General features: G+C 40.2%; 2 protein-coding genes and 2 long non-coding RNA genes across 23 annotated transcripts; 2 read left to right on the plus strand and 2 right to left on the minus strand.

Moving 5' to 3' along the window:
- Positions 1–16,496: 16,496 nt before the first annotated feature.
- LOC122561721 (membrane-associated guanylate kinase, WW and PDZ domain-containing protein 2) lies at positions 16,497–704,180 on the minus strand. Of its 19 annotated transcripts, XM_043713788.2 has the most exons (27): positions 703,295–704,180; positions 638,012–638,059; positions 455,209–455,325; positions 255,098–255,217; positions 200,426–200,650; positions 177,494–177,704; positions 177,210–177,289; positions 176,891–176,929; positions 138,123–138,180; positions 137,511–137,632; positions 137,050–137,175; positions 136,463–136,645; positions 128,036–128,668; positions 119,565–119,596; positions 102,765–102,954; positions 102,124–102,165; positions 97,333–97,424; positions 90,410–90,602; positions 82,251–82,496; positions 62,026–62,208; positions 61,716–61,881; positions 56,336–56,534; positions 48,207–48,350; positions 31,684–31,822; positions 30,877–30,965; positions 30,139–30,201; positions 18,407–18,537 (listed from the first exon to the last, which is right to left on the minus strand). In XM_043713788.2, the coding sequence occupies exons 1-26, from the start codon at positions 703,590–703,592 to the stop codon at positions 30,139–30,141; spliced, it is 4,038 nt and encodes a 1,345-aa protein (XP_043569723.2). In that variant the 5' UTR covers positions 703,593–704,180; the 3' UTR covers positions 18,407–18,537. The 19 variants fall into 19 exon arrangements, with proteins under 19 accessions (XP_087855647.1, XP_043569715.2, XP_043569713.2 ...); XM_043713789.2 differs by lacking the exon at positions 30,139–30,201 and having other exon boundaries at positions 18,333–18,537; XM_043713791.2 differs by lacking the exon at positions 30,139–30,201 and having other exon boundaries at positions 18,399–18,537; positions 30,877–30,987.
- Positions 704,181–864,404: 160,224 nt separating this feature from the next.
- On the plus strand, positions 864,405–992,389 carry LOC122561726 (uncharacterized). Its single transcript, XR_015761117.1, has 9 exons — positions 864,405–864,463; positions 867,762–867,831; positions 869,287–869,420; positions 871,055–871,120; positions 892,704–892,858; positions 948,396–948,417; positions 959,248–959,432; positions 978,147–978,262; positions 987,416–992,389. It is a non-coding gene; the product is annotated as an uncharacterized LOC122561726 (long non-coding RNA).
- A 22,710-nt stretch (positions 992,390–1,015,099) lies between these two features.
- LOC148145857 (uncharacterized) lies at positions 1,015,100–1,022,722 on the minus strand. 2 transcript variants are annotated; one of them, XR_015761119.1, is made up of 4 exons: positions 1,022,422–1,022,722; positions 1,021,720–1,021,879; positions 1,017,541–1,019,064; positions 1,015,100–1,015,187 (listed from the first exon to the last, which is right to left on the minus strand). It is a non-coding gene; the product is annotated as an uncharacterized LOC148145857 (long non-coding RNA). The 2 variants fall into 2 exon arrangements; XR_015761118.1 differs by lacking the exon at positions 1,015,100–1,015,187 and having other exon boundaries at positions 1,016,811–1,019,064.
- On the plus strand, positions 1,021,879–1,069,460 carry LOC122561724 (guanine nucleotide-binding protein G(i) subunit alpha-1). The gene is made up of 9 exons (XM_043713795.2): positions 1,021,879–1,022,244; positions 1,047,730–1,047,772; positions 1,047,882–1,048,023; positions 1,058,464–1,058,621; positions 1,060,030–1,060,158; positions 1,061,302–1,061,431; positions 1,065,036–1,065,189; positions 1,066,391–1,066,597; positions 1,067,410–1,069,460. The coding sequence occupies exons 1-8, from the start codon at positions 1,022,127–1,022,129 to the stop codon at positions 1,066,579–1,066,581; spliced, it is 1,065 nt and encodes a 354-aa protein (XP_043569730.1). The 5' UTR covers positions 1,021,879–1,022,126; the 3' UTR covers positions 1,066,582–1,066,597; positions 1,067,410–1,069,460.
- The last annotated feature ends 83,973 nt before the right edge of the window (positions 1,069,461–1,153,433 follow it).

Below are 1,153,433 nucleotides of genomic sequence, written 5' to 3' on the forward strand. Positions count from 1 at the left end.
GGAAAGCAACTGAAGCCTATCTAGTCTCTCTTTAAAGCTGAATCGCTCCAGCCTAGGCAACATTCTGGTGAATCTCTTCTGCACCCTCTCAAATGCAACCATATCCTTCCTATAGTGTGGCAATAGAAAATGTACACAATATTCCAGATGTGGCTCAACTAACAATATATAAAGTTCCATCATAATCACCTTGCTCTTGTATTTAATGCTTTAAGTAAGAAAGTCAATTATCCCATATGTCTTCTCAGCTAACTTATCTACATCTCTGACTGCCTTCAAGGATCCATGGAAATGCACACGAATGTCCCCCTGATCCTCTGTACTTTCAAGGGCCCTCTGTACTTACTACCATTCAATGTGAATTCTCTTGGGAAGGATACAAAAGCAAACAGAGGATAACAAAGAGTGTAATAAGAAAGGAGAGGATCAAATATGAAGGTAGGCTAGCCAGTAATATTAGAAATAATAGTAAAAGTTTCTTTCAGTACATAAGAAACAAACGACAGGCAAAAGTAGACATTGGGCCACTTCAAACTGATGCAGGAAGCCTAGTGATGGGAGATAAGGAAATAGCAGGAGAACTTAACAAGTACTTTGCGTCAGTCTTCACAGTGGAAGACATGAGTAATATCCCAAAAATTAAAGGGTGTCACGGGGCTGAGTTGAGTATGGTTGCCATTACGAAAGAGATAGTGCTAGAAAAGTTAAAAAGTCTTAAAATTGATAAATCTCCTGGCCCCGATGGGATACACCCTAGAGTTCTGAGAGAGGTGGCTGAGGAAATAGCAGAGGCATTGGTTGAGATCTTTCAAGAGTCACTGGAGTCAGGAAAGGTCCCGGATGATTGGAAGATGGCTGTTGTAACCCCCTTGTTCAAGAAAGGATCAAGGCAAAAGATGGAAAATTATAGGCCAATCAGCTTAACCTTGGTTGTTGGTAAAATTCTAGAATCCATCATTAAGGATGAGGTTTCTAAATTCTTGGAAGAGCAGAGTCTGATTAGAACAAGTCAACATGGATTTAGTAAAGGGAGGTCATGCCTGACAAACATGTTGGAATTTTTTGAAGAGGTAACAAGTAGGTTAGACCAGGGAAACCCAGTGGATGTGGTCTATCTAGACTTTCAAAAGGCCTTTGATAAGGTGCCACACGGGAGGCTGCTGAGCAAGGTGAGGGCCCATGGTGTTCGAGGTGAGCTGCTGGGATGGATTGAGGATTGGCTGTCTAACAGAAGGCAGAGAGTTGGGATAAGAGGTTCTTTTTCAGAATGGCAGCCGGTGACGAGCGGTGTCCCATAGGGTTCGGTGCTGGGGCCACAGCTGTTCGCATTGTATATTAACGATTTGGATGAGGGAACCGGGGGCATTCTAGCGAAGTTTGCCGATGATACGAAGTTAGGTGGACAGGCAGGTAGTACTGAGGAAGTGGGGAGGCTACAGAAGGATCTTGACAGGTTGGGAGAGTGGTCCAGGAAATGGCTGATGGAATTTAACGTGAGCAAGTGCGAGGTCTTGCACTTTGGCAAAAAGAATAAAAGCATAGACTACTTTCTAAATGGTGAGAAAATTTATAAAGCCAAAGCACAAAGGGATCTGGGAGTGCTAGTCGAGGATTCTCTAAAGGTAAACATGCAGGTTGAGTCCGTGATTAAGAAAGCGAATGCAATGTTGTCTCTTATCTCAAGAGGGTTGGAATATAAAAGCAGAGATGTACTACTAAGACTTTATAAAGCTCTGGTTAGGCCCCATTTGGAGTACTGTGTCCAGTTTTGGTCCCCACACCTCAGGAAGGACATACTGGCACTGGAACGTGTCCAGCGGAGATTCACACGGATGATCCCTGGAATGACAGGTCTAACATATGAGGAACGGCTGAGGATACTGGGATTGTATTCGTTGGAGTTTAGAAGATTAAGGGGAGACTTAATAGAGACGTACAAAATAATACATGGCTTGGAAAAGGTGGATGCTCGGAAATTGTTTCAGTTAAACGAGGAGACTAGGACCCGTGGACCCAGCCTTAGAATTAGAGGGGGTCATTTCAGAACAGAAATGCGGAGACATTTCTTCAGCCAGAGAGTGGTGGGCCTGTGGAATTCATTGCCACGGAGTGCAGTGGAAGCCGGGACGCTAAATGTCTTCAAGGCCGAGATTGATAGATTCTTGTTGTCTCGAGGAATTAAGGGCTACGGGGAGAACGCTGGTAAGTGGAGCTGAAATGCGCATCAGCCATGATTGAATGGCGGAGTGGACTCGATGGGCCGAATGGCCTTACTTCCACTCCTAGGTCTTATGGTCTTATGGTCTCTTGCTTTATTACTTCTCCCAAAATGTATCAGACTGCAAATGGTGGGAAAACAATAATTTTACCTGAGATGTAATGGGAGTACTCCATTGTATCATGGAGATATACAATACGGAAACAGACCTTTTGGTCCAACTCATCCATGCCGACCAGATATCCCACCTCAATCTAGTCCCACTTGCCAGCAGTTGGCCCATATCCCTCCAAACCCTTCCTATACATATAACCATCCAGATGCCTTTAAATGTTGTAATTGTACCAGCCTCCACCACTTCCTCTGGATGCACCACCCTCTGCATGAAAAAGTTGCCCTTCAGATCCCTTTTAAATATTTCCCCTCTCACCCTAGACCTATGTCCTTTACTTCTGGACTCCCCACACCAGGGAAAAGACCTTGTCTATTTACCCTGCCTCATGACTTTATAAACCTCTATAATGTCACCCCTCAGCCTCCGATGCTTCAGAGAAAACAGCCCCAGCCTATTCAGCCTCTCACTATAACTCAAACATTCCAACCCTGGTAACATCCTTGTAAATCTTTCCTGAACCCTTTCAAGTTTCACAACATCCTTCTGACAAGAGGGAGACCAGAATTGCATGCAATATTCCAAAAGTGGCCGAATCAATATCCTATACAGTCGCAACAAGACCTCTCAACTCCTGTACTCAGTGCTCTGATCAATAAAGGAAAGCATACCAAACACCTTCTTCATTATCCTATCTACCTGCAACTCCACTTTCAAGGAGCTATGAACCTGCACTCCAAGGTCTCTTGTTCAGAAACACTTCCCAGGATCTTACCATTAAATGTATGTGTCCTGCTCTGATTTGTCTTTCCAAAATGCAGCACCTCATATTCATCTAAATGAAAACTCCATCTGCAACTCCTCAGCCCACTGGCCCATCTGATGAAGATCCTGTTGTCCTTTGAGATAACCTTCTTCACTGTCCACTACATCTCCAATTTTGGTGTTATCTGCAAAATAACTATACCTCCTATTTTCACATCCAAATCATTTATACAATGACGAAAAGCAGTGGACCTAGCCCCGATCCTTGTGGCACATCGGCTTCCAGACTGAAAGGCAACCCTCCACCACCACCCTCTGTCTTCTCCCAAATCAATGAACTGAAACTTGCAACCCATTCTAAAAGATGAAAGACTTAACAGCAATCTAGGTTTGTTCAATATATCATTTCAGTTGCATGACACTGTAATCTTTTGCTATAAATTCTGTGTCTTAATATCCTGCTTCACAACTAACTGAAGGAGCAGTACTCTGAAAGCTAGTACTTCCAAATAAACCTGTTGTGTGATTTTTAACTTTCTCCCTTTAAACCAGTTCTATATTCAAGTTGCAGAAGATGAGAAAAAGCCTTAGAAGAAATCTATGGCCAATATTTTTATCGTTAAAGGTGAATGTGAGAAAACCTTGAAAAAGATTGGAAAACTCAATAAGCAGTACAGAGGTACAGTATTAGAAAAATATCATTTAGAAAGCTTGGAAACAATAAATCACTGTATAACTGCCAGTAATATTATTTATGCATTTATTGAAGAATTTTAAACATTATTGTAGCAAACCACAGTTTGAAAGAGATGAGTGAGGAGATAGCAGGGGCCTTGGCAGTAGTGTTCAAATTCTTTGACCAAAGGTGAGATGCCAGAGGACTGGAGGACTGTAAACATTTTCCCTTCATTAAAAAAAAGGGAGGAAGGGAGTAGACCAGGAAACTAGAGGAAAATGTCAGTCTAACCTCAATGGTGGCTAAGTTATTAAAAAGAGTTCTGAGGGACAGAAAATATCTGCACTTGGAGAGACACTGATCAATCAAGGATAGTCAGCACAGAAACAAAAACAAACATTGCTGGAAAAGCTCAACAGGTCTGACAGCATCTGTGGAGTGAAATCAGAGTTAACATTTCGGTTCAAGTGACCCTTCCTCAGAATGCATGCTTGCCTTCATTGCTGAGACCACAGAGTATAGGAGTTAGGACGTAATGTTGAGATTGTATATGACGTTGGCTCCTGCTATCTCCTCACTCATCTCTTTTGGAGTACTGTGTCCAGTTCTAGTTACCCTGTTATAGGAAGGATATTATTAAGTTGGGCAGGGTTCAAAAATGATTTTCCAGAACGTTGCCGGGAATGGAAGATTTGAGTCATAAGGAGAGGCTGGATAGGCTGAGACATTTTTCACTGGAACGTAGGATATTGAAGAATGACCATGTAGCAGTTTATAAAATCATGAACGGTATAGAAGTAGTGGCAGATATCTTTCCAATAGAATGGAGGATTTCAAGACAAGGGGGAATATTTTTAAAGTGAGAGGAGAAAGATTTAAAAAAGACTTGAAGGGCAACCTTTTTACAGAGAATGGTTATTGAATTTCCAGAGGAAATGATGGATGCAGTACAGTAACAATGTTTAAAAGACATTTGGATAAATACAGCATATTTGGAGAGAAATGGGTCAAGTGCAAGCAGGTGGGACTAGTTTAGCCTGGGCCTATGGTTGGCATTGACTGGTTGGACCAAACGGTCTATTTCTGTGTTGTATGACTCTAAAAATGTAGGGGGTGTGATCAAGAAAAGTGCATGACACAAAAATTGGTTGGATGGTAAATAGTGAGGAGCCATAAATGTAGGAGTATGTTAGTGGACTGGTCAGTTACACAGAGTAGTGACAAGGGCTTTCACTATAAATAGTAGGACCTGAGAAGGTCCTTAAGATCAGAAGGATATTGAAGTGTGTTTCTACACATCCCTGCAGGGCAGGTATTTAGGTGGTTTAGAAGGCATTTAGGATATTTGTCTTTATTAGCCATGGCATAGATTACAAGAGCAAGAAAGTTATATTGGAACTGTGTAAAATACTGGTCAGGTCACAATTGGAATACTTTGTGTGTATTGATTATCACATTATAGGAAAGATGTGATTGCACTAAAGATGGTGCAGAAGAGATGTGCCAGTATGCTGCCTGGACTGGAGCTTCTAAGCTATGAAGGAAGAATGGATGGGCTGTGGTTGAGCAGTAAATGTTAGAGGGGACCTTATAGATGTGTATAAGATTACGAGGGGCACAGATAGAGTTGATAGGAAAGCACCTTTTTCCATTAGTAGAGGCATCAATAACCAAGGACAAAGATTTGAGTTAAGAGTGAGAAGGTTAAACGGTGAGTTGAGGAAAATCTTTTTCTCACTCACAAGATGATGGGAATCTGGAACTCACTGCTTGAAAGAGTGGCTGAATCAAAAACTCTTTTAACATTTAAGCAGTACTAAGATACTCACTTCATAGTCTCCAGGGCTACGAGTCAAAAACTAAAAATGGGATTAACACAGTCAGGTCAATGTTGATTGGTGCAGGCATGATGGGCTGAATAGTGCTGCAAACAGATGTCAGTCTATGAAATTAGAATTGGAAAATGCAGAATTGTTGTTGGAATTCTAAATGAAACACTTATACATTTCTTACAGTCCAAGGAAGATTCAGCTTTACAAAAAGCCATTCAAATTGTACTGGACACAGACACATGAAAGATTCAGAAGATCCTAAGAGCAGAAGACCAACATGACCTCCAGAGGGCAACAGAGTTTAATATTTTGAAGAGGCACATGGTAAGACTATGCAGAATATAAGCCAAACACCTGAAGCCAACAACCAATGTTATCGCTGCAGGTCACTGGTACAAATTTTGTCTGGCATCACTAAGGAAGGCTACATTTGCAAAATTGCAGGTCACTTCGAGATGCTATCCATAAGACACAGTTACTGAACAGCAGGTGTACTAATGGTCACACATGCAAAGAGGCCATCACCATTAAAAGAGGCATCTGCACTTGACAAGAAATGGAGGCTCGGGAAAGATACCAAAGATAATTTGTTCCTATCCCTAGGGGAACTAACTAATCCAATTGTGGAAAAAGAGATAGAACCTTTCTGTGTAAAAGAACATCCTATTGATTTTGTGCTTGACATTGGTGCAAGGTGTTATGTCCAGATCAAGGCTGAAGGAGAAGTTATATCCTACAGAGACAAGATCTCATTGCACAGGTGCAATAACTATCAGCTGCATAGGAATACAACAAATTACACTACAATTCAATGTAGTTAGGAGAGTTGGCAATGTATATGTTATTCACAATGAACTGGCTTTACTTTTGAGTCTTTGTACATGTCTGGACCTCAACTTCATCAGAAGAGTTGGAGGAGATCAATAACATCCCAGAGAACAACTGGTCTAGAAGAAAACAGCTGGCCAAATACTGGTCCATGAACAAACAAATCAATTAAGAGACAATCAATAAAATACATCAGTGGGCTTTGCAGACTCGTGACAGTTCCCAAACAAAAGATAAAAATCAACTGGGATCATTTATGTTGGCATAAGAGCACTGTTTAACACTGTCAACATGGGGATATCATAGACTTCACAGAACTGGCAGAAATGTTCAACTCCATGCCTTCATGCCAACTGAACAGCAATCTTTCAATAACATGACTCATAGTCTAAAAAAGTTTACTTCACCAGTTAAACAACCACAATGGCTAACTGAAGTACCAGCCTGATTAACAATAAGAAGGAGATGAAGTACTTATGATGCATGGGAGCCAGATCAATATCCATAGATTCAGGATATTGTCAAGAAGGAAAATCTACTTGATGCAAGCATCCAGGATACTGAAAAAATAGACTACCTGTTCCAATATGGAAATTATTGCCTGACCCAGAAATCCAGGAAACTGCCAAGAGGAAAAATACTTACTTCAACATGACAGTTGTCTTCCAGAAAGAACATTCAGAAGATTAAGGGTCCTTCAGATAAGGCAATGAACTAACAGCAATATCTATAGAAAATGAAATCCTCTTGGAGGTTATCCACGAGATAAAAGATACTCAAGTGGAGAAATTATCCACGGATCAAAACCAGGGTCAGTAATCCTCAAGCAAGAGACCTACTATTCTTCCAAATCTGAAAAGAGTGCATTCTGAGAAATGCATGAAACATTCAGATGACCAGTATTTTGAAGTCAGAGATTTGGGAGAGATGAGCAATGGTAATGTAATATAGTTATGTACATGACCATATAATGGGTTAACAATGCAGAAAAAGGTTTGAGGGCAAATGTCATAATAAATAATGGCTCTGAATGTGTTAATGTTCATGTTACATTGGCTCCACTTATTCTACTGATGTCGTACACAATCTGTAGGTAGAGATAAGGAGTTATACTCTCGTTCTCAGAGGGAGTAGTTGTATTTGTACAACTCAGTTATGCTGGGAGGAAAATCTTGAAGTTCTACAGCAATATTTTATCTTCATATATTTAAGTCTGCCTTTGCATTTGAATATGTCTATGCTTTATAGTCTGCAACAAAAAAACCATTAAATTTATTAATTTTTAATTTTGATACATAGACCATAGAACATTACTTTCTGATAAGGGGACTAGCAGGGATGGCAGTGCAGGGAGAGGAATGTTCCTCCTGCATGATGTTTGAGGTGAGGGATGCCATTAGGGTCCCATCCAGGTACATCTACAGGAAGTACACCCAACTCTCGCTCCTCCGAGACCATGTTAGGGAACTGGAGCGGGAGCTGGATGAACTTTGGATCATTCGGGAGGCAGAGGCTGTGATAGATAAGAGTTACAGGGAAGTAGTTACTCCTAGGCACGAGGAAAGCTGGGTGACTGTTCGAAGGGGGAAAAAGCAGTCAGTGGAGGGATCCCATGTGGTCGTTTCCCTGAAAAACATGTATACTGTTTTGGATACTGTTGGGAGGGCCAACTTACTAGGGGTATGCAGTGGGGCCCAGGTCTCTGGCACAGAGCCTGTCCTTGTTGCACAGAAGGGAAGGGGGGGAAGGAGGAGACTGTTAGTCATTGGGTCAGATGGAAGGTTTGTTGGGAATGAGCGAATTGGTGTGTTGCCTCCCAAATGCCAGGGTCCGTGATGTCTCGGATCGTATCTTTGGGGTCCTGAAGGGAGAGGGTGACCAGCCCCAAGTTGTGGTCCACATAGGTACCAAAAATGTAGGTAGAAAGAGGGATAGGGAGTAAGGCAGGATTTCAGGGAGCTGGGGTGGAAGCTGAGAGCTAGACAAACAGAGTTGTTATCTCTGGTTTGTTACATGTGCTATGTGATAGCGAGGCAAGAAATAGGGAGAGATATCAGCTGAACATGTGGCTGCAAGGATGGTGCAGGAGGGAGGGTTTCAGGTTCTTGGATAATTGGGGATCATTCTGGGGAAGGTGGAGCCTGTACAAACAGGATGGTCTTTACTTGAACCAGAGGGGTACTAATATCCTGGGTGGGAAGTTTGCTGGGGCTATTCAAGTGGGTTTAAACTAGCTCAGCAGGGGATGGGAACCTGATGTGTAGTTGCATTGCAGAGGAGGATGAAAATAGGGAGGACTGGGACAGGATTTCAGGGTCACAGGAATGTGCTGGCAGAAAGCAAGCTGGTTTGAAGTGTATCTACTTCAACGCCAGAAGTATCCGAAATAAGGTAGGTGAGCTTACAGCATGGATAGGTACCTGGGACTTAGATGTTGTGGCCATTTCGGATACATGGATAGAGCAGGGTGAGGAATGGATATTGCAGGTTCCAGGGTTTAGATCTTTCATTAAGAACAGGCAAGGCAGTAAAAGAGGAGGAGGTGTGGCCTTGTTATCAAGGATAGTATAACGGTGGCTGAAAGAACTTTTGATGAGGAATCATCTACTGAGGTAGTATGGGCTGAGGTTAGAAACAGGAGAGGAGAGGTTACACTGCTTGGAGTTTTTTATAGGCCTCCGCAGAGTTCCAGGGAGGTGGAGGAGAGGATTGGCAAAATTATTCTGGGTAGGAGTGAAAGGAACAGGGTGGTCATTATGGGGGACTTTAACTTCCCCAACATTGACAGGAAATTCTATAACTCTAGTACGTCGGATGGATCAGTTTTTGTCCAATGTGTACAGGAGGGTTTCCTGACACAGTATGTTGAAGGGCTGACATTTTTGGTTATATCTTTAAAAATACAAAATTACTTATGAAGAAATGGCATTGAAAAATGAAACAATTACTAACTTTTATTAATGACTTAAGGTGGCTTGAATTATTTCTGCATATTAATATTGCTTTACAAATGCATTACATACACAACTTATTCCTGTCATCTCAGCAGTATATGCTTAGTGTCATGAAAAATATTATATGCTACCTTACAGTAACATTCCCAGTTTGCAAACAATACTTACAATACTTGAGGGGGGCGGGGGGAAGAAATCAAGCCTACTCCTTTGTGAAAAATTATTTTATATCTATTGAGACACACCCTCAGAATTATGCTGGAGTATACACAGAGCTGGCCATTCAGCCCAACTGGTCCATTTTGGGGTTTATGCTTCATATGGGCTGCCTCTCACCCCGCTTCATCCACACAACTCTCTATTCTTTTCTCCCTTGTATGTGTTTGAGCTTAAGAAGGCAAGGCAAAGATATTTTATTTTTTAAAATTAGAGGTTTTGGAGAGTGAATACCAAAGAAGTGGCTTACTTTTGTAAAGTGGAAGGGGATAATATTACAAATATTGTATGTATGACAATTTGTACCTTTCAACATTCTGTAAGTAATCAAAATGAAACTGAAAAATAGTTTAATTTCAATAAATGTGAGGTGCTGAATTTTGGGATAGCATATTTTAGCAGGACTTATACACTTAATGGCAAGGTCCTAGGGAGTGTTGCTGAACAAAGAGACCTTGGAGTGCAGGTTCATAGCTCCTTGAAAGTGGAGTCGCAGGTAGATAGGATAGTGAAGAAGGCATTTGGTATGCTTTCCTTTATTGGTCAGAGTACTGAGTACAGGAGTTGGGAGGTCATGTTGTGGCTGTACAGGACATTGGTTAGGCCACTGTTGGAATAGTGCATGCAGTTCTGGTCTCCTTCCTATTGGAAGGATGTTGTGAAACTTGAAAGGGTTTAGAAAAGATTTACAAGGATGTTTCCAGGTTTGTAGGATTTGAGCTAAAGGGAGAGGTTGTTTAGGCTAGGGCTGTTTTCCCTGGAGTGTTGGAGGCTGAGGGGTGACCTCATAGAGGGTTATAAAATCATGAGGGGCATGGATAGGATAAATAGACAAAATTTTTTCCCTGGTGTGGGGAGTCCAGAACTAGAGGGCATAGGTTTAGGGTGAGAGGGGAAAGATATAAAAGAGACCTAAGGGCCAACCTTTTCACTCAGAGGGTGGTACATAAATGGAATGAGATGAAGGCATTTGGTATGCTTTCCTTTATTGGTCAGAGTACTGAGTACAGGAGTTGGGAGGTCATGTTGTGGCTGTACAGGACATTGGAAGTGGTGGAGGCTAGTACAATTGCTTCATTTAAAAGGCATATGGATGGGTATATGAATAGGAAGGGTTTGGAGGGTTATGGGCCACGTGCTGGCAGGTGGGACTAGATTGGGTTGGGATATCTGGTCGGCGTGGACGAGTTGGACCGAAGAGTCTGTTTCCATGCTGTACATCTCTATGACTTTATATTGTCAATTACCATAACTAAAGTTACATACGTAACCTGGAAGTACACTGCAATGGCAATATTCATGAACTTGGGTTTATTATTGTCCATAATGTATTTTTGACTTCAATTACTGAAAACAAAGAGACAAATAGTTATGAATTGCATATGAAAAATAAAATATTCCTAATAGTAAATTAGTCCTGAACTATGCAGAAAATCAATGGAACAAATTAAGTATTTGGCTCATATCATCATAGGAATAAAAGCCAATTGGCCGCATCAACTTACTCCACCATTTAATAAGAACATCAACTGTGGCTTTCACTCAACTTTTCTACCTGGACCCTCAACACTTTTGATTCCTTTGTAAATCAAAAACCTGTCTAATTCAACTTAGAATATATTCAATAATTTGGCTTCTACTGATGAGAATTCTTAAGTTTAACAGTCCTTTCCTTCTGAAATAGACAACCTCTTATTTTTAAATTACAATCCCCATTTCTATACTGCCTCATGATAGAAAAATACTCAGAATTTTATACATTTCAAAAGAATACCTTTCCATTAGCTAAACCACGAGTATAGTCCCAACTAGCTCAGCCCTTCCTTATAAATCCGTCCCTACATTCCAAGAATCAACACAGTGAACTTTCCCTGAATTTCTTCCAATGTAAGTGCATCTTTCCTTGCTGTTTGTAAACTAACTCTATGTGCATTCCCCCCCATGTCTTGTACTGTTGTACACCTCTATTTTTAAACTTCAATCTCCTGGCTGTAAAGGCTAACATTCCATTTGTCCTTCCAATAACTTGAGGTATTTGTATGCTAATCTTTTGTCATTCATGTACGAGGAGATCCAGATTCACCTCTGTAGCAGGATTTGAAATCTTTCTCCATTTAAATTCCATTCTGCTTTACTTTTCTTCCTACTAAAGTCGACAACAATACATTTTCTCACAATATTCTCTGTCTGCCAAAAGTTTGACCATTCACTTCGCTTGTCTACATCATTTACAGTTTCTTTTGTCTCTCTTGCAGCTTGTTTTCCTACTCATCTTTGTATAGTTAGCAAATTTGGTTTCAAGCATTTGATTCCTTCATTAATACAATCATAAATTATTGAGGCCCCAGTACTGATCCCTTTGGCAGTTCACTGTCACGTTGTCATTATAAAAATGGCATAATTATCTTGATTCTGTGTTGCCAATTAATAATGCAATCCTCTATTCATACTATATGTGACCTTTTACATAGCACCCTTCTGAATTCCTTTTGGCAATTTAAATAGACTAATTGCTGGTTTTCATATATCCACACTGCACGTGATATCCTCAAAGAAGTGGAGTAAAATTTCCCTTTCACAAAACCGTGCTGATCCTTCCTGATTATTCTATGTTTTTGTAAATGTCCTGCATCTCTTTCCTTAACACTGGATTCTAGCATTTTCCCAATAATGATGTTAGGCTAACTAGTAGATATTTTCCTGTGTTTTTATCGCTGTCTTTTCTAATACAATGATTGCCACAGAAACTTGCTGTTTGTAAACTAACAGTGATTCTTCTCTGGCATTTCTTAAATTTCTGATATATTATGATATTTTGTTCAGGTTTTTCAAACTTGGAGGTTTTTAGATTTAGCCGTACTACTCTTCATACATGTTATAAAATTCCCAATTTCAGGTATAGAGAGCAACACTACACATTTTGAAAGTGATACAAAACTTGTAAAGTAACAGATAGTGATGAGAGAATTCATTGGTTTCAGGATGGCACATCAGGACTGTGAAATGGGCAGAAGCATGGCAGATGAACATCAATGTGAAGAAAAATATGAAGAATTATATACAAAAATACAAGATGCTATAGATAGCACATTTTCAAGACTGTACACATCTTGGTATACATATACACAAATCCTTAAAGTGGAAGTGGAAGTTGATATGGGTTACTTCAGTTTATACAAGATCATGCTAGAACTTTGAAAATCACCGTTTAGGCCTCAGCTGGAGAATTGTGCAATTCAATCATCTCATTTCAAGAAAGCTAGAAAGATTGCAGAAAGGGTACAAAGGAGAGTTTCCAAGAATGGGGCTTTCAGTTATGAAGAGACAATGAAAAATTTTGGTATATACTTCTTGGAACAGACAGTGTAAGAAGTGACTTATTAGAGGCTTTCAAGATGATGAAACATACAAAGAAAAACTATTACCTCTGATAAGTGGGTCAATAAGTAGAGGTCATAGGTAGGGAAAGATTAAATTTTTTTCAGAGTTTTGTCAATATCTAGAATGGTCCACCTGACCAACTTTACAAAGGCATTGGATAGGCAGTTGAACGCAAGGACTATATGAGGTTCCAACTAAACTTTTCAGAGACTGCACAAGCATGGCTTTGTTCTGTTCTGTCTTATTTTGAGATATAGAATTCCCACAGTGTGGAAACAGCCCATTTAGCCCAACAACCCTCCAAACAGCATCCCACCAAGACTCATCCCCCTATCCTATGCCTGTAGTCCTACATTACCCACTGCTAACATACCTAACCAACACACCTCTGAACACTATGGGCAATTTAGCATATCCAATCCACCTCACTTGCATATCTTTGGACTGCATGAGGAAATCAGAGTACCCAGCGGAAACCCACACAGACATGGGGAAAATTTATAATTACCTTTATGAGTTGATATTACCTGAACGTGATAATTGTGAAAATCCTTTTTTTTCCTATTTGTTTACCCTTAACACAGCACACAGTAAAAAAATCCATCTATACAATTAAGATGAAAGCAAAATGTAAGGTAAACAAGGAGTGGGTTCAGAAAAGATTTACCAGAATGTTGCTGGGACTGGAGGGTTTGAGTTATAAGGAGAGGCTGGATAGGTTGGGACTTTCTTCACTGGAGCATAGGAGGTTTATAAAATCATGTGGTGCATAGATAAAGTGAATTGCAAAGGACTTTTCCCCAGGGTGGGGGAGTTCAAAACTAGGTGGCATATGTTTAAAGTGAGAGGAGAGGGATTTAAAAGGGACCGGAGGGTAATTTTTTCACACAGAGGGTGGTTGGTATGTGGAATGAACTGTAAGAGGATGATAAATTCTGTGCCTGTGTGCCTCTCCTGATCTTCACCCGATGAAGGGGCAGCACTCCGAAAGCTTGTAATTTCAAAAAAAGCCCAGTAGGGTTATAAGCTGGTGTTGTGACTTCTGATCTTGTCCACCACCGGCACCTCCACATCTACGACTCTGTAACAGTCACTAGAAAGATACGTACCTTAACCTTCAATATGTAATAAAAGTAGTAAGCCACCTGGGAACATAGGATGCATCAACTTTAAAGTTAAAAAGGAAAGCAATTTCCTTGTATTTTCACTCCAATGGAATAAATAAAATGTTCCAGTACTTAAGTAAGAAGCAAAGCCAACTGTGAATGCAAAGTCCTCTTCAGAATTAGGAAAATGTTTACACTCATTGTGTTTTTATAGCCAGTTTTCTGAGTAGTGTGGAGCCCCTCAAGATTTGCAACTGGTTGCTGAGCCAAATGGTCCCAGTATATTGGAGGAAGGGAGGAAATAGGAAAGCAACATTCCATCTTCATATCCTCAGAACAATCCAAAATTGTCTGCATCAATAAAAAGAAATGGTTTTAATGTACTGTATTTAACAAGTTATATTTTATACAAATGTTTGAACACATTTGGATGCAATTACCCACTCAACATACTGAAATAACTTCAAAAAAATCACAATTTACAAAGATGATTACCTCTAAAATATTTTGACATTGACAAACGTTTCAGTGCAGAACAGTTTTAGGACTTTGCTTTCTATCTCTTTTAACAATTTTCGGTACAGTACTCTGACATTAGTTTGCTTTTGAATTTTTTTGGCATAGAGAATTTTCTGTGGCTGCATGATTTTACTTTCACAGATTGTTTGAAGATATCTTGGTGATATATTTTATGCAAGAGTTATTTTCGAATGGCACTAAACATTGCAGTTTTCTGACAGTTATGATTTCTTTAGAGCTAATGGAATTCTCTGTTTTCTGACAGTATTGACAAAAATGTCACTACATATTTTATATGAATTAAGAGGCTCATGTTTTGGCTTGTTGTGATTCTGAAACATTGATCATTGGAGATATAATCCTATATCATCAGAAAACTTATTTTCCATAGAAACAAGAGTATGCTATTCAGTTCTTTAAATCTGTATTCATGTTGTTAGATTCTACAGATGATGGAGTGTAGTCTTTTACAATTCTTTATTGAAAAGGCTTGCATTTTTATCGCTTATCACAATCACTGGATGTCTCAAGCATTTACAACCAATGCTTTACAACCAATGAATTTCTTTTGAAGCACAGTCACTATTTTAGAAAATGTAGTGGCCAATTTGTGCATAGTAAACTCTCAGAAACAGCAACGTGAAAATGGCTAACTCATTTTTTTTGTGGTATTGATTAAGGGATATTGCTCAGAATCTTTTACATCTGCCTGAGCGGGCTGACAGGCTCAGCTTAATGTCTCAGCTGTTAACAATGCAACATTCTATCAATACTTCAATGGATTGTCAGCTTGGATATCATGCCCTAGCGTGGGACTTGAGCTTGGAACCTATTGACTCAGATGCAAGGCTTCTATCAACTATTCTATCTGCAACTCTTACAAATATCTTCCAATTTCTTCCAGCAATCTTACTTCATGTTTTGATTTATTTTATTTTTCATTACCCTTTTAAAATAATTTTTCTCCCTTTTGAGCTGTGAGACTAGTAGCTGAGTGATAAATGTGTATAAATTCCTATGCATTTAGCAATATCACTATTGCCAGGTGATGCGACAACCTAGGTATGACTTACCTACTATACTTCTCTCTCCGTGAAGTGAGATACGTGGTTTCCACCGGCACTTTCTATTATAAGTCTGTGATTAAGAATTCAGTTGAACTGATTATTGAAGTAGTTTGGCTGTACTCTAGAATGATTTAAATGATTTGTGGTATTTCTTCCGAGGTACACAGAGAATGAGACTACAAGTCAGGGAACAATGAATAGTTTAAGATTTATCTTTCTCTAACAATTATTTGTAGACTTCTTTGATACATTGCTCACAATTTATGGATTAAAATCTGAAGACTGAAATTTATGTAATTTAAAACATCAACTTTTAAGTAAAAACTTAGGATTGTCCTTTTTAAAGTCACACTACTTTAGTTACTTAATGCATTTTTTTTACACTACTGTAACATGTCTCAACATCAGGCAATGGCCCACTACCCTTACAATTTGCAAGGTAACAAGAGAGATTCTACATTGTCAGCTGAAATGATATTTTCAACTAACCTTTTGTTGGGCATACTTTGGCACTGTCCTGACAAATCCCATGAAAGGAGTTGAGCACCTTCATAAAACATTCTTAAAGACTCTGTTCCAATAGATTAGAGAGACTTTTGACAAAAGCAACATTCTGGTATCTTAAACCAAATGTAAAACACCATTATTACAGATTTTGAATAAAAGGTATTGATAGAATATAAAAAGGTTAATTTCATAGGCACACAAAAAATGCTGACTTGTATCATATAAGCAAAGAATGTGCATCTTTTGATAGCTTTATGCATGTACATTTAAGGTTGATTTTTTTTTGCCTGAGCTGGAAAATGTTGAAGCACTCAGGACAACACTCGTTTCAGAGTATGTACTTTATTTGACAGTGTTTCAGATAGAATATCATAAACAAGTTTTCTGTAAAAGTTAATTTATCCGCAGTGGTGCAGTTCATAAAAATAGTTGCTCACTTACAGTCTTTGTGACTAATAATACATGGAATCATATTTATAGAGATACTGTACAAGGTAAATTCACAACTAACACTACACAGCAATATTTATCCAAAGGGTAAGTGACATGTCATGTTCATAGATCATTTGATTACAGATAGCATACAGCAATTACTGCACAAGTAAGAGCTGTGAGCTGTGCAAAATGTAGTCTGCTTCTGCAATCATAATCCCACTTTTCCATAAACCTAAAATCAGGGGGTAATACAGGTACGTGCACTACAATACAGAAGCATTTCCCAAAACCTGATTTTACTATACCATTAATGGCAGAAATCAGATTATGGCTAGGCCAGAGGATAAAGTAGGTGAACTGTGCTCACGTTCACCATAAGTAAACTTCAATATGAAAATCAACTGCATTATTACTATGACACTATTATTGTGCTTGGTTCACTGAGGTGGACCTAAAAATTGGGTTGCTTTGATACAAGATGAAATTTAAATTAAATATGTTCACTTGTGTTATTCCTACTGATGAGGCTCCGGTATTATAGAAAACTTTAACCCCTGGGCTAGGCCTTTGTCCTATTAAGTGAATATTTACAAAAATTCAGCTTTACATAGACTTCCAATTTTTCGGTGCCTTACTCTTCAGTGCAGTTTTACTTAAGGCCAGACTCTAACAACTGATGTTCCCACTAGTACAAAGATTACTGATACAACAGATATGACCGCAGCTTACAGATGAAGTAAATCCTTCATACTTTAAACATTGTTTTCAACAAAAGCACCAATATTATTCTTGTTCTCTGATGTTGTTACCAACATAATCATACTGCACTGCTCCGTACAGTTCATTGGTTTGGCTCACAGATGTTGTCACTGTCCCCATAGCATAGTGGTAAACATCAGTTTACAGAAGGTTTAAAATACTGCTGGTTGCTTTCTTTAAAGTCTTTTATGACCAAACATATCATTGCTCCATTGAATATTATTCTCACTATATTGTTAATGCAAATGCTTCCAGTTTATAAGGCTGAGTAACTGTTCAAATTAAGTTAGATAAATAACGTGATAAGGGGAAATGCTGAATGTCCTGCATCTATCTGACAATTGGGAGAATAATATATTATTATTTCATTTGTCCATGGTGGCAGCACCAGATTTCATTATACTGGGATACTTATCAGAACCAGGAATTTTCCATGGCCCAGGTGAAACAGTTGACTTTCGGGTTATAGTGTTGTTACTTTGAATAGCAAGATTTGAACGTGTATGCTCCTCACCGGAGATCTTACTGAGATCTCGTTTAAGGTCCTTGATGACCTGTTCTAAGGCATTTTCATGGAAGTTATCAACATCACCAGTATCAGTTCGTAAGCCAAAATCTGCTGATTTCATCCTGTGTTTCTGTGTTTTTAGCAATTTTCTCTCAGTGATATCGGCAATTTTATAATCCATTCCAGGAGACCTTCCCCTTCGGGAAGCTGGAGACATGGATCTACCGCGTTTATGTTTCTCATTGTTTGATTCATAAAACTTGCCCTCCCCTGTTTTAGTGTCTGTAAAATATTTCCTCCCAGTTGTCCTGTTTTCAGAGGTGGTCCTGCCACCATATGTTTTTTTACTATTTTCTTTACAGAGCCTTGAAAGATTCTTCTTCGAGCTTCGATGCTGCTTCAACTTTTCCACTTTTCCTGGGCTCTCTGATCTGTCTCTTCTGCTCCTCCCATAGTGATTTGCAGAGTGCTCCCTTCTCACGATATCATTTTCTTTCTTGATGTCCCATAATGTCCCTGGGGCTAGCTGGTGAATGGAATCATTGGTTGGGGCAGAATGCGATGATGATGGTGGTGGTATCAGATCATCAGGAATTATGGTAATTTCCGACAGGCCTGGGGAGCCTGCAGAGGAAGCATTCCGGCTGTGGTTGTCTGTGAAAACAATAATTTTAAGAAGTCAGTATAGGATTTATAGAAGATAATTAGGGAGGGAAAATAAATTCTGGGGTTGCCGTCAAGTTCCTATCCCATGAGTAAAGAAAAGAACAAAGAAAATTACTGCACAGGAAGAGGTCCTTCGGCCTTGCAAGCCTGCGCTGATCCAGATCTTCTATCTAAACCTGTCGCCTATTTTCTAAGGGTCTGTACCCCTTTGCTCCCTGCCCATTCATGTACCTGTCTAGACACACCTTAAATGATGCTATCTTGCCCGCCTCTACCATCTCTGCTGGCAATGTATTCCAGGCGGGGTAAAAACAATGACTGCAGATGCTGGAAACCAGATTCTGGATCAGTGGTGCTGGAAGAACACAGCAATTCAGGCAGCATCCGACGAGCAGCAAAATCGACGTTTCGGGCAAAAGCCCTTCATCAGGAATAAAGGCAGAGAGCCTGAAGTGTGGATAGATAAGCTAGAGCTTTTTGGGATGGCATTTTTGCAAGAGATAGGGTGGGAAGAGGTGTAATCCAGGTAGCTGTGGGAGTCGGTGGGTTTGTAAAAAATGTCAGTGTCAAGTCGGTCATCACTAATGGAGATGGAGAGGTCCTGGAAGGGGAGGGAGGTGTCAGAGATGGTCCAGGTAAATTTAAGGTCAGGGTGGAATGTGTTGGTGAAGTTGATGAATTGCTCAACCTCCTCGCGGGAGCACAAGGTGGCGCCAATGCAGTCATCAATGTAGCAGAGGAAGAGGTGGGGAGTGGTGCCGGTGTAATTACGGAAGGTCAACTGTTCTACGTAGCCAACAAAGAGACAGGCATAGCTAGGGCCCATATGTGTGCCCATGGCTACCCCTTTGGTCTGGAGGAAGTGGGAGGATTCAAAGGAGAAATTGTTAAGGGTGAGGACCAGTTCGGCCAAACGAATGAGAGTGTCGGTGAAAGGGTACTGTTGGGGACGTCTGGAGAGGAAAAAACGGAGGGCTTGGAGGCTCTGGTCATGGCGGATGGAGGTGTAGAGGGATTGGATATCCATGGTGAAGATGAGGCGTTGGGGGCCGGGGAAACGGAAGTCTTGGAGGAGGTGGAGGGCGTGGGTGGTGTCTCGAACATATGTGGGGAGTTCCTGGACTAGGGGGGATAGGACAGTGTCGAGGTCGGTAGAGATGAGTTCAGTGGGGCAGGAGCATGCTGAGACAATGGGTCGGCCAGGGTGGTCAGGCTTGTGGATCTTGGGAAGGAGGTAGAACCGGGCAGTGCGGGGTTCCCGGACTATGAAGTTGGAAGCTGTGGGTGGGAGATCTCCTGAGGTGATGAGGTTCTGTATGGTCTGGGAGATGATGGTTTGGTGATGGGGGTGGGGTCATGGTTGAGGGGGCAGTAGGAAGCGGTGTCCTCGAGTTGGCGTTTGGCTTCAGCGGTGTAGAGGTCAGTGCGCCAGACTACCACTGCGCCCCCTTTATCCGCTGGCTTAATGGTGACGTGGGGATTAGAGCAGAGGGATTGGAGGGCTGCGCGTTGTGAGGGTGAGAGGTTGGAAGTGGGGGAGGGGGGTCGACAGGTTATGGCGGTTAATGTCCCAGCGGCAGTTGGAAATGAAGAGGTCGCGGGCAGGTAATAGGCCAGTGCGTGGTGTCCAGGTGGATGCAATTTTGAATCCTCCCACTTCCTCCAGACCAAAGGGGTAGCCATGGGCACACATATGGGCCCCAGCTATGCCTGTCTCTTTGTTGGCTACGTAGAACAGTTGATCTTCCGTAATTACACCAGCATCATTCCCCACCTCTTCCTCCGCTACATTGATGACTGCATTGGCGCCACCTTGTGCTCCCGCGAGGAGGTTGAGCAATTCATCAACTTCACCAACACATTCCACCCTGACCTTAAATTTACCTGGACCATCTCTGACACCTCCCTCCCCTTCCTGGACCTCTCCATCTCCATTAGTGACGATCGACTTGACACTGACATTTTTTACAAACCCACCGACTCCCACAGCTACCTGGATTACACCTCTTCCCACCCTATCTCTTGTAAAAATGCCACCCGCCTCTAGCTTATCTCTCCACACTTCAGGCTCTCTTTATTCCTGATGAAGGGCTTTTGCCCGAAACGTCGATTTTGCTGCTCGTCGGATGCTGCCTGAATTGCTGTGTTCTTCCAGCACCACTGATCCAGAATGTATTCCAGGCACCCACCACCCTCTGCATAAAGAACTTTCCATGTATATCTCCCCTAAATTTTTCCCCTCTCACTTTGAACGCATGACCCCTTGTAATTGAGTCCCTCACTCTGGGGTAAAAAGCTTCTTGCTATCCACCCTATCTATACTTCTCATGATTTTGTAGACCTCAGGTCTCCCTTCAACCTCTGTCTTTCTAATGAAAATAATCCTAATCTACTCAACCTCTCTTCATAGCTAGCACTTTTAATAACAGGCAATATTCTAGTGAACCTCCACTGCACCCTCTCCAAAGCATCCAAATCCTTTTGGTAATGAGGTGACCAGAACTGTACGCAATATTCCAAATGTGGCTGAACCAAAGTCTTGTATAACCGTAACATAATCTGCCAACTCTTGTACTCAATACCCTGTCCGATGAAGGAAAACATGCCGCATGCCTTCTTGACCATGCTATTGACCTGCGTTGCCACCTTCAAGGAACAATGGACCTGATTACCCAGATTTCTCTGTACATCAATTTTCCCCAGGACTTTTCCATTTACTGTAAAGTTCCCTCTTGATCTTCTAAAATGCATCACCTCACATTTGCCCGGATTGAACCCCATCTGCTATTTCTCTCCCCAACTCTCCAATCTATCTATATTCTGCTGTATTCTCAGAGTCTCCTTCACTATCTGGTACTCCACTAATCGTAGTGTCATTTGCAAACTTGCTAATCAGACCACTTATTTCTTCCTCCAAATCATTTATGTATATCACAAACAACAGTGGTCCCAGCACAGATCCCCGTGGAACACCACTGGTCACAGGTCTCCATTTTGAGAGACTCCCTTCCACTACTACTCTCTGTCTCCTGTTGCCCAGCCAGTTCTCTATCCATCTTGCTAGTACACCCTGGACCCCAAATGACTTCACCTTCTCCATCAGCCTACCATGGGGAACCTTATCACATGCCTTACTGAAGTCCACGAATAGGACATCTATAGCCCTTCCCTCATCAATCAATTTTGTCACTTCTTCAATGAATTCTATTAAGTTGGTAAGACATGACCTTCCCTGCACAAAATCATGCTGCCTACCTCTGATAAATCCATTTTCTTCTAAATGGGAACAGACCCTATCCCGCAGTATCTTCTCCATCAGCTTCCCTACCACTGATGTCAGGCTCACCGGTCTATGATTACTTGGATTATCCCTGCTACCCTTCTTAAACAAGGGGACAATAGTAGCAATTCTCCAGTCCTCCAGGACATCCCCCGTGTTCAAAAATGATGCAATGATATTTGTTAAGGCCCCAGCTATTTTCTCTCTCGTTTCCCTCAGTCACATGGATGGATCCTATATTGACCTGGGCTAAATCTGACCAAATATCAAATTACTGATTATTACTTATGTTCTTTTTTTGAATTGTGCATTTACTTTACAATTTTTAATTTGTAATCTTACAAGTTTAAATTGCCTCAAATTTTCCAATAATTGAGGGATATATGAAAAGGGTGTAATTAAATAAAAGTTTAAATATAAATGTATAGTTATTGTCAACTTCAACTATTATTTTAATATTTAGTATGGAATGTCCTGAAGTAGCAAGGGATATGTGAGGAAGTTAGAAAGCCACAAGGGATCAATTCCATGTTTTACTTCTCCTTCAAGGCACATTGGGCACTCAAGGGTCAAACATTCCGCTGCCAAAAAGACTCACTGCAGTATCAATTGGAAGTCTGTCCTCTTACAATATAGACAGAACATCTCAGTAGGAGGGAGGCTGACTGTATCCCAGAAGAGGAGCCTAGTGGAGCCACACATGTGGATTCCCCTGTAGCCCTTCCCAGACAAGATTGATAGCCTTGGCCACAACCCTGTTAAACTGCCGCTTGCTCCCATTGTCTTACTTCCCCTCCATATTAGCATAGGTATGTGAATCACCCATTGAGAACAGGCAAAACCCTTCTGTTTTAATTTCTTCCTATCAACACATGATCAAGAAGAATACGATAACCAGTCCCTGTAATCCATTCACAAATTATCACAGGACATCAACATTCATTGGGTTTTGTAAATTCATAATTACCTATCTTAAACTATGTAATGACAATTGACCATGTGACTGATGAACCTTTTGTTTAATCCCTATAAAAAAAACTGTCTTTGTGTGCAGGGCAGAGATTCGTGGACAAGTAGATGCACGACTACTTTTAGGGACATTTAGAATCTCGCCAGCTTTCTGATAATAAAGCATCTGCCATTGTACTGAAACTTGTGTCAAGTGGATTTGTGGAACAAAATATACATCAACACATGCAAGAATGCTTATGAAGGAATGAGAAGAATTTCATGAATTGCCAACTTTCTTTGAAACAGTTAATGACAGGCAAAGTAAGGGAAAATGCACCACAATTTAAAAGCTCTAATTTCCTATACTTTACACTGTATTCAATAGTCAAAGAATTGTTGGTTTTTGTTTCTATTTTGTACAAATTAAAACAAAATGACATAGCAGCTTTTTATTAACTGCAAAATTAGAAACAATGTTAAAAATGCATCAGTTCCTAATCTACAGTCTTTTCACAGTTTTTGTATTTAAAGGTGCATTCCTTCAGCTAGCATAGAGTCATAGATAACGGTCCTATGTATTGAAAATGTGTATAATCACTACTCCTGATCATTTATTTACACATATGTTTACTTAATCTAATGGCTGCAGTTTTGTTAAATTTTAAAACTAATGATAGAGTCAGAATTTCAAGTTTAATGCTAGCCAATTCAAAATCGGGGCCAGCAGGGAGTGCACACCACACGAGTTTAAAATAATTATTTTAGTCCATAGTCTTGCATTAAAACTATAGAAACAGTCTCTCTGGGTTACCCAGTTTGTGTGCTCTTTCAATCCATATACATCAATGCTCAACAAATATTTTTAATACAATAAGGATAATTCAATATCACCTCCAGTTTAATATTGTAATATTAACCAAATACTATAACTAATTTTTAAAAGTAAATATTTACATTTTGCTGACTTTGATCTTTTTTTCCCCTCCTTTGATCTCTCCTTACTTTTACAGTTGACTTATTAAATCTTAATTCTTGAAATATTTTCCTCACCACCTTTTTAACTACCCTGGCTCCAATCCATCTGCTGAGGGGCCCATCAAGCGCTTGTTGCTGTAACCTTATGGGCTGCAGTCCCATGATTTTCTCGCTGACTTCCCACCCATCGCACCACTTGGAGTTCATCTTTCCAATCTTTTTCCTGTGCAACTCACCTCTCCAGGTTCTGCTCTTGTGGACTCTGCCATCGACTCAGCTATTATCATCTGTTTCTGAACTTCCCTCAAGATATTCTTTGACTTGTGAAACAGACCTTTGTCATCTAGATTTATTGTGGATCATGTCCATAATACATTTTTATTGTACTGATTCCTTGGTCTTGTTGTAAACTTGGCTGACAGATAATGACAGATAATGAATAAATCAAGTTATTCTAAAGACTACATTTTTCACTACATGCCCTGCCTAGTGACATATCGTATATCGGTCTGAAATTATTAATACTTGATTGAGTGCAGTCAGCATCACTTCCTGTGACGATGTCATGGAGAGAGGAGATATGTAAACTTACAAAGTAAAGGGATATGACAGAACTGCAGTGCAGCTACTTGCCTAATAATACCTGGGATGCAATAGGAAGGGACAGTGTTTACAAACATAAAAATAAAAGCAAATAAGGTCAAAGGGGGGAAAAATGGTAAAAGGAAAAATGCACATAGTATTCAGAACGGAAATGAATTAACAGCATAAAAAGAGGTCAATGGAAATGATCATATAGCCATAGAGATCTGGTTACAAGATCACAGTTGGGAACAAAATATTTAGGGGTATATGACTTTTGAAAATGATGGGCAGAAAGAAAAAGACTGAGGCTAGTTTTGTTATTACTTGATGGAACAAGAAACAATCTTGGATTCGAAGATGTCGGAGTCAAAAAATAACTCTGGGAAGACAACACTGATATCTAACAGTATATCGTAGGACAGACAGTAAATCAGGAGACAATGAGGACATATAAAATGCTTGAACATTAATCATGGGTGACTTTAATCTTCAAGTACCTTTGGAAAATAAAATTGGCAGAAGCCATAAGAAAGAATTCAGATAGCATATTCAGGATAGTTTCCTGGAACAATATATTGTAGATCCAACTTCTTGATCTGCCATGTATAATGAAGTGGGTTCAATAAATGATCTCAGAGTGAAAGATCCTCAAGAGAACAGTGACCACACATGCAGAATTTAGTATTCAGTTTGAGAGTGGGAAATATTGGATGCACCTGTGCTGAACCTAGGCAGGAATAATTATGATGAAATAATGGCAGAATTGGATGTAGTGGACTGGGAAAGTGGATGAGCAGAAAAGACAATTGATAGTGGCAAACATTTAAGAAAATAGTTCATTACATACTCTAGTGAGGAAGAAGGATTCTACAAAGGGAATAAACCATTCATGGTTAACTAAGGAAGTTAAGGACAGTATAAAATTGAAAGAAAAACATATAACGTGGCAAAGATTAATAGTTAGAGGTGAATTTTTTTTAAAAACCATTAAAAAATGACCAAACATATTATAACGAGGGAGAAAATAAAGGTTGAGAGTAAACTAGCAAGAAATATGATAACAGATAGGAACGTCTTTGAATATATGAAAAGGATAAGAAGGCCAAAGTAAACATAGGGTTCTTAGAGAATGAGACTGAGGAAGTAATAACAGGGAACCAGGAAAAGGCAAAGAAGTTGACTAAATCCTTTGCACAAATCTTTGAGGTAGAAGACACGAACAGCATCCCAAATACATTAAATAATCAAAGATAAAAGGATGAGGAGGCATGGGAGAAGAGAGAGGAGATAAACAGAACATATATCACTGGTGAAAAAGTACAAGGGAAACTAATGGGGCTAAAGATCAATAGGTTGCTTGGACCTATGGGTTGTGCCCTAAAATACCAAAAAACTTAATTACTAAAATAGCAGATGAACTGGTAGTAATCACCTCAGAAACCTTTGATTATGGACAACTCATAGAAGGTTTGAAAAACTGGCAATGCAAAAACCTTATTTAAAAAAGGAGGGATACAAAAAAAAGGTAACTATAAATTGTTTAGCTTAAAATGTGTCATTAGGAAATCTATTATAAAATATGTAATAGCAGAGAAATACATAATATAATCAAATTGAATTAGCATGGTTTAAAGACGGGGAAATCATGCCTGATAAATTTATGAGAATTTTTGATGGCATTAACAAGCAGGATAGATAAAGCAGAACCATTAGATGCAATTTATTTGGATTTCCAAAGGTGTTTAATAAGATGCCACACAGGATCTGAGCATATGAGGTATGGTTAGTGAGTTTGCAGATGACACCAAATTGGAGGTGCAGTGGACAGTGAAGAAGTTTACCTGAGAACAATGTGATTGTAATCATTTGGGACAATGGGCTGAGGATTGGCAGGTGGAGCTTAATTTATATAAATGTGAGGTGCTGCATTTTGGAAAGGCAACTCAGGGCAGGATTTATACACTTAATGGTAAGGTCCTGGAGAGTGTTGCTGAACAAAGGGACCTTGGAGTGTGGGTTCATAATTCCTTGAAAGCGGAGTCACAGGTAGATAGGATAGTGAAGGTGACGTTTGGTATGCTTGCCTTTATTGGTCAGTGCATTGAGTATAGGAGTTTGGAGATCTTGTGGCTGTACTGGACACTGGTTAGGCCATTATTGGAATACTCGTCCCCCCTGATACAGGAAGGATACTGTTAAAGGAAGGATTCTGAAAAGATTTACAAGGGTATTGCCAAAGTTGGAGGGTTTGAACTATAATGAGAAGCTGAATATACTGGGGCTATTTTCACTGTAGTTTCAGAGGCTGAGGGAATGACATTACAGAAGTTTATAAAATCATGAGGGACATGGAAAGGGTGAATAGACATATTCTTTTTCCAGGAGTGGGAGAGTCCAAAACCAGAGGACATAGGTTTAAGATGAGAGGGGCAAGATTTAAAAGATATCTAACTAGCAACTTTCTCACGTAGAGAGTGGTGCATGTATGGAATCAGATGGCAGAGGAAGTGGTGGAGGCAGGTACAATTACAACACTTAAGGATATCTTTAGGATATCTGGTCGGCATGACGAGTTGGACCAAAGGGTCTGTTTCCATGCTGTACATCTCAATAACTCTGTGACTCACTAAGATAAAAGCTCTTGGTATTGAGGATAGTATATTAATGTGATAAGAATTAGCTAACACAGTAACACAGTGGTTAAAACTGCTGAGTCACAATGGCAGGGACCCAGATTTGACCATAAGACATCGGAGCAAGAATTAAGCTATTCAGCCCATTGAATCTGCTCCACCATCAATCATGACTGGTAAATTTCTCAACCCCATTTTCCTGCTTTCTCCCTATAACCCTTGATCCCCTTTACAATCAAGAACCTATCTATCTCAGTCTTAAATATACTCAAAGACCTGGCCTCCACAGCCTTCTGTGGCAGTGAATTCCATAGATTCTGAAGAAGTTTCTCCTTATCTCTGTCTAAAAAGTCTTCCCTTTACGATAAGGCTGTCCCTTTGGGTCCAAGTCTCTCCTACCAACGGAAACATCTTCCCAACTTCCGCTCTGTAAAGGCCGTTCAGTATTCTGTAAGTTTCAGTTAGATCCCACCTCACCCTTCTGAAGGAAGGAATTTGATTCCAGCCTCACGTGACTGTCTGTGTTGAGCTTGCATGCTCTCCCTGTCTCTGCGTGGGTTACCACCAGGTGCTCTAGTTTCTTCCCACAATCCAAAGATGTGCAGGTTGGGTGATTGGCCATGCTAAAAACTGCCCCATAGTATCCAAGGCCTTACAGGCTATACGATTTAGTCATGGGGCAAGCCCCTATGTGGGGTTACAGGGATAAAATGGGTCTGGGTGGGATGGTTTTTGGAGGGGTATAGCATACTCAATGGGTTGAACAGCATCTGTCTGCACTGTTAGGAGTCTATGACTCGATGATTCTAGTAAGATGACAGAAAGTTGGGTAAGGGGAGCATTCTCAGGATGGCAATCTGTAACTGATGGAGTACAACAGCATTCAGTGTTGGGGCCACAGTTACATACAACATATGTGCCTTCAAAGACAGAAGTGAGTGGTACTATCGGCAAGTTTACAGACAACACAAAAATAGGTGGGAGTGCAAGTGGTGAGGATGACAAAAAGAGTCTACACAGGGATATAGACAGCTTAGCTGAATTGGCAAAAAACTTGGCAGATGTAATATGATGTGCAGCAACGTGAGGTTATGTACTTTGGTAGGGAGAGTAGAGTAGCTGTACATAATTTAAAGGAGAAAAATGGCAGAAAGCTGGTAATGAAAACTGTTCAGAGTAGGTTCACTAAGTTGATCCCAACTATGGAGGGATGTTCTTATGAGGAGACATTGAGTTAGTAGTACCTGAACTCACTACAGCCTGTACTTTACAGAAGAATGAAAAATCTAAGATTCTGAAAGTTTAATAGGGCAGATGTTGAGACATCGTTTCTCCTTATGGGACAATTTAGGACCAGACAGTATAATCTCACAGTAAGGTGTTGCCCATTTAAGACAGAGATGAGGAGAAATCTCTTTTTGAAGAGGCTAATGAATCTGTGAAATTCTGTAGTGATGATGGCTGTAAAGACTGCATTCTTAAGTACACTGAAGGCAAACATAGATGTTTAATCAGTAATGGAATCGAGGGGTATTGGAAAATGGAAGAAATTGGAGTTGGGGATTGGAGAATACCCTGAACAGACAGCACAATACCAGAGGAAACAGAAGAATCAATAATGCCATTGACTGTTACAAAGAGTAAAATATTGGTGATCCTAACCCTTCACCCCATTCACTCTATCAATGCCTTGTCGCTTGATGCTGCCTCAATTCAAAACCAACAATATCTCCCAAAGAATCTCAATAGCAAAGTCTTGTCCAAAGCCAAGTACTGAAGCTCTGGATTACTTCAAGCCACCACTAATGAAATATTGTATTGATGTCTTCAAACATTTCTAGAAATTCAAACACCTTCAACAACTCATTGTGACTAACCAAAATGAGAGCAGGTCCATTTGGGAAGGCACTAATGCAGGAGGATACTGACATTGCAAGCAAAACCTGTCCAAACATGACAGAGTCTATAGATTGTATGTTGAACTTATCAATCATCTTAGCACCCATCAATTGGTGTAGCAGCAATTAATCCCAGAGGGGCTGCTGAAGAGAAAATGATGAGTGTTGTCTAATTTAAATTTATACAGTGTTTCTGACATATTAAAAGTGATTCCTTTAGTTTTGCATTTTCTTGGCTAGGAAAGCACAGTTTTACCCATGCCTTTTCTAGGCAAAACATTATCCTAAGATACCCAACTCTGACTTTAATATTAACTCCTATGGGAAACCATGATTCACGTAAAGTTGCAACTTTCAGGAATGTACCCCCAACTTTAAGTGAGGACTCCCGGACAATATTTTGTTTCTTAAATAAGCCATTCCATAAAGAAAACTGCCATCATACAAGATAAAATTTAATCTTGCTCAATTTCTGTTTGGTAGATTACTTCTGCCTTGATCAACTATTGTCCCAAGTCCTGAGGAGAGACAGGTTGATTCTCCTTGCTAATTTAAAGTGGACAGTTGTGGCTGGAGTCTAGCAATTTCCACTCTCACTTTCCTCAGCAACCTGAATACATCCCATTTAGACAAGGGAACATTTCTACCTTGGGGACTGTGAATGTTAAAGTAACTCCTCTGTTTTTGTCCAATTGAATTTCTCTACCATCTCAGTTACTTTGACATTACCAGCATCCTTGATTTTACCAAAGTCAAATATAAAATGCTTAGTATCTGAGCTAAGCCCGATACCTCCAAAAGATGATCTTCTTTTTGGTTCATAATCCGCCCAAATCATTTTTCCTTTTTGCTACTTATATATTTAAAGAAGGTACTGCAGATAAAGGGATTGCTCTGGATATTGTCAAAATAGATTTTAAGAAAGCATTTGACGAAGTGCATCATAAAATGTTGGTGAACAAAATTGAGGCTCATGAAATAAGAGGGTCAGCATCAACTTGGATAAAAAAAATTGGCTTATGATCAGAAAACTGCAATTCATGATAGTCGGTATGGTGCATGCCAATGGCCTTTTTTTGACATATATAAATGACATGGATATTGGAATTCAGAATGAATCCCAAAAATTATCCCATGCTTCCAAATAGTGAAGATGAAACCAAACAACTGCTACAGGGCATAGGTAGGCAAATGGCAGATGGGATTTACCATAGTTGAATGTGAGGTAATACATTTTGCAGAAGGAACAGAAACTGGCTATACAGACCTAATGACATAGTTCTGAAGTATGTGAAGGGACAACATGTCCTGGGGGTTCATACGCATAGATCTATGATGGTGGCAAATTATTTTGAGAGAACAATTAGCAAACCATATAGATTCCTAGTTTCATAAACAGTGGATGCAACAAGAATGTTAATGTACGACTGGTAATACACAACTTGAATATTGCTGAAAAACAGGCATGCTACCACAGCATTTTGTCTTACATTCAACAGGAATCTCCAGAATCTTGCAGAGTGATCATCAAATCTAAGTAGCTTGGGATAACAGCTATTTGATTTCTGGAATATAAATTTTTTGACAAAACCTGGCAACTCTCAAAAGTGGAGACACATTGTCAGGTTGATATTAAGGGAATGTGACTTCTTTTTAATGTAGTTTTGAACTTTGTTTCAAAGCATAACTTTAATTTCAAATTATTGTCAAGGACTTCAAGGAAGATAAAGTGGAGATGTATATTATTTTGTACATCAGAGAAAGATAGGCATTTGATAATGCTTAGAATAGATAACCACTCTAAGACATTTAAGTAATTAAATTTATAAAATACAGTTAGAAAAGTAGCAGATACTATTTAATTTTAATTATTGAACTTTGGACTACAGTCACTGTTAACTTTGACATCACGTACATGTGTTAGTATAATTTTTCAACGATAAAACATGTAAATTTATAATTATTTTATCTAAAATTTGAAGAATACACATGCAGAATTACAAACCGTGTCTTTAGGGTGGCCCAATAGGAAGAAATATGGGGACCCATGCTTGTCACTTTTCATGCACATGGAGAGACTGGAAGGTACCATTCCTAAAGGAAGGGGAGGAACAGCCTAGGACCAATCATTAGAATTAACAGAACCAGTGGCAGATATTAACACAATGTTAGCACAATGTTATCGAGTTAGCTGTTTAGTATAGTAAATTCAAAAATTTAAAACAGCAAAGAATTAAGTTAAAATAAACATTAAGATAGTAAATCATGCAAGAAGTTAAGTGATTAGAAAGACATTACAAAGTAGAATGAGTCTTAGTAACTAGCTGTAACTTTTTTAAAGCTATGGATGTTTGTAACTGAAGTGCTTCTAATGTCAATTGGCAACCAGCTATCAACATTATTTAACATTTAACAATATAATGACATTTCAAATAATTTAAATTTTGACTGCTTCTTGTACCATTGTTTTGAAGCATGCTGATCCAAATCTTACTATAAGAAGGGAAAACTAGTTTGATTAGCAAACTTCTGTTGACTGAAAAAAAAGGGCAATATGTTTTTTGTCAATTGTGCTCTGTGAGCAGTAATTTATAGACCTTGCAATCAAGTTGCTGTGCTAAAATTCAAACAGTTACACAACACTGTTTCAGTGTCAGTCAGCAGCCTCTTAAGTTAAAGTTTTGTCATAATTTGATTAGCAGCTGGTGGCCAATCTAACACATTGTTCTAGAACCTGAAAAGACTGTTATAATACTGCTTTATTCTTTATTGGCTACATGGAAAATGAACTGATCTAGAATATGAAACCCACCATACTCGGGCACTTGACCTGTCCCACGTTTAAGAAGGAGACGTACTCTTTTCCCTCCAGATTTGATCAGGTCGATTGCTCTGGCATGAGTCATTTCTCTTGTGTTCTCTCCATTGATTTCAATGATATGATCCCCAACCTATTAAGAATAAAAATAAAAATCAAGTGAAGATACAATGGATAAGGTGACCAGATTTTCAAGAAACAAAACTGGAATATATGGGAAGTTCTGGGAAGGGGAGGCTATGATGATTGATATGGTGGTGACAAATGAGATCAGGTGGGGGAAGGGGATTGTTGAAGGTAGAAAGTTATGTGATGTCATCTGCTGGAACATCGTCAGCCAAGGTTGGCAACTATTAAGACATCTAAGACAAAAAAAAGCAATGCACTTGATAAATAAAACATGGAATCTTTCAAATATTATAGCAAACTAACCAAAGATCAAATAGGTTTTAGGAAACTAATTTCAACTTAATGAAAAGCCAAAATTCTTGCCTGCAAATAGGTAGCCTCTGCAGAAATTCCACCTATCAAATCTTTATCTCTTAATAAAAGCCAGTAACATCCCTCTTGATCATTGCAGCAGTTTACATCAGTAGATGCACACATGCAGAAGAAATACACAGCAAAGAATATCTAATGGGGGGGCGGTGGGCAAATAAAATTCTGAGTAACCCCAGAGCACCCGGGTTAGAGCTCAGGTCCCTGTGTATTGCTTCTCATTGACATAGCTCCAGCTCCTCAGTCAGTTTTCACCTACTCACTCACTATTACTGTAGGTTTCTGGTGGGAGCCCAAAACTCCCAGTGATAGATCAATTCAAATCCAAACAGAGCCAAATATTATATAAATGATAAGTCAACCCCCCTCTTTTCTACTCTTCTTTGATCCCTGTGTGCGTTTTTTTGACTTTCCGTGGGTTCAACATTTCCTCTGTTTGGACTAAGCCCCTCAGATGAGCTGAGCTGCCTGTCAAAGACATTTGGCACAGGCTCATGATCTGAAATTTAAAAGGAATCTACTCTTTTAAATAAAATATTGATTTTCCAGATAAACTACCAATGATTGATTGGATCATGAGAGACAAGTTAAAGGAAAGGCGATTAGTAGAGTTGAAAACACCGACATTTGAAATATATCAGGTTATTAGTATGTTTAGTGAAAAACTGGAGTTGTCCAGGCAAAGCCAGATGTCTGGTCACCTTAACAATGAAGTACCAAAGTACACTTATCAAGATGGTCGCTGACCATGGAGAGTGCCCTGAAATGTTGAGGAATTCTGGCCAAGATGGCACTGAGCTGGAGCTGCCAGGTACTTAGTCAGATTTTCATGTCAAGAATTATTGCCATCTAGTTTCTCTCCACTGCCTGGGTAAAATAGCAAGCTACATATACAGAACAACCTTGGTTATCCAAACACTAAATATCTGAATTTTGGATTATCCGAACAAATAGGAAAATTCTATTCCTCATCCCTTTAATGCATAATTTTGTAAATTTGAACAGGAATATAGAAGCAAGTATGCTTTAATAAATAATTAACTTCAAATATATACTTGAGACATGGCGTTAGAGTTAAGTCTTACCCTTTTCATAAAAAGGCTCTCCAATACTTATTCTCCCTAAGGATAAAGGTTGGTGACTATGAACACACATGAACAACAGGTGTGCAAGCCCAAACTGTGCGCTCAATAGCAAGATTCCCTCTCAACATTGACTCGCTCTGTTTTGTAAACCCAACAATATTTTTCTTCAGCTCATTCTCCAGACAGTTAAGTCAAAAAATGTGCTTACACTTTTCATTTCTGTTGCTTATTCCTCCCATTATCCCATGATAACTTTTTTTCCCAAATAAAAAGTAGTTCAATATCTTTCAGTTGTCAAGAAAATTTAATATAACATTTTTTGATGGGAGAGAGCACATAGTGAGTTAGCACATGTGAAAATAAACAGGAGGAAAATGTGACGGGAGATAATACAAGGAAAACATTACCCCCCAAAAACAATTGATGGGAGGTCAGAAACTGAAGTCAGCGAAAAAATCTTCCCTCTTTCTCGTGTTCCCCGGTATTTTGCACCTCTCTCACTCTCTCTAAGGGTTCAGCAGTTGCTTAGGAGGGAAGGACAACACTTGGTTAGTCTGAACGGCTGGATGACACCGAGCAGAAAGATGCCAGCTGCTGTTGAGGACCAGGACAAAACTGAGGAAAATGTCAGCGAACATTTCACAGATGTCAGTCAAACTCTCGCCAAAAAGTGATTTTATTTGTAAAATATCATGAATATGTAAGTAATATCCAGTGTTTGTACATATTTTATCGATTGAATGAAATAATAACTCTGTAAACATTTTTTTTACATAATTATGTTCCGAATGGCTTCCTCTGTTTATGATCAGATCAATTATCCGAACAATCAGTTATTTGAACAAAATACTCCCCACTCATCTTGTTTGGATAATCGAGGTTGTTCTGTAATGAGGTGAGATTAGGTGGTCAATGCATGCAAATAGGCCTCTCACTGCTCACTTGTGAGAGCCTTATCTCTTGCTCCTTATTAAAACCTTGAGTGGAAAATCAGACTATTTTCTCCCACGTCAAGATTCACATTTTTCAGATCTCACCATATTTTACCAATTTATTTGGGCTTGCCCACATCATTTAGGGACTGGGAAAAATCTGCTCATTAACTATTTCTTTCCTCTTAGATGCTGCTAGACATTCCAAACATTTCCAGTTTTCATTTTAGATTTCAAACACCTAAAGGTTTGAGCTTAACATCAGATTATTGTTGTTTTCATATCTTAACACTCTTCTGCAGCCAGTAATATAACAGAAGATTGTAAGAGTTTCTTTTGATATACAAAGGGCAAAAGAGAGGCAAAAGCGGGCATTGAACTGCTGGAAAATGATGCTGGAGAAGTGGTAATGGGGAAAGAAGAAATGGCACAGGAACTGAACAAGTACTTTGCGTCAGTTTTCACTTTGGAAGACATGAGGAACATTCAAAAAACTCAAGCGAATTGGGGGACAGAGGTGAATATGGTAGCTATCACCAAGGAGAAGGTGCTAGAAAAACTGAAAGGTCCATCGGTAGTTAAATCACCTTTACCAGATGGACTACACCTCAGAGCTCTGAAGGAGATAGCTGAAGAGATAGTGGAGGAGTTAGTGGTGATTCAGGAATCACTGGAGTCAGGGAGGGTCGTAGAGGACTGGAAAATCACTAATGTAAATTCCCTGTTTAAGAAGGGAGTAAGGCAAAAGACAGGAAATTACAGGTCGAGTAGCCTGTCCTCAGTCATGGCTAAGATTTTGGAGTCCATTGTGAAGGATGAGATTTCTGAATACTTGTAAGCATGTGACAAAATAGGGCAAAGTCAACTTGGTTTCATCAAGGGGAGGTCATGCTTGACAAATCTGTTAGAATTGTATGAGGAAGTAACGAGCAGATTAGTCCAAGGAGACCCAATGTATGTTATCTACTTGGATTTCCAAAAGGCCTATGACAAGATGTTGCACAGGAGGCTGCTGAATAAGATAACTGCCTATGGTGCTAGAGGCAAGGTACTAGTATGGATAGGCTGTCTGACAGAAAGCAGAGAGTGGGGATAAAAGGGTCCTACTCAGGATGGCAGCCGGTGACTAGTGGTGTTCCATAAGGGTCAGTATTGGGACCACAACTTTTCATTTTACACATTAATGATCTAGGTGAATGAACTGAGGGCCTCTGGCTAACTTTGCAGATGATATAAAGATAAGTAGTGGGGCAGGTAGTATTGAGGAAGTGGGGAGGCTGCAGAAGGATTTAGACAAGTTAGGAGAGTGGGCAAAGAAGTGGCTGATGGAATATGATGTGGGAAAATGTGAGGTCATGCATTTGGTAGGAAGATTAGAGGTTCAGACTATTTTCTAAATGGGGAGGAATTCCAGAAATCTGAAGTGCAAAGGGACTTGGGAATCCTAGTCCAGGATTCTCGTAAGGTAATCTTGTGGGTTGAGCTGGTAGTTAGAAAAGTAAATACAATGTTGGCATTTATTTCCAGAGATACTAGAATATAAAAGTAGAGATGTACTCTGAGGCTTTATAAGGCTTTGGTTAGGCCACATTTAAGAGTATTTTGTGCAATTCTGGGCCCCGTATCTCAGGAAGGATGTACTGGCCCTGGAGTGGGTCTAGAGGGGGTTCACAAGAGTGATTCCAGAATGAAAGACTTAACACATGAGGAACGTTTGAGGACTCGGTCTGTGCTTGATGGAGTTTAGAAGGATGGGGGCGGATCTAATTGAAACTGACAGAATACTGAATGGCCTGAATAGAGTGGACGTTTGGAAGATGTTTCCATTGGTAGGAGAGACTAGGACCCGAGGGCACAGCATTAGAGTAAAGAGAACACCCTTTAGACCAGAGATGAGGAGAAACTTCTGCAGCCAGAGAGTATCGAATCGATGGAATTCATTGCCATAGAAGACTGTGGAGACCAGGACATTGGGTATATTTAAGACAGAGATGGATTGATTGTCAAGGGGATCAAAGATTACAGGGAGAAAATGGGAGAGTGGGGTTGAGAAACATATTCACTATGATTGAATGATTGGGCAGACTTGATGAGCCAAATACTCCTATATCTTATGGTTTTAATATAACGAAGCACTGGTAGTATTTGTTGGCTGATTAATCTGACTAGTTACTACACAAATGCTTCATCCATGCACTTACACATCAAGAGTAACTTTGAAAATTTCAGTTCATCAACATGTATCTTGTAGATAAAATACTTTTGAAGTGTAATCACATTTGTAATGGAAGCCCACAGTGATGTCATACTTGTGGGAATTAGGGTTCAAATACTTCAATGTCCAAGTCTGCATATAGGATCACCAGATGATATGCTAAATAATTTTCTGTTGAGCATGAATACATTAAAGTGGGCCTATCATAAGGACTTTTCACTGAGAAAGGGCTGATGAATGTGTGAAATTCACTCATCCATGTCTCTGATGGTCTTGAAGATAAGTTGGTCATTTGTATTTATGAATTTGTGTTTCCAATTTTACCTGAGTGTTTAAGATTACATTACAGTGGATGTAAGAGAATATTAGAAAAAAATAAGAGCTCAATGCATTTTGCCAGCTCCATGTTGTACTATAATTTAGTAGTGAATATAGAAATTAAAGGCAGAATTAGTATAAGAACAGACAGCTGTACTCATAACTGAAACTGTGAAGTTTTACATATTTGAGCACACAAACTATTCTGTGAAATGTGGTGGCTCATTAATTATCCTGTATGGTTGAAATGCATTTGAGTTACTCTGGTGTATAAAGTAACAGGATGGGCTCGAACAGTAATGTAATACCAACCAGCTTGTATGTTTTAATAGTGTTCATAAAGGGACAAATGTTGCTCAGGACACCAGGACGATCTCCCATGCTCTCCTTTGAAATAGTCTCATGGGATTTATCCTATTCACTGAAAGGGGCAGACATGGCCTCAGCTTAATATTTTATCCAAAAAGAAAACACCTCTGACAGTGCAGCATTCCATTAGTATGGTCTGATGTCACAATCTAAATTTTGTGTTTCAGTGGAATTTGGACCCACAATCTTCTGACTCAGATGCGAGAAAGCTATTAACTAAGCTACCGCCACAGAATTAATATGGCCAAAATCACCTTTCTCAGCTCTGATTATTTTGTGATAATGGGGCTGTTTTCCCTGGAGCATCGGAGGCTGAGGAGTGACCTTATAAAATCATGAGTGGCAAGGATAGGGTAAACAGACAAGGTTTTTTTCCCTGGGGTGGGAGACTCCAGAACTAGAGGACATAGGTTTAGGGTGAGAGGGGAAAAATATAAAAGAGATCTAAGGGGCAACTTTTTGACACAGAGGGTGGTGTGTGTGTGGAATGGGCTGTCAGAGGAAGTGGTGGAGGCTAGTATAATTGCAACATTTAAAAGGCATCTGGATGGGTATATGAATAGGAAGGGTTTGGAGGGATATGGGCCGGCTGCTGGCAGGTGGGACTAGATTGGGTTGGGATATCTGGTTGGCACGGACGAGTTGGACCGAAGGGTCTGTTTCCATGCTGTACATCTCTATGGCTGTATAGGGTATTCTGTTAAGTATAACAGGTCTTATATTGGAAATTTCTTATTATCAGTGTTCGCTCTGACTATTAAGCTGTAATAGGGATTAAAAGAAATAACATCAGGATAATTGAAGTGACAAGTTTGCAGCAAACAGGAATATCTGTCAGTATATTTCAAATATTGAGAGTGCTGCACTGGAAAAGCAGGCCAGGCAGCATCCGAGCATCAGGAAAATCGACACTTTGGGCCGGAAATGGTGGGCCTGATGAAGGGCTTCTGCCCGAAATGTCAATTTTCCTGCTCCTCGGATGTTGCCTGAACTGCTGTGCTTTCCCAGCAACACACTCTCAATTCTGATTTCCAGCATCTGCAGACCTCACTGTCTCCATATTTCGGGTATTACCATGAACAACTTACATGATTCATTTTGACTTGCTGAGGACCTATCTCTGGAATTGAGCATGCTGAACTAGAATTAATTCATATATATAGCTAATATGATTCCACCATGATACATACCAGCTGTACTGAAGTTGCTTTCTGTATTTAATTAACCATTTGTATCCTGTAACTGATTCAAACTTGGAGAATAAGGTCAGGATGTGACCTAAAAGAACTGTGTGTGGGGCACTCAGGGCTCTATTATAATTTTTAATTGGATAGGTTGTTGTGTTAGAACTACTTCAAGGATAAACTGTCACAATGTAGCTTATAATCTAAAATCTAATTTAGTACAAAAGAACATATTGAATATACAGAATAATTAGTATTCTTTATATTGATCAACTGCAAGAACCACTGATATTGTTTTTATCCATCGGAAATTACATAAAATGGTCCCTTCATTGGCAGATTGAATAAATAATTAAAAGAGAGACAGGGAGTTGATGTGTTATAGTAGAGCTATTAAATATAAATAAATTTATGTAACAATGTACTACTGACTTTATCTTTTAAATTTTCATTTGGCTGACTGAATTTGACAGATTAACATGTATGATCCCATAGCCTCTTTACTGATTGAACATATTATTTATTATACTTGGCAATCCCAAATCTCTTCCAATGAATGTTGGATTAAACAACAGGAGTTTTGATTCAATCAATGTAAAGTCAAAATGATGTAAATAGCAGAATTAAACTGTTACTTTTTTACATCGCTAGTAGGAATGAACAAAGAAGAAAGCATATGTCAGGTATAGACAACAGCTATCAAGTGAATCCCTAGAAGAGTATAAAGGCAGTAGGAGGATACTTCAGAGGGAAATCAGATGGCAAAAAAGTGGTGCTACTATTTAAGAAAGGTGGTAAGGAAAAGCTAGGGAACTGTAGACCAGTGAGCCTGTGGTGGGCAGGTTGTTGGAAGGAATCCTCAGAGACAGGATATACATGTACTTGGAAAGGCAAAGACTGACTAGGGATAGTCATCATGCTTTGCGCATGGAAGACTGTGTCTTACTAATTTGAGTTTTTTGAGGAAGTAATGAAGAGGATTGATGGGGATAGAGTGATGGACATGACATTTATGGACTTCAGTAAGGCATTTGACAAGGTTCCACAACATAGACTTGTTAGTAAAGTTAGATCACAAGGAATACAGCCACTGGATACAGAACTGGTTCAAAGGTAGAAGACAGAGAGTGGTGGTAGAGGGTTACTTTTCAGACTAGAGGCCTGTGAACAATGGTGTGCTCCAAGGACTGGTGATGGGACCACCGCATTTTGTCATTTATATAAATGATTTTGATGTGAACATAGGAGGTATGGTTAGTACATTTGCAGATGACACCAAAATTGGAAGTGTCTGGACTGCGAAGGTGTTAATTCACAATACAGCGGGATCTTGATCAGATGGGTCAATAGGCTAAAGAGTGGCAGATGGAGTTTAATTTAGATAAATGTGAGGTGCTGTTTTTTGGAAAAGCAACTCAGGGCATGACTTATACACTTAATGGTAAGGTCCTGGGGAATGTTGCTGAATAAACAGACCTTGAAGTGTAGGTTCATAGTTCCTTGAAAGTGGAGTCATTGGTAGACAGGATAATGAAGAAGGCATTGATTATAGAAGTTGGGAGGTCATGTTGCAGCTGTACAGGATGTTGGATAGGCCACTTTTGGAATACCTTGTGTAATTCTAGTCTCCCTGCTACAGGAAAGATTTTGTGAAACCTGAAAAGGTTCAGAAAAGATTTACAAGGATGTTGCCAGAATTGGAGGGTTTGAGCCAAGAGGAGAGGCTGAATAGGCTGGGGCTATTTTCCATGGAGTATTGGAGGCTAAGGGGTGACATTATAGAAGTTTATAAAATCATGAGGGGCATGAACAGAGTAAACAGACATGACCATTTCCCCAGGGTGGTGGAGTCCAAAACTAAAGGGCAAAGGTTTGAAGTAGGAAGGGCAAGATTTTAAAAAGGACCCAAGAGGCAACTTCTTCACACAGAGGGTGGTACATGTATGGAATGAGCAGCCAGAGGAAGTAGTGGAGGCTGGTACAATTATAACATTAAAAAGACAGCTGAATGGGAAAATGAGTAGGAAAGGTTTCGAGGGATATGGGCCAAATGCTGGCAAATGGGATTTGATTTATTTAGGATGTCTGGTTGGCATGGATAAGTTGGACGGAAGGGTCTGTTTCCATGTTGTAGAGTTCTATGACTCCATATGGCATCCTGGTAGCATTGCTGCTTCTGAGTCAGAACGAGAAGTATTCAAACCCCACCTTAAATTGAGAATGGATCTAGAGCGAAAATCAGTGAAATCTTTGAACATAGTAGGTATGGATGTGGATGTCAGTCATCATGTGTTGAGAGAGTCCTGATACTATGTTGGACCAACCAGTCTATAGGATGGTAATGGCCATGGAAGAACCATTCATATCAGCCTGCACATCCTTGTAGCATATTGCACTATTCTAAATGGTGTGCTTGTAGAGGTATAAAAACAGTCTCCAAGCCAAATTTCAATTTGTTCAAAATAGTTGTTTTATAAACATTTTCCAATTTTTGTAAAAACACAAGGAAGGAACACATTCAATTCCTAAAATAAAGAATTACAAGCTGTCAAATGAAAAATTGGTGTGATCAAAGTAGACAGATTAATAAAATTAATCAGTGTACCATTAAAAGTAATTGGGTCTTGTATAATGCTATCTTTGTTTACAATCTCAGTTTCAAGTCAATTGCCCTTAATGAATTTTCAATTTTCCATTTCAACAATTCTTCTGTCCTCTGAATGGAATTGTTAATTTAGTTTAAATGTTTGCTAAATTGTGACTTGCGTTAGCTCATATCTGCAAGGGAGCCTGAATGAGTTGGACAGTAGAATAATGGCTTCTTTTTTGCCATTTTCCCCTTTTTCTTTGACTGAATATTGATATTGCTAAAGCTCATTATACCACAGTATCAGAGCAAATGCAAGAATATGAAATTAAAGTGATCACAACAATTCATACTACAGGAGAAAATGTTGCTTGATCACAATCTGTATTCAATTAGGAGAAAGTGAGGATTGGAGATCAGAGTCGAGAGTGTGGTGCTGGAAAAGCACAACAGGTCAGACAGCATCTGAGGACCAGAAGAATCAATGTTTTGGGCATACAGGAATGAGGCTTGTGAGCCAAGGGGGTAGAAAGCTAAATGGGATGGGGGTGGGGCGGGGGAGGGGAAGGTAGCTGAGAATGCAATAGATAGATGAAGGTGGGGGTAATGTTGAGAGGTCAGAGAGGTATCCGTTCCACCCACCTCTCTGACCTCTCACCATTACCCCCACCTTCATTTATCTATTGCATTCTCAGCTACCTTCCCTCCACCCCCCTGCCCCACCCCCATCCCATTTAGCTCTCTACCCTCTTGGCTCACAAGCCTCATTCCTGATGAAGGGCTTATGCCCAAAATGTTGATTCTCCTGCTCCTCGGATGCTGCCTGATCTGCTGTGCTTTTCCAGCACCACACTCTCGACACAGTCTGTATTCAACAGCTCTACGATTACAAAGCCCAAAATGCCCTCCATTAAGATGTGATCCTATGATTGGGCAGCAATTGCTCTCTTCATGCTCACCAAGACATGAAGAGAGACCCTAGTTTTTTATATTTTGAAAGTAATGCCTTCCTTTAACTTTTAAAATGGACTCTTGCTGGATTTAAAATGGCTGTTATCAAACACAGAATTGTGCAGTGGTTGCTTCTAGAAATTTCAAGCAACTACTAAGACAAAAGCTAACTCATCTCTGAGGAATTTTGCAACTCCCATTTGTATGAACATTTTAGTCAAACCTAGACAAAGGAGCAACTAAGCAGTTCTAAACGAAGAACAAGACTGAAATGGATTACAGCTAGGGTTGTGTAGCAGCCCCATAGTTATCTTTTACAACACACAATGGTTTTGATGAGAGACATCAAAACTACCTCGTTATGTTGAATGGAACCCTGTCACATTGCTGAAACCTTTAGCTTTTGAACAGCTTTCAGAATGAAGCTCTGAATCCTTCTCTGAGACTATTTTTAAAATCTGAACCAACAAGCAGCTCCCACTTCAGCTAAGACCTGCCTGTACTCTTGACCTCTATTTAAACACGATTTCCAGGAAGAATCCTGTATTTCCCCTTAAATGTGAAGTAATTCCTCATCTGTAGGAATCATGTTTTTACGTTTTCAACATCATACAATTTGGAAGCCTAATTTTCAATACTATTTAATAACAATAGTTTGTATTTTAGCAACAATTAAGCAGAGTAAAACAATGCTGTCATTATAACGTACTGTATGAAATGACTTACTTTGACAAATGCCATGGAAGATTATGAAGATGAACAAGGGTGTAATATAAAGATGCAAATTTTCAACACATTGTTCATCTATGATCTACAAGTTGGGCAAAGGGCATTCATTACACCCTTGTTCACAGACTTTCAATGGGATTTTTCACTTCAACCTGTGATGATTGAAGTTCATAAAACCACAACATTGTTAACAAGGAATTTAGCCTGGGACAAACAGCTGTGTATCTCTTGAACCAGGAAGTGAGAGAATACTTGTACATAAAGTGTGGGAAAGGAAGATGCAATTGAGAAAGAGATAATTAAAATCTAAAATAATGAAAATTACTCTTGTAAAAGATCATTTTAAGATCTTTTACAAGAGAGCAGATGAATGCAAAAGAACTGGCGGTCTGAAGTGCATATACTTTAATGCAAGGAGTATAGTGGGTAAGGCAGATGAACTTAGGGCTTGGATTGGTGCCTGGGAATATGACTCTATTGCAATCACAGAGACTTGGTTGACGGAAGGACATGATTGGCAACTAAATGTTCCAGGATATAGATGCTTCAGACAGGGCAGGGAGGGAAGTAAAAGGAGAGGGGGGGGGGAGGAGTTGCATTGCTGGTCAGGAATGATGTCACGGCTGTGCTAAAGGAGGACACTATGGAGGGATTGAACAGTGAGGCATTATGGGTAGAGCTGAGAAATAAAAAGGGTGCAGTTACATTGTTGGGGCTGTATTACAGGCCTCCCAAAAGTGAGCATGAGGTAGACGAGAAAATAGGTAAACAGATTATGTAAAGATGGTGAGGCAACAGGGTGGTGGTGATGGGAGATTTTAATTTTCCCAACATTGACTTAGTGTCAGAGGTCTGGATGGGGCAAAATTTGTAAGAAGCATCCAGGAAAGTTTTCTAGAGCTGTATGTCAATAGTCCGACGAGGGAAGGGGCCATATTGGACGTGGTGTTGGGGAATGAGCCAGGCCAGGTGGTAGAAGTTGCAGTGGGGGATTTCTTTGGGAATAGTGACCACAATTCTGTAAGTTTTAGAATACTTGTAGACAAAGATGAGAGTGGCCCTTAGGGAAAAGTACTAGACTGGGCCAAGGCCAATTATATCAAAATTTGGCAGGAGCTTGGAGATGTGGACTGGGAGTAGCTATTTGAAGGAAAATCTACATTTGATATGTGGGAGGTTTTCAAAGATAGGTTGACAATAGTGCAGGATAGGCATGTTCCTTTGAAAACAAGGAATAGGCAAGGCAAGGTTCATGAACCATGGATGACAGGAGACATTGTGCGACTAGCCAAGAGGAAAAGGGAAGCATACATCAGGTTTAGGCAGCTAAGAACAGAACAGGCCTTGGAGGAATATTGGGAGAGTAGGACCAACCTTAAACAGGGAATCAAGAGGGCTAAAAGTGGTCATGAAATAACTTTAGTGAGCAGAGTTAAGGAGAATCCCAAGGCCTTTTATTCTTATATAAGAAACAAAAGGGTAATTAGAGAAAGGGTTGTTCCACTAAAGGATAAGCAATGAAGGCTGTGAGTCGAACCTGAGAAAATAGGTGAGATTCTCAATGATTACTTTGCATCACTGAGGAGAGGGACATGATGAATGTTGAGATTAGAGATAGAAATTTGATTACCTGGATCACGTTGACAAAAGGAGGGAAGATGTGTTGGGTAGGCTAAAAGATATTAAGGTGGACAAATCCTCAGGGCCGGATGGATCTATCCCAGGTTGCTGAAGGAGGAGAGAGAGAAAATAGCTGGGGTCCTGACAGATATCTTTGTAGCATCCTTAACCACAGGTGAGGTGCCAGAGGACTAGAGGGCTGCTCATGTTGTTACCCCTGTACAAGGGGAGTAGGGGTATTTCAGGTAACTACAGACCAGTGAGCCTTACATCAGTGGTGGGAAAGTTGCTGGAGAATGTACTGAGGGATAAAATCTATTTATATTTTGAAAAGAATGGGCTTATCAGTGATAGAGAACATGGTTTTGTGTGGGGGAGATCATGCCTTACCAACTTAATAGAGTTCTTTGAGGAAGTGACCAAGTTGATAGATGAAAGAAGGGCTGTAGATGTCATATATATGGACTTTAGTAAGGCATCTGATCAGGTTCCCCATGATAAACTAATGGAGAAAGTGAAGTCACATGGTGTGCAGGGTGTTCTAGCTAGGTGGATAAGGAACTAGTTGAGCAACAGGAGACAGAGAGTAGTAGTTGAAGGGAGTTTCTCAAAATGGAGAAAGAACACCAGTGGTGTTCCACAGGGATCAGTGCTGGGGCCACTGTTGTTTGTGATATACATAAGTGATCTGGAAGATGGCATTGTTGGTCTGATCAGTAGGTTTGCAGATGCCACAAAGATTGGTGGAGTAGCAGAATGCATAGGGAACTGTCAAAGAATACAGGAGAATATAGATAGACTGGAGAGTTGGGCGGAGAAGAGGCAGATGGAGTTCAATCCAGGCAAATGTGAGATGATGCATTCTGGGAAGTCTAATTCTAGAGCAAACTATACTGTAAATGGAAGAGCCTTGGGAAAAGTTGATGAGCAGGGAGATCTGGGAGTTCAGGTCCACTATACCCTTAAGGTGGCTGCACAGGTGGATAGAGTGGCCAAGAAGGCATATGGTATGCTTGCCTTCATCGGATGGGGTATTGAACATAAGATCTGGCAGGTCATGTTAAAATTGTACAAGACTTTACTTTGGCCATATTTAAAATAATGTGTACAGTTCTGGTCATCACACTACTAAAAAGATGTGGACACTTTGGAGAGGGTGCAGTGAAGGTTTACGAGGATGTTGCCTGGTATGGAAGGTGCTAGCTATGAAGGGAGGTTGAGTAGGTTAGGATTGTTTTCATTAGAAAAAAGGAGATTGAGGGGGATCTGATTGAGGTCAAAATCATGAAGGGTATAGACAGGGTAGATAGAGACAAGCTTTTTCCCAGGGTGAGGGATTCAATAATGAGAGGTCATGTGTTCAAGGTGAGAGGTGAAAAGTTTAAGGGGGATACATGCGGAAAGTACTTTGGTACATGTCTGGAGCGTGTTGTCAGCAGACGTAGTAGGGGCAGCCAAGGTAGATTCATTTAAGGTGCATCTGGACAGATGCATGACTAGTTGGGGAGCAGAGGAATACAGATGCTTAAGAATTGGGCGATAGGTTTAGACAGTGGATTTGGATTGGCTCAAGCTTGGAGGGCCGAAGGGCCTGTTCCTGGGCTGTAAGTTTTCTTTGTTCGTTGTTCTTCATTTTTAATGTCACATAGATAGGTTGGTAGCAATTAAGACCTATTGCATTTACAAACTGGAATAGACAAACCCTAACATTTTCTGCCATGCTTAATGGGTATCGTAAATGCCGTTTTCTTTCCTGTATTTTTAATTGTTGATTGAAATGAGAACAAAACTATTTTAAAAACCAAGGATTCTTGAAGGATTGCTACACATTTTAAAGACAAACAACGTGACACTCATTGTAAATTGGGCTGTTCAAACAATTAGGTATGTCTACTTTGCAGATAAGCTGCAGCCAAAGGATATGTACAAATGAAAATTTGGTTAGCACCAAGTAGCTGATTGGTTTGTAGACAAGTGAACAGTTATCAATTAGAATTATCTGCTTACCAACAACTATGTGCTTGGCTCTCAGTGGCTGAACAGCTTGGTTTTGTGAATATTTTAGAAGAGATCATTGGACCTCAAGAGGAGAATAAACTGTTTTTGCTTTGTAGTAAAAAGCATCTCAAACCTGAAGATAACCACTTTGTTTCCCCTTTCCAGTTGCAGTAAGCTGAGACTTTTAATTGATAAGTGACAGAATGTTGAGTGGGAACCAGCCACCCTGGGCCAGGTGAAAGCATCTGGAGAGGGTAAACCAAGAAGCATAGGAATCACCTCAGTAAATCTTGGACAGCGACTAGTGCACTGCCTTCCCAGTCTTTCCTGCTGCCAAGAACATCCATGTTGTTTTGTTTTACCCCATCTGTGTCAGTCTGCATGTGGTGTAGAGGGGGAGAGTGTAAGGGCGTTTAAATTTTTAACTCGTAGAATTATAGGTTGTTGGCTCATAATTATTTAATTAAAAGTTCAAATCTATTTATTTGTAATAAATAGCCATGTTCTTGTTAAGTACAGAAACATATGTAATCTGGTCCGTGTTTTCCATTAAGCTAGATCTGAAAATCAGACAATTTAGGGAATTCTGTGTACTTGTCAAAACCTTTAACTTTTGTGATGACGCTGGAGATAGTGGGGCTTGATTTCCAATTAGGTTACCCAGTGAGGTATAACAGTAGTTATCATACAAGTTTACCTTGAGACCTGACTATTCCAAACCTGGCCAGCCTTAACAATTATCTTCCTTATGCATCTGCACATAGTTTCTCCTCTCTGCCTTCTGTGCATCATCTTCATATCAGTCCGTGAAGAACTACGACCATTCCATGGAAAGCTGGCAATTGCCTGACAGGCCCTTGGACTCCTCTAACCTCCATGTCATAGTCCAGTACCATTCCCTTGTGAACTCAAACTTCTACTAATCTTCCACTCACTCTGCTGTAACAGAAGTCAGTCAAAATCACCTCACCTGAAATTTGAAGAGATATTTTGAAATTCACTGCAGCCTGTGCTGGTAGATGTGTGAGTTGAGAGAGGTGAAAAGATATCATCTGCTTCCAGGGGCACAGCCTCGCATTCAAGGAGAAGTATTTTGACCAATCTTTCAAAAGATTCAAGCTTCTGCAGCATCAGTACTAGTAGTGCTACTGACCTGAAGGTTGTGACCTACACACCTACTTTGTATTCAGATGTTTTTAGTGCTTTAATCCAGTTTGAACAGTTACTTTGCAAGATTCCTGCTGCAAGTTTACTGCCACTTTGCAGATATATCAGATAGTGTGGGCACTGTTTTGAATTATAAAGGAGAAAATGTTCAAAGTACTGTCTTATAAATTATGTCCTTTGCAGTTCCACAACAAGTATAATATTCTGCAGTATTTGTGCACATAGTCTCCATAAAGGTTTATAAAAGATGATTGACACTTTATTTAAATATAAAATGCTGCTTAATCTTGATGGTCCATTTGGTAAATGCACTAGCATGCGATATACTAACTATAGCTATAAGTTCCTTGGCCAATCCATAGTCTTAATGGAGGAACATAACAGGTTCTGATATTCCCTATCATAAGGGAAGAAATTAGAGAATTTGAGACAGTAAGGACTGCGGATACTGAAAGTCAGAGTCAACAGATATGCAGCTGGAAAAGCACAGCAGATCAGACAACATCTGAGGAGCAGGTAAGTCAATATTTCAGGCTGAAACCCTTCATTACGAAATCAGGTTACCCACTAAGTACTGCTAATATGTATCTTGATATCACATAAGCCATAGCACCATTTATGATATTTTTAAAATAGCATCATTTGTACAGTAAAATAAGAAATGCTGTGCTTTTTATTTCAGTCCATTTAGCAGATTTCATGCTAGCAGTGACACTTAAATATTGCGCCTTGAAGCAATGATAGAGTCTTAGTTGATTTTATATCTTCTGAATGCCTCTTGCATAAAATCCACATTGCAGTGAAACCACAATGTTTGATTGCTGCAACAAAAGTGACTGAATCAAAAAGAAATTGCTGACTTACTCTCATTCTCCCATTTCTGATTGCTGGGCCATCTTCTGCTAAACGCAGCACATAGAGATCCATTTTGTACTCTCGTCCTCCACGAATACTAAATCCAAATCCTTTGGTACCTTTCTCCAGATCAACCGTAAAATAATCAAAATCCTATATATAAACATAAAGTAAGAATAAACTATATTTAAACCCTGATACTCAGTATGCTGTTTGAACAGTTTATTTAACCAAACAGTTCGGAATGTTCAGCCTGTATTGAAACAACAAAACTCTAAAATCAAAAGATTTAGTTCCTGACATTTAGAAATGTATCAGTGCAAGGATAATGGTTAGGTTAACTATAGGTCAACTCAGTATGAATATTACTTGTTATCTTATTCTGTACTCACCCTTAATCAAGTCTATAATTTTTGTACTAATAGACTTACATGGTCAGTTCACACTCCTTGCAAGGATATAATAAAGCTAAACAAAAATTATACCTCCTTTCCTCAAAGACTTTCAGGATATTAAAGTTACATGGTGAAACGCTCATGCCATAAATCAGCTGAAGAGTTAGTTAAAGAGAATATCAACCATATAGGTGCTCTGTGGACTTATGTACAACTTTCACTCCATATAATATAATGCACGTCAGGAGTGATAATTAATGAAGCAAGTGTGTGGCAGATATAATCAATGGTTAGTAGCAAATCATAAATACTATTTAAAATATTTTAGCAAATATTTGATTTTTCCAAATGTGGATGTTGAACAATCCTTCACTTTTAATATTTTCTATTGACTACACATGCAAGAAGAACAATGTAACAAGTGCAGTAAAATTTCTAAAGGAAATATGACAAATCAAATGCTTCATTAATGTTAAAATATTTGCTTGATAATTTTGACAGCCTTCCATAAAAGCAAGAATTTCCAATCAGGTATTGAAGTAATAGATTTAAAATTTGCATGCAAAGCTTTCAGGTTAATTTTGTATTAGTTGCAACTGTTTTGTCCTCAGAATCATAAAACCAGAAATAAAATCTGATGACAAGGTTTTGACTCAAACATTTTATGTGATAAATGAATTTGGATTTCAGCAAGATTTAGAAATAAGTGAGCTATGAACCAGTATGAGAATAAACTTTATGATTGGTTCAGGGAAATCAAGAAGGGAAAGGTTAAAGCAATATCTAATGCTTCTTTTGGGACAAATGGTGGGAAAGGCTTACCATTCACACTCTATCCTATCAGCAATAATTTTACATTACCTGATATCATTATATCTTTAAGTAGGCATTATTCAATCATACATCAAATATGGTATTTGCCCATAACTGTATAAGATGTTATTGCATAAAAAAAACTTTGCTGCTTTTATTTCTGTTTTTAATTACATATTATTTTACATGCATTTGTTTACTTATATCATTTTCTTAATTAGTTATGTTTAATGTCTCTTAATTCATCTCACATGTAATAATCAGTCATTAGTATTAAGTCATGTGGCATTATCTGGAATTATTAATACTCAACTTTCATGAATAGTTAGCTATGCAGTGATGGTACTAATTACTCCAATGTCACTTCTTTAAAAAAAGTCATTTTTGAGATTTGGAAGGGACTAGCATTCATTGCTCATTACGAATTGCCCTTTACAAGTTGACGATGAGTAGCCTTCACATAGTGGTACTGCACATTAACATATTTATTTAAATGTGACTACTTAATTCTGTTATCTCATTTCCAGGAAAATGGTTTTACTTCATTAAAAAATTTAAAAGTTAAAAAAAAGGAAAACAATAGAATGATTGTTATTTCAGTGCACTGAAGATGCAAAAGAACAGGAAGATTTGGAACAGCACAGCTATCATAGTAATCACTAACTTTCTTTATCCTTCAAATAAATCATCTTTGTTGCGTTTTTATCCAACATGTAATTTACCTTTCCATTCATTTCCAACAAAGATGTGAGCAACAACCTATTGTCAATAGATGTTGAGCCAGAGAAGCACAGCAAATCAGACAGCATCAGAATCCCGATGAAGGGTCACGGCCTGAAATGTCAACTTTCCTGTTCCTCTGATTCTGTCTGACTTGCTGTGCTTCTGCAGCTCCAAGTCTATTGACTCTGGTATTCAGCATCTGCTGTCCTTACTTTCTTCAAGTGACAACCTATTGGCAGTCTTTAACAATGAGCAACCCATGCGCAGGCCCATGCCAGCCTGCCATGAGTCAAGTCCTCACACTGCAGCTTCCATGAGTTGATCCATGGAGATGAAACTAACCCTGTGATATACATAAATTAGGTAGAAGATAACTTGTATTCAAAATGTTCTCTCATAGAGAAAATACAACATATTTGATCATTGATTTAGCAAACAATAACTTTTAGAACAGTTGGAATATTTTATTAGGGACACCCATTTGGGAGGAAGAGAAAATCTGAAGGCCATGCACCTGAGCTACTTTTATGACCAACTATATAGCAGCAGTATGGATGCTTAGTCACAAAAACTGTAGCTCTTTCTCATAAGCAGAAAGGTATCTTCTATGGGGAGACTCCATGAAGGGATTGCAAATCAAAATCAAGTAACTTGGGCAAAAAGAAAAAGTGAAGTGAATCTACTTATACCTGAAATTCACTTTCTTCACAGAGGCTACACTGTTCAATGTCTTATAAATGAAGTTCATGAATTGTGGATACAACTAATATATATATATAACTTCACATTCAGTGAGTTAGGAAATAGTGAACAGAGCTAGCAGAAAGAATTGCCATTTCAAAGCTATGTCTCTAGCTCATGGTCTGTAATGAGCATCTATTTCTAGTATTTACAAATGTAAAGGGTTGAAAGTTAGTCAATCAGCATGTTCATTTACAGGTCATGTTGGAACTTGTTTTCTGACCTGTACTGTACACTTAGAGAAATCTGCATGCCGAGATTGTGACATCATTTTATGGGCTTTCCAATATAGTGGGTATGAGGAATAAAAACGATTTTCCAAAATTTTACATTCTTTTTTTAAATAATGCTGTACCTTGGGCATTTGTTTTCTGAAAATAACCACATTGTTAACAAAGTGACAGATTGACAAGTTCAGCTGAAACAGTATAAAGTTGAAGGGCTGAACTTTGCCAAAAATTGGCTCAGTACTAACGTCTGGGTCCTTCATGGGTGGTTTGTCATAGTGAGTTCTAACAAGATATCTCTTACAGTTCTCCATTGTTCACCTCTTTTTGTTTGCACCACAGCTCTAGGACATCTCACTTATCCTATCATGTGATCACCAATTGTGGAAGTGCTCACCACTGCTGGGATAATCTGAGAATCTTGGCTCTGGCCATTTAAAGGCCAACCATGCACCAAATCAAGTGTGCCAGCCAGGAGCTGTCCTTCACGCGCATGTAGTGGGAGGGGGATGAAAAAGCAACACTGTTGGTGACATTTAGCTGGCATGGGTGATACTTTATTCTAAATAAAGCTCACATTTATAAATGTATTGTTATGTTACAGTCACCTGTCTGATCAACAGTCTTCATAACAGCAGTTACAAGAATCAAGCTATGCATACTATACATCCTTAACACAGCAATATGTTTTAACTCTGTCTAAAAAGTGTTGCTGTTTCCCAAACACCCAGCATAGCATAACATCTTCTCACTGTTCAACGTTGGAGCTTTCCATGCTGGAAAACCTTCAAACAGTTGAAAACATTAACTTATATTGAACAACAGCAAAAGTGAAGAAAACAGAAACTAACAAAAAGGTTATTTTTGTTTTAGGAGAATGAACTGGGAACTCTTGCCTTTTTAGCAACAACAAATTTAAAATCATTGAATGATCACTACATCTAGCTCACAGCTACTGGAACTGGCTGTCAATTAAGTCCTATCTGACTTATGTGCCCAACCTTATACAGCTCTGCCATGCTGAACATGATGTTACTCTAACATAATTCCCTCATCTTCCTCCTCAGAAGACCACTGCTGCTGTCCCAGCTCTTCAATATCCATCAAATCCCCTCTGACAGAGCACAGCATGCTCGAATTATGTAGCAAACTTTGTTTGGACTGTACTTCAAGGCACCCCAAGACTTATCCAAACATCATAACCTTATCCTCAGAGGCTCATTATCTGGTCAAGATTACCCTGGTCAAAAAAATGGACTTCATCACATCCACGTTCATCACATCCATGTCAGGGGGTTGTGTTAACTGAGTGTTCAACCATGGTTACATCAGGTAGCCCTAGTCTCCCAGAGCCTTAAAATAAAACAGGAACATGAAAATTATTGAGGACACAGGTTCCAGATACATGGTGCAGACTTAAGATGAGGTACCAATGGTAACAGATGACTTGTACATTGAAGGAATGAATCATATTTTTGTTGAAGAAGTAAGCTGTTATGAAATAGTGCTGTCAATGTAATATGTATACAATCTATAACACCCTTTGCCTGGGGGAGGGTAGCTACATGGATAAATCCTTTTGCCTGGGCTACAGCACTGAGCTTATCATTATGAGGAACTGAGATGAAGTGGTGTGATCTGGCACAAATTATATCAGTAACAACCTTGAAACATTTGTGGGTTGAGAATTAAGAGATGACACGAAGGTACCAAGTGAATCCTTTTAAATATCCAGTTACATAAAAATTTAGTGCAGGTGACAGCCAGGATAGAATGGCCACCCATTCCTTCAGGATGTAAGCATGCTCCAACACATCTGGCACATCTGCGTGTTGCCTCCAATCCCCACAATTGACTCCCCAACTTCCTTACCACAGCAGTGGCCAATGATAACTCCTTTTGACTTCGAATGAGCACACACCTAGGAATGACCATGGCCCACTTGCTCACTGAAATGGACAGCCCCAAGTGATGAGTCACTAAGGAACTGATAGAGTTCTCCACAGCTCTCCGACTTACTTACTGTGAATTCCTGGACTGACTTAACGGAATCTTTACGAGCTACCATGGCCATTTCTTGGTGGAATAGAACCTCTGATCCTTAACACCCCAAGTATTCAACTAATCACAGTTAGTCTGGACTGAGATCAGACGCTGCACTTGACTGCGACGGATGCCTAATTGACACCAGACCTCTTCGACTTGACCAAGGTCTACTCTCCTTAGATTTAGAGACATAGCCATTAGCCATTAGTGTTTGCCATATAGGCTGCTGACATTGTTGTGGCACTGTGCTGTACAACATGTTCACCCCTTAGATTGATCACTGCTGACAATGAGGATATGCTGTCTCGCTTTGTATTAGCACCCAATGGCAAGGCAACACAGAAATAATGTGAACCTGTAACTTCTGAATGAGGTGACAAAAAGGAAAAAAAAAATGCAAGTCAAGGCAAGATGTGGCAGAAAAGGCTGAGAGCATTCACCCAGGTCCAATCCATGAGATGGGTGCTCAACCCTCCATGCAAAATGGATTAGCGGCAGCATTAGAAAGAAAGATGGTGATGTACTCCAAACTGCAGAACTGTAGAGGATTCTCAGTGAGTCAGAGGTGTGTCGTGAGGATGCGATAAGGCTGGTGAACATCCAATATCAACCACCATGGGTGGGGATGCAGATGGTTGCTGCTCAGTGTGTGTAACTTGAAATGATGGGGGCTCAGAGAATCCAAATACGTGGTCTGACTTCTTTGTCAGGAATTGTTGTGATATAGTTTTCTCTGGGAGAAAAGGAAAATGCACAGAAATGTGCTGAGATTAGGTACTAATGACATGTTAATGCACACAAACAGACCTATTTGCATTCGCTAGCAACATGTGTATCTTGCCATGCATATCTTGGTTGCAAAGATGTGACAATGTTTTTTGACATCAAGAATGTCATTTTTTTCTAGCTGTACTTTGTTAACTGACTTACTACTGCTCATGTTGTTCAGGGGCTGAGAAAATTCAACCCAAAATTACAATTGCTGGAAATCTGGAATTAAAATAGAAGTAACTACAAAGATACAGATGAATTGCTGGCATATGAAACTAGCTACGTTGGAATGACATTTTGATTGTAGATTTTTAATATTAAATCTACAGATTATCCTATCTTTTCACCTGTTACAGGCTTACAGCAGTTCTGGTTTCATTTTAACTGACACTACATAGCTCTGTTCTTGAGCTTTTTGAAAATATGAGAGAGAGAAAATACTTTACATAGTGTAAAATAGATGTATCAAATTAGCCACCCATTATGCACCTTATCTGATTTCCCTTTCCATTAAAGTCAATTAAAAAGTTGAAAATTGGGCTGGATGTATAATTGACAGTGTATTCTATTTCACCCATTGTATGTTGCTGCCAAAAGGTACAAATACTCCTATGCCTAAATATTACATTTACATTTGCTAGTTTGCTGTGGCATGCATTAGGAAATCAGGGAACTGTGCACAATGCTTGAGCTGACCACATGTATTTAATTGTTTAGATTAACTACATGTTTTGCTCTATTCCTCTATGATGAAACCAAGGATCTAATTTGCCTTTTGAACATTATCAATTCAACCAGCCACATTCAAAGTTTTCAGTATATAAACACCTAACCATTCCTATACCTGTACTACTTTTAAAATTGTACCTTTTAGTGAGGACCGCTGATGCTGAAGAGTCAGAATTGAAAAGCTTATGGTGCTAGAAAGCACAGGAGGCCTGAAGTGGGAGACTTGATGTTTCAGGCACGACCCCTTCGTCAGTAATGTGTGTGGGGAGGGTGGGGTTTGAAGAGACTAAGAGCTACATAGGAGGGTGGGGGTGGGGTTGGGGAGAAGGTAGCTGGGAGGGCGATAGGTAGATGCAGGTGGGGGGTGATTGTGAAATGTCAGTGGGGAGGGTGGAGCAGATAGGTGGGAAGGAATATGGACAGGTGGGGCAGGTCAAGAGGGTGGTGCTGAGTTGAAGGGTTGGATCTGGGATGAGGTGGGGATGGGGGAGATTTAGAAACTAGTGAAGTCGATGTTGATGTTGTGTGGTTGAAGGGTCCCAAGGCAGAAGATGAGACGCTCTTCTTCCAGTCGTCGGGTGACTTGGAGTCCCACTTCCCAAGGACATGCAAGTCTGGGCTTCCTCCACCACCAAATCCAAGCCAACCGACACTGGATGAAGAATGCTTTATCTTCCGCCTTGAGATCTTTTAACCACACTGCATTAACATCAACTTCACTCGTTTCCAAATCTCCCCTACTCCACCTCAACCCAGATCCAAGCCTCCAACTTGGCACCACCTTCTTGACCTGTCTTACCTGCCCATCTTCCTTCCCACCTATCTGCTCTATCCTCCCCACTGACCTGTCATAATCACCCCCAATTGTATCTCACCCTCCCAGTTACCTTTCCCCCAGTCCCAGCCTCCTATTTATCTCTCAGCCCCCTTCCCTTCCCCACATCCCTGATAAAGGGCTCATGCCCGAAACATCGACTCTCCTGCTCCTCAGATGCTGCCTGACCAGCTGTGTTTTTCCAGCCACACTTTTTGACTCTACCTCTTCGTGATGTCTAGTTGTGTATTTCACCTGATGCAACATGCTCGTGTCATCTCTCATAAAATAAGAACCACATATAGGTAATATGGTATTGAAAAATCCAGAATGATGATCATTACAGCTCATTAATATATACAAATATTTCATTCACAGCCTGATGTCTGGGCTAAAATTATACCTATTTGGTTACGAACTATAGCATGTTTTAATTAGTGTCATGTTTCAAGTAGCTCCAGTTAAGATAGAGTATATGTCATATGTTGGTACAATGATGGAAACATAAGTATGTTGCTTAATATTGACAATTAATTGTGTGACATAATACAAAATGTAATTTAAATCTTCATTCTAAAATTTTTCACTTCATCAAATTGCATGAAATTTCATGTCATTTACCCAATTTATTAACGCTTTCCTGAAGTCTTCTTATGTTTTCCTTATCACTTTATTGTTTCAAGTTTCTGTAACTTTTAAATGATGCTCCTATACTCAAGTTCAGGTTATTATTATATCATCTACTATAACATTAAGCACATCTTACTATGTATTACAAATTATGCTGAATTGTGGCACTCAGATTCTTCATGAAGACAACTAATGTGAGTAATGGTGGAAAAGAAAGGTCAATGGATCAGAATATTTGAGGTTTCGTACCTGTGGCTGTCTGTAATCAGACACTCCATACTGTCTATTGTCAGAAGGTGGCTGCCTGTAATCTATGAGAGGCTGCTGTCTGTAATCTAGAGATGGTGGCTGTCGATAATCTGATGTCGGAGCTTGTCTGTACTCTGAAAATGGTGGTTGCCTAATGTCTGGTTTGACATCTTGTCTTGCTTTTACTTCTGACCTGTAACTAGATTTAAAAAAAAATGAATAAAATCATTAATATGAGTTATTTTGCAAAACTTTTAAAAGAAAATTAGGTTTCATTAGTTACATGAATAATTAAACGTGAAAGTAAAAATGAAACTTAAATAAAAATCTCAGTGAATTGCAGAGCATTATTAGCAGAGGTTTGCAAACAAGTATCTGTTTGATCCCTTGCCTTGGGAATAGTTAGGGGAATTTGTTAGATAGTTTTGAAATATGTAATTCTATGATTAAAAGGAATTATTTTCTATTTTATTCCATTCCATGTGAACTCTGCCTGAAACAGGTTGGCTCAACATCTGTTGATGCTTCATCCTGAGCTAGCTTTCAGGACAAAAAGGCAGATTCCAAGACTACCTCAGCCAGAATGGAATAAAACCTTCAGTGTTGGCATTATTTTGAACTAACGAAGCAGCCAAACAAGTTAACTAATCCCCTATTAAAAGGAATACTACAAGTAAAATTCTTTATTCAGATATTAAATCATTATTTGAATGCACTTATTTACACAAGTGCTGTGTATAACAGTTAAGATAAAATGAATTAACTTCACTGAACATGAAAATTACAATAGTATAAACTCGGCTCTTGTATTAATTCTTCTACTCTCCTCCTTCTACTTGGAGAGTGTGTCCTGCCTTTCTGCTGGATGGCAGTCTTCTTCATCAAACATATATATTAGCCATTGCAGGCAGTACCAAAACCTCACTTATTTTAAAATTTTAAAGGTTGTTATCTCCAGAACTTGACATAAGTATGGTTTCTTGTTTGTTATTTGCACAAATGCCTTTAATCTGATGCCCATCTGTTTCTTCAAATGCATATGAAAGGTTCTATGGCATGATTTGAAAAGTAGGTGAATACTTCCTGTGTCATGGTCAATATTTGATCCCCCACCATTAAACAGATTAACCAGTCATAGTTAACTTGGTGGAGAAAGTGAGGGCTGCAGATGCTGGAGATCAGAGCTGAAAATGTGTTGCTGGAAAAGCGCAGCAGGTCAGGCAGCATCCAAGGAACAGGAGAATCGACGTTTGGGCATAAGCCCTTAACTTGGTGTCAGCAACATTCTGTGTTTATCTATATAGAATATGGTAGCATTATAGTTAAGACTAGGACTTGTCCATATTTCTACTCTCTAGACTTTTAATGGTAGTCACCTGTTCTTGGTTCACATGTTACTTATGAGATTTATAACATTATCGTATTTTGGAACTGTAGACATTTTCTAATCAATCTGTTCAGAGAGGTTAAGACATACTCTAGATGTAGCTGGGACTTGAATTCCGCCCACCTCCCCAAGGGTAGGGGCACAAGCGCTGTCCCATAAGACTCTTTTTTTATGGGACCGTACATTTAAATTTAATGTAAATGATGAGTCATACGACCTGTTTTGCAGATTGCTTAACTGTTAGCCTTGCTGGTGTAATGTTTAGGCACCAAAGGAAGGCTTATATTGTTCTAAGGTACAGAATATTAACACTTAGATACAATGGCACCTGCCCCTGAATATACTGAGTGAATCCCGAGGAATTATCTAATTGGAAGGATGCTTGAGCTATTTAAAAAAATAGGGCTTGATTCCAGTGTTGCAGTATCCCATTCCAGGTGCCCACACGTTGTACATGTGATCTGGGTAGCTCAATTGAATTTTCTAGCACTCTGAAAATCTCATGGAGGGTGGTCAGCTTCTCTATGGCTTGTAGTTCACAGATGTCAGAAAGATTTGGACTCAGGAACCTTTTGAAAACTATCTTCACATGTCTTCATATTCCCCATTCCCCTTCATGTCAACTCAATATCAGCTCATGTCTCCTGACCACCCATATGACCCTTTGTTGCCCTCATGGCAACTCAAGATCTTTCCAAGGCTATTTCTTGAGCATAAACTGTGTACAGGACTATGGAATCATTTCATAACAATAGCATGTGTGGAACTACTTAGAAAAAAACTCCTACTCATAATGCTTTATAATTTAAAACAAATTTCAAAAAGCATTTCAATGTGTCAATCAAACAGAACATTAAAGTATCAATAACAAAAGCTTTAACTATTTCACATCTCTTAATATTGTGCAATTCCACATTGAGGCAATGATGAATGGGATAACAGAAAAATAACTTATTATCTCCACATAAACATGTTAATCAAGCAAAGTCAACAGTTCTCTCATACTGTGTAATCAACAACCTGTTCGCAAATCCTTGGTATTTAAAAGAATTCATGAGAGGAGGAAGTTCCAAGAACATCCTGTCTTCAGTGATGGCGGAATCCAGCATAAATGCAAAAGACAAGTCTGAAGCAACCACCTTTATCCCAAAGCATTGAGTTTATCTATTTAGCTCTTCTTCTCAGGTCCCGAGTATCACAGCCAATTTGGTTCACTCCATATGATATTATGCGATGGTTATGCATTCTCAGTCCAACAAAGAGTGTCTAACAACATTCTGCAGCAATGCTCCAGATTGATGCTCCTGAATTTTCACAACTCTCATCAAACTGTTCCAGTTTAATTACAATAGTGATGTGACAATGCCGCTCTTTTAACAAGGTTATGCTGTTCTTGGCCTTTTTTGTTCAGAGAGGTTGTAAAAGCAGCGATGCTGAAAGGTCTGGCTTTGAAAGATTCTACGGGCAGTTTGACTATAACTAACAGATACTGCCTTAGGCAAAAGTCTTTCAAGTTTTTTTAAAAAAAACACGTACAATGAAATTGGAGTGACCAGTTCTCCCAGCTCAGCTTTTCTCAGGTTTTAGTAAGCAGTCGTTGTGAACCTGCTGGACCCAAGGAAGCAAGTCCATGTTGATCCTCCCTCCTTCTCTCCTGTAAGAACCTGTGTTTGATTTTTCTTTTTGGACCAAGGGATGTTTATGGGGATTGTTGCAAGTATTTAGAAGAGCATCATTAAGTTGGGATAATCTGTTGGGTTTTGGATAGTTTGAGTTATTCTGTATTCTGTTCTCTTTTGTTTATATTTCATCTTGTAATCTTATAAATAAATTTGGTTTTGTTTAAAACTAAGTAGTTTGACCAGCTGCATCACTCCTGAAATATCCACTGTACACCTGCTTAAAACAACTAGCAAAGTTAGAGTCTGGGCTACTTTCTTGAAACGTTTTGAGGTTGGGGGGGGGGGGGGGAGGGGAGTAGGGGGGTCTGTCCTGGTCCATAACAGTGGAATTTACCCAACAAAGTGGAAAATTTTCCAGGTATGTACTGTTTACATAAAGCAGAACAAATGCAATTTGTTAACTATCACTCACAATTACTACACTCAATAATCTGTATAGTGATTGAAGGTGTCAATATCTGAGGTATATTTGAAATGCTTTTGATTTCCTCTCAGAATGTGGGCATGCCTCCAGCTTATTTGAGAAGGTGTGGTGGTAGATCTTCTCTTTGAGCTGCTATAATCCTTCTGATGATAATATTGATGTGGTAGAGAACTGAGAAAGTTTTAGCAAGCAATGGTGAACAAACAGTGATGCATGTCCGAGTCAGGATGGTAAGCACTTTAGAAGAAACTTGGAAAGGAGAGTGTTCCCTCATTATTGTTGCTCCTATTATTTTTGGTGGCAGAGCTTGCAGGATTCCGAAAGTAATCTTGGTGAATTGCTGTATTGTGCCTTTTGAATTGTATATACCACCACAATGTATTGGTGGTGGAAGAGTTGACTTTGAGCCTAGAAAGTCACAGTTAACTCATTACATTGATCTGCAGACTTGTCCTCCATCATTCAGGTGTATATGCTACTGTTGGAAGGAACTCTGTCCAATTCTTCTTAAAGGTGACTTGATCAGTCTTTGATGCTACTCTTCAGTTCACTTCAATAGCAGCCCACTGCTGACAATTCCCTTTTTTATTTCTGAGATATTATCCCAACCAAAGGCAAGCAGTCGTAAAAATACATATACATTGATCGCCGATATGTAATTTGTGATGAATGGCCTATAATTTATTTACATCTACAAATATAATTTCTGGACATTGGATTTCAATAATAGAACTATATAGCTGTTGGTTGCTTTTATGAAGATTTTTCTTGAAACACAAACATGGTCAGAGTGTTCTCCCATAACAGTAATTAAGTTCAACACTTCTCATAAAGCAGGTGACTGCAGATCCCTGTGGTTTTAATGGAAATATGTCTATTCTGCAAGATTTAAGACAGATAGAGTAAAAACATATAGCTATGTTGTCAGAAAAATTTAGGATGAGCAAACTTTTTAAAAAAAATTCAGTTCAGCAGACATCAGGAATAAATTTAGAAGTTGGTTTCTTATGAAGAGTTCAGAGCATTTCAGGAGTCAAGTTACCTCAGCAAATGTGTATAGGTTGTAAAATCTTTAAACCAGAAGAGCTTTGTTCAAAATTTGAAGTTTATTACAACTGAGAAAATTTAGGCAATCAGATTTGTTCCTGATACTAGATATGGAAAGGATTAATCAACTGTCTGCAATGACAATGGGAAAGAACTGGAGAGAGTCAGTGAATTAGAAACTTAAGGATTTGAAGTAGGAGTGTAATCTCTCTCGATTTGAATCCCTGTAATGGATAGATCATGAAACAGGTAAAACTTTGTTTTGCAATGTGTTTTAAGATCTTTATAACTGTCTTCTACATTTAGATAGCTTACTTTTTTAAATAAAAAAACTTTTATTCTGTTGTAAATTGGTAGCCTCATGTGAATACATTTCAGTGGCTAAACATCACACTAAGTAATTAAACAATAAAACCATATGATCTATCAATCCTGGTTTTATTCTGGAATCTGGCTTGTTCTGTAGTGCTATCAGCTGGAATCACAACAAACTTTACCCTTATTTTAATTAAGCATCAATGAAAAGTTATCCTCTAATTACTCCAGCTAAGTCATTTAAAAAGAAATGGGTGCTTATTTAAAGACTGACAGCTGCTTCTGTGCTAAAAGATTCAAACACTTTACAATAAATTGGCATTTTCAGACATCTCATTACTTGTCTTACATATTATATAGCACTTTTAAATATTTACATACATTTAATAAAAACGCTCCTAATGTTCACATAAATTTAAATTTGACAACCTGCTGCTTTTAAATTAGCTTAGTCATGACCGGGAAGGGCGGGGGGAGAAAGAAAATGTCTAAAAATATGGAAAGAAGTGGGACAGCTCTCCTTACCTGCCATTATGTCCATGTGGCTGAAGAGGAGGTGGTTGTACAGCAGGGCTATGTTGTGCTATAGGACTTTGCTGTGGTGTAGGACTCTTTTGTGCCATTGGACTGTGCTGCTGTGCCAGAGGACTTTGCTTATCTGAGCCTGGTGCTGAAGCAGGACTGCTCATGTCTGTGAAAGGTGCAAAAATAAAAAAAAAACTGTTCCACAATAGATTTTGTTGATTTTTGTTTTCTGCCAACATGTTTTAATTCAAAACTCCTCCTTCTCAAAATATGTCCTTGATTTAAACAGATTTGCAAAGTAGGGACTTACCCTCTTGAGGAACAATGCGCAGAGTCACACTAAGGCCTGCATCCTTGATTAGCTTCACAATTTCTGCATGAGGCATGTTAATGATGGACTGCCCATTCACTGCTAGGATGCGGTCGCCAACCTTGAGTTTTCCACAACGATCTGCTGGGCTCCCCTCAATAATCCGTCCAATTTTGTGAGGCACTGTCAATAATTTGGAATTTCCATGAAAGCAATTAATAGAAACGTTGGACGGGTTCACCATGAAGAGTGAGAGGTGAAGAACAAACATCAGAGTGATGCCAACAGCCTGTTCAATATACCGACTATGCAAAAAAAAGACAGATAACTGAATGTATGTTGAAAGAATACTGCCACACGCGATAGTACTGTGTTTGGCATTAGGAGCAAGTGATGACTGCAGGTGCTGGAGATCAGAGTGGAGAATATGGTACTGGAAAAGCACAGCAGGTCAGGCAACATCAGAGGAGCAGGAGAATCAACGTTTCAGGCGTAAGCCTGACGTTCTTGATGAAAGGCTTATGCCCAAAACGTTGATTCTCCTGCTCATTCCTGATGAAGGGCTTATTCCCAAAACGTTGATTCTCCTGCTCTTTGGATGCTGCCTGACCTGCTGTGCTTTTCCAGCACCACTCTCTTGACTGTGTGGTATTAGTAATTTATTTGGCCAGATTGATGTACATAGGGTCCAAACTGAACCTTGTTGTGCCAATCTTGTGTAAAATGGCCAAAATATGGGGGTGACCAAAAACAGGCATATGTAAATGAAAGACTGAATATTTGTTTCGAATTCCCTGACTGAAATTGGTATTTATTCACTGGGAATACGTTGGGCCCACTTTGCTCAGAAATCTTCTATCTCTGTTGTAGCCTAAGTATTCATCAAAAATACCTAAAAGTGTGTTTCAAAGTACAGATTTCTCACTGTCTTTAACTGAATAACATACTTTTAGCACAGTATTACAGCATTCAGCAGGCAATTATTTGCTGAATGCACTGGATATTGCAAAAGCAATGGACCCTGACAACATTCCAACATTGTTACTGAAGACTCGTGCTCCAGAATTGCTGCACCCCTAGCCATGCTACATCACTGGCACCTTCTCTACAATGTAGAAAATTGTCCAAGTATTTCCTGTATGAAAAAAAGCATGACAAATCCTACTTGGCAATTAACAGCCCATTCGTCTACCTTCGATCATTTGTAAAGTGATGGAAGGTATCATCAACAGTGTTATCAAGGAGCACTTGAGAGTGAAGTTCTAGTAACAGACAGCAGGGGGTTCCTTAAATTTATAAAAGGCAAGACAGAAGCCAAAGTGAACATAGGCTCCTTAGAGAATGAGGCTTGGGAAATAATAATGGGGAACTTAGAATGGCTGAGGCTTTGAATAAATACTTTGCATCAGCCTTCACAGTAGTAAAACTAATAGCATCCCCAAATTAGGAAATATTCAAATGGCAAAAGGAGGATAGGAAGCAGATACAATGACTATCATTAGAGAAAATGTGCTAAGGAAGCGAATTGGTCTGAAGACTGATAAGTCCCCTGGATCTGATGGAATGCATCCAAGATGTTAAAAGGTAGCTACAGAGACAGATGATGCATTGGTAGCAATCTTTCAGTGATCCTCAGATTCTGGAAAAGTCCCAAAGGATTGAAAACCGCCAATTTAACACTTTTATTTAAAAACGGATAGAGACAAAATAATGGGCAACTATAGGTCAGTTAGCTTAAAGTCTGTTATGGGAAAATGTTAGAGTCTATTATAAAGGATACAATAGCATAGCATTTAGAAATACATAATATGATCAAGCAGAGTCAGCAATGGCTTCATGAAGGGGAAATCATGCCTGACAAATTTACTAGAATTGTTTGAGGAGGTAACAATCAGGATTAGAAAAAAGGAAAGCTGTGGATGTAATATTTTTGGATTTTAAGAAGACATTTGATGAGGTACAACACATGAGGCTACTTAATAAGAGTCCATGGTATTGGATGTAGCATAGGTAGAGGATTGACTAATTAATTGAAGACAGGCTATTGGGATAAGGGGTCGTTTTCGAGAAGGTAACCATTAACTAATGGTGTGTCTCGGGATCAGTGCTGGGACTACAATTATTTACAATATACATAATGACTTAAAGTGAATACACAATAGCCAAGATTACAGATGCCACAAAAGTAGCTGGGAAGGGAAGTCAAGTCATGAGGATGACACAAAACACCTGCAGTGGGACACAGACAGGTTGTTATTGGGGGAAAATCTTGGCAAATGGAATATAATGGTGGTGAGTGTGAGGTTATGCAATTCAGGAGGCAGAGCAGGGGAGCTGAATCTTATTTAAATGCACAAAGACTGCAAAAGTCTATTGAGCTAAGTGCATTTGGGAGTCCTCATTCATGAATCACAAAAAAATGTGCATTCAAGTTCAGCAGATAATGCAGAAGTGGAATTTTGACTTTGTTTCAAAAGGAAAAGGAGCATAAAAGTAGGGAGGTTTTGCTAAAACTATATAAGGCACTAGTTAGAGTTACATAAGGCACAGCTGGTATACTGTTAACAGTTTCAGCTCCTTTATCTACAGAAAAATACGTTGACATTGGAGACAATCCAGAAAAGGTTCACTATGCTGATGGCAGGTATGTGGGAGAATCTAGGACCAGAGGACACAATCTCAGAATATGGAGTCACACATTTGAGAGACGAGGAGGAATTTTGTCTTACAAAAGGCTGTGAATCTGTGCAATTCTTCATCACAGAAGGCTGTTGAGACTGGGTCATTAAGTACATTCAGGTCTGACACAGACAGATGTTTAATCACAAAAGGGAATAAAGGGTTGTATGGAAAAGGCAGGAAACTGGATTTGAGCATTATCAGATCAGCCATGGTCTCATTGAATGACAGGGATTCTTGATGGACTGAATGGCCTGTTTCTAATAACTGCATGATTGCACCATTTAATTTCCTCTGCTATTAAAGCACTCTATGTCCAAATACTGTAAGATCTGGACAATACCCTGATTAAGGCTGACAAGTAGCAAGAAACATTCACACTACACAAATGACAGGCAATGGCCATCTTCAACAAGAAAGAAGCTAATTATCACAATGACATTCAAAGGTATTACTACTACTGAACCTCCCATCATCAACATCCATGAGGTTACCGATTATACTGAAACTCAACTAAATAGCCACATAAAATGCAGCTACAAGAGAAGGTCAGAAGCTTGGGATCCTGCAGTGAGTAACTCACCACCTGACTCCCCAAACTCTGTATACCATCTGTAAATACTCCCTACTTTACCGGATAAGTGCATTCAGGGCAAAGCAGCCCATATGATTGGCACCACATTCACAAACATTTATTCCCTCCACCATCAATACTCAGAAGCAGCAATATGTACCATCTACAAGATGCAATGTATAAGTTCACCAAGGCTCTGCAAATAGCACTTTGCAAACCCGTGATAACTTCCATCTAGATAGACAACGGCAGCACATACATGGGAACACCACAATCTGCAAGTTCCCCTCCAATTCACTCACCAACCTGACTTGGAAAAATAATGTTGTTCCTTCACTGTTGCTGGGTCAAAATCCTAGAACGCCCTCCCCAACAGCATTGTGAGATCACCTAAACCAAACTGACTGCAACAGTTCAAGAGGCAGTCCATCACCAACTCCTCAAAGGCAATTCGGGATGGGCAATGAATTCCCATTAAATAGACAATAAATATTTAGCCAAAAATGCCCATATCCCATAAATATGAAAAACTTATTGGGTAAGCAGCTGTTGAAAACTAAGATTTTTTTTTCACTATAAACACCAACTTAGTGATATTCGAGTTCGTAAATGTTCTAACAACCTTTTGAGTTTTTAACCAAAATAACAGTAGTCCTTTTTTTTTTAGTCACTATAGAAACCTTCGGTTTCTATATAGCTGCTCAAGACTTGAGCCCAGTCCAAAATGATAGCAAAAGTTTGGAGGAATTGTTCAGTTTTGCTGGTCAGCTATTAGGTCATTTGTATATAGAAAGAAAACATTGTGAGACTCCCTGTCTTTGGGATATGAAAGCATGTGATTCAACAAACTGAGGAGCTGAACTTCCACCTATACATATTAACCATTTTAGATTCTCTGCAGCCAGCAGAATTCAAATATAATTGACTGTTCAGGCATGTCATGTTGTGTACTGGGAAGGTTTGCCAGCATCACAATCACTGTTTTGTAAAGAGACATAAATCCACCTATTCTGATAGTCAGACTTTTGTTCCAGCAGCAGTAGCCTAGAGGTGCATGTCAGGACCATGTGGAAAACATGTCATTGCTGACTCTGAAGGTACTCGCTAGGAAGCTGAAAATTCCAATTAACAATACCCTTGCATCTGAAACCCTCCAAAAAAGCCCCTTAAGTCAGAGATTTTGGAGTCTTCTGACTCACTTAAGCTTAATAGCTACCCAAGAAACTAGAGTATTAAAAATCCATTCTTAACTCTTGAGTAACTATTAAACTGAACTTGATTCATCACTGAATCCACCCAAATACAAACCCCAGACCTGACATTCCTACCTTGATTCAGCCAGAATTGCAGATTCTGTTCTGACTCAACTTAGACAAAATTTTTACAGTGTCAAAAGATACCATTCAACCCATTGTGCTTACGTCATCTCTTCAACCAAGCATCATTACTTAATGCAAATCTTCTCCTTTTCCCCCAAACCTTTGCACACTACTTCTAACAAAATGGTCATCCAATGCCCCCTTGAATGCCTCAATGGAACCTGCTTCCACCACATTTGCAGGCAGTGTATTGATGCATGGAACAATGATGAAGGCAATCTGTCTCCTGGTGTAGAACCTGTGACTTGCAGCTTTGGCTGACCTATGAAACAAATAGGGAAAACATCAAGTTGCGCCTCAATACCAATTAATGGTTTATAAAGCTTGTGTTCTCAGCAACTTGTTGTATGGCTGTGAAATATTGGTGACTTATAGCTGTCAGGAAAAGATGCCCGATAAATTCAATTTTTCTTTGTGGCACATTGTAGCATACCTTGCAGGACAAATACAGCAGTCCTCTCAAAGGCAGAAGTCCCAAGGGTGTTGACACCAGTCACAGAGATGAGATTGGTGGATTGGGCATATCTACATGACGAGGTAGATAGAGCCTAGAGTGGGCATTTTAAAATTCCACTTCAATGATGCTTGCAAGTCATTGATTCATAAAGCACATAAGGGGCCCTTTGGTTCATCCACCCTGTACCACCAAAAATATACTACGACTTAAACCCGTCCCACTTTTGTGCACTAAGCTGATTGCCTTGTTATAATTTGTGACATGAAGGCTCTAAACATTCTTTTTCATCAGTGAGTGATAATCAATGACACCATCTTCTGTGGGTTGCTTGCTCGACCATGACAAACAGTGGTTCCAACAGCATAGTTACTGGTTCCAATATCAAACATAACAATGTACATTATTGCTTGGCAGCTTCATGTGCAGCATCTGACTCTCAAGAATTGGCATCCATTAGCAAGGTACATCAAATGCAGACAGCAAATAGGTTAATGTGTGTTCATTCTCTCTAATTGATGGAACGAAGCCAACCAAGGCCTTTTATAGACCTCTTGAGAACTTCATTCACAATAAGTACAGCAGGCATCTAATTATTAACTGACCATGTAACCAGAACATAATACACACTGCTACCACTGTCTAGTGGTGGTTTAGGGACTGCATGTCTCAGGTGGTGGATGGTCAAATGAGTTACTCTGTTCTAAAAAGTGTCAAGTTTCTTGAGTGTTATTGGAGCTGCACGCATTCAGCATTTAGAGAGTATTTCACCACTCTCTATGTAGACGGTGGATGGACGTTTGGAGTCATCACGGAATTCTCAGTCTTTGACCTACTCTTTTAGCCACATTATTTATATTGCTCATCCGGTTCAGTTGTTCAAAGGAGAATCACATAATTTTACAGAATTCTAAAATGGTAATGCCACTCAATATCAAGAAGATGCAGTATTCTAGTTAGTCCAGAACTGTCCTACATGGTCCTTGACATTTGCCCCAGATATGGCAGATCAGGGAAATTTGGTGCCTTGTTTGGGAACAGAAGCCTAAAAATCTTGGTGGATGGGCTGGTACACAGGCAGGGTCCTTTCCCTGGGCAGTCCTGGGGACTGGGACTTGAGGAGAAAGTGAGGGCTGCAGATGCTGGAGATCAGAGCTGGAAATGTGTTGCTGGAAAAGCGCAGCAGGTCAGGCAGCATCCAGGGAACAGGAAAATCGACGTTTCGGGCATAAGCCCTTCTTCAGGAATGAGGAAAGTGTGTCCAGCAGGCTAAGATAAAAGGTAGGGAGGAGGGACTTGGGGGAGGGGCGTTGGAAATGCGATAGGTGGAGGGAGGTCAAGGTGAGGGTGATAGGCCGGAGTGGGGTGGGGGCGGAGAGGTCAGGAAGAAGATTGCAGGTTAGGAAGGCGGTGCTGAGTTTGAGGGATTTGACTGAGACAAGGTGGGGGGAGGGGAAATGAGGAAACTGGAGAAATCTGAGTTCATCCCTTGTGGTTGGAGGGTTCCCAGGCAGAAGATGAGGCGCTCTTCCTCCAACCGTCGTGTTGCCATGGTCTGGCGATGGAGGAGTCCAAGGACCTGCATGTCCTTGGTGGAGTGGGAAGGGGAGTTGGTCCGGGGTGGTTGGTCCGGGTGTCCCAGAGGTGTTCTCTGAAACGTTCCGCAAGTAGGCGGCCTGTCTCCCCAATATAGAGGAGGCCACATCGGGTGCAGAGGATGCAATAGATGATGTGTGTGGAGGTGCAGGTGAATTTGTGGCGGATATGGAAGTGTCCCTTGGGGCCTTGGAGGGAAGTAAGGGGGGTTTTGCATTTCTTGCGGTTGCAGGGGAAGATGCCGGGAGTGGAGGTTGAGTTGGTGGGGGGTATGGACCTGACGAGGGAGTCACGGAGGGAGTGGTCTTTTCGGAATGCTGATAGGGGAGGGGAGGGAAATATATCACTGGTGGTGGGGTCCGTTTGGAGGTGGCGGAAATGACGGCGGATGATACGCTGTACATGGAGGTTTGTGGGGTGGTAGGTGAAGACCAGTGGGGTTCTGTCCTGGTGGCGGTTGGAGGGGCGGGGCTCAAGGGCGGAGGAGCGGGAAGTGGAAGAGATGCGGTGGAGGGCAATGTCGACTACGTCTGGCGGGAAATTGCGGTCCTTGAAGAAGGAGGCCATCTGGGTTGTATGGTTTTGTGACTGGTCCTCCTGGGAGCAGATGCGGCAGAGACGAAGGAATTGGGAATATGGGATGGCGTTTTTACAGGGGGCAGGGTGGGAGGAGGTGTAGTCTAGATAGCTGTGGGAGTCGGTCGGTTTATAGTAAATGTCCGTGTCGATTTGGTCACCCGAGATAGAAATGGAAAGGTCTAGGAAGGGGAGGGAGGAGTCTGAGATGGTCCAGGTGAATTTGAGGTCGAGGTGGAAGGTGTTGGTAAAGTGGATGAACTGTTCAACCTCCTCATGGGAGCACGAGGCATGAACTGTTCAACCTCCTCGTGGGAGCACGAGGGACTGGGACTTGACACCATACTATGCCACTCTAATTCGTGTAGTCTTAACCATCTGGAGGAATGCATAGCAATATAGGGAGAAGGTCTCTGACCTTTTGCACTCTACAGTGTTAAGTGCTACCATCTTCTCTCCAATCCTCACATTCATTCTATCTCTGCTACTGTACCCACCTCCCACCAAGGCTCATGCATTACCTCTCACTATTGTCTGCAACATCTTCTCTCATTCACTGTCACCCACACCAATCCTGGACAACACTAACTCTGCATGCCCTCTGCACTGCCCACTCACTCTATCTGGACACCTCACTACCTGCATGAAAAGTAACAACTGTGCCACCCACTTTCACCTCCCTTAATACCTGCCACTTTCTCATTCCAGGAGAAAACTGTCCACAACAAGGCAGAAAGAGTGGGCTGCCTCACATTCGGCTCCTCACCCATTATGAATCCATCGTGACTCTGATCACCCCAAGTGGCTAACTGACCATGTCCAAGCCCAAGGACTGGTATCAGAGATTCCCCTTGTTTTACTGTGCTGGGACCCCTGAGCAATGACAATCTCCCTTGACTTGACTAGAAACAACTGGAAACCATGACAAGTTTCCTGGGTCTGTGCCTCACTAAATGACACTACAATACAGCAGAATTGAGAGCCTGGTAACTCTAGCTGAGGAAGAAAAGGCAAAGTGGGGATGCTGTGAGTATCCAGATGGACTCAGTGAGTGAACACACAATGATAGCAAACCATCAGGGCAGAGATGCAGCCTCGTCCAGGACATTAGCTGGGTGTGGGCCACTGAATCCAAAGTGTCTTTGCTGCACCATGACAATAATAGTTGCCATTTTGCTTTGAGATGCAGAATTAATGTACAAAACATACATTTCATAAGTGGATTGGAGATGTACAATGAGGGTTGTTAGAAGTTGATATAAGTCATATGCCAATTTCATATGCCTGATGTCCAACATGTAGATCCAACATGTAAGCGGTAAGCTAAAATCACCAGGCACTCACTTCATGTTGAGAATTCTTGATATATGGTTTTCTTGCAGTGAGTGACAGGCTGGGAAATTGCATACTAATAAGGCAAGATGTGATAAACCCCTTTCATAGGAATCACGTGTTCCTAGTGAGAATCTTGTCTCTGTCTAGAAATTGATCAGAAGTTGCCCCCATGTGCACCTGCTGGCAAGATAGGCCTCAATGACCTGCAGTGTGATTCTGTCACATTTCTTGCTGTAGCCCAAATCATTCAGGCCCCTATATGACACCACCATAATCTTTTCATTTCTCATCGTTGGAGAATCCTATTGGAAGCATAACCTAATAATCATAAGGAGCGGTCTTAATCGCCAATAAATAAACTGACAAATATGTTGCCAGCAAATCTCATATGGTAGATAATCACATGGGTTGAAAGTTCTTCAACAACAGACATTGACACGGAGGTAAATAATTTAAAAACTAGAATAACTGGACAGAAAAGTACTATAAACTTCGTGGTATTTTGAGGTACACAATTTGTTTTAGTTTATTAAAAGTGCCGGTTCAAAAAGTGGCTGTTAAAACAAGGTTTGCTGTTGTTGCCTGGTTTTGGAATGGAAGCATTACTGTTCATAAACTTTTGTTTACAATGGGATTCTGAATGTCACGTGCCTTCTGTTAATTATTCCTATACTTGTGGGAATCCTGTCACTTTCTTGTTTCACCTATTTCATTAGGAACTGTATGAAATGCCTGCTTGAAACAGACAACTTTATACCAAAAGAACAAGAATCCAGTTGCTAAGAAATCTAAGGAACTAGTTACTTTGAATGCTTCAGTATTGTTGTCATGGTGTAAACAGGGTGAAACTCTCCAGTCACCAGCTGACCTAACTCTTCAGCCAAAGCTCAGCCATTCTTTGCTTGTTACATGCAGAGAAACCTAAGTAATTATTTTTAAAAAACTGTCTGGGAAAGAAACAGCTTCTGTAGTACTCCACTTTTATTGACTCCAATGGAGCTTTTTTAATATCGTGCTCCTCTTCAGAACAAAGCAGTACACAAACTTATTTGGTGAATACATGAACCAAGTCCAAAACAACACTTTTCTGCACAGTTGACTACATTAGTCAGCTGAGGCGTTGACATAAACTATGGAACATCGAAAAGTTAGCATGGCTATGCCAACAAAGTCATTATAAATCTTCAGCTCTAGCAAACAATGGCCCAAATCCTTTGATTTCCAGGTCATTTGAGATAGGATACAAGCTTGAAAATGCATATCAGGACGTACGGCGCTCCCAGTGTATAGACATGAGCTGCACTTGCTCAAAGCTTAAAGTTCCAATGGGCTGATTGTTGCAGTCCAGGACTCTCAGACGTTGAGCTCAGTGTGAAGACTTGGGCCAGATACATGGCACTTGCCTGTATACTTTTACCCTGAAACTGTTACAGTTTAACCCATTCTACCTCCATTTGTTATGAAAATGTGGGTGTGCTGCACCTTTAAGAAAGTTAAAAGCTAGCAGAACTACCTGACAGCACCAAGTGCTCTGAACAAGATATAATGTAATCTTTTGGTCCAGCTGCTAGTGTAGCTGGTTGCCAGGAGACAAAAACAAATTTGAATTAGGTCAATCAATTTAAATTATACCCCCCCCCCAAAACCAAACTTCAATCAACTTTGAATTTAGTATATTGACAGTCTTAAAAGATTGACAATCCGATGCTTTGGGGGTATAAGACCAGGAAAACCTGAACAGTTGAGACAGAACTGCCAAAAGACCAACAGATATAGGCTGTTAGTCTGAGCTCTAAGACGTTCCTGACTAGAGAAGCAGTTTTCAGAAAAAACATCAACACCGACCTGGACAGCAAATCTACAGAGGAAGATCGAAAGAGAAGATCCGATTGCTACCTGGTTTTGAAATTTGAATTTTCACAGATTACTGCACTGGATAAATCGTTTGTGGTGCCGATTTAAACTAGCAGGAGGGTTTACCCCATGTCGTAACATGCTATTAGTCAGCATAATTCAACTGAGCATCACAACTAACCACAACCCCTCTCCAAATAAATCACTCATCAGAGCTGACCAGACTACCCCCACAACCCAGTTATCCAACAACACACCCAATCAATTGACTATCCCCAACACAGGATTAGCCCTTACCTGATTAGTCCCTTAGCTACATGACTAACCACTCAACCACTTCACCCACCTATCCATCTCACAAACTCATTATTCTCTCGCTGAAAGATTAGATCTTTTAAAAACCTACCTGATAACCCAGCTACTATGGTGAAAAGGGTGGATAATATTCTTTGTTCATCTTTTCTTGTGTCGTACTATCATCTTGATGGATGTCTGTGCTGACCTTGAAACTTCAGGTGGGAATGGAAGATATGACCAGAAAATGGTAAAAGTGAAAGTTTTGCAAAAATATTTGCAGGTAGCCTCAATACATTCAGCTTCAAAACTGACTGGAAGATCTAGGTCATTCCATTTTTCTCATCAGTCACTTTCCTTTCTGATCTGCAGTATTTGCCTCAGGGATACCATTATGCTTCTTACATCTCCACTTAAATATTCTGATAGTTTTATGTCAGGTCAGTTTGAGGCAGAAGATGGAATAAATAGAGGAACACTGCCCACCCCCATTTAAGTGTGCTTCTGCATGCTTTTGGTCAGTGTTAATGGAAAATAGTGCTTTTCAGAGGAAGAATGTTTTCAACAGTTTAGTGAAAAATGAAGTAGGCTTCATTGCAACTTTTTAGCACTGCAAAATTGCCTGAAAATTGATAGGAATTAAAGGAAAATAGCACATTCTATCCCTGTTAACCCTTTGGGTTCATGCTGACAAATTGCTTGTCCTTTCCACTCAATTTGACTTGGCATCCCCCAAATTATTGTGTTTTATCTCATTTACATTTCTCCCAATTCTCAGTTCAAGCCAGTTTGCTTGACACCCTCCAACATTCCAAACTCAGTTTAAACTGTTACTGACTCTTTTCAACATCAAGGGCTAGATTTTATGGGACTTCGCTGATGTGAAATCCAATTGCCCCACAGTGATGATACATTAAGGATAGCTTTAAATAGCAGCACTAGAGAGCCATTGGCAAATCTCAATTGCGGGCAACTCTGTGTAGTTCCAAAAGCACCAGAAGACAGTCACAGCCACTGGAACTATTACAATGCCCCTAAAAAGTGAAGATGTCTCCTAGATTTCGAATATGTCCAGCATGGCTGACTGAGACCCCAGCAAAAAAGGGTAATAGGAAATTTGGTGGAGGGGGATTGGATTAGATATGGCTGGAGCAAAGATCCCACCCTGCCGGACTTCGACATTGGAAGATGCCTCATGCTGTATAAGTGAAATCTCATTTTGATCTAAATGAGATTTTTGATCAATCCTCAAACCATGAGGTTCTTGTGACATGATGACAGTGACTGGATAAGAAAGTCAGGCTTCATGTCCCACCTGCTGTGGTCATGTGCTATAACGTGTCCAAACAGGTTGAATAAAAATAAATTGATCCAATTATAGTGCCCTGTCAGACATAAAGTAGTACAGAACCCAAAAGCGATAGCTCAAAAGTATCCTCTGCCATTGACATCAAGAGTATAGTGGTGCCTCTGGGCCAGAGGATCAGGATTCAAGTCAGACTGGAGTTGTCACTTTAAAAATTCTTTGAAGAATATGGGCACCATGGTTTGGGTCAACATTTGTTGCTAACCCCTAATTATTCCTCCTTGATCGAAGAAGCTTGTGAGCTGGTTATAGAAGACATTCATCACATTATTCTAGTTCTGAAGTTAAATATAGGCCAGACCAGATAAGGATGGTAGATTTCCTTCTCTAAAATATGCTAATAAATCAGATGGTTTTCATTTATGACAATCAATGATACTTGTGATGCTAACCATCACTAATGACAGGTTTTTTTATTCCAGGTTTATTAACTGAATTTAATTTTCCCATGAGATTTGAACCCAAATCCACTGAGTATTAGCCTGGACCTCTGGACTACAGGTCCAGTGATATTATCATTATGGTCTCCCCATGATGATCTGTACAAGTTAATTAAAAATAGTTTACAAAGGATACTCTGACAATATGAATCATAGGAATTGCACAGGAGGCTGGCAATGTATCCACGCCAGCTAATCGAAAAGCTAATTCTTGGTCTGTGGCTTTGTATGGCACTGAAGTGCATACCCAAGCTAATAAAATAATACCACTGATGAAGAGAGCAACTTTTTTCATATAAGTTTAAGTTATATATTATCAAATGTAAGTATGATCATACTTATTTTCATGTACCAAACTGATATCCAGGATGTAGAACAATTTGTCTTGTAAACCTAGCTGGCTTAATCTAACAGACAGTGTTAATAATGGTGATAGTTTTTTAAAAAAAGTTGTCATGTATAATTTTAGGGAAATTTCATTGTGGGATCTACTCATTTGAAACATTAACTTTTTTTTCTTAGCCATCATAACCTGATGACTCCTCTGTCTGGAATCTTTCATTTTCTTTAGTTAACTACTTTTAAAATGCTTATGAAATAGATTCCTCCTTAACCAAATTCTTATAATTGGTAATGTGTCAAATCAAAGGTTACTATACAACATAAGAGTTCATGGTGTAGGATGTGCCACATCAGCACAGCTGAAGGATTGATGAGTGAACAGGAAGTAGAGAGTAGGGATAAATCAGGCCTTTTGGGATGGTAAACTGTAACAAGTAGAATGCAATAGGGATAAATTCTGAGACCTCAATTGTTTCCAGTCTGTATCAATGATTTAATTAGAGACTGGATCTACAGTAGCTAAACTTACTGATGACACCAAGATTGGCATGAAAGGAACTTCTTAAGAGGAAGTGAGTCTGCAAAGGGATATAGATGGGTTAGGTGAGTGGGCAAAAATTTTACAAATGGAGTGTACTGTGAGTAAATGTAGAGAGACTGCAGAGTTCTTGTCTAGTAGGATCTAGCAGGGATACCAGATGATATAATCACCACTTCCTGAATTCTATGTTAATTGAAGATTGATTGGGTGAGAAGTTGACTGGTATATATAAATGTAGATGGAGATACATAATCAGTGAGGTTATAATTAGTGGCATGAGTGTTACAATAAAACTCTGACCAGAAAAACATATGCCTGGAATCTCTCTAACGAACATTTTAATTTATCATGATTATCAGGCAGAACTTGGTACAGAGGGAGCTGGGTGCCCTCATACTTGAATCTTAAAAATACTACTATGCAGTACAGCAAGTGAGTAAAAAGACAAACTAATGTTGGTGTTTATTACAAGGGGAATGATATATAAAAGTAAGGAAGTTTTACTGCAGCTGCACATGGCATTGTCAAGACTACATCTTGAGTACTGTGTATAATTTGGTCTCCTTATTGGGTTAGAAGCTACTTAGAGAAGGTTCCCTTGACACATTGCTGAGATGAAGAATTTATAATAAGGAAGGTTGAATGGTACGGCTAAACTTATTGGAGTTTAAGAGACCGGAGTCCGAATGAGAAAGAGAGAAGGGAACATGATTAGGTGGATAGCAGGAGAATGTTTAATTCCATGGGGAGACTAGACGCAGGGAACATAATTTAAGAATAAGGAATCACACTTTTTAAAACAGATGAGAACGTTTTCCTTCCAATATTGTTTGTGAATGAAATTCTCCTCCCTTCTAAAATATTGGAGTCTAGGTCATTGACTATATTCATAGCAGAATGAAATAAATTGTTGATAGTGAAGGAAGTTAATGGTTATGGTGGCTAAATGTGAAAATGGAGTTGATCTTATTGAATGGTGGAGCAGGCTCAAAATATCAAATGGCCTAAACTAGCTTCTAAATTCCTTTAGATTAGATACATTTTGCACTTCCTGGAATTCTTTAACTAGCAGGTCTACACAAGCCATAAAACTAATTTTGATTTGGTAACAAGTTTAAAAAATTGTTTAATAAGTGACTTTTTTTTACTAGCTGCCTTCTATTGCTGATGAATAATGAATAAATGCATAAACATCTGTAATATGTTTTCAAATGTTAAGTTTAACCACCACTTACAAAGGTACTGTTAAGACTAGATTTTAATTTTTATTAAATACCTGGAAGCAAAGATAAATCTGAGTTTTTAAACTTCTACATTTTCTAATGTAGGTCTAAACCACTACTGATATTTCAGCTGAAAAGTTTGGAATGGACATGGATGGCACAAGCAATTGACTTAGTCTTCCTCTACTGATCATTTTTGAGTGAATAACAAGTTCCTTGAAAATGCCAAACAGTATTCCTTTGTTAGGATAAAGGATGCAAAATAATAGTTAAAGATTGATGGAACTGCTATGCCAATTCAGAAGGCAACATTGGTTCAAGATTTGTAAGGTTTAAGGCATTCCAAAATACAAACAGCAAATCCCTAATCTCTCAAATCAGGAACTTCATACTTGTCCCATAACTGAAATAGAATAGTAAAAATGAATCTATATACAATTTTATTATAAATAATGGAAATCATTCTCAAGGTGTGCTCACTGTGCAACAAACCAAAATTGCATATCCTAATGCATACATATTAAAAGAAAAAGAATGACGGTAAATTAGCTCATTGTGTGTTCTAAGTCTCGAACGTATTTGCTATACATCATATATATTGTATCAATATGCAAAGGAGCAATATCTTGTGAAAACAGGAAATTCCTAGTGTCCATAGAAGAAAACACTTTAACAATGACTATCATGTTATTAAATAGGAGCACCCTCCATTAATTGATCATAGTCTGTAAATATAAATATATATTTCCAACAATGTGAAAAACTGAAAAATATGGAAGTGTTTGGACCCTTACTAGATTGTAAACAGTTTTTACCATGTGTTCCTTGGAAATGAAGTCAACAGTTTAATCTCTGCTGTGGTTCATCTATTGTTTTATAGAAAGTTAAGTGATTTGGAGAAAAGAGAAGTAAAACTTTTAGGGAGGTAGGAGATGGGGTTTATGGCTCTTAATTAATAGGAGACAGATTTTTGAAAAGACTATTGGGGCTTTTGTGCTGATTGCTTAGCAACTCTTCCTCAAATTAGTTTTTCTGTTTTCACATATTTAGACCAGGAAATGAGCTGACCCCTGGAGCTCAGTGTCTCCTTCCCTCAGTAGAAGTTCTTGATCAAAGAACTACAAATGCTGAAAATACAAAACCAAAACACAGTTGGAGAGAAACACAGTAGGTCTGGCAACAGCTGTTTACAGAAAATGTATTGAATGCAATGAAGGAGGATAACTGAACTCAATATTAACTCTGTTTTTCTCTCAACAGTTGTTGCCAGATTTGCTTCTCCTGATCTCTGTTTCTGTTTCAGTCATGCTGTAACTTGATAAATATCAGAATCTCTAACTACCTGAGAAACCTGAAAAGCTTAATTTTTTAAAGACTCAGGTTCAGCTTGATATCACTCCCAAAGTCACAGAGGAGGCTGTGCCACCAGACCCTGCCAGACTGGTCTGAGGTCACTGTTGGGTCAGTGCTACCTCCGGGGTGCAGAAGAATGTTGGAGCAATGCAAAATTAAACTCAAGGACTTTCTTCACTCCACCACAGTGAGTACTACAATCTTCTCTCTTCTATCTCACACTCACTCTGTAGCTGCTACAGCACCCATTTCTCACCAAGGCTCATACTTTGCCACTCATTATTGCCTGCACTAGCTCTCATTCCCTTCAACTCTAATAACTCAGCATTCCCTCTGTGCTGCTCCCTCAGTCTTTCAGTACACCTCACCACCTTTCCCCCAGATGCATCAACAATAAGAGTCATGCCACCCACTGTAATCTCATTCATTAGTTCCTTTGGCTCATTAGAAGAAATCATCTCCCCCATAACAGGGCAGAGAGAGCCTGGACAGGGAAGGCAACTTGACATTCATTTCCTCACCACCTTTGAAGAAAGAATCTTGGCAGGAGAACAGTATCCTGTGGAGATGCTGAAAAATCCATGTCCTGCCAAACAAATAAACACTATTCTTTGTTCAACTGAAACTCTTGCATGAACTCCACTGTCGTTCACAATTAGTAGGTGCAACATCTTCTGTCATCTTGCTGGTTCTTCTGTCCTGCCCTTAACCTCTAAGAAATGCCTGGTTCCTTCAGAAGCCCCATCCTTGATTCTGAGGATGAGTACAAAGGCTCAGAGGTAACATTAGTAAATCAAGCTTCGGCAACCCCCACCAACCCAGATACTGATACTTCAGTGGGAGTCATAGGCACAGAGGGTGTAGGTACACAATCTCGTGAGCGCCTTACAGTGACAGCTGTGCATTGGCTGTGGGAGGAACAGCCTTAGCAGTTGGTATTTGAAACTTTGCCAGACAGCAGGCTGCTTAGTTTTGGGCAGAAGATGATCTTCTGCTGTTGGCAATCAGGAACTTCATCCAAATGTACAAGATGGAGCTGCAATGGTAGAAAGGCATATGGGATGCATTGACCATCACTGCCCAGAAGCTGCAGCATTGCACCAAGTCCTGCAACTGTTTGTCTGCCTCAATGGACAGACTGGTAGCTGCCTTGGAGAGCCAGGACCAGCATCCTCAGGGACTGCTGGAGAGGCAGGAACAGCTGGATTCCCTCATCTCACCTCATGATCTTCATGACCGAAGGCATGGCAACAAATAGTGGGGATCTTTGAAAGCTGGAGGTGGAACCAACCATACACACGCCTACCCACACACATTCTCCTGTGCGCTTTCCACTCAGACACTGCAGAGGTGGCCAGACCCTCCATCTCCATTCTGCCTGTCCTTCTCCGATTCTTAGAGATTGAGGAGGATCAACTTGTATCAGGCAAGAAGACCCTCAATGTATCTAAACCCAAGCAACTCCAGGGTTGCCCAACAGGGCCAACAGTTGCACATCTGAGCAAGTTCCCTCCAGGCTTTTTCACTTTCATGGACACAGCTAAGTATTTCAAGAATTTTCAGTTTTTGTTTTATTGTTATTGGAGTACTCTCCAATTTGTCTGGATCTTAGCCATGGGTATGTAAAATAGGTCTGCATTGCTTTTAGAACATGTCACTTACTTTTCTGCATATTTGTAAAGGGATGTTTCCACACGAATTTTCCCAAGTAAGTGAATAAAGAATCTGGTCTTTCAGCACCACAAAAGGAACATAATCAATTAACTGATACGTTAGCTACAAACTAAACTTGTAAACTACATTCTAAGTGACTTGAGACGTTCATTATTAAGTTAGTTAATAAACTTAAAGCCAAATACAATCAATTTTAACTGAGTCAACTAATTTAGGCGATCTTGGAAATCATAGCATTAGTAAATAATAATACATTTGAAGTAGAAATTGGTGAAATAGAGTATGGATTTAGACCTGGAGAAGGAATGAACAGTGGAGCGAACATTTAACTTTAGAACAATCTTCAACAAATATCTACAAGATATAAATATTACATGCTTCATAGATTATAGAAAAATGTTTGTTTATCACCAAAAACTAATAGATCTGCTGTTGAAATGTGACAGCAAAGATACGACATATATTCAGAATCTGTTTGCCTGTACACCATGACTGATCAGATAGTGAGTGTTGGATGAGAAGATGAGCAATTGGTTATATTTTAAGTGAAGGAAAGATTACCACATTGTTACATACCTCTGCTGAAATTTTTCAAACTGTACAAAAAATGAACATTCAGAGAGTCAGATATACTTCAAGGGGTTGAAATTGGACACCCGAAAATGACAAACTTGGAGTATGCTCAGAACTACAAGCAGAATCAGAAGATGTTGTACTAATATTGTGGATGGAGTAAAACACCAGAAATGAATGATGTTACATTGGAACAAGTAGATAGGTTTGTCAACTGAGGACAAATTTGAATGAAATATGGGAGATGTGATGCCCAAGTCAGAAGAAGGATCAAGATAGCCACAAGCCACAAGTAATTTCGTGAAGATCGAGAATGTTTTAACAACTGGAAAAACTAAAGCCTCTTATAAAGGAGAAATCTCGTAAGATGCTACATTCTATCCACTTTTTCAGATGCCTAGACAATAAGCCAAGATCTTTGGAAAAAATAAAGGCCATTGAAATGCAGGTTTGGAAACACGCTTAAAATTCTATCCACAAACCATTACACAGGTGATGAGATCCCTCAAATTGCAAGTGCAAAGGAACTCAAAAAAGGTAACATGCCGAAAGGAAAATGTCATTATTTCACCTAGTTGATCAGAAGTGAAAAATTACGAAGTCTCTGCGAGGAGTGAAAAGTGGAGGGCAGCAGAAAAAAAAGCCAACCTAGGTATAATTAAATGATGAAATTCACAGTAGTTACATACAAGCTACAGTGAATGTTTAAGGATGGTGAAAGACTGGTTAACATGGCATAGCATGTCAGTAGATCTTCTTGTAGGAATGGTTCACTTATTCACCACAGGGGATAATATTGCAATCTGTCAGCATTAGGAAAATGGTTGAGAGCTTTGTTGCTGAATTCCTTCTAAAGATAGAAAAAAATCAATGAGGAACCACTGCTAGTCTTGGTTGAGACACTGAAGTACTCTCTCTTCATTAGGACGGTTTACTGGTTGGGAACAGACTTTCACAAATACCCTCAATTCCGGATTGAACTCAAATTAGCAACTTGTTTTATTTCAGTACTGCTTGCACTTTTAAGATTATTTTTCATATCCTTTCCTTTTTACAAACAAAAAAGTAAAAGGATTTCCCATTATATTAAATAAAATTGCATTCTTGTCAGTTAATTGTATCCTAGGACAAAATAATGAGCTGCCTCTTACTAATGAGTATTCTCTTACACAAGGATGCAATGCGTGGAAGCCAGTAAGGCAGGACTAGACTGCTAACAGACAGTAGAGAGATTGGTGAACTATACAGTTCCTTTTTGAAGGAAAATTGGAGGACAAATTATTCCCAAAATATCCTTGCTGTTAAATTATAACATGACCTTCTGTAAACTTAAGATCATCTAAAACTCTGCCACCTCTGTCCCTATTTGTGTTAAGTCCTCTTTACCCATTACTTTCATGCTTACTGAATTATATTGGCTACCAATGAAACAATTCTTTTGATTTTAAAATTCTCATCCTTGTTTTCAAATCTGATCATCTTAACCCACTATTTCTAAATCTTTGCTAGCCCCACAATCCTCTGCTATCATCTAATTTTAGCCTGTTAAACACTTTGGATTTTGATTTGTTCTACCATTCATGGCCAAACCTTGAACTGCATAAGCCCTAAGGTCTGCAACTACCTTTCTAAATCTCTGTTTTCTCCTTTAAAACATATGTCTTTCACCAAATGTTCTGTAGCCTGATGTTAAAATTTGCTTTCTAAAACTCTTGTCAAGTGCCTTGGGATGATTTAATATAATTAAAGGCCCTTTAAACACAAATTGTTGTTAAGTCAACTTTATTCTATTGCTATAATTCCTGGACAAGAAGATTCCATTGGTGAGAAAAGCCTTAGATTTGTAATCTGAAACTTTTATTGTCTGGGTGCAAGAGAAAGAAACATAAGGTCGAATGCAAGAAGAAAGAGCAGATTTGTTTTCTAACATTGAATGAAAGGAAGACTATACATTTTCCTTACTTTTACTTACCCATTGATGCACATGTTTCTGGTCTATTTAATGAACTAATGATCACAAAGCCAAAGCCTTCACTTTCTTTACGATATATAATAATGTCATTGGCCTGTACACCATGACTGACCAAACTCTCTGCAGGTGAGGAACCACTGGGAGGTGCTTGTGTGTTATTTGGGCAAACAGCAAAATCACTTCTGGGAGAACTGTGTTGTGTAGATACAGATCCTGGACTTCGTCCATTCTCAGAAGTTGGCCCACCTGGAAAACAAAATATGTATGGTACTTTTGTGTTCATTCACAAACCTAAATGTGCAGACTGTATACAGATAGAACAGTAGAGTCAATTCCATAATGATACCAGTAGGAGAATGAGCAGAAAGATGCTTTGGCTCTCCTTTGGATTTAACTAGAGTGTCTTCTATAATTGTGGTTTCCCGCTCACTGTTGTTGACAGGGCCCTCAGCCGCACCTGACCTATCATCCATGCTTTCGCCCTTGCCCTTTCACATCACTCACAGGAATGTGATCAGGTCCCCTTTGTTCTCACTTTTCATCCCACCAGCCTCCGCATTCAAAGGATCATTCTCTGCTATTTCAGACAACTCCAGCAGAATGCCACCACCAAACTATCTTCCCCTCACTCTCCCTTCTGCACTTTTCAGGGAACATTCCCTCCGGGACACACTATTCCATTCCTCAACCACCAACATCACTCCCCCTTCCCATAGCACCTTCGCATGTAACCACTGAAGGTGCAATACCTTCCCATTCACCTCCTCCCTGCTCACCTTCCAAGGGCCTAAACAGTCTTTCCAGGTGAAGCAGCATTTCACCTATGCCTCCTCCAATCTTGCGCATTATATTTGCTGCACCCAATATGGCCTACATTGGAGAAACCAAACGCAGACTGGATGACTGCGCACACATCGGATGTGTTATGCAAAGCAATCATGACCCCGACCTTCTTGTAGCTGGTCATTTTAATACAGCGTCTTGCCCACTTGTCTGCCCTTGGCAAGCTGCAGTGCTCCAGCGAATCACAGCGCAAACTGAAGGAGCAATATCACATCTTCAAACTAGGCAGTGTACAATCTTCTGTGCTCAATACTGGGTTCAACACTTTCAAACAGTGAACCCATTCCTTCCCTTTCTTTTAGCTTCACTTGTTACATTCTCTGTCACCCTCTCTCTCTCCTCCCCCCACTCCAGTGGGACTGTGTTAGATATGCCATTCTTCTGCCATTCTCACATTCCGATCACTTAATCTGAATGATCAACATCCTTTCTCCCCTAGCACTCCAACTCTCCCCTGCTCCCACTATTGCGCAAATGCTGCCCCCTCCACACTTCACTTCAGCTCTGAAGAGTCATCTAGACTTGAAATGGTAGCTTGCTTTCTCTCCATGAATGCTGCCTGACCTGCTGTGATCTCCAGCATTTTCTGTTTTCAGTATTATGAAACCCCACCCATGATACCACTATTCCTGTCCCAGAGAATGATTTTATGTACATAATCTGAACTTATCTTGCACTCACTACATTCAATTCTCAAGCACTACAATAGTAGTGGCCACAAAAATGTAACCTCTGTAGATTTACACATATCTGCTACAGACTAAGATTGAAATATTTCACATTTTCATACAAATAGTTACCTGTATCATTACATTTTTGTCACTGGATGAAACTGTGCTATATTACATTTGAAGGAGAAATAATAAATTTGTAATCTTTAGTTCTCCTCTACTCAATGCATTTTGTCAGAGGAATCACTGTCATTCCACTGCAAGATATTGCTGCAGTTTGGTTGGGAATGGGTTCTGTTTGTTAATGTTTGTAGACTTTTTAGTACAGCCTGCAAATAAACTTAGTTTTGTGTTTGTTTGTTTTGGTTTAAAATTATTTTTTTTCTCCACCTCTACCTCATTGGCTGACTGATATCCATAGTCACTTCATTGTTGTGAATAAAATAAGCCAGGTCATTTTCTGACAATAGATACCAGGATAGAAATAATGAAACCCAATAACTCGAGACATGACAGATCATATGCTTTATTTTCGTTGCTCCTGTTAAGAATGAAATTATTTGATTAAACAGGATAGTATTTTAAAAATTCCTGATCCAAAATAAGATATGTTAACTCGATATTTGTCTTTTCAGGAATAAGTGGATAGTGTCTCTTGTCTACATATCACATTTTTGTCCACTGCTCTTTATGAGAGGAGTGGTAGAGAAATGTCAGTGCTCTCTCTATAAATTATAGATCATAGATCAAGAAAGTGATGAATTAGAAACCAAATGCAGCATTGACAAGTGTATTGAAAAGTTGGCAGTGACAAAGTAAGATGAGGAATGAAGTATTGGGTTTGCGGTAGAACACAGCTTTGCATCCACAGTTCTTGCATGGTGACTTTTTAGTTTGGTTAAACTCTTTGAGGAAGGTAAATCAGAAGGATTACCCAGCTTTAGCCTGTCCCTTCATCTGGAAAATGGTGCATGCAGATTATGGACAGCTAAGAAATAAGAAAATTAGAAAACAAATTATTTGGTTCTCCTCAATATTAACTTTCCCTTCCTATCATCTCCATTTATAGTACGGTTGTTAAAATCAATGGGTCATCAGGCTGGAAATTCAGTTTTCTAAAGCTTAGAATCATAGAGGTGTACAGCACGGAAACGGACCCTTTGGTTTAACTCGTCCATGCCGACCAGATATCCCAACCTAATCTAGTCCCACTTGCTAGCACCTGGCCCATATCCATCCAAACCCTTCCTATTCATATACCCATCCAGATGCCTTTTAAATATTTCAATTTAGAAGCCTCCACCATTTCCTCTGGCAACTCATTCCATACATGCACCACCTTCTGAGTGAAACAGTTGCCCCTTAAGTCTCTTTTATATTCTTCCCCTCTCACCCTAAACCTAGGCCCTCTAGTTCTGGACTCCCCCATCCCAGGGAAAAGACTTTACCCAATCTTTATCCTATCCATGCCCCTCATGATTTTATAAACCACTATAAGGTCACCCCTCAGCATCTGACGTTCCAGGGAAAACAGCCCCAAGCTCAATCCTCCAAATCCTTGAAAGGGTTCAGAAAAGATTTACAAGTTTCACAACATCTTTCCGATAAGAGGGGGACTAGAATTGCACGCAATATTCCAAAAGTGGCCTCACCAATGTACTATACAGCTACAACATGACCTCCCAACTCCTGTACTGAATACTCTGACCAATAAAGGAAAGCATACCAAACACCTTCTTCACTATCCTATCTACCTGCGACTCCACTTGCAAGGAGCTATGAACCTGCACTCCAAGGTCTCTTTGTTCAGCAACACTCCCTAGGACCTTACCGTTAAGTATACAAGTCCTGCTAAGATTTCCTTTCCCAAAATGAAGGACCTTGCATTTATCTAAATTAAACTCCATCTGCCACTCCTTAACTCATTGGCTCATCTGATCAAAATCCCATTGAAATTGGAGGTAACCTTCGCTGTCCACTACACCTCCAATTTTGGTGTCATCTGCAAACTAACTTTCCCTCTTATGCTCACATTCAAAACATTTATATAAATGACTAAAAGTAATGGACCCAACACTGATCCTTGTGGCACTCCACTGGTCACAGGCCTCCAATCTGAAAAACAACCCTCCACCACTACCCTCTGTCTTCTACCTTCAAGACAGTTCTGTATCCAAATGTATTCCATGAGTTCTAACCTTTCTCACCAGTCTTCCATGGAGAACCTTGTTGAATGCCTTACTGAAGTGTATATAGATCACGTCTACCACTCTGCCCTCATCAATTCTTTTTGTTACTACTTCAAAAAATTCAATCAAGTTTGTGAGACATGATTTCCCATGCACAAAGCCATGTTGACTATCCCTAATCAGTGCTTGCCTTTCCAAATACATGTAAAGCCTGTCCCTCAGGATTCCCTCCAACAACTTGCCCACCACCGACATCAGGCTCACTGGTCTATTGTTCCTTGGCTTGTTCTTACCACCTTTCTTAAATAGTGACACCACATTAGCCAACCTCCAGTCTTCCGGCATCTCACCTGTGACTATCAATGATACGAATATCTAAGTGAGGAGCCCAGCAATCGCTCCCCTAGCATTCCAGAGTTCTAGGGCATACTTGATCAGGTCCTGGGGATTTATCCACTTTTATGCATTTCAACATAACCAGCACTTCTTCCTCTCTAATATGGACATTTTTCAAGATGTCATCATCTATTTCCCTACATTCTATGTCTTCCATGTCCTTCTCCACAGTACTTGCAGAATACTTGTTTTGTATATCCCCATTTCCTGTGGCTCCACATAAAGGTTGCTTTGCTGATCTTTGAGGGGCCCTATTCCTCCAAGATCAATTGTGAATTTCACTGTTTCTTAGTTTTCCTAGATGCACTCCAATGTCCAGTGATACATGCATTCACAGCAAAGGCAGTGACTGCGCAGGTTCACTGCTGTGTCAGTTAGCAGTGTGGGTTTCTCTCTCTCTCCATGTGCTGTCATTGTCTGTTCCTCTCTTTTTTAAAAGTGCTGTTGTTTTGACCTTTTTGTCCTCCAAAGTTCCCAAACAATGCAACAACATATAAAACAGTAATTGCTGCTTCTGGAATTCGAGGAAATTACCTCCAACACCTAAAATATCTCAAAAAAAGGAGCAACCTGTTACAACCAGAAATTTTTCCTACCCTCTTGGACAGTGATTGGTTTTATTTCCTAACTCAGACTGACAATCATCACTAAATCAACTTATAGCTCAATACTGATGATCAGTCAAATTGGTTGCATCAAAATGAAATCAAATTAACCATTGAATCAAATCAAGAGCTTCAGCTTTAGAGTCTAATTGCAGAATATAGGTATTTATCTTATTAACAGAAGAAATTATTTTGTGGATGTGAGAAATCTGAAATTAAAAAAAACCAAATACACTGGACATAGTTATCCAACTGGGCAATATCTGTGGAGAAAAATAGAACTAATATTTCAGGCCAATGAACTTGATATGGAACAAAAGATGCTGTCAATAAAACATCTACTATGTAAATATAAAGCCAGGCAAAAAGAGGTGAATGGAAGGGAAAGAACATAAAGGAGAAATATGAGAGAGGGTGGACGGCAGGAGTAACAAAATGAAAAAAAGTCTGATGATATCAGTTAAAGGAGGCAATACTGAGACAAGCATGGAAATGAAAAATGAGTCCCAGGAAATATTCCTCCAACTTCTGTTTGCTCTGCAGAAGCCTTGGTACATTTTATAGTCCTCTAAGATTAACATATGGTCACACATCTGAAAGAGAAATGCTGCTTGTGTGTAATCTGTTTAGCTGTTCTCTGTTGTTTGACCTTTCTCCCAGTTTAACATTATTGACAAGTTAAGAAATAGGAACAGCAGTAGGCCCTGCATTGAACATTCCTGATCACTGCAAGGTTCCGTATCTGTGTAGCTTAGGAGAATATTTGTCCAGGGAAAGTGTAAATAGAAACAGATTATTTTTATTTCTGTAAATAATTGGAATAGCGATAGAAACAACATTCTGGTTCACAGAGCTTTTTTTGAGACCAAACTTGGAGTATTCATGGAGCAATATATTGAGGGACAAATTAGGCTACGGGCTATTTTCAGTATTAAGTAATAAGAAAGGGCTAATTAATATTCTTGTAAAAGAAGCTTCAAGGAATACTGACCATTGTATGATAGTTTAGCCTGTCCCTTCATCTGGAAAATTATGCATGCAGATTATGAACAGCTAAAAAATAAGAAAATGGAGTTTGAAAACATTGTTGTTCAATCTGAATCAAGGGTGTAAATTCTAAAAAAGAAGAGGAAGGTGGGTGTGTAAATTGGAAAAATACATCAAAGGTTTGATGGTAGATAGGTAATGGCTACTATTTAAAGAACTAATGCTTGGATTTCAAGACAAGACATTCTTTTAAAGCGAAAAATACCCAGAAGGAAATGCAAGAGAACGATGGCTAATAAGCTAATTAAAGATAACACTAGATCACATGAGGCGGCTTAAAACATTTCAAAAATTGTTGTAAGCCTGAGGATTGGAGAATTTTAGAATTCAGCAAAGGAGTACCAAGAAATTGATCAGATCAATAATGAACTTGGACAAACTCGAAAGTTTTCTTGAATTAGAGACAGCAGAGTTTTAAACATGAGAAAAACGTGTGAAATCTAACACTTATATATGCATAACACAGGTAAATAAGCTTAGAGAGTTAAAAATCACAACACCAGGTTATGGTCCAACAGGATTATTTAGAAGCACTAGCTTTCTGACCGCTGCTCCTTCAGCAGGTGGTTGTGGAGTATAAGATCGTAAGACACAGAATGGATAGCAAAAGTTTACAGTGTAATGCAACTGAAGTTATATATTGAAAAAGACCTGGATTGTTTGTTAAGTCTCTCATTTTTTTGCTATGTTAGTTTCGATTTGGAGATGTCGGTGTTGGACTGGGGTGTACAAAGTTAAAAATCACAACACCAGGTTATAGTCCAACATATTTAATTGGAAGCACACTAGCTTTCGAAGCGACGCTCCTTCATCAAGTGATAGTCACCTGATGAAGGAGCGTCGCTCTGAAAGCTAGTGTGCTTCCAATTAAACCTGTTGGACTATAACCTGGTGTTGTGTGATTTTTAACTATGTTGGTTTCAGTTGTTTCACATATAAATCCCAGAACTTTCTTTTCAAGTTACACTCTCAAGTGAACTTTAACAATAGGTGTCATATCGGCCCAGATAATGCATTGAAAGTGTGAGGTGCCCTATGTAAGGCTGCCTGTGCCCCAATGTTCAGACTGATTCTATTTCTAAAATAGGGATTCACAGAATCTTACATGGATTCATGCAGTTTTTGAGCAAAATAAAATGTAATTCTGCAAGTACAAATTCACCCCATAAACATATGTGTTTGGTGGGTGGGGGTCTATGAGTGTGTGTGAGAGAGTATGTGAATGTGTGTGAATGTAAAGAGGTATAAGTCTGTGAGAGGGTGCATGTGTGGGTGTGAGCGTATGAGAGAGAGTTTGTGTGTGAGAAAGGGTCTGCATGAGTCGGTAGAAAGGTGTGTGTGTGCGCTACTGTGTAGTGCAGAGGGGATGATGATAGAGGCAGGAAAGTAAAGGCAGTTATAGTTAGAATATTTTTGTCCTTGAGTTGCCAGATTAGAATCTGTATCTGGATGATTTAGCTTTCTATTCCTGTTTCCTCAGGCATGATGATGTTTGCACACAACTTCAATTTCCAGTGGATGTTGTTTTTTCCAAGTTGCTTTCTCACTGGGCACTGATTTACAAGGTTGAAACTAAGACAGGCAGACAGTGTCTTCTAGTTTTTGCTTACAAATCTGTTGCCCAGAAACTGAAATTAATAATGATCCGTTTGCTTATTCCTGAGTATGCTCATAGTTTTTCTAAGCTAAATACCCTGCAGAAACCTGTAATCTCAATATGCAACTTCCAAAAAGTTGTGATTAAAATGGGGGATACAAATCTGTGTTTCAGCCTTCTTTTCTAATAATGTTAATTTCAGCTCTAACTTTGTTATCTTTAACTTTGCACAACCTGGTCAAGTGACCTTATTTTAGGTCAGTATCTGTCCTTTGTAAAACCACCTTTACTCTATGAAAATCTCAGATGTTAAAATCAAACAATATAAATTGAATATCAATAGTTCATGTTTATCACTGCCACAACACAATATAAAAATATTCTATTCATGTTGCTACACTGTTCAATGTAGCAACTTGCACCATAATTTAGGCAAAAGCACCAAGGGTAAATAATGTTTTTCTTATTCAGTAACATACACTCATCCTGAAAATGTTGTCTAAAAGGATGATCAAAGAAGATTCAACAGTAACTTTCAAAAAGGAAATGGATACATATTGATAAAGAAATACAAGCCTATGGGTAAAAGGAAGTGATACAAATGGTGTAAACCCTTCCTAAGAGTTAGCACTGATGCAATGGACCAATCAGCCTCTGTGCTGTAAGATTCAATAAAGTTGTAAAATATGTTCATGATGGAGTCTATATTTGAAGATTATTCAAAACTTCCATATTTCACAAAGTTGTGATGTGGAAATCTCATGTACTATCCACAGGATATCAGCTTTTAAAACTTTTATCCAGTACATACCTATACACAAAATCTTCCTCCGTACAGTCAGACTGACATGACCATTTCGTGCTGCATTATGCATCAGATCTATCACATAACGATGAGTTTTTCCAGTAACTAATATTCCATCCACGTAAACTAATTCATCCCCAGGGCGAAGACGACCATCCGTGTCTGCAGCACCCATTGTAATGATTGCTCCGATAAGAATCTCCAATAAACAAAACAGAAAACGGCAATTAGTAAGATAAATAAATTCATTGGTATTGCATTTATTCAAGTTAGAAACATGATTAAAATGTTTCACTTTTGACAATCTCAATGAACATTTAAAACCTTAGCAACTTACTAAGTGTACAATATTTGATATACTCAGTTTCTTGACATTCTTTCAGATGATAAGTGCATTGTAGATCATTGGTCTCAATTCAGACTGATAATTAAGCCACTAACATACATTATCTATTGTAATGCATCATTAACCAATGCTTTATTTATCACAAGGTGGCTTTTAATTGTTGCTCTATTAGTTTCTGAAAATAGATGCATATATACAGCTGATAGTAATTACACAATTTGTGATGTAATTTTCCCTCAAACATCATTTTACATTCATGAATAACAGTGAAGTTTGTGAGATATTTAGCTTTCAGATTTGCACCAGATTGACAATGTTAAATTTAAATTTATACATACTCATTTTCCATTCAGGAAGAACGATTATAATAGGTTTCAAATAATACAGAAATAATAAAAAAATCTGCATCATTGTTGATTTTTGCCTTTTATAAAACATTATTCATTGTAGGATACAAACTTAAATGAATAATTGTGATAAAGCACAAAAGGAGTCTTCAACTGCATTATTACAAAATAAAAAAAATCATCTTCTTGAATTTCACTGCAAACATGTACCTGCTTTGATTCTTTTTGCTTGAATGAATTAGCAACAATAGTTTACTGACAGTTATTTTTAGCTAATCACTAATAGAGCGACAATATAGATATGATAGAGTTAATGTCAGTATCAGCACATTCATGTTCTATGCATGTGAACGACAATGTAATATTTATCATATAAAGGGCAACAAAGCACATTATCTCTTGCTCTATCAATCAATGATATATCCTTATATTTCTAGACTATTCCTATAATATCTCTTTTACACCATGCTTATTTCTGTGCCATTTTTTGCTTTATAGTAAATGATGATGATATTGAATTTCAAGAATTACCGAATGTAATCGTGTGAATGCTAACTTATTAGTATATGCTATTATTCATTCAGCCACTTCTGCAGGGTGATTCTCAAGAGAGTAACAATATTAAAGATAAAATAAGAATGTAAAAAATGAATCTCAAATCTTTCAAATGGAAAGGCTAGTGGTCAGGAGAAATTTCAAATTTGAGTGATTATATGTTTCTTTCCTCAAGTCATGCTACTTCGTAAACACATGGCTGTTTTAATGAACATCACAAATTCTGCTCAATTATAGTTATCCTAACAAAATGTATTTGAAAAAAGCATAGTTGACATGAAATTGAACTTGCAATTTTCAAACATGTACTGCAAGATGGTTGCTTTAAACAATATGCAGCTGAAAGGAATTAAATAGCTTACATTTCCTCTGCAGTGCTACAAATTAAAACTGAATCTTGCATCTTCTCTCTCACAGACAAATTACATGCTGAAGATAGCCTTTGTCTGTCATGGATCAGACGTGATGAGCTCATGAATATGCTATTTAACCCTGAAACCAGTTGCCACTGAAGCTGTTGCTTAGCAATGAATATTTTCCAGTAAAAGTATTTATGTGAGCAGTTTTTATTATTTCTCTTTGAAAGACAACTGTTGAAAATAGCAACAAAAACTGAGACTGTTATAACAGTGTTTCTCATTAAAGGCAGTTGAATAATTTGAGTCTATCAAGTAAATCATACTAACATGCTCATTCCTTTCATTTGTGTCCTTTTTGATCTGGCTGAAAGACATAGCCAAGAAATTCTGTGTATACACAATCATCAAATATTCTATAGTTACCATATCTTGAAGGTTAAAAAATATTCAGTTGGAGGGTTTCTAATTGTTGGAAAACTACACTACTGGTGTAGTATTCAGAAATCTCTGAGCTACTTTTCTGTAAGAGAAGTAGTGAGTGTAGGCTTTATTTAAAATTGTGTTTGTCTCAGACAATGTGATTATTCAAAAGAAATAAAATGTTTGTAGGAAAGCAGTGCACCTGAATGTCAATAGACTGTGTCCGTAAGAGGGAAATAACTGCATCTGCAATTCCCCAGAGGTTAATCTCTTCTATGTTGTTCTCAGCCAAGATTCTAACTAAATGCCAGTAATGTCCAAGAGAAACAACCAACTGGAAGGATAGACATCCCTACATGTTCCAATATACCTCTAATGACCAGAATAAAAGTGGTACTGGCAGAGGTCAGCAAACTGGTCTGCGATCTACCTTTTCAATTTGTGAAAATCTTGAAAGGAAAATATGTTCAAATGAGACAAACTTGCTTGCATTCAAGCTGGTAAATTATTAAAGATTGAAGTTTTCATTTTACTTCCATGCTGTTAGATTTTATCACTGTGTTGAAAGAACAGCTTTTTATGGCATGACATGTAATTATGCACTGCTGGATAAGTCAAACTAGGATTCAAATCCTAGTTTGACTTTTTCTATACTTCTGGATTGACACCAGAAAAACAACTGGTAAGAATAAAAGTATTATTTATAAACATAATTCAGTGCAGATAAAGGAAAAGTTACTTTGCTGCAATTTATTGCTTATGGTATTTGAAACTCCATTACACAACACTGTCAAGGTATCACTTAAACATTTTAGTAGTGATGGAGGTTTGCATTTTACTCCAACAATTTTTTTGAACCATTTAACAATCTTACTGGCATCACCCATTAAAAAAATACATAGAAGTCTTTGCTGTATTAATGCAAAAAACTAAAAGATTTTTGTAATTGTATATTATTTTATCACGTTAGCAATATTCCTGTGAATTATTAACAAAACTATGGGCTGCGATTTTCAGATAAGTGGCAATCGTAGTCAGATTGCCAATCCACTCCTACATTTTCTATTAAGAAATAGCTCTGTATTCTGGCAGAAGATTCAATTGCAGTTTTTGCAGAAATGTGGAGCATACCTTAAATCTAATAGATCCCTTATAATGCAGGATTGTCTAGGTCAGGCAAATCTCACACCTTATCTCCCAGCAATAATTGCTACATTCTGTGACTTACATGTCCAGAAGCATAAATAGCCACTTTGACAATGTCTATGAAAGGTCAGAAATGCAAGGCAAGTGTGATGTTAAGGTGCGATGTGGATAGAGTAATAGGGTGTCTGCAAAATAAGTGATAAAGTGTTTCATGTAGGTTAGGGTGGGCAGTGGGAAATTTTGTTTGGAACTAATTCTGTTACTGGGATGTGAAAAACCTAGGAGTTAAAGGGGAAAAGCAAGTATTGTGTGAATTAATTTGTTAATTCTATTCAAATATATTGGATGAGGCTTTTGTGGCACAGTGGTATTATCCTTACCTCTGAGCCAGAAGGCCTAGGTTCATATCCTACATGCTCTACACGTGTATAATAATCCAAGGAGGTTAGAAATATCCATTCAAATATACTACACAGAGTCATGAACACAGCCAAGGCTATCACACAAACCAGCCTTCCATCTATTGACTCTATCTGTATTTCCTTGAGAAAGCAACCAACATAATCAAAGACCCCTTGTACCCCTTTTCCTTTCCATTCATTTCCTAGCTGTGGGCGGTCACTGGTAAGGTCTCTGACCTAAATAACCCTGAGAGGTTCCTGTTGGGCAGTCTTCTTGATTCTTTTGATTTAATAGTTATTATCTCTTCTCATTGTGATACATATTGAACCGATCTCGCAAATATTAATTCTGATCTCTCTCTCTGCACCTTCTCTGCAGTTGTACCACTGTATTCTGCAATCTGTTTTGCCATCCTGATGCATTTTATATGATATGATCTGCCTGTATAGCATGCAAAACAACACTTTTCACAGAATTTCAGTACATATGAAAATAAATCTATTAACATGTAATTGCAGCTCTTGTGGTGTAGTCGTAGTTATTCCAACCCCTCAGCAAGAGGGCCAGGTTCAAGACCCACAAACTTCAGAGGTGTGTCATAATATTTCTGATCAGGTTGATTAGCAAATGTTTGTAAATCACAGGAGGAGTGATGTAGTGGTAATGCCACTGGCCTATTAAATCAGAACTCCAGGCTAACATTCAGGATACGTGGGTTTGAATTCCACCTTGGCCGAGGTTAAGATTTGAACTCAATAAAAATTTGTAAAGAAAATCTAGCCTAGTGGCAGCCACATAGCCACTGCTGATCATTTATAATGAGCTGTTTAATTTGGTTCTTTTAATCTCAGACTAACGACTGTTACAACTGAGTGGCCTGCGAGGCCTTATTAAAGTTAAGAGTCAACTACTTTGCTGTGAGTCCAGAGCCACATGCAGGCCAGACCAGGTACAGATGGCATATTCTCTTCTTTAAAGATCATTAATGACCTCTTGGACTCTTAATTCAAGATTTTTAGTAGGCTCAAATTCTACTATCTGCTGGTATTCTAATCCGGGTCCCCAGAACATTACCTGGCTCTTGGATTAATGGTGTAGCAATAATGCTACAAGGCCATCATCTCCCCTGGAGTTCTCCTCCATGAACTACCTTCTTGAACTGCTGCAGTCCATCACCACTTCTCAAGGATAATAAGGGAAGAGCAATAAGTGCTGGGCCAGCCAGCAGCACCCAGACTCCAGGAATGAATAAAACAAGAATCAATATCAATTTTGCTTTTAGTTTAGCAAAAACATTTATCAAATGTATTGTCTTGGAGGGCAGATTCATTTTTCTTTTGCTTATACTGGTTTAACTTGATACAATTGGTTACTTGTTCTACCAAAAGTGTGTTCATATGTACAAAAAAAGTCAAGCCAGAGATGTTTCAGTCTTATGGTGCATAGTTGGTTGAAATAAAACTAACTAGCAAGTGTATGTTTGGACTTTATCCAAAGGTATTTAACTTGTAAAGATACCAGGTGGGATGTCCTATCAGAAATAGGGAGGAAGGGGCAGTCAGGTACAGCAAAGGGGTGGGTGTTTGGTTTGGTGGCAGGGATTGCTGGCGAAGTGAGGGGTGTTGTTTCCTGGAGAGCAGGGGAGGTGTTGGGTCTGGTGCCTGAGGAGGGAGGGTTATCAGATCCTGTGAGAGAGTAGGGTTACTGGTTCTGGAAGGAGATGGGTCCCAGGGGAGTTGTGGCCATATGTCCTGGGAGTGTCGTGTTCCAGTTGCAGAGCTTAGCATGTCTTGGGGTTAGAGGGTGTGTGTTAGGTCTGAAAGTGGGGGAGGATATCAGGTCAGGGTCTAGGGATGTTGTAAGGATTCAGGGAAATGTGCAAATGGGATGTGTGAGGTAAATTCGTGGGGGCAGGGTCGGTGGGGGAGCTTTTAAATTGTGTAGCTTTTCCTGGGTAACTGTTTACTGAAGGAGACCCTCTGAATTCTCTAATTTAAATGGATATTTTAGGAGGATCCAGTTGCAAGGAAATTTCCTATTGAAATTATCAATGTCCTGGGCAATTGCCTTGGCCTCTTCTACATGTGGGATTCTGCAGGGTCCTGAAGCACAACTTCCATCTGGCTAAGTGAAAACCCATTACTTTACTTTGTTAAACTACTTCATGCTAATTTAACAAGAATAATCTTCTCACCAATCCCTTTTTGCCCTTCCTTTTTTGGACTTCCTTCCCAGCTCTTCTCCCTTTCCACACTCTCTCTACACATTTCAAAATGCAAGGATATTTTTTGATGCTCATCACAAGGTCACAGCTCCTATTCCTTCACTCTTCTGCAAAGTACCTTGAAATATTTTTCTATTGTAGCATCTACACAAATGGAAGTTGTAAAACACATTTTGGAATTTCATATGTAAGACTTTCAACATATGTGCTCAATGTAATTTTACCATTAACTGTGCAAATTGTAGCAACAAAGAAAATCTGGCCCATAAATTTGATAACCATTTTGTTTAGAATACTACAAAGTATCGTATTTGTCACTGCTTACCATTTCAATAAATAATTTTGCTCCCATGCTAACATTTCTGTCTTGGGCCTGCTATTGTTCTCCATGCAGATTGGAGGAAGAACACCTCATTTTACAGCCTCTAAAACTCAATACTGAGTTCCACAACTATGGAACGTGAAGTCTATCCTTCATCTTTCTTACTGCCCTCACTCTGGCAGTGTCTAGTTGACCCATTTTTATTTACATTCATTTTACATCTCTATTTCTCCATTATCACCATTAACACTCTTATTGCCTCTTTCTCTGGGCAGCCTCACATTCTGTTCCACTCACTCCTTCTCTCCCTTTATTTACAATATAAAAAAAAAATCATTTCTCAGTTCCTTTCATTTCTGAAGCTGTTACATCATACTGTGATTCTCTCTCCACAGATGTTGCAGAACTCCCGAGTTTCTAAACCATTTTCTTTTTTTATAGCATTGTATTGCTATGTTTGAAACATCACATTCAATGTTTAAGAAGTATAGTCTTATAAAATGATTCAAGAATAACATTTCACATTTGTGAAAATAAAAGTATTTTCATTACAATCAAAATCCTTTCAAAAATAATTCAACAATGTCAAGATTAAATAATTTTAAAGGCTTGAAATTTGAAATAAAAATAGGAATGTTAGAGATACACAATAGTTAATCAACAATTGAAAAATTGCTGAATGACTTATGTATTTTAAGAACACTTTTTCTTAATTATAAGGAAAATGAAATTTGTCCTTTAGTTTACAGTTTACTTTTAAAAATGTCTAAAACTGTTTTATATAAAAGCAAAATTATATCTTACTCACTGGTTGACCAGGCTCATCTCCACCCAGGATTCTAAAGCCAAACCCAGACTCTTGTCTGCGTAAATAAACATCTATCTCTCGGTAGTCTGGACCTAAATCAAAAGATAGGACACAATCAGTATGAACAAAGGAGAAGTTTCTACTCATTAATCCTCTTGAGCTGTAACAAAATGATAGACCAATGTGTGTTTTATTTAAGTATCTACCACACAGAGTACATTACACCAACAAAGGTATAGACAGAAAAACTAAATGCTAGTTCCAACGATGAAAATTATAGAGTTAGAAAAACATTTAGAGCCAAACAAGGATTCTGCTTGTTGTAAGCTATAGCTTATGGCAGATTAAAATACTTTAAAAAAATTTGAGTTATTAAGAGGTGGCACAGGATGGTATTGTCACTAGAATAATAAACCAGTGAGCCAGGCTAACCTCTGGTGGCCAGGCTTCAAACCCCATCGTGACAGATGGTGAAGTCTGAATTTATTTAATAAATTTGGAATTAAAAGCTAAATGACCATAATGACCATAAAATCAATGTCGATTAGAGTAAAGTCCATATGGTTTACTAATGTCTTGTAGGGAAATAATTCATCCATCTTTACCTGTTTTGACCTACATATGACTCCAGACCCACAGAAATATGGCTGACTTTTAATGACTCTCCTCTAAAATGGCCTGTGAGACATTCAGTTCAAGGACAATTAAAGCCTTGGCTGTAACTCCAACATCCCATGAAAAAAAAACTAAGTGCAGCTTTGGTCTTGATGGTTCTGATCCTTCTGAATCCACAACAGCTGGCAACAAACAGATACTTTTGATTGAACTTTATCATTGTGATAGGGGTCGCAATGGTGGGTTGGAAAGTTGAAGGCAACACCACCTCAGTTGTATGTGGAATCATGGTTGCAATTTTGAAAGGTGAGTAACGAATTAGCTACAATTGAGCTGCTCACCTTGTAACGGATGACCTCCCAACCCAAGAAGTCGCCAACCAATCAGGGGGTTGGTAATTCAGCATCATCATGAGAATTGTGGCTGCTGCTGAGAATATGCTTCTTAAAGGTGGCTGCGTGTTGCTACAGGTCTTTGCCTTTTCTCCACTGACCACTAAGTAAAAACACAATAGCCCCACTGAACCCCAAGAAGCCTGCCAAGGTTCACAATGAAAGGTCAGTGAGAGCAGGAAGAGCCCTGCCCTTTACTCATAGGTAGCTGGGCCGTCTCCATCATTCATGCTGTTACCAAAATGCTATAAGAGTAAGGTTGCGGGAAGACAATAGACACTTCATCCTTCCATTTTCTCTTCTCATTTTACAGGCCACCTCCTTCCTCAAGTCTCCCAGTTTGTCGGTGGCGCTCAGTATTGAAGTATACATGCAACCTTATCATGAGTTCTGCGGTAATTATCAGCTCCTCTTAATCCCCTTCCAAATTATCTAAACATAACTGGCAATCTCTCCAGGTAGACTCAATACTCTGTTTCAAGAATTTAATATTCACTGATTTGCAGACATAGATTCATAGAGTCCTACAGCACAGAGACAGGCCCTCTGGCCCAAACTGGTCCATGCTGACCTAAATGTCCATCCACACTAACCCCATTTCCCTGCACTTGGCCTACTTCCTTCTACACCTTTCCTATCCATGCAATTGTTCAAATGTCTTTTAAATGTTGTTAATGTACCTGCCTCAACCGGCAGCACATTCCATATGCCTACCACCCACTGTGTAAAAACATTGCCCTCAGATTTCCTTTTATTCTTTTCCCTCCAACCTTAAACTGATTCCGTCTAGTCCTCGATTCCCCAACTCTGGGGAAAAAGGCAGAGTGCATTCACCCTATCCATGCCTTTCATGATATTATACACTTCCATCAGATACACCCAGCTCCCAACCCCCCCCCCCCCGGCAAAGTCTCCTACACTCTGAAGAAAAGAGTCCAAGCTTGTCCAACCTCTCCCTATCACTTAGACCCTTGAGTCCTGGCAACATCTTTGTAAATTTCTTCTGCACTCTTTCTAGTTTAAGAACAGCCTTAATGAAGCAAGGTGACCAAAACTGAACATAATACTTCAAGTGCAGCCTCACCAATTTCCTGTACAACTACAACATAACTTTCCAACTTCCATACACAATGCCCTGACGGATGAAGGCCAGTGTGCCAAAAGCCTTCCTCACTGCCCTGTCCATCCATGATTCCACTGTCAGAGAACTATGAACCTGGATTTCAAGATCTCTCTGCTTCACTGCACTCCTTAAGACCCTATCATTCACCATGAAATTCCTACTTTGATTTGCCTTCCCAAAATGCAAGACGTCACATCATATTAAATTTCACTTGCCATTTCTTGGTCCACTTCCCCAGCTGATCAAGGTCCTGCTGCAATTTCTGATGACCTTCCTGATACTGCCTATTTTAGTGTTACAAGCAAATTTACTAATCATGCCTTGTATATTCTCATCCAAATCATTGATATAGATAACAAACAGCAATGGCACGCACCGATACCTGCGGTACACCACCAGACCTCCAGTCTGACAAGCGTTCTTCCACTATTACCCTCTGCTTCCTACCATCAAGCTAATTGTGATTCCACTTTATCAGAACCTCCTGCATTCCAACATCCTTACAGAGCAGCCTACCATGTAGGACCTTTTCGAAGGTTTTACTGAAATCCATATAGAATACATCTACTCCATGCCATCAACCTTACTGGTCACTTTATCAAAGAACTCTAACAAACTTGTAAGGCATAATCTCCCATGCATAACGCTCCCAGGTTCTTCTTTGCAGCCCTTCTTGAATACAGGACATCACCCGTGGCTAACAATGATGCAAAAATATCAGCCAGAGTCCCCGCAATTTCTTTTCTAGGCTCTTGTAGGCTTCTAGGATATATCTGGTCAGGACCAGGAGATTTATTGACCTTCATACATTCTAGTACATCCAACATCTCCTCTACTGAGATATGGACTGTCCTCAAGATATCACCACTAACTTCCACAAGTTTCCAAGTCTTCATGTCTTTCTCCACAATAAACACAGAGGAGAAATATTCTCCTGCAGTTCTACACATATATGTCCACTTTAGTCTTGGAGGGGTCCTATTCTCTCTTCAGTTACTCTTTTTCCTTTAATAAACTTAATGTACCTCTTTGGATTCACCCTAATCTTCTCAGTCAAGACTATCTTGTGCCCCATTTTTGCCCTCCTGATTTTCTTCTTCAGTAAGGGTGGTGTGGGAATGGAATGAGCTGCCAGAGGAAGTGGTGGAGACTGGTACAATTACAACATTTTAAAAGGTATCTGGATGGGTAGATGAATAAGAAGGGTTTAGCAGGATATGGGCCAAAAGCTAGTAAATGGGACTAGATTAAGTTAGGATATCTGGTTGGCATGGACAAGTTGGACTAAAGTCTATTTCCATGTTGTACATGTCTATGACTCAATGACTCTGAGCTAAACTGAAATCTATCTGTCCTCTGAAGTGAATGTAAAGATCATATGGAATTCTTTCATAAAGAAAACTAAGGAAGTTATCAATGGTCAATATTTATCCCTCCATCAACATCATAAAAAACATTACCTATCATTGTCACATTGCTGTTTGTAGGAGCTTTCTATGTATAAATAGGCTGTTAAATTTCTTATATTTACAATAGTGAGGGTACTTCAGAAGTATTTCATTAGCTATCGAACACTTAGGGAGACCTTATGGCCTTGAAAAACTCTATATAATTACAAGCTCTTCTTTTCTATATACATACACTTTCACACTAATCTAAATTAGTAACACTCTGGTATTCTCCAAATTATTACCATTGTACTGCTAAGGTATCAATATGCAAGGCAAGACATATCCAGGCATATCCAGAATGATAGTAAGAATTTTTGAAGCATGTAGTATCTGAGGTCCAATTCACTAATTTTGTTTTGCTCACTGAAATAAACAAACTGGCTCAGAAAATGAAGGGAGAAACCATGTTTAGAAGTCCAATGCTAAATATATCAGGTTTACAGGTGTCATGGTCTTACAAAACGTGTGCTGGTGTCTGGAATATTGCACGGAGTTGAATAATGTACAGCTATTCAAAGTTAAATGATTTATTTGATTAAGTCTTGCAAGTATATATATCTGCCAATTTTCAGTACTCTATGAATCCAGCATTCAATTTAGCACCAAATTAATAGTCCATTCATAACACACTAAAATGGAACAACAGTGACATTTTGCATCCTCAGTTACCTTACATACGAACTTTACAGGTCCAGGACAACCCGCTCCCAAAAAATTCAGGCACTCCAAGAAATGTTATACACTGTTTCCAGCAAATTTTTAAAAATATACTTGATGTATCAGAACTTTAATCTAGAGGAATTGTTTTAGTTGTGTGAACAAATTATCAGTTGAGAAATGGCAGAATTCCCATACATTTCCTGACTATTTAAACTTGGTCTTTGCCAGACATCAGATTTGTGACTAATAAATTATATGCACAGCATGCAATTTTACTCTTTAAGTCATTGAAGAAACCTGAAGTTATTCATCAAATAAATATGAAATTTGTGCCAATGAGTAAAATGATTAGTTAAGGCCTCTCTGTTTGTAGTTAGTGTTATTTACAATGCTTTACTCCTGTCATTGTTAGAATAAAGAGTAATAGGAGAAACTAAATGGTCATGCAGAGAAAGTTGGCTGCAACCAGATGACAGATTAGACAATCACAATATCCAGATGAATGGAAGCTACGTTTAAGCCACAGGATGAAGAATGTCAAAGTACTTGCCAGATGAATCAGCCCGATATACAGTCCTTGGTGGCATTTGCTCTGTACAGGAAAATGTGGAATTAAACAAAACTATGCATTTACGTAGAGACACTTAATGTTGTCAACAATTACTCAATTGCTCTTCTGCATTCATTTTAACCACTGAGATCCTATTTAGAAATTGTTCAGGAAGAGCTACTAAACATATCATTGTACTGCTTGTAATAACATTATTCTATTCTCCATTTATTTAATATAATTCAATATATCTTTACAGATGATTAACAAACAGATTCTGATAGTTCTGTCATTTGTAATAAACTGATGTTATATATCAAAATGAAATTTCTTAATTTTACATTACTACTTTCAAAAGGCACAGAGAATTTGTTGGTTAGAAAGAATACATTTGGATATTTTAATAAATCAAAATATTTAAAAAATGGAATTTTACAAATAAAATTAATCAAATTACTGTACTGCATTAATATGTTTTTGTAAATCAGAATGCAAATCAATTGGGCTCTCAAAATGGAGTATGTCTATATTCCATTCATGAAGATATGACAACAGAAAATGTTACTAGGAAGTGGTCAAACAACCAGGAGTCGGTCATTAAGAACTATTTTTCCAGTGGTGAACAAAAAGGATTTACTTACGTCTACTCTCATAGATGGCTCTTGATTTCTCATAAACCTCATATGGATCAGGCTTCCTTTGATCAAATCCATCTGAAGAGTCAGGAAGAGATGCCCCTTGGATATGAGGTGGGAAGGGAAGACTATGGGGCAGGTACTGGGCTGAGAAGTTTGCCTGAGGGCTGCCCTGATTTTCCCATCTATCTAACATCTGAAATGAATAAAAGATGTTTTAAAATTGCAAATTACATTTACAATACTACATATAGACTCTTGCTGGGATATGGATCAATGATGCCAGGCATCTCCAATACTTTGTCACACCATTTGCATAGAATTTCACAACATAAAGAGGTTTCTGCCAGTGTTTGTGGTCCACATAAAGCCCCTCTCAACTTACTTTACCCCACCCAATCATATATCCTTCTTTTGATTTCTCCCTTATTGTACTACCTTAAATGCATTTATGCTACATACCTCAACCACTCAACATGTATCAAGATTTGAAGTCCCATCACGTTGAGTAAAGGATTTCCTCTTGAATTCTTTGATGGATTTATCAGTGACTATCTTTAGTTTTGAAAGAGTGTGGTGCTGGAAAAGCACAGCAGGTCAGGCAGCATCCGAGAAGCAGGAGAATTGATGTTTCGGGCAGAAGCCCTTCCTGATAGAGGGTTTATACCAGATTCGTTGATTCTCCTGCTCCTTGGATGCTGCCTGACTTGTCATGCATTTCCAGCATCTGCAGTCCTCACTTTCTCCTTTAGTTTTGAAATCCTGGAATCCAAGTGGAAACATCGCTATGTTTATATAATCACACCCCATCATAATTTTAAAGAGCTCAATTAGATCATCTCTTATTTCTCTCATTTCAAATGAACAAGGTCCCACACTTGTTCAGTCTTTCCTGATGGCTGTATTCCCTTAGTTCTGACAGCATCCTTGCAAATCTTTTATGTATTACTTTCATATTCTTTTTACATAATGGAGGTCAGAACAGGGCACAGTACGTCCAGTGTGGTCTAACACAGTTTTGTTCACAAGTTTAACAGATACTATTTGCTTTTGAATTCGAGAACATAGAATATAGAACATTACAGTGCAGTACAGGCCCTTTGGGCCTCGATGTTGCGCCAACCTGAGAAGTTAATCTGATGCCCATCTAACCTACACTGTTCCATTATTATCTACATGTATATTCAATGTCCATTTAAATGCCCTTAACGTCGGCGAGTGTACTATAGTTGCAAACAGGCCATTCCACACCCTTACTACTGAGTAAAGAAACTACCCCTGATATCTGTCCTAAATCTATCACCTGTCAATTTAAAGCTACGTCCCCTTGTGTTAGCCTTCACCATGTGTGGAAAAAGGCTCTCACTATCCACCCTATCTAACCCTCTGATTATCTTATAAGTCTCGATTAAAATACCGCTCAAACTTCGTCTTTCCAACAAAAACAGCCTCAGTTCCCTCAGCCTTTCCTTGTTAGACCTTCCTTTCATACCAGGCAACATCCTGGTAAATCTCCTCTGATCCCTTTCCAAAGCATGTGCCTTTTTCACAACCCTATCAACCTGGGTGGCAACTTTCAGGGATTTATGCACCTGGACACTGATCTCTCTGTTCATCTACACTGCCAAGAATTTTACCATTAGCCCAGTACTCTGCATTCTTGGTACTTCTTCCGAAGTGAACTACCTCACAGTTTTCTGCATTACATTCCATTTGCCACTTCTCAGCCTAGCTCTGCATCTTATCTATGTCCCTCTGAAACCTATAACATCCTTCAGCACTATCCACATCTCTGCCTAACTTAGTGTCATCCACAAATTTACTAACCCACCCTTCTATGCCCACCTCCAGATCATTTATAAAAATGACAAACAGCAGTGGTCCGAAAACAGATCCTTGCATCACACCACTGGTAACTGAGCTCCAGGATGAACATTTCCCATCAACCACCACCCTCTGTCTTCTTTTAGCTAGCCAATTTCTGATCCAAATTGCTAAATCACTTCAATCCCAAAACTCCTTATCTTATGCAATAGCTTACCATGTGGAACCTTATCAAACACCTCACTGAAGTCCATATATCCCAAATCGACTGCTTTACCTTCATCCACCTGTTTTATCACCTTCTCAAAGAACTCAACCAGGTTAGTGAGGCATAACCTATCCTTCACAGAACTGTGTTGACTACCTCTAATCAACTTATTCCTTTCCAGATGATTATAAATCCTATCTCTTACAACCTTTTCCAACTCCTTACCCACAACCGAAGTAAGGCTCACTGGCCTATAATTACCAGGGTTGTCTCGACTCCTCTTCTTAAACAAGGGATCAACATTTTCTGTCCTCCAGTCTTCTGGCACTATTCCGGTCAACAATGATGACAAAGATCAAAGCCAAAGGCTCCACAATCTCCTCCCTGGCTTCCCAGAGAATCCGAGGATAATTCCCATTCGGCCCCGGGGTCTTACCTATTTTCAGATCTTCCAAGATTGCTAAAACCTCCTCTTTGCCAATCTCAAACCCATCTAATCTCGTAGCCTATATCTCTGTATTCTCACTAACATTGCCCTTTTCTAATGTGAATACGACAAAAAGTATTCATTAAGTGCTTCCTCAGATTCCACACAACGTTCCACTACTATCTCTGATTAGCCCCAGTCTTAATCTAATTATTCTTTTATTCCTGATATACTTATAGAAGGCCTTAGGGTTTTCCTTGATTCTATCTGTCAACAACCTCTCATGTCCCCTCTGGTCTCTTAGCCCTCTCTTTAGATTTTTTTCTGACTAACTCTCAAGACTTTTAACTAAGCCTTCACACTTCATCCTCACATAAGCCTTCATCTTCCTCTTGACAAGAGCTTCAACTCCTTTTGTAAATCTCTCTCTCGACAACTACCTCCATGCCTGATAGGTATATACTTATCAAGGACCCACCATAGTTGTTCCTTTAATAAGCTCCACATTTCAAATGTGTCCATCTCCTGCAGTTTCCTTCCCCATCCTATGGATCCTAAATTTGCCTAACCGCATCATAATTGTCTTTTCCCCAGTTATACCTCTTTCTTTGCGGTATATACCAATCCCTGCATATTACTATTGTAAACATAACCAAACTATGGTCACTATCACCAAAATGCTCAGATACCTACAAATCTAACACCTGGCCAGGTTCATTCCCCAGTACCAAATTCAATATGGCATTGCCCCTTGTTGGCCTGTCTACATGCTTTGTCAGAAAATCCTCCTGCACACATTGAACAAAAACTGACCCATCTAGACTACTTTAAACAACTACCCTGTTCCTATTCTATTCCTTTCAAAAGCATGACCAGTGCTTTGCACTTCTTAGGGTTTTATTAATCTGTGATTCTATTGTAACAGGAACAGGAATAGGCCATTCACCCCAATTGTCACTGCCCCACCATTCAAAATGATCAAATCCTTCAATGCTTTTTACTCAACTCTCATTCTTCAAAACACTAGAGAATACAGGAGCAGTTTGCCCAATCTCTCTTCATAGGGCAGCTCCATCATCCCTGGAAAAGTCTAGCAAACCTTCATTGTGGTTTCTTTCTGGCAATATCATCTTTCCTGAGATAAAGAGACCAAAACTGCATACAATACTCCAAGTAAGGCTTGCATATCTACACTTTCCAAAATCTTACCATTGAAAAAACATTCTGGACATGTTCTATTGTCAAAGTAGATAACCTCACATTTTTCCACATTATTTTCCATCTGCCAAATTCTTGCCCATTCACTAAGCCTCTCCAAATCCTCCTGAAGCCATGTCACATCTTCCTCAAAACAAACATTTTCACACAGCTTTATATCACATACAAATACAGAAATATTACCTTTGGTGCGTACCTGCAAAACATTCACATATATTTTGAACAGCTCGGTCCTAAGTACTGATTCTTGCAGCATCCTACTAGTCACAGCCTGCCAACCTGAGAAAGACCCATTAACTTCTACTCTGTTTTATGTCTGTTAGCTAATCATTAATCCATGTCAGTATATTACCTCATATCCCCGAAGACCATAAGATGTAGGAACAGATTTAGCCCATGAGTCTACTCTGCCATTCGATCATATGTTTCTCAATTCTATTTTCCTGTCTTCTCCCTGTAACTCTTGATTTCCTTGCCAATCGAGAACCTATCTATTGCTGTCTTAAATCCACTCAATAACTCATCTCTGCGGGAATGTGTTCCATAGCTTAACCACCCTCTGGCTGAGGAAATTCTCTCATTTCAGTTCTAAAGGGTTATCCCTTCACTCTGAGGCTGTGCCTTTGGGACTTAATCTCTGCTAGTGGAAACATCTTCTCCATGTTCGTTCGATCCAGGCCTCTCAGTAATCTAAGTTTCAATCACATAACCCCTCGTCCTTCTAAACTCCATTGAATAATGTCCCAGAGTCCTCAATTGCTCCTCACATGACAAACCCTTCATCCCTGGAGCCCCTCCAATGCCAACATACCCTTCATTAGATAGAGGCCCAAAACTGCTCACAATATTCCAATGTAGTCTGACCAGAGCCTTATCCTTCCTCAGCACATCTCTGCTCCTGTATTCCAGCCCTCTTGAAATGAATGCTAACATTGCATTTGACTTCAACTGAGGCTACATGTTAACCTTAAGAGAATCCTGAACTTGGACTCCCAAGTGCCTTTGTGCTTCAGATTCCGAAGGCTTTCCCTGTACAGAAAATATTCTATGCCTTTATTCTGTCCAGCCAAAGTGCATAACCTCACACTTCCCATATTGGATTGCTTCAGCCACTTCTTTGTCCACTGTCCTAGCGTGTCCAGCATTTCTGCTTCCTCAAAAGCTACCTGACCTCCACCTATCTTTGTCATTTGCAAACTCACCAACATTGCCTAATTCTTTTATCCAGATGATTAATGCATAATGTGAATAGCTGTGAACAGTTGTGAACACTGACCCCTGCAGAACTCCACTCGTCACTGGTTGCCATCCTGCAAAAGACCCTTTCTGCTTTCTGGCAGTCAGCCAAACCTCTATCCATGCAGTACATTGCCTCTAACACCAGGGACTCATCTTATTTAGCAACCTCCAGTGTGGCACTTTGTCAAAGGGCTTCTGGGAATCTAAATAAATCATGTGCACTGAACTTTGTTTATCTAACTTGCTCATTACCACCTCAAAGAATTCATACAAATTTGTCAGGCATAATCTCCCATTGATGAAGTCGTGCTGACTTAGCCCTATTTTATCATGCACTCCTAAGTACTCAGCAATCTCATCCTTAATAATGGATTCTAAAATTTTACCAATGACACTGGGATGGAAACCATCAGTTGGTAAGGATTTATCAACTTTCAGTCCTGTTAATTTTTTCAGTAAAATCTTTTTATTACTTATTTCCTTCAGCATATCATTCTCCACAGTGACTTGGATTTTTACTTCTGGGAGATTTCATTTTCTTCAATAAAAATAGACACAAGTAATCAATTAGCTTCTCTGCAATTTGTCTATTCCCCATAATAAATTCTCCTGTTTCAGCCCTTAATAGACTGATATTTGTTTTGCCAAAGATTTCCTTTCTATCTACTTATAGAAACTTCTACAGTCTGTTTTTATATTCTTTGCTAGATTGTATTCATATTCTATGCTTTCATTTCTAATCAATTTCTTGGCCCTTTGTTGTATTCTATAAACTTCCTAATCCTCAGAATTACTGCTATTTTTGGCTACTTTATAGGCCTTTTCTTTTAATTTAATGTAATTGTAAATTAGAAGTCACACAACACCAGGCTATAGTCCAATATGTTTATTTGAAATCACAAGTTTTCAAAGCGCTGCTCTTTCGTCAGGTTAAGTGGAGAGAAGTGCACATGCTCAGAATTTATAGGTGGAGAGATAACTGCAACATAATTTCGGGTAAATACAAACGTCTAAAGATAGTACAAATGGTGTGAGTGGAGTGTCAGCAGATTGAATAACAACTCTTTCCAGGTGATCAAAAGTGGCAAACAGTGTGAATAAAGTGTCAACAGCGCATTTAGGTGGTAGTGTGGGGGTTAAAAAAAAACATAAAGTGTCAACAGCTATGACCTATGATCCATTCTGCCTTAATTAATCAGGTCAAAGTAACCTTTTCACTTGCTATTCAGCTGTTGACACTTTACTCACACCATTTGACAATTTTGATCACCTGGAAAGACTTGTTAATTTAGCCTGCTGACAACCCACTCACATCATTTGTACTATCTTTTGACACTCTTAATTACCAAGAATTATCTTGCAATTATGTCACCACTTATAAATTCTGTGCATATGCACTTCCCTCCTCTTCTCCTGATAAAGGAGCAGTGCTCTGAAAGCTTGAGATTGCATATAAACCTTTGGACTATAACTTGGCATCATGTGATTTCTGACTTTGTGCACCCTCATCCAACACTGTCACCTCCACATCATAATCCTCAAATGTCCTTCGTTTGCCACGGTTGATTGAAATTGATGTTTTTGTACCTTGAAGGAATATATAGTAGTTCTAAGTCAGTTTAAAAACTATCCATTGTCTAGATACAGTTATGCTTTTTAATATTCCAATTGACTTCGATCAATCAATTTGTGCCTCATACCTTCATAATTCCCTTTTTCAAATTTAACATCCTTCCGAATGAACTACCTGACTTTCAATTCTGTCATTGTGTGGTCACTTATCCCGAGAGATTCTTTTACAACAAGTTTGCTAATTATCCCTTCTCCATTACATGATACCAGATCTAAAATAGCATGTTGTCTAGTTAGCTCTTCACCATACCACTCTGGAAAATTATCCCTACTACACTTCAGAAACATGTTCTCTACAGCTATGGTACTCAACTGGTTTACTTGCTCTAAAAGCAGTTTGAAGTTAGCCAGGGTAACTGTTTCCCATGCTACAGGTTTTTTTTAAAACTGATTGATACCATGCCCCACATACCATTGTTATCTGGTGGCCTGAAATGACTCCAAATGTATTATGAATCTGAACTGGTCAATTCCTTTATCCCTCTATTCCATTTCAATTCTTATTTTACAAGGAGTAGGTTGCCTTATTATTCTTTTGTACAAAATTCAACACTACATATATATGTATATTGAAGCTCATTTGCCATTTACATGTCCATTCTGTAAGTTTGTTAACATTTGTACTCGATTTGCGTCTCTTCACATTAAGTGTAATCTATATCCCCAATAGTTCTCATCTGCAAATTTTGTTATTATTGTTCAACTTTCCAAGTCTGAAGTGTTTGGATATTCACCTTTATGAGTCTGTATCAATGTCAGTGTGTTAGAGCATTCATGCCTAAAATGATACTAAGCCTGATCATTTTTCTTTTACTCCCTTCTTGTTGTGACCTGTCTAACCTTCATAGGGCATTTCCATGTAACATTCAGATATTCTGTGAGTGATCCAAAACTACTGCATTGCCTTGAAGCTTTAAAACAAATTGAATAGCGTTATGTCTTTGAAATAAGTAAACAATTGGAAGCATCCTTATGATTATTGATATAATTAAGTGTTCTGTGCTCACCAGACAGCAGCCTTAGAAACACAGAAGACAGGAATAGGTCAGTAGGTCCACTGACCCCATTCCACATGATCATGACTGATTCTCTACCACAATTCACACCTGCTCTCTCCTAAGACTCCTTGACAGCTTTAGCTTCAAAGAATCCAATTCTTTCTTGTGATTGCATATCATTCACTTCTACTTGATCAAGGTGACAACTGCTCCTCATGTGTTCCAATTTTCTGCTTAAGCCCACTCTTTTGAAGAGCATTGGAGTTTGTACCTGACCAGTTCTCCAAAGCTCAACTCTGGCAATGATTCGGTAGTTTGTCCAATTAAAATTTACCTTTCTGTGATTTCATCTTGATGTTGTCACTCACACGGATTATGACCACTTGCTTCAGTAGTTTTTTTTAAAACTACTGGAAGAATACTTTGGGAGTGGCATGACATTAACCTTTGTATACTTGATTACTTGCAACAAAGGCGTGTTACTCCACTTAAGAATGTAATGGTGTACATATGTGCTTGAACTTTCATTATTTCTTGGTGAATTTGCACACTAGACCACTTTGTTTATTTACTTGTCCCATTTCCAGCTGCTTTTGTTTTAACCATCATCACATTCATCATTTGGTCCCTTTGCCTTTAATCCCCATCAGGATGCCCTTTTTGTCTTTCTCCTCTTCTACACTTTTTATTAGCACTTGCTTAAACCATATTACATGTCTAGCTTTTACCAATTTTGATGAAAAGCCATTAATGTGAAATCTTAACTTTGTACCTTTCTCCACAAATGTCACCTGGCTTGCAGAGTATTTTGTGCTTTATTTCAGATTCCCTGCATCAGTAGTATTTTACTTTTGAGAATTGAGATGGCAGTCATTGCCTGCCATTCTCAGAGTCAGAGTCATACAGCATAGAAACGCACCCTCTGACTCAACCCCTTCATGCCGACCAGGTTTTCTAAACTGAAGTAATCCCATTTGCCTGCATTTGGCCTCTATCCCTCTAAATCTTCCTAAACATGTACCTGTCCCAATGTCTTATAAATATTATAACTGTACTCACGTTTATAACTTACTCTGGTAGCTTATTCCATATACTGTATATACCACCCTCTGAAAAAATTACATCTCGGGTCCCTTTTAAATCTTTTTCCTCTCACCTTAAACCTATGACCTCTAGGTTTGGGCCCCCTAGCCTAGGGAATAAATCTCATTCACCTTATCTATTCCCCTCATGATTTTATAAACCTCTGTAAGATCACCCTCAACTTCCTACACTCCAGGGAAAAAAGTCCCAGCCTATGTAGCCTCTCCTTATAACTCAAACCTTCCAATCTCAGTAATATCCTTGTAAACCTTTTATGCACCCTTTCCAGGTTAATAACATCCTTCCTATAGTAGGGCGACCAGAATTGTATGCAGTACTTCAAAAGTGATCTTAGCAATATCTTGTACAGCTGAAACATAACATCCCAACTCCTGTACTCAGTGCTCTGTCTGATGAAAGCAAGCATGTCAAATGCCTTCTTCAGCATTCTGTCTACCTGTACGCCATTTTCAAGAAACTAGGTACCTGCATCCCTAGGTCTCCCTTTTCGACAATAATCCCCAGGGACCTGCCATTAACTGATTAAGTCCTGCCATGGTTTGTCTTACCAAAATGTAACATCTTGCATTTAACCAGATTAAACTCCATCTGCCATTTTTCGGCCCATGGTCCCATTGATTAAGATTCCGTTGTACTCTTAGATAACATTCTTCACTGTATACTAACACTACCAACTCTGATGTCACGTGCAAACTTACTAACCATGCCTCCTATATTCTTATCCAAACTGTTTGTGTAAATGATGAACAATGATGGACAAAGTGCTGATCTTGCAGCATGCCACTGGTCACAGGCCTCCAGTCTGAAAAAACAATCTCCTACCATCACACCAAGTTTTGTATCCAATTGGCTAGCTCTTCCTGGATCCCCACATTCCTGATTAAGGGCTTGTACTTGACTCTCCTGCTCCTCAGATGCTGTCTGACGTGCTATACCTTTCCTGCACCACACTTTTTGACTCTGATCTCCAGCATCTGCATCCTCACTTTCTCCCATGTGACCTAACCTTACTAACCAGTTTACCATGTGGTTCCTTGTCGAAGGCCTTGCTAAAATCTATTCAGACAAAGTTTACCTCTCTGCCCCCATCTATCTTCTTGGTCACCTCTTCAAAGAAATCAAACAAATTTGTGAGACACAATTTCCCATGCACAAAGGTTTGCTAACTATCCCTAATCAGTCCCTGCCTTTCCAAATGTATGTAGATCCTGTCTTTCAGAATCCCATTTCCTGATGAAGGGCTTAAGCTTGAAATGTTGATTCTCCTGCTCCTCGGATGCTGTCTGACCTGTTGTGCTTTTCTAGCACCACACTTTTGTTTCAGAAGCCCGTCCAGCAATTTACCTACCACTGACATTAGACTCACAAGACTGTAGTCCCTGGCTTTTCCTTGTAGCCTTTCTTAATAATGGCATTACATTAGTCTCCAGTTTTCTGGCACCTGACTGATGGCCATCAGTGATCCAAACACCTTTGTTAGGACCCCAGCAATTTCCTCCCCAGCCTTGCACAATGTCCCGAGATACACTTGATCAAATCCTAGGGATTTATCTACTTATGTTTTTTAAAACCTCCAGCATCTCTATTATGGACTTTTTCAAGACATCACTACTTACTTTCCCAAGTTCGCTAGCTCCTAGGTTTTTCTCCATGATAAATACGGAGAAATATTCACTTAGGATCTCACACCATCTCCTTTGCTTCCACACATAGAAGACCTCTGATCTTTAAGGGGCCCTATTCTCTTCCTAGTTACTGTCAAGAGTGTGGTGCTGGAAAAGCACAGCAGGTCAGGCAGCATCTGAGGAGCTGGGAAATCGATGTTTCGGGCAAAAACTCCGACTTTACTGTCTTGCCCTTAATATACTTGTAGAATCTTTTTGGATTCTCCTTTACCTTATCTACCAAAGATATCTCAGGTCCCCGTTTTTCCCTCCCGATTCTCCTTTTAAGTGTACTCCTACATCCCCTATACCCTTCAAGGGATTCATTTTATCCCAGCTGCCTATATCTGACATATGCCTTCTTTTTCTTGACCAGAGCCTCAATATTTCTAGTCAGTGTTCCTACTCCGCCAGCCTTGCCTTTCACATTAAGAGGAACATGCTTGCCCTGAACTTTTGTTAGCTCACTTTGAAAGTCTCCCACTTGTCTTTAACTGCGAACAGCTTCCCCCAAGCAACTTTTGAAAATTCATAATACCATCAAAATTGACCTACCCCAACTTAGAACTTTAACTATCCTTTTTCATAACTAAGATTGGTGGAGTAGCAGATTTGCAGATAACATTAAGATCGGTGGAGTAGTAGATAGTGAAGGAGACTGTTAGACAATGCAGCAGAATATAGATAGATTGGAGAGTTGGGTGGAGAAATGGCAGATGGAGTTCAATCCAGGCAAATGTGAGGTGGTGCATTTTGGAAGATCCAATTCAAGAGCGAACTAAACAGTAAATGGAAATGCCCTGGGGAAAATTGATGTACAGAGTGATCTAGGTGTTCAGGTCCATTGTATCCTGAAGGTGGCAACGCAGGTCAATAGAGTTGTCAAGAAGGCAGACAACATGTTTTCCTTCATCGGATGGGGTAATGAATCCAAGAGTTGGCAGGTCATGTTACACTTGTAAAGGACTTTGGTTTGGCCACATTTGAAATACTGTGTACAGTTCTTTAGATTATATTAGATTACATTACATTACAGTGTGGAAACAGGCCCTTCGGCCCAACAAGTCCACACCGACCCGCCAAAGCGCAACCCACCCATACCCCTACATTTACCCTTACCTAACACTACGGGCAATTTAGCATGGCCAATTCACCTGACCTGCACATCTTTTGACTGTGGGAGGAAACCGGAGCACCCGGAGGAAACCGACGCAGACACGGGGAGAACGTGCAAACTCCACACAGTCTGTCGCCTGAGGCGGGAATTGAACCCGGGTCTCAGGCGCTGTGAGGCAGTAGTGCTAACCACCGTGCCACCGTGCCTCCCATAATCTTGGTCACCACATTACCAAAAAGATGTGGACACTTTGGAGAGGGTGCAGAAAAGGATCACCAAGATGTTGCCTGGTATGGAGGGCGCTAGCTATGAAGAGGGGTTGAGTAGATGAAGATTAGAAAGACGGAGGTGGAGGGGGAACCCGATTGAGGTCTACAAAATCATGAGAAATATAGACAGGGTGGATAGCAAGAAGCTTTTTCCCCAGAGTGGGGGGACTCAATTACTAGGGGTCAGAAGTTCAATGTGAGAGGGGATAGGTTTAAGGGAGATACGCGTAGAAAATTCTTTAGGGAGACTGAGAGGGTGGGTGCCTAGAACGTGTAGCCAGCAGAGGTGGTAGAGGCTGGCACGATAGCGTCATTTAAGATATATCTAGACAGATGGATGATTGGGTAGGGAGCAGAGGGATAGACTCTTAGAAAATAGGTGACGGGTTTAGACAGAGGACCTAGATTGGCGCAGGCTTGGAGGGCCGAAGGGCCTGTTCCTGTGCTGTAATTTTGTTTGGATAAAGGCAAATTACTGCGGATACTGGAATCTGAAACCAAAAAAAATAGAAAATGCTGGAAAATCTCAGCAAGTCTGGCAGCATCTGTAAGGAGAGAAAAGAACTGACATTTCAAGTCTAACTGACCCTTTGTCAAAGCTGCTGAGATTTTCCAGCATTTTCTATTTTTTTGGTTTCAGATTCCAGTATCCGCAGTAATTTGCCTTTATCCAGCTTTATGCAGCTTTGACAAAGGGTCAGTTAGACTTGAAATGTCAGTTCTTTTCTCTCCTTACAGATGCTGCCAGACTTGCTGAGATTTTCCAGCATTTTCTCTTTTTTGGTCTGTAATTTTCTTTGTGCTTTAAAGGCTTATTTCAGAGTGACATCAGCAGGGGCCATGGAATATATTAGAGTCAGAGTTGTACAGCATGGAAACAGACCTTCGGTCTAACTTGCCCATATCGGTTAGCTATCCTAAATTAATCTAGTCCCTTTCTCAGCGTTTGGCCCATAATCCTCTAAGCTGAAAATGTGTTGCTGGAAAAGCGCAGCAGGTCAGGCAGCATCCAGGGAACAGGAGAATCGACGTTTCGGGCATAAGCCCTTCTTCAGGAATGAGGAAAGTTTGTCCAGCAGGCTAAGATAAAAGGTAGGGAGGAGGGACTTGGGGGAGGGGCCTCGGAAATGTGATAGGTGGAAAGAGGTCAAGGTGAGGGTGATAGGTCAGACTGGAGTGGGGGCGGAGAGGTCAGGAAGAAGATTGCAGGTTAGGAAGACGGTGCTGAATTCGATGGATTTGACTGAGACAAGGTGGGGGGAGTGGAAATGAGGAAACTGGTGAAATCCGAGTTCATCCCTTGTGATTGGAGGGTTCCTAGCCGGAAGATGAGGCGCTCTTCCTCCAACCGTCGTTTTGTTGTGGTCTGGCGATGGTGGAGTCCAAAGACCTGCATATCCTTGGTGGAGTGGGAGGGGGAGTTGAAATGTTGAGCCACAGGGTGGTTGGGTTGGTTAGTCCGGGTGTCCCAGAGGTGTTCTCTGAAACGCTCCGCAAGTAGCCGGCCTGTCTCCCCAATATAGAGGAGGCCACATCGGGTGCAGAGGATGCAATAGATGATGTGTGTGGAGGTGCAGGTGAATCTGTGGCGGATATGGAAGTTTCCTTTGGGGCCTTGGAGGGAGGTGAGGGGGGAGGTGTGGGCGCAAGTCTTGCACCTCCTGCGGTTGCAGGGGAAGGTGCCGGGAGTGGAGGTTGGGTTGGTGGGGAGACAGGCCGGCTATATTGGGGAGACAGGCTGGCTACTTGCGGAGCGTTTCAAAGAACACCTCTGGGACACCTGGACCAATCAACCCAACCACCCTGTGGCTCAACATTTCAACTCCCCCTCCCACTCCACCAAGGATATGCAGGTCTTTGGACTCCTCCATCGCCAGACCACAACAAAACAATGGTTGGAGGAAGAGCGCCTCATCTTCCGCCTAGGAACCCTCCAACCACAAGGGATGAACTCGGATTTCACCAGTTTCCTCATTTCCCCTCCCCCCACCTTGTCTCAGTCAAATCCATCGAATTCAGCACCGCCTTCCTAACCTGCAATCTTCTTCCTGACCTCTCCGCCCCCACTCCAGTCTGACCTATCACCCTCACCTTGACCTCTTTCCACCTATCACATTTCCGAGGCCCCTCCCCCAAGTCCCTCCTCCCTACCTTTTATCTTAGCCTGCTGGACAAACTTTCCTCATTCCTGAAGAAGGGCTTATGCCCGAAACGTCGATTCTCCTGTTCCCTGGATGCTGCCTGACCTGCTGCGCTTTTCCAGCAACACATTTTCAGCTCTGATCTCCAGCATCTGCAGACCTCACTTTCTCCATAATCCTCTAAACCAATCCTATTCATGTACCCATTTAGATGCCTTTTAAATGTTGTAATTGTACTGACCTCCAACACTTCCTCTGGTGGTTCATTCCATACATGCACCACCTTCTGCATGAAAGAGTTGCCCTTTAGCTCCCTTTTAAATCTTTCCCCTCTCACCTTAAACCTATTCCCTCTAGTTTTGGACTCTGAGGAAAAGACCTTGCCTATTCACTCTATCCATAAACCTCTATAAGGTCACCCCTCAGTCTCCAATGCTTCAGGGAAAATAGCCCCAGCCTATTCAGCCTCTCAATTTGGCTCAAATCTTCCAACCCCAGCAACAGCCTTGTAAATCTTTCAAGTTGAAGCCTTTCAAGTTGCACAATATCTCCCAACTCCTATACTCAGTGCACTGACCAATAAAGGCAAGCATACCAACTAACTTCTTCACTATCTTGTCTATCTGCAACTTCACTTACAAGAAACTATGAAGCTGCATGCAAAGGCCTCTTTATTTGGCAACACTCCCCAGGATCTTACCATTAAGTGTATAAATCCTGCCCTGATGTCATTTACTAAAATGCAACATCTCACATCAGCCAAATTAAACCCATATGCCACTCTTCGGCTCACTGGCCTATTTAATCAAGGGTCCAGTTGTACTAGAACATAGAACATTACAGCGCAGTACAGGTCCTTCAGCCTTCGCACTGACCTATAAAACCAATGTGAAGCCCAAGTAACCTACACTATTCCATTTTTGTCCTTATGTCTATCCAACGACCATTTAAATGCCCTTAAGGTTGGTGCATCTACTACTGTTGCAGTAAGGCCGTTCCACGCCACTACTACTCTGAGTGAAGAAACTACCTCTGATATCTGTCCTATATCTATAACCCCCTCAATCTAAAGCTATGTCCCATTGTGCTAGCCATCACCATCTGAGGAAAAAGGCTCTCACTGTCTAACCTATATGTTTCAATTAAGTCACCTCTCAACCTTCTTCTTTCTAACGAAAACAGCCTCAAGTCCCTCAGCCTTTCCTCAGAAGACCTTCCCTCCATACTAGGCAACATCCTAGTAAGTCTCCTCTGAACCCATTCCAAATCTTCCATATCCTTCCTATAATGCGGTGACCAGAACTGTATGCGAAACTCCAACAGCAGTCGCACAAGAGTTTTATAATGCTGCAGCATAACCTCCTGGCTCCAAAACTCAATCTCTCCACTAATAAAAGCTAACGCACCGTAACCTTAACATCTCAACCTGGTAGCAATTTTCAGGGATTTATGTACTTGGACACAGAGATCGCTCTGTTCATCTACACTACCAAGAATCTTATCATTAGTTCAGTAGTCTTTATTCCTGTTGCTCCCTCCAAAACCTTACACGTTTCCACATTAAACTCCACGTGCCACCTCTGAGCCCAGCTCTGCAGCTTATCTATGTCCCTCTGTAACCCACATCATCCTTCGGCACTATCCACAACTCTACCCATCTTAGTGTCATCTGCACATTTACTAGCCCATCCTTCTATGCCCTCATCAGGTCCTTTATAAAATGACAAACAACAGTGGATCCAAAACAGATCCATGTGGTACACCACTAGTAAGTAAACTCCAGGAGGAATATTTCACATCAACCACCACCCTCTGTCTCCTTTCAGTCAATTTCTGATCCAAATTGTTAGATCACCCTCAATCCCATGCCTCTGTATTTTGTGCAATAGCCTACTGTGGGGAATCTTATTAAACACCTTACTAAGATCCATATGTACCACATCAACCGCTTTACCCTCATCCACTTGTTTGGTCACCTTCTCAAATAACTGAATAAGGTTTGTGAGGCACGACCTACTCTTCACAAAACCAAGTTGACTATCCCTAATCTACTTATTTATTTCCAGATGATTTTAAATCCTATCTCTTATAACCTTTCCCATCACTTGACCCACAACCGAAGTAAGGCTGACTGGTCTATAATTATCAGGGTTGACTGTACTCCCCTCCTTGAACAAGGGGACAACATTTGCTATCCTCCAGTCTTCTGGCATCAATACTGTATACAATGATGACATAAAAATCAAAGCCAAAGGCTCTGCAATCTCCTCCCTTGCTTCCCAGAGAATCCTAGGATAAATCCCATCCAGCCCAGGGGATTTAGCTTTTTCACACTTTCCAGAATTGCTAATACTTCCTCCTTGTGTACCTCAATCCCATTTATGCTAGTAGCCTGTATCTCAGTATTCTCCTTGAAAACATTGTCTTTTTCCAGTGTGAATACTGATGAAAAATATTCATTTAGCACTTCCCCTATCTCCTCTGACTCCACACACACTTCTCACTACTATCCTTAATCTTACTCAAGTCATTCTTTTATTCCTGATATACCTGTAAGAAAGCCTTAGGGTTTTCCTTGATCCTATCTTCGTAGCTCTCTCTATGTATTTTCTGGCTAACTTGTAATTCTTAAGCACCCTAACTGAGCCTTCGTGTCTGATCCTAACATAAGCCTTTTTTTTTCTCTTGTGAGATTATCTGGCACAAATTCATGTAACCTGAACAGTCACAAAAAAAACTTGTACGCAAAAAGGGGTTTTCACTGTTATTTCTTATCATTATATTTTCATATTATCAAACTGCTGGATAGAGTCAGTTTAGGGACAAAAGTTTATGTTAATCACTTTCCTAGCTGGATACAATATCACAGCAATAATTCTAGCCAAGCTGTTTCATTCCAAAATAAAAACTTGACTGATTTCAAAGTTGCAACAATACTGTTGCTGAAACCAAAGGTAGCACTTACTTGTTTTGAACTCTTCCAAGGTGAGAAAAAACCTGCAAAAGATCAAAAAAGATAAAAATAAAAATTTCAAGATCGAAGTGGCTTAACACAATGAACCCCAATTTGTTTAGATGTTTATGTTTAGGGTATCAGGTGATAACATTTTTGCTACTTCACAAAGCAGAGTGTTACAAATACAGTATCAAATAAGAATGCACATGATCAACCTAGAATTTAATTGACTTATACACTATTTAATTTGTTTTGCACTGTACAAATCCTGGGAAATGATGGCAGAATTTAGTTATTCATATTGTGCCAGAACCTCTGAACATTTTTGGGCTCCTCCATCAACACTCTTGTGAAAACCTTGCAGAATTTCTATTCATACACTCAGCCCCATGAAGTAATCAGTGACCACGTTAATCAGTTAAATAACTAAAGATGCAAACAAGAATAATAAAGGTGAAAGTAATTCAAGTGCCACTTTTACTTCTGCTCAGTCATTAAAGCACATGCTGATGTAACTGTTTCCTCAGAATATTCATCAACTTGATAATTTCCAAAGCATGTGTCCCATTTGATTCATAATTTTCAAAAACCCCTGTTGTGTTTGCAATTGATTGCTTTACATGACATCGTCACATTATTAGTACATGATACGAAGAGATGAGAAATATTTTGGTTAACTCCCCACAAAATAAGCGATATACATACAAATTAGAAGTAGACGTAGGCCACTTAGCCTGTCATATCTAAATCACAATTCAATAAAATGATTGCTAATCTGATTACTCCACATTCCTGCCTTACTGCCTACACCTGATAGTCTTTCACCCTCTCCACAGCTTGAATCTGTCCATCTCCACCTTAAAAATGTTTAAAGACTTTGCTTCCAATATCGTTTAGGAAGGGAGTTCCAAATAAAGTTTCAAGACTTTAGATTAGATTAGATTACTTACAGTGTGGAAACAGGCCCTTCGGCCCAACAAGTCCACACCGACCCGCCGAAGCGCAACCCACCCAGACCCCTACTTTTACCCCTTCACCTAACACTTATGGGCAATTTAGCATGGCCAATTCACCTGACTGCACATCTTTGGACTGTGGGAGGAAACCGGAGCACCCGGAGGAAACCCACGCAGACACGGGGAGAATGTGAAAACTGCATACAGTCAGTCGCCTGAGGCGGGAATTGAACCCGGGTCTCTGGCGCTGTGAGGCTAACCACTGTGCCACCCACTTTCTAAAAGAAGTTTCTCATCTGTCTTAAATGGAAGACCCCTTTTTGAAAACAGTGACCTCTTATTCTAGATTTTCCCACAAGAGGAAACATTCTTTCCATATTCATCCAGTTCAAGACCCCTGAGGACCTTATATGTTTCAGCCAAGCCACTTGTTACTCTTCCAAACGTCAGGGGGTACAAGCCTAACCTGTCCAACTTTGCATCATAAAGCAACACATTCCAGGCATTGGTATAGTAAACCTTTTTCTGAATTGATTTCAACACTTACAGCTCTTTGCCCACTTTACACAAACTCTACATCCCTTTATAATCTTCCTTGTTCTCTCCACAACTTGCTTTCCTATATATCTTTGCATCATCAGCATAATTTGATTCCTTCATCCAAATCATTCATAAATTGCAAAATTCTACCAGCACAAGGAAAGCAGCTGATCAGTAATTGGTAGTCTGTAGTTAAGTCTGAAATTGGTTTCTGTTAAGTCAGTTATTAATCTTTGTTTTACTGATCATGGATTGTGGTGACTGCTGACTGGGCCAGCATTTATTGCCCATCTCTTACTGGCCTGGAGAGGCTAATGGTGAGCCATTTTCTTGAACCACTGCAGTCTTTGGTGTAGGGACATCCACAGTTCTGTTACAAAGGGACTTCCAGGATTTGAATTGAGTGTCAGTGAAGGAATGGAAAAGGTGAAAAAGTTCCAAATCAGGATGACGTGTAGCTTGGAGGGGAACTTGTAAATGGCGGTGTTTCCTTGATTTTCTAGGTGGTAGACGCCACAGTTTTGAAAGGTGCTGTTGAAAAAGCATTGGTGAGTTACTGCAGTGTATCTCGTAAATGGCACACACTGCTGCTTTAATGGTATGGGAGTGAATATTGAAGGTGGAGCAGGGGATGTCATTCAAGCACGATTCTTTGTTCTGGATGCTATTAAGCATCTTGAGTATTGCTTCAGTTGCACCTATCCAGGCAATTGGACACTATTCCATCACACTGCTGACTTGTGGCTCATAGATGATGGGCAGGTAGTGAGACGAGTTATTCACTGCAGAATTTCTAGCTTCTGACTTGCCTTTATAGCCACAGCATTTATATGGCTGGTCCAGTTTAGTTTCTTATTAATGGTAATCTCCCACAGGTTGACAGTGGGAAATACAGCTATATTAGTTCTAATGAATATCAAGGGATAATGGTGAGATTGTTTCTTGTTAGAGATGGTCCTTATAGCCAAGTTTGGTACCCATGGGGATGGCCTCAACCGGAAAACTTGGATTCATGTCACACAACAGGTGACCCCACTGAGAACTGAAACCAATACAGTCATTCTAAAAGATGAGACACTTAACAAACAACCAAGGTATTTTTCAATATATAACTTCAATTGCATTACACTGTAAACTTTTGCTATAAATTCTGTGTCTTATGATCTTATACTTCACAACCACCTGAAGGAGAAACGCTCCGACAGCTAGTGCTTCCAAATAAACCTGTCGGTCTATAACCTGGTGTTGTGTGATTTTAACTTTGTCCACTCCAGTCCAACACTGGCACCTCCAAATCAGAATGGACAAATACATAATCATTAATGTGGAAAATGCAAATTGATGAGATTGGTAAGGGGAACATGAATGGAAATAGAAGAGCTCTCATCACAAATTTTGTCAAATCTAAAAGCCACAATTAAAAGAAATTCAGTGTTTAGTATGCTTCAAAACTAAGGATACAGTATTTTAATTTGAAGTTGCCACTTCAACAGCTGCAAAAAGTGAACATTTTTAACGCTGCAGTAATAGAATGCCTTTGGAAGCTAACTGAACATAAATGCTGAATAGGAAAAAAGAGATTCTATTGAACTAATGAGGAGATATAATTATGGGGAATGGTGTGCTATTATCCTTACAAAGCTTACTGGCTTGTCAAGTCTTATTAGAATTTTTAATAGCCATATAAATTAAAGCAATCTTAAATTTTCCAAAGGCCAAATTATTTAAAATTCTGTATAAATATGCATATGTAAATACATATTTAAAGATGATCTATTTTCATGCAAAATCTGCAACTGTTGGGGAAATCTCATCACATTAGTAACCTAAAGAAATGAACAAACTGCTAACTTCATTGCTTTCATCTGAGAAAAATGATTGATAATAATTTGATGGAATAAGTTACCGTAAGTAGCCAATCAAGACAAAATTTAGAATAATTTTGGATCCACCTGCAAACATGCTGATTTACAATAATTCTATGTGTCATGGGAGAATGATTCCCTTCCCTTTAATAATTTTGTGGAATGAGAGTTCAAGTGTGCATTAATAGATCTCCTCTTTGAGCATCCATAGTCTTGAATCATAAAAATATTTGCCAAATGCATCCTAACTCATACTGTCCTCTTCACCCTTTACACCTGTACTCACTGACTTATCTCAATTCTTAGTTTACCAATATCTTTAATTTTCAAATTCTTATCCTTGTGGCCAAAGTTTCCTGCCTGAGTCCTCTCTAGTCTGTAAAATGCCCTACAATCTTCCAAGTCCTCGACATTCCTTTAACCCTGGTCTCTTGTACATTTCCAACTATCTTTACTGACATTTTGGCATTCATGCTGAGGGCTGTTATACCGCTAGCTTTATTGATTTTACATCCTTCACTTCTTTATAAACTACTTTGAGGAACCCTTTTGCTCCTTGTATGGCAAGTGCAATTTTTTGTCGATTGCTTTCCTATGAAATGCCTTGCTAAATTTTAGTACATTAAAGGAGCCACATGAATGCAAGTGTTGTTTTACTTTTATGTTTCCGAAGTCCTAATCTATTTATCAATTGTATATCACAATTCAAATTTGCTTTGCTGCTGTTTCCAACCAGGTGAACTAATGTAGGTGAAACTGCTCCTAATGGCTTCACCATAACTAAAGATCACAAATAAATACACCGCATTTATTAGATTTGTACTTTATCAATGCCAAGATTGGTATATCTATAGATAGCACATAGAACTGTATAGCACAGTACAGGCCATTCAGCCCTCGATGTTATGGCAGCCTTTTATCCTATATTAAATATTTAAAAATCTTGCATCTGTCATATGTACTGTCAGGTCAATCTTCCACTATTGTTACTGCTTAATGTGTGGCTCGGAAGTACTAAGTCTCTAAAGCATCAAAAATCAACAGTACAAAAATTGAAACAGGAAATAATAGTTGCACATAGTGACATTGTTATTCTTGGCTAGAATAAAGAAGATTCCCCATGCTCCCATTAATCATACCCTGATTAGTGCAGTGATTAAATGTCAGGGATTGATTTTATGCATTTAATGTGTGGATAAATATTTTTCACTGCATTTTGCTGGAAGGAATCATTCTGCTTTTATTGGAATATGTGTTCTATAGTTTCAGTCATGAGATTTATTTTCTGCAGTTCACAAATACTGTTTCTAAATAGACCCTGTTGAATGTTTGCTGTTGTGTCCTGTTTAAATAAACTTTATGGAGCAAACAATTTTCAAACCAACTTTGTTTGTTTCAACATTGACTGTGCTGTAAACTTAATAGGAAAGATCACTTGACTCAAAATGTTAACTCTGTTTCTCTTTCCACAAATGCTGCCAGACCTGCTGAGTTTCTGTAGTAACTTCTATTTTTGACTAAACACGTACCTCATATATATGATTGGGTTTGTGAACAAATGTTTTTATTGCTTGCTTCATTAGGCTTGTGCACTGATGAATGTAATTCCAGTGGATGAGGATATTAATGAGAACTCACGCGTGCTAATGGATGCAAAAAAGAGGTTCTACATCATGTTGATTTTTTTGGGGGTGGGGGAGAATGAATTACCTGAAAGATTCTGAGACCTTAATACCAATTCTTTAACCTAATGCTATGGAAAATAAAGAGCATGAAAGCATGGGAAGGATTAAAGCATGAAGACCACTGGCAATCTGTGGTCTGGGAAGGCAGAATGGGATAAGAATAGTGGAATGCTCTTACACCAACTAGCAGAGTAAGGTTAAGGCTGAAAGGTCACTATGGCGAGATGAGATAAGAGTTAGTAAAGGTAGTCTCCCTGTTAAGTGTCATTATGACAAGATTAGGACCATAAATATTTGGGACATGACATTAAATATCTAATTAATAGTTAGCAGAGTCAGCTTGAGACAGGAGACTATTGTAATAGATGGAATAGCTAAATATCTAATCATGACAGGTTAGTCTGGAATGGAAGGTCACTGTAGCAGAGGTGATAATAAATATCTAACCATGACATTAGAATAACATTAAGTAGAATGTACAACTAAAGAGATAATGGGAATTAACATCACTGGTTTATTGTGTAGCTAGAGTAAGGTACTTTGATTAATATAGTTGGACATGCTGATAAGCTAACAGAAACATGGTTAAAAAAAATATTAAAAAACCACGGACCCTGAAGTTCGTGGGCATTCGAGAATCTGCTTTCTCAGTGTCACGGCTTTTTGTTTGCAAATAAAAGACCTATTTCTTGAAGAATTCTCTGCGTCTCCTGGTGATTCTCTACATTTTCTCCACCACAATGCTGTTTGGCTGGGGTGGGGTGCACTCTACATTTTTACTGTATACAATCTTAAGTTTTTTGTGTGCCTTATTGAAAAGGAAACCTGAAGCTATAACAAAGTTGTACCTGAACCTACCACTGGACTCAGACTCTCATTGGAAAAGTATGAGATCTAACACAGTTTTTTGAATTTTGGCCTACTGGACAACTAGTTTACTCCTCCCACCTTTCTAAACAGTGAGGGCTCAGAAGATACCTCGCAGTGTTGATTGGAGTCATCTTCAGAGCCCAGAAACACTGTGGATTGCTTTTTGTGTTGCACTGCCAGAAGAATACATTGTCCTTAGAGAGGGTACAATGTTGTAATGTAGTTAATTCTGCAGTGAGCATTATCAGAATTGTAGCATTATTGAGGGTTATGTCATGAGGGTGAGTTGCTTAAACTTGGTTTGTTTTCGAGTTTTCAGAGGTTAATAGATGATTTAATTAAGCCATTTGACCACAGTTTTATAGATTACCTGACAGTATATTATTCTATATCCAACTTTCTACAACTATTTACTAGATTAACTGTCAACAATACAATAGCATGTAGAGACACAAAAATAAATGCCAGGAAATACATTAATCAGACAGATACAACATATGTAAATTTTCACTTGTGAAGTACATACTTCCTTCTAGGAGAAAGTGAGGACTGCAGATGCTGGAGATCAGAGCTGAAAATGTGTTGCTGGAAAAGCGCAGCAGGTCAGGCAGCATCCAAGGAGCAAGAGAATCGAGATTTCGGGCATGAGCCCTTCTTCAGGATTCCTGAAGAAGGGCTCATGCCCGAAACGTCGATTCTCCTGCTCCTTGGATGCTGCCTGACCTGCTGCGCTTTTCCAGCAACACATTTTCAGCTACATACTTCCTTCCTCTTTTAGAATGCCAGAACAGTGGATTCGGGCATTTAATGTGTGCTTTTAAACACACATGCTGCACTCACAAAATTAAATGATCTTTCATTTCAATGTAACTTACTTGACTGTTAACTTATAGTTAGCATGGGTCCTCCTGACCTTGAAACTGTAAAATTTCTAGAACATTAGTAAAACTTACTAAAATCGTGACTATAATATCTGGTCAGAATTTGGGAATTCTGTGGCAAGTAACTCACTTCTTGACTACCCAGAGCCTGTTCACTATATACAAGGTATAATTCAGGAACGTGATGGAATACTCTCCACTTGCTTGAATGAGTAAAATTCAAACATTACTCAAGAGGTTTCATGCCATTCAAGGCAAAGAAGCCCACTTGATTGGCACTGCATCCACTACCTTAAATATTCATTCCCTTCACCACTGACATTCGGTGGCAATAATGCATAGCATTTATAAGATGCACTGAAGAAAGGGCCCTTTAGCACCATCTTCCAAAATTGCTACCTCTTACCAACTGGAAGGACAAAGGCAGCAGATATACAGTATGGCCCCCTGCATGGCCCCCTCAAAGCTGTGCGGCATCATGACTTGTAAATAGATTGCCTTTCCATCGCTGTTACTGGGTCAAAATCCTTGATCACCCTTCCTAACAACACTGTGGCAATACCTATATGACATTGACTGCACCACATTCTAAAGGACAATTATGGAATGTTATATGTGCTGATCTAGACAGCAGCAGCCATATCCCATGTCATGCTAGGTATCAGAATAATCACGTATTATATAAGACAATTAATTATTATATCACTTCTGCAAACTGTACAATAACTAAGTTCAACTAGATGTAGATAATAGATTTTGTCATCAATGGTACAGCAACAAATCTCCCTATTTCCAAGAGATTTTGCAAGGTTTTCAGCCTAAACTCACTGTCACTAGACACTTTGACCCCAGGATCGTGCACTCTATAGTGGACCTGTGGCTTGTATGAACATAACAAGCAAAAACAAGGTTCTTCAACCAATCATACTGAAAAATCTTCATTGAGACATGCAGGACATAAATCAGGAAGTACACACCGAGAATTATAAATCAGACTTAGCTCATGCATAGAAAGCAAGCTGAAACATGGGAACACTGGATTAAGATAGAAGAGAGAGTGAAAATATAAAAAAGAACTCCACCACTAATTAAATTTTGAACAAATGAGACTTCATACTTGTAAAAATATTTTTTCAGGGACATAGCAATTGTTCAGCAGCAACTAGGATGGATCATGCCATTAAAATTTCATCTATTCTCAAATATGGCAGCCCTAACATTCTCTGTTTGGTTTAGTAGGTAAATACACCAAATTCCTGACTTCAAATTGATTTTGATGTCTCAGCGCCGCCTTTGGAGGAAATATGTAACTCAGTCAAAATTTTCCAGATCTTCATTTTTCCTGCAGGCGTGTAGTCACAAAGTTGCTATCTAGTTTTTTCACGATAACAGTGTGTTTTTAGGTTCACAGTTATTCTCAATGGGAAATCTGGATCAATATGATTATTTTAGAAAGTATTATGGAGCCATGATAATTACAATCGTTTATTTAAATCATCACTATTAAATATGAGCCAGACAATACTGCCTCAAGATACCTGTTTTTGCTATTCAGGGTATAGTTTATGTATGACTCTCAATAACAATATCTGCTAAATTATCCAAAAATATTTCCTGATTGTGAAGCCAACTTTTTTTATTACCACCTTTAATTATTACAGAAATTTGAAAAGTCTGACTTACCACTCCTCTGGATGACCAAATTGATCTCTGTTCCAACGGAGCAGTCCTTTAAAATCTCCACTACTTGGGTATGACTGAGAGTCTGCACATTTTGCTGATTAATCTCCATAATTAGGTCACCTTCGTTAAGGCCACCACAGCCTTGAATATCTAGGATTTGTTTCACTCGCTGCCCTTTGGGACTATCTGCTATGGTAAAGCCAAAGCCTTGCGCTCCTTTCACAATTGCAATTTTCTTGAATTCACACTGAGTGGCTCCTGAAGAGGCCATAGAGACACTATCCTCCTGAACTGTTGATAATGTTCCATTCACCTGGTCATCAGTGAGTATTGGATTAAAGGAATGTAAATGTTGGTCAGAGATGTCTGGTGCTGAGCGAGAAGTCCGGGAACCAAACTCCACATAAGTGTCATAATTACTTCTCCCATTTATTTGTATTGGTTGCCGGTTCACTAATGTTAAAGGAGGCATCATGCTGTTGTTTGGGTCATCAGGATCAAAGGGTAAAAGGTACCCACGGCATAAAACAAGATTGACACATTGGCCAATTGGGATAGACTGGAAAATTTTAACTACTTCAGCATGAGTATATCCTAGGACACAGATATCATTTATATAGACAATCACATCACCTAGGGAGAGAGAATGAAATGGAACAATAAGATAAAACTTTAATAAAATATATTAAGAAAATTGCATTTGCTTGTGCTTCCCCCTTTAGAATTAATGAAATTAATCAGAGTTATCAAAGACGTTAATGAATACAAAGTTGAGAAATGCAAGAATAAATTGGGCTGTAAAATGTGGGGGTCCTTTGGATTCCTGTGTATAGAGAAACTAAAATGGATCACTTTAATCAAAATTTCCCTGTGACATTGAGGGGAATTCAGGCATAAAAGATTCCAGATATGGCAATCAAATATGACAGGTGATTATTTAAGCCTCACAGCTGTTATTAAACAAAACAAAACAATCAATACAATTACTTAACATTTCCTGCCTTCTCCATGTTACATATTTCAAGAAAATCAGCTACTGTATCTCTAGTTATTAGAATAGAGAATATTTCATAACAACAGACACGTGAGAAATTAATTTATAATTCATAATCTCATGCACTTTTATAAAAATGTGGTTAGCAGGAGTGGCACTGTGGCTCAGTGGTTAGCACTGCTGCCTCACAGCGCCAGGGACCTGGGTTCGATTCCGCGGTGACTTGGCGACTGTCAGTGTGAAGTTGCACATTCTCCCTGTGTCTGTGTGGGTTTCCTCCAGGTGCACCAATTTCTTCTCACAGTCCAAAGATGTACAGGTTAGGTGAATTGGCTATGATAAATTACTGAGTAGTGTCCAGGGATGTGTCAGTTAGGTGTATTAGCCATGGGAAATGCAGGGCTACAGGGATAGGATAAGGGGATGGGCCTGTTTGGTATGCCCTTCAGAGACTCGGTGTGGACGAGTTGGGCTTAATAGCCTGATCCACACTGTAGGGATCCTCCCAAAAAATCATAAAGCTACATCAGGTACATCTTACTTCTGGTAACAGATTAAAGCTTCTCCAGGATTCACTCTACTAAATAAAGTTTTTGGGAACTATAAATACTTACTGATGTAATCATTAATCCAATTTTACACACAATGTCTCATGATATCAGTCAAAACATGATAAGTTGAATTTTGGGGTCCTACATAACTGACTTTGCCTACAAGCATGTGTTATGTAAATAAAGTGGAAACATACTGAAGCAGCAAATGTGTGAAAGACATCTATTTTTCAAATCCTTTGACATCTTAAATTGACTGCAAATGAAAAGGTTGAGTAAAACTGCTGAAATATATTGGGAGTTAGCTCCGGAGAAATCTTTATCTGCGTTGTGCACTATGTTCAAACAAGTGCAATACAGTCAAACATGCCTTCTATGTGTTTGTGCTGCACCATAAAACCCAGGCATTTCAAGACTTTGATGGCTTCAGCTCTGGATGTAGGTGGGTGAGTGGGTAGCATTCAGACCCTTCATTATTATAAAATTTCTTGGTTGAAGAATGTATTGCATCTGTAACTGCTTCATCTATTGGTTCTGTTGTGCAGTGTATGGTGTTGCCTGTTTCTGCGCAAGCTTCTATGTTTGTCTCTGATGAAATTTCCATGCTAGACTCCCATGTGAGTGAAAAGAACCTAATCATTGGGCTGATTGGCCTTCACTTTGCTCCTCCTTGTTCCCAGCATCTTGAGCAGTTGCCTATTTGAACTTAATGTAGTGGAAGCAGTCAGCAATTGTGATTTTCGTAATCTTCTTTCAAACCTTCTTCGTAATGAACATGGCCTCAAAACTGTTAAGTGTGCTCCAGCTTCTTATTAATGGCCTCAACAACATGAGAGATCGGCTATCATTAGTAGTTGGTTTTAGGTTTTTAATCATCCACTGATCTTATGGCCAAAGCTTGGCATTGCATTACAAGGCAAGAATGGCAGCTTGACGCTCTTGAGGCAAATGATGTCAGGGTGCATGGGGTAATATCTGTAATGATTATAATCTTTATCTTCTTACATTGATATATTTGTCTATTTTCCTGATTCAATCCTCAGGAATGCTGAAGGTCACTCAGGCCGTTTTGCCAGTCCCATACTGTGTGGTAGTGTCTTGACATTTGAAAAGCAACATGGCTTCTTGGACTTTATCACTGGAACAAAAATGTTTCAGTGCCTTTTTTACTGATGCAGACCATTGCAGTGACATGTGCATTGCTTTGCTTTTCACCATTGTGCACCCATCTTCAAACATTAAAGCAGCAATTTAATAAACAATAGTAAAAAATATTTGGTTTCATCCATGTTAAAAATGTCTTTTGGTGCATAGTCATTCAGAAATGTGGGACAGACCAGTTTGCAGCCAATCATCTGTCATTACTAACATAACTGCTGTATTTTCACCACTTACTATATTGGTTCAGGCATCCAGTTTTACAGATGAACTCTTTTTGCCCAACTTCTTTGCCAGGATAACTCCCAATTTCCTTCAGGATTGGAGCAGAGATGAGAATATTCTGTACTCAAGCTGTCTTAAATCATGGGTGTAGAGCTTCTTCAAAGTTGGGATAGGCAATCATTCTTATCCTCTTCCTGGCTGTAGAGAATGCCAGTGTGTCAAACTGTCCCAACATATTCAGCATGTGCTTCAGAATTGCTGACAATATTCACAGTGGAATCTCCATCTCCTTAGTGAAGTCCACTTTTTGCCTTGCATCACATCTGAATTTATGCATTGGGCAGTATCAAAAATCTAACTGTCAATATTTAATGGATATCATTGAAAATTAAATATTTTCAGTATTAATGGTGAGTTTCCTTTAATATTTACACATACGTTTTAAAGAAGATTACTCCTGGAAACCTTCAGTGTTTCACAAAATAGTGTTAACGGGCAGTGAGAGTAGATTTATTTTTATATTTAGTGCAGCTCTTTTTCTGTCTTTAAAGTGCTTTAAAACAAAGCCATCATTATTAAAACAAATAGTCAGTGTTCAAAGACATGAAGGGCCATGCAGATGTTCAACATTAACAAATTAAGTTCATAACAACAGCGTCACACATGCATACTGAGAGGTCATGATTTAAATATGCAGACAAACTGTTTTCACAACAAATTGCATAACCTGGTCACCTGTTCACCTCCAGACAACTCTTGAACCACTTCTATCTCCTCCTGAAATTTATCTTTTTTTAAGAAAACTGAACAGGTTCAGTTTAGAGTAAACGATTTGAAGATGGCTGTGGAGACTAATATTTATCTGTGTGCTCAATAACTCCAATCTGGGTATAGTACAGGGCATTGGTTAGGCCACTTTTGAAATATTGCGTGCAATTCTGGTCTTCTTCCTATCTAAAGGATGTTGTGAAACTTGAAAGGGTTCAGAAAAGATTTACAAGGATGTTGCCAGGGTTGCAAGATTTGAGCTATAGGGAGAGATTGAATAGGCTGGGACTGTTTTCCCTGGAGTGTCAGAGGCTGAGGGTTGACCTTGTCGAAGTTTATAAAATCATGAGGTTTATAAAAGCATGAATAAGATAAACAGAAAAAGTCTTTTCTCTGGAGTAGTGAGTCCAGAACTAGAGGGCATAGGTTTGGGGTGAGAGGGGAAACGTATAAAAGAGACCTAAGGGGCAATTTTTTCACGCAGAGGGTGGTATGTGTATAGAATGAGCTGCCAGAGGAAATAGTGGAGGCTGGTACAATTGCAACATTTAAAAGGCATCTGGATGGGTATATAAATAGGAAGGATTTGGAGGGATATGGGCCGGGTACTGGCAGGTGGGACTAGATTGGCTTGGGATATCTGGTCAGCGTGGACGAGTTGGACCGAAGGGTCTGTTTCCGTGCTGTATATCTCTATGATTCTAGTACTGATTGTAAAATCTAATTTACAGATAGATTTCTTCACAAATGGGAAGAGGTCTGCAGAACCTCAGAGGAAGTTTATTTGACAATTTTGACTTTTAATTTCACAAAACTTGAAATAAACTCATTTTTGGGAGTACTTAAATGATTGATTCTTGCAGGCTTGCCCTCCTTAATAGCAATGCCATCAATTGCGTTTGGTTAGTTTTTGTGGCAACTCTGTATTAGGTGCGAGAAGGACTTCTCCCAATGTATGTACTCATAGCTGTGTGTGAGATTTTAGGTTTTTTTTTATAGTGTGCATCATCAGGCCCATAAAATTCACATGTCCAGTTATCTCCATACTGCAATTTGCAACAAGCAAAATAAAAGGTGGAATGAGGCTTCACATGCCCCTAAGTACTTTTGAAAGTAATAAATACATAAAATTTCAATATTTTGTTTTAGATTCTGCTCTGCTAATGCACCTCACTCCTGTGAAATGAGTGAGAAAATTGCTGTCTGTTCTGAAGTTTTTGAGGGTCCTTCTCAGATACTCGTGAAGACACGAATGGCATCATGATACTCAACACTTCTGCTACTCCCTCATTTAAGACTGCAATGATTTGAAAGCTGCATACTGCAGGCTATCCATGGCACATTTCAAAGATATAAAAAATGCTTAGCTCTTTGTCCATGATTAAATTATACATTCCCTCTATTAATTTTGAAGTGTTGTCTTTCTGTTCCTCCTAATGTTCTTACATTCATAGACCTTTCTCAATAAAACAAGGTACCCTACATCTATAATTTACCTTGGAGACCCTATGCTTGTCTTATTTCACAAACTAAACCTTTTGGTCTAGTGTTCCTGATATGATGTGCTGAGTTTAAACGTTTTTGTTTTGGATCATAATATTGCCCTTTATTCCTCGACTTACTCACTTTCTGGCACTTCATTAATTCTTTAAAGAATCTTGCTGTAATTGGAAAATGTACAGATAGACTGAGAGGAGAGAGTGGTGTAGTGATAATGTTGCTAGATTAATAATCCAGATGCCCAGGCTAATGCTTGGGTTCAAATTGAACTATGACAGCTGATGGTATTTAAACTCAATTCATTCATTTAATAGAAGTGAAGTGAACTAGGCAGTGAATGTTGTCTACATGGATTTAAGAAAGGCCTTTGACAAGGTCCCTCATGGCAGACTGATACAAAAGGTGAATCACATGGGACCTGCAGTGAGCCGATAAGATGGAGGCAGAACTAGATTGGTCAGGGAAGACAGAGTGGAAGGGTGTTTTTCTGAATGGAGATTTGTGCCCAGTGCTGTTCTGCAGACACCAGTGGTGCTGGAATTTCTGTTGTTTGCAATATTTTTAAATGATTTGGAGGAGAATGTGGGTGTTCTGATTAGTAAGTTTGTGGATGACACAAAGCCTGGGGGGCAGCAGATAGTGAGGATTGCCAGAGGTTACGGCAGGATAGAGATAGGCTGGGAGTTGGGTGGAGAAATGGTAGAAGGAATTTAATCCGGACAAATGTAAGGTGATGCATTTTTGAAAGTCTAATGCAGGACAGATTTATACAGCAAATGGCAGAATGCTTAGAAGCGGTAACGTTCAGAGGGATCTCGGCATACAGATTCACAGTTCCCAGAAAGTGGCAGCACAAATGGAGAAGGTGGTCAAGAAGGTGTATGGCATGCTTGACTTTATCAGTTAGGGCATAGAGTATAAAAATTGGCAAACCAATTTGCAGTTGTGTCAGGCTTTAATTAGGTCACATTTGGAATATTGCATACAACTCTGGTTGCCACACTTACAGAAGGCTGTGAAGGCTTTGGAGGGGGTGCAGAAAGAGTTTACCAGCATGTTGCCTGCTTTGGAGGGTATTTGCTATGAGGAATGGTTGGATAAACATGGTTTGTTTCCACTTGAACATCAGAGGCTGAGGCGCGACCAGATAGATGTTTACAAAATAATGACAGGCCTGGATAGAACGAATAGACTGAGTCTTTTTCCCAGAGTAGAAAGATCATTTACTTGGGGACATAGATTCAAAGTAAAAAGGGGGAATAGTTAAAAGAGATATGAGAGCATTTGTTTTAAACATACAGCCTGGAATGCTGTGCTTGAGAAGGTAGTAGAAACAGATTTAAAAGCAACATTTAAGAGGCATCTTGACAGATGTATAAATAGGCAGGGAATAGAGGGATATGAACTGTGTAGAGGCAAAGGTTTTTTACTTTAGAACAGAATCATGAGCTGGTGCAGGCTTGATGGACTAAAGGGCCTATTCCTGTGCTGTACTGTTTTTACCTTTGAAAAATATTCTCAGTAATGGTGATTCTGAAAGAAGCACTGATTATTGTAAACACATTTGTCACAAACTGTGTGTAACCACGAGAGTCAATGGGAGCAAGACTGTCTGAACTAGAAACCAATAACCTTGATTTGATTAGTGTGACTTTTGTTGCTTAATAAATTGTCCTGGTACTACTTCAAGTGCTTCCTTATTCAAAATTTATTGCTTGTTTTTTGGTGTTCCATGGCAAGATTGGACTTGGGTGGGGAATGTTTGTTATTCGTGGTTAGGGAGGTTGGTAGTTGGAGGAAAGCACCCCATGATAGGCATTTGGGTCATTACTTTTTTTAAACCTACATTTGGGTGCGCAGGACACAAATATTGAAATTTATTGTTGACACAATACTTGGGAGGAGGATAGTGAAAGAGGAGACAGAAAGGCTGATGCAATTGGTGGACCTGTGGCAGATGAAACTTAATGCACAGAGGCAGCAGGAAGAATAGGAGAGGCAATATAAAGGATTAACAAGTCTAAATAAGGTGCAGGAGCAAATAATTGAAGGTGGCAGGGCAGGTTCAGAAATTGTTGAACAAAACATATCATTCAAGGCTTTATAAATAAAGGCATGAAATTTAAAATCATAGAAGCTATGGTGTATTGTCATAAACACCGGTTTGTCTCGACAGTATTGTATCCAATGACAATTTATGAAGAGCGGAAAGCATTAGAGGGACTGTACATAATATTTATTAGAATGGTTCCAGATATTATGGTCTTCAGCTTATTTGGATAGATTGGAGAACGTGGGGTTGTTATTCTTAGCAAACACTGAGAAGAGAGTTGCTATACGTGTTCAGAGTGATGAGGACTCTGGACAGATTAAATAGGCCTGTACTATTCCCATTGTTGAAAGTGTCAAGAACTAGGCTACTTATTTAAGATGAATAGAAAAACAACCAAAGCTGAGATGAAGAACTTTTGATTTTTTTAAAATGTGGGATTGGAAACTGGAATGTACTGCCTGAGAGTACAGTGAAGAAATATTCAATTGTGGCTTTCAAATGTGGATTTCAAAACGGAACCAGATAATTATTTGTTGAGAAAAATATTACAGGGCAATGGGGAAAGGTGAGGAAGTGGAATCAGTTGCTCTTATTGAAACCTGGCACAGACATGACAGATCACATCATTCGATGGCTACATCTTTCTATATCTTTGTAATCTCTCCAAGCTACCCTCAGAGGGATTTGCGCTTACCTAATTTGGACCTCTTGAGCATTCCCAAACTTAGTTTCAACTGCTTTGCCCAGTGATCTGGAATTTCCTTGCTTAACCTCTGTTTCTCTTCCTCTATTGTACTCTTTAAAACCTACTATTTGAACAACCTTTCAGCCAACTGCCCTTAAATCAATATGAACTTCGTGTACTATTTAGGTTGATGATACAGGTAGTTCTTCTATAGTGCAATGGTTGAGTTCTTGTGCAACCCCACATTATAGGAAAATCGTGCTTTAGATAATGCGCTTAAAGTGTTAGTGATGTAATCGCATTACAGCCAACACGCATTTTAAAAGTTCACATTATAGAAAGTGTCCTTAATTTGTCAATCGCGTGACAGCAAATTCGTGTTAACAACGCATGTCATAGTAGAACGCCTTTGAAACACTTTGAGGTTCCATACAGAATAATAGAATGACTACAGCAAAGGAAGAGGCCATTTGGTCTTTTCTGATTTGCTCACCCATTTCCATTTTGCCATCTACTGCTGCTGGTCCTTCTGGTATCACACTCTTTACTTGCAGAAATTCATCAGGCTCATCACCACCAATAATGGTGAATCCAAACCCCATGCTGCTCTTCTTCAGTGACGTTGTAAGAAACGTTCCCTTCAGCTGTGAAACATCTCGAGTGAAGAGTGGCTTTTCTAAGTTGATAATGCAAAGATAAAAAATAATTAAAAACAAGTTTGAGACATTTGTGCCATCACAGTGCTAAAGGCACTGATAGTGTGCAGTTTTTATTTTTATTTTTAACCCTTTTGGATGGATATTTTAAAATAACCAGTTTATCAGTTGTAAAATTATAATACAAAAATTGTTACTAATTTCATAGTTCACAATTTATTGGAAAATTTAATATGTAATAGTAACCTATGTGATTGAAAGGGTTAAAAACAATTACTATAAGCATGCTAAAGCAGGTAACAGAAGACCACATTCACTTCCAGTGCCTTTGACAATGAATAAGAAGCTGTGATGTATAATTCCCCACTACAAATGTCTGCTTTACAACAGTGCAGCTTGACTGTGAAGTTGCACTTTGACATACCATACAGCCTGTACATTCCAGCACTGTCAGTCCGATACTGAGACAGGTCATTCGTACTGCGCGACCGCTGAGGCAGAGAGCCTGGGCAGGTATGTTTGGGTCTAGGTAATGTTGATGATGAGCCTTCTACAGTTATAAAGGAGAAAAACCCTCATTCTTAGGCCTTGATCTTATGAATAATGACTATACTCTATAGAATATTGATATTCCATGCTATTTAATTCAAAAGAACATTAATCTCCACCAATTCTACTATGTCCTAGGTTGCAGTTACAGCATCATTTCTGCTATGATTGATGCTTCAATTACATTATATTTGCTTTTATGCATTAGTCCTGAAACAGTGAAAAGCCTCTTAAAGATACACTAATAGTAATAAACTTCAGCACGCAAGGAAGACATCACAATAACAAAGCATTCCAATGTGGTGTCATTTACATACAGTATTATAACGATATTACCTCGGAAACCAGCTGCTGGCATAGGGTAGAGCACTAGATCCTGCTGCAATGGACGTTGCTGCTGCAACTTCTTCTTTGCTTCAAGAACAGGATTTTCAAACTGGGTTTTTCGATTTATGTGACTAAAGTGTCATATGGAAAAAAGAAAAATAGCAAGAGCAGAAGAATGGCACAAAAAAAGCATTGAAATAGGAGTAATCAAGAGTAGGAAATATGCAAGGAAGAAAAAATCCAGAAGACAGTGAAAGGTGACAAAAAACAAAGACACACTTATTATATTGTCCAGGTATTAAGGATATCAATATGTATGTACGTATGTATGTATGCATGTCTGAAAATTTTAGTTCAAACAGAGAGCAAGTTATTCTGTGATGTTCATCACTTTGTAATCACAATTAACAGTTACTAGAACACCTATGAAACAGTTAATGCCAGAATTCACCTTAATGTAAAACATGAAAGCATGATGAAAAGCTGAATGTTCAATGAAATTGTAGAATGAAGTAATAATTGTGATACATCGCTTTGGACATACTGTTAAAATTTCTACTGTGGATCTGTAATCTTTTTATTCTGAAATATTAAAAATAAGATACTCTTCAGCAAACTTACTCAACATAATAGGTGCCATAGACTGGATCATTTATTTTCTCCCAACCATATGGAAGTTCTGCAATGACAGAAAGATAATCACAGATATACATTTGTAATGATAGTAGTGATTTATACACAAGTTATTTCTGTCCTTTATGTATGAAAATCCCTAATAGCTGAATTAAACATAGAAATTGAGAACCTAGGTCAAGGGTCAAGGCCCATAATACAGAACACCATTAAGACTGAGAAGAATAAACAGGACATAAAGAAAAACATGAAACAAAAATAAAAAGATGTAAAGCTTGTGTTTAAAGAGCTGAAAGACTGTAAAAGAGTTAAGTTGTTAAACAATTTTAAGAAGATAGTATAAGTAAACATGATGTTTGGGTTTCAAATATTTTGGGGGTATATGATAAAGCAACAGCATATAGTATATTCGCAGTGTAGATAAAAGTTCAGAGCAATATTAAAACTTTTACATCGATAAATGGGGTCACAAAAACAATGGAAATGGAATAGGATAAGGTTTGGATTCTGGAAATGATTTCCAATTGGATTACATGTTTTTTTCTTGTACATTGGTCACTATTGTGAGAAAAATGCCAAGAAAGAATTCAGATAGGACGTCAGTATTATGGAGTTTTTGATTTCGCTCATTTTAGAGACTCACGAATGCTTGACCGGAAAAGAATCATTGAACGAGAAGACAACTTGAGCTTCCCTTTGTCTGTTTCATGATGATATGTTTATTACCTGTAATATGGATCCTATAAATAGGGATGTCTGGAAAAGGGTGGAAACCATTGATAGCTTTGTTATACTTAACCATTTGGTCCAGATGCTGCATTCCTAATTGTGAAAACATCCATAATTAAAATTGAAATTAAATTGCCCGAGGGAAGAGTAACTACCGTCCCACAGACATTGAGAGTGGAAAATGTTCATAACATAATATTGCTTTCCACAAACTTTAGTATTAGATCTTCAATTTGAAAATATAATTCTATCAATAGTTTAGTTGGCTGACATACTGCATAACAGGTTACTGAAACATAGAGACTATAAAGTCTCAATGTTGATTCCTGATCTGTACTCATGGGGTTGATTTCAGCTGGGGAAGCAGTTGAAGTATCAAAATTGATCTTGATGGCCTAATACTAGATAGGATATTAAAAACAAGTTCCCACTCTGAATTGATATTTTGTTGTTTATTTTGAAAAATGCCAATGCTTGTTGATCAAAAAAAGGAAAGATTGGACTCAACTGCAGTGTGCTCTAACTTACACTTGAGAGTGAGATCAGAGGGCTGATGCTTCTTGGTGAACCACTTCCTGATAAAAGTCAGTACTTTCAAGAAAGGCCAGGAAACCCACCATAAAAAGAAAACTGAATACAAAATCCCAAGCTTTTACTTTCTGAAATTTAAAGTTTAAGAAGAAACAAATATTTTTGTGAGGCTGAATCTCAACTCAGGAAATTATATTGTTAGGAAAGCGAACAGAAATAGCATCGCAGAGTGAAACCATTTCACATATGTCAATCAATGGTATAACATTATCTATTGGCCACGTATGCAATTCAGACAGGTAGCTGCAAAAATCTATTTACACACCTCTGGAACAGGTGGGACTTTGAACCCAGACCTCCTGGCTCAAACGTAGGGATACTGTCGCTGCACCACTATATAAGAATTACTACGCTGATACAAGTGATTCGTAGCTCAGTAAAGTATGTATAAAAAATGGCCAATTGTTCCTAGGCTTTTGGATTCGACCCAAGAACCTTAAGTTCAAAACACTATGTGGTAGGTGGATCTTGGTTGAAACTTGGCAAACCCGAGGGCAGATTGGGAAATGTGAATGTTGGCAAAATGGTCTGAGAAGCTGGATAGTGAGTCTGATTTCTTTCACGCTTTGTCAAAAATGGAAAAGCCTGTATATGTGCTGCCTCCTGGAAGCCGAGATGATCCACTTAAGTGGTCAATTCAGGGTTTCTTCCTGTCTTGATAAACCTTTTAACCAAATTGGAGTAGGTTGTCTCTGTGTGAGAGACTGTTCAGTGAAATCTAGTGGTCTCCCAGCAAGCTTTGGGTGGGTGCTCCTTTTGGGTATTTTATGGCCCACAGGGCTAAGGCCTCACCTACAGTGATGAAATACCTGGCCTCAGAGACCTGTCTTTCCCTTTGCCCCAACCACCATTGTTTGCCTCTCTGGCTCCTGTTGCCATAATAATGACCTGGAACTGAGATAATGTGCACATTACCTTAGCAGTTAAAGTAAGGTAGTTAAGATAGTTCAGATAACGATGCCTTGCTCTGGTCAGCAACAGATAATCAGAATAAGCTGAGATATACATGTATATGTGTACATACACTTGTTCAGCAGCAGTAAAATGATCCCAGTTTAACAGCAAGCTTGTAAAGGGAAAATCATATTAATGGTATGATTATAGGTTTACTTCAGCACACTGAAGTTCATCAAAATTACAATATCTAATATCTATTTAATTATTAGCCATTCTCATTAATGCATACTAGAATGGTTATAAACAAGCAGAGTTCAGTACAAATAATTGGGAACTGCCGAAAAATGCTGAACTCACACCATAAATTCTTTTGTTTTAGTTATTAGTTGTCTTAATTATCATTCATGCAGGTTAAACACAGTATTTTTAGGAACATTCAATTGTTGAATATTTGAAATATTTGATGTGAATTATACTGATGCTATAAAATTGGACAAAAAGGACAGATAACACAGTGCACATTTCAGTGAGGATAAATTTTAATAAGTTGGATCAAATGTTCACAATAAAATGCCAGTAAATTATTCTGGTCCCTGCTGTACACAGAGCTATGCTTCTTTGAACAATTTTTAAACAACATTATTGAAGAACATTCACTTGTATAACTCTTTAGGAGGGGGCAGAGCCATAATAATACGGTGAGATGCATTCTCACATAGGGAACCACAGATTGGCATTAAAAAAGGTGATGAATTTTCTGTATTATAATTTTGTTTGCAGCATACTTGTTGTAAACAGGTAACTCCATTTTTTATGTTGGGTATTTTTTTTACACTTGATTGTAGATTGTGAAGAGTACAAATTCCAGCCTCAGGTGACTGTCTGTGTGGAGTTTGCAAATTCTCCCCATGTCTGCGTGAGTTTCCTCTGGGTGCTCTAGTTTCCTCCCACAGTCCAAAGATGTGCAGGTCAGGTGAATTGGCCATGCTAAATTGCCCATAGTGTTAGGTGCATTGGTCAGAGGGAAATGGGTCTGGGTGGGTTACTCTTTGGAGGGTCGGTGTGGACTGGTTGGGCCGAAGGGCCTGTTTCCACACTGTAGGGAATCTAATCTAATCTCATCTAAAATAAATAGGAAATTCTGACATATTATTCCTATCATATTTTAAATTATTGCTTGAATTTATTAAATTAAATACTGTTATGACTTAACTGGGAAGAACGCACCAATAATTGTGTCCCACTGTTCCACAAACCATCACAAACTGGATAAAATTCCAACCAGACCACCAAGCCCAATTTTCCTGGCTGACTGTTGTGTGGAATAAAAGTAATTCACACCAGGTTGTAACAGAAATTAACTCTATTTCTTGTAATACACTTTAACAAATGGCACAGAAAAGAAAGGATTTCTAATCTACTTCTACGTGACTAAAAGTACACCCCTTTAAAAACTATAAATTCATACACTCATTCATGATTAAGGCAGACAAGGTACAGATGCTTGAATGTCGATATTATGGATTAAAAAGAATATTGATAGGTATACAAAATTTAAAAGAACATAAATCCAGATTTCAAGGGTGGGTGAAATTGTCTCACACAGTTCATCTTGACTTTTAGCACAGATGAGATGCTGCTGACTATAAAATGATGGTCATTCTTCACTTTGCTAGTTGATCCAGTAAACCTAGTTCTTTTCTTGTTATAAAAATTTTTGATCTTCTTTTAAGCTTTCTGAGTACTTTTTGTTGTTTTCCCATACAGAGTGAGAGATGTATGTTTTCAGTTTGTGGGCTCTGGATGTCTCTGCTGCCCTTGCACTTGCAGCTTTGTAACGAACTGCAGCTCAACCAGAGTGCTGCTGTCAGACAGAATTTCTTCAACTCAGAGACACTTCAAGCATTCCCCTCCCTGATTCAAAATGCAATATTGTCTGGAATAGCTGAAATGTGCAGCACTTGATTTTTCCCAAATCAACTTGTAGTCTCAAAAAAAAGGACTCTTACAATGTGAATGTCACCAAGAAATTTCTTTAAACCAATTTTATTCAGAAAAAAGTAAGAATGTCGCTTTTTCTTATTGTGGCCAAATAAGCCTAAGAATCCACTGCAGTGAAATAAACAATATAAGTCATCAATATTTTGGAAAGATGCATTATAACAGGTACTTGGTGAAATGTCATATGACAGCAATGCATTGTAAACGTTCTAGTCAGCTTGCCTACAACCAGTTTTTCCTGAGAAACATTTCAAAACTTGTACTTATCTTACTTTGCTTGTACTGTAGGAAACTCACTCTCTCTCTTAACACCTGGGTCTCCCCTACTTAAAGAAAAATGTAATTTCGTTTCTCCACAAAATTTATTATTTAATTTAATGCATTAAAGATTAATTGATTGGCATCCTTCTATTTGCTAGAGATGATGAGATTGCAGCTTCATGGAGTGTATGCTAAAATGCAAAAACAATCTCTCCACGTGCTGGACTGAAACTGAATTAATTTGAAATTTTCTGCACTTTTGTGTGGTCGCATGACCAATATGTTGAAACTACCCAAGTAGTTTGACTTCTGCATGTGCACTGCTTTGTAGACACTGTATGTCAATTCTGAGAAGTACCACAAATGAAAGGAATTCCATTTCCTCAGTGTTTGGGTAGTATCTAATCACATACACAGACTTATGCAGATCAATACGTGTTATTTGGCAATAGTCATAATGCTTTCATTTGTGGCAATCTGCAATGTCATTTGCATCTGAGCCTGGGAAACTGGGTGACAAGGACCATCATTTGACAACATAGCACGCTATACCGTTATGCACAAAAACCATGCTGTCACATGAAATGCAAGACAGCACACAATTGGGGTCTTCCACTGCATGGACCATTTTAAAGGAGATTCACAATATGAGTGCTAAGGTTTGTGGTGATCTTTATGCTTGCTTGTGTCATATTCCACATTCTTTTCATATAGTTCAAAATTACTGGAAGGATTAATAGCTGGATTATCAGTTTGTTTAAACTCCCATGAATGCTTCAACCATGAGTGACAATTCACGTAAACCAATCAAAACTGATGTTTTGGTCTTACAGACCAGAGTGCACAATCACACCTTCATGGGAAAACAGCTTTGCTGCCTGGTATATGGCGAACAGCTGAAAAGAAAGGTGGAGTGGGAGAAAAAGGAAGGGAAAAGACAACTAACACAATCCTTTTCTGGCCAGCCTACTGTAATCAACTCCCACCCTCCCCTCCGGGCACCTTCCCCAGCCACCGCAGGAATTGCAAATCGTGCGCCCACACCTCCTCCCTCACCACCATCCAAGACTCCAAAAGGAGCCTTCCACATCCATCAAAGTTTCACCAATGTCACTTATTGTATCCGTTGCTCCCGATGCAGTCTCCTCTACATTGGGGAGACTGGAGCCTCCTCGCAGAGCACTTCGGGGAACATCTCCGGAACAACCGCACCAATCAACCCCACCGCCCCGTGGCTCAACAATTCAACTCCCCCTCCCCCTCTGCTGAGGATATGCAGGTCCTGGGCCTCCTCCACCGCTGCTCCCTCACCACCCGACACCTGGAGGAAGAACACTTCATCTTCCGTCTCGAAACACTTCAACCCCAGGGCATCAATGTGCACTTCACCAGTTTCCTTATTTCCCCTCCCCTCCCTTACCCCAGTTTCAACCTTCCAGCTAAGCACTGTCCCCATGCCCTGTCCTACCTGCCAATCTCCCTTCCCACCTAACCGCTCCACCCGCCCCTCTGACCTATCGCCTCCATTCCCACCCCCATTCACCTACTGTACTCTTTGCTACCTTCTCCACAGTTCCCCACCCCCATTTATCTCTCCACCCTGGAGGCTCCTTGCCTCTATTCCTGATGAAGGGCTTTTGCCTGAAACGTCGATTTTCCTGCTCCTCGGATGCTGCCTGACCTGCTGTGCTTTCCCAGCACCACTCTGATCTAAACTTCTGTAACCAACGAGTCTAGTGGCAAAAACCAATGGAAGCGTTCCTCATTCTCTGCTTGCCAAAATTCTACACTTGCCATCCTTCTGTCACAGACCATCACAGTATCTGTTTTGCCACAATGACAAATAAAAGCCACCATAAAATAAATAGTCAATGTAAATTTATAAATCAAACCATGACATATTGCATTCAAACATCAATTGCATTGTAGTGGATGCAGCATGATTGGTGAGAGAAGAGCCTTGCAGGATGACCTTGAACAGCAATAACATTTGTAGGTCTGGTTGCAGAGTGCAATGTATCAACTTGAATGGCAGCCATCTGGGTTTATCACTAATGCAGAGGCACTAGTGGAGTGCCAGTTGTGAGAAGGTGATTGTGGTTAGGTTGAAAGAGGACATCAATAATATGCTTCACCATGGCAACCTGGCCGATTACCATCCAATCAATCTATTTTTGTTCATCAGTAAAGTGATGCAAAGTGACATCAACAGTGCTATCAAGCAGTACCGGCTTAGCAACAATTTGCTTAGTGACTCCCAGTTTGGATTCTGCCCGGGCAATTCAGCTACTGACCTCATTACAGCCTTGGTTCAAACTTGGACAAAAGAGCTGAATTCTACAGGTGAAGTGAGGGAGACAGCCCTTGAAATCGAAAGCGCCATTCAAATGAATGTGGCATCAAGGAGCCCTAGTAAAACTCCTCACATAAACATACTGACTACAAGCACAGGTCAGAGGCTAGGAATACAGAAGTGAGTAACTCACCTCCTAACACCCAAAAGCCCTTATACCATCTACAAGGCACAAGTCAGGAATATGATGGAATATTGCCCACTGCCTAGATCGGTGCAGCTTCAACAACACTCAAGAAGCTTAACACCATCCAGGACAAAGCAGTGCACTTGATTGGCATCACATTCACAAATATCTGCTCCCTTCATCACTGACACTGAGTAGCAGCAGTATGTACTATCCACAAGATGCACTGCAGAAATTCACGAAAGATCCTTAGCATCATCCAAACCCTCGACCACTTCCATCCCGAAGTACAAGGGCAGCAGATACATAGGAACATCGCCACCTGCAAGTTGCCCTCCAAGCCACTCACCACCCTGACGTGGAAATACATTGTCATTCCTTATATGTTGCTGGATCAAAATTCCTTCCCTAAAGGCATTGTAGGTCAATCTACAGCAGGAGGACTGCTGCGGTTCAAGAGGGCAGCTCACCACCACCTTCTCAAGGGCAACTAAGGACGGGCAATAAATGTTGGCCAGCCAGTGATGCTCACGTCCCATGAATGAAACAAAAAAAAGGTGTCAAGTTTTTCTTAGCTCCGTGATAATGACCATAGTTTTTTTTTGTTGACAAATCTGCCTATTCACCACACATTTTGTTATGGATACCCATCAACCTTTTTTTCCCTGTAGGACACCCTATCAAAATCCTTTACAGTGGAATCTGAGGGATCTGGGTCTTGGCTATAGAGCACTTGCATCTGGTCACTTACCAAATCCTGCTCAATGTCTTTATATTTTAATGTGAGGGCTTCAATAGAAGGTTTAAAGGTGGCCCCAATCTACAGTTTCTCCCAACACATTAATATACCCCAGATTGGCTTAACACTTATCTTCTGTTGGTTGTCAGTCATCTCAGTTGGCACCAAACTAGCCGTGCAACCCATCTGACTATTTCTTACATCCCAGTAATTAATTGACAAATACATCAAATCTAAACTGATCGCATTTTTGACATGATTGCCTGATTGTATCCAATAATAAAACCTTATTTTGTGATTGGTGTTTGATTTATTACAATTCTGTTCCAATATTCTTCCCCATTCCTATCCTATGTTTCTGGATGCTGAGAGCCACCATTTTGCTTCTATTAGTGACAGATGAGGGAATAGAATTTTTGAAAGAGAGGGTTCTCTAGCATTGAACTTACAAAGTAATAAACTCAGAACTTGTAGGTGAAGGACATATTCAGACAGGAACTATTTAGGTAACAAATCAAAGGAAGCAGGAGGCTTCAAAGAAAGGAAAGCAGGGTCTCAGATGAGCCTGTAGAATTAACACAGTCAAAAGAAAAGTCATGACAAAAGCAGGATTCAAACATAAATGGAAAGCAACTTGGCTGGATGTTTTGCAGGTGAAATGGGCCTTGCTATTTTTGTTTGTACAACATACTTATACCAGAGTCACTATAAATGATCATAACCATTTGGGGGAAGTGGCAGTCCCAGCCCCATGTTATGTATCTAAGAAAAACACCAACACTTTACATTAAAAATGGCAGAAAACTGAAGAAAGGAAAGGCAAATGATGAATAGTTGTTCAGACTTGATGTGTGCTGGAGGGAGGTTTGGTGCAGGTGCCCTGAAGTTTGGGTTTGTTTGAATAAGGGTATAGAAATGGTCGTGCTATTTTCATCAAAGCAATCATGCCCTGAGCACTCATTGTCTCTCAATACCCAAAACCCTCATAGCTCTGACCATTTAGATTACTCACTGTCCCCAATTTCTAGATAGTTCAATAACTTCCAGTTCCTGAAGTCCCGTACTCTTAAATGCACATCTCATTTACAACGCACAAGGTAACCTTTAAGTACTGTAGGCTACCTTTAAATGGTGCTGATATAGCACAAACTTGAGCATCTGCTGAGCATTTCAGCCACTTGTCTGCATGTTTAGCATTGATAACATGAAAATCAGCAGTCAGCACACAGAAATTTCAAATAATTAATGGCCACCTTCTGCACCATAATAATTCATTCAGATACCCAAGCACATTTTGGGCCCTGTCCAAATTCACAGAACAACCCTTTTAGGTAGATCTTCTATGGATGTAAAGCTTCAAAATGCCTCAATTATGATATAGACCACGCTTCAATAACAACAGTTTGTACTTTTATGGCATCCTTAGGGTAAGAAATGTCCCAAGGTGCTTTACAGGAACATTATAAAACAAAAAGAAGGGTCTGAGTCATACAAGGGAAATTAGGCTACAAGCCAAAAGCTTGGACAAGGAGGTAGGTTTCAAGAAGCATTTTAAAGTGAAAATGAGATAGAGAAATCGAGGGAGGGGATTTCAGAACTAGGACCTTTGCAATTAAACACACAGCCATCAATGCATACAGTAATTATGATTGGGAATGAGCCAGAGGCCAGAGTTAGAGGTGTGCAATCACCTTAAAACATTGTGGAGTTGAAAGAGATGCCCTGGTAGGGTTCAGAAAAGATTTATTAGGATGTTGCCAGGAATGAAGAGTTTGAGTTATAAAAACAGATTGGATAGGCTGGACTATTTTCACTGGAGTGTAGGAGGTTGAGGGGTGACCTTATAGAAGTTTATAACATCATGAGGGGCATGGATAAGGTGAAGAGCAAAGGTCTTTTCCCTAAGGTGGGGGAATTCAAAGCTAGGGGGCATATTTTTAAGGTTCAAAGTTTGTGAGAAGATTTGTAGCTCGCGTGCTCGTTGCGGTGGTTCTGTTCGCCGAGCTGGAAGTTTTTGTTGCAAACGTTTCGTCCCCTGTCTAGGTGACATCCTCAGTGCTTGGGAGCCTCCTGTGAAGTGCTTCTGTGGTGTTTCCTCTGGCATTTATAGTGGCCTGTCCCTGCTGCTTCCGGTTGTCAGTTTCAGCTGTCCGCTGTAGTGGCTGGTATATTGGGTCCAGGTCTATGTGTTTGTTGATGGAGTTTGTGGATGAGTGCCAAGCTTCTAGGAATTCCCTGGCTATTCTTTGTTTCGCTTGCCCTATAATGGTAGTGTTGTCCCAGTCAAATTCATGTTGCTTGTCGTCTGCGTGTGTGGCTACTAGGGATAGCTGGTCGTGTCGTTTCGTGGCTAGTTGATGTTCGTGGATGCGGATCGTTAGCTGTCTTCCTGTTTGTCCTATGTAGTGTTTTGTGCAGTCCTTGCATGGGATTTTGTACACTACGTTAGTTTTACTCATGCTGGGTATCGGGTCCTTCGTTTTGGTGAGTTGTTGTCTGAGAGTGGCTGTTGGTTTGTGTGCTGTTATAAGTCCTAGTGGTCGCAGTAGTATGAAAGCAACCACCCTAATACACACAAACGAAGTTGCATCAAGACACTGTTCAAAAAGGCCACAACACACTGCAGCACACCAGAACTGCAAAAAGAGGAAGAGGAACACCTATACAAGGTATTCGCAAAAAAACGGATATCCTCGCAATTTCACCAACAGATGCCTAAGGGAGAGACAACAGAACGAGGACATGCCGCAACCCAAAGGACTAGCCACACTACCATACATCAAGAACATCTCTGAAATGACAGCCAGACTACTGCGACCACTTGGACTTGTAACAGCACACAAACCAACAGCCACTCTCAGACAACAACTCACCAAAACGAAGGACCCGATACCCAGCATGAGCAAAAATAACGTAGTGTACAAAATCCCATGCAAGGACTGCACAAAACACTATATAGGACAAACAGGAAGACAACTAACGATCCGCATCCACGAACATCAACTAGCCATGAAACGACACGACCAGCTATCCCTAGTAGCCACACATGCAGACGACAAGCAACATGAATTTGACTGGGACAACACTACCATTATAGGGCAAGCGAAACAAAGAATAGCCAGGGAATTCCTAGAAGCTTGGCACTCATCCACAAACTCCATCAACAAACACATAGACCTGGACCCAATATACCGGCCACTACAGCGGACAGCTGAAACTGACAACCGGAAGCAGCAGGGACAGGCCACTATAAATGCCGGAGGAAACACCACAGAAGCGCTTCACAGGAGGCTCCCAAGCACTGAGGATGTCACCTAGACAGGGGACGAAACGTTTGCAACAAAAACTTCCAGCTCGGCGAACAGAACCACAGCATATTTTTAAGGTGAGAGGAGAAGATTTAAAAAGGACATGAAGGGCAACTTTTTTAAAATCAGAGTGTGGTTAGTGCGTAGAATGAACTGCCAGAGGAAATGATGGGTGCAGGTACAGTTAGAGCATTTAAAAGACATTTGGATAAGTATATAAATAGGAAAGGTTTGGAGGAATTTGGGCAAAACATAGGCAAGTGGGACAAGTTTAGTTTGGGAACACGGTTGGCATGGACTGGCTGGACCAAAGTGTCTGTTACCATGCTGTACGACTCTTTGAGATTATAGAGTTAGGGAAGGGAAAGACCATGGAGAGATTGGAAAAGAAGAGACAGAATTTAAAATCACGCCTTTAACATTTCAATGTACAGTGCAGAATTCACCATGAATACATAAATAAGCAATAAATTATTCGGTACACTGCGATTACATTTTTAACAATTAATAGACAAAGATAGTCAATTAATTGGAAAGACTAAAATCACCTAATAAGCATTTTGTTTTGTACAGCAAACACTAAACTTACCAGAAACTTTTGATTTTTCCATCCCTCAACCACAGTTGTGACAGTCATATCTGAGTAATAGCTCCACTATTTTGAACAGCACTATGTAGTGAAAGGTACTAGTTGTTAGCTGTTTTTCTAACTAACAAACATTCCTTTTCCTAGCTAAACGCAGTTTTAACTAGGCTTGACAACACTGTTTGGCAATCTGGAAGCACCACTTGACATTGCCAGGAGTAATTAAGCATGTGTGAAGAAAAATTTTAAACTTTTGTAAAGTATTTCTACAACTGCTGAGCATGTGTTGAGAAACAATGCTCAGCAGCTAGATCATTAAGAATGCTTCAATTTTTTTCAAGTCATAGTTTGTAATAATTGAAGTGATATTCTTCACATGAAAACTTTTGATGCAAGCAAAGTACTGTAAAATGATATATAATACATATGGCTGTTTAACAAATATGGGTGGTGTAAATGGTGGATGAGAAAAGGAATGCTAACTAATGGATAATGATGTCACAAAGACATGAATAAAACAAACACATGATTATAATATTCAAAATAATAGTTAACTTAATCCACGGATGAACCATGAGTAATCAATGGAAATACAAGAAAAAATATTTTCTGCAACTCTTTCTACAGTTAATTTTATTGTATTTTGTAAGAAAAAAAGATAATTCACATCACATATAGTAAACACTTGCAAGAATTTTACAAACCTTTTTAAAACATATAACAATTTTGTTTTGCCTTATTGCCAACCTTCTTTCCCTAGTCATGGTTGAGTTTTCTTGCCTGGCTATTTACACTCCTACACTGATCAATCCACTTGAAGAATCTCATATATTAGCATTAGGATGAAGGGCTTGAAGAGAGGTGTGAGCATAAATAGTCACTGCCCAAAGGCTTTCTCTCTCTCTCTATGTGCTCATAGTACCGACAAAACTTTGGCTCGAGGGATGACTTTCAATAGATCGCAGTAAGGTAGCTGCTCTGCTACTTACGAAATCCTGAACAAGAATCAGGTTGTCTACAAATAATATAGCACTAGTTTCCACACAAACATGCTGTGTGTTTATGGAAGAGAGGCAGCGCCAGTACGGTTGCACTCCTGCCCTGATTCAAGTGGCACTACACAGTGACTGGAGTCATCATCCTGGGTCTAAAATCTAATGGATCCAGAAATTGTTGTAACCTTTGCAAAATCTACTGTTGGCAGAGTATCCTGCTGCAAGGATGTATTAATAAATATAAATTTCTGGAACTGAGCAGTAACTTTGTGTCCTTCACTTGGGTGCACTAAGGCCTGTAGGCCTCAGCTGCAAACATATTCTGAACTTGAAAGAATTGTAGGTAGAGGGCCAGTGATGTTACAGTCATAGAAGCTTACAGGAAAGAAAGTTCTTTGGTTCACAATGTAAGTCTTTGAAGTAGCAGTCATGTTTAGTCCTACAGTCCTGCTTTCATCTGGAATCAAGTTGGCTTCCACCACCTTTTCAGGGAGAGTGCTCTGGATCCTGACAACACTCAGTGTGAAGCTTTCTTGTTAACACTCTGGATTTCTTAAAAATTATTTTAAAAAAACCATATCATTTGGAAAACCACTCTGAGGTCATACCTCGAGGGTAAGCAGAACAGTCAAAACCTTTGCAACCTCTCCTCATAACTGAAGACTCTGAATCCTGGTAACACCCTTCTCCATATCTTAAGTTCTTTTCATCTTTCCTGGTATGTGGATCCCCCAATTTTCCACAACACTCTGGCTGAGGCTTAAGAAGTGATTTCTAAAATCTCTGCTTGACCTCTGCTTTTTCAACTCCATCAACTATTTTGTCATGCTTTGTATCATCTGCAAACATAATGGGTAATGGAGACATGAGTGATTAGAAATCCTCCTCCTTTGCCTCTATGCTGGATGTAGTAACTGGGGCATCACATTACGGAAAATCTGCTTTGATATTTTTTGATTTTAATAAGTAGTGTTCTTTGAATTTCCAATCATTTTTCCCCACAACTTGAATAGTAATATAATTTAATATAGTTTTAAATATCAAAATATCTAACTTTAGAAACTACTAGGTACTTTTGCCAAAAATGTAATTTTTACACAATGCCTGTCCATTTTAATCCAGTCACAGCACAAACAGTTTCATATCCAAATGTGGTAAATGCAATGGCTGCAGTTTAAACCAATACCAATACCTATTGTTACAATATTTTTCTGGTTAATTCTGACTTCCAGATAAAATAATTAGATCCCAACAAAAATGTGAGATTGGTTACGTTATATAGAGTCATAGAATAATATAGCATGGAGACAGGCCCTTCAGCCCAAACTGATCCATGCTGACCATGGTACCCACTCAGCTCGTTTCAACTGCCCACATTTGGTTCACATTCCACTAAACCCTTCCTATCCATGTACCTATCCAAATGTTTTGTAAATTGTTGCTATTGCACTTGCTTCAATCACTTTCTCTGGCAGCTCATGCACATATGCACTACTCTCTGTGTGAAGAAGTTGCCTCTCAGGTCCTTCTTAAATCTTTCCCCTCTTACCTTAAACCTATGCCCTCTAGTTTTCAATTCCTCATCGCTGGGAAATAGACTATATGCATTCATCGTAACTATATCCCTCATGATTTTATACACCTCAGTAAGGTAACCACTCATTCTCCTATGTTCCAAGGAATAAAGTCCTATTCTGCCAACTTCTCCCTATAATTCAGGCCTACTAGTCCTGGCAACATCTTTGTAAATCTTATTTGCACTCTTTCCAGTTGAACTATGAGTTTCCTATAATAAGGTGACCAAAATTATACGCAATACTCCAAATGTGGCCTCACCAATGACTTATACAATTGTAACATAATGTCCCAACTCCTATACTCAATGCCTCGACTGATGAAGGCCAGCAAGCTAAATGCCTTCTTCACCAACCTGTCTATCTCTGACACCACTTTCAAAGAACTATGTCTCTGTTCCACAACATTCCTCAGGACCTTAACATTTACGTATAAGCCCTACCTTGGTTTGACTTTCTAAAACGCAATACCTTACGTTTATCTGTACTGAACTGCATTTGCCAATTCTCAGCTCACTTCCCCATCTGATCAAGATCCTTCTGTAATTTTTGATAAACATCCTTACTATCAACGATATCTCCTAATTTTGTGTCATCTGCAAATTTACTAATTATGCCTTGTACATTCACATCCAGATTATTTATGTAAATAATAAATAAAAATGGTACTAGCACCGACCCTTGCGGCATACCACTAGCCATAGGCCGCTCTGAGAAACAACCTTCAACCATCACCCTCAGTTTCCTATCATTGAGCCAACTTTGAATCCAATAAGCTAGCTCTCCCTGGATCCTATGCAATCTAACCTAATGACTAGGGACTGGATTACAGTGGTGCTGGAAAAGCACAGCAGTTCAGGCAGCATCCGAGGAGCAGGAAAAGCCCTTCATCAGGAATACAGGCAGACTGCTTGAAGGGTGGAGAGATAAATGAGAGGAGGGTGGGGGTGGGGAGAAAGTAACATAGAGTACAATAGGTGAGTGGGGGTGGGGATGAAGGTGATAGGTCAGGGAGGAGGGTGGGGGAAGGTAGCAAAGAGTACAATGGGTGGATGGGGGTGGGATGAAGGTGATAGGTCAGAGAGGAGGGTGGAGTGGATAAGTGGAAAAGAAGATAGACAGGTAGGACAGGTCATGGGGACAGTGCTGAGCTGGAAGTTTGGAACTGGGGTGAGGTGAGGGAAGGGGAAATGAGGAAACTGGTGAAGTCCACATTGATGGCCTGGGGTTGAAGTGTTCCGAGGCGGAAGTTGAGGCATTCTTCCTCCAGGCATTGGGTGGTGAGGGAGCAGCAGTGAAGGAGGCCCAGGACCTCCATGTCCTTGGCTGAGTGGAGGGGGAGTTGAAATGTTGGGCCATACGCGGTGTGGTTGATTGGTGTGGGTGTCCCAGAGATGTTCCCTAAAGCGCTCTGCTAGGAGGCGGCCAGTCTCCCCAATGTAGAGGATACCGCATTGGGAGCAACGGATACAATAAATGATATTGGTGGATGTGCAGGTAAAACTTTGATGGATGTGGAAGGCTCCTTTAGGGCCTTAGATGGAGGTGAGGGAGGAGGTGTAGGCGCAGGTTTTGCAATTCCTGCGTGGCAGGAGAAGATGCCAGGACGGGAAGGTGGGTTGTTGGGGGGCATGGACCTGACCAGGTAGTCAGGGAGGGGACGGTCTTTGCGGAAGGCGGAAAGGGGTGGGGAGGGAAATATATCCCTGGTGGTGGGGTCCGTTTGGAGGTGGCAGAAATGTCGGCGGATGATTTGGTTTATGCGAGAGTTGGTAGGGTGGAAGGTGAGCACCAGGGGGTTCTGTCCTTGTTACAGTTGAAGGGGTGGGGTTTGAGGGCAGAGGTGCGGGATGTGGACGAGATACATCTTTAACCACGTGGGAAGGGAAATTGCAGTCTCTAAAGAAGGAGGCCATCTGGTGTGTTCTGTGGTGGAACTTGTCCTCCTGGGAGCAGATATGGTGGAGGCGGAGGAACTGGGAATACGGGATGGCATTTTTAGCGTAGGTGCAAGCGAGTATTGCAGAGGCTGGAGATTAGAGTCAAGAGTGTGGTGCTGGAAAAGCACAGCAGGTCAGGCAGCATCCGAGGAGCAGGAAAATCGACGTTTCGGGCAAAAGCTTTTTACAACTAGCCTGCCATGCAGAACCTTGTCAAAGGCTTTATTAAAGTGCATTTGGACAACATCCAGTGCACTACTCTCAACTATTCTCTTGTTACCTCTTCAAAAAAACTCTAAACATTTTGTCAGACATGACTTGTTGCCCAACAACTCATTTGTAGGTTAAGATGGAAGGTCCTTGGCAAATATTTCAGACATAATTACTGTACTTAAGTTTAAGGGTTCAAACAAAACCAAAAATTAGTTTGGAACCTACCAAAAGGTATGTCAGGCCAATGTGGGTTCTTCAGCAGCAATTCAGTGTACAGATCTTAACCAGTTGCTATTAATATAGCTTTCATTGTAAAAAGGATATTACAGTATTGTTATTTATTAACTGTTTATTTATTCTTAAGTACAGTCAATTTATAGTCAAACTCTTACACAGTGGCTGACATGTTGCTCTATTGGTTTCAGCGATAGAAAAAAGAATCTTTGCAGACAGTGGTTATTAAATTTTTAAAGTAATGAATAAATATTTTTTTCTGGTGTTATCCTGGACAGTAATTAAGGCATTTATTAGGTATTAGAATTAGTGTCAACGTAATAAGGAACTAGTATTCACTGCCCTAATTGAATGTAAACATTGTTTTATATAAACTATCATTGGTATTTGAGAATATTTAGCAAACTGAATATAATCAGGAGCAGGAAGGCTAAAAACACCTTGCAAATGTTCCAGTGTGAGGCCAGTTTACTGTCTTCTTTGTTGAGATAAATATGCAATGGGATCATCTCTATAACTTTAAAATTGGTGCACAATCTGATAGTTTCAGGAGAAGTTTATTTTTTCTTTTGCTATTTTTCTTGGCAGCCTTTTTGATCTTGCATCTTTGTTCGTCAAAATTGGCAGTATACTCTGACTTAACTGTTATGTTTATTGGCAATGATTCACCTTCAGTTTGCCCGCTAATCTTTAGTGTGGCTTCTTGCTCAATTCACAATCTCTTTTTTTTCTAATAAATCTGTTCAGAGACAATATGGCATACCTCTACAAAACGTACTGCAGAAATTCACAAAGATCCTCAGACAGTATCTTCCAAACCCCGACCACTTTCATCTGAAGGACAAGGGCAGCAGATATATGGGAACACCACCTTCAAACTCCTCTCCAAATGACTCAGTATCCTGACTTGGAAATATATCACCCTTCCTTCACTGTTGGGTCAAAATTGTGGAATTCCCTCCTGAATGGCATTGTCAGTTAACCCACAGCAGGTGGACTGCAGCAGTTGAAGAAGGCAGCTGACTACCACCTTCTCAAGAGCAACTAGGAATGGGCAATGAATGCTGGCCAGTCAGCGATGTCCACAACCAACAAAATGACTCAGAACTCAACACCTGAGTGTTATGGTTTAAAAGACAAAGTGTTAATAAGGAATTGGAAACCATCACAAATATCAGCCAATGAAGAATACTTTGTACTCTGTTAAGTGACAGTTCAATCTGAGAATCCTAATCAACCTTTACAATGGCTCATGAAATTCCAATGGCAGGTAACTTTAGTATTAGAAAAACGTAGCCTAAAATGTTAGAACATTTTTATCAGTCAGGATTACATAAAAATGTAGTGAAATCTTGCCAGAAATGCTAGGTTGTTGGGAAAGCTCCAACCATTGACTAAACCTGTTTCATTATAATATATTGAAGTGGTAATGTGACAGGAAAGGTAGTCAGGACCTAAGTGATGAAAGAACTGGATAATTAAATAAAAGCATCAGATTGATTTGAGACTGAATTGAAATTTCAGTAATCAGATTGGATAACAGTGAGTGTTAAATAAAGATGTAATATTATGCTATTACCCAGAACGTCATCAGTGACTCACAAAAATTATTATAAACTCAGTACTCAATTTGTGTAAATGCACCAGAAAAAATGTCTTTGGTCATACATGACATTAATGTTGGGAATGTGTTGCCCATAAAACTATGTTCTCTCCAATTGCTTTTCTACTGCACTGACCTCCAAGGTTCAGGTATGGCAGGGACAGGCTCATCCAGAAGTCACAATATGAGCATACTGATGGGCATGCATGGGGCCTCCAAATGGCTCTATAGTAGATAGGCAGAAGGCTGGCAGGGGGTGAAGAAATCAATGTTTCAGGTTACATCTGAAACCTCGACTTCTCCACCTCCTGCTGCTGCCTGGCTTGCCATGTTCTTCCAGCCACCTGTCTGTCTACTTTGGATTCCAGTATCTGCAGATTTTTTTTTTTGTTTCTATTCAAATGGCTCCACAGCTGCTTAGAAAAAATGTTTCTCATAGACAGAGAATCAAACCTGATTCCATGATTCAACAATTTCACTGAGAGGATTAACAAGCATAGTTGGTTAGAAACGTTAACCATTGACTAAAACTGCAAAATAAATCTACGTTTTTGCAACATCAGGTACACTGCACCAATGTAAGGTTATGCTGTTTGGGCTGAAAAACACAGAGCAACTTTTCAATGATTAACTGACAGGATCATCAAAGGATTATACAACAGTATTTTATGCATCAATGATTTGGTGTTCAGCCAAACCTGTCAAGGACATTTACAGCACTTGAATGAACTGATTGATTGGTTACAAGGAATCAATTTGATTCTAAATATGGTTTAAAATAAACTCTCTGAACTAAAAGTGGCTTATTTGGGGTATCCTGTGGGACAAGGTCACAAAACTAATGTGAAATCACAAAACTCTTGTTCTTTCAGGCAATTATTATGCACTTCCAAGTTTTGAAACTTTGGCTAATTGTTAATGATCAATGTTATAATTACTCCAGCTACTATTGTCTGAGTCCAGCATGGGTTTGGAATTGATTTTCTCCACTGAGTTGACAACTGTTTCCCTCTATGTTTATTCAAGTCATTGCTGAATTGTTGCATATTGTTCCCATCTGTATTAGTTATCCTATTGCATTCCCGAAGTTCTTGAGTTCATATTATCACTAGATGGTTTGTTGCTTTATTTTGTGATTGTTTCCTTGAGTGATTGTATCTTGTACATGATTGTGCAATTATAATGCACAAACTTGACTACTCTATCAATGTCTGCAGCTTGATAATTATCTCTTACTTCTGTTATGTGTGAGAACAATTCTCTTCCATACATTTACTGCCACTCTTTATATGTTTGGCCTGTTAATCCTTCCCTTTACCTCATCAATTTAACCCTCCTCTGCCAACCTATTTGCCATTTAAATGCATTGTTACATAGTTAAGTGTCATCACATTTATCTGCAGAGCTATCCCTTGGCCCAGAACATGCCCAAACATTCTTTAGTCTAATAAAGTTTCATTCAGTAGCATCCTTTTTAGAATACATTAATGCAACTAGTTATATTCAATGGAAATAGAATAATGTGTGCAATCTAAACTTACAGTCCTCAAAATAATCGACTTTTTATGGAAATAATTGGAAGATCTCAATACTATCTTTTCTTATATAACTGATTTTCAAATTAATCATTATTTCTGACTGCTTTCTTTTCCAAAAGTGTTTTCAAATCTTTATTTATGAGAGGATCTATCTACAGGGTATGTCTCCCCCTTCCCTCTCCATAGCTATCCATGCTATGAAAGTTTGCTTGTTCCTCCTGGAAAAACTGGCAGGTGTACATTTCCAATGGATTAAACACCTGTCATATCCATGTGCACACCAGGACTTCCCAAGCCTTGGCTTCACTCATGCATGAAAAAACTTTCACCCCATTTGTTCTAAAAATTGGTCTAAACCTAAATGTTAACATGTCTTTCTCATTTTCATACTCTGCTAATCTTAATGTGTATTTTGGAACTTCCTGTTCTTAAGTCAAATTTCATTTTTTGTTTCATAAGTTCTTATTATCTGAAGGATCAATATTATGGGAATAAAACTGAACTTAGTTGGGGTATCAAAATGAGTGGCAACAATGCCCTACTGCAATTTGATTGATTTTCCTTACTATCAACTCCTAATCTCCAAAATTGTGTTTTAATGAGTAACTATCAGCAAAGTTCAATTTCAGTTCCTACATTTTTAACTCGCTTATATTCAAATGCAAGTCTTTATTTTTACTCCCTGAAAAACTGTTGATTTCAGATAGAAAGGCACACTTGTGTTTTTCCAATTTTTTTATTCATTTAATACAAATAAAAGAATCACATAACATAGAACGTGTAGGATGGTCATAATGCAGCTGCTGCTTCTCAGATTGAATACTGACTTAATAAGTCCATAAATGGGTTAATCAAAGGAATAAGAAGATGGAATTCCGTGGCAACCATCGCTCAACTCTCTTAACTATAATTAGTTGTTGATCCTAACAGGCTTTTTCCATTGTTTGTGGTAATATGCCAAGTGACATCATGATGGGAGGAGATGGTCTCATGGTATTGTTGCTGGACTAGTAATCCAGAGACCCACATAATGTTCTGTGAATCCAGGTTAAAGCCCAAACAGGAAGAAATGGAAATTGAATTCAATTAAAATAAAAATCAAAAATTTAATATCTAATGATGATCATGAATTTGTCACAAAAACGCAACTGATTCACTAAAGTCTTTTAGAACTTCAGGTTGTAAGTTTGCTCGAGCTGGTAAATTTTTTCTCAGACGTTTCATCACTATGTTAGGTAACATCATCAGTGAGCTTCTGGTGAAGCGCTGGTGTTCTGTTCTGTTTGCTGTTTATGTGTCTTGGTCTGTTGTGGTGGGTAATATCATTTCCAGTTTTTTTTCTGAGAGGTTGATAAATGGAGTCCAAAATGAAATGTTTGTTAATGGAGATCTGGTTTGAATGCCAGGCCTCTAGGAATTCCCGTGCGTATCTTTGTTTAACCAGTCCCAGGATAGATTTATTGTCCCATTCAAAGTGTTGTCCCTCTTTGTCTGTGTGTATGGGTACTAGAGATACTTGCTCATGTCTTTTGGTGGCTAGTGGGCACTCATGTATCCTGGTGGCTAGTTTCCTGCCCGTCTGTCCAACGTAATGTCTGTTACAGTCTTTGCAGGGTATTTTGTATATGATGTTCATTGATGGTTGTTGGTACAGGGTCCTTTAAATTCATCAGGAGCTGTTTCAGTATGGCAGTATGTTTGTGGGCTACCATAATGCCTCGGGGCTGGAGTAGTCTGGGTGTCATCTCACGTTCATGTGTTGGTGAAGCCAAGGCTTGGGAACTCCCAGTGTGCATATGGATATGACCGGCATTTAATGTATGGCAGGGTGGCTAGAGTCTCTTGTGTTACGTCTTCTTGTTTGGTCTGTGGGGTAGGAATTGGTGGACTGTGCTTGTCAGGTATCCGTTGTTCCTGAATACGTTGTATACGTATTTTTCCTTGGCTTCTCGTAGTTCCTGGGTGCTGCAGTGTGTTGTGGCTTGTTTAAATAATGTTCTGATGCAGGAGCAATCATCTCAACACCCACAAACGGAGCTGCATCAGCACATTATTTAAACGAGCCACAACACACTGCAGCACCCAGGAACGATGAGAAGCCAAGAAAAACACTTATAGAACATATTCAGGAACAATAGGTACCTGACAAGCGCAGTCTGCTGATTCCTACACAACAGACCTAAACAAGAAGACACAACACACCCCGAGACTCTAGCCACCCTGCCATACATTAAGGACATCTCTGAGATGACTACCAGACTATTCTGGCCTCGAGGTATCATGGTAGCCCACAAACCTACCACCACACTGAACAGCTCCTGATGAATTTTTTGAAAAAAAATTTATTGAAAAAATTTTTCTTTGGAAAATTATAAAATTACAAAAATATGAAAAATACATAACAATAAACAATTACTACACTACAAAAGAACTCACAACTACAGTCATTACATATCAATAAATAAATAAATAAATAAATAACGCCAATCAGTGTAACAAGATCTCAGCTCTCAACCTTCAAGAGTATCAATTATTAAACCGACATTTGCTCAAAATTCTTCCTCTCAGGACATTAGGCTTATTAAACCAAACCACCATGGCTAGACAAAAGCCCTAATTAAAATGGCGGCAGATCTGCTTCCAGATAATCCAAAAAGAGCTGCACGTCTTATAAAAATTGTCCGTTTTCTGGTGCAGCATGTTTGTAAGAAAGTCCAAAGTAATGTGTTCCATAATTAACTTATGCCACCCCGACAGACCTGGGAGGTTCTCAGACACCCAGCGCATCAGAATGCTCTTCCTTGCAGAAAATGTGAGGATGCTAAAAAGCTTTCTCCCATGTACATTTAAAGAAAATAAATTTGGCAAACCCAGGAGAAGAGAAACCAGGTTCACTTTGACTTCGGTCCCCAAGCACGGTGGCTCAGGGGTGGCACGGTGGCTCAGTGGTTAGCACTGCTGCCTCACAGCACCGGGTTCAATTCCCGATTCGGGCAACTGTGTGGAGTTTTCACATTCTCCCTGTGTCTGCATGGGTTTGCTCCGGGTGCTCCGGTTTCCTCCCACAGTCCAAAGATGTGCATGTTAGGTGAATTGGCCATGCTAAATTGTCCATAGTGTTAGGTGCATTAGTCAGGGGTAAATGCAGGGGAATGGGTTTGAGTGGGTTGCTCTTCGGAGGGTCGGTGTGGACTTTTTGGGCCGAAGGGCCTGTTTCTACACTGTAGGGAATCTAATCTATTCTAATCTATTACTCCTGTCACTGTGCTCCAGTACGTAAGGAACCTGTGGTAGAATCACAAACACTGAGTGAGGGTACCCGTATTTATTTTACATTTGGGGCACATTGAACCCACACCCTGCTTAAATTTTGCAAGACAATCTGGGGCCAGATGAACTCTATGAAGAATTTTTAAATTGCATAGCATGGGAGAAAGTGAGGACTGCAGATGCTGGAGACCAGAGTTGAAAAATGTGGTGCTGGAAAAACACAGGCCAGGCAGCATTCGAGGAGCAGAAGAATCGACGTTTCGGGCATAAGCCCTTCTTCAGGGCTCCTCGGATGCTGCCTGCAGTGCTGTGTTTTTCCTCAACTCTCAACTTTCTTCTGAAATGGTCTATCAAGCCATTCAGTTGTATCAACTGCTTGGAAGGAAAAAAGGAATGAAATGGGACGGACCACACAACGTTGACTAATATACTGGAAATAACAATGGCAAACTCAGCTCTGTCAATCCACAAAGTATTCCTTACTAACCTCTGGGGACTGGTGTCCAAATTGGGAGAGTTGATTTCATCATACCTTAAAAACAATATCCCAGAAAATGCCATCATTATCAGCAGGGCACAGTGGTATAAGTCCAGAGGGAGTTGCCTTGGAAGTGTTCAATATTAATTCCAGACAACATGAAGTCTCATGGAACCAGATTAAATATGGGCAAGGAAACCTTCTGCTAATTATCTCACACCACATCTCACGCAACTGATGAACCATGTTGAACACCATCTGGAGGAACAACTGAGGGAGGGGAGCTAGTCAAGCCCTAAAAGATATAGTGGTCAGACTGGGTGCAAGGCAGGTGTTGAGGGAACCAATGAGACTGAACAATATACTTCACTGGTCTGCCTATCTTAGATGCACTGTCCATGATAGTACTGATAAAAATAAGCACTGCACAGTCCTTGTGGAGACGAGGTCTGTATTCATATTGAGAATATCCTTCATTGTGTTGTGTGGAATTATCATTGTGCTAAATGGGATAGACTTTGAATTTAACTTTGGATTGGACATTTATGAGGTGCCGTGGGCCAACTGCAGGAGAATTGTACATGCTGCATCTGTAGCCTTGTAGCATGATATGGGTTCAATGGAGAGTGCAGCAGGGCATGCCAGGAATAGTATTGGCATAACTAAACGTAAGCTGTCAACCTGGTAAAGCTGCAAAACAGGATTACTTGTGCGCCAAACAGTACAAGCAGCAAGTGAGAGACATAGCTAAGCTGTTCTACAATAAACAATTCATATTTAAGCTCTGGATACAGCAGATTCTGGCAATACTACTGAAGACTGGTCTCCAAAATTTGCCACACCATTAGCCAAGCTGTTCCAGTACAATTGCAATACTAGCATCTACTTGACAATGTGGAAAATTTATGTCCTGTACATGAAAAGAACAAATTCAACTTGGCCAGTTATCACCCCATCAGTCCACTCTTGATCATCAGTAAAATGATGGAAGGTTTCACCAATAGTGCCATCAAGCAGCACTTCCCTAGCAATAACCAGCTCAGTGACACTCAGTTTGGATTCTAAAAGTCCCACTAATCTCCTGATCATGTTATAGCCTTTGTTCAAACATGGACATGAGATGGATTTCAGAAGTGGATGAAAGTGGTTGTCCTGACGTCAAGGCCACAATTGACTGAATGTGGTATTAAGGAGACCAAGCAAAACTGGAGTCAATGGAAGTCATGGGAGAAAATCTACATTAGTTAGAATCATACCTGACACAGAGGAAAGTAGTTGCAGTCATCTCAACTCCTGGACACCTCTACTGGTGTTCCTCTGAGTAGAGTCCTACGTCCAAACATCTTCAGTGGCTTCAACCAGCTTCCTACATCTTAAGATCAGAAGTAGGGATGCTCGCTGATGATTGCACAATTTCAGCAAGATTCATGAGTCCTCATATGCTGATGTAGTTCATGCTTAAATGCAGCATGATTTGGATAATATCTAAACTTGATTTCATAAGTGATAATTGCCCCACACAAGTACTAAGCAATTCCTACCTCTAACAAGACGGAATCTAACTTTTGTCCCTTCACATTCTATTGCATTGCTATTACTGAGTGCCCACTATCAACATTCTGAAGGGTCATCATTCTGAAGGGTCATCACTGGACTAGTCATACAAATACTGCAGCTGCAAGAAGAAAATGAGGACTGCAAATGCTGGAGATCAGAGTCAAAAAGCATGGCACTGGAAAGGCACAGCAGGAGAGACAGCATACAAGGAGAAGGAGAGTCAACGTTTTGGGCTTAAGCCCTTCATCAGAAACGTTGACTCTCCTGCTCCTCAGATACTGCCTGACCTGCTGTGCCTTTCCAGTGCCATATTTTTTGACTGTGGCTACAAGAGCAGATCAGAGGCTAAGAACCCTGCAGGGTTCTTAGCCTCTGATCTGCTCTTGTAGCCATACTTCAGACCATACTTCAGACACACCAAAGCCTGTCCACTATTTGCAAGGCCCAAGTCGGGACTGTAATGGAATACTCCCCACTTGTCTAGATGAGTGCAGCTCCAACAACACTCAACAGGCTTGACACCATCCAGGATAAAGTAACCCACTTGAGTGGCACACATCTACAAACATATGTTCCATCTACCTCTGATACTCAGCAAAAGCAGTGTGTACCATGTACACAATGCATTGCAGAAATTCACCAAGGCATCTTAGACAGTAGCCCCCAAACCCTCACTATTACAATCAAGAATGACAAGGGGAGCAAATACATAGGAACATCACCAACTGCAACTTTCTTCTAATTGCTCACCATCTTGATTTGGGAATATATCACTGCTATTCCTTCAGTATCACTCAGTCAAAATTCTGGAGTTCGATCCTAACAACATAACTGCATCAAAAGGACTGCAGTGGTTCAAAATGCAATTGACTACAACCTTCTCAAGGGTAAACAGGGATAGGCAGTAAATGCTGGTCCAGCGAGAAGCACCTGCATTCCATTAATGAACTTGGATAAATTCATAATGTACGTACACAATGCATTTCAGAAGAATCACTGACCGACTTCTCTTCATTAACTGAATATTTGATCACTTGGCAGCATGGATGTCCTATTTGATCTGTTCTGTTAAAGCTCACATTTAATTTATCTTGAATTGAATCACTCAGAACATTATGTCAGACAGATTCTTGATCAACTAATTGCAGCAGTAGACTTTTTGAACTTGTGTATTATTTCAAACACAGAATTATGCCACAAGGATCGGTGCTGGGTCCTCTACTTTTTGTCATTTACATAAATGATTTGGATGCGAGCATAAGAGGTACACTTAGTAAGTTTGCAGATGACACCAAAATTGGAGGTGTAGTGGACAGTGAAGAGAGTTACCTCAGATTACAAAAGGATCTTGACCAGACGGGCCAATGGGCTGAGAGGTGGCAGATGGAGTTTAATACAGATAAATGCGAGGTGCTGCATTTTGGGAAAGCAAATCTTAGTAGGACTTACACACTTAATGGTAAGGTCCTAGGGAGTATTGTTGAACAAAGAGACCTTGGAGTGCAGGTTCTTAGCTCCTTGAATGTGGAATCGCAGGTAGATAGGATAGTGAAGAAGGCATTTGGTATGATTTTCTTTATTGGTCAGAGTATTGAGTACAGGAGTTGGGAGGTCATGTTGCGGCTATACAGGACATTGGTTAGGCCACTGTTGGATTATTGCGTGCAATTCTGGTCTCCTTCCTATCGGAAAGATGTTGTGAAATTTGAAAGGGTTCAGAAAAGATTTACAAGGGTGTTGCCAGAGTTGGAGGGTTTGAGCTATAGGGAGAGGTTGAACAGGCTGGAGCTGTTTTCCCTGGAGCGTCGGAGGCTGAGAGGTGACCTTATAGAGGTTTACAAAATTATGAGGGACATGGATAGGGTAAATAAGCAAAGTCTTTTCCCTGGGGTGGGGGAGTCCAGAACTAGAGGGCATAGGTTTAGGGTGAGAGGGGAAAGATATAAAAGAGACCTAAGGGGCAACTTTTTCACACAGAGGTGGTACGTGTATGGAATGAGCTGCCAGAGGAAGTGGTGGAGGCTAGTACAATTGCAACATTTTTAGAGGCATTTGGATGTGTATATGAATAGGAAGGGTTTGGAAGGATATGGGCTGGGTGCTGGCAGCTGGGACTAGATTGGGTTGGGATATCTGGTCGGCATGGACGAGTTGGACTGAACGGTCTGTTTCCATGCTCTATGCTCTATAACTTATTCAAGAATTCAAAGATTGCTAACATACAAAGAAACTGCATTTATTCTGTAGCTGGTATGAAGTCAAAGCATTGTTCTACAAGTTTCCAAATTCTACAGAAGCCTAAACTACACTACTCTGTTTATGTTAATACCAAGCCAAAATGAACTATATCAGTATAAACTGTGTAGTATGGAACAAGTAGTGAACAGGAAAAGGCTATCATTTCAAATAAATTTGTTCCTTAACAGATCAATAATATGAAGATTAGGAAGGTATTGAAGTTTTGGAATTCTCCACCCCAAACAGCTGTGCAAGTTCAATCGTTGAGCAGTTTTGAAGACAGAAATCAACGGATTTCTGGAGATCAATGACATCAGGTCATATGGAAATAGTCCGAGAGAGTAGCAATGAGTATAAGCAGGCTTAATGAGCTGAACAGCTTAAAAATGATACCATTGGACCTGTTTTAAGTGACAGGAGTTGTATTAGAGATTAATGTCTTCATATTTTTCTATTTTATATTTCCTTTAATATTACATTTTTTTATCACTTTTATATTTTAGTGACCCATTGAGGTCTAAGCAATCACCTCAAAGGGTGTTCTATATGTTGTTCAGTGCTATATTCCATTATCGAAAACATTTTTCAGTTGAATAATACATTATTCAGGTGGGGCAGACAGTTACTTTCTGACTGCTTTAATATGTATTCAAACAATTTTATGGTGCATTTATTATTTGAATAAATAATTCACATTTTCATACATGCAGTTAATTAACTGTAAGCCTAGCACAGTCAAGCATATCAACATGTAATCATTACATGGATAAAAGCCATACAAAAAACTTATCAGGAATTGTAAGTTAAACAGAGATGAATATCCACTGACTGTTTTATCTTTACCGATATGCTGTGGAAAATTGACTGCTAATATTTCATTTAAAATAAACAATCAAACCTACTTGTTATGTTCAAATCAATTTTTAATTAATTGGGCACACTGCCAGCCAAAAGTATTTTATTAAAAAGCACAAAATGATTTGAAGAACCTTGCAGAGTGGTAAACATTCCAGAAACAATGGACAGCAATTCTGTTCACATTATTACAGCATGATTGGCAAACTTAAAAATTGTGGATTCAACCTTTTCTAATGCCACCACAGCAAATTATATTAATTTTGGAAGTTCTGATTTAAGCAAGCATTGCTTAATTTGAATTGAATACATTACACGTTTGGCAGTTTTAATAGTTTATTGTCTAAACTTCACTTGCAAACACATATATAAAACACTGTCTTTACCATTTCTAAATTTTCATTGAAGTTATTGGTCTCAGTGATTTGATAGTGGCATTAAAACATAAATGTTTCTCTGATGGTATCATGAAATTATTGAGTTGATAAGTAAAAAGAATGGAAGAGCATGGACAAGCAAGAAGGTTTTAGCAGTCAGAGAAGTGAAGATCAATTCAATACTGACTTGAGATGAATGGAGACCTAAGATCAGTTGTAATAACAATACGGCAGAATATCAGAAAAGCCTCGCCACAATGCAACTGCAACAATAAAGTGATCATCCAGAGACACAAGTCATATAAACATCTAAATATTTGGACAGAATCATATCAGACTTTGAGGGAAATGGGCAATGGCACAATTGTGGCAAAGTCTGGCAACAAGTGTTGTAAAGTCCATCTTGAAATTAAGATCATTTTGCTGCATCTTAGATGCATTTTTCAAGTGACATAGTTACGTTCATAGTTTGCCAATCCATTGGATTCTTGCAGAATTCAGTGAGCAGCCAAGGCGTAACTCATAAGACCATAGACATAGGAACAGAAGTAGGCCATTCAGCCCACTGAGTCTGCTCCAGCATTCATTGGGATTGTAGCTGATCTGAAAATCCTCAGTTCTACTTTCCTGCCTTTTTCCCAAAATCCTTTAATGCAGCCCATCATTTCCTTGTGAGTTGCCTGCTTTCAGTCCCACTAGTTTGTCAAATACTTTGTTCTTCATTAGAGACAAAATTACAAGATCTTTCCTCGAATGAGCACCTCGCTTACCTGTTATCTTTGGGATGGTTATAGTGTTGTCCACCATCAATAGCAATGCAAATTATTGTTTAATATTTTCTGCCATTTTTATGTTCAACATTAATAATGCCCCAGTTGCATGCTCTAAAGGGCTAACATTTACTTTAATTACTTCCTTTCTTTTATATGTCCACAGATGTGTCTTTCTTGCCAGTTTATTTTCAAAATCCATTTTCTCCTCTTTTTTTTTGTTATCCATGCTATTTCCTAATAGATTCTCAATTCTCTGGCCTACCACTGGTTTTCACTAAAAACAGGAATTGCTGCAAAAACTCAGCAGATCTGGCAGCATCTACAGAGAGAAATCAGAGTTAACATCTTGGATCCAATGACCGTCGTTCAGAACTGATGATAGCTAGAGCCATTCCCACCCATCATTTACTCTTCCTCCTGCTCCCACTCCATCTTCTGCATAAATAGCAACCTTTTCCTCCCTACTATAGGACTCCCATTTCTTCCCCTTGCCATCTTTATTTCCACGCAAACTGATTCCACATTATGATCTATTGCACCTGTACCACTACTCACTACCACATTGATACCTTCCTTTATTAACAAAGCTATTCTATCTCTTATACTTTCTGTCCATTCTTCCAGAATGTCAAGTACAAATGAATATGAAGTCCCTATTCTTAGTCACCTTGCCACCATATGTCTGCAAGAGATTATAAAGTCATATTCATTTTTCTTTCTACTTGTGCTATCACTCTGTCTCCTTCTTACAAATGTTGCATGCATTCAGATAATCTTTGATTTTTTACCATTATTACTGTGAATGATTTCTGCTCCACTTGTTCACATATGTTTGCTACACCTCATGTCACACTCTTCACTACCTTGATTTTTTAAACTTCCCTTCAATGAACCCTTTCCTCCTCACCATTAATTAGTTAAAAGCCCTACTGACAACTCCAGTTATATGATTCTCCAGGACACTCATTCAATGTCGTTCAGATGAGTCTGAGTCCAAACAGATTAGCTCTCTCTTTCCCCAGTACTTAAGCCAGTACCCATGCCAATCTTTGAGCCATGCATTTGAGCCATTTCACATCTTATTTACCCCGTGTCAACTTGTATATGGCTCAGGAAATAATCAGGAGATTAAGCCTTTGTAATTCTGCTGTTTAATTAAGCTCCAAGCTGCTCATAATCCCTCCATAGAACTTCTTTCTTAGCCCAACGCATGCTGTTGCTACCTAAGTGAACCATAACAACTGGATTCTTCCCCTCCCACTCTAAGCTCCTCTCCAGCCTGAAAGAAATGTCCTGAACCTGGGCACAGGTCATCGACACAGCCTCAGGACTCTGTGCCTTTGCTGCAGAGAACAACATCTACTTCTCTACCTATGCTATCTTCTATTGGTAGATGTGTTTGCTTTCTCCACTTAATTAGCACTTGGGATCACTGTGATATGGTCAGTTTGTTCATCCTCTCTGCAATCTGTACCTTCATCCATATGTGGAGCAAGAACTACGTGCCTCGTGGCAAAGGATCCCCATATCTGCTGCACACCTTGTTGCCCAACCATAGAACAAATGTGATGCAATTAACCTAAGAGGTGTGACTACATCCTGCAACAGAGTGTCAGGTACATAGCCCCTTTCCTGATGTGTCACAGTATTCTCAGCTTTGACCTTAGTTCATCAACTCTGAGTCAATGTTCCGAGAAGCCAACACTTGCTGCAAATGTGGTCAGAGTGGATCACACTGACGTCCACCAGCTCCCACATACTACACCTACAACTTATTGCGTGCCCAGCTGTATCTATTCTAGTTGATTTGTTAATTCGGATGTTAAACATTTTAAAAGTCAATTTCTTAACTGTAATCTTTGTCTACAACAATGTCTCTTGATTTAATGTCTCTTTGGCCAATCAAATAAGACACAGAAGTAATACCCACCAATCACCTGCCTGCTTTCCTATAGTGTCAGATTTTGGCTCTAACAGTAGAAACATGTTGAAACAATGTTCACATCCACCAGATATAAAATTGCTTAGATGTGTCTTGCACACAAAATGCAGAACAAATCTAAACTGACCAATTATATTCCCATCATTCTACCCTTGATCATCAGTAAAGTGATGGAAGGGCCTTTGTTCAAATATGGACAAAGGTGCTGAAAAGAAGAGGGGAGGTTAAAGTGACGTCATGGTAGGGACTCCTTATGAAATTACCCTAGGCCCAATCACCTTCAGCTGCTACATGAACGTCCTCTTCTCCATCATAAGGTCAGAAGCGGGAAAGTTTGATTTTGATTGTACAACGTTCAGTATCATTCATGGCTCACATAATGATGTAATTCATACCCAAAGGAATCAAGATCTGGAATATATCCAGGCTTGGGTTCAAAAGTAGCAACTAAGATTCATGCCACACAGATGTCACACAATGACCAACTCCATCAAGAGAGAATCTAGCTATTGCTCCTTCCTATTCAATGGCATTATATTGCTACATTGCTGTCACCATACTGAGGGTTACTACTGACTTGAAGCTGAACTGGACTAGCCATAGAAACGGTGGTTACAAGAGAAGGTCAGAGACAAGAAATCCTGCCATGAGTAAATCACCTCTTGACTCCTTAATAGCCACTCACTATCTACAAGACACTAAGCAAGAATGTAATGGTATATTCCCTACTTTCCCCAATGAATACAACTCCAATAACAACTATAACAACAAGTTTAATACTATTCAGGACACTGCAGCCACCTGCTTGACACCACGTCCTTAAATATTCTCTTCCTCCACAATGACGCACAAAGCAGGACCACCTAGAAGATCCACAGCAGAGTCACCAAGGCTCTTTAGGCAGCAATTTCAAACCCATAACAACTACCATCTAGAAGAATAAAGGCAGCAGATAGATGGGAATAACACCATCTGCAATTTATCATCCAAGCCGCACACTAACCTCAATTGGAAATATGTTGCTGTTCCCTCACTGTCACTGGTTCAAAATCATGGAACTTCCTCTCTAAAAGTACTATAAGTGCACCTACACCAGATTGACTGTATCAGTTCAAAGAGGCAGCTCACCATCATCACTTTCTCAAGAGCAACCAGGGATGGTCAATAAATGCTGGTCCAGCCAGTGAAACCCATCTGTCCTGGACAATCAACCTGTTACACGCTTAAAACTCTAATAAATTTGTCAAATATGATTGTCCTTTCACAAAATCATGTTGACTGTCAAATTTCATTGTGATTTTCCAAGTATCCAAATGTTCTAAGCTATTATCTCCTTATTGTGAATCTAGTATTTACCCTCATACATATGGTTGGGCTAGTTGGCCTATAACTTCCAACCTTCTGTCTCCCTCATTTTTGAGTTGTGCTCATCTTCAGAGCTGCATAGCATATTGACACACATTGTTCAGGTTCATTTGCAAAGAATAAGGAAATACAAATGGCAGCATACGATTATCAGCAACAAGAAAACTAATACATCATAGCTGCAGGAGACAGGGGAGATACTAAACAAGTATTTTGCATCAGTATTTACTATGGAAAAGAATATGGAAGACACAGAATGTAGGGAAATAGATGGTGACATCTTGAAAAATGTCCATATTACAGAGGAGGAAGTGTTGGATGTCTTGAAATGCATAAAAGTGGATAAATCACCCAGGACCTGCTCAGGTGTACCCTAGAACTCTGTGGGAAGCTAGGGAAGTGATTGCTGGGCCTCTTACTGAGATATTGGCATTATCGATAGTCACAGGTGAGGTGCCGGAAGGTTGGCTAACATGGTGCCACTGTTTAAGAAAGGAGGTAATGACAAGCCAGGAACTATAGATCAATGAGCCTGACGTTGATGGTGGGCAATTTGTTGGAGGGGATTTTGAAGGACAGGATGTACATGTATTTGGAAAGGCAAGGACTGATTAGGGATAGTCAACATGGCTTTGTGTGTGGGAAATCATGTTTCACAAATTTGATAGAGTCTTTTGAAGCAGTAATGAAGGGGATTGATGAGGGCAAAGTGGTAAATGTGATCTATATGGACTTCAGTAAGGCGTTCGACAAGGTTCCCCATGGAAGACTGGTTAGCAAGGTTACATCTCATGGAATACAGGGAGAATTAGGCAGTTGGATACTGAACTGGCTCAAAGGTAGAAGGCAAAGGGTGTTGGTGAAGGGTTGTTTTTCAGACTAGAGGCCTTTGGCCAGTGGAGTGCCACAAGGATCGGTGCTCGGTCGATTACTTTTCATCGTTCACATAAATTGTTTAGATGTGAGCATGAGAGATATAATTAGTAAGTTTGCAGATGACACCAAAATTGGAGTTGTAGTGGATAGCAAAGAAGGTTACCTCATATTACAACGGGATCTTGATCAGATGGGCCAATGGGCTGAGAAGTGGCAGATGGAGTTTAATTCAGATAAATGTGAGGTGCTGCATTTTGGGAGAGCAAATCTTAGCAGGTACACTTAACGGTAAGGTCCTAGGGAGTGTTGCTGAACAAAGAGACTGTGGAGTGCAGGTTCAGATCTGCTTGAAAGTGGAGTCGCAAATAGATAGGATAGTGAAGAAGGCATTTGGTATGCTCTCCTTTATTGGTCAGAGCAGAGAGTACAGGAGTTGGGAGGTCATATTGCGGCTGTACAGGACATTGGTTAGACCACTGTTGGAATATTGCGTCTGGTCTCCTTCTTATCAGAAAGATGTTGTGAAACTTGAAAAGGTTCAGAAAAGATTTACAAGGATGTTGCCAGGGTTGGAGGATTTGAGCTATAGGGAGAGGCTGAATAGGCTAGGGCTGTTTTTCCTGGAATGTCGGAGGTTGAGCTGTGACCTTATGGAGGTTTATAAAATCATGAGGGGCATGAATAGGATAAATAGACAAAGTCTTTTCCCTGGGGTGGGAGAGTCCAGAACTAGAGGGCATTGGTTAGGGTGAGAGGGGAAAGATATACAAGAGACTTAAGGGGCAACAGTTTCACGCAGAGGGTAGTACGTGTATGGAATGAGCTGCCAGAGGAAGTGGAGGTGGCTAGTACAATTGCAACATTTAAAAGGCATCTGGATGGGTATATGACTAGGAAGATTTTGGAGGGATATGGGCCAGGTGCAGGCAGGTGGGACTAGATTGGGTTGGGATATTTGGTCAGTATGGACGAGTTAGACCGAAGGGTCTGTTTCCATGTTGTACATTTCTATGATTCTATAACTCTTAGTGGAGAACAGGGGTACTATTTGAGTATAAACTAAGGAAGAACCCCTTATTTAGGAGCACTGCACTTTGCATAAAAAAAGTTCACAATAATCATAAAAATAACCTCCTAGCCACTCTCCCCTACATCAAAGATATCTCGAAAATGACTGCCAGACTTCTCAGACCCCTTGGCATCATGCTGGCTCACAAACCCACCAACACACCAAAACAGCAGCTAATGAACTTGCAAGACCCTATACAGACAACAAGCAAAACTAATGTAATTTACAAAATATCGTGCATGAACCATAACAAACACTACATTGGATAAATAGGCAGAAAACTAGCCACCAGGATACATGAACATCAACAAGCCACAAAGTGACATGACCCCCTCTCACTAATATCCTTGCATAGAGATAAGGAAGGACACCACTTTGGGACAACACATGCATCCTAAGACAAGCCAAACAGAGACATACATGAGAATTCCAAGGAGCATGCGATTCCAACCAGAACTCTACCAACAAACATATTGACGTGGACCCCATTTATCACCCCCTGAGAAAAAGAACAGGAAGTGGTATCACCATAGGAAATGACATCACCACCCCAAAGAAACCCAAACATCTAAACAGAAAGCAGGAATCATCAGCAGTCCATCATCCGGAGGCTCACTGAAGATGTCACCTAGTATGGTGATGAAATGTCTGAAAATGAACCTTCAGTGAGCAAACCTACATCCAATAACCTCTTATTGGGTGGGGTTCTGGATTGCTGATCCAATAATGTTACCACTATCACACCCCTGGGTCTCTTTTATACCTTTTCCTGCCAATCTTCTTTTCTCCCCCTACTGTATTTTTAAGCTAGATGAAATGAATGATTACTAATCAATTCAATGTTGGAGATATTTTTCTTAATCACCAGCATGACTTTGTTTTTGTTTTTAACTACTAACCATAACCAGTTAGTCACCCATTGAATATTGCCATGCAAAGCTCTTTATGGGCAATGCAAACCATCAAAAAGAGAGGGGGTGCTAGGAAAAGTGGGAAGGGGCTAAAACAAAATGAAGTTGGAGGGGATATATAGAGGAACCTCGATTATCTGAACAAGATGGGCGGGCACTATTTCGTTCGGAAAATTGATTATTCAGTTAATCGATTCAAAGCCTCTCCTCTGAGACTCAGAGTTTTGTGTTAAGTCTGTTCCCCGTTCAAGAGAGGAGACTGCAGCACACTGCCCCCTCCCAACCCCGTCCCCACTCCGCCTCTAACCTTGTCCAACTCCGCCCCCCCCATGCCCCCCCAACCCTGTCCCATACCCAACCCCGTCCAACACCGCCCCCCCGCCTGCCCGTAACACCACTCCCGCCCGGCCCAACCCATCTAACCCCGCCCACCCCAACCCGTCCAACACCCAACCCCACCTTCCGACCCCACCCACCCCCAACCCATTCCAACCCCGAAAACCGTCCCATCCATCCCCAACCCCGTCTAACACCCAACCCCACCCTCCGATCCCACCCGCCCAAACCTGTCCAACACCCAACCCTGCCTCCAACTCCACCCCCCACCTGTCCCCAACCCCGTCCAACTCCTAACTTCAACCCCAACCCCATCCAATACGCAACCCCTCCCCTGCCCGCCCCAACCCCATCCAACACCCAACCCCGCCCCCAACCTACCCAACACCCAACCCCATCCAACACCTAAATCTGCCCACCTCAACCCCGTCCAACACCCAACCCCACCACCGCCCACCCCCAACCCTGTCCAACACCCAACCCTGCACCCAACCCCATCCAGCACCTAAATCGGCCCACCCCAACCCTGTCCAACACCCAACCCCACCCCAGCCTGCCCCCAACCCTGTCCAACACCCAACCCCGTCCAACACCTAAATCCATCCACCCCAACCCCGCCCAACATCCAACCCCAGACACAGACAGACACAACTTTTTACTGCAACCTTTTGACAGGTTCCACGTCTAACCTGTCCAGGACAATGTTAGGGAGAATATCTGGGGAAGTGGGGCTTAGAGTACACCCTGTGTAGAAGTCCACGGAAAGTGTGGGGAGAGGGAGAATAGGCAGGTCAGTCATTTTGAGATGGTGCCTGGGCTCCCATCGATGTCCAGGACTGTTCTCAGCAGCATTTCAGTAAGCTGAGGTCGTTTTTAATCACTGTAAACACAAAACATGATCAGAGTTGAAACAGTTCTTTGATGTAATGTTTCTATCGGGACCTCGAGGTCGCCTTTAGATAAGCCGATATTCGGATAATTGATATTCGGATAATCGAGGTTCCTCTGTACTGGGTCTGCTTTTGTTTTAAACCAACCTGTTCAGAAATTTTACCACACATCTCTGGAACTAGTGGGGCTTGATCCCAATATGCCACAAGAGCCCACAAGCTGAATTAGGCAAGTATGGGGATTGAAATCATGACCTTTGTGTCATCAGCTTCATACTTTGACCATCTTAGCTAACCAGCCTCCAAGCTGTTTGAATCTGTTTTCTAGGTAATTTCTAAACAACCTATGCAAATGTGTGAGTACTCACCTCAGTAGCAGGTGGGACCTGAACCTGAGTCTCCTGGCTCAGAGATAGGGAAACTACTACTGCACCACAAAAGCCCTTTTTGGGTCTGCTATATTTTTAATCAACCTGTTAAGATGACATGTTATGACACAACTCTGGAGCAGGTGGGATTCGAATCTAATCCTTCTGGTTCAGAGACAGGGACATTGTCACAAAGGGCTCAGATGCTGAATTCCAGCTGAACAGACACTGCTCAATACCAAGGGAACTCATACTCAACGCTCTATGAGCAGATTAATTAATAATTCTCCATCAGCCTTGTAGGGTTATCACATGTCTCTGGAAACAAAAATCTTATCCTTTTACATTAGAGATAAAGAATTTACATCAGGGACTTGGAGTACGATAATCATCCAAACAACAGTTCATTAAATCATTACGCTAGACCATGTTCGTTAATAAAATATTGTATGTAATGAGTACTCAATGTAGAATCCCTCTTTACCTTGGGCAATTTTTAAAATTTTGAACAAATCATTTAAGAGAAATAAAGTGATACGCAATGTATTTAGTTGAAAAGACAGTCATTGAAAATGGCACCTTGTGAGAGCAATAAAAGCAAATCACCATTTCTATTGATGCTGAATATAACTGAGAGATCATTTTAATCGATTACTTTGGAAATCCGGTTCATTGGTCGCACTGTGGTTACTAAGGGAACACTTGTTTCAGTGGGCAGTTAAAAAAGTGAGATAACCACTGGAGTTCAAACATTTGCTGTGTTCTATTGTGCACATATTAGCAACAGCAATAATTTAAAAAAAATGTTTTCAAGTGCTGCCATTCCAAATGTACATTTGTACATTCGTACAAAAGTGCTAAAATGAACTCTAAAAATGGAGCAGCCTCATCACTCAAAACAAAGCTTTATTCTAAGACTACTTTAAATCTTCTGATAGTGGAACAAGGAAAGCAAACTATCATTTGCAACAAGCACTGCATTTTTAGGGAGACAGCCCGTTAATTTCACAGTGATAACCTATTTAAGCTTCCACATTAAACAACGAAGGACCACATATGCTGAAAATCTGAAACAAGGACAGAAATTGGTGGAGAAGCTCAGCATGTCTGGCAGCACCTGTATTGTCAATTCTGGAGAAGGGTTATTGGACCTGAAATGTCGACTTTGCTTTCTCTCCACAGATGCTACCAAATCTGCTGAGTTTCACTAGCAATTTCTGTTCTCATAAATACTATATATGTTTCATATAATAAGTTATGAATTATACTAATTCCGCTGCAAGTTCTGATAATTAACAGCAATCTGTTCTAAGAGCAAATGAAAAATATTGTTTGACAAAAATATATTTGGTAAATATAGACCTCAGATAAAATGAAAGCCCTATCAGAATAAACATTTTTTCATTGAAGACATCATTCATTTTCAGTATTTTTTCAATGATAAACCCAAATGCTGATTAGCTTGGATTTTGTCAAAAATATATATTTGTTTCAAATACATCTATATATTTTAGATGATTTGCTTTTCAATCCAAAAGAACAGTTTCACAATATTGCACAGTATTAGTAACACTGACATTCCTTCCCTAATAGTAACTTAGAAACAATTTTTATGATTGTGGTCATGAAATCAAAATAAATTTGCCAGAGAAAATGTAGAATTAAGATGGTAAAATTCTACACTAAAATGAAATAAGGTGGCTATATGGAAAAATGCATTATCTTGAAAATAAAACAAGAAAATTACTTAAAGTTACAGTACCTAACTTCTGTCCTGTGTTTCCAGATTGCAGCTTGTCTCCTTCAATTTTAAATCAGAAATACAAAATTAACATAGAAGCAGTCTTTCAGGTACAGAAAAAGACAACCTCTGTTTCTACACTACAGCAAGTGACATCTTGGGGCAGGAGAAGTACAAACAATTTGCAGGAAGCAGTGAAGATCACTTGTGTCCAAGTCTTAGGTGCTCTCATTAACTATTATTCAGCAGCAAGATGCATTCTCCAGCTACCACATTGAAGAAAAAAAACTTACAAAATAATAAAAACACACATTAAGCAAAGAAATACACATTTACGTACCATCATCTTTACACTCTTCTGGAAGTTTTGCCTTTTTACCTAATCGTGGATCAAGCCAAGATGTTGTCTTGGTGTTATGGCTAAGAATAAAAAAAACAGCTCGAGCATTTTTTTAAAAGAATGAATTAGTAATTCAAGTCAAAGTGCAATCAATAGATTTACTTACACAATCTAATTAGCTATAAAAGAAGTGTAACAGAAATTGCTGAAACAAATGCTCCAAATTAAGTTCACTAAAAATGCCAATTTAGAAGTTTCATAAAAATTTGATTGAAATGCATTACTCGATAAAGTAGACTTCGCCTTTTTCTGTGTATGCCATCTCCCAGTTCTCAGGCAATGGGCCCAACTCATCACTATCTTCGACTCTTGTCTGTTTTTCTGAAACAGAATCTTCTTTCATTCCCTTTATAAGGCCATAGACTGGTGCAGCGCAAGGATGTGAAAAAATCTCATCTGAGGCATCAGTGCTTTTGTCTTCATGTTCACCAGATTCTGTTGGAGGATACAGATAATCAGCCCAAGAAGAAATACCCACAAAACAATCACCAAAGTAATCATCTAGCTTTGTTGGAAGTTATTCATCAGACAGAACCACAAATTTGGCACACTCAAGGGTACTCATGTAATCTCAATTTAAAATTGAACAAAAACAAACTTTTCTTTATATAATCACACAACTTAGAATACTGATATGTCTAAAATAGAGCCTGCTAAATAAATCAGCAATAACAAATAAGTAGACTTTAAAATCTAAATGAATTCAAATAAAAATAAAGATTTAAGCAAAATATGTACAAGAAACCACACATCATTTTTAGTATCAAATATATGCTGGAAAAACGACTTGCAGATTTGACACTAGACTTTAAGAAAAAAATGGTTTTGAAACAAACTAAATTAACATTCAACTGTTCTAAAACTACCCAATGTCAGTTATTCAAAACTTGTGCTAATCTACTCATATTTAACTGTTTGGGAATATATTCCAAAAGGAACACAGATTTTCTTTTGCTTTATTTGGAAATGACTCATTATATGGATTCTATAGTTCTATTTACCCAGATTCTTAATTTAAAAAATTAAGTGAAACAAACTCAAATTCCATTCAGCTATTCATTTTCCCCATCTGTGTGAGCTTGCCACGCCAGTTTCTTACTCCATTGGATTCAAGGTTTGGTGTTTACTTGCTTGATCAGATGTCCTAACTGTCTGCAACAGGGGTGGCACAGTGGCTCCATAGTTAGCACTGCTGTCTCACAGTGCAAGAGACTCGGGTTTGATTCCAGCCTTGGGCAACTGTCTGTATGGTGTTTGCACATTCTTCTCGTGTCTGTGTGGGTTTCCTGTGGGTCCTTCCACAATCCAGAGATGTGCAGGTTAGGTGAATTGGCCATGCTAATTGCCCATAGTACTCAGGGATGTGTAGGCTAAGTGCATTAGTTAAGGGAAATGCAGAGTAATAGATGCAGGGGAATGGGTCTGGGTGGGATACTCTTTGGAGGGTCGGTGTGAACTTGATGGCCTGTTTCCACACTGTTGGAATTCTAATATGTTTCTTATGAATTTGGTGCTAATTAGGGATGTTTAGCTTTCTTCCAAATCACCATATCCATTCCAAACCAAAATAAAAGAAGAGCATAAATAAAAGATCTCAAAGTTGATACAATCTATTCGTCCAAACTTGGAAACAAAGGAAGGGAAGAAATAGAAATGGGAGCCAATGAAACCAGCAGTATTTTCCATCACTACTCCACATGAAATTAACATCATCTCTGGGGTCTGCATATGTGCAATTATATCCTGAACTACAGACTTTACTATCAGTGATGCCAAGCTCCTCCATTACGTGTGCTGTTAAGTTCTCACTCAAGTAGAAATCAATGCTCTGATGAGAAGTTGCTCTTTTACACTATTAGTCTACAGGGTAACCTCGATTATCCGAATGACATGGGCGGGGAGTATTTTGTTCAGATAATCAAATGTTCGGATAATTGAATACTCGTATTACACAGTTTACCCAAGCATCGGGACATTGAGGTCTTGTTTGGATAATCTGAAATTCGGATAATCAATGTTCAGATAACCAAGGTTGCTCTCTAACTGTAAACACCCACGATGAAGTTAAACACAATAAAGTTGAATAGAGGTGTAACTAGGAATTTAACAGAATACTAAATTAATAATTATTGCTGAAAACTCTTCTACCCTAATCCTTAAATTGACACCAGAATAAAATTAATTACTGCAAAGGAGAGTTCTAGGCCACAGAAGTTTAATTTCACTACTGATGACAAAATTCAGGTTCTTAATCATAAGTTCTCTACAGTGTGGAAAAAGGCCATTTGGCAAGTCTACATCAACTCTCCGAAGAGCGTCTTACCCAGACCCAGCTCCCCACCAAATCTCTGTAAGACCACACTCACCATGGTTAACCCACCTAGCCTACACATCCCCAGACACTGTAGGCAAATATATTGTGGCCAATCCACCTAATATGCACATTTTTGGAACGTGAAATGAAACCCACGTAGACACGGGGTGAATGTGCAAACTCCACACAATCACCCAAGGCTGGAATCAAACCCAGGCCCCTGGAGCTGTGAGCCTGCAGTGTTAACCACTGAGCTATTGTGCTGCCACAGTCAGAGATATATTTCAATATATGAAGGTAACAAGAGCTAACAGCTCAAAGTAGTTCCAAATAAAAATCATATCCTAAATGCAAACAAAGAGTTAAGAATCAAAATTCAACAGGACTGGGCCTTTGCATAACTTAAACTATAGATATATCCAACAGATAATTTTTTTATTGCAAAGTCTAAACCTAACATGCACAGATGCTATAAAGGGTGTGGAGAGACATGATGATTTGAGCTATTATTTGTATGCCTCCCTCTCACTGAAATGCACATTTTTGCCACTTGGAACAGGTTGTGACATTCTGGCACGTTATGAAATTCTAATAAACAAGTCGAAAATATTATACCGGAAATGCTATCCTATTTCAGATAGAACATAAATTAATGCATTTGTGGGGGCATCCTTGTAAAATTACAGAATTTGGAGGATTCACTGAAAATCTAACATGAATTTGTAAACTGAAACTTTTGACAACATGCACTGGCAATATTTCATTGTATATTTAGATTACAAAAATAATTCATTATTCCATCTGCCTTGTACCAAGATCCTATAATGACTCACCTGAAGTATGTGGTAGGTTACCCACATTGTTTGATTGGTATGCTCTCAATTTCAAATTAATGTTATTAATTCTTATGTTTTATCAGAGGCTTATAGTGGTAAGGTGAGTTCCCCAAGGGAGATTACAGCTTGTTAAATGCATTATTCCATCCATAATTCACCTAATTAATATTCAATTTTCTATCTTACCAAAACATGCCAAACAAGCTAGAAGTCACAAATTTTTCACATGGAAGTCAAAGCAGATACCTGACCACATCAGCTCACCTCTGGGTACGAGCAGCATCGATGTTGCTCAGCACCTCCAGGCATTATCCATATGCACCACTTGTCTATGGAGATTGGTATTTGACATCATCCAACTTCTCACGAGCATCATACATTTCTCTGCTCCACTTGAAGGCCATTCACAAAGCACAAATATGCATTACAAAGTGAACCAGCAACTTGCACTGAAAGGCTGCTGCAAGGACACCTAGCATTCAGCATCAAGCATCCAGCTCATGGATTGGACATGGCTATATCTCAGGGCTGCTCATTTTCTCCCTCAGCATTCACTCACTTAGTGCCCACCTGCAGGTTTGTAGTATCGCAGTCTTACCTTGCCTGGCCTGTCTTAACTTGCCATGCCTGTTAGCATGCTGATGCTTCATCCAGAGAAAAAGCTACAAGTCCTGATGCATTGATGTGACTTTTTTTGCCCAGAGTCAGGCTGCTGGTCAGCAGGGATCTGTCCGATGGAGAACATATTGCTATATGGTCAACAAAAATGTCAATCTAATATCTACATCATGTGCTATCTGCCTGCATGGCAAACAACGTTTCTTTAACCAGACTGCCATACCAGCAAGTGCGTGGGGGCTAGTCCACAGTCCAGTCAGTGTGTGGCAGGGAGAATGAAGGCCTGGTATGGTCAGTCACTGGCACATTCTGCATAGCCCAGGGGCTTGGCTATTGTCAGTTGTCCACCTGGTATGCTCATAGTCAGAGGAATTATGCAGTGCAGGGAGTGTTCATAAAAACATAGAAAATAATAGTGGGAGTAGACCATTTGGCTAATCGAGTTTGGTCTGCCATTCATTGTGACCATGGCTTACCATCCAATTCAATATCCTGTTCACTGAAGATGGGGTGTGAGGAGAGGGGAGGAGTAAAAGTAGGTGGAGTTGAAGCCCAGAGAGAGAGAGTACAACAATTGGATAGACATAGGAATAGGTAAAGGTCAGTCTGGAGAATCAACAGCTGCTAGTTGGGATCATTGGGATCTTTTTTTGATTGCTAGTATCATTCTTTTAAAAAAATATTCTGCTTTGGTATTCATATGACCAAAGTGAACAACGTCACACTTCCCAATCTTGCACTCCATCTTCCCCCTTGTATTCCAATTACTTAACCTGTCTATGTCAATTTGGAGCATCTTTGTGATCACCTCATAGTTTGAATTCCCTTCTAGTTCTATATCATCAGCAAACATAGATACATCACTTCTTGTCTCTTTGTCTAAGACATTAATATAGAATGTAAATAAATGAGGTGTCAGCACTGATGTTTGTGGCACTCTATAGTCACAGCCCACCAACATGAAAATATCTCAGCTATTCCTGCTTTCTATCTGTTAACAAATCTTCTATCCATGCTACTATATCCCTCATCTCCTTCGCCCAAACTCTATGAGCCCCTAACTCTTGTATAAACCTTTTGTGTAGTAGGTTATCAAATATCTTTTGGATATCCAAGTAATCTACATCTACTATTTCCTTTCTATTTACTCTGCTATTACATTTTCAAAAAAAAACTCTAATAAATTTGTTAAACATGATTTCACTTTTGTAAAACCATCCTGATTGATGCTAATCAATAATATTTTGCTTTCCAAATGATGTTAAAAGTTAAGACTTATTTGATCATACATCCAACTGGTGTTTAGTTCCTTGCTTTCTCTCTCCCTTACTCCTTAAATAGTGGTGCTACATTTGCTAAGTTCCATTCTTCTAGGAGCCTTTTAGAATCTAGAGAATTTTGCAAAATTATAACTGGCAGATCAACTATCTCTGCAGCTCCTCTTTTAGAACACTAGACTGTAAGCCATCAGATCCTGGGAACTTGTTGGATTTCATATATCCCAATGGATTTTGATTGCTTTAATGTGGTCAAAGTTACCTCAATGTAAGCAAACAAACAAACTAAAAATAGATTGTGAAATCACAGAACACACCAGATGCTATAATTCTATTTTAAACAGGCCAACAATTCACAGTACAGTTGTAAAATTCAAAATGTAAGAATTGCAGTGTAATTTTAAAGATGAGATAACATGCTCCAAAACATCCCCAATTATATCTATCCTCAAATGCATTCACATTATTGCAAAAATGCTCACAAGATCACTTCTGAGGAAGATAAACTTTGCTGTAAGACAAGCACCAGGTGTGTACAAATTGGTTCTTTCATGGTAAATAGTTTTCACAGCTGTATTAAGCAGCTTATTTGTTACATGTAGCTTATTTCAGTACAAACAAGTACACACCCTTCCCTGTGGAAGGGAAATTTAACTCTCTTTGAAAAGAAGCACAACATCAGCAGAGCAGCCAGAATGCCAGAATCATTTAGTGTCAGCCATACATAAATGCTCTTGACACTGAATCACCAAATCACTGTAGCTTGGCAGCTATATGAATGCAATTTTGGTATAATCCCAGAGTATAGCTAGCGTAGATATATTTGCAAACTAGAGTTCTTTTATGGAGTCAGGTAATATACATTTACTGAGCCTGCTCTACAAAATTCTTGCATGTTCTGTGGTCCACTCAGGACTATTGCTCAGATGACTCACTACCTGGTGTTATACATGCTGCTTACACGCACTGTTCCCACATTTCCACCTTTCTCAGGTGGTAACGTGCCACACAACATGTTTGCTGCACGTTTTTCACCAGAGACCAGTGATTGAAACTTCTCTCCAGGTCACTCTGAAAAATTAACATAAATGAACAAACCTGTAATACCCAGTGGCCTGGAGAGAGATAAGGTTCATATAACATGAGTTCAATTGGGGTGTATTAAAATTAATATTTAATCCTAACAAGATGGAGAAGAGAGAAGTAGAGGAGAAGCTTGTGCTTCCTCTTTGCAGAACAGACTGTAATTGCTTACCTCCATTCTAGATGAGAACAAATAGAACTCGCTTAAATGAACTAAGCATGTCAGAATGATAGGGAGCCCTAAAACCCTCTCAAAATCATTTGTTTCAAAGTGAAGTATGCTGACCACTTGACAGCCAAGGAACTCTACATTATTCAACATTTAAGTTTTGGTGTAGAGTTCATTGTATAATTTGTTTGCCTGTTTTCAACTCTATATGTTTCACAAGGATTCAAAACTGGATGCATATTGCTGATAATGGATCTGACAACATATCCACTTTGGTATTTTAATTTTTTTTCTTGAGTTGGAAAAATAATTAAAAGGGAAGATTAATGTATAATTAATTAGTAATACATTAGTAATTTAGAGAGAAAAGTTCAAATATTTCACACGGTATTATTGAGATTTCATTGTGGACAATTGTGTAAACCAACGAATGGGATAAAAATGGAAAAATATGAACACAAATTGGTTCAAAATTATTCAGGTTGTGCGTTTGATGAGGATGAATAAGGACAAGCATTTTTCATTAAAATAAAGCAATAAATATTAACAATGGAAGGAATTAATAGATAATACATATAATTACACAGATGGAATGGTTTTGCCTTTTATGTTTTCCTCTAGAGACGGGCATATTTATTTAGTCCCACGTATGTTTTAAGAAGGCATAGTACAGATGAGAACAAACAATTTGATTGCTCCATTATAGGCACAATGGTGCAGATAGAAACAGAGGTACTCTGTTTTTTTAAAAAATATCTATAACAAATACCTCACAGCGCTAGAGACCCGGGTTCAATTCCCACCTTGGGCAACTGTCTGTGTGGAGTTTGCACATTCTCCCCGTGTCTGCGTGGGTTTTCTCCAGGCGCTCCGGTTTCCTCTCACAGTCCAAAGATGTGCAGGTTAGGTGAATTGGCCATGCTAAATTGCCCGTGGTGTTGGGTGGGTTGCTCTTCGGAGGGTCGGTGTGGACTTGTTGGGCCGAAGGGCCTGTTTCCACACTGTAAGTAATCTAATCTAATTTAATCTCTAAGTAATCTAATCTAATAATGTTGGAAATGTAGTTGAATTTTCAGCGATTAAGGAAACCTATGCAATAAATTTTACTGCATTGTAACAATTATAGTTGAACCTTGAACAGCTTTCAAATTCATAAAAGTACTGCACAAAATTACTTAAACAAAGACATCATTTTATGAACTGGAGTAGTGGTGGCCCATAAGATAGTTTCCTAAATTGTGCACAATGTACCTCCATACTGAAAGTCATTCACTTCAACTTATCTTCACCTACTTTGACAGTATTTGAATGCATAAACTATGTTAATTCATAAACCAATATCTTCACATCTTTACAGCTCATGCAATTGAATTATGCTCTGTATTTCCTAGATAAGCCAATGAAACAGCAGCTGCTTGTGAAAACCTGGTAATGGTGCTACTAAGCAAGACAACAGAATTCCATTCACATCATTTGGGAATTAGACAGATTGTCAAAACATTTTATATTTTGTCATTTACTGCTGCCAGTAAAAGAAGCCTTTACATCATTTAGATGGGACAGACATGAACACTATTCTCTAAGGGAATATGGAAGCAAAATAGTCACACATATTGCTTCCAAACAAGATACTGAAATATGAATAACTGCATATGTAACAGAGCACATGAAAATTTCCTGTATGATGCTTATTTGTAATACACTTCTCTGTAATAAAGTTAAGCTCTATCTTCATTCAAGTTTTTAGTAAGCTATTAATCATTTAATTGCAAGCCCACTGGAAAAATTTACATCAGTTTTACACAGATTACACAGAAAGTTATTAAATCAGTATACCATTTTTTAAAGACAGGATAGTGACCAAATCTGTACAATGAATTATATTTTCATAACATTCAAAATTAAAACGAGGAATCAACACAAAAATATGTTCTAACTCGTCAGCGTTTTCCGATGATTTTCACATTGTTTCTTCTTTCTCCTAGTACTTATGGATAGTCAAAGGAAGATGAAAGCAATCATGTACTTGTTTAATGTTTCAAAATGCTCAATTCCTCCCTCTGCCATCCTGAGGACTCATTATAGAGTACTTTAGCTTTATGAGATTTTAGCTAAAAGAACTATTCGCTTTCTTTGACTATAATTTACAATGTTGCACCAATGCTTCTCTGACACTGGTTTACCCAGCAGCTTTTTGACAAATTATCTCATATACAAACTACAAGTTAATCCACAAGTTATCTAATTTATTTTAGATAATGCAGGTGTTATGCAACTCCTATGCTCACATGCTTTTTCAACTTTGATTTATAGTACAGATATTTTGATGGGAATTAACAATTACCCTAAAAGAAACAGCTGATGATCAATTATAGCACTTATTTAAATATTTAAACAGTACATTTACGTTTTTGGATGTGAAGTAGTGACAATTCTAGCTTTCCAGACTTATTGCAGTAAAACATCTCAGCAGCCATGATACCAGTGTTTGTGGCTAATCTCCGAAGTTGCAAGATATTTTTAAAGAAACATGTTCATTTGTTTACAGGTGGATGCAAAAAATTACGAAGTCAAAGCAAAACTGATATAATTAGATAGGGTATATTACTATGTTGGTTTATTAAAACATAACTGCAGAACACAATTATATTCAATGCCTGAATTTTAATTTTTATTAGAACTTTACACAAGGATACCAGAAATATCAGGGTGACATACTCACCACCAAAATGAGAGCTAACAGCATCAATTAGTTATCTGTTCAGAGTTAGATTAAAAGGTTACAAAGCTGCAAAAGCAAAAGTTGTGAAGAAATAACTGATTTTTAATGCCCGTGATTAGGATGTGGATATGGAAATAAAATTCAAACTCAGCAGGTCTGGCAACATCAGTGGAGAGAAAGCAGAGTTAACATCTTAGGTCCAGTGACCCTTCTTCCAAACAGAGGAATGGATGGAGATGATAATACTCAATCTTTTTCAACTTTAATTAACCATCTTATGATGCACATCATTGCCCATCTTAGTATATAGAGGGAATGCTAACATCATTAATGAAACTCTTAAAATTGTTCTCAGAGTGATGGGGTAAAGGGGTGTCAACAATTTTGAATATAGAAAGGGGTAACATCTAACCTTGAGTTCTCCCTCATAGACTTAGTATCAATGAGCAATTCTCCAGCCTCTGAACAATTTGGACAATGGTGAGTCGGTCAGTAGTGGGGGAGTTGGGAATGGGTGCTTGGTGACTAGTCTGCTCTCCAGAGATTGGTTCCTAATATCAGACAATTTCATGTGGATGCATGCATGTCTCCAAGTTTATCTCTGTTTTTAGATTTAACACTTTCAGGGAGAACTCTCAAGTTCTTAGAACAGCAGGAGGTTATGTGACTTTACTAGGAGAAGGAAACTTCCCGTTGGATGTACCACCCCCCCCCCCCCCAACCAATTGATCTCTCGAACACCTAAATATTTCTAGCATCATCCCACCCTGATAACCTCTAAATGATCTCCCTGCATCTCCCACAATGGACAGATCTCTTTCTTTAGCTGCAGCCTAGTACTGCAGACCTTTCTGCTCGAAAGGAGGTCAGCCTCTCAGTTTGGACGGACATCTAGGAATGCAATATTTCCAGGCTTCCTAGGTACTACATTTCTCTTTCTTCATTGCCACATTGTTAATGGTACCTACATTGCCAAACGTCTAAAAATAGGATAATGGAGCCAAGGACTAAAGATTAATAAATTTGATCCTGCTCTACAAAAAAAAACACAAAGCAAGGATAAAATAAAATTTATGACCCACTAGAGTATTAGGATAGTCCATATTCTGATTGAATACAGTTATTAAACACTAAGAAAAATTAGCTAATTAGCACAAATCAACATGTATTTCTAAAATTTGACCAGTCTCCAACTGCCATTAAAATAACAAAGAATGATGAAAGGAATTAGCATTGATAATTTAATACTAATTTTCTAATAACATTTGATAAGGTATATGAAAAGTGCTGCTTAAGCTTACTACAGTGCTTAAAGGAGGCATGGCACATTTGAAAACCGGGTAGCCCTGCATTTCCATAATAAGAATACATGAAGTCAGTGGATAAGGTGCACCATAGGATGCTGTCTAGACAGCTGGCCACCTAGTAGCAATGCTCACAATTACAAAGTATTACTGAGGTAAACAGAGCTGGCTTTCAACTATTGGTGACAGGATAATATGAAAGCATAAATTTAAGATAAAGATATAAAAAGTAATAATGGAGCAATTATAAAACATTCTATATATGTGTGGTTAAAACATAACATTCTCTGCAATAAGACATTTTTGAAATTGAAAGCATTGTATCTGTTAGTTGCTTACAAAAATTAAAGAAAGTGAGAACAATCAACATGAATCATAGGTAAGCATGGACATAGAATTATATAATTTGATGCTTTAATGTTCCTTAATTACATATGGATAAAGGTAAATTTATACAATCAATGTATTTAATGGCTGCTACAGTGGGCTTGTGCATGACTGAAGAGTCAGTGGTAATCCTGAGACCATAATCAGATAAGCCATGATCCTACTGAACGGAAGAGCAGACTTGAAGGGATGACCGCCTAGTGCTGCTCCTAAGTGCTATGTTCCTATCAGTGTTAATAATTCAGGATTGATGATATTGAAACATAATCACTTTTCTCTCCACAGATACTTCCACATTTGTTTTATTTTTCTACTAGTTTCTAATTTTCATTAGTCAATATTCAGATAATTAACTATTTGATGAAGCAAGAATAACTTAGAGGAGTTATTTTAATTTGCTGCTAATTTTTGGTCCAAGAGGGATACCACAACAGATGAATATCAAATGGAATATACTGACGAATATGCACAATGTTTGAAATCTCAATTTTACTAATGTCAGTAAAACCGGAGTTAACTGAAGGGAGAAGCATTTTCAATTTAAACAATGGTTCTCAGTCAGAAATATCATTCATTTTCAAGTCACTTTTCATGGAGGAGGATGACACTCATTCCTACATTGAAGACCTTGAAGTGCAGATTCATAGTTCCTTGAAAGTGGAATCGCATGTAGACAAGGTAGTGATGAAGGCGTTTGATATGCTTGCCTTTATTGGTCAGTGCATTGAGTATAGGAGTTGGGAGATCATGTTGCGGCTGTACAGGACATTGTTAGGAATACTGCGTCCAATTCTAGATTCTCTGCTATAGGAAGGATGCTGTGATAACTGAAAGGGTTCAGAAAAGATTTACAAGGATGTTGCCAGGGTTGGAGGGTTTGAGTTACAGGAAGAGGTTGAATAGGCTGGGGTTTTTTCTGTGGAGCATGGGAGGCTGAGGAGTGACCTTATAGAGTTTTATAAAATCATGAATAGATATGGTCATTTCCCCAGGGTAGGGGAGAACAGAACTAGACAACATAGGTTTAAGGTGAGAGGGGAAAGATTTAAAAGGGACCAGCGGGCAACATTTTCACGCAGAAAGTGCCGCATGTATGGAATGAGGGAATGGTGGAGACTGGTACAATTACAGCATTTAAAAGGTACCTGGATGGGTATATAAATATGAAGGGTTTAGACAAATATGGGCCAAAGAATCTGTTTCCATGCTGTACAGCTCTATGATTCTACGGATATACCTGACTTCAAGTTGCACACAAGTCATGCAACTTGTACCTTTTTTGTGACGTTAACCATAGAGCTATTAAAAAGTTTCAAGTGATAATATAAAAATATTTAATTACCTCTGTACTGCCTGTGCTATTTTCTGAATTTATGTTGTGCTTTTGATATTGTTCGAGCCAGAAGTGGAAAATTACTCAGATATCTAAGGTATTGGGTTGCACATTACTGATACTGGAGCATGCCATTATTTCTACACATTAGAAGTTAATATCCCACTTAGCTAACAGTTTATGCTACTTCCTATATAAACATGGCCAGTGAATCTTGGTTCTAGTCCCATAAAAATCTCTCTTTAGATCATCAAAAACATCAGCCTTGCACATCTGCACTAAGTCATTGAAGTTTGTTTCACAAGATATGGCATCTGTTGAAAATGTTTGCTTTCCTCTACTAGAGAGGGCTGTATTATTTGACAGCTTGCTTATTTTATACTGGAAATCTTGGGTCATTAAATACATTTCATTGACAGTAAAATCATATACAGAAATTATTGTAGTGTGTCATGAAGATTTTGCATTCTCTGAATTATTTAGTTTACTGTTTTACCTTCTTGGTTCAGCTGCTAAAATAATGTGGAAATATTCACAAAAATTGCTCACATATTAGAAGGGTAAAATTAAATCATCCAGTTGATACTAAAATGTAAACTTGGCTAAATTCACTTGAGTTTAGATGGTTGATATTAGATTTAATTAAGATGTTTTAAATTATATTAGAATTCAACAGTGGAGATACATAGAAGACATTCTCTCTGAAGACGGAATCTAGCCAATGGGGAAGTACCTTGAAATTAGAGTCAGGTCATTCAAGAATAAAAGCAGATTTTTACTCAGAAAGGGTAGCGAACATATAAAGAGTCATACAGCACTGACACAGACCCTTCGGTCTACCCAGTCAATGTCGACCATAAACCCAAACTAAGCTAGTCCCACCTGCCTGAACTTGGCCCATATCTCTCGAAACATTTCTTATGTACTTACCTAAATTTCTTTTAACCATTGTAACTGTACCCATACCTATCACTTCCTCTGGAAATTCATTCCACACATGAACCACCTTGTGTAAAAAATTGCACCTCATGTCTTTTATAAATCTATCTCCTCTCTCCTTAAAAATATGGCCCCAAGCCTTGAAAATACTTGCCCTTCCCCCTATCTACACCCTTCACTATTTTATAAACCTCGATAAGGTCACCTCTCAACCTCCTACACTCCAGTGAAAGTCCCAGCCAATCCTTATAAGTCAAACTCTCCATTCCTGAAAATATTCTGGTAAATCTCTTCTGAACTCTCTCCAGCTTAATAATATCTTTCCTATAACAGGGTGACCAGAACTGGACATCTCCAGAAGAGGTTTCACCAATGCCCTGTCCAACCTCAACATAATGTCCCAACTCCTATATGCAAAGGTCTGAGCAATGAAGGCAAGCATACTAAACCCTTTCTTAACTACACTATCTGTATGTGATGCAAACTTGAACACCTAGGTCCCTCTGTTCTACAACACTGCACACAGCCCTACTTTTAATTGCCTAAATTTTGTCTTTGTTTGTTTTAACAAAATGCAATACCTTGCATTTATCCAAATTAAATTTTAAATGCCACTCTTCACCCATTAACCCAACTGATCAAGATCCCTTTGTAATTTAGATAACCTTCCTCGCTGCCCACTATACCACCAATCTTGGTGTTATCCACAAACTTATTAACCATGCTTTCTGTTGTCTCATGTAAACCATCTGTATAAATGATAAACAAAAGTGGACCCACCACTAATCCCTGGTCACAAGCCTTCAGTCTGAAAAACAACCTCCAGCAGCTCTGCCTCTGCCAATTAGCCAATTTTGTATCCAATTGGCAAGCTCACTCTGAAGCCCATTTGATCTAACTTTACTAATTAATCTACCACGTGGAACATTGTCCAAGTAAACTATGTGAAATATTTTTCCCGAAAAGGTTGTGAATGCAGAGAATAACATTTTTGTTAGGTAGAATGTATCAAGGGATTCAGGTTAAAATTGGATAAATGGAGTTGAACAACACTTCAACCATGATCTAACTGAATGGCAGAACAGGCTTAAGGAGTTGAATGACAAACTCTGATTTTTATATCCTTAATTTTTCCCTACCCATTTATTTACTAATTTTTACTGTTTTTTGGTTAATCCTACTTTAATTTTTTACTTGAATCAATTGGGGCAGCATGTTGGCTCAGTCGCGCACACTGCTGCCTCATAGTACCAGGGACATAGCTCCATTCCACACTCGAGCAACTGTCTATGTTTACACATTCTCCCCGTGTCTACTTGGCTTTCTTCCAGGTGCTGCAGTTTCTTTCCACTGTCCAAAGATGTGCAGGTTAGGTGGATTGGCAATGCTATATTGCCCATAGTCTCCAGATATATGCAGGCTGGATGGATTAGCCATGGGAAATGCAGGGTTACAGGGATAGGGTAGGAGGTGGGTCTGGGTGAGCTGCTCTTTGGAGGGTCGGCAGGGAGTCAATGGGCCGAATGGCCTGCTCCCACATGGTAGGCTTTCTATAATTTGGCCTTTCCATCAATGAAGTTTTTCAAAGCCTATTATGTGTGTCATTCTGCTAACAGACAAGGATTGAAACTACATCGAGAGCTTACACTCATTAGAAGCTTTGTTGGATATAACAGACCGAAACTGTAACACCCTCCTGAAACTAAATCAGAAGTTTGTAAGCTTCATGAACTGAACTGGTACTAGCTAGCAATATTCTTTGCTTTTACAGAGATATCATAATGGATTATCTGGTATTAAACTGATCAAATTACAATGAGCAATTTCTTTTTGCTACACTGATGATGTAATAAAGGCATTACGAAAAGAAATTGGTGCAAACACAGTGAAATTTCATTGCAGACCATTTGAAAACAATGTTAAAGTTATTCCTATCTATCCATTTTTACTTGAATATTTTGCATTGAAATAATAACCTGCTCTCCAGACCCCTACATAAATTTGAATGATTGATTTGAAGTTATTTGAAAATATGTCAATTTGGGCATCCTCTAGTTTTTCCTCCCCTCAAGATTTTCAAATCTGTTCTTCTCTCTTTAGTATTATTGATAGCGAGAGTTCAAATTGTTTGGAATGTAGGGCTTTATACCATACACAAAACTTTACACATTAATGCACCAAATTATGGTATGATTAGATTGCCACTCAAATCACATCATATTCTAACAGTAGCTATTGTTATAGTTACAGCATCTCAAAAAAACTCAACTTGCCTTGCAACTAACAATGTTGGATATTTCATTCTGAGCAAAGCAACTGAGAACCAGCTGCTGTTGCACCATTATCATTTCAAAGACACTGATAAGAAAGTATGTACTGTTATGACATGGAGACGAACTCCTTTGTTAATTAAAACAAACACTCAGAAAAGCTCCCCTCACCTCATAATGTGTTAAAATATGAGTAACAGAACTCCCAAATTCCAATATTTAAAGCAGATAATATCAATTTATTTTTTAACTCTAAAAGTGAACATTAAATAACAACTATTCACAACTTTAAGCTCACTGTCTACTTACTGTCTGCCTCCAATTCTAGAACAATATGCTGTTCTAGTAAGACACTTACTAAAATTACATCAACCTAATTTCCAAAACCACACAGTCTCTGTCTTCTTCTGTGTCTTCCCTCTTCCGGCTGATCTCCCTGGGTCGTCTTCTTCCTTTTTACTACGAGTATGTTTCACATGAAAAGCTACCTTTGATAGAGTGTTTTCTAATTTCTTCGAGAGCAGGATATTAAGATGGGCAATTAGCTCTCCAGGGCTTTTTCTCTCTATGGCAGTTGTTCTCTGTCCAATTTTCAAAATGTCTGCATTTTTATGCCCCAACATTGGATCATCTCATTGGTTCAGTGTTGGCAAAACAATAAATTCAAATTTAATTGGGTTTTAGTATCCTGGGTCATAATTTAAACTGATTGGTTTAATTTGAATCGTTGTCAAAATAGCAACCAAAATTCCATTTCACACCTAAATGTTACTCTGGGACTGCCATCTAGGTGCTTATAATTTCTCAGCTCAGAGCAGCATTCTCTCTGTCTTAAAGGTACTGTACTTGCCTTCAATTTCATAACACCTTCCCCTTAAGAATAAAATGAACCATCATAACGAAAAGGTGGCCTTTTTTTCTCTAATACTTAATCCCATTACTATGAAATACATATGCCATTAATCTAAGTTATACTTTTCAAATTAATTTCTGTATAAAACATTGAAATTAGTCAAATCTTATCTTCACCTTTTCCTTTAAATCTGCGATAACACATCTGCTATCACATTTTTACGACCCACAACATGTACAACTTGTAAATGAAAAGACTATAACATAAGGCTCCAATATAATAGTCTCATATTTTTGTCTTTCCAAGAATGTAAGAGAATTGTGGTCTGTGATCTCCGACACATTGTTCATCACACAAATATTAAAATGCTGTAAGGCTAATACCAAACTTAACAATATTTTTTCAACAGTACAGTATTTTCTCTGGTGGGTGTTGAGTTTCTTTGAAAAGTAGCCAATTGGCTATTCAATTCTATCATCATCTTCTTGTAGCAGTACAGCTCCAACTCCTATATTGCTAGTATTTATTGCAACTTTGAAAGGTTTCAAAAAAATTGATGTAGCTAGAATTGGTGCTATAGTTAGTATGGCTTTTAAATTCTCAAATGCCTTCTGGTATTGTTCAGTCCACCAAAATTTTGCGTTCTTCTTTAGTAAATCTGTTAGCGGTGTCACCACGTTGCTGAAGTTTGGAACAAACTTTGGTTTGTCCTGCTTTAGAATATGCTTAGTCCCAAAAACTGGAGCAGCTCTTTGTTTGAGGATGGTCATGGAAATTCCTCAATGGCCTTCGTCTTCACGTTCCTTGGATTCAACTTTCCATGTCCTATGTTATGTCCATGGAACGTCACCTCTGCCTTCGCGTAATCGTTCAAAGAGCTCTGCCAACTGTACCATTTGATTTTTCCATGACTTGCTAAAGATCACTACATCACCCAGATAAACTACACAATTTGTTACTTAGGCCACAACTCTGTTCATGAGTCTTTGGAATTTGGCTGGTGTGTTCTTCATTCCAAAGGGCATCACTTTGAATTGATAGAGCCCATTTGGAGTTACAAACGCAGAAACTCCCTTCACTTTCTCTGATAAAGGTACCTGCCAATAACCACGCAGTTAAGTCCAACTTTGTGATGTAAGTGACTTGTCCAACTTTCTCTATACAGTCCTTCAATCTTGGTATTGGATAGGAGGTCAATTTTGTTATGGCATTGACCTTCTGATCGTCCACACAAAATCACTGAGTCCCATCAGGTTTAAGAACGAACATGACTGGCGAGCTCCACTCATTCTGATTCAGTTTGATGATATCTTTACATCCACATCCTTTTGGACCTGTGCAGTTTTGAGAGGATTACGCCTGGAGGGGTGTTGCTTTATCAGAACAGCATTCCCTACTTCCACCTCATGCATAATAGTATGAGTCCTCCCCATCTAAATCCTACATATGTCCTCATACAGCTGCAACAAACCTTTCAACTCTATTGTTTGCTCCTGAGACAGATAACTACTAGCCTATCCCACTCCTCAAGGACTTTCTCATTACTTCACATATTTTGAGGCACATGAAACTCCATGACATCTGGATTTGATTTGTCACTCTGCAGGGCAGTAACTAATACTTGGTTCTCCAGTTCCCTGTCTCTATTACAGCAAGGTTTCACCATATTCACATGACATACCCGATACAGTTTTTTCTATCTAGGCATCTTTACCAGATAGTTTACCTGACTCAACTGTTTCTCAATTTGATAGAGACCACTAAACCTGGCTTTGAAGGGATCTCCTACCACTGGTGTTAATACTAATATGTCATCCCCATGGGAAAACATCCAAATTTTAGGGTTTTTATCTGCCACCTGCTTCATTTTATCAGTGCCCTCTTCAGGTGCTGTTTAGCCTACTCACCTACCTGATTTATCACATAATTTGAGTGTGAGATTTCTGACTTCGGTCCTGGCAATTTTTCTTTAATTAATTTCAAAGGCCCTCTTACTTCATGTCTGAATATTAATTCAAAGGGAGTAAATTGAGTAGATTCATTTGGAGCTTCTCTAACAGCAAACAATATGAATGGGATACCTTTATCCCAACCATTTGGATAATCCTGACAGTATGCTCTTAACATGATCTTCAGAGTCTGATGCCACCTTTCCAAGGCTCCCAGTGATTCAGGATGGTGTGCATTTGATTTAAAGTAGAGGGTCAGGCATTAGTGTTTAGTCCTGAAAGGCTAATGGACTTACAGCAGAAAGACAATAAAATATATATATAATATGTATATATAGATGCTTACTCAGAAAAGGAATCAGAACATAGTCCCAAAGATTATTATTAGATTACAGTGTGGAAACAGGCCCTTCGGCCCAACAAGTCCACACGACCCGCCGAAGCGGAATCCACCCATACCCCTACATTTACCCCTTACCTACAATTTAGCCTGGCCAATTCACCTGACCTGCACATCTTTGGACTGTGGGAGGAAACCGGAGCACCTGGAGGAAACCCACGCAGACACGGGGAGAATGTGCAAACTTCACACAGTCAGTCGCCTGAGGCGGGAATTGAACCCGGGTCTCTGGCGCTGTGAGGCAGCAGTGCTAACCACTGTACCACCCTGCCGCCCAAATCTTAAGGCTAGAATCCTAAGATGAAAATGGTGACCACAGCAGGTTAGTGGAGAGAAGAAATGGGCAGGCTATGCCTAAGCTATCCAGGAATTTCTTTAACAGCCTGGCAGTAAAATTAGAATCTTGGTCAGACTGAATCTCTCTGAGTAGTCCATACTGGGTAAAGAAAGCTACTAATTCCTCCACCACCCTTTTTGCCTTAATACTGCTTAATGGAATTGCGTCCAGAAATCTCGTAGACATATCCATTATGGTTAGCAAGTACTGGTTCCCACTTTTAGTTTTAGGGAGGGGACCTACACAATCAATCATAACCTGCGTGAAAGGTTCTTTGAATGTGGGAATTGGCAACAAAGGTATTGGTTTTATTACTGCCTGTTGCTTAACTACGATTTGGCATTTATGACATGCAAAGAAAATTCAACCACATCCTTGTATAGCCTGAGTCTTCCTCATACCTAGATGACAATCTACTGGTAATTCATGTGCTACCTGTAATACTTCCTGTCTGTATGCTACTGGCAACACAATCTGGTGCATGCCTGCCCATTTATTCTCTCCACTAACCTGCTGTGGTCACCATTTTCATCTTCGGACTCTAGCCTTAAGATAATAACCTTCAGGACTATGTTCTGATTCCTTTTCTGAGTAAGCATCTATATATATTTTATTGTCTCGTCTTTCTGTTGTAAGTCCATTAGCCTTTCAGGACTAAACACTATTGCCTGACCCTCTTCCTGTCCAGATTTTCCTGCAACATTATAGCAAACAAGGTGTCTGCTAACTGAACCTCAACGCCTTTGTCTTTCGCTTTAGTTTTTTGTTATTGCTGTGGCTTATGACAGTGGGATCTTGTTACTGCACAGTCTGGAAAAATTCCAGGGTATTCGTCTTTTAACTCCTTGGTTCCCATGTTTCCCTTTGGCTTCTCCACAACAAGGGGTGTCACTCCCACCTTGAATCCTGCTAAGTCGTTCCCAAGACAATCTGTATTTCTGGAACTGATACTCTGTCAGTCATTCCCACTGTTGCTTCCCCAGTCTTGATATTGGCTCTCCAACCTGATCTTACACAGGGGAATGCTAAATTTCTGGCCATCAATTCCACAAATTACCATTCTCTAGAGTAACATGTCAGAAAAAGTGCAAATATTTTCATCTTTCACTATTAGAGATTGATTAGTTCCTGTATCTCTCAAAATTGTAATACTTTCCCTCTCCCTCTGTTGTTCCTGAGTAAACTTTACCCACAGATATGAAGTCTTTGTTGAGATCAAGCACTAACACTCAATACCCAGCCCCTGCCTGGGCTGTGTACTCTCCTGAAGCTCCTCAACCTTTGTTGGGATTTCCTTTACTACTTTCACTAATCCTGCTGGCTTAGCCTCTTTTACCACATCTATTCCCACAGTGCCTTTCTTCAAGCACCAGCATCGTGATCTTATGTGTCTCACCTTCTGGCAGTGAAAACACCTTTTTCCCAGTGCCCTTCTTAAACCATTGGCACTGTAATTTTTTGTGTCTCACTCCATTACAGTGAAAACATCTGAGACCTTTCACCTCCTTTACATCCTCTTAGATTTCCTTTTTCACCTGTGGTAAACTGTTACCAGTGTGCTCTAATCTTTGTTTTGTACTGTAGGATCTCCCCTTCTCCCAATTTGTATCCCTCACAGGATGAAATTCCTCTTGGAAGCTAAATCTCACCTTATGCACCAATGCATATTCATCTGCCATCTCTGCCGCTCATCTCACTTGAACCTTCTGTTCATCCACATGAATTCTTATCATCACTGCAAGTGAGTTTTTAAAATCCTCCAGCAGGATAATTTCTCTTAGGCCTCATATGCCTTATCTATTTTTAAGGCCTATCTATCAAAATTGCTATGTTTAAATTCTTTCGAACTCAACATAAGTCTGACCTGGTTCCTCCTTTATGTTTCTGAACTGCTGTCTCTATGCTTCATAATGGCACTGGAGATTGTTTCAGCCATTGCATCAATTCACTTTTCTAATGGAGGATTGAAAAAAGACAGAAAATTGAAAGGACAAGGTTCCATTCTGGAAGGTTTCTGAATATTTTAAAAATAAATATACCTAGGTGGATTTAAAAATGTCTGTTCAAACCATCTTTCAGGGTTCTTCATATTGTATATTGAAAGAGTAGGCCAGATCAATCAAATAATTCTTAAGCAGGCAGCTCAGACCATAACTATGCAATTTGTTTCAGTAAGTGTACAGTAAAAATTATCCAGATTAAGTTAGCAAGGTTGACTACCAGGTTTTAAAACAGACAAAAACTTATTCACAAAATTACACAATGAAACACAAAGAACAGAACAAAAAGCCACTACAAAACTCAGTCTATCCAAACTAGACTTAATTATGTTGTTCTGAATATTCACAACAATCCCAATAAGCAAACTCCCTTAAAAACCAGTACAAATGGAACACATGCTTACTGGGTGAAGTTAGAAAAGCAGAAAGAGAGAGAGTTTGTTTCCACACAGCTCACCGTTGAACTCCTAACTAGTTCTGGACTGAACTAAACTGCTCAGCTAGAGAGCTGACCACTCCCCTTTCATTATACAGGTCACTTCTTAAACATTACCACTTTGGCCTGAAGTCTTATCTGTTTACATATGAACAAAAAGCTTCTCAATACCTTTTAATCTCTGTACCAAACCAGTCTAATTGGCACCGAGAGCAGTTTATTACCTCTCTGAAAAAACAAACGAAGACATAGCATCCTTAAGAAAAGGAACAGCTTTTAAAAAAAAGAAACCAGCTTTGTGACAGCAGTATTACATTATGATTCCAGATAGAATAATTACATGGAGCATCAGGATGAAAAACACTATTGCACTCAAGTAATTTAAGAAGTATGTCCCATTTGGGAACATTTTAATGGGAAATTTGTCAACAAAAATGTCTGTGGGTAAACAGGAGAGGGAAATTTTAGCAATTGCGGTTATGCTGTGAATTTTTCCATACAGAAATAATGCTGACTTGAGAACTGACACACCAAAGAATTATTGAATGTGTTATCAAAAATGTGTTATCTTGATTTTTACTGATTCATAAAGAAATACCTTACAAAACTGATACTCTTCCAAAATTTTTGAAAATTCTGCTGAATTTACATTTATAATCCATTCAAATTACTATCTGTTCATTTATTGTTTTTTAGACTTAAAATCATGAAATAAAGGTGCCAAAAAGTTAAAGTTAATATCTTGTAAACAGCAAATCCACATTTGTTCCACAATCTCAATCATTGATTTCTGGGAACAAGTAATCTGACAAAATTGTTAAACAGCACAGAAATGGAAACTAATTAATTAAACCATTTCTAACACATAAGTCTTCACATAAGAAGTCAAAAATCACACAACATCAGGTTATAGTCCAACAGGTTTAATTGGAAACACACTAGCTTTCGGAATGACACTCCTTCATCAGGTGATCCTTCATCACAATCACCTGATGAAGGAGCGTCGCTCCGAAAGCTAGTGTGTTTCCAATTAAACCTGTTGGACTATAACCTGGTGTTGTGTGATTTTTAACTTTGTACACCCCAGTCCAACACCGGCATCTCCAAATCATAAGAAGTCAGATTTTGCTGTGAAAACAAAGTTGAGACTAATGGCACTTTTTAAAAAATGCTCAAATCAGATAATTATTTGCATAACTAATGATCAAAAGCTAGAAATATTTTCTTAGACATATGGTTTTGCTATGAACTGTGTAAAAATGGCATTTCACTATCTGGATCCTAACTCAAATGTATTCACTGGTCATAGGTTCCTGCATTGAAAACAGACTCCTGGACTAAACAGGTTTCAAAATATTAAGCCCAAGTCATTCATGTCTACGCACGTTTTTAATGTCATGGTAATTCATAAACAAACTCATTGATGCTGTAAATAAAGGAGTCTCAATCCTTTGAATTTTAAGTATTTATGGAGATTAAAAGTATGAAAAATAAATTTAAATGATGTTTTTCTGTTTTATCTCTCCCTCTGAAATCATTCCTTTTTCTGCTCTTTACTTCCCTTTCTGTAGTTAATTTCAGATTGAATTTATTCCTCAAACTTTCACTTCTTGATTCAGATTCTGTTTGCATTAATTGAAAACTGAACCAATCTGCAATTTGGTTGGGTAAGGAGACACACAATTCTCAGCTCTATTTACATAGGTCCCAGACTCCTTTAGAAGATACCACACCATTTAGATGTTCTGCTGACAACAATTTGCTATAGGACATCACGAGAAAGTTTTTGACAAATGCAAGTTTCATCAAGGGTATTCACAGACAATAATGTCCCATATTCACAGATGATATAATCAGTGCCTAGAAGTCTTAATATCTCTTCCACCTAAAAGAGGAATAACAAAAATGTCCTTCCACTTTTACACTGACCTGGTGGTACTATGACTCCATTTCCATTGATAACAGGTCTCTCTTCTTCTTCTTCTTCCTCTTCTTCAGGAGGGGAAATTCCAGCTTTTTCCATGTTACTTACTGATTTATTTCTTTTCCTTTTTCCCTCAGCACTAGGTCTAGCACCAGGCAGAATTTGATCTGTTACATTTAGCAGAAGTGGCGTTGGTTCTGCTGGAGGTTTTGGAGTGCCATAGTAATTGTCTGCAATACAGTAGTAAGTTCCTAGTGAGTTCATTTAAAAGATGTGCATAGATAAGTCATATGTCTGTAACATGAAACCATCAGAAATTAAAAACATTAGGGGAGGAAGGTTACTACTTTAGTTTTGTTTCATGTTTACTCGACTAAAGAAAACTAATTCAACACTGCACATTTCTCACAAGAAAAGCTTTGTCTTTACACACAAGAACAAATTATTAAGAACAAATTACTCAAAACAGAGTCACAGATCTGTTGTTATTCAGATTTTGAGATTAACAATATTGCCTAATTCATCAGGGATTTTAGTACATTACCTGAAGGTTGAATGTTATGCTTGGTGTAAAAGTTGGAGTGGGTCTGTCTGCAATTGGCCAGCTTGCCTTTGATCCATTTAATGGTCATTTGGATCTTAATTAGCTTGAGACTTACAATAAACTCCAGGCTCCATTCTAATTAGCATACTGTATGACAGTTCCATTGAAAACATAAAACTGAAAGAGCTACCGATCCTGGCAATAAAAAAACAAAACAGAAATTGCTGGAAAAACTCAGTAGGCCTGGCAGCATTTGTGGAAAGAAACTTTCTTTTAATTTTCTTTCTGTTAACTCTGGTTTCTCTCCATAAATGCGGCCAGACCTGTTACTTTTTTTTCCAGTAATTTCCATTTACAACATATTCAATCTTTTGCTTTCTTGTTCTTACAAAAATTGTTACGTTCATAAATGGAACACTCTAGAGCAGAGTTTCGTGAAAGATCCAATTATCCATGAATCTGATTCCATATATGCTATTATTTACACTTCTCCCAGTTTTGGTTGGAAAGGAAGAATCTGCTTTTAGACACCGTTTTTCAAGTCATCAAGATGGTACAATGGTTGGTGCAAAATCTAAATTCTTATCATTGCTGTTACGTAGACAAACATCATCAACTGGTACAGATAAATGACCTATAAATCTATTTAGTGTTGTGAGTTGTAGAACGAGTGTCTGCCAGGACCTTGAGAAATGAGAAATAGGATTGGTGCTTCAGGATCTTTTATCCCGATTAGCAAATGGGGAACTGTCTTAATTGCCCATCCAGAATTAAAAACAGCATTTCTGATTCCCCTCAGTTTAATCATACTGTGTGCAAATATTGTGTGCTTGAATATCATTTAAATTGTTAGATTTTCCTTAGGTTTCTTTCTGGTTCTTCCATTCAATACTTTGGAGATGCATGATGGTGGCATATTTTAAATCAGGAGCTTGCCATTTAAGAAATTGAAGTCATCCCACCACTTGTTAATACAGTTGTGTGTGATAACACTTCTGGATAGAAGAGAAAACAGAGTAAAGCAGACCTGTATAAGGGCTATTGTGGTATAGTGGTAGTGTCCTTGCCTCTGGACTAGAAGAGTTGGGTTTAAGTCCCATTTTTCCAGAGGTGTGAGATAACCATTTATCCAGTCACTTGTCTATTCAACTATCTTTTTTAACTCATTCTCTCTGGACCTCATGTCCACCTACCATTTACTCCTGCCCCCTCCCCTCATCCATCTATAGCATACATAGAACATAGAACAGTACAGCACAGAAAAGGCCCTTCAGCCGACCATTGATCCTCATGTGAGGTAAACGTAATGTACGAACCCTCAAATTTCTGTAACCAAACGCATGTCCAGCAGTCTCTTAAATATCCCCAATGACCTCGCTTCCACAAATGCTGCTGGCAACGCATTCCATGCTCTCACAACTCTCTGCGTAAAGAACCCGCCTCTGACATCTCCTCTAAACTTTCCGCCAAACAGCATAAAACTATGACCCATCATGTTAACAATTTCTGCCCTGGGAGAAAGTCTCTGGCTATTAACTCTATCTATGCCTCTCATTATCTTGTACACCTCAATAGGTCCACACTCTTCCTTGTTTTTTCCAGTGAAAAAAGTCCGAGCTCAGTCAACCTCTCTTCGTAATATAGACCCTACATTCTCGGCAGCATCTTGGTAAACGTCCACTGAACCCTCTCCAAAGCATCCACATCTTTCCTTTAATAGGGTGACCAGAACTGGACAAAGTATTCCAAGTGCGGTCTAACCAAAGTTTTATAGAGCTGCAATAACATCTCACGGCTCTTAAACTCAATCCCCCTGTTAATGAAAGCCAAAACACCATATGCTTTCTTAACAACCCTGTCCACCTGGGTGGCAATTTTAAGGGACCTATGTACCTGCACACCAAGATCCCGCTGTTCCTCCACATTGCCAAGAATCCTGTCTTTAATCCTGTACTCAACATTTCATATCAACCTTTTTTCTAAATACAATCAGTTCTGAAGAAATGTTAATTGTGCTTTCTCTCAAAAGATTCTGCCAGACCTCCAGACCTCCTGAGCTGTTCCAGCAATTTCTGCTTTTGTCGCCCCCTTACTGGTGGTGGTTAATAGTTAAAACAAGAAAAGATCAGTCATTTTGTTTTGGAAAACACTCCTTGATAGAAAAATAATATAGCAGACCCCAGCACTGCAGGGAGTACAGTGCTTTATTTCCCCCTCCAACTCCACTTGGATTTCGTCTCTTCCCCCTCTCTCTACCTGCCTCTCACTTCTGATGATTTCCAATGTCACTAACAAGCTTTGCATGTAAATATTGAATTGGCTGCATCAGTGTTCTTACTGGCAGTGGTTAGCACTTTAAAATAAGACATACAGAAGGAATATGACAGTGATTTGGAAATTGAAAGGTTGCTCAGCTTTGTGTGATGACACTTCTTGTTAGAGAAAAAAAAAGCAGACTCAGTGTTCCTGGGTCTCCTTGAAGAGGGAAAATGCGGTGCTCATTAATACTCTTGATACCTTTAGAGAGAGGTGGGGCACTGCAAGGATACAGTGCTTTATTTCTTTCTCCAAATCCATCCTGATTTAGCCCCTTCCTTCTCTGCCTACCTCATCCTTACTTTTGATAGTTTATATTGCCTATAAGGGCCTTTGCTAATAGATGTTTCATTGATTACATAGGTGATTACTGAGGTGGTCAGCAATTGAAAAAAGAAAGAAAAAGCAAAGAAGGTCATGGTGATTTTGGTGGTGGGCAATTCACATTGTTTTCTTTGATAGCACTTCTGAGCATACACATTTAAAAAAAGCAGACCCAGCATATCAACTTCTAATTGGCTGCATGGGTGATTACCTGATGATAGTTGATAGTTTAAAAACAAAAGCAAAGTCATGGTGATTTGGTGGTGAGAAAGTCGTTTGGTTGTATGATAACTTTTCTTGGTATTAAAAAAAAACAAAGCAGACCCAGGGGTGGCACCACAGATCATTGGATTAAAGTACCTGTCCAGTAAACAGGAGAGGGGAGCTCTTTTGGTACAGTTGTAGTGTCTCTAATTCTGGTGCAGGAGACCTGGGTTCATGTTCCACCTGCTCCAGAGTGTGTAATAACATCTCTGAACAGGCTGATTATAAAATAAAATAAACCAGAACCCCCCGGGTCTGCAGAACCGCCTGTCCTGGACTGGGTCTAGCCTTTGTATGCTACAAGCAGGGGCTGATGTACAAAGAGGAGGAACTGTGGTTTTATGGACTTCATAACTTTAATAACTGTTCATGGATTGAATGAATCAACAAAGATAAACTGTTTTGTTGCCACAAGGATAACTGATTGCCCTGCAGAAGAATTTGAGGAGTTAGGGGTGGCACGGTGGCTCAGTGGTTAGCACTGCTGCCTCACAGTGCCAGAGACCCGGGTTCAAATCCCGGCTCAGGCAAGTGTCTGTGTGGAGTTTGCACATTCTCCCTGTGTCTGCGTGGGTTTCCTCCCACAGTCCAAAGATGTGCAGGTTAGGTGAATTGGCCTTGCTAAATTGCCTGTAGTGTTAGGTGCATTAGTCAGGGGTGAATGTAGGGTCGGTATGGACTTGTTGGGCCGAAGGGCCTGTTTCCACACTGTAGTGAATCCAATCTAATCACAGGAAAACAGTGTCTTCAAACAGATAGTCAATGTAAAAAGAAACAAAGAAATTACTTTTGATAAAGAAGCCAGCTGCAGACTTGCAGTAATTTGGATGAAAGAATTTTTAAAAATCATCAATAGTATCACACATAGACCGAAGGATGAAAATTTATATACGAATCGAACACCAGAAATCCACCTCAGCAGAACTGTGAAGCACAACACTATAGAAAGGCCAAAACCTGGAAGCTTCCAGAGACAGATCACTGCTGGTTGAAGTCCTGTCCAGATTTCAGCATTAATTGGGTAATACCTAATTTGGGTCGCAGGGTTATACTTGTTCACTTGAAGGGTATGATATTTGATTGATACGTATTATCAGGTTTGAATTAATGCTTCAGTACTTGATTGTCTGTGAGATTTCTCAGTAAGTAGCCACATTAGAGGTCACTTGTGGTGACTTACCCACAGTACCCTATTTTGGTGTTCAACAACAACTCAGGCTTCCTTAGTTATTACACAATAGGAACTAGTATTTTTTGATGCTCATCATCATAACCAAGCAAGTGTCAATTTGTTCCCAACTGTCTGATCTTAAGTTTGGATCTCAAATGTATACAAATGTAGTGTCAGTAAAGGAAGTATGTTTACTAAGCAACAACCGGCACAAAAAATATTATTGCATTCTACTGTCTATTAGTACTAAGATGGTTTGTTTCATCTACATCTTTATTGGATCTGATGTTTTATAATAGTTGTTTTGATATCAAAATGCAATAATGTCTAAGTTAACAACAGATTTTAAAAATTCATTCACGGTATGACAGTATGTATTGCCCATTCCTACTTGCCCAAGGGCAGTTAAAAGTCATAGAGTCATAGAGATGTACAGCACGGAAAAAGACCCTTCAGTCCAACTCGTCCATGTCGACCAGATATCCCAACCCAATCTAGTCCCATCTGGCTCATATCCCTCGAAACCCTTCCTATTCATATACCCATCCAAATGTCTTTTAAATGCTGTAATTGTACCAGCCTCCACCACTTCCTCTGGCAGTCATTCCATACAAGCACCATCCTCTGCGTGAAAACATTGCTCCTTAGGTCCCTTTTAAATCTTTCCCCTCTCATTCAAAACCTATGCCCTCTAGTTCTGGACTCCCCATCCCGGGGAAAAGACGTTGACTATTTACCATACTCATGCCTCTCATGATCTTGTACACCTCTATAAGGTCACCCCTCAGCCTCTGATGATCCAGGGAAAACAACCCCAGCCTATTCAGCCTTTCCCTACAGCATAAAACCACCAACCCTGGCAACATTCTTATAAATCTTTTCTGAACTCTTTCAAGTTTCACAACATCCTTCCTAGAGCAGGGAGACCAGAAATGCACACAATATTCCAAAAGAGGCCTAACCAATATCCTGTACAGTCACAACATGACCTCTCAACTCCTACACTCAATGCACTGACCAATAAAGGAAAGCATACAGCATTCAGTCTGGAGCTCGGTGGCCAGTGGTGTTATGCAAGGATCGGTTCTGGGATCTCTGCTCTTTGTGATTTTTATTAATTACTTGGATAAGGAAGTGGAAGGATGGGTTAGTAAGTTTGCTGATGACATGAAGGCTGGTGGAGTTTTGATGTGTGGAGGGCTGTTGTAAGTTACCACGGGACATTAACTGGATGCAGAGCTGGGCTGATAAGTGGCAGATGGAGCTCAACCTGGAAAAGTGTGAAGTGATTCACTTTGGAAGATTGAATTTGAATGCAGAATACAGGGTTAAAGGGAGGATTCTTAGTGGCGTGGAGGAAAAGAGGGATCTTGGGGTCCATGTCCATAGATCCCTAAAAGTTGCCACCCAAGTTGATAGGGTTGTTAAGCAGGGGATTGATTTTAAGAATGACGATACTTGGAATAAACGGAATATTACAGAGGAGGAAGTTCTGGATGTCTTCAAACGCATAAAAGTGGATAAATCCCCAGGACCTGATCAGATGTACCCTAGAACTCTGTGGGAAGCTAGGAAAGTGACTGCTGGGCCTCTTACTGAAATACTTGTATCATCGATAGTCACAGATGAGGTGCCGGAAGACTGGAGGTTGGCTAACATGGTACCACTGTTTAAGAAAGGTGGTAATGACAAGCCAGGAAACTATTGACCACTGAGCCTAACGCGGTGGTGGGCAAGTTGTTGGAGGGAATCCTGAGGGACAGGATGTACATGTATTTGGAAAGGCAAGGACTGATTAGGGATAGTCAACATGGCTTTATGTGTGGGAAATCATGTCTCACAAACTTGATTGAGTTTTTTGAAGAAGTAACAAAGAGGATTGATGAGGCAGAGCAGTAGATGTGATCTATATGGGCTTTAGTAAGGCATTTGACAAGGTTCCCCATGGGAGACTGGTGAGCAAGGTTAGATCTCATGGAATACAGGGAGAACTCGCCATTTGGACACAGAAGTAGCTCAAAGGTAGAAGACAAAGGGTGGTGGTGCAGGGTTGTTTGTCAGACTGGAGGCCTAAGACTAGTGGAGTGCCACAAGGATCGGTTCTGGGTCCACTACTTTTCATCATTTATATAAATGATTTGGATGTGAGCATAAGAGGTATAGTTAGTAAGTTTGCTGATGGCACCAAAATTGGAGGTGTAGTAGACACTGAAGAAGGTTACCTCAGATTATAACGTGATCTTGATCAGTTGGGCCAATGGGCTGAGAAGTGATAGATGGAGTTTAATTTAGGTAAATGTGAGGTGCTGCATTCTGGGAAAGCAAATCTTAGCAGGACTTTTACACATAATTGTAGGGAGTGTTGCTGAACAAAGAGACCTTGGAGTACAGGTTCAGATCTGCTTGAAAGTGGACTTGCAGATAGATAGGATAGTGAAGAAGGCGTTTAGTATGCTTTCCATTATTGGTAAGAGTATTGAGTACAGGAGTTGGGAGGTCATGTTGTGGTGGTACAGGACATCGGTTAGGCCACTGTTGGAATATTGCATACAATTCTGGTCTCCTTCTTATCAGAAAGATGTTGTGAAACTTGAAAGGGTTCAGAAAAGATTTACAAGGATGTTGCCAGGGTTTGAAGATTTGAGCTATAGGGAGAGGTTCAGTAGGCTAGGGCTGTTTTCCTTGGAGCACTGGCGGCTGAGAGGTGATCTTATATAGGCTTATAAAATCATGAGGGGCATGGATAGGATAAATAGACAAAGTCTTTTCCCTGGGGTGGGAGAGTCCAGAACTAGAGGGCATAGGTTTAGGGTGAGAGGGGAAAGATATAAAAGAGACCTAAGGGGAAACGTTTTCAGGCAGAGAGTGCTGCATGTATGGAATGAGCTGCCAGAGGGACTGGTGGAGGCTAGTACAATTGCAACATTTAAAAGGCATCTGGATGGGTATATAAATAGGAAGGGTTTGGAGGGATATGGGCCAGGTGTTGGCAGGTGGGACTAGATTGGGTTGGAATATCTGGTCAGCATGGACGAGTTGGACCGAAGGGTCTGTTTCTATGCTGTACATCTCTGTGACTCTAAAAGGATTCTGGGTAATTCAAGATGGAGGACGGGAAAAAATTGTGGCTGTAAGAACTGCTCCTTTTTTGAGATATTTTAGGTGTTGGGGTGATTTCCTTGAATTCCAGGAGCAGCAATTATTGTTTTATATGCTGTCGCATTGTTTCGGAACTTTGGGGAGAAAAGATCAAAACAATGGCACTTCAAAAGAAAGTGATCACACAATCAGTGAGAGAGAGAGTGAGAAAGAAACCTCCACTGCTAACTGAGACAGCAGTGAATCTGCACAGTTATTAGTTTTACTGTTTGAGTTCATGTATCTCTGAGCATTGGATTGCATCTAGGAAAAATTAACGAGCAGTGAAATTCACAGCTGACCTTGAAGGAACGGGTGTGGGCGAGCTCACGGCACAAGAACAGATAAGTACATAGTTTTTAACGTGTAACCTTGCTGTAATTCTACAGGAGTGAGTAAAGTAGGTTCTTTCTTGATTATATGTTTTATTGAGATCTGTCCCTTGATTACATTTTTAAAATATAAACCATAATACTAAGTTTGCTTGGAGCACTGTTTTTTAGAGCAAAAAAGGTGCTATATTCTGGATCTGTAGATTGTGAAGAAGCAAAGATTGCCTTTAGAAGAGTGATATGCTCTTCCTGTCAGATGTAGGAGTTTAGGGACAGTTTCCACGTCACTGATGATTATGTCTGCAGTAAGTGTCTATGGTTGTGAATCCTATCAGATCACATGGATCGGTTGGAATGGCAGTTAGAGGCAATAACGAATTTACAGGAGCTGGGTGTGTGATGAATGGGAGTTATTGGAAAGGAAAAATGCCACAGATAGAATGAGGTAGATGGGTTAACTCCACAAAAGGTAGAAGGGGTAGGCAGGTAGTGCAGGAGTCTTCTGTCGCTATCCCCATTTCAAACAAGTGTGCTGTTTTGGAAAATTTCGGTGTGATGGACTCTCAGGGGAATGCAGCACAAAACAGCCAAGTTTCTATTATCAAGACTGGCTCTGGTGTAATGAGGGGTACATCAGGTTCCAAGCAATCAATTGTGATAGGGGACACTCTAGTCAGAGGCACAAACACACGTTTCTGTGGTAAGCAGCGAAAAGTCAGAATGGTGTGTTGCCTCCCTGGTCCCAGAATCAAGGATATCTTAGAGAGAGTGCAGAATGTTCTCAGAGGGGAGAGGGACCAGCAGGAAATCATTGTATACATTGGAACTAACGACATAGGAAGGGAAAAGGAAAATAATTTGAAGGGAGAATATAGAAAGTTTGGCAGGAATTTAAAAAGGAGGTCCTCAAAGGTAGTAATATCGGGATTACTCCTGATGCTACCAGCCAGTGAGGGTAGGACTAAGAGGGTAGAGGAGATGAATACGTGGCTGAGGAACTGGTGCAGGGGAGAAGGGTTCACACTTTTGGATAATGGGAATCTCTTTTGTAGAAGTGACCTGTACAAGAAGGATGGATTGCACCTGAATTGGAAGGGGACTAATATACTGGCAGAGATATTTTTGAGAGCTGCTCAGGAGGATTTAACTAGTAAGGTGGGGGATGGGCCTCAGGGAAATAGTGAGGAAAGAGATCAACCTGAGAATGGCATAATTGGGAAAATCAGTGAGTCAAACAGTCAGGGTAGGCAGGAACAAAACAGAGAACAAAGTAGAACCGATACATTCCTCTTCAATAAAGAGGCCTAACAGGAAGGCCGATGAACTAAGGGCATGGTGAGGAACATGGGACTGGGATATCATAGCAATTACAGAAACATGGCTCAGGGATGGACAGGACTGGCAGCTTAATGTTCCAGTATACAAATGCTACAGGGAGGATAGAAAGGGAGGCAAGAGAGGAAGGGGAGTGGTGTTTTTGATAAGGGATAGCATTACTGCTATACTTAGGGAGAATGTTCCTGGGAATATCGCCAGGGAAGTTATATGGCTAGAACTCAGAATTCCAGGATGATCACCTTATTGGGATTGTATTATAGACCCCTAATAGTCAGCGGGAAATTGAAAAGCAAATTTGTAAGGAGATTTCAGTTATCTGTAAGAATAACAGGGTGGTTATGGTAGGGAATTTTAACTTTCCAAACATAGATTGGGGCTGCCATATTATTAAGAGTTTAGATGGACAAGAATTTGTTAAGTGTGTACAAGAAAATTTTCTGATTCAGTATGTGGATGTAAATACTAGAAAATGTGCAAAACTTGACCTAATCTCGGGAAATAAGGCAGGGCAGGTGTCTGAAGTGTCAGTGGGGGAGCACTTTGGGGCCAGCGACCATAATTCTATTAGATTTAAAGTAGGGATGGAAAAGCATAGACCGGATTTAAAAGTTGAAGTTCTAAATTGGAGGAAGACTAATGAGGCAAAATACTGTATTAGGCAAGAACTTTCAAAAAGTTGGTTGGGGGCAGATGTTTGCAGGTAAAGGGACGGCTGAAAATTGGGAAGCCATTGAAAATGAGATAACAAGAGTCCAGAGACAGTATATTCCTGTTAGGGTGAAAGGAAAGGCCGGTAGGTGCAGGGAATGCTGGATGACGAGAGTCATTGAGGGTTTGGTTAAGAAAAAGAAGGAAGCATATTTCAGATATAGACAGGAGAGATAGAGTGAATCCTGAGAAGAGTGTAAAGGCAGTAGGTGTATATTTAAGAGGGGACATGAGATAGCTTTGACAAATAGGATTAAGGAGAATCCAAAGGGCTTTTACAAATACATTAAGGACAAAAAGGTAACTGGGGAGAGAATAGGGCCTGTGTGGAGCCTGTGTGTGTAGCCACAGGAGATGAGGGAGATACTAAACAAGTATTTTAGACAATAGACAATAGACAATAGGTGCAGGAGTAGGCCATTCAGCCTTTTGAGCCTGCACCGCCATTCAATATAATCATGGCTGATCATTCCTAATCAGTATCCTGTTCCTGCCTTATCTCCATAACCCTTGATTCCACTATCTTTGAGAGCTCTATCCAACTCCTTCTTAAACGAATCCAGAGAGTGGGCCTCCACTGCCCTCTGGGGCAGAGCATTCCACACAGCCACCACTCTCTGGGTGAAGAAGTTTCTCCTGAGCTCTGTCCTAAATGGTCTATCCCGTATTTTTAAGCTGTGTCCTCTGGTTCGGCACTCACCCATCAGTGGAAATATGTTTCCTACTGCCAGAGTGTCCAATCCTTTCATAATCTTATACGTCTCAATCAGATCCCCTCTCAATCTTCGAAACTCAAGGGTATACAAGCACAGTCGCTTCAGTCTTTCAGTGTAAGGTAATCCTGCCATTCCAGGAATTGACCTCGTGAACCTACGCTGTACTCCCTCAATAGCCAGAATGTCTTTTCTCAAATTTGGAGACCAGAACTGCACACAGTACTCCAGGTATGGTCTCACCGGGGCCCTGTACAGCTGCAGAAGCACCTCTTTGCTTCTATACTCAATTCCTCTTGTTATGAAGGCCAGCATGCTATTAGCCTTCTTCACTACCTGCATGCTTGCCTTCATTGACTGGTGTACAAGAACACCCAGATCTCTCTGTACTGCCCCTTTACATAAATTGATTCCATTGAGGTAGTAGTCTGCCTTCCTGTTCTTGCTACCAAAGTGGATAACCATACATTTATCCACATTAAACTGCATCTGCCATGCATCTGCCCACACCTAACTTGTCCAGGTCACCCTGTAATCTCCTAACATCCTCATCACTTTTCACCCTGCCACCCAGCTTTGTATCATCAGCAAATTTGCTAATGTTATTGCTGATACCATCTTCTATATCATTAACATATATTGTAAAAAGCTGTGGTCCCAGCACGGATCCCTGCGGTACCCCACTGGTCACTGCCTGCCATTCCGAAATGGAGCCGTTTATCACTATCCTTTGTTTCCTATTAGCCAACCAATTTTCAATCCAATCTAGTACTTTGCCCCCAATACCATGCACCCTAATTTTACTCACTAACCTCCTGTGTGGGACTTTATCAAAAGCTTTCTGAAAGTCCAGGTACACTACATCTACTGGATTTCCCTCGTCCAACTTCATAGTTACATCCTCAAAAAATTCAAGAAGATTAGTCAAGCATGATTTCCCCTTCATAAATCCATGCTGACTCTGTCCTATCCTGTTACTACTATCCAGATGTGCAGTAATTTATCCTTTATAATAGACTCCAGCATCTTTCCCACCACTGAGGTCAGACTAACTGGTCTATAATTACCTGCTTTCTCTCGCCCACCTTTCTTAAAAAGTGGTATAACATTAGCCACCCTCCAATCCTCAGGAACCGACCCCGAATCTATTGAACTCTGGAAAATAATCACCAACGCATCCACGATTTCCCGAGCCACCTCCTTCAGTACCCTGGGATGCAGACCATCAGGCCCCGGAGACTTATCAACCTTCAGACCTAACAGTCTCTCCAACACCAAATCCTGGCAAATATAAATTCCCTTAAGTTCAGGTCCTTCAGCCACTGTTACCTCAGGGAGATTGCTTGTGTCTTCCCAAGTGAACACAGATCTGAAGTACTCATTTAATTCCTCTGCCATTTCTTTGTTCCTAGTAATATATTCCCCTGTTTCTGTCTTCAAGGGCCCAATTTTTGTCCTAACCATTTTTTTGCCTTGCACATACCTAAAAAAACTTTTACTATCCTCCTTAATATTCTTGGCCAGTTTACCTTCGTACCTCATTTTTCCTCTGCGTATTTCCTTCTTAGTAATCCTCTGTTGCTCTTTAAAAGCTTCCCAGTCCTCAGTTTTCCCACTCATCTTAGCTATGTTATACTTTTTCTCTTTTAACTTTATATGTTTCTTTACTTCCCTCGTCAGCCACGGCCGCCCATGCCTCCTCCTGGGATCTTTCTTCCTTTTAGGAATGAACTGATCCTGCAACTTCTGCATTATACACAGAAATATCCGCCATTGTTCCTCCATGGTCATCCCTGCTAAGGTATTGCACCATTGAACTTTGGCCAGCTCCTCCCTCATAGCTCCATAATTCCCTTTATTCAACAGAAGTACTGTCACTTCCGACTGTACCCTCTCCCTCTCAAATTGCAGATTGAAGCTTATTGTACTATGTATTTTGCATCAGGGTTTACTGTGGAGAAGGACAAGGAAGATATAGAATGTGGGGAAATAGATGGAGACATCTTGAAAAATGTCCGTATTACTGAGGTGGTGCCGCAGGATGTCTTGAAATGCATAAAAGTGGATAAATCCCTAGGACTCAGCCAGGTGCATTCTAGAACTCTATGGGAAGCTAGGGAATTGATTGCTGGGCCCCTTGCTGAGATATTTGTATCATCGATAGTCACAGGTGAGGTGCCAGAAGACTAGAGGTTGGCTAACATGGTGCCCCTAATTTAAGAAAGGTGGTAAGGCAAAGCCAGGGAACTATAGACTGGTCAGCCTGACATCGGTCGTGGGGAAGTTGTTGGAGGGAATCCTGAAGGATTTACATGAATTTGGAAAGGCAAGAACTGATTAGGGATAGTCAACATGGCTTTATGCATGGGAAATCCTTTCTCACAATCTTGATTGAGTTTTTTGAAGAAGTAACAAAGAAGATTGATGAGGGCAGAGCAGTAGACGTGATCTATATGGACCAGTAAAACATTCGGTAAGGTTCCTCATGGGAGACTGGTTGGCAAGTTAGATCTCATGGAATACAGGGAGAACTAGCCAATTGGATACAGAACTGCTCGAAGGTAGAACAGGGGGTATCAGTAGAGGATTGCTTTTCAGATTGGAGGCCTGAAGTGGAGTAAAGTGCCACAAGGATCGGTGCTGGGTCCACAGCTTTTCGTCATTTAAATTAATGATTTGGATGTGAACATAGGAGGTATAGTTAGTAAGTTTGCAGATGACACCAAAATTGGAGATGTAGTGGACAGCGAAGAAGGTTTTCTCAGCGTACTACGGGATCTTCATCAGGTAGGCCAATAGGCTAAGGAGTGGCAGATGAAGTTTAATTTAGATAAATGTGAGGTGCTGGTTTTTGGAAAAGCAAATTAGAGCAGGACTTATATTTTTAATGGTGGGGTCCTGGGGAGTGTTGCTGTACAAAGAGACCTTGGAGTGCATGTTCATGATTTCTTGAAAGTAGAGTTGCAGATAGATAGGATAGTGAGTAAGGTGTTTGGTATGCTTTCCTTTATTGGTCAGAGCATTGAACATCGGCGTTGGGAGATCATGTTGTGGCTGTACAGGACATTGGTTAGGCCACCTTTACAATACTGCGTGCAATTTTGCTCTCCTTCCTGTCAGAAGGATGTTGTGAAACTTGAAAGGATTTGGGAAAGATTTATAATGATGTCAGGGTTGGAGGATTTGAGCTATAGGGAGAGGCTGGGGCTGTTTTCACTGGAGCGTCGGAGGCTGATGGGTAACCTTATATAAGATCCTGAAAGGGCATGGATAGGATAAATAGACAAGGACTTTTCCCTGGGTGGGGGACTCCAGGACTATATGGCAGAGGTTTAAGGTGAGAGGGGAGCTATACAAAAGGGATTTAAGGGGCAACCTTTTCACACAGAGGGTGGTGCATGTATGGAATGAGCTGCCAGAGGAAGTGGTGGAGCCTGGTGTAATTACAGCATTTAAAAGGCATCTGGATGGGTAAATGAATAGGAAAGGTTTAAAGGGACATGACCAAGTGCTGGCAAATGGGACTAGATTAGGTTAGGATATTTGGTTGGCATGGATGAGTTGGACCGAAGGATTTGTTTCCATGCTTCACATCTCTATGACTCTATTGTGTTCAGTTCTGGTCACCTCATTGTAGGAAAGATGTGGAAGCTTTAGAGAGAGTGCAGAGGAGATTTATCAAGATGTTGCCTGGACTGGAGGTATGTCTTGTGATGAAAGGTTGAGAGAGTTAGGGTTTTTCTCACTGGAGCAAAAAGGTGACTTGGTAGAGGTGTACAAGTTGTTGAGAGGTATAGATAGAGTGGATAGCCAGAGACTTTTTCCCAGGGTGGAAATATCTATCACGCAGGGGCATAATTTTAAGGTGATTGGAGGAAGGCTTAGGGGAGATGTCAGAGGTAGGTTCATTACACAGAGAATGGTTGGTGCGTGAAATGCACTGTTAGCAGTAGTAGTAGTCAGATACGTTAGGCACATTTAAGCGACTCTTGAATAGGCACATGGAAGATAGTACAATGAAGGGTATTTAGTTTAATCTGATCTTAGAGTCTGATAAAAAGCACGGCACAACATTGAGGACTGAAGGGCCTGTAACTGTGCTGTACTGTTTTATGTTCTATACCATATCAAACGCGTTTTTCTGATCTACCTGTGACTCACTTTCAAGGAATTATGAACTGCACTCCAAGGTCTCTTTGTTCAGAAATATTTCCCAGGATCCCACCATTAAGGGTATAAGTCCTGTCTTGATTTGCCTTTCCAAAATGCAGCACCTCACATTTGTCTTAATTAAACTTCATCTGCCACTCCATTGGCCTACCTGATCAAGATCCCATTATACTCTGAGTTAACCTTCTTCGTTGTCAACTACACCTCCAATTTTGGTGTCATCTGCAAATTTACTAACTATACCTCCTATGTTCATATCCAAATCATTTATATAAAAGACGAAAAGCAATGGACCTAGCACCGATCCTTGTGGCACACCACTGGTCACAGGCCTCCAGTCTGAAAAGCAACCCTCCACCACCACCCTCTATCTTCTACCTTCGAGTCAGTTCTGTATTCAAATGGCTAGGTCTCCCTGTATTCCGTGTGATCTAACCTTGCTAACCAGTCTACCATGAGGAACCTTGTAAAATGCCTACTGAAGTCCATAAAGATCATGTCCACCACTCTGCCCTCATCAATCCTCTTTGTTACTTCTTCAAAAAACTCAATCATGTTAGTGAGACACGAGTTCCCACACACAGAACCATGTTGACTATCTCTAATCGGTCCTTGCACATCCAAATACATGTAAACCCTGTTCCTCAGGATTCCCTCCAATAACTTGCCCACCAGTGATGTCAGGTTCACTGGTTTATAGTTCCCTGACTTTTCCTTACCACCTTTCTTAAAAGTGGCACCACGTTATCCAACATCCAGTTTTCCAGTACCTCACTTGTGGGTATCGATGATACAAATATCTCAGCAAGGGGCCCTGCAATCACTTCTCTAGCTTCCCAGAGTTCGAGGGTACACCTGAGTAGATCCTGGGGATTTATCCACTACTATGCATTTTAAGACATTGAGCACCTCCTCGTCTGTAATATAGATATTTTTCATGATGTCACCATCTATTTCTCCATATTCTATATCTTCCATGTTCTTCTCTACAGTTTCCATCACAATTTACAATCGTCCCCCATTTCCTATAGTTGCACATAGAGGCTGCCTTCCTGATCTTTGAGGGCCCTCTTCTCTTCCTCGTTACTATTTTACCCTAAATGTATTTATAAAATCCCTTTGGATTCTCCTTTACCCATTGGAGTTAGAGAGTCCTACAGGATGGAGACTAGCCTTTTGGCCCAAACTGGTCCATGTCAGCTAAAACACCTATCCATGCTAACCCCATTTCCCTACTCTTGGCCCATATCCTTCTAATCCTTTCCTATCCATGTATTTGTGCAAATGTTGTTAATGTACCCGCCTCAACCACTTCCACTGGCAGCTCATTCTATATGCATCCACCCTTAATTCAAAAAAGTTTCCCTTCAAGTTCCCTTTGATTCTTTCCCCTCTAACTTTAAACTGATACCCTCTAGTCCTTGATTTTCCCATCCCTGGGAAAAAGTCTGAGTGCATTCACCCTACGCATGCCTCTCATGACCTTATACACCTCTTATACCCTCAGTCTCCTACACTCGAAAGAAAAAGGTCCGAACTTGTCCACCTTCTCCCTCTAACTCAAGACATTGAGTCCAGGCAACATCCTTGTAAATTTCTTCTGCACTCTTTCCAGTTTAATAAAACCTTTCCTACAGCAAGGTGACCAAAACTGATCACAAGTGCGGCCTCACCAATGTCCTGTATAACTGCAACATAACTTCTCAACTTTTATTCTTAATGCCCTGACTGATGAAGGCCAGTGTGCCAAAAGCCTTCTTCACTGCCTTGCCTACCTATGACCCCATTTTCAGAGAACTGTGAACCTGAACTCCAAGATCCCTCTGTTCCACTACACTTCTTAAGGCCCCACCATTCACCATAAAACTCCTACCTTCACTTGACTTTCTAAAATGCAATACCTCACACTTATCTATATTAAACTCCATTTACCATTTCTTGGCCCACTTCCCAAATCGATCAAAGTCCTGCTGCAGTTTCTGACAACATCACTGTGCACAGTACCGCCGGTTTTAGGGTGATCAGCAAACGTACTAATCATGCCTTGTACAATCTCATCCAAATCATTGATATAGATAACAAACAGCAATGGCCTTGCACTGACCCCTGAGGCTCTGTAATAGTCACGGGCCTCCAGTCGGACAAGCATCCCTTCACTATTACCCTCTGATTCCTACCATCAAGACAATTTATATCCAATTTGCCAGCTCCCCCTGGATTCCATGCAATCTAACTTTCCGGAGCAACCCACCATGTGGAACCTTATCAAAGGTCTTACTTAAATCCATATCAACTATGTCTACCGCCCTGCCCTTGTTAACCTTCTTGATCACTTTATCAAAGAACTCTAACAAATTTGTGAGGCATGATCTCCCACTCACAAAGCCATGCTGACTACTCCTAATTAAACCCTGTCTTTCCAAATGCATGTATATCTTATTCCTCAGAATCTTCTCAAGTAACTTACCCACCACAGAAGTTAGGCTTACTGGTCTATAGTTCCCAGGCTTTTCTTTGCAGCCCTTCTTAAATAAGGGCACATTTGCTACCTTCCAGTCTTCCAGGACCTCACATGTGGCTAATGGTGATGCAACAATATCAGCCAGAACCTCTGCAATTTCTTCTCTAGCCTCTTACAATGTTCTTCAATATACCTGGTCAGGACTGGGACATTTATCCATCTTCATACATTCTAATACATCCAACACCTCCTCTACGGTGATATGGGCTGTCCCCAAGATATCACCATTAACCTCCCCAAGTTCCCAAGTTTTCATGTCTTTCTCCACAGTAAACACAGAAGATAAATATTCACTGAGAACCTCACCCATCTCCTGCAGTTCTAACATGCATGTCCACTTTGATCGTTGAGGAGTTTTATTCTCTCTCTAGTTATTGTTTTTCCTTCAATATATTTAAAATACCTCTTTGGATTCAACCTAATCTTCTTAGCCAAAGCTATCTCGTGCCCCCTTTTTGCCCTCCTGATTTCCTTCTTCAGTAAACTCTTGTATTCCCTGTACATCTCCAGGATTCCCTTGATTCCAGCTGCCTGTACCTGAGCCACACCTCCTCCTTTTTTCTGGTCAAAGCCTCAATAAGTCTTGTCACCCATGGTTGCCTATTCCTGCCAACCTTGCTATTCACCATCACTGGAACATATAGCTAGAATTCAAGGTCTATCTCAATTTTAAAGGCCTCCCACTTGCCAGAGATTCCTTTGCCTGCAAACAAACTACTCCAATCAACCCTTACAAACTCTTGCCTAAATCTATCAAAATTCATCTTTCTTCAATTTAGAATCTGAACCTTTGGACTGGTTTTGCCCTTCTCTGTAACTATTTTAAAATTAATAAAGCTATGGTCACTGGCCCGAAAGTGCTCCGCCACAGTTACCTCCGTCACCTGTCCTATCCTATTTCCCAAGTGTAGGTTGGGTTTTGTCCCTTCCTTTTATATACTGCTTGAGGAAACTTTCCTGAACACATTTAATAAATTCCACCCAACTAAGCCCTTAATGCTCTAGCAGTTCCATTCTATGTTGGGAAAATTAAAATACCCGACTATGACAACCCCATTGCTCCTGCAAGTCTGCCCAATCTCCTTGAATATTTGTTCCTGTAATTCCTGTTGACTATTTGGGGGCCTACAGTACAACCTTAATAATGTCACCAACTCCTTCTTATTTCTTAGCTCCACCCACAAAGTCTCACTGGATGATGCTTCAATTATTTCATCTCTGACTACTGCTGTGATACTCACCTTAATCAAAAATGCAACTCCCCCTCCTCTCCTTCCATCATCTCTGTCCTGCCTAAAGCTCCTGTACTGAAAATGTGTTGCTGGAAAAGCGCAGCAGGTCAGGCAGCATCCAGGGAACAGGAGAATCGACGTTTCGGGCATAAGCCCTTCTTCAGGAATGAGGAAAGTTTGTCCAGCAGGCTAAGATAAAAGGTAGGGAGGAGGGACTTGGGAGAGGGGCGTCGGAAATGTGATAGGTGGAAAGAGGTCAAGGTGAGGGTGATAGGTCAGACTGGGGTGGGGGCGGAGAGGTCAGGAAGAAGATTGCAGGTTAGGAAGGCGGTGCTGAATTCGATGGATTTGACTGAGACAAGGTGGGGGGAGTGGAAATGAGGAAACTGGTGAAATCCGAGTTCATCCCTTGTGGTTGGAGGGTTCCTAGGCGGAAGATGAGGCGCTCTTCCTCCAACCGTCGTGTTGTTGTGGTCTGGCGATGGAGAAGTCCAAAGACCTGCATATCCTTGGTGGAGTGAGAGGGGGAGTTGAAGTGTTGAGCCACAGGGTGGTTGGGTTGGTTGGTCCAGGTGTCCCAGAGGTGTTCTCTGAAACGCTCCGCAAGTAGGCGGCCTGTCTCCCCAATATAGAGGAGGCCACATCGGGTGCAGAGGATGCAATAGATGATGTGTGTGGAGGTGCAGGTGAAACTGTGGCGGATATGGAAGTTTCCTTTGGGGCCTTGGAGGGAGGTGAGGGGTGAGGTGTGGGCGCAAGTCTTGCACCACCTGCGGTTGCAGGGGAAGGTGCCGGGAGTGGAGGTTGGGTTGGTGGGGGGTGTGGATCTGACGAGGGAGTCACGGAGGGAGTGGTCTTTACGGAATGCTGATAGGGGAGGGGAGGGAAATATATCCTTGGTGGTGGGGTCCGTTTGGAGGTGGCGGAAATGATGGCGGAAGATGCGCTGTACATGGAGATTGGTGGGGTGGTAGGTGAGGACCAGTGGGGTTCTGTCCTGGTGGCGGTTGGAGGGGTGGGGCTCAAGGGCGGAGAAGCGGAAAGTGGAAGAGATGCGGTGGAGGGCATCGTCGACCACGTCGGATGGGAAATTGCGGTCCTTGAAGAAGGAGGCCATCTGGGTTGTACATTTTTGGAACTGATCCTCCTGGGAGCAGATGCAGCGGAGTCGAAGGAATTGGGAGAATGGGATGGCGTTTTTACAGGGGACAGGTTAGGAGGAGATGTAGTCCAGGTAGCTGTGGGAGTCGGTCGGTTTGTAGTAGATATCCGTATTGATTCGGTCGTCTGAGATAGAAATAGAAAGGTCGAGGAAGGGGAGGGAGGAATCTGAGACTGTCCAGGTGAATTTGAGGTCGGGGTGGAAGGTGTTGGTGAAGTGGATGAACTGTTCAACCTCCTCGTGGGAGCACCCACACCTCCCCCCTCACCTCCCTCCAAGGCCCCAAAGGAAACTTCCATATCCGCCACAGATTCACCTGCACCTCCACACACATCATCTATTGCATCCTCTGCACCAGATTTGGCCTCCTCTATATTGGGGAGACAGGCCGGCTACTTGCGGAGCGTTTCAGAGAACACCTCTGGGACACCCGGACCAACCAACCCAACCAGCCTGTGGCTCAACACTTCAACTCCCCCTCCCACTCCACCAAGGATATGGAGGTCTTTGGACTCCTCCATCGCCAGACCACAACAACACAACGGTTGGAGGAAGAGCGCCTCATCTTCCGCCTAGGAACCCTCCAACCACAAGGGATGAACTCGGATTTCACCAGTTTCCTCATTTCCACTCCCCCCACCTTGTCTCAGTCAAATCCATCGAATTCAGCACCGCCTTCCTAACCTGCAATCTTCTTCCTGACCTCTCCGCCCCCACCCCAGTCTGACCTATCACCCTCACCTTGACCTCTTTCCACCTATCACATTTCCGACGCCCCTCCCCCAAGTCCCTCCTCCCTACCTTTTATCTTAGCCTGCTGGACAAACTTTCCTCATTCCTGAAGAAGGGCTTATGCCCGAAACGTCGATTCTCCTGTTCCCTGGATGCTGCCTGACCTGCTGCGCTTTTCCAGCAACACATTTTCAGCTCTGATCTCCAGCATCTGCAGTCCTCACTTTCTCCCTAAAGCTCCTGTACCCTGGCACATTCAGCTACCAGTCCTGTTTCTGTAATGGTTATAATATCTGAGTCCCACGTTCATTCACACTCACACACACACTCACTCTCTTTCTCTCATGCACAAGCACATACATATAAGTCAATGGGGTAAATTTGCATTTGCAGAATCATATTTCCATTTTTCTCAAAAAATACACAATCTGCAGGCAGTCAATGCAGGCAGCCAATCCATGTAATATTTTGTAAATTCCACTTTGGAAAAAGAACCAGTCTGACTCAAGATTGGGATACAGATAGACTCTAACCTCACACCTTTAATATATTGTCTGAGCTGAGATGTCACCTTTTTTTAAAAAACCTTAAGTTATCTCAAGAATGTGACTTAAAAGAAGTTCTTAGATTTACGTATTAATGATCGGAAACCTGCAACCCATTCTAAAAGATGAAAGACTTAACAACAATCTAGGTGTGTTCAATATATCATTGCAGTTGCATGACACTATAATCTTTTGCTATAAATTCTGTGTCTTATGGTCCTGCTCCATAACTTTGATTATTATAATGCATTCACGCAAGGCTTAACACTTTATATCCTCTATAGATTTAAGAGTGTCTTAAGCTCTGCTGGCTGTGTCCTAATTCACAGCACATCCAGTTTGTTCATGACCCATGTTCACTGACCTACAGTTGCTCCCAGTCAAGTAATGCCTTGATTTTAAACCTGACATTCTTATTTTCAATTTTTCCATGTTTAGTCTCTCTAGCGTCTGTAATCTATTGCAGCTCTTCATCTCTTTAATATATTTGCAATTCTCTAATTCTGCCTTCTCAACTAGTCCCAATATTAACCTCTCCATCATTTGTGGCCATGCCTTCAGTCACCAACAATTTAAGCTCTTGAATTTTTGTGGCACAAGTTCAAGGACCTTGCATGTGTAGTTTAGCGTCACTGAATACATCTTCAAATGCCATTTCTTATGCACTACACCACCAGTTTCATACACAGCTCATCAGGTTCATAGCTCATCAGCTAACCAACAGCAATCTTGATCAATCAGGATCTGTGCTTAAAAAAAAAGCCCCTTCTGCATCTCACCTGTACTGCAAGGAAAGCTGCGAGCCTCACACCCACTTCTTGCAGAAGTACATTGTTGCAGCTCTTCAACCATGGCAGACATGATTCAAACATCTTGTCATACAATCACTGACAGCATCTCTCTTTCAGAGGAGAAGGTTTCACCAACAGGAGACAACAGCAGAGAATCTGTGGATGAAGTCATGCCTGTTTCTCTTAAGTTTCTTGCTGGAGACAGTGCGGAGAATTCTTGATCCAGCAGTGGGTGGAGCAGTTGCAAAAGCCATCATATTAATAATTATGTCCCTGCCTTTTGCACCTTTTCCAATGCCACTTCAGCATCATCCAGCCATGCAGTGTGAAGTGCAAGTTTTAAATGGTGCTATGCTGCACTTGACTGGTTTCCACAAGGCAGTCAAAGAATATAACTTCTGTTTCTTTCTTTTCATTTTAATTATCACTCAGCAAATATGTGACCTCTGCCTGAGATTGTTGCCATTTTGGAAGACAATGTTTGTACTGAAGGCAGGCCACAAATTGCGCATTCGGACAATTATCCTGAAGAAAACAGCCATCACTGGTATGTGCTGGGTGACAGCCTCCACATGTAATGGAAAACCCACACGCAAAGGCACGATGGCTCAGTGGTTAGCGCTGCTGCCTCACAGTGCCAGGGACCCTGGTTTGAGTCTAGCCTCGGGCGACTGTATGTGTAGAGTTTGCACATTCTCCCCAAGTCTGCATGGGTTTCCAACGGTTGCTCCGGTGTCCTTCCACAGTCCAAAGATGTGCAGGTCAGGTGAATTGGCCATGGTAAATTTCCCATAATGTTTAGGGATGTGTAGGCTAGAGGCATTAGTCAGGGGAAATGTAGAATAATAGGGTAGTGGAATGGGTCTGGGTGGGATACTCTTCAGAGCATCAGTGTGGACCTATTGGGCCAAATGACCTGTTTTCACACTGTAGGGATTCTATGAGAGTCATGGGATTGGGAAAGGATATTGATGTCAGCATAATTCATGGAATAAGTAATAGATATATGTTGCCTTTCTTGTTGACACAACCGTAGAATTACCTTACTGCAACTGCATGCGTCTCTAACCATCAGAACTGTCACATACTCAATTCCCACCATACAGAATCATAAACATGAACATGCTGAATATCTGCTAAACATTTTGTAACACTAGATCAATTGGCAAACAAGGTAATGTGGAGAAACCCCAACTTGCATTGAGCCACCTGCTACACACACTCTTCCACAGGGATCGCCTGGGCAAGTCATGGCCGCTGCATTGACTGAAAGTAGGTATGGAACTTTTCAAATTGGTAACTGTGAGCGCATTTATCAGTAGGTAGCCATACAAAAACATGCGTGCATATTGTATGGAGAATATTCTTGAAGAAAACCTATAGCTAGGTGAGAACAGGACAAATTCAGTTCTGCATCTCAGGGTCAGGGAAGCTAAAAGGCACAGGATTGGGCAAGGCATCAAGAGTGTGTGGCAATAACCTATTGAAAATCATGATAAGGTGTCCATCAAATAAAAGCTTGCATTTTATGGATACTTTCCCATAATTGTCTTAGTCAATATAGAATGTAGCTGGCCAGTGAGGAAACACTAAAATTTTTCAAAAACATTTGGGTTTTCTTATATTCTAAAGATGAATTATAATCTCTCATCCACTGACCAAATAATAGCATGTGCTATCCTTATAGGGCTCAAAGAATTTGCACCACAAAGCAAAATGAAGCATGAGCAATGAATGAGTCAAAACTCAAGACAGTATCAACAGCTGCCACACAAATCCAATAAGGCCTCACACCAAATGTGGTCATGTAACTGAAGGGCATGCAGCTATTTCCTAACTGATGGAAATATGTGCTCGAAGCTTAAGGTTATAATCAGTTTATTATCTGCATCATTTTTTGGGGCTATCATCATTTTTCCAGTCTGTTACATTTACAGTTTATGTACCTATTGCTTGCAGATTTATGGTTTTATAGCATTTATGCTTTGTCTCTTTTTTTCTGATTTGAAAAAGTTTATAGATTTAGATCTTACTAGCCATTCCCTTGTTGTGCCTTTTCTTTCTACCCTTTTCAATGTATGGGTTGTTCATTTTATTTAATCTTACTTAATGCCTCTGAGAGGTTCAATAATTTCTTTGACTGAATTCTTGAGAGCTTCATTTTGTTAGTTTTTCTGAGAATTTTCAATATCTTCATTGAAAGCCAACAAGAGTTTATTTGCTGCCTAGGATATCTATCATTTATTTTTTTTAAAACCTGCAAATATTATCATTTATTCCAAACAGAATATTAGCGAGTTTTGTGACGATTTGTAGCTCAGGTTGAAGTCCTAGATATAGGTTTGCTTGCTGACGTTTCGTCACCATACTAGGTAACATCTTCAGTGAGCCTCTGGATGAAGTACTGCTGATGATTCCTGCTTTCTATTTATATGTTTGGGTTTCTTTGGGTTGGTGATGTCATTTCCTGTGGTGATGTCATTTCCGGTTATTTTTCTCAGGGGGCGGTAAAGTGGATCCAGGTTGATGTGCTTGTTGATAGAAGCATGGCATTCCAACTGGAACTCTATCAACAAACACATTGACTTGGATCCAATTTACCACCCCTTGAGAGAAAGAACAGGTAATTACATCACTACAGGAAATTATATCACCAACCCAAAGAAATCCAAACATATAAATAGAAAGCAGGTATCATCAGCAGTGCTTTGTCCAGAGGCTCACTGAAGATGTTACCTAGTATGGTGACGAAACATCTGAAAATGAACCTTCCAGCTCAGCTAGCAAACTCATCCAAAACTAGAGTATTTTACAGCTGTGCTTTTGTAAAAACAATGAAAGCAAAATCAATGTCAACATTTTCAGATAGGGCACATCCTTACCTCGGTAGTCAACAGAACATCCTTTATCATATCCATCAGTTTCATCATAATGGCACCATGAAAACATCCATACAACGTAGGAGCAGACATGGGCCATTGAGTCTGCTCTGATATCTAATAAGATTTTGGTGATCTGAATGTAGCCTCACTCCACACTCATTGCTACATAACAACTAGGAAAATGAATTCGCAACTCAGTAATTCGAGCTTGTGCTGCCATTTAATGTGACATACAGGTGCTGATGTTGGACTGAGGTGGACAGGTCTAAAGTCACACGACATCAGGTTATAATCTAACAGGTTTATTTGAAATCACAAGCTTTTGGAGCATTGCTCCTTCGTCAGGTGAAGTGCCTGCGGAACCTCACTGTTCACTGACTGCCTTCCTGAAAAACACACCTTTATCCTACTCTCTGCCTTTTGCCTTCTTTCTATGTCAGCACCTTGCCACAATACTGTGTGCTTTTACCTTATTTAGTAGCCTGTGTGGCACCTTGTCAAAAACCTTCTGGTTATCCAAACAGGTCACATCTACTGGCTCTCTTTTGTTGAACTTGCTCATTACCTCCTCAAAGAATTCTAACAGATTTTTCAGGCATGACTTCTCATTGACGAGACTGTGCTGACCCTACCATACACTTCCATGTACTCTACAATCTCATCCTTAATAATGGACTCTAAATCATATCAACAACCCAGGCAGGCTACATGGCTTATATTTTCCTGTCATCTGCCTGCCTCCCTCCCTTCTTAAACAAACGTGTTACATTAGCCAGCTTCCAGTACTTTGGGACCCTTCCTGACTCCAGTGATTCCTGAAAGATAATCCCCTCAGCTATTGCATTCAGAACCTAGGGTGTAGTCCAACCAGTCCAGTTGATTTATCTACCGCAGACATTTCAGCTTCTCCAGCATCTTCTCCTTAATGATAGCCACTATACTCATCTCTGCCCTCTGACTCTCTTGAAGTTCTGCAGCTGGTCTCTTCCACCATGAAGACTGATTCAAAGTACCTATTTCAGTTCCTCTGCCATTTCTTTCATACCCATTACTACTTTTCCAGTCATATTTTCCTGCGGTCCAATGTCTACTCTTGTCTCTCTCTTACCTTTTACATATCTAAAAATATTCTTGCAGTCTTCTCTTATAATACTAGCTAGCTTACTCTCATATTTCATCTTTCCAGCTAAAACACCTGTGCAATGTTAAGTGTAAAATATAATGTTTAAAGCATGGGGTTGTCAATTTTGACACTGCAACAAAAATTAAAAATTCTTAATATCAAATAATTGATTTTATGGGATACTCTAATGGCTGTAACCTTTTGTGTTCCAAGTGTTGTTGCCTGCTTATAGACATAGCTGTGTCTTAAGTCAAGCTACCAAGTAGAACCACATTGGAACAATAAGCTGATCACTGATTAGGAATTACTGCAATGAATCCCATAAAAGAAACAAAGTCTGGTTTGTGGTCATATGAAGAAAAATTAAGTAATTGTCTTAAAATGTGAATTCAAAGCAAAATCATTCTCATCATATCTAAATAAAATATGTAAAGTGCAGCCTTAGAATGATCTTTTAATTTTTTTTTAATGGATTCAGTACAAACAGGAGGTAATGCTGAATGAATAGCTCATTTTAAGATTAACAATAGAACCTTTCAGTTTATGATAGACATGGAAGTTCAGCATAATCCTGGAAATTACATTGCTAAGTACTTACATTTTGTGCATGCCAACAGTTAGAATTAACAAAACTAATTGATGCAATCATTATCAATAAATGTCAAAAAGTAATAGTGTTCTATAATGACACATTTAACAACCTGGACACATACCAGGAAAGCTGACTATACAAATAAAGCTAGACATTCAACCTCATATATCAATTGAGATTATACCAGTCATTAAAAAAAAAGGAAAAAAAATCTGCGGATTCTGTAAATCAGAGAAAAAAAAGAAATTACTGGAAAAGCTCAGCATGTCTGGCAGCATCTGTGAGGCGAAATCAAAGTTAATGTTTTGGGTCCAGTGACCCTTCCTCAGAACTAATGGTAGCTAGAAAACCATTGGTTTTTATGCATAAGTTACAGGGAAGGGGATAAGGAGTAAATTATAGGTGGACATAGAGCCTAAAGAGAGAGAACGACAGTTGGACAGTCAAAGAAGTGAATAACGACCAGCCTGGGAGAATGATTGGCTACTAATGGGACCAATAGGGGTAGGTGATGGCCTAGTGATATTATCTCTATTAATTCTGAAATTCAGATAAGTGTTCTGGATACCCGGAATCAAATTCTGCCATGGCAGATGGTGGAATTTGAATTCAACTAAATAAATTCTGGAATTAAAGATCTACTGATCACCATGAAACCATTGTGGGAAAAACCCATCAGGTTCATTAATGTCCTTCAGGGAAGGAAATCTGCTGTCCTCACCAGGTGTGCCTTACATGTGACTCCAGGCTCACAGCAATGTGGTTGATTCTCAACTGCCCTCTGAAATAGCCTAGCAAGCCATTCAGTTAGACCAATCGTACCAAAGTCTCAAAGAAATGAAACCTGACCGATCACTGGCACCAGAAAATACAACGGCAGAAACAGTCCTTTCGACCCCGCAAGGTCCTCCTCACTAATGTCTGGGGGCTAGCCAAGCAACAGCCTGACACTGTCTGTAAGATATGATTCCATGCGTATGTTTATGTTCCAGACACCACTATCACCACCTCTGGATATGTCCTGTCTCATCGACAGGATAGACCCAGTAGAGGTGGTGGTACAGTGGGATACAGTCAGAAAAGGGTTGATCTGGAAGTCCTCAACATTGACTCCAGACCCCATGAGGTCTCATGGCTTCAGATTATTCACAGGCAAGGAAACCTCCTGCAGATTACTTTGTACTGTCCTCCCTCAGCTGATGAATTGGTAATTCTCCACGTCAAATAATACTTAGAGGAAGCACTGAGGATGACAAGGGCACAAAATGTACTTTGGATGGGGGATTTCAATGTCCACCACCAAGAGTGGCTCAGCAGCAGTACTTCTGATCGAGCTGATCGGGTCCTAATGGACATAGCTGCTATACTGGGTTTGCAGTAGGTGGTAAGGGAACCAACAAGGAGAAGAACATACTTGACCTCATCCTTATCAATCTGCCAGTTGCAGATGCATCTGTTCATGACAGTATTGGTAAGAGTGACCACCACACAGTCCTTGTGGAGATGAAGTTGTGCCTTCACACTGAGATGAACGTCCATCGTGTACATAGAACATAGAACATAGAAAAATACAGCGCAGTACAGGCCCTTTGGCCCTCGATGTTGCACCGATCCAAGCCCACCTAACCTACACTAGCCCACTATCCTCCACGTGCCTATCCAATGCCTGTTTAAATGCCCATAAAGAGGGAGAGTCCACCACTGCTACTGGCAGGGCATTCCATGAACTCACGACTCGCTGAGTAAAGAATCTACCCCTAACATCTGTCCTATACCTACCACTCCTTAATTTAAAGCTATGCCCCCTCGTAATAGCTGACTCCATACGTGGAAAAAGGTTCTCATGGTCAACCTTATCTGAACACCTAATCATCTTGTACACCTCTATCAAGTCACCCCTAAACCTTCTTTCCTCCAATGAAAACAGCCCCAAGTGCCTCAGCCTTTCCTCATACGATCTTCCTACCATACCAGGCAACATCCTGGTAAACCTCCTCTGCACCCGTTCCAGTGCCTCCACATCCTTCCTATAGTATGGGGACCAAAACTGCACACAATACTCGAGATGCGGCCGCACCAGAGTCTTATACAACTGCAACATGACCTCAGGGCTCCGGAACTCAATTCCTCTACCAATAAAAGCCAGTATGCCATATGCCTTCTTCACCGCACTATTTACCTGGGTGGCAACTTTCAGAGATCTGTGTACATGGACACCAAGATCCCTCTGCTCATCCACACTACCAAGTATCCGACCATTAGCCCAATACCCCATCTTCTTGTTACTCTTACCAAAGTGAATCACCTTACACTTACCTACATTGAACTGCATTTGCCACCTTTCTGCCCAGCTCTGCAACTTATCTATATCCCGCTGTAACCTGACACATCCTTCCTCACTGTCAACAAATCCACCGACTTTCGTATCATCCGCAAACTTGCTCACCCAACCTTCTAGCCCCTCCTCCAGATCATTTATAAAAATGACAAACAGCAATGGTCCCAAAACAGATCCTTGCGGAACACCGCTAGTAACTGCACTCCAAGATGAACCTTTAACATCAACTACTACCCTCTGTCTTCTTCCAGCCAGCCAATTCCTAATCCAAACCTCCAACTCACCCTCTAATGTAGTGTAGCACTATCACTGTGGTAAATGGGACAGATTTTGAACAGATCTCGCAACTCAAGATTGGGCATCCATGAGGTGCTGTGGGCCATCAACAGCAGCAGAATTGTATTCCAGCACAATCTGTAACCTCATGGCCCAGCATATCCCTCACTCAACCATTACCATTAAGCCAGGCGATCAACCCTAGGTTAATGGAAAGTGCAGGAGGGCATGCCAGGAGCAACACTACTGATACTTGAAAACGAGGTGTCAACCTGGTGAAGCCACTAAACAGGACTACTTGTATGCTAAACAGCATACGCAGCAATAGACAGAGCTAAGCAAACCCACAACCAATGGATTAGATCTAAGCTCAGCAGTCCTGCAACATTCCATCATGAATGGTGATGGACAATTAAACAACTCATTCGAGGAGGAAGCTCCATAAATATCCTCATCTTCAATGCTGGAAGAACCCAGAAGGCTGAAGCTTTTGCAGCAATCTTCGGCCAGAGGTGCTGAGTGGATGATCAGCCTCCTCCACTGGTCCCCAGCTTTAAAGACACCAGTCTTCAGTAAATCTGATTTACTCAACTTGAAATAAAGGAATGGTTGGAGACATTGGATACTGCAAAGGCCAAGGGCCCTGACAACATTCTAGCAACAGTATTGAAGACTTGTGCTCCCCTAGCCAAGCTGTTTCAGTACAGTTACAACACTGGTTTCTACCCAAGTACGTCCTGTTCATAAAAAGCAGGACAAATCTAACCCAGTCAATTACCACCACATCAGTCTATTGTTGATCATCAGTAAAGTGATGAAAGGTATCATCAACAGTGCTATCAAGCAGCACCTGCTCAGCAATAACCTGCTCACTGATGCCCAGTTTGGGTTCCCGCCAGGGTCACTCATCTCTGGATCTCATTACTGCCTTGGTCCAAACATAAACAAAAGGGCTGAGGTGAGAGAGATGTCATAGAACATAGAACATAGAAGAATACAGCGCAGTACAGGCCCTTTGGCCCTCGATGTTGCGCCGATCCAAGCCCACCTAATCTACACTAGCCCACTATCCTTCATATGCCTATCCAATGCCCGCTTAAATGCCCATAAAGAGGGAGAGTCCACCACTGCTACTGGCAGGGCATTCCATGAACTCACGACTCGCTGAGTAAAGAACCTACCCCTAACATCTGTCCTATACCTACCACCCCTTAATTTAAAGCTATGCCCCCTCGTAATAGCTGACTCCATACGTGGAAAAAGGTTCTCACGGTCAACCCTATCTAAACCCCTAATCATCTTGTACACCTCTATCAAGTCATCCCTAAACCTTCTTTTCTCCAATGAAAACAACCCCAAGTGCCTCAGCCTTTCCTCATACGATCTTCCTACCATACCAGGCAACATCCTGGTAAACCTCCTCTGCACCCGTTCCAGTGCCTCCACATCCTTCCTATAGTATGGTGACCAAAACTGCACACAATACTCCAGGTGCGGCCGCACCAGATACTTATACAACTGCAACATGATCTCAGGACTCCGGAACTCAATTCCTCTACTAATAAAAGCCAGTACGCCATATGCCTTCTTCGCCGCACTATTTACCTGGGTGGCAACTTTTAAAGATCTGTGTACATGGACACCAAGATCCCTCTGCTCATCCACACTACCAAGTATCCAACCATTAGCCCAGTACCCCATCTTTTTGTTACTCTTACCAAAGTGAATCACCTCATACTTAGCTACATTGAACTGCATTTGCCACCTTTCTGCCCAGTTCTGCAGCTTATCTATATCCCGCAGTAACCTGCCACATCCTTCCTCACTGTCAACAACTCCTCCGACTTTCGTATCATCCTCAAACTTGCTCACCCAACCTTTTAGCCTCTCCTCCAGGTCATTTATAAAAATGACAAACAGCAATGGTCCCAAAACAGATCCTTGCGGAACACCGCTAGTAACGGCACTCCAAGATGAACCTTTACCATCAATTACTACTCTCTGTCTTCTTCCAGCCAGCCAATTCCTAATCCAAACCCCCAACTCACCCTCAATGCCATACCTCCGTAATTGTTGAAGTAGCCTACCATGGGGAACCTTATCAAACGCCTTACTAAAATCCATATACACCACATCTACCGCTTTCCCCTCGTCACCTCCTTAGTCACCTTCTCAAAGAATTCAATAAGGTTTGTGAGGCACGACCTGCCCTTCACAACACTGACATCAAGATTGCATTCAGCTGAGCGTGGCATCAAGAAGCCCTAGTAAAACTGGAATCGATGGATATCATGGGACAAACTCTCTGGTGGTTGGAGTCACACCTGACACTTAGGAAAATGGTAATGGTTGCTGGAGGTCAGTCATCTCAGCTCCAGAACATCTCTGCAAGAGTTCCTCAGGGTAGTATCCTAGGCCCAACCAATCTTCAGCTGCTTCATTAATGACCTTCCCTCCTGACTCCTCAAAGCCTGTCCACACACATGAGCATGCCATTGTTAAAGTCCATTCTGTGCTGAAAATAAGTGTGCAGGTGTAACAGGCAGTAAATAATGGAAACTGTATTTAAGCCTTCAGAGTGAAAAGTTGTGAGTATAGAAACAATGATGTCTTGCTGCAATTAAACAGGGCATTGGTGAGGCCACAGCTGGAACATTCTGCACAGTTTTGGTCTCCTTATCTGACCAAGGATGTTTTTGCTGCAGATCCTCTGTGGTGAAGATTTACTAAATTGATTCTTGGTGTAGCAGGACTGACATATGAGGAGAGATTGAGTTTAGAGAATGAGGGGGACTACCATAAAAATCTATAAAATTCCATCAGGACTAGACAGATTAGATGCTGGGAGGGTGTTCCTGATGGTGGGAGAATCCTGAACCAGGGTCATACTTTAAGATCCTGGGAGCAGATGTGGCGGAGAGGAAGGAATTGGGTACGGTATTGGAACTGGTATCGACGATGCCCTCCACCGTATCTCCTCCACTTCTCGCTCCTCCGCCCTTGAGCCCCGCCCCTCCAATCGCCACCAGGACAGAACCCAACTGGTCCTCACCTACCACCCGACAAACCTCCATATACATGGTATCATCCGTCGTCATTTCCGCCACCTCCAAACGGACCCCACCACCAGGGATATATTTCCCTCCTCTCCCCTATCAGTGTTCCAAAAAGACCACTCCCTCCGTGACTCCCTCGTCAGGTCCACACCCCCCACCAACCCAACCTCCACTCCCAGCACCTTCCCCTGCAACTGCAAGAAATGCAAAACTTGCGCCCCCACCTCCCCCCTTACTTCCCTTCAAGGCCCCAAGGGATCCTTCCATATCCGCCACAAATTCACCTGCACCTCCACACACATCATTTGCTGCATCCGCTGCACCCGATGTGGCCTCCACTATATTGGGGAGACAGGCCGCCTACTTGCGGAACAGTTCAGAGAACACCTCTGGGACACCTGGACCAACCAACCCAACCACCCCATGGCTCAACACTTCAACTCCCCCTCCCACTCCACCAAGGACATGGAGGTCCTTGGACTCCTCCATCGCCAGACCACAACAACACGACAGTTGGAAGAAGAGCGCCTCATCTTCCGCCTAGGAACCCTCCAACCACAAGGGATGAACTCGGATTTCTCCAGTTTCCTCATTTCCCCTCCTCCCACCTTTTCTCAGTCAAATCCCTCGAACTCAGCACCGCCTTCCTAACCTGCAATCTTCTTCCTGACCTCTCCGCCCCCACCCCACTCCGGCCTATCACCCTCACCTTGATCTCCTTCCACCTATCGCATTTCCAACGCCCCTCCCCCAAGTCCCTCCTCCCTACCTTTTATCTTAGCCTGCTGGACACACTTTCCTCATTCCTGAAGAAGGGCTCATGCCCGAAACGTCGATTCTCCTGCTCCTTGGATGCTGCCTGACCTGCTGCGCTTTTCCAGCAACACATTTTCAGCTCTGATCTCCAGCATCTGCAGCCCTCACTTTCCCCATATGGATGATTTGACCAATGGATTTGCAGAAGCATCAATATTCATATTTTGTTTGTATATTGTCCACATCTCCAATGCATACTGGAGAGCATGTAACATTGCTGCCCTGTGAATCATAAGCTTGGTGTCTCCTCCCAATATTTGAAATGCTCTTACCAGAGTCACACTGCAGATTCCATGCAGCGGTAGGCACAGTGGACCTAACATTCACAGCACATCCAAAAAATATATACAGAGCAGCATCAACCTCTACACATGGTTTTCTTTGACCTCAATAAGGCCTTTAACTCCATCAAATGGGAAAGACTATGGAGTATTTGCTTCAAATTTGACTGCCTGCAGAAAACTGTCACAATCCTCTCAGCTGCACAATGATATAGGAATCACAATTCTTACCAGTGTATTCTTCACTGACTCACTATGGGAACAAACTGGGGTTAAAGAAGGCAGTGATATCACACCAATACTCTTCAATATCCTCACTGCACCATTTCACCCCATTTCCATGAAACTACGCATTAGAGTAGATCTTCTCTACAGAATCAGTAGAAAATTGTTTAATCTACACTACCTCCAGATCCAAACTAAGATCACTCTAACATCTGTCATCAAACTACAGAACACAGATGCTGATTGCACGTATGCATTATTTGAGGTTGACCTCAGAACCACCATTTATGCATTCACGGAGGTATATAAGAGCCTAGAAAATCTGGAAGACAGAGGTCCTCTACCAGTCTGCTCCCATCGCACAACAACATCCGTTGACTAACAGAACCCACATCAAGCCACTGGATATGGCTCAATTCTGATATTTTGGGAGCCTTCCTGCAATCGGAGCACATTTTGATGACTAAATTCAACATGGCCACCAGTGCATCAGTACAGCCTTGGCTATTTGAGAAATAGAATAGCAAAATGGTAATGATCTCAAAGCCAGCACCAGCTTATGGTCTAAGGAAAGATAAGACCTTCCAGCTACTCTCCCTTTTCTAAGTAAAATTCATTTTTGCCTGCAGTGGGTCGGATTATATTAAAACCACTTAATCTGAATTTGTATTCCAACTTTTTAAAGATGATGGAACTTTGAAAGAGGGTTCTGTGTAGACAGAAAGATTTGAAACAGTGATTGACTGAGCAAGAATGGCCTGGTTAGCCTGATCATATCAGAATGGATGCAGGGATGTCGTTTCCTCCGGTCGTCTCACTTTTCTTTCCTTGTAGATTGGACTTTTGGTCGGTAACAGGTCTGTGATTGTAGCTTTTGTTCCATTATTCCTCTGCATGGAGGCAAATTTGGCTACAGAAGAACTGGAGGCCTGATCACCTGGAACTTTTCCACAGAGAGGAAAATGCACAATTTTAAGAATGGGCAAGCGTCTTCCAATGGACTGTGTCTACTTGAGAATCAGATAACTCCCAAAATTCTATATTTATTTCATCTCTATTCCTTCAATTTGATATCAATGGCAGATGCAGGAAATGATTTTGGAAGACACAGCCACACAAAATTCCTAATGATATTCACAGTGCTGGTGAAGGAATCTGAAATTTAAAGTGAATTTCTTTCACTATTTATTCTATTTGTCAGTGAATATTGGCCCTGTCCTATAGTAACTTGCATTCTGGCAATGCAGATGTTAATTTGGCTTTTTATTCTATTAAGCTTACCTTCAGTGAACTTCCAGAAGGTCAATAAACATTGTATGGGTACGTATTTTAAATTTTAAAATCGGCTCAGGTCTGCTTGAAGTCTGTCTTTGAAGCCTGTCCGTCCAGGTCTGTCCTTTATCATCGTCTCAGTTGCCAGCGACAGCAGGAGCAGTGCTTTTGGTAGTGGTTGGTGATTTCCTGTCAGTACTCCTCCCCCTCTGAAAATTTGAATCAGGCAGTTCATGGGTGGACAACAGTGATTAAGAGAAGGGAGGGAGACTCAGACCAGGCTGATCTCCAGATCGTGTTTGTTTCAGTAGTTTAATTGGATTTAGTGAATTGAGCATTTGCAAATAGTATTGGGACAGTGATGGGTCCTTCTCTCCCTAAGCCACAACCCTGATTCTCCACTCTATTAAAGGCTCCTTCCAAGTTTCTTGCAAATTTCCACTGTGAACCGTGGGCTCAGAGAATAGATCTCGCTTCTTCTTTTGAATGCTTCCAAAACTACTTCAAAATTTTTATAATAAATGTTTCTGAATATCTAAGAGCATTGCAAAAATAAATACATTGAATGGTAACTTGAGTGATCAGCTTATTTGGAAAAATAGTGACACAAAGGAATAGTAGGAATTTGACAAATAAAATATTTAATGCTATTAAAAATTCAATAGCTATGGGCAATACTTGGCATTAAGTGAGCTGTGTATTTGAAGAATTAGGTTAAATAGTAAAGTGCAAAGCACATATACAAGAATATACAAACTAAAAAGCAAGCTTTGGTTCTAAAATTTGACCTCTGTTCTCTATTTGCAGGACAAAAAGCATAAATATTTTTAAGAAAGTAGCTCCATAAATTTTACTGTTAAAATCTGAAGAAAGCAGAGATGAAAAGTCTAAAATTCAGCATTATCATTGGTGTCTCTACAAATCCTGAGGCAAGGGAAACCCATACCAGATTGGTAACAGGTATGAACATCCCAGGAATACAGAAGGTATAGCTGAGCACAACAGCATTTCATTTTTGAGAGACAGTAAGGGGGTAAGGGTTGGAATGACAGTTGTAGGATATGGTGGGATTGAGATACATTTCTTGGAAGAAGCAGATGACAGAAGTCCAAATTGTATCAATAATCAGGATCAAAACAAAGTCGTATGAAAGTTGTCAATGAGATGTTGGGATTAATGGGATTGTATTTCACCACCTGTTTTGTTAACATTATATGGTCCATGTCAGCTATCTACAATGAAAGAGCAGCTTCTCCAATTGTATATGTAAGCTGCAGTTGCAACAATATGGGCAGTTGTTTACTTTCACAGTGTACAACCTGGGTGACAACTTCTCGATATAGGTGCTGGGTTGACATTTGTTATGAATATGGTACGTTTGCATTCTTACTAGCCCTCCAATGTCCAGCTGCAGCAGTAATTTAGCAGTTCTTTCAAAGTGAAATTTGGCTGTTGTTTCACTTCAATTCTAACTCTAACCTATGGCTATAAGTAGCCATAACTACTTATGGCTTCAGAAGCTTTTTTTCTTAAGCTACTAGGAGAGACATTTGGGTGCAATATGACATTGGTTGCTAGATAGGACTACTTTCTATGACTTCAGTCAGTGTGTTTCTCTGCTCCACAATTGCTTTGCATAGTTCTATGTTGAAAGAAAGTGAGGGCTGCAGATGCTGGAGATCAGAGCTGAAAATGTGTTGCTGGAAAAGCGCAGCAGGTCAGGCAGCATCCAAGGAACAGGAGAATCGACGTTTCAGGCATAAGCCCTTCTTCAGGAATGAGGAAAGTGTGTCCAGCAGGCTAAGATAAAAGGTAGGGAGGAGGGACTTGGGGGAGGGGCTTTGGAAATGCGATAGGTGGAGGGAGGCCAAGGTGAGGGTGATAGGCCGGAGTGGGGTGGGGGCGGAGAGGTCAGGAAGATGATTGCAGGTTAGGAAGGCGGTGCTGAGTTCGAGGGATTTGACTGAGACAAGGTTGGGGGAGGGGAAATGAGGAAACTTGAGAAGTCTGAGTTCATCCCTTGTGGTTGGAGGGTTCCCAGGCAGGAGATGAGGCGCTCTTCCTCCAACTGTCGTGTTGCCATGGTCTGGCGATGGAGGAGTCCAAGGACCCGCATGTCCTTGGTGGAGTGGGAGGGGGAGTTAAAGTGTTGGGCTACGGGGTGGTTGGGTTGGTTGGTCCGGGTGTCATCCGCCAACGTATCATCCGCCGTCATTTCCGTCACCTCCAAACGGACCCCATCACCAGTGATATATTTCCCTCCCCTCCCCTATCAGTGTTCCAAAAAGACCACTCCCTCTGTGACTCCCTCGTCAGGTCCACACCCCCCACCAACCCAACTTCCACTCCCGGCACCTTCCCCTGCAATCACAAGAAATGCAAAACGTGCGCCCACACCTCCCCCCTTACTTCCCTCCAACGCCCCAAGGGACACTTCCATATGTGCCACAAATTCACCTGCACCTCCACACACATCATCTATTGCATCCGCTGCACCCGATGTGGCCTCCTCTATATTGGGGAGACAGGCCGCCTACTTGCGGAACGTTTCAGAGAACACCTCTGGGACACCCGGACCAACCAACCCAACCACCCCGTAGCCCAACACTTTAACTCCCCCTCCCACTCCACCAAGGATATGCAGGTCCTTGGACTCCTCCATCGCCAGACCATGGCAACACAACGGTTGGAGGAAGAGCGCCTCATCTTCTGCCTGGGAACCCTCCAAACACAAGGGATGAACTCAGACTTCTCCAGTTTCCTCATTTCCCCTCCCCCCACCTTGTCTCAGTCAAATCCCTCGAACTCAGCACCGCCTTCCTAACCTGCAATCATCTTCCTGACCTCTCCGCCCCCACCCCACTCCGGCCTATCACCCTCACCTTGACCTCCCTCCACCTATCGCATTTCCAAAGCCCCACCCCCAAGTCCCTCCTCCCTACCTTTTATCTTAGCCTGCTGGACACACTTTCCTCATTCCTGAAGAAGGGCTTATGCCTGAAACGTCGATTCTCCTGTTCCTTGGATGCTGCCTGACCTGCTGCGCTTTTCCAGCAACACATTTTCAGCATAGTTCTATGTTGGTTCTGCTCGATATTTTTCTCATCCCTTTAACATTTTTCAATGTTCTCTTATCCATTTCATTTGACTGAGTATAATGTAAAGATGATATTTGGTGTTGAATTTCCCAATCACTTATGAAGCACCTGACGTTTTCAGGCATTATACCACCTCACAGACAACTATTGACCCCTGCTGACCTAACTCCTAGCAATCAAAATAGTTATTGATAATGACAAGATAATCAATACCTGCAAAAATGAAAGAGTTTACTTCAAACCTTATCCAAGGTCTGGTTGGGATATCATGAGTCATGAATGGTTCTTTAGCTTGTTATAGGTTACAAACATTGAATTGGGTGATTAGATTTGATTTGATTACTTACAGTGTGGAAACAGGCCCTTCGGCCCAACAAATCCACACCGATCCACCGAAGCGCAACCCACCCAGACCCATTCCCCTACATTTACCCCTTCACCCAACACTACGGGCAATTTAGCCAGGCCAATTCACCTAACCTGCACATATTTGGATTGTGGGAGGAAACCGGTGCACCAGGAGGAAACCCACGCAGACACGGGGAGCATGTGCAAACCTGAGGCAGGAGTTGAACCCAGGTCTCTGGCACTGTGAGGCAGCAGTGCTAACCACTGTGCCATTGTGCCACCCACATAGTGATGTGGTCCTTAAGCTCATAGCTGGCCAGTCACGCACTTTTCTTGCTTTCTGTAGAGTAGAATTAATTCCTTGATAGCTTTCATAGATGCATTTCTGCATCTCTTTCCACATCATCTTTGTTTAAAATGCCATCTAGCACAGTCATTTCATGTCCATATGCCCAAATCTCTCTTACAGCAGCTCTCTTATTTGATAGTTTCAGGTCATACTTTCGTCATGTCTCCTGTAGAATTTGGAGATTTGCATTGCATTGCGCATCTGTACCTTCCTTTATGGTGATAGAGCTTATGGTAGCATGTTGGCAAATATACATGTGCTTTCCTTGCTTATATGTCACTTTCAATGATACCACCACCAACAAGAATTCTATATATGTGATTTGGAGCAGATAGAAACAGTTTGAGATTGGCTTGTGGTCAGACTGTATTATTTTGTCTCCCACCTCTATCATCCTGGATGCAAATAAAACTGGTTGTCCTGGCAGCATGTTGGTTGCTGCAAGTCCTGCCTTACTGGCATTTACCGAAGGGTAACTTCATCATTCACATTATAGGATCTCAGCACTGATGCCGTCATTACTAGTTGTTTTCTATGAGTGACTGCTCTTCTGAATCTGTTCCCAAAAACCACAACATATCCTTTGCATGAGTTTGTGTAGATGTTTACAATGGTGTTTCACAAATCATTGCACTGCTTTCTCATTTGTTCATTGCTGCATCTCTACTGTAGCTCTCATTTTATCACGAACAGGGCAAAGTCCTTTCACCATTTGTACAATACCCATGTACGTTCATGGTTGGTACTACATCCATGAACAAGCACCTAAGTTGGTGGGGGAGTAAACAGTGCAGTGTGCAGGCTCCTGCCTGGAGCTCATCTGCTACATGCCCTTTTACTTTATTTTCCTTCCTTCACAGCTTTTTTTTGCCTCTTACTTTAATCTGTTTACCTTTTGTGGGCAGTTCGAACCAGTGTGGGTGACAGTGAGACAACATGGGGGGGGGGGAGAGCGAGCCCAATGCAGGGAAGAGTGAGCCCAATGCAGGGGAGGGTGAGACCAATGTGGAGAAGAGCAAGCCCAACACAGAGGTAAGCAAGTCCAGAGTGGCGGTGACAGAGGTCCCTTTGTATCTGCAGCAGAGTTGAGACTAGGCAATATATTTAGGTACTTGTGGCATTACCAGTTCAAGCTTTAAACTTGCACCAACTGAGATAAGTAATCTTTGCTTACGATTACAATCTTAAATTGCAGATCTTTATTCTTGACACTGAATTGGCCTCTCAGATTAATTTGTCCTCTTGAGATAAGTATTGATCTATTACATATCCTCAATGTTTCCTTTGATGGGCTCATTTTTTTGGTTATTGTCTTGTGCCATTTTGCACAGGTGTGTGAAAATGATAACATAGAAACTGTGCTACATTCAATCTGACACCTCACATTCACTTGATGCTCTCCCCATGTAATAATTTTTAAACAGACACAAACTATTCACCACATTTAAATTAAATGTAGAGCATTTCAACTGAATAATCATTTAACATTGCCCCAGCAGCTATCTTTATAGGTTTGCATTGCTTCAGCAAAACACTTTGAGGCTCTGATGTTAAACAAATACCATTTATAAGTTCAATCAGTTCCAAATGGGTCTTCAAGGTCTACAAGATTTCACCAGCCTGATATTTCTGCTCTTCAGTGAGATCTAGGGCCATCCTGATTCACCCATTAGAAAAAAGCTGCAAACTACAGGTCTAATTATTCTGTTATTTCTTATAGCAGTTGGCTCTTTACAGCTCTCAAAATCAACAAATTTCAGCTGCTCACTTCCGGTGTCATGATCCTCGTGCAGACTTTAATGACTTCTCGAATTTGAAATCGATGGCAGAGGTCAAACGACTATGACAATTCAGAGTGCACAGTGTCCTTACAAATGCATTTCTCCAAAGGGTATGGAAGGGGTATGGAAATCAAAGAAAAGAGGTTATGAACAGTCTGGTTTTGCTGAAGACTACTATATTGGAAGTTGCTGAATGTTATAATCAAACAGCAGTAAAGAAGCTCTTAGGTCCAAATGTCCATATACATCTAGAAGAGAATAATGGGACTAACATCTAAACTTCCCTTGTTTTCTTTTCACATAGATCCGTATAGTTCTGTTGGCAGAATGTGAATGACTGGTGGAAGTGATTTTGGTTTCAATATTAATAAACTTATTCCATATTTTCCTTTTGGATCAATAAAATTTCTAAGACAGTTACTTCATTCGAAATCACTAAATAAGCAACTTATACTTGGGTTCAGTACTAAGAACCAACTAGTTATAATAAAGAATTGGCTAAAGAAGGAAATTGACGACCCCACTTAAATTCACCATGCTGCAACAAATCTTGTAAGCATTTGAACAAAAACAACAACATCACAGAATTAAGCACAGCTCAGATCTTCAAATTACTGTCAGAAGGTGGTAATTATAGTGATGATTTCTCACTTATCGGTCAGTGATTTTTATGGATCATTCTCACAGTCTGGCCTGTCCTGGATGCCTCCATCATGGGACACCATTTAGGAATCTACTCAATGCAAGATCAAACATTGGAAGTCAAGAATGTTTGCATTTTGCAGCAATATCTGTTATGCTCCAGTATGTAAAGTATTGAAAGATCCCAAAGTCACTGATAGCTGCTAAGAGCAAGAGTGTGCGAGCGAGAACGTGCAAGTGGCATGTGTGTATGTGTGTCTGATGGGTGCTTGTGTGTGATGACTATACTTTGGCCAGGAAATTGTGTTGGTTGTGTTGTACTGTAGACCTGAATTGTGACCGGTGTAGATAGATCTAGAGTAAAAAAGAGAACTACCTTCCACAGTATGAATGTGTTTAACTAACATATATTGCAATGGAAGTCCCAATAAACAAAAAAGATCAAGTTGGATTAAGTGTGTTGAATGGTTTTTAAGTAAAAGCTTATATTGTTTAGAAACATAATCTTATTCAATGTACCTATTTAGTGATTATTACTTCGGTTTGATTGAAGTGTGCATTGGGAAGATAAATTTGGCATTTCAACTTAATCCTGAATTTCTGTTGCTATTTTCATACTTTTGCTTTTTCCACACATTATATTCTTTAAACCATTGTGTTCTATCAAGCTAATTCTAACAAATCTGGCTTGCTTAATACTTTCACAACTGTGACCATAACAAAGTTATTTGGAAGACAAATAAAATATTGGCCTTCGTGTGAGGGTGTGGAGTTTAAAAGTTAGGAAATCTTGCTCTGGTTGTGTAGGATGTTGATACTGTGTACAGTTGATTTGTTTAAGGGGGGACATATTTCATTGGAAGCACTTCAGAGAAGATTCATTTGGCTAATTCCTTGGATGAAGGATTTGTCTAATGAGGAAAGGTTAATCAGGTTGCATTACATTCAGTTTGGGAGAGGGATGTAGCTCCAAGGCATAGCTGCACACAGCATACTTTCCTGAGATATTTGGCAAGTACAATTTTCAATGTCTATGATGTTATCCCTCCAACACAGTGATTCAAATACTTTGAAAGGGATGTGCTCCCATATTGAATATTATATTCCGACAGTAAAATCCAAAAGTCAAGTACAAAAAGCAACATTCTCCAAAATAGAAAAGACTACCAATATTCAACAACTATAAATAGATAGTTCTGCTGAACCAGAAATAATATGTGCATAGCATGCCTGCAGTTTACAAACCCTGAAGTCATAATCTGACAACAGTATTCCAGAATACTGCTATTAAAATGACAGGAAGTTGGTTTAACAGTTTATTTAATGAATATGATTAACATGCAAACATGCAAAGTGTTCATGTTACATCAGAAATCATAGCTTTGCAAATCATGTCTGCAATTTTTATCGATGTATTTTGATTTAATTGCTATATTTTGCCAATATATAAACATTTCAAACATTTTCTGTCGGAGGGAGATATAAATTTTACAATTTCTGTGCAATTTTCTTTAAACTTTAGTGTGCTCAATATTGCCAAAACTAACATGTGAAATAATGGAACCTGAAGAAGCAATATCTATACTTCTACATATAGGCTTTATAAGCTCAGAATGCTTATCGTTTAAAATTCAAATTCATCTTCTTGGCCATAAAATTTCTCAGTATTGAATGGCAAAATGATCATCAGATGTAAATCTTCACAGAAGCAAACTGTAGTTTCTCTAAGATATCAACACATGGGGATACAGATCAAGTATCACCAAATTATTGATTATCTGCATTCACACAGCAGATTTTTTTTATTATTATGTTTTTGTACATTAGTTTCATATAGTGTTTAAACACTGAGCAAATTTGCCTTGAAAATCCAATTTTGAGGCTGACAAATAAGAGAAAAGTCAACACCAGATGTGAAGAAGACTGAAGCAATGAAGAGCTCCTCTCCAATCACAGATTCTGTATCTTCTATACTCACTGCTTCAGACTCTTCTACCACAGATCCTTCTGTCCTCTCTTGCTGCTTTTTGAGAGACAATCAATATTTTGAGAAGCAGCTCAGGTGACAGGAAGGATACACAGTACAAATCAACACATGAGGTTGGAGGTTACAAAAATTATAAAAGGATAAACATATCTGCATCTGATTGCATCTAGTGTTGCAAACAAAAGAGATGAACGGATAGTCAAAGAAAAATAAATACTATCGGTAAGGCATTACAGGAATACAGCTACAGGATAACACAGAGTGTGAATGTATATTTAAGAGTATATGACATTTTGAAGGACTAGAAGTTTGGAAAAAGTGGAGGCTGCTTTGCTAACAAAAGATAGCATTAACCTAATAGAGAGGGATGACCTGAGTCATTCAGGAGAAAGAAGTGATTTGGATAGAGATGAGAAATAATAAAGGAAGAAAGCAAAAAGTTGTGTACAGGTCCCTAACAATAACCACATTATCGGGGCAAGTATAAAGGAAGAAATAATAGAAACTTGTCAGAAAGATAAAGCAATAATAATAAGGGATTTTGAGATACATATGGACTTAAAAAAAATCAAATCAGCGCATGTAGCTGAGATGAGGGGCTCATAGAATGCTTCTGGGATAGTTTCTTATAATGTCCTGGAGCCTAGAGCCGGCAATAATAGACCTGGTATTGTGCAACAGGATAGGATTAATAAATAACGTCAATTAGTGAGGTGTCTCTAGGTAGCAATAGATAGAACATAGAACATAGAAAAGTACAGCACAGAACAGGCCCTTTGGCCCACGATGTTGTGCCGAGATTTAATCCTAATGTAAAATATAGTAACTTAACCTACGCACCCCTCAACTCACTAATTTCCATGTGCATGTCCAGTAGTCGCTTAAATGTCCCCAATAACTCTGCTTCCACCACCACAGCTGGCAACACATTCCATGCATTCACAACTCTCAACCTGCCTCTGACGTCTCGTTTATACCTTCCTCCTAATATCTTCAAACTATGACTTCTCGTACCAGTCAATCCTGCCCTGTGGAAAAGTCCCTGGCTATTGAATCTATCTATTCCACTCATTATTTTCTATACCTCGATCAGGTTTCCTCTCTTCCACCTTCTCTCCAGAGAGAAAAGTCCAAGCTTATTCAACCTTCCTTCATAAGACAAACCCTCCAGTCCAGGCAGCATCCTGGTAAACCTTCTTTGCACCCTCTCTAAGCCTCTGGATCTTTCCTATAATAGGGTGACCAGAACTGGACACAATATTCCAAGTGTGGTCTCACTAGGGACTTGTAGAGCTGCAGCAAAACCTCACGGCTCTTAAACTCGATCCCCCTGTTAATGAAAGCCAAAACACCATATGCTTTCTTAACAACCCATCCACTTGGGTGGCAACTTTGAGGAATCTATGTACTTGCACACCCAGATCCCTCTGTTCCTCCACACTGCCAAGAATCCTGTCTTTAATCCTATATTCAGTATTCGAGTTTGACCTTCCAAAATGCATCACTTCGCATTTATCCAGGTTGAACTCCATCTGCCATTTCTCAGCCCAGCTCTGCATCCTGTCTATGTCGCGCTGCAGCCTGCAGTAGCCCTCGATCCTATCGACGACACCTCCAACGTTTGTGTCATCTGTAAATTTACTAACCCATCCCTCAACCTCCTCATCCAAGTCATTTATAAAAACTACAAAGAGCAGAGGCCCAAGAACAGAGCCCTGCGGGACCTCACTCAACACTGACCTCCAGGCAGAATATTTTCCATCTACAACCACTCTCTGCCTTCTGTCAGCCAGCCAATTCTGAATCCAGATAGCCAAATCTCCCTGTATCCCATACTTCCTGGCTTTATGAATGAGCCTACGATGGGGAACCCTATCAAATGCCTTGCTGAAGTCCATATACACCGCATCCACTGTTCGACCTTCGTCGACCGGTCTTGATACTTCCTCAAAGAACTCAATAAGATTTGTGAGGCAGGCCTGCCCCTCACAAAGCCATGCTGACTGCCTTTAATCACACTATGCTTTGCCAAATAGTCATAAAACCTATCCCTCAGAATTCTTTCCAAAACTTTGCTGACCACAGATGTAAGACTGACTGGTCTGTAATTGCCAGGGATTTCCCTATTACCCTTCTTGAAAAGAGGAAGAACATTCGCCTCCTTCCAATCCTCCGGTACGACTCCTGTGGAGAGTGAGGAGGCAAATATCCTCGCCAGCGGCTTAGCAACCTCCTTTCTCACTTCCCGGATCAGCCTAGGATAAATCTGATCTGGCCCTGTGGACTTATCAATCTTAATGTTTTCCAAAATTTCTAGCACATCGACTTCATCAATTTTGATCTGTTCAAGACTGTATCCCAGCTCCTCTAAGTTTTCATTTACAACAAGTTCCCTTTCCTTGGTGAAAACCGAAGCAAGAAATTCATTTAGGGCTTCCCTTATCTGCTCAGACTCCACGCACAAGTTCCGTCCGCTATCCCTGATCGGCTCTACCTTCTCCCTGATCATTCTCTTATTCCTCACATATGAGTAAAATGGCTTTGGGTTCTCCCTAATCCTTCTTGCCAAGCCTTTTTCGTGCCCCCTCCTGGCTTTCCTCAGTCCATTTCTGAGCTCCTTTCTAGCAAGTCTGTAATCGTCTAAAGCTGTGCTAGATCCTTGCTTCCTCCACCTTACATAAGCTGCCTTCTTCCTTTTGACGAGAAGTTCCTCTGTTCTCGTCATCCAAGATTCCTTAATCTTAACACTTCTTAACTGTCTCAGAGGAACAAATTTATGCATCACTCGCAACAAATGCTCCTTAAATAGTTTCCTCATGTCTGCTGTGCCCTTTCTACTTTTGCATTTTTCCAGAATCTGCCCGCCTATGAGATCTTCAATCTCTCTACTGCTATTAGGTGGTCTGTAGAAAACCCCCAATGCGGTGGCTGTTCCCTTGCTGTTCCTAACTTCCACCCATACTGACTCAGTTGACAAACCTTCCTCAACAACCTTAATTTCTGTAGCTGTGATGCACTCTCTGATTAGCAATGCTACACCCCCTCCTCTTTTTCCACTCTCCCTGTTCTTTTAAAACGTTCTAACCCCTGGAACATCAAGCAACCATGCCTGCCCCAGTGAAACCCACGTCCTCATTGTGGCCACAACATCGTAGCCCCAAGAACTGATCCATGCTCTAAGTTCGTCACTCTTATTTCGGACACTCGTTGCATTAAAGCAGACATACTTTAACTGGTCCTTGTGTTTCATCGCATGAGAAACCTTCCTGATAGATTCAATATATCCTGTCACTGTCCCATCTGCAACTGACCCCCTCTCAGACATGTGGCTCTGATTCCTACCCCTTTGTCAAACTATTTTAAACCTTCCCGAATCACACGAGCAAATCTCCCACTCAGGACATTTGTGCCTCTCCAGTTCAGGTGCAACCCCTCCTTCATGTACAGGTCCCACCTTCCCCAGAAGGTATCCCAATGGTCTAGGTATCTGAAGCCCTCCCTCCTGCACCAACATTGCAGCCACGTGTTAAGCTGCATTCACTGACTGTTCCTCATCTCACCATCTCATAACATTGTTGAATTTTAAATTCAGTCTAATGAAGAATGGGTACAAGACTAGTATTTTAAACTTAAATAAGACCAGGTTCATACTCAGAGGATGAATGGGGTCAGAATGCCAATGATGGACAGTAGCAACAGCAGAAGGGGCAGATATAGGGCAAGGGGATGGAGAAATAGTGAGGCTTCCACCTGAATAATTCTACTGTCTGGTTCTCAAAATTCTTGAAAACACTAACCCCTTAGTTTGCAGAGAAACATTCAAGAGGACTACTGATTTTAACTCTCTGAGCATTGTAGAACATTGCCTCTCTTCAAAACTAAATTATTTTCAACCTTGCTTCCAACTGATAATATTTTAAAATAATTCAATTTTATTTATGAAGCTACAGTTAAGGTAATACAGCTGTTAAAACCAAAGGGAAGAATCTAACAAACCTTCATGTAATTAAGCTACAGGTGTGTGTTGATGGAATTTTACTTTCAATTAATATCTAGTTCAATGGGAGCAACACTTGAATGACACTTTTTAAGAGGAGAAATGTTTTAGTATGAAAGGATTTTATACTGAACTGGGCGCACTGCTTTTCAGTTGGCCACATGGTGACTTGCGCATAATGAGGCATCTGATCCTCTAATCTGTTTGCCACCTTTTTTCTGCAAGCAAATAGCGGATTCTATGACTGCTGTCTGCCTTGCTGCTTGTGCTTTGCAAGCAGCTCCAACCTTCTAATAACGATACCATTCCTGTACTCACTGTGGGGTCCATTTGGGCATTTACATTTGACACTTGCATCACGTAAGTCAGACAATGTGCTGTGAGGTGAGGAAGTGGAAAGTATTTGGGTATTGGGATTCCCAAACGTAGACTGAAATCAGGCTTAGACATTTCACCACAATATAAGTTCAACGGGTACATCCTGTACTTACTAATGTTATAAGTGAAGACTAACAGTCTAAGTTGATACAATATATTTGTAAACAGCTGAAAAGTTGCTCTGCTTAGATTCTTATATTATATATATATGCTTTGAACTAGAAATATATAAAAATTGCATTTTCATGTCCCCAACAACCTAAAATCAAATCCTCATCTTTTAAGTTACAGAGGCAAACATTATGCAACTAAAGAATAGAAAGTAACGGTTTGAATCGAGGATTTTCAAAGTGACACATTTTTGAAAACTTTGACTTTCTAACATGGCCATGTAAACATCGTAAACTCAGGGCTGAAACGTAATTCATAGAATCCCTACAGTGTGAAACAGGCTGTTCAGCCCAACAAGTCCACACCGACTCTCTGAAGAGCATCCCACCCAGACAGACCCAGACCCAGACCCAGAACCATACCCCATCTCTGCAATTCCCATGGCTAGTCCACCTAACCTACACATCCCTGGACAGCATGGCAACTTAGCATGGCCAATCCACCTAACCTGCACATCTTTGGACCATGACAGGAAACCGAGCATCCGGAGGAAACCCATGCAGACACTTTGAGGACATTCAAATTCCCCAAAGACAGTCACCCAATCTGGAATTGAACCTGGGTCCCTAGTGCTGTTAGGCTGCAGTACTAACCACTGAGCCACTATGCCATCCTTAACTTAATTGTACAATTCAGCATGTTTGGTGTCCGAGATGTTTTAATGCAGTTTTGGCAGTTATTTATTGAGTAGCTGACTTTGTTTTCAAAAAATATGACAATGTCTTTGCGAGAGGTCTAAAATCACATAAAGGTAGATAAGTCCCTGGAACCTGATCAGGTATGTTCCAGAACTTTGTGAGATGTCAGAAAAATGTTTCTAGGCCCCTTACTGAGATATTTATATCATTGACGGCCACAGATGAGGTGCCAGAAGACTGGAGGTTCGCCAATATGGTGCCATTATTTAAAAAAGGTGGTAAGGAAAGGCTAGCGAATTACAGACTGGTGAGCCTTATATCAGTGGTGGGTAAGATGTTGGAGGGGATTCTGAGGGACAGGATTTACATGCATTTGGAAAAGCAAAGGCTGATTAGGGATAGTCAATATGGCGTTGAGCATGGGAAATTTTGTCTAACTAACTTTTTGAAGAAGTAACGAAGAGCACTGATGAAGGCAGAGCTGTGGACGTTGTTTATACGGACTTCAGCAAGATATTCAACAAGGTTCCGCATGGTGGACTGGTAAGTAAGGTTAGATCACATGGGATCCAATGGGGAGCTAGCAAATTGGATACAAAATTGCTTGAAGGTAGGAGATAGAGTTGCTTTTTGGACTGAAGCCTTCTGACCAGTGGTGTGCCACAAGGATCAGTGCTGGCTCCAATGCTTTTTTTATTTATATAAATTATTTGGATGAGAACATAGGAGGTATGGTAGTATGTTTGCAGATGATACCAAAATAGGCGGTGTAGTGAACAGTGAAGATTATCTCAGCGTACAAGGGGACCTTGATCGGGTGGGCCATTGGGCCATAGAATGGCAAAAAGAGCTTAATTTTGATAAATGTGAAGTGTTGCATTTTGGTAAGGCAAACCAGGGTAGGACTTCTACAATTAAATCTAGGGCGCTGGAGAGTGTTGCCAAACAAATAGACCATGCGGTGCAGGTGCATAGTTCCTTGAAAGTAGAGTCGCAGGTAGACAGGGTGGTGTCTTTATTGATCAGAATTTGCCTTTATTGATCAGAACATTTAGTATAGGAGTTGGGACATCATGTTGTGGTTGTACAGGACATTGTTGAGGCCATTTTAGAATTCTGCATAAAAATCTTGGTGCCCTTCTAAAGGAAGGAGGTTGTTAAACTTGAGAGGGTGCAAAAAAGATTTATAAAGATGCTGAAATGACTGGAAGGTTTGAGTTATAGAGAGAGATTGAATTGGCTGGGGCTTCTTCTATGGAGTGTTGGAGGCCAAGAGATGACTTCATAGAGATTTATAATATCATGTGGGACTTGGATAGGGTGAATAATCAAGGTCTTTTTCTAGAGTGAGGCAAATCCAAAACTAGAGGGCATAGGTTAAAGTTGAGAAGAGAAAGATATAAAAAGGACCTAAGAGGCAACATTTTCACCCAGAGGGTGGTGTATGTCTGGAGTGAGCTGCCAGAGGAAGTGTTAGAGGCTGGTACAATTACAACAGTTAAAAGGAATCTGGATGGGTTTATAAATACAAAGGGTTTAAAGGGGTATGGGCCACTCGTAGGCAAATGGGACTAGGTCAGATTGGGACATCTGGTCGGCATGGACGAATTGGACCAAATGGTCCATTACTCTGCTTATGACTATGACTTGCCCATGGTACATTTTGTCTATTTTCCCCTTTTAAATATTTCACATATAAAAATGAGCTTAAATATTACACCACTACTTCTTGTTGTGTGGTATCTCATAGTGAACAGACTTATCTTGTAATCTTCAGCACAGACAATTTATGCACTGTACTTTGCAGCATGTTTGAGCCTTAGTAACAATGTCCAACAGTATACTTCCATAATCATTTATGACTATTTGCCAAAGCATAGTGTGATTAAAGGCAGTCAGCATGGCTTTGTAAGGGGAAAAGATTTGCCTCACAAATTTTATTGAGTTCTTTGAGGAGGTGACAAGACAGATCGATGAAGGTCAAGCAGTGTATGTGATGTATATGGACTTCAGCAAGGCATTTGATAAGGTTCCCCATGGTAGGCTCATTCATAAAGTCAGGAACTATGGGATACAGGGAAATTTGGCTACCTGGATTCAGAATTGGCTGGCTGACAGAAGGCAGAGAGTTGGTTTTAGATGGAAAGTATTCTGCCTGAAGGTCAGTGTTAGTTGGGTCTGCTAGGGCTCTGTTCTGGGCCTCTGCTCTTTGTAGTTTTTATAAATGACTTGGATGAGGAGGTTGAGGGGTGGGTTAGTAAATTTGCAGATGACACAAGGTTGGAGGTGTCATCGATAGGATCGAGGGCTACTGCAGGCTGCAGCACGACATAGACAGGATGCAGAGCTGGGCTGAGAAATGGCAGATGGAGTTCAACCTGGATAAATGCGAAGTGATGCATTTTGGAAGGTCAAACTCGAATGCTGAATATAGGATTAAAGACAGGATTCTTGGCAGTGTGGAGGAACAGAGGCATCTGGGTGTACAAGTACATAGATTCCTCAAAGTTGCCACCCAAGTGAATGGGTTGTTAAGAAAGCATATGGTGTTTTGGCTTTCATTAACAGGGGGATCGAGTTTAAGAGCCGCGAGGTTTTGCTACAGCTCTACAAGTCCCTGGTGAGACCACACTTGGAATATTGTGTCCAGTTCTGGTCACCCTACTATAGGAAAGATACACAGGCTTTGGAGAGGGTGTAAAGAAGGTTTACCAGAATGTTGCCTGGACTGGAGAGTTGCTTTATGAAGAGAGGTTGACCAAACCCGGACCTTTCTCTCTGGAGAGAAGGAGGAAGAGAGGAGACTTGATCGAGGTATACAAGATAATGAGTGGAATAGATAGAGTTAATAGCCAGAGACTTTTCCCCATGGCAGGATTGACTGGTACGAGGAGGCATAGTTTGAAGATATTAGGAGGAAGTTATAAAGGAGACGTCACAGGTAGGTTCTTTGCGCAGAGAGTTGTGAATGCATGGAATGCGTTACCAGCTGTGGTGGTGGACGCAGAGTCATTGGGGACATTTAAGTGACTGCTGGACATGCACATGGATAGCAGTGAGTTGAGGGGTGCTTAGGTTAAGTTATTATATTTTACATTAGGATTAAACCTCGGCACAACATCGTGGGCCAAAGGGTCTGTTCTGGGCTGTACTTTTCTATGTTCTACTGATCACTGAGAGCTTATAAGGGAGAACTGCCAAGGTGGGTGAATGGGAGTTAAGTCAGGCAGAAACAAAGAAATAAGGGGGGGGATGTGGGGTGTGAAACACTGAATTGAAAGAGAAAGAATGATTGGCTGAAAAGATTTTTTTAAAATGTAATTTTAACTTTTCTTGAGTATCTAAACAATGCACTGCTTCAAGGAATGAGACTTTACATTGGATTGGGGAAGTTGGATGGCAATGCACTAATATTATTCATATCATTGAAAAGGTGCACAATATGGTGTTCATGAGTTCATAGGATCCAGTGGGAAAAGGAAAGTAGAACTGGAAGTGGGTAGGAAAGGTTCTCAGAGTCCCACTTCCCTCAGAAATCTCATGTTAACAGTAAGCTGGGTAGTCACTTATTCAGCAGCTAGATGCTTTGAGATGTTGCTTGGATTGTGACCTGGTGCAAAAATAAGTGCTTGGTACCATATTGATGAGGAGAAAGTGAGGACTGCAGATGCTGGAGATCAAACCTGAAAAATGTGTTGCTGGAAAAGCGCAGCAAGTCAGGCAGCATCCAAGGAGCAGGAGAATCAACGTTTCGGGCATAAGCCCTGAAGAAAGGCTTACGCCCGAAACGTTGATTCTCCTGCTCCATGGATGCTGCCTGACCTGCTGCGCTTCTCCAGCAACACATTTTTCCACCGTATTGATGAGGTACCAGTAGCAAAGCTTTGATGTGAAAACTCCTTACTTTAGCAATCATCCCAGAAGCCATCATCTGAGGACTCAGGTTTACCAGATTTCAGCTACCAATGACCCTTCCAATATTCACAGAAACCCACAGAATAAAAGTGCTTTTCAGCATGGCTGAAGCAAGATGCTGAGTGGCCTCAAGGTACAGTGACAACTTCTATGGCTGTTTGAAAAAGCTGCAAGACCTTCTTATTTGGGCATAGAAGATTGTAGCTCCCCATCTAACCAAGTAAATCTGAGTAAAGGAAGCAAACGTGGTCATAGAAAGGTTATCTCCAAAGGAGACCAGGAGATTGCTGCTATCCTGATCTATTGATCTGAACATATACATCTCTCACCACCATCCCCTGTCTCAGCCCCTGGTTTGTTTTTTACTTGGAGGGGTCTCCACTATAACATATTTTATCCAAGGCAGTGTCCACCTGACTGGGAACAAATGTTTCATACAGTCCAATCTACCCCACTCTTCAGGTCCTTGCCAATCTCATTGTTAGAAGCCCGCTTTCATCAAGGGGATCTCAACACTAAATAAATAACTTTGCAATTCCTTTCTAGCTATGAAATAATAAAATATAATTCCACAGTTGCAAGAGAAGTAATGAGAATGACTGTTGCCTGTTACACACTTTGAAAAGTTGCCAGGAAGCCTGTCCCCTATGTTCTCATCATAATATGTAAAGGACCAACACAATAGAGCTTCATTGCCTAATTAACAAGCTAGGTGCTTTTCAATTGTTGATTTTGAGAACATGATGGCTTCTCCACAAAACTGCTGTGTGTCCCTTGCAAAATGTAGGAGTGGCATCACACCTTCGGCAATTCTGACTCAACATTATCTCATGTAATTTTGCATCCTTTCCCCATTGCCAATGTTGGTTTTGCTTCATAGATACAAAATCCTAGTTATTAATTACCATATTTAACTTGCTGGGATGTTTTAATTACTATGCAAATCCACAAGCTCTTAAAAATAATGGGGAGGCAATGTTGATCCGGTGAAAGAATGGATTAAAGATGCAAATCCTCTATAAGGTTCTAGATATCCACAATCATATTTTTAAAAAAAATCTCAAACTTGTTGGCAACTTGCAATTTAATACTGAAGAGTTTGGGGCCATTATTGTAGCAATATTGTTTTCTCGAGGTTCTCAATTTGCAGCAAAAGTATCAGAAGGCTAGAATACTTCTGTTCTGGCTCATGACATATACAAGACTAATCTCCGAATCATCGGTGCTAATCTCCATATTGAACATCACTTGGTGAAAGCACTGAGGATGGCAAGATCTCAGATGTACTCTGGGTTGGGATTTCAATGTCCACTACCAAGAGTGGTTTAGCAGCAGTACTACAATGATTGAGCTAGTCATTTCTGAAATGTTGGAATGCATCTGTGGGTGATGCTGAGGGAATGAACAAAAGAGAAAAACATACTTGATCTCATCCTTACCAATCAGCCTACCTCAGATGCATCTGTCCAATATATTATTGGTAAGAATGATTACCACATAGTTCTTGCAAACATGAAGTCCTGCCTTCGCCTTACATTGTGCTGTGTGGCACTGTCACAGTGCTAGACCAAACAGATTGAACAACTTGAGAATCGGCATCCATGAAGCTTGTTGAGCCATCTGGAGCAGAATTTGCAACCTCATGGAGCTTCATATCCCCTACTCTACCATTACCACCAAGTCAAATGACAAACCCTGGTTCAATGAAGAGTGCAAGAGGGTATACTAGGAGCAGCACCAGGCATACCTAAAAATGAGGTGTCACCTGGTGAAGCTACAAAACAGGATTGTTTGAATGCCATACAATAAGCAAGTAAAAGATAGAGCTAAGTGATCCAACCACCAATGAATCAGATCTAAGGTCTGCAGTCCTGCTGCAAATTGTGAATGGCAATCGACAATTAGACAACTCACTGCAGCAGGCGGCTCTTCAAATATTCCCATTCTCAATAGTGGGACAACCCAGGACATCTGTGCAAAAGATAATGCTAAAGCATTCGCAACAACCTTCAGCCAAAAGTGCCAAGTGGATGTCTCCTCAAGAGGTCCCCAGCATCACAGATGCCAGTCTTCAGCCAATTTGATTTACTTCACGTGATAATGAAAAACATATGGAGGCACTATTTACTGCAAAGACTATGGGCCCTGATAGCATTACAGCAATAGTACTAAAAGCTTCTGCTACAGAACTTGCCACTCCCCTCGCCAATGTATTTCAATACAGCTACAAGACTGGCATCTACTTGACAATGTGGAAAATTGTGCACGTATGTCCAATACATAAAAAGCAGAACAAATTCAAATCAGCCAACAACCAGCCCTCGATCATCAAAAGTGATTAAGTTGTCAACAGCAATAACCTGCTCACTGACCCAGTTTGGATTCTTCCAGGGCCACTCAGCTCCTGACCTCATTACAGTAAGGATTAGTAAGATACATTGTCTGTATGTGAAGTCAGAATTGTAAATACAGTACTTGTGTCAGGACTATCCATAAAAATAAACTAGTTACCTTCGTAAGTCCCACTTTCTAAGAGTGAACCACTTTTTTCAAGTTCCATAAATTCTTCCACAGTCACAAAATTGTAGTCAACACCAGGGACCTCTCCTTCTTTAGGTGGCCTTGTAGTACCTAAAGAGCAATAACAGAATCATTGATTTATGGTTTGGTGATATCGTCCATAGTTTCATTGATTCAACTTTCTAAATGAGTAAGCAAATTGTGTAATGTATTATAATAGCCAGGGAAGAAACAAATTAACTATTAATAAAATAGTAATTGGTAGCTTATTAATTCTTCTTAAAGTGATGAATCACAATAATGAAACATATCATGTTCTTTTTCAACTACTGTATATATTTTTAGCAGGTTGGCATACTTGATGGACATATTTTCTACTGTCAAAATTACACCATGAACATATTCTTTCAACCTGAATTTCAGTCATTCATACTGTCTAAATTTCAGATGCTACATAATTATTGTTTTAAACTATGTGTTAACACTCCCTTGCTCTGTATATTATGGAAACACAGGCCTATAATTTCGAGGAGTTCTACATCAAGGTGCAAAAAAATTAACACCAAGTGCAGTGAAAATATGAATACACTTCTGAGGAGGTGCTGAGTACTTTTGAAATATTGTTAAACCCTAAAACTGGAAATCTATTTGTTCTGAGATATAGGGTATTTGACTTGACAAAAAAAAGGGAAAATATAGCCATACACAATAGAAACAACTGGAACAAAATGAAGAAGATCATGGTGCAAGAGCTATGCTATTTTGATCAGGAATTGCAACAAGAAAATTAAAGTTATCACTATAAATAAGCTACAATCCACAAGACCAGTATATAGAAACATAAATCTTGCTCTGGTACAGAAGGAGGCAATTCTGTTTCTTGTTCCATATCAACCAGTCGTATATTACCTGTCCAGTCAAAACCAGTGCTTAATCTGTAGTTCTGCAGATTACATCACCACAAGGGTGCAGAATACCTTCACCATCATTCCAGGCAGTGAGTTCCAGAATCTCACCACCCTCAGAGCAAAGAAAAACTTCAACTCTCTCATAATCCTTCTATTAATAACTATAAATCTTTATCTCCTAGTTATTGGTCTTCCTGGTAATAAAAATAGTTGATTCCTTTTTGATTTACTAAGGCTCCTCCTAATTACTTACATGCTAATTAAATCACACCTTAGTTCTCTCTCTTCCAAAGATAACAATTCTAGCCTACCTAATTTTTCTTCATGGCTACAATTCTCCACTTTTTGCAACATGTCTTACGTATCCTTTCAGGTGTAATCACATTCTTCTTTAATGTGGTGTCCAAAACTGTGTTCTAATTGTGTTTTATGTGGTTGTAGCTGCTCTTGCCTAGTAAAATATTCCAGATGCCTTTTAGACTAACTTTTCTACCTGCTCTGCAGTTCTCAAAATACACAGAGGCAGCAAACAAGTTTGCCTCCAAGAGTCTCCAAGTGCTTCAGAAAATGTAGTCATGTAAGTGACCGATCATAGTAAAGTAACTTCTTTAAGTAAAATGGTGAGGAACTGCTGCTCAGATTGCAAGCTGCTTCTGCTCAGTGTTTACTGCTGATAGGCTTATTAGTGAGTCTGTCATCAGCAAATGCAGCAGTGAATTCGTCTGCTGTTACAGTAACAGCTTGTTGTTAGGAAAGTTAATGCTGGCAGTGAGAGAATTGCCAGAAACATCGAAGCTATGGGCTGGATGAGAGGTTGTATAGCTGATGTAGGAGGGAGGACCAAAGTACTCCTTTTCGTGAGATTGGAAAGGGGGACTGAGAACTGAGTTTTTGCCAAGACAGCTTTTTGGTAGATCTGGAAATTGCCTGCTGGGTTTAAGGAGCGGGATGGGGAGAAGAGACATGGAAGAGCTACAAGGGGCATGGAGAAATGAGACACTTCAAAGGAGAGAGGATGGTTTTAAATGTGTATACAAAACAAGCCAGAAAAAGTTAAAATCACTGACACTTGCCTTGGAAATGAATGTGAATCTTTAAGGCTACATAGGTTCAGGAGCTACTTGTCTTGGAAAATAAATGTGGTGGACCACACAGGATAGTTCAGGAAATATTGCTGAATCAGGATCAACAGCTCCATTTAAAATGAACTAGAGTCATACTTAACATTTTTTAATTACATTGGAAAATAAATATTAAGGGTAAAAAGCTGGGAAAACATTTCTTCAGAAGTATTTTAAGTTACCTAGAAATTACTCAGCAATGTGGCGGCACGGTGGCACAGTAGTTAGTATTACTGCCTCACAGCGCCAGAGACCCGGATTCAATTCCCGCCTCTGTGTGGAGGTAGCACATTCTCCCCGTGTCTGCATGGGTTTCCTCCGGGTGCTCCGGTTTCCTCCCACAATCCAAAAATGTGCAGGTTAGGTGAATTGGCCATGCTAAATTGCTCGTAGAGTTAGGTGAAGGGGGGAATGGGTCTGGGTGGGTTGTGCTTCGGCGGGTCGGTGTGGACTTGTTGGGCCGAAGGGCCTGTTTCCAAACTGTAAGTAATCTAATCTAATCTAATTTCACCACCTCTCAATGTGCATTGTTATCTTGTCAGCTATATGTCAACAAAATCATCAATCCATTTGAAATAAATGGGTTTTTGCCCATACTAAGTATGCAAACCAGAGAAAGTCACAAGACCATCCTAATCGTTGTATGCAAATATTATCATTAGTTTCTTAGAGTGGAAATCGACAGTGATATTGGGGTGAAGCTCACAACAGAAGGAGGAAAAGGACCCTAAAATTTAGGTCAACAGAAGTAATTCTTGTTGTTTAAATAACAGCTGAGAAGCTACATAACATTTCCTTGTTGGCAGCCTCAACTCTTTCTTGCAGAATTTCAAACTCATCCACGATGCCATTGCAAGGTTTTATCCCATACAATGTCCAAACTGCATATCGAGAATCAATTTATTCCACATTCAACAGATCAGGTGTTCAGTTCTGCATTGCTTCCACATTTGAGATTACCATGAAGGACAAACCTTCTCAACTTCTCCCCTCACCAAGACATGGTGACCCTCAGGTTAAAACACCACCAGTCCTTCTAATGACAGAGCAGCCTGATGATCTGGTAGGATGATGGCCACAGTTGCTGTGTTGTCTCAGTTGACTTATTAGCAGATTTTTGTACAATTATGTTTCCCAAAATAGTTTTCAGGCAGTTAGGAAATTCAAACAGGAAGTGGGAAAGGAACAACTTAATGAAGCCTAAGTATTGTCACTGAGATAGGTCTTGAGGAGAAGTTTGAAATTGAGACATGTGGAAAAGTGTAAAAAGGAAAGAAGTTTGGAAGATAATTCCCGGTTGCAGAAAGTGTTGTCTGAATGCTTTGCCAGTCATGGTGAAGCAAGAGTAAGATGATATTAGGCAAATAGTCAAAAACTTTATCTTTGAACTTTGCGATGGCAGAAGATAATGAGAATGAGGAGATAGGCAACAACAGTATTTTTCATCTACTCTTGTTTTTATCCAAATGTACTAAGCTGTTCACCTCAAGTTCTACTCCAAGGTTGTAACTTCTTATTAAAAATGCATATAGCAACACATTTCAGACATCCTAGCGAGATGATAAAGCTGGAGGAATGTACCAGCATTCTCAACTCACTACTCTACAGGTCATAAAATAAAATAATATTCCTAGTTATCACGGTGACCAACTAAATACCATATCAGCTTTAAACTAAACAATCTATCAAGCAGATTTCTTAATACACATAATTGTGGGTTTCTCATTAAAGCAAAATGTTTTCAATAAATATGCAATAATTGGTTAATATGCCTAATAAATAATATAAAACTATAAATTTGAGGGTGTTTCTCTGCATTGCAAACCAGCTGTCCAGCCAACTGAGCACCATACATGACTTCAAAGAATGAATTTCTTGACATTTTAAAAAACACCAGTTAAATAACTACCAACCCTATTAGAAAGAAACAGAAATAAATAAATAAATACATTTTGGATTATTAGGATTTTAGATTTCCTCAAAGATTTGTCCTGTTTCTAATATTAGATTGAGCATACCATCTTTAACGTGAAGACTTGAAGCATAACTGACTTCATTTAAATGCAGAAAGCCAGTTGCTTCCAAGATCCTGATCATAACAGTACATTGTATCTCTTTCAATTTTGTTAAAATCATGACTGTGCTGGAGATCTATTTCTAAATTGGCAACACTCTCACTGTTTTGAAGCACAGAGATCAGGCACAAGAGCAGCGGATAGAACAAATGAACAGAGGTTTTGATCCCAGTTGTTCAGTCCAGAATTTTAATGTGCATAAGACATCACAAAGAAAATCTTTCAGTGTCTCATATTTGTCTATTTTTTCAGCATTTAACTGTGGAATTATGATACAGTAACAGTTGCATAACAGAAAGAAAAATACAATTCTAAGTATCAGCTTAACGTAAAATTTGAAGCAAAACGAATTTGAATCCTGAGACTAGTTCTTTTACTATGAGAGCCAAAGAAGCCTCTGATGATTTAATTAGTATACAAAATGTAGTGTAGAGAATGAACTAAGCCACTGTTTGGAAAACTTAGCATCCTGCCACTATTGTTGTATGTACTAATTACCACGACTTCCTGCCTGAAAAATAATGACACATTTTACATTTTTATCTCCTTTTTGTATTTTGGAAATTGAAAATATTTCAGAAACAAAATTTACAAAAGAAAAATCTCCCTCTGCTTTTGTGAACATAACTTTACAATCTGAAGCATATTCCAAAATGAATCATTGCTTTATAGGAGTTTCTTACCAAAATGTACTGAGGGCATATTAAATCATTGAAACTTTGAAGTATTGAACATGGACAGAAATGCATGTCACCTCCTGCATGAGAAAGGAAGCATTTTCTCACATGTTTTTACTGCTGTCATTGAGAGACAGACATCTGGAGATTATTACAAAAATCATTATTCACTACCCTGATAGTTGTTCCTAAAGGGTAATGAAATAAAGCAGTATGAAGACTACATATAAGTTAAGAAAAGTTATTTCAGTATGCAATAACAGATTTTTCCTTGTGACACATATCATAAGGGTCAAAACAGCAAAGGGGAAAAACGTATATTCAAATCCATTAAAATGGTAGTCATTACATAATGGGAATCTTCTGATGAACTCAATAGTTCTATAGCATATTCTGGAAATAGGTCAGATCTCTCAAGCTGCCTGTTACTTTATGCTGGTGATGTTTGCTGATTAATTATAAAGGTGAAAATAGAAGCACCAGAATGGTAAAATGAATTAGAGAATCAACATAGTTTCATGTACTGATAGGATGTTAATTTAATTTCCACCTTCTGAAATCCCTTTTCTACAGATAATCTAAATGGTTCAGTAGACTGGGAGGGACAACTAAAAAAGTTATCATTAGGTCATTTTCCTCCTGACAAAATACAGTAAACAGACCAGTCATTCTTTTTTCTAGCAATAAATCGTAAGGAATAGGAAGACCAGAAAGAGAGCAAAGAAAAAAGAAATCAAATGAACACATCAGACAGCAAATACATTAAAATTTGTTTTAAAACACATGACATGATTAGTGATGAAGTAAGAGTACATCTGAATGCTGCTGCACTGCATGTAGGCTTGATGACATGTCTTTCAGGCATTTCACCATGGCAACAAAGTCCCTTTAAATGTTCTGCAGTTTCCAAAAGACAACAATTACTGTCAAATCATTCAGCTGCAGCTGCCTATGTTCTATAAGTATGGTGATTACAGAATTTCTGAAGAATGCTGCTGCTTCACCTCAGAATCATGGGATTAAAAAATGTTAAACTGAAAAGTTTTCTACCATGTATAGTCATATATTACAACTGAAAATATGTTTTCAAGTTTCAGTTGTTTTTCTCCCTCTCAATTTGTGTTAATAGCTGAATACTTCGTATAATTCTTCTGCTCAGAAAAAATAATTGTTTTAAAATATTGACTTCAATAAAAGTTATATTATAGGTAGTCAATCCACTTGTGATAGTTTACCTCTGTCAGGCTGGTCAAATTATCTCCATAAGTGTTCATAAAGCAATACTTTATTCAAATGGCTGAGAATACATTGAAGTCAAAATATAAATTGCCATTTAATCCTTTCTGTGTTTTCGATGTCATGAGATTATCAGGTATTATGGCACCACTGCATGCTACAAAAGGAATTAGGCTGTTTGGATGAGTATTCTTACAGACAACTTGCACACTGTGCTCTTACAGGCAAGTTGCACTCCGTGAAAAGGTATCTCAAAGTTTCTGGGTTACAATAAATTCAAGTACACACCCCAATTGCACTAGCAAGGAATGAAAAGCACAAACAAAAACCAAAAAACAACTCAATGATATCCAATAATGCTAGCTGACTTTTACATAATTTTATGAAGGAGTTGATGAAGACAAATGTGGATGAAGAGGGAAAGGGAATTGGAGAACACATTTTAGAACAAGAAAAGAATGCCAACGATGAGGATGGGAGCTGATGGGAAGAGTGGAAGGGCAAGAATAGGCATAAAGAAATAATGGTGAAATGGGAAGCAAACAAAGCACTCTGAAGAGTAAGAGACAGAGGACAAGAAGTGTAATATAGATGACATAAAGTGTTGCTGCAGAGGAAGAGAAGAATGAGAATGGTGAGGGAAAATGAGATACATAACGATAGTGCAAACTTTGTTTCCGCTGTGAAATTACTTTTTGTATACAATTCTGTTTGTCAATTGGGTCATACAATAGGATGTATAAAAAATTATATTTTGAGATGAGTGTCCATATCTAGGGCAAAAGAATCGGATATCTCTGTTCTTGATAAATAATTTTGAAGCTATAGAAATGAAACCTTTGTGTTACAGGCTCTATGTTTAGATTAGATTAGATTACAGTGTGGAAACAGGCCCTTCGGCCCAACAAGTCCACACCGACCCGCCGAAGCGAAACCCACCCATAACCCTACATTTACCCCTTACCTAACACTACGGGCAATTTAGCATGGCCAATTCACCTGACCCTGCACATCTTTGGACTGTGGTCCAGACTGTGGGAGGAAACCGGAGCACCCGGAGGAAACCCACGCAGACACGGGGAGAACGTGCAAACTCCACACAGTCAGTCGCCTGAGGCGGGAATTGAACCCGGGTCTCTGGCGCTGTGAGGCAGCAGTGCTAACCACTGTGCCACCGTGCCGCCCACATGTTGTTTAATATTTGTGATTTCCAAATCAACACGCTCCTATCATGGACAAAGCTTGTGTGATGACCTTTCATCATGAGCAGTAGTGTGAGGAAAATTTGTAATTTCTTTAAAATTGTCTAAAGAATCTGTAATTTTTTTAAAAACTATTTGAAAGGATTTTCTAAAGTTTGCATTGATTGTAATTTTCTTGAATAGAAAGAAATACTGCTCCATGTGACCTAGTACCCCTTGACCTGGACGTAGTGCCAAAAGTAATGAAGACAAAATGGAAACAATGTGAACAGACACAAGGGTAAGATGCAGACCAAAGGAGATGTACAGGAGAAGGGATGCAGGGAAGATATTTTACAAGCAACTGTGGGTTTATAATAGTTAAACAGGGCAGAAGGCTGAAAACTAAAGAGATGGTTAGGAACATTCTAAGATAGAAGTAGGAGTAGATCTTTCAGTCCCTTCTATCTGTTCTACCATTCTAGATCATGGCTGTTAATCTACATTGGTGTTATTTTTGCATTGGTATTTCTTGATTCATTGGTATTTAAAATTCTAACTATCACGATCTTGAATATACTTAATGAATAAATACCACAACCCCCTGAGTAAAAATATTGCTTATTTCACTACTAAATGATTCATCCCTTATCCTGAGATGGTGTCCTCTGATTTCAGATCTCCCAGCTCCAGCAAACTTTTCTTTTTCTGCACCCATCCTGATTAGTCCTTGAGAAATTGAATAGGTTTTAATGAGATGAGCTTGAACCTTTTCAAAGTCCAATGAAAACAGGCCCGGTCCCTTTAATATTTCCTTACAGGACAAATCCATAAACCTAGGAATTAGCCTGGTAAACTTTTGCTGCACTTCCTTCCTTAGGTAAGGGGATGGAAACTGCACAAAATACTCCAGGTGCAATCTTATCAAGTGTCTACAAATTTGAAGCAATACATCTTCTGTCCTCAACTCAAATCCTTTTGTGATATTGACCAGGATACTATTTCCCTTCCTGTTTGCTTCCTGCACCCACATGTCAGCATTCAGTGATGTGGACAAGTACAATGACACTCAGGTCCCTTCAGACATCAATATTTTCCAATCTTTCATCATTTAACAAATAACCTGCACTTCTGTTCCTCCTACTAAGATGGATAACTCCACACTCAAACATTATACTATATCTACTATATTCTTGACATTCAAGCAGCCTCTCCAAAATGCTTGGAAGTCACTTTGCATTATCCTGATGACACACATACCGATCTAGTTTTGTGTCATCTGCTTAATTGGAAATCAGACATTTGGTCCTTATGTCCAAATAATTTTTATAGATTGTGAACAGCACAGCTCAAGCACTGACCCATATAGTACCAGTATCACAGCCTGCAAATCTAATATGGACCCTTCATTCTGATTGTTTTCTTTCCATTAATCAATTATCAATCTGGTATATTACCAGCTCAAATCCTCCAACCCTGGCAACATCCTTGTAAATCTTTTCTGAACCCTTTCAAGTTTCACAACATCTTTCCGATAGGAAGGAGACCAGAATTGCATGCAATATTCCAACAGTGGCCTAACCAATGTCCTGTTCAGCTGCAACATGACCTCCCAACTCCTGTACTCAATACTCTGACAATTAAAGGAAAGCATACCAAATGCCTTCTTCACTATCCTATCTACCTGCGACTCCACTTTCAAGGAGCTATGAACCTGCACTCCAAGGTTTCTTTGTTCAGCAATACTCCCTAGGACCTTACCATTAAGTGTATAAGTCCTGCTAAGATTTGCTTTCCCAAAATGCAGCATCTCACATTTATCTGAATTAAACTCCATCTGCCACTTCTCAGCCCATTGGCCCATCTGATCAAGGTCCTGTTGTAATCTGAGGTAAACTCCTTCGCTGTCCACTACACCTCCAATTTTGGTGTCATCTGCAAACTTACTAACTATACCTCTTATGCTCACATCCAAATCATTTATATAAATGATGAAAAGTAGTGGACCCAGCACCCATCCTCGTGGCACTCCACTGGTCACAGGCCTCCAGTCTGAAAAACAACCCTCTACCACCACCCTCTGCCTTCTACCTTTGAGCTAGTTCTGTATCCAAATGGCGAATTCTCCCTGTATTCCATGAGATCTAACCTTGCTAACCAGTCTCCCATGGGGAGCCTTGTCAAATGCCTTACTGAAGTCCATATAGATCACATCTACTACTTTGCCTCATCAATCCTCTTTGTTATTTCTTCAATCAAGTTTGTGAGACATGATTTTCCAAGCATAAAGCCATGTTGACTATCCCTAATCAGTCCTTGCCTTTCCAAATGCATGAGCTGAAAATGTGTTGCTGGAAAAGCGCAGCAGGTCAGGCAGCATCCAGGGAACAGGAGAATCGACCTTTCGGGCATAAGCCCTTCTTCAGGAATCATTTCCAAATGCATGTACATCCTGTCCCTTAGGATTCCCTCCAACAATTTGCCCACCACTGACGTCAGGCTCACCGGCCTATAGTTTCCTGGCTTGTCCTTACCACCCTTCTTAAACAGTGGCACCACGTTAGCCAACCTCCAGTCTTTTGGCACCTCACCTGTGACTATCGATGATACAAATACATCAGTAAGAGGCCCAGCAATCACTTCCCTAGCTTCCCACAGAAATCCTGGGTACACCTGATCAGGTCCTGGGGATTTATCCACATTTTTGCGTTTGAAGACATCCAGCACTTCCTCCTCTGTAATATGGACATTTTTCAAGATGTCACCATCCATTTCCCTACAGTCTATATCTTCCATGTCCTTTTGCATAGTAAATACTGATGCAAAATACACGTTTAGTATCTACCCCACCTCCTGCGGCTCCACACAAAGGCTGCCTTGCTGATCGTTGACGGGCCCTATTCTATCCCTCATTACCCTTTTGTGCTAAATTTATTTGTAAAAACCGTTTGGATTCTCCTTAACTCTATTTGACAAAGCTATCTCATGTCCCCTTTTTGCCTTCCTGACTTCTCTCTTAAGCATACTCCTACTGCCTTTATATTCTTCAAAAGATTCACTCGATCTATCCTGTCTATATCTTACATATGCTTCCTTCTTTTTCTTAACCAAACCCTCTATTTTTTTAGTCATCCAGCATTCCCTATACTTACCAACTTTTCTTTCACCCTAACAGGAATATACTTTCTCTGGACCCTCGTTATCTCATTTCTGAAGGCTTCCCATTTTCCAGTCGTCCCTTTACCTGCAAACATCTGACCCCAATCAGCTTTTGAAAGTTCTTGCCTAATACCGTCAAAATTAGCCTTCCTCCAATTTAGAACTTCAACTTTTAGATCAGGTATATTCTTTTCCATCACTATTTTAAAACTAATAGAATTATGGTCGCTGGCCCCAAAGTGCGCCCCCACTCAGTCACCTGCTCTGCCTTATTTCCCAAGTGTAGGTCAAGTTTTGCACCTTCTCTAGTAGGTACATCCACATACTGAATCAGAAAATTTTCTTGTACACACAATTAACAAATTCCTCTCCATCTAAATCCTTAACACTATGGCAGTCCCAGTCTATGTTTGGAAAGTTAAAATCCCCTACCATAAACATCCTATTATTATTACAGATAACTGAGATCTACTTACAAATTTGTTTCTCAATTTCCCTCTGACTATTAGCGGGTCTATAATACAATCCCGATAAGGTGATCATCCCTTTCTAATTTCTCAGTTCCACCCAAATAACCTCCCTGGGTGTATTTCCGGGAATATCCTTCCTAAGTACAGCAGTAATGCGATCCTTTATCAAAAAACCACTCCCCCTTTTTCCCAGTCCGGCACAGCCATCTTCTCCTGTGTACCTTCATAATTTTGTTTACAAGCTACGCCTAAACAGATTGTTCTTCCAATCAAAGATCCCTTCTGACTAATGTATCAATCCCATCTCTCATTAGTAGCACCACCCAATCCTCCTTTTCCTTTTAGACCATCCTTCTTAAACGTCAGACATTGGAACACCAATTGTGAATTGGATAATGCTTTTGCTACTCTTTCAGTTTTACTAGAATTAACCAGACACATCCATGGGGTTTGATAATGGGCTATTACAAATAAATATCTGGAGCACCAGTGCCATCATGCTTGTCATGAAGTTAGCTGAAGAAATTCTGGAGGACTGTGCCATTTGGTTGGCTAACTTGGGATGGTGGATAACTTGGGATGCTAGTGAATGTGACTTGATTGCTGGTTTGATTGAGTGGGAAAGTGAGAGATCCTACAAACCAGAGGCTGAGCTAGAGAAATTTAGAACTGCAAATGGTGTCACCTGTCTGTGGGAAATGTTGCAGGTTTGTGTAAGACAAATCTTTAATATTAAAGAGTGAAACTTACCTTTACATTAGCAGTATAATTCAAGTAATTCAAAGTAAAATTTACAAGAAGAGAAAACTTGTTGACAATATTTTCATTTGTGGGTCATTTTGTAAATTTTATCATTTTGATTTAAAGTTTCTCCATGGGGAGAACAATAATAGGAAGATCAGTAAAACAAAATAACCCTGCTTGCTCTTGTGCACCAATTAGCAGTCAGTTCAAGAGCTACAATTAGCACACACTTTGTTAGGTCATATCACTCACTATCTCAACTGAAGATAATACTTGTTCAATGACAACCAAAGAATAAAGGAGAAATAAACAGGGATAAAGATACTGTTCTGAATCTCTTAGAGACAGCTAGCTTTTATTAAAAAATTCAAAATGAGAAGACATGGGTGTAAAGTGACAAGAGAAAGATTTAAAAGGAATCTGAGGGGCATCCTTTTAATGCAGAGGGTGGTGCATGTATGGAATGAGCTGCCAGAGGTAGTGGAGGCAGGTACAATTACAACATTTAAAACACATCTGAATACTAAGGGTTTAGATGGATATGGGCCAAATGCAGACAGATTGGACTATATCAGATTGGGATGTTTGGTTGTCCTGATGAGATGGTCTGAAGGATCTGTTTCTGTGCTTTGTAACTCTATGACAAAGTCCACTTTACAGGTTTATTTTACACAGTCCCTTAATTAATCATCTGATTTTCTTGGACCCATTCCAAAGTGCTTCTCAGCTTATAGAGTCATAGAGATGTACAGCATGGAAACAGACCCTTCGGTCCAACCCATCCATGCCGACCAAATATCTCAACCCAATCTAGTTCCACCTGCCAGCACCCGACCCATATTCCTCCAAACCCTTCCTATTCATATACCCATCCAAATGCCTCTTAAATGTTGCAATTGTACCAGCCTCCACCACATCCTCTGGCAGCTCATTCCATACATGTACCACCCTCTGTGTGAAAAAGATGCCCCTTAGGTCTCTTTTATATCTTTCCCCTCTCACTCTAAACCTATGCCCTCTAGTTCTGGACTCCCCGAACCCAGTGAAAAGACTTTGTCTATTTATCCTATCCATGCCCCTCATAATTTTGTAAACTTCTATAAGGTCACCCCTCAGCCTCCGACGCTCCAGGGAAAACAGCCCCAGCCTGTTCAGCCTCTCCCTGTAGCTCAGATCCTCCAACCCTGGCAACATCCTTGTAAATCTTTTCTGAACCCTTTCAAGTTTCACAACATCTTTCCAATAGGAAGGAGACCAGAATTACACGCAATATTCCAACAGTGGCCGAACCAATGTCCTGAACAGCCGCAACGTGACCTTCCAACTCCTGTGCTCAATACTCTGACCAATAAAGGAAAGCATACCAAACACCTTCTTCACTATCCTATCTACCTGCGACTCCACTTTCAAGGAGCTATGAACACGCACTCCAAGTTATCTTTTTTGAGGTATTTTATATGCTGTTAGCTTTGGTGGGTTTATTTCCATTCTTTTCCTTTCCCAGCTAGTGACTTTTAACACCAGAACTTTCCTTCACTGTGAAAACTTTTTCTGGTGATTCTGATAGTGCGAATTAGTGGATTGTCCAGCTTTGTTTCAAATTGTATGTCTGTAAAGCATGCAAGACAACACTTTACCTCAATATACTTGTCAATAATAAATCAAATCAAATTGTCACAAATTTGTTTTTCCTATTCCAAGTGCAAGCTCTCACAGGCATTCCAGTATATGACTTCTGGCCTGTACCTACTCCCTGTCTCCAAATTCAGGCAGAATTCTTCACTTGGTTCTTTCATGGGTTGTGGACACCATTGGGTAGGCTAGCATTTATTGTCTCTCTAATTGCCCTTGAAATGAATAACTTAGAAAGGCCAATTCAGACAGCAGTTAAAAGTCAATGACATTGCTATGAATCTGGGGGCACAAGGCAGCTGGATTAGGTAAAGAAAGCAGATTTCCTTTCCTAAAGGGCATATGTGAATCAGTTAGTTTTTACAATAATCAATTATTGTTTTCGCGGTTGCCAACGCTGAGATGAACTTTATATTTCAGAAATATTAAATTAATTCAAATTTCACCAGCTACCATGGTAGGATTTGAAAACATGCCCTCAAACTTAGCCTGAGGCTTACCCTCCTCTAGCTTATCTCTCCATGCTTCAGGCTCTCTGCCTTTATTCCTGATGAAGGGCTTTTGCCCGAAACGTCGATTTTGCCTGTCCTCGGATGCTGCCTGAATTGCTGTGCTCTTCCAGCACCACTAATCCAGAATCTGGTTTCCAGCATCTGCAATCATTGTTTAGACCAGTGACATTGCCAATATGCCACTGTCTCTTGTTTCTGAGAGTTTTCAGTGATATCATAGCAACCTTTTCCTTCTCCAAACCCATCTCCATTGCAAAATGTATCTTGCTAGGCAGAAATACTGATTAGTTATTCTTAAGATCACAACTCATTTTTATTTAAGAGTCATAGAATCATTCAGCATGGAAACAGACCCTTCAGTCCAATTCATGTTCCCAAAGTAAACTGGTCCCCTCTGCCTGCATTTGGCCCATATCCCTCCAAACCTTTCTATTCATGTCCTTTTTCAAATATCTTTTAAACATTCTAACTGTACCTACATCCACCACTTCCTCGCGCAGTTCATTCCACATACCAAACGGCACGGTGGCACAATGGTTAGCACTGCTGCCTCACAGCGCCGGAGACCCGGGTTCAATTCCTGCCTCAGGCGACTGACTGTGTGGAGTTTGCACGTTCTCCCCGTGTCTGCGTGGGTTTCCTCTGGGCGCTCCGGTTTCCTCCCACAGTCCAAAGATGTGCAGGTCAGGTGAATTGGTCATGCTAAATTGCCTGTAGTGCTAGGTAAAGGGTAAATGTAGGGGTATGGGTGGGTTGCGCTTCGGTGGGTCGGTGTGGACTTGTTGGGCTGAAGGGCCTGTTTCCACACTGTAATGTAATGTAATCTAAAAACTGTGTAAAAAAGCTCCCCCTCGTGTCCTTTTCAAATCTTTCTCTTCTCACCTTAAAAATATGATACTATCCTATCTCCCCCGGTCCAGGAACTCCCCGCATATGTTCAGGACACCACCCATGCCCTTCACCTCCTCCAAGACTTTCATTTCCATAGTCCCCAATGCCTCATCTTCACCGTGTACATCCAGTCCCTATACACCTCCATCCGCCAAGACGAGGGCCTCCAAGCCCTCCGTTCCTTTCTCTCCCGAAGTACACCGGGACCCTTCCACTGACACTCTCATTTGTTTGGCTGAACTGGTCCTCACCCTCAATCATTTCTCCTTTGAATCCTCCCACTTCCTCCAGACTAAAGGGGTAGCCATGGACACCCACATGAGCCCCAGCTATGCTTGTCTCTTTGTTGGTTACATGGAATAGTCCATCTTTCGCACTTACAGTGGCACCATTCCCTACCTTTTCCTCCGCCACATTGATGACTGTATCGGCGCCACCTCGTGCTCCCATGAGGAGGTTGAACAGTTCATCAACTTCACAGTATATTCCATCCTGATCTTAAGTTCACCTGGATCACTTCAGACACCTCCTTCCCCTTTCTGGATCTCTCCATTTACATCAACTGTGACCGTTTCAACACTGACATCTTCTACAAACCCACCGACTCCCACCGCCACCTGGACTACACCTCCTCCAACCCTGCCTCCTGTAAAAATGTTATCCCATTTTCCCAATTCCTCTGCCTCCACCTCATCTGCTCCCAGGAGGACAAGAACACACCAGATGGTCTCCTTCTTTAAAGTCCACAATTTCTCCTCCCACGTGGTTGATAATGCCCTCTAATGCATCTCATTCACTTCCTGCACCTCTGCCCTCAAACCCCAACCCTCCAACTGCAACAAGGACAGAATGCTCCTGGTCCTCACCTTCCACCCACCAACCTCTGTATACATTGCATCATCCTCCACCATTTCTGCCACCTACAAATGGACCCCACCACCAGAGATATATTTTGCCCTCCATCCCGATCTGCTTTCCGTAAAGACCATTCCCTCTGCGACTCCCTCATCAGATCTATGCCTCCCCATCAAATCACCCACCCTTCCTGGTACCTTCCCCTGCCACCACAGGAATTGCAAAACCTGCGCCTACACCTCCCTCCTCATCTCCATCCAAGGCCCCAAAGGAGCCTTCCACATCCATCAGAGTTTTACTTGCACTTCCACACTTGTCATTTACAGTATCCATTGCTCCCGATGCAATCTCCTCTACATTGGGGAAACAGGACGCCTACTCGCAGAGTGCTTCAGAGAACATCTCCTAGACACTCGCACCACCCAACCCCACTGTCCCGTGGCTGACCACTTCAATTCCTCCTCCCACTCCGCCAAGGATATGCAGGTCTTGGGCCTCCTCCAGCGCCACTCCCTAACCAACCGACGCCTGGAGAAAGAAGGCCTCATCTTCCGCCTTGGGACCCTCCAATCCCACGGCATCAATGTGGATTTTATCAGTTTCCTCATTTCCCCTCCCCCCACCTTATCCCAGTTCCAACCTTCCAACTTGGAATCACTCTCATGACCTGTCCTACCTGTCCATCGTCCTTCCCACCTATCTGCTGCACCCTCCTCTCCGAGCTATCACCATTACTCCGACCTCCATCGACCTATTGCATTCTCAGCTGCCTTCCCCCCCCAGCCCCCACCCCCTCCCATTTATCTCATCATCCCCTCGACTCACAACCTCATTCCTGAAGGGCTTTGCCAAAATGTCAATTCTCCTGCTCCTTGAATGCCGCCTGACCTGCTGTGCTTTTCCAGCAGCACACTCTCAACTCTAATCTCCAGCATATACCGTCCTCATTTTCTCCTCCTTGAAAATATGCCTCCTCGTCTTGAACTCCCCCACCTTACGAAAAAGAGCTTTGCTATTCACCTTATCTAAGTACCTTAAGATTTTATAAACTTGTATAAGATTCCTCAACTTCCTATGTTCCAGTGAAAAACGTCCCTGCCAATCCAATGTATTCTTAATAACTCAAACACTCCAGTCCCAGCAACGTTCTGGTAAAACTTTTCTGAACGCTCTCCAGTTAATAATTTAATAATACAGTTTAATGTATCTTGGAATTAAATGAATGATTTAAAGCATAACTGTTTATAACCCAACATCCTTACACCTTCCTCAGATTTTAGAAATTAACAGTTTAACCACTGCAAACACAACTGCTGCTGTCATTGTCTTTAATTTGAAGATCTTACACCTATTTCCAGTAAAATATCTCAGGCGTCCCTTCAATCATAAATAATATGACACCTAGGCCTGTTGTTAGGCAGACATCAGAGAAGTTCACATGACCTTTTCCATTTTGCTTGAATGAAAGACTGTAGGACACTAATATGAAAATATAGCTCCAGTTCGACCAAATTAACCAGCATGCAGTAGAGGTAGCAAGAGTTTGAACATAATAGACTATGTAAAAAACTGCCATGCAGACATTAGGTTACTAGATTGATTTCAGAGATGAAGGGTTTGCTTCATAAAGAGAGATTGAGTGTTTTAGGATTGCACTCTCTGGAGCTTAGAAGAATAAGAGGAGACCTAATTGATATACACAAGATTCTAAAGGGGATTCAAAAAGTAGATGTAGAAGGATGATTCCTCATGTGGCACAATCTAGAATGAGAGATCAGTTTTAGGATAAGTGGTAGCAGAATTAACAGAGATGAAGAGAAATTAGTTCTCTCAAATGGTCATGAATCTGTGGAATTCACTGCCGCAGACTGTGGTGGGTGTTGTAAACTGAGTAGATCTAAGGAGGAGATAGACAGATTTTTAATTAGTAATGGTTTGGAGGGTCATGCAGAGTAGGTTGGAAGCTGGAGTTGAGGTCGAGATGAGTTAAGCCATGATTGTATCAACTAGTTGAGCAGGCTTGAGGGGTTGAATTGTTTATTCCTGATTGTAATTCGTATGTTCATAAACTAGAAAACAAGATTACAGCTACAACCACACAAGATAACCTAACATAATCTAATCACCTGCCTGTTGGAAGCATTATGAAATAGCTTGATAAAATTTTCTAGAGTTCATTCATAAAAAGAAATGTGACTTGAGACCCTCCAAATTCAATTTTTGTCATTTCCCTGATTCACCCTCTTATTGGTCATTTTTCTGACTAAGCCTCTCACATTTGCCTGTCCCACTTGGGGTTTCACTGAGTGAGGGAGTTGTTGTGATGCTAGGATCTGGGAATGCAACTGCATTGAGAATGTCAATCAGATCTAGACTCAGGACCTTCTTTAACTGGCAATGTGATTCCAAGTTCAGAGCTCCAGGTTTGCAAAAATGCAAAAGTGCCAATCTGGGGCTGTTATAATCAGTGTCCTCACGAAAGTCACATAGTGTTCAAGATTTGTGTAAAGATTTGTAGCTCAGGTGCCAGTTGTTGTGGTTGTGGGTGTGTTTGCTGAGCTGGAAAGTTGATTTGCAGATGTTTTGTCCCTGTCTAGGTGACATCTCCAGTGCTTTGGAGGCTCCTGTTAAGTGCTGCTGTACTATGACTTGGTACCGTTCCTGCTGCTTCTGGTTTCCGGTTCTGGTTGTTTGTTGTAGTGGATGGTATATTGGGTCCAGGTCAATGTGCTTGTTGATAGAGTCCATGGACGAGTGCCATGCTTCTAGGAATTCCCTTGTTGTCCTGTGTTGAGCTTGTCCCAATATTGTTGTGTTGTCCCATCGAATTTGTGGTCCCTGTCAACTGTGTGTATGACTACTAGGGAGAGCTGGTTGTGGCATTTAATGGCTAGTTGATGTTCATGGATGCGGATTGTTAGTTACCTGCCTGTATGCCCTATATTGTGTTTCGTGCAATCTTTGCATGGAATTTTGTAAATTACCTTAGTCTTGCACATGATGGGTATTGGGTCTTTAGTCCTGATGAGTTGTCTGAGCATGGCTGTCGGTTTATGAGCTGTCATGATTCCCAGTGGTTGGGAAAGTCTGGCTGTCAGTTCCGAGATGATTTTTATGTAAAAAGTTAAAAATCACACAACACCAGGTTATAGTCCAACAGGTTTAATTGGAAGCACACTAGCTTTCGGAGTGACGCTCATTCATCATCATTTTTATGTAAGGTAGCATGACTAGTGAGTTAAATTGTGGCATGTCCTCGTCATGTTGTTTGTCTGTTATTCATCTGCGGATGAAGTTGAATGGAAATCCATTCTTGGCGAAGACTCTGTAGAGGTGTTCTTTTCCTTCCCTTCGTAGGTTGGGAGTGGTGCAGTGTGTTGTAGCCCTTTTGAACAGGGTCCTAATGCAGCTTCTGTTATGTGTGTTTGGGTGGTTGCTGTTGTACTTTAGGACCTAATCGCTATGTGTGGCTTTCCTGTATACTTTTGTGGTGCATTCACCATTCTGTATTCTTTGTACCATCACATCCAGGAATGGAAATTGACTGTTGGTTTCCTTCTCTTTTGTAAATATGATCCCTATGAGTATGGTGTTGATGATCTGTTGTGTGTTGTCGATTTCTGTTCTCTTAATGATAACAAAAGTGTTGTCTATGTATCTGATCTAGAGTTTAGATTGGATTGTGGTAGGGCTGTACGTTCCAATCTTTGCATCACTGCTTCTGCTATGAGCCCAGAGATGGGTGAGCCCACAGATGTTCCATTGATCTGTTCATTTATTTGATTGTTGAATACCAAGCACTGGATTAGTAGTTTGAATATGCAGTCTTTGTTGATAGGTTCCCTGTCATGTTGTTTGCTGTGCCTGTCTACCTGCAAAGACTGCACAAAATACCATATATTGACAGTAATTTTAAAGCAAAGAGACTACATTGAGAAAGCGAAAGAACTACTTGCAGATAACAACACTTACCAACAAGTGGTGATAGACCCAACCCCACAACTAGAGAACTGAACCACAGTCCTACTCAAAGAATTTCAGAAATCTGGAGAAATAAATAAGACCGACTTCCAAAAAAATGAAACTAGATGGATCCAACACACCCTGTTTCTATGGATTACCCAAAATTCACAAACCAGGAGCTCCACTCAGACCCATAGTCTCGTTACCTGGAACACCAACTTAGATTGGCCAAGGAGTTATACCAAAGACTAAAACACTTAGTAGAAGACTCACGCCACTCCATCCACTCCACCCAAGAATTCCTGAAGACCATCAAAGACACCAAGATAGAAGAGGATGAAATAATGGTCTCCTTTGATGTAACAGCTCTGTTCACATCCATCAACATCAACCTGGCCAAGGAAACACTGACTACACTATTAGAAAACCAAAGACACATACACCAACCACCATTAACTTCATCGGCAAGGACAATATCGTCAAGCTAGTGGACCTATGCCTTACCACCCACTTTACCTTCAACCACAAAACCTAAAGACAAATTAACGGAACACCCATGGGATCTCTGATATCAGGATTCTCAGCAGAGGCAGTAATGCAGAGACTCGAACAAACAGCTCTACTAACCATCCAATCCAAACTTTGGGTCTGCTATGTGGATGACACCTTTGTCATCACTAAACAAATTAGAGGAAACCTTCAAGACCATCAATAATACCCTTACTGGCATAAAATTCACAAAAGAGGAAGAAAACAACAACAAACTGCCATTCCTAGATGTCGTAGTAGAGCGAACAGCCAATGGGGAACTTCAAACCAGCGGCTACAGGAAAACAACACATACTGACCAAATACTGAACTACAGAAGCAATCATCCCAACACCCACAAACGAAGCTGCATTAGAACATTATTTCAATAAGCCACCACACACTGCAGCACAGAAGAACTACGAAGAACAGTATTCAAATAGAACAAGTACCCAATGAACACAGTCTACTGATTTCTTAGCAACAAACCCCAACAAGTAGACAAAACACATCCAGAAATCCTAGCAACTCTCCCCTACATCAAAGACATCTTGGAAATGACTGCCAGACTTACCCAGACCTCTTGGCATCATGGTAGCCAACAAACCCACCAACATACTAAAACAACAGCTAATGAACTTGAAAGACTCCATACAGACAACAAGCAAAACTAATGTCATTTACAAAATACAGTGCAAGGACCGTGAACATCAATTAGCCACAAAAAGACATGACCCACTCTCACTAGTATCCATACATACAGATGAGGAAGGACACCATTTCAACTGGGACAACACATCCATCCTAGGACAAGCGAAACAGAGACATGCACGAGAATTCCTAGAAGCATGGCATTCCAACCAGAACTTAACAACAAACACAATGCCTTGGATCCCATTTACTACCCCTTGAGAAAAAGAACAGGAAAGGACATCACCACACGAAAAGACGTCGTCACAGAAATGACATCACCAACCCAAGGAAACCTAAACACATAAATAAAAAGCGGGCCATGCCACTCGTGCTTCATCTGGAGGCTCACTAATGATGTTACCTAGCATGGTGATGAAACGTCCAAAAAAAGAACCTTCTAGCTCAGCAAACAAACCTATATCCAAAAACTGTACAATAAAACATTGTTCTTTTTAAAAATGCATTTTTCCTGATATTCCACTTGAAACATTTGTTCTTAATTGCTTTACTATCCTGGGAGTATTGAAGTGCAATGTGTTCGATATTTGGCATTGCTGATTAGAGGACGTAACTAATGTACAACTGCTCAGTATTTTAAAGGACGTGCCATTTGATCACATAATGAAATTTCAATTTCTGGAGCCTTGGAAATAAAAGATATACACTTGGTTAGACTCCATAACTCGAGATACAGGGGTGACACCAGATGACTCTCATCCAAAACCAATGGAATGAGTTAATTTTAATGAACTGGATTAGATCATTGTTGTGGAAAGATTGTCTGATGTAGATATTTTGTAAACCCTTCAGAAATGTGACCTACATCATATGCCATATTTTAAAATCTAAACTCTAAGAATAATACTTTTTATGTATACATATATGAAAATATCAGCAACCTTTCATTACAAACATCTTTCCAAATAAATTCTACTTGATTCATATATACTGGTCATTTGTATTTTGTTAGGTCAATCTTAACAGAGGAACCACTGTTATAAGTTAAAATTTGGAATTTAGATGTTTTAAATAAATCTGTGTTACGCCTCAAAATCTCTAAAACTCACAATCTGCAGACTCCTTGCACAACCACAACTCCCTTACTTATATTGAGGGTTCTAGAAAGGTAGGCAGCAGAGTTAGGGACCAGGAGGTCCAGCATGATAAAGGACCAATCAGAGACTGAGTATGGGAGTGGAGAACTTTGCAATTTGAAGGGTTTGTACAAGGAAGTAGATTAGAGAATGGCACACATGGTAGCAAATTGGCACTGACTGGATCATTTTTATAAAATACTCCCATTCAACTTTTGCAGTTTATTCAAGCAAATAAATGTCTACATTTAAATATCTACATGGAAACGTATTTTAGAGCTCTGAATCAAATTGCTGCCAGAATTGTGAATCCAGTAAAGGCAGAGTGCTTGAAGGTTTTTTTTAAAGCACTGCTTTGCTTCAGTGCTGACTGGATATAAACCATGGCAGTGAACTCTCTATTAACATTCATATGTTGAAAAGGTGATTAGCTGTAACTTTATCAGAATTTAATATTTCAGGAGGGCATTTTCAAACAAACAGGGCTGCACTCAATCAAGTATAAAATCTCCCTGGTCAAACAAAACACTAATTTAAAGCAATGACAGATACATAATCAGAATCAGACATAATTTTTAAAATTATGGCTCAACCATTTGTATGTTTAACAAATCTACCAGAATTGAAAAGAAAATCAACAGTGGCATTTTGCATATTGTGATAAGTTATTCACTATGATATCAACTAATGATTAGAAAACGCTAATTGTGAGGAGGATATAAGTGATTTCAGGAGGACATAGATTATTTAGTAATCTTCGACAGAAAGATGCTAGGTAAAACTTAATGCAATGATTTTAGAGGAAGAATAAGCAGAGGTTATGTTAATTACGTCGTAAAAATTTCAAAGGAATTGAGGAAAAGAAAGAGCTATAGTTGAGAAAGCTCTTTTTTAACAATTTGATGACTGATTGTTAAAACTGTAAAGAAAAAGTATCTTTGTTTTATTTTAAAAATAAAGTCTAAAAATTATGGATACTAGAAAACTGAAACAAAAACAGAACATGCTGCAGGAGCTCAACAGGTCTGTCAGCATCTGGAAAGAGAAAAACAGAGTTAAGTTTTTGAGTCCAATCACCCTTCATCTGAACTGCACTGCAGCAGGCCTGAAACAGAAATGTTGGCATGGAAACAGTGGTGTGTTGAAGTGGCAGGTAACTGGAAGCTTCGAGTCACAGAGTGGAGGCCACATTGTGAGCAATAAATAGCGTAAACTATATTAAATGAAGTACAGGTGAATTGTTGCTTCACCTGGAAAGTGTTCCTGTGGCTTGGATAATGAAGAGGGAGGAGGTAAATGGGCAAGTGTTGCATCTTCTGCACTTGCATGGGAGGTGCCAGTCCTGGATTAAAATGTTAATTCTGTTTCTCTTTCTATAGATGCTTTCAGACCTGCTTGGTTTCTCCAGCACTTTCTGATTTTTAGATTTTACTTACATAGATATTTAGTATGAAACCAAGACATAAGCCTAAATTGTGAGAAATCTGTATGCAATTTTGGACTCATTATTTTAGGGAGGAAGGCACAGCAAAGCAAAGCATCACAAAAGATATTCATAGAAATGATGCAATAAGTGAGAGGTTCTAATTGTGAAGAAATGCTGTGGAAGTAGGACTGTTTTTCCTAATAGAACAGAGGTGGTAAAGAAGAACTCAGAAAGAGGTGTACAAAATTGTAGGATTTGAGAAAGCATGCGAGAAAATTTGTTTCCATTTATCAAATGAGTCAATATCTATAGCAAGACTTCTCAATCTGTGGATTGTGGCATCCAGTGCAGTCATGAGATTGGATATTGGCATCATGAGATCTAAGGTGGATATAGATTGAGTGTTAACAGCTGGGAGATCTCTTTAAAACCTTGCACTCTTTTTCTCCTGGTGGATGTGGACTAATGGACAGATCTTTGAGGCCTGATTCCTGCTACATTATAAAAGGCTGAAAAGTCGCTGCTTTGTTTCTAAAACAAATCCTGTACTTCTCACCACACTAGCCATTCCCACCTCTAATATCGTTTAGCAGCTGAAGGTGCCCGACTCATTATGCTCAGCAGCTGCAGGCCATATTTCCCCCTGCTCCCTACTCAGCAGCTAAAGTTCACCTCTATTGGGCCTGTTTTCACCCGATGTAGGACACTCTTCTCCAAAAATTCTCATGAATCCAAATTTTTACTCTATCACACAAAGTCTGCAGCATTAAAATGGGGCCACACTAAGTAAATTAGGGAAGCACTGTCTAGAGGGCAGCATTTAACATCAAAATAATGACGGAGGAGTACAAAATTTGTTTTTATACAAAGTATTTTGAAGATATGGAATTCCCAAATACATTTGAAAGCAAAATGCATAAATATCTGAAAATTAAACTTTTGAAAGAAGGGAGGAACTTTGCAACTACAGCACGTCTGCAGTAGATATGCACCTGCAGCATCAAACTGGCAATCTCAAAGAAATCGTACGGATGAAAATGCATGAAGTATAAAAATATATTAATGAGAAAAGGATCTCTTGTAGGTTGTTGTTTGGCTCCAGTGTGGTAATATGAGAAAACAAAACACATGAAATGGTTTTGCACTTGAAACACTTGAAATGGAGTGCAAAGTGAAGATACAATGATAAAACCGATTAAAAATATTAATTACACTTGATGAACACAAAGATAGAGTCAATTAGTTGCTCAAACCAGCTTACAGAGTCTTTGAACAATCTGAGGACGGTGATGTATAATCCCAAAAAAACTTAAAATTAAATAGGTGCTGAACAGCAGAGCAAATACACAGAAAATGACAGTTGGTGGCACTCACCAACTAAACACTGATTTATGTGATAACCTTGTTAGATCCTAGAATTAAAACTGAGTGTAGTACTTTAAATGAAACATAATACCAAAGGTCCTATTGCCATTTTAGGTGGATATAAATTACCTTGTGGCACGAGTCAAAGAAGAGTAGGGGAGCTATTCTCCAATCGCCCATGTTCTAGCCAACATTTCTCTTGCAATCAACATTACAAAAACAGATTATCCAATCAGTGCCACATTTGTCATACAAATATGCTGAAGGTAATTAGTTTTCATGTTTCTTCCATTACACAATGACAACATTTATGAAGTACTTAATTGTCTGCAAAGCACTTGGAGATATACAATGGTTGTGAAAGACACTATATAAATATATTTTCTTTTACTATGGAAGTAGAACTTCTTATTGGAAGGAAGGACAGACCTAGTAGAGGTGGCAGGACAGTGGTACACAGTCGAGAGGGAGTGGCCCTGGGAGTCTCCTACATTGATACTAGATCCCATGAAGTCTCGTGGCTTCAGGTTAAGCATGGACAGGAAACCTCCTGCTGATTACCACGCAATGTCCTCCCTCGGTTGATGAGTTGGTACTCCTCCATGTTGAACGAGCAAACAAACAAACAGAAGAAGCATCAAGGATGGCAAGTGCACAAAATTGACTCAAGGTGGGGATTTTCAATGTCCACCACCAACAGTGGCTTAACAGCAGTACAACTGATCGAGCTGGTCAGGTCCAAAAAGACAGAGCTGCTAGACTGAGTCTGTGGCAGTGGTGAGGGTACCAACAGAGGGGAAAACCTCATCCTTACCAATCTGCCAGCTACAGATGCATCTGTCCATAACAATATTGGTCAGAGTGACCACTACACAGTCCTTATGGAGATGAAGTCCCATCTTCACATTCAGACCAAACTCCATCAAGTTGTCTGGCACTATCACAGTGCTAAATGGGACAGACTTCGAACAGATCTATCAACTCAAGACTGAGCATTCCTGAGGTGCTCTGGGCCATCAGTAGTACTCTAGTACAATCTGCAACCTAATTGCTTGGCATATCCCTCACTTAACCATTACCATCAAGCTAGGGGATCAACCATGGTTTAATGGAAAGTGGAGGAAATGCTAAGAGCAACACTAGGCATACCTAAAAATGAGGTGAAAACGTGGTAAAGCTACCAAATAGGATTACTTCAATGCCAAATAGTATAGGCAGCAACTGATACACATAGGTAAGTGATCCCACAAGTAATGGATCAGATTTAAATGCTGAAGTTCTGCCATATCCAATTGTGAATGGTGGAGGACAATTAAACAATTCACTTGAGGAATAGGCTCCACAAATATCTCTATTCTCAATGGAAGAGGCCAGCACATCAGTGCAAAAGATCAGAATGAAGTTTTTGCAGCAATCTTCAGCCAGGATTGCCGAGTGGATGACCCATCTTGGCCTCCTGCAATGGTCCCCAGCATTACAGATACCATTCTTCAGCCAATTTGATTCACTCCACAGGATATCAAGAAATGGTTGGAGACACTGGATACAGCAAAGGCTATGGGCCCTGACAACTTTCCAGCAATTGTACGAAAGGCTATTTGTTGCTTCCTTAGCCAAGCTTTTCAGTACAGTTACAAGATTAGCAGTCACTTGACAGTGTGGAACATTGCCCAGTACTGTCTTGTACATAAAAAGCAGGACAATGCCAACCCAGCAACTTACCACCCCCACCAGTCTACTCTCAATCATCAGTAAAGTGATGAAAGGTGTCATCAACAGTGCCATCAAGCAGCATTTGCTCAGCAATATCCTGCTCTGTGATGCCCAGTTTGGGTTCCACCAGAGCCACTCAGTTCCTGACCTCATTACAGCCTTGGCTCAAACATGGACAGAAGAGCTGTATTCCAGAGTTGAGGTGAGAGTGACAGCTCTTGAATCAAAACATAATTTGACCTAGTGTAGTATCAAGGAACCCTAGCAATACTGGAATCAATGGGTATCAGAGTGCAAACTCTCCACTGGTTAGAGTCATACCTGTCACATAGGAAGATGGTCATTATTGTTGCAGGTTGATCATTTCAGCTCCAGAACATCTCTGTATGAGTTCCTCAGGGTCATATCTTAGGCTCAACCATCTTCAGTTGCCTCATCAATGACCTTCCCTCCATCAGAAGTGGGGTCAGAAATGGGAATGTTTGCTGATGATTGCAGATTGTTCAGTATCATATGCAGTTCCTCAGGTACTGAATTTTTCCATGTTCGAATGCGACCAGATTTGGACAATATCCAGACTTGGGTTTACAAATGACAAGTAACATTTGCACCATACAAATGCCAGCTATGACCATCACCAATAAAAGACAACCTAACCACATCCCTTTGATATTCAAGGTGTTACAATCACTGAAACCCCCACTATTAACATCCTGGGGGGTTATCAGTCACTCAACTGGACTGACCACATAAACACAGTGGCTTCAAAATCAGGTCAGAGGCTAGGAAGACTGTGCCAAGTAACTCACTTTCTGACTTCCCAAAGCCTGTCTATAATCTACAAGGCACAAGTCAGGAGTATAAGGAATACTTTCCACTTGCCTGTTTGAATATTCGAGGAGCTTGACACAATCCACGACAAAGCAGCCCACTTGATTGGCACTACATCCACAAGCATCCATTCCCTCCACCACTGATGTTCAGTAGCAGCAATGAGTATGATTTATAAGGTGCACTGCATAAATTCACCAAAGTTCCTCAGGCAGCTCCTTCCAAAACCATGACCACTTCCATCTAGAAGGACAAGGGCAGCAGATATGAGGGAACATCACCAGTTGTAAGTTCCCCTCCAAACCACTCACCATCCTGACTTGCAAATGTATTGCTGTTCCTTCACTGTGGCTGGGTCAAAATTCTGGAATTCCCTTCTTAATTGCTTTATGGGTCAACCTACAGCAGTTCAAGAAGGTAGTTTACCACCATCTTCTCAAGGGAATCCAGGAGGGGCAATAAATACCAGCTAGACAGACTCATCCACATCTCACAAATGAAAATGGAATGCCCTGCCAGTAGCAGTGGTGGATTCTCCCTCTTTCTGGGCATTTAAACGGGCATTGGAGAGGCATATGGAGAATAGTGGGCTAGTGTAGGTTAGGTGGGCTTGGATTGGCGCAACATCGAGGGCCAAAGGGCCTGTACTGCGCTGTATTTTTCTACGTTCTATGTTCTATGAAAAGAACACATTATCTTGCTACTTGCTGCTTATTGTCACATTTATTCTTGAAGTAATTAGCTGTGTACAATTTTTATTTAAACCATGCCCAGTGATGAGTCTGTAAACAAATATCATCTAAATTGTTACAACATACACCATTTCATTTGAAATCAGCTTCCTGTAACTGACATTGTCTATAGATTTTCTGTTTATCGTATTTAGACAAATTCCTCAGTGTGCGAATTTGCACAAACTGAGTTTGAATGGATTTTCTGCCATCGTTTTAAATCAGTTATTGCATTTTGAAACTTGCCGTGTGAATCAACATTATAACTTCCGATGACATTTTAAAGCACTATGAAGTCCCTTTTTTAAATAGCAAAGAGAAAAACATCCATATTTTTGGATTAACACCTTTGCACCACTTTACACAGAAATTTCTATCTCTTTATATTATTTAAGAGCAGTTTAGAAAAAAAATCAAATATATTGTCAAATTCAATTAAACAGTGTAAGTGCATAGCTAGGAAACCCTGTAAATTAGTAGTATTTTCAAAAAAGAAAGCTATTGATCAAAATTAGTTAAATTAGATAGAATTAAAGTTAAGGTCTATACGTCTTATTAAAATCAAGCATATACAAAAACTTTTTATCCACGAATTCTGCTTCCAGTGCCAACACTATGCTGAGGTTTATAATGAGGAAAATACCACGTAAATAGGCAACATTTTGCCATCACTGTTCACATGTACCAACAGAAACCTTTGAAAACCTCCAGTGTCCAGAGGTTGAGAGTAGTAAGGTCAGAAATATAGTTTCAAGGTCAGAAGGGTGCACTGGCAAGCAGGAAGGTAGTTTGAAGTGTGTCTACTTTAACACCAGGAGTATCCGGAATTAAGTGGGTGAACTTTATAAATGACCTGGATGAGGGCATAGAAGGATGGGTTAGTAAATTTGCAGATGACACTAAGGTCAGTTGGGTTGTGGACCATGTGGAAGATGTTGCAGGTTACAGAGGGTCATAGATAAACTGCAGAGGTGGCAAATGGAGGTTAATCTGGAAAAGTGTGAGGTGAGTCACTGTGAAAGGAGCAGCAGGAATAAAGAGTACTTGGCTAATAGTAAGATTCTTGGCAGTGTAGATGAGCAGAGTTCTCGGTATCCATGTGCAAAGATGGATGTGCATGTTGCCACCCAAGTTGATAGGTTTGTTAAAAAGGCATACGGTGTGTTAGCTTTTATTGGTAGAAGGGTTGAGTTTCGGAGCCATGCGGTCATGTTGCAGTTTTACAAAACTCTGGTGCGACCGCAATTGAAGTATTGTGTACAGTTCTGGTCACCGCATTATAGGAAGGATATGGAAGCTTTGGAAAGGGTTCAGAGGTGAGTTGCTAGGATATTGCCTGGTATGGAGGGAAGGTCTTATGAGGAAAGGTTGAGGGACTTGAATCTGTTTTCATTAGAGAGAAGAAGGTTGACAGGTGATTTAATTGAGACATATAAAATGATCAGAGGGTTAGATAGGATGGACAGTGAGAGCTTTTTTCCTCAGATGGTGATGGCTAGCACAAGGGGACATAGCTTTAAATTGAGGGGTGATAGTCAGAGGACAGATGTCAGTGGTAGTTTCTTTCCTCAGAGTATAGTAGGGGCGTGGACCGCCCTGCCTGCAAATGTAGCAGACTCACCAACTTTAAGGGCATTTAAATGGCCATTGGATAAACCAATGGATGAAAATGGAATAGTGAAGGATAAATAGGCTTCAGATTGGTTCCACAGGTTGACGCAACATCAAGGGCTGAAGGGCCTGTACCGTGCTATAATGTTCCATGTTCTATGTAAAATCTTTTTATATTTCAGGTATGTCCTCAACTGTGATGGCAAACAAAGAATCACCAACATGGCGTCAAACTCCAGGACCATCCACACAGAACTGCAAAGGTTTTGCACAATGTTACAATGCACAATGTCAAAAGTAATTCTTCATGTCAAACACAGTACCATTCAAGTTCCATTCAGCTAAACTTCACTCCTCCTACCAATTGAGCCATAAATCAAAAATTGGAGGAGTGTTTGTCGCACAATATTATGTACATTCTGAGCTTTAAAAACTGGAAAGAACTAAAAGAGTGACAACATTGGCAAAGGACTGTGAATAAAATAAAACTCACATCTCCAGGTTTCAATTTTTAAAAAAACCTTATGTAACACACATCATGAATAGTGGAAAATAAGATCTTCAGTAGAAACAATTAAAAGAGAAAGAACAGCTTAAATGCAGTGTGAGAATAGGGCAGCATTTTTATTAATAATTTCAAGGGACATAGGCATCCCTGCCTGGGTCAGCATTTATTCCTCACCCCAAATTGCCTTTGAGAAGTTGGTGGCAAGCCACCTTTTTGAACTGCTGCTGATCATATGGTGTACATATACTGAATCTGCTGTTAGAAGAAGAGATCTAGGATTTTGACCCAGTGACACTGAAAGAATGGTGATATAGTTGCAGTCAGGAAGTTTTGTCACTTAGAGGGGAATGTGCAGCTGGTGGTGTTTTTGTGCACTTTCTATCCTGGTCCTTCTCAGTGGTAGAAATTGCTGGTTTGAGAGGTGCTGCTGAAGAAGCACCTTGGTGAATTGCTGCAGTGCATCTTGCAGGTGGTACAGATTGCAGTCATTGAGCATTGGTTATGGAGAGAATAAATATTGAAGGTGGTCGAAGGGTTAAAAATAAGTGGACTTTTTTGTCTTGGATGGTGTCCAGTTTGGCAAGAGGAATCATTCTCTTGATTTGTGCCTTGTAGATGGTGGACAGTCTCTAAGAAGTTAGGAGTGGAGTTTCTGGAAGCAAAGTTCCTAGTCTCTGGCTTGTTCTTGTAGCCACAGTATCTATATGGATGTTCCAGTTCAGTTTTACATTAATGGTAATGCCCCAGAAAGTGGACAGTGGGTGATTAAACAATTCCAATACTAAAAAATGTCAAGAAGTCACAATTACATTTGCTCTTGTTGAAGATGGTCACTGCCTAGCAATTGTGTGGCACAGACGTTACTTGCTTTTTTACACTCAAATCCTGGATATTGTCCAGATTTTGCTCCAGGACTTGGACTGCTTCAGTATCTGACTCATCATGAATAGTGTTGAACATAGTAATTTATAATTGCAAATCTCCACCTCTGACCTTATGCTAGAGGACAAGCCATTGATGAAACAGCTGAAGAAAGCTGGATTAAGGACATTAACCCGAGCAGCAATGTCCTGGAAATGAGGTAAGTGACCTCCAATTGTAACCATCTTGCTTTGCATTTGGTATGGCTCCAAGCATTTCAGAATCTTCCCCATAGTTCTCATGCATCCAATCTTAACACCACACTGAAATGCTGAAATAAAAACAGAAAGTGCTGGAGAAACTCAGCAAGTCTGACAGTTTCTGAAAGAAAAATATTGAGTACAAAATGACACTTCTTTGGAACTCAAAACATTAATTTTGCTCATCTCTTCACTTATGGAATTCATAATGAACAGTAGGACTATGGGAACTACCAAAGATCAGAAGGAAGTTATGTGCATGCCCACTGGTTCCTTAAGGTAGCAGGACAAGCAAATAAAATAATTAAAAAAGGCATATGGAATACTTGCCTTTATTAGCCTAAGTACAGACTTTAAAAGGAAAGAGGTTATGCTGGAACTGTATAAAATGTTGGTTAAGCCACAGCTAGAGTATTCTATGCAGTTCTGGGATCCACATTATAGGAGGTATGTGACAGCACATACAGAGGAAATTTATCAGGATGTTCCCAGAGCTATAGAGTTTTAATTATGAAGGGAGATTGGATCGACTGGGATTGTTTTCATTGGAGCAAAGGAATCTGAAGGGGAACATGTTGAGATGTATAAAATTATAAGAAGCACAAACAATGTAAATGGGATGAAACTCTTTCCCTTGGTGGAGGGATCATTGGCTAAGGGGCATAGATTTAAAGTAAGGGGCAGGTTGTTTCAAGGGGAAAAGGAGGAAAAGCATTGTTCACCCAGAGGGTTGTGGGAATATGGAACTCACTGCCTGTAAGAGCAACAGAAGTAGAAACTTTCAAACTATTGAAGAGATACTTAGATGTTCACTTACAATGCCAAAACATATAAGGGTCAAATGGTAGAAAATGGGATTAGAATAGTTAAGTAATTGTTTTTAACCAATGCAAACTTGATGGGCCCAATGGCCTTTTTTTCTGTGCTGTAGACCTCTAAAACTTTGTGTTTTTATTTGAGACATTAAATATCTGTAGTTTTTACTTTTATTTTAGTGGTAAAGTCCTACCTTGATGTTAGGAGAGTCACTCTTTCATGCACGCTTAAACTAACACTGGGATGGTATTAGGTGCTGAGTGGCTCAGACAGAACACAAACTGTTGTGGTTCTGTTCGCCGAGCTAGGAATTTGTGTTGCCGACGTTTCGTCCCCTGTCTAGGTGACATCCTCAGTGCTTGGGAGCCTCCTGTGAAGCACTTCTGTGATCTTTCCTCCGGCATTTGTAGTGGTTTGAATCTGCCGCTTTCGGTTGTCAGTTCCAGCTGTCAGTTGCAGTGGTTGTTATTTTGGGTCCAGATCGATGTGCTTATTGATTGAAACTGTGGATGAGTGCCATGCCTCTAGGAATTCCCTGGCTGTTCTCTGTTTGGCTTGTCCTATAATAGTGGTGCTGTCCCAGTCGAATTCATGTTGCTTGTCATCTGTGTGTGTGGCTACTAAGGATAGCTGGTCATGTCATTTCGTGGCTAGTTGGTGTTCATGGATGCGGATCGTTAGCTGTCTTCCTGTTTGTCCCATGTAGTGTTTTGTACAGTCCTTGCATGGGATTTTGTACACTACATTGGTTTTGCTCATGCTGGGTATCGGGTCCTTCGTTCTGGTGAGTTGTTGTCTGAGAGTGGCTGTTGGTTTGTGTGCTGTTATGAGTCCTAGTGGTCGCAGTAGTCTGGCTGTCAGTTTGGAAATGCTCTTGATGTATGGTAGTGTGGCTAGTCCTTTGGGTTGTGGCATGTGCTCATTCCATTGTCTTTCCCTTAGGCATCTGTTGATGAAATTGTGGGGGTATCCGTTTTTGGTGAATACATTGTATAGGTGTTCTTCTTCCTCTTTTTGCAGTTCTGGTGCACTGCAGTGTGTTGTGGCTCTTTTGAATAGTGTCTTGATGCAACTTCTTTTGTGAGTGTTGGGGTGGTTGCTTTCGTATTTCAGGACTTGGTCTGTGTGTGTGGCTTTCCTGTATACCTTTGTGGTGAATCCTCCGTTAGGTGTTCTCTGTACCATCACGTCTAGGAATGGGAGTTGGTTGTCCTTATCTTCTTCTCTAGTGAATCGGATTCCTGTGAGTGTGGCGTTGATGACCCGGTGTGTGTTCTCTATTTCTGTGTTTTTAATGATTACAAAGGTGTCATCCACATATCTGACCCAGAGTTTGGGTTGAATTTGCGGTAAGACTGTTTGTTCTAATCTTTGCATTACCGCTTCTGCTATGAGTCCAGAGATGGGTGAGCCCATGGGTGTGCCGTTGGTTTGTTCATATATTTGGTTGTTGAATGTGAAGTGTGTTGTGAGGCACAGGTCCAGTAGTTTGAGTATGCCGTCTTTGTTGATAGGTTCACCGTCCTGTTGTCTGTTCTGTATGTCCAGCAGGTTGGCTATTGTTTCTCTGGCTAGGGTTTTGTCGATAGAGGTGAACAGTGCTGTACTCAGAACACAAACTGAGTACCAGTAATCAGATTGATGCTGAGCAAGTGCCAATTCCCTCATTTTGCTGATTATAATGAGTAGTCTTATTGGATTTGTCTTACTTTTTCGGGATTGTCCACATTTGGTTGTTTATAGTATCGTAGCTGCACTGGAACAGCTTTGCTTGGGGCATGGTTAGTTCTGCAGTACAAGTTTTCAATCCTATCACCAAAATGTTATCAAAGTCCATAGACTTGATATTATCCAAGTGCTTGCTGGTAATCCCTGACATCACATGAAGTGAATTACATTCACTGAAGGCTTGCATTTGTGCTGCTGGAAACTGTGCAGCTGGCTGAAATGCATCATCTATTCTGCAGCTTGAGATGATTGCAAATGTTTCAGCCTTGTCTTTTGCAGTGATGTATTCAGCTCCTCCATAATTCATAATAAGAATATTTTTGGAGCTTTCTTGTTGTTAATAATTAATGCTGTACTACCATTCACGCCTGCAAGTGGCAGGACTTAGATCTGATCTGTTGGATGTTTCATTCCTTAGCTCCATTTATTACACATTGCTTCGACTGTTTGGCGTTCAAATAGTTCTGTTTCTCAACTTCACTTGGTTGACTCTTAATTTTTAGGTATGCCTGGTGCTGCTCTTTGCATGCTCCCTCCTGCATACTTGATTGAAGCAAAATTGTTCTCCTGACTTAATGTTAATGGTAAATCAGTGGATATGCCAGGCTATGGGGTTATAGAAAGTGGATGAATACAATTTTGGTGCTGCTGATTGTCCCCAGTGTCTCAGTGATGGCTCAGTTTCGAGTTGGCAGACCTGTTTGAAATCTATCTCATTTAGCACAATGGCAGTGCCTCAAAATAAGATTAGAGGGCATCGCCAATGAGAAGATAGGACCTTGTCTCCATAAGGACTGTATGGTGGCCACTCCTACATTTAAAAACTGTCCTTGATAGATGCATCTGTGACAAACAGATTGGTGAGGTCAAATCAAGTAGAATTCTTCCTCTTCTTGATTCCATTTCCACAGGATGCAGACTCAGTCGAGCAGTGACATTCTTTATGGTTCAATTAACTCAGTCAATAGTGGTGCTCCCAAGCCATTCTTGTTGATACATAGTATAGTTCATATGTGGAGAAAAATAAAATGCTCTTCCTACCCTCAGTGCTTCTTCCAAATATAGGATTACTGATTCATTAGCTGAGGTGTGGTAGTATTAGATAATAATGACAGGGAGATTTCCTTGTCCGCGTATGATTTGATGCTGTCAGACTTTACAGGGTCCAGAGTTAACTCCCTCCTAACTATACACCACTGAGCCGACATGTCTGATGGAACAGGAATTGTCTGGGAAAGTGGGTTTCTGGGATATTGACTGTAAGGCATGATTCCAAAAGCATGGTAAGACAGGCTGTTGCTTAACTCGTCTGAGAGACAGCTCTCCTAATTTTGACAGAAGCCACCAAACACAAGTAATGAGGATTTTGCAGGGTCAGAAGGGTGGTGTTTGCTTTTGCCACTGCTTAGGTCAATAGGTGGTCCATCTGGTTTTATTCCTCTTTGAGAGGTAATGGTGAAGTGTTTCTTGTCGCTGGATTAATAATCTGCAGTCAAAGATAATGCTTGAGGGAAGGACTTTGTATCCCACCACAGCAGATGGTGGAATTTGAATTTAAAAATACAGGAGGAATTAAAAGTCTGATGATGACCATGAAATAATTTTCCATCGTTATAAAAAGTTATTGGTTCACTGTGACACATGAAAAGAAAATATGCCATCCTTAACTGCCCTACATGTGACTCCAGACCCAGAGCAATGTGGCTGAATCTTAACTGCCATCTGAAATGACCCAGCGAACCAATTGTATCAGCCCTCTACAAAAGTCTCAAAAAAGGAATGAAACCAGAGGACTACCTGGCAACAACCTAGGCACCTGGAAGTGATAATGTCAAATTCAACCAAAGTTCTCTAAGCTAACATCTGATGACTTGTGCCAAAATTTGGAGAGCTGTGTCACAAACTAGTCATGAAACATACTTCCACGACCAGACTCATGGAATCATACCTTACAGACACCTCCTGTTTCATTGATAAGACGGCCCAACACAGTCGTATACAGTCAGGAGAGAACTGCCCTGTGAGTCCTCAACATTGAAGTCTCATGGCACCAGCTCAACCATAGGCAGGTAAATACCCTGTTGACTGCCGTGTACTATCCTCCCTCAGCTGCTGAATTGGTGGCTCCTCCATGTTGAACAAAATTTGAAGGAAGCCCTGGGGATAGCAAGGTCGTAGAATGTACTCAGGGTGAGAGATTTCCATTTCCACCATGAAGAATGGCAGCACTACTGATTGAGCTGGTCAGGTCCTAAAGGATACAACTGCGAGACTGGGATTGCAGAAGGTGGTTAGGAAACCAAGAGGGAAAAACATACTTGACCTCACCCTCACCAATCTGCTGACTGCAAATGTATCTGTACATGAGGGCAGAGCTTGAACTAGGCAGCAAGCAACCTGGAGTCAAATCAATCTGAAGCTGAGAAAGAGAAATCAGAGGGAATAAAAAAAAATCCAGCCTGGAGATAATGGAGCAAAGTGCCTCTGCCTGCCTACAAAATTCATGTCTACCAGTCTAACCTAGCCCAGTGATCTGTAGACCTCAGCATTTGTTGACCATTCCGAATCGTCCTTGAACTGATTGATTCTAGGTCATTTCAGAGGGCAGTTAAGAGTCAACCACACTGTTGGAGTCACGATAATAAAAATACCATGTTTATTAAGTTCAAATTCTGCAGTGGTGGTATTTGAACTCATGTTCCCAGAATAATTATCTGACATTACTATGCTACTTAGTCAAATACATCTAGCCACATCTTTTAAAATATTGCAAAGAAACAGAGACACATAGTGAGAAAATATGAACCGAAGTAACTTGCTATTTTTACTCTGAAGTGTAATAAAGTTTCCACATTTAATAAACCTAGTTAGCTTTTGACTCTTTAGCCGAAGCCTGATAGGAGTACAATGATATAAAGGTTTACAATTAAAGTAGGAGAGCCCAAACTGGTCAGCTGTTGCTTCACTAAAGAATGTAATACAGAGGAATCTCGATTATCCTGCATTTGACTTATCTGAGTTTCGGATTATCCAGCAAGATTGCGAGGTCCCAATGCTTGGCAAAACTTGTTATCTGGCATTCAATTATCCGAACATTCGATTATCCAAGCAAAATACTCCCCGCCCATGTCGTTTGGATAACCGAGGTTCCTCTGTATAAGCTGACTAGTTGTTGGATTTCACAACTCTGATTAGTAACTGAAATTCCGCATTGCTATGATTGGAATAATAACTCAAAGAATAAATTACGTGATTGGAATGGTATCCAGTAAACTACTGCTTATCCCATAGGTGGAAGTTACACTTCACTAAAATAAAGATAATGGCTTTGTTATTCCTTGAAATGACTGGCTAAATGTTAAAGGATAATATTATCATTTTTTGAGGAAAAAAATGCTACTTTGGGGAGATTTTCTATGTTGGCAACCCTATCTCTGTCCTAAAAGATTCTGAAACTTTATCATTGAGTACTAGTTTCTCCCACAACAAGAAACCTCCACCTAGTAACACCCTATTAAGTCCCCTCAGCCTCTTTTTCAATATGATCATCTGTCATTTTTCTAAGCCTCAATGAATATAGGCCCAATCTGTTCAACCTTTCTTCGTAAGGTAAGCTCTTCATCCCTGAAATCAGTCAAGTGAACTTTCTCTGATTGCTTCCATTGCAATAATATCATTTATTGTAAATAAGGAGACTAAAACTGAACAGCTTACTCAAAGTATAGGCTAATAATGTTCTATTTATGTGCAACAAAATGCCCCTACTTTTGTATTTCATTGCCCTAAAAATATGCACCAATATTCCATTTGTCTTCCCAATCACTTGCTATGCCAGTGTATTAACATTTTGTGATTCATCTACCAGGATATCCAGATAAGCTGTACTACGGCAATCTGCAATCTTTCCAATTACTTAATACACTACTTTTATTTTGTTACTCTCAATGTCTACATTTCCCACATTATACTCAATCTGCCAAACGGGTGCCCATTTACCGAACCAATGTGCATCCCTTTGCAGATTCTTTACCATTACTTGATAATTGATTGACCTATCTATCGCAGAGACAGCAGAAAGTTAGCTTTTTCATCCATACAATTGATAGTTGATTTTGAGTAGCTGAAGCATTAGCACTGATTACTTCACTTGTTACAACTGGCCAGCCTGTAGCATTTTGGTTTACTATCCTGCTTGCTAACAAATCCTTATCCATATTAACATTTTACCCCCACATCATGAGCTCTTATATTGTGTAGTAAGCCTTTGTGGCACCTTATCAAATCCCTTTCTTGAAATCCAGTCCATCTCATTGACAGGTTCTCCCTTATTGCTCCTGCTTGTTACTTTGTTTAAGAACCTTAATAACTTAGTTGAAGACAATTTCCCTTTCAAAAAGCATGTTGACTCTCCCAGATCCTATTAAGTTCTAAGTATCATATTATGACTTTTTAAATAATAGTTCTAGCAATTTATTATGATAGATGTTAGGGAGCTAGCTATAATATCCTGCTGTCTCCCTTCTTTCTTGAATATAGGTGTTATGTTTATTATTTTTAATTTATCAAACTTCTTCAGAACAAAAGGAAGTTTGGAAAATTATAATCAATGCTTTTAACTATCCCTGTGGCCACTTATTTTAAGATGTCAGATTGAGGCTATCCAGTCAGCCTTCAAGTCAAATACTCTTCCCTGGTATGGTTATTGTTTTATGTTCCTCACTCCTTTTCAAGTTTTGATTTTCAGTTAGCTTTGGAAGTTGTCTAAGTCTCTGACAGCAACCACACACACACAAATCTATCCAAAGCTTCTGTAATTTCCTTGTTATTCAGTAATAATTCTCCAGATGCACTGGCTGGATGTCAAACATTCACTTCAGTTCTTCTTTTCCTGCTTCAATAATTGTAGAAACTCTTAGTCTCAGTTTTAGAATTTGAGGTAGCTTTCCTTCATGTTCTGATTGTGTCTTTTTTTTTCTCCAATATTCTTTATTGGTTCTTAAAATCTGTCCAATTGTATAACCTATTGCTAATCTTCATAAATGTTTACAGTGTTACCTTCAATTCAATGCTATCCTTAACTTCAGTCTTTAGCCATGGAAGATGCATTCTGTTCCTATAGTCTTTCTTTCTCACTGGATTCATCTTTGCTGGCGTGATTTAAATAAGAAAATATTTGAAAGCTTAGTGTTCGACCCATTCTTCTCAACATCAAACTGAATATGAAATTCTATCATCTAATGATTGCTATCACCTAGAGGCTCGTTTCCTATAAGGCTATTGATTCCGGCTCAGTGGTAAACACTGCTGCCTCACAGCACCAGGGATCCAGGTTCGATTCCTACTTTGGGTGACAGCCTGTGTGGAGTTTGCACATTCTCCCCATGTTTGCGCTGGTTTCCTCCGAGTGCTCCAGTTTCCTCCCACAATCCAAAGATGAACAGGTCAGGTGAATTGACCATGCTAAATTGCCCATAGTGTTAGGTACATTAGTCAGGGGTAAAAATAGGGTAAGGGAATGGGTTTGGGTGGGTTACTCTTTGGAGGTCAGTGTGCACTTGTTGGGCCGAAGGGCCTGTTTCCATATTATAGGAATCTAATCTAATCCTGTTTTATTGCAAATTACAAAGTCTGGAATAGCCTACTCTGTATTTGGTGCTAAAATGCAAAGTTCTGAGAAACTGTCCAGGATATATTCAAAGAACTAATTTTCTAGGCCATCTTTGCAAATCTGAATCACCTAATCTATATTGATTCAAGCCACCCATGATTATTTTAGTACCTTCCTTAAATGTCCCATTTAACTTTTCCTGTATACTTTATGTACAGCATAAATACTGTTGTGGGGCTTATGAAGTACTCTCCCAAGTTACCTCATCTTATCGTTTATATACCCAAAGTGATGTTGTGCCTTGTCCATTCGAAGTCAGATCATTATTATTGTACTAGTAGTATCTTGAATAAACAGGGCATTACACCACTGCCTTTTCTTAGATTTTATGAAATGTCAAACAGCCTATATTCAGATCCCTGCCTTTGATCACCCTTAAACCATTTTCTGGTTCTGAAAGAGAGTCATAGAGGATTCAAAACATTAACTCTGCTTTTCTCTCCACAAATGCTGCCAGATCTGCTGGGTTGCTCCAGCATTTCTGTGTTTTGTGCCTGTAATGGCTGTCAGATCATTCATGTTTATTTCCATCCATGCCAACAATGCATTTTTTTTTACAAATGCTGCATGCATTTGAATATTGAGCCTTTAGCCAAATCTTCATTTTTTTTTTACTGGCTCCTGCCTTACAAGCTTTGTTCTTAGGTTTGTGCACTCTGTCCTCTCTGCCACTTTGATTATCATTACCGAAACCACAAAGCTGCCAGATGACCTTATCACTTTACTTAAACTTACTATGTCCCCCTTCACATGATCCCTTGCTCCCACTATATTATTCACAATCCTCTCTAATCACCTAGTTATACAATTCACGAACATACCAGTTCTAAATTAGTTCAAAAAAAGACTTAATTGTTCAGCTCATACTTACCCCAGTACCAGTGCTAGTGCCCCATGGAATCAAAACAAATTTCCCACATCAACCTTTGCCCATTCATCTCTCTTATTTACCCAAAACCAATTGCGCATGGTTAATCTTTTTAACTTAACTCCTAGTCGCTCATCCCTAAGCAGTATTCTGATTCTATTCCAATTATGTTTATTGTACTGATGTGGATGGCACCAGGAGTCCACCCTTCCCAATGCCAGACTCAAGCGAGCCGGCAGATTTCACTTCCTCAAGTACATTGGTGGACCAGTTTTTTAAAAAATAAAACAATCAACAATAGTTTCATGATCATAATTATTGATACTCGCATTTTAATTCAAGGTTTTTAAAATTAAATTAAATTCCACCAGCTGCCTTTGCAAGGGTTCTAGAAAGAGCATGATTACATCATCATGTAACCTCCTATTCTTACCATGTCACCGTCTTATCATACTTGATTGGAACAATAGAAACTTCTCACAGTTGTGTTGCAGAGACTGTACCAGTTGTGTGTTATTTTTGCAACATGAAGTCAAAAGTGGAACTCACTTTTGTTCATTTATTGGTTATGCATGTTCCTGAATCTTTTGGAGAAATTGGATTTGATACTTCTGTGAGACAAGCTAGTATCAGATCCCTTGGAGTTTAAAGGTTGCCTAGGAAGAGGTTTTGAATTTTCAAGTTGTAGTTTGTTGCAGAACTGAGAGTGAGCAATTGGACTCAGACATCCAGAAAGTTGCAAACAAATACAGATCGCTCTCTTTCTCATCCTTGAGAGTGGAAATAAATTCAAAAGACTCTGAAAGTAAAAACTTCTAACTCAAACAGAGATATACACACAAATGAAAAGCTACCAAGTAGTGAACTTTCCAAAAAAAAAGATCATTCAGCAGTTGACAAAAACTTGGTACCAACAACAAAAATAATATCAGATTGAGTGGATCGGCTGGAGAGACAGATAGAAGCGATGAGGAATTTGCAACAGCAACAGTATGTGATGGATGGCAGTTATAGGAAAGGGGAAAAGTCTCAGATACAGTCACATAAATGGGTTAACTCCAACAAGGGTGAGAGAGGTCGGCACCTAGGGCAGGAGTCTTTTGTGAATATACCCATTTCAAACAGGTATGCTGTTTTGGAAAATGTAGGGGGTGATGGATTCTCAGAGGAACGTAGCACGAATAGCCAAGTTTCTGGTATTGAGACTGGCTCTAATGCAACAAAGGGTATGTCGGCTTCCAAGAGATCAATTGTGTTAGGGGATTCTGTAGTCAGAGGTACAGACAGATGTTTCTGTGGCCAGCAGAGAAAAAGCAGAATGGTGTGTTGTTTTCCTGGTGCCAGGATCAAGGATGTCTCAGAGAGGGTGCAGAATGTTCTCACGGGGGAGAGGGGCCAGCAGGAGGTCATTGTCCACATTGGAACCAACAACATTGGAAGGGAAAAGGTTGAGACTCTGAAGGGAAATTACTGAGAGTTAGGCAGAAATTTAAAAAGGAGGTCCTCAAGGGTAGTAATATCTGGATTACTCCCAGTGTTACGTGCTAGTGAGGGCAGGCATAGGAGGATAGAGCAGATGAATGCATGGCTGAGGTGCTGGGGTATGGGAGAAGGATTCACATTTTTGGATCATTGGAATCTCTTTTAGGGTAGAAGTGACCTGTACAAGTAGGACAGATTGCACCTAAATTGGAAGGGGACTAATATATTGGCAGGGAAATTTGCTAGAACTGCTTGCGAGGATTTAAACTAGTAAGGTGGGGGGATGGGACCCAGGGAGATAGTGAGGAAAGAGATCGATCTGAGATGGGTACAGCTGAGAACAGAAGTGAGTCAAACAGTTAGGGGAGGCAGGGACAAGGTAGGACTAATTCATTAAAATGCATTTATTTCAATGCAAGAGGCCTAACGGGGAAGGCAGATGAATTCAGGACATGGGTTAGGAACATAGGACTGGGATATCATAGCAATTACTGAAAAATGGCTCAGGGATGGGCAGGACTGGCAGCTTAATGTTCCAGGATACAAATGCTACAGGAAGGGTAGAAAGGGAGGCAAGAGAGGAGGGGGAGTGGCATTTTTTTATAAGGGATAGCATTATAGCTGTGCCGAGGGAAGATATTACAGGCAATTAATTTGGGTTGAACTGAGAAATTAGAAAGGGATGATTACTGGGATTGTATTATAGACCCGCCCCAATAGTCAGAGGGAAATTGAGAATCAAACTTGTAAGGAGATCTCAGCTATCTGTAAGAATAATAGGGTAGTAATGGTAGGGGATTTTAACTTTCCAAACATCGACTGGGACTGCTATAGTGTTAAAAGTTTAGATGAAGAGGAATTTCTTAAGTGTGTACAAGACAATTTTCTGATTCAGTATGTGGATGTACCGACTAGAGAAGGTGCAAAACTTGACCTACTCTTGGGAAATAAGGCAGGGCAGGTGACTGAGGTGTCAGTGGGGGAGCACTTTGGGGCCAGCGACCATAATTCTATTAGTTTTAAAATAGTGATGGAAAAGGATAGACCAGATCTAAAAGTTGAAGTTCTAAATTGGAGAAAGGCCAATTTTGATGTAGTTGGCAAGAACTTTCGAAAGCTGATTGGAGGCAGATGTTCGCAGGTAAAGGGACAGCTGGAAAATGGGAAGCCTTCAGAAATGAGATAACAAGAATCCAGAGAACATATATTCCTGTCAGGGTGAAAGGGAAGGCTGGTAGGTATAGGGAATGCTGGATGACTAAAGAATTTGAGGGTTTGATTAAGAAAAAGAAGGAAGCATATGTCAGGTATAGACAGGATAGATCGAGTGAATCCTTAGAGTATAAGGAAAGTAGGAGTATACTTAAGAGGGAAATCAGGAGGGCAAAACGGGGACATGAGATAACTTTGGCAAATAGAATTAAGGAGAATCCAAAGGGTTTTTATAAATATATTAAGGACAAAAGGGTAACTAGGGAGAGAATAGGGCCCCTCAAAGATCAGCAAGGCGGCCTTTGTGTGGAGCCACAGAAAATGGGGGAGATACTAAATTAATATTTTGCATCAGTATTTACTGTGGAAAAGGAGATGGAAGATATAGACTGTAGGGAAATAGATGGTGACATCTTGCAAAATGTCCAGATTACAGAGGAGGAAGTGCTAGATGTCTTGAAACGGTTAAAAGTGGATAAATCCCCAGGACCTGATCAGGTGTACCTGAGAACTCTGTGGGAAGCTAGAGAAGTGATTGCTGGGCCTCTTGCTGAGATATTTGTATCATCGATAGTCACAGATGAGGTGCCAGAAGACTGGAGGTTGGCAAACGTGGTGCCACTGTTTAAGAAGGGTGGTAAAGACAAGCCAGGGAACTATAGACCGGTGAGCCTGACCTCTGTGGTGGGCAAGTTGTTGGAGGGAATCCTGAGGGACAGAATGTACATTTAATAATCTGTTTAGTCCTTCTTCCATTTGGAAAGGCAAGGACTGATACGGGATAGTCAACATGGCTTTGTGCGTGGGAAATCATGTCTCACAAACTTGATTGAGTTTTTTGAAGAAGGAACAAAGAAGATTGATGAGGGCAGAGCAGTAGATGTGATCTATATGGACTTCAGAGAGGCGTTAGACAAGGTTCCCATGGGAGACTGATAAGCAAGGTTAGATCTCATGGAATACAGGGAGAACTAACCATTTGGATACAGAACTGGCTCAAAGGTAGAAGACAGAGGGTGGTGGTAGAGGGTTGTTTTTCAGACTGGAGGCCTGTGACTAGTGGAGTACTACAAGGATCGTTGCTGGGCCCTCTACTTTTTGTCATTTACATAAATGATTTGGATGCGAGCATAAGAGGTACAGTCAGTAAGTTTGCAGATGACACCAAAATTGGAGGTGTCGTGGACAGCGAAGAGGGTTACCTCAGGTTACAACAGAATCTGGAGCAGATGGGCCAATGGGCTGAGAAGTGGCAGATGGAGCTTAATTCAGATAAATGCGAGGTGCTGCATTTTTGGAAAGCAAGTCTTAGCAGGACTTATACATTTAATGGTCAGGTCCTAGGGAGTGTTGCTGAACAAAGAGACCTTGGAGTGCAGGTTCATAGCTCCTTGAAAGTGGAGTCGCAGGTAGATAGGATAGTGAAGAAGGTGTTTGGTATGCTTTCCTTTATTGGTCAGAGTATTGAGTACAGGAGTTGGGAGGTCATGTTGCGGCTGTACAGGACATTGGTTAGGCCACTGTTGGATTATTGCGTGCAATTCTGGTCTCCTTCCTATCGGAAAGATGTTGTGAAACTTGAAAGGGTTCAGAAAAGATTTACAAGGATGTTGCCAGGGTTGGAGGATCTGAGCTACAGGGAGAGGCTGAACAGGCTGGGGCTATTTTCCTTGGAGCGTCGGAGGCTGAGGAGTGACCTTATAGAGATTTACAAAATTATGAGGGGCATGGATAGGATAAATAGACAAAGTCTTTTCACTTGGTTCGGGAAGTCCAGAACTAGAGGGCATAGGTTTAGGGTGAGAGGGAAAAAAAAATATAAAAGAGACCTAAGGGGTAAACGTTTTCACGCAGAGGGTGGTACGTGTATGGAATGAGCTGCCAGAGGATGTGGTGGAGGCTGGTACAATTGCAACATATAAGAGGCATTTGGATGGGTATATGAATAGAAAGGGTTTGGCCGGGTGCTGGCAGGTGGGACTATATTGGGTTGGGATATCTGGTCAGCGTGGATGGGTTGGACCGAAGGGTCTGTTTCCATGCTGTACATCTCTATGACTCTATAACTGAGAAAATATTATCTCATTGAGCCATTGTTAATTGGGCTCTTTATACAGAGAATGTGTTATTTTTGACTTGTCCATCCTTTAGAACGTGTGTGAGGTTAGGTTTAAAGAGGATATAGTTTAAGTTTACATACTGGGATTTAATAATCTGTTTAGCCCTTTCTTAAAGGATAAATATATTAAAAGAATTTTATTTTGGTTTATTGACGAAACCTGGTGAGATTTTTGTCCTAGTGAAGTCAGGCAAATATTAATTATTGAATTGATCATTTGTGACAGATTCTGAAATTGTGGGGCTTGATTACCATCACACACTTTCCATCAAAGTCAGGAGAGTGTCATGATGTGAAAGAAGAAGCTTTATTTTCTGGGGTAGACAGTGTCGTAGCGGTAATATGACTGGATCAGTAATTCAGTGACCCAGGTTAATGCTCTGGGGACATGTCTTCAAATCGTAGCATTTAAATTCAATTAATAATCTGGAATATAAAACTAGTATGTATAAAACTTGTCTCAGCAATGCTGACCATGACCATTATCATTTGTCGTAAACATACATCAGGTTCATTAATGTCCTTTAGGGAACAAAATGCACCATCCTTCTCCTCTGGAAACTCATGTGACTCCTGATGCACAGTACTTTAGCTGACTCACAGTTGCCTACTGAAATGTGGGCAAGCAATTCAGTTCAAGCATAATAATTGATGGCCTATGAAAGAAAAAATAACTTTCCAGTAATTGGAAGACTTTGGAAGTGCGGTATGTGGGTACAATTATAACGTTTAAAAGATATTAGGATAGGTACATGAATAGGAAAGGTTTAGAGGATATGTGCAAAGAGCAGGCAGGTGGGACTAGTTTAGTTTGGGATTATATTCAGCATGGATTAGTTGGACCAAGGCTCTGTTTTCATACTGCATGACTCTGACTATGACTACTTGCCAAATAACAAGCTTGCCAGCAAAGTTAAAACCTCTGGAATAAAAGGGAAGGTAGAAACATAGATATGAAGTTGGGGTCGCAAACATTTGTTTTTTTTAAGAGTAGAGAACTATCTACAATGGGGTTCCCAAGAGGTTGGAGGAAGTGAGGACTGCAGATGCTGAAGATCAGAGTCAAGAGTGTGGTGCTGGAAAAGCACAGCAGGTCAGGCAGTATTTGAGAAGCAAGAGAATCGAGGTTTCGGGCATAAACCCTTCATCAGGCTTTCCTGATGAATGGCTTATGCCTGAAACTCCTCCGATGCTGCCTGACCTGCTATGCTTTCCCAAGAAGCTGGCATTCGAACTACTGCCAATTGTCAATATTGGATCTATATCAATCACTTAGTTTGGATGCGCAGACCAAATTGTAAAATATGTAAAAACTTGGAAGCATGAACTGAGGAGAGAGGGACTTCAAAAGGCCATCAACAGACTGGTGAATGGGCAGATATGTGGCAGATAGAATTTAATGCAGCGCAATGTAAAATGTTATATTATGGTCAGAACAACAACAAAAAAAAAAAAATAAAGGGTCTAATTCTAAAAGGGTTTACAGAAAACTGAGGGATGTAAAAATATATATGTGTGACTTGCTGATAGGATGAACAAAATGGTTAATAATGCTTTTGGGATTCTAGTCTTAAAAAATGGAGATGTAGATTAGATAAGCAAGGTGAACATTTCAGAAAGACTAGTTTGGCTTCAAACTGGTGTATTCTGTCTATTTTGGGCATCACATTTTCAGGAGAACTTAAACATATTGAAGGTATGGAATTAGTGGTTTTGGGGAAAAGGACAGAAACTGAGACTAAATTGGAAAGGGGTTCATAATTCCCTGAAAGTGGATTCATAGCTAGACAGAATAGCGAAGAAAGCATTTGGTACTCTTGCCTTTATTGGTCAGTACATTGAGCATAAGAGTTGGGACGTCATGTTGTGGCTGTACAGACATTGGTGGGGCCATTTTTTGGAATACTGTGTTAAATTTAGTTTTGATGCAGAAGAGGCTGGGGCTATTTTCTCTGGAGTGTCAGTGGCAGCGGGATGACCTTATGGAGGTTTATAAAATCATGGGGGGCATAGGTAGGGTGAATAGCCAAGGTCCTTTCCCCCAGGATAGTGCAGTACAAACTAGAGAGGAAAGGTTTAAAAAGGACCTAAGGGGCAATGTTTTCGTGTAGAGGGTGGTGCATGTATGGAATGAGCTGCCAGGGGAAGTGGTGGAAGCTGGTATGATTACAACATGTGAAATGCATCTGGATGGGTATATGAACAGATATGGTTTAGAGGGATATGGGCAAAATGTTGGCAAATGCGACTAGATTAATTTAGGATATCTGGTCACTGTGGTCGAGTTGGACCAAAGGGTCTGTTTCTATGCTGTACATTTCTATAAGTCTATGACAAATTCATGAAAATCTTGGAGAAAGAATGTTTGAGATGACATTTAATCGAGTAATAGAGATGTACAGCATGGAAACAGATTCTTCGGTCCAACTTAGAAATTAGCTCACTTATTGCATTAATTCAATGATAATGATTAAACCTTTAGGCAGGATATCTATTCCACATTGGTTCTGTTGTAGTTATTACATAATACTTCATGTTGCCATAGGTGAGAGCGGGTTACCTCGTATCTTAGAGTGTACAAAAGGTGGAGTACTCACCATGGCATTGGGGTGAAGTGGGAGTTGACACGGGGCATGCTGACATGGGACACACAGACGAAAGATGGCCGCTGAGCCATAACTTAGCTGGGAACACCTCCAAAGAGATTTCACAGGGCCACTACCACCTTCATGTGGGAAAACATATTGCATGGTCATCATAGACCAGTTCACCTAGAAGGTTGAGGCATTCCCCACCAAAAACTGCACCTCTACCACTGTAGCCAGGATTTTAGCAGAGGAGCTAATCCCGAGGTGGAAAGGTACACCTACTGATCAACTGTTCAAGGGACATATTTCACAGGCAAAGTTATGAAAACAGTATGCCAGCTACTAGGGATAAAACGAGAATTTCATATCCCCTATCACCCCAGGGCTCAGGGATGTGGAGAGAATGAACAGAACCCGTAAAAATGCTATAGCTAAGGCCATACAGACATCAGGGAGGACATGGGCCGAAGTGCTGCCAGCTATACTAATGAATTTAAGAGCCACCACGAATCGGACTAACACCCTACAAGTTAATTACCGGGAGAACAATGCAATTACCAGAGATCCGCTAAAAGACAAAATTAGGAGATATGTACTGGAATTAAGCACCCAACTAAAAGGGTTGCATAAATTGGTAACTGAGAGATAAGAGCAAAAGGACAAGGCAGGTGAACTCAAAACCTTCCCTGAGGTCCCAGGAAGCTGCGTCCTCGTATGAACCATGCCTGACAAACCAAGCTTTTCCCCAAAATGGAATGGGCCATACGAAGTTATATTCAGTGGTGACACCTGTGCCTGTATAAACATAAGGGGAAAAGGCACGTGGAAGCACTGGACCCAACTCAAACCGTATAATGATGCCTATGAACGAACGAATATGACTCACCATCCCCCAGGCACAGACAGGAACTGTGAGCAAGACAGTGGCCAAAGGGAGAGCACCGAGACCACAACCAAGCAAATCACCCAGAGGCATGGATAAAACTGCTGACAAGACACAGAAATCACCTACTGCTGACGACCTCTGGGTACCATTGTTAAAATAAAAGGGACACTGACTTTTAACATCATTTAACTTTAATCATGTATATACTCAAGTCTTTATTAGTGTTTCTAAATGTTGTGATAGCTAGAAGCCTGTCAGGATTTGAGGATAACCTCTTTTACAAAACCCACTCTAAAGAAGGAGGCCATCTGGTGTTCTGAGGTGGAACTGGTCCTCCTGGGAGTAGATACGGCGGAGGCGGAGGAATTGGGAATACTGCTCCCAGGAGGACCCAGTTCTACCACAGAACACACGAGATGGCCTCCTTCTTTAGAGACCGCAATTTCCCTTCCCACGTGGTTAAGATGCCCTCCAACGCATCTCATCCACATCCTGCACCTCCGCCCTCAAACCCCACCCCTCCAACCGTAACAAGGACAGAAGCCCCTGGTGCTCACCTTCCACTCTACCAACCCTCGCATAAACCAAATCATCTGCCGACATTTCTGCCACTTCCAAACAGACCCCACCACCAGGGATATATTTCCCTCCTCACCCCTTTCCGCCTTCCGCAAAGACCGTCCCCTCCCTGACTACCTGGTCAGGTCCATGCCCCCCAACAACCCACCCTCCCGCCCTGGCACCTTCCCCTGCCACCGCAGGAATTGCAAAACCTGCGCCCACACCTCCTCCCTCACCTCCATCCAAGGCCCTAAAGGAGCCTTCCACATCCATCAAAGTTTTACTTGCACATCAACCAATATCATTTATTATATCCATTGCTCCCGATGCGGTCTCCTCTACATTGGGGAGACTGGACGCCTCCTAGCAGAGCGCTTTAGGGAACATCTCTGGCACCAATCAACCCCACCTCCCTGTGGCCCAATATTTCAACTCCCTCTCCCACTCAGCCGAGGACATGGAGGTCCTGGGCCTCCTTCACCGCCGCTCCCTCATCACCCGACGCTTGGAAGAAGTACGCCTCATCTTCCGCCTCGGAACCCCAGGGTATCAATGTGGACTTCACCAGTTTCCTCATTTCCCCTTCCCCCACCTCACCCCAGTTCCAAACTTCCAGCTTAGCACCGTCCCCATGACTTGTCCTACTGGCCTATCTTCTTTTCCACCTATCCACTCCACCCTCCTCTCTGACCTATCACCTTCATCTTACTCCCATCCACCTATTGTACTCTTTGCTACCTTCCCCCACCCTCCTCCCTGACCTATCACCTTCATCCCCACCCCCACTCATCTATTGTACTCTATGCTACTTTATTCCCCCACCTTCCTCTCATTTATCTCTCCACCTTCAGGCACTCTGCCTGTATTCCTGATGAAGGGCTTTTGCTCGAAACGTCGATTTTCCTGCTCCTCAGATGCTGCCTGAACTGCTGTGCTTTTCCAGCACAGCAAAGCATACACAGATACTGCTTGAGGCTAACTGGAGAAGGATAGTGATCCAATCCATTAGCTGAGAATTCTGCGCTGAATGACAGATCCCCACCATGCTGGGATCATCATTGGGGTATGAGTTTTTGAGATCTCTGTCTTTTGGGGGGGTTGGTGGGGGGGGGGCAATCAAAAACATTTGGGACCAGCTAGATGACATCAGACAAGGAACCACAGGAGGAGATAGCTGGCTAGAATGGCTGATAGGCAAATCCTGGGGACCCTATTTGGCACACAGGATTGTTCTCCTTACTTTACTCATACTGGTACTCTGCCTAAGCCTTGGGTATTTAAAGCTTTACTGTAAGGTGCTTGCACTCCTTGACACCCCTTGGGATGGGGAGACCTTAGAAAAGGCTACCTCTATATGTGAGTTGGGTGGTCTGCACCTCCAAAATGACCTCCTTGACCATGGCGGTGGTGGGGGGGGGGGGAGAGGCGAAGGAATGAAGTGGGAGTTGACATGGGGCAACTGGCAGCTGAGCCATAAATTGGTCCTTTAGCACACAAGATGGCTGTTGAGCCATTACACACAGCAAAGCATACACAGATACTGCCTGAGGCTAACAGGGTTCCAGCAAAATAGACACAGAGCATAGATGCTTAATTTAAGGAGGGTGGGGGAGACAACATATATGAGTAATGTCTACTGCCCGCCAAAGTGTCTGAGTCCAGCCACCACCTTCAAGAGAACTGTTAACTACCTGAAACTGCTTGTATACAAATGTTAGTACTTCAGATCTGCAGTAATGGAAAACAATTTTCCTTCTCAGGAAGAACACTCATGACCACTGAAACTGACAATGATTTTGCAATGTTTTCTGTAAACAAACCATGCTGTCCAAACAAAGACTCGCTACTTGAACCATTGTACCACAAAATGCAGAAAATATCATGACATGTGCTCCGAGAGTGAGAGGAGGTTTGCAGCTGACAGCTGTGCTGGTGAATATCTCTCTCTCCGGAGCTCCGGTGTCGTTGAATCCTAATTCTGATTCAGAGACTGGTGATTTTCCCCACAACGGGGGCTTGTCATAGACCATAGAATAGCTACAGTGTGGAATCAGATCATTCAGCCCATTGAGTCCACACCGACCTTCTGAGCAGCATTCCACCCAGACTGACCAAATCTCTGTAACTCTGCATTTCCCATGGCTAATTCACCTCATTTGCACATCTTTGGACTGTGAGAGGAAACTAGAGCACCTGGACGAAACCCACACAGACACGGGGAGAATGTGCAAATTCCACAAGGACAGTCACCCAAGGTTGACATCAAACTCGAGTCCCTGGCACTGTGAGACAGCAGTGTTAACCACTTAGCCATCCTACCTCTTAACACATTGGATCACTTTATTCAACTAAGCAACTTCCTTCTCAAAGGATCTCAATATTTTAGAAGTCTAAAGAAACTCTAACATAATGAACAAATGAATTGATATGATCTGTACTATAAATGATATGGTTAAATAACTTATGCAGTTTTTAAAACTTAGAAATTGATTACCCTTTGTTTATAATTTCAAACTCAGTAATTGTACATAAATATATCCTTCAATTCCAATTCTGTAAATCTATAAATCAGTCTTTTAAAATACGATGGTGGTCATTTCTGTCACAAAGAGATGTAAAAATTTAAGGCTGTGCTTAATTTGTGTAATTGCTCTCTCTTGAACTGGAGTAATGTCCTTGGCTGTAATTTAACATGTTAAGTGGCTGTTAAACCACTCAAGGCACAAAATGCTTATTAGAAATAGCAAGTCTCAATAGCTTTACCAGCAGAAATTTGACTTAACAAAATAGCATCAAATGTACTCAATCAATGGAAAACGAGCATAACTAGCTTTATTTTTGTTTTGCTCCAAATCTCCACCCAACTCTTCTTTTTTTACTGCTCTAATCCATAGTGACTTTCCACATCAGTTTGGCTGTTGCCAATTCCTACATCAGCCAATTTATGACATCTCTAAACAACATTACCACATTTTGAATGGAACTGTGTCAACCAGGAAATGGATTCTCCTGAATACAATTGCAAATGCTGCTCAGTATCAGATTTACATCTAACTGCAGATGTTTTGTTTTGGATTTTGCAAACACAGGATGGTTGAATACGATACGTACTCTTCCAATGAAAACAACTGAAGGAAGATGTTGCGAGATTTTAAATAATCTAATTGCTCAGATGTACAGCCTATGCGTTGAGTAAACTGACTGCAGTAATATCTCAGTAGAAAATACCACACATGGAACCACTACGTATCAGCAGTGCGAAACTGTTTGCCTAATCAGTTGTCTCAACTTTTAGAGATAGTTGGCGATTTGACATAGAATAGAACTTTACCAATTAGAAAGTGGCAGTTATTTGCACAATTGCAAGTTTGAGGGATATGCAGCGAACATTGTTTTTAGAGAAAGATTTATACACTTAGACATCAACTCAAACCTGAGAGAATGAAGGAACAGGACAACGCAGGAACTAATGCCTACCCAAATTTCCTTCTCGTAAAAGATGGCCCATTATACGGGACCAACACATCCAGAAGTCCGTGTATTGGAAGAGATGTGTTCAGCTTTTCTATCGTTGTCCCAATTTTTGATGACTGGGCTTTATGCATATCCAATCACATTGAGTGGGTGTCTACAAAGATTAAGAACATTGAGCCCTTGAAAGGATTTGCTTAGTTGATGTGCAACCGAGTCCTAGGTTAACCTGCCATTCCTACTGATGGCAGTATTTTTTTGTCCTTGTTGACTCTGGGCATTGCCCCACAAACACACCTATGCCTGCATCCAGATCTGGCCACCAGACATAACTTCTTGCCAACATCTTCACTTTGGAGACCCCTGGATATCCCTACTGAAGTTCAGCATAGTATTTGGCAGCAGTACTTTTGCTTGGGACAATCACTCTTGCTTCCCATAACAGTACGCATCCCGTGAGCTAGTATCTCCAGATCCAAAAAGGTTTCAATTCTAGTCATGACAGCCATTGGTTTTCCCCATCACCACCAGTTGTTGCAGTTTTGACAGGACTGGATCTTTCTGCATCCAATGTCTAATATTATCAGCTGTGTTATGGACTAGACCAAACTCCCTCAAAATATATTCAGAAGGAAATATAGACCCTAAATTTTTCTTATTTTGAAAGGTAAGTGTAAGGTGTTGCATTCCAGATGCAATTCAATTGGTCAAACTACTCGAAGCTAAGCAAAACTCACTTCATTCATATACTACAGTTAAAATACAGCAAAAGAAAAAAGAAACTTGATTAATTAAATATTGGAAAACTTAACAGAATAATAGATTATTTAATGACTAAACAGTAACTTTTCCAATATAGTAATATCCCATATATCAAAAGGCAAGTTCAGAAAAATGGATGGTCTCACAGGTAATTCTCCAGTTAGGAGGAAGAAACATCAAGAGAACACAGAGAGAGTAGCAGGGAGCGACGTACTGCATATTCCACACAGTTCAAAACCCAGCAACAATTGAAAACCAAAACTAAAAATCTTGTATCTGTGGGAGCTTACCCAAAAGGTTGCTTCCATTGTTCATACTTAAAAAAAACCCAAGGCCTCACAAACTGTTTATTCTAATAGCTCTGAGTAGACTGCTCGACATCTGTCTTAAGGCATCTCAACAAAACAAAATGGACAAATTACACCTCTAAAAGCCAGAGTTTCATGAGAGCTGTGACTGGGAGCATGTTCAGAAAATTTAATATCATTACAGATTCTTCTACTGGGGGCACCACTGGTGGTGTATCTGCTCATGGGATGTGGCTCAATGTATCTGCATTCACTACTCAGGTGTTCTAACTTGTAATTATAAGCATTTAGTATGAGAGTCCACCACTGAATGTGGCCTGAATGTATGGGGGGCACTTCCTTTTAAGCAGATGAAGTGTGGGTTTGTGGTTCATAATTATCACAAAGTTTTGACCATATAGGTATAGGTGGAACTTTCCGACTCCAAATATGACTGCCAATCCTTCTTTCTCTATCTGGCCGTATTTATCTCTGTATGAGCCAAATTCATAGTCACACAGCACAGAAACAGACCCTAAGGTACGATTCATCTATGACCACCATATATACTAAATTAATCTAGTCCCATTTACCAGCATTTTGCCCACATCCCCTTAAATCCTTCCTACTCATGCACCCATCCAGATGTCTTTTAAATGTTGCAATTGTACCAGCCTCTGCCACTTCCTCTGGCAGCTCATTCCATACATATACCACCCTCTGAATGAAAAGGTTGACCCTTAGATCCCTTTTAAATTTTTTCCTTCTCACCTTAAACCTATGCCCTCCAGTTTTCGACTTCCCTACCCTGGGTAATAGACCTTGACTATTCATCCTAACCACGCCCCTCATGATTTTATAAATGTCTTTAAGGTCACCCCTCAGCCTCCAACACTCCAGAGAGCAAATCTCCAGCCTGTTCAATATTTCCCTAAAGCTCAAATCTTCCAAGTCCTGGATGCATGTACTATTGAGCATTCCTCTTTGTTATGAACTGATACCACCCTAATGCCATATTGGGAGGCATCGTATAATAATATTAGATCTCTCTTAGGATCAGTGTGCCAATACCTTAGAGGAGAAAGCTGTTCCTTCACTTCACTGAAAGCTAGTGTTTGCCTATGCAAGCATTTCCAAGGCTGACCCTTTTTAGGAGCAGATATAAAGGGGTCAGGATGTAGGCCAGGTTATGTATGAACTTTCCATAATAATTCAGCAGCCTAAGGAAAGACCCAAGCTCCAGTACAGATGTGGGAGCTGGAGCACCTTTGATCACGCTCTCTTTATCTTCCAATAGCTGTAACCTGGTCTTGTCAACTCTATAACTCAGGGGGCCTGGAACACATTTTTCCCTTCTTAGGTATTGGCCATTTTGGAAAAACGCTTAGGACTATGTCCAACTTCTCTAAGTGCTCCTCAATCTGTTTCCCTGTTATCAGAACATCATCTATATAAATGGCAAATTAAAAGTTGGACCTTGCAAAATGTTCTCCATCAACACTGAAAAATTTAACATGCTCATGATACCCTATATGGCACTCTAGTATATTGGTATAAACCTAATTGTAGCTTCTGAGAATCATCTTCTAAACCAATTGCAATAAGTATAGCTCCATGAAGGACAACCCCTCCCACTAGCTTTACATATAAATTCTCTATCCGAGTGATTGAGTGCTCATCCAACTGCAAAAAATGATTTATTGTTTGTTTAAAATCCCACAAAGGCAAACTGACCCAGTGGGCTTTACAATTGGTATGACCAGTGCTGCCCATTCCACAAAGTGGATTTGTTTGATGATTTTTTCACATTCTAGACTTTGAATTTCTGCCTTCAGAGTCACAGAGTCATACAGCACAGAAACAGATCCTTCGGTCCATCTGGTCAATGCTGACCATAAAAACCTAAACTAAACTAGTCCCATCTGCTTGCACATGGCGCATATCCCTCCAAGCATTTCTTATTCATGTACTTATCTAAATGCATTTTAAATGTTCTAACTGTACCTGCAAGTTCATTCTACACATAAACCACTGTGTAAAAAAAAAGAAATCGCCCCTGAAGTCTTTAAATCTTTCTCCTCTCACCATGAAAGTATGCCCAGTCTCCTACCCTGGGGAAAAGACACATGCCATTGACCTTATCTATTGTCCTCATGTCAGGAGAATCACCCATTGCTTTTCATCTGCTACAATGTCATTTGCCCAAAAAAATGCATTCTTTCCACATACAGGACTCAATCCTCGATGGCAATTGTGAGCGAGTTTCTTCAGGAAAATGCTTTGCTCTCATTGCCATTAAAATAACTCCACAGAGGCTGGTATCCTGTCACTAAGTCACCCTTTATTTACGCAAGAATAGTCCTAGACTTTAGTACTGTGTCTTCAGAGTCAGCTACCAGAATCTCTGACACTCCTCTTTTTTTTTTCCCTTTTTTCTTCTATTATTAACCCCCACACTACCGCCTAACTGCGGTAGAGCTTATTTTTCCCCACACCCATGGTGTGTGTGTGCAGGTGTGAGACACAGTGAGAGACACAAAGTGCACGAATCTTTATTCAATTTCCACCATCAGGAAGATAGGAAAACACCCGGGTGGCCAGTGACAAGCAGTGCCGTTCACATCAAAGGGCAATACTGTGTGATCAGACACTCCTCTTTTTTTTCTTTCACACTCACACTCAACCTCACACTCATCCAACTCTCAAAAGGAAAACACCCGAGTGGCCAGTGACAAGCAGTGCCCTTCACATCAAAGGGCAATGCTGTGTGATCAGACACTCCTCTTTTCTTTCTTTTTTTTGTTTCCTGTTTTTTTTTCCTTATAAATTTACCCCCCATACTACCGCCTAACTGCGGTAGTGCTTATTTTTTTCCCCCAGCATCCATGTTGTATGTGCAGGTGTGAGACACAGTGAGGGACACAAGGTGCACGAATCTTTATTCAATTTCCACCACCAGGAAGATAGGAAAACACCCGAGTGGCCAGTGACAAGCAGAGCCCTTCACATCAAAGGGCAATGCTGTGTGATCAGACACTCCTCCTTTTTTGGCAATGCTAACTCTCATAGTTATTTTTTTTTCTTTTTTTTACCCCCCCACACTACCGCCTAACTGCGGAGTGCTTATTTTTTCCCCAGCACCCATGGTGTGTGTGTGCAGGTGTGAGACACAGTGAGAGACACAAGGTGCACGAATCTTTATTCAATTTCCACCACCAGGAAGATAGGAAAACACCCGAGTGGCCAGTGACAAGCAGTGCCCCTCACATCAAAGGGCAATGCTGTGTGATCAGACACTCCTTTTTTTTTTCCTTCCTCTTTCTCTATGTGGGACAGCTAGTCCAGGGACAGTCCCCTTCAAGGAGGAGAGTCCTTGCACTCACTCTCACACGCAAGATAGGCATACACCTCGGGGGCCAGTGACAAGCACTGCCCAACACTCCTGTTTATTATTTATTTATTTATGTTTTTTTTAATTTAACCCCCACACTACCACCTAAGTGCGGTAGTGCTTATTTTTTTCCCCCCAGCACCCATGGTGTGTGTGTGTGTGCAGGTGTGAGACACAGTGAAAGACACAAAGTGCATGAATCTTTATTCAATTTCCACCACCAGGAAGATAGGAAAACACCCGGGTGGCCAGTGACAAACACTGCCCTTCACATCAAAGGGCAATGCTGTGTGATCAGACACTCCTCTTTTTTTTAATTAAATAAAAAAAACAGGGGAATGCTCCTCTCCCTTGTAAAATTGCTATCTCTTGTATACAGTTGTAAATGTTAACTGTTTTTGTAAACTATTTTGTAACTGTTTAATAAAATTTATAAACAGGAGATTCAGCGGTCTTCTCAATTTAGGGGACTGACTCTGTGCTGGCTGGGTCACAGTCAGTGTGTTACTGTTGGTTTCTGCTTGTTTTTTGTGTGGGGGAAACCTGATTCCTGAACTGGCTGAATTATTTAGCCAGTTTTTTTTTCCCCCTTTTTTAAAACCCCCCACACTACCACCTAAGTGCGGTAGTGCTTATTTTTTTCCCCAGCACCCATGGTGTTCGCGTGCAGGTGTGAGACACAGTGAAAGACACAAAGTGCACGAATCTTTATTCAATTTCCACCACCAGGAAAATAGGAAAACACCCGGGTGGCCAGTGACAAACACTGCCCTTCACATCAAAGGGCAATGCTGTGTGATCAGACACTCCTCTTTTTTTTTAAACCCCCACACTACCACCTAAGTGCGGTAGTGCTTATTTTTTCCCCAGCACCCATGGTGTGCGCGTGCAGGTGTGAGACACAGTGAAAGACACAAAGTGCACAAATCTTTATTCAAATTCCACCACCAGGAAGATAGGAAAACACCCGGGTGGCCAGTGACAAACACTGCCCTTCACATCAAAGGGCAATGCTGTGTGATCAGACACTCCTCTTTTTATTTGTCAGCTAGAGTTCCCTGATTGGACCAGATTAACAGCCCCCACAATCAGGAAACTCACTTTATGATGTCTAGCTGCCTAACCTCTTTTCAAGCACTATAGGTACAGCCTGGCATATGCCGCTTCCTATCAGAAACAAAATTAAGTGCAAAGTATTCCCAGAGCTATAGGCTCAACAATTTGACACTGAGGAAAGTTTGGAAATTCTATTCAAAATTTCTGGACAATAAAAAGAATAGCTGGGGCATGGATAGACTTTGAAACATTTAGAAAGCAAGATGGTTATTCCATAGAAAACAACTATATAATGTAATTCAAAAGCGAGTTCACAAAAAAAACTAATTGGAGATTCTTAAAAAAGTGATTGCCTTTAAAACTTTGGACAGTGTCAAACTAGTGAACATGGACAGACTGCTAGTATTAACTGGAGTTTTAGGAAAAAAAGTCCTGGGAAAGTGCTCATTCCTCTTCATGGCTTAAAAGGACACATTCTGCAATCACAGACTGGAAGATTAAATAGTAGTGGCAGCTTGAGGCTGCTCAGATACAGGCCAAAAGTATCAAAGTGAAAGGATAATAACTGGACATGGAACATGATAGGGCAATTGCTTTTGTGAAGTCAATAGATTTACAGTTCATACAATCCAGATGCTGTTGTATTCTTTTAACGATGTGTAATTTTTCTAAAGAATGTATTAAGCAGGTGTTATTGGCATCAAGAATTTAAAGAACCAAAGACTAAATATCTTAAGCTGCATTTGCAATTTGCCCATTTATCTTAGCATAGGTTAAAAAATTCGACTAAATGACCCCGAAGTAAAGGATGAGTACACTAAACTTCCAGATGAGAATGGTAATAAATATGTAAAAGGAGGTACTATTACAGTCGATGAGTCTCCAATTAGTAAGAGACTTTAACAAAGTTGTAGCGATAGACTTGAGGATATAGGATAGGGCAAAAAAATTAGATTTAATCATCATACAATAATCTATATTAAAGAATAAAAGGTAAAGTCACTATGGTCTTACCAGACCAGAGGCTGGTCTCTCTTTACAGAGAGATGACTGGTGATGATTTAACCTAAGGGTCACTACAACTCAGTCAAGGGGAGAGCTGGAGAAAAATGGTCCTTCATGGTAACCTCAGTTGGTGCAGAAATTGTGGTCGTCACTCTAAATCGTAAACCAGTCGTTGAGCTAACAACTGAGTAATAGCAAGTGAAGAAATGGATAAACGAACAGGCAAAAAACTGGCACACCCTCTAAAATCTTAACTGACAATGATGGGCTACTGGGGAATGAAATTTGCCAAAAAGAAATTGAGGGCTATGTACCTAAATATTGCTATAACCAAAATTGGGAGGGCTAAATTCACAAACATGCAAAACTGGCAAACAGAGTTTGTAATATGACAATATACACACTTATACCTCTAAATAACCCAAAACACAACCACACCAGATAAGAAAACGAAAAACAAATTCTCTCTGCTGAGTTTCACTTTAAAAAAAATGCCTTAGTTCTTGAAGGGAAAGTGGCTAAGGTTTCAGATGTTCAGATAGCTGTTAGTCTAACCTTCTGGCAGAGATATGAATATTGTGTCTGGGGATTATTTGCAGATGTGGTAGTTCAGGAAATGTTGGAAAACCTGTTCAGAGGCTTCTGATGTGAGAGCAGCTGAACCAGGACTTTATGTACCACACTGGGCCCACATCAAGAAGTTTTTCCAGAAACAGGTGAGCTGAAGTGGGAAACTTCTTTCTTTCAGAATGTTCTACCCCAATACTTCAAACAACAACCAAAGCGAAAACTAACCACAGACATTCATTACACCCAAGCAGATGATCTCCAGTAAACAAGCAGTTATCACAATTTGTGACTATTGAAAAATACCTTGTTTAAAAGAAGTTTACATGTTGCTTCTTTAACATCCGAGAGAAGAACAATGCAACCACAAAATCTGAAACTCAAGTCCACAGAAGTTTTTAAATGTAATGAACAAGGCAGTGGAAAGTCCCTTTAGTAATAGGGTCTGTGAAGGATATCAAGTGGTCATAAATGAGATGCTTCATAAGGTTCTAGCATACTAACTAAGTTATAAATTAATATTTGCTCTAGCATAGGCAATTCATGCGAAGGCTTACTGCAAACAATTGGGGACTAAAGTCCATTTGAATTTCTTTTTGGGAAACATTCAAAGATACCTTTGGTAATGAGTGATTAGCTTCAGTGTGGGAAGCGAGTACAATTAGGTTAAATTTTTCACTACACTTAAATTTCTTACATGTAGGAAACAGGCACCCATTCAGGCTAAAGTTTCAAAGATGTCCTTGTATAAAGTTCAATTCAGGGGACATTAGTGTAAACAGTCCTGGTAAGATTATAAATAGTGATGGAAAAACAATTTTACGGCATGACAACTGAATAATTGGAATGCATTTCTTGAGGTTAACTAGCACTGATTACATACTTACAGAATCTGAACAATCTGAGGCATCATGAATAGCTGACTGAACGTGGTCAAAGTGAGACTGAGATGCAGGAGAAGGCTATTTGCTCCAATGAGCAACAACCAAAGCAACATATTGCTAAAAGAGACTGTAAATGAAAACAATACCACCATTACAGATAAAGACACCAGAAAATGCAAACATGGGCTAAATGTGAAAGTTGAATGTGAGACAGGATGTATGATTTATGGATTGGCAAAATGAAGTAGAGAGATTTGAAAGGCCAGAAAAATACAATAAGAGTTCTAAAAGTGGACCTGGAAGTGAGGAAGCTTGGCCCTAGGGAAACATTGCAAACATGCAAAAGACATTCTGACCATAGAAGCGGTAAGATCTTATAGTCTAGGTTGAGAATCAGACAGACAATAAAGGTCATAGTTTAACTAGGATAAGGACTATGGACAGACTGGGAATAACCTGAGAAATCTATGCATATGATCAAGGAGTATAAGCTATTATAGTGGCTACAAACAAATTTAGAAGCTACGTTAACAAATGATGCCTGATTAAAAGAATTAGAGAACAGGGAAAAAATTGGTATGTACATTGAAGTACCAGATAAAGGGTAGCCAGCCTTATTGTGCTGTTGGATATGCAGAGAGAATAAGTGCTCTCTGATGGGGCACAAGCTACAACCAAATTAGTGGCTCACTTGGTGATTGAAATGCTACAGTGTATTTCCTAACACTCAAGAAACATAAGCTTGAAGAATGCCCTAGCTCTTCTATCAACAAACTCCTGAAATGTAATTAAATGGATATAAAAGCTGAATTTTTGCGAAGTGAAAAACTTCAAATGGATGCATTTTTAAAACTAACTAACTAAAAGCTGCTGTGGAAATTAAACAAATGTATTTAAAGGTTGAATGATGCAATGAGTCTGGTATTTCTCAGTTAGGTTCATCCTGCTGAAAGTATGATAGAATCCCTATAGTATGGAAACAGGCTATTTGGCCCAACAAGTCCATACCAATCTTCCAAAGAGCATCCCACCCAGACCCATTTCCCGACCCAATTACTCTACATTTACCCCTGACTAATGCACCTAACCCACACATCCCTGAACACTATGGGCAATTTAGCATGACCAATTCACCTAACCTGCATATCTTTGGATTGTGGGAGGAAATCGGAGCACCCAGAGGAAACCCACGCAGACATGGGGAGAATATGCAAACTCCACACAGACATTTCCCCGAGGCTGGACTCAAACCCACGTCCCTGGTGCTGTGAGGCAGCAGTGCTAACCACTGCTGCCCTGTAAGCAAACATTAACGATAACCCACTACCATTGGACCAGCCTAAAACTGCAACATTGCGATGGCTTTCACTTAAAACAGACTCAACGATGTTCTATTATTGCAAAGAAAAACTTATTGTGCATCCTAAACATGGCTATGATTTTCTGTTGAGATGTTCAACAGAATTTGAGCAGTGTGATACGTAAAATAAAAAAAGAATTTCAGATTAGAAATCAGGCTCCAAGGGCTGTTAAACATATAAGGCTCGACATTAACCAGAAAAGGTCAGGATTGACGTTGACTTAAGGCTTACTTAAGAAGTGTTAATTACATCCAGATAAATTAGGCCAGGTCCTCACAAAAATATTATTTTGTATCCAGATTATAAATAGTCCAGTTTGCAAATGTAATTGGAAAATAAACTATTTTTCATACAGAGGAGAGCTGTTGTCATCATTGGAACCAGTACTATAATGATACATGCCACTAAAGGAATAAAAATTGAAAACAAATTCACACTCAAGTGGCCAGCCTTCAGTGACCCAGAAAAAAATGGAACCATCCTTTTTAGATATGTTTAACATGCAAATCTTTTAGATGGCTGCTTGAGAATGGCAGTGTTTATCATTCTTGATGTGAAATAATAAATGTTGGCTGTTAGCCTGGGAAGCTAAGGGGAAGAAAACGATCATTAAAATTACCCTGGAAGCTGAAACATTGTTGTTATGTTGGAATTCCTTTATAGTATTGCACCAATTTGAGAAAAGTTCTCATTGAATTTTACATGGAAACGATGTTCTTTTGGACATGTATATTTGAATATGGTTGTTGCTGAGAAAAGATTAAGGATTGACCTTGATAGCATAAAAAGGAAATTTCCAAATAATGTGAATAAATGTAAATCACCAGTTTCCAGATTGCTGCAAAAACAAAGGTCTTTGCTCTAATCAATTATTGTAAATCCTCAAAGGAAGACACCTGGCAGTAGGAGTTGTATAAACATGAAAGAATAACCAGTTTTTGGTTGTGTTGCTGTGCAGTTAAACATATTTTGTGTAAAGTGATAAAACGGAAAGTTGATATGATATGGAATTTAAAATAAGTTTGTTACTCATCTATTGAATTATAAGGAAAAGTATACAATATGAATAAACAAACAGCGAAACTTTCATTAGTTTTGTTGAAAGATTGTTTACCTTCAAAGATATTAATCAAAAGGAGAATCGGATAATATGGTATATTATAATGTCCTTTCCTCTAAGTTATAGGTTTAAGCCTTATGGCAGCCTGAAGCAGTGAACATGTCTGAACACATTGATGTTTTTTTAAAAGCAGTGAAAAACAGATATATGTATGAGAGAAGCTTTATGACTGTGGTGAAGAAAACCTATTCACAAAGAAAAGTGTTTTGGTTTCAGTCTCACCAAATAACTTTGATCTGTATTGAGAAGGTGATGGTTGCCATGAGGATGGTTTCCAGTTTGATGAGGAACATCCTCAAAATATGCTGACAGACTTTGGACCAGTCAAGTATGGTGGCTTTTGGTATTGATCATGGAATAGAAACAGAGACTTTGACCTACATCAGTTAAGACTCAAAGATAATTGTAGCTATGGGTGATACATAAAAAAGAAAATTGAGTTTTAAGTATACAGGCTTTCCCATGTATATTCAGTCTAAGGAAGATAGGAGCCCTTGTTATTGGCAGGGGGCTTCTTAATAACTGGCACAGGAGTGTAAGCTTGGAATGTAACTGAATAAAATGTATTGAGAAAGCCCAAGGATAAATAATAATAGTGCCTGATCATGATCATGGGAAGATCCAGAACTGTCCATTAACTGATCACAGTCATGATTATCGTGATTGGCTATGCAATCATAATATGAATATAATTTGCTTTAATTTTGCCTTTGGCAGCTATGAGCCTATGCATAAAAAGTGTATGCTTCCCATTGTTCAATGGAGAAGTTCTTAGACTGCCAGAGGTTTGCTTCCCACTGATGTAAAATAATAAAGCTTTTGATGCTGACAGTTGGACCAAGGTGTCGAGTAACTCATTTAAGTTATTCCCCCTCAACAATCCCCATATCTCTTGATGTCATCAGTAACTAGAAATCTATGAATCCGAGCTTCCACAGCCCTCTGTTACCCGTGTGAAGATGTTCCTCCTTATCCCAGTCCTAAATGTTTTGCAATTCTGAGACTGCACTCCTGATTTTTGACCTCACAGCCAAGGAAACATCTGTGAAATTCTATTACCCAATAGCAGGCAAGGCAAGGTCATTGAATATATTTAACAGTGATTTAGATAATTTTTTGATTGACGAAGGGGTTAAAATCTATATGGGGTTAATAAGAATGTAGAGCTGATGCCATAATCAGATCAGCCATGATCTTATTAAATGGCTGAACATGCTTGAGAAGCCAAATGGACCACTCCTGCTCATAATTCTAATGCGAGGGAGACAGGTCAAAGATAATATTCTGGAATCTGGTGTTTATCCATTTACAAGCTTTTTTTTGGAGAAAAGAATTGCATATTGCGTACGTCCAACAAAAGAACACACTCTTCCAACATGGTCCAAAACAAATCCAAATCAGATCCAAGATGTTACCGGGGAAGGACTCCTCAGGCGGACCGCGTTTCGTTTCTTTCTTCTCGTGTTTTTTTCCCCTTCTTGATGCCCTGAGTCGCCAGCCTTGATGCAGACTTGAACTCCCGGCCTCAATGAGGCCCAAGCGTGGCAGTCTCTCGGCAGCCCGGCATGGATGTCCAGCCTCCAGATGATTCCAAAGCAGTCTCCCTGCGGGTTTTTGAGAAGATTTGTAGCTGAGATTGAAGTTTTGGATGTAGGTTTGCTCGCTGAGCTGGAAGGTTCATTTCCAGACGTTTCATTACCCTACTAGGTAACATATTCAGTGGGCCTCAGGCAAAGCAATGCTGAAAATTCCTGCTTTCTATTTATATGTTTGAGTTTCTTTGGGTTGGTGATGTCATTTCCTGTGAAGTCACTTCCTGATCTTTTTTTCAAGGAGTGGTAGGTGAGGTCTAACTCGATGTGACTCTTGATAGAGTTCCAGTTGGAATGCCATGCTGCTAGAAATTCTCATGCATGTTTTCGTTTGGCTTGTCCTAGGATGGATGTGTTGTCCCAATCAAAGTGGTGTCCTTCCTCATCCGTATGTGAGGATACTAGTGAGAGAGGGTCATGTCTTTTTATGGCTAGTTGGTGTTCATGTATGCTCGTGGCTAGTTTTCTGCCTGTTTGACCAATGCAGTGTTTGTTACAGTCCTTGCACGGTATTTTGTAAATGACATTACTTTTGCTCATTGTCTGTATAGGGTCTTTCAAGTTCATTAGCTGCTGTTTTAGTGTGTTGGTGGGTTTGTGAGCTACTATGATGCCAAGGAGTCTGAGTAGTCTGGCAGTGATTTACGAGATGTCTTTGATGTAGGGGAGAATGGCGAGGGTTTCTGGATGTGTTTTGTTTGCTTGTTTAGGTTTGTTGCTGAGAAATTGGTGGACTGTGTTCACTGGGTACTCATTCTTTTTGAATACATGATATAGGTGATTTCCTCTGCTCTGCGTAGTGCCTCTTTGCTGCAGTGTGTGTTGGCTCATTGAAATAATGTTCTGATGCAGCTTCGTTTGTGGCTGTTGGGATGATTGCTTCTGTAGTTCAATATTTGGTCTGTATGTGTTGTTTTTCTGTAGACACTGGTTTGAAGTTCCCCATTGGCTGTTCACTCTACTGTGATATCTAGAAATGGCAGTTTGTTGTTGTTTTCCTCCTCTTTAGTGAATTTTATGCCAGTAAGGGTATTATTGATGGTCTTAGCCTCCCAGCCTCAAGATCTTTGAGATTAAGCCCTTCACTGTCTGGAATCAAGTCCTGATGTGGGCTAGAGGCTGGGTGCCACTGTTGGCTGGGTTGGAAAGACTTTATTTTGGGATGGAATGATTTTATTTCTTTATTGTTTGAATTTATTCCTATGATCTGTTAATCTAGACATTTTATTTAGTTTTCTAATTTTTTTCCCCACAGAATTTATACTTCAAAATCTGCACTTCTGTACCTATGATAGCACTGCAAGCAGCAACTTGTAAACTTTTCACTGCATTCATTTGAGCATATGACAATAAAGCTAATTCTAATTCGCTAAGTGAGTCCCAATAAATACCTACCATGTGAACATGATTAGCACCCAAAATGGTAGACAATTAACAAGCAGCAAGCTAGGAGAATTATGGCACAGTGGTAGCACGCCTCTGGGCCAAAAGGTGTGTGTTCAATTCCCACCTCAGGATGTGACAGTCATAACACATTCAAACAGATTGATTTATATATAAAAAAAGGCAAGCAGTGAGCTCTCAAGGGCCTTGGTTATAGCTGGAAAAAAAAAGCTTTACTGTAATATTTTGTATCTTTTCTAATAGAGTACTTATCTCAGCTAGCTATTTCCGTCCACCCTGCCAAATTACTTGGAGTCACCATGAAACAGATATCATAAATTAGAAAATTAGTAGGTCTCAGCTGTGAATCGCATTTATTGCTAATATTCTTCAGTTGATCGAACATTCGTCCATTTAATTATAGCCTGTGATAACATCTTTTATAATTACAATCAGCGATCATGATAATTTCTATTCGTAATTCAAAAACTCTTGGTTGTATTCTGTGTTGATACATTTACTTTATCAATAGAAGCTGAGAGATCAAGAGGAAAACAGTAGTTAAAATCACACAACACCAGGTTAATGTCCAACACGTTAATTTGGAGGCACTAGCTTTTGAAATACTGCTTCTTTATCAGATGGACAACCACCTGATGAAGAAGCAGCGCTTCAAAAGTTAGTGCTTCCAAGTAAGCCTGTTGGACTATAACTTGGTGTTGTGTGATTTTTAACTTTGTACACCCCAGTCTAACACCGGCACCTCCAAATCAAAAAAAAGTAAGTGTGGAGAAAACCACAAAAAGAGTTTTTTTTATTCTCCATCCTGTTAAACATCAAGAAGACATACAAGAAACTAGCAAGATAAAATTATGCTTATTTACAGATCATAACACGGTTTATGGGATTGAATTGTATTTCCCAAAAGTTATAAAATCTTTCACAGATAGAAACTACTGCGAATACTTCAACTATAAATTCCTTATTCTTGCTTTCAAATCCTTCCATGATTTCAACCATTCAATGAAATGTGCACTAGGAAATGGCATTCCCTCCCTAAACTTCAACTTTTCTCTTTCTCTTCTGTTAAAATGTTCCTTAAAAAGTTCTCTTCTTTTATGGCTCAAGGACAAATTTTGTTGAAGAAATCTTCTGTGAAGCATCTTGGGATATATTGAGCATAATAGAATAGTCTTTATTGCCACATGAATGACGCCTCTCGGCGCTATCTTAGGTACAAAGTACCTAGGTACAGATACTTTAAGTGTTGTTACTGAGTTAAAGAAGAGGTTAGCATGGGAACAGAGTTTAAAAAGTCCAGAATGATAATAGAAAGGGATCATTAAGTACTTAAGTTTCAGTCATACTTCGATATAAGTCCATGCCCACCAGCCTCTAAACATGAGGCCTTGCTGCCTCCATGTACCAGCCTCTGTTCTCGACTCACTCGGCCGCCCCTCCAGCTCCAGCTCGGCTCGCTCCACTGCTACTCTGGGTCCACCACCACTCCAGGAATTGGCCCGCTCAACTCACAAATTGGCCTATGCCTGATCTGCCGTCTCAGGATTTGGCCTATGAATCAGCCTGAGCTCCCTCTGCTGCCACTGTTGGATTTGGCCCACATGCTCTGCCCCCACCTGGGCTCCAGCTGCAACCCGTCTCTCTTGACTCCACTCTCCAGGCAGGGCAGTTAAAGGTTTGGGGATGGGGAGGGGGGATGGAAATGCGACAAAGAGGAGAAAAAAAGGAAGGAAAAGGAACTGGCGAGCATAGGAGCTCTGACTGGAGCATGCTACTCTACCACCATCTTGCCACAAGATGCTGTGAATCCAAATTGTTTCTGGCAAGTATTTTAACCATTAGATACATTTAAGCCATTAAAGAGTGCACTGGCACTGTAAAATGTATCCTTAAAGTAGCTCATGACAGCTACAAGAAATATAATACTTTCATATGTAAGATTTTTAATTTTTTTAAATATATCCCTTGATCAACATATTGTGATTATTGTACTTAAGTTAGCCATTTTATTAACAGAGTAGGAGCCATTATCAAGGTTCTACAATAGGTTGCCTGATGTACTGGCTGCAAAAGTGTTGCAAATCCCTTCTGTAGATGTACAAGAAAGCAATGCAAAGTTAAGGTGGTTGCTGAAATTTAAGGGCATCAGATTTTGTCACTACATCAAAAACATTCAGAAAATTGTAAGAATTGGTTAAAATTATATTAAAAATGGTCTTTAATTGCAGAAAAAGTATACCAATACATTTAGTGATGTAAATTGAATAATTAGCATAATTTAGAATATATTAAGATCCCTTGTAATTTATAATAACTGCACATGTCAGGAAAATAAAAAATTAACAGTTAAATCGTGGCAAGCCATCAGACTGGAACATGGAAAATATTAACAAAAATGTAATCCTTTTTCCACTCTAGCATGGATATAACAATGAATAATTCCAGAGATCATAGTTTTGAAGACTATGATATAGTCTTAATATGTATACAAAAAACTTAATTACTTTCACAAATGAGTTTTCATTTTCATTGTAATTAACATTTAAGTCTCACTTTCTCAAACAGATAAAATAACTTTTGATTAAAGATCATGAAATTTCTCATTGCTAAACACATGTGAATTTCAACATAAAGATTTTAATTCACCAGTTGTACAATATAGATGATAGAAGCAGCACAAAAATCATTGTTATATGATTTATAATTTAAATCCAACAATTTAGTCTCGTGAGGCATATTCTGGTCTTACTTATAGATCAGTCATAGAGTCATTCAGCACGGAAACAGACCCTATGGGCCAATCAGTCCATGCTGACCACAACTCAAAACTAAACTAGTCACACCCACCTGCGCTTAAGCCCATATACCTCCATAGAGTCATAGAGATGTACAGCATGGAAACAGACCCTTTGGTCCAACCCGTCTATGCCGACCAGATTCCTAACCCAATCTAGTCCCACCTGCCAGCACCCGGAACATATCCCTCTAAACCCTCATGCATTTATCTAAAATGTCTTTTAAATGTTGTAACTGTACCTGCATCCACTCACACTTCCTCTGGAAGTTAATTCTACTCATGAACCAATCTGTGTAAAAAAAAAAAGTTGCCCCTCATTTCTTTTTTTAAATCTTTCTCTTCTCGACTTGAAAATATGACCCCCTAAAACTTGAAATCCCCCACTCTAGGAAAAAGACATCTGCCAGTCACCTTATCCATACCCTTCATCATTTTATAAACCTCTATAAACCCCTGGAGCCTCCTATGCTCCAGTGAAAAAAGTCCTGGCTTACCCAGCCTCTCCTTGTAACTCAAATCTTCCATTCTCAGCAACATCCTGGCAAATGTTTTCTGAAACCCCTCCAGCTTAAGAATACCCTTCCCATAACAGGGCAACCAGAAGTGGACACAGTATTCCAGAAGTGGCCTCACCAATATCTTGTACAACCTCAACAGTAATGACCAATCTCCTATACTTCTAAAGCTTTGTATCATGCATAAATTGACAAAATAATACTGCAGAAAGTGTAGAAGATGTTTTGGTAGTTGTTTTAAAAATACAGGGGAATGAAACTATTTAATGTTTTAATATGTGTAGTTATTAAAATATTTATTCCCAATTCCAATCTATATATTTTGAATTCAAGTGTAAAATGATTACTTAAAGGAAAAAATAAAATCTGGAGCTCTAGTTGCTAATATAGCATTGTTCCAGAGTTAAAGTAAAACATTTGCAAAGCCCCAGAGTTTATTTGGTATTAGTAGGTCCAGAGGAGAATTATTTCCCTGTAGCTTGGCAGTTACCTGTAAATCCTCACTTTTAACATGTTATTACTTGTCCAGATTTAAAGAAAAGCAGCTGGATTCAAAAATATAATATCATTTGGTCAAATTTGTGCATGATAAAAAGCAAAGGGGCTAGTTTGGAGTGAGGAGGCAGCAAATGGTAAAAGTTGTATATGAGTGAAAGTTGTAATACATTGGAAGAACAGACCTAATACATACTTCATTAATTAATAATATTTAACTTGCTCATGAAGAAACTAAGAGACCTGGATTCAGACTTAAATTTAATTCAGCTTATTTGCTCATTCTGGAGAAATAATAAATAAAATTATCATACTGACAATAATCTATTACAAGAGGGCAATTAAAAAAAGGAAGATCTGCATTTACATTGTATCTTTTATGACCAGACAACTCAAAAGTCTTTTTCGACCAACAAAATACTTTTGAAGTGTAGTCACTGTTCTCACTAGTGTAGGAAATGAAACAATTAATTCAGCATAGCAACCTCCTACAAATGATAATGTGAAAAATGACTAAATAATCTGGTTTTATGATATTAAGGGATAATTGAGAGAAAAACAGAATTATAACAATATAAAAGAGGAGCCCATTTGACCCATCATGTCTCTACCAGCTCTTTAGAGGATTAAATTATCTGGTGCTACTTTTGTTTTCACCCCGTAGTTCGAAAGTTAGCATGGCCATTGGTGCAGTGTTTCCTCAGACTGCACTGAAGTGTCAATCTTGATTTTTGTGCTCAAGTTCTGCATTATGTTTTGAATCCAGAAGCTTTATATTTCAAAGCAGATATGCTATAGCTGACAAACAATTTAATTCAAATTCCACTGGTTGTCATGCTGGAATTGGAATTAAGTCCTCAGAGCATTAGCTTGGTCCTTTAGCTAACCAGGCTATTGACATTACTATTACACAAGCATCCAATCATAGAAATTGATGCTTTCAATAGTACAACAACTTATCAGTACTTAGAGAAGTACCAACCTCTGAAAGTTTGTAAAGGGTTAACTGAATACTAATAAATAAAAATATTGCTGAGCATGGTCATGATGATTTCATGATTTGGAGGTGCCAATGTTGTCAACCACCTGATGAAGGAGCAGCGCTCCGAAAGCTAGTGCTGCCAAATAAACCTGGACTATAACCTGGTGTTGTGTGATTTCAGATCACGGGGACTGAGACATGATGGAAGACACAGGCAAAAACCTACTCTGCCATGCTCTTGTATACAATTTCTACTTAAGCTGCAGTAATAGCTCCCACCAGCCATGTAACCAGTCCTTGTATGTCCTAAGCTCTTAGAATCTGCTGGAGATATTCCTACAAAGTGCAGGAATGGGGCTTGAACCTACATCCTTCTGAATCAGAGGTGGTAGTGCTTCTAACCAAGTGATGACTTACACAGAAATTTAATATTTATTTACTTAATTATGTTTAAATTTGCCTGCTGCCTTAGTCCAGAAAACATGAAAAGACCCACAAGGTCTTGTAAAATATAAGCAAACTCTTGGGCGGAAATAAATACAATCCATGAAGAGTTTTGGTACAAGGTGCATTTGTTTTAAAAAAAGTGTTAAGTTAGTTGCTGTTGCTTTGTTTAGCTCTTATAAAGTATCTGAAAAATTCTAACAGTTAATAACTGGGAGTTCAAATTTCTTTTAAAAGGTTATTCCACAGAGACCAGAACAGAACAATGACCTGTTTCTGTCCAAATACTAGCACAAATCCAAACAGTTTTCCTTTCTATTTCCATTGTCGAGATAAAGGAATGCTGAGCGATATATGTGGGTTTTCGATTGTTATTTAGCTAGGTATCTCACAAAAAGCTTAATAGGTGGATTCAGATATAAAATGTGATATAAAAGAAAATATAGCACTATTGATAAAAAGAAAAAGCTGGAGAAGAAACAGAGTTATGGCCAATGGGTGCTTGGAATGGTAGAAAGATGGAACCATAGAGTGGCCAATCTAATATTGGCAGTTTGGCACTTTGGCCCAATACTTAATTTTTCTACATCTTATGGAAATATGCAAAATAAGGGTTCATGGTCTTTGAGAGTAAAATGAGCATAGATGGAGGATTTGTTACTGGATAGGAAGGAGAGAACATAGATAAGTAGAATGCTTTCAAGTGAAAGACTGTAATTAGTGGAGTGCCACAAAGGTTAATGCTGGAGCCTTAGCTATTTACAATCTATTAATGGCTTGGATAAATTACCCTCACCTCCTCATCTGAGCATGCTGATGATATAAAGCAGTTTAGAACATAAGTTATGAAGAGAACACAAAGATGGTTTAAAGTGTTACAGAGAGATTAATAGAATGAAAAATAACATGGCCGACAACGTATGACGTAGAGGAAGTGTGATCTTATTTACTTTGATAGTAGGAATAGAAAAACAGATTTTTTAAAACCATGGAATTTTTAGAAGTTGATGTTTAAAGACACTCTAATGTACTCATAAGAAACAAAATTAGTAAGCAGATACAGCAAACGATAACAATTTCCATACTGGTACCTTCACTGTTTTTTTTATTTTGTCCATTTTTGGTTTAGAACTATGAGATCTGAGTTCAAGGAGACCTTTGGATTGTGAGTAGCAGCTTGTTTAAAAAAAAATGGAAAGAACTAACAAACTAATATTTGTTTATGGTACCTGGCCTGGAAGTTAATTGCAGGTTAATTATTAATTAAAGAACACTGTAGCTGTTTTGGTTTCAGATATGCACTTTGCTCAAGGCTGGCAGATGTTTGGATGTTAAAAGGGCCAACGGAATGTGCTGTTGACCTATCTAACAGAGAGAATGTTGGAAAAACAGAAAGGGAAACCAAAGTTTGAACTGGTTTCAATTGTGTTTTAGTCACAGGACATGTAACTGTGAAAGCTACAGGACAAAGCTTTGGTTTCCCTCTGGCTCTCCTCCCATTACCAACTTATTGAAAGCGTGGAGTTCCAATTCTTTTTGGAGCCTTCTGGAAACTATTTGCATACACAGGTGGTTTCAGAAAACAAGCAAGATACAATCAGAGGTGCCTGTGATACTACATACCGTTGAAACTGCTTAAGTGAACTGCCCAGTTACACCTTTCTCCTTAACTGTGCATGTCCACCTGAGTACAGCTATGGTCAAAGAAGATTGGGTTTAAATCAAGTACAATAATTCAATTGCCTTGTTTACATTTTGCTCTGCGAAAGCTACTGTATTTATAAGAATTCTGTTTTTTTGTTTAAGTTGTAAATTCACTATCTGGTTTTAGTTATTAAAACAGCTGGTTAGGAACCATTGGGGAATTTTGACGTCATAAATGTTTAACTTTACTGTGTTAAGAATACAGGAATAGGGAGGCTGATTCCGTCTGGCTTATTGTTCCCAGGTTGTAACAGAACCTCTGGGGCAGAAACATCAAAACTAGGAGAAAGATTGGCTCATTCAGCCCATCGAGCCTGCTCCGCCAATCAGTAGGATCATGGCTAATCCTCTACCACTAAACCATATTCCTGCTTTCCCTAAATCCAATTGATATTTTTTAATATTCAAAAAAATTCAAATTTCTTTCTTGAATATATTCAATGACCCAACGTTCACAGCCTTCTTTGGGAGCAGATGTCACAAGTTGACCACCCTTTTGAGTGACAAAATATTTCTTCATCTCAGTCCTAAATTGCTTACTGTCTATCCGGACAAAGTGACACTTGCTTTTGGAATTTCCAACCAGAACAAACATCCTCCCTGCATCTAGTCTGTCAAGTTCTCTTAGAATTTTATATGTTTCAATCAGATCCCCTCTTATTCTTCTAAACTCTAGTGAATACATGCCTAGTCAAACAAATCTCTCCGGCAACAGTCCTGCTATCCCTCGTAACAGCCTAGTGAATGTTGCACTCCCTCACTGCAAGAAGGTCTGGATTCAAGACAAACTGTTTGGGGATGTCATAAAACGTCTGAGTAGGCTGACTGAAAACCAACCTTCCGGCTCAGTGAGCAAACCTACATCCAGAATTTGACTTCCTTAAGGGAGGATATTTATCTTGGAAGACAAAGATTCACAAGATTGATCTCCAAGATAAATATCTCTTCTCTTGGAAGATAGGCTGATTAAATTGAGCTTACACTTTCTGGAATTTAGAAGAATGAGAAATTTTCACAGAACAACACAAGATTTTGAAGAGGCTCAATGGAGTATTGTTGGGTGGACTTGAGTGGGAATCAGGGCGGTTGTAGAGAGGTTAAAAGGAGCTGCAAAAATGGAGAGGTCCTTGAAACTACAGACCACTTGCAAAGCTGCTTCAGTAACAATGAAGGGTGACATCCCAGGAGACTAGGTAGGTAATTGGCAGATGGTTCTTTCATCTCGTGAGTGTATACTGATTTAATTTAAGGTTGTAAGTACAGTTTAGAAATTTTATATACAGTCCAGGTCATACAGCAGAGAAACAGGCCCTTCAGCCCATGGCTGACCAACAAACATCAAATTACACTAATCCCAATTACGTGCACTTGGGCCATTGCCGACTATGCCTTAGCACCTTATGTTTCATCCAGATGCTTCTTGAATGTTGTGAGAGTACCTGCCTCCACCACCTCTCAGGGTTCACTGTTTTTGTATCTCACACTGGGTGAAAAAACTATGCCTCAGGTCCTCTCTAAACCTCTACTGCTCACCTTAAACCTGAGCCCTCTGACATAAGGAAGAGAATATCGTGATCCACTCTGTTTATGCCATTCAATTTTGCATAACTCAATCAGATCTCCCCCTCTACTCCAGGAAAACAAATCCTGCCTCCCCAAACAATAAGACTTTTCATTCCAGACAATATCCTAGTGAATCTCTTCGAAACCTTCTCCTGTGCAATCATGTCCTTCCAACACAGTGTAGCGAACAGATCCTGCACACAGTATTCCAACATGTTTTATAAAGTTGCAACAAGACTTCCCTGCTACTATATTCTATATCCCACCTAATGAAGGTGAGCATTCTGTATGCCTTCATGATCCAGTCTACCTGACATCTTCAGCATCTATGGACTTGTACAGCAATGTTCCTTTGTTCTTGAGTACTCCCTTAGGACTTATCATTCATTGAATATATCCTTCCCTTATTAAATCTACCAAAATGGATCAAGATTAAATTCCATCTGCCATTGTGCTGCACAATTTACCAGCTGATCAATATCAGAGCCTGAGATTATCCTCCTCACTATTGGCAACACCAATGTTAATGTCATCTGCAAACTAACTAAGTATACCTTCTGCAGTCTCGACCAAGTTGTTAACATATGTAAATAGCAAGGGTACCAGCACCAATCTCTGTGATATACCAATGGTCACAGGCTTCTGATCACAAAAATAACCCTCTATTATCACCCTTTGTCAACTGTTTGCAAGTCAATTTTGCCAACTTGCCTTGGATCCTATGGCTCTTACCTTTTGGACTAACCAAACAGGACCTTATCAAAGGTTTTACTGAAATCCACGTAAACCACATCAACTGCAACACCCTCAATGTATTTTGTCACCTTTTCAAAAACTCAATTAGTCAGAAAATTTCCCTCCAACAAATCTATTCTATCCCTGCCTTTCCAAGTATTCATTGATCCTGTCCCTTAGAATTTTTTTCACCCCAATAATTTCCACATTACTGATATCAGACTAACTGGTTCAAAATTAGCTGGCCTATCCCTACTGCCCTTCTTGAACAAAGGAACCACAACAGCTATCCTCCAGTCATCTGGTACTACTTCTGTGGCCAGCAGTATTAAATATCACCACCAGGGCCGCAGTAATCTTCTCCCACGTCTTCCACAGAAGCCTGGAATACATTTTATAAGGCCCAGGGGATTTAGGCACCTTTCTACTGGCTAAAACATTGAACATCTCCTTATTAATCATAACATATTCTAGAACCTCACCATCTGAACTTAAATCTCCAGTTAGAATGCCTTTCACTTTTGTGAATAAAGATAGAAAAATATTCATTTAAGACTTCACCCATGCTCTTTGTCTCCATGAATTGCTTGCACGTTGGATCTCTAATAGTCTGACTCTTTCTCTGGTAATCCTCTTTCTCTTAATGTATTTATAAAATACTTGGGGTTTTCCTTAATCCTAAACTGCCAAATATATTTCCTGGCCCCTCTTTGCCTCCTGAATTTTTTTTACTTAAGCACCCCCTTACACTTTCTATTCCTGAAGGGCCTCCTGGTGATTTTAATGCTCTGTATCCAAGATATGGAGATGCCAGAGTTAGACTGGGGTGGATAAGGTCAAAAATCAAATTCAAATAAACCTGTTGGACTATAACCTGATGTTGTTTTATTTTTGACCTGTATCCAACTTATACTTCCTTCATTTTCTTTACCAAACTCTCAATATCCCTTGACATTCAGGATTCCCTGGACTTGCTGCCCTTGTCCTTCATTCTTAGAGGCACATGCTGGCCCTGAACTCCACTATACTACTTTTAAAAAGACTCCCACTTTCCAAATGTAGACTTATGTACAAATAGCTGCATGCATGTCTATGTCTGGTAGACCCTGTCTAATTACTTTGAAATTGCCTTTCCTCCACTTTAGACACAACTCCTGCGCCATCCTATCCCTTTTTATAATGACTTTGACACTTGCACAGTTATAGTCACTATCCAATAAGCTGCAGAGCTGGGCTGAGAGGTGACAAATGTAGTTTAGTGTGGAAAGGTGTGATTCATTTTGGAAGGAGTAACAGGAATACAGAGCAATGGGCGAATAGTAAGCTTCTTGGTATTGCGGATGAGCAGAGAGATCTCAGTGTCCATGTGCATGGATCCCTGAAAGTTGCCATCCAGGTTGATAGGGTTGTTAAGAAGGCGTATGGTGTGTTAGCTTTTCTTGGTAGAGGGATTGAGTTTGGGAGCCATGAGGTCATGTTGCAGCTGTACAAAACTCTGGTGTGCACTTGGGGTATTGCATACAGTTCTGGTCACCGCATTATAGGAAGAATATTGGAGCGTTGGAAAGGGTGCAGAGGAGATTTACCAGGATGTTGGCTGGCATGGAGGGAAGGTCATATGAGGAAAGACTGAGGGACTTGAGGCTGTTTTTGTTAGATAGAAGAAAGTTGAGAGGTGACTTAATAGAGATATACAAGATGATCAGAGATAGGGTGGACGGTGAAAGCCTTTTTCCTCAGATGGTGATGACTAGCTTTAAATTGAGGGGTTATAGATATAGGACAGATGACAGAGGTAGATTCTTTACTCAGAGAGTAGTAGGGGCATGGAATGCCCTGCCTGCAACAGTAGTGGACTCGCTACCATTAAGGACATTTAAATGGTCATTGGATAAACGTATGGATGATATTGGAATAGTGTAGGTTAGATGAGCTTTAAATTGATTTCACAGGCTGGCGCAACATCAAGGGCCGAAGGGCCTGCACTACGCTGTAATGTTCTATGTTCTATTCCCAAAATTCACTCATTGACACATCAGTCACTTGACCAGCTTCATTCCTTAGGATTAGGTCTAGCACTGCCCCATCTCAAGTGGGGCTACTGATGTATTGGCACAAAAAGCTCTCCAAGACATATTTTAAAAATTCTACCTTTTCTAATCATTTCACACTAAAGTGACCCCAGTTAATATCAGCAAAATTGAAATCCCCTATGACTATGAACCTATTTCTCTTACACCTTTCTGTAATTTTCCAACATATCTGATCCTCTATCTCTCTCTCCGACTCCTGGGAAGTCTGTAACATAATCCAGCAAAATGATCACCCCTTTTTTTATTTCTAATCTCTACCCAGATGGCTTCATTTGAGCAGCCTTCTAAGACAACTTCCCTCATTTCTGCAGGGATGGTCTCCTTCATCAATAATGCAATGCCGCCACCTCTCAAAACCTCCTAATCACGTCTGAAACGCTACACCCTAAATGGTGTGCTGCCAGTCCTGACTTTCCTTCAACCATATGTCAGTGGTTGTAACAATATCATATTTCCACATGCTGATCAATGCTCTGCATTCACCCACCGTACCAGTCTGGTTCCTTGTATTAGTATAGATACAATTTAGCTTTCTGGTCCTTCCATTTGCCTTATCATGCCCATGTTTTATGCACCCACTGGACTGCCCTAGTATTTATTCAACTGAACATTGCCCACAATTTTGCATCTCCTTTTTGCCTCCTGTTAAATTAGTTTAAAACCTCCCCAAGAGCATGAGTAAGCCTCCCAACAAGGATATTGCAACCCATCCAGCTTTACAGGTCCCACCTACCCCAGGATCTGTTCTAATTAGCCAACAATCTAAAGCCCTCCGCCCTACACTAATTCTTTGGCCACATGTTCATCTGATCTAATCTTCCTCTTGCTGTATAATATTTTAGAATTTCAAAACTAAATTTCTTCACTTGATAGAATTAAGGAGTTGCGTTTTTTTGACAAAGATTAGATTGATTGCTTAGATTCCCAACAGTATGGAAACAGGCCCTTCGGCCCAACAAGTCCACACTGACCCTCTGGACAGTAACCCACCCAGACCCATTCCCCTACATTTACCCCTGATTAATGCACCTATCACTATGGACAACTTAGCATGGCCAATTCATTTGACCTGTACATCTTTGGATTGTGGGAGGAAACCAGAGCACCCAGAGGAAACCCACGCAGACATGGGGAGAATGTGCGAACTCCACACAGAGTCACCCGAGGCAGGAATCAAACCCGGGTCCCTGGCGCTCTGAGGCAGCAATGCTAACCACTGAGCTACTGTGCCGCCCCAAAGAAGAATAAGGCTTTTCTAGTCTATACTTACATAGGAGTATGGGTAAGATAAAAGCAAGGGAACACATTCTATTCAATTAAGTTATGTTTGGGGAGCTCCACTGCATGATATGCACATCCTGCATTGTTTGAAATCCTGGACGCTTCTGCTGGGTCTAGATAACCATGTGTTCAGGAGATACCACTATCTGGACCAACTCAAGCTCTGGGAATTCAGAGATTAAGTGGCAGTTGAGGACACTACAGCGCATTTACAAGGATGAGGGGGTTTATGCATTGCTTCAAGCCATGGTCATGTCTCAGCCTATGGAACTACAGGCAGAATAAGAATGGGTGGCTGCCATGTAGAAAATGAAACCCAACTGGTGGTGAAGGAATCCCGAGTGCATCACATTTGCAAATAGATTTTTCAGCCTTGCAACAGAGTGATGATTTTTCTATGGAGACTAGTTAGAACCATGATCACGGCACTGTAGGTAGTGAAACTGGTCAGGGATTGGGGAGGGTGGATGTAAAGATGAAGTCGTACAGAAGGGCAATAGTGGTATGAGATTTGTTATGGGGAGAGTAGACAAGCACTTCTGTAATCATAGACATAACTTTAGATTGTCATGTTGCCTCCTGGATGTCAGGATCAAAGATGCCACGAAAAGGCTGCATGGAATTCTGAAGCAGGAGGGTGAACAACGAGATGTCATAGTACATTTAGAGACAAATGACACAGGAAGAAAGAAAATGAGGTCTTGCAAGTAGACTTAAGAGAGTTAGGGAGGAAATTGAAAATCAGAAATGGAAATGCAGTAATTCCTAGATTACTCCTCATGCAATGCAGTAGTAGGTATTCAAAGTTTGTGAGAAGATTTGTAGCTCGGGTGCTCATTGTTGTGGTTCTGTTCGCCGAGCTGGGAATTTGTGTTGCAGGTGTTTTGTCCCCTGTCTAGGTGACATCCTCAGTGCTTGGGAGCCTCCTGTGAAGCGTTTCTGTGATCTTTCCTCCGGCATTTGTAGTGGTTTGAATCTGCCGCTTTCGGTTGTCAGTTCCACCGGATTCAAACCACTACAAATGCCGGAGGAAAGATCACAGAAACGCTTCACAGGAGGCTCCCAAGCACTGAGGATGTCACCTAGACAGGGGGCGAAACGTCTGCAACACAAATTCCCAGCTCGGCGAACACAACCACAACAGTAGTAGGTAAAAGGATAGAATGATAGAATAGATGAATGTACAGCTAGAAAGATGGTGCAGGAGGAAATGCTTTAGTTCCTAAGCAATGTTCCCTCTAAGCTGCAGAGCCACATGGATGCACAGCCACTGTGAAGCTCTGTACACAGTGATCCAATGTTGACACATTGACCTCTGGTTACATAGGTTGCTAATGCACACAGACTTCGGGGGCCCTGTACCAAATAGAAGATTAGAGGGAGTATTGATCCTGAGGCATTGGGATAATTTCTGGAAGAAAGGAAACAATATTCTTTACTCTTTACTAATGCTGATAGGCAGATTAAACTAGATTTGGCAAGGGATGAGATCCTGACAATCCTTCAGAGGGGAAAGAGGCAGAGAAGCAATTAGAAGTTATGATATGAGTGAGACAGTCGGAAAGGCAGAAGAAACACAAACTAGACTGAAATGAGGAAGAAGCAATGCTAAATGGAATATATTTTAAATAAAAGGAGCCCGAGCAACAAGACAGATGAGCTGGGGACTTAGATAGCTATGCAGGAGTGATATTATATCTATAATCGAGATTGGTGTTATGTTATTATTCTCATTTTGCCGAGAGCTCAGGAGAATGCATGGAGAGGTTGAATTCTCAATCTCCTACACGTCAGCAGAAAACATAGTTGAGTAGAATGGTGAAACACCCACAGCACTTATCCTGTGGCATAGAGATGAAATCAGTGATTTGGGAGGATATTGATTAAGGAGATGTAAATATTAACATGCACTGCAATAAGCAGTGTCAGTGACTTGGAGGAAACGGATTTACAAAGGTAATGTCAAAGTGTAAATAGAATATCTCACATCATTAGTAAATGAACTATGTTCATTTGACTCTTCACAGATAGTTCTTTCAAGCAAGCTGGTGGCGGAGGCGAGGTCTTGACTTGTATATAGTTAGTTCATTATATTTAAATAGAACAGTTATGTTTTATTTTGCTTCAAAACACTCATACAAATTTTTCCAACCTCTCTTTGGACCCAAGCATCATTGACGTAGAACAATACAGCACAGGAACAGGCCCTTAGGCCCACACTGGGACCTGTCTGATTAGCTCCATTACTGTCAACATTTATTTAAATGACTTGGTGTGCATTTGTGGAGGTGCCAGTGTTGGAATGGTTTGGATAAAGCCAAAAATCACATAACACCAGGTTATAGTCCAAAGCATTTATTTGAAAACACTAGCTTTTGGAAAGCTGATGAAGGAGCAGCACTCTGAAAGCTAGTGTTTTCAAATAAACCTGTTGGACTATAACCTGGTGTCATGTGATTTTTTACCTAGTCCTCACAGTGACCACAAGTTATGATAGCACTGCTGAATGGACTGGCAGCTTTTCCATATTAACATTAAATTCAATGCTCCTCCAAGTTGTGTACCTGTCAACTTTACCCCTGAAAAAAAAATTCCAAAATTTGATTTGGATGAAGAAATCTCGAGTAACATCACATTTTCCACCAAATCACTGAAGGCAAACAAAAGGTAGCTTTCAGTGTGAATTAAAGCACAAAGTGGTCACGCTCCATATTTATATCTCCTGTGCAATAGTAGAACGTTTCAACAAGTTTCACAGTTCCTTAATGAAATGATACCAAACCACATAAGGAGATGTTAGGTCAGATGACAAAGGGATTGATTTTTAAAAAAAGGCTGGTTTGAGGAAAATTGAGAGATGGAAAATAATGGGAAGGAACTCTAGACATTAAAGCCTAGATAATCGAAGGTGTGACAACCAATGACAGAACAATTATAATTAAAGATGCAGAACAGCCTGAGTTACAGAAGATATGTTATGAAGGTGTAGGTGTACTGTACCTTTAAGAGAGAGAGGAAGCTGGTAAGGACTGACTGAAAGCACAGAGTGTGCTAAACAATGTAACATTTGGTTGAGACAAATAGCTCGAGTTGCATTGCCATGGAACAAAAACAATTCAAATTCAGCCAATCAGTTTAAATTATGCCCCAGATACCAAAATCCAATTGAATTTGAATTTTACTATTTGGGATGACATCAAACCAATGAATTAATCTGATGTTTTGGGGTATAAAATTGGACATTTTGAACTGTTAGTGGGAGAACAGCAAAGAGCTGCCAAACACAAAAATAGCTCTCTGAAAGGTACCTGTCCAAAGAAATTTGTGCAGTAGAACCCCAAAACTGACTTAGAGAAATCTACAGAGAAAGTTTGACTTCCGAAGATGACAACTGAGTTTGAAATTGATTTGCCATAAATTTAAGAGGGAACTGATTGGACCAGTATTGTGGAGTGGGAGGTAAAAGATAGGTTTAAGAGAAAAGGAGTTTTTAGGAGCTGTTGTTTTAATGTTCTCCATTGGACTTAAAGAATAAAATTGTTAATTTTTATTTTAAATAGCAAAATCTGGAATAATGCTTTGCCTCTTGAAATTTAACAGATTATGGTGTGAGGTGAGCTTCTCTGTGGTCAGGTTTAAATTAGCAAAGGGGTTTACACTGTATCGTAACACACATATCTCTCAGAGGTTTGGAGTTGAAGGACATTGCAAAGACAGTGAAGAGGAAAGGCCATGCAAGGATTTAAAACCAAGAGAAGTGTAAAATTAAGGCATATCTCGACTTGGAGCTAATGTAGGTCAGACAGGACTTGTTTCAATTTAAGACAAGGAAAGCAGAGTTTGGATCACTTTAAGTTTATAAAGAGTGTTATGGGGGAGACCAGCTAGGAGTACATGAAAGTAATGCAGTCTAGAAGTAAAAACAGCATGACCAAAAGTTTCAGCAGATGAACGAAAATAGTAGTGATGTTAGATAATATTGCACAGGTGAAAGTTGGTGGTTTGAATAATTGTGTGAACAGCTGGTTGGAAGCACATCAAGTTAAAATTTAATGCCAGGTTGTAAATAGACTAGTTTAATCACAGGCTGTTGCCATGGAGATGGATGGAGTCAGTGGCTAGGGAAAACAGCTTGTAGAATTAAGCAAAAACAATGGCTTCAGTCTTCCCAATATTTAATGACAGGAGTTTCTGTTCACCTGAAACTGGATATTGTTATGAAGTTGAAGGCGTGTACTGTACCTTTAAGAGAGTGAACGCTGTTCTGCACTGAGAGCTTACAAGAGCAATCTCAGTGTACTGGAAAATGAAAATATGTAACACTTGGCTTAATATAGATACCTCAGTTGGTTGCTGTTTTGACAACAATTAAAGTTAATCAGTTTAAATTATGCCCCAGGATACCAAAACCCAATCAAGTTTGAATTTATTGTTTTGCCAACATCAAACCAATGAGACGATCCGATGTTGGGGATACAAAAAAAGGCAGGTATTCTGAAAATCAGAGCAACTGCCATCGACAGAGAGAGAGAGAGAGAGAGAGAGAGAGAGAGAGAGAGACAAGACCCAAGACACTGAAATACTCTCTATCAAAGGTACCTTTTAATATGAAATATCTCCACACTGAAAAAAAAGATGACCCAGGGAGATTTTTTAGCCAGAAGAAGAAAGACACCGAAGACGACAGCCATTGGATGGTTTTGAAATTAAGTTTATGTAATTTTAATAAGTGTTTTATTGGAACAGTATATTGTAATAGAGTTGGAGGCAGGTAATAAGAGAAAGGGGGGCTTAGAGTTGTGAATATTTGTTGTTTAATGTTCACTTTCAGATTTAAAAATAAATTGATGTTATTTTCTTTAAATAGTAGAATTTGGGAGTTCTCTGTCCCGTATATTTTAACAGATCACGAGGCAAGGTGAGCTTTTCTGGGTGTTTGGCTTAACTAACAGAAGGGTTCACAACCATGCTGTAACAGTTTGGGGCTCAGATCTGAGATTTGGACAGATTTTAAAATATTTGGGGAACAAAAGATCCCAGCAGATTTAAACACTTGCCAATTAGTGTCCTAAATCTTTAAATAAAACATATGGGAGACAATTTTTTAAATTGCGGATACTTTTGGTTGGTTAAATTAAAAGTGAGGGAAATGGCTCTTAACATTGCTAAAGAGGTTCATGGATTTGAAGATGCTTCCCAAATTTGCCAAGAAAATTGAGAAAGACAGAAGGATACACTTTTAGAATTAGCAAATGGGTTGGAATTGGGTTTAACTGGAGACAAAAGGAAAGCTGAAATTGTAATGGAGTTGGTCAAGCACTTTGGTATACCAGAGAAACAGAAAAATGGAATAGAGTTAGAAAACTTAATTTACAATTGAGGCAAATGAAGTAGAAGATAAAGAAAGGGAAAGAAGAGCCATGAGAGAAGAGAGGAAAAGAGAGAGGAAAAGCAAGAGAGAGAAGGTTCTTGGCTGAGCAAAGAGAGAGAGGAGAAAGAGAAAGAGAGAAAGAAAGAGAAAGAGAATTTGAACTTCAGAATTTGCGAATTGGTCAGGAAAATCAAGTTAACAGCATGGAGATGAAGAGGGAAGGTAGTGATGTTTACAAATATGTTAAAGCATTGCCACGTTTTGATGAGGAAGATGTCAAACCTTTCTTTATTCCATTTGAAAAAATTGGAAAGATGGACTGGTCAGAAAACTTGTGGGTAATGCTAGTTCAGAATAAGCTGAGATAGGCAGAGCTAATGAAGTACTTGCAGCACAGTCAGATGAGAGGTCATGAGATTATGTAGATGTCAAATAGGCTATTTTGAGTGCTTATGATTTAGTACCAGAAATGTATACATAGTGTTTCAGAAACATGAAAGAGGAACCGGGTCAGACTTATGTTGAATTCAAAAGAATTAAACAGTAATTTTGATAGACTAGTGCAGGTCTTAAAAATAGATAAGACCTATGAGGGTCTAAGAGAGATTATTCTGCTGGAGGAGTTTAAAAACTCACTTCCAGAAATGATACAAATTCATGTGAATGAACAGAAAGTTCAAGAAGTGAGAACAGCAGCAGTGATGGCAGATGAATGTGCATTGGTGCATAAGGCAAAATTTAGCTTCAGGCAAGAATTTCATCCTATGAGGGACAGAAATTGAGAGAAGGGGAGATCCTACACTACACAAGAAAGATTAAAGCACACTGGTAATAGTTTACCATAGGTGAAAAAGGAAGCCCAAGACAGTGAAAACAAGATGAAAGGCATCAGGTGTTTCCATTGTGGTAGGGTGGCACACGTAAAGTCACAGTGCTGGTCGTTGAAGAAGGGCACTGTGAGAAAAGATGTTGTAAGAGTCTAAGCCAGTGGTAAGTAGTAAAGGAAACCCCAACAAAAGTTGAGGAGCTGCAGGAGTGTGCACAGCCTAGGCAAAGGCAGGGTATTGAGTTAGTACCTGATCTCTATAAAGACTTCGCTTCTGTGGGTAAAGTTTATTCAGGAGAAGGGCAACAAGTTATAATTTTGAGAGATACAGTATCCAATCAGCCTCTAATAATAAGAGATGAATGTATTTGCACTCTTTCTGACCTATTACTCAAGACAATGGTAACTTGTGGAATAGATGAATAGTAATTTAGTGTTCCCATATGTAAGATCAGGTTGGAGAGCCATATCAATACTGGGGAAGTAACAGTGGGAGTGATTGACAGAATGTCAGTTCCAGGAATACAGTTTGTTCTTGGGAACAATTTAGCAGGATCCAAGGTGGGAGTGACACCAAAGAAAAATATCCTGGATTTTTTCCAGACTGTGTAGCAACAGGATCCCACTGTCATAAGTCACAGCAAGAAGCAAAAACTAAAGAGAAAGATGAAGGAGTTGAGGTTCAGTTAGCCTGTTTGACATAATGGTACAGGAAAAACCTGAACAGGAGGAGGGCCAGGCAGAAGTGTTTAGTCCTGAAAGGCTAATGGCCTTACAACAGAAAGACGAGACACTAAAAGATATATATATATATATATATATATTATATATATAAGAGAGAGAGAGAGAGATGCATTCCCAGAAAAGGAATCAGAATGTATCCCTGAGGGTTATTATCTTAAAGATAGAATCCCAAGATGAAACTGGGTTAATTCAGAGGAGGATTGGGCAGTAGCATACAGACAGGCATTGTTACCGGTAGCACATAAATTACCAGTAGGAGGTCACCTAGGTGTGAGGAAGACTCAGGCTAAGGTACAAAAGCATTTCTATTGGCCTGGACTGCACAAGGATGTGGTTAAATTTTGTCATACATGTCATATGTACGAATTGGTAGTTAAGCCACAGGCAGTAATAAAATCAGCACCTTTGGTGCCAATTCCCACATTGGAAGTATCTTTCATACAGGTTATGATTATCCCTTCCCTAAAAATAAAAGTTGCCAACCATAATGGATGTGTCGTCCAAATTTCTGAAGGCAATTCCATTATTGAGTATTAAGATAAAAAGGATGGTAGGGGAGTTAGTAGCTTTCTCCATGTTGTATGGGTTACCCAAGAGATTCAGTCAGACCAAGGGTCTAATTTGACTGCTAGGCTGTTTAAGGAAATCATGGATAGCTCAGGCATACAGCACTTAAATCAAGTGTGTACCATCCTGAATCCCAGGGAGCTTTGGAAAGTGGCATCCAACCCTGAAGACCATATTAAGAGCGTACTGTCAGGATTACCTGAATGATTGGGATAATGGTATCAGATTTGTATTGTTTGCCATTAGAGATGCTCCAAATGAATCTACTCAGTTTATCCCTTGGAGTGAACATTTGGACATGAAGTGAGAGGGCCTTTGAAATGAATTAAAGAAAATTGATATGACCAAAGTCGGCCATTTCACACTTGGATTATGTATCTGAGGTGAGGGAGAGATTGAACCAGGTAGGTGAGTTAGCTAAACAGCACCTGAAGAGGGCACAGCATGGAATGAGGCAAGTTGGAGATAAAAACTCTGAAATTTGGATGTTTTCCTGTGGGGATAATGTTCAGACGAACCTCTATGATCCGAAGGACACGGGCAGGGAGTATTTTGCTTGATATTCGAATGCTGGATAACACAGTTTAGCCAAGCATCAGGACCTTGTGATCTTGTCCGGATAATCTGAAATTCCAATAATCGAATGCCAGATAATTGAGGTTCTTCTGTATTAGTATTGTTGCCAAGTAGATTTCTTCAAAGCTAGGTTTAGTGGTTCCTTTCAAATTGAGAAAAAGTTGAGTCAGATAAACTATCTGGTAAAGATGCTGGATAGGAAAAAACTGTATCGGATATGTCACGTGAATATGTTGAAACCTTAATATAATAGAGACACAGAATTGGAGAAACAAGTGTTAGTTACTGCCCTGCAGAGTGACGAATCAAATCCAGGTGTTGTGGTGTTTGATGTGCCTCAAAATACATTAAAGAATGAGAAGGTTCTTGTGGAGTGGGATAGGTTAGTGAACTATCTGCCTCAGGAGCAAAGAACACAGTTGAAAGGTTTGTTGCAGCAGTGTGAGGACATATGCAGGAATAAGATGGGGAGGACTAATACTATTGTGCATGAGACAGAAGTAGGGAATTCAATAAAATGACACCCACACAAACTTAATCCTTTCAAAGCCACACAAGTCCAGAAGGAAGTGGATGCGATGCTCAACGAAGATATCATCGCCCTGAGTCAGAGTGAGTGTAGTTCGCCGCTCATGTTAGTTCCCAAACTAGGCGGGACTCAATGATTTTGTGAGGACTATCGGAAGGTCAATGCCATAACAAAATCAGACTCATATCCAATACCAAGATCGGAGGACTGTATAGAGAAAGTTGGACAAGGTAGTTACATCATTAAATTGGACTTCCTGCGTGGTTATTGGCAGGTATCTTTATCAGAGAAAGCGAAAAAAGTTTTTGCATTTGTAACCCTAAATGGGCTATATCAATTCAAAGTGATGCCGTTTGGAATGAAGAATGCACCAGCTACATTCCAAAGACTCATGAACAGAGTTGTGGCTAGATTAACAAACTGTGCCATTTATCTGGATGAGCGAGCTATGGAAAGATCACATGGTACAGTTGGCAGAGCTCTTTGGATGATTACAAGAAGCAAAACTGGTAATAAACTTAAAGAAAAAAGAATTTGCAAAGGCAGAGGTAACATTCTTCAAACATAACATCAGTCATGGAGGGTTGACTCCAAGGAACGTGAAGACGAAGGCCATCGAAAAATTTAAGACCATCCTCAAAGAAAGAGGTGCTTTGATTTTGGGGACTAAGCAGATTCTATTGGAAGTTTGTTTCAAACTTGAACAGTGTGGTTGCACCGCTAACAGATTTATGAAAGAACACAAAATTTCAGTTGTCAGAACAATGTCAGGAGGCATTTGAGAATTTAAAAGCAGTATTAACAATAGCACCAGCTTTAGTAACACCAAATTTTTTTAAACCCTTCAAAGTTGCAATCAATGCTAGCGATATAGGAGTTAGAGCTGTACTGCTACAGGAAGATGATAATGGAATTGAACGGCAATTGAACAGCCAATTGGCTACTTTTCAAAGAACCTCAACACCCACCAAAGAAAATACTCTACTATCAAAAAAGAATTGTTGAGTTTGGTACTGGCTTTACAACATTTTAATATTTATGTGATGAACAATGTGTCGGAGGCAGTTGTGTACAGTACTCTTACATTCTTGGAATAATTTAAATACAAAATAAGACTATTTCATTGGAGTCTTACGTTACAGACTTTTAATTTACAAATTGTAGATGTTGCTGGTCGTAAAAATATGATACCAGATGCGTTATCGTGGATTTAAAGGATAAAGTATAGAGAAGATGGGACAGATTCCAATGTTATATGGATGTGTGAGGAAATTAATATGAAAGAATAACTTAGATTAATGAAGCCATCTTTTTATTATGATGGTTCATTGATTTCTTGGGGGGGAACTGTTATGAAGTTGAAGGTGAGTACAGTATCTTTAAGAGCGAGTAAATGCTATTCTGTAATGAGAGCTTACAAGAGCAGTTTCAGTGTACTGAAAAATTGAAAATATGTAACAGTTGGCTGTGAAATAGGTACCTCAGTTGGTTGCTGTTTTGACAGCATCTCGAATTTAACCAGTTTAAATTATGCCCCAGGATACCAAAACCCAATCAAGCTTGCATTTATTGTTCTGCCAACATTGAGGTGATCCGATATTGGGGATATAAAAAAAAGGCAGGCATTTAGAAAATAAGACAGAGCAACTGCCATCAAGACAGAGAGAGACCCAAGAAATTGAAACACTCCATCAAAGGTACCTTTTCATATGAAACATCTTCACAGTAAAAAGAAAGATGACCCAGGGAGCTATTCAGCCAGAATAAGAAAGGCATAGAAGGGGACATCTGGTGTATGGTTTTGAAAATAAGTTTATGTAATTTTAATAAGTGTTTATTGGAACAGAATACTGTCATAGAGTCGGAGGCAGGTAACAAGCAGTTAAGAGAAAGGGGGGCTTAGAGTTGTGAATAGTTGTTGTTTAATGTTCACTTTTAGAGTTTGAAAGCATTTACTGAGGAGCCTCAACTACTTTGCTGGGCAGGGAATTCCATATATTCACAACCCTCTGGGTGAAGAAGTTCCTCCTCAATTCAGTCCTAAATCTGCTCCCACTAATTTTGAGGTTTTATCCTGTTGTCCTAGTTTCATTCTATCTTGTCTATTCCCTTCATAATTTTACATGTTTCTATAAGATCCCCCCTCATTTCCAATTAATATAATCCCAATCTACTCAGTCTCTGCTCATAAACCAACCCCCTCAAATCCGGAATCAATCTAGTGAACCTACTTTGAAGCCCCTCTAGTGTCAGTACATCCTTTCTCAAGTAAGGAGAACAAAACTGCATGTACTACTCCAGGTGTGGCTTCACCAGCACCACATACAGCTGCAACATAACTTCCCCGGTTTTAAACTCAATCCTTTCAGCAATGAAGGACAAAACTCCATTTACCTTCTTAATTACCTATTGCACGTGCAGACCAACCTTCTGTTACAAAGTCAGGTTTCACTTTGGGATCTGATATGACTAGTATTACTATTAGCTAGGATAAAACAGTATTTTTTGTAAGCTAGGTTCAAGGATGAAGTAACAATATTTTTGTTTGATGAAAGCGAGCAAGCAAATCAACATTCATTGATCAGGTGAACTGATGATTGACCACACAGGGATATATTGATACAGATATTAACAGAGTTCTGTTCCATTGTATAGAGTTAATTTAACAGCTGGTTGAATTTCCAATACTGCATTTGTCTGGAATTGTGCCTCAGTTACCTTTTAAAGACATGAAACAATTATGGGGAAAGAGCAAGTACAGACGTCTCCAGTGCTGTCTGGAAAACCCAAGATTGTCAGAAATAAAAATGTACAAGGGAAATTAAGTGATGCATACAAGGTCCTGACTTTCTATTATCCTCATCAAGAAATACTCTTTCCATTAAAGATTTGTCTAAAGAGTTGGAAGCACAGGCTGATAATGCTAAATGGACTGTGACTTCCAGACATATTGACTCAGAGATCCAGGACAGCGTGTGTGTGTTCCAGGAGAAAACAAAACCATCAGTTGCCCTGAACAGCAAAGGAATACACAATTTCATTTTTGTCATCATGCAAAATCACTGAACGGGTATCACACAGGAGGCCATTCTATTTATCGTGTCTTTGTTGCATCATTTTGCATCAAACATTGCCAAATCCCGGTCTTCTCCCTGCAGCCTACACCACCTTCAATTTTTGATAATATTTTATTAACTGTTTTCCTCAATATGTTCAACCACCTTTCATGACTTATAGAGACACCCCTATACCTGAATGAGGAATTTGAGTCATAGAGTCTTACAGCACAGAGACAGGCTCTTTGACCCAAACTGGTCAATGCTGACCAAATATGTCCATCCACGCGAACCCCATTTCCCTGCACTTAGCCATTATTCTTCTAATCCTTTCCAATCATTATCCACGTAATAGTCCAAATGCCTTTTAAATGTTATTAATATACCTGCCTCAACCACTTCCACTGGCAGCTCATTCCATATGCGTACCATCCTCTGTGTAAAAAAAGGTTGCCCCTCAGGTTCCCTTTTACTCTTTCCCCTCTTATCCTCGATTCTCCAACCTGGGAAAAAGACTGAGTGCATTCATCCTATCCATGCCTTTCATGATCTTATACACCTCTAAAAAAGAACTCCCTCAGTCTCCTACGTTCTAAATAAAAAAGTCCTAGCTTGTCCAACCTCTCCCTATAACTCAGACCATTGAGTCCTGGCAGCATTCTTGTAAATTTCTTCTGCACTCATTCCAGTTTAATAACATCCTTTCTACAATAAGGTAACAAAAATTGAACACAATACTCCAAGTGCGACCTCACCAAATCCTGTATAAATGCAACACAATTTCCCAACTTCTATACTCAATGCCCTGACTAATGAAGGCCAGTGTGCCAAAAGCCTTCTTCACTGCCCTGTCTACCTATGACTCCACTTTCAGAGAACTGTGAACCTGAATTCCAAGATCCCTCTGTCCCATGACACACCTTAAGGCCCTACCATTCACCATGAAACTCCTATCTTGATTTGACTTTCCAAAATGCAACACCTCATACTTATCTATATTAAACTGCATTTGCCATTTCTTGGCCCACTTCCCAAACTGATCAAGCTCCTGCTGCAATTTCTGACAACCTTCCTCACTGACCATGATACTACCTATTCTAGTGTGATCAGCAAACGTATTAACCATGCCTTGTACATTCTCATCCAAATAACTGATATAAGATAACAAACAGTAAGGGGCCCAGCACTGACCCCGAAGCACTCCACTAGTCCCAGGCCTCCAGTTGGGAAGCAAGTGAGGACTGCAGATGCTGGAGATCAAAGCTGAAAAATGTGTTGCTGGAAAAGCGCAGCAGGAAGAAGGGCTTATGCCCGAAAAGTCGAATCTCCTGCTGCTTGGATGCTGCTTGACCTGCTGCGCTTTTTCAGCAACACATTTTTCAGCCAGGCTTCCAGTCAGACAAGCATCCTTCCACTATTGCCCTCTGCTTCCTACCATCAAACCAATTGTGTATCCAATTTGCCAGCTCGCCCTGAATTCCATGCAATCTAACCTTCCAGATCAGCCTTCCATGCAAAACCTTATCAAAGGCCTTACTGAAATCCATATAGACTACGTCTACTTCCCTGCCCTCATGGTTAATTCATGGCATGGTTTCATGGTTAATTCAAAGGCAAGACTAATTCTAAAGCGAATTATACAATGGACTGAAGAGCCTTGGGAAAAGTTGATGGGCAGAGAGATCTGGGAGTGCAGGTCCATTGTACCCTGAAGGTTGCTGCACAGGTGGATAGAGTGGTCAGGAAGGCATATAGTATGCTTGTCTTCACTGGACATGATATTGAGTATAAGAGCTGGCAAGTCATGTTAAAATTGTACAAGACATTGGTTTGGCCGCATTTAGAATACTGTGTACAGTTCTGGTCGCCACATTACCAAAAGGATGTGGACGCTTTGGAGAGGATGCAGAGAAGGTTTACGAGGATGTTGCCTGGTATGGAAGGTGCTAGCTATGAAGAGAGGTTGAGTAGGTTAGATTTATTTTCATTAGAAAAAAGGAGATTGAGGGGGGACCTGATTGAGGTTTATAAAATCATGAAGGATATAGACAGGGTGGATAGAGACAAGCTTTTTCCCAGGGTGAAGAATTCAATAATGAGAGGTCATGCTTTCAAGGTGAGAGGTGGAAAGTTTAAGGGGGATACGCGCGGCAAGTACTTCACACAAAGGATGGTGGGCATTTGGAACGCGTTGCCAGCAGAGGTGGTAGAGGCAGGCACGGTAGATTCATTTAAGATGCGTCTGGATAAATGCATGAGTAGGTGGGGAGTAGAGGGATACAGATGCTTAGGAATTGACTGACAGGTTTAGACAGTGTATTTGGATCGGCTCAGGCTTGGAGAGCCGAAGGGCCTGTTCCTGGGCTATAAATTTTCTTTGTTCTTTTGACTCCAACAAATGTGTGAGGCATGATCCCCGACTCAAAGCCATGCTTACTATTCCAAATCAAACCCTGTCTTTCTAAATGCATGGATATCTTATCCCTCAGAATCTTCTCAAGGAACTTACCTTGAGATGTTAAGCTTACTGGTCTAAAGTTCCTGGACTTTTCCTTGCAGCCCTTCTTGAATAATGGCATGACATTCGCTACTCTCCAGTCTTTTAGGATCTCACCTGTGGCTAACAATGATGAAAACGTATCAGCCAGAGCCCCTGCAATTTCTTCTTTAGCCTCTTGTAGGATTCTTGAATATACCTGGTCAGGACCAGAAGATTTATCCACCTTCACACATTCTAATACGTCCAACACCTCTTCTACTGTGATATAAATTGTCCCCAGGATATGACCACTAACTTCCCCAAGTTCCCAAGTCTTTGTGTCTTTCTCCACAGTAAACATAGAGGAGAAATATTCATTGAGAACATTGCCCATCTCCTACAGTTCTAACATGCACGTCCACTTTGGTCCTCAAGAGGTCCTATTGTTTCTCTAGTTATTCCTTTTCCTTTAATATACAGTACTTAAAGAACCTCTTTGGATTCACCCTAATCTTCTCAAGAGTGAGGTGCTGGAAAAGCACAGCCGGTCAGGCAGCATCTAAGGAGCAGGAAAATCGACGTTTTGGGCAAAAGCCCTTTTTCGGGAATTGCTGATTCCTGATAAAGGGCTTTTGCCCGAAACATCCATTTTCCTGCTCTTTGGATGCTGCCTGACCGGCTATACTTTTCCAGCACCACACTCTCAGCTCTAATCTCCAGCATCTGTGGTTATTCACTTTCGCCTATCAAAGACTATTAACCTATTCAAAACAACACCCCCCTGACACCTTGTCTCAACGCCATAACCAAAACTATGGAAAGATTATAATATTACCAACCGTCTCTCAGGATCTAAATAGATTGCAGAACATCAAGCAGTTTCCCTAACCAGTAAATACGTTAATCAGGGCTGCTGTCCCCTCTACTGTCAAAAGCAGTGCTTCCGTTAAATGGCATGAATAAATGAAACTCACACCGGCAAATAGTAAACGAATCTCATAACCCAGCTGCGGTAATCATTTTAATATCATTTATTCTTTTATTAAGTACATGTATAATTTCTAACCTATTTAGAGCATATAGGCCTGGTACTACTAACATTTAACTAACTTTAAAGACAAAAGGGTCAACACTGTTTAATTATGCAAGCAAACTGGACAGACACTCTTAATCCTATCAGGAGTAGCAGCCACCATTTAGCAAATGTTAAACACTCTCCTGCTTACAAACCTTTGTGAAAATAGATAAAACAATGTTAAAACTATTTAATGCCACAACTATAGAATTTTAATGTATATAAGAATAGTGTACCATTAATTGTGTAATAGCCAAGTTGAGTTGTGAGGCTTATCTTGCTTACTTGAGGGGTCTTATTTTGTTTGCAATATGAAATAACATTTAAATCTTGGTCTCAGTACTTGATTGTCTTGAAGATATTTGTATGACTAGCCAAATTAAAAATGTAGCTTGTGGTGATTTACCCATAACACTGTAATTTGGTGACCAAAACTGCACACAATATTCCAGTTGTGGTCTCACCAGTCTTATACAGTTTCATCATTATATCCCTAGTTTCATACTCAATACCTCTGCCAATGAAGGCAACCACTCCACATGCCTTCTTTTACAACCTTATCAACCTGTACTGCTACCTTTAGGGACACATGCACTTGTACATTAAGATCTCTTATTTCATCTGCCCCTTTTAGTATATTCCCATTTATTGTGTATTCCCTTTTACTGCTTGACCTCCCTAAATGCATTATCTCACACTTATCAGAATGTGTTAAACTTCATCTGCCAGTTTCACTGCGCACTTCACCAACTTCTGTCATTTTAGAGCTTACAGCTATCCTCTACACTATGTACTACATGGCCATTTTCTCTGTTGTCCGCAAATTTCCCAATTGTCCCACCACTTTTAAGTCCAAGTTATTAATGTATGAAACAAAGAGCAGAAGCTCCAACATTGAGCCCTGTGAAAGACCACTGGAAACAGTTTTCCATTCACAAGGGCAGCTATCAACCATTACCCTTTCATTCCTACCACTAATCCAAACCTGGATTCAATTCAACACATTATGCTGCAATCCAATGGACTTTTAGTTTTTTGACAAGACTGCCACATAGATCTGTCAAATGCCTTACTAAAACTCCACGTAGAGAACAGCCTTTACACTACCTGCACTGATCCTCTGTCACTTCTTCAAAGAATGCAAACAATTTAGTAAGGCATGACCTTTCCTGAACAAAGCCATGCTGGTTATTCCTGACTACTCCATGCCTTTCTAAGCGTCAGTTTATTCAATCTCTCAGAATTGATTCTTACTATTTTCCAACCACCGAAAGAAGACTAACTGGTCTATAATTGTTTGGCATTTCCTTTATACCCTTTTTAAACAACAGAACAACATTTACATTCCTCTAGTACTCATCTCTGTCTAGTGAGGATCAGAAAATAATCCTCAGAACATCTGCTATTTTCTCACTGACCTCCAATTTCCACAGGAGCAATCCATCTGGCCCTGGCGACTTATCCACTTTCAAGGATTCCAACTCTGCTAATACTTCCTCTTACGTTATGATTACTTTGTCCAATATTTCACACTGCTCCTTTTAGATTACAATATCTATATTCATCCCCTTTCCTTTGTGAATATGGAGTCAAAATTAATTTCCCATATCCTCTGCATCATCACACAAGTTCCCTTCTGCATTTCTTATAAGTTCCACTTTATTTCATTTAACTATCCTTTTGCTCTTTATATACTGGTAAAGCATTTTTATCTTGCTTGTCAATAGTTGTTCATGTTCTCTGTTTGATATCCATGGCTTTAAAGAAAAATTCATCCATGTACTTTCTATATTCCTCTAAGCTATCTGCAGTGCTGATTATTTTTGTGACCAGCATAAGCTTTTTTTTTCTGTCTAATCTTCCCCTGTATTTTTCTAAATAACATTCCTGATGAAAGGTTTATGCCCGAAACATCGACTCTCCTGCTCCTCGGATGCTGCCTGGCCTGCTGTGCTTTTCCTGCGTCATACTTTTTGACTCTGATCTCCAGCATCTGCAGTCCTCACTTTCTCTTGTATTTTTCTAGGCAACCATGACATCTAGATTTGGCAGCATCTTTCTTATTTTCAGAGAGGACATGTCTGCTTTGTGCCACAAGGATCTCACTTTTTAGTCTACATTAGTTCTTCCATTTCCTTCTCAATATTTGGGTGTCTGTCGTAGCGTGACTGCCTTTATTTTTACTCTTAAGCTCGACCCATAAAGCCTCATTTGTTAACCCATTTAGTATATCATCCCATCTCACATCTGTAATTCATTCTTTAACCAATATTGGTGCACTTCTTTTTTGTGACCCACTCCACCCTGCCTAAAAACTCTATATTCATGGATATTGATCTGCCAATTCTGCCTTTCCTTTAGTCAAGTTTCCATTATAGCAACGACATTGTGCTGCCTTAATTCATCTGCCTTGCTCGTAATACTTCTTGCATTGAATTTTAAACAGCTCAACCCCATCATGGTGATGAAGTCTTCAATTTTTTTTGCAGTAATAAAAAAACAAAATTCAATTGAATTTAAGGCAGAAACAAGCCAATAACAAATTCGCAAATTTAGGACACTGAGTTATTTAGCTTGCTAGCATATTGTTAAATGGCAGAAATGTGATGCAGTGCAGGATTTCAAAATCTCATTTCATTTTGACCTCAAATAATTGAAAGTATATTTGCAAAGCTCTCTCTTTGGACAGACTGAAAGATTTTGCTACGTGTCTGCAAGAGTTATCATGGAAGAAATCATTCTGTCGGCAGCATTAATCCATGTGCAGACTGTTCTATTTCTCACTTTTGCTTTTTATAATTGCAGTAATCAAACATCTGAGTAGATGTTGCAAAGAAAAATATGGTTGTATTCCATTACTTGATTACATAACCAATTCTATTACATTAGTCATGAATATCATATTCCAGTTTCAATTTAATCCTTTTTTATAGTTATAGTGTAAATTTAACTATGTTTTAAAAACCAAATCCATTCTAGGTATAGGTAGTTCTCCTATAATGCTGTAGTTGCATTCCAGCAAAATATCGTTTAATAGAAAATTGCTCAATAGAAATAATGGGTCCAATAGGAAAAGTGGTGTTAGAGACAGACCAATAAAAGAAAATCACTCACGATTGCTTGAAAATCACTCAAAAGTCTAACGCAAAAGACAGAACAGCCTGAATAAAGGTTGAAATCATATTTATTAACAACGGTAAATTTAATGCAGTACATTTAAAAACTCCTCTCTGTACATTACCTTTCTCAGAAAGCTGCTCTGTCAGCAGCTGACATTAGCACATGTGCAGAACGGCATGAAGAAGGGAGCTCACACTGTGCATGAACAGAACGGCACAGAGGCTTCAATGCTGACATCGTGCATGCGCAGAATGGCACACAGACTTAAGCACATGTACATAATTTCGGGTGTAGGTTTGCTCGCTGAGCTGTAGGTTTGATATCCAGACGTTTCATTACCTGGCGACCTCCAAATGAAGCAAAACTGTTGTCTCTTGCTTTCTATTTATATGTTTGTCCTGGATGGGGTTCCTGGGGTTTGTGGTGATGTCATTTCCTGTTCGTTTTCTGAGGGGTTGATAGATGGTATTTAGATCTATGTGTTTGTTTATGGTATTGTGGTTGGAGTGCCAGGCCTCTAGGAATTCTCTGGCATGTCTTTGCTTAGCCTGTCCCAGGATAGATGTGTTGTCCCATGTGCATAATGGTATGAAGACTGGCACCAATGCTGTGCATGCGCGAACAGCAGCGCATGTGCACAACAGCACACAGATTTCTATGCACACATTGGCGCATGTGCAGAACAAAATGCATGAACCTATCCCTGCCGGAATTACGCTATTACCAATGAAGGTAAGCATTCTCCAAAATACTGTTTCCTAGTTCTTCAACAATATTTTAGCCAAATCATGTTGCCGAAATGTGAATTATCTCAGAACTACCTGCAACATCTTTTTGACTGGAGCATAGAAACAACAGTTTGCTGTTACGCAGCACTTTCCATAGGAAAATATCTTAAAGTGCTTTTAAGTGGTGTAATTAGACAGAAGTAAATGCTGAGCAAAAGAGTAGATATTAGGAGAAATAATTAAAAGCTTGATAAAACTTAAGATTTTTCAAGTAAGTCCAAAGGGAGAGGATAATTGAGACGTGCAAGAGCCTCTAAAAGAAATAGAGTAGCTGAAGTAAGTGTGGGCGCCTTGGAGGATGCAACATGAGAAGTGATAATGTGGAACAGGGAAATGCAGATAATTTAAACCAATATTTTGCAGCAGTCTTCATTGTAAAAGACACTTCTTGTTGGTAACTCCTCGACTGCCTAACACACAAGCATCAGGTCTCATGGTCATGGAAGACTCTCATCCTAACAAGTATGATTCGTATGACGAGGAGATTCCTAGTCATGGATTCTGTGGGTCCTTGAGTGACTGATGAGCCTGATCCTAGAGCTGCATTGCCATCTACACATTTGGCAGATGTTCCAGAAGGTGGAAGTGGTCCTTGGACTTGAGATCATTAACATTGCTCTCTTCTGCCCCTTTATACTAATGGTAGTATCAGAGTCAAGATTAGAGTGGTGCTGGAAAAGCATAACAGGTCAGGCAGCATCCAAGGAGCAGGTAAATTGACATTTTGGGCAAAAGCCCTTCATCAGGAACTACCACTGACCTAGTGGTAGTATCACTCGACTATTAATCCAGAGAATCTGAAATGTTCTGAAGACCTGGTTTTGAATCCTGCCATGGCAGACATTGTATTTTTAATTCATTAAATATCTGTAATTAGTAGTCTACGGTTACCTGGTTACTATTTATTGATTGGTGGAAAAACCTATCTGATTGATTAATGTCTTTTACGAAAGGAAACTGCTGTTATCTCATCTGGTTCATATGTAACTCCAGACTCACAAAAACATAATTAACGTTCAATTAACAGTTAGGGGTGAATTTGACCTGGCTAGTGACACCGCATCCTGTGAATGGATAAAAAAAGTTCCCTTCGAGTTGGTTTCTTCTGAATGTGGGTCTCCTTGTGTTGACAATTATGTTTCATTTCTTGAGGGAAGTCTTCCTATGTTCTCCACTCATTCAAGTGCCTCCCTTCGGCAGGGTGAAGAAAAGCTGCTTTGGCAGTTGGAGCTCAGGGATCCTAACCACGTGGCTAGCCCAGCGGAGTTGGCTTCAGATGATTATAGCTTTAATGCTGGAGCTGTTAGCTGCTTCAAGGACATTTATGTTGGTACATTGGTTCTCCCAGCTGATGCAGAAAATTTGTCTCAAACAACATTGACGGTACTTCTCAAGGTTCTTGAGGAGGCGTTAATACATAAACCAAGATTCGGAGCCATATGGAAGATTTAGAAGGATGACTGCCTAACACACAAGGATCTTGGTATCATCAGATCTCATGGTCATTGAAGACTCTCATCATTTTGTGTCTGACAGTGGCTCTTTCAGATTGGTTGCAATGATGGATCTCCACACTAGTGTCAGGCTTAGATGAAAGGCAACTTTTCAAGTAAGGGAAAAGTTCCATGTTTGAGAGAATTTGTCCAGTGATCTTAATGAAGGATGGACTGGAACTTGACCTGGGATGCATTAGTTAAAAGGATTTGAGTATTCTTAAAGTTGAGGCTGAGATCAATTCTGTTAGTTTTAAAATAGTGATAGAAAAAGATAGACAGGATCTAAAAGTTAAAGTTCTAAATTGGAGGAAAGCCAATTTTGACAGTATTAGGCAAGAACTTTCAAAAGTTGATGGGGGTCAATGTTCATAGGTAAAGGGAAATGGGAAACCTTCAAAAATGAGATAACGTAAGTTCAGAGACAGTATGTTCCTGTTCAGGTGAAAGGGAAGGCTGTTATGGAGGCTGGTACAATTACAACATTTAAAAGGCATTTGGATGGGTATATGGGTTTAGAGGGATATGGGCCAAGTGCTGACAAATGAGACTAGATTAATTTAGGTTATCTGGTCGACATGGACAATTTAGACTGAAGGGTCTGTTTCCATGTGGTACATCTCTATGACTATGATTCTATTCATGAAACATTTAAATAAGCAAAAATACATCTTGTGCTATGATCTTGAGCATCGCAACATGTCTCAAACTGACCTATTCTGTGTTTAAGAGTTTCCTAAGACTAGTCATTGAATGTGGAGCACCATTTTGGAATGCTGGACTTACCAAAGAGCATGCTATATAGAGTCATTTGAGTTTTTGCAGCACAGAAAAAGGCCCTTCAGTCCATCGTATTCACACCAGTTATTCAAACATCTATCCACTGTAAGCCTGATTTCCAGCATTTGGCATATAGGCTTGTATGCTACGGCATTTCAACTGCTTATCTGAATACGACTTAATGTTTTGAGGGTTCTGCCTATATCACCCTTTGAGGCAATGAGTTCCACATACCTATTTCAGGGCAGCACGGTGGCTCTGATTAGCACTGCTGCACCACAGCACAGGACCCTGGGTTCGACTCCACCCTTGTTAACAGTGTGGAGTTTGCAAGTTCTCTCGATTTCTGTGGGGGTTTCCTCTGGGTACTCCAGTTTACTCCCGCAGTCCAAACATGTGTAGGTTAGGTGGATTGGCCGTGCTAAATTTCCCATTGTGTCTAAGGATGTGCAGGCTAGGTGAGTTAGCCAAAGGAAATGCAGGGCTACAAGGATAGGGTAGGAGGGTGGATCTGGGTGGGATGCTTTTCAGAGAGTCAGTGTGGACTCGATGAGCCAAATGATCTGTTTCCACACTGTAGGGATTCTATGATTCTATTCTGCACCATTGTCTGGATGAAAAAAAGCTTTCCTCGCACCCCCATAAACTGTGCTTCCTGGTTATTGACTCTCCACAAAGGGGAAAAGTTTCTTCCTATCTACCTTCTCTATGACCCTCAGAACTTTGTAAACCTCGGTCAGGGTCTTCCTTAGCCTTCTATTCTCTAAGGAAAACAACCCCTGTGTACCTAGTCTCGCTTCATTGTCGAATAGCTCCAGTCCAGGCAACATCTTGGTGAATTGCCTCTGCACCCGCTCTCCTGCAAGCACATCCCTCCAGTCGTGTGGCAACCAGAACTGCATACTGTACTCCAGTTGTAGCCTAACTAATATTATATACAGATCCATTGTTGCTTCCTTTCTCTTATATTCAATGTCTTGACTAATAAATATAAGTACACCAGATGCCTTATCAATTACCTTATTTGCCTGTTATGTTGCCTTCAAGGATCTGTAGATGTGTTTCCTATGATCCTACCACTCAACATGTGTTTCCTTGCCTTAAAAAGTTATCCCAAAATGCATCACATCATTAATTTCCATTTGTCATTGTTCAGCCTATATGACCAACTGATCTATATCATATATGCTTTACTCCACACTATTTGCCACACTATCAGTGTTCATGTCATCTATAAACTTACTGATCAAACTTCCTACATTTGTGTCTAGATCATTAATGTAAATGATAAACAGCAATGGACTGATCACAGAACCTTCTGGTATGACAGTAGACACAGGCTTCCTGTCATACACATCCTCTGATCATCACCTGCTTCTTGCCATTAAGTCAATTTTGGATCCAATTTGCCAAATTGTCCCAGTTGTCATGATCTATAGCTTCTTAGCCAGCCGGCCATGTGAGACCTTGTCAAAAGCCTCACTAAAGTACATGTAGACTACAACTGCACTATGCTCATTTACCCACCTAGTCATCTTGAAAACATTCAAATTTGTTAGACATGATGAACTCCAGACAAAGCTATGTTGAGTGCCCTGGACTAATCAAGGTCTCTCCAAAGGGAGCTTACTTCTGTCCCTCAGGATTTCCCCACTGCTGATGTCAGAGTTAGTGTCCTATAGCTTCTTGGTTTATCCCTACCATCTTTTTTGAATAATGGTACCATGTTAGCATTTCAGTCCCCTGGCATTCCTGTTGTGGCCAGAGAGAATTTAGAAATTAACATGAGAGCCCTTCAATCTCGCTTTTGCCTCCCACAGCAGTCGGAGATACAACTTATAGCCTGCTAAAACCGCTAATACTTCCTCTCTCTCAATGTTAATTTATTTAAATATATCACAGTCCCCTTCCCTGATTTATGTATATATTACCTTTTTGTATTGTAATTTCAGATGCAAAATATTCATTTAAAACAACAGCTTTGTCTACTAGCTCCATGCATAGATTGCCAATTAGTCTCTAATAGGCCCTAATCTTATCCTTGCTTTTTTTAACCCTAATGTACTTTGAATTTTTCTTAATGTTACCTGCCAGTGTATTTTAATGTCCCCTCTTCGTTATCACAATTTATTTTTAAAATAACCCCTTGCACTTTCCATACTCCGGTATTCACTGTTTTGAGCCCTCAGTATGTGCCATAAGCTTATTTTTTTTTCACTTATCACATCATGTATGGCCCTTGGAATCTTTGAACTTATAGAGTCCACCCTTCACCTTTGAGTGATTGTGTTTTCTCACTATTAGAATTTTGAATGACTTCCAACTCTGATGTGGACTTTCCTACAAGTAGCAGTTGCTATCCACTTAGGTTAGATCCCTCAACGTATTAAAAATAGCTTTCCCCCACATCAGAACCTTTATTTCCATTTCTTCCTTGTCCCCACCTGTTTCAAGAAGACTACCATCATCCCTGTGCCAAAGAAAAATCAAGCAGCCTCAATGACTGTTGCCCAGTGGCTCTAACCTCCATAATTATGAAATGCTTTAAGAGGTTAGTCATGGCTGTCATCAACTCCAGCCAACCAGACTACCTTGATCTTTTGCAATTCACCTATAAGTGCAACAGATCCATGGCAGACACATTTTTTGGCCCTACTCATCCTTGGAATATCTGGATAACAAGGATACCTGCACCAGTCTCCTACTTATTGACTGGAGAAAGTGAGGTCTGCAGATGCTGGAGATCAGAGCTGAAAATGTGTTGCTGGAAAAGCGCAGCAGGTCAGGCAGCATCCAGGGAACAGGAGAATCGACGTTTCGGGCATAAGCCCTTCTTCAGGAATGAGGAAAGTTTGTCCAGCAGGCTAAGATAAAAGGTAGGGAGGAGGGATTTGGGGGAGGGGAGTCGGAAATGCGAGAGGTGGAAGGAGGTCAAGGTGAGGGTGATAGGCCGGAGTGGGGGGTGGGGGCGGAGAGGTCAGGAAGAAGATTGCAGGTTAGGAAGGCGGTGCTGAGTTGGATGGGTTTGACTGAAACAAGGTGGGGGGAGGGGAAATGAGGAAACTGGAGAAATCCGAGTTCATCCCTTGTGGTTGGAGGGTTCCTAGGCGGAAGATGAGGCGCTCTTCCTCCAACCGTCATGTTGTTGTGGTCTGGCGATGGAGGAGTCCAAAGGCCTGCATATCGCATATCTTTAGTCCAAGAACTCCCCACCTACGTTCGGGACACCACCCATGCTCTCCACCTCCTCCATGATTTTCGCTTCCCCGGTCCCCAACGCCTTATCTTCACCATGGACATCCAGTCCCTGTACACCTCCATCCCCCATCACGAAGGACTCAAAGCCCTCCGCTTCTTCCTTTCCCGCCGTACCAACCAGTACCTTCCACTGACACCCTCCTTCGACTGACTGAACTGGTCCTCACCCTGAACAACTTCTCTTTCCGATCCTCCCATTTCCTCCAAACGAAAGGAGTAGCCATGGGCACCCGCATGGGCCCCAGCTATGCCTGCCTCTTCATAGGATATGTGGAACAGTCCATCTTCTGCAACTACACTGGCCCCACCCCCCACCTTTTCCTCTGCTACATCGATGACTGTATCGGCGCTGCCTCGTGCTCCCACGAGGAGGTTGAACAGTTCATCCACTTCACCAACACCTTCCACCCCGACCTCAAATTCACCTGGACAGTCTCAGATTCCTCCCTCCCCTTCCTCGACCTTTCTATTTCTATCTCAGGCGACCGAATCAACCGACCGACTCCCACAGCTACCTGGACTACACCTCCTCCCACCCTGCCCCCTGTAAAAACGCCATCCCATTCTCCCAATTCCTTTGTCTCCGCCGCATCTGCTCCCAGGAGGACCAGTTCCAAAAACGTACAACAGATGGCCTCCTTCTTCAAGGACCGCAATTCCCCCCCCGCCTCCGACGTGGTCGACGATGCCCTCCACCGCATCTCTTCCACTTCCCGCTCCTCCGCCCTTGAGCCCCCCCCCTCCAACCACCACCAGGACGGAACCCCACTGGTCCTCACCTACCACCCCACCAATCTCCATGTACAGCGCATCATCCGCCGTCATTTCCGCCACCTCCAAACGGACCACCAAGGATATATTTCCCTCCCCTCCCCTATCAGCATTCCGTAAAGACCACTCCCTCCGTGACTCCCTCGTCAGATCGACACCCCCCACCAACCCAACCTCCACTCCCGGCACCTTCCCCTGCAACCGCAGGAGGTGCAAGACTTGCACCCACACCTCCCCCCTCACCTCCCTCCAAGGCCCCAAAGGAAACTTCCATATCCGCCACAGATTCACCTGCACCTCCACACACATCATCTATTGCATCCTCTGCACCCGATGTGGCCTCCTCTATATTGGGGAGACAGGCTGCCTACTTGCGGAGCGTTTCAGAGAACACCTCTGGGACACCCGGACCAACCAACCCAACCACCCTGTGGCCCAACACTTCAACTCCCCCTCCCACTCCACCAAGGATATGCAGGTCTTTGGACTCCTCCATCGCCAGACCACAACAACACGACGGTTGGAGGAAGAGCGCCTCATCTTCCGCCTAGGAACCCTCCAACCACAAGGGATGAACTTGGATTTCACCAGTTTCCTCATTTCCACTCCCCCCACCTTGTCTCAGTCAAATCCATCGAACTCAGCACCGCCTTCCTAACCTGCAATCTTCTTCCTGACCTCTCCGCCCCCACCCCAGTCTGACCTATCACCCTCACCTTGACCTCTTTCCACCTATCGCATTTCCGACACCCCTCCCCCAAGTCCCTCCTCCCTACCTTTTATCTTAGTCTGCTGGACAAACTTTCCTCATTCCTGTAGAAGGGCTTATGCCCGAAACGTCGATTCTCCTGTTCCCTGGATGCTGCCTGACCTGCTGCGCTTTTCCAGCAACACATTTTCAGCTCCTACTTATTGACTACAGCTCTACCTTTAAGACCATAATTCCAAACAAACTCATCTCCAAGCTTTGAGCCCGGGGTCTTGGCTCTCCATCCCTCGGTAATTGGACCCTCAACTTCCTGGCCCATAGATCACATTCAGTAAGGATAGGTGACAACATCTTAATGATAATCTTCAACACCAGTACGCAGCCCTCTACTGTACTCCTTATACACTTACAACTCAGTAGCCAAATTCTGCCCCCAACTCCATTTACAAGTTTGTTGCTGACACCACCATTGCAGGTCGGATCTCAAACGAAGTACAAGAGAATGGGAGCATGCTCAGTGACATGTTGTAGAGATAATAATCTCTCCATCAACATCAGCAAAATGAAGAAGCTGGTCATTGACTTCAGGAAGCAGAGTGGAGGGCACACCCCTGTCTGCATCAGTGGTGCTGAGGTGGAGATGGTTGAGAATTCCTGGGAAAGATAATCACTAATAATCTGTCCTGGTCCTCCTGAGTCGACGCAATGGTCAAGAAAGCACAAAAATACCTCTAGTTCCTCATGAGGCTAAGGAAGTTTGGCATGTCCACAAAGACTCTGACCATTTTTTATAGATGTACCATAGAAAGCATGGTATGGCAACTGCTGTTTCTAACACTGCAAGAAACTACAGAGATTTGTGAACACAGTCCAGTCATTTGCGCAAACCAGCCTTCCATCCATTGGCTCCATTTATATTTCCTGCTACCTCATGAAAGTAACAAACATAATCAAAGACCCTTTCCACCCCAGTTATACTCTTTTTCATCCTCTTCTGTCAGGCAGAAGATATAAAAGTTTGAATACACATATTAACAGGTTCAAGACTAGCTTCTTTCCACTGTTATCAGACTTTTAGACCTCTCAAATGTTAATGTTGATCTCTCTCTGTCTCTCTCTCTGCGGCTGTAACACTGTATTCTGCACTCTGTTCTGCTACCTGATGTACCTTGTATGGTCTGTAGACCATGCAAAACACTCTTTATTGTATCTCGGTACATGTGGCAATAATAAATCAAATCATTGAATCCATACACTGTGGAAGCTGGCCAATTGAGACCGAAGAGCAGCCCACCCAGACTCATCTCCTTATCCCTGTAACCCTGCATTCCCATGGTTAATCAACCTAACCTACATATCCCTCCACACAATGGGCAATTTAGCATGGTCAATCCACCTAACCTGCACATCTTTGGACTGTGGGTTCAAATTGGAGCACCAAGAGGAAACCTACACAGACATTGGGAGTTCCCACATGGACAGTCGCCAGAGGGTAGAATCAAACCCGAGACTTGTACTTTGAGGCAGCAGGGCCAAACACTGAGCCACTGTGCTGCCCCTGATAAAACCAAGCTTATCAAAATGATAATTTATTGACTGCTAATGAGGCATGATTAAATTTGATAAATTTAGAAAGATTGAGCAGAGTACACTGGAAGCATACATAATAGAATGCAGTAGATTGTAAATACAACAGCGGTGATTTAATTTTGAACCTTCTCAATCCATTCTGGCATTTAAGTCATTGGACTGTGCCAAAGGACCAGGTATGGACAGACTTCTAGTTTTGACAGATGCTAAATTTGCCGACAAACATATACTGCTAGAAAAAATGTTGGACTCACTTTAAAAACAAAAATTCCTAAGAAAACTCTCCTTTCCAGGAACATTAAAAACACAAAGCAGGCAATTAAGAACCGGGCAAGAAATAGAGGACTCAATGTTAAATTATAGGAATATAAAATCAAGATAAATGGGTTATTTTCAGGTTGTAACAGTTAAGTGCCACAGCAATTGGTACTAAGATTTCACCTTATTGCAGTCTGTATTCAATACTTAGGTAAGAATGCAAATAGTAAAAAGGACAAAAAGGACAAAATTTTAATCATGGTGAGCCCAGTGGTGAAATATGAAGTAAACGCTACTTCAGCTGGCTTAAGTTTTGCTGGTTCTCACATGAGTACAATTGAACTGTAAAGTATCAATGATATGCACAGGTGATGGGCAATCCTGTGGTGAATTGCAGGCTATGAAGGTGGACAAATAGCTTTTTATCACAACCACAACTTTGCTGCCCAACTCAAGTGCCATCACTATAACACTTACTGAGGGTATGAAGATGGCATGGGTATTTTTTTTAAATTTAAATTGTATATGCATTACTTAATTTCATTTCATTCATGTTGACAGCTTCATTATTTGTTGAGGCTTAGTCAGAGATAAATATATTGGTATGTCTCGTCATGATTTCAGGGGAGTTAGAGACTTTGCATTACTGCAGAAGAAACATTTTTGTGTTTTTGCACTTTTTTTTATTGACACCTTTGTTGTTAACATTTTTCATGTTAGTGTCCAGCATTGTATTCACAACTCTGAGAGACTTGGCTGTACTTGCAGAGTTAGCTAGTCTTTCTATACATTCTAAAGGATATTGTTTGAGATTACTCTCAGGGATTATTAAAATGTTATGTATGAATTCAAAGATGACTCAGGCAGCCAAAACTCTGAGGTGGATTCACGTGATACAGTACAGATACTATGGTCTTTAAACCTTTTACTTCCTAAGATTTACCACCTGTATTATCCACCACCACACCCAGCTTGCCAGGTCATTCCCCCTCTTCACCCTTTATTCCCCCAATCCAAACCTGTTTCCTCCTTTGATTCCTCTTTTACTCTTCCATTTTCCTCACCAAACATTTACCAATGACTTACTTTGCCAATTCTGAGTACCCATACAAGTTGACATTATCCTGTTCTTCTCCCTTACGCCACAGAGTTCAACAAGGAGAAATACTGACCTCAAACAAAACTGCACAAAGCTGACCATTACATTCTAATGAATGTGAATCACATGCCACACGAATGTTGTGCATCACTAATTGTACGATTATGAAGCTAGAATGTAATTGTGGAATACAAATTAATGACAAACGAGCAACCACTCTGAGATGGCAAGGTCTGACCTGCCATAAACATATCACAAAGTTAATCATTAAATTTATACCCACCTTTGGGAATATGGAATTTTATCTCCGGCCTAAGAAAAATAAGAAAAATATAATTTTGCCCTGGCTAAGTGAATCATTGCTAATAAGCATGGAACCCAAGGCAAAAAGGACTAAGTGCAATGAAATATGAAGGCTAACATGATAATTTGGTGAATCTGAGATTATTTTAAAAATCCATAACAGACTAGCACTCAACTTGAATGCAGAACATTAAAATTGCAACCTTTTTTGGGAGTCTAGTTAACAGAAACTAGTAGCGAGTCATTATCTGTTCATTTAATGAAAGTGAATAGGTGTTAATCACGGTAGCAGGAAACTAATTTAGCAGCAACAATTTGGGTCTGAGTCAGGTAGGACTCTTGTGCTGCAGTGGTAGTGTCCCTACCTTTGAGTAATGAGGCTGTTACAGAGGTGTGTAATAACATCACCGATCAGGCTGATTAGAAAGTAGGGTGGGTGTAAGTCAGAGGCCCTCTTGTGCTGCAGTAGTAGTGTTGCTATCCCTGGACCAGGAGGCCTGAGCTCAAGTCCCACCTGCTCCAGAGGTGTGTAATAACATCACTGAGCAGGCTGATTAGAAAAAATAGGTTGGGTGTGAGTCAACCATTCTCAATAAGAGTTAGGTTTTGCTATTGTGGAGTGAGGCAAGACCTGTATCTTATGAGGCAGAAGTGCTATTTTAGGAATCTGGTGCAGAGGGAGACAAGAGGGGCTACTTTATGTAGTATCTTCCAACCTCAGGGAGCTGATGCAAGTTCAAAGCTTTATTAGATGAGCACTTAAGTTTTCCTCTCTCTAAATGTGGGCCATAAATTCAACTGATACAGGCAAGATACAAGTATTGTCACAAACTTACACCTGATCTAACTAAATTTATTTGTATAACTACAGACGACAGTTAAATCAAATAGATAGTGGAGTCCAGGTCATAACTGAGAGCCTCAGCTGTTGCAACTATCAATAGCTTTAAGGTTCTTGCAACCTGTGGGTATTAAAGGAGGATTGTTGGGGGAATGAGTAAACTGCCTGTGACACTGTTGTATAGTATATCACTCAAGTTTGGGGAAGTAGAAATAAATGTAGTCAAAGTAGGGGAAAAGATTTTGTTCTCTCAGCTCAGTGTGAGAATACCAAAACCTGTGCTGCCTGCCCAATGCCAGTGTGACCTCTTACAGTTCTGGAAAGGAACATGAAAAATGTCATAAAACATTATTTTGTGAAAGGAAAATAATACTTAACCAAGTGATTTTTTTGAAGACGACATGCTGTGGATGAAAGAGGACTAGTGGGTGTACTATAATTAATGTTCAGAGATATTTCAGAAGATGCCAAGTCAAATAGTTGCTGCAGACAGTAAGAGCTCATGGTGTGAAGGGGTAACATACTTAAATGGATACAACATTGGCTAACTAACAAGAAACAAAGTGCACATATATGAATGGGTAATTTTCTGGCCGACAAGATGAAACGAGTGCTTTGACACAGACAACTGTTCTAGGACTTTGATACAATTTACGTAAATGCCTTAGATGAAAGGATCAAAGGTATGGTTATTAAATTTGTTGATAACACAAACATAGGTAGGAAAGTAAGTTGTGAAGAGAAGATAAATAAGCTACAAAGTGATATGCTGTAGTTAGGTTAAGTGATTGGGCAACGATCTGGAAAATAGAATATAATATTGGAAAGTGTGGCATTGCTTTCATTAGCAGGAAGTATCAAAACAACATATCTAAACGCAGAGGTTGCAGAGCTCTGACATGGGTTCTAGATGTTCATGAATTACAAAAGGTTAATCTGCAGGTACAACAATAATTAGGAAAGCTACAGGACGTGTTGTTCATTGCGAGGGAATACGAAGTGCTGTTTGATATTGTAAACTTCAGAACTTTAATAACTATTCATAGATTGAAAGAAGCAGCAATAACTCTCTCTGAAATAAATTATTAAGGGACAAAGATAAACTTATACAAGACTTGAAAGCAATTAGCCATGCCTTGGAGAAGGAGTTGAAGCTGCATGAACATAACTGTTCTAACAACTCCTTGATAAAAAAAAAAGCTGTCTTATGCCACAAGGACAATTGATAGCCCTGCAGAAGAATTTAAGGAGTAAACTGCAGAAAAGCTGCATATACAAACAGTCAATGCTAAACAAAAAAGGAACAAAGAAGTTATTTCTGATAAGACAACAAGCTAAAGACTTGATGGTTCCAGAAGAGTAGTCAATATTGTGTATGAAAGAATCTAAAGAATCATCAACAATGTCATACCACAAACTTGAAGGATGGAAAGTTGTATAAGAATTCAGCTCCAGGACTCATCAGTAACAGGACTCTGGTAAACAACATTGCACAAGGATTGAATCCTGGACACATCCAGAGACAGACTGTATGTTGGAAATGTAGCTAAACTCCACTATTAATTGGGTATTAGCCAAGTTGAGTTGTGAAGTTTAACTTGCTTATTTGAAGGATCTCATTTTGGTAGCTACGTGCAATAAAATTTATATAATTGTTTCAGTATTTGACTGTAAGATTTCTTGATAAGTAACCAAATTAAAGACAGGTTGTGGATATTTACCCACAACAGTGTACAATAAAAGGTCTCCTTATTTAAAGGATGTAAAGGCATTGCAGCAATATCCAAAATGTGTAGGTTTGTCTTACGAGAAAAGGTTAGATGGGCTTGGCTTGTATCTGTTAAGAGTTTAGAGTAAGAGGAGGATTCATTTAAACAAAAGATCCTGAGGCATCTTTATAGTGTAAGTATGGAAAAATGTTTCTTCTTGTGAGAGTTTATAGAGCTAGGAGTCATTATTTTAAAAAGGAGTCACCCATTTAGTCAGACAAAAACAATTTTTTTCTCAGAGAGCTGTGAATCTTTGGAATACACTTCTTTGAAAGGCAGTTGAAGCTTTTTGAATCTTCTTAAGGCAGAGATAGATTATTGTTAAGCAAGAGGTTGAAACATTATTGCAGGTAGGTGTGAATGTGGTGTAATCAGATCAGCCAAACTCTTAATGAATGATACAGCAGATTTGAGAGGTCAAATAGTTTACCTCTGTTCCTAATTTGTGTGTTGTCAGGGGCCAGAGCTTTCAGTCATTTCTTGTCAGGAGTGAATTAGCTGAAAATGAAATTTGAGATGCTGAAGACCTCAAGAGGAGGCTGAGATGGGTTGTCTACTCTGATTTCTGGCTGAATTTACTTGCAAATTCTTCAATCCTGACTTTTGCACTGATGTTCTGGACTCCCAATTCATTGGGAATATTTGCAGAGCCTCCTGTTCCCAAGAGTTGTTTAACTGCCCACCACTATTCCAAACTAGATTTAACAGGGTTACATGTCTGCTCTGATCTACTTGTTTGACTTTAGAGCCCTTTGAATTACATGTTGCTTGGCATGCAATTCTGCCTGGTAGCTTCACTAGGTTGACATCTCATTTCAAGGTGTGACTGTTTCTTCTGCATGCCTTCCTAAATTCTTAAAAATTGATTCTTATCTCAGCAAAACTGCAATCCTCAAAAGATCTGCTTCAGGAACTATTTTGCCTGAATAGCCAATACCTGCAACAAAAAAAACTACTTTTTTGTTAGTATTAGAGGGCAAAGCATCAATGCTACCACAATTAATTTTCAGACGCAAAGCTAAGAAAATTGTTCGGCGGTCTGAAAGGTAGCCAATCTACTAACCTGTAGTTTGAAGCCATATGATCATTTTGCACCTTGCATTACAAACTTTCAAAATAGAGATGCAATATTGGGCAGAAACTCTTTGGATTTTTGAGAACAATAAAATATGCAGAATATAGAAAAGTATTTAAATAGTGTCTAAAGTCATTCAAATGTCTCAATTACTTGTAAAAAATAATTCCTATTTTAAACGACAGAAGAACTGTACAATGAGGAATCAGACCATAATTGTTGATCATTGTGAGAAATAGGACAGTTATAGTCATTGTGCAAAATCACTGATGGTTGATAATGGTAGGAGGTTACAGTCTCAGAGAATCAACCATGTTGAAATATGCAGTAGTGATGAATCACTATGGAAATTGATCACAGCAAAATGAAATACGTGTAAGTCACGTTTATAATATATCAAAAATATCACTGCAGCTCAAGATAGGAAGCCATAGCCTTAAATAATAAGCTCCATTTGAAATGGAATTGAAAAGGAAATTAACAAGGAAAACATACCAGAAACTTACTACCACATATTATACTACTGTAAAACAAAAAATGAGCACATTACAGTGAGTCTACAGTAAGTTAGTGCAGAGACCTATTCTGAAATGACTCCAGCAAGGAGCTGAATGCAAGGTATTATGGAAGCCTACTGCCATGGCAAATAATACCTAGTAAGCAAAAGATGTCATAGCAGTTTGTTGTGAGGAAGAAATTTGTAATAAATGTGATTATCACCACAAATCCCACAAAGGTAAGAACTACATCATGAACATGTCATCAAATCCATTTGTCACTACAGTGGGGAGCATATGAACATACAAATTAGGAATAGTCTCTTCAGCCTGTTCTATCAATAAAAAAGATCATTGTTGATTTGATTATCACTTCAATCTCCAACTTGTAAGTTCATAAAATTATAAGAAATAATAGCAGAATTAGGCTATTCAGCCCATCAACTCTGCTCCGAATTTGACCATGGCTGATATGCTCCTCACCCCCATTTTCCTGTCTTTTCTCCATATCCCTTCAACCCATTACTAATTAAAAATTTGTCTAACTCCTTAAATTTACTCACTGTCCCAGCATCCTCCCCCCACCTTTGGGGTAGCGAATTCCACAGATCCACAAACCTTTGCGAGAAGTAGTTTCTCCTCAACTCTGTTTTAAATTTGCTACCCCTTCTCTTAAGACTATGACCTCTCATCCTAGAATAGCCCACAAGAGGAAGCTCCACGTCTATTTTATTCACATCTCTTATCATCCTGAATACCTCAATTTGATCTCCTCTCATTCTTCTAACTTCCAGAGAGTATAGGCCTAAACTGTTCCATCTCTCTTCATACAACAAACGCATCATCTCTGGAATCAATCTAGTGAACCTCCTCTGAATTGCCTCCAATGCCACTCCATCTTTCTTCAAATAAGCGGACCAAAACTGTGCATAATATTCCAGGTGCAGTCTCATCAATACCTTCTATAGTTGTAAAAATATTTCCTTATCTTTACATTCTAGTCCTTTAGCTACAAAAGACAACATTCCATTTGTTTTCTTTATTATCTGCTGTGCCTGCATGCTAGTTTTCTATAACTCATGAACTCACCTGATATCTTTTCACTCCTTGCTTATCAATTTTTTTTTATCGCTGCCTTAAAATTATTCAAAGGGTCTGCATCTGCAGAGTTCCAAAGGCTCTCAAAAAGCACATAATTTCTGCCTTAAGTGGACAATTATTTCTAAATAGTAAACCCTTGTTTTAGGTTCTCCTACAAGAGAAAATATTCTTTCCAGATCCACCCTGTCAACACCCCTCATAATTATATATGTTTCAAGCAATCAACATGCTGTACCTGCATACAAACTTCTGCAATTTATGCACACAGACACCTTTGCATCTCAGAGCTCAGCAATCTCTCATTATTTAATTAAAGTTTTTCCTTCTTATCCCTTCTGCAAAAATGGATGACTTCAATTGCTCACATAATACTCCATTTGCCAGATCATTGCCCTTCACTTAATCAATCTATAGTTCTTCCTTACGTCAACTTCACAACTTATTTTCCTGTCATTAGAAAATTTAGAAACTATACCTTCAGTTCCCTCATTCACATCATTTATGTAAAATATAAAAGGTTAGGGCCCCAACTCTGATCCCTGTGACACACCATTTGTTACACATTGCCAACCATAAAACGACCCATTCGTGTCCACTGTTTCTATCCATGTGAATAAGTTCCCTCTACACAATGAGCTTCCATTTTTCGCAATGTGTTCATTTGGCATTTTATCAATCCAAGTATATGACATTCATTTGTTCCTATTTATCCACAGAATGTTATTTACTAGAAGAACTCTAATAAATTGTTAAATATAATTTCTTTCTGCAAAACTGTGCTGATCCCACCCAATTACCTTGAATTCTTCCAAGTGTCCTACTACAATATTAGTTCACCAATGGCAGATGATTAGCTATTTGGCCTGTAATTTTCTGCTTTCTGTATCTCACTCCCTTTTTGAATAAAGAAGTCATATTCATTTATTAATTTCCCATTAATAGGAACTTTCCCCATACTTCAGAATTTTGGAAAATTAAAACGAACATACTGACTATCTCTTACACCGTATGTTCCGAGGGTGAAATCCATCAGCTTACAGCTCCAATATTTTGCTCAGCCCTTAAACAGAAATTGGGTTGAGTGACCTTCCGACCTGAAACGTTAACTCTGACTTCTCTCCTCAAATGCTGCCAGACATGCTGAGCTTTTCCAAAATTTCTTTTTTTGATTCCGATTTACAGCAATCTGCAGATATTTTTGGTTTTTACTTTGCTCAATACTACTTGCTTGGTGACTGTAATTGTCTTGATTTTTTTCAGTTCTTCATTGATAGGTAACATCCCTAAAGTATCCTGTACAATGAAGACTGATATCTATCATCTCCTTATTTTCCCCATCATTTTCCAGATTCAGTTTTTATATAGAACTATTGGCCACTTCATTAACCTTTCTTTTTAACATGTGTAGAGAAACTTCTTTTTATACTTCTAGCTAGCTTTCACTTGTACTGTAACTTTTCCCCTCCTTAATTAATCTTTTACTTAATCTTTGTTTTTTTTTAAATATTCTATTATTGATACCATCACTGTTTTTCTTTATTTTGCTCATTTCTGTTTGGAACCCGTGAGCTGAATTGAAAATCGAACATTGAACAGCAGCTTTTTTTGCAAAGGAGGAGAGAGCAACCAAAATTGAACATGGGAACAATCCTGGAAAGATAATTGCAGGTTAACTATTGTTCTAAGAATACTGCAGATGCTTTGGCACCAAAATGTGCTATGCTCAAAGCCTGACAGCTGGTTAGATATTGCATTGTTCAATCAATGGGAGGTTGGTACTGGCCAATCAAGCTCAGAGAATGTAGAAAAAGAGAGAGAAACTGTAGACTGAACTGGTTTTGACTTTTTTTTTGGGCAGAAAGCTATGTACTTGGAAGCTTCTGGACTGGAAAGCTGCGCTTTTGAGTTTTATTTGCTATAATTTTATATTCGGTTAAAAAATTGTTGAATATTCTGAGAAAAGAATCTCAGTTTATCAAAAATAAGTAAATATTCCACGGAGCCTGCTGAAAGCTGTTTGCATTGACCACTGACTTCAGAATTCAATCAAGATACAATCCTATATGCTTGTAATACAATGCGTTGTTCAAGGATTCTACTAATACCCGGTAGTCCTTGTTGAAATGGGTTTGAAGTGGCAAATTATAGTGTTGTCTTTTCTAATTTATCCTGTAGCTGTGTCTGTCAGAGAGACAGAGAAAGCAAGAACAGAGTTACAGTATTAATAATAACTTGTTAATTTCTGTTTGAGTTATAAACTTGGTGTCTGATATCTGTTACTGTTAAAATCTTGTTAGGAACAATTGGGCAATTTTGAAGGTTATCAAATGTTTTAATTTCGCAGTGTAGCAAATCCAGTGTCAATGAGTCTGATTTTATCTGGTTTGAATCCTTGTGTGGTGACACTAGCCCATTTTCTGATGTGTCAAACATCTTTACACATTATATGCTTTCTCTTTAAGTTGGACACTATTTTTTAACTTTTTTAGTTAATCATAGATGGTGGGTTCTCCCCTTGGACATTTTGTTTTATGTTGTATCTATTTTATGTATTCTGAGGTATCGCCTGAAATGCCTGCCAAAGTCTTGCTGTTGACCGAATTTGCCAGTTTACTTTAGCAAGCACTGCTTTCATGGCCTCACAATTGCCCCAACTTTTAAATATTGGTTTTAGATCTGTTCTTCTCTCTCAAAGTGAATATAAAGTACAATCTTTTTATGATCATTGTCAATATTCATAACTATTACCATGCTTACTCCTTGCAAGATATTAGCAAATCATTGTAAAATACATTGGAAGGTGTGTTACTGAATGAGGCAAGACATCCCTATTTGTTCAAAATGAATGTTGACCAATTACTTTAAGGGAAGAAAAATGTGTAACTTTAAAACAGAAAAGGAATCTCATCAGTGAGAAGATAGTGGGTTTGGCAGTGACTAGGTGAAGTAGGAGAAAGTGAGGATTGCAGATGCTGGAGACTCAGAGTCGAAAAGTGTGGCACTGGAAAAGCACAGCAAGTCAGGCAGCATCCAAGGAGAAAGAGAGTCGACCTTTCGGGCATAAGCCCTTCATCAGGAATGTGGAGGAGATAGGGGGCTGAGGGGTAAATAGGGGAGTGGGGGTGGAGCTGGGGGGAACGTAGATGGGAAAGCGATAAGTGGATTCAGGTGGAAAGCAATAGTGATAGGTCAGTGGGGAGGGTGGAGTGGATAGCCAGGAAGGAAGATGGACAGGTAGGACAGATCGAAAGGAAGGTGCTGAATTGGAGGGTTGGATCTGGGATGAGGTAGGAGGAGGGGAGATTTGGAAACTAGAAGTCGATCTTGATGCCATGTGGTTGAAGGGACCAAAGGTGGAAGAGGAGGTGTTTTTCCTCCAGTTGTCGGGTGGCTTGGATTTGGTGGTGCAGGAGGCCCAGGACTTGCACGTTCTTGGGCGCGTGGGAGGGAAAGCTGAAGTTGACCTGTCCTACCTGTCCATCTTCCTTCCCACCTATCTGCTCCATCCTACCCGCCGACCTATCATTATTATTCCCCACCTGTATCCATCTATCGCCTTCCCCTACCCTGAGTCCCATCCTTCACCCATCTCTCAGCCCCCTTCCCCCTCCACATTCCTGATGAAGGGCTTATGCCTGAAACGTGATTCTCTTTCTCCTCGGATGCTGCCTGACCTGCTGTGCTTTTCCAGCACCACACTTTTTGACAATGATTGGTCATCAAGAGCTCCAAAGGTGGGAAAGACTGGGGGAGGTGTCAGTGGTGAGTTGGAGTTCAGTTTAATAGTTATCCAGAGTTAAAGTAGGCTTTTAAATCCTCTAGTTTTTCCTAGGTAACTATCAAATTTAAGAGACACAGAAAAGTTCATGCTCGGAATTTAGTAGACTCTTTTTTTTTAGATTAAATTCCCTACAGTGTGGAAACAGGCCCTTCAGCCCAACAAGTCCACACCAACCCTCCGAAGAGCAACCCGTCCATATCCACTCCCCTACATGTACCCCTTCACCTAACACTACAGGCAATTTAACATGGCCAATTCACCTAACCTGCACATTTTTGGACTGTGGGAGCACCCTGAGGAAACCCACACAGATACTGGGAGAATGTGTAAACTCCACACAGACAGTTGCCTGAGGTGGGAATTGAACCCAGGTCTCTGGCGCTGTGAGACAGCAGTGCTAACCACTGTGCCACCTCGGTGGATAGTTACAAACACAGGGGAGTTGCCATTGGAGAAGTCAATTTCCTGGGCTATTCCAATGGAGTCTGCTGTGATTTTGATGCACAACATTCTCTGCTGATCTAATGACTCTCAGGTCATTGAGCTACAAGGTGAAAAAAAAACAAAATTGCTATTAAGAACCTGTTAATTTCTACATGTACTCTTGCTTATATGGTTTCTAAGTATCTGAGAGGGGATATTGGAGTGAGTATGGCCAATCTGAATAGTTGTCTGAAAATGAGCAAAGATGGAGGGTAAAGAAGTTGGTATTGCATAGAAATGTATAGAATTTGCAGTGTTGAAGTAGTGTTGTAACATATGGTTTATAGTAACATAAAATGTTTATTGTGCAGGGTGCTTTTAGCCATGTTTCTCACAGCTTCATTTAAATGTAGTATATCAGACTTCCAGTAGGCAAATCACTGCCACAGTGGGGTCACAAAAGGGAAAGGTAGAAATTATTTTTAGAAGCCGAAGTTTTTCATTTTACCTTTCAAACTACCTGAAATAAAAAGTGCTTTACTTCTATTTGTTTTATACTTTCTTAACTCCATTTTCTTCTAAGTGCTTACTTGACATTTAAGACCATTGATGTCTGTGTCAGGTGATTTTGATTTCAGGCAATTTTGATTTCAGGCATTAGTCCAATTTCAACAGATAATCTATACTGATTCTTGCATTGTGAAAGATGTCATAAATGAATGGGGTGAGGGGAAACTCATAGACAGGCTAGATGCAGGAAGAATGTTCCTGATGTTAGGGAAGTCCAGAACTAGGGGTCACAGTCTAAGAATAAAGGGTAAGCCATTCAGGATGGAGATGAGGAAGAATTTCTTCACTCAGAGTTGTGAACCTGTGGAACTCTCTAGCACAGAACGCTCTCAGGGCTAGTTTGTTAGATATATTCAAGAGGAAGCTGGAAGTGGCCCTTATGGCTAAAGGGATCAAGGGGTATGGACAGAAAGTGCGAATGGGATATTGAATTTACATGATCAGACATGGTGATGCAGGCTTGAAGGGCTGAATTGCCTGCTCCTGCACCTATTTTCTATGTTTTTATGTTTACAAATGGGATACTGATCAGATAACCAGTGGGTGTGTTCATAACAGAACTAATAAAAATATTTAAAGACCATCAACCATAAGAAATAGGAACAGGAATAGGATTTTCAGCCCCTCAGGCCTGCTCTGCCATACCATTGGATCATGGCTGATTGACATTCCTCATGTCCACTTTCCTGTGTTTTCCCCATAACTCTCAATTCCACTACTAATCAAGAATCTATATATCTCAGTCTTAAATATACACAAAGATCCTGCCTTCACACCTTTCCAGGGGAAAGATTTTGAAAGTCTCTCAACTTTCAGGAGAAAAAAATCCTCCTCAAATTAATCTTAAATTGGCGTCCCATTATTCTGAGACTATGCCCTTATGGTCTTAGACTTTCCTATGAGTGAAAATATCCTCTCAGCATTTACCCTGTTAAGCCTATATGGTGCAATTAGAACACCTGTCATTTTTCTAAACTTCAGTGAGTCAAGCCCAACCTGCTTAACTTTTGCTCATAAGACTATCCCTCCATACTATGTATTATCCTAGTGAACCTTGTCTGAACTGCCTCCAATTAAATGATATATTTCCTGAAATAAAGGGACCAAACCTGTTCTCAGTACTCCAGATCCGGTCTCACCAGCACTTTGTACAGTTACAGTGAGACTTCCCTACTCCTTGAAACCATGGCCAATATTCCATTTGCATTCCTGATTACCTGTGTGCTTGCATTCTGTGTTCTGTGCACAAGTATGCCCAAGTCCCTGTGTGTTTCAGTTTTATGCAATTTTTCTCCAATTAAATAACATTTTGTTCTTTTGTTCTCCCTCTCAAAATGTACAATTATACTTTATCCCACATTGTACTCTATTTGCCAGTTTTTTTGTCCACATACTTAACCTATCTCCATCTCTCTGTAAACTGTTTCTATCCCTCTCACAACCTGCCTATCCACTTATTTTTGTGTCATCTGTAAATATGTCTATACATTTGCTTTCTTTCTTCAAGCCATTCATATACATTGAAGTAGTTGCGGTGCCAGCACTGATCCCTATGGAACCTCACTGGAGTGGTCATGGATCCCAAACCTGAAGAAGAATCTCTTATCTCCTCTCGCTGTTTCCTGTCCATTAGGCAATTCTGTATCCATGTCAATATACTACTTCCAACACTTGTAACTTAACATTTTGAAAGTCAAAATTTAAAACATCTTCTGGTTCCTTCTTTCCACCCTGGTTGAGACTTCCTTGAAAAACTTGAACAATTTAGTCAGACACGATTTCCCTTTCATGAAGCCATGCTGACTGTTTAGATTATGATTTTGCAAATGGTCTGCTAATCAGCCTCAGTTACCCACTTTTTGCCTCATTGCTTTTTTGAATAGGGATGTCACGAGCAGTTTTCAATCTTCTGGTACTTCTCCAGAATCCAATGATTGCTGTAAAATTATAACCAATGCATCTATTATCTCTGTACTTACCTTTTTTTGGATCCTAGGATGCAAGCCATCAGGGCCAGGGGACCCACGTGCCTTTTGTCCCGTTAGTTTGTTTATTATTACTGTTTAGTGATGGTACTTAATTCCTCCTCTGTACTCAATTATATTATAAAATGCTGAAAATGTGTTGCTGGAAATAAATGCTCAAAGTATCTTCCACCATAAAGACTGATGCAAAATATCTGTTAATTCTTCAGCCATTTCTTTGTTCACCAAAATTGTCTGTCCAGACTGATTTTCTAAGGGGCCTATGTTCATTTTGACCTCTCTTAAAGAAGCTCTTATTGTCAATTTTTACATTTCTTGCTAGTTTTCCCTCATAGTTTATTATCTTTTTAGTCCTCCTTGGCTGGATTCAGAATTTATCCCAGTCTATGAGATTATCACTGTCTTTGGCTTTCTTCTGTGCTTTTTCTTTCAACTTAATACCCTTCTTAACTTCCTTGGTTAGCCATGGCTAGTTTATCCCTCTCTTAGAATCTTTCCTCCTTACTGGGATGTACTTTTGCTAAGAATCATGAATAACCTCCTTAAATATCTACTAGTGTTTGCTTACTCACATTCTTGCTTATCTATTCACCCAGTTCACTCTATCCTCATTTTATTGCAATTCCCTTTAAGTTAAAGATAGTTGTTTCTGACCCAAGTTTCTCACTCTCAAATTGATTATAAATTCTATCATGTTGACTACCCAGAATTTCTCCTTCAACCAACATCTACAAAACACATTAACTAGTCAATCTTCCTGTCATTTACTGCCTATGTTTGCCTGCGAAGCTAGTCACTACATTTTAGATTAGATTTGATTCCCTACAGTGTGGAAACAGGTCCTTCGGCCCAACAAGTCCACACCGACCCTCCCAAGAGCAACCCACCCAGACCCATTCCTCTACACCTAACACAATGGGCAATTTAGAACGGCCAATTCATCTAACCTGCACATCTTTGGACTGTGAGAGGAAACCGGAGCACCCGGAGGAAACCCACACAGGCACAGAGAGAATGTGCAAACTCCACACAGACAGTTGCCCGAGGCGGGAATTGAACCCTGGCGCTGTGAGGCAGCAGTGCTAACCACTGAGCCACCGCGCTTTAAAAGTATTATATTTAGGATTTGCACTCAAATTCACTTGAGTAATGATACAGTATTTTTGTAATTATCTAATATTAAAATAGCGACAGACCATGCATAATATTTTTGCTTATTACTATGAAACTGTTAATAAATTTCTTTCCTCTATCAGTCATAGTAAAGTCAGTAATGGCCACATTAGCAATAAAAATTATTGATTCTAGGGTAATTATTTATTGCAGTTGGAGCTGTGCAGGATTGAGTGTACTGTGTTGCATTGAAGCCAAGGAAAAATGGGTGTTTTGCTCTTTCAACTCACTGAGAAAGTGTTTTGTATTATATTCCAACATGATGTGCTTTTATGAAATTATGTGCTTTGAGTGGTCAACTGTACCTCAAATGTTTGAAGTCAGAGGACTTACTCTAACTGTATTGCCTCCAGAAACTTTGACACTCAGGCTTAAGGTATGGTTTGTTGATTCCTCTGATACCAAGAGCAGAGATTTCAGACTCAAATATAAAAATTGTCCCAGTCAGAAATTTTCCAACCTCTTTATACTAAGTGGAGGGACAACCAGCAATGAACTTATTTCTCACCCTTCTAAGCCACTTGTTCTGAGTGATGCTCCTTGCTCATGCTGTTGTGCCACTTTGTTGAATTTGGGTTATTTAAAATGTAGACACTTCCAGCATGCTTTAAATTGGTTAGCTACACTGGAAAATGTATGGCAGCCTCCAAGTCTGCTGAACAAATAAGACAGTCAACATCTGATGCATTTCAGATTAAAGACCAAAACAGCAGTCTTGACAAGCCTTAGGTGTATCCTAAATGTCTTAAAATGAATAACAAATTGGATTTTCATCAAACAGTTGAATATTGTGATGATTATATAATTATATTTACAATGGATCAATGTAATCAAAGCAAAATGCATGTCTACAAACTTTGTGTGTGTGTGTAAAATATGTCTACATTTTGAGTATATAATACTATCTTTAATATAATGAAACTTCAGAAGGTGCATCATTGAAGCATTCTAAAACAAAGTAAGTAATTGAGCCACATACAGATATTTGGCCAGATGACCTTACTAAAGAAGTAGCTTCACTAAGTGCCTTAAAAGAGGAAAGCAAGGGAGGGGCATAGGAAGAGAATTCCAGAGCTTGGAGTTTGAGCCACTGAAGGTGCAACCACCAATGGTAGAGCAATATGATTGGAAATGCAGGAGACGCCAGAATTAGAGAAATAGACAATTGAGAGTTGTGAGGTTAGATAAAATTAGAGACCGGAAGAGAAAACACCATGGAGAGATTCAAAAACAAGGATTATAATTTTAAAATCAAGACATTGCTCATTTGGGAGAGAATGCAGTTCAGTGAGTGCTGGAGTGATAGGTTAACAGCACTTTTTGTCAGCTAAGACTCAAGGGCTGGGTTTTGAATAGCCTCAAGTTTAAAGACAGTAGAGTATGAATGACCAGTCAAGAGCATGTTGGAACAAATGAGTTGAGGGTGCACGAAAGGTTGGAAAAGAATCTCAGCAGCAGATGAACAGAGATGGGGTGAAAATGGACAGACAGAAAATATAAGGTCACAAACCATACCTCAGGATGAAATGTGACACCAAACTAGTGAACATACTGGTTTATTGTATGTTCAGAATACAATAGTTAGGGTACAAAAGTATGTGGCAGGAACTTAAATAATGGTTTTAATCTTCTGAATATTGGAGGGATTTTCTTTTCATCCAGGATAAACTACCTGATAACATAGCAGTGGTGGAAGAGTAGAGAGAGGGTCGACTGAAGTAGGGCTGAGCATTGCCAGTAAGAACTAACAACAGGCCCTCGACGATGTTGTCAAGGGCAGTATGTAGATAAGAAATGAGAGGGGTCGACAATTGATTCTCAGCTCAGTCTAGATATTCCCATAAACTTCCAAAGTAATGCTTAATTTGATTGTCTTTCAACTAAAAGTAAAATATATTTACTGTTTTCTTAATCAGAGTTCCAAATAGTGGCATGTCGCTTCATAAGAGTAAATACAGAATTAGTTGGCTTGTATGAGGGTAAATATTATGATGCTAGGAATGATCCAGAACTCAAATTATTGTAAAATTAGGCTTCACAATATTAATAAGACCACATCAGAAACAGTGAGGCCAATATTGAAATTAATTCAACTAAAGCCAAAATACTGCGGAGAGAGAAACAGAGTTAATGTTGAGTCAACTTCAGTTCTAAAGAGTCATAGTAAATTCTCTTTCCTCTAACAAGCTGACTAATCTCCTATCCACAAACTTAAAAATTCACCTAATCATTGAAGGCCTATTCACTTCAATAATCCCCAGAAGTTATTTCTGTGAAATAGTTGCTAACATTATATTAAGACTAGTTTCTTCTGGTCTTAATTTTTATTATGGACCATACACACTAGGGCCAAAAGTCTTCGTTAGTTTGTGCAAGTTTAATCAGCCCAAACCAAATGAAATTGGCAATATATTATCGAATTGTAAATGCAAATTTGGTCAGTTGTAAATCAACGCTGGTTTAAAAAAAAACATTAAAATAGACATTGGTCATGTCCCCATATTAAAACAAGAAGGATGGCCAGCTTCTACATTCCACATGCTTCCACTGTTCAAGGTGGATCTTTAAATTAAGCTTGTTTTTCTCATTAGGAACACAAGCAAGAATAGCCAACTTTAAACATTTGCACAAAAACATTTAATTTACTGAAGAAAAATTGAACAATATACACCAATGAAACAAGTAATAATTTACGATCCTAATTTTCAATGATTTAAGATCATTGCTCAGAAAGGGAGGGCTAGACAATAAAATAAAATTATTTTAATAAAGATTTTACAGCTATATTGATAAAAGTCACCATTCTTAAGAAAGAATATTTTTCATAAAATGTAATTTGTTTTTGTTTTTATTAGACTTTTGATTGTGCTGGTGCATGCAAGATTTTATAGGTATCTAAAAATTGCCCTCAAACTCAACATAAGAATGATAAATTTAATTTTAAAAAATATTGTTTGCAAAATAAAGCTATACTTCATTGGTCCTTCACTTTGTGCACATGCACAAAAATCAGAACCTCTCCTATGAGGGAGGCATGGAGTGGGGAAATTGGAGTAACAAACCTGTAAATCTTCAGTGAAATTCATCAATTAGCAATAAAAGCATTTAACTCAATAAACATTTTCCATATCACAACTACTAATCCCATGACTTATCTGCTTCAGACAAATCATAAAATGTAATATTTGACCTCAGTCAACCTCATCTAGTCAGTATTTGGTATGCTACATTTTACCTAAATAGCTTCCAGCTAACAATGCAAATCCTCTTAGATTATATTTTTGATAGCAAATCAACACACTACAGATGGAATTCTTCTAGTCCCTGAAAGACGGGGGACGTTGTGAATCAGTTAGGTAAGTATGTCAAGATTGGAAAATGAGATTCTCAACTTTGAGTAAGTGTCTAATTATATACCCAAGGTTTGAAGGGCCAGATGAGAATCTCACTATTGAGTGACAAGAGGTTCATTTGCATGCACTGAGATCTCATGATAATGTGTTGTCAACCCATTTATATACAGTTTGCTTTTCCTCCCATGCCAAAGAGAAACTAGATGGTTACAATTCCTAACATTAAAGTTTGAGCAGGTGACTGGCAGCTCCAGTTGCTTAATCATCCAGGCCTCCATCTTGGCCAGCAGTTGTCAACAGCTCAGGGCATTCTCAATGAGTAGTGACCACTTGCACTCTGGCCCTTGTTCACAGAGGTTAGCATCGAACACACCAGCTTCACTACATTGCTACGGCACACCTCTGACTCACTAGGAAACAAATTTGTCCACTTCAGTGCAGCACATGGCAGTACACAAACACCTTGCATTGTAATGCTGCTATCAAGTCGCAATACATGGTCTAGACTGCACGTGACTCCAAATACATATCAATTTCGTTAATTCTTAACTACCTTCTGAAATGGTCCAGCAAGCCACTCAATTCAAGGGAAACTTGGAATGTGCAGTAGATGCTGACCCAAGTAGTGATGCTCACATCCAATGAACAAAAGTAACAAAAATCCATGACAGGTATCACAGCCCTCATGTAGAAGTCTACCAAGTCCCACTTAAGAACTATACTAAACTGTGAATAAACTGTAAACTATCAACAGTGATGTGAATGGTGACTGCTCTCAGGACCTGTTCATTTCTAATATTTTTCACGTAGGTTCATTGGAACCATGACTAGTGGATCAATGTTAGCAGCAGCGGTTATCAACACTGTGGCTGTGGTGCAATGAAAGCAGAGAGAAATTAGACAGGAACAGCAAGCCCATGAATAACAGAAAACTCCAGGGTCCATAGCTTCCACACGAAGAATTTGCAGCTAAAGGTTTCCTCAGGATGTGAAGGTGGTACAGAAGGCTGAGCCCTCAATGTCATTTCTCCAAGATAAGAGAGACTGAGGTAGTCCTAGGACACCATCACAGAACTGCGTTATCTGCTGGAGCAATATCTGTGATCTGAAGGGGCAGGTGTCTAACCTATTCCAGTGGTTGCCAAGGTAACAGCTGCACAAAGCTTGTGCGCACCTGGATGCTTCCAAAACTCTACTGGGTACCTGTGTGGGATCTCTCAAAACTTTAATCCACAAATGTTTCAAGGCTGTGACTGATGAAATTTGAGAGAGGTCACGCAAATTCAATGCATTTCCACTTGATAAATTTACTGCTGCAGTTCATGAAATGGGCTCTGCCAACATTGGTGGATTCCCCCAGTTGTAGGTTTTTGTAGTCACTATACACATTGCTACTTCATAACATGCCTGACTTCGTCAACAGAAAAAGTTTCTATTCCACCAATGCACGAGTCAACTTTGATAAGTGGCATTATATTTTTAAGTCTGCACCACATACTTGAGAAGCTGCCACGATGCCTTTACTCTTGAGAACTCATGTTTCTGCTTAGTTTCAAAGGGCAGATGCTTTACAAGAGTGGCTACTGGGACTTGGGCAATTCTGCAACCCTTGAATGAGACTGAGGGTCACAGCAGCCAATTCTTCCACGAGTGTCATTGTGGAGCAGAGAATTAACCTCCTGAAGATGATGGTTGGATATGTCAGGGCAGGTGTCGGTGCGTTTGCAGTTGCAGGATATCATATATTTTGTTTTCTGGAATTATAAAGTGAAATGTAAGTTGGACTGCTATAATTGAAATACTAGAACTGTTTGGCAACTTAAAAAATCAATTGCTGCTTATTTTTTGAGCTGTGCCATACAATGTTGCGTTCTGAAGCAGTGAGGAAGGGAAACAGAGATTGAATGACAGTGAGAATCTTTTCAATCAAGGGAATTCTGCCTGACAACAGTCTTCAGATTAGCTACATTGCAGAGGGTTAAAAAACTATAAATGCCAGGATCAGCAGAGATAAACTTCCAGAAACTGCAGATACAAAACATCAATCCCATTCTCTCCTTCCATATGGGTACAAGAAAGAAAAATTGAGAACGTTTATCTGTCTTAATTGTGATTGAAGGCTTATGTATTTGGGGAGTTTTGAAGGGGCATTGTCTAAACTATACAATAGTACTTAGAAATCCTGTTTCTCTGTTTTTCCTTTGCTAAAATTAAGAGTTACAAAAAAAAGTATTTTCTGTAAATAGAGTATTGTCTGACCCAATCTAGCATTAATTGCTGCTTAAGTGAAAGACCAAGCAAATTGGTCATTTTGGTGGTCATGTCACAATTTTTTATGCATTTTGTGATGTCTTGTGGAACAGGGACACACCACTATTGGAACATTCTTCCCAGTTAAGTCCTGATACTGTGCAGTCCAGACAGAGTGTGCTGCATAATCTGTTGAAGACAGACAGAGCCCTCGGAGAATACAAAGACAGCAGGAAAGAACTCAAACAAGGAATTAGGAAGGCTAAAAGGGGCTATGAAATGTCTTTGGCAAACAGGATCAAGGAAAATCCCAAGGTATTTTGTAGAAATGTAAAGAGCAAGAGAATAGCTAGGGAAAAAATAGGTACATAAAGGACAAAGGAGGGAACTTATGTGTGGAACTGAAGGAAATGAGGTCCTTAATGAATACCTTGCATCAGTGTTCTCAAAGGAGAAGGACATGGTGGATGGTGAGTTTCACGTGGGGAATATTGATATTCTGTGGCATGTCGAGGAATTATTGCACATTTTAAAAAGTATTAAGGTAGACAAATTCCCAGAACCTAATTGGATTTGCCGAGGGACGTAGGTGAGGAAATTGCTGGGGTCTTGTATGAAATCTTTCTATCCTCTTTAGTCAGAGGATTGGTGCGAGAGGACTGGAGAATAACCAATGTTGTTCCTTTATCTAAGAAGAGCAATGGAGATAATCCAGGAAAATACTTGCCGGTGAGCTTTACATCAGTTGTAGAGAAATTATTGGAGAAGATTCTTAGGGATAGGATTTACTTACATTTGGAAAAATATGGACTTATTATTGATCAGCAGCATAGCTTTGTGTGAGGAAGGTTGTGACTCTCAAACTTGATCGAGTGTTTTGAGACAAAAGTGACAAAGCTGATTGATGAGGGCAGGATGGTAGATGTTGTCTGTATGGACTTTAACAAGGCCTTTGACAAGATCCCTCTTGGCAGGCTGATAAAACAAAGTGAAGTCACATGGGACTCACGGTGAGATGGATACGGAACAGTCACAGAAGATAGAGAGTAACAGTGGAAGTGTGTTTTTCTGACTTGAGATCTGTGACCAGTGGTGTTTGCAGGGATCAATGAGGAGACCCCTCGAGGTTATAATATATAATTGATTTGGAGGAGAATGTAGGTGCCCTGATTAGTAAGTTTGTGCACGATACAAAGATTGGGAGAGCTGTGAATAGTGAGGAGGATTGCCAGAGGATACAACAGGGATGTTGGTGGAAAAATAATAGATGGAGTTTAATCCAGACCAATGCAAGGTGATGCATTTTGTAAGATCTAATGCAGGACGGAAGGGAATAATAGATGGCAGAACCCTTACAGCATCAATATTTAGAAAGTTCTAGGTGTACATGTCTACAGTTCCCCAAATGTGGCATGCCTGCCATCATTGGTCAGTGCATAGATTATAAAAATTGACAAGTCAAGTTGCAGCTGTTTGGAATTTAGTTAATGCACATTTAGAATATGGTGAACAGTACTGGCTGCCACACTACCAGAAGGTTGTGGAAGCTTTGGAGAGCAGACATAAATGTTTACCAGATGTTGCTTGGTTTGGAGGGTATGAGCAGTGCGGAGAGATTGGACAAACTTGGTTTGCTTTCACTTGAATGTCAAAGGATGAGGGACTGATAGAAATTTATAAGATTATGAACAGAGTGAGCAGTCAGATTCTTTTTCCCAGGGTAGGAATGTCAAATTCTAGGGGACATAGGTTAAAGGTAAAAAGGAGTGAGTTTAAGGGAGATGTCAGAGACAAGTTGTTTTTTACAAAGAGGGTGCTAAGTGCCTGGAATGTGCTGCCAGAGGTAGTGGTGGAGGCAAATGTAACAGCAACATTTAAGAGGCACCTTCACAGATATACAAATAGGCAGAGAACAGAAGGATATGGACTGCATACAGGCAAAAGATTTTCTGTTTAGAAAGGGATCATATGTTGGCACAGTCTTGGTGGGCCAAAGGTGTACCTGTGCTCTACTGTTCTTTGTTCTATGTTGTGCTCTGCACTACTGGAGCAGGCAAAGAGGGAATGTGATGAACACTGAAGAACTGGGAGAATGGCAGCAGTCTTCCAACGAGGAAGCTCTGCATATTGAGCAGTAAGAACATCACCTTCAACATGATTCGGCGGTGCACCACACAGAATTGATACCCATGTCACATTGATGCAAGTTGGGTGAAGTGATCACTCAGAACCTAAATCTGTTGCTGCTTAAAAGGTAAGCAGTCCACATTTATTGCCAGAAGCAAATGCAGCATTTTAAATTTTTTTCTCAACTTCTATTAAACAACAGGAAAAATGAATCTTTTCTACTTTTTGAAGGCTTTGAAGCATGAAATGCTCCCACATTGAACAATGACAAAATGTTATGCTATACTAGGTGGTAGGCAAAGAGAAGACTCTTTTAGAAAAGGTTCATACATGGTATAAGCCTTATAATGGCAGTTGATCAGATAGGTGACATGAAGTAGTAATACATTTAAGAATAGGAGTTTTCAGTTTCAACAAAGCGTTTCCCAATGCTACCTATGTGCACTCAGAAGCCGGTCTTTTTTGTTTCTCTCACATTGCATGTACTGTGAAAGGCTATTTGTGGCTGGCAGCTGGTGCAAAGCTGAGCTTTAAATAGGGCACTACAGTGGAAATCCCAGAAGATTTTGGCAGTGGCTGGTACTTTGGCATAGCACTGGTGAGTGAAAGATAGTGCAAGAGCAGTGCAACAGAGGTGTGGAGCACACATAATGAAGTCAGAGGTGAAGAATTATGTAACTCACTAGAGCCTATGGATAAAACTCTATATGAAACTCTCTGAAATTGACACTTAGGCAATTGTTGATAAAATCTAGCCCAATGTATGCAGCATAGATATGCAAAATGGCTGCTAGAAACAAATATCTCTTAGCGTTTAATGGAATTAACAAAATAGACCTCACCATTGAACTGATCTTTGCAGGCGAATCCCTAGAAATGTATAAAGGAAATAGGAATATACTTAAGAGGGAATTCAGGACGGCAAAAAGGGGACGTGCGATAGTTTTGGCAAATAGAATTAAGGAGAATCCAAAGAGTTTTTACAAATACATAAAGGACAAAAGGCTAACTAGGGAGAGAATAGGGCACCTCAAAGATCAGAGCTGAAAATGTGTTGCTGGAAAAGCGCAGCAGGTCAGGCAGCATCCAAGGAGCAGGAGAGTTGACGTTTCGGGCATGAGCCCTTCTTCAGGAATGAGGAAAGTGTGTCCAGCAGGCTAAGGTAAAAGGTAGGGAGGAGGGATTTGGGGGAGGGGTGTTGGAAATGCGATAGGTGGAAGGAGGTCAAGGTGAGGGTGATAGGCCGGAGTGGGGGGTGGGGGCGGAGAGGTCAGGAAGAAGATTGCAGGTTGGGAAGGTGGTGCTGAGTTCGAGAGATTTGACTGAGACAAGGTGGGGGAAGGGGAAATGAGGAAACTGGAGAAATCCAAGTTCATCCCTTGTGATTAGAGGGTTCCTAGGCGGAAGATGAGGCGCTCTTCCTCCAACCGTCGTGTTGCTATGGTCTGGCGATGGAGGAGTCTAAGGACCTGCATGTCCTTGGTGGAGTGGGAGGGGGAGTTGAAGTGTTCAGCCACGGGGTAGTTGGGTTGATTGGTCCAGGTGTCCCAGAGGTGTTCTCTGAAATGTTCCGCAAGTAGGCGGCCTGTCTCCCCAATATAGAGGAGGCCACATCGGGTGCAGAGGATGCATTTATAGTAAATGTCCGTGTTGATTCGGTCGTCCGAGATAGAAATGGAAAGGTTTAGGAAGGGGAGGGACGAGTCTGAGACGGTCCAGGTGATCTTGAGGTCAGGGTGGAAGGTGTTGGTGAAGTGGATAGACTGTTCAACCTCCTCGTGGGAGGACGAGGCAGTGCCGATACAGTCATCGATGTAGCGGAGGAAAAGGTGGGGGGTGGTGCCAGTGTAGCTGCGGAAGACGGACTGTTCCACACATCCTACGAAGAGGCAGGCATAGCTGGGACCCATGCGGGTGCCCATGGCTACTCCTTTGGTTTGGAGGAAGTGGGAGGATTGGAAAAAGAAGTTGTTCAGGGTGAGGACCAGTTCAGTCAGTCGAAGGAGGGTGTCAGTGGAAGGGTACTGGTTGGTACGGCGGGAAAGGAAGAAGCGGAGGGCTTTGAGTCTTTCGTGATGGGGGATGGAGGTGTACAGGGACTGGATGTCCATGGTGAAGATAAGGTTTTGGGGACCGAGGAAGCGAAAATCATGGAGGAGGTGGAGGGTGTGGGTGGTGTCCCGAACATAGGTGGGGAGTTCTTGGACTAAGGGGGACAGGACCGTGTCGAGGTATGCAGAGATGAGTTCGGTGGGGCAGGAGCAGGCTGAGACAATGGGTCGGCCGGGGCAGTCAGGTTTGTGGATTTTGGGCAGAAGGCAGAAACGGGCGGTGCGAGGTTGTGGGACTATGAGGTTGGAGGCGGTGGATGGGAGATCCCCTGAGGTGATGAGGTTATGGATGGTCTGGGAGTTGATGGTTTGGTGGTGGGAGGTGGGGTCATGGTCAAGGGGGCAGTAGGAGGAGGTGTCCGCGAGCTGGCGTTTAGCCTCACCGGTATAAAGGTTGGTGCGCCAAACTACTACCGTGCCTCCCTCGTCTGCCGGTTTGATAGTGAGGTTAGGGTTGGAACGGAGGGAGTGGAGGGCTGCACATTCCGAGGGTGAGAGGTTGGAGTTGGTGAGAGGGGTGGAGAGGTTGAGGCGGTTAATGTCGCGGCGGCAGTTGGCTACGAAGAGATCGAGGGCAGGTAAGAGGCTAGCATGGGGTGTCCAGGTGGATGGGGTGTGTTGGAGGCGGGAGATGGGGTCATCAGAGGGTGGGCGAGAATCCTGGTTGAAGAAGTAGGCGCGGAGGCGAAGGCGGTGGAAGAATTGTTCGACGTCTCGCCTTGTGTTGAACTCGTTAATCTGAGAGCGTAGGGGAATGAAGGTGAGGCCTCTGCTGAGGACTAATCTTTCATCCTCAGAGAGGGGTAGTGCTGGAGGGATGGTGAAAACACGGCAGGGCTGGGAGCTAGGACCTGGTGTGGGGTTGGAGCTGGGAGTGGGGTGGGGTTGAACGTGGGGGCGGGGCTAGGCATGCGAGCGGAGATCGGAGTGTAGGCAGGGTTAGGCATGGTGACGGAGATCGGCGTGGGGGCGGAGTTAGGCGTGGTGACGGAGATCGGCGTGGGGGCAGGGTTAGGCATGGTGATGGAGATCGGCGTGGGGGCGGAGCATGCGGCATGGTGGCTCTGCAGGTTAGTGATGTCACTAGGGGCAGAAGTGGCTGTGGCGATGACAGAAATGTTGTTATTCCCGATAGCCGTGGATCCCACGGGGGCCGCGAATCTGTCGGCGATGGTCTTCCTGGCGATCGTGGAGGCGGTTGTCTGGGCGGCGATCGCAGAGGCTGCGAGGTCGGTGGGGGCGGAAGTGACGTCATGCGTGGAAGCGGTTGCTGCCGTGGGCGCTGCAGCAGCCGTGTGGTTAATGGCGCCTGAGTGATTTCGGAGGCCGATGGAAGATTCTGGAACAGTTGAGGAACCCAGAGTGTGGGGGTAAGTACATGAAAGTTTTTGGTACTTACTGTCTTTAATTTCCGATATGGCTAGGAAGAACTGTTTGTTTCGTGTACGGATTCTTCTGTGGATGAAGAACAGTAGAGGTCCTTTGCAGGTCTGTGAGAGTGTTGTCCTGAGCTGGGGTAAGTCTAATTGCAGGGAATGTAGGTAGCGGCGCATGGCTGCGGAGGATCCGGAGGGAGGTCTGTTGCTGGAGGCTTCGGATTTGTTGTAGGTACTGGTTGTCCTGGTTGGGTCCAAATTTTGTTGGTCTGAACGTAGTTCGGAGTCCGTGTGGGTCAGTCGGTTCCGTAGGCAGGTGCTGAGGAAGGCGATGTGGCTGTGGTAGCGAGTCTGTTTGAGAACGTGGCTGAAGAGCTTCTGGGCAGAGGAGATGACCTGGGGTATGCAGTGAGAGAGGGACTCACTGAAATCCAAAGCCCCAAGGGATCCTTCCATATCCGTCACAAATCACCTGTACCTCCACACACATCATTTACTACAACTGCTGCACCTGATGTGGCCTCCTCTATATCAGGGAGACAGGCCGCCTACTTGCGGAACGTTTCAGAGAACACCTCTGGGACACCCGGACCAACCAACCCAACCACCCCGTGGCTGAACACTTCAACTCTCCCTCCCATTCCACCAAGGACATGCAGGTCCTTGGACTCCTCCATCAGACCATAGCAACACGACGGTTGGAGGAAGAGCGCCTCATCTTCCGCCTAGGAACCCTCCAACCACAAGGGATGAACTCGGATTTCTCCAGTTTCCTCATTTCCCCTCCCCCACCTTGTCTCAGTCAAATCTCTCGAACTCAGCACCACCTTCCTAACCTGCAATCTTCTTCCTGGCCTCTCTGCCCCCACCGGCACTCCGGCCTATCACCCTCACCTTGACCTCCTTCCACCTATCGCATTTCCAACGCCCCTCCCCCAAGTCCCTCCTCCCTACCTTTTACCTTAGCCTGCTGGACACACTTTCCTCATTCCTGAAGAAGGGCTCATGCCCGAAACGTCGATTCTCCTGCTCCTTGGATGCTGCCTGACCTGCTGCGTTTTTCCAGCAACACATTTTCAGCTCTGATCTCCAGCATCTGCAGTCCTCACTTTCCCCCCACCTCAAAGATCAGCAAGGCAGCCTTTGTGTGGAGCCGCAGAAAATGGGGAGATACTAAATGAGTATTTTACGTCAGTATTTACTGTGAAAAAGGATATGGAAGATATAGACTGTGGGGAAACAGATGGTGACATCTTGCAAAATGTCCATATTACAGAGGAGAAAGTGCTGGATGCCTTGAAATGGGTAAAGGTGGATAAATCCCCAGGACCTGATCAGGTGTACCTGAGAATTCTGTGGGAAGCTGGAGAAGTGATTGCTGGGCCTCTTGCTGAGATATTTGTATCATCGATAGTCACAGGTGAAATGCTGGAAGACTGGAGGTTGGCTAACGTGATTCCACTGTTTAAGAAGGGTGGTAAGGACAAGCCAGGGAACTATAGACCAGTGAGCCTGACGTTGGTGGTGGGCAAGTTGTTGGAGGGAATCCTGAGGGACAGGATGTACATGTATTTGGAAAGGCAAGAAATGATTCGGGATAGTCAACATGGCTTTCTGTGTGGGAAATCATGTCTCACAAATTTGATTGAGCTTTTTGAGGAAGTAACAAAGAGGATTGATGAGGGCAGAGCGGCAGATGTGTTCTATATGGACTTCAGTAAGGCGTTCGACAAGGTTCCCCGTGGGAGACTGATTATAGAACAGAGAACATAGAACAGTACAGCACACAACAGGCCATTTAGCCCATGATGTTGTGCCAACCATTGATCCTCATGTAAGGTAAACCTAATGAACGAACCCTCAAATTTCTGTGACCATATGCATGTCCAGCAATCTCTTAAATATCCCCAATGACCTCGCTTCCACAACTGCTGCTGGAAACACATTCCATGCTCTCACAACTCTCTGCGTAAAGATTAGTAAGGTTAGATCTCACTGAATACAGGAAGAACTAGCCATTTGAATACAGAACTGGTTCAAAGGTAGAAGGCAGAGGGTGTTGGTGGACGGTTGTTTTTCAGACTGGAGGCTTGTGACCAGTGGAGTGTCACAAGGATCGGTGCTGGGCCCTCTACTTTTTGTCATTTACATAAATGATTTGGATGCGAGCATAAGAGGTACAGTTAGTAAGTTTGCAGGTGACACCAAAATTGAAGGTGTCGTGAACAGCGAAGAGGGTTACCTCAGATTACAACAGGATCTGGACCAAATGGGCAAATGGGCTGAGAAGTGGCAGATGGAGTTTAATTCAGATAAATGTGAGGTGCTGCATTTTGGGAAAGCAAATATTAGCAGGACTTATACACTTAATGGTAAAGTCCTAGGGAGTGTTGCTGAACAAAGGTTCATAGCTCCTTGAAGGTTGAGTTGCAGGTAGATAGGATAGTGAAGAAGGCGTTTGGTATGCTTTCCTTTATTGGACAGAGTACTGAGTACAGGAGTTGGGAGGTCATGTACAGGACATTGGTTAGGCCACTGTTGGAATATTGCGTGCATTTCTGGTCTCCTTCCTATCGGATGGATGTTGTGAAACTTGAAAGGGTTCAGAAAAGACTTATAAGGATGTTGCCAGGGTTGGAGGATCTGAGCTAAAGGGAGAGGCTGAACAGGCTGGGGTTGTTTTTCCTGGAGCTGGGAGGTGACGTTATAGAGGTTTACAAAATTATGAGGGGCATGGATAGGGTAAATAGGCAAAGTATTTTCCCTGGGATCGGGGAGTCCAGAACTGGAGGGCATAGGTTTAGGCTGAGAGGGGAAGAATATAAAAGAGACCTACTGGGCAACTTTTTCACACAGAGGGTGGTACGTGTACGGAATGAGCGGCCAGAGGACGTGTTGGAGGCTAGTACAATTGCAACATTTATGAGGAATTTGTATGGGTATATGAATAGGAAGAGTTTGGAGGGATATGGGCCGGGTGCTGGCAGGTGGGACTAGATTGGGTTGGGATATCTGGTCGGCATGGACGGGTTGGACCGAAGGGGCCGTTTCCATGCTGTCCCTCTCTATGACTCTATGAGGTGTTTCTACTTCCATAAATCCCCTTCCAGTCCGACCATATTCCCTTCTACTCCCACATTCCTCTTTTTTTCTCCCTTATCTATCAAGATGCTTTAATGCTTCAATGTTATCTGTTACATGTGGCAACAAATTTCACAGTCTCATCATTCTATGCCTTTTTAGAAACATGTCACCAAGATTGATGCATTTAGGTGATGAGAAGGGAAAGAGAAAGGAAACTGCCCCATGATTGTACGACAAATATGCTACAGATGAAAAAAATGTACACATGAAGTGTGAATAAATAAAAATATTATGACTTGAAAATTGTTTATTTCACAAATTTAGTTGCAGGTTTAATTTAATACTACAATTAACCTATTGATAAGACATGGAACATCAATGCTATTGAAAGGAACAGCTTTAAGAATCAGTATTGTCTCAAAAGGAGACTGAAGCGAAAAATGCTAAACCCAATGCAAGAACGCTCCACAAGATCCAATAACATCTGTTTCAGACATCCAAGTCAGTTTGGTATCCCAATGTATTTATTTACAGAATCATTGAATTTGATAGTTCCAAGCCCAATTTTATTTTGTCAGAAACTTGCAAATCCTTTCAAGCCTATATAGCTTTTTGAAAACTCTTATGAAATTCGTCTTTCAAGTAATGTGTTCTCAACGTAACAAACCTTTTTATGAAAACCACTTATTTCCCCAACTCACTTCTCAAAGGAATCTGTTTATCCCTAATTGCTCCTACTGCCTCTCTGCTATTCATTCAATCCCCTCGTGTTTTGAATATCCCCATCAACTTTCCCCTTAACCTTCTCTATTGTCAGAAAAACAATCTTTCCACATGATTGGTGTCAGCCTGACAAACCTCCTCTATGTCTGCTAATATTTGCATCTAGAATTCTACATAACAGCTGAGGCCTAACCTGTGATTTGTAAAGGTTTAGCACAATGTATTTGTTTTTGTATACAATGTCCCAATTTACAAGCCACCTATGCTTTTTCAAACGTTACGAGCTTTCCCTATTACCTTCAAGCTAATTCACATCAAACTGAGTCTTCCTTACATTTGTCCTTTTCACCAGTTTTTCTATGTCCTTTTAAAGATTACAACTCGAGTACAACATGGCCATATTTTTATCGCGTCTGCAAACTTTGAAATTGTACTTCCTACATCTTGGAGAAGGCTGTATCACGTTACATTGACCAGTCTGTGCTCACTTCAACACTGAACTTGCTTCACCATTATTTCACCACCTTTTATTAAGCTCCATATTTTGTTGAATCACAAGTTCATTAAATTCCTTATGAATGTAGATTTATTAGAATTTCCATGTGATGATAGCCCAATAAAACTTGGATACAAATATACCTTCCTCATATTTAACCTTTTTCTTGTTCACTTCTGGCCTGCAAGTATCACTAGCAATTTCTGGAGAAGGCAGTGATGATTGCCTTTCTTTAACCATTGTAGTTAATTTTGTGTAAGTATTCATATTATTTGTTTGGTAAGATCAATTGACTTTGCAAGGGCATTTCACAGGGTGGTCAAGAATCAACTGCATTGCTGTAAGTCTGGAGTTACATGTAGTGTAGACCAAGTAAAAACAGTGAATTTCTTTTGTTTTGAAGCACATTAGTGAACAAAATGAGTTTTTAGATTAGATTACTTACAGTAATCAAACAGGCCCTTCGGGCCAACAAGTCCACACCGCCCCACCCATTCCCCTATATTTACCCCTTACCTAACACTACGGGCAATTTAGCATGGCCAATTCACCTGGCCTGCATATCTTTGGACTGTGGGAGGAAACCGGAGCACCCGGAGGAAACCCACGCAGACACAGGGAGAATGTGCAAACTCCAAACAGTCAATTGCCTGAGGTGGGAATTGAACCCAGGTCTCTAGTGCTGTGAGGCAGTAGTGCTAACCACTGTGCCACCGTGCCACTGACTATCTGGTGGCTTCATGATAATTATTAGTAAGGCTAACAGTCTATTCCAGAATTATGAATTAACTTACTTAAATTCTCCTAGCTGTCATAGGGGAATTTGAACTCTTGATTGAGATTTTTGAGGATGTAACTAAGAAGACAGATGAGAGCAGAGCGCAAAATGTCGTCGATATCGATGTTAGCAAGGCCTTTGACAAGGTTCCGCATAGTAGACTGTTTAATAAAGTTAGATCACATGGGATGCAGAGCGCACTAGCAAATTGGATACAAAATTGGCTTGACAGTAGAAGACAGAGGATGGTGATATAAGGTTATTTTTTGAACTGGAGACTTGTGACCAGCAGTGTTCTGCCGGGATCGGTGCTAGGTTCATTTTTGTTTATCATTTATGTCAACAATTTGGATGAGAAAATAGGAAGCACGGTTAGTAAGTTTGTGGATGACACCAAAATTGGTGGTATAGTGAATGGTGAAGAAAGTTATCTAAGAGTACAATGGGATCTTGATCAGCTAGGTCAATGGACCAAGGAGTGACAGATGGAGTTTCATTTAGATACATACAGAAATGTTGGTAAGACAAACTAGGGCAAGATTTAAATACTTGGGCCTGGGGAGTGTTATTGAACAGAGAGACCTAGGGACTCAGGTACATTGTTCCCTGAAAGTGGCATCACAAGTAGACAGTGTGCTGAACGAGGCGTTTGGAATGCTTGCCTTCATTGGTCAGAGCTTTGTGCTTAGGAGTTAGGATTTCATGTGGCTGTACAGGACATTAGTGAAGCTGCTTCTGGAGTACCACATACAGTCCCGGTCATCCTGCTTTTGGAAAGATATTATTAAATTGGAAAGGGTACAGCAAAGACTTACAAGGATGTTTCCAAGATTGGAGGATTTGAGCCAAATGGAGAGGTTGGATGGGCTGGGATTTCTTTCCCTTGAGGAGGTTGAGGGATGACCTTATAATCATGAGGGGCACGGATAAGGTGAATAGCAAAGATCTTTTCCGCAAGGTAGGGAAGTTCAAAACTAGACAGCATAGGTTTAAGGTGAGAGGGGAAAGATATAAAAGGGACCAGAGGGGCAACTTTTTCAAACATAGGGTGGTGCATATTTGGAATGAACTGCTAGAGGAAGTGGTAGGTCCAGATACAGTTGCAACATTGGATAGGTACACGAATAAGAAAGGTTTAGCCAGATATGGACCAAATACAGGCACGTAAGACTAGTTTAGTTTGGGAAGCCTGGTCGGCAAGGATAAGTTGGACCGAAAACTTTGTTTCTGTGCTGAATAACTCTGTGACTCATGCCTTTTGAGTATTAGTCTGGGCCTCTGGAGTATTATTCAAATAACATTATCCATTTGCTGCAACTCCCTAGTGTAATTTATAATGTAGACTCTACTCTCAGTGCAGATTTTTTGACTGGATTGGTTGAACACTTATGCTGTTGCTTATCTTGCTCACAGATAGTGCAGACTTCCCAAAGACAGTACAGGATTGAAGCAGCTCTCTAAGTATCACAAGTTTTTGCAAATAAACCTGCATAAAATCTATGGATAGGTGTCAGCAGGTTGAACAAATACTATTCTGACTGTTTAAACTCTGAACAAGCAAATTATGTTAGGAGCACTCAGCTTTAGATTTAGCATTATTATGAAGGCTTTTTGATAAAATCTCACATGGGAGACTGATAACAATAGTAAGAACTCATAGGATCCAAAAATATTTGACTCATTGGGTCCAGAATTGGCTAAGTGCCATAGAGGGTGATGGTCGAGGGATGTTTTTCTGCAAAGAAACATGTCCAGTGTAACTCTGCATTGTTGAGGCCCTTGCTGTTTGTGGTACATACAAATGACTTAGACTTGATCGTAGTAAGGTTGACATGAAAATTGACGAGGTGGTAAATATTGAGGAGGACAGACTTAGATTATGGGAGGATATAGATGGGTTGATCAGTGGCAAATAAATTCAATCTGGATAGGTGAGGTGATGCAGTTGGGCAAGACAAACAATGCAAGGGATAATGAATGCAGGACTCTGGGAACCAATGAGGATCAAAGGGGCCTTGGTGTATGTAGTCCCCTAGAGTAGCAGAGCTGAAAATGTGTTGCTGGAAAAGCGCAGCAGGTCAGGCAGCATCCAAGGAACACTCCTGTTCCTTGGATGCTGCCTGACCTGCTGCGCTTTTCCAGCAACAGATTTTTAGCTCTGATCTCCAGCATCTGCAGCCCTCACTTTCTCCCTTAGAGTAGCAGGACAGGCAATTGAAGAGGTTAAGATAGCAAATGGCACACTTGCCTTTATTAACCAAAGCATAGAATTTAAGAATCAGGAAGTTATGCTGGAAGTATATTAAACATTGGGCAGACTATAACTAAAGTTTTGTGTGCAGTTCTGGAATCCACATTATAAGAGGGATGTGAGTGCAGTGCAGAGGGTGCAGAGGAGATTTTTGGGATGTTGCCTGAGCTGGAAAGTTTTAGTTGTGACAGAGTTTGGATAGATCAGGATTGTTTTCCTTGGAGACGAGGAGACTGAAGAAGGGCATGATTGCGATGTATAAAATTATGTGGGGCATTGGTAGAGTAGACAGGAAGGAACTTTTTCCCCTTGGTGGAAGGATCAATGACCGAGAGCATAAGAGTAAGAGAAGGGGAGGTTTAGAGAGGATGTGACAAAAAATATTTCACACAGAGTGTGCTGGGACTCTGGAATTCACTGCCTGCAAGGGTGGTAGAGGCAGAAACCCTCATGACATTTGAGCAGCATTTACGTGTCTCTTGGCATTGCAAGTGCACACAAGGCTATGGGCCAAGTGCTGGAAAATGAGATTTGGAGCATTGGTTAGTTGTTTCTGACAGGTGCAGATTCATGAGCCTTTCCTGTGTTGTAGACCTCTATGATTCTATGAAGATCATGTTGCAATGTACCAAATTGTGTGTGAACTGTGGAGTACTTTAAAAAGGCAGTGATAAACACAAAAATATAGATCACTTATCAGCTTTGTCCACATGGTTTCTTCATAAAAGTATGTGCAAAGAGCTGGTCATGCATTTGAGAACCATTATGCACGCAAAGTACAGGATGGCAGATTGCCTATTTGAGTACCCAAGTGTGAGAAGGTCCAGTGTACCATATAGCTCTGAACAAAATTCAATTTTTACCAACTTGACTGCTGGCTGAAAGCAGCGAATAATTTGCAACAGACTGAATCATTTTGAACAACACAATCAGAATTGAATCCATGCTGGTAATATAAATGTGATTTTAGTAACTTCCCAGAAAGTAATTGCCAACTTTTATGAAGTTCAATGCAGCACCGCAATACTGCATTACAGTTATAATACCTGCAGAGCCAGCAACTGATTATATTAACAAACACACATTAAACTAAAGCATCAGTTCTGATTTTCTCTTGCATTGAAGAGATTTAATGAAACAATTGCATAAATTACCTTTTTTTCCCATTTTCTATAAACCACAATACATAGCAAGATATCCCAACGTGTAGGTTTAATGCCTGCCTTGTAAAATTATACCAAGAAAGAAAAAAAAGGGAGAAAAATACGCTCATTGTATATTGCTAAATGCACCTTCAACAACTATGGCTATGTCAGCTTTACAGAATGTCAAATCTGATACTAAATTGATGTAGAACTAGTTTGGCTCATTTTCTGAGAGAATGTAATTAATTAGTTCATACTTTAAAGTTTGGAAATAAGCTTCCAAATTAACAAATCACATTTGAAAACAATTATCAGTTTTGAAGCTCCAATAATATTGTAAAGAAGCCAAGAAGACCAATCTCTACACTCATGTATAGAAATAAAATGTCATAAAAATGTTTATTGTTCTCAGAAACCAATCAGAAACCAATTGTATTTCAAATCAATAGTGCTCAATCAAAAAAGTACTGGTAAGATATAGAACATAGAACATGGAACAGTACAGCACAGTACAGGTACTTCAGCCGACAACGTTGGGCCGAGCATTTATCTTAATCTAAGATCAACCTAACCTATACACCCTCAATTTTCTGCCGTGCAGTCACTAAAATGTCCCTAATGCCTCTGACTCTACTACCATCACTCTCTATGTAAAGAACCTACCTCTGACATCTCACCTATACCTTCCTCCTCCAATCACCTTAAAATTATGACCCCTCGTGAGTCAAAATCTGGATTTAGGCTATTGTCAACAGCAACCATTTAATGCATGCTTTTACTAACTACAAAATGGCTTCTTAATGCAAATAACATAAAATAACATAACAAAATGGCTTCTAGGAGCAATGTTATTTAACTCTGCTGAAAACTGCATTCCTGAACTAATTGAAAGAGATTAGCAAACAATACCCTATTCATAGTATGAATTAACTAAGCAAGATAGGATATTCTTAAAGTATTCAAATTGGCCTTGGAAACCAAGTAACAAGAGTTAAAGGCTGTCTCAGGAAATATCATTCGCTTAATTTTACGTCAATTTGTCATTTTATTTTATTTTATTGGATTAACTTTGAAATTAAGGCTGTTCTATTTGTTAAGAGACCTATAAAAGTTGTCTGTGTTTTAAGCTAATTGCAGCAGCAGCTTTTCCAGAGGTGCCTAACCCCTGTGTTGCTGGATAACGTATACACAGGGTCATAATAAATTGTTAAATCTTGCTGAAATCAGACCGAGCTGCTCGTGTTTATTTGACCGATCGCAGAACCGAGAGGCTTCTCCTGGTGGCTGTGAGTTGGATATGACATGGACGGATTGTGGACAGCGATGTAAGAGCCTTGAGTCCTCCAATATTGAGTGTTGAAGAATCGGTCACCCAGACATGATTTTTTCATATCCGTCTGGTTTTTGTCTCATTCAAGTAGTGGTTGACCTGACCCCTCGCTGTCTATCATCTCAGTCCAGCCCATAACAGATCGGTCTCAGTGAGATTGGGGGTTGGGGACCCTAGATAAAGGAAAACAGAAAAGAAATTAAAGAGAAAAGAAGAGATAGCAGAGTTGGGAACTCTGATTAAAGAGAAAAGAAGAATGTAAGCAGAGTTGGGAACTCTGATTCGGTTGGATTGGCATTATTTAAATTGGTATTTAAATAGTTCTGTAAGACAAGGAAGTATCGTGATACATTATAACAGGATTACTGAGAGTTAAGGAAAGTCGAGAAGGGTCTGTAGAAGTCGGTAGATTGTTGTGTGTTGATGGGCTGTTAAATGGTAAAAGTTTTGAGTTGGGACTATAAAAGGGAGATTATTTAAGATGGGTAATACTATATGTGAGAAGTTTCTGGAGAAATCTGACAGTCTGCGAAGCTTTTGGCACCTTAAAAAAAGACATTAGCAGTGGCCACGAGCTGGCTCTAAAAGCATTTAATTGGTTAAATCATGGGCACAAAAAGAATTAATTAGACTATTGCGGCAATTCTGTGACAAAAGCCACAAATAATCAGTTTTGCACCCATGGCAGGACACTGTCACCAAATTGGGAATTGAATTAACTAATAATGGTACCATGAAATCTATTGAGGTCCTCAAAAATGAATGTGCTCGAGTTAAACATCAACAGAAACAAAAGGAAAAGTCACCGGTGACTGGTAGTCAAACGTTCGATGGTTGGCGACTTATTAGTTTTGTTGTTCGTTGTATCTATCGTATCTGTTCAGCTTGGCTTGTCTTGCTTTGTCGCTTTGTTTTGTTGTTCTGTTCATTTTGGTGTTTGTTCTTTGTTTATGAAATATGGAGGGTGGTTGCTGCCTTTGTCTTTAAAAAAAATAAGAAAACTGGCCAGTGACACAATTCTTGCACACTTGGTTAAGCAGTTATCTGCCACAGCTGAGATTTATAAGGGTAAAACTCCCAAACTCTGACTTCTGGAATGTGTGTGTCTGCTTCCTGCAGCTTGCAAAAAGTTTAACCCTTTCAGATTCGGTTTGGATGCACATTTGCTTGTTGGTGATTGAATGTTGTGTTTTGTTGCCTGGAGCTCGAGATCCGGGACTGTTTTGGATTTGATTTGCATTTTGGAAATTTAACATGATTTCTTTTAAGGTTAAGGATCCTTCAGTGATTACAAAATGAAATATTAACCCCTGTTGTTCTTATAGGCCATGACTGCCCTACTGTCCAATGAATTTATTTTATCCTTGTATGAATGCCAACTTTATTTTATTTTTAAATCAATTTAATATGGAAGACAACATTATAATCTATTCTGTTTCAGACTCGTATGTTTCCACTTAATTTTAAGACTGCTGTGTTCCATTGGTGATTGATGTGCCAGTCGTATCCCTCAATAACAATTGAAGTTTCAGTTCAATGTTAGGTTGTGATAAATCATGTAACAAAATTCATATTCTAGGGTTAATATCTGTGTCTTTGGGTTCGGCAATTTTTCGTGCATTAGAAGTTTTAGTTACCATGTGAGTAGACAAGACATTTTTAAAATTTTTTATTGAAAAAAATAGACTTTAAATATTACAAGTACAAAACAATACAATTTAAAACAGTACAAAAAAAACCCCCCAAAAAATCCCCAACCCACCCTCATGTACAAATGTATAAACATATATAGAAAAATATAGTATGAGAAACTAAATTGGCTACTTGACTGAATAAATAAATAAATAAATAATCAACAACAAACTAATAAATTCAGCCCAGCCAAACAAAACGCTCATACGTTCACAGTTTTTGGATATTGGACTTATAAAACACAATTGTTACAGCTATATAAAAGCCCTTGTTAGTGTGGCAGATATATCTGTGTCAAGGTATTCCAAAGAGGGCTGCTGTGTCTTGTAAAAATTCTCAGTTTTGTGGTGTATCATATTTGTAAGAAAATCCAGGGGAATATGCTCCATAATAATCTTCCACCAACTCGACAGGCCCGGGGGGTTTTCGGATATGCAAGATATTCATTCTTGCACAGAATGTGAGAATATTGAAAAGGTTTTCTTATGCGCATCTGCAGGAAATACAATGGGCAGGTCCAAAAGGGGAAAAATAGGGTCCTTCTCCACGCTTACACCCAAAATCCTCTCCATTGCCCCCGCCACAGCACTCCAATATGTTTGAAGCCTATCGCAAGACCAAAGAAAATGAGGAGAAAGTGAGGTTTGCAGATGCTGGAGATCAGAGCTGGAAATGTGTTGCTGGAAAAGCGCAGCATGTCAGGCAGCATCCAGGGAACAGGAGAATCGACGTTTCGCCATAAGCCCTTCTTAAGGAATCACGAGTGCCCATTGCAGACCTTGCACTTGGGACATGCTGAAGATACCCCTGGTTTAAATTTTGACAAACGGTCTGGAGCCAAGTGAATCCTGTGGAGAATCTTCAACTGTAAAGTATGGGTCCTATTGCAAATTGATTTCTTCCTTGCATTCTCCCAGATATCCTCCTATGCCTCTGAGGAGACTTCAACACCCAGCTCTCTCTCCCAAATCCTGCAGTCGATCAAACTCATCTGAGGGGAACCGCCCCCCCCCCCACACCCAATTGAAGACATGAAGTACTGACAGAAAGTGTACTCTTAGCACCCCCCTCTCTATGTCAGATTTGTAGGGATCAGTCAAGTGTGTTTTTTTTTAATAAAATCTCTAACTTGAAAAAAATGAAAGAGGTCTCTATTAGATAACTCGTATTTCCGTACTAACCGATCGAAGGACATCATTGCGTCTCCGTCAAATAAATCGCCCGTGCAAGACACACCCCTACTGCCCAATGTTTAAATCCTGAATCTATCATCCCTGGTTGAAAACCCAGCACACCCACTAAAGGTGTAAACAAAGATGTTTTGCCAATATTGCCTTCCCTCTGCCAAATTGCCCTCCATGCTTTAACAGTATTGATGACTATTGGGTTATGGCAATATTCTCTCTCCGTCTTCATTTTGTCCAAAATCAATAAACTGGTAAGGGGGCACCTTGCCGGGGAGGCTTCGATATCTAACCTTATTGAAACAGGATCTCCACAAACCCAATCACTCATGTAGGACAAAAGCAGTTAATTAGTAACTTTAATGTCTGGAAGGTCCACTCCCCCCAAGCTGTGAGGCAGTTGCAGTTTGACTAATTTAATGAGGGGCTGCTTACGATGCCAAATAAAGGAGCTGAACCAGCCGTTCAGCCTCCTGAGTGTTTGCTTATTGAATATCAGAGGGAGCATCCATATAGGGTATAGCAATGAGGGAGAATATTCATCTTAATAAGTGCTATCAAACCCAACCATGAGACTGGGTTTGGGAAGTACCTCCCATCTTTGAAGATCTTGTTTAATTTTTCCAAATAATTGGATAAAATTGGCTTTGAACAGCCGATCCAGAACTGGAGTAATGAATATGCCCAAATACACAAAACCCACCTGTGACCACCTAAATGGGAATCTATAGTCACCCTCAAGAGCTAACTCCTTCGTAAGACCACCCATAGGCATAGCCACTGATTTTGCAAAATTAATCTAGTCCGCAAAAAAACCGCCAAACGCTCAAATGCATTGTATCAAGCGAGACACTGAAACTGCTGGATTTGTCAAAAAGATTAGGACATCGTCTGCATACAACTAAATCTTATGTAGTTTTGACTCCACTTCTGGAGCTGATATATTGGGATCCCCACAAATGGCCTCCGCCAATGGTTCAATCACCAACGTAAAAAACAGTGGTGAAAGGGGACAGCCCTACTGGCTGCCCCCAAAAATATTAAAATTGCTTGATCGTACCCTATTGGTGATGACCGCTGCGAGAGGGCCACCATAGAGAACCTTTACCATCTTATGAAGACTTCGCCCAAACCAAACTAGATTATAGAAAAGGTATGGCCACTCAACTCGGTCAAATGCCTTCTCTGCATCTAGAGAAATCACCAATCCCTGTATTGACTGCTGTTGGCATGCTTGAATTACATTAAGCAGCCTCCTAACATTATTGGAGGATCTGTGACCCTTTTACCTTTTATAAAGCCTGTCTAATCCGCTTGAATAATAGAAGGTAACACAGTTTCCAGCCTTTACCCATCGAGCGTCTTAGAGAGGATTTTAAAGTTCACATTTAAGAGTGAGATGGGCCTGTATGAAGCACAGTCTTCCGGGTAGTTCCCTTTTTTAAGGATAAGTGAAATATTGGTCTCTTTCAGAGATGGTGGGAGACAATCATGACTGTATGAATCATTAAACATATTGAGCATCGGGCCTGACAATATACTTATAAATTCCTTATAGAATTCACTGGGAAGTCCATTAGGACCGGGCGCCTTTCCACTCTGAAGCTGCCTCATAGCTTCCTGCACCTCTTGCTCTGATAACGTGACATTGAGAAAGGACTGTTGTTCAGGAGTCACACCCAGGAGCTTCAGATCCTTTAAAAAGGATTCCATTTTGGCCTGCCCCTCCGCACAATCCTTGGATTGGTATAACTTACAGTAAAATCTCTGGAACGCCACATTGATCTTTTTAGAATCACATGTTAGGTTCCCAGACCCTTCCCTAATCGCCGTAATGGCTTGTGGGGCACTCCTCTTTCTAGCAAGATATGCTAAGTATTTGCCTGGCTTGTCACCATGTTCGTATAACCTTTGCTTTGCAAAAGCCAGCTCCTTCTTTACCTTCTCCGTGAGCATGGAATTTAATGCAGACCACAGTGCCATAATCCTCTGCAGTTTGACCAACGAGGGTCTGTCAAAATAGGCCTTCTCGGCTGCCTTCAACTGTGCTTCAAGGAGACGTTACTGCTCACCCTTCTGCCACTTCCTACTGGCAGTTTCCCAGAGAACGGATGAGCTATCAACCGAGCCTATGTTGATGTCTAGGAACGCCTGAAATTCCCTAGAGAAGTACTCCACAAACTTATTATCCTTGAGGATAAAGGGATCCATTCGCCAGTACCTCAAACCCACTGTAATGTCCTTAATCTTAACCATAAGGTACACTGGAGCATGATCAGAAATGGTAATATTACCAATTGTACAAGATGCCACCAAATCCAGGGTTACCGCAAGGGGTCAGAAAAAAAAAGATCAGTCCTGGTGTGACATCTGTGCGGACTGGAGAAAAACGTAAAATCCCTACCTGTAGGGTGGAGACATCTCCAGACATCCACCAACCCTAACTCCCCACACAGACCCACTAACTGTTTAGTTTGTACAGAGGGTATCAAGGGACCTTTGGGCAATCTGTCTACTGTGGGATCCATGAGACAGTTAAATTCTCCTCCTACAATGATGTGCTGGGACTCAAGACTTATCAGTTTAGAAAAAGCATCTACCAAAAATTTAAGGGGATGAGCTGGAGGGCAATAAACATTTAAAACATCATATTCTTCCCCATTTAACAAGGCTTTAAGAATTACAAACCTCCTGTGTGTGTCTTTAACACACTCCAAAAACTTAAATGGGAGATTCTTCCTAACCAATATTGCCATTCCCCTACTTCTGGTCATTCTGCTGTATAATTTCAGATGTTCCTTGTCATCCAAATGTATCTCCTGTAACAAAGCAATATCTACCTTCTCCTTTCTAAGACTCAAGAGTACCTTCTTTCTCTTAATTGGTGAGTGATTTTCCTTGATATTCCAGGTACACCATTTAATCAAATCATTAGCCATAATCTTCTGCAATAACAATTAAATTCCAGAGAGGAGGAACCCGAACCACAAATTTCTGAGCCTTAGTGTCACATGATCCACCAAACCTAAAAACTACAAACTAAAACCACTACATTTAACAAACCTACAAAACTATTGAGAATAAAAAAAAAACAAGAAACAAAAAACAAACCAACATATAAAATGCCAATAGCGCTGAGTAAGGAAACTCACCCTCTGCCCATAGGGGGCAACTACCCATCCCAAACTGCCCATAAGTAGGCATCTAATCATCCCAACCACCTTCACTTCTCCCAGCTAGAGCCGCACCGCAAACACAAGCAGAAAAGAATAAACACCCCATAGAATACCAATATGAATAAAAAACATTTTCTTAAAAGGAATAAATACCCCACCCATCCTTTGGTATATCCTATCTTAGAAATTGAAAATGTACATCTCAACTGCCACCAAACATAGTTTAAACCAAATTATTATCAATAGATGAAAAAAAAATAAAGTTCCAATCGGACTTCCTCCTTTTCGTTTACAAAATGATAAATACATACCCAATCAACACTTTATTTATACATACTACAATTGTTCAAATTAGGTTAGTTTGCCCACAAAGTCTCTTGCCTTCTCCGACGTGTCAAAGAGGTGTATGGAGCCATCTAAGGTGTACCAGAGCACTGCCGAATACTTCAGGGACTACTGAATCCCAAGCTCCCTCAGTCTTCTCTTGACATTGTCATAAGATTTTCGTTTCTAGATCATCGCCGCTGAGAAGTCCTGAAAAAACATGATCTTAAAGCCCTCATAAATTAGGGCCTACGGATCCTTCTCCTGGACTCTGGAAGCCTCCATGACTCTCTCCTTATCCTGGTAATGATGGGACCACACCTGGAGAGGACGAAGATGTTGACCCAGACCCAATCTCTGCACTACAACCCGGTGAGCCCTCTCTATCTTCAATCTTCTCATGCCAGCCTCCAAATCAAGGAACTTTGGCAGCCAGTCCTCCACATATTCCGCAGGCTGCTCACCTTCCTTACCCTCAGGCAGACCGATGTTCCAAATGTTTTTTCTCCTGTCCCTGTTCTCAAGATCATCCACTTGGTCACGCAAATTACAGACCTGCATCTTCAGGACTTGGATCCTATCCTTGGATGAACTGGCATCAGCTTCCACCACTGTGACCCTGTGCTCCACCTCATCCGTCCTCTTCTACAGGTCTCTCAGCAGCTGCTACAGCATGAGAGATTGGAGTCAGCTTCTCTTCAATCTGTTTCCCAGCATCTCGTGAGATTTCGGGTGCTCGTTCACCGGGCCCTGGAAAGTAATCGGCTCCGAGGATCCTGCAGGCTGAACTGCAGACCCGACCTCGGCTGCTCCTCCTCCGTTTTTCGGCATCTCTGGATGGCTAGAAACACAGGTTAAGTTAATTTTTAGAAACTTCTTGGGACTCCATGATCTTTCCCGAGTCCCACGATATTGCGATAGCCTGGGTTGGGTGGGTTAAAGGTTCGTCCTGCTTGTGCTGTGATGTGGAGCTCTGCAGTGCGATCTTCTCAGATCTCCGCCATCTTGGATCCCCACAGACAAGACCTTTTTAAGGCAGCTGCAGTCATTTCATGACCTAGAGCATTGTAAATGAGCAATGACTAGTCAGGTCTGCTTAAGGAACCTAATCTTGGATTTAAATTAAGTGACTAGAATCAGGTAATTATAGTGGACTTCAAAGTTGGAAAAGTTCTGAGGCAAAGTATAGAATTATACATAAATACAGAAACATCAGGGATTAAAGGCATTACATCTTCACATTTCAAATCAGCAACTCTGGCATTAGAGAAAGCATGTAAGTTGTTCAATTGATCCCAAATTTCATATATATACAAATATAAAGTCGATATATCAGCCTGCCTAATACAATCACTGACAATTAAAACAAGTTGTTTTGCTAATTTCTAAGTTATCTGTTTAGGAATATATTAAAAAAAAACTTGAAATGTATCAACCTATTTCTTTTAAACACAGCCAAGAAAGATACAGCTCAAATATGGACTAGGTATGTGAGATCAGACAGAAGGGTTAGGAAGGAAGAAACATTTAACTTATGTCCTATCACACATATAAAATTATAAAGAACCAAAATTAGCTGCCAGCCTATAGAGCCTGTTTTAATCAGAGAACTTTTAACAACTATTTACAAAGGGAGCATCAATGGCATCATAAACTAACTTTTGATCACAAAGAAAACTCACTTGAGTTATTAGTGCCTGACTACTTATTACCTCTTTGAAAATGACAATGGTCAACAAAACAAGAAACAATACAATTATTAACTAATGATAAAATAACGTATACAGGTTACACAAAGGATCTAGAGGTGCTAGTGGACACTTTTTAAAATTACTATACATATGTCAACATAGTAAAAATTGAGTTAATAGGGTGTCAGAATAGCATCAATAATTTCACCAATTCATGTAACAGTACCCTAAAGCCTGGATCTGGGTACACCAATTTTACATTTCCACACCATACAGTTTAATATTATAATAATTTTGACAGCATTAAATAATTCAAAACTCCAACTAATCTAAAATGTTTATTTGGAGAAGTCACAACTCAAGACATCGTAGAGAGAGTGAAAGTTAACTTCAGCAGGGATGAAAAACTAACAATATCAAATCAGCCACCAGCTGTACACTCTGCCCAATTTGTTTCTTACAAAGTTGACCAAAGTTGAATTTTGCCCCATGCACTTCCAAATATCATTTCTGCATATTTTTCAAAATAAAATGGTCATTAAAGTTCCTTTTTAATCTTTTAGCCCACATCCAATTTAAAAATAAAAGGGCAAGATGAACACTTTAAATTATGTCTTTTCAAAATGTTAATTTACTTAAAAAACAGTCTCAAGTGTTCTGAATGATGAGTCTTTGTCAAACTTTGTGAAACTGCCTTAACTATATTAGAATTACACCTGCAACTAGTTTATTTCACATGGGACAGGCTTGCAGCCATTCTCAAAGAGGGTGTTAATTTAAAAAAAAGAAATACATTACTTTACATGGTTCACTTCTTTAAAATAAATTTAAAAAGCATCCCTACTTTCGTTGTATTTAGCAGCCATATTGTATTAGCCCAAATCACAATCAAAATTAATTGGTTTTATTCCTTTACACATTGTCAGTGACCTGTCTCATTGTGCAGCAGGTCAGGCAGCATCCAAGGAGCAGGAGAATCGATGTTTCGGGCATAAGCCCTTCTTCAGGATTCCAGCAACATATTTTTCAGCTCTGATCTCCAGCATCTGCGGTCCTCACTTTCTCCTACCTGTCTCATTGCCTCATGGTTAACTTGAAGCATAGATACATTAATTCATTGCTAATTAAAAATGGAAGGATATCTTACTGACCAGTCGAAGGAATTCTGCATGTGATTGGGGGGGGTTGGAAGTATATATAGCAGATGGAACTCCCAAAAGCTGGGAAGTGACTGTGAATGAGTATATGAAAAAACAAATGGGACATGAGAAACAATAAGGTTGAGGAATATACAAACAGGGTTAAAGCAATAATGCTGTAAAATAAAGAACTTAGGTTTGTGATTCCGAGCAGAATCTATGTCTGGCATACCAACCCTTTTTGAGGATGGGAATTTTGTTCTTGGATACCTGCTGAGCCCCTAACATCTCCTGATTGTCCCCAGCACACCACCCACTTATTACAAACCTTTCCTTCTTTCGAAAATGAAGCATCCAGTCTTCATAGTCAATATCATAGGGATGAGTGGCCTGTGCCCTCCTGAACTGGGTGCCATCCCGGGAATTAATGTTAATGAACCATGGCCTTGACCACAAACAAACTGGCCCAATTTGCTCAATATGTCCAATGGTGATACGAATGTAAGTGCCGAGAAATTCTGGGAGTAGCCTGAATACAAATGGCTTCTGTTACAATACTGAAAGATGTGCCTATCTGTCTGATAGAAGTGATATACAATTGAACAATAATCAAGAAGCTCAATTACCTTTATTTAACCCTATACTTTTGCAATGTTTTCCGCATGGAGTCATTGACATGATCCGGACCAACGGTATGAACCAATCCAGGAATTCCCAATTGCAAATGAGGTGAGTAGTGGTTTTCTGTTGGGATGGCCAAAACCAGACTGAACCATGATGCAAGTTACAGGTAAAATAGATTATATCCAGTGCCCCCGAGATCCCAAATGCCATACGCCAGCCTGATAGGGTTGATTGGAACCAGGATACCCACTGGGTTGGAATCTATCTCAGGTGCCCACCCAATGACCACTGCTGAGCAACCTTTTCCCGAGGGGACCCTGAAAATGGGGACAAGCAGGCCCTAGCATTTCACCTTTGAGTCTAGGAACAAGACAGCAAAATCCCCCAGAGACAAATGGCTGGCCGTTGCTTTAACTGTTGAAATGCGGCCACTGGGGAGTGACGTGTCTTTAATGTTACCTTGGAGCTGACAAGGGGAATTGACATGCTTTCATCCTAGCAAAAGGAAAAACTACTAATATACACTGACTCTTCATTGTGCTTTTAGTATGATCCATAATTTTGGAGTCTTGTGGGAACATTGAAGATTTTTAACCCACAAGGGGTAGCGTTACAGTAATGCTGCTTTGTCCAATCAATCTGGTAATTATCGATGCTCAGCTTATGCCGAGGAAACTGATACTGTTTCCAAAGTAGTGGGCAAGTATGTGCAGCTGCCAAGCAGGCAGCCTTACAGCCCAAACTTCTGGTCCCCCAGCAAAATCCGGTTAGACACAGTTTAAGGACGGGTATGCCAGACCTGGGTAAGGGACAGAAATCATGGGGGAAGCCCCTGCTGAAGAGCACAAACTATGGCCTCAAACAGGGTACTCCCTCGATACTCAAACCAGAATGTGGGTGACCCCTGCTGGAAAAGTTTGTGTTCCTTCTTTGTCGCTGCCTATTTTAATTGATTGTGTATTTTGCATACACTTGGGCAAGGAGGAAATGGTTTACACTTAATTACAATGGACACTCCACAGCCTCCAACCTCGGGAAGGTGCCGGGGTTGGAAGACTTGAGCTATAGGGAGAGGCTGAACAGGCTGGGGCTGTTTTCTCTGGACCGTCTGAGGCTGAGGGGTGACCTTATAGAGGCTTACATAAGCATGAGGGGCATGGATAGGATAAATAGAAAAAAGTCTTTTCCCTGGTGTGGGGGAGTCTAGAAGTAGAGGGCATAGGTTTAAGAGAAGAGGGGAAAGATATAAAAGAGACCTAAGGGGCAACTTTTTCATGCAGAAGGTGGTATGCGTATGGAATGAGCTGCCAGAGAAAGTGGTGGAGGCTGGTACAATTGCAACATTTAAGAGGCATTTGGATAGGTATATGAATAGGAAAGGCTTGGAGGGATATGGGCCGGGTGCTGGCAAGTGGGACTAGATTGGGTTGGGATATCTGGTTGGCATGGATGGGTTGGACCGGAGGGTCTGTTTCCATGCTGTACATCTCTATGACCCTTCCAGGTCCTCCTCACCACCCCAACTGCTGCTGAGGTCACCGAACGTTCTGCCTGGGTTCATCTCCATCATTGCAAGTTCATCACATGAGCCCCTTGCATGGGGGAGATGATGAAGATCGAACTTGCCCTGCTGTGTGGACTTGCCATTGCCAGCATTGGCGCACAAGAAGCATTGGCGATCCTGAGCAACCAGAGACTGTGTATCAACAATGCCAAAAAAAAATCCTTGCATGCCAAGAGACTGAATGTTACCTAGAATGACTGTTGCTGTGATCAACTGCATCAAAATGATTTAACAGTTCATTTACAGGACAAGTCTAAATGGTCTTTATTCTGTCAAGATGTTGTGTGCTAGTTTGATTTCAGTTGTGCTATGGGCAACTCTGGTCAGCCTTGCTCGCATTCAAATAGGTCACGCTGCAAAAGAGAAGATAGGGAAATGTTACCTTTCACTCTCCAAAGTCACAATAGAATATTTGGCAGGGATGAAGTAGTCTGTTATGCCCTGACTTCAACAAAAGGCTCTTGACTCCTTTTCCCCTCCCGAATCCTAACGAAAGAGTATGGAACACGATATAACATTTCTTTTGATTATTACTTATTAGCTGCTTATGGACTTCTTCCAATAAGTTCGGAATAGCCTATCCGAGTTGTTACAATGGTAAAGGATGGGGGTGTACTTATATTAATGTCACCAAGACTATTCCCTGCGCGGTGATTAAATGTGCCAGTCTCCCCTGCTCCCCGGCAGGACCTCGCATCTCATGTGTATGCCTTGGGGAAGAGTGTCTCTCTGTTATTGGTATTCAGGCCCTTTGTGGAATGGGTAATAGCACTCACCTTCATTACGAGTTGCCTAATGACACCCACATCTTCCCAATTGTAGGATGGAAGGAACCATTCTGGGATGATAACCATATCTCTTTCTGAAAGATCCATCTCTTTCTATTGAACAGCTTTCACCACAAGTGCTCAGGACAGCCATACTTTGTAGCCATGGACTATCCATAAGTTCCGGGAAGTCACAAAGACAGGCCCACTTCTTATTGGGAAGCTCCATCTATTATCTATACGAAACCTGGTTACTATTTTTTTAGCCAAGGCAAAGCAACCAATTTCCTTGTCCTTAATGAAATAGGCATTCCCCATGCTATAGCTGTAGGAACACATTTTCCGACCACTGTTCCCTGTCCAATTATCTGGGAATGGGATTCGGATTTCCCTGTCAAACGTTCAGTCTCACCAGAGTTCTGCACAAATTGGAAGAATCCAAAGGTTTTGAGCACCACTAAGGCTCACTCTCTGGTGTATGCATTTCTTAGTATTTTCTCTGTAGGAGGGTCCACAGGAATTATTAGCCATCAAAGTCGAAATTATCTCATTTGCAGTCTCACCCTCTTGGGTAATGACACAACTGCTGCCTTAACAGGAGTTAAGGACACTCTTTCAGAATTGCGCCTATTTTCCCAACAAAACCAGTACACACTTGACTACATACTTGCCAAAGAAGGTGGAATTTGCACCATAGTCAAAGGCAAATGCATCATGGGGGTCACTGACCTCATAGAGAATATTACCAGGAATGTAGATAACATTTGCACCTTTGTCAACCAAATGACTGAGGGCACGGGATGGGGAGATTGGGGTTTCGGCTCATGGTACAACTGGCTGATAAATATGGCTATGTATGTTGTTATTGTTTTAATTGGTCTTTTTGTCGGCATTGCTATTGTTAAGTGTATTATTGCTAAAATATTAACTTCTATTGACAGCATCGGTTCCACTCAGAAAACGCTTCTTCTTCATTCAGATGAAGATGTTGAGGCGCCATTGCCTACCCCTACTTCCTCCCCAGAGGAGGAGGAAGTATGGCAGTCTCTGGCATCCATTCAATTGGACTGATCTAACTTATGCCCTCACATCCTATAGTGTGGTCATGGAATGACCAAAGTGGGGGAGATGAGGATCTAAACTCTGGAGTTAGGCTGTTGTCAGGAACAACCATTTAATGCATGTTTTTACTAATAACAAAATGGCTTCTTAATGCAGGTAACATAAAATAACATAACAAAATGGCTTCTAGGAGCAATGGCATCTAACTCTGCTGAAAACTGCATTCCTGAACTAATTGAAAGAGATTAGCAAACAATGCCCTGTTCATAGTATGAATTAACTAAACAAGATAGGACATTATTAAAGTATTCAAATTGGCCTTGGAAACCAAGTGACAAGAGATAAAGGCTTGCAAAACAAATCAGTTCTCAGGAACTATCATTGGCTTAGTTTTATGTCTATTTGTCATTTTATTGGATTAACTTTGAAATTAAGGCTGTTCTATTTGTTAGACCTATAAAAGTTGTCTGTGTTTTAAACTAATTGCAGCAGCAGCTTTTCCAGAGTACACAGAGGTGCCTAACCCCTGTGTTGCTGGATAATCTATGATAATAAATGCTGGTAATAAATTTTTAAACCCTGCTGAAATCAGATCAAGCTGCTCGTGTTTATTTGACCGATCACGGAACCGAGAGGCCCCTCCTGGGGGTCCAGATCTTCAGTGACAGCCATTTCTGCTCTGGGGAAAAGTCTCTGGCTATCTACTCTATCTATGCCTCTCATTACCTTGTACACCTCTATCAAGTCACCTTTCTTCCTTCTTCTCTCCAGTATGAAAAGCCTGAGTTCACTCAACTTCTCTTCATAAGACAAGCCCTCCAATCCAGACAATATCCTGGTAAATCTCCTCTGCACAAAGCATCTATATCCTTCCTATAATGAGGCAACCAGAACGGGACAAAATATACCAAGTGTGGTCTAACAGGGTTTTATAGATCAGCTGCAAAGCCTTGCAGTTCTTAAACGCAATCCCCCGTTAATGAAAGCCAAAACACCATTTGCCTTCTTAACAATCCTATCAACTCGGGTGGCAACTTTGAGGGATCTATGTACATGGACCCCAAGATCCTGCTGTTCCTCCACACTACCAAGAATCCTGTCTTTAACCCTATATTCAACATTCAAATGCAACCTTCCAAAATGAATCACTTTGCATTTATTCAGGTTGAACTCCATCTGCCACTTCTGAGCCCAGTTCTACATCCTGTCAATGTCTTGTTGTAGCCTGTATCAGCCCTCGACACTATCTACAACACCACTGACCTTTGTGTCATCAGCAAACTCACTAACCCAACTTTCCAATTTTTCATCCAAGTAATTTATAAAAACTACAATTCTGTATCCAGACAGCCAAATTTCCCTGTACCCTGTATCCCATACCTCCTAACTTTCTGAATGAGCCTTACAGAAATTCATATACACCACATTCACTGCTCGACCTTCGTCAACTTGTGTCATCACATCCTCAAAGAACTCAATGAGGCTTGTGAGGCATGACCTGCCCCTCACAAAGTCATGCTGACTATCTTTAATCAAACTATGTTTTTTCCAATAGTCATAAATACTTTCTCTCAGAATCCTTTCCAGTACCTTGCTTACCACACACATTAGACTGACTGGTCTGTAATTCCCAGAGATTTCCCTATTACCTTTCTTGATTGGAGGATCACCATTCGCCTCCCTCAAATCATCCAGTACTCCATAGGAGAATGAGAATGCAAAGATCATCACCAGAGATGCAGCAATCTCATTTCTCACTTCCTGCAGTAACTTTGGATAAATCTGGTCTGGCCCTGGAGACATACCTATCTTGATGCTTCCCAGAATTTCCAGCACATCCACTTCCTTAATATTAATCTGCTCAAGCCTATTAACCTGGTCCTTGGTGTTCTCACTATCAACATGATCCCTCTCTCTCATGAATACTGAAGCAAAAAATCCGTTTTGGGCCTCCCCTACCTCTTCAGACTCCAGGCACAAGTTCCCTCCATTATACCTGATCAGCCCTACCCTCTCTCTGATCATTCTCTTATTCCTCACTCAAGTGTATGCATTTTGGTTTGGGTTTTCCCTGATTCTTCCCACCAAGGCTTTTTCATGCCCCCTCCTAGCTTCCTCAGTTCTGTCCTAGCTACCCTGTAATCCTCTAAAGTTGTCAGATTCTTGCTTCCTCAACCTTAAGTAAGCAGGTCATAATTTTTCAGATCACATGAAGAAAGGAAGAATGTTCTATCGGCACCTTTCATAACCTCAATTAAGCCTTGTCTGAAGTGTCATCATTGGTGGTCCCTCGCCAATGATGATGACTGTCTTCCACTCTCAGGTGAGTCCGTAGGTGGCTACCTTTCTCGGCTTCATTTTCTCGGTGGCAGTTGCAGTGGGAGGAGCAACAGTGAAGACCAGGTGCCTGACAGGAAGGGAATGTTCAAGTACAAAAACTTACTTGGCGTATAGCCGGACCGCATGCTGAGCAGGAGCGGACACGGGGCTGCTGGGTAAGTGAGGTTTTGGGTAAGTACCCGAAACACTACACGGATAGTGTCTCCCACCCATCCTCCTCCTCTAACCAAAGAAAGGGTTCTGTGCACCGGATTGGTAAGGTGACTAGTTTTTAATTTTTTTAGTTTTCAGTAGTCTTGTTGGGAATTTAGAATAGTGGGAATGGAGGTTAGGGCAGTTGAATGTTCCTCCTGCAGAACATGGGAGATAAGGGTCACCACTAGTGTCCATGGTGACTGCATTTGTGGGAAGTGCACCCAACTCCAGCTCCTCGAAAACCATGTTGGGGAACTGGAGCTGGAGCAACTTTGGATCATTCGGGAGGTGGAGGGGGTTATTGAGAGGAGTTACAGGGAGGTAGTCACACCTCAGATACAAGAAGAAGGTTGATGCGTTACCGTCAGGGGCTGGAAAGGGAACCGACAGACAGTGCAGGGATCCCCTGTGGCCGTTCCCCTGAACAAGTATACTGTTTTGGATACTGTGGGGGTGGAAGACTTACCGGGGTAAGCAATGGGGCACAGGTCTCTGGCACAGAGTCTGTCCCCTGTTGCTCAGAAGGGAAGGGGGAATAGGAGCAGTGTATTAGTCATTGGGGACTCCATAGTTAGAGAGACAGATAAGAGGTTCCGTGGGAACGAGAGACACTCATAGTTGGTGTGTTGCCTCCCAGGTGCCAAGGTCCATGATGTCTCTGATCGTATTTTCAGGATCCTTGAGGGGGAGGGGGAGCAACCCCAAGTCGTGGTCCACATAGGCACCAACGACACAGGTAGGAAGAGAGATGGGGATTTAAGGTAGAAACTCAGGGAGCTAGAGTGGAAGATTAGAGCTAGAACAAACAGAGTTATTATCTGTGGTTTGTTGCCTGTGCCACGTGCTAGCGAGGTGAGGAATTGGGAGAGAGGGGTTGAACATGTGGTTACAGGATGGTGCAGGAGGCAGGATTCCTGGATAATTGGTGCTCTTTCTGGGATAGGTGGGACCTCTACAAACAGGATGGTCTTCACCTGAACCAGAGGAGTACCAATATCCTGGGGGGGAGCATGAGAGGCTTTAAACTAATTCAGCAGGGGGATGGGAACCCAAATTGTTGTTCCAGTATACAGAAGGTTTAGAGTAGTGAGGTCTGAAATAAGGTTTCAAGGTAGCAAGATGGTCCTGGCAAGCAAGAAGTTGGTGACGTGTGTCTATTTCAACGCCAGGAGTATCCAGAATAAGGGTGGGTGAACTTGCAGCATAGGTTGGTACCTGGGATTTCGATGTTGTGGCCATTTGAGGCATGGATAGAGCAGGGGCAGGAATGGCTGTTGTAGGTTCAGGATTTAGATGTTTCAGTAAGAACAGAGAAGATGGTGAAATAGGGGAGGTGTGGCATTGTTAATCAAGGACAATTTTATGGTGGCAGAAAGGATGTTTGAAGACTTATCTACTGAGGTAGTATGGGCTGAGGTTAGAATCAAGAAAGGAGAAGTCACCCTATTGGCAGTTTTCTATAGGCATCCAAATAGTTCTAGAGATGTAGAGGAAAGGATAGCAAAGATGATTCTCGAAAGGAGCGAGGGACAGGGTAGTTGTTATGGGGGACTTTAACTTTCCAAATACAGGTAGACAACCCTTTATCCAAAATCCGAAAAGCTCCGAAATCTGATGGTTTTTTTCCACGAAGTGTTTCTCATTAACAAAGTTGTTTGGCATGCAAACAGTTAACCCAACTCCACACCCACTCAATGCATGTCACTCAGGTGTGAAGTGGGTGGGCGTGGCCAAGCACTAGCAGGCCTCAATTCTTTCTCAGGACCCATAGTACTCAGTGAGTCTGCTTTTCAGTAAGGTTTTTTAAAATTGCACTGTCAAACTGTCACTTATTCTGAAATTTGAAAAATTCCATGTTCCGAAAACCAGCTTGTTCTGAGTGTTTTGAATAAAGGATTTTGTACCTGTATTGACTGGGAATATTATAGTTCAAGTATTTTAGATTCATCAGTTTTTGTCCAATGTGTGCAGGAGGGTTTCCTGACAGAGTATGTAGACAGGCCAACAAGGGGCGAGGCCACATTGGATTTGGTACTGGGCAATGAACCCAGCCAGGTGTTAGATTTGGAGGTAGGTGAGCACTTTGGTGATAGTGACCACAATTCAGTTATGTTTACTTTTGCGATGGAAAGGAATAAGTATATACTGCAAGGCAAGAGTTATAGCTGGGGAAAAGGCAATTATTATGCAATTATGCAAAATTTAGGATGCATAGGATGGGGAAGAAACTGCAGGGAATGGGCACAATTGAAATGTGGACCTTACACAAGGAACAACTACTGTGTGTTCTTGATAAGTATGTACCTGTCAGGCAGGGAGGAAATTGTCGAGCTGTGGTTCACTAACGAAGTGGAAGCTCTTGTCAAGAGGAAAAAGGCTTATTTTAGGATGAGATGTGAAGTCTCAAATAGGGCCCTTGAAAGTTAAACGTTAGCCAGGAAAGACCTAAAAAGAGAGGTAAGAAGAGCCAGGAGGTGTCATGAGAAGTCGTTGGCAGATAGGATCAAGGAAAACCATATGGCTTTCTATAGGTATGTGAGAAATAAAAGAATGACTAGAGTAAGATTAGGGCCAATCAAGGATAATAGTGGGAAGTTGTGCAGGGAGTCAGAGGAGATGGAGGAAGCACTAAATGAATATTTGTCTTTTTTCAGTCTGAATACTGACGAAAATGTTGTCGAGATGAATACTGAGATACAGGCTCCCAGAATTGATGGGATTGAGGTATACAAGGAGGAAATGTTAGCAATTGTAGAAAGTGTGAAAATAGATAAGTCCCTGGACTAGATGGGATTTATCCTAGGATTCTCTGGGAAACTAGGGAGGAGATTGCAGAGCCTTTGGCTTTAATCTTCATGTCGTCATTGTCTACAGGAATAGTGCCAGAAGACTGGAGGATAGCAAATGTTGCTCCCTTATTCAAGAAGGGGAGTAGAGACAACCTTGGTAATTAGAAACCAGTTAGCCTTACTTCAGTTGTGGGTAAAGTGTTGGAAAAGGTTATAAGAGATAGGATTTATAATCATATGGAAAGGAATAAGTTGATTAGGGATAGTCAACATGGTTTTGTGAAGGGTAGGTAGTACCTCACAAACCTTATTGAGTTCTTTGAGAAGGTGACCAAACAGGTGGATGAGGGTAAAGCAGTTGATGCCGTGTACATGGATTTCAGTAAGGCGTTTGATAAGGTTCCCTGCAGTAGGCTATTGCACAAGCTACGGAGGCATGGGATCGAGGGTGATTTAGTGAATTATATCAGAAATTGGCTAGCTGAAAGAGGGTGGTGGTTGTTGATGGGAATGTTCATCCTGGAGTTCAGTTACTAGTGGTGTACTGCAAAGATCTGTTTTGGGGCCACTGCTGTTTGACATTTTTTATAAATGACCTGGATGAGGTTGGTAAATTTGCGGATGGCACTAAGGTTGGTAGAGTTGTGGATAGTGCTGAAGGATGTTGTGGGTTACAGTGGACACAGATAAACTGCAGCGCAGGGCTGAGAGGTGGCAAATGGAGTTTAATGTGGAAAAGTGTGAGGTGATTCACTTGGAAGGAGAAACAGAAATAAAGAATACTGGGCTAATAGTAAGATTCTTGGTAATGTGGATGAACAGAGAGATCTCAGTGTCCATGTCCACCTGACTCTCGCTCCTCCAAGAGTGTGTTAAGGAACTGGAGCGGGAGCTAGATGAACTTCAGATCATTCGGGAGGCAAAGTCTGTGATAGATAAGAGTTACAGGGAAGTAGTTACTCATAGACATGAAGAAAACTGGGTTACTGTTCGAAGGGGGAAAAAACAGGCAGTGGAGGGATCCCCTGTGGTTGTTTCCCTGAAAAACATGTATACCGTTTTGGATACTGTTGAGGGGGATGACTTACCAGGAGTATGCAGTGGGGCCCAGGTTTCTGGCACAGAGCCTGTCCCTGTTGCACAGAAGGGAAGGAGGGAAAGGAGGAGAGTGTTAGTCATTGGGGACTCGATAGTTAGAGGCTCAGATAGAAGGTTTGTAGGGAACGAATGAGACTTGTGATTGGTGTTGCCTCCCAGGTGCCAGGGTCCGTGATGTCTCGGATCGTATCTTTGAGGCCCTGAAGAGAGAGGGTGACCAGCCTCAAGTCATTGTCCATGGAGGTACAAACGACATAGGTAGAAAGAGGAATATGGATGTAAAGCTAGGATGGAAGCTGAGAGCTAGAACAAACAGTTGTTATCTCTGCTTTGTTACCCGTGCCATGTGATAGCGAGGCAAGGAATAGGGAGAGATATCAGCTGAACATGTGGCTGCAAGGATGGTGCAGGAGGGAGGGTTTCAGGTTCTTGGATAATTGGGGGTCATTCTGGGGAAGCTGGGACTTGTACAAACAGGATGGTCTTCACTTGAACCAGAGGGGTACTAATATCCTGGGTGGGAAATTTGCGGGGGCTATTCGGGTGGGTTTAAATTAGCTCAGACACGGGAACCGGAAGTGTAGTTGCAGTGCACAAGGGGATGAGAGTAGAAAGGACAGGGACAGGATTTCAGGATCACAGGAATATACTGGCAGACAGCAAAATGGCTTGAAATGTGTCTACTTCAATGCCAGAAGTATCCGAAATAAGGTAGGTGAGCTTGCAGCATGGATAGGTACCTGGGACTTCGACGTTGTGGCCATTTCTGAGACATGGATAGAGCAGGGTGAGGAATGGATATTGCAGGTTCCAAGGTTTAGATCTTTCATTAAGAACAGGCAAGGTGGTAAAACAGGGGGAGATGTGACCTTGTTAGTCAAGGATAGTATAACGGTGGCTGAGAGAACTTTTGAAAAGGACTCATCTACTGAGATAGTGTGGGCTGAGGTTAGAAACAGGAGAAGAGAGATCACACTGCTAGGTGTTTTTTATAGGCCTCCGCAAAGTTCAAGGGATATGGAGGAGAAGAGTGGCAAAACTATTCTGGGTAGGAGTGAAAGGAACAGGGTGGTCATTATGGGGGACTTTAACTTCCCCAACATTGACTGGAAATGCTATAACGTAGTACATCGAAGGGCTTATGCCTGAATCGTCGATTCTCCTTCTCCTTTAATGCTGCCTGACCTGCTGTGCTTTTCCAGCAACACATTTTTAAGCTCTGGATCAGTTTTTGTCCAATGTGTATAGGAGGGTTTCCTGACACAGTATGTAAAAGGGCCAAAAAGAGGGGAGGCCACACAGGATCTAGTACTTGGTAATGAATCAGGCCAGGTGTTTGACTTAGTGGTAGGTGAGCACTTTGGAAAGAGTGACCATAATTCAGTTACACTTAGTTTAGCGATGGAAAGGTAGATGCCACAGGGCAAGAGTTATTGATGGGGCAAGGGCAATTATAATATGATTAGGCAGGAATTAGGATGCATAGAATGGGGTAGAAAATGCAGGGGATGCAGACAATGGAAATGTGGAGCTGGTTTAAGGAACAGATACTGCGTGCCCTTGATAGGTATGTCCTTGTCAGGCAGGGAGGAAGTGATAAGGTAAGGGAACCGTGGTTTACAACAAAAATTGCATCTCTTGTTACGAAGAAGAAGGAGGCTTATGTGTTGGAGGCAAGATGGTTCAGATGAGGCGATGGAGAGTTATAGATCAGCTAGGAAGGATTTAAAGAGAGTTAAGAGCAGCAAAAAGAGGACACAAACAGTCTTTAGCAAGTAGAATAAAGGAGGAATAAAAGAGGAATAAAAGGATGATTAGTGTAGGAATAGGGCCAATCAAAGACAGAAGTGGGAAGTTGAGTGTGGACCCTGTGGAGATTGGAGAGGTGCTAAAGAACATTTCTCATCGGTTTTCACTCAGGAAAAGGAGAATATTGTAGAGGGGAAGAATGAGGTACGAGATATTAGACTAGAAAGGATCGAGGTTAGTTATGAACAGGTGTTATCAATTCAAGAAGGAGTGAAAATAGACAAGTCCCCTAGGCTGGATGGGATTTATCTGAGGATTCTCTGAGAAGCTCGGGAGGAGATAGCAGAGCCTTTGGCTTTGATATTTGAGTCATCATTGTCTACAGGTTTGGTACCAAAGGACTGGAGGATTGCAAATGTTGTGCCCTTGTTCAAGAAGGGCAGTAGAGATGACCCAGGTAATTATAGACCAGTGAGCATTACTTCTGTTGTAGGAAAGGTTTTTGAAAGGATTATAAGAGATAAGATTTATAATAATCTAGCAAGCAACAATTTGATTTCAGATAGTCAACATGGTTTTGTCAAGGACAGGTCGTGTCTCTCAAACCTCATTGAGTTTTTTAAGAAGGTGACCAAGCATCTAGATGAGGGTAGGGCAGTTGACGTGGTATACATGGACTTCAGTAAAGCCTTTAAGGTTCCACATGGTAGGCTATTGGAGAAAATGCAGAGGCATGGAATTGAGGGTGATTTAGCAGTTTGGATTAGAAACTGGCTTTCTGAAAAAAGGCAGCAAGTGGTGGTTGATAGAAAATATTCAGCCTGGAGTCCGGCTACTAGTGGTGTGCCACAAGGATCTGCTTTGGGACCATTGCTGTTTATCATTTTTATAAATGACATGGACACAGGCACAGGTGATGGATTAGTAAATTTGCAGATGATACTAAAGTTGGTGGAGTAGTGAACAGTTCGGAAGAATGTTACAGCTTGCAGGGGGACTTGGATAAACTGCAGAATTGGGCTGAGAGGTGACAAATGGAGTTCAATGCAGCTAAATGTGAGGTGATGCACTTTGGGAAGAATAAAAGGAAGGTCGAGTACTGGGTCAATGGAAATATTCTTGGTAGTGTGGATGTGCAGAGGGATCTTGGAGTCCATGTACATAGATTCCGGAAAGTTATCATCCAGGTGGATAGTGCTGTTAAGAAGGCATACGGTATGTTAGGTTTCATTCGTAGAGGGATTAAGTTCCGGAGCCGCAATATCATGCTGCAACTATACAAAACGCTGGTGTGGCCACACTTAGAATATTGTGTACAGTTCTGGTCCCCATATTTTGGGAAGAATGTGGAGGCATTGGAAAAGGTGCAGGGGAGCTTTACCAGTATGTTGCCTGGTCTGGAGGGAAGGTCTTATGAGGAAAGGCTGAGAGACTTGAACCTGTTCTCATTGGCAAGAAGGCTAAGAGGGGATTTGATAGAGACATACAAGATGATCAGAAGATTAGATAGGGTAGACAGTGAAAGTCTTTTTCCTAGGCTGATGACATCAGCATGTTAGAGGGGGCATAACTACAAATTGAGGGCTGATAGATTTAAGACAGATGTCAGAGGCAGGTTCTTTACGCAGAGTGTGGTAAGGGCGTGGAATGCCCTACCTGCTAATGTAGTCAACTCAGCCACATTAGGGAGATTTAAACAATCCTTAGATAAGCACATGGATGATTTTGGGATAGTGTAGGGGGAAAAGCTGAGAATAGTTAACAGGTCGGTGCAACATCGAGGGACATAGGGCCTGTTCTGCGCTGTATTGTTCTATGTTCTATGTTCATAGATCCCTGAAAGTTGCCACCCAGGTTGATAGGGTTGTTAAGAAGGCATACAGCATTTTAGCTTTTATTAGTGGAGGGCTTGAGTTTCGGAATCATGAGGCCATGCTGCAGCTGTACAAAGCTCTCCTGAGGCCGCATTTGGAGTATTGCATACAATTCTGGTCACATAGGAAGGATGTGGAAACTTTGGAAAGGGCTCAGAGATTTACTAGGATGTTGCCTGGTATTGAGGAAAGGTCTTACGAGGAAAGGCTGAGGGACTTGAAGCTGTTTTCATTAGAGAAAAGAAGGTTGAGAGGTGACTTATTTGAGATACATAAGACAATCAGATGGTTAGATAGGGTGGACAGTGAGAGCCTTTTTTCTTGGATGGTGATAGCTAGCACGAGGGTATATAGCTTTAAATTAAGGGGTGATAGATATAGGACAGATGTCAGAGGTAGTTTCTTTACTCAGAGTAGTAGTGGCATGGAATGATCTGCCTGCAACAGTATTAGACTCACCAACTTTAAGGGTATTTAAATGGTCATTGGATAGACATATGGATGAACATGGAATAGTGTAGGTTAGATGGGCCTCAGATTGGTTTCACAGGTCGGTGCAACATCAAGGGTTGAAGGGCCTGTACTGCACTATAATGTTGTATGTTCTAATGTACCTATGATTACACTTGGGGCTGGTGGTGGGCATAGGAAGGAGTAGGAGCACGGTCCTTTTGGCATTTTTGACCGGCTTCCATTTTTTCCAGATGGCGAGTTCGATGTGCTCTATGCTTTCCTAGATGCTTCTCCTCTACTTTGGACAGTCTTGGGTCAGTGATCTCCAGATTTCTGTGGGAATGTCACACTTTGCCAGTGACACCTTGAGGGTATCACTGAAGCACTTTCTCTCTCCACCTGGGGCTCGCCTGCCATTTCAAAAATGGGAGTAGAGCAGCTGCTTGTGGAATCTTGTGTCAGTCATGCGGATGACATGCCCAGCCCAATGTAACCAATCAAGAGCATTCGGTGGCTTGATGCTGGGGATGTTGACCTAGTGAAGGACACTGGTATTGGTGCGTCCTAGCAGATATGCAGGATCTTGTACAAACCCCCAGTGCTTTTCTAACCCCAATACTTTTATAACACTCCCAGCCATGTAATGTTTGGAACATCACCCCCCCACACACCCCCAGCCCATAGCTTATTTAATTCCGAGCTCTCTGAAGTGTAATTATTGTTGCAATGTCAGGAAACATGGCAGCTAGTTTGCACACAATGATAATAAATAAATAATGTGATAATCTATTACAATTACATTGATAAGGAATAAATACTGAACTCCCCTGCTCTTCTTTAATTATGTTATTGGATTTTTGATCATTGCGGATCATGAATAATGGATAAATATTATATTTATAGCTAAGTGAGAGTTGCTTTCAGTCTTTTTGAAAGCTTTCTCACTGTATCTTACCAAATACACCTCATTAATTACCTATCCTGCGCCTACGGCAGCCCTCACATCCAATTCTAGCTCCATCTGTTCCCAGAATAGCACGTCACTCGCTCATTTGGTTTTCTGAAGGATGGTGCCCATGCCATATTTAAAATTCCATTTAGATGAGCACTAGAATTCCAACACTGTCCTGCTTGGTCAAGACTGGAGTTTGAATGTATTGGAAAAGGAGAAGAATGTACTATAATTCTCTGACAGGGACCTGGAGATTCTAGTTGAAGGGGTGGAACAATTTAGAGGAATCTTCTTCTTGGAGGACTGGCATCCTGGTCTGTGCTGTCTTAATGGTGAGGAACAATGATCAGTAGTGGTGTAAAGAAGGCCAAAAGCATTCTCTATTATATCAATATAAGTGCCACACATCGTTCTGCTATCCCATATTCACTCCATTTTTATCAATGTCTCCCTTTATTTCATTACAGGAGAAGATATCTCATAATAGGGCCAAAAGCTTTAGATGGATGAAGAGAATGCCCAACACTCAATTCCTCAGCCCCACATGCAAAAAATCACGGTCCTCTCAGGAGAAGATGAGGACAGTTCTTGTACAGATGCCAAGACATCCATGTCCCACAAAAAAGTACAATTTCACTTCACTGAAATTCTCACAATAATTCCACTGTCAGGTCATTTATTGAGTACCACTTCTAACCATTGTCAGCAATACCTTTGTTTTCTTTTGTATTGTAAGTACTGCGAACATGTGTACTACCGCCATGGAGGAACAGCCAGAAGCCATCTGTGGAAAGAGTGCTCGGTTTTGAAGCATCAGTAAGGCTGCCTCCTGCACTCTCACCAAACTTGGTTACTGCCACATTGGTGAGACATTAGCCTTACAAAGTTTGAGACCACAATGTGGTGAGCACCTTACTCATACAGCTGTGCAGATGACTTAGGAAGAAGTTTGACCAGAATAAAGGTTCCGAATGGTGGAATGCTGATTTAAATATAAGACAGGATCTGGTCAAAGTGGATTGGGAACAGATACTTACAGAAAAATCAGAGGCAGTGAAACTTGTTTAACAAGGAAATCATGCGAATGCAGGGCCAATATATTCCTTTAAAGGTGAAGGGTGGGACCTAAAAGCCCAGAGAACTCTGGATGTCAAGCAACATTCAGAATTGAATAAGGACTTAAAAAAAAAACCCTTCGGCAGATAGCAAAGGCTCAAAACAGCAAAAATTCTGGACAGTATAAAAATTGTAAGGTGCTATTTAAAAAAACAAATTAGAAGAGCAAAATGGATCATGAAAAATTACTGGCACGTAAATACTGATATTAAGGAAAATACAAAGGTGTTTTAAAAGTATATAAGTGGCATGAAAATAAACACGGAAAGAGTTGGGACCATTAAGGACCAAAGTAACAATATGCGTGCAGAGCCAGAGTATGTAGCTGAGGTTTTAAAGGAGTACTTTGTATCTATGTGCATTACAGAGAAGTGTGATGTTAAGTATAGAAATAAGGGAAGGGGACTGTGATTACTTGAACAAATTAACAGAAAGGAAGGAAGCATTAGTGATTTAAGCAGACTTGAAAAATAGATAAACCCTCAGACCCAGATGAGATTATCCTAGGCTGCTGTGGGAGGCATGGGAGGAAATTGCAGAGGCTCTGGCATTAATTTTCAAAGATGGAAATGTGTTGCTGGAAAAGCGCAGCAGGTCAGGCAGCATCTAGGGAACAGGAGAATCGATGTTTCGGGCATTAGCCCTTCTTCAGGAATGCCCGGAACGTCGATTCTCCTGTTCCCTAGATGCTGCCTGACCTGCTGCGCTTTTCCAACACATTTCCATCTCTGATCTCCAGCATCTGCAGACCTCACTTTCTCCTCATTAATTTTCAAATCCAGTCTGGCCAGAGGAGGGGTGCCAGAGGACTGGATGAAAGATAATCTGGTACCATTATTTAAGAAGGATTGCAAGGATAAACCAGGAACTACAGATTCTAACATCAGTGCCAGGGAAACCATTGGAAGAAATTCTAAAGAACAGAAATCATCTCCACCTGGAGAAGCATGGATTGGTCAAGGATAGTCAGCATGGCTTTGTTAGGGGCAATCATACCTAACAAATTTGATTGAAGTTTTCAAGGAGGTGATGAAGTATATAGATGAGCATAGTGCAGTTCATGTGGTTTACATGTACATTAGTAACGCTGTTGACAATGTCTGATATGGCAGAATGATTAAGAAACTAAAAGCACATGGGATCCAAGATAATTTGGCAAATTGGATCTAAAATTGGCTTAGTCGCTGAAAAGTTTGTTACTGAAGCCCTGTGTCCAATGTCATACCACAAGGTTGGTGATTGGTCTCTTGCTGTTTGTAGTGTACTTTAATGATCTAAACATGAAAGCAGGAGTATGATCAGTAACTTCACAGATAACACAAAAATTAATAGTGTGGTAAATAGCAAGGAGGAGAGTCCCAGGTTATAGGATTCTACAGATGGGTTGAACAGTGGCAAATGGAATTTACTCCTGAAGAATGTGATGGGATGCATTTTGGAAAGACTAACAAGGTAAGGGAGTACATGTTGAATGGTAAAACCCTAGGAAGTACAAAGGATCAGTGGGACCATTGTGTGCACATCCATACTTCCTTGATGGCAGCAGGACATATAAGTAGAGTGGTTGAGAAGGATTGTCTTTATTAGTTAAGGCACTGAATACAAGAGGTTATGATGGAGCTGTATAAAACATTAGGCATGTCACAGTTGGTGTACTGTGTGCAGTACTGATTGCCAAACTATAGGAAATATATGAATACACCAGGGATAATGTAGAAGATATTACCAATGTTGCCTGTGCTGGATCTATACAGCTATGAAGAGAGACTTGATAGGCTGAAGTTGTTTTCTTTAGAGCAGAGAAGTTGAGTAGGGAAATAATTAAGGTGTACGAAGTTAGAAGGGTCATTGATAAGGTAGATGGGGTCACAGTTTTCAGGTAAGGAGCAGGTGGTTGCAAAGGGATTTGAGGAAAAAACTTTTTACCCAGAGTGTTGTGGGCATCTGGAACTCACTGCCTGAAAACGTAGCAGAGGCAGGAACCCTCAAGATATTTAAGTAGTATATGGATAGGCACTTGAAATGCCTTGGCATTCAAGGCTACAGGACAAGTGCTGAAAATGGGATTTTAATAGATAGATGCTTTATGACTGCTGGTGACATGATCGGCTGAAGTCACTGTAAAAAACTCGATAGCTCAACATGTCACTACAATTTAACAGCTTTCATAGTTTCTTCCTGCTGTATCAGTAATTAAAATTTAATCACCATTTCAAAAAAAGGTGTTTAGCTAGAAATTCTCTGACAAGTTTCATAGTAATTGAAATGAAACCATAATTCAAAGAAAAGCTGAAGATACAGCAGAACTTAAATCATTTGTAAAGCTTTTGGAATTTAAAGTTAACAAAGAAATGGAAAGAAGTTATTATAAATCCAGACAAGGTTATGCATACTGCAGACAGAAAATTCATTTCATCAGATGGAAGAAGCAATTCCGGAGTTACAAATTGCTTCAGATCTACACACCAAAATTACCAGCAAAGCAAAACAACTCAACTCTATGGAACCTTCAGCAGGTGATCTTACTAATAGGCAACATGTTAAATAAGGTATTGGTGTCTTTGAGGAGGTCTTGAAACCATTTGACAACTGTTTTACTTTAAGATACAATTGTTTATGAAAAGAGTAAAATTCAATTAAAATATAACGTTTTCATGAGAATCTAACGACAACTTCAATGATGTTCACACATTGTCTGAATCTTGTGAATATAGAGCCTTACAACCAGAATCAGTGAGAGACAGAACTGTCAGAAACTTTCAGCCTTTGGGCCTGGTGTACTTAATCTCTTTTAGATCTTTTCCAAATTCTTTTACTCACTTGTGGGATGTGGGCATTACTGGTCAGGCCGGCATTTATTCCCCACCCACTGCTGCCCTTGAGAAGACGGTGGTGATTTGCCTTCATGAGCTGTAGGGGGATCCACAATGTTGTCAGGGAGGGAATTCCAGGATTTTGATCCAGCTACAGTGAAGGAACACTTATATATTTCCAAGTCAAGCTAGTGAGTTCCTTGGAGGAGAACTTGCAGGTGGTGGTGTTCCCATCTATCTGTTGCCCTTGTCCTTACTGGCAAAAATGGTTGTTGGTTTGGAAAGTGTTGTCTAAGGATTTTTGGTGTTTTTCTGCAGTTCAGCTTATTGTTGATACACACTGCAGCATTGGTGGTGGAATGACTGCACCACATTCACAAACAATAAAGCAAGCTGCTTTGTCCTGGCTGTCAAAAGCTGACATTTGGAAAAACTACAAATATAGGCAGAAAAAGTACAAATTTACTCTACAAAATTATCAAAATCTATCACTACATAAGGTAGAAGTACTCCAAATAATTACAAAACAAACCAACGCAAGGAGTGTTGAAAGTTTTGGATACCAAGCATCAATGTCCAAGATGTGGAGCAAAATAAAATACAAACAAAAAAAAAGCCAGCTCAATCAAGAATGTTACTTTTGCTCAAAAAGTGGGGAATTTTCAAAAATGTGCAAAAAGAAGCAAACTTGTGTGCATCCACAAAGTCAATACTTTACACTGAGCACTGTTTAAAAAAGAATCCTGACTCTCAAAATGTACTTCCATCATAAAAGCTAACCTTAGATGATGGCATTCTTAGGAGAAATCTGCAACTCAGCTGAAACAGACATGACATGACAGAAATTATCAGTGTCAATGGACATCCAAGTAGGTTAAGCTCAAACAAGAGTGAGCAGCACTGTTATATAACAAACTGACTTTGTTGAAAAACAGACTTTCAGCCTTCTGGCCTGATGTTAGATGGGGTAGGCAAAATGTCTTCAAAGACTAAAGGAATGTTAAAAAAGTTTCTTTAAGACATAACGATTATCAGTTAATAGAAACATAGAAGTAGGCCACTCAGCTTTGAGCTGTCTCCACCATTCAATATGATCACAGTTGATCATCCTACACAGTACCTTGATCTCACTTACCCTCCATACCCTTTGATCCCAAGTATGATATCTAATTGCTTCTTGAAAAGGTTCAATGTGTTGCTCTCAACTGTTTTCAGTGGCAGAGAATTCCTCAAGCTCATCGCTCTCTAGGGGAAGAAATTTCTCTTTTTCTCAGTCTTAAATACCTATCCAGTCACTTTAGAATGCGATAATTGGTTCCTGACTCTCAGATTATCATAAACATCCTTCTTGCATTTACCCTGTCCAATCCTGTTGGAATTTTATCGGTTTCTAATGAGAAATGCCATTCTTCACAACTTCAGTGAATACAATCCTAATTGACTCAAACTTGTTCATGTATCAGTCCTACCATCTCAGAAACAGTCTGGTAAATCTATCTGGCTATGGAGAATGTATAATGTCCTTTCTCAAATATGGAGACCAAAACTGCTCACAGTACTCCGTAGTAGTAGTCTCACCAAGGGCCTATATAATTGCATAATTCCTCTACAATTTCTTCTTCTTTATTTGAATCCTCTTGCTGCAAGTAACTTAAAACATAGAAGCAGAAGTAAGCCATTAGCCCAACAAGTTTGTTCCACCATTCAATGAGATGTCTGATCTGAAAACCATCAACTCCAGTGTCCTGCCTTTTCTGCATAACCCTCAATTTCCTTACTGATTCGAGATCTGCCTCAGTCTTAATATATTTAATAGCTCAGCCTCAAATGCCTTCTACAGTAAATAATTCCACAGAATTACCACTATCTGAGAAAAGAAACTCTACCTCAGCTCTATCTTAAATGAGCTTCTGAGATTTTGCCTTCTGGCCCTAGACTCTCCTATAAATGGAAAGAAGCTTTCTGCATCAACCCAGTCAAGTCCCCTAGAACCTTTCATGTTTCTATAAGGTTGTCTCTTACGTTTTTCTAAATTTCAACAAGTACTAGCCCAACCTATTCAACTTCTCATAAAACAGTGTCTTCATACCCAGTATCAATTGATTGAACTTTCTCTGGACTGCTTGCAATGCCTGTATGTCTTTTCTTAGATAAGAAACCCAACACTGTTTACAGTATCCCAGCAGTGGTCTGACTAATGCCTTGGAAAGATTTAGCAAAACCTCTCTAACTATACACTCCATTCCTTTTGAAAGAACACCAACATTCCATTCATCTTCCCTCTTACTGAACTTGGATGGTAGCTTTTTATGACATATTCTGATTCAGCTATTAACCCTTTAAGGGTGGCACAGTGGCACTGATGCCTCACAATGTCAGGGACTCAGGTTCAATTCCAGCCTCCGGTAACTGTCCAAGTGGAATGTGCACATTCTCTTTGTCTGTGTGGGTTTCTGCTGGGTGCTCCGATTTCATCCGACAATCCAAAGATGTGTTGGGTTAGGTGGATTGGCTATGCCAAATTGTTTGTGGTGTCCAGGAAGGTGTAGGCGATGTGGTTGAGCCATGAATGTGAGGTTGGGAGGGGGAGGGGGGAGCTTCTGGGTGGGATGCTCTTGGAAGGGTCAGTGCAGACACAATGGGCTGAATGGCCCCTTTCTGTACTGTGGTGATTCTATGATTCTATGGATGAGGACCACAAAAGCCCTCTGTCCTATAGCTTTCTGCAGCCTTTCTCTATTTAGATAATATTCAGCCCCTCTACTCTTCCTGCCTAAGTGCATAACCTCATATTTTCCATCTGCAATTCTTTGCCCATTCACTTAACCTGTCTATATTCCTCTGCAGATGCTATGTCATCTTATCCACTTCTCTTCCACCAATTTTTGTGCCATCTACAAACTTAGCTGTACATCCACTGATTACCATAAGTTGTTAATAATTGTGGCACCAGCACTGATCACTGTGGCACTCCACTAATTTCAGATTGCCATCCTGAAAATGATCCACTTATCCCAAATCTCTATCTTCTCGTAATTAGCAATCCTCTATCAATGCCAACTACTATCTCCAACACTATGGGCTCTTATCTTATTGAAGTAAACTAACTTATCAAACACCTTCTGAAAATCTGAATGTATGACATCCACTGCTTCCCCTTTAGCTATCCTGCTTGTTACATCCTCAAAGAATTCTAGTATATTTGCCAGGTAAACTTTCTCCTTCATGAAGCCATGCTGACTCTGCTTGATCATCGTATGTATTTGTAAATGTTCTGACATTACACCTTTTATAATAGACTATAATAATTTCCCAGTAACAAACATAATCATAGAATCCCTACAGTGTAAAAGCAGGCCATTCGGCCCATCAAATATCCACCACCCCTTCCAAAAAGCATCCCACCCAGAACTGCCACCTCTCCTCCCCGCCTCCCCCCCTCCAACCCAATCCCCACAACCCTACATTTCCCATGGCTAATCCACCTAGACTGAATATCCCTGGACACTGCAGGGCAATTTAGCATGGCCAATCCACCTAACTCACGCATCTTTGGACTTTGGAGGGAAAACAGATCCCTCGCAGCGGAAACCCACGCAGACATGGGGAGAATGCCAATAGGGGATATTAAGCTAGCGGGTCTCCAGTTACTGTTTTTGTCTCCTCCCCTTTTTAAATAAAGTGGTTACATTGGCAGTTTTCCAATCGTTTGGGACTTTAAAGTTCTTGGAATGCATCTGCTATCTTTGCAACTACTTTTCTGAATATCCTAGGATGCATCCCATCAGATCCAGGGGACTTATTGGTCTTTAGCTTCAATTGTTTCCTTAGCACATTTTCTCTCATGTTATTGTGTTCGTTTCCTCTCCTTTTGCCCCTTTATGATTTAGTAATTTTGGAAATCCACTGTGAAGACTGATGCAAATTATTTATTGAACTCCTCTGTAATTTCCTGATTCCTCAATATTACTTCCCCAGCTTCGTTTTCTCAGGGATCTGTATTCATTTTGGTTTCACACTTCCTTTTTATGTATTTAAAGAAACTCTTGCTGTCTATCTTGATATTATTTATAAGTTTACATTCACAGTGTATCTTCCCCCTCTGTTTTTGGTTGTCTTTTGTTGCCTTTTAAAACTTTCCCAATCTTTTGGCTTACCCACTAACCTTTTTTTTTAATTTGATGCGATCTTAAACTTCCCCGACTGACTTATCCTCTTCCTGGAATCCTTTGGCCTCATTGCGATATGCCTTTACTTTGAACATATTTAAACATTTGCCATTGTCCTCAACATTCTATTTTGTTCAAAAAGCACACCACCTGTAGGCAGTCAGTCCATGTGACATTTTATAAATTCCTACTTTGGAAACAGAACTGATCTGACTCAAGGTTGGAATACAGACAGACTCTAACCTCATCTTTAATGCATTGTCTGAGCTGAGATGTCACTTATTAATAAAACCTTAAGTTATCTCAGGAATGTGACTTGAAAGAAGTTCTGGGATTTTCATATTTATGAATCAAAACTTGCAACTCATTCTAAGTGATTAAAGGCTTAACAGCAATCTAGGCTTGTTCAATACATCACATCAGTTGTGTGACAATTTGATCTTCTACAATAAATTCTGTGTCCTATGATCCTGCCTCACTAGCTACCTAATGTAGCAGCAGCACTTCAAATGCTTCTACTTCCATATAAACCTGTTGGACTACAACCTGATGTTGTGTGATTTTTAACTTTGCTGCTAAACTCCACTCTAGCCAGCTCTGTCCTCATTCCTTTGTAATTGCACTTTTTCTTTTAGCTTAACATAGTTAAGCTAAAAGAAAAGCTAACTTATTAGACCTGCTTCATTATCCATCACTAGATCCAAAATAACTGGATCTTTGATTTGATGCATAATATATTGTTCCAGGAAACATTCCTGAATACACTCTATGAATATTTCCTCATGGCCATCTCTGCCAATATGATTTTCCTAATCTATATGAAAATTTAACCTATCCGTAATTAGTATACTGTCTTTGTTACATGCTCTCATGTTGAGACCTTCATTATTTTACCTTTTGTTTTTATTATTTTTGGTTTACAGCTGTAAAAGTTGGAGGTGACCCACAGGTGCTTATGAGGTTATGAATAGTGGTAACAGCTGGCCAGTTAGCCCTCTTTTTTTTTCCTCCATTTGATTTAACATTTAACTATGTCTGTTTCTAAATCTGTGTGCATGGGGAGGTGGGTAGCTGGAATCAAAGAAAATTGAATTTAAATCATAGACATTAATTAGATTACCTCTGTTTAACTTTGCTTTGCTAAAGCTACAATATTCTTAAATTGTTTAATCTTTTGTTTAAGCTATGAACATGGAGTCTGATATCAGTTATGCACAAAGTCTGATATTCGTCATTCAAAAACTCTCTGGCTAGAAACATGGGCCAATTTTGTTGTGAATGGAGGACAGGGAAGTTGATTTCATTTGGCTGTCTGTCTTTGTGTCATAACATAGGTCATGCATTCCACTCAATTGAGGTGAGGTACTCAGCCTGTATTCCAGCTCTGCCTTCACCTCTGTTCTTACCTGGGGCTTTGTTCAGCTCTTTTCAACTTGTATCTGCAACCTCCTGTTAAGCATTGAAGTCCTGGGCTCCATCTAGTGGTAGAGGCTCATGCACGAACCAACATCGACTGATCAATGCCTACCATAAAATGGGGCCTGTACAATCTAAAAGTATTAGAGTATTGTCGAGGAGTAATTGTTTTTAAGCACAAATGTACTGCACTGTATATCATATTCCTTTTATATTTAGCAATGTTTTTACAGTTATTTTAGCTGGAATACGCAGAACCCCACATGCACCATACAGTACTTTGACCTGTACTTTGTTTTTGTTTCTTGAGCAAGGAATGTCTATGGGAACCTAACTTTGGCTTTGCCATTGATTCCAATGTGAATTCATGCTTTAATTAAAGTCATTTCACTTAAAGTTGAGATTTTCAGGAATACAATCACACTTTAAGTGAGGACTTATTGTAAATTTGCTACAGAGACAGCTCTGAAACAAAGTGTTTTGGAAAATTATGATAAAGTATCTGCAATTTTTTCATCTATTTCATTTCAAAAACTACAAAACAAAAACCAGGATGAGATATTTTGTCAGCCATGACTCTTTCTAATGTTGGTTTCTTGTTTCGGTTAATTTTACTAAGTACCAGGTCTTGAATTAATTTTGCCAAATATATTATCCTCTTGCTCTACTCGAAAGATGCAAAATCACTGTGTTTAGGAAGAGAGGGAAACAATTTTGGAGACAAGCACTTAGACTAAACCCTTAGCACTAAGATCTAGACTAAAAAAGCACTTTTACTCTAGGAAGATCAGTGAAGACACACATAGCTTGATCAGATGTTTTGGTTTGAACAGAGTCCAGATTCTGCAGAAAAAAAATTCTAAGCACATATTTTAGCATCAGCAGTAAAATTTTAAACAAAAGGATTAAATTTTTTACACATAGATGATTATTAAATTTTCTAAGTCATTCCTGTCAGTAGCCACTGAACTGAAGTTAAATATAACCCTCAAGAGGAAAATATTTAAAAGTGAAAAATATTAAAGTAGATGGAGAAAAAGCAATAAAATGGGATTAAAGTGAATAATTCTATTGTGACGTTAACGCAGTACAGGTATGATGGTCGCCTCCTGCGATAATATTTACATGATTCAAAAATATCCAAATCGACTATAAAAACCAAGATGAATTTGAACATGTAGAGAAAAGTGCTTCGGGTCATAGTTTTGAGTAATGACAGAGAGCAGTTTTCCAATCCATTGAATGATGGTGGCAAGTCAGTTGGGAAAATATGTCAGCAGAAAAATTAGATTCTCAATGTTGAGAAAATAATTCCGATTTTCCAACCAAGGTTTTAATAGCAAAATGAGAAACTCACTTGTGAGCAGTGAGAGATCTATTTGCCTACATTAGTGTCTCAATACTTTTATATACATTTTATATATTTGCCTCTTGTGTATACAGTTTGCTATTTTCCCATGCAGTGGAGAGAAAATAGACAGTAATAATTCCCAATATTAAAGTCTGAAAGGGTTCATTGTATTCCCTAACACCTCTGGGCACACTGCATGGGCAACAAACAGTTGTATACTTAATCCATGGAAGTTGGCATCAGACACACACATCAATATGAAACACCTCTGACTGATTTAGAATATAGTTCACCACTTCCATATTCCGTTTTTGGACCATATAAACAACTTTCATTGCAGCCAGGGCACTTTGTGCCTAGGGACAGTCATACATCTCATGCATTGGAACAGTATGCATCTCACTTTGCTTTTTGTAACCCTCACTCACTTTGCGCTTACTTGGATGCTCACAATATTGCAGTCATGCCTTGCCTTTTTAACTTTGCTGCCTCATTCACATTTTACAGGCATCACTGTACTTTGGTCCTGTCTTGCCCTTTAACACAGATATGAAGCCAGCAGCTTTTCATGGTTGTCAGCAGTTATCAGTCAAGAGCTCGACATGTTGCCGCTCAGCTTCATCCTACATCAATATCACAACTACATCATGTATCAGCAACTTACATGACAAACACACTCAATGACACAAAGACTTTGTGCTTCAACCAAATGACAAGGAGGACCATAGAGTCATGTAGGTTCAGTGCAATCAATCAAGGGATTAATGGTAACTCAGCTGGGAACTACAACGAGATCATTCAGGAGTCAGATCACTCATCGTGGTACTATTATTCCAAGTGGGTCAGGGGTTGGCCCATTGGTAATTTTGGTATTCTTTATACTGAAAGTCAAGGGGGTTATCAGGACACTGAATGCGTGCATCTATACAATTACAACACTTAAAAGGCATCTGAATGGTTACATGAACAGGAAGGGTTTAGAGGAACATGAACCAAATCCTGGCAAGTGGGACTAGATTAATTTAGGATATTTGATCGGCATGGACAAGTGGACCAAAGGGTCTGTTTCCATGCTGTACAGCTTTATGACTCTAACTGCGAGGATTGGAGACAGTATACTGGGATTTAGAGGGATGATAATTTTGATGAGGGCAACTCAACATTTAATGGCAGGAGACAATACTGCACTTGAGGATACAGATTGCTGCGGGAGGGATGGGTCATCAATTTGATTACCACACCTTGGCTTTGACAGAGGGGACAGTACATCATGATGGTTGGCATAACTAAGCTGTAGGGTGGGGTCTCAGGGAGAAATGAAGGGTGACAAGTACTTAAATGGAAGAGTTGAGTGGGAACATGTGAAAGCTCAGGACTGATGGGTCAATAGGGAGTACAATGAAGAAAGCACCAGGAAGGTTTAGGAGGTCACCTAGATTAGCAAGCTTATCATCACTATGGTCATGGTGTAATGAAGCACCAGAGAATTTGAGGAACAAATGAGTCAACAAGCCCAGATCCAGCAGCAAACTTCAGCAACTGCCAAGCTAGATCCCAATAAGAAAGGTTTCTTCACATCTATTTTGTCTAGACCCCCTCATGGTTTTGAGCACTGCTATCAAATCTCCTCTCAAACTTCTCTTCTTGAAGGCCTCAGCTTCTCCAGTTTATCCTCATAATAAAGTCTTTTACACCATTCACACTATTTTTCCTGCATCGTCCCTAATTTCCAGCTGAGGCCAAATCAGTCTTTCATAAATAATAACCACAACTTTCTTGTTTATGTACTTTTATGTCTGGATTTATAAAGCCCCACCGGATCTCATCTGGCTTTTAATCATTTTCTCAAACTAAATTGTCATTTCCAATTATTTGTATGTATATGTCAACAGGCCCTTCTGTTCCTAAGCACCCTTTGTAGAGTTTTACTCTTTAGTTTATGTTACCTTTTCTCATTCTTTCAACCAAAGATTTTTCACTTCCCTGCACTAAATTTCATCTGCAATGAGACTGCCTATTCCACCAGCCTGTCAATGTCTTTTTGAAGTCTATCTTTCCTCTCACAGTTCACACTTCCAAGTTTCAAGTCATCTGTAATTTTTTAAATTATATCCTGCACACCTACATCTAGGTGATTGATATAAATCAAGAAAGGCAATGGTTTCCAATACCAACCACTGGGGACTCTCACTATAGTTGCTCAAACAAGACAGGTAATGGTTTCCAATACCAACCATGGGAAATCCCACTAGAGACTGTCCTCCAGCCTAATGAACTGTTCACCACTATTATCTCTTTCCAGGTCACTCAGTCAACTTTGTATGTTCTTACCATTATCACTTTTATATTATGGGCTTCAAATTGTTAGTAAGCCTGTCTTTGGCACTTTATTAAATGCCTTTTGAAAGTCTCTGTACACTACAGCAATACTTTCTTGTTTGGTGAAAGGCAGGCGCAATGCATCATTCAATACCTCAGCCATGCCTTCTGTTTCAATGTATAAATTCCCATTTTGGTCGCCAATTGACCTTTCTCTTCTTTTAACCATCCTTTTACTGTTTATATGCCTGTAGAAGAGTTATAGATTTCCTTTTACCCACAATCATATACCCAGGGTCATGTCATGTAGTGTAATCCTGCAAATTCATCCAGTGTAGAGTTTCCTCATGCTTCAATGAAATCTCCTTTCAATAATGTTTCAGCTGCAAATAAGGTGCACCAACCATAAAGTTAATTCTGAATCCAATTCTCATCCCAAGATTAACTGCAAATCTAATGTAAATCTAATTGTTTTCCTAAATCTAATCCTAACCCAATCAGAATTCATGATTCCACAGCCTGATTGGCAATAAAGTGAGAGGGAAAGACCTCTCAAAGAAGTGTGTTTCTGCAAAGGTGATTATATATCATTAAGTCTTGGTCCACCTGTCAGAGCTGAGATTCTTGGCCATAACATCAATATCACAAAGTTCATGTAGTCCTTTGAGCTGACTCAAAGTTTCAGAATTGATGATCAATTGCTGATATAATGAAATTCAGAGAAAACATGATGATGTAACTGAAACCATGACTATGACATTAGTAAGAGAGAAGACACCAATCTAGAATGAGCAAGTGAAGAGAGAAGTCTTAGATATTATACCGAAGAGCTCTAATAACGTATATATGATACAAATATAGGAGTGTTGCAGTACATAAGGAATTGCAGGGCTTTTCTTAGAGATAAGGAACAAACAGCCTCTGGGGGCAATGTAAATACAGACATGTACAGCCCAGAGATATGTCAGAGTGTAATCCTAAAGCACAGATAGCAGTATTAACTTAAAGCACAAGATGCAACTTCACCAATCACCATTCTGCAAAAAAAGGGAACTCAGCATGTTGACTCAGTCCTGAATAAAGGAAATTTGAAATGCAGTTCCAAGACAGAATAGTATGTGGCTTGGAATAGAACTTGTTACCAATGGCATCTACTGCCCATGTCCGAACAGAGGAGGTCACGTGTGGAAGGGTCTGTCTACGTAGCCTTGGTAACTTTTTGTAATGCATACTGGTTCACATGTTGGTGGCTTATGGAGTCAATGTTTGTGGATTGTGTTACCAATTAATTGGGCTGCTTTGTCCTGAATGGTGTCAAGCTTTTTGAGTGCGGTTGGAACTGCACTTATCCAGGCAAGTGGACAGTACTTCATCTCACACCTGACTTGTACCTTCTAAACAGTTGGAAGAGTCACGAAAAGTGTTACAGAACAACCTCAATTATCTGAACAAGACGGACGGGGAACTGACTGTTTAGATAACAGATCTGATCGGAAAAAAAGGAAGCCATATTGAACATCCGAACTGAAATTTCTATCACTCAGGAGCATTCTGTGTTTGTACCAACTCCTGAGCAGTGACTGACGTCAGATGTCTTTCACCCCCTCAACATTTTGTGAGTGTGTGTGTGTAAGTGTGCGCGTGTGCACACGCACATGTGTGGGTGTGTAGAAGTATAGGACAAAGCGAGTGGGTTCCGCTAGCGAGGATAAAGTAATTCCTGTTCAGTTGCAATCAGCAAATTCCAGCCTTGGCCCCATTTTCCTGGTGAAAGTGACTAGGAGAGAGAGAGAGAGAGCGCGAGGGAGAGGGAAAGGAGAGCACAAGCAACCAGGAGGAGAAAAAAAATTCAACATTAATTTGAGTGGCATTGCAGATCGGGACAGGTACTTAACATTCCTGAAGAACTGGAAATTCAGGTTGCAGCTCAGTTTCTTTTCATGTGTTGTTTGCTGTTGTTGTTAATGCTTGATTACGAAAGATTTGTTTTTGTCCTGGTGGATGTCCTGTGTGTGATTGTGGGTAAGCATCTCTCTCATAGTGTGTGTTTTTATATACTGTCATAACAATTTACAGGACCTTGTTTGGATAATCCAAAATTCGGATAATTGATGCTCGGTTAACTGCGATTGTTCTGTACTCAGAATTCTTAATCTCGAGGGCAACTATTACTAAATATCATGGGGCAATGGTTTGATTTTGTCATGCAATAAACACGCAACAAACAATCCCACCACTGTGTGGCTGAACATGTTAACTCCCCCTCCCACTCCGCCCTATCACCATCACCCCCCCACCTCCATTTACCTATCGCATTCCCAGCTATCTTCCCGCCCAACCCCACCCACCTCCCCCATTTATTTCTCAGCCCCCTTGGGCCACCCCTCATTCGTGATGAAGAGCTTATGCTCGAAACGTCAACTCTCCTGCTCCCCAGATGCTGCCTGAACGACTTTTTCAGCATCACACTTTTCGATTCTGATTTCCAGCATCTGCAGTCCGAACTTTCTCCTGAGTAAGATAAGGGCCTATGGTGTCAGAGGTGAGGTGCTAGCATGGGTAGAAACTTGGCTGTCTGGCAGAAAGAAGCGAGTGAGGATAAAAGGGTCCTTCTCAGGGTGGCAGCTAGTGACAAGTGGTGTTCTGCAAGGCTCAGTGTTAGGACCACAACTTTTCACATTATACATTAACGATTTAGATGAAAGAACTGAGGTTATTCTGGCTCAGACAATGAGAGAGAGGGACAGGCAGCATTGAGAAGGCAGAGAAGCTGCAGAAGGATTTAGAAAGGTTAGGAGAGTGGGCAGATGGAGTATAATGTGGGAAAATGTGAGATCATATGCCTTGATAGGAAGAAGAGGCATGGACTATTTTCTAAATGGGGAGAAAATTCAGAAGTCTAAAGTGCAAAGAGCTTTGGTAGTTCTAGTCCAGGATTCTCTCAAGGTAAACTTGCAGATTGAATCATTACTTTGGAAGGCAAATGCAATTATGGCATTTATTTTGAGAGGACATGAATATAAAAGCAGGGATATACTTCTGATGCTCTATAAGGCTCTGGTCAAATCACATTTGGAGTATTGTGCGCAGTTTTAGGCCCCATATCTCAGAAAGGATGGACTGGCCCTGGAGCATATTCAGAGGAGCTTCACGAGAATGGTCCCAGGAATGAAAAGCTTAACATATGTGGAACATTTGAGGACTCTGGGTTTTTATTAAATGGAGTTCATAAGGATGAGGGGGGTAGGGGAATCTAACTGAAACATGCAGAATATTGAATGGCTGGACAGAGTAGGTGTGGTGAAAATGTTTCCATTGATAGGAGAGAAGAGAACCTGAAGGTATAGACTTAAAGGGAAGATCTTTTAGAATGGGGATAAGGAGAAACTTCTTCAACCAGAAGAATCTATGTTGAATCTATGGAATTCATTACCACAGAAGGCTGTGGAAGCCAAGACAGGTCATTGTGTATATTTAAGACTGAGATAGAGAGATTCTTGAGTATCAAGAGAATCAAAAGTTATGAAGAGAAAGCTGGACTATGGGGTTGAGAAATGTATTAGCCATGATTGAATGGCGGAGCAGACTTGATGGGCTGAATAGTCTAATTTCAGCTCCTATGTCTTATGGTCTATATCTCCAAGGATTCCCTTGATCCCAGTTGCCTGTACCTGAACCATACCTCCTCCTTTTTTCTGGTCAAAGCCTCAATACCTCTTGGCATCCAGAGTTCCCTATTCCTGTCAACCTTGCCTTTCACCCTCACAGGAACATATAGACTTTGAACTCTAGCTATCTCACTTTTAAAGGCCTCCCACTTGCCAGAGATTCCTTTGCCTGCAAACAAACTACTCTAATTAACCCCTGAAAGCTCCTGACTAATTTTATCAAAATTCACCTTGCCCCAATTTAGAACTTGAACCTGTGGACCAGTTTTGTCCCTCTCCATACCTACTTTTAAAATTAATAGAACAGTGGTCACTGGTCCCAAGGTGCTCCCACTGTCAACTCCACTGTCAACTGTCCTATTTCCCAAGAGTAGGTTGGGTTTTGCCCTTACCCGAATAGGACCCTCTAGATACTGCTTGAAGAAACTTTCCTGAATGCACTTAACAAATTCCATCCTATCTAAGCTCTTTACGCTCTGGCAGTCCCAGTCTATGTTAGGAAAATTAAAATCCCCTACTATGACAACCTTATTGTTCCTGCAGGTCTCCCCAGTGTCCCTGCATATTTGTTCTTCTAATTCCCGTTGACTATCTGGGGGGCAATTGTACAACCCCAATAACATCACCATCCCCTTCTTATTTCTTACCTCCATCCACAAAGCCTCACTGGATAATCCTTCCATTATTTCATCTCTGACTACTGCTGTGACACTCGTCTTAATCAAAGATACAACTCCTCCTCCCTTCTTTCCACCACCTTTGCCCTGCTTAAAGCACCTGTACCCTGGCACATTAAGCTGCCAGCCCTGTCCCTCTCTTAGCTAAATAGGTTTCTGTAAGAGCTATAATATTCCAGTCCCACATACTACCCATGCCCTGAGTTCATCCGTCTTACCTATCAGCTCTCTTGCATTGAAATAGATGCAATTTAATCCAACAGCATTCCTTGCTCCCTGCCGTGTTCCAGTCTGACCTGTCTTTTCACTTTACTAATGCTGATTACTGTATCTCCTTCCAACCTTGGCACTTGCCTCCCTGCTGTTGAGGATCCCACCCACGCCCCCACCCACCCCCGTCATTCTAGTTTAAACACTCCCTTGTAGCACTAGCAAACCTGTCCACCAAGATATTGGCCCCCCTCCAGTTCAGGTGCAAACCATCCCTCTTGAACAGGTTACCTCTTCCCCAAAAAATATCCCAATGATCTAAAAATTCTGACTCCCTGCCCAATTATTTACCCACACATTCATATGTCATGTCCTCCTGTTCTTACTCTCACTAGCATGTGACACTGGAAGTAATCCAGATATTACCACCAATGATATCCTGGTTTTTAACTTTTTTCCTAGTCCTCTATAATTACTTCATTGAACCCCATCCTTTTTTCTAGCTATGTCATTTGTACCGACGTGCAACAAAGACTTCTGGCTGCTCACCTCTCCCCCCCTCCCTGAGAACCTTCTGCAGCCAATCCGAGACATTCTGGACCCTGGACTCCCCCATCATGGATTCCTGTTTGTGGCCAAGTATCCCCTGTCTGTCCCCCTAACTATCGAGTCTCCTATCACTAAGGTCCTGTTTAACTTTAGCTTTTCCTGCTGTGCCCCAGAGCCAGTCATAGTGCTACCGACCTAGCTACTGTTGCTGTCCCCTAACGGTCATCCCGCACCCCCCCTCCCCAAAAGTATCGAAAACAGTATACTTGTCTTCGAGGGAAATGGCCACAGGTGATTCCTGCACTCTCTGCCGACTCCCTTTGCTTTTCCTGGTGGTCACACAGCTCTTTTCTACCTGACTTTAATGTGAGGTTGAGAGAAAGCATGGACCAGGTTTCTCTACTTATCAGGAATTACTATTTATTACAAATAAATAGATTCTAGTGACAGGAAAACAGTTATGAACAGTTGGCATGGAACTTTATATTTAAAACTCTACACGTCTTATAACATGCCCTCCATACACATGCAGACAAATATACATGCTATGCGTGAAAGGAAAACTGAGGAAGGAGCTCAGTGGCTCTGACAACATGTTCATTGAGATGATTGGCTTGTCAGGACTTGCTTTTCAGCGAAGTCTCTCTTGTCCAGGTACTTTTACCTGCTTGCAGGGACATAGAGATTTATAAAATGTCTGATCAATTTGTTATAAGGAATGGCTTTCAGGGAAGGAATATAAATTGGCTTTCTTCAGGCTTCAGGTTTTTTTTAAACTCCTGAGATAAAGACAATACCTTCCTTTCCAAAGGTCCAAAGGCTTCTTGTTCACATCCACAAGCTGTTTAGCTATGTGGAAGCCAAAATGGTTATTGGCAAGCAAAAGGCCTTTGTTATTAATAACTGGTCACTGCTCCACAAACCAATCAGCTACTGGTTGCCAGATGAATCCCATTTTGTACATACTCCTGGCTCCAGTTCATCTGCAATTAAACTTCTCCCACTAGTTGAACACATGAAAATGTATGTAACCCTTATAAGTAGTTAGAGACAAATAAAATGCAGATGCTGAAATCCAAGTTGACAAGCAGCAAGCCAAGCAACATCAGGAGGTGGAGAAGTTGACGTTCCGTGTGTAACCCTTCTTCAGGACGGGGCTGAGTGTAAGGGGAGCTGCAAATAAAAGAGGTGGGGGTGGCAGGGTGGTGAGGTGGGGATAGATGGAGACAGGTAGAATGTTTGACCTAGTTGGTGGACGGGAGGGATGAATCCGGTAGCTTGCTGAGAGGAATGGAAGGGAGGGGAAGGGCTGGGAAGGGAGTCGGGGGATGGGAAGGGAGGTTATTTGAAATTGGAAAAATCAATATTGAGTCCTCTGGGCTGTAGGCTGCCCAAGCAGAAAGATGACATTTTGTTCCTCCAATTTATGGTTTGATTCATTGTGGCAATGGAAGAGGCCAAGGATGATCATGTCACAAAGGGAGTGGGATGGGGAAGTAAAACATAGAGGTCCGCTCTCCAGACCCACCTTTGTCAGTGGGTTTGATGGTGAACTAGGGGTTGATGCAGAGAGAGTGGAGTGCTGCATGTTCGAAGGGGGTGAGGTTGGAGTTGCTGAGTTGGGGTGGAGAAATTGAGGTGGTCAATGTCACGTCAGCAATCAGCAATGAAGAGGTCTAGGGCAGGTACAAAGGGTGACCAGGTGGATGGGGAAGGTTGGAGGCAGACCTCCCAGTCATCGCTCATTTTAATTCCCTTTCCCACTCCCTTTCTGACATGACCATCCTTGGCCTCCTCATTGTCACAATGAATGAAACCGCAAATTGGAAGAACAACACCTCACCTTCTACTTGGGCAGCCCGGAGAACTCAACATTGAGTTCTCCAATTTCAAATCACCTCCTTTCCCATCCTCCAATTCTCTTCCACACCCTCCCCCTCCATTCCATTCCTCCCTGCCACGTACCGGATTCATCTCTCCCATCAATCAACCAGGTTGTACTCCCTAACTGTCTCCACCTATCCCCAACTCATCACCCTGCCCCCTCACTTCTTTATCTGCAGCTCCCCTTACACCCATCCCCAGTCCTGAAGAAGGTTTACACCCAAAACGTTGACTTCTCGGTCTCCTTATGTTGCCTGGCTTGCTATGTTCTCCCAGCCTCCTGTTTGTCTACAATTTCTGGATCAGCAATTCAGGCAGCATCCGAGGAGCTTCGAAATCGACGTTTCGGGCAAAAGCCCTTCATCAGGAATAAAGGCAAAGAGCCTGAAGCGTGGAGAGATAAGCTAGAGGAGGGTGGGGGTGGAGATAGAGTAGCATAGAGTACAATAGGTCAGTGGGGGAGGAGATGAAGGTGATAGGTCAGGGAGGAGAGGGTGGAGATAAGAAGTACTGCAATCCCATCCACAATCTTTTTCTTATTTCAATCCACTCTTGGGAGACATATATGGAGCTTGCACATTCTCCTGGTGTCTGCGTGGGTTTCCTTCCTGTGCTCCGGTTTCCTCCCATAGTCTAAAGATGCACAGGCTAGGTGGACTGGCCATGGGCAATGCAGGGTTATGAGGTGGATCAGGGTGGGCTGCTATTCGGAGGGTTGGTGTGGACTCGGTCTGAATGGCCTGCTTCAACACTGTAGGGATTCTATGATTAGAGACAAAGAGAGACAGAGAGGCTAGCTACTACGGGTGCTGGTGGGGGGGGGGGGGGGGGGGGGGGGGAGCTTATCTTCAGTGACCAGATGTTTCAGCTGTATTGTCCAAACATGAAGTCATACCCAATTGAGAAGTTGTTACTACGCAGTACTCCTGAACCCTCATAACTGGTTGATAAACGAAAAATGTCATAGCAAAACTACAAGGTGGTGGATTACAGATTAATCATGCAATGAATCCTGCTAGCTTTTTCAAAACTGCAACATTTTCTTTCATGGTCTGTGAAATAGTCTCTTTTCCATTTTTACATCTGTAGTCCAGCAAAATAAATGAGGCTAAAGGAGGTTCCTCCTTTTTGAAATCTACATTGACTATTCACAATTATATTTTTCAATTTTTAGATATTCTTCTACTGTCTTTGATAATAATTCCATTATTTTCATGGACATGTTCTGTACTCATTCTTAAATACTGGAATTACTTATCTATAGTTCTCTGGCACAACTTTTTGCCAGAAAATTATATATGAGGAGCAATACATCTGCTATCTCCTCTCCAAGCTATTTTAAAATACACAGATGCAATCATCCAGACCAAGGGCTTTACCCTTTTAACTGGCTTTATTTATTTTCAGTACATCCTCTTTTCATTGTGGATTCCTGAAGATATTAATTTATCCTTTGAATGAACACTAAGGAGATCATTTACTGGGAATGGTAACGTTGTGGGTGTACTGGTCTAGTATTCGAGAGAGCTGATGTATTGTTGCGTGGTCACAAATTTAAACTCCAGTACACCCTGCTAAGAAATTTCAGTTCTGTCGGTTAGATAAAAGGCTGGATTAAAAGCTGTCAGTAACAGTGAAAATAACAAAGTGACATTATGATAAAATTGTCATAAAAACCCACAGGGTTCTCTAACATCCCATTAATCTTGTAACCTTACCTGGTCTGGCATACATGTGACTCCAGATCCACAGTAGTGTACTTGACTCTTAAATGCCCTCTGAAATGATGTAGGAAACTATGCACTTGTGTTAAACTGCTGTGGAAAGGTCAATTAAGAATTGTCGAAACAAATGGTACCAACCTATGTACTGGACACAGTAAAAGTTCAACCATGCAACAGATACTAAGGAATACTCATTCCAGTCAATGTTACAAACCCTACTCCAGAGACTCAAGAGATAATATGGCTGAGGAGGAAGCCTCTTGGTCCAACATGTCCACGCCTGTTCTCTGTGGGACAATCCAATCAGTTCCATTCCCCATCCCTATCCATGTAACCATATAAGTGTATCTCTCTCAAGCTTATCTAATTTCCTGGTGAAATCATTCATCATTTCCACATCCATCATTTCCTTACGCAGTGAGTTCCAGGTCATTACCAATGCTGAGAAACATTCTTCCTCATATCCTTCTTGTATTTCTTGCCCAGAATTTTAAATCAGTGTCCCCCATTTCTTGTACCAACCATTAATGCAAACAGCTTTTTTTGACTACATTATCTAATCTTGTTAAAATCCTGTACATCTCCATCAAATCTCCCCTCTGTCTTATTTGCTCCAAGGGGAACAACTCCAGCTTTTTCAACTTAATTATGTAGCTAAAAATCACTCTTCCTTGAAACCATTCTGGTAAATCTCCTGTTCACACTTGCTAAAGTCTTAAGATCCTTCATAAAGTGTAGTGATCAGAACTGACTGAGCTATGGCCTAAACAGAGCTTTCCAAAAAGTTCGTCCCCAGCTTTTGTCATCAATACCTCTATTTTTCATGATAAAACCCAATATATTTTGCTAAGTACTCTTTTAATATCCCCTGCCACCTTCAATAACTTCATTGCTCCAGAACCCCCAAGCCTCTCTGTCTGGGAAGTTGTGCTGAAATGGAGAAAACTGTCCTACAAATAAATCAAGCAACAGCCTGACATGCTCTTCCATTATCATCCCCAGGTAATTTCTGTGTCACCAGAGGTGGTGGCAGAGCAGTACATTGAGAGGAGACAGTAGCCCAAGGAAATTTGTACTACTGACTCACAATACCAGTAAGCCACATATATATTAAGTCAAACAGAGTCAAAGAAATTCTGTGCTGGTTACCATCTGCCACCTTCACACAACTGATAAATTGGTACTCCTTCACTTTTGAACACCATTTGGAAAGGCAAGGAAGGCAGCAGGGACACAGAACTTACATTGGCTGGGGGACTTCAGTGTCTATCACCAAAAGGAGTTTGATAGCGCCATAACTAATTGAGCTGGCCAAATTCTGACGGAGGTATTTGCCATAATGCCTTGTGACAGTTGGTGTGTCAACTAACATGAGAAAAATAGTTTACTTGACCTCATGCTCAGCATCTACTTATCGCTGATGCGGCATATCTCCATGATAATATTGGTAGAAATTACCCTTGCCTGGTCTTGTGGAGATGAAGCCCCATTTTATACCAACGACAACCCACCATTATGTTGTGTGCCACAACACCTGTGCTGAGTGGAAGTGGGGTAGATGTAGAACAGATTCAGCAACTCAAAACAGGGTAACATGAAGCATTATGGGCCATCAACAGCAACACAATCATGTTCAATCACAATCTATAACCTCATGGTTCAACATACCCCTCACTCCAGCATTACCATCAAGCCTCGGGATAACTCTGGATCAATGTGAAGTGCTGGAGAGCACACCAGCTGTAAAACCAGGTATACCGTAAAAATGAGGTACTAACCTGCTGAAGTTACAACACAGGGGTACATAAATGTTAAAAACAAATATTGCACGTTGTACAGTGCTGAAATGAGCTCATAACGACCAAAGGATCAAATCAAGGTTTTGCTGTCCTTCACTATTAATTCACCACCATCATTCACAATTCAAACAATTGGAGGATAAATAACTCCTCATGTCTAATGGCAGAAACAAAACCATGTTAAAAAAACAAGGTTGTATCATTTGCAATATGCCAGTTTCAGCATTCACTCTATTTCATATCGAGAAGATAGTTCTGTCCAGGAATCAGCAAAGGCTTTTGGCACTAGTAATTTTCTTTTACAGTCGTTCAAGGAATCCATCCCTAGTTGTCCTGAAGTGATGTTGGGAGTTTCATTCCTGAACTGCTGCAGTCCATTTGGTGTAGGTACACTGACAATGCTGTCACAGAGTGAGTTCCAGGATTTTGACACAGTCACTTCCTTCAACAGTGATGGAACAACTATTTATTTCCAAGTTAGGGCAGTGAGTGATTTGGTGGGAACTTGCATGTGGTGGTGTTTACATGTATCTGTTGCCTATGTCCTTCTAAATGGTAGTGATCATGGGTTTGGAAGATGCTATCGAGGGAGTTGCTGAAGACATGTTCTTTGAACTATTTGCATCCCTAGTTATGCTGTTCCAGTACAGTTAGAACATTGACATCTATCTTACAAAAGGGGAAATTGCCCAGGTATTTTCTGCTCACAAAGAAATAGGACAAATTACCACCCAATCAGATTCCTCTTAATCAAAAAGTGTTGGAATGTATATTAGAATAATGTAAATAATTACAGGTGAAGATTGCCATGTAGAATTCAGAATGTTTGAACAGAAGGGATCTTCCAGCATGCTACTAGACTACAAAGGTTTAGCAGGCAGCCATGCCATGTGACATTGTAAAATACAGCAGAAGCGGCAACTGTAGGAGTGCCAAGGGCAGGTGAGCCAGTAGTTATATGCCTTGTCGCTGATGAAGGGCAGGTGACCAACTGTCAGCTTTGACATTTGGTTTTCTGTTTCAGTATTTGAAATGCAGATACACATCTCTGGTTAACTATGTACTGGACTCATTTTGATTTAAGCTACTCAGCAGGAAACTGATGGACCGTAACTACTGCCCATTTTACTCCCTGACAGATATTACTTTTCATTAAGTCTAAAATAACATCACATGATTTAAAACAACAGAAGCCTGTTAGTTTCCTGTCAACAGGATTGGGTCAAAATTGTCTATGTTGTTGCTTATGATCTGAAAACATTTCATCATCTTGCATGTGTATCAGACATTAGCCATATAGAGTACAATCACATTACCATAATATTTTGATAGCTACCGCATGTAACTTCTCCATGCAATTTAGTACCATATCCTACATGGTGATATCTAATATTTCTCGAGTAGAGAAGCATTCAGCTTCTTTGAAGTCTCAGTGTAGATGTGTCATGATAATTCCTCTTTTCAATATTACAATTTTCTCAGTTATTTTAAAGTTTTGTTGTTTATGTATTGCGTAGAATATTCTGAAAAGTTTAAGGCAATGTTCATTGACATTTGGCATCACTTGCCCCTGAACACGTGTACCAAAGTAGAAACGCACACTAGGCAAAATCCAAGAAACTACATCACCTTGTAGAATTCCGATAACCTCACATGCAAAGGAACTGTGCATGCATAGGAGAGTGGGAGGGAGTGTGAAGGATGGAGGGAAAGGGGTTAAGATAGTTGGGAATGTAGGGAATTGAGCTAACGTTTACATACCAAACTCTAGTTTGGCAAGAGATTGCATTGAGTAGATGTGGTAAATCAAGAGTAGAGTTAAAACCAGCAAGAAAGGCATTAATATAGGACATAGTAAGCAGGAAAAGATTGGAGTATGAATCAATAAGTCAACTGACAAATGTGATTCGAATTTACAAAGAGAGTAAAGGAGTCAAAAAGGTTCTGTATTTGAATGCTTATAGCATTTGAAACAAAACAGATATTGAAAACACAGATAAAAATGAATAAGTAAAATCTGGTAGCCACTCCAGTGATTTGGCTGCAGGATGACACAGATTAAGACTTGAATCTTGCAGGTTACTGGTCATTTAGAAATAACAGGAAATTGGAAAAGTTAGATGAGGTTGTTCTGATAGTTAATGATAATATTACCACAACAGAGAGGAAGGACTTAAGTTCAGGAAACCAAGATATGAGAACAGTTGGGTAGAATTGGAGAGGCGACGGCGATGGGAAAGTGTGAGGTCATGCACTTTGGTAGAAGAAAATAGAGGCATGGACTATTTTCTAAATGGGGAGAAAATTCAGCAATCTGAAGTGCAAAGGGACTTAGGAGTTCTAGTCCAGGATTCTCCTAAGGTAAACTTGCCGGTTGAGTTGGTAGTTAGGAAGGCAAGTATAATGTTGGCACTTATTTTGAGAGGAGAGGCGGCACAGTGGATCAGTGGTTAGTACTGCTGCCTCACAGCACCAGGGACACCAGTTCGTTCAACCTTGGACGACTGTCTGTGTGCAGTTTGCGTGTTCATCCCATGCCTACGTGGGTTTCGGCCAGTTACTCCTGTTTCCTCCCCCGTCCAAAGACATGCAAAGTTAGGTGGATTGGCCAAATTAAGTTGCCCATAGTTACAGGGATGTGAGGGTTAGCTGCATTAGCCATGGGAAATGCAGGGTTACAGGGATAGGATAGGGGGATGGGTCTGGGTGGGTTGCTCTTCAGAGGGTTGGTGTGGACTTCTTGGTCTGAATGGCCTGTTTCCACATTGTGGGGATGCTATGACTAGAATTTAAAAACTTCTGAGGCTTTATAAAGCTCTGGCCAGACACATTGAGAGTATTCTGAGTGTTATGAAGATGTAAGGGGTACTGTACCTTTAAGAGAGTCGAAAATTAGTAAGGACTTAGAGAGGCACAGAGAATCCGGAACAAGGGGTCACATTGCAATGCTTGGTCAGAACAGCAAGCACTGGCTAGGCTGCTATGAGACAAAAACAAATTCAAATTTTTCCAATCAGTTTAAATTATGCCCCAAGATACCAAACTCCAATCAAGTCTGAATTTGGTATTTTGACAATATTAAAACCAATGAATCAATCTGATATTTTGGGATATAAAACCAGAAAAAATTGAACAGTTGTGAGAGAACTGCCAAAAGACCAACAGATGTCGCCTGCTAGTGAGAACTCTCTGTGAGGTACCTGTCTGGAGAAGGAGTTTGCACAGAAAAGAACATCGATACCGACCTGGAGAGCAAATCTACAGAGGAAGATACAAAGAGAAGATTTGACGGCAGGCTGGTTTTGAAATTTGAATTTTTCTGTAAATCTTAATCAGGGATTTTATCTGACCAGTATTGTAGAGGGGGGAGGTAAAAGATGGGTTTAGATAAATGAGTTGTAAATAGTTGTTAATTAATTATTCTCTGTTAGACTTTAAAAATAAAGTTGTTAATTTTTACTTTAAATAGTGACTTTTTGGATAGTTCTTTGCCTCTTGAATTTTCACAGATTAGAGCATGGGGTAAATCTTTTCTGTGTTGCTGGTTTAAATTAGCGGGGGGTTATCCCATGTTGTAGCAGTGAGCAGTTTTGAGCCCCATACCTGAGGAAGGATATACTGGTCCTGGAGCGGGTCCAGAGCAGGTTCATGAGAATGATCCCAGAAATGAAAGGCTTAACGTGTTACAAATGTTTGAGGACTCTGGATCTATACCTGATGGAGCTTAAAAGGATGGGAGGTTCTCACTGAAACTTATAGAATACTGAATGGCTTGGACATAGTGGACATTGGGAAGATGTTTACATTGGCAGGAGAGACTAGGACCCAATGGCACGACTTTGGGGTATAGGGAGGACCTTTAAAAGGGAGATAAGAAGAAATTTCTTTAGTCAGACAGAATTCCACAGAAGGATGTGCACACCAGGTCATTGAGAACATGGTGATAGATAGGTTCTTGAATGTCAAGGGAATCAAGGGTTCTGGGGAGAAAGCAGGAGAATGGGGTTGAGAAACGTATCAGCCACGATTGAATGGTGGAGGAAACTTGATGGGCTGAATGGCCTAATTTCTGCTATGTTTTATGGTATTATCGCTCGATTCTTAAATCGAGAGATCCAGATAATATTCTGGGGAGCTGAGTTTGAATCCCACCATAGCAGATGATGGAACTTGCATTCAATAAAAACAAACATCTGGAATTAACTGTCTTAATGTTGTCCATTCTGCATTCATTCCTGATGAAGGGCTTTTGCCCGAAACGATTCTCCTGCTCTTCAGATGCTGCCTGACCTGCTGTGTCTTTCCAGCACTACAATCTTGACTCTAATCTCCAGCATTTGCAGTCCTCACTTTTGCTTTAATGTTGTCCATTGTCTATCGTCAGAAAGACACATCGAGCTCATGAATGTCCTTTAGGGAAGAAACTCTGCCTCTTCACCTGACTATATATCACCCACTATATCTGACTCCAAACCTGTAGCAATGTTTTTGAGTCTTAACTGCCCTCTGAAAATGTCACTAATTTGTAAGAACAATTAGAAAGTCTCAAAAAAGTAATAAAACTTGACATCAACCTATGTGCTGAAAACGACAACAACACTGCCCTGACAACCCTGCAAACTTCTTCTGACTAATGTTTGGGGGTTCGTACCAAAACTGTGGGAGAGCTATCTCACAGATTAGTCAAACAACAGCCTGTCAGTCATACTCATGAATCATACCTTCCATATACAGAGACACTACCATCACTATCCTTGGCTATATTCCGTCTCACCATCAGGGCAGGTCCAGCAGACATGGCAGTACAGTGGTATACAGTTGGGATGGAGTTGCTCTGAACTCACATAGCACCAGGTCAATCATGGCAAAGGAAACCTCCTGCTGAGTATATATGCCATCCTTGCTCAGTGTTGAATCAGTGTTCTTTCATGTTGAACACCACTGGGAAGAAGCACTGAGGGTGGCAAGTGTGTAGAATGTACTCTGGGTGGGGTATTTCAATGCAGTCCACCAAGGGTGGATCGTCAGCAATACCACTGACCAAGCTGGTCAAGTCCTAAGGATATAGCTGCTTGTATGGGTCTGCAAAAGGTGGTGAGGAACCAACAATAAGGAAAAACATACTCAATACTCTACCTCATCTTCACCAATCTGCCTGCTCCACACATATCTGTCTATGTCTCACTAGTTGGGAGTTGGGCTTGCAATGTGAGTGCCAAGTGAGCCACTTTGATAAGCACATTGGTGCTCCAGAGTTAACTGATTGGTGAGAGTAGGAGAAAATGAGGACTGCAGATGCTGGAGATCAGAGCTGAAAATGTGTTGCTGGAAAAGTGCAGCAGGTCAGGCAGCATCCAAGGAGCAGGAGAATCAACGTTTCAGGCATAAGCCCTTCTTCAGGAATGAGAACGGTGTGCCAAGCAGACTAAGATAAAAGGTATGGAGGACGGACTTGGGGGACGGGCGTTGGGAATGCGATAGGTGGAAGGAGGTTAAGGTGAGGGTGATAGGCCGGAGAGGGGGTGGGGGCAGAGAGGTTGGGAAGAAGATTGCAAGTCAAGAAGGTGGTGCTGAGTCCGAGGGTTGGGGCTGAGATAAGGTGGGGGGAGGGGAAATGAGGAAGCTGGATAAATCTGCTTTCATCCCTTGTGGTTGGAGGGTTCCTAGGCGGAAGATGAGGCGCTCTTCCTCCAGGCGTCATGTTGCCATGGTCTGGCGATGGAGGAGGCCAAGGACCTGCATGTCCTTGGTGGAGTGGGAGGGGGAGTTAAAGTGTTCAGCCACAGGGCAGTTGGGTTGGTTGGTGCGGGTGTCCCAGAGGTGTTCTCTAAAACGTTCCGCAAGTAGGCGGCCTGTCTCCCCAATGTAAAGGAAAAATGTCAATGGAGAGGAAAAATCGACCCAAAATGTCGATTCTCCTGCTCCTTGGATGCTGCCTGACCTGCTGCGCTTTTCCAGCAACACATTTTTCAGCTCTGATTGGTGAGAGTGACCACATTCAGACTTTGTGGAGACCAAGTCCTGCTTTCACACTAAGAATGACTTACATCATGTTGAGAGGCACATTCATCATGCGAAATGGCACAGACCTCAAGCAGATCTACCAATTCAACACTGGGTATCTATAAAGCACCACAGGCTATTAGCAGGAGCAGAATCCGGTTGCCATGTCTACCAAATATTAAAATGCCCAAGTGTGGAAGACTAAAAAAAAGGCACCTTCCAATCCATTTTACATGACACATTTTTCATTACTCTTGTCATTGAGCTTTGTAATTTGATCAACTATACCAATGGCCTTCAATAGGACTGTGTAACTTTAAGACAATTTGCTTTATTCAATGAAATTTTTATCACTGGAATTAACATCACTTTAATATTCTGATTAGTAATATTAGATTTTGTTAAGGGGATGCAAAAATATATATTTTTTTAATCTGACAATCTATTAACTTTCAAAATCTCATTGCTTATTCACATTCGATGTTGAATCTCAGTGATGCTCTTCTTTTGGAAGGGTTGCACAGCAGCGAAGGAGTTCTCATTTATAACCATATCTACACTAAAATAGATTATTCCTGCTATGCCACATGGAATCACCATTCTTTTCTGTAATTTCAATATATTGCCATTCACAAACATGAAAGTAGAATTTTCATACACTTTGCATTTATTTTGATCCTTACTGATGAATCTAAATAACATTTGAAACAATCTGTTCCACATACAATCTAAATGCAACCACTATCAAATATGGTATAATTAAATGAATGTCTAATGTCTGGTAATGAAGGCAAGGCTTTTTATGATTAATACAATTAATCTTTACATTAATTTTCTTCAATTTGTGAACTGCGCATCACTTCAAAAACTCTTCCTGTACTTTCGGCAGCTTATTCTGTAATGATATTTGGATCACATTTGAAAGGCAGGTTAACTGTTGCACAGACATTAATTTACCTATTATTTCTACTCCAATCCTGCAAGATATACTATAATTGCTCTTCATAATTCCTTCTGTCTGTGGTTCTTTCATTCAACTAATGCTAGCACCTTGCATATGAACGCTCTCATAGTGGTGTAATCATTAAATCTTCCATCCTTTCTGACACTGTAGAATGTCCCATTTGTGCCAGAGACTGTTGAAAACACCTGCATCCCTAAGAATTTGTTTTAAAGCAGCAACTTTGATTCAAAAGGCCTTTTGCCAAAAAACAAATTCAAGTTGAGTTAAAAAGGCTTTCCATACATGCCATATTAGTATAACACAGCAATTTTAATACAAACATGGAATTAGGAATTTTCAAATTGAATTTCTGCAGTCTCGGTCAATTCATACTGCTTTATGGAATAATCCTGTATCTTTTGAAATCTAACAAAATCTGACCATGCCTTGTTGGCACCGAATGGCTATTTTTACTTGTAAATTTCATCCATGAAGCTTAACATAAGATTTAAAACTTCATTAGTGTCCCACTGACATGAATCTGGCTCATAAAATACTTACTTCTAAGCTTTTCGTTCAGAAATGCCAGCACCATTCTTCGTCTTCTCTTCCATAAGACATAATTGGTGTCCCCATAGACAACTCATTTTTCTACTGGTCATAAGGTTCAGATTTAGAGAATAGTGGCAGGCAGAGGTAAACAACCAGGGAAGCTACTCAATTTTGTAGTTTGTTGTTTTTAAAGATAATTTCAGAGCAGCTTTGTCCAGACAGAATCATGACGTCAAAAGTAATTTTGGCACATTTAAAGTTCCTGCTTAACAAAAAGGAGTGGAAGTTGATAAATGCTGTGTGAAGTGCTAATGAGCAGTATGAATGGTAGAAAATGGGTTGACTGTGGTAGAAGTAATCCATTCAAGACAAGACCCAGGGATGTGGCTGCAGGTTGAAAATGCAGAGGAGGATGTTCATATTCTGAAATTGTTATATTCAATGATGAGTTCTGAACGCTGCAAGCTACTTATGTCGTTAACATTCCTCGTTGGGCTTTGCTGAAGTACTACAGCAGACCTGAGGCAGAAATGCTGGCAAGGAAACATTGTGGCATGCTGAAATAGCAGACAACAGGAAGCTTGGGGTATTTTTTACGGATACAGCATAGGTATTTCCAGCACAGCCAACCCATTTTCTACTATGCACACTTCTCATTTGCACCCTATCTGGCATTTATCACCATCTGGACTTATCATTAGCAATTCTTTTGTTTGCCTGTCCTTTCTTTCCTTTTTCTCACAGCACCATCTCCATCCTCTGCACTCCACTCCCATCATCAGTATTAAAACCACCCTTTCCTAGCTCCTTTCAGTTCTGACAAAGAGTCAAAGTTTCTGTAACTACAGATGCTGTTGGACCTACTGAATTTCTCTAGCATGCTTTTTGCTTGCAACTAAAATTAATTGTTAATGTAATTTTCCAACAAGAATTCAACATGCATCATTCTGGCTCAAGAGCAGGAGAAGCAACTAATGTGCTTGGATTAACTGACTCCTTATTTTGCCCTCCAGCCACCTTTGAGGATGCACACCACCACCTCACCCCCCCCCCCCCCCCCCCACCCCACCCCCCATCCAACCTACACTTCTGCCCAATGCAGCTCATAAGCAGACAATGGACATTCACAATGTATAGAATTGTATGCAAGAATTCATTCTTCAGTGTTAGTAAGATATATTTGAACAATTAATGTAATTATAATAGTGCTTCTTTAGTAAATGATTTCCATTATTTTTTTAACCCAAAGTCCTGTCCAGACATTCAGAACTCAAGAAATCGAAGTAATTTTAACTTCAATAAAACAGTTTACTGCTGTTTTGTACAACATGGATGTGTTGCTGACTCAAATTTTTAAAGATGAAGTGTAATTGTATGCACCTACAACATTCTATATATCAAAAACAATTCAACTTACTTTTGATGAAAGGTCAGCTTCAACAAACTGCCATATTAAAGAGACCAGCTGAAGATTATGATGTCAACTTTGGTATAACTTATTTTAACAATGTTACAGTATCTGCGTGCAGGCTCACAAAATATGTCCATTCCTCATGATTTGTTCGAATTTTCAGTGCACCACACTTGTTTGTTTGGAATTCATGGCTTGTTACTCAATTTTGAACTATTTTCAGTCATTTCTACAACTGAGACATTGTTTTCATTTAATTATTATCCATGTTTTTTTCTGATACATGATCAAGAATCGTGCACATGGTACCAATTCCTAATTTCCAATTTTGGAGTACTAAAACGTTTTTTTTTAACCTTTAAAACGTTCATTTTTTTTTAAAAAGCACATACAGACGCCTCAATATTACAAAAAAATTGGAAAGGAAATGACTTCAAGAAGATAAAGGCCTTTCTCGATTAAACAATTCATTCCACCCTTTGCTATCAATTACGATATTCCACAACAACTAAAAAAATGTAGAAAATACGGAAGGGTCTTGACAGCAATGACATAAGGACCTGATGAATATCTAATTTCAAAAGATTCATATCGACAAAAAATATTCACATTGGCTATTATTTTTAAAAACTAATTCTCAATTATAAGACAAACATACTACTGTTTAACCATTTCATTTCTTCTAAGCTCCTGGAAGAACACCGATACTTACAGGGTACTGTCCGTAGGTAGAGGTTATCGCGGATAATCTGCTGAAGTTCGTGGTCAACCGAACCTTTTTGGAACCGTAAATTGAGGTAGTGACGAAGGTCCTTGTCAACAGTGCCTCCTGTAAAACAGAAGAAGGGTTACATTTCGTACTCCTGGAAACAGCACAGTCGTCAGAGAGCAAGGAGTGTGTAGCGTCTGCTGAATTGTCAGCGATAGGAGCGGGGTTTAACCAAATCCCACCCAGGTCTGTACCGGAATAGTGCTCACCGTTATCTCATCAGCAAATAAATTATTCACGCAAAATATACAAGATTCGATAACTCAAATCTCAATACGAGTTGTTAGATTGGGTTGTTCACACCAGAGAGAGCAATCAATGATACACTCCTTCAGTCGAGTGTTCAGCCCATCTCCATGGTCTGAAATGGAAATGAATTCGTTTCACTCTTTGTTGTATTTCACGCCCTCAGAGCTGCTGTGATTTAACCAAAATCTGGAACTACTTTTAGAAATTCCTGTATTTTTATGCTCACGGGACTAAACAGCTCGAACGTACTGTCAGTAGTCGGTCACTCCACTCCCACAGTGCAGAATCTAACCCATCGACAAAAAACGTCGGTCGCTGCAGGTTCGGCGCACACAAGAAAAGCGTAGATACTCGTCTACTGCCACCGTCTCACCAGAGCACTGTTACTCCAGTTGCACTCATTCTTGCTGCATTTTTTGCCTGGAAGCCCTGCTCCTATTCACAGGTTAAGCGCCAAGCAGCGCTGACCTCTTCCTTGCCCTGTCTGTCGTAATGTCACAGCGTGTCCGTGCAGGCACCAGAGACATACAGTAGCAAGGTCCCAAGGGAGCAGCTCACAGCAATTCGCTCATTCCTATTGGCTGTGAAACCGAAGAAAGATTCCATCAAGACGTGAAGCCCGCCGACTGATGCAGATGCTTTCTGGCAGCCTGTGAAAATACCGTCCTTACAACAACAGATGTACTCTGACGACTGACATAAGCTCGAATCACTCACATTATGGAGAATGCAATGACATACGGGCACGGGCAAACCATGATGTAATTATATAGAGACGATTCATCACGGTAACTTGGTGTGGCACCAAGCCAGGCCATGGCATGGCATAAAAAAAGACAGCAAATGGATTGGTAAACAAGGGGGTTTAAGCTAACCCGTCCTCCCAGATCGGGACAAGTTCTGATTTAACGCTCCATTGATTTTGGTTAAGTTAAAATCGGTGGTTGAAATTTTTCACTTTTACTTGTTTTGAAATATGAAAAATGTGAAAACAGCAACATGCAGCATGAGTTAGCTATTTTGTTTCATATACTATTTGTAAAAATATAATGTATTTGGTTAATAACATCAAAACAAACGTCAGCATTTTTATCAATTAATATACATTCTTTAAAGTACCACAACTATCTTGTATCTGGTGGCATCACAATGTCTTCGTACTCCGAATGCTTTTTGTATAAACTTCTCTCTATCATGAAAACTAGAAATATAAACTTCATCCGGCTGCAGATATTGTTATTTTCTGATAAAATAAACTTATATAATTGTGGATAATTTGAACACACGAAAAAAGTCTAGTTCAAAAAGAAAAAAAAATCGTTTTTTTATATTGCCTTTCAGGATGTCAAGGGGCCCCAAAACACTCTGCGACTAACGAACACCTACTTATGGCGTGGGAAAACTGTTGTGACATAAAAGAATTGGGTTACTCATCACAATTTCTCTAGGCACCACTATGAAATACATCTTCCATCCACCCCTCCTCAGCATTCTACATCTGGGTCCACTCGGGTGGACTCTTCTTCATTTTGTTCTGAAAAGGTGCAGAAAATAATCAGAAAGGCAAATTGAATGCTAGTCCTTTTATTTCAAAGATAAACAAGCAAGTAGAAATCAGGCTTCAGTTATACAATGCTCCCACTGTCAAAGTTTTGAATCCCATACTTTAACCTTTGATGGTAACCTTCAAGAAATAAATTACAAAGGGGAATACACAAACCCTATTCCATAGAATTTAAAAGACTAAGTGTGATTTGATCAATGTTTGAAAGATGTTAAAGTGAGCGCATGAGGTAGCCAAAGTTTAAAAAAAACGTTTCTGGTAGGGGAGTTCAGGACATGAACATAAGTGTTAGAAAGCTAAATTACACATGAAATCACAAATCTCTTCATTAGGGCACCTCTGAACAGAAATGGAGGTAAAAGTTTAAAACTCTCCTGCAAACAATTGACATTTGATTAATTGTAAATGTAATTCTGATATTGAGATTCTTTTAACGAAAGATGTTCAGGGATTATGCATAGGGATGGAGTAAAGTCACATAGAGTCATAGAGATGTACAGCATGGAAACAGACCCTTTGATCCAACCCGTCCATACCAACCAGATATCCCAACCCAATCTAGTCCCACTTGCCAGCACCCGGCCCATATCCCTCCAAATCCTTCCTATTCATATACCCATCCAAATGCCTCTTAAATGTTGCAATTGTACCAGCCTCCACCACATCCTCTGGCAGCTCATTCCATACATGTACCATCCTCTGCGTGAAAACGTTGCCCCTTAGGTCTCTTTTATATCTTTCCCCTCTCACCCTAAACCTATGCCCTCTGGTTCTGGACTCCCCCACCCCAGGGAAAAGACTTTGTCTATTTATCCTATCCATGCCCCTCATAATTTTATAAACCTCTATAAGGTCACCCCTCAGCCTCCGACACTCCAGGGAAAACAGCCCCAGCCTGTTCAGCCTCTCCCTTTAGCTCAGATCCTCCAACCCTGGCAACATCCTTGTAAATCTTTTCTGAACCCTTTCAAGTTTCATAACATCTTTCCGATAGGAAGGAGACCAGAACTGCACACAATATTCCAACAGTGGCCTAACCAATGTCCTGTACATGACCTCCCAACTCCTGTACTCAGTACTCTGTCCAATAAAGGAAAGCATACCAAACGCCTTCTTCACTATCCTATCTACCTGCGACTCCACCTTCAAGGAGCTATGAACCTTTGTTCAGCAACACTCCCTAGGACCTTACCATTAAGTGTATAAGTCCTGCTAATATTTGCTTTCCCAAAATGCAGCACCTCGCATTTATCTGAATTAAACTCCATCTGCCACTTCTTAGCCCATTTGGTCCAGATCCTGTTGTAACCGGAGGTAACCCTCTTCGCTGTCCATGACACCTCCAATTTTGGTGTCACCTGCAAACTTACTAACTGTACCTCTTTTGATCGCATCCAAATCATTATTGTAAATGACAAAAAGTAGAGGGCCCAGCACCGATCATTGTGGCACTCCACTGGTCACAGGCCTCCAGTCTGAAAAACAACCCTCCACCACCACCCTCCACCTTTGAGCCAGTTCTGTATCCAAATGGCTAGTTATCCCTGTATTCCATGAGATCTAACCTTGCTAATCAGTCTCCCATGGGGAACCTTGTTGAACGCCTTACTGAAGTCCATATAGATCATATCTACTGCTCTGCCCTCATCAATCTTCTTCGTTACTTCTTCAAAAAACACAAATCAAGTTTGTGAGACATGATTTCCCTTGCACAAAGCCATGTTGACTAACCTGAATCAGTCCTTGCCTTTCCAAATACATGTACATCCTATCCCTCAGGATTCCCTCCAACAACTTGCTCACTACCGAGGTCAGGCTCACTGGTCTATAGTTCTCTGGCTTGTCTTTACCGCCCTTCTTAAACAGTGGCACCACGTTTGCTAACCTCCAGTCTTCCAGCACCTCACCTGTGACTATCGATGATACAAATATCTCAACAAGAGGCCCAGCAATCACTTCTCTAGCTTCCCACAAAGTTCTTGGGTACACCTGATCATATAAGCCATGATCCCATTCAATGGCAGAACAGATTCAAGGGATTAAATGGCCTCTTGTTCCTACATTCCAATATTCCTAACTCAATTCCTGTTTGTGCTAATGCTGCCTGTTTATTTCCAGAAATTTCTATTTCTTTGATAAAATAATTTATCTTTTTATCTGCACTAAATCGAAAATTGATATTTATCACAGCCATCTTTCAAAGATAATGCACATAGTCAATTTTTAACATGTTTGTGAAATTTTAATTGTGTTTTTGCCCATATGATCAGATGTATTTGTACCAAGTAACTACACAGACTGTGCTTAGTTAAGAACTTGGGCAGTTCTTTTTGAATTGTATGCTTCTTGTCTTTTTGTCAGGAGGGAATTTGATTCTTTTTCAGAACATCTTTGAACAAAGGAATTACACCAAAAATAATTTTCCTTTTTCTTCTGATGAGTTTGTCCACGCACATACAAACATGAAAAAATGATTTGCTATCAGAAAAAAATGAGATAACTGACAATAGCTTTATTTTCAAATTTGAGAAATAACAAAAAATATTATGAAAGAAAATAAACTTGATTTGCATGTCCACAAAAGAAGGCATGGTAAACATGTGAAAAGGGACCATTTGGGTGATAGCAATTTCCTAATACCAAATATGGTAGATAGGCTCTAGCTGGTTCAGGTTCACTATGTGCCAAAACTCTAAAAGTGGTGATACATCTCCATATTTAAAAATAAATCTTTTGAAAAAGATTTAGACGTTTCCCAGCACTCTCTTCATCTTCCCAATAACAAAGCATATTTCGTGCTATTCCAAATTATTGTGTTATTCTGCCCTTATGTGGAATGAATTAATTTGTTCATCACAGAATATTTCTTTTTCAATTTACACATCGAAAAATATGGAAGCTGCAATCTTTGAATACTGAAGGCCAAAAAAACCCACTGGAGAACAGGATCCTCGGTACGATTTCAGGGGGTCCAGATGTATACAACATTCATGGGTTTGATGCTTAAGAAGTGGCACATATGCTGTGTCACTTGTCATGGATATAATTCCCTTAAGAAATAGCATAATGCATGTAGTATGAAAACTTTAGGTGGAAAAGAAAGACATTGTCTGAATATAATTAGTCTGCAACATCATATGTTGATAAATAGCTCAAATTTTGTGCTGATAGCTAAAATTGTCACAATGTTTATCCTAATAATTCCAAAACTGTATGTGACCCCTCAGCAACATTTCAATGATGCAATTAATATAGTCATAAACATCTCAAACAGGTTTTGATGAACAATGAACAATTGATTTATCAATTCTCACTTAATCTTACATCATATCTGGAATTGCAGTCACACTGTCCTTACTTCCCAGCCAAGAGGCCCAGGTACAAGTCCCACCTACTCCAGAGATGTGCATTTACATTTATGAACAGATTTATGAGAAAGTCTCTACAATATAACTGGTGTTTTTGGAGTTCTATGTGGTGTAGTGGTCATGTTCAAACTCTGGACCAAGAGGTGCCACCTTCTTAAGAGTGTGTAATAACATCTCTGAACAGGTTGATCAGAAAATATCCAAGTCATACCTGGAAGTGGCTAGTTAAAAGTCAAATGGCTTCATCCATTTTTAAGAGCACAATGCTGATGTTTCTTGGTTGAAAAAACTGATTCAAAGAACTTACTCAATTACTTTATGAAGTATCAAAGAAACACAGCCTTCTCACATAACGTAGCTATGTGTTTTGAAATAGACGTACTGAATTCAATATTAACAAGTATTGCTAGTCATTTTCCTATTGTGTTTGACTTTATTGCATTCCTTTCATTCATGCTAATGATGCAAGAATTGGTAGAAAGGTTAGCACCTATTGCCCATCCTTTTCTACTTTGAGAAGGTGCAGGAGGCGATTGCAACTTTACACAAATTTGTGATCTTTGTGGAGTGGGGTAATCACAATTCACTGACAATACTTGGAGTTTCAATCTGATGAGTTTGTTTGTGTACTTGTTCATGGGAATGAGGGCATCATTGGTTAAGCCTGTACTTATTGCCTATCTCTATTTGGAGAAGGTGGTGGTGAGCTCTCAGAGATTTAAGAGTACTGACATTTGTTCATGCAGCATTGCATTTTTACATATAGGTGATGAGACCTTTGAATAGGGTAAAATTACTGAATGTTATTTTCAAGCGATAGATTTGTTACATGTCTCATAAACAATCCTTTGCTCGATATGCATTATACATCTATGGGAAGTGAAAAAAAAATTGTCTTCACTTTTTCAGCTACTTTAATCCTGATTTAATGTATGCAAGTTTGTGTACATATCTAATTACTTGGGAATAAAGAAATATATTAGGAAAGTCTTCAATGGTAGTAGCAGTCATGGCAGGAAGAAATTTCAGAAAACCGTAGTCTGCAACTTGCTGCAGCAAAGCATGGCACATCCTGCACCCTGAACTGCATGTTTTTCTTCACCTTTCAGCTTTGATTAATTTTATGTCATAAACTGGAGTTGAGAAATGATAATGGAATCAACAGGACATCTGTCACCTGTGTGAATGAGGGCAAGAAAACTTTAATCAGTAAAATTTAATGGCAGAGAAAGCAGAAGAATGAACAGAGAAGAAGGAAATAGGATGAAGTGAGTCAAATTAGAAAAAAGAAAAAAATACAGGAGAGAAAAAGTGAGTGAAAAGGGGGAAGAAGTTTAAGTTCCCCTAGAAGCAATTTACTGCCCACAGAGAGACTATATTTTTAACTCTTCCCTTTTAAAGGTTAAGTGGTGTTGCAAGAACACAAATATCATAATAAAGGTTCCTTATACAATAGCAGCCTTATCTTTCTGCAGTGAGTGTGATTCATATTTACAGCAATATATTTCTTGACACTCATTGAGAGACCAACAGTAAGATTCTATTTTGTGATGTTAATGGCCACAGCAGTGTAATCACAGCAATTTCTTGCAATTTGTATCTTGTGGCATATAATTTCCTGTCATAAATTGCATAGTTTAAAAAAAACAAAGCACAGTGAATGCAATGTTATATTTGCAACCAATGTTTCATACATTTCTTAGTTGAAAGTAGATGGCAGAAACTAAGTACAAACATTTTTTGTATCATAATATTTACATGTTCCATATAATAGGGTAAAGAGAGTCATAGAGATGCACAGCACAGAAACAGACCCTTTGGTCCAACGTGCCCATGCTGACCAAACATCCTAAATTAATACAGATGGGTATCTAGAGTTGGGGAGATGGTTTTGGAATAGTACATATGCCTAGAAACTGGATTTTCAGATGTGACTACTGACTTTAATTAAGATGTTCTGAAACTTCAAGTGCTCATCCAAGTCCTTTTTAAAGGTTGTAAGGTTGCCTGCCTCAACTATCTCCCAGAGACAAAATAATTGCAGATGCTGGAATCCAAAATAGACAGGCAGGAGGCTTGAGGAAGAAGCAAATCAGGCAACATCAGGAGGTGCAGAAGTCAACGTTTCAGGTGTAACCCTTCTTCTGAAAAGGGGTTACACCGAAACAGCGATTTCTGCACTTCCTGATGCTGCCTGGCTTGCTGTGTTCCTCCAACCTTCTGCCTGTCAACAATCTCCCAGGCAGTACATTCCAGACTCCTAGCACCCCAGTGCCCTCTGGGCGAGAATGTGTTTCCTCAAATCCCCTTTAAATCCCTTATTTTTCACTTTAAAACTATGCCCCCTTGTTATTGGCCCTTTGATTAAGGGAAACAGCTGCTTTCTATTCATGCCCTTCATAATCTTACACACCTCTATCACCTCAACCTTCTCTGCTCCAAAGAAAACATTCTGAGCCTATCCAGCCTCTCTTACCAGCTGAAATACTCCATCTAAGGCAACATCTTAGTGAATCTCGTTAAATCCTTGTAGTGTGGCAACCAGAACTACATACAGTATTCCAGTTCTGGTCTAATAAAAGTTGTGCAAAGCTCCAACATGACATCCTTGCATTTATAATCTATGCTGCAACTGATAAAGGCCAGCGTCCCAAATGCCTTCTTAACAACCCTATTAACTTGCCCATCACCTTCGGAGATTTTTGGACAAATATTCCAAGATTCCTTTGTTCCTCTGAGCTTCAGTGTTCTGCCATCCATTGTCTTGTTCCTTCTTCCATAGTCCATCACCTCACATTTATCAGGGTGAAATTCTATTTGCTACTAATCTGCCTATCTGACTAATCTGTTTATATTCTCCTGTAACCTAACACCTTCCTCATCACTGTCAACCACCTGTCATCCACAAACTTAGCTATGATCCCACTTCCCCACATTCTCCTCTACATATTTATGAATAGTACAAACAAGAGACCCAGCACCAATCCTGTGGTATGCTGTTGCACACTAGGCTCCAGTCACACTACCATCACCAATACTTTCTGCTACTACTAAGCACCAATATTTTTGGATCTAACTTGTCAAGTTACCCTGGATCCCATGAGCTTTTACCCTCTTTATCAGTTTCTGATGTGGTACATTGTCAAAGGCGCTACCAAATTCAGTATATATTACATCAACAGCCCTATTATCATCTACATACTTGGTCACCTTCTTGAAAAACTCCACCAGATTTGTCAGGCATAACTAATTGCTCAAGAAGATGATGGTGAGCGGTCTTAAACCATGACAGTCCTTTGGTGTAGGTACACCACAATGCTATAAGGGAAGGAGTTCCAGGATTTTAACCCAATGGCATTAAAAGAATGGAGATATATTTTCAAGTCAGTGTAGCGAATGACTTGGAGGAGAACCTGCAGGTGAGGTGTTGCATGTATCTGCTGTCCTTGACTGACTAGATCGTAGGTGAATGGTGAGTTTTAAGGTTTTATCTCTTTTAAACTGGGGCAGTATTTAACATAGTACTGGGAAGCTGCAAGTATTAAATTAAGTTTATAGCATAATTATTTAATCAATATCACATAACCATTGGTAATCATTGAATGATATTTAAAACTTGAACATAAATTAAAATAAAGATTGCAGTGCAGTTGATGTGTTGCAGCTATAGATTGTAGGAACTGATGAACACTCCTTTAATACATAGAAAGCATACCAATTGTCTGCAGCTTGAAGAAGTTCAGCTCAGAGTTGAGGAGTGGAGGTCGGATACCTCAGGGAGGGGTAAGTTACCTCAACATTTAATTCCAGAAGATGGCACTGTTAAGCTAAGTATTTCCAATTCGGTGCATGATCAGAATCAGGAGAGGGTTGTAAGATTGGCAATTATAGGAATCCAAAAAGATATATACTACATCATGGAATAGTCTCAGCTTGTGCAATCGTCTAATAGATTCGATGTTCTTGCAGCTTATGTGGATGACAGCAAGGACTGTAAAGACCATGAGCAAATGAACCACAGCGTTGCAGTTCAGGGAGCCATTCAAATGTGGGAAGCAAAAAGGAATTTTTAATTTACCTGATGTTGTAATGCTTTTAATTAATGCTGTTAATTTACCTGATGTTGTAATGCTTATGTTTTTCCTCATCACACAAGAAACTTATATGATATAGATATTGTAGTGGTCATTTGTTACAGCTAACAATTACAGTAAAACATTACCCGGGTTCAATTCCCGCCTCAGGCGACTGACTGTGTGGAGTTTGCACATTCTCCCCATGTCTGCGTGGGTTTCCTCCGGGTGCTCCGGTTTCCTCCCACAGTCCAAAAATGTACAGGTTAGGTGAATTGGCCATGCTAAATTGCCCGTAGTGTTAGGTGGAGGGGTAAAAATAGGGGAATGAGCCTGGGTGGGTTGCGCTTCGGTGGGTCGGTGTGGACTTGTTAGGCCGAAGGGCCTGTTTCCACACTGTAAGCAATCTCATCTAATCATTATATCCCTGAGGCACTTAGTATCTAGGCTAGTATTACACTAGTAAATTATACAGAGCAGCATAATTCCAGTTTCAAGTGATCTTCGGGTAAGATGGACCCTTATATCTCAGGTCACTACACTATAATACAGTGAAGATATCATGACCATGTCTCTTAAAGGTATACTGACATGATGACTGTGATGCATAACACAACAACTACAGTAAGGGACAGAATAGTTAGAGTTCATTGAGAACTTCAGACCTGAAGGCTATGTTTCTTGCTTGGTGCTAGGTTAGGGACAACTCCTTAGAGCTGGAGAGGAATTTGGAATGGGAGGGGAAAGATCCAGCTGTCGTAAACAATTACACAGGGTAAGACTAAGAGAAGTGTTCTGCTAAGGAAACATAAGAATTAGGGACTAAGTTAAAAAAACAAAAGTAATTATCTCAATTCTTACCTGAGCTAAAAGTAAACTGGGATACGTTAAAATGATCAGAATGAAAATACTTGGCTGAAATAACAGCATGGGAGAAATGGATTTCAATTCATGGGCACTTGTACGGGAAAAAGATGGAGCTGTATTGTTGGATAGCTTGAACTGAACCGTGCTAGAACCAGTGTCCTAGTGAATCATATAATGAGACTGCAGAGAGGGATTTTAACTTAAAATGTGAGGGAGATGGTTCATGTGAAGGGAAATTTGGAAAGCTTCAAGACAGTGACCAAGGCAATAGTGCACATAATGATAACCAAAGTATGACAGCAAGGGACAAAATATACAAGTATAAAAGTTTGTATAACAGAATAAGTTCAGAGTAAAGAAAAATGGTTTTTAAAAAAATACAGAATTAAAGACTTGTGAGTGAAGTCTTTCTGCCACACTCTTTTGGATGCTCTTCCTCCTGTTTATCATTGGGGGGTGGGGTTGATGGTTCTTCCAAGATCAACTGTTCAGTCATGGTGACTGGGCCGACTTCTCTCAGAATGTGGTAGGAGTCTGGAATGTGCTGTCAGGGGTGGTGGTGGAGGCAGATCCAATAGGGATATTTAAGGGACTTTTAGATAAACACATGAATATGCAAGGAATGGAAGGATATGGACCAAGGATTAGTTTAATTTGGCATCACACTCAACCCAACATCTTGAGCCGAAGGGCCCATTCCTATGTTTCAGGCTGTTTATCTGAATGCATACAGCGTTTGTAACAATATGGATGAATTGTTTATATCTATTTCTATAATTTAAATAGATATATCATAGCTATTACAGAAACATGGTTGCAAATTGACCACATCTGGAATCTAAATATTCAAGCAGATTTGACATTTTGTAAGGACGGGAAGAAAGGAAAATGAGATGAATTGATTCTATTAATACTGGGTGAGATAAGTACAGTAGTGAGAAATTGTCTGCTTCAGATGATCAAAATTAGATCAGAATTTTCCTAGGCTCTGATTACTTTGGACAATGGCAAATCAGCTTGGAAAATATGGTGAGAAATGAAAACTTAGATTCCTGATGCTAAGAAACCCATGTCTGATTCTGCACATAGGATTTCAACTGCTAAGTGAGAACCTCGTTAGTAAATGATATGGTGCCTATTTGCTGCATTAACACTTATTAGAAAATGTCATCTTATTTATATGCAGTTTTCTGAGGCAATGGAGAGAAACTAAGTCATGAAAATTCTCAACATGAACGTTTGAGTGGGGAGGTGGCAGATGGCCATGTCTGGGGACCAGAGTTGAGAGTGTGGTGCTGGAAAAGCATAGCAAGTCAGGCAGCAGCCGAAGAGCAGGAGAGTCTACGTTTCAGGCAAAAGCACTACATCAGGAATGAGGCCGAGTCTGGAGACATCTACCTTGGCCAGCACTCCAAGACATCTTGAGCAGTGACCACCATCATCATTCATCCATGGAATCTGGTGTTGGACAAGCACCAGACTCACCACATCATCATGGCACACCTCTGACTGAATTACAATACAGTTTGTTATTTGAATATTGCACCTTCGAGCTCACTAATATCTTTTACTGTAGTGCTGCTGTCAGGCAGTTCGTTATGTTTGCCAGCAATAATCATTCCATGGAATAGACACACTGGTGGGTAGCATGTGCCAGCAGCTTACCCAGCATATACATCAAATGTACTTCAATCAAAGGGGCATGTCTTAAAATCTAAGGTGAGTTAAAGTGGACTATCATCAGTCATAGGTTGCTGGCACATAGAGTTGAGAGCATTGTCGGATAACAGTCCAAAGGCCTGGACATGATCTGTTGCTCACTTGGAGCATTACTGTCAGGGGTTTTGTATTATTATTAGTCCAGGGAATGAACCATAGTCAATACTGCAGGTCCAGAGTAACCAGTCCAGTGACCAGCATAAGTCAGTCAACGATCTGCATGGCTATCGGTCAGGAGTCTTGTCAGATATCAGTCATGTCTGTCAATAGACAATCCAGTTGGTCAGGAAAGATTGGCCATGATCAGTCCTGGGAGTCTATCCACTGAAAGTTAAGGCTGGTTATCATGAGCCACTGCTTAAGTTGAGGATGTCAGTTATGGGATTGGAGGCAGCATGCTGTGACGCAGAGAGGATGGTAGTTGTGAGGGGACAACTCAACATACAATGGTGGCCAATGGTACAGCTTCGGAGGGGGCACAGGGTATTGTACATAGGGGGGCCATCAACAGTGTCTACCATCGTGACCTTGAGGGCAGGGTGATACATGTCAATGTTTGGTAGGTTTATATCTTGGATTCAAGAGTTGAGTGGAAACATGGGAGCATCAAACCTTCCATGTTGACAAGGAGGGTAAGACAGAAAGAAAAATGAAGGTTTGGAGGGGGTAAAGGGTTATCTACATTTCATCCTTTTCTGAATCACAGCACAAATGAAGTGAAAAATGCCTGCAAAGACACCCAGAAAGGATGGTCTCAATTTTATTTTTGTCTGAAGGAACATGTGAATCATGTGATAAACCTCAAGTAGCTAGCATTTTTAGGCAAACCTAATTGCCCAGAGCACAGTTATGTGTCAGCCACATTGCTATGGGTCACATGAAACCCAGATAAGGTAAGAATGGCAGAGTTCCTTCCCTAATGGACTTTAGAGAGTCTGATGTGTTTTTTACAACAATCAACTACGGCTATATGGTCACTATGAGGCAAGCTTTTAATTCCAGATCTTGATTGAATTTAAATTTCACCATCTACCATGGTAGGTTTCAAACCTATCTCCTCAGAATATTAGCCAGGGATTTTCAATTTCTCGTCCACTGACCATTGTACCACTGCCATATTTCATTAATCAGACACCCACACAGCGTAGATATTAAAAATATGCTCAAAGAATTTTGCATATATACTTTATCTGTATTGATCAGCTATGTTGACTAAAAATCTTGACTTCAAGAAATCTTGACCAGCTCACTCAACATAACAAATTAATCCTAGTAATGGCTGTGAAGCACAAGTAATGTCAAGTGAGCTATAAAGCTTCATTGAAGTTTCATAATTCACAAAAACATTTTAAGGTCTTTAACCATAATAAAGACCCAGGAAGTGTTCACCTCTTACCTTGGATGATAAAATGTGCACACCATTATCCGATATGCAATATCACATATGCCCGAGTATATGGGGGTGGGGGGTGGGGATGGGGACAAGTTTTCATTTTTCCTCCCACACTTATAACCACCGTGTGCTAAATGGCTTGTGCAGCATAATTCTGAATCAGGTTTATGATGTAAAAGGTGCATGTAGAAGCATCCTATTGCACTCAATATTTAGGGGATGCTATTTAAAAGCTATTTGTGTGTGCTGTAACTGATCATGGTATTGAGGAGTTATTTTTGCTTTGGATATTGCCCATGTAAGCTGACTGGAATCATTGTTAATGGATCCAGACTTCAAAGCTGACATCGTCTCTTTGGCGGCCGCATTATGAACATCCACAGAAATCCATGAGGAACACATGTATCTGAAAGTCCAGGACCAGCAATAATGTTTAGTGGGTGTGAAGTAGACTTTTAATGCAGAGTTTCCAGCCAAAGATGCTCTCAGGATGTTGATAAAGTGCAGGAGACCCAGTTCTTCGACTTCCATTGCATGTCCTACAGATGAGGTGGTGGTGGCGGGGGGGGTGGGGGGGCATGGTACTATATTCTTTAGAGGCCAGAACACAATATAATGTTGCCCACCATATATGTTATGTAATGCCTGCCTTCTTCCAGTGGAGCCAAAGAAGGCCATAAGATGACCCTTTAACATGGATTTCCCATGCTTATCAGGTCAGAGGGCTTGTTGCATTGCAGTAGAGAGGGTGTAGCTGAATCCTTTGATGCTTTGGACCAGATAACTGGAGGATACAGCAACAGTATGTGATGGGTAAGTAAGATCCGTGAGAGCCACAGCATCATACTGAGTAGGAAATTGAGAATATTAATCAGCTTGAACATCCCATACATATCTTTACCATTGCATAGTGCAGAATCATCAGCTGCAGCAACTCAAGCAGTACTCGTTTCACAACTGCTTTCAATGGAACTGAGTTGTGTAAGGCACCTTTCAGTGACTAAAATGTGTTGATGCTGCAGACAGCAGCATCCCCTGTTTAATCTCAAATGCAAATATAATTTAACTGGCTTCTTCTTTCATCGATTTTCCTGTCACTTGTTACAAGTTAAGGTTACATGCTGATGGAAATCTGTCATAATATCTGATGCTCTTTCATTCAATCATGAGTTTAATGTACACATGGACACTAAGGAAAGGATATCTATCCACCAGGCAGGACTAGAACATACTTTAGTGTTAACAATGGCTGCAGCTAAATTAACAGAAGGTTGCGCAGTGTGTGACTAACAAAATCAAATCAAAAGAAAAGAAATAATGCTGCAAATATTAATGGTAGGCCAGAACATTGAAAACATTTTAAAAGCCAGAAGAGGAAGACTAAAGAAAAGTACAGAGGGAGAATTGGAGAATAAGAAAAATAACGAGAAAAATAAAAATAAAATGCAGGCTTCTACAAGTATATAAAAAGCAATAAAGTAGTAAAAATGGGCAGTGGTCCCTTAGCGGATCATTAGGAAAGTAACAATGAGAAACAAAGAAATTAACAAGCATTTTGCGTCTGTTTTCACAGTAAATAAAGTAAAGTATCCTGTGAAAATTGAGAATGGGGGCAAAAAGGAAGGTGTAGCTCAAAACAATCATGATCAGTAGAAATGAATTATTTAAAAAGGCCAAAAACTCTGTCTGGCTTGGTGGCCTGCATCCGAGGCTCATGAAAGAAGTGGCTGACAAATGGAGTATAATGTGGGAAAATCAAAGTTTATCCTATTTGCCATAAAGAACAAAAAAGTAGAATATTATTTATATGGAGAGTTATTGCAGAATGCTGTGAGACGGAAGGATCTAGGAATAAATTGTGCATCTTAACAGCAGCAGGGACCCAGGTTCAATTCCATCCTTGGGCAATTGCCCTAATCTCCCTGTGTCTTTGTGGAATTTCTCTGGGTGCTCTGGTTTCCTCCCACACTTCAAAAATGTGCAGGTTAGGTGGATTGATCGAAATAAATTGCCCTGTAATGGGCAGGCTAGGTGGCTTAACCATATGGGATGGATCTGGGTGGGTTGCTCTTTGGAGTGATGGTGTGGACTGAATGGGCAAATGGCCTGTTTCCACACTGTATAGATTCTATGGTCAGCAATGCGTAAATTTGCATGATGGAGTTTTCAAGTGGAGGTTGATTAGTGACATTGTCTGAAACTCTGAGATTCCAGTTGTCCATACAATTTAATTTTTCACGGTATACTGCAGAGCAGCACAGACCATGTATCCTGGTATCTTCCTTCCTAATCGTTTTACAATTGGAGTAATATGATACAATAAACTTCTCCCAAGTTGGAGTGGCACCAATAAAAGAACATGCATTTAGATATAACCTTCTGCCACCTAAAGTGTTTTACCATCAATGACATATAATAAATTGTAATCTCCATGGTCATAAAGGTAAATACAACAGATCATTTGCATGCAGCTAAGTCACGTTATGTAGTTGAGGTGATCTCCGTTAAAGGGTAAATGCTGGATGAGAGAACTATCAATATGCTTCAAACAAATAATCCAATGGGATCACTAATATCTACCATAGACGATAGTGAGGGATTTCGTGTACCCCTACCCCAGAGGCGGCAGCCCACCTTATTGTAGAAGGTGTCATACTGACCATCCAGTACAGTTTGAATCTAGGGGTAGGGGGTTACCAAGGCTGACACACAATGGTTTGTTTGTTTTGCTTCCAGTGACCAAATTTGAGACATGATTGCAAGTCAAACCTGTGGAACAATGAATCTTGAACACTTGTAGCATAAATTAACCAGCAAAGTTCAAATTAAAGATACTATATCCATTACAGCATATTCCTACTGCCTAGATCCAAATGCTTGTGCAGAAGGGAACCCTCTGAAAAGTTCCTTTGTGCATTGAGCTTTTGATTGCTCCAGCAACTTAGCTGTCAGAAAGTGAAAGATTTCTAGATGATAGTTCAGTTTCTGTAAAGTAAGAGTTTTAAGAGTTTTGACTTAAGAACTGCTAGGCTCCTCAGAGGTCAATCAATCACAGGCTTTGACTTCACTCAATGTTCAGCTCCTTCTATATTCTAACCTCAAGAGATGGCAAATTCCTGAACTATTGGGAAATGTTGCTCAATTGTGAATAGCTTGGAAGCCCTCTGCATCCCACTGACAAGTTGACATTCCTTTAATTGGGATGTTGGTAGGATTACGATGAGGATGACAACATGGCTGGCATTTATCTAGCATAGTTCTGGACTCCCCCATCCCAGAGAAAAGACTTTGTCTATTTATCCTATCCATGCCCTTCATGATTTTATAAGATCTATAAGGTCACCCCTGAGCCTCCAACATTCTGGGGAAAACAGCTCCAGCCTATTCAACCTCTTCCTATAGCTCAAATACTGCAACCCTGGTAACATCCTTTTAAATCTTTTCTAAACCCTGTCAAGTTTCGCAGCATCCTTCCAATAGGAAGGAGACCAGAATTGCACGCAATATTCCAAAAGTGGCTTAACCAATGTCCTGTGCAGCTGCAACATGACCTCTCAACTCCTGTACTCAATGCTCTGACCAATAAAAGAAAGCATAGGAAATGCTGCCTTCACTATCCTATCTACCTGTGACTCTACTTTCAATAAACTATGAACCTGCACTCCAAGATCTCTTTATACAGCAACACTCCAGAGGACCTTACAATTAAGTGTATAAGTCCTGCTAAGATTTGCTTTCCCAAAATGCAGGAGTTCGTATTTATCAAAATTAAACTCCATCTGCCACTTCTCAGCCCATTGGTCTATCTGATCCCGTTGTAATCTGAGGTAACCTTCTTCGCTATCTACTACACTTCCAAATTTGGTCTCATCTGCAAATTTACTAACTTTACCTCCTATGGTCACATCCAAATCATTTATATAAATGACGAAAAGTAGTGGACCCAGCACCGATCCTTGTGGCACTCCACTGGTCACAGGCCTCCAGTCTGAGAAACAACCCTCCATCACCACCCTCTGTCTTCTACCTTTGAGCTAGTCTGTATCCAAATGGCTAGTTCTCCCTGGATTCCATGAGATCTAACCTTGCCAACCAGTCTCCCATGGGGAACCTTGTCGAATGCCTTACTGAAGTCCATATAGATTATGTCCACCACTCTGCCCTCATCAATTCTCTTTGTTAATTCTTCAAAAAACTCAATCAAGTTCAGATCATGTTAAATGTCGGAGTGGGTTTGATGACTGAATTGCCAACTTTCACTCCTAATTCCTATGTTCCGATTTTCCTTATATAGCCTCAGCGGTATATTCCTGCTCTTGAATTCTAACCCTCTCAAAAATGAATGCCAACATTACATTTGCCTTCCTAACTGCCAACTGCATGTTAACCTTAAGAGAATCCTGAACTAGGACTCCTAAGTCCCTTTATGCTTCAGATTTCCATAACCCTTCTCCATTTTAGAAAACAGTCTATGCCTCTATTCTTCAACCAAAGTGCATAAGCTGATACTTTCCCATATTGTATTCCATCTGCCCACTCTCCTACCCTGTCCAGGTCCCTCTGCAGCCTCCCTGCTTTCCCAACACAGCCTGCCCTCCCCCTATTCACAACCCTCTGAAAGAAGAGTTTCTTCTCATCTTGGTTTTGACCCTAAGGCTTCAGTCAGGCTGCATTTGGAATATTGTGAGCAGTTTTATACTCCATATTTTAGGAAGGACATTGCTGGTGGTGAAGGGGGGTCCACAAGAGGTTTATAAGAATGATCCCAGGAAAGAAGGGCAGTTGAGGATTCAGGGTCTGTACTCAGTGGAGCTTAGAAGGATGAGGGGAGGTCTGATTGAAAGTTACAGAATACAGAGAGGCCTGGATAGAGTCGAAATGGAGAATATGTTTCCACTAGTAGGAGAGACTAGGACCCAAGGGCACAGGCTCAAGAGTGAAGGGATGACCCTTCAGAACTGAGGTTAGGAGGATTTTCTTCAGCCAGAGGGCACAGAAGGCCATGGCGGCCAAGTTATTAATTGTCTTTCAGTAAGATAAATACGTTGGTTTTTGGTTAGTAAGGGGATCAAGGGTTACAGAGAGAAGGCAGGAGAATGGGGTTGAGAAGATTATCAGCCATGATCAAATGGTGGAACAGACTCGATGGGCCAATTGGCTGAATTCTGATGGTATCTTTTATTGCAGTAATTTTGTACTGTCCACTTTTGTAAATCCAAAAGTCCTCTTATTCTCTCCCTTTTTATTGATTTCACATCATTATGTTACTTGCCTTGAGAATATGTTGGCCAAATGGTAGAAGTTGCAGTGGGGATTTTTTGGGAATAGTGACCATAATTCTGTAAGTTTTAGAATACTTGTAGACAAAGATGAGAGTGCTCCTAAGGAAAGAGTACTAAACTGGGCCAAGGCCAATTATGTAAAAATTCAGCAGCAGCTGGGAAATGTGGGTTGGGGGCAGCTATTTGAAGGGAAGTCCACATTTGATATGTGGGAGGTTTTCAAAGATCGGTTGAAGATAGCTCAGGATAAGCTTGTCCCTTTGAAAACAAGGGATAGGAAAGGCAAGATTAGTGAACCGTGGATGACAGGAGAAATTGTGCGACTAGCCAAGAGGAAAAGGGAAGCGTACATAAGGTCCGTGCAGCTAAGAACAGAGCGGGCCTTGGAGGAATAGTGTGAGAGTAGGATTAATTTTAAATGAGGAATCAAGCAGGCTAAAATGGATCATGAAATAACTCTAGCAAGCAGAATTGAGGAGAATCCTAAGGTCTTTTATTCTTATATAAGAAGCAAGAGGGTAACTAGAGAAAGGGTTGGTCCACTAAAGGACAAGGACAGAAGGTTGTGTGTCAAACCTGAGAAAATGGGTGAGATTCTCAATGATTACTTTGCATCAGTATTCACTGAGGAGAAGAACATGGTGAATGTTGAGATTAGAGATAGATGTTTGGTTACGCTGGATCACGTTAACATAAGGAGAGAAGATGTGTTGGGTAGACTAAAAGGTATTAAGTTGGACAAATCCCCAGGACCAGATGGGATCTACCCTAGGCTGCTAAGGGAGGGGAGAGAGGGAATAGCTGGGGTCCTGACAGATATCTTTGCAGTATCCTTAAACACAGGTGAGGTGCCGGAGGACTGGAGGGTTGCTCATGTTGCCCCTATACAAGAAAGGTAGGAGGGATATTCCAGGTAACTACAGACCAGTGAGCTGGATGTCAGTGGTGGGAAAGTTGCTGGAGAAAGTATTGAGAGATAAAATCTATTTATATTTGAAAAGGAATGGGCTTATCAGAGATAGGCAACATGGTTTTGTGCTGGGGAGATTGTGCCTTACCAACTTAATAGAGTACTTTGAGGAAGTGACCAAGTTGATAGATGAAGGAAGGGCTATAGATGGCATATACATGGATGTTAGTAAGGCATTTGATAAAGTTCCCATGGTAAACTAATGGGGAATGCTTGCCTTCATCGGACAGGGTATTAAGAATAAGAACTGGCAGGTCATGTTAAAATTGTACAAGACTTTTATTTGGCCACATTTATAATACTGTGTATAGTTCTGGTCGCCACATTACCAAAAGGATGTGGACGCTTTGGAGAGGGTGCAGAGAGGATTTATGAGGATGTTGCCTGGTATGGAAGGTGCTAGCTATGAAGAGAGGTTGAGTAGGCTAGGATTGTTTTCATTAGAAGAAAGGAGATTGAGGGGGGACCTGTTTGAGGTCTACAAAATCATGAAGGCTATAGACAAGGTAGACAGAGATAAGCTTTTTTCCCAGGGTGAGGGATTCAATAACGAGAGGTCACACTTTCAAGGTGAGAGGTGAAAAGTTTAAGGGGGATACATGTGCAAAGAACTTTACACAGAGGTGCCTGGAACCCATTGCAAGCAGAGGTAGTAGAGGCAGGCACGGTACATTCATTTAAGGTGCATCTGGACAGATGCAGAGTAGGTTGGGAGCAGAGGGATACAGATGCTTAGGAATTGGGTGACAGGTTTAGACAGTGTATTTGGATTGGTTCAGGCTTGGAGGACCGAAGGGCCTGTTCCTGGGCTGTAAATTTTCTTTGTTCTTTGTTCTAATAAATTGCTCAATGGCTGGACTAATAATTTCCTCATGGGTCTGTAATTTCTTACAAGTGCTTGCTTGCTGGGGTAAGTTTGTTCCTTCACTGACTTTTGCTCATAAATGAAGCTGAAGAATTTGTTGATGCAATTCAACATGGGGAAAAGTCAAGTGCTGAACCCAGTCTGTGTCTTTGTAAATATACATTTTCCAGTAGAAATCCTAGAATGGTGACCAGGAATGGGAATTATGGTTGACTATCAGCACCTGAGATCAGTTAACTCTTCCTTACCAGGGAATAAGTCTGGGACAAAAACAGAAATTGCTGGAAAAGCTGAGCATGTCTGGCAGTACCTGTGGAGAGAAATTAGAGTCAACATGTCGGATTGAGTGACCTTTCCTCAGAATTCAATAAATCTGGACCCTTCATGGTTTGTTAGGTTCAGTTGCACATTGCTTAAAAATGCCAGATTTACCGAAGTGCAAAGTAAAAGTAATTTATAGTCATACAGCATCCTTAATGGAGAAAACCATATGAGATGCTTCATAATTTAACCATAGCTAACTCTGAGCAAAATGATGGTTGACTAAAAGTATTAGCTCTTAACTAAGGGAATGAGATGGAGAGAAAAAGGATTGAGATCAAAAAGAGGAATACTTGAGCTTTGGGACTAGACAGCAAAGACATGACCTCCAGGACCTGGGATTAGATTAATTTAGGATATCTGATCAGCATTGACAAATTGGACCGAAGGGTCTGTTTCCATGTTGTACATCTCTATGACTCTAAGTCATAGGAAAAGAAAGGAGCAGGAATACTCTATTTCAGTCTGCTCTAATGTTCAATATGATCATGGCTATTTATCCAACTCACTAGCTCTTTTTCCTCATATCCTTTGATCCCTTTAGCCCCGACTTCTTTGTGAAATCATACAATGTTTTGGCCTCGACTGCTTTCTGTGGTAGCAAATTCGACAGACCTACCACTGTCTGGGCGAAGGAATTTCTCCTCATTTCACACCTAAATGATTTAGCCCTTACTGTGAACCCTGGTTTTGGACTCCACCATTATCGGTAACATCCTTCCTGCATCTACCCCATCTAGTCCTATTAGAAGTTTAAAGTTTTTATGAGATGCCCCCCTAAATTATTCTGAACTTCAGAGAATATAATCCACCCCCTCCCACCAATTCAACCTCTCCTCATACATCAGTCCTGCCATCCCAGGTAGCAGTCTGGTAAATGTTTGCCACTCTCCTTCTATAGCAAGAACATCCTTCCTCACATAATAAGACCAAAACTGCACACACTATTCCATATGTAGTCTCATCAAGGCACTGTGTAATTGCAACAAAATATCCAGCTCCTGTTCTCAAATTCTCTTGCTATGAAGACCAACATACTATTTGGCTTCTTGACCGCCTGCTGTACCAGCATCCTTACCTTTCTAGTAGAGTATAGCAATTTATTATTACTTGTGTTCATGAAAATTCAATAAAATGTATACAAGTCACCATAATCTGGCAAAATTTTAATTACACAAAAATAAATAATTCATGCAAAATTAAGATAAATTTCTTTTTTTGTTCCATCCATGGCTTCTTGATTCTTAAGTGGTTACGGGACACTGTCTTCCTTTGCAGCTACCAAAATTGTCCCTGAGGCAGCAAAAGCAAGGGGGACTAACATTGAATCAGCCCCCAGTGCTGCAGACCAGACCCAAAATGTCATCTCTGCCAAAGTGTCTCATCACTACCGATACTCCAGCCGCCACAATAGCCAGGAGGCAAATCTCAAGGATCAGGGCCCATCTCAACTTTTGAGGACTATCCAAATTAACTCCTAGGAACCAAGGGATCATTCACTTTGTTACTGTTGCAGATGTTAGAAAAGATCGGCTTGTCCAAATCACATTGGAGCATCTTTCATCCATCTCACAGCTTACCCTTCCACCCAGTTTTAAGTCATTGCAAATTTGGAGATTTTACATTTAGTTCCGTCATCCACATCATTAATGTATGTTGTGAAAACCTGGAGTCCTGCCATTCAGAAAAAGACCCGTTTATTCCTGCTCTTTGTTTCCTGTCTGTCAACCGGTTTTCTATCCATTTCAATATACTACCCCAATCCTTTGCCCCTTAACTTTTCATGCTAATCTTTTATGTGTGACTTCGTCAAAAGCTTTCTGAAAGTCCAAATAAACCATATCCACCGGCTTTTCATCAGCAACTCTATAAATTACATTCTCAAAGAATTCCAGTACAATTGTCAAGGCATGATTTCCCCTTCATAAATCCATAGTGATTCTATCTATTCCTGCCACTGTTTTCAAGTGCTCAGTCACTGAATCTTTTATAATGGACTCTAGCATTTTCCGCAACCAACGTCAGGATAACTGGTCTACAATTTCTGTATTTTTATTTTCTCTGCCTCCCTTTCTAAATAGAGGGTTTATATTATCTATGCTCCAATCTGTAGGAACTGTTCCAGAATCCACACAATATTGGAAGATGACCACCAATGCATCCAGCATTTCAAGGGAACTTCCTTAATACTCTGGGATGGAGATTATTGGTCCCTAGGGATCTGTCTTCATTCCATCAATTTCCCCAATACCATTTCCCTACAAATACTGATTTCCTTCAGTTCCTCCATCTCACTAAACTATTCCCCAAGATTTCTGTAATGTTATTTACATCTTCCTTTGTGAACACAGAACCAAAGTGTGTATTTAGCTGGCCATTTCTTTATTTCCCAAAATAATTTTTCCTGTTTTTGACTGTAAGGGGCATATCTTTTTCGCTTGAAATAATTCTGAAATAATTCCAGAAGCTAGTATCCTGTCACCAAGTCACCCTTTCTTTACACATAGAGAGTCCTTGACATTGATTCAGCTCCCTCACAGCCAGCTCTCAGAGTGAGCAGGATGTCTGACACTCCTGTTCTTATCTATCAGCCAGGGCTCCCTGATTGTACCAGATTAACACCCCCAATCAAATAACTCATATTCTATGAGATATACCTTGGTCAGAGGAAATATGCTGATTCTTTTTCTTGTAGCTCCTCCTGGGGCATTTTAGCACTGGGTCAGATTTCTCCAACTCTGCTGATGATATGGGTGGCGTATAACACACAGTAGCTCACCTGTTGCACTTGTAGCATCTCAGAAGACATTTAATCTCTTCTTCATGTAGCTAAGGCATCGAGGCAGCAACATCCACCAGGTCTATCTCAGATTCTGATGCATCTTCAATGTTTGGTGGAGCAGGAGAACCCATGGGTTCCACAACAGTTAGAGAGGTTGTTGAGGAGCCAGGCACGTTTTGCTCCCACACCATTCGCAATTTTGCAGCTTTCATATAGTCTACTTGCTTGTTCAGACTACTGCGCCTACCTGAACCTTGTATGCCACCAGATATGACCTCACATCGACCATGTCTATTCCCCATGTAGGACCATTCACATGGTTCTTACACCAAACTTCAACCCTTGAAGTAAATTGTCTCTCTCGCTTAGCTGAGTCTTATGTCTGGCATTGGTTTTCTTGATGCCATTACATTCTTCCCCAGGTCTGGGAAGATCAGATTTAACCTGTTGTGGAATCTTTTCCCCGTCAACAATTTTGCTGGAGCTATCCCTGCAATTACCTGAGGGGTGGTCCTATAATCAAACAGGAATCAGAGCACATTGGTATCGAGTGAAGCTGCAGGCTGTTTCTTTAAACTTGCCTTCAAACCTGACTGCTCTTTATGTCAGACCATTGGATGATGGTTGGTATGGAACTGTCCTTATATGGTGAATACTATTCATGTTTAGGAAATGTTCAAATTCCCTGCTGGTAAACAATGACCCATTATCTGTGACTAATATTTCTGGGAGTCTGTGTACTGCAAAAGATGGAAGCAGCTTATCCATCATCTTCCCCGTGTTTAATGAATGAACTCTTTGCACATCCAACCACTTTGAGTCAGCATCTGTAAAGAGTAAGAACATTGAGCCCATGAAATGAGCTGCATAGTCAACGTGTAATCGAGTCCAGGGTTTACCTGGCCATCCCCACAAATGTGGAGAGCTGCTGACAGTATTTTTTGTCCTTGTTGGCACTCTAAATACTGCCACCAACATGGCTATGTCTGCATCCAGTCATGGCCACTAGGCATGACATCCTGTCAACATCTACATTTTAGAAACCCCTGGTTGTCCTTGGTGGAGTACAGCTAGTACCTGGCGGCGACCTTTGCTTGGGACAATCACTCTTGCTTCCCATTATAATATTCCGTCCTCTTTTGTGATTTGGTCTCTCTCTGGGTCCAAAAAGGTTTCAATTCTGGTGGTGATGGACTTTTGGTTTCCCTCATCATCATTAGCTGTTTCAGTTTTACGAGGACTGAGTTTTTCTGTGTCCGAAGTCTGATATTGTCAACTGTGAATGGAAGTATATCCAGAGAATTTAAGACCATTATGGCCTCTTCCAGTTGCGGTACCACCAGTGGTATATCTGCCAGCGGGAGGCAGCTCAATGCATCTGCATTTGCTACTTGGTCTCCTAGATGATGTTCCAACCTGTAATTATATGCACTTAGTATTGGAGTTCACTGCTGAATTCAGCCTGAAGTTATGGGAGACACAGCCTTTTCCTCTTTAAGTAGACCCAGCAGGAGTTTATGGTCATTATTATTAGAAATTTACATCTGTAAATGTATTGGTGGAACTTTGTGACTCCAAATATGACCGCCAATCCTTCCTTCACTATCTAGGCATATTTACATTCTGCATTAGTCCTGGATGAATATGCCATTGGATATTCCTCTCCATAGTGCCACCTATGAGCCTGGCGCACACATCTTTCTCTTTTAAGGTGTATATCTGCCTGGGAGAAACATCTAAGGACAGTCTTGAAGTTCTCTAAGTGCTCCTTAATGGTCTTCCCTGTTATTAGTACATTATCTAGATAATTGGCGACCTGGGGTGGATCTTGTAATATGTTCTCCATTGTCCGCTGAAAAATTGCACAAGCTGATGATACCCCAAATGGGTATTACTTGGAGCATACTTCTGGGAATCCATATCTAATTGCAATTGCAAGTACGCATGGATCATGTCCAGCTTTGTGTATGAGTCCTCTATGAGAAATTGAATAATTATCCAGCTGCAAAAAATGACTTACCGTTGTTTAAAATCCCCACAAAGGCAAACCAACTCATTGAGCTTCACAATCAGTATCAGTGCTGTCCATTCTACAAACTGTACTGGTTTGATCATTCCTTTGCTTTCCGAAATTCTGAGTTCTGCCTATACTTTTGCCCATAAGGCAAATGGCACTGGGCGGGTCTTGCAGAATCCATGAAATTGCTTCCTGGTCAACATGAAAGGTGGCCTTGAATCCTTTGATAGTTTGTAGATCTTCCTGAAAAACATCTGGATATTAATTAGGACTTCACTCAGAAAACCATTTTCTAATTGAGAAACATTGAGCCAACCTTGGTGAATCTTTCTCAACCAATTGCGCCCTATCAAGCTTGGGCCCGAGCCTTTCACTACAATCTGAAAATCCTGTCTCTCATAAGAGACCAGAACTGAAGTTGTACTCTTCACTGGATAGGTTCTCAGGCTAGCCGAGATCTTGTGCAACTTAAGAATTGGAGTCCACAATGAATTTTGTTCAAGATTCGTTCCATGATCACTGAAATGGCCATGCCGATATTGACCTCCATTAGAATTGGGTAACTATTTTACCAGTCTTTTATTTTGATTAGTTCTGATGTGGATGTTGCTAAGCAGTTTACTATTCCAAACCAGATGTAGGTGGATTTTCCAGGGTGTATACTCTTCTGAATATGGCCTATGAGTTCTCTTACTCAATTTAAGTCTCGTGGGACTCTTTTACTGTCATGAGTCCACATACTGGCAGCAACTACGATGGCTTGCCGGCCCGGATCCTGAAGAAAATTTTAATCATATGGCTGAGGCATGGCTTTGTTTTCAAGTTTTGCTGTGGGCTGACCCAGAGTCCCTCTGTTTAGAATATGTCTTGAGTGAGGCTATGCAATTACCTTTACTCAAGTGGTATTCCCCAAGCTCAGTTGGACTAGTAAGTAAGGATGTCCTACTTCCATCAGAATATCCTGCAACTCATGTGTTCTACTTGCTATATTTTCTAAAGACAAAGCCAGTTGTAGTGCCTGTTCCAAGCCCCGTTGGTCTTTAGATAGTAGGCACTTTTGGATGGTTACTTCATTAATCCCATATACCAAACTGTCTCACAGCATCTCATTAAGGGTTAAAAATTCAAGTCACATGCCTCTGCCAGTTATCTTAATCTAGTTAAAAATCCTGATACAAATTCCATTGGTTTTCGACTTGCCGAGTAAAACTGATAGCATCTCAGAATTAGAGAAGGCTTGGGGTTGTAATATTCCTTAATTAAATCAATTAACTCTTGAAAGTTTGTGTCTGATGCCTCAGGGAAAGTTATGCTCCTAGTAGCAAAAAAAGCTGCAGGTCCACAAACTGCCAGGAGAATTATGTATTGTTTTTCATCTGCCCCAAAGTCATTTGCTAGAAAAAAAATGACACATTCTCTCCACATACTTTGACAGCAGGATTGAATGAGCCAAGCTTCCCAAATAATGACACAATTCCAGAAATGCTTACCCCAACTCGAAGATGACTGTTGTGAGAGAATTTCTCAGGAGCGTGCTTTTCTCTCATCACCACTGAAAAAAACTCCACAGAGGTTGGTATCCCATCACCAAATCACCCTTTATATACACATGAAGAGTCCCTGACAGTGACCCATCTCCCCCAGAGCCAGATCTCAGAATGAACAGGATGCCTGACATTCTTGTAGTAATCTGTCAGCCAGAGTACCCTGATCAGATCAAATTAACAACCCCAATTTGAGAACTCATATTCTATCATGTCCACCTGGCTGACATTGTTACAATCACTACAATATCTCTCGAATTTTTAATTGTTGGTTTTTACGTTTCTTGTAAGCTTACTCTTGTACTGTATTTTCCCTTTCTTAATCAATCCCTAAGTCCGCCTTTGTTGAATTCCAAGCTCTTGCTGCTTTCCAAGTCTGTTGTTTTTTTTCTAGCCAATCTACATGCCTTTCCTCGGATCTGATACTATCTCTAATTTCTCTTGTAAGCCTTTCCTGTTTTACTTTTGGGCCAGTCAGGAATAAACAATTGTTTCAGTTCACCCATATGCTATTTGAATATTTTTCACTACCTTTCCATCATTATCTCTTTAAGTAAGGTTCCCCAATCTCTCATAGCCATCTCATGCTTCAAACCATCATAATTTCCTCTATTTAAATTTAGAGCACCAGTCTCAGAATCACTCTCCATCTTGAAGAGGTGTTAAGGGATCAGTCATAAATTAACTTGAGTACTGGCTCTATGAGCCAAACAGTTGTCCCTTGCTCTTATTTATCATGATTGTTATAGATTATTTTTAATATACGCGTAATTTTGTAAAGATCATTGCCTCAAATGCCATTGCCCTTATTGCCTGTTGTGTTTGGAAAATCTAAAAAAGACTATGCAATGAAATGAAATGTGCTCTGAAATTATAAACTAAGTGAAGTCAAATAAAAATAATTATTTAGTAATTGATATTTGGTGATATTCAAGTCAAAACCAATTGCAGCTTCAGGCAAAGTGACTTGAAAAGGCCTAGAGGTAAGTGGACCAGGTGCACGGATAAGTAGATCATTATTTCGGGATCGTACATTCTGTCCTTACATTTTCATTAATGAATTCCTTTATTCGTGTTTATAATTGAAACTTCCTATGTAAACTTCTCATGGTATAATTATATGCTTCCTCCAATGGTGCTCCACATGGTTTCTGCTACAGAAGAATGTAATTAATTATAACAAGTTTAAACAAGCAGTTGTTTTGGTGAATGTGAACTTAACAGTGTTAAATAGCAAAGGTGGCAGGATGTGCAAGCATAGTATTTTTAATTCTATGTTTTATATGCAGCAGCTATGGACAACTGAAGTGTCAACCATTTTTTTACTGGTACATATGGCCACAGACTTTTCCTAGGATTTTTTACAGGACCTCCAGGGTTATTCCCTTGTCAGGGCATAATTTCACTCCCCTTGCTCAATCAAAAAAAGCATCTTCACTTAGGCACGCAGAATCTGAACAAGACAGTGCAAGTTAGAATAACTAATTCAGGATAAATCACATATAGAATGTGAAACAGAATTGGAAAGAAAGAGATAGAAATGAAACAGAAAGTTTTAAAATTTTCCTCTAAGTTTTAAAAAAGTTCTCCAGTAATGACTAAAATTGTAAGGAATGAGATTTAATACTGTAAAACACTACTTTTCAGTGCTAGGGAGGTTATTTATCAATAGTGAAGCCTTAACATATGGATAACAATTCAATTACATAAAATTAGGAGAAGCCCTAATTTTTAGTAGTGGATATGGCAGATGTGTGCTTATTGGGTATAGCCACTTCAAATCATTCCATGTGTTTCAGCGCAGTGCTGCTCAGTGAGCTACTATTATAGAGCAACCACTGGGGTATTATGTCAATTCAGACTGTAACTCCCGGATATACAGATACACAGTTAAACATGGATTTGTTCAAAGTTTCTGGTTGCTCTACAATTGCAAAATGTGAACATCTCCCAGTAATTATCACTGCAAAATCATGCCTCAGTGTTTGAACAATGAATTCCTCAAAAGAAATTAAACATTGCTGTTGGTGATGAAAATGGGTGACAAAACAAAACAAAAATAAAGGCTTTCCTTGCACTGTATGTTCAGTACAGCTGCCCGGAAGGGAGTTGTTTGCATGGTATTTTTGTCACTGGACAAGCAATCCAAAGTCCCTAGCTAATGCTTTGGAAACATGAGTTCAAATTCCACCATGACAGGGAGTGAATTTGGATTCAATTAATGAACCTAGAATTAAAAGCTATTCTACTGACGACCATGAAACTACTATAGGAGTCTGGTTCACTATCATCCTTTGGGGAAGGAAATCTGCCTTCCTTACCTGGTCTGTTGACCCAAGCCAACAGTTGACTCTTAACTGCCCTCTGAAATAGCCCAGCCGGCTACATAGTTGTATTAAAATGCTTGGAAGTCTAAAGAAAAGAAAGAAACTGACATTGGCCCAGCCACTGGAAACAACAGCAAACAGCTTTGTTGAATCTGCAACATTCACCTCACGAACATCTGAGGCCCTTGGTATATTTGGGAGATTGTCTCACAAACTATTCTGGTAAAGTCATATTGTCAGAATCGTTTCTTACAGACAATGTCCCAGACATCAACATCATCATCTCTGGGTATGTCCTATCCTGTTAAAGGATAGACCAACCAGAGGTAATGAGACAATGGTATACAATCAGTAGGTATTGAATCTGACGCCATGATGTATTGTAACATCAGATCAAACATGGGAAAGGAAACCTCCTAATGATTACCATCTACCGCCCCCAATCTCAACTGATGGATCAGTACGCCTCATGTTAAACACCAATTGGAAAGACCACAGAGGATATAATGTATTCTGAGTGGGGAAATTCAATATCCATCATTAAGAATGGCTTGGGAGCCCCATGACTTACTGAACTGGCCTAATCCTTCTAGAGTCCTCCTGCTTAGTCCCCAACAAGGCAGATGCCAGTTATCAGCCAATTAAATTCTCTCATCTGATATCAAGGAATGACTAAAAGCACTGAATATTTTGAAGGCTATGGGGCTGACAACATTCTGTTACAATTTATACCAGGGTTGTGCACTGGAAACCAAGCTCAACTTTTCTTGGAGTCACCATATGTAAAAATCTATAACTTGCTTTTACGAATATGCTCAGTGATCTAGCCTCGACAGCCTTCAGTGGTAGCAAATTCTACAGGCTGACCACCCTTTGTAAAGAAAGGTTTCCTTATCTTACTCCTAAATGGCCTATCCTATATTCTGAGACTGTGACTGTTTGTTCTGGACTCCCCAACCAGAGAAACATCTACCTGATGTCTAGTCTTGTGAGAATGTTATGTATTTCAATCAGATCCCTTCTCATTCTTCTAAACTCTAGTGAATTCAGGCCCAATTCGAACCAATCTCTCCTCATACACAGTCCTGCATCCTCGGTATCAGCATAATAAAACTTTGCTGCACTCCCTTCATGGCAAGTACATCATTTTGTTGAGGTAGGGAGACCAAAGATGCACACAGTACTCCAGGTGTGGTCACAATAAAATTCTGAACAAATATCATAAGATATCCTGACTTCTGAACTTAAATTCTCTTACATCATACCATATGTCTACTTAATTGGAAGGCAACCAGAGTTGAAGGGATTGGCTAATGAGGAGAGACTGAGTAGACTGGGCTTATATTCATTGGAATTTAGAAGAAAGAGGGTGGAATCTTATAGAAACATGGAAAATTATGAAGGAAATAGATAACATAGACGTAGAGAGGATGTTTCCACTGGCAGGTGAAACTAGGACAAGAGGGCATAGCCTCAAAATTAGAGGTAGCAGAGTTAGGACTGAACTGAGAAGGAACTTCTTCACCCAGAGGGTTGTAAATCTTTGGAATTCCCTGCCCAGTGAAGTGGTTGAAGCTTCCTCAGTAAATGTATTTAAAGCTAAAATAGATAAATTTTGAACAGTAAAGGAAGTAAGGGTTTCACTGAAAGGGTGGGTAAGTGGAGCTGTGTTCACAAAAAGGTCAACCATGATCTTATTGAATGTGGAGCAGGCTCGAAGGGCTAGATGGCTTACTCCTGCTCCTAGTTCTTATGTATGTTCTGAATGCTTACTCCACCTGCCTATTTACTTTCATTGAATAGTGTAAAAAGACATCCAGATTTCTTTTTTTAATTTCAAAAATATACTTTACCCATAAAAATATCTTTAAGTAAATATATAGTCATTAAAGTTCAGTTCCATCAGGAGCATATAGAGAAACAAACAAACATTGGAGTTTGACTCTATCCAACCAAAAAAAACCAATGATATTTCTTACTTATATTAGATTATAGGCATTTCAGGGACAGGGATGTCCAATAACCGAACGGGCCTCCATTGCACTTTGGCAGAAAGACCTTAAATGGTGATCTTTCCCAACTGCGCCTTGATGTCAGCTGCTACAAGCTTTAGTCCATTCCTCAGTACATAGTCCTGGACCTAGAAAAATGCAAGTCTGCAACAGTTGAGGTCAACTCTTTGCTCTGGAGCACCAACACATTTTGGACAGACAAAAGAGTGTCTTTCACTGAGTTGATGGTCCTCCAGGTGCAGTTGATGTTTGTGTTGCTGCGTGTCCCAGGGAACAACCTGTAGAGAACATAGTCCTGCATCACAGAGCTGCTCGCAATAAACCATGATAAAAACTTTCTTCTGATCTCCTTTGCAAAGGCACATTCCATCAGGAGATGTGTGACAGTCTCTACTGCCAAGGAGCCGCTTCAAAAGCAGCGTGCAACGATGCAGAGAATGCAGGTGTACATGAAGGATCTCATAGGTTATGTTCTTCTGACCACCAGCCAAGTTATTTCTTGGTGCTTGTTGGAAACTTCTGGTGGTGAGGCATTCTGCTAAATGACTTTGACAGTCCACTCAGGGAACAAGCCGACAGGATCATCGTCTCCTTTTCCAGCAGGTGTTTGAGGACAAATATGTGCTGACCAGTTCCTGATGGATTTGTGGTTGAAGGCATTCCTTTTTGAACATTTCTCCACTCAAAATAGGTGATAATGGAATGGTCCAACCACTTGGAGCATTCCACAGCAATGAGGCCAGTCACATCCTTCACGATACTGGGGAGAGGTAGAAATCAGTACGTACTGACACTTGGTGTTTGTGTACAGAGGGTCTATGCACAGCTTGATGCAGGCACACGCAAAGGTGGCCATCAAGATGAGAGCATCATTGGGTACATTCTTCCCCCACTTATCCAGAGGTTTAAACATGGTGGCCCTCTTAGATTTCCAGATGATGTGGAAGATGACTGCAATACACAAGTTCTGGAAAATGGGCCAGATCTGCGCCACATACAGCAACAGAGAGAGTGCTTCACACCTGATAACCAGGTTTTTACTTGCAATCAAGTGAGATTGCTGCTCCCAAAAGCCAGTTTTTTCCTGACTTTGATGATATGCTCCTCCTGAGATTGTGTGCACGCCCTGGCCCCTCCAAACTTTATTCTGTCCTGACGATGAAAGGGATAGAGAATCCAATGGTCCAGTTCCCAAAGAACATTACCTCACTCTTGCCTCGATTTACCTTAGCTCCCAAAGCCAGTTCAAATTAGATACACATGACCAGGAGTCTGTACACTGATAGCGGATCCAAGCAGAAAATGGCGATGTCACCCATGTTCAGGGAGGCTTTGACCTGCAGGCCTCCACTGCCTGAAATAGTCACCCCTCTTAGGCTCACCTCCTTCCTGAAGGCTCTATGCAACAAATAAACAAGGCAGGAGAGAGTGTGCAGCCCTACCTGACTCCAAATCTGATTCCCACCCATTGATTGAGACTTCACTACTAATGATAGTGTTGAGCAGTCTGATCAAATTGCGGATTCCCTCCCCAAAGCACATTTTGGACAGCACGTCCTACGTGTAGGTGTGCAATATTCTGTCAAAAGCCATCTCCTCGTCCAGGCTGCTAAGGCAGGTATCCAACTCCTTGTCCCACTATCATATCCCTGAGGACTACGAGGCTCTCAGAGATCATCCTGTCTGGTACAGCACAGGTCTGGTCGGGGTGAATTGATCCCAGAGCAGACTTGATGTGGTTGATGATGACCTTAGACAGGATTTTGTAATTCAATAGTGAAATTGGTCACCAATTTCTAATTTCTTCTCTCTCCCCCATTCCGCTTGTAGATGAAGGTGATGATACTTTTTCTAATGGATTGAACATGCTACCCTCTAGACAGATACTGTCATATACCTCCAGCAGTCCTCGCTAATTGACTCCCACAGAGCTGAATACAATTTGGTGTAAGCCGTCTCATCTGGGAGTTTTATTCTTTTCTAATGACCTAAGGACCTTGGTCAGCTCATCCAGAGATAAGGACTGGTCAAGCTCGTCCTTTGTGCTATCATCAAAGACCTCTGTGATAGAGGACAGGAACAACTGAGAAGCTGCACTGTGTGGGGGCATTGTGTCATACAGTCTGGAATAAAAGGATTTGCTTTTGTCAGACTAAGATGACGTTACCAAGCCAACTTCTTCCTTCATGCGGCTGAGCACAGAGTTGTCCATGTGCAGCTTTTGGAAGAAAAAATGCGAGCACATTTCATCCTGCTCCACAATGCAGACCCTGGACTGGAAGATTATCTTGGAGGCCTCTGAGGCAAAGAGCGAGGCTTGAGGTTTTTGTTTCTAGAGATCCTCTGTGATGTTGACCCCCATTATCTGCAGGAGTATGTTCTACATGCTTTTCTGAAGTTTGGACAGTTTTTCCCTCTCTCTCTCACCTTTGAGGATAAAGATGTCTTGGTATTCCTTGACTGTTTCCTATCAGTCTGCTGAAGACTCAAAGAGGGGCTTCACAGTTCTCCAACCTGTGGAATCCTTTTTGAGCTCCTAATGTTTTCTGGGATCAACAGTTTTACATAGAATTTTCACATTCCCTTTCCAGTGCACTGGATATCCTGTTGGTGATAATCAGCCAACAGGAGGCAGTGGTCATAGAAGACTATCAGCTTGATGTCGGTGGAACTGACCAAGAATGTGTGGGACACAAACATAAAATCTACTCTTGAGTGGATAGACCTGTCTGACCATGAGGTGTATCTATGCTGTGCTCCATCTGCAGGGGTGCTGAAGACGTCGTGCACCTTAAGGTAACCTTTACTGTTTCCATCAGGAATCTGGACATGCATCAGTTTGCTGTCAGTCTCTCTGGATTGTTCATCCACATTGATAATCCAGTTGAAATCTCTGGCCAGAATAGCCTACCTGGAGGTCACCAGCAGTTGTGGTAGCTCTTGTAGGATGGCCAGCCATTCACTCTTCACCATTGGGTGTACATGTTAATTAGTCTCAGGACAGCATTTCTGTACATAATGCCTGCTACGAGGACATGTCTGCCCACCACCTCCTTAATCTCAGAGATGCTGATGCCTCCCTGTAAAAGAATACTCAGTCTGGAGGAATGACTCTCGTTTTCCCGTGACCAAACTGAAGGCCCCTGGGCCCACAATCTCGACCACTTCCTGTAGCTTCTGTGGTGCGGTATCCTGCACTTCTGCAGGAACAAGAGATCCGCTGTTACGCTGGCTAAGTAAGCCAAAGTAGAAATACATCGCTTAGTTGATTTAATGTTACACAAATTAATACAGGCAATTTCAAAACACATTTTGAGATTTTATCAACCGTTCATCCCCGGTCTTGGCGCTGGGGATCCCCCTACATCGCCAACGTATGGGTGAACTGTTAGACACTCTCAGTACTAAGGTAGCTATCCTATTTCTCCCTGACCCGGGGCAAGAAAAAAGCCAGGAAGGTTCAGTTCGGAGTCTGACAGAGGGGCTGTCGTGCTGTGCTCCTTATTCGGATCATCGCTGGTCATGGTGTGGTGGGTATCCCTTGGTTCCCAATGGCTAGAGGATGGGCTTCACTGGGCCCCTCACAATGTCCTGCATTTCCGGGTTGGGGGATGCTCCTGTCCTTCTCCCCCATAGTGCTGTGCTTCTTTCTTTTTCTAGGTGGCCATCCCTCCGCACATCTTCGTCATCAGAGGAGCTGCTGCTGTATCCATCATGCAAAGCTGCCTCTTTCCAGCTTTGCTGTGAGACCATGGAGGCCCAATGTGTTTTCCGTGTGCAGTTGTTTCTCACCAGTATCCGTGACCCCCGCCTCCTTTGTTTCTTCCTCATTCATTGACTCGTGTTAAAGTGGAGGGTGGTTCAGTTGCTGTGCCTCCTAGCTGGCTACTTTCTCCTCCTCTCTGGCCAGACACTTCTTCTGGGTGCCCCTTATTTCAGTTTTCTAGCTGGAGGGTAACACCTTACTGCCCTTTGGGGGTCCACAGCACATGTTGTCACTGCTGGCCATCTGTGCATTTTTTTTATGACTGGTTTTCATCAAGTCCTCCCTCTCACTAGACCCTTCGTTCTCTACCATTTTCTCCATTTCTGACTGTTAGGTGCATATATTTGTTGTCAATATCTTTTCATTTTCACATTTTAACGGAAACATTTACCATCAGTTTTTATGTTCCCTGCAAGTGTAGTTTCGTTTTCTATTTTCCCTCTCTTGATCAATAATTTTATCCTCTTTTGCTGAATTCTAAACTGTTCCCAGTTCTCACACTTGTTAGTTTTTCTGGCAATATGTCTCCTCTTTGGATCTAATACCATTTCTAATTTATTATGTAAGCCGTGGCTGAGCTTACAATATAGGAATGAACAATTGTAACAATTCACATGTATATTCCTTAAATATTAGCCATTGTCTATTGTTATGAAGTTAAAGGTGTGTACTGTACCTCTGAAAAATTGAATGCTGTTCTGCACTGAGAGCTAACATGAGCAGTCTCAGACTGTACTAGAAAATTGAAAACATATAACCTTTGGCTGTGAAATAGATATCTGGGTTGGTTGCTGTTCTGACAACAATTCAAATTTAACTCATCAGTTTAAATTATGGCCCAGGGCACTAAAACCCAATCAAGTTTGCATTTCTTGTTTTGTTAACATTGAACTAATGAAATGATCGGATGTTTGGGATATAAAAAAGGCAGAACAACTGCCATCAACATACATTCAAGAAATTAGGAACACTATCAAAGGTACCTTTTCATATGAAACACCTTAACAGTAAAAAAAAGAAGACAACCCAGAGAGATCTTCCGCTGGAAGAAGACAAACATCGAAGATGGCAGCCGCGGTATGGTTTTGAAATTAAGTTGATGTAATTTTAATAAGTGTTTTGTCGGAACAGTGTATTGTTATAGTGTTGGAGGCAGATAATAAGCAGTTAAGAAAAAGGGGGGCTTAGAGTTGTGAAAAGCTGTTGTTTAATATTCACTTTTTAAGTTAAAGAATAAATTGATTTCATTTTCTTAAAACAGTGGAATTTGGGAGTTCTCTGTCACTCATATTTTAACAGATTACGAGGCGAGGTGAGCTTTTCTGGATGCTTGATTTAATTAAAACAAGGGTTCACTGTTGTGTCATAACACTATTTGCTGTCAAGTAGTAAGGTGCTCCAATCCATCATTGCCAACTCGTACCTCTTCCTCGTAGTTCCATTTATTTAGATTCAGGACCCTAGTTTTGGATTCAGTTTCTTCACCTCCATCATAATGAAGAATTCTATTGGTTTATAATTGATTTTCCCAAATTGACCCCGCACAACAAGATTATGGTTTAATCTTTTCTCATTGCACAGAACTCAGAGTAGGATAGCCTGCTCACTAGTTGACTCCTCAATGTATTAGTCCAAACAAACATCTTACATTTATTCCAGGAACCTCTCTTTCACAATATTACTGCTAGTTTTAGTTGTCCAATCTATATGTAAATTATTGCGACCTATGATAGCAGTTGTATCCGTGTTGCATGTGTGTCTAATGAGACATCATTTCTGCTACAGCTGTTACTGTTTTGGTGCCCATACAAAACCTCCGTCAATATTTTCTGCACCTTAATTTCTTATCTCCACCTGTACAGATTCCATATCATTACATTCCTAGTCAATATCCTTCTTCACTATTGCATTGGTTTCCTTTCTTTACTTACAATTGCCACCTCCTTTACCTATTTGTCTGCCCTTCCTAAATTGAATATTCAGTTCCCATCGTTGGTCAGCCTTTAATGAAGTCTCTGTAATTGCAACTATATCAGAACTACATGTCTCTATTTGTGCTGTTAATTTATCCATTGAATTGCAAATGCTTCGTGCATTAAGGCACAATGCCATTAGGTAGACATTGACCACCCCATCCACCACTGGGTCAAAAGTGGGCATGTTCACTGATAATTGCACAAGATGCAGCACCATTTACAACTTCTCAGATACTAAAGTAGCCCATGTCTGAATGCAGCACATCCTGGACAACATACAAATTTGGCCTGGTAAGTGACAAGTAACATCCATGCCACACAAATGTGTGGCAATGACCATCTCTAATAAGAGATTCTAACCATTATCCTTGATATAAAATAGTGTTCAAGAACACAGTTCAAGAGCAGAGACAGCAGCTTCATAAACAGTATGAGACAGCATGGAGAGACCACCTTCATAAAGAAGATAGTTGACCAACAAAAGAAGGGCAGTGGTGATGAGAGAAAAAGCTGTGGCAAAGAACCTCTTCAATCTGTTTCTCCTTGTCAAAGCCAAAGTGCAACATCTCTGAAAAAACAGATAAGAGATTGGTGGATATTTCTTTTGTGTCTTTTCTGATTGACCAAGTGGTTTACAACAGGAGACATCACGGCAGTTGAAGAGCACAGTTAGGAAATTCACACTTGGAATAAGCAAGATTCCAATTAATAAATTACATAGAATTGCGGCGGATGGCCAGGTGATCTGTGTGATTGAGTTAGGCAGGTATGGGAATGCAGACTTTCACTTTCAAAGAGCTTTAGCAAGTATCATTGTCCAATATGCTATGGACCTGGCCAGACCCCTTCAAAGCATTTCAAGAAAGTAGCCCAGACCCTAACTTTGCCAGTTGTTTTAAGGAGGTGTAAAGTGGATATTCCAAGAATGAGGCAGCTGGCCCAACCACTCAGTTTTAAACAAAACAGAATTTATTTGCAAGATTACCAAAAGAAACACAAACAAAAGAGAACAGAATATAGAATAACTTAACTGTTTAAAAACATAATCGACTCTATCATAAGTTAATGATGCTTTTCCAAATACTTGCAACATCCCCATAAAGACACCCTTGGCAAAAAAGGTAAAATCAAACACAGGTTCTTATAGGAGAGATGTCAGGTGAGAAGGAATCAGCATGGAGCTGTTTATTTGACCAGCAGCCTCAAAAAACTGACTGCTTGCTAAAACCAAACAAGTGAAAAGCTGAGCTAGGAGGACTGGCCATTCCCCTTTCATTGTACAAATTTTTTTTATACTTGAAAGCCCTTTGACTGAGACAGTATCTGTTATCTATAATCAAACTGCCCCTAAAATCCATACAAACCAGACACGTCAGCGTCTATGTGCTTACAACCCTGCTGAAGAAAAACAAAGGACAATCCAACCTTATTAAAGGAGCAGCATCATCGCACCTTTCCCCACTAAAAAAAACTGAACCATCAATATCCAAAAATAGCATAATTTTAAAACCCCTTAACCTTATACTGTTATGACACTACAACACTCATATAGATTACAATGACTATAAATAGGAAAACATGCACTCCTACATTCTGTTTCAGTTTGTTTACTCCAGCCTCCATTTCTCCAGCCAAATGCCTCCATTTTTCATCTAAGTGTCGACAAGTGTCAGCAATCATGTTTTCTCACCTGCCACATGCACAATTTTCAGATTGAATGGCTGCAATAACAAGCTCCATCTAAACAACCTGGAATCTTTGTCATTAAATTTCTCCACAAACTTCAATGGGTTATGATCATGTATATAATTGTCTCAGATTCATTACTGGTAAAATAAATGTTGAAATTTTGTAACACCAACATCAAGCTCAAAGTCTCCTTCCCAACTGTCGAATATTTCTGTGACGAATATTCACTTTTATAGGGAAATATATGGTCGGTCTTCCTATTTTCTCGTCGTCTTCCTATAAGAGCACATACCAACATCCACATCACTTGCATCAATAGCCACGTTGAATCACTTTGCGGAATTAGGGGTGGCTAATACTGGGGCAGTGGTTAACACAGCTTTCAGGCTGTCAAATGCCTTGTGACAGTCCGCCGTCCACCGAAACGTCTTGCCTTTCTTTAGCAATTCAGTGAGTGAGCCAGCCACACTGCTAACATTTGGTATGAAATTCCGATTAAATCCACTCAATCCCAGGAATAGTGGCATTGCTATTTTTGTCGATGGTATAGGAAACTCCCTAGTTACCTTTGTTTTGCATTCTGTGGGCCATTTGTCCATGTCCAATAACGTGGCCCAGGAAGGCGACTTGGGCTTTGGAAATTCACTTTTAGCTAGGTTTATCATCCGGCCTGCCACCCGAAGTCAATCGAACAATTCAAATAAATGTTGCAAATGTTCTTTCCATGTGTGACTAAATATCACCAGATCATCTATTTAGGCAATACAATTGGGTAATCTGGAAATGACCTTACTGGTTAGTCTTTGAAATGTTGAAATGACTTTAAATTGATACAATCCACTTGGCGTTACGAAATCCAAAATTGACTTTCGGACAAAGGTACCTGCCAGTATCCTCTGAGCAAGTCAACTTAGAAATGTAAGTTATCTTTTCAACACAGTCTTATAAACGCGGAATTGGATATGAATCAGTCTTTGTAACTGCATTGACTTTGCAATGTCCACACATAACAGTTGGGTACCAACTGGTTTTAGCACCATTACTATGGGCGAGCTCTAGTCACTGTAACCCTTTTTGATAATGTCGTCTTGGAGCATGCATTCAATCTCCTTTTGAACCTCTGTCAATTTTGGAGTATTATGCCTATAAGGATGTTGCTTAATTGGAACAGCATCTCCTATATCTACATCATACATAATTAGGTTAGTAATTGATTGAGATCCTATCTACCCTCCCTTGAAAAAAAGAACTGGAAATGACGTAACTCACCTTAAGAAACCATGAACTATAAATAGAGAGGCAGGACATACCACCAGTGCTACACCGGAAACTCTCACTGATGGTGTTACCTAGTATGGTGATGAAACATCTGAAAACAAACCTTCAAGCTCAGTGAGCTAACTTACATACTTACTAACACCTTATCCCTGATAGAAAAATTGTGAGTTTTTGATTTCTTGTCTGCTTCCTGTTTCATTGTATGCTGTGATACTTCTTTTAAAAAATGTATTTTTATTGAAAAATAGGTTTTTAAATATTACAACAAATACAAAACAATACAATTTCCTTAATTCTATTTGCCAAAGCTATCTCATGTCCCCGTTTTGCCCTTCTGATTTCCCTCTTAAGTATACTTCTACTTTCTTTATACTCTTCTAAGGATTTACTCGATCTATCCTGTCTATACCTGACATACGCTTCCTTCTTTTTCTTAACCAAACCCTCAATTTCTTTAGTCATCCAGCATTCCCTATACCTACCAGCCTTCCCTTTCACCCTGACAGGAATATACTTTCTCTGGATTCTTGTTATCTCATTTCTGAAGGCTTCCTATTTTCCAGCCGTCCCTTTACCTGCGAACAAGGTTAGCAAGGTTAGATCTTATGGAATACAGGGAGAACTAGCCATTTGGATACAGAACTGGCTCAAAGGTAGAAGACAGAGGGTGGTGGTGGAGGGTTGTTTTTCAGACTGGAGGCCTGTGATCAGTGGAGTGCCACAAGGATCGGTGCTGGGCCCTCTAATTTTTGTCATTTACATAAATGATTTGCATGCGAGAATCAGAGGTACAGTTAGTAAGTTTGCAGATGACACCAAAATTAGAGGTGTAATGGACAGCGAAGAGGGTTACCTCAGATTACAACAGGATCTGGATCAGATGGGCCAATGGGCTGAGAAGTGGCAGATGGAGTTTAATTCAGATAAATGTGAGGTGCTGCATTTTGGGAAAGCAAATATTAGCAGGACTTATACATTTAATGGTAAGGTCCTAGGGAGTGTTGCTGAACAAAGAGACCTTGGAGTACAGGTTTATCGCTCCTTAAAAGTGGAATCGCAGGTAGATAGGATAGTGAAGAAGGCGTTTGGTATGCTTTCCTTTATTGGACAGAGTACTGAGTACAGGAGTTGGGAGGTCATATTGCGGCTATACAGGACATTGGTTAGGCCACTGTTGGAATATTGCGTGCAATTCTGGTCTCTTTCCTATCGGAAAGATGTTGTGAAACTTGAAAGGGTTCAGAAAAGATTTACAAGGATGTTGCCAGGGTTGGAGGATCTGAGCTACAGGGAGAGGCTGAACAGGCTGGGGCTGTTTTCCCTGGAGCTTCGGAGGCTGAGGGGTGACCTTATAGAGGTTTACAAAATTATGAGGGGCATGGATATGATAAATAGACAAAGTCTTTACCCTGGGGTCGGGGAGTCCAGAACTAGAGGGCATAGGTTTAGGGTGAGAGGGAAAAGATATAAAAGAGACCTAAGGGGCAACTTTTTCACACAGAGGGTGGTACGTGTATGGAATGAGCTGCCAGAGGATGTGGTGGAGGCTGGTACAATTGAAACATTTAAGAGGCATTTGGATGGGTATATGAATAGGAAGGGTTTGGACGGATATGGGCTGGGTGCTGGCAGGTGGGACTAGATTGGGTTGGGATATCTGGTCGGCGTGGACAGGTTGGACCGAAGGGTCTGTTTCCATGCTGTACATCTCTATGACTCTATGACTCTATAATACAAAGAAAGAACACGAAAAATTTTAAATACCCAAACTGCCCCCATGTACAAACGTATAAATATATATAAAAATATAAAAAACTAAATAAATAATGACTAACAACAAACTAATAAATAACAACAAAACACAACACGAACTCTCGAATATCGAGAGCATTAATGTTCACATATTCATACATTCGCAGATCCCCCCCCTAGATATTGGAGTTGTAAAGCACAAACGTTACAGTTATATAAAAGCCATTATTAGTGTGGCAGACAAATCTGTGTCCAGGTAGTCCAAAAAGGGCCTCCACATCTTATGGAAATTCTCAGTTTTATGGTGTACCATACTTGTAAGAAAATCCAAAGGGATATGCTCCATAACAATCTTATGCCAACCCAACATGCCCAGGAGATTTTTGAACACCCAACCGAACAAGATATTCTTTCTTGTGCAGAAAGTGAGGATATTGAAAAGATTTTTTTTACACGCAACTACAGGGAATACATTGGGCAAGCCAAGAAGAGGAGAGATTGGGTCCTTCTCCACCCTTACACCCAAAGTCCCCTCCACTGCACCTGTCACAGTGCTCCAGTATGTTTGAAGCCTAACATAGGACAGAGTGCCTGTACTAACATTACACTTGGGCCATATTGAAGATGTCCTCTGTAAATTTTGACAAATGATCCGGAGCCAAGTGGACCCTGTGCAGAATCTTCAACTGTAAAGCATGGGTCCTATTGCAAATTGATATCTTTCTTGCGTTTTCCAAAAATATCATCCCATCCCTCTGAGGAGACCTCAATGCCTCACTCTCTCTCCCACACCCTGCAAAGCCAATCAAACTCATCTGAGGGGCCGCCCCCACAGTTGATGATATAGAGTGCTGACAGAAAATGTACTCTTAGCATTGAGCACCCTCTTCTCTATATTGGAATTTTAGGGATCAGTCAAAGGTCTTTTTTTGAATGAAATCCCTAACTTGAAAAAAAAGAAAGAGGTCACTGTTAGATAGCTCGTATTTCTGTGCTAACTGATCAAAACACATCATTGTGCCTCCCTCAAACCCATGTAAGACACATCCCTTGCTGCCTAATGCTCGAATCCTGAATCCATCATCCCCGATTGAAAACCCAGCATACCCACTATAGTGTAGGAAAAGATGTTTTGCCAATATTGCCTTCCCTCTGCTGAATTGCCCTCCATGCTTTAACAGTATTGATAACTATTGGGTTATTGCAATATTCCTTAACTGTTCTCATTTTGTCCAAAAACAGCAAGCTAGGAAGGGGGCACTTTGCTTGAGAAGTTTTGATATCTAACCATATGAAAAGAGGGTCCCCACAAGCCCAGTCACTCACATAAGACATAAGCAAGCTTAGTTGATAGTTCTTAATGTCCATGGGATCCACTCCCCCCCCCCCCCCCCCCCCAAGTCTGTGAGGCAATTGCAGTTTAGCTAATTTAATAAGGGGCCACTTAAGATGCCAAATAAATGAGCTGAACCAGCCGTTCAGTCTCTTGAACGCTTGCTTATCGAAAATCAGGAGGAGCATTCATATAGGGTACAACAAACAGGGGAGAGTATTCACCTTAATAAGAACTATCCAACCTAAACACGAGACCCATCTTTGAAGGTCTTGTTTGATTTTGTTGAATAATTGAACAAAATTAGCTTGAAACAACTGGAGTGATGAATATGCCCAAATAGATAAAAAACCCCAGCGACCACCTAAATGGGAATTGAGATTTGCCCTCAAGACCTCGCACCTTCGTAAGACCACCTATAGGCATAGCCTCTGATCTTGCAAGTTTAATCTTGTAACCTGAAAAGGTGCCAAATGAGCTGATGCACTGTATCAGGCGAGGCACTGAAACTGCTGGATTTGACAAAAAAATGAGGACATCGTCCGCGTACAACAAAATCTAACGTAATTCTGACCCCACTTCTGGAGCGGATATATTGGGATCCCTACGTATGGCCTCTGCCAATGGTTCAATCACCAATGTAAAAACCAAGGGCTGTCAGCTGCCCTAAAAATACTAAAATTGCTTGGTTGTCCCCCATTGGTGATGACCGTAGTAAGAGGGTCACTGTAGAGAATCTTTACCCATCTTATAAAGGCTTTGCCCAAGCCAAACTGCTCTATAGAAAAAAAAGGTACAGCAACTCAACTTGATCGAATGCCTTCTCTGCAGTTAGAGAAATCACCAATCCCTGTATTGACAGTTGTCGACACGCTCGAATTATATTAAGCAGCCTTCTTCTTGGAGGATTTGAAGCCCTTTATGAAGCCTGTCTGGTTTTCTTTAACAATAGAAGATAACACAGTTTCCAGCCTTAACTCAAGAGTCTTAGAGAGGACTTTAAAGTCAACATTTAGGAGTGAAATGCGCCTGTATGAAGCACAATCCATGGGGACCTTCCTTTTTTTAAGAATAAGCAAAATATTGGCCTCTCTTAGAGATGGCATGAGACGATCATGACTTTACCAGTCATTGAACATGTTGAGCATCAGGCCTGACAATATGCTTATAAATTCCTTATAAAATTAGCTGGGAAATCCATCAGGACTGGGCACCTCTCCACTCTGAAGCTGCTTCACAGCCTCCTGCAACTCTTGCTCTGATAAGGGAACATTGAGAAATGACTCTTGTTCAGGGGTCACACCCGGAAGATCCAGATCCTTGAAAAAGGACTCCATCTTGGCCTGCCCCTCCTCACAAGCCTCAGATTATTATAATTCAGAGTAAAATCTCTGAAAGGCCACATTAATCTTTTTTAGAATCACATGTTAGGTTCTCAGTACCTTCCTAATCGATGTAATGGTTTGAAGAGCACTCTTTATCCTGGCGAGATACGTTAGGTACTTTCCCGGTTTGTCACCATGCTCATACAACCTTTGTTTTGCAAAAGTAAGCTCCTGTTTTGCTGTCTGTGTGAGCATGGAAATACATGCAGACTGCAGCGCCATAATCCTCTGCAACTTGGCCAAGTTTGGCCTGTCAAAGTAAGTCTTCTCGGCTGCCTTCAACCATGCTTCGAGGTGACATTGCTGTTCGCCTTTCTGCCGCTTCCTACTGGCAGAGTAGGAAATAACTAACCCCCTGGCATAGGCTTCAGCAGTTTCCCAAAGGACGGATGGGCTACTAGCCGGACCTGAATTAATGTCTAGGAATGCCCTAATTCCTTAGAGAAGTACTCCACAAATGTACTATCCTTAAGGATAAAGGGATCCCTTCGCCAGTGCCTCGGGCCCACTACAGCTCCTTAATTTTAACCAACAGGTACACTGGAGCATGATCAGAAATGGTAATATTACCAATCGAACAAGATGCCATCAAGTCCAGGGTTGTCACGGGGGTCAGAAAAAAATCAACCCTGGAGTGACATCTGTGTGGATTGCAAAAAAACGTAAAAGTCCTGCCTGTAGGGTGAAGACGCCTCCAGATGTCCACCAACTCTAACTCCACATGCAGATCCACTAATTGTTTCATTTGTGCAGAGTGTATCGGGGGGGCCTTTGGGCAACCTGTCTATTGTGGGATCCATAAGACAATTAAAATCTCCCTATGATGATATGCCGGGACTCGAGACTGATCAATTTAAAGAACACATCTACCAGAAACTTGAGGGGATGGGCCTGAGAGCAGTAAACATTTAAAAAACCATATTCTTCCCCACTTATCAGGGCTTTGATGATTAGAAGCCTCCCATGTGTGCCTTTAACACACTCTAGTAACTTAAATGGCAGATTCCTCCTAACCAATATAGCCACTCCCCTACTTCTGGTATTAAAAGATGAAAAGCGAACCCGATCAAAGCTTTTCTGCTGTAGTTTCAAATGCTCCCTCTCATCCAAGTGTGTCTTCCCTAATAAAGCAATATCCACTTTTTTCTTTCTAAGACTCAAGAGTACCGTTTTCCTCTTAATTGATGAGTGACTCCCCTTGATGTTCTTACCCTCCGGCAGACGACGATCCAAATACTTTTTCTCCTGCCCCTGTTCTCAAGGTCATCAACCTGGTCAAGCAAATTATGGACGTGTCTCCAGGACCTCAATCCCATCCTTGGTGGAATCGGTATCAGATTCCACCACTGTGACTCTGCCTTCTACCTCGTCCATCCTTTTCTCAAAGTCTCCCAGCTGCTGTTCATGCTTCTGTAGCATGATAGAGACGGGGACCAGCTTCTCCTCTATCTGCTTATCCAACATCTCACAAGATTTCACGAGCTCAGTTACCAGGATCTGGTAGGAAATCTATCCTGAGGATCCTGCAGGCTGGGCCATAGGCCTGGCTTCAGACGTACCTGCACCCTTCATTGGGAGCCCTGGACGGCGAAAACTGAGGTAAGTTGTTCTTTAACAGTTTCCTGTGACTCCATGACCTTTCCAGCATCCCAAGATATCGCGGTGATCCCAGTAGGGTGGGTTAGGACTTTGTCCCTTTTGTGATGTGACACGGAGCTCTGCAATGCGATCTTTCTAGATCGCCACCATCTTGGATCCCCCACTGTGATATTTTTAAATGCTGTCTAGCCAACTCCCCCGCTCTACTTAATTGTTCCCAAAAATCTGAGACATAGTCCAAAAATGTGGTCGCTCAACTCTGACTTACCAATTTCTCCTTAGTCAATTTCAGCAGTCCTCTCACTTCATGCCCAAAAACTAATTCAAATGGACTGCATTTGGTTGATTCATTTGGTGCATCTCTAACGACAAAACATACAAACAGAATTCTTTTATCCCAATCATCTGGATAGACTTGGCTACAAGCCCTTGACATGGTCTTTAATGTCTGATGTCACCTTTCCAGCACTCCCTGCAATTCTAGTTGGAATGCAGTAGATTTGAATTGCTTTATTCCTAAGCTGACCATAACTTCCTTAAATAATTTTGATATGAAGTTTGGTCCTTGATCTGATTGTACCTCTGTGGGTAATGCGTATCTAGTGAAAAGTTTTAGATACCCCTCTACGACCCTTTTAGCTGTGATATTGCACAATGGAACGGCCTCTGGAAATCTAGTGGACACATTCACTATTGTTAACAAATACTGATTCCCATTTTTTGTTTTAGGAAGGGGTCCAATGTAATCAATTAAGACTCTTGTGAACAGCAACTCAAATGCAAGAATAGGTATTAAAGGTGTGGTTTTATTACTGCCTGTGGTTTTCCAATTACCTGACATGAATGACATATCTGGCAAAATTCATTTATATCCTTGCGCAGTCCAGGACAAAAAAATGTTTTTGTATTTTAGCTTGAGTTTTTCTTACCCCTAAATGACCCCCTACTGGTAGTTTGTGTGCTGCCCGCACACCTTCTTTCCATAATCCACTGGCAATACAACTTCTGATCATTTCTCATCTGCCTGAATCTGTGATGGTCTGTTTTCTTATTAAGCCAACATCTTTAAGAAAGTAGCATTAAGGGATACATTTGGATTCTTCCTCTGTGTATGCCTTTTGATACAATGGCTTTGAATTTTCATCTTTCTGCTGTAACTCAGTTAATTTCTCTGAATGAAAGACTTCTACTTTGTCATCCATCTGCTCCTGTTTTGTCTCAACTATTGGATCAAATAGGGTCTCTACTAATTCCACTTCAATTTTCTTATCTGTACTCTTTGATCTCTCCTGTTTCAATTGGTGACTTTGTGACCTCACTACCACACAGTCAGGAAAAATCCCAGGAAATGCGTCTTTTAATAGTTTAGTTGCTGAGTTTCCACTGGTTTTTCCACCACAGTAGACAGCACTCTTACCTGTGAACCAGCTATATTGTTAGCAAGGACAGATTGTATCCCTGAGCTGAGACTTTGTCCAGTACTCCTGCCTAAACTTCTCCACTCTTCACTGAACACTCTCACCTTACTTTACATAATTGAGCACTTCTTGTCTCACCAGGAATTCCTGTTGCTAGCATTTTTCTGGCAATAGTCCTTCAGAGGTACATATCTCCTCATCTTTCAACATCAAAGATTGAGACAATCCTGTATCTCTTAATATTGTAACCTCTTCACCTGCTGCTCCTGGCCCATGTGAGTAAACTTTACTTTCGCAAGTATACGGTTTAAGAAGATCTGGCACTTCCTCCTTAAACAACCTCCGACCACGTTGTACGTTCTGGTGCAGCTTTGTAGCCTCCACTGTGCTTTTCGTTACCATCCCAACAAAATTTACTGGCTTATTCTGATTTCCTACATCTGGCTTCCCAGTGCTTTTCCTAACCCACCAACACTATGATTTCACATGGCCGACTTTATTGTAGTGAAAACACCAGAGCTTTTTAACCTCTCTTTCTACCTCAAGGGTTTCCTTTTTACCCTGTGGTAAGTTATCCTTATGATTTTTACCTTTCCCTATCCACATGAGGATTTCTCTCTCTCACGGACTGATATTGATATTGGAAGCCAAACTTTGATTTATGCACCAACCCATAATCTTCTGCCACTTCAGCTGCTAATTGTGCCGTTTTACTCTCTGCTCTTCCCTGTGAGTCTTCACTACCTCAGGAAGTGAATTTTTGAACTCTTCCAAAATAATCATCTATCTAAGAGCGTCATAGATTTGCTCAATTTTTAATGCCCTTATCCACCTATCAAAATTACTTTGCTTGATTCTTTCAAACTCAATGCAGGCTTGACAAGGGTCCCTCCTCAGATCCCTGAAACACTGTCTACAGGCTTCTGGCACAAGCTCAAATGCAAAATTGCTTTCTTCACCTCCTCATATGCCCCAGATACCTCCTCTGATAGTAATGCAAGTACCTCATTTGCTCCAACTACAAGTTTTGCTTGGATCAACAAAACCCACGTGGTCACTAGCAACTGCATTTGCTTAGCCACCTTTTCAATTGAGATTTAAAAAAAGGCTTCTTCATCCTTCACCGCAAATTTAGGCAATGCTTGAATATATATAAACAGATCATCACCAGGCCTTTGGCTACCGTGGGTTTGCTCATCCTCATTCTCTTCCTCACTAAGCTTACCTTCAGCCTTCATCTCCATCCTTTTACGCTGACTTTTCTGTCTAAGTGCCAACTTCTGAAGTTGAAACTCCCTCTCTTTCTTTCTTTCCTCTCTCTCTTTCGCTTTTTGTTCTGCTCAAGCGATTCGTTCTTTTTCTCTTTCCTCAGCTTTTAATTGTAATTCAAACAGTTTCATTTCTTCTGCTTTTAACTCAAGCTGCTCCAATTTCAACTGAATTTTAGCCCTCTCCAAAGATTCTGATGATGTTTCCAGCAAATTTAGATGCTGAGTTATTGCTGTAATTACCTCTCCTTTCTTCACAGAAAGGAGGCAGCTCCAACTCCAGCTTGACTGCCAATTCCTGCAGCTTTTTCTTGTTCACCTTTTGTAAAGACTTCAAAGTCACTACTTCCACCCCCAGAAAACTTTTTGTCCAAAGCACTTTTTAAGCCAACCAAAATCAACACCTAAAACAAAAGACACTAACATCTACCACTCACTGCCTTTGAGTCCAGTAATCCTAATCCCAAATTGGAATTAAAGAAGAAATCCCACAAAGAGCCCCCAATCTTTTATGGACCAGGTCAGATCCCTTCAAAATGTTTCAAGAAAGTAGCCCAGACTTTAACTTTTCTAGTTGTTTTAAGCAGGCAGGTGTAAGTGGATATTCTAGCAGTAATGCAGCTGGCCCAACCACTTAGGTACAATAGATCATGGTGTGAATCTGCTTGGGTGGAAATAATACATAACAAGGTAAAGAATTCACATGTGGGAGTTGTCTATGGATTCCCAAAGAGTTGTCTCACTGTAGGACAAGTCTAAATCAGAAATAATGGAGATATGTAATAAGGGGACTGCAGCTGTCATTGATTTTAATCTGCATATTGACTGGGCAATTAAGATGGACAAAGGTAACGTGAAAGACAACGTGTAGAGTGAGGCAAGGATTGTTTCAAGAGCAAAATGTTGCAGAACCTACTCAGAAACAGGCTGTTATTGATCTAGTAATGTGTATTGAGGCAGGTTTGTAGATAAGGATCCTGTACGGGGTAACAATCACAACACAGTGGACTTTCAAATTCAGTTTGAGGGACAGCAACTTAGGTGTCAAAGCAGTGTCTTCATCTTAAATATGTGCACTTACAGGGATATTCATCTGAGGGTTTTAAAGTAAATAGCTGCAGAGATAGTGAAGGCACTGGTTGAAATAATCCACATCTCACAGATTCTGCGAGTATTTTAATGGATTGGAAAACTGTTTGATGTCCCTTTCAGGAAGGGAGTGACTCAGGAATCATGAAACTATAGACCAGTTAGCCTAACATTTGTCACTGAAAAATATCGAGTTCATTATTAAGGAAGAAATAGTATGTAATAGAAAAGCTACACAACCGAACAGTTAACATGATTTTCTAAGAGGGAAATCATGCAAGACAAGCTTGCAGGAATTCTTTGAGGATACAACAAGCAAAGTTGATAAAGGGGACTGATACATGTAGGGTACTTGGACTTCCGAAAGGAATTTGATAAGGTGTCACATAAAAGTTCATTGCACAAGACAGGATCTCATTGTATTGGGGTAATGTATTAGCATAAATTGAAGATTGATTGGCACATGAAAACTGAGATTCAAATTTAAATTGTCTGTTTTAGGTTGGAAAGAATTAACTAGTGGAGTACCACAAGGATCACCTCTACAGCCTCAACATTCACTATTTATATTAATGATTTGGAGGAGAAAGCAGTGTGATGTACCTAGATTTGCTGATGGTACAAAAATAGGTGGGAGGGTATGTTGTGATGAGAACATAAGACATCTGCAAGGAGTTATAGATAAGTTGATGGATTGGGCAGGGGCATTTAATTTGGAAAATTGAGAGGGCATGCACTTTGATGGGAAGAATTCAAAGGCATACTATTATTTAAATGGAGAGTGATTCTAAAAAAAAGTGTAGCCTTAAGAGATTTGGGTGCATAAGTATTTAAGATGGCAAATTTTGACCTTTGTTGCAAGGGGATTGGAGTTTAAAAACTAGACCTCTTGTTACAACTATTCAGGGTATTGGTGAGGCTAGACCTGGAACATTGTGTACAGAGTTGGTCCTTATATTTAATAGTAGATATATCAGCATTGGAGGCTTTTCAAAATGGATTCACAAGGCTTATTCTTGTTCCATTAGCGTTCAGAAGAATGGGTGGTGAATTTAATTGAAATGTACAAACTTCTGAAGGGGCTTGACAGGGCAGATGTTGAAGAGTATCAGGGTAAGAGACATAGTTACTGAATAAGATGACATTTGCTTAAAAGTGAAATGAGAAGGAATTGCTTCTCTTAAAGGGCAATGGATGTTTGGAATTATCTACCCCAGAGAGTTGTAGAGGGTAGACCACTGGAAGTATTTAAAAAAGGAGTTTTGCAATATCAGAGAAATTATAGCTACAAGAGGAGGTCAGAGGCTAGGAATTCTGAGATGAGTAGCTCCCCTTCTGTCTGCCCAGCGCGTGCCCATTATTTAAAATGCACAAGTCAATTATACGATGAAATACCCTCCATTTACTTGAATGAGTTGAGCTGTAGTAACACTAAGAAGGTTGACATAATCCTGCACAAAGCAGCCCCTTGATTAGCACTATATCCACCACTTTCAATATTCACTCCATCTACTACCAATGTACAGCAAGAACTGTGGGTGCCATCCAGAAAATGCACTGTAGCTATGGATACAAACACCCAACAGCGCCAAGTCCATCAGCAAGCTCAGAGCTGCGATCAGCTCTCTTTCTTCCAAGTTCAGCCATTCTGCATGTTGTTAATAAAGACCAATTGTTTTTTCGGAACAAGGTTTGTTGAATGTTCTGTTGAGTATTGTTGATTTTAGCTCTCACGATCCTGTAACTATTTAGCTCCGGTTTCCTCCCACAGTCCAAAGATGTGCAGGTCAGGTGAATTGGCCATGCTAAATTGCCCGTAGTGTTAGGTAAGGGGTAAATGTAGGGGTATGGGTGGGTTACGCTTCGGCGGGTCGGTGTGGACTTGTTGGGCCGAAGGGCCTGTTTCCACACTGTAAAGTAATCTAATCTAATCTAAAAACCTCTCTTCATAGCTAGCACCTTCCATACCAGGCAACATCTTCGTAAACCTTCTCTGCACCCTCTCCAAAGATTCCACATCCTTTTGGTAATGTGGCGCCCAGAACTGTACACAGTATTCTAAATGAGGCCGAATCAATGTCTTGTACAATTTTAACATGACTTGCCAGCTCTTATACTCAATACCCCGTCCAATGAAGGCAAGCATACTATATGCCTTCTTGACCACTCTACCCACCTGTGCAGCAACCTTCAGGGTACAATGGACCTGCACTCCCAGATCTCTCTGCCCACCAACTTTTCCCAAGACTCTTCCATTCATTGTATAATTTGCTCTAGTATTAGACTTGCCTAAATGCATTACCTCACATTTTTCTGGATTGAAAGCCATTTGCCACTTTTCCGCCCAACTCTCCAGTCAATCTATATCCTCCTGTATTCTCTGACAGTCCCTTATGCTTTCTGCTACTCCACCAATCTTTGTGTCATCTGCAAACTTGCTGATTATACCAGTAGTGTCCTCTTACAAACAGCAGTGGCCCCAATACTGACCCCTGTGGAACACACCACTGGTCACCTTTCTCCAGTTTGAGAAACTCCCTTCAACTACTACTCTGTCTCCTGTTGCTCAACCAGTTCTTTATCCACCTAGCTAGAACACCCTGCACACCATGTGACTTCTCTTTCTCCATTAGTCTACAATGGGGAACCTTATCAAATGCCTTACTAAAGTCCATGTATATGATATCAACAGCCCTTTCTTCATCTAAAAACTTGGTCACTTCCTCGAAGAACTCTATCAAGTTGGTAAGGCACGATCTCCCCTGCACAAAACCATGTTTCCTATCACCGATAAGCTCTTTCCTTTCCAAATATAAATAGATCCTATCTCTCAATATCCTCTCCAGCAACTTCCCCACCACTGACATCAGGCTCACTGGTCTGTAGTTACCCAGAATATCCCTACTACCCTTCTTGCACAGGGGGAAAACATGAGCAACTTTCCAGTCCTCCGGTGCCTGTATTTAAGGATGCCACGAAGATATCTGTCAGAGCCCCAGCTATTTCCTCTCTTGCCTCCCTCAGCAACCTGGGATAGATCCCATCCGGTCCTGGGGATTTGTCCACCTTAATAACCTCTAGCATACCCAACACATTTTCCCTACTTATGCCAACGTGATCCAGAGTAATCAAACTTCTATCTCTAATCTCAAGATTCATCATATTCCTCTCCTCAGTGAATACTGATGCAAAGTAATGATTCAGAATCTCACCCATTCTCTCAGGTTTGGCACACAGCCTTCCGTCATTATCTTTTAGTGGGCCAATCCTTTCTTTAGTTACCTGCTTGCTTCTTATATAAGAATAAAATGCTTTGGGATTTTCCTTAATTCTGCTTGCTAAAGCTATTTCATGACCCCTTTCAGCCTGCTTGATTCCTTGTTTAAGACTTGTCCTACTCTTCCGATATTCCTCCAGGGCCCATTCTGTTCTTATCTGCCTAGACCTTATGTACGCTTCCCTTTTCCTCTTGGCTAGTCGCACAATTTCTCCTGTCATCCACGGTTCACGAATCTTGCCCTTCCTATCCTTTGCCTTCAACGGGACATGCCTATCCTGCACTGCCATTAACCTATCTTTGAAAGCCTCCCACATCTCAAATGTGGACTTTCCTTCAAATAGCTGTGTCCAATCCACATTTCCCAGCTCCTGCCTAGTTTTGATATAATTCGCCTTGGCCCAGTTTAGCACTCTTCCCTTAGGACCACTCTCTTCTTTATCGATGAGTATTATAAAACTTACAGAATTGTGGTCACTGTTCCTAAAGAAATCCCCCACCGCAACTTCTACCACCTGTCCTGGCTCGTTCCCCAGTACCAGGTCCAATATGGCCCCTTCCCTGGCATGGCCAGTTCACCTAACCTGCACATCTTTGGACTATGGGAGGAAACCAGAACACCCAGAAGAAGCCCACGCAGACATGGGGAGAATATGCAAACTCCAGACAGACAGTTACTTGAGGCTGGAATCGAATATATGTCCCTGGCACTGTGAGGCAACAGTGCTAACCACTGAGCCACCTTGCCACCCAAATGGGCCCGTTATTTAGGAAAAATATCATTTCATTGGAGGCAGTTCAGAGAAGGTTCACTAGGATGATCCCTGGTATGGAGGATTGTCTTATGAACTAAGGCTAAACAGGTTGCGTCTACTTGATGAAGTTTAGAAAAATTAGAGGTGATCTCATTGAAACTAATAGGATTTTTAAGGGGTTTGACAGGGTAAATGCTGAGAGGATGCTTCCCCTCATGGGAGTGTCTAGAACATGGGGAATAGTCTCAGAGTAATGGGGCACCAATTTAAGACTGACATGAGGGTGAATTCTTTTCTCTCAGTGGCTTGTGAACTCTTTGGAAATTCTTGCCACAGAGTGCTGTCAGGGCAGTCCTTGTGTTTATTTAAGGCTGAGACAGGTAGATTCTTGATCAGTGGGGTATCAAGGGTTACAACGAAAGGGCAAGAAAGTGGACATGAAGAATGTTGGATTGGCCATGATCCTCTTGATTAGCACAGCATGCTCAAGGGGTTGAACCTGTTCTTTTCCTGACTCTATTTCTTAAGTTCTTAGAGTACATGTGCACAGATCATTGAAGATGGATGTATCAGTGGATAGAGCAGTAATAATGTAAACAGTGTTCCCAGCTTCATTATTAGGAGCACAGAGTAGAATAGCAAGGAGGTGCACTTAATAAGATTGTTCTAGATATGAGGAATGACTGAAGAAGGGCTTATGCCCGAAACGTCGATTCTCCTGTTCTTTGGATGCTGCCTGACCTGCTGCGCTTTTCCAGCAACACATTTTCAGCTCTGATCTCCAGCATCTGCAGTCCTCACTTTCTCCTAGAACATAGGGTATAGTCTCAGAATAATGGGGCACTAATCCAAGACTGCAAACAGTGTTCTCAGCTTCATTATTAGGGACATAGAGTCGAATAACAAGGAGGCAATGTTGAAATTGTACACTTGTTAGACCTCAGCTGCAATACTAAATACAGTTATAGGTGCCACATTATAAGAAAGATGAAAATGCACTGAAGAAAGTGCAGAAAAAATTTAATAAGATTGTTCTAGATATGAGGAACTTCAGAGATAAGGATTGACTGAAAAAAGTGTGACTGTTCTCCCTGGAGAGAAGAAGGCTGAGAGAAGATCTGTCTGAGGTTTTCACAGTCATGAGCATGCTGGGTGGATTAGATAGGGTAACACTGTTTCCATTTGTAAAAGAAACGAGAACTAGCATGCACATATTAAAGGTAATGTGCAAATGAAGCATGAGTGATGTGAGAAAAAGCTTTTTCACAAAGCAAGTTGTTAGGATATGGAATGCACTGCCTGGAAATGTGGTGGAGGCAGGTTTAATTGAAGCATTCAAAAGGGATTTGGATGGTTATTTGGATAATAATGTTGTGCAGGGATACACGGAACAAGTATAAGATTAGTGCTAGGTCACAGAGCCAGTGCCAAATGACCTCCTTCGATACCAACGTAATTGTGATTCAGTGATTTTAAGTACTTCTGGTGCTGCTCCTGGCATTTATTCAATCCATGCCCCTCATGATTTTATAGACCTATTATAAGGTCACCCCTCAGCCTCTGATGTTCCAGGAAAAACAGTCTCAGCTTATTAAGCCTCTCCCCAGAGCTCAAATCCTCCAACCCTGGCAACAGCCTTTTAAATCTCTGCTGAATCCTTTCAAATTTCACAACATCCTTCCGATAGGACGGAGACCAGAATTGCATGTAATTTTCCAAAAGTGGCCTAACCAATGCCCTGTACGGCAGGAACATGACCTCCCAACTCCTGTACTCAATACTCTGACCAATAAAGGAAAGTATACCAAATGCTTTCTTCACTATCCTATCTACCTGCGACTCCACTTTCAAGGAGCTAGGAACCTGCATTCCAAAGTCTCTTTGTTCAGCAACACTCCCTAGGACCTGACAATTAAGTGTACAGGTCCTGATCTGATTGCTTTTCCAAAATACAGCACCTCGCAGTTATCTAAATTAAACTCCATCTGCCACTCCTCAGCCCATTGGCCCATCTGATCAAGATCCCATTGTAATCTGAGGTAACCTTCTTTGCTGTCCACTACACCTCCGATTTTGGTGTCATCTGCAAACTTACCAACTATACATCATTTGATCGCATCCAAATAATTTATAGCAATGACAAAAAGTAGTGGGCCTAGCAACAATCCTTGTGGTATTCCATCGGTCAGAGGTCTCCAGTCTGAAAAGCAACCCTCCACCACCAGCCTCTGTCTTCTATCATTGAGCCAGTTCTGTATTCAAATAGTTAGTTCTCTCTATATTCCATGGGATCTAATCTTGCCAACCAGTCTCCCATGGGGAACCTTCTCAAAGGTTTTACTGATTTCTGTGACAGATTCCACCAGAACTGAAAACAGATAGTATTTTAGCAGAAAAGTTGATTTGGGAGATTACTAACCTTTCAAACTAATAAGGTGGGGAAACATCTAGAAGAGATGATATAAGTTTAAATGTAAGTTAAGTAAATAAAGCACAGAACAGAATAAACTAAGGGAGGGCACAAGTGGCCCAGGAATAACTTGGGTTATAGAACAGGAACGTAAGAAGATTGTTAAGAATAAAGTGAGAGGAACTGTTCTTAAACGTTAGTTACACTGTATCATAATGCACACACCACTTGCAAAAAAAAAATGAGAAAACTTAAGGCATTGTCAGGAATGAGAAATAGTTTAAGTGAGATATTGCATCCGAAAAATCAGGGCTGGAAATAAATCATAACAAAAGATTTAAAAGAGAGAATAGAAAATGGAAGATCGATTAGCTGTATTTATTTGAGATAAATAACATCCGGAGAAAAAATTGCACAACCATCAGAAAGACATACAGTATCCATGTGAATTGAGATAAGAGATAACAAAAGATTAACTACACTAATAAGAATAACTACATCAAATAAAAGGATGAAATGTACAAACATATTAGGAAACTGAGTAACAAACAGAATCATATTCATGGGGGATTTCAATTACCCTTAAGTTATTTAGTCAAATGAGATGAGTAAAGGAATAGAGTCCCTTAATGAACAGAATTATTCAAATCTGTATTGCGGGGAAACATGTCAGCTTGCCTCACCTAATGCAGGGAAAGGCTACACACAGGTTTTTAGGCAGCAGAGAATCTTTTGCAATTAATCAGGAGGGTGAAAAAAAACCTGGGGGCAGGTTCAATGGAAGCATTGAAGAAGTCACTGAATGATGATCTGGATAGGAGCAGTGTGGAAAAGGCAAGAGGTAGATCCTAGGTAATGATGTTCATTTGAAGAACCAATGCAGGCACAATGGGTTGAATGTCCTCCTTTTACGCCAGAACAGTTTTGTCATTCTTTAATGCAGAAAACTAACCTGCTTGTAACAGCAATGTCGATTAGACTTTGTAAAGAGGGATTGGGGAGAGAGGAAAGTTGTGATAGTTGTGGGTTGGAGAAATTAAAAGGCGAGGTACTATAAGGAAGAATTCCAAGTAGGGAGAATTTTGTGATCCAAGTGGCAACGCTGGGTGTGCACTGTGGTTGCACAAATGACAGGAAGCATCAAGAGGAGACTCCCAGCAGTCTGACAGATCATTGCACAAGAAATGCAATAGAAATATGAGACAAATGGCATCACATGGAGATATCAAACAGGACCCAGGACAATCCCCTAAAATTTGGGGAAGTTTATCCCTGAAATGTCTCCTGCAATTATCAAGACATGTCCCTGCTGAATGTGTTTTACCATGTTGCCCTTGACTGATAGCACAGCTGGGAAGAATGCATCTATCCTGCAACCCATTGTGGTTTCATAACTAGAAGATCCACAAATTTTTAAGATCTTCTCAATCTGGCAGCTTTAGAGAGGTGCCATTAGCAAAGGGTTTCACTATATATTGCCTTAAATAATTCCACTAAAACATTCACACGTGAGCAGAGTCATTCTATTTAAGCTGCTAGACAAAATTGATTTCCCTTCTAAAGTTGTTCAGTATGATTCCCTATTTCCAGACAATATAAGGGGTATATCAGTCAAGATAGGGCAACATCAGAACTCTTTGATATCCAGAGTGAGGTCAAAGTGGATTCAGTTCTATCATGAAACTTCTTCAATCCAGGACAAAGCAGCCCTATGGATCAGCTCCCCTGTCCACTTTCATTCACTCCTCCCACAACAGATATGTATCTGCAAAATGTGCTGCAGCAATTCACCATGACTCCTTTGACAGCAGCTTTCAATATTGACCTTGACTACTTAGAAGAGCAAGATTAAGGAAAACACCCAACTTGCAAGTTCTCCTCCAAGCCATATACTGTCCAGACTTGGAACTATATTGCCACTTGGATAAAAATCCCGCTTTCTTTCTTGCAGCCCATACTACATACTGAATAGTTCAAGAAGCCGTTGCACCATCACATTCTCAAGGGCAATTTGTACAGATAAGAAATGATGGCCCTTTGCCAATAATGGTCCATCCTAGTTGTTATTTCCAAAAATTCTTTCATGTTGACTGTCCCTAAGTGCCTTCAAACTGAGTTATTTGTTGGGCCATTGCAAAAAGAATACTGTGTAGACGAGGCTGAGTAAGGAGGTACATTCCTTTTCTAAAGAACATTAATGAATCAGATGGATTTCGCAATAATCACTGTTAGTTACAATTAGAGATTGTTATATTCCAGATTTATTAACTGAATTTAAATTCCACCAGCTGCCATAGTGGGACTTGATTCCATTGTTGGGCCTTTTGATTACAAATCCAGTGACATTACCCTGCACCACAGTACGCCTTATGCCTTCAGTTCATCTACAAACATTTATATATCAGAACTGACAGAAAATTGTTCAGTCTTGTCTGCCTTATATCCAAGTCAAAAACTGCACCAAGCCCTCATCAGAGAGTTGCTGTAAGCTGACAATGTCTTATCAAAGTAGTTCTTTAAAAACAAATGAACAGACTGCCCTGTATAAGGTTAAGGGTTCCAAAAGTGTTAATAGTGGAGAATGCATTAAGCTCCACCAATCTGATGACATTGTACAGTCTTGGGTATGGAAAAGAGGAGCCTAACTTGAGATCCTAAAGGAGACAGATCGGTCATCATTGTGTCATGGTAGTATTTTATTATGCCTAACTGTTATATTTTGTTATAGTTTCACCTGGAGCTCGTTTTGATAAGTGCTTTAACTTCCTCTTAACAGCAATTTTTAAAAAGTCAATTATTTCCACACTCTTGCAAGTATTTACATATTCCCCCTCTTGCAGTTCCAATTGGTTGTTTCCTTTTTGATCCTGAAAGGAACACCCCAACTTCTTCACCATCCCAAACCTACTTCTTACTTTTCATTCCATTTATATAAACATTTCCTTTTGGCTTGACACTATTATTTTTCTCATTTGTTGACCATTGATGGATGATTAATAACACAAATGGAGCTTCTACCTTTTAAAGGGTGTGCACTAGTTTGAAAGAGAGGAGGGAACATCAGGAGTGGATGATTAATGAAATAATACCTATGATAGAGAAAAGGACACACATTAAGAACAATAAAGAAATAAACAGAAAAATAGATAGGAAAACCACTTAAAATATTACATACAAGGAACAATGAAACAGTATTTTTTGATTTAATAATATTTCAGTTTTACATCAGTAAGTTAATGAGGCTTTATTGAGCACTGAGATTCATTTCAATGGCACTTATTGCATGAAGGCAGCTGCAAAAAATACACTAAGTGGAGAAAAGGCACAACATTTCATGAAGTTGTATAAAAAGGTAAAGCTATTGCAGAGAGGAAAACGATTGGGAGCAGGGATGGTGTCCCTCTCTTTGAGTCAGAGATTTTAACAGCACAGAAAGAGGCCCTTTGGCCCACTGCATCCATGGCAGTCATCAAGTGCCCTTCCAATCCTACTTCCTAGCATTGGCCTCTAGCCATGTACTTTATAGCATTCAAACATTTCATTATTTTAATTTTTTTTGCCAAATTTGTTTCAGAGCTGTGAAGTGGGAACTGTGAGCTAAAGATGATGTTTGGACTGTGGGTAGCAGCAAAAAGCAGACTAAACAAGCTTTTGTTTATTTGAGTTGTCAGAACTAGAAGTTAATTGTTCTTGATTAAAAGGTTCTGCAGATGCTTTGTCTAAAAACAGAATTATCATACAATCCCTACAATGTGGAAAGAGGCCATTGAGCCCATCAAGTCTGAACTGAACCTCCCATCCAGATCCTCACTCTATCTGGTAACCTTACATTTACATTGGCTAACCGACCTAGTCTGCACACTCCTAGACACTACAGGGCAATCTAGCACGGCCAATTCATCTAACCTGCACATCTTTGGACTGTGGAAGGAAACCAGAGCACCCAGCAGAAACCCATGCAGAAATGAGGAAAATATGCAAATTCCATACAACCATCAAGCTGGAATTGGGTATTTGGTGTGGTGAATGCTAACCACTGAGCCACTTTGCTGCCTGATTTTATTTAAACAGAAAGCACAAAGTTGGCTATTAATGAGGTCAATATGTGGGAATTGATTCCAACAAGTCTGAAAAAGATCTTATGCTCAAGCAGATGTTGAATGGGAACTAGGATCTTGTGGAGGAGACAGTAGTCTGTCAGTGACTGGTCAGAGTTTGAGTTGTATTTTTGAACTGTGTTTTCTGTGAAAAAAAAAAGCAATCAGGCTATTAATTCTACACCATGGAGATTTGAACGCTCCCAGCCAACCTCTCATGGAAGCTCTTGGAAGCTCAGAGGATAAAAAAAAACTAAATTATAAATATCACTGCCTTTATTTGAGTGAACTGAAAGTGTGATCCTGATTGATATCTTCACAAAATCAACAAGAAATCCTTACCTTTGCTTTTGGAACAATGCATTACAAAAACCACTTAAATAATTTGACCAGTTTTCTTATTTTCTCTCATTTATTTCTAAATTGTGTTTGTGAATGGGACTGAAACAAAGATTTCTGGGTTTGTAGTATAGACCAATTAGATTACTTTGTTGTTTAATTTTATTCTGCTAAATTTATTATATTGTTAATAATTTGCTATGTCTTTTGTTTCAGAGACAAAGCAGTGATTAGCATTGTTTATTTGCAAAGTCTGAGATTTGTTATTCAAAAGTAAGGAACTATTAGGGTCAATTTTAAGGATCCTTTAAGGTTTTAATGTCAGAGGTAAAAAGGCTGATTTGATTCGGCTGTCTCTGTGTTGTAACATCACCTGAATACTTTATTGTAATGGTTCTCACCTCACCATCCTTTCAAGCAGTGAATTCCAGATATCCATCACCCACTGGATGATGAAAATTTTCCTTCAATCCCCTCTAAACTTTCTGCCCTTCCTGATGAATCTGCTACGCACCCACTCCAGTGCAAACATATCCTTTCCACAGTGTGAAGACCAGAACTACACACAGTACTACAGTTTAAACTACCGTTGTATTGTATACAGCTCCATCATTATTTTCCAGATCTTATATTTAATACCTTGACTAGTAAAGGCAAGTATCCGATGTACCTTCTGTTATGAGGTTGAAGATGTATATTGTACTTTTAAGAAAGAGTGAATGCTATTCTGAACTGAGAGATTACAAGCACCCATGTACACAACTAGATGGCAGTAACATTTGACTGTGAAATGGATACCTGAGTTTTGGTTGCTGTTTTGACGACAATTCGAATTTAACCAATCAGTTAAAATTATGCCCGAGGTTATGAAAACCCAATCAAGTTTGAATTTATTGTTTTCTGAGTATGCATCAGTATATATATTTGTTATTGTCTCATCTTTCTGTTGTAAGTCCGTTAACCTTTCAGGACTAAAAACCTCTGCCTGACCTTCTTCCTGTTCAGGCTTTTCCTGCACCATTACATCAAACAGGATGTCAAATTAACTGAACCTCAGCTCATTTGTGTTTTTCTTTAGTTTTTCTTTCTTGCTGTAACTTATGACAGTGGGATCTTGTTACTACACTGTCTGGAAAAATTCCAGGGTATTTTACTTTTAACTCCTCAGTTCCATGGTTTTCCTCTGGCTTCTCCACCAGAAGGGGTATCAGTTCCACCTTGGATCCTGCTAGGTCGTCCCAAGATGTATTCCTGGAACTGACACTATCAATCACGCCCACTGTTACTTCCCCAGTCTTGATTTGGCTGTCCAATCTGATCTTCCACAGGGGAATGCTAAATTTCTGTCCATCTATTTCACAAATTATCACCCTCTCAGGTAACATGTCAGAAAGAGTGAAAATACTTTCATTTCTTACTATTAGAGACTGACCAGATCCTGTAAGATAATAACACTCTTAAGGATAGAATCCTAAGATAAAAATGGAGACCATGGCAAGTTAGTGCAGAGGAGAAATGGACAGAAGTGTACCAGATTGTGGTAGCATGCAGACAGGAATTATTATGGATAGCACAAATTACCAGGAGGAGGTCACCTCATTGTGAGGAAGACTCAGGCTTAGGTACAAAAGCACTTCTATTGGCCTGGACTGTATAAAGATGTGGTTAAATTCTGCTGTACATGTCATACATGTCAAATGGTAGGGAAGTCATAGGCATCAATAAAACCGACACCTTTGCTGCCAATTCCTGCAAGTGAAGAACCTTTCACGCGGATTATGATTAATTATGTAGGTCCCCTCCCTAAAACTAGAAGTGTGAACCAATATTTGCTCACCATAATAGATGTGTCTACCCCATTTCCAGAGGCAATTCCATTCTGGAGTATTAAGGCATAAGGGTGGTTGAGAAGTTAGTAACTTCCTTTACCCGGTATGGGCTACCCAGAGAGATTCAGTCAGACCAAGGGTCTAATTTTACCGCTAGGCTGTTTAAGGAAGTCATGGATAGCTTAGCTTAGGCATACAGCACTTTAAATCAAATATGTACCATCCTGAATCCCGGGGAGCCTTGAAAAGGTGGCATCAGACCCTGAAGACTATCTTAAGAGCATACTGTCAGAATTACCCGAATGATTGGGATAAAGGTATTCCATTCGTATTGTTTGCCATTAAGAAGTAACATTTCTTAACCACTCGATGTACCTGTCCTGTTGCATTCAAGAATCTCTGTACAAGTACACTAAAGACCTGCTGATCCTCAGTGCTACCCATTGTCTTACCATTCATCATGTACTCCCTTGTCTTATTAATTTCTTGAAATATAGTACTTCACACTTTTCAGGATTAAATTCCTTCTCCCATGAAAAAGAAAGCATAGAGAAATAATTTCCAGAATACATTAGAAAGGTTATGAAAGATAGAAGTGATTTGGCACCGTCAGAAGGAAGGGAAGGACCGGGGATAGCAACTGAACTTAGTGCAGTGATCAAAAAGATGAAAGATGAAAACACTTGGAAATACTGAGACACCAAAAGAATGTTTGCAAGTTTTAAATGATGTTCCTACTGGGATAGTGACAGACCTCTGTAACAGAATTTACAGAATAGGATTTTTCCCTGAGGATCTTACGCAATTAGTTTTAATTAAGCTTCTTAAGAAAAAGTTCTGGGATGTCCAAAGAACATGTGAAGTAGCCACATGCATCAGGTATAGAAATTGATTTTAAGAATTATTTTGGAGTGAAGTGACCAGTGTATAGAAGCATAGATAGATGATAGACAGTCTGGAATCAGGTTAAACCAATTAATAAGAGTAGACATTTCAAGCATGCCTGGAAATGCAAAAAATTTGCATGCTTTATAAACTATGAAAAGGCATTTAATTGGGTGTACCATCACAAAATAATGAAGTGCGTCAAGTGCCAGAAATTGACAGAAATTGACAGAAATGATAAACAGATCATTCAGAATCCACATTGGAATCAATGAGCAGTGATTAAACTGGATTGCATTTTGTCAGATAGCTTTCCAATCAAAAAGACAGCATATTATATCTCAAAAACTATTCAACCTGTACATCAAATTCATCTTTAGAAACTTGGCAGATCTACAAGATCTGTAAGTTGAATGTGAACAATGAAATACACAGATGACACTGCATTGATTACAGTCAGAAGATGCAACAAGAAATTGGAAACAAAATGAAAGCAAGGGGTGTAGAAAGTGCATTAAAAATGAATGTGAAAAACCACCAAAACAATGTTTATCTAGAGAAAGCTAATCCCTGAAATGAAAACTGAAGTGAATGTACATGTCCTGAGACAAACAAAAAGGTGCTTGGGCAGTTCATCACATGTGATATCGAAAAGAGAAATGAGGTAGCCAAAACCAGTTTTGTCAGAATGAAAGTTATATTAATATCAAAACAAACTGAATCTGAATCTTAGGGAAAGGATGCTGAAGTTGTATATTTTATCATCTACGTTATATTCTACAGAAAATTGGACAACTGTCATGGCTCACTGGGGCAGTGCGCTGCAATCTGTTCCCAGAGCCATCACAAATGTGAAAATTTGACTAAACACTGAATTGCTCAAATTTTTCTAATTCAGATTAAAAGAATATGCATGCTGGGTTTTTAAAATCATTAACTAGAGTAGCTATTTATTGTAATCAAACTGTTTATAATCAACAGCAAGAAATAAATAAATAAAACAGTAATAAAACAAAGAACTGCTGATGCTGGAGACCTGAATCAAAAACAGAAATTGCTGAAGAAACTCAGCAAGTCCGTCAGCATCTGAGGGAAGAAAGCAGAGTTAATGTTTTGAGTCTGGTGACTCTTCATCAGATCTTCTTTGAAAAAGAGAAATAAATTGCTAACTTATAAATGTACCATAAACTCAACTCCTTTTTAAAATTCTCATATACAGATAAACAGACATATAAACAGACAAATTAAGACACTGGTATTATCGATGAGGAGATGGAAAAAAGTCAAAGAAGCACAGTTCTGACACCAATCCAGAACACAAATGTTGATGTAATATTTCTTTTCCCTGCTGCTTCCAATTCTTTGCTAATGATGCAAAATAGTGGATATCCTGTTTTTCAGTCTGACATTTATTGGTTGAGGATTCACCCCTTCAGTGCCTGTGAATGTTTTTTTTCCCTGCTTGATTGCAATTCATGTGAAAGTGGTGAGTAAGAGCAGTTACCAGGTGATTTTCTGCTACTTCTTCATTTCAGGAGTAAGAGAGAGAGAGACTTAGGTGCTTTCTCCTCACAGAGTGGATGTTTCTGCTGTTTTGTCCACATCCAAGTCTTGTAGCGACCTGCCCAGGGAACCAATCAAGTAGTTGTTTCTTTGCTGAGCCTACACCAGGTCTGAATTGAAAAACCAAGCAAAACTGTTTCTCAGCAAAACTGCTTGGACATTTACACACTGCTGCTACGTCCAGCATACACTCCCACTGACTGAATAAGGCACCATTGTAGATTTAACTCATAATGAGGTCTAGTAACCTGTTTTTAAATCTACAACATCTTCTTCCATCTTCTTGGTATAAAGCAGTATCTTTACTCATTTTTTGGTCCACAGTTACACAACAAATAAAGCATGAGTTGGATACAAAAAGGGGAGTGTTCTACATACTCTACAAAGATAGAAAGGCTGATAAAGAAGTGCTGGTAATGGTTGGAGAGAATAGATACTAACGCATAATGTGGAAAGAAAGATATAATATTTTTGTCACATCATCAGAGCAGATAGTATTCAAAGACAATTATTGGAAGGAAAGAGCCACAGAACATATGAGAAAGGGAAAGCAGAGGAGAGAACAGATAATGGCTATAATGGGCTGGATGCAGTTGACCTAAGTGCAATGTCAGTGTAATGCTGGATGAGCAAAAGTAGAGTTTCATGACAGTCAACCTCCTGGGAAGAAGGTGACACTAAAGAATAAATAAAATTAATTTTATATTTTATCCAAAACATCTCTGAATACATCTCACTGTTTTTTCTGTAAGTTTACCCATGAAAAAATTCAGCCTATTACTCATCTTGGAGACTGCAGATTTACTTTTAACTTCAATGCATAAGCAATACCATGCAATACCTATCAGTATTTGTCATATTCAGTAATTTAATTACCATGTATGCATTCTTTCAGAGATGAAATGCATGAATTATTAAAATTAAATGTTTTCCAGTCTAGAATTTTCTGGTATTCCTATACTTCATGTATTTATGTAAAATTGTAAAAGTCGTTAACCTTGAGGTTAATTTCTGCATGAGCCAACTAATCCTGTCATCTCAGATTCACATAATTGTTAATGCAAAAGTTCAAATAGCTGAAAGCAAACATTGGAGCAAAATTGGGGTGACAGTTATAAACTTTATTCAAGTATAAGAAGTTATGCTTTTAAAGTGATAAACATATTTATCTAGTTATAAAACTTAATTACTTTTTATTGAACCAAGTGTGAAAGCAAAGTTGTAAATGATTAAGCAATTTATCTCAAGAATATATTTTCTTTAAACGTATGAATTTTCTTTATTAACTGCTTGGAGATAACAATTTATGTGATCAAGTCAAAAATGTTCAGTCTTAATTAGCATTTTGTGATGTTTCTTGATCAGTGACAAAATGATGCACTTTCCGTTGCCCCACTCTTCATTTCTCATACTAAATTCAGGAATTCATTCAATAAAGTTGAAAGGAAACCTTTGTGTTCCGTAGAATGAATGATGACATATAGGTGATATTTGAAGGTTAATAACTTTCAATATAATAGCATGAGGTCTAACAAAATGGGAAATTTATAGAATCCTCAAGATTCAGAAAACAATCTGTTATTTTTAGATCTTAGTATGAGGGCCTCTGAAATCTCTGGTATTCTCACAAAGTTTAGTATATGTACAGGTGAGGGAGCATTATTAAAACATTGTCCAATCATACGAAGCATGAAAGACTTCAGCTTGCATTTATATCATGATGGGAGCAACATGATGCATCCTGGGGGCAAGTACAGCACATCATTGCTACAAGAGTAGGCTATTCAGCTACTCAAGACTATGCTAACACGTTAGGGCATATAGGACATGTGTACCTCAAATCCATTTACCAGTCGTTATGTATATCCTTTCAATCCATTACCAAAAGGAAAAAAAAAACAATCATAGTGCTGATTAATATCTCCTACAACCTCTTCCTTTAGGCTGAACATACAAAAATCTGAACATGCACCAGCAGGTTCAGAAACAGCTTCTTCCCAGCCATTATCAGACTGATGAATGGACTCGCTAGCCTCAAACAATGCTGATCTTGCCAATGTTGATCTTATCTAGTGCACATCCTGTGCAATGCAACCTGCATGCCTCTAAATCTTTTTACAACCTCTGATCTATACATCCTTGCTTACTATTGTGATTATGCTGCTCCTTTAACAAAGTTGTGTTGTCCTTTGTTTTTTTCCAAAAGTGTTTTATGACACAGGTTCTGAAACGTCTGGCTTGATATACTTCAAAAGGCTTTCAAGTTTTAAAAAAACACCTGTACATCAAAAATGGTTTCCCTGTTACATTTCTATTTCTCATTTTAACCATATCAATTAAATCATTACTCAACTTTCTAAACTCCAGGAAATATATGTATTAAAATTGAGAAATGCACAGTAAGCAAGAGAAAATATATTAATCAAAGCTAAAAACTATCAGAATATCAATATTTGCATTGTTACTGTTGGTTTTCAAGTAAACTGTTATTTCATGAGTTACTTAATTGTAACTGTTGTAGTGACTTTGCCAGACAGAGCTGCAACTTAAATGAATGGATGAGCAAATGTCAGACTTGCATTTTGCAGCTAAACCAAAAGTTCTGCTTACATAGTACCACCATTGTGGTGGTTTCAATTGATTTCCATCACCACTGTAAAGTTCAAATACAATCTTCTCTGTTTAAGTTCCTTCTCACATTGACTGAGAAACAATAATTTCCCAATGGAGTCTCAAGCTTTTTTATACTTTCTCAACTGATAATGCATTGACCTTCAATGTTCATGATAAAATGGCAAAAGACTATAGCAAATATAGCCAAAGCATCAGGAATAAGACTTGCATGGCCTGTATGAAGAATCATAAATCAAACCTTATTAAAATTATTTAAAAGTGACGAAGTAGCAATTTACAATTCCTAGGTCCTTATAATTGATCTGTCCAAGGCATGAAGTTACATTCTTTTTTTTAAAAAAAGGCTATTTTTGCCAGAGAAAGATGCAATGAAAGAAAGGCATGTTTGGAGTCATAAATCATTCTTTGGGGGAATTGATTAAAGTTTAGTCTTTTACATGGGGAAAATCTTAATTGGTTATACAGTCAGGTTTCATGTCCACGTACAGCCAGTATGACTGGAAACCCAGGTGGCGAGATGGAGTTTGGGTCTTGTCAGATGGGAATCTAAACTATCACAGGCTGCTCATAATCCCAAGGGAGAGATCTACGGTTTATGTCAAGGTCATCTACTGCATCAGATAAGAGATATATTACAGGAGATCTGGAGACCTGTCACTTAGGATATTGCAGTCCCCAATTTCATCAATGTTGGTCTGCATCAGCTGAGAAGTGGCAGATAAAGTTTAACAGATGAATGTGAGGTGTTGTATTTTGGTAAGGCAATCAGGACAGGACTAATATACTTAATGGTAAGGTTCTGGGAGTGTTGCTGAACAAAGAGACCTCAGGATGCAAGTTAATAGATCCTTGAAGTGAAGTCACAGGTAGACAGAGTAGTGAAGGAGTTTGGTACACTTGATTTTATTGGTCAGTCCATTGAGTATAGGCGTTGGGATGTCATGTTGTGGCTGTACAGGACATTGGTTAGGTCACTTTTGGAATACTGTGTTCAATTCTGGTTTCCTTGCTAAAGGAATTATGTTGTTAAACTTGAAAGGCTGCAAAAAAGATTTGCAAGGATGTTGTCAGGGTTAGGGGATATGATCTTTAGGGAGAGGCTGAATAGGCTAGGGCTATTTTCCACAGAGTATTGGGGGTTGAGGGATGACTTCATAGAGATTTATAAGATCATGAGGGGCATGCATAGGGTGAATAGCCAAGTCTTTTTCCCAGAGCAGGAGTGTCCAAAACTAGCGAGCGTCGATTTAAGGTGAGAGGGGATTATATAAAAGGGACCTAAGTGGCAACTTTTTCACACAGAGGGTGGTGTGTCTGTATGGAGTGAGCTACCAGAGGAAGTGGTGAACGCTGGTACAATTACAACATTTAAAGGCACCTAGATGGGTATCTGAATAGAAAAGGTTTAGAGGGATATGGGCCAAATGCTGGAACGAGATTAATTTAGGGTATCTAGTTGGCTTGGAGTTGGACCAAAGAGAGAAAGTGAGGGCTGCAGATGCTGGAGATCAGAGCTGAAAATGTGTTGCTGGAAAAGCGCAGCAGGTCAGGCAGCATCCAAGGAACAGGCCCGAAACGTCGATTCTCCTGTTCCTTGGATGCTGCCTGACCTGCTGCGCTTTTCCAGCAACACATTTTCAGCTCAGTTGGGCCAAAGAGTCTGTTTCCATAAGTATGTAAGTTAGCTAGCTGAGCTTGAAGGTTTGTTTTCAGATGTTTCATCACCATACGAGGTAACATCATCAGTGAGAGTCTCCGGTAAAGCACTGGTGGTATGTCCCGCCTCTCTATTTATAGATCTTAGTTTCTTAAGGTGGGTGATGTCATTTCCAGTTCTTTTTCTCAAGGGAAGGTAGATAGGATCTAAATCGATGTGTTTATTGATGGAGTTCTGGTGATGTAAAACTCTACATACAACTAGGCATATAATAGGAATTAATTCAACCGAATCTTATAGCAGTTGGTTAGAATCAACTGTTTTTGTATTCTTTTATATAAATAACCGAGACAGTGGAAAATATAAGAGAAATAACGTAATTTCTGATATGTCTATACAATGTTTTCAAGAAAAACAGGTACCCAATAAACACAATCCCTCAGAAATAAACCCAAACAAGCTGACACAACGCAACCAAAAACTATAGCCACATTACCTTACATCAAAGACACGTCAGAAATGACTTCCAGACTACTCAGACCCCTTAGCATCATGTAGCCCACAAACCTACCAACACACTTAAATAGCGACTAATGAACCAAAGGGTCCATTAGATACTACCAACAAATCTAATGTTATTTACAAGATACCATGCAAGAACTATAAAAAACACTACATCGGACAAACTAACAGGAAACTTGCCACCAAGATACATGAACACCAACTGGCCACAGCACGACCCACTATAACTAGTTTCTGTATATACAGACAAAGAAGGACACCACTTTGACTGGGACAACACACACATCCTAGCATAAGACATGCACAAGAATTCTTAGAGGCATGTATGCAGAGTTGTACAGCCACTCCTACTTGCTAGCACTTTTTAACAAATAAGTTGAGAACAATCTATTTCATTCAGGATTTGCTAGGCATCCTTTTACAGATAAGGAAAGTGTTTCCTAAGACTAATTCACTTTCAAATCTATGTTTAAATGCTTTCCCCTAATGCTTCTATTATACTTTAGTTATATACGTTTATCTATAATTGTGTTGAAATCTATCTCTATCATTATCAAGAATCTTTAACTGGAACCTATTTCTTAATATTATGAATAACATCAAATAAACAAGTAATTACTATAAGATAAATTCAGCTTTTGTTTTTCATAGCTGCCTAATGAGGTAGGCTGACTGCCTCATGGACTGAGATTTACACCCCTTGTTCTAACTGGTGCTGTATGCCTAATGGGAGAATTTTTCATTAATGAGACTAGAATCAATCACTTGTTGTATTTCAATGAACTTTGTCTATCCTTGGGCACCCTCCTATCAAACTGTCTTGGATGTCTGTGTAGGGCCTTGCCTTGGAGTAGCCCTGTTCAAAGGTACTATTATGTTTCACTTAATGCTGGAGCAGGCTAGTTAATTCTGTTTATCCCTTGATCGCCATTTTGTGCCTTTCAAACATGGGCAGCCCTTACAATACATGATAGAAGTTCTTATTGTGATTGCAGAGGAGTTGAATGTTGATGGAGTGGAAGACTTCTTGTGGATGGATCTCAGACTCATCAGTTCCTGGGTGCTTCAATGGTGCAACTGATGATGCTGTACACAATACAGAAGAACCTCGATTATCTGAATCTCGATTATCCGAAAATCGGATTATCTGAAGATGATTTCAAGGTCCCGCAAAAACATTACATCAAAGAGATAAGTGTATTGATTTACCTGTACTGAAGAGGATGTGAAAACGCTGGCAAAAACAAAGAGACACAAGCTGCTCAAGCATCAGCGACTGAATATTTTTAAGGTAAGAGTTGTTACACAGCCCTTTGCAAAAGTAAGTGTTTTACGATATCCCCTGCACTTTACCAGGCTGTTCATTTAAAAAAAAGACTGCGAACATAAACGAGACGGGGCTTCTGTCTTTCTATTGTGAGATTGAGCTTCCGGAAACCGATACTGTAAATGTCTTGTGATCATAGAAGCTGTTCGGGACCTTGTTTAGTGCTGAGATAGTGCCTGAAGTAGTGCCCGCCAATCTCATGCGGATAATCGAGGTTCCTCTGTAACACAGCTATAACCTCTTTAATGATCAATTCTAGGGCAGATGCCAAGCTAACTGGACTATTCATTTCAGTGATTCTCTGCCTTTCTTTACGTTCTGATCAATCATCGGATCTGGCATTCATCTTTGTGCAGTTAGATGCTTTGTCCTTAAGTTTGATACTTTACATAACTTCTTTAGTTAACTAAGAAGGATGGGTTCTCCCTTTGACATTTTACTTTATAGTTGGAACATACCTCTGATTATTCTGAAAGATCTCCTTAAATGCTTACCACTGACACTCTATCCTAATATGCCAGTTCACTTCAGCTAACTCAGCTTCTATTCCCACATCAGTGCTGTTATTTATGTTTAAAATGCTGATTTTAGACCAGATCTTCTCCTTTTCAAGCTACGTGCAAGATGATGGGATGTAAGGTTAGTGAGGCATCTCCAGTGTATGCGCTGCATACAAGACAAACATAAACTCAAGTAGATATAGATTTGTCAACAGTTTGAATAAAGGTTCTTAACTTTCAAAATCTGTCTATTAAAATCAAAAATAATAGAACTAATGGAAAAGTTGAAAACCATGGAATAAAAGGGACTGTGACAGAATTGATACAAAATTAGATGTGTCAGAAGTAACAAAGAGTAAGGGTGAATGATTATTTTTCAGACTGGAATTAGGTATGCAGTGAATTTCCTCATGGGTTGGTGTTATCTTGATCTATGTTCATAACTTAGATTCATTAATACACAGGGCAACACTAAAATTTGTAGATGATACAAAATTTGAAAGTATTGTGGACCATGAGGAAAATTTGAAAAAGTTCAAGAAGGAATGGGTAAATGTAGGGCAGATGACATTCAATGCAGTGAAGTGTGAAATATTTCATTTCAGTTAGAAGAATATGGAGAGGCAATACAAAGGAATTTCAGGAGGAGCTGAAAATGTGTTGCTGGAAAAGCGCAGCAGGTCAGGCAGCATCCAGGGAACAGGAGAATCGACGTTTCGGGCATAAGCCCTTCTTCAGGAAGGGCTTATGCCTGAAACGTTGATTCGCCTGTTCCCTGGATGCTGCCTGACCTGCTGCGCTTTTCCAGCAACACATTTTCAGCTCTGATCTCCAGCATCTGCAGACCTCACTTTCTCCTCAATTTCAGGAGGAGAACAACCAGATGTATTTGTGTACAAATCAACAAAGGTGATAGTATAGGGTGATAAAATGATTAATAAAGATGTACAGAGGAACCTCGATTATCCGAACAACAAAGGCAGGGAGTATTTTGTTCGGATAATCGAATGTTTGGATAATCGAATGACAGACAACACAGTTTAGTCAAACATACTCTTGGGCATTGTAAATAGGAACAGAGATTATCAAAGGAAGTAGTTATAGTAAGCCTACATAAAGCATTGGTTTGGCTACCCTTCAAATATCTTGTCCAATTCTGGGCATCACACTTTAGAAAGGATGTAACAACATTACAGAAGATGCAGATATGAAGAAATATTCCAGTGCTAAATTACATTCGCTTCCTAGATCGATTGGAAAACCTAGGACTCCTCTCCTTGGAGAAGAGAAAACTAAGACGAGATTTGATAGATCTGTTCAAAATTATGCGAGATCTTTTCAAAGAAGATTGGGAGAAATTATATTTAATAGCAGAAGAACCAAGAAAGAGAGAACACTGCCTTAAGATGACTGCTTCTTTTGCTAATTGTGGTATGAACAATAATATTTTTCTTTATGACTACTTAATATGTGGTATGCACAACCAGAGAGTGTGATGGAGAATGATTCAATCAAGGCCTTCAGCAAGGAATAGGATAATTATCCGAAGAGAAGAACTGTACAGAGCTTTGGGGAAAACATGGAAGATTGCAGATAGTAAGAGGTTGAAGGTCAGTTACAGTCCAGGTATATATTTTTCTCGGAGAAAGTGAGGACTGCAGATACTGGAGATCCGAGCTTAAAAATGTGTTGCAGGAAAAGTGCAGCAAGTCAGGCAGCATCAAAGGAGCAGGAGAATCGACGTTTCGGGCATAAACCCTTCCTGAAGAAGGGCTTATGCCCGAAACATCGATTCTCCTGCTCCTTTGATGCTGCCTGGCCTGCTGCGCTTTTCCAGCAACATATATTTTTCTAGTCAGAGTTATATTCCTGCTCATATTTTTTAAAAATCCAACAGATGGATTACTTATTTCTCCATATGTACTGAGTTCTCACATAATTATCCCTTAGTTAACATTTAACTATCACTTGTTCCCTAGTTTCAATTGGTCTTCAGAATTCCTGCCCTACATCACTGGATGACAACAGGGGAGTGGTCTGAAGTGGAGTTGTTCTTGCACAGAGTTGTTGGATGAAATAACCTCATTTTGTGCTGTAACCATTCTATAATTCTTTGATTTTATGGGGTTTTTTTAGTAGCTTCTAGATAAAGGTGGCTTGCAACCTCAGCATTTTAATTTCACTCAACGCTAATTTTCTCAGCCTATCTCCTCCCTATTACATAAACTCCCACCTTCTAACTTTACAATATTGCCCACTCTGCTTTGACCTCAGTTCATGTGCTACTAATAATTCTCATTCCTATCACTATCCAGACTAAATTAGTGATCACTGGCTAGCCTCCAATCCTCTGCCTTCATATATGTGAGTTTATACAAAGCTCTTCTACCAGTATTCTATTCACAGCAGAACGTAAAACTGTGAAGAACATCTTAATATTAAAGATTGAATATCAACTATAAATGTAAACTAAACACAAAAAAACCAATAGAAAAATACCCAGAAATTATTCATAAGGTTTTCAATCACAAATCATGCAAATCTATTTTGACAATTATATGCAAAGTTTTAAAATGAACAGAATGTGTCATCCTTCACAAGAAGTCCCAGTTTTCTTGCACATTTTGCAGCTGAATCTTGCTTATTTTTGCCTTCACTCCCATGAGTGAATTTCTTGAAAATTTATCAGAGAAAGCATTGTGAAATTTAAACAATATTAACCATTTTAATAGACACAATCTCACATCATGAATCACATTTTAATGGAAATTTTCCATTAAAGAGACATGATAGTTTCACACTCTGGCCATCATATGTTTCTCTGCCAAATAGAAAATTGTTTAAAGTACCAGTGACTGTGGAACCACACCAAATTATGACTTTTATTTTACTTCAACTTGAGTCTCTTAATTGCCCTAATTAGTCTTTTCCAATATTAATGAGATATCTAAATATATTGTTAACATCTTGGAGGAAGAAGTGGAAATTGAAAAGCGGAACATGATAGAAGTAAAAGCATTAACTGTCGTATTCAGTAACAGTTCCACCCGATATGATGATATCACACAGCCCTGAATGAAAAATTGAGAAGTCCAGCTGGAGATCTCAATGGGGCCAGACATGCCATCCCTGGTTCCTAATCATTTTAGTAATTATGTCTAACTTGTCAGTATACTTTGTTATATGCAAGAAAATGCAGCTTGTTGTTAAGACAGTCTTCTTGTTAAAACTCAACAAGCCCTTTGTCTAGAAAGGAGGATTGGTGGCAGCACTCTTCCCCAGTCACAAGCTGCCAGGGACTGATTCTGCAAAAAATGTGATCATCAGTTGTGTACAATAAAACATGGTAACATAGTCAGGACCTAAATTGACATTTTTGATGTGACTGAGAATCTGGTCCGAACTACTCTAAGGGACAAAACATTTACACTAGCACAATAAGTGCACTGTTAAGAGAGCAACTGATCACTGCAGCTTTTAGAATGTTTAAATAGTATTACAAAAAGATAGAATGTGGCAATTTTCCACGAATAGGAATCAAGAAAATGCAGCACATAAACACACAAATTACTTCAAGAACATTAAAGAATGTACAACAATTATATGAACAAATTTTGTGCGAACAATGACTTCAATACCCCTATGCATCATATTTGTTTTGATTTTTGCTAGGAACGTGCAATGCTATGAACAGTGATATATATTTTCACATTTAGTAAATTACTTATAATTGTGATGAATATGTCAGTGAAACTTCAAAGAACATTTTGACACGTTGAAACACTTTCTCTTGCATAGCTTGTTCTTCACTTAAGACTGAGGTTTAAGTGCAATTACAGAAAGGCATCTTTGTTTTGATTCTCAATTCAAGGTTACAAGCTGTTTAGGTTCACCATCGTATGACAGATACATGCCCTGTACCTTCCAAGCACAGTTAAAATAATTTTAACACTATTAAAGGGAACATTTTCTCACTGGCTTCAGGATAGCATGAAGTGTGAGGTTTCTCATTATTTGGAAAAATGAAAGTTGATGAAAAATACATCCTTGCCATGTTCTATCCAAAGCAACATTATTTTTGAAAACTGTGTTGATTTCTAATATGTTTCTTATATTAGATTCTATGGTCATAAATTTGGAAAAATGGAAGATTCAATGCAATCTGAAGTACAAAATTAAATAAACTAGCCCAAGGGTGTAAATGGTTATAAAAAAAATTGTCAACATCAGCAATCTCTTCTCTTCTTCATTGCCCAAGAGTCTGTTAAGTCAACATACTTTTTGTTCTATGTGAGCTCTAAATGTTAGATATAATAAAATCCTCCCTAAAAAAGAAATTGCTGGTAGTGTCACATCAGAGACCAATATTGAATTAACCAATAACTCGTAATGATAAAGAAACAAAGCAAAATGCATGAAGAAGGGAAAATGATGAATCAAAATGAAATACCAAGAAAAAATTAATGTCAGGGAAGAAGGATTGCATTAAGAGCAGGACAAGAAAAAAAGAAAAAAATGCTGTGTTTTACGATTACATGAAGGAAAAGAAAACTTGAGAAGTCCACTGATTAGAACCAGATGGACCTCATTAACTATGAAGTTCTTGATTGGCTCAGGTTAACAGACCCGATCAAGAATCAAAGTCAATCTGACCAATATAATCAGATTAGCTTTGCCTCAGTGGAGGATGCAAATCTGAGATTTTGCAAGGTCCACCCAGTAACATTTACCTGTGGGCAAAAGTAGAGGCAGAAAGCTGGAGAGTAAAGGAGTTATCAAACCACTGCAGTTTGCAGAATGGACAACACTGGTTGTGCTGATTGTGAAGTCTGACAGCTCAGTTTGGCTTTATGGGTATTCTAAGCAAATGGTAAACCACTTCTTGCAGCTAGATAAATACCTGATTCTTTACATGTCCTTTACAAAGCTGGATGAGCCATGACTACCTGGACTATGACTGGATGAGGAATCTCAGAGGTATGCTACAACTAATACTCCTAAGGGTTTATATCAATATACATGCCATTTGGGGTATAATCAGCCTGGGTTTTCTTTTTTAGTGAGGCAGGGAGAACATTTTACAAGGGCTACCTCCAGGTTGCCCTTTTATCTAGATGATGTACTAATAACAGGGAAGACCAATAAAGAGCATTTGGAGAACTTGGACATGGTCCTTAAACATTTGCCTTACATGGGGCAAAATGTGTGTTCCAAGTGACCTACTTCGGTTACAGAGTTGACAAAACCTGGTTACACCTGTTGGAAGAGAAAATGGAGTGATCAAAGGAGCTCTGGCTCCCAAGTGTGTACTGGAGCTTAAGTCTTTCCAGATTCAAATGTAATCTGGTCTCTATCTTGGCAACCTTACACCTGCTGTTGAAAAAGGGTCAGCCTCAGAAATGGTCACTAAGCCAAGAAGCAGCTTTTAGGGAAGATTAAAAACAGCTATTGTCATCTAAGGTGTTGGCCCACTGTGCTCTGAAATGAGAAGTAGTGCTGACATACATTGCCTCCTTGTATGATATCAAGGCATAGTTCGCTCACTGGTGACCCAGTGGAGGGGAACTGCCCAATAGCTTATGTGTTCTGGACTTTCACTGATGCCAAATGCAAGTATGCCTAGATAGAGAAGGAAGGTTTGACTGCTGTCATTGGTGTGAGGAAGTTCCACCAGTACCTTTTTTTATGGACAGGAGTTTATCACAGTAACGAATCACAATTCTCTGCTAGGGATACTGAAGATAGATAGGGTAGTGCTGCCTGCCTTCTCCACCACTTCCCTACCCCACCCCACCCTTACTGGGGTGAGCTGCAACTATCAACTGATTTGGCAGGTACTGAATACAGGAACAACCTGCAGGTATGGAGCCCAGCTTCAAAATAAGCAGGACTACTCATGGTAATAAATAATTGCAGACTGCAATGGGAGGGTGTTTAGGGTTGGATGAGATAGAAGGTGGTTTCACACAAAATATCCACAAACCTACAGTGGCATAACAAAATGAGCAACAGCCACCAATAATACATCCTACCATAAAAAGACCATCAATTACATATTAATATATGGCCATGAAGGAGCACAAAAGGTTCTTGGAGGACACTGTTCCCAATTGAGTAGAGATAAGGAAAATCTTCAACCAGAGAGTGGTGAATCTATGGGATTCACTGCCACAGAAGGCTGTGGAGGCCAGATCATTGAGTATATTTAAGGTGGCGATAGATAGGTTCTTGATTGTCAAGGGGATCAAGGATTATGGGGAGAAAGTGGGAGAATGGGGCTGAGAAGCTTATCAGCCATGATTGAATGGGGCAGAGCAGACTTGATTGGCTGAATGGATTAATTTCTGCTCCTATGTCTTATGGTTTTATGTTTTGAAGGGCTATTCTGTCAATGACTTAGCTCTGCATAGTAACATTTTTTTGAGGTGACAAAAGAGTAGAAAATGAAGAGCAATAATTGTAGAATAGCAGTAAAGTTGGTTGTACTTTGAAGAGAACCCTATTTCAGTTCAACGGCATACATTTAATTTAAGGTAAGTTCTGCCTTTATTATACCACAGTGGTGCAATTACATTCAGTGTACAGAATTACTTGCTTTGTCTAATTACAATAATATGTGAAATGTGTCATGACAACTGTTATTTCATTAGATTTGTCGGAGTTTCCTAATTTAAATCTTGGAAATGCTCCTTAATTTCCAAATCATAGAAGCTACCTATCCCAAAAAGCTGGCATTTGATGAAGATGCATACCACCAAAATCAAATGTGTTCAGTCGATGGTTAATAAATTATGTATGGTTTTCACAGATTGCAGTAAATGACTTGACACTAAACTCAAAAGTCTGCTGGGCAATGAATGTCCATATGCCACACATCCTGGACAACAATCAAGCTTAGACTGATAAATGGTAAATCATATTCATGCCTGATAAGTGTCAGGAAATAACTAACTTCAACAAAACTGAATCTAATCATCTCCCCTTCAATTGCACTACTATGGTGAATCCCCAATTATCAATAATCTGGGGTTAGCATTGAACAGAAACTGAGCTGAGCTAAATATATGAATACTGTGACGAGAACAGGACATAGCTGAGAATTCTACAACAGGTAATTCATGTTCTAACTCACCAAAGCTTATCCCACCATCCAAAGTGCACATCAGGAATTTGATGGAATACTGTCCACCTGCCTGGTTCAGTTATAGCTCTAACAGCACTGGATTCCACCCAGGACAAAGCAGTACCCCATCCACAATCTTCAGCATTCACTTCACCCACCAGAAACACACAGTGGAATCAGTGTGCATCATCTACAAGTTGACCTGCAGCAACTCACCATGATTCCTTCAAAAGCAGGTCAGGGACCTGCAATCTCCGCCACCTTCGGGACAAGGACAGTAGAAACTTAGGAACACCACAACTTTCAAGCTCTTCTTCAAGCCACCCACCATCCTGACTTTATTGCCTTTCCTTCACTGTTGCAGGGTCAAAATCCTGCAACTCACTTGCTAACATCACTGTCAGTGAACCTAACCCACGTGGATGGCAGTAGTTCAAGGATGTGGAACTACATCTCATGTTATTAAAGTAATAACATGCATTACTGCATTGCTCAGAAAAGGAGTGTAAAATAAGGATGTCCATGAATTATAATTCCAATCATTTAAGCCCATAGAGAACCAAGTTTTAAAAGTATTTCTCAAGTTTCATACTGTCCCAATTAAAGCAAGCGTTGAAGCAACAACATCACAACTTGGTTCCTTACAGAGCTGTAAACTGGCATTAGTTAAGTACCATGTGGTGATAAACTCAAGAGAATGAAGATGGCAGATTCAAACAGCAGAATGCCAAATTGCTTGAAGTCAATCTTTGTTATTTTTAGGCTTCTGGCCAAGTGAATACTGGGCATGATATTGTGGAACTGACAGACATTCACAGAGAAGATGAACAACAAAGCCACTTAGACCTCGTGATAAAGCTTTAAAAAAAAAATCATCAATAAATTTCCACTTCATACTTTTCAAGAACTATTAATTTTACACACATTGCTCATTTATTTCCTCAACAGATATTTTGAAAAAAAAACTAGTAAGCTCTTCTACACTTAAGTTACAGTATTTCAAAGAATCTTTGATAACATCCTTCCCTTTGAAGGAATTATTTGACATGAGTAAACTGACATTAAAGTTGCCCATGAAATGCTAAGATAATTGGAACATAAGAGCAGGATTGGGCCATTCAGACTGAGGAACCTGCAGCACCACTGTAGATCATGGATTATCATCTACCTCAAAGTTATATTCCTGTTCTCCCACATATTCCTTGATGTTATTAGTAACCTGAAATCTATCTATCTGTATTTTGAACAATGACTAAGCATCTACAGTCTTTTGCAGTAAAGAATTCCAAAGATTCAACACCATCTGAATAATGACGTTCCTCCTTATCTCAGTCCTAAATAACTTTTTTTTTATTCTGAGATTATGTCCTTGGGTTATAGAACCCACAGTCAGAAGAAACATCCTTTCTGCATCTACTGTCTATGGCTGTAACAATGTTCTACATTTCTATGAGATTGCTTCTTACTTCTCTATACTCCAGAGAATAGAGGTCCAGTTTCCTCAATCTGTCCTCACAGGACACTCTCATCATTCTTGTAATCAGTATAGTGAACATCCACTGCACTCCCTTCCAGCAGGTAAATAATTACTTCTGTTTAAGGCTTCTGTGGTGCAGTGGTAATGTCACTACTTCTGGGCCAGAAGGCCTGGGTTCAAGTCCCACCTGCTCCAGAGGTGTGTGATGACATGTCTGAACAGGTTGACTAAAACTATCTATGCTTCCTTCAGCAAGGGAGCTAAGACTTCACATAATATCCCTGTAATAATTTCAACACCATTATGCATAATTAAAGTAAGGCTACCTTGCTCTGGCACTCAAATCCTCTTACAATTTACTTCTGAATTGCTTGCTGCACCTGCATGCTAGGTTTGAGTGACTTATGAACAAGAACACCTTTGGACAAATATTTTCCAATCCCTCACCACAGAATATAAACATAGAACAGTACAGCATAGGAACAGGCACTTTAGCCCACTATTTCTGTGCCAACCATGATTCCAGTTTAAACTAATCCCATCTGCGTGCACATGGTCCATATCCTTCTATTCCCTGCCTGTTCATGTGTCTGCCTGAATGTCTCTCTTAAATTTGCTAGCTTCTCTGTTTCTATCACCTCCCCTGCCAACGCATCCCAGGCACCTAACCTTTTAAAAAATCTTGCTGGGCAAGTTTTCTCCTCTCACATTAAACCTATGCCCCATAGTATTTGATGTTTCCACTCTGGGAAAATGACTTTGACTATCCACCCTATCCGTACCTCTCATCATTTTATTTACTTCTACAGGTTCTCCCTCAGCATCTGATGCTCAAGCAAAAACAATCCAAGTTTGTCCAGCGTCTCCTATAGCTAATACACTCCTATCCAGGCAACATCTTGGAAAACCTCTTTTGCACGTGTTGCAAAGCCTCCACATCCTTTTTATAGTGTGGGGACCAGTACTGCACACAATACTCTAAATATGACCTAATTAAAGTCTTACTGAGCTACAGTATAACTCACCAACTTGTATGCTCAATTCCCTGAATGATAAAGGCAAGCATGCCATACATGTTCATTACCACCTTTTTCACTTGTGTTGCCACTTTCAGGGACTTAGACTCTAAGATCCCTCTGTAATGCTCCTAAGAGTCCTGAAATTAACTATATACTTTTGCATTTGACTCCCTAAATGTATCACTTTACATTTGTCTGAATTAAACTACTAGCATTTCTCTGTCCAACTTTCCAACTGATCTATATCCTGCTGTATCCTTTGATAACTTTCCTCACTATCCACAACTCCACCAATTTTCGTGTCAGCTGCAAACTTACTCATCAGACCAACTACATTTTCATCTAAGTCGTTTACATATATTACAAACAACAGAGGTCCCAGCACTGATCCTTGCAGAACACCACTGGCCACAGACCTCCAGTCAGAAAAATATCCCTCCACAACTATGTTATCTCCATGACCAAACCAATTTTGTATCCAATTTGCCAATTTATCACAGGTCCTATGACTTAATCTTCTAAATCAGCCTACCATGAAGAGCCTTGCCAAATGCTTTAGTAAAGTCTGTATAGACAACATCCTTACACTCATCCATCAATTTGTTGCTGACTCAGAAAACCTAATCAAGTTTGTGAAACAAGGCCTCCCTCGCATAAAGCCACACTAACTATTCCTAAAAAATCTTTTTTTTTCCCCAAATACAAGTAAATCCTGTCTCTAAGAATCTTCTCCAATAATTTCCTTACCACTGATGTAAGACTCATTGGCTTATAATTTCCTGGATTGTCTCTGCTGCCCTCCTTAAACAAAGGAACAGCATTAGCTATTCTCCAGTCTTCTGGGGCATCACCTATGGCTAAAGAGGGCACAAAGATGTCTGTCAAGGACCCAGCAAACCCTTTCCTTACGTCCTTCAGTATGCTGGGATAGATCCCATCAGGCTCTGGGATTTAATTACCTTAATGTTCTTCAAGTCACCCAACACTTCCTCCTTTTTAATATCACTAGGCCCCAGAATATTAATATTTCCCTCCCTAATCTTACCATCATTCACCTCCTTCTCTTTCGTAAATACTGATACAAAGTACTCATTAAAGGCCTCACCCACTTCCTCAGGTTCTCTGCATAACTTCCCTCCTTTGTCCATGAGTGGACCTATCGTTTCCTTAGTTATCCTCTTGCTCCTTACATATTTATAAAATGCCTTGGAATTCTTCTTAATCTTATCTGGCTCCTTCTAGACCTCCTAATTTCTTGTTTAAGTTCTTTTCTGCTTCCTTTATATTTCTTAATAGCCTTGTTAGATTTCAGTTTCCTGAACCTTGCATATGCTTGCTTTTTTTATTTTGGTTAAACTTTCAATATCTCATCATCCAAGGTTTCCAAATCTTGCCAATCTTATCTTGCATCCTCACAGAAATAGTGTGGTCCTGAGTGCTGATCAAATGACCTTTCGAAAGATTCCCACATGTCAAATGTGGATTAACCCCAATCTAATTTCTCCAGTTCCTGTTTAAAATTGTTGGAATTAGCCTTCCCCCAGTTTAGCACTTTCACCCAAGGACCAGTCTTATCCTTATGGAATTATGATCATTATTCCCAAAATGCTCTCCAACTGAAACTTCAATCACCTGGCCAGGCTTATTCACCATTATAAGGTGTAGTACTGCCCTTCCCAGTTGGACTATCCACATATTGTTTCAAGAAACCTTACTGGATGCACCTAACAAATTCTAACCCATCAAAGCCTCTGGCACTAAGAAAGTCCCTATTAATGTTGGGAAAGTTAAAATCACCCATTACACTATACTGTGGAATGGCCAGAGGGGACTCCTGCACTGCCTGCCCATGCTTACTGTTTATACATCTTTCTCTGATCTGTTTAGACTTCTGTTCTTCTATTTCCCACTGGCTATTGGGAAGCCTACAGTATAATCCCACCATAGTTATTGCACCTTTTTTATTCTTAAATTCTACCCATATGGCCTCACTGGATGGGCCCTTCATGATATCCTCTCTTAGTATAGTTGTGACATTTTCCTTAATTACTAATGCAAATTCCCAAACCTTTTCACATTCCTCTTTATCTTGCCTGAAACTTCTGATTCCTGAAATGTTGAGCTTTTGGTCCTGCCCTTCTCAACCAAATTTCTGTAATAATTATGACATTATAGTCACATGTACTAATCCATCGCTAAGCTCATCTGCTTTATCTATTATACTCCTAGCATTAAAGTAATTACACTTCAAACCGCCAGTCATTAACCTGGCCTTGCCTGTTCATCCCATTAGACTACTCTACATAACAGCAACCTCCTCTTCAATCACTCCACATGCTGATCAACTGCTCAATTTCCTATCACTGCCACATGAGTTTAGACTGAAAGGCACTAGCAAACCTTTTTTCAAGGACATTGGTGCCTCTCTAGTTTAGGTGCAACCTGTTCTTCTCATATAGGTCCCACCTGCCCTGGAAGAGATCCCGAAGATCCAGATATCTGGAGCCCTACCGCCTACACCAGCTCTTAAGCCACACATCTTGCTATTTCTGGTATCACTGGCATGTAGCACAGGGAGTAATCCCTCTGTAATCCCTCTATAATCCCAGAGGTCCTGCTTTACAACTTCATTTCTAATTCCCGAAATTTGCTTTGCAGGACCTCATCTCTCTTTCTGCCTAGGTTGTTAGTACTAATGTGGACCACAACCACTGCTCGTTCTCCCTTTTCAGAATATCCTGTACCTGCACAGAGACATCCTTTATCCCATCACCAGGGAGGCAACATGTCACCCTGGAGTCTCACTCGTAACCACAGAAGTGCCAATCTGTACCGCTGACTAGAGTCCCCTATCACTACTGCTCGCCTACACTTTGACCCTCCTTCCCCTGTACAACAAAACTGAATGTGGTGCCACTAATCTAGCTGCTGCTGTTGCTTCCCCACCAACATTATCCAAAATGGTATATCTGTATACGAGGAGAATGTCCAGAGAGGACTCCTGCACTGTCTGCTCATGCTTACTAGCTTTCCTGGAGGTCACCCAATGCTTTTCGTTCTATGTGTTATTTGTGGTGTGATCAGCTAAACATATAATCCACAACATTCTTAGCCTCACAGATGCTCCACAGTGAGTCCATACACATCTCCAGTGGCTTAATGTGGCAAATCAGGAACTGCAGTTGAATACACTTCCACATACATGGTCACCATGGACATTATAAGTCCCTCTGATTTCCCATATATGGCAGGAAGACTATTCCAAGACGCTGAGTTCTACTGCCATTGTGAACTTCACCAACTGAGGGATGATCTTATAGGGATCTATAAAATCATAAGAGGCATAGATTAGGTAGATAGCTAACAGCTGTTCCACATGGTTAAGGAGTCTAAACCTGAAGGGCATAGGTGAGAGGGAAAAGTTAAAAGGTTTCCATGGGGCATTTCTTTTTTCCACATAGAGGGTGGTGAGTGTCTAGAATAGGCTGCCAGAGGTATGGGTGGAAGCGATGACAATTTTGTAATTTAAAAAGCATTTAGACATGTACATGGATGGGAAAGGTATGGAAGGATATGGATCAAATGCAGGCAAATGGGACTTGACAGTGAATACTGGGCGGTATAAACAAATTGGGCCAAAAAACCTGTTTCCATGCTTTAAACCTCTAGGGTTGTATGATTACAATAAACTAGGAATCAGTTACACAACCTTACCCACTACTCAACAAAAAGATTTCTTGCCTTCTCTCTATATTCCTAACAAGCTACAAAAACAAGAATTTATTCTCTCCCTCCAGACACCACTCACTCAGTCTGTAAACCTAGTTACTGAACAACCAATCCCATATCACTTTCTGAGTCATGATGTCACTTCCAGATCTCTGCTCCTGGATTCAGTGCTGCCTCTCAGGGTTTATCAGGTTTGCTCCACTCTATTCCTGTTGGTCTAACTGACTTTGCTTTTCCAGCACCACAGTCTAGACACACAGCAGGTCAGGCAGCATCTGAGGAGCAGGAGAATTGATGTTTTGGGCATAAGCCCTTCATCAGGAATTATCCTGCTCCTCGGATAATGGATGACCTGCTGTGCTTCTCCAGCACCACACTCTCAACTCTGATCTCCAGCATCTGCAGTCCTCACTTTCCTCTAACTGACTTCGATCCAAGTTCCGCTCCTCAGGCTTTATCAGAGAAATAACTCAAAGACCAGTATCCCATCCCTACGTCACCCTTTATTTAAAAGTGCACAGTACATTACACTGATCCAGCTAGCTCAGAGCTGGCTCCTAACGTGAACAGAACCTTTGACACTAACGTTTATTTCTGTTGGCCAGAATTTCCTGATTGGACCAGATTAACACCCCAATCAGGGAACTCATTTTCTATGAGGTCCAACTGCGTAACCTTGTTCCAATCACTACATTCCTCCCCCTCTAAATCCTGGGACATAAACTCATTCCTTTTCATGTAGATTTCCTGGGACATTTTTGCACTAGGTCCGGTTCCTCCGACTCTGCCCCAGATGCCTGCCTCTTGCACCCAGAGTGTCTCAGCCAAAATTCATCTTTTTCTTCAGGCGGGAATAGCATTGCGATTGCAACATTTCTCCTGTCCATCTTGTCCTCTCAGATTTTGTTGACGTTAAATGGAGAGGGATAACCCATGTGTTCTGACAGCCTTCCTGGATGTTGGGAAAGGCTAGGTATATTTTTTGCTCCTGCTCCGTTTGGGAGGTTGCAGCTTTAGAGTCATAGAGATGTACAGCATGGAAACAGACCCTTCGGTCCAACTCATCCATGCCGACCAGATATCCCAACCCAAATTAGTCCTACCTGTCAGCATCCGGCCCGTATCCCTCCAAACCCTTCCTATTCATATACCTATCCAGATGCCTCTTAAATGTTGCAATTGTACCAGCCTCGACCACTTCCTCTGGCAGCTCATTCCATACGCGTACCTCCTCTGCGTAAAAAAGGTTGCCCCTTAGGTCTCTTTTATATCTTTCCTTTCTCACCCTAAGCCTATGTCGTCTAGTTCTGGACTCCCTAATTTCAGGGAAAAGACCTTGTCTATTTACCCTACCTATGCCCCTTATGATTTTATACCCCTCAGCCTCTGACGCTCTAGGGAAAACAGTCCCAACCTATTCAACCTCTCCCCAGAGCTCAAATCTTCCAACCCTGGCAACATCCTTGTAAATCTTTTCTGAACCCTTTCAAGTTTCACAACGTCCTTCTGATAGGAAGGAGACCAGAATTGCACACAGTATTCCAAATGTGGCCGAACCAATGTCGTGTACAGCTGCAACATGACATCCCAACTCCTGTACTGAATACTCTGACCAATAAAGGAAAGCATACCAAACGCCTTCTTCACTATCCTGTCTACCTGCGACTCCACTTTCAAGGAGCTATAAACCTGCACTCCAAAGTCTCTTTGTTCAGCAACACTCCCTTCACAGGAGAATTGTCACTTCATGTGGTTCATGTGTTTGTTCAGAACTACCTGTCCTCATGAACTCTATACATCAAGAGACCTGACCTTGTGTCAACCATCGCACTTAACCACGCAGGATCAGTCCCGTCATTTTGAGGCCAAATTTCATCCCCTGAAGTAAACTGTCTCTCAATTAGCAGAGTCTTGTGTCAAGCACTGGCGTTACTGATGCCGTTTCACCCTCCCCATGCCTAGGTCGAGAAAGATCAGGTCTAACCTGATGTGGAGTCTTCTCCCAATTACCACTTCTGCTGGAACTGTCACTGTGGTTGCGTGAGGGGTGGTCCTATAATCAAATAGGAACTGATATTGAGTGAAAGTGTAGTCTATTTCTTTAAACCTGCCTTCAAAGGTTGAACTGTTCTTTCTGCCAAACATTCAATGATGGATGGTACAGAGCTGTCCTTACATGCCAAATGCCATTCAACTTTGGAAAATACTCAAATTCTGGGCTGGTAAGTGATGATCTGTTATTTGTGACAAATACCTTTGGGAGATTGTGTATTACAAAAGGTGCTTGCAACTTTTCAGTCGTCGTCCCCATGACTGATGAACGAACTCTGTGCATATCCAACCACTTTGAATGGACATCCACACTAAAAACATAAAGGTCATGAAAGGACTAGCATAATCGATGTGTAACCAAGTCTAGGCTCTACCCGGCCAATCCCGTGAACGTGGGGCTGCTGCTGGTGCTAATTATTGTCCTTGTTGGCACTCTGGGCATTGTCCCTCTAATGCAACTATGTTGGCATCCAAACCTGGCCACCAGATGTAACATCTCACCAACATTTTCGTTTTGGAAACCGTGGATGGCCCTGGAGTTCAGCTAGTATCTGGCAGCAACCTTTGTTCGCGACTATCACTCTTGCTCCCCAAATTAATACTACATCCTCTATGGTGATCTGGTTTTGCCAGATCCAGGTAGGTTTCAATCCTAGTTATGATGGTCTTTTGTTTTCCGCATCACCACTAGTTATTTTAGTTTTGCCAGGTCAGGATCTTTTTGTACCCATAGTCTGATATTGTCAGTGGTGACCAGACGGATGTCCAGAAAATTAAAAAACCAGAACAGACTCTACTCATGGCAGCACCACCAGTGGTGCATCTGCCAGTAAATGGTAACTGAAGGCACCCTCCCAGATGGCGTTCCAAATTGTAATTATATGCACTCAGAATTAAGAACCCACTGCTGAATTTGACATTAAGCTATGGGCAGCATAACCCTGTCCTCTGTAAATAGCCCTAGCAGAAGTTTGTGCTCTGCTACTATTACAAATTTATGTCCATAAAGGTACTGGTGAAACTTTCTCACATAAAAGATGACCACCAATTCTTCCCCTATCTGGGCGTATGTTTATTTGGCATCAGCCAAGATCCAGGAATCATGTTATCGGGCATTCCTCTCTGCTGTGCCAACACTACCCCAATACACACAGGGAGGCATTGCATGACAGCACCACATTCACTTGGGATGATGGTGTGCCAACATTTTAAACACAATAGCTGTTTCTTTACATTTTGGCTACAAGACGATTTCCAAGCTGACCCTTTCTCAATAGCAGATATAAGGGTGCAAGGATGGAGGCCAGGTTTTATAAGAATTTTCCAAATAAATTCACCAACCCAAGGAAAGATCTAAGCTCTGGTACAGCTGTGGGGCTGGGGCACCTTTGATTGCCCTCACTTTATCTTCCAACATGTGTAACCTGGTCTTGTCGACTCTGTATTCCAAGCAGGCCACTTGGGGTGACTGGAACACACATCTTTCCCTAAGGCATACAGCTACCTTCAAGAAATATTTAAACATTGTGTACGTTCTCTAAATACTCTTTATTGATCTTCCTGGTTATTAACACGTCTTACACATAAATGGTGACCCGGGTAGACCTTGTCAAATGTTGTTCAACGTGTATTGGAAAATGTCACAGGCTGATGATATCCCAAAAGGCAGTCCCATATATTGTTACAAATTCTTATGGGTATTAATTGTGGCATACTTTGGGAAGCCTCACCTGATCGCAATTGCAAATATGCATGGCTCATGTCCAGCTTCGGAAGGACAGCCCCGCTACCAGCTGTGCATACAAGTTCTGTATGCAAGGGATTGGGTATATATCCAGTTGCAAAAGAAAATTTACTGTTTGTTTAAAATTCCCACAAAGACTAACTGACTCATCCAGCTTCACAATCAGTACAACCAGTGCTACCCATTCCGCAAACTGGTCTGGCTTGATCATTCATTCACTTTCCAGCCTTCTGACTTCTGCCTGTACTTTTACCCGTAAGGCAAATGCACTGGGCGGATCTTGCAGAATCGTGGAATTGCTTCTTGGACAACATGCAAGGTGGCTTTGACTCCTTTGATAGTCCACGGACTTTCCTGAAAAACTTCCAGGTATTTAATTAGGCCTTCACTCAGGCAACCATTTTCTAATAAAAAAAATGTTCCGCTAATCTAGGTGAATCTCAACCAATTTCAGCCCATCAAGCTTGGGTCTGAGCCTTGTACCACAATCAATGGTAACTGTATCAACTGCTTTCCATAACAGACCAAAAGTGAAGTTGTACCCTTAATCTGTGAAGGCCCCCAGTATAGGTTCTCAGTTTAGCCGAGGTCTTGTGCAAACACAAGGGTGGGGAGTCCACAGCGAATTTTGTTAAAGACTGTTGCTGCGATCACTGAAACAACTGCGCCGGTATTGACTTCCATTAGAACTGGGTGACCATTTATCCCACGTTTATTTTGATTGGTTCTGATTTGGATGTTGCTAAGCAATTTATCTGTTCAAACCAGATATAGTGGGACTCACCAAGATGTGCACTCTCCTGGATATCACCCTAAGAGTTCTCTTACTCGGTTTAGATCTACTGGGGCTTATTTGCTGTCTCGAGTCCACACACTGGCAGCTACTACAATGGCTTGCTGCCTGGACCTTGAAAAAAATGTTAAGTGTTTAGCCGAGGCTTGGCTTTGTTTTGGGGTTTGCTGTGCACTGACTCAGAGTCCCCCTGTTCAATATGTCCTGAATGAGGCTGTCCAAATGCCTTCACTCAAGTGGTGTGCCCCAAGGGAGTTGGACTGGGGAGAATGTCCACTTCCATTATAAAACCCTGCAACCCATATGCTCCACTTGCTGCATTTTCCAGCGATAAAGTCAGTTGTATGCCTATTCAAGTCCAGTTGGGCTCCCACCAGTAGGTATTTTGCATGGTAACATCATTAATCCCACTTCCCAGTTGGTCAGCAGCTCATTAAGGGTCAAACAAAGGTCACATGCCTCTGCTAGTTGTCTTAACCTTGTCAAAAATCCTAATATGAATTCCCATGGTTCTTAACCTGCCAATTAAAACCGATAGTGTCTCAAAATTAGAGGAGGCTTAGGGTCGTAATATTCCTTAACTAAATCAGTCAACTCTTAAAATGTTTTATCTGCTGCCTCAGGGAAAGTAAGGCTCCTAATAACCAAAAAAGCTGTGGGTCCACAAGCTGTCAGAAGAATTACTCATTGCTTTTTATCTGCTCCAATGTCATTCACCTGGATAAAATAACATTTTATTTCCACATACTCTGCTCAGTCTTCGATAGCAAGATCTAATGAGTAAAGTTTCCCAAATAACGGCCCGATGCCAGAAATACTTACCCCAACTCAAAGAATTTCTTCAGCTTTTCTCTTGTCATGACTGAAATAACTCCACAGAATCTGGTATCCCAACACCAAGTCACCCTTTATTTATACATGGACAGTCCTTGTCACTGATCCAGCTCCCTCAGAGCCAGCTCTAAATGAACAAAATGTCTTGACACTCTTGTTCCCAGCTATCAGCCAGGACTCGCTGATTAGACCACATTAACAGCCACAATCAGGGAACCCATATTCTGAGGTCTAATTAACTGACGTTACAATACTACAGATTGTACTTAAATTATATCTATGTTAACCATTTAATGGACAAGCTTAATTGTTTCATTCTGCTGTTCACAATGGACACCAATAATAGTTCTGAGTTGGGTCAAATTATCCCATAGTCCTCCGGGATTGATCACTTCTGTGTGTGCATTATCACAAAGGAAAAATATGACATTTCACATACACAAAATTAGTTTATCAAAGTCATTGAGGCTGTTCATAATTATGAAGTTAGTGGATCTTTTAAAAAAACTCACTTACACCTCATTTTGTTAAGGCTATGAACATAAAAGGAAATGGTCTCCTCAGTTCCATTAAAGAAAAACAGTTATGAACCATTGACTTATGACTCTATTAGTTAAAACTCTAATCCCCTTATAACATCTCCTTCTACACATACATACAAATAGACACAAACAGGGAAAATGCAGATGGAAGGAAAGACTAGAAAGGTAGTTCAGTGGTTATTTGCTAAGATGATCCTTGTGCTGAACTAAATTCTGCTTTTTGATCCTCCTTCTCCAGATATCTTCACTTGGGTAGGGGAACTGGTTCATAGTTATAAAGGTCTTTGATGTCAACTAAAAAATCACAATTTTCAGAAACTATAGAGGGGAAATAAACTGGCTATATTCAGGTTTGATTTTCTTAGTGCAGAGCAAAAACAGCTTCTCCTCATTCATAGGTCCGATTGTGATAATTTCTGCCAAAACATAATCATGGTTGTTAGCAGGCAGAAAGACTTTGTCACTAGGCTACAGATCAATTGGCTACCTGTTGCCAGCCAAGGCTTCATTTGTCCACATTCCTTGGCTTCAGCTCTATTAACTAGGCTTCCATTACTGCTTAACCAAGCAATTGTGTAATCAATAGTTATAATGAGTGCCAAATGCTAGTTTTTAAGAAGTGTAGCAATCCTTTAACAATCCATGAGTTTTACAACTTGTATTTTCTCATTTCAATTCACATTCAACAATAAAGACAAATAAGAAAATAATTGATTTACAAATTATTCAAGCATCCTATTGTGGTTATTAGGTGTGAAAACTCAGAAGGCAATCAGGCTACAAAATTTTCAGTAGAGATGACTTAGATGGTGAAAGGGTCAAAGCTGAAATACATATTCAGTTAGAAGTGTTTGTGTAAAATATAGTTAAGTAAATGTCAATCAGCCAGGCCAGGGAGTGAATGATAGAAACAAGGCATAGACTAGACTACATCATTATTAAGGCAATGGGAGGCCTTGGGTAGATACGAACAATGCCTGATACTATGTAAAATATGTGACATCTGGTTCACATATGGTTATAAATTGATCAGATTAGAAGTTGAGTGCATGATACAAAGGTATTTAAGAGTTGAGAACTTGTGGGTTTTTGTCAGAGTTCTGCCTTCAATTTTTTTAGAGTAACTCTCTTTGTGTACACATAAATAAATAATCACAAAGAGTACCTGACTCTCCTGTGATTTGTCGAGTAGAATCACAAAAATGAGCAGGATTTTTAAGAATTCTCCATGTACAGGTACACTTAAGACCAAATGTGAGAAAGTTGTGGAGAGCGCAAATTTGGAAGAAAGAAATCAGAAAACGAGGGGGTTAGTGAACCTTGTTGAGTCTCTGAGCACATAGCAAAGTGAGACAGTGCATATCATTTCTAAAGGCAGCGGTAAGTAACAAAATCATTGTGTTGTGCATTGTTGTTCTGCAAGTCGGTGGCACAGTGGTTAGCACTGCTGCCTCACAGCGCCAGAGACCCGGGTTCAATTCCCGCCTCAGGCGACTGACTGTGTGGAGTTTGCACGTTCTCCCCGTGTCTGCGTGGGTTTCCTCCGGGTGCTCCGGTTTCCTCCCACAGTCCAAAGATGTGCAGGGTCAGGTGAATTGGCCATAATAAATTGCCCGTAGTGTTAGATAAGGGGTAAATGTAGGGGTATGGGTGGGTTTCGCTTCGGCGGGTCGGTGTGGACTTGTTGGGCCGAAGGGCCTGTTTCCACACTGTAATCTAATCTAATCTAATCTAAAAAAGTGAAAATGTTATTTCTCTGGCACCAATCTTTTAACATAGAACATCTAACAACCACATTATGACTTCTGCTCTTTTTTCTGAAATAAAAATCACATCAATATTTACATGGCATAATGTAAACAAAAGTATTGGTTGCATCTACTAAATGTACAGCATTAAAACTGATGTTAAAATTAAATTTAAAATGATACACCAGATGGATATTGATTTTAAATTATATTCATTCTGCAACATTCAAGTTTACTTCCTCTACCCTTCTAACTATTAATCTAAAAATGGGTTAATGTGAATTGTAAAGAAGCATAATCAGTAATAAAGATTAATAAAATGACCAGATAAAAATGCTAGTAAGCTACAATACACTGTCTTTATAAAACAACCTAATGCTTTCAGTGACATTATTTCACAGACTTGAAGTTCCTCCAAGTTCAGTTCAGAATAAAGTACTTCTGTTTATGATGTGCTAATTCATAAAGTATCTCTGAAGTTTGCATATATGATATATATATATGACAATCACAAACTCATATTGGAACAACAGGTAACAATTTATAACAAATTTCCAGAATATTACACAAGGTTTTCACATCTCTTGAAGATCTTAATTCATATGAGTGTATTTTGTCACAGATGTCAGCAAGCCCTACAATGCCATGTCCAAATGAAAACATCTGGGGACTCAGCAAGATGGTGGGTATTCTGTAGAACTGCTGTGGACAGCTCTGCCTAACAGCCAAGGCATACTGGTTTTTTTTGTCATCTCTGGCCAACTTATGTGGTACAATTATTAGTTTTAAACCTAACAGAACACATATTTGTTACGATTTGGGAGTGGGAAGGATGCCAAAGGGAAAAGGAATGGGCAAACAGCAGCAGGGAGCACACTCAACCTGCAGCACCAGGCATACTAGAGATAGCAGCAATGGCAGCCTCTTCTGAACCCCCCAAGGACCTGACAGTCTCACAGGAATTGGCTGAGGCAATGGAGAGCACTTACCTTGAAAGTTGGGGCTGCGATTGAGGAGATCCGTGGGGAGATTTGTGCCCAGGTCCAACCTATCGTATCCATGCTGTAGAAGCATGAGCAGGAGATCCAGGGCCTCAGCGAGCAACTGGAGGAGGTGGAGGGTCAAACTAAGGCTTCAGAAACTGCAATGGAGTCCTCATCCAGTCGGATCCAGGTACTGGAGCGAGAGGTGCGGACTTTGCAAGACCATATCGATGACCTCAAAGATCGAAGTTGGGGGATAAATCTCCGAATTGTCAGGCTCCCTGAAGGTGAGCAGCCAGTCAGCTTCTTTGAAAGCTGGCTGCCGAAGTTTTTGGGTCTTTACATCGAGTCCAACAGGCTGCAGATTGAAAGGGCTTATCGGGTTACAGTGGTCAGGTGCCGGTGCAGCACCATGCCCAGTCCTAGTGCACTTCCCTCATATAAAGGATAAGCAAAGGGTCATAGAAGTTTCCAGATCGCTGGGAAAAGATCCACAGGCACTGATGCACAAGGGGTCAAAAATCATGTTTTTCCAGGATTTCTCGGCAGCTTTCATTCGAAAGAGAAAGTCCTTCGATTAAGTTAAAAAGAGGCTGAAGAACCTGGGCATCCTGTACTCCATGAGATACCCCGCAGTGCTCCGTTTCAGTCACAAGGACTCAGTTTATACATTTGACTCAGCAGATAAAGCTAAAAACTTTGTAGACACTTTAAAATAGATGGACTGGCCTCAAGAATACGGTTAATGTTCGTTCTTTTTTCCTTCTTTCCCCATATTTTTCCTTCCTTTTTTTAAATTCCTTTCTTTCTTCCTAATAATTTCTTTTTTGGAAAGGGAGAAAAAAACTTAGAATAAGTTGTTCTTTTTTTTGTAACTGGATTTTATAATGGGAAAGTTTGTGGATGTTCTTTGTTGTCTCCCCTTTTTTTTGTTTGTTCTGTTTCTTTCTTAGTCACAAGTAGGGATGACATGAAGCCAGGGATGGATGGAGTGCTCATCCTGACTTTGTCTTTTTTCTGTTGATTTAAGGATCATCTCCTTGCTTTTTTGTCTGGCCTAAGGCTGGTGCATAGTCCACATTTAAAGGAGCTGTGAAGGAGGGGATGGGTAGGGTGAATGTCCCCTATGGCCAGGGGGAAGTTTCTTCCATTCAAGGTTTTATAGTTGGTTTTATTTGTAGTTTTTTGGCAGTAATAGTTGTTTGTAGTTATGATAGAGTAGTTTTTGTATACATAATTCTTTAACTCTATGAGTCTTTATTTACTTGTGCTCGGTGCTTTGTAAGCAGGGTTCCCCCTCCCAGAGGTTCAAGGGTCTCTGAAAGGGGATATAGCTAAGTGCCTTATTAAATGGTGCACCTGGAACATTAAGGGAAGTCATTCGCCTGTTAAAAGGAAAAAAGTGCTTTCTAGCCTTAAGAGGGAAAGGGTTGATATCGCTTTGTTGCAGGAAACCCATCTTGATGATGGGGAACACTTGAAGTTACAACAGGGTGGTTATGACCAGGTATTCTTTTCATCCTTTACTACTAAAAATAGGGGAGTGGCAGTACCTATCCAGAAAGATCTTCCGTTCACATTATTAGAGGTGAAAGTTGAGCAGGGACGGTTTGTGATACTTAAAGCCCTGATACATGGGGAGGAATATGACATTTTAAATGTCTTCTGTCCTCCAGCGCATACTCTCAAATTTTTGATTACTGCTTTCTCTAAGCTGAGTTCCTTTGGAACACGGCACATTATTATGGGGGGGGGGGGGGGCATGGATTTGAATTGTCTTTTGGATGCAACAGTGGACAGGATGCCTACTGGGTCCCCAACTATTTCTTCGCAGGCCAAGCAGGTGGCTCACTTATGTGAGGAGTTGGGACTGGTGGATATTTGGAGATATCGTCACCCGACTGGCAGGGACTTCACCTTTTTATCAAACCCACATAAATGTCTCACAAGGATTGATCTCTTTCTGGCTCCCTCAGCCCTTCTGGATTCGATTATGGGTTGCAAATTGGGAATACAGCTATCTCTGATCACCCGGCAGTATATTTGGAAGTTAAGGCCAAGAGTGAGGGGCTAAGTTTGCGGCACTGGCGTTTGGACCCTTTTTTCCTTAAGGATTCCAAATTTGTTTGAAGAAGTTTCAGGAAATCTTGACTCTCAACTCAGGCACGGCCAGTAGTCAGCTTATGCTACAGAAGACCACTAAGGCCTTTGCTAGGGGATTAGCTATTTCCTATTTCGCTAGCCGGAAACAACAGAAGGAGGAACAGCAGCGTCTACTTGAGACGCGGTTGAAATCTGCCGCGGCGGCACATTTTGCACCGCCTTCAGTGACTAAGCTACAGCGGATCATGGCTCTCCGGGCTGTCTTGACTTCAATACTGACACAAAATGCAAAGAAAGAACTTGCTTTTGCTAGACAAAGGCTGTTTGAGTATGGGGATAGGCCAGGGAAGTATTTAGCACACCTGACTAGGAAAAAACATGTTTCCCAATCCATCACTGTGATCAGAGACAGTGCCGGGATCCTGACATACAATGCTAAAAAGATTAATGAGGCTTTTCGGAGTTTTTATTCTGAATTGTATCGGTTTGAAGGTTGCGAGGACAGGACGGCTAAAATGGAGGCCTTTTTTAAGAACCTGGACCTCCCAGGGATAACCTTGGGACAGGCCTCTCTCCTTAATGCCCCCTTGACAGTTCAGGAAATACAGGAGGCAGCTAGGCAACTTCAGAGTGGCAAAGCGCCTGGCCCTGATGGTCTCCCGGGTGAGTTTTATAATGAGTTTGTAGGGATTCTGTCTGGGCTGATGTTGGAGTTGTACAATCACTCCTATATGCATGAATGCCTACCACCATCTTTGAAAGAAGCTAATATTTACTTAATTCTTAAGAAGGGGAAGGTTCCTAAGGATTGTGCCTCATACAGGCCCATCTCTCTATTAAATTCAGATTTCAAGATTCTTTCTAAGATCCTGGCGCTGAAATTGGAAAAGGTAATGCCCCATATTGTTAAAGAGGACCAGACAGGCTTTATAAGGGGCCATAGGTCCTCTAATAATATTAGAAGGTTGCTGAATATGGTCCACGTTTGTCAGCAACGATCAATTCAGGGGTAAGTGATTTCCTTAGATACAGAGAAAGCATTTGACCATGTGGAATGGACATATCTTTTTTATGTCTTAGAAAAGTTTGAGTTGGATGGAGTCTTTGCTAGGTGGAGGTTTTATATCATCACCCTCTGTCCGCGATCATCACCAACGGGTGAAGTCTGGGAATTTTAGGATTGGTAGGGGTAGTCGGTAAGGCTGTCCCCTCTCACCGTTGTTGTTTTTGTTGGTGATTGGCCTCTGCCAGCGGCTCTTTCATCAGAACGTCCACATAACCACTCCGGAAGTGGGATTGAGGGCACACAACATTACACTGTATGCCGATGATGTCCTTCTGTTTTTATTGAACCTGATGACCTCCGAACCCCATTTAATACAATGTATCAATTCATTTGGGGCTATTTCAGGATATGAGATTAACTTTGCAAAATCGGAGGCTATGCCTTTGGGGGACCTCAAGGATGTGCCAGAAGTTGAAGGTGGCTCTAAGTTCCCTTATAAGTGGTCACGGACAGGGTTCTGATACCTGTGCACTTTTATTACCTCCAAGTTTGATCTGTTATTTCGGACTAACTTTGCTCACTTGCTCAACAATATTAGGCGAGATCTCCAGTGATGGGAGGCTCTTCCAATTTCATGGCTAGGCCGAATATCTCTCATTAAGATGAATGTTCTTCCTCATTTGCTTTATCCCATGCATATGCTCCCTATAATGTTTCCCAGTCAACACTGCAGAAGCTTATGGGATGGATAGTTCCTTTGTCTGTCATTGTGGGCGGCCCCTCATCAAACTTACTAAATTGCAGTTGCCTCAAGGAGGGGGAGGAGTTGATTTCCTAGACATCAGGAGGTATCAGTCGTGTTCCCTGCTGTCCTTTGTCTGCGATTGGGTAGGTAACGATCCAAACTCCATATGGCTGGATATCGAGGCCTCCCAGGCAAAGTGTCCTCTTATTAACCTGTTGTTCATGGATAAGATGAGGACAGTTATGGACCATTGTCGGAACCCCATTGTCATTAGTTCAGTCAAGGCATGGAGGGTGATGTGTCAGAGTGAGGGTTGCTTATCCTAGACTTCGCAGGGTTCAAACTATGGGCAGCGGGAGGTGTTTCTAGTTTGGGAGACTTATTTGAGGGGGAGGTTATGATGTCTTTTGAGCAACTGAGCTGCAAATACGGGTTGCCCAGCAGAGATCTTTTTAATTTTTTTCAGGTTAGGGATTTCATCCAGAAGAAGACCATGCTTCTCACTAAGCCCTATAAGCCTGATACAGAGAGGTTCCACAAGCACCCTTTCGGTTAGTGCCCTCTACCGCCTGCAGAGTCTGGCAGGATATTAACCGGTTATGTGAGGTCTGGGAGCAAGAGCTAGGAGTGGAGATCTCTTCTGAAACATGGGAGAACATATGGGAGAATGCTCGAAAGATCTCAATCTGTAATAGGACATGCGCTATGCAGTTAAAAGTTCTGCACATCGTTCATCTGGCACCGATCGTCTGGTGAAGTTTAAAAAAGGGGCATCTTCAGTGCGCCCCAAATGTAAAATAAGTGTAAGTACTCTCACCTATTGCTTCTGAACATGCCACAGGCCTCATGTTTATTGGAGCACTGAGGCGGGAGAGATAGGGAGGATATTGAGGATTGAAGTCAAAGTAGACCCGATATCTCTCCTCTTAGATCTACCGAATTTACCATCTTTAGATGTTCACCAAACGGAGAATTCACCACAAGGGTATACAGGAAAGCCACACACACAGACCAAGTCCTAAACTATGAAAGTAACCACCCCAACACACACAAACGAAGCTGCATCAGGACACTATTCAAAAGGGCCACAACACACTGCAGTACACCAGAACTGCAAAAAGAAGAAGAGGAACACCTATACAAGGTATTCGCCAAAAACGGATACCCGCGCAACTTCATCAACAGATGCCTAAGAGAAAGACCACGGAACGAGGACATACCACAACCAAAAGGACTAGCCACACTACCATACATCAGGAGCATCTCGGAACTGACAGCCAGATTACTGCGACCCCTAGGACTCATAACGGCACACAAACCAACAGCCACGCTCAGACAACAACTCACCAGAACGAAGGACCCGATACCCAACATGAGCAAGATGAATGTAGTGTACAAAATACCATGCAAGGACTGCACTAAACACTATATAGGACAAACAGGAAGACAGCTAACAATCCGCATACATGAACATCAACTAGCCACGAAACGATACAACCAGCTATCCTTAGTAGCCACACACACAGACAACAAGCAACATGAATTCGACTGGGACAACACTACTATCATAGGGCAAGCCAGACAGAGAACTGCCAGGGAATTCCTAGAGGCATGGCATTCATCCACAAACTGTGGGCAGCACGGTGGCACAGTGGTTAGCACTGCTGCCTCGCAGTGCCAGAGACCCGGGTTCAATTCCCGCCTCAGGCGACTGACTGTGTGGAGTTTGCACGTTCTCCCCGTGTCTGCGTGGGTTTCCTCCGGGTGCTCCGGTTTCCTCCCACAGTCCAAAGATGTGCTGGTCAGGTGAATTGGCCATGCTAAATTGCCCGTAGTGTTAGGTAAGGGGTAAATGTAGGGATATGGGTGGGTTACGCTTCGGCGGGTCGGTGTGGACTTGTTGGGCCGAAGGGCCTGTTTCCACACTGTAAAGTAATCTAATCTAATCTAATCTAAACACATCGACCTGGACCCAATATACCAACCACTACAGCGGACAGCTGAAACTGACAACCGGAAGCGGCAGGGACAGACCACTATAAACACCGGAGGAAACATCAAAGAAGCGCTTCGCAGGAGGCTCCCAAGCACTGATGATGTCGCCTAGCCAGGGGACGAAACGTTTGCAACAAAAACTTCCAGCTCGGCGAACAGAACCACAGCAAAGCGCACCCGAGCTACAAATCTTCGCACAAACTTTGAAGAGGTGGTGTCTTCAAGTTAATTGACTATAGGAGCAATTATGAATGGATTCAATCTTGAGCATTCCAATGCTTGTTTTCCACCAAAATTCAGCAGATAAAACTTAATAACAGGAATCTTGGTTGATTTTCCCCTTTTCTAATTGAAGAGTATTATACTCAGTTGTAGAATGGAATTTCAAGAACAGAACCTTCATTTGTATGGCTTAACAGCATACTAAATGGTGATTACCTATTATATATGCAGAAGTTTGATGAAAACTCCAATATCATTCTATAGTAGTAACTGAACAATTTGGTCCAACTTCTTCTGAAGGACATTCACATTTCAAAAAATGTTTATTTTGAAAAGGGTGAACCTAACATCTTTTACAGACTTCCAAAGCTTATATCTTGGAAAAATCAGCAAACAAGACTGGTCAAATTAAGCTGTATGAATCAACATGAAAAATGTAAAATACAATATTGTAACAATGCAAAAACAATGTTCCAAAGAAAAATATGCTCATACAATTTTCAGTTGAACGCTGTTATTGCAATCAACATTTTGCTAATCAGAATAATCCCTGAAGTAATCCCCTACTATGGTTCATGTAAAACGAAATATTCAACTGTGCTAACAGCTGAGATAACCAGCGAAAATACAGTTTAAGAAATTAATTTATTCAATTTGAAGTAACATGTCAATGAAAGGGACAAAATACATAAAAGCAAAATCCTAAATTGCATAGCATTCAGATTATATGTAAAGGAATTGCCAGGAAATTGAATTTTAATCAGAAATACGGAAGATTCCAAACAATTAAGTTAAATAGTCACTCAGGACAAGTTAGACTATTAAACACACTGTATGCCTCCTGGCTGCTATTAAACTAACTTCAAACTTACTTAATCTACACTCAATTATATCTCCCTCAGAATATTTACACCTCCAGACCCAGTTCCAAGTCTTCACCCTCAACTCTCCTGGGACCCAACCCATCCCAACCAGATTGGACCCAACATCATCTCATTCATGCTAGAACCAATCTGACTCTAATTCCTAGACCAGACCAGACACCCGCCCCAACAGACTTGATCTGACCCCTTCTGAATCAGACAAGACCAGGCTCACCCCAGCCCAATGTCTGTTGCTGAACCTAAGCCAACCCGACACTGTCCCCCACTGGAAATCCCATCCCTGACTCACCCGATGCCCTATCCCCTACTCATCTGAGATCCCATCCCTGGTTTCCAGCTGGCATCCCACTTTTCTGCCATCCTGGCACCTTACTCAACTGGCACCATAACCTGACACACTACCACCTACTTATTTTGCATCCTACCCCTTATACCCTATCCTCTTCTCATCTAGTACCCTACCTACCTGTCACTCTACACTCAACACCCTAACATCAAATCTACTTTATGTACTTCTGATTTGACAGCAGCTGTCAAAATGGCTGTGAAGACTTTTAAATATCAGAATACGGCATCTGACTGCTGTGATAAGAGGCCATGGTTTGCCTTCCTCTGACAGTCCTGCGCTACTAAAAGGAACTGTGAGTATATAAGTATTGCTTCACATTTCTGAGCGAGCCCTGAGAAAATTCCAGAAATCAAAGTCAGAGTATTACTTGGCGGCAAAAGCTCCACTGTCACTGCCACCTCCATGTTCACTATTCTTTTTTACTCTTCGTCACACAAATGGATATCAGTAAACAATCAGCTTCACAACGTTATTATGGCTGTTTTCAGGCTCTCACATTATTTTAGTTCTTTAGGACTTCACTTTGGAAATCAAGAATTCATCTGTCGAGCATGTTTCTGCTATGCATTTTTGTTGTGTGCTTGGACAAACATGTATTTCATGCAGCTACACTCAATGTATCTTATGGCTTACTCAGTGCTTACTGCCTTTGTGTTGACTTGGAGGCTGGCAGTCTCTGTGGCTTGCATTTGCGTTTTAGCATGGTGGGAGAAACATGTGCTTGACATATCCAGAGCACTGACTGATCAAGAGAGTGGGCATGTCACTGCACAGCAACAATGGACAGTACCACATCAAGGTTACATTGATAGCATGTGTCAGCAACTTACAGAGAGTCATAGAGCATGGAAATTTGGCCTTCAGCCTAACTCATCCAAGCTGACCAGATTTCCTAAACTGAACTAGTCCAAACTTACATGGCAAACATCCCGCATGGCTTCAATCAAATGACTATGCCTCAAAGTCAAAGGGGACCAAACCATAGTGGATTGAGGGTAACTATAGTCAGTAAGGAGGAATTGCCACACTCAGTCAAGGAGCTCATCCAATCTCAGCCCAATCTAGGAAGTTGACCACAGTCAGTCAGAAGTTTGGCCCTTCTAGTAACTGGGTATCAGATTTGTACAGTCTGGGAATTAGGCCACAGTAAGCCCTGCAAGTTTAGTACAACCAAACCAGTGGAGACGCTAGTGTAGGGGTTGGGCAGATCGGGTCCGTCCTGTCCTTTGGACATGGGACTGGGCTATGATCAGTCTCATGGCAGGGGAAGGTTGGGGGGCTTATCAGAAGACAGTACACAGAGTCTTAGGGAAATTGGGAACTCAGGTTTAAGGATGGAGTTCATGGGGTCTGGGGGCAGAATGTGGATGGTTGTCCTGGATGTGGAACAAATGGGGAGGGATCGAGAACAATCTTCTGAGGTTGACGTTGAGGAAGAGACATTAGACATTGACCACTAAGAGATATCTAAGACAGCAGGACAAAGCTTTGCACCATTGAACACAAGAGACCATGGAGAACATAATGGGAACCTGTTTTCAAGATAAATGAGCAGATTTTGAATTTTCTACATGGTGTGATTTTCTGTTGGTTGTATGGAAAGCAGTTCCTGGTCAGTATGTTTGTATCTGGTGATTTTTGCAAACCTTGAACTCTTCTGTTACTGAATAAATGTGTACTGATCCTTTTGAATGTGGTATCTTTGAGTGGTATCACCTTTGAGGATTTGCACATTACAGATCCAATTCACCACTGTGGAGAAAGCAGCAATTGGGGAGACAGGGCAGTAACATCATATAGCGTTGAGGTGAGGTGGCTTTTAAGGCTTTAGTGAGAATATGATATCTGAGTGTTGTGCATCTCAGGATAGGCCACACGTTGAGAGCAATCCTTTCCAACACTCATCTACTAGTCTCTCCTTCTTGGCAAAGTGAGGGGCTAATTTGCCTTTCATAACCATGTTCACAGTGATAAGAATTGAACACCATGCTGTGTAGGGCAGTTTGTGGTTTAAGTATGGCACCAGCAGTATAAATATCAAAATGCTGGCAGCAGCAAGCACTTCTGCAGTGCTATTTGTGAGCCAATTGCTGTAGAGGCTATGTGCATAATTAATGAGCTGAAGAGCAGATGATTGTATGACAAAAATTGACAAGGGCCATGGTAGGTTACTCAACATGATTTTCACTGAAAAAAAAACATTGCCAAAAAATGGGAAAACTCAGCTCAAAAATACAAATGTCATGCAAAATCTGTTGAAAACTTAGATTTGTAACATATAAAATGTACAAGAATAAAAATGAAGTATTTTTTGATAGAGAATAAAAACATCCAAAAAAGAAAACTTATCTAAACATACATAATTAATTATAAACATTTTTAATCAATCAGTTCAAACATCTTATAACACACTTCTGGAGCAGGTGGAACTTGAATCCAGGCCTTCTGGCCCAGAAGAATGGACATTACTACTGTTCTACAAGAGCTCATCATAATAAATTACAAACCTGTCTCATTCTACAGGCCTGTGTGGAAAACGTTTTATTACTTCCTGTTTTCAATAAGTGAACCTTTAGATGTCAGTCATCAACAGCAACAAATCCAAGTGTAAAACCCTTATGAGAACTCAAAGGGGGAATGATCTCTCAAAGATATTAAGCCATGAAATCTCACACAAAGTTTATATCTATGAATTAATTGCTGACATACCAAAGTTGGTAATATTATCCCTGGTGAACACAATTTTCATTCCACCTTCATCCAAGACTTTCCACATGATAGTTAAATATAAAATCCCCATTTTAAAACAGAACTAATGAATAATGGTGTTTGGACATTAGGAGACAAGCAGAAATGAGAAGTTCAGGCTGAGATGGCTAAGAAGAGGACCCAAAGAAAACAAACACCAATGATTTGTGCATCTTCTGATCCCATTGTCATCTTCTACAGCAAGTATGGCATAGAACGCCATTTAAGAATCAGCCTCATGAGCCACAAAAAGTGATGTTTAACACAAATAACTACACAAGTGATCATCATTTTATGGGTGGGAATGTGAAGTGTGAGAAGGAGGCAGAGATGTTTCACTGTGATTTGGACAAGTTAAGTGAATGGGTAAATATATGGAAACTGGCATATAGTATGGATAAATGTGATGTTATCTACTTTGGAAGCAAAAAACAGGAAGGTAAGTTATTATCTGAATGGCCACAGATGAGGAAATGGATAGGTTCAATGTGAGTTGGGTGTCCTTAAACACTAGTTGCTGAAAGTAAGCATGCAAGTGCACCAGGCAGTAAAGAAGGCAAATGGTAGATTGGCTTTCATAACAAGAGGATTCAAGAACTGGGACAGGGATGTCTTGCTGCAACTGTATAAAGTCTTGGTGAGTTCACACCTAAACAAAGCATAAGTAGACTGATTCCTAGGATGGCAGAGCTGACAATAGAGAAGAGACTGGTTAGCACAGTATTAAATGGAATTTAGAAGAATGAGGGTGCATCTCATAGAAATCTATAAAATTGTGACAGGACTAGATGGGTAAACATAGGAAGTATATTCTCAATGACCAGGGAGGTCAGAACTAGTGGTCACGGTTTAAGGATACAGGATAGGCCATTTAAGACTGAGCTGAAGAGAAATTTCTTCACTCAGATAACATTGAACGTGTGGATTTCTCTGCCACAGAAGACAGTTGAGGCCAAAACATTGTATATTTTCAAGAAATAAATGGATACATGTTGTAGTGCTAAAGAAATAAAAGGCATGGGGTGAAAGGAGGAATAGGATACTGAGTTGATGATCGGCCATGATCATATTGAATGGTTGAGCAGGTTCAAAGGCCCGAATGGCTTATTCTTGTTCCTATTTTCTTTGTTTTTGTTATAAGATGGAAGATGGTCATTGTATTTGAGATTTGTTTTCTATTAAATGATTCATTTTTTAAAATTTAAAAAACAATCTACTTTTCAGTATAAAATTAATTTCATTTGAGTTTTCAGTGTCATTTGAGCTGTAAAGTAGATAAAATCTCAATTTTTTAACGTACAAGTTTATAGAAAAGGACCTACAATTATGTTCTTTGAAGCCAATTTTAATTTTGAACTCCAAAGTGTTTGATAAAAGTATATTAGTTAGTGACACCGACTTTGGCGTTTCATGATAACTTATTTTTACCCAGAAGAAGAAAAACATTGTTGCTTACACGTTATAAGTTTTGCTGAAATATCTTTTGTTGGGTCTTTCTTTGACCCAGTGGTTGTTGGTATTTGTACTCTTAAAAGGAAGCCACTTCATTTGAAGCTCCAATTGTTTAAATACTAATTTAAAAGTAAATTAGTGGGCAAGTCTGATTTAGGAAATACATTATAAAGTTAATACCATGCTGCTGCCTGGCCTCACGTGCCATTCCTTTTGCATCAAAGTGGTTTAAAACTGATTTAACTGCAAGGATGTGGCAATCACCAAAATGGAAATACCTTCCACAATTTTCAGAACATTCTCAATTACTACAAATCACCTGCAAGGCTGGTCAGAAAACCATATTTGTGAACAATTTTGAAAGGTTTTTCTAGTTTAAATGTCCTACGCAATAGTAAATGCATTAAAACTAAAAATGACTGTTTCTATCTTTTTAAGTAAGCAATATGTTATCATCACTCCATCCTCACTCTATTTTCTCTCCAGGCTTTATAATTCTGGAGGGATGACACTGTAAAACCAATAATGGTAGGTTAATCGGAACCATGTAGGGGAACATCAATGTCAATTTGATCATGATCAGATCGTGCATTTGAATTCCCTGTTCTTTGAATAAGGATCATTGATACCCATCGGAGAGGACAGATAAGATCTCAGTCTAATATTCTATTGTAAAACTGAGTGCAATAATCCTTCTGAATTCTCAAAGCCTCCTGCATGATGAGTACCTTTTCATGTTGAGCTCTGTAAAATTCCTTTTGTAAATCTAGGTACACTATGCTGTATGGCTTTTCACAGTCTGCTTTACATGTTCTAGGAAATACGAGTCAGTCTAGTGGATGTTTGGTTGTCCATGCCACCTTTTTCACACTTTTTGACTATGACACATCAGCAGGTTTCTATTCTATTCTAAGCTGTTAATGCTCAAAATTATGCGTCAATTAAATTTGTACAGGTGCATGCAGTAGTTGAGATCAAGATCTGATAGTAGATTGAGGTTCAATTTTATGGGTCTCTAGAAGTGAAAACAATTCTGCTGTTATGTTATGGGGAGATTATTAATAGACTTGAATGGAAGACAGACCATTGTGATAAATACTAATAAGGTGGATATTTATCATATGTGAATCTGGATTTTAAAGCAGAAGAAAATTGATTTTGGTTTTAGTTCTGTGAAGATGAAGTGTTCACAAGGTTAAACTATTATGATACAGAAAAATACCAGCCAGGGGCTACTAGTAAGTTGAGAAATAATTTTAGCAGATTTCCTTTTCAGTTTGTATGAATCTGCGAAATGAAAGAGTTTATAGCAATCTCCTGGCTGTCAAAATTGAAAGGAAATTAAGGCCATTAGAATTAAAAGGAAATCCAAGCCATCAGAACTGGAAAGAGTCAATATAGTAAGAAATCTATACTTTAAGGTAGGAGAGATACTTCAATAGGATTGAATAAATGTAAAAAGATGTTGCTGGAAAAAGGGTAGACTCGGTTTGATGTTTAAAATCTTTATAAATTGACATATGCATCTTTTCATTTTATGTATCCTTTTGTTTAGAAGTATTGACAGCCCTGTGTGAATATATTCACACTCGGGTAATCAAACTCTAAAAATAAAACTTAGATCTACCAAGCCAGTTTTCACTCTACAATCTGACTTCTCTAGCAATAACATTAGCTGGGATCATAATCCACTCATGCTTCTTCCTTTGTTAGATGCATATTTCCCAATTTATGAACAGTTTCTCAATGTCCACTTCAAATATTAGTCATCAGCTGGTCATAGATCATCTGTTAATATGAATCCAAGTATCCCTTAGATGTTTTTTGGCAACAACATTGATAATCATTCTTGTATGTATTCTGAAGATTTCAAATTGTAGAGTCTACCATGTTACCCAATACTTAAAATTTATAAAAGTTATAAAATTTATAAATAATTATACATAATCTAACAGGATTTTTTTTTTTACAAAGGGAGATTTAGCAGTTTAGGTCTAAACTGTCTGGAGTTGAGAAGAGTGAGAGATCTAATTGAGGTATACAATGCTAGAGAAGATTGACAAAGTAGATGTAAAAAGAATGGTTCCTTATGGGCAATCTAGAATGAGAGGTCATAGTTTTAGGGTGAGGGGTAAGCCAATTTAAAACAGAGGTGAGGAGAAATTACTTCTCTCAAATATTCATGAATCTGTGGAATTCAATACCCAGAAGTGTGGTGGATGCAGGTACATTGTCTAAATTTAAGGAGGAAATAGACAGATTATTAATTAGTAATAGGTTGAAGGGTTACGGAGAATGGACAGGAAAGTGGAATTGAGGCTGAGATTAGATCAACCAAGATCATATCAAATGACTGAGCAGTCTTGCGGGACTGAACTAGTTGTTATGTTTTCATGTTCTGTCTACCAGGAGTATCCTCCATGAGAGTTCTTGTGCGCAGCGATATAATCCATACTTCTGGACCAGAAGATCAAGTTCAATCCCACCTATTCCAAAGGTGTGAACTGACATCTCTGAATAGGTTGGTTAGAAAATATCCATAGTCCTCTGTGATCTAAACTGGAAATTTGTCATTTTTGCACATGTTAACATTTTTTTATGTATTCATGGCATGACTTGTCTTTGTATAATAATCCAAAAACATGCCATCCTTCATAAATTAGTCAGCTAACTTGTTTGACTGAAACAAATTATGCTTTGACCATTCTCATGAGCATCTTTTTATTGCTATCGTACTGAAACAATTTTTTATGGTTTTGCCATGGTGTCAATAATTTTAGCTCAGTTATTCAACACTTCTGTGATTTTGTTGAATAAAATTCTGTATTTTCTATTGTGATCCTAATAAATTTTTTTTGCATCCTACAAACTTCTAAGACATTTTTTTCCTATCAGTATTATTTAATTTGTTATTGGGTTAAATATACAGATTTAGGAAACTTCTAAGAAATATTTCTGTGACAGAAATAAACATCACAGGATGTATGATCATTACAGAAAATGCTGCATTATACAATATCGTAGACTGACAGAGGGAGCAAGATACTATAATGCTCAAAGTTGATTTTATTAGTTTAAACACTTAAGGCTAAAATTTTCCCTTTTGGTTTAGTGCATTTCTTTTTGAGAGTGAGCCCGCCATTTCAACTCCCCCTCTCACTCCCCCAACGACAATATCTATCCTGGACCTCCTCCACCGTCAAAATAAGGCCATACACAATCTGGCGGAAGAACTCATTTTTGTTTTGTAGATCTTAATCGGGGTGTTTTATTGGAGTAGTATTGTAGAAGGGGAAGGTAAAAGATAGATTAGAGAAAGGTGTTGTAAATAATTATTAGTTAATTATTCTCTGTTATACTTTAAGAAGTATGTATATATATTATATACTCATCTTTTGTCTCAGGAGCTTACAACCTTATGGCCTCAACGTAGAATTCACCAGCTTCCAAATCGCCCCACCCACCAACTCATCATAGATCTACCCCTCCCCCTCCATCCTGCACCCTGACCTAACCTGTCCATCTTCCTTCCCATATATTCACTCCATCCATCCTACTGACCAATCTTAATCACTTCCTATCTTCATCGACCTATTGTTATTTCCCACCTAGCTTTCTACCAAACCCACCTCCTTCCTTCTACTTATTTTTCAGCCTCTTTTCCCCTTCCCACTCTTGATGAAGGGTCCTGCCCGAAACTTCAACTCTCCTGCTCCTCGGATGCTGCTTGACCTACTGTGCTTTTTCCAGCTCCACACTTTATTGACGCTGACTTTTCAGCATCTACAGTCCTTGCTATTTCCATTCATTATGCCCACTCCACTGTAGACCATGACAATGTTTTTCACATAATGTTCTATTTTTCACCTCCTTAATTATGCATCATCACCCTCATAGAATCACATGACAGGAGAGGGGGAAGTGCATACTACTGTCAGGAACTTCTGGTGGTCACGTGGCTGGGGTCATACTTGAAGCCCAAGCTGCACACCACTTCTGCTGCTGTAAGCTAGAAACTGCCCTTCACACTGTGATGCTGCATCGTTACCATTGAGGATATGACCCTGAAAAGCAAGTTACCTCCTTGATTGGCAAACAGGGATCTGGAAGTCCTGGTGAATGGAATTCTGGAGAGGAAGGTAATACTTTATCCTGCAGACATTCAAAATAAAAGGCCATATCACCAGTTTCAACTAGCCTGGCCCCTGGTCTGGGTTTGCGCTGTATCTCAGGTAAAATAAAATGCACATCAGATAAGTTATTTTCTGTGCTCCCCCAGGAAGGTTCATGGACTGTTGTCTCACTATTGCACGCATCATGGGCACTGAATGGTTCTCACCTACCTCATCCTCCAAAGTTGCCTTCTGCACCTCTGCACTTCCCACATACATACCGGGAACAGCTCACCACTTCTCAAGCGCCTGTATCACCATTAACTTCTCCATCCACTTTCATCATGCTTAATCCCTCCATCTGCTCCAATGCAGCAGAAATTGGCTGACAACTAGATTGAGAGGGCCAAGAAATAAAGGAGTGGGAAAACATCAGGTTCTTCATTTTTTCCAAGGAGAAAATATTTGAGCTGGCCAGAGAGGAGTGTCATGACTCAGGTGGGACCAGGAAGACCTCAGTGGGGAATCAACTCAGTAAGATTCTTGTGCTGTGCTGCACTGCTGTCCAATTATCACCAAAGATCATTCTTAACCTGTACAAGCTTTCACCTCCTTGACACAAATAATTCTCTCTCTTCCCTTATGCAGACAGCAAAACTATGCCCAAAAGGGGCCTGCGCCAGAGATGCTGGATATCAGAATAGAGAGTGTGGTGCTAGAAAAGCACAGCAGGTCAGGCAGAATCTAATTACCAGCTTTTGCCCAAAATGTCGATTCTCCTGCCCCTTGGATGCTGCCTGACCTGCTGTGCTTTTCCAGTACCACACTCTTGACTCTGATATTCCACCTTAGCTTCCTTAATCAAGGAAGAAATGCCCAAAATCTCTGACATTCAGAGGTCTGATGGAGATCAGGCATTTGCTCAGCCATAGGTAGATGATGGTATTGTTATGAAGATGTAGAGAGGTACTGTACCTTGAAGAGAGTTGAAAGCTAGCAAGGACTTAAAGAGGCACACAGATTACAGGAAGATTTACAATGTAACATTTGGTCCAGCAGGTAGCAATCCCGGGTTGCTATGAGACAAAAACAAAATTCAAATTCAGCCAATCAGCTTAAATTATGCCCCAAGATATAAAACTCCAATCAAGTTTGAATTTAGTATTTTGACAATATTAAAGCCAATGAAACAATCTGATGCTTTAGGGTACAAATATTAAACAAATTGAACAGTTGCAGGAGAACTGCTAAGCCACCGACAGATGCTTGCAGAATAACTCTCTTAAAGGTACCTTTATCTATCAATGACCTGTGAAACAGAAACTCTCAGAAGAAGGAAAAAGACAGAGGAAGATACAAAGAGAAGATTTGACAGCTGGCTGGTTTTGAAATTTGAATGTTTTGTAAACCTTAATCGAAGGGTTTATCGGACCAGTATTATAGAAGGGAAAGTAAAAGGTAGGTTAGAGAAAGGAGTTGTAAATAGTTGTTACTTAATTATTCTCTGTTAGACTTTTTAAAAAAAGTTGCTAATTTTTACTTCAAACATTGACCTTTGGGATAGTTCTTGACTCTCAAATTTTCACAGATTGCCGCACGAGGTAATTCTTTTCTGAGTTGCTGGTTAAAATTACTGGGGGAGGGTTACTCCACGTTGTAACAACATTGTCTCAATGCATTTACCACATTCCTTACATAAGGAGATCAGTGTTACACAGAATATTCCACGTGATCTCACCAATACTTTGTAAAATGAGGAACAACCTCCTTACTTTTGTATCTAATACCCCTTTCAATAGCATTTGAGCTTTCCTAACAATTTGCTGTACCTTTTGCAATTCGTGCACTACGAAACCCCGGTCCCACGTCATGGCAGAGCAGATTCCTCTGCGTGTCAGAGGTCTGGAATCCTGCACTATTTAGATTCATTTTTTGAATCTTCATGTCAAAATGGACAATTTCAGATTTTCCCATATTATTTTCCATTTGCCAGATCTTTGCCTACTCAGTTAACTGATCCACATCTCTTTGTAGCTTCACTGTGTCCTCTTCACAACTTACTCTCCTAGTTATTCAGTCATCAGCAAATTTAGAATGTTCTTTACATGAACTGTAAAATTTTGAGGTCCCACCATTGATCCCTGTGGCATCTTGGCAACCAGAAATTACTCATTTATATCTTCTATCTGTATCCAGTAAGCCAGCCAATCTTTAATCCAACCAATATGTTAGCTCCTCCATCATAATCAATAATCTTTGATATCACTTTGTCAAATGCCTTCTGGAAGTCTGAGTAATACATCTACCTGTTCCCCTTTATTCACAGCCTATATTGCTTGCATAAAGAACTCGAATAGATTAATTAAATACGACTTGCCTTCCACAAAACCACAATGACCCCACCTGAACATTTTTAAGTTCCTGTGAACTTTTACTAACTTGTTTATAAATAGCTTCGAACATCTTCCCTTATGCAGATATTAAGCTAACAGGCCTATATTTTTCTGCTTATCTCCTTTCTTTTTGAATCTTCTACTTGAATATGAGCTTCCTTGTAGATGGGTAATTTTGGAAAATTAAAACCGATTCATTAACTGTCTCATTAAGCACTTTTTTAAGACTCTAGAATGAGGTCCATTAGACCTATGGGACTAGTCAGCCCACAGTTTCAACATTTTGCTCAGTATCACCTGCTTGGTGATTGTAATTTTCTTTGGTTCCTCCTTCCTTTCCAGTTCCTGATTTACAACTTTTTCCAGGAATGCTATTTACATTCTCTGGATTAAAGGCCAATGCAAAATTATTTGCCATTTCCTTATTTTCCATTATCAATTGTCCATACTCCTATATTGAACCAACAGTCATTATCTTTTCATTTTTGAATGTCTACCAGTTTTTATATTTGTAACATTCTCAAATTTATTAATTTTCTCTCCCATTAGTCTTTTAGTCATTATTTTCTATGTTTTAAAAAAATAATTAGGCATTTGGACGGGTATATGAATAGGAAGGGTTTGGAGGGATATGGGCCGGGTGCTGGCAGGTGGGACTAGATTGGGTTGGGATATCTGGTCGTCATGAATGGGTTGGACCGAAGGGTCTGTTTCCATGCTGTATATCTCTATGAGTCTATTTATATGACTTCCTTTTAAGTTTGATACCACCTTTAACCTTTTTAGTTAATAATGAATGGTGGGTCTTCTCTTGCAATTTTCTTTCCTTACTGAATTATAACTGTGTAATCTGAAATATCTCTTTAAAATTCTGTCAGTGCATCTCCATTGAACTATCCCTTAAACTTGTTTGCCAGCTCATTGTGACTAACTCTGCTTTCATGCTCTCATAATAGCACTTATATTTCTGTCTTCAAATGAAATATAAAATTCAATCATAAGCTGCCGTCGTGGAATACTTTCACAATGAGATGTAAGTTAATCCTATCTCGCTGCACAACAATAGCTTGAGCGTCACCTGTTCTCTAACAGCTCTGTAGCCAAACTGAAAACATTCTACAATTTGATTTGATTTATTGTTGTCCCGTACTAAAGTACAGTGAAAAGTTTTGTTTTGCTAGCAGCACAGTCAGATCATAACAAACAAGGACACACAGATCATAGGGTGTTTGTGAAGAAGAGGTGTTGTTGTGCCTTTTTGACGAGCGTTTCTACGTGAGAGGTTCAGGACAGATTGTTAGTTATTGTCACTCCTCGGAACTTGACGTTCTCGACCATCACGACTTCAGATCCATTTATCTAGATAATGACGTGTACCCTTCCCTTCCTTTCTTCCTGAAGTGAATTATCAGTTCTTTTGGTTTGCTGATATTGAGAGAGAAAGAGAGAGAGAGAGAGAGAGACATTGTTATCATTGCACCACATTATCAAGCACACTATCTCCTTCCTGTATTCTGACTCATCAGTGTTTGATATCTGGCCTACAACAGTGCTGTCATCAGCAAACTTGTAGATGGTGTTCATATGAAATTTGACTACATGGGGAATATACAGGGAGTACAGTAGGGGGCTGAGTATGCATCCTTGCAGGGCACCACTGTTGACGATTATCGTGGAGGAGATACTTCGCTGATTGCAGTCCGTGGGTCAAAAAGCTGAAGATACGGTTGCAGAGGGTGGAGCCAAGACCTCGGTCTTGGAGCTTTCACATTAGTTTGGTTGGGATTATAGTGTTGAAGACAGAAGTGCAGTTGATACGTAGGAGCCTGAAAGTATCCATGTAATCCAGATGCTCCAAAGATGAACGTAGGGCTAGGATAATGGCGTCCATGGTTGAGCTGTTTCGCTGATAGGCAAACTGCAGAGGATCAAGATCAAGTTGGGAGGCTGGAGTTGATGTAAGCCATGACTAATCTCTCAAAACACTTCATAATTATGGAGGTCCAAGCTACCAGGCAGCAGCTGTTGAAGCACGTAGCATGTGTTTTCTTTCATACTGGGATGATGGTGGTCTTCTTGAAGCAGATGGGGACTTCAGATTGTAGCAAGAAAAAGTTAAAGATGTAAGCAATTACTTTCACCAGCTGGTCTGCACAGGATCTGAGTGGATGGCCAGGGACTCTGTTTGGGCCAGTTGCTTTCCATGGGTTAACTGTTTATTCTATGAACTCCTTATATGGGCTACCTTTGCCAATCTGATTATTTCCAGTCTACATGTAATTTAAAATCGTTTTGATCATTACTCTACCTTTCTGACATGCTCCCATAATTTTACTTTGTGCTTCGTCAAATCATACAGTATTGAAAGGGCAGCAGGAATGCCAATGCCAGCCACAGGCCTTGTCTAAGCGACATAGACAATTTACTTCGGGGGGATGACATTTGGTGCCAGAACCATGGAAGAGTTCGTTCTGGTTTTAAACTTTCTGGACACCCTTACAATTAATACTGACAAGATCCAACTGTGGACACAAAAGATCTTGTCCTAGCAAAACTGAAACTTGATATTGAGTCCAGATGGGTGTAGAGTTCCAAGTGGAAAATGAGGTGCTGTTCTTTCAGCTTGCGCTGACCACTCAAAACATTCTTAAGCAGGCAGCCCCAGACTATAACGTTACAATTTGTTTTGAACGTGTACAGTGAAAGTTACCTGGAGTAAGATAGCTAGGTTGACTACTAGATTTTAAAACAGACAAAACTTATTTACAAAAGTACACAATGAAACACAAAGAACAGAATAAGGAACCTCTAAGAACTCAGCCGATCCAACTAGACTTAATTATGTTGTTCTGAATATATACAACAGTCCCAATGTGTAAACCCCATTTAAAAACCAGTATAAATGGAACACATGCTTATAGGTTGAAGTTGAAGGGCAGAAGAGAGAGATTCTACACAGCTTCCGGTTGAACTTCCAACCAGTTCAAGACTGAACTAAAAATGCTCAGCTCAGCTAGAGAGCTAACCACTCCCCTTTCTTTATACAGGTCACTTCTAAAACATGACCACTTTGGCCTAAAGTCTCATTTGTTTACATTTAAACAAAAGGCCTCTCAAAATCCTTTTTATCACTGTACCAAACCAGATTGATTGGAACCCGGCCTGGTTTATTGCCCCCTGAAAAAAAAGGACAGAGTCGCCTTGATCCAAAGAACAGCTTTTAGAAAAAAAGAGACTAGCTTTGTGACACTTGGCTGCAGCACTGCAGCAAACCTGAGACAGATGTTGGCCAGGGAGCAAAGTAGTGTATTGAAGTAGCTGGCAATTGGAAGCTTAGGGTCGTTTTTTGGCAAACAAAATTAGGCGCTCTTTGAAGTGGTCACCAGTATACTCTTCATTTTCCCAATGTGGATGATACCGCATTATGAGCAGAGATGAAATGCAGAATGTTTTAAATGATGAAAAGCTAAAAACTTTAGAAGTCTAACTACAAAGATTAAAATGTAACTAACAGATATGGAAAATAATCAAAAAGGCTATGGAATGTTAATCTTTACATCTAGAGGACTAAAGTAGAAGGGGTTAAAAGTAATGCTTCAACTATACACCACCCCTGGTTATGCAACATCTTCGGTATTGTGAACAGCTCCAGAACATCACCCTAGGAAGGAATATATAGTAGTTGCTTTAGAACGAGCATAGATTTACTAAAATGACAAACCAGGAATAAAACCAGAAAATGTTGGAATCACTCAGCAGGTTGGGTAGCATCTATGGACAAAGAAATAGAGTTAATGTTAGAAGTCAATGAACTTTCTTCAGACACACGCCAAATAATAAGAATGAGGAATTGAAGTTCAATATCTGGGAGACATAGAAACATCAGACTGTAAAAGGTAGGCTAAAAGAGAGATGGGGCTGCATGTGAGGTATGTTGCAAAAGGCAAAGTTCTGTGGGGTTTATATATGCATAGACTAATGAAGGGGGTCAATGGAAAAATTGAGTCTGAAGACCCCATACAGTAAGATTGACATAGAATGTAAGCAATACGTCTGAGTTAGCAATAATTGTCTTGGTGATGAACTGTATTGTCGTGGTTTTACAAACTCAGTCTGGTGTCAACTGCCATGTGAAAATTGTGTCCTATTGGGATTACTTCCAGGCACAGAAGTGCAAGTCAGTGAGGGTACAGAATTAATGATTGTAGCAATGTAGGATGGGTCTATTCTTGTTGACAATGAGTCCCAAAAAGTTCTTGTTCAATCACCATCTGATGACAAGAAGGCATCAGACAGTATGCAACAGCCAGTGAATCTATAGGGGAGACAAAGTTGGTCCTATACTTATAGATAATACAATTGAGTGAAGTCATATAGCTGGAAAAAAACGGATCAAGGATTATACTTCAGAACATAACAATGATGTGGAAGTGCCAGTGTTGGATTGGAGTGGACAAAATCAAAAATCACATGACACCAGGTTATAGTTCAACAGGTTTATTTGAAATTACAATCTTTTGGAGCAATGCTCCTGATGAAGCAGCATCGCTGTGAAAGCTTGTGATTTCAAATAAACTTGTTAGGCTATAACCTGATGTCGTGCCATTTTTGACTCAAAGCATACCAAAGATGACAATGTCGGTCAGACGGAGAAGCCATTGCAAAAGATACATTAACAATGTTGGAGGAATGAACATGAGAAACAATTCCAAACAGCACTGATTGAGGGAGATGATACAGTCTACAATGTCGAAGCCCCCAGAGAGTTATAATGACCAGAATCACAAATACAAGAACATCACACACCAGACGAGCAAGCATATGAGTCAGTTTTCATCTAGGATAAAGTGAAGACTGCAGATGCTGAAGATCAGAGTCGAAGAGTGAAGTGCTGTAAAAGCACAGCCGGTCAGGCAGCATCCGAGGCTCAGGAGAGTTGACATTTCGAGCATAAGCACTTCATTCCCCATTCCTGATGAAGAGCTTATGCTCGAAACATTGACTCACCTGCTCCTTGGATGCTGCCTGACTGGCTGTGCTTTAACAGCACCACACTCTTCAAGTCAGTTTTTAATACCTATTCCAAGAAACGTTTCAATGAATTTGTGGTACAAACACTTAAACTGCAATGATATCTTGTATATCAGCATGAAGGCTAAGATCTGACACACATTCATGGACAGAATATATGCAGTGGCAGTGTCCCTACCTCTGGACCAGAAGACCCAGGTTAAAGTCCCACCTGCTTCAAAGGTATGTAATAACATCTCTGAACAGAGAAAATAGCTACAATCTGTTGGCGAATTTGTAAAGACAGCTGCCAATTCAATCTTCTTCAACTGGTCAAAACACAGTTAGATCTGATTTGCTGAAGTTAGGTTGGACTCAGCTAAAAGCAGACACAGCAATATTCAACTGGTATCACAAGTAAATTTTCAGGCAGCTTTGTGATGTATACTGATGATTTTTGTTATGAGTAGATTCTGCAGAATGTCAACAATTTGTTAGTCGTAAGGTATAAATGGCATTTAAGGCTGAAAGTCAAACTTCAGGGCCTTTAAACGTAAAAGCTTACACATTAAATAAAATAGGTCAAGGATAAACCTTAAATCTATAAGCATAATCATTTGTAGGAGATGCATCCTGATAAACTAGTCCAAGTTCTGGCAAGATGATGATCTTGTATCCAAAGAAGAAACAGAGCAGTTAAAATGCTTAGTTGGACAGCCAAACTGGGTACTCAAGACACAATGCAAGTTATGATGTATTGGATTTATGATAAAATAGGCTGCAATTGAGAAGCTTCTGATGGCAAATAAAATAATAAAAAATATTAAATTAGAAGGAATGTGTACCAACTTTCTGGTCTTAGGTGAGCTAAAACATATTAAGCTAGTCTGTTATCATGATGTTTATAATTCTAATCTTCTGGAGAGATATCAAGTACTGCGGGGTTTACCATTTCTTGAAGGGTGAAAATGAAAAATGTCCCTTAGGCTGGAAAGCGAAGAAATTAGACAAGGTAATTAAAAGCATCCTAGCTGCATAAACATTGGCACATGTGGAACTGATAGATATGGTATCATATGTATCTGACATTCTGAAGGAAATCCTAGACAAAGGGCATTGTAAGAAAAGTTTATTTGTAAGTTCAAGCTTTTGGAGCACTACTCTTTAATCAGTTAGCCCCACTAACTGTTGGACTATAATCTGGTGCTGTGTGGGTTTTAACGAAGAAACATTTGACAAAAGGGTAACTAGGGAGAGAATAGGGCCCCTCAAAGATCAGCAAGGCGGCCTTTATATGGAGCTGCAAGAGATGGGGGAGATACTAAACGAGTATTTTGCATCAGTGTTTATTGTGGAAAATGACATGGAAGATATAGAGTGTAAGAAAATAGATGGTAACATCTTGAAAAATGTCCATATTACAGAGGAGGAGTGCTGGATATCTTGAAATGCATAAAAGTAGATAAATCCCCAGGACCTGATCAGGTGTACTCTACAACTCTGTGGGAAGCTAGGGAAGTTATTGTTGGGCCCCTTGCTGAGATATTTGTATCACTGATAGTCACAGCTGAGGTGTCGGAAGACTGGAGGTTGGCTAACGTGGTGCCAATGTTTAAGAAAGATGGTCAGGACAAGACAGGGAACTATACACCAGTGAGCCTGATTTCGGTGGTGGGCAAGTTGTTGGAGGGAATCTTGAGGGACAGGATGTACATGTATTTGGAAAGGCAAGGACTGATTAGGGATAGCCAACATGACTTTGTGCATGGGAAGTTATATCTCACAAACTTGATTGAGTTTTTTGAAGAAGTAACAAAGAAGATTGATGAGAGCAGAGTGGTGGAGGTGATCTACATGGACTTCAGTAAGGTGTTCGACAAGGTTCCCCATGGGACACTGGTTAGCAAGATCTGTCTGAATCCAGGGAGAACGACCCATTTGGATACAGAACTGGCTCAAAAGGTAGAAGACAGAGGGTGGTGATGGAGGGTTGTTTCTCAGCCTGGAGGCCTGTGACCAGTGGAGTGCCACAAGGATCGGTGCTGGGTCCACTACTTTTGTCATTTATATAAATGATTTGGATGTGACCATAGGAGGTATAGTTAGTAAATTTGCAGATGACACCAAATTTGGAGGTGTAGTAGGTTAGCAAAGAAGGTTACCTCAGATTACAACGGGATCTTGAACAGATAGGCCAATGGGCTGAGAAGTGGCAGATGAAGTTTAATTTTGATAAATACGAGGTCTTGCATTTTGGGAAAGCAAATCTTAGCAGGACTTATAAACTTAATTGTAAGGTCCTCTGGAGTGTTGCTGTATAAAGAGATCTTGGAATGCAGGTTCATAGTTTCTTGAAAGTAGAGTCACAGGTAGATAGGATAGCGAAGGCAGCATTTCCTATGCTTTCCTTTATTTGTCAGAGCACTGAGTACAGGAGTTGAGAGGTCATGTTGCAGCTGCACACGACATTGGTTAAGCCACTTTTGGAATATTGCGTGCAATTCTGGTCTCCTTCCTATTGGAAGGATGCTGTGAAACTTGAAAGGGTTTAGAAAAGATTTACAAGGATGTTACCAGGGTTGCAGTATTTGGAGATGTAGTGGACAGCGAAGAAGGTTACCTCAAATTACAACAGATGGACCAATGGACTGAGAAGTGGCAGAGGTAGTTTAATTTAGATAAATTCGAGGTGTTGCATTTTGGGAAAGCAAATCTTAGCAGGACTTATACACTTAATGGTAAGGTCCTAGGAAGTGTTGCTGAACAAAGAGACCTTGGAGTGCAGGTTCATAGCTCCTTGATAGTGGAGTCGCAGGTAGATAGGATAGTGAAGAAGGCATTTAGTATGCTTTCCTTTATTGGTCAGAGTATTGAATACAGGAGTTGGGAGGTCATTTTGCGGCTGTACAGGACATTAGTTAGACCACTGTTGGAATAATGCATGCAATTCTGGTCTCCTTCCTACCGGAAGGATGTGTGAAACTTGAAAGGGTTCAGAAAAGATTTGCAAGGACGTTGCCGGGGTTGGAGGATTTGAGCTTCGGGAGAGGTTGAATAGGCTAGGGCTGTTTTTGCTGGAGCGTTGGTGGCTGAGGGGTGACGTTATGGATGGGCTAAATAGACAAATTCTTTTCCCTGGGATCGGGGAGTCCAGAACTAGAGGGCGTAGGTTTAGGGTGAGAGGGGAAAGATATAAAAGAGACCTAAGAGGCAACTTTTTCACGCAGAGGGTGGTATAGGTATGGAATGAGCTGCCAGAGAAAATGGTGGAGGCTAGTACAATTGCCACATTTAAAAAGCATCTGGATAGGTATATGAATAGGAAGGGTTTGGAGGGATATGGACCGGGTGCTAGCAGTGGGACTGGATTGGGTTGGGATACCAGTTCGGCATGGACGAGTTGGACCGAAGTGTCTGTTTCTGTGCTGTACATCTCTATGACTCTAAATTCTGTGTGGACAACAGTTCTCTTTGGTATAACGTTCACGTAACAAAAAGTGTCATCAGGATAAAATTGGAGATTGACATTGTCTGAGGAGAGAAAAGAGATCTCTAAAACAACCAGACACAAATCCCTAATTATCAGACTGTTTTACAAAAAAGGAATGCTTCTTCCAAGAAATTATTTGAGGACTTAGACAAGGAATGTCTTGTGTTATAATCTGTTGTAAAATTTATGGAAAACTATTTTGTTCCTTTGATTATATTATAATTATTAAGAATGCTATAAATATTTTGTTTTAAAGAAAGGAAGGTGACGGATATTGTTTGATTAAGGACTGACAGCATATATTAGGATTCCTGTGGCACAGCAATAGTGTTCCCTGCCTCTGAGCCAGGAAACTCAAGTTTAAATCCCAAGTGTAATATCATATCTGAACATATTGCCTATAAAAAATATCCATAATACAGATATTTGACAGCATGTATTAGGGTCCTTGTGGCACACTTACATGTGGACTGGTAGATCTGTTTTGAGGCTGAAGGGGAGAATATTAATAAAGACAACAGTGTGATAAAAAAAAGTTCACAGAAAGCCCTGAGGTGGGTCTTCAGTAATCTGCTTTCACACCTACACTTGTTTTAGCAGCACTTCACTAAAAGGGCTGTGACAGAGCTCTATGCCCTGGATAATCCTTCCTGTCACAAGATTTGATGCATCTGGGTTGTTCAGGCTGACACTATGACATTATGCCATGCACTGCAGCATCAGGGAGATAATTGAGAGTCTTTATCCAGGAAAAATGTTTTATCTTTCTCCCCATGCATGAAGCGAAACAATTCTGAGGTTAAAAAGAGTTTGAATGCTTTGCCAGTTTTTGCAGTGTGTAAGGTCTGCACTCAAATCATCTTTGTTACTTTCTATCATCAACTTGAACAGTGGGACCCATCAGTCCCCCAATGTCCAGTTTAATTGCAACCGTAGCCTGTGCGTAAAAAAATTGCCTAACTTGCTTCTTAGAACAAGAATTTTAATCTAATGTCATGTTGATGTAGGTTTATTTTTGTGAAGACGTATAACCATTAACTAATTTACTGGAACCATGATTTTACATCAATATCTATCAGAGAGTAGATCACTGCAAGAACCCCTGGAGTGTGAATGGATGTTTACTTAGACAGCAAAGTTTTATGACAGGATAAAGAAAGCATGAAGCCATTAACTTTAGCAGAGTTTAGGATGAACAATTTCTCAAAAACATCCAAAAGCTCTGGGTCCACTCTGAAGGAGAATCCATTGTGATCCGAAGCAAGTATATTCTCCGAACAAAGGAGATTTAACTTGGTGAAAGTGTGTTTGTGAAACTTCTAGATCATGACTGGTTGCGAACCTGCATTGCAGGTTGCGAACCTGCACTGAGCACTGCCTTTTTTAAGTTTCATGAACTGCAGATTGCTCTGACAAACTTGCATACAGAATCATATTTGTAGCTTTTAAAACACATTATAATATTAAGCTCCAAACACCTTTTGACCATTTTTCCTTTACAGCTACTTTCTCAAATATGGTGAAATATTTTTTGACTTCACCGTTAGTGAATTTATAAACTATGAGTCGGTTCTTAATTAAATCAAATCCTTCAAATAGATTAGATTACTTACAGTGTGGAAACAGGCCCTTCGGCCCAACAAGTCCACACCGACCCGCCGAAGCGCAACCCACCTACCCCTTACCTAACACTACGGGCAATTTAGCATGGCCAATTCACCTGACCTGCACATGTTTGGACTGTGGGAGGAAACCAGAGCACCCGGAGGAAATCCACGCAGACACGGGGAGAATGTGCAAACTCCATACAGTCAGTCGCCTGAGGCGGGAATTGAACCCGGGTCTCTGGCGCTGTGAGGCAGCAGTGCTAACCACTCTGCCACCGTGCCGCCCACATCTGCTACCTTGGTTGTTTATGTTTCAATGATCACTAACATTAAAAGAAAAACAAGAATGTAAAAAAAATGAAAAAGTCCCTATTAAGTCAGATTTCATTCTATGATCTGAATTTGTCCAGTAGTAAACATCAGCTGGGATTATAATAAGTGAGATCAGTTGCCTGTGTCTGATTATATAGAATTTAAGAGGGATCTCTGTCTCTTTTAAAAAAGTGTCGATGGTAGTCATGATTTGGAGGTGCCAGTGCTGGTCTGGGGTGGACAAAGTTAAAAATCACACAACACCAGGTTATAGTCCAACAGGTTTATAATGCTTCCAAATAAACCTGTTCGTCTATAACCTGGTGTTGTGTGATTTTAAAGGATGGAGTTGGTGAATGTAAAATGACTATGTTATTGGTGAGGTTTATTGTTAGGATTCTGAAGATGGCTTTGAATGTTGCTTCATGTTTTCTGTAAATAGAATGTATAACAGTAGATTATTTAAAGTTATAAATTGAACCTAAAAACAAAAAGAGGATCTTATAAGAAAGAGCCGCTTAGACTGATGATTCAATGTTTATAATTATAAGGAAAACCTGAAATTGAGGTGTCACATCAAAAATACACCAAGATAGTCAGAAATAAAAAAAAATGACTTTAACAGAGGAAGAGATTTTTTTCTTACACTTGAGTTGGAAAGAAAAATAAACAAGGGAAAAACAGAAGCAGAGAAAAATATAAAACAATGGGAGAGAAAAGAAACAAAACTAATGACAAAGATGAAATTTAAAAAGCTTGAACTCCAAAGAGATAGGGAAAATAGAGTACATAATGTGCCCAGAACAAAACTTATAGTAAAGAAGGGAAGGTGAAATAATAATTCAGAGGATGATTTAGATTCCAGTGAAGGATTTGATTTAATTAAGAACCGACTCATAGTTTATAAATTCACTAACGGTGAAGTCAAAAAATATTTCACCATATTTGAGAAAGTAGCTGTAAAGGAAAAATGGTCAAAAGGTGTTTGGAGCTTAATATTATAATGTGTTTTAAAAGCTACAAATATGATTCTGTATGCAAGTTTGTCAGAGCAATCTGCAGTTCATGAAACTTAAAAAAGGCAGTGCTCAATGCTTATGAGCTACACCCTAACTTTTAAAATACAATCATATAAATTAAAATTTAGGACTACAAAAAGTAAACCTAATCAGATATTTATAGAATTTGCAAGGGAATAAGAAATACTATGGGATCAGTAAGTTTGATTAATAAAGCTAGAAAAAAAAGAGAATATCAGGGAAATTATAATTACGGATTAATTCAAAAATGCCATTGCTGTAAGGCTGAAACAATTTACATTAGCATCAAGTATCAAAGATTGGAGAAGCAGTAGTCCCAAATATTCTATCTCACAGTTATAGGAGGTTACACAGGCACTCACAAGGAAATCAAAGGAATAAAGAATCAAACAAGTGATGCAAAGAAAATAGCATGTTTCCATGGTAATAAGATAGAACACTCCAAAGCCAATTGCTAGAATTTACATGGGACATAACTTGCAGTAGTAAGAATGCGTACGGAATCCTCAGAAAAGGATCACATGCAAGGAAATGAATATTAAAACTCTAAAGAGAACATGATTCCTTAAAATGTGCTAAGAAAGATAGAACTCAGGACAGTCATGAAAATTCTTCTTCAAATATTAACAAAAATAATCAGACCAATGGAATTTCAGATTTTCTCTTCTCAAAGGGAGATATATAATGTCAAATTTATGAGGTAAACCAATGAAGATATTGAAAGACACAGGAGCATGTCAGCCACTGATCCAAGTTGATAATACTATTTTCTTCCAAATAAATTAATAGAGGACAAAATATTAATTGGTGATAGATATGGATGTTACAAGCCAGTCCAATCATACACAATTAGACGAAACAGTGACACAGAAAATGGAGAAATTGTAGTTGGATTAATGAAACAAACTGTCATGAAAGAAATGATTTTATCTTGTAAAATGACCTGGCAGTTTTATTTTGAATTTTGAACAATCCTTGATGAAGATAACTGTAAAAACGAATGCTCCTGAGAAGGAAAGAATACAACGAAACTAGATTACCTTATAGTCAAGAGTTAGTTAGTCCTAGACCAGAAGTGTAGAGATAAGACTCTGCAGCGTTTGCTTAAAGATAAGGACAATTTAAGCCAGTGTGTAAATTAGCTCCACAATTACCTGCAGTTTTAATTGATAAATTAATGTCCCAAGTAACTTAAACCTACTGAGATTAGAGTACTGTATGAGTGTTTTTTTGTGTTACTCAAGTTGTTTCTCTTTTCAACTTATAAAGTGGGGCTTGGGATTAATAGGATTAAACTTTTACAATGTGTTTAAAAATCAGTACTTTGGTTAATTTTATTTTATCTTCTTTTGTTCAAAGACTTCTGTTTTATTGTTAAAGCAAAACATGCAGCATTGTATGCATATGTTTCAGTGACAAACCACTTAGAGTCATAGAGATGTACAGCATGGAAACAGACCCTTCAGTCTAATTCGTCCACGCCGACCAGATATCCCGACCCAATCTAGTCCCACCTGCTAGCACTCGCCCCATATCCCTCCAAACCCTTCCTATTCATATACCCATCCAAATGCCTTTTAAATGTTGCAACTGTACTAGCCTCCACCACTTCCTCTGGCAGCCTGTTTCATATATGTACCACCCTCTGCGTGAAAACTTTGCCCCTTAGGTCTCTTTTATATCTTTCCCCTCTCTAGTTCTGGACTCCCCCACCCCAGGGAAAAGACTTTGCCTATTTACCCTATCCATGCCCCTCATAATTTTGTAACCTCTATAAGGTCACCCTTCAGCCTCCGACGCTCCAAGGAAAACAGCCCCAACCTGTTCAGCCTCTTCTGATAGCTCAAATCCTCTAACCCTGGCAACATCCTTGTAAATCTTTTCTGAACCCTTTCAAGTTTCAAGATAGGAAGGAGACCAGAATTGCACGCAATATTCCAACAGTGGTCTAACTAATGCCCTGTACAGCCGCAACATGATCTCCCAACTCCTGTACTCTGACCAATAAAGGAAAGCATACCAAATGCCTTCTTCACTATCCTACCTACCTGCGACTCCACTTTCAAGGAGCTATGAACGTGCACTCCAAGGTCTCTTTGTTCAGCAACACTCCCTAGGACCTTACCATTAAGTGGATAAGTCCTGCTAAGATTTGCTTTCCCAAAATTGGCATTTATCTGAATTAAATTCCATCTGCCACCTCTCAGCTCCTTGGCCCATCCAGTCAAGATCTTGTTTTATTCTGAGGTAACCTTCTTCACTTTCCATTATGCCTCCAATTTTGGTGTCATCTGCAAACTTACTAACTATACCTCTGATGCTCACATCCAAATCATTTATATAAATGATTAAAAGTACTGGAGCCAGCACTGATCCTTGTGGCACTCCACTGGTCACAGGCCACCAGTCTGAAAAACAACCCTCCACCACCACACTATGTCTTCTACCTTTCAGCCAGTTCCACATCCAAATGGATAGTTCTCCCTGTATTCCATGAGATCCAACCTTGCTAATCAGTCTCCCATGGTGAACCTTGTTGAACATCTTACTGAAGTCCATATAGATCACATCTACTGCTCTGCCCTCATCAATCCTCTTTGTTACTTCTTCAAAACACTCAATCAAGTTTGTGAGACATGATTTCCCACGCACAAATCAGTCCTTGCCTTTCCAAATACATGTACATGTCCCTCAGGATTCCCTCCAACAACTTGCCCACCACCGACGTCAGGCTCACTGGTCTATAGTTCCCTGGCTTGTCCTTATCACCCTTCTTAAACAGTGGCACCACGTTAGCCAACCTCCAGTGTCCCGGCATCTCACCTGTGACTATCGATGATACAAATATCTCAGCAAGAGGCCCAGCAATCACTTCTCTAACTTCCCACAGAGTTCTAGGTTACACCTGATCAGGTCCTGGGGATTTATCCACCTTTAAGCATTTCAAGACATCCAGCACTTCCTCCTCCATAATATGGACATTTTTCAGGATGTCACCATCTATTTCCCTACATTCTATATCTTCCATGTCCTTTTCCACAGTAAATACTGATGCAAAATACTCGTTTAGTATCTCCCCCATTTTCTAGGGTTCCACTCAAAGGCCGCCTTGCTGATCTTTGAGAGGCATTATTCTCTCCCTAAGTGCCCTTTTGTCCTTCATGTATTTGTAAAAATCCTTTGGATTCTCCTTAATTCTATTTGCCACTTCATTAATACCTCCCAAAAAAGCAAAAGTCTGATCTAGCAAGCTACATTTCAATCTGTGATCTGACTTGTCCAGTAATAGCTGCAGCTAGGATCACAACTACTACCTCACCAAAAAAAATCTATCAAGTTAGTTAAGCAATATTTGCCCTGAACAGTCCTACGTTGTTTTTCCTTAATGAATCAATTGCTTAAATCATTATTCATTATGCCCCAAATCATTGTTTCTCGAACATTATCAACATGGAGGTTAAACTGCTTACAATTATTGAACTTATCTTTATTCCTCTTTTATTGAACAATTGTGTAAACATTAGCAATTCTCCAGTCCCTTAGCACGATAAAGTCTAAGAAAGATTTGTAAAGTATTACCATGTCACCTGAAAATACACAGTCACTTCCCTCAGTATCCTTGAATGCATCTCATCTAGTCTTGGTACTTTATCAACTTTATTTACAGCCGATTAGTTCTAAACATTACAAGGGTCAAAATTATGTCCTGTTTCATCATAACCTACATAGGAGCTCCTTCTCTGGTAAAGACAGGTGCAAATATTAATTTCCCGGCATTCATGCATTAAATTACTTTTTGGTCCACAGTCAGCTCATCTCCTACTCTGAGGAACCCTTTTACTATTTATATACTAATAGAAGATCTTTTCTTATGTGAAGATCTCAGGTGAACTGGCAATCTCTTCATACTTTGTTTTTTTATTTCCCCCTTGAACCGTCTTTACTTGGCCTGATTCCTGATTGTAATGTCCACCTTCCATCTGTCAGAAGTACACATTTTCTTCTTCATATTAATTTCTATATATTTTTCCATCCAATTAGCTCTAGGTTTCTTTGCTGTATCTTTCTCTTCCCTTAATTGTGCCCACACTGTCTCTTCTTTAAAGGCAGCCCATGAATACTTCCAGTTTTGTCTATCAAAATTTGATTCCAATTTATTTAGACCAAATCCATTCTTGAAGTTCACTTTCACTGTTAATTATTCTTTCACTGGATTGTTCCTTGTCCTTTTCCATAGCCAACAGTATCATACAATGATCACTGGACCTATATGATTCACTACTGACTATTAATCTACTTTACCCATCTGGTTCTCAATAGCCTTTTCAATACTACTATCCCAGTCTATATTTTCAAAAGTCCTCAATGTAAGTACCTTAAAATTCTTGCAACTCTCTAAATTCCTAACAGATTTGTTCCTCAAGAACTCTCCGATAAGCTAGTAGCCTAGAAACATTACCAAACAATGCAATTGGAACTTTTCATTCTTTAGCTGTAACCCACTTCTGGAAATATCCTCACATTGTCGAACTGCAACTTTATTCCTTAATCAGTGCTGCCACCCTTACTTCTTTGCATTTTTTTCCTGAATACTTATATTCAGAAACATTTACTACTCAGTTCTGTCCTTTGAGTCAGGTCTCTGTTACAACTACACTATCACATGTCCAAATGGGTAGTTCACCTGTAACTCACCAATCTTATTTATCACAATTTGCACATTCAAATATTGTTTCTTTCATGAAATGTAGTTCTCATTGGCTAGGTCAGCATTTATTGTCCATCAGAAAGTGGTAGTAAGCTGCCTTCTTGAAATGCTGCAGTCCATGTAGTATGTATAGATACACCCACAGTGCCGTTAGGAAGGGAGTTCAGGATTTTGACCCAGTGGCAAAAAAGAAAAAGTGATATAATTCTATGTCAGGATGAAATGTGATTGGAGGGGGGAATAGCAGCTGGTAGTGTTCCCATGTATCTGTTGTTCTTGTTCTTCTAGATGGTTAAGGATGGGGAATGGTAAAGGGTGCTGATGAAGAAGTCCTTTTCAGTTATTACAACATCTTGTAGAAGGTACACAATCTGTAACTGCTGAGTTATCCATTGTAGAATTTTCAGTTTTGACCTGCTTGTGTAGTCATAGTATTTATACAGCTGGTCCAGTTCAATTTCTGATCCAAGGTATTCCCAGGATATTGATAGTTGGGGTCTTATCAATGGTAATGCCATTGAATGTCAAGGGGATTTAGTTTATTCTCTCCTGTTGGAAACGGTCATTGTCTCACGCTTATGTGGGACAAATGTAACGTGCCATTTTTCAGCCGAAGATTGATTGTTGTTCAGATTTTGCTGCGTGTGGACATGGACTGACAAGTTACAAATGGTACAAAATATCATGCAATCGTCAATGACCTCCTATTCCTGACCTTATGTTGGAGAGAAGGTAATGAAGCTGCTGAAGATTTTGAGCCTAGTACACTCTCCTGAGGAACTCACCTCTACTCATACCAGTTCCAGAGATTTGTAACAACATTGTCTAACCAATTTGCTCAGAGATATGTATGCTGATCAACTCCAGCAGTGATATCCTGGGATGAGATGGTTGATCCCTAATGACAACAACCATCATCTTATGTGCAAAGTACGACTTCAAGCAGTTTGGTCAAATGCTGTCTTGATCTCAAGGACAATCATTCTCACCTCACATTTGGAAAAACTCAGTAGATCTAGCAGTATTTTGAAGAATGTCATAATGGACTCAAAATATTAATCTGCTTCTCTCTCCATTGATGCTACCAGACCTGCTGAATCTCCAGCATTTTCTGTACCATATAATAACTTATTATTTCTGATTACTGGTATATTGTTGTCTCAGTATTGTGCAACTTCACGTCCACTCATGGTACCGCTTGGTTCCCAACACTGCAAAGATAAGTTAATCCCTCTCCAATAGCGCTAGCAAATCATGCCTCAAGAAAATTGGTTTGTTTAGATGCAAAAGAAAGTGAGGACTGCAGATGCTGGAGATCAGAGTCAAAAAGTGTGGTGCTGGAATTACACAGCCTGTCAGGCAGCATCTGAGGAGCAGGAGAGTCGACGTTTTGAGCATAAGCTCTTCATCAGGAATGTGTTAGTGGGCTCAAGGGGGCTGAGAGATAAATCAGAGGTGGGTGGGGCTGGGTGAAGGTAGCTGGGAATGCAAGAGGTGGATGAAGTGGGGGGTGATAGTGATAGGTCGGAGCGGAGGGTGGAGTGGATTGGTGGGAAGGAAGATGGACAGGTAGGACAGTTCAAGAGGGCAATGCCAAGTTGGAAGTTAGATCTGGGATAAGGTGGGGAAAGGGGAGATGAGGAAACTGGTGAAATCGACATTAATCCCGGAATAATGCCTCATCTTCAATCTTGGAACCATCCAACCACGTGGGGTCAATATCGATTTCACCAGTTTCCTCATCTCTCCTCCCCCCCACCTTATCACAGATCCAACCCTCTAACTTGGCACCACCCTCTTGAACTGTCCTCCCTGTCCACCTTCCTACCCACCTATCCATTCCACTTCCCGCTCTGACCTATCACCGTCACCCCCACCTTCATCCACCTATCACATTCCCAGCTACCTTTCCCCAAGCCGCACCCTCTCTGATTTATCCCTCAGCTCCCTTGGGCCACAATCCACATTCCTGATGAAGAGCTTATACTCTAAACGTTGACTCTCCTGCTCCTTGGTTCCTGCCTGACCAGCTGTGCTTTTCCAGCACCACACTTTTTGACTCTGTTTAGATGCAACCCATCCAGTTTGGAAGGTTCCATCCTTCATTTAGCCCATCAAATCAGCTGTACCATTTGATGATGGTTGATATGTTTCTCAGCCCCATTCTTCTGCCTCTTCTCATAATCCTTGATCCCTGAACTTATCCCAATGTTCCAGAAATCTAAAGCCCTCTTCCTGCACCATTGCTTTAGCCATGAACTTGTTTTATATTCATATTGCTATATTCACCTTGCTGATACTACATCCTACCTACATCCACTCCATTAAGGCCTCTCAGGAACTTAAGTTTCAATAAGATCACCCCAAACTGTTATGAATTCCACTGATTAACTAAGTGAAATTTTCTCAGAATTGCTTCTAATGCAATTTCCTAACTGAGACAAAATCTACACACAGTAGCCCAAATGTGGCTGCATCAACATTCTGTATAGCGGCAGAGAAACCTCCTTCCTTTTATATTTCATTTCCCTTTCAATAAACAACAGCATTCGATCTAACTTCCTAATTACTTTAAATACCTACATTGTCTAAAACTGCATCTTTCTACTTTTCTTTATTTTTGATTGTGGACTAAAATGGAGAAAAGATTGCTTTAAAACCAAGGAATTGCTGCACTTAAAAAATAATTAAATTACTAGAACTCACTGCAAAGTGTTGCACTGTTGTTTTGTGAGTATGAGGGGGGAGAGATAAGGTGCAGAACAGCAAGTGATGAGTGCAGTGTGAGATTTGTCCAACAGATTGCTAATTGATTTATGCAATTGAAACTAATTGTGGTTGCTGAAAGTCAACAGTATGTCAACAACTTTCTGAATGGCTCTTGGGCAAGTGAACAGCTGGAATGTTTACAATAGAGTCAGAAGTCACACAACACTAGGCTATAGTCCAACAGGTTTATTTGAAATCACAAACTTTCAGAGCACAACCCATTTGTCAGGTAGAATAAGAGAAGAATACACAGACACACAATGTATAGAGAGCAAGGGCACGGAGACCAAAAGGTCATACAACTGGTGTGAGTGAGGTGTTGAATAATAAGTCTCTGCAAGTGACCAAGAGTGTTGGACAGTGTGAGTAAAGTGTAAATAGCTGAATAACAAGCAAAGGGATAACCTATAATCCGATTAAATGAGGCAGAGACATAATTCCTCAGAATGGAAGGATCACCAGACCTGAAATGTTAACTTTGATTTCTCTTCACAGATGCTGCCAATCTGCTGAGCTTTCTCAGCAATCTCTGTTTTTGTTTCTGATTTACAGCATTCACAGTTCTTTTGCTTTTCATTTGGACAGTTAAAGAGATTGTCTAAGAATACAATGGAATCTTGATCAACTGGGCCAGTGGGCCAGGGTGGGCAGATGGAGTTTAATTTAGATAAATGTGAGATGTTGCATTTCAGCAAGACAAACTAGGGCAGGACTTATACAGTTAATGGTCAGACCTTGAGGAGTACAGTCAAACCCTGGGGAGTATGGTCGAGCAGTGAGACTTACAATGTAGGAACATAGTTCCTTGACAGGGGGATCGAAGTTGAAACTTTATTGCTGGAACAGCACAGCAGGTCAGGCAGCATCCAGGGAACAGGAGATTCGACGTTTCGGGCACAGGCCCTTCCTCATTCCTGAAGAAGGGCCTGTGCCCGAAACGTCGAATCTCCTGTTCCCTGGATGCTGCCTGACCTGCTGTGCTGTTCCAGCAATAAAGTTTCAACTTTGATCTCCAGCATCTGCAGACCTCACTTTCTCCTTGACAGGGGGATCACAGGTAAATAGGATAGTGAAGGCTGCGTTTGACATACTTGCCTTCATTGGTCAGAGCACTGAGTAAAGGAGGTGGGACATCATATTACAGCTGGTAAGACCACATTTGGAGTAATGTGCACATTCCTGATTGCCCTGCTATAAGAAGGATGTTATAATTGTCAAGGCTGCAAAAAAGATTTACAAGGATGTTACTGAGCCTGGACGTTTGAGTTATAAGGAGAGGCTGGATAGGCTTGGATGTTTTCCCTTGACTGTAATAGGCTGAAGGGTGACCTTTTGGAGGTTTATAAAACCATGAGGGCTATTGTTAAGGTGAATAACCAAGGTCTTTGACTAGTGTAGGGGAGTCCAAAACTAGGTGGCACAGGTTTGAAGTGAGAGAGGAAAGATTTTAAAAAGGGGGCTGAGGGACGTTTTCACAGAGAAGGTGGTGTGTCTATAGAATGAATTGTCAGAGGGAATGGCAGAAGCAAGTACAGTTACAACATCAAAAAGACATTTAGGCAGTTACATGGATAGGAAAGTTTCAAGGGATATGGGTGAAACACAGGCAAATGGGACTGGTTAAGTTTAAGAAACCTGGTCAGCATGGATGAGTTGAGCCAAAGGCCTGTTTTTGTGCTAAAGCACTATAAAAGCAAATGAATAAAAGCTGCATTTTATGCCTGAACTGCCAGAGGCTTTCTCCCCACAAAACAATGAAACTCTGACAACAAAATGGTGTTGAGTGATTCATTTAGTTATTCTGCCCAATAGTCTATGTGGCTGTTAGTTATATATGTCGTAAATAATTGAGGCTCCAGCACTGATCCCTGTACCAACGACTGTATGTCATATTCTGAATTGGGTAGTTTGCTGCCACCAATCCCCCTTTCACTGTGCTGAGTGTAGGAATTGCCTAACTATCAGTAGTAGTGGATAGAACACTGGTAAGACTAAGCAGAAGAGGCTCTTGTCTCACATAATAATACTTTAGAGTAGCATACGTGCTGCATATATAACTAATCAGGCATAATTACCAAGGATTCTTAGAAGCTATAAAGAACACACCTACTTGTTTAGAACTTCATTACTCCACCCAAAGATTGTGTGACTTTGTTATACTGGGTGGAACTCAATGCAACAGGAACATAACTCCTTGAGAACCATCAAATTATACAACAGAATTGATCCATTGATGTACACACACTACTTTCTATTAGTCAACCCAAACCTCTAACTGTGCTAAATACATTGTTCCTTTACTCCATGAATTCTTAGCTTTAATGTGGCACTTTGTCAATGCCTTTTGGAAATCTAAGGACACTAAATTCAGTGTGGTTCCCCTTTATCTATGTTGGTTGTCATTTCCTTTAATAAGTAATTATAAACCTGACATCAACTAAGAGGCATTGAAAAGCCCAGGGATTTAAATCATCATAGACAAGTCGGTAAAAGCTAATGGACAACTATAAAATGCATTTACAAAAATGTCTGTTGTTAAAGAATTTGAGACACATTGTAAAGGTGCTTCAGCTGTTCTAAACATTGGATCAGATTACACCCGGACTACGACATTCTGTTCTGGGCACAATATCTCAGGACACATTTGGATAAAAGAATTAGGAGGTGGAACACAGCAACAAATTTTTAAGATGTGAATACTAATTTAGTTAGATTGTCACAATGTAGTCAAACCTATTGGAAAAAATATCTGAATTTATCATATAACTGCTGGCATCATGCCTCCTTAAAAATAAACTTGAGACATGCAAGAGTTCTTATATATTGCAGAAAACAAACTATCATATTTGATAGTAAATGAAATGTCACTCTGGAAGAATTAATGGAACAGATTTTCCAAGGCGTGGTAGTCAGTTAGATTGTCACTCTACTCCTATTCTTTTCATGTTAAGAAAGCTCCACAATTCTGGCAGGAAATTCCAATCACAGATGCTGTAGAAATGCGGAAAGCTTAAAATGTAACTGAGTCTTCATAGTGCAAGATAGCCAGGGAAGGTAAATCACATCCCAATTCTCACAGCAGTAATTGCTGTAGTCTATGATTTTAATGTCCACAAATATAGCCAGTTACTTCGACAGATCCAGTGAAAGGGTAAGTTTCGAAGATAGGTAAGATAAGATGCCAGGATGCAAGGCAAGAAGGATACTGGCATTAATTCTGGTCAGATGGTTGGGTTATCCAATCCGAAAAGAAAAGGGCAGTTTTTGGTGCCAGGACAGGCAGTGCTGTGACAGGGAGAGAGCTGAGATGTCGGACCCTGAGGGAGGAGGAACATATGAGGTCTGGTGGAAGAGGGAAGGGTTGTGGATACCAAATGTAGAAAACTATGTTGTAACTTGAGGGTAAAAGAGATTTTAGTGTGGGGAATGGGGTGTGCAGCATTTGTTGTATGCGTCAAGTCCTGGGGGAATGGAGTAGGAGGTATTGAGTCCTGAAGGGATAGTAGGGCTATATGAGGTTCCAGAGGCAGAGGGTAGGTTGTCAGGTCAGGATTCGATGGATGATGGGGTCTGGGTACGATATAATTGGGGGTGGTTGGGAAGTGAGAGTATATATGGTAAATTGGTGGGGGATGCAAAGTCAGTTTAACACTTACCCACCAATTAGATTGAGTTTCAATTGTCTAAACTTTCCTGGGTAACAATTAACTGCAGTGGAATGCTCCAGATTTTCTGATTTAAATGCAAACTTTGTAGCGTTCCAATGCAGGTGTAATTGCCCATCGGTATCTTCAATTTTGCGGCAATTGACTTAGAGTCTGCTTTGTAGGAGATTGCTCAGGGTTCCAATGTTCTATCCCCATCTATGTAGCAGCAATGACTATCTAGCCATCAAGAAATCTGGGCAAATATTTTAAATTTATTATCACTATAGTAATCAGAAGCCCAAACGGGGGTATTTTTTTCTTAATTAAGTAATCAACTGGTTATAAGCTAGCTTTAAAAAATAAATCAACGAACACAAATGTTGGAAGTTGTGACAGCTGTTTACATAAACATGTAATACAATGTCCTCCAGTTAAAATACATCTTAATGAAAGGCAGAGCATCAGGGATCTGCAAACAACTTTAAAACTCCCAAATGTATAGTAAAATCAAGAATACTGTGAGATTAATGGTCCTATCACTGGAACTGCCAATGCACAGTATGTCTGGCACTAGTTCTAAAATTGATTCTTTCATCTGTTGTCGTGTAAATTGGTTTCAGTGCTCTAGCTAGTCTAAAATGTTCTGAGTATTCTCAAATCTGTAAAGATACAGTGATCTGTGCCTGAATTAACGTAGAAATTTTGCTGGATTATAATGGGACACAGTAGTAGATTCTAACACAATGTGTCCATCAAACCTTAGTGTGTTTCAATGGAGTCAGCACATTAACATCTAAAATTACACTGTCTACTTTAACTGGTCTTCACTGGTGGTTCATCAACAAATCAGCATTTTCACAAATATTCAGCCCAGTGTTATTTTAATTCATTAAACAAGTTGTCAATGAGTTGAATGGATAGAAAATTCAGCACAACCACATAGGTTTTGCATTTTCATTTATTTGTAATGAACATTTTATGTTAAGGTAGGCGATTAGCTGTATAGGCCTAAGTTATACATTAGATAATGTTCAAAGCTGAGATCTGTAGCAAAATAAAGCCATAAACAAACATTGCTATTAATGCAATATAATACAATAAGTCCCCATTTAAAATCCCTGTTTAATGTTATTTCACATTACTGTTAGTAATTTTAATTGGGCCTGTAACTTTGTTGAGCTTCATAAGACTGGTTTAACATAGTTTATCTGACCTGACTGATGCCATTTTGGTGCGGCATCTCCACTCCCTGATTTCAGATCGCTCCACATACCCAGCCTTCCAATGTGCCACCCCTCATCATGCTTGACCTTCTGATTGATGTCTTTGCCCATGCCCAATTATCCAACGGCACCTGAGGACTACATCAAAGAGCTTTTACTCATCACTCTCCAGAATGCTTGCTTTCTTTATGCTGGCCATGTCATAACAGCTGCATTTTTTTGAGAGGTGACAAAGCCACTCTGAGCCACAGGCTGAATCTATATTCTCACTCTCTCCCTATAATGCTTGTCCTAAGAGTCTCAAGAAATCTATTTCTTCAGTACATATATTCAGCAATTTGGCCTCTGCAATTGTTCATGGCTGACAATTCCACAGTTTTGCCACTCTTTCAATTAAGAAATTTCTCATCTTTGAAATAGCATCCCACATATCCTGAGACTGTGAACCTTCTTACTCGATGTTCTAGCCAGGGGAAACATCATCCCTCATCCAGTTTCTACAACCCTGTCAGAATTTTATATGTTCCATTGAAAACCTCTTTCATTCTTCTAATTGCAGTGAATGTAGGCTCAGTTGACCTAATTTCTCTTCATCTGGTATCATGCCATATCAGGAATCAATCTATGCTGCACTCCCTCTGTTGCAAATATTTATTTTCTTGGATAGGGAGACCAAAACTGTGCATAATACTCCAGATGTAGTCTCACCCAAGAAGATCACTGCATTAGGAATTTGTTGCTTCTGTATTCAAACCCTCTTGCAATGAATGCCAACATACTATATGTCTTCCAAACCTACTTTCAATGACCAATATAAGAGGACAGTGAGACATTCGTAAGTTAACATTTCCAAATCAATCATTATTTCAATATTACTGGACTGTTTCATCCTAACTAATGAAGTGAAAAACTTCACACTTATCCACACTGCATCTATCATACACTTGTTCCGTTCACTGAACTTATCTAAATTGCTTCAAAGTCTTTATACATCCTCCTCACCACTTATGATCAAATCTTATCTTGTATTGTTAGCAAAATTGGAGGATTATACTTGATTTTCTTTATCCAAGTCTTTGATATATTTGGAATGGTTGGGTCACAAACTCAAATCTCCATCGTACCTCATGATTTGGAGATGCCGGTGTTGGACTGGGGTGTACAAAGTTAAAAATCACACAACACCAGGTTATAGTCCAACAGGTTTAATTGGAAGCACACTAGCTTTCAGAGCAACGCTCCTTCATCAGGCGACGCTCCTTCATCACCTGATGAAGGAGCGTCGCTCCGAAAGCTAGTGTGCTTCCAATTAAACCTGTTGGACTATAACCTGGTGTTGTGTGATTTTTACCATCGTACCTCAGTTGTCACCACCTTCTACTCTGAAAAAGATTAATATATTCGCACATTCTTTCTCCGGTATATAACTAATAGTTCATTCATGCCACCATATTGGCACCAATTCCAGGTGCTTTGATTTTGCATATGAACTCCTTAGGTTGGACTTTATTAAAAGATCTTTAAAAATCCAAATGTATCCTCTGGGTAACACAGTGGTACAGTGATTAACACTGCCACCTCACAGAGCCAGAGTAGACAAGCAGGAGGCTGGAAGAACACAAGAAGCCAGGCAGCATCAGAAGGTGGAGAAGTCAATGTTTCAGGTGTAACTCTTCTTCAGGACTAGGGGTGGGTGTAAGGGAAGCTGCAGATAAAGTGGGTGATGGGGGGTTGGAGGATGATGAGGTGGTGATAGGTGAACACAGGTAAACAGGTAAAGGGCATGACCTAGTTGGTCAATGGGAGGAATGAATCCGCTTGGCTGGAAGGAAGGGTGGATGATAGGAATGGAAGGGAGGGGGAGTGGCTGGGAAGGGATTTGGGGGATGGGAGGGGAGGCTATTTGAAATTGGAGAACTCAATGTTGAGTTCTCTGAGCTGTAAGCTGCCTAGGTTGGCCCCTGCAGGCCCGGCTGAGATGCTCAGCAAAACATTCCCTTAGTTTACATTTGGTCTTCCCAATGTAGAGAAGATCACATCGGGAGCATCGGATACAGTAAACTAGGTTGGAGGAGAGGCAGGTGAACCTGTCTCACCCGGAACATTTCACTGAGGGAACTGTCTCACTAAGGGTTTCTCTCTTTCTTAAACATTAGTGTTACATTTGCCATCTTCCAAGCTGCCAAAACTGTTTCAGAATCTACAGAATTTTGTAAGATGACAAGAAAACACATCCAGTATTTCTGGACATCACCTTTAGTCACTTGGGATGGTGATTATCAGGCCTTGGGGACTGAGCATATTTCAGTCGCATTAGTTTCTCCCTAATTTTCTTTTACTTATACTAATCTCCTATAATTTTTTCTGAATAGACCATAGCATTTCTGGCAAGTTACTTGTGTCTTCTTCACTGAATGCTATTGTATTTATTCAATTGCTGTGCCATCTCCTTGTTCTCCAAAATCAGTTCTCTATTTCACCTTATAAAGGGCCTAAATCTGACTTCGCCGAATTTTTTTTTATTTTCACAATTGCATGTAAGTTTTTACGAGGTTCATAAAGATGGACTCTCATACTCCATTTAGGTTTACTCCCTCTCTTAATCAACCTATTGGTCCACCTTTGCTGTTTTCTAAAGTGCTTACAGCCTTCAGATTTGTTTTTTTTCCATAACTTTATGTTATTTATCTTTTGTTCTAATATTATCCATATTCCTTTGTTAACCATAGTTGGGCAACTTCTCCTGATGTGTTCTTCTGTGCAAAAAGAACATAATTTTTGCAATGTATATCTTTGTTCCTTAAAGATCAGCCATTGCCTATCCAGCATCAGACCTCTTAATAAAGATACCCAGTCTATTTCAACCAACTCACTCCTCATTCCTTCGTAATTTAGATTTAAGACCCTAATTTCAGATTGAACTACTTAATTTTCCATTAGAATGAAGAATTCCAACATACGATGATTACCTTTTCACTAAAGCACATCTCAAAACAAGATTATTCATTAATTCCTTTTCCATTGTACAAATGCAGATCGAGAATAGCATGTTCCCTAGTTGCTTCCTCAACATATTGGTCTAAACAAATATCTTATATACACCCTAGGAATTTACCAGCCATGTAATTATTATTAATATGGTTTTCCCAGTCGACACATAGATTAAAGCCACTTAAGGGAAGGAGACAGCCTACTGGTATTATTGCTGGACTGTTAATCGAGAGGCCTAGGAAATATTCTGAGGACCCGTGTTCAGAATCCTGCCAGGGCAGGATTTGAATTCAACAAAAACCTGGGATTAAAAGTCAATTGACAGGAAAAAAAACATCAGGTTCACAGATGTCCTTTTGGGAAAAAATCTGGCATCATTCCCTGGTCTGGTCTACATGTGACTTCAGATCCACAACAATGTGGTTGTGTCTTAACTGCCCTCTGAGCAATTAGTATGTGCAATAAATGCTGGCTTAGCTAGTTACAGCCTCATCCCATGAACGAATAAAACAACCTATGATGACTGTGGCACTCTTGTTGCATGTAGTTCCAAATTTCTGCTTAATATTTTCTCAAACCTTATCTTTCCTGTTTCAAAGTCTATTAATTACTTCCACTAATGCTTAGTTTCATTGCTTTACTTCATTCTTAGCTTAACCCCCAGACTGATCCTGCATCTATATTTCCTGTACCATTATCTTTTCTCATTATTGCATTGATTTCACATTTAATTAACCACACCATGTAGTTTTCATTTCTGCATGTCTTTCCTGAAGATCGAATATCCTTGGATATTCACTTCCTAGCTTTGGTCATCCTGCAGCTATGTCTCTAAACTCACAATCATTTCATATCCAATTACAAATATGTGCACTTTTAATTCATCTACATTACTGCAATGCTCCATGCATTCAGATATTGCATATCTTTTGTGACATTTTTACACTTTGTTCAGTATTATGGCCCTTGCTGCTAGCCTTAATTTTCCCACCCTTTCAGCTTTGGTTTTTACTTTTCAATCTTTCATTTGCATCTTTGTTTGTTTCCCTCCCTTTCTCAATTTCCTGCTCAACTTGCCATCCCCTTGCCACTCTAGTTTAATCCTCTCCCATAGCAGTAGAGAATGCTCCTGCAATGATATTGGTTCCAGGTCTATTGAAGTTCAGCTTGCACAGATCCCATTTTCCTCATATCAGTTCCCAATGCCTCAACTCAAGAATCTTAACCCCTCCAACAATGCATTCAGATAGTCTAGTCTCCTTTTTCTGACCTCACTCCTGAGTAATCCTAAAATTTCTACCTTTGAGGTTTTGTGTTTTAATTTATTTTCTAGCTCCCTATATTCTGCTTTTGGGTATAGTGGACCTGTTTCTCTTGTCTGGCTGTCAGGCCCTGCCCTATGAACCCCTCCTCCTCGGTGGCAGGTGGTTCTCCCAGACACTTATAAAATTCACAATTCCCTTAGGTAAGGATGAATCTTCAACAAACTAACCTGTATGATACCAGCTGACTCATTTTTCTGCTTCATCGTGGACTAAAGAAATGTTGAAAGGAAAGTGTCATTAAACAAATATGAAATTGATTTTTTCGACCATTACAGTGGCTCCTTATTCCAAACACAAAGACATTGACTCTCTCAATCTCTCAGAGTGAAAAGACACTGATCTAACCTACCCCTTTATTTTGAAAATTGATGTTTGTTTGCTATGGTTTCTATTTTTGTTAGCTGCTTTTAAAAATGAAAGTATTTGTTCTGGAACAGATGCCATCATGAAATACCATCTGAGAGACATCTAGCCAGCAGCAAACAACTATATAGTCAATAAACAGCTATATCTTGAACACTAGAGGAAAACTCTACGTAACTTATTGCAGCTTCAAATTCAAATTTATTGCAGCTTCAAATTCAAATTTGTTGCAACTTCAGTATCAAATTATGACCTCCAATCAACCAAAGGAGCTCTCGCAGACTACTGAGAATCTTCTGGACTTCTACTCCAGCCAAAGCATTAACTTTTCTAAAAAAAAGTTCAGCTTTGCTTTAAAGGAGCCTGAAATAATTCCCAATTGTAATCTTATGGTGTGCATGTATGATGTCTTGTTTTAAACTTCCATGGTAAGTATAATAATAAATTTTTGAATTCAACAAAAATTTGCTACAATTGGGACAAAACACTGAGTAAAACAGAGCAACATCATAGGTTAAATATTTTGATATCAATAGTGATAAAAGACATAGAGCAAAATCTTGCCAGCCCCGAACAATATGGACCATGGTGAGAAAGTTGATGAAATTGGGTGAGGTGTCCAACAAAGACCTTCCTAATGTTGAAGTAAAAAAAATCCTATTTTTTAACTGAATTTTAGACATTGAAATAAGATTTTCGCTCATGAGCGGCAACAGGTCTATTTACAAGAATCTTTACTCATTGCCACCTTCATTATACCTGATCTCACCTCCTCAGTAAGCAATACCACTTGGTGCTGCATACCTGTATCTTGGACACCTAGCCCCAACATCTTCTTGGCACGGGCTGCATGAAGCCCATATTCATGGCAACTGGCAATGAAATATACTAGCCTCACTGCATCATCATGGCACTATCTCAATTAAATTACATTATTTCAATCAATGGTACACTTTGGAGCACATTGGCAATTTTCATTGGAATACTACTGCCAGACATTTAGTGAACAAGGACATGCACCCAGCTCATGGTTTGGTCTCCTAGTACTCACTCAGTCTGTGTCTACATCAATGCTCATATCATCCCTGCCTTGCTTTTTGCTGCTCTGTCATCTCACTTGCACATACTTTTATTTTGACTTTCTTTTTTGCACAGACATAGGCAACTCTCCATGTATTGTCACAGTCATTGGTCAAGTGGATGGATATGTTTCTGTATAGTACAGTGCTACAACAGCCATGAACATGTCACATACACTGCATGTACTTCATGCAAACTGCCATGTCTTAAAGCCTGAGGTGTGCAGTAATCAGTCAAGTCCAGGAAGAAACCTTTCAGGCAGAGGAGTCGTTTGCACAGTAACTCAGTATCAGCCTCTGGGATATCAGTCCAGGTGCTTGAGCATGGTCAGTTGGCCACTCATGGCAGTCTGGGTCTGGGGAATCTGTACCTCTATGTCCTATGAGTCCACTGTAATCAGTTGGAGATTTGGAGGAAGACAGTCATGGAGCTGTACAGATATCAGCTATGTTGCTCAAGGGAATGGGGGATTTCAGTCCCGGAGGTCTGGCTACTGAAAGGCAAAGGTGGAGGATTTTATGAGAGGCCACTACCACTGTGGGGAACATAAGTGTGCCAATTGGAGGCAGAATTCTGGGATGCAAAAAGAGTTGTAAATTTGAAGGGTAGGGCTCTCAATATTTAAGAAGGGGAGAGATAATAGAACTATTGAATGGGGTATTGCTGGGAGGGAGTGTCACCAATAGCGATGTGGCTTTGAATAGCATGTTTAAATAATATCTACAAATGTGATAACATATTTATCATCATTACATATTTATAGTGATATGTCACTCGTGTCATCTACTTACCAGCAGAAGATCTTCTTTGTTTCCCTCCCACTACACCTGAGTGCATTCCTAGGCTCTGCAGCCAAGATGCAGGTAATCTTCCCTTCAGTGGAGCCCTTTGGCCTTGGAGTTTTGTTTGGGTGACCCCATAGCCACTTGTAGCTAGACAGCCCAGAAATACTAACAGTTTCCTGCCCAGAAGCAGGTACACCATCCTTTGCTTAAACTCCCACAGGCCTGAGGGTGACAGATACGATTGAGCTGAAAGGCACAGGCAACTCTGGAAGGTCCTGAGAGAAAACTTCTGCAGGAGACTGCGGTTCCTCTGACAGTTGAGTGTCTGTTGGTACCAAAATAAGAAATTACTGGAAAGCCTCAGCAGGTCTGGCAGCATCTGAGGAGAGAAGGCAGAGTTAACATTTTAGGTCCCCTGTGACTCTTCTTCAGCTTTGAAGAAAATCTCTGAAGAATTATTTCAGTTTTGAAGAAGGATCACTGGATCCGAAACACTAATTCTGCTTTCTCTCCACAGACAGTGCAAGACCTTCTGAGATTTTCCAACAATTTTTGATTTTGTTTCTGACTTCTAGCATCTGCAGTTCTTTGATATTTCACTTTGTACCCTGTCACCTTGAGAGGAAGGGTCATCTGCAAAAGTCCCCCGCCCCCCTTTCATCTGACATTGGTGCTGAACACCAATACTTGAAACAATAAATTGCAGATAGGTGTGCATATGCTGCAGACTTAAAGTGCACTCCCCGGCTTTCCATGGCAGTTACAAATCTGTCTGTGGAGATAGCCTGACACTCAGATGCCTGACTCAGCAGGATCCCAATCGCTTTGTATCAAGTTGCCAAGTAATCCTGATAAACCTAAAATAAACAAAGAACTGTGTACTCAGTTTTTTTTTTAAGATTAGATTCCCTACAGTGTGGAAACAGGTCCTTCGGCCCAACCAGTCCACACCGACCCTCTGAAGAGTAACCCACCCTGACCCATTTTCCTCTGACTAATGCACCTAACACTGTAGGCAATTTAGCATGACCAATTCACCTGACCTGCACATCTTTGGACTGTGGAAGGAAATCAGAGCACCCAGAGGAAACCCAGGCAGACACAGGGAGAATGTGCAAACTCCACATGGACAGTCACCCAATGCTGGAATTGAACCTGGGACCCTGGTGCTGTGATGCAGTAGTGCTAACCACTGAGCCACTGTGCCACCCAAATCCGAAGCAGTGAAGGGATGGGCTGGTAGCGGTGGGATTCTGATAAAGGATCACTGTACTCAAAATGTTGACTTTGTTTTCTCTGCCAGACTGCTGAGTTTCTCCAGCATTTCAATTTTGCTCCTGATAAACCAGCCTGTCACTCCTGTGTTTGCTTGAGCACATCAAAGAAGTCATGAATTGCTGACATACTATGTGGTTACTTTTCTTTGCGCTACCCTATCTGCATGGGCCTCCAGGTCTCTATCTACAAAGTGGAGTGCATATTTCTCAGGATATCTCGAACTTAAGTACTTCCGTCTCGGGTGAGTGAGAAAATTAGGCTTGCGTCAAATGAGAGGGGCACCAAAAGGGCATTTGATTGCTATCTCCTCTGCAGGTTGGGCTCATCTGGATCTTTTTATTTGCAATTTGATTTGCTAGCCGTTACCTCATTGCCTATGTCATAGCTTCAAAGATTGGCTCTGCTGGTTAACTTATAAAACATGATAGATGTTTTTACAACTAATAATACCTACTTACAGAGTAATTTACATAGCCTTTACATGCCTAACTCCATGATTCAACTGCTTGGCAAGTTCCCACACCCTTGTGCAAATCACCCACTCCTGATTGGTTACCAAGCAAATGGCTTCTCCCACACAGGTCATCCTTAATGTTGCCAACTATTTCAGGAACAGAAGCAACACTCAAAACTCTGGAAAAAAAAGAGAAACTTCTAGCTCACGTCAAGAGCTAGATTCAACTGATTAGCTTACAAATTATGGATTATCATGGTTGACAACATGATTTCACCGTCAAAAACTGGAAAAGAACTAAAGTAATTCACCTCATTTCACTTTGTGATGCACAGACTTTGTTCCCTTAGCCTGTATATTTTCCATCCACGATATTCCTGGAAAACTGTTCATCATGTCTGTCCTGTCCATCATATTTGTGCATGTTTCAATTTAAAGGAGATATAGTTTAAGTCTACATACTAGTAACTAATTATGCATTTCAGATATGTAAGAGGATAGGTTTGCTACGATAAATATGTGTTATTTCCTTGATCATTGATGAAATCTGATATAAATTTATTTTCTTAGTGGTCACAATGAGACATTAAACATTCTGTAAGTTAGTCTTGATCCACATTTTTAAACTCTTAATGACAATGATACAGATGCTATTTAATGTACACAGCAAATAAAGAACACACTAAACTAATGTAATAGATCCAATGAAAAAGCAATTGAAGCACAGTCTATTTCAAGAAAGCCACCCTTAAAGGTGTCAAAGATTATTTGAATGGGTGAGATTATTTAGTATCAAATCTCTATGGAAGAAATAGTAACAGCACCACCAACAGGCATTAACATCTTGATGATAGCAATTAATATTGTTCCAGAATTTATACAATCTAATCTTATGAGTACCATAACTGAAACGATTCAGTTCCATTGTGAAGTCATGAAAGTTAACTACTGGATTGTGAAACAATGCAATTCAGTTTATACTCTAGCAGTAATGAAAGAGGTGGCTGGCTTGCCTCTCAACTTTTTTATCTCAAACCTGTGTACAGGATATGGGAGCTCAACTTTACCAGTAATCAACTTATTGAGTTACAATTTAATTTTTAATACAGTCTGTTCTTATATAATGGGGTAGTTCCGTTCCCATGCAAACCTGTGTTATAAGAAAATTGCGTAATAGCAGCACCATTTAAATCAATGGGACCAAAATCACATTATAGCCAATACACATAAGGAAAGATCATGTTCTCCAAGTAATAGTCTAAGTTCTTCAATTGTGTTATTGCCAATTCGCTTTGAAAAATGTGCATTATAGCAGAACCGACTGTACTTAAATATTTGTCCCACAGGTAAAGAGCCTTGCTTGAAGAAGATTACTAGTGGAAGCACAAGTAACACTAATTTAGAGGTAGGAGCAATTTACTGCAGATGTTGGAATCATTACTGAAAACATCAAATGCTGGAGATCACAGCTGGTCAGACAGCATCCATGTGCAAAATCAGAAGCTACATAACACCAGGTTATAGTCCAACAAGTTGATTTGCTATCACGAGCTTTTGGTGCACTGCCCCTTTATCAGGTGAAGTGGAGAAAAGCATACAGGCACAGAATTTACAGGCAGGGAGATCAATGGGCAGAGAAATGAAAAGATCATACAAATGGTGCGACTGGAGTGTTGATAGGCTGAACAAGAAGTCTCTGGAAAAAGCACAGCAGGTCAGGCAGCATCCGAGAAGCAGTAGAGTCGACGTTTCAGGCAGGACCCTTCATCAGTCCTAATGAAGGGTCCTGCCTGAAATGTTGACTCACTTGTTCCTTTGGATGCTGCGTGACCTGCTGTGCTTTTTCCAATGCCACACTTTATCGACTCTGACTCTCCAGCATCTGTAGTCCTCACTATCCCCTGAATAATCAGTCTCTGCAGGTGATCAAAAGTGTCAGAGGGTGTGAGTAAAGTGTCAACAGTTGAATAGGTGAAGACAATAACCTATTATTCAATTAATTGAGGTAGAGATAATTACAAAAAAATAAAAATAGTGTGATCCTGGAGACAAACCAAATGGATGGAATAACCTGATAGCTATGAGTCACAATGGAAGGTCTAACCAAATATCAAGCAATCCAAAATTATACAATTTTCTTTTCAGATGTCTCTGCCGAAAAGTTATGTGCCTGTATGCACCTGAAAAAGGGACAGCATTTCAAAAGCTTGTGATTTCAAATAGACCTGTTGGACTGTAATCTGGTATTAGTTAACGTTTCAAGTCTAGATAGAGTCATAAGAGTCATAGAGATGTACAGCATGGAAAGAGACCCTTCGGTCCAACCCATCCATGCCGACCAGATATCCTAACCCAATCTAGTCCCACCTGCCAGCACCTAGCCCATATCCCTCCAAACCCTTCCTATTCATATACCCATCCAAATGCCTCTTAAAATGTTGCAATTGTACCAGCCTCCACCACTTCCTCTGGCAGCTCATTCCATACACATACCACCCTCTATGTGAAAACGTTTCTCCTTAGGTCTACTTTGTCTATTTATCCTATCTTGGCCCCTCATAAATTTGTAAACCTCTATAAGGTCACCCCTCAGCCTCCAACCCTCCAGGGAAAACAGCCCCAGCCTGTTTAGCCTCTCCCTATAGCTCAAATCCTTCAACTCTGGCAACATCCTTGTAAATCTTTTCTGAACCCTTTCAAGTTTCACAACTTCTTTCCGATAGGAAGGAGACCAGAATTGCATGCAATATTCCAACAGTGGCCTAACCAATGTCCTGTACAGCGCCACATGACCTCCCAACTCCTGTACTCAATACTCTGACCAATAAAAGAAAGCATACCAAATGCCTTCCTCACTATCTTATCTACCTGCGACTCCACTTTCAAGGAGCTATCTCTTTGTTCAGCAACACTCCTTAGGACCTTACCATTAAGTGTATAAGTCCTGCTAAGATTTGCCTTCCCAAAATGCAGCACCTCGCATTTATCTGAATTAAACTCCATCTGCCACTTCTCAGCCCATTGGCCCATCTGGTCAAGATTCTGTTGTAATCTGAGGTAACCGTCTTCGCTTGTCCACTACACCTCCAATTTTGGTGTCGTCTGCAAATTTATTAACTGTACCTCTAATGCTCACATGCAAATCATTTATGTAAATGACAAAAAGTAGAGGACCCAGCACCAATCCTTGTGGCATTCCACTGGTCACAGGCCTCTACTACCCTTTGAGCCAGTTCTGTATCCAAATGGCTAGTTCTCCTTGTATCCCGTGAGATCTAACCTTGCTAACCAGTCTCCCATGGGGAACCTTGTTGAACGCCTTACTGAAGTCCATATAGATCACGTCTACCATTTTGCCCTCATCATTTCTCTTTGTTACTTCTTCAAAACACTCAATCAAGTTTGTGAGACATAATTTCTCACGCACAAAGCCATGATGACTATCCCTAATCAGTCCTTGCCTTTCCAAATATATGTACATCCTGTACCTCAGGATTCCCTCCAATTCCCTCCAATCACCGACGTCAGGCTCACTGATCTATAGTTCACTGGCTTGTCCTTACCACACTTCTTAAACAGTGGCATCACGTTAGCCAACTTCCAGTCTTCCGATACCTCACCTGTGGGGTATCGATGATACAAATATCTCAGCAAGAGGCCCAGCAATCACTTCTCTAGCTTCCCACAGTGTTCTAGGGTACACCTGATCAGGTCCTGGAGATTTATCCACCTTTGTGCGTTTCAAGACATCCAGCACTTCCTCCTCTGTAATATGGACATTTTGTAAGGTATCACCATCTATTTCCCTACATTCTATATCTTCCAAATCCTTTTCCACAGTAAATACTGATGCAAAATACTCGTTTAGTATCTCCCCCATTTTCTGTGGGTCCACACAAAGGCCGCCTAGCTGATCTTTGAGGGGCCCTATTCTCTCCCTAGTTACCCTTCTGTCCTTAATGTATTTGTAAAACCTCTTTGGTTCTCCTTAATTCAATTAGCCAAAGCTATCTCATGTCTCCTTTTTGCCCTCCTGATTTCCCTCTTAAGTATACTCCTACTTCCTTTAAACTCTTCTGAGGATTCACTCGATCTATCCTGTCTATACCTTACATACGCTTCCTTCTTTTTCTTAACCAAACCCTCAATTTCTTTAGTCATTCAGCATTCCTTATACCTACCTGCCTTTCCTTTCACCCTAACAGGAATATACTTTCTCTGGATTCTCGTTATCTCATTCCTGAAGGCTTCCCATTTTCCAGCTTTCCCTTTACATGCGAACATCTGCCCCCAATCAGCTTTTGAAAGTTTTTGCCTAATACCATCAAAATTGGCTTTTCTCCAATTTAGAACTTCAACTTTTAGATCTGGTCTATCCTTTTCCATCACTATTTTAAATTTAATGGAATTATGGGCGCTGGCCCCAAAGTGCTCCCCCAGTGACACCTCAGTCACCTGCCCCGCCTTATTTCCCAAGAGTAGGTTAAGTTTTGCACCTTCTCTAGTAAGTACATCCACATACTGAATCAGAAAATGTTTTTGTACACATTTAACAAATTTCTCTCCATTTAAACCCTTAACACATTGGCAGTCCCAGTCTATGTTTGGAAAGTTAAAGTCCCCTACCATAACCACCCTATTATTTTTACAGATATCTGAGATCTCCTTACAAGTTTGTTTCTCAATTTTCCTCTGACTATTAGGAGGTCTATAATACAATCCCAATAAGTTAATCATCCCTCTCTTATTTCTCAGGTCCACCCACATAACTTCCCTGAATGTATTTCCAGGTATATCCTCCCTCAGTACAGCTGTAATGGTATCCCTTATCAAAAATGCCACTCCATCTTCTCTCTTGCCTCCCTTTCTGTCCTTCCTGTAGTATTTGTATCCTGGAACGTTAAGCTGCCAGTCGTGTCCATCCCTGAGCCATGTTTCTGTAATTGCTATGATATCCCAGTCCCATGTTCCTAACCATGCCCTGAGTTCACCTGCCTTCCCCGTTAGGCACCTTGCATTGAAATAAATGCAGTTTAACTTATTAGTCCTACCTTGTCCCTGCCTGGTTGACTCTCTTCTGTTCTCAACTGTACTAGTCTCAGATTGATCTCTTTCCCCACTTTCTCCCTGGGTCCCACCTCCCCACTCCACCTTACTAGTTTAAATCCTTCAGAGCAACTCTAGCAAATTTCCCTGCCAGTATTTCCCCTTCCAATTTAGGTGCAATCCGTCCTTCTTGTACAGGTCACATCTACCCCAAAAGAGATTCCAATGATCCAGAAATGTGAATCCTTTTCCCATACACCAACTCCTCAGCCATGCTTTCATCTGCTGTATTCTCCTATTCCTGCCCTCACTAGCTCATAGCACCGGGAGTATTCCAGATATTACTATTCTTGAGGATCTCCTTTTTAAATTCCTACCTAACTCTCTAATCACTGTTCAGAATCTCAACTGTTTCCCTTCCTACTCATCCCGAGGATTCACGGGATGGAAGTCCCGCCCGCAGAGAGCTCTTGGTCAATCTGAGGTCAGAACAACTCTGTTGTACTCAGCAGCAGCACCAAGAACACTAGAATAAAAATTAAAAAGCTGCAAATGCTAGAATTCTGAAACAAACGTAAAAGGTTATGGAGAAACTCAAGGGTCTGGCAGTATCTGTGGAGAGAACAAGAGAAAGTTAAAATTTTGAGTTCAGTGTTCTGACAAAGGAACACTTTTTTTTCCTTTATAGATGCTGCCAGATCTGTTAAGTTTCTCCAGCACCTTCTGTTTTTGTTCCACCTAAGAGACAGTGATTGCTGCTACTACTACAACCACACAAGGCTTCGAATTGCAGAGAGACTCTAGCACAGGTGAGAAATTGGTGGCGGGTGCAGGAGAATTGACATAGGGTTCATGGGAGGGTGACTGAAGAATAGAGGAATGGGTGCTTTCATCTGGACCAACCGCACTCTCCTTCCCAACATCATTCCCAATATGTGTTCTGCTGTCAATTCAGATCCCATTTGAATTTATTATTACCCCTCATGTCAAATAGCATATTCTACTTTTGTGCAACATTTGAACTGTTCTTCTAAACTTCTATACAGAGTAATTACATTAATTTTTTAAAAAGTATTTGAGTAACAAATAATGACTGGAAATGATGGAAATGTATAAGTGATCAGTCAACATTTGCGAAGAGAAAGCTTTTTTTAAAAAATCTTGATCAGACACACTAGGAGTAATGTGTATAGTTCTGATCTCCATATTACAAAGGAAGAATATAGAGATAATGGAATGATATTCAAAAATTTGATCCAAGATGGTGGCGGAGTAGCAGCACAGCATGCGAGTTCCTGCCCAGAGCTCATCAGCTCCATCCACTTTTACTATTTTTTTTTCTTTCTTTACAGCAGTTTTATTCTTACTTTAATCCACTTACCTTCTGTAGAGAGATTGAACCAACGTAGGGATCAGTGAGAGAGCACTGGGAGACTGAGAAAGCAAGCCAGCACTGGCAAGAGCGAGCCCCTGGCCTGATATCTTCGAGCAACTGCGGCGGCATTGGGCATGGGGAGATCGAGCCCAATGTGGAGGAGATTGAATTCTTGTGGGGAGTATGAGCCCAGCATGGTTAAGCACTTAAGGAGGACTGCAATGTTGAACTTCTAACTTTATTTCTTTATTTTTCTACTTTGTACCTAGGTGGCACTCAGAATGGCAACACTGTACAGTTTTCACTGTACTCCTATATCTCGGTACTTGAGTGTACGTGACAATAAAATCTAATTCTAATTCTAAGAAGGTTTACTAGAATGCTACCAGAATGGAGAGGTTAAGTGTCTTAGGAAATGTTTGTTACCGTGATACAAGATACAGACTACTGATCTTTGAATTCCATTAGTTGATTTAATACCTGGGGAACTTTTGTGGATGGAAAGTTTTTACAAAGAAATTAAACACTGACTGAAATAACCACAGGAATAATCTGACCCACATACTTCGATCAAATTTCATGAAACCAATATGGATTAGATTAAAGACAATCTGAGCTGAAGTGCAATGAAATTAGTCAATCAGGCCTCATGGTAAGCATGATAAAGTCCTCATCTCCTATTTGATTTGCATCATTATGAGAATCATCATGTTGGAAATTAAACATTAGCAACAATTATCAGACCTGGAGACAATGACCATTGCGGAAACAGAACATACAACCTACTTAAATTTCAAGGAACTCATTGATACATAGGAAGACATGGAACCAAAAATGTAGAACTGAACACATGCTGAGAAAACTCTTTCTCTCTCAAAAGAAATGATTGTGTAGTCAGCAGACACATGACCTCCAGGATTGTTACAGAAATACTGACATCTTTTCATGAGAATGGATAAAAACTCAAAATGTCGAAGCCAAGTTTAAAGTTAGTCAGACTCTGGAATTTGCAAACTGCAGAATTGAAATAGATAGCATTCATGCAGCCAGTCTTGGGCAATCAACTTCCTGTTAAAAGCAGAAAGGCTTGAAATTGCCTGGCCAGGTACTAAAAGCCACGTTGTTTCAGAATGAACCGTTACACCTCTATTGAACCTGCTTTGTTAGAAGAATGCTATGCAGAATTGATGGGACCCAACTCAATAGAAGGCGAGAGGTACAGCATGACAAGGACAGCACTTAACATTTGAAGGCTCAAAATCATACTCTGCAAACTTCAAATATGGAAAGTATTCCATTCTTTGGACCTTCCTGCTCCTACCCGATACTAGTATTGGACACAGGCCACAGAATCTTTGAAAAAGGGGTGAAGAGGGGTATAAAATGGGTTAACTGAAGCTCCAGTTCTACTTTTGCACCTTCTTCAGTGGTGTTTCCAGTTTCCACATGCAACTGGCAGATGGGCTGCACAGCATCCTGAGTAACTTGTATCTCATACCATCAGATGGTTCAGATCCAGAAGACCACTTTGATATGAAGACCAGAACCAGCCATAGATGGAGGGGAAGCAGAAATTGATGACTGCAGATCCTGAAAATCAGCCAACCTTCAAAATCAAGGAAATGCCTGTATGAGGTTTATTATATAGGTATTACCAGATGTTTCAGGCAAGCAGTTCAAATATAGATTTTGGACCAATGAATAGGGTGTAATGAATCCTCAGGAGCTTGTCTCAGAAGTAGATAGCTAGTGTAGATTTGAAACAATTTACTTAGAGATTTAAGGCTGTTTATTGAAGAGTCTTGTGAAGCAATTGATAGGGTTTTATAGAGTTTAATTAAAGTACAATAATAGAGTCTGATATATATTGTTTCTACCTGATGAAGTTTTCAATAAAGTTGTATTGGACCTTCCCCGACTCTCATCCCCTTTATCTATCTGACTCTGTAATGTGCCTGAGTTAAAAAGGATTACTGCAAACTGATTAAGGTTAGCCAGGGTACAATTACCCATCTTTCACTTTACAATACCGTTATGACAGCACTACCTAAAAGGAAACAGCAAAGAAACAAAACCTAAAAGATAACTGCAACATTTGTCTGCTGATGACCCCTAAGAAATGAAATAACCAACTTTAGTTTCAGGTTAAAACTTTATGCCTCAAGGACACCAAAAAGATTTTAAAGTATAAATTATTTTATCTTCATCTGTACTAGATGCTAACCCCAGCAAATAATAAAATGTTCTTTCTCGCAACAAGAACATTGTGTGGTTGAATCATTATTTATAGTAAAGATAGTTAACAATGTTTTAATTGAAGGTGTAGCCTTCTGTTGAAAGGAACTTAAAACTATTGCAACCAACTAAGAAAACTGAAAAGGTGAATGTATGTTCACCACTTCTCACCTGGTGGTAACAGGTTGAACAACCTAGGGTTCTTTACTCCAGAAAAGAGATATCAGATTGAGTCAGACTGACTGGGGTCTTTATAATTATGGAAGCGCTTAATGCTATAAGTATAGATTTTTTTCATGGATGGGAAATGAGAACTAGCAGGCATAAATATAAACAATCACTAACAAACCTAATAGGAAACACAAACAGAAATTGCTGAAAAAAACTCAGCAGGTCTGGCAACATCTGTGGAGGGAAAGCAGACTGAACATTCCGGGTCCAGTGAACATTCTTATAAAAGATGTCTGAGTAAATTGCTACTGAAATATATGAATTCACTCTGTTCCTCAATGCATATATACTGCAATCCTCACAATCAATATGTAAAATCTCTCTAGATTAATGCTTAAAAATTATTTTTGCCCAAAATTCTGGTCACACCTTCTAACATCTCCTAATTTGAACTTTGGTTTTATTCCCTTTTCATTGAATATGGTTGTTTCTCTATGTTTAATGTGTATATAATTATAGTCTATCAAATCAGATTCTAAAACATATCCAATTTGACCAGCATTGTCATAATGGGATCAGAACAAAGGAACAAAAGTCAAATTTAGTAGTTAGAAACCATTGCTCATAATAATAACCATATCCAATGTCACAGATGTGTTTTTTTTTTATTGAGAATGAGAAGCTATTGCAACATGTCCATAACAATGAAGTTGCTGGAAAAGCGCAGCAGGTCAGGCAACATCCAGGGAACAGGAGAATCGACGTTTCGGGCATAAGCCCTTCTTCAGGAATCCTGAAGAAGGGCTTATGCCCAAAACGTCGATTCTCCTGTTCCCTGGATGCTGCCTGACCTGCTGCGCTTTTCCAGCAACACATTTTCAGCTCTGATCTCCAGCATCTGCAGACCTCACTTTCTCCATAACAATGAAGTGTTTGGTTGGTAATTGATCAGGCTAATGATCAGAAAACCAAGTGTTTTAGTATTGTACTGGAAGTTATGGTACAAAAGAAAAACACTGGAAATCTGAAATAAAAACAGAAAATGCTGGGAAAAAATCAACAATCCTGACAGCATCTCTGGAGGGATAATGATTAATGTTTCAGGTTTTTGACCTTGCATCAAATTGAAAGCTGTGGTCATGTCCTTCAACATTTAGAGTCTTCATTGCATCCAAGCTCAATCACAAACCATGCTCATTTTTATTTCTAAACATTCCAAGAACAACCATTGGTTTTAACATGCATATGTTAACTTTTCACAATTGTTGGAAATATAAACTGACTATGTCATGAACTGGACGAGGTACTCATTGTTAAAACAAAACTGTTGGCACCCCTTAGATTATTTACTAGATACTTGCACAACTGAGTCAAATGCTTAAGCAAGATTTGTATGAATAACTAGCACAGGTTGGTATTGACAGGAAAACATGACCACTTTCCAATTTCAAAGGATAACTTATCCATTTGTGACTAATCACAGATTCCACAAAACATTTTTCAAGATTCAAGATTAATAGGGTGCTATTAAGAATCTGTCGAGGGGCGGACTTATACAATAAATTTTATTTTTAGAAACATTTTATTCCTGATTTAATTTTAACTCCTGAAATGTTCTACAACCTCGATTCACTTATTATCAAATAATCATTTGGATAAGATATATAGCAATGGTAGCCTATGAAATTCAAAGCTACATTCCACAGTATGGCTTGAATTTTAAGTACTCCGCTAGGCCTGTAGGGGGCACCTATAACAGTTCACGCACATCACTTTCCCAACCACAAGTTCACCCCTAAAATACAGAGAATGAACAGGTACCAAAAACAGCAGCACAGTTATTATATGCAAATAAATAGAGTTCAACTGGGCTTGTTAACAATATTAACACCAATTTTATCCTACCCATGCTATTAGAGTTGACAGGGGCAGCCAGGCAAAAGTGATGGTGGTAAGGAAGAGGAGGCACTACTTTTAAAGTGTCTCATTTGCACATCAGGACCCCTAGTATCTCTCAAGCTGTGCTTCGAAATACACCACTCCAGCCTCTTCATACCAAGTTGAGTTACTTCACTCTGAGGTCTTTTTGGTCTCCTTCATGGGCCCACCTGCCATCCGGTTAGTGTCAATCAATGAGCTCTGGTGGTGCTCTATTGTTGGAGCTGCCAGTCAATCACAGTGGTTGGCACCTCCAGAAGATGGAACTTCATCAAAAGTGAGCATGGAAGTATGACAATCCAGCACTTCAATCTGAGTGAAATGCATTATGATTGTGTGGTTGGGTGACAAAATGTTGACTTACAAGATGTTGGGTTAGTTACCCAACCTACTTTTCATTTTGCTGCTGACATTCCTTCTGTGGGCAAGCTATCTTCTCCTGTCTATCATAATATTTTACCATATAGAGTCATAGAGCTGTACATCATTGAAACAGACCCTTCAGTCCAACTCATCCATGCTGACCAGATATCCTAAATTTATCTAGTCCCATTTGCCAGCATTTAGCCCATATTCCTCTAAATCTTCCCTATTCGTATACCCATCCAGATACTTTTTAAAGAGTTGTAATTGTGCCAGCCTCCACCACTTCCTCTGGCAGTTCATTCTATGCACACACCACCATCTGCATGAAAAAGTTGTCCCTTTGGTCCCATTTAAATCTTTCCCCTCTCAATGTAAACGTATTTAGATCTGGTTTTGGATTTCCCAACCCTAGACAAAGACCTTGTTTATTTACCCTAAGCATGCCCCTCATGACTCTACAAATCTCTATAAGGTCATCCATTAGCCTTTGATGCTCCAGGGAAAACAGTCCCAGTCAATTCAGCCTCTCCCTGAAGCTCAAACCCTCCAATCCTGGCAACATTCTTCTAAATCTTTTCTGAATCTTTTCAAGTTTTACAACATCCTTCCTATATCAGGGAGACCAGAATTGCATGTAATATTCCAAAAGTGGCTTAACCAACGTCTTGTGCAGCCGCAACATGACCTCCCAACTCGCTTACTCAATGCATTGGCCAATAAAGGTAAGCATATCAAACACCTTCTTAATTATCCTGTCTACCTGCAACTCTATTTTCAAGGAAACGTATTCCATTGCACACTATTTTTAAACCAAAATACAAACAGATTGTATCATGTATGAAAACTGCATTTGGAGATTGCATTTAGATTTATTTAAAGCTCAACTAATCAACCCTAAACAGTGGGTGCTATTGCAAAGTGACTGCACTGGATTCTGGGAGAAGTCAGCTCACTCTCAACATCTGTGAAAGGGATCGAGGAACAAACAATTGCAGCTTCTGAAGGCACGAAGGCAAAGGAGAAGTAGAAGGAAACTGAACTGTGACATCACACCCAGCAGGTGAGTGAGTGGCTGGTAACTGGTAAGTAGTTTTTCTTTTCTCTTGTTTTTTCTTGGCTTTGTCACTGTTAAGTTGACCTAAGAGTTAGATCACAGCAGGAGATCCAAGATCCATACCATGCTCCTTCTGTGTGATGTGGGAATTCAGTGACCCTTCTGATGTCCCTGACTCCTTCATGTGCAAGAAGTGTGTCCAGCTGCATCTCCTGTCTGACTGCGTGACAGTCTGCAGCTGTGGTTGGATTCACTTTGGAGCCTTCATAAGGCTGAGGAAATTGTGGATAGCATGTTCAGTAAGTTGCTCAGACTGCAAATAAAACTTACTGAAGAGGATACGGAATGGGTGACCACAGGCAGAGGAAGAGTGGGAGGACAGTACATAGGTCCCCTGTGGTCATCACCCTCCAAATCAAAGTTAAAAATTTCATAACACCAGGTTATAATCCAATAGGTTTATCTGGAAGCACAGCTGGTTATGAAGCAGGATTATAAGATATAGAATTTATAGCAAAAGATCAGTGTCATGCAAATAAAATGATATATTTAACAATCTAGGTGAAGAACCACCTGAAGAAGGAGCAGCGCTCCAAAGGCCAGTGCTTCCAAATAAACCTAGTGTCGTGTGATTTGTAACTTTGTCCACCCCAGTCCAACACTAACTTCTCCATATCATGACCCTTCAAAACAGATATATCATTTTGGATACTGTTGGGGAAGATGGCTCACTAGGGGAGGGTGTCAGCACTGTAGCCGGTTGTGCTGCACAGGAGGGAAGGAAAAAGAGTGGCAGAGCTACAGTGTTGAGGATTCAGTTGTAAGGGGAATAGATAAATGTTTTTGCAGCTGTAAACAAAAGTACAAGATGGTATGTTGCATCTCAGATGCAAGGGTCAAGGATGTCTCGGAGCTGCTGCAGGACATTCTAGAAAAGCCAGCTGTCGTGGTGCATATAAGCACCAATGAAAAAGGTAGAAAATAGGATGAGGTCTCACAAGCTGAATTTAGGGAATTAGGAGTAAAACTAAAAAGTAGAATTTCAAAGGTAGCAATCTCAGGACTGCTACCAGTGCCACGTCCTAGTCAGAGTGGGAATGACAGAATAGTTAAGATGACTAATTGGCTTGAGGGATGGTGCAAGGAGGGATTCAAATTTCTGCATCACTGGAACCAATTCTGGGGCAGGTGGGGCCAGTATAAACCACACATGTACATGTGCAGGACTAGAACCAATGTCCTAGAGAGAGTGTTGCTAGTGCTGTTGGGAAAGGTTTAAACTAATATGGCAGGGGGGTATGGGAATTAATGCAGGAGGTCAGAGAGAAATAAAGTGGGGCCAGAGAAAAAAAAGGTGGTAAGCGGAAAAGTGAAAGTGGAAGACAGAGAAACCGAAGACAAAAATCAAAAAGGGCCACATTACATCATAATTCTAAAATGACAGTAGATGACAAAATAATGAGCCTAAATACATTGTGTCTCAATGTGAGGAGCATTTGTAATAAGGTGGATGAATTAACTGGGCAGACAATTATTAATGGATCTGATGCAATTGGGATCACAGAGACTTGGCTCTAGGATGACCAATAATGGGAACTCAACATCCAGAGACATTAAATTTTCAGCAAAGACAGATGGAAAGGAAAGGGCGGTGTGGTAGCATTGCTGGTTAAGGAAGTCCTTAATGATGATGCTGCTCATTTAACAAGGTTATGTTGTTATTTTTTTTCTTCAGGAAGTTGTAAAGACACAAGTTCCGAAATGTATGGGGTTGGTCTACTTGAAGAAGCTTTTAAGTTTAAAAAAAAACACATGTACAATGAAAAGGGAGTGACCAATTCTCCCACCTCAGCTTTTATCTGGTTTGGGTTTGGTTTGGTTTTAGCTTGGTTTGGATTTAGCAAGCAGTCAATTGTGAAGCTGCTGGACCCAACGAAGCAGATCCATGATGATCCTCTCTCTCCCTCACTCTCTCTCGGAGATCTCTCTTGTTAAGACCTTTTGTTTGATTTTAACTTTTTTCCAAAGGATGTGAATCATGATTGTTGTAAGTATTTGGAACAGCATCATTAAGTTGGATAGTCTATGGGGTTTTCAGATAGGTTAAGTTATTCTATATTCTGTTCTCTTTTGTTTGTGTTTTATTTGGTAATCTTGCAAATAAATTCTGTTTTGTTCTGGTTGGGCCAGCTGCATCACTCCTGGAATATCCACTGTACACCTGCTTAAAACAACCAGCAAAGTTAGGATCTAGGCTATCTTCTTGAAATGTTTTGAGGGGGGTCTGGCCTGGTCCACAACAGATTGAGGGCTCATCCGGGATTTGTTCTATAGTTCCAATTTGGGATTAAGATTGCTGGATATGAAGACAGTGAGTGATAGAGTCATAGAGATGTACAGCATGAATACAGACCCTTCGGTCCAACCCGTCCATGCCGACCAGATATCCCAACCCAATCTAGTCCCACCTGCCAGCACCCGGCCCATATCCCTCCAAACCCTTACTGTTCACCCTCTTTAATGTTGCAATTGTACCAGCCTCCACCACTTCCTCTGGCAGCTCATTCCATATACTTAAGCACCCTCTGTGTGAAAAAGTTGCCCCATAGGTCTCTTTTATATCTTACCCCTCTCACCCTAAACCTATGCCCTCTAGTTCTGGACTCCCCGATCCCAGGGAAAAAACTTTGCCTATTTACCCTATCCATGCCCCTCATAATTTTGTAAACCTCTATAAGATCACCCCTCAGCCTCCGACGCTCCAGGGAAAACAGCCCCAGCCTGTTCGTTCCAGGTGTTGAATTCGGTTGGGTTAAACAGTACTTGGGATAGCAATGGCTCTTTTAGTCACCAAGAGTTTTCTGGGGGTGGAAGAAATGACATTGGGGGTTTTACCACAGGTGAATAAGGCCAAGCTGTTGGAATTAGCAGGCAAGCTGGAGTTGGAGCTGCCTTATTTGTGAGACAAGAAGAGATAATTATACCGATAGCTCAGCATCTAAATTTGCTGGAAATGCCATCAGAATCTTTGGAGATGGCTAAAATTCAATTGTAAATGAAGCTGCTTGACTTAGAGGCAAAAGATAAGGAAAGGGCAACAGAAATGAAATGGTTTGAATTACAATTAAAAGCAGAGGAAAGAGAGAGAAGAGAGAGAAGAGAGAGGAAAGGAAGAAAGAGGAGGAGGTTGCACTTCAGAAATTGGCACTTAGACAGGAAAAAGTGTGCTGCTGGAAAAGCACAGCCAGTCAGGCAGCATCCGGAGCAGGAGAGTCGACATTTCAAGCATATGCACTTCATCAGGAATGCTTATGCTCCAAACATCGAATCTCCTGCTCCTCGGATGCTACCTGACCGGCTGTGCTTTTCCAGCACTACATTTCTTGATGTCTGTAGTCCTCACTTTCTCCCACTTAGGAAAATCACTGAAAAGATTGAGATGAAGGCTGAAGGTAAGCTAAGTGAGGAAGAGGGTGAAGGTGAGCAAACTCATGGTTGCCAATGGCCTGATAAGGATCTGTTTAAATATATTCGCTCAATAGCCTAATTTTGATGAGAAAGATGTGGAAGCTTTTTTCATCTTATTTGAAAAGGTGGCTAAACAAATGCAGTGGTCAGTGACCATGTAAGTCTTGTTGATCCAAACAAAACTTGTAGGCAGAACTAGTGAGGTATTTGTATCACTATCAAAGGAGGTATCAGAAGCATATGAGGAGGTGAAGAAAGCCATTTTAAGTGCATATGAGCTTGTGCCAGAAGCCTACAGACAGTGTTTCAGGAATCTAAGGAGGGACCCTGATCAAACCTACACTGAGTTTGAAAGGATCAAACAAAGTAATTTTGATAGGTAGATAAGGACATTAAAAGTAGAGCAAACTTATGATGCTTTTAAGAGGCAATTATTTTGGAGGAGTTCAAAAATTCACTTCCTGAGGTAGTGAGAACTCAGGTGAAAGAGAAGAGTTAAAATGGCAAGATTAGCAGCTGAAACTGCTGATGATTATGAGTTTGTCCATAAATCAAAGTTTGGCTTTCAAAATCAATTTCAATCTGTGAGGGACAGAAATTGGGGAAAAGAGAAATCCTCATACGGTAAGGGAAAGGTTGATCTTGGTGAAGATCATAAAGATAACTTACCACATGGTTAAAAAGAAAACCCTTGAAGGGGAAAGAAAAGTTAAAAAGCTCCAGTGTATTCACTGCAATAAAATAGGCCTAATGAAATCACAGTGCTGGTGGGTTAGGAAAAGCACAGGGAAGCCAGATATAGGAAATCAGGATAATCCGGTGAATTTTGTTGGAGTGGTATCGGAAAGCACACTGGGGGCTAAAAAGCTACACCAGAATGTACAACCTGGTTGGAGTTTTGTTAAAGAGAACATGTCAGATTTTCTTAAACCATATACATGCGAAGGTACAGTTTATTCGCATAGGCTAGGAGCAGCAGGTAAACAGGTTATATTATTAAGACACACAGGATTTTCTCAATCTTTGATGTTGAAAGATGAGTAGGTATGTACTTCTGAAGGACTGTTGCTAGAAAAGGTACGAGTAATAGGAATTCACGGTGAGACAAGAACTGCACAATTATATAGAGTCCGGTTAGAGTGTCCAGTGAAGAGTGGAGAAGTCATGGTACGGGTACTGGACAAACTCTTAGCTCCAGGAATATAATCTGTCCTTGCTACAGCATAGCTGGTTCATAGGGAGGTGTGCTGCCTACTGTGATTGAAAAGCCAGTGGAAACTCAGGCAACTGAACTATTGCACGAACACCAATTGAAATAGGAGATCAAAGAGTACAAATAAGTAAGTTGAAGGGGAATTAGCAGACACCTCATTTGATCAAATGGTTGACACAAACCAGGAACAGACAGATGACAAAGCAAACATCTTTAGCAGACATCTTTAGCTCAGATAAATTAACTGAGTTACAGCAAAAAGATGAAAATTTAAAGCCATTGTATCAAAAGGCATACACAGAAAAAGAATCCAAATGTATCCCTGAATGCTACAATTTTAAAATTCATGCCTTAATGAGGAAATAGAGATCATCACATATTCAGGCAGATGAGAAATGGGCAGAAGTTCATCAAGTCATATTGCCAGTGGGATACAGAATGGGGGTGATGTGGGTGGTGCATTAACTACTAGTAGGGGGGCATTTAGGGGGCAAGAAAAACTCAAGCTAAAATACAAAAACATTTTTACTGTCCTGCACTGCACAAGAATGTAGTTGAGTTTTGCTAGACACATCATACATGTCAGGTAATTGGAAAACCACGGGCAGTAATAAAATCTGCACTTTTAATACCTATTCCTGCAGTTGAGAAATCTTTTACAAGAGTATTAATTGATAGTGTAGGTCTCCTACCAAAAACAAAAACTGGTAATCAGTATTTGTTAACAATAATGGATGCGTCCACTAGATTTTGCAGAGGCCATTCCATTACGCAATATCATAGCCACAAGGGTTGGAGGGGAATTACTCAATTTTTTCATTAGATACGGACTACCCACAGAGTACAATCAGATCAAACTTCACATCAAAATTATTCAAGGAAGTTATGGACAGCTTAAGAATAACAAATTCAAATCTGCTGCATACCATCCAGAGTCACAGGGAGTGCTAGAAAGTGGCATCAGATATTAAAGACCATGTTGAGGGCTTATAGTCAAGATTATCCAGATAATTGGAATAAGGGAATTCTGTTTGTACATTTTGCAATCAGGGATGCCCCAAATGAATTAACCAAATTCAGTCCATTTGAATTAGTACTTGGACATGAAGTGAGAGGACCGCTAAAATTTAATAAGGAGAAATTGGTAAGGCATAATTCGGAGACCACATATTTGGACTATGTGTCAAATTTTTGGGAATGATTAAATAGAGCGGGGGAGTTGACTAGACAGCATTTAAAAGAGTCACAACATACAATGAAACAGGAAGCAGACAAGGAATCAACAAATTGCAATTTCGCTTTCAAAGACAATGTGTTAGAGTTATTTCTAGTGATAGGTGAACCTTGAAAATCAAGGTGTAGTGGACTTTATCAAGTCGAAAGGAAATTGAGTTAGGTAAACTGCTGTGGTCTGTTCGCCGAGCTGGAAGTTTTTGTTGCAAACGTTTCGTCCCCTGTCTAGGTGACATCCTCAGTGCTTGGGAGCCTCCTGTGAAGCGCTTCTGTGGTGTTTCCTCCGGCATTTATTGTGGCCTGTCCCTGCCGCTTCCGGTTGTCAGTTTCAGCTGTCCGCTGTAGTGGCCGGTATATTGGGTCCAGGTCGATGTGTTTGTTGATGGAGTTTGTGGATGAGTGCCATGCTTCTAGGAATTCCCTGGCTGTTCTTTGTTTGGCTTGCCCTATAATGGTAGTGTTGTCCCAGTCAAATTCATGTTGCTTGTCGTCTGCGTGTGTGGCTACTAGGGATAGCTGGTCGTGTCGTTTCATGGCTAGTTGATGTTCGTGGATGCGGATCGTTAGCTGTCTTCCTGTTTGTCCTATATAGTGTTTTGTGCAGTCCTTGCATGGGATTTTGTACACTACATTAGTTTTGCTCATGTTGGGTATCGGGTCCTTCGTTCTGGTGAGTTGTTGTCTGAGAGTGGCTGTTGGTTTGTGTGCTGTTATAGGTCCAAGTGGTCGCAGTAGTCTGGCTGTCATTTCAGAGATGTTCTTGATGTAAGGTAGTGTGGCTAGTCCTTTGGGTTGCGGCATGTCCTCATTCCGTTGTCTTTCCCTTAGGCATCTGTTGATGAAATTGCGAGGATATCCGTTTTTGGCGAATACCTTGTATAGGTGTTCCTCTTCCTCTTTTTGCAGTTCTGGTATGCTGCAGTGTGTTGTTGCCCTTTTGAATAGTGTCTTGATGCAACTTCGTTTGTGTGTATTGGGGTGGTTGCTTTCATAGTTCAGGACTTGGTATGTGTGTGTGGCTTTCCTGTGTACCTTAGTGGTGAATTCTCCGTTTTGGTGTTCTCTGTACCCTCACGTCTAGGAATGGGAGTTGGTTGTCCTTTTCTTCCTCTCTCGTGAATCGGATTCCTGTGAGTGTGGAGTTGATGATCCGGTGTGTTTTCTCTATTTCCGTGTTTTTAATGATTACAAAGGTGTCATCAACATATCTGACCCAGAGTTCGGGTTGGATTTGTGGTAAGACTGTTTGTTCTAACCTTTGCTTTGTTTTGTGCAGTCCTTGCATGAGATTTTGTACACTACATTCATCTTGCTCATGTTGGGTATCGGGTCCTTCGTTCTGGTGAGTTGTTGTCTGAGTGTGGCTGTTGGTTTGTGTGCTGTTATAAATTGAATTGCGAGGATATCCGTTTTTGGAGAAAAACAGAGAATTCACCACTAAGGTACACAGGAAAGCCACACACACAGATCAAGTCCTGAACCATGAAAGCAACCACCCCAATACACACAAACGAAGTTGCATCAAGACACTATTCAAAAGGGCCACGACACACTGCAGCACACCAGAACTGCAAAAAGAGGAAGAGGAACACCTATACAAGATATTCGCCAAAAACGGATATCCTCGCAATTTCATCAACAGATGCCTAAGGGAAAGACAATGGAACGAAGACATGCCGCAACCCAAAGGACTAGCCACACTACCATACATTAAGAACATCTCTGAAATGACAGCCAGACTACTGCGACCACTCGGACTTATAACAGCACACAAACCCACAGCCACACTCAGACAACAACTCACCAGAACGAAAGACCCGATACCCAACATGAGCAAAACTAATGTAGTGTACAAAATCCCATGCAAGGACTGCACAAAACACTATATAGGACAAACAGGAAGACAGCTAACGATCCGCATCCACAAACATCAACTAGCCACGAAACGACACGACCAGCTATCCCTAGTAGCCACACACGCAGACGACAAGCAACATGAATTTGACTGGGACAACACTACCATTATAGGGCAAGCCAAACAAAGAACAGCCAGGGAATTCCTAGAAGCATGGCACTCATCCACAAACTCCATCAACAAACACATCGACCTGGACCCAATATACCGGCCACTACAGCGGACAGCTGAAACTGACAACCGGAAGCGGCAGGGACAGGCCACAATAAATGCCGGAGGAAACACCACAGAAGCGCTTCACAGGAGGCTCTCAAGCACTGAGGATGTCACCTAGACAGGGGACGAAACTTTTGCAACAAAAACTTCCAGCTCGGTGAACAGAACCACAGCAACGAGCACCCGAGCTACAAATCTTCTCAAAAACTTAGGTGAACTATTTGATAAGGATTCTAGATAGAAAGAAATCTCACAGAGTGTCATGTAAACATGCTCAAAAGATATTTTGACGGTGAAGGAAAGCCAAAGGAGACTGTGGAAGCCAAATTAGAATGTTCTCATTCCTCTCACACCATCCCAACCAGTACCCTTCCACCGATATCCTCATCTGCCTGACTGAATTGGTCCTCACACGAAGGTCTCCAACCCCTCCGTTTCTTCCTCTCATGCCGTCCCAACCAGTATCCTTCCACCGCCATCCTCATCCGCCTGGGTGAACTGGATCTCACCCTCAACAACTTCTTCCAATCCTCCCACTTCCTCCAAACCAAAGGGGTAGCCATGGACATCTGCATGAGACCCAGCTATGCCTGCCTGTTTTTGTAAGGTACGTGGAACAGTCCATTTTCTGCACTTACAATCGACACCACCCCTGACGTGTTCCTCCGCTATATCAATGACTGTATTGGCGCCACCTTGTGCTCCCACAAGGAGGTTGAACAGTTCATCAACTTTACCAACATCTTCCATTCCGTTCTCAAATTCACTTAGACCATCTCAGACACCTCCCTCCTCTTCCTAGACCTCTCTATCATGGTCTCCGGCACACCACTGATCACAGTCCTCTAGTCTGAAAAACAACCCTCCACCACCACCCTATGTCTTCTCCCTGGATTCCAGGAGATGTAACCTTACTAACCAATCTCCCATGGGGAACCTTGTCGAACGCCTTACTGAAGTCCATATAGATCACATCTACCGCTCTGCCCTCCTCAATTCTCTGTTACTTCTTCAAAAAACTCAATCAAGTTTGTGAGACATGATTTCCCATGCACAAAGCCATGTTGACTATCTCTAATCAGTCCTTGCCTTTCCAAATACATGTAAATCCTGTCTCTCAGGATTCCCTCTAACAACTTGCGCATCACCAACGTCAGGCTCTGGTCTATAGTTTCCTGGCTTATCCTTACCACACTTCTTAAACAGTGGCACCACTTTAGCCAACCTCCAGTCTTCCGGCACCTCACCTGTGACTATCGATGATACAAATATCTCAGCAAGAGGCCCAGCAATCACTTCCATAGCTTCCCACAGAGTTCTAGATCCTGGGGACTTATCCATTTTTATGCGTTTCAAGACATCCAGCACTTCCTCCTCTGTAATTATCGACATTTTTCAAGATGTCACCATCTATTTCCCTACATTCTATATCTTCCATGTCCTTTTCCACAGCAAATACTAATGAAAAATGCTCATTTAGTATCTCCCCCATCTCCTGCGGCTCCATACAAAGGCTGCCTAGCTGAACTTTGAGGGGCCCTATTCTCTCCCTAGTTACCCTTTTGCCCTTAATGCAGTTGTAAAACCCTTAGCTCTATTTGCCAAAGCTATCTCATGTCCCCTTTTTGCCCTCCTGATTTCTCTCTTAAGTATACTCCTACTGCCTTTCTACTCTTCTAAGGATTCACTCGATCTATCTTGTCTATACCTTACATATGCTTCCTTCTTTTTCTTAACCAAATCCTCAATTTCTTTAGTCATCCAACATTCCCTATACCTACCTGCCTTTCCTTTCACCCTAACAGAAATATACGTTCTCTGGACTCTCGTTATCTCATTTCTGAAGGCTTCCCATTTCTCAGCCATCCATTTACCTGCGAACATCTGCCCCCAATCAGCTTTTGAAAGTTCTTGCCTAATACCGTCAAAATTGGCCTTTCTCCAATTTAGAACTTCAACTTTTAGATCTGGTCTATCCTATTTTAAAACTAATAGAATTATGGTCACTAGCGCCAAAGTGCTCCCCCACTGACATCTCAGTCACCTGCCCTGCCTTATTTCCCAAGAGTAGGTCAAGTTTTGCACCTTCTCTAGTAGGTACATCCACATACTGGATCAGAAAAGTTTCTTGAATACACTTAACAAATTCCTCTCCATCTAAACACTTAACACTAGGTTTGGAAAGTTAAAATTCCCTACCATAATCACCCTATCATTCTTACAGATAACTGAGATCTTCTTACAAACTTGTTTCTCAATTTCCTGCTGACTATTAGGGGATCTTTAATACAATCAATAACTTAATCATCCCTTCCTTATTTCTTAGTTTCACCCAAAAAACGTCCCTGGATGTATTTCCGGGAATACCCTCCCTCAGTACAGCTGTAATGCTATCCCTTATCAGAAACACCACTTTCCTTCCTCTCTTGCCTTCCTTTCTGTCCCTCCTGTAGCATTTGTATCCTGGAACATTAAGCTGTCAGTCCGGTCTATCCCTGAGCCATGTTCCTGTAATTGCTATGATATCCCAGTCCATGTTCCTCACCATGCCCTGAGTTCATCTGCCTTCCCTGTTAGGCCTCTTGCATTGAAATAAACACAATTCAGTCCTATCTTGTTCTCTGCTTTGTCCCTGTCTGCCTTGACTGTTTGACTCGCCTTTGTTCTCAACTGTACCAGTCTTAGATTGATCTCTTTCCTCACTATCTCCCTGGGTCCCACCCAATCCCACCCGCCCCCCCCACCTTACTACTTTAAATCCTCCTGAGCAGCTCTAGCACATCTCCCTGCCAGAAAATTAGTCCCCTTCCAATTTAGGTGCAATCCGTCCTTCTTGTACAGATCACTTCTACCCCAAATGAGCTTCCAATGATCCAAAAATGTGAATCCTTCTCCATATACCTCCTGCTCAGCCATGCATTCATCTGCTCTATCCTCCTATTCCTACCCTCACCAGCTCGTAGCACCGGGAGTAATCCAGATATTACTACTTTAAAATCCTTTTTAAATTCCTGCCGAACTCTCTGTAATCTCCCTTCAGATTCTCAACCTTTTCCCTTCCTATGTCATTGGTTCCAATGTGTACAATGACCTCTGGCTGGCCCCTCTCCTCCTTGAGAACATTCTGCACCCTCTCTGAGACATCCTTGATCCTGGCACCAGGGAAGCAACACACCATTCTGATTTTTCACTGCTGGGTACAGAAACGTCTGTCTGTACCTCAGACTAGAGTGTTCACTAGGACAATTGATCGCTTGGAACCTGACATACATCACCCCCTTCATTTTCCAAAACAGCATAATTGTTTGAAATGGGGATAGCCACAGAAGATTCTTGCACTGACTGCCTACCTCTTTTACCTTTCCTGGAGTTAACCTATCTATGTGACTATCTGCAACTTTTTCCCCTTTCTATAATTGCCATCCATCACATCCCCTTGCTCTTGTAAATTCCTCATTGCCTCTAACTGTCTCTCCAACCGATCCATTCAAGCTGATAGGATTCACAACCAATGACAATTATTACACATATAATCCTCACTAACATGTAAACTCTCCCTAACCCCCACATCCAACAAGAAGAGCATATCACGCTACTAAAGGCCATTTTTGCTTCTTTCAATCTCCAAACCCAGAAAATAGCACTGTCTTATTCCTCTACAAAACACTGCTCCAGGTTAAATTAATACTTATGGCTTATATTTTAAGTTTAATCAAAAGACATATCTCAATAAAACATAATCAAGAAAGAACCCACTCTACCCACAACTGCAGACTTACTGTAAGGCCACGCTTAAGCTATTCATTTATCTGTTTCTGTGCTGTGACCTCTCCCAAACATGTTCCTCCAAGATTAGTTGCGAATTTCACTGTTTGTTCATTTTCCCATATACACACTGACATCCAACGATACATGAATTCAAACAGCTAAGGCAGTAACTGCGCAGGTTCACTGCTGTGTCAGTTAGCAATGTGGGTTTCTTTCTCTCTCTTGCACTGACCTCACCATGTGCTTCCTTTGTCTGTTCCTCTCCCTTTTAAAAGTGCTGTTTTGACTTTTTTTTCTCCAAAGTTCCAAAAGAATGCAACAGCATATAAAACAGTAATTGCTGCTCCTGGGATTTGAAAAGATCACCTTCAACACCTAAAATATCTCAAAAAATGAGCAGCTGTTACACCCAGAAATTTTTCCCGTCCTCCATCTTAGATTACCCAGAATCAGAGCTTCTCCTGCTCCTCGGATGCTGCCGGACCTGCTGTGCTTTCCCAACAACACACTCGACTCTGATCTCCAGCATCTGCAGTCCTCACTTTCTCCCAAAGGACACTGTGTCATTGGTAACAACACAGTGTGAAGAACCAAGTTCAGAGGATTCTGAATTCGACATTTCTCAAATTAAATTGGACAATGAGGAATTGCCAAAAATTGGGATAAATTATTGAATTACTTTCCAAGAGGAAAATCAAAATGACCTGAAAGAGTTATTACTATCACATGGAGAGATATGTGGAAATAAGCTGACAAGTACTAATGTAACTTTGCATGGTGTAAATATAGGACATGCTGTTCCAATTAAGCAACATCCTTATAGGCAAAACCCCCCTAAAGTTAGCACAGGTTCAAAAGGATATTGACCCAATGCTCCAAGACGATATAATTGAAGTGAGTTACAGCGACTGAAGCTCATCCATAGTAATGGTGCCAAAAGCAGATGGTACCGAACGATTGTGTAGACTATCGTAAAGTCAATGCAGTTACAAATAGTGATGCATTTCCGATTCCTTGTTTGGAAGACTGTGTGGAAAAGGTGGGGCAAGCAACTTATAGTTCTAAGTTGGACTTGCTCAGAAGATACTGGCAGGTAACTTTGTCCAAATGAGCGATGACAATTTTGGTTTTCGTAATGCCGAATGGACTGTATTGATTTAAAGTCATGCCATTTGGTATGAAAAATGCATCAGCCACATTTCAGAGACTAACCAATAAGGCTATTTCCGGATTACCCAATTGTATGGTATATATAGATGACCTGGTGATTTCTAGTCACACATGGAAGGAACATTTTCAACATTTATCAGAATTGTTCGAGTGACCTCGGGAGGCAGGTTTGTAATAAACCTCGCTAAAAGTGAATTTGCCAAAGCCCAAGTAACCTTCCTGGGCCATGTTATTGGACATGGACAAATGGCCCCACGGAATGCAAAGACAAAAATAATTGGGGAGTTTCCCATATCGTTGATGAAAAGTGCAGTACTATGATTCCTGGGATTGAGTGGATTTTATTGAAAATTTACATTCACTGCTCCATTCACTGAATTGCTAAAGAAAGGCGAGAAGTTTCAGTGGACAGCGGACTGTCAGAAGGCCTTTGACAGCCTGAAAACTTTGTTAACCACTGCCCCAATATTAGCCACACCTAATTACGCAAAGCCAATCAAAGTGGCTATCGATGCAAGTAATGTGCATGTCGGTGCTGTGCTCTTACAGGAAGACGATGAAAGGTAGCAAGGCCTGTCAGGTATTTCTCCAGAGAATTGAACATTCATTAGCAGAAATATGCGATAATTGAGAAGAAGATTTTGAGCTTGGTGTGCTGGCTTTACATCATTTCAATGTTTATGTTACCAGTAATGTATCTGAGAAAATCATATACACTGACCATAACCCACTGAAGTTTGTAGAGAAACTTCAGGACAAAAATTCCAGACTGCTTAGATGAATCTTGTTGTTACAGCCATTCAATTTGAAAATTGTGCATGTGGCAGTAATGGGGTAAGGGGACTGAGTCTGGGTGGGTTACCCTTCGAGGGGTCAGTGTGGACTTGTTGAGCCGAATTATCTGTTTTCACACTAGGGACTCTATGATTTATGATTCTATGACAAGAAAACGTGATTGCCGATGCACTGTTGAAACTTGAATGAGAAACGGAGGCATTCGATGGCAGGAATAAAGAAGATTGAAACAGAATGTAGTACAGGGAGACAATTCTTTATCCGAAATCCCAATATCTGAAAAGCTCCAAAGTCCGAAGCTTTTTTGTGAAGTTTTTATCTCATTAACACAGTTGTTTGGCGTGCAAATAGTTAACCCAAGTCGACACCAACTTGATGCGTGTCACTCAGATGCTATGTGGGGGGCGTAGCCCAACACCGGCAGGCCTTGATTCTGTTTCAAAACCCCATTTTACGTAATGAGTGTGCTCCTCCGGTAAGATTTTTAAAAAAGTTTCACCATCAAACTGTCACTTATTCTGAAATTTCAAAAATTCTGAATTCTGAAAACCAGCTGGTCCTGAGCATTTCGGATAACGGATTGCTCACCTGCAGTGTATGTTTGTATGATTATTATCAATGTTATTTATATGGGTGCTGTAGTCTACTAAGAATTTAAGATTAAGGGGTTTTAAAATGAAAACATCTTTGGGTGTTGACGGTTCATTATTTTTAAAGGTGGGGGAGAGTTGTAAGGATGCTGCACCTTTAAGAAAGTTATGTTGTTATCCTTTTTTTTCAGGAGGTTGTAAAAATACAAGTTACAAAATGTCTGAGGTTGACCAACTTGAAGACACTTTTAAGTTTAAAGAAAAAAAAAGTGCAATGAAAAGGGAGTGGCCAATTCTCCCAGCTCAGCTTTTCTCTGGTTTGGGTTTGGTTTGGTTTTCGCAAGCAGTCAATTGTGAAGCTGCTGGACCCAATGAAGCAGATCCATGCTGATCCTCTCTGTCTCTGAGATCTCTTCTGTAAGACCCTGTGTTTGATTTTACCTCTTTATGGAGATTGTTGTAAGTATTTGGAACAGCATCATGAAGTTGGGATAGTCTGTAGGCTTTTCGAATAGGTTAAGTTATTCTGTATTCTGTTCTCATTTGTTTGTGTTGCATTCGGTAATCTTGAAAATAAATACTGTTTTGTTTAACACTAAGTGTTTGGGCCAGCTGCATCACTCCTGGAATATCCACTTGCACCTGCTTAAAACAACTACCAAAGTTGGGGTCTGGGCTACTTTCTTGAAATGTTTTGAGGGGGTCTGGCCTGGTCAATAGTGAGGAAGGACATTAGCCTGGATGATATGGAATCTGCATGGGTGGAGCTACAGAAAACAGACAGGAAAGAAAACATTAGTGGAAGTTGTGTACAGACTACAAAAAAGTTGTTACGAGGCTGGGGATGGCATCAAAAAAGAAATTAGAGGTGTGTGCAGTAAGGGTACAGCAGTCATTATGGGTGACTTCAGTCTGCCTATTGATTGAATAAACCAAACTAGTAGCAATGCGATAGAGAAGGGTTTACTGGAATGCATGTGGGAAGATTTCCTTGACCAATATATGAAGGAACCAACTAGATAGCAGACCATCCTAGATTGGTAATTGTGTCATGAAAGATGATTAATTAGCAACCTTGTGGTGTGAGGTCCTTTGGGAAAGAGTGACTATAATATGGTAGAATTCTTCACAAAGATCGAGAGTGACACCGTTAAATCTGAGATTAGGGTCTTGAACTTAAAGAAAGCTAACTTTGATGGTATGAGACATGTATTGGCTAGGATAAGCTAAACAAGGATACTTAAGTTGCTGATGGTGGATAGGCAATGGCAGACGTTTAAGAACACACGGATAAATTTCAACAACTGTACACCCTTGTCTGGTGTAAGAGTAAAACAGGGAAGGTAGCTCATGGCTAACAAGGGAAATCAGAGATAGTGTTAAAACCAAGAGGAGGCATATAAATTGTCCAGAAAAAGTAGCCAACCCAAGGACTGGGAGAAATTAAAAATTCAGCAGAGGAGGACATAGGGTTTAATTCAGAAGGGCGAAAGTAGAATACAAAAGTAAGCTTGTGGAAAACATAAAAAACTGACTGCAAAAGCTTCCATAGATATGTGAGGAGAAAAAGACCGGTGAAGTCAAATGTAGGCCCTTTACAGTTAGAATCAGGTGAATTCATAATGGGCAACTAAGCTGGGTGATCGTGTGTACTGCGAGGAGAATGTTAAGAGGCTACAGGGACAGCTGACTGAGTGCGTAAGTACTTGGCAAATACAATATAATGTGGATAAATGTGAGGTTATCCACTTTGGTGGCAAAAATAGGAAGGCAGATTATTATCTGTATGGTGGCAGTTTGAGAAAAGGGGAGGTGCAACGACATCTGGATGTCATGCAACAGTCGCTTAAGGATGGCAAGCAGGTACAATTGGTGGTAAGGAAAGCTGATGGCCTTAATGAGAGGATTTGGATAGGACTAGAGATGTCTTGCTGCAGTTACACAAGGCCTTGGAGAGGCCACACCTGGAGTATTGTGTGCAGTTTTGGCCTCGTAGTCTGGTGAAGGACATTCTTACTATTGAGGGAGTCCAGCAAAAGTTCACCAAACTGATTCCTGGGATGGCAGAACCAACATTAAGAAGAAAGACTGGATCAAATGGGCCTTTTACTCATTGGAATTTAGAAGAATTGGGGGGAATCTCATAGAATATATCAAATCCTGATGGGGCTGCACAGGCTAGGTGTGGAAAGAATGGTCCTGATGCTGGGTAAGTTCATAAGTAGTGTCACAGTTTAAGAACAAGGGGAATGCCATTCAAGACTTAGATGAGGAAGAACTTCTTCACTCAGAGAGTTGTGAACCTGTGGAATTCTCTACCACAAGATGTTGTTGGGCAATTTCGTTAGACATATTCAAGAAGGAGTTGGACATTGCCCTTGTGGCTAAAGGGATCAAGGAGTATGGAGAGAAAATGGGAGAAGGATACTGAAATTACTTCATCAGCCATGCTCATATTTATTGGCAGTGTAGTCTCAAAGGGCCTTATGGCCTACTCCTGCACCTATTTTCTATGTTTCTACAATTACAGTCTATACACTATACAGCAAATGTCATGGGAAGGTAGATGGGAGTAGGATTTCCGTTTTAAAGCGTTTAAAACAGCACAAAGGAAGAGGATACTATTTCTGGGGAGGTGCTTTTTTCCTCATCAAGGGTATTTCACCAAGAAGGCAGTACCCATTCCTTTCTATCTACACATATTTTACCCACGCCCACACACACTCACTTCTCCCTACGGTATGAAAGAAAATCCTGTCCAAAGCTCGCCAACTTACCTTACTCCAAAAGTCCTTCAGGTCTCCTTCACAGGCCTATTTCGAGGCTCAGTAGCGCCTACTAAGCTCTGGTATTCTGGCCAGAGAGAACTGCTCCAGAGAACAGGATTTCTTTCCACTGGGTTGTAAGTTCTACAATCCAACAATTCAAATGGTATGCATGACTTCATAACTCTTAAAAATGGATGACAAACATAAAATTGTGAAAGTGCATCTATCTTTATGCTGACTAACTTATCTTATTGGAAACATATTAAGTTTTGCATTTAGTTTCTTTATTACAGTTTCAGATATATGATTAGGTTACGGCATATACACATTATTAGTTTCAGTTTTTTGGTGTACTGGATACACAATTAAACAATAATCAAATAGAGCATGAATGTATTTATGCTTTGCCATTCAGCAGTGATAATGTCATAGATGCATAGAAAATAGGTGCAATGGCACATCATATTGCCCATCAAGCTTGCTTCACCATTTAATATAATCATGGGTGATCCTCTATCTCAAAACCATAATCCTGCTCTCTCCCCAAATCCTTGACACCTTCAGCCTCTAGAAATCTATTTCTTTCTTAAACATTTTCAATGACTTGGTTCCACTGCCTTATGCACAGGTTCATCATCTCAGACCTAAATCGTTTATCCCATAACCTGAGATGGTGACCCTTTGTTCGAGAAATTCCCCCAGCCAAGGAAACATCATTCATGCATTCAGTCTGTTCAGTCATAGAGTCATATAGTACAGAAACAGAAGCTTTGGTCCAACTCATCCACACCAACCAGACATCTCAATCTGACCTAGATTTGCCAGCTTTCGGCCCATACCCCTCTAAACCCTCCTAATTCATATACCCAACCAGATACCTTTTACATGTTGTAATTGTACCTGCCATCACCACTTCTTTTGGCAACTCATTCCATAGATGCAAAGTTATCCCTCAGGTCTTTTCTAAATCTTTTCCCTCTTACAGCTATACCCTCTAGTTTTGGACTGCCCCACCCTAAGAAAAAGACATAGCTATTCACTATTTCCATGCCGCTCATAATTTTGTAACCTCTATAAGGTTACCATTCAGCCTCTAAAACTTCAGGAAAAATAGCCCAGTCTATTCAGCCTCTGACAACATCCTTGTAAATCTTTCTGAACCCTTTCAAGTTTTGCAACATCCTTTCTATAGCAGAGAGACCAGAATTGCACGCAGTATTCCAATTGTGGCCTAACCAATGCCCTGCACAGCCTCAACATGACCTCCCAATTCCTATACTCAATGTACTGATGAATAAAAGCAAGCCTACCAAATGCCCTCTGTACTAACCTATCTACTTGTGATTCCACTTTCAAGGAGCTATGAACCTGAACTCCAAGGTCCCTTTGTTCAGCAACACTCCCCAGGACCTTACCATTAAGTGTATAAGTCCTGCCTTTATTTGCCTTTCCAAAATGCATCCTGTCATAATTTTAAATGTTTCTGTGAGATCCTCCCTTATCCTTCTAAACTCCAGTGAATACAGAGCTTAAAAATGTGTTGCTGGAAAAGCGCAGTAGGTCAGGCAGCATCAAAGGAACAGAAGAATCGACGTTTCGGGCATAAGCCCTTCTTCAGGAATGCCCGAAACGTCGATTCTCCTGTTCCTTTGATGCTGCCTGATCTGCTGCGCTTTTCCAGCAACACATTTTTAAGCTCTGATCTCCAGCATCTGCAGTCCTCACTTTTTCCAGTGAGTACAGGCCCTGCCAATGCAATCTCTTCTCGTAAGACAGATTTGCCATCCTAAAAATAAATCTGGTGAATCTTTGCTGTGAATATTTCCCTTTATGGCAAATATATATTTTCTGTTCTATCACCAATTCTCCAAGTACGGGCTCATGAACCATGTACAGCTGCTGCAAGACATCCTTGCACCTATAATTCAAATCTCTTGCAATGAAAGCCAACATACCAGCTACCTTCTAAACTACTTGGTGCACCTGATTTCAGTGACTGGTTGTACAAGGACAGCTCGGATCTTTCCCAATCTGCCACCATTAAACAATGCTCTGCTATTATGTTTTTCCTACTGAAGTACATAACTTCACATTTATCCATGTTTTACTGTATCTACCCGTTCACTCAACTTATCTAAATTGCTTTGAAGCCTTTTTACCTCCTCTTCACTATGTCACAATTCCTTCTGGTTTTGTGTCATGAGCTAACTTGGAATTATTAAACATGATTCCCTCATTCAAAACATATTGTGAAGAGCTGATGTTTCAAGCAGACATCTGCAGTTCCCCACAGGTCACAACCTTCTGCTCCAAGAAAGGTCCGTTTAGAGTCATAGAGTTATACAGCACTCAAACAGACCCTTCGTTCCAACTCATCCATGCCAACCAAACATCCCAATCTGAGCTAGATTTGCCAGCATTTGGTCCATATCCCTCTAAACCCTTCCTATTCATATACCCGTCCAGGCACATTTTAAATGTTGCGATTGTACCAGCCTCCACCACTTCCCTTGGCAACCCGTTCCCCACACACACCACCATCTGCATGAAAAAGATATTCTTCAGATTCTTTTTAAATCTTTTCCTCCCAGCTTAAAGCTATGCCCTCTAGTTTTGGACTTCCCCATCCTAGGAAAAAGACATTGGCTATTCACACTACCTATGCCCTTCATGATTTTATAAACCTCTATAAAAAGTCTCCCCTCACATCCAACGCTCCAGGGGAAAAAGACCCAGTTTATTCAGCCTTTCCCTATAACTCAAACCCTCCAGTCACAGCAACATCCTTGTAAATCTTTTCTGCACCCTCTCTAGTTTAACAACATCCTTCGTATAGAAGGGTGACCAGAACTATAGTAGTATTCTAAAAGTGGCCTCACCATGTCCTGTACAGATATAACATGATGCCCCAACTCCTACAGTCATTATTCTGACCAATGAAGCATTGCAAACGTCTTCATCACCACCCTGTCTACCCACAACTCCACTTTCAAGGAACTACGCATCTGCACCCCTAGGTCTTTTTGTTTGGCAATACACCCCAGGGTCCTTGCATTAATTTTATTCCTATTCCATTTCTTGTCGCCTCACCTGTTCTCAATCCATGGCAGTATACTTAGCTGAATCCTCTGTGTGTTAATCTTGTATGCTAACTTCTGATATGGAATTTCATTTAAAGCTTGAAAATCCAAATTCACTGCATCCACTGGTTCTCCCTTACTTATTCTACTAGTTAATCCTCAAAAGCTCCAGGAGGTTTATCAAGCTTGTTTTCTCTTTCATAAATCCATATTGACTTTTTTTAATTCCATTGACATTTTCTGAGCGCTCTGTTCTCACATTCTTTATATCAGATGCCAACATTTTACCTACTACTGATATCATGGTAACTGGCCTATAATTTGCTGTTTTCTCCCCAGCTCTTTTTTTTAAAAAATAGTGGGGTTACATTTATTACCTTCTAATCTGTTGATAATGTTCTAGAATCTACATAATTAGGAAGGATACAATGAATTTATTGCTATTTCCACATCCTTTAATATGATGGGATTTATTAGTTTTCAGTTTCATTAATTTCAACAGCATTTTCCTTTTACTAATACGAATTTTCTAAATTTCCATCTTTTCAAGAGTTTCTTGCTCCCCTTTCATTTCTTGGAAGTTGTGTTTGTCTTTTTGCGTGAAGGTAGAGGTGAAGTAGTTGTTTAATTGCTCTGCCATTTCCCTGTTCTCCTTAAGCAATTCTTCCTTTTCTTTTTGTAAAGGGCTTTCATTGGTCTTCAATAATCTTTATCTTGTTACATACTTTTAGGAGCTTTTACTCTATTTTCCCCTAATTAATCATCACTTGGTCCCTCTTTCCTGAATTCTCAACCGCTCCCAATCATCAAACATACTACTTTACTAACAACTTTATATGACTCCTCTTTGGATTGAACACTGTCCTTAATTTCTTCTCTTAGTCAAGGTTGGGCCACCATTTCTGTTAAATTTTTTTGTTCCCTAAAACTCAGCCATTTCATAGTCACCATCAAGTCTTTTCATGTATTTGGCCAGTGTATTGCACCTTACATCTCATATCTTCTGTGGTTTGTTATTAGATTTAGGACTCTGGTTACAGATTGCACTACTTTACTTACTATCCCAATGAAGAAGCCGATCATGTTACGATCACTATTCAGAGCTTTGCACAACAAAATTATTAATTAACTTCTCCTCATTGCACTATACCAATTCTAGGATAGCCTATTCCCTAGTTGGTTCCTCAATGCACTGGTCAAAAAATCATCTTGGAATGATCACTGCATTGGGGCTATAGTGATTTGCCCAATCTATATGCAGATTAAAATTACTCATGATTATGTAGCATCCTTGTTACATGCATCTCTAATTTTGTGTTTAATGTATTCACCAACCTTCTCACTACTGTTTGGAGACCAGCAAACAAAACCAATGTCTTCTGCTCCTTTTTGCTTCATAGCTCCATCCAGACGTCCACTGTTTGATGGAAACTCTCTAACTTCTGCTGACTTAGTGCAGCTTGTAGAAGACAGTGGCCCAAGGGAAGGAACACAATGTTCACCTGGAGGTCATGGAGCATTAATGAGTATGTAATGATGATGTCATGGACAATTACTTCGAAAAGAGTAATTTTAGGCTTCAAAGATCAAAATCTGGCTGTGCTTGATGATAATGCATAATGGGTCCATTTGTACAGTAATGTGATTTATTTGTACCTTCAATTTCATGTGCAATCATTTTGAAAAATGCTGTAATTGCCCAAATACATGCAAGGTGGCACAGAAAGTCCCTGTTTGATTTGGCTCCACCAATGTATGTAAGTAACATTTTCTGTGTTGATCTTACAGATCTTGGCACCTTATTGTAAACGTTCACAAGAACAACAACAACATTGGACTTTAATACAAGTGTAAAGAGAGGCGACCGACAGTACTGTTCATATTAAGTCCAGAAGATTTGAGAAAGATTCCATTAACAGAACGGTTCCATTAATGTAAAGCATCAACATCAATATGATGGAACTCTCTTAGTGATCAGAGATTCCTTTGGTGATTTGAAACTCTCAGAATACCCAAACAGAATTTTAGCAAGTAAAACAAAAATTGGCTCAGTGTACAATATCAGCCATTTCTTGAAATGAGAATGGTTAATTTAAATGAATATATTAGTTAGCCAAATACTATTAGCAATATTTAAACTGCAATAGTAATTGATCTGTGCATACTGTTAATTATATCTTGAAACTAAATAATAAACTTGATTATTATGATAAATGTATGCATAAAAACATTAAAAACCTGGTTTTATACACTGTGTGGGTGGTTAAGGGAAGGCTGCATTTTTTGTTATATTTTATTGACGAGTGATTTGTTCTTGGATTCTAACTAACATTTGCCACTAATGTGCTAACACCACATTAGTTCAATATTGTTATTCATTCACGGATATGGGCCTTACTGACTAAGGTGGCATTTATTACCCATTCATAACTGGCGTCAAGGAGGTCATGGTGAGCTGCCTTATTAAACGGCTGCCATTTTTGGGGTGGAGGCATACCTTCAGTGTTGTTAAGAAGAGAGTTTCAGATTCTGACCCAGCAACAGTGAAGGAATGGCAATATAAGTCTAAGTCAAGATAGCATGTGGCTTGCAGGGGAATTGGCAGATGATGTTCCCATGCATCTGTTGCCCTTCTCCTTCTAGCTGGTACAGGTCAAGGATATGGAAGGTGCTGTCAAAGGAGCCTTAGTAAGCTACTGCAGTGCAGTTGGCACACACTTCTGTCATTGTCCACTGGTGATGAAGGGAGTGAATGTTGAAGGTGGGGTGCCAATCAACTAGCTTGTTATGTTCTTGATCATGTCAAGCTAATTGACTGTTGTTTGAGCTGAACCAATCCAGGCAAGTGGTGAGTATTCCATCATATTCCAGACTTGTGCCTTGTTGCTGGTGGACAGACACTGGGGAGACAGGTGTGTTACACACTGCAGAATTCCTAACCTCTGACCTCTTGTCTCCACAGTATTTATATGGCTATTCCAGTTCAGTTTCTGGTCAATGGTGACATCCAACATGTTGACAGTGGGAGATTCAGTAATGGCAATTCCACTAAATGTCAAGGGATGATAGTTAGATTCTCTCTAGCTGGAGATGGTCATTGCCCAATACTTGTGTTGCACAAATGTTACAGCCACTCACCAGCCCACGCCTGAATGTTGCCCAGGGTTTGCTGCATATGCAGATGTGCTGTTTCAGTTACTCAGGTGTCGCGAAAGTCATTGAACATTGCACAATCATTGATGAACAGCCTCCCTTCTGAATTTATGATGATCGAACATTACTGATGAAGCTGCTAAAGATGGTTGGGTGTAGGATAGTGAGCAACCCTATGTATCATTCCAGAACTAAGATGATTGCTGTTCAACAATCACAGCCATCTTACTTTGTTCTACATATAACTCCAATCAGCAGAATGTTTTCATTTAATTCTGATTGATCCTCGGTTTGCAGGACACCTTTGATGCCATAATCTGTGGCATGTTCAACCTCACATCTGGAGTTCAGACCTTTTGTTCAAATTTGAACTGAGGCTATAATATGGACAGGAGCTGAGTGACCCTGTCGAAACCAAACCGAGATTTTTTTCTGAATAAGTGCATTTTATTGCACTGTTAACAACTCTTTCCAACTCTTTGACAGAGAGTAGACTGAAAAGATGATAACTGATTGGGTTGGATTTGTCCTGCTTTTTGTGCACAGGACACACCTCAGAAATTTTCTGCATTGCTAGGTAGATGTCAGTGTTGCACTTGTATGGTACAGCTAATTCAGGAGCATTTGTCTTCAGTACTATTGCCAGAATGTCAACAGGGACCACAGAACTTGCATTATCCAGCAGCCATCCATTTCTTGATAAGGTATATAGTCAATTCAACTGGTTGAAGATATGAAGCTGGAAACCTCAGGAGGAAGTCGGGTTGTACTATCCAACTTGGCATTTTTGGCAGATGATGGATACAATCATCTTGTCTTCTGCACTGATATGCTTAGATTCCCCCAGAGTTGAGGATGGGGATGTTTGTGGAACCTCCTCCCATTTTTAGTTGTTTGATTGATTGCCACTATTCAGAACTGGATGTGACAAAACTTCAGACAGTGGGTCTGATGAGATTAGATTAAGTTTGGTGGCACTGTGGTTAGTGCTGCTGCCTCTTAGCACCAAGGACCGCGTTCGATTCCAGCCTTGGGTAACTGTTTGGAATTGGCACATTCTCCGTGCTGGTGTGGGTTTCTTCTGCATGCTCCGGTTTCCTCCCACAGTCCAAAAATGTGTGTTAGGTGGATTGGCTTTGCTAAATTTCCCCACAGTGTCGAGGGATGTGCAGACTAAGTAGATTAATCATGATAAATGCATGTTTATGGAGATAGGGTTGGGGGGATGAGATGTTCTTTGAAGGGTTGGTGGGCTGAATGGCCTCTGTCTGCTTTGCATGGATGCTATGATCCACAAATCTCATGTCTATTAACCATATCTCACTGATGAATAACAAAAGAAAAATCGAACTCTCCTATGTCAGCAGCAACCCAACTGAATAAAGGAAGCCAAAATATTTATGTAGTTTCCTTTCTACCCATGTGGATTCTGATTCCAGCAAAATTCTTGGAAAGGCACCATTTTTTTCTGATGATCTTCTGCATAAGATAAATTTTCATTTTGACTGCAGCAAAAAGGTGCAAGGGCTGGTTTCAGAGGTCAGGCAGAGGGAGCATTAAAGGGCACATATGACTTTGAAAGAATCACTTCCGGTGGACACAGTGAACCATCCAAAAAAGAACCCCTGCTTGCCTGATATCAGCTGCTAGACTCTCCATTTAACATCAATGTCTGCACTACTTTTAAAATAGTGGCAGGACAAAATGCAACACTCAAATGATATTCAATTGGCCATATAAGAGCCGAAGTAGGCCTATTTAGGCAAGCTGCCTAAATACCTCATCATCCACCATAAAATGGGAAACAGGTTGGGACAGATGGGAAAGTGATAGGCAGGTCAGGTTCTGAATTTTATGATTTCCCCACCCTGCTTTCAAACATGCTAGCAAAGTGTAAATCCAACACTGCACTGTCTACAAGCAATCCAGCACCTATGTCACAGGAAGCAATAGTGTGGTTCTTCAACCAATCACAAGGCAGAGTCTAAATGAGGGTATATAAAACAGAACATAATCAGATTTAAGTCATGTACAGAAAGCAAGATAGAGATTCAGAAAAACAGGTGGGAATTGGAATGAGACAGAAATAAGTTTAACATTTTAATTAAAATCTCAAAGAATAATTACTTACTACAGAAATACGTCTTCACATATGCAAAATTACATTGCATTAAATACAACCAGAGGGCTTGTGTGCCACTAATTCAAAGTCGCTTTACTGTTAACAATTCAGTTACGCATGAACATATCAAATCTAATATTTACTGGGGTGTTTAGTGGTCAAATATAGCAATTGCAAATTTCTTCATAGATTTCAAGCCTGACTTTACTATAAATCTGCCAATATAATGTAGCTTGTGGATACGCAAGGCAATTCAGATGTTCACTTCCAGATTTTCATGTTTAACTGCATATGTGCAGGCCCTGGAAATTGTCTGTCATAACAAAAGTGTGCTGTTAGTCACATTCTTAATGCAAAATTCAAGCCAGTGATGTTATCCTTCCTGAAGAAAGTAAGTGATGCATGACTCTTGTCTTAATACCCCAACAGATACTGGGAACTCATTTCCTCGGAATCTGTAGATCTGCATGTCTCATGTCACTTGATCTCTAAAGATGATGAAACTCCCAAATCCCTGCCAATATTTGTACAGTTGGCCAACATCTCCCCTATACAAATGCAAGATGATATTATCAGCTACTCAAGGCAATACGGTACTATTGTTGTATAAAATTTAGATTTAATGCATTCACAGCAATATAAGTTAGAAAATATACAAAACATAGAAGATAACGCTGAAGATAGCATGCATTGTATTTTGCATGCTCTGGTGTCCGATGACAGAATTTAATAACTTCATATTTTCAAAACAAACATATCAAATTATTTTCTGGAAGATCACTTTCTTTATAACCTTAATTCACCAATACCATCAATTTTAATTAGGGACCGATTCTCAAACAAAAACCAATAAAACAAACTGGTTAAAGAGAGCAGTATAAAAATGCAAATCAATTATTGAAAGAAGCTGATCTATTCTCCTTTCAAATGTTAGAAGTTATCAAAGCCTACATTGTTTATCCTTAAAACTATCACTAAAACATATTGTTTGAGCCAGTTAAAAACTCAACATTTGCAATGATGGAACATTTCATATTAGATTCACGTGTAGCAAAATGTCAAGAATCCACCGAATATGCTATAAAAATGTCAGCTAAGGTCTTGAAATTATTCTGAATCTAGGATTTTTAAAAATCCTGTAACACATACCAATCACATCAAAGCATTTCAGCTACAGCAGGAAGGTTAAATGTTCATGTTTCTGAAAGGTGGGCAAAAAGCATTGACTACATACCTTTGAGTATCTTCTTCATTCTTCCAATGATATGCATCTTCCACACACCTAAGAAAAATAACCTAGGTTGATGATTTTAGGCTGACCATGCATATGTAAGAACCATGAGAAACTTGCCAATAGGTAGGGGAAAAGCATATGATCTCCTGCTCTTGGAGTCTCCCAAGAATTGCAATACTGCTGATTTGTTTTGACCTGGAGATAGAAGCTGAAAAGAATAACCTCACATGAAGATGACCTGCAACTCTAATATTTTAAAACTAGAATTCTGTCTTGTATCTAGTCAGGAGAATTGGTAGCAGTCTCACCTTAAAATCACAAGTCACATATCATGACTTGAACACAAAAATCAAGGCTTACAGGCTCAGTGAAATACTAATGAAATGTTGCACTGCTAGAGTTTCCATCTTTCAAATGAGATGTTAAACCACGATCCCATCTGTCTCCTTGGGTGGATGTAAAAGATCTCATGAGAACATTTTGAAGAAGAGCAAGGGAATAATCTCAGTTGCTCTGGCCAATAATTTTCCCTCCATCAAAAACACAAAACAGATTTTCTATCATTATTACATTGACAATGCTTGCTTTACATAAATTGGGTGTCATGATTCCTACATTGCAACAGTGAATACATTTCACAAGTACATCGTTAGCTTTGAGACATACAGTGGTTGTGAAAAACGTCAAACAAATGTAAATATTTTTCTTAATCATTTTAAGAATTACAAAAAAACCTAGCAAGCTACTTAGCTTGCCTTATTCATTTCATATCCTTTACACACAGCTTACAGGTCAAACTTAGAATTGGGCACGCTGTGCAACAGCTGCAATGATCAATTTGTCAAAGGTAAATCCAAGTATTAATAAAATGATCAATAAAGAATACATATTTAGAAACATGTAAGGTATGGACAGTTGCTGGATCCGAAACATTAAGTCTGTTTTTCTCTCTACAGACAAGCAGGAGGCTGGCAGAACACAGCAAGGTAGCATCAAGAGGTGGAGAAGTCAATGTTTTGTGAATAACCTTTCTTCAGGACTGGGGGTGGTGTAAGAGGAGTTGCAAATAAAGGGGGTCGTGTGGCAGGGTTGGGAGTTGGGGATAGGTGAACACAGGTAGAGGATACAACCTGCTTGGCCAATGGGAGGAATGAATCCAGTTGGTAGCTAGAAGGAAAGGTTGATGAAATAAATGGAAGGGAGGGGGGGAGGGGCTGGGAATGGAATCTGGTGATGGGAAGGGAGGTTATTTGAAATTGGAGAACTCAATATTAAGTCCTTTGGGCTGTATGCTGCCCAGGCGGAAGATGAGAGGTGTTCTTCCTCCAATTTGCGGTTTGATTCGTTGTGCCAAAGGAGGAGGCCAAGGATGGTCATGTCAGAAAAGGAGTGGTAATATGGGAGGTGACTGGGAGGTCAGGTTGGCCCCTGTGGGCCCGGCTGAGATGCTCGACGAAATGTTCCCTAGGTTTACATTTGGTCTCCCCGATGTAGAGAAGACAACATCAGAAACACCAGATACAGTAAACTAGGTTGGAGGAGAGGTAGGTGAACATCTGCCTCACTTGGAAGGACTGTTTGGGACCCTGGATAGAGGTGAGCGGGGGTGGTGTGCCGACAGGTTTTGCAACTTTTCCAGTTGCAGGGGAAGGTACCTGAGGGTTCGGCGGGGGGGTTGGTGCTGCTCTGCCAGTTTTGGCAGAACCCCAGAGAGATGCTAATAAGGATGACTTTGCAGGGCCAACTGGCCAGTTTGATATCAGGTAAAAACAATGACTGCAGATGCTGGAAACCAGATTCTGGATTAGTGGTGCTGGAAGAGCACAGCAGTTCAGGCAGCATCCAAGGACAGGCAAAATCCGAGGTGTGTTCTGAATGCCTCATCTTCTGCCTCGGAACACTTCAACCCCAGGGCATCAATGTGGACTTCAACAGCTTCCTCATTTCCCCTTCCCCCACCTCATCCTAGTTTCTAACCTCCAGCTCAACACTGTCTCCTTGACTTGTCCGGACTTGTCCGACCTGCCTAGCTCCTTTTCCACCTATCCACTCCACCCTCTCCTCCCTGACCTATCACCTTCATCTCCTCCCCCACTGACCTATTGTACTCTATGCTACTCTCTTCCCACCCCCACCCTCCTCTAGCTTATCTCTCCACGCTTCAGGCTCTCTGCCTTTATTCCTGATGAAGGGCTTTTGCCCGAAACGTCGATTTTGCTGTCCTCGGATTTTGCCTGTCCTCGGATGCTGCCTTTTCCAGTGCTTGGGTTGGTGCCAGGTGTTCCGTAAGGTTTCACACAATTGCTTAGACTTAGTAGCAGTTTGGTAAAATTGAGTGGCTTGTTCAGCCAATTCAGACAGTAGTAATCAACCATATTACTGTCTGTCTGGAGGATAGCAGATTTTCTTCCCAAAAGAACATCAGTGAACCAGACAGGATTTTAAAACAACTGACAATGGTTACATGATTGCCATTAGGCTAGTTTTAATTTCAGACTTTCATCGAGTTTAATACTACCATCTTGCACAGTGGAATTTGAACCCAAATCCTCAGACCATCAGCTTGGAGTTCATGATTACTACAACATTCCAGTGAAATTACAAATACTCCACAGTCTTCACTGAGACCTGCTACATTACAGTCACTGCCTTATCTAAGAATGGCTATTAGCTGATTCACAGCAGTTCCAATAGACTATTAGCAATTAAATATAAATAATATTGATTACAGCTCTCTTGTAAAGTACTTCAATTCCTCTTTCCTTGGAATCTCAATAGCAAGTGATTGTTGATGTGAGAGTTAAATCATCATGAACATATTTATTCCCATTATAGATTCACCATCAGTTTCTCTCCACTTCTTGTTAACATAATTTTAACAAGCTCTTTAAGCCATTTATATTATCGCCATCTTGTCTACCTCAAAACACCCAATCCACCATCAAATTCCAAACATTAGAAGTTGAGCATTTATGGAATTTTCACTTTTTGCCCTAACCTGGTTTGCATGAATGCTGAATAAGGCTGTTGGCCTGCCACCATTCTGTAACTCTTGTACAATTTTGTGAGGTGGTTGATGCAGTTCAGTTCTCCTTGTCCAATATTTGCTCATCATACTTGCTTGCTCCTGTTGCTTCAGGTAGAATTAATGCTTTTTTCTTTCACCTAAATGTTCCAACCAGCTAGGCCTTTCTAAGGATTGTATCTTTTGACCTTCTATGCCTAATCCAAGCCTACTGCCTGGTTCAATTGCTGACAAAGTTATTGCTGTATTCCCGAAATTATCCCATTACTTTTGCTTTCTCGTGAAGGAATTACAGCTTTAAGTCTTCCACCCATGACTAACTCTGCTAGTGAGTTTACATTACTCAAATGTACAGATCTATGACTTAATAAGGCTAACTCTCAACTTGTGCTTTTAGCCATGAGTAACTATGTTTAACCACTTTGTTGTTTCATTTGCCTGTGAATGAAGTGGAGAACTTGTGAGCTGGTTGATACATGTCTCTGTCTTCTTGAACTCTTCAGTCACAGATTGTGAACAGATGTCTGAAGTTCTCTCATCTAGAAAATAGTGCATATAAAATATTTTATTCAATGTTTTAATCACTGATTCAGCCATGGTTGTATGAAGCTTAGAAACCTTTATTCAACTGGTAAAGTAATCTATGAGAATCAAGAGTGCATTCCCTTGAAAGTCAAATAAGTTTAATTCCAATTTTGCCAAGGCCCATCTATGCGACTCTCAGAGATTAATGGCTCTATTAGTACCTGACTATTGATGACAATGTTTGGCAAGATGATATGAAATTCTTAATTTCTCTTGAAATGTTTGGCCACCATACAGACTGTTGTGATGGGTCACCATGCAGACTGTTGCGCTCGTTCTCTAAATTTAGTAATTTCCAAGTGAACGCCATGAATTCTTCCTCAAATCTGATTTTGAGCATTTTACGACTTTTTATAGCTTCACAGATTTCCTGTAACTTCTTGTCCAAAGCCAGTAATGAAATCAGTGATTACTGTAGATGATTCTACGTCTTCACTGGGCACTAAATTTTCTGCTCAAGCCTGACATACTCTCGCTCCGGACAGTTTATCACCTGCAATTTCTCTTGGACATTGACTATAAGTAATCATATCTCATTAATCTGAGTCTGTACATCTGGATTCTTAGTATTTTGTCTGGTACTCAATAATGTAAGTAGAAGTTTGTGATCTGTGTCCACCTGAAATTTCAATCTGATCAGTAATCTGAGAAATGTCCACAACCCTTAAAGCCTCTTTTTCAGTAGTTGCATAGTGCTGTCATATTGCAGTCAATACTTTGAATGCAAAATGGGCATGTTTTCCACTTGTATCACCCTGAACTTGAATGAATAATAGCATATAATCCTACGAAGAATCCATTTGTAGATATTGTTGTGGGCAATCGGGGGCTGCAGTGAGCTAATACATCTGAAGAGATATAATTTTTTCATTATCTTCTAAAATGTTACAGTCATAGAGTCATAGAGGTGTACAGCACAGAAACAGACCCTTCGGTCCAACTCGTCGACGCCGTGCTCCAAATTCCAAAGCCACTGTTGACCTTTTCTTAAAAACTTTCTTAAGAAGGTATATGATAGTTGTCAGATTTGGAATAAATGTCCCTAGCTGGTTGACCATTCTAAAAAGTATTAAATGTCACTGAAACCCAATGGCTCTGAGAACTCACTTCTTGCTTTCATTTTCCTGGAATCCATATGATTTATTTCCCTGAAAAAAATGACACCATCCTGCACTCAACAGCATTTGATCACACTCCTTTACAATAATCTGTATCCAATAGCATTCATTCAGTCAATGCTTAACATCTAGTGGTGATCTATTATAAGCAATGACCGTGAAATGAAAACACTGCACTTCAAGCCCAATTACAAACTTTTATTCCCCTTTAAAGTGCTCAACAGTATTCAAATTAAATCAACTGAAAAGTTAGCTAACCAAATGCTTGCACAGCCTAGAAGTAAGCAAAAGAAGGAAAATAGAATTCTTCTTCGTGCTTGCTGTAAACTGTGATTGTTTCAAAAGAAAAGGAGCAACTCAGACAAATCCCAAATATATTTAAGTTCAAGTTACAAAACTGATTGATTGTTTAACATAGACAAATCAGCACAGTGCTGTTTTTGTGTTATTAGTATTAGTTATATTACTTGTTGTAATTACTATAATTAGATATAGTGAGAGATAGTCCTCACCCTTCTGCGCCCTTCACTTCTGCTTGCTCCCCTTCCTTACCTTGTCTCCCCTCTCAAAACAATCCACTCCATCCTGCAAACAATCACACTCTACTTTCTCCCTTAACCTAATTCCTGCAGACCCCCTCTCTTTGCCTTCCACTACACTGCATGATCCACTCCATTCTCCATCAATGCCCATCCCAGTTGACAGACTGGGAATAGAAGTTCAATGCCCAAGTCTGAGGGAGAGGATGGTGAGGCCCAAGCCTGAGGATGGGGAGAGCGAGGTTTGAACCTGGGGAGTGAAGGGTGAAGTATTAGCCTGGGGGAGAAGAGACCAATCCCAAGTCTGGGTAAGGGAGGAGTGAGTCCCTAGCCTGGTGGATGGGAGTGAGGTGGTATGCCCACAGCCTCAGAGAGGGGAATGATGTGAACTTCGAGTCTGGGAAGGAGAGATGGGACCTGATCCTGGGGAGAAGAGAGCAGGGGGAATGAGTCCTGAGTTTGAGAGGAGGCAGAGGGTGAGAATTTGTCTGGTGAGGGGATAAGCCTTGAGCTTAGGCAGTAGGATGGGGCAAGCAAAAGTCTGATGTGGATGGGAGCTGGGGAGGGCAGGCAGTTGAGCCTGGGCCATTGCATAAGCCCGAATGAAGGCTGGGGTGAGGTGGGGATGGGGATAGTCCCTGAGCCTAGGTGGACGGGGTGGCAGCGAAAACAGAGTCTGGGCAGAGGGAGCAGGGAGATGTGAGCACTGAGGCAGTGGAAGGGAACAGAAGTGGAGAGAGGATGGAAGCATGCCCCAGATCCAAGTTTGAAGATTAAAAGGTGGGGTGTGAGCCCACATAGTAACTGGGAGAGGGTACAATGAGCCTTAGGCCTAGGTGATGGGTGAGCCCCAACCCTGAATGATCATAACGGGTTGAGCCTTCAGACTTGTTAAGGGAGTGGAGGGAGAGCTTTCAGCCAGGGATAGGAGTGTCTCCTAGGCAACCTAGGAATGTCTCCTTTCGAAAGCAACCACCCCAACACACACAAAAGAAATTGCATCAAGACACTGTTCAAAAGGGCCACAACACACTGCAGCACACCAGAACTGCAAAAAGAGGAAGAAGAACACCTCTACAATGTATTCGCCAAAAACGGATATCCCCACAACTTGATCAACAGATGCCTAAGGGAAAGACAATGAAATGAGGACATGCCACAACCCAAAGGACTAGCCACGTTACCATACATCAAGAACATTTCTGAACTGACAGCCAGACTACTACGACCATTAGGACTCATAACAGCACACAAACCAACAGCCACTCTCAGACAACAACTCACCAGAACGAAGGACCCAATACCCAGCATGAGCAAAACCAATGTAGTGTACAAAATCCCATGCAAACACTGCACAAAACACTATATAGGACAAACAGGAAGACAGCTAACGATCCGCATCCATGAACACCAACTAGCCACGAAATGACACGACCAGCTATCCTTCGTAGCCACACACTCAGGTGACAAGCAACATGAGTTCGACTGGGACAACACTACTATTATAGGACAATGACCTTCCCTCCATCATAAGATTAGAGAAGGGGATGTTTGCTGATGATTACACAATGTTTAGCATCATTCATGACTTCTGAGACACTGAAGCAGTTCATGTTTCTATGTAACAAGACGTGGATAATATTCAGGCTTGGGCTGACAAATGAAAAGTAACATTTGCATAAGACAAGTGCTAGGCTATGACCATCACCAATAACAGACAACGTAATCACAGCCCTTGTCATTCAATAGTGTTACTATCACTGAATCCTCCACTATTAATGTCCTGGGGTTATCATTGACCAGCAACTCAACTGGACTCACCACATAAACAAAGTAGCTACAAGAGCACATCAGAGGCTAGGAATACAGTGGCGAGTACTCATCTTCTGGCTTCCCAAAGTCTGTCTACCTTCTAAAAGTCACAAGTCAGGAGTGTGATGAATACTCCCCACTTGCTAGGATGGATGCAGTTCCATCACTCCAACACTCAAGAAGTTTGATATTATCCAGGACAAAAGAGTCCACTTGACTGGCACCTCACTCACAAGCATCCATTCTCTCCACCACTGATGTTCAGTAGCAGCAGTGTGTACAATCTACAAAATGTGCTGCAGAAATTCACCAAAGATCCTTACACAGTATCTCCCAAATTAACAATCACTTCCACCCCAGCCAACATAGACAGCAGATACAGAGGAATTTTGATTATCTGAAGGATCCGGGTGGGGAGTATTTTGTTTGAGTAATTGAATTCCGGATAATCGAATGCCGGACAGCATAGTTTAGCCAAACATTGGGACCTTGCGATCCTGCCAGATAATCCTATATTCGGACAATCAAATGTGGATAATCGAGGTTCCTCTGTACACAGAAACACCACCACCTATAAGTTCCCCTCTAAGTCACTCACCATCCTAACTTGGAAATATATTGCTGTTCCTTCACTGTCACTGGGTCAAAATTCTCAAATTCCGTCCCTAAGGGCATTGTGGGTCTACCTACAGAACATTGACTGCAGTGGTTCAAGAAGGAAGCTCACCACCACCACCTCCTCAAGGGCAAATACAGGTGGGTGATCAATGCTGGCCAGTCAGTGACGCCATGTCCCACAAGTGAATAGAAACATTATTATCTTCTGATTTGTTCTCTGTCTCACTATATAGCTACTCTTATATGGGGCTGGTAGATTACTCGCAGTAATGTCCCCTTCTTGTTATTTCTTACTTTAAGCCTTATAGATTTGACATCTTCCAATTCAAGATTATTTTGTGCTATAATATTTACTTCATCCCATACTAAGAAAGCTACCCTACTACCTTGTCTTTACTGTCTGTCCTTGCAAAGGTTCACTTACCCTTGAATATTTAGTTCCTTGCTTTGATCTCCTTATAACCATGTTTCTGTAATGGCTGCAAGATCATACTCATAAACCTCTATTTGTGCTGGTAATTCATTTATTTTGCTATAAATGTTACATGCATTTAGGTAAAAAGCCATTAATTTTGCCTTTTCACAATTTTGTCTCCCTTTGATTCTATTTATTACCGTTTTTCTCTATTTGTACATTCTACCCATTCTGTTTTTCTCTGGCTTTCATTATCCAAATAACTGCATTGTAATGCTGCTATACCCTATTGCATTGAATATCTACATTTCCCCACCTCACCTCTATTTCAAAGCCCTCTATGGGGGGATTCAAGATGGCGGCGACCCGATAGGTCTGTCCTGTTGAGCTCGACACCAGAACCCAGACAAAGCAGGGCACTCACCCTCTATTACCTAATGTGGTAAAAATAATTATTTTTTGACCCCTACAACTGTCCTATGTTAGTTTAAAATTATTGGAAAAATGACCAAAGGGAAGGGAACGCGAGGACCACAAAACGCAGGGACCCCCCTGCACTAATGGACGCACCAGTGGCTGCAGCATCAGCCTCCGTGATTGCCCCAGGGGACTTAACTATGGAGCACAACCTGATGTTGGAGTTTGTGAAACTCCGAGAGAAGATTGATTCATCGATGGAGGAGACCCAGGCCAAGCTCGAATTGATCTCGGCCATGCTGCAGAGGCATAAACCAGGAGATCCAGCATCTCAGGCAGCATGTTGGGGATGCGGAGCAACAGGCTGTGACCCATGAAACCGCAGCGGAATCCTCGGCAGGTCGGGTCCAGGCCTTGGAATGGCGGGTACAATACGAATGGCTTGGAGGAGCAGTTCAACGACCTCGAAAATCAAGGTCATCGGAAAAACACCTGCCTGGTGGAGCTTCCTGAACGGGAGGAGGAAGGTCAGCTCATCAGCTTCTTGGAGCAATACCTGGAAGTTTTTGGAGCTGAAAGTCGAGGTAGGCCAGCTGTGGGTCAAGCGGCCCACCGGGTCGCAGTGCACAGGCCCGATTCGGACCAGCGCCCCGTGCCTGGACCTAGTGCAACTCCAGCATTATAGAAATAAACAAATGATGCTGGAAGCCTCTACAGCACTGGGGAAGGATCTTCAAGCTTTCATAGAAAAGGGATCACGAATTATGCTTTTACAAGACTTCTCTCCAGTCGTGATTCATAAGAGGAAGTCCTTTGATGAGGTAAAAGGCGTCTGAGGGACTTGAGTATCCAGAATTCAGTTGGGTACCCAGCAAGACTACGTTTTAGCCATGGAGGGTCCGTGTGCAATTTTGACTCACTGGAAAAGGCAAAGGACTTCTTAGATGCTTTAAAATAGACTGACTGGCGTGAATAATATGGATAATTATGCTTATTTTGTTTTTTCTCTGTAATTTGCCTGTTTGTCGGGGGGTGGGGAGGGCAGTCTTTTTTTTTAAATATATGTCGGGGTCATAATTGTTTCCTTTTTTCTCCTTTTCCTCTCCTCTCTCCCTTCCCACCATCCTTTCTTTTCTTTTTTTTTCTTATTATTATTTCCTTTTGTTCTTCTTTTCTGGTGTAGGATGGGGGGGGGGCGTGTTTGGAGGAATCAGGGAGAGGTTATATATGTTTGTTCTACCAGGAGTGCCTAGGATTACAGTATGGAGGGGGCAGGTTGAGTACCCACTTTTAACTTTCTTGTTATAAAATGTTTGTGTTTTTTCTTACTTGAAGTTGTCTGCGGCAGGGGATGGCTTCAGCCAGAACGAGTCATGGAGCGGTTAATGGGTCATATGAGCACCCCCTGTGGGCAAGGGGGAAAGTCTCCTTTCATTTGTGTTATTATGTTGGTATGTTGTAGAAGTAGCTGTTAGAAGTTTTGATTTGGTAGTTTGGAAGTTGTAGTTTTAAATTTATACGAACTGTTTATGGTTTTCACCTGGCGCGCTATGAGTGGGGTTCTTCCTCCTGGGAGGTCATGGACTGTTTCGGACGATCATGGCGAGCCATTCGTTTAAATGGTGCACCTGGAATGTTAAAGGGAGTCATTCACCAACTAAGAGAAAAAAGATACTGTGAAGCCTTAGAAAGGAGAGGGTCGATGTAGCCTTGCGGCAAGAAACATATTTAACCGATAAGGAGCATTTGAAGTTGCAACAGGGAGGGTTCAGCCACGTGTTTTTCTCATCCTTTAATTCGAAAAGTAGAGGAGTTGCTATTCTCATCTGGAAGAACCTCCCATTTCAAATGTTAGGCCAAATCAAGGATGAGTGTGGGCGATTTATAATTCTTAAAACTTTAATACATGGAGAAGAATATGGGATTTTGAATGTATAACCCCCCCATCTCGGTGCACTCCCTTAAATGTTTAACAGATGCGCTTTCCAGGCTGATGGCCCTTGGAGCACATCATACAATTATGGGGAGAGACTTTAATCGTATTATTGACCCTGAAGTGGACAGAATGCCTAAGGGTCTTGCGGGTATGTCCCCGCAATCCAGGCAGTTGGTGGACCTGAATAGGGAGTTGGGGTTGGTGGACATGTGGCGATGTCTTTACCCTGAAGGTAAGGATTGCACCTTTTTTTCTAATCCACACAAGGTCTATACTAGAATTGACATGTTTTTTGTCCCATCAACCTTTTTGAATTCGGTACTGTATTGCAGAATAGGGAACATAGCCGTTTCCGATCAAACGGCAGTGTACATGGAGGTCAAGGACAGTGGTAACAGGACAGGCTCCTGGCACTGGCACATAGACCCTTTCCTCCTGAAAGATATCAAGTTTATAGAGTCCTTTTTTGCAGGAATTTAAAATCTTTTGGGATATTAATTCGGGTACGGCCAGTAATCTATCGCTGCTTTGGGAGACTGCCAAGGCCGATGCACAGGGTTTAATTATTTTTTACTCTGCGACCCGGCAGTGGTAGATGGGAGAAGAGCAACGTTTGCTCAAGGCTCGCCTGAAGGCAGCTGAGTTAGCATACTTTGACAGAACGTTTGTAACCAAATTGCAATGGATCACAGCCCTCAGGGCTACTTTAAATGCTGCATTCACCCAGACAGCAAAGAGGGAAATCTGTTTTGCGAAACAGAGGTTATTTGAGTATGGTGACAAACCAGGTAGATACCTAGCATACTTGGCCAGAAAGAAGAATGCCCCCCAGAGAGAATGCTGATACTCTTACTTGCAATGCCAAAAAGATTAATGCAGCATTTAGGAAATGTTACTCTGAGCTGTACCGGTCAGAGGGCTATGAGGATGCATTGATGAAGATGGAATACTTTTTTAAGACCCTGGACCTTCTGGGTGTAACTTCAGAGCAGGCATCCTTTCTGAATGCTCCCCTGACAATTCAGGAAATACAACAGACAGTGAGGCTGCTCCAGAGTGGTAAAGCGCCTGGTCCAGATGGATTTCAAAGTGAGTTTTATAAAGAGTTTATAGACATGCTGGCAGGGCCACTCCTGGATATGTACAATTACGCATACAGTCAGGACTGCCTCCCATCTTCTTTGTGAGAAGCAAATATTTCTCCTATTTGTAAGAAAAGAAAAGCCCCAGAAGATTGCACTTCATACTGGCCCATATCATTACTGAGCGTGGATTTTAAAACTCTGTGAAAATGCTGGCATTAATACTGGAGAGGGTATTGCCTTTCACCGTAAAGGAGGATCAGATAGGTTTATCAAGGGTAGTAGGTCTACCAACAATATTAGAAGAGCATTAAATATGGTCCAAGTATGCCAGCAAAGATCGATTCCAGGTTTGGTCGTCTCCCTGGATGCATAGAAAGCATTTGACCGGATGGAGTGGCCATACCTTTTTTTTATGTCCTGAAACGGTTTGGTCTTGAAGGAGCTTTTGCCAAGTGAGTGGCAGTGTTATATAGCGACCCGAAAGCAGCCGTTCTCACTAATGGTATAAGGTCAGATAGTTTTAGTGTCGGCAGAAACTGCCAACAAGGTGCCCTCTCTCGCCACCTTTATTTATATTGGTGATTGAGCTGCTGGCGGAGGCCATCCAGAGGGATCCCAACATAATGGCCCCACAGGTAGGATCAGGCAGGCATTAAATTACCCTCTATGAGGATGACGTCTTTCTTTTCTTAACAGACCCAATGACATCTGTTCTCCATTTAATACAAGTGATTAATTTATTTGGCTTATTCTCAGGGCATAAAATTAACTTCATGAAGTCGAAGGCCATGCCTGTGGGAGGCCTTACTGATATATCTGATTTTGGGGATGGAACCCATTTCCCTTTCTGGTGATCACAGGGAGGTTTCCTGTATTTAGGCATTTTTATCACCAGTCTTCGATCAATTATATAATGCTAATTATGTGCAGTTGCTAGAGAAGATAAGGCAGGACCTTCCATACTGGGAGGATCTTCCGATATCTTGGTTGGAAAGAATAGCTCTGGTTAAAATGAATGTTCTTCCTTGCTTATTATATCCCATGCAAATGCTCCCTTTGATGCTGCCAAAGCAAGCACTATGGAACCTTTAAAGTTGGCTCGAATCTTTTATCTGGCGGCATAGGCGGACTCTTATTAAGCTGGATAAATTGCAGCTCCCGCAGTGGACGGGAGGTTTGGATTTCCCGGACTTTAAGAAATATCAATTGAGTTCCTATGGGCTGACTGGGTCTGCCAGGACCCGCGATCAATCTGGTTGGACATTGAGGCTTCCCAAACAAAATGCCCCCTCATCAATTTGTTGTTTATGAACAAGAGGAGGACTGTTATGGACCACTGCAGAAATCCAATTGTCCTTAAAACAGTTGAAGCATGGAGAATGATGCGGCAAGGTGAGGGGAAGTTTTTTTCACACCCACAGCAGGAAAGTTGGAATTCCGGCCGGGATCGACGGATTCTGGCTTTAAGTTCTGGGAATCTCCAGAAATCTCTTGTTTGGGAGATTTATTTGAAGGGGAGATCATGATGTCTTTCAAGCAGCTGAGTCAGAAATTTGAGCTACCTAGGAGAGACCTCTTTCGTTACTTCTAGATTAGGGACTTTATGCAAAAAAATACTATATTGATGGTTAGTCCCTATAAGTCGGTTATGGAAAGGAGAGTGTTCTCGGTCAGCACCCTGTATCACTTGTTAGGAAGTAATGTTTCAAAGGACATTGAGCGAATATGGAGAATCTGGACTCAAGAATTGGGGTTGAAATCTCGTCAGAGAGGTGGAAGGATATTTGGGAGAAGGTTGGGGAGATTTTGATTTGTAACAGGACCCCGGCTATCCAAATGAAGATACTCCACACGGCTCATTTGGCAATGGAATGGCTTGCGAAATTGAAGACAGGAGTGTCCCCAATGTTAAATGTAAAATGGATGCTGGCACTCTTACTCATTGTTTGTGGTCATGCCACAAGCTTCGCTGGTATTGTGATGCCATAGTGAGCATTTTGGAAACTGAGGTTAAGTTGGATCCGGTGTCCCTCCTCTTGGGTCTTCCAAATCTCCCTTGTTTGGACACAGATGGGAAGAAATCGTTTAATATTTTTTCATTTTGTGCACAAAAGAATATTCTAATGAGTTGGGTATCAGAGAACTCCTGGGAATTTCGGGCTGGTATAGATTAGTTATGGAGCACATACCCCCTGGACTTCCTTACGAGTATGGTGCACCAGAAAACAAAAATGTTTTATAGAGCATGGTGGCCCTTTCTGAATCATATTGATGCAGTCTTGTCGGCTATATTGATTAGGGCCTTTGTGTAGTCATGAGGGCTATGTCTGGTGGTCTGGGAGCCCCTGGCGGGAGGAATCCTGAATAAATATGGGTTTGCTTACTAATGTTCCCAGTACTGGGGAGCTTTAGTGGGATTGCGCTGAGTGCAGCTCATTCATAGATGCACCACCCTCTGCATGAAAATGTTGCCCCTTAGGTCTCTTTTATATCTTTCCCCTCTCACCCTAAAGCTATGCCCTCTAGTTCTGGACTCCCCCACTCCAGTGAAAAAGACTTTGTCTATTTATCCTATCCATGCCTCTCATGATTTTATAAACCTATATAATGTCACCCCTCAGGTGGTCATGTTGCAGCTGTACAGGACATTGGTTAGGCCACTGTTGGAATATTGCATGTAATTCTGGTCTCCTTCCTATCGGAAAGATGTTGTGAAACTTGAAAGGGTTCAAAAAAGATTTACAAGGATGTTGCCAGGGTTGGAGGATTTGAGCTATAGGGATTGAATAGGCTAGGGCTGTTTTCCGGGGTGTGTTGGAGATTGAGGGGTGACCTTATCGAGGTTTATAAAATCATGAGGGGCATGGATAGGATAAATAGACAAAGTCTTTTCCCTGGGGTGGGGGAGTCCAGAACTAGAGGGCTTAGGTTTAGGGTGAGAGGGGAAAGATATAAAAGAAACCTAAGGGGCAACTTTTTCACGTAAAGGGTGGTACGTGTATGGAATGAGCTGCTAGAGGAAGTGGTGGAGGCTGGTACAATTATAACATTTAAACGGCATCTGGATGGGTATATGAATAGGAAGGAATTGGAGGGATATGGGCCGGGTGCTGGCAGATGGGACTAGATTGGGTTGGGATATCTGGTCAGCATGGACGAGTTGGACCGAAGGGTCTGTTTCCATGCTGTACATCTCTATGACTCTGTGACTCTATGACATCAATTCCCGTGCAGTTCAAGTGAAGTCTGTTCTATCAGAACTTATCCTTTCCACCCATTACTGGTGCCAGTGACCCAAGAATAGAAACCCATTCCACTCTCACTAATCTTTGTGGGTAGGGATTAACTCCTTGATTTTATTTATCCTGTGCCAGTTTGCCCAGGGCTCAGTTTGAAATCCAGAGATTATAACCTTGGAGGCTCTGCTTTTTTAATCATTTCCTAATTGTTGAAACTCTTTCAGCAGAATCTCCTTTTTAGTCCTATCAATGTCATTGGTACTAACATGAATGACGACACCTGGATCTTAACCCTCTCACTCCAAGATTTTCTCCAGCCCTAAGACATGTCCTTAACTCTGGCACCAAGTAGGCAATACAGTTTTCTCAACCCCACTCACTGCTGTGAAGAACACTACCTATTGTGTTAATTATATTGTCCCCTACCACAACTACATTCCTATTTCCTCTCCTGACTTGAATAGCTCCCTGTACCATGGTATTGTTGTCAGTTTTCTCATCTTTCTTGTGTCCCTATTCCTATGTGCATAGCTTGCAAGAACCTTGATGGCAAATTGCAAGAGCCATGGCTCCTCAAATGCAACCAGTCACATTATCCTGTCCCCGATCACAGGAAAATGTGAATTACCTAGTCTGGGAGGTGTGACCACCCTCTGGAGCAAAATATCCAGGTCACATTCCCCTTCCTTGATGAAGCGCAATGTTTGCAGCTTGGACCTCAGCTCCTCAACTCTGATTCAACATTCCTCGAGCTGCAAACATTTCCAACACAATGTTTGTTCTGGATCACCATGGTGCCCACCAGCTTCCACACATTGCACCACCAACACACATCTCTCCTGCCATCACTATCGTTTTGACTTATTTTGTGAAATAATTTCTGTAGACTCCCTGCTCTTTACACTTTACTGTAATGAAAGAAAATCATGAGAATTAACCAGCTATTTTTAAGGAGAAGAGAAACAGTGGAGACATAAAGGCCTTACTTTAAAGAATTAGAAATATTCACGAATCTTACTCAATCAGTTTCTTTCCCTTCAATCGCGTTACACTGTATTTTGTGATGTCACTTTGAATTGAATTGAATTTATTGTCACATGTAACGAGGCACAGTGAAAAGCTTTGTCTTGCTAGCAATACCGGTCGATCACATGGTTAAATAGCGTAGATAAGTAACTATTAAGTAAATAGCAGCGAAAACCAAAACACAGGTACAGGCAAATGCTAAGAGTTTGTGAGTCCATTCAATGTTCTAACAACAGTAGGGTAGAAATTGTTTCGAAACGGTTGGTGTGTATATTCAGGCTTCTATACCTTCTCCCTGATGGTAGTGGTTGTAGAAAAGCATTGCTAGGGTGGAATGGATCTTTGAGAATGCTGGTGGCCTTTCCTTGACAGCGGGCCTGGTAGATAGATTCTATAGATGGGAGGTTGGCCTTTGTGATTATCTGGGCCGAGTTCACCACACTCTGTAATCATCTCCAATCTTGAATGGTACAGTTGCCATACCTGGTAGTGAAACACCCAGACAGAATGCTCTCGATGGTATACCTATACAAGTTGGCAAGGGTATTTATCGGCATGCCAAATTTCTCCAGCTGCCTGAGGAAGAAGAGACATTGTTTGCCAATGGCTTCACTATAGGTATACCTATCAATACATGCCTTTATTCTCTCTCTCATTTTTTTTAAGATTAAATTCCCTGCAGTGTGGAAACATGCCATTTGGCACAATAAGTCCACACTAACTCTCTGAAGAGTAACCCACTCAGACCCATTTTACTCTGACTAATGCATCTAACACTATGGGCAATTTAGTGTGGCCAATTAACCTGACCTGCACATCTTTGAATTGTGGGAGGAAACCCATGCATGCACGGGGAGAATGTGCAAACTCCACACAGTCACCCGAGGCTGGAATCAAACCCAGGTCCCTGGTGCTGTGAGGCAGCAGTGCTAACCACTGAGCCACCGTGCCGCTCACCGTGCCGATTTTGTTCTGGAGCATATCCTTCTGGCAGTAAACCTTAGTTGAAGTACCTCTGTCTCCCTTCAATCAATTCACATTTCAATTAATTTCCAGTTCACTCATACAGTCTTTGTCTCATTCAGCTGAAGTTTTCTTCACATTGCCCGTGCAACTTACTCCCATCACTAATGAACAGAGTTTGAAGGATTCAAAGGATGGGATGAAACACAAAATTCTGCTTCTCAGAAATTGACTGGGTAAGTTATGAACCCAGGAGAAAGTGAGGACTGCAGATGCTGGAGACCAGAGTTGAAAAATGTGATACTGGAAAAACACAGCAGGCCAGGCAGCATCCGAGGTGCAGGAGAATCGACGTTTCGGGCATAAGCCCTTCTGAAGATTCTCCTGCTCCTCAGATGCTGCCTGGCCTGCTGTGTTTTTCCAGCATCACATTTTTCAACCTATGTTATGATCCCAGCCATTATTATTACTGGACATGTCAGTTCTTGCTTGGTAGATCATATTGTTTTCTTATTTAACACAGATCTTCAACTAAGACATCAGGACACATTGCTGAAAATTTGATTTTCATAATAAAAAGAAGTTTAATATGCAAACCAGATGGCAAAGTTAAATAAACCAAGCTATTTAATGCACACAATTTGAAAAATTTCAAACACACAGTCAAGATTAAAGCTGATCTACTTAAACATCAACACTTTAGAGTACTCAAACATCAGAAAGCATTTGTTTCTCTACCTAAAGGTTTAGCTTAACTGTTTTGAATTCCTGGCTTGAGAGTTCAGTAGTCTCTTTTTTGATCAGTCGCATAATTGCCCTTCGACTTGCTCAGCTTCAAATAATTTCTTTAGGGTTCTAGTCAAACATTTCTGGTATGGAATATTCAAATTAAAATCCTGGCAATGAGGATCAACTATTCCCTAACAGTCCTACGCTGTCTTATTTCATCAGAAGAAACTGTCTCTCACAGCTAACTTCCATCAGGACCTCTGCAAAGCGAAAAACAAAAACATTTGAAGGAATAGGTGTTTTGCCGAAAGCAAAACAAAATCTTGATCTTTTGTTACAGAAAGCATGTTAATTCTCCTCAGTATTTATTTTGTCTGCTCATAAAGTTCTTCCAATGCAAAAATCCCCATTACCACCACAGCAGCTCTGTCTTTCAAACTTGTTCTAAAGAAAATCTTGATTCCAGAAATACTGACAAGTCAATTATCAAACCCTCTCATACACGAAGACCAATATCTATATGCCATTGATTCATATATGTATTTTCATCACATACATTACATGACAAGTAATGTTCTTTTTTAAACTTTTTTTAAATTCACAATACATTTTAGGTGTACACCTTGGAGAGATGCCTGGTTTTCTGGGCAGTAGCACAAAATGGATACTGGGTAAGACCACTCTCTGGGCTATGGTAACTGCTACCAGCCTGTTGATTTCCTTATTGTAATAGATGGCAGATTGCAGGTAAGAGGGTTGCATTGCTCTCCCAGCTCTGGCTTCAGCAGCTACTTTCTCTAAAACAGCAGCTTAGTACAGGGGGTCTATTAGGAAGGGAGTTCTAGACTTCTGTCTGAACAACATCAATGGAACAGCAATGTTGTTCGGAATGGTGTGTGATTAAGGGAGGAACTTGCAGATGCTGATGATCCCATGCATGGTAGAAGTCACAGGTTTGAAAGGTGAAGGAGCGTTTGAGTTGATGAGTTACTTCTAAATTTAATTCCACTGCACACTTTCTACATACTATTATTATTTAATATTGCTACATTTACATAGCTTGGCTTTTTTTTGTTAATGTAACCTTCCAGCAGGATAGTGGAGCATCTTTGTATTTCTTCAAAGAGATCAACCTGACAGAGTGGGCACAGAGATTCCAGAGAATGCCAGAGAATAAGCAAAGATGGCATGACAGTTGAAATGGAAGGGGTAAGGGATGCTGCTGGGGAAAATGTCTGAAAATACACTGTAAAATTTGTTTATTCCTGTTGATATTGTAATCTGTAAGAGAGTTACATTTGATACCTATAAAACTGCTGTTAAGACACAGGGGCAGCAAGCTAAATGAAATCAGCTTCACTATCATTGGATTATTCCTACACAAATTTAACAAGCTCTGATCACTTTCGAACATGTGATTGCTTGAATGTGATCATCTGCGAGGAAGACCCATTCAAATCACACAAATTGATGTCTATTGATATCTGGTGCAGTTTCAAGCAGCTTAGACCATGATCAAATGCTCAATCTTTTCTGTTAAGGCAGAATATGATCCAAGAATATGATCCAATTTATACAGCTGCACTGGTATCTAATTTAGTTTCTCTGTTGAAGCCTTTAACTTGCAGTGTGACTCTCCAGAGCCTCTGTGGGCATTCTCTGACTTAAGCTAAAAATGTTGGATGGCCATGCTGATCCTCATCTTCAATTTCCTGGATTTTGTCATGTCCAAGTACTTTTCCTTTTTGAGGAATTCCCTCTTTAAAGCTGCTTCTGTAGTGTTGCTATATTCCAAAACTTGCAGTAATGCTTTCAGTGTCCGGTACTTTCAGGCTGAGGTACTTGGGTCCCTCGACTGGGCACTTGTTTATCATATTGCATTGCTCTGCAAAATGAATGTCTTAATATGGGGTTTTATTTCTTTCCTGCTTTTTTATCATCTTAAAACATTTTTGGGAGGATAACATCATCATTTTGGGCCTATCCAATTGACCAATTTGTATGAAGCCTCAGTGTTTCCTTAGATAATGGTCCGAGCCCGGACCTTGACCTGTGTCGAATTCTGAAACCTTTGCTCTAAAGTCAATTCATTCTTCAAATATAAAAAAAACTGCTAGTTTCTCATAACTGGTGCCTACATTGGCTCAATCTTTTATGAGCTCTTCTTTTAGTGTTCTGGAACCATGACACCCTGCGTTCCTTGCAATTAGTCTAATGACTTCCTTGCTTCTGGAACTTTGATTAACTTTCTTCTGATCAATCATGAGGTTCCATTTTGGGCTAAAATAAGTATCAAATTACTTGAGAACGGATTCAAAATTGCTAGTAGTTTCGTCAAGGATGTTGTGGGCTATAGTCTAACCGCATACAGGAACGTAGTAAACTGATACTTCTGCACTTTAGCATGCAATCTCAAATCTATCTGGCATCACTAGATCATCCACAGTTCCCATCTCTGATCTCTTTGTAGGTCTTCTGCTTTCTTATGTTGCTACAGTAATAGAAATGTCTCGCAACTTGCATTACTATCCCTTTAGTATACAGTATACCATTGACCAATGGAAGTATTTAGATTCTTTTCCTGCTTTGCTAAAGTCTTCCTTTTTTTAAACCCCTCTCTGAATTTAATGCTGTTAATTTCTTGGAAGGTAACAACATTATGTGCAATACTCTCAATTGTGTACAAAGTGTATTTATTAGTTCAGCTTCTATCTTAACATCTAATTCAGAAGCTATTCCACACTTCAAGAGTTGTTTTCTCCAGAATATCCAATTTTGTGTCCATGTGGCCTATTTCTGAAACTAAACCTTCTTGGCAATGCTGTTTCTGATGCCACAGCCTCCGAATTTGAATAAGCATTTGATCTTCCTTAAAGATGTTTAAGGAATGTAGTGATGAAAGATCTTCTGCACTTTGCAGCTGTACTGGAGTTTTCGTAAGCTTTATGGCAGTAACTGAAGTTTTTCCATACTTTGGAGCCTCACTAAGAGTCCCAGTCTCTTCTTTTTGTCTCCCAAAAACATTTGTGTGTTAGAACAGAATCCTATCTTCTTTAAATTATCTAATGATCATCACCTTTAAAAGTATTGGTAAGTGGTTTCCTTATGCTCTGCTCCTGAAATGTATGAGTCTTCACCCATAGTCCTTTTATTTTTGTTTCCAGCCCTACATTGTGGTTTCTGCACACTGCAGTGATGCCTGATTGGAGCTGCAATGTTTAAAAATGATTCCTTTTCAGCCTGATTTACTGCACCTTTTAAGATTTTCTCTTTCTCACAAGGGATTTTTGGCTTTGACTTATGCAATATTCAATAGCTAGTTGGTTTAGCAGCTTAACTCAGACCTGGGATGGCCACCATAGACCCCTATTTGCAATGTCGACCATACTTCTACCTTAGACCTGCAAATTCTTCTGTTCTTTGCATCATTCCACTCTTATAAATCTCAATTGTCAGAATTACTAACAATGCTCTCGTAAATCTACTTACAGGGCTTGCGATCTTTCAACTTTCGGAAACAACCAACAGCCTGACTGGATCTGATCCAATGAAGACCAGGACCTCCCTGAGTGCCTAACTGCTGACACTGAAACTGGGACCACAACAACAAAGTGACTAATCACTTACTTGCTTCTCGAAGGCCCAACCCAGACGTTGATCAGCGACCCGACTCCATGGGGTGGACCCAACGCCCTAACCAACATCATAATACCCAAAATTGAGGACTGACTGGACACAGAACAAGACCCTCTGGAGCGCCATTTGCCATGATCAGTGCCCAGGGCCACACTGGGCCTACCCACTTATCTTCCAGAACTGCTGACTATTCACACTGACTCCCGGGCCCAACCAGAAGCAGCCACTTACTGAGGAAAAGTTGGACTGAAACAACGTAGTTTCAAGACCTACGTAAATCTTCTCTGAATCCTTTCAAGTTTAACAATATAGCAGAGAGACCAGAAATAAATGCAGTATGTTTTAAAGGAGGAAAAACTTTAGGGAGGGAATTCTATGGGTTAGAATTTGAAACATCCAAAGGAAGGTTCGCAATGGTAGTGAGATTAAAATGGAGAATACACAAGTGGCTAGAATTAGAGGAGTACAGATATTTGAGGATTTTAGGGTTGGAGGTTATTAGAGGTAGAGAGAAGTGAAAGAGAAAGTGAGGACCCGAAATGCTGGAGATCAGATCTGAAAAGTGTGATGCTGGAAAAGCACAGCAGGTCAGTCAGCGTCTGAGGAGAAGAGTCGACATTTCAGGCATAAGCCCTTCATCAGGAATGTGTATGTGTGTGTGTGCGTGTGCGCATGCGTGTGCACACGTGTGCATGGGGTGGGTGGAGGGTTAAGAGGGCTGAGGGATAACTAGGAGGGGGGTGGGGCTGGGTGCAAGGTAGTTTTGAAGGCGATAGGTAGACGCAGGTGGGGAGTGATGGTGATAGGTCAGAGCGGAGGGTGGAGTGGATAGGTAGGAAGGAAAATGGACAGGCAGGATAGTTCAAGAGGCCAGTGCCAAGTTGGAGGGTTGGATCTGGGATGAGGTTTAGGGAGGGGAGATGAGAAAACTTGTGAAATCGACATTGATGCCTTGTGGTTGGATGGTCCCAAGGTGTTCTTCCTCCAGGCATTGGGTGGCTAGGATTTGGTGGCGGAGGCGGACCAGGACTTGCATGTTTTTGGCGGAGTGGGAGGATGAGTCGAATTGGTCGGTCACGGGGGGTGGGGTGGTTTGTACACATGTTCCAGAGATGTTCTCTGAAACGTTCCGCAAGTTGGCGTCCTGAGCCCCCAATGTAGAAGAGACGACATCAAGAGCAATGGACACCGTAGGTGAGGTGTTTGGGTCTGCAGGAAAATCTCTGCCAAATGTGGAAGGATTGTTTGATGCCTTGGATGGAAGTGAGGGGGAAGGTGGTGACACACATTTTACACCTCTCGTGGTGGCAAGGGAAGGTGCCAGGAGTGGAGGGTGGGGGTGGCGTGGACCAAATGAGGGAGTCACAGAGGAATAGTCTCTGTGGAATGCTGGTAGGGGTGGAGACAGAAATATATCTCTGGTAGTAGGATCTGATTGTAGGTTGCCGAAATGGTTGAGGATGATGCAATGTATCCGGAGATCGGTGGGGTGGAAAGTGGAGGGGGGTTCATTCCTTGTTGTGGTTGGAGGGATGGGGTTCAAGAGCAGAGGTGCAAGAAGTGGAGAAGATGCACGGGTGGGCATTGTTGACCATGTGGGAGGGGAAATTACCGCCCTTGAAGTAGGAGGCCATCTGGGATGTTATGGAGTAGAATTGTTCCTCCTGGGAGCAGATACAGTGGAGGCAAAGGATTTAGCAGTAAAGGATATTGTTTTTACAGGGTGGTGGGGTGGGCAGAGGTGTAGTCCAAGTAGCTGGAGGAATTGGTGAGTTTGAAGTAGATGTCAGTGTTGAGTTGGTTGCTGGAAATGGAGACAGACAGGTCCAGGAAGGGGAGGGAGGTGTCCGAGTTGGTCCAGGTGAACTTGAGATCAGGGTGAAGGTTGTTCATGTAGTTGATGAACTGTTCAACCTCCTCGTGGGAAACACGAGGATGCACCCATACAGTCATAAATGTAGTGGACGAAAAGGTGGGGAATAGTGCCAGTGTAACTACGGAAGATGGACTGTTCCACGTATCCAATGAAGAGGCGAGCATAGCTGGTGCCCATGGCTACCCCTTTGGTCTGAAGGAAGTGGGAGGATTTGAAGGAGAAGCTGCTGAGGGTAAGGACCAGTTCAGCCAATCGAATGAGTGTGTCGGTGGGAGAGGAAGAAACGGATGGCCTGGAGGCCTTTGCCATGGCAGGTGGACATATACAGGAACTGGATGTCCATGGTGAAGATGAGGTATTGGGGAAATGGGGAAACGAAAGTCATGGAGGAAGTGGAGGGTGTGGGTGGTTCCCGAATATATGTGAGGAGTTCCTGGACCAAGGGGGACAGGATGGTGTCAAGGTGTAGAATAAGTTCGGTGGGGCAGGCGGAGGCAGAGACAATGGGTTGACCGGGGCAGTCAGGTTTGTGAATTTTGGGTAAGAGGTAGAACCAGGCGGTGCGGACTTCCAAGACGATGAGGGCAGGGTTTGTGAATGGGTAGAGAGAAGAGAAGTGAAGCCATGGAAGAATTTTAAAATAAAGACATTAGCTCTGCGGCTCCAGGACATGGCTGGGCCTAGCTACCTGATGGCAGAGGCAATGGTATTCCAGTTGCAGCAGCATGTGTGGACTTGAGGCACCTGAGTTTTTGTAGACTGAAGAATGGACTTTGTAGCTTTGTTTTTCTGGTAGTAGGCCTTATGATGTTGGTGGGGGAGTGATCTGGATATTTCCTTTTCTTTTGGTGGTTTATCTTATTTCTGCTTCTGTTTTTAATCCTGTCTTTGTATACTACAATGGCATCAGAGTATGGCAACTTTGTACACCTTCCACTGTAATTCCGTATTCCTGTATTCGAGTACATGTGGCAATAAAATCTAGATCAGTCCCATGCAATTCGCTTCTTCAAAAGGCAGCAGGTGCAGAATCTTTAGAGTTACATAGATTCTTGATTACCAAGGGACAAAAGATTCTTGGGGAATAAACAGGAGCATAGAATTGAGTTTGAAATCACATCAGCAGACTCCAAGGGCCAAGTGGCCTGTTCTTGTTCATATGTTTGTGAAAAACATGTTATTGATGCTGCATTTTCCATATTCCTTTAAGCCCTGCCATTAGAGCTTTATGTGCTACTTGCAACATCTTCTTACTGGAGAGCCATCTGTGCAGTATCAGTGTTTGATGAACAATCAACCATCCTTCATCCTGAACTCTGTAAGGATGCCTCTAATTCCTCAAAACTCTATTTATAATGTAATAACATTCTAGTATCTCTTCAGCCTTGGCTTCAGTGTTAGCTGTGTAGGCTAGCTTACTTCACTCTGGATCTGCATCCTGAGCCTCAACTAACAAAGACATGTCTTGCACCTCTGTTGAAGTATCCTTATTTTTAAACAGAGGTTCATCTATCCTAATATCTGCTTGTGCTATTACTGAGAGCTGTAACGCTGGACTTTGTTCAGCAATTGTTCTGGTCACCACACACGATGGAAAAATACCTGAGACCTATTCCTACAACCTGTCTCCTTAATCTCAACTGGAATTCCCATGATTATTGACACAGCTTTGGCTTTCACTCCTGCCAAATCATTCTCCACAAAACGAAATCCTTTTTCAGCAAGAAAGTCTGATTATCCCTATATCCTGTAATATTGCTATGAGCGTGGATGCTTCCTTCAAAGAAAAAGGAATTGCCTTCCCTTTAGATAAAAACCCTTTATATCTCTTACCTATTTTACATGCTTCTTCTGCACTTATAATAAAAACAAAATTTCTAGTTTTCTCATTTCCACAGCCATTTCTCTTATCTTTTTCTGCCTTTTCCTTTCTTTCCTTTGAACTTTCATTACTAGCTTTTTCATTCTCTCCTCCTGCTCAAGCGGCTTCAACTCGAACTGAACCCAGTTCCGATGTTTCATTACCTTCGTAGTTTAGGTGCATGGGTATCAACGTTACATGGAACGAAGTTTGTTCATAAAATTATACTGCACACTATATTAGTACAGTATGTATCAAATTATTAATGCTTCTGACTGGTTATAGGAGTAACAGAACCAAATTTGAAGACTACTGATCACAGTACTCAGATTCACATCCTGTGAAGCTGTGTGTCTGGAACATTGAGGATGCCATTCTCTGCTGAAGGAACATGATGCTGGGGAAGCACAATCTTTATCTAGATGTGTGGATATGAAGAATTGCTCACATTCTGTCGGCCATCTACATGTCTTCAATAAATGAATGACCTTTGCTCACTGATGTTTGCTGAATGTGTGCACAATCCTGATGCATTCCAGCATAACATCATCCTGATGCTCTGCCCAGAAACTGAGTAGGAGCCCCTTACAGCAAAGCTAACAAAATAACTTTCATTGACTGCCAAATAACAGAGTATAAATTCTATATTAGAAATCAAACACTCCCTTTAGGGCAGAAATTCCTCTGAATTACAGTTGGGTCCAGGCTCAGAGTGTTCACATTAGTACAAGTCATTCAGTCTCAAATCTAGCCAACATTTAATTCTCTCTAGTGTCAAGCTCTCATTTGCATAGCACGCTGTAAATCAAGTTTCACTATTCCAGAAGATGCCACAAAGTTAAAGATTTCATCAAAATTTGCAAAATTTCACAATTCACCTGTCTTTTAAATTCAGATTAACAGAAAATACAGACCTAGTTCCATAGGTTCCTGTGTTTAAAATAATTGTTACTTATTACAAATAAATTGATAAACAACTATGAACTACCAATGCATAATTCCAGCAGTTAAATTTCTCACACGTTTATAAATTCCAACTTGTTATGGACCAGGCCAGATGCCCCCCCTTCAAAGCATTTCAAGAAAATAGCCAGACCCTAACTTTGCTAGTAGTTTTCAGCAGACGTAGAGTGGATATTCCAGCAGTAATGCAGCTGGCCCAACCACTTAGGTTAAAAAAAACAGAATTTATTTGCAAGATTGCAAATGAAACACAAACACAAGAGAACAGAAAATAGAATAACAACCTTTCCAAAAACCCAACAGATTATCCCAACTGAATAATGCTGTTCCAAATTCCTGTAACAATCCCTATAAACACTCCTTGGTAAAAAAGGTAAAATCAAACACAGGATCTTACAGGACAGAGAGCTATCAGGGAGATTCAGCATGGAACACCTTCTTCCACGTAGCTGTTTCTTTGATCAATAGCCTCAAAAGCTGACTGACTGCTTGCTCTGAAGAGCCAGACTGCTAAAACCCAAACCAAGTCAGAGAAAACGAAGCTGGGAGCACTTGCCCCTCCCCTTTCATTGTACAAGTGTTTTTTTTAAACTTGAAAGTTTTTTGCCTGAGGCAGTATCTATTAGCTATAATCAAATTATCTCTAAAACCCATCCAAACCAAACATATTGTAATATGTGTTTACGCCCTCTCTGGGAAAAAAAACAAGGACAACCTAACCTTGTTAAAGGAGCAGCATCAACATAACCTACACACCCATACCAAGGCACAGACAAAAACACATCGATGTTGTGGATGGAAGGAAACCTGGGAAGAATATTCAGTGGTCTCTGTCCATAGGGTTGGCTGAGATTATCTTTTTGCCTTCCATGACTTGCTGTGCCATGATCTTATTTATCCAGGTATTGTACTTCTACTTTCTTACAGAAGGCATTGAGCAATTGGTCCACAACTTATAAAGTTTCTCACCCATTACTTAAAAGCAGCAGCTCACTGCAACAGATGAGAGAAAATGAATTAGCTTTAGTCCTTCGGCATTTTATACTGCTGAGAAAAGAATACTTGGGAGCCAATCACATAGTTGTTGGCAAGCAAAAGTTGTCACTAACAATTGGTCACAAATCTGCACACCAATCAGCTACTCATTGCCAGCTGAATTTCATTTTATACAGATCTGCAATAAAACGACCTACTATTTGAGCAAACATCAGTGTCAACAGCTAATAGTACTTACAATGAGTGCTTATAGCTTGCTTTTGAAAATTTCAGTAATCCTTTCCTTAGTTTTCAAACAGAACGTTTCAGTTGGGTAAAGAAATGATCTCTACATGGGTCTGTATACCACCTCCCACAACTGCCCTGGTTTATTCAGAAGTAGCAACCTCAACTTCACTCCCTCAACATCTCCATTCATCTATGTTTCTTTCCCATATAAAGAGGCACAACACTAATCAATCAATCTCCCCCTTTCCAAAGTTGTCACTCCATCATAGATTAGGAGAAAGTGAGAACTGCAGATGCTGGAGATCAGAGCCGAAAAATGTGCTGCTGCGCTTTTCCAGCAACACATTTTTCAACTCCATCATAGACCTCAGCTGCATGCGTCCTGGAGACACGGGCCAGTGAGTACTGGATTCTCCTCTTGAGCAGTTCAGCAACAGAAGCTCATTTCTGTGATGTTCAATGATGGCCTTGATGGATTTATGAGCAGGGAGGGTACTGCTGTTCAACAATCCAGGGAGTTAGGCACTGACAGCATTAGCTATGCAAAATGGGAGTACTCCTTTATCAAGCCAGTTGTGGAACTTTTGCAGGTGATCAAACATTCATGGCATCTAGGATTTGTCTAAGAATATGAGCATTGTGATAGTTGTCTGGAGAGCAGGCACTCTTCTCCCAAATTGATGCTTGTGGTCATAAACAAGTTGGACACTGGGTGAGTGAAACGTCTTCCTGTCAGGATCTGAAAAAATGCCAGGATGCTCTAAGCAATCCACTTATGCAGTTGATCACCCAGGAGGGAGCCTAGTAATGGAGATAAATCTGACTGATCGGGAGCTTTGCTCTCTGGGTCTATGGTGAACTGCAAAAAGATGTACTTTCCTCAGCAGGGTAGCTGTGAGCTCATGAGTCTACTTGTGGTGGCTAATTTGCAGGTAGCACACAAGTTCCAGTTGTAGTAAATAGAAATTGGTGGGGATGTTCAATTTTACTGAAATTTTCAGCACCACAGGTGTAGCAGATCCTCCTGCAGAAGGGAACAGATGTATATGACAGACTTCCTAATCATGCAAAAATGTCTCCAGATTTAGCATACACTTATCTTCAGAAAGCCACAGTGCTTTCTGCAGACCATTTCACAATACAATGCTTAACAATGCTATAAACTCTGGCTGCCCCTCTTTCAAGTGCTGCTTGGATCCCTCTGAGTTTCCGTTCTCTGTTGCTGTTGGAGCTGGACGTTCTTCCTTCTCCTCCTTCATTGACCCAACAAAACCAGTAATTCTACTGCATGGCTGTTAAGGGTGCCAAACGAATTCTGGGAAATGGAGGATGAAGGCTCCTGCATGACTTCACTGGGATCAATTGTCCATCATCACCACAAATGTTGGGATGGGATGATTGGAATGTCATTGAGAATGGGTATAGTCTGTTAATCTTTGTACTGCACAAAGTGCTTCATCTCAATGTACAGTCCTACACTAATCAAATATTTTGCACTGCAGTATGGATCTGTGAACAAATAGTGGGACAGAGATGTTTGATTTTCATTGAAAAACTAGCCATAGTCAATATAACCTTTGGAACCTTGTCAGACTGTCTCATTTTACCCAAACGCCTGCCTTGCAGCTATCTGAACATGGTGACGCCTATCCTGCATGACTGCTTGCCCTCTTTGTCATGTGCAAGGAATTTGAAGCCTTGAGAATTAAAGTGCATTCCATCCATGTGACATTTAGCTCACTCAGACACTTCATTATCCCTGGTGGCATAGCCCATCTAATTTTACAATCAGCAGCATGCATAATTACTTCATACCAATCTCCATGAGTTTCAGACACTTGAGCCAATGAAGGCTCCTGCATGACTTCACTGGGATCAATTGTCCATCATCACCACAAATGTTGGGATGGGATGATTGGAATGTCATTGAGAATGGATAGAGTCTGTTAATCTTTGTACTGCACTAAGTGCTTCATCTCAATGTACAGTCCTTCATTGTATGCTCATGCAGTTCTTTGTTTTGATTTCTGATTCATTTTACACACATTTGGATATTTGATTTGTACAAGGATTTGTGCAAACAGACCTTAGATTCCTCCTATTTCTACTGTGTATTTTCAGAAAGGGACTATGTTGACCCAACTGAAGGGAGATTGTTTGTGGAACTGTTTCTTTCGATTAACTCACCCTCAATTCTCCCCATCATTATCGATGGCCTTCTCCTATCTTCTTATTCCTCTTGTAATTATAGCCTAAATTTTGATTTCCCTTCCTCAGCTTTCCCTCAGGATCACAGCCATCCAGTTCCCAGGACACTCTTAGACTTTGCCAACTCCTTAATCAATTCACATGCTCCTTTACTCTCATTAGTGCACCTCATTACTCCAGTTAGTTTCGCACACTCAATATGTAGCTTCCACCTTTACCTTGCGCCCTTTTCCCCTATTGTAGTGACGCTCTCCTCTGCCTTCCAACTAGAAGCATACAATCATGAGGACAGAAGAGGTCCTTTGGCCAATAGAGTCTGCACTGACAAAAGACTGCTCTAATCTACACTAGTCCCATTTTTCAGGACATGGCCTAAAAGAAGTTGCTTATCTCCATTTCCCAGAATTCGTTTGGCACCCTTAACAGCCATGCCCTTTATGTTTAATTCTTTGCTCAACATTCCTATCTTTATTTATGACTTTTCCATTGAGTCCTTTTCTTTTTGAGCCCCTTATGACGGCCTGTCAGATTTGTTGTTAGCTAGTGTGGTTGCCTCACTTGGACAGATAAGTAGGCTATACAGTATACATCCCTTACAATGTTGGCAGTAGTCAGAACTAAAACCTTGTAAAACCAGTTATCAATTAGACTTCACCTGAGCTGGATGGACCAAATAGTCTACATCCCATATACCGTTCACAGTAGACAATAGCAATGTCTTACCAAGGGCAGTTATGATGCGAATTCTCATGAGCTGGGCAATCTGCATCCCTTGTATTGAAAAGTTTAAACAAAGAAATGCATTAATTATGAAGGACTCATACCACTGAAGAAGTGTAATATTTACTAAAGCTTCCATAAAGAAATCCTATCTTCGTGGGTTTGTGAATACAGTTTGTTCTGTTATAACACGTGTTTTATAACAAATTAGCTGTAACACATTTGAAGAATTTAGACCATTATTTGTGGAAGACAAACTTTCCTTAGCTGTGTTGGCTATAATACGATACCGGCCCCATTAGTTTAAAAGGTGTGGCTATTGTGCAATTTTCTTATAACATGAGATTGCACGAGAACGGAAATATTGTATTATATCAGAACCAACTGGACATGTTTTATTTTTATCGAGCACATTTGTATCCATTGATTTAAATCTAGTGGGCTGTGTAGTGACACATATTTTGCATGCAAGAGGTTCCTGACTATTACTGTTGGGAAGGCTGTATCCTCAAATGATTCTGAGAATTCAGTCTGACTTTGGGAATCTGAATTTTGGTCTCCCATGCAATTAGAATGATTCTACCCCTACATTAAACCTATTTCTAAAATTCTCTAGTTTGTTTCCTGTAAACTTAGGCGTTGCAATACATGTTCATCTTTCATGTTCATCTTAAGACTATCTACTTTTTCCCTTGATTCTTTTATTCAAACTAATGCTCCATTTGTTTACCTCAGATTTTTTTTACTTACCTGGACTTCGGTCACTTTGACTTTCTTTCAGTACTCGCTTGAGCCCTTCCAGTTTTTATCTTTTTAAATAAATTATTTTGAAAAAGTTGTTTGAAGGTTTTCAATATAAAATTTGCTCTGAAAAGAGCAGTTATCACCTTCAAAGACTTACTTAGATGAACTGGTGGGCTTTAATGTTTCAGGCAGTGTACTCTGCATTAGACCGTACAAATAGAGGATTGCTAGCAAATAGGATCAGAGTAAGGAAATACGGTAACAAGACAGTGTTCCAAGCATTCTATATGAATGTGGATGGCATTCATAACAAGACTAATTGATATTAGAAAAGTAAATAAATGAGTATAAACTGACAGCCATTGCAAGGCATGGTCGCAATATGATCAAGTCAAGGAGCACAATATTTAGGATTATTTGGCTTTTCAATAAAATAGAAAGAAAAGAAGATAGGGTAGTTCTGTCAATAAAAAGATGAAATTAGCACAGTGATTGCCTTGGCTTGTAAGATCAAGATGCAAAATCCATTTTGGTGGAAATTAGAAACAGTGAAAGAAAAACATCAGGAGTAGAAATAAATTGTAAGTCTCACAGCTGCACTGTGGGGCACAGTACAATTGAAAAGAAATTGGCACTTCTAAAAAAGATACACCACATGTGTGTGTGATTTTCGTCTTCACATAGATTGGACAAATCAAATTGGCAAATGTACCCTTGAGGATGAGTTCGTAGAGTATATTTAGGGCAGTCTTTTAGAGTAATACATCCTGGAATCAATTAAGAAGCAGTTTGTTTTAAGACTGGTAATCTGTAATAAATCAGAATTAATGAGAGGTCTCAAAGAACAGAATCCCATAGTCAAGAGTGATAATTGCATAAGAGAACTTTACATTCAATTTGAGAGTGAGAAGCTTGGTTTTGAAATTAGTGTCTTAAACTTAAAGGCAAACATAAAGAGTTGTCTTATATAGACTGGGAATAAAAGTTTGAAGGTAAAGTGGCAGTGAAGCAGTGACAAACATTTATGGGTATATTTCATACATTCTCAATGACATATTCCACTGAGAAAGAATGGCTCTACAAGAAGGATGAATGATTGTGGCTAACTAAGGAAATGAAAGACAACATCAAATTGAAAGAAAAGGCATGCAATGCTACAAAGATTAATGGTAGTCCAAAATATTGAGAACATTTTAGAAACCAACAATGAATAATTCAGGAAAAAGGGACAATTAAATATGATCATCAACAACAAACGATATTAAAAAATAAACAGACGGTAAGGGCTCCTACATGTATAATAAAAAGATATTAGCAGGGGGCGGCACGGTGGCACAGTGGTTAGCACTGCTGCCTCACAGCACCAGAGACCCAGGTTCAATTCCAGCCTCGGGTGACTGTCTGTATGGAGTTTGCACATTCTGCCCGTGTCTGTGTGGGTTTCCTCCGGGTGCTCTGGTTTTCTCCCACAGTCCAAAGATGTGCAGGTTAGGTGAATGGGCCATGTTAAATTGCCCGTAGTGTTAGGTGAAGGGGTAAATGTAGGGGTCTGGGTGGGTTGCTGTTCGGAGGGTCGGTGTGGACTTGTTGGACCGAAGGGTCTGTTTCCACACTGTAAGAAATCTAATCTAATCTAAATCTAATATAAATAAAGGCCTGTTCGAGGGAAAACACACCATATTCTAATTCTCAAAATCTATGCTAATTTTCAGTCAAAAATGAAGTAACTCAGCTAAATCAAAACCTAATCTATGTACAAAATAGAGCATACAGCAATGAAACACAAATAACTTTGCAAGTACATCGCTGCAACATAGGACTGCAGTTGTAGTAAAGTAATTATAATAAGAATAAATATTTGAACTTATCCTCTTAAACAAAGGAAGTTGTTGCTATGAAACGCCAGATAATATCGATGGTGAAAACAGAAAATGTAACAATCTTATAAAAAAGTTTTCTCATAGTCCAGTGGATAAATATATGGTATTTGCTGCATCATGAACTTCGAGTATTAAATTTTAGTATATTAAATAATGTGAGACAGATGTATCACAAAACTACATATCAATGCCTTTGATTCTGCCACCAGATTGGAGGAAATTCAATGTTCTCATTTAGGTCCCATCCACTAGTTTGAGAATTAATTGGAAATCCTCTGATTCTGTGGGAGAAATCCAAGCATTTCAAGTGCATCTTAGATACTCAACTACCATTGCTGGATCTTCCCAGGAAAATGGTATCCTGGTGGGGGAAATCTTGCCTGTTGAAACAGGCATGTCTGACCTACTAGCAGCACAAACTGGTGTTTCAGGAATTTCACTAAGGATCATTGTTGGATCCCTGGACTCGGGTATGTGTAAGTGTGATGGGAGGGGGGGGTGAGGTATGTTGGTGTAAGAAATGGAGAAACTCAGAGACAAAAAAATCACAAGAGAAGGAAGAGAGAGGAATAGGAGTAAAGGAGTTTAGCAGTTCATGCACCTCCTTCTTGATGCCAGGTCTCTCATTTGGGCACAAAGTGTTTGACAAGGGTGTGGGGAGAGTGCTGAAGTCAGGAGTGGGGATAATTGATGACAATTGTACAGCGTTCAGTTTTATTTACAAGTCATCAAACAGTGAAGTAGTCCATTCACACATGTAGAAGGACCTGGTCTATATTCAGACTTTAGCTGATATTTGGCAAGCTACATTCACACTACCCAAGTGCTTGGCATTGACCATCTCCAACAAGTGAGAATCTATCCATTTTCCTATGTCACTTAGTGACATTGCACCACAATCCTTATAGAGAGTAATAAGTATCTTTTTAAAAATTAAAAATTCCAGTCAAGAGCTAAAACAAAAACAACAGGACAAGATTTCACGATTTAAGACATTTACTGTAACCAAAGTCTAAAAGTACCACTGACTTCAGAACAGGTCTTACAACTCCCTTCTTTTCAGTCTTAGTTAAAGGAAAAGTCCCAAAACACAAAAACTTTAAATCTCTTTGTAAACAACTCCTAATTTAAACTACAGAATAAAGTCCTCCTTTTTAAATTTTTAGCACAACTGAAGAAAAACACACCATTAATATATTTAATATTGTCTTATAAGTAGATAGTCAATTCTTCTGGAACTGGTTCAAAATTATGCTTGGCTTCCAAGGGTTTACTTTTGTTCTTTTCCCTTCTTGACTATTAACATTTCATTTCAGAACTGTTTATCACAGTAAGCCATGTTCCCCATGTTCTAGATCAAGGAAGGCACATTTTACAGCTCTGCGTTAATCTGTCAAATTTTGTTTTTCCAATCCACACACAAGCTTCCTCCACTTTTCAGCAGTGAACCATCCAGACTTTCAGACTCTTCGCTCTTCTCCAGTTATATCCTTCACAGACTAACTGTATTTTAGGGTTTTTAGAGGTATCTTCGAACTCTTGTCCTCTTAAAGCCCAACATGTGGCATCACAAGGGTCTTATATCCAAGATTGTCGAGAGACCCTTTACCTTGAAGCAAATGGACTGTTTAAAGCATAACTGCTTACAATCCAACAACCTGAACTTATTCCTGGGACTCTGGAGAGTGCAGTCTACCAAGGTAAATGCAGATACTGCTAACAATATCTCAGTATCAGTGCCCTGTAACTTTTTTCAGAGGAAAAAGGAGCAAAAGTCAGCATAAGAATATATGAAGTAGGAGCAAAAGTCAGCAATTTAGCCCCTCAAGCCTGCTTCACTATTGAGTACGATCATGGCTGATGTCAACTCAGCCTCAACTCCACTTTCCTGCTCGTTCTCCATAACCTTTCAGACCATTACTAATTAAAAAGCTATCTATCACCTCCTTAAATTTACTCAAGGTCCTGGCATTCACCGCGCTTTGGGTTTGTGAACCCCATTGATTCATGACCTTTTGAGGGAAGTAATTTCTCATCTCTGTTTTAAATCTCCTACCTTTATACTAAACTATGACCTCTCATTCTAGATTGTCTCTTGAGGAAACATCCTCTCTATGTCTACTTTGCTGAACCCCTTTAGCAATTTATAAACCTCAATGAGATCTCATCTCATTCTTCTAAACTCTAGACAGAATGAGCCTAAACTGTCCAATTTCTTCATAAGACAAATCATCATCTCTGAAGTAAATCTAGTAAACCTCCTCTGAACTGTCTCCAATGCATCTCTCCTGCCACTTCCTTTAAAGTCATAGGATGTAGGCCATTAGTCCCTGGAGACTTGTTTAGATTAGATTAGATTAGATTACTTTTTTTTAGATTAGATAGATTACTTACAGTGTGGAAACAGGCTCTTCGGCCCAACAAGTCCACACCGCCCCGCCGAAGCGCAACCCACCCATACCCCTACATTTACCCCTTCACCTAACACTATGGGCAATTTAGCATGGCCAATTCACCTGACCTGCACATCTTTGGACTGTGGGAGGAAACCGGAGCACCCGGAGGAAACCCACGCAGACACGGGGAGAACGTGCAAACTCCACACAGTCAGTCGCCTGAGGTGGGAATTGAACCCGGGTCTCTGGTGCTGTGAGGCAGCAGTGCTAACCACTGCGCCACCGTGCCGCCCATTGTCTGTCTTCAAACACAGTAATTTGCTTAGTACTTTTTCCCTAATGATGATGATTGTTCCAAGTTCCTCCCTTTCTATAATCTCTGCATTATCTGTTACTATTGGGATGACACTAGTGTTCTCTACCATGAAAACTGAGGCAAAATATTGATATAATGTTACTCTATTTCTATGCTTAATACTACTAATTCCCCAGCCTCATCCTCTAAAGTACCCACATTAACTTTTGCTACTCCCTTCCCTTTTATATACCTATACTACCCAGAATAAGGACAGCAGATGCATTGGAATATCATCAACTGCAAGGTCCCCTTTAGTCACATGCCATTTTAACTATCTCACTTGTCCACGATTGTTTCTTGCACAACATCCTTATTAGCGTAATACATGGATGCAACATGGATTGAAGAATATAAAAGGCAGTTTAGCACCTTCTCAAGACCAAAGACCTTGTCAGTGACAATGATGTCCCAAAAATGAATTTAAAAAAACAGGTTAAAAAAATATATATATACCGATTTAAGGATGCATGTAGTAAGGGAAAATATCCACACCTTATTTGGGCTTATACTTGAATATATTTTCTCTGCTATGAGACTGTGCATACTATTACACTATTAGCTGTTCCTCTTTTGTGCACATCCATGTGAGGCTTTTGGTGAAAATTACATGAATGCTCAATACAATGTTACTATTAGATGGTTTTCTGTAAAATTTCTAGTTGTCACAATAAGAAATAAATCAGTATTTCAAATTAACATGCGGGTGTAATGAGTATATTGTATCTGTCAAATCTATGACCTTTTTTTGAGAAAATAACTAATGGACTAAACAGGGGCATGTCAGCAATTGTAATTTATTAAGATTATAATAAGGCATTCAATTAAGTTACATATTAAAAGACTGCCACTTGAATTAGAAGCTCATGAGAGTGAAGACAAATTACTGATCCAGTTGAACAGTTGCACAGGTGACAGAAGATTTAAGAGCAGTGTTAATGGATTTGAACTGAAAGAAAGTTATGAATGATCTAGAAATATCTGTACAGAAGACTCAATTATTCAGTTTATTCATTAATGACAACATAATCAAAAGTTATATCTTTGTTTTCCTATTGGCACACAGAGCAGTACAGTAATTAATAACAAGACAATAAAATCATAAATTTGTTGGTGAGATAAGTGAGTGGAGAAGTTGTGGAAGATTTATTTAATGAAGGCCAGCGTGATGTCATTTGTTTTGGATCAAAAATGGTAGATGAGTGATTTTCGTTAAATGGTGAAAAGCTAACAGTGTCAATCAAAAGAGACTTGGGTTCTTGAGCACAAACTGTGAAAAACTAGAAGGTACAAAAAAAAGCTAAGGGACTGTTGATATTTATAACCAAAGAACAGAATATCATGGTGAAGAAGTTTTGTAAATACTATACTAAACCCTGGCGAGACCACAAATGGAGTACAGTGTACAATTCTGAGTAGTATACCTTAGCTTGGGAAGGAGTTCAGCTCAGATTTGGTAAAATTGTATCAGAACTCTCAGTATCTTTCTGAGTAGTGAAGGTCTTGGGTTCGTAAGGTACAGCTGAAACAGCCTTCACAAATTGTTGTAGTGTATCTTGTAGATGGTACATACGCCAGACTTGTGGTGGAAGGAATGAATCCTTAAGGTTGTGGAGGTGCTGTCAATCAAGAAGCTACTTTATTCTGGATGGCTTTGAGATTTTGAATGTCATCAGAAGTTCACTTATCCTGGCAAGATGGCAGTACTTGTGACTTGTGCTTTGTAAGTGATGGACTAGCTTTAGGAATATTAATTAGAGACAAAAAAACCTGCAGATTCTAGAATCCAAGGTAGACAAGCAGGAGGCTAGAAGAACACAAGTCAGGCAACATCAGGAGGTGGAGAAGTCAACGTTTCGGATATGACCCTTCTCCAGGAGTGGGGGGTGGGTGTAAGGGGAGCTGCAGGTAAAGGGAATGGGGGGGTAGGTGGTAAGGTGGGGATAGATGAACACAGGTAGAGGGTACGACCTAGTTGGTCACTGGGAGGAATAAATCCGGTTGGTGGCTAGTAGGAAGGGCAATGACATTAATGGAATGGAGGGGGAGGGGCTAGGAAGGGAGTTGGGTGATGGGAAGGGAGGTTATTTGAAATTGGAGAACTCAATGTTGGGTTCTCTGGGCTATAGACTGCCCAGATAGAAAATGTAGTGCTGTTCCTCCAACTTGTGGTCTGATTCACTGTGGCAATGTAGGAGGCCAAGAATGGTCATCAGCCCTATGGTGGACAGGTTTGATGAAGAGTAATTGGCCATTCAGCCTTATGTGCTTATGAAAAGCACTGTTAATTAAAGCTAGTCAACAAATTTATAAAGGCCAATTATTCCTGACAAATTCATGAAAGTTCTTTGCTGGCATTTCCTTTCACTGTATCACTTATTCCCTTAATAACTCATTGATGGATCTTGTGAAGGTGATTGGTAAGTTGCCACATAGGAAGTTGTGGATAAAATGAAGACCCCAATTTTAAAATGAATTTAGATTTAGGTTTTATTGTCAGAAGTACAGAAGTACAGTGAAAAGTGCACAATGTTGTCACACAAGGTGCCATCCTAGGTACCTAGATACAGAAAAACATAGGTACATAGTAAGTAGTAAGAGAACACAGTTAAAAAGTTAAGCATACTTCATAGAATAAAGAGAAAAATAAAAGAATAAGGAAATAGTTAACATTCAAGTCTTTCTTAATGTAAACTAGGAAAATAAAGGAGGGCTTGAGCTATAAGGAGAGGGTGAATATACTGGGGCTGTTTTCCATGGAGCACCAGAGGCTGAAGGTGACCATATAGAGGTTTATAAAATCATGAGGCGCATGGATAGGGTAAATAGACGGAGGACTGGGAAGCTTTTAAAGAATAACAGAGGATTACTAAGAAGGAAATACGCAGAGAAAAAGTGAGGTATGAAGGTAAACTGGCTAAAAATATAAAGGAGGATAGTAAAAGCTTTTTTAGGTATGTGAAAGGCAAAAAAACGGTTAAGACTAAAATTGGGCCCTTGAAGACAGAAACAGGGGAATATATTACGGGGAACAAAGAAATGGCAAAAGAATTGAATTGGTACTTCAGATCTGTGTTCACTGGTGAAGACACAAGCAATCTCCCTGAGGTAACAGTGGCTGAAGGAACTGAACTGAAGGGAATTTATATTTGCCAGGAATTGGTGTTGGAGAGACTGTTAGGTCTGAAGGTTGATAAGTCCCCGGGACTTGATGGTCTACATCCCAGGGTACTGAAGGAGATGGCTCGAGAAATCGTGGATGCATTAGTGATTATTTTCCAGAGTTTGATAGATTCGGGATCAGTTCCTGCGGATTGGAGGGTTGTACCACTAATGTTGTACCACTTTTTAAGAAAGGTGGGAGAGAGAAAGCAGGAAAATATAGACCAATTAGTCTGACCTCAGTGGTGGGAAAGATGCTGGAGTCTATTATAAAGGATGAAATTATGACACATCTGGATAGTAGTAACAGGATAGGTCAGAGTCAGCATGGATTTATGAAGGGGAAATCATGCTTGACTAATGTTCTGGAATTTTAAGAGGATGTAACTCTGAAGATGGATGAGGGAGATCCAGTAGATGTAGTGTACCTGGACTTTCAGAAAGCTTTTGATAAAGTCTCACATAGGAGGTTAGTAAGCAAAATTAGGGTGCATGGTCTTGGGGGCAAAGTACTAACTTGGACTGAAAGTTGGTTGGCTGACAGGAAACAAACAGTAGTGATAAACGGCTCCATTTCGGAATGGCAGGCAATGATCAGTGGGGTACCGCAGGGATCAGTGCTGGGACCCAGCTTTTTACAATATATATTAATGATATAGAAGATGGTATTAGTAATAACATTAGCAAATTTGCTGATGATACTAAGCTGGGTGGCAGGGTGAAATGTGAGGAGGATGTTAGGAGATTACAGGGTGACCTGGACAGGTTAGGTGAGTGGTCAGATGGGGGCATGGCAGATGAAGTTTAATGTGGATAAATGTATGGTTATCCACTTTGGTGGCAAGAACAGGAAGGAAGATTACTACCTAAATGGAATCAATTTAGGTAAAGAGGCAGTACAAAGAGATATGGGTGTTCTTGTACACCAGTCAATGAAGGTAAGCATGCAGGTACAGCAGGTAGTGAAGAAGGCTAATAGCATACTGGCCTTCATAACAAGAGGTTCTTCTGCTGCTGTACAGGGCCCTGGTGAGACCACACCTGGAGTACTGTGTGCAGTTCTGGTCTCCAAATTTGAGGAAAGACATTCTGGCTATTGAGGGAGTGTAGCGTAGGTTCACGAGGTCAATTCCAGGAATGGCGGGACTACCTTACGCTGGAAGACTGGAGTGACTGGGCTTGTATACCCTTGAGTTTAGAAAACTGAGCGGGGACCTGATTGAGACATATAAGATTATTAAAGGATTGGACACTCTGGAGGCAGGAAACGTGTTTCCACTGATGGGTGAGTGACGAACCAGAGGACACAGCTTAAAAATACAGGGCAGACCATTTAGGACAGAGATGAGTAGAAGCTTCTTCACCCAGAGAGTGGTGGCTGTGTGGAATGCTCTGCCCCAGAGGGCAGTGGAGGCCCAATCTCTGGATTCATTTAAGAAAGAGTTGGATAGAGCTCTCAAGGATAGTGGAATCAAGGGTTATGGAGATAAAGCAGGAACAGGATACTGATTAAGGATGATCAGCCATGATCATATTGAATGGTGGTGCAGGCTCGAAGGGCAGAATGGCCTACTCCTGCACCTACTGTCTATTGTCCCTGGGGTGGGGAGTCCAGAAGTAGAAGGCATAGGTTCAGCATAGTGGAGAAACATGAGAGGGACCTAAGGGGCAACGTTTTCACGTAGAGGGTGGTGCATGTATGGAATGAGCTGCCAGGAGAAGTGGTGGAGGATGGTACAATTACAACATTTAAAAGGCATCTGGATGGATACATGAATAGGAAGAGTTTAGAGGGATATGGGCCACTTGCTAGCAAATGGGATTAGATTAATTTAGGATATCTGGTTGGTATGGATAAGTTGAACCAAAGGGTCTGTTTCCATGCTGTACATCTCTATGACTCTAAATTAAAAATTCAAGTTGTTGTGGTTCTGTTCGCCGAGCTGGGAATTTGTGTTGCAGACGTTTCGTTCCCTGTCTAGGTGACATCCTAGACTTTGAACACCTACGGGCGAGAGACGCTAAGACAAGCCAGGAAATGGGAATCCTGTGCCAACCGCCTAAGCGCCACATACCAACACAAATTCCCAGCTCGGCGAACAGAACCACAACAACGAGCACCCGAGCTACAAATCTTCTCACAAACTTTAAAAATTCAAGTCTTTGATGAGTCCTCCACTTATCTTGCTCTCCAGGAGACCTCAGCTGCCTGTTTTGATGCTGCTTCCACAGATACCACCACTGCTGATGAAGCTGCCACCTCTCCAATCTCATGTGGTGCCTCAGAAACTTGCCCAGGCAGGACCCATTCGCACGCTGAGCCGAGACTTACCACCAGCCACCGAGAGACTGGGCCGAGAGCCGCCAAGAGACCAGAATGAGATGCCATCATGAGCTGCCAAAAGACTGGGCCAATACACTGCTGAGAGACCTGGCTGAGACCCGCCACGAGCCTGAGAGCCACCGCAAGACCAGGCTGAGACCTGCCACAGGGGAGGTGAATAACACCAAAAAAAAAGGGAAAAAAAGAAAAGAAAATGAGAAATAAACATAGCACGGAGGAGCTTCGGCTGGTGCAACCTACTCCTCCGCCATCTTGGACAAATTACATGTGAAAATTGACTAAAAAGGTAAGAAGTAGTCAAATGATTAAAGAAGACGTGAATAATATTGTCCCCTGACGTTGATTTTTAGATTATATTACACATTACAGATTTACAGTTCGTTATAGAAACACTACCAAAATTGACAATATAAAACAGAGTTATAAAACAACATAACACAGTAAAGGACTATAAGAAAAAGAGAAGCAAACTAATTCTGGGGTTTGAGACCACAATTTTAAAATTAGAAGTCACTGAAGCTGCATAAAGATTAGTATGTGGCAAAGATTTTATTAATATAGGAGTACAATACAACTGTAATGTGGTAATATTCTGCCACAACTAACCACTTTTGGGCAAGATGGCGGCGGAGTAGGAATCCTCACTACAGCTCATCTGCTCCAACCTGGTTTCTTTCTTCTTCTTTTCTTGCTTCTTTTTATTTCTTTCTTCTATTTCTTTAGTGTTTAGAGCTCGGTCGTGGAGGCAGCGAAGGCAGCAGCTGGGAGATTTTGACAGCCACCACAACACAGCAAGTCGCAGTTGGCAGCATTGCAGTTTCATCGATGTCCAGAGTGGTACCAGAGCTGGACTCTGTAACGAGGTGGCAGACATGGCAACAGAACATAGTAGTGGCTGGGGCTCAGCCTGAGCCCAGATGGCAGCAGCAGAGAAACGGTGGCCACCAGCAAAGGATAGCAGCAGCAATGGTCAGTGATGGAGTGGCAATGAAGTGGCAGTCGGGTCCGAAGCCTTGCGAGTGGCAGCGAAGCCTGGCATGCTTGATGGAAGTCAGCAACAGCGGTCTGCAAAAGTAGCTAGTGAGCATTGGTGAGTCTTAGCCCAATGCAGGTGGAAGCATGCCCAGTGCAGGGAAGAGTGAGCCCTCTTAGAGAAAGCCCAGCTTGGAGCATCTGCAGGCCTATGGCTTAAAAATAGACATAATGTTTCACTTTTTAAACTTTATTTCTTTATTCTTCTACTTCTGAAACTATGTTTTTATACCTAGATACTTTGTACCTAAAATGGCGCCGTGCGTAGCAACAATGTACACTTTGCACTGTATTTCTGTACCCCCATACTTAAGTATATGTGACAATAAAACCTAAACGTAATGATAAACCATTACAAATCATTGTTTGGACAGCAGTTAGAATATTGATTGCCTTATTTTAACTTAGATATTAATGATCAGAAATGTTACAGAAGAAATTTACTGTGACAATCATTATTCACTGTTATGGTACTCAGCCACATGCACAGGTTGAGAATCAGTCTGTTCAGTCACCTAAAGATCTACCACAGAAACTAGTGATCTTGAACAAATATAATCTTCAAATAGAAGGACTTTAGGGACAGCTGCTGCTGATGACTGCAATGATTAGAAGCTTTTGCTAACAGAACAGCTGAGAAGAAACAGGGGTTATTTTAAATATAACAGAAAGGATTAAAGAGTCATAGTGTCATAGAGTCATACAGCTTGGAAACGGACTCTTTAGCCCACACTTGTCCATGTCGACCAAGTATCTTAACTAGTCCCATTTGCCTGCTTTTGGACAATATCCCTCTAAACCTTTCCTATTCATATAGCTGTCCAAATGTTTTTTAAATGTTCTAATTGTACCTGCCTTTACCACTTCCTCTGGCAGCTCATACCATATACAGAGTCATAGAAATGTACAGCACAGAAACAGAACCTTCAGTCCAACTCATCCATGCTGACCAGATATCCTAAATTCATCTAGTCCCATTTGCCAGCATTTGGCCCATATCCCTCTAATCCCTTCCTATTCATGTACCCATCCAGATGCCTTTTAAATGTTGTTATTGTTCTAGCCTTCACCACCTCCTCTGGCAGTTCATTCCATCATCTGCATCAAAAGGTTGCCCCTTACACCACCAGTGTGTGTAGATGTTGGCCTTCAGGTCCCTTTTAAATCTTACTTAAACCTATGCCCTCTAGTTTTGGACTCCCCAACCCTTGGAAAAAAAGACTATTCACCTTATCTCTATCCATCACGATTTTATAAACTTCCATAAGGCCACCCTACAACTCTCCATGGAAAAAGTCCCAGCCTACCCAGCCTCTCCTTAGAAGTCAAATCTCCAATCCTGGCAACATCCTTTTAAATATTTTTCTGCACCCTTTCAAGTTCAACAACATCCCTCCTATAGCAGGGTGTCCAGAATTGTATGCAGTATTCTAAAAATGACTTCACAATGTCTTGTAAAACTGCCACATGATGTTCTAACTCCTATACTCAATGCTCTAACCAATGAAGGCAAGCATGCTAAATGCTTTCTTCACCATCTTGTCTACATACGACACCACTATGAAACCTGCACCCATGGATCCCTCGATTTAACAACACTCACCAGGACCCTACCATTAACTGCACTTGTCCTGCCAAGGTTTGCCTTCCCAAAATGCAATCCCTCGCATTCATCTTAATTAAACTCCATCTGCCACTCCTCAGCCTATTGGCCTGCCTGATCAAGATCTCTTCGTACTGTTACATAACATTCTTCACTTTCCACTTTACCACCAATTTTGGTGTCATCTGCAAACTCACTAACTATAATTCATATATTCTTATCCAAATCATAGATATAAATGACAGGCCACTGTGGACCCAGACTGATCCTTGCAGCACACTGCTGTCACAGGCCTCTTCCAAAAAGCAACCCGCCACCATGACCTTGTCTTCTACCATCAAGCTGATATTGTATCCAATTGGCTCTCTCTCCCTAGATACAATGCGATCTAACCTTACTAACTAGTCTGTCATGCAGGATCTTGTCAAAGGCCTTAGTAAAGTCCATGCAGACAATAGCTACTCGAGACATCAAGCAGAAGTATTTTGAATGTTAAGACTTATTTAAGCAAAATCAGGTAAATTTATTATTACTAGTCAGTTATTTCGAAACTAAAGGCCTTAAAGTTATTGCCAAAAAGGAGAGGGGTCTGGAAAGTTTGTATTTGACTTTTAAAGAATATTATAATAGCTAAAGTACTATCACAAACACTGCAAAAAGCAGAATCCATTTCAGTTTTTGAGGAGAAAGTGGACAAATATTTTTATTCAAGGAGCAACTAAAGGAATGGAATTAAGTAGAGAGCTCAGGGAGTCGGACAGGTGTAATGAGATAAATAACATTCTAAAGTGTAAAATTCTATGAATGGTATGTCTGTGGTTTTAATTCACTTTGGAATGGCACTATCATGACACTAAATGTCATCTGTAGTGTGCAAAAGTATTGTCCTCAGCCTAGCTCCTCTATTAAATGAGATTCTATTACTTAAACACATGAACTGATGACTTGAAAAGATATTAGACTAAGTGATTTATTGCAATATAAAATGCAAGGAACTGCGGCAATTGTATATTACAGGCTAAGTTTCACTGCATCAATGTGTCTCTACCTCTTACACCATCCAGTGTGCCTTCACTATCTTCAGGCCAGTGTAAGAGCCCTCACTGATTTTTCACTTCTTATTTCATTCTTTTATCAGTTTTGGCTATAGAGCTATGAACTCAGAACTGTGAGCTGAAGATGACTGTTAGACTGAGAGTAGCAATTTGTGTTAAAAGAAAAACAAACAAGTAAGGGGAAGTATTATGTTTAACCAGATAGCTAATGTTTGGCCATTAAAGTCAGTATCTAAGGATTGGTGCCAGCAAACTCGCATGAGAAGGTAATGGTTAAATTGAGGGAAGGGCCAGAGTTTGAACTAGTTTCTGGAACTGTATTTCTGAAAGAGTTTGGCTTCTGGTGCTAAAGCATGAATATTTGAAAGATTACTTTGTTGTTTCATTTTGCTCTGCTGGAGAGTCATAGAATCATGCAGCATGTAATCAGATCTTTCAATCCAACCACTCCATGCTTACCATAATTCCAAACTAAATTAGTCCCATGTACCTGCACTTGGACATAGTCCTCCAACATTTCTTATTCATGTACTTATCTAAATATCCTTTAAACACTGTAACTGTACCAACATCCATCACTTCCTCTGGAAGTTCATTCCACACACAAACTACACTCTTTACAAAGAAAATGCCCCTCCCGCCTTAAAAATATGTCCCCTAGTCTTGAATTCCCTCATCCAAGGGAAAAAGACACCTGCCATTCACCTTATCTATATCCCTCATGATTTTATAAACCTCTTTAAGGTCACCTCTCAACCTCCTGTGTTCCGGTAAAAACAATATTAGCCTATCCATCCTCTCCTTATAATTCAAACCCTCCATTTCCAACAACATTCTGGTAATTCTCTTCTGAATCCTCTCCAGCTTAATAATATCCTTTCGTATAATAGGATGACCAGAACTGGACACAGTACTGCAGAAAAGACCTAGTGTACATTATCTTTTTTGGATTATCCTTAACCTTATTTGCCAAGGCCAGCTCACATCCTCTCTTTGCTTTCCTGATCTCCCTCTTAAAAATGCCCTACACTGATTCATTTGAACCCAGTTGTCTATATGTATTTTGTTTTTTGTTTTTGACTAGAACCTCAATATCTTTAATTTATCTTTTTTCAAAAAAGTTACTGTCTTGCTAATAAATTGTGAATTCTTTTATGAAAGCTACAACGTTGGTATCTAGAATTGATTATTTGCACAGTCTGGATTGGTTATTCAAAAAAAGTCTGGTTAGGAACCACTGTGGTTAATATGAGAGTCTTTGAAGGGTTTAGTTTTACTGTGCTGTGAATAGAGGTAGAAAGGCTGACTTGGTTCAGTTGGCTACCTCCATGAGGTAACAGCAACTTTTTTAATATATTATTTCACATAGTCGTCTATACATTAGATATAGTGAACTGGGTTCAAATCAATCCCTTGAAGAGTATAAACAGTGCAAGGCATTCTTAAGATGGAGATAAGGAAGGCAAAGAGAGAATGTGAGATGACCACACATGAAGCAAATGGTACAATGTTCACCTACTTTACCTCAGACAAAGTTTCATTACAAAACTAAATTAAAGGGTTAAAACAGGGAATTTTGAATACACTGCATTCTATGGAGAGAAAAACAAAGTCAATGATTTTTGGTCTGAACAGTTTGGGATGGAAGCAATATCATGACAAATTGTTTGCTTTGAAGCATCATTGTTAAACTCTATGTTAATACTGTGCAAGTATGGCATAATATGCTGAGACCCAAGATCAAGTTACAGAAATAATTTCAATCATGCATTGCTGTATGTACTACTGCAGAATCAACAAAAATCTGATTAATGATTCAAACAACTAACCATATCGTTCAATAAGTTTCCGGCATTACCCCAGTTTAGTGTTCAGTGTTGAATTCAACAATTCCATTCCCTCCCCAACTTCTCTTGGACTTAGAAGCTTCCTTTGTCTAGTAACATACAAGGCATACAAAGCAAATGTTATGTCTGTTTCCATAACTAGTTTCTTCTGGAAAGGTGACTGGCCTCTTATCAAAGTCTATAGCTCCACGTGTATAACTCTACATCAAGCATGGCTGACCATGAGATGTTCCCATCAAAAAAGGTATTGTTCATAATAGTTCTATTTTGTTTGGTAAATAGTATAAAATTAAAGCCAATGATCATAATCAAATGAAAAACTCTTTGCAAAGAGAAATTTCAAGATGACATTGTCGTCTTCACAAGAATAGCCAGCTGGATGAAGAGAATTACAAGGAATAGGCAAAATGGGCTGGAATTTGAGATTTGATGGGAGTGGCAAAGAAAACTTTTGCCCATCAGATGCATGTTCAAAACCCACTTCAGTGGGCATGTAATCAGATTGAACAATTCCAATGTAACAGTGATTTTCAGCTGTTTAACAAGTATTGTTCAGACCCTAGATGTGTGTCTAAACAAATCTCTCCAAGACAGTCGCTAAAAGATGTATCACAAATAGATGTTGGAAAGTAAATAAACATGAGTGGAAATACAGGACACCATCACTATCAACAAACAATGTCACAAATTCATACTTAAAATGTAGAAAAATGAATGTGCTGAGGGTAACAAGATGATTACAAGGAAGTTGCATACATTCATGTTACACAACCAGATTATTGGGATGAATGATTCAGAGAATTAAGATGGTGATTATATTCATTGCAGATATATATTTATTTGAGAAAATCTTTAAAGTTCATAATGTTTTAAAGCGAATACATATTAAATAATTAATATGGATAAAACATTTGTAGTTTGTAATGCTACAATACAAATATCACATAGTTAATAAGAATTATTTAATGTTGCTGGTTTTTGCTTTGTTCTATGACATTGGTCTGTTTTTGGATTTCACTGGGTCCCATATCAAGTATACAAGTTAACGTCGTAAAAACATTATCTGTGCAAAAGTCTGTTCCATGACTTTTGACTGGCAAGTATTGGTTTCAAAAATTATACTTTCACATAAATATGTACAGTACTTGTCAGCATGGTTTTTCTTAGCTAACAGCTATAACCATACTGGCACAGTCAAGGTAAAGCAAAATTAATTACAAACAAATATTATTTACAACAGGGAAAAGACAAAAATAAATATTCTGAAACAATTTGTCTAATTGGCTTTACCTTTAACCTGTCAAATTTGGCCACAAAAATGCCAGACACAAACCATATAACCATTTGCCCTACTATCCCGTGACCACAGCTATTTCACCCTTTAAATCTAGTTCTCATTGCCCTCAGGTCAAGTATGTACAACAGATACTGCATCATTGATGTTGGCCATATCCCCAAGAGTAAGCTTAAAAAAAATCTTGCTTCCATACAGCCACAACAAAAGAAAATGCTGAGTTTTCAGGAACACTTGGAAACATAAGAATATATAATTTCAACTAGTCTCAGGATAAGTGATATAATCAAAATCTGTATCTGAAACACTCGAAATCTTTGCAGAACAAATCTGGAAATTTGCTGCTCAAGATCTGTTTAATGCACATTCATTGTATGTACATTTCACCAAGAATGGAATTTTGATCAAATTATTTAAGTCTATTTGGTCACTCTCAATTCTTTCTGATCCTTGTGTAGTTTGCATGTGACAAAAAGGACCATAGCAGGATTTTGCATTTTGCCTGCAACCCACACCACTGGATTGAAAAGAGAGTTTCAAGCATGCCCTGTCAGGAGCAGTCATTCTGTGCGACCTACACTGAATTAGTCACTTAGTGGCAAGATGATGTTGGTGGGCTCTTGAAGCAAGAGCACCTTAGGAGGCTGTCCACCATGGAAAGAGCTGTAGCCTGCCATCACAGACTAGAGTGAGAGACAGGGGAAATGCCTCCATATCAAAATGCTGTCAGTAACTTTAAAAAAATTAAGATAAAGCATATGGCGCCAGATGATGACATATCGGCTGGCATTTAGAAGAGCAAGAGGTGATTTGATTGATACTTAAGAATGAGGGGTCTGACAGGGTGCAATTGGAAAAGATGTTTCCTCTTGAGGGAGAATTTCGAAACATGGGTCACTGTTTAAAATTAGGAGTCAACCATTTAAAATAAATGAAATGACCTTACTTTCTCAGAGAATCACGGGTCTTTGCAACTGTCTTCCTGAAAAGGCAGCTGAAGCAGACAATGAATATTTTTAAGGCAAAGTGGATGGATTCTTGATAATCAAAAAGGTGTAAGTATATCATGGGTAGGTGACAATTAGTTCAGAAAATTTAAAAGCAAAGGATATCCATTTGAGTTGAATTGGGAAATCAAATTAAATGCGATCATTTTGAATTAACAAGCAAGCAAGGAAAAGCATCTGCTACAAACTATACAATCAGGACTAAAATTATCTCAATATAATGCAATGAAACCAAGATTCATAAATAGATTTTAAAAAGGTTGAAGCAGCTGGTGGCTTTAATCAACATAAAATTAAGTGAGAAATGATCAAGAGTTAAAAAAAAAACAGAAGAGGCAGTGACCTCAGAGGTTGACAGGAGCAAGAAAAAAGACATGGGAAGACTAAGAATCTACCTAGCCTGTGCCTTCATATATAGTTCAATTTACAGGTACCATATATGTTCTTCCTGCCAGTCACACAACTTCTTGGGAAGTCAAGGATAAACATATTAAAAACATCTATGGTCTACTGAAGACAACATATTTTGGAACTGTTCCGTCTGATCTTCAAAAAATTAAGAGGTTCTGAGGTAATCTCCACCCAGCTTCTACAATTAAATTGTTCTCAACTCTCAGAAACTAGTCCACTGAATCCATATTAATTTTTGGGTAATCAAAGTACATCAACACTGGGAGAAAAAGCTGTCTTGCAGTGAATCTAAATATTACATTTTGGATTTTATAGTGATATCCCGTACCTCTCTGAATAATTGAATAATTTACATCCAGATCGTGCTCTTAAAGTAATCTAGCATTACATCCAGAGTTCAGCACAGTACTGGAACCTTTGATGGCCATTGACCATTACGTTTCAAGTTCCCGGACAACCAGTATCACCAATGGATAGGATAATAAGACTTTGAAAAGAAATGAATGAGGGAATTAGAAGAAATAACCTAAGTATGAGAAATCCAATCAAGGAAAAATAGTACACACAAACGTGTAATCACATGCAAATGATCTTATTCACTGCAAGCATGAATTTGGATCAGAGGAAATCCCTGGGTTATAGAAGACACCTTTTTTAATGACTTGGAGAAAGTTGTTGGACAGAATACCCATACATCAGGAAGGATTAATTAAAGGTACATGATTCAGAAACCCATGAATATACAAGCTACACACTGAAAAAATCACAAACAGAACAAGAAGATCCCAAGATAGATTAATATGGCCATTAAATAAGACTGAAAAAGAAAGATAAACTGCAATAGAACTCGAGAAGGAATCAACTAATTTACTACAATAAGCTAAAAATGTATGGAGACCTCAATGGCAGTACATGCCCAAGGTACAACAAGGAGTAGCATAAAGGAATGGCTGAGGAATGACTTAATAACGTATTCATATTACCATGGGTTTTCAAGTGATTTAACTTTTATTAATCCTTACTGCCGATTAGAGTTTCGAATTATGTCCAATAACTTTCCAACAATACATGAAAAAGGTGGCTTCTCTAACCAAAGTTTTGCATAAAACTAAACCATGCTTGCAGTGAATGAGATAATTTGCAGATAATTTAGAATATCCAAGATCACAGCATATATCCATTATATTCTAGTTGGTCTTTTAAATTGCATTAATATTTGACCAAATTCCCACAGACTAACACCAATAGTCAGTCGCAATCCGGAAAAAAAAGAAGTAATTGATGTAATTTTGATCGCTGAGCTAGAAGGTTCATTTTCAGATGTTTCGTCACCATACCAGGTAACATCATCAGTGAGCCTCCGGTGATCCGCTTTCTATGTATGTGTTTAGGTATCCTTGGGTCAGTGATGCCATTTCCTGTGGCGATGTCAGTTCCTGTGGTGATGTCATTTTCTGTTTTTTTTTCCCAGATGTTGGTAAATGGGGTCCAAGTCGATGTGTTTGTTGATAGAGTTCCGGTTGGAATGCCATGCTTCTAGGAAATCTCATGCATGTCTCTGTTTGGCTTGTCATAGGATGGATGTGTTGTCCCAGTTAAAGTGGTGTCCTTCCTCATCTGTATGTAAGGATACTAGTGAGAGAGTGACTCATGGCATTCCAACCGTAACTGTATCAACAAACAAATCGACTTGGACCCCATTTACCACCATCTGAGAAAAAGAATAGGAAATGACGTCGCCACAGGAAATGACACCAGCGACCCAAGGAAACCTAAATACATAAATATAAAGCGGGTCACTAACACCAGTACTTCACCGGAGGCTCACTGATGATGCTACCTAGCATGGTGACGAAACATCTGAAAATGAAACTTCCAGCTCAGTGAGCAAACTTACATCCAGAACCTCAACCTGAGCTACAAATCTTCTCAAAACTTGCTAACAAAGTAATTGAATTGAACACAATTAAAATGAACCAGTCTGCAAAAGCTTTGGAAACACTTCTCAGAATATCACAATCAGAGAGCTGCAACACATTTGGTTGAAATGGTCATTTGCAAAACTTCACAATGTGAAATTGTTCCTAGTAATGTAAATCAAAGAAACTCAAATATCCAGATACACTTGAAGCCAATTTAAGCTATGGATTCTTTGCAGTTATTGACATGATTCTGAAATAAACTATTACCAGTTGGGAGATGAGGACTTGAAGACCAGGCTCTCTCATTCAACCCCAGGTTGAGCACACAGCAGCAGGTAAAATCCTGGCTCAATGAACCAGACATTTTAAAATGGCATCTGCATTTCTGATTTTCAGTCTGGGGTGAAGTGTATTGAGAGTTGGATTGGATGACCTGGTAAAGTCATTCCGAAAGTGGGATAGATGAAAATCCCGCATTGGAGCTTCAGTGTTGCGGTCAAATTTTATAAAGATTAAAATATAAAATATTCCTCGTGCTCACTGCTCCTCACTTCCACTTTATGCCACTCCACGACATTCTATCCTTTTCCTAGCCTCTCATACATTCTGTACGAATCTGCCTAACTCCTACAGATCCTTAAACATCAGTACCTCCTTATGTTCATCTACTCATACCCAAAGGACTTATACAGACAGTGCCACCCAATGCCCATTCACTATAACCCTTTTTAACCAATGCCACCCAAATCCCTTGATTATTATCATGGTTCTTCATAGCTTCTATGTCAATTCATGCCAACTCATCATGGACAAACCTCAAAAGTGGCATGCTGACAGTATCTACTGATTATGTCAATAATGGAAGAAATATTCATTGGTAACAGAAAAAGTTGATATATTGAAATTCCTTCAACTAATCCATAAATATATCCCTTAAGTAGTTAATTTTCACAAGCTTAATTACTTATGTCAGCAAACATTATCATTCAATAAGCAGTGGAGCTGTCCATCAAAACACTCACTTGTTATGAAAGCACGCCGAATTCTACAATTAACCTGCCTTTTAGATTCTAGTTGAAAGCATGGACCAGGTTTCGGTACTTAACAGGAATGACTACTTATTACAAATAAATAGAATCTAGCAACAGGTACACAATTACAAGCAATGGACATACATCTCTACCAGTTAAAACTCCAAACCTGTTGTAAAATTTCCCCTATATACACATGTACAGACAGACGAAAACTCTTTGCATTATGGGTGGAGAACAAAAATTAGGAAGTTAATTGAATGATCCCTGTCCACATGGTTTGTTGAAATCATCCTTTTGAACTGCCAGGACTGGCTATTCGCCAATTGTCCTATCTCTCTTCAAGACTTTTTCACATCCTTAAAGGAAGCACAGAGCAACTGGTTTACAAATCAAACGGTTTCTGACTTATTTGTTAAAAACAACAGCTTACAGCAACTGGTAAGGGATAATAAACTGGCTTTATTCAGGCTTTAGGTGTTTTTACCTGCAGAGAAAAGGTTACCAGCTTCCTTTCCAGAGGTTTAGCTACTTTGTCCATCTAATTCATAGGCTGTTTAGCTATTTAGGAGCCAATCAGATAGATGTTGGCAAACAGAAGGCCTTTGATCTGTGGAGTGATGACCAATTGCCAATGACAATCAGCTACTTGTTGCTGGCTGAAACTCATTTTGTACACACTCCTTGGCTCCAGTTCATCTGGAACCACACCTCCCCAATAGTTGAACAAACAACAGTGTAAACAGTAGTTCAAACAAATACTGACACAGCTTGCTTTTAAAAAGTGCAGCAATCTCTTCCACATTCTTTGGTTTCTAAAACAGTCATTTTTCCATTTCAGGTCACAATCCAAAATACAAATCAATAAAGAGATATGGTCTTTACAGAAGCAAAATGTTTCTTATATTACAAATACATTAAAAGTCATGAAGTTTTTCCTTGAAGTAAAGTTGTTGTCAATAGTGTCCAATTTAACTTTTTCTTGTTGATAACATTAAAATGCAAATTAACATTTTCCATTATTTAAATTGGCCTAAATGTTCCTGTAAACCTGCACCATTATATTAGTATATGTACAGAGCAGAGAGCTTTGAACATCAGAGAAACAAAGAAAAAATTACAGACTGAATGGTTTATTCCACAAATATTACACAAATTCCATGCAATATTTTCCAAGGAGTTTTGTGCCACACTGCCATTACCATCCTCAATCAGTTTATAGCAACTTATAATTGAATTTAATCATAGGGGGGAAAACAATGCAATCTCAATCTTCCTGCATTTATACCTTTTTATACCCATTTCCACATACTTAAAAATGTCACTGGTAGCATAACAGCACGTTATTTGCTGTTTTGAAGGATCTGCCTGCGAAAACAGTAAAAAGAACACACCTCACAATGCAATACTATAGATGAAAATAAACAAAGAATGAGCATCATTGTCACAATAATAAAATTGGATTAATTGGAGCTGTATACTTTTTTGAAGTAAAACAAAGTCAATCTTTCCTTTATCCTCAATAGGAAATGATACCTATTGCATGTCACAAAAGGACCTCAACCAAAATCATCACCAAATCTGTAAACATGGAAATCTTTGGTCTTGCCAACCTGGATTTAGAAGGCAGGTAATGCCCATGAAATAATATATTTCCTGGGCAAAACACACAGCATGCCTTCATTCTCTGCATGACGAACTATAGACTTGATTTAAAATCCTAATTAATGCTTATAATACTCGTGCTTGCAGTTACTGCCCTTCACTTGTTTGGTCACAACAAGCTTAATAAAAAAGCATCCTTTTTCTCATGCATGTCTTTCCCCAATCTAAATGTAGTTGTGTTTTTATTTGGCTCCTTTTGGAGTTAAAAGCAAGTTTATCAGCTACTAAGCACAAGAGCCAAAAAAAAATTACACACTAATAAACAGATAAGAAATGTGAATTGAGTAAAAGATAACAGTTAACAAAATATATTAATCAGTCTCTGAGTTCCATCAAACAGAGATAATGAAACATTGTGGTTATAAAATGGACGATATTGATAACACTGATGTTAGTAGTGAAGCAGTTAAGTTAAAGATTTTTGCCTTGGGAGTCCACTGACAGGTTTTTGACCTGTTATCTACTCAATGTTGATTTCACTGGTTTAGCTAACTTCCAACACCCAGACGTTTTATTTTACCTGCAGGATAGAAGTATCTAATGGCTATCCTCAAGCTATGAACCTAATGACACATTAAATATTGACCCAAGACACCGACCAGGGGATGAAATTAGCTTTTAAGCTTTATTTGTAAATTTCTGGAAATGTATAAGCAAATGTAAATGCCTGTAATTTGGAACATAATCCACAGTAATGGTGTTCTGCTAAGGAGGCTAATTAGCCTCACATTACCTTTTCCTTTCAAATCTACTTGTTTGAAGTTTCCCTGATAGTTCACAGGTCACAGAGCTGAACAGTACAGAAAACTACCCTCTGGCATATCATGTCTGTGTCACTTATCAAACTCATTTATCCACATTAGTATTGAAGGGCTTATGGCCGAAACATTGACTCTCCTGCTCCTTGGATGCTGCTGACCTGCTGTGCTTTACCAGCGCCACATTTTTCAACTCATCTATTCTTGTCCCACCTTCCGAATAATCTTTATAATCTTGTATGCTATGACACATCAAATGTTCATTTAAATACATCTTAAAATGTTGTGATAGTTCCCAGCTCTACCATCCTTTCAGTCGTGACTTCCAGAGACCCATCATCTTCTGGCGGAAAAATTCTTCCTTAAATCCCTGGTGAACTCCCTTCCCTTATCTGAAATATATGGTCCCTGATAATTGATCCTTCTGTCTCCTCTATCTATGCCCCTCACAATTTTGTTCATCTCACTCAGGTCCCCTCTCGACCATCTTTGCTCTAAGGAAAACAAGTGGCCATCCAGTTAATCTCGGTTAATGCTCCTATCCAGGCAACATACTGGTGAATCTCCTTTGCACCTCTCTGGTGTATCATATTTCTTTCCCTTAATGCAGTAACGAGAACAAATGTGGCCTAAATATTATAATATACAGTTCCATCATATCTTTCCTGCTCTTGTATTCAACACCTTAACTAACATTGACAAATATCCCATATGCTTCTTATTCACCTGTCCCCGCACACCAAGGTCCCTCTAGTCCTCTGTATTTCCGAGGGTGCTATCATTTATTGTGTACTACCTTGTCTTGTTAGTCCTCTAAAAATGCATCACTTCACACTTTTCAGCATTAAATTGTTTGCTAGTGTTCTGCCCGCCTGACAAACCATCTATCTCCTGTGGCCTAAGGCTTTCAATCTCTCTATTTACCACACCACTAATTTTTATGCCATCTGCATACTTATGGATAAAACCGCTTACATTTGTGTCTAAGTCATTAATGTACACTAACAGCAAGGTTCACAGCACTGAACCCAATCTTCCAATCACAAAAACAGTTCAACAATTACTGTCTCGCCCTACTACATAACCAATTTTGGATCCAATTTGCCACGTTGCACTAGATCCCACAGGTTCTTGAATAGTTTTCCATGCCACACCTTGTTAAAAGCCTTACTGAAGCCCATGTAATACAACAGCCATTGTACTACCCTCATTCATACAACTAGTCACCTCCTCCTAAAAACAAACTAAATTTGTCAGACATGATAGCTCCCAAACAAGCCATGCTGATAATCCTGATCAATGTTTATCTCTCCATGTAGCAATTAATTCAGCAAGGACTTTTTCCAACAGTTTTCCTTCCAATAAATAAAACTTCACCCACATCTTCCAGCTTCACAAACAGTTTGCCACTTTGGTCCCTTATAGGTCCTCCTCTTTTCCTCATTATCCTCTGGATAGATACTCCTAATAGAGTTAGGAAATGACTTTGAAGTTTCCTTTATTTTATGTGCCAATGTTTTTCCTTCCTCCTCCCTCACTTTCTTATTTTATTTTTAAGCAACATTAAATTTGAAGTATTGCATTTTGGTAAAATAAACAAGGGCAAGATTTGTACAATTAAAAGTCTTTTGTCCTGTTATAGAACAGAGAGACCTAGGAGTTCAGGTATATAATTCTTTGAAGTTTGCTTTACACATAGGCATGGGTGGTTAAGAGGCTTTTAACACACTTGTCTTCATTGCTCAAATATTTGAGTATAGGAATTAAGACATTACGTTGAGGTTGTACAGGAGGTTGGTGAAGCTTTTTCTGGAATTTTGTGTCCAGTTCTGGTTGTCCTGTGCTAGAAAGGATATTGTTAGGCTGAAGGAGGAATTTTCTAGGAGAAAGTGAGGACTGCAGATGCTGGAGATCAGCGCTTTCCTGAAGAAGGGCTCATGCCTGAAACGTCGATTCTCCTGCTCCTTGGATGCTGCCTGACCTGCTGCGCTTTTCCAGCAACACATTTTCAGCTCTGAAGGAGGAATTTACCAGGATATTGCCAAGTTTGAGTTATAAGGAGAGGGTAGATAGGGTGGGACTTTTTTTGACTGGAGCATAGGAGGTCAACAGGTGACCTTATTAAGGTTTATAAAATAATGAGGGGTATAGATAAGGTGAATGGCAGGTGTCTTTTCTTGCAGAAGAGTGATTTCAAGACTGGGGATATATTTTCAACGTTAGAGAAGAAAGATTTAAAAGAGACATGAAGGACAATTCTTTTTACACAGAGTGGTTTGTGTGAGGACTAAATTTCCAGAGGAAGTGGTGGATGTGGGTACAGTTACAACATTTAAAAAACATGAATAAGAAATTTTTGGAGGGATATGGGCCAAATGCAGGCTGGTTGGACAGGTTTAATTGGGATTATGGTCGGCATGGACTGGTTGGACCCAAGGGTCTGTTTCCTTGCTATATGACTCTTTGACTCTACAATTGGCAGCACTTTCTAAACACTCCTAGTGTTTTGAGCACTCAATATTTACCATTAGTTTCTTTTCTTTATCCAATCCTGTGCACTCCTCAACATCTAGGGTTCTCTGAACACGTTGGTCCCACCCTTCACCTTCATGGTAACATGTTAGCCCTGCACTCTCACTAATTCCTTTTTGAAGAACTACTACGGCTCTACAGATTTTCCTCCAAGTAGTTGCTCTTAGTGCACTTTGGCCAGATGTGACATTCCATGTGTTCACACAGCACTTTGCCAAACAGCCATAGTCATCTTTTGACTGCATGTTATCTTTTTAAAAACGGCATAATTAAAAGTTTGAAACATTCTTAAGTATTCCAGGGTTAGGATCCATGGTTATAATAGATTGACCTAGGATTGATCCACCCTCAGTACTAATGGTTGGGAGCTTGAGGAATTTGACCCAATGATAGTGAAGGAGCAGCGGTATAGTTCCAAATCAGGATGGTAAATGACTTGGACGATAACTTGACAGTGTTTATAAGAACATAAGTATAAAAAAGGGCAAGAATTGGCCATTTGGCTCCTCAAAGCTGTCCTACCATTCAATAAGATCATGGTTGATCTGCCCTAGGCCTCAACTACTTTGTGCAAATTCAGCATAGCAAACAACCCCTGACATTTCAAAAATCTACCTGCCCACTCTTTAAATAGCCTCCATAACTCTCGGGGGTGCAGAATTCAAGCCATTCACTACCCTTTGGGAAAAGAAATTATTTCACATTTCAGCTATTCTGTAACGTTGTCCCTTAGTTCAAGACTGCCCCACCAGTGGACACATCTACTCAACAACTACCTTGTCAAGCCTCCCCAGAATTTTGTATATTTCAATACAGTCACCCCTCATTCTAAATTCTAATGAGTAAAGGCGTACCTTGTTTAGCCATTCTTGATAAGTCAATCTTTTTCATCATAGGAGAAAACCTTGTGAATCTCTTTTGAACAGCCTCAAATGCTAGTATCAAGGTCAATAGATGTGAAGTTAGAAGAGCACAGCAGGTTGGACAGCATCCAAGGAGTACGAAAGTCAATGTTTCCGGCCAAAACCCTTAAATGCCAGTATACCCTTTTCAAAACAGGGAGCCAAAATTATACACTGTTCTCCAGGTGCAATCTTACTAACACCCTAGACAGTCCTAACAAGACATCCCTCATCTGAAACCGCAACCCCCTAGCAATAAAGGCCAAAATTCCACTTGGCATCTTAATACTTGTTGTATACACACCTCTTGTGCTTCATGCACAAGAACACCTAGATTCCTTGTGTTGCACGTTTTTTGGAATCTCTCTCCATTCTAGATCTTCTAGATCTTTTACCCAAAGTGCATGACCTTCCACTTTCCTACATTAAACTCCAACTGCCAGATTTTTCCCCATTCACTCAATCTATCCACCTATAGTCCTTTGCAGATTCCTTATACCCTCATCACAGTAGCAGCACAGTTTTGTTCAAGGGACACTGTCTGACTAATTTGAGCTTTTTGAAAAGATGACTAAATATATTGATGAGGTTAGTGCAGATATGTGGATTACGTGGACTTCAGTTAGGCCTTCAACAAGGTCCCATGTGGTAGGCTGGTTTAAAAGGTAAGACATGAAAATTTGTGGTGTTGGTGATAGTGTGAAAGTTGTTTCAGGCTACAGTCTGATTTTGTTCAGTTAGTAAATTCGGCAGAGCAATTTAAATCTGATAAGTGTGAGATGATGCATTTTGGGAGGGATAATAAGGGAAGGACTTACACGATAAATGGTAGGTCCTTAGGGAGCATTGAGGAACAAAGGGAAATGATATACTAGTCCACAGATCCCTGAATGTGTCAGCACTGATAAGGTGGTGAAGGTCTCATCGGGATGCTTGCCTTCATTCGCCAAGGAAGAATAAAATTTAGGAGCAAGGAAGTCTTGTTCTAACTTTATAAAAACATTCATTTCATGACACATGGAATACTGTGCGCAGTTCTAGTTACTACCCTGTCAGGACACCATGATTGGACAAGAGAGAGTGCAGAGGAGATTCACCAGGACGTTGCACGAAATGAAAAGTCTTAGTTTATGGAGGAGAGATTGGACAGGCTAGATTTGTTTTCTTTATAGCAGAGGAAGGTAAGTGGGAAGGTTCTGATTGAGGTACACAAAAATATGAGAGGCTTAGTCAGAGTAGATCATGAGAATCTTATTCCCATAGCAGATGTGTCTAAGACTAGAGGCATAAGTTTAAGTTGAGGAGTAAGTGGCTGAAAGGAGACCTGATGAAATTCGTTTCTCACTTGGAAGGTGGTGGACATAAGTAACATGCTGCTCCAGTCAGTGGTGGAAGCAAATATTCTCAAAACATTTATGAGCCATCTGCACGAGTACTTAAAATGTTATGGCATCGTAGGCTATGGATAAAGTGCAGGTAAATGGGATTAATGCAGTTTGGCGTTTGTTGGTTGGCATAGACATGGTAAACCAAATGGCCCGTTTCAATGCTGTGTGACTATGACTTGAATATTTTCCCCCACTTATTTCTGTATCATCAGCAAATTTAATTGCATTATATTTTGTCCCCCCACTCCTTCAAGTAAATAATTGAAAACTTTGAGGTACTAAACAAGTTTTGTCTTACCAACCTGAAAATTAGGCATTAATCCAAACTCTGTTTTATTTATGTTAACCAATCCTCAATCCACACTAATACATTATCTCCAAAACTTGAGTTTCTATCTTGTACAATCACTTTTTTGTGTGGCACCTTATCAAATGCCTTCTAAAAATTCAAATTAGCTACAGTTACAAGTTCCCCTTTATTAACTCTGCTTATTTGTCCTAAAAGAACTCCAGCAAATTTGTCAAACATGATTTCCCTTTCACAAAACCATGTTAGCTCTGTTTCATTGCAGTGAGCTTTTCTGAATGTCCTGCTATTTCTTCCTTAACAATGGATTTTGGCATTTTCCCAACTACAGACGTTAGGGTAATTGGTCTATATTAGAACCTCATTATTGGGAAAGAGAATCTTCATCCTTCTTAAATATTGGCAGTTTTCAAATTCACTAGAACTCCCACGGACTCCAGTGAGTTCTGGAATATTATCCTTCATTATCTCTGCAGCCACTTCCTTCAAAATCCTTGGATGCAGGTCATTAGGGTCTGGCAACTTGTTTGCTTTTCATCCCATTATCAGTCAAATACTTCGTTGCTCACTGTGAGGGATTGTTACAAAATCTGTTCTCCCATTAGCACATTCATTTTCTCTTAACTTCGGGATATTTATAGTGTTCTTAAACCATTACATCCAACGTAAAATATTGGTTTAAATTATCTTAAATTCCTTGTTATCAATTCCATCGTTGCATTCTCCAAGGATCCCAACACATAAATTAGCTAGTCTCTTTTTACTCACCTGTGGAAGTTCTTGCTGCTCTTGCCAATGTTCTTCCATAATCAATTTTCTCCTGCTTTACTTGTTTTTTAGTCATCCTCCGGTGGTTTCTAAAAAAAGATCCAATTCCCTGGCCTACCACTAGTTTTTGCCACTTGATATCCCTCAGTTTTTGATGAGATTCTCTCCTAGACTCTTTGTTAACCATCAGTGGTTCATCCTTCTCATTGACTCTTCTTTTTGACTAGAACAAACTTTTACTAAGTATGACGTAATATCTGCTTAAATGACTGCAATTGCTTGCCCACTGACATTCCCCTCAGTCTTTTTTTTCTTAGCCCACTTTAGAGAACTCTTCCATCATAATTCTGCAATTGCCCTTATTTAAGTTGAGGTCACTGTTTTGAGACCCGAGTTGCTCTCCCTCAGACTATGTTGTGATCGCTCCTCCCTAAAGGGTCATTAACTATGAAATCTCTTATTAATTCTATCTCATTACAGATTATTAGATGTAAAATAGCTTGTTTGCAGGTAGTTTCTGCAGTATACTGCTCAAAGATGCAATCCTTGATGCACTCTAGAAATTCATTTTCCATATTAGCCTAGCCCAAATGATTTATCCAGTCAATATGCAGATTAAAATCTCCAGTGGCAAATGGGAGTGCTTGCAGTATCTTTCTCACACAGCTCCATTATTTGCTGATTTATACTTTGTCCTACAGTGAGGCAATTCTTTGTGGCTTATAAACGATTCCCACTCATGACCTCTTTCCCTTTTGACTACGATTGCCACACAAACTGATTCCACATCATGATCTATTGCATCCATATCACTTCTCACCACTGCACCCCACCTCCTTTTCTTTTTTTACATATTCTTTTAGTACATCAGATGCCCTTGAATGTTGATTTCCCAGTCTTGGTCACCGTGTAACCACATCTCTGTAATAGCTATCAATTCATATTTATTTATTTCTATTTGTGCCATCAAGACTGCGATTGATAGATTCTTGATTGTCAAGGGGAAACGTATCAGTAATGCTTGAATGGTGGAGCAGACTCAATGGGCTGAATGGCCTAATTTCTGCTCCTCTGTCTAACTCATTTACCTTGTTACAAATACTATGTGCATTCAGATGAAGAGCCTTAAGCTTTGGCTTTTTACCAATTACTCCCTCTGAGTCTAATTCCTGCTGCATTTTTCCGTGTACACTTTCTAACCTCGTGTAGTACAACTGAATATGACAAAAAACACTGCTGGGCGGAATGCATACATGAACATTTAGCACCAAATATGACAGTGACAGAAAAGGAAATGCCTTTCAGAAAACTACCACAGCAAGACAAGATTTTTAGTTACAAACAAATATTCCTAAATAAACCTGGAACATTACTGTCATGCACTTAAAAGTAATATTGTATTCCAAGGTCTTCCTTTAAAGCAATGGGATATTTTATGAACTGTGAATATGCAAAGGAGAATATAGTAGAGAGTGCAGGCCAGAGATACAAACCAAAATCTTGCCATTAATTGCTGAGTCCTATGCAACTTCTTTCCAGGAAGACCTGTGACCAGCTCTTTTATCTTAAGTACCACCAGGAAGATGGTGGAAACAGCCCGTACAACACCACCCAAGGCCAAGGATTATCACTGGATCCCAACTATAGGTTAGTGCTAGCCTGAATGGGGTTAATGATTGTGAAATGAAGGAAACTGAGGGAGGTTGACAGCAAGGATGAAGAGTGTTTGCACTCCTTCCTGACACCAGGTCCCTTAATCAGACACTGAATACTTTTGATCAAGGGACACCCAATTCCCCAGTCCCATCCTGGGAGCTCGCAAACAACTTTACTTTTTTGCAAACTTGAAGTTTCCTTGTTCCCACTATGGCAAAATTCTTGCCCAAGGCTACCTCAAAGTCAACAGTGGCTGGACAAGGCCCTTACAGTAGCACTAACTGGCCACATGACGTCCTCATAACCTCATGAGGTCCTCACCACTACCTCACTCACCATGGGGGAAGGACTGAAGATTCTGGTTACACATACAATCTTAGGTTTCAAATGGAGATGATTACAGGAATTGTATAACCAACAGAGGTAGAGGTAGTATAGAACAAGAGAAGCCTGTTATGCAAAGAAGAATAGGTGTAAAGTTTTCTCTGAAGAAAGAACTAAAGGCTGGATGTACAAAAAAAATAAGATTATCAAAAGCCAAACTGATTCTGTTTTCCTATCAGGTGACACATAACATAAAAACAAAGCAGTAATGATCAACATTCCAAGACCATAAAAGTTTTCATAATTACTGACAAAGCTTACGCTCATATGAATATAATTGTAAACAAACATGGTGCTGACTTCAAAGTAAAAACTGCTCACTTCATGAAATAAAAGCTAGACAAGAGCATTTCTCCCAGCTACCTACTCCATTTGTGTACTCAAATACATTTGTAATTGACAGCAAAACTATTATCTTAAAATTCCAGTAAGTCAATAACTAATAGAGTTCATTTCTTTTTCTAGTACAGAGAATTCTAGGTTAAGAATGCTATGCAATACATATAGGTCATTCAGTTTTGAATGCAAGTACTTTTTTCTTCTAATTACTTATCCTAACAGAGTCACTAGCTCACTTTCTATTTAAGATCAACGATTCTATCTGGCTTTTTAATATCCTTCTCAACTTCAGTTTCATCTTCAATCATCTAAGTTCTATGCTTCATTTAAATTCAAAGTATTCTGTGATCCGCTCCCATTCTCTACCCTTATTTAGAAAATGAATGGGGCTTTGTATTTCCCTACCTTGGTGGCACATGAATTTAGCTCCAAATTTCCTTGCCTAAGTTTTCCAGCAGTTTTTCAAAATCTTTACAATTTTCAATATTTTCCTGTATCATAAATATGTAAGTTATCTCGTTGAGTTTGAGGGTTTGTTTTCAGACCTTTTTGTCAGCATACTAGGTAACATTATCAGTGAAAGTCTCCGGTGAAGGGCTGGTGGTATGACCCGCCTCTCTATTTATAGGCCTTGGTTTCTTAAGGGGGGTGATGTCATTTCCAGTTCTTTTTTCAAGGGAAGGTAGATAGGATCTAAATCAATGCGTTTATTGATGGTGTTCTGGTTAGAATGCCATGTCTCTAAGAATTCTTGTGTGTGTCTTTGTTTCGCGTGTCCTAGGATGTGTGCATCATCCCAGTCAAAGTGGTGACCTTCTTTGTCTGTATGTATACAAATTAGTGATAGTGGGTCGTGTAGTTTGGTGTATCCTGTATCGTGTCATCAATAAATTTGCATTACTGTTCCTTCACATCCTAAGTCCTGCTTGCTTACATATACAACAATAGTTTCAATAAAGACCTCTGTGAAATATCACTCACAAATGGTGTGCTTGAGAAACTTAACTTTATCTGTACCTTTTGTCTCCGGCAGTCCGACCAACCTTTCTCATGTATGTGGTTAAATTTCTTTCAATTCATTATTGTTACAAACTGTATTGTATCTTGTCAAAAACCTTAAAATCCATATAATCACATTCACTGTATTTCCTTTAAATTTTCTTAAATTTTCATGCAAATAATTCTCAAACACTAGTCAAATACAACCTGCTATTTAGAAATGTATAAAACTACAATGTGGTACTGTGCAAGTGGTCCTGATTCATTGCTTCTTTTTCCCCCTCAGTCCTCTTATCTCTCCAATACTTCTCACATTTATGTTGTTGATTTTTTTTCAATCACCTCCTGCTCACCCCAAAAGAACACAGATTCTAGTACTTCTATAGTTTGTTTTTTTCTTTGTATCCTCAATACAAATATTCACATTCCTGTAATTTCTCAAAATTAAGTTTAAGTAGCTTTTATTAATACAATTTTTCTTTGCGCAGGTTGCCTGAATACATATATTGCAATATTGAACAGGTCATTGTTCTGATCAAACATTCAAATCTTAGAAATATAACCTACTTTGCTATTTATATAAATGAGTGGATCCAGCTGAACATTTGGAGGAGGGAATTCAGTAAATAGAAAATGTCTTATTTAGAATTAATAATCTTAGACCTATTGTCAACTTTGTACAACATTGCCATCCACACAATTTTATACAAGATAGGCAGTCATTTCAATATACAGTATAATGTTATGAATACAAGTCTTGATGTTAATTTACCATTATCCATTTCTTAGAATTCCTGATCAACCAATTAATTAATATGACTATATCTAGTATCCAATGGTTACAATTATCCCATAGAAATTAACATTGTTTTCTTTCTAATGTTATACGAAGAAAATAATGTCTTTGAACTCATGCTAAAATAAATAATGTTTCATGGATATTAAGAAAATAATCGCTAATCATTAGAACAAGTATTCATCTCGTGGCGTTTGTGCATAAAATAAATCAAGATTTTAGTTTTGCAACCTCAAATATTTCAGTTCATTACACAGTTTGATTTACTTCAAAAGTGTTCTCATCATTCACCCTTATAATACTAGCATCATCTAAGACTTCTTGTCTGCAATGCTATTGTACCTGTATATTGTTTTGTACTGCAAAGTTGTGGCAATTTTAAAATAGTTAATAGGCTTGTTAATTTGAGAGGAGGAAGAAAATATTTTGTATTAACTTCTCAACATTCTAATTACATTTCTTTAGACATAAAAGAATACTAAGACAAATCCTCCAAATTAGGATACTTAACTGTACCTGATGGGACCACAGACTTTAACTTTATATTTGCACACTTTTGATTATTTCAATTATTGCGTTTTATCAGATTCAAGGGAATGCAATTTCCAATATGTCAGACCTGACAAAAACTGCTATTTACATATTACGAGTGTCAAATACATAGTTTTCTAATACAAACTGGCAGTTAACATTACTGGAAGATTACTGTACCTTGTTTGACACACTTCAAACGAATTGGGTCCTTACAATGCTTGATCACAGCCAGTACATCTCTAATAGTGAGCCCTGACACTGCTGTGTCATTGACTTCCAATAATAACTCATCAGTATGCAGTTTTCCATCCTGGTAGTTAATTTTGTTGTGTTTCATTTCTCCCAGATACGAAAACAGACCATTCTCTGCGCCACCTTTGATCTCCACATTCAGTTCCCCGTCCTTATCTCTACATATCACAGTTTCATGGACTTTACTCGTCCAATGACTTTTCTTTTTTAATACCTTGGACATCGTTCCTGTAAGCAGCCTGCAGAGTCAACACTTCAAAGAGGAAATCGTGTGACAATAGGGGAGGGTGCAAAACTAGATTCGAAGCCTGATAGAGTTGTCAGAACAGCCCGGAGCCTTGGAGGTGACAGCGAAATACGCAACTTTCCTTGACATTTCCACGGAGCCCTGTAAAATGACGATGATGGCAGAAGCGAAGAGTGAGAAGGAGGCCTTATCAATTTGCAGTTTTCTTTTAAAACGCACACGTCACAAATACATAAGACGATAATATATTTTCCCCCCTCCGCCGTCGTACTCCGCAAACACGCATTTCAATCTCTTCATGGGGTAAACAGCTGACACCGGCTGGGAATGACAAGGAGATCCTCCCCCATCTCTTACAAAATTTCTAGAGGGAGGGGGAAAAAAGAACAAATATGGGCACAAGGCCAGCCCTGTCTGTGTGTATATGTATGTGGTGTTTATCCCCAGATTTATCAGTCTTCACAGACATTCAATCGCATCCACACACAACTGAATCTGCTCCCAAGTTGCACCAACTTCATTCACGCTCGCGCTGCAGCTTCTCTCCAATCGTCGCCGACAACCCAGAAGCGCACGCGCAGCCTGTCGGAGAAACCGTTAAACGGCCCCGGCCGAAGGTACTGGAAAGATGGGGTGGCCTCGCGCGACTTTGGATGCTGAAACGTTAATGCGAGGCTTGCCGGTTTGTTTGGATTACTTCTCTGAGTCAAATCAGCTATTCAATTGCTTCCCCCAGTCTCTAATGTATGAATCGTCAATGATGTCTTATTAAAATTACACAATTTGTTTTTATCTGCGGCTTCCCCTTTATTCTTGCTGTTGGTCACGTAATAAAACCACGCAGAATTTGCCGCTGCATCTACGCTGCAGACCGCTAGATCAGTACGTAAAGGGGAAACGCTGTGTTAGTATTCTGTACGCGCTGTGTTTTCCAGGGATTTTTGTGCTAGTGTGTTATTATCTCGGTTTAAATTACTTAGAGTAAGGAATGTGACCTTCAGTTACCTGGAAATGCTGCAAATGTTTTCCATAGAGGGGACGAGGTTGAGAAACTGCTTTGTGACAAGTCTTTAAGTAGATAGGGAGAAACTCTTGAAACCGACAGGAGAGTTTCTGACCAGAAATTTAAATACACATTTAGGATAATTGGCAAAGAAGTTGGAGTGTTTCTATTTAGTGCAGCCTAATTGTAATTTAAAATCTGTAGAAGCAGTTTCAATACCAATTTGGATTTTTAGTTGAAACTTTCATTTAAAAAGGGTTTTAGGGAATGGGAGAAGATTTAATTGAATAGTTGTGTCAAGGAGTTTGCTCAAACATGCAGTTTTGTATGATTCTATAAAACTGTAAAACACAATACTGCCACAGCTTTGGCATATTTGTACAGACTATATATAGAAATAGTTCTAATTTATTTTGAAGTGATCTACAATTTTTGACTTAATAGGTTTGCATCTTATTAAAATGAATGTACAGTGTAATCCATTTTGGATCTACAAACTAATTTAATGTTTGAATTCTGCTATTAATGTGCCAAAAAAAACCCTCATTTGTTGTGTAAAACTGGTTATTTGGCCTTACTATGAAAGACCTGTATGTTTGGTCAACATATTAAGTATTTTCAATTTTGATGGGTCCTTTTCATTTTTTTTGGCAATGTTTTATCAGTGACTGGATCCATGTTCTACATTTGCAGGAGGTAGCAAGCCAATCATGTTCTGATTGAGAAGGAAATATGTCAAAAAAATTAAATGGCCTGGATTACATAGATTTGAGTTACTGCATAGTCATTTTGATTGCAATCAAGGGTAAAGCCAAATGATGATTTCTTTTAAATATATATGTTATTCAGAAATAATTTTGCATGGTGTTTAGCACTGCTGCCTCATCGTGCCCAGGACCCATATTTAATTCCACCCTAGGGCAACTGTCTGTGTAGAGTTTGCACATTCTCCTTGTTTCTGTACGGATTTCCTCCAGGTGCTCTTGTTTCCTCCCACTGTTCAAAGATGTGCAGGTTATGTGGATTGGCAGTGTGAAATGCAGGGTTAGAGGTTGGAGAGGAGGGTGCGGGTTGATCCCGGATGGGATGCTGTTCAGGGGGAATATGAAATCACTGGGCCAAATGGCCTGCTTTCATACTGTAGGAATTCTATGATTCTATAAAAACCTAATTAAAAATGAAGTAGCACTGCTACCCTGCAGAAAATGGATCATATCCTAGTTTCCTATGCTTATTCTTTTTTTTGTAGTACAGTAAGATATTTGTAAAGTCTATCATAGTAACAGATTTGAATGAGAGTAAGGTTATTAGTTTAGAAAATTGATTCCTTAAATATTTTCATCCCAGCTACTTTAATAGCTTATTTCAGAAATTATGATACATTGTTCTTGAAAAGTTGATAAGTGAAATTGCTTGCAATGAGTATTTAGTGAATAGTGGTGTTTTGAATCATTGCACAATTTTGTGGAAGCACCAAGTTAAAATCATGTAAAAGATTGAAAATATAATTGAGACCCTCCTAAATAATGTGGACAGGTAACTACCAGCTTTTTCAACTACAAGAAATGCTTGTTACAGAGAGTCCACAAAAAGAGAGATGGCCCTCAAATGTTCTTACAGTAAATAATGAACATACACCATGAATTCACCAGACATGTCTCCAGAGTGGTCAGTGAACAGCAAATTTATAAAGGCTATTTAGCTTACTCTTTCTTTTTTAGAAGTTCCAGTTTCTTTTAAGATGTATATCTTTAGTGTCAAGATCAAGGTGTTTTTCATTACACAACTATTGGTGGAGGTTGCTAAATAAAATAGATCTTTATGAGATTAAAAAGTCAGATACAAAGAGTAAAAGTACGTATGGATAAAAGATACTTCTCGAAATGAAAGTAGGGTCAATCTGTTATCACTACAGGCGGTTTCAACATGTTACCCACTTGAAGGCTCTTTTTCCAATAGAGAAGTAGCTGAAGATTTGAACATTTAGCAGCTGCAAAGGCCTTTGTAGTTGTGTAGTTGAAGCTTAGTTTACGTAGATGGACTTGGTAGATGATGCAAGCTTTGAGCAAGAGAGTGAATGATGTTCCTTGTTCCTCACTAAGTCTGAGATTATGGCTCTTACTGATTCCTTAGATTCTTTCCACAGAACTGCAATTTATTTTTGAAAATCCTTCTCTTTGTACTTCGTTTAGCTGAGAATTCTAGGCTCTTCTCAGAGTTTGACCAAAATGGTGTCATATCACACCTACCAAATTGGCTTCTGTGTTAGCTTTGATGCATCATTGTTTCACAGTCAATTATGCTGGATTTCCTGTGGAGTCCATCCAACCTACCATTTTCTCAGAAGCTGGAAATTCTCTGAAGTTTAGAAGGACCCATTGTATTGTCCAAGAGTCATTTAGTATTGGAAACAGACCCTTCGGTCCAACTCGTCCATCTAGTTTTGTACTTCTGTACCCTTGGAAAAAGAACTTGGCTATTCACCTTATCCATACCCTTCATCATTTTATAAATCTCATAATGTTACCCCTCAGCCTTCAACACTACAAGGAAAAGAGCCCCAGCCTATTCAGGCCTATCCCTATAGCTCAAACCTCCTCTTTTTTTTTTGCACCCTTTCTACTTTAACAATATCCTTCCTGTAGAATGGTGATCAGAATTAGAGTCATCGAGATTAGATTAGATTACTTACAGTGTGGAAACTTGTCCATGCGGACCAGGTATCCCAATCTAGTCCCACCTGCCAGCATCTGGCCCCCCTAGCCATCCAAACCCATCCTGTTCATATACCCATCCAGCTGCCTTTTAAATGTTGCAATTGTACTGGCCTATACCTTTTCCTCTGGAAGCATAATCATAGAATTCCACCATGTGGAAGCAGACCATTTGACCCATTGTGTCCATACTGACCCTCTAAAGAGCATCCCACCCAGACCCACCCCCTCACCCTATTCCTGTAACCCTGCATTTCTCATGGCTAATCCACCTAACCTGCACGTCTTTGGACTGTGGGAGAAAACTGGAGCACCTGGATCATCCCACAATCAAATGCACCATGGACTACTCTCTACTATCTGTCTCATTCTTGGACACCTGCATCTCCATCAAGGATGGGCACCTCAGCACCTCACTCTACCGCAAACCCACAGATAACCTTACAATGCTACACTTCTCCAGCTTCCACCCAAAACATTTTAAAACAGCCATCCCCTCTGGACAAGCCCTACACATACACTGGATCTGTTCAGATGAGGAGAAACGTGACGGGCACCTGGAAGTACTCGGGGATACCCTCATAAAAACTGGTTACGATGCTCAACTCATTGACCGCCAGTTCCGACGTGCCACAGCAAGGAACCATAATGACCTCTTCAGGAGGCAGACACGTGCTGCAACCGACAGGGTACCCTTTGTTGTCCAGTACTTCCCAGGAGCTGAAAAACTACATCATGTTCTTCACGGCCTGCAGCACATTATCAATGAGGATGAGCACCTCACCGAGACCTTCCCCACACCTCCACTGCCCGCCTTTAAACAACTGCCAACCTGAAAACAGATCATTGTTCGTAGCAGCCTGCAGAGTCAACACTTTTTGTTCTCTTACATAACCTTCACTGTCCACAATTCCTCCAATTTTGGTGTCATTCAAAAACTTACTAACCATATCTCCTGTGTTCTCATTCAAATCATTGACATAAATCACAAACAACAACGGACTCAGAACTGGTATGCTTGCGGCATATTGCTGGTCACAGGCCTCCAGTCCTAACAACAACCCACTACTCTTTTAAGCAAAGGATAGAAACAAAAAAACTTGTGAAGACCCTTCCAACACTGCCTTCATCAAACACTCCTGGGGTGAGGACAGCATCGGTAAAAAACAGAGTAAAGTTTCCTCAACTCTCAAAACAAAAATAAAAACCTTCAGTTCTTGAAAAAATAAGGATCAATAGATAAATAATGACCTCCCCCTAATTGCATGCCCACCAGCCACTCTTGGGTGAGGGACAACAGGGCATCCAATTGTAAAAGATTTTTTTCCCCGGCTTGTTCAAAAGCAAAGGAAACTTTTAATAAAAAAACAAATCCCCTCTGCTCTGTCCCCATTGTATGCTCCTGGGATAGGGATATCAAGGGTTTTGAAATCCAGAGAATGAACTAATTTTAACTAAAAATAAAGCTTCCCTCACACTGACCCTTTCAAGCACACATGGGACAGGGATTGTATGGAGTTTAAATAAAACGCCCTCATGGCTCTCCAAAGGGGTCCAAAATCAATACAAAAAAAAAATAAAACAAGCTCTTTTCTGGGCACAAAACTGGGAATAAACACAACTATAAAAGTAGAATGGGAACTTATACTATTAAATCATGATATCATTACTGAAACTGATGATGCCCTCCAATTCCTGCAGAGCTCATGGTAACGAAGTGCCTCCACTATACCACTGAGCACCATGTGCTTCTGCTCCAGAGACACCTGAGTGTGGACACAACCACAAAAGAAGGGTAGGCAGGCAGTTCAGGACCAATGAGTCCCTCCTCAACCAGCTTGGCTAGGCCCAGGAACGAAGCCACAAGAAAACTCCTAGACTTATCTGACACTCCCCACACCAGATGCCCGGAGATCAGGAGCATGGGACTGAAATATAACCAAAATTTCAACAGTATCCCATTCAAAAACTAAAAAGGAGCTCCAACCGGACGCATGCAACCTAAGTATGAAACACCATTTATTCCAGGCCACAGAATGCGCAATAACAACCCTCTACCGCCACCATCTGTCCTGTACTATCAAGCCAATTTTGTATTCAGTTGACTAATTCTCCCTGGATCACGTGATCTAAATTTACTAACCAGTCTACTGTGTGGGACCTAGTCGAAGGCCTTACTAAAGTTCATCAATCGCTTCAGTTTAATCCCTTTCTAAATGTCTTCTTTTCTGAGCGATACTAAGATAACATACTAGTCTATCATTTTATTTGGCTGTAGTGAATTTAGGAGGATATTCATGTAACTTCTGAGAGCCACTTTGCACGATTCTGGCTTTGTTTTTACAAGTAGAGTAACCTTCTTTAGAAAATACTTAAATCTTCTACTTAGATAATCATGACAAATGTAAAGTAGTTAATTGGGAAAGAATACAAGGAAACATTTTATAGATATCATACTAAAAAGTGTCCCCGGAAAGGCTTGTACTTGAATGTTTTTTATGACCAAGACAACCCAAGCACTTTATAGATAATAAAGTACTTTGAAATATGGTCACAGTTACAAGAATAAAATGAGAAGAAATGAAGAAATATAAACAACAAAGAAAAAAAGAACAAAATAAAGAATTCAAGACAATATATGCCTGCTATGCATTTCCTCTTTCCATTGCAGCTCACATGAGTTTTTTTTTTAATGCTCAGGCATTTCTTCAAAGTTGAACAAATCTTCACACAGTTTTTGGAACCATTAAATATTGTAAAATCCAGTAAATCCATTAAAGTGCTTTGTTTTGAAGATTCGTATTGACGGCTATACCTATGTTAACTTAAATTATTGCTATTTCTGCAAAAAACAATACTGAACCTCTAGAGAACTACATAATTTTCAAAGTTCCAATGGACCCAGAAAAAAAACCTTTCCAGTTCTCCACATTGGAAAGGCTCCCAGAGTATCAGTTGATGGAATTAATGCTTTCTTTTTATTCATTCATGGGATGTGGGTGTTTCCGGCTAAGCCAGCCTTTATTGCCTACCCATAATTGCCCTGGAGAAGGTGAGGAGCTGCCTTCTTAAAATGCTGCTCTCCTTGAAATCGAGAATTCTTCCTCAACCTTCAGAAGGGAGTGCCAGGATTTTTGACAGTAAATGAATGGCACTCCCTTCTTCCAAGTTAGCATGGTGAATGGCTTGGAGGGGAACGTGCAGGTAATAGTGTTCTCATCATCTGCTGCTCTTATTCTCGCGGGTGATAATGGTCATGGGTTTGGAATGTGCTGTAGAAGGAGCCTTTTGCATTGTTCTGTTTCTTATAGGTCATACACATGGCTGCCACTGTGTGTTGGCAGTGGAGGGAGTAACTTTGATGGTGATGGATGGGGGTGCAAATCAAGTGAACTGTTTTTTTCCTGGTTGTATCAAGGTTCTTGAGTGTTATTGGAGCTGCAGTCATCCAGACATGTGGGAAGTATTCCGTCACACCTCAATTGTGTCTTTTAGACTGTGGACAAACATTGGGGAGATAAGTTGCTTGCACAGAATTCCTATCTTCTGACCTCTTTTTTTTTAGATTCCTTATAGTGTGGAAACAGGGCCTTTGGTCCAACCAGTCCACACCGACCCTCTGAAGAGTAACCCACCCAGACTAATGCACTTGGCACTATGGGCAATTCACCTGACCTGCACATCTTTGGACTGTGGGAGGAAACCCATACAGACACGGGAGAATGTGCAAACTCCACACAGACCGCCGCCCGAAGCTGGAATTGAACCCAGCACCCTGGTGCTGTGAGGCAGCAGTGCTAACCACTGAGCCACCGTGCTGCCCACTGTATTTATATTGCTAGTCCAGTTCAGTTTCTGGTAAATGGTAACCCTTAGGATGCTCATGGTTGGGGATTCAGCAATGGCACTACTACTGAACACAAAGATTCTCTCTTTCTGGAGATGATCAATTCCTGTGACCTGTGTGGCAGAAGTGTTATTTGGCACATCAGCTCAAATCTGGATGTTATCCAGCTCATCTTGCATGCAAACATAAATTGGTTTTAAATCAGAGGTATCATGAATGCTGCTGAACATTGTACAATCTTATGCAAACATTTCCACCTCTGACCTTGTGATGGAAAGAAGGCTGAAGCATTGAAGCAGCTGAATATCTGAGCTTAGGACACTACCTTAAGGCATTACTGCAGTGATGTTTTGGAGCTGGGGTGATTGACCGCCCACAATCACAACTACCACCCCCCCCCCCCCCTCCCCCACTACCACCACAACCCCGCCCCACGCCTTTATTCTAGGCATGACTTCAATCAACAGAGAGGTTTCCCTCTGATTCCTATTGACTCCAATTGTGCTAGGGGCTCTTTGATCCAAAACTTGAACAAGTGCCGACTTGATGGCACTTCACCCGTCAAGTTCAACTTTTGCCTATGTTTGGGTCAAAGCTGTAATGCACTTAGGTGTGATCTGTTTGCTGTGGGATGGCTTAGCCCTGTTTATTTTGGCACTCAAAGTTCCCATTTTGCAAAGAGTAAAGCATTTTTCTATTAATATTTAGATGGTATTTAATGAATGAATTTAGCTGGAATGAATGTCTGATATTCAGGAATTTTTTTGTGACTATTTCATCACATGACAATTTATTGCACCAATTCTCATGATTTAAAACAGTGTATCAGGAAAGTTGATTGATGATTAGGGCTCTGTCTGGCAGTTGTGGCTTCTAATATCAGTAAGACTTTTGCAAATAAAGGGAGACTGTTGAGACAAAGAGAGTCAATGAATAAACAGTACGGGGATCTATGAGTAAATTAGGCATTCTTAAATCTCTCATCTAAGCACCAGTTGGATCAAACCATATATTATGAATATTGGTTGAATGCTTATTCTATTTACATATTCAAATATAGAGCATAAACAAAATATGAATAGTAACTATTTTTCAGTGTATCTTTTTTTTGTTTTGACTTGGTTTGCTGCAATTCTCAGTTATATTAATTAATTTGTTTTCTGTTAATGAGAGGTAAACCAAAATAAGCAATGGAAACATAGTGTGTTTTTTTCCCAAAATAAAAGCTGAAAGTACATAACATTTTTAATTATGTTGTATATTATGGCACACTGGCAAGCTAAGTATTCTAATTGAATTTCACTATTAAAAGTTAATGTAACCAAAATTAGAATGAGATTTTATTATCCTTGGTACCGCTGTTATCTAGAAATGCAATTTATGTAGGAACATCCTAAATACTTTAATTAAAATAGCAAAATCTTAAAATAACAGAATCAGTATAAGTACGGAAGGAGTTAAATAGATAATGAAAAGTTTGAACTGTTGACTTTTCAGGAAGAATTCCAGATAGATTCCCTTGTGCATTTTCAATTCCGATCAATTAAGTTAAGGATGTCAAATGAAGGTCACTTAGTGTTTGACGAACTGCTAGAACATGAAGAAGCAATGTTTTAGGACTGTATGCTTCCCTATTAAAAACTAAATATTTTTATTTTTGTATGGTGTTATATTTGTCCATACTTATGTTCCCACATTTGTCTTTTGAATACATACATAAATTGCCCTCAATTTAAATTCCGACCCATATCCAATCAATTGAGTTAGTATTGCCTGCAGGTTAAAGTTTGTGGAGAACTACAAATATTTGGCCAAACAGTATTGAAGCTTTGGTGGCAAGGATAAGATTTTGACAGTTCAACAGTGAATGCTGAATCAAGAAATTTACAATTTGTTGCTGTTATCGATTTGAGAAGGGGTAAGATAGATATATATATTTATAAATCTGTAGGGAACTGTAGGGAATTTTGGGGAATGTTTTAAGGAAAGTACAGTTTTAACAAGAAACACTTCCATCAGTTATATGTAAAGTTCATGAGAATCATCGGGTTTAATATTTATTTTGCCTGACATGAAGAAATATTTATATAACTTGGTGCCAGGTTCTGTAGATGATGGACCAGATTAGTGATCTCTCAGAATGTTTTCTTAGATTTATATTTTGATTGTGCTGCAGAATGGGCTATTTTTCATCCATTGAACTGCACCTCTTCCAAAATTAACGTCTTAGTGTTGATAAGATATTTATTTCTATTAGTGTGTTTCAAGATTGTCTGAAGTTTTTAACATCTGGGATCCTCATAAGTTTTGGAAACATCCTTTGCCAGTTTCTAAGGTTATCACAATCTTTTGGGCTAACACTAATTTTGGCAGTATTGGCAGTATTTTAATTTGATACCACTTTGAGAGTTATGAAATGTCGCCACGCATATATGCTACAGTTTCTCTGTCATCTTTTATCATTCAACTTTTGCCAATTCTGTCTTTGTGCATTGTCTTTATCATCGTTTAAGTTTGAATAGTTTCAGGTCCAGATCTCTCACCCTCAAACTGAATGTGAAATTCTATCATTTTTCAATCACTCTTACCTATAGAATCCTATACCAATCGATCAATAATGAATCCTGCCTCAATACCAGGTCCAAAATAACCTGTTTCCTGGTTAAGTCCAGAATGCAATATTTTCATTGGATCTAGATAAACAAAGATAAATAGAACTTTCTAATTCTACATACTGAAAGCATTTTCAGGATACCAATTGTTGGAATACATGATTTTAGTTCATGGGATGTGGGCATCACTGGACAAGCCAGCCTTTTTTTTGCTCATCTTTAATTGTCCTGGAAATGGTGGTGATAAGTTGGCTTCTAGAACTACTGCAGTCATTGGGGCATAGGGACACTTGCATTGCAGTTAAGAAATGAATTCCAGGAGGTTGACCCAGCAACTGTATAGGAGTGGGGATTTAGTTCCAAGTTAAGATGGTTTGTGAATTGAGGGAAACTTGCAGGCGGTGGTTTTCACATCTGTCTATCCTATCCTTCTCCATGGGTTGGAAGATGCTATATAAAGAGCATGGATGCATTGTTGTAGTGCACCTTGAAGTTGTACAGGCTGCTATCACTGTTTATTGGTGGTGAAGCAAGGAGTTGGTGGAGTATTAATAATGTGATTGGACTGGGTCTAAACTCAAAGGTTAATATTTTGAAGGTTTTGAAATGCACCATGGCATATGGTGAAGTTTGAATTCAGTGAAAATGTGGAATTTTATTTTAAAAATGCTTGTCTAATGGTCACCATGTAACATCATCAATTGTCATAAAAATCCTTTTTTTAATTTGCTTGGGAGCTGTGGGTGTCGCTCGCTGGCCAGCATTCATTACCCTTCCCTATTTGTCCTTGAGAAAGTGGGGGTGAGCTGAGTTCTTGAACTGCTGCAGTCCACGTGCTGTATGTTGATTTACAATAACTTTATAGAGAGACTTTTAGGATTTTGACTCAGTGACAATGAAGGAATGGTCACATATTTCCAAGTGAAAATGGTGAGTGGCTTGGAGGGGAACTTGCAGGTGGTAGTGTTCTACTGTCTTTGTTGTTTGAGATGGAAGTGATTGTAGGTTTGGAAAGTGCTGTCTAAGGATCTTTGGTGAAATTCTGCAGTGCATCTTGTAGATAGTACAGACTGCTACTATTGAGCATCACTGGTAGAGGTAATGGATGCCTGTGGATGTGGTGGTGTCAAACAAGTAGGCTGGATGGTGTCAAGCTTGTTGACTGTTGTTGAAGCTGCACCCTTCTGGCAAATGGGGAGGGTTCCATCACACTTCTCCCTTGTGTTTTGCAAGAGGGTAGGTTGTGGGGTGTTAAGAATTGAGTTACTTGTTGCAGTATTCTGAGCCTGTGACTTGACCTTCTAGCTATATGTGTGTTTATATGCTGAGTCCAGTTGAGTTTCTGATCAATGCTAACCCCAAAGATGTTGATAGTGGAGGATACAGTGTTGGTTACACAATTGAATGGTTAGATTGTCTCTTATTATAAATGGTCATCACCAAACAATTGTTTGGCATGAATGTTGTTTGCATCACATCAGCTTAAGCCTGGATATTGTCCAGATCTTGCATTTAAATATGGACTGTTTCAGTATCTGAGAAGTCGTAAATAATGCTGAACATGATGGAATTATCAGCAAACCTCCCCACTTCTGACTTTATGATGTAGGGAAGGCCATTCATGAAGCAACTAAAGATGGTTGGACCTAGGACACTACCTTGAGGAACTCCTGCAGATATGACTTCCAGTAACCACAACCATCTTCCCGAGTGTCAGATATAACTCCAACCAACAGAGAGCTTGCCTCCAGTTTTGCCAGAGCTCCTCGATGTTACGTTTGGTTGAATGCAGACTTAATGTCAGGGGCTGTGACTCTCATCTCATCTCTAGAATTCAGCTCTTTTATTCATATTTAAGCCAAGACTATAATGAAGTCAGGAGCTGAGTAGCCCTGGCGGAACCCAGACTGAGTCTCACGGAACAGGTTATTGCTCAGCAGCTAACCCCTTCTGTCACTTTATTGATGTTTGAACATAGACTGATGAGTGGTAATTGGCTGGGTTGGATTTCTCCTGCTTTTTGTGTTCTGCACATATCTGCGCCAGTTTTGACATTGTCAGGCAGATGCCAGTGTGACAATACTGACACTTTAAAAGGTTATTTTGTCCTGAGGTTTTTTTTTGAAGAGAGGTTGTAGAGGTAGAGGCATTGAACTGGCTACTGAGGATGGCTTAAGTAAACAGCTTAGGAGGCCTTGAATTTTTTTAACAGCCTGAATGGGTGTGGCCAGCTCTCATAGACCAGCTGCCTAGTTTCATTTTAGATTATTTTAGTTTTAGCAGTCAGAAGCTGTTTGGGGTCTCAGAACAGGTGGAAGCTTCAATGAATGATTCCAAGCTGCTACTTTCTCTGGAATTTCTCTTAATGCATTTTCCTCCTGGATTGGAGAATTGCATGTAAATTCTGTGTCTGAATTTGCCTTTTTGCCAAGAGCTGTATTTATGGGATGTTACTATGTTGGAACAGTTAATTTTTGTAGGTAATGTATCTATTATTCAGTAAAGTTTTCTAATAGTTAAGTTATTCTAAATTCTTCTTTTCTTTATATTTTAATTAAAAGTTTAAATAAATTGTGTTTTGCTTAACATTGTGTAGTTTGACAAGTTGCATCACATCTGGAACTCACACTTAACATTTTCTTTTTTAAAGATAGATATGAAGTCCTAGGCTACCTTCTTAAAATATTTAGAGGGGGGCTGGTCTGGTCCATAACACCAGTGTTGTAACTGTATTGAAAGAGCTTGACTCACATTACTATTGGCAGGCATTGCACTACCTTTAAAATCCACTCTGTCAACTAGTGGCCCAACTTGACTGCAGTCTGTACAAGATGCACTGTAGCAATTTACAAAGGGTTCTTCAAGAACACTTCATAAACCAGCAACCTCTCGAAAAATAAGAACTGCTGGCACATGGAAATCCCCAGTTTGTTGCTGGATCAACTTTTCTGAAGAGTGCAGTGGAAGTGGAGGGAATTGTGGAAAGAAGCCATACTCATAACAGCATCTTCCAATATGTGTCCTGGCTAGAAGACACTTTATGCTGTATTTTTATTATCATAATTTTCATGAATAAAGTTAGACTGTATGTATCTAGTAGTATGGCAGAATTATTATTGCATTAAATAGCCCACAGTAGCACTATAGTGTAAACCTATCATGTACAGTTTAATGAGATGCTTTATGCTGAAATTTATTAAGCCTCTGAATTGCAAAAGGTGCAGTTAAGACTGTTGAGTGCACATCTGAGGTTTCGTGAACAGAGGGTTCACTAAAGAGTGAGGAAGGAGGATTTTTCTTTTCTCTTACATGGGATGTAGGCATCATTGGCAAGACCAGCATTTGTTGCCCATCCTAATTGCCCTTGAACTGAGTGACTTGCTAGGGCAATTTCAACACGTAGTTAAGAGTCAATCTCATTGTTATGGATCTAGAGACACAAGTAGGGCATTATGAGGTAAAGATGACAGATGTCCTTGCTTTTCTACCTTTCTAGCCCTTTCGGAAGGAAAAGAACTGGCTATTTGTTGAGCGATTAAATAGTTAAAGTCTTATTCTTCAATTTAACATACTATACAGATTAGTGTTAAATTGAATAAAATATATAAAAATCAATTTAACTAAGTGAATAATGTCAAAAAATAATGAATGAAAGCTCATTCAGGATGACAGGAGAGGTGATGTGTCAAGGCTGCAGTATATCGGACCTTCTGGATACATTGAAATTCATGGCAAACATGTTTGCAGTAAGTGTTTGAAGTTCAAGCAGCTTTGGTTACAAATTGGAGGCTGAACTACAGACACTGTAATGCATCACGGAGGATGAAAGCTACCTGGATTCTTTATATCAGGTGGCAGCACTTAGAATAGAATAGAATTGAAATCATTTGCAGCAAAGAACAAGAATCCAGATAGCTATGACAGGATTTGGGACAACTGCACAGGGTTGGAGAAGAACCATGCAGCGGGAGGTGAACTTACAATTATCATAAAGAGCTTTACCAACAACGTTGATAAAATCAGGAAGGGGGTTCTACGTTGTAGGTACAAGGAGTTAGGCACTAAATTAAAAAGTAGAAATTCAAATATATAATCTCTCGATTATTACCTAAACAGCATGTAAATTGGCATATAATATGTAAAATTAGACAGACGAATACAAGGCCAGAAGGCTGTTCTGGGTGAAGTAGGTTCTGGTTCATGAGTGTTTTGGAGGGTTTCTTGTCACAAGGCCTTTTAAGGTTTATCACCGTTTTTTATCAAACTCACCTCATCAACTACCTACCATGCTCCTATGGCATCTCATTCAACCTATTCTAGCCCATCTTACTGCACACCATTCCTGAAAGAACTCATCACTCGTCAGATAACTGCTGAAACATCTTTGGTGCAATAATTAACTGCACCCAGACAACCACCTGAATTTGAAAGCTGCCTTGTTCAGTGACAAATATTCATCCAGAAGATGTTGGAGAAGGAGAAAATGGCACTGTGATTCTCCAACATGGACCTGGGAGGGCAGAGAAGGCCATTCCAAAAAATCTCTGTCAGGCTACTCCAAAGATTCCAAAGTGCAATCTCTGTGGTCTGGAGCTACAATCAGCAGTGCTATAAGATGGTCAATTACTTTCTCTGCTCCACTAGGATAAATATTACACTATTCTCTCTGCTACCTCACACTCATTCCATCTCTGCTACTACACTCATCTCCAACCAAAGTTCATGCTCTACCATTCTCACTTCACATGCAATATCATTCCTCACTCATTCTCGTTTGTCCCCAACCCCTGTTTCCACACCCCCGCCCCCTCACCATTAAGCTTGTGTGGCCTCTGCACTGCCTGCTCATCCACCTGGGACACTGCACCACCTTTAGACCTCCTGCAATAATTACGCCCCTTTATTATTAACTTTTCAACTAAGGGGAACACATGCTTTCTATCCACCCGGTCCATGCCCCTCATAATTTTATATACCTTAATCAGATACCTTCTCAAGGTTGTACTCTAAAGAAAACAACCTGAATTTATCCAGCCTCTCTTCATAGCTAAACTGCTTCATCCCAATTTGTGTTCTTTCTTACACACTGTGACTAAACATTGGCAGCACCAATCTCACTTGTCATTATTTCAGTGGGATATCCATGATCCAAGGGGAGAAGTGGCTTGGTCTGGCAGAATCCACATGCTCAACCTCTGAGGAAGACAGAATCAAGGTCTCAGAGGAAGCATTGGCAAAGCAGCTTCCTACACTCCCTCTACTGACATTGATACTGATTTTGTGAACATTTGGGAGTCCAAGGTGGTGAGCACCTTCTTGCAATAGTTCTATAGTTGATCAAGGAAGAAAAGCCCAAGGCCACTGGTGCTCAGAGGCAATCATATTTAACCAATTATTAGATGACTTTAAAGTAACGTGTGCTGTGGATAAAAGAGAGCTGGAACACATATTACACTTAAATTTCCAGAGGCTTTTGATAAGTTGTGAAATCAAAGGTTGTTACAGAAAATGAAATTTCATGGTCTAGAGTGTGATGCATTAACACAGATGGATGTTTGGCTGGCTGGCAGAAAACAGATGATACACGAGTGAACCTTTGGCAGAATACGATGACTAGATCCCCAGTGGCATCGGCTAGACCATCAATCTTTTACAATTGGCATCAATAACTTAACTGAGGGATGAAAAGGCATGGTAGCTAATTTTGCCAACCTGACAAAGATAGGAAAGTTGTGAAGAGGATGTAAGGAGTTTGCAAAAGGATATAGAAACGTTGAATGAGTTGGCAAGAATCTGGCAGATGGAGTATACTGTGAGAAAATAGCAAGAAGGATGAAAAAGCAGAGTATTACTTAAATTGGGAACAACTGTGGAAATCAGAGGTCTCGAGGGATTAGGTGTTTTGGTGCATGAATCACAGACAATAATATTCAAGCACATCATGTAATCAAGAAAATTAATGAGATGCTATCCAATGAAAGTAATTGAACATGAAAGTGAAGACAATGCTTCAGTTATACAGAACATTTGTAAGACCACATCTTGAATCCCATGTGCCATTTTGCTTTCCTTATTTAGGGAAAGATGTAATATATTGGAGGTGGCTTAGGGTAGGTTTACTAGATTGACACCCAGAAAGTGTGGATTGTTTTATGAAGATGCTTCGCTTATTTCCACTAAGTTTAGATAAGTTTGGAGTGATTTGATTGAAATGTATAAGATCCTGAATAATTGGTATTATTGCATTGTCCTTAATGGGCTCTAAATGTAAAATGAACAATTGGAAATAGGGGTGATTTGATGCTGGTGTTAAGAGGTGAAAATTGCCGTAAGTGACTTGGTGGTGAGAAAAGCTGTTTGATTATGTGTGATATCACTTCCAGATATAGAGGGGGAAAACTAATCCTGAATGGTCTTGACAAGATGGACTTGGAAAGGAAGGTTTCCTTTTCTGTGTCCACGATGAAGGGGCATTATTTTAAAATTAAGGTTTGCCCTTTTAGGACTAAGATGAGGAGGATATTTTCATTCGGAGGGTTATTCAACTTTGGAAATCTCTGCTTCAGAAAGCAGTGGAAGCGGGGTCTTTGAATATTTTCAAAGCAGATTTCAGTTGAAAAAGTTAACTAAATGTTATTAGGGATAGAACATAGAACAGTACAAGCCCTTCAGCCCACTATGTTGTGCCAAGCATTTATCTTAATCTCAGATCAACCTCACCTACACAGCCATCAATTTACTGCCGTCCATGTGCTTGTCCAGCAGTTGCTTAAATGTCCCTAATATCTGACTCTACTACTACCACTGGCAGTGCATTCCACGCACTCACCACTCTCAGCATAAATAACTTCTGACATCTCCCCTATATCTTCCAGCAATCACCTTAAAATTATGACCCCTCGTGACAGCCACTTCTGCCCTAGGGAAAAGTCTCTGGCTATCTACTTTATCTACGCCTCTCATTACCTTGTACAGCCTCTGTCAAGTCACCTTTCTTCCTTCTTCTCTCCAGTGTAAAAAACCCAAACTCACTCAACCTCTCTTCATAAGACAAGCCCTCCAATCCAGGCGGCGTCCTGGTAAGTCTCCTCTGCACCCTCTATAAAGCATCTATATCCTTCCTATAATGAAACAACCAGAACTGGACACAATATTCCAAGTGTGATCCAACCAGGGTTTTATAGTTCTGCAGCAAACCCTCGCAGCTCTAAACTCAATCCCCCTGTTAATGGACTCCAAAACACCATACGCCTTCTTAACAACCCTCTCAGCTTGGGTGGCAACTTTGAGGGATTTATGTACGTTGACCCCAAGATCCTGCTGTTCCTCCACACTGCCAAGAATCCTGTCTTTAACCCTGTATTCGACCTTCCAAAAATGAATCACTTTACATTTATCCAGGTTGAATTTCATCTACTTCTCAGCCCAGTTCTGCATCCTTTCAATGTCTTGTAGCTTGCAACAGCCCTCGAAACTATCTCCAACACCACTGACCTTTATGTTATAGGCAAACTTACTAACCCACTCTTCCACTTTTTCATCCAAGTCATTTATAAAAATTACAAAGAGCAGGGGACCAAGAACAAATCCCTGTGGGACAGCAGTGATCACAGACCTCCATCCACTACCATTCGCTGTCTTCTTTTGGCCATTCAATTCTGTATCCAGACAGCCAAATTTCCCTGTATCCCATACCTCCTAACTTTCTGAATGAGCCTGCTGTAGGGTACCTTATCAAATACCTTACTGAAATCCATATACACCACATCCACTGCTCGACCATCGTCAATGTGTCTTGTCAGATCCTCAACTCAATAAGGCTTGTGAGGCATAACCTGCCCCTCACAAAGTCATGCTGACTATCTTTAATCAGACTATGTTTTCCAAATAGTCATAAATACTAGCTCTCAGAACCCTTTCCAGTACCTTGCTTACCACAGATGTAAGACTGACCATTTCTGTAATTCCCAGGGATTTCCCTATTCCCTTTCTTGATTAGAGGAACAACATTTGCTACCCTCCAAACATCTAGTACTACTGTGGAGAATGAGGATGCAAAAATCATTGCCATAGGTGCAACAATCTCATTCCTCGCTTCTCGTAATAACCTTGGATATATCTGCTCCGGCCTTGGGGACCTATCTATTGTGATGCTTCTCAGAATATTCAGCACGTCCACTTCCTTAATATCAATCTGTTCAAGCCTATTAACCTGATCCGTGGTGTTCTCACTATCAACAAGGTCCCTCTTTCTAGTGAATACTGAAGCAAAAAACTCATTTAGGACCTCCCTTACCTCTTCAGACTCCCTTCCCTCCACTATCCCTGATTGGCCCTACCCTCTCCCTGATCATCCTCTTAATCCTCACATAAGTGTAGAACATCTAATCCTTCCCACCAAGGCTTTTCCATGTCCCCCCTAGCTCTCCTAAGTCAACTTTTGCTTTCTTTCCTAGCTACCCTATATTCCACTAAAGCTGTGCCAGAGCTTTGCTTTTTCAACTTTAAGTAAGCTTCCTTCTTCCTCTTGACAAGAAGCTCTTCTTCTCTTGTCATCAAGGCTCCTTCATCTTACCATTCCTTGCCTGTCTCAGTGATATAAAGTTATCCAACGCTCAGAACAAGTGCTCCTTAAACAGCCTCCACATTTCTGTTGTGCATGTCCCATAGAACAATTCTTCCCAATTCATACTCCACAGCTCCTGTCTAATAGCAGTATAATTTCCCTTCTCCCAATTAAATAACTTTCCATTCTCTCTGTCCATTCCTCTCCATGGCTATGGTAAAGGTGAGGCAGTTGTGGTCACTGTCACCAAAATGCTGTCCCACTGAGAGATTTGACAACTGGTCTGGCTTGTTGTGTAGCACCAAAGGTCTCCTTCCTATCAGAAAGATGTTGTGAAACTTGAAAGGGTTCAGAAAAGATTTACAAGGATGTTGCCAGGGTTGGAGGATTTGAGCTATAGGGAGAGGCTGAACAGGCTGGGGCTGTTTTCCTTGGCGCGTCGGGAGGCTGAGGGGTGACCTTATCGAGGTTTACAAAACTATGAGGGGCATGGATAGGGTAAATAGACAAAGTCTTTTCTCTGGGGTCGGGGAGTCCGGAACTAGAAGGCATAGGTTTAGGGTGAGAGGGGAAATATATAAAAGAGACCTAAGGGTCAACTTTTTCAATCAGAGGGTTGTACGTGTATGGAATGAGCTGCCAGAGGATGTGGTGGAGGCTGGTACAATTGCAACATTTAAGAGGCACTTGGATGGGTATATGAATAGGAAAGGTTTGGAGGGATATGGGCCAGGTGCTGGCAGGTGGGACTAGATTGGTATGGGATATCTGGTTGGCATGGATGGGGTGGACCGAAGGGTCTGTTTCCATGCTGTACATCTCTATGACTCTATGACTCTATGACTCTAAATCCAATACGGCCTCTCCCAAGTTGGCCTATCTACATATTGAGTCAGGAATCCTTCTTGGACATATCTGACAAAATCGGCTCCATCAAGACCATCTGCTCTGAGGAGTTTTCAATCAATATTGGGGAAATTGAAATCACCCCTAACAACAACTTTGTTACATCTGCACCTTTCCATTTTCTGCTGTCCAATCTGTTCTTCCATCTCTTTGCTGCTATTGGGGAGGGGGGTCTATAGAAAACACCCAGTAAAGTGACTGCGCTTTTCCTGTTACTAGCTTCCACCCATACTGACTCAGTAGCCAAACCTTCTTCAACACCCTCCTTTTCTGCAGCTGTGGTGCACTCACTAATTAACAATGCTACTCCCACTCCTCTTTTACCTCCCTCCCTGTTCTTTTTAAAAGATTTAAACTCTGGAACATCCAACAACCACTTTTCTATCCCTGTGAAATCCATGTTTCTGTTATGGCCACATCGTAGTTCCAAGTACTGATCCATGCTCTAAGTTCATCACTCTTATTCCTGATACGCTTTGCATTGAAACAATCGAACTTTAGCCCATCCCTTTGCCCAATCAACGATATCCTTCCTGACAGACTCTCTGCATTCTATTTCTGCCCATTCAACACCTACCCTCTCCTCTTATTTGTAGCTCTCGTTCCCATTCCCCTGCCAAATTAGTTTAAACCCTCCCAAAGTGCTGTAGCAAATCTCCTGCCCAGGACATTGGTACCTCTCCAATTTAAGTGCAACCCGTCCTTCATGTACAGTTCCTACCTTCCCTAGAAGGTACCACAATGAGCTATGTCTCTGAAATGCTCCCTCCTGCACAGCTGCACTCGCTCCCTGTTCCTCACCTCTCTAGCACATGACACTGGTAGTAACCCTGAAATTACTACTCAGCTCATCCTGCATTTTAGCTTCCAACCTAACATACTGAAATCACTTTTTAGATCCTCACCCCTTTTCCTAGCTGTATCATTAGCACCACTATGCCCCACAACTTCTGCCTGCTCACCCTCCCCCTTCAGAATCTTGTAAACTTGATCAGAGACATCCCGGACCCTGACAACTGGGAGGCAACATACCTTCCGGGAGTCCTGTTCATGACCGCAGAATCTCCTGTCGGTTCCTCTAACTATTGAATCTCCGACCACTAGTGCTTTTCTATTCTTCCCCTCTTCCCTTCTGAGCCACAGAGCCAGGCTCAGTGCCAGATACCTGGCCACAGTGGCTTTCCCCCTGTAGGTTATCCCCACCAATAGTATCCAAAGCGGAATGCTTATTATTGAGGGCAACGGCCACAGGGGATCTCTGCACTGTCTGCCCATCCCGTGAGTGTAATCCATCTATCTTTTTCCTGTACCTAAGGTGAGACTACCTCCCTGCAACTCCTCTCTATTACCTCATCCGCCTCCTCAATGATCCGAAGTTCATCCAGCTCCAACTCCAGTTCCCTAACGTAGTTTCCGAGGAGCTGCAGTTGAGTTCACTTGCCACAGGTGAATTCAGTGGGGACACTAGTGGTGACCCTTCCCTCCCACATCCTGCAGCAGGAGCATGGAAATACCCTAACATCCATTCCCACTGTTCTGAATTCCCAAAAAGACTTTGAAAAAACTAGTAATCAGTGCACAGTAACTTTTATTTTTGGTTAGAGGAGGAGGATGAGTGGGAGACACCACCTAAGTAATGTTTCAGGTAAAGCAACTGCCCAAATATATTACCTCATTTACTTAGCTGTCCTGTGTCCGTTCCTGCTCAGTGTGTGCTCTGCCTATTCACAAGACAAGTTATTAAAGGATTAATTTACCTTCTCAGCAGCCCCCTAGTCCTCGCTTTCACTGCTCCCACTGCAGCTGCAAAAATTGAGGCCACTGATCCCACGAGGTAGGTTTTTAAAGGAGGAATTTACCTTCCCAGCAGCCACCTTGTCTTCACTCTCACTGCTCCCACTGCTGCTGCAAAACAGATAGATAGCTGGGTAGAGGAATGTGGAATTCAAAAGGCAAACAGATCAACACTAGACTAAAATAAACACAGAAAATGCTGGAAAATTCAGCAAGCCTGGTAGTATCTCAGGACTGAGAATCAGAGCAAACATTTCAAGTCTGGCATGACCTTTTCAGAACTGAAGATACCAGTCTTGATACTATTGTCTGGCAGAGCAGGCTCAAGGGACTGAATGGTCTACTTCTAGTCTAATCTCATGTGTTCAGATGTTTGTATTTTCTTGCACAGCAAAGGGTAGTGCATAAGGAGAAAGGTAACTTCTCTGTTCATTTCTATATTCATATAAGCCATTATTCTACAAGCTGTTATCTTTATTAAAATGTTTCCTTGTTGAAATAACAGTTTAATATGTAAGGCTATCAATATCATCAAATTAGTTGATATCCTGAGGTTGTAAAAATCTTGGCATTCTAGATTATAATGTCTGTTTGATGGATGAGGTTTAAGGTACAACATTAAATTCTGAAGAAAAGATATACTTTAAAATTTGATTTGAACATCATTCAAAAGTAGCAGCATCATTCTGTGATAAGGCTGTGATTATTATAATATTATTATAACATTATTCATGACTAACATCATAGTGTAAGTGGACAAGTCACCATTTCTTATGAATTTAGTTGATGCTTACTTTGCACCATCTAAATGTTTGTGTTTTATGAAACTCAAATAGCCTTTGAAAATATGAATCACTGCAAATTACTATAATCTATGTTATCTTTGATTTATAAAATCCAGATATTTCATATCTGGCAGTATCATTAATTAAATCTCTCAAGGAATGAAGTCTCTCAATGGAAACCTATACCATAGATTCTGTGGGGAAAGTGACAAAGATTATGCAAGTAATAAAAAACTATGACAATTGCTTGTTTTTGTTTTTCAATGGCCTATAAAATATCTTAGACAATTAGCTCATATTTTCTTGTATATTAATCTGATCTGGTTGAGATACTGACTTCTATAGGAAATATATATTTTGCTTACCATGAACCTTAATAATATTTTAGACCTTTATAGAGACTGCTAATATTAATGAAAATGAAAATCAATTATGGAAATTAATTTCCAGAGATATTAATTAAAATGGATCAAAACAAACCAATGTAGGCTGTCATGTTGCAAGTAGCATTTCTTGCCAAATTGTAACTTGGCTGAAATTGAATTAGACTTTTACATGAAATCACATTTCTCTTAACTGCCATTAGCTTACTACTTAGAGTTTACATTATAGAAATAGGCTATATAGTCCAATTGGTTTGCTTATGAAATGTTATTCAATTAAGTCTGTTATTGAATTCTCCTAATACAAAGGGTATTAAGATAATTTTACAGTTCATCAATTGTTAGCTTGTTTCGTGAATTCTGACAGTTTATTGCATTTTCACTCTGGGTGTATCTATACTACATGAATTGCAGCCGTTCAAGAAGGTAACTCACTCCCACCTTATCACGGGCAATTAGACTTGGGCAATAATTTCTGGCCTTCCCACAATCCTGAGATAATTTTTTGCAAATCAAATTAAAAACTCTGCATTTATATAATTCATTTAATAACCTCAGAACAACCCAAAGTACTATACAACAAATGAAGCCAAATTTAAATTTATGGGAATGAAGGGGAAACCTTTTCATTAGCTGGAATCATCCAAACCTCAAAGGAAAGAGCATTATGGTTGTTCGAGGCTAATCATTTGGCACTAAACCAACCATCTCTGGTAGTGTTGTCAATAACCTTCCCTCCAAAATAAGGACAGAAATTCAGATTTCACTGTTGATTTATGCAGTGTTCAGTTCTAAAAATATCTTCTTAGTCAATCAATTCCTGTCCACATGAATTGAGGCCTAAAGGATAACATTTTTTTTGCATGATAAGTGGCATCTAGCATTTATGCCAGATGTATCAGGCGATAATTATCTTTACCTGGAGAGAGTCAATCCATTCTCCTTGATACTCAACATTATTCATGACCATCAGTGTCTTGGGATAAAGGAAGTTGATTTCATCATTGACCACAAATCTAACTGAACCAGCCACATAACAAATCATTGGATTCTGTGTCTAGTGTATGGAGTAGAGAGAGAGATAAGTTGAACTCTTTTTATTTCCTATCCTTCAATCAATAAGCAGAAGTATTTTAATTTTGTTTTTCTCTGTGAAGGCCAATTTATAAAGAGTCCAGCAATGAACTCTCTAAGGTTAAAGCAAGAATTATAATTTATTCATGGATTTAATCCCAGGATCTTTGTTCCAACACATTCACACATGCAAGCAAATAAGAAAGCAAAAGGAAAAGCAAGAGTTAGGAATAAACTTTTTAAAAAGCAAAAGTACAGATGATAATTCAGATGATTTTTACAATCCCAATAGATCATCAGTGAGTGTTCTTTTCTGGTGAAACTCACATTCAGGTGGGTTCTATTAGCCATGGCAAGAACTGCAGAATTCCTTTTAAAGTTGTCAAAGGTACAGCAATATGAGAGACTTGATACTATAGTCAACTATAAGATTTCATTCAGAATTTTTAGAAAAGAATTATTTCAAAATATTGTGGAGAAAAGTGGGCAAGTTGAGGACTCTGTGAGAAGGCATAAGGAGTGGAGTTCAGTGTCATAACACCAGTGAAGTAAGAACATGGAAGAGAGATCAAGCCAGCTGGAGCAGAAGCTAATCTCAGTGGGAACCCCATCAGTTTTTGAAAAATCTGATGCAAGTGACATCAACGCAAAGCAGAGTTAATTGGTAAGTAGTGGGTAAGTTGTTTTTCTCCACTTTAAAGCTGCATTTGGTAAAAGGTAAGAGTTCTCATTTCTTATTTTTATTTAAAGAGTTATTTAACTAATAGTTTTGCAGTGGAGCTCAGTCCTGTGTGTTTCATGACTTGCAGCATATGGTAAATCTTAGATGCTCCTAGCAGTCTGGATGACCACATGAAAGAAATGCCAGGTTTCGAAGGTTGACCATCAGAAGGAGGCATAGCATTGTGTCCATAAATACTAATGCTGTTAAGCAAGCGTACATCCCTGCACCATCACACTTTAGCAATTTGTCAGTCTTCTTAATGTAGATTGCAATAATCTCAATCAGAGTCAAGATTACAGAATCATAGAAGGTTTACAGCACAAATGAAAATCATGCTGATTCTGCAATTAGCAGTGGTAGTAGAGTCAGATACATTAGGGACATTTAAGTGACTCTTGGATAGGCACATGGAAATTAGTACAATGAAGGGTATGTCTGTTAGTCTGATCATAAAGTAGGATAAAAGGCCAGCACAACATTGAGGACTGAAGGGCCTGTACTGTGCTGTATTGTTCTATGTCCCATTCATCTGCCCTGGTTACATTTAGAACATGTGGGTGCTCCTCCACCTTAGACAAGTCAGCGATGTTTACTGATTGCTCTTGTGGCCCCAACCCCAGATGAAATTCAAACAAACATGAGTAACTTTGCACCAGCTTGTCTGCAATTTGGTATAGTTAGCATCTTTAAATGGATGGTGGTAGTCTTTCAAGCAACCAGGACCACCAGAAAAGACTATGACAGCAGATCTGCCAGCCTAGACTAAGGATTGCCACCAGGTCAGAGAAACATGCAGAAATGTCACAGAAGATCATTTATCTTCTCTGCCCCAACAGGTATACAGCATCCTCCCTTCCTCTCACTCACCCAAATACCCCTTTTCTGTCAAACAACTCATTTTCTTTCTTCGATCCTTACAAACATCACTGGTCATAGATCTCCAATCAGAAAAGCACTCTTCCACTGCTACTCTGTCTTCTCTGACCAAGCCAGATCTGTAGCCACCTTACCAGCTCACCACGAAGCCTATGTGGCTTCACCTTCTGAATCAGTCTGCTGTGAGCAACTTTGCCAAAGGTCTTGCTAAAGTCCATATAGGCTTTACATGCTCTGCCCTCATCAAGCATCTTTGTCACTTGCTCAAAAAAACTCAATCAGGTTTGTGGGACATAACGTAACCTTCACAAAGCCATATCAGCTATTGCTAATAAGTGCTTACTTTTCCAGATGCGAGTATATTCTGTCTAAGAATCTTTTTAAATAACTTTGCTACCACTGATGTAAGGTTCACCTGACTGTACTTGCCCAGATTATCCCTGTTGCCCTTTAAAAAAGGAACAGCATTGGCTATTCTGTAGTCCTCTGGGACCACACCTATGGCTAAAGAGGATACAAAGATTTTGTACAAGGCCCCAGCAATTTTCTCCCTCCTTTTCCTCAGTATTGTAGTGTAGATCCCATCAGGTCCTTGGAACCTACCCACCTTAATGCTTTTCAGAACACGCAACACGCTTTATATTGACATGTTCTAGAATACCAACATACTGTTCTCTTGACTCACCATCCACCATGTCCTTCTCCTTTGCAAATATTGATGCAAAGTATTTATTAAGGACCTCACCCACTTCCTCCACACACAGATTCCCTCCTTTGTCCTTGAGTAGATCTACTTTTTCCTTAGCTACCCTCTTGCTCCTCCTATATATAAAAAATAATTTGGGATTTTCCTTAATCCTGTTTGACAAGGACATTTCATAAATTCTTTAAGCCCTCCTAAGTGTTTGTTTAAGTTCTTTCTTGCTTTTTTTTTACATTCTTCGGATGCTCTGTCTCTTCTTCAGTTTCACAAACCTTACGTATGCCTCCTCTTTTTTTGTGACAAAGTGTACCATTTCTCTTGTCATCCAAGGTTCCAGAATCTTGCCATCCTTGTCCTTCATTTTGATGGGAATATGCTGGTCCTAAACTCTCATCAACTGGCTTTTAAAAGATTCCCACATGACAGATATGGAAATACCCTCAAACAGTCATCCCCAATCACATTCCCTAATTCCTGTCTAATATTCCTGTTGTAGTTAACCTTCCCCAGTTAGTACTTCTACCAGAGGACTACTCTTGTCTTATCCACAAGTAACTCAAAACATACAGAATTATGATCACTATTACCGAAATGCTCCTCCACTGAAATTTTAATCACCTACAGGTTTTATTCACACTACCAGGTTTAATATAGCTCTTTCCCTAGTTAGATATTTATATATTACTTCAAGAAACCCTCCTGGATGCACCTAACAAACTCACTCCATCCAAGCCCCTGGCACGAAATGAATCCCAGTCAATACTGGGGATGTTAAAATCACCCATTTCAACAGCCCTGTTGTTTTTGTATTTTCCGTAATCTGTTTACATATCTGTTCCTATTTTACTGCTGGCTGTTAGGAGGCCTGTAGTACAACTCCATCAAAGTGAGTGCACTCTTCCCATACCTGATCTACCCATATGGCCTTGCTGGGTGAACCCTCCAAGGTGTCCTTGCTAAGTACAGCTGTGATATTCTCCTTAATCAGTAATACAACACTCCCACCTCTTTTACATCCCTCTTTCTCTCACATGATACATCTAAATCCTGGAACATTATGCTGCCATTTTTGTCCCCCTCTCACCTAAATGTCTGTAATAGCAACAGCATCATAGTTATATGTACAAATCCAAGTTCTAATTGCGAGGGATATGCCTTACCTGTCATATCCCTCGCAATAAAACACATACACTTTAGACTGTCAATCCCATCGTGTTCACTAATCTCTCTCTGTCTGTTTTTCATCTTAGCCTTACTGGTCTTAATCTCTAATTCCTCTTTGGCCATTTCACATAGTGATCTATTGTTCGGATTCCCACCTGCTTGCCACACTAGTTTAAACCCTCCTGAGTGGCACTAATAAACCTCTCTGCCAGATTATTGGTGCCCCATCAGTTTAGGTACACCCCACTCTTCCAGAGCCTTACATTGGGGGTGGGCAAGCTGATGGAGGGAATCCTGAGGGACCGGATTTACATGTATTTGGAAAGACAAGGACTGATTAGGAATAGTCAGCATGGCTTTGTGTGTGGGAAATCATGTCTTACGAACCTGATTGAATTTTTGAAGAAGTAAGCAAGAAGATTGATGAGGGCAGAGCGATAGACATGATCACATGGACTTCAGTAAGGCATTCGACAAAGTTCCTCATGGGAGACTGGTTAGCAAGATCTCATGGAATACAGGGAGAACTAACCATTTGGATACAGAACTGGTTCAAAAGTAGAAGACAGAGGATGATGGTGGAGGGTTACTTTTCAGACTGGAGGCCTGTGACCAGTGAAGTACCACAATGATTGGTGCTAGGTACACTGCTTTTTATGTAAATAAATTGGATGAGAACATTGGAGGTATAGTTAGTAAGTTTGCAAATGACACCAAAATTGTAGGTGTAGTGGACAGTGAAGAAAGAGTACAACGAGATCTTGATCAGATGGGCCAATGGGCTGAAGAGTAGCAGATGGAGTTTAATTTAGATAAATGCAAGGTGCTGTATTTTAGGAAAGCAAATCTTAGCAGGACTTACACACTTAATGGTAAGATCTTGGGGAGTGTTGCTGAATAAAGAGACCTTGGAGTGCAAGTTCATAGTTTCTTGAAAGTGAAGTTGCAGGTAGATAGGATAGTGAAGAAGGTGTTTGGTATGCTTTCCTTTATTGGTCAGAGTATTCAGTATTGGAATTGGGAGGACATTGGTTTGGCCTCTTTTGGAATACCGCATGCAAATCTGATCTCCTCCCTATTGGAAGGATGTTGTGAAACTTGAAAGAGTTCAGAAAAGATTTACAAGGATGTAGCCAGGGTTGGAGGATTTGAGCTACAGGGAGAGGCTGAGTAGGCTGGGGCTGTTTTCCCTGGATCGTTGGAAGCTGAGAGGTGACTTTATAGAGTTTATAAAACCATGAGGGGCATGGATAGGATGAACAGACACAGTCTTTTCCCTGAGGTGGGGAAGTCAGAACTGGAGGGGTGGCACACAGTGACTCAGTAGTTAGCACTGCTGCCTCACAGCGCCAGGGACCCGGGATCGATTCCAGCCTAGGGTGACTGTGTGGAGTTTGCACATTCTCCCCGTGTCTTTCCTCTGGGTGCTCTGGTTTCCTTCCACAATTCAAAATGTGCAGGTAAATTGGCCATGCTAAATTGCCTACAGTGTTCAGGGATGTGTAGGTTAGGTGCCGTAGTCAGGAGTAAAGATAGGGTAGGGGGAATGGGTCTGGATAGTTTACTCTTCAGAGGATCGGTGTGGACTTGTTGGGCCAAAAGGCCTGTTTCCACACTGTGGGAATTCTAAAGGGCATAGATTTAGGGTGAGCGCGGAAAGATATAAAACAGACGTAAAGGGCAACTTTTTCATGCAGAGGGTGATGCATGTATGGAATGAGCTGCCAGAGGAAGTAGTGAAGGCTGGTGCAATTATAGCATTTAAAAGGCATCTGTATGGGTAAATGAATAGGAAGGGTTTAAAGGGATATGGGTCAAGTGCCAGCAAATGGGACTAAATTAGGTTAGGATATGCAGTCGGCATGGACGAGTTGAATCAAAGGATCTGTTGCCATGCTGTACATCTCTATGACTCTATGATCTCACCTGCCCTGGAAGTCATCCCCATGATCCACATATCTGAAGCCTTCACTCTTATACCAACTGCTTAGCCACATAGTTAACAACCTTGCTACTCCTAGCCTCACTGGCATGTAGCACAGGGAGTAATCCAGAGATTACAATCCTAGAGGACCTACTTTTCATTTTATTATCTAACTCCCTTTGCAGAAGCTTGTCACTCTTGTGCCCTATGTCGTTTGTACCAATGTGTACTATGAATTGTGGCTGCTCACCTTCCCACACCTGCTCAGAGACATGAGATTAGATTAGACTCCCTACAGTGTGGAAACAGGCCCTTCAGCCCAACAAGTCCACGCTGACCCTCTGAAGAGTAACCCACCCAGACCCATTTCCCTCTGACTAATGCACCTAACACTACGGGCAATTTAACATGGCCAATTCACCTGACCTGCACATCTTTGGATTGCGGGATGAAACTGGAGCACCCGGAGGAAACCCACACAGACATGGGGAGAATGTGCAAGCTCCACACAAACAGTTGCCCAAGGCTGGACTCAAACCTGGGACCCTGGTGCTGTGAGGTGCAGTGCTAACCACTGAGTCACCGTGCCGCTCCTTTACCCCTGGCACCAGCAAGACAGCACATCAATCTGGATTCTCTTTTGCAGCCACAGAAACACATACTTGTGCTCTGATTATAGTGTCTGCTATCACGACTGCTCTACTACACTTTGATTCTTCCTGCTGTACTACACAACCAGCTGTTATGCCACTGCTCTGGTTACTGCTGTTGCCAGCCCCCAATAGACAATAGTCCCAATAGTATCCAAAGTGCTATATTAGTTAGAGAGGGGTACAGCAACAGGGGTCTCCAGCACTGCCTGCCTGTGCCTCCTAGCAGCCACCGATCTATCTGCCTGAACCTTGAATTTGACCATGTCTCTAAAACTTCCTGCAGATGTAGTCATTAGGGATATTCAGACTGTCTCTGATTTCCCATATTCAGCAGGAGAAACTTAGTACCCCGCTGACTGCCATTTTTACCCTCGAGCAACTATTTGATTAAAAATAAATTTCTATTAAATTAATTTATAGCTAGATGGTCCCTTGTATTAGGTTAAAAATCACACAACACCAGGTTATAGTCCAACAGGTTTAATTGGAAGCACACTAGCTTTCGGAGCGACACTCCTTCATCAGGTGAGACCTTGTATTAGATTCTCACTAAATACACCATTCTGTAAACAACAGTCTAGTTACTACTCTAAATCTTAGTACCCTGGTACGAAAAAATTAATGGAAATTGAAGTTAAAAATTAGCTGACCACTACTTACCAATCAGGAACACTTCTGTCCAAAATGTCATTTTTGACTTTGCGATATTACAAAATACATCTCCCCGATCTTCCAATCCATATCACATCACCTCAACAAAATTAAAAACTGCGGATGCTGAAGATTTAGAACTAAAACAAAAATTGGAGTAACTTAGCAGGTCTGGCAGCGTCTGTGGAGAGAAATCAGAGTTAACATTTCAAGTTCAGTGATGCTTCTTCAGAACTCATGCACCCTGATGTTGTGTGTATCTCACCAAACACCTACAGATCCCCAACTCCACCATCACTGTCCTTGTTCCCACTTCCATAAATGCCTCTTCGTTCCTTGCCGTGACTCCCACCAATGTGAGTAGAAGGTAAAGGTTTAATAGGATAAACAGTCAGGGTCAGTCTAAGTAAATAATAGAGATGAGGTTCAGTGTTATTAGGGATTAATAAGTCAAGATGGAGAATGGAAAGCATAGTGCAAAGCAAATATTAAAATAGAAAGACAAATCAGTAGAACGTGTTTGACCACCCATACTAAAATGCATGCTGTGTTCAGAATAAAGTTGATGAGCTGATGGCACAAATAGAGACAAATGAGTATGACCTGGTGGGGATTACTGAACATAGTTACAGGAGAATCAGGTCTGGGACTTAAATGCCCAACAGTATTCAATATTCCTAAAGGATAGATAAGAAGGAGCAGGAATTAGAATTGCTTTATTAGTTAAGGATAATATCGAGGCTGTATTAAGAAATGATATTGGCATTAGGAACCAAAATGTTGAATCAGTCTGGTGGAAATAAAAAGGAAGGCAAGAAACCCCTTGGGAAGAGTAATTTACAGGTATGCAAACAGTATTTCTGAAATAGAATGTAGCATAAACAAGGAAATAATGATGGCTTGTGAGAAGGGCACAACAGTAATTATGGCTCATTTTAAATGCATTTTGACTGGATTAACCAATTTGGCAAGGGTAAACTCAAGGAAAGGTTCATAGAGTGTATGTGAGATTGTTTCTTAGAACAACATGTCATGTCATAGAGAACTGGCTACTTCAGATTTGGTGTAATGTAACAAGGAAGGATTGATAATGGTCTTATAGCCATGCACAAAAGTTGTGTGGAAGAAGTGGCAGCCGAGATAGTGGATGCAATATGATATTCCAAAATTCCCTGGATTGGAAGCATGCAGCATGAAATATTCAATGAAGGAGGTTGGCAAATGAAGGGAAACCATAAACCAGTTAGTTTGACCTCTGCAGTGGAGATGTTGCTGGAATTCATCATAAAGGAGGCAATAACTGAACACTTGGAAAAAGAAAGCTCAATTTACCAGTGTCAGCACAATTTAATGAAAGGACAGTTGTGCTTGACTAACTTGCTGAATCTTTTGAGGATGTAATCAACAAGATGGATAATGGTGATCCAGTATATCTAGAGTTCCAGAATCATAGAATCCCTACAGTGTGGAAGCAGTCCATTCAGCCCATCAAGTCCACACCATCCTCTGAAGAGCATCCCACTGAGACCCACTCCCCTACCCTATTCCTGTAACCCTGCATTTCCTATGGCTAATCCACCCAGCCTTCACATCTCTGGACACTATGGGAAATTCAGTCTGGCCAATCCACTAACCTGCACATCTTTGTACTGTGTAAGGAAATGGGAGCACCCAGAGAAAACCTACGCAGACACTGGAGAATGTGCAAACTCCACACAGACAGTTGCCCAAGGCTGGAATTGAACCCGGGTCCCTGGCATTATGAGGCAACAGGGTTAATCACTAATTTGAAGGGGAAGCAGATTCACAGTGTGTTAGTGCAGGGGAATCTCGGTGTCTTTATGTATGAATCACAGAAAATGGATATGCGGTGCAACATCTATCTCTCAGCTCTGACCCACAAGCCTCATTCTCATGAAGGGCTTATGCCCGAAATGTCGATTCCCCTGCTCCTTGGATCCTGCCTGACCTGCTGTACTTTTCCATCACTCGCAACATATAATAAGAAAGATAAATGGAATCTTGCTATTTATCGCAAAAAGTTTGGATCAAAAAAAGTGAAGAAGTGTTGTTACAATTATATAAGGCTTTGGTGAGACCATACCTTAAGTATTGTGTTCAGTTTTGGTCTCCTTACTTGAGGAAGAATGTGGTACTAGAGGCAATTTGGAGGAGGTTCACCAGATTGATTCCAGGAATGAAAGGGCTTACTCCTTGGAATTCAGAAGAATGAGGGAGGATCCGATTATCTTGAACAAGGGGTCGTAGATGTAGAGTGAGAGGAGGTAGGTTCAAAACTAAGATGAGGAGAAACAACTCATTTGAGGGTTGTGAACCTGTGGAATGCTCTGACCCAGACTACAGTGGAGGGAGAAGCAATCAACAGATTCAAGAAAGAAATTGATATGTTTCCATAGTACACATCACTCAGACTCTTGTAAGCCTCTACCCTGTGATGTGACCAGAAAACATGCTAGGAAGTGAACTTGCTCTCTTAAAATTCCAATCAGTTCTCTTGAGAATGTAATAGAATATGCCTAGTACCTGGCTCACTGGATTGCATCTGCTTGGAATTTCTGATAAACCACCTGTCACAGCTAAGGCTAGTGATATTAAGAAAAATATGTTAGAGTTGGGAACTTTTCATTATTTGCTTAAAATTGATTTGTTACTTTTCATATGTTCAAATTTGGCAGGGTTCATAAGCAGTAATTCGTTTATGCAATAAAAATGAATAACAGTAGAGGTGATATGAGTTTATGAAACAGATAATCAAAGTGAAAATTTGGGGTAGATGAAAGGTTTCTGCAAAGAGATTACTGAACACAGCATTATTGATTCTACTTCATCATCTAATAGTTTGAGATCAACTATAATAAATCCTGACTGGTGAAGCTGTTTGTCTCGAGCAGCTGATTAATTATTTATTTGCGGTGTTCATTGAGGCAAGAGATTGGCTGACCCAGAAAAATAAACAATCCAGAAGCTGAAATACTTAGTTTAATGTTCAATTACTTAATTAAGCTATATCATAACAATCTTCCAATGACATATACATATGAAGTGAAATATTCAGATTCATTGCCTCCATCATGCTCAGTTGATTAATGTTAGTTAACTTGTTTATGTAAAAATCAATTTTCTTGTGACAGCGAAAAATTGCCATTTAAGAGCAGGGGGGATGGGCAGGATTATATCTTGTTAAATGCCTGATTAACACGAGAATCCAGAAATATTTATTGAGATTCATATTGAACAGAACTAAATAGCACATGTATTTATTAACTACAGATTATACTCAGCATGAATCTTTGTAAATTATTTGTAAATATTCATTATTAATGATTCACAAATCTCCCCTTGAAATAAACAAAAATCGTAAGCAGTGACGAAACAAAAATAGGGAATTCACTATCTAAGATTTCCCATTTAGGGGTAGGATGATGATTTTAGAAGATGAAAATCAATCATGATAAGTGTCTTAAATTAGCAAGGGTATTTTCAACTTTGTTATCTGCCTCGTAACCTGATGGAGTAGATAACCTACCAATGGCAGAAACTACATAATTTTAATTCCATGGTTTTCCCTGAGATAAATTATCAAGTTGATGTATAACGAGGTAACAATTAGCTCCAATAGGTTATTATTCAAGTGGCAAAGGTACTCTCAACACCTCAATTCCTAAGGCATAAAAAAGCAGAGACTGGATTTTGTTAGAAAGGATTTGATTATTTGTTATAAACACTCCACTTTTGAATCCAAAAGTTGTAAGTTCAATTCCCACTTCAGAATTAAGCCTGCTTTTCAGGCTTGCATTTGGTGCAAAGCTAAGCAAATGCTATGTCCTTAGTGATTGCAATACTTACGATGAGATATTAAACACTGGTCATGCTTGCCCTTTCAAGGGTACAGAGAAGGCACTATTTGAACAGGATATAATAGATTATGCTGGTTATTTGCCTCAAATGTTGTTTGAGGTTAAAAAAAAGCTGCAATGAAATTTGAAGATAAAAGTGATATTTCAAAAATAACTCATTGATTGTGAAATGTTTTTGCATGTGCTTCTGATGTGAAGGATACTGTATTATTAAAAACAAATTCCTGATGAAGTAAGATGCTTCATTTATTGCAACTGGAATAACCTTATATTCTGAAATCTTTATTGTCTCAACACAATAAGTTATTAAAATGTTTGTTACTTTTCTTCATCCTATTGGCACTAATAGTTATGTGCAGTGTTATAGGACAAGTATTGTTGCTTTTTCATATCAACATGAAAAACAAGGATAGTAAATATCACACATGAAATAATAAGCTAGGAGGTTTTATTTATAACAATAAGAAAACAAGATATTCACTTTCTCAAAAATGGGCAGTAAAAAAGCAATTATTTAAATCGCATGTAAAACATGATTGGAAAGGGGCCAAATGAAACTTCGTCTGCTTTGACAAAGCTTAAAAGTAACAATCCTTTTTGGAAATAGTTCTGTGTGAAGCTGAATGGGTAATTGATTCACTGTATAAATATAAATCCATCGTTCTGGGCTAAATCTTACCATGTTTTGGCAAAGTGTAATTTTCATCAAGTTTCTTGGAGCAGTTCTCTGTGTGAGGCTGAGTAGGTTTCCTCATGCTATCATCCCAAACTTACTTTATTAATCACATACCATGCCCCTGTGGCACAGCTCTCATTTGATGCTAGCCAGATTCTACCATTCACTATAGCTTTAATTAACAAATACCTCTTTTGAAAAAATCTGATTTAATGCATTTGTTTAAAATTTACAGATGAAAAGAACCTGAGGGGCAACCATTTTACACAGAGAGTGGTTAGCATATGGAATGAGTCACCAGTGGAAGTGGTTGAAGCGGGTACGTTAACAACATTTAAAAGGCATTTGGACAAATACATGGAAAGGCTTAGAAGGATATTGGCCAAGTGCAGGGAAATGGGGCTAGCATGGATGAACATTTTGATCGGCATGGACCAGTTTGGGCCAAAAGGCCTGTCTCTGTGCTGTAGGACTCTATAATTCTACAGTTTTGTAAAGGAGCTAGAAAAATCTGTAGATCATGTTTGAGAATAAATAAGTGTCCCATATCGGTCATTAAAAAAAACTTGTATAAAATATTGCTTGTACCATAAATTATAAAATCCTTTGAGATTTGAATTTAAGGGAATGGGTTCCACAATAAATGCTTTGAAACCAAATATGGATGTGCCTGAAAGTAGGATTCAGGTCCGCCGAAAGGAAAAGTGATCTCAAGTCAATCAAATTTAACAGATTCTGTAAGTCGGACACATCGAAGTCTGGCAGACAATGCCTAAATTTCCGGGCATTTAATTCATTTTTAGTTGTCAGGTTTTCATTTGGAACCTTCCATTCTAGTTAATCATCTTCCAAAGCTGAGTCATGTAACATTAACTGTTTCAGTTTGGGTCCTTCAGTGACCCCGAACTGAGAGGAATTGGCAAAGGGGAGAGGATTTGGTGGGAATGCAAACAAGTAGATTGGGAAATTTGAACAAGTTCAACAGTAGACAAAAAGAAAATGTTTAAATGAATAATGTTGAGCTCATAGGATCACTACATACCCAAAACAGATAAACTTGGACTAAATAAATGTGAGCCTTAATTGATTAACAGTGTTATGAAGTCATGCTTTATAACGTAAGTGTTTTTATGAATTAACTGCCTGGAAACCACTGAATTTTAAATAGATGTGAACCATATCCAAGCAACTTAAACCAGCAGCTTTCAAAGATGGCTGAACATATGCAAAATTGCACCGAACAAATTTCCAAAGCCATTAAGTGAAGCCATTAAATATTGCCTGTTGCAATAACCAATTAAAAACAATTACCCTAACAGAGTGTAAATGAATCACCATTCATTCACAGGGCATCCTGACCCAACTGGGTGAATAACAAGTATTAGATGTAATTATTTCAGACAAAGGGATCTAAGAAAAGAATTAATCAGCCCTAAACTGATCAACTTATAACTGGAATCCAGGAGCCATGTCCATATTTGGGCTAATAAATATTTTGGGAAGAGAATATTGTGTGACAAGCCAGCTAACTCTGTGTTTAAAAAGCTGTTTCTCCAGAACACAGGTAGAATAAGAAAAAATGCTGAAGTGGCAAGGCACCCTGTGGGCCTTATTCTGCCCCTCTCTCTCTCTCTGTCTCTCTTTCTCTACACTATCCTGCAAGCTTAAATTCTGTCCAATTTCTTAAACTGAGATTTTAAAGAAATCAACCCAGTAGCTGCTGTCTTAAGAACATAAGGAATAGGAACAAGGGTAGGCCATTTGGCCTCTCAAAGCTGTGCCACCCTTTAACAGGAGCATGGCTGATCTGCCCAGCCTGAACTATTATTTTTACTTGGACCAGGTTAAGTAAAATAGACGTATTCCCTTTCCTTTGAAAAAGTAAGTCTTAAGTAACCTGTTATATCTTTTACAATGAAAGCACAAAAACTGTTAAAGATTGCTGTTTATTTACTACAAAGTAATTACAATCCCATGAAGGCATTTTATGAACTGCCTTTGTCTTTGCAAATTTCCTGTATGAACAGATTATGTTACCAGGGGACAATGTTTAATAATCAGAGGTCTACCATTTAGGATGGCGTTGAGAATTTTTTTTTCTCACAAGTGGTTAACCTATTGATGTCCCATCATCAAAGGGCAGTAGAGGTAGGGTCATTGATTATTTCCAAGATTAAATTAGATTCTTGACTAACAAGGGAGTTAACAGACAGGAAAGTTGAGTTGAGGGCCATATTTAGATCAGCCATAAAATGATAGAGCTGGCTGAAGATGTTGAATGGCCTGTTCCTGCACCTAGGAGAAAGTGAAGACTGCAGATGTTGGAGACCAGAGTTGAGTGTGGTCCTGGAAAAGCACAGCAGGTCAGGCAGCATCCGAGGAGCAGGAGAATCAACATTTCGGGCATAAGCCCTTCATCAGGAATGAGGCTTGCGGATCGGGGGGTCTGAGAGATAAATGGGAGGGGGTGGTGCTGGGGAAAGGTAACTGAGAATGCAATAGGTAGATGAGGGTGGGGGAGAAAGTGATAGGTTGGAGAGGCAGGTGGAGCGGATAGGTGGGAAAGACAATGGACAGGTTAAGACGGCAGTGCGGAGTTGGAGGCTTGGGACTGGGATAAATTGGAGGGAGGGGAAATGAGGAAACTGGTGAAATTCACATTAATCCTGTGTGGTAGCAGGGTCCCAAGACGGAAGATGAGGCATTCTTCCACCAGGCGTCGGGTAGTTAGGGTTTGGCAATGGAGGAGGCCCGGTTCTGCATGTCCTTGGTGGAATGGGAGGAAGAGTTAAAGTGTTCAGCCACGGGGCAGTGGGGTTGGTTGGTACAGGTGTCCCAGATGTGTTCTCTGAAACGATCCGCAAATTGGTATCCTGTCTCTCCGATGTAGAGGAGACCACATCGGGTACAACGGAAACAGCTGATGACATTTGTGGAGTTACAGGTAAATTTCTGCCGGATGTGGAAAGAATCTTTTGCGGTCTTGAATGGAGGTGAGGGAGGAGTTGTGGGCATGGGTTTTTCACTTCCTGCAGTAGCAGGGGAAGGTTTCAGGAGTGGGGTAGGATCTGGTGGGGGACGTGGATCTGACAAGGAAGTTGCGGATGGAATGGCCTCTCTGAAATGCTGATATGGGTGGGGAGGGAAATATATCCCTAGTGGTGGGGTCTGTTTGTAGGTGGTGGAAGTGGTGGAGAATGATGCGATGTGTATGGAGGTTGGTGGTGTATGAGGTGAGCACCAGGGAGGTTCTGTCATTGTTGCATTGGGAGGGGTGGGCTTCAAGGGCGGAGGTGCGGGAAGTGGAGGAGATGCACTGGAGGGCATTGACAACCATGTGGGAAGGAAAGTTGTGGTTTTGTATACAAGGAGGCCATCTGGGACTTTCTGTGGTAGAATTGGTCATCCTGGGAACAGATGCGGCGGAGGTGGAGAAATTGGGAATAAGGGATGGCATTTTTACAGGAGGTAGGGTGGGTGGAGGTGTAGTTCAGGGAGCTGTGGCAGTCCGTGGGTTTGTAGTAGAGCCCATAGTTAGTCGGTCACCGGAGATGGAGAGGTCCAGGAAAGGGAGGGAGGTGTCTGAGATGGTCCAGGTGAATTTGAGATCGTGGTGAAAGGTGTTAGTGAACTTGATGAAATGTTCAATCTCCTCGTGGGAGCACGAGGCAGCGCCGGTACAGTCAATGATAAAGCGGAGGAAAAGGTGGGGTATGATGCTAGTGCAGCTGCAGAAGATGGACTGTTCCACATGCTCGACAAAGAGGCCGGCTTAGCTGGGGCCCATCCAAGTGCCTGTGGCTACCCGTTTGGTTTGGAGGAAGTGGGAGGATTGGAAGGAGAAGGTGTTAAGGGTGAGAACCAATTCAGCCACATGGATGTGGATGTCAGAGGAAGTGTATTGGTTGAGATGGCGTGAGAGGAAGAAACAATGGACTTGGAGGCCTTTATTGTGGTGGATAGATGTGTACAAGACTGGATGTCCATAGTGAAGATAAAGCAAAGGGGGTCTGGTAAATAAACGTCTTGGAGCAGGTGAAAGGCATGGGTGGTGTCCCGAACATAGGTGGGAAGTTCCGGGACTAAGGGAGACAGGACGGTGTCAAGGTATGCAGAGATGAATTCAGTGGGACAGGAGCAGGCTGAGACAACGGTTCGACTGGGGAAGTCAGGTTTGTGAATCTTCGGTAGGAGGTAGAATCAGGCAGTGCGGGATTCGCAGATGATGAGATTGGAGGCTGTTTTTGGGAGATCCCCAGAGGTGATGAAGTTATGAATGGTCTGGGTGATGATAGTCTGGGAGGTGAGGTCGTGGTCAGGAGGGCAGTACGAGGAGGTGTTTGCGAGTTGGCGCCTGGCTTCAGCAGTGTAGAGGTCGGTGTGCTAAACTACCACAGTGCCCCCCTTGTCTGCCGGTTTGATGGTGATGTTGGGGATGGAGTGGAAGGCTGCGCATTGTGAGGGTGGGAGGTTGGAGTGGATGAGGTGGGGTGGATAGGTTGAGGTGGTGTATGTCACAGCAGCAGTTAGAATTTGTATTCCTTTACTTTTGGAATTCTTAAAACTGGGCTAGGACATTACATGCAAGGGCTGGAATAGCCATGTAGACACTAACAATTGTCCTGGATGTTGCCAAATTCTGTGATTTAAAAAATGGTACCTCTTATTTTGCAGTTGTGTCTGTGCTCAAAATAACAGAAGTTACATGCACTGGCAATTAACATATTGGTTAGTTAATTGATTAAATTTTTTTGTTGTCTCCATTAGTTGCTTGGAATGGTAACAAGGTGATAACACTGACCCTGTGGTGATATTGTCACTAGATCAGATTCTAGAAACATCCCGTTATCGCCTTGAAGAAATAAACTCTGATTAGACAGTTCTCTTATGCTTTTGTTTAGTTGTTCTTTGCTTTATGAATGTTGCTGCATGAGAGCAACATTTGAATGAGAACTGTGGGCTGTCTGTTTCAGCTGCATCAACTCTAGCTTGCTGTTTTTCCCTCCATCCTCCTCCTCCTCCAATTAACACAGGATTATATATCATGATTCCCATATCAAATTGCTTTTGTGCTTGAAGAAAGAAATTAAAATATGTAGAATGAAAGGTTAAAGTGCACCTTTGTATATAGAAGCTATTTTCCCCTCCAAACACCGACTTTCATTCAACTAGAACATTCCAGCAAATTAGTTTCATATGGGAACACAGTGCCCAGGAAAAATGTACAAGTGTTAATTATCCATTCTGTACAATATTAAAATGAAGTATTGCACATTTTGTGCAGAGCATTTTGACCAGAGTATTATCTGCATGTTCAATTAGGGCACAAGAGGAATTGGAGATCTAGTGAGGACATTCACTGGTTGGCCTTTGTTTACTTCCTATCTGCACTTAATCATCATATATTTGCATTTCTTTATCAGTTCTTCAAATCTTTGTATCTGTGAAATAGTTTGTTTCAGGTACTGCTTCAGCTCTGACCCCTTCATCATCCACTAAAATAAAACTCAGCACTTATTAAAAATTATTTGTTTCAAATCTATCAATCAATTGATAGACACATTCTCCATGCCCCTTACACTTCCCTCAGTCACACACATTCTCTTCCACATTTGTAGTATACTGCTTCTGAATATAACTTTATTTACAAAAAAAAGCCTAATAGGAAGTTCAAATTGGACAAGTGCAAAATTGCAAAATCAGATTATTGTTGACTTTTTCAACTTAAAAGAAAATGATTAAATTTTAAAGTTAATAAATTGCTTTTTGATTTGTCGTCTTTAAGCTATCAATGATTAAAAAATGTAATCAGAAAAATGTTTGTCGGAGAGACAGTCAGAAGCCAGATGAGGAGTCAGAAGTAATGCAAACAGTCTGCTAAAAGTTCTGATGAAGGACTTTTGCCCGAAACGTTGATTTTCCTGCTCCTTGGACTTACCCACACTCTCCCCTTAGTTCTTAATTCCTTGCAAGATCAATAATTTATCAATCTCTGACTTGAAGACATTTAACATCCCAGCCTCCACTGCGCTCCGTGGCAATGAAATCCACAGGCCCACCACTCTCTGGCTGAAGAAGTATCTCCTCATTTCTGTTCTAAATTGACCCTCTCTAATTCTAAGGCTATGCCCACGGGTCCTAGTCTCCTCACCTAATGGAAACAACTTCCCAGCGTCCACCCTTTCTAAGCCATGCATTATCTTGTAAGTTTCTATTGGATCTCCCCTCAACCTTCTAAACTCTAATGAATACTATCCCAGGATCCTCAGCACTTCATCTTATATTAGACCTACCATTCCAGGGATCATTCGTGTGAATCTCCGCTGGACACGCTCCAGTGTCAATATGTCCTTCCTGAGGTGTGGGGCCCAAAGTTGGACATAGTATTCCAAATGGGGCTTAACTAGAGCTTTATAAAGTCTGAGAAGCACATCACTGCTTTTATATTCCAACCCACTTGAGATAAATGACAACATTACATTCGCTTTCTTAATCATGGACTCAACCTGCAAGTTAACCTTTAGAGAATCCTGGACTAGCACTCCCAGATCCATTTGTACTTTGGCTTTATGAATTTTCTCACCATTTAGAAAATAGTCCATGCAGTATTCTTTTTTCCAAAGTGCAAGACCTTGCATTTGTTCACATTGAATTTCATCAGCCATTTCCTGGACCACTCTCCTAAATCCTCTGCAGCCTCCCCACCTCCTCAGTACTACCTGCCTGTCCACCTAACTTCATATCATTGGCAACCTTCGCCAGATTGTCCCCATTTCCTTCATTAATATATAAAGTGAACAGCTACGGCCCCAACACTGAACCCTGCGGGACACTACTTGTCACCGGCTGCCATTCCAAAAAAGAACCTTTTATCCCAACTCTTTGCCATCTGTCAGACAGTCAATCCTCAATCCATGTCAGTAGCTCACCTCGAACACCATGGGCCCTCACCTTACTCAGCAACTTCCCATGAGGCACCTTATCAAAGGCCTTTTGGAAGTATAGATAGATAACTTCCACTGGGTTTCCCTGGTCTAACCTATTTGTTACCTCTTCAAAGAATTCTAACAGGTTTTTCAGGCACGACTTCCCCTTACTAAATTCACGCTGACTTGTTTTAATCCGACCCTGCAATTTCAAAATTTAAAAATCTCATCCTTAATGATGGGTTCTAGAATTTACCAACAACCGAGTTTAGGCTAATCGGCCGATAATTTTCCATCTTTTGTCTTGATCTTTTCTTGAACAATGGGGTTACAAAAGTGATTTTCCAATCATCTGGGACTTTCCTTGACTCCAGTGACTTTTGAAAGATTACAACCAACGCCTCTGCTGTTTCCTTAGCCGCCTCCTTCAGAACTCTAGGATGTAGCCCATCAGGCCAGGGGATTTATCAATTTTTACACCTTTTAGCTTTTCTATCACTCTCTTTTGTAATGGCTGCCATACTCAACTCTGCCCTTTGAGTCTCCTTAATTGTTGGAATATTACTCATGTCTTCCACTGTGAAGACTGATGCAAAGTACTTAATAAGTTCTTCAGCTATTTCCTTATCTCCCATCACTAGCCTTCCAGCATCAGTTTGGAGTGACCCAATGTCTACTTTTGCCTCTCATTTGTTTCTTATGTATTGAAAGAGACTTTTACTATCATTTCTAATATTACTGGCTAGCCTACCTTCATACTTGATCCTCTCCTTTCTTAGTTCTCTCTTTGTTATCTTCTGTTTGTTTTTGTAATCTTCCCAGTGCTCTTGGCAGCTTTATAGGCTCTCTCTTTTTCTTTGATAGATTTCCTGACTTCCTTTGTCAGTCATGGCTGTCTAATGCCACCCAGATAATCTTTCTTTTCTTTAGGATGAACCTCTGCACTGTGTCCTGAATTACACCCAGAAACTCCTGCCATTGTTGCTCTACTGCTTCCAGTCAATTTTCGTCAGTTTCTCTCTAATGCCCCTGTAATTACCTTTATTTAACTGTAATACCATTACATCTAATTTTGCCTTCTCTCTTTCAAACTGCAGACTGAACTCTACCATATTATGATCATTGCCTCCTAAGTATTCCCTTACTTTAAGATCTTTTATAAAGTCTGGTTCATTACATAGCACTAAGTCCAGAATAGCCTGCTCCTCTGTGGGCTCTATCAGAAGCTGTTCCAAAAAGCCATCCTGTAAGCATTCCATGAATTCCCTTTCTTTGGATCCACCAGCAACATTATTCACCCAGTCCACCAGGTTATTGAAGTCCCCCATGATCACCATGACCTTACCATTCTGACATGCCCTATCTATTTACTGATACATCTGGCGCCCCTGGTCCTGACCACTGTTAGGAAGTTATACAAAACTCCCATTATGGTTTTTTTGCCTTTGTGGTTCCTCAACTCCACCCACACAGACTCCACATCATCTGAGCGAAAATGAGAACTGCAGATGCTGGAGATTAGAGTTGATATTGTGGTGCTGGAAAAGCACAGCAGGTCAGGCAGCATCCGAGGGGCAGGAGAATTGACGTTTCGGGCAAAAGCCCTTCATGAGGGAACCCTTCCTGATGAAGGACTTTTGCCCAAAATGGTGATTTTCCTGCTCCTCAGATCTGTCTGACCTGCTGTGCTTTTCCAGCACCACACTCTCGACTCGACATTATCTGACCCTATGTCATTCAGTGCCATAGATTTAATTTCATTCTTAACTAACAAGACCCAACCCCCTCTGCCCAACTCCCTGTCTTTTAAATAAGTTGTAAATCCTTGGATGTTTAACTGCCAGTCCTGAACCCTTTGCAACCACATCTGTGATGTCTATCACATTGTATTCATTCATGATGATTTGGGCCATTAATTCATCTACTTTGTTATGAATACTACGAGCATCCAGGTAAAGTACCTTAATGCTAACTTTCTTATCATTATTAGAGATACTGGAAATCATAGGATGTCCTAAGTTGTCCTTCCTTTTTGCTGCATTCCTAGTCTGCCTCGAGCTTAAACCCACCTGCACACATGTTATCCTGCTGCTTATCTTTCCATTTAATTCCATACTCCCTTTCACTTTTGCTTTCCCTTCCCCCGACTCAAAACTTTAAAGTCCTACTGACCACCCTATTTATCCTTTTCGCTAGAACACTGGTTCTAGATCGGTTCAGGTGGAGACAATCCCAACAGTACAGACCCCCCCCATTCCAAAACTGATGCCAATGCCCCATGAATTGGAATCCCTCTTCCCACACAAATTCCTTAGCCATGTCTTTACTTCCCTAACTTTCTTATCCCTATGCCAATTGGCACGCAGCTCGGGCAGTAATCAGAGATTATGACTCTTGAGGACCTGTACTTCAATTTCCTTCCTAGTGCTTGATAATCCCCAAACAGGTCCTCCACACTAGCTTTGCCTATGTTGTTAGTCCTAATGTGGACCACAACAACTGGATCTTCCCCCTCCTGCTCCAATATCCTTTCAAGCTGGTCGGAGATGTCCTCCACCCTGGCACTGGGCAGGCAACACACCATGTTGGACTCTCGATCCGGCTTGCATAGGATACTATCTGTCCCCCTAATTATGGAATCCCCTATAACAACTGCTTGTCTTTTTGTTCACCCCTCTTGAATGGCCTTCTGCACCATGGTGCCATGGTCAGCTGGCTCATCCTGTCCACAGCCCTTTCCCTCATCCATATGGGGAGCAAAAATCTCATCCCTGTTGGACAAGGTCAAGGGCTGAGGCTCCTCCACTCCTGAACTCCAAATCCCCCTACCTGCCTCACTTACAGTCACACCCTGTTGTCCCTGAACACTGACTAAATTTGAATTACTTACTCTACCAGGTATGACTGCCTCCTGGAACAAAGCTTCCAGGTAACTCTTCCCCCTCCCGGATATGCCGCAGATTTTGAAGGTGAGATTCCAGATCATCAATGCTGATCCAGAATTCTTCCAGCAACCAACACTGAGATCAGCCAGCTCCCATATTGTACAGCTACAACATATCACCTGTCCAGCCATAATTACTTATTTAATTAACTTTTACAATTGATGTATTAAATAATTTCTAGTACTTCTCTGCTACAGTTTTATTCAATTAACCAATTAAAATTTTAATCAGTCATATGATACATAAGAAATGTAAATTGAAAAGACTTACCCTAACAACACATAAGAGTCTTTCTTGGTTAGAGCTCCCGCTCTTCCTGCTGCTGGAACACGCCTACTTAAATAGCAATCACTTACCTTCCCAACAGCCTTCCTGCCCCAACCTCACTTCTACCCAGCTCCTGCCACTCTCTGCTTTTAAAAAGACCGCTGGCTTCAAGGCATGAAGCATTCTGTGACCCATGGCTCAAATAGATGGATTGTGAGGAAGGAGGTCATTTCTTCCACTGTCCCAAGATCATTTGAAACCATTGGGGACATGCCTGGGGGATTGTCCTGGATTATTCCAGAAAGTTCTTTCAGTATACTCCTTTTCAATGTGGTGGAGATAATGGCAGGGTCAGAGTCGAACTCTCAACCACCAAAAGAAGAGGATGTAACTTGCCCGAAGTTTCCTGAAGAAGAGCTTATGCCTGAAACGTCGATTCTCCTGCTCCTTGGATGCTGCCTGACCTGCTGTGTTTTTCCAGCAAAACATTTTTCAGCTCTGCATCACTTCACGCAGTTTGAAAAAGCTTTGAATAAAAAATTCAATTGCTTATGAAAACAACGGCAGCATATTTGATGTGAGATCAACCCTAGATATAGGCAAGATACCAGAGCATTGGAGGTCTGCAAATTATTCACAAAGGGTGCAAAGAATAGGCCAACTAATTATCAGCTGATTGGTCTGACTTTAGTGGTGGGTAAGTTTCTGAAACTCATATTGAGAGATAGGACTAAATAAATCAGAAATAATCAGCATGATTTTGTTAAGTGATCGTCATATCTTACTAGCTTAATTGATTTTTTAGAGGAGAATAAGAACGTAAGAATATAAGAAATAGAAGCAGGAGGAAACCAACTGGCCCATTGAGCTTGCTGTGCTGTTCAATAAGATAATGGCTGATCTTTTTGTGAACTCAGCTCCAATGCTCGCTCACCATAACCTTAATTCCTTTACTGTTCAAAAATCTATCTATCTTTGCCTTAAAAATATTCAATTAGGTAGTCTCAATTGCTTCCCCCTTCAGTGGGAAGGGGAATTCCACAGATTCACAACCCTCTGGGTGAAGAAATTCTTCCTCAACTTAGTCCTAAATCTGCTCTTCCTTATTTTGAGGCTATGCTCTCTTAATTCTAGTTTCACCCGCCTGTGGAAACAACCTCCTTGCTTCTCTCTTATCTACTCCCTTCATAATTTTATATGTTTCTAAAAGATCTCACCTCATTCTTCTAAATTCCAATGATATAGTCCCAGTCTACTCGATCTCACCTCATAAGCCAACCCTCTCAACTCTGCAATCAGCTAGTGAACCTCCTCTGCACCCCCTTCCAGTGTTAGTAAATCTTTTCTCAAGTAAGGAGACCAAAATGGTAAACAGTGCTCCAGCTGTGGCCTCATTAGCATCCTATGCCGCTGCAGCATAACCTCTCTATTTTTAAACTTCATCCTTCTAGCAATGAAGGACAATATTCTATTTGCCTTATTAATTACCTGCTGCACCTTTTTGTGATTCATGCACAAGGACACCCAGGTCCCAGTGCACAGTAGCATGCTACAATTTTTTTACCATTTAAATAATAGTCCATTTTGCTGTTATCCTACCAAAATGGATGACCTCACATTTACCAACATTGTACTCCATCTGCTAGAACGTTGCCCACTCATTTAACCTATTTATATTCCTCTGCAGACTTTCAGTTGCTCTATCACTCATCATAGTGTCATCAGTGAACTTTGAAATACTACACTTGGTCCCCAACTCTAAAGCATCGATGTAAAATGTAAACAATTGCGGTCTCAACACTGATCACTGAGGCACTGATTGCCAACCAGAAAAACACTCATTTATCCTCACTCTTTGCTTTCTGTAGGTTAATCAATCTTTTATTTTTGCTAATACATTACCTGTAATGCCATGCGCATTTATCCTATGTAGCGGTCTTTTGTCTAGCACCTTGTTGAACGCCTTTTGGAAGTCCAGATACACCACATTCACCAGTTTCCAGTTGTCCACTGCGCTCATAATATTCTCAAAGAATTCCAGTAAATTAGTTAAACATGACCTGCCTTTCATGAACTCATCATCTGCCTGATGAAACAATTTCTATCCAGATATCTTTTATTTCTTCCATGATTATAGATTCAAGCATTTTCCCCACAGTTAAGCTAATAGGCCGATAGTTACCCATCTTTTGTCTGCCTCCTCTTTTAAACAGTGGTGTCACATTTAAAGCAACAAGTAGGATTGATGAGAATCATGCAGTGGATTTTGTCTACATGGGTTTTATAATGGCACTTGACAATGTCTCACATGGTAGTTTAGTAAGTTAGATCAAAAATTAAACACTAACAGATAATACAGCATAATGGTCATTGGATGTTTTTGCAAGTATGGAAAGGTTTCCTGTGATGTGCCATAGGGCTTAATTAGGGTCCCTTGCTATTTGTGGTGTATTTCAATGATTTAGATTTAAATGTGAGAAGCACAATTGGAAAATTTGTAGATGACACAGTAATTGGCCAGGCATTGGATAGTGAAGAGGATCATTGTCAACTTCCGGAAGGTTTAATTGAATGGAGAAAAAAGCAGCAAATGGAATTCAATCCAGTGCCATGTGAGGTTATACATTTGGGGAGGATAAACAAAACAAAAGAATCTACAAACACGAAAGGTAGTGAAAATTGTAGGGAAAGAGAGACTGGGATGCACTCTTTCATTGGATGAGATATTGCATGCAAAAACAGAATGTAAAGCTTGCTAAATAAGAGATTGATTAGACTATAGCTGGAGTTTTGTGTACTCTTCTGGTCACCACATTTCAGGAAGGACATAATTGCTAAAGAAAGAATAAGAAGAAAATGCATCAAGCATGTTTGAAAGGTAAAATGGTGTATTTTGCTTTTCCCACATTGCAACAAATGATATTCAATAGGTTATAAAACCATAAGAAATAGGAACAGGTGTAGGCTGGCCAGTCTCTCGAGCCTGCTCTGCCATTCACTAGGATCATGGTTAATCCAACATTCCTCACATACTGCCCTTTTCCCTTACAGCTCACTGTGGAAAGGATATCCAAAAACTCCCAGTCAGCTGAGAAGAAATTCCTCCTCATGTCAGTCTTAAATTGACACTCTTTTATTCTGAGACTATGCCCTTTGGCCTATACCTTCCCAAGAGGGGAAACATCCTCTCAGCATTTACCTTGTCAAGTCGCTTAAGAATCCCATATGTTTCAATGAGGTCACCTTTCATACTTCTCAACTCCATTACGTTGCACTAGAAGACTTTATTCTGTTCATTTTTGTATTTCATGTTAAGGAAACCGCATTTAAAATGTATCTTAGTTCCTTTTCAAAAAAATAGTAGGAAAACCTATCAACTTGAAGTAAGATTGTGACTGACTGATATCTATGAATTAGAAACTTGTGTGCTCAGGACTGACTGAAGACTTGATCATTTAATCTAGGCTGACACTTCAATATAACTCTGAGAGAAATATACTTCATGTTCACCTCTCTACCTCTTCTGGTAGATGTAAAAGATCACGTGTCATCATAAAAGAGCAAGGAGTCCTTCAAGTGTCCTGGTTGACATCTCTTGAAACTACAGCACTAAAACTAATTAACTCATTGTGAAGTGCTTTGGAATATATTGCAGGTGTCAGTGAGTTACAAAAATATTTTCTTTTACTGGGAGTATCAAGGAAGCAAGAGGAATGTGTAAATAAGAAAGGAAGAAGATAAATATTAAGACAACAATACTGAAAATTGGCATGAATACCAATTAAAATCAGATGGGAGGATGTGAATATCAGGAGAAAGTGAGGACTGCAGATGCTGGAGATCAGAGTCGAGACTATGTGGTGCTGGAAAAACACAGCAGGTCACGCAGCATCTGAGGAGCAGGATAATCGACGTTTTGGGTGGGAGCCCTTCATCAGGAATGAGTCTGGGAGCCTCAGAGATGGAGAAATAAATGGGAGGGGGTGGGGCTGGGGAGAAGGTAGCTGAGAGTGCAATAGGTAGATGGAGGTGGGGGTGAAGGTGACAGCTTGGAGAGGAGGGTGGAGCGGATAGGTGGGAAAGAAGACCGACAGGTGGGACAGGTCATGGGAACGGTGCTGAGCTGGAAGGTTGGAACTGGGGTAAGATGGGGGTAAGAGTTCCAGTACAGTCTGGGGAGCGTTAAGTCTTGTCGGGCCAGCACCAACAATCAGAGCAATTATGTATCATTAATCGGTTGCTGCAAATATAGTGGTCAGGGATTTACTCAGTCTTGTCTAGGGGCTGTTTGAAGTTGGTCAGCAGTTTGGCACGACTACAGTCCTGAGTATCAGTCCATTCGTGTTATCCATAGAGACAACACATTCTACTACAGAAAAGTCATTGTTAATCAGTGGCTAAGTGTCTCATTGAACACATCCAGGCATGTTTAAATCATGGCAATCAGCAACCAGCCCCAAACTGATGGTCCAGAATACAGAATTTTAGACAGCCACATCTTATTAATACAACACTCATTGCACCCTGTTTTCATCCTTTCCCCAAAATATTTTATGTCACACGTATGTACTCTTGTTTGTGAAGGAAAATCCTCATTCAAATCAAAGCTTCAAACTCTTGAGAAAATTCCATATTTCAGATCATGATCAGCTACAAGCTTAGCAAACATCTGCACTGACAGAATTCAGTAAACCTTTTTCATGCTGAATATTGTCACAGGACTATCATTCACTTGGGCTTAATATTGTTGTGCACTTATTCAGTGACAGATGATGAAATGAATATAATTTCTAGGATGGCACCCATTAACAATAAGAAACTGAGCCTCTTTTGTTGTAGTGGAAATGCTGACTGATCAGACCCTAATATCACGGGATGTTGAAAAAGAGTATGAAGAATCATTCCACATATGTTTAAAAAGAAGTCTGATTAGGAAAGTTTCTAATTGGAGTCACTATTTCATACTCTTTTTCAAGTGTATTATAATGCAATATTCATATTTATGATTAACTAGGCAGGAAGGCAGAGTGTCATTTGTGCCCTTGAATCAATCTATGTAAACTACAGCTGGATTCTCAATAGGCATCCCACTGCTTCAATCAAAAGAGGAGGACGAGTGAGCTGAAACCATGGAAGAAATAAGATCGTGCAGCATCAAAAGATAGCTCAACTTCAGCGATTCTCTACTGCCAGTGTTAAAAGTCACCAGGTCCTCTCAAAGTTTCTTTATAATTGAATTGCAGGAGTAGTTCACCCTTCAGAATGGCTCACAGACCACATCAAAAGTGAAGTGGTGCTTATTGTACAGGAGGAGGTAAAGGCTCTTAATCATTTTATTACTTAGCCAATCTATGAAGCTACTTGTGACTTTCACCATATTTCATTATTACACATTGGTGAATTAGGCAAGTTACTCAGGCCAGGTCACTTCAGTATGTCCCCTTTGTACTCCAGACATATGCATGAGCAGACATTAATGTTATCACAAGCTTAGGATTCCCGAAACATGCTAGAACAGTGTCCAAAATAGTTCTTGTATGTTTTATATTTCTACATTGTGTTCTACAAAAAGACCGTGCAAGTAAACATTCTTAAGGAGGAAGGAAATGAATGACAAGAAAAATTAAACATTTAGGATTCCCTAAAATTGTTGATGTAATTGACTGCACAATCATACTTTTATATGCTGCAACTGTGAATGATAACCATTTCGACAATGTTAAATGATTTGAGTCCCTGACTACAGTTTAACTGGTATGTGTGGCAATGGGCAAATTCCTTAAAGTTAATGCCAAGTTGCAGGGTACAGCTCTTCATTAATTTGAGGCAGTCTAGTAATCCTTTAGTAGATTTCTTTCACTATAGAAGGTAAGATCTCAATGGGATTTTCTTAACAAGCACTGCCGAGAGTGTGGTGCTGGAAAAGCACAGCAGGTCAAGACAGCATCCAAGGAGCAGGACAATCGATGTTTTGGGCATAAGCACTTCATCAGGAACCCTTCGTCAAAAAGACCCTGTAAATGCACATTCTTAAGGAGGAAGAGCAGGAATGACGAGAAAAATTGAACAGGGGTGAAGAATGTTGAAGAGAAGTAGCAGAATAATTACTAGCAGGTGGAAAGTTTTGAACCCAATGCATTAGAAAAAAACCTTGCACTATTGTGTTGCAGTGGTGATGTCCTGATCTCTGAGCAAGGAGGATTTGGTTAAAGTCGCATTTGCTCCAGAGGTGTAGAATCACATTACCAAACAGAAAACATCTAAAATAGGGATTTTGTAAGTGCTCTTGTGTTGCAGTAGTAGGGTCCCTATCTCAAATGCACACAGGCTGCGCTGAGCTGTTATTTGCTTTGTAGTTTATATCAAATCAAATATCACCGTAAGTATCAAGTCCCTCCTGTTTCAGAGATGTGTGAGAACATCTCCCTGAACAGATAGATTTGGAAAAAACCTAGGGAAAATTTAAGTCATGCAAGATATATCTTTGTCATTGGATCTCCAATTCATTGTGTCACCACTCCCTTTGACATCCATTATGATATCTATTACTTGCATAGGCAAATCTAACAGCCTGAAGAATTAAAGTGCATCTATCATTACTAACACCATCATTACCAGTCTGTGCTTTTGAAATAGAAACAGACTCATGTGATTCAGTATACCATAATAGTTATGGAACCATTCATGAAACAGAAAATAACAATCTCCTATCTGGTAGCCTCAGTGTAGTCATGTATTTCTTAGAGACTTTAATAAATAAAGTATCCTCTGAGACTATTTTGGTTTTGATGTTGTTAATATAAAATTCAAAATACGAGTATGAGTATTGTTACAAGCTGTGCCTTTAAAAAGGATTTATCGTGTCATGTTTCTTTTGAAAGCAAGTGTTGTAAACTTGGGATTGAGTTGTTTTCTGAGATCCTTACAATGTAGCTAGCTTTGATTTTTTAACATCGCATGAAGAAGCATGAAGGAATGGGGTCAAGCTCCCACAGAACCAGGATTTCAGTTCAGCTTTCAATGGCTGTTTGGGTTTGGAAGCTGCTACACATCTCTCCTGATATAGCAAAATGCTTGAATTGTCTCTGTCTCTCAGAATTTTCTCTTGATGTTCTTTCCTCCTGGACTGGAGAATTGCACGTGAGACACCCTATCTTACAGAATTTGTCTTTGCTTATGGGATTGCTTAGATGTATTTATGGGACTATATTGCTTGCTATTTAGTAGTTAAATAACCTATTATTCTGTTAAGTTTTCCAATAGAATTAAGTTATTCCAATCCTTTTTTTTTCTATAGTATAAGAATAAAGTGTGTTTTGTTTCAAGCCTGGTAGTTTGACCAATTGAATTGCATCCAGAATTCAATACCTTACATTTACTTTTAAAAATAAGAAAAAGTTGAGGTCTACATTATCTTCTTAAGATATTTGAGGGGGTTTGGTCTGGCGCATAACAAGTTGAAGTCTCTTGTTAGGATCAAAATCTCTAGGGTTCAGAGTAATTGGACTCAAATACAGTGAGCAGTAAGTGTTAGTGCTTTTCTTTAGGTGTTCCTTGTGTAAGAATGGCTCTTTCAGTCACTAAGAGTTTCCTGGGGATGGGTGAAGTCACTTCAGGAGTTATACAGAGAGTGAGCAAACCCTTTGGAATTGTCAGACAAGCTGAAGTTGGGGTTACCTTTGTCCATGCAAAAATCTTTGGAAATGGCTAAAATTCAATTTGTAAGTGAAGCAACTTGAATTTGAGGCAAAAGAAGAAGAAAGAGAAAAAGAGATGAATTTATTTGAATTAAGCTTGAAAGAAGAAGCAAAGCAGAAATAAAGAATACCTCCAGCAGAGAAAAAAAGGAAGGGAAAGAAAGGCTCTAGCAGACGATAGGGAGAAAGGGAGTTTTTGAATTTCAGAGGTTGGAACTGAAAAGTTGAAGTCAACTTAAAATGTTGAAGGTGGAAGTGAAAGGTAGGGGTAGTGATGGAGAGCAATTTCATCATAGCCAATGGTCTGGTGGGGATCTTTTTAAATATGTACAAACATTGCCGAAGTTTGAGTAGGATGTAAAAGCCCCTTACATTTCATTTGAGAAAGTGGCTAAACAAATGAAATGGCTGGTCTCCATGTGGGTACTGTTGATCCAAAACAAAATTGGTAGGTAGGTAGTGAGGTACTTGTATCACTATCAGTGTGGGTATCTAGGGAGTATAATGAGGTGAAAATGCCATCTTAAATGCATATGAATTAGTGCCAGAAGCCTACTGACAATATTTTAGTTTGAAAGGATTAACAAAGTATATTTGAAAGGTTGATAAATGTATTGAAAATAAATCAAATGCATGACCCCCTTAAAGAGACGATTATTTTGGAGGAGTTCAAAAATTCATTTCCTGAAGTAGTGAGAAATAATGTGGAAAAGCATAGAATTAGATTAGATTATATTAGATTACTTACAGTGTGGAAACAGGCCCTTCGGCCCAACAAGTCCACACTGACCCTCCGAAGAGCAACCCACCCAACCCATTCCCCTACATTTACCCCTTCACTTAACACTATGGGCAATTTAGCATGGCCAATTCACCTAACCTGCACATCTTTGGACTGTGGGAGGCAACTAGAGCACCCGGAGGAAACCCATGCAGACATGGGGAGAACATGCAAACTCCACACAGAAGTTGCCTGCGGTGGGAATTGAACCCGGTTCTCTGGTGCTGTGAGGCAGCAGTGCTAACCACTAAGCCACCGTGCTGCAGAATTAAGACTGCCAGATTAGCAGCAGAAATGGCAGAATTGGTTCATAAATCAAAGTTTGGCTTCCAAAATCAGTCTCCATGTGTGGGGGATAGAAGTTCTGGAAAACAGAAATCCTTAGGTAGTAAAGGAAAAGGAGATCTAATTGAAGCTAGTAAAGATGGCTTACCACGGGTTAAAAAGGAAACCTATGAGAGGAAAGAGAAGTAAAAAGGCTCAGGTATTTTTACTTAATAAAGTAGGCAACATGAAATAGTAGTGTTGGTGGTTTTGAAAGAGCACTGGGAAGACAGATGTGGGAAAACAAGATAAGCCAGTGAGTTTTGTTGAAATTGTAAAGGAAAGCACAGTAGAAGCTAAAAAGCTGCAGAAGAATTTACACCTGATCAGGGGTTGATTGAGAAGAAAATGCCAATCATTTTAAAGAATTTACTTGCGTGGATAAGATTTGCTCATTTATGCCAGGAGGAGCACGTAAAGAAATTAAAATTTTAAGAGATAAAGGAACAAGTCAATCTTTGGTGAGTGGTGAGGAGATATGTAATTCAGAAAACGTATTGCCAGAAAAACTGGTAAAATATGGATTCATGGTGAGAAGAGCAGTGTTCCATTATATGAAGTGAGGTTGGAGAGTCTGGTGAAAAGTGGTGAAGTGGTGATCAGACTAGTAGAGAACTTCTCAGTTCAGGAAATACAGTTTATCGTCAGTAATAATATAGCTGGATCACAGGTGGGAATGATGCCTAGTGTGGTTGAAAAGCCAGTGGAAAATCAGACAACTGAGATGTTACTGCAAGTATATCCTGGGATTTTTCCAGAATGTGTGATAATAAGGTCACAAAGCCGCAGGTTGAAACAGGAGGAGAAATCAAAGAGCAAAGATAAGGAAGTTAAGTGCAATTATCAGAAACAATGTTTGATCAAATGTAAAAAAAATCAAGAACAAGTGGAGAACAAAGTGGGTATTTTTTAATTCAGAGAAATTAACTTACAGCAGAAAGATTAAAAAACAGTTGTATCAAAAAGCGCACACAGAAGAAGAACTTGAGTTTATCCGAGAATGTTACTATCTTAAAAATTAAGTCTTGATGAGGAAATAGAGACCATCACCTATTCATATAGTTGAGAAATAGGCAGAAGTTCATTCCATAGCGCAGTGTCATGGCTAAAAGGATTGCAGAAGAGTTGCTCAATTTTTTTAACTAGATACAGATTACCTACAGCAATGCAATCAGATCAAGGATCCAATTTTGTATCAAAGTTATTCAAGGAAGTTATGGATAGTGTAGGAATAAAATCAATTCAAATCCATTACATATCATCCAGATTCATAGGGAAATTTAGAACAGTGGCATCAAACTTTAAAAACCAAGCTGGGGCTTATAGACAAGATATTCAGAGGATTGGGATAAAGGAATTCCATTTGTATTTTTTGCAACTAGGGATGCACCTTAGAATCAACTAAATTCAGTCCATTTGAATTAGTTTCTGTGCATGTGGTGAGAGGACCACTTAAAATTAATTAAGGAGAAATTAATGAGTCAGATCTCAGACTACATATTTGGATTGTGTGTCAAATTTTAGTAAAAGATTAAATAGAATGGGTGAGTTGGCTCGATAACATTTAAAAATAGCACAGCATGTAATGAAACATGAACCAAGACACCAAAGAAAATTACAATTTTGTTCGTGGAGATAATGTGTAAGTGTTACTTCCACTGGTAGGTGAACCTATGTAGGCAAGATTTAGTGGGCCTTATCAAATTGAAAAGGAATTGTGAGAGATGAATAATTTCATAAGAATGCCAGATAGAAAGAAGTGATAAGTTAACTGTTTACAACAGATTCTGTACCTCCTTCATTGGCATTATCCATCTTAAATGTCAATATGGTTCTTTAGGATGGACACTTGAAATCTTTAACATCATTCATGCAGTAAGACCTTCTATCAATTGTCTACCAGCCAGCACAGGTATATGTATTGTTATTATTATCCATGAGGTAATAACCTGACCACAACATTGAATTATCCAAGATTGAACTAGCCTCTACTCAGAAAGATTTGATGATATTGTCAACTTTACAGTCAATGCAATAGTACATTTGAAAGATGATGCCCAATCAGGCATTGACCCTCCTCATAAGTACAGCATTCACATTCAGGATAAGCTCAAACAGGAATTGGATTCCATAGTACAACAAAACATCAATTGTAAACTTGAACATTGCATTGTTTGGTACAACTCCATTATTCTAATTTAAAGAATGATGACACTTTACATACATGTTTAGAACCAAGGTGACTGAACATTATACAAAGTGATATCCACACAAGGTTCCTAAACAGGAAGAACTTAATCCCAAGTTCTCAGGCACTAAGCATTTCTCTAGTCTTGATGCTAAGGATGGATATTTGTTCATATATATTTCCCCAGAGTCACAGGGATTAAGAACATCTGAATACTCTTTGTTTCATATTGTTTTCTCAGATTATTTAAATTATCCATTAACTATGATACATTTCAGCAGCAAATGGATCGTGTCATAGGAATCTGCCAGTTAAATCTCTGTATTGCAGATGACATTGCAGTTCTTGTGAAAACTGAACAAAAGCTTGGTACGAACCTCTATCAATCATAGCAGTAGCAAGAAACCATGATCTCCTTTTCAACAGCAAAAAGTATGAAATCAACATGAGTCAAATCAACTTCTTCAGATCAATGTATTCTTCAAATGATATTAGACCTGATCTTACTAAACTAAAGATATACAATAAATACAAATACTACAAAACAAAGGTCCCTTGGCTTCTTCATCTTTACTTCCTCGTATATCCTGAATTTTGCAACCAAAGTCTCTTCTCCCAGAGATGCTATCTAAAAAGCTATTCCATACATGAGGCAGAAAGATCAGCAGCAAGTTTCAACCTCTTTTCATTCAACAACTGTGTTCTTCAATATTATGACCCCTTTAAGCTAACCACACTCGAAGTAGATTAAAGCATCTCAAAAAAAGCTTCTGAACATGTCTGTCACAGGATGACAAATTTATTCTGTTTGGCCCTAAAGTCCTTGTACCAGCTCAGGCAAAGTACTTTCATTCTAGTTTTTGGTATAAAGAAGTTCTACATGCACCTTTTCAGAAACTATTTCATTGCTCAGATCAACCAGAAACCATGAAAATGATCTATTGAAAACCTCTCACCCCTACAGCAACAACAATTTGTGAAGGTTGAATGGTATGACTTCAAAGTACAATACAAACCATATCGATGGACGATTATTCCAGATGCTTTTAGCCTGTTTTCAAATCGCGCTAAGAATGAAGATATTCCTTTAGTTGATATCAGTTGATATTATTGAATCTGAGGTAAAATATAGTCTCTGCATTGATCTTATTCATTTTGGTCAATACGAAGCAGAACAGATTCAGCAAGCTACACCTGATGATGTCCAGATCTGACAGCTTGCGAAGATCATCATCAATATGTTTCTGAGCAACCATGTTCTTTCTGGTCATTCAGATATGAACTAGCACTGTATAAAGTTAAAAATCACACAACATCAGGTAGTAGTCCAACAGGTTTATTTGGAAGCACTAGCTTTCAGAACACTGCTCCTTCATCAGGTGGTTTAGGACTGTCTAGAAATTGCTCACTGATCCACACTATTCTTTCCACACATTCCTTTACCACACATTAATGATGCATTGTTGGAAAGAAGGGAGAAAATGGTAGAACAGTATGATCGTTGAACATGTAGTCAATTGATCTTCATAAAATGTGAGTTTATGTCCAATCTAGGTCACATGACATTGTTAAAGCAATGATCAGTTCCTACAATGAAACAAACAACACATTCAAATTGTACATGATGAACCATTCATCATACAGGATGATGCTTTTGTGAAATATTGTGTTATGAGATATTGTGTTATAGGCTATCTTTATTAACTCACTCACCAGCTCATTATGTTCATTAATACCGGGTTCCCGTTAATTCATTCATAACCTCTTACTAACCCGTTATTTATTATAACACGGTTTCATTCATTCATTCTTAAAACTGCAGTTCTGTAGTATCCAAATTTAAAAACAACTCTTTTAAACCCATCACTGCATTCCCACACCTTATCAGCATCTGCTGCAAGCAGTGTTTACCTCACCGTACAGAACAGTGCCTTCCCCATCAAGTCTCCTTGAAACATTATAATTTTAATCAGCTCTTGGCAACCAGCTCCTGGACCTGAATAGATTAAGTACCTGTTAAATACCTTTTAACTGGGCCATTGTCCCTTTAAGACAAAACAGCGCTTGCATGAAATTGCATGAATGAATTAAACTCATACTGGCAAATAGTAAGTAAGTCTCACAACACAACTGCAGCGATCAGTTTAATATCCTTTATTCTTTTATTACATTTTCTAACTTACTTAGAGCATATAGGCCTAGTATTTTTACTAACATTTATGAATTTGAAAGATCAAAGGGCTAACATCTCCGAATTATGCAAGCAGACCAGACAGGCATCCCATCAGAAGTAGCAGCCAGCATTTAGCATGTTTTAACACATCTCGTCTCCCAGAACAGAAGCCCTTCAAGCATAATGTGTACTATAGATAAAAATGTCACACCATAGTAATGAGATTTTAATATATGTAAGGGGCTCTTGTAAGAACTGTATTTCAGAATTATATTGTTGCCTTGAACTGTGCTGCGATTGCTGAATAAAGAGGCTAATCTCGCCACTCACCAAATTCAATCGTTATGGGAACATGATCCCATACTTCAGATACTGAAAGTATCATAGCAGACAAAAAAAATGCATCTAAAGTGCATGGTACAGATCCTTCCACAATGATAGATAGCACCCTGCAGAGTTGAGCTACATAGCTGAATCATCATAATAGTATATTGACTAGATTCAATTATATCGTATAATCTGTTAAAATATTACTTTAATGTGTAGAAATAATGGGCAGAATCTTATGGTGGTCTGAATGACAGAGAGAAATGTTGCAGAATTGTGCCAGAAGGTCTGTTTTGATATGAGGAGCAATGTGCTAAATGTTTCAGATAAGTTCTGCGCCTTGACGTGAAATTGTCTCTAAGCAGTGGTATGTTGTCTATTAAGGGGGAGTATTGCTTTATACTTTATCCTTTATTAACTGCACATCTTGCATCAACATTATGCAGTTACCTATCCTACCATCCCCTGCAAGCAAGCCAGATGCTAAGAATTCTCAACATGGAAATCAGAGTATATACTTTGTGACTTCAACTCACCACTTGCTTCAATGGAGTTCCATGTTGGACAACAGGCACAACAATCTTAGGGCTCCTGACGAAGGGCTTCTGCCCGAAATGTCAATTCTCCTGCTCCTCGGATGCTGTCTGACCTGCTGTGCCTTTCCAGCACCATACACAATACGATACACCAGACAATAATCTCAGGGGACATTCCATTGTCACAGGTCACAGGCATCCAGCATCCATGAGATATTGGTATTTGACATGCGCCAGCCCATGAAAGCCATCATACTACATCTCCGGTCGAGAACATACATTTCTGCATTTCAGTGCTGCATCTTGGGATACAACAGCATCTATCATTATAATGCTACAACAAGGACTCTTTGCAATCATGGACTGGACCAGGTTGCATCTCCAGCCGATACACCTGCTGTTTTAGCGCTGACTCTCTTTGAGCCTACCTAGATGAACACAGCATTCCTGCCTTGCCTTGCCTTACCTTTTTGTTCCTTGCCCTCATCCAGGGATACCGCTCTCAAAGTACTCATAGAATCTCTACAGCATGGAAACAGGCCATTTGCCCCAACAAGTCCACACCAACCCTCCAAAGGATAACCCAACCAGACCCATTCTCCTACCCTATTACTCTACATTTCTCCTGACTAATGCACCTAGCCTACAAAGCCCTGGATAGTATGGGCAATTTAGTGACTACCTGGTAAGGTCCACGACCCCCAACAAACACCTCCCCCCTCACCTCCGTCCAGGGCCCCAAAGGAGCCTTCAGCATCCATCAAAGTTTCACCTGCACTTCCACACGTCATCTATTGTATCCGTTGCTCCAGATGCGTCTCCTCTACATTGGAGAGACCAAACACCTTCTCGCAGAGAGCTTCAGGGAGCATCTCTGGGACACCTGCAACAACCAACCCCACCACCCCATGGCTGAACATTTCAACTCCCCTTCCCACTCTGCTGAGGACATGCAGGTACTGGGCCTCCTCCATCGCCACTCTCTCACTACCCAACGCCTGGAGGAAGAATGCCTTATCTTCCACCTCGGGACCTTTCAACCCCATGGCATCAATATGGACTTCACCAGTTTCCTCATTTCCCCTCCCTCCCCCCCCCCCTTACCCCAGTTCCAACCTTCCAGCTCAGCACCATCCTCATGACCTGCCCACTTATTAATCTTCCTTTCCACCTATCTTCTCCACCCTCCTCTCGGACCTATCACCTTAACACCCACCTCATCCACCTATTGCACTCTCAGCAGCCTTCTCCCCAGCCCCTCCCCCCTCCCATTTATCTCTCCACCACCAAGGCTCCCAGCCTCATTCCTGATGAAGGGATTTTGCCCAAAACATAGATTTTCCTGCTCTTCGGATGCTGCCTGACCTGCTGTGCTTTTCCAGCACGACTCTAATCTTGACTCTAATCTCCACCATTTGCAGTACCCATGTCCGCCTAATTCACAGTTGGAACCTACTGAATGTATCCATTGAAATTAGAGTATTTGGAGAATTCCAAATTAAGCAAGTAGTTTCTGAGGAATACTTCAACTATTAAACAGTTAGTCTGACTACTGAGTAATTATTCAATTCATGCCCCTTAAACGCATACACACACTCTCTACCTACCTCCTTGTCTACCTGGCACCATTCCTTCCTTGCATTCTCACCTCACACCTTATGTACTTACCATTTGATTGTAGCTGTCAAAGTGTCCATCTGTGATTCTGGATCTTTAAGTTTCAAAATAAAGGAACTGACTAAGACAAAAACGTGGGTGTGACTTGCCTTGCCTTGACAATTCTGAACTATTAATATGCAGAAGTAATTGCGATGAAAATCAAAAATATGCATTTGTACACAGTTAATGTTGTTAATAAACTTCAAGATATCTGCTTCAACAGGAATCCTAGTCTTCGAGGTGTATGTTACATTGTCTAACAGATAGGGATGCACTCAGACCATATCACACTGGTTGTGATGTTTTACCCTGCGGAATTTGCATCAGTTATAGCAGAAAATGAGGCTATTCAGTGCATTATGTTTGTGCCAGCTATGCACTTTAGCAACCAAAAAGTAATTCCACTTGTTTGTGATCCTTTTGGAATTTATGGAGCTTAGAATAGCACCAAACAAATTTACAGATGAATTTTCCTGTCAAACCCTGTTCTGTACAGAGTTAATTGATCTCACTGAGGATAACTCTATGAAGTATTTGTGTATTCCAGTGTTTTTTTAAAACAGTTAAGAGGGTAGCTCTTCAAAGGTTAACAGCAGTTTTTGTAAAACAATATGTGCTCTACACCCTGCCTCGAATTCCCATTGTATTCCAAAGGGATATGTGTTAGTCACTGTGTGCACTACAAAAGTCTTTGAATAATTTATTGGATGAAGTCAATTCGGTCACGCAGACACATACACAGCCAGCACACAATTCATTGTGCTCTTGATTCTGCTGCATTAGAACTATATTTTTAGCCCCAGACTGTGCTGTGCATACGGTCCAATATATGAAAGCTCACAGGACAATTAGTGGTTCAGAAAAGTTTTGAGTAGATCGAAGGTCTTCATGTAACTGAATACAATTAGACAGGCTAACAAAAATAATAGAATTTGTTTTCCTGACATTGGTTATACTGTACTCTACAGAAAGGCTCAAGTGTCTTATAATAAATGTAACAAGTTCTACAAAATGGTGTATCGTCCTAATGCTGCACTTACTTAACAATATTAAAAATCACACAACACCAGATTATAGTCCAACAGGTTTAAATAGAATATCACTGTATTCTAACAGATGAAAGGCTTAACAGACAATCAATTCTTCAATGTATAATTTCATTTACATCACACTGCAAATTTTTGCTATAAATTCTGTGTTACGATCGAGCCCTCCACAATCACCTGATGAAGGAGTGTCGCTCCGAAAGCTAGTGTGCTTCCAATTAAACCTGTTGGACGATAACCTGGTGTTGTGTGATTTTTAACTTTGTACACCCCAGTCCAACACTGGCATCTCCGAATCATTACTTAACAATGATATACTACTTCAGTATTGTGTTGTGTAGGTTGTGTCTTGTATATGGTAAATAAACTCCTTTTGGACTCCATGGTGAACTGTCCTTTTAATATCATTGTGCTAAATGCTATTCAATACACTCATTGGAATAGGAATTGAATAAATGCCTGAGAGGGAAAAAAATTTAAAGGGCTGTTAATAGTATATCAATTACTTTTAATTATACAGTGCTGAAGGGTATTAATTGAAGTTTAACTTGAGGACATAGAAATAGATACTGATTAGTCGGTGATGCAGTGGTACTGCTCCTAATTCTGGGCCACAAGGTCCAATCTCACAAGCATGTTTGGGTAGATTGATTATTGATAATAATTTATTCAGAATAATGCAATTATGTTTAAGACTTGAAAGAGAGGGGTGATCTCATTAGATATCAAAAACAATGTTATAGGAGGATTCAAGATGGCTGCGATCTAGGAGAATCGCGTTGCAGAGCTCCGCAACACAGCACAAGCGGGAAGAGTATCTAACCCGCCCAACCCGGACCATTGCGAAATCCTGGGGTTATGGAAAGGTCATGGAGTCCCAGGAAACTGTGAAAAATCGACTTACCTGCATTTTCGCTGTCCAGAGATGCCGAAGAAGGGAGGAGGAGCGCCCGAAGCTGGGCCTGCAGCCTAGCTTGCAGGATCCTTGGACTCAATTACCTATCAGGCCCTGGCGAAGGAGCTTGCAAAATCTTGTGAGATGCTGGGTAAGCAGATAGAGGAGAAGCTGGCCTGATCTCTATCGTGCTGCAGAAGCATGAACAGCAGCTGGGAGACCTGGAAAAGAGGATGGATGAGGTTGAACACAGAGTCACAGTAGTAGAAGCTGATACCAGTTCCTCCAACGATGGGATCCAAGCCCTGGAGATGCAGGTATGTTGGGCGGCACGGTGGCACAGTGGTTAGCACTGCTGCCTCACAGCGCCAGAGACTTGGGTTCAATTCCCGCCTCAGGCAACTGTCTGTGTGGAGTTTGCACATTCTCCCCGTGTCTGTGTATGTTTCCTCTGGGTGCTCCAGTTTCCTCCCACAGTCCAAAAATGTGCAGGTTAGGTGAATTGGCCATGCTAAATTGCCCGTAGTGTTAGGTGAAGGGGTAAATGTAGGGGAATGGGTCTAGGTGAGTTACTCTTCGGAGGGTTGGTGTGGACTTGTGGGCCGAAGGGCATGTTTCCACACTGTAAGTATGTAAATGTATGTAAGTAATTTGCATGATCAAGTGGATGATCTTGAGAACAGGAGCAGGTGGAAAAATATTTGGATCGTTGGTCTGCTGGAGAGTAAGGAAGGTGTGCGGCCAGCAGACTTTTTTGAGGACTGGTTCCCAAAATTCCTTAACTTGGAGGCTGGAATGAGAGGCTTGAAGATCGAGCGGGCTCACCAGGTCATGGTGCAGAGATCAGGTTTGGGTCAACGTCCTCGTCCTCGTCCTCGTCCTCTCTTCATCATTTTAGAGATAAGGAGAGAATCGTGGAAGCTTCAAGAATCCAGGGGAAGGATCCGAAGGCACTAATTTACGAGGGCTCTAAGATCATGTTCTTCCAGGACTTCTCAGTGGCGGTGATCAGAAAAGAAAATTCTATGACGGTGTCAAGACTGAGGGAGTTTGAGATTCAGTACTCTCTGAGGTATCTGGCTATGCTCCTGTTCATGTTAGATGGATCCATCCATGTCTTTGACACATCAGAGAAGGCAAGAGACTTTGTGGGCAAACTAACCTAATCTGAACAATTTGGGATGTAGACATAGTAGTGTTGTTTGGGTATGACTTTGCTTTTTTTCTCTTTAAAAAACAGAGAAAATCCAGTTGGGGCTTTCTTTTCCTTTTTTTATTGGTAATAATTTGGTTAAAACTATGTTTGGCGGTGGTTGAGATGTGTACTTTCAATTTCTAAATTAAGTTATACCAAAGGATGGGTGGTATTTACCCCTTTTTTCTTTAAAAAAACTTTTCATTTTTCAGATTGCTATTCTATGATGTATTATCTTTCTTTTCTGCTTGTGTTTGCGGTGCGGCTCTAGCTAAAAGGAGGGACAATGGTTTGGATGGCTAGATGCCTATGTCCAGGCAGTTTATACCCGGTTCAGGTATTTGAATGCCCGGGCTGCAGTCGTGGCAATAGGTTGGGAAATTTGGTTTTGGGATGGGTAGTTGCCCCCTTTGGGCAGGGGTTGAGTTCCTCTATTCAGTGCCATTGGCACTGTATATGTTGGTTTGTTTTTTGGTTTTTGTTGTATATAAGTTTAGATAGCTTTGTAGGTTTGTTAAATGTAGTGGTTTTAGTTTATGTAGTTTTTATGTTTGGTGGATCTTGTGACACTAAGGCTCAGCGATTTGTGGTTCAAGTGCCTCCTCTCTGGAATTTAAATGTTACTGCAGAAGGTTATGGCTAATGACTTGATTAAATGGTGTACCTGGAATATCAAGGGGAGTCACTCACCAATTAAGAGGAAGAAGGTACTTTTGAGTCTTAGAAAGGAGAAGGTGGCTATTGCTTTGTTACAGGAGACACACTTGGATGATAGGGAGCATTTGCAACCGCAGCAGAATAGCTTTGATTGGGTTTACTGTTCATCTTTTAATACCAGAAGTAGGGGATGGCTATATAGGTTAGAAGGAATATGCCATTTAGGTTACTAGAGTGTGTTAAAGATACACACGGGAGGTTTGTAATTCTTAAAGTCCTGATAAACGGGGAAGAATATGGTGTTTTAAATGTTTATTGCCCTTCGGCCCACACCCTCAAATTTGTGGTAGATGCGTTCTCTAAACTGATCAGTCTCAAGTCCCGGCATATCCCTATAGGGGGAGATTTTAACTGTCTCAAGGATCTCACCGTAGATAGGTTGCCCAAAGGCCCCCTGATACCCTCTGTGCAAACTAAACAATTAGTGGAGTTAGGATTGATGGACGTCTGGAGGCCTCTCCACCCTACATGCAGGGATTTTATGTTTTTTTTCAATCCGCACAGATGTCACTCCAGGATTGATTTTTTTCTGACCCCCGTGACAACCCTGGACTTGGTGGCATCTTGTATGATTGGTAATACAGAGGAACCTCGATTATCTGAATGAGATGGGCGGGCACTGTTTTGTTCGGATTATTGATTATTCAGTTAATTGATTAAATGCCTTTCCCCTGGGGCTCGGAGATTTCTGTTAAGTCTGCTCCCTGTTCAGGAGACAAGACAGCACCACACAGCGCGAGCCGCCGCCCACTTCCAATCCAGTCAGAGTGGAAAGGTGCCCGGCCCTGATGGACTTCCCAGCCAATTCTATAAGGTATTTATAAACATATTGTCAGGCCCAATGCTCAATTTGTCAAATCCAGCAGTTTCAGTGCCTTGCCTGATACAATGCATCAGTGCATTAGGCACCTTATTGGGGTACAAGATTAATCTTGCAAAATCAGAGGCTATGCCTATGGGTTGTCTTACAAAGGTGCTAGGTCTTGAGGGTGAACATCGATTCCCATTTAAGTGGTCACGGGGGTTTTGTGTATTTGGGCATATTCATTACTCCAGTTCTGGATCAGCTAATTTTGTTCAATTATTTGACAAAATCAAACAAGACCTTCAAAGATGGGAGGCACTTCTGGTCTCGTGGTTGGGTCAGAAAGCGCTTAGTAAGATGAATATTCTCCCCATTTGTTATACCCTGTACGGATGCTCCCCCCTGATTTTCAATAAGCAAACATTCAGGAGGCTGAATGGTTGGTTCAGCTCTTTTATTTGGCATCATAAGCGGTCCCTCATTAAATTAGCTAAACTGCAATTGCCTCACAGATTGGAGGGAGTGGATCTCCTGGACAGTAAAAGCTGCCAACGAAGCTTGCTTTTATCCTATGTGAGTGATTCAGCCTGTGGGGACCCTCTTTCAATATGGTTAGATATCGAAACCTCCCAGGCCCCCATACTAGCTTGCTGTTTTTGGACAAAATGAGGGCATTTAGGGAATATTGCCATAACTCAATCATTATCAATCGTTCTACTGTTAAAGCATGGAGGGCAATTGGGCAGATGGAAGACAATACAGAGGAACCTCGATTATCCGAATGAGGTGGGCGGGCACTATTTCATTCAGATAATTGATTATTCGGTTAATTGATTAAATGCCTTTCCTCTGGGGCTTGGAGTTATCTGTTAAGACCGCTCCACGTGCAGGAGACGGGATAGCAGCAGCACATCGCACCCAAGCCCCGTCCCCCATCTGCCCCTACCCCTGCCCCCACCCCCAACCACCTCCAACACCATCCCCCATCTGCCCCCTGTCCATCCCAACCCCATCCAAAACCCCCCACTCACCCCTGACCCTGTCCAACACCGCCCCTGCCCGCCTTCCCACCCGCGCCCCCAACCTCACCCAACACTGTCCCCACCTGCCCCCGACACCGTCTGCCCTCCTGCCAGCCCCCAGTCTGTCCCTCAACTCCATCCAACACCACCCTCCCCCACCCACCGTCTACCCCCAAACCTGCCCAGTATTGCTCCTCTATCTGCCCGTTTCCCCCCCCCGACCCCATCCAACATCACCCCCCCCGCCTGCCCCTTGTGCACCCCCACCCCCTCTCCAGGGCAGCCAGACTGGACACCAACAACAAGACTGCTGCTGCTGCCTTTTGTGGGGTGAGTCTCCAAATAGCGACACACACACACACACACACACACACACACACACACACACACACACACACACACACACACACACACACACACACACACACACACACACACACACACACACACACACACACACACACACACCTTTTAACTGCAACGTTTTGACAGGTTCCACCTTTGCCCTCTACAGGACAATGTTGGAGACATTATCTGGGGAAGGGGAATTTAGGTTACACGCCTGTGTAGAACTCCAGGGAATGTGTTGGGAGAGAGAGAAAGAGAGGGCGGTAGGTCAGTCATTTGGAGACGGTGCCTGGGCTCCCATCAGTCCAGGACAATTCTCGGCGGCATTTCAGGAAGTGGAGTTCACTTTTAATCACTGTAAACAAAAGACGCGATCAGTGTTGTGGGCACGTCTTTGATGTGATGTTTCTATCGGGACCTGGAGATTTCCTTTGGATAATCCGATATTCGAATAATTAATGTTCAGATAATTGTGGTTCCTCTGTATTGGCAAAACATCTTCTCTTACATCTATAGTGGGTATGCTGGGTTTTCAACCGGGGATGATAGATTCAGGATTCAAACGTTAGGCAGCTAGGGATGTGTCTTGGTATGGGCGATTTATTTGAGGGACACACAATGATGCCCTTTGATCAGTTAGTACAGAAAAACAGGAACCTGTTTTTTTCAAGTTAGGGATTTTATTTAAAAAAAAATACACTTTTGACTGATCCCTACAAATCCAACATGGAGAGGAGAGTGCTCAGTGCTAAGAGTACACTTTCTGTCAGTATTTTATATGATCAATTGGGGGGTGCCCCCTCAGATGAGTTCGATCGACTCTGCAGGGTGTGGGAGAGAGAGCTAGGTGTTGAGGTCTCCTCAGAAGCATGGGAAGATATTTGGGAAAACACTAGAAAGATATCAATTTGCAATAGGACCCATGCTTTACAGTTGAAGATTCTCCACAAGGTCCACTTGGCTCTGGACCAGGGGTGTCTTCAACATGTCCCAAGTGCAAGGTTTGTACGGGCACTCTTATCCGTTGTGTCTGGTCCTGTGTTAGGCTTCAAACATACCGGAGTGCTGTGGTGGATGCACTGGAGAGTACTTTGAGTGTAAGGGCGGAGAAGAACCCGATCTCTCTTCTTCTTGGCCTGCCCAGTATTTTCCCTGCAGATGCGCATAAGAAAAAGACTTTACAACATCCTCACTTTCTGCGCAAGAAAGAATATCTTGCTAGGATGGGTATCTGAAAACTTCCTCGGGGTATGGAGCATATTCCCTTAGATTTTTTGACAAGTATGGTACACCACAAAACTGAGAATTTTTATAAGACATGGCAGCCCACTTGACATGGATTTATCTGCCACACTAATAAGGGCTTTTATATAACCGTAACGATTATGTTTTACGAGTCTAATATCCAGAGAAGAGAAACTGCAAACGTATGGGTGTCTTGCTTAGCTGAATTGAGTTATTACTATCTATTTCTTTGTTATTGGTTAGTATTTAGTTAGTTAAATAGTTAGTTGGGGTTTTTCTTTATTATATATTTTTCTATATATGTTTATATATTTGTACATGAGGGTGGGTTGGGGTTTTTACTTTTTTTGTTCTTCCTTTGTATTTTTTTGTATTTGTTGTAATATTTTAAAACTCTATTTTTTCAATAAAATATACTTTAAAATGTTATATCAATAGGATATAGTTATTATTTAATGTTAAAAGCAATTGTATTTTAGATTTGTAACATGAAAAATTAAACTCAAGTAAAAGAAGAGGACATCAGGATGAGCAACCAAAAGTTTTTATGAATGTTGGAGAGGAAACAAAGGCACGAAACAGAAGGATTTCAGAATAGAAACAAGAGAGGGTGGCTGAAGGTATGGTAAATACTTAAAGATTGTTGTTATTGGTCAGTAACCTCCCACAGAACGAGGATTTTAGTTTAGCTATCAATAGCTGTTGGGTTTTGGAAGCTGCAAGCCATTGCTCCCTGCTACAACAAAACACTTGATTCTCTCTCATTGAGAGTTTTCTCTTGATGTTATTTCCTTCTCAACAGGAGAATTGCATGTGAGACAATGTATTTTCCTGAATTTGCCTTTGCCAAGGGTGTGTTTTTGAGATGCTCCTGTATTGGAAAAATTGTAGTTAAATAATCTATCATTCTGTTAAATTTTCCAATAGAGTTAAGTTATTCTAATCCTTTATTTTGTTTGTATTTTAACGACCATGTATATATAAAGTATGTTTTGCTTCAAGCTCGGTAATTTGACCAATCGAATTACATCTGGAACGCAATACCTGCCACTTGCCTTTAAAACAAGAAAAAGTTGGGGTCTCGGCTATCATCTTGACAGGTTTTGAGGGGGTTTGATCTGGTCCATAAAACTGTGCTGCACAAACAATACTGGAAAGCCTGTCAGAAAGCTTGAGCTCAAGCTTGAGGCAGTCTGGCACTAATTTTACATAGGGCCTTTCCTACAGCATGAAGTCCTTTCAGTGTGGAAATAGTGGCCAACTCATTTTGCACCCTGGTGGACAGAACCAAAATGCAGCACCTGATGTAACTTCCATTGCAACACAGTGCTGTAGTAGAAACTCTGACAGCTGTGAGACAAGATCGCAAAAGTGATTTGTTGATTTCCAAATGCAGAAACCTTTTTTAATGGTGGCCTTTATTTTGTATTGTGGCGATGCAAACTTTGAAATTGTCAATAAAAGAGAATATAAGGTGTGACTGCTGGTGAATGCAGAATTGGGTTGCAGTTTTTGGCATAACACTCAAGTTAGTTCTTCAGAAAAAGCTGAAGTAGAGAAAAGCAATCTCGATCGTATCCAACATTCGATAATGTATAGGAAACCATTATTTCTTTTCAAACAGGTTATCGTCTCGTACTCACACTTTGACCTCTACTATCCTATGGAACTATAAATTCCTATTCAGCATTTCATGGTACTTATAAATAATATTGCCAACAAACATAGAATTGTCTGTCATAACATTTCAGAAAAGACCAAATTTCCTTTCACTGTCACCACCATTGACTCCAATGTTATTACTATAGTTTCTGACTGCCTAACTTGTGTTTCAATGTTAGCTAAAATATTCTAACCTGTGCTATCTACAATTCTATTGGACCCTGAGCATTTTTTTTACTCAACTTTACAACATTATCTGTTATTGATAATACTATTGTCTGATTATTCTTTTTCCCTCTATTGCTGAAGCCTAATCTCTATCTTCATTATCTTGAGGATTTGTTAGAATGAACCCCAGTCTCCCATATCTAGTCATAACAAATTTCAGTTATTCAAACACTGACACTTCTTTTTTTGCATTTAAGTCCACTGTGTGACCACCTTAACCTTGCTGTATTGTATTTAATTCCTCAGCTACAACAACTTGACTTTAAGATCCTCACTCTCATCTTCAAATTGCTATACGACTTCACTGGATTTGACTGAAAATTTCCCTTAGTTACTTGTCTCTGGCCACACTGTTTACACATCTGACTAGTTTTTTTTGCTCATTCCACTCATCGTTACAGATCCAATCATCATCTGTCTGCTTCCTGGAATTCCTTTTCTTATTTTCCAAAACCATAATTCCTTCCTTCTACTCAACATTCCCTTCTGTATCTGTTGTGCTCCTTAAAGCAGCACCAGACACACTGAAGCTGAGAGCAAGCTCATCAAATATTTTTCAATGATACAGGCAGAGACTGGAAATGCTCCCAAAGACATTTTTAACTGATTAAATGCAATGAATCAAAAAGTTAAATATTTTGGAGATTGCTATGCGCTGGACATCTGGATTTAGTCACAGCTTTTTTTGTGCGGATCTGGAAAAAACTAATTCTCACTTACCATAATGTATGGTGTCTACATTTTTTCTTTTGATCACATAATGGGATTAGTACAAGTTGCTGCAGAGCAGTACCTCTGAAATACCTTTCTCATTTAGAACATAGAACAGTGCAGCAGAGTACAGGCCCTTCGGCCCTTGATGTTTACTACCATTTTCTTCTACTCTAAGATCAAATTAACATACATACCCTGCAATTTACTATCATCCATGTGCCTGTCCAAGAATTGCTTAAATTACCCTAATGTATCTGACTCTACTACCACCACTGGCAGTGCATTCCACGTACCCACCACTCTCTGTGTAAAGAACCTACCCCTGACATCGCCTCAAACCTTCTTCCAATCACCTTAAATTTATGCCCCCTCATGATAGCCATTTCTGGCCTGGGAAAAAGTCTTTGGCTGTCTACTCTATCCATGCTTCTCATCATCTTGTACACCTTGATCAAGTCACCTCTCATCCTTTTTCACTCCACTGAGAAAAGCCCTAGCTCCCTCAACCTTACTTCATAAGACCTACCCTCAAGTCCAGGCAGTATCCTGGTAAATCTCCTCTGCACCCTCTCTAAAGCTAGGTAAAAACAATGACTGCAGACATCCTTCCTATAATGCGGTGACCAGAACTAAACACAGTACTCCAAGTATGATCTAACCAGGGCTTTATAGAGCTGCAGCACAACCTCACAGCTCTTAAACTCAATCCCACTGCTAATGAACGTACCATACACCTTCTTAACAACTCTACAACTTGGGTGGCAACTTTGAGGGATCTATGACCATGGACCCCAAGATCCTTCTGTTCCTCCGCTCTGCCAAGAATCCTCCCTTTAACCCTGTATTCTGCATTCAAATTTGACCTTCCAAAAGTGAATCACTTCTCACTTTTACAGGTTAAACTTCATCTGCCACTTATCAGCCCAGCTCTGCATCCTGTCAACGCTGCGTTGCAACCTACAACAGCTCTCCACAGTATCCACCACTCCACCAACCTTCGTGTCATTGGTAAACTTATTAGTCCATCCTTCCATTTCCTCATCCAAGTCATTTATAAAAATCACAGAGAGCAGATTTCCCAGAACTGATCCCTGTGGAACACTATTGGTCACCAAGCTCCAGGCTGAATGCTTTCCATGTACTACCACCCTCTGTCTTCTATGGGCCAGCCAATTCTGTTTTCAGACACCAGATTTCTCTGTATCCCATGCCTCCTTTCTGAATGAGCCTACTGTGGGGAACCTTATCAAATGGCTTGCTAAAATCCATGTACATCACATCTATTGTTTTACCTTCATGTGTTTTGTCACATTCTCAAAGAATTCAATAAGGTTTGTAAGGCATGACCTGCCCTGCACAAAGCCACGCTGACTATCTCTCATCAAACTAGGGTTTTCCAAGAAATCATAAATCCTGTCTCTCAAAATCCTCTCCAATAATTTGCCCACCACAGATGTAAGACTGATTGGTTTGCAGTTCCCAGGATTATCCTTATACCCTTTTTTGAACAAGGGATAACATTTCCCACCCTCCAATCATCTGGCACTACATGAAGGATGATCCAACAGTGAGTACGCAAAGATCATTGCCAAAGGCACAACAATCTCTTCACTTGTTTCCTGTAGTAACCTTGCGTATGTCCTGTCTGGCCTAGAGGACTTACCTATCCTTATGTTTTTCAAATTTTTCTGCACATCCTCCTTGTTAACATCAACCTCTTCAAGCATATCAGTCTGTTTCACGCTGTCCTCACAAGCATCAAGGTCTCAGTCATGAAAACTGAAACAAAGTATTCATTAAGGCCTCCGTCCACTATCCCTGATCGGCCCTACTCTCACTCTGGTCATCCTCTTGTTACTCACGTAAATGTAGAATGCCACAGGTTTTCCTTAATCTTACCCGCTAAAGCTTTTTCATGCCCCCTTCTAGCTCTCCTAAGTCTATTCTTCAGTTTCCTCTAACCTTGTAACCTTCTAGAGCCCTGTCTGATCCTTGCCTCCTCAACCTTATGTAAGATTTCTTCTTCCCCTTGAATAAATGTTCCCTTGTCACCCACAGTTCTTTCAATCTACCATCCCTTCCTTGCCTCAGTGGGCAATACTGTCCAGCACTATCAGCAAGTGCTCCCTAAACAACCTCCACATTTCTTTCACACATTTCTCTGAGAAAATCTGTTCCCAATTTGGGCGCCTCAGTTTCTGTCTAATAGCATTGTAACTCACCCTCCCCCAATTAAATACTTTCCCATCCCATCTGCTCCTATCCCTTTCCATGAGTATAGTAAAGGTCAGGGAGTTGTGATCACTATCACTGAAATGCTTTCCCACTGAGAGATTGACACCTGGTATGGTTTGTTGCCAAGCACCAAATCCAATATGGCTTCCCCACTACTCATCCTATCTACATATTGAGTCAGGAATCCTTTCTGGAAACACCTGACAAAAACTGCTCCATCCAAACTATTTGAATTAAAGAGGTTCCAATTAATATTAGGGAACTTAAAGTCACCCATGACAGCAACCCTGTTACTTCTGCACATTTCCAAAATCTGCCTCCTAATTTGATCCTCCATTTCTCTGTTGCTATTGGGGGTTCTATAGAAAGTTCCTAACAAAGTGACTGTTCCTTTCCTGTTTCTGACTTAGTAGACAAACCCTCCTCCATGACCTCCCTTTCTGCAGCTGTGATACTATCCCTGATTAGCAATGCCACTCCCCAACATCTTTTACCTCCCCCCAACCATTCCTTTTGAAACATCTAAACCCTGGAATATCCAACAACCATTGCTGCTTCTCTGATATCCAAGTCTCCATAATGGCCACAACATTGTGGCTCCAAATACTGATCCATGCTGTAAGTTCGCCACTCTTACTCCTGACACTTCTTCTGTTAAAATAGACATACTTCAATCCATCACACAGACTGCACCTTTGCCCTATCAACTATCTATCCCTTCTCACAGACTCTCTGCATGCTATATCTGGCTGTTCATTACCTACGTCATCATCTGATCCTTAACTCCAGTTCCCACATCCCTGACAATCTCGTTTAAAGTCTCCCGAAGTGCTCTAGCAAACCCCCAACCAGGATATTGGTACCCCTCTGGTATAGGTGCAACTCATCCGTCTTGTACAGGCCCCATCTTCCCCAGAAGGTATCTCAATGGTCCACATATCTGAAACCCTGCCTCTTACACCAGACCTGCAACCACGTGTTCATCTGCACTCAGTCTCTGTTCCTAGCCTCACTAGCCTGTGGCACTGGTAGTGATCCTGAGATTGCTACTCTGTTCATCCTGCCTTCTAGCTTCCAACCTAACTCCCTGTATTCGCTTTTCAGGTCCTCATCCCTTTCACTACCTATGTCATTGGTACTGATGTGTACCACGGCCTCTGGCTGTTCTCCCTCCCCCCTTCAGAATCCTGTAGACTCGATCTGAGGCTCGTCCGTACCTTGTCAAAGTTCAATCAGAAGTGTTTCCAATTTTACAAGGTACAATATGGTTGAGAAAGCATGTACTGTACCTTCTGTTTGCACAAATTAAAGATATTTGGATTAAAAGATCCATGTCACCTGGAATGTTGAGTGATATTGGTAGAGCTCAAAATGCTGATGACTGATGAGAACTGTATGTTTGAGTTCAATTCTGACTACTTATCACCAAGTTTTATTTTTACCTCACAATTCTAGATGTGGAAGGAAATATTCAGCTGGTGAAACAATGCATGTGAGATAACAGTCACCTGAATTCTTCAAGTATATTCCAGTTAGAAGTTGGAGTCGGAATGTACAAAAATAAATATCAAATATATTACAGGCAGGATTCCATATCCTGTCAAGTTAATTCCAAATATGTCCATGGTGAAAAAGAAGCAGTATTATCATGTTTCACTTTAGTCAAGAGCTTCATCTAGAACATGTTTATGAAGCAGCTAGAATGTGACACCAATTTGATTTGTTTTTTTTCTAACTTCCAAATATATGGTGAAGAATAAATTTATTATTTTCACAAACTACTGCATTTTCCCAATAATAGCTTATATTTTAAGAAGCATTTTACCTTGTTTTGCTTTGTTGCCCTTGAAGACAGGATGTTGAATGCTTGTGCATTTTGAGAACAGCTTATCCTAACGCTTTATCAGTGATGGGGTGAAAGGGGCACGCTTGACAGGATAAAGTAGAGAAAGTGTTTTATTTTTCCCCCAAGGGTATTATGCACAAGTAAAACATATGTGCATAACACAATGAAGCTAACAATATGGTAATACAAATCTTGAATGTCTCTCTTTTTATCAGTTCAGTTAATACATTCTTTAGTTGTTGTACTCTTAAAATTGTCCCTGTGGAAACCTACAGGTGAGCACCCATTACCAACATATTTTTTCATGATATATTAGCTGACAATCCAGCAGTATCTGTCCTTGAGGACACACTTCACCACATCAGCAGCACATCTTTCAGTTATCATCCATAAGCTTTACATGAGTTGTGTTACGCATTTTAAATACCACAAGAAAAATATCAAGAATTCAGTTTGTATGCACAGATTAGGGAGCTGCAACCTGTACTCTTTTACTGTGCCAGTATTTAATTTTTTTTTAGTGCATGCGATCTTGTATCGCTGTAACACAGTGTACCACAACGTGTAATAGATTTATGACACATACTTTGTTAGCACTGTCTTTCATGACCTGGGTATTTATAATTTATAAAATATGTGTTTCCTATTTATTGTAGAGAGACGATTCTGTTTTCCTAATTGATGGTGACCAACAACAGCAAGCATTCATTAGTTTTGTTGCATGGCCAACAGAACTATTTTTAAATTTTGGATTGAAGGTAGCTATTTACAGCTATTCTGCTGTTGATGCAGGAATTTCAAATTATTTCTGCCAAAAAAATCATCAAAAAATGAATTGGAAAATTAATTTGGAAGTTGACATCATAACAATTAACACCTCATCAGTAAATAACTTGAGGTTTTAACAGATAGCAGGAACAAGCTAGTTCTGTTAAGGACTGTCCATAAAATGGTACTTGTTAAAAATTCACTTGTGGGACAGGGGACTATTTTCAACATTGTAGTCATGGAGTTGATGAAAAAAATGGTAAATTGTAAGACATACAACCATATCTTACACAGGCGGAAAGGAGTAGAAAATGATGTAAAGTAGAAATAAACTCACAGTTTTTATGAGAACCGAAAGAACTATGGATGCTGTAAACCAGAAACAAAACCAGAAAATACTGGAAAAGCTCAGCAGGTCTGGCAGGATCTGTGGAGAGAAATCAAAGTTAACATTTTGAGTTGAATGACCTTTCCTCAGAACTGATGGTAGCTAGGAAAATGTCAGTTTATGTGCAGAAGATTGGGTGTGGGAGGGGGTATGGAGTAAAACATAGGTGGAGATAGAGCCCAAAGGAAAAGAAGATAAGTTGGACAGTAAAAGGACTGGACAACGATCTGGCTAGGAGGGTAAATAGTTATTAATGGGGACTGTTAGTGGCTAACAATGGGTAGCGTGTGACAGCACCATGTGATAACGAGGCCTGGTTTGTGGGTGTTGTGGTAAGGAATGGGAGATCTCAAACCCTAAAGTTATTGAACTCGATATTGAATCCAAAAGGCAACAGGGTTCCTAAGCTGAAAAATGAGGTGCTGTTCTTTCAGCTTGCACTGAGCTTCGCTGGAGCACTGCAGCAAGCCTGAGATAGAGATTGTTGGCCAGGGAACAGGGTGGTGTGTTAAAGTGGCAGGCAACTGGAAACTCAGGGTCATTTTTGTGGACAGGATATAGGTGATCCGTGAAGTGGTCACCCAGTCTATGCTTCGTTTCCCCAATATAGAGGAGACCACATTATGAGCAATGAATGTGGTAGACTAGATTTCATGAGGCACAGATAAAGTGCTGCATCACCTGGATGGAGTGTTTGGGCCCTTGGATACTAAGAAGGGAGGAAGTAAATGGACAGGTGTTACACTTTCTGTGTTTTCAGGGGAAGGTGCCATAAGGCTGTGGGAGGCATTGAGAGTGAAGGAAGAGTGGACAGGGTGTCCCAGAGGGAACACTCTCTGCGGAATGCTGACAAAGGAGGGGAGGGAAATATCTGTCTAGCAGTAGCATCTTGCTGGAGGTAGCAAAAATGGCAGCCAGTGATCCTCTGGATGTAGATGCTGGTGGGATGTTAAGTGAAGACAAGGGGGACCGAATCGCTGTTGCGGGAGCTGAAAGAGGGGTTTTATATCTTAAATTTCATTCTTTTAAATGGAAACTTTTTAAAATCTATTCCAGGAACTTAAGAATAAAGTTTAAAAGAGAAAAGTCCACTTGGCCAATTAGATGCAAGCTAGTCAGGAAACATGTATATTTGAAGCATTGTAGTGTCTTTGAATTTGCTGGAGCATGACATTTCAAATTCTGCCCAATCGACCATTCCTATGTACTCTTCAGTTCAAATTTTCTTTGCCCTGTAAATTGCAGCAATTGCGAGCTGATAACAATTCAGTAAGAGTAATAGGATTCTGGGACGTGAGGGAATGATAGGACCAACAGTTTATCTTCTTTATCAATTAGATTAATGGACTGACAAACAAATGGAGGAAGGGGTGAGAAAGAGGGTGCATAAGAGTAAATACAATCTGAAATCATGTGGAAAGAGAAACAAATAAATGAAAAAACTGCATTAAGTGAGAGAAAAGAGGAAAATAGCATCAAAAATGTTATCCAGAGAAATTAGACTTTTGTGTTTTTAACTGTTCACATTTAGGTCAGAAGTTGACTGACAGTTGACAGCGATTGTCAAGTCATTTGAAAAATATTTTATTCTATTAATGACTAGAATTAAGTTTTGTGTTGAATTTACCCATAAATAATGGATAATTTATATTCAAATGCAGTAGTTTTGCGAAATTCTTTGGCCAAGTCTTGGAAAATGGGATTACAGTAGTTAGGTTGTTGTATTTTGACAGGTGCAAACTCACAGGACCAAAGAGACTTTTTCTGTGCTGAAGACAGCTTGTGACAATTCACAGTTCACAGGGTATCTCCCTTACCATAAGCTCTTGGCTGATTTATACATTAATAATGGTGCGCATCATTTGCACAGTGTTATTTCATCTGCAAATTCTGATCCAAATGAACTAATCTCTTGAGACAGGAAAAGCTTATTTCAAGTACATTAACAACTGTGACATATTTTCTGACTCTTGCATGTAATTATTTAAACTGCAATGGTAAATTGAACTTTTATATTATTCAGCCTTGACTGATCTGGTACAATGTTGCATTTCTCCTGGTTACATAAAGATTAGAGGTACAATAGAATACAATACATAAACATCTAAGGTTACACTTCCTGCTATTTAGCAGAGTTTTCCATCTTGTTTTTAATGTTTCATCAGGAAATACATATTTATTTACATGAAGGATATTCCATGACACAGGCTATACATTGATAGAGGTATACTTTGAAACCAAACAATGAATATAAGCAAAAATCCAATGGACTAACTATCTTCACATAACAACAGTGATGGTGTTTTAAAGTTTGCCAGGGAAGGGAAAGAGGCTACAAATTACTGGTGTGTAGTGGGAGGTAGCTGGGTTAGTGGAAATAGGAAGCCCCAAGAAGATGGGGGGAGGCTGGGAGGGGAGGAAGGGAAAAGTTACAATGGAGGTGGTGGGAAGGAAGACATTCAAGAAAGTTTGTGGCGGGGGCGTGGTTTACATAGGTTGGGAGAAGAGGAAGGCTGGAAAGGTCCAAGAACAGTTTTAAACCAATTGAATACTCACCTAAGTAGGAGGCAGGAAAACTTGGAATCACTGAGATAATGAGTTTCACACAAATTAATATGGAAGTTCTTACTTAAAGCTGCATATGTTCAAGGTCTACTATATGGAGAAACCATGTAGTGGATGCTGTTTTAATAAACGCTGTCAATTGTTAAATTTAAATCTGAGAGTAAGATTTGAGATAAAGTAAAAAGGGTACTAACTTCCAGTTTTGTGCAGAGGTGATTTGATTTGACCTCATTAATTCATAAAAGCTTTAGTTAGGGTGATGAATTTTTTTTGCTCAGAAGAGTGTGTCAGTTATTTTGAAGTTTTTTTTTTGTTGCTAATTTTGCCTGTTGTTTTGTGCAAGTTTAAATACAGTGGTGTCTAAGAATGTATTTTCCTCTTCACAAGAATGAAACTCTGGGTCTCTATATTCTAAGCTTCCCAGAAAATACCTGGGAGTATCTCTGTGCTGAGGCACATTTGGGTCTACCTTTCTGCCACAGCAATGCCCCACTGATCCCAGTGGAACTGCCAGACACACTATGCTCTTACTTACTGTTTAGTCCTACTGTTGCAAGAGCCTTCTCTGATATCCTTAGTCAGACAGTGAAAGTGGAAGCGACCTCTTAATGGTTGTCTCATATAAAATTGGTGCTGCGAGCTAGGGAGCAAAGGCACAAGAACAGCAGATGGTCCTGACATTAGGTTCACCACACAATTGTGAAAATTCCATATGTTAATCTTGTGTCTCTATCCGCAGACGCCACCAGACATGCTGAAGATTTCTAACAATTTCTGTGTGGTCAAAGTTCATGAAGAACTGTGCAATTTTCAGAATTGAATACCAAGCTATAATGTTTCTTAATAAATTGTTTCTATTTTATCTAAATCTGATCCTCATTTTATTCAAATACCAGGGATACAGATTATATGTATTTGAGGTCCTGTTCTTTCTAATTGCTTTTGATTAATTACAGGTGTAAAATTATTCACAGTAATAGAACTAATGCAGGATCAAATAAAAGATCAAAGAAAATGGAATGAAAGTCTTGATTTTCACAGTGCTAATGTGAAATGCATGCCAAAGCACCTCAATGTTATTGTATTATTTTTGAAGTCAAAAGCAACAATCAATTTGCCTCTGGTCATGTTGGTAAACAGGATTTTTAATAGAAGTATGTATTTATATGGGGGTCAGAGGTTATAAATTAACTATAAGACCTGAAGAATTCCCCCTTTCCTATGGAAAATGATGCTCTAATTTATTTTACCTCCACTTCATAGGCAAATTATTTAATAGCTCAATTGTAAAAGCCAATTGCTAGCAATTTAGCACTCCTTTGGGTTTATATTGAATCTTAGATTATCTGATCAATTATCTGGAATAGGCAATGAATGAACAGTCACCCTGAATTTGGCTGATATGTGGAAATAAAGTGTAACAAGTGAGCGTGTTTGAAACAAAAGTCTTTATGCAGACTTTTGAAATAGAGAGGGAATAACCAGGTGGAAATACTGAGGAAGGACATTTTCAGGGTGTCAAGGTACAGCTATTGATAACGATGGTGCGAAGCTTAGAGCTAGTGAGAAGAGGCAAGTTTCACGTGCTCCAGATGTGTGTGATAATATGTTTGAACAGGCTGAAGAAAAAAATATCTACAGGCGGTGAGATTGTGGGCCATTTTACTCTGATTGACTTGACACTCATTGAAATAAGGAGGCCACGGGAGAAGCATTTTATTTATTTTATGTGTGTTTTGCTAACAAATTAAACATTTGTTGTCCAAACCTAGTTGCTCTTGAACTGAATGGCTCACTACACTATTTTGGGAGGGCAGTTAAGAGTTAACCACGTTACTGTGCATCTGAAGTAATATGTAGGCCGGACCAGGGAAGGATTATTTTCTGCTTTTAGTTTTGGCTTTTGATTAAATCATATTTTGTCAGTTTTTCATTAGAAGAAAAAGTTTCTTGATTCTGAATTATGCTTTTAGCTCCTAGGCCAAGAGAATTTTTAAAATCAGAAGCTGTATCCTTTGTTGCAGTTATTTTCTCATGACCGTGGGAACAATAGCAGATTCTTTATCTATGGCACTAAGGACAGTGACCAATGGCATTAAGACAATAGTGAATGATATGGCTTTTCACAACAATCAACAATGTTTTATGATCACCATCATTGAGCCCAGTTTCCAAATCCAGATTTATTAATTTAATTCAAATTCTACAGATGTCACTATAGGGTTTAGACTCATGTCCCCTAGTTCATTAGCCTAAGCCCCTGGATTTCTAATTCAGTGACATTACCACTACAGATCACCTTCCTAATTAGAAAGATTTGGCTGTAATTATTTCGAATTTGACAACAGAACCCCAGATGTTGACATGGTAAATGAAACATGGTCAGTGAAAGAAATTAAGCTGATGATGCTTTGAACGTGGCAAACTAAGCTGAGCCTGAGGTCAGGAGGCGATATACCTAAAATAGAAGTGGATGAAGCTGCACTGGCAGTCAGCTGTTTGGGAGTTGAAGGCAAAGCTTTGCAGGGAGCTTTTGCTCATTGAACCTTAGTAGTCGATAGATAGGTGGAAAGGATGGTAATATTTGTGGGGTTGATGGAGAAGGCAGAGAATGAAAGTTAAGTGTTGTTTGTCTCTAAAACATGTCAATATGCTAGAAATGTTATTTTACATATATATTAAAAAAAACACACAACACCAGGTTATAGTCCAATGGGTTTATTTGGAAACACTAGCTTTCAGAGCGCTGCTCCTTCATCTGGTGGTTGTGGAGGTTAAGATCATGCTCACAGAATTTATAGCTAAAGGAGTCCAATGTCATGAAGATGGCTATAAATTCTGTAAACAAGATCTTAACCTCCACAATCATCTGATGAAGGAGTGTCGCTCCAAAAGCTAGTGCTTTCAAATAAACCTATTGGACTATTAGCTGGTGTTGTGTGATTTTTAACTTTGGAAAGTGAGGACTGTAGATGCTGGAGATTAGAGTCAAGAGTGTGGTGCTGGAAAAGCACAGCAGGTCAAGTAGCATCCGAGGATCAGGAGAGTCGATGTTTCGGGCAAAAGCCTTTCATCAGGAATGATTTTTATATTTGTCTACCCCAGTCCGACACCAGCACCTCAAAGTCAAGAGAAAAAACACGTGACATGATGATATAACTGTAACTTCTGTGTTTAACATTCATTCTTATGCAACTCTGCAGTGTCCTTGGTTTGCCCTAAAAGCTTCCAGATCAGATGCTTTTCAATTACACTTTGAAAGATTTCTTACAGAGCTGATCCCTAACAACCTAAGTCAAATAATTTCTTAGAGAGAAAATAATAACGTTGATCTTCAGACGGAGAAGTTACTACAATGGATACATATTTTTTATGTGATGATTTTTCAGATTTTTTTTGTTTTGGAGTGGCAAAACTGCTTTTAACTGAAATACTTTCTGAAGATTTGTCTTTTTATTCATTTGATGTTAATCATTATTCCCAGCCATTAACCTACACAAGGGGTTGATAATTCTGGCTGAATTTGATCTTCTACACAAATGACAGCTCCTGTGTGGGAAAGAAATCTAGACAGTCATTATTAAACAGTGGAAAATCCAGGCTCATTACTGATTTTCCAATGATTGAACCAGAAACATGTTCCCACAATTTTAAAATGTTCCGTTTCGTCTTGGAGACATCTCACAATGTTTCATAGGGATGGATTCATTTAAAGTCTGATTACTGTTGTGAATACTGTCAAACATGATAAATACATTTTGCATAAAAATCCCAGCAAACAATGACATAATGAATTGTCTACTATTCTGTTTGGTTGAATGGGAAACTTTCATGAGAAAATGGGATTTTTAATATCATCTGAACAGGCAGATGGTGCTTATGTTTCGCATCTCATCCAAAAGATGGCATTTCCAATGATGCGGCAATTCTTGTGCAGCCCTGTAATAATAGTCTAAACTATGAATTAAAGTCCAGGAGTGGGAATTAACCTCATTTTTATTATTTTATTAATGATAGCCACTAACAGACTTATGTGAACAGAATTTATAGCCATCTCCATGACACCAACAACGTAGGGCTATTTACAATGCAAGCAGGGCTGAGGTTCCCCAATTTATCGCCACTGTCGATGGGATACCTAAATAATCAATCTCCTAGGTGAGAGGCATGGGCTGGCTGCAAATCTTTATTTACACATTCTCTTGGCTGGTCACAACAAGGTTAATTTGAAAACAATACTTTCCCTTTTAGATGCCTTTCTTCCAAGTAAAATAAATTTGTTTTAAAAGGAACCAAGTTAACCAGGCTTCGAGAGTTAACAAAAGAACAAGTTCATTTGTTACTAAACAAGGGAAGAAACTGAAAACACAAAGATCATATACACAGATTAGAAATAAGAAATGAGTCCAAAAAAGGATAAAAGGTAAATGATGTACAGATCAGTCACTGGGTTGTTCATGAAGAGTAGGTAGTGCAATATTGTGGCCATTATGTTGAGTGATATCAGTAGTGCTGATGTTGGTATTTGAAGAGTCAATGTTGAGATTCTTGTTTTTGCAGATTACCTGAAATTCTCTTGTTCTGGTTCTTTATGTTGGTGACTGGCTTGGAGCAGTCAGAGCTAGAGTATATAAGACCATTAGGGCATAATACAGTAAGACAGTGGAGCAAAAGTGGGCCATTTAGCCTATTAAGTCTGTTTTGTCATTCAGATCATGGCTGATCTGATTATCCTCAACATCATTCTCCTGCCGTTGGCTGAAAATCGGTCTATCTCAGTCTTGAATATATTTAATTACTCAACCTTGACAGTCCTTTATGATAGACTAAAATCCGAACCAAACCAATCTCAAAACTCCAAGACCTAGGACTCAGCTCCGGTCTGTGCAACTGGCCCACAGTTTGCTGACCCACAGACTGCAATCAGTGAAGATAGACAACCACAGCCCCTCCACAATAATCCTCAACACCAGTGCCCTGCAACAATGCGTACTCACCCCTCTACTGCACGCCCAGTACACTCACGACTGTGACAAATGTGTATGAAAACCACCTACAATTTTGTTGATGTCACACTGTTATAGGCTGGATATCAAACAATGACGAGTCAAAATAAGGAAAGAGATGTGCTGTGGAGCAAAGATGACAATCTCTCTCTCAATGTCAGCAAAAGTAAAGAACTGATCACTAACTTCAGGAAGAAAAGAGGAATACACACCATTATCTACATCAATGGAGCTGAGGTGGAGCGAGTTGAGACAGTCAAGCTCCCAGGAGTGACGAGAACCAACAACCTGTCCTGGACCTCCCTTGTAGATGCGATGGTCAACAAGGCCTCTTCTTTTTCAGAAGGCATAGGAAATCCAGCACGTCCATAAGGACTCTCACCCAACTTTTACAGATGCACCATAGAAAGCATTCTATTTGGGTGCATAATAGTTCAGTATGGCAACTGCTCTGCCCAGGACCTGAAGAAACTACAGATAGTTGTGTACGCAGCCCAGGCAATCACGCAAGCGAACCTCCCATCAATGGACTCCATCCACACTTTTCGTGGTGGAAAGGTTGCCAACATCAAGAACCCCTCACACACCAGTAATACTTTCTTCCAACCTTTTCCATTAGGCAGAAGATAAAGAAGCTTAAGCACATGTACCAACAGTTCAAGAATAGCTTCTTCCCTGCTGAATGGACCTCTCTAATTTCAAATCCAATGTTGATCTTGTTTTGTTCACCTCCTGTGCAGCCTCCTTGTAGGCCTTGGTCTGCCTAAACAACCTATGATCTGTACGTCCTGGTATGTTATGATCTGCCTGTACTGTACTCCAACAAATCTTTTCACTGTACATCTGACTACAATATATCAAATCAGAGAATTCCACAGTTTCACGACCCTCTGAGAGATGAAATTCTTCCTCCTCCCTATTTTAAACATATGACTCTTATTCTGAGATTACGGTGTTTGGTTCTAGCCTCTTCCACAAGGGGAAACAACCTCCCTGCATTTACCCTGCCAAGTCCAATAAGAATCTCATATGTTTCAACAAGGTTGGCCCTCGTTCACCTAAGGTCAAATGACTATAAGCCCAACTAACTCAACCGTTCTTCATAAGATAGTCCTTTCGTACAAAGAATAAAGAACAAAGAATAGTATAGTACAGGAACAGGCCCCTCAGCCCACCAAGTCAGCAGCACGTCAACTTTCGAAACTAAAAACACTTGACTCTACGCAGTCCGTATCCCTCTATTTCCTCCCTATTCATGACTCTGTCAAATTGCCTTTTAAATGTTACTATTGTATCTGTTTCTACTATCTCCTCTGGAAATGCCTTCCAGGCACTTACCCCACTCTGCGCGAAAAATTCATCCACTTTCAGACTTAAACCTATGTCCCCCGAATAATTGATATTTCTATCCTGGGGAAAAAGACTCCAACTATCCACTCTATTTATGCCTCTCATAATTTTGTACACTTTTCCTCAGTCTCCAAAATTCACGTGAAAACAAACCAAGTTTGTCAAATCTCTCCTTATAGCTAATACCCTCCATACCAGGCAGCAGCTCGGTAAATCTTTTCTGTACTCCGTCCAAAGCCTCCACATCATTCTGGTCATGTGGCGACCAGAACTGTACAAAATATTCCAAATGTGGTTTGACTAAAACTCTGTACAGCCGCAACATCATTTGCCATTGCTTATACTCTATGCCCCGACTGATGAAAGCAAGCATGCCATCTGTCTTCTTGAACACCTTATCAACTTATTTTTCTACTCTCTGTATTGTGAACCTGTACATTTTGGCTCCCACTGGCTTTTCACTCTTGAGTGACACCAGCAAACTTTCCTGCCAAGATAACGGTTCCCTTTCAGTCTAAGTGCAATACATTCTTCTTGTACTCATCTCACCTGCTGTGGAAGTCATCCCAATGGTCCACTACTTGCAGTCCTCCCTCTTAAACCAGCTCTTGAGCTGCATATTTAACTGTACTATCCCTAGCCTCACTGGCATGTGACACAGGGACTACACCAAGATTACCATCGTGGACGGCCTGCTTTTCAACTTTCTACCTAACTCTGTGAACTCCGTTTGCAGGAGTTCATCACTCTTGTTGCCTATGTCATTCATACCAATGTGTACCACGACCTCTGGCTGCTTATCCTCTGTTTTGAGAACGTCTCATGCCCACTCAGGGAAATTCCTGCCCCTAGCATCAGTGAGGCAACACAGCATCCTGGAGTCTCTTTTGCAGCCACAGGAATGCCTATCTGTGCCCCAAACTATAGATTCTCTTATTACTACTGCTCTACTACACTCTGTCCAACAGCCAACTGTACTGTCACCACTCTGGCTGCTGCTATCACCATCCCTTGATACATAATCCCTTCCAACAGTATCCAAAATGGTATACTTGTCAGAGAGAGGGATATGCAGAGGCGACTACTGCACTCTCTGCCTTCCCTTTCCAACAGTCACCTATCCATCTACCTGAACCTTAGGTTCTCTAAAACACCTATCTATATGCTTTCCACATCCTGCATGCTCCTATGTCCAGTTGCTGCTCCAACTGAATCATGCAGTCTGACGTGAACTGCAATTGGACATACTTTCAGCAGATATAATCGTTAACTTCAGCCTGGTGAACCTCCTCTGGACTGACAAAAATGCCAATATATCTTTCCTTACAAAAGGGACCCAAACCTATTCATGATTCCAGGTATGGTTTGACTAGGGTCTTGCATAATTTTAGCAGAACCTTTCTACTTTTATTCTCTACTCCCTTTGAAATAAAGGCCAATATTCCATTTGAGGAGAAAGTGAGGTCTGCAGACGCTGGAGATCAAAGCTGAAACTTTATTGCTGGAACAGCACAGCAGGTCAGGCAGCATCTAGGGAACAGAAGATTCGACGTTTCGGGCACATGCCCTTCCTCACTGAACTTGGATGTTAACTTTCTGTGATTCATGGACAAGGATTCCTAAGTTCCTCAGTTCTATAACTTTTTGCGATCTTTCTGTATTGAAATAATAATCAGTTACTCGATTATTCCTGCCAGAGTGCGCAACCTCATATTTTCTCAAATGATGTTCCATCTGACTAGTTTTAGCCCACTCATATAAACTGTCTATATTGCTCTGCAGATTCTTTATGTCAGCATCACCACTTGCCATCCCAACTAATTTTGTGTCATCCATAAACTTGGCTAAATTACATTCACTTTCCTTACCCAAGTTATTAATATATATTGTAAATAATTGTGGTCCCAGTGCTGAGTCTCTGCAGCATTTCACTGTTTACAGGTTGACATTCTGTAAATATGCTTCTTGTCCCGACTCTGTCTCTTTTGTTAGTTAGCCAATCCTCCATTCATGCTTATATACTACCTCCAAGATTATTGGCTTTTATCTCATTAAGTAGCCTAATGTGATAACTTATTAAATGCTTATTCTGCTTGTTACCCCCATGTATTTTAGTCAATTTATCAGACATGGTGACCCCTCATGAAGCCATGCTGACTCTGCTTCATGATGCTCCGTATTTCTAAATGCTCCACCACTTCATCCTTTATAAAAGATTCTAACATTTTCCCAATAACAGATATTCAACTAACTGGCCTCTAGTTATCTTTTATTTCATCTCCTTTCCTTTTTAAATAAAGTTGTTGCATTGGCAGTTTCTCTGAGACTTTTCTAGAATCTGAGGATTTTTGTAAGGTTACTATGAGTGCATCACTATCTCTGCAGCTACTTTCTTTAAATGTCTATTTGTTTTACTTGCAGTGCAGGGGCGTTTGACAGCTGTCCTCCAGCTGTGATCTTCACATTACAATAGTCCACACATTAACACATCAGGCCACGAACATATGTAGATTAAGGGTTACAGTTGGTGAGAAGTCATTCAGGACTTAAAACATTAACTTTGTCTCTCTCTACATAGACACTGACAGCCCTGTTGAGTTTCTTCAGCTTTCTCTGTTTCAAATTTCCACCATCTGCAGTACTTTGCTTTCATTAAGTTGTTTAATTGATGTGTTATATCTTCAACAATAGTGAATATTTCACTTTTCCTTTGAGGTTCTTAGTATTTTGATATTTCTCTTTAATTAGTTCAGTTGCCGGACAAATTTCTTTCTTGAGATACTGAAAGAGAGCAGTTTGTCCTGTTGGTGCCAGTCACAAAATCATCTCCCCAACTGTGCCAAAGGAACCCCCTTAAATATACCAGGTTTATATATTTCAATATTAGAATTAATTGTTTCCAAGCTTAATAATTGCAGGCTTCATCCCAATATGTAAAATTTTGGAGGTGTAAATCAAAATAGGTGATGAAGACTTCTTCATGCCTGACTGAATGAACTAGTTTCAGTGTCTTTTGATAAAATGATCATTTTAGTTCAAATGATATTGCTTATTCTATGTTGGTTTCAGAAAGCTTAGCTAATCTGTGCAGTCAGCTGTTTACCATGGCAATTTTAAGACAGCATTTCTTCCTTTTTAAAGAAATTTCAACCCATGAGTGTCCGACGTATAAAAATCAAATGGCAGGCTTTGAAAATCAATACTCTATATCTTTTCACAATAGTGAGACTAGAATTATTACAGCAAACATAATTATTATGTCCAGAGCCAGAATATAGTTTGATATTGTGGATCCACTTGATTTCATGATGAGGGATGAGAATTCCAAATTGTTTTTGGACAGGATGTGTTTTGTTAAAACAAAGGGTCCATTCTTATAAGGTTAAAATAAGCATGTCTTTTGACTCATGCCCAAGGACTGGAGTATAACTCACAGAAAGTGTTTCTCTGTTGAGGGCAGGTAATTAGATTGTCTTGCACTCTTACCTTTTTGAAATCTCTCTCTTATTGAAGCTTGCTTGGCATCTTACCAGGTGTGATATTTCAAGGGTTCACACAAGGAGTTTTTCAACAGTCAGTAAATTCCATGCTTAGAACCTGCATTTGGACCCTTTGTTTTAACAAAACACATCTTGCCCAAAAACAATTTGGAATTCTCATCCCTCATCATGAAATCAAGTGGATCCACAATATCAAACTATATTCTGGCTCTGGACATAATAATTATGTTTGCTGTAATAATTCTAGTCTCACTATTGTGAAAAGATATAGAGTATTGATTTTCAAAGCCTGTCATTTGATTTTTGTATGTCGGACACTCATGGGTTGAAATTTCTTTAAAAAGGAAGAAATGCTGTCTTAAAATTGCCATGGTAAACAGCTGACTGCACAGATTAGCTAAGCTTTCTGAAACCAACATAGAATAAGCAATATCATTTGAACTAAAATGATCATTTTATCAAAAGACACTGAAACTAGTTCATTCAGTCAGGCATGAAGAAGTCTTCATCACCTATTTTGATTTACACCTCCAAAATTTTACATATTGGGATGAAGCCTGCAATTATTAAGCTTGGAAACAATTAATTCTAATATTGAAATATATAAACCTGGTATATTTAAGGGGGTTCCTTTGGCACAGTTGGGGAGATGATTTTGTGACTGGCACCAACAGGACAAACTGCTCTCTTTCAGTATCTCAAGAAAGAAATTTGTCCGGCAACTGAACTAATTAAAGAGAAATATCAAAATACTAAGAACCTCAAAGGAAAAGTGAAATATTCACTATTGTTGAAGATATAACACATCAATTAAACAACTTAATGAAAGCAAAGTACTGCAGATGGTGGAAATTTGAAACAGAGAAAGCTGGAGAAACTCAACAGGGCTGTCAGTGTCTATGTAGAGAGAGACAAAGTTAATGTTTTAAGTCCTGAATGACTTCTCTTCCAAATTGGTTATTGTCCAGTTATGAAGAATCATATTAAACTCAAAATATTAATTGTTTCACTCTCCACAGCTCTTGCCAGACCTGCTGAGTTTCTCCAGCTTGTTCTGTGTTTGTTACCAATTAAATTATCATAACCTCAGATTAAGACGTATGCCTCAATAGGCAGTCAGTGGTAGTGGTAATGTACAAGTTATCCATGACCAAGGCAAATATTCTGGGGACTTGGGTTTGAATTCCATTATACAAGATGGTGAAATTTGAATTCAATAAAATCTGAAATTAAAAGCTAGTTTAAGGCAAACGATTTAACCACTGTTGGTTGTCCTAAAAACTCATCTGGTTCATGAATGGCATTTAGGGAAATCAATCAGCCATCCTTACCTGCGTGAAACTTGAGACTCTCGGAATTGCCCTCTGGTCAATTAGGAATGTGCAATAAATGCTGGCCTAACCAATGATGTCCTCATCCCATAAATGAATAAAAGAAAGGGACATCTTAAGGATTCTAACCTGTATAGTTCTTTTCATCTTCATTTTACAAGAGATGTAATTTCTTTTCAACTTCGTGCTTATATGTATGTATGCTTAGCATTTTGTATTGATTTTTTTTTAGGGTTAGCAGATAAGACTTATTACGGACAGATGAAACCCCCTCAAAATAAGGAGATAGTCTAGACCTTAACTATTTTTCATTTTAAAGGTAAGTGTAAGGTATTGCATTCCAGATTCAATTTGATTGAAACACTTTATTCATATACTATTATTAAAATGCAGACAGAATAAAAATAAAAGAGTTGGCTTAATTGTAACTGTACTAAATTGTCTAACATATACTAACTGCTACTAATGAACTGTTCCAAAATCATAACATCCCATAAACATACCCTTGGCAAAGGCAAATTCAGTAAAATAGATTGTCTCACATGCAATCTCACAGCAGGAAGAGAAACCAGCTTTTAGCTGTAACAGAGAGAGGAATAAGAGCTACCACGTCCACTTTCAAGACCCAGAAAGTGCCACACAAGGCAAAATTTAAAAAAAAAATCCTGGTTCTGTGGGAGCTTGACCCGACTCATTCAGACTGCTTCTATTGTTCCAACTTAAAAAAAAATCCAAGGCCATACAAGCTGTCTACTTTATTGGTTTTGGAGCAGACCTCCAGTGCCTCTGTCTCAATCTTTCTTCATTTTAAAAAAAGGACAAAATACACCTCTTAAAGCCATAGTATTGTCACATGCCTAAGGAAACCTAGTATTTAGCTCTTTGCTGATAAAGTATACATTGGGTAACTGCACTCTTTTGACAGTAGATGCAGCCTGGTGCTAAAAATAACAAAATATTTGTTGTGACAAACCAGGAAGGTTGATAAGAGGGGATTTTATTCACCTCTCCTTGCCTGTTTGTATTCTCTTAAATTGCCTGAAACATAAATCATTGACTGTAAAAACAAACCAAAAATCTGCAAGAAGTCTAGCAGAAACTTGGTGAATAGGGAAAGGACTGGAGAAGTTTAGGAAAAACAGTTTGCTGCATGAAGTCAATTCACTTTGCCCCAGTTACTGCAGCTGCTTCCTTGCTGACGGTGATGAAATCTTTAAATATCCCGGAATTTTGGCATTGTTTTGGATTAAAAAGCAATCAGAATGTGACTGCCAAAAATGTGAAATTGTGTGAAGAAGGTTGTGAAAATAATGTTACAATGATGACAAAGAGCTGAAGAGCTGAAGGAAAGACATCAGCAAAGGGAACATGTGCAGACTGTAGAAAAGAATGGAATAAAATCAGGAGGATAACTGAAGATTAAACTATCTAGAGAGAAATCAGTTCACTAGCTGAATAGACCACCCAGAATCTCAAAAGTAAGTTCAGAATGAATTGATGTCTTAATGTAAGGCAGCACTGAGGAGAGGAGTTAACCAGAATACTTCCCGGCTCCCATCGTGAGGTTGTGTGGAAAAATTATTTAAGAAACTTATTTCCTAATATGAAGAAACAATAGAGCAATTTTGCAATCAATTCCAATAAAAGAATGAACGCTCATATATTTTATATATGGTGCCAGGGGAGACACTCGGTATGCGATTGGCCAAGTACAAATGTACTCCATGCGGGATTTCAGATTTCAGAAGTTATAGATGAAAGAACTAAACCTCAGATAATTCCATCTCTCCCCTGACACTTTATTCATTTTGTATTAGATGGAGGAAAAGTCTTTATGTGCTTGATCAAATCTTTCAAAGGAGGGTCAGGGGACACAGTTTCGAGATCATTGTGAAAAGAATGAGGGGAGAGATTAGAAGAATTTCTTTTAATGGAGTTTGTGCTCAGAGTGTATAATACCTTCCCACAAACAATGGCAGAAACAGACTCTGTAAGAGGCTTTAAAAGGAGTTTATAAATATTTGAAATAATAAAGATTAGTACGACAGGCATTGAGAGAGTGAATCCAACTTTCAGAGATTCTGTGCAGCTGTCCTGGATGAAAAGATATTGCAATGTGTTGCAATATACAAAGATTTATGAGCCTTGATAAATCTATTACTGATTGAACAATCATAGGGAGTGAAAGAAGAAATCTAACCAGTTTGTATTCGGCTATGTTAACTGCAGATGACAAACATGAAAGAGATAAATCATAGAGGTATTTAATATGTATTTGACATATCTATAGTCAACTGTTTGACTTCTTCCTTGAGAAATGTCATAGCCTCCTATTATTGGAACTGTGATGGAAACACACTCAGAGGAATAAACTTTCACTTGAGTAACCATTACACTGGGTCTTGTTCATCATTTGAGGGGAACATGATCATGATTATCTTCTATGACCTTTGGTAGTATTCTGTTGGAATCGTAAATGACTGCTAAGGCTGCTCTGTGCCCTTTATCTTCTACTGCAGGAGCAGAAGAACAGAAGTAGACTATTTGGCCTTTTCATTCTTCTCCACCATTCAATAAAATCATGGCTCTTCTGTGGTTCAAATTCCACACTCTAATATATCCCCGATAACCACTGATTTCCCTGCCTAACAAGACTAATTTTGCCTCTACTTAATGACCCCACCCCTACTGCCTACTGAGGAAGAGTTCCAAAGTCACATAATCTTGTGAGAGAAAAAAGATTCTCCTCATCTTTGTGTTAAAAAGATGACCCCTAATTTTAAAACAGTGGTCCCTCGTTCTGAACTGATCCACAAGATGAAACATCTTTGCCATTGCAACTTGTTAAGACTGTTCTGGATCTTTTCCACTTCAACTAAGTCATGCCTCAGTCTTCTAACTCCAGTGGAAACAATCCCAACCTGTCCAACCTATCATGATAAGACTACCAACTTTGTCTTGGTGTCAAACTCATAAACCTCCTCTGAAATATATTCACTGACTGCATTTACACCCTTGAAATAAATAGGCAAAATTGTACACAGTATTCAAGATGTGGTCTCACCGATGGCCTGCATTACTGAAGCATGGCATTCTTTCTTACGTGCTGAAAATGTGTTGCTGGAACAGCGCAGCAGGTCAGGCAGCATCCAGGGAACAGGAGAATCGACATTTCGGGCATAAGCCCTTCTTCAGCCCTTCTTCTTTCTTACGTGTTTGATTCCTCTCGTAATAAAATAAAGCATCCTGGTAGCTGCTTGGATTGAGGGAACCGATTAGCTCAGTTTGCTGAACAATTGGTTTGCAATACAGAGTGATGGCGTCAGAGTGGATTTAATTTCTGTCACTGGCTGAGATTACCACAAAGGTGCAATGTTCTCACCCTCACCTGAGGCATGGTGACCCTCAGGTTAAAATCACACCAGTCATCTGTATTTCATGACAGAGCAGATCTCTAGCAGTAGGGCTACTTTATCTTACCTCTTGATTATTTGCTGTACCTGCATATTAACTTTAATGACTCATGCACGAGGGCATCTAAATCCCTCATAATTCTACAGTCATTCATCATATAAGTAATACTCTAGTTAATCTTCTTGCTGAAGTGATCAATTTGACATTTTCCAATAAAATACTCTGCCAGATTTATGCAAACTCACTCAAATTCCAATTGTCACATCCTGCCAATCATGCCAATCTGGCAAAGACCCATTCATGCATTCTCCCTGTTTTCTACTAGCCAACCAATCATTTCTTTGTCCCCTCCTCAACACCAGGTGTTTTTATCTTCTGTCATAACCTTTGCTGTGCCATCTTATCTTGCATTAGTCTTGTGGAAATCCAAGTATGGGACATCTACAGCAACCCTCCCCCCACCCAATTATCTACAGCATATTATTCCTTCAAAGAACTCCAATAAATTGGTTAAACATGATTTCCCATTGACAAAGCTGTGCTTAAGCTTTCCAAATTCCTGTATTTTCTAAGTTTGCAGCCACAGTCTCTTTAATAATTGGATAATAGATATCAAGCTGAATGACCAACAGATTCTGTGTTTTTGGCCTCCCTCCCTTCTTGAATAGAAGGGTCATATTTACTGCTCCCCTGAGTTGATAGAATTTTGCAGAATTAACATGAATCATGGCCAATCATGCCAATCTGACAAAGACCCATTCATGCATTCTCCCCATTTTCTACTAGCCAACCGATCATTTCTTTGCCCCCTCCTCAACACCATGTGTTTTTTATTTTCTGCCATAACCTTTGCTCTGCCATCTTATTCATTAATAAACTATTTAAAACCCTATGTTGAAGTCCATCTGGACTGGAAACCTGTTAGTCCACAGCACCATCAGTTTGCTTCATATTGTTTCCCTTGTGATTGTAATTTCACTAAGTTCCTCTCTACCTTCCACCCTCTGATTTCAATGCATCTTTCTAGCATCTCCTTTCACTGCCATGGATGTACACATTAGACTCAAGTTTTCCATTGAAAATTTATTTTGGTAAGCAAGTGTCAGGCATATCCCCTATTTATCTTTCAGCCACCTTTCCCCTCCACATTCCTGATGAAAGGCTTATGCCCGAAACATTAACTCTCCTGCTCCTTGGGATGCCTCCTGACCTGCTGTACTTTTTCCAGCACCACACTTTTTGACTGTAACTCTCCAGCAGTCCTCATTTTCTCCTGGCTATATGATAAGCCTTCTGAAGTTGTGATTGTCTGAATATTGTGATGCTTCGTGTATCAACTCAAATAAGCAGTGTTAGTGTCTTCAGATCTTCTGAAGGTAGTTCAAATGAAGATGGCTATGCTTTTGGTACAATGTAGGTGCAGAGTTCCATATATGGATACATGGATATTAATTGATGTTGGTAGCTTGTTGATTGCTCTCTCTGTTTGATTGATGAAAGTCAAAAATCTGGTATAAGTGCTCTGCCCATCTTTATAGAATTTAGGTTTTTCTGCAAACACTGCTTCTCTGTTGATACTGAGGATTCAGTGGTCAATTTTTGGACTGAAATCCTGAGGCAGATTTCAGAACATCTGGGAACCTTTTCTAGTGTTTGTGACCTGCACATGACTGAAGCTGAACTATTTTTGATTTTTGGCCATTCCAGAAGCTTCCCCTAGCCTCCGGAACTGCTCAGCTGCAGCCATGGCTGACCATGCCGCCTCCACGACCGCTGGCCAGACAAGTGGAGTTCCACCGGGATCAGTTCTGCATCCTCTGCTGTTTGTAATTTTTATTAATGACTTGGAAGAGGGAGTCGAAGGGTGGGTCAGTCAATTTGCAGACGATATGAAGATTGGTGGAATTGTGGATAGTGAGGAGGGCTGCTGTCGGCTGCAAAGGGACTTAGATATGATGCAGAGCTGGGCTGAGGAGTGGCAGATGGAGTTCAACCCTGTCAAGTGTGAGGTTGTCCATTTTGGAAGGACAAATAAGAATGCGGAATACAGGGTTAACGGCAGGGTTCTTAGTAAAGTGGAGGAGCAGAGGGATCTTGGGGTCTATTTTCATAGCTCTTTGAAAGTTGCCACTCAGGTGGATAGAGCTTGTAAGAAGGCCTATGGTGTATTAGCGTTCATGAGCAGAGGGATTGAATTCAAGAGTCGTGAGGTGATGTTGCAGCTGTACAGGACCTTTGTAAGGCCACATTTGGAGTACTGTGTGCAGTTCTGGTTGCCTCACTTTAGGAAAGATGTGGAAGCTTTGGAGAGGGTGCAGAGGAGATTTACCAGGATGTTGCCTGGAATGGAAAATAGGTCGTACGAGGATAGGTTGAGAGTGCTCGGCCTTTTCTCATTGGAATGGTGAAGGATGAGGAGTGACTTGATAGAGGTTTATAAGATGATCGGGGAATAGATAGAGTAGACAGTCAGAGACGTTTTCCCCCGGTACAACAGAGTGTTACAAGGGGACATAAATTTAAGGTGAAGGGTGGAAGGTATTGGGGGGATGTCAGGGGTAGGTTCTTTACCCAGAGAGTGGTGGGGGCATGGAATGCGCTGCCTGTGGGAGTGGCAGAGTCAGAATCATTGGTGACCTTTAAGCGGCAATTGGATAGGTACATGGATAGGTGCTTAAGCTAGGACAAACATCGGCACAACATCGTGGGCCGAAGGGCCTGTTCTGTGCTGTATTGTTCTATGTTCGATGTTCTAACTGCCGCCGTGACCGTTACAAGATCCACCGAAACCAAAGTGAGGCCGAACCAGAACGTCACTTCCCTGTTGTTGCCCCGCCGCAGTCCCTTCCACCCCCCCTAATACCACTCATCTGAACACCACTGTCAGAATTGCCTCCAACATGCATTCCACCCCTATGGATCCCACACTCACCACCTCCGACACCCGGGGTGAGGGTCATTTTCATAAATGATGTTACCCTTGGTCTCTTTCCTACCACGCCCACTCCAGTTACAGTCTCTCTACCCCCACACCTAGCTCCCGACCTTGTCGGGTTCAACACCCCCCCCCGCCCCCCATCCCCCGGCCTCCCCCTCACTGAAGACAAACGATCAGTCCTCACCTTCATCCCCTTCTGCTCCCGGATCAACAAATTCAACACATGTTGCAACATCGAATGCTTCTTCTGCTGCCTCGGCCCCCAGGGTTACTTTTGCCACCAAGACTCCTGCCCACCCTTAGAGGACCCCTTCTCCCACCTCCAACACACCCCATCCACCTGGACACCCTGTGCTGGTCTGTTACCCGCCCTCAATCTCTTTATTTCTAACTGCTGCTGGAACATTGACCGCCTCAACGTGTCCACGCACTTCAACCTCTCACCCTCGCTAAGCACAGCCCTGCACTGCAACCCCAGCCTCACCATCAACCAACAGTCAATAGTAGTTTGGCGCACTGACCTCTACACCGCTGAAGCCAGGCACGAACTTGAAGACACCTCCTCCTCCTGCCCCCTTGACCATGACCTCACACCCCATCACCAAACTATCATCTCCCAGACTGTACACAACCTCATCACCTCAGGGGATCTCTCACCGATAGCTTCCAACCTCATAGTTTGGGAACCCCGCATTGCCCAGTTCTATCTTCTACCCAAGATCCACAAGCCTGACTACCCCAGACGACCTATCATCTTGGCCTGCCCCTGCCCCACTGGACATATCTCCACATACCTTGACACTGTCCTATCCCCCAGTCCAGGAACTTCCCACATGCATTCAGGATACCACCCACACCCTTCACCTCCTCCAAGACTTTTGTTTCCCTGACCAACACCTCATCTTCACCATGGATATCCAGTCCCGATACACGTCTAGCCACCATAATGAAAGTCTCTAAGCCTTCTGTTTCTTCCTCTCCTGGCGTCCCGACCAGGACACCTCCGATGACACTGTCATTCATTTGGCTGAACAGGGCCTCACCCTCAATAATTTCTCCTTTGAATCCTCCCACTTCCTCCAGACCAAAGGGGTAGCCATGGGCACTGCATGGGCCCCAGCTATGCTTGTCTCTTTGTCGATTACGTGGAACAGTCCATCTTCCACAGTTACACTGGCACCATTCCCCACCTTTTCCTCCACTACATTGATGACTGTATTGGCACCACCTTGTGCTCCCACAAGGAGATTGAACAGTTCATCAACTTCGCCAACACATTCCACCCCAATCTTAAGTTCACCTGGACCATATCGGACACCTCGCTCCCCTTCCTGGACCTCTCCATCAATGGTGACCGACTCAACAGGACATCTTCTACAAACCCACCACTCCCACAGCTACCTGGACTACACATCCTCCCACCCTGACTCCTGTAAAAACGCTATCCTTTATTCTCAATTCCTCCACCTCTGCCGCACCGTCTCCCTGGAGGACCAGTTCCACCACAGAACACACAAGATGGCCTCCTTCTTCAAAAACCACAATTTCCCTTCCCATGTGGCCGATGATGCCCTCCAGCGCATTTCATCCACTTCCCGCACCTCCACCATCAAATCTCCAACCGCAACAAGGACAGAATCCCCCAGTCCTCACCTTCTACCCAACCAACCTTACATCATCCTCTGCCATTTCCGCCACCTACAAATGGACTCCACCAGAGATATGTTTACCTCCTCACCCCTTTATTACGTAAAGACCATTCCCTCTTCTACTCTCTTGGCAGGTCTACGTCCCCTACCAACCCTCATTTCTCCTCCTCCCACTTTATTCCAGATCCAACCTTCCAACCCGGCACCACCCTCATGACCTGTTCTACCTGTCCATCTTCCTTCCCACCTAACCACCCACCCTCCTCTCCGAGCTGTCACCTTCACCCCCACCTCCATCCACCTATTGCATTCTCAGCTACCTTCCCCCCCAGCCCCACCTCGCTCCCATTTATCTCTTCACTCCCTTGGCTCACAAGCATCATTCTTGATGAAGGGCCTTTGCCTGGAATGTCAATTCTCCTGCTCCTTGGATACTGCCTGACCGGATGTGCTTTACCAGCAGTACACTCTCAACTCTGATCTCCAGCATTTTCAGTCCTCACTTTCTCCTATTTTTGATTTAGCTAAGGCTTTTGTTTCTCTCTGAGCTTGGATTTGACAGACCTTCAGATGTTTTGGTGGTGTTGTGCCTGGATAATGATGCCTTATTATTGAAGTAAACCTGCAGAGCCAATGTTTCTCTTCCAATTATTTCTGGCCTATATGTTTTAATAGAAAAAAACTCGATAATTTTGATAGAGAGAGCCAAGAGTTGGTATACTGTATCTTTGAAGTTCCCTTATTATCCACAATCCAGTGACGTCACCTTTTTTCTGTACGAAAGTGGCTCTCCCGTTTCTTTGAGAGAGACTTATTCATGATTGCCTGTTTGAACCTTGAGATGTTGAGATGCTTCTCGAGAGTCATGGCCCGGCCAGGTCAAAGGAGATCAATCAGTCAGCACCACATTTTATTTTTTTTATAAACTCCCACACTACCGCCTAACTGCGGTAGTGCTTATTTTTCCCCCTAGCACCCATGGTGTGTGTGTGTGCAGGTGTGAGACACAGTGAAAGACACAAGGTGCACGAATCTTTATTCAAATTTAGCATCACATTTTATTTTTGTTATAAATGATTAGAACCAAGTGGACTTTGTTGACTATGAGGTCCTTGATTGGGCCAGGTTAACAACACCAATCAGGAAAGCCCTGGCTGACCAATATAATCATGAGATTTAGAATATCCTCTGTTCAAAGGACTGGCTCCTAGCTAGCTGGCCATAGCCAGTGTACCATGCACAAGTAAATAATGTGTGACCAAGTATCTGGATACCAACCTCTGTGCAGTTATTTCATAAATACACTCTCCTTGTTCCTCTGTTTATTAATGATGTGGTCAATTTGATGCCATTTACAAAGAACTGGAGTGCCTTCAAGATATTTTGCTGCAATTTGGGATACAGCAATCTATGTTGGTGCTTAAGAGCTCATGTTCAGCACAGGTCTTCAGCAAGAGGCGGCCAATGTTAATAAAACTGCCAACTGCAGTTGTTCCAATATCCTCCTTCCAAATCCTGATGTCCTATAAAATTATTATGTTGAAGTTGCCAATAATAAACTTTTCTGGCTTTGGTAAAGTAGCAGCCAAGTTCAGTGAGTAATAGAAAAGGCAATTAGAATGTTGGCTTTCACTTGGAAGGGATTGGATTGTAAAAGTATGGTGGTTTTGCTTAAACTATGCAAGGCATTAACCAGATCACAGCTGGAATACTGTGAACAGTTTTGGTCTCTTATTTCAGGAAAGATAAACTGGTACTGGTAGTAGTCTAGAGAAGGGCAACTAGGCTGATACGAGGCATGGAGAAACAATCTTATGAGGAGAGATTAATAAGTTGTGCTTATATTCACTGGAATTGAGAAGAATGAGCAGTGACTTTACTGAAACATACAAGACTTTTAGTGGATTTGACATGGAAGATGTGGAAAAGGTTTTTCTCCTTGTCGGAGTGTCCAGAATCAAAAGGCATAATCTCAGAATAAAGGGTTGCACATTAAAGTCAGAGATGAAGAGGAATTTCTTTCTCTCAGAGGATAGCAAATCTGTGGAGGACTATTGACATTGGGTCGCTAAGTGCATTCATGACAGAGACAGAGAGATTTTTTTTTTATTTTAATAGATATTTTTATTAGAAATTTAACATTTTTACAAGTTTACAAAAATAAACAAAACTCTCAGATATAAACGTTGATATACAATTAGCTCAAATATACAATAGCCAAAATTTGACAAAAAAAACCAAAACAACAAAAAAAACGAAAAGAAAAAAAAACAAACAAACAAAACTCAACTATCTACTAATCTAACCTACAACTAACCAGGGTGTATATTTAAGTCTCTTACATGCTCGGGATGTGTTAGCATCAGATATAGTAAAACCCGTATTCGTGCGGGATTCCTCCCCCGAGGGGCCGCGGACCAGCCAGGTTTGTAATCTCAATTAAATAAAAGCCCTTGTTAGGATAGCCGAAATATCTGTATTTATGTAATTCAAAAAGGGCTGCCATATTTTATAAAATAATTCGGTCTTTCGGTGCACCATATTTGTAAGGAAGTCAAGGGGAATACATTCCATAATTAGTCTGTGCCAATTTGAAAGTCCAGGGGGGCCCTCAGCCGCCCAGTTCACCAAAATATTTTTCCTTGCACAGAAAGAAAGAATAGAAAATAGTCTCTTCCCGTACGTGTCCAGGGAGGGAAAGTTCGAAAAGCCCAAGAGGAGAGATACAGGGTCCACTTTTATTTCCGTTCCTAAAATTTCTGTCAGGGTACTTGCTACTTTAGTCCAATATCTACGGATCTTATGACAGGTCCATAGGCAATGTACAAGAGTGCCCACCTCTATTTTGCATTTAGGACACATTGGAGATGCTCCTGCCTTAAATTTTGCCAATCGAACCGGTGCTATATGGGCCCTATGAAGTATCTTCAGCTGGATAGCCTGGGTTCTGTTACAAATAGTAATTCTTCTAGCATTTTCCCAGATATCATTCCACGTTTCTGTGGAGATTTCTAGTCCCAGATCCTGATCCCATGTTTTAAGCAGATTATCCATATCTCCCGATACTTCATCATGTAGTAAATGATAAATATTACTGACGGAAGATACCCCCACTGGTCGTAGGACACTACATTCTCTATCGGATTTATAAAGACTATCTAATAACGTAGTCTTCTTCTGTATATAATCTCGAATTTGGAAGTATCGAAAGAGGTCTCCATTGGGTAATCCGAATTTCTGACGCAGCTGTCCGAAAGACATCAGGACCCCATCTTTAAATAAATCCCCTAGACATGAGATACCCCTGGATCTCCAGAGTTTAAAAGTGGCATCTGTTAACCCCAATTGGAATCCCCATGCTCCCACTATCGGTGCATAGGGGGATGTTTTATGTGAATTACCCTCATTTTGCCGCATTATATTCCAAGCCTTGATTGTATTCAGTATTATAGGTTTTTTACAGTGATCTGTAATGATTTTCCTCTTGTCTGAGAATAAAAGGTTAATAAGTGGGTATTTTACTTGAGAAGCCTCAATGTCCAACCAGATTGATTGTGGATCAGACAAGACCCAATCAGCTATGTAACTTAATAGGGAACTTAACTGATATTTCCTAAAGTCTGGGAAGTCCAATCCACCCCTTGCCTGTGGAAGCTGTAGCTTCTTCAGCTTAATGAGGGGCCGCCTATGATTCCAGATAAAGGAACTCAGCCAGCCGTATAATTTACATAAAGCCATTCTCGGCAGCATCACCGGAAGCATTCTCATAGGATATAGGAGACGGGGCAGGATATTCATTTTGATTAATGCTATTCTACCCAACCAGGAAATTGGTAGGTCTCCCCATCGCTGGAGGTCCTGCCTTATCCTTTCCAATAAATACACAAAATTAGCCTTGTATAACTGACCAAATACTGGAGTAATAAAAATGCCTAAATATAAGAAACCCTCCAGGGACCAGCGAAAGGGAAAAAGGGAACCGTCCGCTAAGCGGGGTATCACAGCAAGGCCACCCATTGGCATAGCCTCCGATTTTGAAAAATTAATTTTATAGCCTGAGAATGCACTAAATGTATTAATAACTTGGATTAAGCGAGGTATGGACATCAAAGGGTTACTGAGGAATAGAAGAACATCATCTGCATAAAGGGTAATTTTATGTTTACCTGTACCAATCCTTGGGGCCACTATATTAGGATCAGCTCGTATAGCTTCTGCTAGTGGTTCAATTATTAGCGTGAATAACAATGGCGAGAGGGGACATCCCTGACGGCAGCCCCTACCCACACTGAAGCTATCCGAGCCTAATCCATTGGTAACCACAACTGCTTTGGGATCACTATACAATGTTGAGACCCATTTGGTAAACACCTGTCCATCGCCAAACCTCTCCAATGTGTAAAACAAATATGACCATTCGACCCTATCAAATGCCTTTTCCACGTCTAATGAAACCACTACTCCTGGTATCTTTCCCTGATGACAAGCTTGAATCATATTCAGAGCCCTTCTAACATTATTGGATGATCTACGGCCCTTAATAAACCCCGTCTGATCCTCCTTTATAATATGTGGCAGTATCCTTTCTAGTCTCAGTGCTAACGTTTTAGAGAGGATTTTAAAATCTACATTTAGCAAGGATATTGGTCTGTATGATGTACAATCTTCTGGGTCCTTTCCTTTTTTAAGGATAAGAGAGATATTTGCCTCTTTCAGCGAAGGCGGGAGACAGCCCTGACTATATGCATAGTTATACATGTCCATAAGTGGACCAGCCAGTATTTCTGTAAATTCTTTATAGAATTCAACTTGAAAGCCATCTGGGCCCGGCGTCTTACCATTTTGAAGGTGCCTAATTGCATCAACTATTTCTTGGGGTGCAAGAGGAGCATTTAGGACCGATACTTGTTCCGGAGTTAGGTCTGGAAAAGTCAAATTTTAAAAAAATGACTGCATCCTCTTCGTCCTATCTTCACAATCCTGTGATTTATATAACTCAGAATAGAATTCTCTAAAGGTCGCATTAATCTTTTTATGATCATGAGTCAAAATACCCGTACTTTCCTTGATAGACATAATAGTCTGAGGGGCCTTTTTTTTCTTTGCTAAGTATCTACCCGGTTTGTCGCCATATTCATATAACCTTTGCTTTGCAAATAATATTTCCCTCTTAGCCGTTTGAGTAAGTGTAGTGTTTAGAGCTGTCCTAAGAGCTGTAATCCTTTGCAATTTAATAATAGAAGGCCTATCAGTGTATGCTGTTTCAGCCGCTTTTAAGCGGGCTTCAAGCAGACGCTGTTGTTCTCCCTTTAATTTCTTCTGGGTCGCTGAGTAGGAGATGATCAAGCCTCGCGTGTAAGCTTTGATGGTCTCCCACATCATTGACGGGTTGCTAGCTGTACCTGAATTAATTTCTAAAAAAGTTTTAAATTCTTGAGAGAAGTACTTTACAAATTTACTATCTTTCATTAAGAAGGGGTCCATACGCCAATGCCGAGGGGATGTCCCACTGTTCCTCGCCTTAGTTTCCATATATACAGCAGCGTGGTCAGAAATTGCTATATTACCGATTTTACAGGATGATATGGAATTTAAAAAAAATCGAGGGGGCAAAAAACATATCAATTCTGGTATGACATTTATGTGGATTAGAGTAGAAAGAAAAATCTCTACCCTGTGGATGAAGACATCTCTATACATCTACTAATCCTAATTCTTTGTTCAGATCCATCAATTGTCTAGATCTGGGAGATACTCCTGCAGTACTCTTGGGAATCCTATCTATTTCCGGATCCATAATATAATTAAAGTCTCCCCCTATAATTATATGATGGGCATCAAATGCCATCAATTTTGAAAAGGCTTCCGTTATAAATTTAAAGGGGTGTGCTGGGGGGCAGTACAAATTTAAAATCCCATATTCCTCTCCATTTATGAGGGCTTTAATCAAGATATATCGTCCAGATTCGTCTTTTATCTGCTTTAGGATTTTGAAAGGGAAATTCTTCCGAACAAGAATAACAACTCCCTTGCTTTTTGAGCTAAAAGAAGAAAAAAAAGGCCTGATCAAATCCGCCCTGTCGTAATTTCAAGTGTTCTTTATCTGACAGGTGTGTCTCCTGTAGGAGAGCTATATCAACTCTTTCCTTAAGATTTGATAATATTTTCTTCCTTTTGAGTGGCAAAATTACTCCCCTTGACATTCCAGGTGCACCACTTAACCGACTGATCAACCATAATCCTCTGGGCCAATCAGAGACCCCTCGGGAGGGGGAACCCTATCCCGAACATCCCGAGCGTGGAACATGTAAAATTTACAAAAATAAAGTCTCTTTAATACACCCACAACAATACAGTAAAAAGCTATTTCTAAATAAAAAAAATATAAAACGTATCTAAGTGGAGACTTTCCCCCTTGTTCCCAGGGGGCGTCACTTCCTCTCCAAAAATCCCTCATATCCTCTCCCAACCAATGCCCCACCCTTGACCCAGGCACTCCTCAATAAAATGAGGAGAATTCAAATATAATACAGAGCTAGAGTTAACAGTGAGCACCCCACCCCCACCCATACCAACACCTGGGTATATTTGGTAATGTTAATACAATATATAAACATATAACTATAAAATTACCACTTCAACAAATAATAATTAAATATGATAATACAAAATAACAAAGGGAAAACAACCCCGCTCCTAAAGACAGAGGTAAAATTGAATAAGGTAACCACCTCCCCCCACCAACATTAACCAAATCCCTCTCCCCATCCCCCATGATAATATTAAGCAGTAAGGTAAGAGAAAGAAAAAAAAAAAGGAGGGGATATAAACCAAAGCGGGGGGGAAAGGCAGACCAACATCCATTATGTCCTACAGTTTATTTAAGAGAGTCCAAGAATTCCTTAGCCTTTTCTGGTGATCCAAAAGTTTTTTTACGGATCCTTCATGGTTAAAGCGTAACATCGCTGGGTAGCGTAAGGAGTACTGAACATTTAAGTCCCTTAAACGCTTCTTCACCTCGTCGAATGCCTTCCTCTTTCAAACCAGAGCCGGGGAAGAGTCCTGAAATAGCATGATCTTGGATCCTTTGTAGATCATAGCTTGGGGGTCTTTTCTGAGATTTCTAGAGGCTTCTAGGAGTATCTGCCTCTCCCTGTAGCTCTGCAGCCGGAACAGGACCGGGCGCGGGCGCTGGTTCGAGCCGGGCCCGCGTATTGCGACCCGGTTGGCTCATTCCACCCTTACCTGGCCTGATCCAGCTTGCAGATTTAAAACTTGTGGCAGCCACTGCTCCAGGAATGCTGTAAGCTGGCCTTCCTCTTCCCGTTTGGGAAGGCCCAGCAAACGAATATTTTTTCCGGCGACCTCGATTATCGAGGTAGTCAATATGATTTTCCAAGGTCCGGACTCGCTGCCCGAGAGTCCGGACCTGATGACAGAGATTTTTAGACAGTAAGGGAGTCAAGAGTGTTAGGGAAAAGGTTGAAAAGTGAGGTTGAGGATTATCAGACCAGCAATGACTTCATCGAATGTAGAGCAGACGCTATGGACCTCTACTGCTCCTACATCTCATGGTCTTATGATCCTGACCTACCTGAATCCAGTGTCAAGCCAAATGTAAATGGTTGAAGGTAGATCCAGGTGCACCGGGTAGCCAGAACATCATCTGGGTCTTGCTAGGTTCTACATTTTCCATATTAGTGTTGACATGCCCATGAGCCAGTCTGAAGATTGGTCTCATCCACCCAATTCATTGGAAATAATCTTCATATGCTAGGATAGACCAATCCACCAGTCAGATGTTAAGAAACTCAATGATTACTTTCATTCTGTCAGGTTCTCCGGTATAAGTGATTTGCTGGGTCTGGTCACTGTCACATGCTAGCAATTACTCAGAGTTACATTTATGTAGGTGAAGTTCAGTGAAATTGAAGCCCACTACATGGTGAACCACTGTCAATGACAGTTCCCACCCTTTCCTCATTCACATCCCTATTTTTGGGACCACAAATCAAATGTATCCTTCATCAACACTCCCTCTCTTTTAGTGTACTGCATGTTATGACACGAAGCAAATCCCCCTGCTATTTTAAAGCAGCAACACAGAAAAGATTTAACCTATGTGGTAATCTGTGAAAATTCAAGAGGCCAAGAACTATCCAAAAGGTCACAATTTAAAGTAAAAATTAACAATTTTATTTCATAAAGTATAACAGAATAATTAACAACTATCTACAACTCCTTTCTCTTTTACCTTCCCCTTCAACAATATTAGTCCAATAAAATGCCCGATTACAATTTACCAAAAATTCAAAGTTCAAAACCAGCCAGCTGTTTATAACTTCCTCTATCTTCTTTTCTTCTTTGGGATTTCTGTTTCACAGGGCATTGATAGATAAAGGTACCTTTGAGAGCTATTCTATGGGCAGTCTGCATGTGTTAGTGGTTTGGCAGTTCTCTCCCAACTGTTCGATTTCTCCTGGTCTTAAACCCCAAAGCATTAGATGGTGTCTTTGGTTTTTAATATGGTCAATATACTAAATTCTAACTTGATTGGAGTTTGGATTTTTGGGGTGGTAGTATAATTTAAATTGATTGGCCTAATTCAAATTTGTTTTTTGTTATCTCCAGGCAACCAGCCACACTAGCTGCTGGACCAAAATGTTACATCGTATTGTGTTCAGAACACTTGGTGCTGTCAGGTAGTTCTGCTAGCTTTTAACTTTCTTAAAAGGTACAGTACACCCACATCTTCAAAACACCTCCCCCTTAAGAAAAAAAATGTACCATCATAATGAAAAAGATGGCTTCATGTTTTTCTATTCTTTAAACGCATTACCCTAACATACAGATAACTTTAACATAAGTTCACCTTAACTTCTATTTATATACAAATCTCATCTAAACTTTCAGTTAAATCTGCAATAATGCATCTGCAATTACATTCTTACGACCTGCAACATGCACAATTTTTAAATTAAAAATCTGTGACATAAGACTCCAACGAAATAGTCTCATCTCCTTGTCTTTAAAATGTTCTAAGAATGTAAGAGGAAATTGATCAGTGTACACTACTGTCTCCGACACTTTGTTCGTGACATACACATTAAAATGTTGTAAGGCCAGTGTCAAACTCAATAGTTTTTTTTCAGTCATGAAGTATTTCCTCTGGTGGATGTTGACCTTCTTTGAAAAGTAACCAACTGGCAGTTCAATCCCATCCTCATCTTCCTGTCGGAGTACAGCTCCAACTCTTATGTCACTAGCATCAATGGCAACTTTAAAAGGTTTTTGAAAAGTTTGGTGTAGGTGAAACTGGTTTGGTGGTTAATATTGATTTCAAATGGTTGAATGCCTCCTGTCTTTGTTCTGTCCACCGAAACTTTGTGTTGTTCTTCAGCAAGTTGGTTGACAGTGCCACTACACTGCTGAGGTTTGGAACAAACTTCCAATAGAATCCGCTGAGTCCAAAGAATTGAAGCACCTCTTTCTTCAAGGTTGGTCATGGAAATTCCTCAATGGCCTTAGTCTTTGCATTCCGTGGGGTCAACCTTCCATGACCGATGTTATGTCCCAAGAACGTTACCGCTGCTTTTGTGAATTCACTTTTATTCAAGTTGATCACCAGTTTTGCTTCTCGTAGTCATTCAAAGAGCTCTGCCAACTGTACCATATGATCTTTCCAGGACTTGCTAAAGGTCACATCGTCCAAATAGACTGCACAGTTTGTTAACCCAACCACAACTCTGTTCATGAGTCTTTGAATGTGGCGGGTGTATTCTTCATTCCAAAGGGCATCACTTTAAACTGATAAAGCCCATTTTGGGTTGCAAACACAAATTCCTTTTGCTGACTCTGATAAAAGGTACCGCATTGACCGTCCGATAATCCACACAGAATTGTTGAGTTCCCATCCGGTTTGGGAACTAAGACGATCGGCGAACTCCACTCGCTCTGGCTTGGTTTGATGATGTCCTTGTCAAGCATGGCCTCCACCTCCATCTGGACCTGTCTGGCTTTGAAAGGATTAAGTCGATAGGGTATTGTTTTATCGGTATTTCCTACATCTACTTCATGTACAATAGCATTAGTCCTCCCCATCTGATTTTTAGTTATGTCCTTATACTGCAGTAACAAATCTTTCAACTGTATTCTACGCTCCTGAGACAGATAGCTTACTAACCTATCCCACTCCTCAAGGACTTCTTCATTTTTTAATCTATTTAGAGGCACATCAAAATCCACATCATCTGCATTTGATTCCTCACTCTGCAGAGCAGTAACTAACATTTGTTTCTCCAGTTCTTTCTCTCTAGTGTAATAGGGTTTCAACATGTTCACATGACATACTCAATACCCTTTTTTTTCTACCTGGCATCTTTACTAGATTGTTCACCTGATTCGACTTTTTCTCAATTTGATAGGGACAACTAAACCTGGCTTTGAAAGGATCGCCTATCACTGGTAACAGTACGAACACATCATCCCCTCGGGAAAATGTCCGAGGTTCAGAGCTTTTATCTGCCACCTGTTTCATTCTATACTGTACCCTCTTTAGGTGTAGTTTAGCTAACTCACCTACTTGATTTAATTTCTCCCTCACCTCTGGTATATAATCTAAGTGTGAGATCTCCAACTTTGGTCCTGTCAATTTTTCTTTAATTAATATCAAAGGACATCTCACTTCATGCCCGAATATTAACTCAAAGGAAGTGAAATGAGTAGATTCATTTGGGGCAACTCTAATGTCAAACAATGCGAATGGGATACCTTTATCCCAACCATTCGGGTAATCCTGACAGTATGCTCTCAACATGGTCTTCACGGTCTGATGCCACCTTTCTAAAGCTCCCTGGGATTCAGGATGATATGCACTAGATTTAAAGTGCTGTATACCTATACCATTATCTTCTTAAACAGCCTAGCATTAACTTTGACCCTTGGTCAAACTGAATCTCTCTGGGTAGCCCATACTGTATGAAGAAAGCTACTAACTCCTCTACTACCCTTTTTGCCTTAATATTCCATAGTGGAATTGCCTCCAGAAATCTGGAAGACACATCCATTATAGTTAACAGGTATGGGTTCCCACGTTTAGTTCTTGGGAGGGGACTTACATGAAAGGTTTTTCAAATGCAGGAATTGGCAAAAAAGGTGCTGGTTTTATTACTGCCTGTGGCTTACCTCCCATTTGGCATGAATGACACCCAACCTTACATTTACCTGGACCATCTCTGACACCTCTCTCCCCTTCCTGGACCTCTCCATCTCCATCAAAGATAACTGACTTAACACTGACAGTTTCTACAATCTCACCGACTCCCACAGCTACCCAGATTACACCTCCTCCCACCCTGCCTCCTGCAAAAATGCTATCCCCATTTCTAATTCCTCCACCTCCATTGCATCTGCTCCCAGGAGGATCAGTTCCACCGCAGAAAACATCAGATGGCCTCCTTCTTTAAAGACCACAATTTCCCCTCCCACGTGGTGGAAGATGCCCTCCAAAGCATCTCATCCACATCCCGCACCTCTGACCTCAATCCCCACCCCTCCAACAACAACAAGGACAGAACCCCCTGGTCCACACCTTCCAACCCAACAACCTCCGTATACATTGCGTTATCCGCTGCCATTTCTGCCATCTATAAACGGACCCCACCACCAGAGTTATCTTTCCTGCCCCACTCCATCTGCTTTCCATGAAGACTGTTCCCTCTGCGACTATCTGGTCAGGTCCACGCCCCTTAACCCTCCCCTCCCAGCACCCTCTTTTGCCACCGCAGGAATTGCAAAACCTATGCCCACACCTCCCCCTCACCTCTGTCCAAAGCTTCATCCGCACTTACACACGTCATTTACTGTATCCATTGCTCCCGATGTGGTCTCCTCTACACTGGGGAGACGAGCCACCTATTTGCAGAGTGCTTCAGAGAACATCTCTGGGACACCTGCACCAGTCAACTCTGCCCTGTGGCCAAACATTTCAACTCCCCCTCCCACTCTGCCAAGGACATGCAGGTCCTGGGCCTCTTCCACCGCCACTCTCTCACCACCCGACGGCTGAAGGAAGAACGCCTCATCTTCCGCCTCAGAAAACATCAACCCCAGGGCATCAATGTGTACTTCACCAGCTTCCTCATCCTGCCTCCCCACATCTTACCCCAATTCCAACCTGCCAGCTTAGCACTGCCCTCATGACCCATGCCACCTGTCAATCTTCCTTCCCACCTATCCGCTCCACCCTCCTCTCTGAACTATCAACTTCACCCCCACCTCCATCCACCTATTGCACTTTCAGCTACCTTCTCCCCTCTCCAGTCCCACGTCCCTCCCATTTATCTCTCCATCCCCAAAGGTCCCAGCCTCATTCCTGATGAAGGGTTTTTGCCCGAAACGTTGATTTTACTGCTCCTTGGATGCTGCCTGACCTGCTGTACCTTTCCAGTACCACTCTAATCTTGACTCTAATCACTAGCATCTGCAGTACCCACTTTCGCCTTCGTTTAGCAAAAGTTAACCACATCTTTGTGCATTCTAGGCCAATAAAAATGTTTTTGTACCTTAGCCTGAGTCTTTCGTATCCCTAGGTGACCTCCTACAGGTAGTTCATGTGCTACCCATAACATTTCCTGTCTGTATGCTACCGGCAACACAATCTAGTGCACTTTAGCCGTTTCACCTCTGCACTAACCTGCCGTGGTCTCCATTTCCATCTTAGGATTCTATCTTTCAGACAATAACCCTCCGGAATATTCTCTGCCTCCTTTTCGGAGTTCGCATCAACATGTATATCTTTTATCGTCTTGTCTTGCTGTTCAAGTCTCTTAGTTTTTCAGGAATATATATCACTACCTTCTCTTTTAATCTCCATGTTAATTTGACTTTGCTGACTAAGTGGCAACTTCAAGTTCAAATTCTCTCTTTTTGTCTGCCTGTTCAGGTTTTTCCTGCACCATTACATCAAACAGGGTGTCCGCTAATTGAACATCAACTCCTTCACCTTTCTCTTTACTTTTTGTTTTGTGCTATGAGTTATGATAGTGGGATCTGGTTTCTACACAGTCTGGGAAGATACCAGGACATTTTGGTTTTAACTCCTCAGTTTCTTGGTCTTTTTTGGGCTTCTCCATAACAAGGGATGTCACTCTGACCTTGGATCCTGTTAAATCATTCCCAAGAACAAACTGAATTCCTGGAACTGACACTCAGTCAATTACTCCCACTGTAACTTCCCCACTCCAACCTGATCTTATATAAGGTAATGCTAAATTTCTTCGAGGAGAAAGTGAGGTCTGCAGATGCTGGAGATCAAAGTTGAAACTTTATTGCTGGAACAGCACAGCAGGTCAGGCAGCATCCAGGGAACAGGAGATTCGACGTTTCGGGCACAGGCTTTCTGTCCATCTATCCTAAAAATTACCACACTCTCGGGTAACAGATCAGAAAGAGTGCATATTCGCTCATCCCTTACTATCAGTAACTGGCTAGATCCTGTATATCTCAAAATTATAACTTTTGTCGTTCTCCCCCTGTTCTTTCTGTGTAAACTTTACTCAGAGACGAATTCTTTGTTGAGATTAGATACTAACTCCATACCCAGACCCTGCTTAGGCTGTGCACTCTCCTGCAGCTCTTCATGGGGTCTCCTTTACTACCTTCACTAATGCCACTGGCTTAACTCCTTTTACCACATTTTTTCTCACAGTGCCTTTCTTTAACGACCAGCACTGTGACTTTACATGTCCTACTTTGCCACAGTGGAAAAACCTGAGGCCTTTCACCTCCTTTCCATCCTCTTGGGCTTCTTTTTTATCCTGTTGTAAATTTTTACCAGTGTTCTCTACTCTTGGTTTCGGAGTTTAGGATCTTCCCTTCTCCCAACTTCTATCCCTCACAGGACAAAATTCTAGCCAGAAGTTTGTCTTATGCACCAACATGGATTAATCTGCTAATTTTGCTGCCCTTCTCAATTCCTGAACTTTCTCTTCCCCCATGTATTTTTACCATCTCTGGAAGTGAGTTTTTAAACTCCTCCAGTAGAATAATCTCTTGTAGAACCTCAAAGGTCCCATCTATTTTCAAAGCACGCACTCATCGATCAAAATGACTATGTCTAATTATTTCGAACTCAGCATAAGTCTGACCTGGTTCCTTCTTTGTGTTTCTGAACCGCTGTCCAAATATCCTGGTACCAATACATAAGCACTTAAAATCGCTTGTCTAACCTCTTCATAAATCTTGACCCCTCATCTGACAGCACAGCAAATACCTCACTAGCTCTACCTACCAGTTTAGTCTGAACTAGCATTACCTATAAATCCTCAGACCACTCCATCTGCCTAGTCAATCTTTCAAATTAAATAATGATGGCTTCAACATCTTTTTCATCAAAATGTGACAGTGTTTTGACGTATTTGTATATATCGCTACTTTTCTTTTCATCTCCATCCTGTTAACTTGATTTTGCTGACTAAGTCACAACTTCTCTCTTTTTACTCAGCTAAGAACCTTCCCTTTATTTCCTCACTCCCCCTCTCTTCTCTTTCTTTCGCCCTTTGTTTACCTTCTAACTCCGTTTTCCTCAATTGTAATTTCTATTTTTACTGCACTTGTCTGTTTCTCTGACACACCTAAGTGTTTGAGTAATTCCCTTACAATTTCAGCTTTACATTTGACCCTGGTTAAACCCAAATCTAATTTCTTTGCTAATTGTAAAAAGTATGGCCTTTTTCTTTTCTTCTAAACTTTCTTGGTAAATTTGAGAATCATGTTCAAAACCCAGAATCTCTTGTGCAATTTTGAGAGCCATTTCTCTCACTTTCAATCAACCACAAGTCACTGAAATTAAACAAATTGTCTCACCTACATTTTATTTAAAAATCTAGGACACTAACTTACAAGTGTTTAAATCTGCTGAGATTTTTCGTATCCCAAACCTATTCAAATCTGTTAGGAGAAAGTGAGGACTGCAGATGCTGGAGTACCAGAGTTGAAAACTGTGGTGCTGGAAAAACACAACAGGCCAGGCAGCATCCGAGGAGCAGGTGAATCAACACCTTCAGGAAGGGCTTATGCCCGAAACGTTGATTCTCCTGCTCCTCGGATGCTGCCTGGCCTGCTGTGTTTTTCCAGCACCACATTTTTCAACTCTATTCAAATCTGTCTAAACCAGTTCAAATCCCAACAACAAACCCCCAAAGTGTTACGATATGAGGTAAACCCCCCTGCTATTTTAAACCAGCAACACAGAAAGGATTTACCTTGTGCAGTAATCTGTGAAAATTCAAGAGGCCAAGAACTATCCAAAAGGTCACTATTTAAAAGTAAAATCTAACAACTTTATTTCTTAAAGTATAACAGAGAATAATTAACTAACAACTATTTAAAACTCCTTCCTCTAACCTATCTTTTACCTTCCCCTTCTACAATACAATTCCAATAAAAAAACCCCAATTAAGGTTTACCAAAAATTCAAATTTGAAAACCAGCCAACTGACAAATCTTCTCTATATTTTCCTCTGTCTTCTTTTCTTCTTCTTCAGGATTTCTGTTTCACAGGCCGCTGATTGATAAAGATACTTTTAAGAGGCAGTTTACATGTATTGGTGGCTTGGCAGTCCTCCCCCAGCTGTTCAATTTCTCCTGGTCTTATACTCCAACAGCATCGGATCATGTCATTGGCTTTTAGTATTGTCGATATACTAAATTCAAACTTGATTGGTGTTTGTTTTATGGGGGGGGGGGGGGTGCTGGGGTATAATTTAAACTGATTGGCCCAATTCGAACTTGTTTTTATTGTCTCCAGGCAACCAGCTACCCTATCTGCCGGACCAAAAGGTTACATTGTATCTTGTTCAGAACACTTGGTGCTATCAGGTAGTTCTGCTAGCTTTTAACTTTCTTAAAGGTACAGTACACCCACATCTTCAAACATTTTTGTTAGCAATGCCATACACAAGGAGTACAAAATGTTTTCCTGATGCTCTAAGGGATATGGAGAGATGTGAGAAAGATGCCCAAAACGTTGAAGAGTTTTGGTATTTTTATATGCAGGTTTGTGACTAATTAAAGGACATAGATTGACAAAATTTACAAAATAACAAAGGGGAGCTAAGCATAAATGTTTTAATTATAATGAGTTGTTATGTTCTGAAACGCACTGCCTGAAAAGATATCAGAAACTTTAAAAAGGGGATTTGATGTATAATTGAAAGAAAGGTGATGGGGCAAGACTTCTGGAGTAAGATTAACTGTAGAGTTCTTTCAATAAATTGGAACAGACACTGTAGGTGAAATGGCCTACTTTATATTGTAAGGTTCTGATGTCACTTATCATCCCATAATCCCTTAATAGTACAATAATGCTTGAATATGAAAAGTTGTTTCCAGGAGATACATATTTCCTATCTATCTCATAATATCCCTCATGATTGCTAAGTCATTCAGGATAGTGAAGACAAAAATCATTTATACAATGAGGCTGGACTATTTACAGTGTTCAAGATTCACTAAGACCCTTCCAAATCTGTAAGAAAATAGAACCAAGTAATTATATAAAATGAATATAAATGCCTTAAAATTCTGAGAATTGAATAGAAATTGAATGTGACCTTGTTCTCTTCTATTATTGAGCACTAAGTATTATGTTTTAATATACTCCCATGGTCAGCATGTCTAATACTGATCTTGGTCGTTCACTGCCAATATTCCTCCTTTCTCTGTGGAGTCTAGGTCATGTCTAATTAGAATAGTAGAGGATAAACCACTGATAACTCTACTCAGTGGAGGTATTTGTCTGACAAAACAAGGTAGTGTATCGCATAATATCAAATAAATAGTTTGCATTAACTTGCTCGGCATAATTACTAAATATTCTTGGAAGATGTACGAAATGTGCTAGATACCCTTCAGGTCTAATGTGACTTCTGGGCAAATGACCTCTACCAAGAACATATGGTCTGAGTCTTTCCTATATATTAGCTCTTGTAACATATATTACAGATTCTGAGATTTTGTTGGATCAGTTGTCTTGAAGTTTAACAGCACAAAGATCTTAAACTTACATATTGTCTGGGTTTTGTGCTTACTGATTACATAGATAAAAATCACACAACACCAGGTTATAGTTCAACAGGTTTATTTGGAAGCACTAGCTTTCAGAGCACTACTCCTTCATCAGGTAGCTACCCCAGTCTAACACCAGGTCTCCACATCATGATTACATAGAGTAAGTATAGAATAAATTTTGCAAGGAAGCTGTTATTATGTTTACTGTAGCTGCTGCTCCTGAAGATAAGGTGGGTACCATACATTGGAACATCAAATGTGTGATGCCATCTATTTGTGTGAGAAGTACAGTGTTTGTTGAACTGGAATCGATAATACACGATTCCCCCTTTTATCCTGTTAAAAATTGGAATTCCTTTCCAATAAATATGTGTAAGGACGCATATGAATAATTCCCCCTGATTTCCAGATGGCCATACAGTTATTTCTGCCACATAGGTAGGAGTTTCATATCGGATCCCTCCCTGCAGAATCCCTGATGTAGCATACTCTGAGAGAATCATCCAGGAATTTGAAGATCCTGATGGCTAATTCCCATGTCTGGAGCCATCTGGAAGAATAAATTTACATTGGAGAAACTGGAGGATTTGCTGCAGATAAATGAATAGTTAACCCAAGAAAAGTTAGAGAATCAAAAGCCTAGCCTAACTGACACCACAACGTACTACACACATGCCCACCTACACTTCCCTGGATGTCTTACACCCCAGATCCTGTCACAACAACATCACCCTGAGATCTGATACCTCATCACTCACCATTGGATGACCGCGCTATCTACACTGAGATCTTGGGAAGAGAAGATCATGACTCCGGCCACCCTGAGTAGCTAACTGATTGAGTCTAAACCCATGAACAGGTACTGGAGGCCACCCTTGATGTACTATGTTGGAATTTCCTGGCTGAATCTATCTCCCTTGATGTTACTGAGTACTGCTGGCAACAATGACTGAGTTCCTGGCTATGTGTCTGCACTAAATGGCACAGTAACCCAGCAGTATTTTAAGCCTAGCATCTGTGGCTGAGGGACAAGATGCAAAAAGGCAAGGCAGGGATAGTTTGAGCATCAAAATGAGTGAGGACTAGGAGGGCTAAGAGAGCAAATGAAAAGCCCAAGGATGCAGCCTGGTCCAGTTCATGAGCTGAAAGTATATTCCTGAGCACACAGTGTTCTTTCTGCGACATTGCAATGGTAATTACTATTGTACTTTAAGGTGCAGCATTGAAGTGTAGAAGCATATTGTCAGTGGTTCAGAGATGTGCATGTGGTCTCTTAGGAGCTGGTGCACATCAAATACCAATGTTTGTGAACATGGGGTGCATGTGGTCAGTGCAGTGGAATGTACCTTCAGTTGTTGCTGCCTGGTGTCCAACTTGGAGATCTTTTGAAGCAAGTGGCAAGCTGAGGTCATCAGATACCAGCTATGACTCCATGTTGAGAATTACCAGTGTTTGGTTTGCTCAGCAAGGTAGGTAAGATAGGAAGCTGCATATTAATGAGGTGAGATTTGCCAATAATAAGGTTATTAAGAAGCAATAATGCCTCATAATAGGCAACTTTCTACTGCCTTGTGACAATCTCACATGGATGATTGTCAGTTGCATAAAAGAGACAGTAAGTTGCTCCCAACAGTGAGACAGGCCTCACTGGACTTCATGCACAATTCTGCCACATTTCCTAGCATAGCCACATAGGTCAGGGCCTTAAAAGATTCCACCCCTTTTCTTATTTCAGTATGAAAGATCGTATTAATTTAATTGTACTTCGCTTTAAAATTTCTTTCATCTTGACGTTTTGCTTAATGGTGTGTAGAATAACCTAATTAATACTGATAACTCACCATATGATATTAAATTTCAACTCAGGTGCAAAACTTAAACCTGGTCTCCTTGTCTGTGATATAATACATCAGGTTACCTGCATATTTAATGATAAGTTTCTTCTTCTCATTATATTTTGGCACCAGCTAACCTATCAGGCATCTGAAGTGTAATAATAATGTTGTGCCAATCAAAGAAACAAATGATGTTTGACATATTACTCATAAGATTTCAAATGTACTTAACTATCAAAAAAAGCAGTTTTTAAAAAATCCATATTGATCTTAGCATTGTATATAAGACATGAGGTGTATGCAGAGAGCTTGGCTTTATATAAATAAATAAATGCTTAACAGTTCAAATGTGTCAGGGGATTTTTGCTGGAAAAGATATGTTTTGTTGAAGCTTTTTGTCTCGGACTCATTGGGACAGTTTGTAAAATGTACCAAAGAGATATACTGCATGAGAGCAGAGTGATGATTGATTGGAAAGGAAACTCTGATTGGTAGAGATGTTGCCATGGAGAATAAACCAGTTAATGCTGACTGATAATTAGCTGACAATATTTGTACAAATTTAAACTAGGCAGTTTGACTCTGGTTGATCAAGGCACCAGTTAGTGTAATGAACCAGAGAATGGCTATTACCTACTTTGTTGCATTTCAGTCATAAAGGACATACACAGACATTGTGGCTGTTCCACTACAGTCAAATAGATTATAGCCACTTTTTGGTTTATTATTCAGGGCAATGACTTGAGCAATCGAGTCAATCTGCCTTTTTTACAGCTTAAACAAATCTTGACTGTTAATTACAAGTCATCAGTAACTGGTGTATTCTCCATGACAATGTCTCTATCAACCAAAGTCCACTCACCAAACAATCAGCTGTGACCTTTCATACAACACAAATGTTGCTTTCTTTTATATTGGCTTTTTTGAAATTCTCCCAACAAGTGCAAGATGAAAAGCTTCAACAAAATGTGTCTTTTTACAGCACTACTCAAGATCTGTACTATCAAATGATTATTTGTCAGCAGATTGTTCTGAATTTCTGGAATCTGAATGTCAATAGATTTGTTTTATATGTTTTGTAAAATATTAAACCTGCTCACTTTTAATCATTTATTATATAAGACAAATTGTTTGCTGCTCCTATGTGAATTATTTCCATATGGAAATGAAATGTTGCCTAGCACACATCTTATAATTATGAACATACAGCCTGAACGTTTATTTAATTTATTCCTAAGGTAAACGTGTTTAATTCCACTCTCACTTTTCTTTTGATATTCATAGAGTCAGGTAATAAAACTTGTATCAAATGTAATGCAATTTGGAATTAAAGGTGTTTTCTGATATTTGAAAAAATACAAGCAAAAAAAACATTTTAATTGTTTTCAGTCATTGTGGTTGAAATTTTCAACTCACAATTTTTACAATAGTATCCACTGCTGTGCCAAGGAAAAATTAGCTGCCAAATCACTCCATCAGCCAGAGTGTTGCAATGGAAGGTCATGCTGCTACCATCATGTTCTGCTTCCCAGTGTTGAAGGGTTTACCAGAGGAACCCAGCTGGCCAACAAACTGTTTTCCAACAAATTACAGTGATTGCTGAGGAATATTGCAAATATTGAAGTCAGCAACAAGTGTGGAAAGGGAATTAGATTTGAAGATTTTGTTGCTATAAATCTTGATGTGGAGATCCAGTGTGGATTTTGAGATGGTAGGAAGTGCATTGGCTGTAATGGCAATATTTCTGGCACTTCACCCAAAAAAGAAGCAGCGCTCCAAAAGTTTGTTATTTCAAATAAATCTGTTGGACTGGAACCTGGTGTCATGTGACTTCTGACTTTGTCCACCCCAATTCAACACTGACGTGCCACTTCATTTCTGGCTGTGGTCAACTAAGAGGTCACCGCTAGGAACATCGATCAATTAAGGACAATAGCTTGCATCTCCCAGTTTCTGACCTATCAGATGAAGAACAGCCAGTTCTTGGAAGTGCAACCAGCAAAGGGTCCCACTACTGAAGCTTCAATGGAAAAGAAAGAGTCCTTTTATTCGGACAATAGACAGGAAAATAGAAAGGTTTCTTGTGCCTTGTGGCCAATCAGAGGTGTAACCCCTCTAGCAAAAGCAATGCTGTCAGGAACCTGGGATATGGAGCCTATTGGATCCCCAGTAGAAAACTGCTCAAAGTCATGAACCATGTCATCAGCAGGTAGCCCATGTCACCCAGTAACCACTTATCGGTTTGTAGTAGTTGAAACACAGCTGGCATGGAGAAGACTGAAGAATGATTGCATGGAGGCAGCTTGTTAATCTCTAAATCTTATGTTAGTTTAAACATCGACTAACAAACATGTAGAGGACTGCCAGCAGAATGGTGATCTATTCTTCAATCATTTCCAACTGGAAATAATTAATTTTGGCTGAAGTTTTCAGTGAATAAATATATTAAAGTTCAATTAATACTGGAAAATTATTAATTTTCAGAAAGGAATTGCGCTGTCAAAAAGATCAATATGTTGCTGCTTCACTGTTTAATTCTGTTTTGTCATTGTGGTGCATTTTAAACTCAGAAAAGACAGGCGTCCACTTTTACCCATTACACGACCAATTATTGTTCAATGTAATTTCTTTTAGGGTGTAGGTTTGCTGGCTGAGCTGTAGGTTTGATATCCAGACGTTTCATTTCCTGGCTAGGTAACATCATCAGTGTCGACCTCTAAGTGAAGCGAAACTGTTGTCTCCTGCTTTCTATTTATATCTTTCTTCTGGATGGGGTTCCTGGGGTTTGCGGTGATGTCATTTCCTGTTCGTTTTCTGAGGGGTTGATAGATGGCATCTAGATCTATGTGTTTATTTATGGCGTTGTGGTTGGAGTGCCAAGCCTCTAGGAATTCTCTGGCAATTCAAATTCTTTGGAAATTCAAAGAGAAATTGCGCTTAATATGGTCAAGGATATGCGTCAATTATCTAAACACTCCGTAAATCCTTGTAACAGTAATATTCATTTATTTACCATTGCCTGGAACAATTTTACAATCCTGATAACAGCTAATTCTGTTAATCTATTTAGTAGATTCCTTTATGATTAGACTAACATTGCGAATATGTCTTGTCATAAATTTGAGGTTTAAATCCAAATTCAACAACTCTAAGCATGATGTTTTTGAGTAATTTACATTGTGTCATAATTCAATGTGTTTTATAAAGCTTCATTAGTAGTTATTGCATTTCAATATAAAATACTTTAGCTGTACTTCCAAAATTCCTTCATACTTTTCCACTGAATTAGTGGATAAGTTTCTGGGACTTAAAACACCCTGGACATGATGATTGACATCCCAAATGTTGAATGAGGTGCCTCTACGTAGTTATCTTACAAAATTTTGCAAGATCTGAAATGTAACCATGCTATTTAAGAAAAGAGAGAAAGAGAGTAAGCAGTAAATTACAGACCTGTCAATCTAACATCAGTAAAAGCAAAAGTACGGGAATTTATAATAAGGGATGTGATAACAGGACTTAGAACATAATCACAAACAGAAATTACTGGAAAAACTCAGCAGGTCTGGCAGCATCTGTGTAGAGAAAGCAGAATTAATGCTTCAACCCCAAACGTCAAAAACAGACCACATTATGTCTTTCTCCATTATTCTTACATTATCACCTCCTCTTCTCCCTACAATCTTTACTTGTTTCTGCCTCAATAACATTGTACTTAATAAGGAGGACCATTTCTCTCCCTTTCATATGTTCATTTATATCCATTTTACATCTTTTTTTTACTTCTCCACCAATAACAACCCCTTTGCTTTTAATCCTAGGCCTCTGCCTCTTTCAAAAGTATATAAAAACAAAATTTCCAACATCTTTCAGTTCTGAAGAAGACTCACACCAGACTCAAAATATCAACATTGTTTTCCTTTCCCCAGATGCTGCCAGACTCGCTGAGTTTCTTCAACATTTTCTGTGTTTGTTCCTTTATTTTGTGAACTCACGTTGTAATGTGTTCAGTTTAAGATCAAATAGCACCATTACTGACTTCACAAACGTTACATTGATTAAGTGTGGTAACTTTATTATTTCCCTAGACAGAGCAGATCACTACCATGCTGAGGTTGTCATTGTGTAAAATCCTTGAGTTTATTGGAAGCAATCTATAAGCTGATGAGAATTTATTGACTACATTTAGGAAAATTGAAAAGCAAATGGAACATTATTCAGTCTATTCAAATTGATAAGTATTTGAATAAAATGAAACAGGTTTGTGGGTGGAATTGCAAGATTCAGTTCTTGTGCGAATGGATTAAATTGGAAGCTGACCATGTAAAAATGGGATGAGATATTGTACACACACACATACACTGACTTAGTTGATATTAATTTTAAAATTATTTATATGCTATTTTATGATTTAATACACACATTTTAATATAAAATATTACTTGGCATACAACAAAATTTCACCAAATCTGATTGAAATTTTGTCAGAAATTTCCATTCCATTTATTCTGTTAGAATATATTTGTACAATTTGTGTTTTAATGTTTCCCTATAGCATCAAATGAAAATTGTTGATGAGAAGTTTTTGAACCTGACCTACAAAAGAACATTGTCCAATTAATTAGGAGTTAAATATAAAATTTCAATAAAACTTGTAAAAACCACAGCACGTCATAGCGAGGTCGTTTATATATACAAGAGGTGATGAGAAATGTTTCATTTATTGTACTGTGCTATTACCCTCATTTACCTCAGCCACTTAGTTTTACTTTATGCTGCCTATTGGAAGAAATTATCTTTTACAATAACTGTGATCTCCCTCACTACCCAACTCAGTTAAGACTTGTTAATCTGGGCCATGCGAATGGAGTAATAGAATTTGGAGAACTAAAGTGAATAAACAACAATATAACTGCAACCTATTTATGGTGTTATCACTTTAAGTATTCCCCAAAAGGTAACTTCTCTTGCTCATAATAAATTGCATTTGATTGCATCTTTGAAGCTGAAAATGAAGTGTTATGACAGCAACATACCAAATTGTACCAAATGTACACCTCTTGATAGTATGTTAATCAATATCTACTTCAATCAGTACACATTGATGAATTAATATATCACTTACATTCTTCACCTGTTCATTGAAATGAAGAATCAACATTTAGTTTAATCTAAACAACTAAGCCTTGCTTCTAAACCATGGTGAAATATCAAATCAAGTAAGATTTTTTCAAATTACGCTTAGAATATTATCACTTGTGATTCCACATGCATTTAATTTTCTTCCTATTTGATATGCAAGCTTATATATAGCTACCTAATAAATGTATTATTAAATTAATATTCTAGTAATGTAGTCTTGTCAACAGTCCTTTTTTCTAACAATTCGAGATAAGAATTGTTCTATAAATGTAGATACGGCTAAAATATTGTTGCATATGCTTGCCTAATATTATTTTGAATAGAATGAATATGTACACAAGAGCTTTTCAACAGAAGCTGTGTCAAACAATTTTGCTAACAACAGTATCAAGATTCTTTAGAACATACATATCAGGATTCTGTGCTGTTGGGGAGATTTGAATACATGGATATTCACCCTTTGCTTGAGTTGCCACATCCATTGTTATTAATTTAATACAACTGCGACTCTAGCTGATACAGAATTCTGACAGATGCTCTGAACTTGTTTGAAATTAAGCGTGATCTTCAATCAGATTCTCACCTGAGAACAAGGATTAATATAGTTGATTTAACTATGCTTAAAATAAGTCAGTGGATAATTATTTTTGCTAATTAATTAACTATATCATGAAGGATGAATGAGATAAAAATGCCTAGCTGTCTGGATATGTGGGTGATTACTCTTCATTGAAAGTTATCTGATTTTCTTCAAGTCGCAAAAATGTAACCGTGTTCATGGAAGACTTCTTCAGAAATAAATTCTGTTTATGATGTAAATCACACAAGTATAGAGTACTTAAGTGCTCTCAGGATTTGAAAATCATAGACTACTGACACTGTATTTTGTAAATTATGTGTACCTTAGCTCACTAGAACACATTTACTTACCATAGTGTTTTAAGTCCCAAAGAAAATAAATAAATAACATTACTTTTCCAAGCAAGGTTTCTGCAAGCTACAGTCTGAAAATCAAAAGTAACTTGTTCTGTGATGTGCCTGTCTCAGAGATCTTGTTTTGCTGTTTATATTAACAGGGATGGTGGTGGCACTGTCAAGATTGCGTTTGAAGTGGAAGCTTTGCCAAATGTTGATCGCATAATTTACCCTCATGGAGAGAATTTTTGTGAAACTTTTATGGGGATATACTCGGATCATTTGCCTGAAACATCCCAAAAATGAATTTTAAGAACAAACTAACTTTATCTCTGATACCTAAAGTGAATATTTGAACCACATTTAAAATTGAAATTACATATTTCATAGCATAGCAAGCATATCATTTAATAATGTTAACCGAGGAGATTTTTGTGCTGTAAATAAAATAAGAACAAATATGCACAAGAGTTACTTGAATCTAAGCCCGAGTACCAGATTTTGAAGATGTCCCTAAGATCTACATTCAGTTTGTTATATAATTTCTCATTGTGCATTGGAGTACCTTTATCCTGGATCTGTTCTTTCACAACAAAACTAATTTTTTGCTGCTGTACAAATATAGATAATGTTGTATCATTGCTTGGTGCAACTTGTATATCATTCTTGAAATAACTCCACAGAGGCCGGTCACCGAATCACCCTTTTTTTTACACATGGAGCTTCCTTGACACTGTTCTCTTTAGCGTTGCTCATGTCACAAGGTATTTATGCTGTTGTTGAAGGTGCAAGGAATAGTGTTTTCACCTACAAGAACAATCTGCAGCTGTTGAAGACTGCACATATAAATGTCTTGAAAAGCAACCATCATCAAATCACTGCAGCTGCTGATCTAGAAATGGTGCTAGCAGTAGACATCACCATAGTTCCAGATGACCATTAGGCTGCTCTCTCTTTAGAATGAGTTTAACCACACCCCAGATGAGGGGTGAAGTCAAGAAGGTGGGACCTTCATGTTGACCTCAGTCAATGTGGGAATTGAACTCCACATTTGGCATAATTCTGTATTACAAACCAAATGTCCAGCTAACTGAGTTAACTGACACCCAAAGCTGTTGGTCACCGTGTTATCTAGAGGCTGACACTTCCATTCTACCAACAGTGTGTCTAATTTTGATACCTAGGCCTGAGTCTCCGAGATCTACTTTCTAGCGAACATCCATTTTCTGCTTTCTCAAATGCTTACAATTTATTGTAATGTATATTGTATAACATTTCTGTATAGCTCAAGTCCATGATAAATAGCTTTCTGAGTTCATAAAGGAAAACTTGAAGAGTTGTTTGAAGAATGCTGATCTGATCATAATATGGCACAGAAACATTCCATAGATCTACTAGGTACTTCAAAGTAGCTGAAGTGAGTGCAATTTAGTTTTTTATAGAGATGAAATATGTTACAATTAACTGCACATTAGATTGTCTTTTGTCAAGTTTCTGATTATTCTTGTAGGTTTAATTCTGTAAAGATGTGGTCCCAGGTTGGATGTTAGTAGCATTACAATACAAGCAGCAATAATAATACCAAATAATATTAGCACATCTATTGTTTACATATATTACCTCATTTTGATACTTGTGCTACTTCAGGCTCTTGTTTAATATCAGAGCATTTTTCTGCCACTATTTTCGAAAAGGTCTCTTTCATGACCCTCTGTAATTTGATATGAAATGATAAAATCTTATCTATATCTTGATCAATATTTGACATATCAGTATCTAAATTACTTTGATTAATTGCATTTTAATTTATGCTTGTAGGGTGAATGCAGCTTAGTTCTGAGCCTACAGTAACTCCAAGTGGCTTAGTTAATCGAATAGTTACAACTCAAAAAGAGGCTCTTTTATCCATTCTGTCACTGCTAGCCTTCTGTAAAAGCAATGTAGCTATTCCCAGTCCCCTTCTTTTCTCTGAAGACAGCAAATCTTTTCTCTTCATGTATTAAACTATTTGGATAAATGGGTTATTCTTCAAATTTGGCAGAAATTAAGTCACTGTGAATTAAGATGTACTTGTTCATATTCATAATGTTTCTTTTGTCACTTAGAATAGCAAACACAGCATTAAAACTGTTTTGAGCTAACTTTTTTCTACAAGCCACAGAGCAAACACAATATGATCTGATATACAACACAAGAGCATAGGGTCCAGTAGCAGAAGTAGGCATTGTGTCCTTGAACCTGCTTTGCCATTCAGTAAGGTCCTGGCAGATCTTGTACCTCAACATCACTAATTGCGTATCTCTGATTTCCTTAATATGCAAAACATTATTGATCTCAATTTTGAATATACTGGAGAACTAAACATCCACAGCCCTTTGGGGTTGAAAACTCTAAAGAAAACTCTAAACTCTCTGAATGAAGAAATCTATCCTAATTTCAGACCAAAATGGTTGACATATTAATCTGAGACCATGAGCCTTACTTCTAGACTCTGTTTTCTAACTGTTAACCAATCCTCATTGCAAGCTGATTTAGTAAAAATAAGCGCCAATTTTGTGTAAAACTTCTTGTACAAATGTTTTTTGAAACTTCAAATGCATTATGTTCACTGGTGTCTCTTTATCCACCTGTTAGCTATAAGCACATAAAACCATACCAAATGTTTTAATCCAAGTAGACTTTTTCTAATAATGTTGGAATTTTGTAAGTGCTGTATTACCTTGTATCAAATAATATGTGCTGGCATTTTCCCCAGTAATGTTGTCAGGCTACTTGGCACATAGTTGCTATTTCCTTTCTCCCTTCTTTCTTGCCTTGTGGAATTACATTTGTTTCCTTCCAATTCATTCAGACCATTCTAAAGTCTAGGGAATTCTGGAAAATGCCAGAATACATTATTAGGAATGTAATAACAGGGTACTTACAAAATCATAATATTTTAAAAGAGATTGTTTAAGAAGATAATATCTGTTGAATGCAAAACATAAGTATCAATCTGTCTCGCAGTATTCTGAAAGCTACCAGTAAAATTTTCTGAACTCAGTACATGATCAAACTAGTTAAAAACTACTTGTTTGGTCACACAACATTTAGTACAATCTCCTTAGTAGGACACTGATGTATTCTTATTGAGGTCACAGTGATATCACAGTTTTCCACATTCATTAAACCCTAACATTGCAAGCAGTCTGTACGGGTTATTTAAAAACTCAGCAGGGCTCTTGTGATGCAATGGTGTGGTAGTGTCCCTACCAGTGACCTAGGAAAACCCAGGTTCAAGTATGTTCCAGGTGCATCATAACATGTCCAAATAGACTGATTAAAAATATTTACCCTTGGTCAGGTCCTGAGTGTTACATGATTTGGTCACTGAATTCTTTAGGGCACTTGTGTAAAGTGATAGTGTCCCTACCGCTGACCATGACACCTGGGTTCAAGAATCCACCTGCTCCAGGTGTATATCATAACATCACTGAATATGTTGATTTAAAAAAATAAAATAAAGATCTCCAGTAGGGACTTCATATGTAAGGCAGCACAACCACCAACAGAATGATCATGAACAGCTTTTTTCTAATATTTTATGATTTATTATGTTAAAAATCACACAGCACCAGGTTACAGTCCAGCAACTTTATTTTGAAGCACTAGCTTTTTGAGCGCTGCTCCTTCATCAGGTGAAGGAGCAGCGCTCCGAAAGCTAGTGCTTCCAAATAAACCTGTTGGTCTATAACCTGGTGTTGTGAGATTTTTAGCATTGTCCACCCCAGTCCAACAGCGGCACCTCCAAATCATAATTTATTATATTACTGATTTTTTTTGTGTAGAATGGAAAATCTGAATAGCACAAAGAACTCCCTCTCCCTTCACATTATTGAACAGATGGAACCTTGCTGTGCCAACCAGTTTCTGGCTGAAGAGCGGAAAAATTGTTTCTACTTGATGCATCTTTTGGGAGAATCTAAAAATATGACCTTTGGTGCCAACTACTTACATCCAATGTAAACATTGTCATCTTAAATCTCTTACAGAATAATTACAAGTATTTTTGGATAACAATTTGCAATTCTTTATAACCGGAGTTTGAAAAGAATGCTGTGTCCTTTCTGTCTATGCTGTGTGGGTATAGCTGTAAACAAGTGTCACACTAATTCCACTGTAATGTATTTTGGAAAATTGTTCTTTACATCATAGGGCCCGACCGCTGTCATAACCTATTAGGCATATGTTGAAATTCAATCAAACAGCTCACTCTTTTTTTCCTGGAGGTTTGTCAGGTTATTAATAATGAGCATACTGTGTTACCAGCTAATATTGTCATTAGGTTTATCCTCCTCCTGCATACCAGTTGAGTTTTGCTTCTGCACAGAAATTGAATAGAGAAATTACATGGTGTCTAAAGTCCTTTCTTTAATGAAAATTCAGGCAATCCTGTTTTTCTGACTTATCAGTGACTCATTATATTGATCACAACATTGCTATGTGGCGATTCATTAATTGATACATTATTAATCATCATGTAACCATGTAAACACTGCTGTGTTTTCAAATGATGATCTGCATTAGTTTACACAATTAATCTGGAATATTAACTGCAAATCAGTTGACATTCATAACTTTAATATTGAGCAGTAATTTTGTGTGATTGGTTTGTGAATTGAAATTGGAAGCACATGCTTCTTATTTGTGTTTACAATGTTACTACAAGTTAGAAATAGAAGAAATACTTTACTGCAACTTCTTATTAAGTTGCCCATTTCCAGTTTGGTATAATTCTGACGCCTGGAAAATATTTCTTAAAATCCCACAAAAACGTGTCTCCACATTTTAAAACATCAAAAAGGTGTTAAGGCAGTAGCAGGTTTTCACCTACAAGATTATTATTAACTTCAGTCTACTGAAAGATTTAGCGACTTACATAGTGCTGGGATTTAATTGCCATTCTGCTTAGCTCTGAAATCTCTTCTTAGAATCATACATTACAGAAGTGGCTCTTCAGCCCATCAAGTCTGCACTGATATTATGAACCTGTATTATGAACAATTTAGGTTGACAAATCTTGTACTGACCTCACAGAATACTAACCGTAATTCATTAGGTTCTAAAGTGGATAGACCAGTACTCAGTCAAAATTAAAGTGGCATTTATTCCCTTATGGCAAAATCTTCACCTTGTATCTATTTTGTACATTGCAAGCCAGAAATCTGTGAATATTGTACCATTTAGGGGACAGGGAGTTGAAAGGAGTTGTTACATTCCACTATTCCAAAATAGTATTCTGATTCAATACAAGCTAGAACAAGGAAAAGCTTGTTGTGAGGTTTTTAATAGTTCACTCAGAACAGTTCAAAGGTAACTGAACAGCTCATTTGGTCAGTTGGATGGAAGCAGTAGAAGCAAGGGTTACTATGTTCAGTCTATTAGTCAGATGCTGAGGATCAGGGAGAAGAGACTACACCCTGACAAAAAGTGTTGCTGTAGCAGACTGTGATATGTTAGAAGTCAGGGGTATTCTGGAGAGCCAGGAGGTGCAGCTAAGTGTTGGAAAAGCCATGGGGTCTGAATGCTCATGTACCTTAACAGTTCAGTTAGCTCAGAGTGAGGTAAAGGGAGCTATAAATAGTATTTGCTTTATGTAGCTGAGAAAGATATGGAGCTCAGATCAATGTGGAGAGAGACATGAAGAAGGGTTACACCCAAAGTATCGACTTCTCCACCTTTGATGCTGCCTGGCTTTCTGTGTTCTTTCAGCCTCCTGCCTGTCTACTTCAGAACAATGTGGAGACAGGATGAGCTTGGTGAAACTAGCTGCCTGTGAAAAGTTGAAATTGTGCCTCTGAGTAGATGCTGAGTACAAATTCCAGAATCTAGGTGAGTGCAATCATGAACGGAAGAATTAACTATCAGAATATGATCAATCCTTGAGGCTGACTGTGGATGAAGTTTTTTTTGAGAAAGTTTTAAAGCTGGAAAAAATTGGAATTCCTATTAACGTTTAATGAAATTTGGTGACCCAAGGTATCATTAATAACTGCAGGTTTGCTGAGAAAACTGGGATCTATTTTGATTGCCTTTGTTATTTGATGTGCTCTGAGGATGTTTGACTACAGGTTATCTGTTACACATAGTTTTCTTGGGCTAATTACAATTGAATGTTAGAATGTAAGTTGGAAAAATATTGTAAATTGTATTATGCTTTTAGTTTATATAGTGAAGTTTAGTATTGTTTATTCAAAACCTTGGAATGTGGGTTTATTCTGTTAGACCCAACTACCTTAGGTCTCATACTTGGTCCACCCTAAAAAAAACTATCTATAGCCAGAGTGTAATGTAAATTTGGTCCATGATCATAACATTCTAAACTGACTGTGCACGCTTGAAAAAAAAAAGCAAAAAATATTTTTAAACACTTATTGGATGACACAGTGCACTTGGTTTCCTTCCAAGTGACAAAATAGGGCTGTGATACATTTTCTTACCTCAAGTGGCATACAATTAATGTTCAATTAGTATCAAACAATAATAATATTCAAAGATTTTGGGCCAATAATCTGAAAGTAACAATGCTGTCCTGAACATCTGGCTTACAATTTATGGAAGTCCTGATAAAAAGAACTTATTGATACCAGTTTTCAATATTTACTGTCGGATACAGGTCAAATATCCTTTATCTGTATGTTTGAAAACTGAAAAGATCTAAAACAAAGGTCTCTTTAGAATCAGACATGAATGGACATGTAGACACATAATTTGGGCACTTTTGAAAAAATACTTTGCTTGGTTCCAAAAGGGCCTAAATGATTCTAAAAGCGAGGTTTATTTTTTACTCAAAGGGCTGAACTCAGCATTTCTGCAGGTCAGTTTGGAACCTTTGGAAAAAAGTCTTCACTTTTCAGTCCTTTCAGGACTATTAAGGTGAAGCAAAATATTTTTCCAAAGGGTCCAAATGGACACGAACAGATCCCAATGGTTTGCAGTGGACCCGAAAACCAAGAACGTCCTACAATTGAAAAGCAGTTCGCTCTAATGTTTTCAACCTAAAAAGGATTCCCAACATGTACTGCAGTCATCTCGCTGCAATTTTCAAAACTAAACTATTTGACATCCAGGTAGATATTTCTATACTGAGGTATTTCATTTCCCAGAGATAAAGAGGATAATTCAGAGTATTCTAAAATGTAGTTGTAATCTTTGAAATATTCAGTTTTCTCACAAAGTTGAACAATGTTTCTATTTCACTGTACCTTTGCCTACAAATTATTGGAATAACCCCAAAGCATGTTTCTTTACTGAGAATTTCCAGTCCAACATATAATTTAAACAATTATTAATAGACTGCATGATTGATTGCTTCCTGAGACAGCCAGTATGGACACAATTGGCTGAAAGTCCTTCTTCTGTATTATTAAAATTCTGTGATTCTTAAATCAGTGATTCTGTTTTCCCAATCATGCAAAGATCCTCGTTAACAAAAACATCTTCATTCAATTATGTGCAATGATCATTGTTACAAAACAAGGATCTTTCAGCTCTCCCAGCTGACAGTATTGTTTAGACAACAGCTAATTCATTCTTTTTTATTTGATACAGAGTGAACATTTTGCAGTACTTGCTGTTTGCTGGCGCAAATAGTAACTGATTGTTTTCAATTTAGTCACTGAATTCTGACTCTATGTTGGTGTTTATTCGAAGAGAATGTGACTGATTCTGTGGGACCCTGTCCAGCATTCCTTTTTCAACTAATATGATGAAAGTTTATGATCTTTTTATTCTAATGCTGTTAAAAAGTAAGGAGATTATCTTAAATTGAAAATTGTCATACCATTTTGTTTTCTCCAGTGTTGGAGTTACCGCTCCAAATGATTGCTTTCTGATAACACAGTTTACAATGAATGTGTGGATTATGCTTGGTCTACAAGGAAAGTTAAAGAGAATAATAAAATCAAGATCAATGGGGTGGGTGATAAGCAGATATGAACAGCAGAAAACGTTACTTTGATTTTCAGAAATAAGTTCTGTTTAGTTTTCTTAGAGCTGCATGCTGAGGTAGAAACCATTGTTTATGAAAAACTCTTGCTTTGAACTTTGGGACAAGACAACGAGGGTTGGTGTTAGAGCATTACAGTTAGATGTACATTTATAGTTGTAGTTGGTGTTAGGGCAACTGTCCATAGTTTCAGTCAGGTATATTGCATAAATGGTACATCTCTATATAAATAGTGGATTTCAACTGTACACATACAATACTGTAAGTACCTGGCATCTGACCTTCAATTTTGTTTTACTACATGCCATGCCTTGAGTCTCTCTATGTTGCAAAGTTCAAGTAGACTGCGGCAAGCCCTTTGCTCCTTCTGAGATTCCAGGCTGTGGCTTGGGTTGTGTGTCTGCATAGAGGTAAGATTCAAATAAGATTTTAATATTTTGATGTTTCTCATTCCTTTTGGCTTTGTTTCCTTCCTTCCTGTTTTTTTTCTTCATTCCAGTTTTTAAATAAAGTATATTTGAGTACATGTGACAATAAAAATCTAATTCTAATTCATAAACCCTAAACTAATTAATTGAAACATAAAAGGAGGGTCTTGCGCAGAGTTAGCCACATTGCTGATCAGACCACATTCCATGCTGGAAGCAATTTTGCCAATACAGAAACCTAAACTTGAAGCAGCAACCTCTGCTAGGATATAATGAGCCAAATAAAAACTTCTGCTTCCTTGCACTATTGCACACGTTATGGAAGCTACAAAATCATGAACCTGAAACACACACAGCTGGATCCTCTCAGGGCTCAGAATCATAAAAATTAAGGTTATTTTTCTTTATTTAGGCAGTAAGAGGATGTGAATGTTATTGTCAAAGCAAGTATTTATTGCCCATCCCGATGGGCCTTTGAGAAGATAGTGTATTATCCTTTTGAAGTTCTGCATTTTGAAGGCTAAATCTTCCCATATTCAGCTGTGCCATTTAACTAAGTTTCATGGAGGGTTTTGCTTCATGATGTCCAGCAAACTTTCTGGCATGATCATTCCAAACTAGCCTCATTAACTACCTACCACGCCCATATAATGTCCCAATTCTCCCAGATGCTTGGCTGCCTGGGGCAGCAGGATCCCAGCTGTGTTGTAACAGTCCAACAATCTTTGTGTTGTGTTGTCCAGAAGTACTCACCACTGCTAGGATATCACAGGATGTACTGGCATGCCTTGTACGGTCATGTTCTTAAAAGTCCTTTGCGCACCCAGTCAGGTGCTGTCAGTCCTGCACAGTTGCAGACAATCACTGCAGACTTGGCAGACAAGAGGAAATAAGCAGCAGGCTTAGTAGACTTCGCAGGTTTAGTTGAAGATGTGGTGGGGAGGAAGGGACAGAGCAGAGCAGGCAACAATGAAAGATCCTGCCAGCCTATCCGTGATTGGTACCTAGGTCACTGTGGTCTACATGGACTGATGAAATGCCTAACAATACAGGTAGAATGTCAATGACCTTCTTCATCTATGAGGGTAAATGCCACCATTTGTGATGCTGCAGTCAATCTCTGCTACTACACACACCTCCCACCAAGGTTTATGCTTTAACACTCTCTATTCCATGCAACATTTTCCCTCACTTACTCTCACCCACTCCAACATCCTCCATCACAACTAACTCTGCTTGCCCTTTGCACTGCCTTCTCACTCACTCGGGACACCTCACCATCTTTCCTCTCAACTGCAACAACATGCCATTACCTCTAATCCCTGGTCACAATGCATTCTCTCTTTTGCCTCCTGCAGGCACCAGCAGGATGTTCACAGTGGCCAGCTTTGAGACATGCCTCACCAAATCATGCGTTCCTCCAGCTCTGAGCAATGGATGCTTCGGGGGTGTTCCAGCAAAGCTGCCTGCTGCACCTTCCCACCTCCTCAGGTACCGGCACCTCGGGAGATATTTTAACCATATTAGAATTGGGAACTCCTGCATGTGAGTACATCACCACTACATCTGAGCAGCTATTCAAGAAAGATATGACCCAGTTGGGAGAGGAGCCGATGGTGTTGATAATTAATGACTTCATATGTATGCACTAGCAGACTTTTGTGGGGGCGCGGGGGGGGTGGTGGAATACTGGGCAACCTCTTACAATGATTGCTGGACTGTTACACTGCAGCTAGAATCCTGCTGCCACATGCATCTGTCTATCTTTGTGGACAGATTGGTGGCTGCCAGGTATAGCAGTTTCAGAGTCTCCTGGATGTATGCACAGACCATAGTTCCATCTCTCTAGCCATGGGTGCTCAGCAGGTAATAGGAGATGATGCACTTTGAGGCTCACAAGGAGACGGGCCTGTAAGCACCAAGCCAGATGAGGAAAGACACACAAGCTCCCATAAATCTCAGGACCCTCCCTGTGACTGTGGTTTCCACCCAGAGTGAGGCCTGAGACATTGGTGCTGGGTGTCCAAGATGGAGGTCTGGAGGAGCAAGGTGGAGATGTCAGATCTGACTTTCAGCATTTAGTTTGTATTTAGTAGGTGGGAGAAGGGGAGCTTGCATGTTCACAAAGTGAAATTAAGGAGCAATGAGGGTGATAATGAGCATGATAACATCCGAAAATAAGTTTCTAACCATTTATAAGTGTGACTCTTGTCTCAATTTCTGGCACTTGGTTAGAAAATGCAGTTTGCTTGTCTTGATATTGAGAAAGGCCTCGTTTGATATGTCACACAATTCTCCCAAATTCATTACCATAGCCTAACATTTATCAAGGCCTGGGAACATTCCACCCTTTTCTTTCCTGGGATATGGATGTCATTGGTAATATGAGCATTTGGTGTTCATCCATAATTGACCTTTATCTGAGGGGCTTGCTCCCATTTCAGGGGACAATTAAGAGTTATAATGCTGTGGCTGAAAGTCAAATGGAGGTCAGACTAGGTAAGAATGGTTGATTTCTCATGAGTAAGGGTACTGTCACAATACCCAATAATGCATTCCATGATTTAACCAAATGGCTATGAAGCAATGTCAAGTTGTTATTTGACTTGAAGAAGAACTTACGGAAACGTGTTGAATTTCAACTGCTTAAAATATTGGAATTCATGTGGTGTAACTAGAGTCACAGTATCATTAGGGAGGGACTCAGGATTTTGACCCAGTGACACTGAAGTTACTGTGGTCAGAATGTACTTGGAGGAACTTGCAGATAGTGGTGTTCTCATGCATCTGTTACTCTACTTCTAAATAGTAGAGATTAATGTTTGGGAAGTTCTGTCAAAGGAGTCTTGGCCAGTTGCTGCACTGCAATTTGTAGATGGTATACATTGAAACATGTTTTCCTGCTCATCAAAACAGTGAACATTTAAGATCATGCATGTGGTGGTACTGATCAAGATGGCTGCTTTGTTGTAGTGGCAGGGAACTTCCTGAACTGCATTCAGCAGAAAATAGACAGTATTTAATCTCACTCGTATCTGTCATGTGGTAAAAAGAAGTTTTGGGGAAATAGGAAGTGAGTTACTTTCCATATAACACCCAGTTTGTGACCTGTTCTTGGAGCCACCACATTTATATGGCGGGCCCAGTTAAGCTTTTGGTCATTAGTCATAGATTTCCTACAGCACAGAGAGAGAACCTTCAGTCCATCATGTCTACCTGGTCATCAAACATTTATCAATTCCAATCCCATTTTCTAGCACTTTGCCTGCATGCTATGATATGTCAAGTGTTCATCGAAACAGTTCTTAAATTTTTTGAGAATTTACACCTCTACCACTTTTCAATCAAGGAGTTCCATATACTCACAACTCTGGGTGAACATTTATTTTCCTTCAGACCCCTCTAAAGCACCTCCTCCTTATCTTAAACCTACATCCTTGGTTTTTAACTGTATCCATTTGGATACAGAACTGGCTGAAAGGTAGAAGATAGAGGGTGGTGGAGGAGGGTTGTTTTTCAGACTGGAGGCTGTGACCAGTGGAGTGCCATAAGAATCGGTGCTGGGTCCTCTACTTTTTGTCATTTACATAAATGATTTGGATGCGAGCATAAGAGGTACAGTTAGTAAGTTTGCAGATGACACCAAATTTGGAGGCGTAGTGGACAGCGAAGAGGGTTACCTCAGATTACAACAGGATCTGGACCAGATGGGCCAATGGGCTGAGAAGTGGCAGATGGAGTTTAATTCAGATAAATGTGAGGTGCTGCATTTCAGGAAAGAAAATCCTAGCAGGACTTATACATTTAATGGTAAGGTCCTAGGGAGTATTTCTGAACAAAGAGACCTTGGAGTGCAGGTTCATAGCTCCTTGAAAGTGGAGTCGCAAGTAGATAGGATAGTGAAGAAGGCGTTTGGTAAGCTTTCCTTTATTGGTCAGAGTATGGAATACAGGAGTTGGGAGGTCATGTTGCGGCTGTACAGGACATTGGTTAGACCACTGTTGTGAATCTTGCATGCAATTCTGGTCTCCTTCCTATTGGAAAGATGTTGTGAAACTTGAAAGGGTTCAGAAAAATTTACAAGGATGTTGCCAGGGTTGGAGGATGTGAGCTATAGGGAGAGACTGAACAGGCTGGAGCTGTTTTCCCTGGAGTGTCAGAGGCTGAGGGGTGACCTTATAGAGGTTTACAAAATTATGAGGGGCATGGATAGAATGAATAGACAAAGTCTTTTCCCTGGGATCGGGGAGTCCAGAACTAAAGGGCGTATGTTTAGGGTGAGAGGGAAAATATATAAAAGTGACCTAAGGGGCAACATTTTCATGCAGCGGGTGGTACGTGTATGGAATGAGCTGCCAGAGGATGTGGTGGAGGCTGGTACAATTGCAACATTTAAGAGGCATTTAGACGGGTATATGAATAGGAAGGGTTTGGAGGGATATGGGCCAGGTGCTGGCAGGTGGGACTAGATTGGGTTGGGATATCTGGTCGGTGCGGACAGGTTGGACCGAAGGGTCTGTTTACATGCTATACATCTCTATGACTCTATGAACTCCTCTATTGAGGGGAAATGTTTCTCCCTATCTCACCTATCTGTGCCCTCAGAACTTTGTACCTCAGTTATATCCCCCCTCAGCCTTCTCTGCTATAAAATAAACTCAGTCTGTATGGCCTTTCTTCCTAGTTGAATTACTCCAAACTAAGCAACATTCTGATGATTCTCTTCTGCACATTCTGTAGTGCAATCGCATCTTTTCTAGAGTGCAGTGACCAGAACTACTCACAGTACTCCAGCTATTGCTTAACAATGTTACATACAGCTCCATCATAACCTGTTTGCTCTTGTTTTCAATGCATTGACTAAAGAAGGCAGGTGTCTATCTGCCTTCTTCAACCACTTGTCCTGTTTCCTTCAAGGATTTATGGACATGCACACTGAAATAACTCCACGGAGACCAATATGCATGACCAATTCACCCTTCATTTACATATGAACAGTCCTTCACTGTAATACTGCCTCATCCTCACACTCACCCTTTTTCTACGTCAGCCAGTGCTCCCTTATTGGATCGGATATACAGGCCCAACCAGGGACCTCATATATATGAGGTCCAGCTGGCTGACCTTATTACTAATCACTACATACACCAAGATCTCTCTGACTTTCTGTACTTTCTGGGACCCGACAATTTAACTTGAACTCCTTTGCCATGTGGATCCTCCCAAAATACATCACCTCACATTTCTTAGGATTAAATCTCATTTGCCACTGTGTAGTTCATCCAACCAGCCTGTCTATGTCATTCTGTAGTCTAAGGCTTTTCTCTATGCTATATACACCCCAAGAATTACCCCCAGACTGTTGAATGGGACCCATTACCTAGAAGGCTTCTTTCTTCTTCCAATTGGTATCCAATGTGGAGATTAAAAAAACTGACAGAAGGTGCTCAGTGAAAATCATCAGGAGATTTTTCTCATTGTATGTTTGATTTGATGCCATAAGACTTGATTTCAGAGTCAGTGAGAACTCCCAGAATCATTCTTTTTTGCCTTTACATGTCTCTCCATCTATTTCTGCCATTTAGTGAAAGCACTAAAGTAGAGTCCAGGACTTTATCTAATGTGTATATAACTGTGTTAAGATGTGACTTGCTCACAGGATATTTCCCTCAAATTCTCAATGTTAGAAAAGAGGGCGTTGCAAGGTCAACTAAGCTGAAGATGAATTTGTTAGATCCATTTGTTCTTTTTAATCACACTTCTTTTGTTATCAGTCACTAGCTTGCCAGGTAATCAAACAGATTACTATGTTTCTGGGGCTTACATAGGCCAGTGTGGATAAGGATGATTGTTTCCTTTCATACAGGACATTCATAAACTATTTGTGTTTTTGCAACAACTCACTAATTTCTAGGACATTCACACTGAGATTAACATTTTTTCCCAGATTTTTCAGTTTAATTCAAACTGTTGTTGTGCGATTTAACCTCTGATTATTGGTCAAGTAATATAACTATTATCCTATGCACATAATGACGTAATCATTTATTACACCTTAAACATACTCTGGTCTGGCATTTCTGTTGGAATTTTAATTGGACTATAATTGGGACAGCATTATGCTGAGCCATGTGCCAAATCTTGCTTGTCAAATTTGTGGATTAAGCATTCCCAGAGTCACATGAATGAAGCTTCAGTTGATGAATATTTGTGTCAACAAGAGAGTCTTGGATGTCACAACAACCTTATTTTTGCAATGCAGCCAGATTAAGTATATTTTGCAAAGTAACTTGCTTTGCATGATTCTTCCAATTCTAATAATTTGTAATTATAGCTGTGCTCATAAACTTGTGCATCAGATTATTGATACAGCTCGTACTGCTAAAATGTGGCAGTGTTGTTCCTCTGCTATGGAAAATTGCTATAGAAAATCATGCTGTGAAAGATCGCTACACCCGTTCAGTAGTAAGTTCACATTATCGAACACTGTCCACAATTTGTCAACCACATTATAGATAATTTACGTAGACGAAATGTACATAATACCAGAATGCCCTGTATCTGTAAATATTCATCAATTCCAAAATATAGCTGCATGGAATTTCTGAGTTTGTTCACCAGCAAGAGGATTGGTGGATGTATTGTGATGATGCTGTCACTTTAACAGATCATTTTGTCCTTTTTTTGATGAGAGATTGTAAGGTTGAGGCACCGAACTGCCTACTGAAGATGGCTTAAGTAAACAGTGTGTAAGTCCTTTAGGTTTTTTAAAGAAGTTGCAACAATGGAAGTAGCTTGAATAGGAGTAGCCAGCACTTACAGACCAGATTTTCTAGTTTTGTTTTGTTTTGTTTTGTTTTGTTAAGCTTTAGCATCAGAACCTGTTTGGCGTCTCAGAAGAGTTGGAACCTTTAATGAAGAATTCCTAACTGCTACTTTCTCCGAAATCTCTTTTGATGTTGTTTCCTCCTGGATTGGAGAACTTCATGTAAGAATCTGTGTCTGAATTTTCCTTTTTGCAAGGGGTGTGCCTATTTGGTATTATTATATTGGAACAGTTAATTAGTGATGGGTACTGTGTCTATTACTCGGTTAAGTTTTCCAGTTGTTCAGCTATTCTAAATTCCTCTTTCTTTTGTTTGCATTAAACTATAGTTTTTTAAAAATTGTGTTTTGCTTGATATCAAGTAGTTTGATCAGTCACATCACATCTGGAACATGGCACTTCACATCCAGTTTTAAAATAAGTAAAAGTTAGGGTCTGAGCTACCCTTTTAACACATTTTGAGGGGGCCTGGTCTGGTCCATAACAGTGTGCTGGGAAATGTCATTCCATCCAACCATGGAGGTATAGGAGTATTTTTTTCTGTAATGGTTTGTGATGACATGGATTGTGAATGTGGAAACCAAATGAGAACTAATGGAATTTCAAAGCTATGATATCACAGAAGAACAGGTCAAAGAGGCTACTGAGTGGATAGAAGGATTATTTGGACAGTTTCTGGAGTAAGTGGGATCTGCACAAGCTGGACAGGTTGCACCTGAACCGGAATGGGTCCAATATCCTCGCTGGGAGGTTTGCTTTTGGGGAGCTTTAAAATTAATTTGGCTGGGGGATGGGGCATGGAGTTGATGTAAAGTTGGGAGCAAGGTCCAATGAGATACAGAGAGAATGCAAGGTCAGTTCAGTAAATGCAGAAGACTGGACCGGATAAGATGCATACGGGGTCCAGAAAGCTAAATTTAATCTGTGTCAATGCAAGGAACTTGACTCTGGTAGGTTGATGAACTTAGAGCATTGATCAGCATGTGGAAATATGATATTGTTATGATCACTGAGACATGGCTCAGTGAAGGACTGGATTGGCTGTTCAACATTCTAGGGTATAGACATTTCAGGCACGACATTGGGGGATGTAAGAGAGGTGGAGACATTGCATTATTGATAAAGGAAATCATCCCTGCAGTAATAATGGAGGATATCCTAGAAGGGTCTTCAAATGAGGCCATCTGGGTAGAGCTTAGAAATAAAAGGGGCAGTTACATAGCTAGGGTTATACTATGGACCTCCCAACAGTCAGAGTGAGACAGAGGAGTAGATATGTAGGCAAATCACAGAAAGGTGTGAAAGAAACAAGGTTATAGTTGTAGGGAATTTCAGTTTTGCAAACATCAACTGGGATCATTTTAGTGTGAAAGGATTAGATAGAGAGATTTTTTACGTGTATTTAGGAGAGCATTTTGTACCAATAAGTAAGCAGCCTTACTAGAGGTGGAGCAGTGCTAGATTTAATCCGAGGGAATGAAGCCAGTCAAGTGCTTGAAGTTTCACTGCGTGAGCATTTTGGGGATAATGGCCATAACTCTACAAGTTTTAAAGTCATTATGGAAAGGGATAGGATAGTGCAGGACCTATGTAGCTATTTTGGATGAAGGCAATTTCAATATCATTAAACAGGATCGGGAAACATTCATTGGGAGCAGCTACTTGCAGTTAAGTCTATATTTGGAAAGTAGTATAGTGCGAGTTCAGGGCAAGTATGTCCTTCTAAGAGTGAAGTGCAAGGGCAGAAGTCCAAGGAACCCTGGATTTCGAGGGTTTTTGTGATTGAAAAAGAAGGAAGCATATGTCAAATACAGCGCATTAAAAACAATGAAGAATCTTCAAAAATATAGAGTGTGGAGGCTTGCTTAAGAAAGAAATTAGAAGGACAAAGAGGGGCCATGCAATACCTTTGATGGATAGGATCAAGGAAACCCCAAGGCTTTTAATAAGAATACTAAGAGTAAGAGGATTATCAGGGAAAGAGTGGGATCTATTAGAGGCCAAAGGGGCAAGCTGTGCATGGAGCCTGAGGATATGGGTGAGGTCTTAAATGAATGTTTCTCACCTGTATTCACACAAGAGAAAGACATTGTAACAGGGTATTTAAATTGGGATGGTGAGGTTCTAGAGTATATTAAAGATTAATAAGCAGGATGTATGGATGTTTTAGTAGGCATAAATGTGCAAAATTCCCAGGGCCTGCTAAGATGTATTCCAGGCTATTGTGGAAGGAAGGGGAGGAGATTACTGGTGGAGATATTAATATTTCACTGGCCACAGAAGTATCAGATGACTAGAAGATAGCTGATATGGTTCCTTTGTTCAAGAAGGTAACAGGGATAGATAATTACAGACCAGTAGTCTGATATCAGTGATGTGGAAATGATTGGAAACAATTCTGAGGGACAGGATTAATCCACACTTGATAAGGCAGTTATTGTTCATGGATAGTTAGCACAGATTTATTAAAGGGAGATCCTGTCTGACAAATTTAATTGAGATTTTTGAAAAGGCACCTAAATATATTGATGAGGGTAGTGAAGTTAATGTGCCCTACATGGAAAGCTGGTCCAAAAGGTTCCGTGAGGACCGTAGCATTGTATCAAGGAAGACAATGAAAACATTTTTCAGAAGGAACAATCCCTTCAAGCATCTTACAGCACAGCTGCCTCAGCCAAAGCAGTGCATACAGGACATCTTTGTGAATCTCGTTCAATGGAACCAAGTTGCATTCACTGATTGTAAATGTTTTGATGCTGCTGAGGCCAGCATCCATTGTGTAATTCCAACACCACAACTGCAGCTTAACACTTTGATCCTTCTATGCTTTTCCTGTTGTTTAATTATAGCTAAGGTCACACACTGATGGAATCCTTCAAAACATCTGATGTTTCTTCACTTAATCTTGGAAAATCTCATGCTAGGTTGGGTGTTATTGAAAGGATAACTATTGTTCGGACCGTGTTGGAGCATTGTGTGATGATGAGGATGACTAGTTTTTCCAGTTTTATTTAATGATGTTGGCAGCCTTTCTGCAGCAATGAGATTGTAGATGGAGTCTATGGATGGAAGGTTTAGTTGCACTTGCAGTTTAGTTGCAGTTAAAATGACAATTGCTCACATAGCCAATGATGAAAAGTGATCATATACGTACACATTGGATAATGTAACTACAATGAATTTTCACCCATGTGATTGTAGGATACTTTCTTTTCTTTCCAACTATATCTAGTAGTACCAAGGCTCACAGCTGTGGTGAGGAATACTGCCCTTTCGTGAAGCTTATTGACCTCGGAATTTTGGATGATCAACCATGAAGTCAGTTGTACATGGAAGGCCCATGTTGAGAGTTTCCTGCTAAATGTAGGCACATGCTGCACATCTTGAACATCCACAGGGTTGAACATTGAAGAGAGGGTGGATGTGGAGAGGCCTGGCACCTCTGAGTGCGCTGACAGCAGACTCCTTGGTGAGAGTGGAAGGCTTGTATGTGTTTCCGCCACCCACTGAGTGCCTTCAGGCACCACATGGTCTCCATATGAGGAAGGGGCACTTGGAGTAAAGTCAAGGTTGGATTGAGAATAGAATAATGCAGCATGCAAGGTTGTCATTCAGTCCATAAAATATATTCCAAAGAGAAATCCAGTCAGTCCTACTATCTTCAACTTTCACCCATCCTTACAGTTCTTGCTTTTTATTCAAATGAATACTAATATAATTTGAAACTGTAAGGAGTTCTGTGCCTCACTAGTTTTACAGATGCATCAGAGAAAGCATTTTATCTGATGCTTAATGACTTGGTATAGACTCCTCTGTCCACAACCATACAAAACTACAGAAAGCTATGAACACAGCCCAGGCCATCACAAGCCAGCCTTCCATCCATGGTCTCCATCTACACACTTGTTGCTGCAGAAAGGCTGCCAACATCATTAAAGACCCCTCCCACCACAGTAATACACCCTCCCAACCTCTTCTATCAGGCAGAAGATACAGAAACTTAAGACCAAAAGGTTCAAGAACATTTTTGTTCCTGCTGTTATTAGACTGCAAAATGGACCTCACTAATTTCAAATCTAATGCTGATCTTGCTTTTGTGCACCTCCTGTGCAGCCATAACCCTGTATGCCTTGCTCTGTTTAAACACTCTATGATCTGTATGACCTTATATGTATGATCTGCCGGTGCTGCAAGCAACACAAAACTTTTCACTGTACTCAGATACATGTGACAACAATAAATCAAATCAAATCAGGTGACCATTACGACCATCAAATATCTATCTATTCTAATCCCACTTTTCACACTTGACCTGTAGCCTTGTATGTTATAGTGATTCAAGTACTCGGATAAAGAGTTCTTACATTTTTTGAGAGATTCTACCTCTGCCATCCTTTCAAGCAACAAGCTTGACATACCCACAACCGTCCAGATGAATTCAATTTTCCACAAATCTGCTCTAAACCACTTCTTACCCTAAATCTATACCACCTGGATACTAACCCCTATACTAAGGAGAAATGTTTCTTCTATCTCAGCTATCTGTGTCCCTGTGGTGGAGCCCTTCAACATTTATGTCAGTTACCTGAGTACTTCTGACAAACCTGTCCGCTGTTTTTGTGTTGGCTTGTGCATTTAGACAATGTTATGGGGTTCTCTCCTGCTTGTGGCTGACTAAGTACCTAGTTTCTGGCAGTCCACAGAGTGCCAGCAACCTGGGATATTTTTTCCTTGGTCAGTTGTAGAGATGGGGCAATGATGTGCTCACCAGAACATGCTAAACATTCTAATCTAGCTATCATACCCAGAGAAGTGACTGTATCTGAGCTTGTGGAGGGTTCAGGAATCAGTCTTGCAACTGGTCCTCTGAGGGATGAATTGCCCTTACACACTAGTGTTTGAGAAATGTATTTTCAACTACCATGTATGCCAGCACTGCACCAGTTAATATCTGGTTCAAAAGATCAGCAGAAGGCCCTTGGTGCTAAGCTAACAGAATGACTTCTATTGAATGCCAAACAAAGGAATAGAAAGTCTAAATATCAACTCCAAAGCAGAGATGTAAAGGCCCTACACAACGCTGAGTGGCTCTTCAAACGCACACGTCAAGCTGAAGGTCATACTTACCAAGGTCATGTTCCTTCCAGCCAGCAGCAGAGATTGACAGCTTTGGTGTACCAGGCAAGATCAGAGAGCGTATACATCTATAAATCTGACTGGGCTTTTTGCTCTCTCACCATTCCCTACTCCACTTTTAACCTTTGAGAGTTTCCGATGACTGCTTTGGCAATGTGCTTTAGAACAGAATAATGCAGCATGTAAGGTTGTCATTCAGTCCATCAAATATGTTCCAAAGAGAAATCCAGTCAGTCCTACTACCTTCAACTTTCACCCACCCTTACAGTTCTTGCTTTTTATTCAAATGAATTTTAATATAATTTGAAACTGTATGCACCACAATATCAGGAAGGGAGGGCATTCCAAATCCCAATACTATAACCCTAGTAACTATAGGCCGGTGAGTCTCACTTCTGTTGTGGGCAAAATCTTAGAGAGAATTGTAAGGGATAGGATTTATGAACATCTGGATAGGAATAATGTGATCAAGGATAGTCAGCATGGTTTTGTGAAGGGCAGGTCGTGCCTCACAAACCTTATTGAATTCTTTGAGAAGGTGACTAAGGAGGTGGACGAGGGGAAAGCGGTAGATGTGTTGTATATGGATTTTAGTAAGGCGTTTGATAAGGTTCCCCATGGTAGACTACTGCAAAAAATACGGAGGTATGGCATTGAGGGTGAGTTGGAGGTTTGGATTAGGGGTTGGCTGGCTGGAAGAAGACAGAGGGTAGTAGTTGATGGCAAAGGTTCATCTTGGAGTGCCGTCACTAGCGGTGTTCCGCAAGGATCTGTTTTGGGACCATTGCTGTTTGTCATTTTTATAAATGACCTGGAGGAGGGGTTAGAAGGTTGGGTGAGCAAGTTTGCGGATGATACGAAAGTCGGAGGAGTTGTAGACAGTGAGGAAGGATGTGGCAGGTTACAGCGGGATATAGATAAGCTGCAGAACTGGGCAGAAAGGTGGCAAATGGAGTTCAATGTAGCTAAGTGTGAGGTGATTCACTTTGGTAAGAGTAATAAAAAGATGGGGTACTGGGCTAATGGACGGATACTTGGTAGTGTGGATGAGCAGAGGGATCTTGGTGTCCATGTACACAGATCTTTGAAAGTTGCCACCCAGGTAAATAGTGCGGCGAAGAAGGCATATGGCGTACTGGCTTTTATTGGTAGAGGAATTGAGTTCCGGAGTACTGAGGTCATGTTGCAGTTGTATAAGACTCTGGTGCGGCCGCATCTGGAGTATTGTGTGCAATTTTGGTCGTCATACTATAGGAAGGATGTGGAGGCACTGGAACGGGTGCAGAGAAGGTTTACCAGGATGTTGCCTGGTATGGTAGAAAGATCGTATGAGGAAAGGCTGAGGCACTTGGGGTTGTTTTCATTGGAGAAAAGAAGGTTTAGGGGTGACTTGATAGAGGTGTACAAGATGATTAGAGGTTTAGATAGAGTCGACAGTGAGAATCTTTTTCCACGTATGGAGTCAGCTATTACAAGGGGGCATAGCTTTAAATTAAGGGGGGGTAGGTATAGGACAGATGTTAGGGGTAGGTTCTTTACTCAGCGAGTCGTGAGTTCATGGAATGCCCTGCCAGTAGCAGTGGTGGACTCTCCCTCATTATGGGCATTTAAGCGGGCATTGGATAGGCATATGGAGAATAGTGGGCTAATGTAGGTTAGGTGGGCTTGGATCGGCGCAACATCGAGGGCCAAAGGGCCTGTACTGCGCTGTATTCTTCTATGTTCTATGTAATACACTTTACCAGTCAAATGAAGATTAAATGAAGTTAAATCTGGGACATTTACTTATTGATCCTTCAGTCACGGCAAATGATTTCTATTTATTTTGTTGAAGTCCTTCAATATTTTATCAAATTGATCTATCAAATTGCGTCAGGCTGTTTTGGATCAAAGGAGAATCATCCCAGTTTCTCTGTATTCATCAGCCCTAGAGCCATTCCAGTTAATCTCATTTGAGCACTCTACAAAGCCTTCACATCCTTCTGATATCAGGATTGAAAACCATTGTCACAATGTGTTTAACTTTGTTATAACAGTTCAGTAAAACTTCTTCACTTTAAATCTCTGTGCCCCTATTTATAAATGCCTCTATCAAAAGTTCAAGTCTCAGTTTGAACCATTTTGCAATCAAAGCTTTGTCAGACAATAGCACACAACTTGGGTGTTCATATTGTGAAAACAGCTCTGGTTCTTGAATCTAATCCTATTTTAAAATAATTTTCTCAAGGGTTCTTCATAAAATTTGTTTCAGAGCAAATATTGATTTTTAGAGGTTACGTTTTGGATGCTGGGGCTTCTATTTCATTTGCACTAATTCATTTATTAGGTGATGCAGTCACATAGTAATACTAAGTATTTAAGCTTATACAGAAAAGAGAAGTGGAAGAATTCATCAGTATCCTCAATTATGAATCCTCCGTTAAATATAAGGCCACAATATCCAATAACATAATTGAATTCCTACATAATACAGTATTTAAAGTGACACAAGACAACAGGCATAAGTTAGCAAAAAAATAAAAATTCCAGGCACTTCGATGCAAAAAAATCCTGCATTCTGAACATATCTTAGACAGACTGGTGAAGTCCCCACAACTAATGCTTTTCTATCACATATGCATAAGTCTGGAAAATTATAACCTACATATTTAATACATCTCAGATCTCATTCACTGATATAAATTTAACAGTTGACTGTGTTTATTACAATAGAATCCATTACATTTTCCCCATTTAGCAGCTCCTTAGCTAGTCTTAAGCTAGAGATTCCATATTCATTTTCAAGGAATTTATTATCTCAGTATCTTCAGTTTTTCCTGCCTACTGGTTAGTTGAATAATCTCTTATTGACAGGATTAAAATTGTTTTCTTTCCCTTGCAACCTCCTCCTTCTACGCTCCCTCCCTGGGCTTACAGCCTCTTTTTTTCTCCTTCCACCCCAGCCTTGTAATCCTTTCCTTTCCCACCCCGTCCCCATCCTTGGAGCATCCTCCTTTTATTCAACCCACCCCACCAGCTTCACGGTGGCAGGTGACACACCCTAGATCCAGGCAGCAGCAATCCAGAGATTTGGAAAGGGTATCTTTGAGGCCTGGGTTTGATTCTCAGTAATCTTCCCCAAGGCTGAAACATGGCCAACAACAATCCTGTAACTCTGTCACTGTATTCAGGATCCAGGACAGGGAAGAACAGTGTCCAAGAACAGGGGCCTCAGGCTAGGAGCCGCAACAGGCCCTCGGTTAAACATAAAGTTTGAAAATGTCATGGTTCTATGACTATAATTAATACAAGGAAGCTACATTTTCTTCTGTTCACTTTAACAGCTAGGAAACCATGAAAATGAAGAAACAATTGACTAATGTGCTGATCTTAGAACAGAGCTCCAGAATTCCTCTTTCCCATTTCATATTTTTCATCATATGAAGCTAAACAGTATAAAAGAAAATCAGAATAGGAAATTGTGCAAGATTGCATAATTAGAACATGCAGCATAATTTCTTGGCTTTTAAATTTTATTCCTCTTTTTATAAATCTAAGTCATTCATTTTTAAACCCTTTTTCAACCTGCCATGGTACACTTAAGCATATGTCCGTGTAGGGAACAAGGTCACTCTGCTAATCTAGATTTTTCAAAATGTTCCCATAACTAGTATCTGACTATCTGTATTCATCCTCTCAAAGTGCATTATTTCAAGTTTTTCAACATTAAGCTCCATCTGCCAAACTTCTATTGCAACATCCTACTAAAGTCATCCTGAAACCCATGATTAATCTCATTACTATTGACTACCTTGTCAGATATTCCATTAACTGAGAACCGTTCCATGGATAGGTCATTCTCGACAAACTATACAATCATGATAAAAGAAACAGTGACTATGTTAAATGCAGAAACATGTAAATTTCCCAAAAAATAAGTGCTAGGTGCAGACTTTCAATCTAACAGCTCCAAGTCAATTGTCAAAACTTCTGCACAGACATACTGAGAAAAAAAAGCGTTCAGATCTCTGGAGTCTGATTGTCATACTTCCATTCAAATTGAAAAAGGAGGAGATCAACAAAAATTACGGTGAACAGATCTGATTCTGGTTTCCTGCCTCCATTATTGTTGTTGGCAATTTTCAAGGATTCTGCTAGGGTGTCCACCTATCAACCTCTTTGCTGGATTAGACATTCTGATCCACAACAGTATTGAAGGAATTGGACCAGGTTCTGAAGCTGATGAGATTCGTACTAGCTCAGGTGTCGTGAACAATGGGGAACTCTGATCTGGTGTCAGAAACTTTTGACAGTTCAGTTTAAAAGATGTTGCAATGAAGTCCTTGTATAATAAAAACATAAAAACTAAGAGCTGGTATAGGCAACTCAGCCGCTTGAGCCTGCTCTGCTATTTAATATAATTATAGCTGATATAATCTTGGCCTCAACTCCTTTTTCCTGCCCATTCTCCATAACCCTGTAACCCATTGTTAATTAATATCTATTTGTCTTTCTTACATTTATTCAATGTCTTAGCATCCACCGCACTCTGGAATAATGAATTCCACAGATTCCTGGCCGTTTGTGTAAAGTAATTCCTCCTCATTTCTATTTTAAATTTGACACCCCTGACCCTAAAATTATAATCCCTCATTCTAGATTGTTCCACAGGAGGAATTATCCTTTCTGCATCTACTTTGGCAATTGCTTTTAAGATTTTATATACCTCAATTAGATGTCCTCTGAGCCTTCTAAATTCTAGTGGGTCTAGGCCTAAATTGCTCAATCTCTGCTCATAAGACAAATCTTTTGTCTGTGGAGTTCATCTAATGAATTTTCATGGAACTGCCTGCAATGCAAATGCATCTATCCTCAGGTAAAGGGAGAAAAACTATTGGAACAACACTTCCCTACATTTATACTCCATACAAATAAGTTAAAAGAATCATAGAGTCATAGAGATGTACAGCACAGTAACAGACCCTTCGGTCCAACTCGTCCATGCTGACCAGTTATCCCAATCCAATCTAGTTCCACCTGCCAGCACCTGGTCCATATCCCTCCAAACCCTTCCTATTTATTTACCCATCCAACTGTCTTTTAAATGTTACAATTGTACCAGCCTCCATCACTTCCTCTGGCTCATTCCATACACATACCACCCTCTGCGTGAAACAGTTGCCCCTTAGGTCCCTTTTATATCTTTCCCCTCTCACCCTAAATCTCTGCCCTCTAGTTCTGGACTCTCCCAACCCAGGGAAAAGACTTTGTCTATTTACCCTATCCACGCCCCTCATAATTTTGTAAACCTCTATAAGGTCACCCCTCAGCCTCCTACGCTCCAGGGAAAACAGCCCCAGCCTGTTCAGCCTCTCTCTATAGCTCAAATCTTCCAACCCTGGCAACATCCTTGTAAATCTTTTCTGAATCCTTTCAAGTTTCACAACATCTTTCCAATCGGAAGGAGACCAGATTTGCACGCAATATTCCAACAGTGGCCTAACCAATGTCCTGTGCAGCCACAACATGACCTCCCAACTCCTGTACTCAATACTCTGACCAATAAAGGAAAACATACCCGATGCCTTCTTCACTATCTATCGACCTGCGACTCCACTTTCAAGAAGCAATCAATTTGCACTCCAAAGTCTTTTTGTTCAGTAACATTCCCTAGGACCTTACCATTAAGTGTGTAAGTCCTGCTAAGATTTGCTTTCCCAAAATGCAGGACCTCGCATTTATCTGAATTAAACTCCATCTGTCACTTCTTAGCCCATTGGCCCATCTTATCAAGATCCTGTTGTAATCTGAGGTAACCTTCTTTGCTGTCCACTACACCTCCAATTTTGGTGTCATCTGCTAATTTACTAATTCTACATCTTATGCTCACATCCAAATCATTTATATAAATGACGAAAAGTAGACAACCCAGCACTGATCCTTGTGGTACTCCACTGGCCACAGGTCTCCAGTCTGAAAAACAACCCTCCAACACCACACTCTGTCTTGTACCTTTGAGCCAGTTCTGTATCCAATTGGCTAGTTCTCCCTGTATTCTGTGAGATCTAACTGTGCTGACCAGTTTCCCATGGGGAACATTGACGAACGCCTTACTGAAGTCCATACAGATCACATCTCCTGCTCTGCAATCATCAGTCCTCTTTGTTACTTCTTCAAAATATTGTGATTAAAGATAGGGCTTTGTAGTTAATTGCCAAAGGATCAATAATTGACCAGTGTTGTGAAAGTGGAAAAGCCTTCAGATGGCTGAGAGTACGTGTTCTTTGATAAAGTATTCTTCTGTACAGGTAGTTCTCCTTTAACAGGAGAAAGTGAGGACTGCAGATGCTGGAGATCAGAGCTGAAAATGTGTTGCTGGAAAAGCGCAGCAGGTCAGGTAGCATCCAAGGAACAGGAGAATTGACGTTTCGGGCATGAGCCCTTCTTCAGGAATGAGGAAGGGCTGCTGTGCTTTTCCAGCAACACACTTTCAGTTCTCCTTTAACACCATAGTTGTGATCCAGCGAAACCTCGCTTAATAAGAAATTGCTTAATATAAATAATGCGGCCTATGGAAAAAGGGGTTTGGGGGAGCTCCAGCAAAAACTATCACTCACAATCACTCAAAAATCACCCAGAATTGTAACACAAAGTATAGTACAGCCTGAATGAAGGTATAAATCACATTTATCAACAAAACAACAGTAAATTTAACACAGTATATTTAAAAGTTATTGTTAATGCAGGGATGGAAGGTCATCATTGTGTGTAAGGTAGACTCCCTTATTCCTGTTAAGAGAGCTATTTCACACATTCTCTCCTGACACTCAAAATGCATTATAATATCTAGTTTCTCTTCCAGTGTTATAGCCTTTCTTTTGCATTCACCATCTGCAATATTAGCTTCTTGCTAACATTCCTGAGACTAAGTCCTTCCATTTTTTCAGAAAAAGGATAACCGAGGAGTAGTGTACCTTTCACAGGAAGCTGCTCAATGTATCTCTCTCAGTACAGTACTTATCACAGAGAGCTGCTCTGTTGGCAGCTGACATCAGTGCATGCGCAGAACAGCACAAAGACTGGCACACACGCAGAATGAAGCGCGTGTGAACTGATCACAGCTGGAATTGCGCTATTGTGAACAGAGGTAAGCATTCTCGAAACTCCTGTTCCTTAATTCCTCAATGATGTTATAAGCAAATTGTGCTGCCGGAATGCGTGTTATCTGAGAAGTATCTGTGCTCAATAATATAGACATTCAGATTTACCAGCTAACAATTACAGGATTTTCCTCAGTGAACTAAAAATATCATTAGTTACTACCACCCCCGAAAAAAGAAAATTATTAAGATGTGATGTCAGGTATACAAACTCAAGTACAAAGATAAAAAGAAATAATATCCAATACAAAAGAAGATGAAAGAAGTATACAGGTTAAAGTCCTTCTGGTGGATTTGAGATTCTAGGTTTTAACTTAAGACCATGGTTGTTTAGTTGGTGTCTTGAATCATTAAAAATAATGAACCTATCAGTTATGCTTTGAGTTTTTGGTATCCCAATGTTTCCTTCCAATCAGTATTGTCACTAGATGGTTTTACTCCTTAAGACAGAGAGAGAAAGCTTTTTCAAGCTGGTTTCAGTTTTATAGTTAAAAATCCTTCTTTTCCCTTTTACCACAAACAGATCCGTGTTTGCGTATTTCTGTGTTTGACTTTATTGTCTCCAAGTTTAGTAATTGCAGATAACAATTACACTTGAACATTTGAAAACTTTCATACAGGTGGAAATACAATAGGACAGGAGGGCCTTTTATTTGGGCAGGGTGCAGGGGGAGCCTTGTTAGCTGGTTTCAGTACCTATCGATGAAATGATTTGTCTAATCCATGATGAAATGTGGCCAACCTATCATCAAGAAATACATGTGGCCATTTAAGTCAGTGGTTAATACCCTTGTCAAACGCCCATATCAACATGCCCCCCCCCCCCATTTCCTCCTTCACTCTCTCCATACATTACATTTGATCAAGAAATGTTTGTTCATTAACGTGGTTAAGAGGTACATTTCCAGTTTGACAGAGAGTGAAAAAAAAATTGAGCTTTGTAAAATGTTCTACTTACAAGAATAGCATTCTCATTAGATCCCTAATGGCCAACATTTGGACTATTAATGTATCATAATTTCATAACCTTTTACATCCAATAATGGTAAATGAAAATTTGGTTCCTTTTAAAAACCATTTCAATCCAAGTAAGTCTCAGATGTTAACTTGATTGATATATAATGTACATTTTAAATCATCATGGCAAATGATAGTTTAGGTTTGTGTTTCTATGCCTTCAATGCTTGAACAGATGGCTGGTCTGTCTTAATAATTTCAAATGCCTTATTGTATTCAGCTCTGGAGGTTTTGTTGATATGGCCATTCAATCTCATTTAGCAAGGTTTGTTTAAGCTCCAAACCCCACTAATGATTTCAGCTTTGAGGATTTTTGAAATACCTATCAAGGGATCTGTGATTTTTAAAAATTTTGATAGTTAAATGATCATTTAATAAAACAATGTTGGTCGAAGTGGTCTTTGTGTGACCGCTTGTTTATTTTTAGTTTTACAAAGACTTCCCAATGTTATTATAGGGTGCAACTGTTTGTACAGTGAGTGGGCATAGGGTTGGGGCAAGGAATAGGTGACTGTGCATGGGTGAGTTAGGAATCTAGGGCATGTAATGTATGGAGACAGTGAGGGAGAATAAGGGGCCATGTTGGTATGGGCATTTGACAAAGATATTGACAGCATGGAGAGATGAGAGAAGTTAGGGTACATGAGAATGTACAGGGAAGGAGGGAGAGGGGATAGCTATGAGGGTTAAGGGGCCTCACACTGACCTACAGCACCCAGAGTAGTACCAGACCTTCTAAGTTGCCCGCCTCTACATTCATTTGCCTCTGTCTCCATCAAGGACTTACTTCTGGAAACTCCAACACACCCTGTCAGCCCTCTATGAAGTAAATAGTGTGGGTGGGCCCTGCAGGCAGTGACAGAAACATGCAACAAAATTGGCTCTACTTATCTTTCTCACATTGAGGACAAAATCCAGCCCAAGCCATCAAAGTACCAACAGTGTGAGATTCGGGGTTATTTCTATGTCAAGGCAGAAGAGTTTAAGCAGCAAACCTTATTTACATTTGCCAGACAATTTGGTGAGCAATCTTGTACTGAGATCTCTTTCAAGTTATCTGATTGCAATCAGTAGCAACTAATGAGCGAAGTCTAAATCACTGAAACTTAAAAGTATTTAAGAATGAGCTACATTTTCTGACAATCTGTATCTCACATAAGTTATTAAGAAACTTAATAATCAGAATTTGAAAATAGCTTCAAGGATGAATTCTGAGGTCACAGTGGAGTGTAATATTGCAGCCATTTTTATTGCTCTGATAATTTAATGTCCTGAAATTAAACAATCTTATGTCAAAATTAATGTTCTTAAATTTTCATTTACCATTATTAGATGTAAAAAGTTATGAAATTATGATACTTTAATAGTCCTGATGTTGGCCATTAGGGATCTGATGAGAATATTATTCTTGTAAGGAGAATATTTTACAAAGCTCCATTTTTTTTCATTCTGTCAATCTGCAAATGTACCTCTTAATCGCATTAATGAATTAACATTTCTTGATCAAATATAATGTATGGAGAGAATGAGGGACGATGGGGGGGCATGTTGGTATGGGTGTTTGACAAGGATATTGACAACATGGAGAGATGAGAGAAGTTAGGGTACATGAGAATGTACATGGAATGAGGATGAGGGGATAGGTATGAGGGTTAAGGGGCCTCACACTGACCTACAGCACCCAGGATGGTGCCAGACCTTCTAAGTTGCCCGCCTCTGCATATGCATATGCAAGACTCTGCCTTCAGAGTCAAGATTGAAAAAAAAACTTTTCAAAGAATACAGCTTCTCTGACATCAAGGTGTTTATTATTGTGAAAGAGTTGGCAATTAAGAAGGCCAACTCCTAAATCACATGAACAGTTGAGTGGTGAATTTTGGAGAGTATGATTGAGATATGGAAACACTGAAGGGACAAGTGGCTGAAATGGGCATGAGTGTGAAGACTCCATATGAGTTTAAGGGGATATTAGCATAGATCTAACTGTTGTGAGTAATGGTGACTGCCAGAGTGGAGAGGGGGAGCTGATCCCACTATAGACAGCAATGGAACCCAGAATATTGCCTTTAGTGACCAATTGAGGACTGCTGCTGGAACCCATGTCTAATTAAGGATGCTGGTCCATCACTAATAGCAAAAAGGTATAAGGCAAGAAGACATCCCGACGCCTGCCCTGGCCATTTTGCCAGACCTGCAATCTTCTCTCACGTGGTGAACTTGGAATTGGGAAGGTGGAATATCTGAACCTCATGCTGTCCTGTCTCTGGATTTATGGCCTATTAATGGTTGAAACTTTATTGCTGGAACAGCACAGCAGGTCAGGCAGCATCCAGGGAACAGGAGATTCGACGTTTCGGGCACAGGCTTCCTCTGGCAGCTCTTTCCATACACGTACCACCCTCTGCGTGAAAACGTTGCCCCTTAGGTCTCTTTTATATCATTCCCCTCTCACCCAAAACCTATGTCCTCTAGTTCTGAACTCCCCGACCCCAGGGAAAAGACTTTGCCTATTTACTCTATCCATGCCCCTCTTAATTTTGTAAACCTCTATAAGGTCACCCCTCAGCCTCCGACGATCCAAGGAAAACAGCTCCAGCCTGTTCAGCCTCTCCCTATAGCTCAAATCCTCCAACCCTGGCAACATCCTTGTAAATCTTTTCTGAACCTTTTCAAGTTTCACAACATCTTTCCGATAGGAAGGAGACCAGAATTGCACGCAATATTCCAACAATGGAGGCTCTCACTGTCCGCCCTATCTAATCCTCTGATCATCTTGTATGTCTCTATTAAGTCATCTCTTAACCTTCTTCAATCTAACGAAAACAGCCTCAAGTCCCTCAACCTTTCCTCATGAGACCTTCCCTCCACGAAGGCAACATCTCCTCTGCACCCTTTCCAATGCTCCTACATCCTCCCTATAATGACGCAACCAGACTGTATGCAATACCCCGAGTGCGGTAGCACCAGGGTTTTGTACAGCTGCAACATGATCTCATGGCTCCAAAACTCAATCTCTCCAACAATAAAAGCTAACACAACATACACTTTCTTAACAACCATATCAGCCTGGGTGGCAACTTTCAGGGATCTGTGCACATGGAGACCGAGATCTCTTTGCTCATCCACACTACCAAGAATCTTACCATTAGCTCAGTACTCTGTATTCCTGTTACTCCTTCCAAAGTGAATCACCTCACACTTTCCCACATTAAACTCCATTTGCCACCTCTCAGCCCAGCTCTGTAACCTGCAACGTTGTCCACAACTCCACCAACTTTTAATGTCATCCGCAAATTTACTAATTCATCCTTCTATGCCCTCATCCAGGTCATTTATAAAAATGACAAACAGCTGTGGACTCAAAAAAGATCCTTGCAGTACACCACTAGTAACTGAACTCCCGGGTGAACATTTCACATCAACCACCACCCTCTGCTTCTTTCAGCTAGCCAATTTCTGATCTAGACTGCTGAATCACGCTCAATCCCATTCCTCAGTATTTTCTGCAATGGGGAACCTGTGGGGAACCTGATCAAATGCTTTACTGAAATCCATATATCCATATCAATGGCTATACTCTCCTCCACCTGTTTGGTCATCTTCTCAAAGAACTCAATAAGGTTTGTGAGGCATGACCACCTTTACAAACCGTGTTGACTATTCCTAATCAAATTATTCCTTTCTCGGTGATTATAAATGCTATCTCTTATAATCCTTTCCAACACTTTGCCCACAACCAATGTAAGGCTCACTGGTCTATAATTACCAGGGTTGTCTTTACTCCCCTTCTTGAACAAGGGGACAACATTGACTATCCTCCAGTTGTCTGGCACTATTCCTACAGACAACGACAATATAAAGATCAAAGCCAAAGGTTCTGCAATCTCCTCCCTAGCCTCCAGTGGATCCTAGGATAAATCCCATCCAGCCCAGGGAACTTATCTATTTTCACACTTTCCAGAATTGCTAACACCTCCTCCTTATGAACCTCAATCCTGTCTAGTTTAATAGCCTGTATCTCAATATTCTCCTTGACAACATTGTCCTTTCCTGTGTGAATACTGACAAAAAATATTAATTTAGCACCTCTTTTATCTCTTCGGATTCTATGCACAACTTCCTACTACTCTCTTTGACAGGCCCTACTCTTACTCTAGTAATTCTTTTATTCCTGACATACAGAAAGCTTTAGGTTTTCCTTGATTCTACCTGCCAAAGACTTTTCATGACCCCTCCTGGTTCTTCTTAGCTCTCCCTTTAGGTCCTTTCTGGCACTCAAGCGCGCTAACTGAGCCTTCACGTCTCATCTTTACATAAGTCTCCTTCTTCCTCTTGACAAGAGATTCAACATCTTCAGTAAACCACGGTCCCCTCCCTTGACCACTTTCTCCCTGCCTGACAGGTACATACTTATCGAGGACACACAGTAGCTGTTCCATGAATAAGTTTCACATTTCAAGATGCCCATCCCCTGCAGTTTCTTTTCCCATCCTATGCATCCTAAATCTTGCCTAATCCCACCATAATTGCCTTTCTGCCAGCTATAGCTCTTGCCTTGCAGTATATACCTATCCCTTTCCATCACTAAAGTAACTGTAACCGAATTATGGTCACTATCACCAAAGTGCTCACCTACCTCCAAATCTAATACCTAGCCTGGTTCATTACTCAGTACCACATCCATTGTGGCCTCGTCCCTTGTTGGCCTGTCTACATACTGTGTCAGGAAACCCTACTGGATATACTGGACAAAAACCGACCAACCTAAGGTACTCAAACTGTAGCATTTCCAGACAATATTTGTAAAGTTAAAGTCTCCCATAACAACCACCCTGTTACTCCTATCCAGAATTATCTTTGCAATCCTTTCCTCTACATATCTGGAACTTTTTGGAGGCCTATAGAAAACTCCCAATAGGGTGACCTCTCCTTCCCGTTTCTAACCTCAGGCCATACTATCTCAGTAAATGAGTCCTCACCAAATGTCCTTTCTGCCACCGTAATACTATCCTTGACTAACAATGCCACCTTCCCCCCTCTTTTACCAACTTCCCTGTTCTTAGTGAAACATCTAAACTCTGGAACCTGCAACAACCATTCCTGTCCCTGATCTATCCATATCTCTGAAATGGCCACAACAATGAAGTCCCAGGTCCCAACCCATGCTGTAAGTACAGCCACCTTATTCTGGATGCTTCTGGCATTGATGTTGACACACTTCAAACCATCTTCCTGACTGCTGGTACACGCCTGCCATCTTGAAACCTTACTCATGACCTTACTACTGTCAACCTCCTCTACACTGGAGCTACAGTTTAGGTTCCCATCCCCTTCCAAATTAGTTTAAATCCTCCTGAAGAGCATTAGCAAACCTCCCCTCAGGATATTAGTACCCCTCTAGCTCAGGTGTTGACCATCCTGTTTCTAGAGGCCTATCTCCCGCAGAATGAGCCCCAATTATCCAGATATCCAAATCCCTCCCTCTTGCACCATCCCTGTAGTCACGTGTTCAACTGCTCTCTCTCCATATTCCTTGCCTCGCTAGCATGTGGCATGGGTAACAAACCAGGGATAACAACTCTGTTTGTTCTAGCTCTAAGCTTCCATCTTAGTTCCTTGAATTTCTATCTTATATCACCATCCCATTTTCTACTTATTTCGTTGGTGCCTATGTGGACCACAACTTGAGGCTGCTCCCCCTCCCCCTTGAGGATCCTGAAAACATGATCCATAACATCACGGACCCTGGGCCTGGGAGACAACATACCAACTGCAAGTCTCTCTCATTCCCACAGAATCTCCCATTTGTCCCCTAACTATGGCGTCCCCAATGACTAATGCTCTTCTCCTCTCCCCACTTCCCTTGTGAGCAACAGGGACAGACTCTGTGCCAGAGACCTGTATGCCATGGCTTACCCCTGGTAAGTTGTCCCCCTCAACAGTATCCAAAATGGCATACTTGTTATTGAGGGGAATGGCCACAGGGGATCCTTGCACTGTCTACCTGTTCCCTTTCTGTCCTCTGACTGTAACCCATCTACCTTTCTCCTGGACCTGAGGTGTGTCTACCTCCTTGTAATTCATCTCAATTCCCCCCTCAGCCTCCCGAATAATGCAAAGTCCATCCAATTCCAGATCCAGCTCCCTAACGCAGTTTCTGAGGAATTGCAGTTGGGTGCACTTCCCACAGATGAAGTTACTGGGGACATTAGTGGTAACCATTACCTCCCACATTCTACAGGAGGAGTATTCAACTGCTCTAACATCCATACCCACTGTTCCGAATTCCCAAAGAGACTACTGGAAAAAAATAGTAGTCTCTATTTTTGCACAGAATGTTTTGGTTTTGTTTGAAAGAGGAGGGATGTGGGAGACACTGGATCAGTGGTGCTGAAAGAGCACAGCAATTCAGGCAGCATCCGACGAGCAGCAAAATCGACGTTTCGGGCAAAAGCCCTTCATCAGGAATAAAGGCAGAGAGCCTGAAGCATGGAGAGATAAGCTAGAGGAGGGTGGGGGTGGGGAGAAAGTAGCATAGAGTACAATAGGTGAGTGGGGGAGGAGATGAAGGTGATAGGTCAGGGAGGAGAGGGTGGAGTGGATAGGTGTAAAAGGAGCTAGGCAGGTCGGACAAGTCCAGACAGGTCAAGGGGACAGTGCGGGCTGGAAGTTTGAAACTAGGATGAGGTGGGGGAAGGGGAAATGAGGAAGCTGTTGATGTCCACATTGATGCCCTGGGGTTGAAGTGTTCCGAGGCGGAAGATGAGACATTCTTCCTCCAGGCGTCTGGTGGTGAGGGAGCGGCGGTGAAGGAGGCCCAGGACCTCCATGTCCTCGGCAGAGTGGGAGGGGGAGTTGAAATGTTGAGCCTCGGGGCGGTTTGGTTGATTGGTGCGGGTGTCTCGGAGATGTTCCCTAAAGCGTTCTGCTAGGAGGCGCCCAGTCTCCCCAATGTAGAGGAGACCGCATCAGGAGCAACGGATACAATAAATGATATTAGCGGATGTGCAGGTAAAACTTTGATGGATGTGGAAGGCTCCTTTAGGGCCTTGGATAGAGATGAGGGAGGAAGTGTGGGCACAGGTTTTACAGTTCCTGCGGTGGCAGGGGAAAGTGCCAGGATGGGAGGGTGGGTCGTAGGGGGGCGTGGACCTGACCAGGTAGTCACGGAGGGAACGGTCTTTGCGGAAGGCGGAAAGGGGTGGGGAGGGAAATATATCCCTGGTGGTGGGGTCTTTTTGGAGGTGGCGGAAATGTCGGCGGATGATTTGGTTTATGCGGAGGTTTGTAGGGTGGAAGGTGAGCACCAGGGGCGTTCTGTCCTTGTTACGGTTGGAGGGGTGGGGTCTGAGGGCGGAGGTGCGGAGCCCTCACTGTCCCCTTGACCTGTCCGGACTTGTCCGACCTGCCTAGCTCCTTTTCCACCTATCCACTGCACCCTCTCCTCCCTGACCTATCACCTTCATCTCCTCCCCCACTCACCTATTGTACTCTATGCTACTTTCTCCCCACCCCCACCCTCCTCTAGCTTATCTCTCCACGCTTCAGGCTCTCTGCCTTTATTCCTGATGAAGGGCTTTTGCCCGAAACGTCGATTTTGCTGCTCGTCGGATACTGCCTGAATTGCTGTGCTCGTCCAGCATCACTGATCCAGAATCTGGTTTCCAGCATCTGCAGTCATTGTTTTTACCATGTGGGAAACACTACCTAAATAGTGTTTCAGTTTAAGCAACCACCCAAATATATTTCTTCACTTACCCAGCTGTCCCGTAACCGTTCCTGCTCAGTGTGCAGTCTACCTATTCACTATGTAAGTTTTTATTGGATTAATTTACCTTCCCAGCTGCTCCCTGATCCTCGCTCTCACCGCTTCCGCTGCAAAAATGGAGGCCGCTGACTCGCAAGATCCCTGAAAGATATGGCTTGGCTATATCGCCATTTCCAAGGCTGATCCTTTTCTTAAAGAGTTAATGCAAAGGTGCCAGGATGGAGGATTATTATGAACTTTGCATAATAATTCACCAGACCAAGGAAAGACCTGAGCTCCAGTATAGACATGGAAGCCAGAGCACCTTTGGTTCCCTCACTTTACCATCCAAAGGGTTTAAAACAGTCTTATCGACTCTGCAGCCCAAGTAGATCACTTGCCTGGAATATACATATTTTCCTTTTTAGGTGTACACGCAAATGTGAGAAACATCTGAGGACTATGTCTAAGTTCTCTCAGTGCTCCTTATTGGTCTTCCCTGTTATTTGCATGTTATCTAGGTAAATAGCGACCTGAGTAGACCTTGTAAAATGTTCTCCATCATCCACTGAAAAATTGCACAAGCTGATGATACCCCAAATGGCAGTCTCATATATTTGTACAAAAGAGATATTAATAGCAGCATACTTCTGGTAATCCACATCTAATTGCAATTGCAAATACACATGGCTATGTCCACTTTTGTGAAGGATAGCCCCCCTGTCAGCTTTGTCTATAAATCTTCTGTGTAAGGAATTGGGTATTTATCCAGCTGTGAAAAATAATTTAGCATTTGTTTAAAATCCCCACAAAGGCAAACTGACCCATCCTGCTTCCCCGATCAGGGTGACCTCATTACAATCACCACAATACTGTAGGAAAGATTTTCTTACACTTGAAGAGGTTCAGAAAAGATTTACAAGGATGTTGTCAGAACCGGAGGATTGAGTTATAGGGAGAAGCTGAATAGGCAGGGGCTATCTTCCCTAGAGTGTTGGAGGCTAAGAGGTGACCTTATCAAGGCTGAAAAATCATGAGGGGCATAGATAGGGCGGATAGCCAGGGTCTTTTTTCCAGGGTAGGCAAGTCCAAACCAGAGGGATAGGCTAAGGTGAGAGGAGAAAGATTTAAAAGGGACCTAAGGGGCACCTTTTTCACACAGAGGGTGGTGCGTGTATGGGACAAGCTGCCAGAGGAAGTGGTGGAGGCTGGTACAGTTACAACATTTAAAAGACATCCAGATGGGGCCATGAATAGGAGGGGTTCAGACAGATATGGGCCAAGTGCTGGCAAATGGGAATAGATTTGGACACCTGGTCGCCATGGATGATTTGGATCAGAGGTTCTGTTTCTGTGCTGTATAACTGTATGACTGTGAGCTTGCTTGTACTCTGGGCATCTCTTTGATGATTCGGAATGAGCAGCAAATGTGGAGGATTGTTTCTGACTTGTAGCATTTGGAGCGGTGAGCAGCTGGGCATTAAGTATGGCATGTGAGCTGTTTAAGCTCAGATCCCTGTAGCAATGAGATTCTCTGAGATGAGATTCCATGTCTGCATAATTAATGAGGTGGAAAATGAAAGTTAAGATAAGAGAATTCACCCTGAACCCCATGGAAGAGTGGATATCATGAACTCATTCAGCATCATGTCTTACAGTGAGTGTGAAAACTGACCAAAATATTTTTTCATACTTACTATCTTAACGTTGATCATTACTGAATGTGTAAACAGGATCTGTTTGATGGCTCAGGCTTACAAAACTGAAAAACTTCTCTTAGCTGTTTTGTATTTATTCTGCAATGTTTGTGTAATGAGAAAATATACACTGCGACCTACGAAAATAAATGCAGTGTCAAAGTATTCACAAGGGTCAAAAGATTAGACCTGCAAGAAACGTTAGTCTGTTATAGCTCTGAACAAAATCAAATTGTTTATGCTCCCTGCTTCAAACCAGGATCCCAGGATCATGCCCCTTTTAAAGTAAATGATTATTACCTGCTATTTTTTTGACATGTCTGACTGTGTAACATTGAAAAATGCTTGTCCATTTTTGCTGAGTTAAGGTCAAATTTGCAACAGTGATACTATATCAGCCCAGGTTTCTATTATTAATCAGACTATTCTTTTTGGAGCTAAGTGGGAAATTAGAGACCTAGTTTTCTGTCTGTGCCATGCAGTTATTATCTGTCTTCATTTCATTAGGCCCTACTGATGTTACTGGCATAATATTGTTGTAACAACATGTGATATACTAAACCAGCTTGATTTTATGGGATGGAAATGGAGCTAGTAAATCAGGTAGAAACCTGCAAACTGGCTAAAATAAAAGAATCTCTATTTATGTCAGGATAATAGATTGTCAACCTCAGTCAATAACAAGAGCTGGGAGTGAAATTTATGTGGACCAATGACAACGGGGCTTGGGTGTGGGGATGTTGGAGTGGTGCAGCAGGAAAACAGGAGAAAGCATATTGGGATGGCTCATAGACGGATTCCCATAGGGTCATTTTCCATGGATGGGCTAGGAAGTGAATTGAGGTGGGCTGTCAACTTGCAAGTTCTAGGCCTCCTCCACTGCTAAATCCAAGCCACCTAACAAGTGGAGGAAGAACGCCTCATCTTGAGCCTTGGGATCTTTCAACCAAACGGCATCAGCATCAACTTCACTAGTTTCCAAATCTCCCCTCCCCCCACCTCATCCCAGATCCAACCCTCCAACTCGGCATCGTCCTCTTGACCTACCCCACTTGTCTGTCTTCCTTCCCACCTATCTGTTCCACCCTTCTAACAATTACCTCTTGTCTATCACCTATCACCTTCTCAGCTCATCACACTTTTTAAAAATCTTTTTTGGGAGGTTACATAATAAAAAGAATTTAAACTGTTTTACTGAAATAAACACTAATTAAATATCATATTTTGTTTCTAAATTTCATGCATACAAATTGAGAGCATCATATTGACATTTTGTGATCCATTATACTTAATGTTCATTCTTTAACCTCTACACCTCCCCCACCTGATAACAGAGTAACTGGTTAGAAGGATATGCCAATTTATTTTCTGCCTTCACCTTGCCAGTTGTACTTTTAAATTACAGGCAACAAAAAGACTCACCCAAGCTGATGGGTTCCTCTGTACAAATACAGATTGGATTCTGATATCATCATTGGAGCTCAACCTGCTGCTTTTAATTTGTGTCCTCAGTTAGGGAACAATGGAATAATAGGAGGAAGGTAGAACCATAGAGTCATAGCGATGTACAGCACAGAAGACGATCCTTTGGTCCAAGTTGTCCATGCCGACCAGATATCTTAAATTAATCTAGTCCCATTTGCCAGCATTTGATCCACATCCCTCAAAACCTTTCCTAGTCACATACCAATCCAGATGTCTTTTAAATGTTGTTATCGTACTAGCCTCCATCACGTCCTCTAGCAGCTCATTCCATACACATATTACCCTCTGCATGAAAAAAAAAGTTGCCTCATAGGTCACTTTCACCCTAAACCTATGTCTTCTAGTTCTGGACTCCTCCACCCCAGGTAAAGACTTTGGCCCTCATGACTTAATAAACCTCTATAAGGTTATCCCTCAGCCTCCGACTCTCCAGGCAAAACAGCCCCAGCCTATTCAGCCTCCCCCTATAGTTAAAACCCTCCAATCCTGGCAACATCCTTGTAAATCATTTCTGAACCCTTTCAGGTTTAACAACATCCTTCCGATAGGAGGGAGAACAGAATTGCACTCAATACTCCAAAAGTGGCTGAAACAGTGTCCTGTACAGCCGTAACATGACTTCCCAACTCCTATACTTAATGCACTCACTAATAAAGGCAAGCATGCCAAACACTTTCTTCACTATTCTTTGTACCTGCGACACCATTTCCAAGGAAATATGAGCCTTTACTCCAAGGTCTCTTTATTCAGCAACACTCCCCAGGACCTTACTGTGTATACGTGTACAAGTGTATATGTCCTGCCCTGATTTGCCTTTCCAAAATGCAGCACCTCATGTTTATCTAAATTAAACTCCACCTGCATTCCTCAACCCCTTGGCCCATCTAATCAAGATCCTGTTGTATTCTGAGACAGCCTTCACTGTCCACTACACCTCCAATTTTAGTGCCATCTGCAAACTTCTCATACCTCCTGTGTTCACAGCCAAATCATTTTTATAAATGACAAAAAGCAGTAGACCCAGAACCAACCCTTCTAAACCCTTGCTGTTCATATACTAATCCAGGTGCCTTTTAAATGTTGTAATTGTACCAGACTCCACCACTTCCTCTTCCTCTGGCAGCTCACTCCATACATGAAAAAGTTGCCCCTTAGGTCCGTTTTAAGTCTTTCCCCTCTCACTTTAAACCTATGACATCTGGTTTTGGAATCCTCAACCCTGGAGAAAAGACTTTGTTTACCCCTCATGATTTTATAAACCTCTATAAGGTTACCCATTAACCTTCGAAGCTCCAGGGAAGACAGCCTCAGTGAATTCATCCTCTTCCTAAAGGTCAAATCTTCCCATCCTGGCAAGGTTGTTCTAAATCTTTTCTGAACCCTTTTAAGTTTCACAATGTCCTTCCTATAGCAGGGAGACCAGAAGTGCGCTTTAAAAAGCCGCTTAGTTGCTCCCGACTGTGAGCTCCCACACACAGCTTTCTCCAAGGTCAGCTGTGAATTTCACTGTTCATTTATTTTTCTTAGAACAAACTCCAATGTCCACATATACTTGCAACCAGGCAGGAAAGGCAGCAGTTGTGCAGGTTACTGCTGGGTCAGACAGCAGAGTAAGTTTCTTTCTCCTTTTGAATCACTGCCCATGTGGTCACTGCCTTTGTCTGATTTTTTTTAAAAGTGCCATTGTTTTGATTTCTTTCCCCTAAAGTTCCAAAACAATGCAATTTATGAAACAGTAATTACTGCTTCTAGAATTTACAAAATCACCTCCAACCCTGAAAATTTAGCTACAACTCTTTCCTGCCGTCCATCTTGCACTAGCCAGAATCCTTTGCAAAATCTTTCTGTTTATTATGTATTCACTAGCTTTGTTTACCTTCCCCAAATGCATAACCTTCTCCAGCTTAAAAACCATTTGCCACTTTTCCACCCACTCATCCAATCCATTGATTCAACTCTGCAATTGAAAGCCATCCTCTTCACTAATAATGCTGGAAAAAAGCCTTTTAATAATGGTTTTGCAGAATATTGTTTTGCAGCACAAACATATTTCTAATGCATATTTCAATAATTGTCCCTTTGTTGTTAAATCACACAGGACATATCAGAACTCCACCATGATATATAAGGATATAATGTAAAATGATTCTTGATTTCGTAAGGATTTGGTATGACGCTTTTTTTTAAAGAAAATTGATGTTGCATTCATTGGATAATGGAATGTGTTGACTGTTTAGTGTTTAGCCATTAAGTTTTAAGGATTTTTGAAAACAAATCCATAAATTATGCATTATATTTGACATGCAGAAAGTGGTTGATCATATTTAAATAATGTCAACAAAATAATGTGAATTATTCACTGAACTAGATCAGCTTTTGCTTGAGGCATACAGCAGTTTTTCTAACTGCACATAAAGCACTGGAAATTAAAAGTAATTATAGATCTGTTGGAAACTGGTGACAGAGCTTTTGTAAGCACAAGCTGGGCATGAATATGTAACATGATGTTTTATTTTTCCCTGTTGACTCCATTGAGAATACTTAACAGGGAGCATAAATTGCGTTGTACATATTTCGAGTCACAAAGCCAAGGTGAATTATGGTCAATAGCATAAGAGGATATTGTTTATGACCAATGTGTTTATTTAGATCTTAAGTGAATTAAGTGCTTCAAAATAAAATGTTGATAAAAAGATTTAAGTTAAACCAATGGATCTCTTCATGCGATGTATGTCTTAAACAGTGCTGTCAAAATATAGAAGATGACTTGGAATGCATTTATGGTGATTTACAAATATCATTGAAGATCTGTAAATGAGGCATGGTAAAGTAATATTATGCACAGTTCTAATCCATATTGAAGCTGTTGGAAATTAGAATTGTTCTCTTCAAGATTTTTTTGCGATAGATTGCTTTAAGTGTTTTAATGGTGTTTATTCTCTCTATATAAATATCTTTTACCTGTAGTAGTGCTATTACTGTATTTTTAAGTATAGCTGTTATCAAACCATGTTGTTGCTAAGTCTGCTGAAAAATTGGGACCAACCATTCTAATGGATTGAGATCAGACCCTGCTTGGGGGGCTCTCCTCTCAGCAAATCTCAATCTTTAAAAAAAAGATTTGCTCAAGGATGTGGACTTTGCTGGCTGGGCCAGCATTTATTGCCTATCCCTGACTGTTCTTGAAAAGGTGGTGGTGAGTTGCCTTCTTGAATTGCTGCAGTCCATTTGGTGTAGGTAGATGCACAATGCTGTCAGGGAAAGAGTTCCACAATTTTAACCTAGTGAGGCCGAAGGGTTAGTGAGGAGAAAGTGAGGCCTGCAGATGCTGGAGATCAAAGTTGAAACTTTATTGCTGGAACAGCACAGCAGGTCAGGCAGCATCCAGGGAACAGGAGATTCGACGTTTCAGGCACAGGCCCTTCTTCAGGAATGAATCTTTCTGAAGGCCGAAGGGTTAGTGATATTTGTACAAATCAGTTTGGTGAGTGGCTTGCAGGGGAATTTGCAGATAATGGTATTTCTGTGTATCTACTGTCCTTGTCTCTCCAAATAGTATTGCTTATGAGTTTGGAAGTTGTTACTTAAGGATCCTTTGTGAATTTTTGCATTGCATAATATAGATGGTCCACATACTGTAACTGAGTATTGGTGATGGAGGGAATCAACCTTTGTGGATGTGGTGCTAATGAAGCAGTCTGCTTTGTCCTGGATGATGTCTAACTTCTTGAGTGCTTTTGGAGCAGCACTCGTTCAGGTAAATAAGGAATATTCCATTGCACTCCTGATTTGTGCCTTATAGATAGTGGGTACACTTTGTGGAATTAAGACCTAAGTTATACACTGCAGGATTTACATGGCTATGTCCAGTTCAATTTCTGATCAATGGTAACCTACAGGATGCTGATAGTTGAGGATTCAGCAATGCAAGTGCCATGCATTCCAAGGAATGATGGTTTGACTCCCCTGTTGGTCATGATTTGACACTTGTATAGTGTGAACGTTACCTGACATTTGTCAATTTAGACAATCACTTTACTGGTGATTGTGAGTAGATTGACAGGGCAGAAATTGGCCAGGTTGGATTTTTATCTCCTTTTATGTACAACACAACATTTTTGGGCAATTTTCCACATTTGTGGCTAGCTGCCAGTATTGCAGCTGTATTGAAACAGTTTGGCTAGAGGTGTAGTAAATTCTGGAGACATGTGTTCAGTACTATTGGTGGAATGTTATCAAGCCCATAGCCTTTATATTATTTCTTAATATCACATGGAGTGAATTGCCTGAAGACTGACATCTGTGAAACTAGGGACTTCTGGAGGAAGCCAAGTATGGAAATTGTTGGCTTTTATTAGCTATTGCCAACTTTGTTTCCATATGAATCTTTTTATTTCCTTTTTCTTGGTTCTTTATGTTCAAACAATGACTACATTTAAGTAGCAATTTATTGATCATAAAGTGGCTTGGAACATGCCGAGGTAATGAAAGGTTCTATTCAAATGCAAATTATTTCTTTCTTCTTTCTTTGACCATCTTCCATTGTTTATTCACATCAACCTGTCTCTCCACACTGTAAAATTTCTGTTCAAATTATTGGCTTTTGCTATGAAGATCAGTAAGCATTAAGTCAAATGAGAAATTCTTAACTGTTTCTATTGTTTGGTTGTATTCCCAAATGATTGTATATGTTTTGTAAATCGTATTTATTTACCAGAACTGGTAGTGTGGAGATACAACAGGAATATATAATCTAATAAACTACTTTGAGGTCTTTGTAAATGTTACAGATTAAGTAGAAGCTCTTCTCACACAATTTATCTCGAATGTTTGGAAACTTTTAATGATTTATCACATGAAAGACTGGTCTTTCAAAACAAGATAATTGTAAAATAAAATAGTCAACTGGACCAAACATTAGTTACTAAAAAGAAAAGGAAATATTCATGTTTGGAGTATTGCCAGAATAGCAAAGATGTAAGGGTAGGCCCATCAGGAGTTTCTTCAATCCCGAATTCTTCACTCCTTAATTTGTCGTGTAAGAAAGGGTTAAGTGACATCATGAAATAAGCTCTCGATTCATCAGGATATCAAGAACTTTTTCGTGTCCCTACCTTTGAATCAGGAAGGCAGGGTCCAAGTCTTACCTGGTCTGGAAATGCATAATAACATCTCTGAGAGTGTTGTTTGGAAAACACCTGTCAAGAACTCTCCTTGGGAGGACCTACCCAGTACTGGGACAGATTTATGTTTGTTTCCAAAGCTGTATGAGAATGTTTCAATCATGTAACTGCAAATTATTCTAAGTCTGATACAAGAGACTATCATATTCAGTTGCAGTATAACTAGCTATGAAGTAATATATGATAAATTTGTTTACTGTTTCTCAAGGTAGAGCCTCCATCTGTTGAAGATGTCTTGTGTGCTCTCTTCCCCACTTCCATATATCAAATGAATGTAAGTTTGCCAACTTTATTAACCATTATATAATAAGGGAAAGTGGTATGGAAATAAGAAATAGCAATCGATTTGAGTAATGAGGTTAAAATGAAATTGAAACTGTACAGCTCAGAAGGGAGGATAAGAAGGGAACAAACCTTATTAAAGGTCTTTTTTTCTATTTTTTTGCTCTCATGTGATACGACTGTCACTGGGAAGGCCTGCATATCTTATCTATTCATAGCTGTCTTTAAAAAGGAAGTGGTAAGCCAACTTCTTAAAATCATAGATTCCCTACAGTGTGGAAACAAGCCATTTTGCCCATCAACTCCACATCAACTGTCTGAGGAGCATCCCACCCCATAAGCCTGCATTGCCCATGGCTAACCCACCTAGCCTGCACATCCCTGGACACTATGGGCAATTTAACATGGCCAATTCACCTAACCCTGCACATCTTTGGACAGTGGGAGGAAAATCATGCAGATACAGGGCGAATGTGCAAACTCCATAAAGACAACAACCCAAGGGTGCAATCAATCCTGGGTCAAGATAACGAGAGTCCAAAGACAGTATATGTTATAATGAAAAGAAATGCTGGTAGGTATAGAGAATGTTGGATGACTAAAGAAATTGAGTGTTTGGTTAAGAAAAAGTAGGAAGAATATGTCAGGTATAGGCAGGATAGATCGAGTGTATCTTTAGAAGAGTATAAAGGCAGTAGAATGTACTTAAGGGAAATCAGGAGGGCAAAAAGTGGATGTAAGATATCTTTGGCAAATAGAGTTAAGGAGAATCCAAATGGATTTTACAAATACATGAAGGACAAAAGGGTAACGAGGGAAGAATAGGGCCCCTCAAAGATCAGCAAGGCAGCCTTTGTGTGGAGCCGCAGGAGATACTAAACAAGTATTTTGTATCAGTGTTTACTGTGGAAAATGACATGGAAGATATAGAATGTAGGGAAAGTAGGGAATGTAGGGATTAGATTAGATTAGATTCCCCACAGTGTGGAAACAGGCCTTTCGGCCCAACACATCCACACTGACCCTCTGAAGAGTAACCCACCCTGACCCATTTCCTTCTGACTAATGCACCTAACACTATAGGCAATTTAGCATGGCCAATTCACCTGACCTGCACATCTTTGGGAGGAAACAGGAGCACCCAGAGGATCACCCATACAGACACGGGGAGAATGTACAAACTTCACACAGACAGTTGTCCAAGGCTGGAATCAAACCTGGGTTCATGGCACTGTGAGGCAGCAATGCTAACCACTGAGCCACCATGCCACCCATGAATAGATCATAGAATCCCTACAGTATGGAAGCAGGCCACTTGACCCAACAAGTCCACACTAACCCCCGAAGAGTAACTCATCCAGAACCATTCCCCTACATTTCCCCCTGATTAATGCACCGAACCTACACATCCTGAACACTGCGGGCAATTCACCTAACCTGCACATCTTTGGACTGTGGGAGGAAAGTGGACCACCCAGAAGAAACCCCCTCAGACATGGGGAGAATGTGTCCATGCCACACAGACAGTCTCCTGAGGCTGGAATCAAACCCAGGTCCCTGCCATTGTAAGGCAGCAGTGCTAACCACTGAGCCACCGTGCCACCCCAACGTGTAGTGGTTATGTTGCTTGACTTCCTGAAGAAGGGCTTATGCCCGAAACGTCGATTCTCCTGTTCCCTGGATGCTGCCTGACCTGCTGCGCTTTTCCAGCAACACATTTTCAGCTCTGATCTCCAGCATCTGCAGTCCTCACTTTCTCCTCCTGCTTGACTAACAATCCAATTAACGGTATTTCATACCCCACTGCAGTCAATTTAAGAACCCGAATTCTGTTTAGTTCTGAAAACAGATTTGGGACAAGTTAAAGTTACCACGAAGTTGTTAACTGTCAGAAATAATCCAGCTGCTTCATTAAAGTCCCTTAGCAAAGGAAGTCATCTTTACTCAGCATGGACAGATTTGTCTCCATAGCAAATACCACCACTTCATAGTTCTGAAGTAGGCTGAAATATTAAAGAGACAATAATTGTGCTACACTGCATATGTGCACAATCTTCCAGAGCTATAAAATCTACTGCAGACATGAAGGTTTAATTACAGCATGACCTGTTTACACAGGTATTTACATTGCACAAGGAAACAGAGAGATTCCATACAAAGAGTTGTAAGTACCCGCAGGTTTCAACAAATAGAGATTAAAATGAGATGCACCCTGGACATGTTCGATGGGTGAGAGTTAAGTTCATTCAAATGCACCACCCTTCAAAAACACAGACACAAACAAGATATTAACTTGAGGATCTTTATAAACATAGAAATACTTTTCACTTGTAAGTTTAAGCAAAACGTATTACCGACATCAGAGATTACAGTGATTTTACCGTTCAACTATTTAACAGCAGAAACAATGTAGAGAGCTTGGGGTAAGGAGTCTACAGCAGAAGAAAAGGGCAAGGCACTCAGACCCCTGCGGAGAAGTACCCAGACCCAGGGGAAGGTGGGGGAGAGTGCCCAGATTCCGGGCCTCAGTCTGAGACCTGGCGGTGAGGAGTGGCCGGCTCTTAAGGTGGTGGTGGTGGTGGTGCTGGTGTAGGTGGGGGTGAGTGGGGTGTGGAGGCAGGGTTATGGGCCCTGGTACCTGGTCAGCGATGTCCTTCACCACGTCCGTGATATTGCTATGACCCATTTCGCCTTCCCGCCGCCCGGTCGCCGGAACTGTGGGCCACACGCCTGCTCACACCGTCTTGAGAAATATCCATATTACAGAAGAGGAAGTGCTAAATGTCTTGAAATGCATAAAAGTGGATAAATCCCCACGACCTGATCAGGTGTACTCTAGGACTCTGTGGGAAGCTAGAAAAGTGATTGCTGGGCCCCTTACTGAGATATTTGCATCATCAATAGTCTCAGGTGAGATGCTGGAAGACTGGAGGTTGGCTGAATGTTTAAGAAAAGTGGTAAGGACAAGCCAGGGAACTATAAACCAGTGAGCCTGACTTCAGTGGTGGGCAAGTTGTTGGAGGGAATCCTGAGAGACAGGATGTACATGTATTTGGAAAGGCAAGGACTGATTAGATATAGTCAACATGACTTTGTGCATGGGAAATCATGTCTCACAAACTTGATTGAGTTTTTTGAAGAAGAAACAAAGAGGATTGATGAGGGCAGGGCGGTAGACGTGATCGATATGGACTTCAGTAAGGTGTTCGACAAGGTTCCCCATTTGAGTCTGGTTAGCCAGGTTAGATCTCATGGAATCCAGTGAGAACTTGCCATTTGGATACAGAACTGGCTCAAAGATAGAAGATAGAGGGTGGTGGCGGAGGGTTGTTTTTCAGATTGGAGGCCTGTGACCAGTGGAGTGCCACAAGGTTCGATGCTGGGTCCACTATTTTTCATTATTTATATAAATGATTTGAATGTGAGCATGAGGTATAGTTAGTAGGTTTGCAGATGACACCAAAATTGGAGGCTTAGTGGACAGCAAAGAAGGTTACCTCAGATTACAAAGGGATCTTGATCAGATGAGCCAATAGGCTGAAGAGTGGCAGGTGGAGGTTAGTTTAGATAAAAGTGAGGTGCTGCATTTTGGGAAAGCAAATCTTAGCAAGACTTATACACTTAATTATAAGGTCCTAGGGAGTGTTGCTGAACAAAGAGACTTCGGAGTGCAGGTTCATAGCTCCTTGAAAGTAGAGTTGCAGGTAGATAGGATAGTGAAGAAGGCATTTAGTAGGCTTACCGTTATTGGTCAGAGTATTAAGCACAGGAATTGGGAGGTCATGTTGCAGCTGTATAGGAAATTGGTTAGGTCACTGTTGGACTATTGCGTGCAATTCTGGTCTCCTTCCTATCGGAAAGATGTTGTGAAATTTGAGAGGGTTCAGAAAAGGTTTACAAGGATGTTGCCAGGGTTGGAGGATTTGAGCTATAGGGAGAGGTTGAATAGGTTAGAGCTGTTTTCTCTGGAGCATCGGAGGGTGAGGGGTGACCTTATAGAGGTTTATAAAATCATGAGGAGCATGGATAGGGTAAATAGACAAGGCCTTTTCCCTGACATGGGGGAGTCCAGAACTTGAGGGCATAGGTTTAGGGTGAGAGGGGAAAGATATAAAAGAGACCTATGGGGCAACTTTTTTTACACAGAGGGTGGTGCATGTGTGAAATGGGCTGCCAGAGGAAGTGATGGGGGCTGGTACAATTGCAACATTTAAAAGGCATTTGGATGAGTATATAAATAGGAAGGGTTTGGAGGGATATGGGCCAGGTGCTGGCAGGTGGGACTAGATTAAGTTGGGACATCTGGTCTGCATGGACGAGTTGGACCGAAGGGTCTGTTTCCATGCTGTACATCTCTATAACTCTATGACTCTTGTACTGTGAGGCAGTAGTGCTAACCACTGAGCCACTGTGTTGCCTGTGAACTGCTATAATGTGTCTAATGTAGGTACAGACATAATGGTGTTCAGGAGAGGATTCTGGGATTTTGACACAACAGGATTAAAGGGATGGCTATACAGTTCGAAATCAGGATGGTGTTTGGATTGGAGAAGAACTTGCTGCTGCTTTGCTGCCTTTGTCTAGGCTGTAGGTGTTGTAGGCTTGGAAGGCACTGTTAATCAAGGGCTAGCTCGATCATTTATCTGCAGAGCAGAGGCAGAAGCATTGGGGCACTTCAAAAAGATAAATGCAATAATGGAAGAAGTACAGTACCATAGTAATTAGCTCCTATAGTAAATTAGTTTATACTCTTGCTGGAGTATTTTGTCTGTGCCATGTCCCGATGGTCATAATTTCAGTCTGCTGAAAATATGGATTTATTTGAATATGCGTCCATCTGTGTAGAGCAGGTTAAGGTAGATTAATACAAATTTCTTTCCACATAAACGAAGCACGCATGTGCCAACAAACTGCTGACTTTGGAGAATCTGGCAGGAAAATGAATTATAGCTAACGGGGAAGATGTATTGCTGGATAAATCATTACTGTTCAGGATATGCATCGGCCTACAGCTTTTTTTAAAAAGAAAGTCTAAGTGGGATTATTGACTTTAAATTAATTTGTCAAGTCAAATTTCTTCAAAGTGAAATAAAGTACAAGACTGTCAAACTCAATTTTCCCATCTTAGCACCGAAGGCCAAAGGGATTTGACTGAGAAATTGTGTTATGAAATGAAATTGAAACATTTGTGATGATACATTTTGATACTTTGTACAATCATATGAATTGTAAAGCAAACCAAATTCTAATTATTAAATTTTGCTGCATTCAAAATAAAACTATGCCCTGAATTCTCCTTAAGTGTTTATAATTTTGACTGTCCTGAAATGAAAATAGGTTTTTAAAGGCTCTGGATGCAGAATTTGGCTTTGTAGCACACGGGGTTTGGTACTACAGATGCTGATTTACCTGTAAAATGGCATCTGTACCATTTCCGTGTACACCCAGTATTGCTTGTGCTGAATACCATCTTGACTAAAGCAATAACATGGTCATTATGTGTGTGTACTGTAAGTATACAGAAAAGGCAGTGTCATCAATCTGTGTTTAATATTGATTTGACATTAGACCTGCCATTTTGGATGTTGCTTCTGCAGTTACACATGCATAGACAGATGTGTGCAGCACAAAGGATCTTGTGTCAGCCCTATTTGGAGATGACAAAACAAATTACTTTTTACTGGCTGTGTTTGAGTCTGTGAAAGAGTTGTGCAGTTGCAGGAATTGATAGCAGTTGTAAAGTCCATAGGGCATGGCGCTGCAGTGGGGGGAGATGATGCTTGTGACTTCAAAAGCTCTCAGTTCACCGCTAACTTCTCTAATCTGAGGCTATAACAGCAGTTCTCCATCATCTGAGGGAGGTGAAGAATCAGAGGAAAATAGAGGAGAGGAAAAGTGATTATATTAAATTCCCTACAGTGTGGAAACAGGCCCTTTGGTCAAACAAGTCCACACCGACCCTCTGAAGAGCAACCCACCCATTCCCCTACATTTACCCATGACTAATCCACCTAACACTATGAACAATTTAGTATGGCCAATGCACCTGACCTATACATCTTTGGACTGTGGGAGGAAACCGGAGCACCTGGAGGAAACCCACGCAGATGTGGGGAGAACGGTGGACAATGTCATCCAGCTCAGATCTCCCAGAAGACCTTTCTGACCTCCTCCTATGCCAGAGATAGCATCATTAACATTCCTGTTCAAGATCTCTGCCACCTTAGAACCAGGCCTATACCCTCAGAATAGTGTGATACTGGCACTGTCAGTCACTGTGAAGTTGACCGCGGTTCCTGATTTCGGAGAGTGGACTTTGTTATGGACTAGACCAGATCACTCAAAACATTCTTAAACAGGCAGCTCAGACCATAACTTTGCCATTTGTTTTGGCAAGTGTACAGTGAAAATTACCTGGAATACGTTAGCTAGGTTGACTATCAGGTTTTAAAACAGACAAAAGTTTATTCACAATGAAACACAAAGAACAGAATGAAGAAACCCTATAGAACTCAGTCTATCCAAACTAGACTTAATTCTGCTGTTCCAAATATACACAACAGTTCTAATAAACAAACCCCTTAAACACAGTAAAAATGAAACAAATACTTACAGATCGAAGTTAGAAGGGCAGAAAGAGATAGCTCCACTGATGAACTCCCACTAGTTCTGGACTAAGCTACTCAGCTAGAGAGCTGGCCATGCCCGCTTGACTTATACAGCTTACTTCTGAAAACATAACAGCTTTGGCCTAAAGACTCATTTGTTTGTGTATAAACAAAAAGGCATCTCTGTCCCAAACCCAGCCGTTTTGAAGCCCAGCCTGTTTACAACCTTCTGAAAAAAAAACAAGGACGCAGTATCCTTGAGGAAAGGAACAGCTTTTAGAGAAAAAGGACTAGCTTTGTGACAACTTTTCCAGGTTGGATTAAGTGGCACAACTAATATCTCACAGTCAACCACTTATTACTGCCAAGAGCTGATGGAGGCTCTATATGCTAGAATAGCATACCTTCTTCTGAACAGAGAGAAGCAGAAGGGACTTGGCTTTGCCAGTTATTGTACTTCCTCATGGTGCAGGGTACTATCATGGCTTTGTAATCATTACATTTCAATGGCAAGATATATTGAAACTGCAAAGATTTCTGCTTACTCAGTATTTAGATGATACATGACCAGGTCTAGTTCCACATACTGGAAAATGCCAGTTATCCTGACAACAATCATATTGGTATATCCACTACCAGCCTTTGTTTCAGAGATCTTACAGCCACCATTTCAAACCAGAGAGTAGTTGCTGAGAGACAAGCACCTTACACTTGATGAAGGTGAAGAATGAGTAATGGCAATTGACATTGTTAATGGATGACTAAAGAAGGTGAGGTGAATAGAGCAGTGTGTGTGGCTGGTGTGCAGTTGATAAGGCATGGCATCTGAGAATTACTGAACCTTGTCTGTGTTAGGTAATTAAACAATTTTTGGCACTGCATCCAAATCCTCGGAAATAGACTGCTGGCATTGCCTGTAAAGCTAACAATTCCCACTGCTTTCTTGGCATGTGTCTTGAGGTTGTCCTAAACCCCAGGAGAAGAGAACCTCTCTCCACCTGCTTCAATCAGAATGCACCTAGTTTTAAGCAATACTGGCTGACTTTATAAGTGGAGCTATCCTCAAGGCCCCTGCTGGGACGTGCAGTCATTCTCATTGCATTCAGAGCAGTCTACACACCACAATCATTATAATTAGTTGACAGCACACATTTGAATGTGCAGATTAATTGTGCAATGTAATTTTCATGCCTGATTTTTCCTTGATCAACCTAAAATCTGTCGCTACAAAACTGCACTGGAATAATTCTCTCAAGAAAAAACAAATCCCTTCATATGTCTGCTCTGTTGTATTGGGCATAAGGTTAGTCCCCAACATTTGGCTTCTTAAATAATGACAGGCACCATATCAGTTGCATTTTGAGCAGTGGAATATTCTTGAGAAATATATAACAGTTCAGTGATCATTTCATTTTATTGGCCCTGATGGGTTAACTGCATAGATCATGCATGTTACTGCTCAGTTTGAAGGGATGGAGCAAGCCAGCAGTTTAAACAGGGACGCTATATTTCACAATTCAGTTTGACCAAACACTGATTATTGTGCTATTGTGAGCCTGATTAAATATATGCAAATAAGAATTCATTGCTGCACATGAGACTTGCTGAATTTGGAAATAGTTCCTACAAACAGCAGTTCATTGTTGCTGTCTTTTTCCAGTGCAGTGGGGATTTCCATGCAAACTTTTCATCATTACTTGTCAGAAACAGACAAGCATGACTCAACAATTCTGTGCCACTAATGGGAAGGCCAGATTTTAGGCCCTTTTGGAAGCAGGATGAGAGGTTGAGAAGGTACAACCTAGGCGAAAATGATGACTGCAGACACTGGAGAACAGAGACAAGATTAGAGTGGTGCTGGAAAAGCACAGTAGGTCGGACAGCATCTGAGGAGCAGGAAAATTCAAATTTCAGGCAGGAGCCCTTCATCAGGAAGGAGGCTGGGAGCCTCCGGGGTGGAGAGATAAATGGGAAGGGTTGATGAGGCTCGGGAGAAGGTAGCTAAGAGTGCAATAGGTGGATTCAGGGGAGGATTAGAGATGATAGATCGGAGAGGATGGTGGAGCAGATAGGTAGGAAGGAAGATTGGCAGGTAGGACAGGTTATGAGGGTGGTGCTGAGCTGGAAGGTTGGAACTGAGGTAAGGTGGGAGGAAGGGAAATGAGGAAACTGGTAAAGTGCACATTGATGCCCTGGGATTGAAGCGTTCTGAGGCGGAAGGTGAAGCGTTCTACCTCCAGGCATCAGGTGGTGAGGGAGTGGCGATGGAAGAGCCGCAGGACCTGCATGTCCTCGGCAGAGTGGGAGGGGAAGTTGAAATGTTAAGCCACGGGGCGGTAGGGTTGATGGGTGTGGGTGTCCTGGAGATGTTCCCTGAAGCTTTCTGCGAGAAGGCGTCCAGTCTCCCCAATGTAAAAGAGAACACATCGGGAGCAACGGATACAATAAATGACATTTGTGGAAGTGCAGGTGAAACTTTGATGGATGTAGAAGGCTCCTTTGGGGCCTTGGCTGGAGATGAGGGGGGAAGTGAGGGCGCAGGTTTTGCAATTCCTGCCGTGGCAGGGGAAGGTGCCAGGAGGAGATGGTGGTTTGTTGGGAGGCTTGGACCTGACCAGGTAGTCACGGAGGAACGGTCTTTGCAGAAAGCAGACAGGGGTGTGGAGGAAAATATATCCCTGGTGGTGGGATCCGTTTGTAGGTGGCGGAAATGTCGGCGGATGATGCGGTTTATGCGGAGGTTGGTGGGGTGGAAGGTGAGGACCGGCGAGTTCTGTCCTTGTTGTGGTTGGAGGGGTGGGGTTTGAATGTGGAGGTGCAGGATGTGGATTAGATGCGTTGGAGGGCATCTTCAACCACGTGGGAGGGAAAATTATGGTCTTTAAAGAAGGAGGCCATCTGGTGGGCTCTGTGGTGGAACTGGTCCTCCTAGGAGCAGATACGGTGGAGGTGGAGCAATTGGGAATATGGGACAGCATTTTTGCAAGAGTTAGGGTGGGAAGAGGTGTAATCCAGGTAGCTGTGGGAGTTGGTGGATTTGTAAAAAATGTCAGTGTTAAGTTGGTCGTTGTTGATGGAGATGGAGAGGTCCAGGAAGGGGAGGGAGGTGTCAGAGATAATCCATGTGAATTTAAGGTCAAAGTGGAATGTGTTGGTGAAGTTGATGAACTGCTCAACCTCCTTGTGGGAGCACGAGATGGTACCGATGCAGTCATCAATATAGCGGCGGAAAAGGTGGGGAGTGGTACCAGTGTAACTAAGGAAGATAGACTGTTCTATGTAGCCAACAAAGAGATAGGCATAGCTTGGGTCCATGCGGGCACTCATGGCTGCCCCTGTTGTCTGGAGGGAGTGGGAGGATTCGAAGGAGAAGTTGTTGCGGGTGAGGACCAGCTCAGCCAAACAAATGAGAGTGTCAGTGGAAGGGTACTGGTGGGGACATCGGGAGAGGAAGAAATGGAGGGCTTGGAGGCCCTGGTCAAGGTGAATTGAGGTGTAGAGGGACTGGATGTCCATGGTCAAGATGAGGCGTTGGGGGCCGGGGGAATCTGCCACCTACAACCTGTCTGCTGGTTTCCCAGTTCCAACCCACTTTGGGATCAGTGTCTTGGGCTGTTGGTACCCCATCAGACTCCAATAAAAACAGAAAAGTGTTGGAGAAACTCTGTGGAGAGAGAAATAGATACTGCCAGACCTGCCAAATTTCTCCAACATTTTCTGATTTTAATTCTGGTCCCCAGCATCTGTAATAATTTGGTTTTATAGCTCAATCAAAGGAGGTCAACTAGGAAATTTCTATTACCCTCCAGAGGTAAGGCACTTCAAGATGGAGTTGCCATCTCTCCAATTTAACAATAAATCCAACATGAGTGAGTGGTTTTTGGCCACCAATTTGAGTGGGTGAGTGGGGAACACCTCTAAGCATGGCCTGTATAGCTCCTACAGCGTCTGTAGGCTTGCAGGGATCTGATCTTCCCTGAGCATTACTTGCCTTCCATTGCAGCCTTCTGTTCCTCATAAAGCTGTAAGGCCTTAATGCTAATCGGTTCTAAGTGGATCTCCAGTTATGAAAGCCCACCCACTGTTCTTAACCAGATGATAAACTGAGTTCCAGTTTAATTAATCCCAGTGTATGACTATTGGAGGCAAGTTTACAACCAGAAACAACACGGTCCTCTGTTTTCCAGCCCCACGGAAAGAAAAAAATCCAGAAATTGCTGGAAAACCTCAGCAGGTCTGACAGCATTTGTGGAGGGAAATCAGGTTAATGTTTCTGGTCCAGTGACCCTTCTTCAGAAATTCTTCAGAACTAGTTCTGAAGATGAGTCACTGGACCCAAAACATCAATTCTGATTTCTCTCCATAGATGCAGCCAGATCTGATGAGATTTTCGAGTGATTTCTGTTTTTATTTCTGATTTCCAGTATCCGCAGTTCTTTCAGTTCTGTATTTGAAAAAAAAATCCAGACTGAGAATGCTGCTTATTGCTGCCAACCTCCCTCCTGGATTTAAAACACAATTGTTAACCTGTCTGCAAAATTGGATACATCATTCTGCAGTTTCAGAATTATAGTAATTTAGAGAAAAATTGCTTCTAATTGGTCTGAACCAATTTTCCTTTAACACAATCTCATGTCTCTTTGAAGTTGCAGGAAACATTAGTAACTATTCTGTAACAATATTTCCTTTTATTTTTGCAGAACTCATCTGTTGGTGCTAAGCATCAATTATAAAATCCTGAAAACATACACACATTGTGAAAAAAGCTTCAGTGGCTTTGTCTGACATTTCATGCTTAATACAATCATGCAGATCAGAACATTTTTAAATATTCTTGTTCAATTATGCTTTTTTCCCACATCATCTAGATAGGAGTTTAGATATCAAAATTTAGAATAAGATTATATTTGCCAAGGTGTCCATGGAAGAGTTCCATAGGGGACAGTTTCTGTATGCTAGTTGTAGCGTATCATAGAATCTATACAGTGTGGAAGCAGGCCATTTGGCTCATTGAGTTCACACTGACCCTCCAAAGAGCATCCCAGACAGACCCACCCACCCACCCACCCTCTCCCTGCAACCCTGCATTTCCCATGGCTAATCTACCTAGCCTGCACTTCCCTAGATACTATGGGCAATTCATCTAATTTACACACCTTTGGACTGTAGGAGGAAAAATGTGGTGCTGGAAAAACACAGAAAGTGAGGACTGCTGATGCGGGAGATCAGAGTTAAAAAGTGTGGTATTGGAAAAGCACAGCAGGTCAGGCAGCATCCGAGGAGCGGGAGGATCAACATTTCGAGCATAAGCTCTTCATGGGATGAATCGAAACGTCGATTCTCCTGCTCCTCAGATACTGCCTGACCTGCTGTGCTTTTCCAACACCACACTTTTTAACTCTGATCTCTCGCATCAGCAGTCCTCACTTTCTTCACTGAAGGAGGAAACCAGAGCACCTGGAGGAAACCCACACAGATATAAAGAAAACGGGCAAACTGCACACAGACAGTTGCCCAAGACTGGAATTGAACCTGGTCCCTGGCACTGTGAGGTGACAATGATAAACACTGAGACACCATACTGCCCCATCATGCATAGATTCTTAATTAATCTGTGAACCAAGTGCATTGACCAAGCTTTTAAAAATTTATTTGGGGGATGTGGGCTTTGCTAACTAACCTAACATTCACTGTCCATCCTAGTTGCTGTTGAGAATATGATGGTGAGCTGCCTTCTTGAATCACTACAGTCCATTTATAGCTAGACCCACAATGCTGCTGGGGAGGATGTTCCAGGATTTTAGAACATAGAACAGAACTGTACAGCACTGGAACGGGCCCTCCAGTACACAATGTTGTGCCAAATATGATGCCAAATTAAACTAACGCTCTGCTTGCCCTTGTTTTGTATCCCTCCATTCCTTGCATATTCATGTGTTTATCAAAAGTCTCTTAAACGCCCCTATCATATCTGCCTCCAGCACTACCTCTGGCAATGCATATACACACTCCTATCACTCTGTGTAAAACATTTGCCCCTTACATCCCCTTTGAACTTGCCCCCTTTCACCTTAAATGCATGCCCCCTTGTTTTAGATATTTCAACTCTGGGAAAAAGATTCCGACTGTTAACTATATCTATGCATCTAAAATTTTATAGACTTCGAGTCTCCCCTCAGCTTCCACTGCTCCAGAGAAGAAAACCTGAGTTTTTCTAGCCTCTCCTTAAGGCTCATACCCTCTAATCCAGCAGCAACCTCTTCTGCACTCTCTCCAAAACCTCCACATCCATCCTGTAATGTGATGACTAGAACTGAACACAATGCTCTAACTGTGGCCTAACCAAAGTCTTATAAAGCTGCAACATGATGTCCTGACCAATAAAGGTAAACACGCCATATGCCTTCTTTACCACCCTATCTATTTGTGTGGCCACTTTTAGGAGCTTTGGATTTGAACCCCAAGATCCTTCTGTACACCAATGTTGTTCAGGGTCATGCCGTTAGCTGTATACTTTTCCTTAACACTTGATCTCCTAAAGTGCAGCACCTCACACTTACACAGATTAACTTCCATCTGCCATTTCTCCGCCCATATCTGCTACTGATCTATTTACTGCTGTATCCTTTGATAACCTTCTACACTATCCACAACTTCACCGATCTTTCTATCATCTGTAAGCTTACTAACCCACCCATCTACATTTTCATCCAAGTCATTTAGAGGTCCCAGTACGGATCCCTATGGAACATCACTAGACACAGACCTCCAGCCTGAAAAACAACCTTCCACCACTACCCACTGCCTTCTTTGGGCAAGCCAGTTCAGAATCTACATAGTCAAGGCACCATGGAACCCATGCATCTCAATCTTCTGGATAAGCCTACCATGAGGGACCTTATAAAGAGCCTTACTGAAATCCATGTAGACAACATCCAATACTCTACCCTCATTGATCACCTTCATCACTTTCTTGAAAAATTCAATCAAGTTAATAAGACATGTCCTGTCCTGCACAAAGCCATACTGACTGTCCCTAATTAGGCCATGCTTTTCCAAATGTGCATAAATCCTATCCCTAAGAATTTTGTCCAATAGATTCCCAACCACCGATGTGAGACTCACCAGTCTACAGTTTCTTGGATTATCCCTATTTCCGTTCCTGAACAGAGGAACAACATTAGCTACTCACCAGTCCTCCAGGATCTCTCCAGTGGCTAGCAAGGATACACAAATCTTGGTCAAGGCCTTGGTCAATCTCCTTTCTCGCCTTGCTCAATAACCTGGGGTAGATACCATCAGGCCCTGGGCACATCCACCATAATGCTCTTCAAGAGACCCAACACCACTTCTTTTTTGATCTCAAAATGCCCTAGCATATTAGTATGCTCCACACAAATCTCACTATCCTCCATATCCTTCTCCTTGACACAAACTACTCATTTAGGATTTCATCCACATCCTCAGCCTCCAAGCACAAGTTCACTTCTTCATACTTGAGTGGTCGGGCTTATGTCCTAAAAGTAGACTGTCCTGCTGTGCTTTTCCAGCGCCACACTTTTCAACTCTGGTCCTACCTTCTCTCTCATTGTCCTACTATTTTTAATATATGTATCGAATGCCTTGGGATTCTCTTTAACCCTACTTGCCAAGGTCATTGAATGCCCCTTCTTACTCAACTAATTCTCTGCTTGAATTCTTTCCTGATTTCTTTATATTTCTCATGGACATTGCCTGATTTTAGCTTCCTAAACCTTACATGTGCTACCTTTTTCCTTCTGACTGAATTCATAACGTCCCTCATTATCTAAGGGTCCCTTACTTTGCCATCCTTGTCCTTCCTCCCTACTGGAACTCACCGGTCCTGAACTTTCATCAGTAGGCCTTGAAACAACTCCCACATTCCAAATGTGGACTTGCCTGATAACACTTCCTAGCTGCTGCAAATACTGTAATTTGCCTTCCCCCAACTTAGTACCTTGTAACTTATTCCTATTCATAGCTATCTTAAAACTTAAGGAGCTGTGATCACTGTTTCCAAAATGGTCTACCATTGGAAGGTCAGTCATCTGGCCAAACTCATTAGCCAGTACAAAATCAGGTACGACCCATCCTAAGAATCCCTCTTGGATGCACTTAACAAATTCTGCACCACCTAAGCTTCTTTCTCTAAATGAAGCCCAGGCAATTTTGGAGAAGTTAAAGCCACCCCCTGTGATGATTTTGATCCAGCAACACTGAAGGAATGACAATATATTTCCAAAAAGAGGTGATAAATGGCTTGAAGGGGAACTTGCACGTGGTGGTGTTCTTATATATCTGCTGCCCTTATCCTTCTTGTTGTGGGTATGAAAGATGGTGTGTAAGAAGCTTTGATGAATTTCTGCAATGAATCTTGAAAATGATACACACTGATGTTATTGTGTGTTTCCGGTGGAGGAGATAAATATTTGTTGATGTGATGCTGATCAAATAGATTGCTTTGCCTTGGTTGGTGTCAAGTTAGTATAGTTGGAGCTGCATACATTCAGGCAAGTGAGGAATATTCCATTGTGCTCCTGTTTTGTGCTTTCCAGATGGTGCACATACTTAATGGAATAAGAAGGTGAGTTACTTACTGCAGGATTCTTAATGTCTGATCAATGTTTGTAGCCACAGCATTTATGTGGCTAGCCTAGATCAATTTTGGTGAATAGTCACATCCAGACTGGGTTCATTCAGGATGAAGGATCCTGATCCTCCCAGTGAGTATCAAGGAGCAATGGTTAGATCCTCACTTGTTGAAGATGATGGTTTGCCTGGGAACACTTGTGGTGTTCACATTACTTGCCACTTGTCAGCCCAAACCTGGATATTTTCCAGATCTTGCTGCATTTGAACATGCAATGTTTCAGTACCTGAAGAGTCATGAAAGATACTGAACATTGTGCAATCATCAGCAAATATCCCCACTTCTGACCTTATGTTGGAAGGAAGGTCATTGCTGAAGCAACTGAGAAGAGTTACACTGGGAATTGTCCTACAGTTGAGATGACTAGCCTCCAACAATTACAACCATCTCCCTTTGTCCTAGCTCAGGCTCTAACTAGCAGAAAGTTTCCTTTGCCAATTCCCAAAGACTGTATTAGTTTTAATGATCCTTGGTGCCACACTCGGTCAAATGTTTGATGTTAAGGACGGTCTCTCTCACTTCGCCTTTGGAGTTCAGCATTTTTGCCCATGTTTGAGCCAAGGATGTAATTGGATAAGGAACTGAGTGGCCCTGGCAAAACTCAATCTGAGTGTCAGTGATCAGGTTATTGCAAAGCAACTGCTACTTGGCAGTACTGTCGGTGGTCCATTCCCTCACTTTACTAATGATTGACATTGATTGATTGGGCAGCAATTGGCTTAGATTGCATTTGCCCTTTTTAGTAAAGAAAATATCTGGACAATTTTCCACTTTGTTAGGCAGTTACCAGTGTTGTTACTGGAAATAAACAGTTTGCCTAAGGGCATGGAAAGTTCTGGAGCACAAGTCTTCAGTCTATTGCCAGAATGCCGTCAGGACCCATAGCCTACACTGTGACCAGTGTCTTCCAGCCCTTTCATGTGATATCACATGTTGTGAATCAAATTGCATGAAGACTGACATCTGTTACTGGGGACAACTTGAAGAAGTCACGATGGATCGTCCATCAGCACTTCTAGCTAATAAATAGTTGAAAATGCTTCAACCTTATCTTTTACATTGATGTGCAAGATTCCTGCTTCATTGATGATGGGAATATTTATGGAGATTCTTCCTGTTCTTCTAGGGAGTGATTTAATTGTCCAACACCATTTACAACTGGATGTGGTAGGACTGTAGAGCTTGGATTTGAGCCATTGGTGGAATTCCTTCCTCCTATCTATGGGCGGCACAGTAGCACAGTGATTAGCAAGGATACACAAATCTCAGGCTATTGCTTGACTAGTCTGTGGAACAGTTTTGGCACTAACCCCATTTTTAGTGAGGAAGATTTATTAGGTCAATAGGATACGTTTGCGGTTGTCAATGCTGGTGGTTAGGTGGTCCTAGCTTGGTTTCACTTCCTTTTTGTGACTTCTACTGGTTTGCTGTAAGGAAGTGGCTTGCTAGGTCCCTACACCCAAGCCCAGTCCTGAAGAAGAGTTACACCCGCAACATTGACTTCTCCACCTCCTGATACTGCCTGGCTTGCTGTGTACTTTCAGTGTCCTGCTTGTCTACCTTGGATTCCAGCATCTGCAGTTTTTTGTCTCTAACCAACGTTATTTCAGAGGGCATCCAAGGTGTCAACCAATCTTTCCAGTTTTGATTCAAGTTAACTTCTTACTATTTGAAGTGTATTTTGTTATGCAACTTGAATTGACTGATGGGATATTAAAAACAAATGAGCTATCAAGGAGTCCATTTCTAACTTTTAAACATTAAATATCAACTACAATTTGGTAATTAGGAAATAGTTCAACATGCAAAGAGAACATAACATTGATACAGTGGTGAATAGAATGATTTATCATTGAATTGCTTTAGTTGGTAATCCTTGTTCTATTTCAGTAGATCAAAATTATTTCATAGCAACTTTGTTAAGATCTGAAACAGAAGGAAAAATAGTCTCATTATATCTTGCTTCCTTTGAATATGTGTCTTGTTTTCAGTTACAATGCTAGTGTATTCTTTTCAAAGCGTAAGAACTATTGAAGCAAAGGAGATTTGTCTCAGAGAATCTTTTGATTGAGAGGGTCTTATTGCACAGATCTTCCAGATAGCATTGTGGCTGGGCACCATAAAACTCTACATTGAACTGGTATGGTTTTCGGAGTGCTGCTGGCTTTACTAATTGATCTGTTCCTAATTACTGCCCGAATTTGGTGCACTAATGAAGTGGAAAAAGAGCTCCACTTCAACACATTGTCTCTGTTATTAATTCAATGTATAATTCAAGCCATGTATCTTTATTTAGCAAATTAATGCAGTTAATTGCTATTCCAGTATCTTTGCAGCAAGTATTAAATGTGCGTTCCTTCAGAGTTTTAGTGTTCTGTTTGCAATTGCGAACCTTGCTGTACATACCCAGCATATTTGTTTGACTGTGCAGCAATGAGGTTTGACAGCCACATCAACTGGCAAGCTGCCTTGGATTAAGAAGTTCAGCTATCTGACACTGCTGCATCTCCCATTGTTAGGAATGCTGTGGTCATTAATGGTTCACTCCCGAGACAACATCAGCAACTATTGGTGCTGAGTCTCATGATTTTCATTTCAGCTACATTCCTTATAAATCTCTATTAATGCTCTACATTGTTTTATGAGAATAGAAGAACTGTAGCAGTTTAGAACTGAACTTGTCCGAACATTTCCAAATAGTTATCTTCAAACTTTGTTGAAGTAACTTGGCTGATCATTTTTGATGGGTGTGAAGTGTAAATTTGCAGTATCACTGAAAACTGCTGAAGTCTAATGTAAATACTAAATTGAGCACCGAAATGAACTGAAATAAAAACACAAATTTCTACAGAAACTCAGCAAGTCTGGCAGCATCTGTGGAGAGAAATCAGAGTGAATGTTTTGGGTTCAGTGATCCTTCTTTAGAACTGAAAGCATTTGGGAAAAGCTTGTATTTATCTTGATGACAAAAGGTTTGTGGGAAAGGAGTGAACTGTTAGGTGGAGTCAGAGCCCAGAGAGACAGAAGAACAATGGGTTGTTGATAGTAAGCCAGAGAAGAGGAAAAACTAGATAGGTGATAATTGGGACTATAAATGAGTGAAAATGGGTTGGCTGTGCTGAAGGCACCCCATTTTATGACATCACCTGTGGTGTGGGGTTGAGTAAACAACATGGAAGGAGGTGTTCAAACTTTTAAATTATTGAACTTAACATTGAGTCCTGAAAGCTGCAGGGTCTCCAAGTGGGAAAGGAGATGTTTTTTCTTCAATTGTGCTGAAGCTCGCTGGAGCACTGCAACAGACCCGAGATAGAATTGTTGGTGTGGGAACATGATGGTATGCTGAAGTGGCAGGCAACTGGAAGCTTGGGTCATTTTTAGTGATTATCTAGTCTGAGTTTTGTATTTATTTTCATTCATATTTTAAAATCTAGCATAAGCTTTCGCATAAGAATCATGCTTTTATATGTATATTATATATGATTCCCAAAGGAAAAAGAACACTCAGGAGATCAAAAAAAACATCCGGCACATTTAATATATCATAAACTAATTTCCAAAGTACATAAAGCAAAGTACTGCAGATGCTGGAAATCCAAAATAAAAACAGAATGTGCTGGAGAAACTCATCAGATTTGGCTGCATCTGTGCAAAGAGGAACAGAGTTAATGTTTTGAGTCCAATGACTAATCCAAATTGCAAAAATGAGAGTGACTGTCTGAGAAACAATGTCTTGGAAGACTGTGCTTCTGTAGATAAATTGCATGTTGTGTGTTTCAAGATGAACACCAGCCATGTCCTTCCAGAGGCATGGCACAATCAGTTGAAGAAATCCATGCATATACAAGACAAAAAGTTATTCATATCTCACAGGTTATAGTTAAAATCCAAGTAGGAACATCTAATCTTCTAGGACTCCTTCAATTTCAGCTTTACCCTATTGTTAATTTAGTTTGGTGCATTTTGCACCAGCCTTGCTGTGAAGTAAAATGTTTGCTGATCTAATCTCAAAATCTAAAGAAATAATTCAGAGCAGTACTGGAGAAATGCTATGTTGTTAAAGGTTCTTCATATTTGCCTGCTCACATATGCGTAAGGGATGCTGTGGTACTATTGGAAGAAAAACAGACAGAGATGACATGTCTTGGATAGCCTTCCTTCTCCATCAACGTCACAAATATAGTTTGGTTATTACAACATGTTCTGTTGGAAACTTTAGTCTGATGCATTGTCAATGGAAACCCAATTGCAAAAAGATGTGTTCAGTGATGTATAAATGCAAGACTGACAAAGCCTCCAGAACAACAATTGGAACACATTGTCTTCCCCTGGGCAACATGAGTTGTTGGCTGTTTTAATCTGTTACAAACAAAAGAGCTCAAAGATACCACTAACCTTTAAGAGTCCTTGTAGTGAGAGCTTTTGGCTGGATGAGTGGAAATCTTATAAGAAATATCTCGTTAAACTTGAGGTCTTGAATAACTGCCTGTAGAATGATTATAAAGTACTTGCTTAATATTGCCAGTGTGCTGTTGATCAACTCCTTTAAGTGCTTAGTCTTGAAGCTAAGTACAAAAGAAAGAATTTCCACTCTGGAACTGTGTGAAGCTTTGCTCTAACAAACATCCTTCAGAATCATTGAAGCATCAATCTAGCTGAGAATTCTTTCAAATATGCAAAATGTTCTCCTAGAAACAATATTTTAATGTCTTGTATCCAATAAAAATCAATTTTTACAAAATATCCTGTGGCCTAATGCAATAAAATTTACATTTATAATAATGATAGTTATTGAAAAAGTGCTTTTGGTAATGACGATTTAATTATCTAGATAATTGCTGCAGATTAAAATCAACCACTGGTCGTGATGCTGTAAAACAATTAGTGATCATTTTTATTTGAAATTACATTGGAAGTGCTGACTGAAGTTTGGTTGATTACATTGACAGTAGAGCTCATCTTACTTTACAGGATCTAGTTTGATTGAAAAATTTGCATTTCTTATTTCCATCTTTTGGTATTGTATATTTTTATTTACCTGAGTTATTTACAAAGGTTTACAAAGCTTCTCAAAATCAAGTAATAATTCAAAATGAGAGTCTATTAAATATTTAGAAGATAACGGTCCTTAATTTAATAATTTTGAGTGACTTTCCAAAGGCACCAACAGAAATATGCCCTTTAAGGAAATATATTGCACCATTTCTCTATTCTAGCATGATATCACCTACATAAAGACCTAATGGCTTCTCTTACATCATTTTCAATCAATTACCTATCTCAGACATACAGCTTTACTAAATACTTTTCATCTGTAGAGAGAGAAAAAGAGATAATGTTTTGAGTCAAATATACTTCTTCTTCTAGTTCTGTAAAAGTCACACACAACTCAAAACATCAGTCATTTGTCTCTGACGTTGCCAGAAATACTACTGCACAAGCTGTTAGCCACTTTTTCTTCTTTATACAACTTGCTCCAGTAAATCAATGCTAACCTTCAACTTGTAGGAAGTTGGAGAGAGAAATGGTTAATGTTTGGAGTTGAACATGATTTCTTCAGAACTGGTAGAAGAGTCATATTTGACTTGGAATTTTACCTTTCTTTTTCTCTGTCTATAAATGGTGCTAGACTTACTGAGTACTTCCAAAAGATTCTGCTTTTATTTCCTAGGAGTAGGAAAGGAATAGAATTTAATGAACAGGTAAATAAACTCATCTTTGCTCTAACAAACATCCTTCAGAATCATTGAAGCATCAATCTAGCTGAGAATTCTTTCAAATATGCAAAATGTTCGTTTTACAGCATCACGACCAGTTGTTCATATAAGAATACTCTTATATGAACAGGTAAACAAACCCATACAATTTTCTCAGGCAGAATTCCACTCTGATAAATTGATAACCTGTCTGGTGAAAGTAACTTGGCCTTCATCGAAATCCCAACAGTCCAGTTACTCAAAATTACTAAATTAGTTAGTGTAATTTTCTAAATAATGCTCACCGTGGGCACAAAACAAAATTGACCAGCTTTTGCTTTTGAAAAGAGGTAGATTTTAATCCCTAACATTTTATGGAGGAAGACCTCAAGGGAGGGGAAGATGTTTATGTTACTTGGGCCTGATTTTCCACCACTTATGTGCCTGCTCTATGCAAGGTTTTGAATATATCAAATCACATACTAAAAGCATTGGCTGATAAGACTGTTTCATGATTCCTCATCACTGTTCTGTTCTTCAACAAGAAAGATTATATAAAAGCAGCAAACAATCTTCAGCTGTGTATTCTCTTTTTTCAAGGAAATGCTATCAATAAAGAAAATGACTATTTATAACTGGAAGCATAAATACACTGGGTCACACGAAAGCTTAAGAATTACCTTTAAAAAGTTTTGAAGATAAATGGATGTTGTTTGTGAGGAAGCTCGCAGCATTTCAATAAGAGTACTGAGCAGGTAAGGACATTGAGAATGACAAATGTCACTGCAAGTGTTTTGCTTGTGATTACTGAAGTGTGCATTTTGTTAAATTGATACAATCCTCCGGTCCACTTACTGCTGAAGAAGAGCTCAAACAAGCCACTATCAGTAATCAGTAGCTGTGGAAGGAAACAAGCATTAAAGAGCAAGATGAAAGAAACGATCAGCAAGCCTAAAAACGATTGATTTTGCAACTGTTTGATACTGTCCAGAACAATATTCATTCTAAAAACTTTTAGTTATGGCTTTTCAGGTACTGAGGAAAATGTTGCCTCAACAGGATTTAGCTTACGCTCTAAATGGAGAAAGTGAGGTCTGCAGATGCTGGAGATCAGAGCTGGAAATGTGTTGCTGGAAAAGCGCAGCAGGTCAGGCAACATCCAGGGAACAGGAGAATCGACGTTTCGGGCATAAGCCTGAAGAAGGGCTTATGCTCGAAACGTCGATTCTCCTGTTCCCTGGATGCTGCCTGACCTGCTGCGCTTTTCCAGCAACACATTTCCAGCTACGCTCTAAATGTTCTTATATGAACAGGTAAACAAACCCATACAATTTTCTTTTGAACAACAGATAAATCACAGAATGCACTACATACAGTATTTTGCTGATTCAAATTGGGTCTTTTTTTATTTAAGGTGTTGATGTTGCACTTGTCCATTTGTCCACTTGTCCATTTATTCCTCTACAGAGACAAGACATAAAATAGGGATCGCATATAATTTTGATAAATTTCAATGTGCAGAACTTAGGATTTTATTTAATGTTTTATGATCCATATAATTATCTGCTCATTTTGCTGACATAAAATGCACATTAAGATTTTTGTTATTTTAATTCCAATGCCTTGAACTCAGCTTCATTTTTTTGTATCTACATGTCTGCATTGCTAGCTAGGCCTAATTGTCTTGAACAAGATGGTGATGAGCTGCCTTCTTGTATTGCTGCAGTCTTTGGGGTTTAGTGATACCTACAGTGTTGAAAGGCAAAGAGTTCCATGACTTTGACCCACCAACAATAAAGGCCTGGCAATATAGTTCCAAATCAGGTGGTGTGTGGCTTAGATAGGAGCTTGCAGGTGCTGGTGTTCTCACAAATGTACTGCCTTATCCTTCTAGGTTTTGGATGACATGGGTTTGGAAGGTGCTGTTGAAGAAGCCTTGTTGAGTTCGTGAAATGAATCTTGTAGATGGTACACACTGCTGCTACTATGCATGAGCAATGAAAGGAGTGAATGTTGAAGGTAATGGTTGGGAAGCCAATTAAGTGGATTGCTTTGCAGTGGAGGTTGTCAAGCTTTTTGTGTGTTGTTGAAGGTGCAAGTGGAGAATGTTTTACCACACTACTGACCTGTGCCTTATAGATGGTGGACAGATATTGCAGTGACAGATGAATTACTTGCAGCAGAATTCCTAGTCTCTGATCTGCTCTTGTAACCATGGCATTTAAAAGGCTGCTGCAAGTCACTGGTAACTAGCATTTAGGTCGTGGGGAATTCAGCAAAGGTAATTCCATTGGAAGTCACAGGGTGATGGTTAGATTCACTCTTGTTGGAAATGGTTATTACCTAGCACTTCTGTAGAATGAACATCACATGTCATGCCTGGAAGTTCTCCAGTTTCTGTTACATATGGATACAAACTAATCAGTGTCTGAGGTGTTACAAATAGTCATGATAGTTGTGCAGTGATCAGCAAACATCCCAATTTCTGGTGTTATGATGGAGGAAACATCATTAATGAAAAAAAACTGAAGATGATTGGGCCTAGGACATTACCTTGAGGAATTCCTGCAGAGAAGTCCTGGAGCTAAGATTATTGACCTCCAACAATCACAACCACTTTCTTTTGTACCAGTACATCTCCAGCCAGTGGAGAGTTTTCCTCTCATTCCCACTAACTCCAATTTTATTAGGGCTCCTTAATGCCACACTTTGTTAAATATGGCCTTGATGCCAAGGATTGTCACTCTCACCTCACCACTGGAAATGAACTCTTTTGTTTATGTTTGAAGGCTGTAATGAGGTCAGGGGCAGAGTTGCTTTGGTGTCCCTGGGCAGGTTGTTGCTAAGCTTCATAGTGCTGCTGATGACCCCTTCCATCAGCTTATTGACGATCAAGAACAGTTTGATAGATTGGTAATTGGTTGGATTGGAAATGTTCTACTGTTTTCCTCATTGTCAGATAGCTGGCAGTTATATAACAACTGGCCAGAAGTGTGGCAAGCTCTGGATCATGTTATTTAGAATATAGCTAACCCTGAACAACAATGAGCCTTTGTAAGGTGTAAAACATTGTTTCCAGCCTCAACAAACACGAACATGGGAACTCTTTGAACACATAACTATGGCATTTGAAAAGCTGATTGCCTCAATTGAAAGATAATACTTGATCTTAACTTAAAACTTTAGATTAATCAACATTCACAGTTTGTCATGTTAATGTGAAACAGACACTTTTACAAATTCAAACTATGTAAAACTCTGTGTCTTAGGGTGCTGAAGCTGGCTTTGAGGGAAAGCATCCTCAGAGGGGAATTTTGACCAGGGGAGGACAAAATGAAATGATATACAGAAAACCAAATACTGTTCTTTTGAAGGAAATCCAAGGAGAATGTGCTGAAATCATTACGTTGTTTGTATAACTCTATGACTCTAAAATGAAGAACGAGAAGCTGTCTTTCCCTCCCTCAGAAATTTTCAGTAACAACTTGTAATTAATTAACCTTTAACCCATTTAAATGAAAGCTTAACTGCTGATGCACTTCAACCGTAATTATTGAGATTTAAAAAGGGGGCTACATGAGCTACATTAATCTACAGTTCATTGACCATGTAACAAATCCATCCAGTGGTTATTGCACTTTTCGTCAGAACCCAAGATTATTGACTTGAAATATTAACTCTTATTAGCCTTTTCACAGCTGCTGCCTAACGTTTCAGCATCTGCTGCATTTTCGGATTTTATTTCAGATTTCTAGCATCTATAAGGTTTTGCTCTTGTGTCTGTTTTATAAATGGTAAAATTTCTATTCAAACCCCTTCATGGCCTTTCTCTGCCTTATCTGTGTAACTTCTTTCTTAACCTGTATTCTATTTGAACTGCTGGGGCAGTATTTTCCCAGCCTCTGAAGAAAGTGGATAATCATAGAGTCAAACAGTTATGCAGAATGAAAACAGACCCTTCGTTCCAAGTCGTCCATGCTGACCAGATATCCTAAACTGATCTAGTCCCATTTGCCAATATTTGGCCCATATCCCTTCCTATTCATGCACCCATCCACATACCATTTAAATGTTGTAATACTACCAGCCTCCACCACTTCCTCTGGCAGCTCATTCCATTGACACACCACCCCCTGAGTGAAAATGTTGCCCCTTAAGACCCTTTTAAATCTTTCCCTCTCACCTTAAACCTACGCCCTCTAATTTTGGTCTCCGCTGGGGAAAAAAACTTTGGCTATTCACCTTATCCATGCCCCTCATGATTTTATAAACCTCTATAAGGTCACCCCTCAGCCTCCGACACTTCAGTGAAAATAACCCCAACCTATTCAGCCTCTCCCTGTAGCTCAAACAGTCCAATCCTGGCAACATCCTTTTAAATCTTTTCTGAACCCTTTCAAGTGTAACGACATCTTTCCGATAACAGATAGACCAGAATTGCATGCAGTACTCTAAAGGTGGTCTAACCAATGTCCTGTACAACCACAACATGGCCTTGCAACTCCTATACTCAATACATTGACCAATTGAGGCAAGTGTGTCAAGCACTTTCTTCACCATTCTATCTACCTGTGACTCCTCTTTCAAGGAACCAAGGCCCCTGCTCATCTAGGTCCCTTTGTTTGGTTACACTGCCCATTGCCCTAACTTTAATTGTATAAGTCCTGCCCTGAATTGCCTTATCAAAATGCAACAGTTCACATTTATCTAAATTAAACTCCATTTACCACTCCTTGGCCCATTGGCCCATCTGATCAAAGTCCTGGTATACTCTGAATAATCTTCTTCACTGTCTACTACACCATTAATTTTGGTATCATCTATGAATTTACTAACCATGCCTCCTATGTTCACATCCAAATCATTTATATAAATAATGAAAAGCAATGGACCCAGCTCGGATCCTTGCGACACACTGCTGCGCATAGGTTTCCATTCTGAAAAATAACCTTCCACCACCACTCTCTGTTTCCTACCTTCAAATCAATTTTGTATCTAATTGGCTAGATCCCTCTGGATTCCATGTGATGTAACCTTACTAACCAGGCTACCATGACTTGTCAAACAGCTTGCTGAAGTCCATTTAGACACCGTCAACCGTTTTGCCTTCATCAATCTTCTTTGTCACCACTTCAAAAAACCCCAGTCAAGTTAGTAAGACATGATTTCCCACGTGCAAAGTCATGTTGACTCTCTGAAATCAGTCCTTGCCTTTCTAAATGTATGTAAATTCTGTCCCTCAGAATCCCCTCCAGCGACTTACTAATCACTGACATAAGGCTCACCAGCCTATAGTTCACTTGCTTTTCCTTACCACCTTTCTTAAGTAATGGTGCCACATCAGCCAACTTCCAGTAATCTAGCACCTTAGCTGTGGCTATTGATGATGCAATATCTCAGCAAGGGGCCCCAGCAATCACTTCTCTAGCTTCCCACAGAGTCCTGGGATTTTTCCTCCTTTGTGCATTTTAAGACATCCAGCACCTCCTCTTCTGCAATATGGATATCTTTTAAAAGATATCATATCTGCAATATGATATCTTTTAAAGATATCACTATTTATTCCTTCAAGTTCTTTAGCTTCTACATCTTCTCCACAGTAAATGCTGATGTGAAATAATTGTTTAGTCTCTTAACTATCTCCTGTGGTTAAATACACAGATGGCCTTGTTGATCTTTAAAGTGTCCTATTCTCTCCATAGTTATTCTTTTCCTGTTAATGTATTCGTAGAATCTCTATGGATTCTCCTTAACCCTGTTGCCAAAGATATCTTATGTCCCTTTTTGCCCTCCTGATTGCTCTCATAAGTATACTCATACTGCCTTTATATTTCTCTTGGGATTCACTCAATTCCAGCTGACTTTACCTGACATATGCCTACTTTTTATTGACCAGAGTCTCAGTTTCTCTAGTCATCCAGCACTCCCTACACATACCAGCCTTGTCCTTCACATTACAGGAACATACTGTCTCTGAATTCTTGTTTTTGCATTTTAAAGATCTCCCACTTTCCAACCATCCCTTTACTTATGAATAGCCTCTCCCACTCAACATTTGAAAGTTCTTGCCTAATACTGTCAAAATTGGCCTTACTCCAATTTAAAACTTCAACTTTAGATCAAGCTTATCTTTTCCATAACTGTTTTAAAACTAATAGAGTTATGGTCATTTGCCCCAAAGTGCTCCCCCCCGACACCTCAGTAACCTGCCTGCCCTTATTTCTCAAGAGAATGTCAAGTTTTGCTCCTTGGTAAAAACAATGACTGCAGATGCTGGAAACCAGATTCTGGATCAGTGGTGCTGGAAGAGCACAGCAATTCAGGCAGCATCCGAAAAGCTTCGATATCGACGTTTCGGGCAAAAGCCCTTCATCAGGAATAAAGGCAGAGAGCCTGAAGCGTGGAGAGATAAGCTAGAGGAGGGTGGGGGTGGGGATAGAGTAGCATAGAGTACAATAGGTGAGTGGGGGAGGAGATGAAGGTGATAGGTCAGGGAGGAGAGGGTGGAGTGGATAGGTGGAAAAGGAGCTGGGCAGGTCGGACAAGTCCGGAGAAGTCAAGGGGATCATGTTGCTGGAGGTTAGAAACTAGGATGAGGTGGGGGAAGGGGAAATGAGGAAACTTTTGAAGTCCACATTGATGCCCTGGGGATGAAGTGTTCCGAGGCGGAAGATGAGGCGTTCTTCCTCCAGGCGTCTGGTGGTGAGGGAGCGGCGGTGAAGGAGGCCCAGCACCTCCATATCCTCGGCAGAGTGGGAGGGGGAGTTGAAATGTTGAGCCACGGGGCGATTTGGTTGATTGGAGCGGGTGTCTCGGAGATGTTCACTAAAGCGCTCTGCTAGGAGGCGTCCAGTCTCCCCAATGTAGAGGAGACCGCATCGGGAGCAACGGATACAATAAATGATATGAGTGGATGTGCAGGTAAAACTTTGATGGATGTGGAAGGCTCCTTTAGGGCCTTGGATGGAGGTGAGGGAGGAGGTGTGGGCACAGGTTTTACAGTTCCTGCGGTGGCAGGGGAAAGTGCCAGGATGGGAGGGTGGGTCGTAGGGGGGCGTGGACCTGACCAGGTAGTCACGGAGGGAATGGTCTTTGCGGAAGGCGGAGAGGGGTGGGGAGGGAAATATATCCCTGGTGGTGGGGTCTGTTTGGAGGTGGCGGAAATGTCGGCGGATGATTTGGTTTATGCGAAGGTTGGTAGGGTGGAAGGTGAGCACCAGGGGCGTTCTGTCCTTGTTGCAGTTGGAGGGGTTGGGTCTGAGGGCGGAGGTGCGGGATGTGGACGAGATGCGTTGGAGGGCATCTTTAACCACGTGGGAAGGGAAATTGCGGTCTCTAAAGAAGGAGGCCATCTGGTGTGTTCTGTGGTGGAACTGCTCCTCCTGGGAGCAGATACGGCGGAGGCGGAGGAATTGGGAATATGGGATGGCATTTTGCCCGGGATGGCCGTTTCCCCAGCCCCCAATGCCTCATCTTCACCATGGAACCGTTTCCCCGGCCCCCAACGCCTCATCTTCACCAAGGAACCGTTTCCCCGGCCCCCAACGCCTCATCTTCACCATGGAACCGTTTCCCCGGCCCCCAACGCCTCATCTTCACCATGGACCGTTTCCCCGGCCCCCAACGCCTCATCTTCACCATGGATATACAATCCCTCTACACCTCCATCCGCCATGATCAGGGCCTCCAAGCCCTCCGTTTTTTCCTCTCCAGACGTTCCCAACAGTACCCCTCCACCGACACTCTCATTCGTTTGGCCGAACATTCCACCCTGACCTTTAATTTACCTGGACTATCTCTGACACCTCCCTCCCCTTCCTGGACCTCTCCATCTCCATCACTGACGACCGACTTGACACTGACATTTTCTACAAACCCACCGACTCCCACAGCCACCTGGATTACACCTCTTCCCACCCTACCTCTTGCAAAAATGCCATCCCGTATTCCCAATTCCTCCGCCTCCGCCGTATCTGCTCCCAGGAGGAGCAGTTCCACCACAGAACACACCAGATGGCCTCCTTCTATAGAGACCGCAATTTCCCTTCCCACGTGGTTAAAGATGCCCTCCAACGCATCTCGTCCACATCCCGCACCTCCGCCCTCAGACTCAACCCCTCCAACCGCAACAAGGACAGAACGCCTCTGGTGCTCACCTTCCACCCTACCAACCTTCGCATAAACCAAATCATCCGCCGACATTTCCGCCACCTCCAAACAGACCCCACCACCAGGGATATATTTCCCTCCCCACCCCTCTCCGCCTTCCGCAAAGACCGTTCCCTCCGTGACTACCTGGTCAGGTCCACGCCCCCCTACGACCCACCCTCCCATCCTGGCACTTTCCCCTGCCACCGCAGGAACTGTAAAACCTGTGCCCACACCTCCTCCCTCACCTCCATCCAAGGCCCTAAAGGAGCTTTCCACATCCATCAAAGTTTTACCTGCACATCCACTCATATCATTTATTGTATCCGTTGCTCCCGATGCGGTCTCCTCTACATTGGGGAGACTGGACGCCTCCTAGCAGAACGCTTTAGGGAACATCTCCGAGACACCCGCACCAAACAACCAAATCGCCCCGTGGCTCAATTTTTCAACTCCCCCTCCCACTCTGCCGAGGATATGGAGGTGCTGGGCCTCCTTCACCGCCGCTCCCTCACCACCAGACGCCTGGAGGAAGAACGCCTCATCTTCCGCCTCGGAACACTTCAACCCCAGGGCATCAATGTGGACTTCAACAGTTTCCTCATTTCCCCTTCCCCCACCTCATCCTAGTTTCTAACCTCCAGCAACATGATCCCCTTGACTTGTCCGGACTTGTCCGACCTGCCCAGCTCCTTTTCCACCTATCCACTCCACCCTCTCCTCCCTGACCTATCACCTTCATCTCCTCCCCCACTCACCTATTGTACTCTATGCTACTCTATCCCCACCCCCACCCTCCTCTAGCTTATCTCTCCACGCTTCAGGCTGTCTGCCTTTATTCCTGATGAAGGGCTTTTGCCCGAAACGTCGATTTCGAAGTTTTTCTCCTTCTCTAGTAGGTATATACATAATAAGAAAATTTCCTTGTACATACTTAACAAAATCCTCTCCATCAAGCCCTTAACACTTTGACAATCCCAGTGTATGTTGGAACGTTAAAATCCCCTACATTACAACCTTATTGTTGTACAGATTTGTAAAACAATTGGGAAGATATAATGGGAGTAGAAAGTTGAGTTTTGGCATTGAGAAAAATGTCCGATTTTCTGCATAAGCTTTTAACATCTGGATGAAAACCTCATTGGTGGCCTGTTTTCATTCTTTAGCATCTCATTATTACATCACGTTACCTCATTTAGGGGCAGCACGAGGGCTCAGTGGTTAGCACTGTTGCCTCACAGTGCCAGGGACCCGGGTTCAATTCCAGCCTCGTGCGAGCGACTGTCTGTGTGGAGTTTGCACATTCTCCTCATGTCTGAGTGGGTTTCCTCTGGGTGCGCTGGTTTCCTCCCACAGTCCAAAGATGTGCAGTTTAGGTGAATTGGCCATGCTAAATTGCCCATAGTGTTCAGAGATGTGTAGGTTAGATGCATTAGTTAGGGTAAGTATAGAGTAGAGGAGTGGGTCTGGATGGGTTACTCTTCGGAGGGTTGGTGTGGACTCGTTGGGCCAAAGTGCCTGTTTCCACACTGTAGGGTTTCTAAATTTGAAAGTAAGTTATATGCAGATTGTATTTTCCCAGATATCGGAGAGAAACTAGTGGCACCAATTCCCAACTTGAAAGGCAGAGCAGTAACCTAGTGATTTCAACTCCCTGGCATCTTCACTGGGCATCCATCTTGGTCCATCTTCATCAACATCTCAAGATACACGATATGGGCAATAACCACTTGCACACTCTGCCCACAGAAGTTGGTGTTGGCATATTATCATGATTCATCTTGGGCTCACTTATAATACAGTTGAACACGTCAACACTGCACCTCTTGACTCACGTTTTCCAATGCTGTTGCCAGGTCACTCTGTGTCCAGGGCGAGACACCTATCTTGCATATTGGAACAGGGATGCATCTTAGGGACTTTAGCTTAATTTCATCTTCTTCATTCATTTTGTGTTACTTGGAAGCTCACAATGTCTCTGCCTTGCTTTGCAGTGCAGACAGAAAGCCAGGCAGCATGTCATGTTTGCCAGCCGTGACCAGTCAAGGGGGTGGATGTGTGGCACTGTGCTGTGTTGATGTCACACCAACAGTCACTAACATGGCAAGCACCAAACCTGTTTCAACCAAATGACCACATCTGAAAGTTTAAGAGTAACAGTCCTTAGTCTAGTCAAGGAGGACTACAGTCAGACATGGGAATCACATCTTCCAAAGAAAAATGGTGAGGTGCCCAGAGCATATGAAGAGAAAGCAAAGAAGCAGGAAAGCTTAGACGTTTAGGGGGTATGGAGTAGGTGAGAGCCTTTGAGGGAAAATGCTGCAAGAATATTGAGAATGGTTGACTTTGAGACTCAATGAAAGGTGAGTTCAGTGGCAGAGTGAATGTGATGTAGCATTGAGTAGAGGATGGGACTTAGTTTGTCAGAGGCCAGAAAGTAATTTACAGCATGTTGTCTGCACTGCAGGCACCACATTGACCTGGTAGCGACTTCAGAGCAGACTGGCATTATTTGAAATGGTGTGCAGCTGAGGTTTAAATATGTCGCTTACGTTGTGAATGCCATAAGATCGTAGTACCAGAACACCTCTGCCACTGCTGAGTGCAAGGTTGAGTGAGAGTGATGCTGTGAAGGCAAGATACAAACCTAATGAGGTGAGAATCTTAAAACTGCGCAAGAAAACTTGATGATGCTCATTGAGAGAAACCCTCCATGAAACTCTGTGAAATCGACACTCGGGCAATTATTTTAAAAACCAGGCCTTTGGTTCAGGATTCATGTGCATTCTTCCTTCTCTTCACCTTACCATTTAGAACCATTTCTTCAGTTACTAGGCCTGACCATCTGACAATCTCTTTCTAACATTATCTTCCTACCCTCTCATCTTGAAGATTCCTCTCAAGAGTTTGAACAATATTTTGATTGCTCCTCTTACAATCTCTTTTAATTTCATATTTGTGGAGCACCAAATGCCTTTTTGTTTGTTTAATACACGTATACATGTAAATTATCATGGATATTCCATTTCAAGAGATTTTGTTTTCCTTCCTGAGCAGTTCTCTAGCTTCCCATAAATGACACCAGAAACATTGCAGGTCTTTTTTTCAGTCTCCTTATCAATCATTTTCAGGAGCCTGTCATCAGATGACAGGACTTGTTAGATCACTAGCCACAAAACTTGTGAATTCTTGAATCAATTATTAAAGTTACAGATCTAGATGTATGACACAAATGATAACTAGATTAATTCTGACATCAATCTTCCCTACATCCATTTTGAGAATAAAGTAATGATATTACTTGTAGGATGTGATACAGAACTAATGTGAAACAAAGTGCCGAGGCTCTAGTCCCCAAGTGAAACGCCAACCAAATGTACATTACATAGTTTTAAAAATCTGTGAGACCAAATATTGAGAACTAAATTGATCAGAACTGTAGTCTCACTATTTTACTGGAGTCTGAATCTAAATCAGAGTAATTGTGAAACAAAATAAATAAATGCTGTAATTCATTGCTTATGTTCTGTCTGAAATGCAGCAGTTGATTTCTTTGCATTTACAGTCACATGAAATAGAAATATATTTCACCCAGTTTCCATTGTTGTCAGGCTTCACTTCACAAGATGAATGTCATGGAAAAGGCTAGTGTTAGGTTTTAACAATATACATTCATTCATGAGAATAGTTCAAGTTTCAAGAGATTAAAAAATGCTTCAGTTTCCATATCAAGTATTATTATAAAAGTCTGTAGCATTGAATAATATTTAATTTCAAATTTTTTATTCTGCCTCTCAATGTATCATGCTTTTCAAATATTAATACTTTCCCAGTACCAATGTGTGAGCAGCATACACATAGAATTATAAGTCAAGTGTGAGACCACAATTGCTGTGACCTAAGACTTATCTCTTGTGGCCAAGAAATTACATTGTGGGATATTTTAAATGAGTTGAAGCCTCCACTAAAATGCACAGAGCCAAATTTCAGATCCACATAACACTTGTATACTGATATCCCATTGCATTATACAAGAGTCTAGAATGTTGCTGAAAATTCATAACATAATTGACAGTACCAGGAGTGATGTGCTGTCATGGTAGTAAGTCTTTTCCATGTAGACTTAACATCAATGCTCATTTTTCTCATGATTTTTCTCATTTTCAGAAATAATATTAGGCTCCCACATAAAAGTATATTTGTGATTGTTATAATCCCATAAAGACCAACAACATTTAAAAAGAGATAAACTTCCACAAATGACCAACCAAAATAACCAAAGGACAGGGCCTCGGATGTTGAGATATTTACTGTAAAGACAAACAAACTAAAATTAACATAGATCAAACATTATGCAACAGAAAACTAATACATCAAACAAAATAAAAGGTAAATTCACACTGACTCATGCAATAGAGATACATCTTACAAGTTCTTTTTGTGTACATCACATGTTTGGAATATGTAAAGCTTTACAAAAACAAGTCCAAAGTTACTTCTTGCTTTCGAGTGGAACATAAACTCTAGCAAGCATCCTAATTTTCCACATAATACCTTGTTCGTTTGTAGAGCAGTATGTCGATTAATTCTTTCTCTGTTTCCAGAACCATCTTTCCCTTTTCCATGTTACTGTGTGTAGGTGTGAAACTATCACATGACTTCAGTTTAAGTAGGTTTCTGTTTAAGTTTCCTTCTCATGGTAACCAGACTACAGAGGCACATGTCTGAACTGGGCTATTTTTGGAAAGACTAATTTTCATTTAAGTTAAAAGAGACATTTTGAAATGTAACTGTCGTGTAAGGTCCAGTATTTGTGACAGTGAACAAAAGATCAAAAGATCCTGAGAGTTATCTTAATACCCCTTATCTTAGAGTTTGTATCTAATGTTCGCATGTTCGAAAGGCTTACTAATCTTATCATACATTACGTGCACATAGCTGACTGACTAAAGTCTGATAGTTCGGGCATGAGCCCTTCTTCAGGAATGGTTCCTGAAGAAGGGCTCACGCCCGAAAGGTTGATTCTCCTGCTCGTTGGATGCTGCCTGACCTGCTGCGTTTTTCCAGCAACACATTTTCAGTTCTCATCTCCAGCATCTGCAGTCCTCACTTTCTCCTAAAGTCTGATAGTGTCTAAAAGTAGGTCAGTACCTTTAGACCAGAATGTCATATGTCATGATGCCATAACTGTTTTAAAGGTACAGGTTTGTCTGGTCTGGAATCTATATTATAAGACAACAGGCTCCACGGGCTGCAAGAGCTACTCCTGATCCTATGACTTTCGTAATACTGACCTGCTTTTCTTCTCTTTGATTCAGTGTGGAAAGGCGAATCTGGCATAGAGTAGCATCCATCTGTCCATAAGGGACCAATGTGGAAAACTGGACAGAAAATCTGGTCGACTTTCAAACAGGGTGAGCAATAAATGCTCACTTCTCATGGAAGAATTATAATAAAAACAAATTTAGTATATCCAATGTTCCTATCCAGAGACAGCAAAAAAATTTTTTTTCATAATCCTGTATCATTCATATTAAAATATTAGTTAACTTAAAAACAAATAGGAAATGCCTCGGTTTTACTTTGGCATCAAGACTGTAATCATCTTAGATTAAACAGAGTTTCAGGCTCAATTAAAACTTTCAGCACAAGGGAATTGTACAAAGCCTTTCTGAACTTTGTACCTTCAGTACTAAATTAAATTCATTTTGTTCTCTTATTTGAAGTACAAATGCACAATTTGCAATTGTCTGAAATCTTTTTTAAAATCTTCAAAGTAATTGGAGAGGGGCAGAAATTATTCATTATTATATTAGAAAAGTTTAGTTGATGCTCCTTAGACTTTTCCAGTAATAATCGGAACAATGTATTGAAGTATTTGGTTACACATGCCTTGTCTCAGCATTAATGGTTCTACTGTGCCCTTAATCAGTTAACTTGCTGATGAATTTTAACATGAAGGATATTGGTAAATTGAATTGTGCTATTGAATTGAGCTCTAAGGCAAAGTTAATGTAATTCACCTGAATAAACTCAAAATGTTTTTTAAAAGTGGCCTTTGCTGTTTAATTTAAATTCAAACTTCAGTTCTGGCTTTTAGACTTGTCCTATATTTGAGTCAATTGGTTTTTCCATTTTTTTGATGAATGATGCACAACAAGAACTTTCCTGGGGCAACAGGGAGAAATTTATTTCAGTCACAGTGCAATGCTTCAGGATTTTCTATGGTTATTTGATTTGATACAACTTTCCTGGTCTACTGTACCATTTTGATGTCGTTAGGTCCATTGCAAAGAGGATTCCAAATAAATGGTGCCAGGATCCTGGGGTGAGCCAATGATCAGAAACATGTAACAAGTTGTGTTTAAATGTAGAACAATTTGAAGGCCAGGAGACACAATCAGAGTCAATTTTGCAGGTTTTTCCACATTTTCAGTTGCTCTGCCAATGTGTTCAGATCTTGATTGTAACTACTACGACTTGGTGATATCTGCCACCTTTGTCAGTGTGTGCTTTAAAGAAAGGGTTGTTTGAGGTAGTCTTTGCCACTGACCCTCCTCGGTCTGTGCTTTGTCTAGTGCCTTCATCATGATCAGTTATGGAGATAGCCACTGTTCAGTCTTACCAGAAGCGGCTCTGTTTTTAGTTAACAAGATAGGTCATTGCATGATAGCAGTATGTACATGCAAGGTTTGAGAAGGTTTGTAGCTCAGGTTGAGGTTTAGGGTGTAGGTTTGCTCGCTGAGCTGTAGGTTTGATATCCAGACGTTTCATTACCTCGCTAGGTAACATCATCAGTGGCGATCTCCAAGTGAAGAGAAGCTGTTGTCTCCTGCTTTCTATTTATGTTTATCCTGGATGTTTCAGAAAGAAGTTTCAGAAATGACAGCCAGACTACTAAGACCCCTTGGAATCCTAGTAGCACACAAACCCGCCAACACTCTCAAACAAAAACTAACAAACATAGAAGACCCAGTACAACCCATGGACAAAACCAATGTCGTCTACAAAATTCCATACAAGGACTGCCACAAACACAACGTAGGACAAACAGGAAAAAAGTTAGCCACCAGGATACACGAACACTAGCTAGCCACAAAAAGACACGACCCTCTCTCCCTCGTAGCCCTACACATGGATGAAAAAAACCACCATTTCGACTGGGACAACACATCTATCCTGGGACAGGCTAAGCAAAGACATGCCAGAGAATTCCTAGAGGCCTGGCACTCCAACCACAACACCATAAACAAACACGTAGATCTAGATACCATCTATCAACCCCTCAGAAAAACAAACAGGAAATGACATCACCACAAACCCCAGGAACCCCATCCAAGACAAACCTATAAATAGAAAGCAGGAGACAACAGCTTCGCTTTACTTGGAGGTCGCCACTGATGATGTTACCTAGCCAGATAGTGAAACGTCTGGATATCAAACCTACAGCTCAGCGAGCAAACCTACACCCTACCAGTATGTACAGCTACCTACCAGTCAGACACAATTACTAGGACTCTTGGGAGCTGTACATCAGCTCCTTATGAAGGCTAATGTTTTCACACATAGATTGTCAGTAATATCAACAGAATGGATGAGTTTTGTGTAGCATGAACATCAACCTCTTCATCTAGTCTATGTCTAGATCGTGCACTAATTTAAAGCAGAAAGATTGCATTTAACTGTTATGAAAGGTCTAATGTGTCTGAGATGCACTGTTACAGTCAGGTGCCCACAGAAGACTTAGCCTCTCCACTTTTACTTCCTTTCTGTAGCCTATTCATTCAGGCACCCCTTTTAATATAAATTCCAGACATCTGATCTGAGCCAGTAGTCATCTCACTCATTTGCAATGCAGAGTGATGTCAACAGCAAAGGTTCAATTCTTGCACAGACTGTGGTTATCTTGAGGTCACTGGCTTCTCAACCTCGTTCATTGCTTGAGGTTTAGTGACCCTCAGGTAAGGTGTACGACTCATTATCTCTCTCTCTAATGAGAGAATGGCCTATCATTTTCTGTGACTATAGTGGCATTTATTTCACATCAGCAATTACCAATCATTAATAAAATAGCTGAATTCTTAATTTGTGAACCATGGATCATTGTTGCTGATTACAATGTTGTGAATGCAGTAGAGGCTAAAGTGTGCTTTTAGGCATTTGACAATCTCAGTGGGAGTCATCAAAGTCAGCCAATTCACCTCTCAGAAGTTAGAAGAGTATTCTACAATAAGAAAATATTCATTCCCTGCTAGAGTAAAGAGGACTACTTCCAACTTTATTCATGATCTACGAATTATTGGGGCATTGGCAGCTATTGCTTAGTTTGCAACTCATTTCAAGCACTGCATTGGATGATTTGGTCCTTCATATTGTGAACTGAGGGCCATTGTTGTTCATTACTGCTTGAACAAACAGCAGTATAAACAGTGAGAGAGGTTACTACAGATGAACTGGAGCTGGGATGTGTGTACAATGGGAGAATTGGCTAGCAACAAGTAGCTGATTGGTCTGTGAAGTGGTGATTAGTTGTTGAGGGCAAAGGCCTTCTGCCTGTCAACAGTTACATGATTGGTTCCCAGGTGGCTGAACAGGTGCTTCCCTCTGTAGTTAAAAATACCTCAAGTCTGAAGAAAGCCATTTTTTTCTCCTCATCAGATGCTGTATACAGTGGCTTTTAACCAATAAGTAAAAGACTTTATAAATGTGAACCGCTGGCTCTGTGCCTCATGCCAGCAACTGAAATTACCTGGCAAAGAGTGATCATGGAGCACTAAGTCCTGACAAGCCAAAAGGATCATCTCAGCAAATCCTATGGATAAGGACCACTGATTTGTCTTCCTCATCTTTCCCTCTGACCATAATACCCATACTTTGCATGGATGTGTAGGGCGAGTCTTATAAGAGATTTAAATTCTAACTGGTAGGTGTATACGTTGACCATTCATCTTTGTTTAGCTCAAAGCTATTTAGATGTAATTAGTAATAATTCTTGCTTTCACATGACTACAGCAAGCCAGGAGGCAATGAGTACAGATTTAATTTCTGATTCAAGCATGTTTTGAATCTGGTAAGTCTTTTCTTCGAAACCAAGGTAGTTTTAAAGCCGAAGAAGACTGTTCTTTCGAATCGAAGAACTGAAGTTCTTTCTGATATCTTTGCTCAGTTTATTTTTCAATAAACTGCATTTATCACATCTGGTCCTAATTTCTCCATATACTTGTGAAATATTAATTTAGATTCATATTATTTGAATATATTATTGTGTACTTCCATGATTTTTCCTTATTCTTCATTCTTGTAGATCTTTTTTGTAACCTTTTGAATATAAGTATAACATTTCTGTGTGAAAAATGGATTGGAATATTATAAAATTTAGAAGGTTCAGTTGCAAAGTATCATACTTAAACATCTTAACTTGGTTTTGTGCAAACAAAGAATTGTGTTTGACTGGATTGCATCATAACTGCAAAGGTAAAGTAGTCTCTGTACATACTTATACTCCACTGTTCTGATCACGTGTTCTAGTTTTGTGGGTTTTTTTTTCAAAGAATGATTTGTTGCATTGTCTGGACAGTCAATGATATGTCCATTATTTTATGCAGGCCTTTCCATCATTGTGCACCTGTGTCCAATAGGTTTTTGATTCATCTATAGGATATGGCCATTTCTAATTGCCCTTGAGAAGGTGTCCGTCAGCTTCTTTTTTAAAAATATGGCATTCTGCTTGGTAAAAGCAATTCTATTCTGCTTTAAGGGATGGAATTCTAATATTTTGACTTAGTGACAGTGAAGAATTGGCAATTTTTTCACCAAATACAGATGATAAATGATCTCAAGGTGGTAGACATTGGTGCAGAAGGAACATTAGCAGGTTGTTTTACTGTCTGCTGTATATGATACATAATGAACCGCTGTGCACAAATGGTAGAGATGATGAATGTTTAAGTTGATGATTGGGGTGCCATTAAAAAGATTGCTTTGCCATGGGGTTGAAGTACATGAGTTTTGTGGAGCATCACTCATCCAGACAAGTGGACAGTGTTCTTCGCATTCCAGAATTGGGCTGTGTACATGGTGGTCAGGCTTGGACAGTTAGGAAATGGATCATTTCTCACAGAATACCCAGCATTTGACGTGCTCTTCTAGCCATAGTATTTATGTGGCTGATCCAGTTAATTTACTGACCAAAATGTAATATTTTGTTTATCTGTAAATGGAAAACTTCACTTGCTGTAAGTTTGCACACAAACATAACTGTTGAAAATTCTTCTGAGCAAATGTGTATCTGCAACAGTGAAGCTAATTCTTTGCTGTTCTGCCTAGGGAATCATCTGGTGGTTAGGATGGGGGTGCAAAATTCAACCTTGGTGAAAGTTAATCACCTGTCCACTACAAGCCCCATCATAATTTGTTCCTCATTAAAGTCAATAGGAAGGGAAGTTGCCAAGAATTTATCCCACGTAGTGCCGTGATTGTTTTGCACCCCTTCTCAAACTTCACTCCCATTGAGTCAAGGCATATGATGCTGTACACAATAAATGGAAATTTTATACAAAACAAAACATTTCAATTTATTAATAAGAGGATTGAAACTTTAGCTCAGAATCCAGGTGTCAGTTGGACTCTACACTAGCCAATTTGAATGCATATATTTTAATGGTTATATATGTGTTTGAGTTAATATAAATATTTATGTATGTATGTGAAAATATACATCTTTTATCAGAAATATAATTGCTGTGGTTCTGTTCACCGAGCTGGAAGTTTTTGTTGCAAACGTTTCGTCCCCTGTCTAGGTGACATCCTCAGTGCTTGGGAGCCTCATGTGGTGTTTCCTCCGGCATTTATAGTGGCCTGTCCCTGCCGCTTCTGGTTGTCAGTTTCAGCTGTCTGCTATAGTGGCCGGTATATTGGGTCCAGGTCTATGTGTTGGCACTCATCCACAAACTCCATCAACAAACACATAGACCTGGACCCAATATACCGGCCACTACAGCGGACAGCTGAAACTGACAACCAGAAGCGGCAGGGACAGGCCACTATAAATGCCTGAGGAAACACCACAGAAGCGCTTCACAGGAGCCTCCCATGCACTGAGGATGTCACCGAGACAGGGGACGAAACGTTTGCAACAAAACCTTCCAGCTCGGCGAACAGAACCACAGCAACGAGCACCCGAGCTACAAATCTTCTCACAAACTTTGAAGAAATATAATTTTCATGAGAAAATTGCAATGGAAATTATTATATTCAGTTTCTAAAGAAAATTAATTTATTAAGCAATAATATCCATTCAGAGACATTCAAAGTATTAACTATTGAATATACTCCACGACAACATCTCTGAGAAATGTTTTGCTAAGAGTTAAGTATCTAGTAAACCCAGTGCCCAATGCATGATAAACAGAAATATTCACATTGGCTGAACCATATCTCTGATCATGCGCATATACATTTGAAGTGGAACAATTATGCCCTTAGAGGAGAAAAGAGCTCTGACAGTGAATGAGAACAGAAAACAAGTGAATGCTTATAATGGGAACACTGGACACATCTTTTGACACATATTTGAACCATTTGGGTGTTGAAAAAATATAACATTTCAAAAATAATTAAGTTCTTACCCAGCCTGCCAGGCTGTCATCACCCTGAAGTGGGCTGGCTGGTGCTGAAAGTTTAAACATGAAGACTTGAATAGAAATCTAACTGTAAGTGATGCAGAAAAGACAGTGCATGTCTTCTAGTGTCTCTCTTCTGTGTAATTTTTATATCCTGCATAGGGCATGCTGTCAACTCAACCTTTTGCTATTGAAAGATTCAAATCTACTCTTTCTTGTCAAAATAATAATTCACAAAATGAAAATTACCACTTTCAATTAAAAAAGGCTAAATTTCAGTGATACTTTGTCTTCACAATTCTTTATTCTTACAAAGGATGGGACAATTTTGCAAAATGACAAGATCTGGAAAGTGGAAAGTTCAAGGTCAGTTTGCCTACCAGGGATAAGACAATGTAGTAATAAATTAAATGGCCATAGAAAAAGCAGAAATGTTTAGAGAGCTGATGGAGTTTGCTCACTTGGTTTGCTGGTACAGGAATGCTCATCTCTCACTAATCCTGCAGTAAACAATACAATAGAATTCCGCACTATCAAATATGAATGTGAAGTTAATATTGTCTGAGTTAACTGGGAGACCAGAACTATCTGGTTGTCTATTAAAACCTATTATGGAATCTTTTACACCGACCTGAACTAGCAGGTATGGTTTTGGTTTAAAGTCTGAATCAGAAGACAGCAGTATTCCATCAATTCTGTACTGGAGTGTCAGTTAAAGTGTTCAAATCCTGAAGAGTGGTTTCAACCTATAATTTCTAACTTGGAAGTGAGAGCGTCACAACTGAGCTGAGGCTGACTCCTATCCAAGACAACCAACATTTACTCAGCAGGCCCCCAAACATTGATAATGTCAGTGCTGGGAAATAGATTTTTATTTAAAGCGGTTTGTAGAATGAGATTCATGATGCCCTGTTTGCCAGGGCTTGGAGCAACTTTTCTCATGCAATCTTCTGCTCTACACCTTCTTCATCATGTAGCTGGGCTCCTCGGTCAGTTTCTGGGGGATTGTGCAGCTAGAGAGGAGGAAATACTCTCTACAGCTAAGACCTACTGGCCTTCACACTATCATTATTATATTTAAAGACTAACTGCACACCAACTCAAATGCTGCAAGTTAGGACTGAGCTCTCATATTGTGGTGCTTGACCATTATCACTGAGTTCGTGACCCATAGGAAAGGAAAGCTTGCTCCTCTCTTCACAGACAAGGACTTGGATATGTTGATGGAAGGGGCTGTTGAGAGACAGCAGTGCTTTTCATAGCCGATCATCACAGGAGGCAGAGTCAGTTGGAACCTAAATTACTCAGTACTGAGTCCCAGATGAAGCAGGATACCCAGCAGTTCAGGAAGATGGTCTGTGATCTTGTTCACTCTGCAAATGTAAGTCTCTATCAAATTCTCTCTGCTGCTCACATTCACAGTCACCACTCAGTGTAATTTTGCCACTGCATACACATTTCAGAAGGCAAATGGGCTGTAACTCTCACTGACCGTGCATCATGTCTACACAACATCCCTCCCTTTGTCTCATTGCAGGAAATACTGCCCACTATGGCCAATACCTAAACTGTAATTGGATGAGTGCCTTGACGGACTGTGACAAAACTCAAGATTGATTCTAGTTCTCTTTTAACCCACGAAGGACTGATCCCCTTTGACTTTCACAATAGCAGTATCTTTCCCACATAAACTGTTGGTGCATGCTGCTGATGTGATGTTGCTACTGCATGATGTCAGATAGCAAACTATCCACTCCTTTGACTGTTCAGTGCTTCCACAGTCACAAGCTGCCTCCATATTGCTCTATGCAAAAAAAAATGCAAGCTATAGCAGATGGCTAAGCATAAAGTCCTCTGTGCTTAAAAAGCAATCTGACCCACACCACAAGTGGTAGGTCTGTGCTGACGTCAGTGAGTGTGCCCTAATAAGGTAATGCAAAGAAGATAGAGGTTGGTTGCCACCAACAGCAAAGTGAAGAAGTGCTAAGAAAGCAAGCTAAAAGTCATATGATGCATGAGATTCGTGTGTGTCCCTTTGTGCAAAAGTAGTTCACTGTTGGTGATGCAGACTTGCTTGAATCAGCAATTGAGAAGGATGGGGCCATGGAGCATGCAGGAATGTTATTGTATACAAGCATTTGCATGATGGCTGCAGCAAATATTTGGTACAAGGTATCCTCTCTGATTTACATGTCAAGAATATGAGCTGTATGGGTTCTCGGGGAAAGGGAGAAGAATTGGAAGTAGCATAGAAATAAGGAGAATTGGGACTTCAGTCAAATGCAAATGAATGGGAATGAGGTAATTGCTGCTCAATGGTAAGGTTTTGCAATCACCCTGACAGGCATGCGGAAAAAATTTCAACAGCTTTTCTTGATGTCGAGATTCAAAAATGTTTAATTCTCTTTGCATTTTCCCATCATTCTAGTTATTTCTCAAATTCCACCCATTGTTTCATATTTTTGTATCTGATGTTAAGGTATGATTTGGAGGTGTTGGTGTTGGACTAGGGTGGACAAGATTAAAAATCACACAACACCAGGTTTATTTGGAATCACCAGCTTTCACTAGTTGTCACCTGATGAAGGAGCAGCACTTCGAAAGCTAGTGATGCCAAATAAACCTGCTGGACTATAACCTGGTGTTGTGTGCTTTTTAACAGTGTTAACATAGCTGAGTTACCTTCCTATAGTAAAGATGCCCCATGTATATTTATGCAGGTCAGAACATTTCATTGATAGGTCTCCAATGCAGCTCTGAGAATATAGATATGTTTGGTGATAATCAGATATATTGTTGGTACAAAGTTGGAATCAAAAATGACCAGAAGACAGGAAACAAAAGGTCTGGTTAAGAAGCAGGAGAGGTGTGATGGGATGAAGTTTCAAAGGATTCAGTGCTGGAACAGCCACTCTTCAACATTTTCATAAATTGCTTGCAATAGGATACTAGAGGCTATGTCTCAAAATCAATGAATGACTTAAATAGCGGGTACAATTTATATAGTTCAGTAATGTGGAAAAAAACTGCAAAAAAGGTTCACAAAGCTTGGCTAAATGGAAAGTCAACTGCAAGAGTGTGTCGAATGTAGATAGTAAAATGCTTTGGGATATATAACAGGATTAATGGGAAACCACTTGTCCCTTTTGGATCAAGAATGGGGACCTTGGGTTATAAACTTCCCAAGATATTCAAACAACCCTTGGCCAACTGAATGTTGGATATAACAGAACTGAAGAGGATATCGAAAGATGTCATTCAACTGATGCTTCATGGGCTGCATCCTTTTGTTAATGGTTGTTGATGAAATCAGCATAGGGAGCCATTGCCAATCCAAGTTGTCTAGGAAACTTCACAAATAAATTTTGTGTAAGCACAGACCCAAGATCACACATCTCCTACGCTGATTCACAATCCATGGCAATTTTAGATCATTCACATATTTGCTTGGCTGGGACCTCACTAAACATTTATTTTAATAATTTGGAAAATAGGAAGACACCAACAGAAAATGGCTCTCAACTGTATCAGAAAAATAGACCGAGCAGGCCAGATGGTTTTTGCACCAGTGCCTGACATTCTGCGTGGCAATTTTCTCTGGTGCTGTCTGATATTTCAGTTAGCAAATTTTTTTTGTCTGTTCTTACCATACAATTCCCACCAAATTTGCCATTGCAAGGTAGTTGGGTTTACACCTGCAACCAATCAGAATTTCTTGATTTTAGTGAAGTATAATTGTGGTTTTAAAAATAAGCTATTCTCATTAAAGCTTAGCACATCATAAATTACATTTACGTTTCGTCAAACAACAGAGGGAATGTTATTAAATATACAGTGTAAAGTATGTTTTCAGATTTTTTTAGATAGGAAGACCTGTGCCAAAGGTAACACTCTACAATTGCCTCAGTCCTCAATTTCAATGGCATAAATTGTTGATGGTGTGAAGGCAGAAACATTATCTCTAAAAATGTCTCAATTGCTTTTCATAACCAGTATACATTTCTTTATCTGAAACAAGAATCCAGTGTCTAACTATATCCAAAGCCTCAATAATCAGAAATTCTTTTGATACTTTACACATGAGAATCTCAGTAACTTCTAATGACTGTTTTGGATGGATGGACCAAGTGCATTGATGGGTTAAATGTTAAGCTACAATGATTTAGCATGCTGTCTGCTCAAGTGAGGATACTGAGTAGATTTCTGTTATCAATGCTATTAGTATGTAGCCAGGGTGAATACGCCTTTGCCCATGAAATGCCTTGCAGTTGTTTCAATCAGCAGGAAGTGCCTAAAAGCCTTGTTCAAATTCTAAACTACAGTGCAATTTGTATCACTGTAAAGTAATCCTCTGGTCGTGATATTCAACCTAATGTTGCTGTTTATTCAAAATGCTAGCTGCACATCATCAAAACCTAGTATCGTATTTTCAAGCAAATAATAATCATGAAACCCAAGTTTATGCCATAAAGTGCAATTAATGTAATCTTTGTTTATGGTCATTTTGTTTCTGAGGTTAATAAGGTCAGAGAAAATAATTCAATAGACTCCTTCGATAAATTAGGATACAGAACTAATTAAAGCATGAGTTGAGAACAAAGTGCTTTGATTAGCTTGAAAGCCTCAATTTTAGCATAATTCTGTTGAATAATGCATGTTATGATGAATCTAATTTTGTGATAAACTATCTTTTCTATTTATTTTAATGTTTCATTTTTGTATTAAAATTTAACAAGTTTGAAGATCTAGAAAATATTGTTCTTGTTTAATTTTATTGATTATTAATAATTACTATCTAACTATTGAAAAATTCCCTTTCATTCAACTAAATGTCAAATGCCATCAATATTTTTGCTGTGATTTCTATCCCCATCCTTGATCAAACCTTGCTAAGCAAGTTCATTTCAATTTAGAAATGCTGCTGACAATTTTGTTTTGCGCAGATTGTTGTCATTTCATTTAAAAGATGATGAAGCTATTTTAATAAAACAAAGTACATCAATCCAGGCATACAAGGCTATGAAACCCTCTAGGATTGTGAGGTGGAGATTAAAGATAAACACATTGGGATTTGAACTCTGCAAAGTTCATTGAATTTAATAAATCACAGCCAGCTTCACAACATTCCTCACAGATGAGACCTATGTGAAATAAAACAATAGAACATGTGGGAAATGCAATCTCTCTTCTCCCAAATATGATAGTCTGCTTAACAACAAGACTTTTTTAAACTACTGTGAAAAGCTGCGTAATAGATATGTATTTACTGTTGTGTTCAAGGAATGTGCCACTGTAGAATGTAGTTATTCCTTTCATTTTAACCAGTTGTCATTCTTTATTGTATAAAAAAGACGGACACAATTTTCTCCACTGCCTTAATGCAGTTTCAAATACCTTTTAAGCAAGCAGCATATCCTCAAAATACATCCATTTAGTTTCTGGCTAATTTCCCAATACTTTCCTATTAGATTTTGACAAATGGAAGCTTGCTGTCTGCTAAAAATATAGGAAACTGAGTAGGGAAAATGCCTTGCCCATAACAAAATGGTAAATGGAAGAGAATATCTTTAGAATATTGGTACACACAAACGATCTTCTTATTGTACTAACAATGTTATATAGAAACTGGAAGAAAATTTTGCCCCAGAGGTATTTTATGTGGGAACAGACAGCACTAGTGAGAACAATTGGCATTCAGTCAGTTCCTTGTACTGATGTGATAATATACAGGCAGAAATAGATGAATCGGTAGAGTAGCACAAAAGGATCTTTAATCTATTTATAAATGGACAGTTCTTTACTGCAGTCCTCTTCAATATATTCATGATTAATGATACACCGACGAGAGGTAGACTTAGATGGATCTTGGTTTATAAATTACTGTTGTCTGTGTTAGAACAAGAACACTAGGGTTGGATTTTGTCCCAGGCTTCAGGATTCTGGCCCAAGCACCAAAAAAGGTCCACTAAAGCTTCAGCTCAATCATAGGGCTATTGACTCTAGAGCCTTGACTCTGTATTAGGTAAGATCAGAGTGGTGCTGGAAAAGCACAGCAGGTCAGGCAGCATCTGAGGAGCAGGAAAATCGACATTTCGGGCAAAAGCCCTTCATCAGGGAGCCTCCAGGGTGGAGAGATAAATGAGGGGGGGGGAGGGAGGCACTGGGGAGAAGGTAACAAAGAGTACAATAGGTGAATGGGGGTGGGGATGGAGGTGATAGGTAAGCTCATTGCTGCTAATGCAGACTGGGGACCACAAAGGCACCTCAACATGAGGTACACAAGTCAGCTTGCAGATCAGAATTCCAGGAAGGAGGATAAATTAACGAGACACGAATGGAAAGAAAACTACACTGTTAGATTGGTCTGTGTAGTGATTTATCATCTTTCATTATTCACAGCTCCTCTTCATAGTATCGAGCTGCTGCCTTCAATTGCCTCCTGGCATATTGCAGGGAAGCCTATTTAACTGGTGACCTCATGCCAGTGAGCTGCATCACTGCCAGCAAAATATTGGAGATTTGCAAGATCACTCCTATTTAGAAACCTTTTAGTGCAAAGGCAGCAGCAGTAACAAAATTGTAATGTCAGAATGCAGTCTGCCTGCCTACTGTCTCACACCAGTAAAAGGTCCCTGGAGTGACAATGTGTTGGAGAGCCATGTCAGGAAAATTCAACTCTTAGTATCGCAGTGTCAGCTGAAGCCTAATAGCTTTTACCTGTAAATGAGAAGATTGTGAGTTCAAGTCTCACTCCCTCAGTTCTGCATCAGGTCTCTCTGGAATGTTGCAGCATTGGAAGTTCTGTCTTTCACATAAGAATTAAATCAGAATTCCATTTGCTCTGTCAGCTGGATATAAAAGACCCCAATATATGATATTGAGGTAAAGCAAGGGAGTTACTCTTGTCAAAATTTATCCCACATTCAAACTCACAAAAAACAGATTTTCTTATTATTTTCACAATTCAGTTTGTGGAACTTTCTCACCGATGCCCATGTTGTTCAGCAGCTGGGAAGATTCTGCCCAGTAAATTCCTACAAACGCATCAATGAAGCAGAAGATGTAAGAGATCATCCACATCTCAAGGAGTGAGAGATATGCTGTACGGAATCATTATCCAACCTTACTTTGATCCCACCATCTGATGTCATCTGATGTCTCCTGATCATTTACATTCCCATAATTCAATATCAGTAAAGGTGTAAACTGAGTTAGGATAAGACTATGAGATCATATGTTTTAAATTTTAAGACTGGCCAGATGGTTCTCAAAGTAGTTACTGGTTCATTACTTTCTCATACTGAAACAAATGACCCCAAAAATATTCAACCCTTCTGCATTCATTGATTCGGCATTTTTGTTATTATATTCTTAACTGATAATGAAGAATTTAATTTAATTAATTTAATTCTACCAAGTTCAGACAGAAGTGGATAATAAAGGATGTCTTCAGGGTAAATTTGTGTGTACTGTATACATTTGCATATATGACTGAATAGGGGACAGTCTTAACATCATGTAGAAAGAAGTGTAATGCAGCCACCAAAGTGTGAAAATGACTGGAATAATGAGTTTCTGGGTGTTGACATTGATATCATTGTTGCTACATAAGACCATAAGATATAGGAGCGGAAGTAAGGCCATTCGGCCCATCGAGTCCACTCCACCATTCAATCATGGATAATGGACATTTCAATTCCACTTACCCGCACGCTCCCCGTAGCCCTTAATTCCTTGTGAGATCATTAATTTATCAATCTCTGCCTTAAAGACATTTAACATCCTGGCCTCCACTACACTTTGTGGCAAAGAATTTCACAGCCGCACCACTGAAGAAATGTCTCCTCATTTCAGGTCTAAATCGATCCCCTCTAATTCTAAGGCCCTAGTCTCCCCGCTTAATGGAAACAAATTCCCAGCGTCCACCCTCTCTAAGCAATGGGCGCTTTAAAAAATACTTAAGCCATTCGGCTTGAAACCAACTTCCTTTCACAAATATGTTGGAGAAACTAATTGAAAGTAGAAGACCAAAGGATGGTTTAAGATTATTAAGTGATTTTACAGTAAATGATAAACTATTTCCTCCTGGACAGGAGCCTGTTTGAGGGGGTGTGTGTGTGTGTGGATGGGAGGAGCAACTTAAAATTAGAACCGGGGTGACAGTGGGAAACAATTGTTCATCAAATGACAATAGAAATCTGCAACTTTCTCCACAAAAAAAGCAGCTAAGGTTAGATAAATTGAAATTTGCAAAACTAAGATTGATAGATGTTTGTTGCGTAAAGATATTAAAGGATATGAAACAAAAGTGTATAATTGGAGTTTGCTCCAAATCAGTCATGATCTTGAGTGAATGGCTCAATGAGCTGAGTTGAACTTGGTTGCTAGGTTCTTGTTGATTACAAATGTACAGTGTTATTGTAAAATAGGCAAAGCGAGTAATATTTTGTAACATGCAGAGCTCAGAAAAGGGATTTTCCTTTGTGATGCGTTGGAAATTCCAGATGATCAATAATTAATCAATTCTTGTTGTTCATATAGAATTCCAGCATAAATTATATAGCTCAAGAACAACATACAAATATTTCTCTAGTTTCATCTATTTCACTGCAGCTGAATTGTTATTCTGATGTAAAGTTGCATGTAAAAATAATGAAACAGTTACATAAACATGATTTAATATTGTGAATTTCCCTCAGTGAAACATTCTTCAATTTAACAAAAATTGAAAAGATCAATGTTTTTATCTAATTGACTCCAACAAATCAAACCTAGCACAGTCCCTTTCATATGCATATTTTTGCCTCCATCATACACCTTGCTATGTTTATGACCCAAATTACAATCACGCTCTACACAATGTGGATGAATTTTGTTATTTCAACAAATCACAAATCTTAATAGCATTGACAGACACTTAAAACAAATTCCTCACACAATCAAAACAGAATTTGTCTAAGTGTGTGCATGTGCAAGAGAAGACATGAACAAAATACCCTCACTAAACTGAAATCATCTAAATAACATTAGTGACTGTGTAAGGACTGTGCCTTTAACTGGGGTTTGACAATGGAGAGAGCTGTTTTAAAACCAATGTTTGAATGGCTGCATTAAATAACTTGATACCTATTGCAAGGATCCTATAATAATTTTAGTGAGCAGAATTAAGGAGAATCCCAAGGCCTCTTATTCATACATAAGAAGCAAGAGGGTAACTAGAGAAAGGGTTGGTCCACTAAAGGATAAGGAAGGAAAGTTGTGTGTCGAACCTGAGAAAATAGGGGAGATTCTCAATGATTTCTTTGCATCAGTGTTCACTGAGGAGAGGGACATGATGAATGTTGAGATTAGAGATAGATGTTTGTTTACTCTGGATCATGTTGACATGAGGAGGGAAGATGTGTTGGGGAGGCTAAAGGATATTAAGGCGGACAAATCCCCAGGACTGGATGGGATCTATCCCAGGTTGCTGAGGAAGGCGAGAGAGGAAATAGCTGGGGCGCTGACAGATATCTTTGTAGCATCGTTAAACACAGGTGAAGAGCCGGAGGACTGGAGGGTTGTTAATGTTGTCCCCCTATACAAGAAGGGTAGTTGGGATATTCCAGGTAAGGATAGATTTGACGTCAGTAGAAAGTTAGTGGAGAAGGTACTGAGAGATAACATTTATTTATATTTGGAAAAGAATGGGCTTATCAGTGATAGGCAACATGGTTTTGTGCCTTACCAACTTAATAGAGTTCTTTGAGGAAGTGACCAAGTTGATAGATGAAGGAAGGGCTGTAGATGTCCTATACATGGACTTTAGTAAGGCATTTGATAAGGCTCCCCATGGTAAACTAATGGAAAAGTGAAGTCACATGGTGTGCAGGGTGTTCTAGCTAGGTGGATAAAGAACTGGTTGAGCATCAGGAGACAGAAAGTAGTAGTTGAAGGGAGTTTCTCAAAATGGAGAAAGGTGACCAGTGCAGGAATCAGAGCTGGGGCCACTGCTGTTTGCGATATACATGAATGATCTGGAAGAGGGCATTGTTGGTCTAATCAGTAGGTTTGCAGGTGACATGAAGATTGATGGAGTAGCAGAAAGAATACAAGGGAATATAGATAGACTGGAGAGTTGGGCGGAGAAGTGGCAGATGGAGTTCAATCCAGGCAAATGCGAGGTGATGCATTTTGGCAAGTCTAATTCTAGAGCGAACTATACTGCAAATGGAAGAGCCTCAGGAAAAAGTTGATGAGTAGAGAGATCTGGGAGTTCAGGTCCATTGTTCCCTGAAGGTGGCTGCACAGGTGGATAGAGTGGTCAAGAAGGCATAAGGTGTGCTTGCCTTCATCAGGCGAGATATTGAGTATAAGAGTTGGCAGATCATGTTAAAATTGTACAAGACTTTGGTTTGGCCGCATTTTGAATACTGTGTACAGTTCTGGTTGCCAAAATACCAAAAGGATTTGGATGCTTTGGAGAGGGTGCAGAAAAGGTTTATGAGGATGTTGCCTGGGAGGGAATGTGCTAGCTATGAAGAGAGGTTGGGTAGGTTGGGATTGTTTTCATTAGAAAAAAGGAGATTAAGGGGGGACCTGATTGAAGTCTAAAAAATCATGAAGGGTATAGACAGGGTAGATAGAGATAAGCTTTTTCCCAGGTTGAGGGTTTCAATAATGAGAGATCATGCTTTCAAGGTGAGAGGAGAAAAGTTTAAGGGGGATACACGCATAAAGTACTTTACACAGAGGGTGATAGGTGCCTAGAACGCGTTACCAGCAGAGTTGGTAGAGGCAGGCATGGTAGATTCATTTAAGGTGCAGCTGTTCAGATGCATCAGTAGGTGGGCAGTGGAGGGCTACAGACCCTTAGGAATTGGGCGATAGGCTTAGACAGTGGAATTAGATTGGCTCTGACTTGGAGGGCCAAAGGGCCTGTTCCAGGGCTGTAAATTTTCTTTGTTCTTCTTTGTAAACAACGTTTTGAACAACAAGTAATTGTGGGTTCATATTGCAAACAGTTTGGTGCCAAGAGACATGCTTTTGCTGGCAACAAGAAATTGTTTAGTGACCAGTTACCAATGATAGAGACCTTTTTGCTTGCCAACAAGTGTGTGATTAATTCCAAGGTAACTGGACCACTTGGAGCTGGGAACAAGTTACTAAGAGAGCGAAAGAGAGAAGTGTTTTGTTGTTCCCCAGCTCAGGAGTGGTTTCCCTATTGTTTGCATGCAAAACTTTGTGTAAACCTGAAGAAAACCAGTTCATGTTTTCCTGAAACACCTGTTGTATGCTGAGACTTTTAACTGATAAGTCAGAGACCTTTTATAAAGAACCAGCCACCTTGTGTTTCTCAGCAGCAGCAGTGCAAGAAACTGGAGAAATATAACTGAAGCAATGTACTGGACAACAGGAGTCATAAAGATCACAACAGAACCTGAGAACAAAGATTACCGAACTGTCTTTCCAGTTTTTCTCTGGCCATAATCGTGTGTGTGTGTGTGTGTGTGTGTGTGTGTGTGTGTGCGCGCGCGCCCGTGCCGTTTATAACTGTTTAGCTGTACCTAAAGTCCAATTGCTTGTGATAAATAGTAATTCTTGTTCAGTACACAAACCTGGTCCGTGCTTTATATTAATCTGGATCTGAAAGTCAAGTAAATTGGAGAACTTATATTGGGTTGACTTCATGAAATTTTCACCTTTTGTGACCACTCTGGGGATCACGGGACTGAATCTGGGGATCCAGTGTGCTATCCTGATGAATTGTAACAGCTTCAATATAAATGAGATATATTGGCCAAATGGCCACTACCTGGTATGGCAACGGTACCATTCAAGATCAGAGACGGTTACAGAGAGTGGTGAACTCGGCTCAGGCAATCACAAAGGCCAACCTCCCATCTAAAGAATCCATCTACCAGGCCCACTGTTAAGGAAAGGCCGCCAGAATTCTCAAAGATCCACCCCATCCTGCAACCTCTACTATCGGGGACAAGGTACAGATGCACCAGTTGGTTTCGCAACAGTTTCTACCCTACTGTTGTTAGAGTACTGAATGTACTCACAAACTCTTAACATTCACCTGTACCTGTGTTTTTGTTTTTGCCGCTGTTTACCTATTATTTACTATACTTAACTCTGTGATCTGCCTGTATTACTCACAAGACAAAGTTTTTTCACTGTGCCTCGGTACATGTGACAATAAATTCAATTCAGTTCAATGTACTCCAAGCAAATAACTCCGCAGACATAGAAATGCCTAACATCTAACGTGTCAAACTTGGTTATTGCATCACGTTGCTTCTTAAACTTCTGAGAATCAGTTTTGCTTTAAAACCTCAGATGCTGCTAGACCTGCTGAATGTTTCAGCAAATACTGTTTTCATTTCTGATTTCCAGCACCCGCATTTCTTTTCGTTTTTATTTTGCTTTAAAACCCCCCATTTAAGTGCAATTCTTTTCCAAATATGTTTAAAACATCATGAACTCAGGCGTAGGTTCATATTGATCCATTAATTTTATTCCAACTGCAAGAAGGAAATGGAATTGACTGCTGTGAGTACATGTTATGCAAAAATCTAGGAAACAAATCAACAGAGGTTCAGTAGGAAGATGCTGAATTAACCTTCAAGGAACAGATGACTCAATCGGAAAACTCTCCAATGTGACATTGCTACACTTGTAAGAGACCTTTGACAAAGTTCTGTTAGAAAGACTTACTCATGTTCAGAACTGTGGGATTCAGGATTAAGTCAGGATAATGGATAAGATATTAAGGTAGAAAATGGGGGCTCTTGTTAAAAGAGATTTATCAGAATTTGAGGGGGGAATGAGGAGGTATTTCATTCAATTCCTGAAGGCACAGTGTTAGACCTACTGTTATTTCAAATTTACATCAATGATGCAAATTCAGAAGCTGAATACAAATTGAAAAAAGTTGCATCTGATAGTACACTAGTGGAATTGAAGGAGTCACCTTAGAAATCAAAGAATGGGCTCATAAATGATGCATGTAGACAGGAAAGATGTAAATGAAATTCAATGCAGGTGCATATAAAGTGCTGCGCATGAAAAGAGAAAATGCAAATCACACATCTTTTATGAATGGCAATGAAGCCACTAAGAATAAAATTGAAAGAAACCTAGGAGTCCCAATAGATTTGATGTCCTATGTATGCAATCAATGCAATGCAATCATCATCAAAACCAATACAATATTCAAATGTAAAGCCTAAATAATAGAATACGTCAGATGAACTGGTGAAAAACAGCAAGTGCTTTGGCCAGGCTGCACCTGGGTACTGATAGAATACACCCATAGAATCCCTACAATGCAGGTAGAGGCCATTTGGCCTATCAGGTCTGCACTGGGCCTCTGAACAGCATCCCATCCAGACCCACCCTATTGCCTGTAATCCAATATTTATTATATCTAACCCACTTGGCCTTCATGCCCCTGGCTACTATGGGTAATTTAGCAGGGCCAATCACCTAACTTACACATCTTTGGACTGTGGGAGGAAACCGACGCACCCGGAGGAAACCTACAGAGACACAGGGAGAACTTGCAAACTCCACATAAGCAGTTGTACGAGGGTTCATGGTGCGTGTCAGTGTGTTGAGTTATAGAGTCACAGAGTCATAGATATGTACAGAACAGAACAGACCCTTCAGTCCAACTCGTCCATGCTGACCAGATATCCTAACCCAATCTAGTACCACCTGTCAGCACCCAGCCTATATCCCTCCAAACGCTTCCTATTCATATACCCATCCAAATGCCTCTTAAATCTTGCAATTGTATCAGTCTCCACCACTTCCGCTGGCAGCCTATTCTACACAAATACCACCCTCTGCATTGCCCCTTAGGTGTCTTTTATATCTTTCCTCTCTCACCCTAAATCTATGAGCTCTAGTTCTGGACTCCCCCAAGGAAAAGACCTTGTCTATTTACCTATCCATGCACCTTATGATTTTATAAATCTCTATAAGGTCACTCCTCAGCCTCTGACACTCCAGGGAAAACAGCTCTAGCCTTTTCAACTCTCCCTATAGCTCGAATCCTCCAACCCTGGCAACAGCCTTGTAAATCTTTTCTGAATCCTTTCAAGTTTCACAATATCCTTCCGATAGGAAGGAGACCAGAATTGTACGCAATATTCCAAAAATGGCCTAACCAATGTCCTATACAGCTGCAACGTAACCTCCCAACTCCTGTGCTCAATACTCTGACCAATAAAGGAAAGTTTCCAAACACCTTCACTATCCTATCTATCTGTGACTCTACTTTCAAGGAGCTATGAACCTGCACTTCAAGGTCTCTTTGTTCAGCAACACTCCTTAGGACCTTACCATTAAGTGTATATGTACTGTTAAGTTTTCCTTTCCCAAAATGCAGCACCTCACATTTCTCTAAATTAAACTCCATCTGCCACTCCTTAGCCCATTAACCCATCTGATCAAAACCTATTGTAATCTGAGGTAACCTTCACTGTCCACTACACCTCCAATGTTTGTGGCATCTGCAAACTTACTAACTGTATCCGTTACACTCACATCCAAATCACTTATATAAATGACAAAAAGTAGTGGACCCAGCACCGATCCTTGAGGCACCCCACTGGTCACAGGCCTCCAATCTGAAAAACAACCCTCCTCCACCACCCTCTATCTTGGATACAGTTCTGTATCCAAATAGCCTGTTCTCCCTGGATTCCATGAGATCAAACCTTGCTAACCAGTCTCCCATGGGGAACCTTGTCAAACGCCTTACTGAAGTCCATATATATCACGTTTACCACTCTGCCCTCATCAACCCTCTTTGTTTCTTCTTCAAAAAACTCAATCAAGTTTGTGAGACATGATTTCCCATGCACAAAACCATGTTGACTATCCCTCATCAGTCCTTGCCTTTTCAAATACATATACATCCTGTCCCTCAGGATTCCCTCCAACTACTTGCCCACCATTGACGTCAGGCTCACTAGTCTGTAGTTCCCTGGCTTGTCCTTACCACCTTTCTTAAATAGTGACACCATGTTAGCCAACCTTCAGTCTTTCAGCACCTCACCTGTGACACCAAGAGACAAGGGAGACATTCACAAACAACAGACCCTTAACTGCGCTCTGAAATGGCCAAGGAAGCCATTCAATTCTGGGGCAATTAGGGATAGACAATAAAACCTGCTCTTGCCAATGATCTCAAATCCTTTTATAAAAAAAGAAAAAAATTGCAAGGACTACAATTACTGCAGCATTTAGCCAAAGGTTTGATTCCTAATGTGAAGATATCTGGTATTTTTAGAATTGGAATTCCGGCAGTGTGGAAACAGGCCCTTCAGCCCAACAAGTCCACACCAACCGTCTGAAAACTAACCCGCCCAGACCCATTTGCCTAATGCCCTAACCTGCATTTCCTTGTGCATTATGGCCAATTCACCTGGCCTGCAGGGGAAAACCAGAGCACCTGAAGGAAACCCACGCAGACGCAGGGAGAAGGTACAAACTCCACACAGACAATTGCCTGAGGCAGGAATCAAACCCAGGTCCTTGGTGCTGTGAGGCAGCAGTGCTAACCACTGAGCCACATGCCACCCATAGGAGGCAAGGCTAACAAACTTTCATCCTAGAAAGAATATGTTTGAGAGATAATAGTTAGATATGAAACTTGATATCATGTGGAATAGTTGAAGTGAAAACATATATGTTTAAGAGGAAGTTCGATAAGTAAATGAGGGAGACATAAACAATGTCAGGGTGAGATAAAGTATGGTGTAAGGTTTATGAGGAGTATAAATATTGGCATGAACCTTTTTTGTGCTATGAATACAATGTTACAGCATAGAACCATGCAAGCCAACCAAGGCAGTTCGGGAAATGAGAAAAGGTAAATCAGTCTATTACTTTAAGTAAAATTTTAATGGTAGGTGAAGGAGAACTGAGGTTCAGTCGAGTAAAAAACTAACATAAAAGGGGGTGTTAGACAGTCTGAACAGCTCGGTTCCTTACCCAAACACACAGACAATACGTTAATTTCCAGCTTCAACTTTGGTTGGAAGGTAGGGATGCAATTCATCCATTCCAAGAAGGTGGGTTGAAGGAATTTTAAATATGATGATCTGGCTTTGAGCCTTCTTTACATTTGTGTTTGGCACTGTTTTGGTAGGGTTGACACTGGGGAGAACAATTGCAGAATAGGTGACTGCTTTGAGGAAAACTACTTTCAGTCTAAATACAATCCTGAGCTTCAGTTGCTTAATTTTCCAGCTTATGGTCATGCTGAGCTTTTGTCCTTGGCTTTCTACAGTGTATCAATGAAGCTCAATGGAATACCTTTCCATTAGGCACCTATCAACCTTCTGGGTCCAACACCGAATTCAATAAACTTAGACTCTCTCGTCCCATTTTGCTTCCTTTATCTTTGCAGGTTAGAGTGTTACTTTCATTTTTCTCTTCTTTTTGATTTTATGACAGCAGTTCATCGTTCTGTCATTACCACTAACTCCAGACTCATCTTTTGTTTCTTTACCCCACTACCACTTCCTTTGTCCTGCACTCTTTTATCATTTAATCTCTCCTTTCTCCCACCCTATCATTTGCTGTACATCTCTATGACTCTTTTTGGTCTTTCTGCACCCTCCCTCTTTCACTTGCTTAAAACAAAATCCTTTCTAACTGCTCCAAGTTCTGATGAACCTGAAATGTTGAGCTGAATTTTCCCAAGTCTTCAATGACGTGGGAATGGTGAGACATTGGGAAAACATGGCACGATCAGAAAAATTAGTTTCTCGATGTCAAGAAATAAACAATCAAACTTTTCACTCAAACTTTGAACAGTGAGATGAGAACTTATGAGTGAGTGGTGAGATGCTTATTTTCATGTGTTTTATCTAATTATAACTCTTTCTTGCCTTATTTATATGACATTTCCTATACTCCCACAGACTGGAGAGAAACTAGAAGGTGAAATTGCTGACAGGAAAGTTGGAGCAGGTACCTGGCAGCTACAGCTAGCTGCTGGCTCCTGCAGCCCTTCTTCCTAATCAGCAGTCCCCACCATGTCAGGTTCCACTCCATGAGCTGTGACCACTTGCATCCTCTGCCCATGAAGGTTGACATTAGGAATGTATCTGCCTCACTTCATCATAACAGACCATCTTCTACTCACTTAGCATACAGTCACCCATCTTAATGGTGCACTTTGGAGCTACTGACACCTTTCATTATCATCCCATGCATCACGGAGACCATCTTATTCATCAGAGCAAGGTGCATCAGAAACTCTTCACTTCTCACCTACTTGAATGGTCTATGCATTTTTGCTTTGGCTTCTCTTCTGTGTTTTGCTGCCTCATTTAAACCTTACAAGCTAACCGTATTTCTGTCTTATTTCACCTTTTAGCGCAGGCAAAAAGCCAAACAGCTTGTTATAGTTGTCAACAGTGATTAGTCAAAGGGGTCAACATGCTGCAATGTAGCACTATGCGATGTCAATGTCAAACCTGCAGCAGCTAATGCAGTAAGCACATTGCATGTGTTTCTTCCAAATGGCAACATTTAAATATCTAAAGAGAGCAGCCCAAGTACAAGGGGACTATTGTCAACCATTTAATCAAGGCCAGTGTTTGCTCTCAGTTCAGAAGTTGGCAACGGTTGGTTGGGTGCTAGGGATGATAAGGGTCAGTGATTCCCTATCATTTCAGGTTGGGGATTGGGCCCCAATCAGTCCTGCAGGTCCACAGCCACTAGTGCTGGAATTAGCAGCTGGTCAGTTGGAGAGCTGCACAGAAATTAGTCAGGAGTCTGATCACTCAGCAGCTAGAGCGGTCATTCCGAGTCAGTCAGGGACATGTAACATGTTCAGTCCTGGGGGGCTCAATTCAAGGAAGTTAAGGGGATGTTATCAATGGCCAGCACTGTGGTAGGGTTGAAGCAAGTTTCTGCAGATTTTGGAATCTGCACTGAATACCACAAATGCTGGAGATCACAGCGGTTCAGACAGCATCCATGGAGACAGAGCAAGCTAACATTTTGACTCTAAATAATTCATGAGGAAGCCACTTTTAAGGATTGGAGGCAGCATGCTGGGCCCCAGAGGGGACCATAATTGTGACAGAGAGCACCATAACATATAAAAATGGGAGACATTGCACATTTGAAGACATGGGTTACTGTGGAAGGTGGGGAGTCATTGATTGTCACCACCGTTACCCTGGCCATGACGGTGGGAGTGGAGGGAGAGTTGACATTGCAGCACATAGATTGGTGCGGCTAAGATGTGGGCTCTAGGCTCAGGAGGTGATGTTGAGAGATGAAGGTTATATATTAAAGAGTTGGGTGGGAACATGGAAGCTCAGGACTGATGGGCTTATCAGGGAATGCAAGGAGAAAAGAAACATGATGTTTTAGTGAGATTACCAAGTTGACTCTGAGTCACTTTGTGAAAGGCAACATTGTGTTGGCTTCCATCTTCATCCAAATTGAAAATGCGTAATTGAAATTAAAAATGGCAGCCCCCAAACCTGCTGTGTGTGAAGTTAGTCCTTTTTTTGGTTGAGCTCCTGGGTCTGTTCGTGAGTGTCTTTCAAAGGTCAATTGCATAAGTTAAACATATACAGAGGAAAGGTTAAAGATATTTGTAACTGTGCAAACGTACATGTAAAACATATGAAGCGTCCAAATGTGAGGGATACAAACAAAAGCAAAACCCTGCAAAATTAAAGCAAAACCCTGCACATACTGGAAAATCTGAAGTACACACACAGAATGTTGGAGAAACTCAGCAAGTTCACCAGCATCTGTGGACTGAGTTAACATTTTGAGTACAGGATGACTTTTCTTTAAAAGAGTATTACCTTTCTGTTTAGCACTGACACAAATTCAGACATCTTGTGATGGTTATTGTAGAAAGCAGTCAACACGGTGGACATATTCCTGTATGGCGTTTTATTATGTCAATCTGCTCCTGCACTATTTTTCAGCATCTTATGTCCCAAACACAGTGCATGTGCTGCAAACAGTTGAACGAGTCTCAAAGTCTGAGGGAAGAGTCCTCACTTTTGTCCAGGGAGCCACTCATTGGTCACGAGGTTCCAGAGCAATACATCAAGGACCACCTCCAGTTCAGTGCAGGGATGGGGCCAAGCATCCAGTTGGGGCTTTAACAGTCCAGAGAGTGAGTCACAGTCAGTCTTCTTAGTCCAATGCAGGCAACCCAGGGAATGCTGGGAGCACTGGTCATGGTGCTGTACAGAAATCAGTCAGGGTTCTGAGCATATATTGTTCAGGATTGTCTGGCCAAAGTACTGAAGGGTCACAGACAACTTGAATGGTCTGTCCACTTAACAACAAGAGGGAAGGGATTATCAGGGTCTGGTGCTGTGGGAGAGAAGCTGGGGTACTTAATGAAATGAAATGAAGTGGAGGAGGAATGTTGAGGGAATTACCATAGTGAAATGGGTGGCAAATCAATATATGAGGCAGCAGATGATGGAGCAGAGGAGAATAAGGTGTTACGTGAGATGGGAGGTCATCAACAGTGAACAGCACCCTGCCTTCCTGGGAAAGTCAATGAGCTACAAGGTGTGACATCTTCACTTCATTTGCCAAAGGTTGGTTGGGCAAAGGTAGCCAGTTGCAGACTCAGACACATGAGTTGGGGGAGTTCTTGAGGAGGTAGGGTACCTGTAGGATTGATGGCCAGGGATACCAACAAGGAAATGTTGATGTTTGGGGTGCATATGAAAGCAAGGCCTGGAACTCATGGTCTCAGGAGTGGCTGCTGTTGCCTTCTATCTGCTTGTAATAAATCACAAATGCACAATGGAAATGAAAATGCCTGTGACCACAACAGCAGTGGGTGGTGTAAGTGCTACCAGTTGGAAGTGAGAAGCCTGCAACCTATAGCCATGTCAGGCCCCAAAAAAGGGCGACCTCACTAGACACACACCCATACAGTGAAGGGGCAAGACATGAGCAAGCTCAGCATTACTTATAACCTTTAGGGATTGGCCAACTGTGTGCAGTAACTCCTTGAGCTGAGCGATCCTCATCATTTCATGTCGGCTAATGGTTGAAAACCACTAATGCAACGGCAATGCCCCTGGAAAGGTGGAGCCATGTTACTAAAGTTGCAGGCATCAGTGATTTACCCATTGCCTGCTCACATTGCAGCAGCCGTTGACCTCACTTCTTGATGCATAGTCCAGGGATGAGGATTGGTGACCTCAGTACTTTCAAAGATTAAACTTGCAACTACACAGCCACTCGCATAAAAAGAGAGGATAATCAGAATTAAACATGTATATTTATAAATAGAACTTCTTTACAATTGAGTGTCACCGGTGCCATCAACATACTTCCAGAAGGTCTTGTCCCTTCTGTTCCCCCCAATATGTCTCAGTGCTGTGGTGCAGGCAGCCTGCTCCACAGTGAAACCCCCTGGGCTTGGAGCTTTGATCAGCTGACACTGGGGACATTCATGGCTAGAGGGCCTAGACGTATTGAGGGTGTCTGTGCCAGAGGCATGAGCACTCTCCTTGGCCTGGCCTCACACAGGGCAGCAAGTAGCAGGCAGGGTGGAGATGAAAGGCCTGGCCATCTCTACAGGGGCCTCAGAGAAAACTTATTAGGGGATGGCCTTGGGGGTTGGGGGGGTGGGAGGTGTGGATCTGAATGTGGTTCTGTCTCTGCTGGCTGCTTTCTGGCACCACCCTTTCTCCTTGTGAACAAAAGGCAGCTAGACTGAGGTCAAGATCCCTTGTCCTTATTGCCTTTCTGTTAGTACCAATGGTTTGAACAATGAGGCCAGGTCTGTGCAGATATCCAATGGACTGAGAGCTGTGGCAGACACCAATTCATAGCCACTGCCGTCCAACATACCTGTCTATTGCTCCTGCATCTATCTGTGCATTTGCATAAAGTCCCTGATTTGCCACTGCTGTATGTTGGGAGCTGAGCAGGTGCTGCCTTCATCTGCCCTTCAAATGCCAGTGACTTTTCTTCCTGACCAGCTATGGAGGTGAAGTACTTTCCAGCAGGTGTTCCCCACTCTGATTGAGATAAAATACCCATCAATGTGTTTGTATCTGAGTTGGTGGGGCCAGCCTTGTTAGTACTTTCTCTGAGATATCATGCTCCCTTCCTCAGAGGTGATGGAGGCACCTTATAGGCAATACTTTTGACCACAACCAATGTGGACATGCTGCAAGAAGTACATTGACTGTGGGGTTAATCTGAGAGTTGCATGACAATGAAGAATGACTTTTTAATTAGTTACTGAGACATGCATGTCTCTGCAGAACCTATCCCTATCCTTGCCAGTGAGGACCAAGGGTAAGGGGGCAAGTGATGGGAAGCTGTCTTCATCCTTTTGGTTCTATAGAAGGCCCTTTTCCTCCTGTAATGAGAGAGAACGGGAAGGATTGAGAGAGATGACATTGGATGGCACATTTGTTAGTGTTGGTGTAGGTGGGGGAAAGTGGTGGTGTTCTGAGTAAGTCAGTGGACAGTGCAAAGGCCAAGCACGATTAGTGGTCTGAGGGTGTTGGCTAGGGTTAGAACAAGTGAGGAAAGTTGTCACGTGATGGTGAGAGTGAACTTTGGTGGGAGGTGGGTATAGAGCGAATGTGAGGTGGCAGAGAAAATATGGTGGCACTTAAGTTGGCAGAGGGGAGATGGGCATTGACCTTCTATCTGCCCTGCTGGACATTTTCCAATCTGTGGAGACATCAATGATCTGGGTGACAACCTCAGGCTGGCAGGGTGTGGTCTCATCTGACAGTCCTGGCAAAAGGGAACATCCCTCCTTTGCACCACTCTAGGCACCAGGTTGTAAAGGTCCCTTTCAATAAAGAATGGCACCGGTTTCCCTTTGTCTGCCATCATATCCACCAAATTGTGTGTAGGGCAGCCACAGAATGCAAGCACTTGTCCAGGTGCATAACGGACAGCTGAAAATGGTATTAGCTGCAAAGAAGTTGGTCTATTGTGCGACATTCAGCCAATGACAAGTTCTTCTGATTCCTGTCAGTGGGAGATACAGATAAGATTCAGATGTGTGGAGTGCTGTAGGGAGGCAGTAAGTAATTAATGAGACAGGTTTATGACAATAGTGTGAGAAAACTCACACGGCCTTATGGAGAGGAACCCTCCATGAAACCCAACAAAAATATCACATCACCAAAATATAGTAAGATTCAATCGCCTATGTATTTGTTCCTTCCAAATAAGTTTAATGCAGTTTTCAAAAGTAAGTAACATGCTTTTGCACAGAATTTTGTGAAAGGTTTTCTTTAACTTCTAAGTACTCATTACAGGCTTTCCTCATGCAGTAAATCAGAGGTTTTACACTGGACCTCATATCTCTATGAGGGGACGACTGTGAGCCATTTCAGTGATGCTTTGAAATGAATATGAAAATAGTTCTGTGAATTTTTTTTATTGCATCTGAAATGATGTTGTAAGTGTGGACCTCCCGGTTTGTGTCTTGCTCCCAATTTAGCAAACAGATCTTGCAGAGACTCTACTTCTCCACGTTTTCCAAATATGCTCACTGGCACCTTTGCTGTTCTCCACTCTGATGTTGATTTCCAATTTTCTCCTTTCTTCTTTAATAGTGACCCAATCTCTGACACTGAAAAAAAACCCCAAATTTCTAAAACATCCCTGGAAGGGAGTTTTTTTTTGGATCACAGTCAGAAAAATTGAGTGCCACGCCTTTGAATTTCTCATGAGATCACAGCTGGGTCTGAAATCTTGTTATGTCTTACGTTAGGCAGCTGGTCAGTTGTGCCAGATGTAAGGAAATAAGCTTCATTACAAACATGCTCAGATTGCCTGGATGCTACAGAAACAAAACAGCCCTGAACAAAATACAAAGAAACTCGAATAATTTCACAATTTCCTTTAGCAGGTGCAAGGAAATCTGAAAAAAGTTTCTCTCCTACAGATCCATTTAAAAAGACAAACATGGGCCATTGTCAAAGGTTATAGAAATAATGTCAAGAAGCGTGAAGACATATTCACGCCGTAAATCTAAAAAAAAGTTGCGTCATACAATAATAGATGGCTTCCTGGCATGACTATATCAGCTTTTCATTTTGAAACTATTTACTGAGATTATTTGCATTGGAGCATCACAGAATTCGAATCACGTGAATAATTTCCAGACCAATTGGCTAATGCAACATTTATACATTAACAATCTAGATGAAAGAAGTCAAACATTAACGATCTAGATGAAGGAACTGAGGGCATTCTGGCTAGGTTTGCAGATGATACAAAGATAGGTAGAGGAACAGGTAGCACTGAGGAGGCAGGGAGGCTACAGAAGGATTTGGACAGGTTAGGAGAGTGGGCAAAGAAGTGGAGATGGAATACAACGTGGGAAAGTGTGAGGTCATGTACTTTGGTAGGAAGAATAGAGGAATTGACTATTTTCTAAATGGAGAGATAATTCAAAAGTCTGAAGTTCAAAGAGACTTGGGAGTTCTAGTCCAAGATTCTCTCAAGGTAAACTTGCAGGTTGAGTCAGTAGTTAGGAAGGCAAATGCATTGATGGCATTTATTTTGAGACAACTTGAAAATAAAAGCAGGGATGTATTTCTGATGCTCTATAAGGCTCTGGTCAGACCACATCTGTTTGCAGTATTGTGTGCAGTTTTGGGTTCCATCTCAGGAAAGATGTATTGGCCCTGGAGTATGTTCAGAGTGATTCAGGGGAATGGTCCCAGGAATGAAAAGCTTAACACATGAGGAATGTTTGAGGACTCTGGGTCTATACTCGATAGAGTTCAGAAGGATGAGGGGATATCTAATTGAAACATACACAATACTGAATGTTCCCAGGATGACCTATTCCACCTCAGAAAGTCCCAGATGTCCTCCTTCTTCCACGATTGCAACTTCCCTTCCCACATGATTGACGATGCCCTCCAGCGCATTGCCTCCACTTCATGGACCACGACCCTTGAACCCCACCCCTCCCAGTGCAACAAGGATAGAACTCCCTGTCCTCAACTTCCACCCCACTAACCTCCACATACATCACATCATGCTCCTCCACTTCCACCACCTCCAAATGGACCCCAACACCAAAGATATATTTCCCTCCCTACCCCTATCAGCGTTCCAGAATGACCATTCCCTCTGTGACTCCCTCGTCAGGTCCACACTCCCCACCAGCCCACATCCCACTCCTGGCACCTTTCCCTGCCACCACAGGAAGTGCAAAGCCTGTACCCAGACCACTCCCCTCACCTCCATCCAAGGCCCCAAGGGGTCCTTCCACATCTGTCAGAAATTTACCTGTACCTCTACCAATGTTATCTACTGCATCCGTTGCACCCAATGTGGTCTCCTGTACAACGGGGAGACAAGACACCTTATTGTGGATCGTTTCAGAGAACATCTTTGGGATACCTGTACCCACCAACCCAACCGCCCCGTGGCTGAACACTTCAACTCCCCCTCCCACTCTGTCAATGACATGTGGGTCTAGGGCCACATCCACTACCAAACCGTGACCACCCAACGCCTGGAGTAGGAATTCCTCATATTCCACCTTGAGACCCTGCAACCACATGGGATAAATGTGGATTTCAACAGCTTTTCCCTCCGTCCACATTATCCCAGTCCCAAACATTCAACTCAGCACCGGCCTCTGGACCTGTCCATCATTTCCCCCTCTGACCTATCACTTTCTCCCTCACCTTCATCCACCTATCGCTTTCTTCCTTCCCCCCAATCCCACCCCCTCCCATTTATCTCTCAGCCCCGACCCACAGTTCTCATTCCTGATGAAGGGCTTATGCCTGAAACATCGATTCTCCTGCTGCTCGGATGCTGCCTGCCCTTCTGTGCTTTTCGAGCAATACACTCTCAACTTTGATCTCCAGCACCTGTAGTCCTCAGTTTTTCCTAGAATACTGAAAGGCCTGGACCGTGTGGATGTTGGGAGGATGTTTCCTTGGAAGGAGAGATGAGGATCCATGGGCACAGCCTGAGAGCAAAGGGAAGACTTTTACAACGGAGATGAGGAGAAACGTCTTCAGCCAGAGGGTGGTGAACCTATGGAACTCATTGCCATAGAAGGCCGAGGACGCCAGGTCATTGAGTATATTTAAGACTGAGATGGATAGTTTCTTGAGTATCAAGGAGATCAAAGGTTATGGGGAGAAAGTGGGAGAAACCTATCAGCCGTTATTGAATAGCAGAGCAGACTTGATGGGCTGAATGGCCTAAATTCTGCTTCAATGTGTTATGGTCTTATGCCTTGTGGAAACCATGATGCTATGAATGTTTCTGTGCTATAAAAAGAATGGTTTGCTTACAAAGTAAATATTATGGACGAATTATTAGTTAAACAAAGTTTAAAACAAAAACCACACAATAACGGGTGACAGTCCAACAGGTTTATTTGGAAGCACTGACTTTCAAAGCGTTGCTCCTTCATCAAGTGGTTGCTAGTACTTCCAAATAAACCTGTTGGACTATATCCTGGTGTTGTGGGTTTTTTAACTTTGTACATCCAAGTCCGACACCTACATCTCCAAATTATAGCTTAATAATAGGGGGTACATGTCTCAATGACTACTGCCCACTGGCCCTAACTTTGGTGGTCATGAAGTGCTTTGAAAGGCTGGTCATGGCATTAATCAACTCCAGCCACCCCACTACTCTTGACCCACTCCAATTTGCCTATCGGACCAACAGATCCAAGTCCGATGCCATATCACTTGCCCTTCACTTCTGCCAAGAACATCTTGACACCAAGAATAGCTATGTAAGAATTCTAATCATTGACGACAGTTCAGCCTTCAACACTATTATTCCCTCAGACTGATTACTAAACTTAGTGATCTCAGACTCAGACCCACTCTCTGCAACTGGATCCTCAGTTTCCTCACCCACAGGCCACAATCAGTGAAGACTAGGGACAATTTTCATCCTCAATAACACTCAACACTAAAGCCCTCCAGGGTGCATACTCATTCCCTACTGTACTCACTCTATACCCATGACTGTATCGCCATATACCAGACTAATGCCATTTACAAGTTTGCTGATGACACCAGCATAGTCGGTCAAATCTCAGATGGCAATGAAACAGACTACAGATGGGAGGTGGAAGACCTGGAAGAATGGTGCTCTGAGAACAACCTAGCTCTCAATGCCAACAAAACCAAGGAACTCCTTATTGACTTCTGGCTCCCCTACCCATGCACCCCCCCCCCCCACACACACATTAACAGCACAGAAGTGGAACGAGTGGAGAGTGTCAAACTTCTGGGAGTGGTCACCCACAACAAGTTTTCTTGGATCCTTCATGTGGACGCACTGGTTACAAAGGCCCAACAACATCTCTTCTTCCTCAGGCAGCTGAGAAAATTTGGCATGATGACAAATACCTTGCCAACTTTTATGGGTGCGCCATCGAGAGCATTTGGTCTGGATGTATCACTACCTGGTATGGCAACTGTACCGTTCAAGATTAGAGGCGGCTACAGAGAGTGGTGAACTCGGCCCCGACAATTACAAAGGCCAACCTCCCATCTATAGAATCCATCTCCCAGGCACACTGTCAAGGAAAGGTCGCCAGCATTCTCAAAGATCCATCCCACCCTGGCAATGTTTTTCTACAACCTTTATCATTGGGGAGAAGGTACAGAAGCCTGAACACATGCACAAGCTGGTTTTGAAACAGTTTCGACCCTACTGTTGTTAGAATACTGAATGGACTCACAAACTCTTCACATTCGCCTGAATCTGTGTTTTGGTTTTTGCTGTTGCTTACCTATTATTTACTTATCTATGCTATTTAACTCTGTGATCTGCTTGTATTGTTCACAAGGCAAAGCTTTTCACTGTAGCTCGGTACACATGACAATAAATTCAATTCAATTCAACATATTATACTTAGTTCAATGTCCTCAAATAAACTTGGTCATTGTAGTTAATTGTTTTCTTAAGGCATTTAATCCAACCCTATATGGTGAATTGTACAAGATTCTATAATTGTTGTTCGGCTTTGGTGAGCTTAAAAATTATTATTGTTTTGTTACGTTCACTACAATTTTCAGTGCTGTAAACTGGAAATATGACAGAGTGAGTCGCATCAGTTTCTATTGACAGAAAGAGCAGTATCCTTTACTATACAGGATAATAAGATGACACAAACGAATTGCATATATTCAGCCAGACCTGTGATTTTCTGAGGCTCTGACTGTGCTTTGGTGACCTGGAGAAGTAAGATGCAATATTTGACTGTACATTTAAGGTCTTGTACAACAAACGGGCACTGGTGTGTCATTCAGATGTAAATAATGTTAATAGATTTGAAAATTTTCCTGATTTTTTTCACGGTTCAGACTTTTATTAATTAGGCCTGTCTAAAATGGGGCAGATTCCGTATTTTGGTTTCATGACTTTGGGATAAAGTAATGTCCATCAATGAGTTTTAATTTAAAAAGAGGCAAACTATGCAAGGAGTATCACAATGGTAAGGTTACCTATTTAGCAATTCAACCATTATTCAATTTCTAAAATATATCAACATATATTTTTGTTCAGGGAAGATGAGCATTAAATCATTTTTGCTTAAGACGTTGTAGATCTTAATGGAAGATTGAGGGATTTTAACCTCGTCTTGCATAATGATTGAGGGAAAGACTAAAATTGGAAATTGTATAACGTAACTCCTGCCCAGTATTTATAAGCCCACACTAACATCAACATATAAAATTATGACGTCTTTCCTTTGATAAGTTTGTTGGACATAGTGGAACATGCTTAATTCTTCAACAAAACCTTCCATACACAAAATATTAATTTTCCTTGTTTTCTGATGCATTTTGTTTTGCTTTCTTTCTTGTTCTTTAATAATCCAACTACATTTTTGCCGTACACAGTACTGGATTTGAACACTGCTGTCATCTCATTCATTCAGGCTGCTAAGTGTAGGAGAAAACTGACATCTTTTTCATTTTTGTGCCCTGTACATTCTTTACAAGATAATTATTTGTAAGAACTTAGCCTAACTTATTTCCGGACATTATTAAGAAAATAATAATTCTGTTGTTGAATCGATTAAGCATAAGTCAGTACTTCCTTAGTTAAACTATCCAGCAAATTGTTAATGATTACCAACTCCCACAGGAAAACAAATGTTGTCAATAGAGCAACATGCTGTCTATTATTTGTTCCAGGCCTATTTGATTGAGTTAACTTTGCCTTCCATCATAAACTTCGGATATAAATAAACCATGAACGTTATCGAACATTTCTTAGATTTCTCAAGGAAGCATCACAACTGCAGAGATCTATAATGGGTTTCAGCCATTTTCTGCGCCACGAAGAATTTACTGAGTTAGATTTTTGACACTCAGCAAATTAAAACAACAATCCACATATAACTAATATATTGTAAGTGATTTATTTTAGCAAGTTGTTATTGCATTGATTTGAAGTGCTTTCAGCAAATATTGATGTAAAACATGTGATACAAATTAAACACAAAGCCACTTTAATCATACTTAGCCAAAAGTGTGAAACAAACTTGAGAAGGTTGTGTTATTGAAATTCGGATCAACAGTATCAAAATTGTTTTGCTCCAAGACAGTTTTTGTTGTTTCTTGTTTCAGTTTTGTACCTGTTGATATTCAAGTTCAAAGGATTTGAAATGAAATTAAAAAGCATTCCATGTCTAACTAGCTGGGAACATTTTAAACATTGTTTTTAACCCATGTAATGTGAACAGAAAACTAACTAGCTTAGGTGCCAATTTGTTTCCTCCACATCTAACCGTTCTGAGTAATGTTTATGGTTAATTGTCAAGCAGATTTAAGGAACTAACCTCTGCGTATGTCAAACCACACTCAGAGAGCTTCATATCTGATGACTGGAACAGTATGGGCTGTCAAAAATATAAATTCAGTTCATGAACATCCTTTTTATTATTCCAAACAGCATTCAATCTCAAACCTGCAGATGTCGGCATAAGTTTTGTAAAAAGCTTGAAATCTGCATCCTTTCTCCTCTGTTCAAGCTGCTAAAGCTTCTATTTGTCAATTGTAAGTGAAGTTTGAATATTTTCTAAATCTATTAACAAATAATGCATTACTGTATCAAAACAAAACTTAGTCATGGGAACATTTGCTTTCCTTTGTTGTTTCTATGGAGATCAACTATGCTATTTGGTTATTCATGTATTCTGTTCCTTTGTATGGTGGTGGTGTGCTACAGTTCACTCATGAAACCCAAGTGGCAGTGGGCAATGTGTACTTTTTAACATGCAGATATAGTTTGGAGCTATAGATAGTAATAGCAGAGGCTCTACAAGACAAAGCAATTCTTACCATCTGCCTTTTGTGTGCGTTGAAAGGATTTGTCACCTTGATATTTGACCTGTTTGGCCCTGTTATGAACATACCTTCCTTGGTTATCTAGTCCTAGGGTGAAATTCATAATTGGAGCTTCTGTTTCACTCTCACAGAGCTACAAGATTTCCTCTCCCTTTGTATATGTAACATTATAATGCTACAAAATGATTTTATAACAATAATAAATACTACAAATTAAGGGGTGTAGGTTTGCTCGCTGAGCTGTAAGTTTGATATCCAGACGTTTCATTACCTGGCTAGGTAACATCATCAGTGGCGACCTCCAAGTGAAGTGAAGCTGCTGTCTCCTGCTTTCTATTTATATGTTTGTCCTGGATGGGGTTCCTGGGGTTTGTGGTGATGTCATTTCCTGTTCATTTTCTGAGGGGTTGATGGTATCTAGATCTATGTGTTTGTTTATGGTGTTGTGGTTGGAGTGCCAGACCTCTAGGAATTCTCTGGCATGTCTTCGACTGGGACAACACATCTATCCTGGGACAGGCTAAGCAAAGAATGCAACAGGCCACTGGCACTTGGAGGACTGCCAGAGGCAAGGCATCTGCTCAGCCCCAGGCGGGAGAGGACCCTGTGGTGTTCGCAATCAAGGACTTCATCCACAAGGAGGAACAGGAGCAACAGACAGGTATGTGAGAAGCAATGGCCTTCATTGCTCAGGAGCTGCAGGAGTATCGCTATGCCCTTGGGATACAACTGCCTCAAGCATACCGTCACTTGGCTGCCTCTGTGGCCAATTTGGTGGCTGCCATGGAGAAGCAGCTCGAGCACTCTCAATCGACAGGATAGGCACACAGGTCTACCTTCCGTACTCCAGCCACTATTCCTCATGACCAAAGACATAGTGACAGATGCATGGAGAACCTCCAGGTGCCCTTTCTCACAAGGAAACAGTGCAATGCCAGGGGGCACCCATCAGAAGTCTCCTCTCAGGCCATCCAGAGGTAGCCAGACCCTTCATTTCCATTCTGCTTGTCCCTGTCCAACTCTTGGAAGTTATAACTGAGGAGTGTGCGCTTGCCTCTGGCTCCCTCCAGTCCAGCTGTGGAATCTGGAACAACTGTAATATATCATGTGAGGGAAAGAACAAAAAAAAACTTTTGAGGACTTATTGTTAGCACGAGTGACAACTTACTGTATATAGAGCCTCACATGTCCATGAATGTCAATGGTCTTGTAATATATCTGTCTGTCTGAGTCTCTGTCTAGCCCCGAATATCATTGTGCCACCATGATACCTAACAACTTGACCAATTAGGATGTACCCATAAATTGATATCTGTGTTGAAAACCTGCTCAGCATGTGCAAGTAAGATCGAAAAGGCATTCGTAGAGCAATGGGTTCTGCTGACACCATTGGCCTTCTTGGTGAAATATCCGTACTGTTTCCCTGGCTTCTGTGTGCCGAAGTGTTGGTGTTGGACCACATGGTCAGCAATGCCTGGGACAGGGAGCTGTACAGCAGACAGGTGGCCAATGCATTATGATCACCAGGGATTAGGGAGACCCAAGATCTGAATTCTAGGCAGTGCATTCTTGCCCTCTTAAAGGCCTAGATCATTGGGTCTTGGAGCATCGTATCTCACAGGTCATGTATTATTGCCCCAGCCCCCCTGAAGCCAGGGTGCTCCTCACCATGTACAATTTCCTTTCCTGAAATGCCGAGTTCCCATTCATGCAACTTATAAATACAGTTGCACCCTTGACAATTGTCACACCCATTGGCCCAGCTGGCATCCCCAATCTTACAAATAAATTTCCACATCTCCTTCCAGTGACAGTGGCCATCACTGTCTGTCCCCTACTTTCCTTGGACCGACCTGATGGAATATCTGTGGCCCACTCACTTGAGACATTTAACTAGCTGCCCCACATGAGGAGAACCAGACTCCTGACTATGCCTCTATATTTACTAGACCCTTGGACTGTTCTCAATGAAGCCACAGGTCTGACTGTCATCCACATCCTGGACTGGAGAGATACAGATCCCTTAAGCAAGAACACATGACCACACAACTGACCATGGCCAGTCCACTGATCTGGTATCAAAAATTTCCCTTAACTTACTGTGCCATGACCCCCTGATTGATAGGAGCCTCTATGGACTTTGGCAAGGAGTACTGCCTTAAGACTCTGTGCCATAGCTGTTTGCATATGCAGTGTGTTTGCCAATAATTGACATTTCCTACAAAATGATTCCTGCCTATTTGCTCAGGTTTATTTCTTCAAAGAACATTTTATGCACTTCAGACAAATCAAACTGCCTCAAATCTAAAATCAGTTTATGAATTCACACCTTTAAGGCCAATTATTTTAATTTTAAAAATGTCATTAGCAGTGTCCTTTTTGTAGAGGTATTATTACAATAAAAATGAATCCAATGTAACAAATATGGCTCATATAAAATCTAGTTGGAATGTTTGTAAGGAAAATATGAATAGCATGTAGGTTACAATGAAAATAATAAAGTTTTAAACTATTCCTAATTAGTTATACCATTACATTCTTTTAAGTTTCACTTTGCCCCAGTTGCAGAAGTGGTGCTTTGCTATTAAGGATAAATCAAACAGTTAGTATCAAAACCTGCATGTGCGTGGTCAAATGTGGAGATTAGGAGATAGAGTCCAAGATGTCTTGCCCTTCACAAACTTCATTTAATCAGTATGTCTTGAAAAGGTATTCACATAGAAGCTGAGTAATTAGTGGTTGTAATGTGATAGAAAACAACACTTTCGAAAATGGTCGGCTGTCTTGCTCCTTCAAATGTAAGTGAACATTAAAGGGCATGGTAAACTCTTAATTACTGTCGAGAATGTGGGGCTGGAAAAGCACAGCAGGTCAGGCAGCATTTGAGGAGCAGGAGAATCGACGTTTTGGGCATAAGCCCTTCATTACTCTTAATTATTGCATAACAACCTCTCTTACAATGGGGGAAATGTACTTCTAAAAATGTGAAATTTCAAACTTTAAACATTTTATTTATTATTGGATATTTTAAAAAGAATCAAAATATACTTTTGAAAACTTCCTTTCTCTATCATCATTCTTTTAATCCCAAGTTTCTTATAAATGTATATTGCGTTAAATGTGTTACATAAAGAAAGTTACAACAAGTAATATTTATGTCTTTTATTGCACTTGCTGTATATGATTTTTAACTTATTGTTCTACCTTATAAATATCAAGTTTAGACTCAGTGTAGCTCAGAAAGAAGCCAGGCCAGTGCTTGCTTTGTTTACACAGATCCCAGTTCCGAGAAGGAACTGCATTATGTTGGCACTTAAATAACCACAAATCCCAGCACAAAATGCAAATAAAATGAATGGATAGGACCATTTTCTTGTTACCAATCTTAAAAAAAAAAACTGGGCCTTATTATGTACGAAAATGTATACAGGTCCAACAAGCGTACAACCCTTTTGCTGTTGCATTCGGAGAGTCAGGCTCACTGAGACAGTTTTAGGAGGACCAAATTCAGTTGGGGATTCAGAATGATTATTGAAATCTCGTCTTAATTGAACTCATTAACTGTAAGGGGCCTAACTTTGAGCTCCATTCTTTATGGTTGTACAGTGCCAACTGCATCTCTTTGCAGGAGAGTACACAGCTGTGTCTACAAATCCATTTAAAGCTTGAGGAAGGTGGAGCATCATTTATTAAAAATATATAGATTATTTTTTCCCCTTGCTATTCTGTTGGGTACAATAAAATCAAATGTTGAGAAAATTATTCTTGGCTCAGGTGCATTCAATTTGCTTTTTCAAGATTTAGAAGCTGCAGTGTCTCATTTATCCTTTGTTAAATAATCTGGATGGAGTTCAGATTTCCCATGGAAATCGGCCAGTTTTTCCTCTATCTGTCATTGTAGCTTTCATAACTAGCACCTACCTGGGCCAAACACAGCTTATATCTGTTCCAGAATTCTAAGAAAGCACCAGAGAGAATCTGTCTCAAGATACATCACATTTAAAAAAAAAATTACATGTAAAACTATCTTCACAATTTTGAAACCTGCCTTTGGTAGGCATACTAAAATAAATTGTTACATATTTTTAGATTTTCAGTTCTTCTTTTTAGTTTCTAATGGAATTTTAGTTTGAATTCAATCACCTAATCTAAGTGAGATCTGGATTACACCTATCTATTTTTATTTAATATACAGCATAAACTTCTATCAAAAGCCATCTAAATAATCAATCAATGTGATGAATTGGCTAAAATGTGTCCTGGTGTGGTTATGATCCAGGCCTAGATTTATTTTAAATGGTAGGAAAAGCAATGACTGTCAAACAGAAACATAAATGCCTTTTTTATGTAAAAATCATTGGCAACAATTTCAAAAATGGTTGTATGTCATTCCTGCATGTAACCAACTCTGCATGAGGTTAGAACATGAACTCTTTTCACAAAATTACTTTGGCTTGGTATTTCCTTGGAGTTGTTACATTTTTACTGCTTCAACGAAACTGTGGTGAGAATGCCTCTTCTTATGTGTACAAATGGATTTTTGCATGCAAAGTTATGGCAACTGGGCCTTTGTCAGTTTTATTATTGGAAGTGTTAACTCAGTTATATTTAGTGGATTAGTACCTACCTAGGAACCAACATCTCCAGGAGGGTGATATAGAGATCAACAACTACAAGTTTTGGCAATGCAGCATTGGTCTGGGCATCCAACACTTGTCAACATGGCTATGAAGCTGTGACGCTACATGTCCATTGTAGAACCAACTGGAATTCTATGCCGGCAAGATATGGAAAAAGGACGGCAAGGGTGTCATATAGGTTCGAGTATTTATTTAATATCCTGTGCATCAGATGGACAAAGCAACCATATTGGCAGCAAAGATGTGCTACAATGGACTGGTAGGAGGAGTCTGCTAGACATCATGGCAGAACGGTGACTGAAACTGGCAAGACAAGTATGTCACTTGCCAGACCCACGTTCTGTTAAAGAGGTAGCAGAATGGATACCATCGCAGATGGTAAAAGAAGGTGGGACCAGCCACATAAGACCTGGCAATGGTATTTGCAGGAAAACCTTCAAGAACAGAGCGCCATCCAGGTTGGATCGAAAGAGATTGTGATGGCACTAAATCAGCAACAGAGTCTTGCTGTCCATTGTCCTGCAGAAGGATGCCATCTAATTCGCTCAGTTATTTTTAGTGGCTTGACATTAGTTAAAACATGGGAAAACTTTATCAGAAAGTCTAAACATTCAAATGCTTACATTGCATAGTTAATTTACATAATTGATGGAAACCTTGAAGCTGAATGTCGAGACACTGTAAGCTGAATGGCCTACTTTTGAGCTGAATGATTATATGATTTTGAATTTTAAACTGTGATTCAAAGCTAGGAGGGTCGGTCAAATTGCAAGAGACAACTCAGTGATTCTAGATAGAGTTACGCAAATTATCTGAGCGGATAGATGAAATTTGATGCAGCAAAATAGAAAGTTTGGTGTCAGAAGGAAAAATAGGCAAAATGTATAGTCAATGTTGTACGCTGAAAAAACTGTGCACAAAATTGAAGAAAACTTCAGGATATTCAAAGATTCAATAGTAAATACACCTAACCAGTGCAGAGGAACAATCAGTAAAGCCATTGAGTTATATAGCCAAACAAATCAGAAAAAGCAAAACATACTTCAAAATGCTCTTTCCTTACCTGACCTTCAAGTCCAGTTTTTCTAAGTGAGACGTGAGGGAAGTGATATCCCCACTTGTTGCCACGATGATGTGCTTTGTGTGGCATTCTGTATGTTAGTCCATGTAACATATACAGCAAAGAGTTGGGTTTATTACCAACTAAGTACACTAAATGACATCTCAGATATATGTATGTGTGTGTGTATATATAATACAATTCACACACACAGACTGAGTTATATGCATAATTCGATAGCCATTACTCTCTCTCTCTATATATATATATACACTATATATATTAACTGAATGACTATTGACTAACTAGCTGTTAGTTGCTAGTACAGTAACTGTTGACTAATTGAATGAAGATTAAGATGGAGACCTCTTACATTAGAATGTCACATTGTGATTCCATCTAACTGTCTTAAAGGTGTAATTCCTTTCTGAGATCTATGCAAAAATATCCTTTCCCCCATTGAAGAATAGGAAACCGTGGGTTCCGATAAATGTATATAACAATGCAAATCTTTACTTTTATTTACATTAAGAAAACGCTTTGGCAGATGTATAATACAACTAGATCACCTTGACTCATGAGTGCAGCTTCACTCTGTGGTGTGTCGTTGTGGATGAATGTGTATCATGTATTCTGGATGTCTGGTTACTGCCTGATATGATATTTTCAGTATCAAAGTCATTGTCTTTTTGATGCACAGTTGATCTTGCACAACTGAGATGTTGTTTGTTCATAGATTTGATCATTGTTTGTGACATTGTTGTATGTCCAGGACTGGACACAAAGTAGTAGGATCTTCCGACAAACACATGTATTTGTGTGAAAATCTCAAATGCTGATTTTTTTTTTGTTCTGGTTGAAGTTGGGATAACTATCTGCATGGTAATTGATCGTGCCCTTATTCCATTTTCTTCCTTCTTTCTGACATTGCATCATGTATATTTGTTCAGGTAGTAAAATGGAAGAACTGTATAAATCTGTCTTCCAAACTTGAGAGCTGACAGTAAAAGGAAACCGTTGCCTTGAGGAGAAGCTTGAAAATTTACTATGGCTATCTCTGTCTAACATTGCACATAATGATTGTAAACTTCACCGTATGAACAATGAATTCTGTGAGACCATTAGATTGAAGATAGTGAGTTGATGAAATAATGTATTTAAAATACTACTTCTTTCACATGCCTTAGAAGAGTGAACTGTTGTTCGATGAAATATATTGAGGAACACCAAATATGTTGAATATGTCATGTGGTCATGGATGTTTACTTGTGAGAGTTATAACTAATTATTTCCAAAAGCTTATGATCAGTTTGAATAATGGAATGATTGCTGAACATATATGTATTAAATCTTTTTATTCCTTAAACTAAAGTGAGAATTTTCATTTCTATGTTGGAATTGTTTGCCTGAGCTCTCAGAAGGACTTTAGAAACAAACAACAGGCTTACATCCTGTAACTGGCATTTTCTTGTGTCTTTCAGGAATGCATCTGCTTCCAACATGGTAAGCTTGGTGAGATCACAATATTGATGAATGCACCTACAGGGAAAAAAAGATTTAAGAGATTTAAAAATATGTTGATGACATTCCTGCCACACATATGGTGCGTCAGCACGAAGCAATACTTGAAAAAGATATACATTGGTCAGAAAATTCAGAATATATGAGGACAATAAAGTTGAAGAAACAGAAAAATCTTTGAAGTCACCTTTGTCTTGTGGTGTAGACATTTTACGCATATCTTCCAGTTTGATAGCACTTGAAGAACATATTAATCTGAGCAAGTTGATTTGGTTCAGGGTATTTTGATATTTTTTGCTGTTGAAACTAATCCTCATTTTCTTGCATCTTCCATGAACTGAAAAATATGTGTCATACTCATGTTTAGATTTTCCACGAACTACGATATCACCAGTGTTATGGAGATAACTTGGTAGCTTTTATATGATATAAAACAGATGTTGTTGGAATATACCCTGGTTGATGGACAATTCAAATGAGAATCTGAGAAAACAATATCCACTATTCTAAAAGTTGTCAGTTCCAGTGACTCTGGGGAAAGTGTATGGAGCAATACTTTTGGCATCATGCTTTGAAAAATACTTGATTCCTGGAGATTTGGGTATTCCAAGCTAGGAATCCTATGTGGACATATTTTTGTGCATTTTTAGTCAACTTGGATCAGAACATACACATTGAGTGCCATCTTTCTTCAAAATTCATCAATGTGAAGCTTAACTTTATGAACAATGTTGTTTTGTAGCATGGGACGCACCTTCAGTTTTAGTTTATCCTGAGCATGAATATGGCACTTGGATGGAGGGTCAGTGTCGGGTTGGGCATCTCTTCCAGATACAATAATGCACTGCCTTCAAAGTTACCAATAAAATTAAATCAGTCTGTGTAGAGGTTAGTCAGATCATGCATAAAGTCAATGTTGCATTCAGAATTTTTGATGTTTGAATTAACTAATGAAACATGATGATAATTGGATCTGTGCATATATTTAGAAAATGGTAGAGGGTTCTTCTGTAAAATGTAAAAGGCTTCAGTATCCATTCCAATACATTGGCATGAAAGATGAGTAATGCCAATGCTTGGGATGCCAGACCCATGGTAAACAGTTAGCTTATCATGTGTGGTCTATGTAACATTCTGCTATTTTGTTTCGTACAACATGTGAAAAGAGATCAAATTTGCACTCACATCTGTGTCTACTTTTTCATATAGTGTGTGTTGTCCATTTATTGGGGATAGATCACTTGGATAGAATTAAGGTTTCATCTTTGCTGCTGGTGCCCATGTGGTGTATCAAATTGACTATATGTACTGTCTGACTGTATACTACAAGCTGTAACACTGCACTTACCTCTTGGACTTTGTTAACATGCTTGCAATAAACAAATGAAAGGTACATTGTAATTAAGAATCACACAAAAGCAAATTTTAGGCATTGATGGGTAATGGTGATATGCTTATGGGCCAGCCAATGAGACAAAATAATAAAAAAAAGCACTGATTCATTGTTCATTGCTTTCCATATGAAGAAAGTTTAATTACTTAGGTAGTCATTGAGCTCTCCGTATTTCCTCCTGGCAAAGCAATTTGTGTTCAATTATTTAAGCCAATTGGATTTCCATGACATTGTATAGATAAATGATGTGCCGTATTAATGAGACACTCAGTTCATGCCTAACCACATTGCTCTTGACTTGCATAATTTAATGTGAAAGAAGTCATGGGACAAACATTATCTAGATGTGATCATGCAATTCAGCAATGATTCTTGCCAAGAAAAGGATGACAGTGGATCCTAACTAGATGAAAGTTAGTGAGTCTGCTTTTTAAATTTTTTTTTCTGGATCTGGTTTGCAAGTTGCAGGCTTGTGCCTATAGGTTGCAATGACAACAAAAAAGAGAATTGTAATACCATTTTTCACTTCCATGCCAATTTCAGGAAGCAATATGGTATAATTAACTGACCTCTGGACATAGATTAGGTCTTTTTTAATATTAAAAATGTATTGATTCTGTATTTTCCTTTATTTGAGGAGGCTTTTAAAAAGTTGGAGCTGCCCTTTCGGCAACTTTTAAAAGTCCTCAGGCCTGCATTTGACCCACTTGTTTTAAGTGAGACAGTGTCCTCACAAGTGTTTCCTGTTTAAGTCTTGGCTGTAGAACTTTAGTTGTTGGATGTAAGTTTGCTCCCTGAGCTGGAAGGTTCATTTTCAGACATTTCATGACCATACTTGGTAACATCATCAGTGAGCCTCCAGTAAAGCACTGGTGGTGTGGCCCGCTTTTTATTTATCTGTTTAGGTTTCCTTGGGTCGGCGATGTCATTTCTTGTGGTGATGCTATTTCCTGTTCTTTTTCTCAGGGGATGGTAAAAATGATCCAAGTCAATGTGTTTGTTGATAGAGTTCTGGTTGAAATACCACGCCTCTAGGAATTTTCGCGCATGTCTCTGGCTTGTCCTAGGATGGATGTGTTGTCCCAGTCAAAGTGGTGTCCTTCCTCATCTGTATGTAAAGATACTAGTGAGAGTGGGTCATGTCTTTTTGTGGCCAGTTGATGCCCATGTATCCTGGTGGCTAGTTTTCTGCCTGTTTTTCTAATGTAGTGTTTGTTACAGTTCTTGCAAGGTATTTTGTAAATGACATTAGTTTTGCTTATTGGCTGTATAGGGTCTCTCAAGTTCATTAGCTGCTGTTTTAGTGAGTTGGTGGGCTTGTGGGCTACCATGATGTCAAGGAGTCAAGTAGTCTGGCAGTCAGCAACAAACCTAAACAAGTAGACAAAAAGCGTCCAGAAACCCTAGCCACTCTCGCCTACATCAAAGACATCTCAGAAATGACTGTCAAAAGTAATCTCCATGACAGAATTAAAAAGAAGCCTCAACATATCCACATCATACATGAAGTATCTTATAATACACTTCTCATATGCTATTGTTTATACATGTGACACCAATTCCATAAGCTCAGTAGTATACTTTCATTTTGCTTCTGATCATACACACACACAGCAGCCTTACTAATAGTTTTTAAGACTGACCAAATGGCTCCAACCTTTCAACTATGAAGGCCAGTGCATTCTATCTGCCCGTCTGCTCCTTCTGCTCCTCCCTGTGCTTTTCTATGAAGTCTGTCGTTATTGAAATCACAGGGTCAACTGTTGCTGGGGGCTGAGGAGGTGCCTGGTCTCTGACAGTCATTGAGTCATGGAGTTATATAGCGTGAAAACTGACCCTTCAGTTCAACACATCCACACCGACCAGTTATCCTAACCATTTCATCCCATTTGCTGGTATATGCCTACATTTTTCTAAACACTTTCTATTCATATACCCATCCACACATCTTTTAAATGTCATAATTGTATACACCTCCACCACTTCCTCTGGCAGCTCATTCCATACATGCACCACCCTCTGCATGAAAAAGTTGCCCTTCAGGTCCTTTTAAATCTTTCCCCTCTCACCTTAAATTCATGCCCTCTAGTTTTCCTGACCTAGGAAAAAGACCTTGGCTATTCATCCTATCCATGCCTCTCATGAATTTATAAATCTCTAAAAGGTTATCCCCTTAGCCTCTGACACACCAGGGAAAAAGCCCTCGCCTATTTAGCTTCTCCCTATAGCTCAAACTCTCCAATCCTGGCAAAATCCCTGTAAATCTTTTCTGAATCCTTTCAAGTTTAACACCATCCTTCCTATAGCAGGGAGGCCAGAATTGAGTGCAGTATTCTAAAAGTGGCCTCAACATGGCCTGTACAGCCGCAACATGACCTCCCAACTCCTATATTCAATGCACTGATCAATAAAGGCAAGCGTATCAAATGCCTTCTTCACTACCCTGTTACTTGCATCTGTTTCAAGGAACTATGCACCTACATTCCTAGGTCTCTGTGTTTAGCATCCATCCTCGAAGTCCTACCAAGTATAAATCCTGCCCTGGTTTGCCTTAGCAAAATGCAGCATCTCACATCTATGCAAATTAAATTCCATTTGCTTTTCCTTGGCCCATTGGCCTATCTGTATCCTCCATGTGCCAGTGACCCAAGGCCTTTCTCTTTCACCCAACTGTGGGACATTCTCTGTGTGATGCTCAGCCTCCAAACCCACACTGAGCACTGGTGAGGATTCCATCCAACTTCCACTGTTGACATGGTGGGGGCTGTGAGAGGCTGATTTACCTCCACTTCCTCACCACCGACACAGGCTAGTGTCTGCTGATGTGCTATGCTGGGTTGGTACAGAAAAGGTAGAAGGCATTGTGGCCAGTGGTGTTCCCTGCAAGGCATTGACACCTTGGTTAACGTCAGTGTTGCAATGGAATGAAGAGTGCCACTTAATTAGCTTCTAGTACATGTTTCAACAGTCTTGGAAGAGGGGTCTCAGTCCATTCATGCAAGGCTGAGGATGCTTTCCTTGTTGGAGATGAGGCCACAATGTCTGGAACCTCCTTATCCCTCCGTCAGCACGTCCTCAGATATGTGATGTCTTCTATAAAGACATAAAGCAGATGTATGAGTAAGATGTTAATGGATAGTATGGCTATTAGTGATGGTGCATGTTGACATATTGTAGTGAAGTGTGCTGAATGTTCAAAGAGTTAATGCACAGGGCATGTAGGGTTAGTGATGAGGGAGAGTGGGGTAAGGCGAGCAAGTAGGGGGAGGTGATGCATGCAACAGAGAAAGTGTCAGGGCATGGATCTTGATGGGAGGTGAAGACAGTGGCAGGGATGCAATAACAATGAGGTGACACCGAGCAGAGTATGGCACTTACCCTGCCAGAGCAGTGAACATTATTGACCTGCTTTCGGCTCTATAGCGCAACCACCTGCACCCTTGGTCAGGGTGGCAATCTCCTACTAGGCTTGTATTGTCTTGTGGCATAGCTTCCTCTGATGGTTGTCTTGGAAGAGAACACCTTTTTACTGCACCATCCTGACAGCCAAAACCTCCAGGTCTCCCTCTGAAAACCAGCCTCCCTTTCTCTGCCTTCTCTCCTCATTGTTTACATGACTGAGCAGGATAGCTTGGAAACAGTGAGTTCTGCAGATGCCGGAAAATCAGAGTCGATAAAATGTGGAGCTGAAAAAGGCACAGCAGGTAAAGCATCAGAAGAGCAGAAGAGTCGATGTTTCAGGCAGCACCCTTCATCAGGTTAGCTGCCAGTGCTGCTCCAGAACAACAGGCATTCAAAGATGGCTTGGACACAGGGGATGCTGGTCTCGGGGCAGATTTCCATTGAGTGGTGAGTTCTTCCAGGAATTGCATGCAGTCAGATAGTGTGAAAATTGGATTTAATACATGTCTTAGGGGTGGGAACAGCAATTAATGTAGCCAGTCTGTTAAGATTTGCTGAGGAAACCCACTCAGCCTCATGGATAAAATAACTCCATCAAACTCAACACATCATGCTTTTAGCCAAAGGAGGCATCAGGTTGAACCCTATCTGTTAGCCATATAAAATTAACCTTTGGAGAAGAGATTTCACATAATGATGTGCTGAATACACATCAAAGCTATATGATCTAGTTCTTGATGTTTCCTAGATCATTCACCTCCATTTATCCAACTTGTTTTACTGAGAAAGGTCAAAAAACTGCACTTGTACTAAATTTTCCTTTAATTATCAGATGGCAATGGTTATTTGGCCATTTAACAAGACAATTCTGAAATTTGTATTTCACAATTTTGTATGACCAACAAAAGCATCATATTTTAAAAAAAATCAATTCAGTGCTCAGATTTCAGAAAATATTAGTAATTCAAGGCACTTCAATTGAGATATTAACCGGTAGTGCATTTTTAGATACACAAGATAAAATTGACTCAATATTACATCTGTATCTCTCCTGAAACCCATATAGCTCATAGCAGGTGGTGGATGGCAGATTGTAGATGCGTTAGATTGTCTATTTTAAGCATAGACACTTTATCTTAAAGTAGGGAGAGAGTAAATATAATTGAAACAAAACCTTACAGCCAAGAGCGTCTCACAAATGTTAACCTCTCTTCGCTAGATTTTGCTGATGATAAGACTTGATGATACTTACTATTATTTACACACCAAGGAAACAGCAGCTTTAGCCATGCAGCAGATTTATGTTTAAATTCAAAAATTAAAAGATTTCTGGTGAGTTGCACAGCTCCACCATCTGCTTTGTCAAAACTGTATCTCATTATTTGTCTTGGTATTCAAGTGCCTTGGATGGTGACAAGTTTCTGCTAATTCATGCCATTTCAAGTACCCTTCCAGCCACACAATGTGTTAATTATTGACTATTTGGTTTTGTATTTGGCATTGCAAGTTAACTATTATGTGTATGAAATCTCCTTTTCAAACTTAAATTTCAACTATTGTTGGAGATTTTTAAAAATGTAAAGTTAAAAATTACCATTTAAAAATACTCTCTCTTAATTCAATCTTTCTTTCCCCTATTCCCCTCTATGTCTCTCTGTACCTGATTTGACAGTGAATTCATCCACTTTATTTTAGTCTTCTCAGACCTCATGCTTTCAATTTCTCTGTCCTTCATTCTAATCGGTTAAGGAGATAGCCAATTTCCTGCTCTATTCATTCAAGTCCCAGATTCCCAGTTTCCATCATTGTGACATTGTCAGAACCTGCTTTCAGCATTTTTCAGCAGAAAGAATTTAGAAAACTAACTGCACAGGGACAAGCATAACTAGCAGCAGATCCCATTTCAATGATCTGCAACAGAAAATAAAGGCTCTAAAAGGCCATTAAACCTTAATATACACCAAACTATGAATAGTATAATATTCCTCTCTCCAGTATTTTAATGAAGATATTAACTCATTTAAATGATCTGACCTGATTATTCTCAGACTGACTTCCAACTCATCAAATTATTTGGCAACCTCCAACCCCAGTGGAAAATAGCTGTTTCACTTTGAATTGCTGACAATGTGACAAGTGGCTTGAAACAGTTTCTGTTAATTTCAAAAGCTGAGAACTGGCATGTATATGGGTCACAAAATGCATATTCTCCTTCACTGTGAGTGGGTTAAAGAACAATATCCAAAGAATTTTATTTTAAACAGAACAATTGATGCTCAATTATCCAACTCATGTTGACACAAAATATGTTGTTGTAAAAACACGTTCACAAAAATGAAAATGCTTTTGAATTTTAAAAAATCTCAGTTTGGTAATCAATCTAAAATACCTTTAAATGTAATAGATTTGCGCCAAATGCCTCTGGACAGTTTGGAGTACATTGTAACTCAGTTCAATCTGATTTGTTAAGGGCATAAAATAAGTTGAAACACTGACATCTAGTGGACTGAAAACATTTATTTAATTACAGATGTAGTGTACAGTGAATTGATTTGCCTGAGTACACTAGAAATTTCTCAGCATTAGCAATATTTCAGAAGTCTTGGTTAAAAAAAAATGTTAACTCAACTAAACATTTGCTTCAATATTGAAAGTGAGTTACAGAATAATGTATTGTAAGCAGAATAAGAAGAAGACTGAAGGGGCACCTATCTAATAAAGAAATATTATTCTTATTTCATAAGTGAAAGCAAGAAAACAGCAAGTGAAACAGGAAGAAAATTGCTAATGTGACAATAACATAGTTCATTTTATATCATCATTGTACATCCTACTGACATCATTAAATCTGTTCTAGAAAACTAACCAAACATAAAGAGTCCAAAAAATCTTGTTAACGTAAATTTGGTCTTGCAACATCAAATTAATCTCTCATATTGATAAAGTTTAATCTGAGTTCTTTCAGCAGACTTTCCTTCATTAGTCTCGGAACTAAACTTACTTAAGTATCTTATCTGCCAGGCAAAAACAATGACTGCAGATGCTGGAAACCAGATTCTGGATTAGAGTGGTGCTGGAAAAGCACAGCAGTTCAGGCAGCATTCGAGGAGCAGGAAAATCTTATCTGCCAACCTGGAAATCCAATAAAAACTTACAAGGCTGAAAACTCGGAACTAGCTTTGAATATATACCAGTGGAGCACAGGCACGTCCTAAGTGAAACAACTGGAATATCCAACATTACATCATTTTTATTGTAAAAGGTTGTGTTGTTGAAGGTTTCCTTTATTTCTTGTGAAAAACCTTTGGGCTAACTTGCACATTTATTGATCCTCCCTGTTGAAAAAAATGAGAAGTTGTTTTCTCGCTGTTCATTCAGGTATTACAGGCAGCAATCTTCACTCTCCATTTCTGGAAGGCAATTTGACCCTCAACACCTTCCTCCTCAATCCCAACAACCACCACCACAACCCCCCAGAAAAAAAACCTTCATTTGAAACTGGCATCCATCGTGACACTTCACCCAGATTAAGAGAACACTATTCCTTCTTTCCTTCTCCCTTCCCCCATTTCATGTTGATGGTATTCTGCCACTTTCAGGTCTGCTTCTGGCTCTTATCTGCTATGCCAGGACATTAATAATGTCCGTTCAGTTTGGATAGCATGAACAGGACTCTGGTGTGAAGGAAGGATGGGGATAGATACTTGTAATTTTTCCAATGCATATACGTCAAATTATAATGATACCCATATGAAGTTTTAGAATACAATAGGTATATGGAACTTTATTTTATGGTATAGAAGTATTCATATGTGTATTTCATACTCATGTTGACTATTTTTTCTTTTCTTTTGGCAGCTTTAAAATAAAATCAGTTGTTCTGTTGCACTAATTTTTGTGCTCAACATTTTTACTGATCACAGTGAGCTTCCCAGTGGAAATGCTCGTTTTGCAGAAGAGTTACCTGATAACATCATTTAAAGATGTGTTATGCCCAACCACAGATCCACATACTGACTGACAGAGGTTTGCATGTGTTGGTAGGAAATGGTGATATAGTCACTGATACCAATAGCAATCTATAGTGCCAGGCTCATGTCCTAGGAATTTCGAGTTCAAATCCCAAACATATGATGGATCATATTTTTGTTTGTTTGGCTTTAACAAGGTGATCTCACTAAAACATAAGCAAGGAATGTTGCAGATTTTAACTATAAAGCTACAGTTTATTAAGCAAAAGCATTGAAGATAAGGTAAAATAGATCAAACTGTCTACCTATGATATGCATGTAAAGATCTTGAAACACATGGTTGCAATATAATTGCATTAATCCCAAAACACTCCATTATAGATCCCCAAAAATACTCCTTTGAAATTATATGAAAGCAACCCTTGTATAGTAGTCATACCAGTGAGAAAAAAATCTTTTTCTAACAGTTTGATAAGCTTAACTTAACTTTGACTTTAATTTCCAGACTGGAAAATCTGATAGCCTTTTCTTGGAGCTTTCATACACCTGAGTTTAAATGTCTTCATCTTCAAATAATCTCTTCATGCTTTTATCCAAATATGTTTTGTTTAACCTCCTTACTGTAAGGTAATCTAGTTTTATTATCCTCTCCCCTTCCGAGGAGCACTGCTTCATATATCACTGCTCATCAAAGGACTTCAAAAGAACTGCCCCAAACTGAAAACAAGAACACAGAACACATTTTTCTCAAGCTGTATACAATTCCTAAGCTTCAAAAATGCAAAGTATTCTAATGGAAATTTTCATGCTCAATTGTTTACCTTGCTTAGATGTAACGTAAAAAAAAACCCATTTATTCTCAAAACTACTCACTCAATCTGTTTCAAAATAAATCACCATGGCGAAGATACCCACAAGTTCATAATTAACTACTTAGACGCACAAAACTCACATGTCTCAAGTTCAGAAATCAAAATTAAAATTTTGATGAAATGATATTAAAAGTATGTGTAAATTAAACAGCTCCTATCTTTTATGCTTTTGTTGATCAGAAAACAGGTCTGTCATGGTGAAAAATAACTAGAATAGTCTGATGTACCACAACTGCAAAAGTACCACAATATCTGGTGTCATAATCGCACATTTCTGACAATGATAGTTTAGAAATATCTTTACAGAATGATACAAATTATGGTAACCTCTACAGAAACCACCATCTAACATTTAGCATGATTGGCAGAGCCAATAGCAACCTAGTTACATGGTATCTTACACCAAAAAACACCCCCTCCCAGAAATGCTGGATTCCTAACTGATGGGAATGATGTCCTGAAGCAACAAAGAGATACATCCTTCTCAAAGGCATTTGTTGTAGCACCACCTCCTCTATAGCAGCTATCAAACAATGGGTTGCACCATTTCTTATTGTAGATTCATACCTGTATTTTTTTTGTTTTCTTTTACATTATTTGTCCCAGTCACTCCTTAGACCTCCCCTAACTCCCACCCTTTGGAAAAGATTGTCAATGTTTTAAAATGCCTTCTGAGATTTGTGAAAGGTTTTAACAATTTTTTTCTCACATTTTGATACTTTATAATACTGTTTCCATTCCTTTAAATTTCACATGGATTGATTTTCTGCTCCCACTTGTGTGATCCCTGCACAAATCTAAATTGGCATCTGAGGTCTGTGTCTGAAAATGATTGTACGATGACCAAATTGAGAATAAATGTCAGCTTTCATTTCACTTGAGTTTAGTTCCTGTTTTGCACCATTCAAGACTAAACTTGGATTTGGATTTGGATTCAGGTTTTATTGTCATGTATACTCAAATACAGGGGTAACAAGAGTGTAGTGCAAAGTGTCCATTGTCACTACCCACGGTACCATCTTAGGTACTAAGTAACTAGATATAAATTCTTAATAACAGACGTAGAAAAATAAAGATACAGGTTAAAAAGTTCAATGCCACAGACTTCTCAGTATAAAAATGGAAAAATAAGGAAATAAAGTTAAAATGCCAAACCTTATCGTCCTCTCTATAGGCATTGACCTGCAGACACGGCAGGCTGCGCTTTCTCCCTGCATTGGGCTAAGACCCACCTGTGTTCACTAGCTGCCTACACCTCAAGCCCTGCTGCTGATCACATTGGACACCACCACTCACAAGGCTTCGGTCCTGACTGCTGCTGGATCCAAATGTAAAAGCTTGGTCTGCAAAAAACAAAGTGTAAGTTATTTGGAGGGTATGATGTAATAGCAGGCTGATGGTGGTCAGTTTGGATCAATTTACTTATGTAAAAACATTTCAAACCTACTGTATTCTCTTGATGCACTCTCCCAGGAAATGGAATGATATCCACTGAATGATGTGCTGATAAAGGTCAAGTAAACATAGTTGTATATGGACAACAGCACAACCCTAGACAATAGATTTTCTGTCAAAACTGTTGACAGGAATCGGGTGCTAGGACATTGGCTACATGTGAAATACATCAGTCACCCAAAGCCAAAAGTAATGCAAAACAAAATAAATGTAATTTTGGAATAATTCTGATATTTTTCATTAATGTCTCTTTTTATGGGAAATTTATGTAATACATTCTAAATGTGAAATTCTGGATTGCACCTGCATGATCTATAATCCTTGGCATGCACCTGCTGTGCTTTAATAGAATCCTCAGAGCTTGTAAAATAACATTGCAGTCCTACTGCTATTGATCCATTGTTATTTATCAGTGGCTGAAAATAACATGTAATATTTAAGAACAGGGAAATTATTAATTGATCCTTCTGTTCAGCCAAGTTAGGAATTTTTCAAAAAAAACTTTGTGTGTTATATTTCTCAAATGTGAAGTACTTTTATACATCATTTTACTTCTTAATTACACCAAAACCAACACAGGTTACCAGTTATTCATTTTTACATTGAAATGTTTAGATTTAAAAACGTATTTTTCAGAACTACTCATGCAATTGCAAGTACAAAGGTTGAGCAAGCAATCACTACTTTGAAATCGGTTTTACTTTTTGGAAACCATAAGAATACATAATTTAAAGGTTGGTGTTGGAGAGGTAGGTTCCACTTTGGGGGCAACAAGCCAGCACTGGGAAAAGAGTTCAAGAAGAATAGGAAGCCATGTAAGGGTGGAGGGGAAACACTGGTAATCCAAGATGTCCTTGGTGCATTTGTTAGAGATTACCTTGGCTCAGGTGAACAAAATGTCCAATTGGTTTGGGTGGAAATGTGAAACAACGTGCAAAGAAGTCATTAGTGGGAGAGATCCATAGCCTCCCATTCCCCAACAGTAACCACAATGTGGGTTAAGGTATACAAGAAGAAATAGTCATTGCTTCTGAGAAAGGGATGGTAATAAACATGGGCGACTTTATTCTCAAGATAAACTGGAAAAGTCAGAAGGACAGCAATAGCCTGAATGAGGAGTTCATAGAATGCTTTGGGATTGTCTTTTAGGGCAGCATATTCTGGAACCAAACAAGAAGTACGTTTTGAAAGAGGGTCTGTTCTGAAAAAGGTTTCCTAGGCCAATTAACTCCACCTTCTCTCCACATATGCTGCCAGATATGCTGAGATTTAACATCAATTTCAGTAGTTTTTTTCTGATTTCCAGCATTGGCAGTTCTTTCGGTTTTTTTTGTAAAGAGTAAGTTTTACTAGATTTGGTTTTATATAATGTGACAGGATTAATTAGTGACCTTAGGCTAAAGACATCCCTAGGTAGCAGCAGTCACAATATGATGGAATTTTACATCCAATTTGAAAGGGAGAGGATTGGGTCTAAGATTAGTATTCAATACTTAAATAAGGGCAATTAAAAGGGAATGAAAGCTGAGATAGATGGGGGATGAAAAATACAGAAAAATACAGCAACTATTTAAGAGAACTATTCAGAATAAGAATATTCCTACTACAAAGAAAGGTGTTGAAGGAAAGATTTACCATTGTGGTTAAATAAAGAAGTTTGGGAAAACATCAGATGATTGATCAAAATATTAAGAACAACTAATCAGGAAGAAAAATTTTGAGTGAGAGAGGAAGTGAGCTAGGAATGTAAAAACAGGTAGTAAGTGCTTCTACAGATATTTAAAAAAGGAAAAGAGTAAATAAAGTGAGTGTTGGCCCTCTGGAAGGTGGCAGTAGGGAGTTAATAGTAGATAATAAGGAATGGAAAGTTGAAACGAACAAATAGTTTGCTTTTATCTTCATTGTAGAGGATACAAATAACATTCCAGTCATATTTAAAAGTCAAGTAATGGAAGGGATAGAGAAACCTAGTGAAATTACAATCACCAGGAAAGCGATTCTAAGCCAAGTCTCCAGGCCCAGATGGATTTCATCGTAATGTCTTAAAAGATGGCCAAATGAGCTAATAATTGCATTGTGTTAATTTTCTAAATTTTGCTCAGCTCAGGAAAGGTTCCATCAGACTGGAAAGTAGAAAATATAATCCTTTTATTTCAAGAAGGGATGGAACGAGAAAACATAACACATAAAGTTAGCCTGATATCTGGCAGGTAGAATGTGTTAGAACTGATCATTAAAAAATATTATAGCTACACACTTTAAAAAAAAACTCAGTGTAATTAGGAAGAATCAGCATCATTTTGTCAAAGGGAATTATTTGAAGAAGTACATATCCCTCTAAACCCTTCCTATTCATATACCCAGGCTATTCAGCCTCTCCCTATAGCTTGGATGAGTTGGACCGAAGGGTCTGTTTCCATGCTGTACATCTCGGTGGCTGTAACTCTAAGTATGCTGTGGATAAAAGGGAGCCTGTGGACATACTATACTTGGAGGTAAGGTGACACATCAAAGGTTTTTGTAGAAATCAAAAGTGCATGGTATAATGGGGTAATACGTTAATGGATAAAGATTACCTGGCTGGCAGAAAACAGAGGGTAAATGGGGCTTTATTAGTTTGGCAAGATGTGATGAGTGGTTTATACAGGGGTCTCTGCTGGGGCATCAATTTCATACAATTTAAATCAGTTCCTTAGATGAAGGAAGCAAAGGCGCGATGGCCAAATTTGCAAACAACGCTAAGATAGGTTGGAAAGTATGTACTGGTGGTTTCAAACAGATACAAAAGGGTGAATGAGAGGTCAAAAATGGAGTATAATACAGGAAAATGTGAAGTTGTTCACATTGGCAGGAAGAACAAAAAAAAGAGCATTACCTAAAAGGAGAAAGAGTATGAAATTCCGAGGTATTGAGGGACTTAGGTGTTCTAGTTCTTGAGTCACAAGAAAGGTTAATATGTAGGTACAGTAGGTAATCAAGAAGGCTAATGGGATTCTTTTTTTATTAGGAGTGGAAGTAAGCACAAAAGAAAGGATAATATGTTATAGCTGTACACAGCATTGGTGAGACCACATCGTGGTCATGGTGTGCACTACTGGTTTCCTTATTGGCAAAGAGGACGTGGAAAGGATGTTTCTTCTTGTGACCAGAACTAGCGGCTACTGTTTTAAGCTTAGGAATTCTGTTTTTTAAGACAGATATGAGGGCAATTATTTTTTCTCCGAGGGTTGTGTAACTTCAGAAATCTTTTGCTCAGAAGGCGGTAGAGGCAGGTTCACTGAACATTTTTAATGGAGAGAAAGATTCTTGTTAAATAAAGAATTCAAAGATTAGCATAGATAGTTAGGAATGTGGAACTTTGAAAACTAATAAATCATTCATGAACAGGATTGAAGGGCTGTTGGCCTTATTTTACTGCAAATTCTTATGTTTCTTTGTTTGCAGGATAGTTGTAAATGCATAGGAGATGGAACAAAGGAGGTTTACTTGATTGCTGCCTGGAATGAGTGGTTTGTTTTATGAAGATAGGTCAGGTAGTCTGGGTTTGTTTTCACTGGATTTTAGAAGAGAGTGGAGTGACTTAATTCAAGTGTATAAACTCCTGAGTGGTCTTGATGATGTGGACATAGAAAGGATATTTCCTCTTGTGAGTCAATCCATAACTAGGGATCACAGTCTTAAAGTTAGGAGTCACCATTTTGGTGCAAATATAAGGAGAATTTATTTTCTGTCAGGTGCATCTTTGGAACTCTCTGCCTTTGAAGGGGTGTCATTAAATATTTTTAAGGCAGAAGTAAATAGAATCTTGTTCAGCAGGGGAATGAAATATTTTTGGATTAGATAAGAACATGGAATTCGGAACACAAACCAGTCATGACATTATTAAATGGTGGAGCAGATTCAAGGGGCCAGATGGTCTATTTCTGCTCCTACTTCATTTGTTCATAAAACACCACCAGTGACTGTCAAGAAGAATGTGGCCCTCCATTTCCATCTATCGTTCCCACCCAATCTGGAATATCAGCAGTAACAATCCATTTATTGGTCCCACATCTGTCAAGGTCAGTGACTGATAGTTTATTAATCCAACACTTTCATCTTTATTCCCACTCAACAACATTAGCTGCATGGCAAGGTTGTCAGATAGCAGTAAATTACAGGTGGTTAAAATGCAGGCTAATTAATAGAATGTACCTGTTTTCCAGGCACTCCTGAATTTGGGGAAGTCTACTGTCTCCACTTTGTCCTACAGTCTTGATGCTTGGCGGTGTTGTTTAGGATGACTTTTTAAAATGGACCCAAAAGTCTAAAGTACCTGTAACCTCCTCAGGTTCTAGTCTGTTCAAAGAAAAATATATATTCCAAAAGAGGCCAATTTAGATACCAACTAGATAAACAAAGCAATATTTGCTTGAGTCGGTGATGTTTTGCAATTGCAGCTGTATAATCACTACGTAAGTGAATATTCATTACAGAACTATAAATGTGCAGCTGTGGTATCTTGACTAATTATTCTTTCACTGTAAGGATCTTACCTTCCTCATTTAAAAGGGCAATGCCCCTGCTTCAAGGATCTTTCCATTAACCTAAATTCTTGAGAAGTCAGAAAGCAGCTCTGAGAACTTCTATTTGAAATTTACTGCTATGCTGGCATCCTTAATGGATACTAAATTGGTTTCCATGTAATTGATCATAGTTTTCTTGGGATAAAAGAAATCATACCTAACGCTTATAATGATCAGTTGAGAATGGGTGAACTAGTTTCCCTCTTTCTAAGCATCTCAGGCGATCACACTAAGTATTTAAATTGTTTTTAGCACGACGCTATACATACCTCCAATGAAAAACTGTGAATTACTTTTTACTGTAGCAATAAGATTTAATTAGAGAAGGTTTGAGTAATTGAATATATGAATGTCAGAATTAGGAGCATTTTGCCTTTGGAGCCCATTCTGCTGTTCAACCATTCAACAAGATCATGGCTGAATAGATCGTAAACACACTTCTGTCTACCCCACTAACACTTCCTTACCTCCTTTCTACATCCACCCTGTCAGCACTCCTTAGTGTCTTATTATTTCAATCAAGTCACCTCTTACTCTTTCAAACTTCAGTGGATACTAACATAGTCTGTCCAACCCTTCCTCATAATCTAACTCGTAAGCTGCTCTGCTAAAAAGCTTCTAGAAATAGGAGCTTATGTGTATGTTTCATCTACTGAGTTCAATTTGTCCAGGTTTGTAGGTAATTGTAGACAATGTTTCCATCACCAACATGTGGGGATTCTTATAATGGTGTCAGTCAAAATAGAAGATGTGGATGATAGGGTTGGGTGGTTTCTTTGTCTTCACACTTCCACTGTGGGGGTGGTTTGGGATGCTGGTTGGTTACATTACTCTTGGGTAAAATGTTATTTGCAACTCAGACTAGCCTTTGTTTATTCTACATTGGTTTCGTGAATCTTGGCTCCCTTTCTGGGCCCAATGATGCCTGTGATAATTTTAAGTAAGTGGTTTTGGTGCAATTTAAAATCACTTCAGCTCATGAAAGTCCCAGCTATTAAATTCGACAGTGGAACTGAACGATCAGTAAGCCATATTTTATAACATTGTGAAACACTTGATACACTTGAAAATGCATTGAAGCCAATTGGTTTTGTCTCCATCTTCACAAACATGGAGTTTTCACTATTCAAAATTGCTACCATGTATCATGCTTTTTTTTAAACAATTTATTCATGGAGGTGTCACAAACTTGGCCAGCATTTATTGCCCATCCCTAATTGCCCAGAGGGCAGTTAAGAGTAAATCGCCGCAGTGGAGCTGGAGTCATGTATGGGCCAAACCAGGTGATTATGGCAGTTTCTTTTCCTAAAGGATAGTAGTGAACGAGATGGGTTTTTCCTAACAATGGCATCATGGTCATCACCAGACCCCTAATTCCGGATTTTTAATTCGATTCAAATCTGGGTCCCCAGGAGATTATCTGGATCTCTCAATTAATATTCTAATGATAATATCACTAGGCCATCATCTTCCCTGTATCAGAGCTCCCCTTAAAATTCAAGTCAATGAAGTACAGGAATTTAGGCAAGTGCAAAAAGTGTTGCTGTTTCTGTATTTCTACAGTTCAGACTAATGAAAATGGCTGTCTGGCTCCTTTCTTGTAATACAAGTCAAAGTGGTTCTGATCTTCCCAGTTTTTAAGTGAATCAATGACTGGTGCATAATTGGAAGGGTGCTTTTTCTATCCTGTGATTTTCAGAAATACTGCTTCAAATTTTGGGTGTTGTTTTAATAAATATCTAATCATGACTGTGTCAACCATTCATTTTCGGACACGTCTTTTATCAGCAGTTTTTGAAATGCAATTATATCACAATTTGATAAGACCATAAAAACTGAAAGAACTGCAGGTGCTGGAAATCAAAAACAAAAACAGAAATTGCTGGAAAAGCTCAGCAGGTCTGGCAGCATTTGTGGAGAGAAATCAGAGTTAATGTTTCAGGTCTTGTAACCCTTCTTTAGAACTGACATTAGCTAGGGAAAAGTTGGTTTTTATGCAGAAGATGGTGGGTGCATGTGGGGAGGGGGGCGTGGCTGGTGTAAAGAGTAAACAATATGTGGAAACAGAGCCAAACGAGAGAGAAACACAGTTTGGCAGACAAAGGAGTAGATAACAGTCAGCCCAGGAGAATGAGTGGTTGCTAATGGGCACTATTAGGAGCTAACAATGAATTGTGTATAATAGCAAACCATGTCATAATACGGCCCGGTGTGTGGAAGCTGGGCAAAGGACATGGGAGAAAGTGCCTCAAGCCCTAGAATTGTTGAATTCAATATTGAGTCCAGATGCTGTGGAGTTTCCAAGCGTAAAATGAGATGCTGTTCTTCCAGCCCGTGCTGAGCTTCTCTGGAGTGCTGCAGTAAGTCTAAGACAGAGTCTAACACAACAAGGTGGTGTGTTGAAGTGACAGGCAATTGGAAGCTCAGGGTTGTTTTTGCAGATGGGTGACTGCTTGAGCAGAAGCTACATTTTTGTTAAAATACCAAGAAATTAATTGAACTTTATTGCTAAATATTATGTGCTAAAGGTATGTATGTTAACCTTTAGATTAACATACAATATATTGGAAATACTCCCTATTCGAGGTTCAAAGAAGCATTTGATTTTAACTCAGACCAATATTTAGTGAGTGTGCAGCAATTTCAATTAAAAAATCATAGACTGCATTAGAGGTGAGGACTATAGTATTTAAAATCTTGGATTTCATTTAAATGTCACTGGGGGAGAAAATAGCAGCAAGCATTGGAAAATTGCACAGGCCAGAAGCCCCTACCCATGACCAGATCATTGGTTGAAATGATTGCTTGGTTCAACCAGAAAAGGCCTCAGACTGCGCACAGTGAGGACAGTGCAAGTTTATCATATGGGAGGCTTTCCTGCTATCCATCCCATGAGGAAAGTAACAGAAAAGTAAAATACAATGAGCTGTTTCCACTCTCTCATGTCCCAAACTGCCACCCAATTCCCCATTTGATTAATCTCATGAGAAGGTGATCGCGGTTTCCTTGTCAGGCTAATCTGTTAAAGTACAGTCAAATCTTGATTGCACCCAGCATGCATATATTAGAAAAAAAAGTAGCCCACTGGTTTTAAGTAAGTGTCCTTGTCACCTTCTCCGTTGGTCATATTAAGATTTAAATTTCAAGCAGCTGCCAGTCAGATGATTAATTAACCTGAGCAATTTTAGCTATATCCACTTGGCAGAAATTGGGTTAAAATCGGAGCCTTTAAATCTATTGTTGATTTTAATATCATTTTTCAGAAAACAGTTTCAGCAGCAATTGCCAGCAAATCACTTATCATGCTAGCAACATTTCTGCCTGTGGAGAAGTAGAACTTCAAATCCTATTACACCAACAATGATAGTGAAACATGCAATAAAATAGAAATCAGTCCCTGTTCTCTAAGAAAGAAAAGACCTGTGTGGAAATTTTGTGCAACCTTCTGACTGGGTTGAGTATTGGAGGATGTTGAAATTCTGTTGTAACTCACCCTCTTCTTGTGAACTCTCTATGACCGGCTGCACATTTGAAACTACACTTTGGAAAGATGAGCCTTTGCAAGTGTTCATATGCAAATTACTTCTCTGCTATTTTGAAGTCAAATTAATTATTTCATTAAAAATTAAACAAAGGAATTCTGTAAGAGTGATTTAAATGTCCATATAGTGATCAGTGTGCAAGGATTGCAAGGTCAGTGTGACTTGACTCCGATAAATGCCCAGCATTTTACAGGTGCGCCCATATAAAATAATATCAATTTTAGTGCTTGGTCCTTACCCAAGCTATGTTCTTAAATCAAGTTATGTAGCTTCAAAAGGCACTTTAGCATCAGCATCCCCCTCACCAAGGCGACCCCCTCAACTGGCTCTCTTTTAAGTAGTATGTTTTCTCGCTATTTTGGCCATGACATTCAGCGTTGTATTGACCCTCTGAAAAATAATCTGTTTGGTTGCTGATGTTTTGCTGGCACGGTTAATAATTATTGAAAGGTTTTGTTACATTAGGAGATATGAATCTCTCAAAATGTGTTGGCTTGGGGTCCACATTAGAAACATATGGCTCTTAGATTTAGGTAGCCCTGGTTTCATCTGATTTTTAACTTTGTCCACCCGAGTCCAACACCAGCAATTCCACATCATGGTATCACCAACATTTTCTACCTAATTCCATTCACCCCTCAGTTGATACACCAACTTACTTAGAGTTACAGGTGGCTGTTATGGCAGCAAATTCTGTATTGCAGGTGACAACAACATATTATACAATATATTTTAAAAATTATATCTAAAAAATCCTTTAAAATATCTTCAGGCTACCAACTTTCACCCATTCCACATTTTTCCATCATTTATTCAACTACCATTGTATGAGAGAAAATTGGCATCTAAGCATATACTGATGATGTTCATTTACAACTCAATTAACAGATTGAGGATAAGAGGGCCACTAAAAAAATGTCTGTGTAAGATGTTAAGTTGACTGATTTAGTTCTACAAAAGCACAGCATTACAGCTTAAAATAGATGTTGGTTTTTGTAATCAATTACCATTCTTATAGTGATGTTGTTTACATGGCACAGCAGAAAAATCACTTAATTTACAGTCAGGCCCTTTTGATTAATTACTGAACACGTTTGATTTTCTGATTTAATTCACTAGAGACCTATGGGAACATGAATCTTGGTCATTCAGCTTTATTTTAGACCCCATGCTTTTTCAACGTTAGCACAAAGATCTAACCAGGAGCTAGCCTCATGCTGGAAAGGATCCCACTGGCCAAGGAAATAATATGTCTTCACAGAAAGGACATACATTACTGTAACATCGATCACGATCATGAGGGGTGATGGTGATGGCATAGCGATGTTGTTGCTGAATTAGTAATCCAGGAAATGTCCTGGGACCCGCGTTCCCACCACAGCAGATATAAATCTGGAAGTGACTGTCTAATGAGGATCTGAAAGCATTTTCAATTGTCATAAAAGCCATCTGGTCCACAAATGCCCTTTAGTGAAGGAAGCTGACTCCTATCCTTATCTTGCCTGCCCTACATGTAACTCTAGACCCATAGCAATGCAATTGAACCTGAACTGCCATCTGACTTCCAATGGCCCAGCAAGTCATTCAGTTATGTCAGAAAAGGAATGAAAATGGACAAATTATGTGGTATTGACTAAGCCACTGAAAAATTGGTGGCACACTCAGCTCTGTTAACCTACAAAGCTCTCCTTACCAACATCTGGGGACTAGTGCCAAAATTGGGAAATCTGTCTCACAAGATAGTCAAACAACAGCCTGACATTGTCATACTCATGGTCTCATACCCACCACACAATGTTGCAGACAATATCACCACTTTCCCTCAGTGTGTCCTGTCCTACTGGCACAACAGACCCAGCAGATTTAGTGGCATTAGTATACAGTCAGGAGAAAGTGAGTCGTCCTCAGAGTGCTCAATGTTCACTCGAGACCCCATGTAGTCTCAAGGCACCAAGTCAAACATGGCATGGAAATCTCCTGCTAATTAGTATGTATATCCATCTTCCCTCACATCAGCTGATGAAGCAGGACTCCTCCATGTTGAGCACCATTTGGAGGAAGCACTGAAGGTGGCAAAGCGTGCAGAATGAACTCTGGATAGGGATCTTTAATGCCCACCAAGGGTGGCTCGGTACCACCACTGCTCAAAAGACATCACTGCCAGGCTGGGTCTGTGGCAGGTGGGTAAGGAAACCAACAAGAGGGAAATTTTGTGAACATTCTCACAATATGCCTTTGATCATTCCCTGCTTGCTGTTTGATCTGGCTACTTGCCTTTCTCAAATGAGTTAAATTGATTTTTTGATAGGCATTTGTTTTCTCACCACCAAGTTGAATTCTCTCTGACTCCATTAACAAGTAAAACGTTGAGGACTGTCTAGTGCACTTTAACATGATTTAAGGCTGTTGATGTCCATTTCATTCATAGATTTCCTGTTTGATGATTGTTTCAGCATGATTGATCTTATCACCTCAATGATTTTTAATGTTGTTCAGCATGTCATATGAATGATAGTGGTTGAATAATTAGTTAGCTTGTTTAAAGCAGTAAGACATATCATAAGTTAAAAAGCAGATATTGCAGTAAAGCAACTAATTTCTTTGTATACAGTTTGCGACCCAATATCAGACTAACGGGTAGGCAGAAAACTAAACACACAGAATAAGTCCTTAAAGGTGATGTCATAGAATCCCAACAGTGCTGATAGAGACCATTCAGCCCATCAAGTTGGCACTGACCCTCCAATCACCATCCCACACCCTCACCCTATCCCCACATTTGCCATAGCTAATCCATCTAGCTTGCCCAACCCTGAACACAATGGGTTGAAAAGTGTGGCGCTGGAAAAGCACAGCAGGTCAGGCAACATCCAAGGAGCAGGAGAGTCGATGTTTCAGGCATAAGCCCCAATTTAACATGGTCAACCTATCCAACCTACACATCTTTGGACTATGGGAACCAGAGCAAATCTACACAGACAGAACATGCAAACTCCACACAGTCACCCAAGGCTGGAATTGAACCTGGGTTCTTGGTGCTGTGAAACAACAGTGCTAACCACAGAGATACTATGCAAGGCAGACTGCATGTAAAAGGAACTAAATCTGGAGCATGATGGGGCTTGGAGCATTCGCTCTTCAGTTGTCTGATTAATCTGGTGGAATTTGATGATTCGTCGTGGGTTGTGACATCTAAATCTATTGGAAATTTAAGAAGCAGAATTAGGGTAATGGAAAAAGAGTTTAGGAGTAATAACTGTTCAGAGAAGAAATCAACAGGCATGAGATTGGTCACTGACATTGATGTTAATGTATGAATTGGTCAGCAACTTCAGGAGATTAAGAGAGAGGCTATAATTTGCAAATCTGCAAAACCTCTTGTTTAATTTAAATTCTTTCACCATTTGCTTAACGCAAATGGCATCTTGCCCTTCAATGCCATTTATTTTAAGAACTAGCTGGATTTCACATTAATTGTTTAATTAAACTTGCTGCAGAAATTAAAATCTGGTAATTAGCAATGCAAGTACCATTTAATTATATGATTATTGTTAATACAATACAAATCAATCTCTCAAGTCTATAAATGGAACAACTTAAGAGAGAGAGAGTAGCTTTTATTTGTCAATTCTAACTTACACAACTGATACACTAAAAATAAGACAGTGTTCCTCCAGGACTGAAGGTGCTACATGGACAGCACAAACTACACAATTGTAAATGGCATAAAGCGTAAGAAGTGCAAAACATGCAAAGTTACAGTGTAACAGAAGAATGATAAATAGACATTTTTCTAGCAGCAATTCAAAGTCGTGCAAAGAATTTCAGATGGGAAAGAGTCTGATCATACAGCGTTAAGGAGCCTGATGGCTTGGGGAAGAAACTGTGCACAGTCTGGCTGTGAGAGACTGAATGCTCTGGTATCTTCTGCCAATTGGCAGGAGGGAGAAGAGTTTGAGTGAGGTATGTGTGGGGTCTCCCACAATGCTCTTAGCCTTTCAGATACAGCGTGTGGTGTAAATGTCTGTAATGCCTGATGATCTTCTAAGGTATCCTCACCAGCCGTTGGAGGGTCTTATGATCTGAGACGATGCAATTCCCGAATCAGGCAGTGATGCAGCAGCTCAGGGTACTCTCAATGAACCCTCTGTAGAATATGGTGAGGGTGGGGGGTGGGAGGTGGGCTTTCCTCAACCTGCGCAGAAAGTAGAGACGCTGTGCATAAATAATTCCGTCTTATTACTGCAAATGGGAAATTTTTCCTGTAAACTTTTAGAACATTGTTTTTTTTTTCTTACTTTTCCTTTTGTCACTTTTTCTCTTAAGTCAGCCTTTCTCCAGTGACAAAAAGTACTGGAAAGCATCAAGAATCACAAATACTGCTTCTGAAGCTGATGTGGAGGTTCCGTTGTTGGACTGGGGTGAACAAAGTTAAAAATCACACAACACCAGGTTATAGTCCAACAGATTTATTTGAACTATAACCTGGTGTTGTGTGATTTTCAAGTCTGAAGCTGACATCAGTTATGTTTCAGGGATGGGATTAGGAATGGGCTGGAGTTCAGACATGCATGTTTCACAGATGTATGTGGTCATTTAAGTGAGCAATGCATCCACAGAAATGGGATCTTTGAGGGCATGGAATGTGAAAACCAGAATTTGGACATTAGACCAGGTTGGTTCTCAAGGCATTTCTTTTGGATACCCCTTTGAAAGCCAAGGAACATCTGCAGACATGATTCCCAGCCACCTTGGGGATGTGGGTAAGGGCGAGGTGTCAGGCATTGTATGTGCGCATCTGTAGACACACTGTCTGATTGTCTTAGCATAGGAATCAGGGATCTCAGCAGGAAGATATACTGTTTAAGAGGCCCTTTATCGGAATTCTTAACAGTGGTGAAATTGTGCATAAATGGTGCCGAAACATCTGGCAAACCTCGGATGCTGCCTGAATTGCTGTGCTCTTCCAGCACCACTGATCCAGAATCTGGTTTCCAGCATCTGCAGTCATTGTTTTTACTAACTGTCCAACTTGTCTTGATGTGTCAATAATGTCAATCTGTCAAGGAGTTCTGGAGCCTCAAAATGTGAATTTATGAGAGTGCTTTTTGAAATAGAATGTGGCCTGCAATATAGAATTATCAGTAATAGAACCATATGTTTTCTTCTACATACGTGGGTACTTTTGATTTTTTTCATTCATGAACTATGAGATTTGTTAGCTAAAACCAGCACTTATTACCCCATCTGTAGTTATTCTGGAGAATGTTGTAGTGAGCTTCTTTCATGAGCTGCTGCAGTAGGGCTCCCCAGTGGCCATTAAGGAGGGAGTTCCAGGCTTTGACTCAGTTAAGAATGGTGATATAGTTCCAAGTTAGGATGGCATGTGATTTGGACGGGGACTGTAGGTGGTAGCATTCTTATGTATCTTGTCTTCTCCATCTAAAATGTTGTGAATTTGTGAGGTCCTGATTAAGGAGACTGAGTTATAGAGTCATAGAGATGTACTGCACGGAAACAGATCCTTCTGCCCAACCCGTTCATGCCGATAAGATATCCTAACCTAATCTAGTCCCTTTTCGAGCACTTAGCCCATATCTCTCTAAAACCTTCCTATTCATATACCCATTCAGGTGCCTCTTAAATACTGTAATTGTACCAGCCTCCATCACTTCCTCTGGCAGTCATTCCATACACACACCACTCTCTATGTGAAAAAGTTTCCCCTGAGGTCCCTTTTATATCTTTCCTCTCTCACCCTAAATCTATGCCTTCCAGTTGTGGACTCCCCCACTCCAGAGAAAAGACCTTGTGTTTTTTTCCTATCCATGCCCATCATGATTTTATAAAACTTTATAAGGTCATCCCTCAGCCTCCGACACTCCAAGGAAAACAATCCCAGCCTATTCAGACTCTCCCTATAGCTCAAATCCTCCAACCCAGGCAACATCCTTGTAAATCTTTTCTGAACCCTTTCATGTTTCACAACATCCTTCCTATAGGAAGGAGACCAGAATAGCATGCAATATTCCAAAAATGGCCTAACCAATGTCCTGTACAGCTGCAACATGACATCCCAACTCCTGAACTCAATACTCTGACCAATAAATGAAGGCATACCAAATGCCTTCTTCACTATCCTATCTACCTGTGACTCCACTTTTAAGGAGCTATGAATCTGCATTCCAAGGTCTCTTTGTTCAGCAACACTCCCAGGACCTTACAATTAAGTGTTTCAGTCCAACTCAGGTTTGTTTTTGCAAAATGCAGCACGTCACATTTATCTAAATTAAACTCAATCTGCCACTTGTCAGGTCATTGGCCCATCTGATCAAGATCCGGTTATAATCTGAGGTAAACTTCTTCGCTGTCCACTACACCTCCAATTTTGGTGTCATCTGCAAACTTACTAACTGTACCTCTTATGCTCACATCCAAATCATTTATATAAATGATGAAAAGCAGTGGACCCAGCACTGATCATTGTGCACACCACTGGTTACAGTCCTCCAGTCTGAAAAGCAACCCTCCACCACCACCCTCTGTCTTCTGCCTTTGAGCCAGTTCTGTATCCAAATGGCGAGTTCACCCTGTATTCCATGAGATCTAACCTTGCTCACTAGCCTCCCATGGGGAACCTTGTCAAATGCCTTACTGCAGTCCATATAGATCATATCTACCGCTCTGCCCTCATGAATCCTCTTTGTTACTTCAAAAAATCCAATCAAGTTTGTGAGACATGATTTCCCACGCACAAAGCCATGCTGATTATCCTTAGTCAGTCCTTGCCTTTCTAAATACACGTACATCCTGTCCTTCAGGATTCCCTCCAACAACTTGCCCACCACAGATGTCAGGCTATAGCTCTCTGGCTTTTCCTTACCATCTTTCTTAAATAGTGGCACCACGTTAGCAAACCTCCAGTCTTCTGGCACCTATTTTGTGACTATTGATGATCCAAACATCTCAGCAAGGGGCCCAGCAATCATTTCCCTAGCTTCCCATAGAGTTCTAGGGTATACCTGATCAGGTCCTGGGAATTTATCCACTTTTATATGTTTCAAGACATCCAGCACTTCCTCCTCTGTAATCTGGATATTTTTCAAGATGTCGCCATCTACTTTCTCACAATCTATATCTTCCATGTCCTTCTCCACAGTAAACACTGATGCAAAATACTCATTGAGTATCTCCCCCATCTCCTGCAGCTCCACACATAGGCTGCCTTGCTGATCTTTGAGGGGCCCTACTCTCCCTGGTACTCTTTTGTCCTTAATGTAATCATAAAATCTCTTTGGATTCTCCTTAACCTGATTTACCAAAGCTCTCTCATGTCCCCTTTTTGCCCTCCTGATTTTCCTCTTAAGAAGACTCCTACTGCCTTTATACTCTTCTAAGGATTCACTCGATCTCTCCTGTCAGTACCTGACATATGCTTCCTTATTTTTCTTAACCAAACCCTCAATTTCTGTAGTCATCGTGTTTTCCATACACCTACCAGGCTTTCTTTAAACCCTAGGAGAAAGTGAGGACTGCAGATGCTGGAGATCAGAGCTGAAAATGTGTTGCTGGAAAAGTGCAGCAGGTCAGGCAGCATCCAAGGAGCAGGAGAATCGACGTTTCTGGCATGAGCCCTTCTTCAGGAATTCTTCAGCGTTTCTTTAAACCCTAACAGGAATATACTGTCACTGGACTCTCGTTATTTCATTTTCAAAGACTTCCCATTTTCCAGCCGTCCCTTTACCTATAAACATCTGTCCCCAATCAGCTTTTGAAAGTTCTTGCCTAATACTATTAAAATTAGCCTTCCTCCAATTTAGAACTTCAACTTTTAGATTTGGTCTATCCTTTTCCATCATTATTTTAAAGCTAATAGAATTATGGTCGCTGGTCCCAAAGTGCTCTTCCACTGACACCTCAGTCACCTGCCCTGCCTTATTTCCCAAGATTAGGTCAAGTTTTGCACCTTCTCCAGTAGGTACATCCACATACTGAATCAGAAACTTTTCTTGTGCACAATTAACAAATTACTCTCCATCTAAACCCTAAACACTATGGCAGTCCCAGTCTATGTTTGTAAAGTTAATGTCCCCTGCCATAACCACTCTATTATTCTTCCAGATAACTGAGATTTCCTTACAAATTTGTTTCTCAATTTCCCTCTGACTATTAAGGTGATCATCCATTTCTTATTTCTCAGTTCCACCCAAATAACTTCATGGATTTATTCTCAGGAATATCCTCCCTAGTACAGCAGTAATGCTGTCCCTTATTAAAAATGCCACTCCATCCTTTCTTGTCCCCCCTTTCTGTCCTTCCTGTAACATTTTGTATCTTGGAACATTAAGCTGCCAGTCCTGTCCATACCTGAGCCACATTTCTGTAATTGTTATGATATCCCAGTCCCATGCTCCTAACCATGCCCTGAGTTCATCTGCCTTCCCTGTTCGGCCTCTTACATTGAAGTAAATGCAGTTTATCAGTCCTACCTTGTACTCTGCTTTGTTCCTGCTGCCCTGACAGTTTGACTCACTCCTTTTCCCAACTGCACCAGTCTCAGATTGATTTCTTTGCTCACTATTTCCCTGGGTCCCACTTCCTCACCTTACTAGTTTAAATCCTCTCGAGCAGTTCTAGCAAATCACCCTGCCAGTATATTACACCCTTTCCAATTCAGGTGCAATCTGTCCTTCATATACAGGTCACTTCTACCTCAGAAGAGATTCCAATGATCCAAAAATGCGAACCCTTCTCCCTTGCACCAGCTCCTTAGCCATGCATTCATTTTCTCTGTCCTCCTATTCCTACCCTCACGAGCTTGTAATACCGGGAGTATTCCAGATATTACTACCCTCAAGAACCTCTTTTTTAAATTCCTGCCTAACTTTCTGTATTCTCCCTTCAGAATCTCATCCTTTTCCCTTCCTATGTCATTGGTTCCAATGTGTACAATGACCTCCTGCTGGTCCCTCTTCCCCTTGAGAACATTCTGCACCCTCTCTGAGATATTGCCCCAGGGGGGCAATGCACCATTCCGATTTTTCACTGCCAGCTGCAGAAATGTCTGTCTGTGCCTCGGACTAGAGAATCCCCTAGCACAATTGATCTCTTGGAACCTAACATACCCCTCATTGCATTAGAGCCAGTCTCAATACCAGAAACTTGGCTGTTTGTGATACATTCCCCTGAGAGTCCGTCACCCACGATATTTTAAAAAGAAGCACACTTGTTCGAAATGGGGATAGCCATAGAAGGCTCCTGCACTACCTGTCTACCCCTCCTACCTTTTCTGGAGTTAACCCATCTACCTGACTGTATCTGTGGCTTTTCTCTTTTCGTATAACTACCATTGATCATACCCCTTTGCTCATGTAAATTCATCATTGCCTCTTACTGCTGCTCCAACTGATCCATGTGATATTATAGGATTTGCAACTAAAGACACTTGCTGCAGACATAATCATCAGTAACATGGAAACTCTCCCTAATCTCCCACATCATTCTACTAAAGGCCATTTTTACTCCTTCACAATCTACAGACCCAGAAAATAACATCATCCTTTTGCTTGAAAAAACAATGCTTCAGGCTAACTTAGTACTTATGATTTACATTTTTAAAATTTAATCAAGAGTCACATCTCAATAAAACATATAATCAAGAAAGAACCCACTCTACTCAGTCCTGTAGACTTATAGCAAGGTCACACGTTAAAAACGATGCACGTATCTGTTCCTGTGTTGTGAGCTTGCTCACACTGGTTCCTCCAAGGTCAGCTATAAATTTTGCTGTTTGGTAAATTTTCTTTGACGCACTCCGATGTCCATGAACTCAAACAGCAAAGGCAGTAACTGTGTAGATTCACTGTTTTGTCAGTTAGCAGTGTAGGTTTCTTTCTCTTTCTCCCTCATTGACCATGTGGTCACTGTCGAGTTGTTGCAGTGGATCTAGTGGATAATATACACTGCTGCCTTTATGCAACTTCCCCTCCGACTCCGTCAAGGGCATACAGGTCCTGGGCCTCCTCCACCACCAAATTGTTACCACCTGACACCTGGAGGAGGAATGCCTCATATTCCACCTCGGGACCCTGCAACCACATGGGATCAATGTGGATTTCAACAACTTCCTCATTTCCCTTCTCCCCACATTATCCAGTCCCAAGTCTCCAACTTGGCACCGCCCTCCAGACCCATTCATCATTGCCCCCTCTGACCTATCATCTTCTCCCTCACCTTCATCCACCTATCGCTTTCTCAGCTACCGCCCCCCCAACCCCAACCTCCTTCCAATTATCTCTCAGCTTTGACCCACAAGCCTCATTCCTGATGAAGGACTTATGCCCAAAACGTCGATTCTCCTGCTCCTCGGATGCTGCCTGATCAGCTGTGCTTTTCCAGCATCACACTCTCGATTCTGATCTCCAGCATCTGCAGTCCTCACTTTCTCCTAGATGGTTAGTTTGCAATACAGTATAATATTAAAACCATGGGTTCAATTCTTTCACTTGCAGAGGTTACCACGAAGGATACTCCTGCTCAACCTTTCCCCTTGCCTGAAGTGTGGTGATCCTCAAGTTAAACAACCACCAGTCGTCTCTCTCTCTCTAATGACAGAGGAGCCCTATTGGTAAGACTATGATGATTTTACTTTTATCTATAACCATTTATATTGTTTATATAAATCATTGAACACCTCAAGGAAATATTAGATGTAAGTTTTCATAAAGGATTTATTGAAGCAGTTTCACTGTACTGGATATTTCTTTTGATGTACATCATTTTCAATAATAACATAACCAATTGGTGGGACCTTTATTTCCTACCCTCTGATTGGTGTCTGGATAATAGGTGAGTTGTCAATGAGCGAAAGGCAAAGACAGTTGGATTAATGAAATAATTTGGCATTGAATGGTATAGGGCTGTAAAGGGCTCTGAGGATGATTGTACATTATAGGGTGTAAGGAGCCTTGCAAGATGGGTATAGGGTAGCATAGTGGGAATCAGGGACCATTGAAGATAGATCGATAGGATCAAGCTAGAGTAGGGGCATGAAGGTTGAGTCGATGGGCATGATTGGCATCAGGTATATGAGAGGTCCTGGGCAGAGATACAGGTTGTCATGAAAGTATGAAGATAGTTTCAGGAGCATAAGTTGATATGGATGGGGCATAGAGATTGAGGCAAGTAGGGAGTTGAGAGCAGGAGAAATGTTATCTGTTTTAATCTTTCTTTTTAAACTTTGAACACAGAGTCAAAATTGTCAGGTAGTCTTTTTGGCAAACTAGCATTGGGAACTGGAAAGTTACTTTGGCTTGTCATGGTTCATCTAGTCCAACTCTCAAACCAACTTGCTCTCTGGATTGAAAATCCAAATTATGTGGCCAGTTTTAAATCTTAGAATCCTTACAATGTGGAACAGGTCATTTGGCCCAACAAGTCCACATCGACCCTCTGAAGAGTAACCCACCCAGATTATTCCCCTACACTATCACTCTACATTTCCTGACTAATGCACCTAACTTACACATCCCTGAATGCTATAGGCAATTTAGAATGGCCAGTTCACCTAATCTGCACATCTTTGGATTGTGGGACAAAATTGGAGCACCCAGAGGAAACCCACAAAGACACAGGGAGAATAAGCAAACCCCACACAGACAGTTGCCCGAGGCTGGAATCAAACCTGGGTCCTTGGCTCTATGAAGCAGCAGTGCTAACCACTGAGCCACCATGCCACCCATAACAATTGAGTTTCTCCTGGAAATGTAAGATACCCTTTTGATCTGATCCCAGGACACCTTTGGTGGATGTAAGGCACCCCTGACAATTGTGAAAAGGAATACTTTTGCATTAGAAGTGCATAAGCTATTGGGAATTTTAAAATGGTCAAAAATGATCTTTCTGACCTTGAATTGAAAATCAGGTTCACTATTTATACAAAGGGTGGAATGCATAAATCAGCCAGCAAGAAAATTGAGTACACCAAGTGTCCCTTGTAATCCCCTGAATTCATGGATAGATTTGCACATTAATGATGGAATGTGTCATTATCATGTCACAATTTGCCATCAAGATTCCAGGCCATGTAAACCATGTAACATTGGAGATGGTAGTGGTAAATGGATGCACTAATTTCTGGATATAAGAAGTCAAAATGAATGAATTAATATCAGAATGTGTTCGTTTTGCAAAACCAAAAAAAAACAGGAATTCTTTTGAAAGTACTGAGAGGTATGATATTGAAAATGAAAACATTCCTTTTGTAAGGATTAAAGATTGATATTTAAAGCAGATCTAGCTGGTAGTAAATTGAAAAAATTTTCCCAACAGGAACAGATGAAAGAAAGACAGCAAATCTCTGAGAGTGATGTAAATATCCTTCTTATTGAATTTTGGCAGAGGATAGACACAATGTTGGGTGTCGATAGGAAAACAGAACTGTCAAAACAAGAGCGAGGATGTTTGAAAGGAATTGGTATAAACTGTATATCAGATAACTAACCCAAGATCCATCTCCAGGATTCTTGGTCCACTGATTGTATCTTTATCTTTTCCATTGTTCCCTCTCTGAATTCAACAATTTGCACTCGAGAATAGTTGCTAATCAAAACCTGATGTGCCTTCATCTCATTCAACATTCACATGCAGAGTTACAGTGGGAATGATTAGATCAATAAAGCAGTGAGAACTTTTAGCTGATTTATTCTTATCACCCTTGGCTTACAGCTGGCAATTCTAGGTCCTTGTTAGCTTCAACAGCTACCAACCTGAAAGTAAAACAATTACTTGGAACAAATGCAATATTTTAAAATTAAGTCAAGATAGTTTCTCCAACAATTCTTTTGTCATACAGTTATAAAGAAAACATACTAATTTTTTGAGAACATGCGAACATTTTGCTAGCATTACAGCAATTCCCATCTCTTTAAAACCGCAAAGGAATTAAATTATTGTCTTTCCAAATTAAATCATTCCTAAGATATGGCAGTGAATTGTACATCAGCTCTAATTCTTTCCCTCTTAAACAATCAGAAGAGGAAACCTCGTTAAGTACAAATGGACTAAGCAACTTTTTCTGCAGTCTTGGCTGTGACCTTCTTTATAAATTTTAATATGTTATTTCTAAGTTAGAGAATGCCCATTTAATAAAGTAAATATTTTTCACCTTTCTAACTCAGTGCATCTAAGATTTGTTATTGTTCAAGCTAAGTATACTTTATATAGCTCCATCTACACTACCTCAATTTCTTAGCCAAACTGCTGAAGAACATATTGAAATAAAAACAAATACTCCATATGCTGGAAATCTGAAATAAAAACAAGAGAAATGGAGAAATAAGCCAAATCCGCAAATTAGCAAATGAGGATAACAAATTTCCACCATTTGTATGGTTTACAGGTGTTTGAGGAGGCTCTCTTCAAATTCAATATTTTTCTTGGTGAAAACTTTCACATATTCAAAAATATCTAATTTACTCAAAATGTTTAGCCTACATCAATGAAGGAGGAGAAAGTGAGGACTGCAGATCCTGGAGTACCAGAGTTGAAAAATGTGGTGCTGGAAAAACACAGCAGGCCAGGCAGCATCCGAGGAGCAGGAAAATCGACATTTCGGGCATAAGCTCTTCTTCAGGAATGAGGCTGGTGTGCCAAGTGGGCTGAGATAAAAGGTAGGGGAGAGGGAATTTGGAGGAGGGGCACTGAGAATACGATGGGTGGAAGGAGGTGAGGGTGAGGGTGATAGGCCGGAGAGGGGGTGGGGGCGGAGAGGTCGGGAAGAAGATTGCAGGTTAAGAGGGTGGTGCTGAATCCGAGGGTTGGGACTGAGATAAGGTGGGGGGAGGGGAAATGAGGAAGCTGGAGAAATCTACATTCATCCCATGTGGTTGGAGGATTCCTAGGCGGAAGATGAGGCGCTCTTCCTCCAGGAGTCATGTGGCTAGGGTCTGGCGATGGAGGAGGCCAAGGACCTGCATGTCATTGGCAGAGTGGGAGGGGGAACTAAAGTGTTCAGCCATGGAGCGGTTGGGTTGGTTGATGCGGGTGTCCCAGAGGTGTTCCCTGAAATGTTCCGCAAGTAGGCGGCCTGTCTCCCCAATGTGGAACAGTCCATCTTCCGCAGCTACACTGGCACCACCCCCCACCTTTTCCTCCACTACATCGATGATTGTATTGGCGCTACCTCATGCTCCCACGAGGAGGTTGAACAGTTCATCCACTTTACTAACACCTTCCACCACGACCTCAAATTTACCTGGACCGTCTCAGACTCCTCATTCCCCTTCCTAGACCTCTCCAATTCTATCTCGGGTGACCGACTCAACACAGACATTTACTACAAACCGACCGACCCCCACACCTCCCACCCTGCCCCCTGTAAAAACTCCATCCCATATTCCCTATTCCTCTGCCTCCGCCACATCTGCTCCCAGGAGGACCAATTCCACTACCGAACAACTCAAATGGCCTCCTTCTTCCCTTATGACAGCTATTCTGTTATGAATGTTTAGCTAGGTTACAAAGACTTCAGCTCAGCAGATGATCTTATTGATCAAAGAAGTACTGAAGCCTTTATGAGGCAAACGTGGGGACTGCAGATGCTGGAAATCAGAGTCTAGATTAGAGTGGTGCTGGGAAAGCATAGCAGGTCAGGCAGCATCCAAGGAGTAGGAAAATCGAGGTTTCTGGCAAAAGCCCTTCATCAGGACTGAAGGCAGGGAGTCTCCAGGGTGGAGAGGTAAATGGGAGGTAGTGGGGCTGGGGAAGAAGGTAGCAAAGAGTACAATAGGTGGATGGGGATGGGATGAAGGTGATAGGTCAGAGAGGAGTGTGGAGCAGATAGGTGGGAAGGAAGATTGGCAGGTTGGACAGGTCATGAGGATGGTGCTGAGCTAGAAGGTTGGAACTCGGTTAAGGTGGGGGGAGGGGAAATGATGGAACTGGTGAAGTTCACATTGATTCCCTGGGGTTGGAGTGTTCTGAGGCGGAAGATGAGGCGTTCTTCCTCCAGGCATCAGGTGGTGAGGGAGTGGTGGTGGAGGAGGCCCAGGACCTGCATGTCCTCAGCAGAGTGGGAGGGGGAGTTGAAATGTTGGGCCATGGGGCGGGTAGCCATGGGCACCTGTATGGGCCCCAGCTATGCCTGTCTCTTTGTCAGCTACGTAGAACAGTCCATCTTCCGTAGTTACACTGGCACCAATCCACACCTCTTCCTCCGCTACATTGATGACTGCATTGGCGCCACTTCATGCTCCCGCGAGGAGGTTGAGCAGTTCATCAACTTCACCAACACATTCCACTCCAACCTTAAATTTACCTGGACCATCTCTGACACCTCCCTCCTCTTCCTGGACTGCTCCATCTCCATCAATGACGACCGACTTGACACTGACATTTTTTACAAACCCACCGACTCCCACAGCTACCTGAATTATACCTCTTCCCACCCTACCTCCTGCAAAAATACTATCCCCTATTCCCAATTCCTTCGCCTCTGCCGTATCTGTTCCCAGGAAGACCTGTTCCAGCACAGAACACACCAGATAGTCTCCTTCTTTAAAAACCGCAATTTCCCTTCCCACATGGTTGAAGATGCTCTCCAACTCATCTCATCCACATCCTGCACCTCCGCCCTCAAACCCCACCCCTCCAACCACAACAAGGACAGAACCCCCCCCCCGGTCCTCACTTTCCACTCTACCAACCTTCGCATAAACCGGATCATCTGACAACATTTCCACCACCTCCAAACGGACTGCACCACCAGGGATATATTTCCCTCCCCACCCCTTTCCATCTTCAGCAAAGACTGTTCCCTCTGTGAGTACCTGGTCAGGTTCACGCCACCCACCCCCCCTCCCCACCAACCCACCTTCCCCTGCCACCGCTGGAATTGCAAAACCTGCGCCCACATCTCCCCCCCCCTCACCTCCATCCAAGGCCCCAAAGGAGCTTTCCACATCCATCAAAGTTTCACCTGCACATCCACCAATTTAATTTATTGTATCCGTTGCTCCCAAATGCAGTCTCCCCTACACTGGGGAGACTGGACATCTTCTTGCAGAGCACTTTAAGGAACATCTCTGGGACACCTGCACCAATCAACCCCACCGCCCCATGGCCCAACATTTCAACTCCCCCTCCCACTCTGCTGAGGACATGCAGGTCCTGGGCCTCCTCCACAGCCACTCCGTCACCACCTGACACCTGGAGGAAGAACACCTCATCTTCCACCTCAGAACACTTCAAACCCAGGGCATCAATGTGGACTTCACCAGTTTCCTCATTTCCCCTCCCCCTACCTTACCCCAGTTCCAACTTTCCAGCTCACCACCATCCTCATGACCTGTCCTACCTGCCAATCTTCCTTCTCACCTATCCACTCCACCCTCCTCTCTGATCTACCAGCTTCATCTCCACCCCCATCCACCTATTGTACTCTTTGTTACCTTCTCACCAGCCCCAACCCCTTCCATTTATCTCTCCAGTCTGGAGGCTCCCTGCCTTCAGTCCTGATGAAGGTATTTTGCCCGAACTGTTGATTTTCCTACTCCTCGGATGCTGCCTGACCTGCTGTGCTTTTCCAGCACAACTCTAATCTAGACTCTGAAGCTTTATGAGCCTGTTAGTAACAGATTATGTCTTTGATGTTTTGACTTGTTTACAAATATAATATGCACTTATCGGATTTAGACCTTTCTTTCCTTTGGGAATGTTTGGTCAAGTATCAATGAAACTGAGTTTGAATTCAATGCATCCTTGGATTGTCAAAGATTTCATGTTTTGCCAATGATTTTGGAGTAATTCTCAATGCTATTGTGTGGCTTTTGAGAGGTGTACATAATTCATACTGGGTGAGTGGATATGGAGAATAAATGGTGGGGCCTAGAGGTAGCATGGGGAATGTAAGGTTGCATTATGCTGGCATATGGGGGAATATAAGGTGACATGTGGTGTCAGAAGGAATCTGAGGAGGTATGGGTGGCAACAGGAAATGTATGAAAGGTTATGATAGCACGGAGGTTTGTGGCAATGATGGCTGAGGGGCCTTTCTGGGAAGCTGAAAACTGGGTTGTTGCACTGGAGAACTGATACGGATCTTCTAACAACCTTCACAGCTCTCAAAATGCACTGTGATCCCATGTTGATGTGATGGTCAGGAAGGCACCACAACACCTCTTCTTTCTAAGGAGGCTATGGAAATTCAGTATGTCAATAGGACTCTCACCAAATTTTACAGGTGCACCATAGAAAGCATTCTAGCTGGATGCATCATGGTTTGGCATGGCAACTGGTCTGCCCAGGACTGTAAGCAACTACAGAAAGTTGTGAACACAGCCCAGTCCATCACACAATGCAACCTTCCATCTATTGCCGCCATCTACACTTCTTGATGCTCCAGAAAAGCAGCTGAAAAATGTGTTGTTGGAAGAGCGCCTGATGTGCTGCGCTTTTCCAGCAACACATTTTTCAGCTCTGATCTCCAGAATCTGCAGTCCTCACTTTGCCCCAGAAAAGTAGCCAACATCATCAAAGACACCTCCCATCCCAGTTAATCTCTTCTAACCTCTTCTGTCAGGCAGAAGATACAAAAGCTTAAACACACGTACCAACAGGTTCCAGAAAGGCTTCTTGCGTGCTGTTATTAGACTTTTGAATGGACTGCTCAAATTTCAAATGTAATGTTGATCTTGCTTTTTGTGCACCTTCTTTGCAGCCGTAACCTTTTATTCCTTGCTCTGTTCAATCACCCTTTGATCTTTGTATGTTATGATCTGTCTGAACTGCACACAAAACCCAGCTTTTCACTTAGGTACATGTGACAATAATAAACCAAATGAAGAGACAATAAACCCCCATAAAGTCACTAATGGCTTGGGTATCCATTCTGCAAACTGTAAAAGTGCACAGGGCAGGTTTTTCTTAATCCAGACTGAATTCAGCCCAATGACTTCATGTACTTATTATAGTCATATATTCCCTTTCCTGTGGAAGGTTGTCATTAATAGAATTCTATGGCTCTATTTGGGACTGCTCAGCTGAGAAGGTAGTATTATACAACCTCTTTCTGTATGTTGTATCCTAACATTTTGTATTTAGGAATCCAACAGGCTTTTAAACTAAATAGGTGAGAACTTTTAATCTGTTCACATGAAATTATTGTCTCCTTTGATAAATACATCAGCCCATTAATTAAAGATTCCAAATAAAATTCTATATTGAGCAGTGCAGAGCCCGAATGATTTTCAGATTCTTTATTGTACCATCAGTTTTATAAATAGAAATAATACCTGAGGCAGAATTCTTTGCTTTATACAAAGCCATTTCCTCCATGCAAGATTGGTTTCCAAGGAAACCCGAGAAGTTCTTTGTCGAGAACTTCATATTTTTCATGGCACATTTAATGTTATATTTCCATCACACATTCCAACTGTTTACAAAATAAAGTCAACCTGTATTCTGCTGCAGAACCATGTCTTGACATCACATATACAACCACAGAAATTTGCTAAGTCTTAACATAAAGACTCAATTTTCAGGAAATATTCAAAGGAAAACAACTTATTTTTGCAATAATTTTAAATGTATGTCTCAGTACTATTTTTCAACATTGTGCAAATATTTAATCTTTAATTCAGCTACAATTTGAAGCGATATACAGCCGTGCATTAAAGTATGTTGCTTCTGTATTGGGTATAATTGGCAACCAGGGTGTTGTTTTCCTCAGCAACATTATGGATCTAGTTTCTGCCAAAACTATGCTTTATGATGAATGTAAATTTTTACAGGAATCAGTCACTGCAAAATAACGTACATTTTCTTTATTGTTTGTACTAAAAACAATTAAGTGATGTATTTAAAAATATAACCTGCTGCAGTTTTGACAAAAAGTAACCACTTCAATCAGATTGTTTACAGCTAGAAGCCTGGGCACTCAAAATGAAGTGCCCAGTCTTCCAGCTGTAAACAATCTGATTTTAAACATTTTTTAAAAATCCATATTGGACATTATTAGTTGAATTGATATACACTGAATATGAACACAAAGTATTTTTCATACATAAAGGCTTTTCAAATGTACTTAATATCAATGCCGCTTATAAAAATTAATTTGAACAGCCTTTGTGAATAGCCACAAATAATGCAATCAGAGGAAATTGGCCAACGTGATCATTTTGAACTGAAATGGGGCCAGTTTTGAGGATGGAGCCAACTTCTTATAACCACCTTTAAAAATGATTGCCAAATCTGGTTTTCACAGAATCCCTACTGTGCAGATTGATGCCATTCAGTCCATCAAGTCTACACTGACCCACTGAAGAACATCCCACATCTCCACTCTATTCCTGTAACCCCACATTAACCATGGCTAGCCCACCTAGCCTGCACAACCGTGGATGTTACAGGGCAATAACCGTGGCCAATCCACCTAACCTGCACATCTTCACACTGTGGGAGGAAACCAGAGCACCCAACGGAAGCTCACACAAACACAAGGAGTATGCGAACATTCCATACAGGCAGTCACACAAAGCTGGAGTTGAACCAGGTCCCTGGCACTGTGAGGCAACACTACTAACCACTCAGACACCCCAAATAATTCAATAGCGCTGGGATCCAAATTCACATCTCCAAAAATCTTTGCAAGATGGCAGTGGCAGGGTAGGAAGTGTTCTTCTGGCCCATTTGCTTCTGACCAGCAGGCCTGCTGTATCCTTTTTAAAAATTATTATTGTTTTCTAATATCAAAATTTATTTTCCCTTCTTTTGCCTGTTTCAGGGGTAGAAGGAGGTTTTGAGAGGCTGCTGCAGCGGAGAATGCCGTGTGGATTTGGCTGTTCCTCATGGTCATTGCATCCATGTCCTGGTAGGATATACGATGTGGTAAGCTGCTTGGCAAGGGGCTATGGCAAAGAGGTGGGTCTGGGTCCTGGATTCCAGTGGCACAGGATTCCTTGTGATGGCTCCTTCGGCATCGTGGTGGGTCCAGCCCAGCCTCAGATTCCTTGTGGTGGCTTCAATATTGGCTCTCCTTGACCTCAGCAGCCACGGAGCAGTGAATTGAATTAAACTGCACTTTGTCTTAATTTTTTTTAATATATAATTTCTTTTATTAAAATACCGTCAGAGAATGGTGACTTAAACACTTTTCATTGTATTTTATTTTGCAAAAATACAAGTGACAATAAATTACTGTTCTATTCTATTCTAAGAGACAGAACCCTTAATCCATTACCTTAGACTGCTCAATCACACCTTTATGCTCACTGTAACGTGTTTTAAAATTGTGCTGTCTTTTGTGGTGATGCAGACAATTTCAGCCATTGTAAGTTGAAAAGTAAAAGTCTTGCTGCTATCTCTGGTGAAATTTATTCTGTCTCTTTCCTCTTAAGAGCCATTAGGTAGAGAAACTGTACAATTCTATCTGGTGGCATATACTGTGAAAGCACTGAGAGTTGTTTTAATGTGAGAATAGATTGCTTTCTGGTTGATGCATGACCTTGGGCATCAGAAGCAAGGCTTGCCTAGATATTAAATTCCAATGAGATTTGTAGCATATCTGATTAGCTAAACAACTCCTCAGTGAACCAGAACCAAATCTTTTGAAAATGGTTTAAGTTTTCTTCCATGACATTTGTCAAATGCTTTGACCTTAAGGCCTCAAAAACTGACTGATTGAAGAATAATTACTATAAAAGGAGTGAAACTGAACAGCGTTGAGCTAAGCAGTCATATTATTACTTCAACTTCCTCCATAACAGTCAGACCACTGAATTGAATTGCCAATAATTTATTGAATTATTCAGGCCTTTCTCTATCTGGGTGAGTGGAAGGGTTGTAGCTGTAGAAATATGAATTATCATAAAGATGTTTTTCCAGTGTCACAAATTAGATTGCAGTGATGCAGTGCAAAGTCATCTTGTATCTGTTCCTTTCCAACTCCCAACATTTTAGATGGCATAGAGGTTTTTGACTCCTTGAGGTAACAAGAATAATGGTCAGTGCAATGAGTGAATCAGATTCTTACCATCAAGATAAACTTTCACAATTAAGTCCTCTTTCCTTAGATGGGAAATCACTTCTTCTTCCCAATTAATTTCTGTCCAGCAGGGATACTTATGCTTCAGAACCTGGACTGCCTAAACGAAGTGTGTACCTGTTGACTTTGTTCTTCACCCTTCAGTCTGGTTGGGTACATAACTTTGGTTAACTCTAGCAAAATCTTTTCAATGTTCCTTACCTACAACTTTTCTGTAACCTCTACAACTGGAGTAGGCATGTCCATGTGGACCAATTCAAGAAGTGACCCAGTTCATTCACAGAGTTCAACTGGAGAAGCAATGTGTTTTTTGCTTTCTCTTTGCCTCCATTTTTTAAATAGAGGATTATATTAGATATCTTCCAAATTTACAGGATTGTTCCAAAGAATATTGAGACTTGAAAGATGGCTACCAATGCATCCACTATTTCTTGGGCAACTTACTTAAGTACTCTGGGAAGTAGATTATCAGGCTCTGAGAATTTATTGGCCTTCAATCTCATTAATTTTCCCAACACCATTTCCCTACTAACACTGATTTCATTCAGTTCCTCCCTCTCACTAGATCTTATACACACCAACATTTTAGGGACATTATTTGAGAAGACAAAACCAAAACATATATTTAATTAGTCTGTCATTCCTTTGTTTCCCATTACAACCTACATTAGCATTCACTCATTATCAACTTCATTTTTGGGAGGTGGTGTCACTGGATGGCCGGGCATCAATGTGGACTTCAACAGTTTCCTCATTTCCCCTTCCCCCACCTCAGCCTAGTTCTAAACTTCCAGCTCAGCACTGTCCCCATGACTTGCCCGGACTTGTCCTACCTACCTATCTCCTTTTCCACCTATCCACTCCACCCTCTCCTCCCTGACCTATCACCTTCATCCCCTCCCCCATTTACCCATTGTACTCTATGCTACTTTCTCCCCACCCCCACCCTCCTCTAGCTTATCTCTCCACGCTCCAGGCTCACTGCTTTTATTCCTGCTGAAGGACTTTTGCCCGAAACGTCGATTTCGAAGCTCCTTTGATGCTGCCTGAACTGCTGTGCTCTTCCAGCACCACTACTCCAGATATCTTGTGCTGCTCCTGGCATCCCCTCCTGCACTCTCCATTGAACCTGGCTTGATGGTAATAGTTGAGTGGGGGATATGCCAAACCATGAGGTTGCAGATTGTGCTTGAATACAGTTCTGCTGCTATTGATGGCCCACATGTTTCATTTGTAGATTAGCCTGTTTGATGATTGTTTAAGCAAAATAGATCTTAACACTCAGATGATTTCTAATGTTGTTCAGCATATGATATTAATAATAATGGTTGAATAATCAGTTGCTCATCTGGGATTGATGAACTTCTTGAGTTAATTTATTTAAAGCAGTAAAACATACTATAAGGTAAAAAGCAGACATTGCAGCAACACAACTGATTTTTTTGTGTGCAACTTGCTAACCAGTATCAGACTAACTGGGAGGTAGAATTGCAATATTGTAACCACACAGGACATGATGTCCATAAGGGTGATAACAAAGAATTCCTACAGTGTGAATAGACCCCATTCAGTCCATCAAGTCTGCACCAACCATCCCAAACCCTACCCTATCCCTGCCTTTACCATAGCTAAACATTCTCGCCTGCACAACCTTGAACAGGATGGGGCAATGTAGCATGACCAATAATAAGAAAAAAAAATACTGCTGGGACATTAAACACAATCAGAAAGCTTTAATTTACTTCCAGCCTCTATTCAGAATCCCTGGCTCCTATGCCTTACACAGATGAACTGTATCAGAATGACATGAGTGAATAACACCTGCATGGTCGGCCTCATTCCTTTGACCTCTGACAGTCGCATAATCCAATTAGACACTTTGATCAACAAAGAAAATTTCCTTCTAGGGAGATGAGAATAATGTGACTGCTACACTTAAAGTTGTTACGGAACCTGAAATCCTGACTGAAGAAAATAGACATACAATGACTAATGATCTTGAACTTTCATGTGTGTTGACTGAGGATAATATCAATTCTGACTATATAAAGATTTCTTAGTGTCAATGTTCGAATGGCCCATTCGAGAAATCAAAGGAGACATTCAAAAATCAAAATAGAAACCATTCAAAAGGTCTATTATGTCCAATAAAAGTTAATAGTGAAAAATACAATTGAGAATAATTTTCCCATTGAACACTTCTTAATTTTTTGCAAGTAGAAAAGCACTGTGGTAAAAATATGGCCAACGTTGGGCTGGATTATCCAGGCAATGACTGCATTGTTGACTTTGGTAACTGCAAAGAACTATCAAATGATAATAGAGCTGATGTGGCAGATAGTGTAATGGCAGCAAAAACTTATAGCGAAAATTAAGTATTATATACGTGTGTGTATATTCCTTGTGATGGATAGGCATCATGTCTTGTTGGCTATTATGTAGTAGATTACTGCTTGGATGCAGTTTTTTTTTTGCTGGTGGGCAATAAATTGATTTGTTCTTTTCTGTTTCAACAAAATGCTATACAGTATTTAAATCATTTTTGGGTCTTGATTTCATTCTACCAAGACATCTTTCCAACACTAAGTGGGAAGTGCATGCAAAGGCTTCTTAAGCAACAGCTGAAATTCATATTTCTATTATTGATGCTCTTATTCATTGACAATTGTTATGACACGAGATAAACTCTCCTGCCTAATTTAAACCAGCAACACAGAAAAGATTTATCCCATGCAATAATCTGTGAAAATTTGAAAGGCCAAGAACTATTTAAAATTAACAACTTTATTTCTTAAAGTATAACAGAGGATAATTAACTAACAACTATTTACAACTCCGTCCTCTAACTTATCTTTTACTTTCCCTTCTATAATACTAGTCCGATAAAACCCCCCAATTAAGATTTACAAAACAAACTTCTTATCTCAAAATGAGGCAGCTTGCGGTTCTTCTTCATAGGTTACTGATTGATAAAGGTACCTTTAAGACAGCTATTTTTCGGGCAGTCTCTACATGCTGGCTTGGCAGTTCTCCTCCCAACTGTTTAATTTTCCCCAGTCTTATACCCCCAGAGCAACGGATTGTGTTATTGGCTTTTAAGATTGTCAATATACTAAATTCAAACTTGATTGGAGTTTGGTTTTTTTTGAGGGTATAATTTAAACTGATTGGCCTAATTCGAATCTGTTTGCTGGATCAAAAGGTTACATTATATCTTTTTTCAGAACACTGGGTGCTGTCAAGTAGTTCTGTTGCTTTTCACTCAAAGGTACAGTACACCCACATCTTCATAACACAATGGAAAAGTTGATACAAAGGGAGAAGCTTGAATTCTGCAGGAGAAAATGGAGGAATTAGAATGTGCATGTTAGAACATTGGAATTAGTTGTTACATCAATTCCACAAAATCAGCAAAGCCCTGCAGGATGCACTGATAGTCTTTAATGAAGCTTCAAATGTCACTTTCTCATTTCTTGAAATAAACCTGAGAAAGATTTGATTGAATTAAACTCAAAACTGTTAGTGTTGAATTAGACTCAAAACTGTTAACCTTGTTGAATAATGCACTTCTAAGAAAAAATAATCATTGAAGCAGATTTATGCCACCAATTGTGTCAAATAATCATTCAATATAAGATGTAGTTTTCCCTAATTTAGAACAATTTTGTGGCTCATTTTGAGTGTGATGGTAACAAAATGCTGCTTAAAATTATCAAAACTGAATTGTGGACAACAACGCTACAAGAAAAGCTGTCTGCACTAAGCATCGTGGCATAGAAAGTGATAATCTTTGTAATGTATCATTTGAAACCATCATCAGTGAGGTCATGAAATAAACTGTTTTAAACTTTATGAAAGTCACATTGTTGCTTCTATTTAGTGATCTGTGTGATCACTGTTGTTATATATGTTAATTAAGAAATCAACGTATTTGCAATTGGAAGTATTTCACAATGCAAGTAGGTTATTTTGCATAATATATGCTTGATTTGGATTATTATTATGGCTTTGCCAATAATATGCAAATATAAAACTTTGATATTCTTTTCTTTGGTGCTTCTGTAAGAAAAACAAATTGTTTTTTGGGTAATGCTAAGTGGTCTCTTAATCTTGACATGGCTTAGAGCCTCAGCATGCCACTATTCAGCCCAGCCACCATTGCTGACTTTACTACAGTATCCAGTGTTAGATAGTTATTTCTGTTTGCAGCAAATACTCATAGCACTAGGCGTATCTTGGGTGGCCGACACATAGAGTCATAGAGATGTACAGCTTGGAAACAAACCCTTTGGTCCAACTCGTCCATGCCAACCAGATATCCTCAATTAATCTAGTCTCATTTGCCAGCACTTGGTCCATATCCCTCTAAACCATTCCTATTCATATACCCATACAGATGCCTTTTAAATGCTGTAATTTTGCCAGCCTTCACCACTTCCTCTGGCAGCTCATTCCATACATGCAATACTCTCTTTAGAAAAGCAAAGAGCACTGTCGCCTCTTATTGGGTCACCAGCAATTTTTTTTTTGTTGCCAGACCCTTAACAGAATTGTTTTCTTGTTTGGGTTGATGGATGGCACTGGGGCTTCCAGACTAAGATCCTTCTGAAAGCTGAGTGGTACTGCGATGTTTTGCCTTCAGCATACCAGTTGTCCATCACGATGCAGGGTGAGGATGAGGAAATACCAAGCTTCTGAGTCTCATCCTGACACTGGCTATGAATGTTCTGTGCAGTATGGATTCCCACTGGCTTGTCGTATGCTTGAAGGTAATCAAAACAATGTTTCAACATCTGTACTAAGGCCGAGGCCCGGGTTTACAATTAGCTAGTTAATTAAAACTATTATAATTGAACTAAGTAGTTAACTTTTGCTACACTTCCCCTAATACATTAACTGTTTCATCATAGCATCCAACTGTACATTTAAAAACCCTAATTTGTTAGCCTATAACAATCCATTTCGTAGGCCATTCCACTTATCACTCATAAATAAATGTGATCATAGCTTGTATTTTCTTTAGATTTGATTTTATTTAATTTCTTTGTGATGATCTAATTTTTCTTTCTTTTCTACTCCCTATCTTAAGTAATTAATATTTTAAAAACTTCAATGTGGCATTTCAGTTAATTCTTTTTGTGAAACTGTAAAGCATAAGCCCTATTTGATCTTTCCTTGCAGCTTATTGCTCTGATATCCTTCATCAGTGAGTGGGTACAACCTTTGCTGACAGGTTGTGATGAGCACTCTGGGCTTGCTGAAGAACTCTCATTCTTGTCAATTGTTCCCTTGCCTTGAATTTACTCCAGTGAAGACTGTTAAGAGTGAGAACATGATAAATAATGAAATATAAAAGTAAGCAACGGCAGCTGGGGGTCAGGTGATGGAGTGGAGGGATCTTCAGCCTTCCCTCTTCTGGCAACTGCAGTGCCATAGGCTACATCACCAGCCTGTGGCTTGGTGAATTTCAGGTTAAACCATCACCAGTCATCACTTTCTAATGATAAAGTAGTTGTCTGGGCCTGGTGACTTTATGTTTTATTTGCTACTGATGCAATCCTAAAATCCCCCACCTTGCCTCCTTTGCAGCAAGGGAGGTTGGTGCCTGAGGAAATGTACATTGACTATTGCGAGCAGTTCTGGTCTCCTGCTATAGGAAACTTGAAATGGTTCAGAAAAGATTTACAAGGATTTTGCCAGGGTTGGAGGGTTTGAGCTAAAGGGAGAGGCTGAATAGACTGGGACTATTTTCACTGGAGCATCGGAGACTGAGAGGTGACCGTATAGAGGTTTATAAAATCATGAAGGGCATGGATAGGGGTTAAAAGACAAGGTATTTTCCCTGGGGTGGAGGGAGTCTAAAATTAAAGGGTACAGGTTTAAGGTGAGAGAGGAAAGATTTAAAAGGGACCTCAGGGGCAACTTTTGCACACAGAGGGTGGTGCATGTATGGAATGCGCTGCCAGAGGAAGTGGTGGAGGCTGGTACAATTACAACATTTAAAAGGCATCTGGATGGGTATATGAATAGGAAGGGTTTAGAAGGATATGGGCCAAATGCTGGTAAATGAGATTAGATTTATTTAAGATATCTGGTCAGAATGGACAAGTTGGACCAAAGGATCTGTTTCTGTGCTGTATATCTCTCTGACTCTGTGACTACATTACTCCCTGTGCCATCCACCAGTGATAGTTAACAAGTTGGAAGCATGTGAAGCAAGCATAGAGAGGATGTTGTATTTAAAAGTGACTTGTAGCTTTAGCATGCTTTTCAAAAAAGTGAAATGCAGCATTTAAGAGTTTTTGTAATTATGTTAAATGCCTGACCATTGGGCAAAGTCAGGGCTTTTTTTGAGTACATATAAACAAGCAAAAGTAGGCCATTCAGACTTTCAAGCCTACTCCATCATTTAATTAGATCACATCTGATTTCAAATCTACATTCCTGCCTTCTCCTAATAACCTTTCACCTTCTTGCATAACAAGAATCTATCCATCTTTGCCTTAAAAATATTCAAAGCCTCTGGTTTCACTGCCTTTCCAGAAAGACAGTTCAAATGACTCATAAACATTATTAGAGAAAAAACTCTTGCCTCATTTCTATTTATTTTAACCAGTGAACCCTAGCACTAGATATACCATTAAGAAGAAACATCCTTTCTACATGTACGCTATCAAGCCACCTAAAGATCTTGTATGTTTCAACAAAGTTGCATCTTTTTTCAACATCAGTGGATAAAAGCTTAACCTATCCAACCTTTCTTGACAGGACAAACTGCCTATTCCAGTATTATTCTAGTAAACCTTCAAAAGACTGCTTCCATTCCATTTAAATCCTTCCTAAAGTAAGGTGACCAACACTGCAAAAGTCTTCAGATGAGATTTCACTTGTCCCTATGTTTGTCTTTAGCTGCCCTCAGTACGAAAGATAATATTCTTGAATATTATTAAAAGTTGATAAGAAATTAAAGGTTTTTTTTGTCTTGCAGTCATCAGGATGAGGACAGAAGAATCAAAAAATGAACTTCAGCTTATACAACACGAGAAGAGCTTTGATAGGTTTGGCCATTGTTGGCAAGGAGATGCAGTAGGACCAGTTAACTGTCAATCTTAATTCTCAGACCAGGCAGGTAGAATCTAATTGGTCAGGGTTTTACCATCAGAATGCAGCAGTAATCGGCACTGTTCATGACCCTTATTGTCTATTGAAAAAAGTGCAATGTATCAATTCCTTTAGCCAATATGAAATAGGGTCCTTTGTTTTAATTTAGGACATCAAATGTATAGCATTTTACACTCGATTCATAAAAAGAAATTAAATTTGTTTTCAATATAAATATTAGCTCAATCTAAATTATTTAATAAATGATATCCAATAGCAACATTATATCTAATTGTATGCTTAGTGTTCTGAGGCTGCAAACAGGCTGGTTGAGCATGATCAGCACGCTACTCACTGTCAACAGTGAACAGGACTTGATATTTGATACAGCAGAAAGTGTGGATTGCAGATGCTGGAGAAGCAGAGTCAAAAAGGGTAGCACTGGGAAAGTCTGCCCTGCTGTGCTTTTCCAGCGCCACCCTTTTTGACTTTGAAGTTTGATACAATCTGCCAGTCATTGGGATGTATGGCCTACTGGTAAATATCTAATTGCTGTTTGTGAAGTCTTACCATGTTCAAATCAACTGCTAGCTTTACGTGATAACAATGACAACAGTCGAAAAGTACTTAATTGGCTCTGAAGAGTTTTCAGATGTCATCAAGTCATGAAAAAGCTACAGAAATTCAAATCGTGTTTTTTCTAATTCGGATTTTATTATTGAAGAAAAATGTAATATGAATGTCTGCATTTTTTAACAGTTTGACATTATTTTAATTCAGCTTTAGCTTTAAGATATGATTTAAACATTCCTCTGCTCATCCAAAACGTACATGGTTGGATGCTATATTACCTTTATAGAATCCCTATAGTGTGGAAGTAGGCCATTCGGCCTATTGAGTCCACACCAACCCTCCAAAGAGCATCTCACAGAGACCCACCCCCGACCCTATCCCTCTAACCCTGCATTTCTCATGGCTAACCCACCTAGCCTGCACATTGCTGGACACTATGGGCAAGTTAGCATGGCCAATCCACCTAAATTGCACATCTTTGCACTCTGAGAGAAAACCGGAACACCAAGAGGAAACCCATGCAGACACGGGGAAAATGTGCAAACACCACAAAGGCAGTTGCCCAAGGCTGGAATTGAAACTAAGTTCCTGGCGCTGTGAGGCAGCAATGCTAACCCCTGAGCTACAAAAGGTCCTTAGACACCAACTTCTAAACTTATGGCCATTTCTATCTAGAAAGACCAGGGCAGCAGATACATGGAACTCCACCACCTGGAACTTCCCCTCCGAACCACTCACCATCCTGACTTGGAAATATATTGCTGTTCCTTCATTCTCACTAGTTCAAAATCCTGGAATTCCTTCCCTAGGGAATTTGGGGGTCAACCTACAGCACAGAGACTGCAGTGTTTCAAGAAAGCAGCTCAGTACCACCTTCTCAACGGCAACAAGGGACAGCAATAAATGCTGGCCAGTCAGCAACGCCTATGTCCCTCAAGAGAATTTAAAAAAACATCTGGCAAAACCTTAGCACTGAAACTCATTACTCATTTGTGGAAAATATCTTTTTCACCCAACAATAACATCCTGATAATGACTTCCCTAAATGCCCTACTATAACATCTTTAATAATAGCTTCTAACATATTTCCTATTATAGATTTTAAGCTAACGGGGATGGAATTTCTTCCTTTCTGTTTCCTGTCCCTTTTGAATAAAATTGCTATCTTCCAGTCTAATGGATCATTCCCAAAATCAAGGGAGTTTAGAAAAATTTAAATGAATCAAATATGTCACTAGTCAGTTCTTTTAACATCCAAAGATGAAGTCCATTACAGCCTGACTTGCAGCTCCAACACCTTACTCAGTAAGGTGTTGGAGCTGCAAGTAATTTTCCTGAGTTCTTTCACCCCTACTATTTCCTGAGTTATTGCTGTTTCTAGAATGCTAGTTGTATTCTCTACAGTAAAGACTGATGCCTGTTCAATTCATCCTCCTCTTTATTTTCTACTATCCATTCTCCATATTCACTTTCTATAGAACTAATGCTCATTTTGTTAATTCTTTTCTTATTATAATATTTATGGAACTTTCACTATCTATATTTATACTTCTGGCTAGCTTTCTCTCATATTCTAAGTTATCCCTTTTTATCAAATTTTCATCATTCTTTTTGTTATTATATTGTATCCAATCTTCTGATAAGCCATTGATCTTTGTATCATTTAAGCCTTTTCTTTAAATTTGACACTATCCTAAACCTTTCTAACTATCTGTGGATGATGAGTCTGTTTCTTGGAATTTTCCTTACTTGTTGCAATTATTTTTGTATCTTGAAACATCCCATTAATTATCTGCCACAGCATCTCTATTAACCTATCTTATATCCTTGTTTGCCAGTTCACTCTGCTTTCAAGCCCTAACTTGTATTTTTAAAAAAAGGTAAAGTGCAAATGCTGCAAAATTTTGTGTGGAAAAATACGCCACCCACTCTACCTCACCATTATTACTTGAAGTGCATTTGACACAGATTTGATGAGATTTATGAGGATGGGGATGAGTGCGGGTGAGTTAAGGGGTCTGGAAACAAGAGAAACAATAGAACTTGATTGTTTTCCATCTCCCTATTGCATTTGTATCCTCCTGCTCATCTTATTGTGATGGGATTCAGCTTTCACATCCTTACAGGTGGAGTTATAGGAGGCCCTTCACACAGATCCATTGAAGAGAATGGCAGGAAATAGCCCTGGAAGTCAATGACAGGAGTCTGATCCTAAGACTGTAATATAGAGTTAATATGGGTTAAATGGCATGTTTGTCATTGACACCTATGGCAATGGGAAGTGATTAGTATCATTTACCTAATATAGGTGGCAGTCTGAGATAATGAGGCAATCTAACTGATAGAGATACTGACATGACCCAAACGCATGGCTCAAGAGTATATATATATATCATATATCTGCTTATTAACATCGGAATCTGCCAAAATCAAAAAAACTATCCAGGCCAGTTTTCAATGTGGCATATCAAAATACTACTAAAACAGAATATATTCTAAGCAACATCAAATGATTTACTCTGAACCTATGAATGAAAAGGTTATTATCATGTGATCCTTCTGTGTATTGTGCTACTACTCCTGCAGATGGCAAAGTTGCACTACTAATATTTCACTCTGGAACAGGAAGACATTTTTGCACTGGACTTTGATAGTGCTGTGCCCATTTTTCAAGGTAGGGTATGAAAAAGCTGAGGGGGAGGTGGGCAGCAAACTGCCACATTTGTTTTAGTTAAAAATATGCAATCTTTGTGCAGGGGTAGATTTCCGTCTTACCTCAGCTGAGGATGGAGATTTAACCGATTTTTATGGTCTGGAGAGGAGAGGAAAAAAATGCTATTCCTTACACTTTTCCTTGCTTAATGAATCTCCAATTGGTGGGCAAAAATGGAAGGCCTTCATGCATTTTTCTCCTTAAAGTCCCTCAATGCAATTGCCTACGATATTTACAATATGCCTGAAGGTATAGTTTCCAGTCTTGTGGGGTGCTATGACAGATAGAAGTTAGAGAGTGTTCCCATTGCTTTTTTTGCAGCAAATGCCCCGTCATATAGTGCTTCCCCTTCCATTGCCAGTATGCAAAACTTGGCCATTATCAATTCTTAGCATTTGAAGATCAACAAGTTTCAGGAAGGCCAAAAAGCATAAGTTGATGGTCCTCCAGCAACATTTTCTATTTATCCAAGTGTGCATCCCTGAGAAGAGTCCATCGGGCACAGAATCCTGTAAACTGAAGCTACATGGTGACAAAAGTCTTTGCATCTGCGTAAGCTTCACACAGTCAAGAAGGAGGGATCACATCCAGTGTGAGGCACATCCTGAGTGAGTATATAATTCAGGGAATGTGGAGGCAGTGTGGGAGGTCTAAGCAAATGGAGAAGAGGTGTTGCTTACTTGCTTTATTTTTGGTTCATATTTTTAAAGGTTTTTCTGAACAGAATAAATTGAAGTCCAGGATCAGGTGACATCACAGATAAACTGTACTTTTATTGATTGGTGACAGCTATTAATTTGACTAGCTATTACAGATTACTTTCAGATTGAAGATAATTATGGGGAATACTTATTGGTTACAACCTAAAGGATCAGTATGAAATTTAAGACCTAAATAATTAAAATAGAGGTACCAGACCAGGCGATGTGTTGTAACTGCATGATGTGGGAGCTGTGGGACTCCATGGTGGTTTGTAGTGATCACATTTATAGCAAGTGTTGGTTGCTCGAGGAACTCTAGCTCAGAGTTGATGAGCTGGAGTCTGAGCTTTGAACATTGCGCTACCTCAGGGAGGGTGAGAGTTACCTGGAAGCTGTGTTTCAGGAAGCAGTCACACTTTTTAGATTAACTACCTTGAATTTGGTCAGTGGTTGGGGACAGGAAGATATGATTACCAGCGAGGTAGGTGGAGGGATCCAGGAGGTAGTGCTGAAGGAATCTCAGTTCTTGAGCTTCTCTAACAAGTTTGAGATTCTAACTCACTGTATGATTGTGAGCTGTAGGGAGGATGTTTAAACAGACGGTAGTACAGGGAGACATTCAAGAGTGGGGAGAAAAGAGAAATGTTGTTCTAATCAGGAATAATATAGGCAGTGAATAGACACGTTTTCTGTGGTCAGGATTGAAAGTGCTGATGGCCAGGTTCAGGATACCTCATCTGGGCTGCAGGGGAAAGATCTACATAAGCATGAACAATATAGGTAGAAAGAGGAGAGAGATTCTGCTGAGGGAATATGAGCAGTGAGGGGCTAAACTGAAAAGCAGAACCAAAAAAGGCAATAATCTCTGGATACTACCTGAGCCTCAAACAAATTGGCACAGAGTCAACAAGATTAAAGAGATAAATGTGTTGCTCAAAGGTTGGTGTGGGAGAAATAGGTCTCTGTGATGAGATCTTTAAAGTAAATAATGGGGGTGAGGGGTTCAGTTGCATGGCAGATTATGGAAAAGCTTAAAGGGGGATAAGGCCTAGAAGACATTAAAGTTTCCAGAACAAATATTAGGACAGAGAGTATGGAAAAGGTCAAAAATCGAACTTCAGGCACAGCAGATAAGCAGGGCAATCAACACAAGACTGAGAGTGATGTATTTAAATGTATGCAATATATAAAACAAGGCAAATGAGCTTGTAGCGCAGATTGAAATTGGCAGGTTTGATGTTGTGGGTATTACAGAGATGACTCCAAGAGGATTCGGGCTGGGAACTTAAATATCCAAAGATACACATGCTATCAAAAGGACAGGCAAATGGTAGCGTGGATGGGGTTGCCTTGTTAGTAAGAAATGAAATTAAATCAATAGCAAGATATAGAGTTGGAGGGTGTAGAATCTGTTTGTGAAGAGTTGAGGAACCACAAAGGAAAAAAGACCCTGCTGGGAATTGTATACATGCCTCCTAGCAGTAGTCAGGATGTGGGGAGACAATAAATCAGAAGATTAAAAAAAAATGCCTGGAAGAAAGGCAGTATTATAATCATTGTGGGACACTTTAATACATAGATAGAGTGGGGAAACCAGGTTCATAGCAGATCATAAGAAAAGGAATTTATGTAATTTATCTATGAGATTTTCTTTGGAGCAGATTGTGGAAGGGCCCACTAGGGAACAGGCAATTCTGGATTTGGTGAGGTGTAATGAGGCAGACTTGATTAGGGAGCTGAAGGTGAAGGAACCCCTAGGGCAGTGAGCATAATATGATAGATTGTACCCTGCAATCTTAGAGTGACAAGCTGGAATGAGATGTATTAATATTACAATTGAGTAAAGGTAACTACAAAGACATGAGGGAGGAGTTGGCCAGAGTTGATTGGAAGGGGACCCTAGCAGGAAGACGGTGGAGCAGCAATGGCAGGAGTTTCTGAGGGTAATTTGGGAGGCACAGTAGAAATTCATCCCAAGGAAGACAAAATATACTCAGGGGAGGAACAGTCAACCATGGCTGACAGGGGAAGTCAGGGACAGAATAAAAGCAAAAGAAAATGCATACATTGTGGTGAAGATTAGTGGGAAGCCTTTAAGATAACTCAACTGAGAAAGAAATAAGGGTGGAGAAGATGAAATATGAGAGTAAGCTAGCTAGTAATATGAAAGAAAATTGCAAGATTTTTTTAGATATCTAAAATGTAAGAGAGCAGCAAGAGTGGACATTGGACCGCTGGAAAAATTAGGCTGGAGAAGCAGTAATGGAGACCAAAGAAATTGTGGAGGAACAGAGTGGAAACTGCACCAGTGTTCGCTGGAAGACACTAGCACCACACCAGACCTTCAAGAGTCTCAGGGGCAGAGGTGAGTGTAGTGTGCATCGCTAAGGAAAAGGTGCTTGAGAAGCTGAAAGGTCTGAAGGTGGATAAATCACCCGGACCAGATGGACTACATCCCAGATTTCTGAAGGAGATAGGAAGTGAGGACTGAAGATGCTGGAGATTTGAGTCAAAATATGTGGTGCTGGAAAAGCACAGCAGGTCAGGCAGCATCCAAGGAGCAGGAGAGTTGATGTTTTGGGCATAAGCCCTTCATCAGGAATGTTGTGGAGTGGGGGAGGGGGTTGGGCGGGGGAACTGAGAGATAAATAGGAGAGTGGAAGTGGGGAGAAGATAGCTGGGAAGGCGATTGGTAGATCCAGGTGGGGGGGTGATGCTGACAGGTTGGAGCAGAGGGTGGAGTGGATAGGTGGGAGGGAAGATGGACAGATAGGACAGTTCAAGAGGGCAGTGTTGAGTTGAAGGGTTGAATCTGGGATAACTGAGGAGATTGTAGAGGCATTGGTGGTACAATTACTTGAGTCGGGGAGTCCCAGAGGAGTGGAAAATGGCTAATTAACACTCCCATTTAAGAAGGAATGAGACAGAAGACAGTTGCATGCCAGTTAGCCTAACCTCAGTCATTGGTAAGATTTTTGAATCCATTATTAATTGATATTACAGAGTACTTGAAGTGCATGGTAAAATAGGGTGGAGTCAGCAAGACTTCATCAAAGGGAGGACATGGCTGGCAAATCTGTTCGAATTCTTTGCGGATGTAACAAGCAAGTTAGACAAAGGAGAGCCAGTGGACATGAACCATTTGGATATCCAAAAGGCCTTTGAAAAGGTGCTGCACAGGAGACTGCTAAATAAGATAAGAGCCCATAGTGTTAGGGGCAAGTTATTGGAATGGATAGAGGATTGGCTGACTGGCAGAAGGTAGAGAGTAGTGACTAATAGTGTTCCCCAGGGGTCAGTGTTATACATGAATGATCTGGTCAAAAAAACAGAGGGTATTGTTGCTAAGTTTGCAGATGACACAAACATAGGTGGACGGACAGATAGTATTTGAGGAAGTGTGAGGTTGTGCACTTTGGGAGGAAGAATAGCGGTGTAGACTGTTTTCTAAATGGGGAAAGACTTCAGAAATCTCAGCACAAAGGGGCTTCAAGGTCCTAGTTCAGGACTGTCTTAAGGTTAACATGCAGGTTCAGTTGGCAGTTAGGAAGTCAAATGCAATGTTAGTATTCATTCAAGAAGGCTAGAGTACAAGAGCAGCGATGTATTGCTAAGGCTGTATCAGATTACATTTGGAATATTGTGAGCAATTTTTGAACCCATATTTAAAGAAGAATGTGCTGGTGTTCGAGGGAGTCACGAGGAGGTTTACAAGAATGATCCTGGGGATGAAGGGCTTGTCATATGAGAAATGGTTTGAGAACTTTGGGTCTGTACTCAATGGAGTTTAGCATGTTGAGGGGGATCTGTTTGAAATTTACAGAATACAAAGAGGCTTAGATAGAGTGGACATGGAGAAGATGTTTTCAATAGTCAGAGAGACTAGGATCTGAGGGCACAGCCTCTGCATGAAGTGATGGCTTTTTAGAAATAAGGAGGGCTTTTTTCAGCCAAAAGATAGTTCATCTGTGGAATTTATTGCTGTAGAGGGATGAGGAGGCCAAGTCATTGAGTATCTTTAAGACAGAGATACACAGGTTCTTGATTGATAAGGAGATCAAGGGTTATGGAGAGAAAAATGTCAGCCATGATCGAATAGTGGAGCAGAGTTGATGGGCTGAATGATCTAATTCTGCATCTATATCTTATGGTCTTATGGTTATCGCCTTCTAGAGTTTCTTTGTAAAGGCACAGTCAAATGGTCTCTTCTCATGGCAGTCAGCTTGAGGGTAGCATTTTTAGGGAGTCGAACTCTGAGCATATAGGAAGGATCTGATGGGAAGACCCCTTCTCACCACCTGCCAAATTTCCATTGCATTAAGTGCTGAGGCCATAAATCAAGAGTTAGAGATGCTACAATGCACCAGAAGACCTAGGACTAGGACCTTAAGTCCCTTTGTGCTGAGATTTCTGAAGTCTTTCCCCATTTAGAAAACAGTCTACACCGCTATTCTTCCTACCAAAGTGCACAATCTCACACTTCCTCAAACACTATCTGTCCCTCCACCTATGTTTGTGTCATCTGAAAACTTAACAACAATACCCTCAGCCCACTGAAAGTTCTGGCGATCAGGCATTCTGCCATTTCTCAGAGAACCAGTCAATAAGATCCACCATTGGTTTCTCCCACAAGGCTTTGAGGACAGCTTGAAGAACTCATGATCAATGCCTTTTTTTGAATCTTTAAAAACAATTTCTGCACAAAGGACAAGTGGTATGTCAAACCATTTGCTGTTGAGGCAAGGGGCAGTGCAATAGCCTCAGATGTGAACAGTGGATAATTATCGAACCAGTTTGTTCAGGAGTGGTATCACACGCCCTTTGGAGCAGGTGGGAAAAATCATCTCGATTCAAAATGTTAGCTTGTTTTCTCATCATGATATGCCTGACTTGCTGTGATCTCCAGCATTTTTTGTTTTCAGTGGTATGTCTAGGTCCAGCTGAATGGAGTGTTCCACTGCAATGTGAACAGTCCCATTCTTTGTGACACCAGACTTCAGTGTTGTGATGGCATTTAATATTTGTATACTAAGGGTGTACACACAACTTGAGATGCACCGTGATATGCACAAAGGTGGCCATCAGAGTGAAGGTGATAATAGATAAGCCAACAGCATCACCCCACCCCCAATGATTTGTACATTGTCTACCACCATAGAACACACCAGATGGCCTCCTTCTTTAGAGACCGCAATTTCCCTTCCCACGTGGTTAAAGATGCCCTCCAACGCATCTCGTCCACATCCCTCACCTCCGCCCTCAGACCCAACCCCTCCAACCGTAACAAGGACAGAACGCCCCTGGTGCTCACCTTCCACCCTACCAACCTTCGCATAAACCAAATCATCCGCCGACATTTCCGCCACCTCCAAACAGACCCCACCACCAGGGATATATTTCCCTCCCCACCCCTCTCCGCCTTCCGCAAAGACAGCTCCCTCCGTGACTACCTGGTCAGGTCCACGCCCCCCTACGACCCACCCTCCCATCCTGGCACTTGCCCCTGCCACCGCAAGAACTGTAAAACCTGTGCCCATACCTCCTCCCTCACCTCCATCCAAGGCCCTAAAGGAGCCTTCCACATCCATCAAAGTTTTACCTGCACATCCACTAATATCATTTATTGTATCCGTTGCTCCCGATGCGGTCTCCTCTACATCGGGGAGACTGGGCGCCTCCCAGCAGAGCGCTTCAGGGAACATCTCTGAGACACCCGCACCAATCAACCAAACTGCCCCGTGGCCCAACATTTCAACTCCCCCTCCCACTCTGCCAAGGATATGGAGGTGCTGGGCCTCCTCCACCGCCGCTCCCTCACCACCAGAAGCATGGAAGAAGAACGCCTCATCTTCCGCCTCGGAACACTTCAACCCCAGGGCATCAATGTGGACTTCAACAGCTTCCTCATTTCCCCTTCCCCCACCTCATCCTAGTTTCTAACCTCCAGCTCAACACTGTCTCCTTGACTTGTCTGACCTACCTAGCTCCTTTTCCACCTATCCACTCCACCCTCTCCTCCCTGACCTATCACCTTCATCTCCTCCCCCACTGACCTATTGTACTCTATGCTACTCTCTCCCCACCCCCACCCTCCTCTAGCTTATCTCTCCACGCTTCAGGCTCTCTGCCTTTATTCCTGATGAAGGGCTTTTGCCCGAAACGTCGATTTTGCCTGTCCTTGGATTTTGCCTGTCCTCGGATGCTGCCTGAACTGCTGTGCTCTTCCAGCACCACTAATCCAGAATCTGGTTTCCAGCATCTGCAGTCATTGTTTTTACCTCCCTACAGACCTGGTCCATTTTCAATCTCCAAAGTGGAAAATTGCTTGTGAGATCACCATGGTGCAGGAATGGTGTATGGGGCAGACATGTAGCACATATAACAACAAGGATGCCTCACAATGGAAAAATGCAAAATGTAAGAATGGAACCCGCTAACCGCTGAAAGATTTCCTGTATGAACGACTGGAATGTTGCACTATGTAAGATGCTAGGAAACTTCAAAGAGAGAATTCAAAGGATAGATGTATCAAAGGCAAGCAAACTAATTAACTTCAACATAAACTATTTTCAGTGGGTTATGTTCCAGACAATGAACATTTTTGTGTTGTACTCCTCAAAGTATACATGAAAAACAGCTTAAAAGTCATTTGCAAACACTGTTCTGAGTGTGTTATTGTGGATGGCTGTGCTATGAAAGTCACAGCTTGGGGTTAGCCATTAAACACATTATATACAGTAAATAAAATAGATACTCTATCTTTCTGCTTCTTCCTATTCCCCTCGCTCTGTTCTGCCTTACCTGTTTATCTCTATTTCTCTCTACTTGTTTCTCCCTTCCTGTTGCTCCCTCTCTATTTCTCCCTCTCTTTTTTCTTTCAATTTGTTTTGCCCTCTTCATGTCTCCATTCCTGTTTTGCCTTCATTGTTTTACCAACTGTTTCTCCTTCTCTGTTTCTCTCTTCCTCATCCTCCCTCTATCTAAAACTCTTTCTCTTTCTCCCTCTTTGTTTCTCCCTTGTGTGTCTGCCTTTTGTTTCACCACCTGTTTTTCTGTCTCTCTGTCCCACTCTCTCCCTATTACCTAATGTCTATTTCTCCCTCTGTGTTTTCCTCCCTCACCATTTTTTCTACTTTCTTTCTCTCTCACTCACTCTATCAACCTCTCTTTTTTTCTCTCCCTGATTTTCCTTCTCTGTTCGGGCCTCTCTGTTTCACCCTCTGTATTTCTCCCTCTCGGTTTTATTCAGTTTTGTCCTTTCAGTTTCACCCTCTCTGTTTCACCCTTCGCATTTCACCCTCGCTGTTTCTCTTTCTCTGTTTTGCCCTCCCCTTTCACTCATTCTCTTTCTTGCTCTGCTTTTCTCCCCCTCCTTTTACTTCATATAACTTTCTACCTTGCTGTTTTTCCCTCTTTCTTTCTCACACTTTTTATCTCCCTTACAGTCTCACTCACTGACTCTCCTCTCTGTTTCAGTCTCTTGGTTCCTTCCTCTCATTGTATTGCTCTGTGTATTACACTCTCTATTTCTCCTGCTGTTTCTACCTCTCAATTTTTCTCTCACTGTATTGCGTTCTGTTTCTCCTGCTCTGTTATACTCTCTCTTTTCCATCCTTTGGATTTCTTCCTCTTTGTTATGCACTCCTTGTTTCTCCTTCTCAAGCACCACACTAACACTAAAATAGATACATCTCTCCTCGCTTGTGTGATATGCAGAACATCTTGATGCTCTCGAAGGGTCGGTGTGGACTTGATGGGCCAAATGGCCTGCTTCCATACTTAAGGGATTCTATGATTCAATCAAGAAGTTGTTACTTTGCTGAAAAAAAATGGGTCGCACAGTAGTAAGCACTGCTGCCTCACAGCACCAGGGACTCAGGTTCAATTCCATTCTTGGATGACTGTATGGAGTTTGCCCCTGGGTGCTCCAGATTACTGCCACAGATGTGCAGGTTGAATGGATTGGCCATGCTAAATTGCCCATAGTTGACCTAGGCAGTGCAGACTAGGTGGATTAGCCACAGTAAATGCAGGGTTATAAGGTAGGTTGGTGGGATGCTCTTTAGAGGATTACAGTGGGCTTTCACACTGTAGGGATTTTATAATTCCTTTTAGCCTGAGAGCAGTATTCTCTTAGTGGTGAACACCACTCGTGTTCCTACTGCATTGCAACAGGGTGAAACAGCTCACTTCACCTGTTGCTCAAATTTAAACAAAGCTTGTCAATTAACTGTGAGTCATCATTATCTGGTGCAATAAGGTATCTACTCAATCTGAGTCCACTTGTCAACCAATCAACACTTTCCACTCTTTCAGTAGAAATATTGTTTCCCCTTCACTTTGTCATTCCTAACAAATTATCCTGATGAGTGCAGAGGTGAAAATTTATAACAAATTGTCTTTTCCTCAGCAATACTCAGGTTGGTATCAATTTAAGATGTCAGAGGATGAAAGAGAGGTGCAGGGTCAGAGACATTTATAGAGGAAATTCGAGAGCTTTAGATCTTGTCAGCTGAAGACCTGATCATAAGGGCAATTTGATTTGGCTATGTTAAAGAGGCCACTATTAGCAGAGCACAAAAACTTTGTGGGGGCTGTAAGGCTAAAGGAAATCACTGAGAAAGGGAAATGTGATAGATCATGGAAGATTTTGAAAACAAGAATAAGAATTTTAAAATTAAGATGTGGTATCACTTGGAACGATGTAGATCACCAAGCACAGGGATTTGGATGAATGACATTGACTATGAGTTTAGAACAAAGCCAGCAGAGTTTAGATTACATTTTGCAAAAGTTAGAGCAAGGGAAGCTGTCAAAAATGCATTGGAATAATTAAGTTTAGGAAAAACAACAAAAAGATGGAAATGGGCTTCAACAGTAGGCTGAGGCAGACCTGAAACTGGGTGATGCTACAGATATTAAATTAGGACAACTCTCAAATTTGCAAGTGGTCTGTGTCAAACCCAGGCAGCTGCCATGTAAAGGGATGGATGTTATTGTCCTAATATTGTCCTTTACTTTCATGTAAAGTTTACTTGAAATTGGGTAAATGAGATCTAGTTTTTTAAATTATCAAGTACAATCCTTTAAACATGACTTAAACACTGAACCAATTGATAATCACAAACTTCAATTGCTTTCTTCCAACAATATTTCCCTCCCTTCCTCCTTTTTCTAACCATACTGACTCACTGCTGAAGCAGTTTGCCGAAATACTCATTTTCTATTAATGGCTTTGAGCATTCGGAGTTTAAGTTTAGTAGCTATTGCTGACTCATAGTATTTTGAAGAGATTTGTAGCTTGAAACTGCGTAGCACTGTGGCTATTTTTCAGACACTAACATACACCTAAAGGTCCAATATGATTGGCAGAGTGCATTATGATACAGAAATATACTTGTCACATCAATGTGGTATGAAATTAAGGGCCAGGACCCATGCAGGAAATTGTGCTTGTGCACTGAATATTCAATTTCATGGTCTAACATATAGATGCCCCATTTGCAAAATTAAGTTGCTTTGATACATTTGGTACCTTTTCAGGGAAAACAAATCCACAAGCTACCCACATACGGGAACTGTTGCAGACCACATTTCTGATGATGGGGTCAGGTAGTAGCAGTACTCTTGATCACTCCTTTTCACTCCAGCTGTTTTTATAGCCAGTTCCTCGTGTCACTGTGGCTATATCCCTTCTCTTCTCTAGTGAGCTGCCTGGGAAAGCTCATCAGATGTCTGCAGTTTGCTACCTTGATTATAATGAGGCTCATGGCTCAATATTTCATGTGTCTTGAGCTTAACATTCAGGTACAGAAATCATTCTAATCAAAGGATCATTGACACTGTAGCTGCTTACAATCACTTTTTTTTCTGAGGGTCAGCAGCAATGCATCAGAGTTTTATTTGAAACCTATTGCTATTTTGCATGACTTGGTAAATGCTTGTATTAATTGGCAAGTTATTGATCTTGTGGAATGCCAAAAGTGTGACATTGCATTTTATGTCCTATAGATCACAGGGACATGGAAAGTAGCCATAGGAAGGTGGTGGCATTCTACTCCAGAATTCAGGCTAATGTTCTGGGGACATGGTTTGAATGTCATTCATTGACAGATCATTGAATCCCTTCAATGTGTAAGCAGGCCATTTGGCCCATCAAGTCCACACTGTTCCTCCAAAGAGCATCCCAGCCAGACCAAACCCCCTCACCCTATTCCTGTAACATTATACATCCCTGGACACTATGGGCAATTTAGCGTAGCCAATCCAACTAACCTGCACATCTCTGGACTGTGGGAGGAAACTGGAGTATATGCAGACATGGGGAGAATGTGCAAACTCCATACAGGTAGGAAATTAACCCGGGTGCCTAGTGCTGTGAGCCACTGTTTGAACTCAATAAGATATGGCAATCGTGTGACTACTGTTGATTATCAATATTTGGTTTACCGATGTCCTTTCAGGAAGGAAATCTACTGTCCTCACCTGGTCTACCCTATATGTGACTCCAGACCCCTGGCAATATGGTTAACTCTTAATTATGTAATAAATGCTGGCTTAGTCAGTGACACCCTCAGCTTGTGAATGGATTTTTTAAAAAATCTGCCCATTCTGCCTGTGCTAGCAATTATGTGTGTTCATGCCTTGTGATCTTAGCATAAGCATGGGCAGTTTTATGATATTGTTCTGCTTTAATCCATTCTTGCAGAAGTGGACAAAGGAATTTCATGTTAACACTTTTCTACAAAATTGCACAATGCAACTTCATCCAAATTGAATTTCACATTGCAAATTCAGATTTTGAACTCGTGCCTATCATTCTGTGTACAGTGCCACAAGGCCAACCCAAGGCAGGATATCCTTAGAATCAATAGAAGTTCACAAATTTTGAATGAAATAAACCACAGATTTGTCAAATGTCTTTAAATCTCTTGTTGTTTCACATATTTTCTGTTTATAGTAAATGATTGATGTTCCTTTCTAAGTACTTTTCATCCAATAATTTCCAGATTCTTGGCAAATCTGTTGTTATTTATATTCTTGGGTAAACAAGAAAAGGACAAACCTGTGGCTTTTATTTTTTCCCCTGGAATGGCATGCCAGAACCAAGAAATTTCAAGGTTTGTTGTTATTTAGGTTTATAAAAAGTCAGTAAAAACTTTTTTTTGATTCCGAAGCAATGCAATAACCTTGTGGTCAGTCAGCATTTCTAAAGATTAAAATGCCATACAGCTGAATGTTTATTTTCTGTACCATTTCATTCATTCCTACATACATTAGTAATCAAAACATTTTTTTTTAGATAATCATGTTTCAACTAAACTGTGTTTATACATCAACTAAAACTGAGTAAGTAATTTCTGTTGTGCAGAAATCTGTCAGTAATTATTTAATTTCATTGTTTAGACAAGCAACCTTTCTCAACTTGTTCTTACTAATAAACATAATGTTATTAGTTTAAACTGATAAATTTGTGACAAAGGTTATGATGGCAAAATTGTAATTGTTTGACAATAGATATCAAATGTGTTTTAATACAATTGACTTGGTGATTGAAATGCCACAGATAGACTGCATTTAGTTTAAGGGCCTCCATGTTTCAAATTCATCATGCACTACAGTTTGTTTATGATATGGATAATATTAACAGTAAAAATATAACTCTGTCATCCTTTAATTGGTCAGATCATTAGAAATTATATTTACTGTCTGCACATTAATTTCAGTTACAGTGTCTTTTTGAACTCTCTTAAATGATTTCTCTCTTTTAGGATATTAAATAATGAAAAAACAAACAACAATTTGACAGAGTTAAGAGGTATTTGTAAACATTATTTTCATAGATTAGTGGAAAATGTTATATTGCTGCTTCTAAATAGAAAATTGGTTACAAATTTTCATCATGACCAGTTAAGCCTTTCTTCCTAAAAGTCGTTCTATTCAGTTGTATAAGTAAATTATACTTTTAAATTGTTTTCCCTCTGGTATTCAAATGAATTTTCTTTGGTTTTCTGCAAAGTTGGAGTGTCCAGCTATTTTATAAAAGTACTCAGCAAACGAGTAAGTATTAAAAGGAAACAAAAGCAACACTGTAACACAGACTTACATAGGAACATAGCACTTATGGGGAGTAGGCTATTTGGCCTATTGAACCTGCTCTACCATTCAATCTGATCATGACTGATGGCTGACCTTCTATCTCAACACCTTACTCAACAGTCTCCCCATACCCCTGGACACTTTTACTCTCTTGAAATCTATTTATTTCATATTCAGCAACTTGGCCTCCACAGTCTTCTGCCATAGATAATTCCACTGGTTCACCATCATCTGAGTTAAGAAATTTCTCTTTCTTTCAGTGCAAAATTGTTCACTGTGCATTCTGAAACAGTGATTCCTCGTTTTATACCTCTTCTGCTAGGGTGAAATATAATCTCTACATATAGGCTTTCCAGCCCTGTTTAAATTTGACATGTTTCCATGAGATGCCCTCTTATTCTTCTAATCTTCAACCAATACAGGCCCAGATGAACTGTCTTCACATCACAAACCTGCTATCTCAGGAATCAGTCTAGTGAAGCTTCACTGCGCCCCCTTCTATGGCAAATATATATTGTCTTAGATCAGGAGACCAGACAACACACAGGCATGGTTTAACTGTTGCACCATCTGCAACACTTCCTTGCTGCCTTGCAATGAACAACAGCTCACCATTTACAATCCTAAACTGCCTCACTAACTGTTGCAAGGGTGTCTTCCACCCTTCGACGTTGAATTGACCCCATTCACAATTATTGTCCTCTAAATATACTAGCACGCTGTTTCCAAACTACATAATTGATGTCCCAAGCTCACCATGACAGCATACTTCCTGATACCCCGCTCTTGACTTTCTGAATAGATGCATTGGACTGACCCCCCACTCCCTTCTCAGCTGACTTAAAATGACAGCATAATGACTGACCAGACTCCTGAATCCTATCTGTGAAGCTCCCCAACTCATTTATTGCTAATCCTTGGACTGGTTACACTGCACCTTAGGGCTGACTGTGGTCCACTCCTGAGACTATAACGAATAGAACTCCTGAAACTGGCTATTACTATAGGCCTGACTGTGTCTAAGTGCATGGACTGATGCTGGATGATGCCCTTGACTGACTGTGCTGTTATCCCTGACTGACAACAAGCACCCTTGACTTGACTAAGGACTACTTCCCTTTTGAGACATGGACAAATAATTGAAATACATTGTGTTTTACCCGTAAGCTACTGGCAAATGATGCAAGTGTCCAACTGATGTAGCATAAAGCAACATGTCCAATCCCTTGATTGATCATTGCTGGCAGACAGAGCAAGTTGACTTGCTTTGTGTCTGTGCTAAAAGACAAACTATGATGGAAATACTTTGAGCATATAAGTTCTGATGAAGTAGCAATATGCAAAAAGACAAGGAAGGGATGCTGTGAGCATGAAGTAGATGCAAAGTAAATAAACTAGAAGAAAACAAACTAAGAGCTCTGAGAAACACCCTGTTCCATTGCATGAGGTAGGTGCCTGTTGCATCATTGTATTGAAGTGCTGAACTGTTCAATAAATGAGTCCAAGATATGCCATGGTGATGTGGTGATACTGATGTTTTTCTAATGCCAAGCTCTTTGGATAGAGGATGCACATTTTCACTGCCCATGGAGCGTACTCTAAGATGCTGGAAATGACGTTCAAAATAGATTCCTAAAAAAGCCATCGACACGTGCAGTCACTAGGTAACTGTGCTGACTTTCATTTTGATAATTGCGCTATATAATCTTTCTTTGCTGGCTGGGAAATTTGCAATGTGCATATAAATGAAGAAGGATTAAGTTATAATGAGATGTTAATATATGCAAATAGGCCCCTCACCACTGACTAATGAGATTCTCATCTAGTTGTTAAACCCTTATGTGGAAAATTGACCTTTTTTTTTCTCAATGTCAAGAATCTCAATTTTCCATTCTCATCATATTTTTCCAGTTATCTTGTCATTGCCCACATCATTAAGGAGCTGGGAAAATTCTTCATAATGTCAACTTTTGAAAACCTAGCACTGAACCCTGTGATATTCCAATAGTAGCGGCTTGCCAACACACTCACTCTTTTCGTTTTGGTAATGAATCCTTTATCCATGCTTGTATGTTTTCCTTACACCATATGGTCTTATCTTGAGCAGCAACCTGATGTGACACCTTATCAAATGTCGTTTAGAAATCTAAATATATCTAGGTATTCAAAGTTTGTGAGAAGATTTATTGCTCGGGTGTTCGTTGCTGTGGTTCTGTTCGCCGAGCTGGACCCAATATATCGGCCACTACAGCGGACAGCTGAAACTGACAACCGGAAGCGGCAGGGACAGGCCACTATAATGCCGGAGGAAACACCACAGAAGCGCTTCACAGGAGGCTCCCAAGCACTGAGGATGTCACCTAGACAGGGGACGAAACGTTTGCAACAAAAACTTCCAGCTCGGCGAACAGAACCACAGCATATCTAGGTATATGAATGGGAAGGGTTTGGAGGGATATGAGCCATGTGCTGACAAGTGGGACTAGATTAGGTTGGCATGGATAAGTTGGTCTGAAGGGTCTGTTTCCTTGCTGTACATCTCTATGATTCTATGACATCTACTGACTCCCTTTTTATCCACTCTGGAATGTTAATTCATCAAAAAAATCTCAAATAGTTCAGTTAAATATGATGTCCCTTTCAGAAAGCCATTTTGCCCAAATGGTGAGTGATTTTCTAAGTATTCTGCTAAAACCCCCTTATTAATGGATTCAAACACTTTTCCTATGACAGAAGCTAACCTAAATGGCCTACAATTTCCTTTCTGCTTTCCTTCTTACTTGAATGTTACACTTTCATTGGCCTCAACTCTTACAGAATCTAAGAAAATTTGGAGGATAATAACTAATAGATCTACCATCTGTGCTGCCACTTCTTTTTAAACAATAGGATGCAGGCCACCCCATCCTAAGGATCTTTCAGCCTTAGATTTTACTTTACAAAGTTTTTGTTAGTTACCACTTACCTGTTTCCTGAACAACAGTGAGGAAGACAGCCAAATGTCGACTATATAGAAGTTTTCAGTTTAATGCTCAAAAGTAATGAATTACTTTCTTACAATTTGACCTAATATTTTCCAGTGCTTACCACTTAAATTGTAATCCAATTCTTAGCATATATAATCCTAAATCACTTATGCAACTTTGAGTTCACATATTTTAGCAGTAATGATCATTATATAGCAATGACTCAAATCAGACTGACCTCGGATATTTGTGATATTGAAGTAAAACACAATTTATTTCTTGTATTTATTTCCATTTGGAAGAGATTCACATTCTTTTACTTACATCAGTGTTCCTATATCATGCCTTCGCAGTTCTCTCTGTTCAAACACAACAATATTAGAAATACAGATTTGTTCACTTCCTAATTTCTTATAATGTTTAAAATCCAAGATCTAAAATTTAAAACTAACTCAGACTTACTGCAAAGTGAAAAATATTATAGAACTTTCTTAAAAATGTATGTTTAACACTCTTTCCAAGGAACTAATCAACATTATGAAAGAACATTATTTTGTTCTTTATTAGTATTAACTGTTCATTCATTTTCCTTGTCATCAGCTCTTCAAATTACAACCATATCCTGTTCAGGCAGGCATATAGAGTGAACAGGGTTGAGGCAGGAAAATGTTGTTTCAGCAATGGTGGGGTAAAGGAAGAGAGGTTGAAGAATCTCTGAAGTCAGAGGAAGCATGAATGGCTGGAGGTTATTACAAATATAAGGTAAATTATGTTGTGGAAGGATGTAAACATTTGGATAAAAATTTGAAGTTTAATGCACTGGGAAAATATAGAAATATTCTACAAATGCTAAGAAAGCTGAGTGAATGGATAAGACAAGTATTTATGGAGAGCAGAGGACATGTTTATGGAGAATGGTGCATGACAGACTAGTACGAGAGTATATGAATGGTCAAGCCTGGATGACAAAAAAAGGACTGAAGGCAGGTGGAAGGCAAGTAATGTTACATAGTTGAAGAATGTATTTTTTATGGAGAAGATGGCACAGTATATAATTCAAGTGATACCCTGAAAAACTCTTATGACAACTTATCTGGTTTAGCCTGAGACAGTTATTGGATTAGAGTTGGAGTTAGGGCCTACTTAATTTGCTGAGTTTAATTTGTGATATGTGCAAAAAATAATGTGAGCCATGGTTCAATTAGTAGCACTTGTGCCAATGGTAACAAGATTCTGGATTCCAGTCCCACAGCTTGATCACAAAAATCAGGACTGATACCACAGTGGTATACTAATGGTGTGCTGTATTGTCAGAGGTATCAGCCTTTTGGATCATACCAAGTTAAACCAAATCCCCATCTATTTGGTCAATGTAAAAGAATTCTAGGTTCACTAAGTTGTTTTCAGCTTTGGAAAGACTTTCTTGAGAAGAGGTTGATTAGATTGGGTTTGTACTCAGTGAAGTTCAGAAAATTGAGAGGTCACTATATTGACAGACATAAGATCCTTAGGATGCTTGGCAAGGTAGATATGGAGATGTTGTTTCCCTTTATAGGAGAGTCGAGGACCAAAGGGCATAATCTCAGAATATGGAATCACCTATTTAGGACAGAGATGAAGAGGAATTTCTTCTCTCAGAATGGTGAATCTATGGAATCCTTTATGGCAGACGACTATTGAGGATAGGTTGTTCAGTATATTCAAGGCTGTGACAAACTGGTTTTTAATCAGTAACATGTTCCGGCCCACTGTGAGTAGCACAATATAAATCAAGGATAAAAGCAAATTACTGTGGATGCTGGAATCTGAAACCAAAAGAGAAAATGCTGGAAAATCTCAGCAGGTCTGGCAGCATCTGTAAGGAGAGAAAAGAGCTGACGTTTCGAGTCTAACTGACCCTTTGTCAAAGGGTCAGTTAGACTCGAAACGTCAGCTCTTTTCTCTTCTTACAGATGCTGCCAGACCTGCTGAGATTTTCCAGCATTTTCTCTTTTGGTCACAAAATAAATCAAGGTTTGGAGGTTCCGGTGTGGGGCTGGGGTGGACAAAGTTAAAAATCACAGTGACATGCAACTGAAATGATATATTGAACAAACCTAGATTACTGTTAAGTCTTCCATCTTTTAGAATGGGTTGCAGGTTTTGGTTCATTAAAATGTAAACCCTAGAACTTCTTTTAAGCCACATTTTCGAGATAACTTAAAGTTTAATAAACAAAGGTGACATCTCAGCTCAGACAATATCTTAAAAGTGTGAAGTTAGAGTCTGTCTGTATCCCAATTTTGAGTCAGACTGGTTTTATTTTCAGAGTAGGAACGTATAAAATGTTATATGGATTGACTGCCTGCAGATTGTGTACTATTTGAGCAAAATAGAATGTATCTGCAAATACAATTCTGCAAATGCAAATTCACCCCATAGACGTGTGTGTATGCATGTGTGTGCATATGTGAGGGAGAGAGAGCACATGTGAGTGTGGGTGTATGCGTATGCGTATAGGTATGTGCGTGAGGATGGGTGTGTGCCCGTAAGAGTGCATGTTTGCGTGTGTATGTGCTTGGTAGAGTGTGTGCGTGGGTGTGACTACATATAAACCTGTGAGAGGATTTGTGTGGGGCTGTGTTTGTGTGTCTGTGAGAGCATGTGTATGAGAGAGGGTCTGCGTGAGTGTGTGAGTATGTAAGAGTGTGTGTGTATGTGTAGGGGGGTCACCTGTAGTGCGACATGAACCCAAGGTCCTGGTTGAGGCTATCTTCATGGGTACCGAAGTTGGCTATCAACCTCTGCTTGGCTACTCTGCTTTCTTGTGTATTTCGAAGTCCGCCTTGGAGGATAGTCACCCAAAGATCTGAGGCCGAATGTCCCTGGCTGCTGAAGTGTTCCCTGACGGGGAGAGAACATCCCTGTCTGGCAATTGTTGCACAGTGTCCATTCATCCATTGTCGTAGCGTCTGCTTGGTCTTGCCAATGTACCATGCCTCTGGGCATTCCTGCCTCAGTGTATGAGATAGACAACATTGGCCGAGTCACATAAGTAACTGCTGGCTACATGGTGGGTGGTGTCCCCATGTGTAATGGTGGTATCCATGTCGACACTCTGACACGTCTTGCTGTGGTTGTCATGACAGGGTTGTACAGTGTTATGGTCGATGTTGTCCTGAAGGCTGGGTAGTTTGCTGCGAACAATGGTCTGTATAAGGTTTTGCGGTTGTTTACAGGTGAGAAGTGGAGGCGTAGGGAAGGTCTTGGCAAGGTGCTCATCCTATTGATAATATGTTGCAGGCCACGAAGAACATGTTGTAGTTTCTCCACTACTGGGAAGTATTGGACAATGAAGGGTACCCTATTGGTTGCATCCTGTGTCTGTCTCCTGAGGAGGTAATTACAGTTTCTCGCTGTGGCACGACGATTGATGAGTTGAGCATCGTATCCTGTTCTTATGAGGGCGCTGTTCTGCACCTTCAGGTGTCCGTCGCATTCCTCCTCCTATGTATGCATAGGGCTTGTCCATAGGGGATGACTGTTTTAATATGTTTAGAGTAGAAGCTAGAGAAGTGCAGCATCGTGAGGTTATCCATGGGTTTGCAGTAGAGTGAGGTACTGAGGTGCCTGTCCTTGATGGAGATGTGTGTCCGAGAATGAGACCGATACTTTAGCATAGTAAGTCTGATGATGGAATAAAACTTGTTGATATCACTGTGTAGTTGTTTCAGTGACTTCTCGCCATGAGCCCAGAGGAAGAAAATGTTGTCAATATATCTGGTGTATCGTGCTGGTTGAAGGTTCTGTGCAGCAAAGAAGTCTTCTTCAAACTTGTGCATGAAAATGTTGGCATGTTGGGGTACAAATTTAGCCCCCATGGCTGTACCGTGTGTCAAATGTGAACATGTTATGCTCGAGGGTGAGGTGGATGAGTTGTAGGATGGTGCTCGGAGATTGGCAGTTGTTGATATTGAGTACCGAGGCTGTTGCAGCGATGCTGTCATCATGGGGGAAACAATGGAACATGCTGCTTTGTCTTTCTTTCTTTGTATGTCTGTGTCTTTGTAACTTGTTTCTGGTTCCAACCTGCTCAATTCACTGAGAATCGATGAGCTTCACTTGTAAACAACTCTTGGTTCATGATCATCTGCACATTGCAGGAACCGAGTGCCATAAAACGCTGAGTTGCCACTAGATTTCAAATTCTTTTGCAGTGAAAGGACAATAGGAAAACGGGTGATCTGCCATGGGTGTCTAAGAGAATAAGAGAGGCTATCAAATTGAAAGAGAAGGCATACAAATTGGCCAAGATCAGCAGGAAATTAGAAGACTGAGAAAGCTTTAGAGGTCAACAAAAAGCCACAAAAACATCTATAAACAAAGTAAGATAAAAAGTAAGATGAGAAAAAAAAACTAGCTCAGAATATAAAGACAGATAACAAAAGTTTCTATAAATATATAAGATAAAACAGTGGCTAAAGTAAACATTGGTCCTTTAGAGGATGAGGAGGGGGATTTAGTAATGAGATATGAGGAAATGGAAGATATAGCATTGAATAGGTATTCTGTGTCAGTCTTTACAGTGGTGGACATGAATAACATGCCAGCAATTGACAAAGAGATGAAGATAGGTGAGGACCTGGAAACAATTATTATCACAAAAGAGGTAGTGTTGGGCAAACTAAAAGAACTAAGGGTAGACAAGTCTTCTGGCTCTGATGGAATGTATCCCAGGGTGCTAAAGAGATGGCAGGAGAAATAGCAAATGCACTTGTGGTAATTTTCCAAAATTCACTGGACTGTGGGGCAGTTCCAGCAGATTGGAAAATAGCAAATGTGATGCCACTGGTTAAAATGGGAGGTCGACAAAAGATGAGAAATTATAGACCAGTTAGCTTAACTTCTGTACTGGGGAAAATGCTTGAATCTATTTTCAAGGAAGAAATAGCAAGGCATTTAAATAGGAATTGTCCTGCGAGTAGAGACAACATGAACGGCAGGTCATGAAGGTTCATGAAGGGCAGGTCATGCTTAACAAGTTTTTTGGAATTCTATGAAGACATTACGAACATGGTGGACAACAGGGATCCAGTGCATGTGGTGTATCTAGATTTCCAAAAGGTATTCGACAAGCCGCACAAAAAATTTGCTGCATAAGACAAAGCTGCATGGCGTTTCAGGCAATGTATTAGCACAGATAGAGGATTGGTTAACCAACAGGAAGCAAAGAGTGGGAAAAAAATGAGTGCTATTCTGGTTGGCAATCAGTGCTGAGTGATGTGCCTCAGGAAATTATTCACAATTTGCATAGACGATTTGGAATAGTTTCAGGGTTTGCGGATGACACGAAGATGAGTAGTACTGCAAAGTGTGCAGAGGACTGTGAAACTTTGCAAAGGGACATAGATAGTTTAAGTGAGTGGACAAAGGTCTGGCAGATGGAGTACAATGTTAATAAATGTGAAGTCATTGATTTTGGTAGAAAGAACAGTAAAACGAACTACTACTTGAATGGTAAGAGATTGCAGCACACTGCTGTGCAGAGTGACCTGTGTGGCCTTGTGCATGAATCACGGAAGGTTGGTCTGCAGGTGCAACAGGTAATTAAGGCAAATGGAATTTTGTCCTTCATTGCTAAAGGGATAAGTTTAAAAGCAGAGAAGTTATGTTGCAGCTGTATTGGGTGCTGATGAGGCCACAACTGGAGTACTGAGTGCAATCTTTGTCTCCTTACTTGAGAAAGGTTGTGTTGGCACAAGAAAGGGTGCAGAGGTGGTTCACTATGTTGATTTTGGATTGTGAGGGTTGTCTTTTGAGGAGGGACTGCGTAGATTGGGATTATATTCATTGGAATTTAGAAGAATTACGGAGGATCTTACATAAACACACAAAATTATGAAGGGAATCGATAAGATAGACATCGAGAGGATAGTGGGTGAAACTAGGACAAGAGGGCATAGCCTTAAAATTAGGGGAAGTAGATTTAGGATGGCATTGAGAAGAAACTTCTTCACCCAGAGAATTGTGAATCTATAGAATTCCCTGCCCAGTGAAGTGGTTGAGCCTTCCTCAGTAAATGTTTATAAAGCTAAAATAGATAATTTCTTGAACAGTAAAGGAATTAAGGGTTATGTTGGGACAGTGGATAAGTAGACCTGAGGCCACAAAAAGATCAGCCATGATCTTATTGAATGGCGGAGCAGACTTGAAGATACCTGATCCTATATTCTAAATTCTGCAGCCAACCTGGTAAATCCCTGATTTTAAAGTTTTTTTCCCCCTCCCTTTCTGTCCTCAAATTTAAAAACACAACTCTCTTTGTAAGAAATGTTCTTTTTTATTTAACAGTTATTGGAAAAGGCAGAAAAGTGGAGGATTATCAGATCAACCATGATCTTACTTTGTGGGACAGTTGACTCAATTAGATGAATGGTCTACTTCTGTTCTTGTGTCTTATAGCCATATAACCTATTATAACGGCACTATTTCACTATAGAGCATTTCCCTATACCCTGCCTGACATTTAATCCTTATCAACATCACTAAGGGTTTTTTCTGTCAGCGATCACATTGCTGTTTGTGGGAGCTTGCTCTGCTCACAAGTTTCCTACATTGGTCAGTACATTTCAAAAAGTACTTCATTGGCGTAAATTACGTAGTTGTGAAAAGCGTGATTATAAATACAAGTCTTTCTATGTTGGTTTATCTCTGGTCAGTGTTGAATTGGAGGTAATAGGTCCCTTCTGTGGAGAGAGACTTGAATTGGGAACAGGGACAGAAGACTCAGAACGTCAGAAAAGAGAGATGGAAAGAATAAGATTAAAAGGCGGGTGAATGGAAGGAGTGTGTGACAAAGACTTACGGAACATAAACACTGACACATCCAATAACAAAAAATAACAAATTTACATGGATCGGAAGTCGGCCTTTGTGGCCGTTGTCATGGGTTACCAGCCGCTTCCGTTGAGGTGATGCAGGCGCAGTACCCAGAGGCGACATCCGGGTCCCGCTGCCTGCACGGCGTGGTGCTGCGCATGCTCTTGGGGCATTCGGCGACCGAGGCGTCGCGCTGTTTGGCGAAGAATAAATAAATAAATGAATCATCCGTTCGATTAATTCATGAGCTAGAGTTGGCGGCATCAAACTACAAGGAGGAACTGCCTGAGGCTGGTTCCGATATTCGCCGGTTGACTTTCTCTCCTTCCCCCCCCATTTTTGAAAGTGTTGCCTGGTTTCTGGGGAAACGGAAGCCTCTTGTGTCAGGGGCTGTGAGAGGAAACTGCTGCTCACTCAGGAGAGGAAGCGCAGCCAGCAAGATGGGGTGCACATTGAGTACCGAGGACAAAGCGGCGGTGGAGAGGTCCAAAATGATCGACAGGAACCTGAGGGAGGACGGGGAGAAAGCGGCGAGAGAAGTCAAGCTGCTGTTGCTGGGTAAGTGAGAGTCGGGGGGGAGAGGCTGTGTCTCACCGACTTTGGGGGGGGGGGTACACAACGAAAATGGCTCTTCACCATCCGTGCTCCCTGCATCCGTCCTTACGCCGCAACGTCTAACTCACACTGTCTTTGCAACAACTTTTTTTTTAAGCTTGGCATTTTTATTACTTCTACCTGCAGCATAACCACAAGACTTTCTTTCCTTCGAGTGGTTGAAAGCTTTTGGATCTTGCTATCGTGGCTTGCCATCCAGTCTTTTCCTCTTAATCATCCGTCCCCCGTTTCGATTCGAAACAGCAAACCCGTTCTAATTTAAACAAAAACAGGATACTGGAAATATGAAACAAACACAGGGAATGCTGGAGAAATTCAGCAGGTCTAGTAGTAGGAGATAGGAAGAGTTAATGTTTCGAGTTTAATATCACTCTAGTCATACCGGCTCCAAACGTTAACTCTTGTTACTCTCTCCACTGAACTGTCGTTTTGCCCAAAAGCGTCAGCGCCGTGCAATTTATCTTTTGTCCTGAATGCCAAATAAGTCCAGGTGCCGCTTATTTTATTGCCGGCTCTAAACAGAATTTGGATTTTAAAATGTAAAGGAAATTAAACAGTAAGGTATCATCACTTTTCTCAGTCTGCGTTGGATAGATAATTGAGAAAGTTTCTTATGAACCGTTAACCAACTGCATGACAGTATTTTTAACTTGCGCTAGCACCCTAATGGCATATAACAAAATCGGTAGCCGAAACTGAAATCTCATACATCTTTGTTTCATGAAAATTTCACGCATCTTGTTTAAGGTTTGGACTTTTACTAGAATACAAAAAGGAATTGAGTTAAGCAGATAATGACAGATGAAGCATTCATCCGAGAGGTTTTCGCGTTTAGTGAAGCTTAATTCTTTGCTTGATCCCGTTTAAGAGCATTATGGAAAACCAGTTTGCAAGTCATCTTCCAGTGGAGTATCTTACGGTTTTCTGAGTTTTATAATATTTTGATTCACCTATTAAACATCGATTTTGGGTATTTTTGTTACTTGAACAATTACTTCACATTTTCAGGAAACAGTATTGCAGCATGATATAAATGATGGGAAAATACGTTGTGCATTAATTCATATACATCTATTTGTACTGATCGCAATTTTATAAAAATCAACTTAATTGCAATTTATTATCCTGGCAAAACAATTGAAAATGCAAATCTAAACATGTTTCTTATTGCACCTAGTTTTAATCTATGATATTATATAATCCTTTCAAGTTTGTGACTTTTAATATTGCACCCTGAGGATGCTATCACTTGGCATATAATATTACACCTAGCATAATAACAGAGGAATTCAGGCAAGGCCTTTTTCGTGTAAAGTATGCTCATGTCCATTGTATTCGTTGTGTTTCAAAGGCAGTTCTTTAAAGGAAGTTGTCTCTTGAAACTTTGAGGAAATTGGGAGACTGACAATGGAAATATAACCTTGTACATTGCTAACTAATTTCAAGGTTCATAATGAATTACCTAATCAGACAGCTTTGAGTTGTGTGCGTTGCTATATCTTATTCATTTCTCCTGTAATGAGAAAGCATAATCTTGGAATAGTTTAGACAGTTCTGTTAACACATACTGTATTTGTAATAGCAATTGAGATTGTAACTGATAATTGAATTAGACAATGTAATGGCATTAGACTAGGACAGTGTTATCCAATAAGCTACATAAGCAAATAAAAATTAGCAATAAATACCATCAAGCATGTGATCTTAGTGCTCTTATTGTCAAGGAGTATTGTTCAGTTCATTATCAAAAAATGCACAAAATGGGTTAAAGCCATAGATGCCAAGGAGGGTGGATGATATTTGGTTGAGTGTAGTAAGATTGGAAATGGAGCAAGAGATGATGTGGCCTGTGCAACCTGTTCTGCTAATCTGTATGATCATAGCTGAACTTTGGGATAAACCTTCAATTTCTCACCCCCTTCCTATACTCTTTGATTATATACAAAATTAAAATGCTATCTGTTTTAGCTTTAAATATACTCAGTGACTGGGCATCCACAACTGTATTGACTGGAGAATTCTAAGGATTGTTATGATCAAAGTGAATAATATCACACTTCCGTCACAATATATTCCATCTGCCATATTTGTCCACTCACGTAACTTGACCAAATCCTTTTGAAGTTGCTTTGTGTCCTTCAATAACTTGTGATCCCACCTAGCTTCTATCATCAGCCAACTTAGACAGAGAGTAATACATTAAATCAAGGATGCAGGTTGTAAAAAGCTGATGTCTCAAAACTGATCCTTGTGGTACTCCTTTAGTAACAATCTGCCCAACTGAAGTATCAGTTTTTCCCTACTTTTAGTTGTTCTGTCCATCTTTATATTTTTCTCCTCCACTTTTGTGTATTAACCTTTGGTGCGGCACTTTAATTTTCAAAAGGTATCAAATCAAGATATATATATATTACACCGATGTTCCCCTTAATCTGTTGCATTCTCAAAAAACCCAGTAAATTTGCCAAACTTGTCAAAAATTTGATTTTGTCCAAACATATTATGATTTTTTTGGTGTTGCATGCACTGAAAGGAACTCCTTAATAAATTTCACCATTTTCCTGATGATGGAGTTACATATGCTAAGTTCCAATTTGCTGAGACTGTTATAAAATCTAGGGAGTTTTGGAAAAACATAATCAGTACATTCACTGCTCTGCAGTCATCTCTTTCAGAACCTTAGAAATGATCCACCAGGTTCAAGGGATTTGTTGACTTTTTTTCCCTGGATTTTTCCAGTACTTTTCCTCTGATTTTAAGATAGTTTCTCTCTCTAGCCCCTAGATTAGCTAATATTGTTGGTGTGTAACTTATTTTACAATCCATGTTTGTTCAATTTTTAAAAAATGTATATGTTTGTAAAATTTTTTGACATCCATGTTTATATTGCTGACTAGTTTACTTTAAGTTTTCATGGCTCTATCATAGCAGGTTCCTAAACCACTCTCAATATTCATACTTACGTTCTTTGCAACATTCATAACTTTATTCTTTTAACCAATACTAACCTTAATTTTCTCACTTAACCACAGTTGATCTTTTTTAATGGTATGTATTTTTGTTGATCATTCTTGCATTATTTTTAAAAATGATTTTTCTTTTTCCACATACATTTTAGTCTGTATTTACTCAATCAACCATAGCCAGTTCATCCCTCAGATTTTTGTATTTAGCTTTCTCGAAGTTTGTCTCTTCTAAGTGATTGTGAAGTGTGTCACAGTCAAATAATGCAAGGGATTCAGTTGTATTATGATCACTGTTTTCCAGTGGATCTTTAATTCTGATGTTACTAATAAATGTTCTTGCCTCAACAGAACCTAGGTCTAAAACAGCTTTATTCTTGGTTGGTTCCTTAATGTGTTGCTTCAGGAAACTACCAAAAAACATTTTGTAAACTGAGAATTTCAGTTAACATTTGCCAATTTGGTTGTTTCAATCTGTGATAAAAATAAAGCCAACTACTGTTGGGGATGCAGAAGCACTATAAACTACTTGCAGTGGTGTTTTCTGTTGTTTTCTGTTCATAATTCCCACCTGTACTGATTATAATATCTAATTTTCTGATCCAAGATCCTTACTCGCCAATGTTCTTGTGTTATGTTAGTAGAAAAGCCTTCTTATTGTTGTGCTATCTTTTCAATGTCATATAATCTAGAATATTTATTTTTCAAATTTTATGACCATGTCTTTGTTCTGGTAATTGGATCTAAACCATTAATCTCTTTGACTCTCTTTGTGCTCACCAAAACTTGTACACCATCTACACAGTATGGGTCAAGAATGTGATGGAATACTGTCTCTACTTTTTGTATATTCTCGTGGAATGTGAGCATGACTGGCTGGACCAGCATTTAATGCCAGAAGATGGTACTGAGCTTCCTTCTTGAACTGCAGCAGTCTGCGTGTTGTACGTTGATCCACAATAACCTTAGGGAGGGAATTCTTGCCTGGCTGGGTGAGGCTCCAACAGCACTTAAAGCTCAACAACATTTAAGGCAAAGCATCTTCCTTAACTGGAACTCTATCTGTAACCTTCAACATTCACTCCCTCCACCATTGATGCATAATGGCAGTATTGTCTATCATTTGTTATACGAGCAACAAATGTACAGGAACACCACCACCTTTAAGTTCCCTTCCAAGCCCCCCACCATACATCCTGATTTGGAACTATATAGCCATTCTTTCACTGTTGCTGGGTCAGAATTCTGGAACATGCTTCCTTATACCACTGACTGTCCCTATACCACTAGGATCACCATGTGGTCTGCTGTAGTTGAAGGAGATAGCTGGACCTGATGTAGTGGTGAGCTAGGGATGGCCAATAAATGCAGGCCTTGATAGTAATACCCACATTCTGTGAATGAATACATGAGAAAATAATCCTTTTATACTGCTATTATCTGCATGCTCTCTCTTGCCATCATTCATATAACTCTTCTATTGAGTAGTTTCTAATTGGACTTGGATTTTGTCCTAGTTTTATAAATTGCAATATACTGGTCCCAGCCCCAGTTTAAGTGAGGTCTAACCCAACTAAACAGATCCCTGTTTGGCGTTGTGCCCTGTGAATCAAAGCTACTTATTCCTACACAACTCAGACATTTAATTTCTTGTCATTCAGGATCCAGTTGATATATATAGATATATGCAAATGGTTGCATTTATGAACTTTACAATTCATAATCCTGTAGTTTGACTGGTGTTTTACCCTGTTTAAAATACTCTTGAGAGATAGTCTAAAGTTAGGAGGATGTAAAATTTATTGTTGTACTGTTGGGTGTTTTTTATAGTCTAGGTGGATATTCTTGCGTTTTTGTATATTGTTATGCCTGACCCTGGGCTAGATTTGCTATTTTATTATGGTTCCAAAGCATAGCTCAAATTGTTGAGATCCCAGGTGAAGATAGTTGAACTGGTATCCCCTCAATTATTTACCGGCCTCCTCGGTTGTTCCTTACAAGGTTAATTTAAACATATATCCCTTTCTGTCAGACCTATATGAGCTTATACTTGAAAAGGAGCCAGCTTAACCTGGCTTTCTTGAATTAACAGATGATGAATTTATGAATTACTAAGTGTGAGAAGAATTAGTAAGTGTAGTTCGTAATTACTAGTGATTATTTTAAGTCCGAAATGGGAAGTTATAATGGGGAGCAAAGAGATAGCAGACCAATCAAAAACATATCTTTGGTTCTAACTTGAAGGACCACACATAACATCCCAAAAATGTTGAGGAATGCAGGGTCTAGCGTGAGAGAGAAGAGCTGCAGGAAATTGGTATTAGTTGGGAAATCGTGTTGAGGAAATTGATGGGGTTGAAGGTCGACTAATCCCCAGACCCTGATATTCGACATGCAATACTACTTAAAGAAGTGGCCTTAGAAATAGTGGATGTATTCATGGTCATCTTTCAAGATTCCATAGACTCTGGAATGGTTCCTGTGGATGCAAGGGTAGCTAATGTAGATCCCAGCTTTGTGCCCTCTGCAAACTTGGATCTAATTCAAAATCCCCTAACAGACCTACTCTGTTATTACACTCCTTAATGAATTATCTATAATCTGCTCCACTATTCTCTGCCGATTGTTTGGAGGCCATGATACAGAGTTGAAAAGTGTGGTGCTGGAAAAGCGCAGCAGGCCAGGCAGCATCCGAGGAGCAGGCGAATCGACGTTTCGGGCATAAGCCCTGGTCTCCAGTATCTGCAGTCCTCACTTTCTCCTAGGCCATGATACAGTTCAAGCAATGTGTTTTTGACTTGCTTCTTTTCCCTTTTGAAGAGCTGTTTTGAAGTTTCCTTTGCATGTTTGGCTATGGCATTCCATGGGCCTCTCTCACTAGATAACCATTTAATATGTATCTGCAGATATTTTTGGCTGTATAAAACTTTTTTTTTAAGTACACATTTTGGAATTTTATGTTGAACATGTCCACAGCAGTTTGGAGTTCTGACCTGTTTTCATCATAATATCTAACATTTTGTTGACTGTTTTTGTAGCACATTATCCACAATTTGGAGGCAATAAATCACTTTCTAGATTTATGCAGATATTGAGATATTTACTCTGGGGTGTGAGGAGAAGCTAAGGTATCACTTTCTTCCCAACGTCACTCTAATGGGCAAGTGTTTGGTGTCAGCCTGATATTTCTTAAAGTATTGTTGAGCTTCGTTGCGTGGGGATTGTAGTGTGCATCCTAAAAATCTCATCACTTTTATGAATGCACAGTAGGATAAAAAGCACTAACGTTGGCTTTTGAAACCCTTATTTTAAAATGTAAGTCATTTCTATATTTTTAGTAAATACTATTTCAGTTAATGGAGTTGTTGTTGCAGCTGGTTCATAGCTCAGTTTAACATTTGCAGGACAATCAGATATTTTAGTCACTGCTGTGGAGGCTGGTATAATTGCAACATTTAGGGTGGCATGGTAGCTCAGTGGTTAGCACTGCTGCCTCACAGCACCAGGGTCCCGGGTTCGATTCCAGCCTCGGGCGACTTTCTGTGTGGAGTTTGCACGTTCTCCCCGTACCTGCGTGGGTTTCCTCCGGGTGCTCCGGTTTCCTTGCACAATCCAAAGATGTGCAGGCCAGGTGAATTGGCCACGATAAATTGCCCATAGTCTTAGGTACATTAGTCAGGGGTAAATATAGGGTAGGTGTGCGGGTGGGTTACTCTTCGATGGGTCAGTGTGGACTGGTTGAGCCGAAGGGCCTGTTTCGATATTGTAGGGAATCTAATTTAAAGGGCATCTGGATGGGTATATGAAAAGGAAGGGTTTGGAGGGATATGGGCTAGGTGCTGGCAGGTGGAACTAGATCGGGTTGGGATATCTGGTCGGCATGGATGAGTTGGACCAAAGGGTCTGTTTCGGTGCTTTAAGTCTCTATGACTCCATGAATGAAACTGTCTGATTAGTATGCAGAATCACTCTGTTTAATGGTTAAGTGGGAATTTAATTTATACTTTTATATTCATTTGAACTATATAACCAAGATCAGTTGCATCAGTAATCATCATGCTGGGAGACACTTAATATTTATCTAATATCCACTGTCAAAAATAATATTGTAGGTTGAGTTAACTATAGTGAATAACAAAATCTTTCCTTCGGTGGAGGTTGCTTTACTCGTTGGTTACTGTGCTGGAGTTTTGCAAGTATTATCCAATTAGACCCATCTCCTCTTCCACAAGTATTTCCCTTTTCAAGTATCTAGTTGATTCTCCCGAGTCCTATGTTCTTCTGAAGGTTACCCATCATATTTTTAGTCAGTATGTTCCAGTATTATAACTCGCTATCTTAAAAACTAAATAATTCTCTCTCTGATTCATTTTTCAACCGTCTTCAAGCTGTATCTTTCTGGTTACCAACCACCCCTCCCCAGTGGAAACCATGAAAACCTTTCATAATTATGATTACAGTAATTTCCCGAACCTTCAGAATAAGCCTAGCATCTTTTGGTCTCCACATAGCTGTAAACAAAGTTTCATTGCGTTTCAATATAACTAATGAGCTTGAATCTCCTGTGCCATTTGATCAACTTTATTGCTGGCCCTGAATACTGAATACATAATAAATGAAAAATAGTTATCTTGAACATTTCTCCAGGATATTGCTAGGATTGCAGGATTTATTTATTTAAAATTGGAAAATGACTACTGAGTTGTACGAATCATTTCTAAATATGAATTATTCAGATGTTCTAACATCTTCAGATGTTAGAAGTGCAATTGTATTGTACATTTCGGCAAGTAAACTGGTTATTGTAAACTGGCATAGTGAGTTCCCGCAAAGCTTAGATAAGGTATATTTTGTGTATCATCCATTACTTGAAGGCCAGTCACCGTCACAAAATTTTGTAACTTCAGTCTGATGTCAAGAATTAGAATTGGATGAGAGCAATGTCTGATATAAGAACTTTGCTTGAAACTGTAGTTCGGTGATATTTAAATATTGCTTTGTGAATCTTTTTATAAAGCAGTTACTTTACTTTGTGTTGGAAGGGTGCACACTTTCAAAATTTAGTATATTATTCCTCCAAAGCAATGTTACTGGTCTAATTGAAAGACATTTTTTGATATACATTGATTTAAAAAATCTACACGGTGCCACAGTATCACCAGTATGCCTTGCAGTGTCTAATGCTGATGTCATGGAGTTCCTAAACTGTAGATGCTGAAATATTTGGAGGTCAGACAGTATTTGTGGAGTAAACAAGGTGCATGGACTATTCTTCAAACTGCTCTCTAATGAAGAGATATGTGAAAGGTTTGCTTCTGTTGAGTGAATAGGCAAATAGTCTGTCTTCAATATTTGCAATATTTTCTGTATTTTTCAGATGTATAGAATCAAAGGTTATGTTTCCTTGCAATTTTTGCCATGTCGCTTATCAGTACCGGTATTCATTATCAAGCTTAGATTCCAGTTGTACTCAGATTTTATTTTTATTCCAAATCTTTAAAGTGTCCTGGAATATTGCTATCATTGTATAACTAAAATTAATTGATCACGAACTGGCTGGATCTTTTCATGTTGCAAATGCATGTTATTGTTTTGTATATCTGGGAATAGCTTAACTGGAATGGGCTGTTGCAACCATATGTGTCAAACTATCATACTATGCTGCTGAGCACTATAGTGCCCATTCTGACATTACTTGGGCTGTTCTTTTTGAAGTTTTCTTTAGGTACGCAATATTCCAACAATGTGACCTTTTACAAGGTAGTCATGTGCTCCACTGTCTTCAACTCAAATTAAGTGGGGTAGTAAAGGAGTTATTTAGTCTGCTATGTATTCTGCTTGACAGCAAGCAGGTGTGTGGTTTGGTTGCCAAGGCAGTAAGGAACCCAGATTTGGAGTTATCAAGAGCAAGATGCAAAATGTTCACCTTTGAAAACCAAGACAAGAACAGCAGGACAGACTGGACACATTTTCTGTCTGAGATTTTGGGTGTTAGGCGTGAGAGAGAGATCTCACAGAGCAACTGTTTATAACTGTTGTGAGCAAAAGGAAGAAGGTTGCTGAGCCTTTGTATTTTATATTGCCTTTGCTATTTATACCCCTGAAAGGGGTAGAAGTCCATTTCACAGAAAAAAGCCATGGACAGCAGAAAGGGTTTGCACAATTTCAAAAAAGCAGCACAAATCCTCCTGAATGGGAAAGACGCAAAGACCAACAAAGGACCACCCAGCAGTTTATAAGAGCTACTAAACAGGATTATGAAAGGAAACTAGCAAGGACATCAAAATCAATAAGAAGAAATGTTATAATTACATAAAATGAAAGCGGGTAATCAAGAGCAATGTTGGTCCTGTAAAGACTGAAAGTAGGGATATTGTCAAAGGCTGAGGAAATGGCAGACATATTGAATAATTGCTTTGCTATAACATTTAGAGTAGAAAGGAAGGATAGCTTGAAGTCCAGAGGGAAGAATAATAGATTGGGAATAGAGACTTAATAAAATTAATGTAAGTAAAGCATGGGTAATGAGGAAATTAATGGAATTAAAGAGTAACAAATCCCTGAGACGGGACAGGGATCTATCTAGGGTATTAAAGGAAGTCGGGGAGCACATTGTAGACACCCGAACTATGTAATCTTTCAGAATTTCGAAGCTAAAAGAGTCATCCTCCAGATTGGAAAGTTGCAAGTGTCACTCTACTTTCTAAGATGGGTGAAAGAGGAAAACCCAAAGAATTACAGGCTAATTAACCGAACCTCTGTTCTTGGAGTATATAATCAAGAATGGGAAAACTGAACATCTTGAAAATTCTCAGTTAATATGGGAAAACCAGCATGGATTCATGCTGGTTTTCCCATGCCAAGTCATACCTGACAAACCTCATTGAATTTTTGAAGATGGTGACTAAGATAGTGGACTTGGCAATGTTTATGGAAGTTACTTATATGGATTTCCAGGAGGCATTGATAAATTCCACAAGAGATTGTTAACCAAGGTTGAAGCCCATGGAATTAAGGGCAAATTACTGACATGGCTGGAAAATTGGTTGACTGGCAGGTGACAGAAAGTAGGGATAATCCAAATTTGCTGATGTCAAAGTTAGGCAGCATTGTAAAAGTGTAGATAACATCATAAAATTAGAAAGGGATATTGATACACTAAGTGAATAGACAAAACTGTGACAGATGTAAGCAAGTGTAGGTTAATCATTTTAGCCTGAGAAAGGATGGGTGAGGGCACTTTCCAGATGGAATGATTTCCAAAAAGACTTTCAGGTGCATAGATCTTTAAAATGTCGCAAACAGTTGCAGCAAATAATCAAGAATGCTAATGGAATGCCAACCTTTCATATCTGGAAGGATTGGAGTACAAGGAAGCAGAAATTATGCTGCAGTTGTACAAAATCCTGGTTATGCCCTACTTGGAATACAGCGAGCAAATCTGAGAACCACTCCGGATATATTGGCCTTGGACAGAGTACCACATGGATTTACAAGAATGATTCCTGAGAGATTCAGAAATTGAGTTTACACAAATTTAAGCCTTTTTTTCCCTCTGACATTTAGGAGGTTACAGAGCATCTGATCAAAGCCTTCAAGAAACAAAGTAGGTAGTAAACTATTCCCATTGATTGGGGATTCCAGAACTCTGGCATAGTCTGAGAATTAGGGCCAGACCATTCAGGAGAGAAGTTAAGCACATCTACATGCAAAGGATAGCAGATGTTTAGAATCACTTCCACAAATGTCAGTTGATGTAGGATCAGCTGTTGATTCAAATTTTCAGGTAATTTTTAAGCCAAAGCGTTAAGGAACATAAGCCAAAGGCTAGTATATGGAGTTAGACCACAGGTCAGCCATGATCTCATTGAATAGCGGCGTAGGCTCGAGGAGCTGAATGGCCTACTCATGTTGATATATTCCTATGTTCTAAAGGCTCTGCAAGATGTGACTAGTAAGGCATAGGGGAAGAAATCACCAAAGTGGATCTTTCTGTTGAATGTTAATTCTCTTGAAGTGAATTTTTGAATCCTAATGTCTGGTGAAACTGGGAGGTGAGAGTCCTTTTGGAATCTGGGGATAACTGGAGTGCTTCCAACAAAGACTGTAGTCCTTTGGAGTATTGATTTTTTTTTATTGTTATGTTTTTATATTTTAGTGAATGTTACCACTGGACAAGTAAGATCCCAGAATGAAATCTGGCTTTATAAATTAAATTAAACAGCAGCAAATATGATGGGGTGGTCTGTCACGAGAACGCAAGTGTGTCATGTTGTAGATTTTGATTTTAACAATAACAGTTTATTATGCAGTGGTTAAAATTTACAGAGTTAACTATAGGTAACAATGTTTAATAGGCTTATGGCAAAACAAAGTCCTATTTATTCCCCAAAACTATCACTTTTAATAAAAATCCAAAGAAAATTTCCTTTATTCTCCAGTTTGTAGATTTGACTGCTTTTTCTCTCTTCCTGCCCTTTTGAGGCATGAAGTCTTTTGTGTGGAATACTTGAGAGCTTAGATTTTCTCAGTCTTTTAATAATCTGTAGAGTTCTAACCAATTGCTTCCAACCTGAAGTTCCACAAGCTAAACTTTTGTACTGAGGTAATGTATTCCACAATTGCTCTGAACAGTCTTTTCTCGGTGACTTTGACTTCATTTCGGTCTACCTCAAACTAAAGTCAAGGTTTGGATGTAGGTCTGCTCGCTGAGATTGAAGGTTCATTTCCAGATGTTCTGTTACCCTACTAGGCAACATCTTCATTGAGTGGGCCTCGGGCAAAGCAATGCTGAAAATTCCTGCTTTCTATTTATATGCTTGGTTTTCTTTGGGTTGGTGATGTCATTTCCCGTGGTGAAGTCACTTCCTGTTCCTTTTCTCAAGGGGTGATAGATGCGGTCGAGAAAACCTACATCCAAAACCTCAACCTGAACTACAAATCTTCTCAAAACTCACTAAAGTCAAGTTTCTGAAATAATTTAAAAAATTATTCAGCTGCAACTAATGCCTTAAGTATTTTTTTTCTTGTAATGCCCAACAGTATAAACAAACTTCATTAACATTCCAAGAGACGTTGCAGTCACCTGCTTTCTGACCCATACTGGTTTTAAATCATGGTTCTAGAAGACTGACCTAATTACTTTATAAGCCCCTCCACAAAAAATGGACCACTCATTTGCCACTAGTTTGAAGTCCAAAGTCTAAAGTTACATGTTACTGATCACATTAAGCCATTTGTAAAGTTTATCCTTTCTGTAATTTAGAGTAGTAGTTAACTTCTAGGCAGTGTTTGGATGATGTTACTGTTTGTTACAGTTAAAATCTTGCAATTTTAATTGCATGGTGGACTTTCAAATTGGTCACTGAAAATTAAACTTTCTTCTTTAAAATCAACTCTTTGATTGTACCAATGTTTAAATATGTGATCCTTGCACAGTAGTGCAATATGCAGTTATATTGTGTGTATTCCAGTGTGTTACACGGAGGCTGGAGGAGTGCACCATCGTTCACATTCCATTATTTCACAGTTCAGACCATAAAAATACTTTTCCCAGTCGCCATGATGAACCAGGGTTTAAACAACAAGACCCACTAACTAGGTTTCTCAAATGCACTTATAGTTTTATTATCAAAACAAAACCTGCTGAATAAAGATGAAATAACTGGTTAAAATAGACAGCCAGTAATATAGAAGCACACATTTTTATTCCTATAAATATCCCCAAAATACGTAGGCAGGCACATATGCAATTTGCAGCAAAAGAGAAAGAAAAAAATTTCTCTGCAGCGAAGAGCTTTCTGAACAAAAAAAACACTTTTGGCCATTGGGTTATTTTTGAAAACACAATGATAAAGATTAGGATTTTCCAGAATCTGTTAATCTGATGTTCTGTCATGTGACCTTTCCCAAACATGCATGGTTATGTCTGAAGTCCAACAGTCATTGCTTGCTCTGGAAATACAATCTTGATGTCTTTTCAATTACTTTTTCAAAAGAATCAATAGGTTTCACCCTGAAATAATACAATTTTTTTGTTTCTGGAATAGGAGAGATCAGTTGAGCATTTGTTCAGAGCAAGCTGTCCTTCAACTCATTTGGTTCTTAGCAGATATACATGTAACTGAATCAGATAAAACAAGAACCTCTCCAAGTTGGTCACGGCTTAAACAGCCCCAGCATGGTGTACAGCAAAGTAATCCATTGGAGCTTTTTTCTAAATGACTAGTAACAATGTCCACAATGAATTTTCAGTGTCTTTTGAAGAACTCTCTTGAGGCATCTTCAAAACTTAAAGTGAATTGCTTTTTCCACAATCTTTCAAATCTTCTCTTCTGAGTAATATTAAATGTGATGTCTTTGCCTAATAGCTAGGTGTGTAGATTCTGTTTTTTTTTTTCAGGTCACTTGCAGAAAAGTGAAATTGTGCTAATATCTGCCAACTGTTCCAGCAGATTGACTTGAAGTAAATTTGTGCTTGGTTGCATAAGGAAAATAGCTTTTTTAATCCCATTGTTGATCATAGCTCTAAGGAAATAATTAACAGACAGAAACACTTGTTCAGGCAGTTGTGCTTGTGCACCCATTCTGTTTGATAAGCCCAAATTATGTTAAATTCAAGCTTTAAAAAAAAGTGCTAATGTTCAATTTGTACAGTGAGATATAGTGGTTGAAAAATGTTTGCTTTAGAGATGAGAGTGGTAACAATTCAGATAAGTTTCATTAAGGAACAGGACACTAGGTGGATATTTATTCATTTAATGTAGGATAATTGAAGCTCTTGTAAGAATTAACTTGAACCAAAATAAGACTTGGTAGAATACTATAAATAACTATTCATACACAACTATGTCTTTAAGCGACTGGTAGAAAGCTACATTAATTCCATGGGCTATTACCTAGAAGTAATTTCTGGTCTGAAACACAAAATGAAATTTATGTGTATTACAGATTTTTCGCTTTAATAATTCTTCTTCTTTTAAAATGATTTCTTGGCATTGTAGTTTTGACTACCTTCCTGACAAAGCATTTTTCTTTCTGTTTGCTGGCAGGGAAGGGCATTCTTGTTCGTGGACTTTTGTCACCAGATGCTGAGTATTGTTTTCTGAAATGCATAAAAATCTGAAACTCCATCAGAAATCACTGGAAAAAGTTAGCAGGTCTGGCAGCATCTGTGGAGAGAATGCTGAGTTAATGGTTTGGGTCCAGTGACCCTCCTTCAGAACTGATATAGCTAAGGAAAGATGGATATAAAAGCTAGAGAAGGGATCAGGGAAGGAGTAAACGATAGGTGGAATTAGAGCCCAGAAAGAGAGAAAAACAGTTGGACAGACAAAGGTCAGCTTGGGAGAATGAGTAATAGGGACCATTATTAACAACGGTGGGTTGTTTATGGTAGCAACCCATGTGATGACAAGACCTGGTGTATGAGGGTTGGGTTTGAGACATGGGAGAAGGTACTTAGATCCTAAAACTATTCAACTTGTTACTGAGACCTGAAGGCTGATGGCTTCCCAAGCGGAAAATGAAATGTTCTTCCAGCTTGCACTGAGCTTTGCTGGAACAATCATCAGGTGAAGGAGCGGCACTCCGAAAGCTCGTGCTTCCAATTAAACCTGTTGGACTCTCACCTGGTGTTGTGAGATTTTTAACTTTGTACACCCCAGTCCAACAACGGCATCTCCAAATCTTGGCCAGGCAACACAGGTCTGTTGAACTGGCAGGCAACTGGAAACTTCGGGCCATTTTTTTTGCAGACAGTATGTAGGTGTTCAGCAAGGCAGTCACCCAGTCTGCTTTTTCTCCCCAATGTAGAGGTGACCACATTATGAGCAGAAAACACATTTAAATGTATGTTGTCAAATATGCATATTAGACAGTTGTCATTTACATAAATGATTTGGATGTGAATATACGAGAAATGGTTAGTGAATTTGTGGTATAGTGGATAGTGAAGAAGGTTATCTAAGAGTATAACAGGACCTTTAATCAGATGGGCCAATGGGCTGAGAAGTGGTAGATGGAGTTTAATTTAGATAAGTGTGATGTGTTTTGGTAAGGCAATTCAGGGCCAGACATATGCCCTTAATGGTAGGGTCCTGGGGAGTGTTGCCAAACAAAGAGACATTGGGGTCCAGGTTCATAGCTCCTTGAAGGTAGAGTTGCAGGTGGACAGGATAATGAAAAAGGCATTTGATATCCATGTCTTTATTGATCAATGCATTAAGTTTAAGAGATGGGATGTCATGTTATGGTTGTACAGGCATTTGGTGAGTCTACTTTTGGGATACTTTGTGCAATTTTGGTCTCCCTGCTATAGGAAAGATGTTAAACTTGAAAGGTTTCAGAAAAGATTTACTACGATATTGCCAGGGTTGGTGGGTATGAGCTTTAGGGAGAGGCTGAATGGGCTGGGGCTATTTTCCCTGAAGCATCTGAGGCTGAGGGGTGATACTATAGAGGTTTATAAAATCATGAGGACGTGTTTAGGGTGAATAGCCAAAATCTTTTCTCAGGGTAGTGGAGTCTAAAACCAGAGGGCATATCTTTAAGATGTGCAGGGAAAGATATAAAAAGAACCGAAGAGGCAATTTTTTCACATGGAAGGTGGTGCACGTATGGGGAATGAGCTGCCAGACGGAGTAGTGGAGGCTGGTACAATTGCAACATTTAAAAGTCACATGGATGGAGGGGTTTACAGGATATGGCCCGAATGCTGGCAAATGAGACCAGATTAATTTAGGATGTCTGGTTGGTATTGAGTCGCACTGAAGGGTCTGTTTCTGTGCTGTGCAACTCTGACTCTATGACATCAAATACTATCATTTTTATTGCTGTTTTCTCTGCCAATTTTTTCTCATCCTTTCTGAAGACACTTAGAATGTTGTATCATAAATGTTGTTAATATCATGCATCTTGACAAAGGTGCTAATGAGGTTCATGATTGATACCACCATGGCTTTCACTCACTGGCTAAGCTCAATCTTTTTCTTAACCTGCATTTGCAAAAGATATGGGTTCAAAATGTTCTGCTCAAATGAACAAACATTTGAAGATGTATAAACATAACTGTATTCATTCCATGTGGACAATGAGCTAATAGCACAAGGAATGCAGTATCATAAAATGGCAGTGTTTGCTGACAACCACCATTGCTTGTAACTGCGCATGCACACAACTACATTATGTAGCATTCTGATGGCATCACAAACAATGCCACTGTGCACCTGCAGAAAAAAAGTGGAATTCAACAGGGGAGGCTGCAGGTGGGGCGTGTGGGTATGTGGGATTGAGGGGATGGGGCACAGCAGGCCACTCTTCTCCTGTGAAAGAATTTAAAAGAATAGTTGTAAATGAGCCAGTCTTTCCAGAGCACAGATACTTTCTCAGTATTACTCAATCAGTAATGGCTTGTTTATGGCATGGCAAACTCTTTGTCCTATCTCGAGAAAATCAAGAAAATGCATTGAATTAATTTGGAAAGGATAATTTTTAGTTAAGTATACACTTGAAGAAAAATTCATTTCGGTGAGCAGATTTGAAATTGTGCTTTCTCAACATTTGAGTTTTATTTAATTATTAGGTGTAAAATTGTGATTTTGTTACAAATATTTTGTGAAATATTGTCAGTAAACAACTTTAACGTTGCTATACATTTTTCATCTCTTGTGGGGTTTCTGCTTAAATGTTTTAATGATTTGAAAAATAAAATGATAATTGTAATAACTTATCAAATATTATTTCAAGGTTTAAAATTTGCTATTGTAAAACTTCTTTATTGTGTAAATAGCATAATATATTCAACTATTACAAAACATTTACACTAAGTACGTGATATTTTGAGCAACCTCTTGTGCTTAAATGAAAATGCTATTTTTAAAATTCAGGTCTAGAAACAAAATATCGTGTTCTAGTTTGACAATTGTGGATGAGCAGTGATCTTAGTTTAAACTATGGCCAACTACAAATTATATGTTGGAAATTTAGTAAACTTTGTAGTTTAGTCATATGTAAAGGTAATAAATAATGCAATATTCATTTGACTATTGTAATGACAAAATTGTAAGATTTATTTGAAAGATGACCTATGTTTATGTTTGTGAACAAGTGGGCACTTTCTAGAACTGTGTTTAAATATGAGATAATGAAGTAGCAAGACACCAGACCTGAAAAATGGTATTTTTGTAGTAAGATGAATGGAACCTTCATTTCATTACAAACCTGATTTCCGATGATATCCTATTGGCTGGTGTTTTCTTAACCTTTGACGAGTTCAAAGAGAGAGCTCGCCACCTGGATTTGCAAGTCCAGTAAAGGAACTTTTTCTTCCCCTTCTCAATCCCTTTTAATGTGAAGCTGTGGAATGTAAAGAGTGCTTATCTATTTGATTTTGACTGATTTTATTCACTATTTTGTTACAAAATGGTCATATTGTGTTGCCACTCTTTGATGCTACCTTGCCTCCACCAATGCCATTGCTACTATGAATCCTCACTGGACTGCGCCAGTGCAGATGTCACTGATTATGCTGGGTATGCACCACAAATCATGTTGAAGCACCCTAGAAATATGACACTATTGAACTAATATGCAATGTTCTTACCTAGTGCTTTTGGTTCCGTGTTTTGGACAAATCCATTCAAATGATGGGAGAGCCTTAAAACCATTTAGTTAATGGGATGGAAACCTATTAAAACTCAGTGCTTAAGTGCACGGCTAAGATTAGATTGGGCATTCAGTTTATTGTTTATTCAGTTCCCTTAATTATCTTGACTAGGTTATACAATAAGAGAGTTTTCCTAAGTATAAGCTCTCAGTTCCTTTATATTTATAGCCTACAGTTTTGGAATCTTCTGTCAGTTTTTTTCATTTTAAAATCACGTGTATTTATCACGACCAGAAGTCTGCCTTCTAAAATCATTGATATTAAGATAATTGTCTGAATAATGCAGATGAGAAGTTAAATGCAAATAAGATGGTTACTATTCGGAGAGGTGTAGTCAGTTTTCAGGAATGTTAAGAAATGAACCTGATGGGTTGAATCCTTGGATACTGAAAGAAATGGCTTAAAAAAAAGTGGATTACTGGTAGTCAATCTTCTAAAAGTCTCAGAGGATTTGGAAACTGTTGAAGTGACGCCTATAGTCAAAAAGGGAAGGAGACAAAAATACAAATAGTTACAAGTCCCCTAACTTAACATTTGTCATTGGGAAATTGTTGGAATGTATTCTAAAGGTTGTAATAGCGTAGCATTTAGAAGTGCATAATAAAGTCGACTTGACTTCGTGAAGGGCAAGATATGCCTGTGAAAGTTATTAGAATTCCTTGAAGTTGAAATCAGCTGCATAGATGTAATGTGTTTGGATTTCTAAAAGGTATTGCACACCAGGCTTTTTAATAAGATTCCATTGTGTTAGAAGTAGTATATCTGCGTATATAGAGCTAACTAATAGAAGATATTTGGGATGAAAGGGTCATTTTCAGGATGCAGCTTGTAATTGGAGTGCCACAGGAATCGGTGCTTGGGCCATACTTCTTTTTCTATATATGTGAATGACTTGGCTGAAGGGCATTAATATACTATTACCAAGTTTGCAGATGATTCAAATAAGTGGAAGGACAAGTGGTGAGGATGACAGAAGGAATCTGCAGAAGGATATAGGCAAGTTAGGTGGGTGGACAAAAACTTGGCAGATGGCATGTGATGTTAGACATCATCAAATTATGCACTGCACTTTAAGAAAGTGAGGACTGCAGATAATGGAGATCAGAGTCAAAGGTGTGGTACTGGTAAAGCACAGCAGGTCAGGCTGAGGAGCAGGAGATTCGCCGTTTTGAGCAGAAGTTCTTCATCAAGATTGATGCACATTTGCAGGAAGAATGGAGGAGCTAAGTATTGTTTAAATGGAGAAAACTACTGAAAGCTGTAGCACAGAGCTTTTGAGGGTCCTTGTGCATGAATTGCAAAAGCTGGCATTCAAGCTTTGCGAGTAATAGAGAATGTAAATAAACTGTTTGTTTCCATTCACTTCAACAGGAATGGATCACAAATAGGAAAGTCTTGCTAAAACTATAGAAGTCACTAATTAGATCACAGCTAGAGTACTGTGAGCAGATTTGGTCCCCTTATCGAAGGAAAATTGTACTGGCATTAAAGGAATTCCAGGGAAGGTTCACAAGGTTGATCCCAGGTATGGGGGGATTTCTTTTTAAGAGGAGAGGTATAAATAGCTTGGTCTAGTACTCATTAGAATTTAGAAGAATGAATGGCATCTTATTGAAACCTGTAAGGGTTTTAGAGGATTTACTGGAGTATATGCTGTGAGATGGTAAAACGAGAGGGCATAACTCCAGTGTAAGGGGTTTAAGACAGATGAGGAGGAATTTCTTCTCGAAGGATAGTGAATCTGTGGAATTCTTTATTCAAGGGAACAGTAGGGCTGTTTTTAAATATATCCAAGGCTGAAAAAGATTTTTAATCAGTAAGGGAATCTAGGGTTATGAGAAAAATTAGGAAAAATGGTGGTGATTATCAGATCAGCCCTGATCTCATTAACTGATGGAGCAGATGTGGCAGACAGAAAGACCTACTTCAGTTTCTACATCTTATGCTCTTCTAGAATAGAGTATATGTTTCATAGTGTTATTGCTCATTGATGTGATTATCCAAGTCTGATTTGTACTTAAAGAGACAAATATACAGTTCTGTCCCTTTGCTATAAATGCATTCAGTGCATCCACCATTTGCTTTTTTTATTTCTGATTTTCAACATCTCACCCATTGAGATGCTTTTAGGTTTTGTTTACCTCGGACACAACATAAATTAAGCTCATTTGTGAGAATCAATGAATGAATAGGTCTCCAAATCAATAATTCCACTCTGACATCATGCCATTTCAACCTGTACTGATGACCGTGTCATTCTCCAATAATTTACTTTTTAATTCCAGTGCTGTTTCAATTGAATACTTTTTTCAAGAAGTGATTAAGCAAAATATAATACAGTATCCAAATTGTTGTTGAGATAGCACTCAGTACTTGGGATGGTAATCTGCCCAGATTACATACTCAAGCTTTTCTCTTACGTTAAAGTCTGACTTTGTTCAAATAGTTTATCTTTAAGTATACTTCTAGAATTGGCTGGTATACTTCTAGAATTTTAAGAATTTTGAAGAAGGTATTCAGTTATATTCACTTTCTTTCCAAACACTGCAATTTTAAAGAAAATTTTATGACATGGGAATTTCTGCTTTGTCTTTTCCTACATTTCAGTTTTAGTACAATTTGGAGAGAATAATTATGTGCTTGGCAAAAACTAATGTTGTTAAGTTCTCAGCTCAATTATTAGATTGCCATTATAACCAATATTTATGTTAATATAAAGGCTTATTTGTATAAAAGGCCGTAGTATAGTTGCGAGGAGAAAATGTACTGTTTTAATTTATAGTTTTTTTTTAAAACATCCTTTTCATGCCTTGGACCAGGTACAGAATTTGAAAGTTTCAGTCTCTGATCTTTTGACTCCCTAGGGCTAGGACATTAAGTCAAACCTAATTTGAGATTTTCAAAATTGAGTGGACAGGACTGTGTAGATAGGGTGAAGTTGTTTCTGCTTGTAAAAGATCAAGAATGGGATGGCATATATTTAAAATGTGAAAAATAACTTTCACACAGCAAGTTTAAGACTGAGATGAGGAGGAATGTCTTCTGAGGGTTGCCATAGAGAGCTGTGGGGCACAATCCTTATGTATATTTAAGGCTGAGGTAGATTCTGGATGCAGGTTTGCTCACTGAGCTGGAAGGTTCATTTCCAGATGTTTCTTCACCCTACTATGTAACATCTTCAGTGGGCCTATGGGTGAAGCATTGCTGCTGATACCTGCTTTCTATTTATATGTTTGGGTTTCTTTGGGTTGGTGATGTCAGACAAAACATGTCCAGAAACCCGAGCCACTCTCCCCTACATCAAAGACATCTCGGAAATGACTGCCAAACTACTCGGACTCCTTAGCATCATGCTGGCCCACAAACCCACCAACACACCAAAACAGCAGCTAATGAACTTGAAAGACCCTATACAGACAACAAGCAAAACTAATGTCATTTACAAAATACCTTGCAAGAACTGTAATAAACACTTCATTAGAAAACAGGCAGAAAACTAGCCACCAGGATACATGAACATCAACTAGCCACAAAACACCATGACCCTCTCTCACTAGGATCTTCACTTACAGATGAGGAAGGACACCACTTCGATTGGGACAGCATGTCCACCCTAGGACAAGCCAAACAGAGAAACTCACAAGAATTCCTAGAAGCATAGTATTCCAACTGGAATACTATTAACAAACATATCGAGTTAGACCCCCATCTACTACCCCCTGAGGAAAAGAACAGGAAATGACATCACCAACTCAAAGAAACCCAAACATATAAATAGAAAGCAGGAATCAGCAGCAGTACTTTGCCCAGAGGCCCACTGAAGATGTTACCTAGTAGGGTGATGAAACTTCTGGAAATGAACCTTCCAACTCGGCGAGCAAACCTGCATCCAGACCTCAACCTGAGCTACAAATCTTCTCTAAGCCCGCTGAGGTAGATACTTGATCAGTAAGGGAATTAAGGGTTACGAGGGAAAAAGGCAGGGAGGGACATCTGCCATCCTTGTCTGATCTATTGTGCATTTTGACTTCAGATACATGAAAGTATGAGTGACCCTTAAATGCATGCTGAAACTTCCAAATGTGTCACTCAATGTATGAACAGCCAATTCAACTCAATTGGAAGCAGACACACCACCCAGCGTTGATCTGGGTAATGTGAACTGCAAAGACAAGTCCTGTACTGTTGATTGTACAAAGTTCTCCTAACTAACATCTGGGACCAAACTGAGGCTCCTGTCCCATTGGCTAATCAAAATAACAGTCTTGTTTTGTTTTTCTGTAAGTATAATTAACATCCTTAGGTATGTCCTGTCCCACCAAAGAGAGTTAACACTTTTTTTGAGTGGATTTTCTTTATATATCAGAACTGGGAACAAGTAGCAAGAGATGGTGGGTGATGATAATGGAAGCTGTTTGATAGGGTGCAAGATAGGAAAGATTGAATGACAGTTTTTCTTACAGGGCCAAAGGGAATGATAATGCAGCAGGACAAGAAACAAAAAGATCTGATGAGCAGATGTGCTGTTGTCTGTCTGAAAGAAAAAAAAACAAAAACTGAAATAAAATAGGTTTAAAATTGAACTCTTATCCAGAAGGATGGAAAGTGTCCAACTGAACAATGAAGTTTTGTTCCTCAAGCTATGTGGAGCTTCACTAGAACAGCAAAGGAGGCCAAGGACTGAGATCTCAGCATGAGAGCAACTTGGAAAATTAAAGTGACAGATCTCTGGAAGCTTGGAAACTTGGAATCATGCTTGTGGACTCTGCATAAGTATTCTACAGTGTGATCATCCAAACAGTGTTTGGTCTTAATGTAGAGAAATGTGAAAAGTGAATACAGTACAACAAATTGAAGTTTACAGCTGGAAGGAGTGTTTGTGCCTTGGAGAAAGTAAAAGGGCAGGTGTAATACTTTTAAAGTATTTGGGTGGAAGTCTCTAGGGTAAAGGATTTGGACGCTGCACCAAGACCTGGAAGGAGCAATCCATTTTTTTGGAATTCTGAAAGTGTAGGGGTTGATATGTTTGGTGGCATCACACCAAGATAGACTTTGCAGTGAGAAGCAAGGACATTCATCTCCGCGATAATTAAGCAAAAACAACCTTAAGTTTATTTATAAATTTAAACTCTTTGTAAACTGACTTAACTATATACTACAGATATGGGATGAATGTATAAACAACTCTTTAGATCAGTGGTTGGATGTAAGATATGGAAATAAGGGTAGATTGCTGATTGTTTGACAAAGTAAGCAATTCTGTGTCCTTGTTTTTGTGACTGCCCAGATAGAAGAGCTGTGTCTTTGCTCCTTTTTTTCACTGGATGTGAGCATCGTTGGCTGGGCCAGCACTTATTGCCCATCGCTAGTTGCCCTTGAGAGGATGGTGGTAAGTTGCCACCTTGAACTGCTGCAGTCCATGCAGTACATGTACACTCTAAGGAGGAAGCTCAGGATTTTAAATGAATGAACAGCAATATACTTCTAAGTCTGGATGGTGAATGATTTGGAGGGGAGTGTTGTAAATGGTGGAGTTCCCATGAATTTGCTGCCCTTGCCCTTTTAGATGGTAGTGGTCATGGGTTTGGAAGGTGCTGTCTAATGAATAGTGAATTTTTGGTAGTAAATTTTTTTTAGATGGTATACAGGTGCTACTGAGTGGTGTTGGTGGAGGTACTGAATGGCACCACATCCACAAATAGTCAAACAGGCTGCTTTAGGTTGGATGGTGTCCAAGTTTCTTGTGTTGTTGGACCTGTACTTTTCTAGGCAATTGGAATGTATTCCATCACACACCAGACTTGTGCCTTGTATATAGTGGACAAGTTTTGAAGAGACAAGAAGTGAGTTTGCTACTGCAAGATTCCTAGCCTTTGACCTGCTCTTGTAGCCAAAGTACTTCGATGACTAGTCCAGTTTAATTTCTGGTCAATGGTAACCCTCATGATGTTGATAGTAGGGGATTCAGTGGTGATGCCATTGAATGTCAATGAGCAATAGTTATATTCTGTCTTGCTGGAGATTGTCACTGTCATATGCATGTTATTTGTCAGTCCAAGTCTTGCTACATTTGGGCATGGACTACTTCAGTTTTTTCTTCTTCTTCTAATAGTTTCTATTAAACTGGGTTAGAAAAGATTGAAATACAGTATCGTAAATAATTGAATTTTCAGTTTTACAGAGACAATCCAAATGATGGGCCATTACATTTAATGCTTCCTCGTGGGCTTGGTGTCCTTGTTGCTGAAAACATTTCACACTCCAATATTGTACACAGGTTTTAATTATTTTTAAGTTTTGCTTTATTAAAACATAACTATGGTAGAAAACATTTTTATGTGCTTATTGCAAATGTCCCTGCTTTTGTTTCTGTCATGGGGATTAATGTATCAGAGTTCTTTAATTAATCCGTAATGATCATGGTTGCTCCTATCCCTAATTCAAGAGACACTTTCTTTTGAATGTATTGCAGTTATATGATGCCTTTATGACCTTATAGTATCTCAAATACTTAACAGCGAAGTAAGAACTGTTTAAAGTGTTGTCATTATGATCATACATGAAATAAACCACTAAGTGCTCAGCAAACCCCACAAACAGCAGAGTATATTGCCTGATCTTAAGTGATTGTTGTGGGATATATATTGACCAAAAGACTAGGGAGACCTCCAAGCTCCCCTGAACTACAGACGGACCTCGATTATCTCAATATCAATCATCCGAAGGAGATCTTGAGGACCCGATAGAAACATTACATCAAAGACGAGTTTCTAACACTCGCGCGCTCTCTCTCTCCTCCCACACACACTTTCCCTGGACTTCTACACAGGTGTGTCAGATAATCTCTACACCATTGTCCTGTAGAGGGCAAAGGTGGAACCTGTCAAAAGGTTGTGTGTGTACGCATGTGCTATTTGGATTCTCTTTTCTCCGCCGCCGCCTCCCCCCTCCAAAACGCAGCAGCGGTGGCGGCGGCAGCAGTAGCAGTCTTGTTGTTGGTTTCCAGTCCAGCTGCTCTGGAAAGTTGGGGGCAGATGGGAGGCCGTGTTAGACAGGGGTTGGGGGGAAGAGGTCTGTGTTGAACAGGTGTAGGGAGAGGGTGGGGTGGGGGCAGACGGGGAAGCGGTCTTAGACGGGGTTGGAGGTGGGCGGGGGCTCATATTAAATTGATTAACCAAATAATCCATTATCCACATAGTGTCCGCCCATCTCGTTCGGAAAATCGAGGTTCCTCTGAAGTAGTACCACTAGATCTTTTATACCCCTTTCCCCCTACTCTCAAGAACACCTCAGCTTAAGATATTGCAGCAGTCTTTCAATATTGCACTTGTCTGTTAGTCAAGATTTTGTGCTGTACTGTTTTAAAGTAGAACCTGAATGTAGAACCTCCTGACTTATGATAGTGCTAGCTGCAAAAAGTCGATTTGAATTATATAAAAGTGTGTCAGCAATAGTGTTTATTATAGGATAAACATACAAATATTTTTGAAATCTATGACTCTTTACTGTTTGCTTTTTATTTGATGTTGATGTAAATCTTTGTAAATTGTACTCAGTAAAACTTTATACTGAGTACTTTTTTAAATTGTAATCTTTTCCTAATTTGATACTTGTTCATTCACCTTAGGACCTGAGTTTACTTATAAATTTACCATGATGATATAAGATTTGAACAACTTGCCTGGTGTTTATTCACTTACATTCTTACAATTCAAAACTTGTGGTGCAAACATTGGGGGTAGGAAACAAATTGATTACCTTCAGTTGTATATTAACTTCATGTATTCCTATCTTTTATAGGTGCAGGGGAGTCTGGCAAAAGTACCATTGTTAAACAGATGAAGTAAGTATACAATTTATCTGCTGGGCAAGTTGGTGAAAAGTTGTCCAGTTTTCCTTCTGTTCAGAGACTTTTTCTCATTGTAAACTTTACATTATGTTTTTGTCGATAGGATTATACATGAAGCTGGTTATTCAGAAGAAGAATGCAAGCAATACAAAGCTGTTGTCTACAGCAACACCATTCAGTCTATTATTGCAATTATTCGAGCAATGGGAAGATTGAAGATAGACTTTGGTGATCCTGCAAGAGCAGTAAGTAGCAAAAAGCAATTGACTTTGTGATATCTATCTCAATACTAATCTTAAATAGAATAATGCTTCCTTTTTGGTACGAAGAAAGGAAATGCGCAAGTAAATCTTGGTCCAAACTTGCAAACTTAATGTTTATTTAATCCAATGTTACAGCAAAAAGAAAACAAAATGCATTCATTGATCATTTCAATTCACTTTTAAACTGTTCTGTGTTTAAAGACAAAATATTCTTGATGCTGGAAATCTGAAACAAACACCATGCTGAAGAAACTCAGCAGATCTGGTAGACAGAAATAACATTGCCATTTCAAATCCAGTACAAGTTCTTTAGAACTGCATTTCTCCAGCACAGTCTGTTTGATTTGTGCTTGCTGTTTTTTTTCCCAAAATAAAACCAATTTGTGTGAATTTTTTTATTTTGGAGAAACTGAAACACTGCATGTTACTAATGAAGTTTTGTTTTTATTCATGGGATGAGGGATTTCTGGCTAGGCCAGCTTTTATTGCCCATTGGCAGTTAAAAACCAACCAATTGTCCGGAGTCATTGTAGGCCAGATGGTAGATTCCTTTCCTAACGGACATTAGTGAACCCGATAGGTTTTTCCTGACAATCTACAGGAAAACCCATCATTAGACTTTTAATTCCAGATTCTATTGTTTTAATTGAATTCAAATTCCACCATCTGCCATGGCAGGATTTGGATCAATAGTCCAGTGATAATACTACTAGGCCCTCGCCTCTACATCTATTTGTACTGATGAGAGCAATTATTCTGCCTGAACCATGGCTGGATATTTAGGCTGCTAGGGGGGTGGAAATGTGTGTAGCTAAGATTTAAAAATTGGGTTCCTGCAGCATACATCTGTATCTTGATACATGTGGATCCATTGTAATTTTCAATGTGAGATTGGGATGGCAGAGGTGGAGGAAGCTAACAATGAACCTGCTTGCCTTTAATCCATTAAGTTCCTTAAGGAGCTAGCTAATAGGTAGGAGAGGTTGGCACACAATTGCCAGGAGTGAATTTGGTGAACCTGAACAGTCCAGTGCATACTAGTGCATAGCTGTTACCTTCAAAGTGCAACAAATGGGAGGTTCTGTTAATGATTTGCAAATTGTCAGGTCCTTGGGCATCTTGTGCTAGATTACACACATTACAAATGATTTGGCCATATTTTCACTGTTTGAAGTTCTGTTGCTGGCTCTTCACTGGTGTGCCACGTCTCTTTGATATTGTAGCGAGATGCCCCCATTGAAGTTGCTGATCACTTGTCCTGTGTGGAATCTCCTCCTCTTGGAGTCATTTGGTGCTACTAATTGGGAACTGAATTTGTTGTCTTCCCACTTAGCTGTACTTGTACTTCAAAATGGCACCATTGGCGACACCATTTGAGTGTAGTGTTGGGATCAGGAATTCATCTGGCTGTTGTGTTCTTGATAATATTTTGAAAGTCTGGTCCATTGTTTATATTTTTCAAAGAATGAAACATAATTACTGACTAATATGCATGAATGTGCAAATGTAACAGGTTGAAATCCTCTTCGTAAGTTACACAACTAACAACAACAAAGTCCAGGCTTGACATTGGCATCTATATTTAAAATGAACTCTGAAAAGCTGTTCCTACTCATCTTTAAAGGCAAACTATGCTTTTTGTTTTTATTTTAAACAGCACTCCTGTAGTTTGAGTAGAAAACGTTAATAGGTTTGGATCTTAACAGTTTACTAATAAAGGAATAAAATATGAAAACAATGTAATTATAATAGAAGGTTACAGTGCAGTACAGGCCGTTCGGCCCTCGATGTTGCACCGACCTGTGAAATTAATCTGATGCCCATCTAACCTACACCATTCCATTATTATCAATATGTATGTCCAATGCCCATTTAAATGTCCTTAACATCGGCGAGTCTATTACTGTTGCAGGTAGGCCATTTCACACTGCTACTACTCTGAGCAAAGAAACTACCCCTGATATCTGTCCTGTATTTATCGCCCGTCAATTTAAAGCTATGTACCCTTGTGTTAGCTTTCACCATCCGCAGAAAAAGGCTCTCGCTGTCTGTCTAACCCTCTGATTATCTTATATGCCTCGATTAAGTCACCTCTCAACCTTCTCTCCAACGAAAACAGCCTCCGTTCACTCAGCCTTTCCTCATAAGACCTTCCTTCCATACCAGGCACATGTTGCCTGGGAAAGCTTCCACATCCTTCCTATAATGCGGTGACCAGAACTGTATGCAATACTCTAGATGCAGCCTTACCAGTGCAGTTGAAGCATGACCTTGTGACTCCGAAACGCAATGCCCCTACCAATAAACACCAACACACTATATGCCTTCTTAACAGCCCTATCAACCTGGTTGACGACTTTGAGGGATTTATGCACCTGGACACCGAGATCTCTCTGTTCATTGACACTGCCAAGAATTTTACCATTAGCCCAGTACTCTGTATTCCTGTTACTTCCGAAGTGAACTACCTCATACTTTTCCGCATTAAACTCCATTTGCTACTTCTCAGCCCAGTTCTGCACCTTATCTATGTCCCTCTGTAACCCACAACATCTTTCGTCACTATCCGCAATTATGCCTACCTTAGTGTCATCCGCAAATTTACTAACCCATCCTTCTAAGCCCACCTTCAGATCATTTATAAAAATGACAAACAACAGTGGCCCCAAAACAGATCCTTGCGGCACACCACTGGTAACTGAGCTCCAAGATGAATATTTCCCATCAACCACCACCTTCTGTCATCTTTCAGCTAGCCAATTTCTGATCCAAACCACTAAATCACCTTCAATCCCGAAACTCCATATTTTGTGCAATAGCCTACCATGTGGAACCTTATCAAATGCCTTATTGAAGTCCATATACACCACATCAGCCACTCGACCAACCATTTGTTTGGTCACATTCTCGAAGAACTCAATAAGGTTTGTGAGGCATGACCTACCCTTTACAAACCGTGTTGACTATCCCTAATCAAATTACTCCTTTCCAAATGATGATAAATCTTGTCTATTATAACCTTTTCCAACACCTTACCCACAACCGAATTAAGGCTCACTGGCCTATAATTGCAAGCTTTGGTCCAACTCCCCTCCTTAAACAAGGGAACAACATTTGCTCTCCTTCAGTCTTCTGGCACTACTCCTGTCGACAAAAAGATCAAAGACAAAGGCTCTGCAATCTCCTCCCAGGCTTCCCAGAGAATCTAAGGATAAATCCCATCCGGCCCAGGGGTCTTATCTATTTTCAGATCTTCCAAAATTGCTAAAACCTCCTCTTTGTCAACCGTAATCTCAGCTAATCTAGTAGCTTGTATTTCCATATTCTCACTAACGTTGCCCTTTTCCAATGTGAATACTGACTAAAATTATTGATTAAGCACTTCCTCTATGTCCGCAGATTCCACACACCATTCCACTACTAATTTGGCCCTAATCTTACTGTTCTGATCTTTTATTTCTGATATACCTGTAGAAGTCCTTAGGTTTTTCCTTGATCTTATCTGCCAACAACTTCTCATGTCCCCTCCTGGCTCCTCTTAGCCAAAAAAGATCTGAACAGAGGGCTAACTTATAACTCTCAAGCCCCTTAACTAAACCTTCACACCTCGTCCTCACATAAGCCTTCCTCTTCCTCTTGACAAGAGCTTCAACTTCTTCAGTAAACCATGGCTCCCTCACTCGTCAACTACCTCCCAGCGTGATAGGTGTGTACTTATCAAAGACCCGCAGTAGCTGTTCCTTGAATAATCTCCACATTCAAATCCGTCCATCTCCTGCAGTTTCCTTCCCCATCCTGTACATTCTAAATCTTGCCTAATTGCATCCTAATTGCCTTTTCCCCCCCAGTTATACTTCTTTCCCTGTGGTATATACCTATCCATACCTATTTGTATTGTAAATATAACCGAATTGTGGTCGCTATCGCCAAATGCTCACCTACCTCCAAATCTAACTCCTGGCCGGGTTCGTTCCTCAGTACTGAATCCAATGTGGCCTTACCCCTTGTTGGCCTGACTACATACTGTGGCAGAAAACCCTCCTGCACACATTGAACAAAAACTGACCCATCTAAACTACTTGAACTATAGTATTCCCAGTCAATATTGGGAAGTTAAAGTTTCTCATTACAACTACCATGTTACACTCACTCCTATCAAGAATCATCTTTGCTATCCTTCCCTCTACATCCCTGGAACAATGCAACAGGGGGATGGGAACCAAAATTGTATTTCCAGTGTAAAGGATGTTGAGGGTAGCGAGGTCAGGGATAGGTTTACAAAGTTGCGAGGGGGCACTAGCAATCAGGATGTTGGTTTGAAATGTTTGTACTTCAATGCCAGGAGCATCCAGAATAAGGTGAGTGAACTTGGATCGTGGGTTGGAACCTGGGATTTCAATGTTGCAGCCATTTCAGAGACACAGCTAGAGGAGGGACAGGAATGGTTGTTGCAGATTCCGGGATTTAGTTGTTTCAGTAAGAACAGAGAAGATTGTAAAGGTGGGGTGGCATTGTTAATTAAGGGTAGGATTACAGCAGCTGAGAAAACCTTTGAGGACTCATTCACTGAGATAGTTTGGGCTGAGGTTAGAAACAGGAAAGATCACCCTGTTGGAAGTTTTCCACAGGCCTCTGAATTGTTCCAGGGATGTAGAGGGAAGGATAGCAAAGATGATTCTTGATGTTCAGCTGCACTCTCTCCCTGTTCCTTGCTTCACTAGCACGTGCAACAAACCAGATCTTTGTAGCAAACTAGAACTTTATAAATTTATCTGGTTTGGGCAAGGCTAGTATGTTGAGACAGACATACCTGATGCCTTTTGAGTTATAAGGAAAGGCTGGATAAACTGGGACTTCTTTTCCCTGGAACATAGGAGGCTGAAAGGTGACCTTATGGAACTTTATACATCATGGGGAACATAGATATGGTGAATAGGTAAGGTCTTTTCCCTAGGGTGGGGAATCCAAAACTAGAGGACATAGGTTTAGAGGGAGAGGGGAAAGATTTAAAAGGGACCTGAGAGGCAACTTTTTCCACAGAGTGGTGATTGTATGGAACAAGCTGCCAGAGGAAGTGGTAGAGGTGAGTACAGTTGTAACATTTAAGAGACATTTGGGCAAGTATGTGGAGAGGAAAGGTTTAGAAGGATTTGGGCCAAATGCAGGCAAATGGGGCTAGTTCCGTTTAGGAAATGTGGTCGCCATGGATGAGTTGTGCTGGTGAGTCTGTTTCCATGCTGTAAGACTCTGACTCTAGAGTCCGTTAGAGGTTTGATAGTCTATTACCAGAAGTAAGCACCTTAATTTGCAAGGAGAAGTTAGAATTCTGTTCTGCATAGGGAAATTTCCACTGGGTCCTTCGGACGCAGTTTTGGTTTCTCTACGTGAAGCAAACTGCTTTGACCTGAATCATGTGGGCGGCACGGTGGCACAGTGGTTAGCACTGCTGCCTCGCAGCACCAGAGACCCGGGTTCAATTCCCGACTCAGGCGACTGACTGTGTGGAGTTTGCACATTCTCCCCGTGTCTGCGTGGGTTTCCTCTGGGTGCTCCGGTTTCCTCCCACAGTCACAAAGATGTGCAGGTCAGGTGAATTGGCCATGCTAAATTGCCCGTAGTGTTAGGTAATAAGGGGTAAATGTAGGGGTATGGATGGGTTGCGCTTCGGCGGGTCGGTGTGGACTCGTTGGGCCGAAGGGCCTGTTTCCACACTGTAAGTAATCTAATCTAATGTCAAACATTTTGAGTGTGGTTGAAGCTTCACACATCCTGGCAAGTGGGCAGTATTCATCACAGTCTTGACTTGTGCCTTGTAGATGAATCTGGAGGTGAGCAATGTGCTGCAGTATTCCTAATCTCTGTCCTGCTGTTGAAGACATTCTGCTTGTGGCAAATCCAGTTGAATTTTGGGACAGAATGTTGATAGTGTGGGATTCAGTTATGGTAATGGCATTGAATGTTAAGTGGCGGCGGTTAGATTGTCTCTTATTGGAAATGGTGGTATGAATGTTACTTGGCACTTGTCAGCCCAAACCTGGATATTGTTCAGATCTTGTTGCATTTGAGCATGGACAGCAGCAATATCTGAAGAGTTATGAATGGTGCAAATGTTATGCAATCATTGGCAAGCATCCCCACTTCTGATCTTATGATGGAGGGGGGGGTGGGGGGCGGCGGTTATTGATGAAGCAGCTGAAGACGGTTAGGCTTTGCCTTTTCCTGTTTTGCGACCTGATTATTTCTCACCCCTAACTGGGATAGTTAGCTGCATTACTAAAGGTGCCTGCTTAGCTAAGCGCTTTGATCCTCCAGAGGAAGCAGAGACACTTTATACCTCTTGTTGCTATGACAATATCTAAACCTAGGATCTTAATTAGATGCACAATGGGATTGCACGAATCATAATGCAGGTTAGCATATTGCATTACTGACATAGAATGGCTTGGACGTGAGTTGAACAGTTACATTAGTTGTAATTAATTTATAAATTTGTAACAGATAATTTGATCAAATATAGTAAAAAGGGTAATGTTTCCAATTTTGGATTCAATCTGTAGGAAACTGCCTGAAATTGCACTGGTTAGGTAATGGTTCAAGTCTAATTCAAACTTATTTGGACAATTAGATTATATTCCCTACAGTGTAGAAAAAGGCCCTTTGGCCCAACAAGTCCACACCGACCTTCTGAAGAGTAACCCACCCAGACTCATTCCCCTCTGACTAATGCACCGTACTCTAAGGGCAGTTTAGTGTGGCCAGTTCACCTGACCTGCACATCTTTGGACTGTGGGAGAAAACCATAATCACATGTGAAATCTTCCATGGGCTTGTACAATTGGGCAGCAAAATACTTTTTTCTTTCTGTTTAAAACATTGTGATAATAAGTAGTTTTATTAGCACAATTAGAAATGAGTTTATTGCCAGAAATAAACATTCTTAATAAACTTCCAATCCCCTCTCTATGGGTAATTTGGTTTAAGTTTGGTTTAACAATTTATTAGTTGGTGTACTGTCGTTAAAATTATTCTTAAATTAAATATTTGTTTTGATCAAAAACATTTCCAAAGGACCACAGCTGGATAATTCTTGATCAGCAAATACCTTTGATCTCCCCTTGTGCGGGAATGGCTACTTCTGTTGTCAGAACACATTCTAGTCATACTGAACTCTAAACCAGAGTTAAAGAACACAGTATACATTAATGCAAGAAGAAATATCTGGAGGGCTTGAGCTCTGCAGGTGACATGACATGAAAACTGCAGCTGGGGTTTCAAACAGACTTTTTTGGATTATGTTGAATCTGTTTGTTCTGTTTTAGCTTGTTCTGTGGGGACAGCTATTTTCTAAGGTTAGGTCAACTGGATGAGAGAGAGGAAAATCTCTCTCCTGCTGTACACCAGTGATCTGAAATAAGTTGAAGTGTTTTTGTACATTACTACTTGTATTTAACACATCAGTACATGCAATTTTATACTTTGACTTCGATAAATTTTACATGTTCTGTCTTTCCTCTGAAAGTTTTCCAATTAATGCATTTGATATGGAATCCAATTGCTACCTGTTTTTGTAAATCCCCTGTTGCTGCTACTTACTCTTCTTCCCTGATTCTACATCAGAATACATGTCTAAAAACTTGCATCCCTTTCAAACTTTGAGCTTATTAGTTTGTTATTTCACATGATGTACTATTCTTGTGACTCTGTTATGTTGGATTGAAAATACATCGGTCAGAATGCCACCATCTTCCAATATCTAGTCTGGAGCAGTAGATACTGACATTGAAAAAATTGCCATTCTTTTTAGGGAAGGCAGCTAGGAATACCTGCTTCTAAGTTTGGCGGCTGAAAGACAGTCCGTTAATGAATTTAATAAGCTTATTTGGTGTTTACATTGGCCGCACAAAGAATTTGAGGCACCAGCTGTAGTGATATATAAGCACATTAAATAATGTAACTAAGCTTCTCCTCCAATCTTTTGAATTCCTAGAGATAATTATTGTTCTATTTACATATCCTTAATTTTTCTTCCTGCTATCATCTTTAAATTTAAATTGTTACGAAAGAATCCATTAAATTAATGTCAGAATTGGGATGCAATTAATTCTTAAAACTTGCCTGCTACTTATGGCTAAGGCCTTTTTGGTACAGCCAGATTTAAATACATGTTGAGAAAGAGATTGCTTTACTTTATCATCCTCTGTTCACAACTGTTGACACTCTCACTCTACAATACATAGAATGACCTAGCCTATCAAACAATATTGACATGCCCTGGGTGACAGAATATCCAATAATTGCTCTCTAGATTTATACATGAATGTTTACATAAGTAACTTGTGAAGATTGCATTTAGAACCGTTTCCTCTGGTTTACCAGATGAGATTGTTTGTTTGAAACCCAACGTCAGGTTGGCTCACTTCTGAAAGAATCCTTTGATGTTTAATTTCGGTTTATTACGGCAAATGTGGAAAATGTTCCTTTTTTTTGAAAGAGTAATGGCTGGCAGCAAAAGTAGTTTATTCTATGTACTATTCTGGTTGAGGAAGGAGTGAAGACAAAGAAGTAATTAAATGGGAGTTTTGGAAAAGAGGATCTGGTTAACTCATTAAGGAATAGAGTCATAGAGTATAGCACAGAAACAGAATTTTTGGTCCGACTAGTCTGCGCTGACCAGCAAACCTAATCTGACCTAGTCTCATCTGCCAGTATTTGGCCTATATCCCGCTCAACCCTTCCTATTCATATGCCCATCCAGATGCCCTTTTAAATGTTCTAATTGTACCAGCTCCACCCCTTCCTCTAGCAACTCATTCCATACACTCACCACCCTCGATATGAAAAAGTTGCCCCTCAAGACCTTATTAAATCTTTCCCTTCTCACCTTAAACCTATGCCACCTAGTTTTGGGCTTCCTCACCCTAGGAAAAAGACCTTGCCTATTCATCCTATTCGTGCCTCTCATGATTGTATAATCCTCCTATAAGGTCACCCCTCAGCCTCTGACACTCCAGGAAGAAAAGTCCCAGCTTATTCAGCCTGTCACCCAAACCCTCCTGTCCTGGCAACATCCTTGTAAACTTGAGAGGGTGCAGAAAAAATTTAACAACATACTTCCTATGGAAAGAAGACGAAAATTATACACGGTATTCTCACCATGTCCTGTACGGTCGCATCATGATGTCCTAATTCCCATCAGAATTCCCAATTCTGATCAGTAAAAGCAAGCATAACAAGCCGCCTTCATCACCCTGTCTACCAGTGACTCCGCTCTCAAGGAACTATGCACCTGCACCCTCTAGGTCTGTTTGTTCAGCACACACCCCCCAGAGCTCTACCATCAAAATCCTGCCCTTGTTTGCTTTGCCAAAATGCAGCACTTCATATCTAAATTAAATTCCAGTTCATTGGCCCATCTGATCAAGGTGCCATTGTACCCAGATAATTTTCTTCACTGTTCATGAAACCTCCAATTTTGGTGTCACCTGCAAACCTACTAACCATACCTCCTATGTTCTCATGCAGATCAGTTACATAAATGACAAAAAGCAGTGGACACAGCACCTATCCTTGCAACACATTGCTGGTCACAGGCCTTCAGTTTGAAAAGCAACCCTCTACCAGCATCCTCTGTCTCCTACTTTTGAGCCAATTTTGTATCCAGTTGGTTAACTCCCCTGGATCCTGTTTGATCTAACCTTACTAACTAGTCTACCATGCAGAACCTTGTCGGACACTTTGCTGAAACCCATACAGACACCATGTACCTTCATCGATCATCTTTATCACTTCTTCAAAAAATAACTCGGTGAGATAGGATTTCACACACACAAAGCCATGTTGACTATCCTTAATCAGTTCTTGCCTTTCCAAATGCATGTAAATCCTGTCCGTCAGAATCCCCTGCATCAACTTAACCAATACTGATGTCAGGTTCACCAGTCCCTAGTTCCCTTGCTTCTTCCTACAGTCTTTCTTAAATAATGATATCCACGTTAGCCAACCTCTAGTCTTCCGGCACCTCACTCATGGCTTTCAATAATGCAAATATCTCAGTAAGGGGCACAGATGTCTCTTCCCTAGCTTCCCACAAAGTTGTGGGAAACACATGATTTATCTAACTTTGTGTTTTAAAATCTCCAGTATCTTGTGTTCTGTAATGTGAACTGTTTTCAAGACATCCCTATTTATTTCCTAAGGTCCCTAGCTTCTATGCCCTTCTCCACAGTATGTTTGTTTAGTATTTCTCCTGTCTCCCATTGTTCCACACACACATGTCCATGCTGATCTTTAGGGGCCCTAAATCTCTCCCTAATTACTCTTTTACCCTTAATGTATTTATGGAATCTGTTTGGATCCTTGTTATTCTATTTGCCAAAAGTTTGAATTCCTACTTAATTCATGTAATACCAATACTTTCTTCAGGATGATGCTCGCCAGTTGTTTGTATTGGCTGGTGCAGCAGAAGAAGGATTTATGACTGTGGAGCTTGCTGGAGTAATCAAGAGACTGTGGAAGGATAGTGGCGTTCAGGCCTGTTTTAATCGGTCCAGAGAGTATCAACTTAATGATTCTTCTGCATAGTAAGTATTGTATGTTGTAGTACATAGCATTATAGAGAATTTAATAATGGACATTGCTAAGGTGTCTAAAACATTTTTTAATAACAAGCTGTAGAGGCTTTCTGTCCTTTTGCAGGTAGTCTGTTCTTGCATCAGCTTCATTTAGTGTAATTATTTGGCCATAGTTTTCCATGAAACCTTGATTGAACTTTTGGCCGTTCCTAGTTAGTTGCGTCTCCTTTTGGTTTGACATCCATTCTCATTTGTGCCTCTGTGAAATAGAATGTTTAACTACATTAATGACACAATACAAATACAGGTTGTTTCTTTATATCCATATTTACTCCAGAACTCTTGACTCTGATATATTGTCTTTTAGAAATACATTTATTTTCTATTTTATGTAACCCCAATGCAAGTACCTCACATTTGCTTAAAATAGGCATCTATCGTCATAAACCCAGCAGGTTTACATTTGAGTTTTCATTGGCTATGGCACTTTCTTTGGGAGCTGCCAACCAAACATTTAAATATAAAAATACAAATGTGAGAGTTGCCACTGAAAAATCTAAAAAGTGGGTGGAGTTGTTGGGGTGGCACAGTGGTTAGCACTGCTGCCTCACAGCGCCAGAGACCCGAATTCCATTCCCGCCTCGGGCAACTGTCTGTGTGGAGTTTGCACGTTCTCCCCGTGTATGCGTGGGTTTCCTCCAGGTGCTCCGGTTTTCTCCCACGGTCCAAAAATGTGCAGGTTAGGTGAATTGGCCATGCTAAATTTCCCGTAGTGTTAGGTGAAGGGGTAAATGTAGGGGAATGGGTCTGGGTGGGTTGCTCTTCGGAGGGTCGGTGTGGACTTGTTGGGCCGAAGGGCCTGTTTCCACTCTAAGTAATCTAATCTAATCTAATCTGTAAGCCTCCTGGTAATCTGTGATTTGACTGCTTTCTTAATCTGAAGTGACATCCAGAACCACTATAAAGTCTTCCTGTGTGATGGAGAAAGTGAGGTCTGCAGATGCTGGAGATCAGAGATGGAAATGTGTTGCTGGAAAAACGCAGCAGGTCAGGCAGCATCTAGGGAACAGGAGAATCGACGTTTCGGGCATTAGCCCTTCTTCAGGAAGTGTGTGATGACCTGATCAGGCTCAACTCTAATGCTGCATGGTTAATAGTACAACAGCATTCACAGTCAAAGTGGACATATAAATCATGCATACTGGCACAACATATCAGAAAGTAAATTGGAAGGGCACTCACATAAGTAGTCAGACTTTTGGAAGGTGAGCAGAGGGACTATTTTGGAGCATAAGAATTTTCTTTTTCAACCAAACGCACAGCACTTTCAAAGGATTGGAACTTTGAATTGATAACCATTGATTTAACAAACTCATTGTGATATTCAATGTGCCATTTACTTCTCATTTTCGTTCAGCTATTTGAATGACTTGGACAGAGTAGCACAAGCCAGTTACATTCCAACTCAACAAGATGTTCTAAGGACAAGAGTTAAAACAACGGGCATTGTGGAGACCCACTTCACTTTTAAGGATTTGCATTTTAAGTAAGTACAAAAATATTTAACATTGTTTCAATTCTTTTTCATTTACCTACTCTCACCATTGAATTGTGATATTCTGAAGCTTCAAATTGAATAAGCAGAAAGTAAAGTCGATAAATAATTCAAATAACTGATTTTTAAAAAAAATAAATTGAACGATAAATATTTGACCACATGGGAACTCAGTGTGTTTATGTACTAACAAGACGATTAATTTAAATTGCCAAATTGAGAGTAATTTGTGTAAGTATTTAATGTGTTGTCTTGTATGGCTCTAGTTCAAGGGGCAGTATATTTTATGAAATTTCTGTTTTTTATTTGCAATATTCCATGTTTCAAGAGCCACTTATGTGGTTAGACAAACTAGTCAAAATTCGGTCAACACTTTCAGAGTAATGTTTGATAATGACAGATACAGTAGAAAATGTCTTTACTGGAATACAGTTGTCAATAGAGGACATCCTTTCAATAGGATGAAGATTCTGTAAAATGCAGTTATGTAGTACAGTAAAAGAAAAGCATGGAGGAGAGATTGGGGATGGGATTTGAATAGTGAATTATATCCTGGGATTAAGAAGGTGATGTTTTTAAAGTTCAAGTCCCTGCAAGATATGAAAGGCAAGAATTATTTAAAATGTTGTATTTTCTATCAAGTCTTGCATTTTGATTGGTTTGAAATGCAGTAATAAAATGTCCTACTCACCCTGAAGCAGTAGGGTACTTTTAAAGTGCAGAAAATGTGAAACTGCATTTGAAACAAATAGAATTCATTCTGTTTAGATTAATTTGTCTTGTGATGTACTGCTAATCAGCTGTCTCTGGGTTACAGTTTATGTATTACTTTTGATAACGCCAAGTCTTGGCATCAACTTTGTCAACAGGCGTTCAAAACTTTGAAGAATGCCTTCCCTGAGTAATCTCTTAAACACTTCTTAACATGGGTTGACTTTGGGCTTGTTTGTATTGCTTTTAAGTGATGCAATTCCATTTGTTAGGTGGAAGTACTGCTAGTGTGTTTAATTTACTTGGAAAGCCCTCTTGTGTATATACAAATATACCCACTTCTGTATTTTGGAAGAAAATTGTGAAAAAGTGGCATAAGGTTCTTATAAATGGGCAAAACTCAATAATACCATTTTCTCATAGAATGTTTGATGTAGGTGGTCAAAGATCTGAGCGCAAAAAATGGATCCATTGCTTTGAAGGAGTAACGGCCATTATATTTTGTGTCGCACTTAGTGATTACGACCTTGTTCTTGCAGAGGATGAGGAAATGGTAAGTGGATTGTTAACCAATGGATGTGCGTATTGTTTTATTGCTAAACTATTGTTCTATTGCTAAACTATTGTTCAGCACAAATATCAGTTTTTACCCTTTCCTCCTAGATTCTCTATCTTTCCAGAACCTGATTTTCCTTACTGCAGGGGGAAAGCAAAGAACTTTTTAATCCTATTTTCAATTCGATTTGCTCAGTGATGTTTTAACACATCAAGAATAGATGGGAATTGAACCCAGGCCTCTAGGCTCAGAGATAGGGACTGAGCCACTGCACCACAAGAGTACAAACTTGAGTAAGCATCACCTGCGCTCAGTTAACACTCTGAAGTTGTTCTAGCTTATCCTTAAAAGGAACTGCATTTCTAACACTGGGGATAAATATTTAAGACAGTCGTGAAAAGGATGTAGCATACATCCAAGTGTTTTTCTTACCATGACTTCTCAAATATTTATTAATTCCCAAGTGGCTATCTGTGTACTGTTTATTGTTGAAGCCGATTGATTTTTCCTTGAAGGTGGATAGACCATTAGCAGTTCATATCCTCCAATAAGTCCTCCACCCCCAAAATGGCGGGTTCTTCTCAGCTACTGTAGTAGCAGGAGAAGGTGAGTAGGAGAAAGATTGCAGGCCAGCTTAGATGCTGGTATGCGCTTCTAGCATTCAGTTCAAAACAGCATTAAAAGATGGCTAAAGCAAGGTGATTCCATGATTTGTAAGGGCCAGATAACTAGGGAGAAATTGGACATCTATTAATACTTTTTAATTTTTTATTTGTAACTTTTGTATCTTAGTATGGTTAGCCTCTTGAAGTGGGACATTCAGGATCTAATTTTTTTTTGTAGAGGAAGTTCTCAACTCAACAGCATTGTCAGTGGTTGCATTACTGTACAGAAACTTTGAAATCTGTATGATTTTGAGTGCATAATACATTTATGAAAAACGAAAGTTGTGCATTGACCTTTAAATTTATGCAGCTGGTTTTGTATTCAACCATGTTGGGTTGTAATATTTTGTGGACAAACATTCATTCATGTCATGGATGAATATTTCACTTAGTTATGTCAATGATGAAACTTACTGTGACTGTGTGACATGCATGACTACCTTGGTATGTTCACAAAGAAAGCTAGTTGGCTTTTACAAAGTTATTTTTATTTGCAAAATTGGCAAAGATACTTTTTTATAGAATTTTTCCCTTCATTTTCCTTTTTTTAAATTGTTGCTTTACAAAGAGTTTTTACCTCTTGATTTCCTTTCTTCCCTTCCTCCTACTATCAATTGGTTCCAATAGTACTGCACTTTATCATAGTTAGAAGGTTGTAAGATCAACTTGTGGTGCAGTAATGTTTTGTTTTAGTTTTCTAGTTTTATTATGTTGTAAGGTATCCAATGTTGCACATGGAGGGTAGTATATTATTGTGTGCCATCTCTTTTGATGGGATGCTCAAGTGAATAAAAAGGTGTCTCAAAAGCAGTCAGTCTTTTTGGATAACAAAAACAGTGCTGGAGAACTCAGCAGGTCTGGCAGTATCTGAAGAATCAGAACTAATATTCTGACAAAAGTGTTGCAGGTCTCACTCAGTTTTTCTCTCTATAGATGTTGCCAGACCTACTGAATTTCTCTACTTTTTTTGTTTTTGTTTCATGTTTCCAGCATCTGAGTACTTAGTTTTATTTTGGCATTTTGGATATCCTAATGTGATGATATATAAATGACTATGTGAAAGATTTATATATTTTAGTTCTTTAATTGCGCTTTGCCTGTCCTCGTCTTTTCTGTATCATCCCTGTGAAAAAGTTATAACCATCTTTGTTTTGCAAGCTGCATACTTCAGTAGCTATCAGTGAAGGAAGGTCATTATACTAGCAGATTTTATGTAGTAACCTAAAGTTACTGTATTACATTGGTCCAAATTTTCAATAGAGTGGCAATTATAGTTATCTGTTTTTATTTGCCCCAACAGAAACTCCACATTTCTCACCTGATTTTCTGATTCAGGTCTCGAGAAAAATCAATGTATTTGATCTAGGAGTCTTCTGGCATAACGTGGAGGAGCCAGTATTGGACTGGGGTGGACACAGTTAAAAATCACACAACACCAGGTTATAGTCCAATGTGTTTATTTGGGAGCACTAGCTTTCAGAGTGCTACTCCATCAGGGATTCTGCTCCACAGCAGCCTGATGAAGGAGCACTGCTCCAAAAGCTAGTGCTTTCAAATAAACCTTCTGACATAGTGTGGAATCAGCATTAGAGGCCAAACCATTCCCATCAGTGGACAGCAGTAACTGCCAAATTAAGGATTTAAATATCCCAAAGGCAGTTTTACAAACTGCAAAGTGAAGGTAAGGGGGTGGGGGTGCTGTTGTATCATATCAGGTTTGGTATGACAGTATCGGGTGGGTCATTGAGGAGAAGGTTCAGTTTTATAGTTAAGCCCCATAAAGCAAGTTTTAATTTCTCAGATTTCTTCTGGGTAAGTAGTCAGGTAAATATGAACTCCCTGCCTGCAACTCTAACTCCAGATTTGTACATATTTTCGGAGGGTGCCAGAAACGGGTAATTCAGTTTGCACAATTTCTGGATAGTTCCTGTATCAAGACTTTTGAGTAATCTTGTAATTCATCTATTAGTGTGTTTTGTCAACTGCCTTCCATTCAACAGAATGTAATTGACTTTATTCCTAAATAAGAACCCTATACTTAAAATATTTAAACTCTGACACCTTCCATGGCAGAGTGAGTTAATGTTTCAGGCCTGAAAGTTCTAATAACAGGTCACAGATCTGAAATGGAACTTTTCACATCCTCTCGCGCTCTCTCTCAATTGTTCTCAGACCTGCTGGTTATTTCCAGCCTTTTCTACATATATTTAACCTTATTAAATTGGAAACTCAAATGATCCACTTCTCATTTGCTGATAAACTTGGGACACAGTGTTGGAGTATTCCAGCTGACTCCATCTTATTGAACACTGTTACAGATTTAAAATATTGACAATTTTCCAGATATTTGTTAATTTTCAATTACTTATTCATTCAAACTAATTTATTCGCTATGAGGTGTTTTCTTTTTGTAAAAGTTTACAAATTGCATCAGTTTTAAAAATTTCCTTTTCAAATGTTGTCCATGTTGTTAAATCAGTGCAACATGAAATTGGACAAAATCCAATTAAAGCTGTTCAGGTGAGTTAGCCTAATTTTACCTAGTTAATGGTTACGAAGGGAATGTTGGTGAGATCATTTGGAAAACTGTGCTGTTCAAAAAGTGCTGCTTTTTTTTAGATTAGATTACATTACAGTGTGGAAACAGGCCCTTCGGCCCAACAAGTCCACACCGACCCGCCGAAGCGCAACCCACCCATTCCCCAACATTTACCCCTTTACCTAACACTACGGGCAATTTAGCATGGCCAATTCACCTGACCTGCACATCTTTTGTACAAGACCTGTACAGTAGAAGCTAAGTTGAACATCTCATCCTGAAGACAGCATCTCTGAAAATTCTCGTGTTGTAGTGAAGTGAGTTTAGATTATTTCCATAAATCCATTTGAATAGACTGTTTGAGTTTAATTAATTGAATAATTGTGTAATTCAACAGAACAGAATGCATGAGAGCATGAAACTGTTTGACAGCATCTGTAACAACAAGTGGTTTACAGACACATCTATCATTCTATTCTTGAATAAGAAGGATCTCTTTGAAGAAAAGATTAAAAGAAGCCCCCTTACAATCTGCTACCCTGAATATGCAGGTAAAAATATTGTACTGGTAATATTTTAATTTTTGCATGACAACAGTGTAAGTTTTAATATCAAAATCTTGGATGAGTTCAATTACCTTTTGTACTGATGACTTATGGAAACTGCTTGCCTGGTAACTTCGCAGCAGTCATTGCAAGCATGAGTCTTTGCTCACTACCTAGGTGACAAGTCTTTCCTCAATGCTTAATGACCTCTGCTTACAACATGGTTCAGTGAATATGTGGTGGCAACCTTCAGTGAAGAAAGATTATACAGGTTGTCAGAAAGTAGTATTAAAATTTTAAAATAGGACAAAGTAGGGAATGAACTATGGGAGGAAAAAGCAGCTTCATATTGAATAAACTGTTGATATATAAAATGATCATACTTTACTCAAGCTTTTAGTTTGATAATGGAACTCAATTGATTAGAAATTTGAGTGGTTTAGTTGACTACCAAGGCAACTGCCGTGAGTTGAGGGCTTTGACTTGATGGTTCACTAGTTTCAGCAATATAGTGTAGGGGAGATGCCCACAATGTGTTTTATCTGCAGTTGAAGCTAGTAAATTCTAAAATTCCAACTCTGTGTCATTTGTATAATAAGCTGTTTTTTAATGCCCAAGGAACATGGCAATTAAGGATCACTGAACTGAAAAACGGAAGCCTTTGCAGATAGTTGTGAATCTTGACAACTTGTGTTGTTTAGTCCAGAAATTAAAATCTCCTGGTTAATGTAGTCCGTTTTGGTTTCTGATGCAGCATTATTCCAAGATATTGATCTAACAAGAAGTCGTCCACATCTTCTTTAATATCGTCCTTGAAACAAATATAGTGGAGAATTGAGGCTGTAGGACTAGCTGCTCTATCTTACCTCATGGTTCCCTCAGGATGTGCACCATCCTTTGGAAGCATGGCCCAATCAGTGTGTGGGAATGCTGCATGTTGAACTGCAGAACTCTTCAATGATCCATTCTGGTATCTGTTCAATTGAGTCTGTAAATTGCATTACAGGGATAGGTTTTTATGAAAGGCTGGTAATCCAACCTGTTGCATCCTTACATTGTGGCTCTTCCTATTGCTGTACGATCTATCTTTATTTTAAAAATAAAGTAATATTTCAAAGAAAAGCTGATACAGGCAAATTGAAAGTTCTGTTTGAGAATGAACTATGTCTTTAATTTGTATTTAGATTTGCGTTTTTATTTCAACCAGGATCAAATACATATGAAGAAGCTGCAGCATACATACAATGTCAATTTGAAGATCTAAACAAACGAAAAGACACTAAGGAAATCTACACTCATTTCACATGTGCTACAGACACCAAAAATGTGCAGTTTGTGTTTGATGCAGTCACTGATGTCATTATAAAGAATAACTTGAAAGACTGTGGTCTTTTTTAAAGCCATTGAAGGAATGGTAAGTTGCTTTAGTTTCTCCTCAAAATTTTCTAAAATAAGCAGCTTTGATTTTACAAAAAAAAGATCTGGTTGAATTTTCATCACATTCATTATGTTAAAAAATCTTTCCATTTGTCAAATAATGTCTGCAGAGATTTTTTTTGTGCAATGATTGTTATTTGCAAGAAAATCTTTCAATAAAAGGTTTTCTAATACTTTTGAACAAATCATCTATACTTGCATTTGAACTTCAAGGATCCTTGACTCATTCTCAACTTCATCGTCTTCTGTTTTGCTGCAGTTGTCCTACTTCAGCTTTTTAAAATGTACATGCATGGTAAACATTTTTGCATTTATTGCCGCCATCCAGGGAAAATCTTCATGCAAGAATGGAGGGTTTAAATGTTGTCTGATTCATCTAGATTCACTTTAGTAGCAATTCAAGAGATCAGGACCTAAAAAGTTGCATGTCAGAATTATGTAGAATTTTCAATGCACCAACTACATGTAATTGCCTGGAGAAGTTCAAATTTTTGATCAAATTCAGGTTCAAATGTAATTCCATCTTTTAACCATTGGTTAGCCAGTTCACCTAATTTCCTTTTTTGTATCCACACATTTTGCCTTCCATAGTTCAAGTCCTCAAACCAAACTGTATCTAGGAAATGAGAACTAATCGGAGATTACTCTTCAAATTCTTTTGTCAAGACCAAGTGTATAGTATTAGGATAATGTAGTATTAGCAATATTTATGATTTGGGTATAGAGAGGCCTACAGGATTTTGAATTGTTCTAAATACAGGATCTAAAATGAAGTCTTTCTTTTTGCAGAATGAAGATATCTATTCAGTAGACTTGAATTTTTCTGCTTCTGGAGATAAATAAGGGAAGATATACTGAATGGACCAGTACTGTATTATTTGCCAGTTGTAACAGCTGTATTTATGTTTGTCTTGTAAATCTTTTAAGTAATTAGGGTAGTCTACATTGAACATTTGTGTTTAATTTGTATGCTTGTAACTGTAGCTATGTTTATTGTAAAACATGTTGAAATTTTTTGAAAGCATTCGCTATTCCTTTCGGAAGAGGAAAGATGGCTCTCCAACTTACCTAAGGAATAGCTAATTACATAACTTTTTTTTTCCGCCTTTGTTAATTCTGCATGCCTTTCTAATTCTATGAGATACTTTGCTTGGCAGAATGTAGAATGAATAATTTTTAAGCTAGCAGTTTACCAGGATCACCTCATTTGTTCTCTTACAATGAATGGGACCACATTGCTATACACTGCTCCATTTCGGAAGGGCATTTTATTTTATCAATTAGCTCACTGCTTGGTAAAGCAGGAAGAATGTGATCAATCTTCATTGCGCATTGCCTGAAAGGTAGTGTCAAGGTTTTATACATTTCAATTTAAATGAAAAAAGCTTTCGTTTGTAAATAGGAGTTAACATTTGTAGATGTATACTTTAAAGTATCCGTGGGCACTTGGTGGGGGAAGAGCAGTGTGGTTACACATATCACTGAATAGAACTATAGTAGCTCAGGCCGTGTTGAAAATCTTCTGAGTATTTGTACATCTACAGACGTCTACTCTATCTAATAAAGGGAAAGAAAAACCTTTCTGCTGTAATATTTGAAAGTTAAATAAAGAGTGGGCATTTGTAGTTAATACCTGAAGTTATGGTACTTTGAATATACATTGCTACAAAAGGTTTGTTTTTTTTTTAAAGCTATGTTCTGACTGTATACAGTTTAGGTCAAGTTTATTGAAATCTGTTTCAGATGTTTTCTGCTGTACAGGATACCACCTCATGGACTATTTCTGACAACTTTGTCTTGATTTGGTGTAGCATTAGAATTCAGATCTTTATTTGTTCTTTGCTCATTTTACAAATAAATTGGAAATGTTAAGTTTTGGTTTGAACCTGCTGTTTAGGTAGTCCCATATTGTGGTAGTACAAAGTGTAGCCATGAAAACCATGGAAGGTAGCATCTAGTGAATTGTAGTTGTTTTACATTTTTGGCTCTAGTTCTGGAAAATATTTCAGTATAATCCAGTTTTATTGTACATTTGCATGCATTTGATCAACTTAGACAGTTAATTGATATTGAAAGTAGGCCAGAAATACATGCATTCTGTGAAACAGGACCACAATCGCTATCAACATGATTTTATACTGTTAAAACTTTTATGGTGGTCTTAAAGAATATTGCTGACTAAGAATAGGGACCAAAAGAACAAATTAATTTTTGGGCATTTGGGTGACATGAGTCAAGATTATTGGTTATATGTACTAACTGTAAAGATGAATTTATGTAGAGTTTATTTTTGGTTATTTGACCTACAGATACAAGTATGAAAAACTATTACAACTTTTACTGAAATTTAACAATGTAATGAAAAAGGCATTTGTAGAGCAACCAAAACATTTTAATTGTATGTTGGGCCAACAAACTTATGTATATTGCTTTTTAGATAATGCTAGTTAACTTTCTCAAATAAATTTTCCTCTTTGCATTTCCTGAAAGAGGTAATTGGGACTTGGATGACCAATAATTGATAAAGGATGACCTACAATTAGTCCAAATACTTGTGCCTTGCTGGTGAACAACTCTTGTCAACCAGGTCTAATTTCATGAAACATTTTCTGGTAGAAGTAGCTAATCCACAAACTATGATCAAACTTCATACAAACATAATTGGTGGACTTTCAATGTGAGACCATCTTCTGTTATTTCTGAAAATGTAAGGAGTTTAAGTTTAAAAAAAAAACTATGACTCAAATATTGGTGATCATCACTACTGCTTTTTGAATGTGGTTTATACCATTATAGATGTCAGTAAGTGAGCTTAATAAAACTGAATTCTTAAATTTTAATATGTCTAAATTTATTTGTGAAACAATTCTTCCCGGTGAGTTATTGAATATTAGATGGGAGAATGGGATAAGATGGTGGAAAGAGTTTACAAAGTGGGAATAAAACACGCTTAGTATAAGAAACTACTGTTTTTTTTTAATTACTAAAGGTTATCTCAATCCTTTTAGCTAGCTCTACTGGGCACCTTGGCATTTTCAATTTTCAAACAAGGACAGAATGGTGAACGTGATCCAAATGGACTTCAATATGATGTTCAACAAGGTTCCTCATGGTTCAAAGGTAGAAGACAGAGCATAGTGGAGGGTTGCTTTTCAAACTGGAGGCTTGTGATTTCTTTTTTTTATAGAATCTCTGCGGTGTGGAAACAGGCCCTTCGGCCCAACAAGTCCACACTGACCCTCTGAAGAATAACCCACCCAACCCATTCCCCTATCCTATATTTACCCAAGAAATGTACTTAACCTACACATTCCTGAATGCAATGGGCAATTTAGCATAGCTAATTCACCTAAGCTGCGCATCTTTGGATTGTGGGAGGGAACCGGAGCACCAGGAGGTTGGAATAGTCAAACCTGTGAGGCAGCAGTTCTAACTACTGAGCCACCATGCCACCTTGATCAGTGGTGTGTCACGAGGATAATTGCTGCATCCACTGCTTGTCATCATTTATTTAAATGATTTGGGTGTGAATATAGTAGGTTTGCAGATGACACCAAAATTGGAGGTGTAGTGGGCAATGAAGAGGGTTACCTCAAAGTACAACAGGATCTTGATCAGATGGGCCAATGGGCCGAGGAGTGGCAGATAGAGTTTAATTTAAATAAATGCGAGATGCTGCATTTTGGAAAGGCAAATCAGGGTAGGACTTGTACTCTTAATGGTAAGGTCCTGGGGAGTGTTGCTGAACAAAGGGACCTTGGAATGCAGGTTCATAGCTCCTTGAAAGTAGAGAGACAGGTAGATCGGATAGTGAAGAAGGCATTTGGTATGCTTTCCTTTATTGGTCAGAACATTGAGTATTATAGGTTTGGGAGGTCATTTTGTGGCTGTAAAGGATATTGGTTAGGCCACTTTTGGAATATTGTGAGCAATTCTGATCTCAGTCCTATCAGAAGGGTGCTGTGAAACTTGAAAGAGTTAGAAAAGATTTACAAGGATGTTGCCAGGGTTGGAGGGTTTGAGCTATAAGGAGAGGCTGAATAGGCTAGGGCTGTTTTTCCCTGGAGCTGAAGTATTGGAGGCTGACGGGTGACTTTAGAGGTTTATAAAATCATGAGGGGCATGGGTAGGATAAATAGACTCTTCCCTGTGGTGAGGGGAGTCCAGAACTAGAGGGCATAAGTTTAGGGTGAGAGGGGGAAAATTTTAAAAGGGACCTACGGGGCAACCTTTTCATGCAGAAGGTGCTGTGTATATGGAATGAGCTACCAGAGGAAGTGATGGTGGTTGGTACAATTACAACATTTAAAAGGCATCTGGATGGGTATATGAATAGGAAAGTTTTAGAGGGATATGGGTTAAATGGGACTAGATTAGTTTAGACTCTCTAGTTGGCTTGAACGAATTGGACCGAAGGATCTGTTTCCATGCTGTACGTCTTTGATTCTAAGTTGAAATTGTCAATTGCTTAATTGAACTCTTTTTTTGAAAGCAGATCATCAGGTACTGGTTCTGTCTGCTGTTTTGTTTTTGGCTGCCCACCTCCACACTGCCACATCTTCTTGCGCATGCCACAAACATATCTGCACCCAAGCACACGCTTGCATCCACATGCTCTACATCTTACACCACCCACATCACATCCACACATGTGGCAATCATTTTCCCACACCTCTTATACATTGGACCTCTCCTCTACTTCCTCAGTAAATTTTTTTGAATATTGGTCTGGTCTCCATTTCTGTAATTAATGCAGTACATTTACAGACTCAACACCAAAACAAAGACTTTCTTCTGCAATCTATCCTAACATTTATTGTTCAAACTTCTGTTTGCTGCTTCTGGATTCCTCAACACTGGAAAGTGATCCATTGAAAGTACTGAAAACTTATAACAAACCATCTTATAAACACACTCCTAATAAATGACTTCAGTTTATTTTGCAATCTTTATATTGCCTCGCTTTTTGTAGCGCACAGCCTAAGATTCCATGTAAGATTTTATACTTGCATAGATTCAGCATTACATCTTTTATCTCTGAAACTCCTGGCACAAAACCAACTTTCTTATTTTCTTGGGAAAATTTTATTTATTTGACGTGTTTCTTTTTTAAATGTTGCCCAATTCCTTTACTTTTTTGCATTGTTCAACCATCTTCCATGCAAAAGATCTAATCACACTTACTTTGATTGGAATTTGATTACCAGATCAGTAGATTTGGGCTGACACTACAGTACTATATGATATGTTTTCATATTATCTTAAAATGGTTCAGAAACCCTCTACTATGTTATCAGTTCATGACCACTGAAGACTTATCCTGTTGTTTTTCCTACTTCTTTTCAGCCAATTTCTTACCTATCCTTAATTTCATAATTCTTAACTCCCTCCTATCATGAAGGTATTTGTCACAATACTTGACACTATAAATCTAGCATCTACCCATTCCCCTTCCACCATGTCTGGCACCTTCTAAAAGAACTTTCAAGTTTATCAAGCTTCACCTTCCTTTCTACCCTTGTACCTTGGTCTTAGCTGATGTAGTGGCATAACGCCTAGGTACTTTCTCGATAGCACTTCCTTTTTGTCTTTGAAATATGTACTTCCATCTCTGCTTGAAGACTATTCTGTGCAAAGTGAATTTAGGGGAATGGATGGGGTTGACGTGTTGCTGTTGGTGAGTCAGCTATTCTGGGATTAGAGAAACATGTTTTATGCCTATGCTGAATAATTTAACTATCATCCCTTTAAATTTCAGTTTTTGGCATCCTCTGTGAAACAGGCTGGAGGCCTTTCATATGAGAAATCTGTGAAAGCAGGTGGGTAAAGTGGTTGGTGAAGAGAAAGAAAAAGATCAATAGTGAGCAAGAGTGAAGGTTCAGTAATGGTGTGGGATAAACAGATCCTGTTGGGGCAAGGTTTATTGTATTGACTATTGATCCTGGAGAAAGCACTTCTGTGGTCCAGACGCCACCCTATGGAAGAACCAACTCTTTGAATTCAACATTTCTCACCATCTTCCCCTGGTCACTTTCCTCAATTCTCAGAAACCTCGACACCTATGGTTAAAAATCAAGTGCTAATGAAAATGAAGACCTGCAGCCTCATTTCAGTATTTAAATTGACAACTCCCTTCCCTTGGCTTCCTTCTGTTTCTCTTCTTGACTTTTTGCATTTTTAATCTCTGGTAGTATTCTCCTACCCAACCTCTTAATCCATTATCACTCTTCCCTTAATGTTGCTTGGAGTCAACAAAATCTGACAAAGTAAAATGGACTCCAAAAGGTCCAAATCAAATGTTTATTTGGAGTACAACAGCACCTCAAAACAAAAGATGAAAAAGACTCTTAATTTTATTTGTGTATAGCTGGAGTAGCTAGCTTTCTTTTAAGAATTGGTAGAAACTCAGCTAGTTGAACTACATATCACAATTGTTTAAAAGGAGAAATCATATAGAGTGGGAAGGTAATGCACAAAGATAAATTCCACTTATTTGAGATTTTAAAATTCTTTAGAAGAAAAACATCTATGACAAATTGTTCCAAAACTATTCACAAAAGCCAGCACCTTGGCCCTTGCAGCTAATTACCCAAACAAGTGTAGTGACTCACTAAATTATGTTATGGCAGATCTGTTAGTAATGTGACCAAATATCACCAGGCACCTGCAGATGGGGGAAAGTGAATTTCAAATTTTAGGCATTGCTGAATCTGGAACAAGGGTTCCAGAGTAGTGCTCGAAAAGCACAGCAGGTCAGGCAGCATCTGAGGAGTAGGAAAATCCACGTTTCACCCAAAAGCCCTTCATCAGGAATCATGAATCTGGAACAAGTTAGGGCATGGACAGCATACGATAATATCCCTTCATTGTATTTTGTTCACATTTTATGATTAACTTTACAGTTGAGCTCCATCACAATACAGTTGAAGAATTCTTACACTGTTCTATCAGTTGAATAGGTACAAAAATTACTTTGAGATTTGTTTTTATTTTTAATTGGGATTAAGCGATGCAAAATATTGAGAAAATGTTATTTCTGATTAGTTTGGCACTATATAAATCAACTGCGAGTAGCTTTATCGTTTCAGTATTGAGGAGTGTCAGCACGTAAGCTACTGAATAACTTAAACCTGGCAGTAGTGTTCAAATAGAATGAATCTTTTCTCATTCACCAAACAACACATGCCAAATAAAAGAAGTTCTTAATGTGAGTAGATCCAGTACATGGGCTTAAACATAGAATAAGGATTTTCAACGTTCTTAAGGTTCGTATGAAATTATATATTCTACCACTTAACTAAATTGTGATTAATAGAATTTATCTTGTTTGTTTCCATCTATGCAATTTAGCAAATTGTGTTGTGGATTTTTGTATCTTATCAATATCCCTTTGAAATAAATGTTTGCGCTTTTGAGGTCAAAAATAATAATTTAATACAGGTTTCTTCTTAAGAACTTTTCAGGGAACATGTATCGTGACAAAGTCAGCATTTGTTGCCCGCCCTTAACTGTCCTTGAAAAGGTGGTGAGCCCCCTTCTTGAACTGTTGCAGTTCACCTGGTGTACATCCAACTTTCCACGTTATCTTACCATGCACTGTTCCTGAAACAGCTCACCATTCACTGGAAATCCTCAAGTTGACTAGCACCGCTGATGCAGGCACCATCTTTACTTGTCTGGGTGCACAACTGTCTATTACAGTCAGTCTAGACCCACAGCTGCAAAGCAACGTTCCTGACATTTGTCCCAGGCATGGCACGCAAAGAGAAATCGACATCCTGCTTTGTGACAAGACCTTTGAGCTCCTGCTGGATGGAGTGGTGCACAAGAGGACCTCCCCATGCCCCCGGTCTAGTAGTGGAGGCTACAGTACCAGCACTATGTCCCAGCACTGTATCCAGCTGTGTTATCAATGTTTGGTTTTCCCAACATCTAGTTTGTTGGGCAAGTTTGATAAGACCACAGCCAGAATATTAATGAAATGAGTTGAATTGTCACCAAAGACCATAAACATTATTCACTGTCAACTAGGAACTCCCCACAGCACAGTGAGAATTTCAACATGTTGCTTGTGAAAAGATTTTGTTTTTAAAGTGGGGTGAGATGATCTTGATGTTGACATTGGCATTGCTGAACTTCTCGCCTGATTCCACCACATCTTTCTACAGCTCGCGTCGCTCAGCCCACCATAAGTTTCTGCCCTATAATTCGGAGGGTGAATATTGTGGTGGAATGCATTCAGGCTGGCTGTATGTCCCCAATGCTATACCATTTTGTCTCTGGCATGGACCTTCTCTCAGTACGTATGCTGCTGCAAGATTATTACACGAAGGATAATCTGGAACAGTGCAGAAATGGCCAAATCCCAAGCATAGAGCACCACTAATTCAAAGCAAGGTAAAAGTCACGGATCATTTGCAGCATCATCCGATACTGTTAAAAATTTTATTTTGACTTTTAAGACGCTGGAATTGCAAGTGAACTTGTGGAAGTGATTTTGTTTTTTGCTAAGCGCTTTAATGGAGCAAATAAAATAGTATTGTAGAGGCTGAATAATATTGCTAAACTCTGATGCTTTGCCATAAACACAGAATTATGTTAAAGCCATATTACAGAGGCTTGGAGGGCAATGATTTACAATGGTGCTGAATTTTCTCCTACTGGAAACCAATGGGAATGATGAATTATGTGGGTAAGACTAGTAATTCTGGCTAGAGCCATTCTACTAGAAATTTGTGGAAAAAAAGTTCCAACAGAAGTTGCGATTAGGGGAGTTGGCAGCAGGACAACAGATATTTGGGGAAAATACAAACTAAATAAGATCTGTTCTACCTATGCTGCAAGCTACCTTACTAACATTTAAAAAAAAACCTGAGCCTCTTGTGGCCAAAGACGTTATTTATCACCAGCTTCTAAGAAAAACTTAGACTTTGGAACAACAAAGTTATTTTTTAATTTTTTAGCTTTGTTTTACCTGTATCCTCACCTCTCTCTAGAAACAAAACTTATTCCATAACTCCCATTAGCATTAAAGGGAAAATTTCCCTTGTCTTAAATTTCATGTTAACTCCTAATTTCTTGTTTCTACATGTGTTGATTTGCCATAGTTCATCATTTCTCTCAATTTTACCAATACCTTTCCTAATATTTAAATTTGATTGTATTAAAATCTCCAGAAAAAAGATGACCAACTAAAAAATGTACGGGTGGGTGTTGAGCATGAGTTAGTCAATGAAGTCTCTGGATTAATTTTTCGTTAAAGTAAAAAAAAAGCATGTTTATTAACAAACTACAAGGTTATAAAGTTAATTATTTAAGAGGTTACAAAGAACAATTACACTATTTCAGCTTTTCTTACACCAAGTTCATAATACCACAAGCCATAGGAGCGGAAATTAGGCCTTTCAATCATGGCTGATAGGTTTTTTGACCCCATTTTCCTGTTTCTCCCCATAATCTTAGATCCCCTTGGCAATCAGAATGTATCTATCTCTGTTTTAAATATACTCAATGACCTGGCCTCCACAGCCTTCTGTGGCAATGAATTCCACAGATTCGCCACTCTCTGGCTAAAGAAGTTTCTCTTTATTTTCATTCTAAAGGATCTTCCCTTTACTCTTAGGCTGTGCCCTTGGGTCCATGTCTTTCCTGTCAATGCGAACATCTTCCCAAAGTCCATTTGTCCAGGCTATTCAATATTTTGTAAGTTTCAATCAGGTTTCCCTCCTTCTAAAATCCATCAAGAATGGTCCCAGAGTCCTCAAACATTCCTCGTATGTTAAGCCTTTCATTCCTGGGATCATTCTTGGCTCACTCCAGGGCCAACACATCCTGAAGTATAGAACCCAAAATTGGGCACAATATTCTAAATGTGATCTGACCAAGTTTAGCAATATTATCCAGCCTCTACAGTACTCTTTTACTTGCTCCATTAAAGCACTTAAGCAAAAAAAATCACTTCTACAAGTTGATATGCAATTCCAGCATTTTAAAAATTCTTCCAGATGTCAAAATAAAACTCTTTCATCATTATCAGGTAATGCTGCAAAATGATTTGTGATTTTTATCTTGCTTTGAATTAGTGGTGCTCTATCCCTGGGATTTGGCTATTTCTTGGCCTTTATAAAGTCTCAGAAACACATCCCTTTTATATTCTAGTCCTCTCGGGATAAATGACAACATTGTATTTGCCTTCCTAACTACTGACTCAACCTGCAAGTTTACCTTGAGAGAAACCTGGACTAGGACTCCCAGGTCCCTTTGCACTTCAGATTCCTGCATTTTCTTCCTATTTAGAAAATAGGCCATGCCTCTATTCTTCCTATCAAAGTGGGTTTCATAAGTCAATCTCAGGGCAAGCGCTACTGAAGCAGTGATAACAAACAATGTTCCAACATTATTTTCATAGGTGTGCTTCTCAATGGAATTATGCAAATAAATGTCAAATGAGAAGCATACTGGATGGAGGCAATTCAATAAATTACTTCAGCCAGAATGGAACTGAACTAGTATGAACCCAATGATTGTTTAGCAAACAAGTTGTGACCCAATGTGGAGGTGCATTTTGATGTCCAAGTAGAATCAAAAAATGTCACACTTGGTGATCATTTTGGAATATTACATCTCAGATCGAAAGGCCAAAACTTGGAACCACATTTAACCCTAGTAAAAATTTAAATTAAGGTTTAAATCGAAATTGATTTTGATGTGTGATCTGACCTTGGACCTTCAGGCTAATGTGATTTCATATGTAATGTGCAATATTACTTTCAGTTTCTCATCCAAATACTGTAGAGCATCTAATATTCAAGCCAGCACCATCATAATAACTCAGCTCAAAGAATAAACTTTTGAGATAAAAATCTATTTTGTGCAAAATGCAAAAAAAAGGGCACAGACTCTAACATTCTGCAGCTTTCTCACTTACACAGCGCAGGATATTTTCCCCATCTCTACAACATATAGCAACTGTTTCCTGACTGAACCTGTGCAAACTGCCTGATCTTTTGGATATTTCTATCTTTGTGACGCTGGACTTCAGTAGCTAAGCAACAATAGTTTTATCTATTCCTTTCTTTTCCCCAGTGCATTGAACTGTTCACCTCAAGCTCTATTTCAAGGCTGTAAAACCTCATGAAAAATGAATGTATCAATAAAATTCAGACACACCAGAATCATTCAAAGTACAAGTCTATAATGAGTCTAACCCCCTTCTTAACACATGCAAAACAGAAGTGCAAGCCAAACTTAATGCTACACATGGACTTTCCATTTTAGAACCAAAGTTTCACAATATTAATATCTTATGAACTTTCATCGCAATATGCTGAATGTCAACATTGGGATTGTCTGGGTATCAATACAGACCAGAGATATAGAATTCTAATCAAACTACCCCACCCCCAATAATCCAAGTACCTCAAGCATAGATTTCCCATCTTTGGTTCATTATTGCTGGATGTTGATCTTCCCTTTAATGTTAAATTGACACCTACAGCAAATTCTTTAAGGAATGTTTTTGTATCTCAGGGAACAATGCAGCTACAGAAATAATAGTCACCCAATTCTGACACTATATTTTGCCTCAAAACTGTTGGAAGTTCTGTAAGAATTAATGGGGGTTATTAATAATGGATTAGCTGACCTTATTCAACTTTAGTATAATTATGTTTCAAATATAAATTGAAACATACCAAATTGGTACTGCAAATTCAGTACAACCCCAATATATCACTATGACAACTGTGCCTTACTGAATTAATTCATTTTATGCTATTTACGATGACATTTTGTCATTAAAGTTATGAAGTTCTAAGCAGCAATGTAGAAATATCCCATTAACTTACTCTAGGGTGAAAGAGTTAGTAAATTTTCACGGTTGGCAAAATAAATTTCAGAGCCCTGTTTTTACAGTGATTATACCCATGTTTAATTTATCTGCATTCATTTCACGTACAAACAATCCATGATTGTGTATTTTGTTGGAAAACAATAGTGCCCTAAAGATTTTGTAGTTTAGATTTTGTTTCTGGCATTTTATGCTTTTGTTTGAGATGTGTTTCTTTGTCCACAAAGCCTTTTGGGTTATTTTTATACTGTAACTTCCCTTTTGCCTTCTCAAGGGCATGACCTCCCCACCTTAATTTTCCAACAGCTCATTATTAAATTGTTGTTGCAATATGTAAGCCTCTTTAATGGAGTTCTGTAATGCTACAGTCAATAACTTATTTTTTGTTAAAGAACAAAGAACCTTACAGCACAGGAACAGGTCCTTCAGTCCACCAAGGAAGCACCAACATACAATACCTTTCTAAACCAAAAACCCTTTGCCCCTATGCAGTTTGTGTCCCTCTATTGTTTATTCATATATCTGTATAAATGTCTCTTAAACGTTGCTGTTACAATCGCTCCACCATCTCCTCTGGCAGCAATTTGCATACACATTTTACTATTTGTGGACAAAAACATTTCTCTCTCCTTGAAATTTACCCCCTTTTATCCTAACCCTCTGCCTCGTCATAACTGCCATACTTATCGCAGAGAAAGACTCTGACTGTCCATGCCCCTCATAATTTTGTAAACTTCTATTAGGTCACCCCTCAGCCTTTGAGTTCAAGGGAAAACATACCAAGTTGGTCCAATCTCTTCTCATAGCTAATACCCTCCAAACCAAGCAATATCTTGATAAACCATTTCTGTACCCTCTCCAAAGCCCCCACATCCTTCTGGTAGTGTGGTAGAACTGTACGCAATATTCCAAGTGTGGCTGAATTAAAGATCTGTAAAGCTGCAACATGACTTGCCAATTTGTGTATTCTGTGCCCAGATCCATGAAAGCAAGCATGCCATATGCCATCTTGACCATCTTATCTACCTGACTTGCCACTTTCAGAGAAATGTGATCCTTCTTTCCTACATCCTTCGTATGTTGATGTCACTCAGGGTTCTGCCATTTACTGTTTACATTCCTCCTGAATTCAATTTTGCAAAATGCATCGTCTTGCATTTGTCCAGATTAAACTCCATCTGCCGTTTCTCCTCCCAAGTCTCCAGCTTGTCTATATCCTGCGGTATTCTCAGGCAATCCTCCTCACTATCCCACAACCTTTGTGTCATTTGCAAACTTACTAATCAGGCCAGCTGCATTCTCCTCCAAATCATTTATATATTTTACAACCAACAGGGTCCTAGCATTGATCCCTGCAAACACCACTGGTCACAGATCTCCACTCAGAAAAACACTCCTCCACCATTCTTTCTGTTTTCTGTCTTCTATTACTAAGCCAATCCTGTACCCATCTTACCAGCTCCCCATGGATCCCAGTTAACTTGACCTTTTGCATCAGCCTGCCATGCGACACCTTGTAAAAGGACTTGATAAAGTCCATACAGACAACATCTACTGCCCTACCCTCATCAATCATCTTTGTCACTTCCTCAAAAAGTACAATCAAGTTTGTGAGACACAACCTTCCCCATACAAAGCCATTTTATCACCAAGAAGTCCATATTTTTCCAAACATGAGTAGATCCTATCACTAAGAATCTTCTCCAATCATTTTGCTACCTCTGATATAAGGCTCACCAGCTTGTAATTTCCTGGATTATCCCTGTTTCCTCTCTCAAACAAAAGAATTACATTAGCTATTCTCCAGTCCTCTGGGAACTTCCTATGATTAAAAAAGGATGTAAAGATTTTGTACAAGGCCCCAACAACTTCCTCACTTGTCTCCCATGGGGTAGATCCCATCAGATCCTGGGGACTTGTCAATGTTAATGCTCTAACCTCTTTTTCATATGTTGACATCCCATCTTGCTCTCTGATATATGTATAAAACACATCGAGACGAACCTGTTTTCCAAAGAGATTTCACTAAGCTCATAATTTCTCTTGTCTCCAAGATCCTGAATCTTGCCATCTTTATCCTTCATTTTCACCAGAAGATGCAGGTCCTGAACTCTAATCATCTAGCCTTAAAAGATTCCCACTTGCCAGATATGGATTTACACTCAAACAGCTGCCCCCAACCTTCATTCCCCAGTTCCTGCCTAGTATTGTTGTAGTTAGTCTTCCCCAGTTTAGTACTTTCATCTGAAGTCTACTCTAATCCTTATTCATAAACAACTTGAGACTTACCGAATTACTGTTTCTGAAATGCTTCCCCACTGAACCTTTGACCACCTGGCTGGGCTCCTTCCCGTGTGCCAGGTCTAGTATGGCCCCTTCCCTAATTGGACAATTTACATATTGCTTCAAAACAAATCCTGGACACACTTAATAAATTCCTCCACGTCCAAGCCTGGCAGTAAGCAGCTCCCAGTCAATAGATGGGAAGCTAAAATCACCTACCACAACAACCCTGCTGAGAGGCAATCCCTCCTCATTATCCAATACAGTACAGTAGACCTGTTTGAAAGGGGAATGGCCATAGAGGACTGCTGCCTGTCCACGCATACTCGTCCTGGTGGTCACCTAAATGACTGTGTAGCCCTGACTGGTGGTGTGACCAGCTAAACGTACTATCCAGGACATTCTCAGACGCCTGGATACTCCAGAGTGAGTCTATCTACGGGTCCAGGAACTGCATGGTCACTGTGAATACTGAAAATATCCCTTATTTCCCATGTATTACAGGAGGACCATTCTGAACCTTATCAACTACAGACAATAATCTAGAAACTGATTACACAACCTTACCCCGTCCTCACCAATTTCCGGTCTCTCACTACCATTCTCTATTCGTAGCAGACTATAATACAAAAAGTAAATACTTTATCTTGTTTGGACTGACCTCAGTCCAGGCCCTGGTCCTTATGCATTTATGCTGCTACTGCTGTTCACCCCCAGGTTTGCTCTGTTACTGTTGCTGTTTCGCTCGGACTGACCTTTAAGGAGATTAGTTTTTCTTCTTGAAATCCTTATCTTGAAGTGTTCCTATCAGCAGTCCAGAATATTTTCATAAAATTGACGTGAGGTTGATATTCAGCAGGAATACGTGCAGTCTGCAATTTGTACATTGCCCATCTCCTCATCTATCTTTCTGAACTCTTGGTGCATACAGTCATAATTCAGCAGGAACTGCAGTAAATATCGCACCTTATCGGGATTCAGAGAGCAGGTACATTAAAATGAATACCTTCCAGTGAATATATTCAACAGGGTTCCTTCTAAATATTGCCAGAGGGATTGATTCGTTTCAGCTTGAATGAAATATTTTTCTTTGTCCTAGCTTGCACCATTTGACTGGAACTGCATTTATATTAAAATATAGATGTTTCATGAAATAACTTAGAAATGGATTTAATTTTTACTACTTGTTTTTGGAAAATCATGTGTTGCTCTGAATGAACAGAACAGTTTAGCTCCTGATCATTGACAGCTTTGACACTGGTACCATAAGTGGCAATTCTGTCATTTAAAAAGGTGCTATTGATACCTCCACCAGCATGAAATCATTTTGGTGTTTTTGCCACTCTCACTAATCCATCTTGCAATATCAGTAGTAAGAATGTTATTGCAATAGCAGCGGCAGCACATTCCCAAACCACTAATTGTGAGCACTCGACACTCCCTTAAGTTAAACATTTTGGCTTTGACTCACTTCAGTGACTTGAGTAGTGACATCAGGGGTGACACTCCGATGTAGTGCTGTCTTTCAGATGAGGTGATAAACCAAGGCTCCATCTGCTCTCACAGGCTGATCTGAAAGATCCTATGGCCCAATTTCGAAGAGGAGTAAGAAAGTTATCTCCTTGACCAATTTTATCCCCCAATCAACATCAACAGAATAGATTATCTCTTTATTATCATGCTGTTATTTGTGGGATCTTGCCGGCTACAAATTGGCTGACAGGTTTTATACATTGACGAGCTTCAAAAGTACTCTTATCAGTTGTCAAATGCTTTGTGATGTCTGGAGGGTGTGAAAGACTTGTTATGTGCAACTGAGCATTAAGTTCAATAACTTCAGTCTGTAAGCTTAATTGGAGTTGATTCTGCAATGCCAACACAACACAAGAAAGAAACCGCTTAAACTATTAAACATTGAGTGTGTTCACCATAAGGAAATTTGTATTGAACCAACAGTTTACCATTTAATTTACTTTGTTTTCTCTGAATTTATAATGGAAAACAAAGAAATGGTGGAGCTGTTGAACAATATATTATGTGTCTGTCTTCATTACAACATTGAAAAAAAACTTCCCAAAGCTACTTGAAAATCAAGAAATGAACAGGAGTGAGGAGCTTTCAACAATTAGCATCACTAGGGGAACAATGTAGACAAAACTATTAGACCTAAAGGCTGACAAGTCTCCTGGATCAGATGATCACTTTCTTCTTGAGAGCAAGGCAGGTTGTTCAGATCAAATATCTGGTTACTTATAACATTGAACACAGAAGACATGATCAAAAGCCAGATTGCAGCCTTCTTGTATTCGGTGCTCCTATAAAGTAAAGGGCGGTACAGAATATTTAGTATTTTCAGCTTTTTTCCAAATTTTTCAATTATTGGTAATTGGTACCATGGTGACATCAGTGGAGATGGTAGGATAAGGTGGACAATTGTGTGATCATCTTCACATGTGTGCTCTATTATCCATTCTGTTTTATGTCACTGCTGTCTAAAAGCCATTGTACCTTGCATCTAAATGTTCCTTTTCTTGCTAATGTTTTATGTTACTCGTTCAAACTGATATCAACACTAGGAACTTTTTCAATTGGTTCTAACATCAAAGTCACTGCACACATTGGTCCAGTTCCAGTTAAATTATGAACTGCTTTGTTATGGAGATCAATCAAATACAATCAATCATCAGTGATGATCTTTTTTTCTACTGAAGGGTGGGAGAAAGTTTTGAAATTAACGCACGATGTCTGGTTTCATTCCCTAGTGTGGATGTTCTACCTCTTAAATTTAGAAGCTTGGTATGTTTAGTGACCTTTGAAAAGAAAAGTATTGAAATACAAACACATCCATTTTAACTCATTTAAGCATCAATCTGTTTTTTTAAAAATTGGTACAACTAAAGTGGCTGATCATGCAGTGCTTTATTTATCACATACCATTACATTATTGGTTATTATAAGGAATAATTGGCTAGATTTTCCAAACCGCTACTCATAGCACAGACTTCACTTGTTATTGGTGTGCATCACAAAATCAAAGGTAGCAGACTTCGAGTTACATTGGTTATTGGCAAGGTGCCAATTCAAGAGTGCAGCTTTGTTGTTCTACGCTAATGAATAATCACCTTTGATTCGTGCACTCTGGTCCTTTACCTTTTCTCAAACATCTTTTATAAAAGTATGTTGTAAAGTTGTAGATACGGGCAGATCTCTGTTCTCATAATCACAAGTCTGAGAGGCCAGACTTTCTTATGCTAAGATTAAAATTGGTTTTACTTGGTATTCTTAAACAGAATAATTTTTAAAAATGATTTTTGCACTCCATAGTTGTTCTCTGAATCAAAGTGACAGTACAGCTTCTGTACTAGATTTTACGCAGAACATGCCTTGCAGCAAAGGTGACTATCGCCTTTTTTTTCCATGATATTTTAAATTAAATTGTTCATTCTACCTTGAATCTAAGAATAGCTACTGAGCAAGCAAAAGGAGCTATGACACAGAGATGTTAGATCATGTGGAACTGGATCTTGAGTCTGCCAGATTCCAGAAATAATAAGCATCTAACTATGCCTTGTACATTGCCATATTTAATAAAACCTGTTAATCTTCACATACCTAGTGTAGATCTCATCTTCCTGCAGATTATAAACTTTGTCTGAAAATAAATTTGCATTTCCACTCAAACCTTTCTATTGTTCTGGATTTTTGCCAACATACTATAGCTTGACAGAACTTTCAGCCATGAAGTTTGCAGCAGAGTCAATGCAAACAGATTTCAACATTCTTTGATGGCATAATCACACAAAGTTTCTCTGAATAAAACTAGTGACCTTGCAGAAAGGACTAACGTACACTTAGATTCATTGAATCACTGTGGCATAGAGAAAGATCATTTGGCCTAGTAGGCCTATGGCAACTCTCAGTAGAGCAATCCAATTGATCCCACTCTCCTGTGCTATCCCATGGCTCCAAACTGAGGTTTCCCTCAAATACGTAATCAATGTCCTTTTGAAATAACTCTTCACCTGTGTTTCCACCTTTCTTATTAGCGCTGAGTTCCAGTTCATTGCTATTCATTGGATAAAAATGTTCTTTCCCATGTCCCCTCATATCTCTTGCCTAAAATCTTAAGACTGTCTCTCCTAGTCCTTATAGTTATCAACTCATGGCAACAGTTTTTATCTATCTCATCTAAATCTATCCTCATCCTTTGCACTTTTACCAGAGCAGTGGTCCTTGCGTTGATCAATGAGGCATTTACTTTCTGTAATCTTCTATCCTAAAAACAACTCACTACAATTTGCTTTTTTTCTGTTCCATCAGATGGCATTTTATTAACTGCTGCAGAAAATGGAGCTCTATAAACCAATCAGTAACCTGTTGCTGGCTGGATCTCACTTTGTATACACTGCCTTGGGTGAAATTGTCTACAAACAATTTCTCCCATTGGTTGACAGAGCAACTGTGTAAACATAACCTGCAATAATTTTCACTAAATTGTTTTAAAAGTGCAGCAATTCCTCCCAAAATCCTTTTTTTTAAAAAAAAAAGTCATTTTTCTTGTTCAGAACACAATCAAAAATAAAGTAAAATAAAAATATACATGTACAATATGTTTGAGTGATGCTGCTATTGTTGAATAACTGCCAGTGTGTGCATGCTACAAGCTGTTAATGTGAGGTTTGTGATCATTTTGGGTATGTGAGCTTGAGGATGTGGTTAAGTATGTGAGTACTAGATGTGAATCCTGATTGTTAGGGATTGCTGATCCGTGAGTGATGAGAGTGTATTGATTTGAGCAATGGATGGTCAAGCAGTGCAAAAAGTAGCACTTGTCAACTGAAGACACATTTACTATACTGGCCAACCTCTGAGATCATTAAACTGGTAGATTTGTACCTAAGTCTCTGAAGGTGCATTCCTGAAATTTGTCTCTTGTGGCTATTTGCTCCCCTGGCCTTTTCTCCATCTCCTTAGCAAGTCTCCTAACTCCCTGCAGATGTGCGTGTGATATTGTTTTAAGAGATGCCCACACCTAGCGCTTGATTCTGCTAGGATCATCTTGAGTAGGTGTGCTGCCAAGAACCCTTTATATAGTTGCAGTCTACAGTGCTTTCTAGTATAAAAGAATGAAGGATTACTTGCTAATAAGTCTTCTGTAGAAGAAGCACATACTTGAATCACAAGTAATTTCTTATCTCATTGTAAGATAACATGTTACATTAGTTTGAGGCTAGCAAAATATATTAACACAAGGTAAGAGACAGTGTTATCTTCTAAGATATAGCAACTAGATCTATGCTACATGCCTGTAGACTGTAGAATTGATTCATGACTGACTAGCACCTCATAGACACAATCACTTCTGTATCAGTGAATGGAACAATTGCAAACTTTCCAAGGTAAACATTTCAAGCCATCTGTCTTGTTCAACAGAAATCTGTGACTTTATATCTTCTCTACCAAATCACAGTGCAGAAAACCTTGATACCTTTCTCCCATTTTGAGCCATTTTCCCTCTTTTCCAGGTCAGATTCAATTCAGAATGAACCCCAAGCACCTGTGCCACTACAATGCACCTCCTGTCTATAAGGCACAATCTGTCTTTAAATGTGACTGCTGATTTTAAGCAGTACAAGCTGACAGTATAGGCTGAATTTAAGCAGGGCACAAGCAGCATAGACAGCTACTTTTAGCCGCAAAGGTTGTTAGTGCAGGCTAGCTTTAAACCTACACACTGCCAGGCTGACTTTAAGCAGCACAAGCTGACTTTCAACAGTGCTAGCGAGTTAGAGGTTTGACTCTCTGCTGATGTTTGCATCCAGTACTGACTGCACAGAGAAATTGATATGATGGATAAGATTTTCTGATGATTGGAAAACTCAATGAGGATTGTTATTCTACTTTTTTTTACAAAAGAATAGAGCTCTATATTTCTGAGAGGAGATTCTGAGCAGGGCTCCTTCAGAAATATGGAACAGTACTTGTATTCTGACAGGCCCCTTGTAGTTCAGAATCGTTGGGGGAAGGCAAACCATGCCCCCTTTTCACAGCAATCAGCTGCTGCATTCCGAAATTTAAATGTCCAGAATCTTAGACAGGTGAAGGCATGCCTGGGATCTGGTGAGGGGGGAGTTCCCGTCTAGAGTTGGTGAAGGGATTGTTGGGTCCAGAATGGGCATAGGAGGTTTGTGTTCAGAGTTGGGGGAACAGGTGCTGGGTTTTGAGGCATGAGGGTGGTTTGGGTCATGAAAAAGGTTTGCTCTTGCGGGGAGAAGGGGATTTTAAACCTAGAGTGGATATAGCAGATGGTTGGGTCTGGAGCAAATGAAGGGTGAATGCCAGCTCCGGAATGGGATAGGGGTTCAGGTATGGGGGCATTAGGTTCCAGGCAAAAAAAAAGGTTACAAGAATAGGCTCTTGAGGACATATAACCAGTGCTATGTGATGTAAATATAGGCTCAGTTGAATATTTACTCTAAAGTGAGACTATGCATTTAATTTTCTAACACTTCCTGAGTAATTATTTACTTAATTACATCGGAACTTCAAAACGTTTTGATTTAAATGAAGAGTTTCAGAGAGGACAGGACACAGAGGACTTATCCAACAGAATTTCCTAAGCAATTTCTCCAGAGTCTGCCTGGAGGGAGATTCTGGAAGGTTGTCATGTGTCAACACCTATCTACTCTGTCTGGCCGCTGGAAAATCTGGGCCAGTGAGTAGATAGCTCAAGATTGCCACTCTGTGTATTAGAACAAACAGGATAAGAGGATTTGGGCAATGTGATCACATTATCCAGTTTTTGTACACTCAGAATAAAATTCTGCCTTCCAGAAAGTATTGCTTACTTGGGAGCTGGGGAGATGTAATTTCTCAAACTGACAGGAATGACTTGGATGCAATATTAAAGGAACAAGATTAATGTTCCGAATTGTGTGCTTTCAGACCTAAAGCTACCACCAGCCGTTTTTATTTCTTTCTTCTGAGAGATAATTCTTTTGAAAACTCTTGTTTTTATATCTGATTTTACTTAATAGACTTTTGCCTCTTTTATTTTTGCTCTCACAGATTTATTTTGCTGCCTGAGGTTAGTACACTTAAATAAAATGATTCGCAGGAGTTGTGGTATACAGAGAGAGAGAGAATTCAAAGTCAATAAGCGGAAGATTTCCCCTGTTTGGTAGTTTTGTTACAGTTAACAACAAGTGTAAAAAGAGCGTATTTGATTTTTTTTACTTCAAATAATACACACATGATTAAAAAATGATTTTTTTCAAGCACAGAGTTTATCCAATAAGTCTCACAAAAATTGACAATGTTGAGCTTCTAGCTTCTGGCATTGCCTCGCAAGCCCCTGTGCCCAGAAAGAATCTCCCATCTGGGAAATAAAGCAGATACTCTGCTAGGCACTTTTGCATGATTACAGTTTGGAAAAAGCACAGCCGAATCAAATTGTTCCTTCCAAACCAAAATTGGGTGGTGTAAAGGAAAGGGTTAAATCTTGAATATGTAAATAGCAATCCATCAGTCTTATTGTCATAGCCCACATGACGACGGAGAGACTTTGGAGAGAGAAACAGCAGTCTAGACTTTGTGTAATGTCTAAGTATACATAGTTAAGAGAAAATGAATAAACATTTACTTTGAAAAGAACTTAAACTCCAACAACTATACTTTAGTAAAGTGCTGGCACCTGACCTTCTCCAAGACCCACATGACAGATGGTGACAGATTGAACCTTTAAAGATTGAAGGTAATCCCAGCAGAAAAGTAAAAACAATGTGAATATCTTGAAATGAACCGTCCAGGATAGAGAAGCAACCAGCAACCCCGTGACTGCTGACAAAACAATTTTGGGAAGCAAGCTCTAATATGGGTAAACCACTATCAGAATTTTTGTGAGCAGGTGGAAGGTCCCTAGTACTGCTGAGAAATGACAGAAATAAAGCAAATGATACACTTAATACAGGAGCACTTGGATTTGACAGTAAACTCAAATAAGGACCAGGTCAACACCCTTCTCTACGGAATTTACAGCATAGTTTTAATGAGACAGTGGACTATAATGAGACACCTCTTTGTGGGTGACTATCAGAGCTATTGATGTGTCATTATTCAGTGATTTGAAGATCAGGAGAGCAAAATTTAGCAAGTAGAAGCAAAAGCCAGAACAAGGCATGTACTTGCTTAACAATGACCTCTATTATTTCAGAGACAACTGTGAACATAGGACACTAAAAGATGGTCTGATTAGAGATTGGATGGCAGTTGGAGTTTTGGAGGTAACAGTATCAAATTTCTTACAGTGCAGGTAGGATTTAATTTTAATAAAATTGGAGCAGTTAGAGAAACTGAAGTGACAGTTTATTTGAGATTATAAGGAGATCTTGAACAAAACATTTGAGGCAGTACAATATGTCAGGCACAAAAGTGAAAGTGTGCCAATGCTAGAGTCAGGAAACTGAGAAGAATCATAGAATCCCTACTGAGTGGAAGCAGGCTATTTAGCCCAGCAAGTCCATACCGGCCTTTGAAGAACATTCCACTCACACCAACCCCTGCATTCTCCATGGCTAACCTACCTAGCCTACAAATGCCTGGACACTATGGACAATTAAGCATAGCAAATCCACCTAACCTGCACATCTTTGGACTGTGGGAGGAATCCACAGCACCTGAAGTAAACCCACACAAACATGGGGAAAATGTGCAAACTCCAAATAGACAGTCACCCAAGGCTGGAATCAAGTCTAGGTCCCTGACACTGTGAGGTAGCAGCGCTAACCATTGAGCCACCGTGCCTGGATCATATTCCATTATGCTAGAATATGAGTTGATTACATGCAAAGGGCATCATATTCCATTGTGCAGTATCTCACAGTGGTGAGAAGAAGCTATTCTGATACAAAGATTGGCCTGGCGGGATATTTTAAAACAGTCTGTCATAGCAGCAAGATAGCAACTTCAAAACAGAAGGAAAAACTCATGAGAAAAAGCATATTCAAAATACCTAAATACCAGATACTAGCAAAGTCATATTCATAGAGAAAATGAAAGAATCAAAAGGTAGTATTGGAGCAATAATGTGGAAGTAAATGAGGACCAAACTAATTTTAAACTTGACACTGGAGACGGTGTATCATTCCTCTCAGATATGGTAGGATGGCTGAATCATGAAACATTCGAGCCATCCACAATTTGACTCCAGGACCAGGAGGTATCAAATTAAAAGTAAACAGGCAGTTGACCACTAAACTAAAGTGCAATAATAATACTACAACCATCAAGGCTTTATACAATATTCAAAATCAAAAAGAATGTTCCTTACTGAGTGGAAAACAATGCATGTATTTGAAACTTATTTTCAAAGTTGGCAATTTTCATAGAAAGGAAGAAAGAGCTGGATTCAAAAGAATTCCAAAACTTGTTCAGTCATCTGGGGAAGCTTAAGACAGCATGTCGCATTAGTTTGACAGCAGATGGAAAGCTGATGTTCTGTTCACACCTAGAAAAATCCCACATTCAGTACAAAAAAATTGAAACATGAGATTGAGGTAATGCTTCACCAAGGTGTCATTTCACCAATAGCCAGGCTAATGAATTGCTGCTCTTGGATATTATCAATTCCAAACGCAAACGGCTCATTAACAATTTATGCAGACTGTATGAAATTAGATGAAGGTGAGTGGGAGAAATCCAGTCTGTGGCACCAATGGATGAAAATTTGGTGAAGCTAGCTAAGAGCACAATTGTCACCAAACCCAATACTAATCGTGGATTCTAGCAGTTACTAATGGATGAAGAATCAAACCTGTTAATAACATTCACAACATTATTTGGCCAGTATTGTTTTAAATGTTTAACTTTTAGCATAATTTCTATGCCTGAAATATTCCAGAGGACAATGATAAACATGATAAATAAAGAAAAGATTATTTGTCACATGAATAACATTCTAATTCATAGTTCAGCAAAAACTGAGTATGATGAATGGTAAGGAGGAGTACCGAAATCTTTATAGTAATGAAACTAACAGGATAGATGAAGTATGATTTCTCAAAGTCTAACATCAAGTTCTTAAGCCAAATCCTTTAAGCATAGGCATAATAGCAGTCCAATAGAAGACAAGGCATATTAAAGAGTACCCATCAACCAAAATGTTGTCAAACTACAGAAGTTAATGGCACTGGTCAATCAAATGAGATAATGTATAGCACATCTTGTGCAAATCAATGAATCATTGTGACAGGGCAAGTGTGGTGCTGGAATGAAAATCAGCAGTAGTCATTTGAAAAATTAAAGAAATGCTGATTTTGTCAAAATTTAGGCTCATTATGATCCTGATAATGAGCATCTGATACACCACTAACTAGACAAGTCAGGAGAGTTATTTCAATCCAAAAAATGGGTTAAGAAAACTAGTTTATTATACAGACATATGTGTTATCAAGAAAGAAGTACTCTCAGCTACTTGGAGATGCAATAAATCTGATTATGTCCTGGGATTGCAATTTAAAATAGAAACAGCCCTTAAGCCATTAATAACATTGCTGAACCAAAGAATTTACAGAAAATGCCACCAAGGATAAAAAGGTTCAAGTTAAGGTTAATGAAATATGATGCAAAAATAGGAAAGGTAGAAAACCACAGCAGTAATATTGTCAAGAATCCCAATGAATCAACCACAGTAGGAAGACAGGAACTTCCTTATAGAAGTAATAGTTTTCACATCCTTGACTATCATACACATCATATAACTGCAAGAAAGCTACAGAAATGTAGACAAATACAGAAAAATGATAAAGGATGTATGAAGATATAGGAATATGCCTTGGAGGATAGCCTCTATACATCCCAAGCAAGCCCCTCCAAAAGCAGTGGTTTGAGCAATGCAGGCACCATTGATGTCCTGTTAGTTTGCAGCAAGATTTAACTAATTTCCAGAGCTACTTACATTGATATCCTTTAAAAGATCTAAGTTGGGCTTGTATGGTAGCTAGGAATTTCAAGATCTTGGAGAATATAGTCTCCAATTGTCTCACTTGTACTGTACTGCCAAAAACAGGAGAAAACACTTCTTTGTTTCTTTCTAGGCCATAGGAACACCTTGGCATTGATTTGTTTGAATTTTGAGCGAAGGTTTACCTTATTAGCATAGATTACTATTCTTGCTAAATTCTTGAAATAAAACAGGTACATGGGCTTACTTTTAAAGCTATCATCACCTTCCCCTAAAGATATTTTCTTCACACACAGCATTGCAGAGATTGTTAGCTCAATGAGCTGCACTTTGCAAAGAGGGTATTCTTAAGCCAATGTCCATGAACATAAGTTACATGTGGCTCACGTCCATGGAGCATGCCCAACATGTTGGTGATTAGTGTCTAACATGGAGGTCCTTTGGAACAGGTGGTGAGTTTTATCCAGCAAGGACCTGCATTGTTTCCATGTTGAGTTTTCCTGGTGATTAGTTTGCATGATTAGTTTGGTAAGTTCACAACCTGTAGTGAGTTGGTCTGTGAACAAACCATTTCACAGACAGTAAAGTGTGTCAACTGGGAACCTGTTCCTCACTGGTGAGAATCTTGCCGCACTGCTTGAGCAAGGGTGATGTGAATGGAAGGAGGAGTTGCAGTGAGATGATCTTGATGTCAAGATGATCAACTTGCCTGAATCTTCTGCTCATCTCAATGTAACCCATGTCACTCTAAGCCTGTAAAACTCCTCTCAACAAGTTCAACCAACTCTACTACTTGACACACCATTACAAAATGACCTAGTCCTGTGTGGCCTCCTGATAAGTGAAGGTTAAAAATCTAACTCCCTTTTCTCTTGCACAGCCTGATGCCAAGTGAGGAAGGGAATAGGAGGAGAAGCATTGGAAGAGCTAAACCCACAAATTTAATCAACAACTTGGGCCCCATCACCTTCTCCAGCTGGAAGCTGGAGAAACAATGTGGATCTGAAATGGCGTCAGGAAGATGCAGTTATAGAAAAGATGCAACATCCAAGGTCATAGCTCTTTGAAACTGATAACAGCACTATTTGATGAAACAGGAGTGCATTAGTCTCAATAAGAAGAAAATATTTAGTAGATTGGGCTAACTATCAAACATTTAGGAAGAACACAAGAGCAAAGAGTTTATATTCTTTGATTATGTAAGCAATGACTGTTACTGAAAATGCAAACTTGAGGAACACAGATCCTTAACAATCTCCACGAAAACTTTGGCTGGATAATGGAGATTTGCCACACTGCTTATCCCTCTGAAACGGAGACTTGGGGTGATATAGAAGAATGTAACACTGTGCAAAGATGATGGCTTGGGGGAGGTGTACAGTAAATGGTTTATACTTGACCACATAAAAAGGAAGCTACATACCAGTAGTGTTGCAATAGATTACCTGATAATGCACAGTTCTAAAGAGAGAAACAGTAGTCTAGACATTGTTGTAAGAGTATATAGTTGGTAAAGCGTTATTAAGCACTTACTTTGAAAATATCTTAGACTCCAACCACTTCTCTGATAAATTAATGCACTGAACCTCCTCAAAGACAACCCACATAACAATAGGGATATGGCATCAGGTTTTATAATGGGATCTTTAACTTTATTAAGACTGAACACACATTAACATTAAGATTTTGCAATGAAAGAGAAACTACTCCCTGGCCACATTAAGTTGTTGCTTATGGAGAGAAAGAACTTGGTCTCAGATGTTCTGTTTGCTCTCAGTTTGTTGTCTTTTGCAGATATTGAGACATTTCTGTCTTTGTAGCAATATCATATAGAATGCTTATCATTCTGGCATATCCAAGGAGTTCCAGACACATAGAAGTCATTCAATTCTTGAAAGTTTAAGTTCATGCATCATGGCAAGGATGCAAAATCTGATAAACCTACTTACTTTTTGAAGATCATGTTTTTTGTTTGGACTGTGGACATAAAAAAATGGGAAAGGAAATTGCTTTAAACCAAGGGACAGTGGAAAATGTTTACAGTTTAAAAAGCCTGACTTCATAAGGAGTCAAAGGGAACTGAAGGTAAACACTTCATCAATGCCTGTAATCCAGATTGGTGCCAGATCTGTGCTTCACTGACTATTATTTGTTCCTTCCCCATCCAGAATATTTATATCTTGTTTTGCCTCTTCGTGTATCTCTTTGTATGTGTCTGTGATTTGTTTGTGGCAGGTGGTTAGAGAGCCAGTGAAGGAAAAACATACTTGACTTCATCCTCACCAATCTGCTGCCTGCAGATGCATCGATCCATGCCAGGTAAGGGTGACAACCGCACAGTCCTTGTGAAGACAAAATCTCACCTTCACATTGAGAATACCTTCCACCTTGTTGTGTGGCACAATCATGGTGCTAAATGGGACAGACCTTGAACAGATCAGTAACTCAACACTGGGCATCCATAAGATGCTGTGCCATTAATAGCAGTAGAGTTATACTCCAGCACAAACTGCAACTCCATGGCACAGTATATCCCCAATTCAATCATTACCATCAAACCAGGGGATCAATCCTGGTTCAATGGAGACTGCCGGAGCACATACCAGGAGTGGTGCCAGACATACCTAAAAATGAGGTGTCAACCGGGTGAAGCTACCACATGGGACTACTTGTGTGCCAAATATAAGCAGCAAATGATAGATAGAGCTAAGCAATCCCACACCTAATGGGTCAAATCTAAGCTTTGTAGTCCTGAAACAGTCCTGTGAATGGTGATTAACCAACTCACTGGAAAAGGAGGTGTCGCAAATATCTCAATGATGGAGGAGCCCAACACAACAGTGCAAAAGATAATGCTTAAGTATTCATAGCAATTGTAAGCCAGAAATATTGATTGGATGATCAATCTTGACCTCTCCCACTGGTCCCCAGCATCGCAGATACCAGTGTACCAATTTGATTCACTCCATGTGATATCAAGAAATGATTGGAGGCACTGGATACTGCAAAGGCAATGGCCCCTGATAACATTTGACCTATAGTATTAGAGACTTGTGCTCCAGAATTTGCTGCCCCTCTAGCCAAGCTGTTCCAGTACAGTTACAAAACTGCCATCTATCCAACAAGATGGAAAATTGCCCAGGTATGCCCTATATACAAAAAGCAGAACAAATCCAACCCAGCCAATTACTGACCCATCCGTTTCTTTCGATCATCAGTAAAGTAATGGCAAGTGTCATCAACAATTCTATCAAACAGCATCTTCTCAGAAATAGCCTGCTCAGTGACGTCAAGTTATGTTCCACCAAGACCACTGAGCTCTTGACCTCATTACAGCCTAGGTTCAAACCTGGATAAAAGAGCTGAATTCCAGAGGTGAGGTGAGAGTGACAGCCCTTGATATCAAGGCTGCATTCAACCGAGTGGTGGCATCACGGAGACTGAGCAAAACTGGAATCACTGGGTATCAGGGGGCAAAGTCTCTACTGGTTGAAGTCATACCTAGCAAATAGGAAGATAATCATAGTTGTAGGAGCAGAGACATCTCAGCTCCAGACTTCTCTGAAGGAGTCCCTCAGGGTAGTATCCTAAGCCTAACCACTTTCATCTGCTTTATTAATGACCATCCCACCATCACGAGGTCAGAAATAGAAATGTTCGCTAATGTTTGCACAATGTTCATCACCATTCATGACTCCTCAGATCCTGAAGCAGTCCATCTTCAAATGCGACAAGATGTGGACAATATCCAGCCTTGGGCTGACAACTGGCAAGTTACAAATCTGAAAATGTGTTGCTGGAAAAGCGCAGCAGGTCAGGCAGCATCCGAGGAACAGGAGAATCGACGTTTCGGGCATAAGCCCTTCTTCAGGAATGAGGAAAGTGTGTCCAGCAGGCTAAGATAAAAGGTAGGGAGGAGGGACTTGGGGGAGGGGCGTTGGAAATGTGATAGGTGGAGGGAGGTCAAGGTGAGGGTGATAGGCCAGAGTGAGGGTGGAGGCGGAGAGGTCAGGAAGAAGATTGCAGGTTAGGAAGGCGGTGCTGAGTTTGAGGGATTTGACTGAGAGAAGGTGGGGGGAGGGGAATATATTCACTGAACTGATTTCATAGAATGTCAAAGTATGACAGTTGTTTTTAGTACCGTTTATAGCATTACATTAGACCCTGATCTATGAATGTCTGGATTGACATAGACTGGAACCCTACTTAAGTCCCAACAGGCTAACCTCTGTGGGAATTTCTTGATAAGTTTTAACTTCTGAAGAACAATTCTCTGCGAACCTCCACAAAGATCTTTGACTCTGACCTAGAGTCAGAAACTTCAGACAGAGTACAGACTAATTTCTGGATATGTACAGAACTGACCACAATCACTCCCATTGACCATCCAACTATCCTGCTGACCACATCAACCCCCAACTAATCATGTCTAGTTCTGACCACCTGACTACCACTCTACCCTCCTGTCACCTCACCTATCTCTCACCACATTCACCTGAATGGTGCTATGTAATTGGAAGTCCTTTTTCCTTTATTATTGCCTTTTCCTACTTGTGGGTGGCAAAGTGGTTAGCGCTGCTGCCTTAGTGCTAGGGACCTGGGTTTGATTCTATCCTCAGACGACTATCTGTATGGAGTTTGCACATTTTCCTCTTGTGTCCATGTGTTTGCGCTGGTTTCCTCCCAATGTCATAAGATTGTGCAGGTTAGGTGGTTTGGCCTAGCTAAATTGCCCATACAATGCAAGGATTTGCAGGCTAGGAGAATTAGCCATGGTAAGTATGGGGGTGGCTTTCGGGATGGGAAGGGATGCTCTTCAGAGGGACGGTGTATACTTGATGAGCTAAATGGCCCGCTTCCACAAAATGGCTTCTATTAAAAAAAAGCTTGAAATCTCAATCTCTCTTCCCTCTTCCATTTTGCTAATGGGTTTTTGGTAAAAATGCTCGGCACAAACCTGAATCAGGAAGTAGTCCACTTATATGCTATTGCAAAACCGAGATGTAGTTTTCCATGATATAGTGTCTGTTATTGTATCCATGTACGCATGCACAACACAATGATGTAGAAGTAGATATACCCAAGGTTCACCTGGGCTTCATTTACATGAAAATAATTAGCTCTAGACTTTTCCAAAGCATCCCTGGGCAGTTCAATCATGAGTTATATTGTATTTGAAGTTCAAACATAGTGTCTTAAGCTAAGGGCCTCGGGTAGGCCCTTAGTGTGGGCTAGATGGCCAGGACAGGCCGAATGGAGCCCAGCAACAGTCATTGTCACCTTTGCACTACATGGCTCCATCTATGAAGTCTGATGTTTGATTAGTCTGTGAAAGAATGCTCCTAATTTTCTCATCAGCCCCCTGATGTTAGTAAGGAGGAATTTTCAGGGCTGAGGTTGCTATTGTTATTTCCAGTGGATAAAATATTGAGTAGTGTTGCCAGGTGGTTTGTCTGGTTTCATTCCTTTGTTGAGCCATTTTAAGGGCTAGATACAACTGAGTGGCTTGCTTGTCCATTTCAGAGGCCATTTAAGAGTCCAGCACATTCAGATTGTAAGTTTGCTCACTGAGCTGGTAGATTTGTTCTCAGACATGTTGTCATCATGCTCGGTAATATCTTCAGTGAGCCTCCGGTGAAGCATTGGTGTTCTTCCTACTCTCTATCTATTTCTAGTCCACCACATTGCCGTGCGTTTGGATCCATGTGTAGGTCAGATTGGGTAAGGATGGCAGACTTCCATCCCTAAAGGAAAATAATGAACCAGATTTTTTTTTTACCATCGGCTTCATAGTCATCATTAGACTTCTAATTCCAGCTTTTTTAAATTTCAAATATCACCATCTGTTGTGGTGTGATTCAAACTTGCATCCCCAGAGCATTACCTGGGATTTTGTATTATGCCTGTACAGCATCAGCCGATTTCTTCTACTTTAATGTTAGTATATATAGACTACTGAGACATACTGCTTGAAAATGTTAATTCAAGCGGGCAACTCAGACCTTCACTGGTTTACATGCATATGATTATGTAACTGGGATCTGCAGTCCATCAAGGTATTTACATACCTTGCAGACATTACAGTAAATTTTCTATTCTATAGTGACTAAAAGCAGTGAAGTTTCACTGGAAGTAAAGGAACAAACAGATTGTTCATTTGCACTTCAGTAGAGCAAACAGATCTCCATGTGGGGAACATTCCTTATTAAAGTTAAACCTTGGATTAATGTAATTAACGTTTGTCAGCAACAAAGTCCTCGATAATCCACTTAAATAGTTCTCCATGCCAAATCAAGGAGTTGCTTACTTTGTAATCCTTGGAAATATTTCAAGCTTTTTTTCTGTCCTTAGAGCAGTGAAAATTTTATGTTATGTATCACGAGCAAATGACAAGACATACTAAAAATGAACTAATTTTATTAATCTGTTCAGTATTACTGACATCATTAACTATGACTGGGCTTGACTGACTTGCATTGATAGCAGGGGTCTTTGGTATTCGCTTTTTTGAAGTGTTATTTTCAAAGCCACCGCTTACTGTCAATTACCTTTAGCTAGAAGGTGGTGCAGACACTGGTTTCCAAATACATTGTGCTCACTTATAATAGTTAATTATAATATTAATATTATAATAAAAGCACAGAAAGAGTGAACACACAGAGCTTCATAAAAACAAACTGTCCAGAGGCTGTTCCCATGCAAGTAAATAGATACGGTGGTTGACAAGGTACATTTCTAGATCAGGCACATATGATGCTATCACTGAACCAAAAATCCCCTCATAGCTAAAATAACACAAACATTAAAAGTCATACTTGAAATTAGTTAGTATTAGCTAGAACTGCAGTATTAGGTATGAAATGTCAACGCCAGTGCAAGAAGTACAAGAACCCCTCGGTTCCCAGCAATGTTCAGGAAGCAGCCTCTGTATTTTCTGTTCACTTTGGGGAAACCACCTGGATGAACTCCAAAAATAGAGTGGAAAATAAAATGTCAACCTGGTGAGGCTACACAGTTGAACTATTTGAATTCCAAACAGTGGAAGCAATATGCATATACAGGCCTAAACAATCCTGCAACTAATGGATCAGATCTAAGCTCAGTAGTTATTTCACATCCAGTTGTGAACAGTGCCGGGCAAGTAAATAACTAAGAGGAGGAGGATGCTCCAGAAACATTCCCTTTCTCAATGATAGGGAAGCCCAGGACATTAGTACAAAATCCAATGCTAATGCATTTGCAGCAATCTTCATACAGAAGTGCTGAGTGGATGATCAATCTTGGCCTCCACTTGGGATCCCAAAATGACAGATACTAGTCTTCAATGAGTTAATGTGATATCGAGAAATAGCTGGAGTTACTAGATACTGAAAGGGCTATGCTCAATATTGTGGCAACAGTACTGAAAAACTCATGTTCCAGAACTAGCAATGCCCAAGCCAAGCTGTTCCAATAAAATTACAACACTGAGATTGACTTGACAATGTGGAAAATTGCTTATGCCAGGTGCTGGCAGGTGGGACTAGATTGGGTTGGGAGATCTGGTCGGCATGGACGGGTTGGACCGAAGGGTCTGTTTCCATGCTGTACATCTCTATGACTATATCACTCTGTGTTCACAAACATTAAGACAAATCCAACCCAATTAGCACCCATCAGTCTACTGTTGATCATTAGCAAAATGATGGAAGTCATTTTATCAACAGTGCAATCAAACAGCACTTACTTAGCAATAACCTGCTCACTAACACATGGTTTGGATTTTACCTGGGCCACTCAGCTCCTTCACTTCATAACAATCATGGTCCAAACAAGGACAACAGAGCTGAATTCCAGCAGTGAGGGAAGAGTGACTACACTTGACATGAGGGCAGCATTTCACCAAGTCAACAAAGAGCCCAAGTAGCTAGCATATAGGGGAGGCAATAGCCTAGTGGTGTTATTGCTAGACTATTAATCTACAAACTCAGTGAATATTCTGGGGATCTTGGTTCAAATCCTGCCATAGCAGATGGTAGAATTTGAATTCAATAAAGAATCTGGAATTAAGGTCTAATGATGACCATGAAATCATTGTTAACATTTCAGAAAATCCCATTTGGTTCATGAATGTCCTTTAGGGAAGAAAATGTGCCATCCTTTTCTGGTCTGGCCTCCATGTGACTCCAGACCGACAGTAATGTGGTTGACTCTTAATTGCTCTGGCCAATTAGGAACGGGCAATAAATGCTGGCTTAGTCAGAGGCACTCACATCCTGTGAGTGATTTTTTTAAAAATGGAAACATCAGGAATTGAGCAAAACCTCTCCATTGTTTGGAGTCACTCCTACTACAAAGGAAAATGATCATGTTAGTCAGAGGCCAATTGTCTCATTTCCAGGACATTGCTGCAGGAATTCTTCAGGGTAGTGTCTGACATCCATGCATTTTTTTTTCAATGGGGGTGGGGGTATGTGGGCATCATTGCTGGTCCAGCGTTTATTTCCATCCTTAGTTATCCTTGAGAAGTTGTTAACAAGTTGCCTTTTAAATTGCTGCAATCCATTTGATGTAGGTCAACCTATAAACCCAGTAAGGAAGGAATTCTAAGATTTTTATCAGATGACATTGTAGGAATGTAATATATTTTCAAGTCAAGATGGGGAGCGTCTTGGAAGGGACACTTGCAGCTAGTGGTGTTTCCATGTATTTGTTGCCTTGTCCTTTTAGGTGGAAGTAATTGTGGGTTTGGAAAGTGCTGTCTAAGGCGCCCTGATGAATTTCAGCTTTGCATCGTGAAGAAGTTACACATTGCTGCTACTGTGTGTCAGTAGTGGAGGGAATGGATGCTTGTGATGTCAATCAAGCAGGCCATCTTGTCCTTAATGATGTCAAGCTTCTTGAGTGTTTTTTGGAGTTGCACCAAGCCAGGTAAGTGGGGTGTCATCCATTACACTCCTGGCATGTGCCTTGTAGATATTGGATAGGCTTTGAGGAGATGGAGATGATTTCCTCATTGCAGGACTCCCAGTCTCTGACCTGCTCTTGCAGCTACTGTATTTATATGGTTAGTCCAGTTTCGGTTTTGATCAATTGTATCCTCCAGGATATCCTTAGTGGGGGAATTCTATGAGGGTTATGACATTGAATGTCAAGAGCAATGATTAGATTCTCTTTTTTAGAGATTGCCTGGCACTTGTGTGGCACAGATATGACTTGCCACTTGTCAGCCCAAAGTTAGATAGTTTCCAGATTTTGCTGCATTGGGACTGCAGGACCATAAGCCCAGAGAGACATGAGTAAAATTAGGCCACTTGGCCCATCAAGTCTGCTCTATCTTTCAATCATGGTTGACATGTTTCTCAACCCCATTCTCCTGCCTTTTCCCTGCAACTCTTGATTCCCTTACCAACCAAGAACCCAACTGTCTCTGTTGTAAGTACTCAATGACTCCACAACCTTCTTCTGCAATGAGTTTAACCACTTTAACAGCTGAAGAGATTCCTCCTCATCTCAATTCTAAAAGGTTGTCCCTTTATTCTGAAGTTGTGTCCTCAGGTCCTAGTCTCTCCTAATGGGAATATATTCTCCACTTCCACTCTATCCAGGCCTCTGAGTATTATGTGAATTCCAATCAGATCCACCTCATCCTTTCAATCTCCATCAAGTACAGACCCAGATTTGTCAACTGCTCCTCATATGAGAAGACTCATTCCCGGAAATCATTCTTGTAAATTTCCTCTAGACCCCCCTCAATGCCAGCACATTACTCCTAAGAAATGGGGTGCAAAACTGCTCACAATATTCCAAATGCAGTCTGACATTTATGTACATTTCTCCTTTTGTATTTGAGGCCTCTTGAAATTAATGCTAACATTGCATTTGTCTTCCTAACTGCCAACTAAACCTGCACGTTAAGCTTCAGAGAATCATGAACTAGGACTTCCAAGTCCTTTTGGGTCACATGAACTGCTTTAGTATCTGAGGTGCTGCATATGGTGCTGAATGTTTCCAATCATCAGCTGCTTTACCTTCCCCTCATCATATGGTCAACAGTCCAGATGTTTGCTGGCATTCATTTCTGCTTGTGGCTCCTCAGATACTAAAGTAGGTGAAGTTCATCTGCAACAAAACCTGAACAACATCCTGGCTTGGGTTGATAACAAGTAACATTCATACCTTACAAGTTGGCAATGACTTTCTCCAGCAAGAGTGAATCTAACCATCATCGTTTGATTTTCAATTTCATTTTCATCACTATATTCCCCCATTATCAACATCCCAGTTGACCAGAAATTGAGCTGGACCAGTTCAGTTATTCATAGGCCACCTCAGTATATTGTGAGATAAATATTAGCATTAGCTTTACCTCCAGAGGCAGCTCACGTGACAGAAGAATCACAGATCCCACAAAATGAATTTCCTGGGTGTTACTGTGGATCAGAATCTGAACTGAAACAACCATATAAACACAATGGCTACAAAAGAAGATCAGGGGCTAGCAATCCTAATTCATCTCCTGTTTCCACAATGCCTGTCGATTAGCTATGAGACACAGGCCAGATGCATGACAGAACACTCTCTGTTTGACTAGAGGGTACAGATTTCACAACACTCAGTAAACCTGATACCATCCAGGACAAAGCAGCCTGCTTGACTGGTACCCTATCAATCACTTTTCACACCCACTTCCATCATCACTGATGCAGTTCAACAGTGTATATCTTGAAAACCCATGACCGCTACCACCTAGAAGGACAAAAGCAGTAGATGCAAGGTAGCACTACTACCTGCAAGTTCATTCCCAAGCTACTCACCGTCTTGATTTCCTTCACTGCTGCTGGGTCAAAGTCCTGAAACCACCATGATAACAGCACTATTTGCCACCTTACATCCCAAAGACCCCAACAATTCCAGGAGGCAGCTCACCAGCTCTTTTTCAAGGGCATTTAGGAGTAGGCAATAAATTCTGGCTTAGTATAATGAAGGTAGCAACTGAGCAAATTATCAGCATCGGTGGTAGATAAAATAATATATAGGATATTGTTAGTGCTGTAATGAATGGTGTCAGAATACAAAGGATTACACATTCATATAAATCTCCTCCCATCTAGCCCTACCTTGATCAATCTCTGTATTTACATCTTTCTCTATTCCTAACCTCCTGCCTCTTGGACCATGATTTTTGTCACCTATCCACATTTCTCCTTATATGGCTTAGTGTTTTCTTTTGTTAATTGTTAAATCAAACAAGGAATGATGAATGTGTTTCCCTCTTCCTACCCTCTTCCATTGCCACAACAAAAATTCAAGTTACATTTAGAATGAGGTTATAATATACTAAAATGCAGTTACCAGATGTTTATTGCATCAATAAGAGTCAATCACAAGGTTTTATTAAGTGAAAGAACAATTTTATGATCTGCTAACCCAAGTAGCCACTGTTGGAATATTGTGTGCAATTCTGGTCTCCATCCTATTGGAAAGATGTTGTGAAACTTTAAAGGGTTCAGAAAAGATTTACAAGGATGTTGCCAGGGTTGGAGGATTTGAGCTATAGGGAGAGGCTGAACAGGATGGGGCTGTTTTCCCTAGAGCGTCGGAGGCTGAGGGGTGACCTTAAAGAGGTTTACAAAATGATGAGGGGCGTGGATAGGGTAAATAGATAAAGTCTTTTCCCTGGGGTCAGGGAGTTCAGACCTAGAGGGCATAAGTTTAGGGTGAGAGGGGAAAGATATAAAAGAGATCTCAGGGGCAACGTTTTCACACAGAGGGTGGTACATGTATGGAATGAGCTGCCAGAGGAAGTGGTGGAGGCTGGTACAGTTGCAACATTTATAGTCATAGAGATGTACAGCATGGAAACAGACCCTTCGGTCCAACCCGTCCATGCCGACCAGATATCCCAACTCAATCTAGTCCCACCTGCCAGCACCTGGCCCATATCCCTCCAAACCCTTCCTATTCATATACCCATCCAAATGCCTCTTAAATATTGCAATTGTACCAGCCTCCACCACTTCCTCTGGTAGCTCATTCCATACATGTACCATCTTCTGCGTGGATATATGAATAGGAAGAGTTTGGAGGGATATGGTGGGACTAGATTGGGTTGGGATATCTGGTCAGCATGGACGGCTTGGACCGAAGGGTCTGTTTCTATGCTGTTACATCTCTATGACTCTATGATTGTATTTTACCTATTTATGTTGAAGTACGGTGCGTATGACCAATTGCTCTCACATCCTTTTCAACTGGCTTGCAACAATGTTAAGCTCAACAGATATGAATTAGAATTTTGAAATATTCTTAGAGAAGCTCTTTTATTAAATCTTCCAGCTGCGTTGTTACCAAGGTACCATATCTATATACATTGTGTAGCATCAGTGATGAATACTATGTTACAACTATATCATTTTTTTGCGACAAGAAACTATTGGCAATATTGGCAGAATGGTGTTTTGTTTGGTATTCTATTCCTTTCAAAAAAAGTATTAACTGGGCTATTTTAAGTGGGTTAATACATTTGTTGTTTTTGGTTTACACATTTTACTCTCAATGACTCTATGACAAATGATAAAAGACCCATGTCAAGCATATGGGTTTAGGTTTAAATTGAAAAGGGATTGTGAGTAGTTCAAAAGGAAGATGAAAGAAATACAGAATTTAACATCTTGAGGATGTCCTTCAGAGATGTAAGGTTGGTGACATAATTGTTGCTTTCTACCCTCAGGAGCAGCAAATATTTCAATTGAATTGTTGCATGTTCTGATATTTAATTTTAATCAGTTCTGTGACCAGACACATTTCCACCTTGAGAGGCTGAAAGAGAGAGAGCTTTCTCTAGTTCTGCAGTCACAAGTCACAAGATAGAATACCCCTGCTCTGCCCAAAGCACTTGCCTGAATTACAAGCCTGCTTTGTGTATTACGTCAGCAGAAATTGTTTCTTTAGGTTTGCTAACTGTAGGTGAGTTGCCACCTCCAATGTGTGAAAATTTGCATAAAGGTGTAAATCAAAATAACAAATGAGGATTTCTTCATGCCTGACTGGCTGGATTGGTTTCAGAGCCTTTTATAAAATGTTAATTTTTGTTCAGCTTGTTTTTGCTTATCTCAAGCTTGTTTCTTGGTTGGCCAATCAGTGGTCAGATGAATGCTGTGGCTGTTCAGTCAATGTTTGTCTTTTTAAAAGCCATTTAATTCAACAAACATTTCAGGTATAAAAATCATGTGATGGTATTCAAAAATGTAACAGGCCATATTTTTTATTGCTATAATGTCATAATGCTTCTGTCAAGCATCTTACAATGTTAATGGCACTAGAGAACTAAACTTGTTTGATGATGTTGTTAGAGGTGTTACTCTGTTATAATAATATAAAAAGGCATTTGATATGAGTTCATTCAACATTTATTTGATAATGTTATTTAATTTCTCATTAGTATCTCAAATGTGAAATCTTTGGGGAGTCTATTACCTGGCTTATAAGATATATCATATACAGAAGATGTTTGATTAATATTGGAATTATTGGCAATCAACTAATTATGCTTTGTGGTGTTTACAATTTTAGAAAGGATTTTGGAAAGAGAGAGGGTGCTTCAATCCTTTAGAAAATAATCCACAGACCATAGGTAAGAAAGCAAATTAGTTTCCAGATGGCTCCTGGATTTGACTATTCTATATTTGCAATCTGGCATGACATCAACAGCACAGGTTCAATCTCCAACTGGCTGAGAGGTCAACATGAAGGTCCTGCCTTTGTGACCTTGCCTAAGACATGGTGAACCTTAGATTTAATTCAGCACCAATCATCTCGCTGCGAGGGTCCTCCGGGACTACGGAGATTCCCACTTTCACATCACAATCCAAGTTAAATGCAGTATGAAACCAACACAAATTATTTGTATTCTACACAATTCAAGATTTTGATAGACAGAAAACGATCAGAAATATATATAATAGTTTAGCTCTAGATATGACATTTTGAAGAAGAGCATTGAAGTTTTTATTAACTAACTCTTCGAAAACTATTTTCTAATTAACCTGCTCAGCAGTGTTATTACACATCTCTGGAACAGTTGTAAGATGAACTCAGGCCTCCTGGCTCAAAGATAGGGACACTACCACTGCTTCACATGGGTCCCCTTTTAAGTAATCTTCTGATAATATGTAGAAACTTTCAAAATTATCCTCAATCTTCATTGTCTTTTACAAAGAGAAGTACACATTTAGCCATGTAAACAAAGGCACTACAAACTTACTTAATTAATATATTTAATCATTGAATTGAATTGAATTAGTTTATTGCCACATGTACTCACATGAGTACAGGGAAAGGTTTACCGTCACCACTTACAGCACCATCTTAGGTACAAAGTTACCTAGGTATAGATTTTTGAGTACAAATTCTTAGGATAAAACTAGAAAGATAAAGAAAAGTCCTGCATTACAGACCTTCAAAAGTACAAAATCACAGTAATAAATGTGAAAAATATAGAAATGAAATATTTTGAATAACAGTCTTTCTGGAATAGTATATTAAAAAAAATACATTTTAAAAATAAGATAAATCAGTCACTTTCAATGCTCTGGGCTTTGACCCAACCCAACTCTCCCTGTTGGATTCCTGGGCTGGACGATGCTGAAGAAAAGTTGCATAGAATCACAGAATGACACTGTGACTGCCCCAAGGAGACCCAGGTTGACACGACAAAAACTATCTCTCAAGCTGCTGAAAAGGAGTCCCAGGCCAGTCATTGGAATCCCCAGTCCAAACCACTTTGGCTTCATAGCTGTTGCCAAAGCAGCCCAGTCAAATGACCAACCAAAGGACTCAACCGTTAGGAATGGCCAGATTCAAACCGCATTCTCCACTGGAGCAGCCTCTCAGAGCCTCCTTCCTTACCTGAAGCCCCAAAAGAACGTAAGGTAAACTTGATGTTGGAACCAACATGATAAAAAAAAGGAAACTGCAAGCCTGGTGATAGAAAGAGAGGCTAGGGCAGGAGTCCAAACATTTGTCACTCACCTGCATTGTTTAATAGTATGTCACTTGGATATTGCACAAAAGAGAGAGAGAAGTAAGCGACAATTGATGTGAACAGCAGAAGTAAATGTTGTTCTCTATTAGACATAATGTTGGCAAAAACTAATTCTCTGGCCCGAGAGACTGTTTTTTGGTTAAATAAATGGATTCTCCATCTGACCATGCATTTGTGGAAATTACAGGAGGTAAAACGTTAATACTTTAACTGCATTCATTGGCTGGTAAACAACCATTTCAGCCAAAAGGCTAGTTTTTATGTTGTAAATTCAATGTATGTAATTAATTTACTAAAATTAACCCTGTAAAAAGGACTGAAATCTTAAGGACTGACTTTCTAATTTCGCTTATTTGGAAGATTATTCATTATGCTCTTTTAATAAGGAGTCAGCAATTATTTTAACAGAATGTGTTGTGTGAGCTTGACTTTCATAACTTTGTAGTTAGCTGTAGTGCCAACTGTGTATTCTGTAGTTAACTTACATTGTCTTCTGCTGTTCCCAATTTTTTGAGTGCTAACTTGGTTGGAACTAATATAATTGTGGCAAACAGGGCCCCTCAGGTTAGGGACAGCATACAATAATAGTAATTTAGTTCGCTTGTGACCCAATCATGGTAGATGACTGTAGTTTCCAGTCTGAACTCTGATCCATAGCTGTGCAAAATAATGAATCAGAACATTGGAGGCATTAAGCATCTGAATAATAATATCTCTGAGCTCAAAGTTGTTATTCCTTTTTTGATTTAAAATTGGGATGATAAATTTTGGACAAGAAATAACTTACCTTGTTAATGTTGAGTACATTTGATTTAAACCAAGAATCATTTTAGAATAGATTTAACTGTAACAACCTTAAGGATCTGTTTTGATTTACATTTGATGTGTATCGGAACCCTTCAGCTATTTAATCAGTTGGAGAGAGATACTTAAGGCCGTTTATGGACTATGGCTGATAATTTTACATTTGCATTTCTTTACAGAATGGTACTTACATTTAAATAGAAAATAAACATTCTGTTACTTTTCCACTTTGCAGATTTATATTGCAGGGCAATTGGGGAATTAAATTATTTCATTGCTCACAAAAACCTTAGGATCTTTGTGATAAAACTGGAATTGAACATGGATGAGTAAAACATTAATGAACTTGATGATTAACTGCTGCATATTCTCATGCGTTTGCTGAGATCTAAATAAAACCTAGGGTGATGCCTGACAGCAGCAAATGAAAGAGAGCATTTTTCTAAGAAGCTGGGTATTGAACAGTGACAAAATCACTACCAAGCAGCTTATTAGGGTAGAACCATTTAGCAGATCTTACCGCAGCTATTTGGAAAAGCCTGCATACCACATCAGCCAAGGTGCCTCTAGATTTATGTTCAGAATAGTTGAAGGCTATACTTAGTATTGAATTGAATTTATTGTCACGTGTACCGAGGCACAGTGAAGAGTTTTGTGTTGCAAGCATTACAGGCAGATCATATAGTTAAATAGCATAGATAGTAAATAATTGGTAAACAGCGGCAAAAACAAAAACACAGGTACAGGTGAATGTTAAGAGTTTGTGAGTCCATTCAGCATTCTAACAACAGTAGTGTAAAAACTGTTACAAAACCAGTTGATGTGTGTCTGGAGGCTTCTGTACCTTCTCCCTGATGGTAGAGGTTGTAGAAAAACATTGCCAGGGTGGGATGGATCTTTGAGAATGCATTTCCTAAACAGCGGGCCTGGTAGATGGATTCTATAGATGGGAGATTGGCCTTTGTGATTGTCCGGGCTGAGTTCACCACTCTCTGTAACCATCTCTGATCTTGAATGGTACAGCTGCCATACGAGGTAGTGATACATCCAGACAAATGCTCTCGATGGCGCATTTATAAAAATTGGCAAGGTTATTTGCTGTCATGCCAAATTTCCTCAGCTACCTGAGGAAGAAGAGACTTTGTTGGGCCTTTGTAATCACTGCATCTAAGAAAGCTTGTTGTGGATGACCACTCCAACGAGCTTGACACTCTGCACTCATTCCACCGCTGTGCTGTTAATGTGTAGGGGGGGCATGATATCACCCCACCGGAAGTCAATAATGAGTTCCATGGTTTTGCTGGCATTAAGAGCTAGGTTGTTCTCAGTGCACCATTTTCATAGTCTTTCAGCTCCCGTCTGTAATCTGTTTCGTCGCCATCTGAGATTCAACCGACTATGGTGGTGTCATCAGCGAACTTGTAAATGGCATTAGTCTGGTATTTGGCAAATCATTCATGGGTATAGAGTGAGTACAGTAGGGGGCTGAGTACACATCCCTGGAGGCTCCAGTGTTGAGTGTTAGTGAGGATGAAATATTGTCCCCAGTCTTCACTGATTGTGGCCTGTGGGTCAGGAAACTGAGAATCCAGTTGCAGAGAGTGGGGCTTAGTCTGGGATCATTAAGTTTAGTAATCAGTCTGGAGGAGATAATAGTGTTGAAGGTTGAACTGTCGTCAATGAGTAGGATTCTCATATAGCTGTTCTTGGTGTCACGATGTTCTTGGGAGGAGTGAAGGGCAATTGATATGGCATCTGATGTGGATCTGTTGGTCCGATAGGCAAATTAGAGTGGTTCAAGTGTAGTGAGGAGGCTGGAGTTGATTAATGCCATGACCAGCCTTTCAAATCACTTCATGACCATCGAAGTTAGGGCCACTGGGCGGTAGTCATTGAGACATGTTGCACGAGCCTTCTTAGGCACAGGGATGATGTTGGCCCTCTTGAAACACAGAGACAGTGACCTGCTGCAGGGAGAGGTTGAAGATGTCCGAGAAGACCTCTGCCAGTTAATCTGCGCATGCTCTGAGTGCACGGCCTGGTACTCCATCTAGTCCCATTGCTTTCCTTGGAATCACATGAAGGAAAACTGATCTGACCTCTGATAGGGTGACTGTTGGGATAGGTTTGCCAGGACTTGTCGGAATAGGTATTACCTCCGCCGAAATTCTGCTCAAAGCGAGCATAGAAGGGATTGAGATGATCTGGGAGGGATGTGTCATCGTCTGCTATCTTGCACAGTCTCTTTTTAGAACCTGTGATGTCATTCAATCCTTGCCGTAGTCGTCGGGTGTCTGTCTGGTCTCTAGTTTGGATCGGTATTGGTCCTGCCAATGGTAAGCTGCCGATGTAGAAACCCCACTGTTTTGCTTATCTGTATATCAATAGGATTCTGTATAACAATATAGCCAATTTTTTTAACAGTTCCTGATCAGCCAAAGAATTCTTAACCTAATAATTTTGAGAGTTTCACTAGAAGTGGATCCCTTTGGTTTACCTTTCCCCAAAGCATGTCCAAATAAAACAGGTAGATGCAGAGAACTACAGAAGAGTGCTGTGAATGAGGGTATTATAATCTAAGTTTTAACATCAAATGTGGTAATGCCATTGAAGAATCATATTATATTATTAATTTATTTGTTGTTATTTATTTATAAGTGGAAGATGTAATCAGGTCCTTTGTAATCCATTTCGGTCTTCCTGAAATAATTCCAGTACTTTGGGGAATCATTCTGTCTAGTTGCCTATTTCTTTATGGTGTCAGCTGGTAGTATCCTTAGTTGAGTCAGAAGGTTGTGGGATCAAGTATCACTCTACAAACCTGAGCACAACATAAAAGCTGATAGTCAAATCAAGTGCAAATCAAGTGGATGAAATGTTAAACCAAGGCCTCATCTGCTCATTAAATGGATGAAAAAAGATTCCACGGAACTATTTTAGTTGAGCAGGGGAGTTATCTATGGTACCCTTACCAATATTAGGACTCCTACAGTGCAGAAAGGGGCTATTTGGACCATCAAATCTGCAATGACCCTCCAAAGAACATCCCACAAGGGGTTTTACTATGGCTAATCCACACATTGCAAGACACTATGGGACATATGTTTTCCAGCACAGCCAATCCCTAACTTGCACATGTTTGGCATGTGAAAGGAAATCCACACGGACATAGGGAGAACATACAAACTCCACACAGATAATCACCCAAGTTTGGAATTTAACCCAGGTCCTTGGCACTGCTAGCCACCATGTATCCTCTAAGCATCAGAATACCTTATCATAATTAGGTCCTGAAATGCTGCTGGGTCCATTTAGATTATGTTCTTGTTTTCCTCAAATTATAAATATACTATACAAATTTAATGACAAGGTACTTAGAACAAATTTAGCCCAAAATGCACCTGAATAACAAATTCCTGTGTTGTTATCACAAGTGATAAGGACATGTTGCTTGGGGAAGATTTGGTTTTGTTGTAGTTTTATTTCAGGAGGGCTATTAGTGTACATATTAATTTATTATGTTTCTTTTTTTTATTTAGTGTGTTTAACCCTCAAAGAATTTTATGCTCCACTCTGAATTTAACTAAGATGGATTTTGTCTTAAGTTTTTTCTTTTTTTTTCTATTTGTTAATGTATATAATTGGTCATTAAAGTAGTGCTGGAGAATTGTGGCTTAAGCACTTTTCACTATTATTTTTGTAATAAATACGAGTGATAATAAATTACTATTCTGCTTTATTCTATTCTCATCATCATTGGCGATCCCTCGCAAACGAGGGTGACTCTTCTACTCTCAGGGCAAGGCTGTAGGAGGCTACACAGACCGACGCAGCTTCCACAGGCTCTGCCACACTTGGAGCAGAAGGTGGTCATGGGAAGAAGTGGTTGGGGCATTGGTGCAGCAGCGCACTCCTGCTTTTTCCTGGTTTATGTTTTTTTTCCTGTCAGCAAGTCTCAAGGTACTCAACACCCTCCTGGTAGCTCCTCCTTCACTTTGGACGGTCTTGGCCCAGTGATTCCCAGGTGTCTATGAGAATGCCTGTACTTTGCGACTGAGAGCTTGAGGGTATCACTGAAACATTTCCTCTGTTCAGGTGGGGCACGCCTGCCATTTCAAAGCTGGGAGTAGAGCACCTCCTCGGGAAGTCTCAGGTCAGCCATGCAGATGACATGCCCAGTCCATCACAGGCGATCAAGAGGGATCAATGCTTTGATGCTGGGAATGTTGGCCTGGTTGAGAACACTGGTGTTGGTGCATCTGTCTTCTCAATGGATTCCCAGGATCTTGTACAAGCAGCATTGGTGGTACTGCTCCAGTGCCTTGAGGTGTCTGCTGTAGACAGTCCACATCTCAGAGCCATTTGGAGGGTGGGAACCAGCACAGCTCTGTAAACCATGAGCTTGGTGTGGGATCTGATGTTGTTGTCATTGAAGACCCTTTTCCTCAGGCAAAGCTGCACTTACCCAATGGAAATGTTCTGGATCGCTTCACCAATAACTGCTGTTGTTAACAGAACACTCTGAGGTATTGGAGGTGGCTAACATTCTCTCAGGCCTCCCTGTGAACCTTGATGATCAGGGATTCGCTCCACAATGCCGGATCAGATTGGTGGAGGATCTTTGTCTTGGGGAGGTTCTGGGTGAGACCCATGCACTCATATGCCTTTATAATGGTGATGATGATGGTCTGAAACATCCTCTGAAATTGTACACACACAAGCATCATCTGTGTACTGCGGCTCAATAACACTGGTTGGGATGACTTTGGTTTTGGCTTGTAGGCAGCGGAGGTTGAATAACTTTGGCTTGCTCTGTAAGTTAGCTCCACTCCAACGGGGAGATTATCAGCAGTGAAGTGAAGTTTTGGAGTGAGGTAAATCAACAACAGTATTCTATTCTATGAAATTATAAATCATTACAACTTCATTTACTGTGCTTGTTTCCTCCAATTTTTCTTCTCCTTTGCTCAAAACTTTTACTAGGGTAGCAAATGTGTCAGTTCCCATGTGATACCTTTCTAATTGATAATTCTTTGTGAGTGATTCTGGGAATGGGATTCTGTATGGGGGAAAACCATTTAAGCAAAGCTGAATCCTGTCTACACCAGATCCCTCACAGTTGCCAGCCAGAATCAACAAATAGTAATCAAAACCCAGAGCTGTGAATGATCTATCTTTGCCTGATTCAAGGATGTGGAGGCTGATTGCATGGTCATCATTACAGTCCCTCATAAGCTCAGATTCTACAAGTGTAGCGATTAACATCCAACCATGTGAGAAAAGAAACGAGTAAGCCTGTCATGTAGTAAAATCATTTTACTTCAACTTCACTTTTCCACTCTATCCTTATACCCATTGAGTCCTTTAATATCCATGAAAGTTAAACCAATTGAGCCCATGGGATGCTCCAGGTCTCTATGCCAGTGTTCCACCTCATACATTACACTTAAACAGTAGTTTATTTTAAAATCATACCTTTTAATTTACCCCAATGTGGGGGGTGGTGAGGGGGAGGGGATTAGTGGCATTTATATTCTACTATTTTCTTTGTATTTCATTTTTGTGGCAGCAGATTAAGTACTGCAGACACCAGAGTCATTGGATTCTCTATTGTCAGACCTCTGAAAGACATGATTATCACCATCTGTGCTCCCCCACATTCCTGCATCCTGATGGTATGAATTGCATGAGTAACTGCTCAGCAGCTCCCACACCTGAAATTAGAAATTATCTGAGATGAAGCAAAGGAGACTTAAACTTGTGACCGTTTCTAAAGTTCACACAAACAGTGGTGCGTGTATGGAATGAGCTGCCAGAGTAAGTGTGAGGGCTAGTACAATTACAACATTTAAGAGGCATCTGGAGAGTATATGAATAGGAAGTGTTTAGAGGGATATGGGCTAAATACTGGAAAATAGGACTAGATTAATCTAGGATATCGGGTTGGGATTAACGAGTTGGGCCGAAGGGTCTGTTTCCATTCTGTACGTCTCTGTGACTCTATGACTCTATATGGTGGTTTCCAATGTACAGTGCATCAGTCTCACTATTACAATTGTGAAGCTAATATTTATTTAAATACCACAGCATGATTAGCATTGAATGCAAAAATATCCCTGACTTCATAGTTTAAATATTTATTTATGTCCTTCCAATTTCTCAACGCCGATTGAAATTTAAATTAGTCTTGTGACAAATTATTAAAATATGCCATTTGAAAGCATCAACTGTGTTAGTCCTGTTTATAAAGTAGAACAGGAAAAACATTCCCATTTCCACAGCTGAATAAGTTATGTAAATAAGAAATATTTGAAAGTAAAAGTAGGATGCAAATATAGAATGTTGGATACTTAGGAAAGGCACAGGTTTTAGCTTAATTTGGATGTCCTTGGCTGTGTCATCATAGTGCATTCGAAGCTGGGACTGAAACCATCATAGCTCAACTTTGATTTGACCTTTTTCAGTGATTTATTTCACAAGTTAACAGTAAAGAGTGTGATGCCCTTGCAGTGATAGAAGTGAGGCTGAACAAAATGGAGTTTTAACATGTTGTCAAGATTCCAGACAAGCTTCTCCAATTTGTTACACCTCCGCACTCTTATGCTCCTAGATAAAGAGGAATAAATTGGTTCCCTTCCTTTTATTCATCCACCCTGCCAGCTGGCTGCAACGAGGTTAATTTAAAATAAATGCTTTCCCTGTAAATACCTTTCTCCCAGATCCAAATTAACTTATGTTTAAAACTGAGCCAATTTAACCATGCTTTCTTGACTTAAAACAAAATGTGTTTATTCATTACTAATCACATGGAGAATTAACAACACATATAAATGCTTAAGGGCTGATGTGCACAAAAATATTCAGTCTGTCAGAGAATAGACCCACTAGCATACTCCAGTTTAATTGAAATTGGCATTTTAACCCCTATCTTTGTATATTCTTTAAAGGGAAATGCCCAAAATGTGTCTGTAGTTTGGAACATAATTTGCAGGGGTGGCCTGCTGTGATTGAGCAGGCAATTCTCTGAACAGACTGAATATTTTTTTGCATATCAGCCTTCAAGCATTTATATGTGAAAAGCATGGTCAAAGAACTATTCCCTTCTCACGTCTGTGTTATGGTAAGGATTCTCTATTACTCTGAATGCTACAAGTCATCATGGAAACACCATCACCTGCAAGTTACCTTACAAGCCACTCACCATCCTGACTTGGAAGTATAATCACTGTTTGGTGTCAAATGCTGGAACTCCCTCCCTAACAGCACTGTATGTACACCTACACCAAATAGATTGCAATAGTTCCAGAATGCAGCTCATGACCACATCCACAAGGGCAACTAGGGATGGGCAGTAAGCACTGGCCCAGCCAGCAAAGCCCACAGCCCATGAATAAATAAAAATAAAAGTTCCAAGTCAGGATGGTGTGTGACTTGGAGGGGAACTTGCAGATGCTGTCGCCCTTGTCCTTCTGCATGGTGAAGGTCACAGCTTTGGAAGATGCTGTCAGATGAATTACCACATTCTTATAGTTGGTACACACTGCTGCAACTGTGCGTCAGTGATGAAAGGAATGAATGTTGAAGATGGTGGATGTGGTACCAGTTTACTAACTGAGTGGAAGGCGTGGGATCTTTGAAATCTTACCTGAATAAGGCAGTTGATGCTGTAAAAGGGGAGGTGTTTGGTGGGGTATAACTTCTCTGCTGCTTCACTTTGCCAGTATTTTCCCTGGATGGCTGCACCAATACTTCATTATTCCAGTCAAAATCCAAAGTCCCAAATGCAAAAAACAGTAGGCCACAATGGTCTCTGCTGTCAGAATTGATGTGTGTAGCATCACTATGGATCAGAAGATCTGGCCCACTTCCTCCTATAGTTATATCATGGCAACTGTGAATGAAATTATACATTCATTTTTGTTTTCAGTTTATACCTTGTTACAAGTCATGTAATTGTCAGCTTTGCCAATTAACACTGAACTGTATTTCAACTTGGCGACAGTTTCATTGATTTTCTTCAAACAAGCCCTTGTTATGTACAAAACTGTTGGAGAGAGCCAAACTGCATTGAACACTAGCTGTGACATAAAAATAATTTGGACCAATGCCTTGTTAGAAAATGGCTGTTGACTTAATCGAAATCGCAGACGTTCACATGTGTCCAGAGAGTTCTCGAGGCATAATGGTAGTGTCCCTACTCTGGACCAGAAGGGCCAGATTCAAGTCCCACCTGCTTCAGACGTACTTAATAACATCACTGAGCAGATTGTTTAGAAAGGATTTAACATGTCCTTCATGCTGCAGGGTGGTCTGAACCTTTCTGGCTTTTACCCTATTTTATGAATTGTCCTTTAAACTAACAATTCTAAGAAATTATGGCAGCCTCTATATGAGAGTCCCACTGTACAGTAACACCATTAACATCAGTAACTTGTATTCCTATGGCATACTTAGCATTAAAAAAACTCTTGTAGGACCTCACTAAAGATTAAGGAAAGAAACTGATGCTGAGCCAAAGATGAGCTGTAGAATTGATAATGATAAGCTTGATTAAGTTGGTGGACTTTAAAGAAGGAACTTGAAGATAGAAAGGGAGATGGAGAGACAGAACGATTGAGGGAGAGAATTCGACATCTGCAACAAAGGCAGCCGGAGCTCTGGAAGCCAGCAATAGAACATGGGGACAGAAGAATGCAAGAGGCCTGGGTTTGAGAAAGAGAGTGTGGGAGGGTGGATTGTGGGATTGAAGGGAAGTCAGTAATTCAGTTTTGTAAGACAAGGGAAGGATTTGAAAACAGGAGTAGAACTTTAAAGTTGTTGTGCTGGGCCACCACGCATGGGAAAGCAAGTTAGATATTTGGCATCCACTCTCTACTGTTCAGCCATTCACTTTAATAAGCCTAAAATTGTGATTAATGAATATTGAATCTGTAAGTCATGCTGAACAATTAGAAAAATCCAAATAACATCAGAATATTTATTCATTGAAGTGTGTCTGAATAAATTAGGTGTTGGATCATTGCTTTTTATGTTGATTTTGTGCATAAATACAAACATCTTTACAGAACACAGCTGCATATGACCTAAGTGGGACTGTCATAAGAAAATTATAGTAAAATGCTAATCTATTTTTAGGCAGCTTGTAATTAGTTGCTAGCAATCTACCTTCTTATAATCAGACAAAATGGATAAAGACATGTTTCCTATACCACTTTCGGGCTCTGCATCCAAAGCATATCGAGAGGAAAGATTTATCTGAGTTGCCAGTTTGTAATAAAACTGAAAAACTGAGGCTTCCAAAATGAAAGACAAAATTAGTTTTCCCTCATATGTTCATCTTCTCTGTATACTGACAGATAGATAGATTGTGGGTCATATTGTGTCTGTTCTTTTCCTGACCATCTGAAGGTTAGCCAAGGACATTACTTGTCTACTTGATAAGAGTGCAATGTTGGTATAAATTAGACCAGAGCTTCTTAAAATAGGGCAGAACCTCAAGTGCTGTTCCAAGCTGAAATTTTGGTGTTGTGAGTTCCAAGGCAATGATGGCCACTGTGGATCTCTGCTCCCTTGCCCTCGCAACGACACCCCCCCCCCCCCCACCTTTGCACTGCCCTCACATATAATGTAACAATTTTTAACCTTCAAAATGCGGGCTGCAGAAGGAAAACATTTGGGAAGCTCTGAAATAGACTCTAATTTGAAACACTAGACAATGGACTTATTGCTTGATACCTTCACAAAGGGAAACCTGAAATTGACTGCTTGACAACATATCTCGACTTTTTTGCTCCAATGCCAGGTTCTCAATACTGACTGATGTATCTAGGGTAGGTACACAGCAGGTGCTTCAGACAAGGAGAGAGAGAGAGAGAGAATTAGCCCAAACCAAAATCACACATATATCGCCAATGCTGGACCCAAATTGGCTTCACTCTCATGTCCTCTGGCTATAGGATGTTATCGCCCTATTGGGATGATTACTAATTCTTCCCTATTTGAAAGATGAGAATTGTCTCCAGTGACATTAATTGATGCATAATTTACATGCTGTGCTGTCCATGATCAAACTAATGAACTATACATCAGCTTTGGAATATACTAAGAGGATCACTAATGGCATGCTAAAATTAAACCTGGAACATGGAGCTGTTGTGGTGTGGGTGTTGAGCACTACCTGAAAAGGGGTTGGGTGTGAACACTGTCCATCATTAAGGAAGAGACAAGAACTATCAGGGACTGGAGGGGTTTGTTGTGGTAATCTAAAAACCAGTTCATATCTTGGGTATAACTATTACAGACTTTACTTACAATCATATACTAGACATTCAATTTGTAAAAATGCACCAATGTCTTTACCCAAAACACAATCAGAATAGCAATTTATAATTTTAATTCTTTCATTTTATTACAGTGTTTTCACTTGTTACTGACTATCTTAACTCCTACATCTCACATCCTTATAAATAAACAGAGCTCATGCTCTGCAGGTGTCCCATTTCATGTTCTCAGTAGCTCTGGGTTATTTGTTATCACTGTGAACCTGACAATGTCACAGTTTGTTTCCTTATCATCCTGAGACTGGAGGTTCTGAAATGTGCAGGACCCCTCCAATTTAGCTCTGTGGATGTGCTGATATCAGGGCTTTCTCAAAGTACCAAGGATCTAGTGGCCCTAGTTTAGTTAGAAGCCTCTCCCAAAATTAAAAGATTTCGGCATTTAAGGAGGGTATAGCAGGACATTTAGAAAATCATAATGTGATCCAGCAGAGTCAATAGGGTTTTGTGAAAAGGAAGTCACATTTGACTGATTTATAAGAGTACTCTGGTAAAGATACAAGCGTTGTGGAAAGAGGGGAATCGGTAGATCTGGTATGCTTGGATTTCCAAAAGACATTAGATAGGATGCCACATGAAAGATGAATTTGTATACTGAGAGTTCATGTATACAGTGAAACATATTAGCATGGATACAAGGTTAATGAACTAACAGAAAGCAGAGAGCCGGGCTAATAGGTTCATGTTTAGGTTGGTAAGATGTGACTGGTGGAGTGCCACAGGGAACAGTGCTGTGGCCTCAACATTTACAACCCATGATGAAGTGACCAAATCTTTGGTGGTTAAATTTGCAGATGACTCAGAAAGAGCTGGGAAAGTAAATTGTCAAGAAGACATAAAGAGCTTACTGATGGATTATAGGTAGGGTAAGTGAGTGGACACAATTTGGCAGATGATGTGTAATTTGAGAAAATGTGAACTTATGCACTTCAGTGGGTAGAAAAGAAAAGTAGTATACTACTTAAATAACTAGAATTTGCAAAACTTGGTGCTAGAGAAGCACTTGGGGATCCTGAAGCATGAGCTACAAAACATTAGCATTGAAGTACAGCAAGTGATTAAGAATTCAAATGCATTGTTGGTGTTTAATACAAGGAGAATTCAACATAAAAGTAGGGAAGCTTTTTTGCTAAAGTTGTACAGGGCCATATCTTGAGCACCCTGTATAGTGTTGGTCTCTTTACTTACAAAAAAGGATAACATTACATCAGGTAAATTCCATTAACTTAACTCTTTGTACAAAGGAGTTTTCTTATGAGGAAAGGCTGAAAAGGTTAGGCCTACACTCATTGCAATTTTACAGGAATGAGAAGTGGCCTTTTATAAACATATAAAAATTGAGGGGACTTAACAGGGTAGAAGTTGAGAGGATGTTTCCACTATAGGTTAGACTAGAACTAGGGGATGCAGATTAAATAGAAAAACATTCGAGGGTTATTACCTTGTGGAATTCACTTCCTCAGAGAGCAGTGGGGGCAGGGTCATTGAATATATTCAGTGCTGAGTGAAATAGATACTTGATTTACAAATGAGTTAAGTGTTATTGGGTGGAAAGCAGGAAAGTGAATTTGAGGCCTCAATCAGGATCTTATCAAATGGTAGAACAGGATGAAGGGACCAAATACTCTACTTCCACTCTTAATCAGTGTAATTATAGTTTCGTATATTCTTGTACAAGACTTGGTGAGACCACAACTAGAATAATATGTGCAGATTTGACCTCCAGGTAGGAAATACTTACATTGTAGGCAGTGCATCAAAGGACTGCTAGATTAGTTCCTGGAAAGAAAGGGCTATCCCATGATGAGCAACTGAGTAAATCTGGCCTATATTCTCTGGAATTTATCAGAATGAGAGGAGATTTCATTTAATAGTCAAAATTCTAAAGGAGATTGACAGAGTAGACATTGGCTCGTGAATCCAATATATGGGAGCACATATCTCAGAATAAAGAGTTGATAATTTAGACCGAGATGAGGGAAGATTTCTTTACTCAAATAGTTATTAACCTATAGAATTCTCCACTTTGGAAAGGTATGGATAAGCTATCATTGAATGTATTAAAGGCTGAGATAAATAGATTTTAAAGCGGTTGCAACATCACAATCCCAAGCTAAGTACTCAGATTAGTGCAGAAATTCTGAAGTTGTTATTTGTCACTAAGTGCTTGTGCTCCTACAGCCTTCTGTAGACCCAACAATCATTGAAACTTGTAGAACATTTCCTTTTCTGCTCCCGCACCCCCACCCCCACCCCCACCCCCACAACCCCCCACCCTTGCTGTTAAATCAACTGCTGGCCTTCAAGTAAAAACAAAATCAACATTGCTCAATCAGGAACAAATGAAATTTAAACAGCAACGTGGGTATTAAGATTTGCTGAACAGTATAATTGGCCATATATAATATGTTAACTGGGTCTTGTTTAGTGACTCAATTTGATTAACTTGTAGGCTTTTTAAAATGTAAAGTTTTCTTTTGTTTAAATAAAGCTTTTTTCAAAATGCTTCTGCGTCTCCTTTCATCCCATGTGTATGCCCCAGTTGTACCAGGGTAAATGAATTACTTATATTTTTAATTGATGGTGGTGAGTTAGAGAATAGGATAGAAGGAGAAGCAGCAAAAGTTGTTAGTGAATTGTATTCTAGGTGTAAACCCCCTATTTAACAATCTCTGACACCCTATTCTCACTGGTTCTTCAGATTTGGAGAGCACCTTACTCCATGTAGGATAGTTAGTGTCTGAAGTCCATCTCCTGTCATTACTGTTATTGGATGTCTTGTCAAGCAATAACAGTAAAAATGGTCAGTGACAAAAATACTCAAATGTCAATACGATGCATGTTATGTTTTTGGCTTTTTTACCTTGTTTGTTCTAGAATATTTCAGCTAGTACATTTTAGAAAGCTCTGTCAGTAATTCTCTATTTGGCATTCCTTAGAGAGCTAGGTTAGCTGTTAATGAAGCATATGAGAGCAAGTTCTGAAGAGTGACTGCTTTCAGCTGTTGGGTGTATTCTTTGTCTCCTATATCTAACTCAATAAAGCAGTAGAGCAGTGCTTCAATCCTTTTACAAAACATTTCTGTTGGTTTGAATGCAGATTAGATTGAGAGAAGTAATGCTTCTTGTTATGGGTGGAAGTTAAAGGCTGCTTCATTGTCTTGTGGGCGTCTGTGGTAAGATTTGAAAACATTCTGGGACAGCTTAAGTTGGATAAGGTTGTAAATGCCCTACATTTTTAGTATATTGGATTGAAAGGTGGTCATTGTTAGTACTGGGCAAAATTCTTTTATAGCAGCTTGATGACTTCCAATGTTTAAGAAAGAAAAATCAGGATGTCTGCTCAATTCAGCTACTTAAGACTATAAATTCTGAAACAGGATATGAGCCACAGTGACCTCTCGATAAAGACATATGTACCAAGAGCTCTTTCACAATGAATAAACTAGACTGGCTCTGGAAACACGCATGGGATAATGTACACATATCACCTGAATTCTTTAGGGTGTAGGTTTGCTCGCTGAGCTGTAGGTTTAATATCCAGACGTTTCATTACCTGGCTAGGTAACATCATTAGTGGTGACCTCCAAATGATGCGAAGCTATTGTCTCCTGCTTTCTATTTATATGTTTGTCCTGGATGGGGTTCCTGGGGTTTGTGGTGATGTCATTTCCTGTTCGTTTTCTGAAGGGTTGATAGATGGTATCTAGATCTATGTGTTTGTTTATGGTGTTGTGGTTGGAGTGCCAGGCCTCTAGGAATTCTCTGGCATGTCTTTGCTTATCCTGTCCCAGGATAGATGTGTTGTCCCAGTCGAAATGGTGGTTGTTTCCGTGTGTAGGGCTATGAGGGAGAGAGGGTCGTGTCTTTTTGTGGCTAGCTGGTGTTCGTGTATCCTGGTGGCTACCTTTCTTCCTGTTTGTCCTACGTAGTGTTTGTGGCAGTCCTTGCATGGAATTTTGTAGATGACGTTGGTTTTGTCCATGGGTTGTACTGGGTATTTTAAGTTTGTTAGTTTTTGTTTGAGAGTGTTGGTGGGTTTGTATGCTACTACGATTCCGAAGGGTCTCAGTAGTCTGGCTGTCATTTCTGAAACTTCTTTGATGTATGGTAAGGTGGTTAGGGTTTCTGGCTGTGTTTGGTCTGCTTGTTGTGGTTTGTTCTTGAGGAATCTGCGCACTGTGTTTTTTGAGTATCCGTTCTTCTTGATTACGTTGTATAGGTGGTTCGCCTCTGTTTTCCGAAGTTTGTCTGTGCTGCAGTGTGTGGTGGCTCGTTGGAATAGTGTTCTGATACAGCTTTGTTTGTGTGTGTTGGGATGGTTGCTGGTGTAGTTAAGTATTTGGTCAGTGTTTGTCGGTTTTCTGCATATGCAGGTTTGTAGTTCTCCGTTGTCCTTTCCTTCAACTGTGACGTCCAGGAATGTGAGTTTGTTGTTGGTTTCTTCCTCCTTGGTGAACTTTATGCCTGTGAGGGTGTTGTTGATGATGTTAAATGTCTCTTCTATCTTGTTTCGTTTTGTGATGACAAGAAGGATTTCCTAGCGGCATTAGAAACCACATTGAAGGACAACAATCTCACGGAAGAAACACAACAAATGATCAGACAGACAGTTGCACCTACTCTGAGCCAAAAGAGGGACGGAAACAAACTGAACACACAAGAAAAGAAAGCCCTAGAAAACCTCAAAAAAGACAAAAACATCGTTATATTACCTGCAGACAAAGGTCGGCTCACAGTCATCCTGAACAGAAGGGACTACATAGAGAAAGCCAATGCACTACTCGCAGACACCAACACCTACCATCAGGTGGTGCTAGACCCGACCCCACAACTAGGAAACAAAATTACATATCTCCTAAGAAAATTACACAATTACGGACAATTAAACAAGACGGAATTCCAGAAAATGCAACCAGACGGGACCAACACCCCATGATTCTATGGACTACCAAAAATCCATAAACCAGGAGCCCCCCCTCAGACCCATAGTCTCACTACCCGGAACACCAGTTTACAGACTGGCCAAAGAACTACATGCAAGACTCAAATACCTAGTAGAAGAGTCACAGCACTCCATCCACTCCACCCAGGAATTCCTAAAAATTATTAAAAACACCAAAATAGAGGAAGATGAAACAATGATCTCATTCGACGTAACAGCACTGTTCACCTCCATCAACATCGACCTGGCAAAGGAAACACTTACCACACTTTTAGAAGAGACCATCACACACTCACACCAACCACCATCAATCACATTACAAATGAAAACATCATGAAGCTAGTGGACCTGTGCCTCACCACCCACTTCACTTTCAACAACATAATCTACAAACAAACCAACAGCACACCCATGGGATCTCGGGATTCATAGCAGAAGCGGTAATGCAAAGACTAGAACAAACAGCCTTACCAACCATCAAACCAAAAATCTTTGTCATCACAAAACAAAACAAGATAGAAGAGATATTTAACATCATCAACAACACCCTCACAGGCATAAAGTTCGCTAAGGAGAAAGAAACCGACAACAAACTTGCATTCCTGGACGTCACAGTCGAAGGAAAGGACAACGGAGAACTACAAACCTGCATATACAGAAAACCGACAAACACTGACCAAATACTTAACTGCACCAGCAACCATCCCAAGACACACAAACGAAGCTGTATCAGAACACTATTCCAACGAGCCATCACACACTGCAGCACAGACGAACTTCGGAAAACAGAGGCGAACCACCTATACAAAGTATTCAAGAAGAACGGATACTCAAAAAATACAGTGCGCAGATTCCTCAAGAACAAACCACAACAAGCAGATCAAACACAGCCAGAAACTCTAACCACCTTACCATACATCAAAGAAGTTTCAGAAATGACAGCCAGACTACTGAGACCCCTCGGAATCCTAGTAGCACACAAACCCACCAACACTCTCAAACAAAAACTAACAAACTTAAAAGACCCAGTACAACCCATGGACAAAACCAACGTCATCTACAAAATTCCATGCAAGGACTGCCACAAACACTACGTAGGACAAACAGGAAGAAAGTTAGCCACCAGGATACACGAACACAGCTAGCCACAAAAAGACACAACCCTCTCTCCCTCGTAGCCCTACACACGGAAACAACGACCATTTCGACTGGGACAACACATCTATCCTGGGACAGGCTAAGCAAAGACATGCCAGAGAATTCCTAGAGGCCTGGCACTCCAACCACAACGCCATAAACAAACACATAGATCTAGATACCATCTATCAACCCCTCAGAAAACGAACAGGAAATGACATCACCACAAACCCCAGGAACCCCATCCAGGACAAACATATAAATAGAAAGCAGGAGACAACAGCTTCGCTTCACTTGGAGGTCGCCACTGATGATGTTACCTAGCCAGGTAATGAAACGTCTGGATATCAAACCTACAGCTCAGCCAGCCAACTTACACCCTAAACCTCAACCTGAGCTACAAACTTTCACAAACCTTACCTGAATTCTTGTTGTCAAAGATACGACATCTTTGATTTTGTACAAAAGGACAAATCATTCCTGTTTCAAATGAAGTTGATCTTATCATTATCCTTTGTAGGAATGGTACACATTCTTTTATCATGCAAAAAGATCTGCTAATAATAATTCCCATCCTATTGTGTCAATCACCTGTGGCAGTTGTCTTTTTTAAATCCTAGTTCTTTCCTTAGTAGTCGTCAAAGTTGTTTGTGCTATTCACCACCCTGTAAAAGACAATTTATAGAGATGTAGTAGCATGGAAATAGACCGTTCTGCCCAATTCGTCCATGCCGACCAGATATCATAAATAAATCTAGTCCCATTTTCCAGCACTTGACCCATAAACTCTTTGTATTCAGATATCTATTCAGATGCTTTTTCCAAAATAATGCAACAGCTCATTAAACAGTAATTACTTTGTTCCTAGAATTTGAGGAAATCAGCCCCAACTCTGAAAATACCCTAAAAAAGGAGCAGCTCCTACAGCCACAATTTTCCCATCCTCCTTCTTGGATTACCCAGAATCCTTCTTGTAGAATTGTTGGGGGCAAATTTCTTCTTTGCAGCCCTGTCATTAAATTGACTGTTTTCTAGACTTTTCACCTTTAACTTCCTTCCCATTAATACCAATGTGATGATGAACGAACAGGACAACTGTTGAGGATTTTTCTGTCTCTGTGGTGAAGATAAAAACTTACTTCATTTTAAAAATAATTTGGTGGGAATGGTCATGATCATATTGAATGGCGGAGGAGGAGGCTTGGATGGTCAAATGGCCTCCTCTTCTATCTAGCATAGACAGCAATGTGATAGAATTATAGACTACTGTTTTAAGTATTGATACTTGTGGAGTTAAACTCCTTGAAAATAAATAGACTGCTGCAGTGTGTGCTTAGTGTGTGACTGATCTTCAGATCCTTAACAATGAATATTATATTAAGGAGCTGTTGTTTGAATACACAGTTCTCTAGAGCAATGACATTTGCTAATCTGTACTTCCTCAGCAGTGACAAAATGCTTGCTAAGATCATAAGGATTAATAAACAGGCTGCTGTCAGAGGCCTCCTGGGGCACTTGTTTATCAGTATTACATCCCCAAAGCCCAGGAGTAGATTACATTAATGAGGTACCTGCTTGGCATAAACTCAGCTGTGAATACTGTTAAAAAAAAGAAAGCCAGAAACAGGATGTCAGCAAAAATGAATAACGAACATCTTCAAGATGCAAAAGTCCATTGCCTCAAGCAAGAAGCCACGATAAAGATCACATTATTGTCACAATTCATTGACATGATGCTTTCTTTCTTTCAAAATAACTGAAACTCATTAATATATCAGGGAAATGCTCATGTAAAAAAAGAAGTAAATTTATGTCCCTCTCCTATTTCTCGCTACTTATTCCCAGAGGTCTAATTCTTTCCTCTAATTCGTCCTGTTTATTCTTCTGTTTTGGCAATCTATCTACCTTTATATTTCTCTCTCTATAGAACTTTCAACTCTTCTTCTGTACTGAGCTTAGTCTCACACATGCTCTGTTTCTGTAAATTCCTTATCCCTTCCAAAGCCTGAACCTAGTGTATTCTTTTTACCCTCTTTTGCATTCTTTTTACATAGCACACCCTCTCTTTTATTTTTTTTCCTGTCAATAAATCTTTCTTATTCCTCTTTTGAGTGGAGACGTTGACTTCAAACCCCATCCTTCATATAGCCACAGACGAGATGTAATATCTCAGTGGGTAGAAAGTCGTAATTCTCCTATCGAAATCGGTATGATTGAGAAACTCCTTTTTAAAATTTTCTGCATAGTGAATCACTCTGTGCAATTATAGACAAAGAGATAATTTCTATCATCATATCAGGCAGCATTTTCCATTTCTTTCCTCTAACTTACAAACCATTGGTTTGTGAAGCATATAGTTGGAATTCTGGGAAATGGGTGGCATAGAGCTGATAACTAAATCCACGTTATCACACATTTTATCAGAATGGTATTGTCTTTGGTTAATGATATCTCATTTTTCAAGTTATACAACAATTATACAACAAAACTATACTCCAGTAAAAGTTATATCTATATAACATTTATTATCAATAGCATGGCTGAATAATATTACTGGCAATGTCAAAAATTACATAAATTTATATATTACATATTATCTTAATACAAAATGTATTTATGATAAAGTGGTATCACTCTGTATAGTGTTAAAACTAATGGAGTGGTTGGTGAACAGTCACGGTAAGAAATTTCATTCGCACAGTTTACATTCGTGTGCTGCTTTGGTGCTAAATATATCTGAAAGCATCACTTGTATATTTTAAGCTTGCAGAGCAAGCAAGCAGATTTGTCAAATCTATTATTAGTTGAACAATAAAATGAGTCTTATTTTTATCTTCGGGCTGGTCAAGACTTTGGTTTTGTGACTCAAAAATAAAATTTATCATCCACCTCAAACAAATGTAGCATTTAAACAAAAATAGCTCCTACTAATTAATATCATAGTGAAATTGGCCACAAGTTATTGCTGCAAAATTATGGATTTTGATGATCTCTGTTGCTGCTCACCACTAAACTATCAAAAAGAAATAGTTGTATACGTTTACCCATTCTTTCCACAGAAGCTGAGCATTAAAATGCCAGCACCTGCCTTTTTTTGGGTTTATTTTGAAATTGGGTTTGTCAAAAGTATTTGAATGGTCATATTGGAGGTTTGGTCACATGCTCGCCCACGTCCAACCACCCACAACTAGCGTATTTCCCTACCTGTGATATTTTGTCATTAATAAATAAAGATTTTCAGTGAAAAACCTTTTCTATTCTACCATTTTTTTAATGCTTCCAACATGTTTTTTATTTCTCCTTTCTTGCTCACAGCAGCACTAACAGTGTTATTCTTTAGTTCTTCATTATGCTAGAACTATCGTGAAAGATTGACACACAACTATTAATGGGTTTGTGACATATCCCTGTGTCCTTTCTGGCAGAATTTTCCCCTCCCTGGTGTGGTGTGAGCAATTGTATGAAATTTGAGGAAAAAAACCCAGCAAGAATGAAAGATTCCAAATCAGAATCAGGATGTTCCTGATGACCAGGGAGTCCCAACTCAGGAGTCACAATTTAAGGATAATGAATACAGCAAGGTTTGTGAAGGTTTGTAGCTCAAGTTGAGGTTTAGGGTGTAGGTTTGCTCGCTGAGCTGGCGGTTTGATATCCAGACGTTTCATTACCTGGCTAGGTAACATCATCAGTGGCGACCTCCAAGTGAAGCAAAGCTGGTGTCTCCTGCTTTCTATTTATATATTAGACAAACATATAAATAGAAAGCAGGAGACAACAACTCCGCTTCACTTGGAGGTCGCCACTGATGATGTTACCTAGCCAGGTAATGAAATGTCTAGATATCAAACCGCCAGCTCAGTGATCAAACCTACACCCTAAATGAATAGAGCATTAAGAATTGAGATTAGGAGAAATTTCTTCACCAAGAGAGTGGTGAACTTATGAATTTTGCTGACACAGAAAGCGGTTGAGGCCAAATCATCTAATGTTTTCAAGGAGAGGTTATACATAGTTCTTAGGTCTAAAGGGATCAGGAGTGTGAAGACAAAGTGGGAACAGGAGGGAATGAAGAGTTAGGAGTGTAGGAGGATGAAGTGGGTGAGAGCCATTCAGTGAACATACTGCATGCAATGGTGAGTGTGTAATCCATGAGGCTTTGTGGAAAGTATATGGATCAGCAGTGTTGGAGTCAGTAGTGGCCTGTGAATGTGAGGATAAATGGTGGCACATATTCCAGCGGAGCATAGATCATTGACCATCCTGCACTATTGTGCACTGTGTTTTACACAGGACACAGCACTGATCTGGGCTACCATTTCAACCCATGTTGGCTGGGTCTGCTGTCATAGATTCCTTTGGTCATCAGCAAATTAAAGTAATGCCCCCTTCCCTACAAGCCCTGGATCCATAGAAATGATAGAAGAGGGCCATTTGACCCATCTTGTTCATACAGACCTCCAGTCCTCTACCAGCCAGGTAGTATGCCAACTTCCTTTCCTGTTCATGCTCTTAGTGAAGACAGTAGACTATCATCTTGTGAAGAGTCACGGTCAGCCATGGCAGACCAGGTGCTTGGAACTCACTCAATAAAACACTTTGACTTCAAGTGGGAAAATCCAGCCAGATGTTTTTCTATTCTTGATTGTTGCTTGCCTGAGACCTGCATGCACATGGAAGACTTATGATTTCACCTTTAGCTGAAACTCCTCTGTTGAAAGAGGTGAATCCATTGCCTTCCATTTTCCCCAGCCTGGTCACTAACTATCCTCCTAGAATTTGATTTATGAAAAACATCTGTACCTTCTTTCAAAGAGAAGATAAATTATAAAACAGTTTGCTTTTATCTTTTCTTTTGAATGGTCCATTTAAATTGAACATGGGATGTGACATTAAGTCTGTGCAAAACATTGGTTAGACTGCAGCTGGAATATTACATACTATTCTAGGCACCTTATTATAGAAAGAAAACAAGAGTTATAGCCACAAATCCTTAGGAATGTGCCAGAAATTATAGCTTATAACATGAAAAAAAAGCTAAAATTATGGCATTTTTCAACTGAGTAGAGAAAATGAAAGTGAGGTTTAATGTAGGTTTTCAAAATTTAAATAGCAAAACTTTAATATAACCTGTGTCCCAATCATCAACATAAAGTATAATTGCATTAGAGGGAAATGGATGAAAGTTAAAAGAATATTTCACCTAGCAGCTTTTCAAAACATGCAATGCTATATCAATGTTAGCTTTTAAAGTAGATCCTGTAACATAGTAAATGATCCCAAGTAACGTTATGTTCTATAAATGAATTGGAATGGAGCATAAACACCAGCAAGGTGGGTTGAATGGCCTATCTTATTCATGTGTATTTTGTTTAATATCTAACTAAGAATTGGGTAAATGGTTTGAAGACAAAGAATTGATGTTGAATGGGTGGGGAGTATGTTTAAATGAATAGTTTCAGGAGAATAACTGCATAAAGTGTCCTTTGTCTCAGCTATAATTTCTACAATTATATTGTGTGCAGTGGTTGCTCCACCAGAGTTTAGGATGGCCAGCAGTGCTTCCAAATGGTAAAAATCTATGAATAGAATGTGTTTCATGTCTGTTATCACAATCTTAACATTCACCATAGTAATTTAATCAATTTCTGAAACATAAAACCCACCGGCTTCATGAAATAGTTGATAATGCAGTAGTATCACAACAGTAATAAGAATCCTGTGAGCTGAAGATAAATCGACCTACAAGGGAGATCATATTAAATCAGTTCCTTTAAGGAAGGGGAAAAACTGAATTTTCTTCTTGTTATGACAAGTTGGCACTGGCTAGTTATAAATTAGATTTTACACTCAATTGGAGAATTTCTTTCCTTTGATACTCTGCAATGTAAATGGCTTTTAGAAAAGTAGAACTCATTATCTGATTAAAGAGATAATTCCTTTATTGACAAGTATGTCATTACCTGATAATCCAATTTGTGTTATAACTTGTCACTGCCTCACAAAAGCATTATTTGTGTGTGTTCATGCATGATGTTGGAGTGACAGAAGTGACGAATGATACTTTTTTTCCATCTCTGCAGCAAATCATAACTACAGTCAGAACATTTAATCTCTAAGGGGGGTATTAACTGTGCAGTATCGAATCAGCCTACCTGATCTTCTTCATGGAAGGTAGTAGATTAGGTATATGAGGAAAGCATATACCTCTAAAAGTGCATCTTTCTTTAATGACTGAAACTTTGCCAAGCAAAAGTGAATGAAGAGTTTAAAATTATCTTATTTACATTTATGTTTAAATCATTTTATTCAACTGATATTTAGGTTAAAAAAGTGATTGCTACATGTTTTTTTTTTGTCACCAGCTGGTTAATAACAAGTTTCAATGTTAATCTATTTTTTGTTGAAAATGGCTTATAAAGTTAAGGTGATACTTAAGGTATCAATGGCATTGGTATAAACTAAAGATTGGTGTGGCAATGAGAAATGCAATAGAATGACACAATTTTAAAAAGGTCTAACAGCAATTTATTTGGATCAGTGACTTACTATATACTGCAAATAAAATTAGAGTTGAGAGTGTATTACTGGAAAAGCACAGCAAGTCAGGCAGCATCCGAGGAGCAGGAAAATTGACTTTTCGGGCCGGAGCCCTTCATCAGGATTCCTCGGATGCTGCCTGACCTGCTATGCTCTTTCAGTAACACACTCTCAACTCTAATGTCCTGCATCTGCAGACCTTATTGTCTCCCTGCAAATAAAATGTCTTCATCTGTGAATTTAGTAACTGTTATTGCATAAAATAAAACATTTATGTTTAAATACCTTTGTCTGTTTTGGTTTTGGAAATATCTATCATTGCTCCTATAAATGAATATCTACATAGTAACATAGGAAATAGAAACAGGAATAAGCTGTTCAACCCTTCAAGCCTGCTCTACCATTCAATATGATCATGGTTGATCATTCTGTCTCAATTCCTGCTTTTGTCCCATACCTTTGATCCCTTAAGCCCTAAGAATGGTATCTATCTACTTCTTGAAAACATACTATGTTTTAGCCTTTACTGCTTTCTGTGGAAAAAAATTCCACAGGTTCACCACTTTCTGGGTATAGAATTTTCTCATTATCTCAGTGCTAAATGGCCTACCATGTACTCTGTTGTATCTCTGCTTTTCCCAATCTATCACCATTCAGATAACGATCCACCTTCCAATTTTTGCTACCAAAGTGGATGACCTCAGAGTTATCCACATTATACTTCATCTGCCATGCATTTGTCCCTCACTCAACTTGTTCAAATTGCATTGAAGCTTCTCTGCATTCTCCTCACAGTTCACCATCCCTCCAAGTTTGCAGATGACACCTCGCTAAAAGTTATTACTTTTAGTTCCTTCATCTAAAGCGTTAATATGAATAGCTGGGGTCCACGCACTAATCCCTGCAGTTCCCAATTGTTCACTGGCTGCCACTCAGAAAATAATGAAGCAAATGAATTAAGTCTATTCAATTGAAGATAATGAGAAGAGATTTAAACCTGGAATTTCTGGTTTGAAATTTGCCAACTGTTTAAAGTTTGTCCCATTCTGTCAACAGGTCAGTTCTGAAGTCTGTAGATGTAGTTGTTTGGTTTTCATGGAAATGTTTTCTTTTTAACCTTGTCGGTGTATCCTTTGCATGAATAGATGTCCATTGTGGATTCAGTCAAGCAGCTCTGTGTTTTTACAATAGTGGTAAGTATGGGCTATTGATTTTCAAATTTCACCATATGATTTTCAAATCTGGGAGGCTGATGGATTGACATGATTTTAAAAAGGAAACCACTGACTTAAAATTGCAATCACTGACCACAGGTTGGCTGATGAAACAAATATGCGATAAACTGAAACAACCTGAAGCATAGTTAACATTTTATCAAAAACAGTCAACATGGTCAGATGTAAAGAATCCATTTTGACTTAAGCCTGTATGATAAGTTTCACATATTAGAGAAAAAAGATCCCCTGTAATTGTCATATTGCGAAACAATTAAATATATAAAGATTGAAATAAATCAAAACTGAAAATGCTGGGTAAACTCAGCAGGTCTGACAAGATCTGTGGTGAGAGAGACAGAGTTACATTTCAAGTTCAATATGACATCTTTGAAACCGAAGAAGGTTGAAAAATTGACAGTTTTTATACTTTTAACAAAGTGGGAGGAGGAGTAGGTGGAGCTGCCCAGAGTAAACTGCAGAGGAACTGCTTATGATAGTAGAGAAATGAGTGAGATGAAGAATGGATGATAATAGGACGTGTTAGTAGTAGAAAATAGGTTAGTCCTACTTAGAACAAATGCATCCAAACAAGACCTGGGGATGAAATAACTCCACTTAAGCTGGTATTCTGTCACCAAGTCATCCTTTATTTACATGTACATAGTTCATGGCACTGACCCAGCTAGCTCAGAACTGGCTTCTAGAATGAACAGAACCCCTGACACCCCTTGTTACATCTGTCAGCTAGGACTCCCTGATTAGACCAAGTTAACAACCCCAATCATGGAAGTTATATTCTATGAGGTCCACCTGGATGACATTGTTCTAATCACTAGAGGCGGAAGGGGATGTAATCAAAATACAGGATATGGTCTGAGGTCCCTCATGGCAAGTGATAACTTATAAGTGCAGATCAATCTTATCTACAAAAGTGACAGTCAATCATGAAAGAAAAAGCTTCCAAATTGCCTGCCTTGTATGTTATCTACCTGGACTTCAAGAAGGCCTTTGACAAGGTGCCGCACAGGAAGCTACTGAGAAAGGTAAGGGCCCATGGTGTCAAAGGCATGGTGCTAGCATGGATAGAAACTTGGCTGTCTGGCAGAGAATGGGGATAAAGGGGTCCTTCTCAGGATGGTAGCTGGTGGCAAGTGATGATCTGTAAGACTCAGTGTTGAGACCACAACCTTTTACTTTATACATTAACTGTCTAGATGAAGAAGCTAAGGGCATTCTGGCTAGGTTTGCAGATGATACAAAGATAGGTAGCGGGTCAAGTAGTTTTGAGGAGGCAGGGAGGCTGCAGAAGGATTTGGACAGATTAGGAGAATGGGCAAATAAATGGCAGATGGAGTACAACATGGATAAGTATGATGTCATGCATTTTGGTAGGACTATTTTCTAAATGGGAAGAAAATTGAAGTCTGAAATGCAAAGAGACTGGGGCATTCTAGACCAGATTCTCTCAAGGTAAACTTGCAGGTTGAGTCAATAATAAGAAAGACAAATGCAGTGATGGCGTTTATCTTGAGAGGGAAGGACTTGAATATAAATGTAGGGATGTACTTCTGAGGCTCAGTAAGGCACTGGTCAGACCACATTTGGAGTATTGTGCACTGTTTTTGGCCCCATGTCTCAGGAAGGATGTACTGGCCCTGGCGTGTGTTCAGAGGAGGTTCACGAGAATGGTCCCAGGAAAGAAAAGCTTAACATATGAGGAACATTTGAGGACTCTGGGTTTCTACTCAATGGAGTTTAGAAGGATGAGGGTGGATCTAGTTGAAGTATTCAGGATACTGAATGGGCTGGACAGAGTAGATGTTGGGAAGATGTTTCCATTGGTAGGAGAGACTAGGATCCGCAGGCATAGCCTTAGAGTAAAGGGAAGACTTTTTGGAATGGAGATAAGGAGAAACTTCTTTAGCTAGAGAGTGATAAATCCATGGAATTCATTGCCACCGAAGGTAATTGAGTATATTTAAAACTGAGACAGATAGGTTCTTGAGTATCAAGGGTTATGGGGAGAAAGTGGGAGAATGGCATTGAGAAACTTCTCAGCCATGATTAAATGGCGGAGCAGACTCGATGGGCTGGATGGCCTAATTTCTGCTCCTATGTCTTCTGGTCTCATGAGTCTAAAATTATTTATAATTTGTTTTAAAAGCCCATATTATAATACGCAATATATATAAACTTTCAATAATTCACTCTAAAGTTATAAGTACATAGTGTTAAGTATTTGCAATTTCTCCATTTTATGATTATTAATATTAATTAAAGGAAACTTAATGGCAAGCAGAAATAAAAGCACTCAGGCTAGACCAGTCTTTCTAATTTCTTTGATCATTATATCAAATGCATACTTAATATTCTGGGTATTTGTGGCACATGTCATATGTAAATAAATCTTTATCATCTCTTGATGCAGGTTGAAACCCAGGAATTGAGTCTTAGAGTAACTTGTGACATCTACAAATGTGTTGGAGCCTGGTGAAAAAGACAAACAGACATAAAGGAAACATCCTGTCACACTGAGCAGCGGTAAAGAAGGTTTATTTATTCCAACATTATTTGACATATGTCTCAGATTCAAGCTTGCTGCAGGCTTGTATCTTGAGTGTAATCTTGCAAAAAAAAATCTTCAGAGATCAGAATAATACCAATATTGGCCCAGTAACTCTGGTCAGAGACCTGAGACAGATGATCCTGACATGCTGATCTCCATTGGCATTTTCCTGGTCAATTTGAACTACCAATGGGCAAATCCCCATTCCCTGGGGAATTTTGCTACATTCTCTAACTCTGAGCTACAGTTGTAGATTTCCAATAGTTCTCTGGTGCTATTCCAGATATTTTCCCAGAATAACTGTCTGACAGTTTAGACAGTTTTAAATCTAATCTAATTCCTGGGTAATTACAGTCACTTCCACGGAACCCAATCTCACCTCCCCCACAGACTACATTCCTGACTCCCCAGGTAAACTCCCTGATCTCCTCAAGTATCTCTTTCAACCCCACCCCTAACCAAGACTTTGACTTGACCTGCCCCAATCACTCTTCCCTTCGAGGTTAACCATCTCTGGCACTCTCCTGATGTCCTGGATACCCCTTCACCATGCTGATACCGTGACCAAACTACCAACCTAACCTGAAGACCCTCCCCAAATGCCCACCTGACACCCAACCAATGCCCCTGACCTGATTACTCTCCTGATTATATTAAACCCTGAAAACACAATTACTCTTCTACAGAGATCTGTCTATTCCACCACCCGACTTCCTCCCAGATCAGTCTTGACTAACCCCCATGATCTGACTATCACTCCAACAAGACCTGACTATGCCCCACTGCCCAATTATCTCTGACCTGACCTAACATGCAATCTGACCTAATTATACCTCTAACTAACTAACCCACTTATCAATGCAAAATAATGAATTTTCATATAGCAGTTAAGGAAGGAGTCCCACATATATAATAAAATATTCTCTGCTCCATTTGCTATCTCTTTTTGCCAGTTTAATTAAGGACAGTTATCTCCTATTTTTCTGTGCACTTTATATTTGTCACAATGATCGCATGGCAGTATCTTGGATTCCAGGTTCAAAATTTCATAATTTAATGTGAACAGAAAGAAGTACAGTTAAAACATTAAAAACAACTTGCTCGTACAAAGACAATGATCTTTCTGATAAACTTTAAATAGTTAATGTTGTAAATAGAAATGACAAACATTAACTGTGGAGTGAATTTAGAACAGTGAATTGATCTGAGGGTTTAGGTGACAGTTATAGACTAAGTGTAACTCATGTAGTTTATGATCTTTGAAAGCTTCTCTCTTAGCTAATAGCCTTGTGATCATTCCTGATAGCATAAAATGCAGAGAAAAGTAATAAATTGTCAGTGACTGATTCATCCAGGCCACTGGAGCAAGGATTACAATCTCCCTTTGCGGAAATTGCAAGTGTTGATGTTGAGTCTTTGGAAATTCTGAACTGGGTGATTGAAAGGAAATCGCTTTATTATACATTATTCCTGTGGTTCATAGGATTTCTGTAAATTTATGCAGCAGAACTCTGATATTATTTGCAGATTTCTCAAATGTTCCTCATGTGGAATCTACAATCTTCTGTAAACTCCCTTCTGCCTGTCATCATGCTTCAACCCAACTCCTCACCTTGCCATCACAAGAGGAATTAGTTAGTTGTTTCTTTTATTTGATCACAGTATTAATTGCCTATCCCTAATTGCCCTGGAGAAATGTGATAAGGAGCTGGGATGGAAGAGCACCTATAGTGATGTTAGGAAGTGAATTCAATTCAGTGAGGCAAATTTAACTGAAGTAAGCAAAAGCCTGGTGAAGACATTGGCTCCTTTGCTTCTTTGGCAGACAGTTGTAGTTACAGAGCATTAAAGGATGACTTATTTTTTCATTCATGAAGGTATCAAGCATTTTGGGGATAAGGCAGGAAAGTGGAGTTGAGGATTAACTATGAATGGTGGAGCAGATTCAATAAGCTGAATAGTTTAATGCTGCTCCTACATCTTTCGACCTTGATCAGGGATATACAGACAACCTCAGTTATCCGAAAATCAATTATCCGAATTTCGGATTATCTGAACAAGATCTCAAGATCCCGTGAAAACGTTACATCAAAGAGGTATTACTGACACTGGTGATATTGACACCTCCTCCAGCCCCCGTTAACAAAGGTTATCAACGGTTTGCGACTTTTCATGGAGTAGTATGAAGCAGGCGGTAAGGGCAGGTTGGGGCTGAGAGGAGTGCCAGATATATAATAATACTAATAATGTTCACTTCAGTTGCTGTTGTTGGTGGGTAGCAGTTGTCAGGACTATGGCACTTTAGTCACAAGGCAACAGTTGCTATAACTGAAGCCGCCACTCACGCCCACTCGTGCGGCCACACCCTCACTCCATCTGCGAGCCCTCCAATTGCCTGATGGCAGGAAGCAGACCGTCAGCGTCATTACACACAGTTGCGACTGCGCAACATTCTCTGATCACCTTTTGGTCCTCGCACAATTTAAGGAGTCCTCGTGTGTGAATCCTCCCTGGTGTCTGCTTTTGGTTTTGCTTCCTGACATTAATTATCCTGATCTGTGTAAAACGTGTACCTCTCTTTTCTTGACCTTTCTCTGTCCTCTATCTCTACCTTATCCAAACAATCAGTTATCTGAACAAAATACTCCCTACCCATTTTGTTCAGTTAATCGAGGTTATTCTGTTGTTGTATCAGAATTTTAGAGGAAAGTCTTTCAAACACCCTCAAGTCTATCCAAGAACTAATGTTGAATAAAGCAGTACAATTGGCAAGCTCTGAAAATACCATTGAGTCTCAATCAAATAACTTTGCAAGCTTCATCAATTCAATTCCATGCTACAGAAAGGATCAAATTGAAGATAAAAAGGGAGTGAACTGCTGAAATACAAAGACAGAGAAATCTTTGAGATGCAATATATTATCAGAATTAAGAATTTGTTTTATTATGCAAAATAACATATATGGATCTGAAATTAATTTACAAAGTGGACAAAATCAATGACAAGAACTCAACAATAAATTCAGAATTGAATTTCACAAATTATTCAAAGACCTGGGAAAGATAAATCTCTCGATGTTACTGACAAGTCAGTAGAAAATGTTGCTGAGCAGTGTAAGATCATGGCTGACTCTAAACAAAAATTGAATCGTCTGAGGTTAACAAAGTTGGAAGTAAATGTTTGTATCAGACAGTAGAAGTGATGGAAAGCTGTGACTGTGGTGGGAAATGTTTTTAACTGCTTTCAAAACTGAACAGATTCTGTGCTGCATAACTCAAGACAAATAAACGAGTTACATCACTTGGGAAGATGTATATTGGTAGACAGACAATGGGAACAGCTGCAAATAAATTAAGTCAGACACTGAAGCAGTTCTATGTTCAATGCAGGCAGAATAGGACAATATTCAGATTGGGCTTAAAAGTGATAGGTGAGATTCACACAAGTGCCAAGCACTGACCATCCCTGAACCTAGTCATTGCCCTTTGATGTTCCATAGTATTATCATAATTGAATTCCCAAGTATCAATGTTCTGGAGATAGCACTAAATAGAAACTGAACTAAACTAGCCATATGTAATTATAGGAGCAGGTCAGAGGTTAGGAATTCTGCAGTGATTAACTCACCTCCTGACTCCCCAAAGCCAGTCCATCATCTACATGGCACAAGTCAGACGTTTGATAGAATACTCCTCACTTGCCTGAATGGGTACAGCTCCAACCACACTCAAAAAGCTTGACACGACCCAAAACAAAGCAACCGGATTGATTGGCATTCATAAATATCCACTTCCTCCATCACCGATGCTTAGTAGCAACAATCTGCACCACCTAAAATATTCACTGCAGAAATTTACCAAGATTTTTTAGACAGCACCTTCCAAACACATGACTACCACCATTGAGAAAGACAAGGGCATCAAAGAAATGCAAAGACCATCCTTGCAATTTCCTCTCCAATACACACACCATCCTGACTTGGAAATATATAATTGTTTCTTCAGTATCACTAGGTCAAAATCCTGGAGCTCCGTCCCTAACAGCATGTGGATAAACCTAGATTAAATGGATATCAACGATTCAAGAAGACAGCTCACTACCACCTTTTCAATTAGGGATGGGGAATAAATGCTCGCCCAGCTAGTGATGCACGCAGTGTATGAAGTTTTAGTTGAAAAATAGCGAATAATTACATTCTTAACTCAGGTAAACTATGAACTGTCAACGTATAATTATAAAAATTAAAACTACATCTCCTTCTAAACCATCACCCCTCCCTGAACCCTACACACATACAGACAGCTTAAAAAACATTGATGTTATGTTTCAGTAGTACCAGTTCCCAAATTTTATGGAGTTTTCTTTTTATTTCCTGAGCCCTTCAATTGTCTAATCTTTCTCTTCAAGTTCTCTCACTACTTCACAGGAGGCATGGTGCTACTGCTTCTTGAACTTTAATGTCTCTGACTTATTGGTTAAAGAAAGAGCTGACAACAGTGGTGAGAGAAAATAAACTGTCTTTCTTCAGGTTTTAGGTATTTTACTGGAGAAAGGTACACACCATCAACACTTTTAGCTGTCCAAAGTCTTCTGCCAGTATTGTTCACAAACTATTTGGCTACCTAGGAACCAAGCAGACAGTTGTTATCAGCCTGATGGTCTTGAACATCCACAACTGGTCATGACTTCACAAACAGCCAGCCGAATCTCACTTTTTAACAGAGCTTGGTTATTTACAAATATCTTCCCTCACTGCTTGAATAAAGCAGAAGTTTAAACACCAAGGGCAATGTCTTTCAATAACTTGCTTCTCAAAAGTTCAACAATCCTCATCCTTTTTTGTAAAGCAGCCCTTTTCCCAATTCACAATCAAAATTATAGTAAAATGAAAAGATTTTTCTACAGTCTTTATATAAATAATGTTTATCTTTTCAAAATATGGGACAAAAGTAAAGAGGATATTATGTTGGAAAGGGCCAATAGTTCCTATTATCCAGAGAGTTTTCAGTATTATCACAAATGCTGAGTTGTGATTTCCCATAAACCTTAGGGCACAAAGGGCACTTTAGAGACCGACAGGTCACTTACAGATTTGCATCATGCTACCTCTGAAAGAAAAAAGTGCAGCTGAGCTGTACCATGCTCATCATTGTTACAACACAATAACATGCTTCCATTTCAGCTCAGGAACTGAACTTTAACAGCCTATGTTAAACTTACAGTTCTCTTTGTCACAGTGCTTTTCATTTGTACAAACTCGCTATGGTAAAATAAACATAGTCCTACCAGACCATAACGCTGCTATCTCATTGGAGAGAAACAATTGGGGGTGGTTTAACCTGAGGGTCACCATGCCTCAGATGAGGGGAAAGGTTGAGAAGAAGAGTCCTTCATGATAACCTCAACAAGTGTGGAAATTGAACCCATGCTGTTAGTATTATGGAATGAAATAAAATCACTTCTGTCAGGGCGTTTTCTGTAATTTTCTGTCAAGGAAAAAAAATACCCTCAATTCAGCTGTCACATCTTAAATTCACTGAAAATAATTTGATTCCCATTGAGCTTTTTGAAAATCATCTAATCTTTTGAAATTATTTGAGGTTTCTCATACTCTCTGAATCTCTTACATTTAACATTTTACCTGTACGTCTTTATTCCAGATGGCTCAGCAGTTGGAAATAGTTTCTCAATATTCTATCCTTTCAAACATTGGGAAATGGTTCCCCTAATTCTGTTTGTTCTAAAACATCTCCTTTGCAGGTCCAGCAGTATTTGCAAACCTGTATGATAGAATAAAGGCAATTACTGAGTTTGTCTATTTAGTTTTCTTCCTTGACTTCCGAATAACACAATATATTGCAAACAAAATTTCACCACTACCTCTTGATTTATCTTACCTTTCTTGCACATTCAGTTCAAACTTGGGTGAGTCCTGAATTATATGCAGGTCAAAACCTACCGCTCTTATAGTAGGCCTATGTTTTGTGTTGTGTAATTAACATGCACTTCAAACTTGAGAGTTGATGATTGACATAAATTATTCCATGGACCTCTTCAATATACTGTGAGATAAATGCCAGCATTAGCCTTACCTCCAGAAGCAGCTCACCTGACAGAAGAATGATAGCTCCATAAAATCAGCATCCTGGTGTTTAGCATGGGCCAGAATTGAAACTGGATTAACTATATAAATACTGTGGCTACAAGACAGAATCAAAGGCTAAGAATCCTGTAGTAAGTAACTCACCTTCTGTCTTTCCAAAGCTTCTCCACCATCTCTGATAGCACCATTCAAATCCACACTGTGTACCATCAGAATGGCTGTGGTACAGATGCATAGGAACACCATGGACTGCAAGTTCCCCTTGGTGAGTTACCCTTATGGATGGTTTACACCACTGCCACTGTGCACTAGTGGTGGAGGGAGTGAATGCTGAAGTTGGTAAATGGGGTGCCAATCAAGCAAGCTGCTTTGTCCTGGTTGTTGTTGTTTTTCTTGAGTATTATTAGAGCTGCACTCATCCAGGCACACTCTTGACCTATGCCTCACAGCTGGTAGACAGGCACTGGGGAGACGTGGTGAATTATTCACCACAGACTTCCTAGCGTCTGACATGCTCTTGAAGCCACAATATTTTTATGGCTGGTCCAATTCCATTTCCTAAGTCTTACTGTGATGGATGATCTGCTTGAAATATTATTAAAACAAATCATTGTTTCCATTTGGGCAACCTCGATTAAAAGATTAATTTTGACTAATTGAATTTAAATTGTCCAGCTGCCTCTTGACAATTGGACCAGCCCTTTCAAATGCTAGTCCTGTAATTTAACAATTTTATTACCATGTTTCAAAACAGGATGTACTTACACAGAAAACAATAAATAACTAAGGCCAAGTTCATTATATTATTTAACACAATATATAATATTGTTATACAGAACTCACTTTAAATGAAAATTGCAATGGTGTAAAAAGTTTGGAAAGCATTATAGTCAGCGTACTTGCTTCAGAAGATCTGAAAACCAATATCAGGAGTGCACTGGTTGCCCACGTATTTACATTTGTCAATAGTTGCTGACTTAAGGTTCTGTAATGATGACTTTCAACTGCTCTTAATACTGTTTGCTTTGAAATGTGTAGCATCATACTTCATAGCATATCGCATAACCTCTGAATAAGTACTCCTGTTTTATGAATGAATTTCATGTTTTAGAAGTTTGCTTCAAGTTATTCTTGAAACATTCCCTCAGACTCCCTAATGTCCCTTTTCCTGTTATTCACAGACTTTGGGAAGTCATTTGTCTGACATGCATGTCACGCCCACTGCATCTGTAGCCAACATAAGTGACCTTGAAGTAATAACTTTACAGGTGATTTTTTAGTGGTTCTCACTCAGTCTTGCAACTTCCTTTCAATGAGGGATGAGGTACGTTTTGGTAAGTATGTTTAGCTGCTTTATGTTCTAGTGACAAGCTATCTAATTTGTGGAGATAAATAACAAGAGTTAGCAAGTAGAGTATCACACACTCCTAGCATTGTTTTCCATTCAGATTGTGTTGGTCCAAAACTGGTAGTATGAGAGGCTGTATGCAAACAATTAACAGACTGTACAAGGCTCTACAGGGCTTCCTGGAAAGAGTGGCTTTCGTCATTCCTGATTCATTTATCACTCTTTCTCCCCAGTTAGGACTGTGCCTTCACATAATTTATGCAACTGAAGCTACGTCATTCTGCCTATTTATAACCACGTTTGGACTTTAACCAGGGTCTTCCCTGCTCACAAGCTGCTTTCCCAATTTCAATTATTTTCTGAAAAAATTAGAGTAAATTTTCAACTAGCAGCCTGTGTATAAAACCAGCCATGTTGATCAGCTGCCCTTCCTATGAAGGACATGATGTTTATTTCCAATGATGTGTACCTCTCATTTTATGCATAGGCAGGAAGTTGGAAGGTTACCACAGTAACATTTGACTATTTTTCTTATATCCATTTAATGGGTGTTCAAGATACTTTTATATTCAGTACACTAGACTACAAGAGGAGGAAATTAGCTCATTGCTAAAAACAAACTACACCACAAAGAATCACAATCTGTGACTGCTATTAATCAAGGTTAGCCAAATGGAAACAATAATTTGTTTTAACTATGTTTGGAGCAGATCAACTGTCACAGTAAGGCTTAGGAAACGTTTTTGTAATATCCCAATCCTGATGTCCACTATCCAAGCTCATTGCATAAAACAGTATTCAATCTCTGAAGATGATGGGTTTGTGCTAGCGTGGTCAGCTCTGTGTTAAACATTGCCTGGTGTGGCTCAAGAGTATCATTCTGGCATGGCAATTTCTGTGCATTTGCTGTAGAGGAAGACATTGAATTGAGAAGGTCCACCATTCGTTGGCCTCTTGTTCTCTTCGCCCTCTTCTCAGCAGCTGAGCTTTCTGGTTCAGCTTGCCTTTTCCAAACCTCTCCACAACAGTCAGCCTCCAGTTGTCATGGCTGGTGACAACCCCATTATAATATTTGTACTCTCTCCACTGGTTACATTTCCCACTCTTGGCCATTGGCTCAGGTTCAGTCAGAAGGTTTGCAACCTGTGAATTTTTGAGATGAACCTCTGACTCAATTTTCTCTCTGTCTACTTCCACTTCTTTAGCATAACTTACTTTGCCCGAGCACTGACATATCTGCTGTATTTGTGTTTATAATTCAGAAGGCCCATCAGTTAATACAATCAAAAAAGTAGTGATTCTTCCTTGGAGACAGGAAAGGATACAATGGAGAAGAAGAGATCTAAGGTGAGTTGGAGATATTTTTGCTGCAGTCAGCCTGAGTATGACAGACATTGGTACGGGGAGAATCATTTACAAGTAACAAATTGTTTACCAGGAAGAAAGATAGCTATTTTTGGGAAGCACAAAAGAAATATATAATTGATGCCCAAGCAGTTTATGTGCTTAGGACCAATTAAAGTTCAATTTTTTGGCCAAAGAGGGGACTGAAAATAACTCTACTCTCTGACTTTCAGTTATGACTATATTTTAACAGTATTTTCCAACTTCTAACTGAACTCCTTCCATGTTACTGAAGATCAGTGGTAATACAGACACTACAGTACTCCGTGTAGTTGAAGCCATTCTGTTGATTCACTGCAACAGTTGGACATGTGCAGGTTCACTCCAAACTAGCTCTGTCAGTAACTGCACCAAGCCAGAAAGAAGCAGAAAGGTACAACCTCTAATGGTCACCATACAAAGTTAACATTTTGTCTCCTCTTTTTTTCTCAGCAACGAAAAGAAATGTAAGATTTGCTTACACGTAGCCTTGCTACAACAACTCAAATGTAGCTGTAGGGACTGTTGGCTATGTCAAAGCTGCATAGAAGTCTACGTCATGCATTGTCAATGTAATTTAAATGATTAAATAATATCCTAAATATACAGTAGATGACAGTCAAATTTGAAGTTAAGTACAGACAGTACCCAGGCTGTGAATGGGTTCATTTTCTAAATTTAATCACAAGTTGATTTCACAAGTCAGAACATAATGCAGGACAATATAAACTAGCCACTTGTAAGCACAGGAAACTTGTGGATCTTTAAAATTAAAACCCTGCATGGGATTGCATTTGTAAGTATAAGCATTTGTCTGACAGCCATTCCTAAACTGGGCACCTCCACATACTTTTTGCTAGCTGACCAAGAAGTACATGGCTTCCAGTCTCAAATTAAAATGGCATGGACAAATATTGCATAAGTCTATGATGAAAGTTGTTTTCCACAGATGGATCATATTGTAAATTATAATTGTAGCAAGAAATGATAGGACTCTTCTGATTCAATTCAGTGTGCAAGGACAGTGACATACAAATCCTTACCATTGTATTCTGGGAAGCAAATTCTGAGATGAACCTTTCTCACCTTTTCTTCAGAGGTATATTGCTGAGATAAAGATGATAAAATATCTGTGGTTGTGGGTACTGTTGAAAAGTACTGGGCTTTCATGCATTCGCTTTTATAAAGGCAAAAGTGAGATTGTGGCAATGAAGCTCACAAGAAAGTAAAACATCTATTTCCCTTTGTTGCAGGAGAACATTCAAGTGCTCAGTTTCACAACAATGGAACAAGAACAAGTGAGGACAGATTCCTTTATGGTGACAACATCATTTTTCCTTTATACCTCTACAAACCAAAGGTTGTTTACAATTTTGAATGTTTTTAATCAATCCTCCCAAGTTTATCAGATTTTCCATGAACGTCAGTTTTGGGAAGTTCCAAGTTTTCTGGTCCTTGATCTTTACTAAATCTTGTTGTACCCACTTCTGTATCTTCTCCATATTCTGTACCTTCTCAATATCCAGATCACATTTCTTAAAGCAGGGCATTCAAAACTGAACACAAATACATCAAAGTAGATTTTTTTTAGCATAGATTTAACATTACTCACTGGCTTTTCTACAGTTTATTCATATTTATAAAAACACAAAGATCCCATGTTCTACTGTTTAAAAATAGTTGTATCATCTTGTCTTTCCATTTTTAAAGACTTGTGTATCAATATCTCTGTTCTTCTGCTCCTTTCAATGTTTAAATACGTTGTGTACATTACCTCATTTACACTCCATTCCAGAATTGATTTAGTATCTATCTATTAATTTGATTCTTTTTAGGGCAATCTCCATATTTATCTCACATACCTAATTTTTGTCAGCAACAATACTTTTATTTTTTATCATATAAATTATTTACATATATATTAAAAAGTGGTAAGGCTAAACTCAAGGTATACCAATTTTCCAGTCTAAAATATATCCATTGACCACTATTATGCTTTCTGCTCTTTTCTATCCTATTTTGTTGCCACATACCTTAGTTCTATATCTGGCACCCTATTGAAACATCTTTTCAAATTCTGTATCTGCAGTATCCTCTGTTCTTCTTCAAGATATCATATTCATCATGAACTCTTTGACACAAGTAAATGGATATAAGCCATTGACACATAACATTGTGAATAAAACTCTCATAGACTTATAAACTCTTTCTTTATACACACACACACAGGGAAAATAGATTATTAACTGTGGTGGAAAAAACTGGAAGGTTAGTTCAGTGGTCTAAGTGGTCTATACTCCCAGTTTTGATATTTGGATGATCCAAATCGAACACCCTAGAACTTGGTGCTCAGTTGTCTTTCTCTGGAAGCTTCCACTGGCTTGTAATAAAGTATAGAGCATTGATTCACTTAAAAAATGTCTCTGATTTATCAAATCAAAACTTGCAGCTCACAGCAGTTATTGCTTAAAAGATAACTGGTTTGCTTCAAGTTTAAGTTAAGCTTTTTACTGCAGAAAACAGGCAGCTTCTGCCGGGGATCATAACAGGATACCCTTTTGTGTCTTTCTCTCTCTGTGTGTCTATGTCTCTATAACTTGTTTCCAATTCCCAATTGCTCAGTTAGCTGTAAATCAAACAGCTTCACTTCTAAACATTGCAAGAGCCCTTAGCCACAAAAAAAACAGAACTCACAATGGGTAACAAATTTCTTGCTGTTAAATTATGTAGCCATTCTGTTTTTGTTTTTCAAACAGATTTTTCTCCTTGTAGCTCACTATTTTTAAAGAAACAAAAATAAAAAAGATGCAATTCTTTCAATATCTAAAAGATAATTGAAAAATTCATATATCATAGATAATTGAAAAATTCAATATGATAAAAGCTATGATATTTCCTCCCTGATGATCTCTCAACATTTTAGGATGCTTGCAAGCAAGAACCAGAGTTTATTTTTCACTTTCAGTTTCACCAGTTTTCCAGATCAGTTCAGTTGTCTTGTCTTTATCTCTTTCTCTTGCACCTCTCTAATCTTCTGTGAAAACCAAGGCAATTCCTTCATTTTCCAATAGAGGAACTTTTTCTTTTCATCTCTAAATGAATTTACTTTCTCTAACTAATCTCTAAAGCTTTGTTTACCTCTATCTGTAACTCTAGTTTCAGTTATGTCACTATGCCTTACCTCGTTCCTCTTAACTTTTATAACCATTTTTTGCTTCCACTATACATTTTCTATACTTGAATTGATCCTTGTTTGTACTATTTCTCCTATTTTGGCATGACGTAAGAAAAGAGTTTTAAAACACACAGCACAATGAATACAGCAGAAACAGAATTGTATATCTTACAGAATGTGCTTCTGTCAACAGTTGTAATCCAAGCACATATTTTTGTAATTTAAATTCATGTAAGCTTTACTCAGCAGTAGATAATATCTAACATAAATATTTCACAATGACTCAAATGAAAAGAGTCACTTTCTATTTCAAATATTCAGTCACTCATATAATTCTCAGGACAGGTGACTGTTTAAAATGTAACACCATCACTAATAAAATATTCATCTTTGGAAGTACTCAAGCTGTTAAATGTATGTTTAGTGCATATTAGGACCATTTGTAACTTGTGTGGAATCTCTTTCCTTCAGATCCATTCTCCTTTTTTGTATTGTATATCTGTACTCTTTCCTTGTGTGAGCCATTTGGTTGCTGTTATTACTAAATATACAAATATATGATAAATATTATTGATTATTCTGCTTTTTGCTCATGCTACATATTATACTAATTGTATGTAAAAGTAAATATGAATACAACTCCTTATTTCCCTGTTTTGTAGTTTGCTTCACAGGCACCAAATTAGTGAATGAAGGTAAACATAATCACATTTTGTATTACTTAAGAAAGATAAAATATTATCAAATATTTAGCAGAATGTCTGACCATTATTCTTGTACCCTTTAATGACCATATTACATGACAAGGGCGCTCACACCCTGTACATCCTTAAAAATGGGAAGGCGTCCAAGGGAAACAATTCGGATACAGTGTCTAAACAATGTTAAGCCAATATTCACAACTTCCTTATTGTCAACTAACACTCCATTGGATCCACTCAAAGCAGCACAAAATAGAATACACACACCTTTGAAGCAGCGAATCCATTTTTTATTTCTCTGACCTTTGTCCTTCAACATTGATGTTTGGAAAAAATGTAAATAAAGACTATTGTATTAAAGAAATAAGACAATTGCTTCAGGTAATATCAATACTTGCAGAATGCAAATCAGAGCTGGTTATTATAACATAAGAACTAAGAGCAAGAGTAGACCAATCAGCCCCTCAAACCTGTCTCACATTTAAAAGGATCATGACTGATCTACATCAGTCCTAATTGCACTTTCACACCAGCTCAGCATAACATCAACTTGCTAATATTTCAGAAGTCTTCTTCCCTCCACTTTAAATACTTACAGATTACTGCACCACTCTTTGCAGTAGGGAATTCCAGTCATTGATTACCCTCTGGGAGAAGGAATTTCTTTGCATTTCAGTTTTAAATTAGTGTCCCCTTATAATGTCCTCCACTCTGAAGGTTAATGCAAAAGATTGATTTATTAAACATAAAAATGCTCTTAACATCGAAGACTAACTGCCTCAACATTTGAAATAACAGAATAAATATATTCATTTGATATATTTTAACTCACTGCTAACTTGCAATATGTTTCCAATTCCATTTTTTTTTTGATTGTGATAGTAAAGCTGCTTTCCAACTCCATTTGGAACTATCAAAGTTGAACTCAGGCTTCATCTTATAGGCAGATGTGAGGAAGATAAAGGTGCCACTGTATTTAACCAGTGAGTCAATTTGAAAGCCTCAACTCTCTTGCATGAAGGCACTGAGATCAGATATGTGTTTGCTGGGAGAGCAAGGTGAGAGAAAATAAGTAAAATGAGAGGGAATTGAAGATTATCATGAGACTAAGACCATCCTCTGAAAGTAATAAGATATAATTTGCATGTCAGTCTATATCCCTTTTCTTTGTAAAAACTCAACAGATTACAATATCAGTGCAAGGTAAGGACGGAGACTATCAGCAAGACAGAACATAGGGTTTAATGTATAATGATGTTTGAATTTATATATAATATTCCACGGTAACATAGTTGAAAGTGCTTTTGTACAAATTAATTATTAAATTAAAATGTCTGCAGTTGTGTGACCACTAGTGCACTATTATGTACCAGTGATGTCCCTCACACAGCCAGGGCTAAATGAATAAATTAATGTGATTTTTAATATGCATTAACTGAGGACATAACTTTGGCCAAGCCACCAGCAGAAATTTATGCTCCCCTCCCTCTCGAGTCATCAATGTTTTTGTGTTCAGCGGAAACATAAGAGAGGATGACAATGAAAATATTATTCACTCCAACATTGCAATACTCCCTCAATACTCATTTTGCTCAAATTGAGAACTGATTCATTTGGTTAAGGGCTCAAACACACAGTTTCTGTTCAAGAGATGAGAGGCAGAATTTTAGGAAAATACTGGAAGTGCTCAGTGTGTTGGCTTCTGAACGTGAGGGAGGGAAGGTTCTAGCTGCACCCATGAGGCATTAAGGTTCATTAGGAGCCTTGACAGAAGATTGACTGGGTCTCTGGTTTTACGGCCTGTTGGGTAGCAGCTCAACTTCTGCCAGGCCTTCCTGCATTACCCCGACCACACCCCCCCAACCCGACAAACACACACACACACAGACACACACAAACACACACACACTCGCCACAGATAGCTCAAGCTTGGCTTTTTTAGATTTAATGTTTTAAAAAGTCAGTGAGATGGGATCTTTATATGTTGAAGTGCCCTCTCAGTGACATACCTGTTATTGCTAACAGCAACTATTGTCAGGCTAGAAAAGCTCTCTTTGGCCTGTCAGGCTTCAAGAGTCCACTTGCCACCCACAGTTGTACCGATCTGTGAGAAATGAAGTATTCCTCTGTGAAAATCACAAGTTAGTGATGCCTAGAATCTGAAAATAGTCTCAGCTTCTGTTTCCCACCCTTTGAACAAACATAAGCCTGAAAGTTTCTATTGACTGTGTAAAACATATCAGCAATAAACTGCTTTTCACATTCAGCCCAAGCACAATCATTCGATAAATCTGAGGGTGGTGTAGGCTGGACTATGGTGTATACCTGTTCCTTGCCATGTGATAAAGTGTTTGCATAATGCTATGGCAACCATCTATCTAGATTTTGCAATAATATTTATGGCTATGCATGGATTGCTACAATTTGTACGATCGGGCATAGTTTAAACAATTTTATAGCCCTAACAAAATAACAAGATAGAAGGGATATCATATGAACACATGCCCATTACTATTGCCAACGGTCAACTTTACCTTCATATTAACCTCAAGCTAAAAGAGAAATAATGTGGGAAGTATGTCTCCATTAATATGACACTTTCTATGATTTCATGATATCTCAATGAGTTTTAGGGTAAATTAAGTAGCTTATTTTAATCCATTCATTGTTGTGGTCAACACTGGCTAGGCTAATATTTATTACCCATCCCTAACTGCCCTAGAGATAGTGGTGCGAGGCTGTTTCATTGAATTACAGCAATCCTTAAGGCATTGGTATGCCCACAGAATTGCTAGGAAGAAAACTCCTGGCTTTTGACCTGGCAACAGTGAAAGGAACAGAAATATGGTTCCAAGTCAGGATGGTGTGTAACCCAAAGGGAACTTGCAGGTGGCAGTGTTCATAAGTATCTGCTGCCTTTGTCCTTCTAGGTAGTAGAAGTCATGGGTTTGGAAGTTGCTATCACTGGAGCCTTGGTAGATCGCTGCAGTGTATCTTGTCGATGGTATGTCCTGCTCCCACTTTGGTAAGGGAGTGAATGTTAAATGTGCTGCTTGAGGTGTCAATTAACACTTTGCTTTGTCCTGGATGGTGTTGAGCTTCTTGAGTGTTGTTGATGCTGCACTCATTCATGCAAATGGAGTGCATTACATCACGTTCTAGATGTATGCTTGTCTGTGTTCGACAGGCATTTGGGAGTGAGGAAACGATTACTCACTGAAGAATTCCCACCCTCTGACATGCTCTTATAATCATAGTATTTATATGGCTAATCCAGTTCAATTTCTGGTCAATAGTAACCCCTGGGATGTTGATAGTAGGGGTTTCAGTGATGATGGTGATGCTTTAAAGTGTAGTCATTGTTGCAATGTTTGAAAAATTACATGTTACAATATGCTTTTAGCTGACTATTTTTGAATCTCTGAAGTTTACTTCCTAAATCTCTCTGACTAATCTCCCCCTTTAACACCTCTTAAAGCTACCTCTTTGATTAAGCTTTCAGTCTGTATCTCTGTATCTTCTCATGTGGCTTGGTGTCAAATTATATTTGATAATGCTTCTGGGAAGCACTTTGGGGTGTTTTGCTACATTAAAGATGGTACATAAGTATGATTTTACATTGATGCTATTCTAAAAATGCTGCCCTTTTAACCTAGCTTTGACTTATCCTTGGAGTAATACTGCCAGCAATCACTATAGACACACTCGATGAAAATAGTTACTGAGGCTGAAACTTTAACTGCCAGATGTAAATTGGCTGGATAAAAGGAAGGGGTCTTCACACCAGATATTTCTTCATTAACATTTTCTGTACATTCCTGGGAACAACAGCCATTCAAGTTTCACATGGTAACTCTCAGCTGGGATTTCCTTTTATTAGTTCCTTTGCATATTACTGATTCTGTTGCAGAAATTTGAACTTGTCAACATTTGTCAAAATTTGGAAGTAAGTATGTACAGGAAATGTGTTTTCAACTTTTGCTGATGAGAATGTTATGGTCAAAAAACAGACATTGATTGTCAGTGATTAGAAGCTCATTGTTAACTACTAATAAATAAATTAGCAAGTTTACTTTTGCAACTGCTTAGGAAGACATGTCTGCCAAGAATTGCTCTTCTGCATTCTCAAGACGTTTCGGGTTTAAGCACTTATCAGACAATTGAATGATTGAAACCGTGCAGTGCAGTGGAGCTGATAACTAGCAACAAATTCCAGGAGCAAAAGTATTTATCATATTCCAATTTACATTCATTGGTACTGAATACGTTTTAGTAGTGGAGTCAGGGACAGACGTATTGGGCAGAATCTTCTGCTTCTGCTGGATGTGTATTTAGAGGCAGGAAGGGCATTTAATTAGGCGCAGTGGTGACAATCATAAACTTGCTGTCTTCTTACCTCCTCCTGAAGTAAGTCCTCAGCAAGAAATTCCATGTCTGGCATTCCTGCCCCACTGCCAACTGAGGGCCATTTAAACACCTGGGCCTATTTCTGCTGGGACAAATCAGATGGTTCAGACAGGCTGCTGCCCTTGGCAAAGGAGAGCAGACTCCCCGATTGAGGAACTAGATGTTGGACAGGAGATTGTTCCCCAATGGAAGCCATTGTGGTGTTTCACATGGTGAATCCCTGTAAAGTCATATCCTAGTTCATACCACTTCCACAAACCAGTGCGAAAAAAAAGAATTACGTATCTGCACGGTCAGAGACTAAAGCCAGATCCTGAACCTAGGTTTCTGGGAATGTCTCTAACTAGGATATTCTTCTTCCAAGAGCATCCGTAGAAATTAGCAGCAAAAATCAAAACTAGACACAGCCTGGGTTTTTCCAATCTTGTTGGATCTGTGAGGGCCACTTCTGTGACAAGATTCTGACCTCAGCATTTACCCGATCATGCTCTATAACCGAATACTGTTTGGCATAGGGCACCACTCACATATGTCTTGTTGACACAAGGTGAATGCAACAATTCCATCGTTACTGGAAGCTTCAGCTCAACACCTTGCCTTTGCCTTCCTATCCTTGCAACAATCACTCCCCCAAAACATATCTGCACCAACTTATGAAAACCTTTGCCCTGGGAGAAACCATTTGGGCTGGACCTCACTTACCATTCCATGATGACCTGTTCAATCCACCCACTGCCCATCATATACTTTGATGTCACATATGGAGCAACAACTGTGAGAAAGATCTCCTAGCAACCATCCTCTGACTCAAGGAATGGGAAACAGGGGAAGTCACTAACAAACTCCATCTGTTGAATGGTAGTCTTCAATCCATCTTCAATCCATGCATGCTAAATAGGTTTAGGACAAACCAGGATCCTCCACCACTGAGGCCTCAATAAAATCCCTTATGAACTTGTAGAGAGATGTAAACATGCAGCACATTACTGGGGAGTATCCACTCTAAATGGAGAACTCAACTTCAACTCACCAGATGAGGAGGTGATCGCCTGGCTCTGGGGGTTGCATTTGTTAGACAATAAGAAGAATAAGGAAGTGACAGAAGCATTGGTAACCAGAGGACACAGATTTAAAGCCATTGAAAAATCAGTCAGAAATGGCACGAGGAAAAAATAATTTGCACAATAAGCTCGTGCCACTTGATAATGTTGGTGGAACCAAATTCAACAACTTCAACAAAGGAATTGGATAAATAATTCAAGGGCACAAAATTACAGGGCTGTACAGGGGAGTGGAGCTAGTTGGGTAGCCAGTACAATGGGGTGTATGGCCTTTTTCAATGTTGAATCATTCCAATGATAATAATCATAAACAGCCAGAAAACAGGGCTGCAGACTCAGGAGTGCATTGCTCCTACTCAGCACTGGGGTGGGCATGAAAGAGACGTATGACGCACAATGGCAGCAGTGTATCCTCTCTGAAAGGTACGCTGCAACAATTCACCAAACTTCCTTCAATCTCATCGTGTAAACCCATAGACATGGAACAAGGACAAGAGCCGCAGATACATTAGAAGCCATAGAAGCAGATGCATGGAAACACCACCTCTATTTCATCTCCAAACCACATGCCATTCCTCTTGGAATTATATCACTGCTCCTTCACCATCACTGAGTCAAAATACTGGAAATCCAGTATATCCAGAAACACAGCATCCTAAATTCTCTGTAAGGACTGCAATAGTTCATGAAGGCAGCTCATCACATCAGGTTAATGATAAAAGGTCTAATGATCAACACCTTGTCAGGAATTGCTTAACTCCATGGGTTAGTTTATTTAAAACAAGTAAAACACACAACAATTTATGAAGCAGACACTGGCAACATTGCACACACATGGAACCCTCAAAGGTAACCTCTCTTAAAGGCAAGGTACTCAACCAGAAAAAAAATCTTCTCTAGGGCAATTCGAGATGGACAATGAATGCTGGTCTAGCTAGAAGTATCTATGCCTATGAATGAATAAAAATAAACTTGGC

Source organism: Chiloscyllium plagiosum, unplaced genomic scaffold (genome assembly GCF_037043375.1).
Source record: "Chiloscyllium plagiosum isolate Xiang-an unplaced genomic scaffold, Cpla_swu_hap1 HiC_scaffold_23, whole genome shotgun sequence".
In the NCBI taxonomy this organism is placed as follows: Eukaryota; Metazoa; Chordata; class Chondrichthyes; order Orectolobiformes; family Hemiscylliidae; genus Chiloscyllium; species Chiloscyllium plagiosum.

Bases quoted from the DNA above. Each gene is read 5' to 3' on its own strand.
- LOC122561724 (XM_043713795.2), top strand. From the start codon at position 1,022,127: ATGGGGTGCACATTGAGTACCGAGGACAAAGCGGCGGTGGAGAGGTCC. The intron at 1,048,024-1,058,463 runs GTAAGTAGCAAA...TACTTTCTTCAG, and splicing joins TTGGTGATCCTGCAAGAGCA to GATGATGCTCGCCAGTTGTT. The intron at 1,058,622-1,060,029 runs GTAAGTATTGTA...ATTTTCGTTCAG, and splicing joins CTTAATGATTCTTCTGCATA to CTATTTGAATGACTTGGACA.
- LOC122561721 (XM_043713778.2), bottom strand. From the start codon at position 703,592: ATGTCCAAGGTATTAAAAAAGAAAAGTCATTGGACGAGTAAAGTCCAT. The intron at 455,326-638,011 runs GTATGTAGTCAA...TCTGTTTTACAG, and splicing joins AATGAAGAAGATACTCAAAG to GAGGCACTGTTGACAAGGAC. The intron at 90,603-97,332 runs GTGAGTAAGATA...TGTTTATTGGAG, and splicing joins GAGATGAGCCTGGTCAACCA to ATTCTTATCGGAGCAATCAT.